Source organism: Vulpes vulpes, chromosome 12 (assembly GCF_048418805.1).
Source record: "Vulpes vulpes isolate BD-2025 chromosome 12, VulVul3, whole genome shotgun sequence".
Classification (NCBI taxonomy): Eukaryota; Metazoa; Chordata; class Mammalia; order Carnivora; family Canidae; genus Vulpes; species Vulpes vulpes.
The window spans coordinates 81,301,974-82,403,853 of NC_132791.1; the positions used below are offsets into that span (position 1 = coordinate 81,301,974).

Here is a 1,101,880-nt window from a genome sequence, read left to right on the forward strand (position 1 = left end):
ATCCCTTTCTTGAGCTCCTGATTCGGCACAACTCTCCAGTTTATTTGGGGGGCTGATCTCTTCCACTTTGCTCTAATTTCTCTAGTTTGCACCACATGCCCTCTCTACCCCTCGAGGAACACTGCCCAGCTCACAGCCACTTCAACCATGTTGAGAGGTTGTGTCAATTATTCTTTGGGTGGAAGAAACAGATGCTGCTTCTACTCCTGTGGTGCTGAGACATCCATCATATTAAGAGACACTTGTGCTTCCTCTTGCTCTGAGGAGTGTGGCAACCAGCTCCTCCTCTGCCAGCAGCTGGCCCCTGGTAAATCGGAGTTTCTCACACCTTCTGACTTCATGGTTCAAAACATGCTTCTTTCACGCGCTTAATTAAAGCATGTCTCTTATCACTCCCTGCTGCTCAGTAATTTAAACCAGCCATTATGTCAAAGAAAAGAAAATAAATTAAAAACATGATCAGTTATTTAAGTTTTATCACAATTTCTTTTTTCTTAGAAGGAACTTATCACACTTGATCCCAGGAGGACCAGGAAGATGGTAGCGATCTCTTCTGAACGCAGGCTTGTCTTCTGTATTCTCTCCAAACATTCCTGTCATCTTCTGGCTGTGTGAAGACTGACTTGTTTTGTATTTAAACTCATTTTGTGAAATGAATGAGTAACAGAAAAGAGACTTCCTCCTGCCAACAAAACTATTCCAGGATAAATGAATATATCTTGCTACCAATGGCCAGAAATGGATTATTTAAAAAAAAAAAATCTAAAAAAAAAAATCTCAGTGTCCTAGGGCACCGGGGTGGCTCATTTGGTTGAGCGTCTGACTCATGGTTTTGTCTCAGGCCATGATCTCAGGGTCTTGGACTGAGCTCCCATTGGGGTCCTCACTTGGTGGGGTGGGGAGTATGCTTGGGAATCCCTGTCACTCTCTCTGTCCCTCTCCCCTCTGCTCTCTCTCTCTACAATAAATAAATAAAATCTTAAAAATAAAAAACAACCCTTGAGTGTCTTTATATAGTGGGAAGACCACAGTATTGCAGTTGTTAAGTGTGGATTTGGGAGTCAGAATAACTCAGATATGAATCCTGCCTCTCTTATAAAGACCTGTGTGACCTCAGGCAATGACCCAAATTTGGTTTTCTCATCTTTACAACAGGGATAATAATACTTCCACCTTTGACTGCAGTGAAGACTAACTGAATTCGTATGTATAAAGCACTTGGAATGGTGCCTGGCATAGAACAAATGCTCAATTACTGCTATCTGTTATTCATGTGATATAAGTAATCCATGAATGATCCCATTAATAGAAGGCCATTCACCCACTGTAACTCCAGGATGATTCTGGGAACTCCAAGTAGGATCACAAACAGGGAAAATGTTTGGTAGGTTATTTCTTCTCCAAGACATTTTCCTCTTTACTAATCAAAAATTCTTTTGACTCAGCACAGTCTTGAAAAGATACTTATCAAGACAATAGTTCAAGGAAGTGTATTCTTTAAATATGACAACTGGAGTCAGCCAGATAAGCATTTGACTCATAATGTTTGGAACCCTTCACAACTTTGGTTTAAGCCCTATGTCACTGAAAGCCAGCGAAGTGTGGCTCTGTGAACTTCTCCACAGAAACAGAAAATAATCAGAGGCCAGAGGATGTTAAGACATTTGTCCTTTTCCTGTAAGAATTTCTCATCTTATATGCTTCAAGTTTTAGGGAAATTAAGATATGACTTCTGGAAGGAATTAGGAAGTAATTGAGCCACACCAGGGGCACCTGGGTGGCTCAGTCGGTTAAGCATCTGCCTTCATCTCAGGGTCCTGGGATGGACCTACATTGGGCTCCCTGTTCAGTTAGGGGTCTGCTTCTTTCTCTCCCTCTGCCCCTCACATTGCTCATGCTCTCTCTCTCTCTCTTAAATAAATAAAAACTTTTAAAGAGAAGTATTTATCCAAGGAATTTGCAATATTCTATGTGCAGGGTGGGGAGGGTGGGGGAAAGTCACTATTTCTCTTTCTTCCACCCCATCAAGATTATCCTGCAATCTGACATTTCTTAATCTGAGTTTATTTTCCAGGTCATTACTTTAAATTCTCAATGTTTTGCAGCCTTTAAAACTCTCAGTTAAGAAAGCATATTGACAATCATCATTCCCCCTCCTTCCTTATTTTTTTCTTTTCTCCCACTTTTTGGTTGACTTGTTTCTTTAGTCCTTTTTCCATCACTTCTTTTGAGTAGTCTTTGACATTTCTTTGCATCAAGCCAAGCTAACCCAACTTAATAAATCAATTCTGAGTCTCCCAAAGGAGACAAATGGAAAAGCAGGCAGGCCTATATTCTGGAGGGTGGAAACCAGAGGAACAGCAACATGGAAGCAGATATTAATCTTTGCAGTATTTTTCTTGAAAAACCGCAAACTAGGCTACCAACCAAACAGATAATATTACAAATGCAAAGCAGATCTTCTAAGTGCATCATGCCACCAACTTCACTTTTATCTGCCATTGGAGTTTTAGAGCTGAACCATGTGGGGATATTTCTCTCACCACTGAACATGCTCTTTCTGGTTATAAATAAGAAGAGCTTCTCTTGACCTCTATTTAAGGCAAATCAGAGCTGTCAAAGTACTGAAACCTTTAGGTAAACTGGGATTTAAATTCAGAAGAAAGAAAAATAATGAGAAAAGACGAATTCCAGGAACTTGGCTGCCCCATTATCTGAAACATAAGTTAAATTAGTTCAAGTGAATGTACTTAAGTCTTAGTATTGCAACTTAATAGTCCTATTGTCCAGAATCACAAGTTGAGGGCATATGTGCACATTTGTTTAATTACTATGTCTGGGTACATGTAAAACTTTGGCCACTTAGCCAAGAACCGGCTTACTGGGATTTTCCTTAAAGGCGCTCTCAACTCTCTGAAATTGCTTGCAACTTTCCATTATTCATATTGTCTGGTGTCAGGGAAGCTTTGACTATTTAACACCTACCTGGAGGTTCAGTGACCGTTCCTAAAAGACCATGCCAAAGCATTTCCATGACTTTCCAAAACAGAATAGATGCTTTCTTCTTGCTTTTCTTCTATCTTGAGGTTTGATCATCATTTTTCAGCCTTTTGGAAGCTCCCTTTCCACATAAAACTCTTCATAAGTATTGCTGTCATGTGTTCAGGCATTTTGTGCTTGAGCTAATGAGATGTATATAAAGGATCTGGGTAGAAATATCTTTGTAAGGTTTTTCTCTGTTTTTGTTTTAAATCCAGAATGCATTTGCTTTTTCTGCATAACAGAATTCTTTAGGATTAGGTTTCTAGGTCAGCCCTCTGAAAATTTATTTAAACTTTAAGGCAGGTGAATTGGAGTGTTAAAAATCATTTCCAATTGTTTCTTTGGGAAACACAATGAACTAGTCCTAATGAATTTTGAAAGTAGGGTGAGAACTGTGCCCTAAATACAGTTCCAGTCTCCAGAGTTGAATTTCCCTTATATGTCTCTCTTCCTTTTCCACTCAGGGACAGATGAGTCCTCTCTTCACTTTTTCCTTTTTAACTCTTACCCAGGAAATTAGAGTGGGTTTCTTCTTCTTGTTCATGTCTCCTCGAATAACAACAGGACCCTCAGGTTCTGCCCAGCAGCCAGAACAGTGAATCTGATATGAACAGTGACAACAGGGTCAAGAGAGAATCTTCCCACAGAAAATTCCTAAAGAGGAAATATCTGATGTCAGCTGTGTAGTCCTTAGGAACCACTGGTAGTAAAAGATAGTCATGGTCAAACTATGGAGACAGTAAAAAGACCAGTAGTTGTTAGGGACTTGGGGAAGAAGGGATGAAAAGCCAGAGCAGAAAGCAGCAAAAATACTCTGTATGATATCATAATGGTGGATACAGGCCATTAAACATTTGTCCAAACTCACAGAATATAGCACGCCAAGAATGAGCCCTAACATAAACTATGGACTTTGGGTAGTCACAATGTGTCAAAGAAGGTTCATCAGTTGTAATAAATGAACCAGTCTGGTTGGGGATGATGATAATGGGGAAGGCTGTGCATGTGTGGGGACCAGGGCATAGGAGAAATCTCTGTACCTTTTCTTCAACTTTGCAGTGAAACTTAAAATGCTTTATCAAAAATTAGAACCTGAATTTTTTTAAAAAGGAAAAGTGGGGAGGGGGAATGAAATATAGTGGATCAATTCTGGAAAAAAACTGCCACTAACATTGTACAATAACCAGAACCTTCCAGGGTAGATATAATTTCGTCTCCCTTTCACAAAGAAGGTAATTGAAGCAATGACTTCAATGAGGTCACTTGGTTCATAAGTGGCAGGGCTTTGGATTCTCAATACTGTTCACTTCATAGTATCAGCTCAGTCTCTGCTATGCAACTGTGCTTCAATAAAACTGAAACAAATATGCAATTGCCTTAAAAGCACTAGTACAGAAATGCAGTACAAACTTTTCACTGTTAATAATCAACTTGCCTTTGTACATTTAAGTAAAGCAAAGTGAATGAAACTTAATGTGTTTTTCTTTAAAAAAAAAATCATATATATACTAATTTAAATAGGCGCCATGCCCAGCATGGAGCTGAGTATGGAGCTTGAACTCATGACACTGAGATCAAGATCTGAGCTGAGAGCAAGTCAGATACTTAACTAACTGAGCCACCCAGTCACCTCTCAAAGCATTTTAAATTTTAAAGCACAGTATTCTACTTCAACAAGTGGAACACTTGCTTTTTTTTTTTTTAAGATTTTTATTTATTTATTCATGAGAAACAGAGAGGCAGAGACACAGGCAGAGGGAGAAGCAGGATCCATGCAGGGAGCCCGATGTGGGACTCAATCCCCAATCCCAGGATCACACTCTGAGCCGAAGGCAGATGCCCAACCACTGAGCCACCCAGGCATCCCAACAAGTTGAATGTTAAGGGCCTGAACATTTGAAAAGCATACTTAAATAATATAGAAAATAAGAATTTATTACAGAAATCAAATAATGACTGAACATTAGGACTTTTATCAACATAACTTATTCCATTAATATAGCAAGGGGAAAATATAGGATTATACTGTTGTGTGATAGAAGAGTAATTGATACAATTCATTAGGCATTCATAGTAACATCTCTAAGTAAAATAAAAATGGAAGGGGGTTCCTAAGCAAGATAGAGTGTTTATTGGAAAGTAACAGATAATGAAATATTAAAGAAATTTTCATTAAAATCAGAAATAAGAAAGAGCTGCCCAATATTACAATATTCTTCAAAAAGTGTTTTGGAGACAGCTGGAATTGATAGGGGTATAGCCAGAGAAAGGAACTACACAGAGCTGCAGCCCAAGAAGTCTGCATGGAGATTTCCCTGAGAGGTGCACACATTGTCTTGATTCTGTGAATTCTGCTGGTGGGAGGCTGAGGGCCAAAGAAAAATATCAGAGATCACACAGACCTTGAAGATCCTGGGATTGTGGCTCAGTCAGAGTGGAGAATCCTCAACGAAAACAGAAGGCATTAGATTAAGACCCTACAAAGCTATGTCTTATGAGTAAAATCTATATCCTAGAATAAGGGCCACACCCTAGGACATGGAACAAAAATAGCAATAAACCACCCTAAGAAAGCTTAAACAAAGTCTAACTAGATTAAGATCAACCAATCATGTAACTGCTACCAAAACAAAACTTAACACCCTTTAGAAGAAGACAACATAATCAATTTTCCCTATGATGTATCATCTACAATGTCAAGCATGCAATAAAAGATTACTAGACTTGCAAGGAAGTAGATGGTATGATCTATAATCAAGGGGAAAAAATGGAAACAGATCCTAAAATGACTCAGATGTTAGGATTATCAGAAGATTTTTTTTAGAAGAGGATTTAGAAACACCTATTATAATATGCTTAAGGATGTGAAATAAAACATGAATAAATGTGAAGTAAGAGATCTTAGTCAAGATATAAAAACTATAAAAAAGAGCCAATGGAAATACTGAGCTGAAAAATACAAAATCTGAAATAAGAGATCCCTGGCATAAGCTTAATAGCATATTGGACACTACAGAATAAAGTGTCAATGACCTTGAAGAAAGCTCAATAGAAATTTTCCAAATTGATGAACGTAGAGAAAGAAGATTGGAATAAAAATAAGCACAGCCTCAGTGACCCGTGGGGCAATATAAAGTAATCTAGCATAGGGTAAATGAAGGTATAGAGGAGAGGGGAGAAAATAGGAAAAAAAAAAAAAAAAAAGCAATAGTAGCTGAGAATTTTTGAAAACTGATAAAAGACATTGATCATCAAGAAAATCATATCTAGGTATATCATGGTCAAAGAACTGAAAATCAAAGATAAAACTGCAAAGTATTCAGAGGGGAACGAAAGACACATTGTCTATCAGGGGACAGAGATAAGAATTATGTATGACTACTACTCCTGGAAAACAATGAGAGTCAGAAAATAATGGAATGAGATCCATAAAGCAGAGGGAAATTGGCACCCTAGGATTCTACAGCCAGTGAAAATAGCCTTTCATAAATTAGGTTTAAATTGCTAGAAAAAGAAAGCTGAGGGAATTCATAACCAGCAGATCTTCACTCCAAGAAATGCTAAAGGAAGTTCTTCAGACTAAAGGGAAATTATAACAGATGGAAACTTAGTTATACAGTGAGAAATCAGTACTACGAGGCAGAGTAAATATGTGAATAAGTCAAAAAAAAAAAAAAAACCAACCCCTGCCTTCTGAAATTTTAAAAATTTCTTTAAAAGAAAGTGGACTCTAACTATAATAACACTGGGTTGTGAATTTTATAATATATATAGAAGTAAAATATATAGCAGTTCATAAAGGATGAAATGGGGGTATACAGAATTACGCTATTTTAAGAATCTCATAGTTTACATGAAGTGGTATAATATTAATTTAAGTGGACTGTGATAAATTAAGAATGCATAATATGAACCCTAAGGCAACAAGATTTTTTTAAAAATATAAAGAGGAATACTTAAATGTTAACAGATGCCCAATAAATGTTGCTTTTGCAATTGGATAGCGATATGCAAAAAAAAAAAAAAGAAAAGAAAGAAGAAAGAACTTCAATCAATACCTCACACATATACAGAAATTAACTCAAAATATAAAGCCAAGAGCTCTAAAACGTATAGAAGAAAACAAGAGGAAAATCTCTGTGACCTTGAGTAAGGCAAAGGTTTCTTAAGACACTAAAAGCAAGACCCATAAAAGAACAAACTGATAAATTAAATTTAATCAGAATTAGAAACTTCTGCCATTTACAAGAAGTAAATGAAGAGGTTGAAAAGACTGGCTATAATCTGGGAGAAAGCACTTGCAAATCATATATCTGATAAAAGATGGATGTCCAGAAAATACAAATTCAGTAAGAATTCAAATTCAAATATTCAAAATTCAGTATGGATTTCAATAAGAAAATAACAACCCGATCTTCTTAAATGGTCAAAATTTGAACATTCGTGTCATGAAAGAAGGTACACAGATGAAAAATAAGCAGATTTTTTAAAATGGTCTTAGTCATGAGGACAATGCAAATTAAAACCACAATAGGGGCTCAGTGGTTGAACATCTGCCTTTGGCTCAGGTCATGATTCTGGGATCTTGGGATCAAGTCCCGCATCGGGCTCCCCGCAGGGAGCCTGCTTCTCCCTTTGCCTGTGTCTCACCTCTCTCTGTGTGTGTCTTTCATGAATGGATAAATAAGATATTTAAAAATATATATAAAACAAAAACAAACAAAAAAATCCCACAATGAGGTGCTACCAGGTATTTGTTGGTGTCTTATAAAGTTATAAGTATACCTCCCTATGACTCAGCAATTCCATACCAGGTATTTAACCAAAACTAACAACAAACAAACAAACCCAAAAAATGAAAACCAAAAAAACCCACAAACACATATATCCACAGCTTTGTTCCAAGATGACAAGGTAGGAAGGCTCTGAACTCACCTTCTCCACAGAACACATCAAATAATACCTATTAATAGAACAATTCTAGAAGAAGAACTGAGGGCTGACTGAACAGCTTCTGAACACCAAAAGATAGAACATCAAGAGAGTCGGAGACAAAGGGGACCTTCAGCTCCCACACTGTGAACTCAGTAGAGAGAAATAGTGTTGAGGTACTGGGAATGGATTCCTCTGTCCTTGGGCACAGAAAGAGAAAAAAAGCCACAGTTTAAAAGAGCAATTAGTATATAAAACACTAGCAACGTCCATAATAGTCAATCTGTGGAAGGAGCCTCGATGTCCTTCGACAAATGAATGGATAAAGAAGATGTGGGCTATAGATACAATGGAATATTACTCCGCCATCAGAAAGGACGAATACCCACCATTTGCTTTGACGTGGTTGGAACTGGAGGGTATTATGCTGAGTGAAATAAGTCAATCGGAGAAGGACAATCATCATATGGTTTCACTCATATGTGGAATATAAGAAATAGAGAGGTAGACAAACCACGAGAGACTCCTACTCTGGGAAACAAACAAAGGGTTGTGAAAGGGGAGGTGGTTGGGGGGGGGTAACTGGGTGATGGGCACTGAGGAGGGCACCTGATGGGATGGGATGAGCACTGGGTGCTATACTATAGGTTGGCAAATTGAATTTAAATTAAAAACAATTTTTTTAAAAGAAAGCGACAACACTAGAACTCTGCCAACCAGCAGCAGAGATATAGGAAAAGTCTCTCGTCAGAGGGGCTGGGGAATTACCCAGTTAATGCTCCCACCCCACCCTAAAAGCCTAGACCAGTGTAGAAGGTGGACCCCACAATAGGTGGTTCTGGTCTTCACAGTGAGCTTGTGACTTCAGCAAGCCCAGGGTTTGCAAGCCCACACCAGGCCTAGTGGTACTACGACACAGAAAATAAACTGCCCCCCTTTTTTTCAGTTAAAAAGATGTAAAATGTTTTAAATTTAATTTTTAAAATTTTCTTATTTTGTCTTGTTTTATTTTGTTTTTTGTTTTGTTTTGTTTTTTTCCCCCTTTTCTCTTTACTTTTCTATCTTTTTCTCTTTTTAACTTCTCTCTTCTTTTATTCCAGTTTTCTGTTATTAGTATTATAGTTTTTCCTCTGTGAACAGCAACAACTGTGATTTAGAAGAGTAACTAGCACATACATCCACAACTCCAGCCAGCCAGCAAGACTCACCAAACACCCATCATCTACACAGGGGACCCCATGCATAAGATCATTCCTTCAGAAAGAGCCATTCTGTCTAATCCATAGAAACAAATACAGAAAGTCAAGAAAATGGAGAGACAGGGAAATATGCACCAAAAGAAAGAATCGGGGAAAAAAAAACTCAGAAAAGGAACTAAATGAAACAGAGATGAATAATATGCCTGATAAAGAATTTATCACGATAGACTTTAAAACAAAGACTATGGGACTCCTGGGTGGCTCAGCGATTGAGCGTCTGCCTTCGGCTCAGGGTGTGATCCTGGGATCCAGAATTGAGTCCCATATCAGGCTCCCTGCAGGAAGCCTGCTTCTCCCTCTGCCTGTGTCTCTGCCTCTCTCTCTCTGTGTCTCTCATTAATAAATAAATGAATCTTTTAAAAATAAAAAAAATAAATAAAGACAAAGGGCAAGAGACAAAGGGCATTACATAATGATAAATGGGTCAATCCAACAAAAGGATATAACAATTGAACATACATATGTAGCCAGCTCTGGAGCACTTAAATACATAAAGCAAATGTTAATAGACACAAAGAGAGAAATTAATGGTAATACAATAATAGTAGGAGACTTTAGCACCTCACATACATCAGTGGATAGATCATCCAGAGAGAAAATCAATAAGGAAACACGGTCTTTGAATGACACATTGGATCCAGATGTATACAGAACATTCCATTCAAAGCAACAAAAATACAAAATCTTTTCAAGTGCACATGGAACATTCTCCAGAATATACCCTTTTTAGGCCATAAAACAAGCCTCAATAAATGGAAAAAGATGGAAATCATACCATGCATCTTTTCTTATGACAACAGTTTGAAACGAGAAATAAATCACAAGAAAAAAAAAACTGGAAAAAAAAACAAATACATGGAGATTCAACAACATGATACTTAACAACCAATGGGCCAACAAAGCAATCAGAGAAGAAATAAAATAAATACATGGAGACAAATGAAAATGAAAACACAATGGCCCAAAATCTTTGGGACACAGTAAAAGCAGTTCTAAGAGGAAAGTGTATAGCAGTACAGGCTTGTCAAGAGACAAGGAAGAGCTCAAATAAACATCTAATTTTACACCTACAAATAAAGCTCAAGGTGAGTAGAAGAAAGGAAATAATAAAGATCAGAGCAGAAATAAATGACACAGAGACTAAAAAAGAAGGAGGAGAAAGAGGACTGAAGAAAAGGAAAAGAGAAAAAAAATCAGTGAAATCAGAGTCAGTTCTTTGAAAAGATAAACAAAATTGAAAAACCCTTAGCTAGACTCAACAAAAAAAGAAAGAACCCAAATAAATAAAATCAGAGGGCACCTGGGTGGCTCAGCAGTTTACAGCTGCCTTCAGTCCAGGGCCTGATCCTGGAGACCTGGGATCAAGTCCCATGTCAGGCTCCCTGCATGGAGCCTGCTTCTCCCTCTGCCTGTATCTCTGCCTCTCCCCCCGCCCCTCTCTCTCTCTGTCTCTTATGAATAAATAAAATCTTTTTAAAAATTAAAATAAAATCAGAAAAGAGAGAATTAACAGCTTACATCACAGAAATACAAAGGATTATAAGAGAATACTACAAAAAAATTATAGGTCAACAAACTGGATAACCTAGAAGAAATAGATAAATTCCTATAAACATACAATCTTCAAAAACTGAACCAGAAAGAAATAGAAAACCTAAACAGACCAATACAAGTAACAAAATTGAATCAGTGATCAAAAAATAATCAAAAAATAAAAGCCCAGGACAAGGTGGATTCACAGGTTAATTCTACCAGACATTTAAAGGAGAGTTAATACCTATTCTCCTCAAACTATTCGAAAAACTAGAAGAGTAAAGAAAGCTTCTAAATATATTCAACAAGGCCAGCATGACGGCCTTGATATCGAAACCAGACAAAAACCCTGCAAAAAAAGAAAACTATAGGCCAGTATCCCTGATGAATATAGATGCAAAAATCATCAACAAAATATTAGCAAACTTCATACAACAATACATTAAAAAGATTATTCACCTCAATCAGATGGGATTTATTCTGAGGATGTGAGGATAGTTCAATATTTGCAAACCAATCAAGTTCATGAACTACATCAGGAACACAGGATAAAAATCATATAATCATCTCAACAGGTGCAGAAAAAGCATTTGACAAGATTCAACACCTATTCATGATAAAAACAGGGAACATATCTCACCATAAGGAAGGTCATACATGACAAACCCATAGCTAACATCATACTCAATGGTAAAAAAACTGGAGGTTTCCCTCTGATGTCAGGAACAAGACAAGGGCATCCACTCTCACCACTTTTATTCAACATAGTACTAGAAGTCCTAGTCACAGCAATCAGACAAGAAAAAGAAATAAGAGGCATCCATATTGGTAAAGAAGAAGTTAAACTGTCACTATTTGTAGATGACATGGTACTATACATAGAAAACCCAAAAGACTCCACCAAAAAACTGCTAGAAGTAAAAAACAAATTCAGCAAAGTGGCAGCATACAAAATTAATACCCCAAAATTTGTAGTGTTTCTATTCACTAATTAGGAAGTAGTGGGAAGAATTTTAAGAAAATAACACCATTTATAATTGTACCAAAAAGAATGAAATACCTAGGAATAAACTTAACCAAAGAGGTGAAAGATCTATATTCCAAAAAATATATTCCACAAAGCACTGATGAAAGAAATTGAAGGTGACAAACTAATGGAAAGATACTCCATGTTCATGAATTGGAAGAATTAATCTTGTTAAAATGTCTACATTACCCAAAACAATCTATGGATTCAACACAGCCTCCATCAAAATACCAATAGCATTTTCTGCAAAGCTGGAACAAAAAATATTAAAATGTGTATGGAACCACAGAAGTCCCCAAATAGCCAAAGTAATGCTGAGAAAGAAGAACAAAGGTGGAGGCAGGTTTTAAGATATACCACAGAGCAATAGTAATCAAAACAGAATGATAGTGCCACAAAAATAGACACTGATCAATAGAGCAGAATAGAGACCCTAGAAATAAACCCACACTTTTATGGCCAATTAATCTATGACAAAGGAGATAAGAATATACAATGGGAAAAACGCAGTCTTTTTAATCAGCAGTTCTGGGAAAAATGGATAGCTACATGTAAAAGAATGAAACTGGATCAGTTTCTTTTTTTTTTTAATAATACATTTATTTTGTATTGGTGTTCAATTTGCCAACATACAGAATAACACCCAGTGCTCATCCCATAAAGTGCCCCCCTCAGTGCCCGTCACACATTCACCCCCACCCCCCGCCCTCCTCCCCTTCCACCACCCCTAGTTCATTTCCCAGAGTTAGGAGTCTTCATGTTCTGCTAAACCAGTTTCTAACACCATACACAAAAATAAGTTCAAAATGGATTAAGGAACCAATGTGAAACTGAAATCATAAAACACTTGGAAGAAAACATAAGCAGTAATTTTTTTTAAGATTTATTTATTTATTGGAGAAGGAAAGAGCATGAGCAAGAGGGACAGAGAGGCAGAGAAGCAGACTCCTTGCTGAGTGTCAAGCCTGATACAGGGCTCGATCCCAGGATCCTGAGATCATGACCTGAGCCTAAACCAGGTGTCAGAGGCTTAACTGACTAAGCCACCCAGGTACCCCAGTAATTTCTTTGACATTGACCTTAGCAACATTTTTCTAGATATGACTTCTCAAGAAAGCAAATCTTTTAAAAAATGTTTTTAAAGATTTAAATTATTTATTCATGAGAGACACAGATTGAAAGGCAGAGACACAGGCAGAGGGAGAAGTAGGCTCCCTGTGGGGAGCCTGATGCAGGACTCAGTCCCAGAACACTGGAATCATGACTTGAGCCAAAGGCAGACCCTCAACCACTGAGCCACCCAGGCGTCCCTCAGGAAAGAAATCTAAAACAAAAATAAAGTATTGGGACTACACCAAAAAGCTTTTGCACAGTAAGGGGACCATCAACAAAACAAAAAGGTAACCTACCAAAAGGGAGAAGGTATTTGCAAATGATATATCTGATAAGGAGTCAATAATAGCCAGTACATATAAAGAGTATATAATGCAACACCAAAAAACCAAACAATCTGATTTAAAAATGGGCAGAGGACCTGAATAGACATTTCCCCAAAAAAGACATACAGATGGCCAATAGACACATGAAAAGATGCTCAACATCACTCGTTATCAGGGAAATGCAAATCAAAACCACAAGATATCACCTTACACCAGTTAGAATGGCCAAAATCAAAATGACAAGAAGTAACAAATGTGGGTGAGGATGTGGAGAAAAAGGACCCCTTTTGCACTGTCGATGGGAACGTAAATTGGCACAGCTACTGTGGAAATCAGTATGGAAGTTCCTCAAAAACTTTAAGATATACCACAGATGAAAAATAAGTCAACTAAGAAAGACAAATATCATATGATTCCACTCATAAGTGGACTCTAACACGAAAATCAATCAATCAACAAACGAAAAACAGTATCAGACCTATTGATACAGAGAACAAACTGATGGTTGCCAGAGGGGAGGGGCTTGGGGGGATGGGGAAAATAGGTGAGGGAGAGAGGGAGATGCAGGCTTCCAGTTATAGAATGAATAAGTCATAGGGATAAAGGGCACAGCATAAGGAATACAGTCAATGATATTGTTATAGTGATGTAACAGTTTAACACTTGCAGTGAACATAGCATCATGTATACACTTGCCAAATCACTAAGGTGTACACCTGAAACTAATGTAACATTGTGTGCCAACTCTACTAAAAAAACTAAAAATATATATCCATATCCATAGAAAGACTTGCACAGGGATCCCTGGGTGGCCCAGCGGTTTGGCGCCTGCCTTTGGCCCAGGGCGCAATCCTGGAGACCCGGGATCGAATCCCATGTCGGGCTCCCGGTGCATGGAGCCTGCTTCTCCCTCTGCCTGTGTCTCTGCCTCTCTCTCTCTCTGTGACTATCAAAAATAAATTTAAAAAAATACGTACATATCTATTAAAAAAAAAAAAGAAAGACTTGCACAAGAATGTTCATCACAACTTTATTCATAATAATCCCAAGGTGGAAACAATTCTAAAGTACACCAGCAGGACAATGTGTAAAGTAGTTGTGTCATATTCATACAATTGAATACTACTAAGCAACATAAAGAACACTACTACCACACAAAAACGTGGATAAATCTTAAACCCATTATATTGTCAGACACAAATCATTGCACACCATATGAATACATTTAAATGACATTTAAGAACACGCAAAAATAATCTATTGTGATAGAATAGAATTTGCTTTTCAAAGGGCGATTGTAACATGATACAAACGAACTTTGAAGGTGAGGAAACTGTACATTTTTATCGAGATGTTGCTTGCACAGGTGTATGTGTCCGCCAGAAGGACTTACACTTATTAATTGTACATTTCACTCTCAATAAATTTTGCCTACGTTCAAAATGAAACTCAAAAGATCATGATGATTTAAGTGAATTCAGAGCTTGAGCAGAAATTTTATTCTGAGTATCACACAAAATGATGAGATGTAAAATATTAAATAAATATTGCAAATGTGGCAAAATGTTATCATGTCAGGATGCTGGATATATGGAGTATCTAAAACTCATCTTCTGTGAATTTTCTGCATGTATAAAATATTTCAAATTAAATTAAAATATGATGAAGTTTAAAATGTCTCTCCAACCTTACTTGTAGGTTTATAGTGAGGCTTGAGTCAGAGTTCAGCAAATTATGTGATTGCTTTAAAAGACGTCAGGAAAGAGAAATTCAAGCTTCATGATCCATGATTTCTGCAAGTAAAGAGTCACTGTTCTATTGCCACTTCACAGTATGGAATATAACCTTTGTCTCAGCCCACGATGGCAGTTTCCTAATTTGTTAGGTTTATCATAGCTTTATAAATCTTATGAGCCAAGGTTTCATCAGATGGGTTGGTAAAATGATTTCTGTCCCATCTTTTGTTTTTTGCTGTCAATTTGCTCTTGAAATTTGGGCATCTGACTGTCTCACTCAACTAGAAAACCAAAACCAAGCCCTCTAGGTGATTTACTCTCCCATTTTATTTTATTTATTTTTTATTTATTTATTTTTACTCTCGCATTTTAAATGCAAAGAGCTTTCCAAGTGAATTGGTACTATTGTTTACAATGCCATTCAGTTGTTATCATTAAATTTCACTCAGTCAGACCTACCAGAGGGACCACATCCTTAAGATTCCATTTTTGTACATTTCTCATACCGAGGTGACATTTTAAAAAATCAACTGCGTTAATTAGTGTTCTTACTTTATTAACTATACCAATTAGTGTTTGTTGAGTTCTCAGAGGGTGGGTGGTAAATCAGTCTAGCGGTATTTGATTTCTTCAACAAGTCTCAGTGCTTTTAGTTAGACTCAGACTCTTTTCCAAGTGGGAGGTGAATACAAAGATATGTATGATATAGCCATTATTCTCTGGGACTTTCCAATTAGAAAAAGACGTGTGGTTCACACAAATAACTGTGATGCCGGAATATGAGAAATGCCTGAAGAAATGTATAAGTAAAGGGCTTTTGGAATTCAAAGGATGGAAAACTTTCTGGCACCTTGGAAGGAAAATGTGGGTTATCAAGAAAGACGTCTCAGTAAGGTATTTTAGAGCTAGGATTTCAGTAGCTGGGCAGAGGAAGAGAATTATGGATTGGGGGTGGGGGGGACACATATATAGAGAAGCATCTGGCTGGGGATCCTGAGGTTGTAAAGATCCAGGTTGGAGTTAGGCTGGGAGAGAAAATGAGAGCAGAACAAGACTGTGCACAATGCTTTTAGCTGCAAGTAGTTGAAATACTGACTCTGATTTAAAATGAAAAGCTATATCATATCATATCTCATATCATATATTATCACTGATTTAAAATGAAAAGCTGTATCATATCACATCTCATGTATCATATCATATCATATCATCACATTAAATCATATCACAAGATCTCCAGAGGCAGAGCAAACTCGAGAGTTGCTCGCTTCCGCAGTATGACTGGGCACGCGTTAAGGACCCAGGTTCTTTCCACCACTGTGTTCTTCCATCCTTGGGGTTGGCTTACTTCCAGGAATCAACACCAAACATGCAACACCCAAAGCCAGACTTCGCCTCTCTCCCTGAGACTCTCTGATAAGCAAGGACATCTCTTCAGAGGCCTCCAGCACACTTCCGCTCATTTCTCATTGACCAGAACTGAGTTACGAAGCGCATCGCGAAAGCGATCACTGGAGAGGGGACTGGGATTATTCTTAGACCCATCAGGGCCTCCCTCTTCTCCTGAGATTTGTCTCTAAGTGTGGGGTAAGTGGGAGATCTGAGTGAAGTGAGGGTTCACTCAGGAGAAAGGAAGGAAGACAAGATGGAATTTGGATAGAAACCAAATCCATTATCGGGACCACGGTGGCCACAGGCCTTCTATGTACAGGCACGGGGCTTGCTATACATTTTAGTTTAACCCATGTGCACACCTAGATAGTGAAGAGCTTTTGCAAGGGCCAGGCTGAGCTATCTGGGCATCATTCCACAGACATGAAATGATGTACAGGATTTTGAGCAGGGAAATGGTATAACCAGAGTATGATATTTAGAGACTGAGAAGAAAGAATTTGTGAAAATGGAGAAAATGCACATGTACCCAAATGTTGTACAGCTACCTGCCAAAACTATGATGTCTAACTTTCACGAGTTTTCTTTGCTCTCCATTTCAAGGAGCACCCCTTCCCGAACGTTCGATCTGGCAGCTGGTCAGCTCAGCCATACACAGTCGGCTTTATGAGCATAGGGAGCAAATCCCAGGGGCATTCAGGATGGAAGGGAACAGTAACTGAGAAAGTCCCACGCTACTCCCGTGAAAGTTTCATGCCATTTCCAGACAAATCCAGTACCTTTCTCTGCCCCTAGCATAGATGCTGGTTCTGAGGTTCTGCTTTTATCAACATCTGAGTTCTCTCGAGTTCAGCTTCCACGTCCCTCTATAGTATCTGAGTTCAGTTCTTCCAACTACTTTGTTCCTTTCACTTCTCATCATACCCCTTTTCTACTCTTGCTGTAAAGACATTCCCAGGGATGGCCTGTGGTCCCACCATGGAAGCTCTCTCCCCTTCTTTTCATTTGTGGTTTCCTGTATGCCATCTTGTCACTGCATCTGGACACACAGCATCTTTGTCCCTGGGCACCAGAGGGAGTGAAGTTATTTAAATGTATTTTTACTTTTTTTTTCTTTTAAGATTATTTACTTATTTGAGAGAGAGAGAGAGAAAGAGAGAGAGAGAGCACAGGCTGGCGGGAGGGGCAGAGGGAGAGGGAGAAGCAGACTCCCCACTGAGCAGGGCTCCATCTCAGGATCCTGAGGTCACAACCTGCATTGAAATCAAGGGTCAGACGCTTACCTGACTGAGCTACCCAGGGGACCCAATTTTTTTTATCTTTTACCATCAGACTTTATTTTATTTATTTTTAAAGATTGTATTTATTTATTATTGAGAGACCCAGAGAAAGGCAGAGACATAAGCAGAGGGAGAAACAGGCTCCTCACAGGGAGCCTGATGGGACTCAATCCCAGGCCTCAAGATCATGCCCTGAGCTGAAGGCAGACACTCAACCACCAGGTATCCCACCATCAGGCTTTAAAAGGGTCCAAAATAAATAAAATTTAGAGCTCAGATCCGAATAGATGCTCAAATATTCACAGGCAGAAAAGGCCTCCAGAAACAATGTTGATAACTCATCTTTGACATGGTAACTGTTCAAATAATATTTTGAAAGCATCTGACTTCTTATTTGCAGTCCACGCTTTGTCAGTTATATCTCCCTTACAACCTAGAGACACGTAAGAGAAGTCTCTTCTCTCATGCATTCTCTTGCTCTAGGGGCTCCTGTGCTGGGCCAGGCTCCAGTGGGAACTCCCCAGTCGTGTCTTCCCTAAGGGAGAAAGGGAGCACGGAGTGAAGGCCAATGCCAGGTCTAACAGGAGCCCTCTTTCCTTCTTTTCCATGTCCCCTATGCAATTCCACAAGCACTTGTGTGCTTGTAGGTAGCACTTAGTAGTAGCATGAGGGGATGGTTCATGTTTTCAAGGGGCTGTATTCTGGGAGACTGGGAGGGAGTGATGGGCATGGAAGAGAAGCAGGACAGCTAAACCTGGGCTCAGTGAAACAGAAGCTTACCTAGGGAACTGAGAGCTTTTTCCCTATTAAGATCTGACGTCAGGATTTGCAAATGTAGGACAAATCTCAACCCTGCCCCCTCCCAAACTCGTCATCAGCCTTTGGCCAGCCAACCAGTGACAGTTGGGGCAGGAGACGAGGACTCTGTTTCAAAGCAGGACGGTCCTATCAGGGCCACTGCCCTCTGGGGCAGTGCATTCCTACCGCCTCATATTAGGGTTTTGAACAGATGCCCCCCCCCCCCAAGTGGGAATCTGGGAAAAGTAGGTTTATTGGATTCCTGAGACAGGCCTGTGCTGATGGTACACAGAGTCTAAAATGGAAACCCAGAGAGTCAAACCCATTGTCCCAAACCACACAACACATAAGTTCCAGGAGTAGAACCCGGTTTCCCAACTGCCAGACCAGCATTCCCTTGTAATTATTCCATTAGGGATGAAGTGGGCTTCCCAGGCAAATCTGAGGCCGTGAACGCTACTGCTTACATCATTTTTATGAAAGGAAAAAGTAGGTGGAATTTCAAACGATCGACTCTGCTAACAGTATAAATAAGGGACATCCTGTACTGAGCTTTAAGTGTTCTTTGCCAATCTTTTCCTCTAAATGCCTCTAGCATGTCTTCCTAGTATCGAACAAACATCACTTCTGCCTGGGTCATGGATTTTGTCAATACACACTGAAAATGTGCCGGCTTTTTTTATCATCCCTAACAGCTTTCTTAATTAACCTACTGATAGAGTCAACAGCACAGTTCACTGTTTGCTCTCCAGCCACTACAGAGTCAAGACGCTCTTTGAGAAGTACAGAACACTTGCCTGGGGTTGTTTTGTTTTCCAGAAAGAAAGAAAGCAAGGGGGAAAAATCCTTACAACCACAGTGAATTCGACTTAATTGCTCAAACTTCCTTCTGATTGTTTTGCCCCGGGGAATAGCCCTTCCTTAACTAATAGCTTTAATTATAGCAACCACTAGTTATAAAATGTACCTTTTCTCTTGACTTGGTCTGTTCCTGCAGACTTCTAATTATGAAACCAGGGATCAGCAAGTCACTTTCCTGGGTTTTCGTTAGATGGGATGCAGCATCCCTGGAACTATACACACTGTGTGTTGCATGCTCTGTACATCATCAGCCTGTTGTGGCTGAAGTCAATCCGCTAGGTTTGGTCTCTGAGATTTGCCTGACCCACGGGTTGAGTATGAAGCAAAAACAGGATCCTGATTCTCAAAGAACGCATCTTTAGAGGATAGCAAAGTTGAGGACATTGCATATTATCTTTAAAATAAACGTAGATTTCCCAGTAAAACCCAAATCCCTCATTTCATCTCAAAAAGCTTTACTAGGATGGTACAGGTATTATTAAAAAAAAAAAAAAAGTACAGCTGGTCAACTTAAAGGCACCAAAACACATCCAATACAAGCCTGTTCTCTGGCTCTGTACCCACAACATTTTCATCTGATTATGAAGAAAATAAACTTTGCCTGCACTTCAGGCTATTATGTCAGGATTCTTGTTATGGGATGGTTATCGGGCAAAGGCCACGATGGGTTCAGTAACAACGAGAAACTACTTAAATGACCTATTTCATCTGTGTTATTGCCAGGTAAGGATGGTCTCGTGTTTGATGACACATATTCAGTGGTCGATTGTGCAAGAAATGGTGATGTTTTCCCAGTGTGTTTTTGCCTCCTGATGCACCAATCCAGCTTGTATGTCCCCATGCTGCCCCACAAAGCTGACCTTTCTCTTGAAAATCACTGGGCAGTCTCAGAGGCCCTCCCACTTGCTGGTGCAGCCCCACCCACTCTCCATGATGCTGTGTGTGTATGTGTGTGTGTGTATGGGAAACCTTCTCACTCCCAGTCCACCCTCCGCCCCCCCCTCACTTTCATATCCAAATTGGGAGAAGCAGGAAGGGCGGTTCTCAGCATGTGGCCACCATATGTGGAGGGCGGTCGGCTGGGTGGGTGGTGGTGCACTACCCATCCTTTCTGTCGCGATGATGGACACCCCCCTACCCACATGCCACAAGAATTTCCCACAGCCTCAGTTGAAAAGCTGGATCCTGGCAGATGATTTCCAACCAGTGACTGTATCTACTTAATGGGATGCTGACTGATAAAAGTTTCACTTCTCAGAGTTCTTTCCTGGTCCCTCCTTTCATGACTCCCTTTCTCTTACTGTGGTTCATCATTTACAGAGAGCTCTCATGGTAAATGAGTGCCTGGTTAATCGGAATTTTTCATGTTAGTTAATTTTTCAATGAAAGTACATAGTTATTTAAAATTTGCCAGCCACTTCTTTCTGGCAAGTCCTCTTGGGGGGTCTCTTTGCTCTAAGAACAAGTTTAATGTAAGTGGGTAAGTCTGCACGTGGGTCTCTGGTGGATTGAAGTAGACTGACCAAGAAGCACTGGCAGAAAAAAACACCAAGGGCCACCAAGGAGGACTTACCATGGCAGCAAAAGAAAGGTCTAGAAATGTAACCTCAACTCCACAACCAGGGAGGATGAAGAGGTGGTTCTGGTATGGGGGGCAAGGTGGGTGTGCTGAGGTGCAGGAGTACAGAAAAGCAAGGAAATGTAAATCGAGAGCCATGGACCCTGACACTGTGGTCGTCATCTTGCCTTAAAGACCCACTCGGCACAAAGATCTGGACCAGCATTGGCTTTGTCACAGGAGAGGCTGGGGGCATTGAGGCGTGACTCTGTGGGTCTACAGGGAGGCAGTGATGGAGCAAAAGCAACCACAAGTGGGCTACCTAGTGAACTGGTCACACATGCAGTTCTCTCACCAAAAGGGGTTTATTTCCAGAACTGAGTAATCTGGATAATGTAGACAGAGGGACTGGAGAGCCTGCCAAACTCTGGAGACCCAAGCTAGATTTAATTTGAAAGACAGAAGAACGTGGCTTCCTTGGTACGCAGGGTGGTACTACAGTCATTCAGGCTAATTTAGAACCAAAAGGGACCACAGAGATCGTTTAGTTCTCATTTTGCAGAAAAGAACTAATCAAGTGCAGATCCACACACTCCATCACAAACCAATGAGGGACAGAATCCGTAGAGAAGACACAGAGCTGATCGCCACCCCCGGGTCATTTCCATGGTCCAAACTTGTAACTCTCCCTGAATGCAGTATGGTTCGCTTCAAACTGAGATTTAACAGGGTGTAAACTTTAGCTCCTACTCTGGAATTCAGAGACAACCGACTTTTCCAGTTTCACACATTGGTACATATGTTATTAGGTTTCCTCTGGTCACGGGGAGAGCCTAGAGGTTTGTTGGCGAGGTAACTATAGACATGAACCTCTTATTTTTTACCCTCATCCTGGAGCTCCAGTCCTTTATATGTAACCACCTAGATAATCAGCATGGTTAAAGCCTAGTGTGTATCTTCAGCACCACCCAACCAGCTCCTTCTCCCCCAAATAAAATCCTGTTCCTCCTCCTGAGTCCTCTGTTTGGAGAAGAGCACCTGCCAGCCTTCTCCTCAGCCATACAAAGTCCCACACATTTCAGCTCCTCAAAAGTGATTCTATTTCCTCTTCTCCATTCCCACTGCTGCTGTGGTAACTTTGTAGGATCTTACCGTCTCCCACCTGCACTGCGGTAATTCCTAACTGGCCCCCTGGGTTTTGTTTTTTTTTTTTTTTTTTTTTTTTTAATTTTTTTTTTAAAAATTTTTATTTATTTATGATAGTCACAGAGAGAGAGAGAGAGGCAGAGATACAGGCAGAGGGAGAAGCAGGCTCCATGCACCGGGAGCCTGACGTGGGATTCGATCCCGGGTCTCCAGGATCGCGCCCTGGGCCAAAGGCAGGCGCCAAACCGCTGCGCCACCCAGGGATCCCTGGCCCCCTGGGTTTTGATCCCATTCCAGATCTGTTCCCTTACTGCCACCAATACAATTTTTCACAAACATAAGTCTGATCATGTTATTCTTTCAATGGCTCTGTAACCCATTACAATAAGCTCGAAACTCCTCTGCATGTGCTGAGGGCCCCCACGATGCAGCTTCTACTTTATTTCATCTAAGCCTTCTTCCACGCAGTCCACCAGCCTCGCCTTTTACCAGCCACCCAAGATGCTACATCCTGGCCACGCCAGGCTCTCAGAGTCCCTCTGGGCACCCACCTCTTTTTCATGGACCTGTTTTCTGACTGTGGGTTCCCCTCAACCTGGGAATCTCCCTCTACCTTTTAGCCTGGTTACTGCCTACATCTTTGAAGACTCAGTTCAAGTGCCACCATCTCTAAGGAGCTTCTTTAACCTCTCAACCCCACAGGGTAAAGATGAATGCTCTACCTTGTGTGTCCCGATGGAGCCTTGTTTAGATGTCTATCCTAGCTCCTCTAACACTGCAGGCAATTCTTTGTTTCATGTCTGTCTCTCCCCCAGGATGTTGGGCACAACTTGATGGTAAAGAGCATAACTTACTTATCTTTGATTTTCTTTTTTTTTTTAATTTTATTTATTTATGATAGTCACAGAGAGAGAGAGAGAGAGAGAGAGAGAGGCAGAGACACAGGCAGAGGGAGAAGCAGGCTCCATGCACCGGGAGCCCGACGTGGGATTCGATCCCGGGTCCCCAGGATCGTGCCCTGGGCCAAAGGCAGGCGCTAAACCGCTGCGCCACCCAGGGATCCCTTATCTTTGATTTTCTAGGATGAAGCACAGTTCCTGGTATTTAGTAGGCATTTGACAGTGTTTTCAGAATGGAGAAAGGAAGGAAGGAGGGAAGGGAGGGAGGGAGAAAAACATATGTCATAATATAATATCGTTCTATTCTTTTATTTCCAGAAAAAAAGGCATGGGACAAAACTTTGACCATGATTTCTATAAGGTCCTGAAGCTAATTACCCAAGGCATTTCAGGAATTCAATTAGTAGTGTTAAAAAATATATTACTCATTTTCATATGGTACAATGTGGCCATTGGTGAGATACCTTAATTTTTTTTGAGAGAGCGACAGAGAGACAGAGAGAGAGAGAGAGGAGAGAGAATGAGCACATCAAGGGGAGGGGCAGAGTGAGAGAGAGAGAATTTTAAGCAGGTTCCATGCTCAACATGGGGCCTGATGTGAGGATCGATCTCATTACCCTGAGATCATGATCTGAGCCAAAATTGAGAGTCAGATGCTTAAATGATTGAGCCACCCAGGTGCTCTGAGATACCTTAATCTTAAGATTTAAAATTAATCTTAGTGACTATAGTGGACATTGGTCATATTTTTGGCTACTCAGATGCCCTTCTATGTTTGGAGAATTGCCCTGTGTATAAGTCTTTTGGGGAGGCAGAGGTCTTGACTGTCTATAGGAGCTGCAGAAGTGGACTATCCACATTCCCAGCATCCCATTCAGCCAGACACAGACTTACGAGTGCATAGGGCCCACTCAGTGCATGTACCCTAAGGAAGGGGAGCCACTGACAGTAAGGTATGGAAACAAGAAAATGATTCTTCTCTGGTGGCAATAATGGTACCAGCAGCATCAGAGTTCAGCACCAGCAAGCCACATGGACCACAGTGACCTGGAGGCAGAGGGAGGGGGCCAGGAATAGTGTCTCCACTGGCACTTTCTGCCAACAGACTGAGCCAAGGGTCTGAGCTATTACCTCCTTCTGTTTCTGTCCAATTCCCAAATTTGGTCCTCCAACTGTCCTAATGGTTCTCTGAGCCAACTAATCTTTTCAATAAATTCCTTTTCTGCTTAGAGTCTTTTCTGTTGCAACTAACAAACCCAAAAATCTATAACTCTTTGGTGATTCATAAATGCTTCTCGCTTCAAGGATTTAGGTCTACCAGTGGGCATGATTTATGTGAGTCTGGCTGATAGAATATCTCATCCACTGGTGAGTCAATGGTTAATTCATTCCACGTTATTAGAGAGATTTTTCCAGGCAGACTATTTTCCAGAAAAGCTTCCATGGGGCAGTTTTTCTTGCCCTAAATCACACTCCTTTGTATTGGCACAGTGCCTGACATATATTAAGCACCTGATAAATACTTGCTAAAGGAACTAGTGAATGAATATTTCAAATCCAGGAGACTCATTTTACTCTATTAAATTTGGTACTGTTGAGGCGCCTGGATGGCTCAGTTGGTTAAGTGTCTATGTTCAGCTCAGGTCGTGATCCCAGGGTCCTGGGAGAGAGCCCTATATTGTGCTCCCTGCATAGTGGTGAACCTGCTTCTCCCTCTTTCTCTGCCTGCTGCTCTGCCTACCTGTGCTCTCTCTCTATGTCAAATAAGTAAAAAAAAAATCTTAAAAACAAAATAAAACCAATTTGATACTGTTAAGGTAAAAGCCCTACAGAAAGAAGCAACAAAGAAGGTCTTTAAAGAACCTCTGTCCTGAGGCACCTGGATGGCTCAGTCAAATGTCCAACTGTTGATTTTGGCTCAGGTTGTGATCTTGGGGTCATGGGATTGAGCCCCACATCCGGATCTGGGCTTAGCGCAGTCTGCTTCTCTCCCTCTCCCTCTGTCCCTCCTTGAGTGCTCTCTCTCTCTCTCTCTCTGTCTGTCTCTCAAATTAATAAATAGATCTTAAAAAAAAAAAGACCTCTTCCCACATGTGATTTGATGATGAACCCACTCAAGAGTAATACCTGCAGATACGCTAGCAACTGGTTCAATGCCACAAATGTTTATTGATCCTTACAGATCCTTTCCTGGAACTGTTCTAGGTGTTCCTGCTCACACTATCTCTTGAGCTTAATCTCAAGCGATTAATCCCAAACTTAATTTTTGTGGCCCTCAGTTTCCTCCTCAACAAAATGGAAATGATAATCGTTCCTCAGAGTGTTGTTACTAAACTCAGGATGTTATTGGTGCTCATTTCTTTCTGCCTTATACTCTTCCTGTTTATATGCTCAGCATCCTTTTCTAAATTTAGTTCAAAAACCCTCCTGAACACTGTCTCTGTTCCACCACTGAGTAAGTCACCGTGGTTACAAAGTTGAGTAAGGGGTGCTGCTACTCTCAAGGAATTGATGGTGTTGTCAAGGATATGGATGGACAAAAACCCCCAGTAAACATGGTGATGATGGCAAACACAGGTACTGGTAGGAAGTATGAGGAAGGGTAGCTGATAGATGGAGAGACAGCAAATGTGGAAGGATTCCTGGAGATGTCCTTGAGGGGAGTCTCTAAGAGGGAAAACTGGGAAAAGAGCAAGGAATGGACCTCCAAGAAAAACAAACTGTAGGGTCAAAGGCAAACGTGGGAGCCAAGTCTGCAGGGGGAGGTGGGTGAGATCATGGTGATCCTGTACATTAGAAAAGGGGCATGGGACTAGATATAGGGAGCCTCAAGAGGATTGTAAACAAGTAGGTATTTTTATTTGTTTGTTTGTTTGTTTAGAGCAGGTGTGAGCAGGGATGGGGGTGGTGGGGAGGGAAGGGAGAGGAAGAGAGAGAGAATCTTAGCAGGCTCCACACCCAACACGGAGCCTGACATGGGGCTCGATCCCATGATCCTGAGATCAAGACCTGAGCTCAAATCAAGACTCGGATGCTTAACTGACTGAGCCACCCAATAAGCAGGTATTTTTCAAATCTCAGTCTGGCAATGGTAGGAGGATGAATATTGGAAGCCACGAGACTGACAGAGGGGAGGTCCAGTAGAACACCATCATCCCTGGTCCAGATGAATGACCCTGTGGGTCCCAACTGGCGAAATGGTGGAAGGGAAAGAGATGAGGAAGAGAGTCAAGCAGCATTTAGAAGACATTAAACATGCTTTGGGAAGTCCTATTAGTCCCCTCAGGGTTCCACCTTGGTTCTGTTTCCTAAATTTTGCCATGGTGCAACGGGGTTGAGCTGATGATGATAAATGGTCACTTGACACACACATTCCTCAGCCTCTCCATTTTCAAATAGGCTGGAATTACCACTGATCAGGCGCTGTGCCCCGCACCAGGTTGTGGCAGCATGATTCCAACCACCTTTGATCTATATTCAAAGAGCACACAAGTAGCGGAAGGGCTTCTAACATCTCCTGTGGCAGGAAACATTTTTGACTTGGTGTGAATTGTTCACCTTTCTGGCATTCCTTGTGAGATATTCTACATTTTTCAGACAACCCTATTCAGAAGTTCAAAGGAATCTTTAACTAGGATTTCCTTTCTCATTTTCCCCGAATAGCCTACCTACATTTAAATCAAGCAGGGAAAGGGGAGCTAAGAGGATATTAGGGTAAACACATGATAACACTGGCCAAAAATGTTGGGAATGGCCGCCCCATTCTGTCAAACAGAAATGAAGCCAGACAGCTATGTCACTGGGATTTAGATTCTCCACCCCAAACAAATCTAATCTCATCCTGGTGTTCACAGGCTAGGCCAGCAGGAAGACGGTCTAAATGTGGAGTGCAGAGATGCAGATATGCTGGCTCCGTTCCCAGGAGGCCAGGTCAGGAGGAGAATCAATATTTCAATAGCTTGGGATTAGGAAACACACATATCAAATCTTGCCCATTAAGGAAACAAACGTTAAACCCACAGACATCCTGTATCTCGCAGGGGCCGATAGGGATGAAGCGTTTGACCCATGTGTAGAAATGCACCCCATTATTCTTGCACTTTCTTGATGAGTACAAGTTGTGTAAAAAATTCTCAGAATGAGAGCGAGGTTGCTTAGAAGACTGCCATAAATAATATCTTAAAGCCCCTGATAAGCAGCTTTCCGGGGTAAAGGGGAGACAGAGCGGGGCTCTCGGCGCAGTGGTACAGTCTATGTTATTTGGAAAATAAAGGTCACAGAAATCAAAAAGAGGTAGGATTCAGCTTGGGTCTGCAGCGGCCTTTGCTCAGATTTGACAGACCTCCCCTGGGGACCCCCTGCCCCAAACATTTGGAAAATCCAGGCAACCAAAAGATAGCCCCAGCCAGTTGGTACCTTTCCTGTTTGTATCAAAGGAAAAGCCCTGAAACCACAGGATGATTAATATCAGCTCACACACTGGGACATGCATCTGCAGGTATAACTGGGGTGGGGGGATTTCACATTTACCTTTTTTCCCAAAAAAAAAAAAAAATGAATGAAAGCACCAGTGTTTAGAAAAGGGGTTTTCCTCCAGGAGAGTGTACGTCTCTCGTGTCCTAGGGCACACTCAGATTTCCCGTGGCCACACGGGGCTGTTTCTAGGGGATGCCTTGGTCTAGCACTTCCAGGTGTTCAAGACAGAGAAGCAAAGTGAAGCAAAGGGCGGGTGTGGGGTGGGGGTGTGGACAAGTGCAGAGTCTCAAAGATCTAATTGCAACTCTGACAAGCATCAGATCAAAGGAGTCTCTCTTTGGTTCTTTGATCTCTTGATAACCACATTTAGCACCCTCCCCTGGCTGTGCCTGGGGCAGGCAGCCCTCCCTTCTAACTCCCTCCTCATCTTTTTCTAGTTTAAATAATTCAACTGCTAAACAGTTTCAAAGGGGTGGAAATAAGCAAGCGCTTGAAGATCCAACTCGTTTGCTAGATTTAGTAAAGCCTCGTTATCATACCAACACCAGATTGGAGAATAAAAATAAGCACCACAGAGTCCTAGAAAAGGATGGTTATCGCTTTTAATACCTTATCTGAGGGCACCTGGGTGGCTCAGTCAGTTGAGCAACTGCCTTGGGGTCAGGTCATAATTCCAGGGCCCTGGGATTGAGCCCTGCATCGGGTGCCCTTGCTCAGTGGGGAGTCTGCTTCTCCCTCTGCCCACTCCCTGCTTGTGATCTCTGTCTTTCAAATAAATAGATAAAATCTGAAAAAAATAACAATACATTGTCTGACTCACATTTGTGCAGCAACAGCACAGAAATAGGGCCATGGCCACAACCTCACCTCCAGAGGTGCCTAATATGGTACCTGGTCCTTCTACTAGATTCTGTAAGAAGCTGAGTTGCATCTACCATCATGTCAGTCCTCGCCTCTCCTTTCTTCTCTCCCCCAAATCTCCAAGACAAGCAGACGGGCCTCCTCCTTTGGGACCACATCATCCAGTGTCTTCCGGTGTTGGATGCTCTCATCAGGTGCGCCCAGCATGTTCAGCTCAGCAATGGCCTTTATTCTCAGGGTCATGAGTTTGAGCCCCACATCAGCCTCTGCACTCAGCGAGGAGTCTGCTTAAGACTCTCTCTCCGTTTCCCTCTGCCCTTCCCCATTGTGCACTCTCTTTCTCAAATAAATAAATAAATAAGTCTTTTTTAAAAAATGGCATTTACTATAAAACATTAGGGAGGGAGGAAAAAAAGCTATGCCAGTGAACTTGCTTCTATCATAAGATAATCCTGGGTTGCTGGGTTTAGCAAATAAAAACCTAAGACATCCAGTTAAATTTGAATTTCAGATAAATGATGAATTTTTTTTAGCATGAATATGTCCTAAATATTGCATGGTACACATTAATAGTAACTTAAAAAACTGTTCATCGAAATTCAAGTTTAATTGAATGCTCTGTATTTTATCTGGCAACCCTCCTAGGGTCCCTCTGTCACCAAACCTTGCTAGAATATCTCAGGGTAGCCTGGCCTCCGAGTGCAACAAAGAGGTTCTCTACTGGGTGATGGGAGAAAGGAAAGGGGCTAGCATTTGCTGAGCACCTGTAGACACTAAATGCAACATGATCCCCTCAAGAACCCCAGAGGATGGGGACTATTATTCCCCTTTCACTGTGATGGAGCTAAAGCCCATGAAAGTCAAAGGGTTTGTCAGCTTTAAATTACGGCAGGTAGGATTCTAACCCAGGCGTTCCTAACTTCCCATCTGTGATCTGTCCATTACCTGCCACAGTCTCCTTCTCCCTCCCCAATTAAGGCATGACACACCTTGAGGCTAATGGACTTGTTTCAACATAAACAGGCCTTTTTCATTCCAGATATATCTTTTCATGTTCATCAAAAGTTCTAGATCTTATCCTCTAGAACTCTCTGTCCTGGCATTAGAAAACTGAAGGGTGTGGGAAATCCAATGTAAGAGCAATAAATAGATTTGAACGAGGGTCTTAGGTGTTTAAATAAATTGAAGAGAGTCACCAGCAACTTTCCTCACACCGGAGAGCCTGTGTAAACTCATTAATCTGTATTGAATTCAAACTAGGACACCAGCATATTGTGAAATCCTGACTTCCTTATTCTCCAGGGCAGGTGTTCTCAAATCTAAGTGTGCTTCAGAATCACCTGGAAGGCTTATAAAATACTAATTGCTGGGTCCCGGTCCCAGAGTTTCTGCCTCAGTAGGTCTTGAGGGAGCCCCAGGAATGTTCATTTCGGACTTTTTTTTTTTTAAGATTTTATTTATTTATTCATGAGAGACAGAGAGAGGCAGAGACATAGGCAGAGGGAGAAGCAGGCTCCCTGTGGGGAGCCTGATGGGGGACTTGATCCCAGCACCCCAGAATCACAACCTGAGCCAAAGGCAGATGCTCAACCACTGAGCCATGCAGGTGCCCTTGGAAACCTTTTCAGGTAACTCTGATGCTGCCAGTCTGGGGAATCCTACCCTGAAAACCACTGTTCTAGGACCAAAATAACACAGGCATCCTCCACTTTTCACAAGTGGGTATTACATCGCTTCACTCTTACGAAAGACCTACATTATGACCTGTTTTCATTAATTGATCGAAATCATGAGGATTTTCGCTCTTACACAAAAAGGCAAAATGTGAAAATAGCGTTCAGCATGTGTTTTGCAGGAAGCCCTCACAGAGGAAGTGCACCCCAAGAAGGGAGACGGATCCCGAGGAGCTCCTTCCCCTGAGAACTACACTCAGCATTGGGTCCCCAGAGCCCCGGACCATGTCTGGGAGCACTTGCATTTTACCTCGGTTTATTCTGTGCATCTGTGAGCAAAGTATGTCCTAAGGCTTCAGGAAGCCTAGCAGGCTGAGGTCCGAGAACGCTCAGAAAAGCATTCCTTTTTAATCAATGGTGATTCCTTTTTTGTTTTACACCACTTTCAGCTTACAGAAAGTTCCATGGGACCAGTCTACTTTCGGAGAGTGGGAGACACCCACCTGTAGACGGAATTTGCTCTTCAATCCATGTACACGTTGGAATTCAAGGTCACTCCACACCTGTGGTCCCCACCGCTTGTCCCATCCCTTCTATGGCATCTACATCCTTTCCTTCACTCATTCTCCCCACAGATAGGACTTCGCACCCACCACGTACCAGATACTCTGTGGAACCTCAGGGCACGCACAGGAACCGAACCTAGCTTCTGCCAGTGGCCAGGAGGCCATCACATAATCTGTGTAATGCCAGTGGAACGAGAGGTGCTATCATAGGAGCGGACACAGGCAGTCACCAAGGAGGAGAGAGAGAAGAGGAAGGGCGGATTTTGATGCACTTACCCCTTGGGCTGACCCTGAAATGCTGAAGGTAGGTAGGGAGACGGGGGGTGGGGGTTGAGGGTTGGGGGACGTCCATGCAGAGGGAACAGCATGCGCCAAAGTGCAGAGGTGGGAAGCAGCACAGCAAGGTCGAGAGCTGCAAGAGACTTATCATGACTGATGTATACGGTTGACCTGGTGGCAGGTGGAGAGGGATGGGGGATGGGGGAGCCCAACAGGCAGATTAGGATGAGGTGCTTGGTTTCTTTTAAGATGACGATGAGGCATTAGGTGGTTTTAGGGAAGGGATGCCATGTGGACATATGATTGGAAAGCTTATCTGAGTGGAGGGTCAGGATGGCCCCTGATTGTGCATCTCTGTTCCAGCAATTACCACCCTTCATACAACTGCTATAACTCAGTCCTGATTGTTCGGTTTCACTCTCCTCCCGATGGCTGGACATTTATTTATTCACCCCCAATCATTTACTTGCTGACCGGCTGGTAGAGGACATAAGCAAGGAAATGTGCAGTTGGAATTCAGTGTGGCACACAAAACGGTGGAAGTATCTACAAAGACACATGAGACCAAAGAGACAAGAAGGTCGAACCTAAAAACAGTCAATTGTACAATTAATTTTCAAGTCACGTTGCAATTAATTTGTGCACTTGAATAGAAAATATCAATTCATTCCCTAGATTGAAAATGACTTCCCAGAAGATGACGTATTTTTGTTTTCTTTATACAAGGCCTAACGGAGCCTCTCTAGCACTGGCACTTGATAAATATATTTTGGTAATTAAGAAGATTAATTGAACTCTTTTAGCCTATTAATTTCACTAGACTATCAAAATTCCAAAATGAAATAGAATGGTCTTCTATTATCCGACTTTCCCCAAATTACAAATATTTGATTTGATTTTTTAAAATGTTGTTTTGCTTATGGTAATCAAGGACGAGCATGTACTATCAAGTTACTGGATACAGAAATCTGGCCTTGGAGGGGAGAGTTTGACTTATTTTATTTTATTTTTTTTGACTCATGAGAGACACAGAGAGAGAAGCAGAGACATAGGCAGAGGGAGAAGCAAGCTCCACGCAGGGAGCCCGATGCGGGACTCGATCCCAGGACCCCGGGATCATGCCCTGAGCTGAAGGCAGACCCTCAACAGCTGAGCCACCCAGGTGACTCGAGAGCTTGACTTTAAAGCAGTAATCAGAGCCCATTGCTGAGTACACGGGAGCATGAGGACACCAAGGTTCAGAAGTCGCAGCTTTAGGGAATGAACACTTTTTCAGGGATCACCTTCACTCCTGTATTGGGAAAGTCCAGGAGAATGATAAATCAATAGAATCTCTTTAAATAAGGCAAGTTTGAAAACTCATCTTCCAGCAATTTGTTGCCAAAGGCATAAGGTGGAGATGAGAAATTTCACAGCCCGCCAGCTGTGAGGTCAACTGGAAGTCCCGAGGATGGCAGCTTTCCTCCTTAGATGACCCTCTGGCGAGTCACCCACTGCGGTGCCCACAAAGCTGCAGTGTCTGCATTTGAGAGCTGCCTGCAGCTCTATCCATCGGGAGACCAAGGTGGTCAGCATCCGCCCCAAGCCCTGTGCCTGGGCCTCATTGCTGGAGGAGGGGGTGGGTCGGTGGAGGGAACCCACGCCTCCACAGCCCAGGGAACTTTGAGATAAAACCGACAAAATATTAACTGGAAAAAAATGAGAGAAAAGAAATCCAGTGGAATGCTTGAGGATCTCCTCTCCTTTGGGATCCTTCCACTGAATTAACTCCTGCTTGGTCTTGTTCCTGATAAAGGAATTCAAGATTGGCCCTACTAGTCTTTGGGGGACTGAAGGCAGCCTCCAGGGTGCATGGTGGCTCCACCCCAGGCCCTACAGCAACGTGAGGACCAGGTGGCCTCCCAGAGAGAAGGGCAGAAGCCCCGAGGGCCGGTCAGTTCCTTGGGTCCCTGCACCTGCAGCCCCTGCCTTAGGTCACCTGGAAGGGGCCCTGGGGGTGTGTTTCTTAGAGCAGGCATCTGGGAAGTCCAGTTTGCACAGCAAAGAGAGGCACTGAAGAAGATTTTTAGCAACCAGTGCACCAGAAAAAATGTCAGTTCTGGGAAAATTGCAAAATAAATCGGACGCATCATTGCTGCCATCCCTTCCTGCATTCATCACCTCCGCTGGATCCTGGGACCTTAGGGGCACCTGCCACCCCCCATCCAGCTGTTCTGTCTACACAGCAATCTGCATTTGAACGTCTCAGAAACCCATTTCCTTAGAGCACGCCGTCCATGGAAACGATCCCTCCTTTTATCCTCACCTTGGGTATCCTTGCAGTCTGCGTACCTCTCCACATTCCTGTCTCACAGCGCAACTGACCTCAGATAAGAAGCAAACCCATCCGTTATTCATACTAAGGTGTGAACAGCAACAGCAGCCAGCAGACACGGTGACTCGCTCACCCAGCTCTTCTCTCTGGCAGCTACCTTTCCAGCTCTCTGACTCCCCCACCCCCCTCCTTCTCAGCCCAGGGCTACCCTGGGTTCCCAAGACACAAGGCCACCACCGCTGGGAGTGTCCTTGAGAACATTCTCCTGATAGAAAGGGACAGATGCAGCTGACACCTTTTGCAATCCTTCCACCTGGAAGCGGCATATGAGCTGGAGGTGAGGAGGAGGGGAGGAGGAGAGGGCAAGGGAATCGGGGAGGACAAGCCCTGGCCTGGCTCCCTCCTCTCTCGGTCTGGACCCCAGATCGTCCAGCGCACACGCTCCTGTTGGCATCTCCATTCGCTGTGTCCCCCCCCCCACCCTTCACCCCACAATCTACCACTCAGGCTCCATCCCTTTAACAGATTTTCAGGTAGACACAGCGCTGGTAACTGGAGACAGGTGGCACAGCAGAGCTCTGTGACGCGCTCACCTGATAGAACTGGATCTTCAGGTCTCTTGAACAGCAGCTCTACCTCCTCCCTCCCCCCAGGCCCGGCAACCAGCATCCCCCTGTTTCTAGGGGTTTGACTATTTTAGATTCCTCCCGTAAGTGGAGCCACGCAGTGGTTGTTCCTCTGCGAGGGGCTTGTTTCATTTAACATAACATCCTTGAGGTTCTTCTATATTGTCACACAGGGCAGGATTTCCTTCTTTTCTTAAAGGCTGAATGATATTCCATTGTATGCACATATTTGATCTTTTAACCAGTTTTAACCTTTCCCCAGGCCTCATCTGAGGCCAGGAACACCCCCAACCAAACCCCCTAACACCCCCCACCCACACCCAGTGGAAGAAGGAAGATGGAAAATACTGGAACTCTTGAACGATGCTGCTTTCAAGAAGACGCTATGATCTCTTCCTTTGTGTTCTCCTGGTTCTTCCCCCCCCCCCCCTCGGCTATTACATAGTTAGGGCTCAAGTTTCATTCAGAAAGACCTGGGTTCCTATCCTCACTTTGCCAGGACTGCTGGGTAACTTGTGATTTCTTTCAGCCTCACATTCTTCACGTGTAAAATGAAATCGCGGCACATTTCATCACGGGTTGTTACAAAACACAAATGAGTTAACGTCTAAGTGCAAAAATCACGTTTATCTAATTTTATATTTTCAAAAGATTTTTATTTACTTATTTGAGAGAGAGCGAGCGAGCGAGCGGGAGTGTGAGCATGAGGAGGGGGAGGGGCAGAGAGAGAAGCAGGCTCCTCGCTGAGCTGGGAGCCTGATGCGGGACTCGATCCCAGGACCCTGGAATCATGACCTGAGCCAAAGGCAGATGCTTCACTGACTGAGCCACCCAGGCACCTACATAATACATGTTTAATGGCTATGAGCCATTGGCGGTGCGGGGCGGGGGGGGGGGGGGGGACCTGTGCCACCTAGGGCCACCCTTACCTGACACCTCCAATTCCTCATCCCCAAACCCCCTCTATTCTAGAGAGGGAAAAGTACATTGTTACACAGATTAAATTTGTTTCTAAAGGCTCATTATTTTGGTAGAAGGAGCTGGGACGGAATGATAACAGGAGAGCTTTAGCAGGGACAGGAGGCCCGGAGCATGGGGAGGAGGTAGAGGACGCCGAAAAAATGCAGAAGGAACCAGGGCTGACGTGCATTTGCCCCAGAGACTGCCCTAATTAGACTCTTTTCTTCTCGGTTGCTGTTTTTGCTTCCTTGGGTTTAAAAATAAAGTGTCCCGCTTTTAGCTCTAATTACGCCTTTTAATTTTCATATTTATAAGATTAAGATTGCATAACTTGCCCAGGACAAACTGTGATATAAAGCATTTGATGTGCATTAAAAAAAGGAAAGGGGGAAAAAAAAAAAAAAAACCTCAAGCTCAACCCGACGAGGCAAAATGCTTATGTACTATGAGAACATTATTGACTTAAGTTTCAGGATTGTTCTCCCAGGCAAGGAAAACCATCTTAAAAAACAAACAAGCTTGTATTCTGGGGCATTTCCCAGAAAAGACGCAGGTACGGTTTACTAAGATGGGATTTGGTTTTGTTTTTGGAGCTTGGGCTGGGTGGTAAAAGGTCAGCGCTGTGTTGTAATCCACTCTGGTGCCTCGCTCCCGTAATCCTAACCACAGCCCTCTAAAAGCTGGGCAGCATGGCAATTAGTAAAATGAAATTTCATTTTCTAAACATCTCCTCCTTGATACCTTAAAAACTCTCTGCTGAGGGTTGAAATGTTCTGGAAAGACTCTGGTGGTCGAAATTCCAGAATTCAGTTTCCCCAGGAGAAAGCTGTTAAAATCCCTTCTCCTAAAACTCAGTTAATAAGATGGGAAGAGGGGGCAAGGCGGTATGTCTAACATGAGATCTTAAGAGTGAGTTAGAAAGAAAACAAGGCAGAGAAGTGTGGGAGGGAAGAGGTGTTTTTTTGTTTTGTTTTCCAAAAAATAAGGGCTGTGTCACATTTTGACCTGCAAACGGGTCTGCTCGTGGGTGTGAAAGCCCACCAGCTCTGTCCCCATCTGCTCAAGGCACGACAGCATGTCTCAAGCACAGGCAGCACGTCAGCACCATCCTGGGTCCCGGGCCTCCAGACGGGGATGCTCCCGGGATGCTCCACAGCCAGCCTCGGGTCAACCTGGACTAGAAGTGCCACCTGTGCTACCTGACGGTGTCAAGTAAACACATCCCACACCAGTGAGCATCATTAGAACTAGACACACTAACACTGTGCCTCCTGACGTCAAACTGGATGACAATGCTTACTTCATCATTGTCATTTATAATTAGTTCTGGCACTTCTGGACACGGCCACCACCCTATTATTCGTCATTTTGATGGGAAGCCACCTACACCACGAGGAATTAAAAGCCTCACTGTGACCACCAACTTGTTACTGGAGTTAGTGCAACAAAGTGAGATATGTTGGCTTGGACTTTTATTTTTTTTTCTCTTCTTTTTTTTTAATAAAGATTTTATTTATTTGAGAGAGAGTTGGAGAGAGAGAACACGAGTTAGGGGGAAGGGCAGAGGGAGAAGCAGACTCCCCAGTGAGCGGGGAGCCCGATGTGGGGCTCAATCCCAGGACCCTGAGATCAGGACCTGAGCCAAAGGCAGACACTTGACCGACTGAGCCACCCAGGCACCTTTTCTTTAGTAACCTTTATTATAAGAAGCTGGGAAGACAAAAAAAAAAAAAAAAAATGAAGAGCCTATATTATCTATAAATTAGTTACTAACCTTCTAAGTTAAGAGACCAACTCTTTTGTTATGTCTTGAATTATGTGCCCCCCACTCCAATTCATATGTTGAAGTTCTAACCCCCAGCACCTCAGAATGTGGACTTACTTGGAAATAGGATCACTGTAAAGGTAATTACTTAAGATACTTTTCAGGAACAGGGTGGGCCCTAATCCAGGACTGTTGTCCTTAATAGCGGGAGAAATTTGGACACAGAGACACACACAGGCAAAGGCCAAGGTAAGGTGGTGCTTCTCAAACCCAAGGAATACCAAAGATCACCAGCAACCACCAGAAGCTAGAGGACAGGTCTGGAACAAGTTCTCCCTCCCGGCCTCAGGAGGAACCAATCCTACCAACACCTTCCTCTTGACTTCCAGCTTCCAGATCTGGGACAATGAATGTCTGCTGCTTAAGCCCTCCAGTCTGTGGGGTCCTTTGTACCCCAGCCCTAGAGAACTCAATATGTCTTTGTATTTGAAAACATCGTGATTGACAAACAGGGCCTTCTGATCATGAAGAGTGTAGGTACCATGTACATTCTAGACAGGTTCCCAACCTGCTTTGTGTCTGTGAGGTGATGTGTGAGGTTCTCATAGTTTGAACAGGAATCTTCATTATGATGAAAAGTGAAATGTGTTGTTTTCACTCATTCACCCCTAGGTAAGTCTTATCTACATCAGGTTTTTTTTTTTAAGATTTTACTTATTTATTCATGAGAGACACAGAGAAAGAGGCAGAGACATAGGCAGAGGGAGAAGCAGGCTCCCAGTAGGGAGCCCAATGGGGGGACTTGATCCCAGGACCCCAGGATCATGACCTGAGCCAAAGGCAGATGCTCAACCACTGAGCCACCCAAGTGCCCCCACATCAGGTTATTAGCAGGTTAATTTAGTTTCTTTCTTTTTTTTTTTTTTTAATTTAGATTCTAGGTTAATTTAGTTCCACAGCAGTGATCTGATGAAGATGAGAGGGACCTTACCACCATTTCTTGAACTTCCTATAAAACCATCACACCATATTCTTTATGTCACTTTCATCTCTCCCCCATGTGCTACCACCACTCTAAAAGCATCACAGATGTAAAAGGAACTAAGGAAAAATAATATCTGAGGCCTTGACATCAACATTCCCTCTGCCATGCAATAGTCATCCTGCATCCAACTCTTCAGTATATTAAAATCTATTACTCATAAGATCAGTTACCAAGGGCTCAGCAAGAGTCTGGAGAGGAGGCAGGGGATCTTTCAATGCACCAATTGACTTCTTTGGGTTTCATGATTGTGATTGCCAGGACTGAACACCATTCCAGCAGGTCCCCAATGGAACCACCTCTGCCTTACCCAGAGCAGGCCCATTTGGGAAGGTTTCCTGCCTGGGGTCGCACCCTCCTTGTGGCTCAGGGACACTGGCTTCTGCTGGGAAACAGTAACATCAACAGGAAAGCCATGCAGGTTGGGTGAGTATTATCAAGCAGATTTTCTGAACTGACTCTTGCCAAAATAATCCATCCGGTTGACGACTTACATGTGAGCCGATCGTGAAAATACGTTTCTTCTTGGAAATATGCCGTGAGGTGGACTGGCACTTCATCATCCTCACTCCAGCCTGTTTCCTTATATTTACTTTCCCTTACGTTACCTCGCTTTGATCTGGCTTTTTTCCCTTCCAAGCTCCCATGCTGGAATTTCAACAAAACTCCACCCCGAAAGCTGCTCCCCATACTACCGGTCCTAATAATTTTTATAAACAGCAAAACTGAAGTCTAGAATACTAGCATTAAGCAGGGCAGAAAATTATGGCTTTCACTCTGTGCCCCTGAAGGCAACACCTTATGTCCAAACTGCAAAGTGCCAAAGATACCATTTGGTGCTTAAAAGGAGAGAAAGGATGGCCGCAAATGGAACCCAATATGTGGCGCTTCCATGAGGGCTTTCCAATCCACCCATCATCAAAAAAGGATAGATTGCTGGGCAAGGTCATTTTAAGTAGCCGTTTGCAAAAAAAGAAAAGATTCTAGGCTCAAATGGAAGTAACTTGACAATGAAATGCTGGGGTGGGGGGGGAGCGGGGAGGACCAACTATTTGTCTCTCACGGGCACACAGAAGATCTGCCTGTTGTAAACCTTCTGAGGGTTTTGCCTGCGTTTCGATCCTCCACGACTGCTTTGGAATGATCACCGGTGAACGTGAAGCCGCACACACTCGGTAGAGTAGGGGCGTGAGGAGAGCCCGGCGTCTGCAAGTAGAGAGAGGCCTCGGGCTAATGGGGGCTGTGCCACTTGCTCACTGTCCGAACTTCAGGAGGTTACTTACTCTAGAGGGTTGTTGTGAGGATCAAAGGAGCTAATGTGCAAAATGCAAGCTCTGATTTGGAAACATGGCAGCATAAAAAAAAAATTGGTATCTCCTCGACTGGAAGACTATCATTCTCTCCCTCTGTCATTGTGGAAAAGCATGCCAACAGACAATGTGACCTTTCTGCCGTATTTAAGTGTACAGTTCAGCGGCATTAAGTACACGCACGGTTTTGTGCAGCCACCACCCACTGTGCCCACCAGACAACATCCTTTCTCTGTTACCTTCCCTCCTCTGTGCCACCAGCAGCAGCTTCCACGCTGTCTTGATGGACAGTGGGCCTTTCCCTGCCAAGGCCTGTCCTTCCAACGTTCATGTGAACGAATGAATGAATGACTATATATATATATATATATATATATATATATGTATTTTTTTAAAGATTAATTTATTTGAGAGAGGGAACATGAGTGGGGGCCGGGGCAGAGGAAGAGAGAGAGTTTCAAGCAGATTCTATACTGAGCACAGAGCCCACTGTGGGGCTTGAACCCCTGGCCCTGAGATCATGACCTGAGCCAAAATCAAGAGTTGAAGCTCAACTGACCAAACCACCCAGGTGCCACCATTATTTATTGACTTATTCATTCATTTATTTAAAACCCTTCCTTCCATAATAAGCTCCCTCGACGTGAGACTAATTCCGCCTTCACTTCAAGGCCTAGGCGCCACCGCCAGTGCCCTCAGCCCTGGCCCTGCTGCAGCAGGTGACACTGTTCACTGCCTCCTTCTGCCCTGAAGTTCCTTGACGTGGCCTCTGTCATGCTGCCCCTCGGCGGCCCCCCACACCGCCAGTGCCTCCCGTTTGTGTGCGCCCCCTCCCCCTGTCCCTAAACACAGAATGCTTCCTTCTGCTCCTGACTCAGTGCTTCTACCATCAGGCCCAGCGTTCCAGCCGCCTGCAGAGCACTTCCCCAGGGACAACCTGCCAGCGTCTCAGATGCAATAGGTCCAAGATGAAAGCCAGAATATTCCCTGAGCAGGCCCAGCTGTGCTTCTGGTTCGTGGGTCCCGAAGGCCATCATGGCCACTGCCCTCGTCCAGGCCTGGGCGAAAGCTTCCCTTTGCCATGGCAAGGATCTCTATGTGTGACCCCGCTCTTGCCCAGCAGGAATCCGCCCTCTCTGCTGCTTCCAGATTAAACCTGGGCTCGGCCGTGGTGCTCACCTGTTCAAGCACATGGGTGACACACACAGACACACCTCTGACCTGACATACAACTATTCCCAGCCTGCCTCTGAGTCTTACCTTGGACAATGCACTGGACCAACTGCAAGACTTCAAGCTTCTGTGGCCCCTGGGCCCCAGGGCCTTCCCCTGCTACCCCATCTGACTCCAGAGGCCTTTCTTTCTTCAAGCTCCTTCCAGCTGATGTTATTCCTTCCATAACCTTTCTCGGATGCTCTCTCCCTATTGCACTCTGTGGCAACTTTCCTGTTGAGTCTCCTCCTGCTCTTAGCGGCTCAGCATTTCTCTCCAATCTCTTCTCCAAACCATCTTGCTCAGTCAGTAAAGTGATGGCTGGAAGCCTTGGTGCCTTCTCCTGTGTCTTCCCACCAGCATCTCTGAGCCTGTGGCTTCGGCGTGGGGAAGGCCTGGCCCAGTACAAAGGACTGTGGAGCCGAGTCTTGGACCTGAGTTCCGCAAGCTGTTCCACACGAACAGGCCATCCGGCCACAGCGGAACTTCATCTATGAAACTAATGATTTAGATTATGAAGATCTTTAAATTCCTGTTCCTCCCAACACCTAAGACAATGCCTGCTGTTTAAAGAACAGAAAGTTAACTGCTTTCACCAATAATGTTATTTCCTGAACCCTCTCCCGCCTCCCAAAAAATTTATTTCCTGGATGTGATCGCCTTTTTCAAAAGGAAGAGTTTATTTTCTCCCACTTTCTTTTATGACTCTGATTTCCAACATATAATCAAATGTGTGCTCTAAAATAAGTTATAGGGATTACCTGGGTGGCTCAGTCAGTTGAACATCTGACTCTTGATTTCAGCTCAGGTCATGATCTCAGGGTCGTGGGATCGAGCCCCGTGTTGGGCTCCGTGCTCAGTGGAGAGTCTGCTTGAGGATTCTCTCTCTCTCTCTCTGTCTCCCTTTGCCCTTCCCTCTGCTCATGCTCTATCTCTAAAAATCAATCAACCAATCAAATAAATAAAAAGTAAGTTATGTGCACAAATAGAAATGCTTACACGCAGACTGAACTACAACTATAACCTATATACCATGCAAGTTATTGGCATTCAGGGTTGGCAGCAAATTTTTCTCCACTTGAGCATCTCACCAGGCAGCTAGGAACATTTATGAGCATCAGCCCATGTCCCATTCAGATCAGAGAGGTCTCCTATGCCAGGACTCATCAACTTTCTGGCTGAGATGCCCCTTCTGCTTTCAGGGAAGGCCTCACATCTCCCAGGAGGCTCCTCACTGGAGATAAGGTCAGCTTTCAGGTCTTCCTGGGCTCCTCAACTTGGCCAGGGACATCCCAGGCCTTTCCATTTCCACGGACTCAGTCTTTATGAGGCCCTCACTGTTCCTGGAAAGTCTGCTTGAGAATAAACCTGGTTCCCAGTCTCCTCGGCAGACTTCCCAAAGTCTAGGCCACATATTTGGCCGCACTCTTCCTCATGGTGGAGGGTCTAGGCCCTCAGACCTCCCAGGGTGCATGTTCCTGATGAAGAATGGATGAGAGGGTGTACGCCCTCAGTTCTCCTGCAGGGTATTCAGGGGAACATTCTCCAGATCAAACGCTGCTACTATTTGCTCACCGAACTGCAAATGTTAAAGATTTCAGACCCTCTTGCCCAGTAAAAATCTTCCCAGAATACGACCATACCTACATTGTCCTTAAGAATGTGGGGAGCTTTTTGTATTCCTTGTCATCTGTTTCTATATTTCATTTTATTTTTTAAAAAAGATTTTATTTATTCATGAGACACACACACACACAGAGAGAGAGAGGCAGAGACACAGGCAGAGGGAGAAGCAGGCTCCATGCAGGGAACCTGATGGGAGACTCGATCCCAGGACCCCAGGATCACATCCTGGAATGAAGGCAAGCACTAAACCCCTGAGCCACCCAGGGATCCCTGTTTCTATTTTTTAAATGCCTGGCTAGTACTGATGACTCTCCAGGGCTCACACTGAAAGAGTGAAGGAGGTGGTGGTGTGGCCCGTGCCTACATGTCCCCTGCCCTTCTCACAGTGTACCTGCCCAGCACCCCTCTTCTTCTGGAGAAAGGACCCGACTTCAGGCACACACACCTGAATGTAGAACGGCTCAAAGTGGAATCCAGGTGAATTCCCATCAGGAAGCCCTTGGGTGCTTGTTAACTGTAAACCCCTGGCCTCACGCAGACCCACAGAATAAGAATATTAGGGAGGACTGTTTGAGCTCTGCTGCTTGGGCTTAACATGCATTTCAGTCCACTTGCTAGCCAATCTTAGGGATTTTTTAGTGGAAGGCACTGTTCTTAACTATGGGAACTTGGGGATTTATGACCAATTAGTATGTGGGGTATGGGAGGCCGGAGATGGGGGGGGGTACATTTTGAAAACCAGGGGTCTTATTTAGAATGTTAAAGTCACACCACCTTTGGGTCACACCACCTGAGTCTATTCATATATTCTTCTCTAACTAGCTGTCACCTCAAATCTGTGCCAGTTTTGAAATTCTGAAAATAGTTCTGTTGCTGAGCTTTTGAAATGAGCTGTTGGTGTCATGAATGTGACACCCCTCTTTCAGGGCTTTTAACTTCTTCCCACATTCAGCTATAACAATTGTACTTTGGGCACGGCTGGAGGAGCAAATGGCCAAATTAAAACTATTCAGAGCTCTGCTCCCTCTCCTCTCCCTTATATGCACACAGCTAATATATATCCCTCTATCCGCACACAACTTCTTTATATAACAACATGGGGACGTTCTGCAGCAAGAAGCCTTCACAACAGATTTGAGGGATTTTTAGAATCCAGCTAAAAGAGTTAGTGGAACAGCTCCATGCTGCATTTTTTCCAAAAATAATTCTCATACGATACAAAAATACTTCTCTTTACTAAGGAGCATTAATATTTTCCAGCCTAAAGTGAAAGTTGTGTCTGTGTGTACCTTAATTTTATAAACACATAAATGTATACATATATTTATATTTAAAATGTAAAAACAAGGCACATACAAATATTACATATGCTATGTATAATCTATATTAATCCTCGAAGCTATCTTTCAGGGCATGGAGTTTGAGAAAATCTTCTTAGCTGGGGCCCATCTCTCCTGCCTAACATTTTTTTTTTTAAAGACTTATTTATTTATTTATTTATTTGAAAGAGAGAGAGAGGGAGAGAGCACACAAGGGTATATGGGGGAGGGGCAGAGGAGGAGGGAAAGGGAGGGAACCTAAGCAGGTTCTACACCCAGGGTGGAGCCCAACATGGGGCTGGATCCCATGACCCTGAGATCACAACCTGAACTGAAACCAAGAGCCGGAAGCTCAACCAACTGAGTCACCCAGGCGCCCCCTCCTACCTAACATTTTCTCAACAGATGAAGCCTGGTGTAAATGAGGACAGCTTTCATCGGTAGCATCCAAAAACCGTGGGGGCTTGTGAGCATGCAGATTCCTGGGCTCTGTATTCTACTAACTAAATCAGAATTTCAGCAGGTGAAGGGCAAGTAGTCTACATTGTGGACATGCTCCCCCGGAGACTATCACAGTCGTGATCTCCTATTCCAGAACATAAGTATCAGTTGGAAGGTAGATGTGTTCTTGCCAGGCTAAGAAAGTGCACAGGTTGTCTGGCGAGGCTGGGTGGCAAGGTAAGAGCCCAGTCTTTCCCTTCTGGAATATCTCACAGCATATCATGGGTGCTCCATATGGAAATGTGCTTCACTGTCTGCCCTGCTTTTGATGAAGAGAGGATGGGTCATGACATGCCAGTTAGAGAGTGGGCAGGTGAAGGGCCTCATGCTAATAGCATTTTACCTGTGAACTCCTATCAGCCAGCTCATAGTGATTTCTACTCCATTTTCCAGAGCCCCTCAGACTTCTGATGGAAGGATGGCCCCTTTTGCTCTTCCATGGGCTAGTTCCACTGTCCCTGCAGCTGCAGCAGACAACTTCACCCTGAACCTCTACTTTGATTGGAGCTTAAGTACCACAGACTTCTATGTCACCTTTCATATTGGCTAAAGACACGCTGGCCTCAGACCAACAGTAAATTCTTTCTAGAAATCAAACACTTTGTCAAGGGGGCACCTGGGTGGTTCAATGGTTCAGTGTCTGCCTTCGGCTCAGGGCATGATCCTGGGGTCCTTGAATCGAGTCCTGTATCAGGCTCCCTGCAGGAAGCCTGCTTCTCCTTCTGCCTATGTCTCTGCCTCTCTCTGTATCTGTCATGAATAAATACATAAAATAAAACAACAACAACAACAAATAATGTTGTCAAGTAAGTGTAATAGTATAGCTTGGTACCGTCACCCCCTGCCCCGCCAGAGAAAGGGAATACTTTTTCAGCAGTCTTTGGAATCACCCTCATTTTAATGAGCCCTCCATAGCCAATGGAATTAAAAGTATGGAAAAACAATATAACAATGTCTTTGGTAACTGAAAATACCCTTCAGAATGGGGAGAGGATATGGGAAGACTGGAAAAAGGACTAAATAATTCAAGAAGTAGTTTTTCATAGTAGTGATGTAAGAACTATAGTCACTGCTATAAAGTTTTAGGGTTTGAATTAGGGGATCTGCACACTATCAAAAACATTAAGTTTATTATTATTTTAACTTTTTTTTTTTTTTTACGATCTAACTCCCAGGCACCCTCTAAAGCTATATATTTCAAAATAATAATGCTGGGGCCAATTTTTTAACAAAAGAAATTCTTTAAAATGACCATTTTGAGTCACAACCATTTGACTGTGCCTTATTGCACATAAAAAATCTCATTTCAGCTTCCCTTCACTGCAAGATTCTAGGCCTGGCTGGAGCTAAAATTTTCCTTTCCTGAGTGTGGTTGGAATTTCCATGAAGGTCAGGGTTGATCTCTGCAACAGAGGTTAGACAGGTCAGTGATTTGGCAGTAGAATAAAGGGCTTGGGAGGGAGCAAAGAGCGAGATCACAGAGAATATTCAAGTACAGTTTACTGCCCAAAATGTAAAACAGTTTAGCATACCATGCACATACATGAGGCTAATTAACAGAACTACTAGAGACCAAGGAAAGGAGGAAAATTGTTTTCTTTCACTGCTTTTTTTTTTTGCCCCGAAGATCTTTGAGTTTGCACAGACACACCCGATACATCTGGCTCCTTCCCAAAGCTCCAGACTCTCGGGCTGCTGTAAAAATAGCTAGGGAGAACGAAGAAGGGTAGCAAAGGTCCATGTTCCTGAAAAAGACCTTGCTGGGCTTCAGCCTCAAAGATTTTGACACGTCCCAAGTCATGTGTCCACGTGGATGAACATGGTCACAGCGACAATCACATTAACAGGGCAAATAGTCCCCATGAAGTAAAAGGCTCCGAGGGTGTTCGCGTTTTGAGGGGAAAAGAGTGAGAGTCATTCCAGATGTTGCTAGATAGTCCTGAGCTGTTTCCATAAAAAGCTGTAGGAATGGCATTAGCTCACATGGAAATAATGTTTTAACTAGCTGGGAGTGGTTCCTGGAGCTTGCCCCAGCTCTGCCCAGATCTAACGCACCCTGGGTCACTGCAGAAACTATCCTCAGGTACTGAACTGATAGAACTTGTTCAGCAGAACCCTGAGTAGATATGACCTCTGGTAGAGGGAGCCATGGCATTTATCACTGCCAGTCTGGGCAGCAGTAGAGATGCCTCCGAGGACCAAGAAGAGAACTCCTGGGGCTCTAGGTCACAAGAAATGCTCAGATGTCACCACAGAGATGAAAGCAAGGAGCCCAGTTTCAGAGGACTCAATGGAATCAAGTACATCTTGTAGCAAAAAAAAAAGTACATCAAGTAGCAAAAAAAAAAAAAAAAGGCATCTTCTTTCCATAACCACTGGGTGAAATCTGCCACTCTTGGATTATATATATAAATGTGTGTGTGTATATGTATTTCATTCTCTGTAGTAAACAATCCTGATGACATGAATTGATTTTACATGATTTCAGTGCTAATGAAATGTCGAGATTGTCAGCTCGAATTAAAATCTTTTTATTTCAGGGTGAATAAATATGAAAGTGTTCTTTGAAATTAGGCTTTGAGCTTGACTCTAGAGATCCTAAGGAAATAATGTGACACCCCTCCCTCCCAAATCCTAGTACTGTATTATGACATAAAACAGTATAAAAATACTCTCAGATGTGCCTCTGCCTTAACCACATGATTGCTAAGAGCTGGCTCCTCACTCCCTGTGGGGCCTGTCCAAACATCCATCACTGAAAACCCTGCAGAACTCAGCCTTAACGAGACAGTGCTCTGTCAGAGAGACTTCTCTCCTTGTCTTGGCCACCATGGGCATGGAAGTCTTGACTTGAATACATTAGGGAGGACTTCTCAGATCTGTCTTGCCAACTGGGGCAAGAAGGGTAAGAAGAGAACCTTCTGGATTACAATCCTTCAACTGCTTCTTGGAAGGGGGCAAGGCTGGCTCTCAGCTGTGGGGTGTGAAGCAGAGAGAATCTGCAGATGACAGGAGGGGGTCGCCTGGCAAAGAAAAGACCCTCTGAAGAGCCAAATGGTGGGAGAGTGGGTGGAAAGATGAGTAAAAACTAGAAGAAAAGATTAAGAATAGAAAACCACATGAAGGGCCTAGTGGCTTTGGAAGGCGAGAATCTGGAATGTTTCTTGAAGCCTTTGGTATTCAAGGGAATGGAGATGTTACAGAGAAATGGGAGAAACATGTGGTGAAGCCATCGAGGACAAGTCAGCTCAGAGGACAACAGCAATACCTGGAGGGGCCTTTAACTGGAGTCCTTATGAGGAAAACAGCAGGTTTTGTCGAGAATGTTGGATATGATGGCCCTCTAATGGGAATTCGATCCAGTTTATGGTTGTCCTGTAAATACAGGCTAGATATTGCACAGGACAGGGATACTTGAAAGCAATTGTTCATTGTGGATCTGAAACTCAACATTAGCTATGCAGCTTGTATTTTTATTTGCTAAATCTGAGGACCCGGATTCAATTTATAATGCGTACTGTGACTCCTTGTATGAAACAAATCACAAAGTTTACTCGGTGGGCTTTGCACATGCCTCCAATTCTTTTTCCTCTAAGGGTCAAGGCAGCAGGGAGGGGGATAACCTTTAACATAACGTGGCTTCTGAAACAGTCTCTCTTGATCTCAGGTCTCCATGCCAGTGTCTATACCACATGTGGTTTGGGGATCACAGATCACACAACTGCGCCATGGTGGCCCCTTACTGTCTCCAGGCCCTAATTGCTAAGTCTTTGTCTCCCTTATGCATTCATTCTTAGTACGGTTGCTCAGTACCGAGTCTATAAATCATTATAAATTAACTTTTACAGAAGGCTTTGTTTGCCTCCAAAATATGCTTCAAAAGGCTTAATGACCTGCATTCCTCATTAACTTAGGAAAAGCTGCACAAAATTGCATAGCATCCTTTTTCTGGGCCATAATCATTCTCTACATGGTGTAGCTTCCCAATTGTTATACTTTCTCTCTCTCCTCTCTCTCCTCTCTCTCTCTCTCTTTCTCTCTCTCTCATACACAGGAGACCAAGCCCTTGGAGCTTGTCCACACCTTCCCAGAGCATTCCAGATGCTGTGGAATTTTGTTTCCATTTTCCATCTCCTCTGCTGACAATCTTACCCTCTGCCATGATGTCAACTAACAGCTCCACAGGGGGTGATCAAAAGGCCTGTCTCCAGCTGTGATCTCTTTCCCAAGTTCCAGATTTACACAGCCTGCCCCACCTGGGCACAAGGGTGCTTCATCAAAAGAGCCAGAAAAACATCTTGCACCAGATTGCAGGCCATTCTTAAAAAGGCATGTTGGAGATGAGGCACCCTATCATCACAGGAAGTGGTTTTACACTGGAAAGAAGCATGCTGTGCAGGTGGCCTTCCCTAGGGGCCTCTGAAGGAGAATAAGCCATGGACTCATGGAAAGGAGTTCTACTCTGAAGGGGAGATGCAGGGCATCCATCCCATTTTCTGAAACAGAGGAGCCATGGAAGAGTCTCTGTGCCTCCATGAAAGTGAGTGGAGCTCCCCAAGGCTGGAGGGAAGACTGGAGGGAGATGCTGTTTGGCTGCACTTAACTCAGGCTGAGTCTGGCCAAGAAGGAGCTTCTCCTCCCTTCTTTTCTATGAGTGAGGACAGGTGGGTCTTTGTTTTGTTCTTTCCACAAAGTCTTATGGGGGCTAACATTTCAAGGGTGGTAACTGTGAGTCTGAAAGAACCCTCCTTAGGGACAGGAGTGGTACCTTTTAGCCAATAGTATGAGAGGCAGGGACACCTGAGGAGAACAGTCACCACTGTGCAGTGAAGCATCTGAAAAGGCAGATTTGGTCAGTGCTGTGGATTGTTCCCACAGCCTGAAACTTCAAATTAGATTACTGGCGAGGTGAATTTTCTGTGGGATATGGGATTTGGTTTGCATTTTAGAATCAGAGCTCATTAAATTTGCAGTGCAGTTGATGATCTTCCATTTATGAAGCACGTCTTAGAAGTTTCATTACTGAGAAATGTACGTGTGTTGACACCTCCTTAGTTCCAACGCTAAGAATGCAAATATAGGAGCTTCCTATTGATTTTGTCGAATTTCACTGGGCAGCCTACATCCATATTTTTGTTTTAAGATTTTATTTATTTATTCATGAAAGGCACACAGAAAGAGGCAGAGACCTAGGCAGACAGAGAAGCAGGATCCCCATGGGGAGCCTGATATGGGACTTGATCCCAGGGCCCCAGGATCACCACTTGAGCCAAAGGCAGATGCTCAACCATTGAGCCACCCAGGCGCCCCCATATTTTATTTTAAATCCTCATCCCAGTTTCTTGAAAAATTAGCACCAGTACCTATGCATAATTACAAAGGGGGCAAGCCTTAGAAAACTATTTTTAAATTGTATGGGTTCTTCACAGAATGAACAAAGAATAATTTATTTTTTTGAGCAAAGAATAATTTAATGAATAAAGCTGCTTTAAAGCAATCTTTCTGCCTAACTTAGCAAGTATATGATTCAATACCTTTTGAAGACAACTTATTAGTCTTCTCAGGAGTTGGTTTTTTTTTTTTTTAATAGTACCATACTTATCCAGGTATTTAAAGCTATATTGCAGATTGATAGCCTAGGGGGTGGTGCATCAGATCATGGAATCTGAGCTAAGGAAAACCATCATTTGAAACCACCACATCGAAAAAATACTTAAGAAAGAAGAAATAATCCCATGAAACAGCAAGTCAGCTTTGCAGAACTGAAAATCTCTTCCAGTCAGCTCTGGCTTTGGGTGATATTCCCGACTCTCCTCTTTAAGGCAGAAGAGTAGGTTCAAAGGCAAATAAGAATTTCAAAGAAGAGCTCACAACTTCCCAACTTTTTTTTTTTAACATCTCACTTTCAAGAGACCAGGACTCCTGAAGATTTTAACTAAAGCTGCTGACATGTGGAAAGTTCTCACTCTCTTTTTTAACAGCCTCATTGGATGGCCCATGCCTCAGGGTAATCAACTCAATGAGGAAGATATCTGTAAGGCCTAATAAAACTTTATAAGCATTCTACCTTATTTCCAAATTCTGGAAGCCATACATTGTCCTTTCTGTTTTCTCAATAATAAAACGAGGATTTTAAACAACACACAGGAGCCCTACAGTAGAGGTTGGGTATTTTTTGCCTCATGGAAAATTTACTTCATGTGGCTGTACATTTAAGGCAAAGTGTGAACTTTGATCAGACTGTCTATCTCCCTGTTCCAAGGGGCATAAAGTTCTTCAACTGGAGTGATGTCTCTGAGTTGGAGACACCATACAACCACCTTCCAGCTCCCTCTTGTGTCTAGAGCTCAAGAAGCCATGAAGATGGCAAGAACCCTGAAGACTTGTTTTTATAGCCTTGAGGTTGTGATCCCAGATGCTCCCATGACCACATATCCTCTTTGTTTAATGTCTCACAGCCAGACACTTAAGAAGGAACCAGAAAATCATGTGTTGGTCACTGGAATCACAAAAATGCTTTTGTCATGGTTGGTTTTTTCTCTAGGAAAAACCATATTCAAGAAGTCCTGCATAGTAAAATGCCAGTTTCAGAGGCCAGGTAGGCAGTGGGTTGAGAGACAAAACAAAAAGTCACCAGAGGTTAGAACCCAGGCTGACTGGAGAGTAAATGCAAGACCAATTCAATATAAGTCAACGCAACAAAAGCAAAGATAAACCCTACACAGAATCTAGATGGAGACTCAGGTGAGCAATGGTTCTCAGCTCTGGCTCAACATTAGAATCAACTGGACTATGTGTTAATCCAAATTCAATACCCAACCCTTCTCCATACTACCTGAATCTACATTTGGAACATGGGCATTTTTATGTTTAAAACAGGTAGAATTGAGAAGCACTACACTAAAGATTTCCTTAAAAGTCAAGCTAGAGCGGACTTTTGTCCGCTTGTCCATGTTGTGGACAAGAAGAGCTTAATCCTGAGTGAAGACAGGAATAGATTGAAGCCGGCTGGAAATAGAGTGGGAGGAGGTCGATGAAAGTAGAATTTGATACAGATGCTCAAGCAGCTGTAACCAACCTGGTTAGAAAACACTTCTGGGCCCAGGAAAATAAAAGAGGGCCTGATCCTCAGTTAGTGGTAGTCATATTGCTATCATTCCCCAGGTCTACATGCATAGTCCCTTCAAAGTCAAGTGGACCTGTTTTTGGCTCCCCTACCTCAGCTCCAGGTTTATCAATCAGGATCATGACACGGTCGTCTCCAATTAAACTGCTACACTCCTGAGGTCCTGCTACCTCAGAGGTCCTGCACATGTGTGGGCTCAATTATCCACTTCCTGAAGTACCTGCATTCCCCAGCATCCTTCCCAGTCTCCACGGATCCAACACAAAGATGTTTCAGATCTGTTCCATCCCTTGCAGGAAAGAAAGTTACCACAGATATGTTTCATCCAAAAGTATCTTTGAGCATTGCATTAAAATCTTGTCACGTTCTTTCTTGTCTGATTGTGGATATACCGAAAAGCCGTGAGTATTATCAAAACCATCTTGGAGAACAATCACTGAGGGGAGATACGAGTTTCTGGCCAAGTTCAAAGATGTAATGACTTCCTCCAAGGGTGACTCAATGTACCTTATTTTATTTTATTTTTTTTAAGATGTATTTATTTACTTGAGAGAGAGAGACACACACAAAGAGAATGAACAGGGGGAGGGAGAGGGGAAGAGGGAGACAAGCAGACTCCTGATGAGCAGGGAGCCCAACACGGGTCATGATCCCAGGACCCCAAGATCATGACCTGAGCCAAAATCAAGAGTTAGACACTCAACGGACTGAGCTATCCAGGGGCCCTTCACATCTACCTTCTTATAATAAACACAGTCAATCCCCAGGTGCGTTCTCTGTTTTATAATAACCTTCCAAGATTAACAGCTTTGAGTACTTTCCCACCTAACTGGAACTATCCTGTCTTTTATCATCATACCTTCTGAGCATCATTTTAGAGTAAATCGCTTTAGTAGTTGAAGTTCTTTTGTGTGATAACTATGGGTTCTATTATTAAACCAATTTAGAAACCATCTGTTTTTAGCGTTGATGTCAGCAATTTCTAGGTTAGGGGGTATAATATATCCACCAGAGGGATCCTTCTAGCTGTAACAATATTCCCCAAATTGACCACTGCAGTTAAGAAGACCAGCACTACTAGAATTATTTTTCTTTTGACAATCATATTTTCTTTCATGCTTCCTCTTGCTTTTATTCTCTTAAACCCTTAAGAATTATCCCTGTTACACCCTAAGATGCCCAGAATACAAAACCTAGCCTGCTCAAGAAAGCCACTCAAAGCAGCCACGCATAATTTTTTTCTGGATTTTGCTGGAAATTTGTGGATTTCCAGGAAGGAGTCACCCTGCAGGCCCCTCAGCCTCTGACTACCTCCCTTGCTCGGCCTTTATTCCTCTTTTCTACTGCACCACACTGAAAAGAATACCTGAAATCTTCCAAAAACAACGCTCTCAGAGGAACCATAATGAAAAAACAGCTTCTCCCTCTCATCACTTTTAACTGAAAACTTTATAGATCAATGTTTGATGTGTTTATTGGAAACAAAGGCTTTCAAATGAATTTTTCTTTCTTTCCTGCCTTAAAAAAAAAAAAACAAAACACCTCATTTCTAGTCATTCAAGGTCCAGAGCCTCTCCAAATATACACTCAGAGCCTGGCTTTCCTGGTACCTATTAGAAATATCACCACTCTGGCAGGTGCATTTTTCCACCCTGAGAATGGCTTCCTTAGAACAGGGATTTTTTTTAATAGACTTCGTTTTTTAGAACAGTTCACAGCAAAATTAATCGAAAAGCACAGAGATTTCCTATATATCCTCTGCCCCACATTTGCACAGCCTCCCCCACAATCACGAACATCTCACACCACAGGCGCACACCTGTAACCAGTGATGCACCTACACTGCCACACCATTACTACTGAGTCCATAGTGAACGTTAGCCTTACTCTTGGTAGATGGAAGCATTTTTAGAATCGGGTTTTATGACACCTGCTCTGTGATTTGAGCTCTGCTAGGTCTTCTGAACTAATGCTTACCTTGTATCCTGCATCAGAGGGCAGACAATTCAATTCTGAGTTCTGTTTGATCCCAACAGCCTTCAGTTTTCTGCAAAGTTATTCCTATGGGCTTGTCTTCAAGCTCGGGAACAGAAAAATGAACTTATCTTCAAGTTTTAGAATAGTCTCAAGAGTGATTTTAGACAAGCCTTTGGGGGCTATTTTCATGACACTGTGTGTGAGCTTCCAGGAAAGGGCCAATTGCAGTGCCCTTCAAGATTGTAAGGTTAGCCAGCAGAATGCACTGGTACCCCGGCTGTGCCAGGTCCAGGGTGTTTAACTGAAGTCCCCAGTGTGACAGCATCAAAATGTAGGGTAACAAGTTATAAGTGTTATTTAAAAAGAAGAGAGCGTCTTGTCCCTGCTTCTCTCATTACATTTGGATCCTCATCTTATTTCTAAAACAGTCTTAGATCCAAAGCAAATACATCTCAGCAAATGTGCCCTGATGTGTGCCTCCTAACCCAACCAGGCCCTGACAGCTGCCCTGTGTGGATATTCGAACACACCATGATTATTGCTGACCTTCCTGTTGTTTGATTGGAAGAGGCCTTCGTTTTTAAATGATTCTAAAGACTAAACTCACTTTGGAGGACCATTTCTCAGGGAGCTCATATGTAACAAATGAAGAATTGTCAGGACAGTTTAGCTTATTATTTGTCACCTCTAAAATTCCTGTTAACACACTAAGTCAGAAAATAATCCTAATTTTCTTGGACATTGGAATCCTGGACAAAAGGAGGGCAACTGGCACTTATTTTCAGTTTGTGGAAAAGCATCTTTTCTTTTTGGAATTGTGGCTAATTTAAGTGCTCATGAAGGAATGAAAATTAACCTTTCCAGTTGGCCTTTTCAACAGTGAAGAAGGGTCATTTAAAAAAAAATTTTTTTTTAATTTTATTTAAGGGGCACCTGGGTGGCTCAGTGGTTGAGCATCTGCCTTAGGCTCAGGTCATGATCCCAGGGTCTGGGATAGAGTCCTGCATTGGGTTCCCCGCAGGGAGCCTGCTTTTCCCTCTGCCTATGTCTCTGCTTCTCTGTGTCTCTAATGAATAAATAAAATCTTTTTAAAATTTTTATTTAAATTCAAATTATGAACATATAGTGTAATACCCAGTGCTTATCGTCATGTGTCCTCCTTAGTGCCTGTCACCCAGCTACCCATCCCCCACCTCCCTTTCTGTAACCTTTTCTTTGTTTCCCAGAGTTAGGAGTCTCTCGTGGTTTGGCTCCCTCTCTAATTATTCCCTACTCAGTTCCCCTCCTTTCCCTTATGGTCCCTTTCACTATTTCTTATATTCCACATATGACTGAAACCATATGATAATTGTCTTTCTTTGACTGCCTTATTTCACTCAGCATAATACCCTCCAGTTCCATCCATGTTGAAGTAAATGGTGGGTATTCATTCTTTCTGATGGCGGAGTAATATTCCATTATATATCACATCTTCTTTATCCACTCATCTATTGAAGGACATCGAGGCTCCTTCCACAGTTTGGCTATTATGGACATTGCTGCTATAAACATTGGGGTGCAGGTGTTCTGGCGTTTCACTACATCTCTATCTTTGGGGTAAATACCCAGTAGTGCACTTGCTAAGTCATAGGGCAGCTCTATTTTTAACTCTTGAGGAACCTCCACACTGTTTTCCAGAGTGGCTGCACCAGCTTGCATTCCCACCAACAGTGCAAGAGGGTTCCCAAGAAGGGTCATTTTAACATAATCAAAAGGAGTGCTTCCCTTTTGTGGCCTTGTAATTTACTTCCCTCCCTCCTCTCTCCCTCCTTCCTTCCTTCCATCTTTCCTTCCTTCCTAGACTTATTTATTTTAAAGGGGTGGTGGGGGAGCAGGGAGAGGGATAGAGAGTCCGTCCCAGCTGACTCTGTGCTAAGTGTGGAGCCTGATGCAGGGCTCCATCTCATGACCCTGAGATCACAAACAGAGCTGAAACCAAGAGCTGATTGCCCAAATGACTGAGCCACCAGGCACCCCTGTGACTTGCTTTCTTAAAAATAAAGCTTGGTTGGGGGATCCCTGGGTGGCTCAGTGGTTTAGCGTCTGCCTGTGGCCCAGGGCGTGATCCTGGAGTCCCAGGTTCGAGTCCCGCATCAGGCTTCCCACATGGAGCCTGCTTCTCCTCTGCCTGTATCTTGCCCTTTCTCTCTCTCTCTCTGTCTCTCATGAATAAATAAATAAAATCTTTAAAAAATAAAGCTTGGTCAAGCAACTTAACTTTGCTTTTAAAATTCTATTTTAAAAATTAGCCTCTTTGGAGGATAAGACCAAGGGCGATAATTTGCAGTGTTTTTATTTCTCTGTAGTGTCTCACTAACCCATAAGAAATATGTGTTGCTTTTATCATTTTAAAACCTTGTTTATAAATACATATACATTGAAAAACCCTAGGGTTCTTATAAGACAAATTAAAACCTTTCTTGAGCATCATTATGGAATAAAAATAGGGGTAGGTAGGTCAACTTAATTTAATGATATAGCAAACTTAGACCAATGTGGCCATTCCCTATATACCCCAGGGGCTGGGGGCAGTGGTGTGTGGATACAAGTGTAAGGAGCGGCTTCCCCACAGGAAGGGAAAAATTTGTGGCCTTGTGGCCTGATTTGTGGCCTTGTTTATTTTCATGGTGGATCTCAAGCTACTTTGTGATGTCTTGAAGGCAGAGTTGAGGAGCAAAGTTGCATGCTGACCTCTTTTGAGGCCACAGGGGCTAGTGCATATGCCCAGCACACCAGTGGGATAGCAGGTGTACACACAGGCACACATCCTCACCACCAGGGCTGTGTTACAGTGAAAGTACATCTCAGACTGGGTCTGTAAACATTTACCAGCAAACGGTCATACATACAGCACATGTTCTGGGAAGGTAAGTCAAGTCCCAGGTCTCTGCCCTTCTAGGCACTCCCATGAGAGCTGTCTGAGAAAGATTCCTTTGAGGCACATATTCCCAAACCTTAGCAGCAGGATTCAGTTTACTTTCCAGTGGATATCACGTAACAGAATCAGGACCAAACAAGATGGCATTCCGAGGCATGCAAACAGCCAGGCGGGCTACATCCTGAAACCCTGTGTATACAAGGACAAAGGTGCCAGGAGACTGTCCCCAGCCAGCCCAAGCATCTTGAACACCACTCGGCTTGATGAGCACAGTTGCTCTCTCACACCTACACTAGGTGGCAGAGCCAAGAAGTGAAGCCTTGAAAGAGCTACGTCGAGACGTGGGGACAGAGGATTACCAATGGCAGTGAACCACCCTGCCCAGAGTACACATGCCCCACTGCAGAGTAGAGATTAAAAACCCATGTCTATCTCATGGCTGGGCTTTTGGAACACACAGGCCCCTAGGTCTAAGTAAAATCGGTGCCAGCCTGGTCCCACACACTCCCCAGGGGCTGTCAGCTGAGGTGAACCCGTTCCATCCCACATGGCCTGCCTCCGTGTGGGAAAGGGCAGCTGGGTTGAAGGCCTTTGGGCAACTGGACCACTGATTGGTCCGATGGCCAGGTCGACCTAATGTCCTGGTCTCCAGATTTGCTGCAGGACAACTCTGGAGCCTATTCCCACGGGCTTGGGTCCATAGCTAGGCTTTGGCAGGTTACTCCGGGGAAGGAGGTGGTAAAGTCAGAAGACAGCTAAGCAGTCCAGAGAAACCTAGGGCTGAACATCAATATTAAGATCCACAATGCCTGGGCCAGCTCCTTTCATGGGATCTCGGCCTATGTCCACAGCTGCTGGTCACGTGACCTGAGGCAAGTCATATAGTCTTTGGAGCCTCTTGATTCCTTACCTATAAAACGGAGATGCTGTGACTAAATGAAAAACAGCCTCTGCAGTGCGGTCACAGGCATTGTAGGACACTCACATTTTTTTTTTTTTAATTTTCCTTTTAAGATTTATAGAGAGCAGGAGCAGGGGGAGGGGAGAAGGGAGAAGGAGAGAGAGAATCTCAAGCAGACTCTGCACCCAGCATGCAGCCCAACGCAGAGCTCGGGATCTCATGACCCCAAGACCACGACCTGAGCTGAAACCAAGACTTGGATGCTTAACAGACCAAGCCACTCTGGTGCCCCAGGTCACTCAAATTTTTATTATTTTTGTTAATCTTGACTAACTGATGTGAGGCTGAAAAGTCAGGGCTGATGTCATGTGACAAGAAACTCTTTAAAAACATGAAACAATGCTTTATATTCCTCAAGTTTTCTCCTTCCTCCCTCATTCCTATCATTTATTCTGAATCCAATTTCTTGAATTAATTTATCAATCTATCAATTAATGATCTCTTATTTTGTTTCTTCTTTCTTTCTTTCTTTCTTTCTTTCTTTCTTTCTCTTTTTCTTCTTCTTCTTCTCTTTCTTCTTCTTCTTCTTCTTCTTCTCTTTCTTCTTCTTCTTCTTCTTCTTCTTCTTCTTCTTCTTCTTTCTTCTTCTTCTTTCTTCTTCTTCTTCTCCTCCTCCTCCTCTTCTTCTTCTCCTTTCTTTTTTGCATTATATTGATCCCAGACTTGAGAAAGATGGGGATGCTCTGGGCAGGAACTGGGAGAAATGCAACATTGTCATCATTTTTACACACTAAAAAAATAAGAGCTAAATATAGTTCACTGATTATTCGGGAAAAGAGGGTCTAGATTTGCTGATCTCATATCATCACTTTTATTTCTGCTTGACTATCATGCCTCCTACTGTTTTAACCCAGTTTTTAAAATTTATTCTACGCACTCCAGCAGCATCCTGCCTGTCATGAGCAGTTTTTATTGCCATGATATGTCATGCCAAGAGATTTGTTGCTGCTGACAACATCTTTAGGGGATAACATGATTTAATGATCAAGCCTCTGTGAGTAAATACATAAGCACAAACATAGGCCAGAACATATCGCCCGTAGACACTATCAGGTTAACAAAGATTTCTTCACTTCTGAGAAACTGGCCCAAATCTCAGGACTTTTCTTTATTCTTTCCATTTGTCTGGTTCCCTCTAATGCCTTGGTTGCACATTCTGCAAAAGCATCAAGTGAGGTCTGGCTGGCAGGCCTGAGATCGCAGTGTCCTTCTACCCTGTCAGTGCCAGCCTGCTGAGGACCTGGGTGACGAGGAGTGAGCAAGTGCACAGCACAGAGGCGGGCTGACCAGGGAGGGGAAGCATGAGCTCATTCCTTCCCTGATCCCCCTGTCTGTCAGGAGACAGAGGCCACTGAAGGCCGTAGGTCCAGTCAGAAGATTCCCCAGAGGCCTGGCTCTGCAGGAACTGCCAGGGCTGTGCTTGCTACCGGTGCAACCGTGCCTGTGCAACCTTCCTTGGGAGCACCTCCTGGGCAGATGCCCCATGATAGGCTAGTCCAAGTCACCAGAGACAGCATTCCACCCCAGTTTTTCCCAAGGCACCATATTAGGGTCTAAAGACCCAGAGGCAGATAGTAGTCTAATTCCTATTTTATGTCAGAAAGGATGATGTCTACACCCAATAAAAATGGGTTAAGACTGCTCAGTGGGAATATTTAAAAGTCAGCTCGGCCAGTGGCAGGTGCCTATGGCTCTAATGCACACAGTTTTGGGCAGGGGTTCAGAGCTGTTACAGCTAGAGGGCATTTGTACTACCTGGAAGCATCTTAGAGTCTCTACCCTCTTCCTATTAGTGGGAGAGGGAGACAGAGAGTGAGAGGGCAGGAGGGATTCCCACTCCACCTAAAGCTACGACAGGACGCCCTCCCTGGCAGGGGCAGCACGGGGGACAGATTCGATAACTCCCTGACCTGAGCCATGCACCCTGAGCCATGCACCCTGCAAAGGTTCGTCTCCAAGCATAAACAGTGGTGCTTCATTTTTAGAGGCAAAGATACTCAACTCAAGAGTTGCACAATGAGGGGCGCCTGGGTGGCTCAGTGGGTTAAGTGTCTGACTCTTGATTTCGGCTCAGGTCATGATCTCCGGGTTGTGAAATTAAGCCTGTGAGGGCTCTATGCTGGGCATGGAGCCTGCTTGAGATTCTCTCTCTCTACCTCCCTCTGCCCCCCACCTCCTGTTTAAAAAAAAAAAAGTTGCACAATTAAAGACTGAGTCAGTAGAACTATATAAATCCATTGATGACACTCTCTAGTGGAGAAAATCCTCTTTTCCCCCCTTAAAGAAAATGACTTGGCCAGCTCCTGGAATGAGGAAGAAGGGGTGAAGGGGAAGCCCAGAAGGGGCAGGATACATGAAATATAAGAAGAAAGCACTGGGGGCATGGGGGTGGGAGGGGAGCTGTGAAGCAGGGAGGGAGGGAGGGAGTTCCTTATGGTCCCCAGGGAGGTCTGACTTCCCTTCTGTGCACTTAGGGACAATTCCCTTGGCCTCTTTCCCCTGTTCAAGCCTCCTCACTCCCTACCCCGAGTTCCTGCCCCAGGGGTAGCTAAGCCCACCTCTGCTCAGACCAAGCTGCCAGTCAGGTTCCCGGGCTCTAGGATCCAGCAGAGAAAATCTTACTCACCTCCCTATATTTCACTTACAGCCCCAAGACAGTATTATTATAAGCACATATATGAATGAATATATCTAAATATATATACCATACAAGCATATAAGCCAATGGTTTTATATAAAAAAAATCTTTTATGGGGCACCTGGGTGGCTAGTTGGTTGAGCATCTGACTCTTGGTTTCTGTTGGGGTAATGGTGTCAGGGTCGTGGGATCAAGCCCAACTGGCTCTGTATTCAATGTGGAGTCTGCTTGAGATTCTCTCCCTCTGCCCCTCCCTCTGCTGGCACATGTAATCTCTCTCTCTCTCTCTCAAATAAATGAATAATCCTAAAAAAAAAAAAAATCTAATTTACTGACTTCTCTTCTCAAGGGCTTGATTTAGCTCAGCCCCTAAAGAAAGGAATGATCTTGAAGACTCACACATAACTCTCTGCTAAAGATGCCTCTTTTTATGGGTTGAATTCTGTTCCTCAAAAGGATGGACTGAAGCCCTTCCTAATGCCCATACTTGTGACTGTGTCCTTATTTGGAAATACGGTCGTTGTGGATGTAATGGAGTTGAGATGAGGTCGTGAGGCTGGGCACTCAAGCCAACATGACTGGTGTCTTTATAAGAGAGAGAAGAATGTGTGAAGATACAGACACACAGGGGGGGATGGTGGCCATGTGAAGACAGGGTCAGACGTGAGAGTAATGCAGCCACAAACCGAGAATGCCTGGGGCTGCCAGAAGCTAGAAGAAGCAAGGGAGGATCCTCTCCAAGAGGACTTGGAGGGAGCAAAGACCTGCCAACATCTTGGTTTTGGACTTCTGGCTGTGAGAGAACCAGTTTCTCCGGTTTCACATCAGCTGGTTTGTGCTACTTTGCTATAGGCAGCTCCAGGAGACTAACAAACCTCCTTGGCCTTCACTGGCCTACAGGCCTTGACTGAATATCATGACCCTTTACTCTCTGTTCCCTGAGGGTGAGTCCCTTTCCAGAGGCTCCTTGGATCACCTGCCAATGGGTCTCGGTGGGACCACCCCACCCTTCCAGATACACCTGGCTCCTAGAATGAAAACAGCTAACCCTCTTCAGCTGGAGCTTCTGCTATTTTTCTCTGAAACATATCTTTTTCTAAATGTTGTAGACAGAGAGTCCTCTTCAAAACCTATCTTCAAAATTCTCATTTTCTTTTTTTTATAAGATTTTACTCATTTATTAGAAAAAGAGAGAGAGAATGAGCAAGGGGAGGAGCAAAGTGAGAGGGACGAGCAGACTCCATGCTAAGCGAGGAGCCCAATGTGGGGCTCGATCTCACCACCCTGAGATCATGACCTGGACCAAAATCAAGAGTTGGATGCTCAATCAACTGAGCCACCCAGGCACCCCTAGAATTCTCCACTTCAACAGCATTTACTGACTAGCTACTGTATACCAACTACTATTTTAGATCAGTGGGGAAGGTTCAAATGAAGTAGATGGTCTCTGCCTTCAAGAAGCTGATGTTCTTGCTAGAGAGAAGAGAGTATATTTGTTTTAAGTGGGCTCTAACTAATAGCATCTAATTCAATGCAAAACATGGTGCAGAGCTCAGGTTCTGAGCACAGGGCCCCAAGATGCCAGAAGCAGCTCCATGCAGACAGGCTTGAGGAGCAGGAAGGCAGCAGTAGGATGGGGAGGTGGAATATTGTGGAACATCCACCTGCCTGGAGCGGAAGACCAGAGAGTCATGACCAAAAAAATGTTCCCAAGATTGCAGAGGGCCTTGAAATCTCAGCAGGGAGATGTCCCTTTGCCTTCAATTGCTGAGGGAAGTGGATGGCTCCACAGGGTAAAATGGGCAGCATGCTAATTAGCTAGCCTGACCCTAAGTTATGATTTTTTACTCTTTGTTTCTATGAGTTTCAAAACTCCTTTGGGACTAGATGTAAATATCCTTTTTTGTTTTGTTTTGTTTTAAAGATTTTGTTTATTTATTCATGACAGACACACAGAGAGGCAGAGACACAGGCAGAGGGAGAAGCAGCCTCCATGCAGGGAGCCCAATACGGGACTCGATCCCAGGACTCCAGGATCACGCCCTGGGCCAAAGGCAGGCGCTCAACCGCTGAGTCACCCGGGCGTCCCTAGATGTAAGTATCCTACTTGCAAGAGCAATTCTCCAAAGATTAACAGAGCAGTGAAATGTCCTGGTGACTCTCCAAAATATCTCGTCCCCTCCCTCCTGCCATAAACAGACTCCCCGCCTCCACGGTTGCACGTGGTGGGGAGGCTGGGCATGTATGAGGTGTCTTCAGGGTGCTCTCAGCGACAGGTTCCACAAATAGCCCTGCAAGCATTCCTCAGCCACGAGCTGCGGATGCCAGATGCTGTTAGCAGCTCGGAACCGTGAAGACCAGAAACAGGGGCCCTGGCGATACCAGCATAATCTAGCTCCTGGTGGTCAGGCTCCTATCACAAGTACCCACTGACTAAGTGGGGAACAATCTTCTTTCCAGGAACAGCCCCCTGGCCTTTGTGCTTTGCTGTTGGCACGCTTGGTCTGTGAACACCAGGCAGCTGAGTTTAGGGTGCCGAGCTCCACAAAGTCGTTGAGATGGACTTTCGGAATGCTGGTGTCACTGAGTGATCCAGACCATCCACGAGGGGAGACCCGGTGGTCCTAAACACTCATTCACACTCCAGTGGGACCTAAGGATGGATGTTTGGAAGCATCACCCAGACGTCTCTTGTGTGCTGTTAAACTTTCAGGATTGCTCTTGTAAGTGAGTGCCTGTCTCCGATCCCTAAGGATTTTGGCAACACTATGCCCTCAGCTGCAGTGTGCAATGATGCATTTGTGACAAACGGGCCCTCTGCTTGCTCCACCGGCTCCGAGCTGCATGCTCTTTCGCTCCTCCTTCTACTCGGAGGGGTTGGGCAGTCTTCAGAGATTTGCTGCCAGTGTCCAGACAGGTTCATCACCCAAGCTATTGTCTGGAAGAAGTCTGTGTGCAGCTATTTTGCCACCTTCCTGCTAGATGTGGAGACCTTACCATTAGATCTACCTGGAGAGGCAGGGCAGAGCCATCCGGGCGCCCTGAGACAAGAATTCAGGCCCAGGACCTCACCCTATTGCCACTTCACACTTTCTCAAGTGAAGCAGAAACAGATCTGTCATCTCTCTTCCCACAGACATAACGTGTCCTTGAATATAAATGATTTTTATTATAGAAAAGGGATCAGCAAACTTTTTTCTTTTCTTTCTTTTTTAGCAAACTTTTTTTCTGTTAAGGGTCAAGTAGTAAACATTTCAGGCTCTGTGAACCTCGTGGTCTCTGTCTCAACTGCTGAGCTCCCCATTGGAGTGCAACAGCAGCCACAGATGATCATAAGCAAATGAGTATGGCTGTGTCCCAATAAAACTTTATTTACAAAGGGCATTGTGACAGATTTAGCCTACAGGCCATTCTCCTGTTACAGATGTACATATATAAGTCTTTTTGAGCAGCCTGTTACAATTTTGGAAGTGCTTTTGCAGACATCTTTGTTTCTCCTAACCGTAACTGGCAGGAGGCCAGTGCTGTGTACGCCCATTTTATATGTAAGGCAGTTGAAGCTCACTAATAACTTACCTGATGCCAATAGTTAGGAGATCACAGAGAGAAGGTTCAGACCCAGGTCTATTGTTCCAAAGTCCCAACATGTCTTCCACTATGCCAGTATTTTCCAGAATGTGTCTCTCCCCATTGAGAGGAGTTACGTGAAAGAGAAGTACTGGAGTCAAGTAAGTTTGGGAAACCCCGCATTAACTGAGGTTAAGGAGGCTTTTAATGTTTATTATGAATTTCCAAGTGGGGATTACAGCATGCTAAGTTTTCTAAACATATCAGACGCCAGACCTCTTCTATTTTCCTGTCAAAGCAGCTTTCAAGACTCCATGCTTCTTGGATCGGAGTCTAGGAAAGCCTTTGTAAAGCAGAAAAGCAAGCTACAGAGAAGACATTTCAGAGAAGAAATGTTGAACTGGGAAGTTGGACAGGTGAGGGCCCATGGCAGCCCGCTGAAGACAGACCATGGATTTTGATCAGATCTTGGTGCAGCAAAGCAATAACTCAATGGAACTGGGGACCACTATACCCTAGACACAAGCTCAGTACAACGCAGGTAACCCACAAAAGTGAGGAGGGAAACGCATTTTGCTCTGCTCACACTATATGTGTCTCTGTTTCTTCTCCTTGCAGGAGGAATTACTAATCTGATTAGTCACAATCCAAATTGATGATTGGGCCTCTTTCCCTTGCAATCTCGTGAGTGGAGGGCACAGGCACTAGCCAAGATGCAGCATGGGGTTTGGTTGCAGTCCACAGTGTCTAAAGAAATGCTCCTTTTTATGATGACAGTTGCCAGTTACAGTGAATACAGTATTTCATCGAGCCAACCATAGATGTAAATGTTCCCTGGGAAAGGTTTCGATGACTGTCTTAAAGGTATTTATGACTAGAAACCCAGGAATGTCTGAACCCCATCTGCAAACACCCCACCGCCCTCCAGGATTCTGGAAGGAATAGTAGTAAAGGAACAGTAACAGGATAAGATTCCAAATTCACATTCTTAATAATGGCATGAATGCTCCCAAATCCCCAGTGCTGGCTTTCTCTGGTAAAACCAGGACGGGAGCCCACAGCTGAGGTCTCCAGGTCTAAGTGAAGGCTCTGCTCACTCTTTATCATCAAATCCAAGAATCCAGCACACTTGGATTTGTCTGTGGGGAGCTAGAGTTTAAAATATGGCAGGGCCCTAACAGGGGTCCTGCCTCAGTCTACTAATGATGCTGTGTGTAGTGATAGAAGATGTGCAAGAGAGGAGTTCCTTGTGAGCTTCACAGAACAGAGATAAGAAGACATGGGGGAGCAGAGTATGGCTATTGTGTTACAAGCTAGGCCACAAGTCCCACTGGAGCTTGTTGGCTACATTGCCTGTTGCAAGCCAAAGAAGTTAATGCTTGTCACTCAATGTCCTCTGTCTCTTCCTCTCTGGTCACCTCACCAGGGGGTATTGTAGGATGTTGAGGACATTTCTTCCCCTTAAATGTTTAAGGAGCATGATTCAACAAGCAGTTAAGGAGTCTATAATTGCAGGAAGGCAGACAGTCACTGTAGGAGAAGCTTCCCAGGAGGCCAAGCAAACCTGGGATGACAAGGTTCTTGGTAGAATGTGGGCAGGACAGTAACAAAACTATCCTCCCCCACCTTTTGTGAATCAGTGCTCCTCATGCTCGGAGGCACCCAAGAAGGGCTTGCAAGTCCCAGAGACCACTGGGTAAAGCTGCCAGAAACATATAGATCTAGACTACAAATTATTGCTCTTCATAAAGAGTGTGTGACTTCATGCATCTATCTTAAAACTTTTCTGAAGCAAAGTAAAGTACACAAAAGAAATAAAGGCATTTATGCAATTTGGTCAACCAATCTCTAATGACGCACCTATTTCTAAACTTTTTCCTGTGAGCCATCAACAGTTTTGGATACTGTAGTGGGGTAGATGGTGCCCCCCCCCAAAAGATGTCCAAGTCCTAATCCCTAGAATCTATGATCTTATTTGAAAAAAAAAGAGTCTTTGCAGATAGAAGTAAGTAATAGATCTTGAGATGAGGAGATGGTTATGGATTATTCAAGGGGACCCTAAATCCAATAAGAAGTGTTGTCAGTAAAAACACACAGATGAAAAAGTGGTGTGAAGATGGGGGTAGAGATGATGAGGATGATGTGACTCCAACCAAGGCAGGCCAGCAGTCCCAGAACCTAGAGGAGGTGAAAGAAGCTTCTCCCCTACAGTCTTTGTGGGGGAGCACAGCCCTGCTGTCACCTTGCTTTTGGACTTCTAGTGTCCAGAACTGTGAAAGAATGAACTTCTGTGGCTTTAAGTCTCCAGCGTGTGGAAATTTGTTACAGGAAAGGAATAAAGGTGCTCCTTTTTTAAGGTACTTTTTTGTTAAATTTCAAATGCACACCTGTGCACTCACACAGACATAGACACACACACACACACACACACACACACACAAACACACACACACACACAGATATTCACTCATACTGAGCTTCTGCAAGTCTGTACCTCCAAGTACCAAGACCTCATAGGTGTCCCATCACACAGACCTGGTCTCAGTTCCTCTCTTGGTTCTGGAACAGGCAAGAAGCATCTCATGATTACGGGTGGCACACTGTGGGTGGGGAGGATGGGAACCTTCCCAAAGGCCCAACCAATGGAGTAAGAGGTGATCAGAGACATTTACGAGGGACTTGACTTTCGTTTCAGAGAAAAGAAAAAATTAAGGTAATGCCACCAAACTCATATCCACCCCCTCACTCTGCTCAGAACAGTGGGGACACCCCTTGGACAGCTCCTTTCTGAGCTACTAAAATGGGATTCCGTCTGGCTGACTTCCTGGGTCTGCAATCCATAGCGCAAATCTCCTTATCCCCTCTCCCATTTAATCTAGGACAGTGTTTTAATTTGGTCTTGGTTCACTGTCTTTGAAGAAGCTTCTGCTTTACCCAGAGTTGATTTTTGTCTCCTGCGAGAAACTACAAGGGCTAGGATAGAGCCTAGGAGAGCACCAGGGAGCATGGGTTAGCTGAGAAAATTATCGGAGTTCCTGACTTGCACAATTACATGGAAGGCCTTTTTGTTTTGTTTTATTTTTATTTTTGTTTTAATCAATCAATTAGGTCAAAAGGCATAGCAGATTTTGAAGGAATGAAATGACCAAAGGGCACTCCCCCTACGAGGATTTGAATAAGCCCATTTCAATGAAGTTTCTGAGAGGAAGGCACTTAATTTTTCTAATAAACAGGTATCCAGCCAGAAGGCAGCTGTAAGCAAATTCTAGGAAAAAAGCAATAGGCAGTGTTCTCAGCAGTCACTTTTCAAGTTTTTAGGGTCTGGTGCTGTATTTTTCCATTACCAAAAAAAAAAAAAAAAAAAGATTATGCATAGAAAAAAAAAAAAGGAAACTAGAAGTTACTGCCAAAACAGATCAGTTCCACCAAAAATGTACCAACGAGCACTCTTTTCCCTGCCCTGGAAATTATGTGGCTCTCTCCACCCTTCTAAATTACACTGTCCTGATAGACTTTATTTTCCCACTAAATATACAGAATGGCGATATTAGCTGATAACATGGCCTGTGCTACTTTTGGCAGAACATGTGTGTTGTTGTGTGTGTGGTTTTTTTTTCCAAGAGCACAACCAGGTTCTGGATCACAAGGCCTTTCGAGATTATGGCCAGTATTTCCCTGTTTCTTGCAAAACTGTGGCGCCTGTCTCTTATAGCAGAGCACAGATGGGGCCCAGAGGCTGCAGCAAGAGTCCACACGCAACCATTGGCAGAAATCATAGCTGAAGAAGAGGTGCATTAACACCATATTTGGATTTTGCCCCATATGTATGTGTCCCTTGATTTACGCCAGATGATACCCGCCGATCATAAATATTCCAGACCCTGAGACAGAGAAAAAGAGTGGCAGTGGGCTCAGTTTCTAAGTTAAAAGCAATGACAGCCTGGATGTAAAAACGGCAGCCAGGAGCCTCAGTGTTGGCCACAGTCTGGGTTCAGGTTGGCCTGGTTAAGAAATCCACCAGCCTGAGAACCCCGGCTGGTCCCCACCTCGATTACTTTCCACCGAGAGAAAAGCATATAATTTCTAAATGGTAGCTTCAAATAAAGGCAATAATTCGTTTCCAGCTGATACAATTGTTTAATAAAACGCCAGCTGGGTCTCCCAAAGTAATATTCTCCTCTCCTCAGCACCAATGAAAACCACCCCATCCTGGGGACCACCAACTCAATCCATACAAAATGTTCTCGACTTGAAGTACCGTGAGATTTTCAATGACAGTCATTTGCCATATGGAGGAATGAAAAAAAGTTTCAGAGATACATAGTAAACTGGAGAAGGGAAAAAAAAAAAAACTTAACAGAAGGCTGAAACCATTTCACTATTGTAATAATTATTCTTGTAATGTTTTAATCAAAGGAAACAGCCTGTCTCCCTCCCCTCATCTATATTCAAGCCACCACACTTGGTAGGTGTTAATCCCCACGCCTTCAGGCTGTTCGGGGGAGCCGATGTTGGCAGTCCCCAAACTGCAGAAGCCTGTATGATAACAGTACCTGGCACTGCCCTTAATTATCTCAATTATGTTAATGTGTGTTGTTTGTCAACAGCTAGGAAGAGAGGAGACTGGTAGGCACTGGGAGAGATGGGTTTGTGGATGTAGCAAGGAAGGTTTCTTTCCTGTGAGGAAGTTTTTCAACTTTTTTAAAAAAGGAGTTCATACTTTTGAGAGTAAAAGGAGAAACTGAAAACATCATTCATAAGCTCAGCAGGTAGGCATTTTCTTAGAGTCATTCATCTAGCATGGTTTCAGGAGTTTCTCCTCTTCCCCATAAGTGATCGAAAACAATATAAATCTATAAAAAAGCTAACCAAATGGATGAATGAATGAATACAAATGCTGTGTACGCAGAGCACAGGGGATGAGGGTGATTTATTTTTCAGGGGCTAAATAAATAAACAAACCAATTTTAGAAATTAGGATAAATACGATAAACCAGGAGCACATATTTTGGAATGCAACAGGAGAGCATTTGGCTACCCATCTAAAAGCAGACGATGCTATTTAGCATCCAAAACCCTAAAACTAGCTGATCTTTTTCAGAGCAGCATGGCAAAGTTGGTATAACGAGAGTCCTGGTCAGTTTGCTAGTCTGCTGCACAAACCGCCCCTGGAACCCAACCTAGTCTATCCAACCAGAGACCCACCACAGAAGTGAACTGGGTCAATGGCTGGGGAGGTATCGCTAGTCCCGGATCAAACAACACAGTGCTGGTTCCCATACCAGCAATGGGAGAAGAGGAAAGTATGAGCTGTTTTTCTTAAGCCACATGCTCTTTCTTACCTACCCGGAATTTGAGCTTTTCTGAGTGTTTTCTGAGCTGCTTGGGTGGAGCTCAGTCTAATCACTGGAGGGAGAGGAACAGAGTAAGGCCTCTCCTGAAGGTCTGCATCCTAACTTCGAATGTCGCGGTCTCCTCACCTGCTGAATTGATGCTCACCAAACCAGCTGGTTCTTACCAGTTAGCTCTTGCAGCCTCTGAGTTGTGGCTTGATGGAGGGGCTGGACGAGTAGGGAAGCAAGATGGGACATGAGTAGAGACAGGCACGTTACCAGAAGCATGGAAAGGTATGCTTCGAACTTTTCTGAAGTCCACAGGGACCCCCTGCATGTGTGACTCCTTTCGTGAAGAGGCCTCACAGCAGCGCAGTGGAGTGGAGAGAGAGCAAGGTGACCAGCACTCAAGGGCCCGGCTCTTGCACTGACTGGCCGGGTAATTTGGGTCAGTCACTATTTACTCGCTGGGTGACTTGGGTGAGAAACTTAACATTTCTAGGCCAAATTCCTCACCTGTAGAACGGAACTAATACACTAACTCTTTCCTCGGGTGATCTGTAAGAATTAAAGGATGTCAGAGAGAAAATGTGTAAGCTACCAAATGCTCTACAGACGTCATTCCCTCCTGCCCCCCCCCCCCCCATTTTAAGACAAATCCTACTTCTCTTTTCAAGTCCTCTTTATTTGCACTGAGGTGCTGGACATGTCACCCTCCCAGAGTGAATTTTCGTCCAATTTTCTGTTGAGGAGTGATCTCATGTGTTAGAATTTAATCCCACAGAGAAAGAAAAAAAATAATTGACTCCTCCTCATGAAAGGCAATTGTTTTTAGTTTTTTTTTTTTTTTTTTTTTTTGGTTTTTGTTCTTGTTTTTTTTAAAGACAACAATACAGATTGGAAATGAAGCCAAATGAAATATAAGTTTGAGATTTCTGCCTGAAAAGAACTGGAGAGAACTGTAGTTTGCAGTGTCCCCAATCAGAGACCAGCTGCCTGGGACAGTGAGGCCTCTTCCTGCTCTGCAACCAGGGTGAGCCAGGGAGATGGGGGCGGGAGGGAGCCCCATGCCCATGGGCACCTTCCACCCGGTCCCCCAAGCCACCAGCGAGCTAGTGGGACCTGGCCTAGTCACTCCCTTCCCCACAATATTTGAACTGTCATAGGGTTGCCAGATACCATCCGGAATACCCGGTTACATTTGAGTTTCAGATAAACAACAAATGGACTTTCAGAAGGAGTGTGTCCCAAATATTGCTAAATCTGGTCATCCTAAACTGTTGCCAGAGACACCAAGGCGATCGTCCGACTTTCTCTTCATCTTCTGTACATGAAAGAGGAGGCCCTGAGAAACAAAGCTGCCTGTCCCCATAAACAGCAACAGAACAGAGGCCTAGAATGTTCCCAGAGAGCTGACTTTCTACCAATAGTAATTTTATGACTAATTTTTCTTTTTTTTTTTTTCAAAAAAAGCCAATAAATACACAGGACCCTTCACTTTTTTCTGAAAGTCTGTTCCCATAAATCCAGGAAACTATGGAGCTGTGATTAGTGGTTGCTCTTTTTACACCGAAGCCTTTGTGTGCCTGTGGCCAACAGAAACAGCCAGCACTACTAGAAGGCTAATTAATGACCACCTAGACCTACCTCCACTGACCACAGGATGTAAGAACAGGAGGGGACTTTGTCTGAGGTCGGTGATTTCACAGGATTTCCACCATGACCTGACGCAAGATAATGAGGTCACCAAGCCAAGAAGGGGCAGATTAAAGACCAGCTAAGAGAGAGGCAGACCAGGAACAGACTTTACCTCAGAACTCAGAACCCCAGTATCTATGTTTGGTCACAGTCTCACCCTTTGCACTTTTGTCCTTTGACCCCACTCTACCCACAGCCCGGAGGATGCCCTTGCCTCATCCCCCTTCCACACCTGGGCCACAGGTGGGTGCACCCATCCATCAAAGCAGCTCCATTTCTCCTCTAAGAAGGACAAGGACTGGGAAATGTTTGCACACAGATTCCTACTTCAAGGTCAAAGCAGGCGACAAAAGAAAACTGTGGCAAAATTAAAGCTGGGTTTGAAAGGAGGCTGGAACACATGCTGTGTTTTAGGTGGCTACAGGGGATAGAGATAATACTCCAAGACTTCAATTTCATGAATATAAAGCAGTACCTTTTTTTTCCCCTTTTCTTTTCAAATGTTTTCACCTTGTGCTATGAGACACTGGGTACACACAGAGCATTATAAAAAGAACGCTAGGAGACAAGCTTTGTCTCATCACTTTTTTTTTTCTCTCCGCACTTCAGAGTTGGCCAGAACACTTTAGCTCTGTAATTGGCCAAGTCTCAATGCCTGCAAAGTGTTTCTGGAACTATTTATTGTATCCTCTTCTGTGACTTGCCTTTAACGGCACACACAGCCCACCAAGGGACTTTCCCTTCGTGTTCAGCACTTAGCACTGAATCTCCCTGGCAAGGCTCTCCATGACTGCACAATCTCACACCTGCCAGTGCTGGAAAGTTCTGGAAATAAGGACTCTGCCAGACATTCCTTCAGAGTACTTCACCTCAGCCAGTTCCTCATTCTCCCAGCCATTGCACAAGTAATCAACTTTTTGAACTTGGTTAAACTTTTCACGGCGACAGTGCAAGGAGCATATCCAAGATCTGAAATGGATGCCAAGGTCCTCGGGTTCTAACACTGGCTCTCGTGCTGTTTTTCTTATGGCTTTGCTTTTTATATCATGCCTCACACTTTCCAGAGCGCCCTCATATCCATTCCTCCTTTGTTCTTCATGACAGCTCCATAAGACGGGGTTGGGCAGGTTCAGATCAGATGACACATTTGTGCCAGGTTCTGTGCTAGGCATTTTCATGTATTCTGTCTCATGTGATCCTGTTGACAATCCTATAGGGCAGGCCAAGGGAAGGTACCCACCATGTAGACAAAACACTTGAGGATCAGAGAGGGAATGCCCAAGGGTTGAAAGCTCACCCTTTTCTGTAGTACATATAATCTGTCTTAAACTCTGTGCCTCAGTTGAAATTCTTTCACTAACTACAGTGAGCCTGAGAGGTGGCACCTGTGTAAGTGAATAATATCTGACTTGCACAGATGTGCATTTGTGTTTGACTTAAACACAATGACCACAACTTGCTACTTATGCCCATTCACAGCTTCCTGGACTGAAACTGGCTTCCATCAAGCCCATTGGATGGATAATGCTTCTTGATGTTACAGGAGCAGTGCTAGGTGCCTCTGCTCTGAGCTCCCGGAACACCCTCAATCTTCTCTGTACTATTTTATTAGTAATTAAACTGCTAATGTTAAAATTCTCTATATTTAGTATTTTATAGTAGTAATACAACATAAGGTGTAAAAGAAAAAAGCTAATCATCTACCCAATCCCATTTCCCCACAGTGGTCACTATTAATACTGTGCTAGGTCTCTGTGCACACATTTCTCCTTGATCATATAAATAGACAAGCTTATACTTATATTTGCTTTTGCTGGCTTATCTTTCACTGAAAGAGACTCATACCTTTTTCACTATTGTGAAACTCTTTTTTTCTTTCTTCTTCCTTTTCTTTTCTTTTTAGTTAATATCTCATGGATATTCTTAAATCCAATCCTTCCCTAATTTCTTTGTGTATGTATATGTATACATGTATATATGTATATGCATAGGTGTGCATACATGTCTATATGCATGTGTACATATGTGTGTACACATATGTGTATGTATGTGTAAATGCATATGTGTATATATGTCTGATTTTCCCTAATTTTTTTATGTGTGTGTATGTATGAATATATACATGCATATACACAGTGGAATATCATATAAGACATAATGAAAGTACAAAAATCCCCATGTAGTGGCTATACCATAATTCCCCTTTTGCTGTCTGTTCTTCATCACTATGAACAAAGCTGCAATAAACAAGGTTGAATGTGTAGGGGAGGAATAAAAGCCCAAACTTTACCCACTTAGGTTCAGTTACTGAGGCCTGCTAAGAAAGCTGGCAAAAGACAGATTAACAAGAGAAGTTTACTGCACATAGACACGGGAGTCTTATAGGAAAAAGTGAGAACCCAAGGAGTGGGGAGGCCTGAGGGTATATATACCACTTTAACAAAGGGTGATGAAGTGTGGAAAAATGACAAGATGAAGGAAATGGGGTTTGGGCTTCTAGGAGTAGTAAGTTGTAGGAAAGTACATATATGTGGAGACTAGTGGAAGGTTAGGCTTGTTGATGCAGAATCAAGTAAATGCAGTCTCCCAGGACAATTCATCTCCTCCTCTTGCTTTGAGTCAGGGAGTGGGAAGATCTTTACAAAGGGAACGTGTGCCATGTTTTAGGCAGAAAAGGGGAGGGCAGAGTCACTCTGATGACTCCTCTGACTAAAATTATCCTTCTGCCAAAGTGGCTTTTTTTGGGCGGTGGCATACTCTGATCCTCTTTAAATGTATGTATTTAAATACATACGTATTTACATATATACATGTATACACATACATACATATTTCTATGGATATATTTCCCAGAATGCTGAGTGAAAAGTATATGTGCATTTTATTTGTTCTAAATGTGGCCAGATCACTTTCCAAAAAGACTAATAATAATTCACCTTTCACACAGCAATGTGATTCCAGGGGCACCCATCTCTTTCACATCCTGGTTGGCTTTTGGTATTTGTTAGTTTTGTCAATCGAATGAATGTAAAGTGGCACCACTTTGTTATTCTAATTTGCCTTTTGTTCCCTACTAGGGCAGGCTGAGTATCTTTTTACGTGTTTATTGACCACGTGCATTTGCTTTCCCTGAGTTCCCTCTAATTATGTAATTGTTTTCCCTCTCTCCCTGGGGTGTAAGCTCTACTACAGCAGGTACCAAGTACATCTTCTTATTCTGATTATTCTTTCTAGCTCCTGGCATATGGTAAATACAAAATAAAGAGTTGCTTAATGAGTAAGTGAACATCCTACAACCTAGCATTTCTTCTCTGAGGACCTATATTCAAGAAATAATAATGTCTATATGTAAGACTATGCCCGTGAAAATATTCACTATAGGATGTTTTATAACTGGAAATAAAATAGGTAATGATATTTGATACAAAAGGAAAATAATTATGATAATAACTAACTTTTATTTAGTGGAAACTCTCAGGTAGTATGTTAAAAGTTATTTTTAAATAATTTATCCTGTTTAATCCTCACAATATATTACATTTTAAAAAGCTATTAAAACACTGCATGCACAATAAAATTCTAATTCTTTAAAGAAATGTTTCCATATGCATAAATAACTGAAAGATACATACCGCTGTTGACAGCAGTTTATTTGTGTGATTAAAAAAGTATGGATTATTTTAATTTAATTTAATTTTTTTGCCTATACCTACTTTTATCAAAGTCTTCACCTCTTGTAATAAGAAAAAACATGTAAGAAAACTTTTCTCTTAATAATATTATAGTATGTAGAGGTTTCTTCTTATTCTTTTTAAATAAAGTGCATGTATGTATAGATACATACATATAATATATTTTATTACATATAAGTATACATAAATAAGTAAAATAATACATATTATTTTAAAATATATATTAAAGTGTATATATAGTCTAAGTACATCTATATATGCATAGAGACCTCTCTTTACACACATATATAAATATATATGGATATGAAAACCAAATAAAGTCCTATAATAAAAACTAAAGCTGATAAACACCCAATGAAATAGCTTATTGGCCATCTCATTTTTCCGAGATAATATATGTCCTGGGGCTTGCTTCCCCATGAATGAGGTATATTTGTCTCCCAGTGTTTTAGGGTTGGCCCAAAGGGCCATTAATCATTCTGTCTGGAGCTCAGAGAGAGCCCTCTGGAAACAGGGACGGGGTAACAGGCCTGTCCAGGCTTGGCAGCAGTGATGAAGGTCCCCAGCCGCAGGGCCAAGAAGGTAATGATGAAGAGGGTCATTCCCTACCTCCCTGGCCTGCGTGGTAGGTGAGGCCCGCCCCCCCACCCACTGACACCTTCTGAGGCAGTTCCAGCCCTCAATGTCATACGAAACCCAGTGAGGTTTTCCTCCCCGAGGAGGTCAAGGCTGGGATCCCTGAAATGTGGTATAGTGAGCGGTAGAACATGACAATGATGAAACAATTGACAATAAAACACAAGGCATCTTTCCCCTTAACGGCAAAAACACCCAAAACCCAAAGAGATAAATGAGTCAGAAATTCAAAAAAAAAAAAAAAAAAAAAAAGGCCTACTCTGGTTTTCCCAGTTTGTTTCACCCGAAATTCCCAATCTGTGTATCAGATACCTTGATGGAAGCTGCCGTGAACAAGTCTTCCCGTTCTCTGCCCTCAGAGCACTCATGGGCTGGTTTCATTTCCATTGATTTAACCTATTTCTAAGGACCCTTTGGACACGAAGTAAAGCCCAGGCCCAGTTCAGAGGCTCAAGGAAGCCTGTATGGAGACACAGCACAAACCCCACAGGTCAGTCCCAAAGAATCAATAAAAGCCCTAACATAAATATGGAAACTGGCCAATCCATGTCTCCCCTCCATGGACTCTAGAGTGAGGCCCACCATCCCTCCTGCTGTGCATCCTTTCCATAGTCCAACACCATGGTACCACCCTCTGTGAACCCAGGCCAGGTGTCAATGAAAATCAGCCTGTAGGCAGGGGTATCCATACCATCTAATATGGTCTTCATATTAGAATAAATTTCCTTTTCTCAAGAGACCCGGATGTGCCGTAAACTAACTGCAGCTCCCTTGACATGGGTGGTTATCCCCACAGAGGCAGGTCTTTACCTGGAGAGCTCTGTAGTTGTCAGGTCCCCATGAGCTCTGAATAGCTGTCACCTCTTCCCCTCAGTGGCTGAGCTCTCCTCTCCTTACCCTCCTTCCAAAAATATTCTGTTCCTCACCCTGTGTGTGTGTGTGTGTGTGTGTGTGTGTTCATTTGCCTAAGCAAGCTGCTGGTTTTGCTTCTACACCTGACCTGAGAGGGGACCTCACCTGTTTCTGACACTTGGGGTGCAGCACTGTGGAGGCTGGGGGCCTCCTTTCCCATCACAAGATGGCAAGGTCCCAGAAGTCAGGACGGGGCCTAGCAGGGGGGAGGTAGGCACAGAAGCAACCAGCCCAGTCACCAGTCACAGGTGGGGGGGGTGGTTATCAAGGGGGCTGCCCCCCTAGTGCACAGAACCCCCTTCTGCTGCTACACAGGAAAATGCAGGAAACCCGTCTGGAGCCGGCTCATACAGACTCCTAAAAGCCCACGATTCAGCTCTAGGGCAAGTTTGGGAGCCAGCTGAGTTCCCGCTGGGCATCAGAAACCTGCCAGTCACAGAAGGCTGAAGCGTGGAGATGAGCGACACTTGCCACTAACAACGAGGGCTCTTTTGGGGGGGTTGCTTGAGATCTGGTTGCTAAGTCTTTCCCAGGTGTGGGATGAGAGGAAGCCTGGGTTCCCTTCCCCACTTCTCTGATTGTTGCCTGGAAAACAGAGGGGGCCTTCCCAGCCTCCCTGTGCCTCTTTTGCTTCCTGGGGTGGGGGACAAGGATGGAGCCCATGGAAGGACTGAAAGAGTTAATCGTTTATTTAAAATGGTAGGAATGATGCCTGGCCCAATGCATTTTCCATTAATACCTATTTTTAATCCTCAAGGACACAGAATGGAGTTAAGACTGATTAAAAAAAAAAAAAACAAATACACCTCTCCCCCATACCACCCCATAATAAACCTGAATGCTTAATGCACTAGTTTCAGGGCTTAAATGGGACTGGCTGCTTAAAGACATCCAGGTGCTAGAACGTTTCCAAGTGAGTTGGGAAAATGAGCAGAAACACTAAAACAAGGGTTCATCAGGCTTAAAAAAGAGAAAATGTAAAGATATAAAAATGCACGATGAGGATAGCAGCTTCCTTGGCTGATTCCCCCTCCAACACGCACAAATAAGGATGAAGAGACAGGAAAGACGGGAAACCGTGATTAGCTGATACACTTTCAAAGTCCATCTGAGAAGCCGAATTCCTTCATAGCAATTATTTGGACGGTGTTTTCTTTTTGCTGTGTTTAGAAGAAGCTCCCAGAGCATTTAATTTGCAGATGCAAGAGATCTCAGTGACTACTTGTGCATTTTTTTTTTTTCAAAGCTGCCGTTGGAGCCAAGCTGGAGCCAAGCATTACCGTGAGCTGCGTGGGTACCAGAACTCATCTGGGGGCTTATTTTGTCCCGAGCTTCGCTCATCTGGCAGTCAGAGGCAAAGATTCAAGTTTGGAATCCTGTTTCCCGCTTCATTTCCTAGAGGACTTGGCCCCCTGCCTTCTTTTGGACTCTGTGACTTAAGATATTTATCATTTCAGGGCCAGGCTTTGCCAAGGGTATTTTGGTCTCAGGCAGAAAACAAAAATAGACTCATTTCAAAAACAATCCAACTGTTGTTATGTTTCTGATTTTTGAATCCCACCCCCCAACCCGTTTAAAAGAAATTCCTGCCATTTGAAATAATCACCTGAATCTCCTAAGAAGCTTTAAATCATGTGAGACAATTAAACAGATCCCTGGCTTTGCTAAGGCCATCTGCATGTACGCAACAGTGTGGAGCCAGAGGGAATAATAGGAAGGCATGCGGCAGGTGTAAGCAGTACCATTTTTCCCCCAAGAAGAGACCACATTTCCAGGGAACTTTAATAACATTCCCACGATTTCTTGTCAGCATGATGCTTCCACCACAATTTGGTTAAAAACTGCCTTTTGTGCTGACAAGACCATGTGGGCGTTGAGCCCACCCTTTTTCTCAGATTTAATAAATTAGAAGACAGAGCTAGAGATATTACTTCAAAACCCTAAACTTTCTTTTCCAAGATTATGTATCTACAGCATAGCAGTGCCCAAGAACACAGACAGGGGGTGCTACGGTAATGTGACCATCCTGGAACCAACCCGAACAAAGGAGCCTAGGCCCTTAAGCATTGGCATCTGATGGACAGGGTTACTTTGAGGCACTGAATGGTTGACAAAGAAGCAGCACCATAATGTATGTAGCTATAAAGAATGCTCCAGTCTTAAATACATATTGTGATCAAAGAGAGCTTTTTTTCCAAGATCCATTATTTATTTTTATTTAAATTTTTTAAAAAATTTATTTAAATTCAACTAATTAACATGTAATGTATTATTGGTTTCAGAGGTAGAGTTCAGTGATTTATCAGTCTTATATAATACCCAATGCTCATTACATCACATGCCCTCCTTAATGCCCATTCCTCCCCCCCCTTCCCCTCCAGAGACTCTCAGTTTGTTTCCTATGATTGAGTCTCTTATAGTTTGTCTCTCTCTCTCTGATTTCATCTCATTTTATTTTTCCTCTCTTCCCCTAGGATCCTCTGTTTTGTTTCTGAAATTCCAGATGAGTGAGATCATATGATAAATGTCTTTCTCTGATTGACTTATTTTGTTAGCATAACACTCTCAACTTCCAACCACATAATTGCAAATGGCAGGTTTCTTTTTTTGATGGCTGAGAAGCATCCCATTGTGTATATATACCACATCTTCTGTATCCATTTATCTGTTGATGGGCACTCTTTCCACAGTTTGGCTATTGTGGACATTGCTGCTATGAACATTGGGGTGCACTTGCCCCTTCCGATCACTACATTTGTATCTTTGGGGTAAATACCCATTAGTGCAATTGCTGTGTCATAGGGTAGCTCTATTTTCAGATAAATGGCTAGTAACCAAAATCTATAAAGAACTTATCAAGCTCAACACCCAAAGAACAAATAATTTGATCAAGAAATGGGCAGAAGGGGCACCTGGATGGCTCAGTTTGTTAAACATCTGCCTTGAGTAGGGTCATGATCCTAGGATCCTGGAATCAAGCCCTGCATCAGGCAGGCTCCCTGTTCAGTGGGGCCCTGCATCTCCCTCTCCCTCTGCCTGTTGCTCCCCCTGCTTGTGCTCTCTCTCTCTCTTTCTCTCTTTCTCTCCGTCAAAGAAATAAATAAAATCTTAAAAAAAAAAAAAAAGAAATGGGAAGAAGACACGAACAGGCATCTCTCCAAAGAAGACATACAAATGGCGAATAGACACAAGAAAAAAATGTTCCACATCACACAGCATCAGGGAAATACAAATCAAAACCACAATAAAGATATCACCTCACACTAGTCAGAATGGCTAAAATGAACAAGTCAGAAAAGGACAGATGTTGGCAAGGATGTGGAGAAAAGGGACTCCTCACATAATACTGGTGGGAATGAAAGCTGGTATAGCCACTCTGGAAAACGGTATGGAGATTCCTCAAACAGTTGAGGAGAGCTTTTGACTTGGAATCATTCTACTTACCAACCTGACAATTCCTCTTAATGGACTAAAAAAGGCTGGTGAGGAAATTAGAGTAGACTGACACAAGGGTAGGCAACAGTAGAATGACATAGAATAGACATACACATAAAATGTCATAGAATGACATACACATACAATACATGTTGCAAGGCTCAGTGCATTGCATTAGCCAGGCCACAGAATTCTCTGGAGGCCTTCCACCAGCAGATGTGAAGATGAGTAGTCACAGGAAGCAAAAGCAGATCCACTGCTACTTTCTTGAGACCAGCCAAGAAGTAAGTTTCAGGAAAGGGCAGTGACTCAGGGGTGTTGGCAAGGAGTGTATAAGATTCAGACCAGACAGGTTGGAGGTGAATGGAAATGGGAAGAACCCAGGGCAGAAGTTAAGAGAACCTAAATGAAACTAGAGGCTCCTTCTAGATTTTATGAGTGGAAAGACAGCATGCAAGGTGTTTGACCCTGGCTGGGGGTGAGGGATGAAGACAGAACAAAAGACCCTAATTACAGACTCCAGGGCAACCAACAGTGAACTAACTCCGAGCAAGGTCAGGAGAGAATGCTCTGTCAATGTGGGGAAGTTCCTCTCTAGAAAGGGCCTTCTTCATATCCAAGCCAGTGGTCATAAGAGGCACACTCACTCTAAAATCTATTTCAAAGCTGAGTGCCCGGAACCCATATTCTAATGGATAACTCATACTTCCATATTCCTCATTCCATACTACACATTGCACTTTAAAGCATTCCAAGATTATATCCTAAAGAGGAAAATCCTTTGGATGTTGGCACTGGAATCTACTAGAAGAAAATAAAGAAAATGTCTGCTAAATTTCAGGCATAAACAGATACGAAAATCTGTCTCTTAGGATTGATGGCAGAGATGGTGTAGAAGAGAAGGTTTTCTCAGATTCTCAAAAGATGCTTTTAGAGCCATGGAAGAGAAACAGTCAAATGTGGATGTTCCTGATAGCATCTCACAGCTTTACTTGGAGAAATGTTAGCAATGTTTTCTGAAATTTGGAGAGTTTTCAATTAGAGTCTATGGCTTTTTTTTTTTTTTTAGAAAGCTATATTCTATAGAACCAGAATATTACTCTTACACTTTGGAAAAAATGCTACCATAACACTTTGGCTGTAGTAGGTGTCAGAGTGGAGTGGGTGCACCTGTGGGAGGTCCCAGGACAAGCCCCATTATTTATTAGCTATGCAACATTGGGAAAATCACACAAACTCTCCAACCTTCAGTTTTCCATCTGTCACCTGATGATACTGTCTTATGGAAATCATCAGGAGGGATATGGATCAAATGGGATATAAGAAAGTGTTAGAAGGATTGAAGAACGTAATATCAAACTTCAGCGGCATAGCAGATGAACCTGATGTCGCTCGGATTCCTCCAGTTACATAGAGACCTAAACCCTGGATAAAATAGAACATCTAAAAATGTAGAAGGAAAGAAGGGAAACCATCAGGTGCCAGAGATGAAAGAAAGCAGAGCCAGTGGAGTGAGTACGAGCTGAGGAGATGTAGGCCCAGGGTTTCCAGTGCCCACGATGTAAGAGGTGGAACCTCTGCCAATAGAAGGTGACGAGAGAATCATGTTCTGAGTGAAGAGCCACTCCTGACTTAGAAGGGCTGTTTGCCCAAGCTGCCATTATGTAATACCACAGGCTGGGTGGCTTCTGGGAAATTTATTTTCTCAAAGTTCTGGAGGCTGAAAGTCTGAGATCAAGGTACTGGCAGATTTGGTGTCACCCGAGGACACTCTCCTGTGTCCCCACGTGGCCTTTTCTGTGTGTGTGTGTGTGTGTGTGTGTGTGTGTGTGTGTGTGTGTGTGTGTATTCCTGGTGTCTCTTCTTATAATGACACCACTCATGTTGGATTCGGGTCACACCCTTATGACCACATTTAACCTTAACTGACTCTTTGAGGTCTTATCTCCAAACAGTCATTTGGGGGGGGTGGTCCTGGAGGTCAGGGTTTCAACATTGAAATTTTGAGTGATACAACAGAGTCCATAACAGGGGCTGACAAAAGCTCTATGTGTGGGATCAGAGATGCAGGAAGAAAGCTTAAGAAGGCTTGCTGTTTATCAGGGCCTTCGATGGGAAGAGGGGACAGATCACCAGTAAGAAATAAAAGTCCAAGCTTACAGAATGTACAGGTATGGGCTGTGAATCTGTCCTCCCACCACGGTATGGGAGCTGGAAACTAAGAAACTACCAAAAATCCTGGTCCAGGGGACCTGAAGTTTCTGGAATTCCATCAGAAACTAAAAAAACTCACCCACAAACAACTCATTTGAGCAAACATTTTACAAGTCAGGATAGGACATTTTACAAATCTTGCTGAAAATGAATGCACTAAAAAAATACATAAACTACACAAGGAAAGTAGAAATTATCATATTGCATCAAATGCATGAGACCAATGGCTCTCCAACTGTGTTCCCTGGATCCATAGTATTGCATCACTTTAGAACTTATTAGAAATGCAAATTCTCGGGCCCCATCCAGACCTGATGAATTAGTAACCTTAAAGTGGGGCCCAGAAATCTGTATTTTCTTCATAAGCCTTCCAGAGGATTCTGATGGCTGATGATGTGTAGGAAGCAATGACATAGAGTAATGGGCATACCAGCAGTTGCAGAACATGGCACCAGTGGATAACAGTTCCACCTTCTCTTTAGACGCTGCCAGCCCAGATGCTCAGGCCTCCACCCACACCATCCCCTGCCTTACCCTGTCAGCATATGTTTAAAGCCCAGGTCACTTGTCTTTGCTCCTAGTAGGATTTCCCCAAGCTCACTAACCTTCCCCATGCTCTCCTCAAGGCTGGGTGTGTAGTCAGTACTCAGTACATTTCTATTGAATGAAAGCATAAACGAGAGCTACAGGTGTCAGTGGGCTGTGTTCCTTATGAAACAAACACACCCTTGAAGCCCACATTTGATATTTAAAATAGGAATGGTGGGCTGCTGCTCTAACATGGCCAAACTAAGAGAACATGCCCAAAGTTGGGCAAAGAAAGCCAACTTTGCAGAAGGATCCGGTATACGTCTGCTAGGGCTGCTCTTACAAAGTCCCACAGGTGACATGGCTTAAATGACAGACATGTACTGCCACAGAGTTCTGGAGCCTGGAAGTCCAAGATCAAGGGGTCAGCAGATTTGTTTCCTTGTGAGGCTGTGTGGGAGGATGTCTTCCAAGCCTCTCTCCCAGGCCCTGGTACCGCAGGCGTCCGTTGTCTTCCTGAACGTATTTTCCCTCTGTCTTCACATCATTTTCCCTCCTTAGGTGTTTCTGTCTCTTCCAATGGCATTCTTTTTATAAGGACTCCAGTCACAGGGACTCACCCTACTCCAGTATGGCATCATTGTGACAACTAATTACACTTACAATGGCCCTTTTCTCAAAGAAGGTCACATTGTAAGGACCTGAGGGTTAGGGCTTTGACCTATGAATGTAGGGGGACAAAATTCAACCCATTACAGATATAGTCAGCATAATATGTAAAATTTGAAATTATATAAAAATTTTGAAATACAAAACAGTGCAGTTGTGGGCATATAAATAAATGCTTAGTGAAAGTATGAAAATATATATGAGAGAAAAATGAGCAACTTCAGCAGAGTGCTTCCCTCCGAGGAGGGAGAAAAAGAAGGAAATGGTACCTATAAGGGATCTGGAAAGGGCATTTGACTGTACCTGCACCATTCAGTTTTTTTATAATATGAAGCAAATATAGTTCAACATCAACATTTGCTAAATGTCACTGGAGGGGGTATTATTTTATTCTTTGTGTTTCTTTCCACATCTGAAATATTTCAAGATTTGATTTATTATTTATTTATTTATTTATTTATTTATTTATTTATTTATTTTCAGAGAGAGAGAGAGAGAGAAAGCAGGGGTTGGGGAGGGGCTGAGGGAGGGGGAGAGGGAGAGAGAATCCCAAGCAGACTCCCTGCTGAGCGCAGAGCCTGACTCCGGGCTTGATCCTGCCACTCCAAGATTATGACCTGAGCTGAAATCAAGAGTCAGGAAATTAATTGACTGAGCCACCCAGGCACCCCTGAAATATTTCAAAGTGTTTGTTCGAGAACGTAGTATTGGGGAAGAGGTATCCTTTGTTGTAAGAAACATGACATTGGGCAGCCCCAGTGGCCTAGCAGTTTAGCGCTGCCTTCAGCCTCGGGTGTGGTTCTGGAGACCCGGGATGGAGTCCCACGTCAGGCTCCCTGCATGGAGCCTGCTTCTCCCTCTGCCTGTGTCTCTGCTTCTGTGTGTGTGTGTGTGCCTGTCATAAATAAATAAAAAATCTTAAAAAAAAAAAGGAACATGACATTGGGACAAACTCATATATAAGGCAATATCAATTTTGTGCAGGTGAAGACAACTTGCAGGGACAAATACAGGGGCTTGAAACCAGGATCTAGGCCAGCCTGCAGGAGGGTGGATGTGTCCCATGTCAGGCTGTAAGTCACAGGATGTGGGGGGATCGGGCAGGTCCACACAGGCGAAATCCAGGCAACACTGCCAAGGTCAGCAGGGGAGGTGCAGCTGCCATGTAGTTGCAAGTGACATCCAGGTGAGCCAGGCCCAGCAATGCCATCCAAACAGAGAAGCATCCAAGATTCAGATGTGCTGCAGGCAGTAAGGTAAGACTGGTGCGGGATCAAGAATTCTCTTCTGTGGAGCAGTACTGGATTACAAATTTTGCAGTAGAATTCTAGAGGGAGAATTCTACAACTTCACAATTGAAGCTTAGGAAGAAAATGACTGCAGTTTAGCAGAGTCCCCCATCCCCACCGCATGTGGGCATCTGGGTGTTTAGCTCTCCTCGCACTTCAGAGAAGACAGATGTCGGGGGGCAGGGTGCGGTATTAGCCTTGATCCTTTGTCAGCCTCACTTGATAGAGTGAATGTCTTCCAGGCTTGGAGTAGGCCCGTGACAGGCATGATCTCCCTTCATCTTACAACAGCCCCAAGAAGGTAGTACTATTATTTTCATTGTAGAGATGAGGACACTGTGCCTGTGGCGTAGCCAGCCAGTGACACAAGGCCGGTAGATGGCACAACTGGGATCCAGTCCCTGGTCCAGGGCTTGCAATCTCATTCCCTGTCATCATCTCCTGTCATTCACATTAAAAATACTTGCCTGACTCTGTGTCCAGAGGGAAGTATGGCTCGGGGGAAGCCAGATAATGTCTCTGTGTTCACCGCATTCACGTCCTTGAAAGCAGCTGACCACCCCCACCTCAAGGAGCAAATGCAGGATGAGAGGCTTTTTTAGAACATGTCCCAATAACCTTAGCCTGACATTATTTTTTTAAGTGGTGGAGGAGGGCATTTGGAGGGAGGTGGTGTAATCAAGAGACTGTCCAGGCAGGAGGTCCTGTTACACGGAAAGGCTAGGGTTTCTAAAAGATACTTCTAATAGTTTTTGATGTGACAGGACTCTGATGATGACCTTTGAGCTAAGAGGAAAAGAAGGAGGCCCATCCCACTGGAAGGCCACTGACAGGGAGGCCCCTGCCTGGCCAAGGAGCACACTGATTACGAGTCCAGCCTGGGGAAGAAAAAAGCCAATTCAGAAATTGCTTGTTCATGTCATGGTAAATCCTTAATGCTTTTAATGAAAATTCTTCTCCTTCATGAAATATTTTCTATTTTAAAGAAGAACAGCAAATTAATACAGCATTTCCAATAGCCTTTAAGTCAGGTTTAATTGAAGCAACTCCCTCCAGTGAATCGAAAGATGACATTCGTCTTCATTGCCTGAGTGGAATGTTAAACCGGAAGCGGGGATGAAATGTCAAGGTAAAATAATGCCGATAATTATTCTGAATGTTACATTCCCCTTGACCTTGGAATTTAAAGGGCCAAGATGAAGGCTTTTTGTCAAAAGTCAAGAAGTCATCTAGAGACGCTGCTGACATTTATGATTAATGTAATCTGGGATTATTAGGGGAGAAATGCAGAATATGATTAGCTTCTAGTAACTCAGTAATTCATTTTTATATCATTATAGAAACCGCAGAGTATATGGACATAAAAAGAGCTGACATGCTGTGGATAATCCTAATCTCTAGGAATTTAAAAAGGAAACCTCCAAAGATAAGTCAGACTTTTTAATTAAAGCAGCAGTGACCAAATAATTAAATTTATAGGTCTGTAGTAAAAGAGGGAAGAAAATGACCCCCATCTAAGGAAAGATAATGATTTCTTATGCATAATACACATGTGCACACAAAAGAAATCAAGCCTCTATCTGCTGGGTCCTGTCGCTGCGGAGAATTTTCTGGTTCATTTGCAGTGACAAGAGAGTGCAGCTCCGGGGAAGCTCCCCCGGCACCGTGCCCTGAGCTGGCAAGTCAAGCGGCCCCTGAAAAATGAGACTCTGGGTGACAGCAACGCACCTAATGGGAAAGATGGCTTTCTATATTTGCTGAGAAAAATGTAGCTCCTGTTTCAAATAAAGTTTTTGGTCCAAAGCCCTGGCTTCTTCACCCCCTTCCCTGTCCACCACAGGACATGTCATCTCTTCCTGTCCCCTCTTCTCCCTCGGCCTGAAGCAGGAATGCAGAGTGGGGGTGGGGGAGGGAAGGGATTGATTCTTAGAAAGAAAAATACATAAATAAGAAAGACTCACATTAAATTAGAAACAAATTAAAGGGAGAAAAAAGGCTTTTGAGAGAAAACTATAAAATATGTCCAGGCTGAAATGAAAAGCTAGAAATATGAAGCTTTATGCCACACGGTCAAGGAATCCATATATATGTACAAATGACATATACGTATATGATGTGGAATAATATACTATAGGTAAGGCCCTGATATTCTCTGTCATTGTTCCCTTGAGAGGGACAGAGGAGAGGTGAGGAGGTGAGACAGTGCATGGAAGGTAGAGGGAGGGGAAGAGTGAGCCCAAACAGAAGCCCACCTATAGGGGCTTGTGTTGTTTCCTAGTATTGCAGGGTGCTGCTGACAGCTTTTTTTTTAATATTTTATTTATTCATAAAAGACACAGAGAGGCAGAGACATAGGCAGAGGGAGAAGCAGGCTCCCTCTGGGGAGCCCGATGCGGAACTCGATCCCAGGACCCCGGGATCATGACCTGAGCTGAAGGCAGATGCTCAACCACTGAGCCACCCAGGCGTCCCATGCTTCTGACAGCTTTTGATCAGCTCTCCGGTGACCAGGAGCAGACTGCTGTAAAGGCTCGCTCTCCCTGTCTCGCCCAGTCGGCCTGAGTGCTGGTGGATTTCTACAGTGGTGCACAGATCAATTGATATCCTCCACCTGCAAAAGCCGTGGAGGTGTGAGAAAGGCTCGCACTTCTGTTACGTCTGTATCACCCCACAGGCCCTTAGCATCCTAACAAATAATAGTTTAGGGGAAGTTAAGAGAGGCACTGTTTGAAAAGGGATCACACGAGCACTCCTTATGTGGTACTGAAGGTACCTGGGAAAACAAAGCATATAGGCTTACAAAATCCCAATAAGGCTGTGAAAAATGGTGATAGAAAATCCCACTGAATCAATACAGCCAACACGGGGGCCCGTGAAGCCTTTGAAGCATCTGAGGCATGGTGGTAACCACAGAGCTTTCGACTCATTCCAACCCCCTCCATGTTGCTGTCTTCAATAAGCACACTTTATTCACACGTCCCCTTTCCCCCCTTGTTCTGCCCAACTCCTGTTCCTGCTCTGAAATCTCAGCTCAGGAGTCACCTCCCCAGAGGACTCTTATCACCCCTTCTCCAGAACAGGGGGAAGAGGGGATGTATGTGTGAGTGTCGGGGCGAGTAGGCTGTGGGTGTGCACCAGTGGGGGCTCCCACCACAGTGAGATATGACACAAAGCCCACTTCCAACAAATGGCACCACTGCCTACCTGGTGGCTGAGCTAAAACCATGGAGTCACCTTGATCTCCTTCTTCCCCTCATTGCCCACATCTAATCATTGAATCCTATCAACTTTTATTCCAAAATAGGTCCCAAATCCATCTAGTTCTTGCTTCCTGCCACTTCCTAGCAGAAGCCCTGTCCTTCCTCCTCCAGACTCTACAATGGCCTCCTAACTTGTTCTGAATTGCATCCCCTGCCACCACGCCCCAATTCATATATTGGAATCCTAACCGCCTCACACATCAAAATGTACTACACTTAGAGAGAAAATCTTAATTAAGTGGTTAAGTTAAATGAGGCCATTTTAGGGGCCCCCTAGTCCCATCTTTACTAGTGTCTTTACCAGAAGAGATTAAGACACAAAGAGACACAAGGGATACACACACAGATGGGAAAGACCATGTGAAGACTCAGGGAGATGGCGTCTATCTGCAAGCCAGGGAGAGGCCTCAGAAGAAACCACCCCTGCTCACACCCTGATCTTGGACTTCTGGCCCCCAGAACTGTGGGACACACTCTTCTGCTATCTAAGCCTCTCAGTCTTTATATTTTGTTATCACTGACCAAGCAGGTGTCTCAGTCTTTATATTTTGTTATCACCAACCGAGCAGGTGTATACCTCTCTTCCTGCTTCCGCTCAGGCCCTCTAAAGTCCACTGTCCAGCAGCTAAGCCATATCACACCACCATCCTGTTTAAAAACTTCCAGCACCGCACCAGAAAGTGTGCTTTATTTTCTTCATAGAATCCATCAGTATCTGGTAGTTTCTTGCTTATGCAATGGTTTACTTCTGTGCCTTCCTACTGGAATGTAACCTTTATCTCGGAACCTTTATCAGTCACATTCTGTCTCTTGAGCTCAGAACACAGTAGATGCTTAAATATTGTTTTGAATGAATGAACGAGAGCAGAGTGCATGAGCTATTAGAGAAATGCAGGTAGTTCAGGTTGGCAGGTAGTTCAGGAGGATAGCAAAAGAGGGGCCTGGAGAGGTAGACAGGAGTCAGTTAAGCATCCGACTCTTGATTTCCAGGAGTCAGGACATAAAGCATCTTACATGAGCAAAACACAAAGAGCAGGGCATAAAGCATCTTACATGCCAATAATATCATGGCTGAGCAGAGTCGATACCCACCCACCTACACCTGGCATCTGCTGTGCATTCTCGTCAATGTCTCCTTAATTGCTACAGAATATTTAGAGACAATTGAATAGTTATGTAGCCACAAAGCCACTTCATAAGGGAGCTAAGGAGTCCCATGAGAAAGGACCCAAATCTTGTCGACAGTTGGGGATCAACACCCATTAACATGATTGATGGACCCTGGGGGTGAGATGGGTCGGGTCAAGGATGGAGATGACAGATGACACGGGAACAGAGAGTCACTGACAGGAAGTCACCAAGCCAAGAATAAACCTGGAAGAATGGGCTCAAGCACATGGTTGACCTTGAGTGACAGAAGGCTGGAGAAGGTCAGGATACAGCACAAGGTTCATATTTGCACCCATCCGCACGTCTCCCAGATACCTGGGTACCATGGAGAGGAAGAAGCCCTAAGGAAAGTGGCAAAATGTTCTCACTAAGGGGCCTGGTCCCTCTGCCATGGCCTTTCCCCCCAGAGATGGGCATTTTCAGTGGGAGAAAGAGCCTGAGGGATGGAGCTGGGAAACAAATATTGTTTGTGGGGGGGAAAAATCCCTCAGCAATGGGAAGTGAAGCTGAGCCCAGAGAGCCCTTTGCAGAGACCTGGAGATGTCAACAGAGACAGGGTTGATGATGAGAGAGTCACAGCTGGAAGGGAGGAAGGCAGGGCGGCGGTGCCCAGTCCATATGAAGCAAACCTACCGATGATGGGAAGAAATGGAAGACTGGAAAGCTTGTAAAAATGGTCTCACTAAAGAGTCAAGTTGACAAAGCCAACAGATATAAGCTTTTAGACTTGGGGGAACCAATGAAAATTTCAAAGTGGGAAAATGCTAACATATCATTTTAAAAGATCATTCTTGATGTCTAACAGAAGAGGGATTGTAGGGAAGAGAAGCCACATAGACGGAGAGCTCTGACCCTTTCCAACTCTCCAAAAATTCTGAAAAACTCTTTGGGGTGTCTAAATTTCACCTCAGTTTGACAATATGATTTTTATTATTTCAAAGAACTGCATGGTAATTAATTGCCAGACTAAAAGATTTCTCCCATTCAACATCACTAGAATACCCATCTCCATGAAAGAACACAGTGCTCCGATATCTACAGATACAGCCATTCATTAAAAGTGTGTAAATCACAGAAGTAAAAAATCTCAAGACTTAATTAGGATATTGTTTTTAATTAAAAATTATATTTTCCAACCTGATAAACTATCTTAATTGACAAATTTGGCCCTGAAAGCCTCCCAATTGCTTCTGAACATCATTTCATCCCTGTTAGGGCAAAGATTTGTCAATTTTACTATTGAAAAAAAAATCCTGAGACAGGTCCTGGCAGCATGTGTTTTAAAAAGTCAAAACTGGTTTGAGCAACAGAAATGTTTAGGCAACATTGTTTTAATAAGCTTATAGTCTCAGAAAGTAATGGGGTGGTAGAGGTCACTGGGATATAATTTCTAGCATGTGTATTTTTTAAAAATAAGACTTATGATTTTATATCATATATTTGTATACTTTGGAGTGACAGAAACAAGGCAGAGAACACATATATGTGTTTCATAGACTAGAGGCATTGTCAAGATTCTAATGGAATACTTCTAGAATCTCATTATTCTTGAAATGGGCCAAACAAAATGTAATTACAACACATGCAAACTAGCTATATTATAATCAACCATTATGTTCAGTTTCACTTTTACCAAACAAAAGAAGCAACAGAATTCCTTTGGTTCAGTTTCTAAACTTTGGCTGCTTAAAAAATGGCACTAATTTGGATACGCTAATACACATTTATGCAAGATCCCATTAAACAGTCACAGAGGAAGGCCAATTACTTTTGTTTCTGACAACACATCTTTTCCTGGCTAGCACACATTGGCTTCAACTAGTTCAGAGAAGGACAAGATAATAGTTACAATCTACAGAGCTAATTCCTCCTATTCTCCACTCAATATATTCTCCTGCAAAGTTGCAAAAGGTCATTTCTAAAAATCTGCAGTGAAATTCATAAAATACTGGGGGTAGGTGATAAATATCCTGTAAGAAAATTTACTGTTGGAACTAAATATATTTCATCAGCGTCAGTACCAATTACCCAATTACACAACGCATTTTAAAACCCTGTTGGCCAGCTACAATACCGCTTACTGCAGGATAAGGATTGATGCCAGAACAAACCTCAGATATGTTCAGCCTTTTAAAAACCAAGAGATCTCTTTTGTCCAGCTTTACTGAGATATAACTGACATACAACATCGTGTTAGTTTGAGGTGTACCATGTGTTGATATGATATGTATTACAAAATGATCACCACTAGAGCATTACTAACACTTCTATCACGTCACATAATTACCATTTTTTTTTTTTTGTGGTGAGGACATTTAAGATCTGCTCTCAGCAACTTTCAAGTATACAGCACAGAATTAACTATAATTACTGTGCTATACAGTGGATCCTTACAATTTATTCATCTTAAAACCTGAAGTTTTGTACCTCGTGACCAACATCTCCTCATCCTCACCTGCATCAAAACAAAAACAAAAACAAAACAAGTAATTCCTGGTAACCACCACTATGCTCTGTTTCTATGAGTTCAGCTTTTTTTAGAGTCCACATGTAAGTGAGATCACACTACACTTGCCTCTCTTGGCTGACTTACTTCACTTAGCATAATGCCTTCTTCCACATCCATCCAAGCTGATGCAAATGGCAAGATTTCCTTCTTCCTCATGATTGAATAATATTCTTGTGTGTGCACCACATTATCTTTGTCATTTATCTGTTGACAGATACTTGCATTTTCTCCCCATATCTTGGCTATTGTGAATAATGCTGCAGTGAACACGGAAGTGCAGATATCTCTTCAAGCTCCTGCTTTCATTTCCATTGGATATATACCCAGAAGTGGAATTGATGGATCATATGGAAGATCTATTTTTAATTTTTTGAGGAACCTCCAATTTGTTTGCCATAGTGGCTGAACTAGCTTATATCTCATCAACAGTACTGCACAAAGGTATATCTTCTTTGGTGAAATGACTACTTAAATCTGCAAATTTTTAATTGGGTTTATTATTTGGCTATAAGAGAGTTTCAAAATATATATTCCATATAAAAGCTCTCTGTCAGATTTGCAAATATATGATTTGCAGTAAAATTATATATAATATATACCCTGTATGTGTGTTTTATAGGTACAAGTGCTCCATTAGATTTGCAAATATTTTCTCATCTGTGGCTTGTTTTTTAATTTTCTCAATAATGTGATTTGAGGAGCAAAGATTTTTAATTTTAATTGAGTATAATTTACTAATTTTTTGTGGAAGGTAATTTTGGTGTTTATCTAGGAAATCATAGGCTAACCCAAGGTCAAAAATACCTTTTCCTATTTTTCTAGAACTTTTAGAGCTTAAATCTTAAATTTAAGTCTACCATCTATTTTAAGTTCATTTTTGTGTATGGTGTAAGGTTTAGGTGGAGGTTTCTCTTTTCCTACAGAAAAAAAATGCCAATTGTTCTAGCACCCTTTGTTGAAAAGACTGTTCTTTCTCCCATTGACCTGCCTTTGTACTCTTGTCAAAATCAGTAGATAATTAAATGTAAGAGATTATTTCAGAACACTAAATTTTGTTCCATTGGTGTGTATGTGCTTCCTATGCCAATTATATAATCTTAGTTGCTATATCTTTATAGTATTTTAAAATTGGGTAATGTGTATCAACAAACTTTGTTATTTTTCAAAATTATTTTGGCTATTCTAATAGGTCCTTTGCCTTTCATACACATTTAGGATCAGTTTGCCAGTTCCTACCAAAAACACAAAAACAAAACCTGCTGATATTTTCATATGGAGAATGCTGAATCTATAGATCAATTTGAGGAGAACTGTCATCTTAATTAACAACACTGATTGTTCAATCCATGCACATGGAATGTTTCTCCCTTTACTTAGATCTTCTTAGAGCTGACAGATCTTTCTGTCATCGATGCTTTTCAAATTCTCAGCATAAAAGAGTTGTTCTTTTATTAATTTTTCCCTAATATCTTATTCTTTTGGAAGCTACTATAATTGTTTCCCAATTTCATTTTGGGATTGTCACTAATACATAGAAAAATGAGCGGTTTTTTGTATAATGATCTTTTATCCTGGAAACTTGCTAAATACTCTTACTAATTTTGGTAGCTTTTAAAAAATTTCCTTAGTATTTTCTATACAGAAATATAGAATCATATTGTCTATAAACAAAGATTTACTTCTTCCTTTCCATTTAGGATACCTTTAATTTCTTCTTCTTGCTTTATTTCACTGGCTAGAATCCCCATATTATGTTATACAGGGGTGGTGAAAGCATTTGTTTACTGTTATGTATTTTGTTAACTGTAAATTTTTCATACCTACCACTTGACAAATTGAGGAAGTTCCTTTTTATTCCTTGATTAATATGAGTTTGTATAATAAGCAGGTGATCAATATTATCAAATGCTTTTTCTGCACTTAATGAGATTACCATTAGCTAATCACATGAGGGGTATTTTTGGCCCTTTATTGTATTAATATGGAATGCTACATTGCTTGGCTTTTGGATGTTAAACCAACCTTGCATTTTTGGGATGAATCTCATTTGGTCATGCTGTATCTTTTTTTTTTTTTTTTTTTTAGATGTTGCTAGATTCACTTTGCTAATATTTTTTTAAAAGATTTTTGCATCTTTGTTAATGTTGAATATTGGCCTGTGGTGTCTTTGTTTGGCTTTGATATCAGGGCAATTGTGTTTTCAAAGAATGTATTGGGAAGTATTCTTTTCTATTCTATATTATGAAAGAATATGTCTAGAATTGTTATTATTTCATCTTTAAATAGTTGATAAAGTTCCCCAGTGAAGCATTTGGGACTGAGATTTCCTTTGTGGGAAGATTTCTGTTACTATTTTAATCTCTTGTTACATTTCTATTCAGATTTTCTACTGTTTTCTTAAGTTAATTTTGATAATGCCTGTCTGAGAATTTATCGGTATTATCTGTCTAATTTATTGGCATGAAATTATGTAATATTCCATTTATAATTTTTATTTATGTAGGGTCAGTGATGTCCCTTCTTTCATTACTGATTTTGATGATTTGTGTCTTCCCTCTTTTTCTCCTGATCAGTCTAGCTAAAGGTTTATCAATTTTCTTCATCTCTTCAAAGAATCAACTTTTACTTTATTGATTTTCTTTTCTATGCTTTTGCTTTCTATTTCATTGATTTCTAATCTTTTTATTTCCTTCATTTTCCTTGCTTTGGATTTAATTTGGTCTTTTTTTGCTGGTTTAGACTGGAAGCTTAGCTGATTTGAAAACCTTTTCCCTAACATAGCTATTTAAACTTACAAATACTCCTCTAAGTACTATTCCAACTGCATCCATAATTTTTTGGTATGTTGTGCTCTCACTTTCACTCAATTCAAATATTTCCTAGTTTCCCTTTTGATATATTCTTAGATCCATAGTTTTATTTATAATTGTGTTAATTCCCAATAGTTTGGGGTATTCCTAAATTTCTTTCTTCTATAGATTTCTACATGAAGTCTGTTATGGTCAAATGGTTTCAATACTTTTAAATTGATTAAACTTGCCTTCTGACATAGCATATGATCTATCTGGGAAATATTACTTTTACACTTGAAAGGAATATATATTGTGCTGTTGCTGGGTGGAATGTTTTATAAATGCCATTTGAGACCATTTGATAGTATTGTTCACATTTTATGTATCTTTGCTGGGTCTCTGGTTAGCTAGTCTATCAATTATTGAAATGAGAGTATTGAAATCTCTAACTCTGATTGTTGAATTTGACATTTCTTCTTTCCTTCTGTCAATTTTTGGTTCATGGATTTGGGGACACTATTGTTAGATATGTATACATTTGTCAACTGTCATGTCATCTTCATGTATTGATTCTTTTATCATTTTATCATTATCTTTTATCATTTATAATTCTCTTATCATTCTCTTCTACATACTAATAGTTCTTAATTAAAGTCTATTTTGTCTAAGTTAATATAACTACTCAAGCTCTCTTAAGGTCACTAATTTCACAGAATATCTTCTTCTACATTTTTACATTCAATCTATTTGTGCCTTTGATTTGTTGCACACAGCATATTGTTAGACCTTGCTTATGTATCCATTCTGGCAATCTCTGCCCTTTGATTGGGTTGTTTAGTACACTCACATTTAATGAACTCTTTGATTGGGTTGGATTTAAATTTGCCATTTTGCTATTTGTTTCCATGTCTCACATCTTTTTGGGTTTCTTTGTTTCTCTTTAACTATTTTATTTTGTGTTAAATAGTTATTTTCTAGTTTTCTATTTAATTCCTTTTTAAAATTCTTAACTCTTTTTGGACTATTTTCTTAGTGGCTGTCCTAGGTATCACAGTATGCATCCCAAATTATAACGATCTACTCTAGTTTGATTCTGACTAAATTCTAGTAAAATAGAGAAATTTGACTTCAATATAGCTCTATTTCCCCTCTCTTCATTATTATTCTCACAATATTGATGTCTATATGTCATAAGCCTAGCAATACAGTGCTACAATGATCACTATACAATTTTAAATGTCTTTTAAGGAACTTAAGAGAAATATTAATTTATTCAGTCTCTTCAGACTTTTATTTTTATCCATATGTTTGCTATTTCTAACCCTTGTTTTTTTAGTTTTTGTGTTTTTTTTTTCAAAGAGAGACTGAGAGTGGAGGGACAGAACAAGAGGGAGAGCTCCATGCTTAGAGTGGAGCCTGACAACATAGCTTGAGCTTAAGACCCTGAGATCATGACCTGAGCTGAAATCAAGAGTCGGATGCTTAACTGACTGAGCCACACAGGTGCCCTTGTAACCCTTGGTTTTATTTTCTTCCCATATGTTCTCTACTAACTTTCTCTTCTACTTCCCACAAAGTGGCCTGGCCATAGGAAAACATGGTGATAATCACAGAAGACATCCTGAAACTAAAGAGTGTCCAGAAGTCAAATTTCTGAGATAAGCTCTGAAAGGAAGAAACTTCAAAAAATGAGTCAAATGCTATCTTCTTATGTAGCCTCTTAGAAGTAATCTTCCTGTGAAGAGCATTTCATTCTATTATCTAACATTCTTCTGCTTTGAGGGTAACTAACTACACTCATGAACTTCATCCTTGAACAGTTGCTGAATTATTCCTTCCCAGAGATATTCCTTGCAATCTCATTTGCTATACAGTTCTAACATCCAGATGTTTCCCTTTACTTCTTGATGAGCTGGTTCATTTCCTTGGTGTGATTACTTGGAATAGTCTTCCTCAGTATTTCTGAATAAGGGGGTGGCAGGAGGATATCTTTCTGACCTACAGAAACTGAACCCAGACTTAAATCTATAAAACACCACCTTGGAAAAAATGAACCCTTCTATATGCAAGCTGTTTCAACCCTAGGATAATTAGAATTCCTAGACATCTAAGTTTGTATTCCCCAAAGAACAGTAAAATAATTATTCTTGGACCTATTAAAACTTGACTAAATGTTTCATTAAGATAGAATTACAGTTTCAGGACATCACTAAGGAAATAATTCCAACATGTCATAGCTGTTTGATTGTATGTATAAACCTATGCATTTGCTTCATGAACATAAATACACATTTGTTTTCTATTTTATTGCTGTTGTTGTTCTTGCTGTTCTCACTGGTAGTTAACATACTGCTGATAGAGTTTCTCATCACTTCATAATAGAAATATAATGTTTGTAGATATAATGTCCCTGACACAATGGTCTGCTTCATTCAGTTGAAAGGGGGGGAAAAAAAGAAAGAAAAAGAAAATATAACCTATGAAATGCTGATGAGAATTGGGAAGAAGTCATCTGTGTCTGAGTCCTTTGCTTGGTCTAATTATTACCTGAAAGAGCAAAATCTTGGAGCTTTGAAGAGAAAGAATAATGGAGAATGAGGTTCAGAGGAAAGTCTGAAAAAATTGTGTATTAGTCACCAACATGCTTTAATTAAAAAAGGTAAAAAGGACGTTCTTTTCCCTCTAAAAAATAGGTCCATTGAAATGGAAACGAGTGATATCTTCAGGAAAATAGAAAGAGTTTGATGCGGAAAATAACTAACATCCTACACAGTAATATTTTGTTACTGGCAAACAGAAAGCAATAGTTCAAAATTTATCAAGCTTATCAGTTCCACCTAATTAAGGATAGAGCCAGAGGGTATCGTAAACAAAACCCTAATAACTCACTTCTGAGCTCCTGGCCCCAGCGAAATCTAATATCCTTCTTGAAATGTGCTTGGTGGTCTCTGTTCATCTCGACCTTCGTCAAAAAGGCGACCATACGGAAACACTGTGCTCTGTTGAGGCCAAGGATAAAATTATTTAGAGATTACATCCTTGTCGTTTATGACATACTCTTGTCTCCAGCCAGAATATTGCCAGAGGATGCATGAAATTTGTATGTGATTCTTTGAGAAAAAAAGAAGGTCTATAGAACCTGGAGGAGGATAATATAAGAATTTCTATTTCAATGACTGCCACCATCTCCACTCCATTTGTTTCAAAATGAAGCCCAATATTTCCCCAGAAAACCTCCCCTCTCAACTTAGAAGATATTGTTCACTGAAAATTGTGTGTTCATCAGGATACTTTGGATGAGGGTCATGAAAGGTTCTCTAAAGCTAAAATTAGAAACAGTTTAAATATTAGGTGAATGCAAATCCAAAGACACACAGGCTCCTTACCTCTCCTCATCTTTTCCCTGCCCCAAATTCTCTTTTTCTTTGGAAGTCACTTCTTATCCCTTCAGTCTATGGCCAGAGAGGAGAGTGTTATGGACTAAATGCTTGTGTTTCCTCAGATTTGTATGTTGAAGCCCTAAACCCTCAATTTGATGGTGTTTGGAGATGGAGCCTTTGGGAGGTAATTACATTTCGATGAGATTATGAGGGTGGTGCCCCCATATGGGACTAGTATTCTTATTTTTTAAAAAAAATGGAAGAGGCCAGAGCCCCTTCTCTCTCCACCACGTGAGCACATAGTGAGAAGGTTGCCATTTGCAAGCCAGGAAGAGAGTTCTCACCAGAACCCAGCCATGCTGGCACCCTGATCTCAGACTTCCCGACTCTAGAACTATGAAAAATAAATGTCTGTTGTTTAAGTCTGTCTATGGTATTTGGTTATGGCAGCCAAACAGACTGAGAAAGGGAGACGTCCTTAAGAAAGGATGGTTGCCCTTAAGCCACATCTCTGTGTCACACTGAAATATGGGTGGCCATAGGAGCCAGCAGCCAAGAGGAAGAGGGTAACATGAGTCAGGTAGGGAAGACATCTCTGCAAGAGTGCCTGTGACTGGAAGGGCCAGGTAGATAAATGAGTCAGAGGCAGGAATTCCACTTTTCAAAGGAATCAAATAAGGTAGGGAGTATGCAATGCTGGGTTTACCTGGTGATAAGTCACTGAATACTCTTTGGCTAAGAGCACAGAAAAGCGGAGAGAGAACCAAAAAAGGAATCTGCCTTCATACAAGGTAGTCAGGGTCCTATGCTCTATAGCTTTGGGTCCTCTATAATGCCCTCCCATCATAAGGAGCCTAATAAGTGATTCTTGGAAGTGGGACTGGCCCCACATGAGGTGGTGATATTCTGGGATCATAAAGTCTAGAAACTCAGAGATAAGAGAAACAAGAGAGATCAGTGAAATACTCTTAATTATGCAGATGAGGAAATTTAGAACCCAAAAGACTAAATGAAATTTTCTCCCCAAGGTTACACCATTAGGAGTTACAAAACTAGTTAAGTTACAAATCTTAATGCCCATGTCAGTGCTTTGCATGCTACCTCACAATATCTTCCCTTACACAGTGTCTGGACACAATTACACATCATTTTGGCTTAGATATCAGCATACTGTCCAGGCACAATCTTGTCTCAAAAGAAATAATTCCTTAATGGAGAAGTATACTGCAGCCAAACTACGGAAGATCTAGAATGCAAGCTTATGGAATTGGATTTTCCTACAGGTCAGGTTTCTTTATATGAAAATGCTATAGGCTCCTAAAGTTATTGCACCCACACATTTTTCTTAACAGAAACTTTTAAAAAAATTATCATGTAGGTAAAGAACCACTGTTGTAGATAAGAGGGAGTTAAGCTGGAGAATGTCATGATCCAGAATCTTTTCTCCTGGATTATAAAGAAGTGGGATTCTGTTTATAAAGTATTATTTTTAACAACCATCCTTACTTTAGAGAAAGTAAGACTTCTTTTTCTGTCCCTGATACCCTCTCAAAGAAATATATTTCTTTACTCTTAGAAATTCTTTGTGCACAAGTACTTCCAGGAATGTAACTCCCATTCTTCCCAATTGGAGCCATGTTGTCAAGATGAGAAACGCCATTCATAGGTCTGAGTATGCCAAGAAACTTGATCTGGGCAGACAGAGGAGAAAGGGGAGTATACCCAACCTAACCCAGCCTTCACCTAGTGTTCTGGGAAACCATACTTTAGGGTCCAGTTTGCTACTCTGTCATTCTGCCTTTTCTCCGTGTATGACAGGAGAGTTTCCTGTTCCCAGTCCATCTTCAGGGATTGCCCTCAGCAAAACTGAAAAGTAGGAAAAGTTTGCCTTCCTTAGTCTCTGCCACCTTTCTGGCTTTGGGCTTCTAAAAATTGAGTCTGACAGCTAAGCACTTTGTGGTTTTCAAATCATATTGCCTGTCTTGCCATAAAATCCTCCTTTTAACCAAGCTTTTTCCTTTTGTTTTATTGACATCTTCAGTTCCTCCTCTCTATTAGTGCCTTGCTAAGACATAGATTCACAACTGGGTCTGGTATATTTGTACCTTTGGAAATTTATATCAATGTGTTACTTCTCCCAAAGCTGCTAAAGTGTAGAATTTATCTTCAGATGTAGAATAAAAGGCTTTATCAGAGAGTAATATCAGTAAAAAAAAAACATCATTTGGGGAGGTAGGGACATTTTCTTAGTTCCTAAAATCATACCAAAGGGTCCTGCCTATGGGAAAAAGCTGTCTTGCCCATATGCACCTGTAAGCCAGGCTACTGGAAATTTTCCTTTAACACAAAAAACAATGTTTGGAAGGAAAGTGAAGAACTATAGCTCCAAAACAGATGCACAGAAATCACCACAGTATCTCTTCAAATATGTATTTAAAATCTGTCGACAATTCTTCTCTAAGTACTAGTGTGCGTATATGATGAATCAATCTATTTAGCACTTAAAAAAAGGCTGAAGAAGAAATTTTCAGCTCTACATGCAAATGTTTATTTTTTAAAAAATGCAGATGTTGCGTGGCTCATAGTTCCACCCAAGCATGTAGAAGATCACTTGATACCAGGAATCCCACCAGGAACTCTGAGGTGCCAGGAATTGTGGGATCATTTTTCATACAAGTCAGAGAATTGTTTTAAATCCCTTCCACACAATTTTTTTTTTTTGCAGAAGTTCTGCTAATGCAAACCATACTGTCTTGAGTTCAGTAAATAGCAAACACAAAATGACTAAGCCTTTTTAAAGATATTATGCCTTTGCTAACCTTAAGAGAGGAACCAGAACACCATTTTAAATGCTGGAGAAGCCCAAAGCCAACTTCTAGATCTTTCCCTTTGGTCACTGGGGAACACTAGCCTTCACCTCGATTGTTGTTGTTTATAAGATTTTATTTATTTATTCATGAGAGAGAGACAGAGAGAGAGGCAGAGACATAGGCAGAGGGAGAAGCAGTCTCCCTGCAGGGAGCCCTATGTGGGACTCAATCGTAGGACTCTGGGATCACACTCTGAGCCAAAGGCAGATGCTCAATCGCTGAGCCACCCAGGTGTCCCTTTCTCTGTTTTTCTAAAGGCTGAACAAGTATGGCTTACAAAAATTCAGTCTGACAGGGAGTTTGAGGACTTTGAATCACATAGTAAGTCTTGCTGTAGAATTCTAACATGGTAATCAAAACATTATGTTTCTGTGAAATCTAATTTTGACCAACTACAGGCAATGGGCATTATCAAACAGGAAATTCCATAATCCAAATAGACCATTTATCTATTTTCTGCATTTCAGAAAGATCTTTGATGGGATTTGAGTTTTTCCAGTTTTCTTCTACAGCCATTGATCTGATGTGTGACATGCAACATCTCTCTCCTGGCTTTAAATTCTGTTATCTTGACAAGGGACTTAAAATGCCCCTTACCAGAGAAGTAGAAAAAAAATTCTAAAGTCATCTTGGGTGCTTTGGGATTCAAGATGATAGAGTACACATGTTTGTGAAAATGTGTGAAAATAATAATCCCTAGAAGCACCTCAAAACAACAAAGATGCAGGAATACAAAGTATATGCTTAATGAAACCAGAAGATATCTATAACTGAAACAATAATACATAAAGACAGAAAGAAAACAGAGAAATGGTAAATGCTGCAAAGGAGGCAAAGATCAAACTTAAGTGTTGGTAGGAATGGAAATGCTGAAAAATAAACCATTCTCTATCTCAGAAGTCCAGAAAATGTACCAGAGATACCATTTTCATCACAAAGGAGGTACATATGTAATAGGAGATAAACACAGGGAAATTGTTTGGAATTCTGCACGGGAAACAAGTTGATCCTGGTCCCCTTCTCAAACTTTATTAAGGCAAACTTCCAAAATTGAGAGAACTATAAGTAAATACTTCTCCCCCCAAAAATAACTCAGAGGAAATTAAGACAATGTACAAAGCAGATGAAAACTTCAAGACATTACATTCATGAAACAAGAATAAGATACTATTTAATAATGATAATGATCAGCATTTGAGAGTTTCCAGAAGTTAAAAATATGACAGCCAAACTTGCATGTTCAATAAAGCAACTGGAAGATAAAGTAGACTTTAAAAAAAATAATAAAGATTGACAATAGGAGAAAAAAAGGCAAGAAAATTAAGAGTTCGATGAGAAAGTCCAACAACCGAATAATGCAAGTCCCAGAAAAAGAAGACATTAGGGGGAAACATTATAGTAATACAAGAAAAAAATCTATTACTGAAGTAAATGAAGCTGCATCTCCAAACTGAGAATATCTATTGAGTGAATATTTTTTTAATGACCCACACAAAGATACACTATCATATTTCTGAACTCTAGAAACAATGAACAGATCCTACATTCTTCTAGAAAGGGAACCTAAGTTACATACAAAAGAGCAGGAGTCAGAGCAGCATTGGGCATTGTGTTAGTCTACTCAGGTTGCCATAACAAAATAGCATCGACTGGGTGGCTTGAACAACAGAAATTTATTTTGTCACAGTTATAGAGGCTGGAAGTCCAAGATTGGGGTGGTAGCATGGTCAGGTTCTGGTGACAGTTCTCTTCCTAGTTTGCAGATGGCCACCTTCTTGCAGGGCCCTCATGTTCTTCTGTGTATATATAGAGAGAAGGAGATTCCTCTCTTCTTCTTCTTATTAAGACACCAATCCTATCAGATTAGGACCCCATCCTTATGACCTCCTTTAATCTTAATTATCCCCTAAAAGCCATATCTCCAAATATAATCACATTGGGGTTAGGGCTTCCACATATGAATTTTGGACAATTCAGTCCATAGCACCACAGCAACATCAGAAGCTAGAGGAGGTGTGCCTGAGTGTCTCAGTCAGTTAAGTGTCGGCCGTCAGCTCAGGTCATGATCCCAGGGTCCTGGGTTTGAGTCCCATGTGAGGCTCCCTGCTCAGCAGGGACTCTGCTTCTCTCTCTCCCTCTGCCCCTGCCCCTGCATGCATGCTCTCTTTTCTTTCTCTGTCTCTCTCAAATAAATAAATAAAATATTTTTAAAAAATAAGCTAGAAGATAATAGACACATACAAGGGGTATGGTACAGGAGGTGGAATCATTAGGTAATTCCTCAAAATAGCAGCAGTGTTCAAAGGAGACTACAAAATATGACAAATGTCCACCAACAATGTACATGATACAGTAAAGTTTCATATATGGATTTAATTTTTAAAAAGTGATATAACTAAATTGAGAGGGGAAGAGAAAGGAGAGGAAGAAGGGCATAAGAGCTAAAATACTATGGATCAAAAAAGAAACTTGGTGATATCTAAAATGGATTGATCTGATATTGCTTTATAGGTCATGGCAGAGATACTCTACAGTGACCCCAGTGTGGGATGATGCCCTTGGATACCTCCTCCCCTTAAGTGAAAGTGGAAGCTAACTTGTTTCCCTCCAACAGAATATGGCAAAGGGGAACAGATTTTGCAAGTGCAGTTAAGGTCCCAAATCAGTTGATTTAAAGGTAAATGAAATGGAGGTTATCCTTGGTGGACCGGAAATAATCAAGTGAAAGCCTTTAAAAAGAGATTTTTTTTTGCTGAAAGAAGTGAGAGGCCCCGGTGACAGAAAACATCAGGTGGCCTTGAGGAGCTGAGAACAGGCCACAGCTAACAGTGAGCAAGAAAATGAGGATCTCAGTCCTACAACCTCTGCCAGCAAGCATGTAAGCTTGGAAGAAGGTTCTGAGCTCAAGAACATAACACAGCTCAGCAGACATCCCGGTTGCAGTTCTGTGTTACCCTAAGCAGAGGACACTGAAGCTGTGCCTGGACTCCTGACCTATAGAAATAATGAACTGGGAAATATATATTAAGCCATTAAGTTTGTAGGAACTTTTTATGTAGAGTAATTAATACATAGGCATAGTATTTAGAAATATGAAGAAATGTGCCCAGAGGCATTAATACAGTTACTTTTGAAATGCTAGACCCAAGAAGGGTGGGGTGGGGTGGTTGGTTGGTAGAGAGGGATTATTTCAGTTGTTGTTATAAGGCTTTTATTATTACTATTTGACTTTGAAAACTATATCCACGTATTACTCTGGAAAAAACAAAAACACTGATTTTCACAGAAGCTAACCTGAGGGAAATTTGAAGATTATAGGATGCCTTTCAAATGAAATGGGATAATATATGTAAAAGTGCTTAAAAATTAAAAAGTACTGTACAAAGATAAGGACTTATAATTAAGTTTCAAAATCTCAGTCTGCTATTAACTTAATATTTGTGTTCCTCCAAAACATCCATATGTTGAAACCCTAACCTCTGGTGTGGCTGTATTTGTGACAGGGCCTCTGCAAAAGTAATTAAGTTTAAGGTGGTCATAAAGGAGGGGTCCTGATCCAATAAGAGTAGTGTCCCAAGAGAAGCCACACCAGAGAGCTTGCTAGTATGCCCTCTCTCTCTCCCTCCCCCATTCACACAATGAAGAAAGTCCATGTGAGGGCATGGGGAGAAGTTGAGTGTCTGTAAGCCAAAAAGAGAGTCCTCACAGAAAATGAACCAGCTGGAACCCTGATCTTGGACTTCCAGCCTCCAGACCTATGAGAAAATAAAATTCTGTTGTTTAAGCCACCCAATCTATGGTATTTTATTATAGCAACCCAAGCAGACTAATGCAGAATTTGGCACCAAGAAGCAGGTTGTTGTAAATATGTAGAATATGGTTGTGGAACTACTAAGTGTGTAGAAATGGTTTTGGAACTAGGTAGCGAGTAGTGGGTGGAAGGGCTTTAAGGCTCAATATTGCTAGAATTACAGCTCTTAGAAGTGACTCTGGTCAGGACACAGAAAGAAAAGAGGAGAAAACACAGAAAGCCTCCATCTTCCTGAAGAACATGTACGTCATCACAAACCAAAGGATAGGACAAATAGGGACACTGGAGGCCATTCTGATGAGATCTCAGACAGAAATGAGTAACAGGTCCCCAGTAATTGGAGGAAAGGCAGTTTTGTTACAAAGTGGCAAAGAACTTAGCTGAATTGTGCCCTGGTGCTTTGTAGATGGTAGAACCTGCAAGTGAACAACTGGATATTTACCTGAGGAGACAGCTAAGCAAAGTGTTGAAGAAGTGGTTTGGTTCCTTCTTACTGCATAACAGAAAAAAATGCAAGGGGGAGAGTTAAATGGAAGGAATTGTTAACAACAACAATAAAAAAGGAATCAGAACTTGAAGATCTAGAAAATTCTAAGCCTACTCACATTGCAAAACTTGAGGAAGCATATTCTGAAAACACTAAGGATATGGCTGAACAACCATCTCAAGAAGCTCTTAGGATGGGTATGATCTGCACATTTACTCAGCCATCTCAGAAGAAGCCAGGATTACAGCGGCAGAAACACTGCTGGCTGGGACAAAAAGAAACAGAAAAGAAAGGAACTGAAGGCAGACAGCAAATATGCATTATCATTCAGGAAAAAGGAAAAACAACCCCAGAGGTGATTCAGAGATACTCGGGCTGCTATTCTCATCACTGCCCCAGAAGGTAAGATGGCTTCCCCCTCCATTTCAGAGAATTAGGCCCCTCTTCAGTTTCAGGTGGCTGGAGAGAGTTGGGTAGGTGGGGTGCTGGCAGAGAGTGAAGGAGGGAAAGTGCAGGCCACCCTGAAGAGCCTAAGGGTGCTACCACCACCCCAGTGGGCCTGGAGGGCACAGGGTTGAACCAAAGAGGATCATTTTTGAACCTTAAGATCTCAAGGAATTTGCTTATCTAGGTTTTGGACTCTCTTGGGGCTCGTCATCCTCTTCTTCCTTCAGATTTCTCCCTCTGGGGATGGGAATGTCTATCCTATTCCTGTGCCACCACTGTAGTTTGGAGGCACATAACTTTGGTTTCCAAAACTGTAGAGGACTTTTGCCTCAGGACCAGTCTTACCTCTAGTCTCACCCATATCTGATTTAAATGATATTTAGATGAGACTTGGGTTTTAGACTTTAGAATTGCTCCTGGAATAAATTAAGACTTTGAGGGCTGTTGGGATGGAATAAATGTACTTTGCATGTGAGAAGAATATGAATTTGGGGGACCCAGAGGCAGAATGCTATGAGCAACCCCCACAATTCATATGTTGAAGCCCCAACCCTCAGTGTGATTCTATTTGGAGATGGAGACACTAAGGAAATATTTAAGGTTAACAAGGTTATAGAGTGGGGTCTTGATCCAACAGGATTAGAGCCCTTATAAGAAGATACACAAGAGAGCTCCCTCTCTCTGTGAGTGTGTGCACACCAAGAAAAGGCCATGTGAGGACACAGAGTCTGTCTGCAAGCCAGGAACAGAGCTCTCATGAGAATCTGAAATGACCAGAATCTTGCTCTTCAACTTCTAGTATCCAGAACTATGAGAAAATAAATACCTGTTCTTTAAGCTGCATAGTCTGGGTAGCTAAGCAGCAGCCTAAGCAGACTAATACACAGTCCCAGGTTCTGGCATGTTTTATAGATGAATATAAGAATTTTTTAAGCTCATTATAATTATTTAAATTTAAGAAGCACATTTAAAAAAAGATTTTATTTATTTATTTGAGAGAGAGAGAGACCATGAGCAAAGGGGAGGAGTAGAGGGAGAAACAGACTCCCCACTGAGCAGGGAGCCTGACGTGGGGCTCAATCTCTGGACCCTGAGATCATGACCTGAGCCAAAGGCAGATGCTTAACTGACTGAGCCACCAAGGCACCCCAAGAAATACATTTAAAATGGAAAATACTCTTGCTTCATGGGTGGGAGCAAATAAAACAAGAGCTTCCTCAATATAATACATGAGTACAACTTGAAATTGCTATTGCTAAGTGAATGCGTATGTATGGAGAAAGTAGCAAAAACAGAAAAGAACACAGCAAAGCAATTATCTGATAAGGATGTGCATTAACACTTTCACACAAGGATGCTTACTGTAGTACGACTTGCCAGAGTGAAAAACTAGAGACAAGCTAAATGACCAATAATTAGAACATTAGTTAGATAAATTGTGTCGCAGCCATCCAACGTAATATTATTTAGTCATTTAAAATCAGTTCTACAGGAATAATTAACACCTTAAGAAATCATTAACAATATTGTGTAGAGGAAAGTGTTACAAAGCAGTATGAACAATATGGTCCATATTAGGAGTATGTACATATTTGTTCATGATATATGTCAAAATGTCAATAGTTATCACTAGATGGTAGGAGTAGAAAGAGTTTTATTTTCTTTTTAGGGCTTTTGTCCATGGTCTAAATATTCTGCAATAAGTGTTGCTTGCTTTTCTACTATGTACTTTTTTTTTATTTGGAGACCACATTATGATAAATTTCCTTTTATTAGCTCTTAGAGAATTTGACAGGTTGGTTCATATATTTTAATGCAGCAGATAAGCGCTGAATTCACAGTTCTATCTAGCACACTTTCTTCTTCTAGTAGATGAGAAATGTCAGTGGAATGTCCCAAATCTTGCTAATCACAAAAGCAAAGGAATTTGCAGTGGATAGTGAAGGGATCCATTCTGAGGTTTTGCAGCTCCTCCTGTGCTAGACCACCCACCATGTCCACCCTACAGCATATCGCCTCCAAGACTGGAAAGAGTGTTTAGAACATAGCAAATTCTTCTGGTGCAAACTTTCTCTGTTCTTCTAGGGACTCTAGGGGTTTGGGCAAAGCTTTCTCTCCATGATTTAAATGGAGTTGCCAAAGGAGAAAAGTATACCTTCTCCTAGCCTTTCTGCCTCCCTCATATCTCCTCTTCTGTTCCTTCTCCTTATAGCAAAAAACTCACTTCACTGAAACACGGGGACACCTGACTCTCTAAGCAGTGGGTGAACCATCTCTCAGTGTAGGGCTGAGAACTGTGTGGGTAGAGCCCTCTTCAGGGAAGCAGATGTTCCCAGGAGTTGATAAAACTGTGGAACTACAGTAGTAATAATCAATTTCTTTTAATTTTCCCCCATCAGCATTAGCTGAAGCTATTCCAATAACCACAGATTTGACTCATTAATTCACAAAATTATTTTTTAAGATTTATTTATTTATTTATTCATGAGAGGGAGAGAGAGAGACAGAGAGGCAGAGACACAGGAGGAGGGAGAAGCAGGCTCCCTGCAGGGAGACTGATGTGGGACTGATCCCGGGACTCTAGGATTGTGCCCCGGGCCAAAGACAGGCGCTAAACTGCTGAGCCACCCAGGGATCCCACACACAAAATTATTTTTAAACATGAACCATTTCTATTAAGAAAGGAAAGTGAATGGTGTAGACAATGATTGATAAGCTTGAAGTCAACTGGAAGTGGTACTCTTTTTCTCACAAACAAGGGAGGTGGATATACCATAATCAGTGTCACTCTAAAGCTTCTGAACCACCAAACAAATGATATCTTGGCTCCAGAACTTCTCAGTCACCAGTATCCCACATCACCCCCATTTGGGACTCTGTGTTCCACCTGGAATCCTACCACGGAACTGCCCAGTAGGTAACTCAAGTGATCGGGGTGTAGGAATGATCCATGTCTCTCATCTCAAGGGCCTCCAGGAGTCCTCCAGACTATCCTGATGACTAAGGCAGTCTACTCCTCTCTTCACCCCATTTCCTGCCTAACTCCTTGTCTTCCTCTCCCATCGCCATTCATTTCTTACGAAGCAGCAACCCTATCTGAACTTGTAGAGGTGCACTAGGCCTCACACATGGGATGGAATGCTGTGTTGAGGAGCAGAAAAGAGGGTATGGGCAGTCCTTCAATGAGCTCTGTGCTCACTGCTCCCTGCATCACAGCAGCACACATTTACTTCAGTGAGTCTCAAAGTGGCAGGGGGTGGGAGGGGCGGGTACGGTAAGAGTACATCCCCTCTCAGAAGGTGAAAGAACAGAGACCAGATGTGTGCAAGGTGGCAAAGCACATTTCATTGATCTAATGTTCATTGACAAAACGTCCAAAGGCAAGTTCCAGAATGTTGGTTTAGCTGGTGGGGAAAGTATCACATGAGTTTGAAAGGGCTGAGAAACACAGCAGCCTTGCCAACTCAAAAGTGAACAAAAGATAATCTAATAAGAACTCATAGGGAACAAAATCAGAACACTCAGTGACCAATCATTTAATCAGCAATGGTGTATCTTTTTGCAAAACCTTCTGTAATACCACTGGGTATAGATAAGAACTCTAGGTGACACACTTATAGTCCTCTCGTGGTTAACAATTCTTGGGACATCTTTTTTTCTTGAGACTCAGCAGGGCTGAGTTCTCTTTTTGAACATAGAAAAATAGATTAGTGGTATTATGGGTTGAATTGTATCCTCCTAAAAGATATGAAGTCCCAGTCCTAGTACCTCAGAATATAAAATCTTTGAAAATAGAGTTGTTGTAGATATAACTAGTTAGGTCAGGATAAAGTCATACTGAGGTAGCATGGGCCCTTAATCCAATATGACTAATATCCTTGTAAGAAGAGGAGAAGAGATACAGACACAAAAAGCGAGAAAGCCATGTAATGTTAAAGGCAGAAATTGAAGTGCTACATCTCTAAGCCAAGGAGCGCTAGGGCCTACCGGAAGCCAGAGAAGAATCCTCCCCGAGAGCCTGCAGACAGAATATGGCCTTGCCAACACCTTGATTCAGATGTCTAACCTCTAGAACTGTAAGAAAACACATTTCTATTGTTTTAAGCTGCCCAGGTTGGTGATAACTTTGTTATGGCAGCCCAATACAAGTGGCAACTTTCCTCCAACAATTTGTAAGTAACGCAGTCGATCCAGAGTGCAAGTGGTCTGGCTGAGAATCACGAGGACTCATCGCATTTGGTGAGCTTCCTGTGCACAAGGTACAAATGAGGCCAGTGTTTCATGTTTAGAAATAAGAGGAGTAAGATCATGCTGGTTGAAGAGCTGGTGAAGATGCCCAAACACAGATAGGATGCCCACTCAACAGAGATGTTGAAGAAACATTTAGTTTTATATGTGAAGATCTGGACTCTAGAAACACCCTGAAGCATCTCACCAAATGCAATGCCTCCATCCAGAAGTTCCTTCGCAAGAGGTATACAGAATCCACATCGAATCACACTGAATCATTTTGATCATATCTCAGTCAAAACTAAAAATGTTTTGCAGGATGTGCCAAAAGGCCTAGAATATGCCTTAGTTGTTTCTATCTTTTCCACCTGGAAAATATTCTAGGCCTCCTGACATAGAGGTTTGCCAATGCTTTCAAATGAAGGATCATGTATTAAGCACTGACCATGTTGCAAATTTTCTGTTACTTTCCTTTTACACTTAGATTCATGCTTAATCCCGTGTGGTAGCTCCTAATGTGCTGCATTAGCACAACTAAGGTACTATGATAATACCCTTCTAGAAAGACAACACACTTCCCTCCAAACCCATCCTGCCTAGGTAGATAAGTCATGCTCATAGTTTGTGAATCACTTCAACTTTGACCCATACGATGTGCACTTGCAGACATGAACCAATCTGGGATCTTGTCTAATAACTGCAGGGGTGGGCCAGGGAGAAGTTCCGATACCAGCAATTGAAGTGCAAGTGGGAGACCACATCTGGGGTCTGCAGCAGTAGAGGATGCAGGACATTATTATTCAATATCGCTCATTTAGACTTTCCGGTAAGCCCCACACAGACAGATGCTGTGTGGTATACAGTGAACTAATTAAGGGTATGGGCTATTTTTTTTAAAAGGAAAAGCAATTATTATCCATTTTAATTTTAACCACTTAGTTTGTGTAGAACATTTTAAGAATCTGTTATAAATTCAGAAGACACATAGGAGTTTTTTTTTTTTAATCTATAAAAGGTATAAAGACTATCATACAACAGCGAATACCTATGTTCCCACATCCTCTGTTTAAGAAGCTGGCATTTTTTTTCTCCTATGATAGAACTACCAAAGTTTGCAAACTATCTTGAAAGAAGACTGACATAAGTCTCCAAATACACAAGGCTGAGTTGATTAAAACTGGTCAAGACCTGTGTAAACTATAGAACTAAACGTGCCCACCTTCCTCTTGTCTGTGACACCTACCAACCCTCAGCAGTTTCTAAACCAGCTCAGTTTCAAACACAAGGTTTCTGGTTACACCCCAGACTAGCTAGCCCTTGTCCCCATGTGAATATAGATGCCTCTATCCACACAGCCCCACTCTCTTCATGTCAGTCCCACTACCAGTCTCCGTGGCTGTGGGTCTCCCGTTCTATGTTCCATCCCAGCCTTTAAGTCAACAGTTCCAGGTGCAGCAGTAGCACACAGAAACCCCAACCCTGTGGAGTGTCTTTGATAGGGGATGATCATTTGCATACCTGAAGTAGAATCATTCATGAGCATCAACAAAACTCTAGCCAGAAAGGCAGAGAAAAAGTGCCTCCACACACATGTAACCCAGGAGACCGCTCCTGGACCTCCCTCCTAGAACCTCCCAGAAAGCTTTCCACAACCATGCTACTAAGACCAACTTTTCCTCATAATAACTCTAGCTGCAAATGCCAGAACCTGTTAAAAAAAAAAGTCCTCCGGCATTCAGTAGATCAGTTTTCTCAGGATAATGACATCTTTCAAATACTTTCTCTCTGTCAGCATTTTAAAGGATAAAGATAAATCATGAATCTTGGCTTTCAGAAAAAGGAGTCCATATCTGTGATCTGCTGGCTAAAGAGTAGTCCATGTCTGAAGTTCAGTTCTAAATGATTACTACTAATATAGACATCTATTAATTAGTCATAGATACTTAAAAGAATTTTAGTTCATGTTGCTGCTAATTCATGTTAAAAGCATTTAATATGTGTCCATCAACTGATGAATGGATAACCAAAATGTGGTATATCCGTGCAATGGATAATAGCCATAAAAGGGATTGAAACACTGATAGAAGCAGACATAAAAGCCACATATTCTATGATCCCATTTACATGAAATATACAAAACAGGCAAATCTGGAGAGACAGTAGACTAGTGGTTGCTGAGAATGAGGAGTAGAGAAGACAGGGAGTGCTTATTTAATAGGTAAGAGGTTTCCTTTTGGGGTAAAGAAGAGTTCTGAAACTAGATCTTGTTAACGGTTACACAACATTGTGAGTGTACTTAGGTGTGCTGAATTGCACACTTCAAGATGGTCACAAGAAGTCAATTTTATGTTATGCATATTTTATTTATTCATTTACTTATTTATTTATGAGAGACAGAGAGAGAACAACAGCGGGAAGGGTAGGGGGGAGAGAATCTCAAGCAGACTCCCCGCTGAGTGTGGAACCCAACACAGGGCTCCATCTCAAGAATCTGAGATCAAAACCTGAGCTGAAACCAGCTGACTACACCACCCAGGTGCCCCATGATGATTTTTTTAAAAAAGGATTTAACCTCTGGCTTTCTATCTCCTGAGCTACATTCATGGATGTATTTCTTTGGCACGTTACAGGAAATAGAGAAATGCACTATTTTGTGAAAATCTTTGCAGATGGAAACTTGTACGGAAGTGGAATTCGAGAACCAGCATGCTGACATGTGAGTGACATTCAAGAACCACTCAGTGGCCGACACTGTTCATGACATCAGGCCACTGGGACAAGATGGTAAAAGTGACGATTGTACTCCCCACACATTATAATCCCTATAACTTCTCTATTCTCTCTCCACCCCCACCCCTGGAGCAAAACAGCTCCCAAGATAAATTGCTAGTCACAATTTACAATCAGAACACTAGTTAGCATAAGCAGGCAGTCATGTTTGTTCCTAATGTATTCTAGGTACTTGATATGCCGAGAGCACAAGACAATTTTTTCACACGATTGAACTCCTTAGGGTCTGTCTTCTAGATCATTTTGTTGGTTTAAAATACACCATTGCTCAAGCATTGTGAAGTCTGCCCATGTGCCTGGTGGGCAAAAGAAGAGCAATTCGGTTCACTGTGCTGAGATTTTTCTTTTATGTAAATTGCTTAAGTTTCAAGCTACATCTTTGATTTCTTTCAACAACATCAAGTGTTAGCATGCCACTTGCCTCTCTGTTTCTAGGAATGGAGACTAGAAATCTCAATACAAAACATTAACTCAGTGGGCTGGTCCGGCAGAGTAATAGATCTTCAAAACTACAGTGGCAAAACCCTACCTGGGCTTCCTCAAGGGGCGATAAAGCACGGTAGTTTTTTCGTCAAACTAAGGGCATTTAAGTCACAAATCTACCTATGCAGAAAGCAATTGTGGCAGCTCCTCAAATAGATGACAGAAGGAACTATTCAGAACCAGTGCTGATGGGCCCTTGTGCTAACGGTGAAAATAGGTTAGATTAGAAAGAACTGCAGAGACCCCAAGCAAATCAATGACACCCTCAGAATTGCTTATTTGAGCTGGGATCGCTCTTATTTCACATGCAAAGCATGTTACATTAGCAACCAGATGGTATCTTCCTTTTCCTGGTGGGCCTTCTAGAACTCCCAAAGATTCTTGCCTCAATTAGTTCACTTTCTCTGGCTAGCCTAATAAGATTTCAGCTAGCTGACAAGCCTGAAATACAAGGAAGAATGAATCCTAACAGATAAGCACAACTATTTATTGGGCTTCATAAGCAGAGAGGAGAAAGAAAAAGGAAGAACAGCTTGGACATCAATACAGTTGGTACCTTTAGTCTCATTTTGTTAACCCCTGAAACTCATAAAATCCTAGGTCTGGGAGGGATACCAGAGGTCAACTGTTTAACATGCTGGATTTGTCATCTACTGCCACATAACATATTACTCCAAAATATAGTGTCTTGAAAGAATAACATTATCTCACTGTTTCTAACCTTCAAGAATCTGGGTGCAGCCTACCTGGGTCTTCTGCCTCAGATTCGCCGATTGGCTGTAATCCCGGTGTTGGCAGGGGCTAAAGTCATCTGAAGACTGGACAGGGGAAGAATCTACCTCTAAGCCCACTCAAGTGACTGTTGGCAGGAGCCAGCTCCTCATGAGCTGTCGGCCAGGGCTCTCACTCTGCTCTTCCCGAGTGAGTCTGTCCATAGAGCAGCTCACTATATGTCGGCTGACTTCGTCAAGCAAACAATGGAGGGCACAAGAAAACAGAAGTCACAATCTTTTGCAAACTAATATCAGAAGTGATATTCTATTATGTTTTCTATTTATTAGAAGCAAGTCACTAGGTTCCACCCACACTTAAGAGGGTGGATTACACGAGGGCCAGCAACTAGAAGGTGGGGTCACTAGGGGCCATCTCAGAGGCTGCTGGCCACCTATGCCCATTAAACATTTTTATCTTCTCCAGAGACTCCTCACTGGCTTCTGCTTTAACTACTTTTGCCGTGAAGAGCTAACTCACAATCATTTCAGAATCCTAACTACTTAAGCAGGTCTCATGGTTAACCCACCTACTGTCCATGAGATTCTATTAAATACCCAGAAACTCTTAAGAGACCCTTGAATTTAAGATATTTCTAAAGGAAATGGAAACTCTGGGAGCCATTTGCCTTTGGCTCAGGTCATGATCCCATGGTCCTGGAAAGAAGCCTCATGTAGGGCTCCCTGCTCAGTGGGAAGTCTGCTTCTCCCTCTCCCTCTGCCTGCCACTCTCCCTGCTTGTTCTCTCTCTGTGTGTCAAATAAATAAATAAAATCTTAAGAGAGAGAGAGAGAAATGGAAACTGCTCATGTGACAAGATCTGGGAAGCACATTAGTGTAGTTATCATAAGGGGAAGTTTTAACACACTGTTTAGGGCAATCTGAAGCATATAGGTTTTATAGACCAGCTGTGTAAGAGAAGCCAAAAACCATGATGACCCCTTGGCCAAATTCCACCTAATCAGCTCCATTCAGGGTTTTCCAAGTCATTTTGGAGATGCATACAGTTCTGTTTGTCCTTAGAGTTATTAAGGGATGTTTAAAACAACTCTGGACTGTGCTGAGCTTATGGAGATTCAAAGGCATGATGCCAAGGACAGTTGCCTGGGTTCTGAAGGATTCCAGAGCAATCTGTAAAAGGGGTGGAGGCAGTGAGACAGCCCTGGAGATAAGTGAGAAAGGCCTTCTAATTAATCAGGAAAGAAAAGAGCCTAAGAACCATCACCCTGAGGATACAGTCACATCAAAAACCTCAGAGGGGGGCAGCTCAGCGGTTTAGCGCTGCCTTCAGCCCAGGGTGTGGTCCTGGAGATCTGGGATCGAGTCCCACATTAGGCTCTCTGCATGGAATGGAGCCTTCTTCTCCCTCTGCCTGTGTCTGTGCCTCTCTCTCTCTCACTCTCTCTGTCTGTCTGTCTCTCATGAATAAATAAATTAAATCTTTAAAACAAAACAAAAAACCTCAGAGGTCTTGATATCCCAAGATACTGGGTTGTGTCTGGTCAGAAAGGGTTAGAGAGGCATAAATATGGACTGAAGATAGGTAAGTAGGAAGTGCAAGGGGGGGCGGGTTCAAGGCCTGTGCCCTGGTTGGTTCTGTTCACCCCATTTCAGTGGTCACATTCATCCTTTTTGCCATAATGCCCAAATGCCACGTTTAAAGTACAGAATGCACACAGAGCTGGATGGGGTGGGGGGAGAGGGAGAAGTGAAGGGAAATCTAGCATGAGTCTGTTCTCCTTGCTCCACCACCTTCACATCATCTGACGTTCCATGACGGCCTCCTGAGGCCTGAACTGGTGGACAGTAATGTTCTAACTTAGAGTGTAGCTGAAATCTAACTTACCAACTTCAACAGACCTATCATCTATTAATGAGAAAGCCGAGGGAGTCAGACGTGGTTGGCAGTGGAAAGCTGTCGCACTTGGACGCAAGAGCAACGCACTTGCTCTCAGGATCAGCTAAGACCCCCCTGAATCAATATGCTGGAAAGGTTATTTCCAAGGAGTATGACGGTGGGAGTGCTGGTTGTGGCTGTGCTGACCTGCTTGTCACTTTCTCTTCTTAGCTTCTCTCTTTGCCATTCTACTCAGAAATGAACCATGACCTCGCCACGTGGTTGTCCTTGGCTTCCCAGATGACCGTCAGCACCCGCCCACTGGGAGTTCAATTTTTGTCTTCGGCTCAACCGTAAGGACCAGAAGCAAAAAGTGTAAGCACCGTGCCAACTCTCTAACTAAAATGTTTCTCAAAATGCCCTGGAGCAAATTCAACATGCTCATTCAGCCTCAAATGCTGAGTCACCCCAAGATGACAAACACAAATCCCAACCGATGTAAGAAAGGGCCTTACAGAGCTGACGAGAGCGCATGGGTGCATTTCTCCACGGTGTTCTGCTGAGAACCGGGTCGGCATTGACCATTTAGAGATACTGTGTGCAGGGATGTGACAAACATGAACTCCCAACTTGTACGAAAAACTTAAGCAGACCTGTGAGTGAGCTTCAAAATGAAGGCTTCCGAATCCGAAGAGCCTCCCAGCCTGTCAATTAGTTATCTCCAGTCAACATGAGCATTCTACATCCATACTTTCCACTCTCTATTGCAGGCCTGCCACACAGGGGAAAAAAATCAAGAACAGGGAATTGTGTTTTAAGCTTTAATTTAAAGGAAAATGAAGGTGCCTTCCACCAGTCTGATCAACAACTGATCGATCTTCACCTGTTACAGTGTCAATGTTTCTTTTGTGAACCTTGCACTCTGTGGTTCACAGGTTACTAAGCTAAGGCTCATACAGCAATTTGTACTTTCAAAAGATAAAAGCTTTAAAGAAAAACCTGTTACCAAATGAAGGAGAAGGGGCCATGGAATGGTTTCTTCCCCAATCTTTTTCTACTAGAAGAAAATGCAAGGTGGGCTTCTCCAAACGTGGGCTGCATAAATCTTCCACACAGTCTGTCGGTTGGCCTCTTGTGAGATTGGAGATTACAAGGAGACCAATCCATGCTTCCGTTTCTGGCCTGACTTAATAACTTACTAATTATAATTGACTAAATACCAGGCTTCAACCCACACATGTCAAGACTCATTTCTGTCACCATTTTGGATCTATTGTGTACTACAGACAAGCATGCCGGGAAGAGTCCAATGGGTCACCAGAACATGGTCAATATCACGATCCAGAATATGAAGCCAGATGGTCCAAGAGCCTGGGGATAAGAGCGGGAATCTGAGGTCAAGCAGGCACTGCAGGAGGCAGGAATGAGGTCACTGAGCCCGGGTCACTGTGATTATATGCTCTTAGAGATAAGTGAGTAAGCACAATCCCTCCGAAGGGGCACTGAGTTGTTTTTTGTTTTTTTTTTAACAGGGCTGATCTCACACTTAGATAGGTCCTCAGCCCAAAGCATACTTTCATTTCTGGATGCCTCTAGTCTAATCCCCATAATTGGAGTTCTTTGCTTCAGGGGATGAGGGAAGGGGAGTAACGGCATGAGACAGTTTTCTAAACATATGAATTCATCTAGGTTTAGGCCTGATGAAGATATAAAGGGGCAACAGAGCCTACAGCAGCTTGCCTACCCCATTGTCATCCTTTGTCACCACCAAATAGAATTGTCCTGAGGAATCAGCACAGAGAAAGGTGAAGTGTCTTTGCCAAGGGTCTTCCGAATTTAAAAGATAGACTACAGATAGACCTCGGGACTTCTGATTCCTAACTTCTTGCCCTTTCCAAGTGTACTCAACTATCTTTACATGCAAATTATTAAGAGAAAATAGCTCTTTCCATGGCCTTCCAGCAACAGATGCAAGTCTGTGTCATTTAGAAGCATCTACAAAACTAGGCTCAAGAAACATTCATTCAGATTGTTCTTGACCTCAAGAAGCTTGCACTGAGCGGGTCACCTCTTTGTCCAGACACTGCTCAGAGACACATTCCCCACAGGATCCAGCTTTTTCTTGGCTTCTCTTGAACTGTCATGGGGTTAATCCCTCAACCACAAGAAACCTAGTTATTTACTAGCTTAGGTATCTCTTCCTCCCTTTTTCCCTCCTCCAGCTCACACGGAAGGGCACTGGACCCCGCCAACAACCTTTGCCTCAAATCTTGTCAAGATGGAAGAGCCAGCCTGTTAGCCGTCTGTCCCCAGCCCCATGCGTTTGCTAGGACAGATTTCTTCTCTCAACACTGTATTTATTACTGGGGCGTGAAACACAGATCTGCAGATGTCTTTTCCACTCGCCTGCTGCTAAGAGTCTACTCAATAATTTAGCTCTCTCTCCCTTAAGTACATTTGGTTTCTGTTGGCTGTTGCCTAAGATGGTGCGGGATGAATTTGGAGGTGTCCTGGATTCCTCCCACCCTCTCTTGTGCCTCCTCTGTGTTTGGCTTTTGCAAGTATTGGTTTGCAGCTGCAAGAGCAGCATCTCCTTAACTCTTGGGCAGCCACAACCATCCCTGCTTTTTCACAGCCATAGCACTCCTCTGTCTCCCCATCAGATTCTCACAGCAAATTGATGGTTACTTACACACACACACACACACACACACACACACACACACAAACCTGTCACAATAGGAGACCAAACACTGGCAACAGATAAAACAAAAGGAGGTACCAAGCTCTTTAATTAAGGTTCATGAAGGCATGTGAATCCTAGCTTTTAGTTACCCTGCTGCGCCGCTGCCTGATTAGCCACAATGCATCTGCTCGGTTTCCTGGTATCCATCTGTACTGCTAGAGAGAAATGTATTCGGGTCGCCCTGATTCTCAATAAGATGGCTCAAAGGCATCAGCTGTAGATAGACTAATGCTTATGCGTGTTGACAGAGTGTTTCCTGTGCTCCTTGCTGTGTTGACATGCAAGATCACACTACCTTACATGTACCTGGGATTAACCCATAGCCACACAGGCGCCCCAAATGAAATGCCTACCCCCAGGAAACTCGGATGCTTTTAGGATGACTCACTTCTTCACTGTAGCATTTCAAGCTGGAAATATACCTCAAACATACTGCTTTCTTAGAGTCCAGCTATCTGTTCTGCCAGTGGCTTATGCCATAACATTCCTCCTTTCATAGATTAAAAAGACCATGAGAATTGGGATCTTTTGACACGTTACAACTTTTCATTTCAACATGGCATGCGTGTTTGTCTGCGTACGCAGGATTCTTTCTCTAAGAAAGAACCTAAGAAAAGGGCAGCCAAACTCAAGTGACCAGTATTTGGAGCCACTGGGTAGAGCATGCTGTAGAATGAAGGTTATGTTGGCCCTGTGTGACTTTAGTTTCCCCAAAGAGTTTATTTGCCTTATTTATAAAAATGTGTTAGTACTATGTGGATCCTAAAATTCTTTACTAATGTGCCATTCTGTGATCCAGTAACATTAATCTCATAAACTCAGGTTCATAGAATTTGAAACAGCTTATCCCAGACACAAACTCAGACATATGGAGCTTAGAAATATTTTCCTAAAACTGGTGAAATCTGAATACAGTCTGGGGTTTAGTTGAAAGTAGTAATATAGCAGGGCACCTGGGTGGCTCAGTCAGTTAGGCGTCTGCCTTTGGCTCAGGTCATGATCCTGGAGTCCTGGAATCGAGCCTCACATTGGGCACCCTGCTCAGTGGGGAGCCTGCTTTCCCCCTCCCTCTGCCCCCACCCTGCTCATGCTCTCTCTCTCTCCTTCTTTCACTCAAATAAATAAATAAAATCTTAAAAAAAAAAAAAAAGGTAATGTACCATTGAGGGTTTCTTAGGTTTGACAAATGTATCATGATAATGTAAGGTATTAACATTAGGGAGAACTGGGTGAGGGAGGGATGTAGGGGAATTTTCAACTTTTCTGTAAATATAGAATTGTCTCAAAACATTTATTTAAAAACATATATATTTCCCTCCCTTAGGTATAAATAAAAGTAACATATACTTTAAATTGTGTATTACAAAGTAGCATCCTGCTACACCTCCGTCAGAAAAGACAAGGTAAGAGGGCAGCCCAGGTGGCTCAGAGGTTTAGCGCCACCATCGGCCCAAGGCCTGATTCTGGAGACCTGAGATCGAGTACCATGTCAGGCTCCCTGCATGGAGCCTGCTTCTCCCTCTGCCAGTGTCTCTGCCTCTCTCTCTCTCTCTCTCTGTCATGAATAAATAAATAAAATTTTAAAAAAAAGACAAAGTAAGAAAGAGACATGGATTCGCATTTTGCTGTAGTTATGAGCCTGATGTCAGTAGTCATTAGATGTTTCCGTCACTCCCTGAGCATTTCATTCCTACTGCTGTTGTAGGAAGAACCTCAGCGTAAGAAGAATTTCATATTCTTTGTAGAATTCCAGACTGCATGCCTTGAAGACAGAATTGGTATAAAATACTAGGAATAAGATAAACTGCAGGAGGAATTTTTCTTATCAAATGACCAAACCTAAGTACAAAGCTTTATAAATTCTGAGAGTTTGTTTATTGGCAAGAATGGACCAAGCATTGTTTTGTCACAGCATCCTAGATTTTCCACTCCTTGTTCACATTAGTGGATCAATTAGGGTGAAATTTGTTGTGGTTATCATTAGTCTAGGCCTTTCTTTTCTTATCCCCACTTAAGCACCTTATGGAACTTAAAGTGGTAGTTCTAAAAAGGTCTTAAAAATGGCCTGACCCATTCTTCTCTTAAGGCCCAGAGATAGTTTTCAAATTAGAGGACACAGAGGCATAAGTACTTTGACTAAGCTGCAGCATAATTATAAGATATCATTACTATTGATATCAGACCAGCCAATCAGCCAAGATCACCCAGCTGCTTTGACCATAGAAGATTCTAAATGCCAGGGAGCCTGGCATGAGTCTTTGTAATTTAATTATGGATAGTTCTGAATCCCACATGAGGAAGTATTTAATAAATAATCAACTGTTTGCAATGTGGGCTCTCATCCCACGCCAGTAGAGAGGTTACCTTTCCTTCTCAGAAAGAGTGAGGCTTGAAGACAGAGCATTTGTTTGCTGGTTTGAACAGGGAAAAGAAAGAAGTCTGTGTTTATTCCTGGGGGAGAATAATGTAGCTGCTATTAGCCTCTGTGTTACATCAATTTAAAAGTAATTTTTCTGAATTAAGAGAAGATTGAGTGGAGAAAATGCTTCCTTTTAGAAATTTAATTCCCAACTGAGTATTTATATGCTGATACTCTTTGAAAGTACACAAGCCATAAGCTGCTTCATGTGCCAGCAACATCAACCAGGACAGGAAAAAAGTCATTCTTCCATCATTCATTTTCTTCTCACTCTTCCCCTTCCCCCACTCTCCTTGATCTCACCAAAATCCAAGCCAACTCCTTTAAAGACAGGCAGAAAATAATCAAGTTCCATGCTGAATATCAACAAAATCCATGGCAATGAATGGGAATGAAGGAGAACATTTCATTTCATATTTAAAAATGTTAAATTGGATGCTTATAATTCCCCTGATTTAGCTTTTTTAATTAAAAAATTCAAGCTTTATTCAACATTTGCATATTCATGCCTCCATAATGTGCACTGATTGCATTAAAGGCAGAGAAAAAGCATGTAAGTGCAGCATAAATATAGTTACTCATCAAGTGCACCATCTATGTATGCATAGATAAATATTTCCAAACAAATTAACATACACCCGAGCACAGGTGCTCTGGCCTCACAACTCCCTCCAGCTACTTCAACCCTACTTTTCCTTCCATCAAGTTTCAAGAGCCAGAGCATCAGCTTGGAAATTTTGTAATTTGGTATTTTGTAGAATTAGTGAGTCCCTTTGCCAAAGTCTCTGATCAGTGACTGTCTAGTACCAGCAATAGTAAGGGGGAAAAAAATTCAACTGCACTCTTTATTAAAAGCCAAAAATACATCTTCCATAATTCAACAAATACTTCCAATAGTTCGTAGCTGCAAGTCATCAGAAAGGGCAGTGAATATTGTGGACCAGGCATGGTGAGCACCATTAAGGCCCCTCATGAGCCAGTCCCCTCTCACTTCTTGCTTATGAAATGAGGACTGTTTGAAGCGACAGTGTGCCCAGCTCTTAGAAGTGGGGTGTGTTTCATCTAAGCCAGAGGTTGGCAAACTATCTCTGAGCCAAAGCCAGCCCACCACCTAGTTTTGTGAATGAAACTATATTGGAACACAGACACATCCATTCATTTACTTATTGTCTATGGCTCTTTTCACACTTCAAGGATTTGAGGAGCTGCAACAGAAAGCATAGGGTGTACAAAGCCTCAAATATTAACTACTTGACCCTGGACAGGAAACATTTCCCAAGTTCTGGGCTAAGCCAACCCCAGCCAACGTCTCAGCTTTCCTTGCAGCCAGGAGGATGTTGGATTGTATGCATTAGGTGAGGAAGAAGTCACTGCCAGTGGCTACTTTAGGATAACAGAATAGAATAGATGATAGACACATTCACTGAAATAAGAATGATGGAAAAGCAAGAGATTTGGGGATTAGATTGTAGGGAGGAGGAGAGAAGTTCAATTCATATGAATGTAAGATTTGAGGTACTTTTGGGGAGTCAAGTAAACATGTCAATATACACGTAATAACTCTGAAAAGAAGCCTAGATCTTTAACTTTAATTCAAAGGATGCATCTTAGGTCTTATCTCCTGCAAACTGGTATCTCCAATTAAATCCTCTTAACTACTACTTCCTTCTTATAACTCCATCTTAACTCAGTTTCTGTAGCACTAGCCTTTCTTGGTTCTCTGCTCACTTTTCTGGTTGCTCTTTTATGTCCCTTGCCTGCCCACATCTTGTCCTTCACTCTCTAAATTGGGGGATTCTTTCAGGGTTTATCATCCCATATTTTTGCTTCTCTCCCTTGAACATTCACATTAGCCTCATAACCTTTAAACAAATGACTTTCAAGTTGACTCCTAGCCTAGACTTTTCTCTTCATTTTGACCCACTGTTACCTGTTGTGTATCCCCAAATAGGTGCCAAGTTGGTAACTCAAACTCTATGTACCTAAAATGTTTACTTATCTTCCCCTAAATACAGAAAAGACACTGGTTGTAGAGTCAGAACTACTTGTTATGAGTCCTGGTTTTGAGTTTTCCTAGCCATGTGAGCTCTAACAAATGCCTTTTTTTTTTTTCTAAAGATTTAATTTATTTATTTCAGAAAGAGAGTGCGCGCATGTGGGTGTGCAAGTGGGGAGAGGAGCAGAGGAAGAGGGATCAGCAGACTCTGCACTGAGCATGGAGACCTACACAGGGGCTCCACCCCAGGACCCTGAGATCATGACTTGAGACCAAAAAATCAGAGTCGGCCATTCAATAGACTCAACCACCCAGGTGCCCCAGAAGCTGCTAATTCAGAATAAATGGTGAGGAAGCCTGGAAAGACTTTTGGAAGATAATATTTAAGCTTCAAGAGTGGGTAAAACTTCAAAAATCTGTATGTTCACCTTTTAAAGGACCCACCTGATTTAAATCTGAGTATGCACATTAGGTGGAACATGCTCTGGCTTCTGGCCCCCTGCTGGGAAGCAGAAGTTTTTGCTTTTGAACCCTGTTCCATGCTTCATTTCATACTTGCTTGGTCCCAACCTGGTTCTGACCTCTGCTCTGCTGTCTAGGGCCTGTGTTGATTGCTTTGTCCAGCTCATCTTATTCTCTGGCTATTCCTGAAACCTGGGCTTTTGAGTCAGATCAAATTTGATCTCAGGTTTGCATCTCCTTGTCTTAGGCTTTAAACTCCTTGATTTAGAAAGTTATATGGATGATGAGAGCAACAAAAACTAACTGTAAATGAGCTTTACAAAGAGGCATGCATTTAAAGTGGGTTCATATCAAATAGATCAGGGAATACAGGCTAGACCCAAGGAACAACTTTCAGGGGTGTTCACTTAGGCAGCAGCGGCAAAGCTACGCCCTAGGCCCTTCCTTGCCATGGTGGCGTTGCTGCTGGTCACCTCAGAAGCCAACCTGAAAAAAAAAAAAAAGAAACCAACCTGAACGTGTAATGGAAGTGAGCTCCTCTTGCTCCTTTTTTATTTTCTACACTATATTTCTTTCTCTTCTTAAGATTTATTTATTTTATCGGAGAGAGAAAGAGCAACAGAGAGAACATGAGTGAAGAGGAGAGGGAGAAGCAGGATCCCCACTGAGCAGGGAGCCCTGAGATCGTGAAGTGAGCTGGAGGCAGACACTTAACAGACTGAGCCACCCAGGCTCCCCTCAACACTACAGTTCTAGTTAAGTGTTTGCTCAAGGATCAGCTCTGAACCTTCGTGTTTGACCTCAGCTGAATCCCTTTACCAAAGAATGCATTTCCTGATGTCATAAGCTCTCAAAGACCAAATTCAGAATACTTTATTCATCTCCCTTTTAAAGATCTTTTCAAGAAGGCTATCACTCCAGAGATCCACAATGTGGTCTATTTATTCCTACTCTTCAAGAACATGAAAAAGCAAACTGGATATTAGAAGGAAAAGAAAAACAACAACAATAAACCATTTCCAAGCTGGTGTGGTTCCAAGAAACAGAAAATGAAGAAGGAATTCCTTGTCGCTCTCTCCTGACTGTTGCTTCAGGACTGGGAGCTGCCCAGGAAGATCGAGTTAATACAGAAGCCAAACTTCCCTACGAGAGTCTAGGGGCAGAGTTCTTTCTTTGTAGTGATGACTAGATAGCTCTGCCAGTTAGTGTGGGGCCGTAGGCCTGGCATTTGATCAGGAAGTGGGGCCAATACTAAATGAAATCAAACTGTGAATAAAGGAGGATTAAAATAAAAATTGACAGCACAGTTCACAGAGCTAGTGTGTGGCTCAGCTGCCTGAAAGTCGCTGCCATCATACGCCTTGGAGACGAAACATGAAAAATTGCCTAGATAGCTATTGGCTGAGGAGGTTGTGAGAAGTGCGTCTGCCTGCACTTCGTCGTGCCTATGACGCTCTCAAGGTAAGAGGGGCTGGTGAGAATGTTGACAGGCTGATAAGTTTCTTTGGAAACAGCCTCAAAAGCCTGCCAGGAATGCAGGAAGCTTAATGTTCTAATTCAACAGCTCTACTCCCCATGCTTTATAACCACAGCAATAAGATTTGAAAATAACCATTTCAGAAAGGACATTGGATTAGGAATCGGGAACTCTGAACTCCAGCCCTGCCACTGCTAACTGGACGTATAACCTGGACAAAAGCTTCATTCTTCCAGGCTCTTGTGTTTAAAAGTGTATTTTCAGCTTGGAGGGGAGAGGATGGAGAAGGGAGACTGAGCACAGGGGCTCTGGGGAGGGATGAGACTTGGTTCCTGGGTTTCTGGGCCCACGCTTGGCAGACATAGGGCCCAGAGAACAGAGAAATGCAAAATAGGATGTGACCAACACTGCTTTAAAGAGGTTTTAGCTTTTCTCCACCATCACGACTGAAATATTTCCATCAGCAGTGGGTTGAAGGATGTCTGAGTCCTGAGCATCAGAGCCTGAGTGTGATCTGGTTTGGAAGAAAGATTTTTGCATCTGTAATTAAGGATCTCAAGATCAGATCATTCTGGTTTGAGGTGGGCCCTAAAACCAGCACCAAGTGTCCTTATAAGAGAAGCGCAGAGAGAGGATTGAGGGATCAGACACATAGGGCAGGCCACGTGAAGATAAGGCAGAGACGGGATTCTGCAGCCCCCAGTCAAAGACACCTGGAGCCACCTAAAGTTGGGAGAGGTATGGAAGGGTCCCCTGTAGAGACTTCAGAGGGGGTGTGGCTCTGCTAACACCTTGACCTCAGACTTCTGGCCACCAGAAGTGAGAGACTAAGTTTCCTTTTTTTTTTTTTTTTTTTTTAAGATTTACTTATTTATTAGAGATAGAGAGAGCACAAGCAGGGAGGAAGGGTAGAGGCAGAGGGAGAAGCAAGACTCCACACAGAGCGGGGAGCCCAGGGTCCCAGGACCCTGGGATCATGACCTGAGCCAAAGGCAGACACTTAACCTACTGAGCCACCCAGGCGCCTCTGAGTTTCCATTGTTTTAAGCCACACAATTTGCAGTAATTTTTTAGAGCAGCTCTAACACCCCTGTGAACAGAACAGTCTAGCATCTCTTTAAAAATACCTCCTTACTCATCATGGGGTCTCAGAGATGTTCCTTTAAACCAGCTCTCCGTCCTGATTTAAACACAGGCAAGAGGGTAGTAATACATGTCTCTAATTCTATGGAACGGCAACCTATTCCTAGAAAGAAGAGAATTCCCTGCTTTAATTCAACTCTAGATGAACGCCAAAGCGGTAGAGGTACTTCAAGCTGTTTGGTGATATGGCCAGGAGACACTTTTTGACAAGCACTTGCTGAGAAAAGACAAGGTAGGCTGATAGCACAAGAATGGCCAGCGAAGAGTTGTTGGCACTGGTCATTTCCAGTGTGAGTGCTTCAGAGTGAGACTATGGTGCTCAGCACATGCTTGCATACCCTCCCTGACACAGCAGGCCTCCTTACACACCAGTGATACTCCCCCATCCTTCACATGGCTGTGCCATGGACCCTTAGGTCTTGTTCATTCTCTAACTCATTAATGGGATAAGTGCATTCTGAACTTGACAGTGGGCTGGCCATCCCACATGCTCACCCAACTGCCCAGTGACCCATGACATGACTTACATAAAGAATGGTAGGTATGCAGAAGAAGTAGAAGGATGGGTGTGGCCCTAGAATACGTTGAAGCTAATTGGTTGACCAGCAACCCAAGAAGAGAGAGAGACAGACACACAGACAGACTGCAGTATAAATAGGTAACAAAGACTGTTCAATTGCTCAAGAGAGCTGAGATGATTCCTGATTTAAAGTACCCTCAAGACTTTCATACTGAATTCACCACCTCTCTGTGCCAGGACCAAAAGAACTTCCACACAGAACTTCATTCAGGTAAAATACTTTTTTTTTTTTTTTTTTTAGGTTCTTGGGGGAGAACATTGAGAGGAATCAGATACGCTTCACAGTTTAAATGAATGTAAGTGGTTTTACAAAGGGGAGCTACAGAGAGAGACTCTTTAGCAGACTCTGTGCTGAGCATGGAGCCCAACAGGGGGTTTGAGCCCACAGCCCTGAGATCACAACCTGAGCCAAAACCAAGAGTCGGACGCTTAACCAACTGTGCCACTCACTATTTTTAATTGTGGTAAAAACAACATAAAATTTATCACCTTAACCATTTTTAAGTGTGAAGTTTAGTGTGTTTAGTATATTCACAGTGCTGTGCAACCTGCCTCCAGAATGTTTTCATGTTGTAAACTGAAACTCTGCTCCCACTTCCCTACTCTCCCCTCCCTCCAGAGCCCGGGCAATCACCATTCTACTTTCTGTCACGATGATTTGCTCTAGGCACCTTGTATAAGTGGAATTATATAGTATTTGTCCTTTTGTGTCTGGCTTCCTTCCCTTAGCATAATGTCTTTGAGGTTCATCCATGTTATAGCAGGTGACAGGATGATCCTCCTTTTTAAGGCTGAATAATTTTCTATTGCATGTGGGACACCTGTGTGGCTCAGGGGTTGAGCATCTGCTTTCAGCTCAGGGCATGATCCTGGGATCCGGGATCGAGTCCCACATCAGGCTCCTAGCAGGAAGCCTGCTTATCCTGCTGCCTGCGTCTCTGCCTCTCTCTCCCTTTCTCTTTGTCTCTCATGAATAAATAAATAAAATCTTTAAAATATATATTCTATTGCATGGACAGACCATATTTTTTTATCCATTAATCCAATGACAGATATTTAGGTTGCTCCTGCCTGTAGATGCACAAAATTAATTAAAGCTGTTCAAATCTTATTTTATGGCTAAGATTCTAGTGCTTTTCTTTGCATATTTTCATCTCATTTAGAACTACAATACACAATGTAATTGGTAGTTGTGAATGACCCTGAAGAGATTCCTGGAGGTGTAAACCAATCTTTCTCAAAGTGTTCCTCTTTTATCCAAAAATTCACCCAAGGGAGCCCCATTGCACATTGAGGAAGCAATGTTTAGCAGTTGTATTCTTGCTTGGTCATGAAGAATACATGTAGTTTCTCTTCTTTGCCAAAGGGTTTTGTTATTTACATGCTTGAACTGAAATTGATTTCCATCTTCTACTGGTAGACACTTATCTGCAAATTGTCCCTGGAACTCCCAACTCCCCAAACTGTTTTAATGGATTATTAATAGTATGTATTTTATGGTACAATCTATAAGAGGAAGGCTATATTCCTTATCCTTAATTTCCAGATGAAGTCCTCTGTTACCTTAAGCATAGTTTGAAATAGAGATTTGGGGTTCACATTTCCCCCAAACGTATGTTACAGATCTTATGAGCATTATGATGCTTGCGTGTCATCTTAATTTTTAAAGACAGGGATGCCTGGGTGGCCCAGCGATTGAGCATCTGCCTTCAGCTCAGGGTCTGATCCCGGGTCCGGGGATCAAGTCCCACACTGGGCTCCCTGCGAGGAGTCTGCTTCTCCCTTTGCCTATGTCTCTGCCTCTCTCTGTGTGTCTCTCATGAATAAATAAATAAAATCTTTAATACAATTTTTTAAATTTAATTTTATTTTTTTATTCATAACAGACACAGAGAGAGAGAGAGAGAAAGAGAGAGAGAGAGAGAGAGAGAGAGAGGCAGAGACACAGGCAGAGGGAGAAGCAGGCTCCATGTGGGAGCCTGACGTGGGACTTGATCCCAAGACTCCAGGGCCATGCCTTAGGCCGAAGGCAGGCACTAAACCACTGAGCCATCCAGGGATCCCCAATAAAAAAAATTTTTAAAGACAGTCCTTAATTTCTGTTGAAAGGCTAACATGCATGTTTATGCCAGGCAGATGGTCCCAGGCCAGGTGGCATCTCAGACCAACCACTCCACTGCAAAGACCAAGGAGAACATAGAGACCAGCACAGGAATATAGAAACCAGTCCCTTCTCTGCCCTGACAGCCCTGCCTACATCTTCCTAGATGTCACATTTAAAAAGAGCAAGGGGAAGGGTGGAACTATCAAAGAACAATCACTTATCTGCATCATTAAAGAGGTTCCCAGTCCACCAATTACTTGATGCACAACCCTGGCTCCCCACATAACTGCTCTGTGTCTCAGTTTCCTCATTTTCAGTAAGGGATTAATAGTGGTACCTACATCACCATGTTATAATTATTAAATGAGTTGACATTTCTGAAATGCCTAGAAGACCATCTTATACATATTCAGTTCTTGGCACATGTTAGCCATCATATCATTATTACTAGATGACTAGTTTGCACTGGACTAGAGCCATTCTTGTCTGGCTCTCTCTCTCTCCCTCCCCCCTCCCCAAATACCCAATGAGAACACCCCACAGATTTCACTGGTTTTCACCCCATAGCTATTTGCTTTTGCTGACACAAGCACCCTGAATTCCTCCTTGCTCCCTATTATTCCCCCTGTCCCCACCAGAGCTAATAAGGACCAGCAGCCAGCCCAGGCCTCTGCAGCTGCAGAAGTACAAGATGCCAGCCCAGATCCCCATGACCTCTACCACCATGTGTGTGCTGGGGCTAACCCCTCTAACTCTGCACTTGTACTCCACCAACCTGATGCCTATCACTGGTCTCCATTGTCATGTGTGCACTCATGGCAAGATCGTATAGCCATGGAAGTATACACCAATAGTCAAGGCCCTTACAGCTGCTTATAGGCCCAGATTCAGCCCTGTCTCCAGGTACTGGCCTATACCATTGGGTTCAACTGCAACTAGATATCCTCCTCCCCCACCCCTAAGCCTCCACTTGCACACCCCAAACCCAACCTCTGGCACTGGCCTCCACTGTCATTTCCACACCTCCATGGTGAGACCATATAGCCACAGGAGGAAATACTGATAGCCAGGGCCCCTGAAGTGGCTTGTGGGCCCAGCTCCAGCTTCTTTTCTGTCACAGGCCTATGCAACTGGGTTTAATTGCAACTAGTCCCACCAGCTATGTACCCGCATGTTTCTGGCTTGACTCCCAACACTGGCCTCTACTGCTGTGCACCCGTGGCAAGAACCAGCAACCATAATAGTATATGCTAACAGTCAGGGCCACCCCGACAGCTACCACCGTGCCTGCAGACGGCCCTGGCCCTTGCTGCCTGCCATGGGGCCCACCTCCATGTTTGCATCTGTACACTGGCCCCTGCCACAAACAGGCACCCATGGCTGGGCCCCACAGCTAAGTGTGTGTACACTGTCAGCTCTGGCCACCACCGCTGCCTGCTTTGATCCTTATCTATTGGACCTAGAAGTGTTGCCTAGGCTCTAAATTATTCTTGCACCCTCTTTGGACCCTCTCAACACTCATCAAGGACAATGCAGTTGTCAGTGCTGTTGCCCTTTGTGGTCTGAACCAATGAGGTACCACACCCTCTAGACCCAGAGCTGTTATATATCCCTGCACTTAGTACCTTGACCCATGAGAACCTGTTTTATAGCACATTCCACCAAGCTGCCATCCACAGGTAAACATTTTTCTCTACTTACGTTAGTCCATAAAGTCTGTTAGAGGCGACTGTTTCTTCAAATGTACACACACCTACTCAAGGCTACAGAATCATGAAGAATCAGAAAAACATGACTTCATCAACAGAACACAGTGAACTTCCAGCAACTGACCCCCAAAAAATGATGATACAGGAATTGCCCAACAAAGAATTCAAAATAATTCCTCTAAAGATGCGCAGAGAAATATACAAGAACACAGATAAACAAGTAAATGAAATCAGGAAAATAACACAAGAACAAAATGAGAAGTTCAGTGGAGATCAAAAACATTTAAAAGAGCCAAAGAAAAACTTTGGAGCTGGAGAATTCAATGACTGAACTGAAGAACTCAACAGAGAGCTTCAACAACAGACTGTGCCAAGCAGAAGAAAGAACCAGTGAGCCCAAAGACAGATCATTTGAAATTAACTAATTAGAGGAGGAAAAAAAGAACAGGAATGAAGAAAATCTATGGATCTTACTGGATCTCTTACTATTAAGAGAAATCATCTATGCATCACTGGAGTCCCAAAATTTTTTTTTTAATTTTAAAAATAAAAATAAGAAATAATTGTCAAGAATTTCCCAAACTTGGAAGATGTGGGCACCCAAGTTTGTGCAGCTGAAAGGTCCCCCCAAAATTTCAATTGAGAATGATTTTCAACAAGACTCATTATAATAAAATTGTCTAAAGATAAAGGCAGAGAAAAATTGTAAAACAGCAAGAGAAAAATACTTCTCTGATATAAAGGAAACCCATAACACCATCAGCAGAATTCTCAGAAGAAATCTTTGCAAGCTAAGAGAGAATAAGATGATATGTTTAAAGTGCTAAGGGGAAAAAAAAAAAAACCCCTGCCAACCAAGAATACTTTTTACCCAGAAAAGATGTCCTTCAGATATGGAGAGGTAAGGACATTCCCTAATAACCAAAAGCTGAAAGAAAAGGGCACCAACTAGTAACTTGAAAACATATAAGAAACACAATGCCAATAGGCAATACACTGGTATATAGTGAGTATACAGTCAGATTCATAACACTCTAATACTATAATATGGAGATCTGCTAACTAACCACTTGACTCTAGCAAAAAGATTAAAGGAAAAAAATATTAAAAGCAGCTATAGCTATAATAATTTCACATTGGATACACAATTTAAAAATATATAAATCATGACATCAAAAACATAAATGTGGGGCAGCCCGAGTGGCTCAGCGGTTTAGTGCCGCCTTCAGCGCAGGGCATGATCCTGGAGACCTGGGATCGAGTCCTACATCAGGCTCCCTGCATGGAGTCTGTTTCTCCCTCTGCCTGTGTCTCTGCCTCTCTCTCTCTCTCTCTCTCTCTCTCTCTCTCTATATATATATATATATATATATATATATATATACACACACACACACACACATAATGAATAAATAAATAAATAAAATCTTAAAAAAACATAAATGTGGGACAGGGAAGTAAAAAGATAGAGTTTTAATATGTGATCACAGTTAAATTGTTATCAGTTTAAAATAGACTGTCTATATGATGTTTCAAGCAAGCCATGGGGTAACCACAACCTATACTAGATAACATAAAATAGAAAGGAGGGGATCAAAGTATACCACTATCAGCTCAAAAAGGAAGACAGCAAGAGAGGAAGAAAGAAACTATAAAACAGCCAGAAAACAACAAGAAGGCAATACTTGGAAGGGGGAAGGGGGAATGGGTGAAATAGGTAAAAGGGATGAAAAGTACACTTATCATGATGAGCACTGAGTTACTGTATTGTACACCTGAAACTAATATAACACCACATGTTAATTATATTGAGATTTAAAAACTAAATAATTCTTTTTAAAAAGAAGGCAAAAAACTGTTAGGTCCTTATCCATCAACAGTTATTTTAAATGTAAATGGATTAATTTCTCCAATCAAAAGGTACAACAGAGTGGCTGAATGGATAAAAAACAAAACATAACTATATGCTATCCATAAAAAGCCAAAGACTCACTTTGGCTTCCATGACACACACAGGCTAAAAGTGAAGGGATGGAGAAAGATATCCTGCAGAAATGGAAACCAAAGGAAGCAGGGGTAGCTATACATATATCTGATAATTAGACTTAAGTCAAAAACTGTAACAACAAACAATGAAGTCAGGGAGGCTGTGTGGCTCAGTCAGTTAAGCATCTGACTCTTGGTTTTGGCTTAACTCCTGATCTCTGGGTCTTGAAATTGAGCCCCACATCAGTCTCCCTCCCTTAAATCTTTTAGAAAACAGAAAGCCAATAAAGGTTATTATCTATCGACAAAAGGGTCAATAGAGAATATAAAGCTGTAAATATATATGCAACCAATATTGAAACACCTAAACATAGTAAGGAAAAACTAACAGATCTAAAGGGAGTAAAGGATGACAATACAATAATAATAATAGGAAATATCAATACACCACTTTCTTTTGTTTTAAGATTTATTTATTTATTTATTCGTGATAGACACACACACACACACACACACAGAGACAGAGACAGAGACAGAGACAGAGACACAGGAGGAGGGAGAAGCAGGCTCCATGCCAGGAGCCCAATGCGGGACTCCATCCCGGAACTCCAGGATCGCGCCCCAGGCCAAAGGCAGGCGCTAAACCACTAAGCCACCCAGGGATCCCCAATACACCACTGTCAACAGTGGATAGAACATCTAGACAGAAAATCAATGAGAAAATACTGGACCTGAACTGTACTTAGACCAAAAGGACCTTTTAGATGTATATGGTCTGTTCTATCCAACAGCAAGCAAAATGTAAGTCTTCTCTTGTGTATACATTCTCCAGGATAGATCATATGTAAGTAAGGTCGCAAAAACAAGTCTCAGCAAATTTCAAAAGACTGAAACCACACCAAGTATCTTTTCCAAGCACAATCATGTGAAACCAGAAATCACTGACAAGAGGAAAACTGGAAAATTCACAAGCATGAAAATTAAGCAACACATTCTTGAATAACAAATGGATCAAAGATAAAATAAAATCAAAAGATAAATAAAAAAGTATCTTGAAACAAATGAAAATGGAAACACAATATACCAAAACTTATACCATGCAGCAAAACCAGTGCTAAAAAAAGAAATTTACAGTGACAAACGTGTGCCTACATTAAGACATAACAAAGATCTCACGTAACAACCTAACTTTATGTCTTAAGGGACTAGGAAAACAAGACTAAAACTAAGGCTAAAGTTAACAGAAGAAGAGAAGTAACAAAGACAAGAACAGAAATTTTAAAAATAGAGAATGGAAAAATAGATCAACAAAAAAGATCAACAAAACTAAGTTGTTTTTTGAAAAGATCAACAAAATTGATAAACCTTTAGCTACACTTACCAAGAAAAAGGAGAGAAGACTCTAATAAATATAATTATAAACACATTACAACCAATAGCATAGAGATACAAAGAATCAGGGGAACCCATGTGGCTCAATTGGTTGAGCACCTGAGTCTTGGTTTGGGCTCAAGGCATGATCTTGGTGTCATGGTATAGAGCCCTGTGTCAGGCTCCATGTTCAGCAGGGAGTCTGCTTGGGATTTTTTCTCCCATTCTCCTTCTGCCCCTCCCCACTACTTGCATGCTCTCTTTCTCTAAAATAAAATAAATCATTAAATAAATAAATAAATAAATAAATAGATAGATAGATAGATAATAAATAGAAATACAAAGGATCATAAGAGATTGCTATGAAAATTTATACATAAGCAAACTGAGCAACCTAGAAGAAATGGATGAGGGGCACCTCTGTGGGTCAGCAGATGAGCATCTGCCTTTGAATCGGGGTGTGATCCCAGGTCAGGGGATTGAGTGCCACATCAGGCTCCCTGAAAGGAGCCTGCTTCTCCCTCTGCCTACCTCTGACTCTCTGTGTGTCTCTCATGAATAAATTAATAAAATCTTAAAAAAAAAAAAAAGAAATGGATGAATTCCTAGAAATATGCAAACTACTAAATCTGAATCCTGAAGAAATAGAAAATCTGAATAGATCAATAGCAAGTTAGGAGATTGAATCAGTAATTAAAAACCTCCCAACAACAACAAAACTCAAAACAGATGGCTTCATGAGTAAATCCCACCAGACATTTACAGAAGAAATAATACCAATTCTTCTCAAACTCTTTCAAGGAAATTGAAGAGGAAGGAACACTACCAAATTCAGCATTACAAAGTCAGCATTACTGATTGTAAAGTCAGAGAAGGAAACTGCACAGCCAATATCTCTGATAAATATAAATGCAAAAATCTTCAACAAAATACCAGCAAACTGAGTTCAACAATATATTTATTTTTTTCAACAATATATTTAAAGGATCATGTACTATAATCAAGTGTGATTTATCTCTGTGATGCAAGGATCATTTGACATATGCAAATCAATTTGCTACATCACAGAATGAATGATAAAAATCATATGATAATCTCAATAGATGCAGAAAAAGCATTTGATAAAATTCAACGTCCATTCTTGATCAAAACTGAACAAACAGGATGTAGAAGAAACATACTTTAACATCATAAAGGCCATATATGACAAGCACCATGATACTCAAAGGTGAAAGGTTGAAATATTTGTCTTTAAGATCAGGAACAAGAGAAGTTTGCTACTCTCATCACTTCTATTCAACATAGTACTGGGAGTCTTAGGCAGAGCAACCAGGCAATAAAGGTATCCAAATGGGAAAGAAAAAAGCAAAATTTCCTCCATTTGTTGATGACATGATCTTGAATATGAAAATCCTAAATGCTCCAAAAAAAAATACAACCCCCCAAAACAAAATGACTGTTGAACTAATAAACAAATTAAGTAAAGTTGCAGGATATAAAATCAATACACAAATATCAGTTGTGGGGCACCTAGGTGGCTCAGTCTGTTAAGCATCTGACTCTTGATTTCAGCTCAGGTCATGATCTCAGGGTTTTGAGCTTCACTGGGTGGGAAGCTTGCTTGGGATTCCCTCTCTCCTTCTCCCTCTGCCTCTTTCTCTCTCTCTAATAAAAAATAAATAGTAAATAAATAAACAAACAAATATCATTAGCATTTCTATGCACTAACAGCAAACTATCTGATAAAGAAATAAAGCAATTCCCTTTACAGTAGCATCAAAAACAATAAAGTATTTAGGGAGAAATTTAACCAAGAAAGTGAAAGATCTGTACACTAAAAATATAAGATATTGATAAAAGAAATTAAAGAAGATATAAATAAGTGGAAACATATCCCATGTTTATGGATCAGAAGTGTTAATATTGTTAAATGTCCATACTACCCAAACCATCTATCTGCAATCCCTATCACAATTCCAATGATGTTCTTCACAGAAACAGAAATCCTAAAATTTCTATGGAACCACAAAAGATCCTAAGTAGCTAAGGCAATCCTTAGAAAGAATGAAACTAGAGACATCACACCTTCTTATTTCTAACTATATTATAAAGCTATATTAATCAAACAGCGGGGTGCTGGCATAAAAACATATAGACCAACAGAACAGAATGAAAAACCCAGGAATAAACCCATGCCTATATGGTCAATTAATTTACAACAAAGGAGACAAGAATATGTAATAAGGAAAGGATAGTCTCTTCAATAAATGTTGGGAAAACTGAACAGCCATATGCAGAAGAATGAAATTATCTTACACCATACATAAAAATGAACTCAAAATGGATTAAAGACCTGCATGTAAGACCTGAAACAATAAAATTCCTAGAAGAAAACATAAATAATAAACCCTTTGTCTTTGGGTTGATTCTTTTAAATGTGACACCAAAGGCAAAGGCAACAAAAGAAAATAAACAAGTGGGACTACATCCAACTAAAAAGCTTCTGTACAGCAAAAGAAACCACCAACAAAATGAAAATGCCAGCTATCACATGGGAAATAATATTCAAAAATCATATATTTGATAAAGGGTTAATGTCCAAAATATACAAAGATCTCATGCAACTCAATAGCAAAAAACAACAACAAAAATCAATTAAAAAATAGGCAGAGGACTTGAATAGACATTTTCTCGAAGAAGACAAACAGATGGCAAACAAGTACATGAAAAGGTGCTCAATGTCATTAATCATCAGGGTGAGGCAAATTAGAACTACAGTGAGGTATCACCTCAGAGGTGTTAGAATGGCTATCACCAAAAGGACAAGAATTAACAAGTGTTGGTGAGGATGCAGAGAAAAGGAACACCCATGCACTGCAGGTGGGAATGCAAATCAGTGCAGCCACTGTGGAAAACGGTATGGAGGTTCCTCACAAAATTAAAAGCAGAACTACCATATGATCTAGCAATTCCACTCTGGGGATATATCTGGAAGAAATGAAATCACAGTCTTAAAGAGACATATTCATTGCAGCATTATTCACAACAGCCAAGTCATGGAAACAACCTAAACATCCACCAATGGACAAATGGATAAAGAAAAGGTGATATATATATACATAAAGGTGTGTATATATATATATATATATATATATATATAAAGGTGTATCTATATATATATCTACATAATAGGATATTATTCAGTCATAAAAAAGAGGGAAATCTTGTCACTTGTGACAAGGTGAATGAATCTGAGGGTGTTATACTGAGTGAAGGAAGTCAGAAAAAGACAAATACTGTGTGATATCACTTATATGTGGAATCTAAATGCATCAAACTCCTAGAAACAGTAGAATGGGGCTCATGGCATGAAGGAAATGGGGAGATGCTGGGCACAAGGTACAAACTTTTAGTCGTAAGTTGAATACTGTATTGTATGCATGACAGCTGCCATGAAAGTATAGTTTTAGTATTCTCACCATAACAAAAACAACAAAATTGTAATTATGTGAGATGACAGATGTGCTAACTAACTTATGGTAGTCAATACTTCATAACATACACATGTATTAAATAATCACATTCTATACCTTAAACTTACACAATGTTATATGTCTGTCAATCACATCTCAATAAAATAATTTATTTATTTATTTTAAAGATTTTATTTATTTATTCACGAGAAATACAGAGACAGAGAGGCAGACACACAGGCAGAGAGAGAAGCAGCTCCATGCAGGGAGCCTGATGTGGGACCCGATCCTAGGACCCCAGAATTATGCCCTGGGTGGAAGGCAGGCGCTAAACCACTGAGCCACCCAAGCATCCCTCAATAAAGCTATTTTAAAAACCCACTAATCTCATTCATGAGGGCGGATCCTACCTGCAATTACCATCACCTTGGGGGGTAAAGATTCAACGTATAAGTTTGGGGGGCCTTATTCAGACCATGGCAGGAAACAAGGCTAAACACATGGAGAACTTAATAAAGACCCTGAAACTCGATGTGCCATAGGAACCGGCTGGTTTTGCAGTTTTGTCTGAGTGTGGATGGTGCCAATTTGTGGGTACCACCTGGAGATGGGAAGGCTGTTTGCGAAACCGCACAGGCTTTAGAAAGAAAGAGGTGCCAGCCACAATAGCCTTTCCTCCCTGTGTCCTCCACCTTAAGCCCGGTCCTACATTAGCCCAATGAGTTAATTCCAGAAGAAATAAAGTGCTAATTCTTCTGTCCGTAAGCCCCTCGTCTCAAGAGTCTGTGCCCTTCCAATTGTTCCCTCCTGCTAGACCCTCCCACTAATTCTCAGTGGATACCCCGAGCTGGACCTTCTCTTATCTTTTATGGAAACATCCTTTCAAGGTAATGAAAGAAAGATGTTGATTCTTATGGCTCCTAGAGCTGCTGCAGATACTCAATCTTGCACAACCTCCTACCATTCACTGTATAGTCTGGCACCTCTTCCACGCCACAGTGATCCTAAATTTTCTGTAGCCAATGATGAACTCAAAAGAAGGCTATAATGTGAAGAGGGGTGCTTGTAAATCAAAAGTTCGTGTCCCATGTCTGAAACCTGACATCTTTAGAAAATGACAAGGAGAGCCTTTTTGAGCATCATCACCAAGCAAATGTGGAGATGTATGATGTTTTTGGGGAGCGTAATCAAATCGTAAGGCTGATGTGCAATCCTTCTTAGCCTGTTTTCTCATCTGCCAAATAAGAGGGTTGAAATAGTTGGTCTCTGAGTCTCTTACAGCTCTTAATACCATGATCCTGCTAATATTGGAGGGCCTGTGGCAATGCTACTTGGGATTCCCAAATCTTTCACAAATTTGTATCAGATGTCCCTGTCTACTCTGGACCCCAAGTCTTCCCACAGCTGGTGAGGATGGCAGGGACCCTGCCTTTCTTCCCAGCTGCATCATTCTCCCTCTGGTGTTGAGCCCTGGGTCTGGAGTCCAGAAGCAGCCTTGGGAGCCCGTGGTACTCCCCTCCATTCTCCAGCTAGCTGGGTGGTGCCACGGACACGACTCTGCAGGTGATTGTGACTTTCTGTGCCAGCTGAGCACCTTTGCAGCAGACCCGGCTCTCCAAGAGAGGGGGACTAGCCTCCATCTTTGAAGCTTAAGAGCAGGAAGTCCACCTGGGGTTAGGCTTTGGTTTTGGAAGTGGAGGGCACATGGCCCACAGTTTTCCAGGAAAGGCTTGCTTTGGGTAATGCAGCTGTTATCTCTGTTCCTCATTTGATCCATAGGGTTTGTTCTCAATTAGTTGAACGTTGCAGTCAATGAGTGATGCGTGTGGACACTCCAAGCACTCCAGCAATATCACGCATTTACTGAGGACCTGCCAAAGGCCAGGCACTCAGCTTAGCCACACTTTCAAACTCATGCTCTTTTTGCTGTGCAGATGGCTTTTTGTGCCCATTTCCCCAACAACTAAAGAAACTCTTTCTTCCTATCTGTCAAGCATAAGTTTCAAATTGACCTCTTCCAAGAAGCCTCCCGAAATAATTTCAAGTCAATAGATACCACATCTCTACTTAGAATTTCCTTCTATTTACAAATGCTATGTAATATATTCACCTTAAATATGTTTAAATACACTAGTTGTCTTCCTCAGATTCACCATTTCTCTCCAAATCTGTTAAAAGTTACATGTTTAGAGGGACTCCTGGGTGGCTCAGGGGTTGAACGTCTGCCTTCGGCTCAGGGTATGATACCAGAGTTCTGGGATCGAGTCCCACATCGGAGCCTGCTTCTTCCTCTGCCTATGTCTCTGCTTCTGTGTCTCTCTCATGAATAAATAGATAAAATCTTTTTTAAAAAGTTACATGTTTAGAAACAGTATTTTTTCCAACATCTCTCCTGCTCCTTATAAATACTCTCACTACCCAGATTATCTGACACAGTTTTAATCTTGTGTGATTTTATTAACTTATTCAGCAAAACCACTACCAAACTCCTACAATGGGCAGGCACAAAAGAGGCAAAGATAAATGAAACACAGTCCCAGCCTTTGCGGACTTCAAATTCCACTGGGAGAGAAGTTGCTCTAGGAAATACTTTCACCGAAGTGTGAATAACGTTGGGAAAACAGAAGATAGAACAACTCATTTTGCCTGAGAAAGAGTCAGGAAGGCCTTAAGGGGGAGAGGAAAGGGGGAAAATGTGTGAGTGGCGTTTTGAAGGAAGAACAGGAGTGCCTCATGTAGATTAGGGGAAAATTTATTCTGAACAGAAGACATTACATGTGCAAAGGCAGAGAATCATTAGTGGATCAATGATGGTCCAAAGTATGACCCAGAGATAATGGAAGTCTTAGATGAGCTGGAATGAGTTTACATGGAGATGACTGGCAAGGATGATTAGTTTTGCAAGGCAGATTGGCAGCATGTAGTAAGAACTTTGTGTGCTAAGCAAAGGGGTTTAGACACCATGCGTTCAGAAACTGGCAACCAGTAGCACTTCATAAAATCACCTTTAGCTGTAAGAATTTTTTTTTTTTTTTAGTAGATAGACACTTAGAATACATTTCTGGTGTGAAAATAATGGTCAGGATGTGCACAGTGCCCAGGGTAACGCTGGACACACAGAAGGTACTAACTACATTCCCATGAATATGAAGTCAAAGAGAAGCAGAGGGAGGAACCACGAAAAGAGAGGATGAGGCCACATTTTTCACTTTCCCAAATCTTAGCTGCCATTACTCATTTGACCAAAGATAGGAGGCTCCACAGTGACACAAGGAGAAGCTATTTTTCTTAAAAAGAACGACACTGTGCTTCCACAGATGCTGCCGATCTTAGTCATCACTGTGATGGCTCAGCACCTGCTCTTGGCAGGTGGGCTGGGGCTGCCCAGGGTTGGGCGTGGCTGCCCTGGTGCCCTGGCTCTCACCTCGTAGCTGAAGGCACCGTGCAGAAGCCACACTCGCACACTCCCATCCTTTCCACGAGGGCGGTTATGATGCCCCCGTCTCATGGTGGCTGATGAAGTGACTCACTGTATCTAGACATGAGGTGGAGAGATCAGATAAACATATTTTGAAACACAGGGCACCTGGGTGGCTCAGTGAGTCATGCGTCCTCTTGATTTGAACTCAGATCAGGATCTCAGGGTCCTGAATGGAGCCCCGCACCAGGCTCCATGCTCATCGGGGAGTCTGCTGGAGATCCTCTCCCTCTCTCTCTCTCTCTGCCCCTCCCACCACGCACTCTCTCTCTAAAATAAATAGATAATATCTTTGAAAAAATATTTTGAACCATTAGGCACAGAGGGTTGAGTGTTTCTGCAACACTTTCTTAGATTTCTTCTCCTCCTTCTGTTTCCCTCCTTCTTCTCTTTCTTCAGAGAAAGAGATGCAATTAAAGAGATCCCTAGGGTGAGACCCAGTACCAAGTACTGGCTCTGTCCCTTACCAGCTACATGACTCTAGTCAAGTCAATTTACTCCTCCAAGACTTCAATTACTTTTCTGTAAAATGAGCTGTTGTAGGGATGGCATGAGATAACGTGCATGAAAGGACAAGAACAGCACCTGCTACAAGCGCTTAATACAGGGTTTAAATTATTAGAACAAATTCGTTTTGATATTCCAATCTCTCAAGCCTCCGGATGAATTCCAAGAAGGATGAGAGGATACAGAATGCATCAGGGTGACAAGTGGGGGATTGTCCAGAGAACTGCCTCCTTATATTTTGATGGCCAAACCTATGTTCTCAATTTCAGTTCTCCTTTCATAGTAATTATCACTGAGTCTCCAGTCTTATCTGTTTCGTCTTTGCCATAAAACTGACTGTGTTTCCCAAAATGGCCTGAGCTTAGCCTATCCATAAGCAAGCTTCTGGGTCAATGGCTGGGCTCTGGAAATGCTTTAAAAGCATTTTAAAAATCACTAACAAGTTCTCCAAAATGATATAGTCTGCCCTAGGTGAAACCCTCCAGTTCAAACATAAATGAAGCAATAATATTAAATTATTAATTGCTATTAATTATAAATGAATGGAAAAATAATCTCATAGTTGCTCTGACCTCTTTTTAAATTCAAAGCAGGCGAATCATGAACACAACACACTCTCTTCACCCTTCCAGAATAAGCAGGATTAGTATGAACATAGGCAAGGATTCACTGAAAACAAAGTCCCTTGTAAGAGTGTGAACAACCCACATGCCGGCCCCAGGATGGAAACCAATTAAACCCGGAAGGGCTGCTCCACACCCCCTCATGCCCCACTCCCCACAATTAAAAGATGACATCTCACCCAGCTGTTGGGTGAGAAGGGATTGGACATGGACAGAAAATCCCTTATGAGTCGTTCACAGATCTTTATGTTAATCACTAGTGTTTTACAAGCCAGGAGAGATGGAATTCTTTCTCTTAATTACTATCTCTGAATAGCTTCTTGTCTGTGGTCTGTCTATAGGCCCAAGTGAAAGGGACTCCAAAGATCCAGTTGTTAAGAACAGGCGGGGAAGACCACAGCGATTCCATCCCAGCACCAACGAGCTTCCCACTAAAAGGAAAGCTGCCTTAATGCAATGGTTCTCAGTCCTGGCTGCACACTGGAATCACCTGGGGAGCTTGTGAAACTCCCATGGCCCAGGTTGCACGCGTGACCAATGGCATCATTTTCTCTGGGGGTGGCATCAGGTGTCAATAGTTCCTAAAACTTCTCAGGTGGTTCCGTATGCAGCCAAGACTGAGAACCAGTATGCAAGAGGTTCTGATGTGAGTGGTCCGGCGGGTCGCCTTGGCAGTTGCCACAGTCCCCTGGGGGATGCTCATGGACACAACCCTTCCTCCGTGGGAGCCCTGAGTAATGGGATCAAATAAGGATGAGGGAGATGGTGTGGAATAAGATGCACTCCTGTGAAGGAATACTGCGAAGTGGAGAGAATTCTCCTTGGCGACAAGGTAACTTATGCTCAACACGTTGTTGGCATTCACCACTAGCTGCCTCTACAATAGCCATGTTCACTCCTTCACTGACAGAGCATCAGTGTTGTTCTGGTAACAATGTGTCCAGCTTAAAACATTACATCCCCCAGCTTCTTGAAAAAAAAATATATATCATGTGAAATATGATTTATATATTAAGTGTACTTATATATTTATATATAATTATATAATTATATACATTTTTTCTAAAATATGTTTATATATAAATATATATTTAAAACAAAGTGAAACTATTGTTTTTCTAGTATTTTGAACATAGAATATTTCTTTACCCTGCTCCTACCCCCCCATGATATGTTTACATGGTTTTCTTTTCTTTTTTTTTTTTTTTAATTGTTTACATGGGTTTCTTTCTTGCTGAAGACTGTTAGCTCCTGTGGATGATACTGTGCCTCTTTTATCTCATATCCCCATTACTTAGCAGACTTTAGCACATAACAGATATTGTTAAATGGAGGGAAGGACAGAGAAATTATAGGTATGTCAGGAGGAGGACAAAAAAACCCTTCCTTGGGGGGACATTTTAATGAAGAACAGTGTTTAAACAATTTCTTGTGCTAGCCACTAGGTAATGATGTTGGCTTAAGACAGTCTGGTTATTCAAATTGTGCATAAAATGATTTATTATATATGGGGCATTTTAAACGTGGGCTCTTTGGAAATAGTATGATTTCATTATGGAGTTCGGTTCCTCTCCACGCCTATATTTCTTTTCCAGTCTTTATCCAGCATCCTGCTAACAGGCTGACCTGCACAACAACCAGAGAGGATGGGCCCCTGGCTGCTGTCCTGGGAGGTGAGAAGAGCCCCTGCAGTAGTGGGGGATGGGATGGGCTCAGCCTCCATCTCCAAGCAGTAGCCTTACCGTTCTCTGGCAAGGGCTACATGGGGAGCTTTACTGAGCACTTACTGTATGCCAACCCCTGTGCTAGTGCTTGGGATGCATCGTCTCCTTCTGTTCTCACAGGTGTCCAAATAACAAGGTTATAACCATCTCCACTTTATAGATAGGAAACAGTGTTTGAGAAGGAGAGGCCTGTACCCTAGCTCAGTCTGGCAGCAAACAGTGGGGCTGGATACAAGGTCAGGGGGGTCTCAGCCACAGAGCAGCATCCTTAAGTACCAAGTAACACTGTCTCCCCTGCACCTAACCTGACCTGGCCTCTCAAGGGTGCTTCTCCAACTACTGCTACTCCCACTCATGGATTTCCTTAAAGAAAATATGGCCATCTTTAATTTTCTTTATCTCAGTATTAGCAGGTCCTGTCTCAACTCTGTATGGCAAACTATTTCCAGATTTTGATAACTCTAAGACCATTAATTATGTTTGTGAGATGACTCCTGTAAAGTGCCTGTTATTGTGCCTGGAAAAATCAAAAAGCATATGTTGGTTTCTTTCCTCCTTCTTTTGATTGAGAACCATACATGTCCTCTGGAATAGTAGTGTAAGTGCTGATGCTAGTTAATGACAAGGATTGAGACATATTAAGATATTCTTCTATTTTTGCCATGTGTTGTTTCAAATTTTTGTTTAATTAATTTTTATTGGTGTTCAATTTACCAACATACAGAAAAACACCCAGTGCTCATCCCGTCAAGTGTCCACCTCAGTGCCCGTCACCCATTCCCCTCCAACACCCGCCCTCCTCCCCTTCCACCACCCCTAGTTCGTTTCCCCGAGTTAGGAGTCTTTATGTTCTGTCTCCCTTCCTAATATTTCCCAACATTTCTTTTCCCTTCCTTTATATTCCCTTTCACTTGTTTCAAATTTTTTGAAAAATTACCAAGAGCAACTGTTGAAATTAAATAATACACTGGACCCCCCTCCCTGCAGTTTTCTAACATTTTCCTTTCTCCCCTTTATATCTCCAGGCTTCTCCTTTTATCTAATCCTTTCTGACAAAAAGTGACCGGTTATACAGTAAGTAACACCAGAGGGAGAAGGGAGTGGCTGACAGTAGTGGGGATGGTGGTCCTGGTGCAATTTCCTCAATGACAGTGAGCCTGGGTCTCACTTTCCTGTGCTTTCCTCATGTGAATGGGCAGTGAACTTATGGCCTAGTTTTCTCTTAATTAATGATTTGTGGCTCATGACATCAGGAATGTGCTGACATTGAAACCTCTTAGGAAAAGGTTGATGATGAACAGAAGAGGTGAATCCATTATTTTGCAAATGCCTGGGAGGATATGAAGACTCAAGGACCTCAGATCCTTCTTGGAAGGAGGTAGAAGAATTACTCTTAAATAAGTTAAATCATCTCACAGATAATTCTCCTCTCAAAGATCCATAGTGAGACAGTAATAGCAAATGCCAACCTAGGTCTTTTTCTATATAAATATAAAATAAAATACTGATGTCTAAGGAACCTTACTTTAGAGAAACTGATTAATTTTAAGAGCTTATCAAAATAAAGTTTTTGCCCAGAGAAGTGAATCACAGTTCAAAGTGAATCTCCACTGGTAATTTGAAAGTTATTCCCAAAGCTATTTTAAGGCTTTTCATTAGTTCAAATACTGCATTCATTCATAGATGATGAAAAATAAGATTAGTGTTTGTTAAGTAAGATTATTTGACTGGGTATTTTGGGATGAGGCAGTGATTTAACAAATTGAGAAAGGAACAATAGTTGTTAGGCAATTAACACTACAGCTTTATAATAATGAATATGGTTTTGTTAAGATACTCCAAATAATGCTAGACAACTACAGTTGACCCTTAACACAGGTTTGAACTGCACGGGTCTACTTAATTACACATGGATTGTTTCAATATATATAGTAATCTCTAAATTATTTTCTCTTCCTTATGACTTTGTTTCTTTTTAAGATTTTTATTTATTTATTTGACAGAGAGAGAATGAGAGAGCACAAGCAGGGGAAGCATCAGAGAGAGAAGCAGGCTCCCTACTGAGCAGGTAACCTGATTCAGGGCTTGATCTCAGGATCTGAGGTCATGACCTGAGTTGAAGGCAGATGCCTAACTGACTGAGCCACCCAGGTGGCCCTTCCTTATGACTTTCTTAATACCATTTTCCTTTCTCTAACTTACTTTATTGTAAGAATACAATATGTAATATATATAACATACAAAATATGTTTTCATCTACTGCTTATTTTATCAGTAAGGCTATCAGTCAACAGTAGGCTATTAGTAGTTAAGTCTTTGGGAACTTAAAAGTTTTCCATTTTAGGGGTGCCCACGTGGTTCAGTCCGTTAAGCATCTGACTCTTGCTCTTGGCTCAGGTCATGATGTCAGTGGCGAGATTAAGCCCATCAGGTTCCGTGCTCAATGTGGCATGTACTTAAGATTTTCTCTCTCCTTCTCCCTTTGCACCTCCCCCACTATGCTTGCTCACTTGCATGCATGCACACGCTCCCTCTCAAATAAATAAATAAATAAATAAAATCTTAAAAAAAATTGTACCCAATTTTCAACTATGTGGGAGATCAGTCCCCCTGCCTCCCTCATTGTTCAAGGGTCAACTGTACACATTACAATGCTAACCTCTCTAGTAATAGGATGAACAAAAGGATGTAAAACTCCTCCAAACCACCAAACACTTGCCCTTGCTAGTTACGAACACTCAGATAAGAACACTGAATATATATCTCAATGTCCAAAGTAAGGTATCCGTTGTCCACACTGATTAATATAACCTATCTATTGACTACTATTTCTTTTAATGAGGAATGAGAGTGAAAACTAGTTAGCAACCTTGGTCAGTCATGGTGATTTAGCACCATGTGCTAAATGATTGTGCTTTCTGATTGATTTCACACCAACACATGCAAAGATGACAGAAACAAACAAAATGATAATATTGTACAGCAAGGGGGGTATACTGAGAAGCCAGGTAAGCCCATGCTCCTATCTCTTGCCTACCCTACACCCTGAAAGGTGAGGAAATCACTGCCTTGGCAGGCCCTGGTGGGAACCTGAGTTTAGCTATTTTAGTGGATAATGAAGTTGTGGGCAATGTACAGTGTTGCATCAGAGCAGGGAATGTAGGGTGCTTATTTCTGGTTTATGAAGGGTAGCATTACAGATATAGCATTCTTACTCACACTCTGTCAGTGGGTTGAGGAATAAAAAATAGTGACTTTGAAATATATAAATGTCCTTTCATTTGAATCTTTCCCTGTAGAACCACAGCATTTTCTCTGATGAAGAGCCTACTGACTGGAATCATTTTTTTTGTACAAACCACAACCATAAGCACCACCTTCAATTTCCAGTTTCTGTTTCTTTAAAGAGGAGTGAGAATTTGGCCACTTGTGAAGTCTGGGTGCAAGGTCCTCCTACCCTTGTACAGTTTTTCCCTCTATTCTAGGTATCTTACTCTCCGTTTCAATTAATCACCTATAGATCTTGTCACTTGCTTCTATCACGTCTTTACAAAGCTTTCAACATAGTTTCCAATGAAATCATGATTACGAGCCTCCATTTCAAACTCACATTTCATGTTCATAATAGGATTTAAATAAAGTACAGAACTGTGGTAGGTAAAACGGCATTTTGGGAACAACCTACCCACCTCTTGGGAGCAGAAGTCCTGGCAAAGTGCATAGAAGCTCCCAGAGCCATTTCATGGCTTTACAGGGGAGGGAGAACTGGTAGGGGTGACCCTAAGCCTTGGTTTGCTGCAAGAGCATCTACTGAACTCTCTAGTTTGGATATGTACATTTTCATGGATGGTGTTTATTGTTTGTGGATTGTGTTCTATATGTTTCTTTCTCTTTGGTTTTTATATTTTTCACACAGTGTGCAGATGATAGAATGATGTGTATTGTAACTGCTCAAAGTGTGCACACCCTGGAGAGAGTTGTGAGGGCCTGAGAAAATGCTTGCTGTGCGCAGACTGGTTCAACGTTTTCCTGTAGTTTTTCTTTGTGATTTGTTATTCATCACCAGAGACTTATAATGGGAATTGCTAGATAGGGTAAAGGGGCCACAGGGTGAGGGGGTGGGGGTTCTCCTGTGAGTTTGGTGTGGTCTGTGATATAGGACTATTTTCTTCCTTTGGTTGTTCTGATACTTGCTAATAAAATGTCTTCAGACATTTTTATAATAAATGCATGACATTGCCTAGACATATTTAATAATAAGCTTCAATAATAAGCTTTCCTTGAGAGATGAGAGCCCTTTTCCCTTGGTGCTGTTTGAGGGTGTGAGATCTGAGAGAAGGAGGGCTATGGAAGCCGGGGGGAGGGCGGTCACACTCATATTGATTTGGTTTCCAGAACTCATGGTGTGCTCTATGAACCAAGAAACAATTCTGTGTTGTTTCTTTAAAAAAAAAGAAAAAAAAATGTAAACAGGAATAAGATGCCACTATATAACTATTAGAATGGCTAAAATTAAAAAAAAAAAACCCTGATAATACCCACTGCTGGTGAGAATTTGCAGAAACAAGAACTTTCATTGCTAGTAGAAGTGCAAAATGGTATAGCCACTTTAGAAAATAGTTTGGCAATTTCTTATAAAATGAAACATATTCTTCTTATACATTCCAGCAATTGTGCTTCTTGGTATTCACCCAAATAACCTGAAAACTTAAGTCCATGTTAAAACCTACATGCAAATGTTCATAGGAACTTTATGTGTGATTGTCAAAAATCTGGAAGCACCTAAGATGTTCTTTAATAAGTAAATGGATAAAGACTGTGGTATATGCATATGATGGAATTTGAAAAGAACTGAGCTATTGAACCAAAAGAGACATGAATAGGTCATAAATGGATATTACAAAGGGAGAAAAGCCAGTCTGTAAAGGCTACAAAGTATATGATTCCAACTATTTAACATTCCAGAAGAGTCAAAACCATAGAGATGACAAACAAATCAGTGTTGCCAGGGAATCAGGAGATGGAGGATAGGGCTGAACAGGTTAAGCCCAGGGATTTCTTTTTAGGTCAGTAAAGTTTTACTTTTATCATATTGACTCCGTATGATACTGTAATGATGAATGTAAGACTAATGCATCATCTAAACCTGTAGAGAGAAACAGCGCAAAGAATAAAATCCAATGTATGAAAATTTTTAAAAAATCATTCTGAGATCAAAGGATCCTAAGAAGAAATGCAAAATGTGGCAAAAAAAAATCTGAATGTATCCTAAATGTATGAAACAATCTCATCGAAGGGAGCAGTGGAGTCATTCAGAGATATCTATCTAATTAACTTTGGAAATAAGTAGAGTCTATAAAATTAGGGAAACTCTACCAAAGAACTATACTTTGGTTGATAAAGTGGCTTCCAGCAGGGATTCACATTAACAATTCTGATATTGCTGTAGATATATACTGGAACGGATCAATTAAGTTAATGGACAGTGATAGTAGGAGCCAGGTTTCCCACTGTTGGACAACAACTTACAGATAAGCAAGGAGAGGAGGCTACAATGATACATGTGGTAATAATTAACAGGTGAAGACATCAGAATGAACTGTATTTTTTAACTTAATATAGATACAGCTGGTTATATATGGAAATATTCACAGAAATACCTATATATAGGGGTTAGTCATTCACACACACATTTCTGTGCTCTTGTCAATGAGAGGGCCTAAGAGCCATTACACCCCAGTAACAATCAGCACACCTAGCATCCAGATCTTGGTTTCTAATACCATTCCCTAATAAAAGGAAACAGGGCTGATTCTAGGATTAGGGCAGGGGCAAGATGATCGTGGAGCATCTTGTAATGCCACAAAGTAAGGAAGTGCTCATAACAAACCAAGAAAACAAACCAAAACCCCACCACATTGATGGGGATATATCAAAGGTGCACTCAGGAGCCAATGGAAGAGCTCCTAATGGCTACAGCTTTGAGCAACAAAATCAATAAATAAAATAGTATTGGATTATAACCCAAAGTATAAAATAAGTATCCATGAGCCTGTAAGTGATACAAATAAATGACTGAATAAATATGTGGGAAAAAAATAATTCCAGAAGAGTTACAAATTATTCATGTAGATACTGTGCCCTCAGGAAGTGGAACATGATCAACTCCCACTCATTCCTGAAGTGTGGGCTGCATGGTGACTCCTTTCCAGAGGGCCTTCCTCCCGGAGTTGGTAGGCTCCTAGCGGGTTAACACATCATCAGAATGACCCCTGGCAGGGATCCCTGGGTGGCTCAGCAGTTTGGCGCCTGCCTTTGGCCGAGGGCGCGATCCTGGAGTTCCGGGATCGAGTCCCGCGTCGGGCTCCCGGCATGGAGCTTGCTTGTCTCTGCCACCATCTCTTTCTCTATGTTTATCATAAATAAATAAAAATAAATGAATCTTAAAAAAAAAAAATGACCCCGGCTGAGTCGGCCAAAGTTAGCCAAATTGTAAATAGCGTAAATCCCTTTTCATCTTTCCACTGGACCCCAGGGCACTTTTTGGGATCTCCTTCAGCAGAATAAAGCTGTTTTTCTCATTGTGGAGCAAAACTGATTTGATAAAACTCCATCACTGCGAGGGTGGTGCTCCTACCTTGTAGTTAAGGACTGCCTGCATCCACATTGCCTGAGGCGCTTGCTGGAGACACACATTTCTGGGTTGCAGCCCAAACTTCTTCAACTCTTGGGCTATGGGGGGTAAGTGTGGGGGGGACAGGAAGTTGGGAAAGAGTGAGTGGCAAAAGGGCCAGGAATCTGTATCTTTAAAAAAGTACATGAGGTGGGGGGTGCCTGGGTGGCTCAGTCCATTAACCTTCTTCCTTCAGCTCAGGTCATGATCTCAGGGTCTTGGGACTAAGCCCCACATCAGGCTCCCTGCTCAGTATGGAGTCTGCTTCTCCCTCTTCTCTGTCCCTCCCCCTACTGCTTGTGCTCTCTCTCTCAAATAAATAAATAAAATCTTTTTATTTTATTTTGTTTAAAGATTATTTATTTGAGAGAGAAAGACAGAGGGAGAAGCTCCTTAGCAGGGAGCCTGACATGGGGCTTGATCCTAGGACCCCAGGATCATGACCTGAACTGAAGGCAGACACTTAACCAACTGAGCAACCCAGGCACACCAATAAAATCTTTTTAAAAAGTACATGAGGTGTTTCCTACATTTGGTTGAGAACAACATCTATAGGAATCAACCACACTAGTAATGCAGAAATAGGATGTTTACTTTGAAAGAGGATGTAAATAATACCACAAGGGAGACATTGCAGACATTCCATAAGGCACCTAGTCTGCTTTCTTTCACAAGTCAGTGACATAGATAAAAAGGAAAGTGATTAAAATCAACTTAGTGGACACTTCAGACATAAACTAATCAAATGCAGTAGATCTTGTTTGGATCTTGATTCAAACAAATTAAAAGTAAGATAGTATTTTAAGATTATGAGGGAAATGTAAATATAGGCTATGTATTGGTTGATATTACAGGATTAGTGTTAATTTTGTGGTGGTGGTGATGTAAGAAGATATGCTCGCTATTTTTAGTAGTATACTTAAGTTTTTTGGGGGGGTAATTTACATAATGTCTAGTATGTGTTTTAAAAATCCTCTGGCAGGGGCACCTGGGTCATGCAGTCAATTGAGTGCTGACTCTTGACTTTAGCTCAGGTAATGATCTTGGGGTTTCAGGATTGGGCCCTGTGTTGTGCTCCATGCTGGATGTGGAGCCTGCTTGAGATTCTCTCCCTCTCTGCCTCCCTCTCTAATAAAAAAATAAAATAAAATACTCTGACAAAATGTGAGGCAGTGGGTAGAGGAAATAGGAGAAACAGGTATGGATACATGGTTGATGGCTATTGAAGATGAGTAGTAGATACATGGGATTTGTTGTACTCCACAGTTCCATGTATGTTTGGAGATTTTTATAGTAAATTGTTAAAAAATCTAAGGAAACAGAAATGCATAATCCAACGGGATGAGTTGCCAAAGATGGACTTCTAGGAAAACAGTTTGGCGGCTCCTCAGAAAGTTAAACATAGAATTACCATACGACCCAGCGATTCCACGCTATGTACATACCCCAAAGAACTGAAAACAGAGACTCAACCAAATACATGTACATCTGCATTCTTAACAGCACTAGTAACAGTAGCCAAAAGAGAGAAACAGCCCAAATATCTATCAGATGACTGGAATAAATAGGTAAATAAAATGTGCTACACACACACACACACACACGATTGAATATTATTCAGCCATAAAAGTTATGAAGTTCTGGGACGCCTGGGTGGCTCAGCAGTTGGGCGTCTGCCTTTGGCTCAGGGCGTGATCTGGAATCTGGGATCGAGTCCCACATCGGGCTCCCTGCATGGACCCTGCTTCTCCCTCCTCCTGTGTCTCTGCCCCTCTCTATGTCTCTCCTGAATGAATAAATAAAATCTTTCAAAAAAGTTATGAAGTTGTGATACATGTTACTATCATTATTTTCAGGTGAACTAAGCCAGACACAAAGAAGAGAAACACTGCATGATTCCACATATATGATCAGCTATGTAGAACAGGCAAATTCATGGAGGTAGAGGGTAGAACAGAGGTCACCAGGGGCTGGAGGAAAGAGAGAATGAAGAGTTACTGCTTACTGGGTACAGTTTCTGTCTCTGTGATGAACACGTTTTGGAAACAGAAGTGGTGGTTGCATAGCTTGCGGATGTACAGAATGCCAGGGAAATGCTCCCTTTAAAATGGTTAATTTTATGTTATGGGACTTTCACCTCAATTTAAAAATATAAGGTGGAATTCTAACGATGGGAAGGAAGGGTTTTGCAAGGCGATGTCAGGTCCCTTGCTCGACCTCCTGCAAGCATCAGCGAACTGTAGCGCTACATTTAGCCATTTTGTCTGTGACCAAGGAAATGTTGTGTGATAAGAGAAAATGTAACAAATGACTCCTAACACCTATAGGACACTGTATTTTATAAGCTTACACATTTTACTGACATTAGCTTCTTTGATTCCTTGGAGGGGAATTTTTCATGTTATTATATTAACTCAGGTCTGGAGTCCTTACTGAGGAAAAACTCCTGTTGAGGTTTAATTGAATTAAATGCACAGAATCAGACTGAATTTTAATACATTATAGATTATCATTGACATCATTATTCTGGTTAACAATTAGATATGTCAGAAAGTGGGGTAAGTGTGGCAATGACTTCAGCGAAGTCCGGAAAACGTCCTGACACTAAGTTAGTTAAAAAAAAAAAAGGGGGGGGTGTCCTACCTCTGTACTCATTGAAACCACTGGCCCAAGACACCACCTGATGGTAAAGTGACCATTCTACATAAAAGATGAATCCAAGGACTACATTCCATTTACTACTGAATCTCAATAACTTCTTTGTATACTTTCTTGATGTGTCTTTGTATACTTTCTTGAAGGACAATCTTACTATCTTTTTTTCTCAGTCCTGAAACTAATTTTTATTAGTTTTATGCCATAAATGCTTTGACCCCTTTGCATGATGATCTTCTCCTGGGTTCACTTTGGAGTCAGACTGTGGATGGTACGATTGAGAATGAATAGATGGCACTTTCTGAGGGTCAGCCATGGTTGGCAACCCGGGGTGTGCGAGCTGCTGGGGCACCCCAAGAGGTGACAGGGGTGGGCAAGAGACAGAAAGTCTACAGCAGAAGTTAAAATTTCTCATCATCAGAATCCTCTTTCTTCCCAGAAATACTGATGTAGCAAGCCTTGGACTTTTGCCTGTTGATATGCATTCCATTAGAGTTATTTTAAAAATTTTATTTATTTCTTTGAGAGAGTGGGCAGCTCGGGTGACTCAGCGGTTTAGTGCCACCTTCAGCCCAGGGCCTGATCCTGGAGACCTGGGATCCAGTCCTACGTCAGGCTTCCTGCTTGGAGCCTGCTTCTCCCTCTGCCTGTATCTCTGCTTCTCTCTCTCTGTGTCTCTCATGAATAAATAAATGAAAATCTTAAAAAAAAAAAAAAAAAGATTAAAAGAGAGCGAGAGAGAGAGAGAGAGAGAGCAGGAGCAGGGGCAGAGGGAGAAGGAGAAGCAGACTCCCTCCTGAGCAGGGAGCCTGATGCGGGCTCGATCCCAGGACCCTGAGATCATGACCTGAGCTAAGGTAGACACTCAGCCAGCTGAGCCACCAGGCGCCCCTTATTAGAGTTTTAAAAATGTAGCTGGAATAAAGTCTTGCTATTCCCACAGTGGATGTGTGCCGAGTAGGGAAAATTTAGAAGAATTCTTTCAAAAGATGAAACTAGAAATTGAGAAACTCACACGATGTGATCTGATAGAGGTAGAGAAAGGTCCTGCTTCCAAATTTTCCTCCCCCAAATCGGTCGAAGCAAAAGTAACAAGGTGCAAATGGGCGAGAAGCCTCAGTTGCTCCCGTCTGTATGGCAGAGCTGGGCACTCGGGAAGGCACAGAGGACACCGGGGCCCTGATGAATCATCTGTCAGCTCGGCCCTGTCAAACTTCCCGCCTACCGAGAAATTCAGGGGTATTGCCGGATGACTACCGTCTTTCATAGGGGCCAACACTTCATCAGAAACAAAGAAAATGAGCTTCACCCATGTGTTTTCACTTGTAAACTCAGAGTCCAGGGAATAAAGTGAAAGAAAAACTCGGAGGGCTTGATGCACTTCTCTGTCAGATATTTCTTTTCCTATTTTCAGATGTGAGAGTGAGGCTACAGGAAACAGAACCGTATCCTTCCTGACACTGCCCAGGTCCCTCAGTAAGGGGGGCGGCTCACAGCAGGCTTACCTGGGACAGGGGTGGCCTTGACACCTCTCCAGTGGTTTCATCTCCTCCTTTGTGTTTTGTTTTTTTAAGTGACCACTGTAAGCCTCAGTCCAGAGCATTCATCAAACAATGCTAAGTAGAGTTGGACAGCCTTTTCTTTTCTTTTTTTTTTTAAAGATTTATTTATTTGAGAGAAAGCATAGGAGCACGTGTGAGAGAGCATGAGCAGGGGGAGGGGCAAGGGGTAAAGGAGAGAAAGAATCCCAAGCAGACTCCCTGCTGAGTGCAGAGCCCCACTCAGGGCTCCATTCCAGGACCTGAGCTGAAGACTAAGAGCTGGACACTCACCTTATGACCTGAGCCATGACCATGACCTGAGCTGAAAACTAAGAGCTGGACACTCACCTTACTGAGCCACTCAGCTGCCCCTACTTTTCATTGTTTTATATGGTAACCATTTTGTATGACCAATGACATTCTTTGTCATTGGAGGAGAAATTTTCGTTTGAAATAAAAGTTTACCTTTATTCATTTATTTAATTTTAAATTATTTAATTTTATTTTTTATCTTTTTAAAAAGATTTATTTATTTGAGAGAGAGAGAGAAAGTGCACAAGGGGAGAGAATCTCAAGCAGACTCCCCCCTCATCATGGAACCCGACTTGGGGCTTTATCTCATGACCCTGAGGTCATGACTTTGAGGAGCTAATGCTTAGCTGACTGAGCCACCCAGACACCCCTCCTTTATTTATTTTAAATATTTTATTTTTGCATAACCTCCACACCTAACATGGGGTTTGAACTCATGACACTGAGATCAAGCGTCGCATGCTCCACCAAATGAGCCAGACAGGTGCCCATAAAAGTTTTCCTTTAAAATAGATACATAAATAGGTAGATAAATAAAAGAGACAAACTTAAGTTTCCAGAGTAACTGACTGAAGGCAAACCACCGAGTAACCCATTCTGCCGATGGTTATTGGCTGTGACAAACCTATGAGGGTTCTAGGTCAGACAAAGCCTTTTGTCCACCGACAACAGCTAATAATTTATTCAGCAGCCACTGTGACAGGCCACTGTGAGGAGCACTTTTCACAACGCTGTGAGGTAGGTATTAGGAGCCCCAAAGGACAGAAGGAAGTTGAGTCTGTGAGGTGAAATTTCATTGTGTGAGATGACGTAGTAAGAGAAGCTAGAATCTGAACCCAAGTCTAATGATCAAAGCTCTACAAAAAAGTTGTAACTCTCAGGGGCGCCTGGGTGGCTCAGATGGTTAAGCATCTGCCTTCAGCTCAGGTCATGATCCCAGGGTTCTGGGATGGGGCCCCATGTTGGGCTTTCTGCTCAGTTGGGAGCCTGCTTCTCCCTCTGCTTGCACTCTGTCTCTGTCTCTCAAATGAATAAATAAAAAATATTAAAAAAAAAAAAGGAGTTATAACTCTTAGGGGCGCCTGGCTGGCTCAGTCTGTTGGGTAGGCGACTCTTGATCTCAGGGCCTTGAGTTCAAGCCCCACGCTGGGCTAAGAGCTCACTTAAAAAAACAGTTTCAAGTCACGCCTCCCAGGTCCTCCTTGCACCATGGGGGCTGTACCCTCTGATCTGGGGGCCCTCCCAGGGCGCCTCACAAGGGGCACCTGCCCCACACCCTCCCCCCAGCTTAGGCCTCAGGGGTTACCCTACCCTTCTCTCCTCCATCCAGCTCACGCACGAGCTGGGGCCCTTTTCCATTTTTTTCGTTCCCTGGCTGAATGCTTCCTCCTTCTCCCCAGAACCTTGAACCTCAGCTTCATCATCATGAAAACACCCACCTTCCCCGACCTGGTGCCCTGACGACTTCTTGTCAAATTCCCAGTGCCAGTTAAAACCCATCGGAGATTCCAAGTTTTAATTTTAAGTTTAAGGCCTCTGTTACCACGAGGAGGAACCCTATTTTCACTCAGGCCCCGGCAAGGGGTCAGCAGCTTGAAATCACTTTGACACTGTCTGTCAGAGTGCTGCGGGCTGTGGGGGGTTAATTCCAGCCGGTCACCTCAGCCGGCACGGAGTCGGGCAAGGCCGCGGCTGAGCTCAAGGTGGTCAGGGTCGCCACCGCGCCACAGCAGATGCCACTTGCTGAATCCCTGCAGCTTTCCAGCTGGCCGGGGGGCTGGGGAGCAGGGGCCACTGGACGGAGCCTGCCAGTGGTTGGAACAGCTGCCACACTAACAGGTGGCCTCCCATCACAAAACCGGACTTCCCTCTTCTTTTGTTGAAGACAGAGAGTTTCACAAACACATTTCATTACTCAAGGTGTGCAGCTAAATGGTGCCGCTGTTAAGCAAAAAAAAAAAAAAAAAAAAAAGGTCTGCGGCCTGGTAAGATTAAAGCTGCCAATTTCTAGTCATTCCTTCCTGGAAAGAGTGGGGGGGGGGTGGCCCCAAAGAGTAATGAAAATAATGAAGACAGCAAGTCCATGTCAGGTTGATGTTCACGATGGATTCAAATTACCTGCCGTCAAAGTTGAACGGAGGCATTGCTTCCTGGCTACGCTTGAAATGAAGAGGATTCAGAGCCCCCACGTCTGGTGACAAAACATTTAGAGACGGAGAAAATTATCTGCAAAGGCAAGGACTTGCTCCCTGTCACCTGGGAAGCCTGGGCGAGTTCTGAGGAGCAGGAGGCAGTTCTGAAAAGAATTTTTAAAGTTTTTCTCCCAAGGGTCAGAGAGGAGACAGAAGGGGCCGGATACAATCGCTTAGGGAGGCGGACACCGTCCGTGGCATTGCTTTTGTTTTGTTTCGGTCGTGGCACATGTAGGCTCCACTTTGTCTCATTTCATGATCTTTAGGGCAAATTCACGTATTCGACTTTACTTCTCCGATTAGAGAGAATTTGCCCTTAGAAGGTCCTTCTGCGTGGGATACCTTCTCCTAAAGATGACCCCACGCCACCCACATCCCCCTCTATCCCTCACTCCTGTCTCCCCAAAACTCCACTCCGCTTCTCTGCTGGCTAAGCCCATCCTCTGCAGCCACCTGCCCACATGCTCCGTGTGCCCCGCCGTCTCGTGGCACCTGGCCCTGCCCCTCCATGTACTTACCGTTTTTTCCCTCCATCTTCGTGGGCCCACCCTCCCTCAGACAGCCTCTGTGGGGTCCCCCGTCCGGGCTGATGGCCCTCCTGTGCTTCTGACAATTCCCTCTAGTTTCTACCTCGAGCAGCTGGATGGCACTGCCTTCGAGCATCACAGGGTAGGGACGGTGTCTGTCTTGTTCACGTCTTTTATCCCAGGGCCCAGTACAGTGCCTGGTGGATAGTAAGTACTCACCAAACATGTGCCGCATTGTCTTTCCCCTCCAGAAGTCTCCATCCCGCATCCAGAAGGGACTCATTTTCTCCCCGTGTCCTCGCATCACCTTAAGCACATCCTAATGCTGAGCCACCTGTGTTCATGGTCTCAGTGCATCTGCCCCCCCCCCCCCCCCCCCCCGTGTGGCACCAACTAAAGTATGCTGCAGGCCCCACAGACTCTAGCTTGAGAGCAGTACAATACGCTGGTCAACAACAGGACTCTAGGGGCACCTGGGTGGCTCAGTCGGTTAAGCATCTGTCTTTGGCTAAGGTCGTGATCCCAGGGTCCTGGGATTGAGTCCAGCGTCGGGCTCCCTGCTCAGCAGAGAATCTGTTTCTCCCTCTGGCCAGCAAATCCCACCTTCCATCCCCAGCTTGTTCTCTCTCAGTAGTACAGAAACTCCAATTACTATGGCTACGACTCACTGTGTCATGGCCTCAAACGATGTTCTAATTCCAGTCACAAAAGCCATGAATCGTAACCTCAAGTACTAAGGGTTGAGAAATTTCCCTACCAATTGAGGATAGTAGAATGTTTTCTCCTTCAGGGCGTACACAACGAAAGACAGTGTTTGTGGTAACAGAGTCATGGAGTGAGATAACCAGCCCCTGACACATTGGGTCATCCTGGGACCACTGGCTGTAAGTGACTCTAGTGGATGGTCAGTGACTGTGTGCACTGAATAGATACCAGCTGCTGCAGGGAACCTGGCCCAATCAAAGACACCTAACACTGGGGCAGTTTTAGGAGGAAAGGGTGAAAGTCTGCACTGCTCTGGGTGTGGAGAAGGCAGAGATTTCAGATCTGGTGCCGAAAATCAAGAATAATGATCAGTATATTATAAAAATATAACAGTTGTAACAAAGAGTCTACAAACTCAGAGTATAATGAATATGAATTCCTTTTTATAACTTCATTCAAGTTTCTTTTTATAACTCAACTTTTTAAAAAAAAGATTTTATTTATTTATTTGAGAGAGAGAGAGAGAGTGCACACACTCAAGCTGGGGTGAGTTTCTGTACTACTGTTGGAGCAGGAACAGGAAACTGGTACAGAAATCCAGGAACAGACATGGTGGGAGGACCTGAAATGGAACAGAAATAAGGAGATGGGTCCTGGGTCACCACTTTGGAGGAAGCTGAAGTCACTGTAGTTTGCCATTATTGATTTTAGAAATCATATTCAAGGGTTGGTTAGCACAGGAGTCCGGGAAAAGAGCACACACAAACTGGGGGTGGGGTGGGGCAGAGGGAGAGGGAGAAGCAGGCTCCCCCCTGAGCATGCAGCCCAACACAGGCGGATCCAAGGACCCCAAGATGATGGCCTGAGCCCAAATCAGACACCTAATGAACTGAGCTACCCAGGAGCCCCATATAACTCAACTTTGTATGACCCCATTCCAGTGGACAGAGAAAAGTCAACCTGGGCTAATTCACAGCTCCCTACCCCCACCCTCCACCCCCACCAGCCTCTTCCTGCTGCCTTTTCTCTGGGTTTGGGACTAAGAACTCAGGGGGAGGAAACAGCTGTAGTGACACCTCTGGCCCGTGCTGCTCAGATATTCTCTTAGCTGTGAGGGGAGCCTCAAGAGACGCACTCAGTTCTGATATGTGTCTGGGCATAGGTAGGTCTAGGGTTCCACCCCAAGCATCTCGACACCAAAGAGAACACTCTTTGCTCCAAACTAGAGGGATGGCATAGACAAGTCACTTAACTCACTTTCACCTCAGTTTCTCCATCTTTAAAATAAGGGGAAAAAACTCCATGGTTTCCAGGAGCCCCTCTGCTCTTATTCTAGGCTACCCTGCAGCGTTACCACCTCTGCCATCTCAAGCAAAACCAGGTCCTAGGTGAAGCAGAGAGAAACACACTGACCCCTTTCTGTCAAGTGTTGAGCAGGAGCAGTCTTTCCACATAACCAATTCAAATGTCAACTCAAATTTCAAATGTTTCTGTAAGAAAGTTGAACTCCCTGACACATTTGAGAGAAACGGAGGCTGTTTAGGATTGATTACCAGAAGGCAGCCCGTAGTGACTTTCAGGGAGTTTACATTTGTGACTTCAGTGTTATGCTGACATGGGCTTCGCTTTTAATATTAATTGAAGTTACTTCAGCTCCTCAGATAGACAGCTAGAATTTGCCACACAGCATGAGGAAAGGCCGGTGTTAAATTGCTTCCCCTACTCCACTTTCCTTTTGATTTGTATGTCTCAAGGCATTAAAAATATTCTTTGACCTGAAATACAATATTTTTAGCTACTGAATTTTCTTGTAGCTTATATAATTCTGATTGCCCAAAGCAATCGGGTTTCATGAGATTACATTTTTTAGACTGCTATCCAACCAACTTCTGCTTTTTGTAAGATTGCTTTGGAACATTTGACCCTTTTAACTTCAGAAATCTTGGAGGCTGTTGTGTTAAGAGGGACAGAGAGAAGAGGGGCTTTAACGAGAGATGTTAGAATCTTGTTTTGAGCAGATGGGGTTAGAGTGCTTCCACACGGAAGGAATGTGTGAATAGAAAAATTGTTGGGAGAATCAGAGACAAAAAAAAAAAGATATAAAAAGAAGAAAGATGGTCAAGGACGACAGACACAACTGCTTCCTTCAAAGGTTTGCGGATCGTTCTTTTAAAGGAGACAAAACCCAGCCTATCCTGAATAGGTTAATCCATGTTAAAATGTAAAAAGAAATTTCAAAAGATTCTTTACTTCCTCTGGGTGGGACCTGGACTCTTAAGCTCTGTCTCCTTGTTCATTTTCCATTTGATTTCTGACTTCACTCTTGGAACCAAAGGAGACATGATATTGACCACCCACCACTGTTTCCTGGGTGCAACAGTGGGCTACAGTCAGGTTTACTTACACCCAAAGCCTGGAGTGGAGACCAAATTATAGTCTAGTTTTTTTGGTCTTATAGATGTGACAAGTTTTAATGCGTTAATGGGCCAATCTTGAGGAATTTAGGTTGGAATTGAGGGTAGGGGGCCATGATTTGGTATCTATAGGCAGCAGAAGCCCTTCCCTTATATCTCGAGTTAGATGGTAGAAGTCACGATGGCTAAAAACAAAAAATGAGACAAAAATCCAGGAACACATCCTTGTTCTCTAAGGATCACAGCCTGAGATGGTTATCACAAGTGGCTTTTTGGTTAAAAAAAAAAAAAAAAGTCACATCCATTTCTTGAGAAGAGAGCATCTGAATCCTTAACTGAACAGGTGTATTTACAGAATTTGAGGTACAGAGGATCAAACCAGAGAGCTGGAGTCACTCACTTAAATCGCACAGTAGATACACAGGGAAGGTAGCAGGTGCTGGAGGGATAGAGGGTTGCTAGGTCCCCAGACGTCACTCGGTATGGAAGTGCCAAAGCAAAGATTAAAAATCAAGGACGCTGAACTACAAAGACAGGAGCTAGACTCTTAGTGAGGCATTTTCTTAATTAAAATACTGATGGGATCCACACATTGGGTTATCTGTTCGGTGTTACAGCAACAGTTGTAAAATAAACCAACTCCCAGGGTCAGCAGTACTGGTGTCAGTAATGACAATGACAAGAACCATCACCAACCAACTGGCTAAGCTGAGGTCTGCTCACAATTCTCCTGGGAAACAGACAGATTTAGAAGCTTAGCAGCAGATGAAAAACTCAAGATAAAGCACAGAGCTAAACTCTACACCTAAACCTTGCTTCATGGTCCCGAAAAAGTGGTTATTACGTTGTATGTTTCCAAAAGCCTCATACAGAGTAAGGTGAAGAGGAACCCATTGGCTTGGAACACCAACAGGAGACCAGCCATCCTGCTCACGGACAGTGCTTCTCTTCCCAAACAGGACTTTGGAGCCTTCGATATTTAGAAGTCTGTTTAGAAGTCTGGAGTGGCCCTTCCTTGACTATCAGATAAGGTTGAGATTCCTTCCTTCCTGGTGTCAAAACACTTCACAAATGTGATCTGAGCAGATTTCTTAATTTCCAGTCACTTCCCTTGTATATACTATGCTCTCGCTGCACTCTGTCTCAAAGTCACCATGAACTTTTACAGTATAATGCCTTTCTAATTTTGGTGAAATATGCATAAGAACATTTATCATGGTAACCATTTCTTAGTATATAATTCAGGGGCATTAAATAAATTTACAGTGGTGTATGCCTAACTATTAACAAGGTCTATTTATTTTTTAAAAAAGATTTTATTCATTTATTCATGACAGACAGAGTGAGAGAGAGAGAGAGAGAGAGGCAGAGACACAGGCAGAGGGAGAAGCAGGCTACATGCAGGGAGCCCGACGCAGGACTCGATCCCGGGATCCCAGGATCATGCCCCAGGCCAAAGGCAGGTGCCAAACAGCCAAGGACCCAGGGATCCCCGACATGGTCTATTTATAAAACTGTTTCATTATACCCAACATAAACTCTGTACCCATTAAACAATAACTGCCTCTTTCCTCCTCCCCTCAGCTCCTGGTAACTTTAATTCTACTTTCTGTATCTATGTATTAATCTAGCCTAGGTACTTCCTATAAGTAGGATTATACAATATCTGTCCTTCTGTGCCTGGCTTTTTTCACTGTATGCCTAGTGTTTTCAAGGTTCATCCATGTTGTAGCATGTTGTTACAATTTCACTTCTTTTTAAGGCTAATATACCATTGTCTACTACACTGTGTACTACATTTTGCTTATGCATTCATCTATCAATGGACATTTGGATTGTTTCCACCTTTTGCCTATTGTGAATAATGCTGTTAGGAACATATGGGCACCTGTTAGAGTCCCTATTTCAAATCTTTTGGACCATATACATATATATAGCTAGAAAAGAATTGCTGGGTCATAAGGGAATTCTAGATTTAAATTTGAAGAACTGCCAAGCTATATCCCATCGTGGCTGACCCATTTTATATTTTCACTCATAATAAATGAGGGTTCCAATTTCTCTATATTATCTTTTACTTTGATGGCAGCCATATTAATGGGTGTGAAATAGTAACTCACTGTGATTTTGATGTGTATTTTCGTTTTTTTAAAAAAGACTTATTTATTATTTGTACAGGGAAGGGGGGCAGAGAGAGAGGGAGAGAGAATTTCAAGTAGACTCCTCCACTGAGCATGGAGCCTAATGCAGGGCTCGAACGCAAGACCCTGAAATTATGACCCGAGCTGAAATCAAGAGTCAGGCCCTTAACTGACTGAGCCATGCAGGTGTCCTGATTTGCATTTTCCTAAGGACTACTGATATTGAGCATTTTTTCATGTGCTTTATCGGCCATATGTGTATCTTCTTTGGAGAAATATCTACTCAACTCTCTTACACATTTAAAAATATATATTTATTAGAGACAGAGAGAGAGAGATAGCATGTATGCAAGGGGGAGGAGGGGTAGAGGGAGAGAATCTTCAAACAGACTCCCTGTTGAGGACAAAGCCCAACTCAGGGCTCAATCCTAGGACCCAGGAGATCATCACCTAAGTCAAAACCAAGAGTCAGACGTTCAACGTACTGAGCCTCTCGGGCGCCCCTACACATTTTTTAAGTTCAGTTGTTTATTAGTGGTTTGTTGAATTTTAGGACTTCTCTATATATTCTGGATATTAATCTCTTATCAGAGATAGGATTTGCAAATATTTTCTCCCATTCTGTAGGTTATCATCTTGCTTGATAGTGTCCTTTGATGTATAAAAGTTCTTAATTTTGATGGAATACAAAATTTTTCTGCTGTTGCCTGTATTTTGGAATCACATCTATGAAATTTTTACCAAATCTAAAGTCGTGAAGATTTTCCCCATTGTTTTGTTTTCTTCTAGAAGTTCTATAAACTTACCTTTTAAGTTTATTTTGGTCTTTTATCCATTTTGAGATCATTTTTATATATAGAGTAAGGTAAAAGCCCAACTTTATTCTTCTGTATGTAGATATCCAGTTTTCCCAATACCATTCGTTGAAAAGACTGCCCTTTATTGAATGGTTTTGGCTCTCCCAAATGGGAGAGGCAGAGGCAGAGAGGGAGAGAGAGAATCCCAAGCAGACTCCCTGCTGAGCACAAAGCCCACATGGGGCTGGATCTCGTGACCATGAGATCATGACCTGACTTGAAATCAAGAATTGGATACTCACTGTACTGAGCCACTCAGATACCCAGAACTTTGTTATTCTTTTTCAAGACTATTTTGGCAGTTAGGGACCCCTTGCAATTCCATTTGAATTTGAGAGTTGGCTTTTCCATTTATGCAAAAAAAAAAAAAAAAAGGCTGTTTTGATAGGGATTGCATTGAATCTGTAGCTCTTATTAGATAGTGTTTTAACATTGTGAAGTCCTTTCTGTGAACAAGGGATATCTTTACATTTATTTAGATATTTAAAAATTTCTTTCAGCAATGGTGTATCGTTTTCAGCATATAAGTCTTTTACCACTCTTGTCAAATTTATTCTTTGGTATTTAATTCTTTAGGTGTTATTGTAAATGGAATTGCTTTCTTTTTTTAATTTTAATTTTTTTTTAATTTTAATTTTTTTTAAAGATTTTATTTATTTATTCATGAGAGACTCAGAGAGAGAGAGAGAGAGAGAGAGAGACAGAGACAGAGGCAGAGGGAGAAGCAGGCTCCATGCAGGGAGCCTGATGTGGGACTCGATCCCGGGTCTCCAGGATCATGCCCTGGGCTAAAGGCGGCACTAAACTGCTGAGCCACCTGGGCTGCTCTGCTTTTTTTTTTTTTTTTTAATGGTTCATTGCTGGTATATAGAAACACAACTGATTTGTGTGTATTGATCTTAAAGTCTACAACTGGGCCAAATTTGTTTATTAGCTCTAACAGCTTTCTTGTGAATTCTTTGGAATTCTTTTATGCCTTGCTTCATCATGTTATCAGCAAATACAGTTTTACTTCTTCCTTTCCAATTTGGATACCTTTTATTTAATCTTCTTGGCAAACAGCTCTCACTGGAACCTCTAGTACAGTGTTTTATAGCAGCAGTGAAAGTGGGCATCTCTGTCTTGTTCTGTATCTTAGGGGGAAACCTTTGTCTTTTGCCACCAAATATGGTGTGAGCTGTGGGTTTTCATAAATAGCCTTTATCGTGTTGAGGAATTTCCCCTCTGTTCCTAGTTTTCTAAGAAGTTTTTGTCATGAAAGGTATTGGATTTTGTCAAATGCTTTGCTGTGTCAGTTGAAATAATCAAATGTTTTTTTATTTCCCCTTCATTTTATTTTATTTTATTTTATTTTATTTTATTTATTTTTTTAAGATTTTATTTATTTATTCATGAGAGAGAGAGAGAGAGAGAGAGAGGCAGAGACACAGGCAGAGGGAGAAGCAGGCTCCATGCAGGGAGCCTGATATGGGACTTGATCCCAGGTCTCCAGGATTACACCCTGGGCCGAAGGCAGGTGTTAAACTGCTGAGCCACCCAGGGATCCTCCTCCCCTTCATTTTATTAGTGTGATATGTAATGTCAATTTTATGTTGAACTACCCTTACATTCTTGGAATAAATCCTGCCATGTCATGGTAAATAATCCTTTTAATATGTTGTTGAGATCAACTTGCTAATACTTTAAGTATTTTTGAATTTATATTCATAAGGGACATTGGTTCTTCATTTTCTTTCTTTCTTTTTTTTTTTTTGTGGTATCTTTATTTGGCTCTAGTATCAAGGTAATGCTGGCCTCATAGTATGAATTAGAAAATGTCCTTCCTTTTTCATTTTTTTGGAAAGTGTATGAGAAGGATGGGTGTTCATTATTCTTTATATATGTTTTGTAGAATTCACTAGTGAAGCCACTTCCTCTTGTTTGTCCATGCTGCTCAGGAGAAAGTCTAGTGTTTAAGGGAAGAAAGTTTTACTACAAGGCATTTTCTTAAGATGGCCAATGTCCACGGAAGAATTTTCTCAGGGACCCCTACCAGTATATCTCGTTCAATCTAATCTTCACTCACCAGGTATGTTTAAATTACTTCTGGCCATTTCAAAACAGATCACACCTGGAAGAGTAAAGATATCACAGAAATTCCTCCTGCAAGGGCAGAGACTCACAAGCTAGCACCAGGAGCTACATTCAGGATGGAGTGTCATCGGAGTCATTCCAAAGTGACTCTTCAAGGGAGATAACACTCAAAAGTAAGCCGTGGTTTGCAACTAGCCTCATTACTTATGCATACACTATATGGATGGTATGCTTTAGTTCACAAAGGTTGGGCCCAAGTAAAACAAGTCAACAACATGCTTTGTATCTATATGAAAATCTCTAGGTCTGTTTAAAAACCACATATGCATTATTCCTCTTTGTGGAAATTGGGGGTAAAAACAGAAGTTAAAAGCTTGGACCTTGGAATCAGACAGTCTAGAGTAACATCTGTATTCACTACAATTAAGTAGGCATATTAAGAGCAAATTAGATAAACCTAAGAGTTAAAATTTCTAGTTCTTTAGGCTTTTCTGAATTCCAGGTTTTCTCTTACCTTTATCCAAGGTTGGGCTTCTAAAAACTTGTGTGTGTGTGTGTGTGTGTGTGTGTGTGTATATATATATATATATATATATATATATATATATATAATATGTATATTTAATTATAATTACATAAATGTATTTTTTTCCCTGGGAACTTGCCTTATCAGTATGTGTAAGTATATTCAGATGTCCATTAACTAGGAAGACCATAAGAGACCAAATGAAACTCTTTGGTCCAACCTTTATACAGTTGGGATATTTTGGGTATGGAACCCTTAGAAACAGTACCGGTAGGAAATAATTGACAGAAAAGTAATGAAGAATAATAGTGCATTTCCTTTTACCCCCAAGGCAGGGTGGGGGAGGGCATGACTTCTAGGTCTCCTATTAGTCTGCTTGCTCTTTTCATCTTTGGCCATGGAAAATCTCCTTCTTGATCTTAGATTGGCCACCCAAATCTGTGCCCCACACCATTCATTAATTTGATCTCCTCAAATACAGCTGCAATCCATTTTCTTTGAATTTTTCTTCCTTTGCTGCGTTTGTTAGAATTAGACTCTAAGTCCCTTGAGGCAGGAATCTTTTTATTCCATATATAATTCTTTTGGGTGGTCGTGTGTTAATATCAGAATTTAAGACCACCTAGCCTTATTTATAAAATTGGTCTTCATGTTTAAATGGGCAAAGTAAATCATGAAAGGGGAAGAAATTAGGTGTGCCAAGGACATACTGCTTGATATGTGTGATCCCATTTCATCTTTCAATGATCCTGCAGTGGAATCGTGTCTCTATTTTACAGATGAAGGTTAGAAGGTGGCCTGGCTGCAAGTTAAACTGAACTTTTGCAGATGTCAAAAACCTCATGCTCTTTCCCTAAATTATTTGCCTCTAATTTATACTGAGATTTGAGGAAACTACTGAGGTCTGAATCCAGTTGATTCAGATCCTTGACTCATTCACATAAGTTCCTTAACTCAGTAAGTTTTTCTTTATAGTTTCTTTCCTTTTTTAAGATTTTTTTATTTATTAGAGAGAGAGGGAGGGAGGGGGAGAGGAAGAGGAAGACAGAGAGAATCCCAAGCAGACTCCCCACTGAGCATGGAGCCCAACATGGGGCTTGATCCCAGGGCTCCAAGATCGTGACCTGAGCTGAAACCAAGAGCCAATGCTCAACTGACTGAGCCACCTATGCACTGCAAATTTTATAGTTTCAACATCATAAATTCTAGCTCAGTGGGAAGGCAAATGTAAATTTATCCAACACATACTATTAATAAATTAAAAGACTAAAAAATATTTTGAGGAATAATTATGATCCCAGATTAAATATAAATTTGGCATGGATCCTTTACAGGTTATGCCACAGAGCTGAGGTTCTCAAGTTTTCTCGATTCATGGCACTCCTAGCAAATAGAAACAGCTAACCATTCTGTTTACTAAGCAGGTAGGTACTAACAATTTAATAAAAACCTGTGTATGAAATATCTTATAAAATCTGTGTGAAAAAGTAATATAAGTAAACTGAAGTAAATCTATTTTTATTTTATATTTTATTCCAAAATTACCATAATTACTGATTAATGGAACATGTGCATCTGTTGGGCATTGCACAACTTCTCAAACTGTGAAATAAGGTAAGTCTATAGTTCCTGTTCCACATTTTCACTTTATACTTGCTTTTTTTGTCACAGCAACTGCCTAAAATCCAGTCTTAGACATGGCATCATGGAAAAGTGTGCATTCCAATACTGAAATGGAACCATTTTGAGTGACTAGTTTGCATGGTATCTGACAGATGTCACTGTGTTTGCCTCAAAAATTTAAAATATCCTGGGGTGCCTCAGGGGCCAGGCAAATCTTAAGAATATCTTTTTCCCTTTTTTCTTCTTTTCTTCCTTTCTCTCCCTCTTGCCCTTCCTTTACTTCCTCTATCTTTGTGTTATGATAAAACCCCTTGAAGTTTCATTTGTAACTCCAATTCTCTCTCCATGACTGAAATTGTCAACCTGGACTGAAGTCAACAGAAAAGCATATGTTTTGACTGAAAGACATATGGAAATCTGATGTTTAGACACATTTTCCCAGCAACAAAGCAAAGTTTTCACGAAAGATTTTTTTTTTTTTTACATTATTCTACTGACTATCTCACACTTGATGAATGAAGACAGAATGAAAGAGAGGAACAGGGAGAGGGAGGAAGAGAAAAGAAACCTGATTAATATATCTTATTTAAAAATGTGATGATGGGGCACTTGGGTGGCTCAGTGGTTGAGTGTCTGCCTTTGGCTCAAGTCGTGATCCTGGGGTCCTGGGATCGAGTCCCATATCAGGCTCCCTGTAGGGAGCCTGCCTTTCTCTCTGCCTATGTCGCTGCCTCTCATTCTGTGTCTTTCATGAATAAATAAATAAAATCTTAAAAAAAAATGTGATGATAGGAGATGGAGCCTTTGAGAGGTGACCAGATCATGAGGGTGGAGTCCTGACCAATGGGATTACAAGACCTGGAGAGCTCCCTCACCCCTTCTACCATATGAGATGCATAAGCAGATGGCCATCTCTGAAGCAGGAAGTGAGTCTTCACAAGATATTAAATCTGCCAGTGCCTTGACCTTGAACTGTCTAGTATCCAGAACCATGAGAAATAGATTTCTGCTGGTTATAAGCCACCCAGTCTATGGAAGTGTTATGGCAGCCTGAATGCACCAAGATAGATCTCTTCATAGTTACTTTTCAGCAGGAATAGCCACTATTTAAAAAAAAAAAAGGGAAATTAAAAAAAAAAAAAAAAAGGACTTTGGTACTAAGGGAAAACATGACAAGAAAAATACCAGGCACATCACCAGCTACATTCACAAATGCAAAGTCAACCATCCTATCATGGCTGACTCTTTGAATGAATCAGGATAGCTTATTCTAGGTGGACAATGCCCAATCTCGGTGGCTTAACACAACTAAAGTTCCTTTCCTGTTTTACACATGTCTAGTGCATGCTGGTAGGGGGCTCTGCTCCTTGGACTCCCTCAGGGACTCAGCCAAGGAAAGCTTTATCTTGACATGTGTGCCCATAATCACCCTTGTGGCAGGAAAAGCATATGGCAAATGTACCCCAGCTCTGAACGTGACTGCCTCAAAGATAGGACCCTTCCACTCCTGTTGCATTGGCCAACAAAGGTCACAAGCCCAGGCCTACCTCCAGAGGGGTGGGCCATGTGCAGTAGTACTGTGGCCAGGAAAGACCTGGAAAGGTGATGGCCTTTCTGATGAATGCACTTGCTCCTAGGGCTCCCAGGCTCATCCTGTCCACAAGAGAACTATGTTGTCAGCAACCACCACACCCTGCCCTTCTCCCTCCCTCCAGCAGGAGGTCATGGAAAAAAGCAAACTGGATTTTCAGACCATAGCCACCCCTTCTGCCAACTGCTCACCAGTATAGCAAATGCTATCACGTATGGTCTGGTCCCTGCTTTTACACTTTTTGAACCAAAGAGCAAAATGAAGTTGCAGCCCAGCTGGGAGTAAGAAACACTAGAGGCAGAGAGGAAACAACCCCAAATGGCTGAAACAATCCTTGAGAAGCCCCACCACGGTGGTGAGGGGCAGTGGGGCTGTTGGATTATTTCACAGGAAGGACAACTGAGGAGAGGAGAGTGGAGGCAAGGAGACTAGGGTGCAAAGAGCAGGAGGGGAGGAAAGAAACAGGGGAGGAGTAAGAGGGAAATAGCGGGGAAAGGATGAGATGGGGCTTGTCTCGGGTCAGTTAGGGGCGCAAAGCTCTTCTTGTGTCCTACCCAGCGTGACTCTAGGCTTTAGCCAGGGCCATCCCAAAGGCATGTTCCCCTGGGGGACTTGGGAGGGGCACAGGCAGGTGGTCTGCATCCGAAACGTGTTTTCCTTTTAGAAGCACACGCCAGATACTGGGGAACTGTACTGACACTAGTTTTGTTTGCTTGGTTTGTTCTTTTAGCTGCACTAACTGATGACACAAATACATTTTAATTTGGATTCCTGAAAGACACATAAAAGAGCTGAACAGGAGCGTGGGTTAACGATGAAATGTCCTGTGGTAACCAGAAGGCACCCAAATTCCCTGTGCCTAGATGATCCAAATAACATTTAAATTCTGATGTTCCTAAGGTGGCTTAGTACATCGATTCCTTCTGTTGTGAAATAAGTCACTCTATTTAGTAAAGGCCAAGGGTGTCAGGTAGAAACAAACATTGGTGTCATCGATCAAAACTGTCAGAAAAGGGGCACAGATGGTTTTAGACAAACCCAGTTTTTGAAAGTTTGTGGGTGCCAAAGAAGTGGGTGATTCCTCATGCTTCTAGAAAATGTCACCGAGAGTCCTTTACCTGGTGACTCTCGTTGTGCATTCCAAGATAATTCTTGTTTTAAACACAGGTTTCTATATAAACCTTCCAGGAAAGCATCTGCTGTGAGAAATAAGATGTTGGTAGCACTGGGACTCCAAACAAAGCATAAGGAAAAAGGTACTTTTTTTTTTTAAATGTTTATTGAAGTCTCAAAATTCTTCCCACATCAGGAAAAGATGACTGGATCCGGGGTACAATGAAGTTCTGACTTGAAGACTGGAGAGTGAAAGAAAAATGCAACCACTTGCATTTCTTGCTGCAAATAAACCAAAAGGAGCTTAATTTAGAAGATATGCTATGGCAACAGTTAGTAGGTTTTAGGTCAAATAACCGATGGCCCAACTCAATGCGACAGAGGAAGCCCATTAAAAAGTAGAGCTGAAGGGGAGGCAGTGAGACCAGGATAGATTACTGCTCTTGGAGAACTGACATGGTTGTTTTTCCGTTCGTTGCAGGTTTTACTTAGAAATTTATTCTTCTTCACAAATGCTTCGTTTAGTTGTGTTTTAATTATAGACTTTGACCAAAAAAGCCAGAAGAAGAGCAAATAGAGCCAGACCCACAGACACCCTCAGTGCACAGTCTTGATGGAGTTTCTGCAAGTGGAGCACCAGTCTGGAGCTAGCAGAGTCCCGCCGCACCGCAGCAGAAGGGTGGTGAGCCGAGCTCAGGTGACTCCTCGGCCTGTTTCTGAAGCCCTATGAAGACGGGGAAAAAAAATGACTTTAAGATGCAAAAAAAGCCCTACTGTGACATCAGTCAACTAACGAGTCCCTAGAAGAAGCTTTTTTTTTTTCTTTATTGAGATACAACTGACACATAACATTGTTCTTAGTTCAACATAATGATTCGATGTTTTCTGCATTCCCAAATGACCCCCACGATGAGTCTAGTTAACACCCACTGCCATGCATGGTTCCAACTCTTTCTGTTGCCATGAGAGCTTGTAGGGTCTCCTCTCTTAGCAACTTTCAAATACACAACACAGTATTGCTAACCACAGTCCCCGCGCTGTACATTACATCCCCGGGGCATACTCATGCCGCAACTGGAAGTGTGCACCTTCTGACTACCTTCACCCATTTCGCTCACCCCCCACCCCCTCCTCTGGCAACCACCAATCTGTTCTCTGGATCCACGAGCTCAATTTTTTAATTCTTTTTTAGATTCCACATACAATTGAACCCAAATGATATTTATCCTTTTGAGGCTTATTTCACTTAGTACGGTGTCCCAGAGGTCCATCCATGTTGTTGCAAAAGGTAAGATTTCCCTCTTTTTTATGGCTGAGTAATATTCATATATACATAACACACACACATAGGAATATATATCCCACATCTTCTCTATCCACTTATCCACTGATGGACACTTAGGCTGTTTGGATATTTTGATAACTGTAAATAATGCTACAATGAACACAGGGGTTAGTGTTATTTCTTCAAATAAATAAGCAGGAGTTTCTGGATCATTCTGTTTTTAATTTTTTGAGGAAGCTCCATACTGTTTTCCACAGTGGTTACACAAATTTACACTCCCTCACAACAATGCCCTTTTCTCCATACCTTTGCCAACACTTGTTATTTCTTGTCTTTTTGATAAAGGCCCTTCTAACAGGTGTGCGGTGATAGCTCACTGTGGTTTTGATTTGCACTGCCCTGATGATGAGGGATGATTAGCATCTTTCATGTACCCGTTAAGCATCTGTATGTCTTCTGTGGAAAAATGTCTACTCAGATCCTCTGCCCATTTTTTAATCAGATTTTTTTTTTTTTTGCTAGTGGGTTGTAGGAGTTCTTTACATATTTTGAGTTTTACTCACTTATCAGATATCAGACATGTTGATTTGTAAATATTTTCTCTATTTGAGCAAATTGCTTTTTTGTTTTGTTGATGGTTTTCTTTGCTGTGCAGAAGCTTTTTAGTCTGATGTAAGAAGCAGCTATCACTTAGTTACTGCTTCACCACAGACACATCTGAACACCCTCCGTGGGCCGGTGGCCCCAAGTTAGGCATGAATAAGTCACATTTCCTTTCCTTGAAGTGTCAGACCAAGTTCATGATTTTCCAGATTATACACAAAATAGATGAGAGAGAGAGAGAGCGAGAGCGATACAGAGAGAGCATGTTTATGGAGAATCAAGGCAATATTCATGAAACATAATATTTATGTAGAGTAAAAAATGTAACTTTTACGGATGTAACCACATCCCTACTTGGCAAAAAAAAAAAAAAAGAATGACAGAGGAGAGACCATGGAGGCCACCTTTTTCCACAAACATATCCCTCAGGGTGGAGATCCTGGGGGTGGGGGTGCTGCTGGCTGGGGCTGCTCCAAACTCAAGAGGGAGCTGGGTCTGGGTGGCCAGAGGCATAGGCCCTCCACACGCAGCTCCCTCTGTTTCTCTGGTGTGCTATGTGGCCACCGTCACTTTTTCTGTGTGCCAGACAAAGAAAAGGTGGAAAGTCCTGCTTGGAAGGAGTATGAGGAACTAGGAGTCACTGCCACACTGCTTTTTGGGTGGTCTCTGTTCCCTGGTGCTTTTTGCTGGGTGTGCAGAGGAGCAAGGAGGGGGCACCTGGCTGCTGTCAAGATGGTTCTCGTGCTTGAAAGCGTGATTTTAATTCTATTATATAAGATCTCCATCTTAGGTTTAGAATTGGTGCCTCCCCTGTTGAGACCTGAGACAAGCCTTTGAAAGATGGAGGTGGAGGTGGGGGCAGGGGAGCACTGACGGGAGGAGCACAGTGAGGGGCGAGGGGCCAAGCCAGGGCAGGACAGCATATGGCATGTCTGTGGGAGAGCCAGGAATCCACAGCAGCACATGTGCGCAGCAGCCATCTTATTTTGCTTATTCTTCCCTTCTGAGCTCCCTAAGGATCTCTCACTGACACCTTCGCCCTCTGTGTGGGGCTCACCGTGCACTGGAGAATCATGGAGACCGGAATTCCCAGGAAGGTGCAGGGTCGGTTGGAGGGAAGGAAGAGAATGGGAATAGACAATCCAGTGGCAAGTTGAGGTGAGAGGTGATGAGCACTGAGGTCAGGATGATGGCTGAAGGTTTGGGAAGGAGGGGCAGTGGCCGTTTGATGGAGAACCAACAGGATGTTAGTTCAGATGAGTAACAAGAGGTATGAAGTATAGCAATGCGGAAATAAAAATATCTTTTAGAATCCAATGTCCACTGGCTAATGCGTGTGGTGGATGTACAAGAAATCTTGCTTTAACTATAGGAGACTCATTGCAAAGTTAAAACAAAACACCAATCTGTTAACTAAAAGGATAAATTTTCCAACCCAACGGCAGTCGTATCATGATTTAGTTCTCTGCTGCACAGGTATGTGGGCCCTCACCCTGCTGGCGTCCACACCTCAAAGAGGGGGCATGCAGCTGAGCAGAGAGGGGGCTTCCTTCCCTGCAGCAGTGGGGGCCGTGCCCAGAGCCCAGAAGTACACCCAAACCTGCCTCTGCCCCAGCAGACCATTCGCTTGTGAGACTGGCTTTCTGTGTGATATTTTGGGCGATGACTATGTTGGCAAACTTTTATTTTGACTAAAAGTAGTCTCTGTATCTCAAGGACAGCACTCCTCTGGACTCAGCAGCCTTGGGAAGGAATGCAAGCCTCCCTCAGCTCCAAGGACACAAGCGGTATGAGTTCTTCAAATGTGGGAGGCTGTCTACTTCACCTCTGGGTCCTTGGACCTGCACGGCTGCAAGGAGTGTGCAGGTACTAAGTGTTTGGATGTGAGTGAGTGAGTGAGTGGGGGTGTGGATTGCAGATGAGGTGCAAACAATCGAACAGGTGCCTATCCAGATCGCTGGTGACCTGTGTGTCCTGTGATGTATTCAGGGTACTAAGAAGATGTTGCCTCTACAGATGAAACCTTCACTTAACTTTGGGCTTACAAGACCCTAACTAAGAGGTTGCTTAATTTCTCCTTGGTCTGAGTTTGTCATATTTGAGTCATACATGGCTTTGAGAAGCCAGTGAAGACTACAGACTGTTCCCCAGAGACCTGCAGACGTGACCGTGCCCTATGCACACAATGCCACTCACACTTCCAGGTATTATGTTAGAAGGTTCATAGACACCCTCACCTAGGAGTAGACCCAGGTAGTGTGGGGGACTGAAGCTTTCTTTTTAAGAAAAAAATATGAATACAAAAGTAAGTACAGGGCCTTGGAAAGGGCCCATTGAAGAGTGAGCCTGTGAAATGAAATGTCTCCCAGCTTCAGGGACAGTCCCCTGGTCCAGTCCTCATTCTGAATGCTGGGCCCTGCTTCTCCACCTGCAATTCAAAGCTGTCACTTGGTGATCACTGGTGCCGGGCCGGCGGTCAGGCTGACCTGCACAAGGCTGGGCAAGTCTTAAGGCATTAAGCTTTCTGTTGAGTTTACAATACACTCTGCTTCACGAAGCTACAGTGCTGGTGAAGTGTTTGTGCTCTCAGCCTTAAAAAGAACCCTTGACTTTTGATGAGCATTTCACAAAATTTCGTCTCCTTCTTGTAACTCATTTGCCATAAAATTTTGCTCCAAACATGAAAGTTACGTATTGAATTGCCACAGTGGATCAGCTATAGTTGTATTTGATGCAGCTGTTCCTCCTTGGGTCCCTACACACCCTTGCCCCCCCACCCACTCCCGTCAAACACCTAAGTCTGAATGTAACTGGTGATGAGCTGCCCTCCTGTTCCTAGTGGCCAAGTGTGCGTCACAGAATCACACCGAGAGCAACAGCATGCAAGGGCAGCCACAAGAAACCCACCTGACCTGCCCCTCTCCCTGGGATCAAGGTGGGTGCTTGACAAACCAACATAGCAGGAGAGGGACAAGGTAGCACTGTGCTTCTTTCATATCCTCACCTCTTACCAACTCAAGATCTTGATTAAAAGAGTGTGAAGGTATATTTTTAAACATAAAATTGAAAGAAAGGTTTCTCAGATGACTGTAATCAGTGGCGGCTGGTTTCATACACTTCAGTTGTCACTAGCAATGGGATACTGAAAGGAAACTATAAAAATACAGGAAACAGCAGGACTTTCTCATAAAGTCCAAGACACTCCAACATCTAAACGTACAACTATGGCAGATCTCTACACAGGAGCAGTATTCGTGAACAGGAACTAATGCAGCATTTTTAGGATGCAATTAAACAAAAAGTGCTTTGAGGTGATGATACATAACCTATGTTAAGGTACAAGTTTACATATCCACACACAGACACACACACATACACACAGATATACACACACACAAAGATACCCACAGACATACACACACAGACTCTGACACACACACACAGACACACAAAAATACCCACACAGACACATACACACAGACTCCGACACACACACACACACACAGAGACATACAGACACACATAGACACAAAGAGACACACACAGACACATAGATACCACAGACAGACACACAGTTACACACAGACACACACACAGACACAGAACAATGTATAGAGCTGACTTAGAGAAATACTTTGTATGGTCAATAGTTCTGGAAAATAAACAGAAGGCGGGATGCCAGGGTGGCTCAGCGGTTGAGCATCTGCCTTTGGCTTGGGGCGTTATCCTGGAGTCCCACGTCAGGCTCCCTGCATGGAGCCTGCTTCTCCCTCTGCCTGTGTCTCTGCCTCTCTCTCTCTCTCTCTCTGTGTGTGTCTCTCATGAATAAATAAATAAAATCTTAAAAAAAAAATAAAAATAAACAGAAGGCTTAAACCTTCCCTAAACTTCTTAAACATCGTTACCAGAAGTTATTAATTCTTGAAATTCAAGATGCACTTCCATCTCTCAAACTGGAACACACCCAGTATGAGAAACGTTATTGCTTGCTAAGACTAGGTAAACACCAACTCTCAAACTTACTTTTTAAAAAATCAAACTCCATTCAGAATTGCCTTTCTCAAAAGAGAAATTTGAAAGGAGGCAGGATATGAACTCTGTTCAATCACAAAGATCCCCATTTTCACCCAGTTACAGTAGACTCAGGACAACACTGGGGAAGTGTTCACTTTGATTAACACGGGCTATTCCTCCCTTGTAAATCTCACTGTTCCCCTGATTAATTCCTAAACATACTTACTAATTCCTAACGTAGCCTACTAATTTTCAAAAATATAGCTTATCAAATCCTATTAAAGTAATAAATCTGTTAAAGTAGAACCAAGTACCTACATTGAAAACAAAACCAAACAAAAACCACTTTGATGTTCAGGAACGCTACAGATCAGATTTCAATCAGATGGAGACAAAGACTTCAGAAAAAAACCCTGGTCTGGCTAGATGGTAATGACAGTTCATCTCAAATTATTCCCTCCTTGGGCAGCTATCCGTGTGCTGCTGGGAAAGGAAAGAGAAGCCTTCCTTACTACACCTGAACACATTCAGTGCAACGAGGTATCGCATGGGACCAGTGCCAGGAGCAGGATGTGCACTGGTTCTGGGCTCTCATCCCACGTCCATCTTAGAATTTGGGGACAAATGATTCATCCTCTCTGTTTGCACATAAAATCACCTAAGAGATGGGGATACTGTGAGTGTTTTCACATTAGAGGGTTGTTATGGGATCAAGTGAGACACGCATATTAAGTTCTTTGAGCATGTAAAACTCCAGACTAACACATTCCATGGCATTTTGCCGTTCTAATGGAATTGGCAAACCATCTCAGATATTCTTTTTGTGGGGCACCTGGGTGGCTCAGTTGGTTAAGCAGCTGCCTTTGGCTCAGGTCATGATCCCAGGGTCCTGGGATGGAGCCCCACATCGGGTTCTCTGCTCAGTGGGGAGCCTGCTTCTCCCCCTCCCTCTGCCTACCATTCCCCCTGCCTGTGCTCTCTCTCCTTCTTTGTCAAATAAAATAAAAATTTAAAAAATAGATATATTCTTTTTGTAAAATTAAAAAGTCACTATTTTATTGGTCCTCAAATATGATTAATTGATTTATGTTATTTCCATCCCTTACGTATCATCAGGAGACACACAGTGTATAACCAAGGAGCATAGGGTTCAAATTCTGGCAGGGCAGAGACTGAATCCAGGTTCAGACATTTAGCAGCTGTGTGACCTTGGGCAAGTGGTTTAAGCCCCCTAAGGCTAGCTCCCCCCTCCATGAAGCAGATATCCACATCTACCATAAGCTGATGTCGACAGGGTCAGAGGTAACACGCCCAGTGCCCCAGTGGAGCGCCTGGGTCTCCTACAGAAGGTCTAAATGAAGGGCTATTGTACTACATCTCAGCAGTGTAATCTGGGACAGGGAAAGGCCAGAGCTTCCCAGGGCACTTGTCAGTGGTACCGAGGTAAAGACGTCCTGTCCTGGATGCTGCCCTCACAAGCGCTAAACCACAACCAAGAAGCTACACGTCTCCTACTCCCTGGGCTTGTCCTCTGTGGAATGAGGCTTCTGGAACGGCTCTTAACTAAAACTGTCTCATATGCCAAGGGAAACTCAAACTCCACAATTTATGAAGAGGAGCTCAACTGTCAGATGTGCCATTTTTTACATCTGCTTTTTTCTTTCAATATTTACTTTTGTTATAAAATTTTTTTCAAGGAAACTAAAAAAAGTCACTGCCAATCCCACAAAGGTACACAGAATCTTTTTGCCCCTGGTCTGTGCCCAGCCCGAACCAGCCAGCTCTCCTCCGCCCACCGTCTGCCTCCTGCTTCCTCTCGTGATTGTTTTCCCAGGGCTTGGTCAGACAGGACCTCCTGTCGGAAAAACTCTCTCAACCGGCCCACAGCCCCAGATGAGCGGGGTCCTTCCCCTCTGTGGGGCTGGGCATCCTGTTGGCTGGCCTTCATCATGGCCCTTGTCAGTGGTGGTCAATGGCCTGTCTACTCCTGCATGATCCTGTGCACATTCCTTGAGAGCAGACTCGCCAGTGCCCAGGGCCCAGCACAGAGGCAGGTGGGCAGTGCTAGCTGAAAGGATGTTTGTGTTTTCACCTGTGCCACAGTATGACAGGTTCACATTTTTCACAGGCACAGTCTTTCCATATAAATTGCCATTTATTTCTTATTCGATTATTAGGTAGATAGAACAGAGGGTCAAACATCATCAATAGTACAAGGTACAAAAATAAAATAATACCAATAGGGGAAAGCTGGCCAGCAGAAAAATAGCATGGCATATTAGTTTTCTATCGCTACTTTAATAAATTGCCATAAACCTCAGGTTTTAATACAAATTCATTTTCTTGCAGTTCTGGAGGTCCAAAAGGCTAAAATCGAGGTGTCAGCAGAGCTGCCAGCAAGCTGAATTCTTTCTGGCAGTTCTAGGACAGGACTGGTTTCCTTGCTTCTTATCGAGCTTCTAGAGGCTGCGCTGACTTGTGACTTTTTGCCTATATCTTGAAAGCCAGTAATACAGGCTTTAGCAATGAGGATCCTTGTGATTTATGCTGGCCCATGGGGATAACCCAGGATAAGTTCTCCATCTCAACCTTTAACTGAATCACGTACCTGAAGTTCCTTCCCTTTTGCCATGTAAGGCAACACATTCACAGGCTGCTGGGATCCCAACGTGGGTTGTCATGTGTGAGCACATTATTGTGCTGACCACTCCTGGCATGTGTGACTTCCCCATGTTCTCATTGTCCCACCAGAAGGTGTGCTTAGTTCAGGCAGAGCTGCACCAGCTGCACGAGAGAATGGGCCCCAAGAGAAGCCTGATGTTCTTCATGTTTATGGGAAAAAGGGCATAGGGCACCTCCCAGCAGCTGTATGGCTGGCTGCCATGAAGCACCTGGTGGAGGAAGATGGAGTCTCTGGGGCTCAGCCTCTGCTAACGCAGACCTGCTAAGCTACCATGTTGGTCCTCCTCACGGCTCTTTCAGCCAAAAGAGAAAGGACCAGAAGGAGGTGGTCAATTAATGTTCTCTGAAAGAACATTTGTACTTCTATGTGTTCCTTTGCATTCTCTCTCTCTCTCTCTCTCTCTCTATATATATATATATATAAATTTATTTATTTGAGAGAGAAAGAGAGCATGAGAGAGCACAAGCAGGGGAAGGAGCAGAGGGAGAGGAAGAAGCAGACTCTCCACTGAGCAGGGATCCTGATGTGGGGCTCCATCCCAGGACCCTGAGATCATGACCTGAGTCGAAGGCAGAGCTTAACCAACTGAGCCACCCAGATGTCCTATATTTATATTTTCATACAGGTGCAAACATCCTGTCCTTTTCTTGGGAGCTGGATAGGTGTGGCCTTCCAGTGGAAAAAGTCATGCTGTTCAGAGGCTTCTCCTGCCGTTCCTTCTTATCAAAAATATTTGCAAACTGCAATATGTAAATATGCACCAGAACCAGAAGCGTAAGGATCCAGGAGGACAGGTGGATGACAACCTCTATATATAAACACTAAGTAGATGAGAAACATTTAGGCGCTGGTTATCACAGGCCTGGAGGGACTCTACGTGCTCTATATGCATTCTTTCATTCCTCTCGAATTCCTAGGGAACTGTTAACATGACTTAATTCCAATTCGTCCAGTTTATGGAGAGCAGGTATACATGGCAGAGTAGACGAGAGGCTTGGCTTTCATCATACTAAGTTCAACCTTGGTAAAAACCTATCAGAAGCACTTTTATAATGCAATATAAAGGAATAAGAAAAGCCAAGGCACTGCATATCAAATGACTATCAGGACTAAGAGTCCTTCCAAGCAGACTTTATCCACTTTACTTGCCACTGCATCTCATGGACATAATGGTATGACTTTGTGTTTCTTTACAGAAGGCCATTCCAAGAAAGCCAGCCTCAGATCTTGCAGGGACGCTTCAACCTACCTATCTTGCAGTTCTGAACCATGCTGAGATTTTGTAAATGTGACCTGGAGTTGGCACATTGCTGAATTTTCTCTGAACACACACTCACATACACACACATTTGATCTGCTCACATTAGAACATGTTGCAAAATGTGTTTTAATGAGGAACAGTTGGTCTGGTTCTGCTCAAATAAGATATCCCTGTAAGAGAGTTGCCACCTGTCTTCCCATCTTGCAGAGCAGCGTCTAAATGAGTTTTTCTGTCCTCGACACCTGCAGGTATTGCCAGGGCCCTGTGACTGGTCCCTGCGCCAGCTCCGTTCCTCGGACTGACAGACAATCTTGTCCCAGTGCTTTGTGTCATCACCAGACACGAGAACATACAAGGGAGTAAGGGTGCCAAGCTACCTTTGTCCACTACTTTTCCAGACAATTCTTCAAACTGGGAGCCTTTTAATATCACACAGCTAGGAGTGCCCACTGAGCTGTGAACCAAAGATCTTAGTAGTTTTGAGTTCCTGAAATCTCTGTAAAGAATGTTATACCTGTCATCTATCAGCCCTGTAGGTTCACTGGCATGTAACAAGCTCCACAAATGAAACCTGGCATCCATGACACCTTTCCATGTATTTGGGGAGAATATTTACATCATAAGACCTCTGTCACTGAGTTATGTGACGAGAGCACAGTACTGTCAGCCTTTCTGTATCCCTTTGGGCACAGGCAATTCTAAATTAGAGATTATTCATATGTAATTTCCCCATATCCTCTCACCTCAAATGTATAATTGCTATCAGGTCATTAAAATCGCAAAAAAAAAAAAAAAAAAAAAAAAAAAAAAAAAAAAAAAAAAAAAAAAAATTAAACCGGAACATACCCACACACATGAAATCACTATAATCTTGTTTTAGATCTTGTTTTGATGACAGCAGAGTAAATACAAGGCTTTGCTAATAAGGCCAAAAATAAATTATTAAACTATCTACCATATGATCAAATGCATTTCAGATTATATTCTGAATAATTTTGCCTTGACGATCACCAAAGGAAGAGCTCTGATGTGCCTCTGCATGGTCTGGGTGATCCTTCTCTTTCAGGATGTCCAACCCTCTGACTTGAACTGAGCCAAATGAAAGAAAGAGATAATCATACCAAAAATCAAAGCTCGGCATCTACCCATCACATAATTACTATTTTCTGTGAGATCATAATTCATCCGACTCAAGAGATACAAAAACAACTCTTAAGCTCTGAACTTCTTTTAATGGATTCAAAATATTATGTGTAAATTTTTCTCATGGCTCAAAGGCATTGTTAGAGCTTGAAGTGGAAGCTACCAGGGATGAAGAAAAAAATGTTTGATAGCTCTTAACTCAAGATAAATTAGAGTTTAGAATCACCTTCTTTTTTTCTTTTTTCCAACTGAGCCTGCACATATGGCCTATGCAGAAAATCTATCAAAACCAAATATGTGATCAATGCAAGGAAATTATGTTAAAATATACATTATGCAGTGCAGTATGCTATCAGAAAAGACCCTGAAAATCTGATTCTGTAAAGTTTGCTTTAAATACAAAATCATCTTTATATCTGAAAGTTATTTCTATCATAAGATTGCATTTTAATTCCCAAAATATAATCTTAAGGAAGCATCTCTTATGTAAGTATCTCTAATGTAAAGTGTTGCCTCAGTCCCTGATCATCAAGAATGAACAATGGTGGTGGTCCCACCTTGGTAAGGCCTCCTCAACTCTCTGGTTGTGGGCTTCTACCTGAGTTCTGTCATCTTCTTTAAAGTTCCTAATCTTTCTTTAACTTAACACAAATGGTGGTTCAAATGCCTTACACTGGCCTAATTTCTGGCTCATTAGATTTACCAAAGTAAGTGTATGGAGGGCAGGATAGAATAGGAGCCAGAATTAATACAATATAAAAATCTTTGCTAACAGTGGTATCTTGTGATTTGCTTATATGTAACCTCCTTAGTTCTACACGAACCAAGAGGTAGCAAGCTTTGCCAAAGGTATATTATTAGAGATCTGGCATCTTAGATGGAGATGCATTTATTTTAATTTCTTATTCATTGTGATTTAAGTCATCTTCTTCAAAGAGAAGGCATATAGGGAAGATTTTGTTACTAGCTGCACTTAGAACCCAAGTTATTTATTTACCATGTCAAAATTTGGAAACTTGGGATCCCTGGGTGGTGCAGCGGTTTAGCGCCTGCCTTTGGCCCGGGGCGCGATCCTGGAGACCCGGGATCGAATCCCATGTCGGACTCCCGGTGCGTGGAGCCTGTTTCTCCCTCTGCCTGTGTCTCTGCCTCTCTCTCTCTCTCTCTGTGTGTGTGACTATCATAAATAAATAAAAATTAAAAAAAAAATTTGGAAACTACTTTAGAATGTATATGTAGGTCTCTCTTTTGTTAACTAAATATCAGCCACGGATGTATACACAAGCATACACACACAAGTACACAAGTACACACACACACACACACACACACACACACGGGACGGAAAATTAAGAAGGAACCAAAAGGCTCCCTTAGAACTATGCAGTCAGTAGGCACAATGTTCATGATGATGGCAGAAATGTGAACTCCTCTATTCCAAAACATTGGCTGCGAGTACGCATCTGTACAAACTAACACTGCCCCACAGGTGTGGCAAAGCTGAAGAAAGGAAAGGTGGATTGGGTCCAGATGCTTTCCTGATGATGAAGTCTTTTCAATAATCTCTTAAGCTCCAACTGAAACCACCCTCATTCCATGGAGTGTACACAGGAAGCTGCGAACTAGAATGTCGACAAACGGAACAATCAGGTGTATGAAAGTTAATCTTTAAGCAAGCAATTCAATTCAAAATAATTACTCTCAAGGATTTCTTCCCACTAGGTAACCATGAGAGTATGCTGGCAATGTTTGTGCTTTAAAGGAAAACGAAGCCATGTGTAATGCTAACCGCTATGACAATGCAACCCTCCCATCCTGTTCTAAGCATCATTTTCAGTGACACTGAGAATATGGTTCTAGGATCATTGAACTTCATGAACTGCCTAAGATGAATAAAAGAGATGGCAGGTGCTTTGTTCTATTTCAGAGAATCTCATAAATGATGAGCTAACATGTAAAATGTTTCCTATAGATCACCATGAAGATTATTCAGCTACGAAAAATTCAGACAAGCCAGTTAAGAAAAATTACATGGTATGCACTTACCATGATTACATTAAACTCAGTCGTCTGAACCAAGTTCACATTTGTATTTTCCTCACTTCCAAAGTTCCATTATGTGTTCTTCTAAAAATCCATCCCAAGGCATGCTCATTTCCCCTTTCTATTTTTTGTTCTGAATATGGATAGTTTTAAAAAAGTAAAAAATAAATGACCTTACCAAATGTCACTGAAGATAACAGAGAAGATTAACATGAGGAGATTTAATTATTTATATCATGATAAAAATGTGGTGGGCAACCCCCAAGATGGCTCCCAGTGATCTTTGCCTTCTAGTATTCACACCCTCATGTAATATCTTCCCTCTCCCTCCCAACTATGAGCTGAATGGGCCTGGCTTTTAATTAATAACACTAGACATAAATGATGGGATGTCACTTCTGAAATTAGGTCACAAATAACTGTGGTTTCCAAGTTTCTCACTCCCTCTGCTTGCTCACTTTGAGGAAAGCCAGCTGCCATGTTGTGAAGTATCCTACGCAAAAGCCCATATAAAAAGAGACTGAAGATCTCTGACCAAAGGCCATGAAGGACCAAGACCTCAACCTCACAACCCATCGGAAATGGAATCCCATCATCACCACACAAGTGAATACAGAGGCAACTCTTCCCCCAGCTGACGGTTCAGTAAGACTACACTCCTGGCTGCAGCCTCATGACAGGTACAAGGCCAGAGGCACCCCAGCTACGCTGTGCCGGGATTTCTGACCCACAGAAGCTCTGAGATAATAAATGTTTTTTGTTTCACGCTGCTAAATTTTGAAGTAATTTGTTCCACAGCAATAGACAACTAATATAAAAAGATGCCAGGCAGAGGGCTAGAAACTGACCCACATGAAAGATGGACTTTCAAAACATTTTCTTAAACAATTGATTATACACATAAAACAATGAAATTTGACCCCTACCTACCATCCCTAAAAATTAATTCCAGGTAGATTGATTATTTACCTGAGAAAGGTAACACTGAAAAAATTTTAGGTAATATGGGCAGAAAACCTTTCTAACCCACAAGGTAGAGGGACAGCTCTTAAATCACAAAAATACATGATGTTCTAAAGGTGCCAACAAGAGGTTAAAAGACAAGCCACGAACTGAGAGAAGACATGTGCTTCATATACAGCTGAATGTAGACTTTTATAATATAAATAACTCTTCAAAATTAAAAAGGTATCAACTCAACAGAAGAAAATGGGCAACAGACTCACATGGACTCTTTACTGACGAAGAAATCTAAATAAATATATGAAAGGAATCTAACAAATGTATATGCATATGCTAACCTCATTTGTAATTAGAGAAACACAATGGAGACACCAATTCACAGACACCAGGTTGCCAAAAGATAAGAAGCCATCCAATAGTTGAGATTAGCTGGACTGCTCTAAGGTTTGTGGTTGTGTCATGAGGCATTTATAGTGGCAATAGTTAACTGACATATAAGATGACCAAATATTTGGCCCTGCAATCCTTTTCAGTATCTTTCTCTCTCTTTCCAACACAAATACATTCATTCATTCACTCAACAGGTATTTCCTAAGCATCTGCTATGCCATGCCAGGCAATGTCCTAGACATTAAAGACGAAGAAGTGAATGAAGCAAAATATCCCAGCACTTACGAATGGAGTTTCCACTTTAGTAATGGGAGACAAACACATAAATATTTGGTGTGTTTGACAGTGAGATTTTCCATGAAGAAAAATGGAGTATGGATGGGGGGCGGCACTTGGTTGTGGTGGGGATGGTGATGTTATAGAGAGCTAATCAGGAAGGATTCGCTGACAAGGAGGAATTTCAGCAGATACTTGAATGAAGGAAATGACAAATGTGCCACATGAGCATCTAAGAGAAGCATGTTCCAAGCAAAGGGCCTGGCATGTGGACAGGCCAACCCTGAGGGAGTTTAGCTGGTGTGCTCACACTCAAGGAGCAGTATGGAGACCAATATGGGGCTAGACAGGTCAATGATGATGTCAGAGAGGCAATGGTGGCACAAAGATGGTAGGCCTTGAAGGCTTTCCTCTGTAAGCATGAGGAAACTCAACATTTAAAAAAAAATGTTTTTATTATGTTAAGGTATAGGTATATATAACATAATATTCACAGTTTTACTCATTCTCAAGTGCTTAATTCATCAGCATGAATTATATTTGTCATGTTGTACAACCATCACCACTGTTTCTAAAACTTTTTCATTACTCTACTCCAGAGACTCTGTAACCAATAAGAAGTAACTCCCCATCTCTACCTCTAGCCCCAGATAACCTCTAATCTACTTTCTGCTTCTATAAAATTTGCCTATTTTAAGTCTTTCATATAAGTGGAATCATATATTTCTCCTTTTGTGCCTGGCTTATTTCACTTAGCATAATGTTTTCAAGGATCACTCATATGGTAGTATATATCAAAAATTCATTTCCTCTTATGGATGAGTCAAATTCCACTTTATGTATGTATCACATTTTGTGTATCCATTCATTTGCTGATTGACATTTGGGTTCTTTCCCCTTTATCATTATTGCGAATAATGCTGCTATGACAAAGAAGAATGCTGCTATGAATATTGGTGTAGAAGTATTGGCTTGAGTGTCTGCTTTCAGTTTTTGGGTACATATGCTGGGTCATATGGAATCCTTGATGGTTTTAAACATAAGGGAGACACGATCTGATTTATATAGAGGGTAGAAACAGGGAGACCAATTAGGCAGATTGTGTTTATTTTCAGATAATATAGTACAACACAGAACAGGAAATTACCTTCTACAAGAATATCTAAAAGAAAAAGATCTGTAGCAAATAACACTGTCCTGTACCATAGATGTTCTGTGATTGTTCACAGGAACTGACCTCATCTGAAGGGATAATAGAAAAGAAATAGCCACTCAAAGTCAGTGAAAAAGGGGACTTAAATCATGAACATGAATGTTTATTTTAGGCAACTAGACTTTACAAATGCTCTTGCTGGTGATATATGTACCTGAAAAAAACAATGATTAAATCCTCTTCTCGTGGTATATATGTGATTTGTGCAAAACATAACCTATGCCCATGGACACAATATCATTAGCATCTTGATTAACTAGGCCCAGATAAATCTTCACGGACAATCATCATGCCCCCAATTTCATACCACATATTCATTGATCACTTCCTATGTGCCAGGTAATGCTCTAAGTGCTTCCCATGCATTACCTCATTTGTCAAAATCACCCTGTCAAATAGATTCTATTATCCCCAATTTATAAAAGAGGAAACATACCAAGAGAAGGTAAGTGATCAAAGATCATACAGTTAATAAGGAATAGAGCCAAGAGTCCAAATCCACATAGTATGACTCCAAAGCTCATATGCTAAAGAGATACTCTATCTTTCAAAATGGACATCTGTAAGAAAGAAGCCCTCGAGGCCAAGAGTTTCTGGAAGGAACATGCTAATCTTGATAAAGTACATCTACAATTCTTTGTGTGGTCCTTTGCTTTCTCTCTCAAGTGGTAGCAAATCTGAAGGGCATCCCATTTTTTTGGGTTGACTTCCTACCAGATAACTGTTGACTTGACACATGGCTTGAATATTTATGTTTCTCAGTAATTTTATAGAACTGCACTGGGGAGGCAGAGGGGCAGGAGAAAATTTATTTCTCCAAAACCCTTTCCATTTAAAACACTGCAAACTACATTGGAAAACAGAAATATCCATAGTCCTATTATTTGAGGCACATTTCAAAGTCAATATTCTTGAGTATGACAGGAGAAACAGGCTGTCAGTTTTATCATTAGAGGGGAAAAGGGAAGAAAACTCAAATTTATAGTTAGAAGCATCCCAGCTCTAAAGTACTCATCCTTACAGTTTCCATGAAAAGAATTTAAATTTGCAAGATTATTATCAATTTAAAAAAGGGGCTTTTGCAATCTGCTTATCAAGATGTCAAATGACTTCAAAGAACAGGTTGTGTAGCTTGACTATGATTTTTTTCTTTTTTAGCCGTTGAAGAATATACTAATATCCTAAGTTGAAGTAATAGATTTATTCTTAACTTCTCTGCCTCTGGCAGAGAAACTATCCATTCCATCCTGCACGTCACTGAAAACCAAGTTCATTCAACAAACTCAGGAGTACTGGGCCACCCTATCTGTCCTATTCACCAGCAGCCCCAAATCCTAGCACAGTATGTGACTCGTAATTGGTGCTCGATACATATTTGTTGCATATTCTGGTCAATGGATGTGGATCTGCCACTCTTGTGCTGAGGGAGGGTCATCAGCCTGGGTCCCTGAGGGACTGGGTGGTATGGACCATCCCTGATTCCACTTGGCCCACTACAGGATATGAGATGTGTTATAGTGTGTACAGGAAATAGAACTTTGGTAGTGAAGCCCGAGATTTCAGACTTCATGTGTTACTGCCGCTAAGTCTAATGTATATCTCACACATTAGGTAGAAGTTCTATTTGATTTCCAAGTCCAGAGCTCTCACTCTTCAGAGTGGATTCCATTTCTCATGCCTCCCACCTGCTTACATCTGCTTATAGACGCCCAAGTAAGGCCAGATTTATTCCCGTGCTTTCTGTCATTAGACTTGTGTTCCTTTCTCACTGAGAAAAATGTCTTTCTTTGCTTGCCTTACGAGGCCCTTTCCTTCCACCCTCCAAGGCCAGTTCTAACCCCAGCACACCCACGAAACCCTCTGCAGTGGAAACTGTTTGTGTAGTGTCTTCACACTGCTCGGTCTCCACACTGGAAATTCTGCCTTCCTTACAGTACAGATTCCAAAGAACATCTCCCATCCTCCTTTGTTGCTGGGTGCAGGCTTGAGGCAGACCCAGGTTCCACACTCAGAGGCCATGCAGTGAGACATGGATTGTGGATAAAGTCGTAAGGAAGCAGATGAGGCCGTCTCTGTGGTGTAGGGTGGGGCAGAGACAGCACGTTTTACCAGGAGCTTCTACTCACCAGCCCTGTGAACAGTTCTGTGAACTGTACCCCTTGGTTAACCCTTTGCTGTTTACACTAGATGAACACTTTTCTGTTGTCTACAAAGAACCCTGACCACACATCCCTTGATACCTCAAATCTTTAGAGGTTTCCTATCTTCCAATTTCTCATTGAGCACTTGCTCTATTACACATTTTGTTTCAAACACACATATCTTCTCTTCCCAACTAGAATTTCTTGTCCTGAGGGCAAGAACCACATCTCAGATTTCTGTGTCCCAAGCAGTGCTTAGCAAAGTGCTGTGTCCACTTTAGAAACTGATGGGATGACTGCATAATGCATCATCCAAACCAGGATATGGTGAAGAGTCAACAAAAAGGCACCATTATTAATTACATCAGGACAACGGATAAAAAACGAGACTGTCTCAGGCAAACTGAAGCCTATGGCCATGCCTGACATTGGTAACTGTTGATGGAGGAAAAGAGGAAAGACGTCTAAAGGAAGAGTCATGTTGTCAAAGTGAGAGCATGAAAGTGCAATTCAGGACAACAGAGTTCCCATCATCACAGGAGATAATCCTCTCCAGGAGTCTCCCTCCTCCCAGTTGGTAGGGATAGGAGATTGGGCTTGGATGACCTCTCATACTGGGGGTTGCTGAGACACCACTTTGGTTTCCATAAGCAAGCTTTTTCTATTTGGTGTTTTTATGATAAAGATTACCTTTTGTTTTCAATGGACTCATTTTAGACTTGGTAAAAATCACGCATAAAACTTTAACCCTGAGAGCAATCACATACCTATCTAAGACCCGCCCCCACCCTAATCCCTGCCTACAAGGGTCATCAAGAGAACAGCAGTATTACCAGAAGAACACCCAGACTAAAATCTCCTCAGAGGCCAGGATCACATATGTTAATTCTATCTCCGACATTTGGCCCAGTGCCTAGATAACACTATAGTGAGTAAGTGCTGAAACACACCATAAGAAGCTGGGCATCACCCACATGACGTATGTATGAATAATCGAGTCTTAGGGGACCCAGTCTTTTTCCTTCCTTGCTCTGGGAGTATGCCCATGCCTCTGACCTCAAGTCTGCTCTGCCTTCTACTCCTTCCCGCAGTGTGGACAACGGGTCTAGAGGGAAGGACAGCACCTATTCCAGTCCTCCCTGATGCTGCTCCGTGAGTGCCCACAGCATTGTCCATGCGTTCTAATTCCTGTGCTCTAGTTGCCCTGGTCTAGGCTAGAATACTGCACTGAGGAAATCCAGGTAAAAAGCCTCAACACCATGCCCATAGTAGAGGCTCAGTGGATGGGAGCTATTATTATTATGAAGGCACAATTAGTTCCTTGACGCATGTGATTCCCCTCAGCATGTCCCAGCGACAAGCCTCAGGAGGAGGAAAATTATTGTCAGTGGTTGCACAAGTAGCGATGCAAGTGGGATGAAAGCTAATTGTTGAGCATCAGGTGGCTCTCACGATACTTTGGATGGTACAGGAGCAGGTACACAAAAGGTACCACGAACACACTAAGCATATTTTGAACTGACATAATCACACTAGTTTACCTGTAATGCCCGATAAAATACATAGCTCAGTAGCATAGAATAAGATCTATGTATCTAGATGGTGAAACCCAATTACTTCCTGCCGGGTGGGCAAAAGAAACTAATTAGGTGCAGTATGAAAGAAAGAAATGGACTAAATGTTAAATGGATTATGGTTCTCATTGTGCGTGACACCAATTGAACACAGGGGCAATGAAGAAGTCAATTTTACATAAAGTTTAAAGAGAAAAAAAAGAAACTAAAAAAACTGCTTGGAGTTGGAGCTAATATCTCAGGAGTGGAAGGAAAATAGGAAGGAACACACCCTCATTTGCTTCTAACACGGTTAGCTGATCTGTTTGAAATTAGATCCACTTTCAACTGTTTTAACTTAATTATTAAGCCATTTCTTAACCTCATGAATGCAGTTTCCATGTGCTTTCAAATCTGGCCCTGAACTAATGGACCCTTTCACTTCAGTGGTTTTGGAAATGAATGTTAGATGGAGAGGAAAGCACTGTAACGGTGCTTTTGTAAGGGTCAAAGCTCTGAAAATATCGTATAGTTTGTACATAAAACTCAGCACACCTGAATATCCTGCTGGCCCTTTGTCCGGTAATGAAGGCAAACCATGGCACCCTTTAAAACCTCTGCTTCCTTTCCACGTGCAGCCAGCTGTGTGGGTGCCGAGCTATCTAACTGCTCAAGTGAATCCATTGTTGGGATCAAAGTCTCAACACATGAGAAACAGGTGTAGCCAGGCACCCTAAGGGTAGCCTGCCCCTTGCTTGTGAGAAACAGAATGGGAGGTCCAGCTCTCCATTCTAGAATATTCTCCTTTAAAAAGCAGCATAAAGAGAAAGAAACATCTGTTGGGAAGCATGGTCAAATGCTATTAAATTGCTACTAAGTCTCTTTCTGCTAATTTGTTATTCTCCTTATGTGGAAGAGCCTCAAGTTTATCTGTTTTCATCTGCCATTTTGTATGAAATCAACAGTTGATGATGACAACTTTTTTTTTAAAGATTTGTTTGAGAGATAGCGAGTGTGTGTGCTTGCATGGCATGCACAGTGGGGAGGGGTAGAAGGAGAAGGAATCTTAAGCACACTCCTCGCTGAGCAAAGAAGCTAGTGCCGGGCTCGATCTCATGACCCCAAGAACATGACCTGAGCCGAAACCAAGAGGTGGATGCTCAACTGACTGTGCCACCCAGGAATCCCGATGACAACGCTTGAAATGACAAAAGGTTGGGCAATTTTTAACCCTTTCTGCTTCACTGCTTGGCATGTATCACAAATTAGTAATAATACTAAGAGTGGCCAACCTTTATAGACCATTAAGCCATTTTCATGTAATCCTATGAAGTAGGTACTATTGTTATTCATATTTACAGAGGAGAGAGCGGAGGTGGAGAGAGGCAGAGTAGTTTACCCAAGGTCATACATTTCTTTTAAGTGTGAAACAAAGATTCAGACCCATGTCATCAGAATCCAGAAGCATTGTTAACTGCTCTACAATGTTACACAGTGAAAGCCAATGGAAGTCAAGTACCTTTTAAGAAAAAACTGAAGTTAAAAAAAAAATTAAGAGCCAGGAAATCACTGATTTTTAGAACTATACTTCCTGAATCCCTTTATCAAAGATTAATATACCTATGATGCACCAGGCACTTTGTCCACAATAAGTAATTTAATCCTCTCTAAAGGATTAAATCCTCTTTAGTTTAATCCTCCATTTTACAAATGAAAACTGTGATTCAAGGAAGTTGTCCAAGACCAGAGGAAAGTGTAATTCCAATTTGAACCCAAACATGAGAGACTCGAAATCTCAAGCTCTTTTCACAAAGCCACCCTACCTCTTCTTTCTTTAAAGCAACCCTTTTAGGGTACCTGGATGGCTCAGTGGTTAAGCATCTGCCTTTGGCTCAGATCATGATCCTGGGGTCCTGGGATCAAGTCCTGCATCAGGTTCCCCACAGGGAGCCTGCTTCTCCCTGTGCTTATGTCTCTGCCTCTCTGTGTCTCTCATGAATAAATAAATAAAATCCTAAAAAAAAAAAAAAAAAACCCAAAACCCAACAATAATAAGGTAACGCTTTCCTACTAGGAATAAACTCAAAAAGAGAAATATTTTGGAAAACTCACTGCTTAATAAGTTTAGAATCAGAAGAGAATTTTCTTCTGATTCAGGCACAAAATAGCTCTGACTTAAATATCTATTGTAGAAATAGTAGGATTCAAGTGATTTGTTAGAACATGGCCCACAAAAGGAGAAAAAATATCAGAAGTAAAACTAGTTAGCTTTGATCAAGCAGTGGTAGTGTTCATATTCTCCTGTCTTCCTAACACAGGCTGATAACTCCAACGCCACTTTTCACAAAACACAGAGAAGATAGTTAATACTGCCCATTTTCTCATCATTTTCTCTCTCTCTCTCTGGATCCAGCATAAGCCCACACTGGTATATAGAAGAAAACTAATATCCTGAAGTTATCAGCAAGACTCTTGCAACTCCAAAGGGAAAGGTCGTATATGCCTGGTCTAAAAAAAAAACACAGGCCTGACCTCACGCCTATTAGGATGGCCACTATAAAAAAACCAGAAAATACCAAGTGTTGGTGAAGATGTGGAGAAATGGGAAGGCTTGTGTACTGTTGCTGGGAATATGAAATGATATAGTTGCTGTGGAAAACATTTTTGGTGATTCCTAAAAATATTAAACTGCCATATGCTATAGTAATTCCACTTCTGGGTATATACTTAAGAGAAAGCAAGGTCTCAAAGAAGTATTTGTACAACCATATTCATACCAGCATTATTCACAATAGCCAAAAACGTGGAAGCAACCCCAGTATTCACTGACAGATAAATGGATAGATAAAGTGTGGTGGATACATAAAATGGAATATTGTTCAGCCTTCTAAAGGAAGGAAACTGTGATACATGGTATAATGTAGATGAACCTTGAGGATCCTAGGCTGGGTGAAATTAAAAAAAACACAGATACTGTATGATTGTTCCTCTATGAGGTATCCAGAGTAGTCAACTTCCCGGAGACAGAAAAGAGAACTGTGGTTGCTAAGGGCTGGGGGACAGGTGAATGAAGAGTTGCTTAACTGGAAAAGAGTTTCAGCTTTACAGGATGAAAGATGTTATGGAGATTTGTCACACATTAATGTGAATGTATAGTACTTTTTACATTTCTGAACTGTACACTTCAAAATGGTTAAGATGGTAAGATTTATGTATATGTTACCACAATTCACAAACAAGAACACAGGCTTGAAAGTTGATAAGAATTGCATATAAATCCTGGCTTGCCTCTCCCACCTTCTGATTTTGTGACTTCAGTTCTTTACTGAGTTACTGATGCTCAGTTCCCTTATCTGTGAAAGAAGAATACTAACAGTACCTTCCTCAGAGGGTTATCAGTGAATGCATGTAAGATATTTGGCATAGCACTTGGCCTATAATAAGCATTCCATGGAAGTTGGCTTTGAGTCATAGCAGTAGGCATGGGATATTAGCCAATGACAGAATGGGTACTAAGAGAAGAAAAATCCCGTGACACCTCTTGAGAGGTCACATGAGGCGGCATTTGTTACTTTGGGGAATTTAATGGGGCCCAGGGCTTGGCTCACAACCTTGAAAGCTCAGAAACTGTCCTTCACCTACAGAAAAGACCATACAGAGAGGACAAAGGAGACCAGCATACAAAACCAGAATGCCGATTTATTAACAGCACACTTATAGCGGGCTGAAAGAATCTATTTTCTTCCTGTAGGCAGATATGCATAGGAAGGCAAATTATAATCACAAGCCTGACTGGTAAGCATGGACTCAACAAAGGGAAGTAAGTGAATCCAATGTATGATGGTACTAGGCTAAGGTAACAAGGTGCATTCATTTCCAAATAGGGAAGGTCTTCAGAGTTCTTGAGCTCCAATGGCCAAAGCATCCTCTCTTCTGGATGCAGGTGTTCATAACCACTGTTGGCTTCTGCAGTTTGTTGTGCTTCTATGGCTGACCACTCCTAACCTCTGACTGGCCTACTGGTTCTCTGTCCACCTTAATGCTGTGAGGTAATTCCGTCTATCTTTTCTTTGACCAAAAAGATGTTGGGTTTCATACAGGGTGATATTATTCAACTTAGATGCATGTATTTTAATTTAAAAGCCTAACAAAAATCATTAAAAACATTCATTGAATTTTTATGTACTGTGAGGCAGTAACTGTCAAGATACACTGTCAAGTGAAAAATGGCAAAAGTGTCTACGATTTATCTAGGAAGGAGGTGACAAAAAATATGTACATGTATTTGTTTATATTGTTAAAGTAAACCATTGGGAGAATAAGCTGAACACAAAAACAAACAAAATTCTTTAAATAGGTAAGAAAAGAAACAGGGTAGAGAAGACAGAAGGTGAACTTCTCAGAACATACTTCTGTAGATTTGATTTTGTAAAATATTTTACATAATTCTGAAACAAAATTAAATTTTTAAAATTCCAAAAAATTGAAAACAAAGTGGAACAAATGCTAACAGAAGAGTCATGTGTTGGTATAGCTGTACAGAGAGGAATGATTTCAGCACATTCTGAAACCACTATTTACCTGTACATCCCTCGAAGGATATACCCAGGAACAAAAACAACTGCAAAACCACCACCACTACCATCACCACCACCACCACAACTAAACTCTGTATTCAGTAATCACACTGTTGGTGGTAGTGTTGATATGGTTATTGTTAGTTATGTGAGTACTACAGGACAAAGCTTGTGAGTACTGATGTTGGGTGACTGGGAACTGGGATTTTCAGTGTGAAAGAAAGAAGTTATGGGTGTTAAAGGTGGGTGATGGGTATATGTGAGGGTATTATACTCTTCTACTTTTTTGTATTATGCTTGAAATATGCTGTAATATAACATTCCCGTAACAGAGTTGAAACAAAATAACTCATCGATCCCAATCTTTGATGACAGCTCTCAGGTTAATTTCTCATATTATCAAATGGTCATGAATTTGGTACAGGTTTTCTTTGAGTGAAATGGATGGCATAGCAATTTTCTAAGGAAACTTCAACTGTATAATATGATCATCATATTGAACAGGGTATGTTCAAATTTGGGCTCCATGAGGGGGCAAGGCAAAAACATCACAGCTCTTCAAAATCCTAAAAGTGTGCTTCTTCTAACAGTTCCGATGCCTCTGGCCCCTCTTGCTAAATACCTCCTCCCCACACGTATGCAACTTCTGCACATTCCTGCAATCGTTTTTACAGCCCACTTATGAAGAATTATTAATACATAGATGAGATGGTCTCCACCATCCAAGGGGATGCTTGTCTCATGCTACTTTCTGAAGTTGGAGGTGTGAAAATTTGGCATTATAACACTATTAAAAACTGTTTTTATAAATAGCAAACATTCTCACTTGAGAATCATTTTCTTAGAAGAGTGGTTTTCAAACTTCAGCATGCATCAGTATTACCCAGAAAACTTATTAAGAAAACCGGTTACTGCATCTTGCTCTCAGTGTTTCTGAATCATGTCCAGTTTGAATCCCAATGATTTGCCTTTTTAACAAGTTCCTAGATTTGTTAACTTGGAGACTGGAGACTACATTTGAGAATTATTATCTGAGAACATATATGAAAATCTGTGTCCCTTGCTTCCTCCTAAGAACAAAGCCCCCTGATACTTTCCATATAAAAGCTCATAATCTCCCCCTTTCTTTGATTTATATTTATCCCTTTGAACTCGTGAGGTCTTCTACTGTTTATTACATAACCGTTTTCTGAAATTAATTATCCTTAAAATGACACTTACTCAGAAATGTTCCCTATTAGCTTACAGGTGGCATTTTGTACCCCTTTCCCCTAAAAACAGACTAATTTTGGCTCTTTCCTCTTGCTCCCTTCTTCCAATCCTCTATTCCTCCAACCAAACTGAAAAGAAGACAGGAATAACCATAAAAAGATGTTACTATGTGCTGTTTTCACTAGCATATAATTTCGTAGAAGATAGTAGCCTTCTGGCTTTATTATTGCTTTTCTTTTCCATCATGTTGTGGGCATTTACCTATTATTATCTGAAAATAACAAGGCCTGATGTCTATTAATATTTATAGAATTCAAAGTCCTGCTACAGGGTAGGCATTCAATCCATTTTTGTCAAAATATTTCAATCACAGGATCTCAGAGACAACTGATGTTTGGGGAACCTAAGTGATATACACAAGGTCACAAAGTCTGTTACTGCAAATGCCAGAATGCTATAATCTGGATCTCATGATGCCCACCCAGCCTGTTGTACCACTTACCAGTTTTATCAGAATATGTCAACAGGGCCTAAAGTGAGACAAGATAACTCTAAAGTAGCATAGGGCTAAATACCTACAGAATAATCACAAAATTCTCAATGAGGGTAATGAATGCATTTATCATGGACAATAATTTTTTAACACCATATTTTGCTTTACATGCTCTGAACTTTTCAGATTTCTTTACAAAGTGTAGAGGGGAGGTCAATATTCTAGAAAAAAAACTAAGGAAAAGCCGACAAAATGCAGAAACACATTCCGATGGAACTGGTCCTCTAGCCCTGAACAAATTATCATAATACAGAAATCCACACCCTAGGCTTACTCCCGTACAGCGCATACTGCATGATGATGGCTAAAACAATTAACACAGCCACAACTGTTGGTACCAGGTCATCTTCAGGGTCTGCTCCTTCTAGATACAACTAGATTTAAGGGAAAGGAGAAACAACCACTTGGTAGCTGTTCACTATGTTCTAGGAACTACCAAACAGGCTCCTTTCAATTATCCTAGGAGATAGACATTATTATTTCCATGATAATTAAGAGTAAGTTAAGCTCTGGAGTTGCATGGTTAGGCTAAACGGACAACTCCAGATGCAAACTCAGGTCTGTCTGCCCCCAGGTCACGCTTCTAGTATCTGAGACAGGATTACCTCTACCATCTACTTCTCCATTCTATAAAGATGGAAGCTGTTCTCTTCCTGTTTAATTTATTTTGGCTTCTATCATCAGCAAAAAGATTTTTAACCGCAGGATAAATTCATTGAAGAAGATTTTTCGACCCTGAATGCAGCATATCTTTAAAAGCTGACAAGTAATGAAGTGTAAAGCTAGGCTCATTAACAATAGGAAGTCACAAACGGTGATGGAAGACTTGTCTGATTTTTCCCTTGATGCAAATATCTGAATTGATGACCCTAACCCTTTGGCATCATGAGTGTAGTAAGACTCCTCCTAGAAACCCAGGAGGGCCAGAACACAAGTGACCCTTTCCTCATCTTACCTAGGATCTGGGACAGCCCAATGTGGAGGAAGGCTGGTGGCACAAGAGATGACAACACGTTTTCTAGGCTGAAGGAGGGAGGAATGGAGAGGGAAGAGGCTGCCCCCCGGAATTTAAATGGGGCTGCCCTTGTAGCAACAGTATTATTAAGGAATCAACAGAAGGGTATCGTTTCCCTTTGCTTATGGTAATGTTTCAAAATGTTATCCTTCTCCAATAGACCTACATGGAAGAAATTCAATCTGTGAAATAATAATTTGCACACTACTGCCATTTGCTCTGAAATCCTCTTCACTGCAGCAACTTAAAGCCAATCTTGTAATACATACTCTGTAGAAAAACAAACAGCAACAACAAAAAGCCAACTTCCTTTAAAAATCTCTAAAGTATCCGCTAACACATCAAAAGTCAAATCTCAAGCAACAGAATTTAAATTCTGAATTCTATTGTTCCTTCCTGGTCATTCATCCCAAACCTCAAGTTTTTTTTTTTTTTTAATGACAGCAAAACATTAATGATTATGCTTCTCAAGTATTAGGGTTCACTCCTGGTGGAGCAGGACGGCACACAGTTGGCAGGGTTTTGACAAAGGCTATCGGTCAGATGGCCATGCGCACAGATTCTTCACATGCACCTGTCGGGCTCGTGAGGGGTGTCACTCATGTTTGGACACCAGAGTCCATCACCACAGTAAGTGAGAACATAGATAACAGGACCCTCTTTGTCACTCTGCTCAAAGTTTAATTAACATGCCCCTGCAATTTATTTTGAGCAGAAAGATAATACATATATTTAAACAATTGTGGAACTGTGCGGCAAGATAAATATCGCTTCTCTTTTTTCCGTATGTGAAGTCATTGCTGCAGACTTCTTTTTTTTTTTTTTTGGAGTGCTTAACAATTGTGTTGGAGAAAGGCCATCAAATGATGCTTAGAAATGTGATACACATTTTCATTTCACACTCCATCAGCTTTTACAACTGTAGCTCAATGAAATGTAAGAGAGAGGTTGGCAAACAGCCATATTTACACCAAGGTATAAAAGAAGGGTCAGGTTACTTTTTTAGAGGGAGAAAAAAAAAATTGTTTAATTTTCACTCCACATGACTAAAGCAGAATATTCAATGAACGCCCTAGAGAAAGGCACCCAACCGCCCACACTGCCACGCTGTAGTAGTGCATGTTTAACTGTAGGTTTTACTATATTATAAGCAGCTTTGTAAAACAAGGGAATCTTCCTTTCCTTTCCGCCCCCCTTCCCTTGGGATCTACTGACACAGAAACATACGAGATCAGATGATGTTCAGTGTTCAATCTTACACCTGAAAATAATGCCTTTTGCCCTCTGCTTCTAGCAATGAAGCAGGGACACCTTATTCCCTCTACAGGCAGAGAAGCAAACCTAAGGCATCAGCAAAAATGCATCTTTCTAATTCAGATTGCAATCTGTCAGAAGGGATTAAAGCCTCATGCATACATAAAAAGGGAACTATAAATGATAACAGAAGCACGGTCTGGAATCACTGTGCTTCCACAGCTGCTGTTTTAGCAGAAGGGTAGAGAGAAAAGCATCTTTTACTCACCTCTGTTAAACCTGAGACTTCTCCCTTTGCTAATGGTTTGCTGATGGATGGCGTGTATACTTTGGCGTCTGATACTGGCTGCCCTTTCATAAAATGTTTGCCGGATTCGTAAATGTCCACTTCGATCATTTTCCCCATGAATGTGGGGTTCTTTGGCACTAAAACCTTTAAAAGACATTTTCAAAAGGCTTAATTTAAGAAAAATAATAAACTTTCAATTTTAGAACACAGTTTTAGATTTATAGAATTACTGCAAAGAAAGCAGAGGCTTCCTGGATACCTCGTGCCCAGTTTCCCTAGTTATGAATATCCTACACGAGTATGATATGTTTGTCACAACTCATGAACCAATATGGAGCTATTTCTATTCACTGAAGTCCATCCTTTATTCAGATTTCTCCAGTTGTCCCTTAGTATCTTTTCTTCTGTTCTGAGATCCAACCCTCAGCCGGCTCTACCTTCCAGCTGCTCAAGGATCTGGAGATCCTGTAGGCTGGGAAGGCATTTCTAGGAGGAGCTACGGGCCTGGAGACAATGCTCTTTGATGGCCGGACGCCTGCTGTCCAGAGGCATGTGGCAGGCAGACCCGGGGAAGCCCCCAGCCATCAGCCAGTCACTTCTGGACAGGCCTTTGATATTCTGCTCTCGGCTGTCCCAGGCAATGAAGAAAACTGAGACAACTCTGATGAAAGCCTTATACTTTTAATACCTGCCAAGTCAGCTGTCAGAAGAACGAGGCCTGCTGGTTCGTGTGTATGTGAGCACTTGTATGTGGGAGCGTGGGCATGTGACTCGGAGGGGGCAGAGGAAGAACATTTAAAAGCGACCCTTTAGTCTCCCAAATTTGTTGTTTTGTAGCTAAATGACTCCTTTGCTCTGTCATGAAATGCATATGTTTGGTTTGTTGCCTCTACCTACACTTAGGATCAGCTGCTCTGAAGGCTGCTTTGGTGAGTTCACAGGAAACTGTCAGCAGCCTCTCACCACTGGAGATTTCTAGTAAAAGTACCTGTTTACATCGAGCAAATGCCTCCCTCCTTCAGAGGTGGCTTGGCACTTAGTGTGTCTCCCCCACGCTTCTGTTTTCCTGCTGCAGCTACTTGCCAGTCTTCAAGTCAAGATCCAAAATAAATAGACTAATTCTAATCCAGTAATACTTTGATACGTAGATGAAATCTTCACTTCTGGAACTCATCTTATTTAGAAAAATCATGCCTCTGAAATCCTTGATATGCTTAGTTGTACAGACAAACACGTCAGGGGAGCTAGAGTTCCACAGCCAATTTCTCTGGGAGGCAGAAATGGATCTTGGTCTTTCTGGGTTTGATTTTTTTTTTTTTTTAATGACCACTGCGTACACTGCCTCATCAAAGCATAGGAAAAAGGTCACCTGAGTAGTGAATTACTCCCAGCAAAGAGCTTTAGTATCAGAATATGAAAGCCCCTTTAAATCGTTTTGTTTGTTTGTTTTTTGTTTTTTTAATAAAACAAGAAAATCTCTAGAAATCTCTAGAGTAAACTATCTCTGGGAGATGTGGTCCCATTCTGGGGAAATATAGCTCTGCTGCCTTGATCTGAATGAAGGGCTCAGTGTTTTTCCCCCCTCCAGTTTTAATAATTGGAAAAAGCCGGACTGCTTTAAATTGGAGGAAACAGCTAATGAGGCATGCCATCGCCTTTAAAATGCAGGGGAAAAAAGCTCCCTGCTGAGGCAAGAACCCAGATGGCAGAGAAACAGAGGGGGAAGAGGCCACGAAATACAATCAGGTTCCTCCCCAGGGCTGAGCAGGTTGGCCTGAAGAGGTTGGTTCTCTGGGGCCAAATAATGAAATGGAGAATGGGGAAGAGATGTGGCTCTGGCAGGGAGTGCTGGGGAAGCCTTCCTCAACAGTAGTACTCTGCGGGTATGGGATAGGGTGCATTTAGTTTGAGCCTTCAACACTGCCCCCCATGTTTCCCCAGGCTCCAGGGCCCAGGCTAGGACCATTCCCTGTGCAGTGGAGAGGGAGATCTCTGCAACTACTTCCCCAAGGGCAGTGGGCGTTGGCTTCCCCCCAAAGGGCAGTGGGCTTCTCTCACTTGCTCACCCAGCCCTGAAGAGGCTTTTCCGGCTCTAATTTCAGCCCTAGCTCACAGAAAAAAAAAATTCACTTCTCATCTGATGAGAAAGAAACAAAAAAGTAGGAAAACACATTTGATATTTAGGATAAGTTCATCAGGTCCAGTAATGATCAGGATATCCCTATGCCCCTAGGGGAGTCTCCCATTGAGGAAGGCAGATGCCATTGCTTACTGGGCCTTTTTGGGGCCACTGCCCTTGAAGGAGGCAATGAGTTTTCTTTCATCACTTCTGAACTGCTCCCTGACCTGGGGAAGTGGGATCCCAGGCGCTACAAGAAAGCCTGGCAGGCCAGGTTCCACGGGCAGGGCATGGCTGTGAATGAGAGGGGTCCCTAGGCGCGGCCCCCCAGTAAGGCTCTCAAAGGGAAGCTGTTTTGCCCCGTACTTGTCTCCAGGGTTGGTCATATGATTTGAGTTGAATCCACAGAACGGACTCTTTTCCCTTGGCCTCCAACATTCTTATCAGGGTGGAAGTTAAGAAAAAAAAAAAAAAAACACCTAAAACTAAACAAAACTAAAAAAAAATAATAATAATAATTTAAAAAAGCAAGCAACTGCCCGACCACCTGAGTGAGTGCAGGGAGGAGAGGAAATCCCTGCCCTTCCACACTGATGTCTCAGACATCCTTCCTGTGCCCTGCACAGGCCTCTCCCCTCCCCTCTGCCAGCCGGTGGGAATTCCTTCTGGCAGCGGTAACTACCTGTTCCCGATGCCCAAAGCCTAAGGCTGGTCCCAGCAAAGATTCATGAGGAGGAAGACACGTTTACTCCTCTGTGTGGGGTGTTTGGTAGACTAAGCCATGAAGCGGAGCCCCTGGTGGCCTAGCTGGCTTGATGCTCTGCAACAGCCTTGATGCAACAAGACTCTACAACCTCCCTAAAGTTTCTTTTGCTTAAAGTGATCTACCTCACCGCCTTTCCTCACTTTGGGGAAAGCTTAAGAAGGTCAAAGTGTATCTCACCTGCTCATAGAATCGATTGTGTGCCACATAAAACTTGGAATCGAAAGATTCTTCTGTCACTAACACTTGTTGCCTTTCGCCAATCTGTGAAGAAAAAAAGGAAAGATAAGGGCAAACACCGGAGAATCCAAACCAAAAATGCCAGCCCAAAGAGTCGTGGGTCAGTAAGCAGTGTCCTCTTGGATTCAAAGTAGACTCTCAATTGCAAGTTACTTAATAGCTAATGTAAGAACTATGAATTCATATTTCCCCAAGAGACATTATTATCTATGTGCTAATATAAAATGAGCATAGCCTGAAATCTTATTTTCTTACACAACTATGAAACAAAACTTATCTTCCTCCTTCAACATAAGATAATTAAAGCTTCGAAGACATATAAAAATCTTCTAAGTATCACTTGGTTTCTTGAAGCAACGTTGCAAAACAAGCCAGAACAAGCTGCTTCTAATCCAAATTCATGAAAATATTTTGGCAATAGGAAAGAGTAGTAATAAACATTAATTTGAGTTATGAGGGATGTAACGCTAAAGAAAGTGCCTCAAAAACTAGTCATTAAGTCCTTGCATCTAAACACTTCATGTATTGCATATAACTCTGAAATTATGGATTAATTCCTACAGCTATTTACTTATTATATACATTGCCTCTCTCATATACAACTGTCTCTTCTTTCTTGCAGCCATGACCCCGTCCTTCATTATTTTATTTTTTATTTTTTTAGAAAGACAGCAAAGATACAGAACTGTTAATTCTCTACAGGATCGATCTACATTTATGTTCTAAGAGTGCAACTTTAATAACCAAGAAGTTAAATCAACCAAAACATTGCTTAAAGAAATATGACTACTTGAAAAAATTCCATCATTTCCAAGTTTGGTCCACTGTGAAATGCAACATTTAAAGTATCAATTACTTCCTTTTTATTTTTTTAAACAAAGTTGTCGAAATGTGTGATGTAGTAGCAACTAGCTGTACTGAATGGTTGTGCCTAGAATTATTTTTGCCTTTGCTACTTGATAAATACAACTCTGTATTAAAGCATGCTGATAAGAAGATTTCAAAGAAGCAGTCCCTATTCTCATATATAGACTTGTCACCATGTTCAGGCAGTTAGCATTTAGGAAACGTAAACACAGCTGTGCCAAACAGACCACCTAACAATTAAAAATAAAACAAAACGCTAAACTCCCCTCTCCATCATACAATGCCAATACCTAAACACACCATCATTTACTATCTTTCTTACTATCTCCTTCAAAACGTGGTCCCCTTAGCCGAAGGCCATAAGGTCTCCAGGACGATAGTTACCAACAGCTTCCTTCACTCCCTCCAAACTAATGACCCTTCCTGCAACAGGAGTCCCTTTTAACAATCAAGCAGCAACTAAGGAAAGTCTCCCCAATTTCTACTTTGAATGGGAACGGCTTTGTTTATTTAAAAAGACTGATGAATACTGGTTTTCACTGAAGTATATTCTTCTGGAGGAAAACTGAGCATGTTTGTACACATTTCACAGTGTGAGTTGCTTATAACTTAGGATAAGTATCTGTCGATGGTTCTTAAGGAAATCTGCAATTATACTTCATCTCACATTAAGTTTTCGGGAAATTAACCTAGCAACAATATGAGATTGTAAAGCTGCTTCTTTGCTCTTGTGAGAACGAAAGCGGACGGCTGTAGACATCACTGTTGGGCTGTTCTAGTTTACCTGGAGGTAAGAGCCGTGATTGTAAGATATACACAGAGTCTGAAGGACCCGTGTTATGTTTGTACAGTAGCGGGCAGGGCTTTGATCAACCAGCAGAAGAATATTTGTAGGTGAGTATTTAACCATTTGCTGCCAGGATACAAGAAAATGGCTGTGTGCAGTGATTTATGGTGGTAAACATCTCTCCAGTTGTCCCTTCAGTCCCCTCAGCTAAGGATTCTGCATCACTGGTGAGGCTCTTAAAGTTCCTCTGAAGACACTAAGCAAGAATGCGCATAAGAAAGCTAGGACTTTGATCAAGAGCTGCCCCAATCTATCCCAACCCCCTTAAAAAAACAACAAAAATAATAACTGCTCCCCTCAATGTTTTATTTTTTGTTAAGAATGAAGTTGCCATGAAGTAGATATCAAACCTTTAAGAGAATCAACTATTTCCGGTAACTAAAAACACCAGTGATGATAAGGAAGGTTGGGGGCAGGGGCAGTTCAGGTGGAACTCTGAAGAGGCAACTTTGCCTTGGTGACAGCAAGGGACCTTGTGGGCCAAGGGTTTGTGCATAGGCCTCAAATCTTTTTCTAAATGAGCCACCTTGCCCCATATTTTGCAACTGTTCTCTCTTCAACCCCACAGGATAGATAACCCAGCAGTTAATGACCCACATACAAGAAAAAAGGTTTAGGGTAATCATCCTGATTTGCCTAAGAATGTCTCTGCTAACCAGCAAGGATGTGCCAGTCTGAGAGGAAAAGCAGGCTATCTGGAGAAAAAGGGTAAAGCTACAGATATCCATCCTTAGGCCAGTAGGACAACAACCACAGCCGAGCTATCTATTGTGCTAAAGGCAAGGAGAATCCACTAGTAGGGATGAGTTTGTCTTCCCAGTGGAGAATGATGGAGAGTATGCTACGTCTCATCTGATCTGCAGTATCTATATTCATCTGACATTCTGATATTCTTCTCTGGTTGCCTTACCATCACTGACAGGAGTGCAAGGTTATATCCCTGGCTTTAGACAGCCCTTTGCAGAAGAAGTTAACACAAAGATGACTTGGGTAGTTTTTGTTTGTTCTTTAAAGATTTTATTTATTTATTTATTTATTAATGAGAGACACACACAGAGAGAGGCAGAGACACAGGCAGAGGGAGAAGCAGGCTCCATGCAGGGAGCCTGATGTGGGACTTGATCCTGGGTCTCCAGGATCATGCCCTGGGCCAAAGGCAGGAGCTTAACTGCTGAGCCACCCAGGGATCCCCTGACTTGGGTAGTTTAAGAAACCAACAAACTCCTAAGAATATGTAAGAGGCTGAAAATGAAGTTTTTCATGAAGATTGTGACTAGTAGCACAAATTAAGATGCTAGTGGAACTGCAAACCTAGAGAATGGTCTGGAGGCAGCATCAGGATAGCTGGAACATTCAAGGAGAGGAGAGAAGGGGTCACTTGGAGGGAAGAGGGATGGTCAGAAACCGGGTGCCAGAGTTCTAGCAGAACCTAGGAAAAAGGAGTCTCAAACAAGGAGGATTATTTAAACATACCAGCTGCCCCATGTTTGAAGCAGATGCTAGGGGGGAGGACATGGGTCTGAGTAGATTATTTTTAAGATAAAAGAGATGTGACTACTTTTTGGTCCTTCACATTCCTTGCCACAGAAAGAAGAGGTCGGTGAAAGTGGCCAGACTTGGGAAAGGGAGAGGTGGGCGGAAGAGGAAGTGGGTTATAATATTTAAAGGACCTCATTATTCATTCATGAGAGACAGAGAGAGAAAGAGAGACAGAGACATAGGCAGAGGGAGAAACAGGCTCCTTGCAGGAGCCTGATTGGGACTCGATCCCAGGACCCCAGAATCACAACCTGAGCCGAAGGCAGACTCTCAACCACTGAGCCATGCAGGTGCCCCCAGGAGACTATATGCTTCAAGCCTTCTGCAAATTACAACAGTTACTGTCTTGCTGCATTTAGAGAAGTGTGATCTCTAATATCCACCACAGAAGTATTTACAAAGTCTCCCAAAAGCTGTCCTGTGACCTGAACCTAAAGAAGTCTGTCAAAAATCATCTCAACAAAGCCCTCGTTTCATAATCCTAAGAAAGACAACTTCTTTCTGATTTGTTTTACAGGGATATAATTTACAGTTGGTTAATGAAAATGCTTATTTAACTTTTTCAATGTTTTTGGGTTTAGGAACTTGGGATGGGAAGTTAAGAATTATTGTGGGAGGGGCACCTGGGTGGCTCAGTGGTTGAGCATCTGCCTTTGGATCAGGTCATGATCCTGTGGTCCTGGGATCGAATCCTATTCGGGTGCCTGCAGAGAGCCTGTTTCTCCTTCAGCCGGTGTCTCTGCCTATGTCTCTGTGCCTACCATGAATAAATAAATAAAACCTTAAAAATAAAAAAGAAAAAGAATTGCTGTGGGAAATTCAGTTTCCTTTTACGAAGTCTGACCCTTGGGACATTTATCAGGATTTCTGCAAGCGGCGGTCAGTCCTGGTACCTGCACTAATGAATTAGGCCTATTTTGTCATTTCTTCCTCAAATGTCCATGGAGAAAGCTGTTTTTCTTAGAGTATGCACAACTTCAGTTAGTCCATTTTAACCTAGCTTTAAAAATATGTTTTATGAAGGGCCTCTGGCTGGTTTGGTCAGAAGAGCAAGATGACTCTTTATCTCAGGGTAGTAAGTTCGAGCCCCACACTGGGTGTAGAGATGACTTAGATAAATAAAACTTAAAAAAAAAAAAGATGTCTTGGGCAGCCCCGGTGGCCCAGCGGTTTGGCGCCAACTTCAGCCCAGGGTGTGATCCTGGAGACCTGGGATCGAGTCCCACGTCGGGCTCCCTGCATGGAGCCTGCTTCTCCCTCTGCCTATGTCTCTGCCTCAATCTCTCTCTCTCTGTATCTCTCATGAATGAATAAATAAAATCTTTAAAAAAAAAAGATGTCTTAAGAAAAATGAATTATAAAGACAGTCTTGTGAAACCATTCTTCCATTTCACAGAATGCATCACCAAATTGAGGTGAGGTGTAGAAAAAAAGGACTCATGAGATCCTGCATTACTGGTGACCTCACTGTGGATAAGAAAGAATGCACAGGCCTTGTTGGAAAGGTAAGAGAAAGGGTCTTATGGTTAGTTATTTGTTTATCCATAAAGGCTGGAAATGAAGGCAGTAGTCCCGTAAAGAGACCAGGAAGTAAGAAGGAGAAGGGAGTTTGGCAATCTCAGATTTCGCAGAAAGGAAACTGAGGTCCAGCAAGATTGCTGGGTGGTAACTTGCTCAGTGGCAGGGGCAGAAGGAAGAGGAGAAGGTCTTGGAACCATTCTCACTACCTGGTGCCTCCTATTTAAGTGCTAGCTGGAGAAAACATAGAACATCATAGATCTCATTCTGCAGTGCATGACTTTTCCTTGAGTAGAGAAACATCTGTGACAAACAAGACGGAATGTTTTTAAATTCAAGTTTGGGGTAAAATTTTTCAGTGCATTACATAATCAGCTAGCTGTGTTATTTGTGTCACATCTATACTTAAAATTTCCCAAGTGCCCGAAGTTGTGAGAAACATCAGTTCTAACCAGATGGCCAGATAACACACATAAAACACACGCTTGCATTAAAAAAGCAGTGGTTTCCAACATTTCCAACAGAATTTGGTTGCTGAATGAATGCTCATTCGAGTATACTCTATTTCTCCATTTGTCCTCAAAAAGTTTCTACGTGGCTGTATAAGGATTAAACAAAGACATTAGAGTATGTGGGCTTTGACCTTAAACTCAGGAAGAAATGTTACTTGTATGAAGACTCCTTGCACTAGAAGAAGTAAAAGGCTTCTTTTAAACTCCTATATGTGACTTTAAATATCAACTTCACATAAAGTTTATATTTTCTTTATTAGGCCCTTCTCACACCCAGCCACTTCTCACTTCTGTTTCACTTATACAAAGAGCCTGAGATAAGGCTTTGGAAAAAAAATTCTAATTCAAGCTCTACTGGAAGGTCAGGTGAGAAAGATCCCCGTATTTCAATAGAATTGTTCTACGTCCAAAAAACATTCACAAAGGACAGATATATATACTTGGGTACCAGTATAAGAGAAATACTTATTTCCTGTAACAGTTATAGGAAGGTAAAGAAATTATTTTGCTTCCCCTGAAGAGTTTCTAGAAATTAATTTTTCTGCCCAATTGCCTTAGGGTAAAAAGGGAGATTAAAACACATATATCAAATGCTCTTGTAATTATTTACATCACATTCCTAATAAACTTGAGTATTATCTTAGTTTACTCTACAAAATATTCTGACATGCAGTTTCTGCAGCTAAGTTGTTGAGGTATTCTTTTTATTATTATTGTTTTTCATTGTTTTCTTGGTTTTTGTAGATAATAAAAAACAATTTTTCTACCTGACTGGTTTCTGAATGCATGACTCTGGGAAATGTCAAATGTCTTTCTTTAGCTCCAGTCAAATTAGTTTTTTTTTTTTTTTTTCCCTAAGCTGCCTGGAACATGTTAAACACAAGGCTGTGACCTTAAACTCTGAAATAATATTTCTAGTGTCTGTGCAAAAGCCTGCCCTCACATACACCTTTAGACTAATTACTGCAGTGTAATGTTGCCAGTGAACCACTGTAATTACACTTGGAGAAAAGTATGGTCTTGTTCTTTCCTAGCTAATGAAAATGATAACCTTTCCGTTTTGATTCATCATTCACAACAGGCAGAGCATGCGATGCTGGGTCTCCAGGGTATAGGGTAATTTTCCTGACTGTTTATGCACACTTCTGTTTTCTGGCCCTGCAGAAGCTGGAATGAAAGAACCAGGCATACTAATGCTAAAAACAGTCAACAGTAATAATAGCAATAACATTAAAATTTAATATCATCCTTACTCAACAATTCCATTCTGTAATGAAAGGGCCATGACACAGGAATGTGTGTCAAAAACGATGATGCCACAGAAAACAAGTAATGAGACTCAAAGTCCATCGTATTCGAAATGCTTGCCATCAGTTGTTGCTGGTCTACTTAAAAGATTCTTGGGGGATGTTGGATGGTTTATTCTCAAAGGGGCTGACTCATATCTGACTCTTAGACAATGAGTAAAAAGACATTTGATGACACTTTTTTAAAAGCAGTATCTTCTGGGTGAAAAGACATATATTCTTTAGGTCTACTTACTAACAGGAATAAATATATTCAAGAGGGAAAGAATGTTCCTTTGGGGTGAAATATCCATACCTTCACATATTGGACCTATGCCTATCTATGAATTGCCATGAGTGTCTTAGTGGCACTAATGTTCCTTCCTCACATCTCAGGAGAAAACACAAAGAAAACTGAAAAAAAAATTTTTTTTTTTTTGCCTTTTTGCCTTTTTGCAAAAGCAGTGATGTGATATACAAAGACCAGATCCAAGGTCTCTCTGGAACCAAATCAGACTATGACATTTCTTCTAACAACAGCCCTGTGTCCTGTCTTCTTCAGTTGCTGGCTGGTTTTCTTCCAGTCATGTGCCTACTCCAGCAAGAGAAAAGGGAGAGAAGAGGGAGTCTCTTCACCCTTAGAGGTAAAATTTCATTCTTGAGAATAGAGCTGTTTGCATCTGTTGGTGTAGAGCCAACAGTAATAGTATGGTAACTGTGCTTTATTGAACTGGTTAAAATAATTCTCAATGGCAAAGAGTTACATGAGAAATGCCAATCTGATCCCTGTTCAGCATTAGAAATGTATATACCTGGGTGCTTGCTGAACTGCCAATTAAAAAAAACAGCCAAGTTTTGACCACCTGCCTGTACCTTTTTAGTATTCTAGAACATTTTAAGGAATTACCTACAATGCTTCTGTGGATTTTTTTTTAAAAGTGTGTTAAGAACACATATTCTCTTAACAGATCAAAACAAGTTGCCCTTTCTTATCACGGAACCGGCACAAAGTATGTTTGATCTTTTTTCCCCACATCAGGTAAAAAGCTTGACTATGCCCAGGCACTGTTAGGAAAGGGCTCAACATTTAACACTATGTCAAATCCTGAGGCCAGATGTTGCCAGTAATATCTATCCATGAGATCTTATTAATGGGATGACTAAATGGTACGAACACCATATGTGGAACCCTTTTTTATTAAAAGTTTGATTCTAAATTGAACAATTATCTCCATGCACTTCCACTTTCCTGATCTTTTCACATTGGTCTCTACCAATCAATACTCAACAAGTCTGGGCCACTCTTCTTTGATGGGCTTCTCTTAAAGGCACAGGAAGTCACCACATTTACAGCTCAGGACTGTTGAATAGAAAAACCTTCTTGGAAAGTGTCTTTAGGATTTTTGTTTCACTGATGACACGATAAATTAGCTAGATTACAGAGAGAGAGAGAGAGGGAGAAAAGAAAGAAGGAAAGGAAAGGAAAGAAAGAAAGAAAGAAAGAAAGAAAGAAAGAAAGAAAGACAGACCATCAGGTTTTGGAGATTTAGTGTTTATATAATTCTAGTGCAGTAATTACTTGCCAATCCCCCTCACATCTTTGCTCAAAAACCCCATTCCAAAAGTACTGAGCAAAGAAAGACTGCTGAGTCTAAACTCTACCAAATGCTTTACTGAAACAGTATAAGCCTCAGAAGAATTCAAAGAAAAGTCCACACATTTGGAGGAAGAAAGGTATGGATATGGTATGCAGGACATCTTCCAATATCCTCTATGGTGAAAGAAGGCTTCTTTTCAAATATTAAATTATAGGAAAGGATAGATAAGTTCTAATATATCTAGACCCTAAATGTGAATTTCTGGAATAAAGAATTTCAGAGCTGGCATGGGTGGAAGAATTAATAGATCATTTAGTTCAAATACATCATTTTACAGATGAGAAAAGTAGGGCTCATTAGAGACTAAGTGTCATGGCCAAAGTCATACAGCTCATAATATTTATCCGTAACATGAAAAATGGATTTTATCCTGACAATTGTTTTTATACAAGTGAATTACTGAGTTATGCTAAACTTACACCATCCAGTACAATGGCCACTAGCTCAAGGCTGTTGAGCCCTTAAAATGTGGCAAACCTCAATTGAGAGGTGCTATAAAATACACACCAGTACAAGATACACACTGGATTTCAAAAATTTAACATGAATAGAAGAATTTAAACTATTTTGTGAATTTTATTGATTATAAGCCAAAATATTTTTGATATATTGAGTTAAATATATTATTAAAATTACCTTCATCTGTTTTTTTTTTTCTTTTTTTTCTTTTTTAGTGTTGCTGCCAGGAAATTTACAAGAGTATCTGTGGTTCATAGGACATTTTTATTGGACAGGGTTGCTCTAAACCAGTATTATCTAGTTTTTAAAGATTTCACAGAAATCCTCCATTTTACTATTTCAGGAAAGACCACACTGGTCATAAAAAAAAATTTTTTTTTTTTTAACTCAACACACTCATAATTTAGGTAATCATATAAATACAACACTTTAATTTCAGGAAAGAAGGCACATGTATCTATAAATTATAAAGGCAGGAATTTTAAACTGGTTAACTCCTCTTTTTGACCTTTGTATTATTCTTGCTCCTATTTTTCTGGTCCATCATAGCCACCCCAAAAGCTAAGGCATGATCACCTTGCTTGTTGTTTTTAGGGAAATCCAGACAACCAAGGGGAGGCTGTCTAAATTTTCCATTCTGTCCTTTTCCATTTTGCATGGCCGCAAAAGCAGTCATTTAAAACAAACAAACAAACAAACATACAATAGTGTTTGTACCAAAAAGGCAGAGATCGAGCATTCTCAAATTCATTAAAAACAAAACCAAAAATGAATGTCCCAAATACATACCGCCTTTGGTAAGAGAAATCTTTTCGTTACCAACCCTGTTACCAGAGAACTCAGCATAGATGTGAACAATAAATAACACATGCACTACACCCCACCATCTTCCAACCATTTGCCAGCCAGGATTGAGGCTGAGGGAAGCAGAAAGGATTAAGCAGAAATCAGACAGCCAAGCTTTAATGGTGTCTAATTAGCATAACAAAAGACACTGCCACAATCTTTCAGCATTGGGCAATACATCTCATTAAAGAAGACTGAATAACAATTATTCTCTCCTGCTCCCCCATCCTTCCCCTTCCCCCCACTTCTTCTTTCTTGGCTTAGCTCCGGGAGACCCTGAGAGCTCAGCTCTAGACCTTCTGCTTTATTGGCCAGGCATTCAGGCTGCAGGGGAAAAGAGCCTACTTGTATTACTGTGCACCTGCATCTCAGTGATTTATTCCGATTTTCTTCCCTGCCGTGAAAATGTAGCTTCTTCAAGCACATACAAGTCCTGCTATGCAGTTTATAGGTATATAATATAGAGGAATGGCAATGATACCCTAAAAAATGGATACTAGTTCCCCCTAAAATGTCTTTATTTAAAGAAAATTGATGTTTCTCTTCACCTATTCTGTTTTTCCCCTTGAATATTACTTCACTGTCTCAGAGTTAATGAAGCTAAACTGAAATTCTACCAAATTTTTATTGCAACCAGTCGTTAGCTGTGAGCATGCGTGCACACAGGCATACATGCGTTGGGGAATTTAAATGGGAGTAGTCTGGTTCAAACCTATCTTCTGTCTCTATATCCTCTTGAGGATAGAGAACTAAGAAAATATGCATAGAACCCAACCTTGAAAAAACCAAGGCTTTGGGTGAAGGTGGTAGCTTTTGTCTAGTGGGCGCATAGTTTTCATATAAAATTTATACTGGAAATAAAGGATTCTATGTAAACCAAGAACAAAAAAATATTCTTCCATGGTGATTACTAAGAAAAATGGAAGCTTCAAGTCATCCTATACAATCTTTTGTATCAAGCTACTGTAGGGTAAGGACTGGGTCGGGGGCAGAGAGAGAAAAGGAGACAGTTAGCTTAATCCAAACAAATTCTAATTCTGAGCTTTATTTTTTGATTAGGAACACCTTTCAAAAGGGAATCTAGTTCTGAGGGTTGCTTTGATGTCTTTTTTAATGGCCTCTCCTGCCAAACACAATATTATATAGTCTACTGAAACCCGAGCATTGCCAGGTCTGTGCGAGGCTCTAGGAAAAGCTGTTTATCACATATGCAGATGATCACTACCAAGACTACATAGCAGAAGCCAAGCCAGCTCGAGTAGCTGAGGAAACCCCACTGGTCTGTGTGGATCTTTCAAACTGCAAAGTTACTGTATTGCAGGAACCTAGAGATCCCGAGTCCTCAAGCCATTAAATAACAGTGCAGACTGCTGACCTGGGGTAAGACATTTTAATGCAACATGTAGGCTGCACATGGGAGCATACAGTTAAAATAAACCTGGGGATATCACTTAAATTCTAAAAGGCCTTTCTCTACATGGTGAACTACTCAGCATTCACCAGTCTGTTCTCATCGTCCGTCCTACAGGTAGAGGATTTTAAAAAATCTTCTCTCCTACTGAATTTCTCCTGTTTCACAGATCACACTGTATTTTGTTTTTTACTTCTTGTCTATTTCCACCTTAAAGCGTTGCCTAAAAGGACACGCAAATGCAATGCATTGTTGTGAATTCTCTACTGCTTTATCTTTTAAAGCACAATCATTTTATTTCCACCTTAAAGCGTTGCCTAAAAGGACACGCAAATGCAATGCATTGTTGTGAATTCTCTACTGCTTTATCTTTTAAAGCACAATCATTTGTATCTTTTTAAAAAGATTTTACTTATTTATTCACGAGAGACACAGAGAGGCAGAGACATAGGCAGAGGGAGAAGCAGGCTCCCTGTGGGAAGCCTGAGGTGGGACTGGATCCCAGGACCCCAGGATCACACCCTGAGCCAAAGGCAGATGCTCAACCACTGAGCCACCCAGGTGCCCCAATCATTTGTATTTTAATCCAATCAATGACTAGATTTCTCTTAACAACCACAGTCCCAGTCTATGGCCCTGCATCTCACCAAAGGCTTCTGAGTACCTTGGTATAATCTCCTTCCCTTTTTGAGACAGGCCCCAGCCAAGAGCAGAAAAGCTTGAGGAGTACTAATTAGTAAGTTATGATGGCTTCAGTTTTACCTGTGTCATTCACTAGCTGTTTGACCCTGAGCAAATCATTTCCCTTTAGAGCCTCAGTTTCTCCATCTAAAAACAAAGCAGGGAGGGATTTGCAATCAGTGATCTGTAAGGCCCTTTCTGGCTCACATATGCTGTGTTTCTAAATTTGGAGTTCCATGGAGAAGGCAGGAACCGGAGGAGTCCTGCAATGATGCGGAGGGCTCAGGGAGGACAGCAAGGTGCTGCTGGCAGTGGCTGTGGTGGTGGCAGTGGCAGCCACAGAAGTGGCACCCATAGCTGGGACTAGCAGTCAGCCCTTGTCTAACAGCGCGGACTAGTCTCAACACCACTGCTCTCTCCTTTCTCTTCCAGAGCTGACACACCGTCTAAAGCTTAATGTTTGCCAAAGGGCAAGGATGAGTGAAGAATGAAAAGGAGTTAACAATTAGGGGATTCGGTTTACCTACGTGAAAGAAATCATTAAGGCAATTTTATCTGGCCAGAGCCTTGAGTTTTCAGATTAATAACCTAGCTTCTGGGAGTCAGTGTATATGCTGGAGAAGTCTGACTACTATCAGTAATACAGCTGATTGCACTACTGCCAGGAGTACATTCTAAGATTTCCTACACCTTCCATTTATTCTAAGAAGATAGCCCTGTGAGCTGAGACACGTTCATAAGTTCACCATTACTACCAGAGATGTTGATTCAAGCAGCTGGGAGACAATTTTAATTTCAAGTAGAGAAGTGTCTTGCGGCTCTATCCAATTATTGCTTCAGAACAGGAATAAAAAAAAAAAAAAAGAACAGGAATAACTTTTAGAAAGCAACACTTGGGATATATGACTATTTAGAGTCTAGACTGTTGCTAAACCTGCTAACGAGGCAGTGGCTGCTGGAGAATCCGGATCCCAGCCTTGAGGAGTACAGGTCAGCAGTCCTGCTGGGCCCTACTGCATCCCTCTGGAGCAATCTTGCCTGAAAAGCAGAGATAGCTCTTGTGGCTTCCTTTTCAAAGCTATGACTCAAAAGGATTTCAGAGAAGGAAGACAAAGCGCATTTAATGGGGAAAGAGGAGGAAAACTGTCCAATATTGATAAAACTACAATTCATTTCTCAGGAGCTATTGGAAAGATGAATTATGCTGAAAAAGATCCGGAGTAGCTTCTTGTCATTTCTAAAACATGATCCTATGTCTGCCTGAAAGAGTTAAGGCTGTATAAATATTTATCATTCTTCTTTCAAAAGGATAAGAAAAATTCCTTTTGCATACATGAATTTCAGATTGTTAAGCAAACATTAGGATATGGTCAGAGGCCCATCATCTTAATGAGGATATGGTAATGATAATGTGTTGGGCTTCTTTTTTGTGTGTGTGGGTTGCTTATATGTGATCCAAAAAAACGTAGAGATTTTGATTTTATACTTAGGCATGCACAGACCCGAGAATAGTTAATGCTCTCTGAAGCATATGGACGGGATGACAGGAATACCATCAAGGGCTTACAGTGGGACCAGGGTGAAAGATTCATTAAAAGTGATAAATAGGATATGCTTTTCTTAATGTTTTGCAATTGCATATTCAATATAGCAGGCCAGTGACTACGCATTTTAACTGTCTTTATTTTTAAGAGAGCTGCCAGATTTTAATTACAGATTAAACAGTTATTTGCAAATGAGTACCTCTTCATTAACATATCAGAATCATAATAATAAACAATTCTCTGCTACAAAACAGCACACAGAACAGTGTGACGTTAAGAACAGTACATACATATGGCATTACAGCAGGGCAAAATATCCTACTTGCCTAGAGCACGCTGATCGGTTAAAAAAAATTTAAGGGAAATAAATGATCTTGGTGAAAGCTCACAGGATTCTAAATTTATGAGATTGGAGATTTTGTTTCTTTTATTTGCAGCCATGTCCCTAGTGCTGACCTCCCTGCCTGGTTTACAGCAGGTTCTCACCAAATATTTGTTGAATGAGTGAATGAAAGAGCCAGCTCTTTTTTTTTTTTTAAAGGAGTATATAGCTATATTTTTGCAGTTATACTGTCATGCACTAATACTTTTTTATAATACCACTAAACTGAAATCAAATCATCTGTGAGGTTATTCTAAAGGGATTTAATTTGGTAATTTATTTGAAGGGCCATTGAAGAAATGCATTTTTCTGTTACTGCCTTCATAACTTCATAACAAATCACAGCTGTAATAATCTTATTTTATATAGTCCCTCATTTATTTTTATCAAAGACTTAGTTAGTTCTTTTCAGAGCAGTTTTACAGCAAAATTGAAAGGAGGGTACAGAGATGCCCCATACATCTCCCTGCCCCCTACACACCACAGCCTCCCCAGCTGATGTGTCAGTGTCAGTTCATGGACTGTAGCAAGTGTACCACTCTGGTGAGCGACATCCACAACAGTCCCTTATTTTTCATTTTCTCGTATACTTTTCTTGTTTCCAACTCATAAATGAAGAAACAAAGAGAAGTTCAGTAAGCTGCTACTTTGTGAGATACAGTTCCTAGATACCATGCTTCCAGGCCCAGTCTTTTCTGAAGTATACAGTGTGCTACACCATCTCTTTGCTACTTATTTTGTGTCTGGAACAAAGCACACACACACACACAAAAACTCCTAAAAAAAAAAAAAGGTGCCATAATAAGCACACACAACATAGTGAAAGCAGAAAAAGACAAGAAATGGAAAAGTAATTTTTGCCATCATTCACTCCATAGAGAAAGATGGGACATAATTAAAGTATTTTCTCAAAACAGTCACTGAGAGTTCCCTGCTTTGTTTTAGGTTACAGCATATCAAATACAGAACTGCTAATGTCCAAACACATGCTAAGAAAGCCATCTTTGAGACTGCCTTCAGCAAGATGAAAATGCACTGGGGCACCTTGCTGGCTGTCTCTAGAATGTGTGACTCCGGGTCTCGGGGCTCTGAGTTCAAGCTCCACATTCGGCGTAGAGATTACTTAAAAATCAAATCTCAAAAAAACATAGAAAACCCAAGAGGAAGATGCACTGGACTTGGCACCAGTCAGAGATGGAGATGCAGAGAGAAGCAAAGTCAGATTGGGGAGTTTCTCATGTAGCAGGTCATAAGCAGAAGACAAAACCACAAAGGTTCTTCAGAAGATGTACTTCCCCCCTCTCCTTTTTTAAGGGGATCTACAAGATGAGTCATTAATAAGGCAATTCGGTAGCCCCATGGATCATTCACACCTAGGCAGAGAAGTCTTAAAATTCAAGATGTTAATCTAGTTCCTTAACAGTTATTTCAGATTGGCCACGGAGTCCTAAAAACCCTGGAGCTGTAAATAGTGGATTTTACCAAGCCCACTGGTGTGTTACTGTTGGTACGTTCTTTGGGATCACAAGGACTGACAAGTAATATAAAACTTATAAAAGGTCTCAGATTTACTGTTTCAAATAATGGTGGTGGGGGTTAGCGAGGTCGGAAGGATTCATGATAAAGGTGGAACAATCAGATGAGGGCAATCTCACTCTACTACTTCTACTCATCACCATGGTTATGAGCACAGATACCATCCCTACCACTAATTCTGTTCCAGTGCTGACACGCTTTCCTTTCTTTCTTCACAGAATACCCTCACTCTACAGACCAGAAAAGTAAGGCCCACTAATGTGTTCTTAGCTGAAGTCAGGGTTTATAATGGTGAAGTTGAAGGATTTCTTTTCTTTTTCTTTTTTTGAATGTTTAAATATTCAAAGTGATAGTAATCTATCACTTGGAATATACATAAACATAATTATACAGCAAATAAAAATGTTGTATGAAGGTGAAAGTTAATAGCTTAAAATATTCAGTCATAAAAATTTTATTCCTAATTGTAAAAAAAATATGAAGATATATTATAAATAAATGATGACTTTCAAATTCTGCAGCTTGCCAGAAAGCTAATAGGCAAAATAAAGGGGGGGTTTAATGCTAATTATTCACCCCTCTTTCCCCTACACCAGAATTTCCTAGAAAACACAGGAGGAATGCCCCTTGAGGAACCACTTGCTTGCCCCTAACCAGGCAACTTCATCTTCCGTACCTACTTTGTGAAGCATAACATATCTGAGGTTACATAAGGCCCAGGCTGAGCATCTGATTATTAAGAAGTAAACCCATGATAATGAATTGTTGATTCAGGGCCATTAGCTTTATAATAAGAGCCTATTTCAGGTAATGTTTCTATTCTGCTCTCATTGTCCCTCATTCCCCTCCCTCATCTCTGCCGCCCAACACCTCTCCCCACCAACCAGGCAGGCACCATGAACCCTCTTCTCTCTTGCAAAATCCCAGACCTTCTCTGCAAAGGGATTTGGGTCTTCCCTCACCCTAAAAAGAGGTGAGGGAAGACAAGCAGTGCCATGCTCACAGCAGAGGATTACTTTCCTCCTAATGAATCTATCACTGGCTGTTGTCCTAGGTTAAAAGGTAATAGGTGCCCTGGCAAATAAGAGTTTCTGGACCTGTAAAACTAACTGTGGCAGCAATCCTGTCACAATTTTAGAGTTGAAATGTTTGGTTAAAAAAAATAAAACCAAAACCCAGAAAAATGTGGCAGGCTGGAATCACGCCCTTAGGGGTGTGCTCTGCTAGTGAGTGTTCACAGTGCTGCACGAAAAAAGGCAGAAGGTGCACAAGCTGGAGACCGGGCTTTGGGCTCCCCTGTGTTTGGTGAATCCTCCTGGATCCTCACTCAGAGGTGAGTACAGCTGGTTCACGTCACACAGGAGAGCAGGTGCCACTCCTCTGAGAACACAGAGTGTCAGAGATACTGCAGAGGTCCGGGGACTGCACATGTGAATATGTTATTGTCTGGCAATTTTCCTCAGTACCATTTTCAATCAAATGAATTCTTTTCACAATGACTTTAACAGGACCATCTTTCATAATGTCTCCAACTAAAAAACCTTATGTACAAGTTAGAATTAACATTAAAGCAGGTTTTTTAAAAAAATAGCTAAAAAATATGCCCTCCTCTTCATTATCTGGGTTTGGAATTACACAGGGCACACATCATATGAACAACACGCCCATGTTCTGTCCGCAGATGTATCAGTGGGATTACCACATAAATGGTGGTAATTTACATTTACAGAGAAACAATAAGCATTGGCTTTGTGAAATAGTATTGTGTTGTAAAGATCCTTAAATAGATAGCCCCTGCCATATGGCTTAAAATGACGGTAAGAAATTTAATTTCACTGTCTAATTTCACTGTTTTCTCTTCTCTCCCACCTCACTCTCTCCCAGTGCACCGCCCTTGCTTTGGACACACTATATGAGCCCCTTGACACTCCATTCCTCACCATCACTGCCCAAGGCTTGCAACTCTGGCTGCTATTTTCTTTTTTAAGTCCTGTTTTCTTATTCAGGGACGCACCAAAGTATCAATGGGTGATAAAAGAGGGTGAGTTCAAGTGAGATTCTGACTCTTCATTTGGACAAGTGATTCATCTTTGACATCTATAAAATGGGGAAAGCTTACATCTAACTATGTTTGAATTAGAAAGACACATGAAAATATCAGTGAAAATACAATAGAGTACATTTAAAAATTTCGCTTCTCCTACTGATTCATCCAACATTTCTGGGTAGGTTGTTAGGCTTTGAGAATATTTTTATCAAAAATAAACTATTATTCTGTGTGTTTGCTTTTATTATCTTTTTGGTAGATCATCAAATAGGCTCAGTAACTGATGATTCTTCAACTTCCTTAAACAAACAAATGTTTGAGTAGATTCAATAGTCATTTTTGAGACAATGTATCTCCCTGCTACTAAAATAAGTAAGTAAGTAAGTAAGTAAGTCAGATGGAAACCTTAAATAATACCTAGCCAGGTTAAAGATCATATCACACTCTTTTAAATCAAGCCTTTGGGTTTGTAAATCAAGTGTTCTGGTTTTGTTCAAAACACCTACTTTCCTCATGTATCCTTTTTGGTAGTTAATGAAAAGAGGGTAGAAAACCCCCCCCACAAAGTTTCTAAACAGAATTAGTCAGTTAAATCAAATCTATGAAAAATTCATAATCATTACAAACTAGAACTAGCTCTTCTTTGTATCTAATAACAGATATGCCCTCTACAAAATGAAGTGGGTATGGGGGGTGGGGAGCTGATGTTCAATTTATCAAAACAGTAATTATCATGATATATAAAAACTAAGTATCATAAAAATGGAAATAAGCCAGTATATTAAAGCAGAGGGAGGAAAAAAAAACCTAAAGTAAAAGGGAATAGGCCTAACTTTAAAAACAATGCAGTATTTTATAGATTTGCATTCTGTTCAAGCTTGCTTAAATTAACTGAGAATACCCAAAAGTCTAAAATAGCATATTTCAGTATGATTTTAATTTAAAAAGGAGAAGCCTTGCTTATGTAAATAATTGAAATGAACAGCAGAATTGTGGGTTTTAAAAATCATAATTCTTCTCTAATAGGCAGGGGATGGTGAGGCTTGCTTTTCTAAAATGAACCTCATGCTGCAGAGACATTTTCAGACTACAACGGTAGGGAGACACGCTGCCTCAGCTGTCCTGTGCCTTCTACGACGTCATATTCTAGCACATATGTGTCATCCTTCATTCATGTATGGGCGGCTACCTGTACACATGAATTCAAAGCAATATTTTTGACTCCTTTATTTAGACTATAATTTACAGAAACCTCCCAGGCGGATCCAACATTTCACCACTGGGGAGATGTGCTGCGTGTTCAGCACATCCACCTGCCTTCCTTGCACATCTCCTAGAGGACAACCTTTCACATCTTTGCGTTTTTGCTCTTTGGCTCCGCAACAGCCACATGAAGTGAATCAGCATGGACACTTGTAAACAAGCCATGGTTTTCTTTCTTTCTTTCTTCTTTTTTTTTAAGCCATGGTTTTCAACTGGTTAAGGTATAGAAAGAGATAATAGAAGAATACTCACATAAAAAACCTAAACCAAAGCTTTAAGACTTTAATGCTGCTTTTATCACAGTCTTAAATAAATGTCTATTCCATCTCAAGATGTTTGCTAGGAAAGAATATTCATTACCATTTTTTTTTTTTTCTTAATGAATACCTATAGCGAGCACTTTACAAATGTTAGCTAGTTCAAATGCTCGAAACAACCTCATGCTGTAGGGACTTCCTCATGAGTCTGAGGTCTAGGGGCACCAAGTCCCTTGCTGGTAAGTGACAGGCACAGCCTGTGTTCAGACCTAGAGGTCTGGCTCCAGATTCTGAGCTCGTTAACTACCATGTTAGGCTACCTCTTCAATTTTCTTTTTTTAATTTAAAAAATTTTTAAAGAGCGTGAAAGAGTGGGCAGAAGGAGAAGAGCTCAATCCCATGAGCTTGAGATCATGACCTGATCATGACCTGAGTCTAAATCAAGTGTTGGACCCTTAATTGCCTGAGTCATGCAGGAGCTCTGCTACCCCTTCAATTTTAAAGTCAAGCTACAATTTTAAAATGATTTTACTAATGTTTAATTAATCCTGGGAAGCTGATAACTATTGTGTAATCTGCTCTGGAGTTAACATGGTCCCTTTCTTATTAAGAGGGCTTTGCTGAACCAATATAGTATATTCACAACCTTAGGAGATAAGTCAAATGATGGCTTTGAAGTTACCAAGGGATCAAAGTGACTGTGCAGCTAAAATGGTGACATGAATCCTCATTTATTCATTAGTAACTTAAACAGGTCTTTTTTTTTTTTTTAAATGGATACTCAGTGTACAGTAATAGACACACACAACCATACAGCTTTTGGAAATGAAAATTTGGAGGAGAAAGTGGAAGGTAGTTATATCCTAAACCCAAGCTTTACGGTCACTGCTGCTGGGCACTGAATTTGTCTCTGAGCTTCCTGACAATCAAAACCAAAAGACTAGCATGGTCACCTAGATGCACTCCACTGTTTCCAGAAGGGCAGTGGCCTCATTTGGAAAGCAAACTTAATAAAACCAATAGATTTACACTTTTAACCTATTAGTAAATAGATTCTATAGTCGGGAAACCTATCTTATGTATTTTTTTGTGTATTCTGCATATTTCAGGCCTAGGAAAATATTTTGTACAAAGGAGCTACTCCACAAATGCACATTAAGAGAGAAGACAAAAACGTACTACGATGTAAGAATGTTTTTGGCTATGTGACAACAGTTTCAGCTCTGTCATATCTTGGGGCCACCACTGATGTGTGACCAAATTAACAGCCTTGTACTGGGAACCTGGCCTCGATCTTATAGCTCTCTGATCCATTCCTTCTAATCCACCTAGAGAGATATTCTAAACACTGAAGTCTGGTCATGTTGTGTCTCCACTTAAAACCCGACAACGGCTCCCCACTGCTCTCAGGAGAAAGTTACCACATAAAACACTACTTAATTTTTTTTTTTTTAATTAGTGCACAGGAGGCCATTTAATGAAGATGTCATAATTTATTTAACTACTTTCCTATTAATAGATGTCTGGCTTGTTTCCAATTTTTGGCTATTACCAGCAATAACACATGTCTCTTTGGACACATGGGTGAGCATTTCTCTAGAAGTGGGATTACAAGGTTGACTGAAGAATATTTAAACTTATGATTGTCATATACACAACTAAATTGGCCTGCAAATGGCTTTATCAATTTCTACATTCCCACTTTGTATATGAGGGCTTTCCTTCCTGCCACCCAGCAAAACTGTCTATTATCAATGAAAAGAAAAAAACAGGGCAGCCCCAGTGGCCCAGTGGTTTAGCGCTGCCTTCAGCCTGGGGTGTGATCCTGGAGACCCAGGATTGAGTCCCATGTCAGGCTCCCTGCATGGAGCCTGCTTCTCCCTCTGCCTGTGTCTCTGCCTCTCTCTCTCTGTGTGTCTCTCATGAATAAATAAATAAAATCTTAAAAAAAAAAAAAGAAAAGAAAAAAACAACTTTGTTTGCAAGCATAAAAAGTGAGCATTTTTGCTGTGATTTTCATTTTCCTAGTCGCCAGTGAGATGAACACCTGTCATATGTACTGTTGAACTCCTTGCCCACTTTTCTGTTGAGTTATAATTACTGAATTATAATTATTGCAAAGATTTTTCTTCCTGGCTTGTTGCTTATCTTCTAACTTCAAAAAAATTTGTTTTTAATTGAAGTATGTTGACATATGATATTATATTAGTTTCAAGTGTATAACACAGTGATTTGACAGTTATGTACATTATGATATGCACACCATGATTAAGTACACTTACCATCTGTCTTGATCACTTATCTTTTACAGTGTCATTCATTATATAGAAGCATTTGCTGCTTTGTAGGTAAAATTTATCAAAAAATCCTGTTGGGCCTTTGATTAAAATTATATTGGTTTTATAGGATAATATGAGGAGAATTGACATTACCATTATTTTAAATTGCCCTATTCAGGAATGTGTTGTATTTCATAACTTAAATATATTTTGTATTTTTGAGACAATTTTTTGAAATTTGAATAAAATATATTTTATATTCTTTGAAACATTAGTTTTCATCATGAAGATCTTGTACATTTCTTGTTAGGTTTACCTGTAGGAAATTATGTATTTGCTTAGGTTTTTTTTTTTTTTGGTGAATGAGGTCTTTTTCTATTACATCTACCTATCTAGCTATCTACTTTTTTTTCTTTTTTTTAATAAATATTTTATTTATTCATTTATTTGAGAGAGAGAGAGCACACAAGCAGGGGGAGAAACAAAGGGAAAGGAGAAGCAGACATCCCACTAAGCAGGGAGCCCAATGCAGGGCTGGATCCCAGGACCCTGGGATCACGACCTGAGCCAAAGGCAGATGCTTAACTGACTGAGCCACCCAGGTGCCCCATCTATCTATTTTTCTTAAAACTTGTTTAGTTTAAGTATCTTTCAGGCAGCAAACAAACGTATGATGCATTAAAGAACCAGTGAATAATGGTGGAAAACAGTCAAGTCAGAAATGCTTTTGATCTTTTGATTACTAAAGCATTATTACTAATGAGGAAAGAAGGGAAACTGGACTTAAGAGAAACTAATTTATAATTTTGATTTTAAAAATTCCAGAAAATGACAGTGTCTATTTTTTGTAGAGAAAACAGTCCCCTGGAAAGTAACCTGATGGTGTTTCCAGGTCTAACTTCATATTTAAGTCACCTGTGGATTTTGTAGACTCTTAAAAAAAAGACAAGATGCCTTTCCTTAATTGCTAGGTTAGTATTGAACAGACTGTTCTATTATTAATTATTGTTCCTCATCTCTTATGCCTAGTTTAGAAATTAAACTTTATCCCAGGGATGTATATAAAGGGAAAAACTGCATATATAAGTCAATATTCTCTGTGGCATCAGGGATCCATGGAGGGTCCTGGAATGTAGCCCCCGCAGATATGAGGGGAGAAATTCTGTAGCTATCCCTCTTAAGAATGTGTAACGAACCCAATTTATTAACACTCAGCTTCACCAATTAACTCAGGACAAGTCTTGTTTCACGTATTATGCCACCTGTTACCACTACAGATTTCTTTTTACCTACTGATGCCCTTCACCCACTTCCCTTGAGACACCAATTTGTTTTGTATCTATGAGCCCATGTGTGTGTGTTTTTAAGATTCTACATGTAAAAGAGAACAATGGGATTTGTCTTTGTCTGACTTAATTTGCTTTACATAGTGTTTTCAAGGTTCATCCTATGTTGTTGCAAATGTCAAGATTTCATTCTTTTTTTATGGCTGCATAAAATTCCATTGTATATGAAGGCATTTATGTATCTATGTATAAATGTGTACACACACACACACAAAACACCCCACTTCTTTTTTTTAAAGATTTTATTTATTTATTCATGAGAAACACAGAGAGAGAGGCAGAGACATAGGCAGAGAGAGAAGCAGGCTCCCCATAGGGAACCCGATGCAGGACTCAATCCCAGAACCCTGGGATTAGGACCTGAGCTGAAGGCAGATGCTCAACCACTGAGCCACCCAGGTGCCCCAACACCTCACTTCTTTATGTTCATTCACTGATGGATATTTAGGTTGTTTCCATACCTTGGCTATTATAAACAATGCTGTCATGAATATGGGGATGCAGACTGCTTTATGCATTCGTGTTCTCATTTTCTTCAGATAAATACCTAGAGGTGCAGTTGCTGGTTCATAGGGTAGTTCTATTTTTAATTTTTGAGGAACCTCCATTCTGTTTTCTAGAGTGATTGAACTGGTTTACATTCCCCTCAAAACTGCACAAGGGCTCCTTTGTTCTCTACATCCTTGCCAACACTTGCTATTTTTTGGTCTTTTTGATAATAACCATTTTAACAAGTATGAGGTGAAATCTCAATATGGTCCTGATTTGCATTTCCTTGATAATTAATAATGTTAAACATATTTTTATGCATCTATTGGCCATTTGTATGTCTTCTTTGGAAAAACAGATTTTCCCATCTTTTTAAAAAGATTTTCTTTATTCATGACAGAGAGAGAGAGAGAGAGAGAGAGAGAGAGAGGCAGAGACACAGGCAGAGGGAGAAGCAGGTTCCATGCAAGGAGCCTGATGTGGGACCCGATCCCAGGACTCCAGGATCACGACCTGAGCTGAAGGCAGACCCTCAACCACTAAACACAGGCAGAGGGAGAAGCAGGCTCCATGCAGGGAGCCTGATGTGGGACTCGATCCCAGGACTCCAGGATCATGCCCTGGGCTGAAGGCAGGCGCTAAACCGCTGAGCCACCTGGGCTGCCCCCGATCTTCCCATTTTTAAATTCAATTGTCTTTTTAGCCTTGAGTTATAGAAGTTCATTATATATTTTGGATACTAGCCCAAATCACATATATGATTTGCAAATATTTTCTTCCATTCAATAGGTTGCTTTTCGTTTTGTTGATTCCTTTGCTGTGCAGCAGCTTTTTACATTTGATATGGTCATACTTGTTTATTTTTACTTTTGTTTTTGGTATCAGATTTTAAAAATCATCAACAAGATCTATGTCTAGGGGTTTTATGTTTCAGGTCTTATGTTCAAGTCTTTAACCCATTTTAAGTAAATTTTTGTGTATGTAAGACAGTGGTCCAGTTTGATTCTTTTGCACGTGGCTAGTTATTCAATTTTCCCAGTACTATTTTTAAAAAATATATTTGTTTTTAAAGATTTTTATTACTTTGAGAGATAGCAAGAGTGGGAGTGGGGGGTGGAGGTGGGGGTGGGGGGAGTGGTACAGAGGGATAGGGAGAAGCAGATTCCCTGCTCAGCAGGGAGTCTGACTGGGGCTGAATCCCAGGACCTGGGATCATGACCTGAGCCAAAGGCAGATGCTCAACCAACCCAGCCACCCAGGCGTCCCTTCCCAACACCATTTATTGCTTAGACTGTCCTTTCCTCATTGCGTATTCTTGGCTGCTTTGTTGTTAAATTAATTGACCATATATGTCTAGGTTTATTTCTGGGTTCTCTGGTCTGTCCCATGGACCTATATGTCCCTTTAAATTGTCCTTTTCTGTTAATTTTAGTTTTGATGGGATCTTGTAGCTGGCTTATACTCAACTGTCTTGTTTTTCAATTAATTCCATTGTATTTCCTATAATTGTATACTTGTGTTTTCTACTGGAATAAGATTTTCATGACAACAGAAACTATTTTTGCCTTTTTACACTACCATGTTCTTACTACTTACTTAGCACAGCTCTTGGCACACAGCAATCAATAAATATTTCTTGAGTTGAAGAGATTTTTAACATGTAAATTCAGGCTCATTTTCGCATACATGGGTGTCAACACATGTTTATTTCTCCCTACAATGGTCAAACTTCTTGAAGGAATTAACTTTGGATTCTAAATATCCAAAAACTTAATAATTAACCTATGAAAATTACACATATGAAAATTAAATACTGGGATCCCTGGGTGGCGCAGCGGTTTGGCGTTTGCCTTTGGCCCAGGGCGTGATCTTGGAGACCCGGGATCGAATCCCACGTCGGGCTACCGGTGCATGGAGCCTGCTTCTCCCTCCGCCTATGTCTCTGCCTCTCTCTCTCTCTCTCTCTCTCTGGGACTATCATAAATAAATCTTTAAAAAAAAAAAAAAAAAAAGTCTGATTCTCTCCTTCTTCCCCCTTCTTCAAAAAAAAAAAAAAAAAAAGAAAATTAAATACTTTTCTAAATAATCACTGAATAAAGGAAGAAAAAAAGCTCCAAATAAGTCAATGTGAAAATAAAAAAAGATCAAAACACTACATGCTGGATATGGAAGAACAAGATTTGGAAGAATAAAACAAGTAACAAATATTCCACTTTAGAAATTAGAAAAATAAGAACAATGATCATCCCAAGAACAGCCATACCACAAAAAGTGCAGAAGAAAGGAATTCATTTAAAAACAGAAATAGAAACTACAAAAATATGGACAAATAACCATGCAAATATATTTGTGTATGTATAAATGTATGTGCATGGGAGGTGGAAGGGTCTCACCAAAACAATACGACAACAAATCAACTGAAGCAGAAAAAACTTTAGCAAAACCAATCATGGGGAAAAACCATAAAATACAAAATGGGGAACCAAGAGGGCATGCTATGACATAGAACTGTGTGCTAAAAAAATGTGAAAAAGAAAAAAAGAAAGCCAATATGCATATAAGCAATTGAAAAGGTTATAAAACAATTTCCTATTCAAAGACTCTGGGCAAGAACGTTTCTGAGCCATGAACTCCTTTAAACTTTTAAGAAGCTGATAACCTAATGCTACAGGAAACAAATTTGGAGCATAGAAAATATAAGGCCAACTACCCCATTAGGTTTTAGGAAGCTAGCGTCACTATGACTGGAAACAACTGAACAAAGAAACATGAAGAAAGAATAATAAAGACAAAGGTTAAGACCTTGAGAGAGTAGAAAAAAATCATGGTTAAAAGGACAGGTCCTGGATTTTGAATCCCAACTTTACCATTTATTAGATTTGCCCCTTAGGGTGCGATACTTTTCCTCTGTGATGTCCCAGATTGTAAGGGTTAAATGGAATAATCCATCTAAAGCACTCAGTATTGTGTGGGAAACAATATTTTACAGGGGCTACCCCAGATTCTCTTAAAATAGTAAAAATCTGCATTCTGTCAGTATGTTCATTTTCTGAGAGGAAGGTTCACGGTTTTGATGAGATTTCTAAATGAATCATCTATCTCCCCCCACCTTCTTGTTCAATTTAAGACCCACTAACATGAATCTCTCTTCTGAGTATAGATACAGAACAAAAGCCTGGATATAATATAAACAAAATAAATACAAAGAACATTAAAAGAACCACTCATCAATACCAAAAAAATATTAATCTTTGAGATTGAAGGCTACCCTGAGGTGAGAGTGTACACAGGGCAGCTTTTCTAGAAAACAATTTGGTAGCATCTATCACAAATTCTTTAACCTGCTAATATCTGTACTCTTCAACCTAATAATCATGTTTCCAGGAACACATCTAAATAAAATGGCCACTGAAACAAAAAAAAAAAATGTGTCTATAGATGTGTATTTTGGGGTAATTTATAATAATGAAACATTAGACATGATCTGCCCAACATCAGAGGACTAGTTAATAAATAGATGCATCCATTCAATGATGTGGTCTGTAGCCACTTAAAAAGGATTTTGAGAACTTCAGTAACACAAAACAATGCTCAAAATACGATTTTAAAAAAATAAGTTAGGCAGCCAGCATCATAAAATAAATGAACATAGTCTAAATGAAGGAAATATGCCAAAAAGGTCATAATGGTTAACTCTGGGTGGTGGGATTATGGGTGATTAATATTTTTCTTTCTTTTAAAAACTATTTCCCAGATATTCTATAATAAGCATTTTATTTTATTTTATTTTTGAAGCTTTTTTATTTAGGTAATCTCTATACCCAACGTGGGGCTTGGACCAGCAACCCTGAGATCAAGAATCACAAGCTCCATTGACCAAGCTAGATGGGTGCCCCCATAATAAACATTTTAAAAATAATCATATAAAAACTGTTTTAGGGGGCGCCTGGCTGGCTCAGTTGGTGTAGCAAGCAACTCTTAATCTTAGGGTTATAGGTTTAAGCCCCACATTGGGTGTAGAAATTACTTAAAAAATAAAATCCTAAAAAAATTTTTATCTCAAAATATCCTACTAATAAAGGCATATAATCAAATGGATCATCAGAACTCCTGCTCCTCATGTGTTTTTTGCTTATATTATTTCAGCTTTTTATTTATTATTAAGAGAATTTAAGAATTCTGATAATTAATGAGAGAGCTGCAAACAGACGATTACTGTCTTCTAAATGACAGAAAAGTGTTGGCCAAAAGAAATGTAATTGATTTTGGTAAGTCAGGGTACTGGTATTGTCTTTCTCAGCTTCTGTAAATGGTGTGAGGTCTTCCCTACCTTGCACATGAAAGTATCAGTGAGGGGTGCCTGGGCGGGGATCAGGCAGTTAAGTTTCTGACTGTTGATTTCAGCTCAGGTCATGATCTCTGGGTCCTGAGATCGAGTCCCACAAAGGGCTCTTTGCTAAGCAGAGAGTTGGCTTGAGGATTCTCTCTCTCTCCCTCTGTCCCTCCCCCTGCTCACATGTGTTCTCTCTCTCAAATAAATAAATCTTTAAAAAAATATATGTCAGTGAAAAATGTTCATGGCATCAATAATGTTAGAAACAGTGTCATGATTTTTTGCCCCGTATTTTATAAAAAGAGGAAACCTGCAAACGAAGTCATTGGGTAGGTAATACATATGAAATAAGATGACAAAACTACTTTTGTAATCTTCCCTCCTAACTCCAGTATTACACATTCTTCCAGTCAACCAGTCCATCTTTTCTAACTTAAAACATGGTCCTGGTGATCACTTCGGTGGCATGCTGTTAGGTGTGCTATCAGACAAAGCTGCAGACAGCACACACTGAACCTCACTTGTATGCTCCACAGATCATTAGTTGTCTTCACTGTTCCGTTGCTTCCCTCACTGGTAGGTATGAGTTCATCTACATTTATCAAACATTTGATGGCTTTTCTATCATTTTTTTTTTCTTCATCCTGTCAGAAAACTGACAAATCCACCAAAGGTTATTGCTGGCTGGTAAATATCACTTTTTAAATTATACAGGCTTTTTAGTGGGGACACACAGGTGTGCAGCATTTGTAATATCTCCTCATCCCTGTTACTGTCATAGGGTGGCCTTTGTAAAATATTCTAATTATATATATATATTTAAAATATTTATATATAAATACTTAATGTCCAAGTTGTAGACCATCTTATTTTGCTTCTTCCAGAATTCCTTTCATCTGATAAAAATTATCCTGCATGTAGGTTCCTATTTTCTCTAAGTAAGATTTCTTCATTGCTTCTCATGAATTTCTCACAGGTTTTCACTGAGCTGGACCTCAGTCTCATAGCCCTAGAGGTCTATCTACATTAAATCAGCTGTCTTGGCACTTACATATTTATGTTTTAGCAAAGGAGGTTATTTATAAAGAGGAAGAAAGGAGAAAGCGAGAGGGATAAACAGTGAGATGAGTATAAGAAGCAAGATGGAGATCCAGAAAAATATTGAAGTCCTGTTGCTTTGGGGTAAATGTCTTAAATATATGAAAACTGCTCAAACCTTGTAATTTACATGGGCTATGCATAGATTAGAAATTGTTTTTATAGTTCTTCAAAACTACACTGATTTTTCAAATATTCCCTTTAGCCTGCAGAAACAGATGGTATGCTTTTTATTTTGAAATTACCCCATCAACTTTTCCCAGTTGTGGTGTATTACTTTCTGATTTGTGAGACAATAGCTCTGAGTCCAAGGAAATGTCCAATTACACAAAAAAATTTTCCTCATGTGTAGCTATGTCAGTTAAGTATTAAAGGTTCTTCCCAAGAGTGAATCAAAATTAATCTCTCTGAAGCTTCCATATGTTACTTGTAGAGCATCTGCTCAAATGAGTTGTCTTTCCAGGCTGGTTGACATTTTAGGACCCTGATAATAATCCCATCCTGCTTTAATCTCCAATGCCCTTCCTAAGAACACTGATGAACTAGCTCGAGCACCTGGATGTAACCTGTTTGGAATCTGCTTCTCACCAGAAGTAGAAGTAGAAGAAGTAGAAGTTCATTGATGTCACAAGTTGTCTATTACCTTCCCGGAGAATACACTGATTGACATGATTTCGTTTTCTGGTTTTGTATTCATGTCGCAAGTCATCATGCTCACTTGTGGTCAACTGCAATCTCAGGCTATGTACAGGACATCCAAATGCAGCCTGGGATCTTACCCACCACTTCTTGGGCTTCCTGTTCAAACAATCATGCTCTCCAATTCTGCAAAGCTGCTTATAATCTGGTTCCCTTCTTGGGTATGCAAGTCTAGAGTCTATTTATCAGCACACTATAGTTTCAAGGGCTTCTGCAGGCATCTGTAGAATGAGATGGAAGAAGGCCTCAGAAACTCTGACAGATATTCTGACATCAGCTTGCAAGTCCTTGTATCTCTGTAAAGCATCTGAAGCCCCAGGTTAAATGAATTTTATTAAATTAAATAGAATGGAATCTGTGACAATCTTGATTTACTTCACTGGCAAGAAGAATATGTTAGACAAGATGTCATCAACCGGCCATCCATTTATAACATACTTTGAATTTTGGTCACTGGATCAGTGGTCCCTTGAGAGTGGGCATGCTCACTGTGTTCCAAGGAAGGTCACACAACAGAATACAGGGGCTCTTGCACTTTCCATAAATTTGATGTGAATAGACTGTATGTTCTTGAGCACAATGAGGTCTAAAATTATTCAATAAATTTGGTGACATAAACCAAATGACAAAGTTGGGAGTTGAGAAGCCTTTGTGAGAAAAGATTCTCATGTCTATTTTAAATTAGTTGCTGTCTTTGTTTCTATGATAGTTAAATATTTTCAGTATTTACTAAATAGTCCTTCCACAGTTCATGGGGCTCAATGATGGTTACTTCCAGTAGCACTTTCACAAGAAGTAATTAAGTTAATCAACTGTCAGCTTTGACGGTACATTTGGCGAGAGAAATATTTTAAAAAGGCACCTTGAAGATTAAAGTTTAACAGCATTACAACTTCAACTCCTTCTTACCTGGTTCAAGAATGCCACTAAAACTGGAGTGCCTGGGGGACTCAGTCGGGTAAGTGCCTCCCTTCGATTCAGGTCATGATCCCAGGGTCCTGGGATTGAGCCCTGTGTCGGACTACCTACTCAGTGGGGAGTCTCCCTCTCCCTCTCCTCCTTGCTCATGCTCTCTTTCTTTCTCTCTCAAAGAAATAAAATCATTAAAAAAAATTCCACTAAAACTAAGCACAAAGTTATAAAAACTGGAGGATAAACAAAAGTCTAAAACAGTACATTTGGGACACACAGCTAGAAAAACCAGGGCACCTATTCTGTTTTTCTGATTTCATAGCACCCTCACCCTCACTATGGCATCTATTCCTCAGGATGATGATGAGGTATGTAGTATTATCTCCAGGACACAGAGAAAAAGATGGGGCTCCTGGGAAGTAAGGGACACACTCAGAGCCCCCCAGCAGGGGAGCTCACTGGCCCTCCACTCTCACGCCCTACCTCATAACACAACAACACTGATGTACATGTAAGGAAGATATTTAGGAGTCATGGGTGAGGCAGATAGAGTGGGGGTAATGATGGACTTGTTGGCTTCTCCTTCTTCTGAGTTATTTTATTATTCCTCTATTTTTTAAAAATTCATATTCCAAATACCTCATAGTAAGTTTGAAATTTTCCCTTTCAGCAAAAAAATTTCACTATGCTATCTATGATTAATCTAGTAAAAGCTAAGCCTTGGAGCACCTTAGTGGCTCAATGTTTGAGCATGTGCCTTTGGCTCAGGGTATGATCCTGGGGTCCTGGGATACAGTTGCTGCAGGGAGTCTACTTCTCCCTCTACCTGTGTGTCTCTGCCTCTCTGTTTGTCTCTCATGAATAAATAAATAAAACCTTAAAAAAAAAGAGGCTTAGCCTTAGTCCATCTAAAGTATTTTAGCTAGTTAAGATCTGAGATGAGGATGAGATGCAAGTACTGATGTTTGGTTTGGTTTGGTTGAAGGCTAGTGCACCAAAGGACCTGGTCCATCACGAAGGTCTTAAAACTAAGAGCTTTTCCCCACCACTCCTAGAGGTCTGTGCATGTCTTCCTGGCTCGTTACACCAGCCACTTTCTATTTTCCTCAGGTTCACCCTATCTGTTCCCTTTCCAGCCTTAAAATTGCAAAGAGGATATTTTTTACAAAGTCCAAATCTAAGCATCTAAAACCTGTGAGTAGGTCTCAAAACGTAGCCTCAAGTTCAAATCCTGCCCACCTGCATGCTTTTCACCTCACTACACTCTTTGGTGTAAAACCTTCTTTTCAGAACAATGCTGAAAAGCTACACAAAGATCTCTGGACATGACATGCCTTCCTGACATTTACTCCTCTCCTCTTAATTGAATTATCAGGTCACCTCATGATAGTAATAAAAGCTAGTTCTGGGCTGTTCTAATATATTAATGTGTCACTAAATGTGGGTGATGCTTACAAAGACCCTACAAAGTAAGTCCTGCTTTATCCCCCATTTAATGAGCACAGGCAAATTATGTTACTTTCTGAGGGTCACACAGGTAATAAATGGAAGAACCAGGATATAAATCAAGGTAATCTGCTTCCAGAATTCTCTCCTAAGCACTGAACTAGTCATTTTGTTTGTTTGTTTTCAGGTAGTCTACATGCCCAGTGTGGAGCACAAAGTGGAGCTTAAACTCATGATCCTGAGATTAAGACCTGAGCTGAGGGCAACCACAGTGGCTCAGCGATATGGCACCGCCTTTGCCCCAGGGCGTGATCCTGGAGACTCGGGATCGAGTCCTGCGTTGGGCTCCCTGCATAGAGTCTGCTTCTCCCTCTGCCTGTGTCTCTGCCTCTCTCTCCTTCTGTTACTCTCATAAATAAATAAATAAATAAATAAATAAATAAATAAATAAATAATAAACTGAAAAAAAAAAAAAAAAAAAAAAAAGACCTGAGCTGAGATAAAGAGTCGGATGCGTCACTGACGCATCCCCCCTGGTTGCCCTAGCACTGAACAAGTTTCTTGAAAAGTTAAGCTCAGGCTTCACTTCTTCGTGAAATTTGAGTCATCCCTGTCTGCAGAGAGGTAAGTCACCACTGTTCTCCACTGACAGTATGCCACACACTGTTGGCGTACTATCATAATGCTGACCCCTCACTAACCTCCCTGTCTAGAGCAATAGTCGTTTTTCTCTTCATCTTCTATCTCAGCATCTGCCACATGCTTGGGCATAGTCAATGCTAAAGAAATACCTTTTGATTCAGTAGAATGAAAAATCTTATTAAAATGAGAATAAGTCTGGCTCAGTCAGAAGAGCATGTGACTTTTGATCTTGGGGTTGTGAGTTTGGGTCCCACACAGGATTTAGAGATTACTTAAATGAATAAAAAACTTGAAAAGAGAAAATAAAACAAAATGAGAATAATATGTCAACACAATAATTTACTAATCTAGGTACTTCTGATGGTTCTCAAACCAGAGTGTTTAACTTCAATATTTCCTTCCCCATAAAGCAAGATAAAGAAAATGGGTTTATAAATAAGTCGTTTTTTAAAGCCCCCAAACGTAAATAAGCTATTAACTTGTTCATTATATTGTTTCAGAACTATTCTAAGTAAATAAAAATAATCTGATATTTCAATTTCAGCTGTTTTTTTGCTCCTTATATAGTCTGACCTTAAAGCCCAATAATAATAATTTTTAATAAGTTTAAATAAAAATAATCATTTTATTTTTTTACTGTAGCACAGGAAAATTTTGGCACCATATCTTAGGTGAGTTGGGGAATAAAGAAGCAGCTGATTTCAGGAGTGGAATGACTGCTCAGAAACACTTAGGAAAGGCTAGTAATTTTTTTTTAAAATTTTTATTCATTTATGATAGTCACACAGAGAGAGAGAGAGAGAGAAGCAGAGACACAGGCAGAGGGAGAAGCAGGCTCCATGCACCGGGAGCCCGAGGTGGGACTCTATCCCGGGTCTCTAGGATCGTGCCCTGGGCCAAAGGCTAGTAATTTAAACAAAGACAAAGTAGTCTCCCTCTCGGAAACCAGAAAATGTAAAGAAGGGAATACTGAAGGTTGTCTTTGCTGTGGCCAAAGCCGTGGTCAGATACTTTGCAACAAGTTTTTAGTTGGGGAGAAGATTCGTTCTTGGGGAAAAAGGAAAGAGTTTTTGACTCCATACTGTATAACAGCATCTTAGCTATCTGTTCTGTTCGTTTCTGTTCAAAGACTTCAGACGGTGTGCCGGCTAAGGTCACAAAGACCAAAAAGCCTGATCCCTTACCTCAAGGAACCTTCCAGTTTAGTGATAGCAACAGACATAAAAAAGAGATGCAATGTAATGTGTGTGTTCATGCTGGTGATAAAAGCAGCAGGCACAGGTACAGACCACAGCGGGCAGTCAAGGTGCAAAAAAGTGTAAAAGGTACTGAGGTGTGGAAGAGTGGGAAGGCTGGTTCAAGCAGAGAAAGGACATGAAGGAGGAGAGGGCCTCCTTATCTTTGATGGTGAGAACTTTCGGACTCTATTTATGAAGGTAAGCTGCTCAGTTTATACTAGATCATTAATGATGGATTGCTACCTGGCTAGTACTGTTAGGGATCAATGCCACCAAGCCAGTTTCGTTTCAGGACAGAAAGTGGTGGGAGTGGATGATGGAAAGTAGACAGAGGCCAGTCCAGGCCTTTGAGTACTGTGTTCAAGCATGTGGGCTTGATTTTGTATATAATGGTGGGTGCTGCAGGGTACTGGGCATGGCAGTGACATGGTTACATTTGTGTCCTGCCTAGATCTATGATTCCTACTCTTTCAGATTCTAAATGCTAGTAAAATTCTGTATGTTGGGGGGAGGTTAAAGGTGTTTTTATTTAAAGTCTGTTTATAAGGTTAAATGCTTTCTATTTTACAAGTAGGGACATAACATTTTTGAAAATTTAGTATCTACGACTACATGTAATATCACTATTTCATAATAAAAAGGGATCTGAAAGACGAGTCCTTTAAAATAGGGAATTTAAACTGACGGTGTTATATGGTCCATATTTTTCTTATGTCAGATTAATAAAAACATCATCCTGGGCCAGGATTTAATAGTCCCAACAGAGCAGAGCACTGGGTCAGATCCTTTTGGGTCTATAATTTAGACAAGGGTAGAGGGGCAAGGCTAGGAGCAGGGGGACTCAACTAATCATTAAAAAAGACAGCATCATTTTCAGAACACAGAGTTTATGGTAAGATTTGCTTTGGAACTCACCTGCATCTACCTTTTCTCTGATTTTCACCTAGCAAATGTCTGTGGCTTAGGAGCCTCCACAGAATGAGAATATTGGTAGACTGGTTAGAGCCATTGAGGGAAAGGCAGTGACCTTGAAGTCAAGACACTCCAGCTACTCTATCCCCAGGCTGCAGATGGTTCGCTCTCTGCCCCAGGCTGGTGTTTGTTTTGTGTTCTTGGGAACGCCAAGAGGCGAGGGTCCAGCTTAACACAGCTGGTGCTGTATGCGAAGCCCCTCACGCTGTAGAAGTGGAAAACAGGTGATGGAAAAAAACCCAGGAAGGGGGCCAACGAACCCGGAGCCCAAAGACTACAACCTCATCTTTAGTCAGCTCAAGTAAAGCAGCTAGTTTACAAGATGGGATTGAGTAGGGAGTAGGGAGGAAGCCAGGAGGACCATGTGCAGCTTCAGCCAGAAGGCATGGGTTCAAGGCCGAATCCTGTGTCGTGTTGTTTGTGTGCCTTGCTGGGTTATAACTGGTTCAGGGTGGCATCAGTACATGCAAGAATAAGTAAGACATCCCCAGGCTTATTCCAGGGCCTTGGGAGTAAACTAGAGGCAGGAAAGCTACAAATGTGATGCTGAGCCTGACTGAGTCCGGTAGTTTGGGTTTTATTTTCAATACTGGGGTAGTCTCTACTGAGTGGGATTTCATCTAACACTAGTCACAGGGCCAGGGCTGGTTCCAGGCAAAACTCTGGAATGAATCTTACACTTCTGGGCCCCATTTGTGTGTGTGTGTGTGTGTGTGTGTGTGTGTGTGTTGAGATTTTATTATTTATTTGAAAGACAGAGAGAGAGAGAGAGAGAGAGAGAGGGAGGGAGAGAGAGGACAAGCCAAGGGCGCGGTAGGCAGAGGGAGAGGGAGAAGCAGGCTCCCCGCTGAGCAGGAAGCCAGACAGACATGGGCCTTGATCCCAGGACCCCAAGATCATGACCTGAGCAGAAGGCAGACATTTCACTAACTGAGCCACCCAGGGCAACCCCCATTCTCTCTCTCTCTCTCTTTTTTAAGATTTTATTTATTTATTCATGAGAGAGAGAGAGAGAGAGAGGCAGAGACACAGGAAAAGGGAGAAGCAGACTCCATGCAGGGAGCCCAATGTGGGACTCGATCCCAGGACTCCGGCCAGGATCATGCCCTGAGCCAAAAGCAGATGCTCAACCACTGAGCCACCCAGGCATCCCCCTATTTGCTCTTTTTAAATCAAAAGCAGTTTTCAGTTCTAGGGTCTGTTTTATTTTAAAATGTTGCCTCTGTTGGAGAAATATTCATTCTTAGGACCCACACGAGATGAATCCTTAGGGGGAATTAGAAGTCAACTTGGAAAAAGATGGAAGGTGTGTTTCATCTGTTGCCCTGACTACTAGGCAATGCTTCTGGATGTTCTCTAGATTCTAGAACTGTAAATTAAGATTCCCTGATTATCCGGGATTATTTTTAAGACAAAAATTTAAGAAATTTTGTGGGGTCAGTCATGTTCAATACCTCATAGCATCCACAGATTGAATTTCAGTACTAGAGAAATTAATATTCAGAAAAAAATCCTCAAGAATCAAAGATACTGTACTTAATATGTTTTAGACAGAATTTCAAAAACAGATTAAAACTGAAAGGATGCTGTGTTTAACCAGAAGACAGCTATTCAGCATTACACACCATTCCAGAGTTCACCCTGCCAGCTCCTGGAACTGTCCCAGTGTGTTTTTTGAGTCAGTAGTCAAACTGAAAACCTTTCTTAGACTTAAATTGGCCTGGCAAATTAGTCACTCACATTTTTGGTGTTTGAAACCAATCTTTCCCTTCCTATCAAGGCATATCTCAATCTCAAACCTCTCCTTCCTGTAATTAACACTGTTTCAAGAAAATATCAGCACAAAATAACTCATGGAAGCTGTGTCTGTATTACTTATTAAAAGCCTCACACTAGGCACACAGACATTTGAATGCAAGGGTTGAATTAATGAAAACAGCACTTTGTACTTTCCACTGGAACACATCTTTCCCTAGCACCGTAGCTTAACTTGTTTCTAAATGTCGCTTTTAGTAGAAAGTGACAATTATGAGCCCTTTGAGATTTAAAATCTGAAACTCAAATTATCAAGCCTTAATAAAAGCCTAATAAATTCCTTTATGTGTTAAATTATGTCTGCTTAATTACTCCAAGCCCATAAAGCAAGCAGTGTAGAAGCAGAGTTTGTATGTTAGCTTTACTGAAGAGTGATTTTTGAGACTCCTTCTTCTAAATTTAATTTCTATGTATACATTTAAAAACATATATATTCAGAAACATTGTAAATCTAAAACACAGATTGCTCCTGTAAATATATTAAGTGGATAAGTTCTCTTGGAAGGCAAAAAGTGATTAAAACCACCAGAAAGTTCTTTATCTCAAAACAGTATATTCCCAGTTCGGTGGGCATCTCCTTATTATTGCCAAGTTTATCTATTGCTCTGATAGGAAAGAGAGATACAGTTTGCTTGCTGGAACTACTGTTTCAATACTTTTTCAACAGAACATAAATAATCTTTTAATGAAGCAGGAAGTCACCATTACTTAGAAAATGGGCTTTGCTTATCTGCTGCTGTTTAGGAAAATATTGCAAGCAAGATTATTTTTATTCTGATAATGTCAATCTTATACAGTGTATTGGGGGGGCGGGGGGGGGGGAATACAGCCTTGTCAAGCACCGGAGGAAGACAGGCCCATATAAGGTTTCTGCAATGTCTTTAGCTCACAGGGCAGGGTGATTACTCTCTGCTGATGCACAGTATTGGGCTGGTGTCTCCGGGTCCTCTTCCCTGTACACCTTGACCTACCTTTACTGCACCCCCCAGACAGCCAAGAGGGCTTCCTGTATTAAACCTGACTCTCATTTTCCCTTAATCTGCATCTTCTAAATCTCTAGTAGCTATTTTCTCAACTGAATTAGTCTTTGTTTAAGTAAAAATATATGAGTTCCAAAATTGTAGTGAATGAAAAATTGTTCTTCTCTTTCAAAAGCAAAAGACAGAATGAAGACAAAAAGTAGGAGGCTCACACACCATTTGAAAGCCAAAAGGTTCTTAGTGGTCTTTCACTGAAACTTCCAAACCTAGGATTATTTAGTTCCAAGTGGATCTGCCAAAATATGTGTAGGCCACGAATATGCTCCTTACTGCCCAAATCAGCAAAGTCTACCTCAGAAAACTCTCCCAAGTGGACAAAAGCAAACGGTAATCCCAAATCACAAAGAATAAATCCTATACATGTGGCGTCACAGTGGGATTTTTGTTTTGTTTTGTTTTGCTTTACATCTCTTGTTCTGGAAATACACTGATAGGAAAATAATCAGGCCTCACTACAAAGGTCTTTTTTAAGAGTAGCTGGGAAGTCACTAATCTCCCTCTCTTGTGTATATGTAAACATATCTTCAAAACCAATCCGTGCTCAGTGGAACCAGAGGGAAATTTTTGAATCTCCTGGCCTGGAGCAGGGGTCTACAATGCAGACACAAAACAAATACACAAAGGAGGCAGGATCTCAACAGAGTGGTAACTAAGTGGATTAGATGTCACTATTGAAGAGTGGATATCTGTGAGAAATGTGTAGACCAGGGCAAGTGAAGGCATGCTTTCATAAAAGAGAACATATAACGGATAAACTTATCTTCATTTAATTTTTCCACAAGTCTTCCCTGAGCACATTACCCTACGTCAGGCACTGGGCTGGGCTCTGGGGATAGAGAGGTGAACGAAACTAGATTGAGTCCTTGTCCTATGGAGCTTACTATCTAGTGAGAAAGGGTGATCAGATAATCACACAGATGTAAATGCTAACTGATGGGTGTTTTTTTTTTTAATTTTTTTTTTTTTTTTTTTTTTTATGATAGTCACACAGAGAGAGAGAGAGAGGCAGAGACACAGGCGGAGGAAGAAGCAGGCTCCATGCACCGGGAGCCTGATGTGGGATTCGATCCCAGGTCTCCAGGATTGCGCCCTCGGCCAAAGGCAGGCGCCAAACCGCTGCGCCACCCAGGGATCCCCTGATGGGTGTTAAGAGCAGTAAAACCTATTGCTATGAGAGTGTATGTGATGGCCATCTGGTCTACTCAGAAAGGTTCTCTGAGGAGGCTCTGGGGCTGAGATCTGGCAACTTGACCAAGAACTAACGGGGTGAAAGACAAGGAGAGCATTTTGGATGGAGAAATAGCATGGAAAGGCCTCATGGTGGGAAGGAGCAGCATTGCTGGGGGTAGCAGAAGGCAGCAAGGACTGCCCAGAGCAGAAACAGCCCAGGGAGGCAGGGGAGAGAGTCAGTCTCACACACACAAAAGGGTTTTGCCTATTTCCTAAAAGGAATGGAAAGCCACTGAGGAATTTTAAGCAGAGAATGCTGCTGAATATGATCAGATTCATTGGCATAGAAGATCATTCCAGTTTCCCTTTGGTGAATAGGCTTGAACTGACAGGGAGCAGTTAGTATAGCCCAGGCAAGAGAAGGGGGCTGCCCAGGCCTGGATGGTTGTAAGCAGAAAATGCAAATGTGTCCTGGTCTGTAATCAGTGTGGTGTTTTTCATCGGTGGATTTCCCTTTATCTGGCTAAGAGATATTGTGCTGTATCTTAGAAATGAAAGCATCTTTTGGCACAATGAAACTTTATCCTGGAAAGACAAATTATACACAGTTACATATGTGATTATAATTATATAAAGCTAAAAACACATAATTAGGTACACATAGGTTTCTAGCTGAAAAAAAATAAAGGTTAGAGGTTGAATATTTTAAAAATTAAATGTGCATGTTTTGTTATCCTGGACTAGGTTTTCAAGGATACAATATTTCTGTTTACCTAAATTGAACTGCTCAGATTATAGACCACATTATTTGTAGTTAGCAAGGAAATTCACACTATGTTTCCAGACTTAAACTGTCAATATTTCTATGAATACCATCATATATGATTTGCTTGTGATTACCCAAGTCTTGACAGAAGAAACATGGAAATAGATAAGGAACTAACACATATCCATAAAACAGACTGCATGTTTGTTCTCCAGAAGGGAAATGGTGGGACAGAAACTCACCCCAAGCTTTAGTAAAGAAGGTAACCAGTGCCTACAGCCTTCATCATGATCACGTGAGTCTCCTCCCTCGTGCCCCCACCCCAGGAAAGCAAGAATAGCATATCAGATCCTTGCAGATGCTGAAAGCTGAAGGCCACAGAAAGAAAAGCTTTGACATTCTGTCACTGGGATGACAGGACAAAATGGACTGCAATAAACAACAGTTTGAGCAGGATAATTTGATGCACTGGGTCCTTAAGCTTCTCCAGATGCTGAACTCAGCTTGGAGTGTGAGATAAGAGAAGAGCATTTACCGCCAAATAAAGTCAGGTTGGGGGAAACCTCCTTGTGTTTACAGAAACTGGCTCATTCACATGCGTATCCCCGGATATCGACATCAACCCACCTAGGGGATCGGTGCCATATTCGTATGTGTAACATATGTAAAGCATCAATCACATTCACACACGTGTATACAGTAGAACTTGTCCACTGGCCTAATGAACAACGGGAAAACCAGAAAGACAAATGCTCATGAGGGCTCTTAAGTAGAAATAGCACTAAACCGACACTGGGCTCACTTAATATCATATTGCTCCACAACTAGCACAAATAAAATGCTTCTGAATAACATTTCTTTTCCAAATAAACAAGCACATGCAGACACAGATTTTGACTGTGAAGATTTAATTCACAACAGAAGGATGTTGCTTATGGAGTGAGAAGTGAAATCACAGTCCCTCTGGGCACATCCAGGTGTCTGCCAGTTTTCCATAACAAGGCTGAGTGATGTGCTTGCATTTTCAAAGACTGTTTTGTTTCTGTAAGGCCAGGTTAGGTGACTGGTAGATGGCATAATGAAATAGAAGTACCGCCACACTGCTGATCTGGGTTAGGGTGACTCAGAACCAACAAAGCAGCTTGCTCTTACTGGTGAAGATTTTGACTTCCCTTTTCTTTATGTTACTTTAAGTAAAAAAAAAAAAAAAAGAAAAAAAAAGAAAAAGAAAAACAAAAACAAGCCATCAACACAAGCATGTGGTTTTGTAATTATAAGATACTCCATGCTTATGCAATCAAGAACCACGAGAGAAGACAATCTGAAGAACAACAGCTAACATTTATTGGCTATTGTCTTATTGTGAGAGGTATTGAATTAATGACTCCCTATACGTTTATCTTGTTTCACATCATGCAAGGGGGCTGTTATTAGTCTCATTTTAACACTTCTGTCTCAGAGCATCAAAGCAAGTTTGTCCAACGTCTTAGAGCTTTTAAGTTACAGAGCAAGGATCAAACCCCTATGTGCTGAATTCTGGTGACCTCCAAGCCCAACTTTTTCCATTCCCCCTACCATCTCTCAAAATATCACTGCAGACACAAAGAACAAGGTGCAGAAAAAGAAATCAGTAAAGATCATACCAAGAGCCAAATTAATGTATGGCTAAAATCTGTGCTTCAGTCCTAGGCTAAAAATCAACCTGGGCAGACAGCAGACCCTTTCCGTTGGCAAAGCTTAGCAGGTATTCAGGGCTCTGTTTCCTTCCTACTGCAAATGCCTTGATACATGGCAGGCATACCAGTCTTGCCCCTCAGGGTCAAGTGATCTCTCTGTACCTTTCCAGCTGTTTGAGTTCCGTCATGAAACCTCTATGTTTTACAAACACCTTCCATGTTTTAGAAATTAAAAAAAATACATAGAAGGGCTCACACACAGAAATAAAATCACCAGGGATTAATGCCACTTACAGGTAACTACTGTTAACGTTGTGGTGTATATTTTGCCAATCTTATTTTTTCTAAGTACACATATAATAATTATTATTTTAAAAAACTGCTATTGTGTATGTTATCTTGTAACACTTTTTCAATTTTTGGCATATCAAATAACATTTTCCCCATCATTCAATATTCTTTTTCACTGTGATTTTCAGTGACTGCATGGCATCCAATCACATCAACCCAGCACACTTAACTCAGCATCTAGTATTGGATATTTAGGTTGTTTGCAACATTCTATTATTATAAACAGTTCTACAATGAACATTCTCACAGATCTATATTTACTGAGATTTGTGATTGTTTCTTTATAATATATTCCTCTGCACATTTGGAAGGCTTTGATATTGTAGGTTGCCCTTCTCACAGATTTTACAAATTAAGTACTAATGCATGGGAAATGGGTATCTGGAACATAATAAGTAATCACCACTTGCAAAGTGACTTTTAAGTGAATCAACTAATCCATTCACCAAATGCGTATTCATCTTCTAAATGTTCTAAGTACTGGGAATACAGCAAGTAGGCACCATCCTTGGTCTTAGACAGCTTTCATTATGTCAAGAGAGAAAATGAAGGAATGAATAATAAACTATAAGAAGCACAAAAGTGGGAGGCCATGAAAATGAGGAATGGCTGGATTGGAAGGATGAACTGCAGTGGAAGTGGAAGTCTTGGGATGGACAGAGTGTCTTGGGAGGGGTCAGGCTTCTCAGCAGTTTCTCAAACCAACTTTCTAACCCTTCCTGCTGCCACAGCTATCCCCTTCATCTCTTCATGCTTGCTTTCTTTCTCTTAAAAAAATATATATATATTTTATTTATTTATTTGACAGGGAGAAAGCACACACAGGGGGAGTGGCAGGCTAAGGGAGAGGCAAAAGCAGATGCAATGCTGAGCAGGGAGCCTGATGTGGGGCTCGATCCCAGGACCCCTAGATCATGACCTGAGCTGAAGGCAGATGCTTAACCGACTGAACCATCTAGGCGCCCCCACAGTAATTATATCCTCAAAATAACTTCATGATCCCCGCATTTTAATATTTTACACAGTATAGCATTTAGCAACCAAGGAAGCTAACGACTTCTACAAAGTAAGCTACTTTTCCACTTCATGTAGATAAGAGCCAAACGTTTAAAACTTTCAAAATGATGTCTAATGAGTCCTAGTTACACGACTGCTTTAGAAACAGTGCACTACTTTCTCTCTCAAAGAACAAATGTATGAGGATTGAAAAATATATGAAGACTTTGATAACATTCTGGTCTTTTTAAATACATTATAACGTTGGTACAGATATAATGTTAGTACAGGTATAATGTTGGTAAAGATAATACATCACTCACCATTTGACTTGTTTGTTTGAGGCACAAGACACTTTGCATTTAAAGGAGAAATGTAGGGGTTAGAGAGAAGGGATATTGAATCATACTTGATTCCTTAGAATGGCTTTATACATGCTAACTTCTTTGTAATTAACTCTAAGCACAGGCATATAAAGCAACCCCAAGTCTTCCATATATATATATATATATATGGCATTTATCTTTTTTCTTTTTTTTTTTGAAAGCATTTTTCTGATTTCTTCACACGTATTAGTTTCATCATTAAGACAACCCCATGGGAAAATATACTTTTATTATTTCTCTTTTATGAATGAGGAAACTTAAGACACAGAAAACTAAGTATCTTTTTTCCAAGAGTATTTAGCTAATAAAAAGTGGAGCTGGGAATTAAAGCCAGATGTGAATATGCATGAAACTCAGAGGGCATCTGGGGTCCCACTGCCCCTTTAGATCTAGGCTCCACCCTCCTACATTTTGTCTTATGCAAAAAAAAAAGCTCAGTGCCTTTCCCCAAATGGCTTCAAACATCAAGGGAAAGGGGACTTGCATTCTCAAGCTCATATCTGGCTCCCAATTCCTGGTCTTCTGACTTAGTTTTGTGGGTCAGTGCACACAGGGAAAAAAAATGCCAGGGCACTTGGATGGCTCAATGGTTGAGCATCTGCCTTTGGCTCAGGTTGTGACCTCAGGGTCCTGGGATCGAGTCCTGCATCAGGCTCCCTGCAGGGAGCCTACTCCTCCCTCCACTTGTGTCTCTGCCTCTTTCTCTGTGTCTCTCATGAGTAAATAATAAAATCTTGTTCCTTCTAACTCACAGCCTTAGGTTCTCACTTTGTCCATTAAACTGTTTATCAAGATGGTTTCCTAAACAAGGCTTCTTCCTTGCCTGCGAGGAATCCTGTGCCAGCTGAGAGAATGGATGATACCCGTCCTCCCATATGTGCACACAAGGATGGAGGGGAGGCATCCTAGATAATGGTTAGCAGAAAATATACCTACTGATGATTATGCAGCTGCCATAATAGAACAAATCTAGCGTATGTTCACTGACTTATCAGAATAGAGACAGAGGCAATCCAAGTTCAAATGACATCAGGTTAATTTATTAAATTCTTAAATAAATCCATACGGGAGCAATTATTTTTCTTTGTATTTGAGAATCCATGGTTAGAAATGACAAATCTTAATGATAAAAAGAAATCACATACCTCCACCGTGCCAATGAGGTTGTCAATATGCTTAACAAACGTTAAAAAGTCATGTCAAAACACTATTAGAAAAAACGAGTTAGGAATATAATTGGGGGCATATACAAATTACTAGATCACATATATTTAATTCATAGGAAAATGAATTTTCAAAACATCACCTACTTCTAAACCTATGTGGCTTTGTATACTAGAGGGGATTCAAAAGAGTAGGAGCACAGATTTAAAAATAAATTTCAGAAAATGAAATGACCTTTCACAAATTGTTAGTATCGTAAGACTCAAACAAAAATATTTCTTGAGCACCAATGCAAGGCCACCTGGATTGAGATGTATTTGATAATCCCCAGAGCTGAGCAGCACACAGCCTGAGTGGCTGTAGGAGATGACCCTGTGTTTAGGGCACCGGGTTGGGTGATGATTATAAAAGATAAAAAGTAATTCAGTTTTTGAGAAACTGTCTTCAAAATGTTTTCATAATAAGTGGAGAAAAATTACATTAAACATTATGGATATATGTAGAAAACATACTTCATAGTTTTGAGTAGGAAATGAATACAAGTTCACAATGAGAGGTGTTGCCGGTATGGGCTCTAGAAGCAGTGTATACTGCATGATCCTCGAGTGGGAAGGACTGCCATTAGGAGTCATCGGATCTCCTGATTTACTCACTGAGAGTTTGCGGGATGAATGTCTGTGGAAGAGGTTCTTTGTTGAGCACAAAGTTATGAGCTCTGTAAGAGGACAGAGTCTATCTTACTCAGCAATATACCCTTATGACCCAGCTCAATATCTGGTCCCTTCTGCATGCTCCATTCATATTTAGCAATTTAATGGGAATTTGAGAAGGCAGCAGGTTAAATTGCAGGCTATCACTACTCACTGGGAAGCCAACAGGAAGGAGTCCCAAAGAAGGGAGACAAGAGCTTTGTCAAGGAAAAGAGGAACCTCCTCTGAGAAAGGAAGGAAAAAACGGATCATGAATGAACACTACATGTGTATGCAAGGGGGGAAGAAAGAACTTCAAAAAAAAAAAAAAAAGTCACAGTTGTCTTCATCTTCTCACTTAACAAAGATGATCATCCCTCTCTAAAAGTGCGTCAGTAATTGCCAGCAGACTGTTAGTATTACCCCATTGGAGGAATGGTGGAGTGAGCCTTGAGAAAAGCCAAGGATGAAAATAATCACTGGCATGCTAGGGAAAGCTAGAAAGTTAAAAAAAAGAAGAAAAGAAAAGAAAAGAAAAGAAAAGAAAAGAAAAAAGAAAAGAAAAGAAAAGAAAAGAAAAGATATGAACCCTATTTCTCAAACCAATGCTTTAATTGTTCAATAGTTTTATCAAGAACTGTGCTAGGCACCATGGGGAATTCAGAGAAATATAAGATATGGCTTCTGTCCCTGAGAAGTTAAATAACAACCCAGAGATATTTCATGGTAGAAGGTAAACGGATGCCAAAACGAGTGGAACAGATAAGGGGTGAATGTTCTGCAACAAGAACTATATTTATTGCATGTTTTCTAAGGTAAATTCAAATCATTCTCTCCTCTACGTCCTTCACTGTTTATTTCGTGCCTTCTTGATGGTGAAGTCATTTTCTGGCCTTCCTATTGGAATAGTTATTTTGGTAGGTATTGCGAGTTCTTCTGTTTGTGAAAAAAACAAAACAAAACAAAACAAAACAAAACTGACTTCTCTTCAAGGTTCACTGAATGTAACAGGTCACAGAGCTTTGGCTGAACACAGGGTCATTTGCTTAGGTGGACAGGGTGGATTATTTTAAGAACCACCCCGTGCAAATACGGGCAGGCTTCCTGGAGCTTACACGACACACAGCCATGGTTGTGACCCTCCATCTCCACTGAGGCTGGGTCTGAGGGGGTTAAACTACAAGTTATTGTGGCTTCTCTTGTGATTCAACACAGCTTTTCTGTAATTCTCCAGAGCTAGGCAGCTGACAGCATGGATTTTTATTGAAGAAATGCTATGACATTTGTTCTAAATGTCACATTTCTCCCCCACAAGCTAAAAATAGCATGTCACCATACCCCTACCCCTAATAAAATTGTTGGCTTGGAAATGACATTGATAAGCAAAATGAAGCATATAACCTTTTCTCCCCTTTTCTATAAATGTTTTATTTATTCCTGGGTAGCATTTGGTATCTTTTGTGGGCTGAGATCAAAGGGACAGATCAGTAAATTTTTACTGCCGAAGTAGTCTTGACAGTACGGGATTGTCATTTTGAAAGCATGTTCCAGGCAGGCACTGCTGTCATTTGAGTAGCGATCTGGTGACTGACACAAAATATCTGTAGAAATAATGTGTGCTCTCGTAGTGACGTGACATTTTATGAGCAGTTTGACTGTTTTCATTACTCTGATTTCAGTCTGGTTGAGAGAACGTTGGAAAGCCAGCAGTGGAAGATGGAAAGCCTGTCAGGATGAACCTGAAAGGACAGCCCTGAAATTGGGCTGCTGTATTTAATAAGACTTTGTGGCAATGGTCGGAAAGTATTTTAAATATGATGTTGACGTGAATGCTTAATCTGATCAATTCCAAGGTCACTGGTTTTATTGATAAGAGTGCCTAGCTAATTGACACAAGTAGACAGGTTTCAGGCCAACTTTGCAGAGGCTTTGGCTGTGCTGGCCTTCACTACCTGTAACTGTTAGGTCTAGTTCCCAAGGTGAAGACTTAGTTACGTAGCAGAACTTTCAGCATAGTGAACTTCGCATCTGAACCGTTCTCTCTGGTGGTGGAACTGTGCAAGGAAGAACGTACCACTAGAAAACTCAGTCCTGAACCGAAGGCCATGAGGGCAAGCTTGCCCCACATGCTCTCCAAGGCATCAGCAGGAATTCTGGTTTTCAGCACCGCAAGTAAGGAACAGTGGTGCACCTTGCTTATAAATACTAAACACCCGTCCCGGGTTTAGACTGAATACTAAACACCCATTTCTTTCTCTTTCTTTTCTTTCTTTCTTTCTTTCTTTCTTTCTTTCTTTCTTTCTTTCTTTCTTTCTTTCTTCTTTCTTTCTTTCTTTCTTTCTTTCTTTCTTTCTTTCCTTTCTTTTCTTTCTTTCTTTCTTTCTTTCTTTCTTTCTTTCTTTTCTCTTTCTTTCTTTTTCTTTCTTTCTTTCTTTCTTTCTTTCTTTCTTTCTTTCTTTCTTTCTTTTTTTTCTCTTGGATGTGTGTGTTGTTTGGTAAATGTGTAGTTAATGTGGAAATTCTTTAGGCCCTTGCTACTCATTTGAACTGGGGTGTTCAGGGGGTATGCTTGCTATTTTAATGATGTACAATCTGGAATTCCCCAATGGCTTCAGGATTGGAAGATGGGATGGACCCACTTATTTATTTATTTTTAAATATTTTATTTATTTGACACAGAGAGAGGTAAGAGAGAGCAGGGGGAGGGGCAAAGGGAGAGGGAGAAGCAGATTCCCTGCTGAACAGGGGGCCAGACAGGGGTGCTCCATACCAGGACCCCAAGATCATGACCTGAGCCAAAGGAAGATGCTTAACTGACTGAACCACACCCCAGGATGGACCCATTTAAAGAGTGAATTTAGCCAGTGTTTGCATCTTTACATGGCTTCTTTACTGTCAGTGTACACAGTCCCCTTCAGAGATACCTGAAGGTGCCATTCTAAATTTTTAATTACATTGATTAGCATAATTTAGGGCTACAACTAGAAGCTGTAAGGTTGTTTGGGAATTTGAGGATTTACAAAGGCTTGAGGGTGCAAAGCCAGCAAACGTCAAAAGACCACTAGATACAAATGACTGCAACCAGATTAAGTTGAGTTCTATTTCCACCATCTAGTAATTTTATTATGTAAGTTTCTCTTTGAGAAAATGCTTTATATTTCTACATTTTCTATTTTGCTGTAACTCCTAGTCCCACACATGCTGACTTATGCCTAAATTCTCTGATGGAAGCTTAATCTTTTATCTTCAGATTAATCTGTCTTAATCATTTGTATCCCTAAGCACCCAGAGCGGCACAGATGCACAATATATACGGCTATTCCCTTCACGATACTAAAGCCAATGGCTCTCATGATTCTGGACGTAAAAGTTTGTCCTGGTATTCTAGGACTTAACTAAAGATTCAGGCTTCACCTTATATAGCTTTTAATTTTTTTTTTTTTGTCAAGAATGATAATTTTTTTCTATCTGAAAAGTATGTGTACCCCTTTTTGGGTTAATAGTCTGCAGCTTGCATTGTGTCTTGCCTGCCTACCATCCACCCCCCCATTCCTCCCCTCCCTGGCCAAACCAATTTTATCATTGGTTTTATCATTTATTTATCATAAATTTATCATTGTCTGTTCCTATGGACATTATATCAGTATACCACGACTCTCTGAAATTACAATCTGATGCTTTAAAAACTGTGATCATTCTCTTGAATTTTGAACATATAATCAGCATACTTTTAAAAAGCTTATAGCAGTAGTTACTAGCAAAAAAAAAAGGTAAGCATATACAGAAAACCTGTAATTTTTTTTAAAAAAGGATAAAATAACAATTTATTTGGAACTAAAAGCTATTTCCATGATCCGTGCTCCATTCAAGACATACAAAATACTGAAAAATGAGTTTCACAAAATAATTACATATTCTTCTGTATATAGTCTATTGTATATGAATGAGGCTACTTAGATTTTTGACTAGATGATGGCTGTACTTTCTATTAGATCAGATTTTTTAAAGGATTAATTAATACTATTATTTCAATTAATTGTAGTTATAAGGTGGGGCAGGGAAGAGCAACACCAAACTCTCAGCATTTCCCTTCATGGCTCCTCGGTGAAGGCACAGTCTCTTCCTTTGCTTCATTCACAAACACTCCCCTCTTCTTGTCTGCTTTCCCATCCCCCTCCATAACAAAACATTTATTAACTGAAGCTTCCAACTGTGACAGAAATTACAGTCATGTTAATGGTACAGATGGTGTAAAAAATGCAATCTAAAAACATGATTAAAAAACTCAGGAGCTAGGTAACCCAAGTTCATCTCAGATATGGCTGACCAGACATCTATGAGGAAGGAAATACACGTTTTTGGTTAATTAATTTGCTTTTATCCATCCCTGTAATTAGAACATGCTTTTCCCCTACTTAATCCTAAAACAGTCATTAGATTTAATAAACCTTTCTCGATTGCCACAAATGAGAAAATGAATTAGTTTAAAAGTAAGTATTAAGCTGGTATTAGCAGGATGATTGTGACATTATGTGAATAAAAATGTTTTTGTTTAATTATTCAAGACTAAATAATACTTTATAGCTTGTTGCAAAAGGGTATACAGGGTTTTCTCCTTCTTCCTTATGTTGTTCATAAGGTAGTAAAAACATTAATGTTGCCTCCACAGATTACATTCCACCAAATGGGGTGATTATTAATCATTCTTTCCAAAAGTCAACCCATAATTAGCTTCTTCTCAAGTCAAAGTAGAGCCCACATGACCAAAGGAGGAGAGGTTGGTCTTGGGTGTGCTAACTTAAAAGCTTGGTTTATATAATTTTCAAGGCTCCTGTGAAAGGATGGTGGAAACAGAGCTACCAGTTAGGTTTTGTTATTTTTATTATTCTAACCTCTAAGCCTTTGTGTGGTGGCCTGCTCTCTCAGGGACTCCTGAATGGCCTCCTAACCTAACAAACAGGTCCCCAGAATGCTCTATCTGCCAATCTGGTAGGAGAGCTGGTTATGCACATGGTGGTGCTACTTTTCACACGATGAAAGGATAAAATGTTTTAAAGAGTGAAAAACAATATACCAGAAAGTTGAGGACCCAAGCTTTCCAGATTTTCATCTTGTTGAACATTCTCTATATTAAATGAAGTTAGCCTTTCTTAAATGTCAAGAAGCATCCTGATGTTTATAGCAGCATTGTCAACAATAGCCAAGTTATGGAAAGACCCCAAATATCCATTACAGATGAATGGATAAAGAAGTGGCTTACAAATATAATGAAATATTACTCGCCATTTTTATGCCATTTTTAGAATGGCATCTTGCCATTTGCAACAACGTGGATGGAGCTACAGTGTATTATGCTAAGTGAAATAAGTCAGTCAGACAAAGATAAATACCATAGACTTTCACTCATACGTGCAATTTAAGAAACAAAATAGATGAACATAAGGGGTAAAAAGAGAGGCAGACCCACAAAACACTCTTAACTATAGAGAACAAACTGAGGGGAGGTGGGCGGGGGATGGGTTAAATGAGTGATGGGTATTAAGGAGGGCACTTGTGATGACGACTTGGTTTTGTATTTAAATGATGAATCACTACTAGGCTATGCACCTGAAACTAATAATTTACTGTTTGTTAACTAATTGGGATGTAAAAGAAAAAAAACTTTTAAAAAAAGGAAAATTATAAGTCAAACTATTGTTAACTTGCAGACTCTAGATTTTTACTCCACATTTTGGTCAATAGTAGCATGCATATTTATAGTCAACTGTTGTGTGGTTAACTAAAGAGTATGAAAATAAATATTGAATAACCACCACAATGAAGGAGAAAAGAAGCATCTTGGTAAAGTAACTTCATGTATTAAAAATAACCCAAGTTGGTCCTCACCTGGATCGTGTGATACACTCATAGCAAAAAACTCTTTGTAGGATGGTAGGTCGTAGGGCATTGACATTTCCCCCAATTGACTCCCTGCCTGTGCCTGTTGAAGGGGCCTCTGGTCATGGCACCAGAGCTGTTACTGCTTGTAGGCCACACATACCTGTGAGCTCCCACAAATGTAGATCAGGACCAGAATGATCAGAGGGGAAAGTATGGGAGACAGGAGGTTTATGTTGATCACTGGACCACAGTAGAGACTTGAAAGAACCCTGGACAGGAAGGTAAGTTTGAGAATGTATCAGAGAGGGACCAGTCTCTCCCAGGAATAGCAGTGGAGGCTCTAGAAATGATTCCACATATTATCTTCCTCACTCCCAAACTCCTAAGGTTAAGAATGATGGCAATAGGTAGGTCTTGGTGCCTTTCTTTTGAGCTGAACCTTCTTTGGAATTTGTAGGCTGGATTAGAAAGATTAGGGTCAGAGAACAAAGATGTTTTGTTCCTCTGGGCTAAAGGATATAAACTGCAATATTTGGGGGTAATTTTAATGGAAGAATGGTACTCCATGGAGCTGTCAGTTGGTCATGTCAGCCTTCTTATTATTCTAATTTCGAGTAGGTAAAAACCCAAGATCCAGAAGGTGCATGTTGGAGCTCTGTAAATGCCTGATCCCTGACTCCCAAAGCAATATTTGATGATAAATTTTCTCTTACTAGGCAACCATATTACACCACACAGTCCAGACCCACAAAGTGGAAAGCTGTAGCTCTGGACACAAGCAGTTTAGAGATGCAGAATCTCCAAGTCACTTTTCTTATTCATTTACTTGGCTAAAAAAAAAAAAAAAAAAAAAAAAAAGTTATGTTCTAGTCCTCCATCACTTTTAGAAAATGTCACTGTGCTGCCTGGTGTCACTGGTACCAAACTACAGGATTGGCCACCAATCGGCTGCATGATTCTAGAGAGATAGTTTCTCTGAGCCGCGGTTGCCTCACAGCAAAATGAAGAGGTTAGATAAGACGAGCTCCATGATTCCTTCTAATACTAAAATGACTTGATTTCATTCTATTCCCTAATACCACAGATTGCAAAGTCTGATTTACTGTTCTTTGTTGAGATTAACTTTGAATGCTCCCTAAAAAGAAGCTAGGAATTAAGTGAAGAATAAACTGCTCCTTTATAAATGAGGTGGAATAAAAGAGATGTGTGTCAAGATGGATGCTTGACCTAGGGGTTAATAGAGAATTCCAGTTTTCTGGGATGTTGCTAACACAGTTTCACAGGGAGGAAAAAAATATGTCCTTTCTAATAATAATGTTACAAAGCTTTTGGGATCTTTTTTCTTTCAAGGAGGTGCTACAGAGGAGATATTTATTCTCAACGTGAAAAGATCAGCTCAGCAAATGAAGACATTTACATTATTACTTTAATTTAAAATTTTTATAGACTTTCTGCTCTTCATCATTAAGAACAAACATGAAAATCTGCACACTTTCAGCAGTCAGGACATTGTTCTGGGAAGGAAAATGTGCCTGCCTGGAAACGGAGGCTGTGAATTTTGTGCATGCCTCCTGGGCTCTGTAGACCTCACAGAAGCCTGTGGAGGACATTACATCCTTAAGGCTTCAGGCTACCTGAGAGGACATGACCCCCTAGTGCTCAGGCCTAGCAGAATAATGAATGTGGGACACCTGATGAAGTTGAAGCCACTTTTTGTAAATCTCTGGCTTAAATCAAATAAGAATACTTGAAGCAGGACATCCTTGAAAACACGTGAGGCCATGGCTTTCTCTTTGTCTCCCTTCTCACCCAGCCCCAGCTTGTGTGGCCTCATCTCCTCCATTTTTAAGAATAAGTGCATCGGGCCAAACGGCCCCTTTGCAGAATCTGTTCATCGTAGGTGATCTGGGGTTCCCCGCTCATAGCATGGTATGTGCTGCATAGTAGCTGTTTTAGAAAGAGTTAATGGAATACGTGTGACTTCACTCTGGTGAACACTTGCTTGAGTAAGCTCTGTGTCTTCTGACCTTCCCAACTGTGTGGCTGATTGGACAACTTGCCATTTTGTGTCCATTTTCACACATCAGAACAGAAGATCATGGAAATTGTTCAAGAGAATACATAGTGGTCATGAGAAGTTTCTTATGTAAAGTGCTTTGTGTAAAGTACAAGTGAAAGTAATAGGATTTTGGCACATTTCTGTGCATTAAGGCAGAATGTAAAACTTCATATATGAGAATATTTTATTTTTTTCTGAATATGATGCGTCTACTAAAATGGTGGTGTTTTTCACCTTCAAACCCCCTTTTCCGTTAGCTGTAAGTAAGGAGATGTTCCTCCTTTATCCCAGGAATAGCAGGGAGTTCAGCCATGGTGAGATGCACTGTTCTACGACCTGAGCTATTCCAGACAGGCTGTCAGTGGGCGTTCTGCTCTCTGTTGAGAGCTACACAATTACCCTCCTGACTGGGGTCCCTGGAGACACAGGTCTGGAAAATTATGGCATTAAGAAACAGTGTTTGGTATAATCAATAGTCTTTTGGGTGGACTTAATGTGGAAAGAAAACATGTATTCAACAATTAGGCTGCACATGAACATTCTATATATGAGTACGCAGTTGATCATTTTTATGGTTTAATAAAAATATATTTGCTTTTGTTTATGACAAATACATCAGGAAACTGAAACATTTCACACAGAATGGCAGCTGGCTGGCAAGACACCAGGTAAAAAATAAAAGCTCAATGAATTAAAAAAAAAAGAGAAATATTCATTTCTATTTTAAATAATATCAAGCCAACTTTTCTTAAGGGTAAACAAAAAAACTTGAGGCTGTCATCTTCATTTTTCCTCAGCAAAGAAGATAACAAAAGGAGTTTTATGATGGAAAACATTACAGGTTTATATGGTTGTACACCTTGCATTCATGAGACACACTTGCTTTGATGATACAATACTTAAGTAGAAAGAAAAAAAAAAAACCGAACTACCAAGTAGAAAGATGCTGAGGGAAAAACAAACTTATAAATGTATTACTGTGTGTGTTTTTAACTTTCCAAATCACAGTACACTGATCTATATGTACTAGTGGTTGCTTTTGTTTTTGATCTTCTAGCAAAATTGTGTCTCAAGCTTTACGAAATAAAATATGACCAAATAAAATATGAACTTAAAGACTGGTTTCACCATCTGAGAATGAGGATTGGGCCAAATCAGCAAATTAACTATGTTCTTTACATTTTGAGCCTAATGGGATGATTATTTGGCTACATGCGGCATAGACCATGCATTCTTCTCTGTAACAAGGCAAATTAGATATTTATTCTTCTATTTCAAACAAAGCAGACTTGCTGTCTGGCAGGAATTTTTTTCTACACTAGTTAGAACTTGAGTAAGTAAAGCTTATGAGTTTGATCATTTGGCACTTCAACCCTGCTGTACATAAACAATCTTTATGAGGGTCATTCTGCTTCTTATTTAGTAGTCAGTAAGTGCCCTACTGCCATTACCATGTCTAACTTCTTGTAATAATGTTGTAAAAAATGTTTCCTTGCTTGAATTTGCACACAAACTAGTTCATATTTTTTCTTTAAGGTGGCTTTACTACAATTTGTACTTTCCTTTTTCCCTAAAGCATTCTACTTGTGTTCTTGCCTAAGCTTCAAATTCTCAACCTAACTGCTCATCTCTCAATCTTCGGAATACCTGGTGCATCACTCCTCACGCCTCCCAGAACCTGCTGGGCTGCTGCTGCTGAAGGTCCACAGCCTGTGAAGCCAGCTGGCCTCCCTTCATCCTGGAGCTAATCACTGCCAGAGTGGGCAGTACCTTAGTGGCCAGCGGCTCAGCAGGAGGCAGGTGCCGGAATTAGCCGTGTTACCACAAACCCTGCTGCTAGCAGTGAGCACTAGGCACCCTAAATTCTGTGGAGCTCTCCTGAAACTCATGACAGGCAGGCTTGATCCACACAAGCAGACTTTTGTTTTGGTTCTCTCCTTGTTCTTGAAAAGTTTTTAGTCCAAGGAAAGACAGGAAGTAAAGAGACAACCCTAATTCACTGGTTTAAATGTCACGGCAGGGGGAAGCACATAGAAGCGCCTCTTATCCCAGTCTGGGTTTGTAACTGACAAAAGCTTCTTGGAGGAGATGGTGCTGGAGCTGAGTCTTGAGGGATTAGAATACATTCACTAGGAGAGAAAGTAGGACCAAAGTAAAAAATAAAACCTGCAGAGATAAAGAATTAGACAGAGCTTGGTATGATCAAGAAATAGCTTAGTAGAGCATAAACATAAGAGTACAAGAAGGAGGTGTGAGTTTGAGGTCTGAATGGTAGGAAGGGCAGATGTTATAATGAATCCAGTGTTTCTTAGTGAGGTGTATTAGTGCTATTGTGAACACAACAATTTTTTTTTTTTTTGCTGTGAAGGACTATGCTGTGCCACATTCAGGATAATATAGCATCCCTGGCCTCTGAGCACCAAATGCCAGGATACTGTCTGGTGACATCAACCCTCGTTGAGAACATTGGGTAGATGGATGATTTGGTCAAAAACTGGACAAGTCTCTTAGGAAGATGCAGTGGTTCCAATTTGCTGAAATTAAAGTGCTATTTTAAAGGTAAGTCCAAGAAAAACCGTATCAGCCACACCCAAGGGGTTTCCAAAGAAAATCACCTCGGACTCCTCTAGTGTTTACATCTGGCATCTACACGAGTAATTCGCAAGTGACTTTACCATAAATTCAACTCCACTCAGCAAGTATTTATTTAAATCCTATGAAATGTCAGCTACTAGCTAGTTTCCTTTCAGAGAATTTGAAAATATAAGATAGAGTCTCTACCCATGAGAAATTTACAGTCTACCTGCTAAGACATAGCTAAGTAAACACACAAGGCAGTATATAATCCAGTGTTTGACAGTGTATTATCCATATGTTTCATGGGAACATTTAGCAAGTGAGTGGACTCCTCCTTATTCCTGTTTCTTGATCTTTCATATCTGACCCACATCCTCTAACAGAAGAGTACAATACAGAAAGACACAAAGTTGGCAGAGAGCTGAGACTCCTGACAATTACCTGTGAGCCTTCCCAGTGTTCCCCTTATTAGAGATTTGGAGAAAAATACTATTCTAACTTACCTGGGAGAAACAAAAATATTCTCGTCTGTAATATAGAGCCTAGTAATTAAGGAGATTTTTGTTTGCTTTCCTATTATTTTCCATAAGTGAAGATTTTTAAGGAAAGGCACCAATAACACTGATCTTGCACTGAAGTTTGAAATTATTTTTCTTTACTTTCTCCAGCTCTATTATGCCTTTCTTAAGGGATGTTGATGGCCAGAAATATCTACATCTAGTAGCTGAGCTGTAGTTGCTGTCCTCTGCCCTTCCCAATGCCCTTCCTTGATGACAGTATGCATTTTACTGGACTACCCGGTCACAAATATAATGGGCTTCTGCCCAAAGGGAACAGTTTCCAGTGATTTGTTGATCTCTTTGCTGGGGTCACAAGTCATCAAAAATAACCTCTTAAAGGGGAAAAAGCCAATTCAAAGTTATAATTCTCAGGGACACTTATAATTGATAAGTCCCAGAAAGTCTGTTATAAAGTAGGAAAGTTCATTAATATGTGAGAATCAACAATTAGTAGTTAATACTTGGAATTAAATCCTTTTCTCTTATGTTAACATGAAAATAGCCAGGGAGATTCTCATATTGACCCTTTTCAATAATTTATATCTTGTAATGGAAGTGTTTATCACATTCTCTGCTGAAAGCAGTCTTGACCGTGGATGACTGGAGACAGCAAGAGGTTGTGGTGGTCACGAGCAATGAAAAGGTCATGCAAAGGGTAAACGAGACACTGAGTGCTGGAAGAGGCAAACTATTTCACAATTTTCTCCAGGGCTGGATTTGACTTTGAATTTATGTATAAAAATGGGCTTGCCTGAGCTAATCCATGATGTGTGTATGTTTTCATTATAATGTATTTTTCTCAACTGCCATGGAATGATGTGAGAAATAAAACATGAAAATATTTAATAATTCAGTATTTCCAAATGTCTAGACTACTGAGCATATTAAGTAATAATTGTTTAGAAGAAAGGGAAGGAAAATGGGTTAGGAGATTTTATGAGTACTTACAATGAATCAGTTGTTCTCAGAGGTTGTATTTCTCACAAAAAGTACATCTATTTTCCCTATTTTACAGATGACAAATGTGAGGGGCGGACAGATTAGGAAACATGCCCAAAGTTTTATAGCTGGTAAGTGAGAGAATGCACATTCCAAGCCAGGTTCACTTGAACTGCAAAGCCACTGGCTCTTTCTTGATAGATACCATCCTGCCCCGATGCTTTGGCAAGTCTGAATTATAGAAATGTTAGAAATAAAACTATGTTCATTGCAGAATGGATGTTAAAAAGCTTCGGGTTGTGCCTATCTGTGATTGAAAGGACAAAACGATGGTTTCCCATGAACTCGCATGCAAGCGCGTGTGCGCGCATACACACACACACACATACACCCCTCTTGATGACTTTGGTTATTATGGTTGAGCTACCTAATTTATATGGAGGAACTGTTTTCTTTTGCATGACAAGATCTAGATGGCTATAACTATACCCAGATCTTTTGCGGTTGAAGGATACAAGCATCATTTGAAACAAAAATACCACCTCGATAACACTCGTCAAGGTGAACTGCTATGTTAATGTCCAAAGGAGCAAAGGAGGGGAAAATGAATAAAACACCGAGAATAAAACCAAAATGAGACAGAAAGGAGGAGGAAACACTGAGTACAAGGTACGTGTATGTGTTACCTAGAGAACAGTTCTAGAGATGTTTACAAATAATACATGGGGCATGGAAAGTGAATCACTGTGATATTAAGACTTTCTGGAAAAAAAACAAAAGACTTTCTGCTCTTGGGAGAAATATGGACACTATGGCCTCTCAGTCCCTGTATTCTGACAAGCATCTTCCCATCTCGTCCAACATTTAGTTACATTAGTCATTTAAGAGACCCCTTTCATGATACCATGTCTCTGTCATCTGTGAAAACAATGCACTTAAACAGCAACTGTGCTATCATTTTACCCTATGAATAGGTTCTCTTAATGAAAAATTCTTTTCTTTTTAAAGATTTTATTTATTTATTCATGAGAGACAGACAGAGAGAGAGAGAGAGGCAGAGACACAGGCAGAGGGAGAAACAGGTTCCATGTAGGGAGCCCGACATGGGACTCGATCCCGGGTCTCCAGGATCAGGCCCTGGGCTGAAGGTGGCGCTAAACTGCTGAGCCACCCAGGCTGCCCCTTAATGAAAAATTATAATGAAATTATTGCATTAGAAGAGAAAACCAATTCATCACATTTCTATATATTAAAAAAAAACCCAATCATAAAAATACTTTTTCAAAAGAGAAGTATCTCATATACTTAGAAGAATAGCTTATATAGGGATCCCTGGGTGGCACAGCGGTTTAGCACCTGCCTTTGGCCCAGGGCGCGATCCTGGAGACCCGGGATCTAATCCCACGTCAGGCTCCCGGTGCATGGAGCCTGCTTCTCCCTCTGCCTATGTCTCTGCCTCTCTCTCTCTCTCTCTGTGACTATCATACATAAATAAATAAAAAAAAATTTAAAAAAAATTTAAAAAAAAAGAATAGCTTATATATTTATCATTTCAAGGCTTTCTCATGCTTTAACTACCTTTTGAAAATTGTAATGGGCTGTGGAAAAGAAAGTAAGTTAAGAAGGGCAGATCTGCCTTTGGAAGGGAAGGTCAAGGCACCCGGTGAATTACTGAAATAACTTGTAACTGGTAATACATAGGTTGATCAAATATTACTAAAAATAAATAGCTTTTTTTTTTTTTTTGGTAGCAAGAACACTATCTTCAACTTGAAACAAAATCACTGCAGTGTACCAGCTTAATAACATGAGATGAGGAATTCTAAAAAGCAAGTGTTCTCTCCCTATTCTATATGTGATGAGTCTCGGTGACCTTTTGTTCACATTAAGGCTGACAAAGGCTGCATAATGCATGACTGTCCCACCCTCCAGCCTCTTCCAGTACCTTCCTGCTTTTATTCCAGTCAGTGTATTCGATGGTGGTGGATACGGAACAGGACGCATTAGCACGGAGGGGAGGGGTGCGGAGGGGATAGCTACAGTAGACGTCAGTCTAGACTGTCAGTAACAATGGAGGCCTCCGGGAAAAGTGGAGGGCAAATGATTTATTACAGGAGAGGAGCGATGGCTAGGAAGTAGTTCCTCAGAATTATCTTTATGATTCGAAATCAAGTCTAAAGAAATAATATGAGAGTGTTGTGTTATTAAGGAAAAAGCACTGGATAGTTAATTGGACAGGTGTGCACTCAGTTTAGGGGCTATAAGTCAGACGTGAAACCCAAAACAGGTAAATTGGGACCATTATTGCATCCTTGGCGAATTGGTAGACACACCTCTGCGTATGGGTTTCAGGGGGAAAAGAACACGGGGATTTTTAGGTCTTGCAGGGAATGAGGAATAAATGTATCTGAATCAGATACTTGATTAGCCCCGGTCCCCATAACTGTTCTCAGGCGTGAAGACAGTACTGGGTTCCTTGTGCTTTCAAAGCTTCAAATGATCTTCATTTAAACTTTGAAAACATTTGCTTTAGAAGATATTTATACATCGCTATTAACGCTATTAGTAACACTACCGTAGTTAATACCAGTGGGATTAGTGACATTGTATGGGACTGTTAGAAGTAAAATCAGCTGGTCGCCTGTTGCCCCCCAACACATGGCGTGTTGATACCTGGGACCACAGGATACCTGATTTTTTGTGTTCCTAGAGCCCTGTGCACAGCAGCTGAACAAATAAATGAACATGAGTTTTGTCAAATTTCATATAATGACTATTGCGTCCCACTGACAACGCTGACATCAGGGCACGACTTACACTGTTTACAGACATAAAAATCTCTCTGTAATACGAGGTACAGTGTACAGGAGCCACCTGATTTCATCTAAAGTCAAAGGAGACACAAAAGACAGCCTAGAACAGAAGCCATTTTCCCCAGACTGTGGAGAACCACACATATGTCCTTCAGACAAGCTGGAAACACTAACAAAAGCCTGAAATTCAATAATAATGTAAATGTCCGTATATTCATGGTAATGCAAAAAACACAATAGCGTAAACTCCTTAAATGTTACACATTTAAAAAGGACTTGTGTTTTTGCATCTCTGTATTTGAAAGAGGGTTATTTGTCATTCTGGGGATTCACTGCATTTTGCATGGAAGTCTGATGATGACGTGTGGAAGAAGGGGAGAGCTGTCTACTTTGCTAACTTGTCCATCTGTTCATGCCCTCCTTCCTGCGTGGCCCCAGTTCTCCGACAAGGAAGTGAAGCATTGGCCTTTGAAAGCTGTCGTTTTGGCGGCTGCCTCCCTGAACTAAGAAGATGTTTTGGTTTAAAAGTCCACCCCCCTCAACCCCCCATTTCAGTCCTGTCCGAGCTTCAGAATGAATGTTGTTAATTTTAAGGAAGCACAGCCCAATGGTTTATATGTTGCCTGAAGAAGGAAATTAAATTATGCTGCATTTCTCTAGCATATGGTCCTTTACAGGGGAAAAAAGAGCGTTCAGCCTCTGCTGCAAACTCTAGAGTGAACTTCTACAAGAACAGGACTTTAAGCACCAGGAAACACCTGTATTCACCATTACGCTGCCTCTCAAATTTATTGTGGCAGGAGGAGAATGGATCCCAGGGCAAACTCTCATGAACAGAACAGATGAGATTCAGGGTAATTCAGCAAACAAAAATAACAATACCTGTATTTTTATAGCATTTCACAGTTTATAATGCACACGGCTAACTCATTCGACCCTTGTGAACACTAACGGTCGATAGAGCAGGGATGATCTCCATTTTTAAGATAAGAAATCAGGTCTGAGGTTCCTCAAAGATATTCCTTTTTTTTTTTTTTTTTAGATAAAAAGTTCAGTAAGACTATTATATCTTAGAAGGATAGAATCTGGAGACAGGCCAGCCAGCTTGAACCCATTTTCATCCAACTAGTCGAGTGGGAGAGCCAAGGCTCGAACCCCTGCCTTCTCCAGCAAAATCGGTGCTTTTTCCAAATTCCTAGGTCTACACCAGTGTTCTTACACTCATCGGCCTGTTTATTATGGATTTTCTGTTCACTAGTGTGTCAGTTCAGTGTTCTCAGCAGTGAATGTATTTTTAAAAGAACCAATTAATAGGATGAATTAAGCAATAATGGGGATCTCAAGTATTGTATGGCACAACTAAAAAATACCTTTAAAATGAGAAATGGATGAACTGAATATTTAATTTTACTGATTTTATTCCTAAAATGATTTTTCCAGCTTTCTATAGGTTATCTTAGTATTTTAAACTGTTATGATGTCAGTTTGTACCCATGTGCTACATTTCATAAAGCGTCCATGGATACTGCTCATCGTGCTCAAGTGACTAATTAAGCCTCACTGAAATTACGTGTCAAACAGAAGCTGTAGTTTACTTATTTCTCAGCAAAAACTATGATCATCTGCCTTGTTTCCCGTGCATTACTCCATGATTGATTACTGTTACAGTGTGGATTGTATTTTGCATTCTGCAACACACGAGCATTAATCTTCACTCATTCTTCAATAGTATAATTCATTAAAATACATACTTTGAATCTGGGGCACATACAAGAAGATGTAACCACAGAGGAATATGGTGCTGTTACAACAAAAAATAATTAATAAAACATAGAATGTGTTTTATGAAGTTATGGTTTTAATTTGCTACCTCAAGAAATATGCTCTCACAGTTTTGCACAAGGTAACTTCCCATGAGAATTTAAATCCCCTTACCCTGCCTCCTCTAGGTAGGGAAAGGATAATAATTAATGCATACTAAATCTCCCTTAACTGGAAAAGGTCCTAGCAAATTTCTAAAACCAAATTTAAGCTACTGATAAGTATCATGGTCCTAAATCTGGAGCAAACTTTGTTTGACTTGTGAATTCCTATCCTGCCTCTCCGTGTCCCTCTCTCTCTTTCTCTCTCTTTTCTGGATGTTATTACACAGCAGGGGACAGAATGTGTCAAAAGTGGGCCCAGCCGGAGGCAGCACAAAAGAGCAGGCCACATACACCCCCAGTGACCTCAGCAAACAGATGACCTACATTTGATGCAAGCAGTTCACATGAGAAAAAGTGAATCTGTTGTTGCAGCTTGCATTTAACCTGTATCTTAAGAGGCAATTAGAAATATAACATAAATATGGGGAAGGTAAGTATTACGGACATACATCACTCTAAATTCATAGAAGACATCAGCAAAATTATACATGTTCATATAAATGCACACATGGTCTTCTTTCTCTTAATTCCTCAATCTTCATAAACAAATGTACTAGTGGGAGGTTAATACAAGTAAAAACAGCATTAATGGGTCGCATATTAATATTTATGTTTTACTATATAAAGACCTCGCATACATTATGACTCTGTTTTGCAAGCTGAATGAATAACTAATGTTACATTATGTATGGGTACATATTAAACAGACATGTCTACACTTTCTTAGTTCAGGATATGATTAATGCAGCCTATCAGAAGCCAGATGGTGCAGAACCAGAACCATCAATCAAAATGAAAAGACCACTGCGTGCTATCCACAATGAGGTTCTCACAAATGGAGATTCTGTTCATAGACCCTAACTGGTAATAGGCAGAAAACGCCAAGAACATAGCTACACTGTCCCACTGGGATAAAAAGTCGTAGCTCAGGCTTGGCTAGATAAAAAATCTGGCACAGGAACATTCATTGCTGGAGCCCCGAGCAGCAGAGCTGGGAAAGCCCAAGCAAACCAAATAGCCTGTCCTAACAATTTAAAAAAAAAAAAAATTAGAAGCTTTTAAATTATTTTAATAATGTGTGAACTGATGACAGTATCTGTCATACAGTACCCATTTCCCGTATGATTTAGGATGGGACAGTGCCATGCAGTAACAAAGCAGCTGCTACTGTCTTGCCTGACACACGAGCTGGCATCTTGTTTCCCTTGCACAGGCTTTATTACAAATAACCCCAAATGCTTTAGTGTTACTTTGCAACCTTTCTCCCTGGAATCTATGGGATTAAATAAATAAATCTATGGGGAACAATTATGTTTAATACTAATCATTATTTTGGGGGAAGTTGTAGGGAGAAAGGCAGTCGAAAGACTAAAGACTTTTTCTGTTCCTTTAATAGCTTTACATAAAAATAACTCTAGAAACACAACATGCTTTTGTCTTTGTAAATGGATCATGTGTGCTTAGAAAATGTTAAATAATCCCCATGCACTGTGGAACCTAAAAAGAAAAAAAAAAATTTTAAACAAATACATAGGTTCCAATTCCTACCAGTCACTGAAATACCATTTGGGGTTCTGATTTTGTAGAGTTCTGGGAGGTAGACAGATATGCAGGCAAGGAGAAAATGCCAAGAAACACAAACTTCTTCCAGAAGAGTTATGTAGCAAAATGAGATAAATTATACATTAAACCCCACAAATATAAAAAGGCTAATAGAAGTGAAAATATTTGGAAAATCAAAAGATATTTCTGCTTCATCATAAAAATTATATTATGGCCTGCATAACTTGACATGTGAGATAATTTGTAAAGAGAACAGCCTACTTTTACTTTTGCAGAAAGACAAAACAGGAGTGACTATGAATATTAATATAAATAAGACTGTAAGTGGAATGATTGAGCTTGAGACTTCAAAGATCTTGTTTTTTTTTTTTTCCTGTGTTCAATGTTTTACAGTAGGACCAACATCCTAAACTCCTGTGAAATTTTGTTACCATCTTTTCCCTAAAAATATGAGCACTTCCCATACTGTTATAAATTCTGTATAATAATATTTATTGGTTGGGTTTTATTCTACTGCGTAGACACACTGTGATTAACTCATATAGTTAATTTCATTAATGGTGGATGTTTAAGTTTTTACTCTCTCTCTCCTATTATTTAATAATACTGTGGACATTATTGTGAAAGGTGGCATTTTGGTCTTTAAGATTATTTCCTTAGAACAGATTTCTCAGAAGCTGAACTGCTGAGCAAAGTGATAGGAACTTTAAGGCTCCTTCTTAAATTTATATCCTCATCCAGTACTTGGTAGTCTAAATTTAAAAATCTTTAGTAATTTCATAGGTGAAAATAATATTTTGTTGTAAATTAAATTTGTATTATTTTAAGTACCAGCTAGGTTAAGAATGTTTCTGTTGTTTCTGTTTAACAGCTTTTTTCCTTTTTAAAGTCTTACTGATATCTTAAGAAATGTATCATTTTTATCTACTCATAAAAAGAATCAGGGAGTACTCCTTCTTGGAACACTGAATTTGTTTAATTACTTGAAAGTAATGAACGGTACTCCTTTAAAATATTTTAAAATATTTTAAAATATTTTTCCTTAATTCAGACCTTGTACACGTTATGGCTCTGATTTGCAAGCTGGAGGAATAACTAACATTACGTTCATTTATGGGTACACATGAAGTAGACATGTCTGCACTTTCTCAGTTCAGGATGTGGTTAATGGAGTTTCAGTCCCCTTGACACTAGTTCAAATCAGTGAAAATTTAGCATAAATAACTAAATGCTCTGAATGGATCAATAGCATTTTAGAGTAACCATCGAGTTTTTATGTTTTTTTGGTTTGTTTGTTTCCAGTGTTGGGAATGCTAAAATGACAGCTAACTTTTGCAGCAGCTCCCTCCTATGAAATGTGTATCTGGTCTACGTCTACCAAAACCTGAACATTGGGTGGCCAGCCTCAAGCTCCTCTTGACTTGCTCATTTTGATTTTCTGAAATACACGTATAATATGGATCTCACCAACATAATGAAGATGCATGATATGAAAGAAAAGTAGCTGTGATCAAAATCTGTAAGAACATATCATTAAATGGCTCAACGAGAGTCAAAATTAAACTGATACAGAAACAATATATTTTTCTAAAACTAGATGTAATTGAGTAAATACCCCAAAGGCACTGCCTGTCATGAAGAACCGGTATATTCAAAATTCAGTGATTTAGTAACTGATCGATTTTTGAAAGATTTTATTTTAAAGTAATCTTTACACCCAATGTGGAGCTTGAATTCACAACCCTGAGATCTGGAGTCCCATGCTCTACCAACCAAGCCAGTCAGGTGCCTCAGCGATATTTATATTTACAACATATAATTTGTTTAAAATTGTCAGAGCCTACCAGAATTTGAAAAAATCCAGAGTCATCCAGATTTCTTTTGGCCTATCACAGACTTTTAAAATGAAAAACAATATTTACTCCTTTTATTCTTCATCAGAAGATCCTAATATAAAAAGCAGACAATTCAGAAGCACGTATCATCCTGAGAATCCTGTTGTGTAGCTGCTTACCAAACTCTGGTGTATCATAAGCACTACCGGTATTGTTAAGCAGTCTTTGGGCACATGCTGTCTTAAGTTCCACTGTGGCAGCTGATGCAGAGGGAAAACCACGGGTAAGAGACATACAGAACTATGACAAAAACGTCAAATACAGTTCTCACTGGCAGGGCTTTCTCTTCCTGGCATTGGTGACTTCTTCCACACATTTTCCTCACCACCCAGGTTTTCCAGCACTAGCCACTGTACTCCTTGGGTGCTGGCTATGGGAGGTGTGCCAGAGAGTAAAGGAGCTACCATGAGCCTGGCCCATCCTATGGCTTTCTGCCAACAGAAAAGTGAAATGGGAAGAGCTAGAGTTGCTTTCTTTTATACAAATCCACAATAGGTCTATATAAACCAAGAGCAGTTATCTTCTACTAAACCACTCTAACTTCTGTGATCTCTACGCCTGGCCTCTGATAAAAGCCAAGTAAGCTAAAAGTTCACATTTAGTTGAGCAAATCAAGTTTAAATCAACCCCGGAGGCTTCAAATGTTAAGTCCAGTTTGGCAACAGATGGAATGCAACTGGAGTTTTGAATTGCAGAATAACTGGAAATAAAAGGAGTTTTTATTCTGCAGAATGCAAATATTGAAACTCAACAATAGCCGCAGACAAAAACAAACAACAATGATCAAAAAACGAAAAAAAAATCTTGTGGTGATGTGTAAGGCCTAGGAGATGAGGAGGGAGCAAATCTGATTTTTAAGGTACAGTCTTATGATTGCCAGCTGCCTGCGCTACTTAACTCCTGTGGACCTTGGTTTTCAATATCTAAATGAGAAAGAAGGAAAAAAGAAGGCACTCTATTAAACTGACCTTACAATTCCTCTGGGTGCTAAAATTCAATGATTTTACACATATTCTCTATTACTTTGGCCACTTAGGGAGCAAATATAAAAATCCACCTATTACCGATAATATTGGCATACATACGGTAGTCTTATTTTGGGTTCTATCTAGTTATCAGTACATTTGTTCTACTTTTCCCCCTGCCCTTTCTTATTTGGGGGGGCAGAGAGGTATTGCGGGGAGGGAGGTAAACCAGAGCTACGGTTTAGAGACAGTACCCTGCAGGACACTGCTGTGGATGCAGGGAAATGCCAGGCATGTCACTTAGGCCACGGCACTCTGGGTGTGGCACACATACCCAACCAGATGTGTGGTACAGGTCTTGTCAGCAGAAGTGTGAATTATAAGGTCTACTTCTGGTCCACATGTTAGCTTTCTGACCCTTCCACCACAGGCTTCTCACTGTTACGATATCTTAAACGGCCTCAGTGCTGTTCTAAAATGACTTTAACCAGCTCACAGAACCAGGACAATATTTTCATTTTCCTCCTTTACTCTCCAGCTGGTTACTTTTCTCCAGTAGAGGACCTTGGTGATACTTTCTACTATTCAATCCCATGCCTGCTTTGATCACAAGAAAGTTACTTCACTGCTAATAGTCTTTTGTATCTAAGTATAACAAAAAATGCTTACTGTTTACTGTTGGACTCAGCCTCTGGAGGAGTGTGTGGAGAGCGTGACAGGGGTGCCTCAGGGTTGCTGAGGGGCTTGTTGATGGGGTTTGAAGAGATGATAGCAACTAACATTTATTAAGCACTTACTATATTCAGAGCCCTGTTCCCATCTCTTCCAGATACATTCTCTTTTTTCCTTCCTTCTAATAATCCCATATGGTAGGTACTACTTTTTTCAAAATATCCATTTTAGAGATTAGCTCAGAGAAGTGAAGCAAACTGTGTTGCACAGCTACGACATGGCATATTGCAATGCAGGCTGGTGTGTGTCTCTGTTGAAAACTGTCCAAACGAGTTCCAAAGCTTACTGAGGTTTGTAACTTTCATGGTACGACGGTTCATTATGCTGTTCAATGCCCCTTAACAGCAAGACTGATGGGACACATTCTATTTAGAAATTTGCCTTAAGAAAACATTGTCACTCCTCTTCAATGATATATTTTCCATGACTACACGATGAAAGCTGTGCACTTAGCTGTTTACCTATTTGCTTTTGCTCCCCAGAAGCCCCAGCCTTTATTCTCTGCTATAGCAAGGACTCAGATTTTGTGGGTGGACAACATGGTCCTTCCTATTTTGCCCTAAGATATAGCATTATATACTTTTTATATAAGCTACTCTGAGGCTTTAGACAAAAACAAAAATAAAAACAAAACAAGTTTTCAGTAGTAAAGGCAATATGCTTAGTAAAACAGAATTACATTTTAATTAATAGCTATACTTTATTTGGCCATGTAAAGTCAACCTGGTAAGGTAGAGAAATAATAAATAACAATTAACTGTGCCTTTTTTATTACATGCTTTAACATATATTATCTCATTTGATATAATGACTCTGTCAGATAAGACAGGTATAACTTATATCTGCATCTAGCAAATAACAAAACTAGTGATTAGAGAAAATAACTTATCCAAAGTCACGTGACAAAACATCAATCTGAAGTCAGTTCTTTAGTTTCTACTTATCATACTTTTAATATTTAATAGACTGTTTTATCCTTTTTTTAAAAAAAAAGAAAATTCACAAATTCAATGACAAAGAATGATTTCTTACATTGCTTATAAAAATATATTGCTTAAAAAGTAGAACATATTGTAACTATTCTTTTTGCATTCACTTCACTAGAGATTTGAAATGGTCCAACCTGACTCAGCAATTTCACTATACATGTATGTAGGACACTTCGTATTAAAAGTATATTGTTCAAAGGTGGATGAAACCCTTATAGATAATATGATAATTGGTATTATTGTGAAGATTTTTTGTTTCCTTTTCTGTATTTATTCTTTATTCCTTGGGGAATTGACTGCCCCTACCCGCCTTTCACCCACGGTGTAGCCAATGTGGCTTAAGAGGGTTAATTACACCTCTGGCTGCTGGGGTGAGAATCCTAGCTGGCTTAAGTCAATCAACAAGTTAACTCCAAATTCAGGGAAGTGCACACAAACCAAATCAATCAGGTTTGATGGAACTCTGGTTGGATCTTCCAGGACAGTGGCCTGCTCTCTCCTCTGGTTTTGGTAGCATGAGGCATGATGAGTGGAGCCGCGGCAGCCACTTTGCTAACTCCCAGGAGGTAAGCCAGAGAATAGCGGATACATAAGATTGCTAAGTGAAACAGCAAAGATTGCTGGTGATGACTCCCTTTGAGTTCTGAATCAAGTTTCATTTAATGCAAAATCTATCTTGATATTTTAATTAAGGAAGCCAATAAATTATAAGTATAAATTATCTCTGTGTTGAAGCCAGCATTAAGTGGGTTATTCACAGCACAGTCGTGAATACAATATCCAGGAAGTCAATTAGGATCCTTAGTGATCAGTCACATTATCAGTTTAAGTACAATATGGGTAAAAAAAGAAATTCAAAATGGTAGACCCAGGCCTGCTGTTTGACCTGTATAAACAGAAGATCAATTCACAGATAATATGTGTGCAAGCATGTGTGTGTGCATGCACGCAGTATAGGTGGGAGTGTGGTAGAAGAATGATAGATGTTTAGGGCAAGTGCCAGGAAAAATGGGAAAAAGAGCAGAGTGCAGATGCAAAAAAGGATTATGATCGAGGGCTCAGCTGAGATGGGAATGCATGACTTTATAATGATGCCAATTAGCATAATCTCATTTAGAGCATTTGGAAGCAACGTAACATGTGCACACACACACATATACAAGTTGTGCAGACATGTGGGACCCAAGCTTCAGTATATTTTAAAGCACCCCAGGCTATCCTAATGTGCCAGTAAGTTTGTGAACCTCTGGTGTAGAAGGGGCATCACTCCATTCTGAGGAGCTTATACATTCCTCATACAGCTATAGCAGAAAGCACATTCTGCTTTCAAATCATTCTCCTTAATTTTATATAAATGGAACATAACAGGGAATAGAAAATGTCTTTTAAATATGAAATATGGAAAACCAGTGGAACCACTGCTTGTTCACATAAGCTTTCTAATTTACCATGTGTGCACAGAATACTGAAGATACTTCAGAAATACATATTCAAGAGTACCTATGCAAGAGACAATCAGACCTTGGAAAACTATTGTCTTCGTTCTTTAAATTACCTTTTATTGAACATCTACTATGTGTTGGCCATTGCACTAGTCCTGCAGGGCCTCAGGCCCTACTGACACAGTGCCTGTCCTCAGAAAGTCCACAGTCATCCAGGGGAGACAGAAAGACAATGAGGCTGGGGTTGTCCACTGAACAGACACCTAACCCTGTTAGGAGAGCGTGGGGAGGAGAAGACAAGGATGGCTTTCTGGAGGAAATGGCTGTCTTTGAGTTCTGAAGGGGAGAGAAGAAACAGGTGAAAGAAGTGACAGTAAGTTCTAGAGAAAGCAAAAGCAGGCCATACAAAGACATGGGGAACAGAGACGCTGAGCGTGGACTATCTGGGGAAGGCATGTAACTCAGTAGGGCTAGACTACAAGGTAAAAGGAAGGAGCCACTGGCCATCAGGGGCCTGAGGCAGCATGCTGGGGCTTTTCTTTTGTAAGGGACCAGAGCCATAATGTATTTTACACCCGGGACACACACAACGTGTGCAGCATCTTATAAACATTCCCAGCAAAGCAGTGGAAGACTAGACCAGGGTGTGGGAGGACAGCGAGGGTGGCAATGGGGAAGTCGGTCTGGGGTAGACCAAGAAATCCAGCAGCCAGCTGCTGACCGCCTGCCCAGAGGCGACAGCAAGGATGACGAGGTCATACCCAGAGGGGTCACAGTGCAGATTTGGAAAAATGTGACCGACCAAAGGTAGTGGGTTATGCAGATGGAGAAATCCAGGATACCATTGTGGTTTACAGCTAAGCAGCTGGAAAGATGCGTTCGTGTGCATCAAGGCAGTAAACACAGCATGTAAGGAAAGGATGGGTTCTGTCCCACACATAGTCCACACCATGGAGGGCCCTCGAAAGGAAAGGCCCTGGAGTCTGCTTCGTGGATAACTGGGTGGCTGGGGGCAGCCAGACAGGGTGCCTAAGGACCGCAGCACCTAGTGCACAGGCTCAAGGAAGGCGCAAGGCGAAGCCGACTGGAGAGAGAAGCCAAGGAGGTGCCCTAAAGGCCCGGCAGAGATCAGTACTAACATGCATTATTAGCTCTCGAATTCATTATCTGAATATTATAAACTTAGATACCCAGGTAGGTTTTTCGCAGTTCCCGAGGGAAGTGTTAGATGCACATCAGTTACATATCCCAAATCAATTATTATGAATGCTTAATTTGAAAAAGGTTTTCCAGCTGTGAGTTAAAGCCATTTGTCTTGGGACACCTGGGTGGCTCAGCAGTTGGGTGTCTGCCTTTGGCTCAGGGAATGATCCTGGGGTCCTGGGTTCGAGTCCCATGTCAGGCTCTCTGCATGGACCCTGCTTCTCCTCCCTCTTCCTGTATCTCTGCCTCTCTCTCTGTGTCTCTCATGAATAAATAAATAAAATCTTTAAAAATAATAAAGCCATTTGTCTTTATTTAAAACTGAGTGGGGAAAAAATTAGGAGACAAACCATGAGAGATTCCTAACTCTGGGAAACAAACAGAGGGTTGCAAAGGGGAGGTGGGTGGGGAGATGGGGTGACAGGCATCCCATTTGATGGGATGAGCACTGGGTGTTACACTATATGTTGGCAAATTGAATTTAAATAAGAAAAAATAAATAAAACTGAGGATATCTGCGTGTTAGAACAAAAGTGGAAAACTGGTCAATGTTCAAGACTTTCAAGTTCCAAAAAGGGGCGTTGACTTCATCAGGCCTAGAGAGGGATCACTGATAGACCCAAGTTGCTGGCAGCTGCTGACCTGGAGGCACATAGTTAGCAACAGCTCGGCAGCAATTCCAATCCATTGTTCTAAGCCTCACTGTGGGCTGTGACAGGATTTTGGTAGGAGGCGTTAAGTTTGCCTCGATTTTTTTTTTGAGCAAATGTTCAGGTTTTGACTTCTCTCCTTCAAGAAGGTGAAAGGTGAGTGAAACACATGAGCAGACGAGTCTGTGATAAAAGGGGATGAGTTTGTGATAAAATTAAAACACGTGACCTTCCCCCACATAAAGATGCTGGTGCAGGAGCAAGAGGGCCTCATCTCCTTCCACAGTAAGGCCCAGAGCAGGAAAGATTTAGCACATAGGCTGAGTTTTCAAAGAGACTTCGACTCAAACACTTTTGACTGAATGTAAGGTAGAAACATGCACGTTTAATTTCTGGTACACCTGAAACCATTCAAAGGATTTTTAAGGCTGGTAAGGTGGGCAATATAACATCAGCCAAAAAAAATATTTGTTGAGAAATAGGTTATATCAGCTAATCTCAATATTAGCTGATTATATTTTGGTCACAATGCACATCTCTCTGCATGTTTTTATTTATCTTATATCTATGTATGTACATACAAATCTTTATTAAAACACATACTCAAAGTCTGTATTTCACATCTTTTTTAAAGTGACTAAATCAATATTGGGTTTTAAATTCTGAAAGTGTCCAAATCAGATCTATGCTTCATGGAAATATTCTAATGCCTGTAACCAAGTTAAATAAAGCAAAGTCTATCGAATCAATCAGTCTGAAGTGAGAAAATACTAAAATTCAAAAAGCAGAAGGTAAAGGATACATGCTTTATATAACACCGAAGAGTTTTCTAAAGCCCACATCTGTATAGCCAGGAAGAAGCAAAGGCTTTCAATAAGAGCTCAGGTTCAATTAAAAAAATACTTTCAAAAGAACTTTCAAAAGAAAAGGTCTTATTTCTTTACTCCTTCTGTAGTGGATGCATAACAAGAGCCCATGACTAGATCAGTTGTAAAAAGAGAACATTGTATTTTTAAAATGCAGACTCTAAAATGGAGGACTTAACACAAATCTAATCAGATGCTTAATAGGAACCTGCACAGATTATCAAAAATACACTTTGATTAGGGTTTAGGGAAAAAAAGTTATACCAATAATATTCTGAAGAGTCCCTTCTAGTCAAAGTTTTTGATTTTATAAATAAAAGTCTGGTTTTAAATGTTTACACTGAGCTCCATAGGGCTCAGGTGTTTTCTGGGGTTTTTTGTTTTTTTTGTTTTAAAGGAAATCATGTGGTTTGTGATGAGGTCCAGAAGTCTGGGTGAGTAAGGGGCAGGAAGGGGAAAGTCAAAGAAAACAGAACCCTGAGATCACCAGCCACTGCACTTGCTACTCAGGAAAAATTAGATTCCTACATATACTTCTTCTGAAGTTTTGGAGGAAGAAATAAATTAATTTCCTCAGTCACTAAATATTTATAAAGCACCTTCCATATGCCAAGCACTGTTTTAGGTGTTGAAGAAAAAGTATTCAATAAAACAGACAAAATTCCTGCTTGCATTCTAATAACTATAAATAACTATACATCGCATTAATAATAACACTGATAATGGGATCAGTTACTGACGATGTACTATGTGCTGGATACCAGTGGTTGAGCTAACATTTTAATAACTCTACCTCTACTTTAAGAACAGGAATAGTCACTGTTAAGTTGACCACTTACTATGCACTGGGTACTCTTCTGGAAGCCTTCCATTTCACCCTTATGACAGTCCTATAAGGCAGGTACTTGCCAACTTCAGAGTCTAAAATTCACATTTCTTTATGTTTAGTATCTCTCAGTTGAGAAGTGTCTTCTAATCAGCAGTCTTGACATTATAATGAGTAATGCCTCTTTCCTTCCCTGGTGTTATATAAGTCAGTGGCAAGACTTATAATTAATAGTGTTCTAGAGTCTATGAAGTATAGTATTATTCTCCTTTTACAGAAATAAAGAAAACACAAGGTCATACAGCTGGTAGGTATAGGACTTAGAACTTAAAGTTCTCAATGTAGAGGTAGCTATATAAACTCAAAGACCAAATTATTCTTTGTGAATATTTCTAACAACTGAGTGGCTATACTCAAAATAGAAATATAAAGGGAAATATAATAAACATAAAAATATTTATAAATGATACATATAAATTGATATATTTTAATAAAACTTTTTCCCTAGAAGAGGATTTTTTAAAAAGATTTATTTATTTATTTATTTATTTATTTATTTATTTATTTATTTATAGTAAGAGAGAGCAGAGTGAGAGGAGGGGTCACCCTCCACTGAGCAGGGAGCCTGACATGGTCCCAGGACCCTGTGACCATGAGCAGAGCCGAAGGCAGATGCTTAACCAACTGAGCCACTCAGGCACCCCAGAGGAAAGGATTTTAAAACTCAGTTGACACAGTATATAGGGAAGGGTGTGAGGAAACACTGTTTTTGACACAGTATATAGGGAAGGGTGTGAGGAAACACTGTTTTATTTTGTCAATACCCTGGAGCACCTTGTTTACTGGGTAACTTGAGATACTTAGGATTTAAAACGCACTCACTTATGTAATGCAGCCATTCTACTTCTAGATATCTATCATACAGTTAATATTTATACATATATGAAATGATACGTTTGTGAGATAATACACTGCAGCATTGCCTGTTAAGATGAAAGGATCAGAAGCTACCCAAGGATCCATCAGTAAGAATCCAGTTAAATATAGTCAATATCTGGTACGGAATATACACATTTACTTTTTTAAAAAGGAATGAGGTAGCTCTGGGATCCCTGGGTGGCACAGCGGTTTAGCGCCTGCCTTTGGCCCAGGGCGCGATCCTGGAGACCCGGGATCGAATCCCACGTCGGGTTCCCAGTGCATGGAGGCTGCTTCTCCCTCTGCCTGTGTCTCTGCCTCTCTCTCTCTCTCTCTCTCTCTGTCTCTGTGTGACTATCATTAAAAAAAAAAAAAAAAAAAAGGAATGAGGTAGCTCTTTATGTACCGACTGAAATTATCTCCAAAACATGCTATCAAGTGAAAAAAAAAGCATAAGAATTTATAGTTATGTTAACATCTGAATAAAAAAATAAGTGTCTATATAAAAACACACATGTAGCTATGTGTTGATAGATGCAAAATTAACTCTAGAAATATACACATAAAACCAGAAATAATGATTGCTTCTGGAGAAGGGAATAAGAGTCTGTAAGGGTTAGAAGGAAGACTTCCTTTGAATACAGTATTAAGCATTCTATTCCAGATTTTAAATATTTTAGTTCATTGATTCATGAGAGACACACGGAGAGGAGAGACATAGGCAGAGGGAGAAGCAGGCTCCTCGTGGGGAGCCCCATGCAGGACCCGATCCCAGGACCCCGGGATCACAACCTGAGCCAAAGGCAGATGCTCAACCACTGAGCACCCAGGTGCCCCCATTACAGATTTTATAATTAAAAGCCAAGAACAAACTTTGGACCTTCTCCCATAGCTGTGGCCATTACTCCTGGAACATCCCACCTATGTAGTGACATGGACAGAGCACCAAAATACAGGGTTTTAAGCCTGTATTTTCCATGGGGTGATGTGGAAGTGCTTTTGTAGAGTTAGGGATGCAGATCAAAAGAAAAGTAAAATACACTTCATACATACAGCATATTAAATTCTAGTCTCTAATTCAGGGTCTTTTCTTAGAGTGGGGAAAAAAACCTCCACCAAGATATGCTTTCTGTCCTAAAGACATTCACAGTGCAACAGGGTGGAATAGTTATGCTAATAATAAATATATAACATAGCAACCTAATTCAATGTACTATTTGTTGCCATCTCCCTCTGCGACCCCATTAGATTCCAAGCATCTTTTCCATGTTATTATTCATGTTATTGTGCCTGTCTTCTAGGGAAAAACTCACATTTACTGAATGGAACTGAAATCTAAGAGCATAACAAGTCAAGGAATAAAGGCAGATGCCCATCAAAGGAGTAGCATAAGAATGATTTCCTGTGGGGGGTCAGAAAAGATGCAAAGAAGGGGAAATTAAACTGGGCTTTGAAGAATGAATTCAATAGGACAAACGAATGCTTTCCTTACCTATACAGTAGAGGTGTGGTGAGGGGGCAGTAAGATTACAATGAGCTCTAAAGGTGTTCATTCCCAGCTCTATGGTTTGAGACGATATGTAGGGAGGGCAGACCCCAGCGCTGAGTTGTCAGTTACTATCTCCAGCGGAATGGAAGTACCAGGATCACCATGTTGAAGATCCCAAGAATTATACCCCCAGGCAGAAACATTTTGGAGGGCAAAAGGTGAAAATACCTAAGAAACTACGTGGAGAAATGCAAAGAGGAATGGTAAGAAATCATGACTGCAAAGAATGGATAGGTGAAGATAATCAGCCTGTACCTACAGACAACTGAAAAAAAAACAAAAAACAAAAAACAAACCCAAGAGAATATAAGAATGTCTTGGGGGGGGGGGGGGAAGGCCAATTGTACCCTTAAGGGCATCAACTTAAAATTTTAAATCAAATCAGAAAAAGAAAGTGTTGATAAGAAATAAAAAGGGAGGAGTAAAGACACACACAGCTTTAAAATCATCCCCCTTCAAAAGAAAAAGTCCTAAATTGAATTAGGAAGATTTTTTTTTTAATGCACAGTAGCTGATTATTATACTTTACGGTAATTAAAAATGGGATAGTCTCCCTTCTTACCCACGTGTGTTTCATATATTAACGGAGCTAAATTAAAAAGAACTTGAGTTTTTAAAACTCTTTTATTTTTATTTGACACGTGTGCGTTTAAAATATCTCTGGAATTTTGAAAGGCACCCAAAGGTAGTGTTGAATAATGGAAAATATTAACAGTCATTAGAAGAAGCTAGTTAACTTTTTTCTCCCCAGATGCTAGAATTCCAGTTTTCCAATTTCAAGAGAAGAGTGTTAATGTATACACTAAAGAAGCACCACAGACGCTAACTGTAATCCTGTCTTCTTAATCTTGCGCAAAAACCCTTGAGAAAATGAATTATTGGCCCGTGGAAATACTTGCATTTCACTATCCTTGGTCAACAGAATTCTGGAAATTGTGCAAGTCAGAATGTGTATGGCAGGTTGGTAATCACATGAGAGCGGTGCACAGACTGGGGCCTTTCAGCCTCTGTTAATAATGTGCTGAGGAAGACACAGGCCAGGCCTGGGGAGCCCATTCTGCAAACAGCATCAACCCACACTCCACCAATCACAGGACTCTCGACAGTCTTAAAACTTGAGCAGTAGAGCTAAAGAGAAAAAAAAGTAAAAGGCAGAACTAGCTTCCTCATTTCTCTAGTGCCTGCCCTCAGTGCCGGCTGTGAGCATCACTAGCATTAATGTTTCTCCGTGTATCTCAATAGAAACAACTTCGGCTATGAAGAAGTCATTAATTATATTTTATGATAAAACATATTGCTGAGAAACAAAGTGTACTTTTTCAGGGGGGAAATGAAAATCCTCATTCTTTGAAAATAAAGTATGGGTACGTTTTAATTTAACTTCTGTTTGTGTCTTCTAAGCAATTTTCCAGACAGACTTCCCAGGTTAAAACATTATTATAAGATTTTAGAGAACTAAGGTCAATTGAACAAGTTGTTTTATCTTCTTTTTTTTATTTAAGTGTTTATTTAAATCCCAGTTACTTAACATACAGTGTAATATTAGCTTCAAGTTTACAATATAGTGATTCAGCACTTGCATACATCATTGGTGCCATCGCAAGTGCCCTCCTTACCCCCCCATTACCTGTTTCCCCCACACACACCCCCCCCACTTCTCCTCTGGTAGGTTCTATCTTCTTCTTCTTTTTTTTTTCTAAGATCATTTATTTATTTACTAATTTGGGGAGAGAGAGAGACCATGTACGTGCAAGCAGGAGGAGGGGCAGAGAGAAAGGATGAAGCAGACTCCCTACCAAGCAGGGAGCGCAACACTGGGCTCGATCTCAGGACCCTGAGATCATGACCTGAGCTGAAGGCAGATGCTTAACCCTCTGACCCACCAGGTGCCCCTGTTCTATCTTCTTAATTAAAATATCTGACATAGGTGTCAGCCTTTGAGAGGAGGCCAGGCATGTTATACAAATAAGGATGGGATGAGGAACAGGAACACACATTCTCACGTCCTTCACATTAAATGCAGGCAAGGCTTTAAAATCATTTTTAAAAAATTTCATTCCATTTTGGACTTTCTTTTCACCTTTCTATCTCAACTTGCCAAAGTGAAATATGTCATACACATGCAGCCTGGGTTGCCAGATAAAACGAGAACACCTAGTTGCATATGAATTTTAGATGAATGAATACATTTTTAATATAACAATGTGCCACTTATTGCATGGGACATAATTTATATTAAAAAATGATCACTGTTTATCTGAAATTCAAATTTAACTGGGTGTCCTGCATTTATATTTGCTAATTCCGGCAAGCCTAACATATCCAGTGGATATTGTGCTAGTCAGACACATCATCCCAGTGGAAACAGGAAGGGTTGGTAAGTGGGTAGTGCACAGTGGCGAGGAGGCACAAAACAGGGTTAGGCAGGTGCAGAGGCTGCCGATGGAGGACGAGCGGGGTGGCTGCTGGAGCAGTGGGAGGCAGCCCAGGGGTGGCTGTAGTACCCATGCTCTAGCTCCTCTGCCCTTTGCTCATTTCTTCCTGATGCTAGTGAACTTTGCAGAGGCGGCATACAACCAATGGCAGTAAAAACGGAGATTCTTTGAGGTTTGAGAAATCATTTGAAAGTACGCTAACTGCCATATCTATGTAGACCTTCTTTTGATTATTTTTTATCAATACTTTTAAGCTGAATGTTGGCAAAGGATTTCATCGTGAACGTTGCTTTCTACTCGGTTACTAGTATTTCTGAGAGTGTGTGGGTGGAGAGGCGACACAGAGAGAGTAATCTACTAAATACAACATTCTTATCCCAGGATCTGGGAAACTTTCCATCTTCTGCATCACGACCCTACCTGCCTGTTAAAGGAAGTCATGAATGCCCGCTGGTGTCTGGATAAATGAACGGGACACCTTCTTACCTGTTTCTAGCTGCCCTGCTGCCAGTTTCCTATTGATGTGTCCTGGCTTTACAGGATTTTCTCCTTTTCTCCCCAACCTTTCTCAGTGATTTAGACTCTGACTGACCCTGTTTCTGTGGCCTGGACACCTTCTGCTGTGTTGGTCCTAAAGAATTCCTACCCTTTGGTGTGAAGCCTTGGGCTGTCAGCCACACCTGCCCCGCCCTCAGCTGCACAGTGAAGAGTCAAGGAAGAAAGCCAGTTGGACAGGGCTCTAGGAGGAATGGAGCGCGCAGGATGAGCTTGATCTGTTGGTCTCTGATGGTATTAGCCCCAACACCGGCTTTATTCAAGATGTCTTTGCCCCAGGCTGATGGTGAATCAATCAGGTGGGCGGGGGTGGGGGGTGGGGTGGGGTGGATGGAGAGTGGAGGTGACAGTGCTGGTTTTCATGATCAGCTTGGCTGCTCTACTGTCTGCTTTACCAGGAGGTCATTCAATGGAATCCTCAATGCTTGTCCCCTACTTCTGACTTCTGTTTCTCTTATTCCTTTTCACACCTCTTTCTAACTAGAGGTTACCTATTTAAATTTAGACTTGGAAGTTGGGGAAAGAGACAGGGTAAGACCCACTTTGACCTTGGGCTTAAGCTGTCAATCTACCTTTTATTAGAGTATCTTACACTCGGGCTTTTCAGCTCCTATGTCAGGGGTGACATAGGAGACTGCTCTGTAACCTACTCTGAGCAGTCACTGAATCTCTGTGTCTGTTTCCTCATCTGTAGAATAGGGGATACTGAGAGTTTTCATCACAGAGGCTGGGTATTAAGAGTAAATTAGGTATGCATATACATAAAGCTTTGAGAATAGCGCCAGTTACATGGTGTATGTCAAAGAGTTTAATAATAATAATAATAATAATAATAATAATAATAATAATAATAATAAAAGGTCCACTCAGATTCCATTCTCTTTGTCAGTCCTTCAGGCCCTGGAAATATCTCTGCCATTGACACATACTTCCATACCCTCCATCCTTGCAGTTACAGTCACAACATAAACTAATGTGTAAAAAAAATAAAAAAAGGTTTAGTTTTTAGATGTCATTTTAGAAGGAAAAGAGAAAAATACACAGAATCCATTGGCAAGGGTAGGCTCAAGGAAACATGACTTACTGCACTTGAATCACAAGCTGAGGAGGGTTAAAAATGAGGGAAGTGGCTTTGGGTCAGGATGACATGGATCAGGAAGCAAAAGGGGAGTTAGATACATCTACTGCTGAAATAACACACATACAAATAAAAAATAAAACACAGCCGAACAATGTCTGTCTCTTTGGTAACAAGTATATGATCACCTTGAGAGGAAAGACATTTTAACAAACGGGAGCACAGATTTTCCACCAAGGGAGCGCTTTAGTTATGCCTTTTATTTTGAGGCTGAGTTAGTCATTTGGCTCTAGAGTAGAGCTCCCAGGGCCCATGAGAATGGTTTGCTACTTACTGGAGTACTGGCTTCCCCATGCATCAACGCCATCTCCTGAGCGTGGTGTTAGTACGGCATGTGTTACAATAATACGGCCACTTAATCAGCTGGACATTTATCCACTTGTTCCTGATATTTAGCAACATCCCTGAAATGACTTTTTAAACATTTTTTAGTCTTTGCCAGCAATGGGGAAGAGAGTTAAGTGCACAAATGGCTTTGGACAATCTGCTGCGGAGAACTGTTTTAAGCATGGCATAAACATGCCAAATCAATAACTTGTTTCTTTATCCGCATGTGCCATGAAAATCTGGCTATCATAGAGTGCCGGATCCATTAAAAACTGAATATGCTATTTCCAGACAGCAGATAGCTCAGAGCTCAACGGGGCCAGCAGGCAGGGATCCAAATTCCCATCTCCCTCTCGAGAAGAACCACTCAAGGCACTCTGTTGCTACATTATGTTCCTCAAAGCACAGGGAATAATGAAGGCTTGACAATCCTGTGGCTGCCTCGGGACTGCGTCAAATGGCCATTATTCTTTGAACAGAGAGAGCTGGGTAAAGTGACTTTTGTTATCTTAAATCACTAGGCGAATCTGATTAATGGAGAAATGTAGATCAATACAGGATTTCTAAAGTGCAACTGCCCCTTTTGCTCCAGGTATGACATATGTGTTTATGAAACTTGATGTCACAGAGGTGAACAGTCTCTTGGGGAAGGAAAGATGGTGGTATGACCCAAGACTTTTTTCCCCCAAGACTTTTAAAATAAATTTTTGCTGTATGCTTCTGATCACATGAAACCACAAACAATATTTTTTTTACACTTTTTATTAAACCATATTTCACTGTACACTAGAAGACATGAATTCCCAGATGTGTTTGAATTAATAGCAGTGCTTCAGGTAGTCTTAGGAAGCATGAGTGATGCAAATTCACATAGACCTTTTTTCGTATATTTAGTATTACACTTAAAAATGCACTGTATTTGTATATTACTTACAATTCTTCTACTCAAGTTATGCCTAGCATAAATCTTTAGATAAAAATATCATATACTTTAATATTTTTACAGAATTATATAAATAAGTAATTTGGGGGGAATATGGATCCTATCCTCATTTTTTCTGCTCACACACGTTTGTGGTCCTTTACCCAACGACCAACACATGTTCAACCACTCTTACCATTTCTCTGTTATTAAACTGCATTCTATAGTAATACTTCATTCAACCTAACCTTTAAAAATCAGCTATTCCTAGACTTTCTAAGATAAATAATATCTATCCTTAAAATAGCAATGTTTCTAAAAATAGACAAGCTCTATTTTAAAACATCTGCTTCTTGATGTAATTTAGGTCCAATTATTTCACTCTGGGACTACTAAACTGTGTAGGGATCTCTGGGTATTTGGGTCCAAATTAACTGGTCCTGGGAAGCTGTACTTTTGGCGTTCCTTTGTTAATGACTTAGTATCTTTATGGCCTTGCCCTTGCCTTCACTTTAGTATGCCGCCACTTTTTAATGGAGCTCTGGCTTCTTGAAGCAATAACCACTCTCTCTGTGACTGCTGCTAGGGTTGATTGTTTTTAGGGAAACCAGACATCTATGTTTGTTAGAAATATTCTTTTTAAAAGTGGATGGCTTGTGGATGGGAGGACTTGAAGAAGTAATGAGGTGGGGAGAGAGAATTAAGCCAGGATTTGGACAGGCTGGGTCCTGGCTGGCGGGCTGGCAGACTTGCAGACTTTGAGCCGGGTTTCAGAGAGCAGAAACTCTTGCATCAAAGGCCTCTGGCTGTGCAAAGCACTAGGATTTGTTTTCTAATTGCTCCAGTGCTAACTCATCAAGCATATCCATACGTAGCTGTTTTGGGGAGCACATATGAACTGTTTATAGTTTAGCTGATGTATGTCTGTGTCTGCAGAAAAATCATTAAAATAACACTAGCCACCAAAAAATAAGGTTGACGGAAGAAAAGCTTTTTCTACCAACATAGTTTTATGATGACATTTCTTCTCACATGTGTCCATTCATTTGTGTCCATGAATGTAGAAAATTATTAAAATAATAATAGTCACTGAAAGAACATGAGATGCCCACTTCACAAAATACAGAACCTATAACAGTGGTGATGGGTTAAAGACTCACTTTTAATGGTGGAATATATATAAAATTATGCAGATTAACTGTATTTAGAAAATTCATTATGCAGATGTTAAAAACCACTATAGACTGAAACAGAATTGTATGCTTTTTCCTTCCAAGCATCTTCATGTTTTATAATAGCTTTTTACATTAGCAGATTATAAACATCTTTGTTTAGCTAATAAACTGAGATTTCTCCCCTGAACACATAGCTCTGATAAAATCTAACAAGAAAGAAAAAATGGGGGGAAGAAAAGGAAAGAGAGAGAGAGAGGGAGATCTTTAATATGCATGGCAATACTTCTTTCAGGCCAGAGACAGAAAGCACATGCTAATAAGCAGGGTTTTAATAAAAAGTGTTCTAATTATAGCCTACTACTCTACTTACCCATAACTTATCCAAAGAAAAAATTCAACTCTAGTGACATGGAAGGCCTCTGGACCTGTAACCTTTCCTGGTAGTCAGCATGATGCGTTTTCAGAAATTACAAGCTATGTTTATTATGTGTTTATTAAAATAACAGAGGACAGCATACAGTGCACAAAACAAAATCAGATTACCCGCTGCTTTGGATACTCTTTACCAATGTTCCCTTTTATTATGACAGAAAAATGGGAATTAGCTTTGTGTCAAGCCATTCTGTCCAAGTCTGTAGTATAAGAACTGAATATTGTTTTCTTAAAAAAATGGTCATGGAACCAGACATAATGCTCCAAAATGAAATTCTTCTCATCTCCAGCAAAATTTGTCTTAGAGTATAAAAAATAAATCAGATATTTTCCTTAAGACTCGTTCTGAGTGCACATTTTGCTCTAAGCTTTATTTGCTTTCTGCAACAGCATTTGAGAGAAAACCAACTGACCATTTACAACGTAAACAATGGCTTCAGAGTATGGTTAAGAAGTGCACCTGGCCTCACTCAAACAACACATTTGTTTAACCTGGTGACTTTCCTGTGCCTGGGGTCAGGCAGAAGCAATCTTGGTAGGGTTGGGGGCGTTGGGGAGGAAAGAAGAGCAAACATAACTGATTTACTGAGAACACTACGGTTGTATTAACTATCCTTTGTAATTACCACTGTCTTAACAGTTTCTAGCAAGCTAGGCTATCATTTAAGTGACCCACTATAATTTGGGATGAAGCCCCAGGAAATTATGCCAACTTTAGACCAGGAGCTGCATTTCTGAGTGTACTCAGCATAACCAACCCACTGAAATGCTGAGTGTTCCTTCTTTGGTATAAATTTACGTCAAGGGAAAAATTAACAATAAAAGGAATCTAGCTAGAGAAGGAAAAGAATGCCACAACATTCACTCCCAGGAAAATTTCCATCATGAAAAAAAAAAAAAAAAGCAAGCAAGCAAGCAGAATAGCATGATGAACCCCATAAACTCATCACTCAGTTTCAATAATCATCAACACACGGCCAATCTGATTTTATTGTACCCTACCCACTCCCTGCCCTGTATTCTTTTTTTAAAAGCAAATTGCAGAAAGCCTGTATTTTATATAAGCTTTGATTTATAATGTATGTATATATTTAACCTAAAGATCACTATAGAAATCTCACTGAGCTTGAGATGTTTAGCCAACTCTAACCACATCTTATGAAACATTTTATGCTACAACCTATCCGCTTCGAGAGCTAATTTGTTCGAATATAATTGGGTACTTAAAATGACAAAGCAACTTGAATTGCAACCCCCTTGTATTTTATTTATGGAGGGGAGAAAAAGGGATATTCTAATGAGAAAGAATGTATGTTACTCAATCCCTGTGATGCTAGTCTTTGTAGACACTCATCCACAGAAGAAAAGGTTGACAGTGAGCCGATGAGGCGTGCCTGGATGGAGGTAGAGAACGCGGCAGGAGCTGCCTGGAAATGTTCCCCGTTTCCATCCCTCCACATGCAAAATAAAGCAGAATGCCAACAGGCCAAACCTTTGGAACTTCAAAAATCACTCATCAAGCACTCTAGCTCCTTACGATAATTTATTACCATTTATTACCGATCTTAAAGGAAAGATCAAAAGGAACCCCATCTAGCATTTACATTCAATTCCTCATTGCCCAATGACTAATTTGTAGAGGAATGGAGTTTTCACAAGAGAAGCCAAAATAATCCTGAGGTGACTTTGATACAATGCCACAAAGGATATGAAGAGGAAGCTGGTAGAAGCTGCAAATGGCCAAGTTCCATTAAGAGTTCTAATAAAAGGATAATGGAATTTCCCTTAACTGTGAATTAAAAAATGTTAGAAGTGGGCAAGATTTAGACAAGTCAGGCAAAACCTTTGATTTGTCACAGCCTTTTGTTGTTCTTGAATTTAACTTTAGCCACTGCTGCATTTATGTTAATTAAATGGCTTCATCTAAAAAACAGCAACATTCCTATCAGGAACCTGGCCAATCTCCTTCCCTTTTGCTGGCGTATTACTTATCAGCCTGCACCTTCTCTCGCTACTTGTCAGGCATTACTGGCTCTCCTGATCTCTTTCAAACAAATTGCCATATTCTGCAAAGTGATTGGTTTAACTTGAAAAATGCAACTGGAAGTGCTATAATTTTTAGTACTGTATATTACCATGGTCACACGAAGCATAAACACCTCTTTCACAAATTGTTGGTGCTGAAAGTCAATTGGTCACTATAGAAACACCAGAAGCTACTGAAAATCTTTCAACTTCTATGAACAACTGGCACAGTTTTTCCTCCTGAATCCAGACATCTCCAGTAATTCTCAACTGAGGAAAATAGTTTTCACACTACTTATTTTGGCTAGTTAAAAAATCCCCACCACATGTCTCCTTGTAAATTCATAGATAAAGATTTAAGTTTATATTAGCATTTCAAGTGTGCAAATTTTTTGTTCGCTTCTGAAATCCCTCAAATTAACAGATTTACTAGAACCTTCCATGATATAGAAGTTGTGCACAAGTCTCGGGAATCTTGTAATATATTTCCCTATGATGATGTGGTGTTGAGCATTTTCTTTAAAAACAGAAGTGCTTTTTTTTTTTTTAAAGAGTTCTTATCTTTTACAAATATTTGGTGAAATGCTTCTAAGTAAAAAGATGTCTAGAAATACAGGGAGTGAAAAGCATGGGGTACGAATGAACCAACACTGGCCATGGGTTTATAAAGCTGGGGGATGAATTCATACGAGTCATGGTGATATTTGGTCTTCTGTGCAGCAAAACTTTTGGCAGTCGATCTTTCAGATATTATGTACTGCTCTATTATGGATTTTATTTCGAAAAAATAACTATCAAGAGCTATGGAAAATCAGAGTTGGCAATTACTATTTCAACTATCTTTACCAATTCAAAGTCAAGTCCATCACTTCAGTGCTTGGAAAAAACAAACAACCAAATAAATTACACCCACAAGTCTGCCTTTACATCATCTTTGAGATTCCAGAACATGTGTGAGTAGATTTTAATATGAATGAAGTATGATTATTTTAGGTCAGAAATAAAGATTTTCTGACTTCCTTAGATAAAGAGTTGACAAAATGAGAACATAAGTGTAATTGGAAAACATACTTCAAAATCACTATCTACTGGTGAGAATTGTGCTTTATGTTCAGAAAGACTTCTACCCAACACACAAATAACAAACTTTTCTTACCTTGTGATCATATGGATTGTAAGAATGGAATACCCGAGAAAGATCTTTTGTTCTTTGCTTTTTCTGTGGAAGAAAATGCAAACATCTAAGTTACAGGTGGCAAAAATATTCACATACATAAGTATCTATGTATCTATGTATCTATGTACCTATTTATCTATCCATCTATCTACACCTCTGTTTACCTATCCACCTGCATTAAGATATTGTTTAGAGATTCTTCCTCAGGCAAAGTGAGGGGCTACAGGGCCAATCTGGGATACATAGTTGCAATAAGAAACCAAAGCCACTTGATGGTTTTGTGGGTCGTGGCCACATGCCAGCCAGGTGACCTTTTCCTATGATTTCATAGTTGAAACACTAATCATCCTGAAAAACTCTATTTTTAAACACATCATTTGGAGGCTAAAATGAAGAAAGAAAACTGAAGAGAAAGAAAACTTAAACCCATTTAGGACACTTGCGATTTCATTTTAATACAAATGGCTATTACTCTGACCTGGGCACCAATATGCATCCAATTAAACATACCTTCCACCTGGCTTCCTTGTCACACCTGGGTTCTGTCTGTTTGAGGCTGCTCTGTTCTGTCCCTGTTGTATAGCTCAAGTGCCTTGCATGGTGTCTCACACACACTACCCAATGTGTATTTGTTTATAACGATGACATAAAGCCTCATATAACATCTTTTCACTGCTAATGACATGTTCTTCTCAAGCTGAACCCACTACTTGAAGACTGTCTCTACCTCCTGCTCCTCCAGTGTCTGTGACAGTGAAGAGAGGGTGGGGTTCACTTATGGTCGGCTGTAAGAAGCAGCTTGTTTTCTCAAACACTTCAAACTGTCCACGCACCATAACCACCACAGGAAATTTTGCACATGGTTCTAGATCTTCTGTGCATATATTTTCACATACAATTATTACTTTCCTTTATTTTTTTTTTTTGAAGATTTTACTTATTTATTTGAGAAAAGCAGAGTGTGTGCATGAGAGAGCACGGGCAGGAGGAGGGGCAGAGGGAAAGTGAGAAGCAGACTCCCAGCTGAGTAGGCAGCCCAATGCAGGACTCAATCCTAGGATCCTGGGATCAAAACCGGAGCTGATGGCAGATGCTGAACTATTACTTTCAAAGAAAAGGGATCATTCTTTATATGCTGTCCTAAAATTTACTTTTTCCACATCACAATTTATCCTTGCCAAACTTAAACACTTGTATAACCAGATCTGTAATCCCTTATATGGAGTACTGAAGTCACAACACTTCTGAAATCTCAACTTTTTTTCTGCATCTCATTTTTTTAATGAAATGATCATCTTTGCCAGCTTGACGGTATGCATTTTTTTCAAAAAAGATATATTGTACAAGTGCAGATGCAGAGTCAAAGAGCATGCCGTGCCAATCACCTTGATGGATAATGACAAACTGCCTCCACCCTCCCAACACTACCCCAATCTGCCTTCTTACCAAGAGTGAACAAGAGAAGGGACTGCAGCTTAAGTTGGAAATTCTTAATTTCTCTTTTCCATTTAAAGGTTAGAACATTTCTTGACTCACAGAGCAGATCAAATATCTTTAAAATGGATGTTGGACATCTTCCCAGAGGCTAGTTATAGAATTTCTGAAGTGTCATAGAGTTAGCCCACTACCATATCTTGCAATTCTGGCAGTAGTCTGTTTGTCCTTAATACTCCCCCTGTCTTGCTTCTGGCTCTACTCTGCTGTTGTTAGCTGAGCTGCTTCTGTCTTCACTTGTGAATGAATCCTTGCCTGGTACACAGGTTTTCTGGGGAAGTATTTCCATATTTCTTTCCTTTAAATTCCAGCATCTGCATGAGCATACCTGACACACCTCCCCAGGGCCAGGGATCCAAGCAGACCCTCGGCCTGGGCTTTACATGACCTTCAGCAGCCACTTGGCTAAGCAGCTGAATCTAGTATTAATTAGGATTTTATATTAGAGTCATTTGTACACACTCACTGTTGTCCCATAGACCAATTTTCCTATTTTAGAATTACCTTTGGAGTTACAATTCCAGCTGGCAGTGCATCAAATCACTTGACTTTGTTTCTGCATCACCCACCAGAAATCACCCATCCCTGCTGCCAGCCCAAATCCTCACCTCCCCCGTGCACCTTGTAAGTGGGCTTCTGACCATCCTAACTCTAAAGTAACATAACACTCCTTCCCACAGAGCAGGGATGAGCCTCTAACTGATTGGATATAGTCTCCACTCTCCAAGAGCCCTGAAATTTGTTCTGAATAGGTCACTTGCTCACCAAAGTTTTCGTTAGCTTACAATTTTCTCTTTCCTTCCATGTACTCGATTCATTGTATAACAGTTCTTGGCTTATACTTCAATCAGAAGAAAAATGACGGATATTAACATTTCCTTTGGTAGAAGACTCACTATAAAACATGGGGTAAAAATTTTTTCAGAAAGGAAATTATGCTAGAAAAGATAAAACATGGAACATCAGTATTCAATTTAGGAGGTGTCCGAAAGACTGTTTAGTCTCGAAAAGGTTGAGCTACCAGCTTGAGCTGGAGGGTGGAAATGGAATATTCAGAGGTTGTTTTGTGTGACATTTTCATGTGGTTTTAGATTTACATCTCTATTTTGACAGCTGAAACCTATACATGCCTTTTACTATAAGCTACCTCAAATTATTTTGGGAAGGAAGTGGGGTGTAAATGACAAATAAGTAATACATTTTGGGTTAGCCCCCAAAGAAGCCAGCAAGGAAAAAATGCTCTTCTTTCTGACAACGAATTTATCACATACAAATACGGTGAAGTCTTGGCTAGGAATACTGAAGGTTATGTGTATTAGTTCAGATAAGTGGAAACTACTGCTATTTTTTCCTGGAGGTCAGAATCAAACAGCTCAGTGGTCTATGTTCAGGGATCTAGAATAGGGGATGGCCCATGGGCCTATCTCATCCACCACCTGTTTCTGTAAGTAAAGTTCTACTGAGACACAGCCACATGCACTTGTTTATGTACTTCTATGGCCGCTTCCATGCTACAGCAGCAGCACTGAAGGGTTATAACAGAGATCACACAGACCATTAATGCTAAAGTATTTACTCACTGGCCCTTTACAGAAATAGTTAGCCATCCCAGATCTTGAATCTTTATCTTGGACCATGTCTACTTCTGGCCACAGTCCCTTGTCCCCAAACCAAAAAAACAATTACTGAGCAAAATTCCTTGCTCCTTCTACTCAATGAAGACAGTTCAAGGACCAATCATAACCTGTACCCTAACACAGCAGGATGAACAAACCAGGCAAAAGAACCATTAGTTCTTTTGCTTCTAGGATTTTATTTTTTGGGATTCTATGTTCAGACAGAGAATATTACAAGTCAGCTTGTAGGGCACGCTGAAATACACATGGCACTTTTGGAGCTTTCTGTAACCACACTGCTGATGACAGAGATGCTGAGATCCTTTACTAAACTCTAGTGCTAAAGCCAAGGAGAAGATTTCGTGTACTGGGGACTAACGCATGGCCATTATTGCTAGTGAGCCAGTAACTCACATGCAGATAGTGCTAAGAATGCTAAGCTACAAAACTTGTTGAGCCTTGCTATCAGCAGTTTTACCTGAAACTAAAAGCTGAGCCAAAAATGGAATAATTAGACACTTTCCTATTACATCATAGTGTGTGTCTAAACTACCTCCCACTGTTTAGCCTGTGAAAACAAACATCTCTGTCATGTAACCACCTGATAATTCTCTGAGTATTTAAAAAGTAAACATGTTGAACAAGGTGTATGATGAACTTGGAATGAGGGCGGCCCGAGTACAGTGAGTATGGTGGACATCTTTCATAGAACCGTATGGGGGACCTTCGAGTCCCCTTCATCACGCTTCCGGAGGAACAGGCCACAGAGAGGTAAAGGGATTACAGAGTAACTGCCCACCGAGCCCTGCAGTTGGTGTGGGTTGCAGCTGGGTTTAGAAGATGAGGCAGTCTGAAAATTTGGTAAAACCTTCAGAGTTGGGAGAATCTCTATCCTAGAAGTATTTTCCTAAACTGCTTTTATATTTCACTCGTCAAGAACAGAAAACACTGACGACCCCTTTAATATCCACGCTTAAACTCCTTTTCAGACAAAACCAAATGAAACTCAAGCCCCCAGTGGAGCATTTTTAACAGTTCAGGTTTCCAGACAATGGAATCATTTCAATTTTTATCAAAGGGACTCAAGGAGTTAGATCTGAAAGAGGCTCCACATGCAATGAAAATCTGTATTTTGAAGGTGAGGTTATACAATCAATTAAATTGTAACAACATCCACAGTTTAACTTCTGGGCTCCCCAAATGAATCCAATGTTTTCTGTACTTATCCTCTACTTGTAAATCATAAGATGTAAATCTTTCAGGATACTCAGTGGTAAGAAGCCAAAAGAGCAGGTGTGAGTTTCAGTGCCCTAACTTCCTATTGTCAGCTCCTCATATAAAGAACTTGGAAGTCACCACTCCGGGCTCAACAAGGAACAAGCTGAACAGACTGAAAAGTCAAGAACTCTGTCTTGGATGCACAAGGGAGGGAAAGAAGGAAACACTCCCCGGAACGGTGAGAGACCTGTAAGCCGACGTGGGGAATGCGGCTTCCCAGAGCATGAAGCTGCCCCAGGAACCAGTGCTGAGTAGGAAAACCTGAGCCTTAATTGACCGGCTGCTGGAGGCTAAGCGCAGACAACTCTGTTAGGAACTCCAGTCATGGGGTGTGCCAGTCATGGGGCAGGAGTGGGTGGTCTACAACACTGGGGGATCTACCTCCAGGAGCTCAACCAGGCTCTGGTAACACATATGGAAGGAAAAGTGCCTGTGGCTTCTGGCAGGGGGAGGAGAAAAAGAAGCATTTTGAAATACAACAGAGCCTAGCCTGCTGGGGTGTTAGCAGAGTCTAGCTAAACTGAGAAGGGAAAATACTCAATTTCAGCCCACTAAGCCATCCTGGAACACCCAAGGAGGGAGGAAAGACACCGAGGAAGGAGAAACACCTGCTTACAGTCCAGAGGCACAGGGTTGCAAAAAGACTGAGATCTAATCATAGGACTCTAGAATGCTTCCCCTGTCCTCACACCTCACCATCATGTACTAAAGGTCTATTTGCAGCAGTTCCTTTTACCCAGCACATCATGTGCAGCTATCCAGAAAATTTAAAAGACATACCAAGAAGCAAAAAACAATTTGAAGAGCTAGGCCAAGCTTCAGAAGCAGACATGCAGAGTGCTGGAATTATCAGACTGGGAATTTAAAATATGTTGTTGGTTCTCATGGATAAAGTAGACAGTAGGCAAGAACAGATGAAAAATGTAAGCAGAGAAATGGAAATCTAAGAATGAACCTCTCCCAAATTTCTCTCCCTAAAATGCTAGAGATGAACACTATAATGGAAATGAAGAATGTCTTTGACAGGCTTATTAGTAGACTGGACATGGCTGAGGAAGTCTCTGAGTTGGAGATATAACACCCTCAAAAACCAAAAAGAAGAGAGGACAAGGATTGGGGAAAAAAAACAAAAACAAAAAATAAACAAACAAAAAAACCCAGAATATCTAAGGACTGTAGGCAGCTAAAAAAGGTGTAAAATATGCATAACGGGGACATCAGAAGAAGAGAGAGAGAAAGGAACACAAGAAATATTTGAAACAATAATGACTGAGAGTTTCTCCAAATTAACGTCAAACACCCAACTACAGACCTAGGAAGCTCAGACAACATGCACAACAAATGCCAAGGAATCCTATTCTCTGGCATATTATTTTCAAATTATAGTAAATCAAGGATATAGAAAACTTTCTGATAGAAGCCAAAGGGGGTTGGAATTCCTCATCTACAGAGGAACAAAGATAAGAACCATATCTGATTTCTCAGAAACTTTGCTGGCAAGAAGAGAGAGAAATATTCAGTGTTGAGAGAAAAAAAACCCCACCAACTTAGAATCCTGTACCCTGCAAAATTATCCTTCAAAAATGAATGGATAAAAACCTCCTCAGAGAAACAACAATTGAGAGAATCTATTTATAGTAGACTTTGTCTGCAAGAAACATTAAAAGAAGTTCTTTGGAGAGAAGGAAATTACATAGGTCAGAAATCTGGATCTGAAGGAAGAGCACTGAATAAGTGGAGAAGAGCAAGTGCAGGTAAAAGAAGTTTTTTTTTTTTTCTTATTCTTAATTGATCTAGCAGGTAACAGTGTATGTGGAACAATAATAACAAAAATGTATTCAATTATATATGCTTATGTTTATGTGGAATGAATGACAATGACAGTAAGGGTTGGAGAAAGAAATTAAGATAATTGTGTTATTGGGGGGCTTGGGTGACTCAGGTCATGATATCAGGATCCTGGGACTGAGCCCTGGTCAGGCTCCCTGCTCAGTGGAGAGTCTGCTCCTCCTCCCTCTGCCTCTCTCCTTCCCCTGACTCCACTTATGCATGCGTGCTCTCTCTCTAATAAATAAATAAAACCTTTAAAAAAAAGATGATCGTGTTATTATTATAAGGTACTCATACTACCCCTGCAGTTGAGTTGTGTTACATCAAAGTGGATGTTTTTTGCTGGGATTGGTTGGTACTGTGTATTGCAAACTCTAGGGCAACCATTAACACAGATTAAATACAAAAGTATAACTGATATGCTAAGAAGGGAGAGTTTCAAGCCGCTTATTTTTCCTTGTCCCTTTGTTGCAGCGAACCTGAGAAATGGTTAACCAACTGACTGGCCAGTAGCAGCAGAAAGTAAACGTGAAAAGATAAGAAGCCAAGACAACTCATTAACTGGGCTAGCAGGTTCTTGAATAGTGATCTTTGTGCCATGCAGGGGCACTTAAGACAGTAAGGCAATCGATGATGGGGGGGTGGGGGGTGCTAGGAGACTTGGGTTCTAAGCAAATTTTAAAAGGAGACCGAGGTCAAAATTCTAGGAAATAAATGCCAAGGAACAAGAACTGGTCAGTTAATACCTGCCAGGAATAGGCATTTAGTAGAGAAGTCAGAGAAATACATCCTGAGGCAGAAGGGACAAAATAGCAAAGAGGTACAAGATAGAAACAAATGCCTGAGGGGCTCAGGGGTCCTTGGTGAAACTGGCCAGGAACTAGGAGACTGCAGTGAGGATAGGGCTTAGCAAGAAGCAATGAGACACTAAAGTCAGGGATAGGAAATGAAGTAGCCAGGAAACCTTAAGAGGTGAGTGAAGGCACTAACCACCAAAGCCGTGGTCTGATGATCAAGTAGGTCTGAGGTTTGCCTTGGGATCTTCAATTATACTTCCTGCAGGGGCAGGTTCCCGCTGTCAGAGGGTGGGCAAGGCTGAACTTCTTACACTCAGCCTGTAATGTGACAGCATTTGGTTGAAAGGGGAAAATATGACAGCTTACTGGAGAGTTCAGCTTTTGATAAAAGCAGAAATAAAAGAACTGGGTCTATAGATAGATTATGCCATTTATAAACTGTAGGAAAGTAGGCCTGGATGTAGGCTCATGGAGAACAGGGAGGAAGGAAGTAGTCCTCTGAGAGCAGAGAGATGCCTAAGTGATTAGAGCGCACGATGTAAGAAATGGGACGAAGGATCACAGCTGTGTTTCAGAGAGCATTTCCTACTGTTGTTAGAGATGGAGCAAGAGTGCAAGGCTAGAGGTTGGAGATGGTGTGAGAGGATGTGGTGATGCTCCAAAGGAAAAGGACAACATCCCATCCCAGATTTAGCTAGGGTGAGGACGGGTGGGCTGGATGGAGGAGGAGCAGAGGCAGGACGGACAGCTCTTGGTGATCCATTAGGTAAAGAGTACGAGAGGGAAGAACAGTGAAGACTCTAAGATTTGGGGCTCAGGTAACCAAGGGGAGAGAAGTGCCTGCACCTATATAAGGAATCCAGGCAAAAAGTAAGTTTTAGGGGGAGGGGAATTCAGGTTTGAACAGAATGCATTTGAGTGGCCGGCCATGAGACATTTGGGGAGATAACAAGAGGAAGTTAGATATAAGGGTTATGGTGCTGGAGGAGGGATGGGGGCCACAGATTTGGGAGTTATGAGCCTGCTGGTATAATTTAAAGCAGAAGAGGGGATGTGATCACACAGGGAGCATACAGAATAAAGGAGGTAAGAAGATAAGAGAAGATTGAGGTTAATATCCCAGCAAATCACAGCTCTCTGACCTTGGGCGAGGAATCAGCTCTGGACTTCATATGGATCAGGCCACTGGTTCTCAAGCCTGGTTGCAGGTTGGAACCAATGAGGAACTTTTAAAATATGCCAGTGCTCTGGTCTTAATCCCCAGTGGCACCAAACCAATTGGCATGGTGGGATGGTAGGCAAGGGTATTACTTAAAAGCTCTTGGGTTTTCCAATGTGCAGTCAAAGTTGAGAACCACTAGCCAATAAGGTCCCTGAGGTCTTTTCTGGCTGTCTTCCAGGTGGATTCCTCACTGTCTTTCAGCTTTTGCTATTCTGGGTTCTGAATTCTATCAAGTATTTTCATTTTTAATCTCCATAATACATCTGCAGCTTTGCCTTATTTCCCAACCTCTTCCTTTACTTAAAAATGAATTCTATGTAGGAATTCCTCTGGGGCACATTGAGGCTTTGGCTGCAGAGAATAGGCTGCTATTTTATATTTAGTTTCCTACTTGGTGAGCACTTCTGAAAAATTAATGGAAAGCTAACTTAATAAACCCCTGAACCTTTATTTTGTTATCAATGTATAAAACATCAGAAACTTAATTAAAAGCACTTGATGTTATCAGCACTCAATCACAATCTCACTTCTATATTGGACATATTTGGATGGTGTCCCTACGAGGATAATAATCATTCAAGATCTCTGAGAAGAAGGAACAGGTCCCTGGAATCTAAAACAATGAACCTCAAAATTCAGAAATGAGTAAAAAAAAAAATCAGTGATGTGAAGTATGTTTAGTGGTAAAATACCCAAAATACTCAGCAAAACAGACAAACTTTAAAACCTCACCTGTTTTTTCCTTCATAAGACACACATGTAATATTTTTGTGTTCTGGGAGGAGAGAAGGGAAAATAAAGAAAAATAGGTTGCTCTACATCTATACACATTTTCCACCTCTTCCTTCCTAGTAAGATCTGGAAGGTAATGGACAAGACCATAAAATGGTGCTAACTTTGTACTCTTGAATTTCCTTCTCTGCGTTCAGTTACAGCAAATTCAACAAGTGCTGCAGGTTCTTTAGTTTTTGGCATTTTCACAATGGGGGGCTTAAGGGGGGATACAGTGTAAGCATGTCTCAGAGGCCATGAAAAAAGCAGAGCTCTAAGAGTGGAAGTTAGCAAAGAGATGAGTGAATTTGCTCACTCATTGTAACAGATTCAAAAAAAAAAACCAACCAAACAAACAAAAAAACCCAACCAGGTAAATATGGAAATGGACCACTGATTCTCATGCACAGCAGCTACCAGTAGGAGCACTTGGATGGTATTTTGTTTTTGTTTTTCTGATTTTTTTTTTTTTAAGCTTTATGGTTTCTAAAATAACCTTAGTGGAATTGTAGATGCAGTAATCAGTCCTTCATTTTCACAGTGGGGGTGGTAGGGGAGCAGCGGCTCCATTTACCCATTTACCCTGGCAGGTCCTTGACTGGGGTGACAAATACTGGAGGGAAGTATACACAGGGAAATCTGTATTAATTCAGCTGATAAAGTGTAAGTAGCCATATCTTCTTATATCAAGTTCACCTTATTTTCTAAGGAGAACGTTTGTTTGCAAGGAAAGGTCACTTGAGAAAGGAAGGTGATTGAACTATTCTGCAGTGCGAGGTGTTGCCAAAATGAGTAGCCATTATAAGCAGTTAGAAAAGAAACAGCCTTTCAACATAAAACAAATCCCTCTAAAGGTAAAGACACAAAGGCGAAGGGTACTAAGTACTACCTACCACACAATGGCTCACTCAAAGTTCCTTTGTATGCTCACTCTGGAGCTCGAAAGTAGCACAGGAGAACAGGAGTTGCTATAAATATCAACTCAATATCTCATATCCTCACTCTGACCTTCTAACCGACCACAAAAGAGAGCTAACTTGACTTCTTATCTGGATTACTGTAGTACTGTTTTCTCTCCTGGACTTTCTGGGTCCAATTTTGCCCTCCAAATCAAGAGTTGGCAGAAAATTCAGCTGAGCACCGATTTTTGCACAGTCTGTGATTTGTTTTTACGATTTTAAGCAGCTGAGGGGAAAAAAAAAAAAAACCTCCAGAGAACAAGAACGTTGGTGACGTGAAAAATATACGAAATTCAGGTCGCCATCGACTTCTACTGGAGCCCAGCCACGCTCCTCTGTCCACGTACTGTCTGTGGCTGACGGTGTGCTACACTGGCAGGGTAGGAGGGCACGAGGGAAACCATGCGACCTGTAGGCCAAACACCTTCACTCTCTGGCCCTTGACAGAAAGAGTCTGCCAACCCCTGCTCTAAGTCACTGGGATGTGACCTTGGCTGCACATGGGACTGCACATGGGACTATATTTATTATTAATAAATAATATTTATTTATTTATTTATCAGGATTTAAATAATACTGATGTCCGGGTCCCACTACCATGGATTCTGATTTAGCTGACCTGCATTGCAGCCTAGAATCTGGAAATTTCTAATGTGTGGTCATCTGATGTCACTCTCTTCTTTAAAAACCTTCATGATGCCGGACTGCTCAGAGAATCAAGTTTCAAGTATTTTGCATTTTCAGGCTCTGCCCCACGGTCCCCGCTAACTCTAGAGACCATGTCTTGTTCCTGACAGACCCTCCATTTTCTTGAGTCCACATCTCTCTGATGCTATTCTCTGTTTGGAGCACCTACCCTACCATGTCCATGTAACAAATAAATTTATCCTGAAAAGCCCAGTTCAAAGATCACCTCTTTTATGCTGTATCCACCACCCCCCTCACCAAACAGTAAGAATCTTTTTAACTCTGTGTTCCCACAGACCCTGTCCCCACTTTTGCTGTGGTGTTGTCTCCTGGAGAGCAGAAACCATGTCTGGGTCTTCTGGGAGGCCTCTCCCCTGTCCATAAAACTCTATTAAAGTGCCTAGCACATGGGAGGTGGCTCTGCAAATGGCACCCTCTGCCCAGTCCTACAATATTTGGGATTTATCTTCATTGAGCCTTCTAGTCCCTCACACTAACCACTCAGGTCACCTTTTTCCCTCCAGGATGTCAATTCATGACAGTTCACCTGTAGTCACCTCTGTTCCTCCATCCTTTGCCCTGTATTCTCCCTGCAGAGTCTTGCTCCCCTCCTTACGGTGATGCACTCACTTCTGCCCTGAACAATTCAGAGACCATGTGTGGACTGACACCTCGTACTGCTCCTTGGTCTTTCCTCTTTGAGGAGACAGTCTGCTGCTCTTCCCAATCCTCACAAGAGTCTCCCAATCAGTTTTTCTGTCTCTGTCCTCACCCTCTATATCTAAAATACATTCTCTCAGCTCTAAAACTTAGTTACTAATTGAATGACACATTCATTCATTGAACACATTTACTGCATGCCCATCATGCTGCAGGGACCATACTAAGCCTTGGGTGAGACATAAAGCAAGCCAGATGAGGCCCCGAGACACAACAAACTAGAGGGGAGAAGCTACTCACTATACTTAACTAGTAACCAAGCACACATTAAGTACATAAATGTTCGCTAAATGAATTTAAAAAATTCTGGGTATTAGTATTTGGTATGAACACTGCTCACACCCAGTGGCTGTGCCAGCGAATGATCTGTTTATGTTTCTCACATAGATTATTAGATCAGAGGCCAATTTATTTAATGATGGAATTATTTTTATGACTATAAATGGCAGTTTAAGACAATAATCATAAAGACTCCAGAATTTTGAAATTTGTTTCCCATGGGACTCTGTCTTTCAGTTCATTTATATTTTATGCACACACATTTAAAAAAATGTTTGGTCTTATAAAGCTTAATCCTTTAACTGAGAAGTTATATACAGGATCAGGGAATGGCAGCTTTCAGTATCTTTTGCTGGGTAGAAAAGTATTAGGAAAGGACAAAATCAACTGCTCTATGTCATGGATTACCCTTCCCTTAAAAAGAAATGAGTTAATGTAACAAGGAATAACATTTCAGAATGTAGTCAGATAATTAATTTGTTGTCTGAAAATTAGACACTAGGTTTACAACATGCCCAAAAACCTGATTATAGTAACAAGAATTACAAGAATAAATATTACCTCCCCACCAAACTCCTCTTCCTTCTGGTTACTTTGAATCTAACTAGTTTGACAAAGCAAAGCAAATAGGTTTTAATCTAATTTCTGTTAAATGTTCTTTCACACAATTTTAGTATTTATAGACCAATCCATAGGTATAAAGAATATCCACGCATGAAGAGGTTTCCCTGTTATTTTTAAAATTTAAAACATTCCTTTAATATATGACAAGATAACTTTCCTCTCAGTGATATTTTAGAATTAGCAGTCACAGTGTTAAAACTCTGGAAGCCCCCTGCCATCATCACAATCTAGCAAGTAGTGTGGGCAGCAAATTTGCTTCTACATGCTACACTGTTATTTTTGTCTTCAAAATTTTACTAGGTTATAAATTATTTGAAATCAGGGAGAGGTTGAGGAAAAATGGTTTTATTTAACTTCTATCTACCTGCATAATAATAACATCTGGTACCTGTAAATTATTTTAGTAGAGACAAACCATACAATTAAACAAAAGGCCAAAATAGGAAGCCTTATTAGAGATGTACATAGGAGAGAGTAATATTTTGCAGGTGTCTCTAATACACGCAAGGTGAATTTTCCTAATGAGTACCTCGGAGCGCTCTGTACTTCTGTATTATCATCACACATCTCTCTTCCTTTTATTTGCAGAGAGATGGTAACGTGCCTTTATGGGCTCTAACATTCCATGAGGATGCGCCTGGGAGCCCAATATCATGAAATACAGAGTTGGGCAGTCTGGATCTGCACGAACTCTATTAACGCTCAGAGCCTCATACCAGCTTCCAGAGGCTAATCCACATAGCACCCAGGGGGGGAAATGATGAAAAAAGAATGGAGGAAACTAAATTTCTCTGACCTACAGATAAGCTGCTATCCAGTTCTAAAAACTGATCAAAACCAATGCATCTCCGTCCTGACCCAGCATAACCCCTGGTGTCACCCCATTTGAAGAGAAGCTTGAAAATTGTTCTGTGCCAGTTATTGCTGCATCTCCAGATAAGCCCACAACTCGTTTTTATTATGATTCCACGACTGGGACCTGGAAGGTCAGACATGACAATGTAGGGCTGATGACTCTTCTACTTTCTACATCTAATTTAGCACCTACTGTAAAAAAATCATTTCTATCAGCAATGCACCATCACTGATATCTCTCTCTGCCCCATCACATCAATAAGAAGAGTCTAAAATTCATTTCAGGGGTGGCTGGGCTTTTTGACCTATCTTCTCCTCGAGCACTATGTCAAAAATAGACTGATTTTTGTTCCATATATTAAACATACACATTTTCTTTTTTATCTTTGGCCTTTATGATCAAAGAGCCTTTATTTGATAACCAGAAGACAATTTAATATACAGTTCAATCTTCTCCCTTCTCTCATCCCCGTGCCATTTTAGAATCAGGGGGTTCTTTTTGATACTCTGGAGCAAGGTTACTGCACAGAGAGTCAGTGGGTGAGGATTTCTGAGGTTGGCCCCAGGCTCATAGGACAGAAAGGTATGGGGATGGATGTGAGGGGGCAGAGGCGGGGGGAGGGATGTTCGCTGAGGGCACGTGAAATTAGAACAAGGACAAGGCAAGAGGAATGTGAAGTGTGAGGTTTCCCTTGAGCCCATTCCAACACCTCAAACGACCCCCATTATCTATAATCCATGTTGTAGAACAGCGTTCATGAAATGAACACATATTCTCACAAATGGGGAAAAACTGCCCCACACAGTATAGATACCAAATGACTGGCTGGACCGTTTTAAGTCATGAGAAGACAGGCAGAATGAGATGCTTGGACTTGGTCCACCACTATAGACTCTGGGGGTGGCGGGGAGGGAGGAGCCAGGCTCTCCACCCACCGGGGGCCTGTGTCCACCACCTGAGCACATCCTCACAGTAAGCGCAAGCCTGTCCACTGGGCCTCAGGGTACTGCCCTCACATCAATGTCCCTCTTCCCTTCCCTCTTCAAAGAGGGAGAGCTAAGAAGTGAAAGGACCCTGCCATCTACTTATTGCAGAAATATTGTACACTTTCTGCTTTTCCTTTTTTTTTTTAAAAGATTTTATTTATTTATTAATGAGAGACACACAGAGGCAGAGACATAGGCAGAGGGAGAAGCAGGCTCCTACGGGGAGCCCAGTATAGGACTTGGTCCCAGGACCCCAGGATCACGCCCTGAGATGAGGGCAGATGCTCAACTGCTAAGCCACTCAGGTGTCCTGCTTTATGCTTTTCCATGGGAGAGGATGATTTATTGTTATTATTGTTTTTAAAAAGTCCTATAGGTTTAACGTGCGTTTATGTTTGGGACACAAAAGAACAAGAGTACCTTGGAAGTTCAATCAACTACCTGACTGTGAGGATTTTATTATTTTTTTATTATTTTTAAAGATTTTATTTATTTATTCATGAGAGACACGGGGTGGGAGGGGCACAGGCAGAGGGAGAAGCAGGCTCCATGCAGGGAGCCCGATGTGAGATTCGATCCCAGGTCTCCAGGATCACGTCCTGGACTGAAGGTGGCACTAAACCGCTGAGCCACGCAGGCTGCCCCCACCAATATTTTAATAAGCACCCATGTACTCAAAGATCTACTAAATGTCTGCTCCGCGCATTTTTATCAGTGATTAACCTCCTTCCTTCACCCGGTGACTGGATCTAGTGGCTTTCTCTGTTACCAGAGCCAAGAACCATAAATTTCTTCCTTATTTTTTAAATTTCAGAGCACTGTTGGAAGTTATCAACCTATTAATTGTAGAGAAATGCTCTAGTTCTTCTTGCTTCTTTTTCTTTTTCATTGCCAGCATCTTCCTTGCTCTTTATACTCACAGGTGCCTAAAACACATTTCCAGATGGAAGAGATGCCTCGGTGTTTGTCCTGGGGTCCTTTGTGTGTGTGTGTGTGTTGTTCGGTTCCAGTAACTCTGTTAATCCTAACCCCCCCCTCCCCAAATAGGCATCTGTTTCTTTTTTCCAGTTGTTTTCCAAAATCAGTTATGCAGGCATACCATTGAAAGGGTCAATGCACTCAACAGTTCCCAGCTTCTTTCCCCTTTCTGATTCTTTAGAAGTAGCTCCCCTTCAACTCTTTTAGTTTATTATTCTTTTGGTATTTGTCACCATATTGGTAAATAATGTGTCTTCATGGTGAGTCTGAATTTATTTTTATTATTTTTTTAAAGATTTATTTATTCATTTATTTATGAGAGGGGGGTGGCAGAGACACAGGAGGAGAGAGAAGCAGGCTCCACGCCAGGAGCCCGACATGGGACTCGATCCCGGGCTCCAGGATTGCGCCCTGGGCCAAAGGCAGGCACTAAAACACTGAGCCACCCAGGGATCCCTTTTTATTATATTTTAAAAAAAGATTTTATTCACTTATTTATGAGACACACACATACAGAGACAGAGACATAGGCAGAAGGAGAAGCAGGATCCCTGCAGGGAGCCCACTGCAGGAATCGATCCCAAGACTCCAGGATCCTGCCCTGAGCTGAAGGCAGAGGCTCAACTACTGAGTCTCCCAAGCGCCCCTAAATTTTTTAATACTAGATACTACCCACTGGTTTTCCACTATGGCAGATATTCTCTCTCCTTCCCACTACATTTACCTGTATTTCCCATAGCCACTTGCCAATACAATTACATCATGCACATGTCATTCAGAATTCAGCTGTGTAATAACTATGATTATACATCCTCTCCTGTATATTTTACTTTCCTGGGAGTTAAAAAAAAATCTTCATTTTTTATCTGCTTGTCTTTGTGTTTATCACTAATTCAACCTCAGATTCTCCTCCACTTACCTAAATCACTCTTCAGGAATGCAATTCCCATGAAATATTTATCCTTTCCATTTTCCTTGAAGAAGTTTCTCCCAGGGCTTTCAAGCCTGGCCTGATTTAGTCTGGTTGCTCTAAAGCTCTCATGAGCAGCTTGGCTCTTTCACCTTCATCCCGGAGATTCTCTTCTCTGCTTTGTGTTGTTTTGTTTCCTTTCTCTTACATCTTCCTTCTGAATGTACTCTGTTTTGATGATGCCCAGACATTCAAAGTTTCCAGAGCAGGGGATATGCTGATTGATGCTTTGGTGGGATATTAAACTTGAAGATGGAAAGCGCTTTTTTCTTTTTTTCACCCTAGAATCAAGAAGGCATCATTCATTTGTCACGTGGGTGCTAATAAGACATTCGATGATATTCTGATTTCTGGTCCTTCAAACATGACTCGTGTTGCCCTCTTGTCTTGATGCTTGTCTCTTTCTCATTCACAATGTTGGGTCCAGGGTGACTGTGGTCTGTCTGGCCTGCCGTGTTCTTCTGTGACAGGAAGTGCCCTTGAATTACTTCACCGAGAGCTTCTTCCTCCCCTGCCTCACTCCTACTGGAATTCCTACCATTTGAGTGTTGGGCTATCCTGGATTGGTCCTTGACTTCCCTTTCTTTCTCTGCTTTCTACCTCATTTCCTTTTGTTCTGTTTCCGGCAGATGTCCTCTATTTTATCTCACAACTCCACTGATCTTTAATTTTGTTGCAATGTTTTTAATCTGAGTATTGTTTTTGTTCCCTCTTTTAATGATATCCTGATCTTGTGTCATGAATGTGATACCTTTTCTCATTTCTCTGAGAATGTCAAACGTGTATTTTTAAAAAGTTTTCTTCTCCCTGAATAGTCCTCTCTTTCTTCCCCCCTTCTCATCCTACTCCTTTGTTTTGGTTCTGTCCTTCTTGTTAATTGGTGGCTTTCCTCAGATGTCTGGAAAATCCCTGATTGGGTGGCTTAGTCGGTTAAGAACCTGACTTTTGGTTTCAGCTGAGGTCGTGATCTCAGGGTTGGGAGATCAAGCCCAGTGTCGGGTTCCATGCTCAGTGCAGAGTCTACTTGAAATTCTCTCTCTCCCTCTGCCCTTGCTCCTACTTGTGCTCTCTAAATAAATAGTCTTTTAAAAAAAAAATGGAGTAAGGAGTTGTTATGGACTAAACTGTGTCTCCCCCAAAATTCATATAATGAAGTCCTAATTCCCAATGGGACATACAGGGCCTTTGAGAAAGTAATTAAGGCAGGGAGGGGGTGGCACCTGGCTGGTTCAGTCAGTAGAACATGTGACTCTTGATCTTAGGGTGGTGAGTTTAAGCCCCATGTTGAATGTGAAGCCTACTTTAAAAAAAAATTAAATGGAGGAGTTAATTAAGGGTAATGAGGTCATAAAGGTGGGGCCTTAAAACAAGTAACAAGACTGGCAGAGGAAAAGGGACTAGAGACCCTGCTCTCCCGCTGTGCATTCAAGAGAAGAAAGGCCATGATGTGACACATGGAAAAGGAGACCATCTATAAGCCAGGAAGAAAAGTCTCCACCAGAAACCAATTCTGTGGGCTTTTTTTTTTTTTTTAAGATTTTATTTATTTATTCAAGAGTGACACAGAGAGGCAGAGACATAGGCAGAGGGAGAAGCAGGCTTCCTGCAGGGAGCTCCATGGGGGACTCAATCCTGGGCCCCAGGATAACAACCTGAGTCAAAGGCAGATGCTCAACCACTGAGCCACCCAGGTGCCCCTATCCTGCTGGCATCTTGATCTTGGATTTTCAAACTCCAGAATGATGAGAAATAAATTCTGTTGTTTAAGCCACCGAGCCTGTGTTATTTTGTCATGGCCACCCCAGGAGACTAACGTAGGGGCTAAAAACTGATTGAAGATTCTGAGCCTATGGCTGGGTTTGTCAGTATAAGCCTTGCTACAGAGTGACATGGCTGGATGGTTTAATTCTGGAATCTCTGATGCCAACACCTTTTCAGTGTTGGACTGGTTAGGTTTCCCAAAGAAACTCTTCCAAACTCTTGCTGGGAAGGTAAAGGCATTTGTGACTGCCAGCATCCTAGCTACATGAAGGAACAAAGAGGGTGTGCAATATCCCATATACATGGGCAGAATCCCTCTTGGTCTCTACTGTGCCCAGTGGCTTCCAGTCCAGGGACCTTCCATATTCCCGTAATAGTTAAATTTATGTAGCAATTTGTTCCTGCCATGGGGTACCCAGACATTTGGCCAAATGTTACTGTGGGTATATATGCGAGCACATTTCCAGACGAGATTAAGACTTAAGTTGGTAGACTGAGTAAGGCAGACTGCATTCCTAATGTGAGTCAGCTTCATCCCATCAGCTCAAGGCTCAGAGAGAACAAAAAGGTTGAGTGACGAGCAAGTCCTCCTGACAGACAGATACAGCTGGGGCACAGGTCTTTTCTGACTTCTGGACTGGACTGTACCATTGGCTCTTTTTGGGTCTAGCGCTGGCAGCGTTAGGACTGTGACACCATTGGCCCCCCTGGTTGTCAGGTCCTTGGATGTGGAAGGGAACTACATGTGGGCTCTCCTGGGTCTCCAGCTTGCTGATGATAGGTCTTGGGACTTCTCAGCACCTCTCTCTTTCTTTCTCTTCATGTATGCGTGTGTGTGAGAGTGTGTGCGTGTCTACACACATATACATCCTACTGGTCCTCTTTCTCTGAAGAACAAGCCTCTAGTCCTCTATCAGGGAAGGTGAAGGGCTACTGTCTGGTAGCCTGAGTTGGGAATGTAATGGACAAATGTAACTGTTTTCTTACATAGTTTTTGAACAATTTTCCTTATTTTAGTCCTCTCCCTTGTCTCATTCTCCTTCCAGAGGTTCCAGCCAATCTTGGGACAAGCAAGGATCCCATGGCATATACATTATGCAGCTTTTTGGTTTGGGTTTTGGCTTTTCTGTGCTGCCAGACGGGTATGTAGGATTCCCTAGGGCAGTGGGGCTAGTTGTCAACTGTCCATCTATTTTCTTGCCACCACAATTTTGTGGTTGTTTCATCTCCTGTTTTCTTTAGCCTTGTGGATTAATAATGCCTGTAATAAAAGCCTCTGCACTATAGTTTTAGAAGGATTTGTAAGAGAATGAAATTTCATCTATCTAGAACTTTCTTTTCAAAACTGAAGCCAAACTTATTCTTGGACAAACTGTTTATACTCTTAAAAAAATTCTCTTAATTCACATATTACACATATGGAATTTATGTTTAATTTTAAAAGAATCAATTTAAAGAACAAAGTAAATAATAATCTAATGTTAGAACTCCTGATATAAGAGTGAAGAAGTTTGGGATAACACTAGAAGTTACATTTATGTATTCTGTTTATGCATCTTTGACACCTCCCCCCCTCCCCCCCACACTCACGTTGCATCCCATGATTCTGGAGGCTATGCGTAAGAGTAAATAATCTCACAACCTACAAGATCAGTCTCTGTCAGCAAAAGGCACCTGTGAAAGTGGCATTTACAACTCTTTTTTGTTTGTTTTCCCCAAATACAACAGATTCTCTGTTTTCTTAAGACTATATTCAAAGACGAAGGGATTGAGCATTCTGGCTATGAAATGGTGTTAAAGTTGGGCTTACCCTTTTGGCTCAGTTGGCAATTAGAGTCAGGCTTCATCTATAGCCTTAAATATATGCCGCCCTTTGTAGGATCGCCACAAGATTAGATCCAATGTCAACAAAATGCTTCCCAGTATTGGCATACAGTAATCACTCAAATAATGTAAGCTCCTATTATCAACATGCAAGCTTCTGAATTAGTCTTCCAATTAATGTAACTGTAATAGTTCAATAATATCACTTGTATTCACTATCTTATTGCAAGCTAACATTTAACAGATGTCTATTCAGCTACAGCTACAAAGATCTGACCCTCATAAATTTTCTTCCTAAATGACCAAATGTGTGTCTCAATAAAAGTCAAGGAATGATGATGGCTTTCATGCTGGCATGCTGTAGAGGAACACCTGAAAACATCATTAAGTTGTTTTCTAACCATTGCTTCAGTTCATCTGGATATTTCCATTTCAATGTGTTGTATCTATAAATCTTCAAAATTTCAAAAGCAAAAAATAACTCCAGTGTCCTCCGATGTTACCATACAGAATTAGTATTGCAGGTAGGGCTTATTCTGTGCCCATACCTTTCTCTGGCTTACAAAGTCTGACCTGCTCTGACTCTTGTTCTCCTTGCCTTACTGCGATTCCTAGAAGTGTCTCTCCCTCACCCACGAGACTGTAGCCACAATGCCTTCCTTTGTGTTCCTCCAAGCTCATCTATTCTGAAGGTCTCTGTGTGGAAGCCAAGGTTGTCTCCTTTCTCTGATCAGAGTTCAGGCATCATCTCTACAGAGAGCTCATTGCTGATCAACACAAAGGATCCACCCACTCATTATCTATTATGTTAATCTATTAATTCACAACATACCCTTTGGTATTTTGCTGATTTTCGTTTGTTTGCTGTTTTCCTCCCTGGGTAGAATATAAGCTTCCTGTGGAAAGAGTCCTTAGCAATGCTGCCCAACACTAGTGTCAGGCACAGGGTAGCACTCAATATTTGCTGAATGAAGGGGGATGGGGAAGATCATAAACGCAGTTCTCATGATTATATAGGTTTGGCAAAAAAAAAAAACAAAAAACAAAAAAACCCTTAAGCCCATATTCAAAAAATATGGGAAACAATTAAATTTCCAAGTCCTATGTACAGTTTCCTGGGTCACTTATATCAGGCTTAGAGAATCTTTGACATGGGGGCTACCAAAGAATACTGGGTCCGAAAACACAGTTTATAAGGTAATGAAATTTTATTTTATTTTTTCTTGTAACCAGAAAGTAAAAGTTTAAGTTTTATTTTTGGTTAATTTTTTAACCTGCTGATTTTCCAGGTCAAGATTAGAAGACTACTAAGCACTGATGATTTTAACAAACAGGTGTTAAAAACAAGACAACAGGCCCCAAATAGAGTCATTTACACTAAGCCCTATATCACCAAACCAAGATTTATTATTTTTTTAATATTTTTTTTATTGGAGTTTGATTTGCCAACATATAGTATAACACCCAGTGCTCATCGTGTCAAGTGCCCCCAAGTGCCCATCACCCAGTCACCCCATCCCCCCGGCTACCTCCCCTTCCACTACCCCTTGTTCATTTCCCAGAGTTAGGAGTCTTTCATGTTTTATCCCCCTCTCTGATATTTCCTACTCATTGTCTCTCCTTTACCCTTAAATCCCTTTCACTGTATTTTTATATTCCTCAAATGAATAAAATCATATAATGTTTGCCATTCTCCAATTGACTTACTTCACTCAGCACAATACCCTCCAGTTCTATCCACGTTGAAGCAAATGGTGGGTATTCGTTCTTTCTGATGGCTGAGTGATATTCCATTGTATATACAGACCACATCTTCTTTATCCATTCATCTGTCGATGGACACCGAAGCTCCTTCCACAGTTTGGCTATTGTGGACATTGCTGCTAAAACATTGGGGTGCAGATGTCTTGACCAAACCAAGATTTAATTAAAGTTCTGGCTCTTCCAGAAATGTACTCTTAAGCCAGTCAATCAGGAATCACCTGATTGGCACCAGTAGGTCATCTACCTGATAAGACTTCTGGCATTCCCTAAAGGAAAGCAACCTTGCAATAACCAACCTGCAGTTTTGCCTGGTGTAACTTCCTTGTTCCCGCTCCCTTCTGCCTATAAATCTCTCATTTTGTACAGCTCCTCAGAGTTCCTTTCTATCTGCTGGATTAGGCGCTACCCCATTCATGAACTGTTGACTAAAGCCATTAAGATCTTTAAAATTTACCCAGGTAAATTTTGTTTTTTAGCATAGGTTTTGTATAGACACACACACACACACACACCCTATTTTTGTGCCCTCCCCCATTAGTTGTTGCTGGTGAATAGGTCTGTCTGTCTGTCTCTCTCTCTTTTAAAAGCAATCTCTACACCCAGTGTGGGGCTCAAACTCATGACCTCGAGATCAAGAATAGCGTGCTCTTCCAACTGACCCGGCCATGTGTCTCTTTGTTTTCTTAAACTGAAGACATTAATGCCACATAATTGGTTCTTAACCTTTTGTGGGATAAGGATCCCTTTAAGATGTGAAGAAAATGGGCAGCCCTGGTGGCGCAGTGGTTTAGCACCGCCTACAGCCCAGGGCGTGATCCTGGAGACCCGGGATCGAGTCCCACATGGCGCTCCCTGCATGGAGCCCGCCTCTCTCTCTGAATGAATAAATAAATAAACCTTAAAAAAAAAAAAAAAGATTTGAAGAAAACCAGTGAGTCCCCTAGGGGGAGAAAATATGTAGACTCTTACAATCTTCTACACAACTTTGATTGGTTTCCAGACCCTCTGAAGACTATGGATATAGTAACCCAGGTCAAGAAACTCCTGTGTGGTTTTTAATTTTAGAATTTTAGAATATTCATCTTACCACCCCTAACCTCATCAAGAATGCCAGCTTATCTTTTTTGTTTTATATTTTAAAAATCAAGAAAAGTAAATGCTACATTTTTAATTCCCGGAAACACAAAATGCTATAAAGCTGCATGGTGATGATTTCATATCCACAGACGACAATGTAGCAGTATCACTGGGCACTCTCTATATCATATTGATTTTCAAGACTCTTAGCAACACAGTTTCAATTTGAAGATAAAAAAACAGTGCTGTGGAGACACATGTATTAATAAAAGCAATTAGTAAAAAATGAATGCAGTTCTTAACTTTTAAATAAGTGTAACTTTGTTTTTAGCTTGATCATTTGGAATTGGACCCTATTTTTTCCATTATAAATGATGATTATATTCTCGGAGAACTTCCACGCTCTTCAAAGCCCAAAACAATTAGCAGCAAGGATGACAAAAAATCCAGACAATTATTTAACCTGCAGAGCATTTGCCTTATTTCAACTTAAGAGTACTAAAACTACTGACTTTGTTTTTGATCTGTGAGGTTTACACGAAGTATATTTATGACCAGATGGTCCAGCATGTTGTTCTCATGAATGAACCCATTTCTTTAGGTTAATGTCTTTTTCCAGCCTTCTCAGCAATTATGTGGTCAGCCTACACTTCATTTTCCATTCAACAAGCATTCACTGTTGGTGTCTGCCATTATGAGAAATGTCCTATGGTAGCTCTTCTGTGGTGGACAGAGAATAAACTGAGACAGGAAAAAGCCAGTCATATGACACAAATCACGATGCATAGTGCTCTGAAAGCCCATGGATAGTTTTATCTGCATATTCCAAAAATACATTAACATTTTTGGAAAAATCTGCATTTTCTGGGAAGAGTGCATATGAATGTGTGTGTGCAGAGCAAATATTACATATAATCAGAGTTTCAAAAAATGTTAAAAACCATTAGCCTAGAATGAGGGAGAGGTGAAGGTCTTTTACAAACTACTCATTGGGGGGACCACAGAAACCAATGTTCTTTAAATATTTGATGTTTTGAAAGGACCAGCTGAGCACTACACAGGAAGGAGTGGAAGAGAGTGACCCAGGGACTGGTGTCCTAGCTTGTTCACTACATTTGACAAATCAGAAGGCAAGACGTGCACTAGACTCTTCCTCTTTAGAAGGCAGCTATACAAGCATATCCCCTGGGAGTGGGAGGCTCCATTTCAGGGGGCTTCTCAGAATTGTGGTTACAACCCACAAATAGTCCATCTCCCTTATTAGAATAATTTCAATAAAAACTGTTTCCTGGCCTCATTCTACTTCCAATGATGTCTGGTATCACATGGCAATTAGTGGGGAGGCAAAGGGAGCAGGTTAGAGATGAGACACAAGCCAGAGCCTGACCCTCAACACTTATGATACCCCTTATATGCCAGAACAATCCTAGTGTCTGCTATAGCCCCTGTGGATTCACCCATTTTGCCCTCACCATGGAAGAAGCACTGGGGCAAATCACTTTCCCTCACCAAGCCTCAGGGAGTGCAGATTCCGGCATCTTTAAGGTTGCCATGATGGTTTAAAGCATGTTGCTCTCGGGCAGCCTGGGTGGCTCAGTGGTTTAGCACTGCCTTTGGCCCAGGGCGTGATCCTGGGGACCCGGGATCAAGTCCCACATCGGGCTCCCTGCATGGAGCCTGCTTCTCCCTCTGCCTGTGTCTCTGCCTCTCATTCTCTCTCTGTATCTCTCATGAATAAATAAATAAAGTCTTAAAAAAAAAAAAAGCATGTTGCCTTTAAATGAGTAGGATTTTGGCTCTAAAATTCTGTATTTAAAATAGAAAAATCAAGGATTCTGTATTTTAATTAAATCTCTCAGAGCTTTATTTGTGGCCCTGTTCTTCTTTTTCCTTGGCCTCTATAATCTTTTATAGACAAAGTGGTTAGGAAGCAGAGTGCGACTTTGAACAAGTTACATACACTCTCCATGCCTCAGTTTCCTCAAATGTAAAATGGGGACAGAAGCAGTCACTGCCTAGGGTTATTGTGAAGATTAAACGCATCAATGTATATAAAGCACCAGGACAGCTTGGTACAAGGTGAGCAGTACCCACAGTACAAGCCCCCAGCACCATCCAGTGTACAGGTCATAGGGATTCTTCCTCCCAAGTCTCTTGTTCATTGTTTCTACCTATTCTTATATCCACCAGCAACCTCGTGGCAACACTATTTCTTCCCCTCGCCCTCCATTCTTACCTGCAGCCTCTCTCCATTTTGATGCATCCTATACATGGTCTCTAATTTCATTTCCTCTAGCTACTCCTCTACTTAAGCAGACTGGAGGCTGCCTGTAGAGTACACGTGGTGTACTTCTGATAGATCATCTTGAGATCATTATCTAGGAACATTCTCAAGACCTAACAAGATTGTGTGTCAGAGCCAAAAATCCCCTTGACTGGCTCCCAAACTAATTCCCTAAAGGATCCTTCTCATTATTCCCTGAAAATTCTCTATTCTAGAAGGGCTAAACTTATCATTTTCTAGAAACACTTGGTACCTCACTCCTAATGTTACATACAATGAAAAGCTCAGCTTAAAAGTTCCTTTTTCCTGACAGTGATTTTGATCATTCCACTCATCAGAATCTGAATTATAACCACCCTTTGTATCATTATAGCAGTTGAGACATGTTGCCTTGTATTATCGTCCTTTACATCATCCTTCTCCTCTTTCTGGAGTATATGCTGCTTGAGACTAAGGAAAAACTCAGAAGTCACCTGATATGTGCTGTAGCACCCAGCCCAGTCCCTTGATGTAGAAGTTTATTTGATACTAGGTAAATTAATTAGTTACCCTAATTGCAGTTTTCAAAATAGTTTTTAATAAAATATCAGTAGTTCTGATTGCCAAAGTGATCAAGAAATTTAAACCATTCCCCAAAGCCATGTTTTTGGTCATGATGGTCAATATGACAGCTGTAGTTATTCGGTGGGAGGAGTCCCAGCAGAGAGCCCTCTTCCCACCTCCCATCTGCCCTTGCACAACTCTGGCTGCTAAGAGAAGATAAAATCAAATTAAATTTTTTCACAGTGGTCTTTATGTTCTTTACTGGGATGGGATTTCAGGTACCTGACAAATTATTCATTTGGATAACCTTTTTAAAACTTTGGAGAGGGATCCCTGGGTGGCGCAGCGGTTTAGCGCCTGTCTTTGGCCCTTTGGCCCAGGGCGCCATCCTGGAGACCCAGGATCGAATCCCACGTCGGGCTCCCGGTGCATGGAGCCTGCTTCTCCCTCTGCCTGTGTCTCTGCCTCTCTCTCTCTCTGTGTGACTATCATAAATAAATAAAAATTAAAAAACATTAAAAAAAATAAAACTTTGGAGAACACAATGATTTTCCTTTTAATAGCATTTGACTGATTCTGGGTTAACTCAGTGAGAAGAATGAAAAGGGCTATTCTCTGGGGGCCCAAGAAGCCCTGGAGCCCTCTCCTAAGAATTAATATCGAGTTAGTTGGGAAGAGAACCATCAATTACTGCTTTGCATTAACTCTGGATGGCCCTAGTATATCATTCATACATTTTTGTGCTTGATTACAGAACCAACGGGAATTTACCTGTAGAATTCCTTTACCTTTTTATATTTGATTGTCCTAACAAAACAAGTTCAAAGCACCCAGAAAGTGGGTGGAGAGGATACTTTGTGATCCCACAGATACCAAAGGTTGAGAGGAAAGGCAGTAAAGGAATATAGCATACATGGAAAGTATTTCTGATTCCAACAGAATGCCTTTGACACTCAGTGATATTCAGGTAGAGCTGCTGAGTTAGTATCATAGCATTTGGGGAATAATATTTCACTCGTGGTCTATGAATTCCCCTTAAAAATTAAAGAGTCTCCATCTGTGAATTTTTCTAGTTCTTCTTGACTCACACAAGTTTTTGATCTGCACAATTTTTGAGGATGAAAACTCTATCTTGTACTGCTTGCTGTGTAAACAAATATACAGATACTGCAAAGAAATACATTTCTGCCTTTCCAAGTTTCCTTTCCCCTCTGTGTCACTGCACATACTCAATGTGAAGCACCTTGTTTAGAAGTAAAATGGTCTAAGCATTAAACACGGTGAGAAATAATTTCAGGATTTAGAATGAATGAAAAGTAAGGAATAAGTCTTTTAGAGTACACCCATTATGAAATGAAAAGTATGAACTACACTAGAATCTCTGAGTTCTTAGGGCCTACTTTTTCTTTCTTCTATGTTATTAAAGAGTTAGGGCTAAAAATTCTTATGCTAAAAATGGATTAACTACACAGTAGAGAAACCAGACAACACCATAACCCCCAGTGATCAAGGTTAGCAGCATCAATAAGGATGAAAGGACACCAAGCACCTCCAGATGTGACATTCTGAGGACAGAACATCATTTATTTGGTTAAATGAGACTCTCATCAGGGAAACAAAACCTAAATGGAGGGACACTATATCAAGTATCAGGTCAGTATTCTTTAAAAAATGTCAATATATCATGAAAGATAAAGAAAAGCTGAGGAAGTATCTAGGTTAAAGGAGACCTAGAGACGTGACAGCTAAGTTTAGACCTGATCCGGAACGGAGACCTAGATCAGAAAATGACAGCTCCAGAGTATGTTGCTCGGACTCTTGATAGACTGGAATATAAACAGTAGGCCAAAGTCTTGTATCCATATTAAATTTCCTGATTTAGATAACAATATCATGATTACAGAAGATCTTCATCCTTAGAAGACAGTCACCAAATATTAAGCAGTAAAGGGGCAAGATATCTGTAATCTACTCTGAAATTGTTCAGGAGAAAACTATCAGCCAGTCTGTCTGTGTGTCTATCTAGCCAACTCTTGAGAGAAAGCAAATTTAGCAAAATGTTGAAGCTTGGCGAAGGGTATGCTGGAGATGAGCTATTCTTACAACTTCTCTGCAAGTTTAAAGTCATTTTAAGAAGTTTACAATTTTTCTAGGACCTATAAATAAAAACTCACTGCCATAATAGAAAAATAAAACTCGAAACCAGTACTTTTTTGGTCAAATGTTTTAAAATTATTTTGAGTTTATGGGGTAAATATTTATTTTATGGTTTATAAGGGCATGGAGCAAAGAGTCAGAAAGAAGAGCCTACCTCTCAGGCATTTTCACTTAATTGTTATAAAACCTTAGGCAAATTTACTTTTCTTTGAGCCTCAGCCAGCTCGTCAGAAAAGTAAAAAAATAATACCAGATACATAAAAGTATAGTTGGAAGAATAATATGAGACAAGTACACAAAAAGCACAGGCTATGCTTATTTCTGGCACACATTAACATTCAAACAATGGAAACTTCTTTTCCCTGCCCGTAGAACTTCTAATCTTATAGACCACCTCTATAGAGGTGCTTTATTATAGCAGCAAAAAGCAAAAACCAGGACATTCATCTTAGATTATAAGATGTCAGAACAAAATTAGCACAGTATATTTTATCTATTTGAATACTTATCTGCTCATATTTGATATTATGTGTTCGTAATTATGAAGTAAACATGGCTCTAAGAGACAGGAGTTAGAAAAGCATGTTAAGTTGCCAAATATATTTTGTTGACCTACATACACATTTAATATTACCTTTATTACTAGGAACTACACTTATAGGTCCCTTGGAAGGTTATAAATATGAAGTTATTAATGAACTATAGTTATCACAGAAAAATAATAAGATCGAAAAATAAGATAGTTATAAGGTTCTTTATCTTTTGAAGTTACTCCAAAGAGTCTACTCACTTCTAAAGTTGTTAATAAAAAGTGAATTCAAATTGAATATTATGATTTTAATAAATCAAGTTCATATAAAAGGTATAAAAGAATTAGGTAGATCCTTGTAATTTTTCTGAAACTTATATAAAACAAGGTATATAATCACTATTGAAAAAAAGTTAGACTAAAATATAATAAAGATGACTTTCCAAAGGATAGAATTTATATTCTCTTAATATGAATTCACTCGGTCCATCTCAATCCTAATACCTACCACCATTCAGCATCTGAGAGAAAAATTCACAACCACATGCCTCCCTACTGTTTTGCGGTAATTATAAATTCATAAAAGAAACAAGATAAAAATAAATGCCAACAGGAAAACAAAAAAATTAAACAATCATAAGAAACAAGTTGAATGTATTTTTTCTACAGGAGTGTTCTTTTTATATGATTGTCTATAAGCTGATTACAAATATGAGAAGATTGCTATCACTGAACTTAAGGCTCTCAAGTCATAATCAACTCTTGGTTGTCCTAAAGTTGATTGTACAAACCATCGTTCCAAAATATGGTCATCACTGATTTATTTCTTACAATGGCTTGTAATTAACAGAAGAGTCATATGAAAGGACTTTAGGTATCAACAAAAACCCGTGTCTTTCTTTTCTTATCTTTACCATCCTAAACAAAAAATAATTCCACAGAAACATGCTCCATCCTGGAGCCACAGTCTATGCATGTCTAGTACAGTCCTAGTCCTGTGGGTCTGATTACATGAAGCTGATATGCATGATAATGAAATTCAGTTCATCACTGTCAGTCAGAACCAAATAAAAAGTCAGGCAGTGTTCTGTGGCAGGCAGGCAAGAGGTCAAATTCAGAAGGCAGAAAATTAGGGTGCATGGAGAGAAGGTTGGCATTTTCTGAAAGAATGATTCAGGCTGAGAGGAATTAGGAGCATGATTTTTTTTTTTCTGAAAAAAATCATTTGTGGCAGTAAACAGTAATGAAGATCTCACCAGTGATCTCTCCCCTGAGGTACTTCGCTGGGTCCCCTGGACAGGTTCCTGGGTGGTGAATTACTGCATCAGTCCCTATCCATGTATATTTTTTTATACCTCCAAAATAGCACTTATTTTCTTTTCATGAGATCTTGACAAAACATTCCACTTTTATTTACTCCAAATTAATCACATTTGTTGAATTCTCTAACACTTCCGTTCATGGTAGACAACCAAAGGGCTTAATAGTCCTGGCAAGGCCAAGGTATTATCCACATTGGCAGACTTCCCTCTACACAACTGGGGCTGAACAATTCTTGTTATTTTCACATTCTTCAAAGCTCCAAACATTATCATCCTGTTTTTCCTTCACTTTTTTTAGTGTGAGAGTTGGATTAAGGGAAAGTACTCAGTTTCAAAAGGATTTAAAAAAGAATGATCCTATCAGAGCATCAGCTTCTTCAAACAGTCCCAAATTCAGAGTTTTCAATGGGTTCAACACACACACACACACACACACACACACACACACACACACATACATTGATAAGCTTATCTTATAGCACTTAGAACAAAAACACAAAAAAAGATAAAGAGGTTACAAGGAAAAAGCCAATCCTTTAACTGCCATGTAGAAACAGTTTGGGAAGAGATAAAATCATGTTGGGGAGGGACAGGGAACAGATGAGGGCAGGGGTCTGGAGGGTCTGGCACTTCTCCTGCTGAGCAGAAAAGGCCTAGGCCTTGCCTGGGGAACAATCTTGTGACTAGTAAGAAACATAAAACCAATAGCGCCAGCAAGAACAAAGGCAGAAATAAGATGCAATGCCCTAAAGTTTTGGCATTTTCAAGGGTACCAATATTTGTCTATGAGCCTGGAATCAATCAAAAACCAACTAAGTGACCTCCTGTATAGCAAATTAATATTCTCCACTGTAACAGAGAATAACTTTGCAGACATGTAGCTAAGTCTAAGACTTGTAATTACTAAGTCCCAAAGAACGATTTATTGAAGGTCCCAGAGACTCCTGAAAACTCACCTATTAAGTCTTCAAACCTGTCTTGTGCAAATTCCTAATTGGGCTCCCTGACTCTTATGTCCACTGCACCTAGAATGACCTTTCAGAAACAAACACATGATCACTGCTATTCAGTAGCTCCCCACTATACACAGGAGAGTCTAAGGCCACTTCACATGGCTGATAAAGCCATCTTAGTCTAAGCCTACCTCCAGCCCTGCTCATTCACTGATAATACCACCTTATAGTTGCAGGATGCTCTCCATGACACCCAAACCAAAAAATTGCAACACACTTACTGTCCTACATATCATGTATTTTATGCGCATTAAATGATCCATGTTTTCTATATTCCCAGGTCTCTTCACATGTTGCTGGAAAAAGAAAGCACCTAAACTTTTAAAATATGGTTTGAAAGGTGGCCTTACAAATGATAGAGAATCAAAGATTATTAAGAATTTCAAGGGGCCTTAGAGACTATAAATTCAATTTTCTACTTGTTAAATGAAATGCCTTCTGTATAAAAACTCACACCAGGTAGGAGGTTCTCCACAACCTCTCTGGATTAGAATGTGGATCATTCTTTCCTGCTATTAATGCAGAATCTTCATGGGAGACTATCAAGTGATCTGCTGAAGTCTATATACAACAAAACTATGGTCAGGCTAAAAACTCTATCCAAAATGGAAGTGAAAAGAGAAACGATATGTCCAGAAGAGAAGAATTTAAAAGATTAACTGTATTTGGAGGGATCAAATACAATTAATTGCAGAAGAATCCCAAGATATTCTTTCTTTAAAAAACAAAAAACAAAAAACAAAAAAAGAAGTTAAAATAAAAAGGATCTTGAGTAAGGAAGTGTCTACATATAGGTATGTTTGGGAATCAGATTAGAATAAAGAATACCAGACAATCTACAGTATAAAGACTCCTGAAATATTTTTACCTCTCCTCCAAAGAAAAAAGCTTAGTTTGAAAATAGGAGACTGTGTAAACAATGTGGCTATCTTATCAAATAAGGCAAAAATGCCAAGATGTAAAAGTACCTTTCCATTAAGGCAATTTGATGTACTCAAAGAATTTTAGGAATGTCTAGAAAAAGTGACAAAGCCCTTTCTATATGCTGTATTTCTGTTTTGCTTTTTAAAATGAAGTATGTCCTGGACTCATAAGCAGCTAGATTCGGGAGAGTCACTGTATGTCACTGAATAAGCTCTGTATATGATTTAAGAACAATTGCTCATTCAACATCTGTACCAAGTGGTCACCTTGCCTTAGTGTGATTACTTCCAGCAAAAACTCAGTCCCTCACAGGGAAACCTACTGTGGACAGTTCTGGTGAAGCTGCCCGGTCTACCCCAAAGGGCAGACCTCTAGATCTCTCAGGAACACATACCCGCACTCCTCAGGGCTGAATCAAGAGGAGTATCATGGCTTCATTATCCTTAGGGTAAATATTCTAGAAACTGCAGCTAAATGAGTTATGATTCTTTTTATGCTCACATATATCTGAAGACATGGTCTTACTTCTCTAGTTCTAAGATGTGAGACAAGCAAGCAGGTGGATTTAATATCACAATTTAACATTTTATCTTATTTATTTTATTTTATTTTTATTTTTTTAAGATTTTATTTATTTATTCCTGAGAGACACAGAGAGAAAGGCGAGACACAGGCAGAGGGAGAAGCAGGCTCCATGCAGGGAGCTTGATGCGGGACTCGATCCCGGTACTCTGGGATCACAACCTGAGCAGAAGGCAGATGCTCAACCTGTTGAGCCACCCAGGCGTCCCGACAATTTAACATTTTAAACCAATATGAACATTCCAACAGTCATGCTTGTCATCTAAAGATTTTTCTTTTCCAAGTCCCAGGCCTCTTAGAGATTTCATCCCAACTTCATTATTTTTCATCAGAATTTCCTTAAAAAGAAACTCTGGAATTGATAGCTAAAGATCCAAAGACTTCTTAAACTTAAGTGATCTTTTTCAAACCTTGGCAACAATTTGAAAATACTCTTAGAGTTACTTAAGATTAATGAAGACTAATGAAGAAAGATTCAATAGAAAAGAAAATATAAACAGGCAAATCTGACCTTTCATCTAAAAGTCTAAGGTCACCCTCGTTTAGCTTAGGTGATCTTACTATCAGATCTCTTCTACGTTAATAATAATCTTGCAGAAGCTAAGAAAAAAGATCAATTTTAGTTTATCTTGCCTAATGTATTTTCATTATATATTTAATAGAGTTATACTTTTTTTTCAGCAGGCAAAAAGAGATTGGAGGAACCCCTTCTACCCCCACCTATGCAAATACAAAACCCAACGGGGCTTTATCCATTTGGTGATTTAAATGATTAAGAAATGCATATAATTTAGTTCGTTTATCAGAGCTCTACTATAAGACATTAACAACTGGAATTTATTTATATTAATGCTAGTAGTATTCATGTAAAAGTAGCTATGAAAAAAAGGGAATTTATTTTACATCATTTATGGTGAGGAGATGAGGAGAACACTTTCAGGGCTTAATTTTAGTGAAAATAAAGTATGCCTAAGAAAACAAGAGATTTTCACTAAGGGGCATTCTAAAGCCAGAATAAAAAGCTGTTATTTGAAAACAACCACATTGTGCTTTCTTTCAATAATGGGTTAGATTCTACCTTTATTTTTGATGTTTTGGCCAGGAAAATGGGAGATAAGTTAGGTTAAGAAAGAATTGCTAGCCATTTGCAGCTGTGTTTTACTTCAGGGAAGTCTGGTTGCTAAGAAGTTACATCAAGTACCTGAGGGAAGTAGACAATTATTAATTTTTTTTTTTTTTGCTTTTGGAGCAATTATTAATTTTTGATAAATCTCAGAGAACCATGGAGAGTCAATGCACATTCATGGTTCTGAATGCTATAAAAGTGAACCTCTTCTGGGCGACAGTTTTTACCTGGAGCACAATTACAGAAAGGTAGAGATGTGTCATGGATTACCTTGTATCTGCTCCTGAGAAGACGTGGAAAGTACTTAACCCTGACACCTCCAATGCAACTGAAAAGAGGCCCATTCTAGAGGTACCTAATTAAGATGAGGAGTACAGTAGAGTCCCTAATCAAACACAACTGGGGTCCTTATACAGAGATTGTCATGGGAAGACAGCTACATGGGGACACCATGTGACAACGGAGAAGAGACTGGAATTATGTACGCCACAAGTGGAGGAAAGACTACCAGCAACCTGCCCAGAGCAGAGAAGGAAAAACTCTGCCACATGTCCAGAGGGAGCAGGGGGGGCATGCTTTAGACTTCTAATTTCTAGAACTGTGAGGCAATATATTTCTGTTGTTTTAAAATGAAAGCATAGAAAGACATGGAGCAAACTCAAATGTATGTTACTAAGTGAAATAAGCCAATCTGAAAAGGCTACATATGGTATGATTCCAACTCTCTGACATCCCAGAAAAGACAAAGCTGTAGAGCCAGTAAACATCAGTGGTTGCCCGGTGCTAGGGGAAGGGAGGGATGAACAGGTGGAACACAGAGCAGTGGAACTAGGCTGCATGTTGCTGTAACAGTGGATACATGTAATTACACATTTTTCCAAACCCTTAGAATGTGTATCACCAAGAACAGAATGTAATGTCAGCTATGGAGTTTGGGTGATAATGATGTGTCAATGTAGGTTCATTAGTGTGACAAATGTACCACTCTGGGGCGGAATGGTGATACTGGGCAGGAAGTCTATGGGAAGTCTACGTACTTCCCATGCAAGTTTGCTGTAAACCTAAAACTGCTCTAAAATATAAAGTCTAAAACAGTAAAACAGGCTCTGCTATACCAGGACTGGGTTATTAAAATCTTAAAATGCAAGGAAGATGTTAAGGGGCCATGTTAAAAGATAAAAGACAAGAGGAAAAGAGAAAGCATCTGAAAGCTGATTTTATGCAGTGAGTCTTGCTTCTGGCTGAGGCAAACTAGCTTGTATCAGGCCAATGATCTTGCCAAGAACAATTAGAAAAGGTGAATAAAATGTATAATATGTTCTATTTCAACATCAAAAACTACCAAGGCAGTGAGGACCCGAGGGACCAAGATCCCCTGAGAGAAGGGAAGTCCATAAGCTTAACATTTGGAGCCACTTTTCCCTTCTACATATTCATTGGTTTGGAAGCAGTGGCTGGGAGGCTGCGGAGCCATGCAAAAGCTAAGAGGCTTAGAGACTGTACAGAGCCTTCTGCATTCTCATGAGCCTGGGGAGACAAAAATTAGAGTTGAAAAAATGGCCCTGGTAAGCACCAAGAATGTCAGATGAGACCCTGAAGAGGTACACTGGATAGTATGCTGTCTCTGGCTTTTTATCAGCTTACAAGAGCTGATGTTGTGCATCTCTTCCCAATTCCATGTTCACCGATGCCACATTGGTAGCCTGAAACTGGCAAGAGTAGTATTTTTATTATGGAAACTGGCAAATGCTACAAGAAAGAAGCCTTCCCACTGAGAGTCAGTCATTAAATATCAGCACATCACTGGCTGCATTCAATAAGTAAGGGCAAACCGGAAATAAATGAATCCCTAGAAAGGCTAAAAATAGATTCAAAAATCAATCTCAGATCAATTAAAATAATCAACCCTTACCTTAGAGCCTGGCAGAAGCAAAATCAAATCGTCCTGGAGGAAGATACATTACTATCTAGAACCTACTGCTTCATTTTGGTTTTTTAAGCAAACAATGGTCACCACTTAACAAAGATAATCAGGTACATGGAAAGAAAAGACAAATGACCAAAATCAAGGAAAAAAAAAAAAAAAGGACAACAGAAATAACCAATATTAGAACTAGATATTAGAGAATTCAGAATGAGCTTTAAGATAACTAATATGTTCAAAAAATACAAAGGAAAATATAAGGAATTTCACTAGAACACTAGAATCCACGAAGAAAAAAAAAATCAAATTCTACTTCTAGAAGAAGAAATAAATTAACTAAAAATTAGAAATTTCAAAGATGGGTTGGACAGCTAAATAAACACCGATGAAGAGAGGCTTAGTGAATTAGAAGAGCACTTCACAGATAGTATTGCACACCCAAATCACTTGGAGATGCAGACTATGACCGAGAAGGTCTGGGGTGGCACCTGGGACTCTGCCTGTGTGGCAGCCCTATGAGTGACAGTAGTGCTCCTTCTCCAGGGAACACAGCGTGCTACTGCTGTGGTGAATATCAGGGAACTAAAAAACAGGTAAAGAGAAAAAAATCCAGAAACATAAAGAGAACAAAGAATGAAAAATGTAAGAAAGGACAGCTTAGACACTGGGGAACATAATGAAAATATTTAACATATATAATGGAAATCCCAGAAGAAGGGATGGAGGATGGAACCTCCTTTGGGAATATCTGAAAAGAGAACGGCTGACATTTTACAAAGTTGATGAAAGAGACTGGGGTGGAGTAAAGAAGCCCCACAAGTTCCAAGCAGGATAAATACAAAGAAAAATATCAGCAGGGGGCTACAGTAGGGAAGGGCTCATATCATAAAGATCTGTTGATGTGGCTTTGGCCTAATGGAATCAATTCTAGGGAAATCTAGGAAAGACTCACAAAGGTTTGAGAAAATTGTGCTACCTTCCATGAGAAAAGGGAAAGATGACTCAGCAGAACCAAGAAACCAAAGGGCAGAGCATATATCAAATTAACAGTCCCAGGACTTATTTAGTTGAGGGGCTGAGGGAGTTTGTGGGGCCATTTTGCAATTCTGCTTACCACATAAGGCAATTCTGTCAAACATTTAAGGAAGAAATAATACAAATTCCTTACAAACTCTTCCAAAAAATGTAGAGAAAGAAATACTTTCCAATTGTCATACCCAAATTAAGAAGACATCACAAGAAAACTACAGATGAAAATCCTATATGAACAAAGATGCAAAGATTCTTCAAAAAATTTTAGCAAATTAACTAAAATAGTATATCAAATTATGATATACTATGATCAAATGAAGTTTGTCCCAGGAACGCAAGGTTGATTTAAACATTTGAAAACATTCAGCATAGTTCACAATATTAACAGATTTAATGCAGAACAAACTATATGATAATTCTGGCAGATGAAGAGAAAGTGATTAAGTTCAATTCTATTCATGAGTAAAACACACACACAGACATGCACAGGCACACATGACCATGCACACGTACACATACACACATGCAGGCATGCTCAAACACACAAGCCCACATACAAACTCTGAGTGAATTAGGAATAGAAAGGAACTTCCCTAATCTCAAAAGTATAGTCAACTTTTATACTGAAAGGAGAAATTCTGAAGACTATTCCTTTGAGTTTGGGAAGAAGAGATAAATGGTCAACTCTATTCAACAGCATACTGTAAATCCCAGCCAGTGCAATAGGACAAGAAATAAAAGTTATGAGGACAAGAAAGGGAGAAACAAAACTGCAACTATCAGCAGATGATATAACTGTATACATAGAAAACTCTATAAAGAAAAGTCAAAGGATGCCTGGGTGGCTCAGCAGTTAAGTGTGTCTGCCTTCAGCCCAGGGTGTGATCCTGGAGTACTGGGATCAAGTCCCACATCGGGCTCCCTGCATGGAGCCTGCTTCTCCCTCTGCCTGTGTCTTTGCCCCTCTCTTTCCGTGTCTCTCATGAATAAATAAATAAAATATTTTAAAAAGAATGAAGAAAAATCTATAGAACAATAATCAGAATTACTAAGTGAATTTAGCAAAGTTGACAGGAAAAAGATAGATATATTAAAATCAACCAAAATTTTAAATAGCAATAACAATAAAAAATGAAAATCAGTCATTTCAACAGTACCCAGGGACACACATGCAGGCACAGAACTAATGAATGATATGCAAGGTTTGTATACAGAAAACTTTAAAGCATTACTGAGAGAAATTAGAGAGATTAAAATAAAGAAGAGATATATTTTATTCAAAGATGGAGAACTAGGTATTATTACATCGTCAATTTCCCTCCAAATGAGCTAGAGAATCAATACAATCTCAATCAGAATGCCAGCAAAATGTTTTGCCGTATGTTGACAAATTTAGAAAGGCAAAGGGCCAAGAATACTTAGGACAATGTTCAAGAAAAAAACAGGGTTGAAAGGCATATACTGCAGTGTCAATACTTATTACAAAGCCATGGTAATTAATGTTGTGATTTGGTAGAAAGATGGACAAATAGATAAAAAAAAATAAAGTTCCAGAATATATGCACATGGGGAGATAGACACCGATTTATGAAAAAGATGATCAGGTAGAGAATGGGGCAAGGATGAGATTCAATAAACGGCAATAACTCAAGTGGATATCCTTGTAGAAAATAAAACTCTTGACCTCTACACCTCAACAAAAATACATTCCATTTGGATTAAAGATCTAAAGGTAAAAGGCAAAATAATAAAATGTCTAGATGAGTACACTGAGGGGTGTATTCATGATGGTGTGGGGAAGGAATCTGAAACAGGATCCAAAAGCATCAACATAAAATGAAAAGTACTGATAAATCCTACCATTAAAACTGACAATGTCTGGCCTTCGAAAGAGATCAGTAAGAAAGTAAAAAGACTGGTTACAGAATGGAAGAAGATATTTAAATTACCACGACTAACAAGGGACTTGAATTCTGAATATACAAATAATTCCTATAAATTAGAAGAAAGGGTGTGGGGATGCTGGGACACAGGAAAATAAGCAAACCAAAAGATAAGTGGGCAGAAGTTCTGAATAGAGACTTCGGAAAAATTATATCCAAATACCCAACATATAAAAAGTATTCAATGTCATTAGATACCAGAGAACAATACAACCACAATTAGATTACAATGCCTTCCCAGCAGAATGGCTAATAACAGAAATATAACAATGCCAAGTGTTGGCAAGAATATGGAGCTGCTAGTATTTTTATATATTGCTGGGGGAAATGTAAATTTACTCAACTATTTGGGAAAACTATTTGGCAATAGAAAGCAGATCCACTGTATTTCCTATGACCTAGAAATTACAGCTAAATGCCCAGCGGAAATGTGTATGTAGATGAGTTAAACAGAAGATATATACAAGAATGCTGATGGTGGTATCAGTTGCTAAGCTAATACTGTAATGTTGCAAATACCCAATTCTCTTTTCACATTAGGATGGATAAATGTCGATGAGATGAGTTATTATATTATATGCTGGCAAACTGAATTTAAATTAAAAAAAAAAAGGATGGATAAATATGCATGCAACAGAATACTACATAGCAATGAAAATGGATGAACTATAGCTACTTGCAAAAACAGACTAATCTCCCATAATATTGTTTAAAAAAAAAAAAAAGCTTTGGGGCTGGAGAAAGGTGCTCATGGCACAGCTGGTGCTCCAGGAAAGCCAGTGTCTGACTATTTTAGGACAGATTAGAGGGACTGTAACCATGCCTGAAATAAATACCCACAATCTCAATAAGCAACAGGTCCAACTCCTGGCAGAGAGATGTACAGATTTTTCAGATGTGAAATCTTAGGACAGCTGTATTATCTTTAAAAGCAGTATAATAATAAACAATGAAGAAAAAGATGAAAAATTATTTCTTGACAAAGTTACATGTTTTATAAACTCAGTAGAAAAATCCACTGCTTGTTAACTCTGAAGAGTTAAGACTTAAAGCAGGACTGTATGTAAAGTATTAATTTTATCAAAAAAAAAAAAACAATAAAAAGAATTACCACAGTTTTTAAAAAGTGCCAAACATTCAGACTCTGATGAATTCTTCCATTTATATCAAGTTTATGAATAGGTCAAAGTTATGTATGGTGTTAAAATAAGAGATAGTGATTTCTGTTGGGGAATGGGAGAGAATTGGATGGGGAGGGCAGGATGGGAAGCTCTGGGGTCTGGTAATGTTCTGTTTCTTGATCTGACTCAGGGTACATGCAAGTATTCACTTTAGAGAAATGTATAGCTGTACATGTTTTCTGTAGGGATGTTGTAGTTCAAAAAATGTTTTTATTTAAGTAAAGTTTAAGAAGAAATGGATGAAACTATAAGAACAAGAGATCAGTAGTTTTCAGGATCTGCAGATGGAGGGAGTAAAGAAATACAAAAAAGTAAAAAGAAAATTTTGGGAAGCTGCTGGAACTGCTCTGTACCTTGACTGTAGTAGCAGTTACACTAGTGTATGCATTCATCAAAATTTGAAGAACTGTAGACCAAGGAAGGTAAATTTTGCTATATGCAATAAAAGCTATTATAATTTAGGTATAAAAATAATGAATTAACTTATTTTTATGTTTGTGAAAAGTCAACTGTCCATGGTGTTATAGTCTTCTTCTCATTGATTAAATTAGATATAAAATTAAATAGTCTACCTGTAAAATATTTTCTTACCTTTGTATATACAGAAACTTGTGAAATAAAAATGTAGAAAATTTTGAAAAAACAAAGAATGATATTCACTTCAGTTTTAATGGGGAAAACAGACTTTAAAGTGTATCTCTGTATATACAAATAAAAAATATATTTGTTTTCTTCAACCAAATGTTGAAATAAAAAATCTGTATGTTTTATGTTTGATATTCACATATGGCATAATAGAAAAAAAAATAACAAGCTTGAGTTATTCCTTTTAGTATTTATTCATGGAAGCTTTGAGGAAAATTAATATAGGGCATAATGTTTTAGTTATTTGAAACAAAACAAAATTTTCAGTTAAAAACATATGACTTCCTCTTAAAGCTTATTAACATTTTTCCATCTTTAGCCAATGAATCTAGCAACTAAATTACTCTGAGAACATTAATTGCTGAGGCATTCTGGAAAATAAGTTACCTTTACTGGATATCAAACTTTTTTACATTCATTTTAAATTATCTTATTCTAGGGTACCTGAGTGGCTCAGTCGGTCTAAGTGTCTGCCCTTGGGTGGGTCATGATCTCAGGGTTCTGGGATGGAGCCTCACATGGGGCTCCCTGCTTAGCGGGAGTCTGCTTCTCCTTCTCTCTCTGCCCCTTCCCCTGCTTGTGTTCTTTCTCTCTAATAAATTAATAAAACTCTTAAAAAAAAACTATCTTATTTTAATACATTTCTGAACCTGTAAGGATGAAATTAAGTTGAGGTTCATTTGTGTGAAAGTAACACAAATCTGAAATAGACAGATGGCAAGCATCAAATCTATTCCATGGAAAAGGAAGGAAAACATAGGGCCCCCAGTGAGCAACAAATTATGAAAATCAGGGTAAACATGAAGCTTCTTTTGCTCACAGATATTTAAAGGTTGTCTTCTTTTCAAATATCCAAGGATTTCTCTTATAAACACAGGTAATACCAGATTATTATTCCCCCTGCCCCCCGTGTCATCTGAACCTCACTCTTCAAAAGAAAAAGAAAAAAAAAAAAAGGTGCTACTTTAGTTTCCTACAGTCATTTAAATCCTCCAAGGTTCCCCCACCCCTGACCCCATCTTGAAAAACTCCCCATATTTTTTAACTTGGAAGTTATACTACGAACTAGTTGTGTTAAGGCAGGCAACAAACAGCTGCATTTTTTATAGATACTGGCTGGTAAATTGAATACTTTGTGAGAGAAATATCTTACCACTTGTGCTGGAACTTGTACCATTTTCGCTGCAGGAGTTCCTGGTCTGGGATAAAACTGGTTAATAAAGAGGCTTGGAAATTTGTAGTCTTCCACAAGTTTCACTGTTTCTTGAAAATCTTGATCTGTTTCTCCAGGAAAACCACAGATAATATCTGTAGCAAGGGATATTCCGGGAACTCTAGAAAATAACATGACAAAAATGTAAAAAGCTGAATACAATCCATAATTATTCTATTCCTTTGACATTTTAAATGCCATTATTCCTCTTAAAACTAAATTTTATTTTTTAGGAAAGGGGCATTTGCAAAGAGTTTTAGAGTCTTAAATACTAAGTTTCTGAGCAACAGTGGCCCCCGTCATCCTCAAGGGACACTCATATTTAATTCTTTTTAATGTTCTTTTTTCCTATATTTTAAAACAGATACTTATTCTATTTCTGGATTTACTGATTTTTAGGCAGTATTTAGTAACTTCTCTACTACGGTAAGTGAGGATTCAATCCATTAAACTATCCTATACCTCCCCTCTCAATGTAATCACTGCAGAGTTTAAAATCAATCAATCACATTTCCATTAGTATAACTACAAAGATACTGTTCACTGTGGCGCCAACTGGTATATGCTATCATGTTTTCTTTTGCTACAATGTTTAATTTTTCCTAGAATTAATAACAGTCTCTTTTAAAAGATTCTTGCTTCATAGTCTAGGTACCTGTGTTCACGTTTTCCACAAGCTCCATCAGATTGATCAAAAATGAATACTATTTTCTAAACACTCAATGGACTATACATAATTCACTGATTCTATTTAATTCTGGAAATGCCACTCCTACTTTCTTTGTGTGTTGAACCAGTCATAATGTCACCCTTGAATGTTGCTCTTCAGTCGCCTTTTTCCCCACATTTCCCTTCTTCCTGAATCCTAAGTATTCTTACATCTCGATTACCCTATTCTCCTTAATTTTGTAGGAGCATTCTTTCAGAAGCTTCACCAAAAGGCATGCCAGGGAAATTTTGTTGTTATCGTTTTAGCATATCTGAACATGTCTTAATCCACACCACTGACTGATAGTGAAAAATATTATCATCAGAATTTTTTTTTCAAGCTGGCAAGGTTGTGGATGAGACGTCCTGATTCACTTTGATACAAGCTTCTTTATGTGTGCCCCCACTCTCTTTTTGAAAGCTTTTAGGATATTCATTTTATTCTCAATGTTTTAATTTTTTAAAAAAGATTTTATTTGACAGAGAGCACAAGCAGGGGGAGTGGCAGGCAGAGGGAGAGGGAGACGCAGGCTCCCCGCTGAGCAGAGAGCCTGATGCTGGACTCGATCCCAGGACCCTGGGATCTTTACCTGACCCAAAGGCAGATGCTTAACTGACTGAGCGACCCAGGTGCACCTTCTTCAGGTTTCTAAATTTCATGATAATAGGCCTTGTAAATCTTTGATGAGGCATGTAAATCTTTGTACAGGGGCACAATCTAGACACTCACAGTCTTTAGGTCTAGCAAATTTTCTTATGTTGCCATTTACTCATTTGTTTTAGAGACGCAATTCTTTCCTCATCTTTCTAAAGATACTAATTAAAGTTTTTCACAAATCTTCCTCTGCTCACTGTAAGTGTGACTACTTTCTCCAGGTCCCTCTCATCCATGGCTGAGACTTGCCATCAGTTAACATTGACTCTGCCCTTTAATATTAAAGAATAAATCACCGAAAGCTTCTCATCACATGTCGTTGGGTAACAGGCTGCCCTTGTTTTTGATAAAACCACATGTTACCCTCTTGGATGTACTTTCTCTGCGGCCCTTGGAGTTCTTCCATAAGGATATTTTACCCTGTAGTAACAATGCAATAATAACAAAATAACACAAACAGTATTCATAACTACAATAGTTTTCTCAATCCATAAACAACAGGAAAAATAGCCTCAAATATCACAATCTATAGATACCTAACCATATCAAAGTTTTCTATCCCTTAAATGTAGTTCTATATGGATGAACAGAACAAAACAATTTTTCTCATTGAAATATATTAGATTTTGGGAGCATAAGAGAGAACAAAGAATGTGACAATGGAAAGTCGAATTGTTGGCTGCCTAATACAAATGGCATCATCAAAACAACAGCTTTCTACACCTTGTTTGGATAACACTTTAATGCCTGGGTGAGAGGAGAATGACATTTATTTATTTTTTTCGACATTTATTTTTGAAAATATTTCTGTCCTGATTTCCACTTAGTCTCATCCAGCTATTAATTTGGCTGACCTTGAATTAGTGAGATAAGTTCCAAAGGCTGGAATTTTCTTTGTGATGGTAAATTAAAAAAAGCAGTAATATGCATAAAAGAAAAATGAAACTGCATTTGAAAAAAAAATTTAATTTTTATTGTGATGCAAAAACATTTTCTCCTTCAAGGGTGATTACCAAGATTACATTTTAAAGTCATAAGAGACATGTTTTCACAGTAAGATCTAGATAAAAAGACCATTTTCTAGACTCACTAAAAGCATGTGGAATAGAAAAAGTATGTCAATAATTTTAATTAGCAAATGTTTACACTTGACTTATAAATCCTTCTGAACAAAAGAAATCCACAACTAAACTCTAAGTAATAGATCATAGCAGAAATGACAGAGAAGAGTCCATCTCCCCTAGGAAATAATAAAAAAAAAATCTTAGAAACTGCCTGTGAAATATTATAGAAACCAAGACAATTGGTTATTGTCCTACACTATGAATTGCAATGAACTTGGCACTAGATCATGGGGTATTCCCAAAGGAAAGTACCTTACTGATTCTCCCTCCCCCCAATCCTCCTTGATCCATGATAGCTGAGCTCAGTATTATGCAACACCTGCTTACTTTGGCATTAAGATCGCCAGTGAGAAAAGACAAACCTTTACAAAAGTCACCTTAAATGTTTAAGAAGGGCATGTTCAATTTGTGAATATATTTGATAATCTACACAAAAAGCTTACAGATAACAAAGGAGAGAATTAGGTAAACTATGAATTTGTGAAAGACCTATGTTGGCTAGTATTTAAAAGTAAAAGCAATTTACTTTTGGTGTCCAAAATTTGGTGTCAAAGTATGTAAGAATATAAATTGATTGCCTATAAAATGTTTTCAAAGTAAAGACTACACTTTAATGTTAGAAGAGGCTCATCTATACATTAATTTTATATATGCAAATGATGCTTCTTAAAAACAATTTGGCTCCTTAGATGAACCAACTAAAAAGACTCCTATTTACACTGTTAATTTCCCTAAGTAAATAATTCTCTTCAGTTCATAAGAAAATCAAGAAAGTCTGAAGTGGACCTAATTCTAAATTAATTGCATATGATTTAAGTGGCTAGGAGGAAATTATAAGGAGTGTAAAATAGAACATTAATCCTAATATTTAATATGTTAATTGTAAATGCTGTTTTTGAGAAGCAATGCATTTTCAAAATACTAATTTTTTTAAATGATCATTTCTGCACATGTACTGAAGCTGTGAGTCTAATGAATATAATTATCAGGTATTCTATATTTTTAAAATTTAAAAGATCTATATTTATGTTTTCATAGCAGTATTGGAAAATAATTCTGAAAGAAGATGAAAATGAAAATGTTCAATTAGCTTAAATAACACATACATTCTGACTCAATATTTTTTCTGACATATACAAGCTTTTTACTAGCAAAATGGGTTCATTAAGTAACTTGGGAATAGAATTAATGAGAAAGATTCCAATTATGCATCTGCCTTGGCAGAAGCAGTGCTATGATCAGTTATGCAAATCTATCAGTAGGATATCAGATCTCTTTGCTGGCCCTAGGCTAGAATTTAAGAGAGCCTCAAACATTTAAAGACTTTATTATTTACCATGAATAAAAAAATAAACACATACACACATCATATTTGAAATACTACTTAAAATGTACTTTAATCATCTCAAGATTTTTACTTGCAATTTGGTGTTCTACTGGCAAAAAATGAGAAAACGATTCTATTCTTGCTTTAGAACAATAAATGAGTTTCAAATCCACATGTGAAAAAAATTAATACTAATATACATTCTATTTATCTCAAAAGAAAGAAATAAAAACAATCAGAAAAAGAATCAGATACATTAAAATTATTAACCATAAATGCATGATTAAAAGAAACTTTTTATAAAGTTCTGAATGAAAGTAAAAACACCTAAGTCTACGGGACATAGCTTAAATAAGTGCTTAGAAAGAAATTAATGGATTTAAATGTCTGTGCTAAAAAGAGGTAAACTCAATAATTTCAAGCTTTCACCTCAAGAAGCTAAAGAAGCAAATCCAAAAAATAAAAAAATAAAAATAAATAAAAAAGAAGCAAATCCAAAGTAGAACAAAAAATAAATTACTAAATAAAGGTTTAAAAATAAATCAATGAAAAAGAAAATAAAGAAAAAAATCAATAAAAGATGTCTTTTTGACATATAAACAATAAAATTACTAAACTATTAACTAGACTGAGAAGAAAAAATAAGTCACAAATGACCAACTTTAGGCATGAGGGAGGAGGCTGTACTACGGATGTTATCAATATGAAAAAAAATACTAAGGGTATACTTATTACAATTTTATGACGATAAATTAAAATTTTAAGCTAAAATGAGCAGATTCTTTAAAAGACATAAATTATAAAAACTGACTCAAGAAGAAGCAGAAAATCAAATAGTCTTTTATCTATTACAAAAATTGAACTTGTAATTAAAAATCGTGCCACTTAAAAAAAAACAATAGAAAACAACTCAGGCTCAGATGGCTTCACTAGTGAATTATATCAAACATTTAAGAAAGAATAAAACCAATTCTATAGAAATTGTTCAAAGATAGATGAAAAAAGAGCTCAATGTGTAAGCCCAGCAGTAGACAAAATACAAACCAGAGAAAAAGATCAGAAATAAACTCCAGACTGAGATTTTTTAAAAGATTTTATTTATTTGTTAGAGAGAAAGATCAAGACAGTGAGCATTCATGCACTCAAGCAGGGTGAGGAGCAGAGGGGAAGGGAGATTATCTCCAGCAGACTCTGCACTGAGCGCAGAGCCCAACTCGGGGCTTGATCCCACCACCCCAAGATCATGAAACCAAGTGTCAGATGCTCAACTGACTGAGCCACAGGCACCTCTAGACCAATATCTTTTATGAACACAGGGGCACTTAATAAAATATTAGAAAACAAGCCGAGAAACATATAAAAAGGATTATTTTCATGATCAAGTTTTAATTCCAGGAATTCAAGGTTGGTTTGACAAATTAACTAATGCAATAAGCCATATTAAAAGGATAGAAGATGACCCTATGGTCATCTCAATAGATGCAGAAAACTCAGCTGACAAATCCAACACTCATTCATGATAAAAACTCTCAGTAAAAAAGGAATAGAGAAAAACTATCTCAACCCAAGAGTTTACAGCTATTATTATGTTTATTGGTGAAAGACTGAATGCTTTTTCACTTAGATTAGTAACAAGACAAGGGTGTCTGTTCTTACTTCTACAACTCAATATATTACAGAGGATCTAGTCAGTGCAAGAAAGACACGAAGAAGAAATTACAGGCATATAGGTTGGAAAAGTACAAGTAAACTCATTTTTGCAGGTCACATGATTTTGTCTATGGAAACTCTAAGGAATCTAATGAACCTACCATTATAAGTGAGTCTAGCAGAGCTAAAGATTAATATATAAAAATCAACTGTACTTTTTATATTAGTAATGAACAATTAGAAAATGAAAAGAAGGAAACAATTTCATTCACAATAGCATAAAAAATACTTAGAATGAATTTGGAAAATGAAAGACCTATACTCTAGAAACAAAGAACTTAAATCTAGGGGTGCCTGGGTGGCTCAGTTGGTTAAGTATCTGCCTTCAGCTCAGGTCATAATCTCAGGGTCCTGGGATCAAGCCCAACACTGGCTTCTCTGCTTGGTGGAGAGTCTGCTTCTTTCTCTCGCACTGCCCTTTGCCAAACCCAATCCCTGCTAATGCTTGCACTCTTGCGTGTGCTCTCTGTTCCTCTCTCATAAATAAATAAAATCTTTTAAATAAGTAAATAAATACCTAAATAGATGAAACAATATACATATTTTCACAGATTGGAGGATTTTTTGCTGTTAAGATTGCATGTGTCCTCAGATTGATACATAGATTCATTGCAACTGCTATCAACATATCAGCATATTTTTCTGTAGACATTGATAAGCTGATTCTAAAATTTATATGGAAACACAAAGAACTTAGAGTGGTCAAAGCAATTTTCTTTTTAATTGCCCCACAAGGGGAATTTTCCTGATGGCACTAGTTTATTTCCCTCTTAAAATGACCAACTGCAATTAAATAAAGTGAACATAACCTCAAGATTTTATTGTCTTCATAACAAAATATGAAGCTTAGAACTGGATCACTTAGCCCATTCCCTTCTTATCTCCTCCCGGTTCAAAATGCTTGGATCTCTAACAGCCAGCATTCTCTTAGATATGCAGTTGGGCTCAACACATTCAAGCCTCAGCACAATCTCCTTTGTAGTTTTAGCTTTTTTTCTGGAAAATTGGCTTAGTCTGCCCACCACAGCCACTGTGCTTCCTGTCATAATGCTGCTTTCCCTGGGCATAAAGAGAATCTTTGCCTTTCTTGTACTGTGTTACTTTGTGGCATTGATGCTTGCCACATTTCTTGCAGAAATTCTGGCAGGTTTTAGGAACGTTCACCATGTTTGCAAGAGCACAGTCGGCACAGAAAGCACAATTTTGATAAAGAACAAAGTTGGTGGAATGGATGAATCTGACTTAAAGACAGTAATCACAACAGTGTGGTATTAGTATAAGGACAGATCAGTGGAATGGAACAATACAGAGAGTCAAAAAACATACCCATATTTTTATGGTTACTTAATTTTCTTTTCTTTTTTAAGTTTTTATTTATTTATCTGAGAGAGAGGTAGTGAGAGAGCACTAGTGGGAAGAGTGGAGAGGGAGAAGACCCCTTGCTGAGCAGGGAGCCTGATGCGGAGCTCAATCCCAGGATCATGACCTGAGCGAAAGGCAGATGCAAACCAAATATCGATAAAAATATTTGTATCCAGAATATATCAAGAACTCTTATGGCTCACAAATAAGAAGACAAACATGGACAATGGGCAAAGGATTTTAACCAACACTTCACTCCAGAAGATATATGAATAGCTAATAGGTGCATCAAAAGTTGGCTTAACATCACGAATAATCAGGGTAATGCAAGTTAAAACCATGTGCCATGAAACACATCCAAGAGTATGGCTACACTGAAAAAAGAATGAAAAATAAGACATTGATGGGCATCTAGAGAAACTAAAATCCTTATGCATTGTAGGTGGGAATTCAAAACACTGCAGTCACTTTGGAAAATAGTGTGGCAGTTTCTTAAAACCTTAAACATAGGGGTGCCTGGTTGGCTCAGATGGTTAAGCATCTGCCTTCAGCTCAGGTCATGATCTCAGGTCCTGGGATCCAGCCCTACCTCTGGCTCCCTGGTCCCAAGGGAGTCTGCCTCTCCCTCCTACTAATGTTCTCTCTCTCAAATGAATAGAAGATAAAATCTAAAAGAAAAAAAAAAGTTAAACATACTCTCACTATAACTAAGAAAGTTTACTTCTTAGTTATCTACCCAAGAAAAATTAAAACATATCTCCACACAAAGATTTCTATGTGGATTTTTATTTCGGCATTTCTCATAATAGTTCTAAACTGGAAATAGTCCAAATGTCTGTCAACTGGTGAATGGATCAACAAAATGTGGCATATGCATACAATGAAAATTTACCTACAAAGGGAAGAGAACCAGCTATATGTGCACCACACAGATGAAGCTTGAAAAACATTCTTTTTTTTTTTAAGATTTTATTTATTCATGAGAGACACAGAAAGGCAGAGACACAGGCAGAAGGAGAAGCAGGCTCCCTGCAAGGAGCCCTATGTGGGACTCGATCCCAGATCCCTAGATCATACCCTGAGCCAAAACAGAAGCTCAACTGCTGAGCCACCCAGGCATCCCCTAAAAATATTCTTAATAAAAGCAGGAAGTCACAAAGGACCATTTATTGTCTGATTCTATTTATATGAAATTTCTATTAGAAGCAAAACTACAGGAACAGAAAACAGATCAGTGGTTGCTTGGGTCTCCGGGTGGAAACAGATGGACTCCAAATAGGCAGTTAGAAATTTTTTCTCATAACTGATTGCATCGTGATGATGGCTGCACTAATTATTAATTTAAAAGAATCTTCAAAGTATATACTTACGTTGAGTGCATACGCATGGTATCTAAAGTATATCCATAATAAACCTGTTAAAAGTGGGGGAAAAATATACTATTTTGTGTCACAGCTACCAACACTTAACATCATGGAATCATTCCGCTCATCTTGAGGGAGGAAATTTAAGGAGAAACATGACGTCTTCAAGTAAATTTGAGAAAATCGAGAACAATCTCAGCAGCTTTAAAATTATCATCATGCTTTTACGAAAACCAATTCTTTTTTTTTTAAGATCTATTTTTTTAGAGAGAGAGAGTGAGTGGGTGTGTGTGTGTGTGTGTGTGTGTGTGTGAGTGCTTGAATGGGGGGCGCAGAGGGAGAAGGAGAGAGAATCTTAAGCTAACTCTGCACTCAGTGTGGAGCCCAGTGCAGGGCTCAATCCCACAACCCTGAGATCGCAACCTGAGGTGAAATCAAGAGTCAGATGCTTAACCACTGAGTCACCCAGGTACCCCATGAAAAACAATTCTAAGTGACCTGAGTGAAAAGAGAAAAAATACCTGATCATTAGGATGAGGGGTGAAAAGCCATAATGAGTCGCTAAGACAAAGACTAGTGAGGTGATGGCTCATCCCTCATCTTTAACATGGATATCTGGGAGAAAAATCTCCCCTTGCATATATATATAAGAGGCTCTGTTACCACCGAGTTGCATACTCCAGGGCAAATTACTTTACCTTAGTATGCTTTGGTTTCCTATTCTCTAAAACTGAGCTAGTAAAAGTCAGTACATTGTACTGACTGCTCTGGACAACAACTGCCACACAGGGCCTGGTATGTTTTAGTAATTACTAGCATAACCCTGTCAAAGAAATAATAACTGCCATCTCTTATACTAAGTGCCAGGTAATGTGTTAGCAACTTGCATGTTCCTTAGTACAACTTCCCAATATGGTAGACTCTATTTTAATCTGAGACCCAGAGCAAGTACCATCAGGGAAATAAGGTTGAGAAGAAAATTGCCCATATTTGCAGAATCACTAAATGATAAGGCAGTCTTATTTCTATCCATATTACTGAAGTCATGGATCTGAGATACTAAGCACTGGTGGATCATAAGTTTTCCTTAAAAATATTCAGAAATAATAATATTTGCAAAGCAATTTACTACAGTAAGTAAAACTTGCCTGTATCTTCAGAATTACATTTTAAAGAGAGGGTAATTGTGGTCTCAAAAGGTTAAATGTTTTGTCAAAGGTCACCAAGCTGTTGCTGGAGGGATCATAATTCAAACCCAAACCTTTCCACCTGGCTGGCACTCTTTCCATCACTCTTCCCTGGTGAATAGAGAGGCATTTAAAACCTAAAGGGTTATATGCTAAATTTATTCTTCAGAAGACATCTTGTTTTTTATCATTATCATCACTCATCAAGAAACAGGTAGATGAAATTATTCCTATTTCCAGATGGCTTAGAGGGAAGCAGCAGCAATAGTATTAGCAGAAAAGAAACTAGATTTTAAATCCAGACAGATTTGAGCTCCCAGTTCCTAGCTAAATTATCACAAGTTATGTTACTATTCAGAGCCTCAGGTCACTGTTTTCGACACAATGGGGATAACAACACATCCCTTCCTGGATTGTTGTGAGACAGAGTGAAGTAATGAATACAGAGCACTTACAACAGTAGCTGACACATAGTAGATGCTTAATAGATGTCAACTTGCTTTTGTGTTCCTTTTTTTTTTTTTTTAAAGATTTCATTTATTTATGCATGAGAGACAGAGAGAAAGAGAGAGAGAGAGAGAGGCAGAGACACAGGCAGAAGGAGAAGCAGGCTCCATGCAGGGAGCCTGATGTGAGATTCGATCCCGGGACTCCAGAATCATGCCCTGGGCAGAAGGCAGGAACTTAACTGCTGAGCCATCCAGGGATCCCCTGTGTTCCTTTTTTTTTTATTTTTTATTTACTTAATTATTTGACCCAGAGAGAGAGACACACACACAGAGAAAAAATAAATGGGGAAGGGGCAGAGGGAGAAGCAGACTCCCTGCGGAGCTGGGAGCCCAGCATGGGGCTCGATCCCAGGACCCTGGGATCATGACCTGAGCTGAAGGCAGATGATTGACCAACTGAGCCACCCAGGCGCCCCTGCTTTTGTGTTCCTTAAGGAACCAGTAGAAGTGAGGAACACCACCACATCATATACCTTAAACCTATACTCCTTCACCTTCTACTACCCCTATGGCCCATATTCCCGCTCATATTTCTTTTGTGTTTTGTGCCATGGATATATACTAGTAGAAAATTATATAAGGAGTATATGATCAGCATATAAGAGACAAATAGAGTTTACATGACACAATCAGTTTGATATTCTTTATCACAGAAAAGGATAGGAAGACACCAACATTTGGTGAGCTAATTTATGTGTAAAGTTTAAAAACTCCCCAAATGCTCTAGATATGAATAATATCCTGGCTGTAGTGCTACCTGAAAAAATTCCTAAAATATCTAATGAGGGAATTATACTAGTATTAGTTTGCTTCTGGAATTTTAATCATGTTAAAACTGCACAAATGAAAACTGGTTAATACTAGTTGAAACCTTAAAATTAAATATAAATAAATAAAGTAAAAATAGCTCAGGTAAGTTTTTACTTAATAATTGGCTTAATTAGCAGTTCTGTATATAATTTTCTGTTTGGTGAAATCTGCTCAAATGAATACTTATCTATCTGTGCATCCATTTGTCTAACTGTCCATCCATCTCTCCATCCATCCAGCTACCCATCTATCCATTTATTGCTCTCTCTATGGTATTCACCATTTAAGTACCTAGAATCACTCTCCTACTATAAACTCATAAGAGGGTGGTGTGTATGCATTTCAGGTAGGCATGCTTATAAGGAATGAGAACTAAAGAACAAAATAAAGAAGTGCCAATGCCAGTACAGTCCTTTCTTTATGTCATTCTAGGATTTCTTTTCTTGGGAGTCTGTGGACTCCTTAAAATTGCATGCATATATTTCAGGGGGAAGGGACTACAGATTTCTTCTGATTTTTTTTTTAAGATTTTATTTATTTATTCAAGAGAGACACATTGAGAGAGGCAGAGACATAGGCAGAGAGAGAAGACGGCTCCCTGTTGGGAGCCTGATGCGGTACTTGATCTCAGGACTCCGGGATCATGACCTGAGCTGAAGGCAGATGCTCAACTGCTGGGACACCTGGGCATCCCTGATACTTTTTTTTTTTTTTTTTGACAGAGAGAGAGAGAGGTGGAGGGAGAAAGAGAGCGCACACAAGCAAAGGGAGCAAGAAGGGAGAAGCAGGCTCCCTGGTGAGCAGGGAGCCCAAAGCAGGACTTGATCCCAGGACCCCAAGATCAAGACCTGAGCTGAAGACATATACTTAACTGACTAAGCCACCCATGCAACCCAAGATTTCTTCTGATTCTTGTTTTTTTTTTAGATTTTATTTATTTATTCATGATAGACACAGAGGGGTGGGGTGGGGACAGAGACACAGGCAGAGGGAGGAGCAGGCTCCATGCCAGGAGCCTGATGTGGGACTCGATCCCGGGACTCCAGGATCACACCCTGGGCCAAAGACAGGCGCTAAACTGCTGAGCCACCCAGGGATCTCTCTTCTGATTCTTAAAGCCTTCTGTGACCCAAATAAGATTAGGAGATATATTCTGTGAATGTTTCTTGATCAACCAAAAAATATTAGGAAAAAAAGATAACAGGTAACTTGACCTAATGACAGAGGGTATTAGGCTTTTTTTTTTCATCCAGACAGAAAAGGTTCCTTTGACAAATCTGAGTGAAATCATCATCTCTGCAGTGGTAGATTTAGTATAATCAGAAGCTGAGTTACATATTGCTGTTCTATTCATTTATTTTGTTTGCAAATAAAAAATGGTCAGAAGGCTGTAAATTTCATAAAGTTTAACCTAAGAGAAAGTCAGTGACATCAAATGGGTCCTAGTCTGTCAGTTATTATACTACTTTGGTCATGATGAAAATTGGTGTTACCCCACCATCTCTTAGCCTCAGACTCATATATTCTTAATGGTATTGCTGGTGCTAAAAGTCCAAAAAGTACATTTGGCTCTTTTGGCAGTTGGCCTCCTGTCAGGTCTTAAGAAAGGAGGTGTGACAGGAGATGAGAAGCTGGGAGCAAGGAGAAGCTTGGGTGTCTCTGATGGTGGTCACCTGCTGCTGGGTCGCTGGTCCTGGGTTCCAGCAACACAAACTCTTCCCTTTTGTCTCCCTAGCCTGCCTGGCAGGAGTGCTTCTTTCAGTAGTTACTACGCTCTGATAACCTACCTTATCCCTTCCCATCTTTACTTCCACAATCTTCTAGCTTCTGTGCCATCCACTTCCTGTATTAAATATCCTCTGGTAGGTACACGTGGCCTAGTTTTTCTTCCTGACTGGAACTAGATCAAACACATCAAACTCACCAGTGTCCATATGCTGTGACCTTGATGAAGTCACACCAACACAGACCACATTGTCTTGGGGTAAAGCAACAGATTTGAAATAAACGGTAAAAAGACAGGGTTAATAAAACATCAATGCTATTTGTTTGGAAACTGAGGACAAATAATATAAATGCATTCCTGTAAATGAGTATCTGTGATCTTCAAACGAGAGCTCGCAAAATTTGTGACCTTTAGAGAGGAGTTTACATCTATTTGAAGAAACTATTTTCAAATATTAGTCAAAATCTACAGCTAATTCACATATTATTTATAAGTGATATTTATAGCCAAAAATAACTTTAAGGCCTCTCCTAGACAGAAAAATGTAGCAGCAATAGATTTTTAAAAAATCATTACCTCTTTTCAAAAGTAATAAAACTACTTTTAATATGCTAAACACACACACACACACACACAGTCCAGATGGCTTATTTTTTTTAAATGTGGTATACTTTTAGTTTTTGGAATAAAAACAAGGTAGTATGTCTAAGACAGGAAAAGGAAAAAGTGTATGAATAGAAGGAAAAAGAACTTGCTAAGGCTCTGTAAATCTCTGGATATTCTGAGAAATCAGAATTTAAAGTGGTAGAAAATAATATATTAAATGTCGATGGTAGAAACTGATTGAGTATGTGGGAAAGTACTTCTGAAACTTAGAAAGAGAAATGACATTTACAAAGGGCAAAAACAGGGAGAGGGGCCACGTAGATGCAGGTAACACCAAAAAAGTTAGTGTCATCTATCTATTACATTACTAAACCCAGTATAAATTATGAATACACAGTTTGGCTTCAAGTGAAAAACAAATGAATCATCACTGTTAACTAAAAATTAAATAAACACTGTAAAGTTAAGGGTTTTTTTTTTTAATCCCGTAACACTACTGCTTGCATTCCATAGCAAATATTTTGGAATAAGCACAAAGCCTTACATAAGACCAAAGATATTGTTTTAAAAAGTGTAAGTAGGCATACCGGATAATATTGTTATAATATTTAAAAGGGACCATATTAAATCTCAGAATTTTTACACATCTGTTATTAAAATCATTTTATGATATTGCTGGTGGAAGTGAAGGTATTTACTATCTATGGTACTGTTAACACAATTCTTATATGAGTTTTTCTGTTTCTATGGTAACATGAATTATAAGGTTCAATGAAGCCAGATTCAGTAATGTGTATTTTTCTGTTATTCAAGGTGAAAAGGAAATGAAACATTTCCAACATTCATAAACTGCAGCAAATGTCTGAATTCCATTTAGAGATAAGATGATAATTACTAAAGTAATTAGAATTCTTCCTGGATGGAATTATTTTGCACACAGTGGAAATTTAGATTTGGGAATGAAAGCAGGGACCAGAGTATATTCAGCATCAGTAATTAATTACAACCCAAACCAATATGGTATTCTGATACCTCGGAACAGACTATACCTTCTTCTGTCTGCTTCTGATGACAATGCGAAAGAAAACTGGTCTCCCCAGCCCCATCCCTTAAGTCAGAAAGATAACGTGGGTAAAATCATTTTATTCAAGAGAAAATCCAATTACAGAAATAATCAACTTTTCCTTCCTGCTTTACTTTTTTTTTTTTTCATATTTGAAAGGGCATTCACATTAGCAGAGCCAATTAAACGAATATCAAGACAGGGCAAAAACTATAAAGTTAGGCAAGTTTCTTATATCTTTTAAAATTAAACTTTGAAAAAAACACCCACTTATTGAAATTTTAGAGACTCACACCCAGATCATAGTATTCTTTAGTAGGGAGGCATGATTAGAAGGTGGCTAAATGTCAGGTCTCAGAAAGAATAATTTCTAAAATTATATGGTAATAATGCCATTGACTCTAATATCCAGCCCATTATAAATAAGAAATCAGGCAAATTCTTGTTTTTAATGGAATTGTTGTCATCATCAAGAAATGGTACTCAGAGATATTATATTTCAAGTCTTATGCCATCGTAAAATGCAATTTGCATAGCAGCATCACAAAGAATACTGGAAAAAAAACACGAAAGAAAGCGAGCATGGGACAGAAGCTATCAAATCAAAACGCGGTATAGCATCATTCACAATTACATTCTTTATTCCTTATTAGTTGAACCCTCATTTTGTTTGGTTTAAATTCAGCCTACCCTAAAGATCATTATCAAGAGTTGACAAACTATGGCTGAATGATCAAATTCAGCCACTGCCTGTTTTTGTAAATAAAGTTTTATTTGAATACAGCCATGCCCACTCTTTTACACACTAAGGCAGCTTTGGCTACAAGAGCAGATCTGAGTAATTGTGACAGTTGCCAACTGAGATCATGCAATTCACAAGGTCAAAAATATTTATTGTCTGCAGGGAGCCTAGCTAGCCATGCCCACGACTCTAATTTTTGTTAAGTACCCCCAGAGATGCCCTAGGGTGAATCTAAGAGACAGAAGGCATCAACTTTTTCTGCTGTCGCCACATACACATTGATAAAATTCAAAGGAGGACTTCCTCCCTGAGTGATCCTGGTCCATTACCTATGAGTATCCATCCATACGAGTCAGAGCTATAGCCTAGTTCTCAGATGAAATCTTCCCTGATTTTCTCTCCGCATCTCAACTCAGTGGCACGCCTTCCTATACACCTCTGAGGGCACCGTTATGATCTGGCCTGGTACCTTCCACATTTGTAACCTTGTCTTATGTCTCCACGTAAAGCATAAGCATTTGCTGGTCAAGGATGGGGTGGTGCTCGTATTCTTATACTCTGCAGTAATGAGGCAGTACACAGAGTTCATGGTGCCCGATGACTTAAAGGTGAAGGGGATGGGAGAACAAGACAAAAAGAGCCTCATGAATAAACAAACTCAGTAAGGTAACAGGCTTTACTCACACCTATTACTGATTAATCTCCATTTTATCTAATATCAATCTCAGTATTTTACTTGAAAGTCCTAAAGGTGAACTTCTAGCCTTTATCTATCTGGTAGGGGAAAAGAAGAGGCAATTCAGAGGGCTTTGTCAGTGGCAGCCTTCTCCCTGGGGTAAAGGCTACTGCTGCCTCAGTACTGGCCTATTAGGATTGGCCTGTCCTGCTTACAATGAAGGCATTTTTCTCAAATGAGTATTGAAAAAAAAGTGTGTAAGTTAACTAATAGCTGTTTCACCTTAAATTTCTATTTCTAGAAATAATAAAATACCGACAAGGGACCGATGCTTATTTTAAATGACCTGAGTTTACTTGCAACTTTTGGTTTAAAATTGCACAGAATGAGGTGCACACTGGAATCCCAGAAGTTGAAGAATAAGACTGGGAAGAGGAGTCTTCATTCTAATTCTGCATCACAGTTGCTCTGTTTTTGATAATAAATCCCATCATTCAAACATCATCTATCGACTAAATGATATGTTCTTGGCAAAATTCTGGATAGTCAAGATCCATGAGGACTGCTGTGGCAGAGAGACAGCAGGCAGTCATGAGTCCTTTCTGTACATAGCACACACAACACGTGTCCGGTCATTAGGCACTGCAGTTTTTATGTTAACAGCCTGTCACTTTCTATGACACTGCCTGTTGGATTCCCATGTGGCCCAAATCTCCAGCTCTAAAAGGGCAATTCCGCTCAGTCTCATGCCCCGCTTGGCTAGTCTATCAGCTGCAGTTGCTCCTAGCCTGGCATAGTCACACAGCACTGCCTGAGACATGTTTCACCAATCCTGAACACACCTCGAGGCTCTTCTTGCCACAAGAGTTCTCTGGGAACCATCTCACACCCCCCAGGTCAGCAGCACTGGGATACTGGGCATTGTTGCGATGCTGGTGGTAGCTGACCCTAAACCAAAAAACATTTCAAAACCCAAGAAGAAAGCTACTACACTAGGGAACATCAGGACACTACAACAATGCCCAAAGTTATTGTTTAGAGAAAATCACATTCATGAACTACTCACACATGAACAAGCTCGATATCGGGTTGATACTGTGGCATTTTTGACAGCAGCCTCTCTGACCTTTACTGAGCACAGCACGTTGCCAGGCACTCAGTTAAGTGTTTTTCATAATACAGATTTATTTAATCCTCAGAGCAGTTCATGAGATATGTAATGTAATATATTCCCCATTTTATAGATGTGGCAATGGAAGCACAGAGAGATTAAGTAACTGTCTGTTTTCAGAGTCTATGATCTTAAATGATAATGTGCCTCCCACTGATGTTGGGCAGTGCACACAAACAGTGCCAGATACATTTATTCCAAAAGGCCTCCTTTCTCAGAAACAGTAACTATCAGGTATCCTCATAGAGTAACTTGTTTGAGACTCTCATCTAGGAGCATGAATGCGAGCAGATGACCTCACAACTACTAAACCACAAAACTACCCATTTAGGATTATCTTCCCCATCATTCCTCAGGTATTCAATTATTACTCCCATGTTAAAAAAAAGGCCTCATGTACTTATCCTTTTAGCCAGTGAGAAGAAACGTAGAGAAAAATATCCTTACCAGATCTCCTATCGGCGCCACCAGTAGCCCACGAAAAGATTCGTGACAGCTCAGATTTTATCACATACATTTACAGTGGTGCCAAAATGAGAGAAGGAGATAGGGCCCCATGAGACTAGAAACATTAATAGACAGAACTAGCCTTTGGCTCAGAGAGGCAGTGAGAAAACAAGAAATCCTGTTAATTTTTAACACTTCGCATCATGTCCCAAGCCATGCAGCATCTAGAAAGTCGTCCCAATTACATCATCTTTGGCAAAAGAATGTGAGGAATATTTTAGACAACTATAGTGATGCTTGATACCAAGTCCTGAATGGTTCAGAGCCTGGCACAGAAGCCAAAGAATCTCTGTCTTTTACATAATTCAAATCCAACCAATGGCTGTAAAGACCCATGAAGGGTCACATGCTGAAACTCCCTTTCCACGTTATGTCACAAACATCAAAACAACCCTCTGCAAAGGAAGCAGTGTTATGTTTACTTGGCAGAGGTTCAGGTAGGTGAAGTATTTGCACAGAGGAATCAGGCTTTGAACACAAACTATTGCCTCTCCAACCTGCTAAACTGAATAATTCTTAGGAATGATAGCCTGTGCAAAGGATTTTGTTGCTATGATGTCAGAGAGACCAGTAAAGGAGAAGTTGTGTCTGTGACCACCAATGTTAATGTTAAGTGTGACACTGCCTAGTAGGCACCAGTGTGCTAAGGTCTAGTAGAGAGAAGTCTGATTTAAAGATGACTTGATACAATCCAACTAACACTAATTGAATACCTACAAGTAAAGGGCCAAGAAAACAGACGCAGAGTCCAGTAGAGGGCTGTGCACCATTCCCAGCCACCGACAGAAGTAAACAGTGATGTGTGATGGTGTCAAGCTCTACACAACACAAGGGAGAGAGTGGGATAAGGATGGGAAGTGGAATAAATGGGATTATGAGCCGTAAAGAAAATGAAATTAGGGACAGTACTGGGGTGGGGGTGGGGGGTGGGTAGGGCAGGAGGTGGAGCAACAAAGAAAAATGCAGAGGTCTGTGGGCATTTTGCAGAATCTGCTGCATTACAAGCAGATGAAACAAAGTGTGACAGCATTCGAATTTATATTCCATTTCCACTATTTATGTAGCTCCAATTACAGAAAGCAGTTCCTTTAGCAAACAGCTTTAACAAAATAAATTTCTGATCAAAACAGTAAGTGAAGAGACCCCAGGTGGTAAAAGACAGCCAATGACTCTTATCACAGCTGAGTGTCCAACACATGGAGCTGTGTCGTCAGGAACAGGCTTCCTGCACAGAGCCCTCTCCTCAACACACAGTCACATTCTCCAAGTAGCCCTGAATAAGAATCGTCTTTAGTTACATGGTGATATTTTCACAAAATGTTAACATAAACAAGCTGACTACAAGAGAAAAATCACAAGAAGATGACATGGAGAGCAAAATGCATATACTGGCATTAAAATAGGGATAGTGAACAGAATGATTTCCAGAGATAGGAGAGCACAGGGATACCACATATTCTTAAGTGAGTCCACGATGGTTTATGGAAGGAAGGAAGGGTGGTCTTAGAGGTATTTCTACCTAGGAAATATCTCTGAGGACAGTAAAATGGGAGGAATAAGGAATCATTATCACACATATTTGGGCAGCTGAAAGAACTGTAAATGTCCCTGGAGTTTATCTCTCTGGTGAAATTTTTTTTTATATGCTGGCAGATGAGTCACTTGGGGTTTTGATGCCCTCTCAAAGGAAATTCAACTCAATCAACAGTATCAATTAAATTGACAATAAATTTAATCCATAGTTTATTTAACCAATATCATAGAAGGAGGCCCTTCTATGCCCTTGCCCTCTGCTATATAAAGACGGTAAGGTGCTACCCCTGCCCTTGAAGATCATTCAGAGAGATGTCAGGTGTACACCAGCAGAAGCAATAGTGGTAGCAGTAGCAATAATATTATTAGTTACAGAAAACATGCACATTGTATTTTGTGCCAGGCACTGCTCTAAGTGCTCTCCATATATTAAGTCATTTAATTCCCCTTGTAATCCTATACTACTAGTAATCCTATACTAGTAGGTACTAGTATCATCGTTGTCTTCCAGGAAGGAAACTGAAGCTCAGTAAGGATGGATGACTTCCCCCTAGGACATTAAGTTAGTAGATGACAAAACTGTGATGTGAATCACAGGCATCTTGGTTCCAAATTCTGAGCTCTTCACTCCACACCACACTATTTCCCCATAAATAACCATAATTTGAGGCACAGTGATTAAGTGCTACGTGCGCACTGTAAATAAATGCTACAGTAATACGATGCAGAGGGAGAGAAATGCAAGAAGCCTTTGTGAAAGTGGCTCAGAGGACACAGGTAAATGGTAGAGGGTGTCAAAGCACAACAGAAATATAATGCAAGTGACATGTAATTTTAAGTTTTCTGATAATCATATTAAAAAAGGAAACAGGCGAAATTAAAAATATGCAAACCCAAATGCGTAAAATACTGTCATTTCAACATGCAATCAATATAAAAATTAATGAGTTATATTTAGATTCCTTTTTCATGCTAAGTCTTTGAAAGCTGGTATGTATTTTACACTCACAGCACTTCTCCATTTGGACTTGCTACATTCCCATGCTCAGAAGACAGACATAAATGGCTCCTATTTTGAATAGCACATATAGAAAAGGTGAACATATACTCTAAACAGAAGGAAAAAGCAAGAGCAAAGTCATTCAGGCAAAAAAGAAATAAGCAGCAACCACCCCATAGGATGTGGTATGCATGGAGACGAGTACTGGAATTGTTAGCTAAAATGTTAAGCAGGTTAGGACCAATGTGTTGAAGTTGGGCAAAGAGGCACGACGCAAAGGCTTCTGGGAGGAGCGACACTTTAAAACTCTGCATCAGTAAGGAGATTCTAGGAGTACCTTAAGAATGACCCAGAAGGCAGAGAGATTGATAGAGTAGCAGATAGTGATGGCCTTAACTAGGACAGCAAGAGTGGGGATGGTGAGCGGGAAGGGGTGTGGGAAACTACAGAATCATCAAAACCGTGACTGATGAGGTGGCTGACTCAGGTGGAGGCATGTGTGGGTGGACGGGAGCAGAGGCAGTAAGGAAGGAGTGGGATTCAGGGTGCTAGGCCAGGGTGAATGAGGAACAGAAAGTCATTAATTCAGATACCTACCAGGGTACCCTGCGACACCAGGAAAGTGTTCATTCTGTAACTGATGGACTGTAAGTGTGGTGAGGGCAGGAGCCAGGCGGTGGCTACAACCCTAGGGGTTTTCTATCCCCGGGGCTTGATGCATGATGAGAACTCAAAATATGTTCTTTAGCAGAGGAGAGGGGATAGGAGGTAGGTGGTGGTAGCAAGGGTAGAGAGGGGCAGGTAGGAAATAAGCTTAAAGTTAAAAGATAAGCAAGATGACCAAGTTACAGGAGACTCCAAATGGATTAAGACTTGAGTGCTTTGGCTAAATTTTCCCCAGTAGTTAAAAATATTGAAGGGATTTAAAAAATAGTGTAAAAGAAAGAAACAAACAAACAAAAAAAAAGAGGAGGGAAAGATTTTCACTAAAAAGCAAATTGCATTCTAGGTGGGTGTTCCTTTATTTAAAGTTAAAACTGTTATCCATGCAATTGATTGCACTAAAATCGATTTCACTGATGAACATGAAATAAAGAAATGTGTCTTTTTACACTGACTATAATAATGTGATGTTTGCAAATCTGTATGCTACTAACCATAAAAATTACAATCTGGAGATATATTAAACATTAAGACCCTATTAACCAAAAGTTTAAATGCTACAAAACTCTTTATCCAATTATGCAGCAGGCAAGTCAACTAGAGGAAAGTATTATAAGTTGTATTTTATAGTATTTTGAAGCAAAAAAAAAAAAAAACTGAAATGCCAAGAAAAACACGATTTTCAGAGTTACACTGAAAGATCTAAGACAGAAAGCTAATTTGATGCAAACACTGTATTTTATTAAATTGGAAATTCAGTTTAAAAGAGTTACATGATTTTAAGCCTGAGTTTTTATTCAAGCCTTCTGTTTCGATTACTTTTTACAAATTTAAATCTGCTGATGGTGTGCATATTTCCAATAAATACAACAGCATGAGAGTCTATACTAGCAGGACACCTGCTAACATCTTTTATCCATGTACGTGTTCCTGGTGCAAAGCAATTATATTATTTCAAATATTTTAAAATGTTTTCTATTACTGCCTAACATAACTGCAGGTCCCTTCACAAATCATTGCTTTCCTTTTGCACTCCCTCTGTCTAAATCTCTGAGAAAAAGACTTATTTGCAGTGTTGTCTGCAGAAGTCAATAATAGCTCAGAAGTAATCTCAGTCTGGTTTCCTTGCATCTGATTGTGGATGTGAGAATATAGCTTCTATCAAATGCAAGAAAAAAGGCATGCATATATAGATTTTGTTTCTTATCCTTGATCCAGCTCTTTGGAAATGGTTCCCAGCGTTATAAATCCAGAAGAAAGAAATAAGTGTTAAAAAAGCTACTTATTATATCTCCGGAAACTCTGCAAGAGTTACTCATCTCCCAACAAGGGCTCACCATTACAAGGGCAACTGGTGGTCTTGTCTGCTTCCTAAGTGTAGGTGTGAGCATAGAAGTACATGGGGGTGGGGAGCAAGAGGAGTGCATGGTTTTGTCATATTTTTCTATATTTGTTGAAATGACAATAATTTAAGTATAACTCATAATTGAAAACAGTAAATCTAAAAGGCGGTAAGTACTAATTTTAGGTTACTTTATTATGGATATAATATGCCATTCATTTGGGGGAAAAAGTTCGCTTTGAAGGTAAGTAAAGAAATCTTATTTTAGGCATTGAAATAATGACTCCAGTATATAGAAGTAATTTTTAATAACTCTGAAACCATTCATTGACATATTCCTAAAGTGAATGAAGATTTTCAGTGAAGCTAGTCTATCTTTTAAAATCCATTATCTACATGACTTAAGTATTAATTGTAGCTAGGATTGAATTGTCAATGCCTAATGTTTACACCCTATCTCTTTCTTATTGAATTTTCTCAACATGATGGTGACTACTCAACAAAAAGATAATTTTAATCTCAATTTGACTGAGAGACTCTCATCTGAAAGAAAACAGTCTCACACAACGCTTTATAACATAGGGGCACAAGACTTCAGACCATTATTGTTTTATGACTAAAAAATGAGTGACTTAAGACAAAAAGCTCAGCATCCTTAAACTTCATTTCTATTCATTCTCTAATAAATACCATCTGTTGTGTACTTTAGGGATATAATACCCGTCAAAAACTCCATCGTATTATGAGAACCGGCACCAAGTTGATCTGAAATGCATATTTGAACAGATGTGTTTAAATTACATCTCCGTCTATCCACATGCATAAATTCAGAGCAAGCGTGTGTTGATTTAAAATGCATAAAAAAAGGGATTTGGAGATGCATCAAAAGTGAACAGCATCTCAATGGATCAAGGCTCACATTACAAAAGGTCATTACTAAAAATAAAGTTTGCATTTATTAAGGGTTGCACCAGGGGGCCGTTCATGGGAACTGACTTAATGTTGGCTGCACAAAATCAGCCACTGAAACTAATTTTTTACAACTCCTCCATGTAAAACATTAAAACTGTCATGCATGGACAGGAAAAAATGCAGAAGTAGACCTCAAAATAGAGAAAATTAAATGGCACATCTATTGACTGACATTGGTTCATATGGCTCTGTCCCCCATGTTTCAACCATACTTTGCATTTCTCTAAGAAAAAAAACGTCTGAGTGATTTCTGGGCATAATACTGTTCTGATCCCATTTTTTACAGATATGCTTTCAAAAATTACAATTAATTAAATCCTTTTAGAATTATGAAGGCCATCAATGTTTAGCAAGAAATGAAACACAGAGGGACACAAGTATGAAGGCACAGATCTTAAATGTTTTCTGTATTCCACTCCACCAGGTGCTAATTTCTATGCTGGCTTTTCAAAAACTATCAACATAAAGCCTGGTGAGCTACTGTTCTTCATAAGGTGATCAGTATAAAGAGAAGAAAACAAATGGCTGAGTGACATCCCTAGTTATCAATATCACCAATAAACATCGAATTGATTGATACTACTTTACGTAGCAGCTTCTGTAGACTCAGCTTTCTGTGAAGAAGCTGAAAGTGAGAATAAGTATGTAACACCCATTTGTGAATATCCATTCTTAGGAAGTACCACAACCCACACCAGTGCTAGAGCATTATTAGTTTTCTTGGTTTGTCGATAAGGAAAGTAAAGATTACAAATAAAACCGATGGAAGACAAAAGCTTTACAAACTGGTCGTTTTTCAAATAAACCCTCCAGGTACTATCATATGGGAGGTCAGTTTTAAGGAAAAAAAAAAAAGGAATGATTATTTCACTTTTTTTTTTAAGATTTTATTTATTTATTCATGAGAGACAGAGAGAGAGATGCAGAGACACAAGAAGAGAGAGAAGTAGGCTCCATGCAGGGAGCCGATGTGGGACTCGATCCCAGGACTCCAGGATCATGTCGGGAGCCAAAGGTAGGCACTCAACTGCTGAGCCATCCAGGAGTCCCATGAATGACCATTTCAAAAGGAATTTCAGATCTGTACAAAGAGATCTCTGAAATGCAAAAGGAAATCTGCTTTTTCAGAGTACATCTAGTCTCTTAAAGGTGTAGGCTAACAGTTCTCATTGATAGACTTGGAAAATTACTCTAATGTCTGAACTAATTCACCAAGGGACAGTAAGGAAGTAAACATGGCTAGGATGAAGTACAGTGATATCAGTGTGAATTTTTTTTTCTTTTTACTAAGCTCCTAAATATCTTCCAGGTGTATAATTTGTGCTATTCTTCTGTTGTTCCCCACAGCCTCCCTGCCCTGGTGCCCTCTCTGGCCCGGAGAGTTCATACAGGCCCCATGTCTCAGTAGAGTCTAGCCCCACCGAACTTCCATTCCCTTCAGTGAAGTGCCATTGTTCCTCCAAGCCTGTTTGGCAGAGCTAACTCCCCTCACAATTTAGGCCTCTGCTTAAAAAGAGTATTTCCTCTAGGGAAGATTCCCTGAACTTATGCTATATATAGTGACTTCTTCAAGCTCCCAAATACTATATTTCCTAAATATCCTATTGGAATTGCTGGTTCTTTCTAAGCTTTCTCCACTGGGACTGTAGATTTCTTGAGGACAGTGAGCATGTCTGTCTGGTGTGCTACATTCCCAGGGTTTTCAACTCAGCACTTGGCATAAAGCAGGTACTTAATGAATATTAACGAGTCAATGTAAGACTCATGCGTTCCTTTTTAATACTTTTTAAAAGATTTTATTTATTCATGAGAGACATAGAGAGAGAGAGAGAGAGGCAGAGACACAGGCAGTGGGAGAAGCAGGCTCCATGCAGGGAGCCTGACGTAGGACTCGATCCCAGGTCTCCAGGATCACACCCTGGGCTGAAGGCGGCTCTAAACCACTGAGCCACCCAGGGATCCCCATGAGTTCCTTTTTTAAGAAAGAAAAGTCAAATGTCATATGAAATTTTTACTGAGACCCCAGTGTCAACTTCTACATTGAAACAGGTGGAAATTAAATGTGATACATTCAACAAAACATTCTAAGATAAATATAAACTACAGAGTAAATCTTGCAAAGCAAGTGGCAAAGTAAGACAGAATCATTTGAGAACAAATACACTCCAGAATCACTTGGAGACTGTTATCTAGACGTGAAACTTTCCAATACAGTAAATGCTATCTACTTGTGGCTATTAAAATGAAAATGAATTAAAAGCAAATAAAATTTAAAACCCAGTTCCTCATTTAGGTTAGCCACCTTTCAGATATTCAGTAACCACATATGCCCACTTTCTACCATATTCAACAGCACAGAGACAGAACATTTCCATTACTAGAAAGTTCTACTGTACTGTTCCAGAAAATTGAGATCTTATAAATAACAGTACTAAAAAAAAAAACCCTCTATATTTGAATCTTTTCTTGGTTTAATAAAATGGCAATAATACTGATCACATTGCTGTGAGGATTAAATGAGATATTTGAAAGGACTTAGTTCAGTGTCTGATACCTAAGAGGTGATGATATGGGCTCCTACCTCTGCTCAAAGTACATCATACTACAAGTTCCCCATTTATGCTAAAAATAATGGTTTTCAGACTATTCTGCAAAAAAGGCTAAGGGGACAGGGCCTGAGTGGCACTTCAGGCCTGTGGAATGCTAGGTCTTCCACCTCTTGACTTTTCAACTGAATAAACTTCAGATTTTACTGTTACAGATTGGGTTTCCATTTCAGTTTTTTTTTTTCCAATGAAGGGCTATCAGGTTAAGCACATAAACTTAATAAAAGTAAAAGAAAAATAATAACAAACAACAAACAAACAAGTTTGGAAGATACATCTCCAGCGTTAATGAATGGCAAGTAAGTGAAGCCCATCAAAACCTCTGGTCTCATCTCCTCCTATGACAATGTTCTAACCACACTGGGTTGAGGATATTGGGACCAATACTAACAGTTAACTAGAAAACAAAGCAAATGATTCTGAGCAGTAATCTTTGGCTCGGATTAATCAAGAGATGTTACTAATACCATTAAGTTATTTTTATTTGTGGAGTTAATGCCAAAACTGAAGTGACTGAAAATTAGCCTCTAAGAATAGTCTGTGTGGAGGAACTATAGGCAGGAACATTTTCAAAAAAATTGAGATAACAGTCTTTCATTACAACCTGAAGTGGAATCTGCTATGATGTGTTACAATTGATGGCAGCTTAAAATATGTGTGAAACACACAAAGGCTTAGACAAACTGACAAGGTTCTGAGGATGAAAGTCTATGATATTAATTACACAGGTCCTTTGTGGAATATCTGAATCTTAAATGATACTGAGCCAGTAGTGTCAACAATGAATTTCATTCACTCTTGTTGACTTGATTTTTATCAATTCCACAACTTTTTGCCAGAAACATCAATAGAATATTTTGATGTGCCCTACCACATGCAATTCAAAGGCTTAGTTAGCAGTGGTAAAGTTACACTGTGAATCTTTTGAGATCAGTGTTGATAATTAAAATTTTTCTTTATGAGAAGAATCACCAACTATTATTATCAAACATTGAATGGTCTTGGAAATTAACTTTTGTTATAGATTTGATAAGGTTTCATAATGAATTCAACCTAATATTACCTAGCAAATAATGTTTTCATGCAAAACTTACACTTCAGTAAGGTCATTTTTAACAATTAAGTTGTTTGAATCACAAGCAATACTAAGATGTTTTATATATGTATATATATAATATATATAATATATACACACATTATATATATAGATATTATATATATAATATACACACACACCAGGCTGTCAAAACTTAAAGCATTAAGTGTATTCTCCATTCCCGCACTAATTTGCAGCATATTTATTTTTCTGAGCTCAATCTACAGTACCAGCAACACTTTTCAGGTCTCACTACAAGTGCAAAGGAAATACTATATTTAAAAGCCCATTTAACTCTGTGATTGAGGAGCTTTGACTTAACCTTCAGTTGGAAGTGAGTGATCTGATAAAAGGTAAGTATAAAGAAAAGAATCTAATACAATTCTATAAATCCTTTTCAAGTGACAAATATGTTCAATTAAAGCCATGTTAAACTGATATCATGAGCTGATATCAATGTTTGGCATTGTCAATCTGCATGAAAAGACATATTCAAAAAATCCCATTATACATCAATGTAGACAAGCGAACTCTAGCAATTGGTTTTGACAACAGAGAATATTAAACCATGAACCTCAATAAGTGAAATGTTATCCAAATAAAGGAATTCCATTCTTCTCACCAGTAGGTCTATATTTTAAATATTATACTACATTATTACATTTTTATCAATAAAAAATTTGTGGAACTTTGTTTTTCTTACAGATAGATGGTAGACGGATAGACAGTTTATCCTTTATTTTGTGTCTTAGTCGACAAAATCTAAAATACTATCTGGCCCTTTACCAATAGAGCTTACTGACACCTGGACTAGATGCTTCTTTAATGACTCTGAATAGTTTAAAATACATAGAAAAGTTTTCCTCTTAAACATGAATTATGCTCAAAACAAAATCTATGGCTGCTGTATTTTTTTAATAGTAAAAAACCGCATCAGAGTACAGGTGATTCCAGGTATGAGGCAAGGTGTGCCTTGTCTTAGGGACTGTCTGTGCTTTACTCTGAATAATTCTCAAAAAGAATTCCAGTGGATTTTAAACAAGCCTAACCTCCAACCGTAGGTCTCAGAATTTTGCTTATTGAGAACACTTAAGGCAGTATTTAATGTTAACTAAATACAATATGTTCCTGTGATTATATGTTCCTGTGATTGCCTAAAATCGATGTTGATAGAGAGAAAGATGCTGAAATAAAATCCATATTGAATCTCAAGCACAAACATCAAATGCACAAACAGTAACAGAAAATTTCAATATGAAAAATTCTTATGCTATTTCAATTTTGTTCTATTTCATTAAAATTAGCACCAGTTGGGGATCCCTGGGTGGCTCAGCGGTTTAGCACCTGCCTTCGGCCCAGGGCATAATCCTGGAGTCCCGAGATCAAGTCCCACATCAGGCTCTCTGCATGGAGCCTGTTTCTCCCTCTGCCTGTGTCTCTGCCTCTCTCTGTCTCTCATGAATAAATAAATAAAAATCTAAAAAATAAATAAATAAAAAATAAAAAATAAAAAAAATAAAATTAGCACCAGTAAAAGACATTATGTATTTACATGTGATGTACAGACAAGCCACAAAAATGAAAAATTTATAGATTAAAAGATTTAGAAAGTAATTGAGTATACAATTCACAAATAAAATTCCTAAAATGAAATTTTGTGCCCTTGTGCCTTTATATAGATAGGGAAAATGTCATTCATGAACTGCTCATATTTGATTTATGTTTATCCTGTTGAACTGAAATTGGTTCTTTTAAAAATAACAACAAAAATAATTTCCTAAGATTAGATTATCCACTTTTTGCTTGGATGAACGAACCGTTGTACTAAACTAATCCTATGTTCACATGAACAAGTCTTTCATGCACTGAACTTGTAGGCAGTTTGTCTTGGCCTGATAACAAAACAGATGTTTTCCTTAGTGATTTCACTAGCTTTATTATGTACAGACCCACCTTGAGATCAAGCTACATGTGTTTTTTAACAAATCGTATTCATCTCTGTTAAACAAAGCCTATCAGAGTAGCTCATCCACGAGCTGCTTTAATTGACCACTTACTTTAAATCAAACAGGTGTTATTCCAAACAGTTTTTATTTTTTAAGTATATTTTATTAAAAATAAAGGATGTAAAAACCTCTAGAGGTAAGACAATGATGGCTCACAGGTAAGGCTGAGGAACTCATACTTTTTTTTTTTTGAACTCATAATTCTGAGTAAGAGTTGCAGAGCCAACAAGTAGTTACAGAAGATGACATAGAGGATGGAGACCATCTGGTGGCACCAACATTTTGTCTTCATCCACGTATCTCACTGTTGTTTGGTTTAATTTTCGGTATCCTCTTTCCAGATTCTGAGGAACACATTGCTGTTTTCTTTATAACAAGCTCTAGATTTCATTCTTCTAGAACCCATGCTGGGCTTGCTTATCCTTCAATCTTTTCCTTTCTCCAGCATTACCATATTCTTCCCAATACCAGGGCTCATCTCTATTAAGGAATAATTCAACCAACTTGTCTTGCCTAACTCTTCCCTCCCCTTTCCCTAACTCGTTCCGAATGTTTTCCCCTCTTCCTTTCCCTTCCAGGCCTCTGGAAAAATGGTCTCTCATTGCTGCTTCTGCACTATTCACTTCCTGATAAGTCCTCTATAACCTGGCTCCTGCCCCAACACAATGATGAAATGATCTCATCACTAGCAAATCTATGAATGTTACTTTCTGTCCTAATTCCATCTGACCTACTTACTGTATTTGACACTATTAATCATCCTTTCTTTCATTGTTCATTTGACAAATGATGTGATGGGGTAAGCTTAAGGTCCATGGCTTGTCAGTGTATAAACGGCATTAGGATGATAGAAAGAAGCAGCTGAGAAAGATGGGACTTGCAGGAGCCTAAATGGTATAGATAGCATGTCTACATTTATTCTCCAAAGACAGACACTGTTGAGTGAAAGTGAGGTGCTGTTAATAAATATGCTGGGACAGCAAGCAGAAACCAGGATGGTCCTGGGCAGAGACAAAGGTGACCCCAGGTACTGGAGGAAAAAAGGGCTACCTAACCCCACACCATCAGGAAACCTTGGGACATTAAACTAGTCTCCAAATAGTATTCAAAAGTCATGCAAATAATACACTGATGAAGATTAGGCCTTGGTACAAAAGCAGAGGAGATCAAGATTGTTCGATCTCATAGAGTACACTCAGTCATAGAAACAATCCCTTTCATTGGATTTCACCCACCTCCAATCTTGACTTTTACCCTCTAGGATGTTGTTTTCCACCTTATTTCCTAGCCAAGACGACCTGTCATAACCCAAGATAAAGCATAAACTAGAGCATGGTAGGCAGAATTCTAACATGGTCCCCAAACTCCCCAGCCCCTAATGTGTGGGTAGCTTCTCCTAGTTATTCAACCAAACTAAACTAGCTGTTCTAGGGAAAGATCTTGTAGACATAATTAAGGTCTCAATCAGTTGACCTTAAAATAAGATTATCCTGGGATCCCTGGGTGGCGCAGCGGTTGAGCGCCTGCCTTTGGCCCAGGGCGCGATCCTGGAGACCCGGGATCGAATCCCATGTCGGGCTCCCGGTGCATGGAGCCTGCTTCTCCCTCTGCCTGTGTCTCCGCCTCTCTCTCTCTCTCTGTGTGACTATCATAAATAAATAAAAATAAAAAAAAAAATAAGATTATCCTGATGCACCTGACCTAACAAGGTTATCTTGTAATAAAAACCACGAGTTTTTTTTTTTTTTTTTTTTTTTTTTTTTTGCCATTGCTGACAAAAGGGGAAGTGAGAAAGAATTCTGGCCAGCCAGGAAGAAAGCAAATATCCATAGAAGAAAGCTATCCATGGAGACCGCACAGCAGGGAACTGTGAGTGGCCGCTAAAAGAATAGCACCCAGACAACAGCTAGCAGGGATACAGGGAGCTCAGCTCAAGGAATGGGGTATATCCATAGCCAGTAAAGTTTGAAGAGAACCCTGAGGCCCAGACAAGAAAACAGTCAACCTTGGGATTTCTACCTTGGGAGAATCTGAGCAGAGGACCCAGCCATATTGTACCAGACCTGAGATCTACAGGAACTCTGAGATGACAAATATGTGCTATTTTAGGTCATTATATCCGTGGTAGTTTTTCACATGGTAACAGAAAATGAATACACAGAGAATGGAATGAGGACTAGACATCTAGCTCTGTCAGCTTCAAAACAAAGAGAATGTGCCAAAAGAGTAATGAAATCAAGACTCCCCTGAAATTAACACCCCAGGGAAGGAGAAGCTGAGTGGTCAGACTTGTTAAGCCAACTACTTTTCAATGCTATCCCCTTTGTACTTAATTTTTTCCCCCATTTTCCCGATGATGAAGTAAATAAAAATCACCATGGCATATCAGCAGATGATTTAAGGAAAGAATCAAAGGAAGCAATTCAACAGAAAGCTGACGCTTATCCCCACACAGACCATGGAGTTACAGCACTTAACCAGCATATGGTACCCCACGTACCCTACAGGAAGCACTAAACAAAGAAATCTCCCAGGAAACAGGGCTTCCCCATGACACCTCTGACTCCCAACACTCTCTCCCTACTTTTACTTTCATCAACATATCTCCTTTTCTAACTTGTTCATTCAGAGAATGATCAACATTAGAAAACAAAAAACAAAAAACAAAAAAAGGAGAATTTGTGACAAGGAGTTAGATGCAGGATACAGGGAGCAGGAAGGAGAACAGCATCATGCTCAGTATCAACACACCTTGAGTCACAGTAGCTCTGAAAGCAGTACAATGAAGAGAAATACCAGAGCCTGAAAGCAGTGAGGCTGGCTTGGGGAAGGGAATGTGATTTCTGCTGTAAACTGAACTTCAAGTGTCAATCGAACATCCAGGTTCAAAAGTCTGGCAGGTACTTAGCCCCTAGCTGTGTTACCTGAAGCCTCTGGGAGCATCTTTGTTTTAATCTACATATTTTTTTAATATTCTATTTATTTATTCATGAGAGACAGAGAGAGAAGCAGAGACACAGGCAGAGGGAGAAGCAGGCTCTATGTAGGGAGCCCGATGCGGGACTCCAGGATCACTCTCTGAGCTGAAGGCAGACACCGAACCGCTGAGCCACCCAGGCATCCCTGTTTTAGTCTACATATTGAGAAGAACAGCTGACTGGCTGTATGTGGGGAAGGTGCAGAGAGACTACTGTACACACAGTACTAAGATATTGCGCACCACCAAGCCAACCCTTACATGGTAACTATTAGAATTGTTGGAAATGGGGGCAGTGAGTCAGAGTCAGGAAAGATACCTATGAAGACGTTCTTTCAATAGTCCAGACCCAATACTTTGACACACCCTGTGGGTTTTTACCTTCTTCACAATGACATGACTCTGCCCTGTCACCTTGCTTCCTTTGTACTCCTTCCTCTCTGGGCCCACCTGCTTCTTTCTTGGACTCCCCAATTCATCCTGAGTTCCTATGTGTAGCCCACCTGTATTTCTATCTCTCTGGCCTAACTTTGCACCCTAGGCTTAGGATATTTACTGCAGAATTGTGAGCCTTCGGATGACTCTGCTCAAAACACAGTTGGCATGGAACCTGGCACTCGTCTCACCTCTCTGTTAGGGTTCCCTTCAGGCTAGCTGGAGAGAGGAGAGACACATCCTTAAGCAGGAAGGATGTGGAAGTGGCCAGTATATAACCATATTCTAAGCATGGTGAGTAGGGGAGTGGAGGTGATACTTGTCAGGAGGCCCCATCTTGCTGCTGAACAAGTTAGGTAAAGTTGGGGCACTATCTTTGAAATGGATGAAAACAGTTGGTCTGTGGCTACTGTGAATATGGAAAAATGGCCTGAAAAAGAAAATAGACATGTGGACATCCTACAGTGCTCAACAGGGATCAAATAAAAGGACATTTCAGTCAGGTTTAGGCCAGGCTTCTTTTTTTTTTTTTAATAAAGATTTTATTTATTTATTCATGTGTGAGAGAGAGATAGACAGACAGGCAGACAGACAGAGAGGCAGAGGGAGAAGCAGGCTCTATGCAGGGAGCCTGACATGGGACTCGATCCCGGGTCTCCAGGATCACACCCTGGGCTGAAGGTGGCACTAAACCGCTAAGCCATCGGGCCGCCCCTAGGCCAGGCTTCTAAAGGCATACATAGCAACAGAGGTGGAGAAGAGGGGGCTAGTGGCAGGGCCAACGCTGAGGGTTAAGGAATGCCAAAGCAATTATCAGAAGACATCAATAAAACTCAGGCCAGGTGGAAGCCAGATGATTTGAGAACTGGAAGAAATAAGTGATGGGTGATCTTGATGAGGACAGAGAACAGGAAAGGGCTGAAGTTCACTGCAGAGTGATGGTGAATCCTCTGGCAGCCAGGAGTCATTGTAAGTGGACAAAACAATGCAGGAAATCAAGTCCAACAACAGATAAAGAAGTGTCTAGAAATGAAACCATTTTCTCTGATAACATCTGATAACATCTTAATTATGACTGCATATATGTCTGATTTCACACATGGGCAGTCTCCACTTTCTTCCAAAATGAATTCCTGCAGAATGCAACATAAAAGTCTTCCTTTTTTCATAAGAGCAATAAAAACATTGGTTGTTGCTCTCCTGGTTGTGACTCAGCATTAGTTACAGATAAGACCAAGAATAAATCATAAAAGCAAAGACATAACAATAAACATGTATAATCATTTAAAACAGTAAAATTGTTCTAAGTTATTACAATGAAGAATTTTAGATCAAGAATGAATAGTAGAGTTTGTGTAGTCTACTCTCATTCAAAAGATGAGACTCAAAACTACAACAACAAACTTATTTCTTGATGCTCAATCACATAAATGTTTGCACAGCCTATTTCAAGAGTCCCGTGAGGAGATACATTGTACAGGATATTCCGAACATATAAGTATATATAGTTTACTCAGAGTGATTCTACAGAACAGAAAAATACAAGACTGTACTGGATCATAATTTTGTATTACCTAACATTAAAATATTAGCTACAAATAGCTATAATGAATCCTAACTATATTCTATGGTCTCCATTCCAAAATAAGGAAAAAGAATTCTTAGCCAACTCTTTACATGATAGAAATTGAAAACAATCTAAATGTTTAACAATGAGCAAAGAAGGGAATATAAACCTAATGAAATGTTATATAAGCTCTAAAAATGATAAATTCATGGACAGCAGAGAATCACAGAAATGTGTATTCAGAATAATGATGAAAGGAAAATGCATATAAATAGGTCTTCTGCAGCAAATTCAGACAACAATAGAAACAGTTGAAAATTAACCTTCATTGTATACATATTTTTTCTATAAAGTTACTCTCTGTCCATAATATAAACCAACAAGAGGCAAGCAGATGAATGAGCAAACTGTTAGGGAAGTCTACCGTGAAGCTTTCTTTCTCTTGATAAATTTCTTTGCAGCTAGAAATAGGAGCAGGGCTTTATAAAATCATTTTACTATTTATTTATTTTAAAGAGAATGATTAGAGCACTTAGGTATTCAAAGAATTCCCTAAAAACTTTAGTTTCCAAGACTTTGAGAATATAATTGTTTGAATTCTTTTTGTTCATCGTAATTTCATTGCCCATTTTCCTCCTATCCCCCCAGTAAACAAACAAATGAAACTCTCTATGTCTCCAAGTGAGAAAAGAAGTCAGAGGAGGTGGTCTGAAAGTTTTAGAGGAAGAAGAATAAGAATATTCATCCACCTTTGCATTTCTTTAAAATTTACTTAAATTTATAATAAAACAAGTAAAACCAAAAAAAAAAAAAAAACACTAAAGCAGACAAGTATGACTTCAAGAGACACTGAACTGGAATTACATAGAAAAGTATATAGATAAGAGTATGCTTAATCAGAAAAAGTGTGTCTATTAATTACAATGATAAAAAGGTACTATCTTAGCCCCCAACTTTATAGTCCAAATAGCAAAAGGAATTTTGGGGAGGGGAAAGAATGGGGTGACTAATTGTACAATTGACAATTAACCAGGACTATTTTTTTTTTTTTAAAGATTTTATTTATTTATTCAGGAGAGACACAGAGAGAGGCAGAGACACAAGCAGAGGGAGAAGCAAGCTTCCAGCGGGGAGCCCGATATAGGACTTGATCCTAGGATCCCCAGGATCACGACCTGAGCCAAAGGCAGACGCTCAACCACTGAGCCACCCAGGTGTCCCTCACCAGAACCAATTTTAAAGTGATTTAAAATATTCTTTCACATCAACTTTATAAGGATTAAAGTCTTACTAGAGAAGCAGACTTTTAAAGCCTGTTGATCCATCTTTAAGAGGCAACAAAATACACCCTATTCTATGTATTTTTCAGATAACACAATATTAAATTTTCTGCAATCCATTATTTATTGATAACATAGCTGTGAGCAATAGCAGAGGATGCGTTGAAGGACGGGAGTCATCCATCCCTCTGCATGGTCTAAATTTATTCTTGTATTAAACCAGACAGTGAGAAGACTTTGAACTTGGGCTTTTTCTGAACTGTGACTAGCATCCTCTGATCTACAATGAAAAGAAAAGAGGAAAAGAGCTTCCACGGGCCACTGATGAGGACATGGCATGTTATGACAAGGGTCACAGCAGAATTTTTGTTGTAGTTTCAATATTAGGAACAGCTATGTTCCTGAGCACAGACTCTTTAATCCTACACTGTTTGTGTATATTGTTTAACTGATAGATAGTATTTCTGTCTTTGCACTGGCTTCTACAAAGCCTTGTCAAATATTCAGTGCCAGTCAAACAAACTAATATGACTAGAGGACATGTCATTTTGATAACAACTTTACCATTGGTATCATCTTATTTTTTCTAGTTTTAATTTTCTTTCTCTTGATTTTTTCAAATGCATTTTTAAAAATCTTGGATTTTACATGTTTGTCTCCAAACTACTCAATTCCTGGGCAGCCCAGGTGGCTCAGCAGTTTAGCGCCGCCTTCAGCCCAGGGCCTGATCCTGGAGACCCGGGATCGAGTCCCACGTCAGGCTCCCTGTGTGGAGCCTGTTTCTCCCTCTGCCTGTGTCTTTGCCTCTCTCTCTCTCTCTGTGTCTCTCATAAATAAATAAAATCTTAAAAAAAGATAAACTACTCAATTCCTAAGTGCAGGTATAAATAAATGAATTGTGTTCATACGTTAAAATCAGACAGACTCATGTCATGTATTAAACTGTTCCATATGTTGTCCCAGAGAAAGAAAACTGCTTCCAATTTTTAAGGGCTCATCTCTCAAGTTTATCCTCATCTCATAAAGTAAAGTAAAATCCAACAAATATAACTACAAGAAAATATGTATATCTTAATATTTTCTTGGTTAAAATATAACTGTCAAGTTCTTGTTCATTAACATATTAATATAAAAGGAAATGCCACAGACTAAATTCATGAAACATCCTTTCTTCAACTGAGGACAGTTTCCCTCATTTGAAGATACCACGTAAACCAAGAAAAACAATTGTAATCTTCCTTTCCTGCATTACACCATGTAACTAATGTGCCCCATTAACTAACGTGAATGACATAGGGCAGAACGATGAAAGAGCCATGATGGATCTGTTCCCATTTTGCTACGGAAAAGCGAAATGGATATGATCCCGGGTAAATAAAAATATAGTGTGCCATTATTTCTGTTTATTGTTTCTATTCTGGTGAAATTTTGCACTCTGCTCTAAGATAGATGAAAACTAAACAGGAAACTAAAATAAGAACCAAGGGAAATGTTTAGCAGACATTCTCTTGACGACAACATTCTAGTCATCAGAAAAATGGAACCATCTATCACGGGGAAGCAAATCACTGAAATGATATGAGGACTTACAAAGTTATAACAGGGAAGAGACAAGGGTATGAAGTTTCATAAAGGAAGGCAGGAAGAAAATCAACTTGAATTATATATTTAAAATAAGGCTTGAGCTTTCTAATTTTCCATACCAGAAACTAATTTACAGAAAGAACACAAAGGTCATCCATGTCAGAACTCAGATATCCAAGGTTTCCTGAGACTCAGAGCCAGGTAGTAACAGGAGGGTGTGAGGTTACAACTGCCCTGGATCACCCTTAGAGATTCAGCTCCTCATAGCACCTCACCATTACATTAGGGTATTGTTTGATCAGACCTACTGAAACAAACATACCTGTACAGGGACTTTCAATCACCTCAGAGTAAACACATTTAAACTGGTATCCAACGGGTAACAAATTTTCATTTGTGTGTATGTCTAGATTTTAAATTGCTACTACTTATTTCAAAGGCTAAAGGTAGAAAACAAATTTAATTACTTACTGAGAAACATTTACCTTCAAACTTCTTTTAAAAACTTACATTAAACAAACTGCTAATACTTGGCCCGCATTTATCCTCATGCTTCCAACCTTAAATCACTCTTTCGACCAGTATTTAACCTGAATGATCTAATCAAAGGGTAATGAGAATGATTAATGCTGATGCAATGTAATTCCTGCTCTGCTCTAGCCTACATTGTATTGGACAGCTGTGAGTTCCCATGAAAATCATGAAATGCTACAGAGCTAAATGCCACCAACACAAGTTAGAAAAGAGTAGAAAGTGCACAGTTGACCGGCATTCCTTCAGGCACATGGCTGGGTAGCCGGTGTGGCTCCTGAGTGCTACAAAGAAGCTAAAGCCTCTGCACAAAGTCAGAAAGAGCCTGAGAACCAGGCTGTGGAGGCTGCAGTGAGCAGGAAGGGGAACCTGACCCGGAGGGATCTTCCTCTCCCTCCCCGCCCATGAAAGAAGCCTCATTTACTGGTAATGGTTTACAGCTAAGCCAGCTGACCCATCTGGTGTCAGGTCCAACTATGAGTCAAACTCTCTTGACAACTTAAGTCAACAGTTTGGGTGCAGCCAACCCGCCACTTAGCCGAGTTCCCGCCACCATCTATTGTTCCGAATGGACCGAAATGGATTCCATCTCCCAGGACTCTGAGCAGCAGCCAGTCCATGAGTCTTCAAGCTAATTTATACCCTGTAAATAATGCTCAAAATTAACTCTGGCAACGGGCATAAACCCTGTGGAGCAACTCCAGACAGTATTTTTATGTATTTATTCTTAAACAAACTGTGTAACAAGATAATGTTTTACACCATCCAGAGATGACAAAATGAATTCTGACTTTCCATGCAACAAAATTTCATACATGGGGACCTAGAACAGGGGAGGCTGTGCTGGTAGTCAGAACCACTCCAGACACTGGTAGCTTTTCTGAAATGTGTTCACGGGTCCTATGAAAACATGACTTTGGCTCAGAGGCAACAGGTGCTGAAATTTCTTTCTGAACAAAATATCTTGCACACTGGCCCTTCAGAGTCCCTAACCTGCTCTCTGTTATTTCTTTTTCTTAAGATCTCAAAGACGCCAGCTGAGCCTGCTGATTTTATTTAGGAAAGCAGTTTACAGGCATTATCACCTGATGATACTCCAACAGAAATGATTTCATGGAAGACTATGGACTGTGACAAGGACTGTGAGGAATTCCAGGAAAGCAAAGGTTGGCAAGGAAGAGGAAAGACTAAAATAAAATGTTTGGAAGACTGGCACTGTTGGGGGCTGAATTAGGGTGTGGAGTGAATAAAGGAAGAAAGGTCTAGAAAATGGCGATGAGAACTCTGCTCCTGAAAAAAATTGTCTAATTACAACCCTGATGCCCCCAATTGATAGCAGCATTTTGGGAGACATTAGTGAAATCTGACTAATATGTAACTGTTGCACGGGCACCTGGGGGGCTCAGTCAAACTTCCAACTTCTGGTTTAGGCTCAGTCATGATCTTAGGGTCTTGGGGTTGAGCCCTACATTGGGCTCCCTGGTCAGCGGGGAATCTGCTTGAGAGTCTCTCCCTCTACCTTTCCCCTGCTTGTGTCCAAGGGCTCTCACTCTCAAATCAATCAATCAATCTAATGTGTAACTATTGCATACTCATTCTGTTTTCCCAATCTTTTGGATGAGTTCTGCCAACTGAACTATACTTTTAACCTAAGGAGACATTTTACTAAAATCTGTGAGAAAGAAAATAAAACAGAAAAATGTTTTCAGCATATTTTCTTCTTCACACTAATCTTTTATATATTTTAGATTAAAAACAAGACATATGTATTGGCTTCTACCTAACACATATCAAATTTCTTTAAAGTATCACTTAATGACTGTTCTGTGTTGTAGGCGTGTTTTGGTGTTATTACTGGGAGAAAAAAATAGCAGTAACCATTTAATGTAATGAGTACCAAGCACTGTCCTGTCTACCCTAACACATATTATCTAATTTAAATCTCCCACTAGTCTTAATGAGAAGGGTATTATTATCCTCATTCTACAGATAAGAAAACCAAGGTCAGAGAGGTTAAACAACCTGATCAGTATCACAAACCTACAGAGGATTTCAACCTCTTTTATCTGACCCTACCCCGGTGCTCTCAATTACTGGGCTAAATTAAAGTCTCTAACATTAGTGCTCTGACTTTGATTACTCCCACATAAAAGTTCTTGCTTGGAGGAAAATTATGACAGCACCTCACTTAATATTTCTACCAAAGTGGCTGAGTTCATAAAATACTTAAGCTTGAGCATTCTTTTCTTTTTCCTTTTTATTTATTTATTTTTTAAATATCATAGTACCTTTGAATTTGCTAGAGTTCCTTTCTGTCAAAAATTGCAGAAATTAGTTGAAAATGTGGGGTTATATCCAATACAACCAACTTAACCAATAATTAATAATAATTAATAAAAAAAATAATTAATAAATAATAATTAACTTAACCAATAATTCTGACATTTTGAGAGAAGCAACTTATATATTTATGTCTGACATTTTGAGAGAATGAGCCTTTCATGGCAGCTGGGTGGTGCCAAGGAAAATCAGAGACTGATGCAGCCATTAAATATATATGGGGAAAATTTAACTTTTCTGGGCTTTAGGTGAAAATGAGGGAAGGCAGGGCTATGAGTTTTAAGCTGTCTTCTAATTCCATGTGTTCATGATCATACTAATTAAATTCTCATCTTTTAATTTTTCTCATATCTCCCCTCTCTCCCTCCCTTCTCCTTCCTTCCTTCCTTCCTTCCTTCCTTCCTTCCTTCCTTCCTTCCTTCCTTCCTCCCTCCCTCCCTCCCTTCCTTCCTTCCTTCCTTCCTTCCTTCCTTCCTTCCTTCCTTCCTTCCCTCTTCCTCTGCCTGCCTGCCTGCTTGCTTGCTTTCTGGAGGAAAGAAGAAAAGAAGAAAAGAGAAGGAAACATTTGTTTCTGATAAGGTTAGCACCACAGCTTCTAAAACTTTGAGACAATATCATTCAGGATATTGGTGTTAGGCTATTTTTACTGTGGAGATAAAATATTTATTGGGTAAAGAAGGGAAAATGAGATAATGGCCACTATAAACACAATGCTTTGAAAGAAGTTAAAATTAAGCTAGAAGCAACTTTTAAGATTCTTGGTGCAGGTTGAAACAAGTAAATTAAATGGGCCATATTGTTATTTAGCATCTCCTAGTGGCCTGCTGGCATATGAACCATTTTGAACATAGGCATTAACAGCTTATGTTCCACTTCCTGTTGTATGGATAATGACTCCTATATCTAATTATTTAAGAAAAAAATTTTTAAAGCTCTCCATAATGCACACTGCACAAGGCAACAGTTCATCATTGACAACAGCAGAGCCATAGGCCGTGCTACAACCGAGAGGCTTCGAAGGCTCCTGGCTGAGGTGTTATTTAAATTTCCTATGTGTAATCATAGCCCAAATCACTAATATTTATGCTATGTAGTCTTCAGTCTGTTTTTTTTTTTTTTTTTAATGTAGAACAACACTCCTTTAGGAACTCTAATTGTATATACAATGTAATTGTATATACCTGACATGGCAGCAGAAAGAATACCACATAGGAGCTAAATTTGGAGAAAAATGGAATGCATTTGCAGTGCTGTAACAAAGAGGCACCTGGAGAACTAGTTTCTCTTGAAAGTAGGAGATAGAAGAGAAAATAAAATAACTCGATGGTGACAACAGACACTAATTAGTTAAAAAAAAAAGCAACAACAAACAAACAAGACATATGACAAATAACAAGGCAGGCTGGGTATAACCTTCTTTTTGCCACTAAGTTTACACACCTAGTTTATAAGAGGACAGGACTTCGTTTAAATAACCTACGAGGGATATTGAACAAAGAGTTTACTTCCTACCTTCACAAAGAAAAAATTCACCATAATAAGTAATAAAAGGTAATGCCTGAAAATAAAATAAAAATGGAAAAAACTTATTATGTAATTTTAGGTTCTTAAAGGCTTGCATAACCTAAGAGTTAATCTTTACCAAAAGCATCCAAAGTCACAATATTTGCAAAAAGGTAGCCATTCCTTCTATTTTCTATGCAAATATAACTTCCATTATTTAGAAGCTTATTCTAATACTTAATAACATTCAGAATTTCACTTTTATAAGAACACATTCTTTTAAGGGGACATAAAATAAATAGGCATGAGCAAAATTGCAACATATACATATTTACACTGTAAGGATCAACTTTGGTTTTAGCACTTTGTTTTAGGTAATTAGCAGCAAATTAGTTCATTTGGAATCATCTTCTATTTTTCTCTGGAGCTCTTACAGCAAAAAAAACAGAAATCTGAAACTCTATCTTAAAACATGCAGTGTGGACCAAACAGAGGCTGTCTGCATATGCTTGACTAGATTATTAGATTTATTTCTCTTGGCTGATATTATTTCCAGAAAAAATAATCTTAGGCTCTATGTTTAGCTGTCTAAATAAGAAGTTCTATTAATCCACATATCTCTTAAGCAGTGAATATTCTGGCAATTTATTTGAAAAAGGTGTAAATTCACTCTGCCCTTTCTGCTGGTGCACCAAATACTGCAATGGTTTACCCAAGGGAGATTGTACAGAGAGAGCAGAGACTCCTGTTTGACCCCTGCTGGCAATCAATTTATGGCCTCAAGCATAGAGCCTGATAGCCCTTGCAATTCTATATTAGCTTTTGTAACTCTTGGTATTATTCTTATTCATATAAATGTCAAATTCCTATCGGTAACCTGACCCAATAGTGTTCATAACCTCAGTTTACACCCTTTAAAACATCTCAGAAGTAGAGGGATTAAATTAAATTTTATATACTTTAAACACCCAAGAAAGAGAATTAAAAAGAATAGTTTTTGCTGCTAAACACAAGATACCACACTATGTCAAGGTTGATATGAAATGTGGATGGCTTAGAAGAACAAGCTGTCTAACAATAATAACAAAATAATCAGTCTTTCAGTGAAGGGTCAGCAATGAAGAATTAAGACAAGCCAGAGCTAGGAAGGCAATTGACTCTCCAAGATTATTTTCTTAAAATACAATTATTTTGCCTTAAAATATGGCACATGTGAGTGTGAGGCTGCTAGAATGAGGCTGTCTGCACTAGAACCAAACACGGAGGCAGTCATTTCTGCCTGTTCCTGAGTCCTGGTCTATTTGGTTGATGATGTCATCATAAGGACTTGAGAGAGGTGCCTTGGGTAACAGGACCCTAGGCTCCCTTGACCTGACCTAGGACTAAATTCTGCCCAAGTCAGCAAAACCTCTTTTGTCCTTCCTGTAGGCTTTTCTACTATAAGATGCCACAAGATACACCATATCCCACAAGCTAGTCCTATGATGAGAAGAGAAATCATTTATCAAAGATGTAATGGGTTTGTACTGTAGGCACTATATTCAGTGCTGAAGATACACATACGTGAAAAGCCTCATAAGGTTATTTGGGGGAGGGGGAGTCTCTAGTGGGAAGACCCTGCACCAGCACAGAAGAGTACAGTCATTATCATACTGGAGATTATGCAAGGAGATGATGTATGCAGAATACTTTGCAAAATTGCTGGCAGCACAAATCAGCCAGTGGTAGGTGGCATAATTGCTGCTGTTACTGTTTCTTATACTGGAGGCCACGGGGGGAGCTAGGGAAGAAGTTTTGTAAAAGAAATACAAGGTTTGTATTTTAGAAAGAAACTTACTGGCAGTGAAGCGAAGAAGGGTAGATCATAGGGAGTGAGTCTGGGGGAATCTGTGAGGCAATGCAATTCAAAAGAACTTTTTCACTGAGGCACGGACAGTGGGGATGGGGAGGCAGACACGGGTCATTCAGCAGACCAAAGTCACAGGACCTGATGGCACTAGATTGGGTGGAAGAAGGCAAGAAGCAAGTCCGAGAAACAGAAAGGCACTTCTGATTTGGTTGGATGGATAATGAGGCCTTTTACTTAGATAAAGAGCATGGCAGAAAGAGTAAGTATGAACGGTGGAGACCCCAGTGGAAAGTTCTCATTCAGAAGCCAGTCAAGATAGACAGATGGATGGCTGTGAAGGAGGAAAGAGGGGACTGGAGGGCCAGAAGCATGGAGAGAGGGAGGGGTTGGGAAGGAATTCAAGGAGTAGAGGGTTGGCCAAAGTAAGAGAAGAAAAAGAAAGATGGAAGGCTGCCTGCTGGAGTCCACAGTTAGGAATTTAACCAGAGCAGTCATAAAGAAGGAGCATGAGGAGAAACCAGGCCAGAGGGTCAAGGAGTGCAAGGATGGTGGGGAAGGTGGAGGCAGGCAGCAGGGATCATTCTGCACAGAAAGTGGGCTGTGAGGAAGAATACAGGGCACAGAGGCAAAAGAGGTAAAGGCAGGTGCAATGAGGGGTTTCTGTGCAACAGTAGTCACTGCCAAGTTGAAAAGAATAAAACTCATCAAGAGAACGCTAAGAAAAGTAAAGACGTCTCCGAATTTTTCAGTTAGACAGGAATATAAAATCATTTGGCTCCTCTTTTATTTTACAGACGGGGAAACTCCAGGAATCCTACCTCACATTCTGCCATTACAATGAGAAGTAGCGGCAAAAGAAGATCTGAATTGTCCATTTTAAGAAGTATTTACTCACTAGGGCTGCCAAAAGACATTTTAAAAATTGCCTCTAGTAAGTCACTTATAAGATGTTGGTAAATATCTTAACAAAGGATTAATAAAGACCGTGTTGTATTTTTCTCTTTAGGGTTAAGGAGTCTTTAAAATTCTTAAAGATACTTATTCAATCCAAGTTCTTTTATAAAGATAACCAGCAAAAAAGAAAAAAAAATGTTTTGAAAGGTTTTAACCGATTTACATAGGTTAATTAAATGCTCCAGTATGGGGGTGCCTGGCTGGCTCAGTCTGGAGCGTGTGACTCTTGATGTTAGCGTTGGGAGTCTGAGCCCTATATTGGGTGTAAAAATAATTTAAAAATTTCTTTTAAAAATCTTCTTCTTAAATATGTTCTAATATGAATGTCACTAGGGACAGGAGAATATAGTTTCTATATTTATAGAATAAAGATTAGGCTTTCAATTCCAGGTATACCACATACATACCTTCTCTGATTTTTAGTTTCTCAACCTGAAGACATAAAAATAGCACCATGTACTTTGCAAGGTTATTGAATGAGCTAAATGAAATTATGAATTTAAAAGAACCTAACACACCATAAAAGGCACTCTACTTAAAGCAGTGCTTCTTGAATTGTGGGTAATAACCAGTCTTCCTTCTAATTCATTATGGACTTGATACATTCTAAAAGCACAACTACTTAAGTGAATTACTAGAAAACATGTCATAAATTTGATGTCTTGCAAATGTTAAATTACTGGAAAAATTTCTAAGTGAATACTTTTGATTTCATTAATAATCTTGTACATTGATGACAAAAAGTTTGCACATGGGCACTAGTCTCTGAGCCATTTCTTGAGCAGCCCTTACTCAGAGCACAGCATGTATGATAGGATAGCATAACAGTTAAAAGGTGCTAGCTCTAGTACCAGGGGACCTGGACTCACAGTCTTCTCCACCATCTACCACCTATGTATCTTCATGCTTGCTGTTTCCTCACTGTGTAATGTGGATGTAAGTAACACCTCTCTCAGCATTGTTGTAAGAATTAAATGAGCTCCTACATACCAACCATTCTGAAGTGACTGGAACATCTTATTATTTATTTATTTGGAATATTGTAAATGCTCAGTAAGAATTAGAAATATAATTATTTGAAAGGAGTGAGCATACACACACACACACACACACGCAAACACATATACAAAGTCATAGCCCTAAGAATATTTTTATGCTAGTGCTATTAATTTGCATATTTTTGTTTTTTTTTTAATTGGGAAAAGTGGAGATTTTAGCCAATGAAAATGGATAATATCTTGTCTTTTATGTACAAAAACAGTTTTAAGTCATTAAAATTGAATAGCTGTTTTTTTTCATTGTGTGTATGTGTGTGTGTGTGTGTGTGTGTGTGTGTGTGTCTAAGCTCTCCATATACCAGGTTTCTTAAAGTTCTCAAGGGTTTTCCACTAAATTTAGCTTCTCTTATCACTTTAAGTACAATTCAGGGAATCATACCACAAAAGTTTTTAAGATGCAATCTGACTTTTTTCTTTTTTAAGATTTTTATTTATTTATTCATGAGAGACATAGAGAGAGAGGTGGTGACCCAGGCAGAGGGAGAAGCAGGCTCCCTGTTGGGAGCCCAATGTGGGACTTGATCCCAGGACCCCGGGATCATGATCTGAGCCAAAGGCAGATGCTCAACCACTGAGCCACCCAGGCACCCCATCTGACTTTTTTCTAAGTAGAAAAATGCTCTTCAAAATTTAATTATATCATGATTCTTGAAAGTACAACATTTAAAAGAAGGTGTGCCCGGGTGGCTTAGTTCAGTAGCAGACTTGATTTGGGCTCAGGTCATGATCCCAGAGTCCTGGGATGGAGGCCTTCATCGTGCTCTGTGCTGTGGGGAGCCTGCTTGAGGATCTTCCCTCTCCCTTTGCCCTTTCCCCCACTTGTGTACCTGCTCTCTATAAAATAAATAAATACATCTCAAAAAGAAATAAATAGAAGGGAGAAAAAAGAATAAAGCCCAATCAGAACAGCTGACAACAGAAAAACTGGGCAATGACTTTTTTTTTTTCAGAAAAAAACTCAAGAATGATGTATTTTTCTAATCACATGGTTAAAACACTAAATCACAATAAATTAGGAAAAAGCATATGAAAAAAGTCATTATTGCACAGTTCAACTAAAATGGTATTTTTTTTAAAAAGTTTAATGCTTGGTCTTATTTACATGCTTTGACTAAAACCAACTTGCCCTAAATAATAAGGGAAGAGAAATCTGTTCATCTTAAAGACTATTAATAAGAAATGGCTGATTTCATTAATCAAAATAGATGTAATTCCTTTTAGGGGCAGTTCTCAAACTGTACCATGGGAACATTTTGAAAAGCAACTGTAGTGACAGAGATTGTTGGTGGCCCCTCCATTCCTTTCCCTTCATCTCCTACAGAAATAGATTTTCAGCCAGATTCACCGAAACACTATTATTTTCAAGTTTCCCTTGCACCTAGAGACGGCCATCTTCTATTCAAAGTTATGTTAAGTGGAAGTGCTGTGTACAACACCAAGACAGGAATTTTAAAGGGAGTGAGGGAGAGATACATCTTTCTCTTTCTTTTTGCTAGCCAGGATGCAGACTTGATGGGTGGACTTTAAGCAGTCACCATGACCGTGGCATAGGAACTGATGGATAGCTAAGCACCAAGACAGAATCCTAGGTCTGCGCTTTGTGGACCATCCCCTCATTGCAAGACGACTGCCTACTAAATATTTTGGTATTATTTTTTCCCTTTGTGATGGGAAAGATCTATTCTGTTTGAGATACTATTTTTGTTTTGTTCATTTACAGTCCATACCAAATCTATTGGAAGTCAGATACCACCAGTGACAGAACCTAAAAGTATGCCATTAGTTTAGTTATGTAGCAGGTAGGAAGTACTCTTATTGCAAACTGGAAAGCTAATTAATGTTATAAGCTGGCAAAATATTTGGTCAAATTGTCAACTGCTGAACCTCAGTAGACAGATCAAGTGTTAACTAGGTCTACAGCAGCGGAAGTGCTAGAAAAAATTCAGGATGTTAAATATTAGCTGGCTCCTTCTTATTGCTCTTAGCAACAAAGAACTGTGATGAAGAGTAGCCAGTTGCAAGCTGAGATTTAAGAAAAACCTGTGTTTGTGAATTATAATCTAATTTGACTGAGAAACCTGCGATTTTGAGATTTGCAAGTGTGCAGAAGCCAAGCAAAGCAATTTTAAGCATTGACTACAATGCCACTGCTATCTAAGATAGATTAGGTGCCTCACCGTATACTGGCCCAGTTTCCTGGCAGCATTGGGATTAAAAGTGTTTCAGATGGCCTCAGGGAGTCATCACTAGATTCAGAGTTGGGGGCATAGGATAGAGGCCAATAAATAAAATACAGAGTCTTTAGGTTCAAAACTACATCCATACATGATTTTTGACCACACTTGTTCATGGAACTGACAAGAAATAAATAGATGGGAAGTATACTAAAATTTTAAGGGAAGTTGGTTGCCAAAGATGCACCAGGATGGTTTGCATAATATGCATCTGCACAACTCTTAAAGCAACATCTCGGTCTGAAATCAGCACCAGAAGAAAGCAGACATAGAGGTATTAGAACCCAGCCAGAAGAGTATACTCTCCAATGCCCAACTCAAATATGGCCTTGGAGACCAGAGCAATGGAGGACAATCAGCTAGGAGTTTTTCCCATAGAAGGATATCAGGGATCATGGGATAGACTAACAAAGAATGCCTTTGAGTGGTAGGGCAGGAAGTCCTCATGATTCTGCAAAGCATGATTTGGTAAATCCCACTCAATAACTGCTGATGTGTGTTTCCTATTACACTTTTAAAATCAGTTTCAAAGGTAGAATTAGTGGTTCATCAGTTGCATCTTCAAAAATCTTAAAAAAAAAAAAAATCATGGTTATATTACCCAGTCTTTTTCCTACTGTTTGCTGCTCACTTAATTATGGTGCCTTTCAGATATTACTGCAAAGTCTAGTACAACAATCCAAATTACATGAACTATATATGCTCCCTTGAGTTCTTGTTTTTGTTTTTGTTTTTTTTAAGATTTTATTTTTTTATTCATGAGAGACACAGAGAGAGGCAAAGACACATGCAGAGGGAGAAGCCTGATGTGGGACTCAATCCCTGGACTCCAGGATCATGCCCTGGGCCAAAGGGAGGTGCTCAACCACTGAGCCACCCAGGCATCCCTTCTTGGTTTTTGAGAGAACATAAAGTCTTAGATAATAATGAGGACTCAGGAAATGTCCATCAGAGTATGATGATAGGGATGAATGTGGGAGGTAAGAGTGGCCAATAACAGACTTTCCTTGTGCCAACATCAAGTGATGAAATGGATCAGTGTGAAGAAGTACGGCTGTTTTATGGGTGGGAGTTTGAGCTGGATATTTCACATATTTGGTTTCAGGAAGGATGGATAAACAGGATATAGAAATGAGGACTCATAAAGTATGTGCAACACAGATTATGTAGGACAACAGCTTTGCAACGCATAACCATTAGAACAGCATTTTATTTTACCTGTACACACACTTCATGAAGACACTCTGCAGTTTATAGTTAAAGATGTTGTTACAGATAAACCAGTCATTATATACTATTGTTTTTCTACCTGTGTTCACAATCAAATACAGCTTATCATACCCTTATACAGTGACTCTCCACCTGGATGGGGAAAGAAAGCAAAAAGGAGAGGACACTGACTCTAGAAGATGTAGTAAATTTTCGGAAGAAGGTATGTATAATTTAACACTCTCTAATTATGTACAATCCTTAATTTAAAAATTATGATTATCCCTAATGTTTCTAAAAATTATCCCACCTGGAAAAGCTAGATGCCATAGTAGCAATGAAAGGAAGTTTATGGAGGTTCATAGGCTGGAGCAGGAATCTGAATTCTACCAGTTATTAGCACAGTAAGTTTGGGCAAGCCACTGTATGCCTTAATTTCCTCACCTGCTAATGGGAGTACTGATATTTCCTATCTGGTATGAGTCATTGTGAGAATTAAATGAGCTAATAAACAACATAAAGTACTTATCACATTGCTTCCAACATATTATACACTCAGTAAATATTGCCTTATAATTATTGTTAGCTATTAGCCAGCAGGAGTTCATAGGACACAAAATCTCTATGAATGCAGAGTATGATGTTCTTCTAAAGGGAATATTATCAGTCTCTGCAAAAAGCAGGGGATTTTCTTGTTTATGAAAAGAGAACTTTAATTAAAATATACTGAGAAATATTACTCTAAATCTTAATCTCATTGGTTCCAGAGTGAGTACCATTTATTCAACGAATGTATAGTATCCCTACCTCCTGCTTTCCTGGCCCTGGATGCTGTGTGGCCATATGGGGGGTTCAGGGGGACAAAGTGAGCACCATGCTAGAAATGGGAAATGCAGTCAACAAAGGACCATGAAGACTGTTTGGGCATGAGACATTACTACATCTCAACAGCTTTTGAACACCTATGGTTATTGGGGAAAGAATCTAAAGATTTTTTTTTCTCCCTCCAGAGCACCTGTGCCAGCATCTGTTTATAAGAGGCAACTCTACTTGACAGTTGACCCTTATCATTTTCATTTTCCTGAAACTACTATGTCCCTTGGCTTCCGTGGTGTCCTACTCTCTTGTTTCTCCTCTTACCTTGGTCTGACCCTGTCTTTTCAACTTCTGTCACAGGGTCCTTTCACCTTTACTATCACTCAGATACTGGTGTCCCCTAGTCTCTGTTCCTACCCTTCCATTTTCTACCTCTGGGATGATCTCATCATCCACAACATCATCTACCACTCAAAAGCTAATTATTCCCAAACATTTATGTCTATATCTCTGGGCTTTAGCTCATATTTTGTGTACCCTACAGGGGCTCTCCCCCTGGATTTCCTATTTCAAATTCATTTCTATTTCCAATTGCATTTCCACTTCAGTATGCCCCAAAGCACACTCACCTCTTCTACTCAAAGTTCTCCTTCTCACTTCCCTTCTTGGTTAACTATACCATCTTCTACTATGTCTTGGGATAAAATACCAAGAAGTCATCCTTGACACTCATGCATACTTTCCTCATCCTTCCTTTTAACCACATGTTATAAATTGTACTTCATCAATATTTGATGACTCCACTTCATTGTCTCCAATGCTAGGACAACATGCCTCAGACTGGAACAAGGTACAGCATGATGATTGAGTTCTGGCTCAGGCATCACACAGCCTGAGTTTTCACCAATGTTCCATCACTTACTGCTTGTGAAAATTACTTAACATCCTTGGGACCTAAGGCTTAAATAAGCTAATATATGCCATTGCCCTCATAGCTGTGCTTGGCACAGAGGTAAAACTTAAAAAATATTAGCTACTGGTTTTGTTACTATTACCATATGAAGTATCCCTATTGGTATTGGTATTGTTGCATTTATTACAGTGCTGAGCACAAAACTGATAAATTAAAAAAAGAGAGTGATTAAATCAATATTGTTAGAATTGGCAGAAAGAGTGCTCATAGTAGAAACCAAAGATCTAGTTCTATTATGCATTAAACACTGCAGACTCTCACCAAGTCTTTTAAACCAGTGTGAACCCTGACGTTCAGTTAAAAAGTACAGATTAAAAATGCCTATCCTACATACTTGGCTGGGTTTCTGTGACAACATCATGACATAATACATGAGCCCCGTAGAATATGAAAAACACTCTATCAATGAAAGGAAAAATGCTTACTATCAGTATATGATTTGGCCCTTACGCTTACAAGAAGATGTAGAGAAAATGTACAAAGCATTAAGGCAAGGTAGCTTCTCTGTTTCTAAAGGGAATAACACAATTGTATTATGAAGTCAAGATATAAGGTAGAAAAAGATTAGGAATGATGAGGTTTCTCTCTTGACCAGGCTAGACAAAAAACATAAAGCTAAGTCCATAGAAAATGTAATTACCTTCAAACCAATGAATCACATTTAGGGTAATCCCAAAATAATATGGTATTTAGCACATGATGTCAGTATCTTCCAAATATAAATATAATACCATAAGAAAAAAGAAAAAGTAAATGTTTTCCTTGCTGTATAACTGTTCAAATGATACATATTCATTTTTTTTGAAATAATGTAAATGTAGGAAAGGAGACAGAGAAAGAGAAAGGAACATCACTATTTCAGAAAGATATTTGATGAGATAAAATAGTGAACAAGGCCTTCAGGACAACCAAAATAAAATCCTAGTTAAAGATATTAGAAATGATGAGATAAAGCCAGAAAACAACTTTGAGGGAAATATTCTGCCTAAATTATTTCAGAGGTGGTTATTCAGTGAACAGAAACACATCTGGGAATGCATCTGGAAGAAAACTTAATTACCTAATCCTTGCCGAATTGAGTTTGGTTTGTTTTATGTTTTTGTTTTTTTTTGCAATTTCTTTGCTTCTGCTCTGACAAATATTGCTGCTTGTGTTTCCAAGCCACTAGGAATAAAACTAGATATATAAAAAAAATGGAACAAAATACAAAGTTAGCACAATTTGTCTTTCATCAGATTGTGTGCCAGTACGGACACGTGGATAACTGGAAGTCAATGAAAGGAAGAAAAAGAACTCAGGATGTTAGTAAGTTAGCCTTTTTTTTTTTTTTTTTTTTTAAGACACACACTGGAAAAATCAGTCATAGTATAGGCTGGGTAGTATGAGATAACTCTGTGACTCACTCACAGAAATCACCCTGCCAAAGTGATGCCGACTTTGTGGCCATGTGCCCTTCACTGCCTGAGTATACAGTGGAAAGATCAGAGGACAGAACTTTCTCTGCAAGGCTTCCACCTGCCCTCTAGTGAGTTCTTCCCACTTAAAGGTTCCCTTTTACCCATGAGTGCTCAAGAGTTACTGGTTGTGGCATTTCACAGGGCAATCTCTTGAGTACAGGAAGCTTGGGGTGTGAGTGTATATCATGCTAAAGGGCTAATAGTCTATAAGCAACATGACAAATTAATCTAGAATTACACAGCACATTGACAAATGATAATGGCAAATTCTGAGGTGAATAACATTATGGCATTAAAAGTCAACACAAAGATGCTACAGTAAGGCACAATTTAAAGTCTATGCGACTTGCAGGTAAAAACATAAGTGATCATTAATTCTTTCAAAACGTATTTACTGAGTGAGGGGAATGGATCTTGTCTCCCAAGTTTAAGGTCTGGTTAACATAAACCAAAAGGCCACCGGATTTCCCACAAAATAATCTATAAAAACAAATAGATCCTTTAATATATAAACTGTTTCATGTCTTAAAATGTATCTATCAACAGGACATTCTTATGTATTTCTTTCACACTTTAATGTGTGAATGTGAGGACGCAGAGTTTCTTTTACTTAGCATGAGAACATATGCTTGAGAGAACCACTCTGCATGTTGTCATATTTTGAATACATGTGAGGATACAGTTTTATGGTGGGGAGTGACTGTGTAAATTTAATGCTGCTCAAATGAGGGGGGCCCAATTAAAGTCTATGTCCAAGCTCACAAGGTCCTAGGATCCCTAATTATATCATCCTCAGAACAGCAAAGTAAAGAATCTTCTCATTAGGAAATAACTCAAAATTACATGAAAAAATAAAAATAAATGATTCAAATTTTATATTTAAAAAATCCCACTAATAGCATAAAAAGATGACAGAAAAATCAGTTCAGTGACAATTAATAAAAGTAGTCAAACTTATGAGGTATTTATTAAAAATCATAAAACTTACATCTTCTTGAAATCAGAACTGCACCTTTTCAATGTTAGGTTTCTTCCATATCCTGACATATCCCATTATATGTGTCAAGAAACCATCTTATCCATTCATATAAAAACATTAACTTAGTTAATTTTCCAACTGGATTAATAAATCTGAATAAAACAATTTAAGTCATATGATTGTCTGCTCATGACCAGCTGTTTTAAATTAGTATATTCAGTAATTCAAACACTTTTCTTTGCAAAGGTTGTGTGATTTAATAAATTCCCATATGCCTCAACATGTGCCAGTACTACTAGGTTATCTTCAATCCAGCTGCTGTTATAGTAATAGCTGCCAACTTTTAAACAACTGAAGAGAATAATGAATCAACTTCAAGTTGGCTCATAAGTAAACTTCTATTGCTCCCAGCTAAAACATGGGCCAGTTTCAACTGTAAAGAAAATTAATTAAAAAGATTTCACCTCTAGTGTCTCAGAGACATGGCATCATGAACATCACTGAATTAGTAGTTTAAAAGCCTGCAGCTCCATATTAACTCCCACAGTTTGGATTTCAGTGTTAAATGCAATAGACTGTTTTTCAAAATTGAATTTTTTTGATGAAACAGATTAGGAGATGCCCCATCCCTAATTCATACATGAGTATATAAGTCTCTTGTTGATGGAGAAAAAAAAAAGATCAAGATTCTTAGCTGTTAAAGACTCATTAGAAAAAGAAAAAAAGAAAAAGAAAAAGGCTTCAAAAGCTTCAGAGAAAACAAGACATTAGTACAGGAGCTTAAAAGGGGAAAGCACCAAACCATTTTAAGTTAGGGTCATTTTATGAACACATGAAAGCAAAAATGACAGTGTGAAGCTCTCTTTAAAACACACACACACACACACACACACACACACAAATGAACAATATTTTACTGAATTTTGATAAAACACTGGCCAAAACAATTTTGTGCTGGATCAGTTACCCTGACTAGTCGTCTGCTATTGAAGTCCCTGAAACTTTGGTGTTTCCCTTAAGTACTAATCTATTTGGCATAAAGCTGTGCTGGTTTTTATAGGGGAAAGTAAGCAAACTATGAGAGCAGCAGCCTGCTTAAAATGCCTCATTTATTTCTAAATGTTTGTTGCAGTTGAAAATGACTCCCTGGATGGGTGGACTTCCCTGAAGGGACAGGAACACTTTATCTGAAGAGCACTACACTGAAGAGCAAAGTTGGATAATATTGTCCGCACAGCAATGAGTGAGTGCTGAACTATTCCTCACAAGCAACAGGACAGACTGGAGAGAAGATACAATTTTATGGCTCTGATGAACTGCCTAAAACCATGCAAGGATCACCTTATTAGTAGTGATAATTCGATTTCTTCTTGTTTTCAAAGAAAACAAAAAGGCATTATCAGGTATATCATATAATATCATCTCCCTTCTACATTTTTCCAATACAACTTGTAAGTTATAATCTAAGTATGGAATTGTATACTGAGGTTGCTTCCACCCTCATTGTGCATATCCTATACAGAGTTTTAATAAAAAACAACCTCTTAGAGATGCTATCTAGACTCATACTCTACCATTCCAGTGATTCATACCACTTGACATTGACATTGTGGATGGCTAGGTTGTGGGATGGAGTATCTTCTCCAGGGGTCTCCAATATCCTCTCCAGGGATCCCTGATATTTCCAGTGCTGGAAATATTAGAGATCCTCAGGGAGAGTACTTGGTTCTGGGATCTTCCAGATAGTAGAATAGTTCTAGAAAAGCTACACAGATACCTCAGGGTAATTCAGAATCTAAAGAAAGGACAATATGTTTAACCCTTGAATAAAGGCAAGAGAGTACTCTTTAATACTTTGATTTGATCATCTTTAACCCCTCAAGGAGTCTGTTGAAACTGTTCAAGATGCAGCAGATTTAAAAACTCCATCTTTGGAACAACATAAAAGGCTAAAAACTGATTGTGAAATTGTTGCCCAGTTAGTAATTCCCCAAACAACTGAATCAGCACTCACCCAAGTGGAGGAGAAAGAGAGGTGTTGATTCCTTAACCTCACTGAATCACATTAATGCAACAGACCATTTGGAAAGTGTTCTAGTCTATTCTGGACAACAGGATGCATGTCTACACTTGGCAAAATCTTGTGCAACAGGTATGAATTGTGCACATTATTTGCTACTGCCCTAGTAATAAGCAAGAGGCAAGACATTTCACAGGTGCAACAATATATTTGCAATTTTGAAAACATTCCATTAACCAAAGCCAATGTGCCCAAAAGGACGCTCTCACATGAGACAAGTTTACCTACAATAAGCTAAAAGAAATGCAAAGGAAGGACACCAGACCATTTAACAGATATCTAGCACAAGAATTCTTATTCTTTAGCTTTGACCTCAGTTCTCTTTAGGAGCAGAAAGTATTATTTAAAAAAAAAGAAAGAAAGTATTATAGATGGTAGAGATCTGTCATTATTCTGTTTTCTGCTTTGAAGGCTGTATATACTTAATGATTATAATTATGAAATCCTAGAATAAATATGCCTTCTATTCACTGATTTGAATATTCGAACAATTAGCTGTGTTTGTTTGAATGCACACAAGTGTCTTTATTTCTAGTGGTTAGGATAATCAAGAAATGCCTAGAGGTGAAAAAAAATTAGAAAGACATAAAGGAAAGATGAGGAAGGAAGGAGAAAGTAAATAGAAGAAAAAAAAGATTTTAAAAGATTTCCATGTAGTCAGGATAAGTCACTAATTGAAGGTGGAAAAAATAATTGCTTACAATTTGTATAAAGCAATCATATCCATGTAGCACTTCGACATGGTACAAAAGTACATAATTATAAACAAGAAGATGAAAATAAAAATTTGTATCTTAATTAAGAAAAACAACAGAGGAAAAATTATGGGAAAAAAATTATGGAAAGTAGGAAGACCCATGCCGCAAATATGCCAAGATAAATGACATTACCCCAGAGGGGAGAACAGTGCCCTAGACTTAAGAAGGTTTTATATGACCTTGGCCAGCCCTACTATTTCCTGCCTTGTATAATCACAGAAGGCAGTCAGTGTTTGGTGATGATGAGAAGTAGGATTTTAAAGAATATAATTATGGGCTGCAAGTGTTTTCTGTGGAAACAAAATGATCATTCATGTCTAAGATTGTGTAAATATGCCTTAATTTTGGTCAACAGCAATTTCAACTTTAAAAAACAGAATCCTAAGACCTCCTTATAAATCACAATTCTTCAAGTAATCTTCAGGGATAAGCGTGTAAAAGCAAAGACATTCCAGATAGTCTTCAAAAAATGCTACTTGGTAGAAAATTATCTATTTTGTAATGACATGACTTGGCCTACCTCGACATCAGAACCAGCTCACAACCTCAAAAAGCCACATGAAAGGGGATTTAAGCAAAGCCAAAGCAGTTTTCATCTACTAGGACAGGTATAAAAATGATCACAATGCACATTACCTTAGAGAGACTGGCAATCTTACACAAATTAATGGTGTGTCGTGCACAGATGGGAGGTGGATATAAGAAAAACCACATCAAGGCTCCCTAAGGAAACTTAAAGGCTAGGAAAGCTTCAAAACTCTCGCCTTCTCTCTGGTACCTTTAATTGTGGCTACAATAAGTGCGTTTTTGCCACATGCTTTTGAAAGGAATAAAAGAATGGTTATTTCCTTAAGTACTAACAGACTTACTTCTCTTTCAGAAAATCCACTACTCTTTTGAAGTCAGCCACGCAGTATTCTCTTTTCATTTCCATGAGTACGGTGTCAGAGGCAGATTGGACTGGTATGTGCAGAAAAGCATAGACTCTGGGATGATTAAGGATTTTTGCCATTTCCTTTAAAAAAAAATGGAGAGAGAAAACATTAATCATTTTAAAGAATTAGGTAATGGTTTTTCCTTCAGATCAACACTCACAAGGGCAAGCAAATAAACATGGCTGAAAACCGACTGTCAACCAGGCTCTTCAAGCGAACGTCAATGGGTAATACTCTATGATGCCGTTTGGAAATTTAATATGACTTTCAGGGGATTCCAAGCAAGACTTACTTCCTCACGTTAGGTGACAAAACGAAGGTAAACTCACAGACAGAATCGCTGAGGAATAAAATTTTTGAGTACCTCAAAATAAATACCATTCTTCCCTTGCCTCAAAGAAGTTTTATATTCTGTTTTGCTGCATGAGGAGAAACAGCAATAGTTAAACTGTTAAGGCTCTATCATCCTGTGTACTTGAATAAAATCTCTCAATTTAAGGCTAGTCAACCCTTTTTTTTTTTTAAATACCAAAGGAGAAGAAGGAATGCATAACCTGTTGCTTCTTCAGCTAGTTGACTAACACGTATGTTTTGAGTATCTAACTATGCAAAAGAGACAGCGTCACACAATCAAGCCAGCAGATGGCCAGGGCTCACCTGCTGACATCTAGAAGTAGAGTAGGGAAGGAGGGAAGAACCTGTAGAAGAGCCTCTCTGGCAAAGTTAGAGCAAACTGGAGTGAAACAAATTAGGAAACCCAGAGAGTGTTTTATAAAATTCCTCAGAGGACACAAAGGAGGGCAGGAAAAAGAGTAAGGAAAGAAAGTGTGCAAGAGAAACTGCACTCCCCTTTCTGGCCCAGGGTCATGATTGCTGGGAAGCCCTTTCTGATCTATTGTATAAAATCAGTGCAAGTTTAACTCTCCTTCACTCACTAGCTACTAAGGGAATTAGCTCATTGAAGAGCTATTCTTTTTAGGTTCCCATTCATCTGTATGAAAATGTGTGAACTTCATGAACTTCAGGTACTCTCAAGGAAGAAAAATAGTATTGGATAACTTGTCTATTGAGTGCTTACATATAAGCACACACTGAATTATTTTGTTTTATTTTCCCTCTAGCTCAGTAGCTCTGGGAGGTGGGTACTGCTACTGTCTCTGTTTCACAGATAAGAAAACCAAAGCACAGAGGAGAGTGAAATTTCATTTTCCAGATTGTGTTTTTAGTTAAGGTATCATCTTTTATCATGTTGAAAGTTAGCTGATACAGAGTCCTGCCCCTTTAGAAAACAAAGATTTTTCTTACATTGTGTGGTGAATCTTAATGTTGAGTCATGAAAGACCTGAAAGGTACAGAAGCCATAGCACAAAGCCAGCATATTTACTATGGGCTACATAATGCTAAGTGTTGTCTCACACAGCTTCATACACAGTAGGCGTTGAGTAAGGGTAGGAAGAGCTTACTGGCTAAATACCCAGCCAAGAAATGTAACAATTCTGTGAACAGATAATATATTAACCAGTTATTTCTCTGTTAAATAAGAAACTCTTAAATTCTAGTTCTAATGTATATATCGATGTCTATAGGTATCTATCTATCTATCTATCTATCTATCTATCTATCCATCCTAAGCTATATATACCTAGTAATTTCTAGCAAAGAAAGTATGGATAAAACATATCCATTAGTAATATTACTGGGCTATTCAATTTCTGAGTCCAAAGAGATTTTTTAAAACAACTAAGCTGCTATTAAGAAGGTGACAGATCTGAGTTGCACTTTTCTCTCACATTGGTAAAAGCCCTAATGTTTGTAGTCAGTAGAAAGAAAAGTGGACATGCACAGGGCATGGTTGATACATATGCATGGGTGACCCCTGAATAACTGGGAGGTGACTATGGAATTAGCTGGCTCTCTGACTCCGTAGATCCTCAAAATACCTCAGGGTGGCCTACTGCTACTACTACAAGCAGGATACTGCTCTGGATGAAGTACTGGTCTGTTACAGTACGACAATTTGCAAATTAAAATGGTAATAGTAACAAGTTGGATAAATATGGTGGATTTTTCCCTTTGGCTCTCAAAATAAGACTTCCCACTAATAATTATCTTCAGCATCGTACTATAGACTTTGCAATTTTAGAATAGCAGGCACCAGAAGACAAAATAAAAATAAACTTGCCCCTTAATTAAAGTCTATATTTCTCCTACTGAAAGAATTATGACTTAACATAGATTAATGTATCCCAAAGAGACAAAGTACAGACAAATATTTTTGTTCTGTTTTTAGTTCTATTTCTCTTCTTGAGAACTCAACATGTTAGTTAAAAACCATTTGGTTTCTTCACCCTTTGAAATCCTTTTATTTCTAAGGTTTGGCTGATAGATAGCTACAGGTTCTCTGGTGCCAGAGATTACTTCTTCCTCTCTGATTCCTCAACAACTGTTCCTAGTGTTATCAGAGTGTTTTCTTGGTTCTAACTTGAAACGTGAGAATCAGACTCTCAGATGGAAGCTCTACAAGAGCAGGGAGTATGTTTTACTCCTCTTGCTGGATCCCCACAATGGCTAGTACTGCGCTAAGTATACCACCAAACCATATATATGTATCTGGGTTAAAGATGCATAAACATACATGCAAAGAGATTTAAAATATAAATGCTATTCGATAGGAAGATAAATTTTCAATGAGTAATAGTTCAGGTTTGATTAAAGCAGGTAACACATATTCAAGAAGGTAAACAAACATATAATTGGCTTGCCTTAATTTTTGGGAGTGAAAAATTACATGTTCATGTATAAGTAAACACAAAGTAAAAATCAGACATTTTGTAGGTAGCCACCTCCTCCATGGGTTTTATTTCTGAAAGTCTGTTGCATCTTTATATTGGAATCATAATGTATTTTTCTTATCCAAGTAATTTATAAATGACCTGGGGTCCAGGTTAACCAAAGGATAAAGAAACATTTAGTTCAAAATGTGGCTAACAAAAGAATGGCAGCCATGAGCAACCCCGAGCTCTGAGCTGGTGGAAAAAGTCTTGAGTAGACAGGCAAGTATGCTAGTTGGCATGTATGCATACAAGGTGTGTGTGTGTGTGTGTGTGTGTGTGTGTGTAGTTCTGGTAGCAAGTAGCATAGAAACAGTAGCTCTTTTAACATAAGGTCATTTATAGTTTAAGGGCTAATGTATCAAGGCTGCTTAGCATCTAGACGGTGACTACTTTATAAGCAGGGACTGCAGAATTGCTAACCCAATCCATGAAAGAGTATTTCCATTCAGTGCTTTTATTTGGAGTTGTCCTTTCATGAACTGGGTGTCATCTCAGTGTTATTTTTTCATAAACTTAAAAAGCAAAGAAAAAATAATGAGTGGAAGAAAAGGGGCTTAATTTTAAAAAGGCAATTCTATGTATGGGTACATTTTTATTTATTTTATTTTTGAAAGAGAGAGAGAACAAATGTGCCCACATGAAGTGGGGGTGTGTGTGTGTGGGGGGAGGGACACAGGAGAGCCTGATGCAGGGCTTGATCCCATGACTCCAAGACCATCATGACTCGAGCCAACTCAAGGTGGCTCAACCAACTGAGCCACCCAGGTCACACAATGAAGGGTACATTTTTAAAAGAAATGTTCCATTTCATTTTTGTTGTTCTGTAATCATCACATTCATTATCATATTCTACCCAGGTTTGAATACGCACTCTGCTAGCTTAATAAGGTTACTTAGTGGGATCCCTGGGTGGCGCAGCGGTTTGGCGCCTGCCTTTGGCCCAGGGCGCGATCCTGGAGACCCGGGGTCGAATCCCACGTCGGGCTCCCGGTGCATGGAGCCTGCTTCTCCCTCTGCCTGTGTCTCTGCCTCTCTCTCTCTCTGTGTGACTATCGTAAATAAATAAATAAAATTTAAAAAAAAAAAAAAAAAAAGGTTACTTAGTGTGTGTGTGTGTGTGTGTGTGTATGTGTGTGTGTGTGTGTGTAAAATATATTAATACTTGCATTCAGATGCCTGTGCATTCATTTTATAGTTATCTGTCCAAAAGCCCTCTCAGATTATAGCTTTGTTAGAAAGTATATGCATATTGAGAATGCGAACCTTCACAATGCTACATTTTCCACTAAACTAAGACAGATGATGAAGCAAAAAGATACTTCAAAAAAGACAAATTACACCACTATCTTTAAGCATTATAAAAAATAGCTTATTCGAGATATAATTCAAATGCCACACAACTGACCTATTAAAAAAGTATTCAATTAAATGCTTTTTAGTATATTCATAGGATGGTGCACCATTACCAAAATCTAATTTTAGGGTATTTTCATTTTCCCTAAAACAAATCCTGTACCTACTAGCAGTCTCTTCCCATTTTCTCCATTCCCCAACACCTTTCCTCCAGCCTACAACAGCCAGCAATCTACTTTCTAGCTCTATGATATATCCTATTCCACACATCTCATATAAATAGAATCATTAGTCTTTTGTTACTAGCTTCTCACTTAAAATGTTCTCAAGGGTCATCCGTGTTGAAGTATGTAGGTATTTTTTTCAATTAAGTAAAATATAGGAATTTAGAATTCATTAAATATGCCACTTTATACAAAAGTATCTCAAACGTTCTGAATATTATTAGCTTGATTAAGGTAGTAAAGCAAGTTTGAGTCATACTTATGAACTTTAACAACCCAATCTGGTGGCATAAATCTAATAGAGATTAACTTTTATATACAAAATCTTATTAGGAAAAACTATAAGATATACTATAAAACATAGGGGAGAAATGTTACAAAAATTCTTCTAAAAAACTTTTCCTAGAAGGAGAACTGGGGGTGGGGGCTATAATCTTTTTTTTTTTTGGCTCCCATTATTTGTTGTTGTTTTTTTTTAATTTTTTTTTAATTTGTTGTTTTATTGTGGTAAAGTACGTATGATGTAAAATTTCCCATTTTGACCATTTTTGAGTGTACGATTTCATGACACTAAGTGCCTTTACAGTGTTGTGCCACCATGATCACCATCCATCTCTAGAACGTTTTCATCATCCCCAAGTGAAACTCTATACCTGTTAAACACTAACTTCCATGACTCCATATCCCCCACCTTTTATTATCACTAGTTTCTTTCTCTAGGAGTGTGACTAATCTAGGCACTTCACATAAGGGAAATCATACAATATTTGTCCTTTTGTGCCTGACTTATTTCATTTAGCATAATGTTTTCAAAGTTCACCCCTGCTGCAGCAATATTATGTTATTCTAAATATCTCTTTTCCAGGCAGTTGGGTGTTCTACTCTCAGTGCCAGGGCACACCATATAGGCTCCTATTAGCACCAGTTTCCCTGTCCTGTAATTTTACCATACATGTTCACACCCCAAGGATATATCTTATTTATCTGCATCTCCCAATTTCTTTGCTAATGCCCGGCCCTTAAATGCTTAAGTTATAGTTAAATGAATGAATGACTGAATGACCCAAGTAATTAGTCAATATGGTTATATTACAGTAAGTCCTACAAAGACTTCTAGCTAAAGGTCAAAACAGTAATGCTTGTGTTCTAGGAGATTCTATTTCTGGAGTCACCTTCAACACTCTGAAAGTCATGTAAGTCAAGATAAAATAGGACCAGAGTCCTATTTCATCCATTACTTCTCATTAATGACACTGTAACAGCCACTAAGTGAATTACCAGCACCTACATTTACTCAGCAATCTAAAAATACATTATCATTTAATAGCATCAGAAAGTGAATGAGGGAGCCTAAGAAGAGAATATTTCCAATCCTTATGTCCCAAGTGAAGAGGATTAGATATTGTGAATAGATTCTAATTTGCATTTGATCTATAACTTAATTATAACAGGAAATTCACTTTAAACTGCAAAGAGTTAACATTTTCAGTATTTGCTTTAAAAGAAGTTGAGACAAATGTCCATTCTAATTAGGCTTCTCAGAAATGTTAAAAGGACTTCAATGTTCCTTTACCATTACCATTTCATCTAAGTGTCACAGTCAATAATCAGACTTTACATTACAAAGATAAAAATATACATTAATACTAATGTCAGAACGCTGAGAGTTTTACACACATTTTTAAACTGATATTATCATTATTCTATTTTATAATTATGATTCTGCTCTGCCATCATCAAGAAATCAAAAGAAAGTTTTGTATCCTGACTGCGGTGATGGCCACACAAATCTCTACATACATGAGAATTCATGAAACTTGAACACATGATTAAGTCAATTTTACTGTATGAGTTTTCAGACAAAATAACAAAGAAGAAAATTCACAGTAAAATCTGTTGTGTTTTAAACTATATAATATGAACAGGTATATCCTAAAAAAACAAATGTATAATATATGTACAGTTGCCTTTTTCCTATTAAAAAAAATATTGAGTCTACTAACCACTAAAAGAACAAATCAATACATGATCAATTTAATGGGGAAAGTGCATCCCAGTTAGACTGAGCACTCAGTAAAGACAATTCTATTGGCTTCTCTCAGACCTGATATAAATAATTAAGGAATGTGATGGAAAGGCAGATGTTATTTTTTAAAAATATTTTATTTATTTATTTATTTGAGAGAGAGAGAGAGAGCGCGCGCGCGCGCGCGCGTGCGCGGGCACGCATGCACAAGCAGGGGGGAGGGGCAGAAGGAGAGGGAGAAGCAGACTCCCTGCTGAGCAGTTTTGGGGGCGGGGTGGGGGGTGGGGGTGGGGGGTGGGAATGAGGGTAAGCCTTGATCCCAGGACTCTAGGATCCTGACCTGAGCCAAGGCGATGCTTAACTGACAGAGCCACCCAAGCATCTGGTAAACTCAGATGTTAAAGATTTGTTTTTAAATATTCAACACATTTATTTATGGTCAGATTATTCAATCTAAAGTTAATTTAGATAACTTTTGTTTCAGGCGTTAGGTGGTAACAGTGAAAGGAATGTTCTAGTGATTGAACTGCTTCAGTCAGAATTGCTTGGTATGTAAAAGGAAGCAGCTAAGCAAGTATTTAGTAAACATCAAACTATATTTCTGGGACCGGGGATGCAGAGAAGACAGTAAGCTCCTCTGCCTTTTATAAACATGGAAACACAGAGCCGCCTGCTTCCATGAAGGAGCAGGGTGCCTGTGTCAGACACTCTGCTGAGCAGCTTGTGTGTATCTCATCTGTCCCCTCATCTCACAATGTAGGTTTTTGTTTGTTTGTTTTTCTGTTTTTTTGTTTTTGTTTTTGTATGGTAGACTGTGTCGCTATTTGCCAAATATTCTAGTTTCCCCTCCCTGTGGAACTCAGGAGCAGTTGTGTGACTTGAAAGGCCAATGAAATGTGGACAGAAATGACAGGTGTTACTTCTGGGCAGAAGGTTTAAAGCCAGGGGTTCTCTATGTCTTTCATTTTTCCCTTCTTCTACAGTCTAAGTTCTGAAGCAGAGACAACCTGAACAGAGCTTCAGTCGATCCATGACAGATACTTAGCATGAGCAAGGAAAAACATTTTTGTCGTTATAAGACACTGACATTTTTTGAGATCATTTGTCATACAGCATAACCTAATGCATCCTACTGCCACGTTGTCATTTTATGGATGAAGGAAACAAACATTCGGAGACATTTAAAATAATATGTTCACAATGAATAGTAGTAAGTGGAATAATGGCATTCAGGACCTATGCCTGTCAGACTGCAAAGTCCTTTTTTCTTAACCATTTTTCAAAACACTGGAATGGAAGTATATATCAATTATAAAGGGAGAACAAAGGAGGAAGAAATTAACTGTTAACATGAGCAACAGACAATTTCATCCCAAATGGAGTTCAATTTTCAATGACAAACAAAAATTTTCCAGGCAAACCACAACAGGCAACACATAACTTAACCCAGTGCCTTGAGGTACAAGGCTGTGTATTTTGTACAATAATCTGGCAACCTGTCACATCAATTCTGCTTTTTTTTTTTCACTTAATAATATCAATTATATCTTTTAAACTACATTTGGGAAAAATAAGAAATACACTTGGGGACCACTTAATGCTTCTCTACCTATTTACTCTTTTACCAAATATACCAATGGTAACATTCTTTCTTGAACTCATTTTAAAGAGGGAATTGTTTGAGGGGTTGGGCTTATAGATCTTAAGCTGAATCTGTTACACACCTTTGGAAAAAAGATACATAAGGTAAGTAGAATAACAACAAAAAACACTTCTTTTCAAAAATGAATGTAAAAAAATTAAGGCTTTTCTGCATTATAAAACTAATATATATTCATTTTTGAGACTTTGGAAAACAGAATGGGAAAAATTAGCCCTACTTATAACAATCACTGTTAAAAGAAAACCACTGCTCTTGTTATCATCTTGAAAGAATTAAATAATAAAATTATATCGATATTACCCAGTGGGTTTAGAAAAACAGAAATGATTTTCAAAGACCAAAATATTAGGCTTAATAATATTTCTTAACAATACATCATTCCTGTGAGTTCAATTTCTTCAATAATGAAAGAAGAAAACCTTTCTTTTAAACCGGGTCCAGATCACCCAGGCACTTACACTCCAGGGGCTCATAATGCTGCCACATTAGCATAACAGGAGGGAGAAATCTGAATATGAAAACAACAAACAAAGGAGAATCAGAGACAAGAATCAGCAAAACAACTTAGAATCATTCTTGAAGAAGTTATTACCATTAGAGCAATGTTGTCCCTGGAGCTAGGATGAAAGAATGAAAAAGATGAATAAACTTGAAAGAAATTTCTTTGTTCAAGAAAAACATAAAAATGGGAATGAAAGTAAAAGGAGAGAAGAGGGACAGGCAATTCTTTCCCCACTCCCAAATACACTGTCACGTAAGGGAGTTCTTAGAAGACATTCAAGACTTTCGTCTTAAAAACATGGACCATAAGCAGTCATTTAATTGGAATGATTATAAGAGGAACCAAAAATGTTCCCAGCCCTCTCCAAATCACGATGCTATGAGTGGTGTAGCAGCAGTGATGATGATGATGACAAAAATATAGCAGTTAGCATCCTCAGGTGTTAGACTCTGCTGAGTCACACTCATCACATTGAAACTTCTGAACAAACTTAGAAAGTAGTTTTACTCAATCTAATACTAACAGAAGTTAACTACCTTCCCCAAGGGACAATGGCAGAGCTGGAACAGGCCCACCAGCACTCTAACTCTTGAAGGGTATCAGAACGCCACCCCAACATATGCCTCTTTGGTGTATGAATTATTTTGAGCTAAAGGCAATTAAGAACAGCAGACCCAGGAAAGGCTCTAAAACACGGGGCCTTTCTTTCCCTTTTGTAAAGGAAATTTCTATTTATAAAGGAAATTTCCATTTTTTAAAGATGGAAATTTGGAAAAAAGAAAAAGATGTAAATACAGACATTCCAAACTATGATGAGAACTTTTGATAACTCTTACCAAAGATGAAAAGCAAACCTTAGATCTGCATTGCAAACTTTATATCTGCATTGCAAACCTTACTAAAGTATCCTCCTTCATCATCTTTTCCTGGTCACCTTTTCTTAATTTGTCTCCCTCACCCTGACGCCCCCAATCCTTTGCTTTTGTTTTAGCATAGGATGGCATATAAACCCAAGTTCTAAACACCCATTTGGGCTGCTGATGGCTGGGGGCTTCCATTTGTACAGGAGTGATGCACCTGTTAATGAACTTCTGTTTTTCTCTTATTAATGTGCCTTTGGCCAGTCTAACTTACAGAATCTCACGTAAAGAACCTAAGATGCGTAGAGGAAAAGATTTTTTTCCACACCTAGACACTCCTCCATCAAATGTAACTCACAAAGGCATCGTTCCTGCAGACTAATGTGTGATCCTCCCTAAACCTAAAACTATTCTTGAGAAATAGCACAAACCAATTCACATAAAGATGTTAGCAATCATTTCTGGGAGGACTGGAAAGAAGCAGTGAAGAGTGGTCTCTCTAAATAAGACATAAAATATAGTCAGATCAATAGATCAATATCTGTAGATACATTAAAGGCAATTTAAATTTTGTTAAGTTGCAAGTTTCCTTATATCCAATTTATTAGAAATTTATGGATTTTTAAAAAATGTGTCAATGCATAAATTAAAATGCTCTTATTATATTACTTGAAATTAGATGATAATAAACAAAATCTTTGTAATCTTTTGCTACTGGACACTATGAAATTTGAATTCAAACTGATAAATGGGTATGGGTATATCATTTTTACAAGGCAACAAGGCAGGGCATATTTCCTTCTTGTTCTACTTTAATTGTTTTCACTTGGTAAAACTGGCTTCACACATCAGTTCTTTAATTGGAGCTGAAATGAAAGCATTTCCAGTTACTGCAGGGTAGGCTAGCTTGTCTAAGAACACCTTGTCAGAATATTTTGATATTTTAACCTGCTGCTTTTTAAAGTACTGTAGCTCCAAAGTTACAGGATCAGATAGATTGTCTAGCACATAAAGAAAGATCAGGAAAAACTTCCATTTGATGAACCAAATTTACCTTTGAGAACTTGAGCTAATTTTTAAACGTTTTGTTGTTTTTTAATCAAATGGAAGTTAAAATTCTATGCCATTGAAATAGATTTCTTCAGAAGAGTAAGGAAAATGAAGATTTTTATCACCCTCTTTTCTGTCAAAGCCTGTGGCCTCTACAAATATAAAAATCTGCTTTACCTTTATAGGAAGTTTCTGGCTAATGCTAATAGAAACAATCATTTGATACAAAAGGATTTTCAGATCTTGAATTTTGCCATTTTTATAGGCAAAAATAAATTTTTTAAATTACTTTTAAAAAAGACAGAAGAGGGGATCCCTGGGTGGCTCAGCGGTTTAGCACCTGCCTTAGGCCCAGGATGTGATCATGGAGACCTGGGATCGAGTCCCACGTCGGGCTCCCTGCATGGAGCCTGCTTCTCTGCCTCTCTCTCTCTCTCTCTCTCTGTGTGTGTGTGTGTCTCTCATGAATAAATAAAATCTTTAAAACAAAAAAAAAAAAAAAAGAAGAAGAAGAATAGGCTTTGCACTTCATCTTTCCAATGATCAGATGAGTCATAATATGTATTATTAATACATTATGTTTACCTGCCTTCAGAACAGGATAAACATGGGTCTAAGTAACAATGATTAAGGAGCTACAATGTACCAGGTTATAGGCTAAGGATTTCCTTCTGTCTTAGGTGAGAAAAATAATTTCCAAATCAAGAATTGTACGCTTTTTATAAATATTTCAAAATTAGCTGGAGATTGAGAATATAGAAAGCAGAAAAGAAAACTATGTCAAAGATAAGTGTAACAGAATATGGTGAAGTGACCTAGGACACAGGGTAATGGTCATCAACAAATTTCCTATATCATGTTAGATCATTTCTCTGGTTCCATCCTCACAGGACTCTGACTATAATCTCTCCATACAACTACCCAATGACCACAGTTCAGAGGATATCTAGGAACAACTGGAAATTATTCAGAAAGGCGTAAAGAACTAGGAGAACACATTCCAGATGAAATTTATCCCAAGTATCCCCTGAGTAAAATTAGCACTCTGGAATGTCTTCTGAGAGAAATGAACAAAGGAAAATCCAACCCCATTGAGGTTTAAAGATTACACATTAAACCTACTCATTCGAAGCTAAAACCAAATGGGTGTTTAACTTTTATTTTTTCCTTAATAAACTATTGAATGACTTTCTACAATCTCCGGTTATATAAGTTTAAAAAAGAAGTTAGTATAGAAGAATGGATCAAGGAAATGTGGTATATATTGTGTTGTGTGTACACACAGGAATATATTCAGCCATTAAGAAAAAAAAAAATCCTGCCACTTCTAACAGTTTGACTGGACCTCAATGGCAATATGCTAAGTGAAATCAGCTAGATTTTAAAAGTTCTCATCATAAGAAAAAATCATTGCAACTATGTGTGGTGAGGGTTGTTAACTAGATTTACTGGGGTTATTGTTTCACAAAATATACAACTATTGAATCATTATGTTGAATGCATGAAACTAGTATAAGTCAATTATATCTCAACTTTAAAAGTGATTTTGCTAACTGGATTGTGGCAATGGTTGTACAAGTATATATATTTACTAAAAATTATCATCAAACTTAATACTTAAAAAAGAGTATAATTTTCAAGCTTAAAATGAAAAAATCTAGGTGTAAACCACCTAATATTGAGGTTTACTTAGAGGCGCATGCATACCAGGTCATTGAAAAAGCCAAAATAAGAATTGTGAATATCAAATCTTAGTTTGTCTCACTTAAATACACTGCTTCTTGGTAAACTCAGGTGCTATCAACTCAATTTGGCAAATTAATTTAAAAGTATAATGTGGTGATTGTCTAGTAGAGGCATAAAGTGTTTGGAGTAAGAACTGAAAATAAATTAATTCCTTTTGTACAATGGGAAAGACAGGGGAATTGATAATGGAAGTATGGATGGATTTTTAGTAGGCAGGAGTAGCTTGGAGGTGGGGAGTGATATTCTAGACCAAGGGTGACATTCAAACAAGTGTGAAGTCTAGAGCATGTTCTAGGCAGAGCCGCAGATCTGTTTTAAGTAGAAATATGTTACCTGAAAATTGATATATGTTAGAGGGAGGGAGGAAAGTCATCATTGGAAAATAAGATCGGAAAGGCAGGGTAGACAGTTAGACTAAGGTGCAGGATTTTGTTTTACAGACAAGTGAGTGGTACTGAAACTTTTACTTGGTTATACCCCAAAATATTTTTTTAATTTAATTTAATTTTTTTTTATTTATGATAGTCACACTCAGAGAGAGAGAGAGAGAGAGAGGCAGAGACACAGGCAGAGGGAGAAGCAGGCTCCATGCACTGGGAGCCCGACGTGGGACTCGATCCCGGGTCTCCAGGATTGTGCCCTGGGCCAAAGGCAGGCGCCAAACCGCTGCGCCACCCAGGGATCCCCCAAAATAATTTTTTAAAAAAACCATGTGCCACCTCATACATTTTTTTATTGACACTGAAATATTTTTCGTAAGTTTAAATAGTTGCAAGGTTCAAATATGGAATTGTAAAATAAAACTGTTATAACACCTTCTTAAATCTATTCAATGAAATGTAAAACATAGGAAAAGTGACATTCTCTTTTTTCTTTCAATTTGAATTTCCTTTCTACTTCCTCCACAGAATTTTATTTAGTATATATATTTTAAGATTTTTATCTATTTGACAGAGAGAGACACACAGAGAGAGGGAGTAGTAGAGGGAGAGGGAGATGCAGACTCCCCTCTGAGCAGGGACTTGATCTCAGGACTCTGAGATCATGATAGGAGCTGAAGGCAGATGCTTAACTGACTGAGCCACCGAGGCATCCCTTATATATTTGTATGCTTGAAAGTCTACTACTGATCATTCGAACCATCCTTCTCTGCATCAAAATACGTGTGTATGTTAAAATAAAAATATTATTGTGACTGCAAGGCTCTAAGTATTTTTAAAGAATGCTTTTTAAAAAACTGAATTGTCATTAAATTACTGGTACACAACTCATCAAAACAACATAATGAGTTATTAAGCATAAACGTAAAAACTTATTATAAATGTAGTCTTCAATAAAATGGACGGTGAGGGCAGCAGGCCCGAAACTCTTTATGTGTTGCTTTAAAAAAAGGCAGCTTGGGAAGCCTGGGTGGCTCAGCAGTTTAGCACTGCCTTCAGCCCAGGGCATGATCCTGGAGACCCGGGATCAGGTCCCGCTTTGGGCTCCCTTCATGGAGCCTGCTTCTCTCTCTGCCTGTGTCTATTCCTATCTCTCTCTGTGTCTCTCATGAATAAATAAATAAAATCTTTTTAAAAAAAGAAAAAAGGCAGCTTAACAAGTGCTTTGTTTGGTGACTGGAAGGTGTTCAATAAAGATGAGTGGGAGGTGTGGCAGGAGACACAGCAAGAAGCCTTCACTACAGACAAATCAGTTTTAGGAAAGAGTACAAATGGAAAATGAAGACCTGGAAATGGATTCATTTTTAAATGACCTTTGCCTGCTAGTCTGTTTTCCTCTAGAAATACACTACAGCCATTTGAAGATGCACACTTACACAATGGTTTGTTAGGAAGAAGTGTGTGACCCGGACAGTGCAAAGTTATGTGCAGGAGGTGGATATGGCAAAATGTCAGAGAATTCTAAGGGTTGAGTAATAAAAGAAACACATAGCAACTACTGGGGGATAGTGGATGAGGGCGAGAAATTCACTGATTTTGAAACTCATGGCCAAGCAGGAAAAGGTTGTAATTCTTTGGCAAGGAAATAATGAGCTCATTTTTTAAAATTGAGATATAATTGACATATAACATTATATTAGTTTCAGGTGTACAACATAATGATTTGATACTTATGTATATTGTGAAATAATCACAAGAAATCTAGTTAACATGCCTCATCAGACATAATTACATTTTTTCTTATGATGAAGAACTTTTAAGATCCACTCTCTAACTTTCTTACCTATAATACAGTATTGCTAACTGTCACCATGCTATACAGTATACCTTCACACCTTGTTTTATTAGTGAAAGTTTATACCTTTACACCACCTTCACCCATTTCACCTACTCCTTCACCCCTATCCCCACCCCACTCTGGCAACCACTGATCTGTTGTTCTCTGTATCCATGAGCTCATTTTCATTTCTTTTTTAATTTCCTCATCTAAGTGAGATCATACAGTATTTGTCTTTCTCTGCTGGGCTTATTTCACTTTAGAATGATGGCCTCAAAGTCCACCCAGATTATTGCTAGTGACAGGATTTTCTTCCTTTTTTTTATGCCTGAATAATATTTCACTGTATCTATAAATACCACATTTTCCTTACCCATTCATTCATCTATAAATATCTTACTTACTATAGAGGAGAATTTTTAATAAACAGCCCAAAATAATTTGTCATCATTTCAAATACAAAAAAACTAATTATGATGATCACTATATTTCAGATGCCTAAAACTCTTATTAAGAATAGTAAGATACAAGGAGTTCACACGACAATCAGTTGAAGAGCAGAGGATACTGCTAAGCTAGTGTACAATCTTATTTTAATTTTGCTGTCCAAAATAAAAGGTATTTTAAATAAATGAAAACTCCATACTCCAGAAAAAAAGTCTGCACATTTTGCACATTTTACTACTATTCCTGTCTCTAAATTAAAAACCATAAAAAAATGATGATTAAACTCATTTTTAATTTTTTACTGAACTTTAAATTTAAAATGTGCAACATGATAAATTCCGAGTCCACTTTAAAAAGCAAAAAAAACAAAAAAGTACCATACTACATCACTCGGTAACAAAACTGTTAACTTGTAGCCCAAAGAGAATATGAAAACCTGGTAGTTTCAAATACAGCTCAACTTTATAGCTATCTGTATGTCTAACTTAACATTTATATCCTACTTCTATTTTTTACAAAGTATTTTGTGTTACTAGATAATATTATATATTCTGCAGAATGAAAAAGTAAAATATCAGGCCTCCTTTAGTGCCATCTGGATATAATAATCAAATTTTGAAATGGCAGGACTGTGAAAGGAAAATTCTACCTTTAATCAAAACAGAAGCAGCTGATTGCCCTTTTCCCTATACTGTGGCACCTACTAATAACTGTTAAGAAAAACACTAGCCACATGTGAAACTCTGAATCCGCGTAGGATCTGAAGAGCCACAGCCTGGTTGAATCAGTTTCAAGCTGACTTTACAAAACCTAGTCCAAAGTTGAACCTTTGCAACATTATATGTGGAATGTCCTTTAGGATTTTGATTACGTAGTAGCTGAGCGGCCACATCTGTGATACATTATAAAACCAAAGTAGTTGCCAGTAAAGTTGTTAGTATTTCATCTTTTAAGAACAAACACTTTTGGTTTAGTAAAACCTACACTGTCTTTATAGTCTAAAATTTTAGACTCATTTCCTTGTCTTCGAATCTGAACTGTTTTCTCTCCCTTGAGTTAGTACAGATTGATTTATTAGACTATTAATCTATTAATTAGATATGTAAGAAAAAAACATATTAAATAACTTTAGGTGACTTATTAAAAAGCCATAGAATGAGAAAACTGGGAAGAACCTAAGAGATATATAGATCAAACTACATTCCCACTACTACAACTTGAAGGCAAAGATGAACATTTAAAAAGGTTAAATGACTTGTTTAAGGTCATACAGTTAAACAGGGTTAGAATAAGGGTTAGATCCAAGGTTTTCAGATTTTCAAAACAGTGAGTGCCTTCTTAAATGCAAGCAAGTTAAAATTTATGATAGGTTTCATAACAAAATATTTTTATTACAGATTTAACCAAATTACACAAAAATGTATTTTACCAGTGTATGTGACTTTTTGAGTCTTCCATCATATAGATATATTTAATATAAATAAAACCTCTAATTCCAAATTTTTTCATTCTCTTGAATAGGCATTACTACTACATCAACCACTCACTAAGAAAAACCAACTCAAAACAAATCCGAAACACTTGACCATTTGGGGGTATTAAATACTGAGTCATCTGTTGAACGGTCTTTATGATGTCTGAATCAAAATTTACTTAAAAGAATAGTGGCAAGTCTCATACATGGCTGGCAATTTTATTAAGATCAAACATATGCTTACTCTGTGACCCAGCAATTCCACTCCCTCCTTTAGGTATATACCCAAGAGAAATGAGTACATATGTTTACCAAAGGACACATATGATGTTCATGTAAGCTTTATTCATAATAACTGAAGTCCAGAAATCATCCCAATGTTCAACAGAATGACAAAAAAATGTGAAGGCACACAATAATGGAAGAGAGACAATTCCCCATACACACACACGGATGCCTCCCACAGACATTCTGTTGGGCAAATAACAAGGTGGCAGCTCTAAAGCAGAGGCCCAGGTGAATACTGGCATACCTGTCTCTGCTTACAGTGACTAGTTATCTTCGAGACACTCCTCCCCCCTCAGCTCTCAGATAACCTCACACTTCTTTCATGAGTCCTGCTTCATTCGCTTCCTTGACAGCTTTCTCCTTCCCTGGAAGGACACTAAAATTCATTCTGCTCTGTGTCAATCATAAGATTTCTAATGAAAAAATACTTAGGAGTTAGAGCCAAAAGATCTTATTTTCGTTCAGGAATTTAAGAAACAATTTCTGTACTTTCAGATCTGAAGCATTGTTTTAAGATAAAATGCCAAAATTCCTTTAAGATAACAGTAATAATATCAGCTAAGAACTATTGAGCACTTTCTATGTGTCAAGTACTATCCCAAGCATTCTACATATATTAATTCACTGTTACTCTATTCTAAGCTAAAACAAAATACTAAATTTATAGAGTATTCCACAAAGCACTGCTGATACATTATTTAATATTCTTCGTACAGGGTAAATGCTATTATGCTCCAACTGATATCTGAAAACATTAAAACCTGGAGAAAGGTGACAATCTTTCCAGTGCCCCATTCAAATCAGCAGCACATCCAGGACTGTATCAGGGAATGGCCCTGACACCTGCCAAACAGCAACACTCAGTTCTGTTTTTACAGATGCCCTGTAAGTTCAAGTCAAGAATGCTTGCTTAAGACAAGAGAAGAGGGATCCCTGGGTGGCGCAGCGGTTTGGCGCCTGCCTTTGGCCCAGGGCGCGATCCTGGAGACCCGGGATCGAATCCCACGTCGGGCTCCTGGTGCATGGAGCCTGCTTCTCCCTCTGCCTGTGTCTCTGCCTCTCTCTCTCTCTCTCTCTGTGACTATCGTAAAATAAAAAATAAAAATTAAAAAAAAAATAAGTTACCTAATCTGAACAACAAAGAGAAAATAGTTTAAAAAAAAAAAAAAAAAAAAAAAAAAAAAAAAAAGACAAGAGAAGAGAGGCTCAAAAGATAGCCCACACTCAGGTCCCCGAATTAACTGACAACACATGTTCCAAGCAGGAAATGCACCTGAGACTGAGGAAATGAACAGCGGTGAAGGTGGGCTAGGCTGGTGATGAGAGCAAGAGGAAGAGAAGTAGTTTAATGTTTATTTGGCTTTCTTCTGACAACTTCTTTCCAAAATTAGTAAGGACTTTAACTGACAACACATGTTCCAAGCAGGAAATGCATCTGAAACTGAGGAAATGAACAGCAGTGAAGGTGGGCTAGGCTGGTGATGAGAGCAAGAGGAAGAGAAGTAGTTTAACGTTTATTTGGCTTTCTTCTGACAACTTCTTTCCAGAAATAGTAAGGACTTTGAGGAGAGATATATAAAGAAATTTACAAGCTTCCACTGGTAAAACTGGGAGTAAACGAAGAGGAGCTGGTGCCTGGAGAGACTTAGGAAGGCTCACAAAGAATGTGGAGAGTGCCCCAAGCCCAGGGTGCCTGGGAGTGAAGGCTAGAGGGGGTGTGTCTGAAGACTCAGGGAACCAGCAACCAAAACGATCCCCAATTCCTCTCCAGGGCCATAGTTAAGGAATGAATAGAATCCATCTGCTGAGCAATCATCTCTTGAACAACAGAGAGATCTCTGTGATCATGCTGTCTGTAAATTTCACTTTTATACCACATTACTTGCAATATAAAAAGTACCTGAATTTGTGGAGGGGGCCATGCTATCCAAAAGAATGTTTCTTTCTCAGGTTTTGGATGGAGGATGCTAGTCAAGTAATTGACTCCTCACATTCATTACAGGCCTCACCTGACAACGGTTTCTATAAATAGGATACAATGTTGAAAGCAAGGGTTGAGATGATTAGTTCATATTAAATTACCAGGTAATGAAATGGCACAACAATTTTTTTAAATGCTACTTTCTTTCTTTTGAGTTTTAGCTCACATCAAGTAAAATGAGTTTGAAAAGATTTTAGAAGGCTCAGAATTAGAAATCAAATGGAAATTTTTAAGTATCTCATTGAGTGAAATCCCTTCAAAATGTTTGCTTTTCAGAAAGACTCAGATAAGAATGAAGTGATCAAGATTCAACTAAACAGCCAGATTAATGACAAAACAGATTTAGATTCAGGTTTTCTATTTGTGTGAACACTTCACTACAATCATGACCCATTTAAGTTAGAAAACTAAATAAAAACATCATAAAGATATTTTAACAAAAATGTTGGTAATAAAACTGAGGTACTTTAAAATCTTTGTTTACTTCCATGACAGTAAAACAATGTACTACGCATTTTAAAATAACTCATTAATCCTGGAATTAAATATATCTGAATTACCAGTGTTTTCCAGTGGTGTATTGCAAATCCTAGAGTTAGAGCTATTTAGTTGCCAATTTGATCTTTTTAGTTTAGTAAATTGACGTAAACCACAAATATCTTTTTAATTAACAAAATCCTAATCAATTGATGTGCAAAGCTTTCTGAAAGACAATACAAATGATGGAACATAGTGAAGAAAACAAAATATTTTTATGAATCAAGACAAATAGCAATCTCAACATAAAAGATAGTGATGGTAGAAGTGGCATTATCTATTAGAACAGAAATAGCAAAATATTGTTTGATACGGTTTTTAATAAGAGAACCAATTAAAAAAAGAGAGCCATAAGCAATCAACTGTCATAGTCAAGATTCAGTCTATGTATGCCACATTACCTCCTATGTGGTGCCCAGAGCTATGAGTATCTAATGAGGTATACATTTTATCTCTGCTTTCTGTGAGGGTGATGTTTGTTACAGGCCACTGAGAGACTCAATTAATAGTGATCTTTTGCTGTCAATAACCTACTAATGACATGAACTCCTCCTCAAAAGCGTTAGGAGGGCAGATGGCACCATAAGTGATTGATGGAACCTTTGACATGGAACACAAAAACTAAGCAAGAAAATTGACTAACCTAATACACTAATGGTCTGACAGATATATAGGCAGCCCATTTCAAGGCATAAATAATATTTACTGACATCAGAAGAATGGCAGAATAAAGACATCTGAAAATCCTCTCCTCCATAAAAGCAATGAAGATAGTGACAAAATGGTCAAAATCAACTTTTTCAGAATTCTGGAAATTAACTAAGGCTTATAGCAATCTGAGTAGCTTTATGCAAGGAAAACAGAGGAATCCTAGTAAGAACAGTGACATATGAGGCATTTTAAACCTGCCCTTTCCTCACCTCTCACTCCCCAGTTCTGTGGTAGCCTTGAAAACCATCGGCCTTTAATCATAGTGAAAACCAGCAACTAGGCAGCCACTGGAGGGGATAAAAGAGGGTTAAAGCTCCTTCAAAGCCCTATTCCAAGGAAACTGTCATTATCTGATCTGTCTAGTGGTTCTATGGAAGACTCTACTCACTCAGCTTGCTTATTTAACCTGACCTGGCATTCACACAGTGAAAACAGCCTTCTTACCAGGGGCATTTGTCAAAAATAATCAGCTGCAATTGTTTAACATCACGGCTGCCTGGGGCTGTGAATAAGTTCAGGCAAATGATAAACAAACCCAAAAGCTTAACAGGGAAAGCTAGGGAATGTGATGTCCAAAGGGGGCTTTGAAAAACCCTGACATATCATGGGGAATCTGGAAGGCCATATGTATGCATAGGACTGTGTGTATGTCAAGGTTATACATGTACTCACTAAAGACCTAAGAAGGCCCTCTGCCTTCACCTCTGGCTAAATCTGAAGTTTTGCACAACCAGAAAATAAAGCTAAAGACATAGCTGTAAGCAGCCTGACTGAGCATTTAATGTATGTTCCAATATGCTCCTCCGTGAAGAGTGAGAGACTTACGGTTCTAGGCACTCAAGAAAACCTATCAGATGACCACTGAGCTAATCAGGTAGAAACTTCAATATCTACACATAACAAAAATACAGACTTTATTGAATTAAATTAACAAAAGTCACTATACAAACAACAACAATAACAACAACATACTGGGAGGTCAGAGGACTATTTGATTTCCAGAGCTTCCACACTATATTTAAATGTTTGTTTAAATATCTAGTTTTCAGGGAGAAAAAAAAAAAAAAAAACATGCAAAACACACCGGGAAAAGAAAAGCCCATAGAGATTGTCCTGTCAAAAGCCTATATGGTACAACTTGAAATCACCATTTTAAATATGTTCATGTGTGTGTGTGTGTGTGTGTGTGTATCTATATATACCTATATCTATATATAGATATAGATATATATTTTTTAGGGAGTAAAAGAAAGCATGAGAATAATGTCTCACCAAATAAATAATATTGATACTGAGTGAGAAATTTAAAAAAAAAAAAAAAAGAGCCAGATAGAAATTCTGGTAAGAAAAGTACAAGAGTGGAAACACAAAATTCACTAGAGGGGTTTAGTGGGAGACCTGAGCAGACAGAAGAAAAATCAGCAAACCTGAAGACAGGTAAGTTGAGACTACTTGGTCTCAAGAACAGAGAGAAAAAAGAACAATTAAAAATGAACAATGCCTCAGAAATCTGTGGGGTACCATCAAGCATACCAACACACACATCATGTGAATTCCAGAAGGAGGCAAGGAAAAAAGGCAGAAAGAATATCTGAAGAAATAATGGCAAAAAACCTCTACAACTTTGAAGAGAAACGTTACACATTCTAGAAGCTCTAAGTAGGATAAACTCAGAGATCTATCCAAGGTATTTTCACAATTAACCTGTTGAAAGACAGAGAGAAAATCCTGACAGCAGTAAGAGAGGAGCAACTTGCCATGTTCCATGGATGCCCAATAGGATTAACAGCTGATTTCTAATCAGGATTCACAGAGGCTAGGGGAGCTTGGGTGGCTTAGTGGCAGAGCATCTGCCTTTGTATCAGATCATGAAACCAGGGTCCTGGGATAGAGTTCTGCAACAGGCTCCCCGCAGGGAGCCTTCTCCCTATGCCTATGTCTTTGCCTCTCTCTGTGTGTCTCTCATGAATAAATAAATAAAATCTTAAAAAAAAAATCAGAGGCCAGAAGGCACTGGCATGACATAAAAGTGGCTGAAAGAAAAAGACTGTTAATCAAGAATTCTAGATCCAGAGAAGTCATCCTCCAAAAAAAGAAGAAAAAAATTAAGACATTCCCAGATAAATAAAAACTGAGAAAATCTAGCAGATCTATGTTAAAAATACTAAATGAAGTTCTTCAGGCTGAAATCAAAGGATACGAGGCAGTAACTACAATACATATGAAAAAACACAGAGCACAGGGGTGCCTGGGTGGCTCAGTTGGTTAAGTGTCTGCCATCAGCTCAGGTCATGATCCCAGAGTCCTGGGATTGAGCCCTGCATTGGGCTCTCTGCTCAGTGGGGAGTCTGCTTTTCCCTCTCTCTCTCTCTGCCCCACCCTTTGCTTGTGTTCTCTCTCTCTCAAATAAATAAAATATTTTTTAAGAATGTTAAAAAAAAAGAAAATAGAGTGCTGATAATGAAAGCTATACAGATAAATATAAAAGAGTATAAATGTGGTTTCTGTTTGTAACACTTATTTTTATCTTACCTAATTTAAATTTTTTTTTTTTTTTATGATAGTCACACACAGAGAGAGAGAGAGAGAGAGAGAGAGAGAGAGAGGCAGAGACATAGGCAGAGGGAGAAGCAGGCTCCTTGCATCGGGAGCCCGACGTGGGATTCTGGGATTCGATCCAGGGTCTCCAGGATCGCGCCCTGGGCCAAAGGCAGGCACCAAATGCTGCACCGCCCAGGGATCCCTATCTTACCTAATTTAAAAGACAATGGCATAAAGTACTAATTGCAAATGTGATGATGAGGAGTACCTGAGTGGCTCAGTTTGGTAAGCATCTAACTCCTGATTTCGGCTCAGGTAGTGATCTCAGGGTCATAAGATTGAGCCCCATGTCAGGCTCTGTGCTGAGTGTGGAACCTGCTTAAGATGCTCTTTCTCCCTCTCCTTCTGTTCCTAGCCCCCCACTCACACTCTCTCAAGCTAGAGAGAGAGAGAGAGAGAGAGAGAGAGAAAGAGAAAGAAAAGAAAGAAAGAAAGAAAGAAAGAAAGAAAGAAAGAAAGAAAGAGAAAGAAAGAAAGAAAAAGAAAGAAAGATAGATGTTGACTAGCATATGCTGTACAAAGATATCTATGACAATGACAGCAAAGAAGGCGAGAGGGTACTGAGGTATATACATACAAGCAAAGTTTTTGTATACTAGTATAAAGTTGGTATTAATTCAAAGTAGACTGCTAAAAATTAAGTTATTAACTGTAGTCTCTAAGGTATCCACTAAGAAAATAACTAAACACACACACACAGACATTTACATAGATAAAACAAGAGAATTAAAATGTCGCACTGTAGAATGTCTGTTTACTACAAAAAAAGGCTGTTATGGATTGTACTGTGTCTCAAAAAAGATACACTGGAGTCATCACCTTCAGTACCTGTGAATATGATCCATGGGAAACATGGTCTTCATGGATATAATCAAGTTTAAATGAAGTAAAACTTAATTCAGATGCACCCTAATTCAATGACTGGTGTACCTATAAGAAGAAGAAATTTAGACACAATGAAGAGAACACCATGTGAAGACTGACATAGAAATTGCAGTGACATGTCTATCAGCCAAGGAATGCCAAAATCTGCCAGCAGCCACCAGAAGCCAGGAGAGAGAAATAGAACAGATTCTCAATTCAGAACCTCCAGAAAGGAACTAAACCTGCCAAACTCTGACTATTGGACCTCTGGCCTCCAAAACTGGGCGAGAATAAATAGGTGTTATTTTAAGGAGCCTAGAGTGTGGTACTTTGTTACATCAACCTTAGGAAAGTGTGACATAGGCAGTAATAGAAGAATAGAGGAACAAAATCAAGAATTTGTTGAGGTAGGAAAAAAACAAAGGCTGGAAACAGTAATAGTAAATTAATCAGAAGATTAATCCCTGGGGCAGCCTGGGTGTCTCAGCAGTTTAGTGCCACCTTCAGCCCAGGGCCTGAGTCTCTCTCTCTCTCTCTCTCTGTGTCTCTCATGAATAAATAAAAAAAAATTTTTTTTAAAAAGAAGATTAATCCCTGAAGTTTCAACTGATCAGAATGTAGGCTGATATTCCATGACACTAAATAGTAAGAATTTATATAAAGCTTGCTTTCTAGATATATTTTAACATGTAGTTATGAATGAATTATATTAGAGACAGACTTAGCCATAGTATTTTTCTGTAATCAAATGTTTATGTGTAGCAAACTTTTCAGTGATTTTTAAAAAACACACAAAAATACATGCTATAAAAAAACAATATATTTTCCCCCTAAATTAATGAATAATTAATTCAAAATTTCTTTCAACATCACAGTTTGAATTTCTCTGGCCCACATGAGGCATCTCAGATACTGAAAAGATTTCTTACACATGGGCTATTCATGCCCATTTAATCTATTTGACAGTTTTGCTACACGACATGCAAATAAAGGAGTGATTAACAATAATCATAAAAACCCTTATGCTTCTAATCTAGGGCACAATCATTATTTACTGTTAAATGGCATTACAGAATTTGGGACTTAAATTTTGAAAGCTTAACATGCCGATTATTATTGTAGCATGCAAAGGAAGACGTGGGGAAAAAAAAACCAATACATTCTGGACCTAGAAGTGACAAACAATTTAGTAGATTAGACACAAATGAAAGCAAACTAAGATACTGCACTTTACTTTCTGAAAAATATGCAGAATGTCACTCTACTATTCTATGAACCATTAACTTCATTACCAACCTTTCTGTTCTACACCATGAATCATCTGAAAATTCCATTACCCACCTGATATAAAATATGAGGATTTCATTTTACTAAGTGCTGAATTAGCAAGTGCCTAAGGTAGCCTTTCATAGGCTATCAGAGCAAAGAAATCAATAGAGAAATGATCCTAGAATCAAAAGGAAAGTATAAAGGAATGACCGTTGATTGCCTCATGTGTTAGCTGCTCTCTGTGCTTTATGAAGGTAAGTCAAAGGCAGCTTTTCTCAATGGTTTGAGCATAAGTGACTTCCTAAATTAATGAGGAAGATAAAGCACATAGCTGGTGTATTGTGGAGTTTGAGCTATACTAATTTTGACAGGTGACATGGAAGCCTTCTTAGCTACTCCTGTGAAATTAAGGATTCAGAGGAATGGCAATGTGAAATGCCTTTTAAGATGCAAATTAAACCACATACATATCTAATGTCCTCCTTTATAAACAGAAATATACATGGGAATACTAAAAGATGGAACAGGAACATTTGTATGCCACAATTGAAATATGTAAATTTCCAGGCTTCCTAAGTATTCTAGAAAGTATTTCATATGTATAATCTCCATGATATATAATTCTTGATATAGCTAATATACTATATTACATGTTATATATATTAGGAATTTATCTAATTATATAATTTCTAATACATATGTTCACATATAGATTATATTTTTTAAAGTATTTTGTTTTGTTAAAAGAGATCTATACAGAGAGACATGGTTCCATATATTTGACCATGGTGTCAGTTTCTTTACAGAGCATATGTTGAGGCCTTTTCACTTATCATCTTGATACATGTTTTATCCCTACACACTTTTCCTCTCAGGAAATATCCTCTTTATTCTCAAAAGAATAGCTATCCATATGTCATCAGATTTCATGAGCAATATTCAGAATTTTAGGTCAATGACAAGGGGGAAAATGATATTAGAGACCGAGAGAAATACAGACAGCTTTTACTACAAAGTACATTGAAGCATCTTATGGTAACCAAAAATGATTTGATGATTTATATTCCCACACTGGGTCTAGACTCCCACCTATGCTATCTGGTAATTCAGAAATGGGAACTGAGAATAGCAGTGAAGCCCACAGTATAGGTCTCTATAAATTATTGATGACCATATAAATAGAATTTTTAAACAATGCATTTTCCATTGTGCATCCCAGGAAGACAGAGGTAACCAGTCTTTTCAACATGTGGAACATTCATCCACAAAATAGCTCATTTTCCCCTGAAAATTTGGGACAATAAGCATAAATAAAATTCCTGACAGATTAAAAAAAAATTCCTGACAGAACCTTTTGAGTCTCTTGGCTGTGAGAGCAGCAAAAGAGAGTCATTTCTTGAGATCACATCTATCTGTTTCTGAGTTCATTTATTTTCTGGGTTCTTGGGTCTGCATGGAATCACGAGGCTTCGTCACCCAGACGGGATATGACAAACAGACTGCAGTAAGAAGCAATAAGCTATGGAGATTTTTCGAGAAAAGTTTAGGCTTCTTGCACGGGGCTCAGAGGCTGGAACCTGACAGAGAGGAACAAATGAGGAGCACAGGAATGAAGGGGCAGAGATGGAAGGGTCTGAGCGGGCTCTATTGAAGCTTTGCTGATGCGCACATGCCCATCCAAGGCACAGAACTGTAACGTGGGTTGGAGCCTTTGATCATGCTTATGTGGAGGAACATTTTCATTTCATCTTTCATCACAAGTAGTCAAGTCATTTCACAGAGCTGAGGCCTCCCCTCCATCCTTCCTTTCCTTTCCCTTCCAAAAGGGCTGCTCCCAGCACTCAGTGTTAGGCTCCCAGGAAAGTCTGAGAAACTTGTTTTATGGAGGCTTCAGCCTTTTAGTATTTGATGCCTGTTCTCTTCCCCTAGATTTTCAAGTAGGCACAAACTTTGGCTTCCAGTTTCAGAGGTGTTGGGGATCTCTTGAAATTCACAAATGCCAGGTTAAGAATGAAGTGCTGATGGTTATAATTGGCCAGAAAAATGGGTTCCACAGTCAGATCAAATCATACACTGATGTCCCAAAGCTAAATATGGATGGCAGAAATAGAAAATTTATCCTTTTCACTTCTTGCTCAAAATAAATAATCTAGCATGTCCTTCCATTTATTAAAAAGGGGAAACATTTTGGATACAACAGCACAAAGTCCATTTACATATTTTTTTATTATTCTGAAAAGTATAAGCCTTACAGAAAAACAATTTTAAAGGCCCCCATGGGAATTATCGACTTTAGTTTGGAAATTCTATATTGCTTTGATGAAACAGAAGTATAGCAAGCATTGAATTTGCTATTATTTTGAAACTATAAGGCAGTTTTTAAGTCTGCCAAGCCAAACATATTATTAATGCTCATAAATTACTATGTGACATATTTATTGTCTTTTACCAGATAAATTAATTTTGATAAGTATGTAATTACGTTAGAATATAAGATCATTTAAGTGGAAGTAAATATACAATAATCAAGGGTAGCGGAGAACTGATTTGTTAGTCATTATAAGATTTCTCAACTAAAAGCTGATGCAACATTTTAAGTATCACTATTTATGATCAATCTCAGATCATATAACAAAATACACTAAATGTAAATCTTGTAAAAAACTATACATTTTAACTGAACTGAAATAAAATGTAGTATAATATCAATGTGAATAGTATTTTTAGTGATATTTTACAGAGTAATATAAATTAATTGAAAAACAAGTAGTTTGATCTGTTTATAACTTTGAATATAGGTAAGTCCTTAATACCAAGCATTTGCTCTCCAGATTAATCAACTTGCCCTCTCTGGACCAGCCTGTAAGTAATGTACTAAAATTCTGATACAATTTTAAGACCTGCAGGAATCTTAAGGGAGATAACAGTTATTTTAAATTATTCATAACACAGGGAGAACCAGAATAGCTTAGATAAATAAAATCCATAGATACATCCTATATCCCCTACTGGTCAACAGCTTTAATATCTTTTCCTTACCAGCCAACCCATAAAATGAAAAACAAGACAAATTGCCCGATTTTAATTTCTCCTCCTTGACCATCTACTGCTGACTTCTCAGATGGGAGATTATTAAAAAAATAAAGCAAAACAACAACAACAACAAAACACTGAAAGCTAAGGAGCAAGAAGGAGAAGAAAGAAGCTAAGGGCCTAGATCTAATCTATAAGTTAAGTAATCATGCAGGGAGCTCATTTACTCCAGGTAGTTCTAAAGATACTATCTATTATTATATTTCAGCAGGGGAAATAAATAAAATGCATCCCTTGGATGGATTTTCCCTCAACATCTAGTACCCTCTCACAGAAATGTGACTCATAAGTAAGAAATACACATGACAGTCATCCACAAAGTTTTCCAAAACTAGATGCTCAGGACAGATAGGAAGATTCTTCAACATATGTAAGACATGCAGTAAAGGAACAGCTAAACTTTGGAGCTATCAAATCATCCTGTAATATTCATTAAGTGCATGTTATCACAGGCACTGAAATATAAAGGTGTGACCAAGACAGTCTCTCCCTAAAGACGGTAACAGTTTTGTTGGATTTACATGTAAATAAGTAAAGACAAAGCACCAGGACGAGTGCCCACAGAGATATGTTGCACAGAATCTGACAAAGCATGGAGGGAATCTGGGAAGCATTAGGGAAGGCACTGTGAAACATTCAGTACAGGATAAAGCTTTGTAGAGTCAGACAAGATAAGAAACCAGTCCAGCTGCTAGCAGGTTCTACAATGTGGCTTCTGAACCAATAAAAGGAGTTAGCTTTTTTTTATATGTTTGTTTTATTTTTTATTTCTTTTTACATTTTTAAAATTTAAATTCAATTTGCCAACATATAGCATAGCACCCAGTGCTCATCCCATCAAGTGCAGGTAGCTTATTTTAAGAAGGAAAAGAGATAATGTATGGAAAGCAATCAGTGTGGTTTCTTGAAAATAATGAGCACTCAATACATTGTACTGATATTATTATTTATACAGTCTTGAGAAAAGGTATCAGCAATTTCTGGTGCCTGAGGAGTGGGAGCCACTGTATCACTGCCACTGGCTTCGAGATGCCCTGTGGGGTTCACATGTATTATGTTGTCTGAGTTCATACCTTAGTTGTGAGTTGCCTACACCAAGCTGGAGAGCAACACCAAGCAGTGTGGTTCAGGAGTGATCCAGGTCACAAGCCACACTGCAGTCTGTAAGGTTGGAGTTCACTCGAGAGGAACATACCAGGGTTTCTGCCTTAGTAATATCAACAGGAGACCAAGCACAGAGCAAAAATCTCTCTTATCTGCCATAATAGGGCAATATATCCTTCAACACATGTGGTAGCAGATAATAGTACATCTGATTAACTCGTTATTACCAATGGTTATTGCGTAGTAAGAATGGAAGGAGAAAAAGAGTAAAAACTGAAGGAGTATGAAACACGCAGCATACCCAGGAGGCACCACAGGGTACTCAGGGACGAGAACATAGCGGTGCACTGGACGAAGGCCTCTTCAGGCCGCTGTACGCCAAGCTAAAGAATGTGAATTCTTCCTGTGGGTAATGGACAGATGCTGAGGTCTTCAAGGTGAGCTGGGCTGTATCTATTGTTTTGACCTTATGTCCATATTTAATAAGTATTACATAAGGTTATACTTATGTTTCTGCAATTCTAGGGTGCTTTTCCAAGATACATGTATGTAAGTATGAATATTTGAGATTTCTTTGTCAGCGGTATCATCATTTAAAATGAATCTTAAATTATTTTTTTAAGGCAGCAATATGTTAAAATTAGGGTTTGTAGATGTTCCAAACAACATTTGACTACTTGCCTGACTGTTAAAGATTAAGAATTCTCCCCACCCCTTTTATTCACTACACATTTAATCAAGGTCTACTATATAAAGTGCCACACATAATGTTAGACTCTTTTTTTAAAGTAGGCTCTATGCCCAGTGTGGGGCTTGAACTCATGACCCCGAGATCAGGAATCACATACTCCATTGACTGAGCCAGCCAGGTGCCCCTAGACTCTTGATAAAACCTTAAAAGTGCATCCTATGTTAATTGAAATATGCATCTTCTGTTCCTATGGAGATTTAATAAAATGTAATATCAATGGATCTATTTTTCCACATGGTATTTTTAAATATGACAGATACTCTGAAATTTCCCTTTAAATGGTTTCCCCTTTGTTGGACACCTGGGTGGCTCAGTTGGTTAAGTGTCTGACTCTTGATTTTAGCTCAGGTCATGATCTCAGGGTTGCAAGATGGAGCATCATCGTGTCAGACTCCCTGCTGGACATGGGCCTGTTTGAGATTCTTTGTCTCCATCTGTGCTCCCCACTGCTCTGCTCTCTCTCTCTCTCTCTCAAAAAAAAAGAAAAATTCCCCTTTAAACTGTTCAATCAAATACATATAGACATACATGAACAAGGAAGCAAGCAAGCAAGCTGGTAAAAGGATTTTTAAGAAAGATCATGAGCGGTAGGTGAATGTGAAGTAAACAGAACAAAGGGGAAGAGAAAGAGTGCAGTAAAGTGCTCTATAATTAAAGTCTGATGCATGCGGCATCTTCCAGAAACCTAAGAAGGCATGGTCCTATCAATATAATTCTCGAGGAACCCCTCTGTGAGGGTATTAAAGTATCAGAGTAGTTATTTCAAGAGTGGGTGCCTTCTATCCCTACAGTTTTAGAAGACATCACCATCTGTCATTCACTGGTGTTCTTTTTGTTGTTTTGATTTTTTTTCTCCAGTTTTCTTTTTTTCTCGTTGGGGAACTCTCTCCAGCACTCTTTAGATAAATCAGGTAATTTCAGTCAAGTGCCTGAAGCTTAGTGAGAGGAATATGGGGATGTGCAATGTATTGAGGGGTACAGGCTGAGGCTCACTAGGTTTGGGCTCCCTTCCCTAATGTCCTGCTTCCACTGGGGAGCCAGGGGAGCCTCTGCAGCTCAGTTCCCTTTCCTGTGACAAGATGAATGTGTTTGGGGAACACTGTAAGCTCTGGGCTCTTCCACTCAGAGTTGGAAAAGAACTGCCAAGGCCAAGGTGTAAAGGTCTTGCCAAAGCGTCAAAGGAAGACTTTGCAAACTCCTACTGTCTGATGGCACGAGTCTTTTACTTTTGCACACAGCTGTCTGCCTGTTTCATTTGCTCTGTCTTCCTGTGGATTGCCTTCTCCCCTGATGTGGTACAGCAGGACTGGATTGCTCCCCACATATCAAGTGCAGGGGACTGAGTGGCTTTCTTTGGGGCAAACTCTCACCCCTGCAGTTCATTTACTCTGTCATCTTCTGTGGCCTCTTCTGACCAGACTCTTAAGACTTAAAAGTTCACGGTTATTAAGTGGGCTGTATAATTTATTTTTTGAAGAAGGCCCTTCCTTTTTTCATTCTTTATTCTCTCAGTTATGGAACTACCATTGGGTAGGGTCCATCCAGATATGGATAGGATAAGGTCGGCCTTGTAAAAGACCACAGTGGAGGAGGGAAGGCCACCATTACAGATTATCTGATGGCAAGAATTGTTAAAGGATAACATCATGACAGTAAGAACTTGTTATCACTCCAACCACAATCTGAGAACCAAACACCTGGTGTTTTTCCAGGTAAACTGTATAGCTATGTTTAGCAACTTCTGTTGATTTTTAGAAGCTTTCCTGGAGTATCTATTTGGAGGTCAACTACTTTAGATACTGAGCAGTAGGATCTGCGATAAATGTAGCATGCATTTCTGCAACCTTGCAATTAATTGAAGTGCTGAATGTATTCCAAGAGGTACTTTATTCAGTCATCTCAGAGCCTATGATGATTTTCCCCCTTATGTTCACCCCCTACCTTGAGCTGTGCTGATTCTAGCTACTATGGCTTCCTTGATCCTCGCTGAGGTTTTTTCAAACCACGTATCTAGCATATCGCCTGGTGCATACCTTGTGCATTTACTTCAAACGCAGCAAAACTACTAGAGCTCTTAGAATATTTTATTTTTACACTTGCTATTTTCAAGTGTTGGGTCAAAGGATTATGTATAAACAGACATACCTGAAACTTATTTTTAATGGCAAATCTTAACTGTCCCACACTGTCCAAAGTACCAAAGTTAACTCATCAATCATAGATCTTTACTAAAAAGATCTGGCAAGGAATCTGTGAAAACTGAAATTGCTCAATCTCTTCACTGTATATTTATAATTACCAATCAGATTGCTACCAAATCTGTTTTCATAATTTCTAAAATACATCACTGATGGTAGGGAGGCTTTTCTGCCCAACTCCAAGTACAGGCTTCTGATCAAATTAGCAGAAACAATCTTTGCATTGTTGATGATTCATGGGATTTGCACGCTAAATTTTAGCAGCTATACTCACTTTTAGATTTTGGAATTTTTTTTTCCTGCACAAACTGACTACAAAGAACATAACTGATGTTTATACCACTATATAAACTGATGTTTATATCACTTATTTCTATACTTTGCACATGGTTTTCCAACAGCAGTTATCAGATTTCTTATCCATGGCTACAGGTCCAATGTAATTATTTTATTCCTTAAATAGGAGTCATGGATCGCAGCATGCATTTTTTCATTTAAATGGTTGCTCGCCTGTCTGGATTTCTTGCTTATATTCACTGTGGCATGTGTCATCACATCACACTGGTACGTGTGTCTGTTTTTCTTGTTTCATGGTAAGCCCCTTGAGGGGAGGAAGCTGACCTGGGGAAGGGATACAAATAAGACTAGGCATCTCCCATCGCCACAACCCCTTTGTTTTCACAGTGACCACAAGAGAATCAAGGAAAAGAATACCAAGTTCTGTCTCTCCAGGATCTCATTTCGCCCCTAACTATCTCAAAAGGGAGGAGGTGTGAAACATCCTCAAATTTGCAGCCCAATATCCTCACCGATAGGGCTAACAGCAGTTCAGTTAACATGCTCACGTATGGTTGCAAAATTAATGCAATGTCTTGGCACACGTGAACTAGACTAGACCAGGGTCCTAAGTGGAGGAATCAAGGCAAATTTATGCAATGGAAGTCTGAGGTGCTGCAAAGAAGAAACAAAGAACTGTGACAAGATGGCAAGTGCTGAAAAATCCAAGCAACATTAATTAATGGAGTGCAAGCAAAAACAAGATGTGCAGACTGACAAAGAAGATGATTTGAAATTCTCCACTAATTCTTGGTAATGTGGGACCACCAAAAATAAATAAATAAATAAATAAATAAATAAATAAATAAATAAAGTTTTAAATATGACCATGTGATGATGCTGAGGCTGCCACATTGTCTGGATTGGTTCACATCTGTGTCAGCAGGGAAATGGGGTGCTTTTTTCCTTACCTCCAGATGCTCTAAAATATAGGGTGGATTTGTCATGCCAAGCCTTAGCATTGCTCCCTCAGGAATCACTTCAACCAGTTTCCACAGCAGTGCAGGGAGATTGGTGCCAATGTCTCTGCCATAAGCCCCTGTGTCTTCACTGGTCAACCATATCTCACAAACACCCTCTGTGAATCAAAGGAGATAATTAACAAATCTGTTGCAGAGCTGTTTCCTTCATCATACAGCTGCTCACTCTTTTTAATGCAGTATTACTCAACACCATTATGCAGGCAGTCTGGGTATTCAATTGCAGAGAAAAAGCAGCTTATCCCATGGTGGCACTGGGTTATTAAGTTCATTTCATGAACACCAGAGAGTTACAACAATGCTGTAAATTATCAGTGCGTCCTATGGAGTGATTAACATTCACAGCCAATCAGTTCAACCATGCTTCCTCCACAGCACTTTGATCAGGACTAAAGCTACAATCCCATCACAATGAATACTGATTTTATGAAGCACCACAAGCCTTGGAACAGTCACTCTGCAGAATAGGGACTATCAGGAGTTAACTCACTAATCAGTCTGTCACCAACCCAAAGAAAAATGTCAAGTGTAGTTAAGGTTAAACTTGCAAATTATTAATTATGAGGCACCCATTTCTCCTGCAGTAACTATTCTAATTTGTTTTCTTTATTCAATTAAGAATAGAGTGTTCTGTACTGCTGCGTTCACAGAAGTCGGTTGCTGTATAAACTAAGTGTTTGTGTCAAAGAACCTGTTTACTGACAGCTTGCATCCTATTTTCCATCAATCAGACTTCAGGAGAATGTATGTATGTTTTGTTGTTATTGCTATAATAAAGAATCCTGACTTCAAATATTATGGCCTGCAATAACATCCTTCCAAAAATCAAAAAGAAATACTTCTGGATAACCTAGTACCATTTAAACTGAATAAAACAGAGTTAGCAAGAGCCACACAGGTTTTCAGAACCTTTCTGAAAGCATATTCGATTAAAGGATTAGCTTATTTTAAAAGGCCAAATGATTCACACAAAGCTAAGACCAACAATCAAACAGCCCTGTGAAATTTGTTCATGCTAAAGTGATTTGTTGCTTCAGCAGAACGTCAGCACACCCGCAAGGCCCACAAAGATGACAGCCTGACCCAAAAGTATACATTTCTAGAAAGAGTCTTCAAATTTTAAATTGTCTTTAGTTGATGGAAGAGAAGAATTTTAAAAATACATTTAAATATTCCTAGCCAAGAGAGACAACAAATAAAACACATGGCTTTTATGTGAATATAAACTTAAAAACTTATAGAAAAGAGAAGCAGGAAAAGTAAGGATCCTCACTCTGATGCATTCCACAGAGGGGGGGAAAATGTACATGAAGTTGAGATTTCCAATAACTATTATTTCCTCTAGAATAAGAGATATATTTACTTTACCAAATACCAGCCAAACCATGTAACAACATGCTTCACTTTACCCTATTTGTCTATCTATCTGAGACCTGCACCTCCTCACACACACCCACACAACACAGAAAATACAAGGATAGAAATAAAATTTTAGTTTTCTGAAATTAAAAAATCAATAACTTAGCAGAGAGAACAGGAGGTATTAAAAAAACCTAGCTCTATTTAAAAAGTTGGAGATGTTTTCAGCATTTGCAAATCAGTAGTGCTATGAATGTATGGGTTTTCCTTACTTAAATTAAAAATGTAGTTCCAGAAACCAATAAACATTTGCTTAGTTTTAATCATTTAATAAAAACTTTTCTTGTCAAAAGAAACAGTCTGCCATGTTCATAGGTTACCTTTGTAGTCTGACAGATGTATAAATATTCTCTGTACATGGAATAAATATTTTTCTATTTTAAAAAGAAGGGTGGCAATTAGTGGTATCATCTTTATTTTAATATTACATATGCCATCAGACACTGGACTCCTACAACTTTTTTTTTTTTTTGGTTTGTTTTTAATCTTATCACAAAATCCATTCCAGGAAAGGAGATGGCTAAGTAACAACATATACAGATTTTAAAACACTCTGAAAGAGGTTATAAAAACAGGACATTATCCATGATTTTCCAGTTACTGGCACTTGAGCAACACAATATGAATATTTTAAAATGAACAGAATAATTTTAATTTATAATTTTTCCATCCAAATGGTTCCATGTTACGCCTTATGTAGAGAGAACGAGTTCCTGGAACAGTGCCTTGCTGTTGCTAGATGAATATAGAAAGGGGAAAAAAATCACTATGAATAGGAATGGAAATAACATCCATGCAGAAAACAGCAGCCAGCTCTTAAAGCTGCATAGGTGGGGACCAATAGCCCCCTGGTGGGCTGAAACTTCAAATTAAATCACATAAAGAGGAAGCAGCTGTAACACTAAATCAGCAACAACAGGAATAATGGTCTTGATGTCTCCAAGATCAAGGCCGCTAAAATGCTCTGTATAATAGCAACCTGGCTTAAAACACAATGAAATGAGAGAATATGCGCAAAATGTGAAAATCCCTGGACTTTCGGAGAATTGTGCCTTGCCAGTTCAATCCAGAATTTGTCAAAGCTGATGATGCTCTTCATCAACGTGAGAAAGTCAGATTTTTGCAGCGTTCTATTTCCAGAATTCTACTGAGTTCTGAGCCTTCCAATCGTCAGGATAGAGAAGGCCATTTCCTAATAAAGGTGAAGCTAAACGCAGAAACCCTGTCCTGACATCCTTTTCTCCGGGAAGTCTTGTGATTATTGGCTGTGCAAGCAGTTCCTTTCAGGTCAGCTTGCATATGAATTCACGAGGGAAAGTGAATGCTCCAGTCTGTGATCACTAATGGAGACCCGAGCACGCTTCTAGCTGCACACTTAATTGGCGATACTTATGGACAGAAGGGTTTGCCTAAACAGCTTCATTCCTTAAGGACTTCAGTTATGAGCTATATTCCTTCGCACATTCATTTCTTTATTGGTCTATCAAATATTTATTAAGCCCCTACCTACTATGTGCCCTGCATCAATTCCAGCTCATGACAGACATGGATTCATCATTAAGCTTCTGGGAGCTAACTCTGGCTGTCATCCAGGCACTGGCATGGGGGACATTAGCAGACAGCCTGGGAACTGCACAGACGTCCCTAACAGGAGTGGCAGAGGCAGAGGGGGTGGGTACTGGGGAACACAACCTTGGAAACCAGAATGAGAGTCAGGAGAGTGGGGTTGGCTCCAAGTAAGGATGATGTCAGCCAACATGAGATAGGCCCAGTCTGCACTCTAACGTGGACGTTGATGAAAATGTGTAAAGGAAAACAAATGCACGTAAGAGACGCCAGCAGGAAGAGTGGAGATAAGAGGAGTGAATGCCCAGTAAAAACTCCCAGGGCTGCAAAAAAAATGGGAGGCAGAAATTAGTTTTTTATAAGCATTTGAGGAGAGATTTTTACTTTTTCCTATGACTGTTCATCCAACTGAGTTTTTGTTCGTGTTCCTGAAATTGTTCCGGTTGCCTTTCCTAATGAGCATTAGGTTCATCAGATCATCTCTCATCCTTTTGCTGTTATTCGTTCCGGTGAAAAGAAGAACAAACACTAGAAAGAAATGAAATGCACCTTGCCAGGGAAAAATCCTTTGAAAAGTTTGGTTATTAGACCCCATTACCATTTTATCCAAGTAATTATGGATCAGCCTAAAGCTGAAACACACAGTGTTTTTCTCCCTGAAACAGAACCACATCCACAGCTGGATTCAGATCTCTGCTCCATAGTAATCTGAGATGACAGAGGACAGAAAAAGGAGAAGACATAAAAGGTTAACAATAAAAGAAAGATAATATCCTCAAATAAAAGAGTCCCACAACAAAGAAAATCCTTTTTGAAAAATCAAACTTTGCCAAAACTCAATTTCAAAAGATCATGACTCACTGTAACTTGTCCTATGTGGGGGCTTCACTGTAATAAACGGAGCATGTGGGTGAAAACTGACTTCAGCTAATCAGAGAAGGGATTTTTTCTTTTTCCCCTCCAGCAGACTTGCTTTTTACCATTTGGAAAATTTCTACCATACTAAGGTGTTTCACTGATTCCACTGGGAGTAGAGTCTCTAGAAGTGAGGATTACAAAAACAGGGAAACTGTAAACAATGATTATATGGGATCGGAAGTTAAGGAGCACCAGACAGCCAGAAAATCTTTATCTGTGACATAGAATTAAAAAAAAAAAAGGCACCTCAAAATCTGCTAGGTCTTTCTTCCTCAGAACATGCTTATTCTCCTTCTCCTGCTGTCTTGTTTCCCCATAATTAGCCTTGTCTTTCCTTCCTTCTCTGGGGCCCATCCCCTCTTCCTTCCCCAATTCTGGCATTCAATCTCCATTTCCCTCAAAGGCCAATAAGGAATATGAATTAAACATGCATTATATTGTATTTATTTAATATGCATTCAATTCTCTGCTTTTCATTCCTGATGCTCTCTTTTAAGGGTGACAAGGGAATATTAATTAGATTTTTATGGGTTCTTTTTTCTTAAAAAAAAACTTAGAAAATTCATAAATAAATATGACCCTCTGATTAGGCATTTGAAGAGTCATAGAAACTTCTTCAATGGTGATGTTTTTAAGTAATAATATACATAGCTCTCCATCTAATTAGTCTATCCACTTAATAGTGAATTAGACAATGTAACTTCTTTGGGCCCTTCTAATCCTATCATTGGATGCTCAAGAGTTTTATAAAAAAATTTTTCCATTTAAAAAAAACCTGAAATGACAGTATTATTAAGGATACCATCATAACAGGACCAACCACGGCTATTCTTCATAGAATAATGATATGCACCACTAATAAAGACCCAATTAATAGGCCACCATCAAAGATAAGTATTAATTACCTAATTCTTCAACTATATCATTGTTTATACTACTTTTGGGAGCTAACAACAGTTAACAGAGACATGAAGGTGTTTTTTTTTCTTTTTACTTTGAACAATGTTTCATTTACAAAAAAGTTTCCAGTGTTGTACACCTAATGCCCATACTTTCTTCACTCAGACTCCCCAACAAAATTTTGCCACATTTGTGAGCTCTCTCTCTTTCCCCACCCTTTTGCGTGCTCTCTCTCCAAATGGACAAACACATATGATTGTTTTTTTTTTATTTGTTTGGTTTTTCCTTGAAAATTAGTTGCAGACAATGTGGCACTTCAGATCTGAATACGTCAGCATGTACCTTTTAAGACCAAGAACATTCTCCCTCATAATCACAACACTACTCTTGGCAAAAAGCCAACATTGGACAACACTCTCACTGTATTCCAGTTCCAGTTCAAGGATCCCCCAGTGACAACGGGACCCAATGCAGCACCCCCATCCCTGGGTTGGACATGCCTGTGTCCACACAACACATCAGTGTGACATCTCCACTGACTATGGCTATAGCCCTGCATGAAGGACTTGGGAGCTAGATGCCGTGGGATCACCATGGCCCTTGCTGCTGTTTTGTACTCTACACTTGGGTTTTCAATTAAGCTTAATGGCTTTTTCAAAACATGATTTGAGGGCAGCCCGGGTGGCTCAGTGGTTTAGCGCCTGCCTTCAGCCCAGGGCGTGTTCTTGGAGACCCAGGGTCGAGTCCCGAGTCCCACGTTGGGCTCCCAGCACGGAGCCTGCTTCTCCCTCTGCCTGCGTCTCTGCCTGTCTCTCTCTCTCTCTGCGTTTCTCATGAATAAATAAATAAAATCTTAAAAAAAAAAAAAAAAGAATGGCTTGAAGATCTAGTTTTCTAGACCTTTTACAGTGTACAGTATTTTACATAACTGAGCTATATTAAAAGCTTGTTCATTAAAAAAAAACTGAATTACTTGTATTTCTTTGTACAAGTCCTGCATCTCAGGCCTCTGTGCTTTAGCATATGCTGTTCCCTCTTTCTAAAATGTCTTCCACTCATCTTTGCATAATGAATATAATCTTATGGGAAATTTTCTTGACCACCCAAACTAATTCAGATGTTCTCCTGTGCTCCCAAGCATCTTGTGAAAAATTTTGTATCACAGTGCATTATACTTAGTGGTTTGTTTCTTTCCTCTGATAGGATGTAAGCATTGACCGGCAGAGGTGCCTGACAAAACCTTGCTAATATATATATGCCTACGACCTACTACATTGCATATAGCACATAGGAAACACTCAATAAATTCTGGTTCCATCTACATACATAGTACATGTGCACAGGAGTACACTAGGTTCTGTATTAGGCAGTGAGGAAATACCAAATTAAATTTCCTTTAGACAATATGGAAATGCAGCTTGAATGTGGCCAAGTGTGTTGCATGGCCTCTTAAACTCTACAGAAGATTAGTTGTCTTGCCTATTATCTATAGTGATAGCTGGACAGCACAGCAAGTGAATACAAACTGTTTTCGTTTTTTTTGTTTTTTGTTTTTTTTTTTACTTAAAAGTACGATTTTCCACTTACAGGTAAGTTCAGATAGATCAATTATCCATGAAACAATTAAACTTTAAAATTACCTTTTTTTTTGCTTTAATAGGAAGAGTTAACAGAGTATTCGCAGTGCTACACAGAAAAGAAGTTGTTGACATAAATTGTGTTGTCACTAAGCAAAAGCAACCTGTTTATTTCTTTTGAAAGGTCATAATCAGAAAGAATACTGTTTATTTTCATACTCCTACAAGAATCTGGAAATAATGGAAAGTTAAAAACAAACTAAACACCACAAAAGGATGACACACTTACGGAAAACCACGCATCTGACTCCCCAGCCTCCAAAATCAGCAATAAGCCTCAATGAGGCAGATTAAGTTTATCCTCTTAATCCTATAAAATCCATAAAACAGTGTGTTTTATCCCATATATGGGCTTTTCTAATACTCCTAGAGAGGATACAGACATCAGTGTCGATGAATGGTATTTTAGAGGGATACAAGGAGAGAGGTTATATATGGTCTTTAAAACACCAAGATGTCCCAACAACACAGATATAAAAGGAAGTAGGAAGAGGAAAAGGAGAACATGATGCCTACAACACAGTATCTTGTGCTCAGAAAGGAATTAGTATCAAATGATAGTGGTGAAAAAAAAAATGATAGTGGTGATGGGTAAAAATTCCTCTAGATTCCAAGACCTAGTTAAAGAATGGGTTAGAGTGTGAAGCAAACCATTTTGCATTATTTGGGTGAATGAATCCACAGAACAAAGGACAAACAGAACTTAAATTTTACTTATTTATTTATTTCTTAAAAGATTTATTTATTTATTCATGAGAAACACACACATAGAGTGAGGCAGAAACCAGCAGAGGGAAAAGCAGGCTCCCTACAGGGAGTCCAATGCGGGACTTGATGCCAGATCCCAGGATTGAGCCCTGAGCCGAAGGGAGACGCTCAACTGCTGAGCCACCCAGGCGTCCCCACAACTTAAATTTTAAAAGGACAGAATATTTTTATGACTGATATTTTATGGTCCTAAAGGTCTTTCTCAAATGTGAACTCCACCACAGACCTGAAATTCTGTAGTTCACGTATACGGTCAAACAGGACCTGAAATTCTGGAGTTATCTTTGGGGAAATTGGACTTTGTATATCAAACTTATAAATAAGTAATTTCAGGTACTTAAACAGCAGATATAGCTTTCTATTTTCTATCACATTCTTATATTCATTTTGGAGGTATACTAGGTTGATAGTTTAGATGTCCTAATACAAATAAAGCACTGCCCATTCATTTATTCATTGCTCAATCTTCATCTAGCAAGTATTTGTTAAGTAGTATAATGTGCTGGACATTGTATAAGATCTTGTTTTTTTAAAAAATATTTTATTTATTTATTCATGACAGATGTACAGAAAGCAGCAGAGACAAACGCAGAGGGAGGCAGGCTCCCTGTGGGGAGTCCTTGATCCCAAGACCCCAGGATCATGACCTGGGCCGAAGGTAGATGCTCAACCACTGAGCCACCCAGGTGCCCAACTGTGTAAGATCTTAATGAAATTTGTTCACATGAGAGATACAATAAAATAAAAGATGAATAATATATTATCAGGTATAAGTAAGTGCTCTAAAATGTTTAAAAGTAGGATAAAGAATGAGTGATAAAGTGGTTGGGTCGGGACGCTGTTGTTTTTGACAAGAAGTAGTCGAGGAAGACTTAGGATGACATGAAACCTGAATGAACCAAGGCAGTAAGTACACCATGTGCATTCAGCTGAAGGAAGAATGCTTGCAGCAGAGGGAATATAAGATCCAGCATCAGCATGTTTATTCTTCCCAAGCAACCACAAGGAGGTCAGTGTGGGTGGGGTGAAGTGGTGGAAGAGAGGTATTTGTGGTGAAAAAGAATTATAAGATGGGAGCCAGTGGTGGTGTAAGTTGTTAAGAGGTTTAAGCTCATAGAGCAGAGCTAAAGGAACAAACATTACATGTTGATAACCTATTCACTGTCATAGGCAATGAATATGCAAGTTGTATATTATACTTGCTAGTGAAAGCTCTCAATAACTCCATGTTTTAAGATATTTTCGTGTTTAAGCTCATGAATATTCGGTGCCATTTCAGAATTCTCAAATTCACTATATTTGGTATATAAGAAGAAACAGGAAAAGGAGTAACAGATAATGTCAATGTCCAGTCTGGCTAAAAGAAATTCTCACTCTTTTTTTGGAGGGAGAATTTATTATAGTGGACCAAAATGCCTGAAATCAGACTCACAAAATTAAATAGAAACAAGTAAAAGGAGTCTGAGACCAGTAACATATTTATGCCATTTGGTTGGTAGCACCCAGAGGGAAAGGAGGTGGTGCCAGTCTTTTATTTCTTCTCTTGTTTTTCTCCCTTCTACAGGGCCTATATATTACTAAGGAGTCCCCAGCTTCTCATTTCACAACATTTAAGTTAACATCCACCAAACAACATTTGCCACAAACTTAGACAGTCTTCAGAGTTTGAACCACTACTACAATTTCAGAAGGAAGGACAAATAATACATAAAATACAATCCTTTCTTACGAGGCAGGAAAAGTAAAGGAAAAATGAATTTTTCCTTCATTAAAAAAAAATAGGCTCACCCTCAAGAATCGATTACCCACACACCAAGTAATTATACTGATAAATAGCATAATTCAGGTCAGTTTGGCTCTTTTTAGCTACTACACTTTGGCAACTGACCAAAAAGTGGGTTAAAATATTCTTGTGTTTAAATGTGTCCTTTCTAGGTTTGATGTAATTGAAATCTGATTTTTTTTTTTCCTGTTGAATAAAAAGTAAAAAAAGGGGTAGGGGTGGGGTGGTGATCACTGTTCCTATATAATAAAAGAATAAGGTCCAACTCTAAAAAAAATTTTAAACATTTGGAAGTTCTACAGACATGCTGGTAGTTTTGTGCCTTAAGGAAAAAAGAACCATCAGAATAGGAAGGTCTGATAGATACCCCACATATCAAAGATTTAAAATGATCAGCTACCTCTTCAATTTAGAATTTCTATTAAGAAAGCACTACAAACATTTAATAAATGGTGATTTTATCATCTATTATAGTAAAATAACATATATATCAATAACCATCTCTATAACTTGACCAAGCTTTGTTAGTCAAAATTATTTCTACCAATGGGTATTTCAGTGGAGGAATGTATAATACCTGGTATAAATTGTGGACTCTGGTCATCCTGATGACAACACAAAATTTTTTATTAAAAGGAAATACAGTGAGGACTATTTCTATATGTGAAGGATTAACTGTTACAGGAACTGCCACAATACTATAAACAGCTAGGAAATTTGATAATGTGTATGAAATAAGAATCATCAGACAAGTAATAACAGGCAGTGCAGGACTGTGATATTTGAAAGAAGCTAACAAGGTGAGTCCTATGATTACCCATCCTATTTCCTGAAGGCATTTTTCTAGGCCCCGGTGCAGAAAAGGGAAAAGCAAATAGAGCCCAATGATCTTGCTAGCTGAAAAGAGACTGAAACTCAGAAAGCTACAGTTGGACACAGGTTTAAATATTACAGATGAAAGAGTTGCACAGAGATGGAGCTCCAAAGATCAGCAGAGGGCTTCCCTGAAGTTAGTGTGTCTGAGTATTATCTGGACATGCACAAGAGGAAACTAAATCCCAAGGCTGGGGAAAGAATCACAGCAAAGCAGTAGGCCACACAAGTACTAGAAGTCATGCAGGACCAAGGATGATTTGTGTTCCTATAAGCCAACAGAAAGATCTTAGAGTACACATCTGACTGGATGGAGTCCTTAAAAGGCTATTTGCCTTAATGTTTGAGAAAAATTTGTGTTAAACTAAAACCTGCTCTAGACCTATACTAACAGACCTTAAAAGAAAGCCTCAAAAGATCAACATAATTTCATGTAACTTAACTCCATGAAAGAACAAAGTCCAAACCCTTTAAAGGAAAACAACAAAATCCAGTGTTTAACAACATGAAATTTAAAATGCCTACCAGGGCAGCCCAGGTGGCTCAGTGGTTTGGTGCTGCCTTCGGCCCGGGCCATGATCCTGGAGACCCAGGATCGGGTCCCACATTGGGCTCCCTGCATGGAGTCTGCTTCTCCCTCTGCCTGCATCTCTGCCCCTCTCTGTGTCTCTCATGAATAAATAAATAATTTTTAAAAAATACAAATAAAATGCCTAGCATCCAAACAAAAATTATCAGGCATGCAGACAGGAAAGGAAACACTGACTATAATCAGGAGAAACACCAATCAATAGGAAAAGAGTCATGAATGACAGAAATGATGAAATTAGCAGATAAGGACACTAAAAAAGCTGTTGTAAATGTGGTCCATGTACTCAGAAAATATGAATATGATGAGAAAAGAAATAGAAGGTATTAGAAAAAGACCCTATTGAAACTTCTAGAGATGAAGTTGAAGACCTAGCGACATAAACTATCCAAAATGAAGCGAGAGAAAGAACAGAGAATAAGAATGAACAGAGCAGAACACCACCAAACCAAATAACACACGCATAATTAGATTCCCTGAAATAATGGCTGAATGATTTCTAAATTTGTGTAAAAGTATAGACCATAAATTCAAGAAGCTCAATCAACTTCAGAAAAATAAAGAGAAGCACACTAGTGTATTATAAACAAATTGCTTTTTTTTAAAAAAGAGTAATGAAGAGAAAAATATAAAAGCTATTGGGAGTGAAGGGGGTGAGGAAGACATGCACAGGCACAGGCACAAATACATGACAATAAAACTTCTTGTCAGCAACTGTGCAAACCAGAATGTGATGGAGAGATAGCCTCAAAACACTGAAAAACTGCCCTAGTATTCTGTGTTTAATGAAAATTTAAAAATACCTATTAGTATGAGGGCAAAATAAAGACTGCAGCCAAATAAAGTTGAGAGAATTCATTGCCACCAGACCATTAGTCTAAAGAGTAAGAAAAAAAATCTTTTTTTTTTTTTAATTTTGTTTATTTATTCATGAGAGACGGGGGGGGGGGGGGGGGGAGAGGGAGAGAGAGAGAGGCAGATACACAGTCGGAGGAAGAGGCAGGTTTCTCACTAAGAGCCTGAAGCAGGACTTGATCCCCAGACCCCAGGATCACAACCTGAGCCAAAGGCAGACGCTCAACCACTGAGCTACCCAGGCACCCAGGAAAAAAAAAAAAAAAGATCTTTAGGCAGAAAAGAAACAATTCCAGATGGAAAGAGAAGCACCGGAACATACACAAAGGAAAGAACAGTACCAGAAACTGGTAAATCTGAGAGTATCCCTAAAAGCTATTTTTCTCACTTTTTATCAGTTCAAGATATATTTGACTGTTTAAAGCAAAAATATATTGTTGAGTCTATATGCAAAAAAAAAAAGAGACAATAATACAAAAAAATGGAAGGAAGAAACAGAAGTATACAATTATTATAAGGCTCTTATGCTCTAAATGAGAGTGTCGTATTATTTAAAGGTTGACTGTGATAAGTTAAATATGTATATTTGAACCCTTGAGCAACCCACAATCAGTCAAAGGTGTATCTTACAGGCATTAGTGGAGATAAAATGGGATCACAATACTCAATCCAGAAGAAGATAGGAAAAGAAGAAAGAAAAATTGATGGGAATTATAATGAACTATTGATGGAATCATGGAAAGATACACACAGGAGGCTTCAATATTATCTTTATTTTTTTAAAAGTCTGAATTGAATATGATAAAATGTTAAAATTTGCTACAGCTAGTAATTTTTTAACTGTCTCAACTTCTAACTAATTATGTTATTTTTCTCTATTTTGGAAATGTTTAATACTTTAAAATGTGAATGACAAGTAATAGGCCCTGTGATTCAATAAATATTAGTAAAGTCCACCTTTCTCTATTTCATAAAACATTTGAAAGAAGCCAAATCAACCAATGAAGTCAAGGCCTTTTAATTTAAGTAGTTCTATAAACATAATTAAGTGCAATGACCTTTATTAAATTCTGCTATGTGAGGCTAATCTAGACAGCTAATATTCAGTATTTAAAAATAGAATGTTAACTCTCCTATAGCCAAAGGGAAAAATGTGAATGCCATTTAAAAATAACTACCACACAGGGGTAAAACAATGTTAATTTCTTACCATCAGTAATTCCACTTTTCAAAGAAAAATAAAATACAGTTGTTTGGTGACACTGAGAACAACAAACCAATAGCTCCAATGACCTCATCGTTTTCCCTTGCCCCAGTTATTCCAATCAGGGCTCTCCAATTTGTATCCAGGTATGATATTAAGACTTTAATAATTCTATACTTGAGAGTGAATTAAGGTCACTTTTTCTCTTCATTATCTATCAACTGGCCACTCACCATAATTCACTAAAAACAAATCCCATTAGATCTTTTCTGTTTTGGATACTATGCCCAGCACAATACATAGTAGGATAATTAATCAATGTATTTGAATAACAAACAAAGATAATTGTAAAAATCATAGTTGTTTAGTTAGAAAATGCAAGACTTTATCAATTTCACTTTATAAACAAAGACTCTGAAGATCAGAAAGATGAAGAGGACTTGCCCAAAGTTATATAATAACTAGTAGCAGAACACGGATAAGAATTAATCTCTTAACTTCCAAGGAAGCAACTCGAATGTAATATTTTTTATGCCAATTAAGTGACTGAAAGACAACCTCTATACAACTTTGACTATAATTATGGCAACGTGACAAGTACCAACTAAAAATCTCAAAAGAAAGAAAGCTTTGTAGCATTAGAAATAAGAAATGACTGAAGAAAACCGAAACAATGCATAAATAACATAATGAGATGCATTAAGAGTATAAGCCTGCACTATCTACTATGGTAGCCATCAGCCAACTATGGCTATCGAGAGCTCAAAATATAATTAGTCCAGACTGACCCTTGCTGTATGTATACAAATGCTGAAGATTCTGTGAAAAAGGAATGTAAATATAAAGAATTTTTATATTCATTATAAGTTGAAATAATTGCATATGCATACACTGGATTAATTAAAGTAACTTCTAAATTTACCTGTATCTTTCTACTTTTCTAACATGGCTACTAGAAAGCTTTAAATTATATACATGGCTCACATTACATTTTGATTGGACAGCACTGTTATATAGACAATAGAATTGTCTACAATGCAGAAATGAAAGAATATGAACTTTATTAATAAATTATACTTTCTTCTAAATAATCAAGAAAAACTAAAAATTCTTCAGTTGAATACCTGATAGATATAAGATCTTATACGTTACATATTTTATATTTCATTTACTTATGCTTTTTTCTATCTCCTTGATTGTGTTGCTGTATTTTATGAAAACTCCAAATATTAGAATTAATAAATAAAATATGCCATTAAGCTCTCAATTCTACCATTTTGTGTTATTATGTTAAAGTCATATTTGACTTGTACATTTTATATAGTTCACAATATTAAGACCAATACCAAGATCATTAGTCTATTTAAAACTATACTTAGGGGTGCCTGGGCAAGTCTGTTAGTTAATTGTCTGACTCCTGATCTCAGCTCACATCTTGATCTCAGGATCCTGAGTTCAAGCCCCTCACTGGGCTCCACACTCAGTGTAGAGCCTACTTCAAAAACTAACACACAAAAAACTTGAATCTTTAATTCTCACCACCAAAATATATATTCAATAATGTAGTTTTTACTGCATATAGCATTCCCAATCATGATACATTCAAAGATCTACAAATTGCCTTCAATTGTAAACCATTATTTATCTTATAACTTTAGAGAAAAACAAATGAAGAAAATGGGTAAGATATGTGACTCATCTATTGTTAACCAGGACATGAATTGAATAGGAAACTTTTGAAAAGCTTGTAATTTCCAAGTCTGATTTACACAACTCTTTCCTCTGAGAAAAACTGTTAATATCATCACCAAATCACTCATACCAACTTAATAAAAGCTAATATTTACTACACTCCAGTAGCCTTCCATGAAACCGTTACAAGGAAACTCTCCACGTTTCCCTCTATTCCCACAACATCTTACTGTGGTATTGTCTAACGAGGGAGAAATGATTTAAAAACAGAGTACTTGCGGTAATTGCACTGGCTCAAATTCAGCCCATTACAGCAAAATTATTGGTATGTTTTAAAAGATATTGGTTAAGTTTTTTAAATGCTTTAATTTACCTCTACCAAGTTTGACAACCTCTTCCAGGAAACACCATTTTTATACTTCAAACCTGAGTTCATTTAAATATTCTACAAAACCCTTGTGCAAAAGAAATTATTCTCAGTTGGAAATTCCCTCATTCTTTTGTGTTACTTGATGTGACTTCAGCTGGTTATGGATGAAGGTGAGGTTCCTGAGAGGGTCTCTTTCATTCACTAGTTATTTTAAAGATGTCCAACAGTATCCATGCAGAGAAAATTTCTCAGTGAATATAGCAGGAAGGCAGAACAGGCAAAAGGAAAAAAGGAGAGAAGTATCTCATTCTAACATACTATATAATTTATTTCTAATTATGTTTATTGTATATTGTCTCTCCCCCTCACTGCCAACTAGAATGAAAGCTACAATAAGACAGATTTTCATCTGTTTTGTTCACTGATGTATCTCCTGCAACAGAGCACTCTGTCTGAGACACTGCCAAATGGCCAATCTGGGACAATTTGAGCAATAATATAAATAATGATAGTAATGGAATTTGAAGCACAGAATAAATATCTATGAGTCCACACTTACATAAATAAATAAAGGAAAAAGCATAGATCTTCCTGATAATATAATTCCAATTACTAAATATAAGAGGAAAGATAGGAAAGTCACCATTTGGCAAACAACACAGCAATAATCATTGGAGGCAAGAATCATCAATGCATGTTAAAGTTGGTTGGCATTAGTTGAAGAGAAACTAAGGTAACTGCATACATAGTCTTGAAGTTTATCTCTGTAAGGTACTTACTGAGAAAAATAATGAACTTCATAGGGGAGAAATGTGACAGACATCATCTTAACTGAGTGATAAAAATGAACCCCACCTGTAATGAGGCATCTCAACATGATGTACTTGGATGACCTGAAGAGTGCCCAACATCATCATTTCAGTGGTACTCTTGCCAAAAATACATAATCTGAATTTAATCATGCAAAAGTATCACACAAACTCAAATTGAGAAAGGTTCTGTAGAATAAATGGCTAGTACACACCGTTCAAAAATATCAGTGCTATGAAAGACCAAGAAGGATAAGGTAGACCCAGATGGCAGGCTGCGAGACTAGGGGACATAGTATAACTACACATCAGATGGTCTTCAACTGGATGCTGGACAAGAAAAAGGAATTTAGTGGGACAATGGGGTAACATTTGAATAGCATGTGCAGATTACATAGCAGTACTTTATCAGTGTTAGTCTCCTGGTATTGATCACTGTACGAGGGTCATGGAAGATAATTCACATGTGAGCACAGTGGATGAGGGTAAATGCTAACTCTCTGTACTGATCTGCAACACTCATAAGTCTGTATTTCAAAGTAAAAGTTAAAAAGGAAGAACATTTAGGCAAAGAATTGGTTACCAAGACAAAAGCCTATATATGAAAAGCCTTAGCAATGGCAAAGAATATTCTATACTCTTGAGGTATGAAACTCAGACGAAACGAAGATAAGACATATTACACCTGTATTTATTGTGAGACATATACATGCACTAATGCAAAAAGAAACTGTGATGAGGTACAGTGGTATAAAGTAATCAACATGGCATTTGTAGCTGAAAAAGAATCAAATCACTGGCAGGTTGCCAACAAGCTCTTCCAGGTTAGAGGGTAAGGAAGAAGGTCTGGTGCACAGCTTAAAGATTCCATACAGGAGTATGCACACCATATAGGACAGCTTTAACAGCTGGAGGAAAGATAGAAGGATGAACTAGGGGGTAAAGGGTCTGGCTCTCTAACAAATATAATGTAAAAACAAACAAACCAACAAATATAAGGTAGCCTTAGGAAACCATACTTCTCATAATAGTTATCACTTAGAGAAGACTAAAGGTAAAGAATATTCATTACAAATCACAAGGCTATTAAAAGTCATTAGCAAGAAAAAAAAAAGATGTTATACAGTTAATCTAATAAAAAGTACATATAAAAAGTGAATTAAATACAGGTTTTTTTTTTTTTTTAATGCAATGACTTTACACCTTAAAGATCTATTCAAGTAGAGAAGGTAGAAAATGGTTATGGATTTCCTCTTGGCCAATATGGTACTCATAATAATTCTACAAATGTTACCCGAGTGAGATCCATTTGCCAGGCACCATACCTAGAATACAAGGATGATTAAGACACAGGTCCTGTGTCCCATAAGCACACTGTCTAGTGTCATGCAGCAGCAAAGGCAACTTGTATTAAAACAACAACAAGGTTTGAGTAGGTGTCTATATCCAAAATTCTCCCACAAGAGATGAAATCCCCTTCAGGCCTGATTTCAGGAATGGCCTCATGATACCTGTGCTATGATGTGCCAAGTAGTTTACAGTCCTATCAGCCCATGCTGCTTTCCCATACAGAGACTCTCCCACCCCCAAAGCTACTTATTTCTTTTACCAGAGTCATTTGAAATATTCTATTTTAAGTCCCTTTATTGATCCTTGGTCTTTTCAAAATACTGTGATTAGTACCACAGTACATATAATGTCCTGAACATTACTGGCATTCAGTAAATAACAAACTGGCCTTACTATTAAAAAATATATATTAAAAATTGAACAATGAATCTAGATTGTAGAAATTGTTACTGACCACAGAATTGCTGTGACACTAAAAGCTATTTTACTATAAAAGGCCCTCAAATTATAAAATATGCAAATTACCTTTATGCAAGAAATGTACCAAATATTCTAAGACTCAGAGTGCTTAAAAATATTCACCCAACTGGGATGATTTCAGATTAAAGAAAATAAGGTCTGTGTAATTATATACACTTACCTTGACAAATAGAAAGCAATCTGTGATTAGAACATAGCAATTAGTTACAAAATGCTTCACATGGATTTAATTACCCATCAGTCTACATGTAGCTTAATTACTTTTATCTCATTGCATCAGTAAAAGATTTCTGCCTGAGGCAACTGCCAGTCATATATTTATAAGGCTTCTAGACTTTACAGTGAATACATTATAACATTCAGGCAAATGTGCTAAAGTTACAGTTACAGAGGCATTCTTAATTTTGAGTCTCCAGTTTTAGTTCATAAATATCTCATCACTTTCTTAGAGTCAACTAGCATCAAGGTTCCTTCACACTGACAGTGTCACCTTTTGGCTAAATAATATTGTTGACATAAACATCACCTTTGTTTATTCTAATCCTCTAAGAGCCAGAAGGAAAGACCAAACAATTATCTTATTGCCCCAAGGCAAATGGTACTATATTCTCCTGGGTAAGGTCAATATGTAAGTGCAGAAAGGAGAAGACCCTCTTTCAGTATAGATGAAGAAAGTCCTTTCAATCAGTGTTACTCTGCTAATTATAAGTTTGGAAAGATGGTAGCTTCACGGATGGATTTTTTTTTGTGATTTAGTGTGGGAAGCATGGTCTTCCATTTATACAGTTTTGAATTCAGCCAACAAAGGTTTGATTCCTCCCTCCTCTGACTCAATGTCTTTGGGCAAGTTGACCTGAGGATAAATAATAACCCTTTCACATAACTGTTAATTCCAATAATAATTTGAATCCAGTAACACAAAAAATATCTAGTAGAGGGTCTGGCTCATAGCAAGTGTATATATAATAAAAGTTAACACTGTTGGCTGGGTTCCCCTAAGAGGAGCTTCTAAAAAGAACACAAGTTTTCATCAGAAGAAGTGGTCTCTTTGGAATTAAGTAAAAATACTCTCCCATCATTTTTAAGGGAACATTTTTAGTATCGGTAGGGAAATTAGGTTCTCAAAGAAGTGAGAGTCCTCAAAAAAAAAAAAAAAAAAAAAAAAGTGAGTGTTCAAGATTGGAATTTGGAGTTAGGGGAATCCAGCCTCATTCTACTTAGAGCCACTGAAAAACTCTCGTTTGTTAAGGATGGCGTTTCATCAACTCAATTTACAATCTATGGAGGCTTCCTTTAGGCCTCACAAGGCACCAGGAATCCCTCTGCAATTTCATTTTCACCCAAACCAGAGCTTCTTCAGCTTCTGCTTAAATACAAACAAAATTGACAAGAAAATAGGTCTCTAATTTTACTGTGTTTAAGAATCCCCAAAGGCATGTTAAAAATTCAAGGGAGAAGGGTGGGCAAGATTCTAATGAAGTAGGTCTGAGATGTCTGAGATGTCCAAGACTATGTACCCTGGCGATCCTGATACCACACTTAGAGAAATTCGAGGTTAGGGCTCATAAGAGTATATAGCAACAATGTAAATATATTTAGTTACACAATCTTAAAAAAGAAAAAAAAAGATTTCACACCTTTACAAGACTTTTAAAACTCCCTCCTTGAATTTAGTTAACACTCACACTATGATTTCATACTTCCCAATTATTAATCCCCAAAAGGAATACAAGCTACAGATTTTTTAAAAAGCTTTTATTTACTTATTTGAGAGACAGAACATGCAAGTGGGGGGGAATCTGCACTGAGCTCAGAAGCTAATGCGGGGCTCAATCTCAGGACCCAGAGGATTATGACCTGAGCGGAAATCAGGAGCTGGACGCTCAATGGATTAGGCCCCCTGGTGACCCAGGCTCTAGATTCTTAAAAAGAACCTGCAAATGGTCTGTGTGTTCCCATGCATTCAGTAACAGTTGAAAGAAGCACAGAACTGGAAGAGCTACATACATGACACAGTGAGAGAAGATTCTATGGTTAATGTGAGTACTGAAGCATGGAGAAAGAACTCAATGTTTGAGATGACTATTAAATACATGGAGACAATCTATACTGTAAAATCAATCCCCAGAAGACTCTGTGAATTTTTACTCCTTTATTTGTGAACTTCAAAAGAAGCTGCACGCAGTAGTTAAAGCTAAAGTGGCTTCGAAATGAGCTTTAATGGGGCAGGGGAGAGGGGTTGGGGGGGAGACACCTGGGTGGCTCAGATCTTGAGCATCTGGCTCTTGGTCATGATATCGTGGAGCTCCATGCTCAGGAGTGGGTCTGCTTAAGATTCTTTCCCCCTCCGCCTCTTCCTGCTTTCTCTCTCTCTGATAAATCTTTTTTAAAAAATGAGTTATAACTAGAGAAGCATTACATATATCTCAATAAATATATATCCCTTTGTATCGGTATAGCACAGTGACTCATGTTACAGTAAGCTTTAGAGTCAGCCTGGGTTAGAATTCCTGCTCTACTGCTAGGTAGCCTTGGGTAAGTTAATTAACTACATGTCTCGGAGCTTAGATTTCCTCAGCTGTGAGATGAAGAAAATTATACGCACACCTCACAGGGTTGATATAAAGATTAAATGAGATAATCCATACAGAATAATTCCCATTCACCAGGCACAGAGTGAACAACAAATTCTAGCAACTGTTATTATTATGTGAGGTACCCCAGTAATGAGGGGATATGGACCCATTTCAGGTCTCAACACAGGTTTTGGTTGCTGGACCAGGGGCCATTGCCTTTGGAAATTGGAAATGACAATATGTTTACTAAGACATTTGAGTTACTCTGGAATTTCCATTTGGAGAAGAAAACTACTTCTTTGACAGTAAAGTTACAATAAAAAGGATAATTGTGGCATAGCCTGTTCAGACCTATATGCAGAAATTGCCCTATTTGCAAATGGGAACTACCCAAGCACAGAAATAGAGCTTGATACAGGGCTTTAAAAACAATAAAGTTAATTAAAAGAAAAAAATACTTTTTATAGAGTTCAAAAACAAGTTAATTTTTCTCAGATTCACATTTATAGTGTTAACAGTCAAGGAGTTAAAAAAGCAATGAAATAAATGCTTAAAACCACTTCAACTGACTTCTCCTAAATAGCTTTCATTAGTTTGGTTTGACTCTGCTTTTTAACTCATTAAGTGTTTTTAAAATTAGATTTGTTGTTTTAATGCAGCTTTTCTAGGCACTTTTTGTCAAGAAAGAAGTCCAGAAGTCACTTGCACTTTTGATTTAGAAAATCCAAATTAACTCAATATAGAAATTTTCTTCTAAATCAACTTTATGATGATGAGTCAAAATTAAAAGGAAAAAAGAAAATACAGTTTCATGGTATTTAAACAAGTACTAAAATCATAAACCAGGAACTGGCACCCTGAAAAAAAAAAAAACATGTCAAATCTAAGCCCTTTTTCCTTATATTCTTGAAGTCTGAAGAGTAAACAATGACATGAATTGGTTCTTGGATGATATGCAGGGGCCTTCCATGGTCTGTCTACCAATGGGGGAGAACACCTGCCACTGACCTCTGAGGTGGAAATAGGGGCAGAACTTCAGGGTTGGTGTCTGCCAGCAAAAATTAAAAATAAAAATAGTGAATCAGCCCATGCTATGCCTGCTACAAAAATAAGAAAAAAACAAACAAACCAGTCGGTTAGAAAAGAACATCTCAACTCTCAATAGTCAAATGATACAATGAAGATTAATAATTGATCTTCCAGGAATTTAATAAAATTTTGCAGGGGATCCCTGGGTGGCTCAGCGGTTTAGCACCTGCCTTCGGCTCAGGGTGTGATGCTGGAGTCTTGGGATTGAGTCCCACATCCGGCTCCCTGCATGGAGTCTGTTTTTCCCTCTGCCTGTGTCTCTGCCTCTCTCGCTCTCTGTGTCTCTCATGAATAAATAAATAAAATCTTTAATAAAATAAAACAAAATAAAAATAAAATAAAAATTCGCATTTATTTTTATATTCAGGAACAGAGAGTACTATTTATTTAAGAGAGTAGCTTTTATGATGACTACCAAAGAAGATAATGTAACTAAAGATGTATATATAGTTCTTCTAAGTTTAACTAGAAGATACCATTCTGAGGGGAAAAAATTGCTAATTGTTTCTAGATTCAGGCTTATTAGTTATCAAGTCAAACAGCAATCAGGAAAGCAAACAAAAACATCTCTCCTTCAGGACACCTAGGATATGATTTCCAATGTAGCTTCCAAGTTTTAGGACTCCAGAGTCTAGGATATATCTTCCTATCAAACACAGGTCGAAAATTTGATTTTCCTCTTTACTTCTGCTACTGGTTAAAAATCGATGAAAAGGTAATATTAATGCAAAAATGGTGTACTCCTACTGAATTATTAATAGGCAATACAACTGTAAATGTTTTTGTTCACCATTCTTCAGTGCCCTTGCAAACAGTTTTAAAATGGGAGGTGCTGAAGCATGAAGATTGTTTGCAGCCACTGCTTTTTTGAAAATTACAGTGCTGGGAATTGGTGGAATTCTTGCCTCCTTGGGTTATTATCAGACATTGTGAACTTTCTTTGAAAGCTGACTATAAATTCACAAGGGGGTCCCTTTCTTTCAATCAAGGAAATGTTTAAAATGACCCCCATCTGCCATTTTAATGTATTCTTCTCAAAGACTGCCATAAATATTTAATATAAGAAAGGCACTGTTTAAACACAATGAATAGCTTATGAAATTAAAGTTGGCTGACGGATTACACTGTGTACATAATACACTGTAAATAATGACAAAGAAAATATGAGAGCATTGCTAACCTTCTCTTGCTTCTCCTGACATTTCTTGAGGAATATTCAAAAGATACTTGATATGAAGGTCAGCTTAATTGACATCAAAGGATGACTAAGTTTATAGAGTCTTTCTATTCTTGTTCTCCATATAACATCTTGGTACATTACCCCCCATGAAAGAATATCATTTAGGTTTGCCATTTCTTGAGAAGTTTCACTTAGCCTGCCAACTACTTCCATGAAAGTCCCAGAAGTAGGAGGGACACCTTATATCTATTCCCTGGTATAGTCTCTTGTATTCAAATGGGAATCAGCACATCACATTAGCCTTGGCTATGGAAGACATGCAATACATCTTTACCAAATGAGTTCACACAAAAGTTTCGCTTTCTGTACTTTCTGTGATTTAAGTGGTCCCTTGTCAACTGTCGTCTGGAGGCAGATGGTTCTCCTTGTACATATCGTCAGAGAGTCACGAGTAGCTGAAACTATGTCACAGTACCTGTAGCATTCACCTCCCTCCGTCCCATCACCCATGCACTTTATTCTCTTATATTATCACAAGCACGAGTGAATAACAGGACGATAAGACATTTTGAGAGACAAATCACATTCACATAACTTTTATTACAGTATGTTGTTATAACTGTTCTATTTTTTTCGTGTTGTTAATCTCATGCTATGCTTAATACATAAATTAAACTTTATCATAGGAGAAACATAGTACATATAGGGTTTGGTACTATCTGCAGTTTCAGGCAGGCATTGGAGATTCTTGGAGTGTTTACTCTGTGGAGACTATTATACCATTATCATCAGATACAATTATAAACTTCATTCAAAATTTCCAAGAAAAGATGCTCCTTTCCTTTCTGTACTATCATAACAACCAGCCTGTATATTTCCCGCTCTCATTGATATTCACTTGTTCTTACTCTCTGTTAACAGGAATGGGAGAAGAGCTAAACAATTTCAATTTCTTTAATTTTTCTGAGAAGTGCTGCCCAAATTATTTTCCCCCTAAGGGGTACTAATGCCAAGGCTTAATTCTTTACATAAATAACTCTATAGTTCAACATACTATATATCTATTGATGTGTTTGATAAAACCATCCACAGTTTATAATCTTTTATTTCTATAAAAGATTTCTATAAAATCTTATTTATAATCTAAAATTATTTATAATCTAAAATTTAGAATCTTGTATTCTCTTAATGCCACCAATTTATCCCATATTGATGTCATTCATCAGTATCCCTTGGTTTTCATCCCATTTACTAAATAAAATGCAACATTGTTCCAGGCTAATGATATTACCTACAAAAAAATCATCCTTGGGCTATTAATGGAACTCTGCAAGAATATCTTTCAATGTGTATGAACTCAATTTCCTAAAATTCTTATGGTAAAAATATACTGGAAACTGTCAAGATTTTCATTTATGCCTAGATAGTCAATGTGAATTTCTTTTTCCATTTTCAGGTAGGCCATCACTCCATCATAAAAGAGAGAAATAAAATTGATTTGAATGGCAGTATTCTTCAAAATGTTATAGTACTTACTAACCAGCAGCATTGGCTTGGTGTTTTGGCAAGTGGTTATGGTTCTAGTATCTTCCCAATTCTTATCATTACATGATTTATAGATAATGTCTACTTAAAAGATGATTGTTGTGTGTAATGAAACCTAAGACATCAACAATACAAACATATACCTTTTTTTGTTATATATAGGTCAACTATATAATAAATCTGGAAAAAATAAAATATACTTTATAAAATGTACTTCTAAAGGGGAAAAAACACAAAAACACTTCCAAATAATTACAAAATTCCCTCAGTTGTAAGATGCATCGTCATTTGTATATATAAGTATCCTCATTTAAGTGTAAAAATCAGTGCACCCTACAATTTATTAAACAAGATATTATGGGTTTTTTTACTCTTATAATTGTGTATCTGAAGGTATGTTTCTGAGCATCACACATGTAGTACTGATAATGTAACCTAGGGAGTTAACTATTTAACATAACAAGTAAGTATGTTAACCAATTTTCTCTATTAGAATTTTGAAAATCTTAAATACCTAAGAGTTTATATGTACATGCCTCCCCACCAATAACTTTTTTTTTAAAGATTTTATTTATTTATTCATAGAGACATACACAGAGAGACAGAGAGAGAGAGAGGCAGAGACACAGGCAGAGGGAGAAGCAGGCTCCATGCAGGGAGCCCAACGAGGGACTTGATCCTGGGTCTCCAGGATCCCACCCCTGGCTGCAGGTAGCACCAAACTGCTGCATCACCAGGGCTGCCCACCAATAGCTTTTAAAATCATGTTGTCTTCTTTTATAACTTCTAATCTGCCTTAATAAAATATTTTAAGTCAAATATCACTCCGCCTAATAAATACTCTTAATGCCTAGTGCTCAACCTAAGACATAGAGTTTAAATATAAGTTATGCTATTCATTCATTTCACTAGATTAACTCAAATGATATACAGATGCAGTTTAAACTCCAGACCATTGAGTAAATGCTGGAAATTTCTGTGCATTATTTAGATTCACTAAAACAACCTATTTTTATAATACACAAAGGCTGCCTACACGAGAGTCACTGCCTGAATAAAGCCCTTCTTCTCTCTTCTCACACCAGTCTCAAGTCGGAGCTTATGAACTGCAGACTACTATTCTGGGTGATAAACGATGGAGCTGTTTGATTCAAACAATCACGGCCTAATAGGGATGCAGCACATGGGGAAATGAAGCAGTCCTCAGTTTACACTTGCCATTCCTTCAAGGTAGCAGCTGGCCTCTGCCCTTTCCCATAAAACAGTGTCCACATATATGCACACACTATTACATGCATGAAGACTCGAGATCTTCATTCAGACACTACCCCTTCACCTGTATTTCTCAGGTGAGATCACTGTTTTAAGCTCCTATCTCACCCCCAAAACCAATTTCTCAGCAAGACATGATGCTGTAAGAGGGTAAAGAAAAATTTCAAAATCAGGAATTCTCTGAAGCCTAAAACATGAAAAAGTTTTCATAGTGCTTCGTGTCTGCATTTTGAATATGTGATTAATTATGGCAAGTATAGCAAACCCTTTGAATGTTGGTGGGGCTGCCTCTCTCTCTCTCTCTCTCTGTGTGTGTGACTATCATAAATAAATTAAAAAAAAAAAATTTTTAAAAAGGGATCCCTGGGTGGCGCAGCGGTTTAGCGCCTGCCTTTGGCCCAGGGCGCGATCCTGGAGACCTGGGATCGAGTCCCACGTCGGGCTCCCGGTGCATGGAGCCTGCTTCTCCCTCTGCCTGTGTCTCTGCCTCTCTCTCTCTCTCTCTCTCTCTGTGACTATCATAAATAAATTTAAAAAAAAAAATTTGAATGTTGGTGGGGCAATGATTTTTTTTTTTGCAATGATTTTTTCAAAAACAAAGTCTGTTCCTCAAATAGCACAGAGGATCAAATAAGTTTGATATCACTCTTCTCTCTGGCATTGCCTCAGAATATGTGCCTTTATCACAAAACCAGTTTGAATTTTGTTCAAATATCCTGTTATGCTTTATTCTAAATATTCTGTGCTTTTATGTACACAGCTCCGGAAAATCTGAGACACGTCGTCCACAGTTACAGCACACGAACATATTAGGGCTTCTCAAGTAGCTGCAAATCAGGCCTAGCATCTGACAAGATCAGAGGAAAAGTTGAAAAGTGTGACTTATTCCTCCTTCGTAAAACAAGAAAATAGTAGAGATGTCTGCAATTATTGAGAAACTAATCAAAGAAGGTTTAAATTCTCTACAGAGCATTCTCTTAGTCATTTGCCATTTTGGCCAAGTGTGAAGAATGGAAACCAGAGAAAGTAAAACTCAAATCTATGAAAAATTACTTCCCCAGTAGGGAGTGAAATGAACCGATTCTTAGTAGTCATTGCCAGCTGCTAAAAGTTCAATAGCCTGTGAAATCAAGCCACACAGTTGGTCCAGGGGTTAAAAACAATTCTCTGAAGATTTAAGTGAGGATGGGCCACAGGGACATTCTACTTAGACTCTATCAGGTTTAGGATAAGTAACAATTAATGATTCCTAAGAAAAGAACCTCAGGCTCCTTTGGTTTCATTTACAATTATTCTGAAACATCAACTTAATATAGACCTGGATGGCCATGAGCTAGGCATACAACCTCTCTGCACCCTATTTTCTTTATAAGCTACAGATAACAACTGGTCTTGCTGGGTGTTGTATGGCTCAAAAATCACTTATGCAAAACATCTAACACAATGACTGGACTCAGCACTAAATAAATGAAAGCTATTATTACGATTATCTTTCTATTTTTTAATAAGAAATTTTAAGAAAGAAACTTTCAGTCATATATGAGAGAGGTTTTAACTAGAGAACCATCTGAATCTTAAGAAAAATAGGCATTTAGCAGTTTGGACCTGATTATTAGAATAACATTGCTTCCTGATTGCCACACTCCTAAATCACTGGGTCAGTAATTCTCTCTATATAAAGGGTGAGACTCTCAATATGAGAATAAATCTGCTAAACTAAGAGTATTTGAATAATAATTTCATAGGTACATAGTTTCTAGAAGCATCTTTTCATTGTAAGTGCTTTTTTGGGAATGCTGCTCATGAACTATCAGAAAATTAGCCTCATTGTTTTAATACTAACTAAATGGAATTGTAGATGGGAGTACATAATCTTAAGAACAATAAGAATAATTTTGATTTAGTTACCTCTGTATATGTAGACAAAGAGCCTGATTCTCTAAAACTTCTTAAGACTTACAATCTTAGAAATAGGACAAAGGGCAGTTAGATTGAAAAAATGGTACTGAAACCTAAAATTTTCTAAAACCAAGACAACAATTACCTATACTTTAACTTGTCAATCCAGCGTCAGTCTAACGTACTCCAGTCACTTTTCTGACTTTGATCCATATCTTCAGCCCACTTTGGAGTCCGCTTCCTCCGTAACGAGCTTAAACTTTTATCTTGAGCTCAGGCTCCGCTCCTCGGTTACAGGCCTACAATCTAGGGCTAGTCCTAAAAATTATATCATTCATTTAAGTTTTGAGCCTGGGTCTTGCCCTCTGCCCCTACTTGTCACTGAAACACAGCCAAACCAAATTTAGTCTGGGCGCCCTAATGAGATGCTCCATGGTGCCGATTTAGGATTGATAGCCTTTGACTACTTAGTTGTAAGCAACAGCAGCTGATTCTGAGTCATCACACAGAACACGAGTTTATTAAAAGGACACAGAGAATGAGGCTCCATATTAAACTCCCAGGAACAATGTATAGCACAAAGCAAAAGAGATCTAATGAGAAAACAATCCGTGTTTCTGCTTCATCAAAAATGAAAGCCTGTCAACACTGCCACTGCCAAGAACAGACTGCCACACTGCTACTCCTGCTGGCAAAACACGGATCTTAGCTGGACCCACCAGCCTCAAGTTCCTCACTTCCAAATTTAGAGTGTTGGTGGAATCTTAAGTCACAGCTTTATGCTCCCCAGCAAAGAAGGGAAGTTTTCTGAGCTCTGTCTTGGGGAGGTGGTTTTTGTATAGTTGGAAACATGCTAGATTATTCCAAGAGTATTCAAAAGGTGCTAGGCAGCCAGAATATGCAACTAATGCCAACTGTACAGGGTTATAAATTGCCAAAACCAAGTAAACACCCACATAAAGAAAATGAACAGTCTTTACCCCTTCATCTTGGAAAAGAGACATGTTTTAAAGCAAATAATTAAACCATAAATATTGCAAACAAACATGGTTTGGATGCAGCAATGTCTCCAATCATGATTTAAGTCTACCATGAATAATGGAGATGAAAAATCTACAGTATTCTTAACTGCCTGGTGCCAACATTTCCAATACCTGTTAGTTAACCTCAACCTTTCCAAGTCACACAACCAAAGCAGACACTTCAGAACCCTATAATGACTTCTGTCACTTCTTGGCTAATTCTGTTCCCCTTATTCCTCCCTGTCCTTTTACCTTCAGCAACCTCGGTGATTACTGACATTTTTGGTTTCACTGAGTACTCACAGAACATCACTGCCATCACAAAGCATTTCAATTTAAAGAAAAGTGCTTCTGGAATATGAACACTTTGTTCTGACTCAGGAAGTGAGGACTCCAGGACCTGATACATATATATTACAGTATTGCTACTGGCCAGTACTAGAGTATAGGAATGTTTAGGACAAGTAAGCACCGGCATTCTTGCAGAACTCAGCATCACATATGGATAAACATACTGAAGATGAGCTGATCACTGTTTCTTCATGTCCCATAATACAGCAGGACTTTACATGGCTTTCCTTATGCAAACTACATGTAGGGAGGAAGTAAAGAGACCCAGAAGAGGAAATAAGAGAATTGTCACTTGCAAGGAAAGTCCAAAACAAACAATATGCATTCCTGTGCCTTAAAAGTGATTAGGCTACTGGCCTATACTAGAGTGTATTAAGCTACTGGCCGATACTAGAGTGTAGGAATGTTCAGGACAAGTATGCATCGGCATTCCTGTGCCTTAAAAGTGATTAGGATATACAAAAAATTTCACAGTGTCTTATATCTAGGTAAAATATAGAATAAGCACATCTGATTGTCCTTCGCACTTTTTTTTTTTTTTGATCGGCAAGAATGAGCATGTTATGTAAGAAGGCTTGGCAGACTTGTTTATTGGAGTACAGTTCCCCAAATGTAACCCATAATCATCTTACCCCCAAAATTAATTTAATCAAGGTTATGCCTCTCATGGATAAAGGGGGTGTGGTATATATACACAATGGGCTATTACTCAGCCAACAAAAAGAAAGACATCTTGCCATTCTCAATGATGTGGATGGAGTTACAGGGTATTATGCTAAGTGAAATAAGTCAATCAGAGAAAGACAAATACCATATGATTTCACTCATAAGTGGAATTTAAGGAGCAAAATGGATGAACATATGGGAGGAGGGATAAAGAAAAAAGAGAAAGGGAAACAAACCATAAGCGTCTCCTAGAGAACAAACTGAGGGTGATGGAGGGTGGTGGGTGGGGGGATGGGCTAGGTGGTGATGGGGATTAGGGAAGGTACTTGATATGATAAGCACTGGGTATTGTATGTAAGTGATGAATCACTGGATTCTGCTTCTGAAACCAACATTGCATTGTATGTTCACTAACTAGGATTTAAATAAAAATTTGAAAAGAAGAAAACGAATACAACTCTCATTTTCCTTTTAAAAACAACATTTTTGCAAGGACATTTCCTGGAGAAAGTTTTAAATCAGGCAAAAGCTTGTGATATTTTAATGGCACAATTAATCTCTTTTAAAATATGTGTGGTCAGGACTAAGGCAAACTCTCTCACCATTCTTTTTCAGTATCATATTAAAATTACTAGTTAATAAGGTAATAAAAAGGATAAAGATTAGGAAAGAAAACATAAAACGGCCTTTGTTCACAGATGACATGATCATCTATGCAGAAAATCCAAAAGTATCAACAACAACAACAAAAATTCTCTTGAAACTAATAAATGACCATAGCCTATGCTTCAGGTAACAAGGTTAAAATAAGAGTTAATTTCTTTCCTATATAACAGCAAAGAACAAGTAAAATTTGAAATTAAAAACATAATGCCATTTATATTGCTAACCAAAAAAAGAATATGTTTAGGTATAAATATGACAAAATATGTACAAGATCTATATTAGGAAAACTGTAAAAGCCTGATAATGAAATCAAACAACTAAAGAAACTAAAGAAATAGATGTTCTACATTCATGGGAAGGCTCAATATTATCCATATGTTAGTGCTTCCCAACTTGATCCATGAATTCATTACAATCTCAATTAAAATACCAGCAAGTTATCCACAAGCTGTTTCTAAAGTTTACATGGAGAGGCAAAAGGTAAATAGTCAACACAGTACTAAAGAAGAACAAAGATGAAGGATTTCAAGATATACCATAAAGCTACAGTAGTCAAGATAGTTCAGTACTGGTAAAAGAATAGATTTTTTTAAAAAAAATCAATAAAAAAAGAATACAGAGCCCTAGACTCACATTAATTAGTGAACTAATTTTTGACAAAGGAACAAAGGTAGTATAATGGAGAAAAGATGGTCTTTTCAACAAGTGGTGCTGAACCAATTGGACATCCATCGCAAAAAAAATGAATCTAGATACAGGCATTACATTCTATCCAAAAATTAACTCAAACTGGATCACACACCTAATACAAAATGTAAAACTATAAAACTGAGGAAATAAAAAGGAGAAAACCTAGGTGACCTTGCATACGTCAATGACTTTTTAGATACAACATGAAAGAAACCACTGATAAGATGGACTTGATTAAAATTCAAAATTTCTGCTCTGTGAAAGCATTGTCAAGAGAATGAGAAGGCACAGACTGGGCAAAAATGTCCCCAAAAGGCCTATCTGAGCAAGGACTATGATCTAGAATATATGAAAAATTCAACATTCCAAAATTAAGAATAAACAACCTAATTAAAAAATGGACCAAACACCTTATCAAATACTTCACCAAAAAAGATGCACAGATGGAAAATAAGCACATGCAAAGATGTTCCACATCCCATGTCATCAGGGAAATGCCAATTAAAACAACAAATGAGATACCACTACATATCTGTTAGTATGGCCAAAATCTGGAACACTAGTAACACCCAATGCTGGTGAGGATGTGGAGCGACAGAAGCTCTTACACATTGCTGGTGGGAATACAAAATAGTACAGCCACTACAGAAGTCAGTTTGGCAGTTTCTTACAAGCTAAATATTCATTTATTAACAATTTGAGCTAGGTTGTATGTACCCAAAAGAGTTGAAATTTGTGTCCACGCAGAAACCTGAACACAGTCATTTATAGAAGCTTTATAATAAATGTTAAAACCAGAAAGCAACCAAGATAAATGGATAAATAAACTGTGGTACATCAGACAATGAAATGTTATTTAGCACAAAAAGAAATGAGCTATCAAGCTATAAAAAGACATGGCGGAAACTTAAACGCACATTACTAAGTGGAAGAAGTCAATCTTAAAAAGGATGATTCCAGCCAACAGCCATATGACCTTCTGGAAAAGGCCAAACTATGGAGACAGCAGAAAGATAAGTGGTTGTGTGGGGTGAGGAGGAAGAAGGGTAAAGGATGAACAGGCAGAGCAAAGAGGATTTTTAGAACAGTGAAAATACTCTTATGATACCACAATGATGGGTACATCTTATCATACACTTATCCAAGTCCATGGAATGTATAATGCCAACAGTGAACAATAGGTAAATTATGGACTCTGGGTCATATTGATGTCAATGGAGGGCCACTGATTGTAGGAAATGTACCACTCTGGTGGGGATGTTGATACTGGGGGAGACTATATGTGTGACTACTTGGGAAATCTCTGTAACATCCTCTAAATTTTCTTATAAACCTAAAACTTCTCCAAAAGAAAAAAAAAAAAAAAAGAAACCTTTTTAAAAAAGTAAAAAGGGGATCCCTGGGTGGCGCAGCAGTTTGGCGCCTGCCTTTGGCCCAGGGCGCGATCCTGGAGACCCGGGATCGAATCCCACGTTGGGCTCCCGGTGCATGGAGCCTGCTTCTCCCTCTGCCTCTCTCTCTCTCTCTCTCTCTCTCTGTGACTATCATAAATAATAAATAAAAATTAAAAAAAAATTAAAAAAAGTAAAAATATGGAAAAAATGTATAAACACCAATCAAATGAAAGCTAGAGTGGGCATAAAAGTACAGAAAAAGTAGACTTCAGAAAAAGCATATTATCAGAGATCATGATACAGGAAATGCATTTGGGAGAAAAATGCATTCCTCAACCATGATCAAAACTCTCAGCAAATTAGGAATGGAAATAAACTTTCTTACAAAAAAATTACAGGGGATCCCTGAGTGGTGCAGCGGTTTGGCGCCTGCCTTTGGCCCAGGGCGCGATCCTGGAGACCCAGGATCGAGTCCCACGTCGGGCTCCTGGTGCATGGAGTCTGCTTCTCCCTCTGCCTATGTCTCTGCCTCTCTCTCTCTGTGTGACTATCATAAGAAAAAATAAATAACTAAATAAAAATAAAAATAAATAAAATTACAACGTATTATCATATTTAATGGGAACAGTTGAATACTTTTTTTACCTTAGACACTGTGAACAAGGATATTTGTTCAATCCAATTCTATTTAACATTTCTGGTAGTCCTACCTGGTACAGTAAGGAGGAATAAGAAACAAAGGCATACATACTGGAAAGAACAATGCATTTATTTGCAGACAACATGCTGGTTGTTACGGCTGAATTGTGTTTGCCTCCCCTACCGCCCTTCTTCATATGTGTCATAAGTCCTGACACCCAGCACCTCAGAATGCAACTACTTGGAGAGAGGGCATTTGGAAAGGTGACTGAGTCACCATAAAGTCTTTAGGGTGGGACCTAATCCAACCTCAATGCTGTCCTTATGACAGGAAACCTAGACAAACAGAGAGACACCAATGGTATGCAAACACACAGAAGAAAGAAAGTGCCATCTGCAAGCCAAGTAGAAAGATCTCAGAAGAAACCAAGGCTAAAACACTTTGAGCTCTAGCCTAACTCTAGCTTCCCGAACTGCCGGAAAAAATTTTCTGTTGCTTAAGTCACAAAAATATTAAAACTTTAAAAATGTGCAGTAAAAATGAGCAACCATATAGGAAATATATATGCTATTGCAAATTTTACTGCTTAGTTCAATAAATGTATCCCAAAGCCTGCCACTTCAAAGGCATCTGATTGTATTGCTTGTACCACTGTATAAATTATTACCGGAAGTCCTCCCTTCAAAAAAATATGTTACTATGTGCAAACCTATCTTAGGACAAAAGTATGCAGAAAGTATATTTTTAAAAAGACACAGATGGAATAAACTCTTAGAATAACTGAGTGATACACTCTTACAAATAAGCACAGTATCACAGCTTCTTGACATTTTCCATTCTTCAGATCTAAACATAAATATCCTTTAAAATTCTACTTAATTTTGACTTCACGAAAATTCTCATGAAAGCTCCCTATCTCCTACTTTGGAGATACAGTATCAAATGCTGCAAGCAAAGGGCTTCTACAATGATCCATACCCTCTGCATCTGAGGGTCTCTGACTACTACTACCCCACAAATAGTCCTCTTTCATTAGCCTGTCTCATCCACCAATGTTCCCTACAACTTCAGGGCTTTACTTGTTATTTCTTCTGTCTCCCTGTCCACCGATTTGCCACTTTCAGTGACTTCTTCAATATCTAAAGATCTTTTGCTTCTTTCTGCCTTTTAGACAACCTGTAATTTTAAAATAGTTTTTGAGTCACAGAGAAGTTACAAAAAGAATACAATTCCCTTGTACTTTTCACTCAGATTCCCTGAAGATCATCTTCTACAACCATAGTATCAATGATCAAAACCAGGAAACTGACATCACAATTCTGCTCAATCATAGGGCATTATTTGAATTCCAAGTTTTTCGATGAACTTATTGGCAAGGAGGGGGGTGGGGGTAGTAAGGCAGAGAAGTTTTATAAATTTTATTGCATGTACAAATTCATGTAACTACCACCATAGTGAGCATATAAAATTGTTTCACCAACCCCCAAAAAACTCCCTTATGCTATCCATTTATAATCATTACTCTGCTCATTCTTAACTCCTGGCAATCCTGTTCTCCATTTTTATAACTTAGTCATTCATTCCATAAATATTCTATACAGGGGATCCCTGTGTGGCTCAGCGGTTTAGTGCCTGCCTTCGGCCCAGGGCATGATGCTGGAGACCCGGGACTGAGTCCCATGTCGGGCTCCTGCATGGAGCCTGCTTCTCCCTCTGCCTGTGTCTCTACCCCTCTTTCTCTCTGTGTCTGTCATGATAAATAAAATCTTTAAAGAAAAAATTCTATACAGACTCTCACAGTATGGGATAATTTGAGATTTTTTTTTACCTGAACATAATGCCCTTGAGATCATTTCACATGTCAATACTTTGTTCCTTTTTATTGCTGAGCAGTATTCCACTGTATGGATATACCACATTTTGTCTATTCACTTGCTGAAAGACATTTTGGTTGTTACCAGTTTGGAGCTATTACAGATAAAGTTGCTATGAACATCACAGATTTTTGTGTAAACTTAAATTTTCATTTCTCTAAGGTAAATACCCAGGAGGGGGACTGCTGGGTCATATATTACTTGTGGTAGTCAATTTTTATCTACCAACTTAGCTAGGCTATGCTACCCACTTGTCTGGTGGAACACCAGTCTAGATGTTGCTGTGAAGGTATTTTTTAGATGTGATTAACATTTAAATCAGTATACTTTGAGTAAAGCAGATTACCCTAAAAAATGTGGGTGGGTCTCTTCTAGTCAGCTGAAGTCTTAAGACAAAAGACCAAGGTTCCCAGAAGAGGAAGAAATTCTGCCTCCAGACTGCCCTCAGACTCGAGACTGTAACAGCTACTCCTCCTGGAATTTCCAGATTGCCCTGAAGATTTCTGACTTCCCAGTCTGAACACTCATGTGAAGCAATTCCTTGGAATCAATTTATCAATCAATTGATCAATCGATCCATCTGCATAAGTGTGTGCACGCATGTGTGTATATACGTGTACATGTGTGTAACTGGCTCTACTTCTTTGGAGAACTCTAATACAGGACCCTAAAGTGGGAAGTAGGCAAGGATGCCTATACTCATCACTTCCTTTTAATTTTTTCTCTTTATTAATAAACTGTGATTTCCAAAATATAAATCAATTTATAATAAATAGATTTCTCAGACATCTGCATATTAGCTAGCTTAGGATTAAGATTTAATAGATATTCAGTAAATATGATGTGAGAACATCTTATTTTAAAGTCCATTAGAATTTTGCAAGTAGATTCTGTAAGAAGGAGTAAAACAGACTACTCTATCTCCAGTATTATTCACCATGGTAAACTAAGTAAAAAATCCATCTGTATTTTTGAGTTTGGAGGTGAGCAAATCCTTCACTATGTAAGTGGCAGGTAAACATTGTCAAAGTACTACAAGAGCTATGAGAAAATCTACGCATTAAAAAGGTGAGAAAACCGACTACTGCAGACATTTTTTAGGGGACTACATGAACCTACAAAAAGCTTATTATGTTCTAGACAGGAGTAGCAGATTATTTTTAGAACCTGCTTAAATAATAGTGCTTAGGAAATAATGCAGGACTAGACAGCTAGTGTTAATATCTCTGCCAAGAAGACAGTAATTCAATAGAACAAATGTCTATTGAATATCTGTTAAGTTGAAGACATTAAGAACATAGCAATAAAGAAAATATCCAGTCCAAACTCTCATGGACTATATAGTAAGCTGGGCTAGGGCAAAAGGAAAAAATGAATGGATACTAACTGAGACGTTGAGAAATTCTTTTTTTTTTTTTTTTTTTAAAGATCTTATTCATCCATTCAGAGAGACAGAGAGAGGTAGAGGGAGAAGCAGGCTCCCCATGGGGAGCCTGATATGGGACTCCATCCAAGGAGCCCCAGGATCACGCTGTGAGCCAAAGGCAGACTCAACCACTGAGCCACCCAGGTGCCCCCGACTGTGATAAATTCTTATGAAGAAAAGAAACACAAGCTAAGAAATGAAAAGATGGAAGCATGGGTGGTAGTGGGTGCTACTTTAGAGAGGATGGAAAGGGAAGATGTCCCCGAGAAGGTGACATTTAGGTGAAACTCAGACCCTTTAAAGTCAGGAGTCATCTCCCACAAAGGAAGATAGAAAGAGAGATCCTCAGAATCCTTCAGTGAGGTTGACCTTCTGTTCCCATATTTGTCCACTTGAGCCTCCATTTATTTCCTGCTTACTGGCGCTCTGGCTTTCATAAGGTGCCCCTGACTTACTTTGTGAACATCTGCCTCATTCAACTATTCCTGAATGAGGACATTATCCCAACTCCTCACTGGCTGGACTCCTGCATGCCTGTCTCCTTGCTTAGGAATGGAAGGCCTGACCAACAGATTACTTCCCTCATAAAAGTACTCATCTGCTCACCCCAAGAGAAGCTTGACCCTCAACCTAAGGACTCAGTCCAGAAAAGCCTGCTGCTTCTCCACCCAGGCCAGGATAGTCAAATAGGTTTGAATGAACTCCACTTTAGATGAAGGCAAAAAAAAAAAAAAAAAAAAAAAAAAAAAAAAAAAAAAAAAACAACTAATGAAATGGAGGTTGGGGGAAGAAGAACACTGGAATTTTTATGCAGTTGAATAAAATAATAATGATGATGATAATAATAATAATAATTTCCCAACAGTTTCCTGGTAAAAGTCAACAGCAGAAACAGGAGCTTCTTCATTCACTTCCACTCAAAACAAAATGGCAGTGGATCATGGGCACATCAATCACCATGTGGTAGGAAATAGGAAAACACAAAAACTATCTAACTATTGGGTGGTCCTTCTCAAAGGAAAGTTGTCAGATCTATCTCACTTTGATCTCTCAGAAATAGCCTGGAGAAACTTCTCCACCCCATAAAAATAATAAATCTCAGAAGCCACACACTCTGCAAGCCAGAAATCACCTCTGGTGAGAAATCCTCTTTTCCAATGCACCAAGCAAACATTAACTGTTAGAATGCAGGATAGGAACTATCCTGAAAACCCAAAGGGATAAAAGTCCACACCACAAACTTCAGGGGTTGGAAAAGAGACAGCAAGTGGAAGAAGAGGGAGGTAGAATCTAGTATCCCATGCATCAGAAAGACTGAATTGCCAGCATCCTTCAGAGAAACTGGCAAACAGTAATAAGAATATAAAACCCAGAAATTAAATTTGACTATGTCTGTTCTGGTTTAAGGGTCAAATAGTATAAATAAAAATGTGTATAATAATGTGAAAACCTGGGAGGGGGAAGATGGCGGAAGAGTAGGGTCCCCAAGTCACCTGTCCCCAAAAAATTACCTAGAAAACCTTCCAATCATCCTGAAAATCTACGAACTCGGCCTGAGATTTAAAGAGAGACCAGCTGGAACGCTACAGTGAGAAGAGTTCGCGCTTCTATCAAGGTAGGAAGACGGGGAAAAAGAAATAAAGACACAAAAGGCCTCCAAGGGGGAGGGGCCCCCGAGGAGCCGGGCTGAGGCCGGGGCAAGCGTCCCCAGGACAGGAGAGCCCCGTCCCGGAGGAGCAGGAGCTGCACCGACCTTCCCCGCGGAAAGGGGCTCCCCGGGAATTGGAGCAGGATCCCCAGAAAGGCGGGGATGCCCTCGGGCTCCCTGGGACAGTAACAGGCACCTGCCCCCCGGGAGATGCGCCGAGCTCCCTAAGGGCTGCAGCGCTCGGCGGGACCCGGAGCAGCTCGGAGGGGCTCGGGCAGCGGCTCCGCGGAGGAGGCTGCACCGCCGGGAGCGCGGATCCAACAGCGCAGGCACCGGAGCACAGGGCGCAGGACACAGCCCAGGATCCGGCCTCCCCCGGGACAGGCAGAGGCCGGGAGGGCCCAGGACAGCGAGGACGCTCCTGCCTGGAACTGAGCAGATCAGCGGCCCCGCCCCGGAGCCCCCAGGCCCTGCAGACGGAGAGCCCCGGAGCTACTGCGGGAGCTGACTCCAGGGTCCCAGAGCTGCCCCCGCCACTGTGGCTTCCTCCCGGGGCCTCACGGGGTGAACAACCCCCACTGAGCCCTGCACCAGGCAGGGGCAGAGCAGCTCCCCCAAGTGCTAACACCTGAGAATCAGCACAGCAGGCCCCTCCCCCAGAAGACCAGCGACACGGACCAGTTCCAGGGGAAGTCAAGGGACTTAAAGTACACAGAATCGGAAGATACTCCCCCGTGTTTTTTTTGTTTTTTTTTTGTTTTGTTTTTGTTTTGTTTTGTGCTTTTTTTTCTTTCTTTCTTCTTGATTTCTGATTGCTTCCCCCACCCCACCCCCCTTTTGTTTTCTTTTTTCTCCTTTCTTTTTCTTTCTCTTTTTCTTCTCTTTCTCCCCCCTTTTTTTTCTTCTTTCTCTTCTCTCTTTTTCTCTTTTCTTTCCTTCTCTCTCTTTTTCTCCTTTTCCCAATACAACTTGTTTTTGGCCACTCTGCACTGAGCAAAATGACTAGAAGGAAAACCTCACCTCAAAAAAAAGAATCAGAAACAGCCCTCTCTCCCACAGAGTTACAAAATATGGATTACAATTCAATGTCAGAAAGCCAATTCAGAGGCACTATTATACAGCTACTGGTGGCTCTAGAAAAAACCATAAAGGACTCAAGAGACTTCATGACTGCAGAATTTAGATCCAATCAGGCAGAAATTAAAAATCAGTTAAATGAGATGCAATCCAAACTAGAAGTCCTAACAACGAGGCTTAACGAGGTGGAAGAACGAGTGAGTGACATAGAAGACAAGTTGATGGCAAAGAGGGAAACTGAGGAAAAAAGAGACAGGCAATTAAAAGACCATGAGGATAGATTAAGGGAAATAAATGACAGCCTGAGGAAGAAAAACCTAAGTTTAATTGGGGTTCCCGAGGGCGCCGAAAGGGACAGAGGGCCAGAACATGTATTTGAACAAATCCTAGCTGAAAACTTTCCGAATCTGGGAAGGGAAACAGGCATTCAGATCCAGGAAATAGAGAGATCCCCCCCTAAAATCAACAAAAACCGTTCAACACCTCGACATTTAATAGTGAAGCTTGCAAATTCCAAAGATAAGGAGAAGATCCTTAAAGCAGCAAGAGAAAAAAAGTCCCTGACTTTTATGGGGACGAATATTAGGGTAACAGCAGACCTCTCCACAGAGACCTGGCAGGCCAGAAAGGGCTGGCAGGAAATATTCAGGGTCCTAAATGAAAAGAACATGCAACCAAGAATACTTTATCCAGCAAGGCTCTCATTCAAAATGGAAGGAGAGAGAAAGAGCTTCCAAGACAGGCAAGAACTGAAAGAATATGTGACCTCCAAACCAGCTCTGCAAGAAATTTTAAGGGGGACTCTTAAAATTCCCCTTTAAGAAGAAGTTCAGTGGAACAATCCACAAAAACAAGGACTGAATAGATATGATGACACTAAACTCATATCTCTCAATAGTAACTCTGAACGTGAACGGGCTTAATGACCCCATCAAAAGGCGCAGGGTTTCAGACTGGATAAAAAAGCAGGACCCATCTATTTGCTGTCTACAAGAGACTCATTTTAGACAGAAGGTCACCTACAACCTGAAAATAAAAGGTTGGAGAACCATTTACCATTCAAATGGTCCTCAAAAGAAAGCAGGGGTAGCCATCCTTATATCAGATAAATTAAAATTTACCCCGAAGACTATAGTGAGAGATGAAGAGGGACACTATCTCATACTCAAAGGATCTATCCAACAAGAGGACTTAACAATCCTCAATATATATGCCCCAAATGGGGGAGCTGCCAAATATTTAAACCAATTAATAACCAAACTGAAGAAATACTTTGATAATAATACACTTATACTTGGTGACTTCAATCTAGCTCTCTCTATACTAGATAGGTCTTCTAAGCACAACATATCCAAAGAAACGAGAGCTTTAAATGATACACTGGACCAGATGGATTTCACAGATATCTACAGAACTTTACATCCAAACTCAACTGAATACACATTCTTCTCAAGTGCACATGGAACTTTCTCCAGAATAGACCACATACTGGGTCACAAATCGGGTCTGAACTGATACCAAAAGATCGGGATAGTCCCCTGTATATTCTCAGACCATAATGCCTTGAAATTAGAACTCAATCACAACAAGAAGTTTGGAAGGACCACAAACACGTGGAGGTTAAGGACCATCCTGCTAAAAGATGAAAAGGTCAACCATGAAATTAAGGAAGAATTAAAAAGATTCATGGAAACTAATGAGAATGAAGATACAACTGTTCAAAATCTTTGGGATGCAGCAAAAGCAGTCCTGAGGGGGAAATACATCGCAATACAAGCATCCATTCAAAAACTGGAAAGAACTCAAATTCAAAAGCTCACCTTACACATGAAGGAACTAGAGAAAAAGCAACAAATGGACCTCACCCCCAGAAGAAGACAGTTAATTAAAATTCGAGCAGAACTAAATGAAATCGAGACCAAAAGAACTGTGGAACAGATCAACAGAACCAGGAGTTGGTTCTTTGAAAGAATTAATAAAATAGATAAGCCATTAGCCAACCTTATTAAAAAGAAGAGAGAGAAGACTCAAAATAATAAAATCATGAATGAGAAAGGAGAGATCACTACCAACACCAAGGAAATACAAACGATTTTAAAAACATATTATGAACAGCTGTACGCCAATAAATTAGGAAATCTAGAAGAAATGGACGCATTCCTGGAAAGCCACAAACTACCAAAACTGGAGCAGGAAGAAATAGAAAACCTGAACAGGCCAATAACCAGGGAGGAAATTGAAGCAGCCATCAAAAACCTCCCAAGACACAAGAGTCCAGGGCCAGATGGCTTCCCAGGAGAATTCTATCAAACGTTTAAAGAAGAAATCATACCTATTCTACTAAAGCTGTTTGGAAAGATAGAAAGAGATGGAGTACTTCCAAATTCGTTCTATGAGGCCAGCATCACCTTAATTCCGAAACCAGACAAAGATCCCACCAGAAAGGAGAATTACAGACCAATATCCCTGATGAACATGGATGCAAAAATTCTCAACAAGATACTAGCCAACAGGATCCAACAACACATTAAGAAAATTATTCACCATGACCAAGTAGGATTTATCCCCGGGACACAAGGCTGGTTCAACACTCGTAAAACCATCAATGTGATTCATCATATCAGCAAGAGAAAAACCAAGAACCATATGATACTCTCATTAGATGCAGAGAAAGCATTTGACAAAATACAGCATCCATTCCTGATCAAAACCCTTCAGAGTGTTGGGATAGAGGGAACTTTCCTCGACATCTTAAAAGCCATTTACGAAAAGCCCACAGCAAATATCATTCTCAATGGGGAAGCACTGGGAGCCTTTCCCCTTAGATCAGGAACAAGACAGGGATGTCCACTCTCACCACTGCTGTTCAACATAGTTCTGGAAGTCCTCGCCTCAGCAATCAGACAACAAAAAGACATTAAAGGCATTCAAATTGGCAAAGAAGAAGTCAAACTCTCCCTCTTCACCGATGACATGATACTCTACATAGAAAACCCAAAAGTCTCCACCCCAAGATTGCTAGAACTCATACAGCAATTTGGTAGCGTGGCAGGATACAAAATCAATGCCCAGAAATCAATGGCATTTCTATACACTAACAATGAGACTGAAGAAAGAGAAATTAAGGAGTCAATCCCATTTACAATTGCACCCAAAAGCATAAGATACCTGGGAATAAACCTAACCAAAGAGGTAAAAGATCTATACACTAAAAACTATAGAACACTTCTGAAAGAAATTGAGGAAGACACAAAGAGATGGAAAAATATTCCATGCTCACGGATTGGCAGAATTAATATTGTAAAAATGTCAATGTTACCCAGGGCAATTTACACGTTTAATGCAATCCCTATCAAAATACCATGGACTTTCTTCAGAGAGTTAGAACAAATTATTTTAAGATTTGTGTGGAATCAGAAAAGACCCCGAATAGCCAGGGGAATCTTAAAAAAGAAAACCATAGCTGGGGGCATCACAATGCCAGATTTCAGGTTGTACTACAAAGCTGTGGTCATCAAGACAGTGTGGTACTGGCACAAAAACAGACACATAGATCAATGGAACAGAAGAGAGAACCCAGAAGTGGACCCTGAACTTTATGGTCAACTAATACTCGATAAAGGAGGAAAGACTATCCATTGGAAGAAAGACAGTCTCTTCAATAAATGGTGCTGGGAAAATTGGACATCCACATGCAGAAGAATGAAACTGGACCACTCTCTTTCACCATACACAAAGATAAACTCAAAATGGATGAGAGATCTAAATGTGAGACAAGAGTCCATCAAAATCATAGAAGAGAACACAGGCAACACCCTTTTTGAACTTGGCCACAGTAACTTCTTGCAAGATACATCCACAAAGGCAAAAGAAATAAAAGCAAAAATGAACTATTGGGACTTCATCAAGATAAGAAGCTTTTGCACAGCAAAGGATACAGTCAACAAAACTAAAAGACAACCTACAGAATGGGAGAAGATATTTGCAAATGACCTATCAGATAAAGGGCTAGTTTCCAAAATCTATAAAGAACTTATTAAACTCAACACCAAAGAAACAAACAATCCAATCATGAAATGGGCAAAAGACATGAAGAGAAATCTCACAGAGGAAGACATGGACATGGCCAACATGCACATGAGAAAATGCTCCGCATCACTTGCCATCAGGGAAATACAAATCAAAACCACAATGAGATACCACCTCACACCAGTGAGAATGGGGAAAATTAACAAGGCAGGAAACCACAAATGTTGGAGAGGATGCGGAGAAAAGGGAACCCTCTTACACTGTTGGTGGGAATGTGAACTGGGGCAGCCACTCTGGAAAACTGTGGGGAGGTTCCTCAAAGAGTTAAAAATAGACCTGCCCTACGACCCAGCAATTGCACTGTTGGGGATTTACCCCAAAGATTCAGATGCAATGAAACGTCGGGACACCTGCACCCCGATGTTTCTATCAGCAATGGCCACAATAGCCAAACTGTGGAAGGAGCCTCGGTGTCCATCGAAAGATGAATGGATAAAGAAGATGTGGTTTATGTATCCAATGGAATATTACTTAGCAATTAGAAACGACAAATACCCACCATTTGCTTCAACGTGGATGAAACTGGAGGGTATTATGCTGAGTGAAATAAGTCAATCGGAAAAGGACAAACAGTGTATGTTCTCATTCATTTGGGGAATATAAATAATAGTGAAAGGGAATATAAAGGAAGGGAGAAGAAATGTTGGGAAATATCAGGAAGGGAGACAGAACATAAAGACTCCTAACTCTGGGAAACGAACTAGGGGTGGTGGAAGGGGAGGAGGGCGGGGGGTGGAGGGGAATGGGTGACAGGCACTGAGCCGGACACTTGACGGGATGAGCACTGGGTATTTTTCTGTATGTTGGTAAATTGAACACCAATAAAAATTAAGTAAAAAAAAATAATGTGAAAACCTTACTTACATTAAATTCTTTCAATTCTTGGTAAAACTCGTGAACAAAGACATTTGGGGTGACCATGTACACATAAACGATTACTGATTCATGTGCATATATGCAAAATTGGTACGTAAACCGAAATCTTTAATTCTAGAGCAAAAATAAAGCCCAATAAAATAAATAGCCCCCTTTCTCTCATTTAGTTCTTTGTGGAGTTACACAACTGGTTAGAATCTCTCTTGTCTAGTACTTGACCTGGACTTCATTTTTGGTTCTACCGCTTGGTAGCTACTATCTAACTCTGCCAACACATTTTCTCTTACTGTGCTTCGGTTTTCATCCATAGAGTTGAGCGACAGGACCCAACTCACTGGTTATCTTGAAGATTAAATTAGATAATGAGCATACAGTTACCTGGCACATGACAATCACTCTCTAAGAAGAGTATTAGAAATATGCAGACATATATATATATATTCCATATTTATGTTCCATATATCCTCTATTTATATGTTAATACATGTTGGTAAATGTTCACTTCTTAATCAGCGACTTGCTGTGTCAGCTTGAGTAAATCATTTAAATCACTCTGAGCTTCAGCTTCTACACTTGTAAAATAGAGATTGTGCTACTTGCCCAGCCTATATTCTACAGATTTCACACACAAGTTAGAGTGTTCATCAACCCAGTTTCTGTATGGCTATGTTCATTAGTTTGGTAGGGTTACCTTAACAAACTACCACAAAGTACCACCCGGTTTAAACAATAGAAAATCCTGTTCTGGGGGCTAGAGCTCTAAGACCAAGATGTTGGCAGGGTTGGTTCCTTCCAAGATCTGTGAGGAAGAGTATGTCACTTCTCTTAGCTTCTGGTGGGTTGCTGGCAATCTTTAGGGTTCCATGGTTTATAGAAGCATCACCCAACAGCTGCCTCCATCTTTACATGGCAATTTTACCATGTGTCTGTCAACGAAAATTCCCTTTAAAAGGTCAGCAGTCATACTGGATTAATGCCCATTATAATGACTTTGTTTTAACTTGATTATTTCTATAAAGATACTATCACCAAAACTGTCACACTTTGAGGTACTGGGACTTAGGACTTCAACATGATATAATTTAACCCATAACACCATGCTTTATTAAAAGAGCTAGGAATTCAGAGAGCACAGGGAGAGTTTGAGTCGCACCTACATTTTGGTACAAGAGAATTCTAAGTAATTCCTAGGCCCCTGTGCAAATTCAAATAGTTATTTCTGCAACACAAATCTATTTTCTCCACAGGCAGGATTGCCAGATAGAACATCCAATTAAATTTGAATTTCAGATAAACAATGAATAGCTTCTCAGCGTAAGTATGTCCTATGATCCTCTTGTATTTTCACTTGCTAAAGCAGGCACCCTCCCCACTGGTGGCCTGCTGGTGGATTGCCACATTGAGCTAGCCTCTCAAGGTCAGGCAGCATTCCTAAACTTTCCTGGTAAGAATTACCTGTGGTGCTTGTCAGGCTCCATCTCAGACCCAGAGAATCAAGACCTTCCATGGAAGGAGTTTGGAAAGTTATAGGCTTAACCTATAGGCAAGGTGATTCTGACCAAAGACATTGGGGAAACACTGGCTCCGATGAGGACAAAGAAAAGCTGAAGAGCTGTTAGTAGAACAGCTACAAGGGAGAATGATAAAATGAAAACAAAATCTAGAGATCAACAGCTGAGAATAATAAACATTCTTCTAATTTAGAACATGAGAATGTAGGAAATAGGAGTAGGCAACCACAAATAATTAAAGCTTACCGCCTGGGGAGTTGGGAGTTGGTATGATAACTGTATGAGTCAGACTGTTTTCTCCTGGGCATTTTCTGGCCAGGTATAAACCTGCTAAATTCAGAATTCCCAACAACCAAGGCTGCCTCTTGGTGGAAGTGAGAAGCTGCTGTTCTGCCCCTCCTGGCACTGTACCTTTGGCTCTACCTGAGGCCTGCCCAGGAGTGTGTTCCCACTGCCTCCAGATTCTTAACCTCCCTCAAACAGGGAAATACTCTTTCTCCCTACAAGTGGAGACTCTGAGGGCAGAATGGTACCCAGTTAGTGGGTGGTCTGGGCGCAGCTCAAAGCACTAAAACATGTTTCAAACACAGAGGAAAAAATAACAAGCAAAAACCAGGGCAAATGCCACATTAAAATAAAATCTGTGTTTTAAGTTGATTTAATGAGGCACCTAAAGCATTTAAATATATCTCAATGACGGTATATGCAATAATAGTTTAGATATGACTACAAGCCTTTTTAAGAAAAGTATCATTGGTCTACAAAACCTAATTATAGTGAGTAAGATCTGTTGAATTCTAAAAGGTGCTGAACTATGATATACTCTTTGGTCCCTTCATCAATTCTGATGACCTAATCCCAATTTTCTTCTTGTATTAATATTTGGGAATGATTTCTGAGCTCTGTGTAATTTGAACTCTGTCCCAGAGAGGCTTAAATTCAACAAAAGTATTATATATGTATCACTTCATACACACAAATCACACACAAGATACAGACATACACATTTTCATCATACTACAGCTAATTTTAGCGTTCAGATTTCAATTTACAGTGTCTGACTTTTTTTTTGTTTATTAGAAAAGGATGCAGCAACAACACTGGAGAAACAACCAGAAAGTTTGAAAATTTAGTAAAACAGATCCAATATCTAACAGTCTTTCAGATATATTGTAGCAAGACATCCAAGGATATAACTTCTATGACAAATATGAATAATACTCTTATAATTGCAACTAGACCAGCACTATCACCAAAAATATAAATGAAAGTTCCTCTTAGAAAAATACCCAAGAACTAAGAGTATTTAAATTTTAATAAAAATATTCTGTCACAATACAATTGCATTGAGACAGACTTCAGTAGAATCAGACTTAGTATGTGATGGAGGGAATCTATTCATTATAAGATTGTTACTCAGGATAAAAATGTTTATTATATAAGTTAACTTCTTGCTAATTAGAGGAAACCTTCTTCCCTAAGGACATAGTAATATCTGAAAGACTGTATAATGCTTCTCAGTTTTTCACATACATTATTTCTTTTAATCTTCATAAATAAAGAATGTAAGGATGGGGAAATTAAATATTTATATAAAGCCACATAGCTGATTTATGACACAGCCAGTACGAAAATCTAGATCAAATGATGTCTAGTCTGGCATGTCTTTTCATTTGCCTACCAATGAAGATTCAAGAAGGAATCCATTTTAATCATTCGATTAAATATGTATTTATAATTCCTATGTATCTTAAAGAAAATATGACATTTTTGATCGATACTAAATATTTTCAAGTAATTATACTTAGACCCATCCAAATCTAATAAATATAGAGTACTATTAAATTGATCTTACATAATCAGTTCTGTCATTCAACTACTAGTGAAAGATACATTCTTTTGTTAATGTAGCTTTCAATAATTCTAGTATATGAAGTGGTAGAGAAAAAAATGGCAACCTCTAGGAGCGCCTATTATTCAGATTCCATATGTGGTGGTTTGTTCTGTCTCAAACAGCTCAGTTGGAACCCTCAGAAGGCTTTTCCCAATACGGTTCTGGGTTAAAGCTGACCCAGGGAGGAATGTCCAAGTGATCTGGAAGCTCAAGTGGAGCAGCACCACTACTCTCTGAATGGAGGTTGTCTTGATTAGAAGGGGGGATGGAAGACACAGAGATGCTGGCAGGTACCGGGTTATCCTCACTCTCCTCCACACTACTTTTAGAAACACTGTACAAGCTGACCAACAGTAACCCAGGATCCACTACCAAATGTGTGGCAGCAAAACCACAAAGGCAGCTTCTACACAGAGGCCCAGCTCCCCAAAGCCTCCAAGACCTCCTTCACCATCCACAGTGCTTGACTGCCGACTTACGAAGACACTGACTCCCTCCCCACCCCGCAACCCTGACCCCTAGCACCAGCTCCCACCACACCACACTGTGGAAGCCCTAATTCTTGTAATGAATCTCTAATCCCATAACTCACAGTGCTTCCAGTTCCCTTGCCTGACCCTTGACTGATACTCATGCTTGGCTAGACCACAATTTTGAGAGGATTAGCCTAGGATTTTTCCCCCAGTGACTATTTTTGTCTTCACAGTCACTTCTAAGACTACTTTTCCCAAATCTAAAAGGGTTTATGTTTTCATGAAAAAATAAAGCAAGCCCAACCTGCCCTGCGATGTGAAGCCACAGGGACTTTAGAGCTTCATGTGTTCCCTAGCAGTGGTTATAAGCACTTTCAAATAAACCATTTTTAATTTAGAAGCAGCACCTTTGTTATCAGAATTTTCTCTTCTTCTCAGTTACTATGTGCAAGTATATGGAAAATACAATCATGATTAAGCAATCAAACTAAAGCATATAGGAGTAGAAAATCATCTCATCTTTTTCAATAAATATATGAGGGCACTATAAAAGCAGCAAAGCTAAAAGAGGGAACATCAAGACCCATCTCTGAAGACTTCTAAAATGATGCATATTACTAATGCTCAATTATAAAATCTCAAAGGAACTCAGGCTGAGTAAAGTAATGAGCATGCATTTACCAATTCCAGCAGCACTTTATTCAAGAACACATCTCCAAATAATGATGCTTGGGAAGATTAAAGGAGATAGTGTTTCAAAGACTAACATCCTCAGAAGAGCTTTGACATAAAAATGAAGATATTCAGCATTAAAAGGGTATGTGCACGTGTGTGTATGTGTATCTTGACTGTCTGTTCTTCTCCATCTCCACTGCCATGGCAGGAGGTCTAACAACCACATGATTTTATCAACTAGCCTCTTATCTGGTCCCTCTACTTAAACTCTGGACCCCACCAGTGTTCTCCACACTGCAGCTACTGATCTTTTAGAATGCAAATTGATGATGTCATCTCACTGCCTGGCGCCTTTCGATAAAACTTCCCATTGTTCTTAGGATAAAGGTCAAAATCCTTAATCTCTAATCATTTATAAAGGTAAAACTAATGCATAGTGGTAGAAGTCAGGCAGTGGGTACTTTCAGTGGATGACGAAGTATAAGAACCTAGTTTCTGAGCTGCTGGGAATGCCCTGTTTCTAAATCTGAATGCTAGTTCTGTGTTTTATGTTTCTTGGTTTCAGTCTGTAAAAATCATGAAACTGCACCCTCAGGATTTGTGCATTTTTTGGTATATATGTTTCATGAATAAAAATATAAAACAGATATCCCAGAGGCAGAAAAAAAAAACCAGACTTTGCAAATAAAGATAACAGTCACAAATAAAAACCCCACCTTCATATTTGTACATTAAAAGTGCTATTTAATATGAATATCTTTTAGACCACATTCTGTTCATACAGCAGTCTTCCTTCTTTCCCTTCTTCCTTCCCTCCTCCCCACCCATGCCAAGTAAGCACTAGAGAGGCTGTGAGGACTGCATTTCAAAGGCAACCTAAATGTTCATATTTTAATACGTGACTCCAAACGGACCTTACCTCATCATGAATATGGAGGACAAATTCCACTGATTTCAGCACATGCTTGCAAACTGAAACTACTGTAAATTACAAAAGCCCTTCAGGATACTGCTTTTTTCATTTAATTTTAATACAACTTCCAGGAAAAAAACTACTATACAAATGATAAAATTCTATCATATGCTCATGAAAGACTTCCTCAAAGAATGGTGTGCCTTTTCTTACATTTTACAGCACACTGCTTAAGCAGAGATACAACAGAAGATTTTGAAATAGAGAGTTTCTGTGTTTTCCTCTTTTACCAAGAACTCCATTAGCAAAAACAAGGTGATTCCATAAAGACAAAGCTGGAAACGATTCTACCCTACAGGTGTTATTTAAAAGTGACAGTTCTGACAAGGGAGCAGATGTTTAGAGGGGAAACTCTTTGAATAAGCATACAGTTAATGACACTCAGCCTCATCATTAAACTTAACAGCAGCCTTTTTCACTCAAGTAGCCTATATATGATGTGCCACTAGCAGTATCTACTTATGGGGTTGGTACTTTAATTTGCATATTGCATCAGAGCATGCAATATTTAAAATGAAAACATGGGAGGCCATGTGACAGTGCTGATTAGGATATAAGCCTTGTGCTTCTCACAATTCACTAAAGAAGCGAGATCAGCACAGAAGTGTATTACTACAGCAGCTTAGAGATTATCTTTTACATAGATAATAGTAAGTAAAAGATAATAGTATCTTTTACATAGTAAGAGATATAAAAAAGTTGTTGTCATAACACCATTTTACCTACTTGTCTTGGAAAACTGAGATAGTGTGATTCTAGGTATGTGTTTCCTTACCACTTTTCATGAGAATTGGGTCAAACACTCTCGATCTGAATTAGCATGCTAAATTCTATATGGGTATAAACTGAAGGGGGAAGGGCTGTTTAGTCTTAAGCTTCTATGAATAAAAGTTATTGCAGGTAAAATTTAAGGACTAGCATACTGGGAAGGTCAAACATAGTTTAAATTCTTCCCTAAGGTAGTAAGAGCATAGGGTCCAGGCAGCATCTCTAGTCACTAAGCATTTTACCAGTGCTTAAGGCTAACGCGGCATGGTCATAAAAAGCAACCATGGTACATTGGTCATATCTCCCAGGACCCTTTTGCTTCAATTTCTTCATCCACAAATGTTGATGTTAGTAACAACTTCAAAGGATCATTGTGAGAATAAAACTGAAGTTAATGCAAAAGACTTAGGGTACAATATCTGGTAAATATTATATCCCCAATAAAGGGTTTTTAAACACAGCATCATCTTGTTAGGAAGATTCACTCCAACAGTAACTAGATACACTCTGCCCTGAAAAGAACACCTTGTTAATAGGATGTAGTATGATGTGGCAGCTAAAGAACTGAAAGAGGAAGATTTCCAGCAGACTGTGTCTCATTTGAGTCACATTCACTAGACCTAGTTATAGAATATAGACAAGTCACTGACCCCCTCTTGCTCTCAATTCCCATACAGATAAAATGTGGAATTTGTAAGATGATGTCCAAAATACTCTTTGGCACTAGTGTTTTGTATGGGGGAATTCTGGGAGCCATATTTAATTGTGCAAACATCTATCAGGAGGAAATTGTTTTACAAAAAGTTTCATCATAGGGTTATTCTAAATACAGAATCTATCGCTTATGAGAATAAAATATTTATGTATGATTGATTTTACAAAATATTATTTTATTCAATAATTTTCATGATTATATAATTTAAATACTGTTTGGTTTATCAGTACTCTAAGTGTTCTAATCCTAATGAATCCAATGTACTTAGAAAGAGACATTGGGTTTCCATCTCTTAGATCTCAGATGCCAAGAAAAACAGTCATTAGTCAAGAGTAAGCCACTTTAGAACAATTATAGTATTTGTACAAAAATAAGTTCACTCCTGGAATGCCTGAGTGGCTCAGTGGTTGACTGTCTGCCTTCAGCTTAGGGCATGATCCCAGGGTCCTGGGATCAAGTCCTGTGTCAAGCTCCCCTCCAAGGGAGCCTGCTTATCCCTCTACCTATGTCTCTGCCTCTAATCTCTGTCTTTCATGAATGAATGAATGAATAAATAAATCTTTTTTTTTTTTTTTTTTTAAAGCTCACTCTCAGGAAGAACCCAGAGAAGCCTAAGTAGGAGACCACTCTCAGAATGAGTTGTATTTAGGTCAATCTGCTCTAGTCACTATTGTCTAGTCTGCCTAAAAATCTCGTTCAGAATATCCCAACAAGAGAGGAACAGCAGGGGAGGCAGGAAAAAGAGAGAGAGAGAGAGAAATATGAGCAGAGAGCATGCACCATGAAAGACCAATATACAGAGGTACAGAGAAAGACAACCAGGACAGGAAGACAAACAAATAAACAAGAGACAAAGGCAGAGATATGTGGAAGCAAAAAAAAACAAAACCCAGACTAAGTATAAACAATAAAAAGAGCCTGTATATGCCTCCTTTGCAGAATCCAGGTATTGAAAGCTAAAATATACCTAAGAGGAGCTAGGCTATTTTTTCCCACCTGGAAGAAAATGAGGAAAAAATCTGTTGATTAACAAGACTGTATCCTACAGAGCAGCTACATTTTCATGGAATTCTCTGTAGATTCAGAAATTTAATTTCATCAATTCATCAGACCTTGACTGAGTCATATAATCCAATCTTCAACAGATTGATGTATTAGTTATGAAGCCATTTAACTGAAAAATGAATAAACCACAAAAAAAAAAAAAACCCAGCCATCATATCCTTTTACTGTGTAGCATTAAAACCAAGTGCTTTAAATTAGGTATTTTTAAAAATTATTTTATAATAGGAGGGAAGAGTACATTCATGTTCATTAAAAGAAAAAAAATTATAGACACTCACCATAAAAAATTCCATACAATATAAAATTATATTAACTAAATCCCACTACTGAGATATAACCATTCAGATATTTTATTTCAATTCAGCCTTTTTTTTTTTTTCAATATACATGCAGAGACACCATTTTTCCCTAAATAACCGGCATAGCACTGTTAGTCCCTTACTATAAAATTTGACTTCTCATCTGATTATAAAACTGAAGATTTGGTAGGAAAGAGATCTCACTCTCAGTCTGGACTGGAGCAAGGCTGACAGCCTCCCCTTCTTCATCTGAGCCTGTATCTTCTCATCCCATCCCATTTGTGGGCTCTTCGCTTCAACCAGACATTAGGAAACACAGCTGCTCTTCTTTATGATGCTCCATCTGACTTACCTCACTTCTGAATAAATCTCCACAGTTGAGTCACTTTAATGAAAGGGTATATAGACAGGGGTCTTCCTGGAAACCAAGGCTCAAGTCAACAATATAAAGTAACCTATGTCGTGTTTCCCCCTCTTTTCTCAAGACTTATGGCACCAGGAGATTGAAAGTTCATCCTCATCCACCCTTTATACCTCAGTGAGTTCTGGACTATAGATGTCTTTTCCATAAATGGAATCATGTCGCCTGTCGAAGCTAGTTGTTTAACACTTTAAATTAATTGCCTGGGATCATTTCAAATCAATATAATTAGTGTAGCAATCCTGAAAACAGTAGAACTTAAAAATTATAGTTTTCAAATTATTAGATACATTTAGCCAGGACAGCCATACTTATCAATACTCCATTGAGCAGGTCATATCACATACTCATCCATCTTTTAAATGTCAGATTTGGGGGCACGTGGGTGGCTTAGTTGGTTAAGTCTTCACTCTTGATTTCAGCTCAGGTCATGATCTCAGGGTCCTGGGATCAAGCCCCGCACTGGGCTCCACATTCAGTGGGGAGTCTATTTCTCTCCCTCTGCCCCTCCCCCTGTTTACATGCACACTCACTCTCTAAAATAAATCATTTTTTTACGTCAGTTTTAACAATTTTTTTTTTAATTCACTTCTACCGATAGAAGTTCCAAGTCTAAAGCCCTTTTGATTTTCCTTTGGAGGTAGCAGGTCTGAGTAAAAAATAATTTCTGAGACCAGCCTCTGAACTCAGGAACATTTTAGCCTGACTGAGTTGAACATAATAGATACTCCCAAGGCCACAGTTCTCTGAGAAGAGGAGTTTATTTTGAGAAAGGTAAGGAATCATCACCCTGGTGATTCCTCTCTCCCCACACTCCATACCCAACTTAACAACATCTAGGAGTCTCAGGCCCCAACAATGAGGCAGAGAAGCCTAAACTAAATTGAAATGTTAACTGAAAAATAAAAGAACCATGTTAATTTGATGAGTTCACAAATCAAATTCAACTATACATATTTATTTGTCAACCACAAAACCCAATCCACAGCTTTCGTTACTGACTTAACAGTATTCTTCACTCTTTAACAGTGGAAGACACTCACCTAAGCAATTGTGAAAATATGCGTTTTATATCAAATGGACAGAATGTAAATATTTTACTTGCTAATTGTTTTTGCCAAGTCCTGGTTATCTATTCTCCCACACCCTACTGTTAAATTTTATAAAATTATTTGAAAAGAAAAAAGTTACTTCCGAATCCCAACCTCATAATGGTTATCTGTCAGTATCCCTTTCAGCTGCTGCCCAGAATGCTGATTCTCCTTTGACATCACTCTGGTGTTACTGGAGACCTGGTTGTGAGTGGCAGCCTATCAGAAGCTGTAGTGAAAACAGGGAAATAACACTTGCAACTTCCTCCAAAGGGCTGCTGGGTAAAGAAAGTAGAACACAGTTTTAAGGCATGACTATCAAAATATACATATTTCTACAGGCCGTCATGTATCTGAGTGTGTATAGGGGCACTGTGGTGCTTACATTAGGGTAGGTTATTATGGAAAGCCATTCCTTTACTTTTCAGGAATGACTGATTATAAATAGTGGCAGTTAAAGCTAAAGAGAAAGAGACTCTCAACAGACTTCCCACAACCGCCAATGTTAGACATTACTAGAAAACTCTGAAATAATCCTAAAGGAAATCATCAACACAATGATGCTAAATCCCCACTGAGCAAATGCATCACTGCCTGTCTGTCCATTTAGTTATCTATGTATCTATAAGCTTACACAAATACACAGAATACATAAGTTTTTCAAGTTCATCCTTCTGATAGACATTTTATAATTCTGAGTTCTAAAAATGAATAGCTGAGTAAGGATGTGGGGAGATAGAAATACTTATATGTTGCTGGAAGGAGTATATAAGAGGATTTGGGTCTATTGAGCAAAGCTGAAAATAAGCACGTTCATTAACCCAAAATTTCACTTAGAGAAAACACACCCTGATGTAACTCCCACATGCTTATATGCAAGGAAATAAGTACAATTGCAATATTCATGCAATTTCCAGTTTGTAACTGGAAATAATCCAAATGTCCATCACCAGATGAATGAATGAATAGTAAATTTATTTAATAGATTACTATAGAGCTATTAAAATGAGTGAAAAATATAGGTGAACTAACATGAAGAGCTCTAAAATACAAAATTTTGAGAAGAAAAAATTTGAAAAATATTTGAAAGTATGAAACCATTTTTTAACATTTTAAACTTATAAAACATACATAGACCTACATACACAATAGATAAACACTGAATTCTTAACAGCAATTACTTTTGGTAGAAGAGAAGGAGAATAAAACCTGTTATGAGATAACGGGGAATTTCATGTTTATCTGTAACATTTTATTTCATAAAAAAAATCTAAAGAGTGTGTGATTAAATACTAACATTTAATCATTTTCTGTGGAAAATACACCAGTATTATTCTATTATATTATGTATTTTATGTGTTATTTTTGTCAAAACTACAGTTAGAAATTACATAGAGTATAAATAAAAATAGTAGTCATCTGTATAAATCAATGGTTTATCTCTATAAATATGGGGTCAATTATTACATGTGTAACACTCAAATATGAAATAAAAAACATTCCAATTTGTGTAAGTGGAAAGTGGAAAATCTCTGATTCGAAAGAGAAGCCTTTACAAAGAAGGTCATCATGCAGAATCCTTTTTTTTTTTTTTAAGATTTTATTTATTTATTTGACAGAGAGAGAGAGAGTACAAGCAGGTGGAGAGAGAGAGAGAGAGAAGCAGACTCCCCGCGCTGAGCAGGGAGCCCAATGTGGGGCTCAATCCCAAAACCCTGGGATAATCACCTGAGCCAAAGGCAGATGCTTAACTGACTGAGCCACCCAGGAACCCTGGTCATCATGTAAAACTCTTAAAATACAACAATCTCAAAAAAATCCCTTAAATTTAAGACTTTTTAAAAATTTAAGGCATTAATGTGTTCTTCCTCCTGTTACTACTTGAAGAATCATGTACTATGTTTGAAAGCACACCAAAAAAAAAGAAAAAAAGAAAAAAAGAAAAAGAAAAAAAGTATAAAATGTAAAATGAGAGGTTAATTCTCTCAATTTCTAATGCCAGTAAATTTATCACTGTTAATTTAAGAAGACTATCTGAATGGTACGATAGGAATAAATAATTTTTGTTAAATACATACAATGATTTACAAAACAATACCTAAGAAGTTGTTAAGCTGATTTTTTTTAAAGAATCAAATAGTTGAGGTCAATACTACTCTGAACTAGAAATTACTCATAAGATTGACTCCAAAATAACATTTCAGATACTTAGTACACAGTCAATAAGCAAACAAACTACCAATATCCTTGACAACAATTCCATTCTCCTCTTGATTAAAATGTACTTAGTACACAATTATATGTCAAACAGTTTGAATCATGTTTCCTTTCTGTGTGTTCACATTTCATTTATAATCACACCACTTGAATGCTTGACAAGGACTGTAATGTTAGCATAAAATAATGTTCATTTCTGCTCTAGTAAGAAATGTTCAAAGTTATATACCCAATCTTTTTGCTCACATACTACTATACCATCCTTCTCCCACTCCCCCTTCCTCCTTCCTCCTCCATCTCTCCTCCTCTTCTTTCTCTCCAACTCTTTCTCCTTTTCCTCCTCACCATCATCATCATCAGTTTTGGAGCACTTTGCCTGCTGCTAAGCCCTTCCCATACATCTTTTCATTCAATTCCCACCATGGTTCCAAGAAGGTCGTTTGGTCTTATCCTCATTTTGCAGAGCGGCAACTGAGAAGAGAGACGTTCAGCAACGCATTCAAAGTCACACAGATTCAGCAAATAGGAGACCAGTGATTCATCTGACTGCAAAAATACCTGGAACTATTATACATTTTACATACGACCAAAGAGAAAAGCCTGGAAACAATATTGATAAATGCAGCTACACACACACAACAAAAAACTATGCAAGATGGCAAAAACACTTTAAAAGTGACATTATTTTCCCCTGGCGTCAGGCCCTCCCCACTCAAATTATCCAGCCTCAACATTCCATATATCCTTTACTCTTTATCGTAATTATTGAAAAACAGTTGCTACAGGCATGAGATCTAAATTGAATATGCCAAGAACCATTTAGTTCTACAATGTGGAGGCAGGTGCACTGAACCCTATTGTTCTTTTGCTCTTAGGCAGGCAAAAGGCCAGCCAATACCTCACTGGCAGGGAGCTATAAACTGCATTCAGGACAGCAAGTTGAATGAATTGTGATTATCTTACTGACTCCAGTCAAAATCCCAAAGAATTGAGGACCTGATTAAGATGTCCTAACGTGCTGCTTTTGTGATGCCAAGTCAAAACTATCAGCTATTAAAAATGAGGCTGCACAGGGAGCTGCATAGTTGGGATCGTTCCAGACCCACCTACAGGGTAATGCTATTCTGCTTTCGACAGCTGTTTCTCCTTTACCTGGGGTAAGGCAGGTGCAGGACAAAAGCAGCAAGTGACTCTGCACCTGCTCCCTCAATTTCAACTCAGGTAAATCAGTAAGACTGGCCTTCGTCACCCTGTAACCAAGAGCAGATGTTTCATGCAAGACCTGGAGGTGCTCACCCACGTGATGGTGCCTCAGTTGAATTTCACTCAAATTACCCAATTCGATCAGACTTTGTTAATACAGATGCTTAAGGCAATTACTCCCTGAAAGTTCAGTGTGCCTGGAAAGACCCCACCAGAAAATATGGAGACAAAACTCTTCCCAGGCCAAGGTAGACATGAAGAGTTAGGATGAGGGAAATGAAAACTCCTTACAGCAATTCTAAAGTAAGAACTGCTTTGTTAGCTCTGGAGGTTTGTGCAGAGGAAGAAGGGTTATAAGCATATTTTATCATAGAAATATATAACCAAATATACTTCAAATATGTACCCAAGTAGATCAGAGAGCATAATGAGTCCTCATGTACTCATGAACCAGCTTCAACAACCATAACCCAGGGCCACCTCTCCATAGGTCCACCCCATCCACCTCGGCCACCAATTTTTGAGGCAAACCAAGATTATGTTGTTTCATCTATAAATATTTCATTATTGCCACACCTAAAATGTTTTTAAACAATTTTTTAAATCATCAGCATTCAGTTTTTTAGTTGTCCATTTTTCACACAGTTTAGGGATCCATATGTGATCCACAAACTGCAGTTTTCTTGTATACCATGTAATCTATGAGGCTGTCTTTCCATTTCTCCCTCTCCCTGCCACCTCCCTCCCCCATCCCCCACCTCTTCTTTACAAAGAAACTACATCTCTGTTCCTAAGGAGTTTCTCACATCTGGCTTTACTGAAGGCATCCTTGAGGCAGAGTTTACCTCGTCCCCATGGCTTCTGCATTACCTTAATCAAATCTGAGCTCAACTTTTTGGTAAGGTTTCCCCATAGGTGTGAGGTGGAGGCAACTCTTTTTAACAGAGATACACAAGAACCAGAAGTCTCAAAGTGCTACAGAAAAGGAAAGACACAAAACAACGGACAAAGGTTACAGTGAGTGAAAGTGGAACCGGGGAAAAAACTCTCTTGAGGTAAGAATCAGTTGTAAAAAGGAAAACAGACACTCATCAAGGAGGAGGCAAGCCCCAAGGGCACATGGAAATACGCAGACTGGGCAGCAAAGGGTGGGATGAAAAGGAGCGGAGGAGGCCTGACACACCACTTGGCCTCACCCCCTGGGCTCCGCACACCACTGAAGTGTCGCTGCAAGGACAGGCTTCAGCATGCCCTCGGCCCTGCTGCTAACGAGTGATCACGGCAGAAACAAAGCCTGCCAACCCATCTGTAGTTCAAGATCGCTAGTGCTAGACAGGTGGTAAGCAGGTACCTGGAGGAAGCGCTGAGGCAACTGAACTAACCATCACACCTCATTACCGTAGAAGACCCCTTCCCACTCTTCAGAAGAAGCCACTCTTCTAGAACCCATGCTGCAGCCAAACAAATTACTGGCAAAGGCACGGGCTCTGTAGCCAGCATCTCTGGATTGAAAGCCTGACCCTGTCACTGTCTATCTTTGTGACTGAGGGCAAACTATTTGTCCTCTCTGAAACGGTTTCCTTATCCGTAATATGAGATAATCATAGCACCTCCAGGTTTTGTGACAATTTAAACCAGTAACACAACCAAAGCATTCAGAAGTGTTTGGAATACAGTAACTGATATTCAATAACATCATGCATATGCACTGTTTTTATTATTGTCGTATTGGATTTAAGCAATTACTGAAAAAAAAATAAAAATAAATAAATAATAAAAAAATAAAATTAAAATTAAAAAAAAAAAAAAAAAGCAATTACTGGTCACCACTAGGGACTACAGGAGTATTTTCTGTCCAGTGCCTTTACTGACAATCTGAAAGCAACATTTCCCAATTTGACGTGATTTATTTGATGCACTTATTGAAAGGACAAATTTCATGATCCCCACTCCTCCCCCACAGAGGCAGACTCTCTAGGAGGAGAGTGTAGGAAATACCTATTTTGAACCAACGCTACAGGTGATCCTTACTTGAAGCAATGTTAAAGAAATACAGGAGAGCTCAGGAAAGAAAAATTTGGATGTCACCAGAAGGATCTGAATACAACTAAATTTTCCATCAGATTGTTTGAAGTTACAATGGACATCAAGAGAAAAACATGATTTTTATGAATACTCTTTCATTCCTGAAAATATATCAGATTATCTATTGTGCACTACTTCCATGTCTTGTTGAACTTTAATTTTTTTTTTTTTTAAACAACCACTTAAAAAGCTCAAATCTGGGCACCAACAATTTTGTCAGTAGACAGGTTCTAGAGAAGGGAAAGTTTCCTTACACACCATTTTTGCATATTGCTAACAGTCTACAAATTGATAATCAAGCAGTAAGAAACACCAAGCAAGATGTAGCTTAAAGCACTAAGTTATTCCCTTACATGGTGAGTGCATTGTACATCAGGCTGTAACTGCCCAAGGCCAGTGGTGACAGCCCCATAACATGTGGTTGTTTTATGTCACCACGTGACTGTCATCAAAGCCCAGAATTATTTTTTTCTTCATGTCATGAACTGGAGCGTATTTTTTATTTGATGCAAAATTTACATAAAATGAAATGCACAGATATTGAGTTTGGGCAGAGAGAACCCAAATTTCTCACAAGATTCAGAACATTAGCACTCCTCTGAAACCTGAACCTACATACCTATCAATCTCCACTACTCTCTCTCTCCTACCATATCACAGAGGCAACACATTTACTGAAAACTTCTCCATCATGGATTAGTTTTGCCTATTCTAGAGAATCATATAAATGGAATCATGCCCTGTGCTCTTTTTTGTATAATGCTCCTTCACCCCCTATGTTTTTTGAGATAAATCCCTATTATTTCTTATTCATTTCTTTAATTGCTGAATAATATTCCACTGTGGGATGCCCAGCTCAGTTCATTGCTACATCTTGTGGTAATTCTGTATTTAACTTTTTGAGGAGGAGCTACTTTTTATATTGCTACCAGCAATGTATGAGTGTTACAAGTTCTGAATGTTACAAGTTCTCCATGTCCTCAGGAACACTTATTTTCCAATTTGTAAACTACAGACGTCTTGGCAGGTGTGAAATGCTATCTCTGAATGTGTGGGGTTTTTTTTTAAGATTTTATTTATTTGGGGGATCCCTGGGTGGCGCAGCGGTTTAGCGCCTGCCTTTGGCCCAGAGCGTGATCCTGGAGACCCTGGATCGAATCCCACATCGGGCTCCCGGTGCATGGAGCCTGCTTCTCCCTCTGCCTATGTCTCTGCCTCTCTCTCTCTCTCTCTCTCTCTCTGTGACTATCATAAATAAATAAATAAACAAACAAATAAAAATTTTTTAAAAAACCTGAAAAAAAAGGATTTTATTTATTTATTCATGAGAGACACAGGCAGAGGGAGAAGCAGGCTCCACACAGGGAGCCCGACGACGTCGGACTCGATCCTGGGATTTCAAGGATCATGCCCTGGGGCAAAGGCAAACACTCAATGGCTGAGCCACCCAGGCGTCCCTCTGAATGTGGTTTTAATTTGTAATTTCCTTTTTATATATGGCATGAGGCAAGGGTCTAACTTCATTCTTTGCATGTGCAAATCCAGTTGTCCCAGTAACATCTGGTTAGGACACTATTCTTTTTCCACTGAATGGACTTGGTAACCTTGTTAAAAATTAGATGGCCATAAAGGGACGGGTTTATTTCTGGAATGCCAATTCTATTCCATTGATCTATATGTCTATACCTATGGAGATACCACACTTTTTGATCACTGTAACTCTATGACAACTTTGAAAATTGGGAAGTATGAGTCTTCCAAATAAATTCTTTTTTTAAAAGATTTTATTTATTTATTTATTTATTCATTCATTCATTCATTCATGAGAGACACAGAGAGACAGGCAGAGACATAGACAGAGGGAGAAGCAGGCTCCTCGCAAGGAGCCTGATGCGGGACGCGATCCCTGGACTGGGATCATGCCCTGAGCCAAAGGCAGACGCTCAACAGCTGAGCCACTCAGGGGTCCCTCAATTCTTTTTTTAAGATTATTTCATCTATTTGGGGTTTGTGAGGTGTATTTTGGCTTTTGGTTTTATTTTTGTAATTCCACATGAATTTGAGAATAAACTTTTCCAATTCTGCAAAAACAGCTATCAGAATACTGATTGTGTTGAATCTGTAGATTGCTTTGAACCATACTGACATCTTAATATTAGGTCTTACTATACATAAACATGAATATCTTCTCATTACTTAAGTCTTTAGTTTCTTTCAGTAATGTTTTAAGTTTTCGGCGTGCAATTCTTTCACTTCCCTGGTTAAATTTATTCCCAAATGTTTTGTTCTTTTAGATGCTATTGCAAATGAAACTGATTTCTTAATTTCATTTTTGGATTGTTCACTGCTAGTGCACAGAAAAACAACTGGTTTTGTGTGTTGACCTTGTAACTACAACTTTTTTTTTAGCTTGAGTTACTTTCTTAAAGATTCTTTGAGCTATTCTGTAGATACCACAACATCATCTGTGAACATAGAAAGTTTTTATTCCTTCCTTTATGATTTTGATGCACTTTATTTATTTATTTATTTATTTTACCTAATTGCTCTGGCTAGAACTTCCAGTAAAATATTAAGCAGCAGTGGTGGAAGTTTGGATCTTTGCCTTGTTCCTAATCTCAGGGGGAAAGCTTTCAGTCTTTCACCACTGACTACGATATTAGTTGTGGGTTTTCATAAACGCCCCTTATCATCATGAAGAAGTTCCTATTTTCAGGGTATTTTGTTTACTGTTTTTTTTTTTTTTAGTGTTTTTGATCATAAAGAGGTGTTGAATTTTGTCAAATGCCTTATCTGCATCGAGATAATCTTTTTTTTTTCCTCTTCACTATTTGTTGGGATATTTTTTAACTGAAATATATTTAACATACAAAATTATATTAGTTTCAGATATAATGATTCAACAATTCTATACATTACTTAATGCTCATCACAGTAAGTGTACTCTTCATCTCCATTATCTGTTTCATCTACTCCCCCTACCCACCTTCCCTTTGGCAACCACCAGTTTGTTCTCTATATTTAAGAGTCTGTTTTTGTGTTTGTCTCTTTTTCTTTGTTTTGTTTCTTAAACTACACATGTGAAATCATGTGGTATTTGTCTTTCTCTGTCTGACTTATTTCATCCATGTTGTTGCTTTTTATGGCTTAGTAACGTAACACTGTGTGTGTGTGTGTGTGTGTGTGTGTGTGTGTGTGTGTGTGTGTCACTTTTTATTCATTCATCCATCCAGGGACACCTGAGTTGCTTCCATATATTAGCTATTATAAACAATGCTGCAATAAACATAGGAACACATGTATCTTTTTGAATTAGTATTTTTGTTTTCTCTGGGTAAATACCTAGTACTAGAATTACTGGATTGTATGGGAATTCTATTTTTAATTTTTTGAGGAACCTCCATATTTGTTCTCCACAGTGGCTTGCACCAGTTTGCATTCCTACCAATAGTGCACAAGGGTTCCATTTTCTTGACATCCCCACCAATACTTGTTATGTCATGTCTGACATACAAGTATTTTATTTTAGCCATTCTGACAGATGTGAGATGATCTCATTGTGGTTTTGATTTGTATTTCCCTGATGATTAGTGATGACTGAGCATCTTTTCATGTGTCTATTGACCCTCTGTTATGTCTTCTTTCAAAAAATGTCTATTCAGATCTCTGACAACTTTTAGTCAGTTATTTGGGGCTTCTGGTGTTGAGTTGTATGAGATCTTTATAGATTTTGGATTTAACCCCTTATCAAATATGTCATTTGCAAATATCCTCTTCCATTCAGTACGCTGCCTTGTCATTTTGTTGATGGTTTCCTTTGCCGTGCAAAATCTTTTTATTTTGGTGTAGTTCCAATGGTTTAATTTTGCTTTTGTTTCTCTTGCTTGAGGAGACATATTTAAAAAGATAGTTCTATGGCCAATGTCTAAGAGATTACTGCCTATATTTTCTCCTGAGAATTCTATGAATTCAGGTCTCACATTTAGGTCTTTAACCCATTTTGAGCTTATTCTGGGGTATGGTGTAAGAAAGTGTTCCAGTTTCATTGTTTTGCATCTTGCCATCCAGTTTTCCTAGCACCATTCATTGAAGTGGCAATCTTTGTCCCACTATATACTCTTGCCTCCTTTGTTATAAATTAATTGACTATATATGTGTGGGTTTATTTCTGAGCTTTCTATTCTCTTCCATTGATCTCTGAGTCTATTTTTGTGCCAATGCCATACTGCTTTCACTACTATAGCTTTATAGTATATCTTGAAATCTAGGATTGTGATAGCTCTAGCTTTGTTCTTCTTTCTCAAAATTGCTTTGGCTTTTCAGGGTCTTTTGTGGTTCCATACAAACAGTATCATTTGTTTTAATTCTACGAAAAATGTTGATTGTATTTTCATAGGGATTGCATTACATTTGTAGATTGCTTCAGGTAGTATAGACATTTTAACAATGTTGGTCCTTCCAGTCCATGAGCATGGAATATCTTTCCTTTCGTGTCATGCTCAATTTCTTTAATTGATGTTTTAGAGTTTTCAGAGTACAAGTCTTTCAGCTTCTTGGTTAAGTTTATTCTTAGATATTTTATAATATGTACATGTATTATACTGATCTGATCAAATTTCTATGTTCAGCCATCCTTACATTCCCAGACTAAGTCCCACTTAGTGGAGGTGTACAATCCTTTGAATATTCTATGGAATATGATCTCCTAGTATTTTTGCTAAAGATTTTGCCTCTATACTCCTATGTGTGTAGTTTCTTATAATGTCTTTGTCTGACTTTGTTGTCAGAGAAATCATGGCCTCAGAGAATGAGTTAAGAAAAGTTCTCTGCTCTTCTACTTTTTGAAAGAGGTTGAGAAGGACTGGTGTTAATTTTTCTTTAAATGTTTGGTAGAATTCACCAGTCAAGCCATCTGGTCTTGGACTTTTCTCCACAGGGTATGATTAATTTTTCAGTAAAATCCTTTGAAAGATTTCTCCCATCATGTTATTACACAAATTTTCAAATATACAGAAAAAGTTGAAATAATTTTATAATGAACCCCACAGAGCCACCACCTAGATTCTGTGATCAACATTTTATTATACTTACTTATGAATTTCAAAGTACAATGCAGACATCAGTATACTTTACTCCAATTTCAGCAAGCTTATTACTAACTTGAGCTGCAACTAGCTACATATGGCTATTTAGTTTTAAGTTACTTAAAAACAAATAAATAAAACATTTAATTGTTCAGTTGCATTAGCCATGCTTCAATGTTCAACAGCCACATGTGGCCAGTGGTTACAAAAACACTGGAGGAATACATCATTATATTCAGATTCCCCTCCACATTCAAGGGGAGGGAATTACATGAGTTATGTAGAGCAGAAGGGTGAGAATCTTGGGGACCACATTTTCATTCTGCCTGCCACATGTGAGAAAGGGACAGATGCCTCAAATCAGTCATACTTGTCTTGACTAAAATCCAACAACTGGTAAAAAAAAAAAAAAAATTCAGAGAAATATGAGAAGAGGCACATGCCTATAGCTCCAATCCAATTCCTCACTGCTCCATTTCCCATCTAGCCACCTACTGAGTGTTGGGTTTTGTTGTTTCCTTCGGTATAGATTTGGGAAGGTTCTTTTGGAAGAATCATAGGTGGGGCCCTATACCAATCTGTGTTAGAACTCATGTAATATTTGAATTATCTTATTGTGTTTATACCTCACAAATAACTATAGACTTTTCTACTAAAAAGAATGAGCAAAGAAAACACACAGCCTAAAAAATTCAGCAGCAAAAGGAAAAAATCAAAATGCGAAAGAGACTATTCTCACAATACAAAATGTAAATCAAAAAACTTTTTTTTCAGTTCTGAAATTTGTTCTTAATAACAACACAGAAAATGATACTAACTCTAGAAATCAGAGGAAGCCATTATGAAAAGAAAATACAACACAATAAATGCAGACTACGTGAGAATGAAAACCTGGTGAAAAAAATCAGAAACTACCTTGGAAATGTCTCATAAAAATCTGTATGTGAAATGCTTACAGTGACTTTATTCATAATCCCTCAAATATGGAAACAATCCAAAGGTCCTTCATCTATCTGGTGATCAGAAAGCAAGTTGTGGTACATTCATATTGTGGAATACCTCTCAGTGATGAAAAGGAACAAAGAGGCCACAATATGGATGAATCTCAAACACATTATGCCAAGTGATAGAAGCCAGACTCACAGAGCTAAATACTATATGATTCCATTTATAGGACATTCTGAAAAAGGCAAAACTGTAGGAATAGAAAACAAATTTGTGGTTACCAGGGCTTGCAGTGAGAAGAGGGTTTGACTACAAAGGGACAAGGAAGACATTTTGCAAAGGGTACAGCTGTTTGGTATCTTGATTGTAGTGGCAGTTAAAATTTCCAAAAAGAATAAATTCAGTGTGTAAATTTAAAAAAAAAAATTTAACTGCTTCGGAGGCAGAAACAGCAGATTTGAGATTACAGAAAAATGAATTGAGGACAGACTTAAGAAATAAAACCGTAACAACAACAAAGTAATGGCAACATGCTAGCAGACAGGAAAAACATTTCACGGAGAGCCATTTTAGGAATAAGTGGAGCTCAAAGAGTAAAATAGAAGTAAGATGGTTGTTTACCTAAAAAGCCCAAAAGAATCAACTAAAAAGCTACAGGATTAATAATTAATGAGAAAGTTCAATCAAATGTCTAGATAAATATAGCAGAATCAATAGCCTGCCCATCTACATGTGATAAAGTTAGAAAATATAACAGATAAAGAGAGTCCATTCACAAGAAAAAGAGTATGCTAACAATAAATTCTTAGTAGAAATGTGCAGCGGAAAGTGCCAAAAATGAAGGTTTATAGATTATCATATATATAGAGAATATATGCTGATAAATATATGAGTAAAGAAGGAATCACATGCCAACGGAGAAAAGAAGGTCTTTTTTCAGTGTTTCTTGAAGTATTATCCCAGACCAGCAGCATCACTATCATCTCGGAACTTGAAAGAAATACAAATACTCAAGCTTTACTCCAGACTCACTGAATCATAAACCCTGGGGATGGGGTCCAGCAACCTGTGTTTTTAACAAGTCCTGGTGCTGATTGCCATGTCCTTTAAAGTTGGAGAACCAAGATGCTGATGTTGTTGGATTGGGATCACACTTGGATGGAGAACCACTAGTCCATTTAATGGATAATCAACTTTCAAATCATTTTCAGACCCATATTATATATAAATCCAGGGGCTTAATGTATACTGCATAAGTTATAGGTCACAGAGAAATGTATAAATAACAGAGAAACCAGTATTATGACACAGCATCTCAGTTTTATATTAAAATATTGTAAAATCTAAAAGAATTTAGTTTCTTTGATAGGGTTAACAAAACATGTGTAGAACTACTTACTATTACTTCACATTCCCAATATAAGTATTCTGGAGCCCTTGGCAAGCTTCTTCATGTTGATGCATAAGGGAATTGCTTACAGAAATGCCAATATAATAAAATATGCCTGAGTATTTCTTTGCGTGATGTGTAAGACACAGAATTTGTATGACATGTAAGACATAGAATTTACATACATATATAAATATAAAACACACACACACATATAAAACTCAACTGTTAAAGTCACAGCCTCTAAAAAAATTAAAACTACTATCTTGGTGCACAAAACAATGTCTTCAGACAGGAAGACAATGGCAAGAACATGGCCAACAGCACTGCTCCTAACACCCAGAAGAGGCCAGAAGCCGAGGAAGACAAGGGGCAGGTGGACTTAAAATACAGGAAACAAAATATTAAGAAAGGTTAGAAATACAAAAAAAGATAATCAGGATCAAACTTTCATACTGAATTCCAATACCAACACTCAGGGTAAACCTTTTAGTTGTGCGTAAGGACAAGGCTCTATAAAAACTTGATCACCCTCTTGGTTTGGGTAGGTGGGATTCTCTTACTGAACATGACTCCGGGACACAGAACAGGGATCACTGAACAGAATGGGAACCACCTGTCCAGGGAATCAGGGACAATTTTAGAACCAGAGAGGCAAGAGAAGAAGGAGGAGATCAGGAATGAGAAGTGTAGGAAATCCAGGAATGATAGGAAGGAATTTACTAGTTTCAAGTGCTGAAGGAGAGTGAAATTTTAACTTCAAAACACCCAGCAGAGACAAGAGTAAACCTGCCCCGAGATACCTTTGTGCTTCCCACGTGAATCTCTGAAGTTCACGTTCCTAATCTATAAAAGGAGGAATAAGGTTTACCCAAATGGTTTTGAAAGTCAAATGTCCTAAAAACTGGTGAAGCGCCTTATACACAACAGATAGGAAATACTATTTGAGAGGTTTTAAGCAGATATGCGCACCCAATAGGTGCTCCCCCTAACCATGGAGTACCAGTACTTTAAAACCAATTGGAAGTTCTTACTATACCCTCCTCCTCCTACCAAAGTGTTCTTTGCTGCTTTTAGGGAGCATTGCTTTGTCAGAAGTACAGAAATTCGAAGAGGGCCCAGCTGAACATGAATCTTAAGACTGTGCACATAGTTGTCTATCCCCTTACTAGTGAAACTGTCACTGACAGAAGAGATTTATTTAAAAATAAATCAAGAGATAAGATTGATATGGTTGGCTTTAAAGATTCATTGATAACACTGAAGGAGTCCAAGACAATAATGTAAAAGCTGCTGTAACATAGGAATAGGAGCAGGACAGGTTCAGGTCAGCATAGATAGAGCTGCTGTGGAACAAGGTCTGCGGGGGCCGGGAGAAGCTTTCTGGGACAAACAGATAAAAAGGGCATTCATCCTTGCTGTGTTCTCTGTTACGCTCTTAAGTCTAAGAGCCCACTGCATCCCACTACCAAACTTTACTTAGAACCTAAATGAATAAGACACTATATGGGATACTGACAATGACATCTAACAGTCTAGTAGGGACGACAAGATGTAACATTAGTAACTAGAAGGCAGAGTGGAATAGTGTCAAATGGGGAGAACTTATTTCTAGTGGGAGAAATCGCTGCAAGATCCAAAACTAGTGTGGCCATTTTGAGCTTGGGAAAGGTTTCCTTCCTTTTCCTGAACCTTTTTCTTCAGGCAAAGGAAGGAAACCAGAGCAACAAAGATCCATCAACTTGGGAGAGAAGTCTGATACACATCCGGAAAAGTATACGTAGGTGAGTTTGACAGGAACAGCAGGAAGTGACGTGGTTCCAGCCACCGCTGCAAAGAAGGACCACAAATGGCCTAAATCTCCAGGCTAAGAAGCTAGGATCATCACCACATAACACCAAACACAGACACTTCAGATAGTCCAGGGCTGAGTCAAAACAACGTAATAAGAGTTTCTGCTTCTAAAAGAAGAAAGGCTCAATGACAGTGATCCCAATGCACACACTGAAAATGAGAGGCAAGCCGTGAGTCCTGGGTGGATGAGTAACACTCAGAAAGCATTCAGGGTCATAAACACGTTCTCTGGGTTCACACTGATCTACAGCTGAGGAAGCAGAGTTAGGGCCAGCTGGACTAAGACATGGTGAGTCAGCAGCAAAACAGTGACACAGGTCTTAGCCCGAAGGGAGTGAGCTCCGGCTGGCCGGTATGTAGCTGGATGAGTATATCTTGGTCCCAGTCAGCCCGTGAGGACACCTGCGAATTCTGCACTGGTGAGACCAGGACAGCGATTTCAGACAAAGAGCGATCTGAAAACTCCCAGAGTACTTTCAGCACATTCGACTAAAAATTCCTTAAATTTGGTCAGGTCTTAGATTGCAGAGATTTGTAAGTGACATGCACAAGTCTGTCAGAGTCAAAATTGCTCCACTCATCTAACACCTGAGGCATTTTCATATTCTCGAGTCATAATCGCTGTTACAAACATATTTTTAGTAAAGTGTTCCATATTTTGTACCACTGCCTGCGGGAGAGCTTCCCTAACCACACAAGTTTTCCCTATCACAGCACGGACCACAGCACAATGTTAGGCTTGTTTGTTCTGAATTCACAGCAGGCCACACCAACCCCTGCCAACCCCATCAGATATCAGCTCTATGGAGCCAGATATGCTGGCACCACTGGGTCGTCCAATACCTTGCACATACTATATACTAAATAAATGTGTTGATTGAGTACATATATTGACTTCTAGTTGGCTCTGGCTAGTATGTAAAATTTTAATATCCGGAAGTCTAATTTATAAGAAGACAGACAATAAAGAGGTAAGAGGGATAAACACACACACAAACACACAGATATTCCAGATCTCTTTGTTATTACTTATAGAATAAGAATACATTGAGTTTGCATGACACTGACATTAGGAACCAAAATGTTTCAGCTCTGAAGCAAACAAAAAACTTTCACTAAAAATTTTCCCTTTGACTGGGATCCCTGGGTGGCTCAGCGGTTTGGCACCTGCCTTCTGCCCAGGGCATAATCCTGGAGTCCCGGGATGGAGTCCCACTTCGGGCTCCCATCATGGAGCCTGCTTCTCCCTCTGCCTGTGTCTCTGCCTCTCTCTCTATCTGTGTATCTCATGAATAAATAAATAAAATCTTAAAAAAAATAAAAATAAAACTTTTCCCTTTAATAAGTCTACACCAAAGGAAAAAATAATACTAAAAGTATACTAACCAGAATAGTAATTTCCTACCTATGAAATGAATACACTACCATTTGGACACAATATTATAGAGTGGTAAACTTTCACATCTGCTTCTCAGTTACTATTCAAAGTATCATAGATTTTTTTTTTTTTAAGATTTTATTTATTCGTGAGAGACACAGAGAGAAGCAGAGACACAGGCAGAGGGAGAAGCAGGCTCCCTATTGGGAGCCCAATGTAGGACTTGATCCCAGGACCCTGGGATCACAACCTGAGCGGAAGGCAGAGACACTCAACTACTGAGCCACCAGGTGTCCCAAAGTATTACAGATCTTAATGTCGTATGGGCAATCAACAGATTACCTGCATTAAGCCTTATTCCCTCAGCCAATGCACAGTGACCCCAAATGGACCATCGTTGTATTCTTCCCTTCATGTACACATTTCCCAGGCTAAACAAACACCATCAGACTGAGGTGGCTTTCCATGGAGTATGAATTGTCTTAACAATTCCACCAGGTAGATATTATCACACTATTACAGATGAGGACATCTCGGAAAGTTTAGGCAATCTGTTTGACAAGATCACACACCTAACACATGACAGAGTCTGAATTCATATCTAGGTATGTCTGATTTCAAAGTTCAATTTCTTTCCAAGAAATTATCTCCTCTATGCTCAAAAATAAAAGCCTTGGAAATGAAACACAAGGAGAAAAAATATCAAGGAACTTAATCTGGGATATAAAATTTCCCAGCAATGTACAAATATTGTTATTGTGCCTAAAAATAGGTCTGCTAGATAAAATTGCTGTTTTTCCTTCCAGGGATGACCCCCTCGCTAAAGAGCAGTGGCATTCTGAATGTTCTGAATGTTCTGACACCTTAGCAGCAATTCCTCCTCATATATACTGGCAACATCTGTACACAAAATATATCCCTATTTCCTGCCCTAAGTGGAAAAATCTCAGCTACATAAAACTGCAACAACTTTTCTAACCACCAGTGCAGCCCTGTCAGTTGAAACTACAGGTTCCTTATATTTATCCGCAGCGACCCACCACTGTTTGGATCCTGAGTCAGCGTCAAAAACCCCAGCAGCAGCTGGTAAAATGGAATGCTAATTCATTACAGATGGCAAAACACTGCCTACATTTTAATTTATTTACATTTTCAGAAATTTTGAATCTGCAGTTAGATTGCCAAATTATTTTAACATGTAAGTTTAGCCTTTTCAATTCAGTCTGTGCTCAATAAAAATTAATGTTTATATGTTAAAAATTCTTTCAACAAGCCCAATTAGTCCTATAGTCCCACAGTTTATATTTTAAAAGCTATTTAAGCTGGTAAGCCTTTTTTGAATTTCTTATACAAGCCACACACAGAGATAGGACAAAATTAGGCCAAATCAGACCAAAATTTTTCAAATTACTCTTATATATAAGGATAATTTTCAGGACCTTTGTATTTTCCACAATTGCTATGTTTAGTAATGGGAAACTAATAAATTAAGAAATCGTACGATTATTAAATAGCTTCATAAATCTTGTTTTTTTTTTCATTAGTTAAGGCAACGGAGACAGAAAACACATTATTACTTGATTTTTAAAAGCCAAGTGAACAGAGAAAGAAAACACCCAAATAAAATGCTTATAGCACTGCTGCCCCCTCCTGGAAAGTCTTCCAACCACCCCCCCTCCCCGAAACAATAGTGAAGATGAAGTATTTTAAACCTAAATATTGAAACATATTTTAAGAGCTTCTATAGTATCTTTCTCTTATAACTTCAGAGGTCTACAAAGACATAGAATTATCAGGTGATCTACAACAGTTCTCCACAAATCCCCAGTGCTTCCTGGGCAGTGACCTTGCTACCTTCTAATTACAAGGGCTGGAGAATATTTGTTTTCAAAGTCTTGAATCTTCCTCCATCACTTGAGAATTTCTCTGCTTTTCTGACAGAAACTCTCCTTTCTCCTCTCCGTGTGAGAGGCAGTTGTCCTGCCCTTTTGCTTGTCACTTGACAGTCCTTCCCTACCTGACTGGAAACCGTCCCATTACACGAGATGCAACTCTCCAGTAAGATTAAACTCATCTTATTCCCTTTTCCCCTGTCATCTAGAAACATGCCGAAAGAATCCCCTATGTAAAAATACGGCTCCTGCCATATGATTCCATCATTTACCACACTATATCTGTTCTTCTTTCCATGGCTGGGGGTACCAAAGAGTGGCTTTCACAGGGGTTTGGCAATCTCCCCCTGATGCCACTCCAAATTCAAATTATTTTCTTCTGCATCTTGGGTCCAATGCCCTTCAAGACAGTACAAATAAACATAACTGAGTGAAATCAGCGTGTTTGTTTTAAAACCACAGCCTCCCACCTGGGACTGCCACCCATGAGGCCCCTTCTACACAGAATTCTGGACCGGCCACTATGCCTTAACCTCCAAACCCTAACTTTGATTTTCTCACCTCCCCTTAACTACTCATGTCCCTCCAATCACTCACCAATGGCTTCTTGGAAATTAAGAGAATCCTGGTCACTTACAGTATTAAAAATTAAGCAAGGTCAAAACAGTGTTACAAGAATTGTAATATGAAACAAAGTAATGCCTTTTAAAACATCTACAGAAATAAATACATTGACGAAGGGCCTTTGTATATGTGAGGCTGGGTCCATGGTCCTCCTGGGCCTGCCTCTGATGGGCCCTATTCGAAGGTACTGATTCTCAGCACCCAATGGGAATAACACAGGGGTGGAGATCATGGGCCACACAGGGACAATTTCCTGGCGATAGGAATTGGGCAAGTTATGTTACATCTTTCTGACTCAGTTTTCTCATTTGTAAAATAGAAAAATTATAGTATATACTTTTCAGGGATCTTATGAGACCGTGGTTATAAACATAATGGACTAAAAGCTGTGCCCGATATATAATAAGTTCTCTTCTAATACCCCCCCCATTCCTCCCATCCTCTGATATATATCTCAATTATTATCATCATTACCACCACCATCATCTCAGTGATCAATAGAAGCAGACGTCTAGGTGTGGCCTGATCTTAGACACCTGTAATAAGGGTTCTCACATCTGCTGATAGGCTTCCCAGGTCATTGTCATGCACACTAGCATCTGGAAAGGACTACTCTAATGCAACAGTTTTTTTAGGATAATCAATGAGTTCCTAATTGTCACATCAGCCATACTTTCTTAATCCTACTCAACCTCTGCAAAACAGCTAGGACCTCTTCAGCTTTACTGTTCCAATGTCTGACTCCCAAATTTTTATTTAAACTTGAAAATAAATATACAAATATATAAATAAATATATAAATATAAATATATAATATATAAATATATTATATATAAATAAAAGTATGTTTCAATATTTAGGTTTAAAATACTTCATCTTCACTATTGTTTCAGGGGGTGTTGGAAGCAGTGCTATAATGTATTATAATGTATATAATACATATATATATGTATATATATAAAATTTTAAAGTAATTTCTCCACCCAATATAGTGCTTGAATTTACAACCCGGAGACCACAGGCGTTGCTTGCTCTATCGACTGAGCCAGCCAGGCGCCCCTAAATTTGAACTTTTTTAAGAGAGACTCAGATGAGAATTTGGAATGGGCAGCTGTATTTTTCTGCAAAGACTTCCAACACTGCACTGAGCCCAGGCCTAAAATTATCCTTTCCTCTAAAGCAAGCTGCTCCTGTTTTGATCTCAATTTCTACTACCAACACAACCTTTTCCAGGCATTCAGGTTACAAATCTCAGTCATTTGGGACTATGCATGTGTGTGTTTTTTCTCATTCTCCAATCTTTCAAAATCCATATTCTAAAATATCCTTGATTTCTTTCCAGTAATTACAAAATAATGGTGAAGCTTCTTAGCTGTAGACAGAAGGCTTCCACAATTCGGCCTTTCTAAAATCCGTCACACACTGCCACAGGCCCATGAATCCAGACAGTGTGGTGTTCCTGACTTTAACATTCAAGTCCATCTCTTATAGAATTTGCTCACATTATTTCTCCAGCCTAGATTGGGAATGCCCTTTGCCACCTTACCATCTACTAAATCCTACATGTCCTTGGAAACCCAGTGTCAAGGAACCTTCTCAGTAACCCAGTACCATCTTGAAAGCCTAAAATTAATCTTTCCTACACTCTGATGATTCTTGCTCACTGTTATTTTTACTTAGTTCTGAGTACAATTTTGATAAACTAAACTATAGTAATGAATTAGCCTTTTGAAAAGATAATCAGGAAAGTACATATTAGGAAAAGTCAGCTTTTCAGAGTACTAAAAAAATATATTGCTGCTCTAAAACACATTTTAAACTATTTTCAATAATACAAGATGCTGAATATGTTTTGAAAACATGCATTTTTGTAACTATTCTCTTCTATAATTAAAGTTATATAAAACAATGCAACCATAATCTATAAGGAATATGCTTCGATCTTTCCATGTTTGGGCAAAATAATTTCCAGATTTTGGTTTGGACATCTACTATAACTTGGGTCACTTCATTCAAGGACTCCAAACCTATTATGTTCTTAAGCACTCTGCTCACAGATAAAGGGACAGATTCACTGTTTGTAAACTGAATATTATGGACCCATGAGACAACAGATAGACTTAAGTGGAAATGATATTAATTTATGGAAAGGTTGATACTCCAAATAAAACAGCAAGTGTACTTGCAGTCATAATCAAATGACAAGGAACCACTTTGTTTAAAACTTTAAGATACAGATCATCTTATAGGAAGGGATCAACACGGGTAGGACTGAAGGCCCCACCAACCAGGAGTCTTGGTCAAGAGCCAACACAACACAAACCTACCAATCTAGGTCATTTGGGGATTATTTCATTGGTGTTGATGAGTGTGTTTATTAGCATCTGTCGTTGTTGGTGTTTTTATTTTTTCCTTCATTGAGAGAGCCTACGTGAAACTTACCTATACTCCACCAAGGATTCTTATGTAGCATAAGAAACTCTGAATATATTCATGGACAGACTTGAGAGGTGGGGAGAAGAATGTCAGAATTGGATGAGAAAAAAAAAAAACCTGCAACTCTATTTTCATTAGTCTTCTGCCAAAATTTGGCATTTCTACAATTATGAATGTAGGCAACAAGGTATAGGTATCTGCAGCACCTATGATTTTGTCCAAAAGAAATTATAGTTTTATATCACATTAGTTATTCTAGATATTTTGAAATAGTTTGAAATATTTCTATGAAATTATGATAATCATCAGACACACTGCTGCATCTTATTTAATGTACTGATAAACATATACTATTATATCACAAAATTGTCCTATGTACTGGTAATGCAATTTCAGTGTAGCTTGTTTTCTTATAATCCTATGTGTTTTTATGCATTTAAAACCATCATCATGAGAAGCAATCCACAGGTGTTTCTTCTAATTCATTAACGCCTTTCATTTGACATTTCTTGTCTATTAACCGTCCTGAAACTGTAGGTACACATTCATCCTTGCCTTTGAGAAATATGCAGTGCTGGTAAATACAGGATAATGACTTACTCTTGTGTTTTCCTGTGTAATGGTTTCTGGGAACAAAATAGTAAAGCATAGAATTTTAACCATATTTGCTGGTAAAAATTACTACTACAGCAGGAGTCATCCACTGAGAGCCTCTCTATAGGCCCTCTGCTAGAAGTACATTATCACGATTTCTCACAATTCATTCAAGTCAATGAATTAGCATTTTCAGGTTACAGATAAGAAGACTGAGGCTTGGAAAGGTTCAATTACTTGCTCAAAGTCACACACCCGGCTCGCAGCCAAGCCAGGATTCAGACAGTATGACCTCACTGCTCAGCGCTGTATGAAGCTCACAGCCTGGAAAATAGGTAATCTCGCTAATGTCTGTTGAATGTATAAGGGGGAAAAAATCCTGATATTTAAATACTCTGAACACACATGAATAAACTTCAGGAGTTTACTGGCTGGTATATTTTCTGTTCACCACCGTGCTATATATTAAATAATAACCAACTAATCTCCCAGGAAATAATTTTGGAGTTTTCAGCCTCTTCTCATTTGCTGCCCTAAATGAACTTATATAAACAGAAAGGAGGGGGAAATGAGATACATCTTATTAATCTTTTAATAAGGAATCTTATCTAAGGCAAATGTGAGAAAAAATTATTTGGGCATCTTAAAGCACTAAATTAAATCACTTCTTATTCTTTCCCATCATGGAGCTAGAGGTATGTGGACACCAGGTTGTCAGATGGCAGCACGGTCGTCAGCAGAAAAGCTCTCCAAGCCTCTGTCACTCCACTGACAAATACGGGCTTCAGAGACATCCCAGCGAGCATTCATGTAGTTTTTGGAAGGAGCTAGTATGGTTTTTTTTTTTTCCTCTCTCAATTTCCATTTTAGGAAAATTCATGGAAATAAAATGGCAATGCATGGGGATTCTCTTGGTGGAAAATTCTAATAGGGGTATTTTTACTGTTTATACAAAGCTCTTAAAGAACCACTCAGACTGTACAAATATTATTTTGTATTTATTAAAGAGATTGTGAAATCACTAATCTAATGTCAACTAAATGCAACCCACAGGCTCCAGAGGATTGCCCAAATTATTCTGATACACTATACTCTGTTATAAAATACACAGCATAAAAAAGTTGACCATTGAATGTCACTTTATTATTACTATTTGGGTTATGTAAATAGATGCTATAGATTCCATTAAAAATGTTCATGATATTAATATTCATATTAATAAAGAAAGCAGCCATATGTGAACCATATCTATCATGCTAGGTACCTCAAATATATTATTCTTAATATTATGTGAAAATATTCATAAAAATTAACTTAGCAGGTTTAAAGCATTTTACTCTCCTGTAAAATATACAGCCTTGAATATCATTTCCTTATTCTAGAAACCCCTATAACCACTTTTTTTCCCCCTATAACCACTCTTAAGGGTATAGCTCAGTAGCATTAAGTATATTCATACTGTTGTGTAACCCTCACCATAATTTCATATTCTTCAGCTTGACTGAAAAATAAGTTTTTGTTATATTTGAGCCAAAAGCTAAGTCAGCTTATAGAAACAAAACATGCAATTTTAAAAAAATTACCGAAGAAAACACATTTTCTCTTTTGGATATACATCATACTGTTATTTATAAATTATTTGGGGAGGACAAGGTGCATCTGGCCAAACTGAACAGCTATCAGACTATTTTACTTAAGAATAACAACATAAGTGGTGACTCATTAAGAATCAGATGGTCATGTGGACATTACTCAGGCCGTCAGCTTTACTCCAAAAAAAAAAAAAAAATTGACTTGATGGTTTGTTTTAATATATTTCACACAGCTGAGATTGTGAGTTACATCATATCAGTACCACTGCTGAAAGCGACTCCCAACTAAAATGAGATGAGATACTGAACAGATGAAGTGCTGTTCAAAGTCAGTGTAGCCCAGACTTAGGGGACAGAAGAATTAATGAGAAAATGAGAATCTACCAGATGGTGCTGGAGGTTCCCCGCCGCACATCCGCCACCTCAAGCAGCTTCTATACGTGCAAAGCCCCAGGGCCCCACCTGGTAGTAGCATAATTACCCTAAATGTGCACTTATGTTTCATTACACCTTGGCCATTACTATGTGCACTGATTACAAGTATCAATCCCTTTTCATTTTCATACACCTCTGCAGTTTCATCGCATTTGACTGTGAAAACTCAGCACTCCACTAGCTTCTAACATGCGGCCCATGCTGATAAAACCACAGAGGGTAAATTATTTGTCACTCTACAGGGTGCCAATTCAGTTTGATAAGGATGACATCATCCCCATTTTACCAATAACAATGGCACTAACAAGACCGTGTAATCAACAAACCTCAGTCCTCTGCTAGCCCTGGCAGGTGCAACTCTTTTTATGCTAAAAATAAGCCAACATTAGCTTCCAGCTCAAAACTATTTCTTTTATCACAATGCTAAGCAGAAGTTGGCTTCCATAAGGCACTGCAGCTGCTGCTGCCGCCGCCGCTTCTGCAGATGCCTGCATTAATTGTATCAAGGACATACTGAACTAAGTGCTTATTCAGCACAATGGCTATTGGGGAGCAGCTGGAGGCACAAGACAAACTGTCTTGAAGAGAATGTACCAACCCAGTGTGTAAATTACAATGATGAAGTACAAAGACAGTCTAAGTTTAAGAGTCTAAGAGAACTGCAGAACAGCATGAAAATTTAGCATTATCAATGGAGTCCCAACCAAAGCATTTTCTAAATAAGAAACAGACCCTTTCAGGTTTCAGTAGAACCACTTTTAGAATGGGGGGTGATATTGAGTGCTCTTTCAACACAGCAAAAATAGAAAGTCATCCTTAAAAATATCAACAGTGTTGATAATACCCTTCCTATAAGGATAAATCATATTGTAATTCCCTTTGTGTGTGTGTGTGTGTATGTGTGTGTGTATTTCAAAGAATTAAAGAGAAATACAGCATACCATTGTTTATTATACGGAAGCAACATGTGGCTTAAAAGAAAAGACTCATGTGGCTAGCTTTCTTCCCTCTCCTTTTATTACTACTTACTTATTCATGCCTCCTCCATATATCAGTTTTATGTTTTTGGTCATTTCCCTTCCCCTTTCTAACCTTTCCATTAGTGGGCAGAAATGAATTAATGGTGATTAAAGGCTGGTCCAGGTGAGAGGTAATTATGGAGTGCTCAATCATGCCCCTTTGGGTGGGCAGAGGGGAAATGGATGTAAGAAGAGACTGCTGAGGCAACATGTGTCCCTAGAGAGGCATGGGATGAGGGTGAGAGCAATAGGCTCAGGCCTGACCCCAAGTTCCAGGACACTGTCAGCCTTCACCACCATCTCCCTGATAGTATGCACCCTGCCTAGAAGGGGCCCCAGATAGCCACACACCTGCACTGGTCCTGAAATGGCCTGAGTATACAGTGGGCCTACTGATGTGTCAGTCTGCCTAAGGTGCCCGGCCTGTAGTTGACAGCATGACCAAAGGGCTTTCTAGCTGCACCATAGATGCCAATACCACACAGAACACCGTTCAACCAATTAACAGGGCTTTCTGAACTTTCACAGAATGATCCACACTCCTAGTAAAGAGTCACACTTTTACTAATTAGAATTGACCTCAAATCAAAATAACTAAGTATTAGTTACATTTTTCAAATATTCAATTATTAATGCAGTGGAACCTTTCCATCCACAAATCTCCAAATTCACAAAGGCTTTATATACATTAATAACTGGCTCTCCTTTAGGTGACATCTTGGACAAAAAACCCAAAGATTTAGTGCTAAGAAACCGCAACTAAGAAACTGCAACTAAGAAACAACTAAGAAACCGCAAGAGACTCACTCTACATTACACTGAGATGTGAATTCTAAGTGCTGGCTACACTCACTTAGCAGACAAATGACTTGATCTTTCACTCTGGTCTCAGAATACAGCTATTCAAGTACAAATTCAAGCCTCAGAAAATTCACAGTGCTTCTTTCCACAGATTTTCAAGTTATCAAGAAACAGTTAAAAACACGAATGGTAAATCTTGAATGCCAAAGGTCTACTATGCAAGTCCGCAGTAAATGGCAAATGCATTTTGCTTTAATTTTAGCTAAAGTGAGGAAAAAAAAGAGTGTTTCCCCTGAAGAAGCTGAGACAGTGGTAACACCGTAGGCAAGAGTAACTGGACTTGTAATCAGCACTGGGAAACAACACTTCACTGCCTCTGTAATCATTTCCATTTTTATGTAGCATTTCCTAGCACAATTGCCATGATGCTAAAATGTTATTACCATCATATTCAAACCATTATATCATCTGCAATCCCATAAAATAACAATTAACAGTATGTCTTCATTCAAGTGATATATATGTGAATTTTAAAGTTTCTAACCAATTCAATCACAACAGACACAACTCAAATGATTCCACTCACCCATGACCTTATAATCCATAAAATATGATCTGCATAAGTAGTCCAGGGTTGGACAAGATAAATTCAAAAAAGAATAAGGACAAAATTTGGGTGTCAACCACAGAGCAAGACAGCTATGCCCAAAAGTTTTTGTTTATTTTTTTTTCCCGAAACAGGTTTTTTTTTTTCCCTTAGAGTGTATTTGATATTTGACAGATATATTAGCTCTCAAGCATCATTTATCATGTTTATTTTTAATAGGTTTCCTTTAGAACAGCTGCCTAAGATGCTAATCTTTTCTTTTTTCTTGAGCCTTTTGTAAATATTTGAAATAGCTATTCATTAACAGTTGCACATTTATTCAGTCCTGTTGTACGGCTTGTGAACTGGAATTAGCTTTTATTTTATTTTTTCTATCTGTTGGCCAGACTAGAGAAACCCTGCTGTTTGGGTTCAATCTGTCAAGGTTCAAATTATCCTCCAACTGAGAGCTAATCAAGGGCGTCTGACCTGGTTTGCAAATAAACGAGGAACAAAAGTGGGTTTATTTTTTCCTTTCTTTGGAGCACTGGTTCTCAGAAAGTAAAGCAAAACAAGAGCTGGTCGCAAATGCAATTTGCTTAAAATTAAAAACAGGCAGAACTGGCCACTGAAGAAGAAACTAGATTGACTCAGCATTTCTTAAGTACCAGGTTTGGCTCTGAATCCATTTTCTTCTTTTAAAAAAAAAAATGGGAATCAGTTTGCAAATATATTTCAAACTCACATGCACAGTATACCTAAGGACAGTCTGTGGCATGAGGAGAACATAGATTTTAGGCAGTCAAGCTCCACTGACGGGTATACTAGAAACTAAGTATCTTCATGACTTCCAGGCCTCAGGTTACTATTATTAGAACAGATCTTTCTGTACAATTAACATCATTACTATATCCATTTTATGTACATTTCTAAAATATGAATACATAATTTTCCCTTCTTTTATTTTTTTAATTAAGTAAACTCTACCCCCAATGTGGGGTTCCAACTCATGACCCCAGGATCAAAGTCATGTGCTCCACTGCCTGAACTAGCCAGGTACCCCAGAATTTTATTTTAAACATTTTAAATTTCCACATTTGAAAAGAGGTTTTTTTTTTCTGTTTTTTGTTTTTGTTTTTGTTTTTTTTTTAGAGTTTATTTATTTATTCATGAGAGAGAGAGAGAGAGAGAGGCAGAGACACAGGCAGAGGGAGAAGCAGGCTCCATGCAGGGAGCCCCCATGTAGGATTCGATCTGGGTCTCCAGTATCACACCCCGCTGAAGGGAGACACCCAACCACTGAGCCACCCAGGTGTCCCAGAGTATTTTGTTTTGTTTTACAAATTAAGCAGTTACTTTTAAATATACCTTAATGAACTACTTAATGAATATACTTAAATAGTCTTATTTCCTAGCAAATATTAAAACCTTTTCTCTTAGTAGTCTAAGATTTCTAGAGCCTAAAATTAGTCCTTCGATCTGATTTTTAGCATTCTGTTGTTTTTAACAGTTATCTAACCTATTGAAACCATAATGGCCAATGAAACTGAAGACCTGTGAAGTGTGTAGTGCCACCATTCAAGAACATTATGACTGCAACACCACTAAGGGCTTCTCTCAAAATGATCACATCTGATGAAATGACCCCAGTGATCATATAAACTAAATTGCTCTATAGCAAGCAATGCATTTGCAATATCAAGTATCTGAATACACTTTCCCTGAGGGGCAGCATGCTAGAGTACAAAGTGCACTGGCCCATCAATCAGAAAGTCTCTGTTTCAGGACTCTTGCTCAGACTTGCAATGTAACCTCACTGTGCTTCCATAAAACAGGGACATGAGCACCAGCAGCTGTAATTCACAAGGTGAACATCATGGTGAAGTCAGATGTAAAAACGCAAAGAAAATTATTTGATCCCCACTTCTTAGACAATTTATTAATATAAAGGCCCACAAAACAGCCTATCATCTGAATTATATTTATAATCATACTTGTATTCATTGGGGGAAAAAAAATCACTGTCACAAATAAGAATGAAAATAAAAGCAATAAAACCACTGATGTGTGAAGAGTTCATTTTATGTTTCTGGTGGTAGAATTCAATAAATATTTTGCAGCATATAAAATAAATTTTTATTTGCTTGGTCATAGCCATTCTGCGTCCTGGAGTCCATGTTTAAGAATGATGAGCAAGATGGTGGCTGAATAAATCATCAGATGTCAACCATGAGCTGATACCCAACTAGAGAAATACCTTGTCTTACCTGAAATACATTGGTCCATATTTGATTAAATTAACATGAACAAGCCCCTCATCTTTAAGCAGTACCTTCTAATTCAGCAAGTTGTGTTTTAGTGAAGAAAAACTCATATTTGTTTTGTAACTTGTTACCAAGTCATAGTTAATTACAAATTGCTTCTTTGAATGTTCTAATATCCCTTACAGAAAATGTGAAATGTACACAGCATTTCACTGTTACAAATCCTTCACTTAATAGGTACCTGACAAATGTTTTGTTAAATAAATAATAGTAACAACAATTACAATTAAATTGCACACTAACCTTGGCCAATGAGCTAGGGGAAAAAAAACAATCTCTACTCAAAGTGTAAGCTATTTTAAATGTTATTGTTTTAAGTCATCTATACAATAAAGTGCAAAACGTTAGTGAATCTCAGCAAAAACATTTCAGATTTCCAAAATTCAGAAGTGGTATAATTTTCATGTAATTGCAATATTTATGAATTTATAAAGAGCACTTGCCACTTGAAAACTTAGCTGCAGAAATCATATTGCTAGAAATATTCAAATGCTACACTAAGACACTGAAAGAAATCATCTTAAAAATCTATTCAATTTCTTCTCTACTTAACATAGTGCCAAGTTTCTCCTACACACACCCCCATCTGCTTTTTACTAAAACTAATTACATAGTAAATTCTATCTTCAAGTCAGTACAACTGTAAATGCAGGTCAGACTGTTACATACAAATTATCTTAAGTCTGAAAAACAGAGCCTAGATGTAACCAGAGTAAACTAGATGCAAAAACAGAAATGAATTCACTTGTATACAATATGCAGCAACCCACTTTTTCAAAGAAAACAGGTATTATCTTTTTGGTTCCACTTTTCTTCAACGTTTCTTATGTAAAGCATTCATTTTATTTTATTTTAAATATTATCTAGTTTGCCATTATTTGCTAATATAGTATAGTATGGGTATACATGAATATTCACCAAAAAAGAATAATTTTAACTGTGCCCAATTCACATTATCCTCTCTAAAGTATCTCACATCTATGAACAATCCATCTTTCTCTCATTACCAATCAAGGGCACTGGCTGATGAGTCCTTCAAACCCCAGGACCCATGGCCAAATGTTCAAATAGGCTCATTCTGAGAGCATTCACTACTTCAGCTTGGTAAAAGGTGGAACACAAAGCTTCCAGTCTATAGTAATAACAATCATAAGTGCGTGTGTGCATGCAAAACACAGTTACTGCACATGAACTGTCATGTAAAAATAAGTAAGACTCAGGCAGTCCTTCTCACATAGGAGGGAAAGTAGAAGACAAAACACTGAAACAAATCACTGTAACTGGGGATCCCTGGGTGGCTCAGTGGTTTAGCGCCTCCCTTTGGTTCAGGAGGCAATCCTGGAGTCCTGGGATTGGGTCCCATATCGGGCTCCCTGCGTGGAGCCTGCTTCTCCCTCTGCCTGTGTCTCTGCCTCTCTCTCTCTCTCTCTCACTCTCTCTCTCTCTCCGTCTATCATGAATAAATAAATAAATACAATCTAAAAAACAAAACAAAACAAAAAAACAAATCACTGTAACTGAGCCTGTCAAGCTCTGCCATGGACCTATGAAGAAAATATATACATGACTAAAGAACAAATAATGTGTTACAGAATGCAGAGAGTTGGTGGCTGAAGAGGAGATTTAAGACCAAAATGCAAAACGTCATGAATAATCTGTCATTCCAAAGGTCCTTTATACTCAGTGCAATCTAAACACCTGTAACACCAGCATCACCTGGGAGCTTAAAATACTGTCTCAGGCCCCACCCAAGACCTACAGGGACAAAACCTTTGGCCTAACAGAATCCCTAAGTGATGTATGTACAGTTCGAGATGTGAGGAGTCCAGTGTTCTTCTGAAATGCGGCCCAGGCACAGACATGTGACAGAGGGTGGGGTAAAAAAGTAAACTATAGTGGCAGAGCATTTTCTTAGGCACTGACTTATTTTCTCCTGTTCTTCTTCCTCCTTCTTGCTCTTTTATTCTATGGTCAAGAACAATATGATATTGGCAATCATTTACTAAGTATTCTCAAAGTATCATAGACTTAGCATTACATTAACTTGTGCTGATGAGCTAATAAGTATGCTTTTCTCCTATTAATCAGATAGGAAAAATTGAGGCTGAGAAAAAGTAAAGCAAACAGTTTTCTTAAGGCCTCAGAGCTAATGAGCTACAGCAGTTAACCTCTTCTGTTCTTAACCAAAATGTCACGTAGTACCTTAGGATTACCTGAGTCACTGGTCTTATCATCCAGGGATAGAATGGCTCACATATTAGACTGTGGACTATAAGCTATCAAAGCTCTGTGATTTTTAATTCTGTGTTTCACAGTTCCTAGTAATATGCCAGTAATAGTTTAAACCGTGATCCTATTATTACCACCATATTTAATTTAATGAGAAGCAATATTGGATATATTTGGCTAATCTTAAAAGGTGTTTTAAATATAATAAAGATATTATGAAATTTTATATTAAAATATATTCTTACAAATATCTAACACAATATACTTATGCCTGTACAACACACTGCACTAAAAGTTAGTGGTTTAAACCATTAATTTTAATATTACAATTCTGCAATCTGGGCTAGGTTCAGCTAGGCAGTTCTCTTAATCAATGTAGTAGCTGAAACATTCCACATGCTTTCTTATTCACAGGTCTGGGGTCTCAGTGGGGAAGCCAGAGGATGTGTGGGCTGGCCACACATCTCTCTGCTCATGAGATACTACCAGTAGGGTAGCTGGACCTCCTATGGTGATGCCATCAACTTTGGTTGTCTTTCTCAACATTCCTCTGGCTGCCAGGGATCTTTTCTGGTTCCATGCAAATTTTAGGATTATTTGTTCCCACTCTGATAAATATCAATGGTATTTTGATAGGGATTACATTAAATGTGTATATTATTCTGGGCAGCACAGATATTTTAACAATACTTATTTTTCTAATCCATGTTTCCTCCTCAATTCCTTTCATAAGTGTTCTATAGTTTTTAGAGTACAGATCCTTTACCTCTTTGGTTAGGTTTATTCCTAGCTATCTTATGGTTTTTGGTTGCAACTGTAAATGGGATCAATTCCTTAGTTAAAAGCAGAAAAAATTTTAATATGCTCTTTGTCCCTGCAACATATTGGCTTAATTTCTCCTTTTTCTGTACTTACTTGCTTACTTATCAAAAATAGTTATGATTGTACAGTATAGGTGGTTTACAGCATGTTTTTTAACCCAATTATGAAACAACACTTTCCAGGTTATTATAAACTTTGGAAACACTAATACTCAAAACTGTGTAATTCTCCATCATACAAATATATCAAAATTAAGTGCTTTCCAAACTAGAGAAATGTGGATTTCAGCTACCATATAGATTTAGCATTTCTTAAATCATTCTTCTCAAATAAAGAAAAATAAACAATGGCCTACCTCATCTCAAGGAAATAAAGATATTTTACACACTACACAAATGTACGTGTTCTTTCTATATCTATAAAAATAAATTAGCTAGTTAATTACTTCAATTATGTTGATTCACAGTAGGGAATTATTTCCACAATATACATGTATTTGTTTCATAAAATATGTTTGAGAATTAAATGCCCCTTTGTGCTTCTAATTATAATAGTATGATATTCTGCTTTGAAAGGCTTAATTCAAACTGAGCACCAAAAGTGATTAAAGAAAGAAAAAAATAAAAAAGAAGAAAGAAAGAAAAATCAATACAAATTTATCCATCAAAAAAATCAGACTACAAAAAAAAAAAAAAAAAATCTAGGCTGGTGATTCCCAAACCTGTGCAGCATTGTAGCTAGCTTTAGGCTAGCTCACGGAATCAGAATCTTTTGAGGTAAAGCCTAGAACCTGTATTTTAACTCCACACAGCAATCTGATAAAAGGCCAGGTGTGGCAGGAAAGGAACAGTGTACACACTTCATCTATAATGTAGGAAAAAGAGATGCAGATTTTTAGTTTATTGCCTCACATCAATGGTATGTTTCTTCTTCATTTCCACTGAATATTTTGATCAGTGTATTTATTTAATAAATAAAGTTTTCTAGACAAAAGTTTCTAGAAGTAGTCCTCATGCATCTGAGTCATGTGTAGTGATTGGTTTGAAAATACAATCCCTGGTCCAACGGCAGACCTACAGAATTGGGAATGTGGCCACATGTCTGCCATTTTTCTTTAAAGATTTATTTATTTATTTTAGAGACAGAGGGAGTGTAAGTGAGGGGTGGGGCAGAGATAGAGACAGAATCTCAAGTGGACTCCTCCCTGAACAGAGCTCAATGCTGGGCTTGATCTCAGAACTCTAAGATCATGACTTGAGCTGAAATCAAGAGTTGATGCTTAACCAACTAAGCTACCTGGGTACCCAGCCCCCCACCCCTTTTTTTAAAGCTTTATTTTAGAGAGAGTGCAAGAAAAGAGGGGAGGAGCAGAGAGAAAGGGAGAGAAAGTACAACCTTAAATATAAACCCCAAAGGTCCAGGGATTATTCACAGAGACAGTAAAGCTTAAGATTCACTTCTATAGATGATTATTACTACAGCATCATTCACTTTCCTTAACTAAAATTGAACAAATCAGAAAGATCTATGTGGAGTGGATGGTCATCGAAGCATTCGTTCTATCCCTTATTCATTCAATTCATTCTTTTCATCAGATCTTGTTCATTCTTTGCCAATTACATTTTCACAGGTTAAACCCTCTTCCCCCATGTTCTCATCTTTCGTTTCTTGACATCAGAAATGATGAACTAAAGGGGCTTATTTTTTAAAGCCAGCAACCTAAATCAAACTTTTTCTTTCTTACATTACAAATAACAAGAAATGTGTTGGAACTTACCAAGAGAAATAAAAATATATATATAACAGAGAGCAACAAATAAAAAGAAGCACAGAAATTTATAACCTCTGAAGAACAGCCAAGGTCCTACTAACAAATATTTTTTTTCATGCAGAAAATTTTGCTTGCCATACCTGACATTGTGCAAGTATGTTTACTGCAATTTAATATCCACACAAGCAGGAGGAGAGATTTAATAATTTTTCAGCTGAGATGAATTGACAGCCAGTGGTAGAAAACTGCAGACTCCGTGGAATCAATAAAAGCTGCTGGCATCACAAAGTCGTACTTTTGCCCAGAAAACATCTCACAAAGGTCAGGTTTACAAACCACCAGGTAGCAGTATCACTTTCACATCTTTCCAGGGCTATTAAAATTCCATTAAACAGCCTTCCAAAACTAACTTGCAGCCGTTAAAGTTCACCAAAAGATCCTAGAGACAGATCAGCCTCAGACACTAAAAGCAAACCTTTGGTTAACTTCTCTCCCCCATCCCCAAAAACTCTTCTGCAGAATTCTGTTTAGAAGAAGAAGAAAAAATCAAAGTAAATATGTGTTTATTTGTAACTATATATGTGGACCTAAGTGGGATATACCCACTTAGTGAAATGATAGACACCCATTAACTATCAGGAAATAGTTTCCAAAAGTAAATTATTTCTGTTGCAAATCTTGGAAAGCCACCACCACTGAATATCTGGTGTCATAAAATCAAGCCTGTGTTATAAGACACAGTACCTAGTTGTGCCTGAAGAACAGATGAAACTAAGCAATATCTCTTGCCCACTTTAAAATTTAGCTTTTCCAGGCCATATTTTCACTATAGGTTCCAAGTCGCATGTGGAACTTCATCAGGCCCCATTATTTCAAGATTAGCAACTCATTCAACATTCATTGAGCACCTATTAAACCAATATGCACACTGCCACATATGCCCAGCCCCATACCCTCCTGGCTGAGTCTTCCAGCCTAAACCACAGATGGAAGGAAAGGGGAAATGTGCCATTGAGGACAAAGAGTCCACCTCTGGGCAGAGATGCATGGCAAGAGTCTTCATTAAGTACTTTAGTGTTCTCCAAAAGACATAAACTTCATTATTTGTTTATTGGATCTCAAAAGCAAAAGGATTTGCACTCAAGCAACACAGAATACAGGCATCTTCAGACCATAACAGAGAGCAAAGAACTCTGGTGCCCTACTCAAACCAAATGCCTGGCTGTAAGAGGTGCATTTGTAGTTGGAAATGGGCCATGTGTTCCTCTAAATCAGTGGTCTCTGCATTTTGAAAAATCACTTTCTTGAATCAGTCAAAAAACTTAAGAATGCATCCCCATCAATGCATGTCATTAATTATACTCATGCATTTTTGTACTAATGTATTATGTACAATATAAAATATATGCAAAAGAAAAATTTAAAGGATGAGAAAATACAAATAAACACAAATTTAAATATTTTCTTCCCGCACTCCAAGGAATCCTCTCATAGGATAACCCAGAGTGTGCAAACCCCTACACTATTAGTTTCTACTGTGGGATTCCTTTGCAGTGCTCAAAAGGTTCAGAAGTGGGACCAGGTCCCTGCAGAGTCACAACTAGTTGGGATGTATTGTTCTAGCCTTCCCCGAAAGGCTTTCAGAGTGTTACACTTTTCAGGACTTGGCTACAAGTTTCAACAAAGAATGCCAAAAGACACAAATTTAAGAAAGCAGCATGTGAATTTCAGTGTTACAGAAATGCTGTTGAGAAGTGCTATATCACTCAGTTTCTCTATATGAACTCACTCTGAAAATCTTTCAAATCTAAATGTGGGACCCAAGGAATTTAACAAAAATCCCCTAACCCCTGGACAAGCAGAGCAGAACTAACTCCATTTTGTACTACACCTGCCATCTCCTCTATAACCCCCACATGACCTGCTTATTGCTTAAGGCACGCCCCGACCCTAGTCAAGCCGCTGAGCACACCCTTACCGAAAACCGGCTCATAAGAATGTAAACCCTGCCTTTTGCCCGCCAAACCTGTGCACCAATTCTGACCAGAGTCATAGGCTAGTTCAAATGGTCACTATAGGGTAAATTGTAATTCAATTAGCCACCTGCGTGTGGACCAACATGACTATGCAACTTTCTGTGTGTTACAATCTCATTGGACACTGGCCCCTAACTGCTAAGCCTCTTAACCTCGGGGTCCAAGTCCCTGCTCCACTGTGTCGGGTACACATGGACCCAAGCTCGAGCTTGCAAATAAATCCTCGTGCACTTGCATTGATGTCGGCTCCTTGATGGTTTCTCGGATTCGCAATCTTGGGCACAACACTAATGCCAAGCTGAGTGAGTTTGTTTGTTTGTTTGTTTTCCCTTATGTACAATAAGTTTTCAAGAAGTTCAGGAGTTTACACTGCATATGTGACTACAGCCTACTTTCAGTGTTGCAATTCCCCGTCAACACTCGACTTTTCTATTCTCATCTGTTTTTCCAGAATCTCATTATTTTATGTATATTTCTATACTTACATACTTACAAGCTGTTTTGTAGAACACAATGAGAAAAAATACAGCTCCTCAATAACAGTAAGGGATTGATGACACTCTAGATTTCCTATATATGGATACAAAAAGGTATTTCCAGATGCTCCAAGTTTTCTGGGCTCTGGATTATGTGTACTGTGAACTAGGAAAATCCAGAGAATTATGAACAAATGCCGTTCTGCTTGAACAGCCTCAGGACTGCATCTCTGTTTCCTACAACAAAGATAAGCTGTTTGTTCCACTGTCAGTAAACTTTATCCAGTGGCCTCCCTATCTTACTGGCATAAGTAATCAAAGGCTGATTGTAATAATGTATTGTTATTCTCACTTTTCTAAAGCATGTGCCTATTATCAAAAACATGAACTATTTCTGACAAATGTTCAATCAATATTTATTGAATGAGTAGAAAAATAATAGCTATATAGTTCCAATAGTTACTTCAGTGAAGGAATCACTGCTTGGTTTCTCTCTTTCATAGACTGCCAGCATCACAGAAACCCCAGAATTCAGAACAGGAGGTAGATTCTACTTAGAATACTAAGCATATTCCAATGGCAGTGGTGACAACTCTGTGGAAAAGGATCCTGAGAAATCCTGTTTGGTTAGTAAAGGGGACCCAGAATTAGGGAAGGTGGAGACGTAACCCAGGTAGTATTGATTTGTGGACACCACCCCACAAATCTAGGATTTGTGGATTTTTTTTGGAAATCCAGGTGCTTGTACATGTTAAAGGCTCAGTGACTTTTGTTATCTGCTTCCTGGTTCTGGGTACGTTAGTTTTCATTAGCCCAACTTGCTATCCTGTCCTTCTAAAGTAGGAGGAGCTCCTTAATGACAAGAACCATGTGTTGTTTTTTTCATCTTTTCAGTTCCCGGACAGAACAGTAAATACTTAGTAAATGTCAGCTGACCCTTTTGTGATACCTTGGGCATAACAAAAATCATTGCCCCTTTTGACTTACATAAGCACCTTTGCATTCTGAAACCATCAGTTGACTCTCAGGGTGATGTCTGCAAATTGACAACACTTGTGTTGTCCCGCCCACTTCCCTAAGTCAGCTCATTCCTTACTAAAGGACCAGAGTTTCCTCTTCAAGATCCCTCTCACCTGATGTGGAGAGGCTTGGTTCATTTTACAGCTTCAACCAAAAATTCTCTTAACTAGCAGTTCTCAACTCTAGTTCTCAGCTCCGGCTATACATCAGACTCCCGTGTATATTACAAAGTGCAGGGCTCCCTGTCCACCAAAAATGTGGTGCAACTGTCAGGAACGGGACACAGACATAAGTCTGGTTTGGGTTTTATAACCACCAAGTGACTACAATGAACAGCCAGACTGAGAAACACCGATGTATTCTAGATAAACATTAGGCCCTAAAGACCATGTCCTTCTCTGGCAGATTGATGACCTATATTAGCATGCTGCAAATAACAGGAAATTCTGCCATAGAGAGTCTTCTCTAATTTTGTTAGCTTTCCCCAAAGTTGACCAACGAACTCTTTCATCCTGTTACAAATACAGCTTTAATGAAACACAGCCACATCCATTCATTTATGCATTGTCTACGTTTGCTTTCACGCTACCAGGGCATAAACTGCTGCAACAGAGGCCTTAAGGTCCACCAAGCCTAAAAAACCTTACTTGCCCAGCCCTTTCAAGAAGGGCCATTTTCAAGAAAATGTCTGCTATGTTACTAAGGTGCATTAAGGAGTACAGGTATCTGCATTAAGGTGTATTAAGGAACACAGGTATCTCCCACTGGACTGGGATATTAAGGAATATAGGTGTCTCCCGTTGTTCTTAAGTTCCTGTTAGGCCTCTGCTTTTATGAAAGACCTACACTGTTACCTATTATTACCTATCTTCTGCTAACTGAAAGAAATCCAAAGAGGATTTTCATTTTTAGAAAAAAAAAAGGGGGGGGGGGCGAGAAGTGAAAGCAGCATTTAGCATTTGTTTTGCAGTAAGCCCTGACAGGAGGCAGCTCACACCCTGAGCAGCTCCAGTGGCCCATCCAAGCTCCTTCCCAGGAAACTACACTCATCCTCCCAGCCTTGAGCCACCACAGCTCAGAACCCTGTCTGTGAGCATCTGTGCTTTAGCTCTGTTTATTTTGTGTATCTGCTGGCAAGATGTGCCTGTTCTAAGGTATCAGTAAAGCCTAAGAGGGGTTGTTTTTTGGGTCTGAAAAATACTCAAAATTGTTTCCATATAAATTAACGGTAATTGCTTCTTTGCCTTACGCCACTCTGGCTTATAGAATATTTCATGGGGATGCTCTATTTGCAGATAGCAGAAAAACCTGTGCAAGAAAGAAATACTAATTAGAAAGAAATACTAATCTAAGCTGGCCAATTCAGGCTGGATTCTAAAGGTCCTGAGGCCAGGACCTCAACTCTACTTCAACTATGGTGGCTCCACTTTTAGTTTTTAAACTTCATTTGAGAAAGGATTCCCTTTATTGCTAAAAAGAAAAGAAAAAAGGAAAGAAAAAGAAAACAAAAGAAAAAGATCCCCTGTCTTAGAAACTCAGAGATCTGAACAAAGGCCAGATAAATTTTACTCTGCTTTACCAAAGACAGACATAAGAAGCTTTCTCTGAAATCAAAATGATTAATCTCAGCTTACTTAAATCAAATATCTGACACATGACTATTTAGGCATCATGTCCTCCTATCAAGTTATATGTATTAGACACATCACATTTATTTAGCTCTCCTATTAAAATTCTTTTTGAAAAAATACTTTTTTTTTTTTAAAGAATCAGCAGAAGAGGCTGTGTAGAGACTCTATCTGGAATTTCTATGTATGACCAGCTAAAAGCATTTTTATTCTATTATTCAATGTCTCTTAGGAAAATAATTCTTGTTTGTGCCTACAGTCTCAAAACATATACATACTTCATTATAAACTATATACTTCCTTTTATGCACTCATATCAAAGTGTAAGTATCACTGTTATTTCTTTATTCTTCTATAGAGCCAGGATTCACAAGTTTGTAAAATTATCTTCCCTCTTTGCAAACACAATAAACATTTTTTATAGCTTTTATTTTCAGGGTCTGTTAACATGCATAACCCTTTACTGTAAGCTGTCTAAAATCCTCCTTGGAAGTTGACAATGTATAACAAACATGTAACATTATTAATCCTATAGGAGAAAGAAATTTATGTGAACACTGCACAAATGAAAAGATAAGAGTCAAAGAGACATTTGAATAACTGCCATATAAATTAACAGGATGTAATTATTGGTCTCTTTTCTGATCACAGATCAAAATCAATATATAGCAATCACTGCTAAAACTGATGAGTCAAATGTAGCTTGATATAAACTATCAACTTCAACAATCTAGGTTCATACATCCAAAAATCAAATACTGCTCATATCCTTTCCTACCTAAAAGTTTAGGGGTAATGTTTTCCAGTTGCATTTCATAGTTAATCTTACACACAGAAGATAGTATCTTTGCAAATCTCAAATAAAACAGAATTCATTTTTTTTAAAAAAATTTAACATTAATACTCAAAACCAAGAAACTTTCTCCCTGCTTTGAATATATCTTAATTTATTTACCTTTCCATAACTGGTTTATGCCACTTATCCTGTGAGGGTTTTTTACATTTATGAGGGAGAGAAAAAGTAGCAACACACAAATGAGATCTAAAAAAGCACACAATCGCTATAAAACAGCTCATCCATCATCTCTACATTTTGATTCCAGAGACAGCACTGAAAGGTGTTGTTTCCACACCACTCACCCAGCACACTTAAAAAGGTTTGCTCCATCACTTATACAACTGAAACTGATTGATTAGCTGCTAGAGAAAAATCAATACAAATATCCTAGAAAACACTAGCTTGTAAATTCATTCTGGCCCCAACAAAGTCCTGGTCACAGCTTGACATGTTTTTCTAGATATCTAAAATGAAACCATGTCAAACCCCAGTCCTCAAACACCGCGATGCCCAGGAATTTTTAAAACCTAAACCTCAGCAGAGGTGAGGAGGTTAAGGGGGAATGCTTCCCCACGGTCTGTTACAACAATGAAAGGAGAAGCTCAAGTTATGATAAATCTTATATTCAGAACTGGCCAAAAAAATGATAAACATGGAGGGCAGCCTGGGGGACTCAGCGGTTTAGTGCCACCTTTGGCTCGGGGCGTGATCCAGGAGATCCCGGATCGAGTTCCACATCAGGCTCCTTGCATGGAGCCTGCTTCTCCCTCTACCTGTGTCTCTCCTTCTCTCTCTGTGTGTGTTTCTCATGAATAAATAAATAAAATCTTAAAAAAAAAATGATAAACATGTTGAAAAGGTGAAAATGTCAAGGGGACCAGGTTGAGGGGAAAAAAAAGAAAAAAGTTAGGAAACCAACTAAATACAAATATATTTTTTTGTAAAAGGTAACCTAAAGTTTCTATATAAAAATATAAATAATTTTGACTTTAATGTTATCCATTCAAAATTTAATGAGCTCTCTTTCTCACTTTTTGGCAGCTGAATGTATAGTCAGTATATTTTTAGTGCTTTGGGAATCCACTGTACATTCAGAATGATTTCGTGATTATTTCAGAATTTCTTCTGAATGCTCCCTTGACTTTGGGTCAGCCCTTAGTCTCCTCATTCATTATACTACTAAGAAATAAATTTTTATGAATATAAAATGTTTCATAAATACGCTATTCAGAAAGAAATTGTGCTCTTATCGTATCATATGACAGGCAATCTGGGTTCGAACCCCATTCTACAAGTGGTTCAGTGTTTTTAAAAATCATTTAGTATTTCTGATGCATAGTCATCAAAAATTTGAAGAGAAAGAAAGGAAATGTACTTTGCAGGATGGCAAATTTCATGTCTACCGGCTGAGTGGCTTTCATAATACTAAAATTTACTGGCAGCATATTTAGAGTTTTCACCTTAGTCTCTCAAAGAACCATAATGTTTATTATTAATTACAGGACCATTTAATAATGGTGTTGTGCAGAACTGACCAGGTTCTAGCTCAAAGAATATTCCTAACACCTGAATTATTGAAGAAATAATTATGCAAAAGTCATAGAGATCACAGAGAATTTCTTCTGTTATATTTACCTTCATAATTATTCTTCACAATTTTAAAGCTCACATACAGAAAATCTATAAGATCAGAAATAACCAAATGTCTTTGACAGAAAAAAAAGATAATGAGCTAACTTGATGCCTTTAAAATTTGATTATCAACGGGTATTTCCTATAGTGGAAAAAGATTTTAAGGCCATCTTCAGCGTGCATTTGCTTTTCTCAAATTAAGAGAATGAAAGGTAGCAATCACACCAAATAGTTCCTATCTATAGAGACATTTTTCCTAAAACATAATTAGCAGCAAAAGAAAATCTGTCACTTGACTCTAGTCATTAATGTCTGTTACAGATGTTCTAATGTTCTCACTAAAAATTAGACTTTTTGAATTCACTTTAAATTCCTTCAGTTAAGTAACATAACATGTCTTCTTTATAAAAGAACACAGCAAATTACTTCCTGTAAGTTATCTCAAATTCTAACACCAAACAGTGCCAAATGTCACAGTAACGAGACCATGGCTTGGAGGGGCCAAGTACTTCTTCAGACCATCGTGGCTGATAAGCAGCAGAGCACTGTTTCAAATTCAAACCCTCCTATGACAAAGGGCATCAAATACCTAATGACCTGAAAGTTTTCCTAACCACCCTGGCTTGCCTAGGAAGTTCTGACCTCAGTATTTTAGTAATAGTAGCATGTATCAATCAGATGAGCTCATCAGTCCAAAAAAGCATTCAGTTTCAGCTCTCACATATAGATAACAAGAAAATAGAAATGTTACATGGACTATATTCCATGGTTGGGAATAAAAAGGCAATGTACCTATACACACACCCCCAAACACACACTCATGATGATGAAAGCAATACTAAATCAAGCTGTTCTAATGCTTTCTCTATGAATAAACACTGCATCACTGCTAACATCTGATATTCTTTGTAATATTAACATTAACTGGCCCAACCCACTGGTCATGATGATGTCAAGTAACACAAAGTCTGATAGAAGTCACACCCTGTACTTATATTGCTCACAGGGCATTTCTAAAGATAAACCAGAGAACTAAGTTGGATATCTTTAGAAAAATTCTATGATTCATTTATAAAAACTGTGATTATTCCTTCCTGGTTTTTACCTCAGGTCACATGTAATACAAAAAATGTGCATACTATGTCATGAAGCAATCACATCAAAATGTCAGGATAAGTTATGGGTGAGGATAAATATAAGGGAGCCAAGAGACTACGTTCACTTCCTAGCCAGTGATGTATCAGTTTTATATCTTTAAAATAAGTTTTCAGGGTAAAGTGAGAAGATTTTTAAAAGTTATAGTTAGCGGGATCCCTGGGTGGCGCAGCAGTTTGGCGCCTGCCTTTGGCCCAGGGCGCGATCCTGGAGACCCGGGATCGAATCCCACATCGGGCTCCCGGTGCATGGAGCCTGCTTCTCCCTCTGCCTGTGTCTCTGCCTCTCTCTCTCTCTCTCTGTAACTATCATAAAGAAATAAAAAAAGTTTTTTAAAAAAGTTATAGTTAGCTGTGGTTAGAAATGCATAATGTTGGGAGAATTACTTCAAAAGAACTAATTCATACTCCTACCAATTTGCAGTGTTTGGTGGATAGATCCTAGAGTTTTCATATCCCCATTTTCTGACAGATATATAGAAAAATAAATTTAGAATTTATTTGGAATGCCAGCAAAGGCATCATTTTTTCAAATAGATGAGGTTTCTGTGTAAATGTATGCCCTTTCTGAACATGCCTTAATGTAGTCATGTTGTACAGAAGGCAACTGCTCAGACTGTTCTTCGGATTCAATCATTACTAGACTCTGAAACCCAACACTGGCAAGAGTCAATGAGTTGCCTTTTATTTCCTGTTCAATACTAGTTAAATGTGAATGAAGGGACTAAACTAAGAAACAGAAAGAAATTGTCAGGGGGTGTTAATCAATCAATCAAGGGTACTTTTTTCTCTATTATAAAGAGCATTCCAAAATCACGTTGATGAAAGCTTTACGTAGATTAAAGAGGCACATTCAGAACTCCTACTTGCACTCTCAGGGTGTCAAGTACTGAAATAGCACTTCAAGCTCCTTGCTAAGAGAGGTACATTGCCAATAACTATTAACTCACAAGATTATGAGACAATAGATTATATCATGTTGGGTATAAAGACACACTAATGTTATACACACATTATAAACAAAGACAAAAGAGGAAGTTTATGGTTTAAGCCGTTATGTGTCAACACAACTGTGACTCATGTTAAAGATAAGTCTTACCATATACTGAGAAATACCTATACAAATCATGTTTTCCAGCAAGCGATGATTCAAAAGTAGCTGGCTACCCACACAAAGAATCATCCTCATTAGTACTCTCTACCAGCACCACTGTTTGCTGGTCCAAAGTTCTACAGATAAAGAGGGTTTGATCTTTTCTGACTGAGAGTAAAATCTGCCTTTTTTAAGACTCCTGGAAACACTTATTCATTCTACATTCCAAGTCCAAAAATTACCAAAGAAAGAGATAGAAGTCTTAAAAAGTATTCCCCTCAGTCCACAAAAGTCTTACCACACATCAGACAGCCATGGATTTCATTTTTATATTTTATCTTTTATATGAAAAGAAATGGGTGATAAGTTCAAAATACATCATAAGTAAATGGAAGAATGGTAAAAGAAGAGTAATGTGAATACTACAACATGGCTGACTGAATCTGATAACATTTCTACTGTATGAGCTGAAATATTTGTAAACTCTTCAGAAAGTTAAAGGAGCATGTATCTAAAGTGAAATGTGTTTAGAAGACTATTATGATTTATTAGGAAGACTAAAATCACACATGATTCTAGAACTCTTACCTTGAAAAGACTGTTTGGCTCTTTCTACTAGTTCATCAATTGGGTAACTGGCCAAATTTCCTCTGGCATGTTTAGTTTTGCAGTAGGTACATGCATTGAGACACCTGTTCAAATGATAATAATAAACAAAGCTCAAATTTTTAAAAGAGATAGTACACACTTAACATGGAAAAAGGCCTAAAACATACAATAAGATGTTATTTTAGTAAAATGTGGCACTTTATAGGAGAAATATTTAAAAAACAGTATCTACCATACTTGATAATTTTATTTCCACCCAGCACAGAAATTTACATTCGCAATTCTTTTAAGTTTCAACCACTCAAAAATGATTACACAAATCATACAGTATTATCTTCAAATGATCATATCAGTAAGGAATAAAGTTTATAAGCTTACAATGATTAATCAAAAGAAATTCGAGATCTACGTTTTTTTAAACCATTTGACATTGCTTGGCCATTGTAAAAATAGAAATTTAATGTTGCTTAGGTATACTGTATTATTTAGAAATGATAATAAATAGGTAACACAGCATTCTTATTAAAAAAAACACACCCTTAGAAATTTTCAGATTAACATTTTTCACTCCTAAAATCAAAAAAATATATATATATTAAAATAAGTCTAATGAATACTCCCTAGGATTATATTAGAAAAAGTAAACAAGGAGAATGACATTAGTTTTGAAAAATAAAAAATAGATTTTATACATTCAAATGCTATAATAAGCAGCAAGGTTTTAAAACACCATCATTACACAAATGCTTTAAAATTTCAAAATGAGAAATAAATTAACTTTTAATAATTGAACCTGACCAATGTATAATTTTGTTAATATCTGACTATGAGATACATATGAATCACTGTACTCTGCGGCCAAGTATACAATGCTTAATTTCTGATTATTTTTGCATGGCACTCTTAAGTAATACATATATTCTGAATTGATTTTTTTTTTACTGTTTTTCCAACCACATAATTTAAATAACTAACATTCTTTTCTTCCTAAGCAATTTCCTTTTTTTTTAAGATAAAACATAGATTGTGGCCTCTCTCTTATAAGCACAAATTCTAGTCTCTCAGTTGTTATAGGTCTTCTTTTTTTCAGTTTCCATTCATCCCATAAGAATGAAAAAGAGAAAACTGTTGCTGACCTCTCCATGGGACAGTAACTCACTTTTGTTTAGCCTTGATTGAGTATCAGACCCTTTTCTGGATGTTTTATATTCTCATTCATCCTTCTAGAGTTCATTGTTACCATCCCCATTTTACAGATGAAGAATTACTTCAAAAACATCTGATAATCAATTGATACCACAGAAATATGAGAGATAAGATACTAGTATGAAAAACTATATACCATATAGTTCAATCTAGAAGAAATCTAGAAGAAATGGACAATCTAAAAGAAATGCACCAATTCACGGAAACTTACAACCTACATAGGTTAAGTCTTAAGAAATAGAAAATCTGAATAGATCAATAATGAGTTAAGAGACTGGATCATATCCCACCATAGAAAAGCACAGGACTAGATGGTTTCATCAGTGGTGAATTTTATAAAACATTTAAAAAAAGAACGAATACCAATCCTGTTCAAACTCTTCCAAAAAGCAGTAGAGGAAGGAACACTCTAAAATTCACTTTAGGGATCCCTGGGTGGCGCAGCGGTGTGGCGCCTGCCTTTGGCCCAGGGCGCGATCCTGGAGACTCGGGATCGAATCCCACGTCAGGCTCCCGGTGCATGGAGCCTGCTTCTCCCTCTGCCTATGTCTCTGCCTCTCTCTCTCTCACTGTGTGCCTATCATAAATAAATAAAATTAAAAAAATTTAAAAAATAAAATAAAAAATAAAATTCACTTTATAAGGTCAATATTATCCTGATATCAAAGCCAGATAAGAACATTTTAAGAAAAGAATACTACACGTGAATATCCATCATGAATACAGATGCAAAAAAATCTCAACAGAATAATAGCAAACCAAATTCAACAGCATACTAAAAGAATCACACACCATGATCAACTGGAATTCATCCCTCAGTAACAAGGATGGTTCAACACACAAAAATGAAGAACTCTGATACAACACATTCACAGAATTAAGGATTAAATCATATGTTTATCTCAACGGATGCAGAAAAACTATATGACAAAATTCAACATCCAGTCACAATAAGAACTCTCAACAAACTGGGTATAGAATACTATACTACAAGACAAAAGACCATACATGACAAACCCACAGCTAACATACTCAATGGTAAATGGGTCAAAGCTTTTCCTCCAAGGTCAAAAACAAGACAAAGGTATCCACTCTTCCCATTCCTATTCAACACAGTTATGTAATTCTTAGCAGAGTAATTAGGCAAGAAAAAGAAATAAAAGGCGTCTCAATTAAAGAGGAAAGGGTAAAATCATATTTGTAGGTGATATGATCTTATACATAAAAAAAAATCCTAAAAACTCCACCAAAAACCTGTTCCATCTAATCAATAAATTCAGTAAAGTTAAATGATACCCAATTAACATACAAAAAAAGTAACATTTCTATCACTAACACTTTATCTGAAAAAGAAATAAAGAAAAAAATCTTATTTATAATAACACCAAAAACAATTATATAGGAACAAATTTAACCAAGGAAGTAATAAAAAAAAAATGCTGAAAATAATAAGACAATGATAAAAGAAACTGAAGAAGATACAAATAATTGGAGAAATATTCCACGCTCATGGATTGGAAGATTTAATACTGTTAAAATGTCCATACTACTCAAAGATGTCTAAAGACTCAATGCAATCCCTATCAAGATTCCAATGGCATTTTTTACAGAAACCGAGAAAACAATCTTATAATTTGTCTAGAACTACAAAAGACTCTTAATAATAGCCAAAACAGTCCTGAGAAAGAAGAACACAGCTAGGAAGCATCACATTTCCTGATTTCACTCAATATTACAAAGTTACAGTGATCAAAACAGTACTGTAGCAGCATAAAAACAGACAAATAGACAAATGGAAGAGAATTAAGAGCCCAGAAATAAACTTATGCACATACACTCAACTAATACTTGACAAAGGAGGCAAGAAAATTCAATGGAGAGAAAGCCAAGAACCTGCAGTGGAAAAAAAGAAATTCAACTCAGTAAATGTTGCCAGAAAACTAGATGTTCTCTTGCAAAAGAATGAAACTGGACTATTGTCTTATACCACTTGCAAGAATTAATGTGAAATAGATTAAAGATTCATATGTAAGACCAAAGCCTGTAAAAGCTATAGAAGAAAATCAAGGAAGAAACATCCTTGGCATGGGTCTTAGCAATGATTTTTCAGATGTGACACCTAAAGCACAGCAACAAAATCAAAAATAAACAAGTAGGACTACATCAAACTAAAAAGCTTCTGCATGGCAAAAGGAGTGATCAACAAAATGAAAAGGCAGCCTACGGACTGGAAGAAAATATTTTCAAATCACACATCTAATTAGTAATATATTAAGTGATTCAAATATTTGATTATTACATAAGAAATTTCTAATATCCAATTAAGGGCTTTATATCCAAAATATATAAGGAACTCAACAGTGAAAACAAACAAATCTAATTTAAAATGGCCAAAATGGCCAACAGGTCCATGAAAAGGGGCTCAACATAACCAGTCATCAAGGAAATGTAAATCAGAACTACAATGAGATAGCACTTCACACCTGTTAGAAAGGCTATCATCAAAAAGACAAAAGATAAGTGTTGGCAGGGATATAAAGAAAAGAAAGGAAACATTTGGACACTGTGGGTGGGGATGTAAACTGGTGCAGCCACAATAAAAAACAGTATGGAGGTTCCTCAAAAAGTTAAAAATACAAGCATCTGATTCAACAATTCCACTTGAGTATATATCCAAAGGAAAGGGAATCACTATCTCACATATTTGCATCTTTGTTGTCATTGCTTTATTTACAATAACCAAGACATGGAAACAACTGAAGTTTCTCCAACAGATAAATAAGTGACTAAAACAAGTGGTGTGTGTATTCATACACAATGTAATGTCATTCAGCTGTAAAAAGGAAGGAAATCCTGCCATTTCCAACAACATAGATGAACACTGAGGGTTTTACATGCTACATGAAATAAGTCAAACAGAGAAGCACAAATAGTGTGTGACCTCATTTATAGGTGGAATCTACAAATAAACTCAGAAACAGAGATGAGACTGGTGGCTGCCAGAAATGGGAAGTGGGGGTAGGAAATGAGTGAAGGTAATCTAAAGGTATAAAGTTATAGTTATAAGATAATTAAGTTCCGGGGATGCAATGTACAGCATGGTGATGATAACTGTCAATATTGTATCTTACATTTGAAACTTTCTGAGACCTAGATCTTAAAATTTCTCACAAGAAAAAAATGTTACCCATGTGTAGTAAAGTTAACTAAACTTAATGTGGCAAGCATTCCAAAATACAGACACACATCAAATAATCATGTTGTATACTTTGAACTTATACATAGTTACATGTCAATTATATCTCAGTAAACAGGGGGAGGAGGGGGGGTAAGTCTAGTAAGTAGCTAACTCAAGACATCCAATAGCTGAGATTCAAATTTAGGCCTACCAAATTTCAAACTCCATGCTGTTTCCATACCAATCTGACTCCCTAGAACAAATATGTGTCAAACATCCTAGCTACATACAGGTGCAAATAGTAAAATAGTCAATTATCTGACATGAGATACAAGTAACATATGTATTCAAAGTTACGGCCAGTACTTATCACCCTGTATAAGAACTTAGTTGTCTAAAACATGTGCTTCTCTCTTTAATTTCTTGGAAATCTAAGACTAAAGCTTCTTTTCTATTCCCTAGCCCAAATCAGTTATCTGTGTACAAATTTCATTTTTCATCTTCCTGCTGGCTCTGGGGCAAAATGTGTAATCTCATTTGATAAGTCACGTCATGAATTCTACTGCTCAGGTTCTCTCAGTGCTTCTCAAGCGGCACCATGGTAACATTCAATGAAGCGAGCCCTACCATTCCGTCGCCTGTGATATCCCCTTATAATGGGCATTCACTCTGGGCAAATCAGCGCTCTTGCAAAGAATCTGCTCTCATCATCTCCTGAAACTACTTCAAGTCTCCTGACTGACCTCTCTCTTTTATTCCTGTAACTAATGTAGAGCTCCATAAATTATGTGGACAATCATAATAAAAACTACTACTATTTCTGACTTGGGCTATTTCTTAAAAGTAACGTGTTAAGGGACACCAGCCTGAAGGTGAAGGAAAACAGGAGAAGAAAAGGGAAACGTATTTTAAACATTTATAACATGAATGAATTAACACATGTAAAGTACTTAGAAGAGCGTCTATACCTAGTAAGTGATTATAAGTGTTGGCCACTGGTTGTTTAATGTGACTGTTCTAAACAAATCTGTAAGGAAATAATTATGCATTATCATGTTCCAGGTGTACCTAACTTTATGGAGCAGATGTGTTGCCGCTAGGTTGGCTTAAATCAACTGTGGAAACTAAATCATATTTTCCTACTGGCTCACTTAATAAAGATGGAAATGTATCCCCCATGGAAAAGTCACTCATGAAAATTCACTAAAACATCTTAATAAAGCAAGGTGATATTCGGAAACATTTATAATAATCAAAATAAGCCAGTAAGTATAAATATTACATTAAGAATTCAAAATATTCTTCACTAAACTGCTCCCCTGGGGTTAATTAGGGTTGCTGATGTGATATGTTTTTTAAGTCCTAAACTATTTTTTGTATAAGACAGACTCATCCTGATCTGCAGTTATCAAAACAATATTTTATTTTGAGAAAGTGAAAATTTCTATAAAGCTTATTTCTTCAAGCATGTTATAAAAGTACTATATCAGGTATTAAATTTGCTATGCCTTATATTTAAAAAAAGAGAGGTATATTTTAATACACAGGAAAAATATGAATAAAAAGAATGAGTTTTTTTATGATATTTGGGTTAAAAACAATTTTCTCAATCACTAGGAATTATAATGACCAATCATTTCGACATGACCAGCTTCCAATAAAATAAAGGAGTTCATCATAGAAACCTTTACCGGTTACTTGCAGTTATATGTAAACAATTAAATAATTGTCTAAGAATAAGAACACCAAGCCAATTTCTTCAACCGACACAAAACAAAAGATCTTTGAAGGTTGACTGCAGCAAGCCAGAAACAAAAAGAGATGCCTGTGGAACTCCAAGGAAGATGGGAAATCCTGAAGAAACCTCCACTGTCCTGATAGAATAATAAAGCCAGCACACCACACCTACTGATCTGTGTATGGCAAGTCTTATGGCCATGGGCCAAGAAGGAAGGAAACACCTCAAAGGCAAGACAGGTTAGGCGCTCAATTTAGCAGTATAACTCTTAGGTTTTAAAGAGTATTGCATCAGAATATTTTTAAGTTACAGAAACCAAAGAGATGAAATAACAATTTTCACAAATTAAAATATTTCAAAGGGCTCAAATACATAACAAAATGTCAAATTTAATACCTAAATTACATAAAGCAAATGAAAACTAAAAGTTTTAATATACTGTTTTTTTTTCTTTTAAAGAGCATCTTTAAATATCACAGGTTCTGAAATAATTTAAAAATCAGAGTTATACTTTTAAAAATTCACCAACACTGATCATTTGTTTTTATGGGGGAGGAAAAAAGCCTATGTGACTCAGAATTCTGTTTCTCTCTGCTTCTTAGGGTTACAAATAAATTTAAATATGCAAAAACTATTTGGACTCAGACATTAAAGCATTAGCATATTCTGTTTCATTCACATAATTTAATTCTTATTTACTTTTAATCAATTGGCAAAGTACAATACTCCTCAAGGCTTCAACTTTACAAAACAATAATCCTTTTACAGAGCTTAAACCTTAGAAAAATCATGCTATGGGCCAGACATATTTTTCCATATTGAAGTAGAATGAAGCAAACAAACAAATCAAAAAGCTCAGGAAACAAAAGGTTCACACACAGTAGGTTGTGCCAGACTTGGCTGTGAAATACAGCTTATTGTGAGCCCTCATCTCGGTTTTAAAAGTATTTCCAGGGAAATTACAAACCTTTTGATCTTTTAAACAAATGTAAGAGATACTTTAATCAGCAGGATCTGATTAGATCTTCAAATGATAATCTAATACCTGTTTATCAAGATCAAAATCTTGAACAAGCAAAGGAAAATGACATCCTTAAAAACTAACAAAATATAGTTACAAAACCTGAAATTATTTAAGCTTCCTTCCAATCTAAAATGAATCTCTACACCAGCATTCCTGACTCCCACCTTCTGTCCTCAACTCTAAAATCATATTCTAATAATTACTGTCTTTCTTCAACTGTTAGGAAAGGGGGAAACTTAGTAGCAGCTAAACTTTCTCCTACTTATACTGCAGCTACATTTTCTTTTATCCTACCTCCATTAGATACCCAGATGCAGCGCTTGATCCCAGGACCCTCAGATCATGACTTGAGCAGAAGACAGACACTTAACTGGCTGAACCACCCAGGCACCCCCTATCTTTTTTTTTAAAGTAAACTCTACACCCAATGTGGGGCTTGAACACATGACCCTGAGATCAGGAGTCGCAGACTTTTCCAGTTGAGCTCTGAGGAGTCTGCAGAGATGAATCTATCTTATCTGATAGATAAGTTACAAATAGGAGTCTGCAGAGATGAATCTATCTTATCTGATAGATAAGTTACAAATAGCATGTGGATGTTAGTGTGGGCAAAAACGACCTTGACCTCAAAATATCAGGAATTATGCTCTGATTGCTGCTTCTTATCACAGAGACTCAAGATAAGGAGGTGACAGTCATTGTTGCACCTCCCCCACATTGTTAAAAGTCTCTACCTCTCTAGCTAAAGTTACTGTCAGAAGATTTAAAGGGCACGCATCTCTCTTTATCCTTTCATTTTTCACTTTTTTCCCTTTGGGGAGCCAGACATTAAAGATTTTAGGACACTCAAAAACAACTGCACATATAAGCAAAATTAAAAAGTGACCACACATGTCCAGAGAAAGGATCGGAAAAGACCTGAGAAGATCTTAAGTCCATAGCTCAGGCTGATCCTCGCTGCAAACAAAGCATACAATAATTTAAAAATAAACAATAACAAAAACCAGCAAAACCTATGAAGGGGGAGAATCTGATTCCCAAAGTTATCACATTATTAGATTCAAATGTCAGATGTTGGAAAAAAAAAATCACAAGGCATACAAAGAAACAGAAAGTATGGCCCATTCAAAGGAAAAAAAAAGAAGTCAACAGAGATGGTCCCCAAAAATGACCTATGGTGGATATACTAGACAAAGACTTTAAAACAACTCTTACAAATATTCGAAGAACAAAAAATTTGCAAAAATCAAGAGAACAATGGATGGAAAAAAATGGAAATAAAAGAACAGAAATTATTAAGAAAAAGAAATTCTGGAGCTAAAAAGTACAATAAGTAAAATGAAAAATTCACTAGAGGAATTCAGCCTCGACAACCAAAAAACATGCGGATGGAGCTGTAAAGGAGTACAATTTTTGACATTAAGCTGGTATATGTTCAGATTAGTGATAAAACATTAAAATGTGGGATGCCTGGGTGGCTCAGTGTTGAGCATTTGCCTTTGGCTTAGGGCGTGATCCTGGAGTCTCGGATTGAGCCCCACATTGGGCTCTCTGCATAGAGCCTGCTTCTCCCTCTGCCTGTGTCTCTGCCTCTCTCTCTCTCTCTCTGTGTGTGTGTCTCTCATGAATAAATAAATAAAATCTTTTAAAAATATAAATTAATAAATTATTTTTTAAAAAAACCTTAGAATGTTAGTTGTAATCCCCATGTAATCCCCATCATAATGAAAATAGCTACAAAATATAAGCAAAAGGAAGTAAGAAAGTTACTTAAAACTTTCACAATAAAAAAATCACTCAAACTAAAGGAAAACAATAATGCAGTAAATTAGGGGCAAAAGCTTTATAAGACATACAGGAAACAAACAGAGCAAAGACCTCCTTATCAGTCCCTCCTCATCAGTCATTGCAAATGAGTTAAACTCTCCAATTAAAAGACAGAGATTGGTAGAATGGATAAAAACCACATGATGCACATATGGTGTCCACAAGAGACCCACTTTATTTATTTTTTAAAAAAATTTTATTTATTTATAAACAAATATTTTATTTATTTCTTTAACAAAGAAAAGCTGGGAACCTGATGGCTTCCCTGGTGAATTCTATCTAACACTTAAAGAAGCAATACCAACTCTTCTCAAACTTTTCCAAGACACTGAAGACAAAGGAACATTTCCTAACTTATTCTATAAGGGCAGCATTACCTTAATATTAAAGCCAGACAATGACCCCACAAGAAAATCTACAGACCAATATCCCTTGTGAACATGGATACAAAAATCCTCAACAAAATACTAGCAAACAGAACTCATTAGCATATTAAGAGGATTATACATTATCATCAAGTGGGATTTATTCTTGGAATGTAAGGATAGTTCAACCAACAAACATCAATCCATGTAGGGGCACCTGAGTGGCTCAGTCAGTTAATTGTCTGCCTTCCACTCAGGTCATGATCTCAGGGTCCTAGGATGGAACCCCTAAGTCAGGCTCCCTGCTCAGCAGGGATCCTGCTTCTTCCTCCCAGCTCACCCTTCCTCCACTGGTGCTCTCTGGCATGCATGGTCTCTCTCTCAAATAAAATCTTAAAAAAAAAGTCAATCTACATAATATGCCATAGCGACAGAATTAAGGAGAAAAAATAACACACGATCATCTCAGTCGACGCAGAAAAAAGCATTTGACAAAATATTTCCTTGATGAAAACAATCAATAAACCAGGATTAGAAGAAAACTTCCTGAGCACAATAAAAGCTGCATGTGAAAACCTCACAATGAACAACACACTCAAGATAAACAACTGAAAACATTCCCTTTACAGTCAGGAACAAGACAAGGATGCTCAATTTTGCCACTTCTATTCAACATAGCTCTGGAAGTTCTAGCCTGAGCAATTAGGCAAGTGAAAGAAGCAAAAGACATCCAAATTGGGAAGGAAGATGTAAAGTTATCTGTTTACAGATGACATGATCTTCTACATAGAAAATCTTAAAACCTCCCCCCCCCCCACACACACACTGTTAGAATAAATGAATCCAGCAAAGTATCAGGATACAGAGTCAATATACAAAAATCAGTTGGATTTCTATACATGAATGCTGAAAAATCTTTTTTTTTTATTTTATTTATATATTCATGACAGAGAGAGAGAGGCAGAGACACAGGCAGAGGGAGAAGCAGGGCAGGGAGCCCGATGCAGTACTCGATCCCGAGTCTCCAGGATCATGCCCAGGGCTGAAGGCGGCGCTAAACTGCTGAGCCACCCGGGCTGCCCAAAAGATGAAAAATCTTTAAAGGAAATACAAAAACAACTTCATTTACAACCACATCAGAAAGAATAAAATATTTAGGAATTATCTTAATCAAAATGAAAGATTTGTACTATAAAAACTGCAAAACATTGCTGAAAGAAACTGAAAGAGTGGTATACAGATTCAATGCAATCCCTATAAAATCCCAATGATATTTTTTGCAGGGGGGAAAAAAATCCTAAAATTCAAATGTAATCTCAAGGGACATCAAATAGCCAAAATAATATTGAAAAGAATAAAACTAAAGGGTTCACACTACTGATTTCAAAACTTACTACAAAACTCTTTAGTTTGGTAATTGACATAACACAAACATGCAGGCCAGTGGAATAAAATGAAGAAACCAGAAATAAACCTAAACATATATGGTCAAATGATTTTCTCAAGGGTTCCAAAGCCATTCGATAAGGACAATCTTTTCAACAAATGGTCTGGAGAAAACTGGATATGCACATGCAAAATAACGAAGTTGGACCCTTTCCTAAGACCATATGAAAAAATTAACTTACATAAGCATCAAAAAGCTAAATGTGAGACCTAAAACAATGAAACTTTTAAAAGAAAACAAAAAATAAAAGCTTCAAGACCTTGGATTTGGCAATAATTTCTTGGATAGGACACCAAATACACAGGCAACAAGAGAAAAGACAGAAAATTCTTCTGATTTAAGAAAAAATAAAGTTTTTTTTCTGCAAAGACACAATCAACAGAGTAAAAAGGCAACGCATAGAATCAAAAACAAAAAACAAAAAAACTACAACCCATATATCTGATAAGAGATTAATAGAATTACAGAGAACTCCTAAAACTCAACAACAAAACCAACAACCCATTTCAAAAATGGGCGAAGGACTTGAACAGACATTTCTCCAAAGATACACAAATGTCCTTACTGGACACATGAAGAGATACTCCACATGACTAATCATTAGGGAAATACAAATCAAAACTACAATAAAGTATCATCTTACACCCATTAGGATGGCTATCAAAAAAAAAAAAAAAAAAAAAAAAACCAGGAAATAGTAAGTGTTGGCAAATATACAGAGAAATTGGAACCCTTGTGAACTGTTGGTGGTAATGTATAATGGTGCAGCCACTGTGGAAAACAGTATGGCAGTTTCTTAAGAAACTAAAAAACAGAATTTACCATTAATTCTACTTCTAAGTATATACCCCAAAGAACTGAAAGCAGGTCTCAAAGAGATATTTATACACGTGTATTCATAGCAGCAGCATTACTTACAATAGATAAAACATGGAATCAACCCTAGTGTCCATTGACAGATAAATGGATAAGGAAAATATACTTGACTATTATTCACCCTTTGAAAGAAAGAAAAGTCTACAATATGCTACAATATGTATGAGTTTTGTATGTATGAGTAGACAACATACTAAATGAAATTAGCCAGTTACAAAAAGACAAATGCTCTTTGGAGTCCACTTGAATGAGGTACTCAGAGCAGTCAAATTCAGAGTCAGAAAGCAAAAGGGCAGCTGCCAGTGGCTGTGGAGAGGGGAGAATGTGGAGCTACTACTTAACAGGTCCAGAGTTTCAGTTTTACAGTATGCAAAGAATTATGAGGATGGCTATTGCAATGATTGCACAAAATGTGAATTTTTAATACCACTATACTATACCCTTAAAAAGTGAAGATGGTAAAACTTATGTTGTGTGTATTTTACCACAATAAAAAAAAAGTGAAAAGAAAGAATACATGTGTGTTTAATGCTCTTAGTGGTTGACAATTTACTTAAGGAACAGGCATATATTCCACTCATATCACTGAGTGTTGTAACATCGTACATACTGCCTTGTACACTACTAGAATATCAACACACAAAGCTTTGATGATTTCATATTAAACCAACCTAGCTGTCAAGTCAGTACCTAGTTTCAGAACCAGGAGCAGGGCCAAGCAAAAAGGTTGGTGGCATTTATGACTGATCTTCTTGGAAACAAATCTAGTAAGATACAGTGAGGCAGGAAGCCAAAACCAGGAATGGAGAAGACACAAGGAGACAATATGGATCTTGCCAGGCAAAAAGATGAGCCCACTCTTGCCTTCAAGGTCAGGCAGCTGGGAATGGAACACACACCTCCAGAGACTAGAACTATTAAGGCCAGAGACTATAACACAGAATATAGACACAACACAATATGTACACCATGCAAAATACATTGCTCAGTAAGAAAAATCAAAGGGGCAAAGTATTCATCAAAGACTCCATTTTCAATGTACTTGTCTGCACATTTTCCATCAGTAGTTCCCAGACCCTGAGATGTTGCAGACATCAACTTTAAAACTTACACCTGTCCTACCAAACTGGGTGCCAACTTTTCATTTTGCCAAGTAGACACACACAGACACACAAAAAAAGGTTTAATTACTCTGTACTGTCATTATTTTATTTAAAAATAAACCATTTTAACACCAAAACAGGAGGAATGTCATGATGAAGGATCACACATTTCGCTTCAGGAAAAATTCATCTACCTAATGTCATCTACCTAAGTAAGTTTCCTTACATTTGTGAAATAATCTTTAGAATTGAAAATATACAGATTAAAAATAGGGGAAAAAAAGGCTTCACTGAATATTAGGTCAGATAACATACCAATTGATACGCAGAAGAAATATATTAAGTAACAATAATCCAGTTGGATTTTCAGTGTGTTCTATTTGTAGCTAGTGGTTTACTCCCTGGGAGACAAAGTCCCACGACCATAATAGCAACAACTGTTTTCTGAATGTGTTTACCAGAATAGCATGGTGGAACATGATGAAATTCTGTCAACCATAAAGCACATACTTGTCCAAAACTTTTCTTCTATTCCACCTACAATGTTATTTTTAGTCTTAAAAAACAATGACAGCGGTACAAAAGATTAATGCTAAGCTATTATCTGTACCAAAGAAACCACTGAAGATACTTACAGTCACCCAACTGTATTTGTTAGTGAAGCAAAAATGGCTGGATGACCAATACAAAGGGACTCTGCTACAGACTTGTATTATCTTATGAATATCCAAGCTGAGAAAAACCAGGGCCCCTGAAGGCCATTATTCATCTTCTACCATAGACTTTATTTACACACTGTGTATATGAATCATGTATAGCTATATGTGGTTACATCAAGGTATATGTATTTGTAAGAAATAAATATAGATGATTTGTCCTTTTAAAATACACTTCTGCCATGTAGGATGTATTCCCAAAATTCCCTCAAGTCAAAAAGCAGTAGCACATACTTTTTAAAAAAATATAACCAGGCAGATGTATATTTGTATATAAAGCACAAACCTACAAGCATGCATGCACGTGCACATACACACATGCATGGTTTCCCTCCTTCCACAGCAGAGGGTTTTTTATTGTTGTTTTTGTTTGGACTTTTTCCTTTTAGGTACAAATACCTGCCCCCTTTACCAAACTTACTGAATCAGAACCTGCAAGCATGGAACCAAGGAATCTGTGTTTGTAAAAAGTGGTACTATTCTTACTATCCACCTGAGCTGAGGCCAAATTGACATGATGATATCAGAAATAACACTTACCTACTTCCTGTGGCTTAACACTTCACTGCTATAACTAAGGGACACTAAAACTGCACTTCCAAATATTCTAAAGAACAACATATGGGAAGTGACCTGCAGCAGACTTACCTACGTGGGTTAACCTCCTCCACCCAGGCTTCACCACCCAAACATTAAATGTATCAACAACAACAACAACAACAAACCCTGAATAACAGACCTCAAAATATATTAAGTAGTAAAGGCATATCAGTAAGGAGAGCTTATTGTTTTTGCTTCCTTAGTGGCTCTGGGACTGACGTCTGCCGGGGTGAAATCTCACAGGAAACACTAGCTAAAGCTAATTCCATAACATATAACAGGTACCACATTTTGGCGCCTGGAATAAAAGGTATTGTTCTAACATGAGTCAAAACATCCTGGGAAAAGAAAAAAAAATATCTTATATTTCAACTATGTTGAAACTAGAAAGCTAAATTCAGATAACTGTCTAACCTGTGTGGGAAAATAACAAAATGTTTGGGTCAAATTATGGTGTAATTATGTAATGAGGAGAGAAGAGGTATTTTAAATTGAAATGGAAAAGTAATGCCTAAGCATTTATGCATTTACTCACCATTTTAATTTCAACAGATTCTCCAAATTTGAATATTTCAGTTCTAATTAGCATTAAAATAATGTAAGTAAAATTCAAATGCCTCTCTCTAGCTTCTGGAGCTTACTAACTAAAGCAGGGCCAAGACAAATACTGATCATCAGAGAGAAAATGAGGGAACCAGCAGGTCTCTGATGGACAGTGACTGGCTGTCAAGCCGCCTGCCCTACCCAAACCTCCCTGGGAGGAAAGATTTTCCCACTTGGGCCTTGATAGCTCAGCGGTTTAGTGCACGTTCTCCTTCATGCATATTACACCTTATTTCCTTGAAAGACTGTATGATTCCCTCTTGAATCAGTACAGCTCCTCTTTTTTCTTTATTGGGACAAGAAGAGAGACCGATTAAAGATACCTCCCTTTAAATATAGAATTCGATGCTTTTTTAAAGAACTATTATGCTGTTTTCAGAAGCATGAGGACAGAAAAGGGATTTTGTATCTCAGATGAAGGGAACAGTGTAAATATAAGAACTAGAATAGGAACGCTAAAGAATAACGTTTTTCAGATGAGCAATATGCCAGCTGAGAATTTTCTTCCCGAGAGGTGGCAGTACGCATGGGGTATAACCCTAGGAAGCTACCCTCTAAAGGAGGCAAAAGTAAATCATAAGATGCCTCTGGCTCCCTGGTAGGCTGAGTCACACAGGCAAACACCAAGGTATGGAATGTTTCCTTTGTTTAAACCAATCAACCAAGGCAATGCAGTAAGACTGTTTATCCAAATATTATAGATTGGGTTCAGTACCTACGTGCCCAAAACTACCAAATAGTGAATAAATAATATGAAATACTGCTTATTAGCATTTCCCAGAGTAGATTCCTTGACTCCTCTTAAATGTTTATTTTCCTGTTTTTCAATAGATTTCCATAGGAAAATTCTTTCTTATATTCTCAAATATCTCCTATCCTATTTGACGTTTTTATTTTCTAGATTAAATAGGGAAACTAAGATTTTCTGAGAGAGAAACATTCTAGTTTGTCTTAGTAATTTCATTTCTAGGGTAGCTCACTGATTGCCGAGAGGAGTGAAAATTGGTTTAATTCTTCTCTTTAGAACCTGTCAGCAAGTGCTAAGGAGTCTTATTATATTTTCCCCAATTTCCAATCTAATAAACATTCATATTTAAATGTTTAATTTGTTTAACTATATAAAAAAAATCTTTCCAAGTATGCAGTCCTAAAAATAAAATACTCTTTGGCTGGCATAGTAATAAATACTCAGCTAAAAGTTACACAATGCTTGCTGCTTGAAATAATAAATAGTCAGCTAATAGTTACACAATGCCTTACTGTGTGAAAGGCACTGTTTGAAGCACTTTACATATATTAAAGCACTTTTAATCCTTACATCAACCTCATGAAGTCTGCGTTTGTATTGCCCTTCTTTTACAAATGAAGAAACTGAGGCAGAATGAGACTAAGTAATTTATTAAAGGCTACTGATGAGAGGTGAGGCTAGGATCTGGAACTCAGAAGCCCAAGGTCATGCAACTTCAACACATAAACTCAAAATGTGCTACACTAACATACACTACTTCCCCTGGTATGTCCTGATATCCATGACCAGATGTCAATCCTAAGGCATTGAAATTTCATCATTACAGGGGCACCTGGGTGGCTCAGTTGAGAATGAACTCCTGGTTTCGGCTCAGGTTGTGACCTCAGGGTCATGGGATCCAGCTCTAAGTTGGGCTCCACATTTGGCAGGGAGTCGGCCTGAGGAGTCTCTCCCTCACCCTCTACCCCACCCCCTCACAAATAAATAAGTCTTTAAAAAAGTAAATATCGGGTGGCCCGGGTGGCTCAGTGGTTTAATGCCGCCTTCAGCCCAGGGCGTGACCTGGAGACCCGGGATCGAGTTCCATGTCAGGCTCCCTGCATGGAGCCTGCTTCTCCCTCTGCCTGTGTCTCTGCCTCTCTCTCTCTCTCTCTCTCTCTCTCTCTCTCTCTCTGTCATGAATAAATAAAATCTTTAAAAAAAAAAAAGTAAATATCATCATTACAAAAGAAAAATATCATTAAAAGCAATCATAACATATATAACACTTGGTAAATTCTCAAATTATGCTGACATTTCAGGATCCTTTAACTGCTAAGAAAATCAACAACTTTGTTCCTTATTTGTAAAAAAAAGTCATTTGTTGGCTACAAAAATGTTAACTTCAAACAGCGCCAGAACCTGCAGAATCACTATTCATCAGATGCATGCTACACTGGAATATTTACCCCAGGAATGAGATTATCTGTTTCTCTCCAGCTATAACCCCGTTTAAGAGCTGCTGTTTAAAGCTGAGTTTCTAGAAATGACTACCTTATTGGTGCTGCCTTTTTTCCTAAAAGAAAATATTTTTATAAGATGTAAATTGATTACATTTGTAGTAATAGAATGACTGAAACTCGGTGAATCAAACAGCCTCTGTAAGATGGCTATCAGTCTGATTTACCTCAAGACTTTTCTTGTCACGTTGCTATTTCTTTTTTTAAGATTTTATTTATTTATTCATGAGAGACACAGAGAGAGAGAGGCAGAAACATGGGGGAGAAGCAGGTTTCCTGCAAGGAGCCCGATGTGGAACTCGATCTCAGGACCCCAGGATCATGCCCTGAGCCAAAGGCAGATGCTCAACCGCTGAGCCACCCAGGCTGCCTATCACATTGCTATTTCTTGAAGGCTGCTTCAAATTAATGGCACAGTAAGTGAACCAACTCAACACCAGAAGATGTGGGTATGCCCTATCTATAGAAGATACATTCTCACTTTCTCTTCCCATCTATAGAAAAGCAAAAGGAGTCCAGAGCCAAAACCCATGCAGGATCTTTTCAATGGTGCAGGGGGGAAGAGTGTTAATTCACACAACACAAAGTGCTCTCTCCCTCCCGCACAGCCTCCTTATGAGGTATCCTTGGCTGCAGGTGGTAGAAGCTCTGCTTTTCACTTAAGAAAACTAAAGCTGAAGGAGTTTATTGGATACAGACTTATTAAGAGCCAGGAATAGCATGTGCACTCACATCTTTTTACTTATAATAAGATTCAAGGGGTTGTTTAATTTTGTTTTCTTGGTAAGGAAGCCTGTTTGATTGCTTCATATGTATTATTTTAATTAATAAATGAACTAATAGCTTTACTAAGATAAAACTAACATAAGTTTGTTGCACGTATTTAAAATCTACACTTTAGGGGTGTCTGGGAGCTCAGTCAGTTAAGCATCTGAATCTTGGTTTCAGCTCAGGTGGTGATCTCAGGGTCGTGAGATGGAGTGCTGCATCAAGCTCCAAGCTTAGCTCAGAGTCAGCTTGAGATGCTCCCTCTCCCTCTACCTCCTCCCCTACTTGCTCGTGCTCTTAACACATAAATAAATCTTTTTTTTTAAAGATTTTATTTATTTAATCATGAGAGACACAGAGAGAGAGAGGCAGAGACACAGGCAGATGGAGAAGCAGGCTCCATGCGGGGAACCTGACGTGGGACTCAATCCTGGAATTCCAGGATCACGACCCAGGCTGGAGGCAGGCGCTAAACCGCTGAGCCACCCGGGCTGCCCACATAAATAAAGCTTAAAAAAATAAATAAATGTGCACTTTGATAACAGTTGACACAGGAATATGTATGTGAAATCATAAACCCCAAAGGTTTGTGTCCCTTCGTCACCTTTCCACCCCAGTTCCCAGCACCTGTTCTTTCTCTGTTAGTATTCACGATATATTAGTTCTGTAGAATCTTATATAAATGGAATCATAGGGTATAGTCTTTTTTGTCTGACTTCTTTCTGATTGTAGAATGTATCAACAATGCATCGCTTTGCATTCCTGAGTATTATTCCATGGATTCCATATTTTGCCAACTTCTCCTCATGAGGCCATGAGGGCCAGGTGTCAAAAGAGGGAGACACAAAGCCTGGACAAGAGAGAGAAGACTTGCTTCCTGTCTGTTAGAGGCACCAGTTTCTAACCCCAAAAAGAGAGAGTTCAACATTAGCACTCGTAACTAAAGAGCTAATACCTTAAATTTCATAATTATTCCAAGCATTTATTATGGCTGCTTCAAGAAAAAGAGAGGTAAGTGGTACAAAAATTAAGAATGAAAAATAAGTTGCCTGCTTCCTGCAGCCAAAAGATAAACTTAGGCTGAAAGCAGAGAGGGAGAAAACAGAGAGGCCCTCTCTGCCTCTATAACCCAAAAAAGTTAAAAATTTCAGTACTGTAGATGTAGACTCCAGTATGGTTGAAACAGAAACCAACTGACCAACCAAAAAGCCAAATTGTGGAAGCCAAGCAAGGCTTGCAAAAGCAGAGGCTGTGAAGTTAGAGATTCCCCTGGAGATGAGAATGAAGCCAGGATGACACCTAATCCTCACCCTACAAGGGACCTTTCCCCAGCACCTCCTGCTAACAGGCATACCCTTGGCTAACAAAGAAAACAATACACTTTGTTGTCAAAAGACAGTTAAGATGCAGCCTATAGGCAAAGAACAAGCAGAGGCCAAGATAGGGCAATAGCCTTTATAATTAAGAACCCAAGGGATGGGTGGAGACTTCATGCTCCTATAGGCTTAGAGAGGATGACCAGGCAAGGTCTCGGACTATGGTTATTGCAAACGGAACTGATCCTAAGCCAACGAGCAGTCCACTTAGTTTTTAAGGGAGTTGATTTGCCAAAGAAACCACAAAAGTCTGCTGCATGTCTAAGTCAACGGTTCTTAAACTGGAAGGTACATCTGATGCTCCGGGAGGTGTTGTTCAAGGACAAATGGCTGGAGCCCCTATTCTGATGCAATAGATTTGGGATGACATCCCAGACCTTTCTATGCTGCTGTTCCTGAGACCAAATGGAGAACTACTGCTCTGACACAACCTGAGGTCCCTCCCTCCCAATCACGCAGGCAAGGAGAAAGTTACTAGAAGCTGCAATTCCCACATGGCTGGTACTTCTCAAAGGTCACCACAGATGTGCAATGAAGACAAGAGAAGAGGAGACATTCTCAGAGATTAAAAAAAAAAAATCACTTGTTGTCAAATATGCTAAGAAATTAATCTCCTGACAGTACAGGGGTCATCACTTCTAGACTAGGAAAGAGTGATCGCTGGTCATTCTGTGTCCTTCTCCACTCCACCTTTTTAAAGGTGTCCTCCTTTAAAAATGGAAACTTTTATTACAACCATCCTGCTCTTGCTTGAGCACTAGGAACAGATATGTTATTCTTTCACCATATGGCTACAGGACCATGAAAAGTGCTCCATCAGATCGGAGAAAGAAGTCTATGCGTGACCTAAAGATCCTGGTATTAGAACTAGATGAGACATGGTTAAAATTTTCTTCTCTGGGGAGGTAGAGTGTTTCATCTCAGGGCAGTTTCATTAAGGACATGCTGAGAGGAAGAATGTATTGGACATTTGGGAATGAAAAGAGAGAGCTATAGGGCATGCGGTTAGATCCCTACCCTGGACTTAGTCTCATTCCCATCCTGAAAGATTGCTGGTTTTGTCATCTATAAAGCTCAAGAGAAACTAGCTACAGCACCAATTCTAGAGTATTCTAGGGCATGATTAATCAAAAGGAAGTCCCTTTTCCTCTTCTAGTAAATGGTTAGTCCAAGAACTCTGACCTAAGCCAATCAGCACATGGCCTTCTCATGGAACCTGGAATTAATTCATGTATAGACAAGAATAAAATTCAATGAAATGCACTGAGACTTTAGAGGAAACATTCTTTTGCTCTTAAAATACTGTCCCTTTCTTTTAGGAAATATGACATAAAGACCATTTGACCCTGAGGCTTAATGCCACAGGAAGGTATAGCCAAGGAAATCACAGAGAAACATGGACAAAGCCACTGGACGAAGGTGTATCTCTTAACTTTGAGTTATGCAAATCATTATATTTTATCATTAGGATATCTGTGATCTGCAGGTGAAACGTATGGATCCAAATAACAAAGATAGCTACTGAAACCCATTAAGAGCTTCAAAGAACCAATTCAACAGTGTTTGTGCAACAGTTCTGTACCTTTCATAATCTCAACCAACTTCTGTGCATTCTTTCTGGGTGTCAATTCTAAGAAATGCCTTGTATTGGGAGATTTTGAAGTTTACAAGACGGACAGTTCTTACCTTCAAATTAGAAAATATTAGAGAGTTGGGATATTATAGACACTCTATAAAGGCTGTATGGGTAATTCGCTAGGTTTCTTAATTTGGGGTATTGCTAAGACTCCAGAATCATACACCTCCACCCAACATCCCCTCCAAAAAATTCCCTTTCCAAAAAGTACATCTTTCTAGTTCAATTCTAACATTTTATAAATAATAAAAGGTCAAGTGATTCAGCTAAAATCAGGTTTTTTTAAATGTAACAATACTTCAGTGCTGGTTGTTCTCCACCTTTGCTCCTACCCAGAGACACTGTTGAGCTATACCACAGACCCAACAACAGTGATCCTGAACCTAGGGAGGAGAGGATGGGAGAGGTGGGGTACCTGAGCATCACTCAATCAGGAAGGGACAATGTGTTTTATTGTAGCCTTACTAAAGAGTTATATGCAATTTTCTTTAATTTGTTTTGGATTTTAAATTTGGTCCGAATATATAGGACTCTAAAATTCATTTATTAAAAAAATCCTTTATGGCACAAATTCTCTGCCTCAAGAAGTAAAATATAAAGAGTAGAATATAAAGAGTAGTATTTCAAATTATCATGCTCCACTCCATGTAATTTTAAAGTGTTACGGGGATATAAGCCAAAAGGTAATGTTGCACTTTCTTTGCCACTGGGTTTATTTAACTTATTTGAAGGAAGGAAAAAAGGAGTCATATTTCTACTATCAATTAATTTATTAATTTTTGCTAGTTATCATTCTTTTTAAAAATTTTTTTTTGCTAGTTATCATTCTAAAATTAGATGAAAAAATTCCAGCTATGATAATGTCATTGGTTGATAATAATCCATTTTAAAGTAAAGAACAAACCTATTTTTAAAAATCGATTTACATAAAGAAATCCATTGTCATATTCACATTGAAAATAGTTTGTTCAAGTACCTAAACGTACACAGTAGAGTCTATGGGGTAGTTTCAGGTTGGGAGGATGAAAAAGTTCTAGAGATGGACAATGGTGATGGATGCACAAAAATATAAATGTACTTAATGCCACCAAACCAGACACCTACAAATCATTAAAATGGTAATTTATGTCTATGTACATAAATGTACATAAATGTCTATGTACATTTTTATTGTACAATTTAAAAAAAGCAAAAGAGTAAAAGATTGGTTAATAACACTGCATTGTAAAAGCTTCAAAAAAAAAGTAAAATTCTATAAATAATTTCAAGAGTCCATAGATCACTTAAAGATTAAAAAAAAAAAAAAAAACAAATCCCAAGTTATAAACTCCTGCTAAATAAAGTTCAACACAAATATAATGAAACAGGCACCATAGTACTTTTTATAGACATTAGCTTTCTGTGATCCCGGCAATGACTGCCAACAAAATCCCATGCCTAAAATATAATGAAAGTTGATTAAAACAGCAGAAGTTATTCTCCTGCTCTGAAGTTGTCTTTCCCACACTAAAATAGAGCAACAGCAATCCACATTTGTTGTTTGTGTTTCATCACTGTTTTCAGACAGAACAAGAGATCTGCTGCCTACACACCATTTCTCAGCATCAACACCCGTTTCCTTATGCAATTTTAAGTTCTGTTGGCAGGTTAGAGACATTTTTTCCAACCACAAACAAAAACTTCTTTTGATACTCTGTGTGAATGTTCAAGGAAATGTTCCCAATAAAAAAAAAAAAAAAAGACTATTTAAAACAATAATATGGAAGTGTATCCACAGTCAATAAAACTTAAGTGGTAATCCAATGAAAACTAAAGTTCTAGAGATAAGACATAGAAGATCTGGTAGCTACTTGGTTGAAAATCACTTGTCTTTATTTTTTCAATCAGGAACTCAGGAAATGTTCAAAGAACACAATGCTAAAAAAGGCAGAAATCCATTACTAAGTCCTCCATATAATTCCATGAACAACTTTTTTGTTTTTAGTTTGTTTTTCATGTTTTAAAACATTACTTTGCCAATAGCCCTTGATAATGAAGTGTTTTGTTTCAACTGTTCATTTCTTAAGAGTTATACATGAAAAGTGGTTTTTTGGTCTTTTTGTTTTGTTTTGTTTTTTTAGGTTTTATTTATTTGTTCATGAGAGACACACAGAGAGAGGCAGAGACACAGGCAGAGGGAGAAGCAGGATCCCCACAGGGAGCTCAATGCAGGACTCAATCTCAGGACCCTGGAATGACAACCGGAGCCCAAGGCAGACACTCAACCATTGAGCCACCCTGGCATCCCAAAAAGTGGTTTCCAACTGGAAATTTTTAGTTTTGAAAACTTAAATCTTAGTACACATGTTTAATATATAATAAATTTGTTATTAACAAACCTTTGTAAAACTAAATAATCATAAAGGTGACCAATGACTTACATGCACCTAACTAGCCAGTGCTAGACCCTGTTCATATATACATTAATTAAGTTAAACCTGAAAACAACTTTGTGGAGTAGTACTACTACTACTTCCCATTTTATAAAGACAAAACTGAGGCATGGAAAGATAAAGTTATTTGACAAATATCACAAACGTCATGGAACCAAATAAATGGCAGAGCTAATATATAAGCTCAGACAGTCTGGCTTTTATAGGCATTCTTAACCATCACACATAATACCTGCCATAACATATTGAAAAAATATAGATGATTTTGATACATAACATAATACAAAATATTTCAGTTATCTTTTTGGTCATAGTATTTTTTGCTTTTTTTTAAAAAAAACTACCACACTAGAGAGTATAATTCACAGGGACTAAAATACATGGGTGAAATACAGATTTTTGGTACTGTCCATGACCAAGAAGGAAGTCACAGAGATTGAGGCCCACTTCTTTATTTTAATCTTTTTCTAACTTTGCAATCAATATACAAGTACAAAAACAATGTTAGTGCCAACAGGATTGGTAGTTTCCTCAACCAAGAAATAATTACAACAATCTATAAAGGGAAAGTGTAGATGACTAATCAAACTTTCATAAACAGACATGCAGTTGAAATTTTTAATATATTAGCTTCCAGATGTTGAAGTATAGGTAAGTTGTCCAAAATAATTAGAGGTCTGGAGGAAGGACTTAGTTCATGATAACCATGACTCACATGTGCCTCACAGCAAAACAAAAACCACCAGACGTTTATCTCTTAAAAACAAAAGACACTGAGTCTGGCACCAGCCTGCCAAGCAAGAAATACCATGTGCAAGTCAGACACTCGTGTGCCGTTTAAAAATAAAAGAGATAGGCATGTGATGAGTGATGACTTCTAAACCTGACCCTCTCTGAAATACACAATTCCATTTATAACTTCCCCAAAAAATCAAAACACCTGAAAATAGCAAGCTTCACAAAAGCAGCAAGAAAGACAAACAAAAAGGAAGTTTTATAAGCCAGAGGATAAAATAACTTATAGTAAAAACTACTATATTTAAGGAGAATAAAGGAAGAGCTTTTTTGTCACACTTACTGTATTCATTCAGCACATTCCCTTCCTCTCTATATTTGTTTATAAGAACTCAAGGAGGCCAACGTCTCTCTCCTCAAACTAAGTTGAGTCCACAGGTATGGGGGACTGGCTCCCATTTAGAGAACGTCTAACTCAAAACTCTGGTTTCTACCTCAAAGGAGAAAGGCTGCAAACAGATTGAAGGATGCTATATCTATTTAAATGTGGATTCTGTTTGAACATTATTTAATTACATGTAGCAAGAACACCTCTTCCGAGACCAAATTCAGATCTGTGAGTACAAAGAAAGTAGTTAATCTCTCCAAAATGTAATGCAATGTACTTATCTTCCAAAAATGATCTAAAAAAAAAAAAAAAAAGAATGGAGAGGAGACACACATTCAAAAAATATAAAAGCAGGCTGCAGGGAAGTAGAAGGCCTATCTGTAAAGTCTGCCAGGCCATATTTGGAACTTGGTAGTACTTCCACTAAGTCACAACTAATAATCAACTTGAGTATCAGTAAACTGGGACCATCTAAAAATTCATTAATTAGCCTTGAATAGTAACAGTTTTTAAAGTATTTACAGTAAATACAGCCTGTCACTAGAGATATGCTTTCATGTCACAAGTACTGCCAAGAAGAATTAAGCCGTACTTTAAAAGTTCATGAGAGCTGTCATCAAAGCATAGAGTGTGACACAATGTAGTATTACTTACAACTAAAGTACCAAAACTAGAAAAAAAAAAAAAAAAACCTGTCAAAAGTGTCTCAGCATGGCTTCCCTATTTCTGTATATATCTGGCCTGAGACTGGTAACAAATCCTTCCAATGTAGCACAGTGTTACAGCTCTAGCTCCGTCTACTTGCCTTCCCACCTACAGCCCTAAGGACCCTGCAGAAACTTCCGAACCCAGCTTCGAAACCTCTGCCTTACTAGTACGAACTTAGCATCCTGCCTTTTAAGTGACATAGTCAACACACACTAACTGAGCCTATAGAAGGTACATGGAGAAGACAAAGCAATTAAGCTATAATAGCAAAAAAGAAAATGATGCAGGAGAGGAGAGAAAATGATGCAACGAAGAAGGAAGGAGGAAAGCCAGAAGAGGGCCTACTTGGTAGCTAAGGATAAGAGGATGAGAGGTGGAAGAAGGAGTAACAATTTCAGATGCAATCAAGAGGTCATGACCTGATCCATGCTCTCTCTCTCCAATCTACTCATGAGAACAACTGCTGGGAGACAGAAATATAAAAATAAATTCAGCTAGTATTACTAATTAGCTACAACATTTCTTCCAGAAGAGCTAATTAATTATCAAATATTCATAGCATTTTAACAGTTAATTTTTTTTTTTAATTTTTATAACTTTTTTTTTGGAGATTTCATTAAGTAAGCTCTCCCCCAAGAGGAGGCTCAAACTTACAACCCTAAGATCAAGAGTTGCATGCTTGGGGGTCACTTAGGTGGCTCAGTGGTTGAGCATCTGCCTTCAGCTCAGGGCGTGATCCTGGTCTAGGGATCGAGTCCTGCATCGGGCTCCCTGTAAGGAGCCTGCATCTCTTTATCCTGTGTCTCTGGCTCTCTCTCTGTGTCTCTCATGAATAAATAAATATAATCTTAAAAAAAAAAAAAAAAAAAGAGTTGCATGCTCTACCAACTGAGCCAGCCAGATACCCAAAAGTCAAGAGTTTTTTAAGTAGAGATAAGCAAACCATATCATACCTTCCTAATGTGCAACTCCAGTATAAATGTGTTACATCTGTATAGGCCTCTTTCTTGCTAACAGATTGTAACACGGCCCCCAAATCCCTCCCTCCTGGTCTTCCTGCTTGTGTAATCTCTTCCCCTTAACAAAGAGCAGGACCTCTAACTCGCTTCTAAACAATAAAATAAGGCAAAGATATTAAGAGGTCACTTGAATGATTATGTTAAATAACACCTGTCTAATAAGGAAACTCTCCTTTGATGGCTCTGAAGAGGGAAGCTGTCATGTTGTAAGATGGTCTTTGGAGAGCGCCACATGGCAAGGAACTGAAGGTGGCCTCCAACTGACAACCAAAAAGAAATTGAGCCCTCAATCCAACAGCCTAATCAGAACCAAATGCTCTCAATAACTCTATGAGTTTACAAGAGGGCCCTTCTCCAGTCAAACCTTCCAATGATAATTCAGCCCTCACAGCTACCTTGATGCCAGCCTTTTGGAGGACTCTAAACTAAGCCCAGACTCCTGCCCTTTCTGACGCACTGAGATAATAAATAGTGTTTTAAGTGACTATGTTTGTAGGGATATGTTATACACCAAGAGCTAATGCTGGGCCTTTAGATTATCAAGCCATCTATTTATATGATCACTTGAGAGAAGAACAGCATCCTTCTGAGAGAAGATCAAGAGACTTCACGTACCTTCACTTACACTACAAATTATACAACCCAAAGTATTACCAAGAGTAGTAGAAGTCACAGGAGCAATAGACATCACTAACTCATTTGTTAAAGTTATTTCACACTTGAATCTACTTGAGACTAGACTCAGAGGCAATCTTTTTTTTTTTAAGATTTTATTCATTTATTTATGAGAGACACAGAGAGGCAGAGAGATATTGTCAGAGGAAGAAGCAGGATCCTCGCAGGGAGCCCGATGTGGGACTCGATCCCCAAACCCAGGATCACACCCTGAGCCAAAGCAAGACACTCAACTGCTGAGCCACCCAGGTGTCCCTCAAAGGCAATCTTAAAACTTAACATAATAACCATCCATCTCAGCCAGCCACAAAAATACCTTAAAGCAGAGTTTTCTAAACTGTGGGTTGTAATCAGCATTTATTTTTTAATTATTAAAATAGAACAGAAAATATTAGATGGCATCACGTGTAATATTTGTTAGATTAAATCAAATCAAATCAATTCTATAATTACTGAGGACCTATTTTGTGTAAAACACTGTCATCAGAAGAATCTAACGAGAGAAATGAGACAAATGCACAAGTCACTCTACATAAAGAACAATACAACAGCAAGTTATCCTTGTGGTTGGGGGCACCAGTCCGGTGTTTTACTAATGCTGTGACCTCAAGCAAATAAATTACTTAACTGTTTTTTTGTTTTGTTTTGTTTTGTTTTTTTGCCTTATCCTTAAATTCAGAATGAGTTCCTACCTCACAATGTTGGTAGGAAGAATAAACAAGTTAATATCTGTACCTTCCTTAGAAAGAGTCTGGAACAGTGTAGGTACATTCATTATTTATTTTATTTTGAAATAAATAATATTCTCCCATTTCTCACAGCATCCCCCACTCCCCTCCCTCTGGCAACAACCAATCTGTTCTCTGCGTTTATGAGCTTTTTTTTTTTTTAAAGATTCTACATGTAAGAGAGATCATGTGGTATTTGTCTGATTTATTTCACTTAGCATAATGCCCTCAAGGTCCATCCATGTCTTTGCAAATGGCAAGATTTCATCCTTTTTAATGGCTGAATAACATTCCATTGCAGATCTCTACCACAATTTCTTCATCCATTCATCCATGAACACTTAGGTTGTTTCCATAACTTGGTTATTGTAAATAAGACTGCAATGAACATGCAATGTATGCCCAAAAGTGAAATTGCTGGATCATAGTTCCATTTTTAATTTACTGAGGAAGCTCCATTCTGCTTTCCATAGCAGGTGCACCAAGTTACATTCCCACCAACAGTGCACAAGGGTCCCTCCTCTGCCACCAGCCATACCTATACATGGCATCACAGAAAGGGGCAGGTGAGGCCTGGACTAAATGGAAAAGATAACTAATATTTTTCAGCATGGTATTTACTGCTATCTTCCTTTTTCTATAATAACCCATTTGTAAAGCAGAATATAAAAAAATATTCATACACATTCTAAAAATCTTCACAGTTGCATTTTCAAACACAGGAGAGTCTCATTTGTTTAGTGATCAAAACTGTCAATACAGCAAAAGATGAATGTGGGTCACAATTTTCACAGTACTTCATACCTGAATACCTGGTGACCTCAGGATAATATTCAGTTAGTTGGTGATTTCTGTCACTAAAGGTATGAAGCAAAGTTTAGGTATCAGTTTCACCCTTAAGAATATAGAAGATATGATCGAATGTCTGGGTGGCTCAGTGGTTGAATGTCTGCCTTCGGCTCAGGTTGTGATCCCAGAGTCCTAGGATCGAGTCCCACATTGGGGTCCCCATAGGGAGTCTGCTTCTCCCTGTGCCTATGTTTCTGCCTCTCTGTGTCTCTCATGAATAAATAAACCTTTAAAAAAAAGAAGAATATAGGAGACAGAGTCATAAATGAATAAATCAAAAATATATTTGCCAATATCAATTAATATACTGCCGCCACTTTAAAATATCAAAAATCATTATATTCAGAGAGACTTGGAGCCAGAAGAAACCTACAAGGTATACCTATCCAACACTCAAAAAATATACTCTAACTCTTTCATGTATCAAATTCAGAGAGTTGTTTGCTTATAACCTACCTCAAACTTTTTAATATAGCTGTCATTTTGGCCAAACTGTCCATTAATATAAGTAAAAAATATATATATTTATTCTAAACATTGAAGCATATAAAACATGTGAAAAGACAACAGCAAACACATATAAATCAAGGTTTTGCTACAATGTATGCTAGCTACACAGAGGGGAAAAACAGAAGACACCATTTGAAAACAGTACTATCAGATTAAATGAGTAACAAATCAAACACTCAATCAACCAAACGATTGTTTTAATATGAAGCATAAATCAACCAAGCATGTGCATTATTCACAAACTGAAGAAACATATACTTCTGTGTCCATTAATAAAAGAGAATGAAGAGATTTTAAAAATATTCTATAAAACCAAAATTCTAAACATATGCAATAAGCGAAATATGTCACAAGGAGGTAAACTAAATATCTCTCTCACTACTCCCTAGGGTAGGGGATCATTTTACTGTGACTTCACAGCAACAGCAGCACTTCCAAATATATGTCCCACAGTGGAAGAGCATAACATATTTATAAGAATTTTACTATGAATTCTTCAATGTTGATATAAGTTTAACACACTCACCTGTTCTTATAAAGTCTACTCTTCCATTCTGAATGAAGCCTTATGAAGTTGATGCCCTGAATGGAGAATTCCTAACAGTGCTCACTTTCAGCAAGCATAATATAGATCCACAATTGTATTTTAAGTAATTGATTTCAATTACAGGGGATAGAAAAGTAGCATTAGCTCAATTTTAATAAGAAAACCTTATTACTTTTCTTACACACAAAACATTCAGGCAAAAAAAAAGGTAACTGGTTGATACAGGATCACTATTTATAATGCTGACAATCTACTAATGTTAAAATCATGAGTTTATTGCTCCATTGAATGTCAGTAATGACTGAGGTACAAATGTGAAACACATGACAGAACACTTTATTATTATCAGAACACTTTACAGGATTCAGTTTAGAAACATTCCTCAGGTAAAGAAATTAACTCCAGTTTGATACATGTTATCAGAAACCATGATCTAACCCTTGATTGTGACAGTATGACATTTGGTCCCACACGACCACACAACAAGAGATTATGAAAAATTCTGAAATAAGCTATCATCACAGAAATGACTCACTAGTTTGAGGAGAGCAGGTTTGGGAAAAGCTGACACCACATATAAACAATAGCATAAATGACTTCTTGGTAAAGAGGATTTATGGGGATGGAGAGTAGGGTTGCAAGGCTTGGAAAAGAATAAGACCTTTTCTTCAGGAACAGGAAGCTTCTTTGAGAGCTAGGCACTTTACATTATAATCATGTTCATTTGGTCTCCCATCATTTTCATAAAGCATTCTATAAACAAAGCAATACTTTGGCAAAAAAAAAAAAAAAACATGGTTAAGTTACTTGTTGATCTAAAGCATAAACACTCTAAATATAATAATATTAATAATGAATAATAAATCTGTGCTTTCTTGGGTCACATCAAGGTGATTAGAAAAACAGTATGTCTGTGTCCTCGCTGGAGATGCAGGGCAACTTCACTATTATCCTTTAAACAACAATTACTAGTCAATTCTTTTTAGCTAGACCTCATATTATTTAATCCAATTACACAGAGCAAATAAGGAACATTAAATAAAACCAGTCTGGAAATGGGCATGACTTATACCTTCTCTGATCCTCTGACAGAGAACTTTTTGAAATCTATAATTACTATGAATAAATCATGTATGACTTGAGAATTTAAATAATTAAAAGGACAAAATTAATTAAGAAAAATTCCACTTCGACTCTTAAAAATGGATTGCCTTACATAAGACTTAACAGAGGATGTTTATACATATCTTTACCCTGGAGTCTGCAAGTACATATATTAATAAAAAGAACTAGAGCTGTAAGCAAAATCATGGAAATTAAGGTCTAAATTCTAGTTCCAAGTATACCAATTTTTCTGATATTTAAAATAATACTTACCTTTTAGACAGTTTGAGGGATTACACAAAAATAACACATACAGTGTCACACAGCACATCACACATTATGTCCTCAAAGACTGCTGGGTGTGCTGGGTCCTTGCCCACACCCTGCCCTCCACCAGTCCCTGTCTAGACCATTAAAATGCAGTGTCAAACAGCCATGGCCATAAATATGTACTAATTCATCATAATAAAGAAAAGCCATTGATGGGGCATCTTGTGGTTCAGTTGAGTGAAGCATCCGATGCTTGATTTTGGGTCAGGTCATCATGGTGGGGTTGTGATTATCAAGCCCCACGTCAGGCTCCATGCTCAGCAGAGAGTCTCCTTGAGTTTCTCTCCCTCCACCCCTTGCCCTGCTCATGTTCTCTCTCTCTCAAATAAATTAATTAATTAATAAGAGAAAAGAATAGCTATTGGCTCTTGATACACAAGGACAGCAGCAGGATAGCAGAACAACCTTTGTTAAAGAAAAAGAGTATGACTAGAGCATATCACGAGAGATGTGCAAACCAGCATAGATGCTGAGACAAGGTCCTCCACGGCTCGTTGATCAGACTAAGCACCAACAACAAAACATTCAAGCCACTGCTGTTTTCTTGTTAGTGTTCTCATGATACCATTTGATTAACTCTACCTGCTCTTTTATGATTCTTAATTTGAGTTTGAAAAACATCGCTTTCATTCTCTTCACTTATTTATGATGCAATTAAATAATTTTGAAGAACGGTGTAAGAAAGAGCATTCTCATCTTCTAAAATTAACCGAGAAATAAGCCTTGAAGAAATTTAATGAGTTCTGCTTCTCTTCTCTAAGATGATGCTTTGTTAGGTAATGGATGAAAATTTGTGCTGATGGGTAAACCATACATGTAGCTGGCTGGTAGCACCTCAGAATGCTGATACAGGCTAGTGATGATTTTACCCAGCAGCACACTCTAAAATTCCCATATAGAAATGACACCATAGAGAAGACCTTGAAGTAAAGAGAAGGGAATCGGTTGAATATGTACACCCAAAATCCACGTCTACCCAAAGCCTGTGAAGATTCTTATTTCAAAATGGGATCTTTGCAGATATAAGCAAGTTAAGACAAGGTCCAATGGACTGGGATGAACTTAATCCAGTGACTAGTATCCTTATTAAGAACAGGGAAGTTTGGACATAGACGCAGAGGAAAGAAGGCCATGTGAAGATGAATGCAGAGGTTAGTTATGTTCAGAAGGAGCATGACCCTGAGTACACCTTGATTGTGGATTTCTGGCCTCTGGACCTGTGAGAGAACACATCTCTGTTATTTTTAGCCACCCAGTTTATGGTCCCGTTGTCGTGATATGCCTAAGAAACTAATACAAATATGTGCACAGAACACAGATCTTGATTGTGCTAAATTAACAGGTGATTGATTATATGTACACCAACACAACCAATGTGACCAAACTGTTAATAATGCCTATCTCTGCATGGTGAACTCAGTGATTTTCATCCTATTATTTGTGCTTCATACAAATTTTCTAAGTCTTTTTTCAATAAACATGTTTACTTTTAAAATCAGAATAAAAGCCAACAAAGATTACTATAAAAAAAAAAACTATGCTAAACTTAACTAATCACACAGCAAGGCATAAACAAAAAACAAAATTAGAAAGGGCAAGGAAGAAATAACCATCAAAACAGAGAACGGTTTTAAAAATAAGAAACTACTTTGCACAAATTTATGTACATGATTTTGAAAATCTAGATAAATTGGACAATTTTCTAGAAAAATACAAGGTAGCAGAACTGACCCCAGAAAAGACAGGAAGACAACAAATCTACTAGAGCAGAAATAGAGAATCGAATATACTCCTTCCTCCACTGAGCCTTTAAGAAATCAGATGGTACAAGTGCTTTATAAACCATTCTTAAAAAAAGAGAAACAAAATTATTATCCAATACTTTTCTTATTAAGCAAACATAACAATAACTCCAAAACTTCACAAAGAATCAAAAAAAGGAAGCTGTAACCATCCTCAAAAATATTAATGCAAAAAAATGCTAAATAAAACACTGGCAAAAAGACTTTTGCTTCTGGACAAGATGGAGTGACAGGAAACCATATGCACTATGTGGTTTACAAAAAAAAAAAATATATATATATATATATATATATATATAGGATGACAACTGAATCAAGAAGAGGGATGTAACTGCATACTGCTTATAAGGTTCTTAAATCTAATGTGACATAACTTGGAATTAAAACAGTAAATGTAACTATAAATACTACAAACTAAAGGGTAACTACCAAGAAAATGGGACCAAAACAAAGAGAATAATAAAAATTCACAATTCATGGAAAAGAAGGCAGGAGACCAGGAAAAAAGAAACCAAAAACACATGAGATGAACAGAAAACACAAAATGGGGCAATTAAATCCAACACACCAATAACCATACTAAATATAAATGATGTAAACACACCAATATAAAGATGAGGTCAGCATTTCCCTCATATAAAAGCTAAATTTCAAGAAAACTACAGACTAAAATTTCTCTTGAACACAGACTTAAAACTTCTTTGCAAAATCTTAGCACAGTGAATCGAAAAAAGCATTAGAATAGACAAAATCAAGTGGGATTTATACCAGTAAGGCAATGGTGGTTTAACATTTACAAATCTATTGATGTGGAAAACCTGGTGGCTCAGTCAGTTAAGCATCTCACTCTTGATCTCAGTTCAGGTCTTTATTTCAGGGTCACAGCATTCAAGCCCCACATTGTGCTCCACACAGGGCATATAGCCTACTTTTAAAAAATCTATTGATATATTTGCCATATAAAGTGCAGAATACTAAAAAAAGAAGAAATATGCATATGATCATCTCAATTAAATGCAGAAAAAGCATTTGAAAAAACTAAACACCCATCTGTGATTAAAATTCTTAGCAAATCAGAAATGGAATCAAACTTCCTCAACCACATAAAACCAATAATTAACACTAATCTAAATGGTGAAAGACTGGTACTTTCCACCTGAGGTCAGGAATAATGCTAGCATTCTTATCCTTCTAATCCACATAGGCTAAAAGTTCTAGCCAGTGCAGTAAGCCAAGAAAAAAATCTAAAGGCATAGAGGTCATAAAGAAGTAAAACTATCTTGTTTGCTGACAACATGATTATCTACGTAAAAAATTCAAAGAAATCTACAAAACACTACCAGACCTAATTAGTAAGCTTAATAAGATGGTAGGATGGGTATAAAAATCAATTAAACTTCTATATAGAGTAATGAGCATTCAGAAATTGAAATTTTTAAAAATACCACTTATAATAATAACACCTCCAAAAAAATCCTTAAAGGTAAATTTAACAAAAGATGTACAACACCTGTTAACAAAAGCTACAAAGTACTATTAGCATTAAGGATCTAAATAGAAAAATATACTATACCCATAGATTAGAACACTCAATATTTAAAGATGTCAATGCTCCCCCCAAATTATCAAAACTTAATATAATTTGATAGAAAATAATGAGACACCATTTTTGCTAAAAACTGAAGATGATTCTAAAATTTATAGAAATGCAAATGGTCGATAATGGCATAACTGGATTTTCAAAAGAAGATGAAGCTAGGGGTGCGTGGGTGGCTCAGTTGGTTAACCATCTGCCTAGGCTCAAGTCATGATACCAGAGTCCCAAGATGGGAGCTCCGCATCAGGCTCCCTCTCCCGCTGCCTCTCTCCCTGCTCCTTCGCTCTTGCTCACTCTTTCTCAAATAAATAAATAAAATCTTAAAAAAAAAAAAAAAAGAATGAAGCTGGAAGACAAACTGAGATTTTAAGCTACACTAATCAACACAATGTGGAAGTGATGCTGAGGTAAACATACATATCTGTGACACGAAATAGATAATCCAAAAACAGACACACACATAATACTATCAATTGATTACTGACAAAGGTTCCAAGACAAAGGGAAAGGATTCTTCTCAATAAATGGTACTGGAACAATTGTACCCACAAGAGAACAAACCTCGATCCTTGTCTCACACAACATATAAAAATTAACCAAAAATGCATATATAGTAGAGCTAAATGTAAGAATTCATTAACTAATTAAATAATTGTGGTTTCTATGGGAAAAGAGAAAATGTTAGCAGTCTCAAATTGGATACAGATTTCTAAGTAGAACATTAAAAAGTATAAATCATATTAAAATATGATAAGGAAGACTTCATCAAAGTTTAAAACTGTTGCTTTTCAAAGAACAAGGTTAAGAAAATCAAGACAAGTGATATAATGGAAGAAAACTATTTGAGGGATGCCGGGGTGGCTCAGTGGTTTAGCGCCTGCTTTTGGCCCAGGGCGTGATCCCAGAGTGCAGAGATCGAGTCCCACATCAGGCTACCTGCATGGAGCCTGCTTCTCCCTCTGCCTATGTCTCTACCTCTCTCTCTCTCTCTCTCTCTCTCTCTCTCTCTCTCTCTGTCTCCCATGAATAAATAAATAAAATCTTTTAAAAAAAATAGAAAATTAAACTATTTGCAAAATATGTATCCAATAAAGAACTTGTCTCCAGCTTTTTTCTTTTAGAGAGAGAAAGCAAGCACGTGGTTGGGGAGGGGCAAAAGAAGAGAGAGAATCTTGACTCTTAAGCAGAATTTGATCTCACAACCCCTTGAGATCATGACCTAAGGTGAAATCAAGAGTTGGATGCTTAACCACCTGAGCCACCCAGTTGCCCCTCCAGCTTCTTATATACATAGATAACTAAACAGTAAGCCAAACAAGCTAATAAGAAAGGACAAAAGTTTGAACAGGTACTTGACCTAGAAAGATATATACATATTCAATATCACCAATCATTAGAGAAATAAAAATTAAAACCACACTGAGATATATACTTGCTATGATGGCTAACAGTAACTATATAAAGTATTGGCAAAAATTCAGAGCAATTGGACCTATCATTACAAATGGTAGTGAAAATATAAAATGGTACAATCTGTTCAGGCCATTCTACTCCTATTAATTTACCTAAGAGGAAAGAAAACAACTGGAGCCCAATGATTAAGATCAGTCTCATAGGGATGCCTGTGTGGCTCAGCAACTGAGCATCTTCCTTTGGCTCAGGGTGTGATCTGGGTCTGGGGATCGAGGCCCACATGAGGCTCCCTGCGAGGAGCCTGCTTTTCCTTCTGCCTTCTCTCTGTTGTCTCTCATGAAGGAACAAATAAAATCTTTAAAAAAAAAAAAAGTTCAGTCTCATAATTTTGAGGCTCCAAAGAGAGCCCTTGCCCCTTCCACCATGTGAGGACATAGAGAGAAGCCAATGGCTATAAACCTATGAACCAGGAGGAAGGCCCTCACCAGTAGGTGACTATACTGGCTGATGCTTTGACCTTGGACTTCCCAGCCTCATGACCTGTTAGCAATAAATTTCTGTTGTGTATAAACTAGCCAGCCCATGCTATTTTGTCACAGCAGTCAAAATGAACTAAAATAACAAGGTTAACAGAAGTAAGATAACTAGACATAGGCATTCTGATATGATGCAACAAGTTGTACACACCACCTGCTATGAAGTTTTCTTGCCAAAATTCTGAACTCTAGATCTAATTTCCACTTTACAGCAGAAACTCAGGATAAAGAAACATATTAAATAACACTGTGTGGGTGCAATAAGCAAAATGTGGAATATGAGAAGTTCTAGGACAGGTGAAATGGTCTCCTAAAATCAACAGAAAAAAGAAAGAAAAGAGAAAAGAAAGAAAAGAAAAAAAAAGAAAAGAAAAGAAAAGAAACGAAAAGAAAAGAAAAGAAAAGAAGATAGATAAAAAGCAAAACAAATAATAGGTTAAAAAAAAAATACTTAAGAGGCCATGTGAATAGTTAACATTGGCCTGGATTGATGCAGACTTCCCTGAGAGTGATCTCAGTGTCCCTCTTCACACACTTGTTTCCTTTGAAACATCAGAGTTCAGATAAATGCAGAACATGTGTGTTTCACCTGCTATAGAGAACTGTCACTGGATTGAGTAGTGGTGAAATAGTATGCAGGCCTGTGTCCTACTTAATAGAATGGTCTAAAATTTAGTGAAATATCAAGGCTGGGTCTTCACCATGTCAAGTTGGCAACCACACATCTTAGCTCTGGACCATTGCAGTTAGAATGCCCATTATAAGTAAGGGCTAAAAGAAGCTGTATATCAGGGTATGGAGGTTAGGCTCCCTGAGGACATGAAGATGCTGGAACTGCTAGGTCTCTTGTCCTTGTTCCTTCTATGCCTCAAAATAAAAGCAGTATTAAAGTCATTTGCGTCTTAGGAGTATGATGGCCAACTGGGACATTTAGTCGTGCTGTGGTAGTGAAGACATGTCAACCAAAAAGTAATGTGTGACTCCCCTTTGGGTCCTGATTCAAAGGAATCAATTGTAAAGATGATGAGGAGGAGTGAGAGAGGGAGAATAAAAAAGAATATCAACTCTGTAAGTTTTGAAACTGACAGGGTCTTGTTGATAGTAAGAAAATCAATTTTATTTTAGGTATGACAATGGTATTTGGGTTAGTTTCTCTTTTTCCCTCTCTTTTTCTTTTAGTCCATAAAGAGAAAGAAAGGGACACCTATGGGGCTTGGTTAAACATGTGACTTTTGATTTTGACTCAGGTCATGATCTCAGGGTTGTGAGATCGAGCCCCACATCAGGATCCATGCTCAGCATGGAATCTGCATGAGTCTCTCTCTCCCTTTTCTTCTGTCCCTACCCCCAGGCCCACATGCTCTCCTCTCTCTCTTTTCTTAAATAAATACGTAAATCTTTTTTAAAAAGACAGAAGAAAAAAGTGTAAGAATTTTCTTAAAAGATAGATGACCAATTACATAATGCAATTATCTGGAATTCGCTTCAAAATAATCCAGTTGTGCTGAGACAAGGAAGGAGGGGATGGTGTAAGACAGATAAAATAATAGGGATGACCCATTAGTTGATAATTACTGCAGCATGGTGAATACTTGAGGATTCCTTATACTACCTTCTCTTTTCTGTTTGAAGTATTCCATAATTAAAAAATAAAGGAAATGTGAAAGAGTAAAAGGTAGAAAAATAAAATACAAAACAAAGGATATTGTCCACCTATAACTTTATGTACATCTTCAAACTGATTTGCTTTCTTTGTCATATTAACTTTTCTCATATTACAAAACTAGGATATGGAATACAGTGTATATTCCTGAGTAATTTCCCTTCATAAAAGTTCAAAATTAAAAATTTCTTTAGGGAGTTATGTATCTTTCTTTGGGGGGGGCGGGGGGTTACATATCTTAGGAGAGAAAAAATCAGCTAAGAATACAATAAAAAGGATGAGCCCAATCAATTCCCAACTTTATGTCACTCGATACACTCTTCAAGAACTAGAGCAACTCAGCTTGAAGAGGCTCTTCCTTTCTACATGCATTTATTCTTCAACTGTTAACCCTCCAATTAGCTCATTTAATTGAATTCAAATGAACAAATATTTACTGAACATTCATTAGAGTGAATGCTCTCTGATAAGAACAAGCAAGAGCAGAAAGAAGTATGTCACCTCCTCAGACCCATGCTTCATCCCCACAAACTCCAGATACGAAGTTATTACTAACATGCTAAAATCCCAATACAGTAAATCCCCTGCTCACAGTTGGCTAACAAAGAGATATACCTATTCATCATGCTGAATTTCTAAATTTGGTTTCAGAAAAAAGCCAAAAAAAAAGTTAAAAATCATTAGTGATATGAAATAAAGTTATCTTTCTCTCTCATATTAGTTTAATCTAAAAATAAACAAACAAACAAACAAACAAACAAAAAAACCACGGTTCCCTGACACTGACTAGTAACTGGAAAGGCACAGTGTATTAAGGAAGGAATATGTGTGTGTGTGTGTGTGTGTGTGTGTATAAGGAACAGCGCTTTGAGTGATGGCTAGGAGTGGGAGCTCCAGCTCCAGCTGAAAAGTCTTAATTAGGAAATACTGACCTTAGATGTCTGTTACAGTAAGTTGTTTTGGAAAGAGTCCTCAGGCAAAAAGATCACAGATTTTGTTATGCTTTCCACTGTAAACAAGTTTTTGCTTTCCCCCTGATAAAAACACTGTGGTTTCTGCAAGCAACATTGATGAAGCCAAAATGCATGTATGCTTTTTGCCTTCAAAAAAAGATCTTCTTACTTCTACTTCAAGTACTGTAGCTGAGAATTAAAGTTATACACAGTGAAAGAGAATTTTACCATGTAGTCAAGAAGAGAAGGTGAAATATTCCCCTTAGTATAAAATCAAAAAACATTAGTTACTTAGTGACCAGTATGTATTTCAGCGACTCCATGAAAAATGAGCCTTGCTTCTAATAGAAAACACAGTAGAAAAATGCCCTGATTTTCTGAAGGAATACAGACTACATTAAAAACCACACCCATGGTTTCAATTACCATCTCATACAACTGACAGCAAATCTAGCCCCAGTTTCTTTTTTTTTTAATCCTTTTTTTTTTTTAAGATTTTTTGAATTTCTTTATTCATGAGAGACAGAGAGAGAGAGAGAGAGAGAGAGGCCGAGACACAGGCAGGGGGAGAAGCAGGCTCCATGCAGGGAGCCCGATGTGGGACTTGATCCCGGGTCTCCAGGATCACACCCTAGGCTGAAGGCGACGCTAAACCGCTGAGCCACCGGGTTGCCCTAGCCCGTTTCTCTCCGGGAAACCCAACCCTAAATTTTCAATTGGCTGCTAAAAATCTACCCCCCTCCAACACACAGGCCCAAAATTCAACAACTCATCTTTGTCTCACCACCAAACCCATTCTCATTTGATCTCCCTGTATGCAAGACTAGTGCCACAAAGTCCCCACCAGAGACTGTGGCAACATCTATCTCTGTTCTCATCACCACTTCCTTTCCATATTCAATCAACTATCAAAGGTATAGCAATTTTTTTTCTGTAAAGACACAGTAAATATTGTTCCAGGCCAGGCTTTCCAAGGCTAAAGGCAGTATCAAGGTCATTATGTATGTACTTTTATAATGAGAGACAATAAGTTTTTCTGAGCTTTTAATTAACAGAATTCAAAATGTACTAATAACAGAGTACAATTTTTTTCTATTACAGTTCTGAGGAGTACAATGGAATTCTTTCCTTGGGCAGGGGTAAATATGTTAATTAATGTGGGTTCAAAGTTAATGTCCCCCATCATCAAAGCCAGTTACAAATATTCATATGCTAATACTGATATGTGGAAAGATGTTATTTATTTCATCTTTGAAAATATCTTTTCACACAGATGGGTAATGGCAAATACTGATAGCAACACACAGGAATGCGATTTTAATTGAGCAAATTCATCACATGAAAGGCATCTACCCAATTCTACTCTTGATACTTGCCTTTGAGCCAGTCATTAAAGTACAGATTAATCACTTCCAATGAAGGTCAGGTGGGAGTTCATTCAGCACACTTAAATAGATTTTTAAGTATGGAAATTTCCTTGGTTCTGGCATTAAGGTCCAAAACATGCTGCTAATACTGCAGTTTGAGCTCAGAAAATTTATCTGCTATAAATCTGGATGGGAATGGAGTGCATGCTTCTCAGTCTGAGTCTGGAGAACATATTAAGTGTGGAGAGAAGCCCGACATTACTTGTAATGCTAAGATCAGTTGCTATGAAAATGACAAGGAGTTTCACCTTTAAGCTCCATTTCAACTTTTCTTTTTTTTTTTTTTAAACTAGGTTCCACACCCAGTGTGGGGCTTGAACTCACCACTCTGAGATCAAGAGTCACTTATTCTACCAACTGAACTAGCCAGGGGCCCCCAACTTTTCATTTCAGATTAATTTCATTAAGAAATATTATTCAATCTTTAGCAAAACCGAATCCAAAGCCACTTAGTGTTTAGTAACAGCAGTTGAGACTGGTTCTTCTCATTCAGAAAAGTTTCAGTTCCAGCCCCAACAAACTAAAAAAAAAACAAAAACAAAAACAAAAACAAAAACAAAAACAAAAACAAAAAAAAAAAACCACAGTAAAAGCTTTGCCACTGCTAAGTCACCAACTGCTATGTCATAGGGCAAGTCAAGACTTTAGCTTTAGTCTCTGACAAAAATTCGTGGAACCAACAAAGGCTAAAGCTGTAAGAAAAAAAAAAAAGAAATTCACCACTTAACTTGTGGCACAATACACAAAAGATTCAGGTATTTTCCTCAAAGTGTTTGTTGGTTAATAATAAATGACTATACATTTTAAATACCCTCATTCTCCCAATTTGTGAATCTAAGACTTGCACTGCATGCATATTTTTACCATTATCTGCTGCAACACATCTTAGCAGATTCCACTTCAGCTTGTACTGAATCAGTGTTTTCTTCTTCCTTGTCAACATCCTCTCCTGTAATTGGTCCACCCTCAGTCTGTTCAGAAACTCTAATCCCTTCTGTCACTTCACATTTATCACTGATTCCTCTAATAAACAACTGGGCAGTATTGGAACATTTGCTGACTAATCAAGTGCCAAAGAAACGTACCTGAAATCATTGGTCTCATTTTTGAATTTACAACCGAGATAGCCCCTCATGTCCTCTGCTCTTTGAGCAACTGCTCTCACCTTGTGCGTAATTAACAAGTTTTTATTTCCACTGGACACACTCCTCCAGCTGCTATAGTCAAACAAGACTGCATTAAATCACTACAGACAAGGGGCTTTCCCTGCTTGGCTCACAAAAGCACCAATCAGACACAATTTGGGTTGCAGCCTCATTCTCATTTGTTACAATTCTGCTATAAACAGATATCCCATTTTAAATTGTCTAATTTTTCTAACTGCTGCTTTTCTGTGAACTGGGAATACTGTGATGAGTGCTTAGTCTGATAATGGCAAGGCAGACTGTATTCTTCTAGCAGAGAGCCACTGCATAAAACAAACACAATGCTTTGCCTTCTAATTTTATAACAAAATAATCCACACTCTGCTGTGCCCTAAAAATGAGACGATTTCTTTGGCTTTTGTTTTGAAATGACGCTAACATAAAATAAAGTAAAAATTTTAAAAACAGCATTATAGATCTACTCAAAACACTGTGGTGTTAGTTGTAACTGCAGTATGTCATGTGCAGAGCAGCAGTGGCAATTACTGAGTGCTTCTGTTTCATTGGGACCTGAGACCACCCACCTACTGGGCAATTTACGAGAAGGACTCCCAGTTCTCAGGAGACTGTTGCACTGAGGGCTGTAGTTTCTCACTGCAATCAGCAAGAGATGGGGACATAACAGGTGACAACTGAAGGAATCATGCACAGACTTCTTACGCTTTTCCTCTCTGGAGGGGCCACACAGAATGCACTTCTCTCTCCAGCAGTGAGACCTAGTAATGTAGTAACATATGTACATACATGTACAATATTTCAGCCTAGGACAGCCCACTGGAGACACAGACTGCAGAATTGCTACTTTGGGCTAGTCACAGAGGCACAATGACAAGCCACATCTAACAAAACTAGACTTCCAGTTTAATTAACTTGGGTAAAATTCCAAAACCAGGTTTATAGATGCCAGAAAAGGGTTAACTCCACCCTCCAGCCCCCTTTGCCCAGCTAGACCCTTCTAAAGATGGCAACCTGAGACCTCTTATATTCACTCATTTTTGCACAGCACACATATAATCTCTGGCATAACTGTTCAACTCAGTCACCATAGCACAAAATGTAGTCATGGTCAACAACAACAGCAACAAAAATTGAGTAATTATGGCTGTTTCCCAATAAAACTTTATTTAGTGCTTTATTCGGCAGTACATATACCAATAAAACTCTATGTGTGCCAAAATTTGAATTTCATGTAACTTTCATGTCATGAAATATTATTCTTATGATTTTTTTCCCTCAAGCTCTTGAAGACTGTGAAAACCATTCTCATTCTTAGATTGCAGGCTGTACCAACAAAGCTAGTGGCTGGATTTGGTCTGCAGGCTGTAGTTGTCCATTCCCTGAACTAAGCAATTACCCGCATCCTCAGTCACAATTACACCTGCCACTTGCTCTCCTACTGCCTCTCTCCAGGTTCATACTACTTTATTTCTTTCCTGAATTGTTAAAATGCACTCACAACTTCTTTACTCACCGCTGCATTTTTCTACCTAGCACTGTGGCTGACACATAATGTGCATTCAGGATAATCTTATTCAATGACTATACTGTAATTCCTAAACCTTTAAAAGTATTCTCCAAGGATGTGGTCATTATAAAATGATATAGTATAGTCCTATTCAGAGATTTCAACAGAATACAATAAACGTAAACAGAATAAAAAGTATGATCTTGGACAACGGCTGCACAGATGATCTAACTATTGTGTCATGTTTTCCCCCCCTAACAGAACTGAAACATTGAAATTCATCCATTTTCTTCTAGTACCCTCCTGCCTTTAAGGTAGAGGCCATACATTATCCCTCTCAATACTTCCACCTATGTTCTCGATTTCTTATTGTACCAGGTACTACTCTACTAAAGAGTCGGTCTTCTCATTATTTCTCCAAGTTATTTCTCCTGAATATAAAACTTCTCCTGTCTTCCTCATGACAGTTTTTCTAGAAGTTAATTTTTTTCCATTTCCTATCTACTTTTTTGGTTGCCTGTTTATTGCATTGGATCTCTAGGATGTTATGTATAAAACATGAATATGTTCCCAATATTTTAAAATAAGATGAAGAAAATTATTTGCTAAAGAAAAATAACGACTCATACTTTTTAAGGGCTGTCAGCAAGGGTGGCAGTGGCAAGAAAATATCTTTAAAGAAAATATCTTACTATGTATTTTGTGTAATAGCACACTTAATAATCTGTAACACAGCTAGGAAAGACACTGCAAAACTAGCTAAAGTAATCTATCATTTCCATCATTCCATGGAGAGAAATTTATACTTTTTTTCTTAACACAGCAAATATAGAATATTTACCAATATTTATTCCCTATAAATCAAGGGTGTGACTATACTTGTATTGTGAATATTATGTGAATAATATCTACACAGGTTCATGTTAAAACTCAGGAAATGTGCTCTTAAGATTTTCATATCCCACTGTTTCACATAAAAACTGTAAACAAATACTGACCTCTAAGTAATGATATGTCTGATGAAGCAGTTAGAGAGAATTGTTCAAATGTCTGCAATTTAATTTGAAATGTGTTTTAAAAAGTAAGCTGGAATGATAGATGGTTAGAAATGGAGAGGTGAGTAAACATGTATCAAGGGTAATAAAATTCTTCCAACATTGCTATTTGACATTTTTCATAATAAAATTTTGGAAAAATGTAAACAAGTCTGCTATGGTGCTGTCTGCAGATCCTTGTTACAAAGCCTAAAGGCTTATCTTGTAGGATGTGGCCTCTACTCCACACATTGCCTAAAACAAAGATCTGGACATCCAAAGATATCAATGGAACAGGCGTTCTCACAAAAACAACATTATGACGACCCACTTTAGCTGTTTTTTTTTTTTTTTTTTTAACTCCCGTGAGTCTGAATTAACTCTTGGAAGAGTTAATATCTATGGCAGATCATTCCACTAGGGGTCACAGTAGTATGCCCACTAAATTGAAAACTAAGTCTAGTCTCTGATGCTATTGGGGAATGAGTAGAGAAGGGGGATGGTGTGGCAGAGGGAGAGTGAGCCTTCACATCACAGAGACAGGGCTGCTATGGGGAGTGAAGGCCTTGGGAACTCTCTATTGCACCTTTTGTATTACTAGGTCTGATGGTGAAAAACAACAGGAAATCCTAAGGACCTTTCACACAAGCCCACCCAGGGAACCAATCCCTCACAAGTGAAAGTATGGGCAATCTGTGGGCTTGAAACTCTGGCCAGTCAAAGGAAACAGGGAATAGGTAAAAGAGCAAGGACATCATAAATATTACCTCCTGAGCCAGTTTTTAATAAAAACTGAATCTCTAAGGATATATATATATATATACACACACACAGAATTCAAAGATTTTGTGAACTCCCTCAAACTATACAGCAACACTTAAAGAGGTATATGCATGTGCCCTCTGTTTTTCCCTGATGAAAAGGTCCCCAGCAATCAACAGGAGCCAGTTAAAACTCGCAAAAAATCACCGACTGAACTGTATTCACAGATGTAAGTTTATTACATAATAAGCTATTTATAAGGATGACACTAGTAACTCCCTGTTGATAAAAGAGATTGTTTATCACAGTAATTTTCCACATTGTACCTTCCATTCTCTTACCTATATACCTATATCATATGACAAACATGAAAGAGCACTGACTGGCTTATGAATGATGTCTGTGAAGAGTCAGTTACCGGGTGAAGTTAGATGGTTCACAACACTCATAGATATATTAGCCCTAAGTGCCTATCATGTGCCAGTAACTGCCCGGAGGCTTGGATACACAAACCTCAAGAGCAAAGGTATGCACATGCACGCACAGGCACAGGCACACACACACACACACACACACACACACACACACACACACACACACACACGGCTGAAAAAGGGAAAACAAATAAAGGTGCTCTCTGGTGGCCTGCTACTAGTAACATGGGATCTAGCTTACATTCTCCCCTGCTTCCTTCCCTTTTTTTCTCCCTGCTGATTTTTCTTCCTTTGTATTTTCAAGAAGATACTAGAGTGGTAAGTGAACAGAAATTTTTTTGGGGGGGAAAAGGGAAGAAAAAAGTGGCATCATTAAAATATATTTAAATTTCTATCAAGTATTAAAAGAATTAAAAGAAGCTGGTCATGATTGAGAAGTGTTTCACATATTTAAGAAAACATCACTGCAAAAAGATAACGTTTCTGTATGTACCTGTGTGTACCCTCCTTTTGCTCCTCCAGGAACACTGCTCTGGTAAACCACCTCTTCTTTAAAGATTTGTCTGCATTTTCTCTAACTTTATGTAGATGGTATAATGCAATGTGCAATGGTTTTGTCTGAGTTCTTTTGCTTAGTTAATTCTGAGTTTCATCTATGCTTTTGCACATATCAAAAGCTAATTCCTTTATTTTGTTAGGTAGTATTCTATTGTATGCCTGTATCATAATTTGTCCTTTTGTCTAGAGATGGACAGTGAGTTGATTCTAGTTTTTGGTTATTACAAATAAAGCTTCTATGATCATGTGATTTTTAAAAAATGAAGCAGCAACAGTTTGGTATGCTCCTAGATACTGTTGAATCTGAATATTAAATTATCCATGCTGTTGGTTTTTTCCTATTACATATTTTTGCAGCCCCCGCAAAAAGAAGACTGCCTTTCTTACAAATATATGGTTAAGATGATTACATGTGAATATGAGAATCGGATTTTGCAGTATCTATTCAGACAAAAAAAATTTCAAATTAAAACAAGCCATTATGACAAAGTAGCTATATACTGTTAAACTTTCTTGTAATTTTTAAGAAGTATTTATTTATGTAATCTCTACCCTCAACATGGAGCTCAATTTATAACCCTGTAATCAAGAGCTGCATGCTCTTCCCACTGAGCCAGCCAGTGCCCCAACTTTTGCAATTTTTATAAGCCCAAGTTCCAAAGCAATAATAATTTCTTTCTTTATGCAAAGAGTAGCAAGAAAAACTGCAAGGTTGGTATATATGTGTGCATAAAGGTAACAAGAGCATACAGGCTCTGGCTTACCTGTAACAAACGCTTTCCTCTGTGACTGTGACATTTTGTCCTAACCAAATTCCACCCTTACCCATTCCCACCTCCAGCAACAGCAGAATAATTCTGAAAGTTGTCTTCTGATCAACAAATGGCAATTGGCAGGAATGCCAAAAGAAAATCTTCTTTAATGGGAAATGACAGCAGATAATTAAAAAGTTTTATTTAATAAATCAAATCATGATATAATCCTGCCATTTAACTGTCTTATTATTCATCTCCTATTACCTAGAGGTGACAATATCCCATTCACCACTGAGGACAAATTCAGTAAGCCTTCATTTACCCTCAGAAGCTGTCCTGATACTAAGTTCTTCTCAAATATACAAACCCAAACCCACCTCTCTCCCTTTGTCTAGATGACTTTGCTTCCTACTGAGATGGGCTGTAACACTTTTTTCAAAATTTTCAATCTCCTACATTTCTTAGTATATTTTTTTTCTTTGCAGGACCCATTAATTAAAAAAAAAAAAAAAAAACCTGTCACATAGTAATTTCTTAACTAATTTCTTGGAGAGAGTACAGTTCAGTTCTATAAATTTCAGCACATGCATAGATATAAGGAATAACCATGGCAATAGGAAGACAGAAGAGTTCTGTCGCCCCAACACTCTCCTTCCTGCTCTCCCTTTCTATCCCCTCTCTCACTCTGCCTCCACCTCTAAGCACTGGAAATCATGATCTCTTCTCCATCATTATCATTTTCTTTTTTCTTGAATGTCACACAAATAAATCATACAGTATATAACCTTTCTAAACTGGCTTTGCTCACTCGGCACAATGCTTTTGAGATTCATCCAAGATGCTAAGGGTATCAATCATTCATTCATGTTTTCATTGCTCACCATCTACTGAATGAATGTAACATAGTTTATTTATCCATTCACCCCCTGAAGGAGGTGACATGAAGGACATATGAAATGTTTTAGTTTGGACGATTTGGAGGGGCACTGCTATAAATACTTGTGTACAGGTATTTTCTCATATGAAGTTTTCATTTCTCATATCCACAAAGGAGGATTAATGGTTGCATGGTAAATTGATGTTACACTTTTTAAGGAAACTGCAAAATTGCTTTATAAAACGGCTACATCATTTTATATCCCTACCAACAATGTGTCAGAAACCCCCCCGGTACTATCAGTATTTCTTAATTTTACCTTGTCTCATATGTAAGGTGCATTATAGCAATGATGCTGAAAAACATTATATGTGCTTATTTACCCCTGGAATATCCTCTTTGGCTTAGTGTCTGTTCATGCCACTCGCCCATTTTTAAATTGGGTTTTTGGTTTTCAAACTAAGTTTAGAGAGTTATTTTGGATATTACTCCTATGCTTGGGGATGTCATGTAAAGATTTTCTGCCGGTGTAGCTTCCTATTTCCTCTCTTTATAGTATCATTCACAGAGCAAAATATGTGCATTTTGATCAAGTCCATCCTTTTTTCTTTTATAGATCATGCTTTGGGTAACATGTCAAAGAACTCTTTGCCTTACCACAGATCACAGAAATGTTCTCCTATGTTTTCTTCTAGAATTCTATAATTTAAAATTTTACATTTGGATGGTTGATACCAGGGTTAACTGTCATTATCTGTAAGGTTTAAGTCAAAGTTGTTTTTTTTTCTTTTTCTATATGGATAACCTTCATTCCAGCAAAATTTGACATTTTTACTGCTTTCTTATTGGACAGACTTGGTACCTTTGTCAAAAATCAACTAGCCATTCTGTGGGGGTCTATTTCTGGACTTGCTGTTCTGTTCCCAATGACTTCTGTGTCTATCCCTTCACCATTACCACATTGTCTTTTTTTTTTTTTTAAAGATTTTATTTATTTGTGATAGTCATAGAGAGAGAGAGAGAGTGAGAGGCAGAGAGACACAGGCAGAGGGAGAAGCAGGCTCCATGCAGGGAGCCCGACGTGGGATTCGATCCCGAGTCTCCAGGATCGCGCCCCGGGCCAAAGGCAGGCACTAAACCGCTGCGCCACCCAGGGATCCCTACCACATTGTCTTGATTGCTGCTGCTTTAGGTTTTAAACTAAGGATGGTGTGATTCCTCTAATTTTATTCTTCTTGAAAACTATTTTAGATGGCTCTAGTTTCTTTGTCTTTCTATATAAAATTTAGGATCAGCTTGTCCATAACTACAAAAAAAAAATCTAACCATAATTTGTACTGAAATTACTTTAAATATATAGATGAATAAGGGAAGAATTGATAATCTTTACTACATTGAGTCTTACAATTCACAACATCATATGTCTGTATTCTTTTTAGGTCTTCTTTGATTTCTTCCATTGTGTAGTTTTCAACGTACAGATCCTAATATGATCTGTTATATTTATACCTAAGTACTTACACCTAAGTAATTTTTCTTGGAGCTCCCATACAAAATAATTTTTTCAATTTCAGTTTCCAATTGTACATTGGTAGTATGTAGAAATATGATTTTTTTGTGGGTTCATGTTGCATTCTTGTTAAACTCATGAGTTCTACGTGGTTTACTGTAGATTCCATGGGCTTTTCTGTAACTGTGCTCTAACACATCTAATATTGACTCTTTGGAAATAAGACCTCAGAGAGTTCCCAGTCTCAGATACCAGGCCTAAAAACAAGGCTGACTCTCAAGGGTCAGTTGTGGTGGCCAAGCCAGTGTTAACCATCATCTGATCTACTAGTTTCAGTCCCTTTTCTTTATCCTTGGAACTGTGTGGTCATGGTGCTAGTATGTCTCACATACAAAGCAACCCAAGCAATGACCAGTTTGACATTCAAATAATATATGCTTTATATGAGAAAAGTATTGTAATGTCAGCATTCTGTTATATACTTATTCCTTGTGTTTCTCTTTAAAGAATGAGCCAAATTAACTAATTTACACAGCAAAATGCAAACTTAGCAACAGCTCATAGTAAAAAATAAGTCTATGCAATGTAAGGAAATGTGGAGCTTAAAAAAAAAAAAAAAGGACAAAAAAAAGATCCCAACATCAAAATGACATCAATCAGTGATGACACTTCCTACAAAAGTAAGCTTTAAGAAAGGAAGTCTGACGAAGTGAATAAATCAGAGTTTCAACCAGTGTTTCAAGATACAGTACTACAGAAAATAATCTAAAGTATTTCTATAGAAAATAATCTAAGTGATTATTTTTTATTATTTTTATTTTATTATTTATTATTATTATTATTTAAATGTTTGTCCTTTTCCTTTTTTTTATAATAAATTTATTTTTGGGGGTGTTCAATTTGCCAACATACAGAATAACACCCAGTGCTCATCCCGTCAAGTGCCCCCCTCAGTGCCCGTCACTCATTCACCCCACCCCCCGCCCTCATCCCCTTCCACCACCCCTAGTTCGTTTCCCAGAGTTAGGAGTCTTTATGTTCTGTCTCCCTTTCTGATATTTCCCACACATTTCTTCTCCCTTCCCTTATATTCCCTTTCACTATTATTTATATTCCCCAAATGAATGAGAACATACACTGTTTGTCCTTCTCCGGTTGACTTATTTCACTCAGCATAATACCCTCCAGTTCCATCCACGTTGAAGCAAATAATCTAAGTGATTATTTTCTAAATTCTCCTAAGGACAGTACACAGGTATTTATCAATCTAGAAGTCTAGGAAAGAAATTAATTCATTTTACATAGCGAATGCTGTAGAACATTCAGGTGTTAGGTTCAAGCTTCATTCTCTCGGAGAACACACTCTGAGAAAGACTAAAATACATACTGAAGAAACAAATAGCAAGAGAGACTTTTAAATAAAAATGTACCACTGGCTTTTAGAAACTGAATCATAAAAAACTTTGAGAGCTTCCATATGCTAGTCATTATTAGGTGCTAGGGATACAAACAAACCTATAGGAATAAAAGGAAGGGAAAGAGTAGAATCAGAAATAAAGATGGAGGACAGCCTGGTGGCTCAGCGGTTTAGCACCGCCTTCAGCCCAGGGTGTGATCCTGGAGACCTGGGATCGAGTCCCATGTTGGGCTCCCTGCATGGAACCTGCTTCTCCCTCTGCCTGTGTCTCTGCCCCTCTCTCTCTCTCTCTCTCTCTCTCTCTCTCTCTCAAATAAAATCTTTAAAAATAAAAAAAGAAAGAAAGAAAGAAAGAAAGATGGGAAAGGCAAATAATGCATGAATAGAAGACAAACACAAGGAGATATAAGGTGTGAAGTTCTTGTGGAGGTTTTCAGAATCAAAAGAGAAGCCTTGAATCTCAATAGCCTCTTTACCTCATTTAATTCAATTCACTTAATAGAAAGATAATTTCACTGTGTTCCACTGTTCATTCACCAAACATTAATGGCCAAAGTAATATGATTTTCTGGTGTTTCAACCTATATATACTTCAATACAAGTTTACATAAAATATAACTTTTATGATGTCTTACAGATCACAAAAGCTTCTAATCCTCTCACTGAGCTCTAAAATCCTAACGGTAAAGGTGTACGGCCCATCAGAGTAGCCTCCTTCTGTCACAAACCAAGTTCTCCTATGTGTGGGTGCAACATGCAGGGCCCCAGTGGGTTTCAGTTTCATCATTTATGAAAAAGAAAATTTTAAATCTCTAAAATCCTTTCCAGCTTTCACAGTCTCTGAATATATGAATCTGCCAAAAGGGTTTTTAATTATCCAAGAATGGATTTGTATTAAGGTGTGTGGGCAGTTGGTATCTGGCCACAGGGCTATAAATAATAAAGGAACTTACTGAATAGTTTGCAAAGTCCACCCCTAATTAAAACGGGTTTCCTCCCCATCTTTTAGAAGAAAGGCCTCAGACCATTCTCATTAGTTGGCAAGAGATCTCAGGCAGTATAACCCATTAATAAAGAGTGTAGAATCAATCTGTTGCTCACTATGCAAACTGTCATGCTATTCTACTATCCATGTAAACATTCAGCAGAAACATATTACAAAGGACAAACCCAGATATTTGCATATATTTAAATTCATCTAGTTCTTTCTCACCTACTGCATCAAAGCAAGGAAGCTGTTGTTTTTAAAGATCTTTTAATTTATTTTAGAAAGAGAGCATGTGTGCATGCATGCACACAAGCAAGAGAGGCAAAGAAGGAAGAGGGAGGGAATCTCAAGCAGACCTCCTGACACATGGAGCCCAGCGGGGGCTTGATCCCAGGACCCTGAGATCACCAGCTGAGCCAAAATCAAGACTAGGTCACCCAACTGAATGAGCCATCCAGGTGTCCCAAAACAAGGAGGCTTCTAATAAGACATCCTAATTATATAAAAGTCAAAGATGTGGGTTCCAGGTATTATTCTATCCATTCATTCACTCAGTCATACAAATGTTTGGATGGTTTAGTAACTTGATTACCCAAAATGCCTATATTGTTTTAGAAGGAAATAAACATACATGGGGTTTAAAAAAGAAAAAAAAAGTAAAGAGAATACAGTCTAATTAATGATGATGATAATAGTGATCACTTACACAGTAATTATTATTTGCCAGAGGACATTCTAAGCTATGTACACATACACTTAATCCCCAAGACAAGCCTATGAAACAGATATTAGTATATTATTAACATTTCCCACTTTAGAGATGAAAACACCAACGCACACACAAACTTGCTCAGAGTTACAAAGTAAGCACTGGAGCCAGGATTTAGACCCAAGCAGTTTGGATCCAGAATTATGCTCCTTAACTACATTAAATGGCCCCTCACATTCAGTACATGAGGCTGCAATTTTTAGCTACATTTATGCTAAGATGGTAGCTCTGGGCAAATTACTTAATCTCTTCAACTTCAGTTTCTCTAAAATGGGGATAATAATGAAGACTTTATAGTGGAATAAAGTATGTATCCTCTTAACTGTTAGCACTGTAAATGGCAATGTTTCAGAAAGCAATTTGAGGGGCACTTGGCTGGCTCATTCAGCAGAACCTGTGACTCTTGATCTCAGGGTCATGAGTTCAAACCCCTCTAAAAACACTGCTTTTAGAAAGCACTTTGAATTTATATCCAAGACCTATAAAAGGGTTCTCAAGTTTGACATAATTCCACTTCTGTTAACTCATCCTAATGAAATATATTTGAAAATCCATGCTTTTTAATATGTAGTAGATTTGACCCTTGAACAACACAGAGGGTTGGTATCAACCCCCTACACAGCTGAAAATCCACACAAACTTTTGACTCCCCAAAATCTTAACAACTGTTGATTGGGATCCTTACCTTAACTACTATTGAGCAGAGATGCCTTACCAATAACATAAACAGTTGATAAAGACATATTGTTTGTTATGTGTACTGTATGCTGCATTCTTACAATAAAATAAGCTAGAGAAAGTGTTTTTTTTTTATTTTAAAATTTTTTATTTATTTATGATAGTCACAGAGAGAGAGAGAGAGAGAGAGAGGCAGAGACATAGGCAGAGGGAGAAGGAGGCTCCATGCACCGGGAGCCCGACATGGGATTCGATCCCGGGTCTCCAGGATCGCGCCCTAGGCCAAAGGCAGGCGCCAAACCGCTGCGCCACCCAGGGATCCCCGAGAAAAGAAAATGTTATTAAGAAAATCGTAAGTAAGAAAAAAATACATTTTTATAAGGCTGTATGTATACTTATTTTAAAAATCCATATGTAAGTGGACCCCTATGGTTCAAATCTGTCTTATAAGGGTTAACCATAACACATGTTAAACATGTTAAAATTAATTGCACTTAAAAGTATCAGAAAAGAAAGGGGGGAAAGACAAAGGTAAATTTATGAAGTACTGTATTCTAAAAAAAAAAAATATATAGAGATACTTTAGGCTAGCTTTATTAAAGTTACATTTTGGCTGCTATCAATATATCTAAATTCAGGGAAAAAAGCTCTTTCAAATATCCACTCTCTTTTTTTTTTAAGATATTAATTAATTAATTAATTTATTCATTCATTCATTCATTCATTCATTCATTCATGAGAGACAGAGGCAGAGACATAGGCAGAGGGAGAAGCAGGCTCCATGCAGGGAGCCCGATGTGGGACTCAATTCCAGGCCTCCAGGATCACGCCCTGAGCCAGGAAGGCAGATGTTAAACTGCTGAGCCACCCAGGTATCCCGCAAATATCCATTCTTTAAAAAACAAAACAAAACAAAAAACCCACAACTAATCATCTAGTATTAGATGTAAAGAAGAAAACAGCATGTTGGTGATACTGAAGACCAAAATATCCAGGCAATCAAAGTATCTTAATGATAATGGCCCCTTGTGGATGGACAGGATACACAAAGATGGAAGAATGGTAAGGGAACTAAGCAATAATTTAAAGAAGAGAAAGAGACTGCAGATAAGAGTAATCAAAGAAAAAAAGGTAAGGCAGGATTAGTCAACCAAAGTGGTCCAGGAACCATTAAGATGCAAGCAAAGCAGTACTGAGTTAAAGAAAGGGAACTAAGAAATTAGGCAAGCCACAGTGATGCTGCCTCCAATAAGCACTGTGGAGCATCACCAGGAAAATATTCTATCTAGGAGTCATACAACAGGCATATTGTGAGTGCTGAATTCTCAATTAGGGCATGCAAGAATAAGGTAACTTATAAATCAAACATGAAGTAAACCCAGAATCGTCTATACTATTCTCCCCTGCTTCATTCACCTACGATAATCCACCATAGAATTTAAAGGTAAGAGAATTACACTATACCTCCAAGGAGCCACTACTAGGTGTCCCTGATCCTTGCAGCAGCAGCACACAGAGCCTCATTCTCTCCTCATGGACATCTGACACAGACAGACATCTCTTTTTCGAAAATCAGTTCAACATGTCAACACAGCTCTGCTATTGCTACTATTGACACAATGTCTTTGTCTTTATAGCTCTGCTTCTTACTTTGCATTTAATTGAAAATTAAGGTGGGAAAATAAATAATAGTGGAAATAAGAATGAGAAAGAAGTTGGGAGTTTGCAGAAAGGGGTATGTTTCACTCTTTGGAAATAAGATCAGAGGCACTGAGTTTAACAGGGAAAACAGATAATCCACATTCAAGGGATGGTGGGGTGGCCCAAACTCCAAAGTGAGAACAGTGTGTGACGGCGGTGAATGAATTATCAAGGGTGATCAACTACCAAAAAGGGTCTCTCACACACACACGTTCCATGTGTCCAACAAGCCCATCTTGGGTCATCATATATTATACAGCTCCTTTCTTATTTTTCTCTATACTTGTGGTCACTTCTAGGTAAATAACCCTAAGTCACACACATATAAAAATAACTGATCATTATTATACTGCACAAAGACCAAAACAGAATTATTTACCAGTGAACTATGCTAGGCTGGGAGTCTCAGAGGCAGGGGTGAACTAGGCAAGCCTTGTTTCTCTCTGCATGTAGAGTACCTGATAGAAACAGAGAGTCTGCAAATATCAGTTGAGTGAGTGAAAGAGCACAGAACAAACAAATACATTGACAAATCCATGAATCAAGAAGACCACCCATCTTGAGATCTTCCAGGCACAAGGTGCTACCAGTCCTAAATAAATAAAACCATTCTTACATACCATTCTCATGATTTTGTAGAGGCACATGGGGAGAAAGAACAACAGAGATGGGGAAAAGGGGCAGGGGAAAAAGAGAAAAGCCTTAAAGTCTCATTTCAGACAGTTTATGTTTTCCTCAAGAACTGTAATGGAACAGTTACATAAAAGGTCCTTTACAAGGTAGAAAGATCTTCCTAAGCCCCTATTACCTCTCACAATTAATAGCTATTTTAAGGAGAACCTGAAAAGAACCATAAAATATTCATTACAAATCACAAAGCTACACATATTGTTTGAAAACACAGGCAGGATTTTTAAAAATGACCTTGCCTTAAACTCAGGTTCCTTAGTGGATTTACAGAAATACAGACATTCCTCAGAGACTGCTTCATCAGATAAAGTAAATGAGGTCGTAACTACATGCACTATTGCCTTTTTAAAAAGCCAAACAAAACATTCTGCTTCGTCAGGGTTACAAAAAATAAAACAACTGGTGCTACCATGCTAAGATGTAGCAAAAAAAAAAAAAAAAAAAAAAAAAAAAGTTTCTAAAATAAATATGAGACATGTACTATTTTTTGAGTCAAAAAAACCGACAAGCCTTTATCCACCATCATATGTGTAGCCAATTATCCTTAATTAAAGTTGTGCTAGACAAGTTTTGGAGGTTCCCCCCCTCTTCCTGATAAGGGTTAGAAAATAAGTTTTCTTGAAGCAACAGGAAAATTGACAGATGGCAGCTCTTTGGATACATCCAATCATCCACTCCCAATGTGCCCTTCCCAGTGTAACTCATTTGCATGCACCCTAACTCAAGCACTGGTTAAAAAAAAAAGAGCAAAATTAAAAAATAAAAATAATTTTTTTAAAAAAAAGGAAAGGGCAGGAAGATCCAGGAGTCCTCTATCTCTAAATCTGCATGATTTAGCAGTCCCAAATGTTAAACATCAAAATAGGGAACTTAGATCTCATTTCACTGGATGAACTTAATGCAGCTTAAGAGGCACCTGACAAGTATCCTAGCCCACCTCCCTTTGACAGCCCATTCTCTTTTTTAAAAATTTGGGGCCCAGAGCATCATCCACAGGTTTAGTATGACATCCTCCACATTAGTCTCAAACTTTAGCTCACACTGGCATTCCTTTCAATTAACTAAACAACTACAGGTCGAATGAAAAGGTAAAAAAAAAAAAAAATGAGCTAGAGATAAAGAACTGGTTAGATGAGGTGGTTCAAGTCACAACTCTGCCACTTACTGCCCTGTGCTCTTCAGCAAACTGCAATCTAAGTAAGTCTGAGGTTTATCTTCTGTATAGTTGTGAAAGTAGTAAACTTAATAATTACACTGAACAGATGCTATATGCCAGGCATTGTGTTAATTTCTTTAAACAGATGACCTCTCAATTCTCACAAAACTATGATTAACCCCATTGTACAAATAAGAGAACTGAGGCTGATGGAGAGGTTGAATAATTTATACAATGTCACAGAGCAAAAGATGAAATCAGGAGGCCAAGGTTTGAACCTAAGCAATCTCAAGCTACCTCTATCTTTCTTCTACCATTCTCTTATTTAAATACCACCATGCTTACCAACTCGTCATTCCCTGTGTAGAACACAGCTATATACATTCCCTATAAGCAATGATTCAACATCACTATCCGGGCATGTTTTCCCACCTGCTTAGATTGCCTTTGAACCCACCCATGAGATAAACGTTGAGACACCGCCTGAATATCCACTTTCTGTGGAAGCCCTCCCTAACTCATCCCAACAATCCATCATGGTCCTAATATAACTCTGTCTACGCCCATACTGTTGTATTTACAATATTATAATTGTTTTGTGCTTGTTTCACTCTCCTGTAGGATTCTCAAGGGCAGAGACCAATACCAAATGGACACATCTATCTATCCTCAGCACCTAACATATGTTCCATCACATTTGTTGAGTAAACAAATGTCCAGACAGGGGGCACTCTGGTTTTCTTAATAAACAAGCATAAAAGACTTCTACACATGAAAAAACTTTCTAAACCATAAACACATCTGGAACTATTTATAATTAATGTACCTCCTCACCATACAATTCTGTCAACTAACCTGAAGAAAGTGTTAAACCAATCTACAATTAACTGTAATCTAAAGTTTCCTTAACACTGTGCCTAAATTTGAGTATCTTTAAATTTTCAGTTTTTTTTATTATCCCTTCCTCAAACTACATAGTTTTGTTTAATTAGAAACGTGGTAAGCGTGATGATATACTTTCTAGTTAAAGCAATGGTATATTCTATAACATGTTAGAATTTGGAATTTTTTTTTAAAACCAACCATTTTTTTTTTTAAGATTTTATTTTATTTACTCATGAGAGATACAGAGGGAGAGAGAGAGAGAGGCAGAGGGAGAAGCAGGCTCCATGCAAGGAGCCCAACGTGGGACTCGATCCCAGGTCTCCAGGACCATGCCCCAGGCTGCAGGCAGCGCTAAACCGCTGTGCCACCGGGGCTGCCCAAAACCAACCATTTCTTTATATATAGCTGCTAAAACAGTTATATATTCATTTCAAAGTTTATATAAAACAATGACTACATAAAGAATTTACAAAATTTATAATTAAATCCCCATCCTAATACTGCCTAAAATTTCTAACTGAGCCACTTATTTAAAGGCGTTTATTACACCAGCATTTAAAAGTTCTATTTAAAGATAACTACTTCGGGGTCCCTGGGTGGCTCAGCGGTTTAGCGCCTGCCTTTGGCCCAGGGCACGATCCTGGAGTCCCGGGATCAAGTCCTGCATCATGCTCCCGGCATGGAGCCTGCTTCTCCCTCCTCCTGTGTCTCTGCCTCTCTCTCTCTCTCTCTCTCTCTCTCTCTCTATCATGAATAAATACATGAATCTTTAAAAAATAAAAATTAAAAAAAATAAAGATAACTACTTCACAGGTATGAACCAATAGTGCCATCCACTGTTCTTAGGAATGACGTTTCCCAAATGCAGTTTTTTAATCCACTAAAAAATAAGGTTACTTTAAAATTTCATTTCAACAGTATTTAAGTGAAAATAAGGTATTTGGGGATTTCACTGAAGATATCAAAAAAGCACCAAATTTCAGGACAACTAGTTTTTGGATTAAAAAAATGTAACAAGTTCAAAATTGCCATAAATACTCCAATTTCACACATTTAATTGTTTGAGATAAGTTTCACTTCATTCACAGTCCAAATTATCATATTCTCTTTTTTTACAAAACAATTGTCTATAGCAAGAGAGAAGTAATTAGAATTACACTCCAGTTCAGCCAGAAAAAATTTTCTGCGTTTGAGTAACACTGCTGTCACTAAAATACTAAAATATTTATGAAGTGAATACTGTCAGCAGGACACTGTACTAAAAGCTATGGGAGAATTAAGATTAATTTTTTTTTAAGTTGTCACTCACATAACACTAAACAAATGAAGTGGGCAACTGACAAGCTGATGGTGAACTGAATGAACCCTAACTTTAAATCCTAGTACCAGAAATTTTCTTGCTCAGATAGTAAAAAGGATGAAGAGAAAAGATGGGGAGGAGGCGCCCTGGAGAATATTGGCAAAGAGGATACAGCAACATAAAAATTCTAAAAAAAAACACTTATTAAAGTACCCATATTATGTTGGGGGACACATACAATAGGTAACATGTGCCCATGGTAGAAAAGAAATCACCTCTAAGAGATATCTAATTTATCTCAGTCATGAAGCCAGAAAACAACAGTGTCTATAACTCCAGTGCCTTCTCCAGAATAAGCTGGTGTCACATTCAAGGCTCATGATCAAGAGAGAAGGTTCTTGGCCTTCATTAGTTTATAGAAGAATGAGAATAATAACAGCTCTCTGCTCATTTTAGAAATGTGCTAAGAGAACAGTTACAACTTCTAGATTCCGATTTCACAAAAACCATGTTAGGACTTTTATACTGTACTTTTGAAAGAATTTAATGTATATAATATAAAATGTGCAAGTCAGTTTTAGGCTATAACTCTAAGAACAGTCTCTCTTTTCTAGTAATTAATCAGAAAGACTACCTTCCTAAGATTACTGGTATGTTTTAGTTTTTTATTTTTGTTAACAGCAGAGGCTTTGCAAATTAGCATACTAAATGACCGAAATAAGTTTTCACTTGTAGAAGTAGTGGTTAGGTACTAAGTACAAGAGGCTAACTACTAGCATAAAAGATAGTAGAAACAAGATCTCATTAGTGAAATCAGTGACACTCAAGATAAGTGGATTGGCTAAAATATTCTCCACTACAGGGTAAAGGATCTTGCAACACACTCACTGAGACCAGTGTTTCTCAAACATAGTGACAGACCAGGGTTTTGATTTCCAAACTCTTAAAAAAACATTATTATTTTTTAAATTACAAGACATATCAGCGATGTTAAACTACCTTAAAAGTTTTTAAAATGTTTGTTCTCAAATCTCTACACTTGTCACAGACCAGCCATCAGTAGTTATTGACTCAGTATTGTCCATGAACCACACTTTGGGTAGTCCTGGCTTGGAACATTAGAGATATTATTCTGGTTTGGTCCCTATAGGACCATCACTCCAGAGACATTGGTAGAGGATTCTGGTCAATTGTGATGGATCATATTGTCTCACTGGGCTCACGTGAACCTTTCATGCAAGGTGTGATTTAATCACCCAAAAGGAAAGAGAATTAGGATTTTACCAGGCTTGTAAGAACAGCTGGACTGTGCCAGCTTGCTTAATAAGTTCTTATTACAGATTTTGGACTGGGACTTGCTTTCATTACAACCTGACAGCTGGGTTATAAGGAAGCAACTAATCCCCATTGGTAGTGACTACTGCCTATCAGGAAAAAACCCTAAGAGTTAGTCGTACATAAGGAAATTGGCTTAGGTTAATTTGCAGTCATCAGTGCCCTGATGAAAGAAAACAAAACAAAACAAAACAAAAAAACAACCAAAAGCCAATACTGCTCCGTAAGTTTTAAATAAGAGAATGATTATATAGTCTGCCAAATCCTTTCTGGGAAATGTTTTATATTGAGATTCTGGCGCTTAAGGAGTGGTGTTATGACCTCCTAACAGCTGTCTCTAAGGATGGCACTGGAGCGGAGGGAGCTATTCTCCAGACAGCACATGTAGAAGGCGGCCACGGTTGACATCATCAGGGCATCTGAACAACAACCTAGCATGAACTACAAAAATAACATCTTATTTCTTCACGTGATGCAAAGATATAAAGCCTCAATAAATCATTACTGAATATACTAATATACGGAGTCATTTCAAAGACATTATAAGATCCCCCAAATTTTATCCACTCACAATATTAAAAAGATCCTTCCCTAGTATGAGTGAGGGTGATTCCACATATATTCAAACTTCTAATAGGGTCCCTAGGAACCTTCATTTTTTAAAAGCTTTTTAGAGCCCTTCTAATTAAATGCCTTTAAAAATGTTTTATTTTATACATTGTAATTTTCTAAAAGCTCTAACTTAAGAGTAACATAAGATTTGAGGCTTCTATTTTCCACATGTACGAAAGATGGCGGTAGTCCGTTTAATGTCGAAGGCCAAGGGAACTGTTTCACTGTGTTGCTGCCACTGCATCTCATAGAGGGGCAGTAAGGAAATGTCTGAGTATCTCACAACTCTCAAATTTGAGGTCTGTGAGTCCCTGCTGTGCACCCTTAGCCCCTAGAAAAGATAGTCATGCTGTGATCTAAAAGCATTCCCCAGAATACAGAATAGAAAGAGATCCAAATCCTCCCAATACAGGAGCTGCAATTAATTCTGGGTTTAGAACGGAGTGCTTTTGGATTAGTTCATTTCATATTAGTTACCTGCTGACTTGGGAAATGTTTACCTTTGTATATATCATAATACCTAATACAATACCTGGTAATGTGTAAGCACAGAATAATTGTATTTTCAAATGTATCTAGTTAATAACTATTTCAAGATGCAGTCATTAGAACTAGAAAGATAACAAAATATTATTAGTTGTGATTATATTTCTCTAAAAACAACTCCACTTGTATAAAAATAAATTATCATTCTTTCATTCACTCATTCATATTTAGAGAGCTTCTATGCATCCAGCACTCGGATACAGATGATAAATTCTGGACATCACAGAAAGAAAGTGAAAACATCCAAATTAGCTTTTTTTCACAAAGATATGATGTTACTGGTGGGAAAAAGTAACAGATACTTTTAAAAAATGATAATAAATTCAAATATGCAATCTGAAAGAAAATTAGATTCCTTCTTAAAGGTTCCCATATACCATCATTTTATGTCTGACAGATGGCAAGTAACAAGAAAAATGAGATAAATCTTAAAAGAGAAAGTATTAGTAAAATATTACAGGGTCAGACAGAATTTTTCTTAGATGTGTTCAGCCCAGGGGAGGATTATCCCTTCAAACTAGGGATAATCTGATAGTAGTACCTAAAAAGCGTTACAATTTCTATCAGAACTGCTAAGCAGTATCCAGCTCTTGGCTTTGGAAGAACAAAAATTGCCAAGAGATTGTCAAAACTGATGACTTTAATAGTGACAGAGAAGGCAAAAATGAGGCACAGATTTTCTTTATGGCCCAATTTCCAACTTTTTACTTATGTCTCTATACTACCTAGGACCTTCTGTCTCTACTAGGAAAAATAAGGCAATTACACACATGGAGCCCCTAACAAAAACTTAGCATTCTAACCTCACTTTACTTCTTCTGTTTATACACATAAACTACTTACTATATGGACTACAGTGCTTGATTGATCCTTTTTTTATTTCTCAGCCATTAGAAAGGATGAATACCTACCATTTACATTGACGTGGATGGAACTAGAGGGTATTATACTGAGTAAAATAAGACAGTCAATCAGAGAAAGACAATTATCATATGGTTTTGCTCATATGTGGAATATAAGAAACAGTGCAAAAGATGATAGGGGAAGGTAAGGAAAACTGAATGGGAAGTCATCAGAGGGGGAGACAAACCATGAGAGACTCTTAGTTCTAGGAAACAAACTGAGGGTTGCTGGAAGGGAGGTGAGTGGAAGGAATGGGGTAATTGAGTAATGGGCATTAAGGAGGACATGTGATGTGAAGAGCACTGGGTATTTTATGCAACTGATAAATCACTGAACACTACATCTGAAACTAATGATATACTATATGTTGGCTAATTGAATTTAAAGAAAAAAAGATCTTTTAAAATTTACATATATATCCACATATATCTACTTCAGAACTATGACCTCACTCTACCAATTTAATGAGAAAAATGAAACACCTCAACATGAATCTTCAAATTTTTATCTTTACCTCAGAAACTAGCTTATTTCTGGCTGGATATTTAATTCAAATCTAACATGTTATGTCACTTCCAGTTTACAGAAAATATATAGCGTAGAATAACAACTGAACTTCAACACCAATGGGAGGAAGAGAGGGAAGAAGAGCAGTGACAAGTTTTGAGGAGAGACGTTGGTGTTCCAGTCAAGAACCTACCCTTTCTCGAGTCAGTGCCTTCAAAAGATCATGGTATATTCACTAAAACATAAGGGGATGAAACATGGAAATACTTCCTACCCTCTATTTCACCTGCTAGCATGAAAGAACTGAAATACCTTCTGTACACTTGTACACTCCTCGGTTAAGATCTTTAAGAAAAAGAACTAAGTCCTACACTTGGGCTTACTCGTGTCCTTTACTCCTATACCTGAGGAGGCACAGAAGTGATCTCCTTCCTTGCCAAGGCTTACCTTTCCATCTGTATACAAAGTCCTGCTGAAACACTCTTCTTAAAGTATTTCCACTCCATATGCCCCTGCCTGTAAACAGGCCCAGACAGAAGCATCTTTCTTTCTTTTTAAGATTTTATTTATTTATTTGAGAGAGAGAGAGAGAGAGAGAGAGAGAGAGAGAGCATGAGAAGGAGTGAGCCCCTTCTCATGGGGCAGAGGCAGAGAGAGAGAAACAGGCTCCCCATGGAGCAGAGAATCAGATGATGCAGAGCTCAATTCCAGGGCCCGGAGATCATGATGTGAGCCGAAGGCAGCTGCTTCACTGACTGAGCCACCCAGGGGCCCGCAGAAACATCTCTCCATTCTCTAGAGATCACTTCTCTTCCTTTACAGTTAAACTCCTCAAAAGAGTAATCTTCTTGGAGGAAAACTTCGTAATTTTGAATCTGGTTTTTCATTTTTCCCAGTCTCCAGAAACGGTTCACCTATCCCAGCATTACTTCTCCTGAAGGCATCTAATACAATTGATGGGATGATACACTCTATTCATACACCTTCATCTCTAACTATTCTTCATTCATAGATGACTCTTTCCATTTCCTATGCACAGGCACTGAGCACTCACCTTCAGTGACCTCAAGCACTCAAGTCTCTCCAACTAAAGCTACTTTCAGGCCTTGTATTTCCACCCCCAGCCATTCTTTGGAACTTCCAAATTAATGCTTACAAATAATTCCACTGGAGAATGCCAAAGCCCATTTTCTTAATGATGACACAGTTGTGGCATCCTTACTTTTCATTCCCCAAGCTGCCACTTGGGCCCTCATTCCTTCCTGGTGGGGTTGCTATAATGACCTCATCAGTGACCTCCTTATACCTACCTTCCAACACTCACCCATATTACAAGCTGGTACTAGAATAATCTTCTTAATGCCCAACCATGATTATTTCTCACCTATGCACCAAACTTTAGTGGCTCTCCTTTTCCTTTACTAACTGAATTAACTGTAATTTCTCACTGTGGGGCAGTTACATTCTTCACACAAAAGATGATTTATCCCAATTCTCCTACTGGAAATACCATACTACAACCCTGAGAAAATTATCTTCTTCACCAACAACTCATATGGTCCACTCATATGCCTTTGTCCATTGTTTTCTCTACATACAGTTTTTTCTCATCATACCTATCCTAATCCCTGGAACTAAAACATGCCAAATGGGAAAGCTGCAGATGATACGAAGGTTGCTAAACAGCTACATTAAGATAGAACATCCTGGATTCTCCAGGTGGCTCTAATGTAATCACTGAAAAGTGGGAGAGAGAGATTCAGAGTAGGAGGATAAATACAATAGTGCAGGCTTTGAAGATGGAAGAAGGGGACCATAAGCAAGGAATTTGGGTGGCCTTTACGGGCTAAAGAAAGGAAGTAAACAGATTCTCCCCAACAGCCCAAAGAACACAGCCCTGCCTATATCATGATTTTAACACAGCAAGACCTGTATCAGACTTCTGACTTTTAGAACTATAAAATAATAAATTTGGATACTGTTGAGCCTCCCAGTTTGGTCATTTGAAACCAAACACACCTCCATACATAATTACCACAATTCTACCTATCTTTCAGGGCTTGTTTCAACAACCTCTATAATGCAAAGACTATTCAGCCCCCCTTGAGTTCCCTCTCTGACAACCATGCTGGATAGGCTTCCTTGCTCCTGTGAACCCACAAAAGTATCTGATGGAAGTAATAGGTCAGTCTCGGTCTTAGCCACTCACCAGCTACAGGACAGTGTAAAGTCCCTTAACCTCACTGCACTTTACTTTCTTCATCTATCAAAAAACAGTCTGATGAGGCTGTTGTGAGGATTAAACACAGGAAAGAATATACATTTCAAAGTACTGTGTCTGGCACATGGTAAGCACTCAAGTGTTAACCATCATCATGAACTTTATTCTTACCTGTCTTTCAGAGCTACAGCCACATCACTGTCTTATCACCATACCAGACAGACACATGCCTACCCACGCTTCTTCTGCAGGGAATCTCTACCGCACAACAGAGAGTTTAACAGAAGAGTGGCAACCTCAAAAAGTTCACCTCAGAAAACAAGAAGAGCACTGGTAACTGGAACAATGAATCAAGTGTGCCAAAATTTATATACTCACTAGAGCAAATATAAATAAAGAGGAATATCTGAATGCCAGAGAGAGGGTTTAGGAGAAAAGATAAATGTTATTTAAGAAATAAAAGGCGGGGATCCCTGGGTGGCGCAGCGGTTTGGTGCCTGCCTTTGGCCCAGGGCGCGATCCTGGAGACCCGGGATCGAATCCCACATCAGGCTCCCGGTGCATGGAGCCTGCTTCTCCCTCTGCCTGTGTCTCTGCCTCTCTCTCTCTCTGTGACTATCATAAATAAAAAAAAAAAATTAAAAAAAAAAATTAAAAAAATATTATAAAAAAAAATAAAAAATAAAAAAAATAAAAGGCACCCTCATTATAGACACTGTAATCAAATAGATAATTCTCTCAGCTCTTCCAGAATCTACCATGACCTGAAAATTCTAACTTCTTCATTGGTAAAGCAATCAATATACTTCTTGTACTCCTTTAGAAAGGGAACAAAGCAAAACAACTTTGTAGACTCTAATAGTAATTTCAACAATTTACTAAAACATTCAATAAAACTTGCTGCAAATGAGTCTTTTCCCAAATGGAAATGGAAAATTTGTATGGCATTTAAGATGTCCATTTTTAGTTTGAAAGCAATAAAACTTTGTCAAGATTTTGATGAAAAGGATCATTTTTCTCTTGATAGAAATAATTATGGATATACTTCTTTTAAAACATTTGAATGTAGGTTAAAAAGAAAAAAGGAATGAGCTTCACCAGAGGTAAAAAGTAAAATCCAAGTTAAGATGTTAAGAGTGACACCGTGACAAATGCTATGGGGATGCCCTCACCTGAGAGCAAATGATAAGGCTATAACTGATTCAGGAAAGTGATTAGGACTCAGAGAAGGTTAGAAACTCCAAACTCAATTAGAGAGAGTATGGACTGAATTCTCTTTACATCAAAAGCATATTTGCTAATTTACTTACTAAGGGTTGGTGCTATATGGTAATATGAGAGATGGTAAATATCCAGTGAGCTTTAAAAAGTTTATAGTGTAGGGACGCCTGGGTGGCTCAGTCAGTTAAGTGTCCAACTCTTTGATTTCAGCTCAGGTCATGATCTAAGGGTCACAAGGTCGAGCCCCATGTCGAGTTCCACATGCAGTGGGGAGTAGGCTTGAGGACAGTCTGTCTCCCTCTCCTCTACCCCTCCCCCCCCATGCTCATGCTCACATGCGTGCACTCTCTCTAAATAAATTTAATTTTTTTAAATAAAAAGTTTATAGTATAGCTTTACTGTAAGAAACACTAAATCTTGGGATCCCTGGGTGGCGCAGCGGTTTGGCGCCTGCCTTTGGACCAGGGCGCAATCCTGGGGACCCGGGATCGAATCCCACGTCAGGCTCCCAGTGCATGGAGCCTGCTTCTCCCTCTGCCTGTGTCTCTGCCTGTGTCTCTGGCTCTGTCTCTCCTTCTATCTCTCAAGAATAAAAAAAAAAAAAAAAAAAAAAAAAGAAACACTAAATCCAAAAGAAGGGAGACTCAAAAAATATACATGAAAAATTTTAACTTAATCACTTTTAAAATGGGTACCTAAAGCAAATTTCGTAACGTTTCTTAGGGCAACAAACAATAGTTATGACTTCAAAACAAAACGTGTATTCAACAAATATTTACTACATACTCAATTTCATACTAGATACTGAACTTAGAGATAATAATACAATAATAATTTAAACACTTTCAGAGCCCAAGAAGTTTACAATTTAAAATATAAATTAGGGGCACCTGGGTGGCTCAGTCGGTTAAGCACCTGCCTTTGGCTCAGGTCATGATCCCAGGGTCCTGGGATCGAGCCCTGCATCAGGCTCCCTGCTCAGTGGGGAATCTGCTTCTCACTTTGCCCTTCCCCCCTGCTCGTGCTTTTTCTCTCAGATAAATAAATAAAATCTTTTTAAAAATAAAATAATAAAATAAAATATAAATTATACAGTCTGAAAGTGCCATAACCTAGATACATAGGGAATGTGGTAGATGCACAATACAAAGAGAGATGTATTCAGCCCAATCAAGAGAGCACATAACTGCACAGGGAAGGCTTACCAACATGGTGAATAGGGAAAGGGTGAGATGTGCCAGGGACACCTGACAGCATGCACCGGGCCTGAGGTCAGGAGACAAGACAACCTTGAGTTTGGGAAGCTCCAGTTGTTCAGTGTGATTGAGCAGGGAGTAACCATATTAGAGGCACAGAGAAACTAGACAAAGTACCTTTGAAGACAAACTGTCAAAAGCAATAGTCAAGAAGTCAGCAAGGGCTGCCAAGTCACCCTGAAGAGACCCAATGGACCTAAATACAAGTGTTTGACAGACCATAAAATCTTAACACACTTAAAGAAATGTATCTCAGCAAAAAAAGGATGAGGGATGATCAATCCTATACTGAAAAAAAAAGATGGAGGGGGGAGAGAGAGAGAGAGAGAGAGAGAGAGAGAGAGAGAGAGAGAAAGAGATTCTCAGAAACACTTGACTTTGTTCTCCTGGAGGCATTGTTCAGGAGAAAGCACACTTAGCCAAACTCCAAGTATCACTGTCCAACTGGTAAGGCAATCTGTACTGTGAAGAGAGTTTAGCATAAATCCATTAAACTTTCAAATTATAAAAATCAATGATTCATTCATTCAGTAAGTAAATATTTATTAAATCCCTGCTGTGTACGTTCTTCCATATTCTGAGGATACAGTAGGAGGCAAGGGAGACAAAACTCCCTGCCACCTTGGAGCTTATTACACGCCAATGACAGGAAAAATGAAAATATAAATGAACTCATATAGATTTCAATAATGAGGGGTGTCACAGAAGAAAATAGGCAAACATGGAGGACAGGGAAAGTAGGGATATGGCAATTTTCAGTAGGAAATCGGGAGTAAAAAGAAAAACTGCAGTGTGTGAAGGAAGGAGGATAGAGATGGAGGGAGAGGCAAACAGCCTTATGCTTGTAATTTGGCTCAGGCTCAAAATATTAGATGCTCCAGTCAATGTGATAACTACACTTTTTGCTGCTATATTCTGATTTAATCACTAGCCTCTGAGCTTGATGAGTATAGGTTTCTGCATCTTCATCACTGAAGGCCAGATAGTGGTCTAATACCCATTCAGCAAAGCAAATAAAAATCACCCTACAGGGCTTTGAGAGAAAAAAACAAACGACTTCTTCAACCTTCCCTGGTCTTTGGTAGCGATAGGAAGGCTTAACCAGAAGGTGATAAAACCAGAGAAAGGGTGACCTGTGACTGTTGTCACAGAGCTGCAACTCTGCAGGAGGAAGGGGAGGCTATGCTTAGAGATGGCAAGATGCTGGAGGGAAAAGACAAGCTCATCTGCTCTCCAAAGGGAACAGCATGAAGGAAGCAAAGGACAGAGGAAAACAATTCTAGAAAAGAGGGAAGGATGATGAAATCAAAAAGCAGGAAAGAGGCACCAGGGTGGCTCCATCATTGAGCATCTGACTCTTGATTTTGGCTCAGGTCATCTCAGGATGGTGAGATTGGGCCCACATTGGGCTCCAAGCTCAGCGTGGAGTCTGCTGGAGATTCTCTCCTTTTCCCTCTGTATGCTGCCCCCCATTCATGCTCTCTTTTAAATTAAAAAAAAAAAAAAAAGGCAGCAGGTTAGCTTACGTTTTATTAGTGGAGGGACTACCATGATTTAAAGAACAGAAGGGGGGATCCCTGGGTGGTTCAGTGGTTCAGTGCCTGCCTTTGGCCCAGGGCGTGATCCTGGAGTCCTGGGATCGAGTCCCAAGTCAGGCTCCCGGCATGGAGCCTGCTTCTCCCTCTGCCTGTGTCTTTGCCTCTCTCTCTCTATGTCTATCATGAATGAATAAATAAATTCTTAAAAACAACAACAACAACAACAGAAGGCCTTGGCCTCATCAGACTTTCAAGTTACACTAATATTGACGACAAATTCCATATATGCAAATAAAACTCAGGATGAATGAGCACACAAAGCATCATAGTAAGAGACAGGAACTTCAGACCTAGATGTGAAATTTTTGAGCGTTTACTACTTAGCTATAATGCTTATTTTTAGTTCAAAGCTCATAAGGGCAATATTTTAAGACATGTGTTTCAGATAGTCGGTAATCAAAATATGGTTAATATCTTGGGCATTATTTACAATAACCCTATTGAAAAAAACAGATGATGGGTATGCTAACCATTCCAACAACAAAACACCCTTTTTAAAAATATATTAACCCAAGGGCATGGCTGGAAAATTAAATCTATGTTTACTACCAAAAAGACGTCAGAATAATATTAATCAAAGACCTAAAGCCCTGCTGCAAATATACATGTAATTTGCACACAGGGAACATTTAATAGGGGACTGTCTTCATGTGGTTTCAAGCTTTTTGATTTTTCTCTCCCATGGAAATGTTCAGCTGCTTTACTGTGTCACATGTCCAGGGGGAAAGCCTGAATTCATGGATACATTGAATAGTGGATGCATGAGTCTGAGAGACACTTACCCAGTATTGACGGAAATGATTTCTATCAGTGGATTTTTCCTAATCTTTGGCAGATCCAACCGTGCTCCACCCAGCCGCTTCCCATTAGCCTTTTTCTGACCCAGCAGCCTCACGGAATGACCTTCAAATAAAGCACATAAATATACTTTAGCATTGGCCACAGAACATCACTTTCATTCACTTCTCTCAACAAACGTGTTCATATTTTCACTTACCTCCTTCTTTGAGGAAACAAACAACTATATATATATATATATATATATAAAAGAGAGGATGTGATCGTTCACCTAAGAAAACTGTCAAAGGGCAAAACAGCTGCATGTGCATCCTGCAGTCAAAAGTGCTGTGCTTATATTATTTGCACATTTCTACTGCACAGATGACAGCAACAGAAACATCCTCAGAATGTCATTCCGTAAGGTATACGTGCTCTCAAGCATTGACCAGGTATGTACGTGAAGCAGAAAGGCTTTACATGGGCACTGGCCCTGCCAGGCAACTCACTGCTGGGGGATTAAAAAAAAGAAAAAAAAGCAGAAGCAGATTACCTGCTCAAAGCAAACAGCAAATCAAAGAAATAAAGAATTAAAAAGCTGAGATAAAATAACACTTTAGGGTCAGATTTTTTTAAAACAAAAGTTTTTGAACTTATTTTTTAAAGATATTACAAAAGAAAATCAGACTATTTCTAAGAGTCACAAAAATATTTATAATTTTGAAATTTTGGATTAATTGCAGTTGTAGAAAATATGGAACAACAGTACTAAGACTTCTTATTCCCTTGAGATTCTCCAATTATTATTTTTTCCATGTTTACATGGTCTTTTTCTCATTACATACATAGTGTTCTTTTTAATAATTTTACCAAGGTATATCCTATAAGATTCACTCATTGTGAACATACAACTTAATGATTTTAAATAAAGACAGTTATACAGTCATTACAAAAACCTGGTTTTAGAACATATGCATTACCCCCAAAATTCCCTTAAGTTTATGTATAGTGCACCCTTGCTCCCATTCCAAAATATATCACATTCTGATTGGTTGACCAGCTGGTGGATGTTTGGATTGTTTCCAATTAATATCTATTAGAATAATGCTTCTATGAATATCCACATACAAGTCTTCATGTGGACATAAAATTTTATTTCTCTTGGATAAACTCCTAGGAATAATTGCTGGGTCGTGTGGTCAATTTGTATATAACTTTATCAGAAACAACTATTTTCTAAAGTGGTGGTACCATTTTATATCTTGCCAGCAATGTGTGAAGGCTTAAGTTTCCCCACATTGTCAATGAAGACCTCATGCTGTAACTTTGATAGCAGCACTTCTGGTGAGAAGTAATATATGATTGTGGTTTGAATGAATATGCATTTTTCCATAGTGATTATGATGTGGACACGTTTCCATGTGTTTATTAGCCAACTACAGGTCTTATTTGGCAAAATATGGTGATGGCTCATTTTTATGTGTCACCTTGACTAAGCTACAGGGTCCCCAGACACTAACCAAACGTTCTCTCGTTCTCTCGAGTGTTTCTGTAATGATGTTTCTGGTCTTAACTGATATCTGAGTCAGTAGACTGAGTAAAGCAGATTAACACTAATGGGCCTTATCCAATCAAAGACCCAAATAGAACAAAAAAAGGCTAAGAGGGAACCACTGCTGCCTGGCTGGAGCTAGGTCATTGCTCTTTTCCAGCCTTCAGATTCTGAGAGAAAGAGAGGCTCTTCTTGAATCTTGTTGCTGCCCAATCACAGACTAAAAATTATACCATCAGCTCTACTGATTCTCAGGCTTTTGGACTTGGACTGGACCTACACATCAGCTCTGTTGGGTCTTTATTTTCTTTTAAGATTGTATTTGTTACTTAGGAGAGGGAGAGAGGGAAGGGGGAGACAGAGAGGTAGAGAGAGAGTGAGAGAATGAATGAGTCAGAGGAGGGGCAAGGGACCTCCCACTAAGCAGGGACCCCAACACGGGACTCAATCCCAGGACCCTGAGATCATGACCGGAGCCGAAGGAAGACACTCGACTGAAGAGCCACCCAGGGGCCCCTCTCTTAGATCTTTAGCTTGTGGACTACAGTCTCAGGAATTCTTAATCTCTACAACGTTTCCATAATGGTATGAGCCAATTCCTTATCATACATTTCTTTTCAACACACATACCCTACTGGTTGTTTCTCTAGACAATCCTCAGTAATATAAATGTCTACTCCAGAAGTTTGCCAATATTTTAATTGGAGTAACTGTCATAGAGTTATAAGAATTCTGTATTCTGCCTTCAAAACCTTTTTCAGGGATCCCTGGGTGGCTCAGCGGTTTAGCGCCTGCCTTCCACCCAGGGCGTGATCCTGGAGTCCCGGGATCGAGTCCCACATCGGGCTCCCTGCATGGAGCCTGCTTCTCCCTCTGCCTGTGTCTCTGCCTCCCTCTCTCTCTCTCTCTCCTTTCTCTCTCTCTCTCTCTCTCTGTGCCTCTCATGAATAAATAAATAAAACCTTTCAAAAAAAATCCTTATTAAAAAAAAAAAAAGAATTGTCTCAAAACCTTTTTCAGGTATGTGATTTGTAAATATTTCCTCTCAGGCTGCAGCTTAGTTTCACTTTCATGACAATATGTTTTAAAGAGTAAACTTTTTCAATTTAATAAAGTGCACATTCTCAAATTTTTCTTTTATAACTCACGCTTTTGCTATTCTAGCTAAGGACTTCTTTGCCTAGCCCAAGAGCACAGAGATTTCTTCCATATTTTCTTCTCGAAGTCTTACTGTTTCAGGTCTTATCTTTAGGTCTAGGACGCACTTTGTTACTTTTTGTGTATAAGGGTCTAAGTTCATTTTTTGCATAGGGATATTCAATTGTCCATGTGCCATTTCTTTTCCCTCCTTCTTTTGTACTATTGTTGTCAAACATGTTAACATACGGCTGTATAAACCCCCAAAACAGAGTGCCATAATTATTGTTTTTGCATAGTTGTGGTTTTGGGGTTTTTTTGGGTGGAGCACTGGGAGGTTCTAGAAGAAGGGGCAGAAGGAGAGAATCTTAAGCAGGCTCCACACAGAGCCTGACAGCAGGCTCGATCCCACAACCCCAAGATCATGATCTGAGCTGACATCAAGAGTCAGATGTTTGACTGAGCCACCCAGGCACCCTACACCTATATAGTTTTTAAAAAGAGGAAAAACATACATTTACAGAGGACTTTATATTTACCCACATATTTAACCATTTCTAACACTCATTCCCTCCTGAGAATTCAACTTAGCACTTGATACTACCTCTTTTCTGCCTGAAGGACTTTCTTTACCCTTTCTTGCAAAGGAAATCTGCTAGCAACAGATTCTTGTTTACTTGGGAGAATATTTTGCTTAATTTGTGAAAGATACCTTTGCTGGATACAGAATTATTAGCTGGCAGGTTTTTTTCTTTGAGCACTGAATACAGTTGATCCTTGAATACTGCAGAGGTGAGCAGTACCACACCCCATCCAGGTGAAAATCCACGTACAACTTTTGACTCCCCAAAAACTGAACTCCTAATAGCTTATGCTGTTTACTGATAACACAGTTGATGTACAAATAGTTTATATGTCTTATGTATTATATATTTCGTACAATAAAATAAGCTAAAGAAAATGTTAAGAAAAGTACGAGGAAAACTGTATTGTAAACAAATGCATGTAGAAGCGGGCCACACAGTTCAAACACCATGTCGTTCAGAGGTCAGTTCTGTCACATTCCACTACCTTTGACATCTGCTGCTTCTGATGAGAAGTCAGTTATCAATTTTAATGTTGCTCCCCTTGTATATAATGTGTCATTTCTTTCTGATGCTTTCCAGATTTTCTCTCAGTGTAGACCTCTGTGATTTTCATACATGCAATTCATGTGGCTTTTTGGCTCCATAAAGTTTTGTTTTAATCAAGTTTGGGAAGTTTTCACACAGGATTGTTTTTTTAAAAAACTGGAGGGAGGGTATCACTTTTTCTATCGTTTTCTGTGGCTCCCTGACACACTTGGTGTGCTGAATGCTGTCCCACAGGTTTCTGAGTCCCTGATGACTTTTCTTATTATTCAGGTTGGATCATTTCTATTGATCTATCCTCAAAATTACTGATTTTTTTTCTCTTGCCATCTTAAACCTGAAATTGAGCCCTTTGAATATTTCATTTCAGTTACTGTACTTTTCAACTATAGATTTCCCATTGGCTCTTTATAATTTCTATCTTTTTGTGATTCTGTATTCAAGTCACTATCATCACCCTTTCCTTAAAGGCTTTTAACATGGTATTTAGTACTTGGGAGTTTTTGCTAACTCCAACATTTTTGGCCAAAGACAATCTCTATTGACTGGTTTGACGTTTTTTTTTTCCCCTTGTATGTGGGTATATTTGGTTTTCTTTGCATGTATCATATAATACGTTGTTCAGTTCAGAACACTATAGGTAATATATTGTAGCAACTCTCAATTCAGATTTCCCCCCACCAGGGATTATTGTTGTTTGTTTAAGAGCTTACCTGGACTAAATCTATAAAGTCTGTATCTCTACAATGAAAGGTTGTGGACGTCCCTTCTTAGCTTTCTATCTGCTCCCAACAACACCAAGCATTACTTCCAATGGGTCAAATCTGTATCTGCATAGCTTTTTATTAAGAAAAGACTGTCACACATTTGTTCAAACACCACAAACCAGTAAGATTTCAATCTTCTGATGGAACTGTGTATGAACCAGTGAGGTTACTCAAAGTTAGGGCTACTTTCAAGTCTTCCCCTCCTTCTCAGGATGTGCACACAGGCTCCAGCAGGCAGGTGAGTGTGGGTGGCCTAGGCCCACTCCAGTCTCTGTTGTGCACAAGCGCCAATCAACTATTCTTGCTCTACGGAGACTCAACAAGCATCCTATCACTGCATTACATCCTGGAAGTCTCTGTTAAATCTCCAGCTGGTCCACCTGTCCACTCTTCATGCCAGACAGTCCCACAGTTTCAAACAGGTAGAAACACATACCCTCTCTATCACTCACCATCAAAATCTCCACCTTGATGGACAGTTCTTCAAATCAAAGGTGCTGTCTTGGGAGCAGCCACAAAGCCCCCAGTTTTCACAGCCTGCTCGGGTCTGACTGAACAACCTTGCCCACAGAGCTGTCTAAAGAAAATGGGAGTAGTAGCCCCAGGTGCAAATGCCATAGATTCACACTGTTCTTACCCAAAGTTCTGTTATTTTCAAGAATAAACACTTCTCAGTTTGCTGAATACTTTTAGTCTTCAGGGTGCTGGGATTGTTTGTTTTTGACTGTCCACCTTTACTGTTGCTCATGAGGAGGTCTGCTGACCTACTCACACAATCATCTCAAAAGCAAATCAAAGCCATCTTTTTTAAAGCAATTATTTAAAGTAACTTAACATACATAATTAGTACAGGCGTAAGATTCTAAGGCAATTATATACATGTTTCATCACCCCTCATTTCAGAAAAATATGTCGCTTCCATGTCTCTGGTATAGTCAGCTTCTTATGACCAGAAGTAATAAAACCATCAGTCATAGCATTTTTTGCACTAATCAACTTTAATAAGAAACATTAAGTCCTTCATTCATTCTGAAAATTCTTGCTCTGCTATAAAAACATAGACAGTCAAGCAAGCATTTGGCAAACCAGATTTCACAGATTTTCAAGATAAGTTCAACTCTTCAATCAAAAGTCCAGTTAATGAAGAGGTGAGCAAGACTGGCTCACTAGCATAATAGTTCTCTGAGAGATACCAAAAGTTCAATAATGACTATGCAAAGGCATGGTATCTTCACACTAGCATGAGACAAATTTCATTATATCCTGCTGAGATTTCAGTAATATGCAGCCTGCACTAATAACATTTGATAAATTATTCATCTTCACTATCTACATGCAAATAAAGGAACATATCTCTGCCTGATGATATAATGAGTTATTTTCCAATCCAATGATTCATTAAAGAGCAAGAGAACTAACAATAGTGGTTTTTTTTAATTGAAAAATATAGTACACTGAAGACAAAGTAAGAAATAACATAAAAGTCCCTCATTATATCTGGCCAAAGATGAAAAGAAGAAAATTCAACCACAGAGTAATTTTTTTTAATGGACTAGAGGAATGAAACTTTTATTTATTATAAACCAGCTCTTTTTTAAGAATCCTTTTGTAAACAGAGCTGCTGTTTCAAATTAATTCCTTAAATGTACAGACCGCAGAATAAAAACATATACTGCAAATCATTACCTAAGTCTATATGCATTTAACAACACTGGAACCATCTAAAACAAACTGAAATTTGACAGGCTAAAGAATGAAACTGAAGGTGTTGTCTTTGGGAAGAAAAGGAGAGGAAACAAGGACTCTGGAATAGGGAAACATGCTCAGGGAATAAAGATGTGAAAAGTAAAACAAAACAAAAACAAAAACAAAAAAAACAAAAAAGGAAATTTTTGGAGCAATTTGTGCTGCAAATGAAATCGCCATACTTACAAAGGGACCATGGAGCAAGGAACACAATTACACACTCGCACATTTGATCCCTTCTGGCCACTGATGCCTCACACTGTGATGGGGAAAACATGCAGCTCAATGAATACTGATTTATTTTGTGACTACTGTGAATTTCATCACCCTTCGTGGCCAGATTGAAGAGAAAGGGAGGAAAAAGAAATCAGGACAACAGAGTCTGAAAGAAAAATGGAGTGAAAATACCAGTTTTGACATCATTTCAATCGCATGGAGCAAGAAATTAAAGGAGGAAGTATTAATAGGAACAGATGGGAATAATGATGCTCAGTGTGACCAGATCAACTGATAATAACAGGAGACCACTGAGGAGACAGTGATAAAGATGTGAAGTGATTACACAGAGATAAGCAATTTTCATAAAAAGATTTCAAAAAAGCAGATTGTTTTTATATGCAGAATGGAACGCACTCAAATGTAGTATTTCTGAGATCTTTTATCTTTTCCATTTTAAATGTAAATTTACATTTCATCTCCTATAAATAATGGTCAAATGTGTCTCAGTGGGTTTATTAACGATTTTTAATAAACATCTCCCTAAGTTGCTACTTACCAATGTCACATAAAATTCAGCCCTGTTAAAACTAAATTTAATTTTAAGCCTGAGGCTTTCAGCAGTTATTTTTCAATCAGCTACAAAACCTTGATTCTGTGCTGGTTTTTACATTTGATCCAATCCACTAAAGAATGTTACTAAACCATTTTATGAGCTGAAATTATTATTTATTAACAAAATTTTGAACCAGAGGCTAATTTTTAAAGTATAATCCACTATTACATGCACATTTATAAATTCATAATACTGAAAAAAACGATTGGAAAACAAAACAGGCATGTTTTGTACAATAACTGCACTATTGGTTGAATCAATATTCAGTGCTGTTTATAGATCTTCGAGAACAAAATATCTTTTCCAAATCCAACAGTGCTAAGTGTTGAGAACATTATCAAAATCAAGGGGAAACATTCCACCCATGTCTACTAGAAAGACAGTCTGTCAACATGTCAGGAAGGCAATTACAATGGTCATTCACAAACAGAAAAGAATCAACCTCTGGAATATAAGCAGATATGTTAATTGAGTGATAGATACAGGATTACCTACAAAATATGTATCTATTAATTAAATTATGTTTCGATTCACAAAACCAAGCTTCCCTCCTTTGGTTCTCAGAGCTAAAGTAGGTTGTACAAATTAGCTTTAGAATATCATACATCACAGAAGCACCAGTGATCTGGTAACTTGGATTCCTGTTGTTTATTTTCCCCTCTTTAATTTTTTCTGTGCTTCTGAAGGTTCTTTAAACAGTCTTTCCTTCAATACTTTATTCATCTCATCTAATTTCAAAGGCCACTGTTTCCTTAATATGTGACAACCAACCCTCCATTAACACCAGAGAGGTCTCATGCCAAGTTTTCCTGATATCTTACTAACTGCTTTCACTGCACACAAATTCAGTCTTATTAGCTACACATTCAACAGAATGTATGTGTTGTTCACCTGTGTTGTGTGTTCACCTGTGTGAACCCCAAGCTCTGGGTCAGACTACTGGAAAACTTCCTAGTAAAACAACCCAACAAGATACAAGGGGCACAGGGTAGCAGAAGATTGGCAGAAATTTCAAGAAAGAACGAAAGAACATAAAGTTACTCCCAATGCCAAATTCTCATGTAAATAAATGTAGTCACATTGATCTGAATATTACCCGCGACTATTAGAAAGGAATGCTCAGTTTAACCTGCTCTTCTACAAAATGTTTGGTGTTACTACGTGACATATACTTCACAGGCACTTTTAACTGTTTGGGAAGGAAAACAAAAATTTGGCCAAAAGGGTGTCTCTGACTCGCTTAATCCAATATCATTCCTCATATGCAGGCACCTCTCAAGCAAGAAAGAATTCTCTGATAGTCACACTCAGCTGTGACCTTCCCTTGAAATGATTTCATTTTAGAAGAAGAAAGCTTTGTAAAACTAGGAATTTGGATTAAGTGGAAAGAGCAGTTTTGCCCCAAGTCTAAACTGGAAAACTTTATATGAAGGACCAGAACAGACTCAAACACACAAAATCATTATCGTTCAAGCACACATTTCAGCTTTTAAGATTTCAAACGAGTATGAAAGCTTTAAATGTTAACTAGAACAATGACACCTAGGAAAAGATATGAAAATAAGGAAAAAAACATTAAGACTCAACTGCTGAAAGGGACAGAATCAGAAGTGTGCATCCCAGTGTAAGTGGAGAGAGCCCTACTAAATAAGGTGCTTACATTACCGACACGTATTTCCAGAGGTGAACAGAGTGTAAGGGAAGCCAACACCTTACCTGATGAGCAACGGGGCTGAAGAGGAAGCTAAGATAAGGTCATGATATAAAGTTTAAACCCCTAGCAGGTTGAGGATTATTTAATATCAAAACTCTTTTTGCACACAGAAAGAGTACCTGTGCTGTAATTATAATGATGTGAAATTTAGTATGATCCCAAACTACAGAAGATAGAAAGATGAAAGCATTCACTGCAGTGGAACATTTTTTAAGACAGCATTTTCTTCCATGTGCGCAGCACTGCTGGCGCAACTGATAATGACAGTTAGTTTAAGGTCATCACATTAAACAAAAGACACAACAAAATAATCCACATAAGCAAAATGTCTTCTTACCCTAATGGAGACACCGTCCGGGGGCAAATGACCAGAAGCACTTAATTTTATGTTTAATTACATATTTTACAAGCAGATGCACCTTTTACGACAGCGGGAGATCTGTGTGGCGCCAATTTATTTTTTCAAATGTAAATCAATGTACATCAAAACACTGAAGAGTTAGAGACAGTCTCACATCAATAACTACACATTAGGAAGACCCTTAAAATAACTCCTTAGGTCATTTGCTGTCTTGCCAAAATAGGCTCCTCTGAATTATAAATTTCCTATATAGCTCCAAAAATTTAGTTATTACAGCAATAAAGCTATATCTGCTTCAGTTTTGGTATGCAAAGCATCCATGGCAGCAACACAGAATGCAATCACTCATGCTCAAACCTACATTCAGAAAATTACTTCACTGGGTGACGAAAGCAGAAATAACAGACCTCACAGTACTGTCATTCAGGTAGCTAGGAGACAAGAACAGCAAAATGTAGACATAAGGAACTTGTAAGCCACAAGCTCCTTATGAACTTTCACAAACTGAACTTTCAAAAACCGAAGTTCAAATTCCCACTTTCAATCACAAATGAAACTTTCAAGTTTGTTCCTGTTAATTATTCAACTCAAGCCCAATGAAGTGTCACAGAAGAGACACATGAAGCAGAGAAAGTTGGAGACGTGTCCCATCTATGGACCTTGAAACATACCTTGTCTGTACTTCATCTCTCATCGTGAGCTGAACATGCCTGTACTGTGGCAGCTGATATGGGAGGAAGGTAGGAAACGGGGCACCTGGGGCTAACTTGCTCTTTAAATTCACACTCTTAGTCCTCAACCCCTCATGATAGGTCTTATCATTGTCTCTCTATAAAATGACAATGGGCTAAATATAGAAATGTAAGAAAAACAAAATGTTCATTTTATATCATAACATAATATAATAATGTCTGTGCATAACAGAAACAGACATTCTACAGTATTATAGCTTTAAAAATGGTGTATGAAATATTTTTTATCATTACTGAAACACAACATAAAGAATTCCAAAATATACCCTTCCCACATGCAAAAACAAAGAAAAACCTCAAAAAACCAACCCTATATTACCATTGAGTCACCAATACCATTGATTTCTGTCCTAAAGCAATGTAAGGTCTCAAGGAAAACAGATTTGTAAATAAATAACTGGAATGAAGCTTCAGAGTTGGTCTGATCCATGTTTCTAGGAATGGTGGGACCCCATGACAGAGTGGTCAACTTCCCCAGGAAAGATTAGGAATGGCTTCAAAGAGAGGTGACACTGCTGGACAAGCAGGATGCAATTTAAATACAGGATTATATATATTTCACAGTACCTTTGGACATAATACTACTAACACAGCAAGTAGAATTCTTCTCTAGAATTCCTGCTTGTTGCTCATTTTCCACTTCTTAAAACCAATCTAGTTAAGAGCCTATCGCTAAAACCAGATTTCACTGAAAAGATTTATTAAGACGTGGCATGAAGGAGCCCCACTGTGAAAAACCACACCTTCATAAATGAAAATATTTTTAAATATGCTTTATGTAGTATAAATTATGTGGGCTTGAGATGCATTCTTAATTCTAATACAAAGAGTGACCAATCATTATTTTTAAAACTTAATTTTGAGAAATTACAGTTAATGCTCATTATGAAATGCTACAGACCGAAAGTTATCTACATCAAAATCTTTCTCCTTACAGCTTCATTATTTATCTAGCCTAAATACAAAATTGAGATAAAAAAAAAAGTCTGTGCCCTTAAGAAATATGGAAGGATTCTCCTGACCTACCCATCTGAGAGTAAATACTATATAAAGTGCATTTCAAATAAAAACCTTTGAAAATTACTCCTAATACACACACCCAAGAGAATTTTCTCTGTAAAATTTTTCCATTAGCTTTTTATTGGTTAGATCAGCTTTTTATTGGTTGCTTACAGTTAAGGTATACTTTTAGTATACTTTTATTCTCTCATTTCCTAAATTAAGCACCTTATCAGTGGCGTAAGACTCAAATATTCTATTCAGAATTTTTTTTAAATGAAAGAAATCGTCATTAGCTCCTTACAAAAAAAAATGATGTTGGCACAAAATGGGGGTGGCTAGTAAAGCTGAGCTAGAAGGGGGAAAAGCAGATCACAGAGGAAACAAGAAATGTGAAGGAACGAAATATGTCAGCCAGGACATGAAAGAGAACTAGAAATGGGGGAGGACTGACATTCAACAACAGGCATGAGGAAGGGGAATAATTAACAGGCCTCACTTTCTCACTCTCCTCCAGTCAAGGTAAGCAGCTTAACAGAAAGTAAAGAACACGAGATTAGAAGGGTAGGTTTCAAATTATAACACACTGAGGCCTCGCTGTGTAATCAGTAATGCCAGGGTTCCTGTGGAGTACAAATGAATTAATGTATACGGAAAGGGTGAGCTACAAAGGGCTAGGCAGAAGTTAATTACAGTTGCTACTATAATTAATGCAATTGTAATCCTATCAAGATCTATAGCGCTAATGACGTTTTTCAAAAGCAAGGAGGAAAGGAGATTTTTAAAACTTCCCAACGCTGTAAGTTAAAGTCAGATCCCATTTATTTTTTAAGCTCTGGAGGGCTAAGAAATAGGTCACAAATAATTGCACTGATGATGGTAATCATATTTGCGAATATTTTAAATATATAAATTAAAGTAGATTCAAGGTCATTCTTATTAAATCACTCACTTGCATCCTGATACAATTTCTTGAATACAAGGGAAGAGGAAGAAAGCATAACAGCGTGCCAGGAACTGCACAGGGAACTGCACAGGATCCTGGATAAGTCTAAGCATCTACGCCTAGGGATCAGTAGCTGTTTCCCCGACCCAGAACACCTGAGTGACAGGATCCTTACCAAGCTGCAACAGTGGCCCCCAGGCCAACGAATCTAGGTGAAGGGCCACATGGGGGAACCTCCAAGCCTCGCTTCTCCAAGTTCTGATAAACCACTCTTCCCAAAAAAACAAAAAACAAAAAACAAAAAAACAAAAAAAAAAAAAACACTCTTCCAACTCCCTCTCTGGCAAGGAGCCCCTCTCAGCTACCATTCCTCCCTCCACAAACACGCCTGAGAATCCCTGCTTCAGGCAATGTTCTCACCTTACATTAAATCCTCGCAAGTTGCTTTTTTCTCCAGCAATCCTAGTCACCAAGACTAAAATGGCCTGTCTTAAAGTCTCAAAAATAAACATGCCCCAGGGTAGAAATGAAAGTTGCTTCAAAGAAGCATAAAACTCTTAAGCAACATTGGGAAATATACAGCCCAGCACCACCCAGGATGGCACTGCAACTGAATGAATAAAGGTGAATGAGTCATAGAACTGCACTTTATGATTTTAAGACCCCCTTCACTGCAGAATACAGAAAAATGCATGGTATGTCCTTTACAAACATTTTCAACTTCATTTTATAAGCAGGAAGGCAGAGGAAAAGAAAAAGTACAATCTGGCAGGAGATCAGGATGTGAGAAAAACCTTCTCCCCTTTGAATAACTTTGGCTAGAGATCACTGTCCAAAATGTCAACATCTCATTCTAATGACAAGACTCTGAAAGTCAGTGTTACGTTGCAGACTCAAACTCTTCTGGAATTTCAGAGCTGAAGGGACCTTCGATGTCAAGCAACGAAACCAATGAGGTTGTATGGGTTGCTGAACAGGACATTGTTAAAAGAACCAGATATTTTGACATGGCTCTTTATACTCTGAATCCAAGATTCCTACTACAGCGGACTTCAGCACAGCTTAAAGAAATGGTGCATTTGAATGTTGCACCATTCTTTACAATAAAGTTAAACAAAGTTACAACAAAGATTACATGTGTTAGAAAACACTTGTTATAAGACATTTTAGGTACTACATCTTTATTATTAAGTAAAATGTATGTTTTGTTATAAAACAATGGTACTGATAAACTTCGACTCAAAAATCTATCCATAGTTGATAGTCTAACTGGAGATCCTGCACATGAGTTTTCTTCCCTCGAAATAGTAATTACAGAAAATTAATAATTTATTTTCTCAGTCTCAGAATTGCTACATATATGCTACATGCTTTGTAAAGTGTTACAGAATGAACTTTTAAAAGAAAAATGTGTATCCCCAAACATTATACACAAAATGGTAAAACCAAGAAGCATTCTTTTTCTATGCCAATTATTATCAATATTAGGTTTTTTAGGGAAATGTTGATAGCATTGCCCAATAAAAAATATTCTACTACTGTTTAAGTTTTCCTGTGAAACAAAATTTTCAAGAAAAAGAGAAAATCAGATTTATTTTTTTTTTCTGTTAATCTGTCTCATGTCACTTTAATTCCTAGACCAGTTGGAAGAATATCGAAAATAGAAGTAAATTTTCCTCTGCTACATTGGAACTGTGAATTTGTGTCTGAAATCACTTGGGCTGCCCAGGTGGCTCAGCGGTTTAGCGCCACCTTCAGCCCAGGGCGTGATCCTGGAGACCCAGGATCAAGTCCCATGTTGGGCTCCCTGCATGGGGCCTGCTTCCCCGTCTGCCTGTGCCTCTGCCTCTCTCTCTCTGTGTCTCACATGAATAAATAAATAAAATCTTTTTTTCAAAAAAAGTATTGAACATGATGATGAGAGGATTCAGTTAAACGGGTAGAGAAAATCAGATTTAAATTCTTTGTGTATTCATATCTTACTTGTCAACTTACTCTATGTTGCCAGCTTTTTCATGTGGCTATGATATAATACATGACTTTACTGGCAAAAAAAAAAAAAAAAGTTTTTTTAATACATTTCTAAAGGATGATCATGATTTTTATGCATATTTTATTTTGATATTGGGGACGCCTGGGTGGCTCAGCAGTTGAGCGTCTGCATTTGGCTCAGGGCATGATCCCAGGATCTGGGATCAAGTCCCACATCAGGCTCCCTGCAAGGAGCCTCTTCTCCCTCTGCCTATGTCTCTGCCTCCCTCTCTCTCTGTGTCTCTCATGAATAAATAGATCAATCTTTTAAAAAATTAGATAATATAAAATAAAATAAAATAAAATAAAATAAAATAAAATAAAATAAAATTTTGATATTGAAGTTCTAGTACACCTTTAACATGACCTGGCTTCCACTTTATATTTCTACCAGTTTTCACTTTCTAACTATTTTTATGGAAACCAGCTACAAAGTATTAATGGAGAATTACCAATACAATTTACTACTGTATTAAGAAAACAGAAAAAATAGCACAATTAACTTACAACTTCATTCTCTATTTGAAAGTGTAATGAAGCTGCTAGTATTATTTAAGTTTATAGACTCAATGATTCTCACTACATTTTACCAAAAATTGCATTCTTTAAATGAAGATTACAAGTTTTCCTAATGAATATAATAAAGCATGTGTGAGATGTGTGCAGAGTTAAAAGCAGTGTAGCACATACTAATTCTCTTCGAATTTAGTCATAATAAAGGAAGAACACTGAAGAAAAATGTTTACATATATTACAGTTTTTTGAAGTCATACTCATTTTCATGTTTCTGAGAGCATCAAAAGAAGATTAAATCATCCACTTGGCATATTTTGCTAAATAATCCTATCACAGTAAATAGAAATCAGGACCTTGGGATTCAGAAACTGGTATACCTGAGAATACCAACTACTTGAAATGAAAATGATTAATATTCAAACTTAAAAATCAGGATGCTCAAACTTAAAAATTGTTTTACATGAACAGTTTCACAAAATCAAGACTACAATACTATATACACTTTCAGAGAACTCAACGATATTTGTAGTCTCACCTTCATGCAATCTGCTAAGACACTCTAAAGATCTGCATGAGCAGGAAAAAGATGTCACCAACAGGGCGACACATGTAGGTCTTGACTTCACTTCCACCCACAAGAACAACTAACAGCTATTCAAGGACAAGAAATCACTGGGAGAATCCTAGAACTGGGGTGACGCTGAGGCACCCCAGTGCACACCAAAGACCAAGACAGGCTGCATTAGAAGGGTATGAGGAGTAGCTGCACATTGAAGGCATTGCCCCTCCCCCCGTCAGCAGAGCACCAAGAGGAGAGAGGTTTCCCATGCCACTGGTCTCTCCAGTAGGAAAAGAGAATCCCGGAGCGGTCAATCAATCTCTCCCATATTGTGGGTGATTTGTGAGAGCCCAACTCTGATCTCACGCCACAGGGGTTGCCAAATAATCTGCGTGGCCCAGTCACTGGGGATCTGACTATGACAGAGAAGCGGGGGGGGGGGGGGGGGGGGAGGGCTTGCAACAACCAGAACACAGATCTTGGCAGACTGAATTCATACTTGCAGTGCCCAAGAAGTAATTCCAAAAAGCACCTATGCTCACCTGCAGAATATGCAAGGGAACTAGGCTGAGTGTAGATCTGCCAGATTCTCATTCTCAAATGGGTACTGCTGGCCCCAGAGATAGGTTTGCCCACGCCCAGGCAAAGCACTGACTCAAAGCCCTACTCAGTATGAAGCACCTTCCAGTCCCATCTGAACAGAAGGGCTGGCGATGATACGTGGAAGCTACATGGCTGGTAGCACTGGAGCCAAGAGAAGGCTAGGAAGGTTGATAGACTGCGGGGCAAAGCCAGTGCCCTGCTCAGCCAGGAACTTGCGAGTCAGTTTGAGTTAAGACAAAAAACAAAGAGCTTCACCAGTTTTAGAGCTGCTTCTCCTGCTGTGCCTGGGCAGGAAATCTAATTCATAGCCCTGCTTATTGCTGAGTACAGCTTCAGCTCATCCAACCATGGAAACTTATCAGGCCACACGGGAAGCTGGGTAGCCCATTCAGCAGTCCTACATAAAATGACACTCAGACACGAATGCAAGACTTGGCTTTCCCCGCTTGCAGAGTTAAACTGGTGGGTTCACCTGACCAGCAAATTCAGTGCACACTCAGGCATGATTCAGGCCCCCAAACAATGAGCTTTTTGGTTCCTAGGCCCCTCTCTGCCCTCTGCCAGAGCAGAGAAGCTAATTCATAGCCCCACCTATTAGTAAATATAATTCCAAGTCCACACCAGAGACTTGAGGCAACAGCAGAGCCCATCCTATAGGTGCTTTACTTGGGTAGGTAACCAGATCATCAGGCCTACCCAGTCGTTTTCAACAGGGGCACACACCGCTAGCCCTGTCCTCAGAGTTGCCTCATCCACAAAAGATCATAACAGCAGGCCCTACAATCACCTGAAGACATTATCAACGAATACACCCAGAAACCCAAACTGAGCTGACTGGTGCAGAATTATCTCTGCCAAAGGAAACCTGTAAGTATGGAAGATAAGTCATTATCAGTTAAAATGAAGTGTTAAAAGTTTAAAATATTTTATATAAGCTTCATGGTAACCACAAGGGAAAAATGAATTACATGCAAAAAGACATGATATATAAGCCAAAGCATACTAATACAAAAAGATCTCAAAATACATAAAAAGGACAGTAGAATAAGAAACAAAAGGTCTACAAAGCAACCAGAAAACAATCAACAGGATGGCAGTAGTACATACTTACCTATCAACTATTATTTTAGGTTAGCTGAGAAGATGGCACAGGAGGACCCCTAAGCTCACCTCATCCCACTGACAAAACTAGATGATACCCAAATCAACGTCAGTAAATCAGGCAAGGACCCAAAGACTGGCGGAACAAACTCCATGACTAGTGGCAGGAAAGTGGCCACATCAAAGAGGGTACGAAGGACAAAGACATGGTCTGGCAGTGAAAGGGAATGTGTCCATCCATGATGGAGAGGGGACTGGTGGCTTGAAGAAGCCCAGAAATGGGGAGGACAAGTCTCTGCAACATTTTTCCTTGAAAGTGAGAGGAGGGGTTGAATATCATGAGTTCTTAATATCAGCAGGACTTAAAGCCTAGAATTTTAAAAATCAGTGGGCCTTGCTCAGGTAGAGTAGAGGCTAGAAGATTTGAGGAAGCAGGATCTCCACCTTTAAAGAGACAGGACAACAAACAGCTCAAGCAGATAGAGCATACAGCCAGCAATTTGAAAAACATGGGAGGAAGAATGATTTGCTCATCTGAGTGCAGCAGGGAGACCCCTCCAGGAACAAAAAAGGAGCTGACAGGGGCCATTTCCCAATACAGCCTCAGTCAAGCATATAAACAGGGACCACTTGAGGGAAGCAGTGCAGAACCAATACTTCTTACCTAACTTACTTGCAAAGAGCATCCCCCACCTCCACCCCACTTCAATGGTCCATTCTTCCCAGTCACCCTCTAGTTAGTTCCAGCACTGCAGGTCCCTCCTGCAGAAGACTGGTACAAACCCTGCCAGGCCTACATCTTCTGACCTGTGCATTTTGCAGGACCTCTGTTCTAGCAGCAGTGGGAGTAGTTCTCATTTCACAAGCAGATCACCACACAATGGGCAAAGAGAGAATCTGCAGACAGTTGGACTAAAGGAAAATGAGGCCTAAGACTCCACAGCAAGGCACATGCATCACACATAGGAGACATTCCCTGTAGAGCCAGGCCCTGGGAAACAGGGGACACTGGACTAGGGGACCTCTTCTCCTCTCTATAAGCCTCTTTTTAAGAGCAAGAGAAGTAGCTGACTTTCCTGACACACAGAAACAGACACACAAAGTCAGACAATGTGAGGAGACAGAAACATCTTCCAAATGAAAGAACAGGACCAAGCCACAGCAAGAGACCAAAGTGAAAGCGAGAGAAGTAATATATGTAACAAAGAACTTAAAATCATCATCATTAAGATACTCACTGGACTAAAGGAAAGAGTGGAGGACATTAGTGAGACCCTTAACACAGAGATAAAAGAACCAATCAGAGATCAAGAACACAATAAATAAAATTAAAAGTACACTTCATGAAATAAATAGCAGGTTAGATGAAGCACAGGAATGAATTAATGACCTAGAAGACAGAATAATGAAATCAAACTGAGCACAGGAGAGGACAGAAAATTATGCAATTGAGAATAGTCTTGGGAACTCAGTGGCTCCATCAAGTGTAATAACATCAACATTATATGGACCTCAAAAGAAGAGAGAAAGGTAAGGGGACAGAAAAGTTATTTGAAGAAATAACAGCTCAAAACATTCTTAATGTGGGGAAGGAAACAGATAACCAGATCCAGGAGGCACAGAGAGCTCTCCCCTAATTTCACACAAGGAGGTCCACACAAAGGCATATCATAATTAAAATGGCAAAAAGTAGTAATAAACAAAATTTTTTTAAAGCAACAAGAAGACAGTTACATAAAAGAGAAACCACATAAGTCTATCAGCAGTTTTTCAGGAGAAATTTTGCCGGCCATTAGGGAGCAGCATGATAAATTCAAAACACTAACAGGGGAAAATCTACAGCCAAAAATGCTCTACCCGACAAGGCTATCATTCAGAGTAGAAGGAGAGAGATAGAGTTTCTCAAACCAGCCTTACAAGAAATATTAAAGGGGACTCTGAGTGGAAAGGAAGGCCATGAGAGTATGAAAAGTTTAAAACACACGCACACAACAACAACAACCCCGCAAGAAGAGTAAAAATAAATATTTCTCTTAAAATCAGTCAAGGGATTCAGAAAATAAAAGTATATAAAATATGACACCATATACCTAAAATGTGCATGGGGGGAGGGGAGAGAAGTAAAGAAGGGATGCAAACTTAAGGGACCATCAGCTTCATATAGACTGCTACAGGCACAAGATGCTATATACAAACCAATGGTTAACTACAAATCAAAGCCAGTAATAGATACACAAAGAATATAAAGATAGGCATCCAAGTATATCACTAAAGAAAGCCAACAAACCATGAAACAGAGCAAGGATCAGAGAAAATCTATAGAAATAACGGCAAGTACCAAAATGGCAATAAACATCTATCAATAATTACTTTGACTGTAAATGGATTAAATGTTCTAATCAAAAGGCACAGGTGACAGAGTAGATTAAAAAAATGGGACCTACCTATATGCTGCCTACAAGAGACTCATCTCAGACAGAAAAACTCCTGCAGATTGAAAGTGAGGGGATAGAGAACATTTATCATGCAAATGGATACCAAAAGAAAGCCAGGGCAGCAATAGTTACATCTGACAAAATAGAATTTAAAACAAAGACTATAAAAAGAGACAAAGAAGGACACTATATAATCATAAAGGGGACGCTCCAACAAGAGGATATAACAATTGTAAATATTTATACACTCAACATGAGAGCACCAAAATACATTAAACAGTTAAAAACAAGCATAAGGGAACTAATCAAGGGTGCCTGGGTGGCTCAGTTGGTTAACCATCTGCCTGCGGCTCAGGTCATAATCCCAGGGTTCTGGGACTGAGTCCCACATCGGGCTCCCTGCTCAGTCGGGAGTCTGCTTTACCCCCTCCCTCTGGCTTGTGCTTTCTCTTGCACACATGCTCTTTCTCTATCAAATAAAATAAAAAAATTTTTTAAAGAAACTGATGTATAATAATACAATAACAGCAGAGGACTTTTAATACCCCACTTATTCAATGGACATAGCATCCAGATAGAAAATCAACAAGGACAGAGGCTTTGAAACACACATTGAACCAAATGTATATAAAGATATATTCAAAACACTCCATCCTAAAACAGCAGAATGTACATTCTTTGCAAGTGCACATGGAAGGAACATTTTCCAGAAGAGATCACATATTAGGCCAAAAGACAAGTCTCACCAAATTCAAAAAGACTAAAGTCATACCATGCATCTTTTTTGACTCCAACACTATAAAACTAGAAATCAACTCTACGAAAAAATCTAGAAGGAGCACAAATACACGGAGGTTAGGTAACATGCTATTAAACAATGAATAAGTTAATCAAGAAATCAAAAATTACATGAAGATGAAATTGTCCGAAATCTTTGGGATGCAGCAGAAGTCATTCTAAGACTTTATAGCAACAAAGGACTACTTAAAGAAGCAAAGAAAAATTTCAAATGACCTAACCTTACCCTCAAGGAGCTAGAAAAAGAACAAACAAAATTCAAACCCATCAAAGGGAAGGAAACAATATTGATTAGAGCAGAAATAAATAATACAGAAACTAAAAAAATAGAATATATCAATGAAATAAGGAGCTGGTTCTCTAAAAGATCAACAAAGTTGATAAACCACTAGCAAGATTCATTAAAAACAGAGAGGTAAGGACCCAAATAAACAAAATTACTAAAGAGGAGAAATACAAACTGTAATAGAATGTTATGAAAACCTACATGCCAACAAATTGGACAACCTAGAAGAAATGGATAAATTCCTAGAAACCTATAACTACCAAAACTAACACAGGAAAAAATAGAAAATTTGAACAGACCAAACACCACCAATGAAATTGAATCAGTAATCAAAAAACTCTCAAAAAGCAAAAATCCAGGACCAGTTTCACAGGCAAATTCTACCAAATATTTTAAGAAGAAATAGCTATTTTAATATCTGTTCTTCTCAAACCGTTCCAAAAACAAAACAAAACAGAGCAAGCTTCCAGATTCATTCTATAAGGCCAGTATCACTCTAATACCAAAATCAGATAAAGACACCATAAAAAAAAAAAAGAAAAAAGAACTATATACAGGCCAATATCATGAATAAGGATGCAAAAATCATCAGCAAATTGGCAAACCAAGGGATGCCTGGGTGGCTCAGTGGTTGAGCATCTGCCTTTGGCTCGGGGTGTGATCCTGGAGACCCAGGATCGAGTCCCACATCGGGCTCCCTGCATGAAGCCTGCTTCTCCCTCTGCCTGTGTCTCTGCCTCTCTGTCTCTGTGTCTCTCATGAATAAATAAATTTAAAAAAAAATTAGCAAACCAAATCCAACAATATATTTAAAAAATCATATACCATTATTTATTTAGTGAGATTTATTCCCAGATGCAAGGTTGGTTTAATATTTGCAAAACCATCAACATGATACATCACATCAGTAAGAGAAAGGATAAAACCATATGATCATTTCAATAGATGCAGAAAAAGCATTCGACAAAGGACAGCATCCATTCATGACAGAAACCCTCTTTGCAAAGTAGGTCTAGAGGGAACATGTCTCAACCTAATAAAGGCCACATATAACAAAGCCACAGCCAACATCATACACAGGGTAAAAAACTGACAGCTTTACCCTTAAGGTCAGGAACAAGACAAGAATGTCCACTCTTTCATTCAACACAGAACTATAAGTCCTAGCCACAGCAATTAGAGCCAAAAGAAAAGGCATCCAAAAACTGGCTAAGGAAGAAGTAAACCTCTCACTATTTGCAGATAACATGATACTAGATATAGAAAACCATAAAACCTCCATCAGAAAACTAGTAGAACTGATAAACAAATTTAGTAAAGTCACATGATATAAAAATCAATGTAGAGAAATTTGTTGTATTCCTGTACACTAATAATGAAGCAGTGGAAAGTGAAATTAAGAAAACAATCCCACTCTTACTTCACTTCTTACTCTGGAATCAGTGGTATTGAAGATGGCTGGGTGCTGTTGCTATGGGTTTGAGTTACATTTGGCTATAAAACAATCTTAGAAAAAGTAAGTGGTGAGGGTAAGGAACAGGAGAAGACAGGAAGTCCTCTTCTCCCTCTCCCCACACTTTGAGATACATCTCAAATGGTCTCTAACCTTGTTTGTAGGTATTCTTTTGGTGAATGACTAGAAAGGGAGTCAGGATGGCCTTCAGATTGTACCAGCTTAGCTAACATTGCTGACCAACTGTTGCAGGCTCTGAAAAGAGAAACAATCCTGAATCCATTTTAAGAAAAGGAAAAAAGAAAGAAAGAAAAGGATCTCATTTATAATTGCACCAAAAACAATAAAATATCTTGGAATAAACTTAGCCAAAGAGGTGAAGATGAGTACTCTGAAAACTATAAAACACTAATTAAAGAAATTCAAGATGACACAAAGAAATGGAAAGACATTCCATGCTCATGGTATGAAAGAACAAATATTGTTAAAATGTCCATACTACCCAAATAAATCTACACATTTAATGCAATCCCTATCAAAATACCAATAGCATTTTTTATAGAACTAGAACAATCCTAACATCTATATGAAATCACAAAAGATCCTGAATAGCCAAAGCAATCTTGAAAAACAAACCAAAAAAAAAAGAAGAAGAAAAGAAGAAGTAGTAGTAGTAGTAGTAGTAGTAGTAGTATCACACACAATTCCAAATTTGAAGTTATGAGACAAAGTGGTAGTAATTAAAACAGTATACTACTGGCATTGAAAGACTATTAGATCAATGGGATGGAACAGAAAACCCCAAAATAAAGTCACAATTACATGTTCAATTAATCTTTGAAAAAGAAGGAATCAATATACAATGGGAAAGAATTTCTTCAACAAGAGAACTCCTGGAAAATTCACAAACACATGGAAATTAAGCAAATACTCTTCTGAACAACCAATAAATCAGGAAAAAAAATTGAAAGAGGAATAAAAAAGTTTCTTAAGATAAACAAAAGTGGAAACCAACATACTGGAACTTGTAGGATGTGGCAAAAGCAATTCTAAAATTAAATTTTAATTTATAGCAATAAACAGCTACATGAATAAACAAGAAATATCCCAAATAAACAACCTAACTCTAACCGTAAAGATCTGGGAAAAGCCCAGTTAGCAGAAGAGGAATAATGAAAGCTAGAGCAGAAACAACTGAAATAGAGAACAGAAAAACAAAACGAAAAAAAGATTAACCATACTAAGAGTTGGTTTTCTGAAAAGATAAACTAATTTCACAAACCTTTAGCTAGGCTAACCAACGGAACAAGAAAAGGACCAAATGAACAAAATTATAATTGAAAAAGGAGACATTACAATTAATATCACAGAAATTTAAAGGATCCTAAGAGGCTACTATGAACAATTAAATGCCAACAACCTAACTTGACAACCTAAAAGAAATGGAAAAATTCTTGGTAACATACAACTAAGACTGAATCAGGAAGAAATAGAAAATATAAATAGACTAATTACTAGTAAGGAGATTGAATCACTAATCAAAAATCTTCCAACAAAGAAAAGTCCAAAAGCAGATGGCTTTGCTGGTGAATTTTACCAAACATTTAAAGAATATTAACATCAATACTTCTTGAACCCTTCCAAAAAATTGAAGAGGAAGAAATGCTCCTAAACTCATTTTACAAAATCAGTATTATCCTGATAACAAAACTGGCAAAAGATACTAGAAAAAAAAAAAATCTATAGGCCAATATCCATGATGAATGCATGTAAAAATTTTCAATAAAATACTAAGTAAACTAAGTTCAGGAGCACATTATTCACTATGATCAAATGGGATTTATCCCTCGGATGTAAGGATGGCTCAACATCCACAAACCAACCACTTTGATAAATCACATTAATAGAATAAAAGATGATATAATCATCTGAATAGATGCAGAAAAAGCATTAGATAAAATTCAACATCCTTTCCTGTTAAAAATTCTCAACTAATGAGGCACAGAAGGAATGTGCCACAATATAATTAAGGCCACATATGACAAGCCCACAGTCAACATCATATTTAATGGTGAAAGGATGAAAGCTTTCCCTCTAAGAACAGGAACAAGACAAGGATATATACTCTTACCACTACTATTTAACATACTATTGAAGTCCTACATAGGGCGATCAAGGTAGAAAAAAAGAAATTTTAAAATAGATGAAATGGAAAGGAAGAAGTAAAATTGTCTCTCTTTGCATATCACATGCTTTTATATATAGGCAATCCTAAACACTCAACCAAAGAACTGTCATATCTAATTGATGAATTCAGTAAAATTGTTAGATACAAAATTAACATATAAAAATTCATTTCTATAAACAATAAAATTTCTTAAAAGAAATTAAGAAACTGACCCCATATGCAATAGCATCTCAAGCAATAAGACACTTAGAAATAATTTTAACTAAGAAAATAAAAGATCTCTACAATGAAAATTATAAGATTGACAAAATAAATTGAAGATGACGTACATAAATGGAAAGGTATCCCATGTTCATGGGTTAGAAGAACTGATGTTGTTAAAACATTGATGGTAACAAAAGCCATTTATAGATTCAATGCAGCCCTCATAAGATTAGAAAGGCTTGTCTTTTTTTTTTATAGAAGAAAAAAAAAAAAAAAACACTCCTAAAATCTATGTGAAAGTAGAAAAGATCCCAAATAGCCAAAGAAAAAGAGGAACAAAGCAGGAAGTATCACACTTCCTAATTTCATTCTATACTATAAAACTATAGTCATCAAAACAGTATGGTACTGAGAGCCCAAAAATAAACCCATGCCTATACAGTTAACTAATATTTGACAAGGGGGCCAGAAATATTCAATGGAGAAAAGACAATCTATTTAAAAATGGCGCTGGGATAACTGAATATTCATGTGAAAAAGGATTAAACTGGATCTGTATCTTATTTTACTCACAAAAAGTAACTCAAAATGGATTAAAGACTTAAATGTAAGACATGAAACCATAAAACTCCTAAAAGGAAACATAGGAACAAATCTCCTTGACATGAGTCTTAGTAGTGATTTTCTGGATATGATACCTAAAGTATAAGCAGCAAATTAGAAAATCAACAAGTGGGACTACATCAAACTAAAAAGTTCTTCACAGAAAAAGAAACCATGAAGGAAAAAGGAAGGAAGGAAAGAGGGAAGGAAAGAAGGCAGGCAGGCAGGCAGGCAGGCAGGCAGGCCGGCAGACCAGCCTGCCTACAAAATGGGAAAAAAATGTTTGCAACCATACATCTGTTAAGGGGTTAATATCCAAAACATATAAAGAACTCATATGATTCAACAGCAAAAAAGAAAAAAAAAGACCCAAATAACCCAATTAAAAAATGGGCAGAGGACACAAATAGACTTTCTCCAAAGGAGATATACAAAAGGCCAACAGGTACATGAAAAGATGCTCAACACCACTAGTCATCAGAGAAATGCAAATTAAAGCCATAATGAGATACCACCCCATGCCTATAAGAATGACTGTCATCAAAATACAAAAGAGTTAAATGATGGTATGTATGCATGTGGAGAAAAGGGAACCCTTGTGCACTGCTGGTAGGATTGTAAATTGATACAGCCACTATGGAAAACATTATGGAGGTTCCTCAAAAAATTAAAACTAGAACTACCATATGATCTAGCAATTCCACTTCTAAAAATATATCCAAAGGTGATGAAAAATACTAACTCACAAAGATATCTGCACCCCCATATTTAAAGTAGTATTATTTACAACAGCTAAGATACAGAAATTACCTAAGTGTCTTATCAATGAATGAATAGATAAAGAAGTTGTGGTATACATTCACAGTGGAATATTATTCAGCCACAAAAAAAAAGAAAAAAATCCAACCATTTGCAATAACATGGGTAGACCTTGAAGGCATTCTGTTAAGTGAACTAAAAAAGACAAATACTGAATGATCTCATTTATATAAGGGGATTAAGAAGAGGAGGAGGAGGAGGAGGAGGAGAAGGAAAAACCAAATTCTTAGCAAAAGAGTTCATATTTCTAGTTATCATAGGCAGGGAGTCAGTGTGGGAAAAAAAGAGGGCATTGGAGGAAGGTGGTCAAAAGGTACAAACTTTAGTACGATAAATAGGTAGTAGGGATGGAATGTACAACATGATAACAGCTAACACTGCTGTAGGGCATATAGGAAAGCTGTTAGGAGAGTTAGTCCTAAGAATTCCCAGCACAAAGAAAATTTTTCTTCCTTCTTTCCTTTTTGATTGTTCCTACATGAGAAGGTACAGGTTAGATGAACCTACCTTGGTAATCATTTCACAATATATAGAAATCTAACCATCATGCTGTATGTCTTAAATTTATACAGTGATGTCTGTCAATTATTTCTCCATCAAACAGGAGAGGAGAGGAATATTAAAGGGATTAATGCATCCAAAACAGAATGAGAAGGGGCCAGAGTAGAAGGGAAAAGAATGAAATTGCAGGGGAAGCAGCTCATACTGACCCCTAAAGGCCACTGTACAAGTTTGCCTTTTACTCTGACTGAGGTTGGGTTGGTGGGGGCATCACAGAAGTCAGACTGAAGGAGGGACATGGTCCCACCTGTGTTAAAAAAAAAAAAAAAACCGCAAGAGTTAACATGTACATCCAATTTTCACAGTAGGCAACTCCTTGTTAATATTTAAACAAGGAAGGATGGGGCTGCATTTCCAGACAGATCAGTGAGACCACTAATAGGAGGGTTGGGTCATGGGAAGCCTGAGAGGTTCAAGCTGAAAGTAATTTCCTTTCCTTGTTTTCAACAATCAAATCCACTGAACCATTATAACACTGTGTTCTGTGAAAACTCCACTAAGATCGTCAAACTAACAAACTATTCAATACCAGGTACCCTCCCTTGTAGCCCCACCCCAGAATGAAGAAACAAAAGCTAATGAAAGACCCAAGACTTCATAAAAATTAATTCCATTCATAATAAAAGGTGGCTTCGAACCATAAGAAAACACATCTTTGAACAGAAAAGGAAACGTAAGTGGTGAACATACTAAAGCAGTGTAATTAAAGACAAGCGAATAACATATAAAACAATTCTGAATCATTAAGTAGCAGAATCCACCTGGGGGCGGGCACACTTGTTTTAAAAGCTTTAAGGTAAGAAAAGTATTAGACAAAATGAAAGGTACAATGGATTAAAAAAAATTCATTTTAGAAATAATGTATACTGAAGTAGAGAAGACAAATACATTAAAATCCTACTACTAATCTGGGGGAACCTTCCGGAGGGGAGAGAGAGGAAAAAGAGGAAAAGACAAACTGACATATTTATTAGGAAGGTGGCAAAACACAATGGTTGCAACACTATAATCACATATTAACATGGTACATAAACTTAAAAACAACAGGCTCATTAGGAAAAAAAACTAAATAAATCACAGCAATAAATTCCTGGCTTCTTTAGTTATTACAAGATAGAAGTCATCACTTAGTTAATTACACCAGTGAAACTGGGAAGTATTCCCAATATGTAAAATCAATGTGCAACACCTTCCACTATATTCAGACTATATAGTAACTTTGTCAGAGATTACACATATTGAGAGGATGCAGAGAAGTGTCCCTTCAAATCATACTTTAAAAATCAATAAAATTATTTTATGGAAAAACAAACCTGAAAAAGTAGATGGGCTTTCCTGGTCCAGTACCATCCCAGATGGACCATGTTACATATCCAAGTTCAATTCACTTACTCATTAAGTTTGGAAACCATCCTCAAGTAAATCTCCATAGGACTTTAGGGAGGTTGTTGAATTATTGACACTTAAAAAAACCATGCTTGGTTGTTTTGCCTTCCAGTCTCAATTCACAAAAACTTTACACTCTGAATTTGTATCAAATGCAAAGCACAAAATCTGACAGAGTAAAGATGAATAGCAATGTGTTAAATAAGAAAGAGCTATTTGGTGAAGCATCCTGGGAATTTAGTCAGTCTAATCCAAGATTGCATCAATTACTGAGAAGTTAAGGGAAACGGAAAATCAATTAAACTTGCAGATTGTGCCATATTGGGAAAGTCTTGAATTACCGACACTGGAGGCATTTGGAATTAGACTGAATGAAATACCAGCAAACATATTAATAACAATGGAGACTTCTTTTATTAGAGGTTGACTGAGGAAGAAATATGACTTAATAGTAAAAACATCTTTCTAATTTCAATAGGCAATATTTACCTGCAATAATTTGTCTTGTTATCCAGAAGACTATTTTTACAAAGACAAGAATTTTTTAAAGGATTTTTGTGTGTGTTCAGAGGACATAATATACATGTATCAGAAGAAATACAAATTTATATTGCCTTCATACAAAAAAAAAAAGTTTTAATGACTAAGTAAACCAAGCCTAAGGTACATGAATGTTTTAAAAGAAAAAAAGAAATATAAATCCTTTAAACCCTATACTTCTTTCCTCAGAATCAGTTATATGTGTTGCTGAATTACCAAGATGATACACAAGAAAATCCTAAATTCATTATAATCTATTCTCTCCTAAAGCAAATGCTATAAATGAAGGGAATTTTCAGGCCACTATTAAAATAGGGAGGATTCATTCAGAATAACTTGGAACTTTCCATTTTGTTCCCACCAAGACAGACACAAATGGAATATGCTTTATATGGTTTTATGGTCATTAGAATAGTTAAATGCTTTAGGCATCAATGTAGCATATTAATACATTCTTAAAACATTACTTGGTATATCATAATCAAAAGGTAAACAGGCTGTGGCAGAAGCTGTATGTCCAAACCCCCTTCAAGGAAGACATATGAAGAGGGCCCAACAGGAATCAAATGTGGAAACAAGACAGTTGTGGCAAAATCCTCTTGTCAGGCTGTATTCCATCTGGCCCTTCTGGGCAAAGACTTGCTTCTCCACGGAGCATTTATCAAATCAGGGTCCCAGCAAAGCAGATGGCACACTGCATAATTGAAGAGGTTTTAATAAAGGGACTATTTACTAATGTTTGGCAAGGGTAGGAAAACCAACAAGAGACAATGCAATACTCTCAGGCTAGCAACAATGGGGTGCTGTTTCCACCCCTGGGCCTGAAAAAGCAAAGGAAGGGAACAGTTAGAAGAACCTGGAGAAACAGATGAATAGAGTGGGCCATCTGACAGGATCTGTCGTTGTCGCTGACAGAAGCACAAAACGAGCAGAAACAGGGAAGGAAAAAGTGAGAAAGGGTAACAAATATTCCTATCTCACACTCAAGTCACACCTCTAAACTCCAGCTGGAAAAATCTAACCAGGCACCAAAAAGCAAGAATCCTACGCAATACACACAGGTCAGCCTCCATGGACACACATCAAGGTAGAGAATGGGTCCGTAAGGGTAAACAGAAGGCGGATGTCCATTAATGTGCAGGATGCTCAGATGAACATAAAGCAAGCTGCAAATACCACACAAGAAACATCAAATAGTACATCTGCCTGGGGCAAAAGATGTACATATGGAATCAATGGAAGAAAAAGTGAAAATGACAGGATGGAGGAAAGGATCATTAAAATCAACACTAAAGTCACAATTTAGTTTGGTAAGTAATTGGCAACCACTGAAGATACACATGCAAGAGTGTAAAATAATCCCAGGATAATGGTAGCAGCATACATAGTCAGATGGGAAGGAGAGTCACTTCCAGCAGTCAGATTATTCCAGCAGTGTAGGTATTAAGGAGATAGTAAGAAATGAACAGTAACAAAAATTGATCCTGTAGTTATGTCCTAGGTAGCTCGAAAGTCATATGCATTTAATCCTCTCGACTTAGCACTAAGAAAACTGAGCCTCAGAAAAGCAACCTGCTGAAAGTCAACCAAGAACTAATTAGCTGCTACAAATGCCACATTATTTCACTAACTTGTGCTTTCTAAATGAAATATTGGCAATAGAAAGTGAAGAACAGAAGTTCATGGACAGCCCAGACCTTCATTAGCCGGGAGCTTTCAGATGAGTCATTTGACCGCTTCCCTAGCTCAGCTTCCTTGTTTGCAACTAAAAGCATCTACCAAAATTATTTCTTCCATTTCTAAAGTTCTCCTGTTGCATTACTAATACTTAATTCATCAGCCTTGCCACCCTCAAGCCAATCTGCCAATGAACATCCCCATCAACTACATCTTCAACTCATCTTTCACTGTGGAATCTCAAATTAAATCCAATTTCAATCTCCCCCAATAAATCCATTGAAGCGAAAACTCTTCAGTGAGAAGCCATCCCCAGTCGACTCAAGCTGGAGGTGATAGGCCTTTGATGATACTGTGATATAACAGGAAATATATATCTGATCTTCATCCTCAGTTCCTAATATAGGGCCCCTAATACTCGTTTAATTCCCTGAATGATAAGGGTGTGAGGAGCATTCTCACCATAAGCTCCTTTCAACCATATCAGAATTTATGCTAATGAAGTAACTCTTAGAGGATGAAGGCTGGTTGCCAAAGGAACCAATTATGTAATTAGAGGGTTGGATCTTTCAGACCAGATCCCAACCTTTGGGAGTTCAACCATCAATGGCCAATGATTTCATCAACCATGCCTATGTAATGTAGACTCCATTAAAAATCCTAAATGATGGAGCTTCCAGGTTGGTGAACATACTGAGGTGCTGAGAGGGTGGTATACCCAGAGAGGCAGGATGTGGAAGCTCCACTTCCATTACCACATAGCTTGCCCTGAGCATTTCTTCCATTTGGATGTTCCTGAGTTATGATCTTTATAATAAACCAGTTTTCCTGAGTTCTACAAGTACTCTAGCAAATTATCAAACCTAAGTAGGGGGTCATGAGAACCCAAATGATAGCTAGTGACAGTCTGGACTTGCAGTTGGCATCCAAAGTGGTGGGAATTGTAATGGAATTGAGTCTTTAACCTATGAAGTCTGTGCAAACTCCAGTGAGTTAGTGTCAAATCTGCTTGCTTGCTCTCTGAGCAGCGCTATGGTGGCTGGAAAGAACAAACACCTTATGAAAGGCAGCAAAAAGGGAGGCAAGAAGAAAGTGGTTGATCCACTTTCTGAGAAAAACTGGTATAATGTGAAAGCACCAGTGATATTCAATATAAGAAATATTGGGAAAAAACACTAGTCACGAGATCTCAAGGAACCAAACTGGTATGTGATGGCCTCAAGGGCTGTGTTTTTGAAGTGAGCCTTGCTGATCTGCATGATGAAGCAGTTGCATTTAGAAAATCCACACTAACTATTGAGGATATTCAGGGCAAAACTGGCTGCCTAGTAATTTCCATGGGATGGATCTTATCAGTGACAAAATGTGCTCCACGGTCAAAAATGACAGACCAGGATTGAAGCTCATGCTGATATCAAGACTATCAATGCTTATTTGCTTCGTCTATTTTGTGTTGATTTTACTTAAAAATACAGCAGTCACATTCAGAAGACCTCTTACACTCAGCACCATCAGGTCTGCCAAAATCAGAAAAAGATTATGGATATCATGACCCAAGATGTATAAATGACTTGAAAGGAGGAGTCAATAAACGGATTCCAGACAGCACTGGAAAAGACACAGTAAAGGCCTGCCAATCAATTTATCCACTCCATGATGTCTTGGTTAGAAAAGTAAAAAAGTTGAAGAAGCCCAGTTTGAACTGGGAAAGCTCATTAAGCTTCATGGTGAAGGCAGTATCTGAAAAAGCTAGACCCGTGCTAAAGTTGAACAAACTGATGAATATGAGCCATTAGTTCAAACATCTGTTTAAAATTCAGATATTTAATGGTAACCAACAAAAAATCTTATTTGTGACGTTTAAATTTTAAAAATTGCTTTGTATAGAAAACCTATACATTTGGTGTCAGAAGTATTTTCAGTATAGAAAAACATAGTTTGCCTTTACCTTCTATGATTTCCTATAGAAATTATATTTCTAGAAGCCATTTGGTAGCCTTCAGAGCACAATATTACTATTTGTTGTTATTTAATAGACTTTATTTTTTAGATCAGGTTTAGGTTCATAGCAATATTGAGCAGAAAAGTACAAGTTCCCATATGCCACCCTCACCCTTGTTGTCCCTATTATCATCCTCCACCAGTCATACATTTGTTACATCAAAAAACCTACGCCGAAACATCACCAGCACCCCGAGACCATATTACAATTCACTCATGGTGCCGAACATTCTATGGGCTTGGGAAAATCTGTAATGACGTGTATCCACCATTATAGTATCTATAGAAGAATATCACCAACCTAAAACATTCCCTTATAATCTGTCCAATAATCTTTCTCCCCCTGCCCCAACACTGGCAACACTGATCATTTTACTGTCTCCATGGTTTTGCCTTTGTAGAAGTCACAGAGTTGGAATCACAGTATGTAGCCATTTCTGATTGACTTCTTTCACTTGGTAATGTGCATTTAAGTTTCTTTTAGGTCTTTTCATGACTTGATATCTCATTTCTTTTCAGCACTGAACAATATTCCATTGCCTATACAAACATATAGTTTATCCATTTACCTACCGAAGGACATCTTGGCAATTATGCTTTTGGCAATTATGAATAAAGGTGCTACAAACATCTGTATGTAGATTTTTGTGTGAACAAAAATATTCAGCTCCTTTGGGTATACGCCAAGGAGAGTGGACACTAGATCATATGGTAAAAGTATATTATAAGAAACTGCCAAACTGTTCTCCAAAATGGTTGTACCATTTCACACTACTACCAGCAATAAATGAAATTTCCTGTTTCCCCACATCCTCACCAACATTTCGGGTTGTCAGTGATCCAGATTTTAGCCATAAATATAAGTGTGTAGTAGTATCTCATTTTAATGGCATTTCCTCACCGACATGAGGTAGAACATCTTTTCATATGCTTATTTTCCATCTATATATCTTCTTTGGTGAGATGTCTGATGAGGTATTTGGTCCATTTTTTAATTAGGTTGTTTACTTTCTTATTGTTGAGTTTTAAGAGTTCTTTATACATTTAGGATAATAGTCCTTCACCAAACACATCTTTTACAAACATTTTCTCGCACTCTGTGTCTTGTCTTTTCACTCTCTTGAGAGTCCTTTTTGCAGAGAAGTTTTTAATTTTAATGACGTACAGCTTGTCAATTATTTCTTTCATAGATCAAGGCTTTGGTGTTACATCTAAGAAGTCATCACCATAGCCCAGGTCACCTATATTTTCTCTTGTGCTATCTTTATCACCATTAATTTAAAAAATATGTACATACTGAGTGACTAGTATGTGGCTGGTACTTAAGATGAATAAAGCAACAAAACTTCAAGCATCCTGAAGCACTACTTTCAGAAACTCAGTCAACCACTAACAATGTTTCTCAAGTGGGAGAGATCAGAGAAGTCACAGCAGAGTTGTGTAAATGCAGTATCAAACTTAAGAGCACAGGCATTGAAGCAGGCCTGCCTGGATATGAATCCCAACCCTGCCACTCACTAGCTGTGCACACCTGTGTCCCAGCTTCCTCACCTGAAAAATGAGGAAAATATTTATACCCACACTTCACTTCACAATACTGTTGTGAAGATTAAATGATATGATCCAGGGGAAAGGCTTTGGCATAGTGCCTATTATACCCAAACTGCACAATTAATGCCAGCACTTCTACATTCTCCAAGATGGGGACTCAGGCATATAGTTTAACAAACTATTCAAAATTATCACTGTTTTTAATCATGGTATTTCATTTTATTTTGAGTTTCAAAGAAGACTGAGGTATAGTCTAATTCTCATAATCCATGGCCAGCTAATAAATCAAGGAGTCAAAATAAATGAATAAACAGCATGTGGAAGATCAGTGGACACAGTCAGCAGGAAAAGTATGTGGTTAAAAATCCCAACTTGGTGAAAGTAGTCTGTTTTCCTTTTTTTAGACACACAATGCCCACATATAAGAAAATGATTAAAATTTTAAGTGAGAAGCTTAATACATGTAATATTTCATTATTACATTACTGGTTTTTATTTGTACTAATCTAACAGAGGAAAACAGACTATGAGTATTTAAAAATTAAACCACAGAACTGAGGATAATTTATTTCTCAGTGACTTCAATAAGAATATGGTTCAAAACACCACAGCTAATGAAACAAAGCATAGTTCTATTCTCTAGTGTAACTACAGAAATTATACACAGGAGAATATCAAAATTGAATACTACTTTTAAAAGTACTTTTAGGGGCACCTGGCTGGCTCAGCTGAAAAAGCGTGCAACTCTTGATTTCGTTGTGAACTTGAGCCCCGTGCTGGGTATATAGATTACTTTAAAAAAAAAAATTAAGTATTTTTAAAAAGGGTAACTGCAACTAATTAGGTGACATGAAAACATGCAAATAATGTCAACTATATCTCAATAAAACTGCTAAAAATACACATAAGTAAAATCATTACCTTTTTTTTTTTTTAAGTTGGCTCCACACCCAGCATGGAACCCAACATTAGGCTCAAATTCAAAACTGTGAAATCAAGACCTGAGCTGATATGAAGAGTTGGATACTTAACCAAATGAGTTACCCAGGTGTCCCTCATTTCTTTCTTTTCTTTTCTTTCTTTCTTTCTTTCTTTCTTTCTTTCTTTCTTTCTTTCTTTCTCTCTCTCTCTCTCTCTTTCTTTCTTTCTTTCTTAAATTTTATTTATTCATGAGAGACACAGAGAGAGAGAGGCAGAGACACAGGCAGGGGAAGAAGCAGGCTCCATGCAGGGAGCCCGACATGGGACTCGATCCCAGGTCTCCAGGATCACACCCTGGGCTGAAGGCGACGCTAAACCGCTGAGCCAACCGGGCTGCCCTCATTTCCTTATTTTAAAACTGATTATGTCTTTCTGATCTGAAATGCAAATGAAATCTATTTCATACAAAAATAAAAATGAGATTTAAAAAAAGGACTATGATCTGACTCATTTATAAGCCAATCAAATATATACCCCCTATATTAGACTGGACAATGCATGAATCAGTCAAGGACAAAATGTTACACTTTTATATGTAAGTAAATATTAACTGATACTTTAATAATACAGTTCAAACAATACAGTAGTTCCTCTGTCTTATCAGCCAAGGGATACAGTCCAAGACCCCCCAGGGGATACCTGAAAGTATGCAGGGATAGTACCAAACCCTTTATGTACTGTGTTTTTCCCTAAACATACATAGCTACAATGAAGTTTAATTTATAAATTACGCCCAGAAAGAGGTTAACAACAATAACTAATAATAAAATAGAAAAATTACAACCATAGATTGCAATAAAAGTTATGTGAATGTTGTCTCTCTTTCTCTCAAAGTGTCTTATTGTCCTGTATTCATCCTTCTTCTTCTTGTGATGATATGACAGGAAGCGAGGTGAAGAGATAGACACTGTGATGTAGGGTCAGGCTACTATTGACCTTCTGACATAAGTTAGAAGGACAATCATCTGCTTCTGGACATCGGCTGACTGTGGCTAACTGTATCCAGAAAGCAAAACTGCGGATAATGAAGGGCAGAGTACCATATACATCTGCTTATCCTACTTTCAGCAATTACCTTTAATTGTTTCCTCCACAACTTCTACCACTCGATCTATCTGTTGAACCTAAAAAGAAAACAAATTACATTAGACAAGCAATTTACATGGATAAGAAACATTAACTTGTGTTTACCTTTCTCCTTGAGTCAGTGTATCACATTTTCTAAGCACATGAATATAGGTTGTCTTTAATTAATGCATTTGCATTTGGAGATATTATAAAAAATATTCTGTACTAATGTTTTGTGTTACAGTGAAGTATGAAATTACCTCCCTCCTGTCCTCCAATGATAACTGAAGAAATCATAATACATTTAAATAAACTGCCTGGAGTTCTGTTAGCATAGCCTATCAACATAAACTTAACACATCCTGAGATATAAAGTGATGTTTAATTAAAACATGTCTCTTCACACACACATTCTCTTCATTCTTCAAGAAAAATGGCAGAAGATGACAACCTACACAAAGGATATGCTGGTATTAAGGAGATCTATCCCAAATACTATGCTGTCTTATTCTAACTGAAACCCCCTTTTATGGATGTCTACCATGTACTGGGCACTGTGCTCAGGTCAATAGAATACAAAGTCAAATAATAATAGCTCCTACCCTAGACACAAGTGACTAAGGGAGACTGCCCATGGTACCATAGGAACACAGAGAAAAGGTAACAAATAAATTGTGACTGAATGATCCAGGAATGCTATCAAGGGAAGAAAGGTGACTCTTGAGAGATAAGCCGGATTAAGATAGCAGAAACCCATTAATAAGACTGAGTTAGTGTGGCTAGGGTGTAGATGGAAATGTAAAAAGATTATAGTGCAAGAAGCTAAGTGAAGAGAGAAAGTAAAAAAAAAAAAAAAAAAAAAGAGAGAGTCATAAGTCGATATTACTTATACCTTAAAATCTTCAAATGATTGCTTTATTATAGAATACATGCTCTTTGAAAAAATTTAAATAAATTAGAAATATAAAAAGGAAATAAAGTAACCTGTATTATCCTACATCCTCCACTTCCATTCCTAAGATACCATTCATAACAGCCTAATAGATACCAAGACATTTTCCTTTTTTTAAAAATTTTTTTAATTTTTTTTAAAAATTTACTTATGAAAGGCACACAGTGAGAGAGAGAGAGGCAGAGACACAGGCAGAGGGAGAAGCAGGCTCCATGCACCGGGACCCCAACATGGGATTCGATCCCGGGTCTCCAGGATCACGCCCTGGGCCAAAGGCAGGCGCTAAACCGCTGCGCCACCCAGGGATCCCCCCAAGACATTTTCCAAAGCAGAACATTTATATATAGATCTGTTCTTTTTCTTATAAATTATGAGATAAATATTAGGAAACAGAAGAGAGAAAATGACAGACCTGCTTCTTTATTTTTTTTCTATATACCATCAGTACATATAGGTCTACTTCATTTATTTTCCTGACTGCCTAGTATTCATGTATAGATGTACCATAATGCATTCACCCATTCCCCAACTAATGGACCCTTATGTTATTTTTAATCTTTCATTTTTATACAACAATGATGCAATGAACTCAACTGAGCAAGAACCTTTTTAAAAGACTTTAATAAAACCGCAATGGCAAATCCCTTTTAAATATTTCTTTGGCGGGGCCCCTGGGTAGCTTGGTGGTTGAGCATCTGCCTTTGGCTCAGGTCCTGATCCCAAGTCCCACATCAGGTTCCCCACAGAGAGCCTGCTTCTCCTACTGCCTATGACTCTACCTCTCTCTGTGGGTCTCTCATGAATAAATAAAATCTTGAAAATATAAATATACATATTTATATTCCTTTGGCCTCAGTACCTTATGGGAAATAAGGATAGACTTCTTAGAACACACTTCGATTAGGTTCTGCCTCTGACCACTCAGCCCAGCATAATGGTAGTAGTTGCAATAATTACTGAGAAATTGTCAAAGGCAAAGTAGCCTCTGTTAGATCTTACGTCCCAAACAAACCTACCTCACTGGAACCACTAGGTTCTGGCTTTATGAAGAGAATGAATTTGGCTTCCTTATAGAATGTGATCAAAGCCAAAACAATAGAGTTCAAAGAGGAGGAAAGTACCCAACAGACTTAAATGCTACAGAGCTTATAAGTTACCATAAAGACTGGAATGTCTATGCCTGATTTAGCAATGTGGGAATCAATGAACTCAGAGGAAGCAATGAGTTCAGTAGTAATGAATCATAACTAAGAAAACACTGACACCAAATAGAGACTACTCTTACAGACAGATGAGCTGAAGGAAGGAGACATGGGTAGGACAAGAAAGGAAGAGTTGATCAAATTTCCCAGTGAATGGGATGACCAAGATATCAGCTGAGGATACAAGACAGAGAATAAAAGTAGTATAATACAAGAAAATCAAATGGTGAAACAAAAACATGAAAGCTTTTCTATGCAGCTGGGGGTCTAATAGCTCAAAAGGATCATTGCACCCAGTCTTATAGCTCGTAAGAAGCAGTATCCCTAGAGAAGAGTCAAAATCTAACTTGTTGGAATAGTTAAAAAATTTAAAAATTTAGGGTAAGGTAAAACTACAATATTCGTAGAAGAAAACATAGCCATGAATGGAGGTGAACCTTAGGTTAGACAGTGATGTTTTAGATATTACACCAAAAACATGAATAACAAAAGAAAAAAGATAAACTGAACACCATCAAAATTAAGCCCTCTTGATACATCAAAGGACACCATCAAGAAAGTAGCAAGACAACACAGAAACTGGGGGAACATTTTTGCAAATCATAAATACATGATTCAGATTAATATCTAAAATGTATAAGGGGCTCCTTCAACTCAATTACAAAAAAGACAAATAAACCATTGAAAAATGGGCAAAAATGAATGGCTCAGTCAGTTAAGTGTCTGACTCTTGATTTCAGCTCAGGTCATGATCTCCAGGTAATGAGTTCAAGCCCTGCACTCGGCTCCATGCTGGGCATGGTGCATACCTTAAAAAAACAATAAAATAAAAATGAGCAGGGGCACCTGGGCAACTCAGTCAGTAAAGTGTCTGACTCTTGATATCAGCTCAAGTCATGATTTCAGGGTCATGAGATCAAGCCCCGCATTGGGTTCCAGGCTTAGCATGGACTCTTCATGAGATTCTCTTTCTCCTTGTCCTTTTGCCTCTGTCCCTTCTTTGCTCACACTCCCTCTCTCTGATAAATAAAATCTTTTTAAAAAAATAAAAATAGGCAAAAGATTTTAATAGACACTTCTCCAAGGAAGACATACAAGTGGCCCATGAGCATATGAAAAAATGTTCAAAATCCTTAGCCAATCAGGGGATGCAAATCAAAATCACAATGGAGGAATGGGGAGCTATTGTTTAATGGGTCTAGATTTTCAGTTTGGAAAAATAAAAACACCCTGGAGGCGAATGGTGGTGATGGTTGCACAATAGGGTGAATGCACTTAAAGCCACTAAAATATACACCTAAAATGAATCAAAACAGTAACTTTTATGTTATATGTATTTTACCATAATGAGATACTACTTCATACCTACTAGGATAGCTATAATCAAAAAGACAGATAATAACAAGTGTTGGCAAAGACAGAAGCTGGAACCCTCCCACATTGCTAGTGGGGATGTAGTAAAATGGTGCAGTTGCTTTGGAAATAGTCTGTCAGAGCCTCAAATAGTTCAACAGAGTTATAATATGATCTAATAATTCCAATCCTAAGTATACACCCAAGAGAAATAAAAACATATGTCTACACAAAAACTCATACACAAATCTTCATAGCAGCATTATTCAACATAAGTAAAAGGTAGAACCAACTGAAGTCTCATTAACTGATGAATTAAAAAAAAAGTGGCATATCCATATAATGAAATATCATTACACCATAAAGGGGAACATGATATACAGTAGTCCCCCCTTATCCATGGTTTCATTTACCTGCAAGCCAGAAACAGATGGTGCTCTCTATGACATATCATCTGAAGGTCAATAGGAACCTAATGCTAGATCACAGTGCCTATATCATTTAACTCACTTCATCTCATCAAGTAGGCATTTTACCATGTCACATCATCACAATTAGAAGGATGAGTACAGTAGGATGACCACAGGACATTATATTCTGAGGGAGACCACACTCATACACTATATTACTTAATACATTACCTTGCATTATACTTTTATTATAGCACATGATTATAATTGTTCTTTTTTATTAGTAGTAATTGTGGTTAATCTCTTGTTATACCAATATATAAATTAAACTTTAGCACAGGTATGTACATGTAAGAAAAAACACAGTATACATAGGGTTCAGTACAATCCAGTTTCTAGTGTACACTGGGGATCTTAGAACACATCCCCCATAGATAAAGGGAGGACTCCTAAATGCTAAAACATCAAGCTAACTGAAAGAAGCTAGACCAAAAAAGGGCAAAAATTGTATGAGTCCATGTATATGAAATGGCCAGAATGGTTCAATCTTCAATGACAAAGTAGATTAGTGACTGTCTATGGATGGCAGTAAGAGAAATGAGAGAAACTGCCAGAGTGCTGATTTCTTCCTGGAGGAATGAAAAAATTCTAAAATTGATTGTGGTGATTGTGGCAAAATTCTGAATATATTAAAAACCATTAAATTATACATGTTCTATGAAAGCACTGCACAGTGTGTCAATTATGCCTCAAAAAAGTTGTTATTACAAAAATAATAATAATATGGGCCACCTGACTCTTGGTTTTAGCTCAGGTCATGATCTCAGGGTCGTGAGATAGAGACTCAGGTCAGACTCCATGCTCAGATTTGAATCTGCTTCAGACTCCCTCCCTCTGGGCCTTCATCCCCAACTCTCTTTCAAATAAATAAATAAATCTTTTTTAAAAAAATTAATAATAATATAGGTTGAAGGTGGCCAAATGTTCTAATGCCAAGGTCATGAAACTCAAGGAAAATCTGAGGAAATATTTCAAATTACTGAAGCCTAAAGAAACCTGACAACTGCACCCAACTTTGCATCTGGGTTTTTAATATCCCTCTAAAGGACATTATTAGGACAACTAGCAAGAGCTGAATAAGGTCTGTGTACTAACTTATGTCAGTGTATCTATGTTAATTTTCTGATTTTTATTATTATACTATAGTAGTATAGGAAAACATCCTTGTTTTTGAAATATATGCATATTCAGAAGTAAAAGGGCATCATGTTTGCATCTTACTCTCCAAAGGATCAGAATGAATGGTATATGTATATATGTGTGTATGTGTGTGTGTGTGTATTTTATATATATATATATATATATATATATATATATATATATATAATTCTTTATATATATATGGAATAAGCAAGTTTGGTAAAATACTAACATTTGAGGACTCTGGGTAAAGGGTATATGGTAATTCCTTTTGTTTGCAACTTTCCTGTGAGCAGGAAATTATGTCAAAATAAAAGTTTAAAAATGTGTGTGTGCATGCATATATGTGTTAAAGAAATAAAGAGATTTTTCTTTATGCTGATGGACACGCTTGAAAGTATGCAGCTAAAAATAAATTCTAATTTTTTAAGTACTTGATGACATTTGCTTTACAGCAGAAAAATCAATGCTCCCTACACATAATTTAATCACCAGATGGTGGTGTGGAGGACCTCTAAGGACTTTAAAAAGAAGGGTGTACCAAATATTATGACAAAGAAAAAAAAAAACAGCATTTGATTACAAACACTCAAGGGGAAAGTTCAGTGAATGACTTAAAGAAAATATTGTGCTGTTTCCATTTCTAGTGAGAAGGATATCTGAGGAAGTGGTGGGAGGAAAAAGAAAGAAATGCAAGCAGAGAAGGAAGGGAGAAAAGAGCCAGGGGAGAGGGGGTTATTGGAAGAGGGGAGTTAGAAGGCAAAAGGAGAACATGTGGGAGGCAGGGGGAGAAGAAAAAACAATCACAAGAGAACAAACTCAAGATTCATACACAGTAATGAAGAATATATTGAATTCATTCTGGAGAGAAAAGGAAAGCTGTTCTTAATTAATACTATAAATTGTAGCCCTGAACACACAAGAGCTTAGTTTCTGGCATATAATTCAAATAAAACAAATAAAATAGTATCTTGTGTCCTTCAGGCACTTAGTTATAAATATACAGAAAAAAAAATTAAAAAGACATGCAGTATGTTCTATTACTGACTCCATATGTCCTCAACAATGCAGAAAGGAGTTAGTGAACAAACAATTCATAAATAACATTAATGAGTCACTCTGCCGCAGAACTTTTAAAAGAAATCCATAAAAATATTTTATTCAGCTATTATGAGCCACTCCAAATTTATAACTGAACACACACTGAAGAAACAAACCTGTACCAAGTCACCTAAAGCAAATAAAAGTGCTCTTCTGGAATTTCCTAATGGTTTAGAGCTATCTCACCCAACAGAACATTCTGCCATGATGGAAATGTCATATGCTGGGCCTTCCAGCATGGCAGCCCCAGGCCCCATGCAGTTACCATGTACTTGAAATGTGACTACTGTGAATGAGAAACTAACTTTAATTAATTTAAAGTCACATGCGGCTACTGGCAGCCATACCAGAAAGCACAGGTTTACAATATGGCTAAGAGAGCCACGCAGTTTGTGGCAATTTGTTATGGCAGCTCTAGGAAACGTATACACACCTCAGACACAAATTGGACAATGAGGCTAAAAAAAAAAGTCCAGTTAGGGAGTAAGCTGATATTGTTCTGCAGTCCAGAAGTTCTGCTTTGGGATCCATTTGGAAGTATCTTTTTTTTTTTTCTTGGACAACAAGCTAGATAAGTTAATGACTACTAATAACACAGTAATGGCTGACATTTTTTGAGCAATTACTATGTCCCAGGCTCTGTGCTAACACATCACATGCATTATTACATTTAATCCTCATGACATTCCTAGGCAGTGGATACTATTGTTATTTCCGAGGCTAAGAGAACCAAGGCAATAAGGATATCCAGCTAAAGTCTTGCCAAAGATTTTTTAGTAGATCCTATGGAGGAATGGCATGTGGATGGCACATTTCATGAGTTTTCCTTTTCCTATACACATGGAGGTTATTACCTAATGATCACAGAATGTTATCTGACTAAACCTGGACTCTCAAGAGACCCCAGTAACAACTGTTCCCCCAAGCTTTGCCCCACAAATCACCACTAGTATGCATGCATTCACCTGACAAAAATCTCTTATGCACCAACAAAGCACTATTCTGGGGATTTAATGGCAGAAAATACAAATTCCCCGCTTCATGGGCCTTACATTCTAATGAGGGAAGGGGGCAAATCACATAAACAACTGAAAATGTTCATTTCTCGTCATGACAGAGGCTATGAAAAAAATAAAATCTGGGAGTGGCCAGAGGTAGAGAGGGCAATTTTGCTACAGGGATCCAGATGCACCTCCAGGTAAACCCTACGACAGATGCATCAATGTGAACCTCTGGGCTGAGATGGAAATGGTGGTGAGTGAAGGGCAGAGCAAAGGGAAAGAAGAAGGTCAGTTAAAGGAGGAAGATGAGGGGAGACATCATACTACTCCTATTAGATTCAATTCCACTTGTACAAGAAAGTCACTGTGGGGTGAACAGAACTATTTCAACAGCATCACTCAGGCTAATTCAGCGTAATTCTACTGAAAATGTACAAAGATTATTTTTTTCCTACATTCCTCTGTTATTTGGTGAGTCTTTTTATACTTGCACGGATCTGGCTGTGGTTTTACTATTTATAGATTTTATCCCAAGACACCTCAAATCCTATTAAAAGAGAGGTTAATACATTATAGGTACATATTAACACAGATCCAAAAGAATTCTCTCATAGGCTCTCTTAATTTGGATTGTATGTAAAAACAAAACAAAACAAAACAAAAAAATAAAACAGGACAATCGGTTATTACCATTCTAATTAAGAAATTTCAGACCAAAACTTCAAAACCACCTAAAGATTCTATCAACCTTTAAAAAAAACTTTCTATCTCTGTTAAGAACTATATTATAAAAAGCCTTTCCATCAAATATAAGTCCAAACTTTTCACTTTTATGTTAATGGGAGTTTAATTCAATAATCGGCATTTGGTAGGTTAAAGTTCAATATTGACTTCTCTGTAAAAAAACAAACAAAACAAAAACACATTTTTCTCTCTAAAAATTTTTCTCTTGGCTGTTAAGGAAAGTCCCTACGTCTACATATGGTATTGTAAAAGAGCTCAATGTCCAAATCTCTAAAATTTGGGGAAGTCCACAGTAGTCACTAAGCTAACCCTACTAGAAAAAACACTGAATTCACAAGCCTATGAACAAGTTTGCTCATGAGGTACACAGAAGAATAGCGGTTGCTACATGTGGTTTAACTTCTTGAACAAAACTTTCTCATTTCTCAGTACAGTTTTATTTTCTTTCATCTCTCCATTGAGAAAAATTCTTCCCCTGTAGTAGAAATAGCCCTTTCATCAAAAATTATATGGCAGCACATTCTACACATCACTAAAAGCATATTTTCTATCTGAATGGTACCAGCCAGTGACTAACACTCGGTTAAGAGGTAAGATTTACTAATTGACAGATAAGCCAGACTAGATGGATGCCAAGCAAACAGTATCGGTACCAGAAACTTCTTCCTCTTAAATCCAATTAAGATACCTATAAAACTTTCTGTAGTGGAAAAAAACAACTTTCAGCAATTATAACAAAACTCAATATACTAAGCACAATTGTATAGAGACACATTAGAATACTATAATCATATTCAATAATAGAGTATTATTACAGAGTTAAAAAAATGACTTTAAAGTGATCTGATACTAAAGTTAAAAAGAGTAATAACAGAACCAAATCACAAATACACATTACAGATATAAAACATCAACTAATAAATAACGCTGTCACAGGCAGGATGTTCAAGTCCTAAGCCCTAGGACCAATATGGTTCCCTGGCAAACAGACCTCACAGATGTGATGAGATTAGCCTGGATTCTCTAGATGGGCCCATCTATTCACATGAGTCCTTAAAAGGTGAGGGTCTTCCCCACCTGGGATAGAAAGAGAGACATTGATAAAGAGGTCAGAGAGAGAGGGCACTGCTGGCTTAAAACAAGAATGGGACCCAAGTCAATGGAATGTGTGTGGCCTCAAAAAGTTGCAAAAGGCAACAAAAAAGACTCTCAGAGCCTCCAGGAAAGAATGCAGCCCTGTCAACACCTTGATTTTAGTCTAATAAAACTCATATCCAACTTCTGGTCTCCAGAATTGAAAAAGAATAAATACACACCGAGTATTTATTGTGTATTGTATATAAGCAACTATATTTGTGGCAATCGTTATGTGGCATACAAAACTGATGTGTTAATTAAGAAACCAACATATGACAGCATCAGCACCATGAAACAGGAAAAGTTTAAAACCAAGTGCTATGGGAAAAAGAGAATATGGAAAAAATTAAGTTAAATGCATACCTTATATTTAACATTCATTCAAAAAATATTTATTGAGCCAGACACCGTACTTAGCACTGAAAGTAGTGCAAAATATCTAAAAATGTAAAATAATAATAAACCAAGTCCCTGGCTCTAAAGGAGTGTCCATCAGAATAAGTGCAAATAAACTGAAAAGTTGAATTAATCCTTTTCATACCTTAAAAAAAAAAAAAAAAAAAAAAGCTTTAAAGGTTTAAATGCGTACTTTATCAGACCTGTTCTGAGATCCTGGGAATATAAATTTAAAGTTTTGAAACCACAGAAGAATCTCATTACCAACTCATCCCCTGCCCCAAATTTCCAAGTTTCTAATATATCAAAAATTTTAAAGGCAATGAAAAATGATAAAAAGACAGACAAATCTTTCCCCTATGTTAAAATAGGTTGATTTTCTACTGTTCAGATATAGGAGTCCTTCACATATTCTGGATATAAACTGTTTAGGAGATAATAATGTTTTGCAACTCTTTTCCCCCAGTCTATGGCTTGCCTTTTCATTTCCTTAATAATATTTTCTGAGGAGCGAAAATATTGAATTTTGATGAAGTCCAATTTATCAACTTTCTTATGTCCTAAGAAGTGTGTGTGTGTGTGCGCGCGCGTGCGCACACAGTCTCCTAAGAAACAGTTTCTTAACATCACCAAAATAGAGGGGAAGGTGCTAAAAGATTTGAACACTTTGCCAAAGATATATCAATGGCAAATAATCATATGAAAATACACTGAATATCATGAGTCAACAGAGAAAAGCAAATTAAAAGCCCCAAAGAGATACCGCTACACACCTAGTACAATTGCTAAGATTAGAATACCAGCAGTACCAACTTTAGGTGAGGATGCAAAGTAACTGCAAAACAAAATGGTATAGCAGTCCTGAAAAATATTTTGGCAATTTTTTACAAGGTTGAGCAGATGTTTACCATATGACTAGAGGCAGTATCACTCCTGGGCATTGACCCAATAGAGTGCAGACATGTACCCACACAAAGATTTACACATGAATGCTTATAGGAGCTTGATTCTTAAGGGCCCCCAAACTGTAAACAACACAAATTTCTATCAACTTGTGAACAGATAAACTGTGCTCTATCCCTAAAGTGAAATAATTCTAGACAATAAATAGTAACGAACTATCAATAATCACAACAACATGGATGAATACTGAATGCATCAACGCTAAGTGAAAAAGAAATAAAGTAACATATAATTCCATTTCCAGGACATTCTGAAAATGGCAAAACTATAAGGGCAGAAATCAGAAGAACAGTTGCCAAGGACGGTGGGTATGTGTATTTGGTGGGGGAGGGGGGGCTGGTGTTGGGAGGGGGGTTGACCAGTAAAAAGACACAAGGGAACTTTCTGGTGTAATGGAAATGTTCTGTATCTTAATTATATCTTAGTTGTGCTTATCCAACAGTATACATCTGTCAAAATCCATCAAAGATAAATTTCTTTATTATAGCTCAATAAATCTCACTTAAAGTAAGAAAAAAGATCGGTATAAATAACGTACAAGAAAATAATGAATACAGAGCATATAGAAGCAACCACTAGATCATATGGCTTCTAATTGCCACTTTTTCAGGTTATACAACTCTCCACTGTCTTTTTCCATGTCCTATGGGGTCTGATCTAAGCATTACATGGAATGCAAACTTTTCTCCCCTCACACTACCCTGTTTATCATTCATGAGCATTGCTGCAAACCACACCTCTTAAACCTAACCCCTACGCATTACACTCCGGTCAGGGGTCAGGACACACTACTTGGCATTCCTCTCCCTTTCTGGTGCCCTTAAGCATGCATGCTTTTCTTCAGATACACTGTTGCTTCCGCTGAAAGCCTTCTTTCTCCATCAAACCACAACTCAGGCTTTGAAGCCCAAGTCAAGGATGGTTTCATCCAATGTGTGCCCACCAGACTTTATCCCTCAGCACATTTGATCATGATTATTTGCACCTCTCTTCAGATTTCATGGTTTTTAGGGGAAAGACATTTTACTCAGCTCTGTAACTCTAGCAAATAGTTCTTATTCCAGGCACAGTGCTATGCTCAATGCTGATTCTACTAGCAAGTGAATTATATAAGAATGAAAATAACAATCATAAAGCTAATACAGAGGGAGCACTTATTATATGCCAGGCACCATGCTAACTAACCACATTACAGGTAACTGAATTAATAACCCTTACAAAACTCAGAGTTAGGTCCTATTATTATCACCTATCCAAAGATAAAAAGAAACTGAGGCAAAGAGAGGTTAAGTGACTCGTACACAGTTGCACAGCTAATAAGTGGTGCATCTGGGATATGAGCCTATGCAATCCAGCTCCTGAGTGCATGCTCTTACATACTACAATACACTACTCTTTACTTCTTTTCACATTTGAATAACTGAAGACTGTGTACGCATACAGGTAAAATTAGGAAAGGCCATAAAAGAAATAAAAATAGATCTAAGAAGGTATAAACATCAACGGGCTTTTAAATTTACCTGTCATTCTGTTATGATACTGCCTTTTTGATAATTACAGGCATAAAAACAAAAGTTAATATAACAAGATGACATATGGAAAGCCATGAAGTAGAGACAGCGAGAAGATATCATTTTTCAATCTTTGCCCTTGATATCAATGCCACTATTACTGGTACACTATCCCACTTCATGAATTCATTTACCTTTTGCAATATATGACAGAAATATTCTCAAATATAGCTCTTTCAAATGCTACTTTATTTATACATGTAATTTTCAAATTAAAGTGTCTGCATTTGAAATACTCACCATGCTGTTTGACTTTTCAGTATTAGGGCAGCCTGCCTGAAAAGATGTTTAAAGCACTACAAACCAATCTGGTTAATAGTCCCTGAGATAAGTGGACACCTGTGTGAAGCAACTTTTTTGTTCAGCTATCCAAAGAAAACTGCACCTGTCTGCAGGGCTCACAGCTGGGAAATCAGCAAGTTTTGTCATTTATAAATTTTTTTACATCAAATGATATATTCTGCTGTGAATTGCATGTTTTCAAATGTTAATAACCTATGTATTAATTCACAGTTTACTTAGGATTTCTAGAGTATACAATCACAAAGATAAGCCTAATGATCAAGTTCAAATGCAGTCCCTGTTTATGAATTAGCACAGGAAATTGACACAAAATGTACAATTTTGTAAATATGCTTTCCTAAAGGGAGTACGAGTCAGCCTTCCTAATAAATGTCACGCCTATTAATGACGACTACTGCAAAAAATGGAGAAATAATACTACCTTAAGAAGAACTTAAGCAAATAAATTGTTTAACCCACCTATCCCCTAACACAACTTCTAACTAATGAGTCAAAGTATATGTGTCAAAGTACATCTCAGCCTTAAGAGGAGATTCTCAACTCACCAATCTCCCTAAAGTCTTCAGGACCCATCCCACCACATTTTCTTGGAGAAGGGATGTTCTAGGCTTAAACCAGGTATCATTAAGAACTGAAACATAAGCTCTGTAAGGACAGAGATCTTGGATGATTTTCGATGCTGTCGTGTTCCTAGCACCTGCAACAGCAACTGCCACATAACTGACCCTCAGTAAGTACTTATTAAAGGAAAATTGATGTGGCAGCCCTGGGATTTGAAGCCAGGCTTCTTGAGCTCTGCAATCTATTCTTCTTTTTTTCTATTAGACTTTAACAGAGAACTTGGAGCTTTCCAGCTGACTAATCTAAAAGAAACTTTCTTGCCAACAAATGAGCTGAACAGAAGGAAAGGAACATCCAAAAGGTATAGTCACAAGATCCTGGAACTACCTGCAGCTGGACACAGAGTAACCAAAGTAAACAAATAACAGCAGTGATTGAAAAAATGACATTGCATGAAAACTCATTCCAAGGTGGATGGTTAACCATAACTATTTGCCCCAAGACATGTGAAATTTTTCACTCTGAGATAAAATGTTTCAAGATCCTGAAAATTTTTTTGTAAAGATCCTGATTCTGTACTAGTTACCTATAAATACACATATTCTAGATATTAAGTAAAATTTCATTCAACCATTCAAGGAAAGAAGTTTTGGTTATAAAAAGACCTTTTTATCCAAGACATGGATGTTTCCAAATCTTTTCTCTCTCCTTTCCAAACATAAAAAAATTAGACATTTTTGTGCTCCAGCATGGGAAAAGTACAGATGTTACAGCCACCAAAGCCAGTTCTTCTGAACCCAGAGGTTGGTAGGCTTTGATATTCTGATTTTTTTTCATTAGCCACCACACAAATAATATTAATTACAACTAGATAGTTTCAGGAGACAGTAGGAAAGATGATAATAACATGCCCAGGGTCTGACAACTGATTGCTATGTCCCCTCACTGCATTGTTATCTCTGATTATGAAAACAAATTAAATGTCCCATTTCTAGAGGCTGATATTGATGGAAATTCACATGTTACAAGGGTAGTAACATCCTTCTTAATTATTAAGTATCTTCTTTTTTACAGGCTTACACCATAAGTACTTGCAAACATAGGGATAATATGTCTTTTTTAACTCAGGTGTGTAGAAAGTAGCTTGTTCCCCCACTGATCCCCACCTCAAGGCAGCTTTTGATTTCAATCACTTGGTCAAAAGAACCGACACACCCTCTCTGTATTGTGGGGTGACACAGACAAATCCTAGCAGAGAGCAGAAGCCCAGAATGTAGTTACATGGGTTCTTTCTTCCACTTCTGTTAAAGCCATGAGTCTCAGGTACTCTCTGAGGGAAATTTTGTGAAGGAGTAAGTTTTTACTTCGTCTGTTTAAAAAAACAAAAACAAAAAACCTGCAATATAATCCCTAAAACCAGTTTCCTACATCTATGAATTTAAACATTCTTTTAACACTTCAGAATTAAAAAAAAAAAAAACCACTTCAGAATTTTTTCGTCTAAATCAATATAATCCATTTCTTTATTTCAATTAAACTCACTATATTTCAGAAGGTTTCTGTTTTTGTAGCAATTCTAAAAATTATCTTCAGAAACGGGTCTTTTCAGATACCAATTATAGATGATTTTGGTTTCCTTCCCCAGATTTTTTAAAATTTTAGGTTCTGTGGACATGACTTTCACATATAAACAGTTATGATAAATGTTATATTGCTGCAAAAAAATTGCTCTATAAAATGATGTTTACAAAGAATGATCTTATAATTTAAGTTACACTAAATGCTGAAGATGTAATTAGATTACAACTCAAACTATGTTACAAATAGTGCAATTTCACTTTTGGAAACTTTTCACAACATACTGATTTGAAATTAAAATAAAAAGTCTTTTGTGGGGGGCACCTGGCTGGCTCACTTGGAAGAGCATGTGACTCTTGGTCTTAAGATTGTGAGTTCAAGCCCCACGCTGGATATAGAGATTACATTTAAAACAAAAGGGGATCCCTGGGTGGCTCAGCGGTCTGGCGCCTGCCTTTGGCCCAGGGCGCGATCCTGGGGTCCCGGGATCGAGTCCCGCGTCAGGCTCCCGGCATGGAGCCTGCTTCTCCCTCCTCCTGTGTCTCTGCCTCTCTCTCTCTCTCTCTCTCTATGTCTATCATGAACAGATTAATAAATCTTAAAAAAAGAATAGTCATATCACTTTTAAAAAAATAAATAAATAAAACATAAAAAAATAAAACAAAAACCACAGGGGAAAAATAGTCTAGAGGAGATAAGCAAAGTCATAATTATTGTATTTCAGTGATGGAATTATGAATATTCCTTCTATTCCCATTTTTAAATATGTGATCTATAGTTAGTTCTCCAGTTGTAAAGAAGCAAAATACATAAATCTAAAGAATGAGATTGGAGGGCAGAACAAAAAGATGCTAGATTAAATGGGGAGGTGAGAGAGGTTACTTGCCAAAGCCATGAGTTTGTATCATCCCTGAAGATCAGCTTCCCCATTAGCAGCACTGGGGATGCTCCCTCAGAACCTCCCCTACTTCCTTAACTGCACACAGTAGAGTTCAGAAAAGTGTTACCATAATGTACACAGAGAGCTCTTAACTGCACACAGTAGAGTTCAGAAAAGTGTTACCATAATGTACACAGAGAACAGGATTTGTTATACTAAAGAAATTATCCTATTCCAATAACTTAACTCCTAGAGATGAAATCTGAGATGAATCCTATGCTTTCGCACATTCCATCCTAAAACAGAATTCGAACGAGTTTCCTATTTCCCTAACACAGCAGAACTATGTTTATGGAGAAAGTTAGTCTCACATGAATAGATAACTCAGGAGTCCATATTCATGTCATTCCTTAAACCAAGAGTAATCAAAAAGTAAACAAATGGTGAAAACAAACTAAACTTCTCAAACATTCAGGTTCTGTTTAACACAAGAATGTTTGTTCAAAGATTATTGAATTTTCTAGTGGGCAAGGACTTGACAGCAGAAAACAAGTTCATTACACTGAGAATACAGTATTAAAAAAAGTTGTCAATAGCAGGGCACCTGGCTGGTTTAGTCAGTAGTGCTTACAGCTCTTGATTTCAGGGTAGTAAATTCAATCCCCAAGTTGGACAGAGATTACTTTAAAAAAAAAAAAAAAAAAAAAAAGCTGTCAGTAGTAAATCAAATACAGAAAAATCCAATGAATCTCATTCCAGATGCCAATTATTCACATAATTTTTCTCTGAGGGTACTATATTTTCATACATTTTTATGAATTAATATAGCCCCCCCCTTTTTTTTTAAAGAAGATTACTGAGCATATTGAGTACAGTCCTAGTAGAATGGTAGGAAGGATGAAGCACCACCATGTGGTCAACGGATACTGATGGAATTCTAACCACTTGTGGGCACTCTGTGACTAACAATGGCCACAAAAAGTAAGACGGATGACATGCGGTAGTCCCCTGACCCAAGGATGCTAAGAGCAGGAAGACTCATTTAGTCAGTCACAAAACACTCACTGAGTGCCTACTGTATGTTGGGCATCACGGGGAAGGTTGGAGAAACACGATCAGTGTTTAAAAGCAGACTGAAACGCAGTCACTGTGAATTTAGTAATTTAAGTGGCAAGGTGGCCTTTATCAGAGAATTATAAATAAGTAAATGTAAAATCATAACCCTGTGAGATGCTGAGAGAGCAAATGACAAGGGGTCAGAGGGGGCGTCCCAGGATGGGCAACGGTGGGGCTGCAACTGGGGGGGTGCAATATAAGGGAGGTGGCAGATTCCCAAAAAAGGCATCTATGTACTAGGGAGATGACAAGGAGTTCAGTGGGATGGAGAAACAACAATGATATGGGAAGAAAAATGGTAGTGGACAGGCAGAGAAAATTAACAAGGGACTTAAATTCTGTACAGCGTGTTGTGTTAGGTTATTTATTTATTTATTTATTTGACAAAGAGCCAGAAAGAAAGAAAGAGAGTACAAGCAGGAGGAGTAGCAGAGGGAGAGGGAGAAGCAGACTTCCCGCTAAGCAGGGAGTCCAATGCAAGGCTCCATTCCAGGGCTCTGAGATCATGACCTGAGCCAAAGGCAGATGCTTCATGAACTGAACCACCCAGGCACCCTGGTATTTTTTTTTTTTTTTTTTAGGTGAGAGAATCTAGAACATGTTAGTGTGCTACAGTGAAAAAGTGACAGAGACATGACAAAATTTCAGCAGCAATGGAGGAAGTATGATGAGGAGACATAGTCCCAAGTGCAACATAGTTTGTAAATAAAACAGGAAGAGCAAATCTGGGACCCCTGGGTGGCTCAGCAGTTGAGCTGCCTTTGGCTCAGAGCGTGATCCTGGTGTCCTGGGATGGAGTCCTGCATCGGGCTCCCTGAAAGGAGCCTGCTTCTCCCTCTGCCTATGTCTCTGCCTCTCTCTCTCTCTCTCTCTCTCTCTGTGTCTCTCATGAATAAATAAAATCTTTTTTAAAAAGAGAAAGAAAGAAAGAAAGAAAGAAAGAAAGAAAGAAAGAAAGAAAGAAAGAAAGAAAGAAAGAAAGAAGAAAGAAAAAATCAAAATGTGGATCCATTACATGTTTCAACAACACAAGATTTTCTTTTTTCCCCCATCATGTAGAGCTTACCCCTATGATACTCAGTCCCTTAAAGTAGTCCTGCCGAGGCTGGGCTTGAGGAACACATCCAGCTAGCACTATTTTCTTGTTCTCCTCTTGAGCTTTTCTAAAAGATTGAAGAAAAACAGTTTGATTGTTTTGCTCACAAGTGTACTCTTAGAAACTCATGTTAGTGCATATAAACTGTCCAAATCCTAACAAGCCTTTCTACCATGAAACTGGATTTTCTAACAACTGCTGAAAGAGAAAATACTATAATGAGACTCCGGTACTACATATCTACTGATCATACCATTAGAGAATACAACAGCCATCCAACCTGACCATGTCTTTATCATCCCATTACAAAAGCAAAAACTTTATACAGAATTCTCAAGGATATAAATCATGCTTAAAAGCCACTTTCTAGTTAGCCATTCAATTAAGTTATTTTAAATATTAATGAAAATGTACCTAAAACCCATTCTATGACTTTCCAGGAGTTTGACCACTATTAAAGTTAAACGTACTTTTAAAAATTCTAACAGAAGTCTAAAAAACAGAAGGTATAATATCCCTTCTCTCCTGGGAATTCACACATCTCCCCACTTCTGCTCCCCAGGTACTTATGCTTAAGCATTACAGGGTGCTTATGCTAACTGCCAGCCCAGCCCTCACATATGCAAATATAATGTGTAACTAGACCCATGTTCAGTACTTACACATAAGGATGAAACTACATTTTGCTTTACAAATACCTTTTTCCTTTCACATCTTTACATAACCATCAATCTTATCCTTTTTACCCATCACAATGTGGATATACTATAGCTTAACTATTATTCTTATCAGCAGTTAGGTTGTTTCAAATCTTTCAGTATTAAAAATGATTTTACAATGAGCATGTGTATACATACATATGTACATATGTGGATGGATAGATATCTTTGATTATTTGAGAAAGTGTTTCTGGATTGTGGAAATCCAGATGTAAAATCTATGCTAAGATGTCTACTTATTTCCCTAGCATAAATGCTAAAAAGTAGAAATGCTGATTCCAAGGTCAACATGGCTGGTTATTAAGCACATCTTTACTTAGGAAGGGGTTGGGATATATTTTATACATTACTCCCTCATCTGTCATTCACATATACAGCAAACACTGACTGTGTGCCAGAAAACAGTGGTCAATTCAGTGGTGCTGGAAATCTTTTTCTAGAAACTATTCACATCCTTTGCCCATTTTAAAATGAAATTTTCAAGTCTTCAACTCTTTTTCAAGTACATGGGTTTTGGGGTACAGTGATGCTTTGTTTCCTTTTTTTGTTTTTCTGGATGCTGGGGTACACTAGGCTTTATGCACCAAATTGTGTTCCTGGCCCCACTGGCAATCTTTACCTCTCTAAACTGAGGAAGTTAAGAGTATGAGCAGCCCAATTTCAAGACATGTAACTTTTAGAACACACCACTGTGAAATGAAGTCTCTACACCTGGCACATTCATGTTTTCTCCAACCTTTTCAAGAATACAAACTCAGAACTGGCGGCCAAAACAAAAAAACAAAAACAAAACCCTGGGATTAACAGAACCAGCTATTTGTGATCAACAGCCACATCAAGACCTTCTGGGAGGTATGCAGAGAATGATTAAATGAATAAGTAGAGAATAAAATACTATTTTAACATCATCTCTAAATGTTTCATTTCAAGAACTTATCACAGAGCTTTGGTATAATTTTTCCACTTGGAATCCTGTAATAAAAGAAACTTGTTAATGGAATTTTAAAAATCTGAATTTGGCAGATTTGGCATATCCAAGAGAATTACTGCCTGGCTCTACCACCTGGTTTTACTTTTTTATTAGTGCCATGCACATCATTGTACACAGTTTTCTGGCGGTAAATGCAAAATACCTTATCAAACAAAAAATAATTTTCCATTTACATTAAGAATCTACACGAGGAAGTAACATCTGGCTTCCTCAAGAATTTTAGCTATAATACCTAGAAACATGGCAAACATCCAAGAGAGTCTGTGAGGTCACCAACAATTACATTCAAATTAAAAGGCCTGCCTCCTATAATGTGACTCATTTTCTTAATTATTAAGCACATCTAAGACATGATGTTGTGAGTTTAAGAGAACACAGTAAAGAAGACATGCTCTTTGCACCCAACGAGCTTATGGTTTATAATGGACGAGATGTAAAAGAACATCAACAACACAGCATCAAATAAAATGCCTCTAGTGACAGAAAGACACACAGGCAACATATATATCATGGGGAACAAAAGAGTATATAGACAGAAAAAGATAGTACAAGGCTTCCAAACAAACTTGGGGGGATTTTTAAAGCAGACAGTAGGAGGAGAAAGAAGAATTAGAGGCAGAGAAACCATCAGGCAACTGTTACAGCATGGCAAAAGACAAGAAGGAGGAAGTACTGAACTACAGAATTCATATATATTATAGAGACTGGAAAGCTTCTATTATGGAAGGAGATTTAAGAAAGAGGCTGAAGAGTTTCTATTTAAGTTAGTGGGCAATGGGGAAGTGTTTGGCAGCAGTGTGGACATAGAGTGGAACCAAACTTGAAGAACATGACAATGGTGGCAACACATAAAATGAAACACAAGGGAACAGAAGCTAAGCGGTAAGGAAAAGGGATGTGATGACTGAATGCATGTGGAAGATAAAAAAATTAAAAAAATAAAAATAAAAATAAAAGATTAAAGGAAAGGAGATTAGTTTTCTTGCTAGAATATACTTGAGGAAAACCCAAGGAAGTTCAAAAGTCTACAAGGGATCAGAGAACATCCTACAGAAAAGGCAACATAGTCAATACTTTAGGCTCTGCTACTCACAGGTCCTCTGTTGGAAGAGTTTTAATTCTGTCACTTTAATGCAAAATCAATCGTACATAATATGCAAGTGTGTGTGTGTGTGTGTGTGTGTGTGTGTGTGTGTGTGTAGCATCTGCCAATAAAGCTTCATTTACATAAATAGGCAGTAGGTCAAATTTGGCTCAAGGAAGCAGCTGGCTGAGTAATCAGATGGAAGGCAACAAATTCACATAGAAAACACTAAATCTGAGGTTCCACTAATGCCCATCAAGTTTCTGGAAATTCGAGTCACCGGCTGGGAAAGAAGCTGGGGGGAGATTTTGGAAACATTCTCTAATAATGTGACAGTTGATAACAGTGCATAGAACTTAGTGGTGTGGAAAGAATCCAACTGAATACAAAATTTTAAGGCTCTTTAGAGATGAAGAAACATTTCCACAGAATAAAAATGTTGGTATGAAAAATAAAAAGGAGGTAACATTACTACCAACCACTATATTCTAATGACAATAATAATCACAGCTAGCATTTACACAGCATTTCACCAAGTTAACCATTATATAATTAGCTACGTAACATATCTGAAAACAGCACAGCCAATATGTTATAAAAATCCAGGACAAATGTTATTGTTTTTGTTTTCTGAAAGATTTTATTTATTTATTCATGAAAGACAGAGAGAAAGAGAGAGGCAGAGACACAGGCAGAGACACAGGCAGAGACACAGGCAGAGACACAGGCAGAGGGAGAAGCACACTCCATGCAGGCAGCCTGATGTGGGACTCGATCCTGGGACTCTGGGATCACACCCCAAGCCTAAAGCAGACGCCCAACCGCTGACCCACCCAGGCATCCCCAGGGCAAATGTTCTGATGATATAATAAACACTAAATCAGGTCATAAAGCAGTCCAAGGCTGATTTTAAGGGAGTAAGCAGAACACCAGAGAATTAAGAGGAAAAGTTCAAAATAGAGATGCTTGAGTAATTTACTTAGAATATTATTTCATGCTTTTACTGAATATGGATTTAAAATGCTAGGGTAGACCAAAACTATAATCAAAGCAAAAATCATAGCCCTGTTATGGAATATTAATACCACATTTTATATGTGACCAAATAAAGTAGGAAAACTTTTAACCCAATTTCTCTGAATCCTCTTTTTCTAAACATTCCCTTCTTACATCCTGTTCTTTTTGTTTAGTGAGCTTTGTTCAGGTTAATAGAAGCCTGTAAAACAATTTCTTTAGAAACATACCCAACACAGACACATTTTTAAAAGCTTTTGTCCTTCAAAATATGAATGCTGGTAACAATAACACCTTAAGAAACTTTAAAGTAACATGAATCTCTAAAGTCCTCATTTTAGATAGCCTTGAAATATTAATTAAAACAAAAATTACACATAAAGCTAACTCAATATAATCCTTATTTTCTTGAAACATATTTCTAAATTAGAGACATACCCTTGACTAGAACACTAACTTGAGTAATGCAGAAAACATGTAGAAATCCTTCCCTCTTTTCTGCCAACTACTAAATACAAAAATAATTTGTACAGAATCTTAAAATTCACAGAAGCATAGAAAATAAAGATGACATGTCATTTACTTTATTTCACCAAAGAGATGAGGAGCCACTGGCTGGCTCAGCTGGTTAAGCATCTGCCTTTTGCTTAGGTCATGATCTTGGGATCCTGGGACTGAGCCCCACCACGTAGGGCTCCCTGCTCAGCGAGGAATCTGCTTCTCCTTCTGTTCCTCCCCATCCCACTCATCCTCTCTCTCTTAAATAAATAAAATCTTTTTTAAAAAGAGAGAAAAAATTGAGATTCAAGAAGATGTAATAACTGGGGCCCAAAGTCCACACTTTGAGTTAGTGCTGGAGCTGGAATGGATGCCTAAGATTCACTGTTCCTTGAAGATCAGATCTCAGGACATAAATCAAACTTGGGTTTTGATTGTGTAATAAAAATCAGAGCAAATGTTTTTTTAATGAAAACAATACAGAAATTTATAGGGATTATAACACATCGAATGTCTTCAAAGTAGAAACACAGTATCTGACAGTTCTTGTTTCTCTGAATTCTGCACACAATCTAATTGCAGAGTAATACACTCCTGGATACATCAAGAAAAACACAGTTCTCAACAAATAGCAGATAGGCAAGAAATGTTGCTTCTCTCTTCATGTTCTTTTCTCCTCTTCCTTACATCTTTCCTGCAACTCGATGCTCAATCAATATAAAAATATTCGTAATAATAACTAGGTCTTCCAATTTTAGTGTACGTGCTACTGAAGCAAGCACAACAATGACTAGGTCTTCACCCAAAGTTTTCTTTCATGAAAAATTATTTTGTAAATATATATCTGACTTTTACAGTTCTTTTTTTTTTTTTTTTTTTTGAGGGGGGATAGGGAGGAGCAGAAGGAAAGGGAGACAGGGAGGATCTTAAGCAGGCTCCAACACCCAGTGCAGAGCTGGAGCTCATAACCCTGAGATCATGACCTGAGCCGAAATAAAGAGTCAGAGTGCCTGGGTGGCTAAGTGTCTGCCTTCAGCTCAGGTCATGATCCCGGAATCCTGGGATCAAGCCCCACATCAGGCTCTCTCTGTTCAGCAGAGAGTCTACTTGTATCTCTTGTTCTGCTTGTGCTCTCTTTCTCGCTCACTCGCTCACTCTCTCAAATAAATAAATAAAATCTTAAAAAAAAAAAAAAGTCGGACACTTAACTGACTGAGCCACCTGAGCACGCTTAATTTTTATGTCTAAATGCATACTGATATACTCATAAAAACTCTTCCTCACAATAGCACTAAAAAGAGAGTCATATTAATCTGTTTCTGTACAAAGCAAGCACAGTCTTCACTACTCCGTGAGTATCCTCTGTACTTAAATATTCAAGTAAGAGAACATTTATTGTATATATTCATAGTTAAGTAGTCATGTGAAACACACAAAAATATTTCAGCAAATAAGGATTTATGTGCATGATAAACTTCAAAAACCACGATGCCTTTTCTAATTTGAAAACAGCAGTCAAGAAAGAAGTAGCCTGTAGCAATGCCACTGTCTACCCTCATAACTACTGTCAGGACTTTGAGAGACTTTGAGAGTTGGGCCAGGGGCTGCCAAAAGTTGAAAATAAAGTTACTCTAAGACTTGATGGGATTTAACATTCTGAAAAAAAAAAAAAATCATCCTAACATGTATTCAAAAATATAATTCAGGATAGTTGCAGACGTTTAAATCCAAAGTAACCAGGGGTATAGTCTCGGGATCTCAAGAATTGATTGTATTTTAACTAAACAAAAACTAGAACATAAGAACACATTTTATGCTCCATAAGAAGGAATGTTATAGAAAGGGTTGTAGTCTTCACTGCAACCCAGAAGAGTCCAAAGGGCAAAAATTTCTCAAAATCTGTAACAGTGGCAAGCAGAGCAGACACCCGAGGCAGATGATCACAGACAAAACAATCATGTCTTCAAAATGTATCTAGGCACAACAAACCACACTGATGAACTGGCCATACAAAACCAGTCAAGAAATTCCCACGTGAGTTCAGCTTCAATGGGTTTCCTTTATGATGCTTACTACCTGGACAAGTTCCTGAGTTCACCTAAAACTTCTATCAATAAAGTCAGTAATTCAGCATTTCATTTATTCATTCTGTCACTCCTTCACTCACCCACACCAAGACACATACAAAAAAAGAAAGATAAAAAGTCCCTGATGTCCAGCAGTTCACAGTCTAGTGAGAAGAGAAAATGGGCTTTAGAGCCCAGGTTCTTTTGCACAGAGGGGAAGAACGGAAATCTGGAGGTGACAAGGAGAACTGTGAGTAGCCCTGTGGGAGAATCACCATGCATCCCTGAAGAGAGACTCCAGGGTACTTTTTTCAACAAAGCAGGGCTATGTAACCCTGACTCCCAAAGAGGTTCGTGAGGGGTGCAGTCAGAGATGCAGAGGAGGCTAAGCAAAGGGTACCATAGTCTTCCTCCTCATCCTCCACTACAACCTGTTATTGTGTGTTTATGTGCTTCATGTATCAAAGACCTGTGAAAGATTTTGTCTGAAGAAATGATTTTGTGTTTTTAAATTTAAACAAAAAAAAAAAAAAGGTGAGCATAGGAAACAGATTTATTCTCCTGCCAAGGACACAGACTTTTGTTAAGAGGTTAAGGATAGGGCAGCCCCAGTGGCACAGCGGTTTAGCGCCGCCTGCAGCCCGGGGTATGATCCTGGAGTTCCGGGATCGAGTCCTGCGTCGAGCTCCCTGCGTGGAGCCTGCTTCTCTCTCTGCCTGTGTCTCTGCCTCTCTCTCTCTCTCTCTCTCTCTCTGAATAAATAAATAAAAATCTTTAAAAAAAAAAAAGAGGTTAAGGATATAAGCAAAGTTGGATTATAGAAAAGGGAATTTCAGTGAGAAGTGTACACAAGTTTTTAAAAGAAGCTACAAGACAAAAGTGATAGGGGGAATGGGGTGAGACCAAAGACAGGAGAGTCTGGGAAGAAGCAGGAGGAAATCAGAAAATGGGTGATATTCTTGCACACTGGACAAAAGACTAGACACAGGAAGCAGCACAGTAAGAAAGCACCAGGTAGGCCTAACTAGCTCTGAATCCTGTGGCCAGCTGCTGAAAGTCACTCTCCTCTGTAAGTCAGAAAATTATTATTTCCTCCAGAAATGGGGGGTGTGGGGTGGTTCTTCTAATTCTGGGATGCTGGCAGCTATTGACCATGGTCAGATATGCCTACATAAGGAACTGAATTAGTGAGACTGGCTATTATGAAATCAGTCCCTGGGCCCATTTAACTCTAGGCCAATCTACAGAAAAAGTTTCTGAATCTGCAAAACCAAGTATCATACACTGAAAAATAATGACACCTAGTTATGCCACATGGAAAGCCTGCTTGACATGACATACATTTCCACTGCTCTAAAACTGAAACCCTAATCCCATAAGACAATCAAGCATCCATTCTGTTTCTAAAGCAAGTGGCTTAAAGGTTGAATCAGAAGTACTGAAAGCCACAGGTTTGTTCTTTGATTCAGAAATTCAGCATCAAGACACTTGGGCAAGTTAATGGTAAATCCACGAATAGCAAATCCATCTTTCCAGTTGTCCTTTCAAAAATCACAGAATTATTCTTAATCCACCTTGTTCTCTGATACTCGATCCATCAGCAAACCCCGCTAACGGCACCTCGGAAGGATGTCCAGGTGCCCACCATTTTTCAACCACTTCCCTGCTGCCACCCTGCTCTAACCAGTAACACTTCTCCCCTGTTTCCTTCTATCTTTGTCCTCTTATAGTTTACTCTCAACACAGCAGACAGAGTGATCTTTGTAAAATGTAAGCCAGAACAAAGCACTTTTCTCCTCAAAATGTTATGGATCAGTATCTCATAAAGATTAAAAGCCAAAGTTCTTCAAAACGACCTACAAGGCTCTGCCCCCTCTGGAACCCCTCCTCCTTTCCCTGCTCCCTCTCATCTCCTGTGATACCTTCTACTCTTTCCCCACCCACTCCGTTCCAGCTAGCAGGCCTTCCAAGTCTTCCCGGAAAGTGCCACACATGCACCCACATTAGGCCTTTCCCTCTGCTGATCCACTTTTGTATAGAAGTCCACAGGGTGCTCCTCCCTTCCTCGCCAGGTCCTTGCTCATGGATCATCTTCAGGAAACCTGTGGCATACCATGGCACTGCCATCAACTCCCTTCGCTGCTTGTTTGCTTCTTCACACCACCTCTCACCTTCTCCTCTCCCACACAATTTTCAAAATTTTTAAAAATAGCATGTCCCCTATCTGCACTCCCTCCCAGAGTGTGACTTTATCATAAAGACAAGGATTGGGGTGTATGCTCTCTTACAGAAGTATTTCTAGACTTAAAATAGAACCTGGTATGCTGTAGTAGCAAAAAGGGGGAGGGTAGCACTAAAAGTCCAACCAGAGAGGAGTCAATGAACTATGATAGAAGCATAGAAAGGAACACCACAGTCACTTGAGAAACACTGTAGCGAAGTGACTGACAGACTCTGAAGCCAGACTGCCTAGATTCTAAGGCTGCCTCCATTTACTGTGCAACTGTAGGTGAAATACTTAATCTCTCTGCGCTATGTTTTTTTTTTTTCATTTGTAATAGAAGTTCTTACTTCATGAGGTTGTGAGACATAAATATGGTAATATATAAAAAGCACTTTAAAAAATGCTGGCATATAGTAAAAACTTTATCAACACTCACTATTATTTGAGAGTTTTCTGGAGATCTACAAGGGCTGACATGGATAGATGACTACATTACATGGTTAGGAAAAAATACGAAGTTACAGAACAAAATGGAAACTATGTCCTATGCATACACAGAAGGTATTAAGAAGGCAAATGCAAGGAATAAATCCTGAAAAGAAATGTTCCAACTGGTAAACAACAGCTACCTCTGTTGGATAAAGAATTAAGAAAACAAAGACTGTATTAAAAGCTTGCCACTACAACAGGGAAGGAGAGAGGACCTCCCCCAGAATCCAGACCAGCTCCTGGAAAGGTGTCATCCCAGGATTAAAACCTGTCAAGGAGGCCATACATGGCATGTTCCTTCTTACATACTTTCCTAACTTACCTTGGGTCGCCTCAAAGAGCTCCCCAACACTTGTAGAGCTCCTCCTAGATGGGATGGTTACAAGGTTGAACAGATTTTACCCAAATAATATTTTCTACAATGTCATTTACAAGTGGTCATGTGGCTTCTGCTTTACTTCCCCAGAGGCAGGGAGCCCAGTACTTCACAATTTCCTGTTTAATCACTTGCTTTTGTCTATTAGTTCTTATTTTTAAAATCCACCTCCAGATAATTTCCACTTATTTGCCCAAATTCACCTTCTTTCACCCTCAAAGTCTTATCCCCTAACAGTAGCCCACATCCCAAACCATGTTTGGTCCAAACAATATGTAACCATTCTAAAGTTAATATCTCTAAAATATGTGTATGGCAGGCTCACAATTTCCTATTGCACAAAATATGGTGAATCTAATTGAACCTGTAGCTGATTGTCTTCATCGCTGTAGATATAGAATTTCACATCCATAAGAGACACCCAAAACTTTCTAACCCTGTGATTTCGTTTTGTAAAAGAGAAAATGGAGGATCAGAAAGATGAAATAGCTTGCCCAAGGTCAAAGTAAAGACAGGACAGGCAGTCATCCATCGCTGCCCTTTGCTTCAATATAATGATGTCCATACCTGGGGTTACTGAGATCTGTAAGACTGTGGCTCCATAATAAATAACCTCGGGAAGCTATACAGATGGATTCTTATCTTCCTTTTGTGTTGGCTCTTACTTCTCAACATGTCATTTCTAACTTGTCTACTCAACTCTCTCATCCTAACTCCTAACTGCTATGCAATGAATCTATGAAACTTCTGGAGTAAATGATGACCAATCAACAACCCCATTTTACACAAAATTTTCACAAAGTCATTAGTGAAATATTTTGTGACTATCATGTGTATAGTATATGCCTAGAAGCTTGTCATATATCAAGAGGAATTTGTGTTTTAAGAAATATACATGAAGTTGAAAAGAACTGAAAAACCTGAAATATACAAATTGAACAGAAATACGAATGGACACTTTAAATACAAGCTTGGTATACTAATAAGGACAACTACATTTACAAACTTTTTACAGACTTAAAGTAGCCACCAAAACTTTTAATTAGAGAACTCACCAGTTAAAAGGGGGGGGGGGGCAGAAGGGGAATAATCCAGATGCATAAATATATACTACTTTATATAAGTCATACACATGTAGCACTATACTAATATGTTGTATATATTATAAAACCTTAATATTAGTATATTTGTAACGGATTATTGCAAAAGAAAATTGGTGTTCCAAATTCAAATGGAGAAGTTATTGCGGCTTAAATAAAGGATTAGCAAGCCTCCTAAAATCTAGTGTAATGCTAACAGTCACCTAGAACCTTTAGTCATTGGAGAGGATCAGAATATGCCAACACAAAATACAGCACTTTAGCATGAAGATTATTTTGAGCTCAAGGGAATTAAGAAACAGCAAGTTCGGGAAAAAGAGACCCCCTTTCCAGTTGGGCTAGAAGAAGGATGTAAATTTCCACTTGTAAAGGTATCCCCCGTCCAGTCCAGTACCAGGAAGAGAACTACTCCCGAAACAACTCAGACTGCCTGACTCTTCATGCATAACCAGCCCTATTAAACAACCCTGATTTTCCATGCATTTCCTAACCACCTTACCATAAATCTCCTTTCCTTAAGAAACAGCAAGTCCTTTCTCTTTTATCTAAACTCTTCTCTATTCCTTATCACCTTTGTTAAGGCGGTAATCTGCAAATTCTAACATCTCCCTTGAGTCACATTTCTTTATGAACTACCCCAGCATACCTAAATCTATTTTTCCCTATTAACCCATCTTTTAAAAAAAATATTCTCTTTATTTATTTATGAGAGACACAAAAAGAGGCAGAGACATAGGCAGAGGGAGAAGCAGGCTCCTCACAGGGAGGCTGATGGAGGACTCAATCGCCAAACTGGGATCATGCCCTGAGCCAAAGGCAGACACTCAACTACTGAGCCACCCAGGCATCCCTATTAACCCATCTTTTATGAGCTTGATTCCCAGGCCCCATTTTGTTCTGTTTCGGTTTTTTTGCCCTCCCCTGCGTTATGAAGTTTAAGGTTCAATGGTATTTCTGTGTAACTTCTGATCCAAGGGAAAGTAAGAGGAGTGAGGTCCATGAAAATGTGTCCACTGGAGAGGACACTTCACCACCTTTAAAACTGCATTTAAGACTTTCCCAACACTTACCATTTGAATCAATCATTTCCTTGGTAAGCTAATTAAAGCAAGTAAAACATTCCTTCCTTAAAAGGATTAACACCAAAAATAACCTAAGGTTCTGACAGATAAAATCCTATTATGGAGAATTCATTTCATAAAACAAAAAGCCAATCTGTAATTAGTTCACCTCCCATAAGATCAGTATCCTGACACTGTCTTCCTAGCAAACACTTTAGGTGGTGATACCTTTGGACAGAGGAAAGAAACGAGAGAGGAAGGGGAGGAAAGTAAGAAAGGAATCTCAAGAGACTATGAGTGTATCAGAAGGCCTGAATAAAGTGACACTGAGAAGAGATGCCCCAATGGGCTCTTACATTCAACTCACTGTCCAATTTGCACATCTCACTGTACTTTAATTATCACATTTACCAAGAGGAACGAAAATTAAATTACAACAGGAATCTACATTATATTTTGAGAAAGGAATAACGGAAATAGATACTTCCGGTTCCGGCTACAAACTGAATTAAAGGGATCAAAGTTCGGAAGGAAAATGTGCTCATGGGCTTCTTTCTCATCCATCCTGAAGACCACTCGGATTGGAATACCACTAGATCCCAACCAGGTTTCTGGGGGAAGACCCACATGCATTTAGAATTGGCTGATACAGTCTGACTAAAAAGTTATTAGAAACGTATTAGTTATTAGACACTTACAATAAAAAGTTGCTAGACGAAATTTTTCAAAATTTTATGCCTTTTTCAAAGCCATTCTTACAAAGAAGCATTGGTTAAGGTAAAGACTGATGCCCTGGAGAGGGGGGGACAAAAGCACTTTGTTATTTAAAACAATACAATAAAAAAAGTAGGCCAAGTAAGACTATGAGTTGTCTCCCTGACTAACTCATACAGTCATGGAATCCCTGCCTACAGAATGAGGCAACAGAAGAGAAACTTCCTTCTAACTGCCTTAACTGGGCTTCAGCAAGCTTAACTCAAATGATGGAGAGGTTTCACTGGAGGGCCAGGAGGCAAAGAATATTAGTATCTCAGGACACCATCAACAACTGATTTTTAACATATTCTAGGTGAACTAGCTAATTCAGAAAAATCATTGTCCTAAATTATCTGTCCTATTCTTGTGACAAACAATTTATAACGTTCAGCACTGATTTATAGTACTATAGTTCTTGCAACAGACATCTCTACCCCTACAGGACTACGAGCCCCTTGAGGACAATGCCAGGATGTGATTCACTTTACACACCTCAGAATAGATTTTCAAAAGACTTCTTTCAATTTAATAAGTGAAAGAAAAGCTAAGACCAGGAAATAATGCTAGAATCAATCAATAACTAAAGTTGTGGTTAACAAGCCATGCTCATGTCTCTTAAAATTTAATAAAGCCACCATTTAACAGGAATCTTTTTCATCATCAGAAACAGATGATCCAGTCAGATGAGCCACACATAATTAGTGTCAATACCGTTTATCTAAACTTGAATTTTATGGTAACTAACAGGATTTTCACTCTCACAGATTAAATAAACAGTTTGTAAGAATTATTATCATATCCTTAAGAATTATTTTCTTAGTGTTTATAAACAGCACGATTTTCCTCTTAACTCTCTTTGTCCCTTCCAACACTCCTTCTTAAAAAAAAAATCTATTGACTTTACATCTTCAGAAAAGTATTACAGCTATTGCTTATGATGAATCTGACCCCAGATAAGAAAGCTATTGATAACAAATGCAACTATTTTTTAACTTCACCAGGCAAAAAAATTTTCTTTTTACAGGAGCACCTAACATAGTTGGTCATAGACAAATCTTGGAGCTACTGGCTCACTTCTAGTTCCAGAAGGAAAAGCAATTTCAGTGAAACACACATTTGCCCTCTATTCTATGTGAAAAATGCCCTAATACCAACATAAATGGACAAAATGTAATGGGGAGAGGGGGTGCTATCAGGCTTCCACTGTTTGCAATGCCAACCAAAAGACAAATGTCACAGCACTTACACTAGCATCACACAATACCACTCACACTCACATCAATTCAAATTATCAACGGAAATAACCAAGCAAATGGCACTCACCATTTAGCAACATGACCTTAACAAATGAAAATATACTGTAAAATACAACAAAAAACTAGGTTTTCTTCATTAATACCACTGTGTAGTATGAAGAAACAAAAGCTCAGCACTCATATAAAAAAAGACTATGTGCTCCCTCTGAGGCACATAAGAGAACATGTTCAGAGCACCTCTTCTATGTTCAAGGCCCCTAGGAGGAACAGCAATAACAATGAAAATGCTGTGTGTATACAAGAAAACAATACATAGGACTGGCCACAATTAACAAGCTTTATATAATCAACTAACAGTTATTGAACAATCACAACGTAGCAAGTATATCGGATGCAAAGTTATACATGCTGAGGGTGAGGAGAAAGATTAGGTTTGCTTTAACTGCATAATCCTCTACCTGTACAAACAAAGCATGTTGTTCTTAGGATGGTTTTTAATTAAGACTAGAAGCAACAATTGTGGTTAATTTTGAAGTTCCATATCCCTCTGGAGATTTTTCTCTGGATTCTACTGAATGTAGTCAATTTCTCTTTTAAGTAACTGCATATTTTACTGATGCATAGACATGAATATATACATACATACATACATAAATCAAAGAACCAACACTCCACAAGGCTGAGGTTACCTCCTTTCAATCTCAGAACCAATAAACAAGGTACTACAAATTATCTATATTTTTACACATACAGAAAACAATGGTTATGCTGACATGAATAATATTTAAAATTTGTTAATTTGAAATTAGAAACAAAAGAAATCGGACCTGAAAAATATAAGAAAATTATATTCAGAATAACTGTAGAAAAGCAAGTTCTAACGGGAACAATTGCTATCAAGAGGATTGTGAATTACCATCTTCCGAGTCTTTCTAAAAGATAAAGCCAAGTTACGTAGTTTGATCCCAGAGATGAGATAACCAATGAACAGAATAACCAAAATTCTACTGAGAAGAGAAAACACACACACACACACACACACACACACACACACACACACGTAAATCCATAGCATTGATGGAGAACTAGGAAAAAAGACTGTGAGTAACCCAAATCGTGGAGCAAACTGGATAAAATTTAAAAAAAAAAAAAAAAAAAAAACAAGGCAACTTTTCCAAAGAAAATCCGGAAGTCAGAGGTGAAAGGAGCTGAGAAAAGCTAACCAGTCTAATAAAAGATGCACAAACAATGATTTAAGTCCCCTGCCCTCACAGCAATTGGCTTCCAGAGTGAACTATAAATTAAGGCTACAAGCACAGCTCTCAATATAAAGGAGCTCTTATATATGGGCCCATATTAGCACTGCAACCAAGCAGAAATGTGCGATCAAATGACCTCAAGCTACCACAAGGACTCCAAATCACCACACCTATAAAAGACCAGCACCTACCCTATTCCCAAAAGGAAGGCACTCATGATTCTATCATCCCTTCTATCATCCCCTAAACAATTAGAGTCAAAGCTCCTAAAACAGAACCACATTTACCATATTAACATACTGACAAAGAAAAATCAACTTATCATCTCACTAGCAGAAAAAGCAGTTGACAAAATTCCATATCAATTCATGAAAAAAAAAAACTCTGCAAACTAAAATCAGTAGAGAATTTCCTCAGCTTGACAGAGAATATCTATAATAAGCCAACAGCTAACAGATTTTCTCCATAAATGAGAAACAAGGCAAGGATGCCCACTCTTACCACTTGTATTCAATATTGTCCTGGGGGTGCCAGCTAGTGCAGGAAGGAAAGAAAAGGGGTACAATCCAGGAAGGGTGCCGGGGTGCGGAGGCATTAAAAGAGCTTTGTCATAAGTGAAATGATTGAGTATATATAAAATTCTAGAGGAATTTACCAAAAAGCTACTAAACCTAATAAGTTAGTTTGGCAAGACCACAGAATTAGGAATAAAGTAGCAATTATTGAAGATAGGCAAAGACAAGCCATCATATGAATAAGAAAAGCTCTTGAAGGGGAAAACAAACAAACAAAAAAACCTAAGGCAAAAGAAAGAATACTATAAATATTAATTTAAGAAAACTTACATAGGAAAATTTTAAGAGATTTCACTATACATTCACATAGACCATACTATGTACCTGAGAATATTGCCCCAGAACAACCAGCACCAAGACAAATTCTAATAAAATCACTGGACCCTGAGGAAAAAGAAAAAACTCCTTTGAGCAAGTAGGCAAAAAAGAGCACATGACTTCTAAGGGGAAAAATATTACATTGCCCCTGGACTTTGAAGGGACTGCACTAGGCCAGAACGAAAATGTGGCCTAAGGATTTTATATCCAGAAAAACTGACTTCCAAGTATAAAGAGCATTATCATCAACATGCCACAACCAAGGGACTGTTGTTCCCAGATGCCCTTCCTAAAGAACCTATTAGAAATGCACTTCAAACAACCAAAAAAATTAACTAAAAGGATAGTTACATAAGGATATCTACATATTATCCAGCGGCAAGCACTAACATATGATTATTTATGGAATAAATACCAGATAAGGGTTAAGAGAGAGAGTATGTAATGGCTGTATGTTTTGACAATGTAGATACAGAACTCCCACTGTAAATATTCAGGGAAAGAATGAAGATTTGACAAAAAATCTTTTTAGCTTTTTCAGTCATCATAATAATGGTATATGTGCATGTATTATTATTCTGAAACTGCATGTATGTGTAAAATGGGATAAAACTCATGAGGACTACAGGATAATCCCAATTCTGTCATCCCCAATGTCCTTATGAACTAGGACTCTCAGTGAACTCAGTGAAGAAGGAAGGAGATTAAAAAAAAACAAAACAATCTGTAGTCCTAAATGTAAATTGGAAATATCAACATGAACCCATGAGGTATTGTCTTAAAATTTGTGTGTGACAGTGTGTGTGCTGAAAAGACTGAAAAGGCCTAGAAACAAAGATTAACACAAGAAGCAAAGGACCCAGGCATGGTTATGAAATGCCATTTTCCATTAAAGAAACCAGAGCTGATCCCAGGTCTGGGATGGGTGATGAACAGGATGAGCCTAGAACATCTTTTCATACTGCCTGAGAACAAGTAGGTTGTCAAACAGGACCAGGGTCATGTCACAAGGACTCAAAAGCCAACTTGAAAGGGGCACAGTAGCCAAAGATGGAACAGCTTGAACCTGGGTAAGAATGGCGATTCAATGAAGTCCAATTCATGAGTTTCTAATCATATTTAAAAAAGAAAAAAGGCAGTTATCTGTCACCTTCTGAGAATCACAAGAAACTAATTCATTATCTTGGAAACCAGGTAAATAATCTAAAATGTACTGTGCCTTTCCCTGTGAACTCTACTAATGAATAAAACAGTAGATGAGGGGAATTGTCTTATAAATTACAGCCAATTTTTGACAAAAAGGGAATTAAACAAAAGATCACCATTTTCCAAACTGCAAAGGATGAGTTTAGACATGAAGCATCCATGGATGGTAGCATCAAGAAACAAACATACCTAGTGAGCTTTCTGACAAGACGGAACAATGCAATACAACCCGCAGCCCTGCCAAGGCTCCGCTACCCGCTGCCCATGTGCAGGAAGAATAGAGGACAGAGGAGCACCGTGAGTTGCACTCTGGGTGCAATCAGCAAAATCCAGACTGTGTGCAGCCCACACATCAAATGGCCCAGGCTCTTTAGCAGGTAAACTGAGGAGGAGAGATTAGAAAACATGTATCAGGCTTTTTAAAATAGGCAAGATTGAACTTCAGTGTCTAAAAAGAAAATGTGGGTGACCAAGCCGTAAGAGGCAATTACCAGCAAGGTCAAGATGGGGCCTGGTCACTTGTGGAGGCAGGGAGGGAAACATGGCCACAGCTGACAGTGTGGCTAAGCAATGTACTATTTCTTAAACTGGGTGCTAGCTACAAGGATGTCTGGCTTAAAAAAATAATTCATTAACCTCTATACTGTCCTGTGACTTTTAACTTTCTTACTGCATTTTATAATAAAGAAGTTAAGGATAAATACCTAATAAAAAAAAATCCTCTAGAACTAAATAACCAGAAATTCCCCAGTCAACAAAAAGGGGAAGAAAAATAAAACTGTGGTGGCTGTCTCTAAAGTCTTTTGAACCTTCCTATATATCTCAGAAGCCACCTGAAAGTGGTTTTAACCCCTGGCACATAAACAGGATGTCACAGTTGGCGGGAAGAACCCCAATGCAGGCTTAAAGAAACAAAATTGTCTTCTGTCCTCGGACCACTCTTGTCAGAGGTCACTGGGATGACAGTGAAAAGAGCAAATATTTCAGAATTCTTGGGGAGGAGATTTCAAAGAGAGTAGCCAAGAGAACCTGTGTATTTTCTGTATGTTGTGGTGACCGATTCTCATCTCTACCATGGAAAGTACGGGAAAATTAAAAGTGTTGAAGAGTGCACAGAACACACACCTGTCTGCTGTGCCACACTGTGTGCACAGATTCACTGGTCCTTTCTTCTATGCACAACAGTGAGCTTCGGAGGGCAGGGGGGCTCAAGGAGGAGCGCCCACACTGACGGCCCAGAGACCCGACTTGGGTCCTGGCTGTGCCATGAAATGACAGTCAGACACATCTCCCGCTCCGAGCTCACTTCCTCATACATGTGTGGAAATGGTAAAACAAGATGAACTCTTAGGCTGATCCTAGCACTAAAATTCTCCAGTTATGATAGGAAATATCTGTCCCCAAAAGTAGTACTTCCCGCTGAAATTCAACAAGGTTCATGCAAAATAACACCACGTAGCGAATTATATCATTAGCAATTCTTTTTCCAAACATCTACATTTTTTATGAGAAAAAAGTAAAATTTCTTTGAAAACTCTCCCCAAAGAGCTGCAATCTATGTGCAGTTTTATTTTTTTACATCCAGCTGATACAGGAAGAAACTTCCTTTAGTAGGTTTGAAAATCAGCAAATAAAAATGTAAGGAAAAAAGTTTCACTATAACATTTTAAGTTCCGGTTCATTCGTATATTCAACATGTTAAACTGTGATACGAGGGAAAGCTTGTGGTTTTTACAAGTCAGAATAATAAACTATTAAAAAACAGGCAATACATTCAGTTTCCTTTCCTTCACCTCCAGTTTGCAGTGTTCAAACTCCAACCCCTCACACTAAGGTATCAAGGTCTGAATACACAGGTCACTATAACTAAGACTCTGACAGGAAAAAAAAAATCAAACCAACCAACGAGAGAGAGAGAGAGAGAGAGAGAGAGAGAGAGAAAAGAGAGAAAGAGCAGAAGAAAGAAAAGATAGAAAAGAAAAGAAAGGAAAAGAAAAGAAAGAAAAAAAAAGAAAAGAAAAGAAAAAAGAAAGAAAAGAAAAGAAAAGAAAAGAAAAGAAAAGAAAAGAAAAGAAAAGAAAAGAAAAGAAAAGAAAAGAAAAAAGAAAGAAAAGAAAGGAAAGGAAAGGAAAAGAAAAGATGATAGATAGGTTAAAGAGACGTACATGTCTCTGTAAGATGAATGACAGGAGTCTAAGGGATGGTCCTTTGCAACTATCCATCATATTTCTAGAGAACATTCTGCTTTAGATTTTTCCAGAACAACTTTCATTTTTTTTTTTTTTTAAGTAGGCTCCATACCCAACATGGGGCTAGAACTCATGACCCTGAGATCAAGAGTCACATACTTTACTGACTGAGCCAGCCAGGACCCCATCAGAACAACTTTCACACACACAGCATGTGCTGCCTCATGCCATCAAGCCTCATGAAGAATCTGAGTATTGAAAGAGACATGCTTACTTTGCAAACTAGAAAATGGGGTTTGGAGAAGTGAGCCGGAGGATGGAATACAAGAGTAAGAGACAAATTAACATTAGTCTCTACTAGTTAAAGCAAAAAGAAGCACTTGGGAGTGCTCACAGAATATACAATGTACATAGGAGACCCTTTACCTTCTGAGGGAGAAAAATGATCTCTTCCCTTTAAAACCTGAACCGAAAAAGTATCTATACTCAGGTCTTTGTTAGAGAAGTGGGCCAGGAGATTTTCATCAGTGGGACATTCCACTCTAGGGTGAAGGAGTATTCAACTCCTCTCAAGTCCCAGAAGCAACTAGATCGTCTGGAACAGGTGAATGAACACACTGAGCCAAATGAAACCATCCTTTCCTACTATGTCCGTGGAAAAATTAGAGAAATTTGGATTTCAGTTCCTAATTCAGGGCTTTTCTTCACAATATCCTAATGCTTCCATGCTGCTTATTAAACATTTACTAAAATTTCTTCACCAAACAAAAATAATCCATTACTGTATGTTCAAGTAAATCAGAAACCTTTTAGTAAATTGAGGTGACAGATGCACATTACCTTATATATTGACTTATTTTTTAAAGTAAGCCTCACTATGTCCTGGTTATCTTTTTCCACTTTTCTAGTCAACAAGATTTCATTTTATTTAAATAATTTAAACATATCAATTGTTATCAGTGCAAACACAGTTACGGGAGAGTCATAGTTCCAACCAATCTCTACGTATCTACTTTCTACTCTACAGAAACAATGCAGCTCGTATTTTTAACAAACCTGGGAAGACAGAAAAAAAATTTTCACTTTTTTCATTTAAATGCTGTAATTTCCCTAATGAAGTAATTATGATGATAATGTTGACTTCACCTAGCATCCTCTTGGTTATGAACCTAATTACTCTGGGAAGTCTTATCTCGGAGTTCAGGAAATTAACAGTCTTTAAAAATGTTATTTAAAAAGGTTAATTCACATAGGATTTTAATGGATACTGCAGTTGATACCAACATTTATTTCACTTGAGATGTTTAGTAGTCGAAGCCAAATGCTACAATTCTACCTCCTTTGCCAATGTTCAGAGGAGAGCAATCTCAAGTCAACGTGGGCCAATGAGACATGAGGAGGTCACACCCAGGTCTTCAAGGAAAGAAAAGCCAGTCTTTTCCACACTAGATATGAACAAGAAATGTACAGACTCGACTGTTGCTCCTGCACTCACAATCACAGAAAGAACAAGCTGTACGGATGAAGCCAAGAGAGCAAAAGGGGCAGGAGAAAGAGCAAAACGAACCTGGCCCTTACGACAACACCTGAGTTCAGTCAACCCACTCCAAAGTCTTCTTGGACTCGTTGTGATAATAACCCACTTCTTTATTGCTTAAGTGAGTTTTAGCTGAGATTTCTATTACTTGCAACAAAAAGGATCCTAACTGATAAAAGCAGTAAAACCAAGTCGAGGGATTATAAGTGCTAGAAAGGAAAGACTATAAACCTGCATTATTACAAGAAGAATCACTTGAAAGTACTTTCTCCCTCATTAAATGGTTCAAATACCAGCTAAGGATCAAAAGGTGTTCTACAGAGCAAAGTAGCTCTATGACTCTCCCTAATAATATCTGATTTGGTAAACTATCAGAAAGCTATACTTTTTTAAAAAATTTTAAGTACAATCTACCCCTTAGTGTGGGGTTGGAACTCATGACCCCAAGATCACAAGTTGCATGACAGACTTGAGCCAGCCAGGTGTTCCCCCTACCTTTTTTTTTTTTTTTAATTCACTTTAATCTATCATTTATTAAAAAATAGTTACTGGGTGCCCAGCATACTTCCAGGCTTTGGGGATATAGCTGTTAACAAAGCAGAATGCCTGCCTTGGAGCTTCCCTGCAATAGAGAATGAAAGATAATTAACATGTAAATAAATATCTTCCTCATGATTTTAATTCTACTATATTAAAGTCAAGCACACAAGCAAGCTCCCTCATGACCAATATCTGAATATCATAAACAACTGGGGTCAAGACAAATGAGAAGACTTCATGAACAATTTCACTCAGGTGAAAGAGGCAAGGCCAAAACACGAAGAAAAAAAAAAAAAAACTAAAAAATCAAGAGAAAGAAATCAGATCAGAATGGTGGAAAAGCAAAAGGGAAAGATGCAAACAGAACAAGACTATGAAATCATCCAAGACACATATGTACACACAAAGGATAAAGCAATGGAGGTAAAACAGCATCTGTTTCAACTCTTTCATGTTAGAAACAGAGACCAGGATAAATGGGATGTAAATCGATCAATTCACATGGTCTAGAACCAGCAATCTTCCGGCACCTCTCTTTTAAAAACACCTACCTCAGACCAGAAGAAAACACCAAAGTTCCCAAACCACATCATAGAGTCCTTCTAAACCACAACTGACTTTCCAAAACCCCCCAATACTGTAACCCACATTCCAGTGTTGAGCTAAATAAATCCAACTTGCTTCATGAGATGGCCAGATGGGCAACAAACACCATTATTACCTCAGACAGAAAAGGAGAAAAATTCCTGCATCCTTTTCTTATCAGAAATAAATAAGGGCTTATAAAGAAAGAAAATTATTGAAAGTTTCCAAACTGATAAACACAAGATTAAAATTTAGCATAAAAATTTATCCAAAATCTCAATCTTTCCATCCTATGAAAGTCTCAAAGTACGATAAGACAACTAAATTGATTGACTTAGCTTCCTGATTTTCTCAAAAGAAATTTAAGAAATTGCTAGTTAGCCAATAAATTGCTTAACAACTTCGAGTAATAAGGAAAAGTAAGTTACCAGGATAAGTCATAATAAGCACTTGACTAAATGGCCCCCTCTACTAGTACACAGTTTAACTTATTTTACACAGAATGATAGGCAACTGCAATTTTTAAGTGTTTCCCTATCCTTATAATATACTACATCCTAAAATGATTTCAGAGTTCAAATCATGAGTCAATAGTTAGCATCAGGGACAGCCTGGGTGTCTCAGCAGTTTAGCGCCACCTTCGGTCCAGGAGGTGATCCTGGAGACCCAGGATCGAGTTCCGAGTTGGGCTCCCTGCATGAAGCCTGCTTCTCTCTCTGCCCGTGTCTCTGCCTCTCATTCTCTCTCTGTATCTCTCATGAATAAATAAATAAAATCTTAAAAAAAAAAAAAATAGCATCACGATGGGGAAGCCTGACACTGAAGTTGAGTACCAGGAAAAATAGGAGTTTTAATCCAAAGTTGTTTTAAAATGCACATTTTTAAAGATACTTGGCAGGAAGTTTTCATTTTTTAAATGTGAACATTTATTCAATTTGCAAATATTGATTGAGCACCTACTTTATATCAAGGACTGTATCAGTCACAATTAATGAAATTTAAATATAGGAATTATCCTTAAATACATATGAAATATTTGGTTATTCTTGATCACAGCGGATGGTAAAAAAGACCATGCCTTATAAATAGAGCAACCATTCGTCTTTGCCTATGCCTCTTATACCAGCATTATTATTAGTGGCTGTCATTCTCAAAAGTGTTCCCAGTTAGTGACTGAATTACAGAATTACCCCCACCACAGTAGGTAAGCAGACAGGTGCTATATGGTAGCTACTTACCAGAATGCCAAATACTACTAGGTTGTTTTTTTTTTTTTTTTTATGTTGCAGATAAGACTAAGCTACCCCTAGATAAAATGTAAAGACTCAGATGTTATATCAACACATTAAAAGCATTCTGTGATTGCTGAATAATAACTTTAAAAGGGATTTGTTGTCTTAATTCAAAACCCAGCAGTCAAATATACCACCGTTCTGGGCTACCAGATTAATGGCTTGCCGCGAACCCAGGCAGATCTCAACAGCCACGTGACCAAGGAAAAAACCAAAACACTGGGGCCACTTGCCAGACTGCCACAAGAACAAAGGCCTAGCAGGTGGCCATCCCCTGCTCCAAATTAAATCATGCTGCACAGAACATTATCTCCATCATTGTATAATGTTGTTTTTGTTGTAATGTTACTCCTCACATCCAATTTTCAAAATTAAGACAAAATTGTTTTTAATGACAGGCAAAACACAATAGGAAATAACAAAGATCCAAATAACATTGTTCAAGATTCAGTGAAAAAGGCCCCTCCCAAGTCACAGAAGTAATCACCAAACCCTACCCACTCCTCACCCCAATATTTGTTCAATGAAGCAGTGCTGTAACTGGAACACATCCCAAGGCCTAGTTAAACACCAGGTGGTATACTAGGGTAATTTTTTCTTTTTCTTTCTTTCTTTTTTTTTTTTTTTTTGAAGTAACAGATGGCTCAAACTTTTCATCTTTATGACATGCAGCTCAGGACTTAGGCAAGTGAAACTGTCTTCCAAGTACTTTATACAAGTAATACAATTACTCATGTGACTCATCGCTTCACATCATAAAGAGAACAGCAGCAGGTGGGACAGATGCTGTACTCCTGGATTATTTATTACTTTGTATAATATATATCAATAATATACATAAACAGTTATACACATATATATTTAAATATAGTTATTTGTTTGAGGGTATTCTGTTTCCTATAAAATTAGGGAGCTAAATTTAATGAATATGCAGGTCTGAGTAAATAAAAGTAAAATGTTAACAACTGTGAAATAAAGTCAGGTCTAATAAGGAGAAAAGTGTGTCTAGTTTTATGAAAATTTGAATTATAGGATATTTTTCATAGAAATTTAAGAGTGAAAAGTAGGCAGAAGCTGGCTGGACCAACCTATCAGCATTTGAAAATTACTTCAAATTCACCAGAAAAGGGCTAAAAAAAACCCAAAAAAAACAAAAACAAAAAACAAAAAAAAAACCAAAAACCATAATGTAATAAAGCTAAACAAGTTAGATTGCATGATTTTTTTTTCCTTCCTTGCCTTCTCCTCTACCACACAACATTCTAGCCAAGACCCATGACAAACAGCTTTGCCTCCCCACACTAGGTATTCCTCAATAAAGTAGCAGAATTAAGGCAAAGGAATCTTCACAAGACATGCATAGGGCTGTAGGTAAAGAGAGCCCACCGGTCCCATCCCACTGTGCCTGGTCTTCACCACCTCCTAATGTCCTATAAAATGGGGAACAAATGGGTGGCCAGGGACACGGCCTTCCCCATCACCTTGTCTTCTTGTGGCTGATAATCAAGGGCATGGGGATTCATGGTAAGTCCTGCTGCCCTGGGAAGAGCTAGTGACAGAATTCAGTGTTTGAGGATGTCAATAATGGCCTCACTTAGACTCGACTCATACAGCAACTCCTCAAGGAACAAAGACTACCTCACCCACCACAAACACAGAGCAACACAGAAAGCAAAATGAAATAGTAGTCCTGAACAGACTCAAGAAGGTGTGTCCTACTAACACATGTACACCAAGGAAAAGAAAAGCTATAGCTTTTTACTGGAAATTAGATCTGCTGAAAACTATACCAGAGTCCTCCAAAACTCCATGAAATATATATAGATTTCTAATACATTTTGGGTTTGCCTGAAAATCAAATTACCATATACATTATTACTCCAAAGGAAAAAATGCATCCTCAACTCCAGTAAGTCTTTGCAAAAGAACTTTTTTAACCCAACCTGTTTCCATGCAGGTGCCTGCCTTCCCAGTGAAAGACTGCTCAAATGCTACACATTTGTCTTGTCTCTGTATGGAGTTTCACTAATCATTACTAACTGCTGACTTTCAAAACCCTGTACTATTTCTAAGTGTAGTAACCTTATGATTGTTCTGAGAGATGTTCTTTATAAAATATATATTTGGTGAATAAGCTTAATAATCCTATTATGCCAGAAAAAAAATTCACTTATTGATAACTACCTGTGTTAAAGTTGAAAGAATCACTATAAAAATGTCCTTCGGTGACATTAAAATAAATTAAAACACCATAAATACTGTCATTTGTGAAATGAAAAAAAAAAAAAACAAGTCAATTATTTTTAAATATCCACTTTTGCTAAAGCATATCACACGAGCCCTAAGTTAATTAGTTCACACTTGAGGTCAGCTACCTAGCAGACCTCTCAGTTATAAATACCATGATCAGTGTTTCTACGATTTCAGGAATTTGACCATTTTGTAAAACACTTCCAGGAAAAATTAACACTTGGAATAAAGCTGACTTTTAAATTTACAACTATTAATTATTATCCTACTTCTACTCTTCCCTTAACCCTAATACAATAAAAAATTATTGCAGGCTATGCACATTTTAATTGAATGTGAATTGTTATTCTCATTTTAGTCAAACTTTCTTCCCATTTATTCCAAACCTCATACTCTTTGTTACAAATTCACCGGATGGCCACCCCGTAATGGGTATTGGCACACCATAAATTCAACAATTTATACAGGCCTCAGGGCACTGGACTATACCATGCAGAATTCCATTTTGAAAGAGCAAATCACAAAGAGATTCACAGAAGTGAGATTTAATTTGAGGAACAATGAGCAAATTAACTCTATTATCTCCTGACTTCTGATCAAGGGACATCTTCAACAGACCCTTACTACTCCTATTCTGCTGTCACTTCATATAGAATTTAGCTTGGTCCCATGTACCTCTCCTCGGATACATACTCAGAGCCATGCATTAAGTAGAAAGCAAACACATCTCCTACCATTTCCCTCTGGCTCCTTCAACATTGGCTTCTCTTCTTTTCCCTTAAACAACCAAACATACACCTATCCCAGTGCTTTCATACTGCTATTACCCCTGCATGGAATGTTCTTCCCTCAAATATCCCATCACTCATTACCTCCTCCTTTCATTCAGGTTTCTGCTCATACATCACCTTATCAGAGAAACCTATCTTGACCACCTATCCAAAATAACATCCCCACCTCTCCCAAGACCTTTCTTTCATCCTCTTCATAGCATGTTACTCAACTTACATGGCACATCTCTTTTCCAACTGCAACATAAGCTACTTTTAAAAGACAAAAATTTGCTTTACTAACTGCTATATGATCAGGACTTCAAAGAGCATTTGGTATAGCTCAATAAATAACTGAGTTGCTGAGTGCTCATTTGCTTCCTGCTCCAGCCGATGTAAGCTCAAAAGTATATTGAGTTTTTTCTCCTGCAAAAACACCAATGGGAAGCACTTATTGAGTATTTTATTTTATTCAGTGCTGTAATCAGAGTGCCTAGAACAGTGCTGATTCTTGAAACACTCAATAATTATATTAAATGAATCCCACAATACAGGCCTGCTATTTTTAAATGTTCTCCAAGTTGAAAACAACAATAAAAACATAAGTTTATTAAGGTTTAATGTGATCATTAGATGAAAGTTCACTATTTCCCTAATAACTAAAACTTTTGGCAGCTTCAAAGTTTAAATTAACAGTGTAATGGACCATATGTGCACATCTGTGCATTAAATATATTCCTCAAACTATTATGTTTAAAGCTAATTAAGGAACATCATGTTTTTATACTTACTATCATTATACTCTTCCTTCCAAAAAAGCTACAGCCCAAGCATAACCAATGTTTTATTTTACTAATTTTTGCTAATATTATATCATGTTTTACTAACTATATTACTTCGTGTTTTCCCATTAGCTATTATAATCTTCCCCAGAAACAGCTGTTGTAAATGACATAATAAAATCATAGCCCCGCTGAAGTCTTAGGCATTATAAAATTTTCATTTCATTCAAATGGAACAATAACTCTATCTAAAAGATTTGCAAAATCTTCAAAAAACCATATAAATCATGAAAATCAATCACATATCTAATTCCCTCAACAAAAATAACTTAGACCACATCAAAGAGCTGTTTTTTACTTTTTTAGACAGAACGTTCTACACCAAAATCATCATTTTTTTCCTGCAAAGTGCCAGATAATAAATACTTTAGATTTTACAAACCAGACAGTCTGTCACACCTTCTCAACTGTGCCCTTATAATGTGAAAGCAGCCACAGACAATATATAAACTAATGGGTGCAACTGTGTTCCAATAAAACTTTATTTACAAAAACAGGCAGCAAGCTAAGATTTGTCTGCAGGCCACAGCTGTCCAATTCCTAGGCTACACCACTCCTGTACTAACTTTACTCAACAAAGCTCTGAACAACCCAGTTTATGAGTCCACTATGTGCCAAGTCAACCTACAGTAGAGGTGGGTTTTTACCCATATATATTTTTTTAAGATTTTATTTATGTATTTGACAGAGAGAGAGAGCACACAGACAGAGGTAGAGGGAGAAGCAGGCTCTCATTGAACAGGGTGCTGGGTGTGGGACTCGATCCAGGACCTGGGATCGTGACCAGATCTGAAAGCAGCCGCTTAACCAACTAAGTCACCCAGGTGCCCCCACCCAATATATTTTAGTAGTGAGACTCTTAGACAAATGAAACTCAACTGTTCCCTACTTCTCCTCTCTCCTCCTAATTAGAAACAAGGGAAAAAGCAGAGTTGAAATACCAAACAGTACAAGGGTATGAAGAAGGAAGAAAAGGCCCCTTCTGTCCTTTCTAGGAACATTTTCACATGTGTGATTTTTCTTCTTGTCCACTCTGGGACAAGAAGGGTCGCAGGGCTGGCAGTCTCACCAAGAAGACCCACCATGGCATTATGCCATAATCTGTCCTCTCTGTCTTCCCAGAGCTTTAAAAATGTCTATATTCCTTTTCTAATTATTTTAACTCTCATCCTTCAATAAAGCTGATCCCTACTGAAACCAAGGAGACAAACTAGCTGATTAAACTAAATCATATTAACCTGTGAGTTAAAGGACCGGTAATCACTCAGAAAACTCCTCCTCTAGATAACTGGGACATGTCCTTTATTAAGGGCTGCTGCGGGAACAGAACAACTCAGGGCTCTTGTAGTCTACAGTGAAGAGGAAAACAATGCAAATATTACATGGAATAAAAGCAAAAGAGCACTGGGGCACAGAGCACAAGGCAAACCACTCCCAAAAGGATCAACAGTCCACACGTCTCTCCTGATGTTCCTTCTTGTGTCTGCTTGTAAACCCACACATCTCCTCATCCCAGGGGCATCAACTCAAATGTCTTCAGGAGATAAGAGAAGTGAATAAGCAGCAGGAAGAGACGGGCTGCAGCAAACCAAAAAACAGAAAGGGGGGACCTGCTACCCAGCACCGCCAATTGCAGGAATGCAGGCCCGGTACTGCCATATTGCCAGTGTTTCCGAGAAAACCAGAAATACGTATTTTTAATTTTTTTTTTTTTTTTTTTTATGATAGAGAGAGAAAGAGAGGCAGAGACACAGGCAGAGGGAGAAGCAGGCTCCATGCACCGGGAGCCTGATGTGGGATTCAATCCCGGGTCTACAGGATCGCGCCCTGGGCCAAAGGCAGGCGCCAAACCTCTGCGCCACCCAGGGATCCCAGAAATACGTATTTTTAAATGTGAATCTGTCAAAATTTTCTAACACTGTGGAAGCCAAGGAAAACTCGTCTATAGGTTAGACTGGGCCCACAAGTCATCAGCTTTTTACATCTGCTCTGGCAGAAATCCTGTCCTTTCCAGACTACAGCCTTCTGGGGTTAAAACATGGGGTGTGAAGAGAAAGCCACTGGCAATGAAGAGGATTCTTTGTGGATCAGCAACAAATCTGGTGTCCTTAATGTGGGCAACTTCCTAATGGACCTGATGGCAATAAAATTTCATTAAAAATTTGTTTTCCGTCTCTGAAGACCTAAAAAAAAAAAAAAAAAAAAAAAAATACAACTCAGGTGTTCCCAAGACAAACATCTTAGATAAGTCAGATATGCTCATAAGAGTAAAAAGTTTAAAGTTTTAGAAATAGGTAACATAAAAATTAAAAATTAAAAAAAAAAAAAGCCCAGACCACCCAACTCAGATGTAACTGCTGAATACCAGTTGTTGTTGAGTGATTTATTTCAGTCAGAGTGTAAATCAATTTTAGGATTCATCTCTACAAGTTCCATCTGGTCCTGAAGTTGTACAAAAGGTGGCTTGATGGGCATTTTTCTTTCTTAATATTCTGTATAGAGTCCTCCCTTTGCAGCTGGTATCTAGCCTGAATCACTAGAAACGTTTTGTAGCAGAAGGTGAATTTCATACTATAAAACAAATCTCAGCTTGCCATGAAATTTAGGCTACTTAACTCAGGTCAGACCTGTCACAGGTCAGGCCTGCCAGCTGCTATGCAACTTCTGTTCTAGTTTCTGCCCAGGCCTGTAATTATTTACAGTTTTGCACCTGTCAAAATCTTGAAACAATGACTTTCCTTGTTCCTCAGGGTTTACAGACAGTTAAATGTACTGTTTCAAAACTGAACACTTAAGGAATACGTGTTAAAGGGGTCATTATCATTGAGAGGTTTTTTTTAACTTTTTTTTTTTAGAAGTAAAATAGAAATGAGGTGGAAAACATAAATTAGGTTTTGATGGCTAATAAATAAAGCTAATAAATTCTCAATCTTCAGGAGTACAGGAATTACCCATGAATTGTTAATAAATAAATAAATAACCAACACAATCCAAAAGCCAGACCTCCAAAATCAAAATTTAGAAATAGGGAGGATGGCTACATCTTTAACAATGTGATCAGGAAAACAAGTTTCTAAAAACATTGAGTACAAATAATACAACAATGTAACAAACCATAACCATCTCATAATAAAAGACCTGTCACTATTACTGCTGTTGAATATACAATAGGGGAGGCTATTTCTTAAATAATTCCATAGACAGGTAAAATTAAAGTACTAGTAGGTCAAAAAATGCAAAGGTAAATAATAGTGTGAAAGCGTTTCTTTGGCCTTCCTGACCAACCACTCTAAGAGACATAAATGGCTCTTCTGACTATAGCTGATTCTGCAACTGAGAGAGGCAGAGCTCTGGCTGGTACAGCTTCTCTGCTCCTGAGTTATGCAACTCTATCCAGAAGGTGTGTATTTCTTTAAGAAATCAGCAGCCCTGGGTAAACAGGGTGCATCTGGTGAACACATGTCCATGTACAGGTAAACACATGATTTCAGTAATTACTTCCAACACCATCTGTCAAGCAGGTAGTTCAAAACCTACTCAACAAGAAAGGCAGTTTGAAGTAATTTTTAAGCAAGTATACTTTTCATCTGCCTAATAAAAGTAAAGATCAAAATGCAAACCTAGAAACCTGCTTCCTCTCTCCTGAATTTACCCAGGGCAGAGGCAGGCAGGTTCGTTCTTGTAACTAAAAAAGATGATAATCCTACACTGGTTAAGAAATGCATGAATCTGATTAATTATCCTCAAAAGAAATTTTCTTATGATTAAAAATGGCAGTAATTTATTCATCAGTAATCAATAACTAACAAGACTAGTCTCTGTAATACATTAAAGTGTGTCACCTGTCGGCAAAACCACCTCACCATTAATTAAGGGATAAACTACTCCAGTGACAAATGCTTTGAAATGTTTCTCAATAACATTAACTCAGCTTGAAAAACATAAACCCAAATGCAAAAGAACACAGGGAAAGAAAAAAAACATGGCAGCAGAGGAAAAGAAAAAAAAATCCAATTAAGGATTTTTCTCACTTCAAAAAACTGGTTATTTGAGAGACTCGTAAAAATTATTGCAATTCTGTCTTAATGTGTATCTGTAAACCACTGGCCTTTTTCATTTGTCTGATTTGTATCAGTCAAGCATTTAAATAAGGTAAATATTACCAACCCACAAACATCCAAAGTGAGGCATGACAGGAATACCAAGAGCTGAATTCCCCCAGATAAATTTAAATTTTTCTTTTAGATTCAGTTCCCTTACTTGTCTTTACCACAACTTCTACTATGGCGAAACTGACTGATTTAAATTGCACCTTCCTGCCCTCCTCACCTCTCCTTTTTGAGACTGAAACATTAGAAATAAAACTGTTTAGTATTTCCTATGATATAATAAAGTGTCACTTCACCTCTGTGGTCCTCCTCCCAAAAACCTATGACCCCACTCTAAAGAGGAGAAAACCATCAGACAAACCCAAGTTGAAGGGCATTCTACAAAACGGCTGACCTCCTAACAAAACAGTGCTCCTCAAAACTGTCAAAAGTACGGGTAGTCTGAGAAAGTGCCACAGACCAGAGGACAGTAGGATAACAAGATAATTAAATGCAATGGAGCATCCTAGGTGAAATCCTGGAGCAGAAAAAGGACATTAGGGAAAACTAGTGAAATCTGAATAAAGTATGGTGTTTAGTTAATAATAATGTATCAAGGTACATTTCTCACAACAAATGCACTGCAGTGATGGAACAGGAACCAGTGGGGGAAATGGTGAAGCAGGTACATGAATTCTATCTCTGCAACCTCTCTACTAAAGCTAAAATTATTCTAAAATAAAAAGACTGCCTAAAAATGCGTCCACTTGGGACTCTGAATATTCATTCACTCAACCAAACTTCATTGATTAGTCACTATAGTGGGGGTTCCACCAGGAGACAGGGTCAGTGGGAACACACTGGGACACCACAGAACTGGCACTCAACACCACTACTGGTGGGAAAATGACTAAAGGCAGTTGTGTATGGAAAAAGGAGCCTCACTGACATCAAGAATACAAATTATGGGGTAGCCCAGATGGCTCAGCAGTTTAGCACTGCCTTCGGCCCAGGACATGATCCTGGAGATCCGGGATCAAGTCCCACATCGGGGTCCCTGCAAGGAGCCTGCTTCTCCCTCTGCCTGTGTCTCTGCCTCTCTCTCTGTGTGTGTGTCTCTCATGAATAAATAAATAAAATCTTTAAAAAAATACAAATTATGATCTACTGCCACAATGTCAGCTCCTTAAAAATACTTAAGCATAAAGGAGGAGATGCTGATGTCGCTCAAACTTTAAGTCTAAGGGCACACAGTTGCCCTACTCAAGAATGCAAAGCCCAGGACAATCTAAGCAGACTCCCCATTCCAGAAACAGCTACTTATAAATACTTCCTTATCAATATCTCAAATAACAGCTTAAGTGTGCTAGTCAGTACACTAAATGTCAGAAATGAGTTATTGGTAAAAACTGTAGCTTGTTGGCTGGCGGGATTCTGCTAAAAACAGATTATCTCTTATTGAAAGTAAATGGTATTCAAGAAATGTAGACTGATGGAAATATTCAGAGATACTACACACTTCTGAGTGAACAGGGCTTTTGAATTAGCGAGGCCTGTGGACTTTACCCATAGAGATGACTCCAAAGCTTACACTCTAAAAGTTCCTGAGGTCCAGTCGTGCATTTCGTAGGATTCTCCATTGCCTAATGTTGAATACAGAGGTAACAGAATCCTACTTCTAAAATGTCACAGTGTCTGCCTGAACAAACCTTTCATACAAAGTGGTAGACAAGGTACCTAAAAGTACAGAAATCTGAACCCTCATTAAGCTTATGTAACAAACTGTAGTAATTGTTTTGGGCCTGCTTCACTGATGAATGATTAATAAATTTCTCGTGTTGACAAAAGTGATGTGAGCCTTGTGGAGAAGTACCTCCCCCACCCTGAACTTGTTTGGCAAAAACTAAGTGTTCTGAATGACAAAGCTCACGTATGTCAATTCATCTTATGGAAAGAGTTTCAAACTTAACATCCATGTGTGGTCTCTGAAAACTATACAGAAATCATATGAAAACTTCACATGTTTGTGGATATGCTTCTTTTTGGTAGAGGGGAGAATGTCCTTAGATTATTAAAATAGTCTGTGACTCAAAAATTATTAAGAACCATAGCCCTGAGTAATCAACAGTCAACCATTATTTTTTTCTATTGAAAATCAGTTTTCCTTTAAATTACACAATTTGTATTCCCCCCACCAAAAAAAGTGACCTTCTTGTTTCATCTAAATACTACATCCAATTTTATCTGTTTTTGAAAGGTACTACCAGGAAATACAATTCACTTGACATTTCAAACATCTTACCCAAAGCAGAAACCAAAACTTTAAGGAGCTGTTATTTGCACACAATGATGCACTGTGCAATTTTTATTTCAAACCATTTCACCTAAAGATGTGAATCATCTGTAAACCTCAGTAGAGTTAGGTTTTGCTTTAGTTTTTTGTTTTTTGTTCTTTAAAGATTTTATTTATTCATTTGAGAGAGAGCACAAGTGAGGGTAGGGGGACAGAAGCATGAGGGAGAAAAAGACACCCCACTGAGCAGGGAGCCCAATGCAGAGCTTGATCCCAGGACCCCAGGATCATGACCTGAGCTGAAGGCAGATGCTTAACCAACTGAGCCACCCAGGTGCCCCTTGCTTTGTTTTTTAATCAGTCAGTTACTTCAGCCCTTTTTTACAGCATCTTCACAGCTGGTGTAGTTCATCAAACTCTGGGAAAGATGGGATCCCTGGGTGGCACAGTGGTTTGGCGCCTGCCTTTGGCTCAGGGCGCAATCCTGGAGACCGGGGATCGAATCCCGCGTCGGGCTCCCGGTGCGTGGAGCCTGCTTCTCCCTCTGCCTGTGTCTCTGCCTCTCTCTCTCTCTCTCTCTCTCTGTGTGTGTGTGTGTGACTATCATAAATAAATAAATAAAACTTAAAAAAAATTAAAAAAAAACTCTGGGAAAGAATAACCGATTTTCTTCATTTTTGTGCCTCTTTGGTGAGTATTTTTTCATCTTGATGAACTGGAATGAGGAAACAACATTCTATATAGTCGCCAGAAATGCCACTAAAGGTTGTACCATCTCAGTAGTCAAACTTCTGATAAAGCCATACAGAGTAATTGTTTTTAACCCTCATGAGCAAACATTGAAAATGGATTTTATTACAAATGAGCATTATGAAGAATGGCTGCTGAGTCCTGACATCATACAGAACACTCTTCAGCATATACTGGTTGAGTCAGGTCCTAACTGGGGAATGCTAGAAAGAATATGAGCAGCAGACACGCCTGGGTGTCTCAGTGGTTGAGCGGCCACCTTCAGCTCAGGGTGTGATCCCGGAAACCCGGGATCGAGTCCCACATCGGGCTTGATGTGGATGGAGCCTACTTCTCCTTCTTCCTATGTCTCTGCCCCTCTCTCCGTGTGTGTCTCTCATGAATAAATATAAATAAAATCTTTAAAAAATATGAGCAGCAGACAGGTTTGTGGATTAGTTGTCAAAAGTTAGTAAGAGGCTCACACAGCACTGACTCAAATACTATACAAGTTCTTACTCCATAACAGTATCTTTCAACTTAATAGATCTCCCATTAGAAATAATTTGAGTTATCTGATCAAGATTTAAATAGTTTTGTTAAAACATTTCAAATAGTTTTAAAAATAAAATGTCTACTTTTTTCTTTACTTCAAGCATGAAACACGATGGATAAAGATAAAAAATGACTGTCCACTAGCTTTAGAGAGAGTCAGAAGAAAACGGCTTTGCTATTCGGTTAACTTCTAATTTTTGTTTTTTTAAGGATGGATTTTATTTTCTTCATTAATTTCAGATGCCTTTAGCTGTCTGATTCCTTAAAGAATTCCCAGTGTAGCCTTAAGAACTCTTGGAATCTTGCCTTGGAGCCTGGGTAAAAGCGGAGTATTTTGTAAGAACAACGTTGGTACCACAAGGGCCATACAACTATGGGGAAGAAGGGCAGCTTCATTTTTAGATGATCCCTCAGGATCAGTCTTTACTAAAAGGAGGAAGGCCCATCCTTTGTGGGGTCTCCCCAGGTGCTTTTGTCTGGCTCATAGCCGGTCAGTCAGGGAGGAATGTCTGTGAGGCCAGAACTACAAAAAGAAATGTGAACTGAACTGGTGATTTAAGCCACACGTTCAAGAAATGTGGCAGTGGCTTTTTCAGATCTATTTTTGAAGTGTCAGTGGATCCACTTCTATGAGGTATGTGGAACTGCCAAAGTCACAAAACAGAAAGTTGAACAGGGTTACCAGGGACTGAAGGGAGGGAGTGCAGGGGAATGGGAAGTTATTATTTAATGGGCCAGAGTTTCAGTCTGGTAAGATGAAAAAGCTCTAGGTATGGGTAGTCGTGATGCATGCACAGCAATGTGAATGTACTGAAGGTACTTTTTAGAAATGGCCAAAATGGTAAATTTTATGTGATGTGTATTTTATCACAATAAAGTTATCAGTGAAAACCAGGATGGCTTGCACATAGCACCTTGCAGAATGGGTGGCAATCCAGAGTACATTTGCATGGCCAGAGAACAGGTGAAAAAAAGAATGACATAAGTAGCAGGATTGACGATCATGAAACTAGGGGTGCAACTGAGTTTGCAGATAAGAAGAAACCAAAGCTCTGTATGGTGTAAAAATATCACTTTCTCTGATTAAAAGCTAACAACTGAGCTCAGCCCAAAAAAGAGAAAACAGTGCATATTTATTAGTATCTGGATGGATCTATAACCTGAGCATCTTAAAGGATGATTCTAATAGCAAGCCCTTCACCCAGGTGGAACTAACAGGAATCTTAGAGAGACGAGATCCAATAGGTGATAAAGGGCCACTGGATGGTAGGCCAAATGTCCCAGATCTTCTAAGAAATAATTCTGGATATTCCTAATAGTATCTAATTTGTCTAAAAGCATGAGAACATTCAGTTCTGAAGGCACTGTACAACTTGATTTTTTCCCCAGACACAGTCCTTAAAAACAAATACTATGTTTCTCTATCTTTCAAAATTACTGGCTGGGAAAGAAGTAACTCTGTATTATACAGGGACTTAAAAAGATTTTCCACTTTTTCGCTAGAGACGAAAAGCACTGAAAAATGCCTTCATTCTGGTTTTCATGTATTTTACCACAAGGGGTCAGGACATATTTCATTCCCTTCATGGATAGTTTGGAGAAAAGACAAAGGGACTTCTCTAGTTCTGGCATCAAATTAACCCTGGTTCCTATGACCTCTGCCTAGTTGCTTCATAACAAAATATAAACATCCAGAATATGCAGAAGATGTGGGAGTAGAACCTTCTGTGCACAATTCCAAGGATGACATCCTGATGTACAAGTAGAGGTGTCCACTCTCCTCTTCCTGTGGAACTCAAGGGATTCCTCCTGCATGGAAGTAAAAACTGTGACTCCTAGGGAAACAGTCACAGGCTCTTAAGTAAAACTCATGCCAAGCATGACTATTTACAAGTTAATGAAACAAGCAACTTTTCTGAGGTCAGCATCTCCATGTTCAAGCATAACTAGGTCTTATGAAAAGCTTTTAGTTTAGTCTTCAAGCATCCACATTAAATGGATGAGACATGACAAGAAAAGGCAGTAGTAGGTCTGTGGTCTTGACCTTTGAGGAAGTCACAGGCAAGAGAATAAGGCTGCTACTGCCTGTAGTGCTGGGTGTACATCAGTATAAGGCATATTAACTATGAAGAATTAAATAGAGAGCATCTGTCCCTGGAAGAAACACATCTATCTGGAAAGATAATTTGGTCATTTGTCCTGTTCTTCACTCTGTGTTTCTGAGAAAGAGGAAAGTGGTGGTTGTTCTTTGTCTCGAATAAAACAGTTTAAATAACTGAGAGTTCTGTTGTTGTTGTTGTTACTGTTGATTTAAGAAAAAACCCAAAATCAATACAGGTTTCATTGCATCTTTCAAATATCACAAATAAGTCTGAAAAATCATCCGGCATCTTGCTGTTTCTGTAGCTGAACAGCTTAGATCTCTCATTTATCAGCCTGCTGAACAACTTTTTCGAAACACAGACACCATCCAACATTTTTCTGACATCCCTGTTCTTAACTTTTGTGGCGTGCTGAATCAAAGCAGCTGAGTTTGATACACGTTCAATATCATTTCCTCCAAGCATTAACTCATCCTTCTGGGCTCGGCACACTGAATAAGCAAATACCTGGCCTCATCTGAACCATGCAGATATATTGTTCACCCAAGAAATTCCAGATTTCAACAGGAGAACAGTTCTCCTGAAAAACAACGTTGATGTGAAAGTGAGCATATACATAGGCCTCAATCTTGTAAAGGAAGCCCAGCGCAATGCCCTTGACCATGTTCTGTCCATGACTGCAGACAGTGAGAATGGCAGCCAGTGCTATCCCAGTTCCCCCCATTTGTCAACCTGGAGCCTCTTCTTTTTCTTTCCAAGGACACTGAGTTCTACATCGAGGTGACTGGCGCCCTTCACAGATTTCCTCTGGGGCACTGCAGAAAACAGTGCGTCCCTTCAGAGTGATGTGCATGTATCCTGGAGTGTCGACAGTTTCACTGCTGAGAATGGTCTTCATTCTCATAGTAGATGCAGCAGAGAGCTAGGTGAGAGGTCTACACATTTAGTCTCAGAGATTTCAGTGACCTGATCTGAACAAGAATCACCTTATTTCAGGCGGATAAATGATTGGAAATGGTTTTTGACGAACCAGAAAAAGGCATAAATATTTACACACTTAAAAATATTTGTCATGGAAATGAGAACACAGGATGACTAAGGAGAGCTGTTTTAGAACTTGAAAGGCCACCCCTGCCACCTGATGGCAGCTGAGGTTTCGTTAAAGAAAGACGTTCTGACCTGCTAAAAACACCACCAACTGCCTAAAAACGAAGCCTCAAAAAATAACTTGTCCTAAGGGAAAAAATGCAAAATGTTAACTACTATAAAATCTCAGAGCTATATTCCCTAGCAATGAGCTTTCTACAGTGGCTTTCACTTTAGGCTTCATGATTTTCAAACCATTAGAATATGGAAATTTCAGAGTTCCAAAAAATAACTAACTCCTCTATGACCCAGAGAGAAATTCTGTGGAATACCAAATCAAAAGCCCAGAGTAGTTTTGAACATTATAGATCAGCATTTAAAAGAAGTAAAAATGAAGAAAACCAGAGACAAGTTACATTTATTTATTAGTTGTAGACAGAATTCACAAGAATCCCCTGATGTTTGGGACTCCAAACAGAAAACTACCTAAAACAGTTATAAAACTCCAGATGAACTCTGAGGTTAAATAATAAACTCAAAATACTTCCATGCTAGTCCTTTCTAGAGTCTTTAGTTATTTTGACATTTTTAAATTCAGAGTAAAGTCCTGGCAAAGAAAGACTGTGAACTGTCCTCAACTTCATGCCATTGTACGTGCTCTGTTAAGTCTGACTTAGAAGAAAAAATTTTAAAAAAGGAAAAACTCAGGGCACCTGTATGGCTCAGTCGAGCATCCAACTCTTGATTTCAGAACAGGTCATGATCTCAGGGTTGTGGGATCAAGCCCTGTGACAGGCTCTACACGCAGCGGAAAGTCTGCTGGAAGAGTCTGTCTCCATTTGTCCCTCCTCCTGCTCATGTGCATGCTCTTGCACACTTACTCTCTCTCAAATAAATATTTTTTAAAATAGATAAAATAAAATTTAAAAAGGAAAAACTCCTAATAGGTAGACAGTAATCTTATGGAAACATCCCAGTGTCCTAGTATTAACAACAAGCGAAAACAGTATACTGGTTTCTCTACTCTAGGGGTATGAACTCCGCACTTTGCAAACAACCATGAGGAAAGGGTGGAAAAATAGATTGAGGCACATAACAAGCTTCCCTTACATTGCCTTGGAGTCCACACTACAGTGTGTAAGCACGGACAACAAAATACCCAATCCAACTCAGGATGGCTGCTTTCACCCCTTTCCATATCTATGATTCTCACCTCCCTCTGAAGATACAGGGCAAGAGAGGAGGCAAGGAAACAAAAAAGCAAGCACTGAGGTCACTGGTTAAAAGCATTAATAAGGAAGTTTAATAAAACTACAGAGTAAATTAAGTGTGTATGTTTGTTCCGCCAGCCCTGACTTTCACTTCGCCTGGAACTCCTGCTCCCCTTGCCTCAGACCATTATGCGGAGTAAGCTGTGTTATCAATCACCTTCTCCAGAACCACCAAGCAGAAGGCAGGCTGGCCCCACCACACCATCTGCACATGCACCTGCGCTCAGCAGCAGTGGCTGCTCGCGATCTGCTGGCCCAGAGATGCCCTGGCCCAGAGGGCACCACTGTGAACTCATATTTTCTGCAGAAATTAGTCCAAGGATTCAGGAAAGAGAAGCTGGAGACACTCAAAGGCTAGAGATAGGACAACAAATGGTAGTTTACAACCACAAAACCTTTTGTGAACCACAAAACCTCTTGGGCAGGAGTCATAAAGCATCTAACTTACCCATAGTTCCTTAAGAATTTGAAAGTCAATATTGTCTATTCCCTTAAATATTTCATTTTATTTTTAAAATATATTTGTCATTATTTATGAGCAAAACAATTATAGCATACCATAATCTCGATATCCTTTTTTTTTATTTTCATTTTTTTTTTTTACTACTCATGAAAGTACTCAAGCAGACAATGGTGGTACATAGGAATATTATTAAATTAATTCATATTATATCTGCAAAACCTTGTCTCAAGCTTTGAAAGTAAAATTTGTTCTTATTACTGTTTGCATGAGTAAAGAAGTCCTAACTTGCATGATAAAGAAGTCCTAAGTCTGAAAGTTCTCTTACAGCTGATTCTCAATATACAAGAAGCTCATATGAGTATACTTGAAAAACATGAAGTCTATAATAAAGACAAAACAAATGGTAACTAACTCAAATAAGTATAAAAATATTAATTTCATTGATAATCAAAGAAATATATAGTAAAATAATGAGCTATCATCCCAATCCCCATTAAATGAGCAAAGACAAAACTGGTAATTCCAAAAGCACAGGAGGGAAAAATATCTCCTCCTCACTCTCCTATACTACTGGTAAGAAGGCTGATGGATACATTTTGTCTAGAAAACAAGGAGACAAAATGTATCCAGAATTGTTAAAATGCTCATTCTTAGACCCCCCAAGTTCCACCTTTGAGAATCTAATCTGCTTAAAAAATATACAATAACCAGAAATGAACACAAAGACTTATACCCAAACATGTTGATTTATTTGATGGCTCTAATATATTTATTGTAGCAAGTGACACACTGGATAAAATCTAAGTACTTGGCCAAAGAATGTACACAAAATGAAACATTATGCAGCCATTTAAAATTAATATATCATGTAATAAACTCAATTGTTTTTGTCAAGTAGGATACAAAAATACCACAAAACAATTTCATCTATGTAAAAGAGAAACCAATACAGAAAAAAGATTTGAAAGTTAAATGCCAACATGTTAACCATGGTAACCATTACATAAGGCAGTACAGGTAACTTTTAAATTATATTTTCCAAATGTTCTACAATCTGCAAGCTACTATTTTATAATTGGCAAGAAAAATAGTTTCAAAAGTCTAAGGATCAATAATGAATGGTATTTTTTGCAATCAGCTATTTTATGCGAAGACCAGCTTTATAAAACATAAGCCTTTTACAATAAAAACAGCATTTCTTATCATTCAATTCTGAATGGTTCCTAGATAAAGCATCTATGACTTTGAAAATCGATGTCACAACATAAACCTTTAACAAATAACCATCAATGACAAAGAAAACACCATTTATCCCCAGGTGGAATTATATAAATCATAAAATGGACATTATGGTTTTTCCCTCTATGATTTTCTTTTCTGAGAAATAACAGTGAGAGATGAAAGAACCACTTTATTAATTCTAACTTTGAAGAGGACAAGACACTGTTCATAAGCAACTTTCTACTAACAGATAAATCTCTGAGTATATATACAACTAGGAATTTTTAACCAAATGCTGGCTTGTATGGCACTCTACTAGTTCTATGCTAACTTATATAATGAAAATAAACATTAGAAACATACCAAATCTTTAAAAAGTAGGAGAGAAAAACATATAAAAACTTGTTCAAGTTTTAACATCTTCTGAACATTTACAGGTCTTTGAAGTGGGACTGACCCAGGTTTTAAAAAAAAAAAAAAATCACTCCTTAGCCATATAAACCTGGGGGTAAAATGCTTAACTCCTCAAAACATACTTGTTTTCTGAAGTTTAAAATGAGGCTAAATAAGACAAAGTATGCAGAAGCACTTTACACATTACTCAATAAAGATAGCTATTATTTTCCTTCAAAAACATTGTTTACTAGTAGAAGCAAGGAGTAAAGAGCATCCCAGAAGATTTAAATCAATTCAGTAAGCATTTGAGAAGCTATGCTAGACACTGGGCATGTTGAAATAAACAAGAGCTGGCAGTTTTCAGGAAGGGAAAAACACAAGCCAACTAAAAGTTACAATACACTCTCAGAGGATAATATAGCTATGGTTAAATACAGGCTGCTTTAAAGAAGTACATAGGAAACATAAGGGGCTGAAGTTCAAGGAAGACTTTGAGAAGTCTGTTAGATCTGGATGATAGAAAAACAAATGTTATCCACTGAGAGAAGGAACAGAACACCAGGCAAGCACAGATGCAATGGTACAGCTGGAACCAGTCACGTAAGGGATGTGGCCTGCACGACAAGGAGGCAGGGTCAAGGCTGTCGTCCCCAGAACCACACCATACCTTCCCTATACCCAATAAGGTTCCTGTAGAGAAGGAGAAACAGGAGGGCTGGAGCCCAGAGAAGTGCTTTCCGACCAATCCCACCTTTTGGTTTCTCTCCACCGCCCCCTATTGACAGAGCTCATATTGCAGTGACTAACAAAGGAAAATTATCTCAGGGTAAGGTTTTGGTCCCATAAAGAAGTCTGTATTTGGGGCTGAGAAATGTTAAATTGGTAAGTGGTATACTGTCTTTCCTATCAAGTCAAAGAAGGGCTCTGCCTTCTTCATTTTTTAAAAAATCTTTGGTCTCTATCACAATGCCTGCCATAGAGTAGGATTTCAATAAAATTGCAAAGCAGAGTAAAATGGAAAGAACACAGAATTTAGATGCAGGCAGAGAGATACTAGGTCAAGCCTGCCCGGTCAAGGAGTTAGGGGTGCACGGGAGTTGGGGGAGGAAAACACGCAAATAAGCAGCAGGAAGAAACTGATTTCCTAAAGGTCAGCACGTACAAGACTATTTCTACCTAGAAACAGTTCAGACTCCAGATCACACGTGGGAGTTATTTTAACACTGTCTATAATGTCCTTATAGGAATTCATCTACACAGAGATGCCATCTCGTCCTGCAACTGTAAATGCATTCATTACAATACTAAAACAATGGAGCTAAAGCGGGCCAACTGGAAAGAGGTCTGAGCTAAATACTCCCCACTAATCTGATGCAACAAACAAAATTGAAACCATGGACCCTTCCTAACCTGCTTCTTCATTTCTGATTGTTCATTTCAGGCACTAAGCAGTATCCCTAATATCAAAAAATGTTATTTTCAAAAAATCACATCATGATGTTGGAAAACTCTGATAAAACAAACACCTCTTTGCAGGTTAGCAAACAAGAAACACAGGGTTAAATGTTGTCCTCTTATAAACAGCCTCACCTTGCTGAACAGAAACATCATTGTTAAATTACATTTTTCAATGTTTTTTAAGGCACAAGAATTGATCCAAAAGTGCTCTGTGGTGCCAGGTTTCTATATAAAACTATTTGCAGGAAGTAAAGATTTTCTTTCAATCCGAATAAAGAGAATCACAGATGTAGACAGTGACAGACAACAGTCTTCATAAAGTCTTGCTTATTGAAAGAACAATTCCAGACAAGTGACAACCTGTCCTAGTTTTAAACCATCTTTAAAAAAAGACTAGTCCTAGAATAGTCATTGTTTAAGCAATGAATGTAAAGAATCAAACACTGCTAACAGTGCTTTCTGGCAGGAAATTCATCCTTACTTTTTCTTGATGTGGCACATATTTATAAGAAAACCAACTTCAAATATAATGTCATTTGTTAAAATAATCTCTATGCCCAAAGTGGGGCCTGAACTCACAACCCCGAAATGAAGGATCACAAGCCAGCCAGGTGCCCCGATGTCATATTTTTTAAAAAACCACCAACACCTGGGAGACTAGAATTATTACAATAAAAAGTTCTTAAAATTCAACATAATTGTATTCTAAAAGATGTTCTTCCACTAAATGTCAAGAGCAATATTCAGTCATCTTTCAGGAACTATACAATTTAATTATACCTGAAGTCTCTCTATAAGCCATTCAACACAGAATAGAACTTCTCAAAAGATCTTCTGTAAAGAGGCTTATTTTCAGCTGAGGATAGGGTCCATGTCCCCAGTGCCTCTTATGGTGTTCAACATGTAAGAGATGAGTGACAGCATTTGCTCAAGAAATGGCTAAAAGGATCTCCCCACACAGCAGGCTATTCTATCAGGTGGCCGATGCCATTGAAACAATGCCACTCACTCTCAGTCTACTTCATATCCACAAGTTACTAATGGAAAATAATTCATTTATTCTATCCACCACTACTGATCATAATGGACCTTTTGTTAACTAGTTCCAAACAGAACAAAACACTACCCACATATAATTTCCATTACTAGGGGGATCCCTGGGTGGCGCAGCGGTTTGGCGCCTGCCTTTGGCCCAGGGCGCGATCCTGGAGACCCGGGATCGAGTCCCACATCAGGCTCCCGGTGCATGGAGCCTGCTTCTCCCTCCGCCTGTGTCTCTGCCTCTCTCTCTCTCTCTGTGACTATCATAAATAAATAAAAAATTAAAAAAAAAAATTTAAAAAAAAAAAAATTTCCATTACTAGTAATAAGCCAAGCCTTGCCTGAAGAGGGTGGAACCAGAATGGTAGCAGTAAGAATTGAAAGAAAAGAAAAAGAAAAAGTGGTTTTTGTTTTGGGGTTTTTTTTTTAGTGTTTTTCTGCTCTGTTTGGGATATTCTCTTACCGACTACGAATAAATATTGTAGAATTAATCTGAGGTCTACGTTTATCCTTATGTATTCAAAGGGCCCTCCCGACTGGCCCACCCACAAATGATCCCATCTAGATATAAAGATCCATTCTAAAATCCTAATAAAAATTTAATAGAGAGTATAGAAGAAATGTAGTAAAACCATCAAGACAATGAAAATGAGATAAATAAGTCTAAAAAAAGAGAGAAGTGGTAGAATTATAAAACAGGAAAGAAGGAATAACATTCATAAAACTGGAGTCTCAACAGAAGAGCAAAAAAACAAAAATACTGAGGGGAGGTAAAACCAATATTTAAAAGTATAATCTAAAAAAATGTTGCAGAAATAAAAGATCTGAATCCACATATTGAAAGTGCCAACCCACACTTGGAAGAATTTACCTGAAACAATCAACTCCCAGACATATCTTAGGAAACTCCTAGACTTCAATGATTAAAACAAACAAAAAAAAACCTCAAGCCCTCTTAGCAAAAAGAAGGATAAAACAATGAACAAAGGAAAACAAATCTGACTGGCATCAGAGTTGTCTAGCACAATGCAAGGCAACAATGAAACATCACTGTTTAGAAAGTCAATGAAACAAAGTATCAATAATGGGTTTTATATCCTACCAAGCTGTTCTTCAGGTATCAATGTCTTATAAAAACAGTTTTAGGGCAGCCAGGTAGCTCAGCAGTTCAGCTAAGACTTCAACCCAGGGCCTAATCCTGGAGACCCAGGATCAAGTTGCAGGTTGGGCTCCCAGCATGGAGCCTGTTTCTCACTCTGCCTGTGTCTCTGCCTCTGTCTCTCTCTGTGTCTCTCATGAATTAATAAATAAAATCTTAAAAAAAAAAAGTTTTAAACATAAAACAATCACCATCCCTTCTTAAAGAATCTAGCTTAATGCACCTAACAAATGACAGGAAAAAAAGTGTAAGGCCATTCATATGTCTAACTGTAAATCAACAAATAAAATAAAGGTGGGGTCATTAAGCTTTTAAAGTTGAAGATTAATATGCAAATCGAATATGTTATAACAAACAGAAGTAACACAAAAAAATGCAAAGAAGGGAAAGGAGGTGAGAAAGTAAAATAAGTTCTTTGCTTGGCAAGTCAGAAGTTAAAGGGTATCATTAAACTCTAACACAACAGATGGTAAACAATTAAATGGGTAACAGAGGATCACAGGTATTTATTTATTTATTATTTATTTATTTATTTATTTATTTATTTATTTATTTTTAGAGAAGGTGGTTTGCTTTAATGTTGTATGTGACCAACTTCCTGTTGCCTTTTTTTTAAATAAATTTATTTTTTATTGGTGTTCAATTTACCAACATACAGAATAACACCCAGTGCTCATCCCGTCAAGTGCCCCCCCCAGTGCCCGTCACCCATTCACCCCCACCCCCCGCCCTCCTCCCCTTCCACCACCCCTAGTTCCTTTCCCAGAGTTAGAAGTCTCTATGTTCTGTCTCCCTTTCTGTTATTTCCCACACATTTCTTCTCCCTTCCCTTATATTCCCTTTCACGGTTATTTATATTCCCCAAATGAATGAGAACATATAATGTTTGTCCTACTCCGATTGACTTACTTCACTCAGAATAATACCCTCCAGTTCCATCCACCTTGAAACAAATGGTGGGTATTTGTCGTTTCTAATGGCTGAGTAATATTCCATTGTATACATAAACCACATCTTCTTTATCCATTCATCTTTCGATGGACACCGAGGCTCCTTCCACAGTTTGACTATTGTGGACATTGCTGCTAGAAACATCGGGGTGCAGGTGTCCCGGCGTTTCATTGCATCTGAATCTTTGGGGTAAATCCCCAACAGTGCAATTGCTGGATCGTCGGGCAGGTCTATTTTTAACTCTTGGAGGAACCTCCACACAGTTTTCCAGAGTGGCTGCACCAGTTCACATTCCCACCAACAGTGCAAGAGGGATCCCCTTCTCCGCATCCTCTCCAACATCTGTGGCTTCCTGCCTTGTTAATTTTCCCCATTCTCACTGGTGTGAGGTGGTATCTCATTGTGGTTTTGATTTGTATTTCCCTGATGGCAAGTGATGCAGAGCATTTTCTCATGTGCATGTTGGCCATGTCTATGTCTTCCTCTGTGAGATTTCTGTTCATGTCTTTTGCCCATTATATCATTGGATTGTTTGTTTCTTTGCTGTTGAGTTTAATAAATTCTTTATAGATCTTGGAAACTAGCCCATTATCTGATACGTCATTTGCAAATATCTTCTCCCATTCTGTAGGTTGTCTTTTAGTTTTGTTGACTGTATCCTTTGCTGTGCAAAAGCTTCTTATCTTGATGAAGTCCCAATAGTTCATTTTTGCTTTTGTTTCTTTTGCCTTTATGGATGTATCTTGCAAGAAGTTACTGTGGCTGAGTTCAAACAGGGTGTTGCCTGTGTTCTCCTCTAGGATTTGGATGGAATCTTGTCTCACATGTAGATCTTTCATCCATTTTGAGTTTATCTTTGTGTATGGTGAAAGAGAGTGGTCCAGTTTCATTCTTCTGCATGTGGATGTCCAATTTTCCCAGCACCATTTATTGAAGAGACTGTCTTTTTTCCAATGGATAGTCTTTCCTCCTTTATCGAATATTAGTTGACCATAAAGTTCAGGGTCCACTTCTGGGTTCTCTCTTCTGTTCCATTGATCTATGTGTCTGTTTTTGTGCCAGTACCACACTGTCTTGATGACCACAGCTTTGTAGTACAACCTGAAATCTGGCATTGTGATGCCCCCAGATATGGTTTTCTTTTTTTAAATTCCCCTGGGAATTCTTTTCTTATTTCACACAAATCTTAAAATAATTTGTTCTAACTCTCTGAAGAAAGTCCATGGTATTTTGATAGGGATTGCATTAAACATGTAAATTGCCCTGGGTAACACTGACATTTTCACAATATTAATTGTGCCAATCCATGAGCATAGAATATTTTTCCATCTCTTTGTGTCTTCCTCAATTTCTTTCAGAAGTGTTCTGTAGTTTCTACGGTATAGATCCTTTACCTCTTTGGTTAGGTTTATTCCTAGGTATCTTATGCTTTTGGGTGCAATTGTAAATGGGATTGACTCCTTAATTTCTCTTTCTTCAGCCTCATTGTTAGTTTATAGAAATGCCACTGATTTCTGGGCACTGATTTTGTATCCTGCCACGCTACCAAATTGCTGTATGAGTTCTAGCAATCTTGGGGTGGAGGCCTCTGGGTTTTCTATGTAGAGTATCAAGTCATCGGCGAAGAGGGAGAGTTTGACTTCTTCTTTGCCAATTTGAATGCCTTTAATGTCTTTCTGCTGTCTGATTGCTGAGGCTAGGACTTCCAGTACTATGTTGAAGAGCAGTGGTGAGAGTGGACATCCCTGTCTTGTTCCTGATCTTAGGGGAAAGGCTCCCAGTGCTTCCCCATTGAAAATGATATTTGCTGTGGGCTTTTCGTAGATGGCTTTTAAGATGTTGAGGAATGTTCCCTCTATCCCAACACTCTGAAGGGTTTTGATCAGGAATGGATGCTGTATTTTGGCAAATGCTTTCTCTGCATCTAATGAGAGGATCATATGGTTCTTGGTTTTTCTCTTGCTGATATGATGAATCACATTGATTGTTTTACGAGTGTTGAACCAGCCTTGTGTCCCGGGGATAAATCCTACTTGGTCATGGTGAATAATTTTCTTAATGTGTTGTTGGATCCTACTGGCTAGTATCTTGTTGAGACATTTTGCATCCATGTTCATCAGGGATATTGGTCTGTAATTCTCCTTTTTGGTGGGGTCTTTGTCTGGTTTTGGAATTAAGGTGATGCTGGCCTCATAGAACAAATTTGGAAGTACTCCATCTCTTTCTATCTTTCCAAACAGCTTTAGTAGAATAGGTATGGTTTCTTCCTTAAATGTTTGATAGAATTCCCTGGGAAGCCATCTGACCCTGGACTCTTGAGTCTTGGGAGGTTTTTGATGACTGTTTTAATTTCCTCCCTGGTTATTGGCCTATTCAGGTTTTCTATTTCTTCCTGTTCCAGTTTTGGTAGTTTGTGGCTTTCCAGGAATGCGTCCATTTCTTCTAGATTGCCTAATTTATTGGCATATAGCTGTTTATAATGTTTTTTTAATTTTTATTTATTTACGATAGTCACACAGAGAGAGAGAGAGAGAGAGAGAGAGAGAGGCAGAGACATAGGCAGAGGGAGAAGCAGGCTCCATGCACCGGGAGCCCGAAGTAGGATTCGATCCCAGGTCTCCAGGATCGCGCTCTGGGCCAAAGGCAGGCGCCAAACCATGTGCCACCCAGGGATCCCTATAATATGTTTTTAAAATCGTTTGCATTTCCTTGGTGTTAGTAGTGATCTCTCCTTTCTCATTCATGATTTTATTGAGTCTTCTCTCTCTTCTTTTTAATAAGGCTGGATAATGGTTTATCTATCTTATTAATTCTTTCAAAGAACCAACTCCTGGTTCTGTTGATCTGTTCCACAGTTCTTCTGGTCTCAATTTCGTTGAGTTCTGCTCGAAGCTTTATTAACTCTCTTCTTCTGCCGGGTGTAGGATCTATTTGCTGTTTTTTCTCTAGCTCCTTTATATTGAAGGTTAGCTTTTGTATTTGAGTTCTATCCAGTTTTTGAATGGATGCTTGTATTGCGATGTATTTCCCCCTTAGGACTGCTTTTGCTGCATCCCAAGTATTTTGAACAGTTGTATCTTCATTCTCATTAGTTTCCATGAATCTTTTTAATTCTTCCTTAATTTCCTGGTTGACCCTTTCATCTTTTAGCAGGATGGTCCTTAACCTCCACGTGTTTGAGGTCCTTCCAAACTTCTTGTTGTGATTTAGTTCTAATTTCAAGGCATTATGGTCTGAGAATATGCAGGAGACGATCCCAATCTTTTGGTATCGGTTCAGACCTGATTTGTGACCCAGGATGTGGTCTATTCTGGAGAAAGTTCCATGTGCACTTGAGAAGAATGTGTATTCAGTTGAGTTTGGATGTAAAGTTCTGTAGATATCTGTGAAATCCATCTGGTCCAGTGTATCATTTATAGCTCTCGTTTCTTTGGAAATGTTGTGCTTAGAGGACCTATCGAGTATAGAAAGAGCTAGACTGAAGTCACCAAGTATAAGTGTATTAGTTTCTTCAGTTTGGTTATTTCTTCAGTTTGGTTATGAATTGGTTTAAATATTTGGCAGCTCCCACATTCGGGGCATATATATTGAGGATTGTTAAGTCCTCTTGTTGGATAGATCCTTTAAGTATGATATAGTGTCCCTCTTCATCTCTCATTACAGTCTTCGGGGTAAATTTTAGTTTATCTGATATAAGGATGGCTACCCCTGCTTTCTTTTGAGGACCATTTGAATGGTAAATGGTTCTCCAACCTTTTATTTTCAGGCTGTAGGTGTCCTTCTGTCTAAAATGAGTCTCTTGTAGACAGCAAATAGATGGGTCCTGCTTTTTTATCCAATCTGAAACCCTGCGCCTTTTGATGGGGTCATTAAGCCCGTTCACGTTCAGAGTTACTATTGAGAGATGAGTTTAATGTCACCATGATATCTATTCAGTCCCTGTTTTTGTGGATTGTTCCACTGAACTTCTTCTTAAAGGGGAATTTGAAGAGTCCCCCTTAAAATTTCTTGTAGAGCTGGTTTGGAGGTCACATATTCTTTCAGTTCCTGCCTGTCTTGGAAGCTCTTTATCTCTCCTTCCATTTTGAATGAGAGCCTTGCTGGATAAAGTATTCTTGGTTACATGTTCTTCTCATTTAGGACCCTGAATATATCCTGCCAGCCCTTTCTGGCCTGCCAGGTCTCTGTGGAGAGGTCTGCTGTTACCCTAATACTCCTCCCCATAAAAGTCAGGGATTTCTTGTCTCGTGCTGCTTTAAGGATCTCTTTATCTTTGGAATTTGCAAGCTTAACTATTAACTATCGGGAACCCCAATTAAACATATGTTTTTCTTCCTCAGGCTGTCGTTTATTTCCCTTAATCTATCTTCATGGTCTTTTAATTATTTGTCTCTTTTTTCCTCAGTTTCCCTCTTTGTCATCAACTTGTCTTCTATGTCACTCACTCGTTCTTCCACCTCGTTAACCCTCGTCCTTAGGACTTCTACTTTGGATTGCATCTCATTCAATTGATTTTTAATTTCTGCCTGATTCGGTCTAAATTCTGCAGTCATGAAGTCTCTTGAGTCCTTTATGCTTTTTTTCTAGAGCCACCAGTAGCTGTATAATAGTGCTTCTGAATTGGCTTTCTGACATTGAATTGTAATCCAGATTTTGTAACTCTGTGGGAGAGAGATTCTTTCTTTTGAGGTGAGGTTTTCCTTCTAGTCATTTTGCTCAGTGCAGAGTGGCCAAAAGCAAGTTGTATTGGGAAAAGGAGAAAAAGAGAGGAGAGAAAGAAGGAAAGAAAAGAGAAAAAGAAAAAAGAAAAAAGGAAGAAAAAAAGAGAAGAAAAAGAGAAAGAAAAAGAAAGAAAGGAAAAAAAAGAGTGGGGGAAAGAACCAAATCAAAAAGCAAAAAAAAAAAAAAAAACAAACAAAAACAACAACAACAAAAAAAAAACCACGGGGGAGTATCTTCTGCTTCTGTATACTTTAAGTCCCTTGACTTCCCCTGGAACTGGTCCGTCTAGCTGGTCTTCTGGGGGAGGGGCCTGCTGTGCTGAGTTTCAGGTGTTAGCACTGGGGGGAGCTGCTCTGCCCCCTGCCTGGTGCAGGGCTCAGTGGGGGCTGTTTACCCCGTGAGGCCCCAGGAGGAACAGCCACAGTGGCGGCGCCAGCTCTGCAGCCCTGGAGTCAGCTCCCGCAGTAACTCCGGGGCTCTCCGTCTGCAGGGCCTGGAGGCTCCAGGGCGGGGCCGCTGATCTGCTCAGCTCGGGGCAGGAGCGTCCTCGCTGTCCTGGGCCCTCCCGGCCTCTGCCTGTCCCGGGGGAGGCCGGATCCTGGGCTGTGTCCCGGCGCCCAGTGCTCCGGGGCCTGCGCTGTTGGATTCGCGCTCCCACCCCGCAGCCCGAGCCCCTCCGAGCTGCTCCGGGTCCGCCGTGCGCGCTGCAGCCTTTAGGGAGCTCGGGGCGCTCTCCTGGGGCGCAGGTGCCTGTTAGTGTCCCCAGGAGCCCGAGGACATCCCCGCCCTCCTGGGTCCTGCTCCACCTCCCTGCGGGCCCCTTTCCGCGGGGAAGGTTGGTGCAGCTCCTGCTTCTCCAGGCGGGGCTCTCCTGTCCTGGGGACACTCGCCCCGGCCTCAGCCCGGCTCCTCGCGGGCCCCTCCCCCTTGGAGGCCTTTTGTTTCTTTATTTCTTTTTTCCCGTCTTCCTACCTTGATAGAAGCGCGAACTCTTCTCACTGTAGCATTCCAGCTGTTCTCTCTTTAAATCTCAGGCCGAATTCATAGATTTTCAGGATAATTTGAAGGTTATCTAGGTAATTTGATGGGGTCAGGTGATTTGGAGACCCTACTCTTCTGCCATCTTGCCCCTCCTCCCTCTCACAGGTATTTAAAAGGTTCAGAGGGAAAGGTAACCACAGAATAATACAAATGTTCCTAAATAATGTCATTAATCTTAATATATATATATATATATATATATATATATATCATAGAGAAATAGTGCAAATACAAAATAACATATAATTACAAAATTATCACCACAGACTTGAGACCAAATTTATTAATCATATCAACAAAACAACAAAATTTCAAATCTGGCTCATAAAAGTAAGACCCAATGCTATTCTACACGGGAGAGACACATGTTAAGCATAGTTTAGAATGGCCACAATTAAAAGAATATACAAAGGTGTAACTGACAAAAGAGAGCAAGGTAGAATTCAGGCAAAAAGAATTAAACATTGAAAAGAGCACTTTAATTTTAAAGCCATAAGTGACAACAAAATTGTAACACTTATAAATATCCATGCACCAAATAATGTTCTAACCACCCTTATAAAACTAAACAGAAGTTGCAAGTGTGAAAGGATTTCAGTCTAAAATAGAGCCAGATGGTATGAAATGGAAAATGTCCCAAAAGACCCCTCAGAAAAAGGGAGCTAAGAGATATTTCCAGTAAATTCTGATTTACAGAAGACAGAAACTTCTCTCCTGTCCAGTGAATATCCTCCAAGAAGCTCTCCCTATCCTCAAGCCAGTGAGGTTACTGTCAATGTAATTAGGCAAGAGAAATAAATTAAAGGCTAAAAATTGGTTAAAGAACCAAACTCTATTTGCAGAAGAAATGACCGTGCATCTGGAAAATCTAATTAAAAATGATAAATATTAACAATAAAAATTAAGTTAAATTATAAAATAAACATAAAGTAACAATAGCCTTTATAGACACAAACAATAACCAATTTGAAGACAAATTATAGAATCTTCATCAGAGGTAGAAAAAGCATTTAAGATAGCAACAAAAACCATAAAATTTTTAGGGATAAACTTAACAAGATACATTCCAAACCTATATTGGGAAAAAGGTTTAAAACACTCCTGAAAGTAACAGAAGGACCACCTCCTATTCTTGGATAGGATGAATCAACATCATAAAAATAGTCTTTCCAAGTTAATTTAAGATTAATTTTTATTTACTAGGAAAAGTACCAACTACTTTTGTCATGGAGTTAGAAAGATGATAGTAAAGTTCATTTGAAGAAACTGGCGTTCAAGAATAGTGAGAAAAAAACATGAAAAATGAAAAAACATAAGGAGAGATTAACTCTACCAGATATCAGCTCCTAAGTAAGACTTCCACAAACATAGAGTAGAAGGAACGTAAACAAATAGACCCATGGGATAAAGCAGGAAGCTCAAATTAGACGTAGATAAATTGGAAATGTAATACATTGTATCATACATCATCTTTATCAGTGGCATCTCGAAACACTGGAATAAAAATAAGATGTTTAATAAAGAGTGCTGTGACAATTAAGTAGCTATTTGAACAGGATGAAAGCAGATCCATACCTCAACATGGTACATAAGCATACATATAAGCAAATGGATCAGGGTGCATGCATTCTTCAAATGCAAAAGAGTGAAACCAAATCAACAGAAGAAACCATAAGTGAACTTCTCTTCACTTTCAGTGTACAGAAAGGTGGGCTTAACTAGGACTCAAAGGTCAGGAAAAATTGGGGAAAAAAAACACTTTACAAACTTAATGAAGTGTTATATATGAGTCACTGAAACCATAAGCATAGTCAGAAAGGTAACTGAAAACCTAGGAAAACATGTCTGTGACATATATTACAGGCAAATATCTGTAATACATAAAAAAAACTTATAAAAACTGAGACAGCTGATAAAAAATAAGAAAAAGACACAAACAATGAACAAAGATCTAAAAATGGTCCAACAAGAGGAAGAGGGAAATGAAAGTGATAACTCTGACACACCATGCACCCTGACTGAATGGTGGAATTATAAAACATCTAGGAACAACACTCTGTTTGAGGGGCCATGGGAATGTCCAATTCTCACAACTGTCAATTAAGAATGCAAATTAGCACAGCCCTTTTGGAGAGTATTTTGGTAAGATCTCTTTATGCACTTGCCTTTTAAACCTAGCAGTCTCCACTCTAGAAACGTATCCTGAAGACACACTTCCAACAATATAAAAATCTATGTGCCAAAGTTTACTTACTGCAGCACTTTGGAATCATAAAATAACAGAAACAACCTAAATGTACACACATAAGAAAGCAGTAGAATAAACCCTGATATGGCTCCAGTGGAGTGCTGTGCAGCCATATGAAAGAATGAGGATGGTCTCTTATCACCTGATAAAAAGCTCCCAGGCTATATTACAGAATAAAAGAGTATCTAGAATATGCTATCAGTTAAGTAAAAAACAAAGGGAAATTTTTAAAAATTACAGAATTTGGGCCATAAACCCATGGAATAAATAACCCTGAATCCATACTGGTATAAATAATTGAATAAACAAGTAGGGAGAAAAAACCAGTTCTTCATAGTAAAATTCTAATTAATAAATATAAAAGGCATGATAGAAACAGGAAAATCACAACATGACTTGTGCTTATATGTAGAAAAAAAAGGAAGAATAAGCCAGAAGCTTCTGGGGATGGAGGTGAGGAGGATGGTAAGAACAGAGTAATAGGGAGGGTGGGAAGGATGACAAGACACTGATCCTTCTCTCAATAAAATATTTAACATAGTTCTGACTTTGAAAACCATGCTAATGTTTTTCATCCTCATAAAAAAATAAAATAAAATAAAACCAGGCAGGAAGTGGGCAGAATCCATAATGGAATAGAAGTGGCTTCAAATTAACTTAATTGAATCACAAATTAATAACATAACCACATTCAATCTAACTTTGGAAAGCAACATTTGGGTTGTATAAGATTAAAGACAAAAAAAACTTAAACATTATGTTCTAGTTAGTAAAATGTCTTTTTCACAGGAGGCTGGGTTACTAATTCCTAAACTACTCTATATGCTTAATAGATTGAACAAATAACATGTGGTGGGAAATGAGAGGTGTGTTTTTCGCTGCTATAGAATGGAGTTACATATGAGAAAGGAGGGAAAGTTAGAAATAAATCCCATGCAATTGAAATAGAATCAGAGAGAGTAATATGACCTCATGCATTTTAATACCTACAGATATAAATGTGTGTGTATGTGTGTGTGTGTGTGTGTGTGTGTGTGTATATATATATATATATATATATATATATATATATATTTCCTAACTCTGTCCACTAACATTATCTAACTTTGTCCACTAATATTGCCTAGAAGCAATGACATCCCAGTAGCAAAGAACAGACAAGTGCTCAGACTGGGTGTCTTTATCCCATTCACCAATGAAAGGAACCAGGCTCCTTGAAGAAATCGCTCAATCCAGGACTGAAGCAAGGAGAGAACAAGATGAGCCTGGACTATCTTAAGCACCAAAAAGGAGTCAACCTAAAGGAGTCTCCACTGGTCAACTCAAGAACACTCTGAGCAATAAAACAATAATAGTAAGGGATTATTATGCTCCACAGAATAAATAAATAATTTGACTCTATAATGAAATAAATAAATAAGAGTCCACTCTCTTCCTTACAGCAAGATTCCAATTAATTAATGTAGGGAGCATGATGGAAATAGAAAAATCACCACTGGATACTTACTACAGTATTAATTGTAGAAGGCAAGAATAATCAATGGCAAAATTTTATGGTAAAAGCATGATGAGAAACATTATTTGCATAATCCCAAAGTATCACCAAATACTTTTTAATTCCAAAGGGGAAGATAGTAACTTTACAGTGGAGAAAGCCAAAAGCCACTACCTCATGAACTAAATTTAACACTTGTTACTGTATGTTAAAGTTAGCTATAAAGGGATGTTACAACACCCAGAATCTCCTTGGTACGAGTGACCTACTGAGGACACGTATCTATCACTACTGCAGTCTTGATAAAATGCACAAATGAAGCTAATCATTAGGAAATGCCAGAAAAGCTCTAATTAGGTAACACTTTACAACATAACTGACCACTAGTCTCCAAAAAGTGTCAGTCATAAAAGACAGACAGAGAAACTGTTCCAGATTGAACGAGACTGGCATGACAATTAAATACAATGTGAGACCCAAAATGGGAACCAGAACTAGAAAAAAAGACAACAGGTAAGATCTGTATAAGCACCTGGGTGGCTCAGGTCATGATCCCGGGGTCCTGGGATAGAGCCCCACATCAGGCTCCCTGCTCAGTAGGGAGTCTGCTTCTCCCTCTCCCCTTGCTTATGCTCTCCCTCACTATTTCTCTCCCTCTTTTTCTCAAATAAATAAAATCCTTAAAAAAAATCCATATAATAGTTAATTGTATCAAATCAATATTAATTTCTTGCTTTGTTAACTGCATTATGGTAATGTAAGATACCTGAATATTACAGAAGTGGAGTGAGAGGTGTATCGGAAGTCTTTGCACTACTTCTGCCATCTTTTCTGTAGTATGATATTATTTCAAGATGCAAGTTAAAAAAAATTTTAAGGCTGTATAAAGTCCCAGTCAAAACATGTTCATAGACAATATTTATAATAGCTTATTACTAGAAAAAAACTAAATGTCCATCAGAAGCTAAGTGGTTAAATAAAATATCATGTACATAAAACAGAACCCTATTTCTATGAATCCATGAATCCAAGAATAAGTAAAGAAGCTTTAAATCCATAAATGAAAGGATAAGGAAGCTTTATCTATACCTCCATGGAATTATTCCAGGATATACAGTTGAAGGCAGGGAGGAAGAACAGAGAGAGAGGACAGAACATGGAAGGGGTGTGGAGAGTGGAGGAGTAAGAGCGTTGTAGCACTCTGTGTTGCTATAAACAATAATGCAATCAGTGATTATATCCCTATCCTTACAGGCAAGTCTTTTCCTATCTGTAGGGGAGACAGTCATAAAACACAGAATTCCTCAATTAAGGGGCATATTTTCTTATCAAACAATTACTTTCCCAAAAGATGGCAGTAATTCAAATATATTTGAATGTGCTGGCAGTGTATCAGAGTAACATTTACCCACAATCTTAGAGGCACAGGATCTCCTGGGGGGAAAAAAAAAATCTAAAATACTCAGCAAAATACAGTATCCCATTTTAATTTGTATTTCTCTGACCATCAGTAAGGATGGAACTCTTACTGGACATCTTAGTGGACATCTGTCCACTAAGTGGCACTTGCAGTCTCCAAATGCACTGGTCTGTCCTATACAAAGACTTCTTCACAACCTGAATAAGTTTTGAATGTCCCAGTGAACACTCATGTAGGTAAAAAATACATTTGCAATATCTAGAATCTAACTATATTTCATATATAAACACAAGGCATTTTCTTAAACAGTTTAGGGAACCCAAATTATATGAAAATGGGCGGTGGGGGAATCACACTTCGCTGCACTGCGAACTTTACCAAAAGCTGTCATCTAAAAAAAAAAAAGAAAGAAAGAAAAAAAAGCCTGCCTGACAGGTTCAGATATACTGCCATTCAGTTTTAGGAGAGGAAATATTTCCCTCATTCCTGGTCTTTGACCTTACTCTCTTCCACTAGGAATACAGAAAGGGCTCCTCTTCTAATGCCCCTACACAGTGAAGTTTCTTCCCAAGACCCACTGTCTCACCCACGTCAGGGTTCTCCTCAGACATCCAGTTCTAACGCTCAACCACTTACCTGAAATCAGGTAGGCAGTAGGAAGGATAATGAGGGGAGCAGAAATATACACTCAAAATGCCATGTGCCCAAGATTTGCTCAAAGAATACCCATCAGTTCTATTTTAATTATTTTTTTAAGATTTTATTTATTTATTCATGAGAAACACAGAGAGGAGAGAGAGGCAGAGACACAGGCAGAGGGAGAAGCAGGCTCCACACAGGGAGCCGGACCTGGGACTCAATCCCAGGTCGCCAGGATCACGCCCTGGGCTGAAGGCGGAGCTAAACCGCTGAGTCACCCGGGCTGCCCTATTTTAATTTTTTTAATTACCATTTTAAAATTTACTTTATCAAGTATACCAAAATCTTTGTTAATTATTAAAATGGTAAGAACATCAAAACGATAAATTAATCTATGCTTCAACCACAAATGACCAAAAAAACTATAAAATATGCCAACATTTTCTCATTCAAAGAAAAATGTCTTTCTCTTCCATAACTATCATAAAATATTGACATGTGTTTAAGGAAAACATCAAATTAAACTTTTTAGTTTTGACATAAACTTTTCTTATCCGACCCCTTAGAAAAGAAATTTATGAGCTAGAAAACATGTCACTGCCTGGCACAAAGAATGAGCTGTGGATTCTAGAACATGCTGTGAAAGAGATCCTTGACATACACATTAATTTGTACTTTCCCAGAACAGTTTCTATCATGTGATTCTCCCAGTTTTCTTTCTCGATGCATCTACACTGAGAAAGCAGACAAGCGTTTACACACACATTCAACAAAAGAAGAAAAACACTGAAGAATGGGTCATTAGAACATAAATTTGTCTGGGTGGTTCGTAACAATGGTTTAACAGTGTATCTCTGCAGGGACACAAAAAGACACTGTTGCTGAATGTTCCGGGTGCTTTCAGGGTGTGAATTTGATCTTAACCTTAACCTTAACTTTCCTCTAATAATATCCACTGGCACCAACTGACAAAAAAATCTACAGCAGGTTTTATAGGACTCTTCCCATTGGTTAGATTTTTAATGGTTACCTCTAATTCTCCATTTTTTTTCACATTAGATGTACAATACTAAATTTCTATTTTAGTGAAAAGCAGCATTGTTCTCAGCTGAAACAAACTTTTCAGAATTATATAAAATACTGCTTTCTAACATTTAATTACAGAATGAATTTAAGTCTCAACCTGTCTTCCAACTGGACATTGAATTCTACGCTATTCAATTTTAAACTTTATTTTTGTTTTCTATCTAAATTCTTTAAAAATTTCTAGTTTCTAAGCCAGGTTCATAAATTATTGTATCACAAAACTGAATCATAGCAAAGACGAAACACCTTCCTTATAGGTTTCATTTCAAATAATGCTAACTGCAGGTCTAAAGAGCAGAAAGTATTTGAAAATCCCAACTCCTTAACATTACCATCATTGTTAGTAATAGTAGTATTATTGTGTGCAATATCTAAGCCATAAGCTCTTCCTGTATATTTTGTTATTACTTCATCAGAGTCGGATCAAGGTAACCAAAGAGAAAAAGTTCTCAAGTGGCACCTATGTTATTTCTTAAATGTTCTTAAAAAAGAAAACAGGAGAAAGAAGCATCATTTGTCTAAAAGTATATTGAGAACCTAATCCAATACATGGATCATGACAAATAAGAAACGAAATATGTATTTTGTCCCCAAAGTTTACAATCTATAGCAAAGACATCAGGTTAGCCCCAGATAAAGTTCTCCCTTTCTTCCTTACCAAAAGAACCTCAATTCTGTTAGAAGCAACAATGTGACTAGTCTGAAACAAAAATACATTCCCTAACTTCCCTTATAGAATAGTCATATGATATGGTTCCACAGACACTGGGATATAGGCATACAGTTTTGAGTGGGACTTCCTATAGAGCCCCTTTAAAGGAGAGACAAAGTCAAGGGGCACTGTCCCATCTGGTACTTCCTCCTTTTTAGAAAATACACACAATGGCTAGAGGGTAACATTCACTTTACACCATAACAGAAAGATCAATAACATGGCAGAGACTTAGCATGCACATCCCTGAACTGGTAAACCAAAGTCAGCAACTTCCTAACTATAAATTTGGGTCATATAAGAAAAATAAATCCCCCACCTTATTTAAGCCTCTACTTTTTGAGCTTTCTAGGACATGCAGCCTAACCTAATTTCTAAATGATGCAATCTAATAGAAAGCAGGGAAACAGAAAAATTTCTATGAAAAACTACAGAGGAAGACACTTGTTCTGACAGAGGCAGGTGATGGTAGAGGAAGACACTTGTTCTGACAGAGGCAGGTGATGGTAGGGGCAGAAGAATAAACATACAGAGAAAGCAAACATATGACTTGGCTCATTCACTAGTTCAATCATCATGGTCAACCGCTGTTACTTAGGTGCCAGGATACAGATAAAAGACATAGTGACTGCCACTCAGGAACTCTGAAATGGCATAAAGAGACGGCTAAATACAGGGTTATTTATGTGGGACAGCCACACATAGCCATGCCGGATTGTGTCTACAAGGACTGCCATCTTTTTCTGACACCCACAAAGGTGCTATCTAGTCATCAAAGCCTGTATTCAAAGGTGCCTTAAGGACTGGCCTCAGCCCTTGAGCTATAAAAACAGTCATAGAAATAAGCACAGGGTACTTTGAATAGGATTTGCCTCCCCAGATAAGGCTATTAGCCAACAGTACAGTTGCATTTTACCTGTGGATTCTGTTTATCCTTCACAGCCACACTATCCAATTTTCCATGATCACAGACAACCATGCCTTAACGTGGTCCAAAATCCAAGAAACCCTTTAAATTGGCCCAGAGAACACCTAAACCTAAGTGCATCAACAGCAAGGAACAGAAACAGTAAACATAATAATATCTTAGTTATCACTGTCTGTAGGTTTAAAGGTCAGTTGGTTTTTTTAATTCATTTATTATCAGTTATTAAACAATGCCCCTGAGTGACTAAAAATTAAAAAGATTATGTTTCTTGCACTTAAAGCATACAATAAGGGGAGAAAAAAACACAAGAGTCTTTTTCTCTGTTGTATAAACATACACATCAAGAATAAGTAGAATGTCTTTGAAACCAAAACAATAGGAAATCACTTTTGGCTGAAAGCACAGGCTCAGATCATGTTCATTTCTTCTTTAATCCTGCTAAAGCAAGTTTCTGCATGCTTTCTGGGGCCTCCACCTACAGAGTCGTTAGGACAACAGCCAACACATATATTTAATTACGTAAGTATTCAACACTATCAGCCAGCTGTTGCCAGTACATAATACACTGACCTCTTTCACTTACTCTCTTGCTTAAAATTGCAAAACAAAGCAACTGTTGATGTAACAGTAATCATGAAATATGCAAAATACTGCTCACCAAAAAGATTTTAGATAACTGCAAAACTCAGTTTTGCATTTTAAGATGACTTTACTACATCTGAACTGCTTTTTCTGTTCCTGATTTGAAAAATAAGTTACTAATCCTTCAACTGTTAACTATTCCCTCACTTTGTTTATTTTTTTTATTTTTTTTTTAATTTTTATTTATTTATGATAGTCACAGAGAGAGAGAGAGAGAGAGAGAGAGAGAGAGGCAGAGACACAGGCAGAGGGAGAAGCAGGCTCCATGCACCGGAAGCCCGACGTGGGATTCGATCCTGGATCTCCAGGATCGCGCCCTGGGCCAAAGGCAGGCGCCAAACCGCTGCGCCACCCAGGGATCCCCCTCACTTTGTTTAAATCCATCAGAAGTTCAACCCCAAAATACATTTTCTCCTTTATTTCCCATCAAGTTTCTCAATGGGATGCACCACATAATCATCTCCCGATACTACCACTCATCTCCATGTTCTCCCTCAGTTAGGAGGCAAGCTACCTAAAGCCTGTAACAAGGAACTGGTCAAAATCTGCTCTGAACTTTATAACTCTCATCCTTCACTTTAGGAATCAACAGAGAGTTCTTCATTCATGTTTCCAGAAAGCGTGTTCCTCCAAAACCTCAGACTAGCTGATGGGGGAAAAAAATTACAAAGTCCTTGCAACAACAGAAAACAGACTAAAAACAACCATGCCTTAAGACTTGAATAATATGAACTCACACATGGTATGATGATAAGACCTAACTTGTAAACAACTCCAGAGAAATATGGTCTTCAACAGTATCACTGTCTGCATAGATCTATTTGGCTTCTTCACAATATCCTTTCTCAAGGTAACCTTACCAGTGCTTCTGCTTCCTACCCTGCAACAGCCATGTTGATTTTTTTAAATTTGATGGTTTACCTGATGTTTTTTGCTCATTCAATGAAACTAAACAATATAACACCCAAATGTAAAATAAATGCTATGATATTAATATAGCTACAGTATATAATTTATACACTTAACATAGAATAATACATTAATGACGACATGCTTATGTACAGATAGAACAATGCTAAACTCTCTTCCCCAAAAAAGGAGGATCAGTTCAACCTAACTGTACAAACATGTGCTGAGTAATTATAATTGTGTATCAAACTCAAAGCCAAACACTACCAGGTTTTTATCTACACCTTTCTTTTCTATCCTCTGATGCAAGATGAGATGCTTCAATTGTGTCAAGGGTCAAGGTCCTAAAGCTGGCCCAGCTTGCTTAGTTTGGCAGGGAGAACAAGGTCTTGCCATTCACAGCTGGACTTCTGCCAGCCTGACCAAGTGACCAGGAAGGGACAAGGATTCCTACCCTACAATCCTACAATTGCACAACTAAGTATTTACAAAAAGGATAGAAAACTACTGATTCGAAGGGATACATGCACCCTGATGTTTACAGCAGCATTATCAACAGCCAAATTATGGAAAGAGCCCAAATGTCCATCAACTGATGAATAAAGAAGATGTGATATATATATATATATATATGTACACATACACACGTGCACACACACACACACCATACATACAATGGAATATTAGTCATCAAGAAAGGATGAAATCTGGCCATTTGCAATGATGTGGATAGAGCTAGAGTGCATTACACTAAGCAAAATAAGTCAGTTGGAGAAAGACAAATATCATCTGATTCCACTCATATATGGAATTTAAGAAACAAGACAAATGAACTTGGCGGGAGGGGGGCACAGAGAGAAAGGCAAACCATAAAACAGTCTCTTAACTACAGAGAACAAACTGAGGATTGCTGGGGGGAGGTGGGAGGAATGGGTTAAATGCATGATGGGGATTAAGGATGGTGATGAGCACTGGGTGCTGCATGTAAGTAACGAATCAGTGAATTCTACTCCTGACACTAATATTACACTATATGTTAACTAATTGGACTTTAAATAAAAACTCAAAAAACAAAACAAAAAAAAATTTCTTACCCCCTTTACATCTTCCCTCTAGAAAGAAAATGCAGAGTACCAATGACAAATACAAGCTTCTTACCTCATTTAGGACAAGAGCCAGGTTTCTTCCTAGTTTACAGGTAAAACATAAAAAGGAAACAGCATGACTTCTTAAAAAGAGGGTCCCTTAACATGACATCTGAAAATCAGAATATTGTCTCTCCTCTCTGCAAATATACAGACAGAGATAGCTCTGTCGGGGGATTCACAGGGGCCTTCAGGGACCATTCTCGGAAGAGTTGACAAGCAGTCTATTAATGGTTTCTGTTTCCCAAGAAAAAGAAGATCATTACACAGTAGAGTCAGAGGGTCACAAACTGCACAGAGAAGAATTTTCCTGAGGTCAGTAACCTGACCTCAAGGCTCACAATCTAGTAGAATGCCAAATATGTAAACAAACAATAAAATGTAATATTCAACAATAGATGTTTGTATGGGATTAGGAAGTAGCAGAGAATAGAGAGTGATTAACTCTGCAGACCTTGGAGGTAAGGGGTGGGAATTACAAGGGAGACAACCTTACAGACTTGTCCCTGTGTGGGTATAAGTGCCACACGTGCACACATGCACAAATTTAGGAGAAAGGGGAGCATATTCCAGGGAAAGGAAGGGTATATAAAACACAAAATCATATAATGCAAAGAGAAGAAGAATTCCATGAAAGAGTGGCAAGAAAAGTTAGAGAGGGAGGCAAGAAAGAAATTTGTAAAGAAGACCTTGTTATGCTGAGAAATCTTATCTTCATTCTGCGCCTGGGAAGGAACCATGGCAGGGTGTTAAGGAGAGCAAAGCGTGGAGGGGCACAGAAAAGAAGCTGAGAGCAAGCTCAAGTTCTACTGCAAAATTAAGAAGAGACAATGGGTATCATACCTGCAGCATTAAGGACCAGAATGGAGGGAAAGGATTATACTCAAAAGACATGTGTCTAGGGCAGCCTGGGTAGCTCAGCGGTTTAGCGCCGCCTTCAGCCCAGGGTGTGATCCTGAAGTTCCAGGATCAACTCCCACATTGGGCTCCCTGAATGGAGCCTGCTTCTCCCTCTGCCTGTGTCTCTGCCTCTCTCCCTCTCTGTGTCTCTCATGAATAAATAAATAAAATCTTAAAAAAAAAAAAAAAAGAGAGAGAGAGAGATGTGTTTAGTTCATGGCAGCCCAAGGAAAAATGAGAACACAGCGCTTCACTGCAAGTTCCAAGAGGAATATTTATTACCACCTAAGACGTAAAGAGCTAATAACATCGAGCAAAAGAAAAGAGGGTGAAGAGAGGTCGAAGAGAGGAAGGAAAAGATATTTTCAAAGTAATCAAAGAAAACTCAGAGACTATCTGGAAGACGGCAGTGCAAGCAAATAGCCAAGGCAACAGGCGAGAGGATGTGATGGCTGGGTAAAGGGTGAGGTGCCTAACACAGGGGTTCCCAATGACTGGGGGTGCCCCTGAGTCATCTAAATACAGAAGTCCAGGAAGCAGTAGGATGCAGGGGTCTGGATCCTGGATGGGAAGATAGGGGTCAGAAATAGAGATGTGTGACTCACTGGCACCCAGTATCTAAACAAGTGAAGGAGATGAAAAAAATAACAGTAGGAGGAAACAAAGTCGTTCAGCACCAGCACTGTTCTGAGACCCACACCTGGTGTAAGACACATACGCAGCCCAACTGCATATTCTGAATGCAATATTCTAAATTAACATTCCCTATGGAGGGAAGCTTTCTGGTGAGCAGAGAAAACTGAAGCAAGGAGGCTGTGAGGGGACTCAGATGGCTGCCCCAGACAGTTTACACAAGGACCTAAAACTGACAATGAACCAAAGCCATCTCATACAACTAGAATACCCAAAATCAAAACATCTAAGCTTAAAAAAAAAAAAAAATCAACAACGTACAGTATTAAAAGCTAAGTTTAACAGAACAGCTTGTGTTATCTGTGCAGTGTTCTGCAAAAGGCCGAAACTAAAGCTTACTCTTATTTTTCTCTCCCAGTGCCAATTATTTTTATTTGAAAAGGAAAATGATCACCTGATTACTAGTGAATCCAGGTTAATAACAGAATCAGCAGAGGTTTTTGTTTCCTTATAAGCTGGATAATTACTAACCGAAAGGCCAAGCACTTCTCTGGTCTTAATGTTAGCTTTTTTGAAAACATTTCACATATTCAAGTTGAAACAATACTGTGCTACCTCCCCAATCTTTATTCACAATGAAGACCCCAAGTTAAATCTACATAAAGCAAAAACATAATTTCACAGTAAGAATGACCAATAACTTCTATGTTCTATCAACAGAATGTATATAAGGAGCTCTCCTACAGACAAAAGATGTTATATAAAGCAAACAGTCTCCATCTCAACACAAACCTTTCTTCTCTGTTCACTCCTCCTTATATTCTAATTGTTCTTTCAAGTAATTCCACTCAGATGTCTAAACCATCCCTTCAACATGACCATTTGTTTCTAGAGGAAAGGTGGTTCAAAGAACTAGTGACTCTTGTCCATCCACTATCGGTATGGCTAAACCGCACTGCCCGTTTGGGTTAATAATGCACAAGGTCAAACAGAGGTTGACAGTCCATGATCAAAGCAAGCTGGCTATTCTTTCTGTCATTTATATAGAACACACAAGATGTGTTTATTTTCACCAGCCTCTGAATGACCTCCTTTAGGTGGCACAGAAAAGATCCCACATTTCTATAAAGCATTAACCAAAGGAGTTCTCTTATTTGATACTCTCATTAAGAGCAAATTTTATTTTTTGAAACTTTTGATCTTTTTCATTTATTCAAGAGCGCCTCAAGTTAAAGGCCATATTGTCTAAATCAAATTGGTGTAATGAATAAAACAAGGACAGGGCAACTAGCAAATGCTCAAGAAGAAAGAGTACACATTCAATAGGCTGCCATCACAAAATATGGGGCTCATTAGCGATTTTTTTCAAAATTAGCAAAGGCAACAGCATTTGAGATTTCAAAGTTCAAAAGGCAGCCCCTCCCCCCCAATCACTCAACTCCATTTTTGCTACTTAAAACTCCTACTCTTTTATCAATCTGAATACTAGTAATACAAACACTGTAATACCCCCTCATAATTAAATCAACTAGAAGAGAGCCAATATAAAGTATGTAGCAGTATAGCCTACAGATTAATACAGATGGCCATTTTCATATCAGGTACATTACGTTGCCCAGATTAGGGAATTATTTAAAGGTTAAACATTTTCTCATCAGCACTAGTTTATAAAATGAAGACTTTCAAATAATTTTAAACCAATATTCTCTCTGACCAACATTAAATAACACTTCCTACAATACTGTATATGGTGTAAAGTTTCACCACCATCACCATGGGGTGGGGAGGGGGGGAGGGAGTTATCAGTCCATGTCTGTCTTGTCAGGATTTCACAATTCATGGATCTCAATCAATGAGATCAATGATTCATGAACCTTAATATCAGTGGTATTAATCACATAAAAGACAGTAAATCCCTTAGAGTTATCTTTCTTCACTCCTGTTAAAATGAGATGACTAAGTGCATGGTGGCTCGAGAGATAAAAATGAGGTGATAAGTAATTAAAGACAAACAATTATTAAATACCAGAAATACACTGGAAAGGGCACAAAAGGAGGAGATTAGAAATGATGACACTCAGAAATAAGTGGCAAGTTAAGCCATCATTATTTGTACGAGATCTAAGTTTAAAAAAAAATAGACCTCAGCTCATCTTTGTGTATCTCTGAATTTGAACATGAGGGATTAAGTGAAGCAGAAAAAAGAGAAGGGGAACAGTCCATCAGACTCTCCTTCAATGTAAATGCTGTCCCACAATCATTTAAAAAAAAAAAAAGTGAGAGGAAACTGAAGGGAAAGGATGTTGCATGACTTAAGGTAAACTAGAGTTTATGAACTCTCCATCTTCATTTTTCTTCATGAAGGGATGGTGATGACAAGGGAGAAGGCATCCAAATGTATACAGGTCGCTTGAATTTGACATCTTCTCAGTGTTAATTGTTACTGTGTCTTTTACCAGATTATATTTATTCTGGAAATAAGTCAAATGCTAGCATAGGTGTTCTGTTAAACAAGAACTAATTCTGACTATCAAAAGCCTTCAAAATCATTTTTTAAAAAAATTTAATCACCTGTAATACTGTTTTTACATTTCCTTTCAATCAAGCATAAGAGTGCATTAAAGGAAACTATGCTCGCTACCACCAACTTTACAGTATTCAAATGACAATTTTCTTATGGGATTACTGCATTTAATCATTCAAACACCACATCATTACTGAGAACCACATTCACTCATGGTTTATGTAGATAACAAAACCCAATGACATAAGTTATATCTGAGTTTTTAAATAAACTTTCAGGAACAGTCTAGCAGCACAGCCATTAGTTATACTACAAAATTGAGAATCACAGAAACTAAATTCTCTGGACTCTGTACTAAGAGGGTATCAGCAGCATGAAAATATCTTTACATCGTATTTACCTTTCCTAGAGGGAAAGAGTAGATACCCTGGGGACATGAGAGACTTCTCATAAAATGGAAGGCATTCTTTGAAAATGAGCAGCATCAGGTAATAATTTTTGGCTCCCTGTAACAACAACAACTCCTCCTCCTCACCACAACTCAACTCCCCTGTGCCACCCCACATCACTGCCACCCTCTTCTGCTTCCCACCATGGTACAAGTAAGAACTCTTCTCTGCTCCTTCTGTGGTTTCTGAGTTGAGGATGCCATCACATGCAACCATCACTTCTATGCAAAAAACATAAAATACATAAAATCTCTATCTTTTAGTATTGGTCTCTGATAACTACTTACCTGACAGCTTTACTTAGGAAGCACAATAATAAAATCATTAAACACAGTGACTCTGGTCAGACTGCCTAGGTTAAAATCCCAACTCTACCACTTTTTAATTGAACAGCCTTAGAGAACTTACTCTGAAAAACAGATGCCGCTTCATCTGTAAAGCAGAATAAAACTATAACCTACAACTCAGTGAGACTGCAAGAGTTAAGCGAGGGGAGATCCAACTGAAGTAAAGCATTTTGAACAGTGCCTAGCACATGGAAGGCACTAGATGAGGATCAAACACGATCATCATTAGAGTATTTAGCCGTGACTTCAAATAATGGCCAGCACAAAATCAAAACACTTCTTCCCTCTAACTGAACTCCCTGTCGGTCATTCCCTACTACATTCTACCCATGGGTCTCAAAGTCATACTCAACGATGTTGAAAGTATAAAGAACTCTTCCTTCTTAAGTCGATTCCTTCCTTCCAAATCTGAGTGCCTCCATGTGAGATGAGGCCACCAGCTTCTGAACTACTATAACTCTCTCCTGGTATGGGCCCCTGAGCTATACTCTTTCTTGTGCCCAGCCACCCTTCATACTGTTGCAGGAATTAATCCCGAGAGACCAAGGGAGCAAATGTGGCTAGAAAATGGGTATTTCTTTTAAATTACCTTGTACAGAAGTATAACAATGAAAAAAAAATTCTACACGGGTAAAAGGAGGACAGATTTTTTTAAAATAATAATATATAGTACTGGAACAATGTGGCTGTCCCTACATTGTTAAGGGAAAAGAGCTGAAATGTACAGATGCTATATGAAGAAATTATACATTCCTAGAGAGTCAAAGAAGACCTAAATATCTTAATTTATGGACTGGAAAACTCAAAATGAAGAGAGATGCCAATTCTCTCCTCAAACTCATCAAGAGATTCAATGACATCACAATCAGAATCACAACAGTATTTTCCTTGTTGAACTCGGAAACTGATGTTAAATTTGTATGGAAAAACAAAGGGCCAAGAAAAGCCAAGACACTCTTGATATCTAACAAATATCTCAACTTAATGTGAATCTATATTAATCACTCACTGTGTAGAATTGTGCCAGAATAAGGAAAGAGGTCAATGGAACCATACAGGGAGCCCAGGGACAGAACCAAACATGTATAGACATTCAACATGACAGACTGGGTAATACACAGACAAAAGAAGAATGGATTTTTTAAAAACAATAAATGATAGTGTCTACATGGAAAAAAATGAAATAAAATTGGACCTCCTTCCTGGTACCAAACAACAAAAATTAACTGTACCTGTATTATAAACTTAATGTAAGAAGTAAAAACCATGAGACACTTAGAAGACAATATTGGAGAATATCTTAACTTCAAGGAAGAAAGACTTCTTAAATATAAAAGCACAGGCCCAAAAGAAAAAAATTTTAAGCGAAAATTTCTCTTCATCATAAGATACCATTAAAGAAAGTGAAAAGATAAGCCATAATTGACGCTTGCACCATGTATAACATGGAAAGATTAGTATAGAGCATACATACAATATGAAAGACCCATATAATAAAATATACAAATAAAGACAAATAAAAGATATAAATGGTAAAAAGACAGCAGGAAAAATATTCAAAACACCATTTCACAAAAAAGAGAAGTCCAAATGCCCACTAAACATATAAAAAGATGTTCAGCATCATTAGGAATCATGGAAATGCAAATGAAAACCACCATGGAATATCAACTCTACCACAAGACTGGCAAAAATTTAGAAGTCTGACTACATGAAGAACTGGGAAGAATGCAGAACAGCTACACACTTCCATTACTTCTGGGAGTAAACACTAGTACATCTATTCAGGAAAAAGAGTTTGACACTTCTAAAGTCTGAACACACACATACCTGTTATCCAGTAATTCAACTCTGAGGTACATATCCTAAAATAACTCTTGCACATGCACACGCACACCAGAGAAGGCATTCAAAATATTCACAGCAGCAGTGTTCACAAAAGCAAAACTCTGGGAAAACTCTATCAGTAATAAGATGACAAAATGATTCAGTGAAATGTAAGAACAGCCAGTTATACCATGTCCATCAAATGGATAAAACTAAAATTCTAATGCTGAGGAAAAAAGGTAAATCTCAGAACACGCACAGCATGAAGTCCAATAAATAAAGTCCAAATCAGGACAAAACTAAAGCATGCATTTTTTAGAGATACTCTTCATAAATGATAAACTTATTAATAAAAGTTAGACAATGACTCACAAAAATCAAGGTAAAGATGACTTCGTGGAGGTGTTTCAAACAGAGACACATGGTGGTTTTCTAAAGTCTTGGCAATGTTACATTTCTTACGCTGGGTGGATATACTGGTGTTAAGTTTATTACTATATAGACTGTACAGGTTTCATAAAATTATGATATACTTCATTTGATGTATTTCACAATAAAACCCACAGGCTGAGCTTGAATGTGAAGCAAGGAGGAGTCTGGCTGGAAAGGCAAGAAGGACAACAGCTAAAAGAGGGTCCTGGAGCAGGTTTCACTAAGAAGGAAAAGGCATTAGTGGGGTTAGCTGAGGTTGAAAACACAGAAAAATGAGGACATAACTTATAAAGCGAGGTTTCTGAGAAGGTGATTTAGAGTACACGTGAAAAAGGATCCTTCTTCTCCTTGAACCTGGGGGAACAGTAAGAAGCAAGGACTTACATGACATTCTCCCGCAGTGAACTGTGATTCCCCTGAGAGTGGGTATTATTAGCATCTAGCATAGTGCTAATGGGCAGGAAGAGAAAAGAGGGAAGGACTGTTTCAAGTCAGCCCAAAGTGTGGACTGGATTCCCTGACAAAATGACATCGTGGATACTCAACAAATACTCAAATCACCTTTAATTAGCTAACGTCACCAATATTCAAGTCACCTATCAGAAAAGTCCACAGTAAAGTTTCATTCTTTATCAAATTATGTCAAAACAGTAGAATCTTACCAAGTCCAATTCATACTCTTTTTGATACATACTAAATATTTATATTAGGAAATTTTTTTATTTTATTTTTTTATTATTATTATTATTTTTTTTTTATGATAGTCATACAGAGAGAGAGAGAGAGGCAGAGACACAGGCAGAGGGAGAAGCAGGCTCCATACACCGGGAGCCTGACGTGGGATTCGATCCCGGGTCTCCAGGATCGCGCCCTGGGCCAAAGGCAGGCGCCAAACCGCTGTGCCACCCAGGGATCCCTAGGAAATTTTTTTAAAGTGGATTTCCTGAACTTAACTTCACTTATTAAAAAAAAAAATTTAAAAAAAAAAACTTCCACTTACTTAATTGAGTTTCTAAAGTGGTCTTCAGCAGGATTTTTTACAGTACAACTATTCAGGAGCCATAAATCTGCCTCTGATGCATTTTCTATAAAGAAACAAATTATAAGAAAGAAATTTCAGTATCACATTTAATCATTCAAAAGTCTCCAAGATCTTCCTCCAACAGCACTGAGATACACAGAAGCAGGTGGACAGTCAAGTAAGCACGCAACTGCATTACACTAGCTAAATGCTGTACAACATATGCGAATAGTTGTGAGAAACAAATATAAAAATTTGTAACCTGTACTGTAGCTTTTCACTTAAAATATTTTTTAACAAATAAGCATTTTCTTCCTTTCTTTTCCATACTTGAGAGTATTTTAAAACTTCCAAAAACTAAAGTGGAACTGGCCTAATCTTACTTCTGAATATGCAAATTAACTGCCCCTTTTAGGACTATATCAATATGTTTTAGGCACAGATGTTATCATATACTGAATATTCTGCAGCTTAAGAAGTTTTTAAAAATATAATTTGTCTTTTAAAAAGTTAATGATTTACCTCAAAGTGAGCCTTTCATTCCTCTCACCGGTTTGATCAAATATTATTATGTATGTGGTCCCCCCCATCTTATCTGCAGGGACACATTCCAAGACCCCCAGGGGATGCCTGACACCACAGATAATACTGAACCCTATAGGGATGCCTGGGTGGCTTAGTGGTTGAGCATACACCTTTGGCTCAGGGCATGATCCCAGGGTCTGGGATAGAGTCCCACATTGGGCTCCCCACAGGAAGCCTGCTTCTCTATCTGCCTATGTCTCTGCCTCTCTCTGTCTCTCATGAATAAATAAATAAAATGTTTTAAAAAAAAAAACTGAACCCTATATATGCTATAGTTTTTTCTACACCTATATATCTGTGATAAAGTATCATTTATACATTAGGCACAGTAAGAGAATAACAAAAACTGGGATCCCTGGGTGACTCAGTGATTTAGTGCCTGCTTTCAGCCTGGGGCGTGATCCTGGGGTTTGGGGATAGAGTCCCACATTGGGCTCCCTGCATGGAGTCTGTTTCTCCCTCTGCCTGTGTCTCTGCCTCTCTCTCTCTGTGTCTTTCATGAATAAATAATTAAAAAAAAAAAAAAAAGAGAAAAACTAATAATAAAATAAAACAATTATAACCATATATTGTAATAAAAGTTATGTGAGCGGGTCTCTCTCTGTAAAACTATCTTATTATATTATGCTCACTCCTCTCCTTATGATGACATGAGATGATAAATGCCTACATAATGAGATGATAGCATGTCTATGTGAGATGAAGTGAGGTGGACACACAGGTACTGGGATGCAGCATTAGCCTACTACTTGACCTTCTAACAATATGTCACAGGGAGGATCATCTGCTTCTGGACTGTGATTGACCACGGGTAACTGAAACCGCAGGTAAGGGACGGGATGCTACCACCATACTGTGACAAACTCATTGACAATGCAATCAATAACTCAAACCCATCAAACCTATGAAAGGACTCTGTAAATGCCTTAAGTGTTTACTGGTTATTCCAATACCTTGTTGCCTAACGGGATGCACACAATGAAACAGGACTACCACAATGAAAAAAAAAAAAACCCAACACTGAAGACCGTAGCACCCTCAATGTTTACTAAGGTAGTAACAGAAGCTAAGGTACAATGACATGAAGAACCAGGAAAACAGAGGTCTGCGTGCACCTTCTCTACCTGGGAAGGGAATTTCAAGGGAAAGCATGACGTCAAAGGGATGGCGAGCACAGCAAGGCTCTTAGTAAATTGATAAAAACATTTTTACCAAACATTTTATCATAAAAATGATGAAATATTTTTAGAGACAAGAATAAAAAATTCTCAGATCAATTAAAGGCAAGGGAAGGTGCTTATTACTATTTATCCCTCCTAACCCGTCTCATTCCTTCCATGTGTATCCTCCTCCCACTCCCCATAGTCTAATTTCCCTGCCAACAGTCAGAGGGACCTTTTACTTAAAAAATCCAGCTATGTCACTTCCCTGCTCAAACTCAGAAACAATGGGTACTTACATATTGCCCCTCATTCCCTCCCAATTATTCCCCACAATGACACCCGAAGACATCCCTCTAGTATCAATCTTCTGATGACTTCCAGGGTATTCAGGGCCCTTCCAGATCCAGCCAGCTCCCCAGCTTCAATATTAACTTCTCCCTACATTCATCTGTCCCTCCAGCCATACCAAATCCCCTGAAATTCCTAAAGCCTGCACTACTCTGTCCGGCTAGAATATCGTTGTTTCCTATCTACCTAACTCCTACTCATCCTTCAGCTGCAGCCTGAGGTCGTAGCTGCCTCTTCTCTGCACTCCCATGGTAGACTGCGAACAGACTATTCTAGTACTTCACATCCTGTATTAAAATAATTCATTTTTCCAGCCTGTCTGTATTACTATTTAAGAAATACAGAAGATAATATATTTTTTAAGATTTTATTTATTTGAGAGAGAGAGAGAGAGAGCATGAATGGAGAGGCAGAGGTAGAAGCAGACTCCCCACTGAGCAGGGAGCCTGACATGGGGCTCAATCCCAGGACCCCGAGATCATGGCCCAAGCCAAAGGCAGACAACCAACTGAATCACCCAGGTGCGCCTGAAGACAACGTTTTTATCTGCTGCCCCCTGAATGCCCAGAGCCTAACACAGCGATTGATGGACACAGAATAAACATTTATATGCATGGAATGCTCAACAAGGTGCAAGTAGGTTCAGGAAGAGAGAAGGATGATAGCTTATGTGGGACCACATGCATATGGCACTTCTCCCATCCTGGTAAAGCTCTCAAGGCAACATTAATCTTTAGGAATTATCTTCAAGAGAGTAACCAATTTATTTAACAAATATTTAGGGCTGAGACCTTGCTCACAGTTACATGCTCAGCACTTACACCTGGTACATGGTAGATGCCCATCAAATACTGAGTGCTGATTTTTTAAAAGACAAGCTAAACTCTGAGCAATGCATTGCACAGATAAGAAAGAGTCATAGATGTTAACTAATGATTAAAAAATAAAGGCTAGGCATTTGTTTAAAATAAACAAATAGGGGCGCCTGGGTGGCTCAGTCAGTTAAGCGTCCAACTCTTGGTTTCAGCTCAGGTCATGACCTAAGGGTGGTGAGACTGAGCCCCACAATGGGCTTCATGCTGAGTGTGGAGTGTGCTTGAGCTTCTCTCCCTCTCCCTCTGTCCCACTGCCTGCACAAATGTGTGCATGCTCTCTCTAAAATAAATAATCTTTTTTAAAAATTAAACTTAAAAAAATTAACAAACAAAAACATAAAGACAGAACTGTGTCAGATGCCAGCTTTGTATCCTGGCACATTCTTCTATTCAATCACCTTAAAGCCACCTCTCACTGTAAAGACAACTCTCACTATACATATTATAACAAGAGCCCTCTCAAGGAGAACTCCAGCAATAAATAAGGCAAATTATTCTACTTTGTCTGAAATGTTGCCAATGTTGGAATGTACAGACTTTCAAAATAAAGGGAATACTATGCTTGGTGATCTAACTGCAATCAACAGGAATCCAATGCATATACCAAAATGCCTAGAAAATTACACAACTTTTTAACCACCCCTCAAAAGAGAATGTCCTTTCCAAAAAATGCAAGAGTTTCTTATCCAGTTATTTCCGAACTCAGTTAATATTGTCAGAACATGCTATTTATAAGCATAAATGTAGTCAGTAAACCACCATAACACAATGAAGATTTACTACGTGCCAGGCTCTATTCTAGGAACAAGGGATATGGCTGTAAGAAGAGTTTCTACCTTTAAGGAGTTTAAGTCTTGAGGAAGAAGCCTGATGAAAACAAGGTAATTTCAGGTACTGGTCAATGCTACTAAGGTGATGAGAGACAGTAAGGGGCAAAGAATAATTGGTCTCAGGAGTTAATCTGAGTTAAGACTCAAGTAATAAAAGATCATGCAAAGACCAGAAGAAAGAGCATTTCAAGAAGAAAATCCCGCAAGTAAAAGGCCATGAAACAGAGAGCTTGTCGTGTTCTGGTATCAGAGAGACCAGTGTGACAAGACACAGGGAAAGTCGGTATAGGAAGGAAGGTCCAAGAGGCAGGCAGCAACCAGAGTGCTGTATTGTAAATATAACAGGAAATCACCACTGGGTTTCAAACGGCTAATTTCTACTTTGGAAAGCCCATTCTGGAAGTGCCATGAAGACTGTAAATGGGGCAAAAGTAAAGGCAATGGGGGAATAAGGAAAGAAAACCAATTGGAAACTGGTGCATTGGTCTAAGGAGTTAAGTGAAGAGCATGGTAACCTGTGCTGGGATTACAGCGATGGCAAAAGTGAGAAGCAAATGCGGGCCTATTCTGGAGGCAGAATCAAGAGCATTCACAGATAGATTAAATGGGAACAGTACAAGAAGGAATCAGCAGGGTTCACAAGCACATGGAAAGAATTTGGGCCTGAGCCTTTCAGGTGCTTGTGGTGCCATTTACATTTACTAACAGGAGGACGGTGTGCGGACAAGAGAATCAACAGGGCTTTTCATCAACATCTTCTCTTATTGCTTCTGGATTTTGAGTCATAATTAACAAGTTTCCTCTATTCCATCACTAGGGAGATTGACAATGTTTTCTCCTAATACACACATGGTTTTACATGTAGATCGTTGATCTGCTAGGAATGTATCCTGATACACATAGATCTCACTCAATTTTTTAAATGCAAAATGAAATAAAATCTTATATTCTCATATCAAATTGGAAAATATTAAAAGGTATGACACTATGTAGTGCTAGCAAAGGAATGGAGAAACTGGCAACTTTGCTGATGGCAATCTCTACTCACGAAAAGCTTTGGAATGCAATGTGAAAATAGCTCTCAAAAATTTAAATGTGCATCAGAACTTCTCTAACACGTGCTTATAGACTACTTGCACCACACACGTATATATTTATATACACCTCTATATATGCACATACATACATACACATATATACAGAAAGTAATCAATTTTTTAAATCTCTGTGAACATTACTGACAAAGCAAAAAAATCTAGAAAGCCTATATATCCATTATATGGAAACTGTTTAAATAAATTATGAGACTACTGCTAAAATATCACTGATTTGTCCAGAAAACAAGATACATCTGTAAATGATTTATAATAATCTTTATTAAATCATCAGGTAAAAGAAAGCAAGGTACACATAGAAGTTCTTGTATATGCTTTTTACAAAGGGAAATTCCATTCTAAGCAAAGAAAATTTCTGGAAGTATATACATAACACTGACTTGGGAGTCAGATGAAGGGCAAGCTGTTCATGTGCCCCTTTTATATTCTTTGTTTCCCATTTTCAAACTTGCATGGGCATTACTTTTATAACTGAATAACGTTTAATCCTGAGAAGGAATATGTTAATATTTCATTTCCATCTGTAGTGCTTGAATTTCTTAAAGTATGTATCACTTTTTTTCATTTAAGAAAACGAAATCAAACTTTAAATTTTTTTAAGTTTCCTTTTCCAGAGAGCTTATAATCAATAGTGTTCTCTCATTTTAAGGTGAGAATATAAAAAGCTATTTTCCTGCTGATATCCATCATGAAAACAGAGACCGGATATACATTTTCTGAGGGACTTCTCTCCCCACTGCTAAGAGCTTTTGTCCTCATTGAACCAAGAAAATGATGCATTGGCACACCACCTACTCTGAGGGTGAGGAAGGAGAAACAAACTATTTGTTTTAATCAAAATGCATTACTTTCCAAACTATTTCTTTATGTACACAAGAAAAATTATTTTTAAATCTAAAATAATTGAGTACATATTATGCATCCAGCAATGAACACGCATATCATATTCATTTTTTCCCCCACTCACTCTTCCCAATTTGAGATAGGTTCATTTTTACTCTAATTTTAGACAGGGAATCTAAGCCTTAGAAAGAAAAAGTAACTTGCCTAAAATCACACAGCAAGGCGGGGGTGTGGGGGGCGGGGGGGGGCCACAGGATTAGAAATCCAGACAAACTGACTCCAGAGACTATAAACTTAAGGAAATTAGAATGCCTCATTAGTGGTTCTTTGCCTCTTGATCAAAAATAATACAGACAATATCTAAAAACAAAGTAAAGAAGTATTACATGGCCTTGAGGTTGCCTCATGGTATTTTCTAAGAAGACTAATACAGGCTTCAAAAGGAACTTGTTTGGCTATTTCCAAAATTTCCAAGATCTTGAACATGTCAGCTCTTGGCCTTCTGTAATCCGTGGGAGACATGCAAATCAAGAGAGAATTAATAATGAGCAGAGGATCATTGCTCCAAAGCACAGGCTGACTCTCACAGCAACCAATCTTCCCTTCACCCTGCAGGCTTGCACATAACGGCCACATGACAAAAGAGGTGGCCATGGTTCATATGCACACACTCAGAACACATTTATCTTACACAACTGTTCCTTTGGAAAGTCACCTAGAAGAGATGCACATAACACAGAGAGAAGCCTATTCGTGGATTTAAGTAAGGCAGCTAAGAGAGCTAATACAAAAACAACAATGAAAAATTTCACTAAGAACAAAATGAAGATGGGGAAAAAACACTGATTATTTTAAGCCCACAAGCATTTTGAGGGAGTCTCTTTACCATGGAACTCTGGAAGACAAGTCCAAACAGTTTAAATGTCCATTATGCTTAATCATACCCAGGGAATGAGTTTATGGTACAATCATTGGATGCCTTACTGCGAAGTCAGAGAATATAGTATGCTTTTGTAAGAGAATTTAAAAGTGCTGTTAAGGTGCATGTTTAAAAATAACTTCTTAAAACCAATAAAAAGTAAAATTAAAGTTCTGGTCAATGGATTAATTTTTTCTTCTGCATCCCATTCTCTGTTCTCCATAGTGACTATGTAATGCACAGAATGGAATAGCCATGTTTTCACAATCTGTTTTACAATAGTAATTAAAATGATCCATGAGGGGGCACCTGGATGGCTCAGTCAATGAAGTATCTGCCTTTGGCTCAGGTTATGATCCCAGGGTCCTGGACCCAGCCCCACATCTGGCTCCCTCTCCCTCTGCTCCTCCACCCTACCCCTATAGTTCATGTTCTCTCTCTCTTTCTCTTTTTCTCTTCCAATCAAATTAATAAATAAAGTCTAAAAAAAAAAAAAAAAAAGGATCCATGCCAAAGTAGGAGCGAAAAGAAGGAGCAAAGCCTCAGGAATGAAACTGGACACAATCCGGAGCAAAAAAACAAGAGGAAAATACACTCTCTTCTCCTCATTCCTACCCTCCAGGCTTCCATCGGTGCCTCCCATTGGCCTTTCTGACCCACAAAAGCCAAAAGATAGAGAAGACTGTGAGAGGCAGTTCCATGCAACACAGAGAAAGTCAAGGGACTGTATCTGAGAGCCAACTGGCAAATGATTGAACGTAACCTCTTCCAATCCTCCCATCTTTCTGAACAGCACATCCACCCAAATGTTGAAACCAGAGACCTGGGAGCCACCTTTAATCACACCTTTCCCATTACCATCCCTACAGCACATCCAATTATTCCCAAGATATCTTACCTCCAAAATAATAGGAATGCCTCTACTTCCTTCTACTGTCACTACCTTAGTATGAGCCAAGATGTCTCTCCCAGGCTAGGCAACAGCCTCCTGCCTCCCTATAGCTGCAGTCAGGTGACTTAGAACCAATCAAAGAACCGGGCGCCTGGGTGGCTCATTCGGTGGAGTATCTGCCTTTGGCTCAGGTCATGATCTCAGGGTCCTGGGATCGAGACCCCATCAGGCTCCCTGCTCAGGCTCCCTGCTTCTCCCTCTCCCTCTGCCTGCTGCCCCCTCCCCCACTCATGCTGTCTCTTGATTTCTCTCAAATAAATAAAGTCTTAAAAAAAAAAAAAAAACCTATCAAGGACCCAAAGGAAAAGCTGGAGCTTTTTGTTTTAACAGGCCTAGGTAATCTATAATATGGATAATGAAAACTGGGTTCATTAGATACGTCCTACTGGCAGCAAGCTGAAAACCTATTTTGGTAAGGGAAAGAATAAGTCACTATTGATAATTCACTACATACAAAAAAACAGAGCTGCTAAAAAATGCAACTATGTCTTTTTTTTTCAAGAACTCAGCAAAACACAATTCCAGTATATTGTTGAACAACAATGTTTCACACTTAAACAGACCAAAAAAATAAACAGCAACTGCATAAACAGAAAAGGGGGAAAAAAAAAAAACCTTTTTATCTCTGGCCTTTTTTAACCATGTTGTAAAGCCAACTACTTACAGGACGGAAAGCTAGGGATGCTGGGGGTTAGACCTGTGGCTATATTCCCTCCTTAAGAGACTATATGAACATGGTTACAGCACAAACAAAGTCAGAAATAGGCCAGAGAAGGCTCCTCAGCTGGTTTGATCGTCTGAGGTCATTTTTTAATGGCTGAACCCTCACAAGATGGACTAAAATATAAAATGTAAATTAAAAACACAAATTTTCCTTTTTAAAGTAGGTTGAAGAAAAACAACAGGGCCATGGCAGTTTGGGTTCTGTCTTCCTCCCTGTTGCAAATCCACTTTGCAGTTGTGGTTGGATGCTGCAGTGCCGAGCACCCATGGGTGGCACTGTCTACAGCAGGCTCTCCACTCACAGGAAGTGGAGCATAAGTGGGTAAAGGTGGCCTTTATTTTTAAGTTTAATTTTTCCTTTTGCTGTTTAGTTATCCTCATCGGTCTTTGCTTCTTGGTATCAACATCATCCTCCTCAACATCTCCTGCTGCCCATTTGCTCCAGTCTACCTCAGCTTCCTCATCATCATCTCCACCCTCTTGATCCTCCTCCCCGGCCCCTAGGCCCCACTGGTGGCCTCCGGCTCCCCACTTTCCTCATCAGCATCCCCACTAGCAAATATAGATTTTCTACCCTCTGCCCTGCCACTATTTCCTTCTCGTCTAGTAAGTCCTTGATGGTGACACAGAGCTGGTGTCCACAACCACATCTGATATGGTGGGACACACCAGTGATCCAATGCAGCCAACTAGAAAGAAATTCAGAGCCTAGAAACTATGGTGATAGGGTTACCTGAGTCTGCACTGGCAAAGGGAGTGCTGGAGGTGATAGATGCAGCAAGCATGGAGCCAGATAGGGGAAAACTGCCAGGATGACTTTACAGAGCAACCAGTCTAATCATAACCTTAAATTCATGTATTCTATGGAAAATTTCCTTCCTGATTCAAATAGTCTAAAAGTAATATGCTGGAAAAGAGTTCTGTGTAGCCAAGGAGCAAATTATAACCAAGAAAAACGACTCACTAGTAAATATGCAAAACATCTGGTTTTCATTCAGAATGATATACAAACCCTCAATTGTGCAGCACAAATCAATAACTTGAGTCATCTGCTGGGAATGACCAATTCACCCTGATGACCAATTTCTAAGACAAATTCTAGAGTACAGAAATATCTCCTTGAAGTAAAGCTTACATTATATGCTGAATATCATCTCAAATACAGGAGCTACCTCTGGATTTTTAATCTTGGAAACTTACTAGATCAAAACTTACCACTTTGGTGGTAATTAAAAGAAAAAAGCCCATAGGAAACTGCCAAGACAGGAAAGATCCAGATAAAAGATAAAGTTACAGATTAGGTCTAGGTTCGCTAGACTCCAAAGGGCAAAGAACACCAAAGATCTCTGACTAAAACAGTGAAGCTGAATGTATGGAGTCAAGGACTCCAAGGCCAGTCTATTCTGATGTGTCAAGAGTCCACCCCACACCAATGTTAGATATTCTGATACAATCCCTAGAGAGAAAAAAAATGAGCTGGCTATACACTTAGTAGGCATCTAGTAATTGTCCAACTGATTAACAGTTATCCATAAATAATATTCCCCAAATACCAATTTCAGACTTTCTAAAATTACAAATATGAGTTATCAATTTGAGACCAAAAATAAGTAGCAACAAAAAGAAGAAACAATACTAGGGGGCACCTGGGTGGCTCAATTTTAAGCATCAGCTCAGGTCATGATCTCAGTGTCCTGGGACAGAGGCCTGTGTGGGGCTCCCTGCTCAGCCGGGAGTCCACTTCTCCTTCCCCTTCTGCCCACCCCCCCCCCCCACCACCCCTGCTTGTGCGCACGCTCTCTGTCAAATAAATAAAGTCTTAAAAGAAAAAAGAGACAGATCTATAGTGACAAAAAGGGAGGCTGGTCGCTGCCTAGGGCTGCGAAGGCCCGGTGGACTGAGGGTGAAAGATGTGGAGTTTCTATTTGGAGTAATGAATAGGTTTTAAATTGAACGTAGTGATAGATGCACAACTCTGTGAGTATACAAAAAGCTACTGAATTGTATACTTCCTTTTTTAAAAAAAAAGATTTTATTTATCTATTCATGAGAGACACACAAAGGGGGAGGGGGGGCAGAGACACAGACAGAGGGAGAAGCAGACTCCATGCAGGAGCCTAAAAATCCAACTGCTAAAAAATGCAGTGGGACTCGATCCTGGGTCTCCAGGATCATGCCCTGGGCTGAAGGCAGCGCTAAACCGCTGAGCCACCGGGCTGCCCAAATTGTACACTTCCAATGGTATATAATAGGGCAGTTCTTAATACATTTTTTAAAAATGTTTAAATACAAAGAAAAAAAACACACACTAAAGACAAGCTCGAGCCATACCCTCTTTGTTCTCCATTTCTGGGCCCTCTGCCTAAATGCCTCTTCCACCACTCTGCCCCTGGCAGGCTCCTACTCAACCTTTCACAGCTTGGCTGCATGTCACCTGCCCTAAGAGACTGCCCCACCCTCTTCAGAAAGAAGAAAAGCACTGCTTCCCCCACGCCCACAAATGAGTTCATGGCACTCCGTGGCAAATATTCCTAGATATGTCTCCCCCAATCTATGATCCTCAATGCTACACTCCCAGAGCCAACCTCAGGACTTAGAGGAGAGTATGCTCTCACCGTCAACAGATGGATGGATGGGTGGATGGATGGATGGATGGATGGAAGGAAGGAAGGATAGAGGGAAGGAAGGAACAAAGGAATGAAGGAAAAAAAAGAAAACGGAAGGAAGAATGAACAAACAAGCAAAGATCAAGGACACAGAAAGCCATGTTACTGAATAAGCATCAAGACCAAACAAGAGGCAAACGGACTAGTTCTTGTCAGCAATCAAAAAGTTACCACTAGAAAAATACTTTCAGTAGAGGTGGTTGTGAAGGTCTGACAGAGAATCCAGTATTTCTCCCAGGAGAGCTGCTTGTTCTAAAAGGAACACACACACCAGGAAACCTCTCAATCTACAGGACACTGTATACCAGTAAAAAAACTACACTTACAAAAATATCATGGAAGATGTTTTTTTCATCCTACATGAATAATAATTATAGAAAAAAAAAGAAAAAGAAAAAACCCTATGCATTAAAAATAAATTAGAAGGCCCGACGAGGTATATCTTCCACAGGCCTGATCTCTACCATCTGGAGGTTCTTACAGGGCTCTAGAGACATGTTCTGCATCACCTGACTAGCTCATCTGGAAGAGCTGGCTGCTCAGAAAACCGGCTCTAACCCCAAAAGTCTTCTTCATCTAATTATTCAACAGCAGCCCAAGCTTAGACCTGGAAAGCTACGGTTCTCATGTTGGCCTTGAAGGAGGCTGTTTCAATAATGGTTCAGGGATTAGGTAATAGGACCAAAGGTAGACTGTTCATTATGGGAAAACAAAGGCTCAATTAGGAAAGAAGCTTTTATAAAAATACAAGAACTTGTAGCTGCCTGGATATGGGAAATGACAGAGGAAGGAGCTAAAGGTTTCTGAACTGGAGAGTTGACAGAGAGAGAGAGACACTGAGACACCATAACAAAGGAAGAAGCTCTACAGAGAAGCAGATCAGAGGAGGAGAATGTAGCTTCAGTGGGAAACATGATGTTCACTTTAAGATGACTATCCAGTGATCCACGCCAAGCGACCGCACCACAAGCAACTGTAAACACATGAAAGAACTCATCTAAGATCAGGGATGCCCACGTCACCAGGGATGACAGACAGCAGGCAATGGGGTGAGGAGGGCTATTTTACAGCAGGGGTAAAAATCATCAAGAAGATGGAAATATGTCACACAGGCATAGTAAGCAGTCAGGACTTCAAAAGAGGAGTGTTCGCCTGATTGAGTAATGGTGACAGAACAATGGACCTAAAGTGGCAGCGCAGAACACTCTGCTGACCTCTTCTCCACCTTATGAATCAGAGGGCATTTGCCTAGAAGTCACAAGTGCAATTGAAATGCTTGATTTGATTTCCTACAGATTTCAATGTGACTATGCAATAAATTAGAGCTCAATAACCACATTTGCATAGTATTTTACCACTTGCAAAGCATTTTTAAATACATTATCTCATCTGAGCTCCACAACATCCCCATGAGGTAAGTATTTATAATCTCCACCTTCTGGATGCGGAAACAGGGAAGAAAAATGCTGTGACTTGCAAAAAGGCATCATAAGCAGGAAGTTGGGAGGTAAGGCCAGGATGGATCACTTACTCTCAAGGCTAAACTGACTCTGCACTACCAATTTCCCTCTGAGGAAGGGACTGTGATGTGAGCTGTCCTCACTCACTCCCATGTACAGGCATTTTCTCTTTCATAATGCCCCAAACTAAGCTATTTATTCATACATACACTCACCTATTTTCCTCTAAGGAAAATAAATTTTACATTTAGGATATTACAAATTACCTCTACTCCTTGTGAAAAGAGTTATGAAGTAGAAAGAAGAGGGGAGAAAGCAAGTAACAGGGGCTGATTAAGAATATAAGCTGATTAAGAATATAACCACCAAGAGAAAACTGGAACTCCCCTTACCCTCTCTACCCTTCTCTAACAATTTACTACAAAGTCACTGAGTGGGGCTGAAAGAAGCAAGCAACAGTACTAGGGGAAGGTGAGAGGCAGTACAAGGAGTATCAGAGCCCATCCACAGTAAAAAGGGTGTCAGAATACAAGCAGAATGAGGAAGGTATCTGTATAGGAGGATGGTGGCATGGGGTATCAGTGCCCGAGAAACAAAGAGCGTGAGTATGGTCAAAAAGGAGAGTGGTCTGACATGAGATAGCACAGTTTGAGCAAAGTGAGAGCACCCACCAAGGCAGACAGCTCAGCTCAGAGTTGCAGAGACTGAGAAGAGCAAGTCAGGCATCCCTGCAGGGGATGGCCCAGCCTGGGTTGTCAGGACTACAGCACAAGGAGATGGACAGGTGCATGAAAGGGCAGCCTGGCATGGAGTATCAAAACCAAAGGGAGGTAAGGTGGCTCAGCCTGTTGCCAAAGCACACACAAGGTGAGAGAGAGAGGTGTGTGTGCAGGAGGATGGCCCCATGCAGTTTTAGAAGAACATGTGCAGAATGCACTGGAATCCAGTAAGGACAAGCAGGCATCCGTGTAAAAACACAGCAATATGCAAGAGCACAGGAGTTCCAGAAACATCAAGGTTTGATAAGGAATAGAAAATTGACACTCCCCCAAAAAAACTCTCACAAAATACATCCTAAGGGAAAAAAATTAACTTTACAGTGTGGAAACTCAGCAGACACCACCTTAACAAATTGATCAAAGTTAACATCACCAATAATGGGACAAATGAAAGTCAGGTGCCACATGACAGGACACATGGAGAGGAAACCAGCATCACTTTCAAAGATATTCCTGCCAAAGATGCAAAACTTGAACCTACTCGTGAGAAACATCAGACAAACACAAGTTAGAGAACAAACATTCAAATTACTGGACTACACCCCCTCAAAAATGTCAAAGATAAAAAGCCAAGAAAAAAGACAAAAACTAGTCCAGATTAAGGGAGTCTTCAAGACATCTGAAAAGTCTGTGCAAGATGGGATTACAAAATTGGTCCCGCTACTGTAAATACAGGGCACCACAGGAGTAACGTGAAAGCGGTGGCCCATAGACCAGGTGGCAGTGCTGTGCAGCTGTTAATGCCCCATGTTTAATGTCTATATTGGGGTTGTGTAAGAGAATAACTTCGCAGACACTGAAGAAATTTGGGAATGATGAGGCATTGAGTAAATGGCTTCCCAGTAAATGGCTGAAAGAACAGATTTTTGGTATTGCTCTTGTAACTTTACTATAAACACCATTTTTTAAGTGTTATTTTTGAAACGAGATTAGAGAAGTAGGCTGCTCAGCAATATAAGGAGATATAGCTAATACCAAAAAAAAACAAAAAGAACAAAACAAAAATAAACTTCTAAGAGAATGTAAAGCACTATAAAATAAGAAACATGACTCTATCTGCAAGGACATATTTTTTTTCCCTGACAGGAAAACAAGGATCAGTTTTATGGAAACAGCGTCAGTGGCAGGACCAATAAAGCTACTGACAAAGTGGGTTTTTTTTTTTTAATGTTTAAAGGAATATTTATTTTAAAAAGTCAAAAGAGAAAAAAAAGAATATTCACATGTATGATTTTCATAAGTCTTTCCCTATATACAGAGAAATAAGTGAAGTTGATTCAGGGCCAAGTAATTAATATCTCCAGTTCCTTTAGTATTGTATTAGATAACATTCAGACTTTAACATTTTACTATTCACATACTACCTCATTTCCAACTAAAAAAGAGTAATCTAGCTTCCTTCATAGTATTTTTATATATCCATAATACATTCAAGATATATTTAGGATAAAAACAGTCATAAACTAGGGGAAAATAGTATTTTCCTCAAACACGAAAAGAGCATCTACCAAAAATCCTACAGCTGACATCATACCTAACAGTGAAAGACTGAATTCTTTCTCCCTAAGATCAAGGATCCAGAAAAGATGTCTAATCTTACCTCTTGTATTCAACATAATACAGGAAGGTTTAGAAGACATGGTGAAGCAAAAGAAGAAATAAAACAAATATCAATCAGAAAGAGGGAAATAAAACTCTGCAGATAATATGATTATCTATGTAGAAAATTCCAGTTATTTGCAAAAAACAAACTCCTAGCAATAAGTGAATTCTGCAAGGTTGCAGAATATAAGATCAACAAACAAAAGTCAGTCAATTGCATTTGTATATACCAACAACCAATAAGTGAAATCAAAATCAAAAAAGAATACCGGGCAGCCTGGGTAGCTCAGCGGTTTAGCGCCGCCTTCAGCCCAGGTCGTGACCCTTGGAGACCCGGGATTGAGTCCCACGTCGGCTCCCTGCATGGAGCCTGCTTCTCCCTCTGCCTGTGTCTCTGCCTCTCTCTCTCAATCCTCTCTGTGTGTTCTCATGAATAAATAAATAAAATCTTTTTTTAAAAAAAAAAAAGCAATACCACTTACAATTGCCCCAAGAACATGAAAAACTTAGGTATAAACCTAACAAAATATGTACTGGATCTGTAGGCTAAAATTATAAAATTTTGTTGAAAGAAATGAAAGGACAACATCACTGGAGAGACTTATCATGTTACTGGATTGGAAAAAGTCATAAAGATGTTAATTCTTCCCCAAACTAATCTATAAGTTTTAACACAATTCCTATCAAAATTCCAGAAAGGTTTCTGGCACACACAGGTAAACTTATTCCAAAATTTATATGGCAAGGGAAACTCCCTAAAATAGCCAAAAGAAAAAATCAAGTGGAAGGAATCCACCTACGTGATTTCAAGATGACTTCTATCACTATGGTAGTCAACACTTTGTGACCTGGGGAGATGCTTCCTGGGAACAGAAACAGGAATAGTGAACTAGCAAACTAGGAATTTAATCCACTGCCAGAATAGAAGTCTTCACACACAGTATGGTGTGTTCATGGACCAGTTTCTAGCGATGAGTTTCTAATTCACCTGTTTTCTAAGTGGGAGGATTTATCACAATTACCTTGTTCCTTTATCCACAGTACTTTGCTGGATGTACCAGAAGCACAGATTTTCTCTTTTGGCTTTAGGGTCACCAAAGAGCAAGAAGATACTATCAGACCTGATGGAGAAAGCTGTACATCAAACAAACAAGTTGGACTCAGAGGGAAATGCAGTCATGAAGAAGAACAAGTATCTTCTCCCTTGGAAAAGTGGTGACTGTATCCTTATAAAATGTATTCATATAAGAAAGGATGTATTTGGATTTTGGCCAGCCAGAGTGGTAGATTTTGTAAATACTGTTGGTTAGCAAACCCAGCACCCTATTTCCAAACTGTTTCTCCCTTCCCCCAACTCCACCAGAGGCTGGAAAAGCTAACCCCCATTTTCACGGCTAACCCCCTTCCTTCCATCCAGTTAGGCGTGGCCATGTGAAACAGGTGGTCCCTAACACCTACGGGGAAGTCTGCTGTGCTGCAAGGCTTCCAGGAAGACTTTCAGCTTCCCAGAAAAATGAAGAGATGTTCTAGGAAAGCTTTTGGTTTCCTGGTAAAATGAAGAGATGCTGCCGTCAATCCATGCTCCTTTACAGTGCCTCAAACAGAAAGGTAATGCCTCCAGCAGGAGCAACCACCTTGTGACCATGAAGGTGGCCCAGAGAATTTAAAGACCAGCAGCCTTAACACTGCAGAGCTGCTAATCCAATGTCAGCATATACTGACCTCCAAACTTTTTTCTTGAGAAAAATAAGCCCTCCTTAGTTTAATCCACTGTTGATTACATGTTCTGTTCCATACAATGAAAAGCAACCCTATGTCTACTGCAGCACTATTTACAATAGCCAAACTACAGAAGCAGCCCAAGTGTCCAACCACAGACAAATGGATAAGATGTGTATGTGTGTGTGTCTACCTAGAAGGTATTATGCCAAGTGAAATAGGTCAGAGAAAGACAAATACTGTATGATTTCATTTATATGTGGAATCTAAAAAACAAAACTAACAAAAAGCAGAAACAGACCCATAAGTAGAGAACAAACTGATGGTTATCACAGTGGGGGTTGGTGGGAGATGGGCAAAATGGGTGCAGGGAAGTGGGAGATGCAAGCTTCCAGATATGGAGTTAGTCACAGGAATAAAAGGTACAAAATAGATGATACCATGGGTCAAATATCGTTGTATGGTGACAGATGGGGGCTCCACATCCTCAACCCCCACCTCCATACAAAGTAACTGCAGCAAAGAAAACATTGATCCTAAATCTGACTTGAATGGTTGGGGGTAGCATCACATAATGTATGGAGAAGTCAAATCACTATGTTGTACACTTGAAACTAATATAACAACCTGTGCCAACTACAATAAAGAAAGAAAAGCGGGACGCCTGGGTGGCTCCGCAGTTGGGCATCTGTCTTTGACTCAGTGTGATCCCAGAGTCACAGGATTGAGTCCCAAATCGAGCTTCCTGCATGGAGCCTGCTTCTCCCTCTGCCTATGTCTCTGCCTCTCTCTGTCTCTCATGAATAAATAAATAAAATCTTTAAAAAAGAAAAAAGAAAAGCATTCCTAATATATTATGAGGGTATTGTTACCTCATAATAGATTAAAATATGAATAATGATTTACTATCACATGAACACTAATATGTCTAATACTACTGTACCTAATATTTCTAGAGCCTTTTAGAGTACTTTCATATTAATTTGATAATATGTGTTATAATATATAATCTCATGTATTATTTCACATAGCCTCTCAGGACCTCAGTTCTTTTCTCTCATTCAACATGTATTTTTAAGTGGCTACTACATGTTAAGCACTCTTCTAGAATCCAAGAAAACAGAAAGTGATCAAGATTTAGTCAAGACCTCCACTTCCTTCCAGCTGACTTTCCAGCAGGAAACATATTTGCAACATGAAAAAGGCATGAAATGCTCTGTTCTCACACAAATATGTAATAGGCAATGAAATGCTCTGTTCTCACACAAATATGTAATAGGCAATGAACCTCGGTTTGGTGTGTAACATAGGCGGGGCGGGGGTGGGGGTGGGATAATACCGGAAGGGGGCTTCTGAATGAGACCACTCTAACTCAGTCTAGGAAGGGGGGAAGAGTAATACCTGTGAATTTAAAAGTTAAATAATTACAAAGTAAAAGAAGTATGGGAAAGAAGCATACTCAATCCACATCCTCAACCCCCACCTCCATACAAAGTAACTGCAGCAAAGAAAACATTGATCCTAAATCTGACTTGAATGGTTGGGGGTAGCAGAACATAATTAAGGCAGGTCTCAGAGACATGGCTACTGTTTTAAGCTCAAAGCAGAAAGAAGTCTGATAATATGCTTAAATAGGTCAAAGGGGTAGAGAGTCCTCCAATTACAATTTTATAGAAGCTGATTTATTTTTTTAAGGTAACAGTCCACATTTTCTTCTATTTCAAAATCTTCATTACAGCAAAATCTGTTTGTGCTGAGCTATACCCAGAAGTAATTCGTTGACTCTACATGCCTTACTTCTACTTAATGCCATAGGGAAAATAGATCTAAATATTACAAATCACTTAAGAGGGTTAAAATACACAGAACGCATTTGAACCAAATATGTCTAAAGGCTTATTAAACTGTACCTTATAGCAATATATTGACTTTTTACACACTACCTATATAACTAGACTCAGAAAATCCTAATTTTCAGGAATTTATCATAAGCCACAAAGACATTCAAAACTTTTCAATTAATTTAGTGAATTTCACCTATTTCCCTGGTGAGAACTGTGGGAAGGAAACATACCAGCCCAATACACACACGTCTGGAAATCTTGTTCACTAAGGAATGCAGAAATGGTTAAACAGGGGTGCCTTGGTGGCTCAGCTGGTTAACTGTCTGCCTTTGGCTCAGATCATGATCTCAGAGTCCTGGGATCCAGCCCCATGTCAGACTCCCTGCTCAGCGGGAAGCCTGCTTCCCCTTTTCCCACTACCTCTCCCCTTGCTCGTGTGCATGCTTTCCCAAATAAATGAAATCTTAAAAAAAAAAAAAAAAAAAGTTAGACACATATGAACTGAACATTTTAACTTAATTCACCAATAAATTTTTCTCTAATAGACTTTATTTATGTTTGATAGATAAGAGAACCCAGGTAAATATTTAAAAGTAGCTAGCTAAAATAGAACAGAATATTTAACTATTTCTAGATTACAGTTAGAAAAAATTACTAGTCTCATCTTGGTTTAGTCTTGCAAAAGGCTATACTTTCCCCAATAGAAATAGCATCATTTTTCCTAGGAATTAACTATCTGTAAGATCTTTATCCAGAATGCTTCAGTTGTATCTTTTTGCAACCAGAGCAAAAACAAATATTGTCTTTTTGTATTAAGTATGTTAAGTATTCTGGGAAATCATGTTACTACTCAGAAACAGAGGGAGAGAGGAAGTGAGAATATTTTATAAACCATAATCATAGGATCTATGCCAAAAAACATAGAAACATGAGACAAAATTTCATTCCAACAGAACCATTATTATAAAAAAAACTTTCTAGTCCATAGTTTAATACCACTTGTTGATGTGAGTATAATAAACTCAATTAAACAAACAAAAAAATTGGCTTCCATACACTCTGTAGCAAAGTATGGCATACTGTAGTATGAAATACAAAAGCCTATGTAAAAAATGTTAGTACTAAGTAATCTTATAATTTGGAATACTTCTCAAATTGTTGTCTCATTTTTTCACACAGTACTTCCTTCACTTGCAGAAATTGATGCCTATAAGTTAATTCTAGCCCTCAGATCTAATCTGTGAGATCATAGCCCAGTTTTATGAGTTTGTGGGACTCAGAGTGGCAGTGAGGTGTTAGGAGCACAGAAGTAAAGAGAAGCAGGGATCCAACTACATCCAAGGCAGGATTTCTGTATTGTATATACAAGACTGAGTAGTAACTGGACACCCTAGTATCTATCTGCCTAGCTTGCTCCTGAGTCAGAGCTAACAAAAAGCATCTTTGGGAAGGAGGAAAGTCTTAGCAAAAACAGATAAATGAAAACTTATGAGTTCTTCTAATGAGTTGCTGCTGATGAGGATGAACAGTCTGTGCAGGACAGTAGGAGCTGCCTCTGTGGATGTCAGCTCTAAACACTCCTACAAAATAAGTCTCTGCCAAGAGCTGACCGCCAGCTCCTCATCTCAGTAGTCACTCCTTAGTAGTACCAAATACCTATTTCATAAACTGAAAACAAACCCCTTAAATCAGGTAGTGAACTCTCCAAACTACAAAGATCTCATCTCAAGAAAAGAATTCCACAACAGGCAGCATGTAAAAGGTTCTCCGGTCTCTCAAAGAAAGCACATTAAGTAGCCAATATTCCTTAAATATACATAATCCTGACTACCATTTATTAAGCATGTTCCTTTGTGCCAGCCTGTAAGAACTTTATTTGCATAAATTAATTCAATCCTACAACAATTCCATGCAGCAGGTTATCTCAATTTTACGGATAAGGATGCTGAGCTTAATAACTTGACCAAAGTTACACATTACCAAATGGCAAAACAGGAATTTGACTTTGACAGTCTGGCTATAGACTCTTCAACCATAACCATATTTTTTTCCAAGTATTTATTTAAATTCCAGTTAGTTAACACACAGTATAACATTAGTTTCAGGTGTATAATTCAGTGATTCAACATTTACATACAACATCCAGTGCTCACCACCCATTTAACCCCTCCCGCTCAAGTACCTCCCCTCTGGTGATCATCAGTGTTTTCCCTAGAGTTAAGAGTCTGCTTCCAGGTTTCTTTCTCTTTTTATTCCCCCTATGTTCATCTGTTTTGTTCCTTAAATTCCACACAGGAGTGAAATCATATGGTATTTTTCTTTCTCTGATTGACTTATTTGGCTTAGCATACTACTCTCTAGCTCCAGCCACATCACTGCAAATGGCAAGATTTCATTGTTCTTGGTGGTTAATATACCACTTCTTCTCTATCCATTGATCAGTCCATGGACATTCAGGCTCTTTTCATAGTTTGGCTATTGTAAATAATGCTGCTATAAGCAATAGGGTGCATATATCCCTCTGAATCAGTATTTTTGTCTTCTTTGGGTAAATACCTAGTAGTACAACTGCTGGAGCATAGGGTACCTCTATTTTTAACTTTTTGAGGAGTCCTTATACTGTTTTCCACAGTGGCTACACCAGCTTCCATGCCTACCAACAGCGTACAAGGGTTCCCCTTTCTCCACCTCCTCGCCAACACTTGTTTGTGTTGTTAACTTTAGCCACTGTGACTGGTGTGAGGGTATATTTCATTGTGGTTTTGCTTTGTATTTCCTTGATGATGAGTGATGTTGAGCATCTTTTCAGGTGTCTGCTAGCCATCTGCATGTCTTCTTTAGAAAAATGTCTATTCATATCTTCTGCCCGTTCTTTTAATTGGACTATTTGTTTTTTTCATGTTCAGTTTTATAACTTCTTTATGTATTCTGGATACTAACCCTTTATCAGACATGAAGAACACAGACAGTAACCTCTTTGACATGGGCTGTAGCAGCTTCTTACTAGGTATATCTCCTGAGGTAGGGGAAACAAAAGCACAAATAAAATATTGGGACTACATCAAAATAAAAAGCTTCTGCACAGCAAAGGGAACAATCAACAAAACTAAAAGGCAACAGGTGGAATCAGAAAAGATATTTGCAAATAGACTCTGCAACCTTAACCACCACTGCTGCCAAACGTATTTAAAAGCACATCAAAATATATCAGTAATAAAATAGGGGTCTACTAAATCATACTATTTTTCTTTATGTCAGGTACCATGGTTAAGAAACCAACAAAATATATCCTATTAAATAACCAATCTCCACCCTGATTTACTTTGTAAAACATAGATAGCAAACATCTTGCACTGAGTGAAAAGTTTTTGAATTGGTATATTACTTCTTCTATATACTATAGAAACAGACTTTAACAAACTTTGAACACAACATAGCAATTTCCCTTTCCCTATGAGTTTGGAAAAGTTATAATGTAAAAGATACCATTTTAAAACCATTAATACACTGAGTAATGTAAATGCATAAAATAAGTCTAAGCTGGCAAGCTATGTTATGCCATATCCCATTACCCATATTCTAAATGGATCACTGCATAAACTTACTAGTCTGCTTACTAGTCTTTGCTTACAAAGTCAGCTTATAAACTGATTATCTTAAGACTTTTCAAAAATTATTCTTTTTCTAAAATAAGGGTATAGATTTCACTGCAACTGAAAACCCTCTTTTTGTTATTAAAAATGAATTGGTTTTCTGCAATGAAACCTGACTAAAACAGTTCACATGAAGAGAAGTTGTATGCCTGTCTTATCCTGGAAATGTACAGTTATAGTTTATTGCCTCGCTAACAAAAACAACAATAACAACCACCCTGCCTTTTAATATACCTCTCTTCCCCAAAAAAGTCCAAACAAGACCAATACAATTGGTCCCTACAAATATGCTTAGACACAAAAACATTTTACTGAAAAAAGCCTAGCAAATCCAAGTGGTTTCCTTTTGTTTCAGAACAGTAAAGACAAATACACACACACATACACATACACACACACACACACACACACACACACTTCTATGTATCAGTTTCTAATGCAAATGATAACTAACTTCTTTATAGGATGAAAGTTGTACTAAGTAATAGTTAAGATAATTCCGTATTATAATTATACTTAAATGTAAATTGTAAACTTGAGGAAGCAGTAAGGTAGAATGGCAATGACTTTGGGAGAAAAATGTGTTAACAGCAGTGAAAGAATAATACAGAAGGACTAAACACCCCCCCCCCCTTTCTTTCTTTCCCTTTCTCTTTTTTAAAAGATTTTAAGTAATCTCTACACCCAACATGGGGTTCAAACCTACAACCCTGAGATCAAGAGTTGCATGCTCTTCTGACTGAGCCATCCAGGCACCCCTGAACCAATCTTTTTCAAATCTCAATGAACAAAAGAAATGAAACTAAAAAAGAGAAACACCACAAGTATTCTAACCTGGTAAAAAGCCAAACTTAATCTATAAATTTTTAAAAAATGTCACCTGGAAGCACAGTAAACAAATGAAACTGAAAACAAAATATTTTGATAATCTACCCTTCTTTGCTCCCTTTCATAGTCTTGCTTTTGGATTTTGGATGGATAATGTGAACAAAGGGTTCACATTATCCATCCAAAATCCAAAAGCAAGACTATGAAGATGAAAAGGAAAATAAGAAAATTCACAAACATCTCACTGATAGAACCCAATTTTTGTTTTAAAAATTACAGAATTTCAAACATATGAGTAAGAACTTAGGAAATATAGTACCCATGAACTTGTGATGGCAGGGTTAAGACTCAAATCTTCATTCTACCAACATATTAGCTATGTGACATTAGTCAGATCCTTAACCTCTGGAGCTCTGCTGTCTTCATCTATGATGTAGGGATAATATTTGTGGATTTGTTGACAAGATTAAAGATGATCTGTGCAAAGTTGCCTCTAGGACAGAGCCAGCACTGTAGAAGCTTAACAACTGGTACATTATTTAAATTCTGTAAAAATTCTTTAAAAGGGGTGCCTGGCTGGCTTGGGTGGAAGAACATGCAACTCTCAATCCCCAGGCTGGAGGTTTGAGCCCCACATTGGTATAGAGAGTACTTTAAAATAAAACCTTTTAAAAAATTAAATAAATACACAAATAAAAGTTCTTTGAGAATCTGGACAAATAATTATTTTCAACAGTTTTAAATTTAGTAGTTCTAAAAGGATATTAAGTATGTAAATCAGAACATCTTCAAGCTATCTTGTTAAATACACACTGTCTGATTAATAATGTCTCAGATATTACCATTTCCCTCCAACAGACTGAGGTATTTTTGTGGGTTTTTTTTTTCCTCAAATAGAAGCTATGGTGTTTAGCCTGTGAGAAATCAGATTTTTAGCCCAAACTTTGTTTTACCTATTTAGCCAGCAAATATGAATTAAAAATAAGGCTGAAAACCTACCAGAAGGATACTGAGAAATTCTTAACATGGAAAAACCGAGTACAAGTGCCATGGATAATTTGCTTATATTGAACACAAGGAGAAAAGAAGATTCCTTAACAATTTATTCAAGTCAGAGAGAGATATGACTAGCTTTCTACTAAATTACTTATTGAGATTATGCTGCAACCTTTTCAAGTCAGTTGAATGAACACACACAGAAGTTAGATATTTATTTTTTAAACCAGTTTATGGTATTTGGGTTTTTTTTTTCAAGGTTTTATTTAAATTCCAGTCAGTTAACACGCAGCGTAACGTTAGTTTCAGGTGTACAATATGGTAATTCAGCATGTCCATACATCACCCAGTGCTCATCACAAGTGTACTCCTTAATCGCCATCACCTATTTCCCCCATCCTCTCACCTCCTCTCTGGTGACCATCAGTTTGTTCTTCATTGTTAAGAATCTGTTTTCTTGGTTTGCCTCTTTTTCCCCTTTGCTTCTTTGTTTTGCTTTTTAAATTCCACATGTGTGAGATCATATGGTAGTTGTCTTTCTTTCACTGACTTATTTCACTTAGCATAATACTCTCTAGCTCTACCCATGCCATCACAAATGACAAGATTTCATTCTTTTTATGGCTAACACATCACTGTATATATATGCATGTGTGTGTGTGTGTGTGTGTGTATAGATGTATACATATCTTCTTTATCCATTCATCAATCAATGGGCAGTTGGGCTGTTTCCATAATTTGGCTATTTTAGATATGCTACTACAAAAATGGGGGTGCACATATCCCTTTGAATTATTTTTTGTATTTTGGGGCCAATACCAGTAGTACAATTAGTAGATCATAGGGAGCTCCATTTTTAACTTTTTGAGGAACTTCCATACTATTCTCCAGAGTGGCTGCACTAGTTTATATTCCCACCAAAGGTGCATGAGGGCTCCCCCTTCTCCACATCCTTGCCAACACCTGTTGTTTCTTGTGGTGTTAATTTTAGCCATTCTGACAACTGTAAGGTGATATTTCATTGTGGTTTATTTCCCAGATGTGAGCATCTTTTCATGTGTCTGTTGGCCATCTGTATATCTTCTTTGGAAAAATGTCTATTCATGTCTTCTGCCCATTTTTAATTAGATTATTCATTTTTCACTATTGAGTTTTATAAGTTCTTTAATACATTTTGGCTACTAACCCTTTATTGGATGTGTCATTTGCAAAAAGCTTCTCCCATTCCATCAAATGCCTTTTAGTTTTGTTGACGGTTTCTTTTTTTTATTTTTAAGATTTATTTATTTATGAGAGACACAGAGAGGCAGAGACATAGGCAGAGGGAGAAGCAGGCTCCCTGCAGGAACCTCGATGTGGGACTTGATCCCAGATCCAGGGATCATGCCCTGAGCCAAAGGCAGAGACGCTCAACCACTGAGCAACCCAGCCGTCCCTGTTAATTGTTTCCTTCACTGGGCAGAAGCTTTTTATTTTGATGTAGTCCCAATAGTTTATTTTTGCTTTTGCTTCCCTGCCTCAGGAGACACATCTAGAAAGAAGTTGCTATGGCAAGTTAGGGGGATACTTAAAAGCAGAAGGAGGATATGGAAACATTAATGCAATTCAATCAAATAACCAGATAGTAGAAACCAATGAGCTAAAACAAAACAGTGCCTCATCAGATCATTTCTTGGAACTGCAGGGCTCCAGAAGACCTAACCAGTCAAGTATCTATGGGACTCACTAGACAGCAGCAGAATGTAAACAGACATATAAACACACTGAAACAGAAGAAAATTAGGGAACTGTGGAATTGTTCAAAAAATGAAGAATTCCCACAGGGATGGCTCAGTCCGTTAAGCGTATGCCTTCAGCTCAGGTCATGACCTCAGGGTCCTGGGATCACACCCTGTGTTGGGCTCCCTACTCAGCAAGGAGCCTGCTTCTCCCTCCCCCTCTGCCTCCTGCTCCCCCTGCTCATGCTCTGTCAAATAAATAAATAGAATCTTTTTTAAAAAATGAAGATTTTTCAAATTTGTTTTACAGAATTGTACAAATGGTAACTAAAATCTGTATTTGTTTTACATCACTGCAAGTGAATACTAGGTGAATCCTCGTGAATACCACAGCTATTTAATAAAAGAATACTTTCTCATTATCAAAAGAATCTAATACATGTACAAAAATGTGTACCATATTTTAAGTTTCCAAAACTGTCTTTGGAGAACAAATTTGAGGTTATAATCAAATTATCCAGAACAAGCCCTATGAGGTTAACTCAGCTTCTTAAGAAGATTAAATTGAAAGGAAACATTCTACACGTGCAATCTAATTGACAAATCTAACCTAAAAAGAAACATATAGTTATACAAAATGTTTGTGCCCATTTGGCATGACAGAAGTATATTTTCTCACATGAAACTGACAATGTGAAACTGAGCATTAAATGTAATGGTACAATTCTACAATCAAATAGGACGTATGCCCTGACACTCTTATCCTCAAGACTGCAGTCATTAATTTAATCAAAACATTATTAATTTCTGGCATGAAGCCTTCTGTTACACAGGCAAAAACAGATTAAGCTATATCTGAACTGCCTATGTATCACTCCTCTGCTCCCATCTACACATTTGGCTATATTTTAAGACTGCTTACAATGTTATTAGTTATGCAGCCTACACGCAGACTGCTCATTAGGTGACCCACTAGTGAAGTCACCTGGACAGCTCTAAACTAGTAAAACATTTCAATACCCATGTCACACAGAGGCAGGCCCCTGCTAAAAACAAGTGCAGGAAGAAAGCTTTAAAATGACACTAAACATCTAAAAGGCAATATGATATCACCTTCTGAAGCAACTGATTACTAATAAGAACAGAGAGACACCAAATGTTAGCCCCAAAAGTGTTTTCCCTTAAATTTGGAATAAAAAGTCATTATATATAACTTATCTTTTAAAATATCCATATTTTTAGAGCTGCATACAGAACTGATACAAGGGTCAAATGACATGGTATCTGGAATTGCTTTAAAACTCCTCAGTAAAAACAGAATTAAGAAAAAAAAAGAAAATAAATCTTATTCAATCTTTTGATAGGTCCGTGTTCACTCACCTATTCCTTCTACTTGTATGTTTGAGCTTTTTCACGATAAACATAACTCTTAAATATGAAAAGAGAATACAAATGCATATAAAAATTTAGCATATGGTAAAGGTGGCATTTCAAATCAGAGGAAAAAGGTAAATGATTCAATAAATGGTATCAGAACTGGTTAGTCCTCAGTGGGGAGGGGAATATCAGGAGAACTGGTTAATCACGGGGGAGGGGAGAGCGCTGTGTCCATAAATCACAGATAATGCAAAATAAATTGACTATAGCTCAACAATTTTAAGTATAAGAAAATGAAACCATTAAAGTAATAGCAGAAATATTCAAAGAATTATAATCACCACCTTGAAGTAAAAACCAAACATTCACGTCAACTGTATAACAAATAATTACTTTCCTCGTGGCCAAAACAACCATAAGCAAACAAATATAACAAAGAGAGGACAATCTGGAAATTGTGTCACAGAGGTTTAACTTTCCCCAAATAGAGAGTGTCTACAAATTAGTAAGGATCATCCAACAGAAAAATGATCAACGGATATGGATAGGTCACAGAAAAGGAAATAAAAATAGCTCTAATAAGAAATGCAAATTAAAAGACACTGAGATAGCACTTTTCATTCATCAGTCTAATGAAGATTATTAAAAAAGGCTAATAATACACTATATGGGCAAGGCTCTGGAGAAACTAGCAAGCCCATATGTTGATAATGGAAGCCTAAATGAGTACAATCTCTATAGATAACAATTTGGCAATATCCATCAAAATTACAAATTTATATACCTTTTAAGCCAAGTATTTATTCTATAGATGTATCTACACATGTGCAAAATGATACACACAGAGATGTAGGTATCCCTGTAGCACAGATGCAGGTAGTAGTAAAAAACAAGAAGAGAAACACACATATCTGGAATAAAGACCTGGTTAAATGAATTATCCTATATCTGGACAATAGAATACAATACTACTTTAAAAAAACAGAATAATGAAATTTGTAATGAAATGGTATTAAATGATCACCAAATTATATTGTTAAATGAAAATGGTGCAAAACCACACGTATTGTATGCTACCTTTTACATAAACAGAGAAAGTAAAAAACATATGTGCAGTTTTGTGTATATACATTCATTCTTATAAACCCAAATCCTTCATAGAAAGAGAAATCATAATACTGGGTTTGTTCAGAAAAAGTTGCTGCCCGGGTCAGATGGATGGAGTCATATCAGTGTATATGCTTTGGCTCCTTTAGAATTCTGTACCATGTGAATAAATTATTTATTCAAAAAATTTTAATATTCTTACCCTGAGCCAAAAAAATGACATTGATAGTAAACACCAGAATCTTGATTATGTACACCATCAATTTTAAACTGAAATACTAACAAACATGTTGGGTCCTGAGTCACAGAGAAAGCCTTCCCTATCCAAAATATACTAAGGAAAGAATTAGCCTCCCAAAAGTGTTATCACTTCAAAATAATCTTTCATCTCTAATTTGCTCTCATTGAGACTATCAGAATCCTTCCTACATCCAGAAAGGTAGAAGGCACAATCAACTGTCCATTATATTTGCTAGTCTAGATTACCAAGAGACAATAGTTTGCCAGCAATTTTTCTCTACACTAAAGTAAGTTGATGAAATGATCACAATTGGAATAAAATTAGTTTAGGGTGGACTGATGTGAACTAATGCACGTTCTCAGCTGAAAGGAGACAACAAAAATAAAAGGTAGTTAAGTGGTTAAAAGAAAGCAATCTACAGCAGAGAAATGTGGGTAAATTCCAGAGGCATATGAAAGACAAGCCCAGAAAATTACTGATGATAAAATTAAAATGTGGTCATCCTAATATGCAAGGAATATTATGTATCTGTGTGTGTGTGTGTGTGTGTGTGTATGTGTAGGGGTGTGTGTGTGTATATATATATATGTATAAAATTCACGAATATATTAAAAATAAATAAATTTCCTAGAGGTCAGACATGAGTCTTCTGATAATCCACAGACTACTACACATGATAACTGAAAAATCATCCACACCTGGAAATACCCTTCTGAGATTTCAGACTGAGGCTAAAGTAAGGTCCCAGACATTTTCTAAAAAGGAAAAATACAAAAAGACACTACAGAGAGAGAACAGATTGCTATTAGACTTCATTTCTATTAGATTGAATTCTAAAAGAAAAGATTTGAGGAAGAATTATTTCAACCTACAAAATTAGCCCATTCCACCAGATAGGAAACATTTTCGGTCACGCGTGAGCAGAGAATTTACTACCACAGACCTTTTCTGACAAAATTATTCAAAACAGATTTTATAGTTGGATTTTGTTGACATATTTCCTCACCTTTTATATTTTGCTAATTTTTGTTTCCATCATGTGGATACGATTTACTCACAGGAGGGAGAAAGGGAGAACAGGGGGTGGGGAACAAGAGACTGAAAACTCTGAGTATCAGTTATTGGTCCTATAGTGCATTTTGGGCAGGAAGAGTGAGCAATGAGACCACATGTAATTTCCAAGTCAACATTATTTCTAAAAAGTAAGTGTTTCAGGAGCCCAGACAGAGAGAGAATGAGAGTGACAGCATGTGTGCACACAGGTACACACATGTAAACACAAACATACATACACAGCAGCTGTGAGGAACTGCCCCCCCCCCCCCCCGCCACACACACACACACCCCCGGCAAGGCCAGTCATTCTGCTAGAGTCCCACACATGCAAAGCAAAACGTTACTTTACGACACGTAAAGTCACAGGCATGAAAAAGAATCAATTATTAATGTCTAATAATTTTAAGATTAGTACAAAACTGGCCCAAATCTAAAAAATCCATGAAAAATCATTCTTGTAAAGGTGCTTGCCTCATTGCAAAAACATCTTTTCCAATTCTCATTACACTAGCTGCAATTACAAACCACAAACACCAGTAGCTCTACAGCATTAAAAACAAAGCATATCATGCAAATCTTTTTGAGTAACTTAAATTATGTTATTTATTTTTTTTATAAAACATTATCCTTGCTAAGAGTAGATATAGGCGCTAAACAAGCATTATCATGTTCTTTCCAGATCTGGCTTCCCAAGGTAGTACTAGCTCCAACTGTTTGACTAAACCAGTTGTAGAGTACTTGACTGCAGGCAACTTCAGGCACATTCTCATTTAGTCCTTGCTCACAAGCTAAAAAAATAACTGGCTTCCTCTCTCGACTGGTAACAAAGTTTTAACAGATGGTGCTGTTAGATGAGTAAAGTATAGTACTGAACACAACTAATGACTAACCATATGTCAGCAACAAAACAGTGTTCTTACTAAGGATATAACACACTGGATTTTGTTTACTTGTTTATTTTTGGATAGACTAAAACACAGTACAATGCTGATACTAATTTAGAACCAGGAACAAACCTAAAAAAGTGCTAAAAGGTAGGAGCAGACCTTCCAAATTCTTAGATTCTTCAATCTCCTAAAGAATACAGAGTATACCAAACAAAAGTACACAAAGTACCAATTTCACCATCAATGCAGATTATTTTTCTTAATTCAAGAACTTTCTCAACTTTGGCCACAGGCCTTTGACAGTGGAGAAGTACTATCACTTGTATGATCTACTTTAAACTTCTCCTTTCCTCAGGAAACTTCTATCAGTCCAAATGGTGATATCTTAGAATCTACTATACATAAGTTAATTTATTTCAGGAACAACAGGCTCCACCTAGATTTAAAGTACCATGAGCTATCTATGAAGAGCTATCTCAGTATATGAGTATTTAACATTCTTAATAATGTAACAGGCTGAAACAAACACAAAAAACACAAACATCGCACATCCTGGCACTACTCTATTCTTACAAACACCTCCACCCCAAGAAAAAAAAGGGCCAGATACCTGTAGCCATCACCTCCTCTATTAATAGCTCTACTATTATAGTGTTAAATTGTGCTTTGAAGTCAGGCGATTCTAATGGTGAATGGAGATGCTGGAAATCTTTCTCCTCCAACACTAATGTTATGACTCCAAGTGCCATCTGTGACAGCCTATGGATCATTTAACAAGAAGGCATAATTAACTGATTAAAATATGCATTTAAAAATATGTAACATTTTTATTTAGAAACACATGTGGCCATTTCAAGTAAACAAGTATGGGCATTTCAACAAATACAATGTTGGAATAATAGGGAAAATGCAAAACCCAGGTGAGACAGGCTGCTTGCTCCATACTTCCCTTTTTCTGTTAGTTTGGTAACAAGAAGAAATTGATCATCTAAGAACTATTTTCAGTTCAGTTTCTGCTCTTTCCTGATGAAAGAAATATTTGTCTATTACCTTCAGAAAAAGCAACTACAAACACACAACCTATGCATGGGTGAGGTATCAAGAGTATCTGCTTGGGAGTCCATATCCCAAGCATTATCCCCACTTACTTCCTATCACTGACTCTAAGCAAGCTACCTAAACCCTACAAGTCTCAAAACCTTCATCTTTGGGGCACCTGGTGGCTCAGTCGGTTAAGTGTCTGCCTTCAAGTCAGGTCATGATCTTAGGGTCCTGGGATCAAGCCCAAAGGCAAAGGCAAACCCCCTGTCAGGGGGTGGGGTGGGGTCCCTGCTCAGTGGGGAGTCCACTTCTCCCTCTGTTCCTCCCCCCTACCCCTGATCCTGCTCTCTCTGAAATAAATAAATAAAATCTTAAAAAAAAAAAAAAAAAAAAAAAAAAAAACCTTCATCTCTAAGATAGATTGATTAACACCATATACCTCACAGGATTCACCAGGAGGACAAGAGAAAATAGTATATGTAAAGCACCGGCATAGAGTAAGGCAAAAAGAAGCCAAATAAATAAAACCTAACTTCATAAAATTCACACAAACAGCCAGAACAGATTTTAAACCTCGGTGGGAGACACACAGCTCTTTTTTGCCCAGAACTGAAACAGTCTATGAAAAGTTTCATGAAAGTTAACTTTCTTTCCCATTTCATATCTAACTTTTTTGTAGCATTTTAGGATCAGCTCCTTCAAACTGATAAAATTTTCCAACATACCCTAAGCAGACCTCAAATCAATAGGTAATAAACACAGAAATATATCCTTATGACAAGACCTTAGGAACATTGTGCTTTAAAGTTTTCCTTTTGATTCTTTGCTTTTCTCATTCTACATTTATTTACAAATGATCCTTTGGTGCTCAGATAAACTACACCCAGACTTCTCTATTACCTTCTTGAAATTCTACACATCCAGCTTCCCTGTGTATACAAACCTACAGAGGCAATCAGGTCAACCTTCTGCTTTCTCTCTTCTCTGTGTTCTACAGCTTATAAGGAAAAAGTCTGGAAAGATACAACCTTCAACAAAAATTATCTTGTCATGATAAAGTGGTTATAAATTACTAAAAAAACCAGCTCCCATTATGTAGAAAGCTTTCCTTTTAACTTTCTAAATAATCAACATAGGGATTTTTTTATTTAATCTTAGCCTATTAAATGTTACATGAATATGTTATCTAAAACAGAATACTAAAAGCACCCACCTGAAGGGACGCCTGGGTGGCTCAGCAGGTGAGCATCTGCCTTCAGCTCAGGGTGTGATCTCAAGTCTGGGGATCAAGCCCACATCAGGCTCCTTGTGAGGAGCCCACTTCTCCCTCTATGTCTCTGCCTCTCTGTGTCTCTCATGAATAAATAAATAAAATCTTTAAAAAAAAAAAGCCCCCACCTGAAACAGCCCCCACAGTTTTTAAGACACTGAACGTCACACAATGAAGGACATTGACCCCCGAGAGGGAGCATGCAAATGAGGTGGGCTCCAGCTTTACTGCCTTGAAAGAGTTTCCAGTCTGAGTTACATGAACAAGACAGTCCAAAGGACTCCACAATGAGAAGACCAGAGTCAAGAGTTCAGGTAACCAAGATTTGCTATAGTCTGCAGGATGGAGTACTGGAGAGAAGCAAGCTACACAGCAAAAGAATTCCAGAGATCTGCAGAGGTTGCTCTTGAAATTTTGTCTGAGTCCTGATCAAGGCATAGTGAGAAAGCTTCCCAAAGGTAGGGAAAGAATGATGTCAGAAGAATGAAGGTAACAGTGTGCAAAGCTCACTCAGGGCTGGAAGTAATGTTTGTTCTCTCCAGTCACGTGGGAAAATAGGATCCATGGGAATACTGGGTAAGGTACACAGAAGGGTCTTGCCTTGGTAGCAGCCTTGACTGAGCATGGTTTTACTCAGATTCAAAAAATCAAGCTACATCTCAGAACAAATATAAAGAATATTTACAGGGATACAAAATTATCCAGCAAGGTAGTACTTATAATGTCAAACATCCAATCAGAAGTTATCGGGCATATAAAAACTAAGGAAAATAAAAATCCCCATAATGCAGAGAAAAATCAGTAAATCAAAATGGACCCAGAACTAATACAGACATTGGAATTAGAAGACAAACAGATTTAAAAAATATAACTAAATTACATATGTTCAAAAAATTAAGCATAGACCTGAATGAAAGATTAAAAAAAAAGAAGCAGCAGCACTAGAGATTAAACTCAGCTGCTCTGGGTTCTTTACCTGGCAACCTGACCCTAACCTTTACTCTTCAAAGATCTGAGTCATTAATCATTCTGCCCTTCTGAGTTGCTGTAGGTTCCCACTAACTTTTAGTATTGGGAATGGAAGTACTAAAAGGTAGCCCAGAAAACCTCCTGAATTCCAGATTTTGTCTCCTTGACTCCACTGTGTAACAGTAAGTCAATTTCCCCCCTTAGTAATCAGCAAGTAAATTAGCCTATTGCCTATTAGTTCAGCGATACAAAGACCCCAAAATGGCCAAGCTGCAGTCTCATCTTCCAATTCAATGTAGCCATTGTTGTGTCCCCTAGTGGAAACATCCACCCCTTGGCAACTAAGATCTCCAAACCAGCAGAACCCAGTATTCCCAGGACAGGTAGCAAAAGTTCTACAAATGATTATTAAGTATAATAGTGAGAAAACCACTCTCACTTCCAACCCTTGATTCCCACAACCATAAATTCTCACTATGGGAGAGACAGCACCTTATAATTCAAAGTATATCCTACATCTTGCAAAACAGAACCGCATCCTTTCATGATATTGTCTCTCAACTGGTGCTGTAACTGAAGTAATGAGTTATCAATTCCACCTTTCAATTAAGCTGGCCACTTTCAGGGAACAGGATACACGGCACATGACAAGACCAGTTAATTCCAAGGACATAAGCCCATTCTACACCTTTCTTGTTGTGGAATCATTCCCTGAGCAAAACAATACAGAATGCCAGGACAGTGGTTAAAGTATTCTGCGAATACACAGATGGTGGTGCTAGCAAAAGCATTATAGGTAGAGAAAGCAAATTTATATGAAGAATATGTGGCTATTCCAGTGAGGATAAATCTTTGCCAGCTCTATAATGGAAGAGGTCCACTGTAGTCAACTACCAACAAATAACTGACTGGTTCCCTTGAAGAATGGTACTGCATCAGGGACTCAATTTTGAACTCTCGGTTGTCAGATTAGACACTTAGCAACAGCATTAACCAGGTGAACCTTGTTAAGAGAAAAGCCATACTGCTGAACCATGGACTCCCCATCCTGCCAACACAGCCACTTTCTCATGAGCCCATTGAGCAACCCCTAAAGTGGCTACAGAAAGAGACTGACATTCACAAAGCACATCATTTTGTCCACCTCATTAGCAAGTTTCCTTTGCAATAGATGCCCTTTAATGAGCATTCACAAGGGACACAATCTTCACAGTCTGTGAATATTTAGAGTGGTCCATTCACACACCTTTTCTCTACTCTTCCTTATCACCCACCTTCAGATCCTTTTCCACCCACGTCCCTGACCATCCAGACAAAACATTACCAACAACTCATTAATCAATGTAGATCTTTATCTCTGGTGCATCTACTAAAAATATAGTAGAAAAAAAAAAGCCCACATTGTTCAAAGTTCTGCCCACTAGATGGACTTTCCTTCATCATTGTCATTCATGGTTAGTCTCAAGTGGTGCTTTGGCGCTGCAATGTTTGCTTTTGAGTGGTACCAGCATGTCATACAGACTCATTTGTAAATCAGGCTCAAGTTTTTTTCTTCTTTGCTCAACTGGTCATAAGGAACTCCCAGGAGGCCATAAGCATGGTCTGAAGGAAACAATGAAACAAAAGCTGGTCTCAAAGGTTTCTGAGCCACCTGCTCGTATAACCTAGCTATACCTTCCAGACCTACCCAAGTTTAGCCTGTTATAACCATCTCCATTTGATAATAGAGTCTGCTGTTCAATCCCACTCAATGGCAAAATGGGTCAGACAACACCTAATTCATGAGAGGAAGCTCAAGCCACATGGTCACCTGACTTCTCACCATTGAGTACTCAGTCTCTAACGAGGCCCCACACAAGCCAGGAGCTGTTTCTCAAAAGAAAAATCATTACCTGCAGAAGAGGACATAGATTTGCATCAAATTCCTTGAGGTCTGCACTGTGACTCTCTTATTGGTACTTGCCAGAGGCAAATAATAGAGAGAAGGAAGAAAAAGTAGGAGGTGAAAAAGTCATAGAATACCACCTTTGCTCACAATATCCTCCTTGCTTCTAAAGGCAATGGAAACAGATGGATGCCACTCCCTAAATCTACACACCTCTGAGATTTAATCAGTATGTCAGGGCTATAGTCCCAAATAATAAAGGAGACCCAGAGAAAAGATTATCAGTGAGTTTTTCTTCCTTGCCCTGAGAAACTGGATGTGACAATTTCCTTCAGATTAGAAAATAATATAATGAATTCGGTTAAAAGGAAGTGGAAACCAAAATGAGTAAGAAGAACTAAATGTCTCACTGTTCAAAACCAGCCCAGGTAACTGAGATCCCAGAGTAATGACAGAACAAGCAGGTGAAGCTGCAGAATCAGTAATTTCTAAAGAATCCCGGAGGAAGAATATGAAAACACAAGAGGTAGGCATATATTCCAATTTTCCAAATTAAGGTAAATTGTATAACTTGCCCATGTGCTATCAATCCTCAAAGGACTATAATTACACCATTTAAAAGATGGTTTAAGACCACTACAGAAAGAAATCACTAACCAATGGGGCAAAGTCTGAAATCCTAAGGACCAAATAACAGCAAGGCTAACTTCAATTCTTCCTAAGAGTTCGAAGACCTTCCTGAATGAACTTTACCACATGAAGGAGCCTACCCCCCTCAGAAGCTAGAGTGAAATCCAATAAGCTAACCTTCCATATTATAATCGAAAAGAAAAATTTTTTATAAAGAGTTAAAATCCAGTGGTCCCAGGGTGTTAAGAGTTGAAAAGGGCTTTGTGATTTGTTCAAATACCTTCCTTTATATGCTGAATGACATACCATGGGGAAGCTGAATGGGATATGATACTTCAAATCTGTGCTCCCATACTCAATAGGTATGTATTTTTAACACACTACTTCACCTCTCTAAGACTTAGCTTTTGCAACCACAAAATAGTATAATAATGCTATATCGACTTCATTGCTCTTGACAATTACATGTAAAGTATACGCGCCTCTTATAAAGCAAGCCCTCACAGTTATGTTAGCTACTATTAACTGTCAGTGGCCTTGTCTGTAGCAGAACACTGTGAAACACATTTGCATTAGGTTTTCCCACCTCCTTTCTCAATCATACCTAACCATCCAGTAACCCAGTAAAAATTCTGTATAAACAATAAACACAGGAGGATAGTGTAGAAAAAGGTGCTGGGCTGAATAACTGGGTTCAATAACTTGGCACAAGGCGAAGGTACCCCATTCTATGTGGGCCTCAGTTTTGTTAGCTATAAGACATGATTATGTTAAATGTTATCAAGAGTTTTTCCTTCCATCATAATTCCAGAATGCAATGCATGTTAAATTTTGAAGGTCTGCTTTATTAGTATGCTAGTACTTGATCCTCTCATATTTTTGTTCACATCATCTTCTTCATCCCCGTCTACTCACTACCAGATCGCTACCAGAGGAGAAGCTCTGAGAGAGCCCTGATCTCTTATTCTCTAAGGACAAATTTAAATCAACTCACAATTTACTTCTTTTCCTTCCATTCCTTCAACTTAAAAATTTATTCACCACTTACTCTTCTCCTTCCAAAATGATCTTTTATTAAAACTTAATAAAAACTTCCTATCCTCAAACATTAATTTACCTAAAAGAAAAAATAAGCATCATTATGATCTTTATCATGGACTCCCAAGCAGTGCTACCCCAAGTGACCAATGACACTGGGCTAATCTACGTTAACTCAAAATTAAACAAGATGCCACCATTTGCATTTAATTGTGTGTTTCGCTCTTTCTCAGTGGTACTGAGAATTTTAGAATCATATACAAAGCATCAGTAACACTGATTTTCTCAGTAATCTGACCAACGTGTGGGCCACAGGGAGAACAATGCAGAAAGAAAACTGAAAATTTAGCAATGCCATCCAAGGGAAATTGCCAGTTCCCTCAGGGGATCCAGGATCAATGGGACTAAGGAGATGACTGTTTTATCTTTCAGCACACCAAAGAATTTGGGAATAAAGAAATATGCCAGGTTTCAGAGAGGAATACCTTATACTTTATATAACACACATCCTAATCTAATATTGTACATAAAGTGAATTTTACAAATCTCATAGTTTAAAATACACTAAGAGTGCTTGCTAGCCAAACATAATTTATAAATACTGTTTAAAAATATATACTCCTTATCCAGGGTTTTGGTTTTTGTTGTGTTTTGTTTTTGTACATCACTAGATTTACTCAAGGCAACCAAAACTTTATAAATAAAATCAAACATCTTGAGTATCATCTAATTACCATCTTATTAAAATCTTATTCTAAAAGGAATAGACTATTCTTCTGATAAAAGGAGAAAATTTTTAATAGAAATTGTATTATTTAAGAACTGATGTTTGTTCAGTTACCACCCTGAAAGGGGTATCATCCTGACGTCCTAACAAAGAATAATGACTTCATTGAAACAGATAGAATCAAACTATTCAAATACAGAGGCCTAGTAAATGGCCTAATCCCCTTACCAATATACTGACAGAGGTTTAACCACAGATGGAGAAAATAAGAGATGTGATATTCCTCCACTTTTGCAAATCTAAGGCAATCAACGCTCTAAGTAATCACCCTTTGTAAATACCCAAGAACTTCATCTGAAAAGCAGATGTGTACCTGCACACTGCCCCCAGTAAAGTATTACACATAAATACCCACGCTGTACTTAATGAAAAGAATCACCTTCTCCAAACAACAAATTAAAAAAAAAAAAAAGACCAAATAATTGGCAAGTTACCAATTAAGGCCAGAAAAGAAAGCCTACAATAAAACAAGAACCAACATGAAATGAATAAAAATCATTGTAATTTCTTTCAAAATCATCAAATAAATCACAAGCCACAAGCTCCTCCTGAATGATGTGCCTACCAAGAATGAGATTCATATAGAGAGAATTTGATACAGCACAGCTGCTAGGATTTTAAATACGCTATCCACCATTTCCAGTATGAAAAGGCAAATTGTCAGACATGTTTCTGACATTCTGACATGATACCGCAGTTAATTTCTAGGAAAGATTATCAGTATACCAAATGCGCTTAGATTAATTTTCACCATGACAGTGAGACTTGCACATACTACATAAGGAGTTAACATTTGCTCACTATACCTTAAGCTATCAAGACCAATTTTATGCAAATTATCATCAACTGTAAATGGAGTTAGGTTAATAATCATAGGTGTCGATTCAATATGCAAATTAGATTTAAATACCTAAAACAGAGTTATCCTGAGAACATTGCCTGTCACAGACCTTTTTATTTAGTACACACTATAATCTTTCATATCCACAGCATTTGAACTCTTAACAATATACAAAACTAAATGAGCCAAGTCATTATGCAAATTTTACCAGAAACTCCTTTGAGAAACACAAATAAAAAATACAGGTGGTAGTATTTGTATAAAGCACCCAGTGTTTGCAGGAGTGAGTACGTTTGCATAGGATGGGTCAAACAGAAACAATTCCAGAAAGGGTAGGTCTTCTCCAGGAACTTTCTCTTCTGAAAATGAAGCAAAATGTACACTCAACCGGAAATAACGGGAAGGGAGGGGTACACGTAACTGAATTAACTGATTTCCAAGTGCAAAAACACTGTGAGTTTGTTCTTTCCAAGTTCTTAACTAATATCTAAGATTTACTATCTATTACCTTATTATCTCTGGACTTCTACTTCTTAAAATGTAATAAAGGAAAAATTTTAAAAATAAAATGTAATAAAGGAGAGAAAATAAAGATATATAGTTGTATTTGTTTGCATTTTTACAAACTATGGAATGATACACAAGAAACCAGTAAACGTTTGTACCTAATGGGGGTAGAGGAACCAAGCAAGTAAGGTATTCAGATAGAAACAAAACTGCCTATAATCTTTTTATATTCTGGAACTTTAAGCCATGTGAAGATATAACCCATTCTAAAGATCAAATTAATAAAAACGTAAATAAAATAATGTGAAAATAAACTACAATAGCAGAAAATACTTTTTTAATTAACTGCAGATGGAATTTTTAAAGATTTTTTATTTATTCATGAGAGACAGGGAGAGAGACAGAGAGAGAGGCAGAGACGCAGGCAGAGGGAGAAGCAGGATCCATGCAGGGAGCCCGAAGTGGGACTCGTTCCCGGGTCTCCAAGATCAGGCCCTGGGCCCAAGGCAGCACTAAACCGCTGAGCCACCAGGGCTGCCCCAGATGGAATTTTAATATTCCAACAGACTACAATCAAATTGAAGCAGACTAAAAAGCACTGAGTATATTTTATCATTATAGTTTTATAACAATAAAAAAACTCACTAAATTCTTATGTTATATACAGACCGTGAGAGTGTGAAAGTAGAAACGCCAATATTTAAGTATATGAAAAATAAACGTCTCCTTTCATCTTCCTGAGGCTGAAATCGTATAGCCTTAGTAAATCTAATTACCTTGACTCTTAGTGCTAAAAACTAATTAATTATTAAGAGTTGATAAAATTAGCTATCTGAAATGTTTAGTGGGACTCCAGCCTCATATGTATATTTTAATGAACACAATAGACACTTTGCAGTAGACTGTCATTTATGAATTTAAAACATGTGTCTATGCTCATGACAGGAGGTCATGTCATTAATGACTTGCTTTAGCAAGATGTGTCAGACATGTAACACATGCTGTACTTAATGTAAAAGTTCAAATATATTCTCTCTTCAAAAATGGCTCTATCCTATTTTTCTGTCATCACTACACAGCCTTCAAAATCAGTATCAGGCTCAGTTAGCTGAGGTTTCAGTTTAGAAACAATTTTGCCTTTTGGGACAAAGGAAATCAGTATGTGACATTAGCAAAAGCAAATTTATTACAAAACCAGCCCACAGCATAGCCTTCCCTAGATTCCAAATTATGTGAATGCTTTTGGTTACTATGCCCATTATAAATATAAGAATTTAAAGAAATGCAACTTCATCTTTCCAATGATGCCTCTGAAGTTCTTCGAATCCATTAATGCCTGCACAGCATTCTGTGGCCCCCATACCATCAGTCTAAAATAGAAGACCTGCAATTTCTATTACAGGCACTACCACGTCTGCACCATGACTCCAGGTACCATAACAACCTCACAACAGATATTAATGGACAGAGAGAAGGGAATAACAGACAGGAGATAAAGAAGAAAGAAAATGTTGGCTCAGCACTTACATCCTTTTTTAACACTCAGTGGTGGGACTCATGATCCCCACCACGTCTCTCTCAGCCTGCAATTAAGAGACATTTGTTTCAATCATGTCTAAAGCCCCAGAATCCCAAAAGAGTTCCTCCTTTTAGAAACTCTCTAGATATCCACTCAGCAGGATACAGTTAAATACTATAATGTTAAAGGAAAAAGGAAAACAGGTATCAGGCAGGGTTTTCAAGAGAAAAAAACATTAAAACTACCACTATGATTAGTAAAGTTATGGCACCCCACCTACACTGCCTGATAGCAGGCCATTTACATATCCTATCTCTAATCCTCAAGATGACTTTATTAGGCACCACATTACATAGCCTTCATTATGAAGATGAAAAATCAGACTTCAAGTCAAGTAAGCTGGGAAAGTCACTCAACTATGAAACAATAAAGCAGGCATTCAAACACAGACCTATCTGTTGATACTAACAAAGCAACATTAATTCAACAGCTGTAGCAGCTGGCTCCTAGTATTATACTGAGTTTTTTTCTCAGTACACTCCTCTAAGTATCTTAAATATTTTCATTTAAATTCATCTCTTAAAAAAAAAATAAAAATAAAAAAATAAAAAATAAATTCATCTCTTATTCATAATAACTGTATAGAATAGCTACTCTTATCCTACTTTACAGATGAGAAAACTGGGTATAGAGGAGGTAAACAATATCCTCAAGGTCACACAGAAAGTAATGAAGTAGCTTTTGCACTTAAAGCAGCCTGAAATCATCACATACCCCCTTACCTGCTCTCCTGTAACACTTTGCTAATGCTTAAAATAAAGCAACACAATTCTACAGTAAATAACTCTGTGGAACCTGAAAACATAAATTAGGACTTATTCTTACTATTTTGTTGAGAGAAAAACCACCTAACACAATAATTAAGAGAGTATTTTTTGTGGTATATTCTTTTCCTGAAATTCAATCCTGCTGATGTCAATTAGGAGGCCCCTGCTTTCTGAGAGGCAAGGAATGAATAACTGTCTAATCAAACAAGAAATATTGCAGGATCCTAGAATGTTCCATGAGAATACCCACCAAAGGAAACCTGAGAAACAGTAATTATTAATCACAGAATTAAAGGAACAAAAACTCTACTTATAAAGTTAGGCCTTTCACTGGCTTTCAGTAAGAGTTTCGATTACATCTAAAATCAAATAGAAGGCAACCCGAAACTACTTCTCCCTAGTGTCAATATATGTGTGTGTGTACAATATTAAGTATAAAGGAGAAAACACTAAAGCCATCAATGAAGTAAAAGCCCATCACAAATATGCAAAAGACTGTGATACATGTAATTTATTGGCTCTGATGCTATCTAGCCTGAACATTCATAGTATGTGAATCTGATAACAAAAGGTGAAGTAAATTTCTTAACATAGCAGAGCAGGTATGCAGGGAGACAAAATGACCACCAATAATTTCACACAGGACAACCTGAATGAAGAAAGGTAACAAGATACTTTCTTTCTGTGGTGATATTTTTAATATTATTGCCTGATCCAAGACTTTGATTCACTAAAGCTGCAAAAGTCCAAAACTTCAAGATTTCAAACTTTTCATTTTAAAACTTAAATATCCTTTAAAACAAAAACAGATAGTTGCTAACCTATACTCAAGACATCTTGATTAATTTAAGCTTCATAGTCTAGTCAAGGAAAATAACAGGTCATTCTTAGGACTATTATATCCACAAGAAGCAGCAATAAAATGTAAAATAAATGAAAATATTTTAAAAAGAGATCTCCTTCCACCCCCAACAACTATCTTAGTAAAAAGCAGAGCTTGAAAACAATAAACAAAACTCGAAGTACAATTTTACTAATTTTGCCTCTGAACTTTTGAATGACTGCCAAAAAGACCTAAGTAAAAGGGGGGAAAATTTAATAAAAAAACCCGCCTCTGAGCCACTGAAAGTAGAAGTGCTAGAGGGAAAAACTGAAATAGAAAGAAAACTTCAAAGAGATTCTGTAATCGAAGATGCCTTATTCTTGACTGCCTCATCTAGGAGATTAAAGAAGATTTTTAAAGCTGTTCCATGGACATAGAGATCAAACATTTATAAATGTTTATAATTTTACAAGTCCTAAATTCAAAGGTGGGCTCAAAGAAATAAGAGTAACACAGGCAGCTAGGAGGAAAGATGAATTTTCTTGGATGAGGGAGGGATGTAGAAGGTGGCTTTGAAGAATACAGTCTGTGGGATGTAGAAAATAAAGAGTATTTTTGAAAAGCTCATTCCTCACCCACAATACCTAAATGAACAACAACACGTAATGAAAAGGGAACTAAGGTCCAGTGTCAAATCTGTTTCTAATGGATTTTAACAGCATTAAACTCATCAGGTATTCACAGCGTACCTATTCTGTAGCAGTCCAAAAGTATCATATAATCCTAGTGCTTCTCTTTCAAAATGAAAATCTCAACAATTCAGATTCGTAATTCTTGCAAGTTTAAGGACAATTAATGAATTTTATTGTCTCAGCTTTCTGCAGAACTCCCATCCCATAATGAGAAACAGAGGAGGGAAGTAGAAAAGAAAATTTGGGGCACCTGGGTGGCTCAGTTTGCCTTTGGATCCCTGCTCAGCAGGGAGTCTGCTCCTCCTTCTGCCGCTCCCACTCCCTACACCACTCATTCTCTCATTCTATCTCAAAATAAATAAATAAGATCTTTTTAAAAAGGAAAGAAAATTCAATCCCTATCAACAAAAACCTGGTGCTGATGGAAACAGACACATTTCTACTGATACATTTTTCGCCTATCAATCTCTTCATTATTAAAATAATTAAATATGCCACTTAAAATGCTAGAAGAAATAAAGCTGTCCTTGAAACTTTTACCACTTTACTCTAGTTCCGGTCGGCAGATACTACTATATTATCATATACAGTACCCGAGTTCCCTGAAGGAAGTGAGAGCATCCCGTTCATCTTACTTGTATCACCAGTGCCCAGCATAGGGCCCACACAACAGAACTCATGTACTAAATGTCAGCACCATTTAAAATAAAGTAAAAATAAAAATAAAGTCACATAATTTTAATCCTTTGACTAAAATTAGACACATTTCTATTGCTTAAGGCCTAATTTCAACTTCATTGCTCCATGAAATTGTTCCCAAGTCCTGAGGCTGAAGGCATTACTAATTCCTCTGTAACTCCAGGAAGCCTTCATTCATACACCAACAAAGTATATATACCACCTTGATATCTTGACTCTAATTACTATTCATTAACTAAATATTGACTGAGTGCCCACTACAGGCTGGGCAAGTGTCCTAAGCTCCAGGGCTATAAGAGTATCACTGTATAAGGCCCCTGCTCCCCTGGAACACCCATTCTCATGGGGAAGAAGCAGATCATGACCAAATAAATACATCAGGTGGTGATCAGAAAGTAAAGGACATTGGAGACAGAAAGTGAGGGGACGTGCTATTTTATATAGGGTGCTCAGAGAAGGACTCTCTGATAAGGTCACATTTGAGCAAAGATCTGCAATAAGGGAACACAACAAGTGGATAGATACCCTGCAGGAAGAACATTCCAGGCATAGGAATGGGATGTGTGAGCACATGCTTGGGTATGTTCAAAGAACACAAGAAAATAAGGGTAACAGTGGTAGCAGAAGATGAAGTCAGAGACGCAAGAGGGGTTGCACTTATCTAACACCTCTTGTGGCACAACAAAAACTTTGGCTTTCACTCATGTAGCTATTTATATTTAAATTAATTAAAATTAAATAAAATTTAAAATTCAGTCACCTCCTTGGCACTAACTGGATTTTAAGTGCTGAACAGCCATATGTGGTCACAGCTACCGTAGCAGTACTAAACAGAACATTTCCACCACTGCAGAGAATTCTATTGGATAGCACTGTGAAATCTGAGCAGTAGTGTGAAATAATCTGGTTTAGGTATTCAAGGAATCTGACTGCCTTGTAGAAAACAGATTTGGGGCGAGGGTGGGGGGATAGGGGTGGGGGTGGTGTGCAGGGAGCAGAAAGATAAATCAGGCATCTATTATAATCTAGGCAAAATGATGCTGAATTAGACCAAGGTGGTGGCCTAAATGGAAGTGATAAAAATAACAAGACTCCAAATAGGTCTCAAAGGTGGAGCCAGCAGGATTTGCTGATTCAACATGGGACATGATAACAAGAGTAGTTATCCTTGATTCCAAAATTTTTGCGCCATGCAACTCATAGGACATAGATTCCTTCTACTGAAATAGGAAAACTACAGTGGCAGATCTGTGGGGGAGATTAGGACTTTTAGACAAGTTAAATAGATATGCCTATTAAGATTCAAATTCAGATGATATATAGGCAGAGAGTCCAGGGTTCAAAGGAGAGATCTGATTTAGAAATATATATTTGGGTAGTGTCTGCATACAGAGAGCGCTTCAAAGTTATGTAACTCCATAAAATTCCAAATTGGTAAATGTAGAGAAATAACACAAAGAAATGCCCTGAGGGCTCTAACATTTAGATATCATAATAATTAGCAGAAACCAGCAAAAATGATGGAAGGAGCAGCCAGTGAAATCAGAAAAGAACTAATAATCAAGAGGAACTTGTGTCCAGGAAGCCCAGTAAAGGTATTTCAAGAAGGAAAGAGTTATCTCCTACGTCAAACGTTAGGAGATGGAAGACTATATGGCCTCAGAAGTGACAGCTGCACTTGGCCACACAGAGGTCACTGGTGAACTTGGCAAGAGCAATTTTAGTAAAGGTACCTGATTGGACTAAACTGAGAACAGAAGGGGAAGCAGCAGACATAAACAACTGTCTACAAGGAGCTGTAATACAAAAAGGAAGAAAGAAATGTCAAAGTTGGAGAAGAATATGGTGTCAAGGAAAGGAAGGAAACTGTTTTAAGATCAGGTGTATCATAGTATATTTGGTAACAGGAATGACCCAGTAGAGACAGAAGATCATCTAACAGAGAAAGGAGAACTCCTGCAGGAACAATGTCCTGGAACACAGGTGACAGAGCTGGTCTCAGGGGCGTGGACCACTCAAGTACAGTGAAGAGACTACAAGTGCTTCATGAAACTAATTCATACAGGCAGGTGGATGTGATATTGGGAATGTATGGGTATTCTCTTCCAAAGGTCCTTTTTTTTTTTTTTTTTTTTTTTTAGATTTTATTTATTTATTCATGAGAGAGAGGGGGCGGGGCAGAGACACAGGCAGAGGGAGAAGCAGGCTCCATGCCAGGAGCCTGACATGGAACTTGATCCTGGGACTCCAGGATCATGCCCTGGGCCAAAGACAGGCGCTGAACTGCTGAGCCACCCAGGGATCCCCTCTTCCAGTGGTTCTAAAGAGCTTCACTGGACTGACAGCTTTTCAAAAGAATGGGCTGTGTTTGGGGCATCTTTGTGTATCTAGCACTAGCAAGCTGGCACACATTAAATCATTTAAGAGTCCCACTGAACAAATAAATATATTCTCAGAACTACCGAACTACCCAGGGACCTCAGTGTAAGCCTTGACATGAGCAGGACTTACTAGTCAGTTCTGTGCTGTAGAAGCTCAACATTACACAGAAGAAAAGGCATCACAGCTGTCACCAATCACAGCCCATTCATCCCCACTCCCCACCCAATGCCACTCTTCTTGGATGGGGTGGAAAGATGTGTCCATTTCCAGCCTGCGAGTACAGAAAATGCTTCCTGCTCATTGGATTAAAGTCCCCAAATGGCAACTATCCACTTTGATTTTGACCGACCCCCTCAGACACTAGTCTACTTACTTGGAATAGACCAACTGGTTCTACTCTTTCTTGGAAAATAACTGAGTTCCTTTTTAAGTATACTACAGAGTACCTTCCTCCCTGTGTTCAAACCCAACTCTTATGTGGTATTTCATTCCTAGCCTCCCAGATTTACAGACACTACAGACTCCTATTTACAAAAGCCTTTAGAAATTGTAAAGATTTTTAAAATAAGAATGAGACTAGAAACTAAATATACAAAATGTAATTCAATTTCCTGAGTCCCTTTCTAAGAGTAAAGATACTGAAAACAAATCAAATGTGAAATATGAGTACTAACATTAAAAAAAAAAAAAACACAGCGGACACTGCCAACATTACTGATATTCATTAAAGGGACAAAGTCATATCCTCTAATCCGGAATACATCTGGGCTGTTTCCTATACTTACTTTCCTAGCTTAAAGTAGTATTTTTAATAAAATACATTTAGGCTTATTAAATCTGTTAAAATTTGACAAAGATGAAAAAAAAATCCTTAGTCTCTCAAATATTTTGTGAGTAGCCAAAATTGTTCAAAAGAACCATTCTCTGCAACAAGCATGCTGAAACTAATGGAGAGGAGAGCTTTTTCTAACAAAAGTGTCTGATTAGATAAGATAATGCAATACATCTATTATATCTATTGTAACAATACCATTCACATCACTATAGCTAAGACTCTTAGCATTTCCATTATAAAAACCTGTTTTTCAACTCTGCCACCTGCCAGCCATTAAAAAAAAAAAATTTTGCTCTCCCATAGCATTCAAGTGTTGATCCTGGAAACATTTCTACCACCACTCCTGCTAAATGTTTTTGTTCTTTAGATTATCATGCAAATAATTTTAAAAGTGTATTTTGTCTTTCCACAATTACATAGGTTTGATATCAAATATTAAAGTTTGATCTGCAAGAAAGAATCACGGAAACATTCATTCCAGAAATACATCAATCTGTCCTGGAGGTCAATCTGGTAGACTCAGCCACTGGGACATTAGTCTCACATCCTGAATTAGTTACAGATATTTATGATTCTGAAGACATAAATAGTGATAAACATTCTTCATCTGACTAAAAGGGGGGAAAATCTAACAAGATAATATGAAACAGAGAAATGTGAAAATGAAGAAATAGGTTAAAAAAAAAAAGCTAAATTAATGGCAAGGAAAAGCAGTATGCAAAGGTGACTATATACAAAGAGAAAAAATGGGCTAAAGTACCACTTATCTATTCTCCCTGAGACGTATGGGTTATGAGCTACTAAACAAATGCTCAAATCTAAGGCACAGGTTATTTTCTCCAAAAAAATTATCCCTCAGGAAAGATGGAACTGTTTTATGTTTCTTCTTTTTTTTTTTTTAAGGTTTTATTTAATAATTCATGAGAGACACAGAGAGAGAGAGAGAGGGGCAGAGACACAGGCTGAGGGAAAGGGAGAAGCAGGCTCCATGCAGGGAGCCCAACGCGGGACCGACCCGATCCCGGGACTCCAGGATCACGCCCTGGGCCGAAGGCAGGCACCAAACAGCTGGAGCCACCCAGGGATCCCCTGTTTTATATTTCTAATAAAATTCATGCAAAGATCTTTCTTATTACCAAGAGCTCTTTCTTTTACTCTCTCCATTCCTTTATATTGCATAACAGACTATCACTTGGAGAAGACATTACCCTGAGCAACAGGATCTCTGGAAGCCTAGAGAAGTAACTAGGATCAGTAAAAACAGCTGCAGCGAGACTTAACCCTGATTTAACTCCTAGGGCTATAACCTCACACTGGCAAGTATTGAATTTCATTGTAACAAGCTTTTCAAAGATTAATTTTTTTAAAGCATTATAATAAATGGTTACTCTGTAGACATCAGCATATATGCTTTCACAGGAGTAAAAACAAAACCAACTGTTCTTTAATTATAAGAATAGGAGCCTGGGAGAAATTTCTAGAGACCACATGATAGATAGATTCTAAATATGTTGAATTCCAAAAAGCCAAATGGAAATCGAGTCTAGAAAACTGTGTCAGACTGGTCAAAACCTGATTCTAGAGAGGAAAAGCCAGAAAAGAAAGTAACAACTTTAAAATTATTCCATATAATGCAATTTTAACTATGCAAATATAACTTGACTAAATATAAGGATATTTGACAATTTCATTTGACAATTTCACCTTCATCCCTAATGTTTATATATTCCAGTTAATCAAAACAGTTCATTTAATCTTCTCATTAGAAAAATATGCCATCATCTTATATTGGCATCATCCATGTTTTGCCACCTACAATAACTGAAAAAAGAACAAGGACCAAATCTTTCCATTTTTAAAATTATTTCTTTCAGCCCATAGCACTGTACCTCAGATAAGTTGAACAGTTAGGCAACATGTTAATATTTACTTCACATACCTGAATAGGTCTCTGTAAAATGTCTTGTGAAAAGAAAAAGATAACTTTGTGGGTCAGATACATAAAGAAAATACTTCCTCTCCAAAAAGTAATTGTGAATTTGCTATGTTCATTTTTGAAAATATACTTATCTGCATATCTGTATGCACATGTTTTTAAAGGAGGTGTGGAGGTGGGAACTGGACTTTCCAAACCCAGGGTCTGAAAGACAGCTCTGCTGTATTTTTCCAAAAGGATTTAGTATTCATTTTTGAAAACCATGCTTAATCCTTAGCATGAAGTTAATATATGTGAACATTTAGAATAATGCCTACCACACAGTAAAAGTTAAGTACGTTTTAGATACTACCATGAATTGCTAAGCCAAAACCTAGGGTGTTAAGGTTGTAACATTATTTACTGACTTGTACTTTATTGCAAAAAGCAAAACCTGCAATTGCATGATATTTATTATAAATCACAGATATGTAAAAATACCAAATATGGAGATCATACTTTAACGATTACCACAGGCACTTTGTATTGGGCGTAAATCTCCCGCTGCTCAATTCTGAAGGCTGCTAAAGCATCCATCATTAATGACTGTCACAGTACTTGGATCTCTTTAATATCTACATTTCATAGGAACAGCATTAAAAAATAAAGGTTAATGAAGTTGCAATAAATTAAGAATTTCATATAGCATGTAAATTTTTTCAAATATTTACCTAAACTCTTAACAACAGGAATTATATTTGGTTTGCCCAAAACATTAGCTTAACCCCCTTCAGAGTCTCAAAAGTATGAATGCTTTATAAAAATGAAGACTAGAGAGGCTCCTGGGTGGCTCAGTGGGTTAAGCGTCTCCCTTCGGCTCTGGTCATCTCAAGGTCCTAGGATGTTGGGCTCCCTGCTCAGTGGGGAGTCTGCTTCTCCCTCTCCCTTTGCCTACCACTCCCCTTGAAGCTCTGTCAATAAATAAAATATTTTTTAAAAAGAATTAAGAAGAGAGCTTCAGCTCTGTGTCCTACAGAACATCAAACTCCGTATCCTCCACCTGGTAAGTATATACTAAACAGGTTCTAAAAAAGGGTTCCTTATGAAATTCAAAGAATCATAAGGCTTCATACTAAATCAAATACAGACAGCCTTTCTTATGAATTAGCATGGAAAAACACTCCTTTATCAGAGAAATATATATTTAAAGCAACCTTCACCAATGAGAGGATAAATGGCACCTCTGCTAAGTTAAATATGCAATAACCCATTTTTTTCAAATTACAGTAAAGCATGGTAAAATGGAAGTCTGACTTAAAAAACAAGGGTGTATGACAATAACCACATTCAAGGGTTTTTTTTTTCCCAATAACATCCACCATCCCAAGTTCGTGGGAAGCAAAATGACCTAATGTATCAAGGATTGACCTAGGCTATGGAGGCTGAGCTACAAAAATACCTCGGGTTCTCCTGGAAATTTTAATAATGTATTTTAAGATGAAAAAAGTAAACGGCAGAAAAAGTGTCAGCAAAACCAACTTAATCATGAGTTAAGAAGAGAGACACAGAGTGATAGAGCACAGCAATAAAAGGAAGAATACTGCCCAAGATTACTGTCCAGAATGTTTAACCCATAGCTAGGAAAAGTGACCACCATTAATAGCTTACATTATAGCCTGGAGAGGGGAGTAAATAATATAAAGGAACTTTATCTTTAAAGACCAAATAGAAGTAAACAGTAACCTTTCCATAAAAGACAAGAGAGCAAAGTAACCCTGAAGGCCCAACTCCAGGGAAGAAATTCCACAGGCCTGCATGGACCAGGAGTGTTGACAACAGTGCCCCCGTAACATGGTAATGGATGCATCTCGAGGCCTCTCCAAATTCATTAGTATTGAAAAGTAGAAGAGACATGAGTGAACCTCTGCTAGGTTCACTCACTAACCAAATGACTAGAATTTATACTCCAGCCTTCTGACAGCCAATGCCTACATACGTTATCTTTATTAATTATCATAACCCCACTACTATATGAAACTGATACTCTCATGACAAACTACTAAATGTCACGGACTTTCTGGGTACTCAAAAATAACTGAAACTCCAAATGCTAAATTCACAAATGTCAAGGACTTAGTACATGTGTGTTTAATCTTTGAGTACAAGGACCCCACATGGTGATAGAATACTTTCAGTTGCCAATGACTAAGACAACACATACTACATTCCTTGTAATAAACCTCGTGGGTCTCCCACCCTTGGGGCCTACTGAGAAGCATCGATCCACTGTACATACAGGCTTGAATAAGCACAGTGTTGGTTGCATGATTAGCTTTGTGGAGGCTTAAAGTACTCACTCTATTATGGTACAGATGCCAAATGTAAATAGTCCCTTCCTAAATATCTTCCCCAGCACCAAATAATTAATAATAATAATAATAATAATAATAAAGAACTATGCAATGTCAAGACCGACTTCATGAACATGTCAATTATAAAACTAAGCTCCGTTATTACATATGTTTTGGTATCATCAGTCCCTATTAGCCCTACCAAAACTCATCCAGCATCATCACAAGGATCAAGAAAAAGTCAGGAATGTGATTAGGGATGGGAGTGTGGCACACAGGATAGTGGGGAAAGCTCTGAAACCAGACTGCCTGGGTAGGAATCCCAGTTCCACTCTTCTACCTATGCAGCTTTGGTCCAGTCCTATAATCTCTGAGTACCTCAGAGCCTCATGTGCAAAACACAGACGCAAAAGAAAAAAATTGTGCTTTGCAGAGTTAGGAGAATTAACAGATGTGAAGCAATTAGGAGTGTCTGCCACATAGTAGGCATTACATAGGCACCAGCAAAACAAATCTACACATAAAAATTCAAAGCTGGACTGATATAATCTGAACAAAGAACAAAGAAGGGCACCACATTATTATAAGGATCTCTGAAAAAGTTAACGTGATTTCCTACAAACAAAGACTTTCTTTGCAGCCAGTGTGAGGGGAATTTGAACGGCCTGAACAGCTTTTCCTACCCGGTGCATCTTTTCCATTGCCATTCCACTTTTAGGTCCTCAATACTTGCCATAAACAGTGCTTAGGCCCGAGGAAAACAATTAGAATTTCACAACACAAGACAGTTTCTTTGGGCAAAGATCAAGTCCTTCATCAGACGTCAAGACTTTCACCAAGTATGTCTTCCACAGGGAACTGAGGAAACAGATACTGGAGGAAAGAAACGAAGATAATGCGCAGGCCCAGCCCTCAGCACAGGGGCTGCCGCTCCATAAAGATGAGTTCTTGTCATGAATTCTATTAACAAAACTCCTGAAAAGGCACTCCTCAATTTCCCAGCTTTAAAGTAAAAATAAACTTGTCTTTGGTTGCTAACGTATACACCTTTGTTGGAAGCAAATGAAACTTATACATGCAACAACATCAATGGATCTCAAATACGAAAGTGAAAGTATCCAGAGACAAAAGGGGACACAGCATGTGACACTAGTTACATGACATCCACAAATAAGAGGCAGCAGACTCAGAAAGTGGCCACTGGCAGAGGGGAAAGGGAAGGGGGCACTGATGGGAAAGAGGTACAAGAAGATGGAAATATTCTCCGTCTCCTCTAGGGGGTGGTACACAGGTGAGTACAATGGGGGAAAAATTCACTGAACTGAATGCTTAGGACCTGTACATTTCACTGCATATAAATCACGCCTGAATCTTTTAGAACTTTAAACAGCAAATATATATGTATATGCTCTCAATAATTTCAAGTAAGGATGTTACACATGGTGATTAAGGAGAAGAAAGATTAGAATAACTGCCTGAGAAATATGGAGCCAAAGACTTCCAAATTATGGCCTAGGGAGGATAAGCATATGTATTTATTCTTTCTATTAAAACTACACCTAAAAACAAACCCTGTTTCCCATCCACCCTTTTTACTGCATCTCAGCATCTCCTTTTCTTGCGCTCATCCCAGGAATCTGTAGTCTCCACTTACATCACGATACCAACAGAGTTAACAAAAAGGAGGACTATGAATGCTCAATCAAAACAGCAATGTTTTTATTAAAGAGACCAGCAGCTGTGTGAGCAGGGACTTGTAAATGCATCTGTTCTACAGGATTTTATGTTTAATTCAATTTGTTCAAACGAGAGCAGAAAGCCCCTGTAACTATGGGCTAGACAAGGAAATAGTCTTGCTCAACAGAATCCTACACTGAAATGGGGATCATCAGAAAAGAACTGTCCCTATTCATTCATTCACTTATTCATGCCACAAGCACTTACTGAGCACCTATTTCCATCCTAGCCATTGTGCGCTGTGTTGGGAACACAAAGTTGACGCACAGCCTGGTAGAGGTGGCAGACATCTGAACAGATGGTTACGACACACTGGCAGGTTCAATAATACACATGGGCCCGCGGTGCTACTATGAAACCAGAGGGGAGGAAGATTTCCTTTGAAGGCTGAAGCTTTTCTGGAGTAAACAGGCAGAAAGGGAGAATGAAAAGTGTCTCCCACCTATTCCCCACTCCGTACAAAGGGAGCTTCAGCTATATGCATAATGTTTAGTGTCTGAATTCAGGTAGGGGCTGTGTAGCTTTTCCTTATCTTATTCCTTTGGTCCCTTTCTCTAGCAAATAATTCAGAAAAAAAAATTTTTTTAATGCAGTGCAGCCTTTGGAAACCTCTACCACCACCAGGTCCTTCTCCCACAACAGAGAGCTTAAAATTGCCAGGTTAGCTCATCAAAAATGAAGATAAATGGGAAGAGACAGGCTTACAAGTTCTCTTTGTGATCGCTAAGGATAAGGCCTGGGCAGGCACGAGGAGGTGGACCCAAGATACCAAATATACCGTGAGATAAAAAATGATACAAAATGGTTATGTAAAACATATTCCAACTTCATTTTAAACACACAGGAAAAAAATCAGAATACAGCTTTGCCACAGACACAAATAGTTTATCACAAACAACTAACTCCATTCATTCTGATCCCTATTCTTTCAACAAACATTTACTGAGCACTTGTTCCATGCCACATATAGACAGAGACACGAAAGTGGCTGCCTCCAAACTTCCTACAGCCACATGGGAGGAGTCAGATGAGCCAACCTCTGGGGTACAGCTGACAGCCCCGATGACAAGGACTGGCACAGATGCACCACACGCCCAGCAAACAGGCCACGCAGGGAACCTGCAAGCACTAAGCTTTGCAACGTGTACCATCCTCACAGCTCACGCCAATGAAACTTGGAAATTTTGCAAAATACGTGCAGGGAAAGAAGTAAAACATATTTTGAAAAAAAAATTATTAAAAATTTTATTGTACTCCCTAATACCTGATCTCAACAAGTATGAAATTTTCAGTACTTATGATATACATCAATTGTTCTGTTCTATAAACAAATACAATTGACCCTTGAACAATGTAGAAATTAAGGGTGCAGAACCCCCAACCCTTGCATATTTGAAAATCCGCATTTACCTTCTGACTCCCCAAAACATAGCTACTAATAGCCTACTTTAGAAGACTTATCAATAACACAGTCAACTAACACATATTTTGTGATCTACTGTATTCTTACTATAGAGTAAATGAGAGAAAAGGTTATTAAGAAAATATACTTACAGTGCTGTACGGTACTTATCAAAAAAATTCTGAGCACAAGCAGACCTGCACAGTTCAAACCCATGTTGATCAACGACTAACTACAATCACATCATCTCAATAGCACCTTCTAATAGGGGAAAAAGCCAACAAAATTCTGGAGCTCATTTAAAGTTCAAAGTGCTAGTATCATACCAAAATAATACAATAACACTGCCTTAAGCCAAGATGACTGAAGGGAAAGTGCTAGAACCTCAAAACAAAGGTGGACTTCTCATGACTGAAGCAACAGTGTGATACATTCACATGCACCATGTCACCCAGCTTCTTCTTATTATTATACTGGTGCTAAACAATCACTCTTCAGAAATCAGTTTTTTGAAATCTTTATTTTTCCACCTTAAAAAACTGTTTAATATAAAATATATTCTAATATAAAATGAATTTTATATGCATATATACACACATCATATATGTAGCTAAGTGAATTTAAGTAACTTTTCGGATCAATTTTTTTTAATTGACTTTCTTCTCCTTTCTGCAATCCTGCTATAATCCAATATTCTGTAAGAACAGCAGTGCTGCTTACACACTTCTCGCACTTGAGAGTTTAAAGGTAAGGGACAAGACAGATTTGTGATGTTTTGATAGAGTGCGTTGCCATGGAAATGACTAGCTTGTTCCTTATGAAGCACCATGACCTCATTGCAAATGAAAAAGGAAAAGGATGATTTCCGAGGATTCAACTGAGAGAAAAATTAATAGCTGGAAAAAAATTTTTTAACTAAAGAGACAATCTGGAATATACTGCAATGTCAAGTGCTATACTGACATATTTTCAAAGAACTTTTAAAGTTCAACCTTCAAAACAGGAACCCTATAATAAAAAAAAAAGTATAATATTAACATGAAGATAAACCATTTAAATAACATGGACCTGTGGTTTCTAAATACATACATGACAGCATCAATCCTGACAGACTGTGAGCAAAATCCTATCACTTTCTGTGGCTACATTACAAAATTAAATCCACATCAGACTTTTTCCTTCCTAAAAGCAGCCTTCTTTTCCTCTTTCAATCTCTCTCTCTCTCTCTCTCTCTCTTTTTTTTTTCTGGTGCCCCTGTTTATACAGCTTATCCCTTATCACACTGACAAGACTGGGAACCACAGCAGATGGTCCCCCCAGACATAATTCTAACAGGTTTTTTGTGCAAACAAAAGATAAAGAAGGCTACAGCAATGATTTACTGATATCTAAAGTTGAAACTGACAAAACACAAACTGCTTTTTTCTTACTGTTTGAACTGTTTATCCTTTAAACTACCAAGACAGATATGGCCAAAATTAAATATGATTTCAAAACTACAAAACCAAATACCCAGTTTTAACAGCCATTAAGTTTTGTCTTTGAGTTACCAAAATGTCTTAAATCACATGTTTTTTAAACACTACCCACCATTCCCTTTGTACCACCAAAAGAGGAAAATATTTGTAAATTTCTGTCTTATAAATCCTACTTAGTTGCTATGTTGTGAAATAAACTACTCATCTGGATTTTTCTTAAGCAAGGAAAATGCATTTGAATTAAAAACTTGAAAATATTTTCCCCAAGAAAAACTAACTGAAGAATGAATTAACTGAACCAAATCTGGAATCTCGGTTGTAGGGCTAAAATGTATCCTATTTCAAAATAACCCACCAATTGAATATAACTCAAAACCAAATGGAAAATGTCCCCCAAATTACTTATCCTTCAAGATTAAAGAATGTTTACACACCATAAAACAGAAGCTCCCTCAAGACAATCTAATTGCAAAGAGCACTATGTTTATGGTATACCTGAAAATCCAACAAGAGCCCCAAACGATAATATATAATGAAACTGACAAGCATCTGAAATAAACTACCCAGACATCAAGCAAAAATATACCAGACAGACCCACAGGGCTCTTTTAATGTAGGTCATGATTGTCAGACCATAGCAAAAACATGGTGACCCTTGATAAAAATTAACCTTGATTATATGTAATCATGCACATATTTTGCTCTCAGTAACCAGCCCTCTGAACTAAGTCCATAAAACTGCAAGAAATGGAGGTCACAGTCTGCTGTGCATTGCTTTTCACCAAAGAAAATTTCTGCTCCGTCATATTTCTATCAATGGAGGTACAGGGACAGCTTCCATCAAAATAGCCCAAGACCTCTGAGGACTCCACAGTAACTCTAACTTTCCAAGAGGCACTTATTTTATAGTGTGTTTGTACAGATGTACAGATGACTTTATAAAAACCTACATGTGTACACATTCCACCTAAACTCCTTGATCTTTCTAGAGGTATAATATGGCTGGTTTTTGTGGAAGAATTATAAAAGCAAGCAAATTAGAATCAGATCACAAATCGCTGGCCTAACCATATAATTTCTTACATATTTCTCTTTTTATAGAAATAATTCACAAAGTTTCTGCCTGGGGGAGAGGTGGTGTTAAAATGCTGATTTTCTAATTAATCCAAGCTAATATAAGCTTTTATGAAACCTTGCAGGGGGACAGAAATTTCCCATGCAGAACAAAAATGAGTATGTTCATATGATATAGACACAGCTAATTAATTCAGGTAGTGACAACATAACACTAATCAAGCCTGCTTTATAAATTTGAAAGTATGAGCCAGCTAGTTACACTGCCTTCCATAGCCACAAAACAGATATTTAATTTTGCCAACCAGTCATCACAGGAGAACTGAAAATAGGATCGAGTGAGAGGCTATGCTCAAATCAGTGTAAATCCATTACTACTGGAAGAGCGGTAGGTCACAAAGTTCACCTCTATAGGGCATACATCATTCAGTGGAAACAATAGGTGTTCTCTGCACAATGTTTCCAAATCAAATCTAAATCTACTGTACCATGGGGAAAGCACAGATTTTTCTGGTGTTACGGATATCCAAGATTTAGGAAACTATAAATGTATTAAGTATAATCCAACAGTTGTTATCTGATGGCCTATATCCTAAACCAAATATTATATTTATTTCTGAACAGAAAATAAATTTTATCAGACATAGAAGGAATCTAATTTTGATTTTTTTATCGTAAAAGTATGGCATTTACAATAATGCTGAGACAAAATACAAAGCATCATATTAACTTAAGAGATATACTTTAAACATGTATTTTCAACACTTACTAGGTTCAACCACATCTGCCATCTTTTCAGAAAACAGAAAACTCCTTAGCTGAAATATGTTAATAAATATACATTGAGATCTTTCTCTGGAATTAAACTGTAAAACTGTTATGAAAACTGGCTTGTAATACACAGCAACAATAGCATACTATTCTCAATACGGTCACTATACATAATAGTCTCAATATATCAATAACCAACATTGACAAGCAAGGTAAAATAATAACAACACTGAAATCCACAATGGAAATTTTCAATCTGAAAAAGCAGATCTAACATACTTTTTTAAAAAGGCAAACAGGAAATGTATAACAATGAGTTGTGCAACATGGTCCTTAAAATCCTGAACTCACTAAATGTCATCATATTAGTAGGAGACTCTGGCTAAAAGCTAATTTAATACTTAAATGTTAATATAATTTCCCCATTACTACATCTGCCATGAATGTTTTTTCAACCAATAAAGGCAAGTTTTGAAAATGGTATGTAAGAAAAGAAAAATCCTCCAGCAATATCCTTGTTACACAGATAGACACAAATACACACTATTTCCAGGCCTAGTGTATTAAAAATTAGTACCACGCTTTGAAAAACTTGGTTTTATTTGAAATAATAAAATAAAGAAAGGAATTAACTTAATAAAAATATCTAAAAATAATATAATCGAAATTAGACTACTATCTTGCCAGGCATGAATATATATAAAAAGAGTGTAATTTTATTTAGAACATGCAAAGACTAAATCCTAAAATAATTAATTTCTTCAGCCACCACAAGACAAGTCACAAAAACAGTGCTGGATAGATAAATCTTGTTACAAATACTACAATGTGGACCCACACATATGATAAAGTATAAGAAAGCACTCAGCATTTCTATGTAAACTGCTTCTGAAGGATTATTATGGAATGCACACACTGGCTGAACTTAAAGTGTTCGGGTTTTAAACATTAATTTACTTTGACTATGTGCATGTCAAAATGAAAGATTGCTGTCTGGATGCAGACGTGCCGTATTAATATTGAACACGGGCCTTCACTTCAGGTCAGCAGTCACTCTGAGTCTACTTCAGCAAGTGGTCAGAGTAATGTACTCATTAAAATGTATGTGTTACAAGGTTATCTCCCCAAAACAGCTCTCAAATAGAGGTAGCCTTGAAACTTAAGAATTAGATATGCTAGAACCAACCTCTAATTGTCACAAGTCTGGAGAAAATTGAACTTACTCTCACTACCTAATAACGAATAAATTTAGTTGCTTTCATCAGTATCTTGGGAGAAGTCTGAGTTTTAAATTATATGAAGCTAACCTGGCTCTCTGACAGAGTTAAATGCTCTTGAACCAACCTACACAGACCAGAGGATCATTTTAAATCTTGAAGCCAAATGCGGACTTTTCTTCATTTTGGATGCCTCGCCATATTTCTTCATGAAGTAAAATGTTATTCCTTTCATCTTTATTAACTCTATTCAAATTATTTTCCACTTTGGTGAGACAATAAATTTCAATTCTCCAGACTAAAGGCTGACATATCAAACAGGTTTTTCCCTCATATTAAAAAAAATTACATCTGACCGTCAGCATATACAATGGCATGAGTAACTACCCCTAAAAAGCTCAAATACTTTTTAATTACTTTTCTGCATCAAGGATAAATCTTTCCCATTTATACCTGGTACACTGAAACAATATTGTTCTCTAGTTCAGATGTTCATTCCTCTCTCTCCCAAGTCACCCAATTATTTCCACTAACAGATCATTCTTCAATTTAATAACATTTTTAACATATATAAACTATTGTCTTTGCAAGTGTGTTTTTCCTCTACAAGATGCTGATTCACTTTGTACATAAACGCAGGCAGGGTCCCCAAATTTGTAATTAATTGTTTCACATTGCTTCATTTCCTCATTATCCACCCCATTAATAGATAAGGGAAGAACAGAAAGGATAGGTCAACAAAGACAGGAGAAGCAGGGTCTTCTTACAAGGATGAGACCATATCTGTCTTTTCACTGAGGAATACACAGTACCTAGCAGCAGCTAACAAATAACTAATGAAAAAATGAATTTATAAAGAACAAAAGAAGATTGGAGTTGAACTCGCTCATTTTATGCAGAAGTACACTGAGGCTCAGAAAGATTAAATGGCTTGGCTACAATCACAAGGCAGGCTGGTCAACCTCACACAGTGTCTCACTCAATGGATACTAGTCTTTAACACCAACATTTTTCTTACTCCATCTATAGTACTTACTCTTTAAGACCAACACAATCTTCTTTCTAAAGATTTACATAGGTTTCCCTCTTATAGAAACAGAGGTGGAAAGTAATCTCTTCCCAATCAGGGGGCTAATTTTCTAAAAATTTCCATAGCAGAAGAATCTATTTTGGGAGAATTTTAAAATCTAAGGAAAGGGCAGAATAGGAAGACCAAAAGTAGAAAAAGAGCCCGAGGAGGGGTGCCTGGGTGGCTCAGTTAGCTGAGCGTCTGACTCTTGGTCTCAGTTCAGGTCTTGATATTGGGTCAAGGGTTCAGGCCTCACATACTAGAAAGACAGAAACACAGAAAAGAAAGAAAAGAACCCATTAAAGCCCCTATCAAAAATTTTTAATTTGCTACAATAAAGATATTGCATTAAAAGAAAGGACTAAGTGACATTTTACTCTTTCAGTTCATAATAACAAATACTGCATATTTAAGGCTGTCTAACCATTCTTTGCTTTTGAGAAAATTCAGGATCTCCCTTCTACAGTCTCACTCAAACATGAGAAAATTTTTTGACATGCAACAGATAAAATACATTCTAAGATGCTTTCACTGTATCTAAAACATTTATGAGTCCAATTGATTCCTTTCGTACTATAATAGATTCCTATATTTCTGGAGTCCCACAAGATCCCAGGGACACTTAAACACAGATCTCAACTTCTCATGGCTCTCAAATACAAGATGGTAAATACTAGGGCCCAAGGGTATCTCTGTCTTCCAGGCTGAAAGGTTAAAACCTCTACCTATAGGACCTACCAGCCATTTTTCTTCCTTCTGAATTCCCAATCCTCAACCTCCTCTTTTCTATATTATGTCCAAAAGGGGTGATTTAAATATACCTAAGGAAAAAAAATCTAATGGCCCTGAAAGATTATATAAACATCTACTTACTACAATCCACTGAAACTTTACACAAAGGGAAATTGTACTGGGAGTGGAGGAAGAACCTCCAAATTTGGTAGCTAGTTCCATATTCAGATAAAAGGATTTCTCCATCCTCTATAATACACTTAGGTTTAAAACAGCATAGCACCAGAATTAAAGCATTCGAGTAGCTGGCAGTGAATGCTAATTAGTATGACATGCTTAGACTTATCAGATGGCCCATGACCTATACCCATAATGAAATCTAACTCCAAGTGTTCTTGACCAAAGTAAAAAAGCATTTCTTTGGCAGGTGGCGGAAGGAATGATGAGTCAGGAAGAAATACTCAACACTGGCCAGATGCCTTAAGGTATCACCAGTAAGAACAGGAAAATTAAAAGAACCAATTGAAGAAACTAACAAAGAACAATGTGCCCATTTTATTTAGTCACTTTAAGCATGAAATCTATACTCACAGTGCCCATGAATCACAACATTCGTAAAGCACAAATAAGGCCATTTACTGTGGTCAGGCTCATAAAAGAGTCCCAAAAACTTATAAAAGAACTATTTGAACTAGAAAAACGCTAAACTTAATTTTTCAGGTGGCAAGAAATCATCAGTGATTTACACCTAATGGTAAAAAGAAGAGCAATGCAAATGAGAGATCCATTCTGTACATAATTGTTCAGTACACTTCACATGTTCCTCATGAATGACACGAATATGGGTATTAATTCATTCAGCAAACACTGAGAGCTTATTACAGACCAAACATGGTAGCTGGTCGTATGACTAGAAAAGCTGTACTCAAGTTCAGTCTAATAGGACAGAGAGAGGGCTGTGAATACAAAATCCCAACAGAGTCCAGTAAGTGCTAAAAGCAGAGATAATCTTCATGACAGCAGTGTGTTAAGGACGAGGTTGATTGGGGGGGGGGGGGGGGGAGTTAGAAATGTTCGAAAAAGATTTGCACCTCACATTTCTTAATATAGAGCTTTACCTCTATCAAAATATGAGAATGTATGTGAAAAAACACGACCCACCCCTCATACTTATGGAACAGTCAAAATGAGTTCCTCCATAGATGAAAAGTAGAAAAATAAAATAGAAATAAGTTCACTGAAAATAGATAAATAAGTTCACTAAAAATGCCATCTTTGAAGCAAAACCTCATATCTTTAAACTCATAATCCCCTTTCCTCCTATGAAATCACTCCATTCTGCCTCACTGGCTCCCCAAAGAAGCCATCTATTATATGTTAACTCAATATCCTATTTAGCCTCATTTCCTAATTAACACTCACCATCAGAAAGAGATGTGCAAGAGAGAAACACAAAACTATTTAAGTTGATTAAAATGAATTAAACACATGTATAAAGTTTGTTTCAGAGATTCACATTTAAACCACCTGATTTACCAGTGAATTTTTTTATTAATAGTTAATAAAAACTAACACTTATCAACCATTAATTTTCTCAATCACCCTGTAACCCATTTTAGAGATGAGGAATCACAGGATCAGAGAGGTCTGAGAAATACTTATTGAGTTATGCCAAGCATGATAATTTAAAAATTACCCCAGGTTTTCAGACATTTGAATTGATCAGTGTCTTTTAGAGCAAAGTGAGACCCAAAAATGGGAAATGACAATTTCAAGGCAAAGCTAAAGGAGCATTACACTTGCAGAGCAAGGGCTAAATACAAGAAGTTTAAAAGAAAAAAAAAAAAAAAAAAAAAACTCCCTCCTAGAATCCTAGAATAAATACTTTCTATTGAAAGGATAAAAATAATTTATAAGGAATTTCTGGGAAGAAGAAAAAATTAATTAATTATATTTAAGTTCTACAAATTTTTATTTCACTTCTATGAGATTTTTAACAAATTTTTAATAAAATATTTTAGTTCTCTCATATGTTTTAGACCTCGGTCATTCTTACCTCTTTTTCTACCCTGAGGCCTTGAAATTCTCAACCACATGTAGTGGTTTCCTACCATGGGGACTTTTAGACACATAACCCTCAAAGTGTACAGAACAGAAAAAGGGCTATAATAAAAGGGTTTACTTCTTTTAAAGTGCCTATAGCATCTATTTCTCATTCTTGTAATATTTCCTCACTGACATTTAAAAAAAATTTTTTTAAATCAAAAGGTATTAACAAGGCCTGCTTAATAATACCAATGACCCAACTCTCTATCCAGATTAAATGCTGACAGTACCTGGAGTACTCACCGCTCTCAGTGAATATTCAGATGTAACAGTCTTATTAAAATTATGTCCATTTTGTAATTCCCTCTATAACTAATGCATGCTTAAAGAAAAGGATTCTGAGCTACATTTTTCTTGTTCTTTGCCAGTCCTTGACACAGACTGGTGAGGGGTACCATGGACTACCAAGCACATTCAACCAATACAGATTACTGAAATTAAAAAGCTGTAACATATTAACATATCTAGGCCACACAGAAGTGTCATAAGGTAAGATCATCAGCATAAATTAGCACATTATTATAAGGCATCTACAGGAGCCAGATAAAATCTCCATGATAGGCCTCTTTTCATAACAAATATATAATGCTATTTGATTGGATTTCTTTTAATCACAAGTAGTATTTGCAGGAAAATTTTTGCTGTACAATATCACATTTTACTACATCAGCTTCCCTGAGAAGCAAATTTGAAATTAAGGAGAGCCTGGGTGTGTGTGGAGTCAGGGAGGGGGCAGGGTAGAGAAAGAGAATTCTGTCTAAATCACCTTGGGGACACTTGGCTGTCATTCTCCACTTTGCATTTTTGCAGAAATAGAGGGTTTTTAAAAAATCATTCCGAATGCAATTTTCTAATTTCCTTACAAAAATCTGAAAGCACAAAGTCATTTAGGCAAATAAACCTTTATTAACCAAACCCACAGAATTTTATATTTATATACACATGCAAAAAGGGGAAAGAGCACATCAGCTTCTTGCTATTTTAAATAATTAAGTTTTTTTTAAGTTCTGCAATAATAGTATCCTAAGAGTATGGGGTCTGAAGTATTAAAGTATCATAATACCTTCCTTCTATTTTTTATACTATTCATAGCTCACAGAACAGTTGTCAAATACCAGAAGAAACTATCTAAATAATAGTCTCTAGCTACTGGAACAGTTGCTGAATAATCAAATCCTCCTTTAATTATGCATTTTTAAACAATTCAGACAAATCACATATGTATCACATTGCTAACATCAACAAAGGCAGCAACAAGAGTGAACATTTAAATATAAGTACACACACTCTCATGGACATAAAACAAACCTCTAACTGCTATGTGTGTCCTTACTTCCCCTAAACTACACACACAGTAATGAAACAGTCATGTCAGAGTTAGAAGGATGACTTTTTAACAGAAAAAGAGGAAAATTCTTTATTTCTAAGGCCTGCACCTTAGAAAGTGCTATTTAAGGAAAATTAACAAAAACTCAGAAGTACAAGTTACATTAACGTGAAACATTTTCTAGTTTTAAATAAAGGAAAGTGTTAAAGCATACACGCAATTACCTTAGGTTTTTTAACCTTGCCCCTCGGACAAGGGTTAAGCATTTTATATTAGTCACAGAGGTGTTCTGTGTTTTCTAATTCCAGTGACAATCATTGACAAATTCTGTTCATACTGAAAACCAACTACAGATAGCTTTGACTGGATGTAAAAACACCCTACTCGTATTCTCCTGCTCAGGTCATGAACGATGTTGGCTGGATTGCGCTCCATGAATGAACAATCAGGAGGTTTTCGCCTAACTGCGTGTAGTGTATGCACCGCATGCTGCATAAATAATCCTCACTTCTAGTCACATTCCTGTTATCTAATTTTTGCATTTCTCACCTGAGAAGCTAAGCTATTCATAGAACCTAGATTCTCCTTTCATCACATTACTGCCAGCAGGAAATTCAAGCAATGACAGATTTTGCTAAATTTTCAAAGGTACTTTTATCATAAAGTAACATTCCAGAAGGAATAAACCTACATGGTGTGACCTAAAAGCCCACACAAATCATTTATTTATGGCTGTTATGTTTTAATCACTGGATTGTTTTTAGAGGCTTAAAAAAAATTAATGGTTTTTGCTATACAAAAGCAACTATGTTTTCCATGAAACATTAGCTGTCACATTAATACAAGGTTTTATCATTAATTATACTGGATTATACAGGAGTTTACGTCTACAAAATGTTAAATATCTGAATTTCCAAACCATTTCAAAATAAAAATGAAACCTGGTCCTAGTAAACCTTAACATGAATTAAAGATCCATTTACAAAACAGAAAATTAAATGTAAAAAATATAACCTCAATTTAATACATTTGCAGATAAAACATCCAACACATGTTCTCATCAAAAAGCAAATTAAAAATATTTAAACATAGGTCAACAGTGCCACCTTTTGGTATATTTAGGAATTGAGCTTCTATAAAAAACATTTTCAATGTAACACAAATGAAAAAGCAAGGAATTAAAAAGCCATAATTTTACACTTTAATAACATTAAAGCTTAATAAATGAGTTATTTTTTAAATTACCAATATTTTCAAAAACTAAAACATTACCTCATGTTTACAGGTTTTCATTTCAATTTCATGAGGCTGGTCAAACATCACTTCATTAAATTAAAAAAAAAACTGACAAAGCTCAGAAAAAAAATTTTTTTAAAGATTTTATTTATCCATTCATGAGAGAGAGAGAGAGAGGCAGAGACACAGGCAAGAGGGAGAAGCAGGCTCCATGCAGGGAGCCCAACGCAGGACCTGATCCCGGGTGTCCAGGATCACACCCTGGGCCGAAGGTGGCACCAATCCGCTGAGCCACCCATGCTGCCCCAAGCTCAGAAAATTTTAATGACTGATCCAAACATCCTTAAAGTGAGAATGGTTGAGCCATCACTCGTTCAAAATTGTTAGTTTTTAAATTCCCACATTAATTCCTAAAACATTATACAGTTAAGTCAAATCCCAGAATTATCCTACGCTGCGCTTAATGTACACATTTCCACCCTGTGTAAAATTTTGCAAAATAGTTCTTGTTTTTTAGAATGTTTTTTGCTGACATGTACAAATGGAAACATATTTATGTTTACATTCCTCCAGGAAGGATACACATAGACTACACTCATAAAGCAGGTTACACATCACAAACACAACACCACCACCAACTCTCCATCCAATGCACTCTTCTTATCTCTATGCTGACAGAAAAACCTTCACTGGAAACTAACTGCAAAGCCTTCTCTCCCCCCACCCCACCCCACCTCCCGCCCCACCCCAGGTGATTGGTGGCTTGCATGCAATTTGCAACTCACCTAAATCACAAGATTAAAAGCTGCTAGTAAAGAGATGGAAATGATAAGCTTCATATACTCTCCCCTAAAGCTTCTCTGCCTTAATTTGGTCTCATATTTAGAAGTCTATGTATCATTTTTCAATGTCTTCTGTTTTCACAACTTTCAGCAATTTCCTGACTAGTTTTGTTAGACCTATATGTATTCTAGAACACCCTCACAGGTCCTTTATTCTTCCCAGCTAACTAACAACTCAGCTAGCTCTCAGACAAAGAGCTGAAAATATTCCCAATGATCTTGGTCTTGGATTCGCTTGTTAGCATGAATTTTATTCAAACTGCACTCAAGTACTTCCTTACAGAGACTTCCAAATCACAGTTAATTTGTAACGATTCCATCTTAAATTTCACAGCAACTCAATTAAAAAGACAAAGAATGCAAAGGCTAATACAATGGTGGCTAAAATGACTGTGGACAACACTGCAAGAGTCAACCAAAGAGGCAGCCAGAGGGAGGGGCCTCAGGCACTGCTGCTTTGCTGAAACAAAACTCCATGATCCAATACAACAGTCAGACCCCTAACCCAGAAATGTATCTGATGCGTGAATTAGCCTCACCTCTTATTCATAACATATTCAAGGAAAAGGTACAGTAAGACATGAAAGTTGGTAAACTGAGCTATTTGTAAAAATGATTTCGTGGGAAGGACTGAGCAAAAACAAGGCTAAGAATAAGGTTTTTTAGAAGGATTTCATTTCACCCCACAGCAAATTTCTCATGACAAGGGCTGGATGCTCACCCTCAAGAGTAAACATTCTGCATCTTTTCTAGAGACTCTTAATGGCTTTCCCCTATTTCTGAATGGATGAAAATCCCATTTTGAAGATCCTTAGTTTTATTTCTCTCTGCTTTACTTCTGGGTAGAAAGGAAAGAAAGAATTAGAAAGTGCCTTTCCTGCTGCCAACCTTATACTATGTACCCTTACCAACTGTCACAAATAACTCAGCATTTGAATACAAGTAGTACTCCAAGTTCACCTGTCTTCCTCTACAAGGGCACAGGCATACACACAAATATGTGGAAATATATACATAACCAAATTTTACTAAGTTTGAGGAAACATCAAAATTTCTAGTACTGAATTTGATCCCATTAAATTGAAAGCAATTACTGCTTGCAATTTAATAAAGATGGATTAAATTAGATTTCTGATTCAATATAATTTGTAGTGTCCATGTCAGGAAAAGTGATAGTATGAGGATCTTATCCAAGCCCTGTCAAGACTACACAGACTGGACGCGACACAGACCTAAATAGGATTCTATTGAACAATCTCAAGGGATTCACATACACATGCTCACACATTTATTTAACCTTTAGAATATACTTTGATGTTTTATTCTGCTATAAAGATATGAAGAATAAAGTTACTTTGATATAGTCAAAATAGCATTTTTACTTGTTTACTAATGCAATTACATTGAATTCCTGTTCTTTTTTTTTTTTTTTAAAGATTTTTTTATTTATTTATGACAGACAGAGAGAGAGACACACACACAAGCAGAGGGAGAAGCAGGCTCCATGCAGGGAGCCTGACATGGGACTGACTCAATCCTGGGTCTCCAGTATCAGGCCCTGGGCCGAAGGTGGCACTAAACTGCTGAGCCACCCGAGCTGCCCTGAATTCCTATTCTGTACCAGGTCTTGTGTTTAATGATAATAATGATAATCTAAACACACACTAAATACAATATACATATGTATATATGTATTTAATCTTTAGAAAAAAAGACTATTGTCCTTATTAAGTAAATAAGGATACTGAGGCACAGAGATATTGCCATTTGTCCAAAGTCATACAGCTACTATTGACAGCTACTATGTGGCAGTAGCTGGTTTTACCGTCTAACTTAATAGCAATAGCTAGCTACAGTCTGCTCCTAAAAATTAAGCGACAGTTGTCTCTGGATGTCAAAGGTAAAAAAAGATGACTAAGATAGAAGGAACTGACATACCGTGGGAGAGAACACGTAAAACAGACAGAATTAACAGGACCACTTCCTTTCTGCCACTAAGCCAGGGGAATAAACTGACTGCAGGAGCGCAAGCAGAGTTCTGGTAGACACAAGGAGTCAGACCTAAAATGGTATTAGCTGACCTTATATAGTCACAATCATCTCTCTCTCTCTCTCTCTCTCTCTCTCTCTCTCTCACACACACACACACACACAGACACGCGAGCCAATAAGCCACCATATATATGACATACATGAATCTATGTATATAGCACTACAAAAATTCTTAAAGACTCTTAAACTTGAGAATCACGGAGCTACAATAAAGGAAGGACTAAAAGGAAAGTCTCTGCAAAGGCCTGGACGTTAAAATCACCTCCCCTTAAATTAACCATCAAATACATGTTGGTCAAGTGGGAATGGTGGGAAATTTTAAAGGGCTGTAGTTTACTGCACTCTCTTTTAATATTAAACCTCTTTAAACCTAGTATATGTTAACGGATTTGAGGATTAAGCTTTTGAAAATGCGTCCTATGCAAAGGTTAGTTTTTTAGATAGTGTCCAAGCAATGTAATAATGATAAAGGTAATAAATGTCCTCAGATTTAAAAACTCCCACCTTAGGGATCCCTGGGTGGCGCAGCGGTTTGGCGCCTGCCTTTGGCCCGGGGCACAATCCTGGAGACCCGGGATCAAATCCCATGTCCAGCTCCCGGTGCATGGAGCCTGCTTCTCCCTCTGCCTGTGTCTCTGCCTCTCTCTCTCTCTCTCTCTCTCTCTCTCTCTCTCTCTGACTATCATAAATAAATAAAATAAATATTTAAAAAAATAAAAAATAAATAAAAACTCCCACCTTAGCTCCTGTAAGAGGACAACCATCACATTCTAGGACAAACACAGTCATGGCAAGACTACAAAGATGTTAAGTGGTGAGTCAATCAATGAGTTATTTCACATCTCGTCTCCAGCATACATGTTGCAAATAGATTATACACGATCCATGCTGCCTCTGAGAAGGTCAACTCATACAACTCTTACATAAATACTACTACAAAGTATAAAAAGTAAATTAGAAAAAAATAAAGTGCTAACAAATTTAATGACTTCTCATAATTTTCGTATTACAAATACGAAGACTATTTGTAACATGAAATTCACTTTTCATATATGATAGTATAGCTAGAGATCATGCAATAGAATACTGCCATCTATTGCCCAAGAGGTAAAAATACAGCATATCTTTAATCCAAACCCACTAAATTGGCTAACAAGAGCCAACATTAGTTTACATATTCAAGGCTCAACATCTCAAAAACAGGTTTTTCACAAAATCAAAGACAGTAACACAAAAAAAAAAACAGATTTTTAAGTGAAGCTTCCATGAAAATTTATATGCCCTTATCCTTAAAAAGAAAGAAAGAAGAGGGAGGAAGAGAGGGAGAGAAGGAGGGAGGGAGGGAAGGATGGAGACAGGGAAGGAAGGAAGGAAGGAAGGAAGGAAGGAAGGAAGGAAGGAAGAAGAGTATTACAATTTAAACATAGACTAGCTCTAAAAAATATTATCCAAAATAAAAGTTTACAAAATCTCAAAAGGTAATCTGGATCATTAAGGAATTAAGCAAATATCAAGCTTGTGAACATCTTTGGGCCTATGTTGATTTTTCTCTCTAAAAATTAGTCTAAAATATGAAAGTAGAAAATAAGCTGTTCAATATCAGAAGGCCAGCAATTTTAAAGAGTGGTCACCTCAATACAATTTAGCACTCCACAGCAATTTATTCACAAAAACACAACTACACATGACTTCAGTTCATGTGCATTAATAATACCTACACGATACAAGACAAAAAACCAGGAAAGGTCAGGCCAAACGTAGGACAAGATGAAACATGATATTCAAGTTCCCAAAGACAAAAAGACAAACCTTTCCCATATCTACTAATAAGAAAACTAAGAGGGCAGCCCTGGTGGCTCAGAGGTCTAGCGCCACCTTCGGCCCAGGGTGTGATCCTGAAGACCCAGGATCGAGTCCCACGTCGGGGTCCTGGCAATGGAGCCTGTTTCTCCCATGCCTGTGTCTCTGCCTCTCTCTCTCTCTCTCCCTGATGAATAAATAAATAAATATATCTTAAAAAAAAAAAAAAAGAAAACTAAGAGAAAGAGTTCAAAACTTTTTCAAAATAAATTACCATATAACCATAATACCACGCTAAGAAAAATTATGAACTAGAACCAACACATTGCAGAATTCACAAGAGTGAACTAGACTTTCTCTTTGTGTTTAAAAGGTGAACATTCTGGGATGCCCGGGTGGTTCGGTGGTTGAGCATCTGCCTTTGACTCAGGACGTGATCCCAGACTCCTGGGATCAATTCCCACATCAGGCTCCCTGCAAGGAGCCTGCTTTGAACCCTCTGCCTGTGTCTCTGCCTTTCTCTTGTGTCTCTCATGAACAAATAAATAAAATCTTTTAAGAAATAAATGAACAGGGCAGCAGGGTGGCTCAGCAGTTTGGCGCTGCCTTTGGCCCGGGATATGACCCTGGACACCTTGGATCGAGTCCTGCATCGGGCTCCCTACGTGGAGCCTGCTTCTCCCTCTGCCTGCGTCTCTGACTCTCTCTCTCTCTCTGTGTATAAAATCTTAAAAAAAAAAAAAAGAAAAAAAAATTTTTAAAAGGTGAAGATTCTCATCGACTGTGCAAATCCAATCTCAATCAGAAGGGAAATAATGCCTGGGATTTAAAAATTTTAAAAAAGAAAGAAAAAGGTTGACACTACTTAATTTGTATAGATAATCCACAATTTAGTACAAAATCAAAACTAGTGATTATGCCCCTTAATAAACTGTTGATTCAAATACATGTAGTTTTGTGCTTCACATGACAAAGAAGACTCTTGGGGTGCACTTGGGTGGCTCAGTCGGTTAAGTGTCTGCCCTCACTCATAATCTCAGGGTCCTGGGCCCTGTCATCACATGGGCTCCCTGCTCAGCGGGGAGTCCGCTTCTCTCTCTCTGCCCCTCCCCCTGCTTGTGCTTTCTCTTTAAGCTCATTCTCTCAAAAAAACAAAATCTTTTTTTTTTTTAAAAAAAGGAGACTCATTAAAAAAGAAAAATATAACACCCCCCCCCCAAAAAAAGGAGACTCGGGCTAACAAGACAAAAAGTTAACAGAAACTAAATCTTTCTGTGCTCCACTTAAAGAAGGAAAAAGAAAACTAAAATATAGAGATCAGAAAAATGTGCATGCATCCTATATTTTATATCACAGTAATGAGAAGTCCCAACAGTCTGTGAAAATGTATTAAAACATCTCTTTAAAATGTTACATTCAACTGAAGCACCACAAAATTTAAACAAAACTGTTAGCATATCAAACTTAAATTTTAGGGGCTTAAGTAGAGAATCCCATTCGGTTTTTACAATATAAAGCGTAATTATCATTCCTGATGTGATGAAAAGCAATTTTCCTCCATTTCTCAGTCACCTTGGACGCAATTTAAAATAAAGACAACCTCCTTACGAGACCTTCCAGGTAAAATGGGTAAGTTGTATGGGTAAATAAAATGGAAATTATGCTTCATTATAGTTGTTTAAAATTAAAAAAAAAAAATAGGATAAACACTGATCACAATATGCCAGGAAACTACACAGTATCTTTACCACAATGCTTTCCTTAAGAGGTGTACCTATTAGGCTCCATCTTTAATTGACATAACTTTCTACAAGGTATGCATAATATATGTACTGCCTTCCAAGTGGAAGCATTTTTAAGACTAAATTATACAAAAATGGTTTTCCAGTTCTACATGTCCATATCTTTCCAAATGATGGAGTCTTCCATTAGTACCCACCCACAAAATACACATGCTAATTCTCTTCAAGTCTGTTCTCAACTCTTCCCACTTTCAGAATCCTAATTTAACCCCCTCAGACTATTCTCTGTCTTCCTCAACTTCAACCAGGGCATCTTTTACTTTGCTAGCATTCCCCATCCATTTTCTAATAAAAGCAGACCTTCTTTACTCAATTCCCTTCTGTGATCACAAAAGAATTGTTCCCATCTCAAGCTAGCCATTCCAGAACTTCAAGCAGAGGATTCCAATATTTCATCCTCTATGACACGACATAAGTCAAAGCCTGAAAAAAATGTCTTCTTCTACTACCCATGTGCCGTCAGATCCTCAAACTAAGTCGGTTTTTAGTAACACTCTCAACTTTTGATGTGAAATAATATTTTTCTAGTTATTTTTGCCACTATTAAGACTTAAGAAGAATATTCCTAGTGGTTCATGCAAATAATCGAATATATAAATATGTACATAGTAACCAGGGAGGGAAGGTAAAAATGAATTACTGGCAGGGGTACCTGGGTGAGTGGAGTGTCTGACTCTTGGCTTTGGCTCAGGGCATGATCCCAGAGTGCCAAGATGGGAGTCCCACAACAGGCTTCCTGCATGGAGCCTGCTTCTCCCTCTGCCTCTGTCTCTGCCTCTCTCTGTGTGTCTCTCATGAATAAATAAATAAAATCATTCAAAAAAAATTAAAAAGTGAATTACTGGCAAGGTAAGGAAGTACTTTTTTTTTTTTTTTAAGATTTGAGAGAAAGAGGGAACAAGCAGAGGGAGGGGCAGAGGGAGACAGAGTAGGGAAGTAGATTTCCTGCTGACTTCAGAAGGCATCAACTTTAGCTGCAGAATAAAGAATTTCTCCAGGTAAACACTGTGTTACACTTACTAAAATGTCTATTCAGCACATAACTTAATACCTCAAAGTAAATACTCATAACAATACATGTAATTTAAGTCAGAAATGTCAGGATGTTTTTAAGTAATTCTTTAAAAGCTTAGCAAAACATGGGGATCCCTGGGTGGCTCAGCAGTTTAGCGCCTGCCTTCGGCCCAGGGCATGATCCTGGAGTCCCGGGATCGAGTCCCATGTCAGGCTCCCTGCCTGTGGGAGGGAGCCTGCTTCTCCCTCTGCCTGTGTCTCTGCCTCTCTCTCGCTCTGTGTCTCATCAATCAATAAATAAAATCTTTAAATAAATAAATAAATAAATAAATAAATAAATAAATAAATAATAGAAAGAAGCTTAGGAAAACAAAGTCTTTGTTCTCTATCTTCAGGGATGATCCATATAAAATAAGCAATAGAGATTAACTTGTTTTATGAACTATAATGCACTATGTACATGTAAATAACACCAGTGATAGTTAAGAATAAGTAGGCTAGATTAAAGAAGTATATGTAGAAGGCACAAGCCCTACACTAAGACAGCTGACGATTCTTTTAATGAAATCCACTAGAGATTCTAAAACACAAAAATCAAGATGTTTCATTGCAGGTTAAGGGATGAGCAAATGGGTGAAGGAGAACAGGAAATACAGACTTCCAGTCAGAGAATGAGTAAGTCTCAGAAGTAAAAGTTACAGCATAGGAACACAGTTAATGGTCCTGTAAGAGTGTTGCATGGTGACAAATGGGAGCTACACTTGTAGTGAGAAGAGCATACAGAGCTACCAAATCACAATGTTGTACATCTGAACCTAATGTAACAGGTGTGTCAACTAAAATTTAAAAAATGTTTGATGGAAACAGTGCCATTCTTAACATATTACTGTGAAGATTAAATGAAGGAATATGGAGAAGGCCCTTGGCATGAGGCCCAGCACATGGGAAACCCCAAATGGAAAGAGGTAACTATTGCTGATCAAAGCTAAAAAGAAAGGAGATGTCATAATTATGTTCCACCAGAAGAAGGCATCTGGCCTTCAACTCAGGATGCAATCCCAAGGTTTAGGAATCGAGTCCCACATTGGGCTCCCCTTGCCGAGCCTGCTTCTCCCTCTACCTGTGTCTCTGCCTCTCTTTGTCTCTCATGAATAAATAAAATCTTTACAAAAAATAAAATAATAAAAATTAAAAAAATAAAACCTACCCAATACAAGATTTCCATACTGACCTGCCTTTAAAGCAAGTTTGAGAGACTACACGGTATAATGCAAAGAGCAGAGGTTGTGCTGACAGATGGCTGTGTGTCAACGTCCACTTCAGCAAACAGTAGCTGGGTGAAGAAGGCTGTCTCCCTTCTCCCAGTCTCAATCTTCTTAAAATATGCAGTAACCTCCTGTCAAAGTTACTTCATTTGATCTTTGCAATAACTTATGTGAAATGCCTAACACATACATTTTCGCTTAATTTTCAACTAATTCAATTCACTTGCTTGGAGATGTGTACAAAAACTCTGATTTCACTTAGGATTTGCTACCACAAAGTACTATGTCATCTAAAAAAGGCAAAATATACATTTTTTAATTTAGTTCCATTTTTAAGAAGGTGGAGGTCCACTGCTTTCTCGGCTTCCCATAGAATTGGTGTATGCATCTTAATATATTTTATTATATAGGTAAGCTCAACATATTAATGTGAAAGATAATGACAACCAGTTCTTAAAGAAAACAGATAAAAAAGCAGGCAACATGATTTTTTCCTCTCAAGAAACTTTATGTACATTCATACTTTAATTATGTACAAGTGTGATTTCCAAAAACTCCAAGTTCAAACACAAAAAGGTGGCTTTAATGTCCTTAATATTCTACTGACCTATGAGTGTGGTCCTCAAATGTATTCCTTACAGAAACATCTGTGTGTATCAAACTAATATATCCCATTAATCTGTCTTAAAATTTAAAGGTATTTCAAGTTACATGACCAGAAAAAAAAAAAAAAAAGGTTACATGACCAGGTCCAGGAAATATGCTTCCACTTTGGACATTCAATTATAGTATTATCTCCTAGACTATATAAACTAGAAGTTGTTTCTACAGGGAGATTAATTTTTTTAAGATTTTACTTATTTATTCATGAGAGACACAGTGAGAGAGGTAGAGACAAAGGCAGAGAGAGAAGTAGGCTCCCTGCAAAGAGCCCGATGTGGGACTCGATCCCAGGACACAACCTGAGCCAAAGGCAGACACTCAAATGAGCTACACCCAGGTGCCCCAAGATTAATTTTCTTAATTCAAACATAAAATTTTATATTCTGATAGATGCAAAAATCCTCAATAATATATTAGCAAACCAAATCCAACAATACATCTAAAAAAATTATAGACTACAACCCAGTGGGATTTGTTACCAGAATGCAAGGGTAGTTCAATATTCACAAAACAATCAACAATCAGTGACATAAGTCACATCCAAAAAAGATAAAAACTGCATGATCATTTCAATAGATGCAGAAAAAGCATTCGTTGATCCTGGAGTCCCGGGATTGGGTCCCACATCGGGCCTTCTGCATGGAGCCTGCTTTTCCCTCTGCCTGTGTCTCTGCCTCTCTCTCTCTCTGTGTTTCTCATGAATAAATAAAATATTTAAAAAAAAAAAAAGAAAAAGCATTCGTCAAAGTACGACATCCATTCATGATTTAAAAAAACCCTCTGCAAAGCAGGTCTAGAGGGAACATACCTCCACATAATAAAGTCCATATATGACAAACCCACAGCCATCATACTCAATGGTGAAAAACTGAGAGCCTTTTCCCTAAGGTTAGGAACAAGACAAGAACATGCATGCTCACCACTTTTATTCAACACAGTACTGGAAGTCCTAGCCAGAGCAATGAGACAACAAAAAGAAATAAAAATCATCCAAATTGGTAAGGAAGATATAAAACTCTCACTCTCTACAGATGACATGATACTAAATATAGAAAACCCAAAGACTCCAACAAAAAACTACTAGAATAAATGAATTCTGTACAAGACTAATGTACAGAAATCTGTTGTATTCCTTTACAGCTAATAAAGAAATAGCAAAAAGTGAAATTAAGAAAAAATCCACTTACAATCACAAGAAAGACAATAATAAATCTAGGAACAAACTTAATCAAAGAAGTGAAAGACCTATACTCTAAAAACTATAAAGCAGTAATGAAAGAAATTGAAGACAATGCAAAGAAATGGAAAGATATTTCATGTTCATGAGTTGGAAGAACAAATATTGTTAAAATGTCTCTACTACCCAAAGCAATCTACAAATTTAATGCAATCTCTAACAAAATATCAATAACATTTCTCACAGAACTAGAACAACCAACCCTATAATTTGTATGAAACCACAAAAGACCCTGAATAGCCAATGCAATCTTGAAAAAGAAATATAAAACTGGAAGTATGACAATTCCAGATTTCAAGTTATATTACAAAGCAGTAGTAATTAAAACAGTATGGTACTGGGGCCGCTGGGTGGCTAAGTCAGTTAAGCATCTGACTCTTGGTTTCAGCTCAGGTCATGATCTCAGGGTAATGGGATCAAGCCCTGCAATGGGCTCCACACTCAGCATGGGGTCTGCTTGACCCTCACCCTCTGCTCCTCTCCAGCTCATGCACTCGCTCTAATAAATAAATAAAATCTTAAAATAAAAAAAATTAAAAAAAAGAAAAAGAGTATGGTACTGGAATAAATATACAGACATAAATCAATGGAATAGAACAGGAAACCCAAAAAGAAACCCATAATTACACAGTCAATTAATTTCAAACAAAGGAAGAATAAATATCCATGGGAAAAGCAGTCTCTTCAACAAATGGCGTTGGGAAAATTGAACAGCAACGTGCAAAAGAATGAAACTGGGCAACTCTATTATACCATACACAAAAATAAACTCAAAATGAATTGAAGACCTAAATACGAAACCTGAAACCATAAAAATCCTTGAAGAGAACACAGGCAGTAATTTCTCTGACATTAGTCATAGCAATATTTTTCTAGATAGGTCTCCTGAGGCAAGGGGGAAAAAAGCAAAAATAATCTATTGGGACTATATCAAAATAAAGGCTTCTGCACAGCAAAGGAAACAATCAACAAAACTGAAAGGCAACCTACAGAATAGAAGAAGATATTTGCAAATGACAGATCCAATAAAGGGTTAGTACCCAATCGTATAAAGAACTGATACAGGGGGATCCCTGGGTGGCTCAGCGGTTTAGCGCCTGCCTTCGGTCCAGAGTGTAATCCTGGAGTCCCAGGATTGAGTCCACATTGGGCTCCCTGCATGGAGCCTACTTCTCTCTCTGCCTGTGTCTCTGCCTCTCCTTTTGTGTGTCTCTCATGAATAAATAAATATTCAAAAAAAAAAAAAAAAAGCAAGGGTTTAAAAAAAAATAAAAGAAGAAGATTATTCACCATAACCAAGTGGGATTTATCCCAGGGATGCAAGGGTGGTTCAACACTCGTAAAACAATCAACATGATAGAACACATCAACAAGAAAAAGAACAAGAACCATATGATCCTGGGGATCCCTGGGTGGCTCAGCGGTCTGGCGCCTGCCTTTGGCCCAGGGGGCAATCCTGGAGTCCCAGGATCAATTCCTGCATCGGGCTCCCGGCATGGAGCCTGCTTCTCCCTCCTTCTGTGTCTCTGCCTCTCTCTCTCTCTCTCTCTCATAAATAAATAAATAAATAAATAAATAAATAAATAAATCTTTCAAGAAAAAAAAAGAACCATATGATCCTCTCAGCAGATGCAGAGAGGGCTGCCTGAGTGGCCCAGCGGTTGAGCATCTGTCTTTTGCTCAGGTCGTGATCCTGGGGTTCCGAGAACAAGTACTACATTGGCCTCTCTGTAAGGAGCCTGCTTCTCCCTCTGCCTATGTCTCTGCCTCTCACTATGTCTCTCATGAATAAATAAATAAAATCTTTAAAGAAAAATAGATGCAGAGAAAGCATTTGACAAAATACAGCATCCATTCCTGATCAAAACTCTTCAGAGTGTAGGGATCGGGGGAACATTCCTCAATATCTTAAGCAATCTATGAAAGCCCACAGCAAATATCATTCTCAATGGGGAAAACCTGAGAGCCTTTCTCCTAAGATCAGGAACATAACAAGGATGTCCACTCTCACCGCTGTTATTCAACATTGTACTAGAAGTCCTAGCCTCAGCAATTAGACAGCGAAAAGAAATAAAATGCATTCAAATCTTCACAGATGACATGATACCGTATGCAGAAAACCCAAAAGACTCCATCCCAAGGTTGCTAGAACTCATACAGCAATTCAGCAATGTGGCAGGATACAAAATCAATGCCCAGAAATCAGTGGCATTTCTGTACACTAACAACAAGACTAAAGAAAGAGAAATTAAGGAGTCAATCCCATTTACAATTGCACCCAAAACCATAAGATACCTAAAGAATAAACCTAACCAAAGAGGTAAAGGATCTATACCCTAAAAACTATAGAACACTTCTGAAAGAAACTGAGGAAGACACAAAGAGATGGAAAAACATTCCATGTTCATAGACTGGAAGAATAAATATTGTGAAAATGTCTATGCTACCCAGGACAATTTATACATTCAACCCAATCCCTACCAAAATATCATGGATGTTCTTCACAGAGTTGGAACAAATCATCTTAAGATTTGTATGGAATCAGAAAAGACCCCAAATAGCCAGAGGAATATTGAAAAAGAAAATCAATGCCAGGGGCATCACAATGGCGGATTTCAAGCTGTATTACAAAGCTATGATCATCAAGACAGTATGGTACTGGCATAAAAACAGACACATAGATCAATGGAACAGAACAGAGAACCCAGAAATGGGCCCTCAACTCTATGGTCAACTAATATTTGACAAAGCAGGAAAGAATATCCACTGGATAAAGGATGGTCTCTTCAATACTGGAATTGGGGAAATTGGACAGCCACATGAAGAATGAAACGAGACCATTCTCTTACACCAGACACAACGATAAACTCAAAATAGATGAAAGACCTAAATGTGAGACAAGAATCCACCAAAATCCTAGAGGAGAACACAGGCAACACCCTTTTTGAACTTGGCCACAACAACTTCTTGCAAGATACATCTTGGAAGGCAAAGGAAACCAAAGCAAAAATGAACTATTGGGACTTAATCAGGATAAAAAGCCTCTGCACAGCAAAGAAACAGTCAACAAAACTAAAAGACAACCTACAGAATGGCAGAAGATACTTGTAAATAACATATCAGATAAAGGGCTAGTATCCAAGATCTATAAAGAACTTATTAAAATCAACACCCAAACAATCCAATCATGAGATGGGCAGAAGACATGCACAGAAATTTCACCAAAAATGACACACACATGGTTCCTCCAAGAGTTAAAAACAGAGCTACCCTACGACCCAGCAATTGCACTACTGGGGATTTACCCCAAAGATACAGATGTAGTGAAATGCTGGGACACCTACACCCCAATGTTTATAGCAGCAATGTCCACAGTAGCCAAACTGTGGAAAGAGCCACGATATCCTTTGACAGTTGAGGGATAAAGAAGATGTGGTCTATATATACAATGGAATATTACTCAGCCATTAGAAAGGATGAATACCCACCATTTGCTTCAATGTGGATGGAACTGGAGGGTATTATGCTAAGTAAAGGAAGTCAATCGGAGAAGGAAAATCATATGATTTCACTCATACAGGGAATATAAGAAATAGTGAAAGAAACTATAAGGGAAAGGAGGGAAAATGAGAAAAATTAGAGAGGGAGACAAACCATGAGAGACTCCTAACTCTGGGAAACAAACAAAGGGTGTGGAAGGGGAGGTAGGTAGGGGTTTGGGGTAACTGGGTGACGGGCACTGAGGAAGGCATTTGATGGGATGAGCACTGAGTGTTATACTTTATGTTGCCAAATCGAACTTCAATAAAAACAAAAAACAAAAAAAATATATACAAATAAATATGATAAAGTAAACAAAATATCCCTAACATATTTCTATCTAAGTGAGAGCTATCCCTAAAGCAGTCACCTTGGGAGACTTATTCCACTACTGGAATAAGCAATAGTTACGAATTCTTTGATGAAATTATAGGAGTTGTGAGATTCTGAAAAGACCCAAAAACAATAAGAATCACAGCTATAAATATTTTTTGAAACTCTTCTACAGCAGTTTTCAGAATCTATTAAGATTAAAAAACAGCTTACTCTTATCTAAAACTGCCTTGTTCAACATTAAATCACATACTTAATTTATTGGCTTCAAAAGACCTATGATTAAAAAAAAAACAACAACAACAAAAACAAAAGACCTATGATTAGTCTAACATTACATGTACTCTGAAAATATGAAGATCTGCCACCAGTAGAGGACACTGAAAATACTTCCCCAGCATCTCCAAAGAAATAATCCAAGAACAATACCCAAAGGCAGCATAATCGGGGAGAGAAAAAGTTCAGTCTATAAAAATTGCTTATTTGAAGAAACAACACCCTTATAATGTATGCATTCAAATCATGTTTCTTTAAAAAGTCATGGTACCAGGGCACCTGGGTGGCTCAGTGGATGAGCGTCTGCCTTCAGCTCAGATTGTGATCCTGGGGTCCTGGGATCAAGTACCATATCAGGTTCCCCACAGGGAGCCTGCTTCTCCCTCTGCCTATGTCTCTGCCTCTCTGTCTCTCATGAATGAATGAATGAAGGAAGGAAGGAATAAATAAATAAATAAGCAAGCCACGGTACCTATAGGGGCACTTTCACTGTTTTCCATGCATCTATGTATCCATGATACAATTAATTGTTCTGAGTTTTAGGGAATTCCATCATTTTGCCTTGCTGGTCTCATTCTTTGAAATGAGAAACTAGCGAGCACTATTTTATAACTTATGAAGCATCTTTTCCCTCAAAATAGGAAGGGTTTGAAAGTAGCACTGGACAAGAATTAACTGCTCAGAGTTAAGCCTCTACGAGATTTCACTATGTGATAATTATGTTCCCAGATTCCCAAAGTTAAAGATTTTTATTTATTTATTCATGATGGAGAAAGAGAGAGACAGAGACAGAGACACAGGCAGAGGGAGAAGCAGGCTCCATGCCGGGAGCCTGATGCGGGACTCGATCCCGGGACTCCAGGATCACGCCCTATGCCAAAAGCAGATGCCGAACCGCTGAGCCACCCAGGGATTCCCCCCAAATTCCCAAAGTTAAAAGCAATTTCAAGTATATACCCATATAATCTCTCTTCTGTCCCCAAATAGTAAAACTATCTATTATTGGGAAGTGAAAGCTAATTTTTAATTTCTTGTGTACTTTTTTCAATAATTTGTGCATATTTTACATAATCTATATTTATACCTATTTGACATCAAGTAATCAAGTATAAAGTTAAAACAAATTTTTAATATTAACTTGATTAATAAAACATTTTAAATTATTTGACAATAATTTTTATAAAATCCTACCACTCCACAATAATGAAAGACTATTAGTACAGATAACCCAGAAATTACTCATCTCATATATTTAATCTAAGTATAAAATCGAAATATAAAATATATTTAAGTGTCTTACAAAAGCTACTATTGTTCATACTTTCTGGGCCTACAGAACCTGACTGGTGAGGAAAGTGACTCCACAACAGTCTGCTGTATGCCAGTCAGCCTAGAATTAGACACAGACCATAAATTTCTAAAATGGGGGCATTCCACAGCACATAACATTAATAGAAATATATATAGGTAATGCAACTATATAAAAGTGATATACCACATTAATAGGAAAAATAAATTTCATACTCAAGTGATTGCTTCCTTAATTCTCTCTCTTTACTATTCCCAAATAAGAAGCCAGAACTGGGTATACATAACAAAACTCTGTATTCTTGTATAAATACATCAGGACTATTGTTCTACTTTTATTATTTAGAAAAGTATTGCCATAAGACCAAATACAAACTGCTAATGGGCTAAAATTTAAATTAAAATGTATTAGGTATTTAATACCACCTAGGGGGGAAAAAATCAAGCTCATCTTTTTTAATATTTTAGTAAATTATCTTATAGGCTATTGTCTCAACACTCAAACTGCACCATCAGAAGGTATTAAGGCAAACTCACACTAATTTACACTAAAAATTACTAATGAATACAAAAAAAATTCCTTTTTGAGGTAAATAATTCTAAAAGCACATTTTGATACTTTTATCTAAGAAAATTTTTAAGGGTGACTTTACTGTCTAAAGAATAAGTTATCAAAAACACAAGTTAAGACATTAGGACCATTTAGCTGCTGAAGGAAGAAGTGAGTTTCCAATCCTTCCAAATTCTCACAGGCCATCTGGAGGCTAGGACTCTGCCGATCACACAGGCAGAGGCAACTGTGAGGTACAGAACAGTAGTCAACAGCAGTGTTTTGATGATGGAGACTTCACACTGTCTGGGTGATTTAAGGCAGGACAGCACACAATCCTTCCATTCTCATTCATGAAGTAGGGATGCCACTATTTCCTCATCTTCCTCCAAAAATCAAGCATGCTAACATACATGAAGCACTGGGTTAGTGCTTGTCACAAATTCAGGCCCCATTTAACACACATGCTAATACATACAGTAACACAGATACATATACATGCCATGTACTATATATACCTATTTGCTAGTGTGGTCCACTGAGAGAACCAGAAGCAGGGACACTTCACAGTGGCAATAAGCACACCGAATGTCCACAGCTCTCATCTGGTTCTAAACACCAGTCTTCTTATGAAAGGGATCAGGACTCCCTGGAAAAGTGGTTGCCTCCAAAGCTGGGGATGGGAAGATATGAGACTAGGACATCTTGTGGTGTCAGAAAATCAGGAAGTGCTCAGAAAGAATGGGTGCATGTTGAGAAGACACAGGTGCCAGCCTGAACAAGGTCCTATTTTTTTTAACATAAGTTCCTAAGGCGAAAGCTGGAACAACGGGAGCAGCAAATTAACAATGATAGTGTTGGACTGTAGCCCAAAGAACTGAAAAATCAACATGGAAGTTCATGCTGATACATATAAAGGAAACAGGGGAGAAAGGATAGTCTTTCTTTACAGAATTCCAATTAATAACTGTGGAAGAAGAAAATGATAATCATTCAAACTGTAATGACTGTAGCAAACTAGTTGCATGGACAGATACTAAAATTCTCAGACACTAAAAATAGAGAAAAGGCTGAGGAGAAACAGGATATTTACTAATTGCAATGAGAAAAAACGGTAACTTTCCTGTGGAGAAGTCTGGCAGACACGGTCCACTGGTCCTGACTCATTACAAACTCCTCCGCCCCCCGCCCCCAATCTGATGTATTGGGAAGAACTCAAAGTACCCTCTTGCCAAGACTGCATACAGAACCTTATTCTAATCACATCCAACAAACCCAAGTTGAGGGACATTCTACAATATAACTAATAACTCTGGTTTTCCTCAGAAGTTCACAACACAAAGGAAAAGAAAAAATTGAGAAACTGTCACAGACTGAAGTAGACTAAGAAGACATTACAAATAAATATAAAGTGAGAGCCTAGATCAGATCCTGGAACAGAAGGACATAAATGGGAAAAGAGCAAAATTCAAATAAGATCTGCAGTTGAGGTAAAAGCAGTGCTCTAATGGTAACTGCCCAGTTTATAATTACAGTATAATTATGTTACATGTTAATATTAGGGGAAGGTGGGTAACAGACACGTAAACTGTAATTTTACCACTTTTCTGTAAGTCTAAATTCATTTCAAAATAGTTTTTTGAAGTATTTCTAAAATATCTATAATTATCTAGACAGTGTATAATAGCTATCATTTTGTTTTGCCTTAAAATCATTAAGTTCTGTTAAAATATGCTTTAACTGCTGAAGCTAAAATATCTAAAAAACTTAGCTCTGAAATATTTAATCAATAAAATACATTACAGTTCTCATTACCTGTAATTTCATATCCATAAGCAGCTAGTTGTCCAGCCATATATTCTCCATCTGAATTATTATGAGAACAACCCCATGTTCGCATCCAAATTTTCTGTATGCCTGGAATGGTGCTATTAAACAATCAATTAAAAAAAATAATAAGTCTCATCAGAGGATTTTCAGAACCAAAAAACACAATATGATTTCCGGGCATATTATTCAAAAGCACACAGCAATCCATTCACAATCTATTCATGAAATGCACCAACTTAATCCACAATCAAGTGTTATACCAAGCCTACAATCAAGATAAAATAACCACAGAATTCTAATTAAAGACTCTCTACATAACAAGATCTCCCTTTTTCTCCAAATTGTACCTTAAATTCAGTACTACTGAAGTTCTATCACAAAGTTAAACTCCTAGAGAGATAAATACAAACAATAGCAAAGAAAATGGTTCTAGCAACAGAAAGAAAAACTAAGTACATCCACCTGCTGACTCCTACATATTAGTTACAATCTTTTTTTTATAACTTATAAATAGCCGAATCAAAACAGAAAAACTATCACCCTATAGCATAATTAAAAGTTTTTATTCCATACACAAAAATAGAGTTATAAAAATATAATATTTTTAGGAAGAAAGGAAAGGGCTTTCAACTTTGTCATAATAATTTAAAATTAAATAGTAATTACCTTAAAGACATATTCAAAACAAATTTGATAAATTTCAGGCATTAAAATATAAGAAAAGTTTAAGTTTGCAGATTTTAAAAACTTACTGTTCCAAACAAAATAATGAAGTGTATTAAAACTTTCAACACTTTCCTATCTAAACAAATGTAGGCATATTTGTTTAGACAAACAACTGCATAATCTTTTCCGGCTAAGTTATATTAGAATTTCACTCAACTACAGACCTAATAGAATAAACAGCACATGAATTTATTTCTGCCCAATGCCTTTAGCTGATCCATAGGCATTTGTAAATTTGTTAAGAAAAATGAAATACCCAAACCAACAGTGTCTCATAAGAATTACATATTCAAGTAAAGCTTTCAATTTGGAAGTAACACAACACTATATACCAGCTACAGTAATACATCAAGAAGATCCTGAGGCAGCGGACGTGGGGTGGGGGATTCCCACATTTGTGCTCAATAGTGCTCTTGCCCCTGTCCTCAAGAAACACGCCATCTGACATCTTTTTATTTTTTTTAAGCAATTACTATGTTAAATTTAAAACAATTCAAATAAATCTACATATCTGCTCTCAAAAGTTCAAATGATTTTCAGAAAGAGACATTACCTATATGACATAAGGGAGCACCAGTTTCTTCCCTGGTAGGATACTAAACGTAATTTCAAGAGCTTACCTATCGCTTGGTGGACTGTTTTCCTCTTGCAAATACTTTTGGGTATTTCGTTTTCGTGCCTTTGGAACAACGTGCTTTCGTGCGGAATGCCTATCTTGTGGCTTTAAATCTCCCTGTGACACAATATCTTCTATGTCGTCCAATAGTGTGTCACAGGATGCAGAAGGCATCTTCTCTATAGGAAAGTTATAAATGATAGAAGCACATCAGAAATCTGTTTCATGTAGCATCACCTACAAAACATTCTTGGCTGATCTTCAGTCTAATAGAGCCTTTAGATTTAACCTCAGGTTTACAGAAAATGCAAAAGATAAAGGAATGCAAGGAAACAATCAGATAAATCCTACTGATAATGGGACATCCTAAGGTTCAACTGGATCTAGTCCCTCAACAGATCACTATCATGGAGAAAAAAACAGGAATGGGACTATTCATGCTTAAAGTAGACTTAAAAGCATAACAACTAAATGTAATTCAAGTTCTTGGTTATATCCTACTTTGTCCAACCAGCTGTGAGATATTTTGCAGGCAACTAGGGACATGAGAATATGAAGTGGGTGTGAGAGTATACTAGGATATTACTATAAATCATTAGATGTAAAGTAGTCTTATGTTTAAAAATCTTATTTCTGACATTGTGTACGTGATTTTACTTTTTATTTACTATTTTTAGAAATCTTTCTAGAGATATGTATTAAATATTTGGAGAATAAATATTAAACTCACTCAACTTTTGAAATGCCTATTAGCAAACAAGAGTACAAAGATTAGAGACTAGGGGCACCTGGATGGCTCAGTACATTAAGCATCTGCCTTTAGCTCAGGTCATGATCCCAGGATCCTGGGATCATTGGGCTCCCTGTGCAGCAGGGAATGTGTTTCTCCTTCTACCTCTGCCCCTGCCCACCCCTCGCTCGTGCATTCTCTCTTCACTTTCTCTTTCTCAAATAAATAAAATCTTTAAAAAATTAAAAAATAAAAATAAATAAAAGCTCCCCACAAAAGCCTGTTCTCTTTGCAAAGAACGAGAAAAGAGGTAGTCTAGTGAAACAGAAAACTTTTAGACAATAACAATTCTACCCCATAAAACAAAACAAAACCCACAAAACACAAAAGTATAGTCCCATCACCTGACTTCTGTTGAATCTGTAATGAGGCACCCCAACACACTGCACCAGGGTAGAATTAGAGAAGGCTAAGTACGAACCCTGGACTTCCAAATCAACCAACCAATCAATAATGAACCTCCAGCCCCATCCCAGTCAAGACCAAACTGATATACAAAATTAAATTCCTATCAAAATCCCAGCAAGATGTTTTGTAACCATAGATAAGATTGTTCTAAAATTTATAACGGAAAGGTAAAAAAATAAATCTGAAACAATTGCGAAAAAGGAATAGTAGGAAGAATTGGGCTGCTCAATTTTAAGACTTACTATACAGCAACAGTAATCAAGACTGTGTGGTATCGGTAAAAGAAAAGAAGTATGAATCACCAGAACAGAGAACCTGGAAATAGACCCACACAAATATGACCAAGTGATTTTTCACAGAAGTACAAAAGCAATTCAATGAAAGATAACCTATTACTGAAGCAATGGGACATTTATAGACCAAAAAATGAACCTCAATCTAAGTTTCATATCTTATACAAAAATTAACTCAAAATGTATCATGAACTTAAACGCAAAATAAAACACTTTAAACTTTTAGGAACAATCATAAGAGAAAATCTTAGACCTAGAGCTAGGCAAAGAACTCTTAAACCTGACATCAAAAGCACAGTCCACAAAAAACAAAAAATTAATAAATCCAGACAACACCAAAATCTGCAAAAGACCCTTTTAAGAGCATAAAAAGTCAAGCTACCAAGTGGAAGAAAATTTTTAAAGACCATCTATCTGACAAAGGACTGGTATCTAGAATTCAAAACACAATAGTAAAGCAGTACCTAGCTGGCTTAGTTGGTGGAGCATGCATCTCTTGATCTCAGGGTTGTGAGTTTGAGCCTCATGTGCAGAGACTACTTAAAAATAAAATCTTAAAAAAATAAAATCACAATAGCAAAAAAAAAAAAAAATCCAATTAGAAAATAGACAAAAGACACAAAGACATTTCACCTAAGAGGATATACAGAAGGCAAATAAGCAAATTTGAAGTCAACATTACTCCCATCAGAGAAATATAAACTTAAACCACAATAAGGTGTCACTACACACCTATCAGAATGACTAAAAGAAAAAAAAAAAATGACAACACTAAAAGCTGACAAGGATGTATAGAAACTGACCACTCACACAATCTTAATGGGAACATCAAATAGCATAACCACTCTGGAAAACAGTTTGGCACTTTCTTAAAAAACTCATCATGTAACTACCATGTAACCTGGCAATTATACTTCTGAGGGTTTATCCAAGAGAAATAAAGACATATATTTCCACAAAAGCCTAAACACAAATGTTTGTAACACCTTTCTTTATAATAGTCAAACCCAGATGCCCTTCAGTGGGTGGAATGGTTAAACAAACTGTAGTACATCCATACCACAGAATACTGCTCAGCAATAAAGTTTTCCATTGATAGGTACAACAACCTGGATGACTCTCCAGAGAATTATGCTACATAAACAGAGCCAAGCCCAAAAGGTTACATACATATAACATACTTGGTTATGGTTGTAATGTAACATACTGGTTACATTTATATAACATACTTGAGGCTGAAGTTAACAAAGTAACAGAAATGGGAAACACAACAGAGGTTACCAGGAACTAAGCAGAGGATGGGCAGGAGATAAGTGAATGTGACTATAAAAAGGCAACATAAGAGATCCCTGGAGTGATGGAAATGTTGTTCTACATCCTATCAATGTCAGTATCCTGGCTGTGATACTATTTTACAGTTTTGTAAGATGTTACCATCAGGGAAAACTGGATAAACCTTACAGCATCTCTACATAATTTTTATTACTGTAAGTGAATCTACAGTTATGTGAAAATAATTAAGAAAAAAATTATCTGGAAAGAAAAAGGAATGTATTTGAGTACACTTACTGAAAATACTACTACTATGTTCAGACATGAATGAAGCAAGTGCTTCACAAGGTCATTCATTAACCATTCGCAACTCCTTGAGGTTGGTGGTGTTACTATCCTCACTTTAAGGAGCCATCGGAGGGGTGCCTAAGTGGCTCAGTCAGTTAAGTGGCTGCCTCTGGCTCAGGTCATGATCCCAATGTCCCAGGATCAAGCCCCACATCGGGCTCTCCCTTTCCCTCTGCCTGCTGCTCCCCCTGTTTGTGCGCTCTTTCTCTGTCAACTAAATAAAATCTTTAAAAAAATAAAAAATAATAAAGAGCCATCTGAAACAGAGAAGCTGACTTACCCAAAGAAGTACAACCATGCCAAATGAACCTAAGCCCATTTGCTGTGCAGCACCTGACTGCCTACCTAATGTAGGTACAATGAATGAATGACCACTACTCCTCATCTGGGTTGCCCACAGCAGTATTAGGGATCTTAATACTCTCTGTTGGTCTCAGCCTAACAAATGTTCCCTCTCTTCATTTGCCAGATCCCAATCTCTTCATCAACAACTTCCAATTAACAGAGCAGCTTCTAGCCAGGATCATTTTGTGACCTTTACTGTAATGCACTCTTTACAAGTATGACAAACTATGCCTCGTAAATCAGACAAACCTGTGTTCAAAGCTCAGCTCCTTTTACATTGGGAGTAACAGTAAAAAATGAGAAATAGTGTAATCTAATAATGTAGTTAATACGTACACCACACAGTCGTGGTGGGGCTGCCAATCACAGGCCTCCTCCTTCCCTAGACAAAGGAGTGGGACACATGACCAAAGCCTTTAAAGTAACCTAACCTATCCTCCTGGCCACAACAATTGGTTCAGGGGTGGACATGACAAGCCCAGCCAATGAAAATCATCAAGAGGACTTCTATGGCAAAGCTAACAGAAAGATGAAAGATGGCTTCCCCTTTCACTGAAGTGGCTAAGTGAGGAGGATGTCAAACTGATGATGCTGGAGGCCGTGTTGCCTGCCATAGGACAGAAGCTACATAAGGAATTAAGCTTAATATAAGCTGGAGAAAGACCCATACTGACATTATTTGAGCACCTGGATCAAAGCCCTGCTCTGCCCAGTCATGAGAGCCAGTAAGTTCCCTTTCTGGCTTAAATTAGTTTAAATTGGGTTTTCTGCTCTTGCAAACAAGAGCCCTGGCCAACTCAGCAAATTAGAGAAGGGGAAATGAAGTAGGTTAGTCTTTCCAAAATTGGTTCTATTTATTTAAAATATTAAATGCTCAGTGAAAAAAATGGTTTTGTGGTCAAATATATTTAGGAAACTGCCTCCACAGAGATACCCAGTATTCATTAGTAGAGCAAAGACTGAAAAACTGCAGTAAAGAACCTAAAACTCATTTATCTTAGGAATCTTCTGAAAATTAATTTCTCACAGATCTTAATGAGGCTAAAGATGGTACCAAAAACAGAAGGCCTGAATGAAGTAGACCCTCAGATCCCTCCCACATTCTGCACAGATGGATAACTTCCTTCTTTTACAGGGAAATGGTTCTCTGCCCATGTACTCTCCCCACCAATCTGTTCCTGTGAATGAATAGTCCACCCCACCCCCCACCCAAGAACAATCCTACTCTGATTTACTCAAGCACAGAGTCCCAGCAATGATTCCTCTTCCTGTATCATCACTGTCTCTCTACCAAATCATTACTATCTAGATATAAACATGCTGTTACTTCTCCCACTGAAAAAACAAAATCCGCATCTTGACCCCACTTCCTCCCCTTACTATCCCGATGGTATTTCCCTTGAAGAAAAACTCCTTGCCCATTTGCAACAATGTGGATACAACTAGAGTGTATTATACTAAGTGGAATAAGTCAGCCTCAGAAAGACAAATACCATATGATCTCACTCATATGTGGGATTTAAGAAACAAAACAAACAAGCAAAGGGGGGAAAAAGAGATAAAGAGACAAACTAAGAAACAGACTCTTAACTCTAGAGAAAAATCTGATGGCTACCAGAGGGGTGTTGGGGGAATGGGTTAAAGAGGTGATGGGGGATGAAGGAGAGCACTTATGGTGATAAGCACCAGATGTTTTATGAAAGTTTTGAGTCACTAAATTGTACCCCTGAATCTTATATTACACTGTATGTTAATTAAATGGAATTTAAATAAAAACTTAAAAAAAAAAAAAAGAGAGAAACTCCTGCAAGTTCCAAATCAAGATGGTGATGTAGGAAGACTCTGAACTTACCTCCTCCACAGAACACACCAAATTACACCTATTAATAGAACAACTCCTCCTGAAGAACTGCAGGCTGACTGAGCAACTACTGAACAACTAAACACAGAATGGCAGGAGAACAGCAGGAAAGACAGAGTCATGGTAACAGGGAACCCCCACCCCCAACACTGTGAGTTGCACGGGGAAGGGACGGTACTAAAGGACCAGGAACAGATCCCTCTGTCCTTGGGTACAATTTAAAAAAAAACCCACAGTTTAAAGGAGCAACTAGCAAGGGCACCTGGGTCCCTCAGTTGATTAACTGTCTGCCTTCAGCTCAGATCATGATCCCAGGATCCTGGGATCGAGCCCACGTAGGGTTCCCTGTTCCCTGTGTTTCTCCCTTTCCCTCTGCCCCTCTCCTGCTCATGCTCTATCACTCTCACTTGTGCCCTCTCTCAAATAAATAAAATCTTAGGGAAAAAAAAAAAAAGCAACTAGCAGCATATAAAAGAGACAACACTAAAACTCTGCCAAGCAGCAGAGGAGCTGCAGGAAAGGTCTCCAGGTCAGAGGCACTGGGGACTACAAAGTTGATGCTCTCTCCTCACCTTTACAGCCCAGATCAGAACAGGGTCCAGACACCACAGTAGGCAAGTCCAATCTCCCCAATGACACTGTGATTTCAGGAAGCACAGGATCCACAGACTCACATCAGCCCCAGACACACTAGAACACAGGAAAAAAAAGCCATGACTGAAAAGGGCCAAGGAACTGCAGGAATAGTCTCTCCCTCTCCACTTCAAAAGGCAAGGCTGGCAGAAGAGATTGGTTGCCATAAGAAGTGGATTCCAACACCCTAACTGGAGGGTCCCAATGCCATAATTGGCAAGTCCAGTCGTCACAGGGAGCTTGTGACCTCAGGGAACCCAGTTCCACAAGCCTCCCAGCTGCCCTGTGGTGCCAGGGCAAAGAAAACAAGCTGCAGGTTCATGTTTTGTGTGTGTTTTAATTTTGACTATTTAACTTTATAAAATTTGGCTTATTTTCCTTCTATTTTTTTCTTTTTGGTTTTGTTTTCTTTCTTGTTCTTTTTTCCTTCTTTTTTTTCTTCTCCCTTTTTTTCTCCTTTTTTATTCTTTTTAAAATTTTTTGCCTTATCCTTTCTGTAAAAAGACATTGTTTGAAAGAGTAACTAGGCACATACACCACGGCTCCAGCCAGACAGCAAGTCAGAAAGCACACACAGTCTGCATAGAGGTCACCATACACAAGACTACTCTTTCAGCTTCTGGAGAACTAACCCTTTTGCCCAATCCACACAAACACAGAAGTCAAGCAAAATGGGGAGACAGAGGAATATGCTCCAAAAGAAAAAAACAAGAAAAAAATCAATAAAATAATTAACTGCAACAGACTTTAAAAATATGCCTGAAAAACAATTTAAAGGATCATAAAGGTACTCACTGGGCTGGAAAAAAAAAAGAGTGGAAGAACTCGCTGAGACCTTCAGTGAAGAGATAGAAAATATTTTAAAGAGCCAATCTGAGCTGAGCATACAACCAAATAAAAAACACACCGATGGAATCAACAATAGGTTAGAGGATCTGAAAAACATATCAGCAATCTTGGGTACACACGCTGAATAACAGAGAGAAAAAAAAATTCTTATAAAATGATGAAAGATTAAGAGATCTCTTGGATAACATCAAGTGAATAACCATTCATATTAGAGGAGTCTCTTTTTGCAGCAGAAATTTTGCAGGCCAGAAGAGCGGGGCATGATATACTTAAAGTGCTGAAAGGAAAAAAGCTCACAATCAATAATATTCTACACAGCAAGATTATCATTCAGATTCAAAGGAGATAGAGTTTCCCAGACAAACAAAAGATAAAGGAGTTTATCCCCACTAAGCCAGTCTCACAAAAAATGTTACAGGAACTTTTTTAAGTGGAAAAGAAATGGACGTACTTAGACATAAGAAAAAGATGTAAAATATCACAACATATACACAAAATGTGGAGCAGGAAGTAAAAAGAGAAAGGGAAAAAGGAAAAAGATTTTTTACTTAAATGACCATCAAATTAGTATGAACTGCTCTTACTTAGCATGTTATACATGAACTTCCGAGTAACCACACACCTAACCTACAACAGATACACAAAAAATAAAGAGAAAGAAGGCCAAACAAAATACTACAGATACACATCAATCTCTCAAAGAAAGAGAGCAAGAGAAGAAAGGAACAAAGAACTACAAAAACAACCAGAAAACAAATTCTTTGAATGGCAGTAAGTACACACTTATCAATAATTACTTTAAATATAAATGGTCTAAATGTTCCAATCAAAAGACAGAGAGAATGTATTCTTTTTTAACATTTTATTTAGGGATCCCTGGGTGGCGCAGCGGTTTGGCGCCTGCCTTTGGCCCAGGGCGCGATCCTGGAGACCCAGGATCGAATCCCACATCGGGCTCCCGGTGCATGGAGCCTGCTTCTCCCTCTGCCTGTGTCTCTGCCTCTCTCTCTCTCTCTCTCTCTGTGACTATCATAAATAAAAAATTAAAAAAAAAAAAAAAACATTTTATTTATTTGCAGACAGCAAGAGAGCACAAGCAGGGGGAGCAGCAGAGGGAGAGGGAGAAGCAGACTTCATACTGAGCAGGGAGCCTAAATGTGGGGCTTAGTCCCAGGACCCTAAGATCAAAGCTGAAACCAAGAGTCAAACACTTAATCAACTGAGCCACTGAGGTGCCCCAAGAATGTATTAAAAGAAAGAGAGAGCATCTGGGCACGTGGGTGGCTCAGTTTATTGAGCACCCAACTTTTGGTTTCAGCTTAAGTTACCATCTCAGGGTCCTGTGATCGGGCCCCAGGTCAGGGTCCATGCTCAGTGCAGATTCTGCTAGTCCCTCTCCCTCTGTTCCTCCCCCTGCTTGCTTGCATTTGCCCTCTAACAGATAAATAAAATCTTAAAAAAAAAAAAAAAAAAGACCCATCTATATGCTGCCTATAAGAGACTCACCGCAAATCTAAAGACACACACAGACTGAAAGTAAAGGGATGGAAAACATTTGCCATGCATACAGAAGCCAAAAGAAAAAAAAAAGCTAGGATAGCAATACTTATATCAGACAAAATAGACAAAACAACTATAATAAAAAACAAAGGACGTTACACAACAACAAAGGGATCAATCTAACAAGAGGATAAAATGATTGTTAAGTATCTGTGCACCCAACACCAAAGCACCTAAACAGATAAAGCAATTATTAGTAGATACAAAGAGAAAAATTAATGGTAATACAATAGTAGGAGACCTTAACACCTCACTTACATCAATTGATATATCATCTAGACAGAAAATCAACAAGGAAACAATGTATCTGAATGACACAATGGACCAGATGGACATAACAGATATATAATATTCCATCCAAAATCACAGAATGCACACTTTCTTTCCAAGTGCACATGGAACATTCTCCAGAATAGATAACATATTAGGCCCAAAAAGACAAGTCTCAATAAGTTTAAGAAGACTGAAATGATATCATGCATCTTTTCCAATTACAATGGTAAAAAACTAGAAATAAATCAAAAGAAAAAAACTGGAAAAAAAACACACACATGGAGACTAAAGAACATGTTGTTTAGGGGCACCTGGGTGGCTTAGTCAGTTAAGCATCTGCCTTTGGCTCAGGTCATGAGCTCAGGGTGTGGCGAGCCCCACACTGGGCTCCCTCCTTGATGGAGAGTATGTTTCTCCCTCTGCTCCTCCCCTCTTCTTGTGCATGTGTATTCTCTCTCTCTCTCTCTCTTTCAAATAAGGAAATCTTTTTTAAAAAAAAAAAGAAATTTAAAAAATACATGAAGACAAATGAAAATGAAAAAACAGTCCAAATTCTATGGGACAGAGCAAAAGCAGTTCTAAAAGGGAAGTATATAGCAATACAGGCCTACCTCCAGCAACAGAAAACTCAATCTAACTTTATCCCTATATGAACTAAAAAAAAAAAAAGAACAAAGCCCAAAATGAGAAAAAAAAAAAAAAAGAGATAGCAAAGATCAGAGCAGAAATAAAAGACACAGAGACTAAAATAACATAAAAAAAAAAAAAAATCAATGAAACCAAGAGGTAGTTCTTGGAAAAAATAAACAAAATTGAAAAAAGGCAAAAGGGCCCAAATAAATAAAATGAGAAACTAGAGAGATGTAACAACTGACGCCACAGAAATACAAAGGGTTATAAGAGAATACTATGAAAAACTACATGCTAACAAAATGAACAACCTGAAAGAAATAAATTCCTAGAAACATACAATCTTCCACATTGAACCAAGAAGAAATAGGTAACCTGAATAGACCAATTATGAGTAATGAAACTGAATTGGTAATCAAAACACTACCAAAAAATAAAAGTACAAGGCCAGCTGGGTTCATGAGCGAACTCTACAAGACACTTAAGAACAATTAATAACTACTCTCCTCCAACTATTCCAAAAAACAGAAAAGGAAAGCTTCCAAATACATTTCATGAGGCTACCCTGATACCAAAACCAAAGACACCACAAAAAAAGGACATTATCTTTGATGAACATAGATGCCAAATTCTCCACAAAATATTAGCAAACCTGGGACACCTGAGTGGCTCAGCAGTTGAGCGCTTGCCTTTGCCTCAGGGTATGAGCCCGGATTCCCAAGTTCGAGTCCCACATCGGGCTCCCTGCATGGAGCCCGCTTCTCCCTCTGTCTGTGTCTCTGCCTCTCTCTCTGTGTCTCTCATGAAAATATAAAACCTTAAAAAAAAAATTAGCAAACCTCATAAAACAATATATTAAAAAGATCATTCACTTCAATAGATGGGTTTATTCCTAGGATGCCAGGATGGTTCAATACTCACAAATCAATCCACGTCATGAACCACATCAACATAACAAAGAATAAAAATCATATGATCAACTCAATAGATACAGAAAAAGGTATTTGACAAGATTTAACATCCATTCATGATAAAAACTCTCAACAAAATGAAATTAGAGGGAACATACCTAAACATAATAAAGACCATATATGGGGCAGCCCCTGTGTCACAGTGGTTTAGTGCAGCCTGCAGCCTGGGGTGTGATCCTGGAGGCCTGGGATCGAGACCCACGTCGGGCTCCCTGCGTGGAGCCTGCTTCTCCCTCTGCCTGTGTCTCTGCCTCTCTCTCTCTCTCTCTCTCTCTCTCTGTATCTATGAATAAATAAATAAATAAAAATCTTTAAAAAAAAATAAAGTTTAAAAAAAAAAAGACCATATATGAAGAATTAAACCCACAGCCAACGGGAAGTGAAAATTTTCCCTCTAACGTTAGGAACAAGACATGGATGTCCATTCTTGCCACTTTTATTCAAAATAGTACTGGAAGTCCTAGCTACATGAGTCAGACTAGAGAAGAACGTAAGTGGCATCCATATTGGTAAAGAAGAAGTTAAGCCGACATTGTACACAGAAGACATGGTTCAGTTTTGGAAGATAGTATGTTTGTAGATGCATCTCCTAAGGCGAGAGAAACAAAAAAACTAACTACTGGAACTGTATCAAATAAAAAGCTTTTGCACAGCAAAGGAAATCATCACCAAAACAAAAAGGCAACCTAATGAATGGGGAAGATATTTGCAAAATGATATATCCAATAAGGGGTAACATACAAAACATATAAAAAACTCATACATCTCAACACCAAAAAAAAAAAAAATTTTTTCAATTAAAGCATGAGTAGAGGATAGACACTTTTCTGAAAACAAACAGATGGCCAACAGACACATGAAATGATGCTCAATATCATTCATCATCAGGGAAGTGCAAATTGAAACCGCAATGAACTACCACCTCACACCTGCTAGAATGCCTAAAATCAAGAAGACAAAAATGAACAAGTTACTGGAGAGGATGTGAAGAAAAAAGAACCCTTGTGTGGTGTTGGTAGGAATGTAAATTGGTGCAGCCACCATGGAAATGAGTATGGAGGTTCCTCAAAAAATAAAAAATAGAAACATCACACGATCTAATAAATCCACTATCTGGTACTTACACAGGGAAAACGAAAACACTAATTCAAAAAGATATATGCACCCTATGTTTATTGCAGCATAATTTACAATAACCAAGACATCAACTCCTGCATAGATCATTGCCATAGTCAGTCTCCCTGCTTCTACCCTTAATTCCCAAAGGACATTTCAGCACAGAAGCCAGGGATTCCTTTAAAACTTAACTTCAGGGATCCCTGGGTGGCGCAGCGGTTTGGCGCCTGCCTTTGGCCCAGGGCGCGATCCTGGAGATCCGGGATCGAATCCCACGTCGGGCTTCCGGTGCATGGAGCCTGCTTCTCCCTCTGCCTGTGTCTCTGCCTCTCTCTCTCTCTCTGTGACTATCATAAATAAATAAAAATTTAAAAAAAAAAAAACTTAACTTCATCCCAAGCTTCAAACCAAAACCTGAGAATCGTATTCCATCTCAGAGTAAAAAACCAAAATCGCTGCAAAGATCTGCAAGGACATATATAATCAGCCTCCTGTCACCTCTCTGACCCTCTTTCCTATCATTCCCCCTCTCCTTCCACTCGACCAACACATGGATGGGCTTCTTTGCTAGTTCATACTGACCAGTACACACTCGTCCCCAGGTCTCAGTCTTGCCTGGGATGCCTTCAGAACTTTGGTCAAACATCACATGAAATCTTTCTAAGCAACTCCCACCTCACCGTGTATACACACATGCTTGCCTGCCATCCCCCTTCCCTGCCTTGTTTCCTTACCACAGCAATTCCATTACCCGCTTTGACGTTTTCATTAGTTCTTGGTATCTCTTTCTACTAAAATATGTACTCCATGAAGATAAAGGATTTGAAGTTGTTGTTTTACTGGGAGAGAGATCTGATCTAAGTGTGTGTGTGTGAAGAGGGGGAGGCGCAGAGGAAGAGAGAATCCCAAACAGGCTCCATGCTCAGTACAGAGATGGACACAGGGCCCAATCTCATAACTCCAAGACCATGACCTGAGCGGACATCAAGAGTCTGATGTTTAACAAACTGAGTCACCCAGGCGCCCCAAAGGTAAAGTTTTTTGAGTGCTCTGTTCACTGCTTTATCCCAAGTGGTGACTAAAATACATCTAGCACATTGCAGGTTATCAAGAAATTTTTTTTTTTTTTTTTTTACGTAGATGACCCCATCTAATAAGATAGGGCCCCTGGCTACTCCCTCTGTCCCAACTGTACTAATCCTTTTAGATCTTCTCTGAGCATGCCAAACAAGTCTCTGACTCACAGGTCTTCACACTTGTTTGTTTTTTCTGTGTGGAATATCATCCCCTAAATATTTGTAAGACTTGCTGACCACTTTTCTAATCAAATGACACCTCTTCAGAGAGGCCTTTCCTAACCACATCTAAAATAACCACCCAGAGTCCAAGCATCCACACACATTCACGATGACCTCTAACCTGATACCATAACTGCAGAATAGAATTCCATCTTTCGCACTGCAGTGTAAGCTCCATAAGGAACGAAGGCATTATCTGTTTTACCATTCTACCTATGACACCTAGAACAATGTCTGGCATAGAGCTGGCACACAGTAGTTGTTGACCAAATGAATGAATTAATAAAATGCTCACGGCAAATTGAGCTAGTCTCTCTATAACAGAGGAAGAAATTCTTAAACTGGATGATAGGTTGAAACAAATAGCTAGTAACTCCTAGAGTTTCTTCTATCACTATAGTCTATGAAATAAATAAGGTGAGGGAGAAAGATTAAGACCAGGTAGTGTCTTCAAATGTTACCCAAGACCTACTGAAGGATTCTGAACTGAAGGACCCATTAAAAGCCCTATTTTTTCACTACATCATTTTTACATCTCATACAGCATTGTGCATGGATCCAAAGAAGGGAAAGAGAACAGAAAAAGAGGAGATGGGTCCCCTGAAGTAGACATTACAATATCACATAGTGAGGGAAGTAGGAAACATTGCTAAGCCTCTCATTTTACGGAACTGAAATCCAGAGAAAGAAAAAGATTTGTACACTGATAGAGCTAGAATTAGAACCCAGGCCTTCTCTCAACACCAAGCTCCCCCACCTATAGCTCTGCCCAATGGGAAAGCCCAAACCATGTTAAGAGTCCAATGCAACGCTAAGAAATAAACACAATCCAGAAAAAGAGGCAAAAGAAAAACAGGCACTCAAGAAATGCAAATAGCCAATAAGCACTGGAAATAATGCTCGAGTACGACTAATAGCAACTGTTTAAAGAATATATTATTTTTTGTCTACCCTACTGATAAAAAAAAAATTACAACAGCAACAACAGAAGTCCTATTGTTGGCTGAAAGTATAGTAAAACTGGCAGATCCTTTCTGGAAGGTGTTCTAGCAATACCTATCAAACTTTAAAACATATATATCCTTTGACCCAGCAATTCCATTTCTAGACATTCATTTTAGAGAAAGGAGATAAAAATAAAGCAGAGGATGGTAAATCTGGCTGCATATCATAAGCACGTTAGAACAATCCCACTCATCATTAATAAAATTTTTACTTACAACAAACTGGTAGAAGGAATTGTAAGTCCTCAGAAATTTATAAATGAGTAATAAGGAAATGAAAGTTTGGGACAAAAAAGAAAGCAAGACAATATTTAAGGGAACAAGTTCATGAAGTCTTTGTTCAAAAGATAGAGGAATTCAAGTTTGAGAAAGGGAATAAAAATCTGCAGTGGTTTAGAGCTGCCTGCAGCCTGGAGTGTGATCCTGGAGACCCGAGATCGAGTCCCACGTTGGGCTCCCTGCGTGGAGCCTGCTTCTCCCTCTGCCTGTGTCTCTGCCTCTCTCTCTGTGTCTCTATGAATAAATAAATAAATCTTTAAAAAAAAATCTTCAGTGAAAAGGGAGATACTGAAAATGATGAAAGGAAAAATGAAAAAATATCCTACAGTAGTGTTACTTCCATGTGTGATTTATTAGGAGAGCTAATAAAGAAGTATCAAAGTAGTCTCATTCTGAATTAGAATCTCCAAGAGTGGAATTTAAGGACAGTAATGCAAAACCTGCCCAGGTAATTCCATCCTTGATTGAAATCCACCATTCTCCCAGAGCCACGTTCTCAATCTTGAGTGCTCACTGTATTCACCTGAGTAGCTTTTGGAAATTGCCAACAATTGAGGGGTGCCTGGGTGGCTCAGTTGGTTGAGCATCTGAGCTTTGGATCAGGTCATGATCCTGAGGTCCTGGGATGGAGCCCGCATCAGGCCGCCTGCTCAGCAGGGGTCTGCTTTCTCCCTCTGCCTTTCAACCTCCAGCCCCAACCCCTGCTCTCTCTCTCTCAAGTAAACAAATAAAAAGATCTTTAAAATTTTTACCAAAAATTGACCCTCAGGGCAGTTGAATCAATCATGAGGAATAAGGGTGCCTAGCAGGCTCAGCAGGTAGAGGGCAGTACTCTTGATCTCAGGGTCATGAGCTGGAGCCCCACATTGGGGGCAGAGATTACTTTAAAAAGAAAATCTTGGGGAAAAGATCCTGGGAACTGATAAACTGTCCAGCAGTTCTCATGTGTGTAGCCATATTGTAAACTACAGTTCTACACCAGTAGTTTTCATCATGGTTCCCAGCTAGGATGATTAGCATCACTGGGAAGCTTGGAAGAAATGATAATTCTTGGGCTCCACTCCAGACCTACTGAATCAGATACTCTGAGTAAAACCCAGCAATCTTTACCAAGCCCTCCAGGTGATCGTGATGTGCACTAAAGTTTGAAAATTTTTATCCTAGTTATTCTTTCATAACATACCTCACATACCAAAATTAACTCAAAATGAACCACAGACCTAAATTTGAAAGCTAACCCTATAAAAGTCTTAGAAGAAAACATAGATGTAAATCTCCATGATGTTAGAGCAAGCATTCTTGGTTTCTTAGTTATGACACCAAAAGCACAAGCAACAAAAGAAAAAAACACTGGACTTCACCAAAATTAAAAATTTTTATGCTTCAAAGGACAACACCATCAAGAAAGTGAAAGGACAAGTTATACAATTAGAGAAGATATCTGCAAATCATGTCTTTTTTTAATAATTTTTGTTCTCCATTTTATGTTCTCATTCATTTGGGGAATATAAATAATAGTGAAAGGGAATATAAGGGAAGGGAGAAGAAGTGTGTGGGAAATATCAGAAAGGGAGACAGAACATAAAGACTCCTAACTCTGGGAAATGAACTAGGGGTGGTGAAGGGGAGGAGGGTGAGGGGTGGGGGTGAATGGGTGATGGGCACTGAGGGGGGGCACTTGATGGGATGAGCACTGGGTGTTATTCTATATGTTGGCAAAGTGAACACCAATAAAAAATAAATTTATTATATAAAAAAATAATTTTTGTTCTTTTTATTTTTTTAAAGATTTTATTTACTCATGAGAGACACAGAGAGGCAGAGACAAAGGCAGAGGGAGAAGCAGGCTCCATGCAGGGAGCCCGATGTGGGACTCGATCCCAGGATCCCCAGGGTCAAGATCTGAGCCAAAGGCAGATGCTCAACCGCTGAGCCACCCAGGCGACCCGCAAACCATATTATCTGATAAACATCTAGTGTCAGAATGCAAGCATTACACAAGTCAACAATAAAAAGACAACCCAGTGCAAAACATGACAAAAGATACGAATACATATTTCTCCAAAGAAGGTATACAAATGGCCAATAAGCATATGAAAAGAGGTCAGCATCATTAACTATAGGGGAAACGCAAATCAAAACCACAATGACAGGGATCCCTGGGTGGCTCAGTGGTTTATCGCCTCCTGCAGCCCAGGGCCTGATCCTGGAGTCTGAGGATTGAGTCCCACGTTGGGCTCCCTGCAGGGAGCCTGCTTCTCCCTCTGCCTGTGTCTCTGCCTCTGTGTGTGTGTCTCTACTGAATAAATAAACAAAAATCTTAAAAAAAAAAAAAAAAAAACCCACAATGACATACCACTCCAGACGCACTAGGATGGCTAAAATAGATATAAAAGCATCAACTACAATGTAGATTAGACCACCCAGAAAGAAAAAGGTTTAATAACCAAGCCCTGAGGATCTCCAAATTTAACCGCCAAATAGAAGAGAACCAGCGTATAACAGAGACCAAGAAGCAGCAACCAGAAAAGGAGAAAATCAGTAGGTGATAGAAGGCGACGGAAGAGAAGATGTCGATGAGGCCGGGAAGGTCAATGCTCTTGAATGAAGTGAAGAGTTAAAGCCAACGAAAAAGTCTCTTAGACTCAGCGCTATGGCATCACATGGAAAAGATGGTATTTCCGTACAAGGGTGGCAACGTTACTAGGAAACTGGGCTGCCTTTCTGAACGTTCCGATGTGCAACGCTCCACTCCAGCATGGAAGGTTCGAGATAAAGGAGTACCTCGGTCACCTAACTGATCACCTTGATCAATTAGTCTCAAGTCGTCTGGAAAGTCTGGAAAATAAAAACTGATTAGAAAAAGCGAGCTCCCAGCAAGTTCACAAAACCACAGTAAGAACTCCTTAAAACTAGCTCGAGGAGACGAGAGACTTCCTAAGAGACCGTTTTGCAGGCGGAGCTGGAGGACGTCCCGCCCTGCTTCCGCCTCGCCGGCGAGGGGCTCCGGGGCGTCTACCCGCCGCCGGGAGGGGCCGCCACGGCGACCCGGGGGCCGGCGGCGGCCGCAGACCCCGCCCGGCGCTAGGACCCGCCGGCGACATCCGAGTCCTCCCCACCACCAGACGGAAACTGGGCAGCCAGGCGGGGGTACGGGCCGCCTTCCACCACTGGGACACGTGGCGTCCCCGGGACTCGGAGGCTGTACGAGCAAAAGGGGACAAAAGTGGGAAAATACAAAAATAGAAGGCGCTGGCGCGTCTCGCCAGCTTCAGTTGGAGATGCAACTCCGCGTAACTGCGAAAGCCTCGTCCCATCCCACAAACGGCTCAGCAAGTGTGAGAACCCCCGGGGTCCGAACCAGGTCGCCCGCACACCCGGCGGCCGGCCCTGCGCTGCGGCCCCTCGAGCGACGCCTGCGTCCTCCCTCGGCAGCCCCGACCCCCGCGGCCAAGTCTCCTTTCAACTACGAAACAAGCCAGCAAACGGCCCGCGAGTGACCGACACTGGAGAAACAGAGCTCCGCCGTTAGAGGGACTCCAGCGCCACTCCGCCCCGCGCCGACGCACCCGCCACGCTCGCCGAGAGATGGGGAAACCACACACCAGCCCGAGGAGACGATCCACACGCCGTCCTCCGGACACGGGAAACCGCTCAGCTGGAGCTCGCCATGACACGTACGTCCCGCCACGCCTCTGTGCGCATGCTCGGCGACGGTGGCCCGGAGACGGCAAATTGCGGCGTCGCCGAGAGTGCGAGTTCGGGTTCGCGCTTATTTTGGTGAAAGGTTACCCTTGGAATTCCTTTGGTTGCGGGAGTGAAAACAGGCAGCAACACCTCAGGTTCTTAGAATCGACTAATAGCTGTCTTCTGCTGAACTCTTACTATGTGTCAGGCACCGCATTAACCACTTAACATATTCCCTCCCAACCTGCTGGGTTTTTTTAAAGATCTTATTTTTTGATTCGTGGCACACCGAGGCAGAGACACAGGCAGAGGGAGGGAGAAGCACACTCCCTGCAGGGAGCCCGAGGCGGGACCCCGTCCCAGGGCTCCGGGATCAACACCTGAGCCGCCCACGTGCCCCCAACTCATTATTATTATCATTATTTATTATTATTATTATTATTATTATTATTTATTATTATTATTATTTTACGAAAGAGGATACGGAGGGTAAGTACTTGCCTAAAGTTACTCTCCTAGTAGTGACAGTCCTCTGTGCTGAGTCCAACTTTGCCCAACTCTGAAAGAACCTGCTCATTTCATTACATTTTACTTTCTTCCTCAACGTGTGGTGAAAAGTGGTCACATTGGAAAGAGAGTAGAAAAGGACAAAATCCGATTGGATTAAACCGTGTAGACCGTTTAACACCAAGCAAGGTTTGGGGGTTTTTGTTTGTTTGTTTTAATTATCCTAGATCATGTTTGGATTCATTTCTGTTTTATTTCCGAGATTTGCAGATACTTAACAAGCACTTATTTTTAAGACCGTTAAACAGAATTCTTTTTTTCTTATATTTATTTATTTATTTATTTATTTTATGATAGTCACACAGAGAGAGAGAGAGAGAGGCAGAGACACAGGCAGAGGGAGAAGCAGGCTCCATGCACTGGGAGCCCGACGTGGGATTCGATCCCGGGTCTTCAGGATCGCGCCCTGGGCCAAAGGCAGGCGCCAAACCGCTGCGCCACCCAGGGATCCGTTTGTTTGTTTTTTAATGCTTCGAAGACATTTTAGCAGAAAGAACTTTCATGGACTTGACTGATTCTGACCAATTGCTTCCATGTGTTTTCTCACTTTATCATTGTTTACCCAAAACATTGTGCTTGACCTTGTTTCCTGAAAGAGCATCTCTGCTTTAAAAAAATGGCAGTTTTTTAAACAATGACAAGTTGGCCATGAAAAAGAAGACAGAAATAGTGAGCTTTATTCCAGGGCAGTTCCTTCTAATTACAATGCCATCCTTTGCTCACCATAGCCATGAAAAATCTAAACTGTGACCTGAAGTCCACTGCAGTCCTTACCCAGCAAATCAGAATTGTACATTTACGTTGCCCCATCTCTTTCTCTGTAATCCCGCTGCCTAGCACATAATCTTCCACTTAATGGCCTGCCCATAACCATACCTTGAACAAAGACTGACTCATTCCACCCCCTTTCTCCCAAGACCTAGTTGAGTTCACTTAAAGAAATTTTACAAAGTGCACACCACATGACCTCAAGCACTATGCTGGACGCTGGAGCTAAAAAGGGGGAGGGAGACCACTCTCTACCTCAAGGATACATCAAGGGTATAGTTTCGGTAGAGAAGAATGATCACTGTGGAAGATGAATACACAGAAACCTGTGGAGTAGAAAGGGGGAGATTCCTCCTCTTACATAAGGGGGTTGAGACTCCCCAGGGGAGATTAAGAGAAATAGAAAAGGTATTCCAAGCTGGTGAGATAGTAAAAGCAAATGCATGGAGACTTGAAATTATAAACTCTTGTATATTATAAAAGCAAAAAGAGTAAAGGTGGATGATGGTAAGAAGGCTGGAGAGGGAAAATGCAGGGACAACATGAAGGTTAGCCTTGTTGGCTAAAATAGGCATTAGATCTAATCTGGGATGTATCAGGCAGCATGAAAATCTCTGAGCCGATGATTCTTTCAGGAAGATGGGTTTGAGGACAACACTTCAGAAGTGAATAAATATTGAAAACCTAAATGGAGTTGTTGGCTGTGCAGAATAGGGAAATGAGAGGGGAGGACGCTTTTATTATGAATTATTTGAAAAGCCAGTGACCCTACCTCTAGGAATTTATCTTATAGAAATGTTCAGTTACACCAAATGATATACGTACCATATTATTTTTTGAAACATTGCTTGTAATAACAAAATACCAGAAACCCTTTCTGCTTCTCAATAGAGAATGGTTAAAAAAATTTATGGTATCTATACAGCTCTTAACAGCTCTTAGGAAAGAACAAGATTGCTTTTAATGTACTACCCAAGACATTGTTAAGTGGAAAAAGAAAGTCACAACATAGTGTTTACAGTGTATGAGTATAGTTATTGAAATATATATATAGGATATAGGATATATATATATATATATATATGTCACAGGAAGATTTACTTTTCCTTGTATTCCTTTTTGTAACTTTTATTTTTGTACCATGCATATGAATTACTTATTCAAAAACTAAAGATACATTTTTTAAAAATGGCACTTGATAATTTATAATTTACTAGTGTGTATTTTGTATTCTTGAACTCTGATTTTCTTTTATGTTAATAATTAAATTTTAAATCTTTTTTTTTATTTTGGTGAGATATCCATAATATAAAATACACCATTTCAGCCATTTTTAAATGTGCAATTCAGTAGCATTGAGTACATTCACATTTTTGTGCAACCTACCACCATCAATTACCAGAACTTTTTCATCCCCCCAAACTAATCTACACTCATTAAATAACTTCCCTTTACCCTTCCACCAGCTCTGGCAACCATAGTTCTACTTGAGTGCGTGAATTTGACAGCTCTAAATACTCCGCATAATTAGAATCATACAATATGTGCCCTGCTCTAATGAGTTTATTTCATGTTGCATGTCTTCAATCATGTTGATGTAGTAGCATGTCAGAACTTCCTTTTTAAGGCAGAATAATATTCTATTATATGTATATACCACATTTTGCTTATAAATTTTAAGTCTCTGTGCTTTGATTCTCAAATTAGATTGTAAATGCCATAAGAATAGACTATCTTGTTACTTTCTTTTTCAGCCCACAAATACATTAAACACTTTACAAATGTTTGGTGGCAGACAAACCAATTTATGTGCACAAAGACAAACTAAAAACGCAAGTCAATCTGTAAAGTAATAGTTTTTGAGAACTTATAAGCGTGTGCCAGTAACCACAGTTAGCCTACTATGTGAATTTATCAAATGGATTCAGCATACAACTCTGTAAGTAACCCTATAAATTAGTAGTACTATTATTATTCTATTATCCTCTTTTTTAAAAAAATTATTTATGTATTTTAGAGAGAGACACCATGGGGGTGAGAAGCAGAGCAAGAAAGAGAGAGAAACTCAGGTAGACTCTGAGCTGAGTGCAGAGCCCCTCATAGGGCTCAGTCTCACAACCCTGAGATCACAACCTGAGCTGAAACCAAAAGTCAATCACTTAACCAACTATACCACCCAGGAGAACCTCTCTTATCTTCTTTATACAGAGAAGAAAACTGAAGCTTAGACAGTCTACTCCGGTCTTATTTAGCAACTTTATAGGAATACTTCAGAAGAAAGAAACTGTATACTATCATTAAAAATGCAAAAACTGGGCAGCCCAGGTGGCTCAGCAGTTTGGCGTCCCCTTTGGCCCAAGGCCTGATCCTGGAGACCCGGAATCAGGTCCCACAGCAGGGTCTATGCAAGGGGCTGCTGTGGGACCCAGAGCTCCCTGCATGGACCCTGCTTCTCCCTTTGCCTGTGTCTCTCATGAATAACTAAATATGATCTTTTAAAAAATAATAAATAAGTAAATAAATAAATAAATAAATAAATAAGCAAAAACTCACATAGAGAAAAACACTGGAGAGAAAAAAACAGAAATAAGGGAAATGTACGATAAAATCTATAAGCCTTCAGAGTGATCAACTCCATTTTTTATGTTTGTCTTTGCAGTGAAAATTTAAGAGAAAATGTAGACAATAATGAAGTTAGAATTCTTACTATCTCAGCCACTAACCAAGAAAGAAATAATGTAACATGAAAATTATGAACATTTAGGCACATATATTTTAGTTTTAGCTTATAATCTGAGCTTTTAGTTAGTATACTTATAAATTTGTACCAATCGATGTCTTTTTATGAGAGATAAATCATGCACTTAATTCACCCTTGAAAAATGCTAAGGAGCATAATGAAGTTTTCTGTGCAGAATATTAGATAGATTTAGTAAAATGAAATTTAAAATATATTAATCTGTTTCTTATATGAGATCAGAAAAGTATGAGTGTTCTCAATTTGTAAAGTTCATCAGGTCAACATGTATTACTTGAATGTATTATTATTTATGTTAGCTTCCCAATGCATGTGACAGGGAGCTAACTGTAATTTCATAAGCAAAAAAAATGAAAGGGGGCATGAAAATTGATGTTTGACCCAGGGATCTGATTGTCAGAGTAAACTCCCAGCTGGAAACTATAAAAAATAAAGCAATTTTTAGGAAAGCTTTTCAGGTGTTGGTTTTCATAAAGGATTGAAGGTCAGGAGATAATTTAGGACATTATAACAGTATCTAAATACAAACCCAAGGAGAAAGATGGTAACTGTTGAGATAGAGGAGACAAAAAGTATGTCAAAAGAAACTTTGCCCACAATAGGTGAAGGCGTCAGTGGAAAGGATAAAAAGTAAGGACATTGATATTCTTAAGTAAACTGAAAAAAATTTATAAAAATATGATGTGAAATAAATTAACCTGCTGTTGGCTTCGAATGAATGCTGTATTTTCTTTGTGTCATCTAACCACTAGGGGTCAGAGTGCTATATTTGCAATAGCAGCTATTTCTATTCTATTGGCACAAATAGGTTTGGCTCAATTCTGTAATTAATTTTATATTTTGATTCTTCCCCTCTTAGCATAAGTGATTTGGGGACTATGCATGTGGGCCAGAGCAGAACTCTGAGAGCCCCATGTTCCCTTGCCACAGGGCAGATAACCCACGCTAGGCCAGAGTGAACTGGCTCTCTGTCAGCCCAGAGAACCTGCAGTGGAAGCTTCTGAAACTACAAGGCCCAGCTATTTCAGAGGAAAGTAAGTGTGAACAATGAAGGGAGAAATCAGTAAATCCTGAGGACAACTATAAGCCCCACTACATCCAACTTGCCTGAAGCTAGGTTTATTTCCGAGCTGTTTAGTTTTGTGATAAGTAAATTCCCCCTTTTTATTTCATAAGCTAACTTGAGTGGGTTTCTTTCACTTGCAATTGAAAGAGTACTAGCTAAACTTCTTGGTTTTACATATTCTCTTGATTCAAAAAAAAAAAAAAAGATAATTTATATCTGTTGTCTAACTCCCTGATTGCTTCTAACTATCTGTGGGAGAGAGACATAGGATGTTTTTTCTGTCTTTCAGTAATATATGACTCAATATATAATAAACTTACTGAGTCATAGAATAACAGATTTGTAGTGTATATACTGTACCAATGACTGTTCTGAATTTTCACAGTGAAAAAAAAAAAACAACAATCTCTGCCCTCTTAAGAGTTTTTACATGCTAGCAGGTAGAGATAGATGATACACAAAAAATGACAATTAACATATAATTAAAAATTATATATGTGTTCAAAGGTGATAAAAATGGCGAAAATTTCATAGCAAAGTAAGGATAACCAGGAGTGAAGTCCTGAATTTTTTAAAGACAGTGGTCAGAGTAGGCTATTGAGAAAAAGATGTTTAAACAAAGGCTTGAAAAAGATGAGGAGGTTAGCCAAGGAATGTATGCGGCAAGAACATTTAGGGAAAAGAACACCTGCCAGTAGAAAGGCTCTAAGGGAGAAGCACACCTGGCATGTTCAAGAGATAGCAGGAAGATCAGAGTGGTTTGAATGGAGTGAGCACGTGAATGCATGAGTAATAAGGAAGAAGATTGGAGAGTGAATGATACCAGATCATGTATAGCCTTATGGGCCATAGCCAGAACTTTGGCTTTTCCTCAAAATGAAATGGGAGCCATTAGAGGGTTATGAAGAGACGAGTGGTTCAGGGAGGTGAGATAACTATAATAATCCAGGGGAGAACAGATGGTGTTCTGGATTAGGCAGGTGGCAGCAGAGGTGATAAGAAGTGGTTAGATTCTGGACCTATTTGAGGACACAGCCCATAATATTTCCTGTAGATTAGATCTGGAGTATAAGGGAGGAGAAAAGAGAGCTAAAGGATGATTCCAAAGTTTTTGGCCTGGACTATGAAAATAATGAAATGACCACAATTTGGAACTGATTGCTAAAGAAAGCGGGAGATCAGGAATTCGGGGTTTGTTTGGTGGGGTTTTTTTTACCTTTTATTCTCATTTTTTATTTTGAAATCATTTCAACTTTATTTTACAGTTGCAAAAAATAGTACAATGAATTTATGCACAGCCTTCACTCCACTTCCCTAGATGTTAACATTTTATATAACCAGAGTACAACCATCAATACCAAGAAATTAACATTGACACAATACTATTAACTGTCCCAGTCTGGGACACTTCCTTGTTCTTTGTCTTTTTTGAACGCTTTTGAAGAATACTAATCAATTATTTTGTAAGATGTCCCTCAATTTAAGTTGGCCTGATGTTCCCTCATGACAAATTCAGGAATGAAGCGATGGTAGTACTACTATAAAAGTGATGCTGTGCCCCCTCTCAATCCATCACATCAAAGAGGCACATGATGTTGAAATGTCTCATTACCAGTGATTATATTGAATACTTGATCTCTCCAATGGAAAGCTACTATTGCCTTGTGTGAAGATACTTTGAGAGTATATAACTATCTTATTTCTCAGCATCTACTCATCCACTAATTTTAGTATCCCTTAATGATTCTTGTAAGCAACAATTATTACCCTGGTGTTTGCCAAATGATAGCTTTCATTTCCATCATTCCTTCTACTTTTATTAGATGATCTGTTCCTTCCCATCATTTATTTATCTGTTCTATTATTTATTTATATTAATATGAACTCATAGATATCTATTTTATTCTATGGCTTATAATCCATTACTGCCATTATTTTGATGCTCCAATTATCCCAGATTTGGCCATTGGCCTTTGGGATGGCTTCTGCGTTCTGTGGACAAGTTTGCTTTTTCTTTTTTTTTTAAGCACTTTCTTATTCTTTGGAACTACAGATTCTCCAGGCTCATCTTTCACTTTCCTGCCCCTTGAAATCAGCCAATTCTTCAAGAGGCATGGTTCCTTTTAGTGAGAAATGAGCAAGTGAGCTCACAAACTAAGATGTGAGCAGTAGGTGTGCTCATTGCTAATGGGTGTCATTGCTTCAGAAGCTCATTTTTTAAAAGATTTTATTTATTTATTCATGAGAGACACAGAGAGAGAGGCAGAGACATAGGCAGAGGGAGAAGCAGTCTCCCCAGGAGAAGCCTGATGCCGGACTCAGTCCCAGATCCTGGGATCATGTCCTGAGCCAAAGGCAGGTGCTCAACCGCTGAGCCACCCAAGCATCCCCAGGAGCTCAGTTTTAAACTTTTTTTTATTTATTCATGAGAGACATAGAAAGAGGCAGAGACACAGGCAGAGAGAGAAGCAAGCTCCATGCTGGGAGCCCGATGTGGGACTGGATCCCAGGACTCCAGGATCATGCCCTGGGCCAAAGGCAGACCCCTTAACTACTGACCCACCCATGTGTCCCTCAGTTTTTTTTTTTTTATCCTTTTCTTTATTTTAATTTTTTTTTAAGATTTTATTTACTTATTCATGAGAGACACAGAGAGAGAGAGAGGCAGAGACACAGGCAGAGGGAGAAGCAGGCTCCATGCAGGGAGCCTGATGTGGGACTCCATCCCAGGACTCCAGGATCACGCCCTGGGCCAAAGGCAGGCGCTAAACCACTGCGCCACCCAGGGATCCCGTGTCCCTCAGTTTTAAACTTCTTAAACTCAAGATACCTTTTAGACATCCAACTGGATTGTTAATTTGGCAATTAGATGGATGATTCTGAAATTTAGGTGAGAAGTTTGGGCTGCAGGAATTAATTTAGGAGTCATTGGCGTATAGCCGACATATAAAGCCAAAAGACTAGATGAGATTAGCTATGGAATGAACAAATGAAGACAACCAAAGACTGAGGCCTGGTGCACTCCAATATCAAGATGAGGGAGGGGATATCTGGCTGGCTTAGTACACAACTCTTGATCTTGGAATCACGAGTTCAAGCCCCACATTGGATATAGAGATTACTTTTAAAAATTTAAAAATTTATGAGGCGCCCGGGTAACTCAGCTGGTTAAGCTCTGGCTTCAGCTCAGGTCATGATCTCAGGGTCCTGGGATTGAACCCAGCATCTGGTTCCCTGCTCAGCAGGGTAGTCTGCTTCTCCCTCTGCCCTTCCCCCCATTCATGCATGCACTCTCGAATAAATAAAGAATTAAAATTTTAAAAACTTTTAAAATAAAGAAATTAAAGATGAAGGAGAAGAAGAAGAGCCAGTAAAGAAAACTGAGAAAGAGCAAGCAGTAAGGTAGGAAGAAAACTAACAAAATGCTATCTCAGAAGCCAAATAATAAAGGTGCATCACAAAGGAAGGAATGATCAACAGTGTCAGATTATGCTGATAGGTCAAGATGACTGAGAATTAATCATTGGGTTGAGCAATTTGAAAGGACAGTTTTGGGGGAATGGTGTGGGTAGAAGTCGAATGAAATGGATTCATGGGTGAAGGATAGATGAGAACTGGAGACAGCAATTATAGACAACTCTTTGCAGATTTACTGCAAAGAGGAGCAGAAATATTGGGCTGGAGTGGTAGAGAAAGTGGGTTCATAAAGGACTGTTTTATATAACACTACATTAAATATACCAGAATTAAAATAAAATTTTAAAAAATAAAGGACTATTTTTTTAAAGATAGGAGAAAACAAGGGATTGTTATATGCCAAATAAGTACAATGCCATGGAGATAGAGAACTTGTTGATATAGTAAGGAGAGGTGGAAACCATTGAAATGATATTCCTGGGGAAATACAGTGACTCTTTTCCAAGCATTATATCACAGTTCCTGAAATATAAATGTTTGGGGAATAAATGAAGGTTATTCACTTAGTTAAAAATATCTAATACAGGGGATCCCTGGGTGGCGCAGTGGTTTGGCGCCTGCCTTTGGCCCAGGGCGCGACCCTGGAGACCCGGGATCGAATCCCACGTCGGGCTCCCGGTGCATGGAGCCTGCTTCTCCCCCCGCCTGTGTCTCTGCCTCTCTCTCTGTGTGTGACTATCATAAATAAAAAAAAAAAAAAAAAAAAAAAAAAAATCTAATACATTTGACTGATGTCATTTTTTTAAATGTTCTTTCTTTCTTTCTTTCTTTCTTTCTTTCTCTTTTTTTCTTTCCTTTTTTTTTTTTATTCATCAGAGACACAGGCAGAGGGAGGAGAAGCAGTCTCCATGCAGGAAGCCTGATGTGGTACACGATGCCGAGATTCCAGGATCACGCCCTGAGCCAAAGGCAGCCGCTCAACCACTGAGCCACCCAGGCGTCCCAAGCTGATGTCATTTTAAAAGTTAAACTTAAAAAATATGACTTAAAAAGAACAAAAAAGCTAGTTCTTTCTTTCTTTCTTTTTTTTAAGCTAGAACTTTCTAATTAGACATTAGTAGTGACCATCAAGAGTCACCGAGGGGTGGGAAGTCTGGGTGGATCATTGGATGAGTGTCAGGTTCTTGATTTCGGCTGAGGTCATGATCTCAGGGTCCTGGGATGGAGCCCTGCATGGGCTCCGCCCTCAGGGGAGAGTCTGCTTCTCCCTCTGCCTCTTCTTCTCCCCACCCCCTCTCAAATAGATGAATCTTTTAAAAAAAATTAAAAAGAGTCAACTAGGGATGCTAGGCCAGCTCAGTTGGAAGAGCATGTGACTCTTAATCTTAGAGTCCTGAGTTTGAGTCCTACATTGGGTGTAGAGATTACTTAAAAATAAGTAAATAAAAAAACTAAAAAAAAAAAAGCCACCTAAAATAGGGGTGCTTGGCTGGCTCAGTCAGGAGAACATGATCTGAATCTCAGGGTTGTGAGTTTGAGCCCTACGCTGAGTGTAGAGATTACTTATTTAAATAAATAAATAAATAAATAAAACTTGTTTTAAAAGTTAGTTAAAATATTATGCTGAAAATATATTTCACTGGCAAGTATCAAAATGTGGTCACTTCCAGGAAGATGTGGAAAAAGAAAATTCTTTTTTTTTTTTTTTAAACCATAGGACATATGTGGCTTGTGTTTTTTTTTTTAAAATGCATTCACTAATGCTATTAGCCACATCTCTCACTGGCTTCTTTCCAAATAATTTCTTACAAGTGATAAATCTATGGAGGAAATTCAGAGATTTGCAATTCCACTGAGAACAAATCTCTCTGAGAATGAATAGTAGAAGTAACAAAGGCCATGGAGGGCTTTGCTACTCAGAAACTCCGCCAGAGAACAGAACAGAAACCTGCAGCAGCTGACTTTATGAGAATTTTACTCTCTGAAGCCGCAGACAGACCAAGTTTAAGTTGAAACAGCTAAGATGGGAGGAAGAAGAAGGAATATTCAATTATATTTTATTCGTTTTTGGTTTATTTGGTTATTCTAAATTTCTCAAAGACACCCATCGGGGTTGTTATTCATTCAAGGAGAGTAAGAGCCGGATAAAAAGAAAACTAAGCCAAGACAACATAAAGGAAACAAGATTTTATTGCCTTACTTTTTCTTGTGTTCTTATATTTGCCCTCTATGATTTCTCAATAAATGATTTGTAAGGAGGCAGAAAAAATGTTTAGTAAAAAGGCACTCAGTAAATAATTACAGCATTCATTTTCAAGCATATTTAATTATTTTATGCATAAATATGGGCAGAATTCATATCCTAAATGAATTTGCTCAAAGCAAAACTATACTCCCTAAAGTGGATTTGTTTTCATATAACTATGATGTTTATTAGACAACGGACACATAGAAGTTTATTTTTATCCTTTTAAGTTTTTAAGATTTTTTATGAGTTTATTCAGTTGATTGTTGATTATCTTGACTAATGGAAGGAAACAACCCAAAATAATCTAAAAGTCTTTTATATTTGACTTTGAAAAAAATTCACCATTTAGCAATGAGTGTGGAAAATTTTAACATTCTAAGGGTTTTTTTTAACTTCAAATAAGTCCGTGAAAATATACTGAGCAAAATTTTATTTAGCTTATAGCCTGGCCCTGCAAAAATTACACTTGCAATAAATAGATGGTAATTAATCACCAGGAAAAAATGTCAGCTTCCTTATCTATCATTTAGCAACTATGTCAGATAGTCATTGTTTTTACTTATCCAGAAGAACCTATGCTAATTCTGTGTGTTTCAGGTAACCTCAGACTACTTCAGCATCTATTAGTGGTTAAAGGAGTAAGACCAGTCTATCAGAACCTCATATTTCTCTAACCCTAGTACTGGATTTCATGAGTACACATAACTCTGGCCAGGTTCATCAGCATATCCTATCCTCCCTGGCCATAGGTTCATGGATGAGCACATGGAAACCACTATGCATCATCTGCCATTTTTGTAAAATATGAGTATGCATTTCTGGCCCTAGTTGATTTAGCATTGACTTCTGACCAAAACTGGCCAGAGTTCTTGCCCCATGATTTTGAAATGGAGACTAAGAATGTCCAGGATTAGTTTTGACACATCTTTAACAGAGGAGTTGTATATTAGGGAGCTTCTATGTGACTATGGGAAAACAGAAAGCCTTCTAGAATAAAGAAGCAGTCAGGAATCAGGAAGAAAGAAGCAGAAATGAAAAATGAAGAAAGAAGTTCTGATTCTGATCCTCTCAAGGCCAGGCTGCATTCATTCATTCATTCATTTGTAAGAGAGAGAGAGAGAGAACAAGCATACATCCATGTACAAGCAAGAAGAGAGGCAGAGGAAGAAGGCAGAGCCTGATGTGGGGGCTCAATCTCATGACCCTGAGATCATGACCTGTGCTGAAATCAAGAGTCAGATGCTTAACTGACTGAGCCACCCCAGCACCTCCAACAAGCAACATTCTTGACTCTTTGTCCTCTGAAGGTACAAATTAGAATCCTCATATTAGTTTCTTTCTTTGAAGCTAGCTCCGGTTGGTTTCTCCTTGTCAGTCAAAAATCTGTATTAATTCTGCAGCCCCTGAAGGTAAGCAGAGGAGAAAGCAGATGACCATATTAACCCAGGGTTGTGAATTTGTAGGACACAAAGAGTAGAAAGACAAAAGAGGGATAGGAAACTGAAAGTACCAGAGAGAACAAAATTGAAGTGACTTTGAAAATAAGGATTGAGTTGAGTTTGAGAAGAAAGAAAAACCAAAATGGGCTAAACCCAACTAGAAAAAGGGGAAAGACTGAGGAGCTGAAGAGCAGGGTTAGATGAGTTTGCTGCTTTGTGGGGCCCAGGAATTGAGAGGAAAGATGTAGTCTCCAAGTGAGATACTAAAGGTAGAAGAGTCCCAAATTGTACCAAGGTCCAGGATGTGGCTGGGAGAGTGGGCTGTTGAAGAGTTGGAGTGGAGGTTCAGGAACTCTGGCACTGAGAAACAGAAAGTACAATTTACCTAGGAAAGTGGCAGTGGTTAGGTAGAGAAGAATATGAATCAAGTGGCAAAGCCCTGGTGTATATGTGTTTGTTGGAAGCACAGGCAACTGACAGAATGAAAATTATATTGGAGATTTTAATTCTCCAGTGTCAATAATGAGAGACTGAGTGCATGAAGTATTGTGCAAAAGGTTGTAACATCTTCAAATATGGAATTAATTGATATTTGGAATCAATTAAATGAAGTTGAAGACCTCTATTTATAGTACAGACAAAATGTTCTCTCCACCATCACTTGTGATAAAGACAGAAATTAATAATACCAATATAAAACAAAACATTTAATTACATGAAAAGAATTTAAATGTTCCTAAATAATAGACTCATTAAGGAGAAAACTAAGAACACAATAGGTCTATTTTAAGATAATGTTAAAAGGACTTCAACACTTATTCACAATATTATTATGTAATTCATTGAAAATAATAATAAAGTACTTCTCAAAAGCTTTGAAATGCAGGAAAACTGTTCTTAGAAGAAAATACAGGCTTTTACATTATTTTATTACCAGTAGAAAACTAAATAAACACTCAGTTTAAGATCTTAGAAAATTTGTAAATCCTGAGTGAAATAAAACTAAGACATGTGTAAGTCAGAAATTGAAAATGCATGGGACCCCAAAGTGGTTCAGTTGGTTAAGTGGCCGGCTCTTGATCTAGGCTCAGGTCATGGGATCCAGCCCAATGCTCAGATCTGCTCTAGATGGGGAGCCCGCTTAAGATTCTCTCTCTCCCTCTGCCCTTTCCCTCCTTCTAAAAAAAAATTTAGAAAAAAGAGAAATAGAAGATGCATTTGACAAAACCAAAAGCTGATTTTTAAGAGATTAATGTAACAAACAAATGACACATATAACACAGCAAAGAGAAAAAAAAAAAACACAATAACTAGATATAAGAAAACAAATATGGCAAATAAATCAAAAGGAAGATAAAATTATAAGGGAAAATAGGGGTGTCTGGCTGGCTTGGTCAGTGCGACTCTTGATCTAGGGAGGGTGAGTTCAACCCCCACACTGAGTGCAGAGATTACTTAAAGATAAAATCTTTTGAAAACATTATAAGGGAAAATAATTAATATTATAACAATTTTTGTAGACATCAGGAAATGTTCATCAAACTCAGTTTTAAAAATACCAGAAAAATCTGAAAAACAATCTAATGTTCTTCAGCCACTAAATACTGAACTGTATGGTACATACATACAATAGAATATTACTCAGCAGGAAAAATGAATGAACCCCTAAAACATACAATATGGGTAATTCTCAAATACATTGTACTAAATGAAAAAACTCATATTTCAATGGTTACATACCGCAGGATTCCATATGTACCACACTCTGAAAAAAGTAAAACGATAGGGGCAGAAAACAGACCATTGATTGACAGGAACTGGGGGGTTGACTATAATAGGCATTGCTGGTTCAGTTCATGGAGTGTGCGACTCTTGATCTTGGGGTTATAAGTTCCAGCCCCATGTTGGGTTTAGAGGCTACTTAAAAATTAAATCTTTAAAAAAATAAATAAAGGTACAAGGAAACATTTTAAAGTGTTGAAAATGTTCTGTGTCTTGATAGTGTTGGCCGTTATGCATTTGTCAAAAACTCTTAGAACTGTATACAAAAGGGGTCCCTGGGTGGCCCAGTTGGTTAGTGTCTGACTCTCAGTTTGGGTTCAGGTCATGATCTCAGGGTCCTGGGATCAAGCCCCATGCTGGGACTCTGCTCAGCTCAGTCTGCTGGAGATTATCTCCCACTCCCTCTTTTCGTCCCCTGCTTGCATTTGCTCTAAAATAAATAAAATCTTTTTTTTTTTTTTAAAGAGCTGTATATTTAAAATGGTGAATCTTATTGTATGCAACCATACCTGAATAACGTGGCTTTTAAAAATTTTTAATGGAGAAAATATTAAAGAATAACAGGTAAAAAGCGTTTTTTTTTTTTAAGATTTTATTTATTTACTTATTCATGATACAGAGAGAGAGAGAGAGAGGAAGAGACACAGGCAGAGGAAGAAGCAGGCTCCATGCCGGGAGCCTGACGTGGAACTCGATCCTGGGACTCCAGGATCATGCCCTGGGCCAAAAGCAGGTGCTGAACTGCTGAGCCACCCAGGGAACTGGTAAAAAGTGCTTTTACAAGAAAATATCACATAGCAATAAAAATTTAAATGATGTGTCAATGGTATGAAAACAAAGCAAGATCAAAAGAAAAATTAAAGAAACCAGACATGGACATAAATATAGTTCATAGTTTATTATTCACTCTTCCCTTTCCTCTTTTCCTTCTCTTCTCTCCCTTCATCTTTCCTTCCTTGCTCTGCCCTTTCTGAACTACTTAGTGAAAAGTCATTACCCTGAGGGTAGAAAGTGGTAAAGCCACTCTGGAAAAGAGTTTGGCTCTTTTCTTTTCTTTTCTTTTCTTTTCTATTCTTTTCTTTCTTTCTAAAATTTTATTTATTCATGAGAGACAGAGAAAGGCAGAGACACAGAGGAAGAAGCAGGCTCCCTCCGGGGAGCCTGATGAGGGACTTGAGCCCAGGACCCCAGGATCACACCCTGAACCAAAGGCAGGTGCTCAACCTCGGAGCCATCCAGGCATCCCAAGTTTGGTCGTTTCTTTTTTTTTTTTTTCCAAAGATTTTATTTATTTATTCATGAGAGACAGAGAGAGAGAGAGAGAGAGAGAGAGGCAGAGACACAGGCAGAGGGAGAAGCAAGCTCCATGCAGGGATGAGGTGGGATTTGATCCCAGGTCTCCAGGATCAGGCCCTGGGCTGAAGGCGGTGCTAAACCGCTGAGCCACCCAGGCTACCCAGTTTGGCCGTTTCTTAAAAGATTAAACATGCCCTTACCACATGACCCATCAATCCCATTCCTGGTTTCATCCCAGAGAAATGAAACCTATGTTCATACAAAAACGTGTATACAACCTTTCACAATAACTTTGTGAGACACACCCCATACTGGAAATAATGCCCATGTCCTTCCATAGGTGAATGGTGAAACTATAGTACATCCGTACTGTAGATACTACTCAGCAGTGGCGCCCCAGCATAGCATATCTGAGTCAGAGTTGGGTGAAGAGGTTATCTATGTAGGACGGCACCAGTGTCAGCTGGGTTTTCAGAGCTCAGGGAGAGTAAGAATACTGTCTGCCAAGTGGGGAGGATGTCAGATTCCAAGTGGGGTGAGGAGGGCTCTATGACGGGGAAGAGGCAGTGGTGGTTACAATGAAAGATGAGCTGCATACAGGAGGATTAAGGAGTTAATATATGTATCATAGTTAATATATGCATCCTACCAGGAGACAAGTTTCTTACTGTAAAATAAAAGAATTAGAGAGAGGAAAATAAGGGGCACCTGACTGGCTCAGTTGGTAGAGCATGTGACCCTTAATCTCGGGGTCATGAGTTTGAGCTCTACATTGGGTATAGAGATTACTTTTTTTTTTTTTATGATAGTCACACAGAGAGAGAGAGAGAAGCAGAGACATAGGCAGAGGGAGAAGCAGGCTCCATGCACCGGGAGCCCGATGTGGGATTCGATCCCGGGTCTCCAGGATCGCGCCCTGGGCCAAAGGCAGGCGCCAAACTGCTGCACCACTCAGGGATCCCTAGAGATTACTTTTTTTAAAAAAAATAGGAAGGGACACCTGGGTGGCTCAGTGGCTGAGCGTCTGCCTTTGGCTCAGGTCATGATCCTGGGGTCTTGGGGTCGAGTCTCACATCGGGCTCCGTGCAGGGAGTCTGCTTCTCTCTCTGCCTATGTCTCTGCTTCTCTATGTCTCTCATGAATAAATAAATAAAATCTTAAATAAAAAAATAAAAATAGGAAAATAAGAATGAACCCTCTGGCATTGGATTTGAATTGGAGATTTCAGTAACAACTTGTTATTAATATATAACAGTAGATATAGTAAATATAAATGTATATATATGTATATATACCAAATTTTCTTAAGTAAAACATGTTCAAATCTTAGGGGGGATCATTCATCAGGTAAAACTGGATTTAGAGTCTCAAATAGTTTCAGCCAGCCCCCACCTCTCTCAGCCTCTTGACTCTATCATTCATCTTGACTTCATCTTCATTCTTAGACTACAAGATGTCAAGATGGCTGTCATTAGCATCAAGGCCAATTTCCAGATTCAAGTCCAGAAGAAAATACAAAATGTATTTTTCTCTCAATAATCCAAAAAAAAAAAGTATCACTGTGTATTATTGGCTCTGACTGGATCTTGTGCCTGTCCTTGTATTATCCTGGTGGCATACAGAATGCAGTGCACTGCTTGGCTAAGGCTGAGCCACACCCACTCCTGGAAGCAAGAGTGGAATAAGCTTCTCTCTAAAGCATCAGGACTAGTTGCGTAGGACAGAATGGTTCCACAGAGGAAAATTGGGATACTTTTGCTAGAAGAATGATGAAGAGTGCTGGGTAGCAAAATGGATTTTCACTATTTGTATCTTGACATTCCCATATACCCTCCTTCCCATACATATGCTTTAAAACATGCCCGTACTTCCACACTGGAACACCATATGCAACCAAACACAACCACTCCATCCTTAAAATTAGACAACTCAAAGCTCTGTCTACTTGCGCCATTGAAATACTTGTCTAAGTTCTCTAGGTGACTCATATAATCCAACAAAGCCCAACTTCAATGATAAAAGTAATACACACACCAACATCCCCAATGTATTATGGTAATAATAGTAATAAAACAAATAACAAAAATAAAATAAATAATATATTAATAAATAAAAAAGAAAATAAAAACTGTGCCAGCCATGGAAGTGCAACCATCAGGTCTGCTCTCAAGAAAGAACATGCTGCTCAGCTGTGAAGAGTGCAGCTAGCTAATAGCTTCCATCAGAAGCACCTTTAGGGCCCACCCATCTTCTCAGCTGAGGCCATGCTCTTCCTGGGCAACCCTCCCAGGCAATGATTGAGCATGACAGGCTTACTCATATCTAGCCATTTCTGTCCAATACAGACTACTGTAACTGCAATTTTGCTCTAGAGCTATCCATTGCACTGACTCAGATGTCGTATGATCGGCACTGCCAGCTGAAGGCTTTGCCCATCCACTCCAATTTGCTCCCCCTTTATCCTTTACAGATATTGCTCCTGATAAATCTTTTTTAGAGTATCAGTTTTCCTATAGATTCTCACCCAACTGACTAATCAACTTTTTGCATTTTTAACTTCCTCAGTATCTCTTTCGAATAGACTGGAATTGACACAACACTATGCCCAGTATCAAAGTATCTGGGGAACAGAATTAGGAATAAAAGTGTAGTGAAGGACACCTGACTGGCTCAGTCAGTAGAGTATGTGACTCCTTTTTAAAAAATTATTATTTATTATTTGTTTGAGAGAGAGTGCATATGAGTTGGGGGAGCTGGGTGGGCAGAAGGAGAGAAATGGAGAGAAGCAGACTCCCCACTGAGCCTGGAGCCTGACATTGGGCTCAATCTCATGCTCTGAGATCATGACCCTAAGATCATGACCTGAGCCAAAATCAAGAGTAGGATACTTAACTGATTTAGCTATCCAGGTACCCCAAGCATGTGACTCTTGATGTACCCAAGTTCCAGCCCTACATTGGGTACAGAGGTTGCTCAAAAAATAAAAAATCTTTATAAAAACGAAGTGCAATAGTGATCTGTCCATCATCTTGGTTTTTCTTTTTTTTGTTTTTATTTTTTTGTTACCCAGCCCCCATCAACACTTCCTTACGTAAAAAGAGTAGAAAAATATATATAGTTGTCTCCAATTCATACACTGCTAGATAGGAATAGCAAGGTCCCCAATGTTGGAAGTGAAGTAATTGGCCCAAATAGTCCTTTTTCCTCCAAGGCCCTATTTAAGGTGGATATTGGGGAGGATTTCCCTCTCTAAAGTTACACCTTGTCAGCTACAAATAGTATGACAAGAGACTTAGGGGTGAAATGATCACTAGTCTTTTTGCCAGACTTGGAGTTTTTAGTTAGCTCTTGCTTCCCTGCAATTCTCTGAGCTGAAAACCAAAGCCAGACAACTAATCAAGTCTAGAAATGGACCTATGAATTTCTGTTTCTTAGCAGCAGACTCCAGTGCTCTGTTGTTCTTCTATAACCCTTATGTTAATGGCTTCATCTCTACATGTCTTATGAAAATCAAAATAACATTCTTGGATAGGCAGGTGAGGCTAATCTGCTCCAGGTCTCTCTTCCCGCCACATTTTTGTAATTGGTAATTGCCCACTTTCTCAAACAGAAGCACATTAAGAGAGCTGGTTGGATGGGACCTGTGGGATCAGGAGTGTTTTAAAAATATTGATTCTAGCACTTAGATAGCAGATGAGCCCCTTTAAACCTAACTCCTCCTTTATGGAGCACCATAACATAGGCCACAAGAAACAGTCAACACTCTAAAATTCTCATATTGTTGTACTATATCTTTTAACATTCTATTCTTTGGCAATAAATAGTCCTAGTTCCAAGATAAAATACAGGATAGTCATCTGACCAGCTGTTTCCTACTTCAAATGAAGAGTTATAAGAGTTACCAATCTTCCAGTCTAGGAAAGAGGGGTGTTCATTTTTACAGAAACTATTAACTCAGTAATTCTACAGTTGAGTGACTTTTACACACCAGTTGTGTCATCATTTAAAACTTCTTTTTAGTTGCAAATAACAAAAATCACAACCCAAATTGGCTTAAAGAAAGAAAGATTAACTATTGGCATATGGTACTGAAAAGTCTTAATTAAGATCTTCAGGGGCACTTGGATGACTCAGAAGAACATGCAACACTTGATCTCAGGGAAAGGAGTTCGAGCCCCACATTGGGTGTACAGATGATCTAAACCTTAAAAAGAGAGAGAGAGAAAGAAAAGATCTCCGTTCAATCAAGGCTGGTTGGGAAGAAGGTTAAACAAAGATGTCATCAGGAAACACCATTTAAATGTTTGTCTTGAGAAGGTTGGGCTTGTTCTCTGACCCCATGAGAGAACTATCTGTAGAATCATTTTCCCAGTTCAAGTAAAAAAAGAATTTGTTAAGGTTTGCCTTTCAACAATCCCAGCAAAAGCCTCATTTCTTTTTATTAGCTTGATTGGGTTACATAATTGTCCCTGAACAAATTCACTCTGGCCAGCAGAATGTAATATTCTAATTAGCTTGACTGAGTCTCATGGATTCTATTTTTTTTAATAATAGCTTTATTGAAATATAATTCACATACCATAAAATTCACCCCACATGAACTCTTTGGAAGTAGGACACAATGAATACCACCTGGAGCACCTGGACTGAAAAGCGGGAAGGCAAGCTATCCCAGAACAAAATGTGCATTGTGATTAAAGAATGGCAAATGGATTCTGGCCACCAAAAACTGAGTTTTAAGTAATGTGAACTTATTTTCTAAGGATCCCACCTGACATATTAAAGCTTTGTATAATTAATAGTTATCTCCTAGGTTCTCCACATGAAGCACCCTATGAGACTTGGCCTAAAACAACTTATTCATTGCTTTTCTACGTGTTCAAAAAGTGTTAGGTCCTACGTTTACATCCACAACTACCTTGCTTTGTGTTTCCTGTTTTGTTAACACACACTAAAGAAAAGTCTTATGAATGTCCTTATTTAAAACTCACTTTGGGGGAGCCAAGGTAGCTCAGTTGATTGAGTGTTATTTCTGCTCAGGTCATGATTTCGGCATTGTGAGATCCAGCCCCAAGTTGGACTCTGAGCTCAGGAAAGAGTTTTCTTTCTCTCCTTCCCTCTTTGCCCCTCCCCTCACTCATGCTTGCGTACATGTGCACTCTCTCTCTCTCTTAAATAACTAACTAAATAAGTAAAGTCTTTAAAAAAAAACACACACACAAATCACTTTGGGGGCACCTGGCTAGTTCAGTTGGTAGAGCATACAACTCTTGATCTCCGGGTTGTGAGTTCCAGCTTTGTGTTGGCTGTAGATATTACATAAAAATAAAATCTTTAAAAAAAACCCACAACTCACTTTGTTTATTCCAGTCATAGTGTTAATTCTGTAATCCTCCAGCAACTTCCCGGGAAGGCCATGTAGTTGACAGGGAAAGAACTATATCAGTGCTTTCCAGTCAGGTCTCTATGACAGCAGAGATTCACAGGTGCACATAATGTAAGGTAAGGATAAAGAGCACAGGCATGGAATCAGACCGCCCTAGCCAATCCTAGTATACTGCTGCCTAATTCAATGAATTTGGACAAGTCAGTTAAAATCCCTCAACTTTGGTGCACCTGTGTGGCTCAGATGGTTAAACATTTGCCTTCAGCTCAGGTCATGATCTCCGGGTATTGGGATTGAGCCCCGTGTGGGGCTCCCTGCTCCGGGGGAATTTGCTGCACCGTCTCCCTCTGCCTCTCTCTTGTGCTGATTCTCTCTCTCTCTCTCTCTCTCTCTCTCTCTCAAATAAATAAATAAATAAATAAATAAATAAATAAATAAATCTTTTTTTTAGAAATCTTTCAACTTCAACTTTTCCAACCAGGGCCCTGCCGAATGGCTCCTCTGAAGAAGGGTGGCGAGAAGAGCTGTTCTGCCATCAACGAAATAATGATCAGGGAATACACCTTCGACATTCACAAGTGCATCCATGGAGTGGGTTTCAAGAAGCCTGCCCCTCAGGCACTGAGAGAGATCTGGAAATTTGCCATTAAGAAGATGGGAGCTCCAGATGTGTGCATTGACACCAGGCACAACAAAGCTATCTAAGCCTAAAGAGTAAGAATGTTCAGTATCTTGTCCCTCTGTCATTGTCCAGAAAATGTAGGGAGGATGAATATTCACCAAACAATTTCTGTACATTGATTACCTATACACTTGTCACCACTTTAAAAAATCTACAGTTACTGTGAATGAGAACTAATCACTGATTGTCAAATAAAGGTATAAAACTGGAAAAAAAACTCCCTCAATTTCAAGTTCCTAATTGGAAAATTGGGTAATAATATCCCAAATGAGGGACACCTGGGTGACTCAGTGGTTAAGCATCTGCCTTTGGCTCAGGGGATGATCCTGAAGTCCTGGAATTAAGTCCCACATCAGTCTCCTTGCATGGAACCTGCTTCTCCCTCTGCCTATGTCTCTGCCTCTCTGTCTCTGTCTCTCTCTCTCTTTCTCTCTATGTCTCTCATGAATAAATAAATAAATCTTAAAAAAATAATATCCCAAATGATAGTTACAAAGATTATAAATGAGATGAAGTATCTATAAGGAGAAACAGGAAACATTCTCTCGAATTACTCTTGTCTGTAGTACATGAGTTTAGAAGAAACACTTTGATGGGCTTCTTTGGCCTAAGACCCCAAGAGTCAAGCTCTGTTATCAAAATAGACTGCCTTCTAGGAAGAGTGAATCCATTAACTGAAGGCCTTTTGCTTTTATGAATGTTGAATAGGGTCTGGATAGACAAAGTGTGATGTTTAGGAGCTGAGAGATGGAGTAAATCTGAAGAAGAAAAAAGAATTAAAATGCTGGTGTTGACAAGGTGTTAGGATGTGCTGGAGCTGACTCCTATTGGCTTCCTAGGGCTGATTGTTGGCATCTCCTTCCAGCTCTGTGTTTGGTGATATCATGTTGACAGTGTAAAATTAACCATGGTGAGAATATTTATACCACGGCACTTGGCAACTCTACAAATGAGCCTTCCCACCTTCCGAAGACCTGGTTAGTAAGAATTTACAGCACAACACTAGATGAAATATCTCTATATCAGGGTGCCTGGGTGGCTCAGTCTGTGAAGTGTCTGACTGTTGATCTCAGCTCAGGTCTTGATCTCAGGATAGTGAGGTCAAGCTCCACACTGGGCATGGAGCCTACTTAAAAAAAAAAAGTAGAACCTCCCATCCAAACCAAATATTTCTATGTCAGAGCAAAAGGAATATCTATTGTTTACTTGTCATTCTCCTGTGACATCTTTAGTAAAGTCCTTCTGATTCACCATTGTTTTATGCAAGTAAAATCTTTTTTTAAAGATTTTATTTATTAAAAAAAAAGATTTTATTTATTTATCATGAGAGACAGAGAAAGAGGGGCAGAGACATTGGCAGAGAGAGAGAGAGGCAGGCTCTCCGCAGAGAGCTCTATGTGGGACTCAATCCGGGATTAGGATCACCCTCTGGGCCGATGGCAGATGCCACCCAGGTGGTCCCTATCCAAGTAAATTCTTGAAAGAGCTGAGGAAAGAGCACAACTGCTATCTAAGTACTGACAAATGGTGGCCATAATTGTCTTTATTATTCATGACAACCATAACAAATGTTGCATTTTTTTCCCCCAGGAGAGTGCTAATGTAGCTGCCTTCCTCAGGTAAAACAGACATCTTTTCACCTGCTTCCTGGCAGCACATAGCTCAGAACCCCCAATTATGAGAGGCCATTGCTCCTTTTGAGTCCCATTTGAGCAGGGACATTCTCCCTGAGGTAATGACAAGTAAGCTGAAGTCTAGAATAAGAAGCTGAGGGAGAGAGAGAGAGCAAGAGGAAGCAAGCCAACGCATTCCAGGCAGAAACAATTGCAATTTCAAAGGCTCCATGGTGGGGAAAAGGATGGATGAGACTGGAATGTATGAATGGACAGAAAGTGGCCAGGGATGTGGGTTCCACGTAGACAGAAATCGGTTATGCTAGGCCTTCTATACAGTTAACCACTGAGGGAGGCTTCTTGCCCTCAAGGAACTGGTCAGGGATTACAGTGTCAAAGTTCCTGATGCTCAACATTGACTAAAGCTTGGTTGACAGATTCAATATTAATAAAGGATTGCCTTCAGGGTATGGAGTGCATACTTGTCTCTAAAAATCTATCCATGAGTTAAATCAGATGAGCTGAGAGCCAGACTGCACTGTTGAAGGTATTGTGACATATTGCCACACCAGCAAATTAAGGGAAACATGGCACCAGAATCCAAGAAGAGCCCAGTGATGCTCACCTCTCTATATTCTCTTCCCACACTCAATCTGGCAGATCTCCTTAATCAGTAGGACACTGAGGAAATGACACTATGTGATTTCTGAGGTGAAGACAAAAGACAAGGTAGCTCCCATCTCTTTCTTTCTTGGATCATTCACTCTAGGGAAGTCAGAGGCCATGTCATGAGGACATCAAGCAGTCCTATGGAGAGGTCCACGGAAGGAACTGAAGCCTCCTGCCAATCATGGCACCAATGTGCCACCGTGAGAGTGCACCATCTTGAAGTGAACTCTCCAGTCCCAGTCATGCCATCAGATGACTATTGCCCTGGCTGACATCTTGATTACAACCACATGAGACATGCCAAGCCAGAACCACCTAACTAAGCTGCTCCTGAATTCCTGATCCATAGAAAACGTGTGATACGATGAATGTTTTATTGTTGGTTTAAACCAATATATTTTGGTACTTTGTTATGCAGCAGTAAATTAATGCAGACATGATAAGAAACAATCCTAATACCCTATTTGCTACTATAACAATAATGCTATTTATCAAGGGTATTGTCTATGAGTTTTGGCAAGTTAGTTGACTTTGGTACACCTCAGCTTTTTTCCTGCCAAAATGTGGATAGCATTAACTGGAATAATAGGTATAGCTAGTTTAAGAATGAAATGGAGTCATAGATAGCATATAGTAGAAGCTCAGTAAGTATCATCCATCATTATTATTTGCTGTTATTTGTTATGACTATTATTTTTCGAATTTTAATTTTAACCAAATCTACTTCTGCTCCCATTTTTCAAAATCAATTAGCAACACAATGATCCTGTCAGTCAAAACACCAGAAACCTGGGTATTATCCTTGACTGACTTAATTCTCATTCCTTACCTCTAATCAATCATTGTATTCTAATGATTATATCATACTGAGTACTTTCAGACTATTTTCCTTATCTCATGCATTAGTTCAGGACTCCATCAACTCTCATCTGGACTATTAAATAGATTCCTAAATTGTTTCCTGCTTCTAATCTTATTCCTTTTTTTTTTTTCAAAGATGTTATTTATTTATTCATGAGAGACACAGAGAGAGAGGCAGAGACACAGGCAGAGGGAGAAGCAAGCTCTCTGCAGGAGCCTGATGTGGGACTCAATCCTGGATCCCAGGATCACGCCTGGAGTCAAAGGCAGACACTCAACCGCTGAGCCACCTAGGGATCCCTAATCTTATTCCTTTTTTTTTTTTTTTTTTTTTTGTTTGTTTATTTATTTATGATAGTCACAGAGAGAGAGAGAGACAGAGACACAGGCAGAGGGGGAAGCAGGCTCCACGCACCGGGAGCCCGACTTGGGATTCGATCCCGGGTTTCCAGGATCCCGCCCCGGGCCAAAGGCAGGCGCCAAACCGCTGCGCCACCCAGGGATCCCTTAAAACTGTTTCTCGGGCAGCCGGGGTGGCTCAGCAGTTTAGTGCCGCCTTCAGCCCAGGGCGTGATCCTGGAGACCCATGATCAAGTCCCACATCAGGTTCCCTGCAGGGAGCCTGCTTCTCCCTCTGCCTGTGTCTCTGCCTTTCTCTCTGTGTCTCTCATGAATAAATAAATAAAGTCTTTAAAAACAAAACAAAAAAAAAACTTTCTCACACTGCAGCTGGTAGCCTATCTATAACACAAATATGATAAAGCCATTCCCTTGTGGAAACCCTCCACTGGCCCTCTGACAGCTCCATAAAGTCCAGGCTCCTTAGCATTACCAATAAAGCTTATCAAGATCTGGCCAATGCCTGCTTCTCCTCTTATTAACACCGTGTTTCCAAGTGTCAATTCTTTGTTTGTTGCATTTGGTGTCTCTCTTTCACAGCATCAAATTTTTTTTTTTAAGTGTTTGGTGGATCTAGCTTTTATTTTTTCTTTCTTGTTAATATTTGCTGGTGGACCTAGGTTGAATAGCTTATTTCCATGCCCAAATGAAGCTCTCTGGTCACCTATCACAGTGGGCTCATGTTTTGTTTTTGTTTTTAGAGAGGGAGAGAGCAAGAGAGATTGGGAGGAGCAGAGGGAGAGGGAGAGTCTCTTAGGCACGTTCTACACCCAGCATGGAGCCAGATGTTGGGGCTCAATCTCACGACCCAGAGACCATGAGCTGAGCCGAACTCAGGAGTTGGACACTTAAACAACTGAACCACTCTGACCCCCTGATGGGTTCAGGTTTTGATCACAGAACATTTATTTTGATGATTGTAGGTGAGAATTGAATCATGTGACAAGGTAACATATGGAGGCATTCACACACCAAGAGCTGGACATAAAAGGCTCTGCACAAAAATAAATGGTTAAAGAACACATAGGCACCTTTTCCACTCAGTTCTGGCACAGCAAGATCTGCATCCCTTAGCATATACTCTCATGCTAACATTATCCAAACCCCAGAGAAATACTTTTCCTTGTCTAAACCTCTGTGACTTTGAAACCAAAAGAGACAATCCTGTCCAAATGCCATGAAGGTTTGTGAGTTGTACCCTATTTCTGTACCCAGAAATAAGTGTTATTTCAGTATGGAGGATTCAAGAGGCAGAATCATTGAAGGAAGAGAAAATACAAATTACTTATCGTGACAAATCCTTCCTCTGAAGATGAATGCAATAGTTTCTTACATAATGAAGAATTATTCTCTAAGAAGGCTGAGCATCTGTTTTCTCATTTGCCTTTCTGGATCTGGAGGTTCTCTTGAATTAGCTCAATATTTGAAACAATTTTACATGACAGCTGAATAAAATTTTGCAATGTTGATTAATTAATATTACTTTTAAATATATATATATACATGTTTAGAACATAATAGGCATATAACATGATACTGAATCTTTCTATTGCCAATCAGATGGACAGTGAAAACTAAATTTTTAACTAGCTTTTAGTGTTAATTTTAATTTTTTTAAAGATTTCATTTATTTACTCATGAGAGACACAGAGAGGCAGAGACATAGGCAGAGGAAGAGGCAGGCTCCCCACAAGGAGCCTAATGTGGGACTCGATCCTGGGACTCTGGGATCATGTACTGAGCTGAAGGCTGACGCTCAACTACTGAGTCACCCAGGTATCTCAGAAAATAGCATTTTTGAAAACATGTCTGGAAAAGTAATGATCACATCAACTTAAATTTACACATTTTGATAAAAGCAATGTAAATTTTGTACATTTTAAAGATTACATTTTATTTTAATCCCTATTTAAATAATTACTTTCAATAGAAGACAAATTATGTAAAAATCTTGATTGTAACAATATAGTAAGTGATTTCACAAAAATGGTCAAGAAAAAGAAATGATTTACGAACTCTAGATTTTTTCTCTTATACATCTAAATATGATTGGTCCTTCTAGAGAATATATAGAGAGGTGCAATACTAATTAAAGTCAGACATTATTGATATTTTGCAAAACCATGGCTTTGCATACTTTAAAATATTTTAGAGTTCAGGGGAGCCACACTGGGTTGAGCCTCCGACTTTTAGTTTCTGCTCAGTTCATCATCTCCAAGTCATAGAATTGAGCCGCCTGTTGGGCTCCATGCTCTGCCTGAGTTTCCCTCTCCCTCTGCCCCTGCCCACTTCTCTGCCTCTCTCTCTTTCTCTCAAATAAATAAATCTTAAAAAAAATTTTAACAATATTTTGTTATTCAGGTGTACTTGTCAAAGTAGAAAGATAATATACATATATATGTTTGTGTATATGTAATACGTGTACAGAGAGAGAGAACAAGTGATTATGGACGAGGCAGCTTACTCTTACCTGGGGCCCTCTACCTATCTCCTGAAACACTATTCTCTCTTTAGGGAGTAGTGCCTGTGACTTCACTTTGAAATTTTATCCCCTCCATAGTATTGGCCATAGTCTAGAGTCACCAATGGCTCCTCCTTTGCTTTCTGACCAAATATACACAATAATCCTAATTCTGACCTTTCCCTGCCACTCTTAGGAAAAAAACATCCTCAGGCCTTTATTCCGGGAGCAAACTGTTGGATAGCCACATGGAGAGCGGAGGGGAGTCCAACAGATTCCTACTGCTCCAAGTCAGGTCTTTCAACAATTATCATCATGAAGTGTCTAGGCTCTTCTATTTTTTCCTATTGATTGACAATGAACTTGGGGTTTCCTTAGGAAAATCTATTCTTACCCTTGAAATATCATGAAGTGGCTCTCTCCCATGTGTGTTTTGGCCACTGTTTCTCCGTCTTATTTCTCTGCTAATCTGATGCTACCAATGTTCTATTTTCCAGGAATTCTTTAACTCTTTTTTATCTGCTGCCTACAGCCCTTCTAGATTTCTAGTGTCATGAATTACAGCTTTTAAACGATCTTTCCTGACATTCCAATTGGCATGTGCACAGGAAAGAAAATCATTGTTTGTATTTAGCATGTCATCTTAATTCCAATACACTTGCTGACATTTTTCATCTCCTTGCCTGGAGCTTGTGAGCTTTAGCGATACCAAGATGCTGGTGTTTTCTACACATACACTGCTGTGTCTTGCTTCTGTGCCTTCAGTCCAGTGGTTTTCTCTTTCTCACTCAAAAACTCTTACCACCTTTCTTCATCTGGTGAACTCTTACTTATCCTTCAAAACTCAACCCCAAGCACTCTTTTCTCCAGAAAAGAACTAACCAACTAACTAAATAAAGAAAAAAGATTTCTGAGACATCGTCACTTTAGATTAAGACCCTCCCCCTTTGTCTAACATCTCTGTATATAGCATATCTCTGAGGTTGCCAGATAAAATATTTGGGGAACACTTCTACTAAAAAATTGTCTATTGTTGATCTGAAATTCAAATTTAGCTAGGCATCCTGTTTTTGTTTTTGTTTTCCGAATCTGGCTACACTAAATATTTCCTTACTTGTTATACTGTATGGAATTTATCTGCTTGCATGTATACCTCTAATTTCTCTTAATTCCAGTTCCAATTCCAGGGCAAGAGACTCTTCCAATCAGCTGAGTCTCAGAAGTGAGGATCATGTACTAGAAGAGAGCCTACCTGTGCCCCTATGGTTTGATAGAGAGTTTTGATAGTTGGAGGGTAGGCAGACCCTGAAAAGTTTTCTACTACATTAATCAGAGTTCTGCAGAAAACAGAACCAGTAGGATGTGTCTGTATATATATGTCTACACAGATCAGTCTTTTGCTCTATTTGAACCTTGAATTGATAGGATGAAGCCCACCCACATTGCAAAGGGTTTACTGGAAGTCCACAGGTTCAGATGTTAATCTCATCCAAAACCATCTTTACAGAAACATCCAGAATATTATTTGACCATCTATCTGGGCATCCATGGCCCAGTCAAATTGAGACATAAAATTAATGACACATTGTAGATGCTCAATAAACATTTACTGAGTTGAATAATTTTTGTTGTTTATGATGTTTAAACAGTGTTATTTCTGTGAGTATTCTCAGAGGAATTGTGATTTCAGGATCTCAGAACCAAGGAATAGCTAGGACTTCTCATGAGCCCTGGTTTGTTTTATCCAATAAACCCTGAACCATGTAACTGATCATATTTCTCTGTGTTGGCTCTAAAATGTTGGAGCTGGATTAGTTTTTCTAACAAACATGCAGCACTCTACAAAGCATTATGCCTGCTAAGCTCTATCTACATATTATCTTTAAGACAACACTCATTTCTTCTTCTTTTTAAAAATAATCTCTCTGCCCAGTGTGGGGCTGAAACTCACAACCCCAAGACCAAGATCTGCAGGCTCTACCGACTAAGCCAGCCAGGTGCCTACTTTTTCACTTCTTAATTGCCTCTCTAATTTGTTTTTTGTTTGTTTATTTTTCAACTTAAGTATAGTCAACTTGCTGTACATTACATCCCCAGAACTTATTTACTTTATAACTGGAAATCTATACTACGTTCACCCATGTCACCCACCTCCCCACTTCCCACTTCTGGCAACCACCAATCTCTGTGTCTATGAGTTTGGTTTTTTTCAGATTCCACATATAAGTGACATCATACCATATTTGTCTTTCTCTAACTTATTTCACTTAGCATAATGCCCTCAAATTCCATCCACGGTGTTGCAGGTTGCAGAATTTCCTTCTTTGTTATGGCTGAATAACTTTCATGGCTAAATATACATTGCATTTTCTTTATTTATTCATCCATCAAAGGACTGACTCTTAGGTATTTCCATGTCTTGGCTATTGTGAATAATGTTACAGTGAGCATAGGGATGTGTACATATTCTTAAGATAGCTATTTCATTTCCTTCAGATAAACACCTAGAAGTAGAATTGCTGGATCATATGGTAGTTCTATTTTTAATTGTCTGAGGAACCTCCATACTGTTTTCTATAGCAGCTGCACCAATTTGCATTCCCACCAGCAGTGCACAAGGGTTCCCCTCACTAATTTGTTTTTCAGCTTATTTTATTTAACAGGACTGTATGGAAAGAATATGAATTAGTAAAGAAAAGAAGCAAACATTTGCAATACTCTTGATCTACTTTTCATAGAGCAAAGACCAATTTGCATGATCTAAAATGAGCAGTGTGTATATTAAGAATCATCATAGGATCTGATCCCCACATCCCTTCCATTATGGGATTCATGTTTATAGTTTTAGAAGAAATTCAGCACCTATCAATCTCTTATCTTTCAAAGCATAACGTGAGTCAAGTGCTCAATGCTGCAATATGTTGTTAAAATACCTCGAGGCACTTCCTTTTTTTCAACCAGCTTAAAATGCTCTTCTTCTACCATCTTAAAACTTAGGCTGTTTTTCCTGTGGTTTTTAAAAATGTTGACTTCTAGGGACGCCTGGGTGGCTCAGTGGTTGGGCGGCTGCCTTTGGCTCAGGTCGTGATTGCTGGATCTGGGATCGAGTACCACATCAAGCTCCTGCAAAGAGCCTGCTTCTCCCTCTGCCTATGTCTCTGCCTCTCTGTGTGTCTCATGAATAAATAGATAAATCTTTAAAAATAAATAAATAAAAACATTAACTTCTAGAAGAGGCTCTTTGTCTAGTGGTGGCAGGGCTGAATAGTGAGGCAAAGTAAGAAAGAGTTGTTGAAAGCCAAGACAGAGCCAGGAGAAAGGTCTTTGTAGGATAACTGAATTTGTGCAATAAACATGGCTGGCCTTAGAATTTTCCTGAACAGTCTGGAAAGTCTCCTTAATTATGCTGCTATATAATTAAGTTTGGGAGGTTACATTGAAACCACTCTATTTTTGATAATTGAAGCAACAGAAACTTTATTATTATACTTAATTCTGAGAGTTGGGGCTTTCCACCTCAGGTTCATTCAGTGTCCTGCAAGCAGTTTTGGGTGTAGCAGCTTTTAGGGGTAGGAAGAGGCCAAAGGATGGTGTCTATTTCCTTTTCTTTTCTGTCCCCTCCTTTCCCTGGTAAGGAAAATAGTCATCCTAAAACAAGAGAAGCCTTCATAAATAATGTAGAATTTCATCATAAAGTTAGCACTACCTATTTCAGTTATGCCAAATAATTGCCAAAAGAAACAGGAGAAAAAAATCTTGGTAATTTTACCATGGAGAGAGTATCTTTGTCATTTTTAATTTAAGAAGCTAACAATTAAAAGATGAAAAGTATATATGGGCTATATGCATTTTACCCCAAAGTATAATAAATAGCATAAAAAAAGAGCAGAGCCTTTAGGAAGGTTTTAAACTGGGTTGGGTGTGTATCTCCACAAATATATATTTTTAAATTTTATTTATTTATTCAGAGAGACACAGAGAGAGAGAGAGAGAGAGAGAGAAAGAGAGGCAGAGACACAGGCAGAGGGAGAAGCAGGCTCCATGCAGGGAGCCCGACGTGGGACTTGATCCTGGGTCCCCAGGATCACACCCTGGGCCGAAGGCAGCGCTAAACCGCTGAGCCACCAGGGCTGCCCTCTCCACAAATATTTAATAGAGTATTGCTTTATTGTCTCTGTTCTTCCATGAAATGCGTGCTGCGATAGAACAGGAATAGCCAGGAACAAGATGCCAACTGCTAACACTGGGCAGTAGGGAGGGATTTGGGCTTGGGAGATGGTCACTGGGAGTGGGTGCATCCAAGCCGAGGCCACACAGGTGGTGACAGCCTGAGAAACAGGGGACCTCAGAGAAGGAAGGAGTAAAAGAAAGTAGAGATGCTAGGAAGTAAGCCATGCAATTTGGAGGTGGAACAGGGCAAGAAGAAGTAAAGCAGCGAGAATGGCTCAGAAAGGTCTTTCTTACTCTAGTTTTCCCCCAGTCTTGGTATTTTCATGAAATTACTATGAAAGTGGGGCACCCAGGTGGCTCAGTCCTTTAAGTAGCCCATTCTTGATTTCCACTCAGGTCCTGATCTCAGGGTCCCCAGTCCAGCCCTCAGTGGGGCTCCTTGCTCAGGGGGGAGTCTGCTTGTCTCCCTCTCCCTCTGCCCCTTGCCCCTGCTCATGCGCACACACACTCTCTCTCTAAAATAAGTAAATAAATCTTAAAAAAAATAATTACTATGAAAGCTGCAGGGCCCTCAGCGCAGTAGCAGTGGAAATCCCTGCTCCTCAACTCTTTCTGTTCTTATCAGTGTCTTACCTGTTGGTAACCCATCCATGAGCAAGTTGTGCCCAAGGCCTTTGAGAAGGAGACTGAACATAGCTGGACAGTAGTCTGGAGAAACTCCAGTTTTTATCAAGAGCAATTCCTGGGGACGCCTGGGTAGCTCAGTGGTTGAGCATCTGCCTTTGGGTCACGCCTGACTCTGCACACATCAGAACTTCAGAGAAGGGCTGAGCACAGCACTTTGTAGTCCTAGTACAGTAAAACTAAATTTTTCTCTCTCCTTGCTGTCTTCTAAGTTGGTGGTTTTGGTTTTGGTTTTGGTTTTGGTTTCTGATTTATTTCTTGGCTTTAAAAAAATGAATTGTAAAGCTTTGCCTTTCGCATAGTTCTACCCAATTCTTGATGTTTCTCTATCAGAGGCCCTTATTGCAGTGCCCAGCAAGTAAAAAAAAAAAAAAAAAGATGACTTCAATCTGTTGTGTATTATTCCTCTAGGATTAATTCGCAATACAATGGGCAATGACATATCACATTTGGTGTTCTGAAGATCAGTTTGTCATCAAAGAATCTGTCAATCCCCTACCTTGGGCATCTTGGGGCCCAACCTTAAAAAAATTTGAAATTGTATAATAATTTTATGTATAAAAAGATAGGTAGTAGCATGCAAGTTTTGATACTTAGTAATAAAACAAGACCTATGAATTCACCACTTAAAGTAAGCATGAAGCACCAGTACTGTTGCATCAAACTATGTTCAATTTATCAAGATTGTCTTCGTGGATCACGCTTTTGCTGTTGCAAGTCAAAAGTCATCACCAAACTCCGGGTGACCTAGGTTTTCTTCTATATCATCTTCACATTTTATGGATTTGCATTTTATATTTAGGCCTATGATTCATTTTGAGTTAATTTTTGTGAAAGATCTGAAGGCCGTGTCTAGATTCATTTTTTTCTTTTTGCATTTGGGAGTCTGGCCATTCTTGCACCATCTACTGCAAAGATTGTCTTTTCTCCATCGAGTTGCTTTTGGTCTTTTGTCAAAGATCACTTGACCGTGTTTTCATGGATCTATTTCTGGGCCCTCTATTCTGTTCCACTGATCTATTTGTCTATTTTTCACCAATGCCATACTGACTTGATTACTATAGCATAACAGTATGTCGCCAAGATGGATAGTGTCAATTATCCCACTTTGTTCTTCGGTATTGTCTTGGTTATGCTGGGAATTTTCTCTTTCCATATGAACTTTAGATATTCACTTTAGTTGATATCCACAAAATAACTTGCTGGGATTTTAACTGGGATCGAGGTGAATCTATGGATTAAATTGGGAAGAACTGTTATCTTTTAAAAAAATTATTTATTTATTTTTGAGAGAGAGACAGAGAGACAGAGAGAGCACAAACAGGGGCAGAGGCAGAGAGAGAGGGAAAATCAAGCTCTTCACTAAGTGGGGAGCCCAATGCGGGGCTTGATACCAGGACACCAGGATCATGACCTGAGCTGAAGGTAGATGCCTTAACCAGCCGAGGCACCCAGGAACCCTGGGAAGAATTGACATCCTAACAGTATTGAGTCTTCATATCCATGAGCTTGGCCTAACTCTCCATTTATATACATTGATTTTTTTTTTCATCAGAAGTTTGAGACTTCTTCATATAGATCTGAAATATATTTTGTTTGGGTTTTACCTAAGTATTTCCTTTTTGAGAGGTACTAATGCAAATAGTGTTGTGTTTTTAATTTGAAATTCCAATTATTTTTTTCTGCTTTTTAGGAACTTGATTGATGTTTGTATACTAACTTTGGTTCCTGCACTATTGCTATAATAACTTATTAGTTCTAGGAGGTTTTATTCTTTGGGATTCTTTGGGTTGATTCTTTGGGATTCTCCACATAAACAATCATGTCTCTGTAAACAAAGATCATTATATTTCTTTCTTCCCAACCAGTATACCTTTTATTTACTTTTCTTGTCTTATTTCATTAGCAAGGACTTTTAATATGTTGTTGAATAGGAGTGATAAAAGGGAATATTCTCGTCACACTTCTGATTTTAGTGGAAAATCATCTGGTTTTTCACCATTAAGTAAGATGTTAGCTATAGGGTTTTTGTTGATGTTCTTTATCAAGCTTAGGAAGTTCTGCTCTATCTCTCACTTTCTGAGAGTGTTTTTTTTTTTTTTACCATAGGTGTTAGATTTTTAAAAGACATTCTTTCTAGATTTATTGATTATGATCATATCATTTTTTCTTCTTTTTTAAAAAAAGATTTTTATTTATTAGAGAGAGAGGGGGGCGGTGCAGAGGCACAGGCAGAGGGAGAAGCAGGCTCCATACAGGGAGCCTGATCCCGGGCCTCCAGGATCATGCCCTGGGCTGAAGGCGACGCTAAACCGCGGAGCTACGGGGGCTGCCCTTCTTTCTTCTTAACTTGTGGATGTGATGGTAACATCTCTTCTTCTAGTGTCTTTGTCTGATTTTGGTTTTAGGGTAATGCAGGCCTCAAAAATGAGTTGGAAAGTATTCCCTCTGCTTATATTGTCTGGAAAAGATTGTAGATTACAATTGGTGTAATTTATTTCTTAAACTTTTTTTTTTTTTAAGATTTATTTATTCATGAGAGACAGAGAGAGAGAGAGTCAGAGACACAGGCAGAGGGAGAAGCAAGCTCCATGCAGGGAGCCCGACGTGGGACTCGATCCTGGGTCCCCAGGATCAGGCCCTGGGTTGAAGTCGGCGCCAAACCGCTGAGCCACCCGGGCTGCCCTAATTTATTTCTTAAATGTTTGGTAGAACATTTGATGAACCCTCTGTGCCTGTCACTTTCTGTTTTAGAAAGTCACTAATTATTGATTCAATATCTTCAATAGATAGTTTTCCGAATTTGTATTATTATCCCCCTTTTTTTCTAAGTTAATTTGCCTGAAAGCATTTCAATTTTATTGATCTTTCCAAAGAAACTGCTTTTATTTTTATTGATTTATCTATTGAGTTTTTGTTTTAAGTTTCACTGTTTTCAGCTCTACTTTTTATGATTTCTTTTCGTATGCTTACTTTGTATTTAATTTGCTCTCCTTTTCTAGGTTCCTAAGGTTGGAAACTTAGATTATTGATTTTTGATCTTTCTTCTTTTCTAATATATCCATACAATGCTATAAATTACCCTTTAAGAACTGCTTTCCCTGAAACCAAAAATTTTGGTAAATTGCATTTGCACTTTCATTTATTTCCAAATATTTAAAAATTTCTTTTGAGATTTCTTTGATTTACATGTTATTTAGAAATGTGGTGTATAATCTCTATGTATTTGGAGGGGTTTTTTTTTACTTCTCTTTCTGTTATTGATTTCTACCTTAATTTTACTGTGGTCTGAGAACATACTTTGTCTGATTTCTATTCTTATACATTTTTTTTTAAGTAGCCCAGGAAGTAGTCTATCTTAGTGAATGTTCCATGTGGGCTTGCTGTTGTTAGATGAGATTTTCCATAGGTGTCCATTAGATCTAGTTTATTGATAGTTCTATTGAGTTCAGCTGTGTCCTACTGATGTTTTGCCTGCTGGATTTGTCAAATAGTGATACAGTGGTAGTGGAGTCTCCAACTACAATAGTGGGTTGTCTACTTCTCCTTGCAATTCTATCAGTTTTTGCCTCACATATTTGGACACTATGCTGTTAGGCACATACACAGTAAGGATTGTTATATTTCTTGGAGTATTGACCTCTTTATCATTATGCAATGGTCTTCTCTATCCCTAATAACCATCTTTATTTGAAAGCCTGCTCTGTCTGAAATTGATAGAGCTACTTTTGCTTTGTCTTGATCAGTGTTAACATGGTATATCTTTTTTTGTGTCCTTACTTTTAATCTATGTCTTTATATTTAAAGAGGATTTCTTATAGATAACACATGAGTCTTATTTTTTAATCCACTTTGACAGTCTCTGTCTTTTAATTGATGTATTTAAACCATTGACACTTCAAGTGTTTGTTGATAATAGTTGAATCATTATCTACCATATTCATTACTATTGTCTGTTGCCCTTATTACTTTTTTTTCTTTTGTCTTTCACTTTTTTCTCCTCTCTGGTTTTATTTATTTTTTATTTTTAAAAGATTTTATTTATTTATTCATGAGAGACACAGAGAGAGACAGAGGCAGAAACATAGGCAGAGGGAGAAGCAGGCTCCTCACAGGGAGCCTGATGTGGGACTCGATCCCTGGACTGGGATCATTCCCTGAGCTCAAGGCAGATGCTCAACCACTGAGCCACCCAGATGTCCCTCCTCTCTGGTTTTAATTGGGCATTTTGTGTAATTATATTTTTTACTCCTCTGTTAGTATATCAATTGTACTTCTCTATAAAAAAATTTAGTGGTTGCCATAGGGTTCTCATTTACTAAGTCCATTTTCAGATAACACTATTTTGCTTCACATGTAGTATAAGTATCTCATAACATAGTATTCCAATTCTTCCCTCCCATCCTTTATAACATTGCTGTCATTCATTTCACTTATCCATAAGCTATAAGCATCCAATATATTGTGGCTGTTATAATTTTGAACAAAGTGGGACTCCTGGGTGGTCAGCAGTTGAGCATCTGCCTTCAGCTCATGGCATGACCCCAGGATCCGGGATCGAGGCCTACATTGGGCTCCCTGCGGAAGCCTGCTTCTCCCTCTGCCTCTGTCTCTCTGTGTTTTTCATGAATAAATAAATAAATTTTTAAAAAAGATAATTTTTGAACAAATTATTACCCATTAGCTCAATTATGAATAAGAAAAATAAAATATTTTGCCTTCATTTATTCCTTCTCTGATACTCTTCCTTTCTTACTTTACATCTGAGTTTCTGACCTGTATACTTTGTCTTATTTCTGAAGAACTTTTACCAGTTTTTGTAAGATAGGTCAGCTGGCAACAATTCTAGAATATAGAATATTCCAGAATATAGAATATTCTGGATATAGAATTCTAGGTTGCTAGTCTTTTTTTCTTTCAACACTTTAAATATTTCATGTTATTCTCATCTTGCTAGCATGGTTTCTGAAAAGTCTTATGTAATACTTACCCTTCTTCTACAAATAAGGTGTCTCCTCTCCTCTCCAGCTTCTTTGAAGATTTCCACTTTGTTTTTGATTTTCTGCAGTTTGAATATGATATACTTAGGTGTAGCTCTTTTATCCTCCTTGGTGTCCTGTGAATTTCCTGGATCATGGTTTGGTGTTTGTCATTACTTTTGGAAAGCTCTCATCTTAATATAATTAAGGTACAGTGTTATATTCACTTCAGCCATTATTGGTTAGAATTTTTCTTCTCCTCCATTCTCTCTTTTTCCTCCTTCTAGTGTTCTTATCAAGTACATAATACAGCTTTTTACGTTCTCCTGCTGTTCTAGGATAGTCTGTTCCTTTTTCTTTCTTTTTTTGGTTTTGTTTTTCAGCTTGGGAAGTCTCTAGTGACATATCTTCAATCTCAGTGATTCTTTCCTCAACCATGTCCAATCTACTAATGAGTCCATCAAAGACATACTTCATTTCTGTTTTAATGTTTTTAATTTCTAGCATTTCCTTTTTAAAAATATATTTTATTTATTTATTTGAGAGACAGCATGAATGGGTGGGGGCAGCGGACAAGGCAGCGGCAGGCTTCCTACCCAGCAGGGGCTCCATCCCAGGATCCTCACCTGAGCTAATGGCAGACACTTAACCAACTGAGCTACCCAGGGGCCCTTCTAGCATTTCCTTTTGATTCTTTCTTTCTTATTTATTTATTTATTTATTTATTTATTTAATGAAAGTCACAGAGAGAGAGAGAGGCAGAGACATAGGCAGAGGGAGAAGCAGGCTCCATGCACCGGGAGCCCGACGTGGGATTCGATCCCGGGTCTCCAGGATCGCGCCCTGGGCCAAAGGCAGGCGCCAAACCACTGAGCCACCCAAGGATCCCCTTTTGATTCTTTCTTAGATTTTCCAACTCTCTGCTTACATTGTCCATCCATTTTTGTATAAAGCCCACTTTTCCCATTAAAGTCCTTAGCGTCTTGGGATGCCTGGGTGGCTCAGTGGTTGGGCGTCTGCCTTTGGCTCAGGTTGTGATTCTGGAGTCCCGGGATCGAGTCCCACATCGGACTCCCTGCATGGAGCCTGCTTCTCTCTCTGCCTGTGTCTCTGCCTCTCTCTCTCTTTGTGTCTCTCAGGAATAAATTAATAAAATCTTAAAAAAAATAAAGTCTTTAGCATCTTAATCACAGTTATTTTAAAATCCTAGTCTTGTAATTCTCAAATCTCTATCATACATGAGTTTGTTTCTGATGCATGCTTTGTCTCTTCAAAATTTGTTTTTTATCTTTTAGCATGCCTCATTTTTTTTTTTTTTTTTTTTTTTTTTTGCCAGAAGTCAGACATTATGTATAGGGTAAAAAGAAGTGAGGTAGATAGGACTTTAGTGTGAGGTTTTATGTTTATCTGCTTAGGAGTTAGGCTGTGTGTGTTATTTGGTGTAGCTGCGGTGTCAGTGGCTAAAATTTCCTCTTGTGTCCTTGCTTTTGTCTTTCCTGCTGTCTTCAGATTTTTACTAGAGACTTCTTCCCTTTTAGAGTCTGAGATTTACAGGTCTTACCGTTGTAGTTCCCTATTATTATACACAGTACTATTGATGTGGTGGTCAGGTGTGGTAGATGGAAAGCCCCCAATAATCCTATGATTGTATCTTATTGTTTATGTGCCTCTGACTGAGACCTCCACAAGAATCTCATATTGTTGTTTTTGTGTTGCGTGTTTGTTCTTTTTTTTCTGCCCCTTAGGTGTGACAGGAAGACTAGAAGTGGCTAGAATTGGGTATGTCCTCTCCCCCCATATCATTTAGGCTCTGACCAAATCCATGTTGGTTAAGATCTGGCAAAATTGTTTTCCTTGAGAGCAGGCATTTGTTAAGGAGACCAGAATGCCCTGGGAATACTTCAAAATAGCTAGTTTCCCTCTTCTCCTGCTAGAAGCATGAGGGAAATATTTTCAGATTTTCACCCTGAGAACTTGATGGGGCTCCTGAAGGAAAAACTGGGAGGGGTCCTCCAAAGACTGGGGCCTCAGGGGATTCTATCTCAATGCTCAGACCCCAACAATTAGTCAATTGACTTCTAAGTTTTCATACTGTTTGCTAGTTCCAGTGGTCATTTCTGCTCTGGGTATCCTGTGATTCTCTGTATTTACCTTTCTGTCCAGTTTTCAGGGTAAGGGGTTGTTCTGGATCTCAAGTCTGTGATGAATCTAAGGACAATTGTTGATTTTCACATTCTTGCTGTGAGGACAGGAGAGACAACTTCTGCACTCTTTACATGTTGGACCAGAAACCACCTACCACCTTCTTTTGTACAACTGTGAGCTGAAAACATTTTGCACTTTTTAAATGTTTGAAAAGAACCAAAAGAGACTATTATTTTATAACTAGAAAAAATTACATGAATATCAAGTTTTAGGACTCATCATTAAATTTTATTGGAATACAGCCATGCTCATTTATTTATACGCTGCTTATGGGTGCTTTCATGCTGCACAGGCAATTTGAATAGTTTTGACAGAGACCTTAGGACCCACAATGCCCCAAACATTTATTATCTGGCTCTATCCAGAGGAAAAAAAAAATCCAATCCCTGCTCCCTGTCTCTTAATATTTCTTTATATTTTTAAATCTCCCTTTCTCTCTGTGCTACATTCTCAGTAATTGTGTTAGATTTACTTTCCAGTTTACTATGACCTCCTTAGCCACATCGAATTTGCTGATTTAGTCATCATTTTCCCCCTTTTCTTCAACAATTTTATTTATAAATTCTAGCATGGTATTTTATTCTTTTTCTGATCTATGCGGCAGGTTTTGATCATCTCATTGCTTACTCATTTTTTGTGATACCATCTTTCATTGCATGAGGCATTTCATGTATTTTCATTTTATATTCTGTATCTGATAATTCTGTTGTATGAATCTTATGAGGTCTAAATCGGATATTGCTGCTTCTGCCACTGATGCTGGTTCATTTCCTTATGTATTTGATGATCTTTGATTGTGAGCTCAGATTTAGTAGATCAAGCCTGTGATCCTACATTAAGGGTCTGTCCAGAGAGGGTTTCACTCTGCTGTAAACCAGGAGATGACTGTCACCTGGAGCATGAGAGCCTTCTTTCAATTTCTCTGACTTAATCTGAGAGTCTGAGGTCCAATTCTTCAGTCTTTCTCTGTTGACCCAAGACTTTTCCCCCCTCAATTCCAGCATCAGTATTGGCAATTAAATGGGTAACTGTCTTCGGGCATACCTGGCTTCCCCATGTGCATGCTCCTCCCATTTTTGTTTTCTGCTCAGTTTTTTATTCTTTTGGTCATTCGGACTTTCCTGTAATCTCAGAAAAATGATAAAAATTTTTTTTTCCTGTGCAATCTCACAGTTTTATAAAAAGAGGGTTTCCTGGTTATCTAATCTGCCATATTGCTAGGGTGGGAGTCCTATCCAGTTCTTTATTTTACCCTCATGACTAATTATGGTCTCTACTTGCTGGCTTATCTCCTTCCCCAGACCAGGTAAGGGAATAGTTTTCTATACTTTCTACTTTCCCCTTTCCTTTGTGACAGCCCTGTGCCTCCCCTTCTCTTCATTTTATCTCCTTGACAGATACCCAAACTTGGAGTCGACAATGACCGTATCTTCTCTTTGACCAAGGAAACACTCATTCCTTGGTTTTTTGCCAAGGACAGAATTTAGTAGTGACTCTTTTCAAGCACCTTGGGTCTCCTGCCTCCCATTTCTAAACACATCCAGCCTCTATTCTCAGCCCTAACCCACTTAAACATGATCTCTTTGTTGGCATGGTTTAGTTTTTATTTACTGATGTCATTATTTCAGGTCCCTCCTGTGAAACTGCAATGTTCTTTCTTGCTCTTTGGGACCCCAGAGTATGGCTTAAAGCTAAATGCTTTTCTTCCTCAGTTTACATCATTGCCCACATATCACTCTGTCATTTTTAGATTGATTAGTTCCTTCTGCAGTTGTTGCCATTAGTTATGAATGGCTTTAGAAGAACAGATGGGGCATATGAAAATGCTCTGTAAACTATAAAGGCCTGCACAATGCTGAGGATGATTCTGGGATGAGTATAGTTAAGGCTTCAGCTGAGGCAAGTGCATCTGACTTTGATTATTTCGAAAAACTGTCTTAAATGCTTCTGAAGCTGAAGTGGTATCCACAGGAAGAGATGTCTGAGTCTTTCCAGGGGGTAAAAGAACATCCTATTTAGGAGCGTGCACTTAGGAAATGTGGTGTGGAAGAGTAGGAGGAATTATAGTGCTAGTGGGCAATCTGGATGGGAAACTTCCAGAAGCTATATTAATTCAAAATGATGAATTAACCATGACAGCCAGGCTATGGTTCCAGGGCTAAAACTAGTAAGAGGTAGGTTTCTGATGTGCATGCTGCATACAGGAACTAAACCCCAGGGCTAGAGCCAATAGAGCCTTGGCCTAGGATTCTAGAGAATTTTTTTTTCCTGATGAAAAAAATTGCTTGCTGTACTGTCATTTGATGAAACCAGTTCCTTGTTATAAGGTTGCCTTCCAGCTCAAATTCTGGGATTTTATCATCATTACCAGTTGACATAGCTTTGTCTGATTGAAACACTAGGAGTTGATTAATGGTTTGTTTTGTTTCTCTTAATTCCCTGGGTTCTAATTCCCATGTTTCTGTGTTCCTGACTTGCATGCAGTCAGTCCCTGAAAGTGATGTTGGAAAAAGAAGACACAGCCTCCTTTTCCTCCAGAATGTAATTCCACTTATTCCATTATACAGTATATACCCAAGTCCCGAAACCTCACAACAGAAGCACTGCTGGACTTTGCAGTGTTGTTCCTGAGGCTCATCACTGATAACATGGGGCTTTGTCCCTTATGTTTCCCATAGCACTTCTCAGGTACTTCATCAGAAGGAACTCCAGAACTTTTGGATAGTGTTCCTCACACACACAAAAAGCATAATTGTAATTCCTAGTATTAGAAACATTTCAGAATATTTTAATAAATTGCTCCATTTGTCTTTCAACCTTCAAGTCCTAGATTTAAGGGCACAATGCAAAGCCTTCTTTGTGCATTCTATGGATCACCCCAACTTGCCGTTACAAATGTTATTTCTTTTAACTTCTGATGGACTCCTGGCTGATTGATTCTCAAGAGCCAGTGTAGGAATTCTCACTAAATAGCCCGATGCATGGCCTACCATTTACACTCCTCATCTTCCTTCATGATATCAAGGTTGCTTTCCTGGTCTAGATAAAGGCTCCCTAGTTCCTGAGATCCTAGAAAATGAATCCGTTGTTGTAGTCACGTTTGAGAATGGGAAATCTACTCACATGGGAAATCTGCAACTACTCCTGCACCTGGATGCCTAGGTCCAGGACTGGGAATTGCCCCTACACCACCCGATTAGGATCTCCCATTTTGTAAAGCTCTTTGGTAGTAAGGCTACATCCTCCCTCCATTTCTGTTCCTGTCTCTATTCATCTGTCCTTCCAAATCCTCCAAATATGGCTTCAGAAAGAAAAATCGCTTATTGAAGATCTGGCTATTTACTTCCAGCTAAGGCTTGCTTCTCACCCAACTAGACTATAAGCTTCCTCTTACTGATAGGAACTGTGCCTTTTTCTGTTTGGAGTCCAGAAACCACAACAGTGCCTGGCATACAGTTATTGCGGTCTCCTTCAGTGACTAAATGAATTAATGATTTCTTCTAATGGACACTGAGTGAATGCGATGCACTTTTCTATTATTTTTTATCTCTTAATATTACTGAGACTGACTTCTAAATTCTCTCGAGTACAGCCCATCTCTAAAACTATATTTAGGGTCACCTGAGTGGCTCAGTTGATTAAGCACCTGACTCTTGATTTCAGCTCAGGTCTTGATCTCAGTGTTGTGAGTTCAAGCCTCATGCTGGGCTCCACACTGGGCATGGAAACTACTTAACAAAGAAAAAGGTAAAACAATATTTGGGCAGAGTTCTGAATTATTTTTAGATATCCCAGCCCTATATTCACTTTTTTTTAAAGGAATCAGCCCTACATGATTGATTCAATTGTGTTGTGTACATTTTTCAACTGCTTTTGTATATGGGCAATTCTTGTTTCATTTGCTAGATTCCCACCATCCCCCATCTCCAGTAGTTTACCTGAAAGAAAGAATACATCTCTGCATTATTTTGTTCAGCTCTTATCACTGGCTTGACTACAGAATACCTGCTGAGCAAATGTGGAGATCCCTAGGTAGGACAACAGCTATGTGGGTAACAAATCAGACAACCACACTGGGAAAATGAGATTCTAGGCAGAGCTCAAGAAGATTAAACGCAGAAAGATAAAAAAGAAAAAAAAAAGAAAAAAGAAAAATGTACTAGGTACAAAATGGGGAAGTTGAGGACAGCACAGATGAAGACTTTGAGCTCACTTCAACACTGTGTTGTCTTTGGGCTCTTTTTTTTTTTTTTTTTTTTTTTGGTTTTGTTTTTTTAACCATTTTTAAACCCCAGGCTCATTTGCAAAATAGGAGTAACTCATTCAAATATGTTTTAGGTGCTTATTATGTGCCAGTCACTATTTTAGGCAGTGGGACACAACCATGGGCAATATGAAGTGCCCCTCCTCATTGAGTTTACATTCTAGAAGTAGAGAAATAACAGATACTTATATTAGCCAGCAATGTAGGCTTTGAGAAAACATAGAGCACTCATTTAAATCAATTAAAATAGTACCTGGCATTCCAACAGCCAAAAGGTAGAAAAAGCCGAACTTTCATTAACTGATGAGTGAATAGACAAAATGTGGTCTATCCACACAATGCAACATTATCCACGCATAAAAAGGAATGAAGTGCTGACACATATTTGAACACGGATAAACCTTGGACATTATGCTAAGTTACAAAGGCAGATACAAAAGGTCACTTAGAGTATGATTCCATTTGTAGAAAATATCCATAACAGGCCAATCCAGAAAGCAGATTAGTGGTTGCCAGGGCCTAGAAGGGGAATGGGGTTTGGTAATGGGTATGGGGTTTCCTTTTGGGATGATGAAAGTATTCTGGAACTAGATAGTGATGATGATAATCCCACAAAATTATAAATGTACTGAATGTCACTAATGGTAAGTTTTATGTAATGGGTATTTTATCACATTAAAAAGAAATAGTAGGGCAGCCCAGATGGCTCAGTGGTTTAGCGCTGCCTGCAGCCCAGGGCCTGATCCTGGAGACCCGGGATGGAGTCCCACATCGGGCTTCCTGCATGGAGCCTGCTTCTCCCTCTCCCTGTGTCTCTGCCTCTGTCTAGTCTCATGAATAAATAAATAAATAAATCTTTAAAAAAATAAAATAAAATAAAAAGAAATAGTATCCGGTATGATATAAGCATTCAATAAAACTTATTTATTTATTTTTTATAGCAAAACATCACAAATCTCTCAAGGAGAAAATAACCTAGGAGCGCCTACGTGGTTCAGTTGGTTAAGCATCTGCCTTCAGCTCAGGCCATGATCTCGGGGTCCTGGGATGGAGCATTGCATTGGGCTCCCTGCTCTGCAGGGAGTCTGCTTCTCCCTTTGCCTGCCGCTCCCCCTTCTTGTGCTCTCTTTCTCAACCAAATAAATCTTTTTTTTTTTTCAACCAAATAAATCTTAAAGAAAAAAGAAAACAGAAAATTGCCTATGTAAAATAAATTATTAAATAAATTTTTAATCATTGGAATGCTATGCAGCCTTTGAAGAGAGTGAACATGGTCTGTTGAATACGAACATGGAGAGATGTCCAAATTATAGTGAGAAAAATAAAGACCTGCAGATGAGTGTACATGGTAGGATTATATATGTGCACATATACACACGTGTATATGTCTGGAAAACAACTGGACTGGAAGCATACACATGAGAAAAATGAGAATGGTGGTTTCCTTTGGGGTGAATAGGTTAGGGGGATGTCAGGGCTGGTTTTGTTTTTGCACTCTATACCCTGGTATTGATCATTTGATTGTGAAGTGTGTGTATGTACAATACATAATATGTTGGAATTTTAGATGATGAGCTCAGAGTTAAGAGTATGAGATGGCCATCCAAAAATCCTAACCTGCTCATACGTGGCATTACAAGAAACACAGAATCTAGGACAAGGGAGGTAATTACCCATCTTGAGAATTAAAATTTTTTGGCTTTCGTAATTCGTTATGAAAACTACAATTTGACTTGCCACGTGGCATAAAAATCCTTCAATATCTGAAAGTGGATTTTGCAGGCGGTCAGAGATATGGCAAGTTCTGTTTCTCAAAGTGCCAAGTACCCCACAGGTGATCATCTGATATCTGTCCAGTGTTGCTGAAGCCCCATGTAAAGGGCAAGGGAGGTGATGTTCTTAAGCTTTGGGGCAACCCTTGCCCATGGTAAAGCAGGTCTTTAAGAATGACGTTAATATAGGAATGGAAGATATTCTTTTAAGAAAAGCCATTTACAAGTCTGAACTCTTAAAAAAAATCATTTTATTGATCCTTTACCATACAAAATTTATTCAAATTACACCCATTTTAAGTGGTAAGATCACAGCTAGAGAACAGGTTACCCTGTAACAAATCTATTTACAAAATCCATCATAAAAGCTTTTTTTTTTTACATTATATTACATATTTTCTTTTTTAAACTAGCATACAACACAAAGCTAAACCGATTAGTAGTTTGCCTACTCCCAATTTTGGGAGAAATACTTCCTTTTGACAAAATCACGTACCCCATAGGAAAAGAAATTCCCACAATCTGACTATTGCCACCCGACTCACTCTTGCAATCCGTGTTCTTCAAATCCCTCCTCTCACACACAGGCTGTCATGCACACATCGAGTTCTTTCTTTTTCCTGAAAGCTAAAGCTTTAAATACTGCAGTTTTATTTACAGATCTACACTTAAACAACAAAAAACGGAAACAAGAACCACAACAACAACAACAACAAAACAGAAACAAAATAGAACACTCTTAAAAAATTACAAACCAGCTAGAAAATATTCTGGCAGTGTTTACAAATTAATTGCTATTTTTTTTTGTACAAAATTGCTAGATAATGAAAGTGTGAGTAGACTACATATCAACTTAAATAAAACAATCGCTATGCACAGATCTGTACATATGAACACACACCTAACACTGTTTGACAGCTCATGTGTTGCCCTTTATACACTTAATTTTGTAAGGCTCACGCAGTCATAATTCGCACACTTGTAACTTTTAGCCATTTCATGTGTGAGCATTAATAGCAGCAACTCAGTGGTACCAGAAAACCTGCATACTTCGTACTTAAAGTAACACAAATACTGTAGTACTAACCCACTTTGTGTGCCAGATACTATGTCAGAAAGAAAAATGGGTAAATGCAAACAGAATACAGCATGGACATCTCATTGATGTACACCAGTTCAGCCCACTAACTGGAAAAATCTTATGCATGAAGGAACTTTTAAAACTTATTAGTATTAGTATTCCTTTCATTTTTCAAACAATAAATACGGCATCATTACAGGACGAAAAGGCTTAACAAGAAAGCCAACAGCACACACAACAACCTAGCCAGGTGAGCTCAGTCTTTAGACTTTGGAAAAAAATCAGCTTTGTGCAAGCTGGCAAAGAGAATCATACAAAGCTGGAAGCAGAGGCAGCTAACCAGATGAGATAAATATGGGAAATGGGGAAAAGCTTGGCATAAACGGTTTCCCGTACAGGAAAAAACCCCACAGTGCATTTCCAGTAGGCACTTGACACAAAGCTCCCCCTCCCTCCCCCACCCCAATGCTTCATCACAGACCACACTGCTATTTGTACCAAATCCAGTGTGTGTGAGGGAGGAGGCTGGGACGGAGGAGGCCAAAGAAGAAAAAGGAGGATAATCTGCACCTTTGTTTTTCTTCCCAAACATACACCCACGCATACCCACACAAATAGTTTAAAGTGCTGGTGTCATTTGTTTTGACCCCACCACCACTTTGCATATTGTGGAAATCTACCTAGAGTAAACTGGCTGGGGCTTTCGTGGTTTTGTTTTGTGTTTTTCCTAAGGGATATTTTCGATTCAATTAAACACACGAATCGAGAATCGAGTGCTACTGTGTCAGGCACATAGCATTTCAATTTAACTGTTTCATTTTGAGGTTTGTGGTTTTTTTGTTTGTTTGTTTGTTTTTTCTTTAACATGACTCCCTCATTCCTGCAGTCTTCAGGATCCAAGGAATGGATCTGAGGTACCATGCCATGTGCCCAGCAAGAGAAGGGGCTTTCCCCAGGGCCAGTGGGCAAGCCATTCCTGGACACGACTGATAGGATGTGCAGCTGACATGAAGCCTCCAACTGGGGGACACCATTCCTGAAGAGCAACGAGGGAGATGCCCTGGCATTCTATCACTTCTTTTTCCATGTCCAGACTTCCCTTGGTCCAGCTTACTCCTTCACAGAGGAAGGGGAATGGGGGTTCTGGGCCAGGACGATTGTAGCCCCTGACGCAGTGGGAGTGCCCTGTTCTCACCAGCTTTTGAGTAAATGCCACTGACAGAATGCCACTCACACGGTGGGGATGTCTTTGTCCCCCGAGGCCTCTCTATCTGACCCCATCCTGAGAAGTGGTCTCCCTGAGTGCAGTGTAAGAGAGCCCTTGCCCCGGTCACGGGGCCAGGAAGCCCAAGGACGGAGGGATCCACACCTGCTGCTCCTTGGGACTGCTATATCATCTGACCTGGTTCTCCTCTCAGATGGGCCACCCATGTCCGCGAGCCCCAGGACCGACTGGCTCCAAGCTCCCCATCCTGGGAAAGGAAGCGAGACGGGGCAATGGTTCTTGCAGAGGCTGTTAAACCTTGGATCACACACGTTTAGATGCTCTGATCAGTAGAGGTCCTCTACCTCTGCTTAAATAATTTGAATTAGCAAAAACCGTTTCAAAGTAAACAATTAAATTGAAATGGTGCTGGGTGCCACAGGAATGCTTAAATGGCAGCTAAAAAAAAAAAAAAAAAAAAAGGCTAAAACAATCCACAGAAAACTCCTAAGTAAGCATTTGCTACAAATCAACTTTAAACTTACAAATACGTTGGGGGCAGGGGATTGGGAGTGGTTAATGGAGACAGGAAAATCCACAACAGCTTCGAGTAGCAGAACTCTACCGGTTCTTCTGCACCTGCAACAAATATCGGCAAACAGGTTCTTCATCCGAAAGGCTGTGCAGGTTCTCTTGACCTCCTGGCGGGACACGAGGTCCATAGCTTACACTGAATTATGACAGTAATTTAAATATTCCTAAGAAGAGCTGAAGAAATCCATTTCATTCTTTTGCATGACGTCAAGTTTACAGTTCCTGCCGTTCCATTCCATATTAGCAGACCCCAAAGACATGCATTCCGCGGAGAAGGCACGGCTTGAAATGCTATTAAGGAAGATTGCTGTTTTTTGAGTGGGCCAGGTGGCCAGACCCCATTCTACAGCCCATCCGTCAGGCACAGCAAGCCAATCCGGGAGGGAGGGAAGAAAAATACGGGCGAGAGACACCTGATTGCACATTTTCTCACTTGCTGACTCATCCAGGAGATTTTTGGAGCCTGGGGCAAAGCAGGGCTTTCCCAAGGGAGCCTGCGACTGTGCGTGTAGACAAAAAAAAAAAAAAAAAAAAATTTTTTTTTTTTAAATTCATTAAAATGTCAGCTTTGTTCTGAAGTTTGTAGTTTACTTCATGATACTATCTCGGAGGAAGAAGGTAGGAAGGGACAACACTGCATGACAGATGTTCTGGTTCCATAATAAAAAAATATTGGTTTATAAGGGGAGTTCACACAAAGCAGAATCAACTACACATAAAGTCTTCCACCAGTGGGAGCTTTTCCAAATCATAAGCATCAAAGAGATCACTGATGCCTTCTTCCTCCCCAAGGCTTAGGAGATAGTCTTCTTGGAGCAGGGGAGGCAGTAAGTTCACAAATGGTCCTTCTAAGTTGGAAGGAATTTGGTCCTCAGTCTGCTGTAAGAGGTTGGCTGGGGAGGCCAAAGGAGAAAGGTTTGCCATAGAAATTGAACAATCGCTATGTCCTGAGTTGGTTGAAGCCAAGTCTGGAAGGGAAAGAATAAAAATTGGAGGAAACCAAAAAATAAGTTAGGGGAAAATCAAAATCAATCTTTTGGAAGAATCTGCAAGCTGCTGCTATAAAAGCATGCACCCTCTGCTAAGGACCATCAGACGGCACTACGATCCAGACCGTCTCGGGCTAACTGTTCACAGTGACTGGCAGCCTTTCTAACTCACTCAACTTTGAAACGCTTACTGTTCACAAACAAGAATACAAATTGCTTCAAAGATTAGAGACTAGGTGTGCCTGGGTGACTCAGTACATTAAGTGTCTGCCTTCGGCTCAGATGGTGATCCCGGGGTCCTGGGATCCTGGCCCCTGTCAGGCTCTCTGCTCAGTAGGGATCCTGCTTCTCCTTTTCCCTCTACCTGCCTGCGCTCTCTCTCTCCCTCTCTGTCTGTCAAATAAGTAAATAAAAAATCTTAAAAAAAAAAAAAAAAGATTAGAGACTAGCAAGTTCAAACACTTGTCTCTGCTATCAGCCAGCCACTATTTAAAACAAAACAAAACAAAACAAAACAAAACAAAACAAAACAAAACAAAACAAAACAAAACATACATACTGAAAAGCTGGTTTCCTAGTAGGGACTCACTTATTTTTAATTCAGCCTTTTTTGAACAAGATCCTTCTAAAAAATGAATAATAAACCCTATCTGCTTTGAATTTCTACAGTGCAAAAAAGTTCGACCATCTCAGGGGCTGTGCTCATTATACATTTTTACTACTCTAGAACAGTCCCGAGTCACTTAAATTGTTGATTCTTGCTGCTGTACTGGGAGACCTGGGGGGGCAGGGGGGAGAGGTAGGGGAATTAAATACAGAGCCCCAGTCTGAACCTTGCAAAAAGGGGGAGAACTCAGATACTCCTGGGGTTTCCTCCCACATCTTGTCCCCCATGACACTGCGGGGCGGCGAGAGGAGTAGGAGTTAAGTCACAACTTCTTTGACAAAAGGCTCTTCTCTCCAAACCCTGCCCTTTCCCTCTCTAACATGATCTGTGCAGCATAATGTGGAGGTGAGTGGCCCAGTGTAGCTGAGGTTTCACCCAAACAGCCCACCGCTTCACCCCACATTGGAGCTGGTTTTTGAAAACACTGTCTGCCCGTAGCCAAAACCCAAGGGACGCCATCTGTGGGTGGAGGAGTCATTGGCTCAAGTTCATTATCTGATTCGGTAACTAGTCAGAATGCCTATAATAAATAAATAAACAAACAAACAAATAAATAAATAAATAAGCAAGCTACCTTCATAACGTTCAAAAACAGAAGTTTTTGTTTCTTGCTGACGCATGTGGTTCTGACACCAGGTCCTTGTGGTCACCTTCATTTTTAATACAGTTTCCAAATGACAAAAGTGGAATTTTTACCTTTGGAAGGGGGTTTCGGGATATTCCCATTGTGGTCTTGGTTGGTTGTTTTCATTGGACTGTGTGTTTCTGTCTCTTCTGGACACAAATAAACCTCAATGGGCCCTTGGGTACTTGCCAAATGTATTTGTAGGCTCTATCGACAGAAGAAGTGAGACAAGTTCAAACTGAGAAATGAAAGCTATAGTCATTTTCATCTAAAAATGGAAGGTAATTTTCATTGTTCATTTTGTTTCTTCATTGGTAGCCTCTCTACCCCTCCATCAATTGATGACTGGCATCCTCTAGAGCAGGGGCCAACAAACTGCAGGCAGAGGGCCACATCCGGTCCATCAACTGGCTTTGTAAATAAAGTTTATTGGCATAGAATCATGCACATTCCCACTGTTTATGGATTGCCTCTGATTTTTTTTTTTTTTCTCACGCTCAAATGGCAGAGTTGTGTGGTTGAGTAGTCCCAACAGAGATTTACAGTTCACAAAACCAAAAAGATTTACTATCTGGTCCTTTACAGAAAAAGTTTGCTGACCCTGGCCCTAGAGGAGGTGAATTGTGTTCTTTAAATATATTCCTTCTATGTAAACTATTAAAAGGTCCTTTAAGTGTTCCAAATACAGTATTTCCAAGCTGCTATTCCTTTATGGTGGGGCTTTTTTTATCTGAACTTTAATAACCACTGGATGAACAGTATTCTTAAGTGTTATAAGCAGAGTTTAATAAGAGAATGCAGCACACTAACATTTAAAATCCTTCATCTGGGTCATAGAGCTATTATTATCATTTAAGGTGAGAACTCTACCCTAGATGCGAGCTTGTGAATCTCATTCTCTTTTTATTTTCTATGTATTTCTTTTTTTCTTTTTTGCTACATTTCTTTATCTTACAGTTACAGCCCAGGCCTTATGTTAGCAAAGATTATCTGCAACCAATCACAAAAATATGCTCCCTACTTTCTCATAATATTTGAGCCTATCAATTCAGCCAAAGTTGTATGTGATTTCTTAGAAGTAAATAGAAGTAAATACGTTCTAAAAGATAAATTCTTAAAATGTGCTAAGATAAGTTAGGGAGATACTCTTTTTTTTTTTTTTTTTTTTTTTTAAGTTCGGGAGATGCTTTAAAACATTTACGTCTCTGTTCCCGGTGGGGATCATATCCAGGACAATCAACATAAAATTCCCCAACAGTTCAAATCAATCAGAACTGCCAGACACCAAATTATGAGAAAGAAAATTACCAGAGGGACAGGGCACCCTACTCTGAGCTCAATGCTCCGCTATGTTAAAATTAGATTTTTGGGACACTCAATACATACTGAACTGTTGAGATGCTTTTGAAATTTGGATTAAGTAAAATGGATGGGAAAGAACAATCAAGTGTTTAGGAGGATACACACTTTGACCACGCATCAATGATTCTTTAACTCCAGGCATTCCGAAAAGATCTCAAAATGAACAAAGACATTATCTCCTTACCTCTATTGGGTCAGGCACTTCAAGTCTTGTTTCTGGAGGGGCTTTGACAACTATAACAGTTTGGTCTTTAAGGCCACTAATTTTTCGAATATCTTGATATGTAACATAAGCTAACGTAGTGAGTGTTAAGGAAATATTCCAATGAATTACCTCACATATAACCATTTAGAAGATGCATGGAAAAATTTTCAAGTATTTTATGACTTCTAGGAATATATCCATCTCTTTGTCTTGATCTTTAGGTATATGAGACCTCTTGCAAATCTTCTTTCCTGGGGCTGATATTCTAAACAACAGGACAAATGCATAGCTTTCTCCTACCAATTTCTAAAAAGTCCGTGGCGATTTAAAATGTTAAACACGGAAACAGATAGTTGAACTATCAAAAGAACACCAAAACCCAGTTTGGTCAGGGATTTTCACATGGACATTATGTGAACTCTGGTGAAGTGCTTTGTCACTCAAATTGAATGACGGCAGATCCCAATTTACAGGAAAATAAAAAAAAGTAAGCTCGATTGCCCATATATTTTTTGGGACTACAATAACTTCTATCTCCTACTTGACCATTACGAAGTGAATATTTGTGAGTAGCAAACAGATATATTGGTGAAGGAACTCAGAAGACTGGTCGGACAGACAGCTTGTTTTCTTAAGGGCACCCCAGCTGGTTGTGATTTTATACTGCCTACCGATTTCTCTGTTAGAAAAATTATCCCTTGTATGATATTACTATCAATATTTCACTGTTCATAGGGAGGGAAAGCAACTTCCAAGTGCTTTGCAACCTGAATCAATTTGAGAAACATCATCACAGGAAAAGAGAGTGAAACAGTATTCAGTAACCTTGGTCATGACTTCTGAGCACTGAGTAATTCTTTTAAGTGTCCTGGCAGCCGAAGCTAAGAGGGTATCATAAAAGAATATGGTACTTGTTATATGATGAAAAGTATTCATGCAAGCTTGCCTGGAGAGACAAGTTTTTACTTGGCACTAAAAGAGCTTAGATAGCTCTCTTATAAGAGTCACGTACCTCTCTTCTCTAAGGGACATGGAGTAACATAATTAAAGTACAATGTCTTCAGCCTGTTGCATATTTTATGTTAACCCACAAAAAATGCCTCAGATAAAACAGCAAATTGCCACTCAATGAAGGCATTTCTGCAGGTAATATAATATAGCAAATAAAGTTTGTGATCTAACACGTTTAATAGAGAAATAGGGTTTAGAGAGTTAGGAGGAAATGACGTCCCTTAGAATAGTGGCTTTTAATTAGAAACTGAAGAAAGCTATGAACCTACTGGGAAGAAAAACAAGCATATTCATCCTAAATCTGTATATACTTTAGGTACATCTATCACAGACTATCTTCTTTAAGTCTTAATGGTTGAGATGATAGTTAATTCGGTGCTGAGCTTGGTAGGATAGCTCATGCAGGAGTCTGGGTCTTAGGTCACCATTTATCTCATCAAGGAAGCCAACTGTTGCCTTCATATGAGACTTGACAGTTCTGAGTTTTTACTGAGAACACTGGGGAAGCTGATAACCAGGTACTTACCCCATAACCCACTGTAAAAAACCGACGTGACAAGAACTTACTAAAATAAAAACTCATCTATGATTACTCAACATGCTGTAGGAAGGAAAATTTCAACACATTTGTGAACAAGCTGAACCATATTCAGAACTGAATGGTGAATTGAAATAATTTGTGCAAACATATTTTCTAATCTTACAAACTTAAAAGTACTTCCACTGTGGCTCCCTCTTGAATTTGCTTTTTGGGTTAGCAGCTCCCTGCAAGGAAGCTTTCAGTTTCTGCAACAAAGGCCCCAGAGAAAGCTAATGTCGGTGACTATGCTATGAGCTACACGTTCCAGAGAGCTGCCGATCATGTATAACCACCCCGTCTCGTCCTCCACGGGGGGGCCCCAGCTAAACAGTGAATGAAATAGCCCCACTAGAGCTATTTTTGTTTCTTCCCCTGTAAACCCACTCTATCTGCCACTGGGGGTTCAAATCACCACACCTCTTCTCCACCTCACTAATCATCAGCGGAACAAGATCAATCCTGTGGTCAACAGAAAATGAAGTCGTAATTTCAAAAAATTGCCTGAATTGGAAAATAAATGTCCCCATATCCTCCAAGGGAAAGCCTAGAAGACATAAAAGATAATGTGGAATAATCAGAAGTGGGTGACACAAATTAAATATGGGCTTTGTCTTCTACTTGGAACTGGGAATATTGCAAAATCTTCTTGTCAACATAATGAAGTAATCCTCCTCCCTTTTTGTTCGGAAGTGGGATGATGAACAGTGAGTTTTCCTGTGATGGCCAACATATTGTCAGCCAGTTGACAAGAACTGGCTTTTGAAATTTGTATTTCCAGGGACCAATGTCTGTGGATAAACTGAGATGTCTGTCTCAGGCTTTGGCGGGGGGTGGGGGGTGGAGGGGGTTTACTTCTGAAATCAGTTTTTGAATCGTCATTAAGTTGATTAAGTCATTAAGTCATGAAGTCATTCACGTCATTAAGTCGTGAATCAGCATTAAGGAGTTACAGAATGATTTTCCTATACTCTTCATTCTTTCAGCTATAGCTCAGACAGATGCAACAAATTCCAATTGCTCCAATATCTGATGAAAAGAAAATAGAATGTGAGAACCCCAACACTGACAGCTAACACCCACCAAAAATCTGGGGAGACAAAGAGGAATCTGCTAAATGTTGTCATTAATATTAACACTGACACCTTACATATCTTAGAATAGTGCCGCCTTACACTATGAGTGTATCCGTATGTCCCAACCACACATGAATAACATGCTTCAAACAACAACAAAAACAGTTCCCACCTGGCTATCAAAACAGGCATGAGAGGATACAGTCCAGTGACTATTTTTCCATAAATACTGAGTTCTAAGACAGATAGGTGGATTTACACACACATACACACATGCACGTGCACATGTACATATGTACTTGTGTGAAACCAGAGCAGAAGTCTACCTGTGAGTAAGAGTCAACCAGTCAACTCTGGATCTATTCTAAAAGGCACTAACCCCCCAAGGAACAGGTGGCACAAAGGATATCTTTGATTCTCTGAATCCTCGGTTAGCAGCTTGAGGTCCAGGGTGCAGCTTTGGATCAGTTCATCTAATTTCTTCTCTTCCTGGCTGAGCTCGGTCACTTCCTTTGAGAGGCCTTGACACTGGGCCAGCATGCCCCCATCCTCAGACAGACTGCAGCCCCTGGAAACCCAAACACAGACTCTTCGTGGATACTCGGCGGGGCGGAGGGGGGACACGACAACGGGGAGAGGGTGGAAGGGGAGGCATGAGTAAAGTGTCCCCTCTTGACATAGGAAGTCACACTGCCTGTTAGCCAAGTGTTAACATCAGAACATTTATATGTACATATTTTTGTCCAACACTCCTTCACCTTTCACACCAGAGAAATTAAGTGGGGGCAGAAGGGACACAAAAAAACTCCAACGCTGTTAAGTTTTCAGGTTTCCCCCTCTAGAGAAGGCCCCTTTCTTCAGAAGGCTCAAATTCAAAGAGCACACGGAAGCGCTACTCCCTGCCACATGCCTCTCAGGGAAAAAAAGAAAAACCAAGGGGAAGAAAGGATAGAGAGACACAGAAAGATAGAAAAATCTGAAAGAAAAGAGAAAAGATGAAGAATGGTTCAAAATTCAGCAAAATATCATCCGGGAAGCACAAAAAGACCTACGTAGTTTCTGAGGGTCTTACGCCAACCACCAAAAAGGAAAAGGAGGTTAAGGGAAGAGATTTGTGTGCTGTACGCAAGAACAAAGGCAAATATCTAACAGGTTTCTCCAAACCACAGGCCAAATGGGTCACTGAATCGTCACAAAATTCCAAGAGTACAAAAAGTTACCTGCTCATCTTATGTTTGAGGTAGTATTTCCCCCCACCCGCCCAAAGCTACCCTATAACAGATCTGTTCCTTCTCACTATGCTTTCAGAGTTCCTTCTAATACTGGCTGTTCTGGTGCTCCATCCATAACTCTCCATAACAAACTAAATTAACCATACACCAAACTGCATGTGTGGGTGTACGGGTGACAGGTGTTATCACCCCTGCTTCCAGGAGGAACCGAGGCAGCTAAGCCTTGCCTCAGTTTACCCAGAAAGTGAGCTGACCTGCTATTAGAGCCACGGATAAAGATACGCGGCAACGGGGCACATACACGGAGGTGTTAATGCACAGCTATAGTTCCTTTCCAAACCCTTGTTAGAGACAAGCCACAGACATGCACCTGGGCACCACAGCAGCAGACGAATGGCACGGCACCCTACTTTATATCTGCAGGGCCCCCTACTGAATCTCCCTGGATCCCCAAGCGATCCCCTTGCTTGAGGCTAATCAAATGTAATGACCTTTTGGTCTCCGACAGTGTCTAAATAGAAGGCCTGTGTGTAAGGAGACTCTGAACGTCTGGCTAAGGAGCTGAGGGCAGAGAGGAGGAAGCCTTGGAGATGGAGCACAGGTGGGAGCATGAAATCTGGGACCGGGAGTCATGGCCTGTACTTACATCCACTGCACGTTGTTTTTCGACTTCTTCTTAATGAGGTGGATGCCTTCCAGCACGTTGGTGATGTCGTAGATTCTTCTCTTTTGCACTTTCAGCACCTCCGCTGCCTTGTTCAAATCCAAGACCCCATCAGGGGACTGGCTCAGCAGCTGAATGAACTTCTTGGTGAGCAGACCAAGTGATGTGTCATACCGTGTTTTTTCTGAGGGAGATTTTGGAGCTTAAAGAAAAACAAAAGCCGAGCGGGTGGGGAGGGGAGGGATAGGGGGAAAGGTAAAGAAATGAAGGGTTTCTTTGCAGGTAGGCAAGCCGTCTTTCCCACTGCAGCCCAGGTATTAGTGTCCAAGCAAAGCCGCTGCTGTTGTCTGGGTAAGTTACAGAAAGCTCTGAAATGGCTCTATTAGAAAAGGAAGGGACAGCACAAATTCTTATTCGATTAAAGCGTTTTGCTGTGAGTTTCTCAGTGGCTTCTACTTTGGCTTCCCTTACTCCCTTGGTCTAGCGAACCATCTCTGCACATAGTAGGTGCTCAACATTATTTGTTGAGTGCATGAGAACGTGCTACATCCTCCAAGGACCCGCACGCGGGGAGCCTAACCGGGTGGGGCCAGGCTGCGAATCTCTCCTGTGTTTCATGATGGAGACTCAGACACACCCCAACTGGCTTTGCAGGCTCTATGGTCTGTGTGTGTGTGTGTCTATGGCCTATTCACCCGTTTTCCCAAGTACTGCTTCGTGGGGCTGAAGAATACCGAAGCAGTCTTTCTTTCAAATTGCCCCATCCCTCCTGAATGTTATGTCCTCGTGCAATATTGCATTTATTCTGTCTCAAGGATATGCCGGTCTCGGCTTTCACTGAGCATCACACAGGGTTTGTGGCTGGCCTAACCCACAAACTCCATGAAAGGGGGGGCAACTAAGTCTAATTTAGCGTCTACATTAAATGACAGACACGTGAAGGACTATTTGGCTGTTTCCAATCTACTTCTCGTCCTCTCTCTCCCCCAAGAGAAATAATTGATGGAAAGAAAGACTAGCTGCAGTGTATGGGTTTTGGTCAATTCTTACACCGCCTTCTGCTGAGCCCAAGATCGAGGCTGGCCCAGACATCACCGACTCCCGGTTAGCCTGGCCTCAAAAGTCCTGTCCATTAAGGGAAGTTAAAGTCAATAAACTTGATTATAGGATGGTGCCAGCGAGCTTGTATTCTGAGTTGAAAAATGACACCATGCACAGTTACACGGGCCTCCCCCGGAGTCAGTATTCAGGTACCGGAGGGGCTCTTAACGTTTTGTGTGTGGGGTGTCTGCACGGACACCGTATTTATTTTCTGGACAGGCACAGAAAGAAATGAAAAAGGACACAACATGCCAAAATTATTCACGCCTTGGTATCCCCTCAGCCACAAGCTTTGAAAGGTGGGAAGCCCACACCGAGGAGAGTACGAGATGAAAGGATCCTTACTTTTTGGACTATCTGGACTTCGCAGTGTGGCTCTTCCTTTGCCCTTGGGGGTTTTTAAGCCATCTGAGAGGTACTGATGACCGCTTTCTCCCAGCTCCAGCCTTCGCTTTGCCTGCAACGTGAAAGCACAAGCACTCGTCACCAGTCACGTGGGCGATCACAAGACGTGGGGCTGTTCGCGAGCGGCCCTGCCAAGGGCTGTGGGCTGGGGACAGCTCCCCGGCCTCCGCTCTGCGTCCCTCGGGACCCCGTCGCGCCCTGCCACCGACTCCCTGTCTGGGCTCAGATGGTCACAACCAAGGTCCGTTAGGACGAGGTTCAGGAGCCACGTCGTTCACTCATTCATTGACTTGACACATGTGCCAGCATGAGGCGGGACACACAGATGACAGCAGGCACCATGGAACCTAAATTCGCTTTTCCCCTGCAAAACTTTGCGGCCTACCTTCATCTCTGATCTGGGTTAGACCTCTTTCCTTGTGCTCCCCAAAACCCTGTTTATTTGTATTATAACACTTACTGCATAGAAGTTATTTTACTTCTCTGTTTCTCATTTCCTTTACGGCGGGGACTGGTTCCCATTTATCTCTGTATACCTAGGGCTTGGCATGGAGCCTGGGTTTTTGCAGGTATTCAATCACTCTCTCTCTCTCTCTCTCTCTCTCTCTCTCTATATATATATATATATATATATATATATATATATATTCATATTGAATGGAAGAGTGATTAAACAGTAACACAGCTAGTCATAGACTACAAATGGTCATTCATCAGAATAACAAATATTGCAAATGCTCAATCTTGGGCTTCAACTAGTGTTACTGTCTCCATTTTTGTCATCAAGCCCGGCAAGTGAGAAGTCTTCACCCAAGTTGCTATGTGTGTGTGTGTTTAGAGGTAAGGAAGGGCAAAGGGAGAGAGTCATAAGCAGGCTCCATGCCCAGCACAGAGCCTGACAGGGGGCTAAACCTTGCAATCCTGAAATCATGACCTGAGGCAAAATCAAGAGTCAGACGTTTAACCAACTGAGACACCTAGGCACCCCTTCATCGAAGCTTTTAATTTAACTTCACTTAAAAAATATCCACTTAGTGTCTACGGCCTGGTGACTGGGCTTAGAGAACAGAGGTAAGGCAAGACAGGTGAGAATGTCTGTCTCCCTAGTGTGTACAGTCTAAGAGTGACAGGTAAGTGAATGTTGCATACTACCTGTACAGTGTGATGGGTGTTCAGACAGGAGTGGCACCAACTAGACACTCCATGTGGCAATGTGTCTTTTGGTTATCTTAGGGCACATTCTTCTAATGAAGAGATGCACAATTTCAAAGTAATCCCTCATGACATAGAAACTTTACCTGTTTCCTCTTATATATATATTTTTTACTATGTGGCTTGCATTTGTGGCATACGTGATCTTTCTGTTGGGTAATGCCGAGCTGAAGTTCACTCTAAAGGCCTAGGAATGACATTTAGCAAATTTCTTAACTTCAACCAAAGTTGAGTGAACAAAGGCCAACCGGAGAATTCTTCTGGAATTATTGGCAAGAAAGGGTTGTACCTTCCCAGTAAGGGTGACTTTAGCTAGAAGCCACCTGAGAATGGAGGCTCGATAGGGCCAAGTGGAGAGAGAGGGTCTGACGCTCACATTCAAAACTCTGAATCAGGTCATACGCTGGGGGCAACGGTTGGTCTTCCCCCAGACTTCTCAGTTGCATTAGGCCATAACATCTGTTTTTTACTTAAAGCTCTCTGAGCTGGGGAAATGGAAGTGTGGTGTTGCAAGTGACAGGCTGTGAAACTGGCTGAGTCAAGAGATGAGCCTCGCTGCCATGGGGAGCTGGCAAGCCTCATTCAAGAGTGGCAGAGGGGTTGGGTCACTTCTTGCGGCCTTCAGGAAGTTACTGCTGATAGGCTTCATTTGAGGCTTGCCTAAACGTAGAGCGGGCAAGAGCTTTGCCGTGGAGGCCTTTTGTCTCCACAGAAAGCAATCCAAGGGATACAGAGCTGTACTGTCTCCATGTGAAGGTCCCCAGAAGGAAGTCACATGGAAAAAGAGCTTGGGACTTAGAACTCTTGGGCCCCTGAATCGGGAAGTCTGTATACTCGCTCTGAATGCTCACAATGAAGAACCACCCACTGGCCAGCAGCCGGGGTGGGGTGGGCGCATATTACTTTCATCTGCCCATCCAGGCTAGTGTTCCAAATTGCTCTGAGGCAAAGAAAGACCTATGGAAGCAGTAAGGTGTAGGCTAGGGAAATTCCCAGAGATCTGCTGCTAAGAAACAGAGATCTAACTCCAAGGACCACGACTAGGCAGGTTGTGTGACTTTGGATAGTTGATCCAACCTAATACTAGAAAGAAAATCTACTGGATCCTGAAGTCAATTCTACTGCCAGAGAATCCTGAAGTCCAGAAAGCAAAGGTCTGTGATAGCTTGGCCTCTAAGGAAATCAATCATCAAGCCAGTACGTCTACACCAAAGGAGAAATGAGCTGTGGAGGAAGGTCAGCCCCAGCAAATCCTCCTGAAGGGTAGAAACTGAAGCAGTCACATCCCTACCAAGTCTCCAAGTGCCTGGAATTCTTCTGCAGGAGACATGACATGCTTTGGGAGGTGATCACTGTGTCATTTCCCTTTCCTGAACAGACGTTTCTGGTAGGCTATCCTGTGAGTGACCGTTCCTCCGTTGTGTTGTGGGCAGGTGCTGAACTGGATTTGAGAGGAACACACAGCACTTAGTACTTGTAGGTCCCAGACCTGAGGACGGGCATACTAACTGGACTTTCTTTTGGGAAATGGCCAAATGTTTCAATCTCTGATGGAGCAGCCCTACTTCCATACTTACCTTAACAGCCCTACTTCCATACTTACTCACAAATGCTTGGTAAAAAAAACCCAAAAAAACTAGATGTGAGGTTTTAAACAGTACAGGTGGTCTCTGCTTACACCAGAGCAGAGAGAGATCCCTCTCAGTCAGTTCAGTTTTGGTTTGCTCTTAGTGTAACCATCTCCCTGAACTGTGAATTATTCTGTTTATAAACAGACCTTCAATATTACATGGCCCCTGTTGGTAAAGCAACTCTTCTAGTTAGTGCTCAGTCGAAGGGCCAGCCATTTGGTCTAGGTAAGAGTAAAGGCTGGACAGGAGAGATGCTCCGTAGATTATGCACACTGCCGTCTTCCTGAGGCATTACCAAGGGTAGCTTTTATTATAAAGCAAGTATGTGCTAATTTTAGAGCCTCAGCCCAAACAAAGACGTCGTGCCTCTGTAACGAAACAGTTGTACTGTTAAATTTCTGAAAACGTATATATAAAAATAATAGTAACTGTCAGGAAGCCAAGCAGTGGGCTGTGGGGGCAGCATCTATAGTTTCTGCCTGTCTGGCCCCTATTTTTCTCTTTCTTTGGGGAAGAAACTTCTCCATAGTTCTCAGGTCAGGTGGTGTCTTGGTCACTAAGCCTGATGAGCAAAAAGGCTGATATTGCTCAACATCTTAGGCTGGCCCTTCCCATCAAGGGTTCAAAGGAGAGGACTGTAATCTGGGTCAACCAATCAGTGTATTCCAGTCCCGTGGCTAATGGCCAGAGCAGGAGCATCAGTCAATGCTGGGACTTCTGTTAGAGACTGTGGGAAAGTACTGGGCTGTACACTGGGAGTTATTGGTAAGACATAAGCCTGGAGCTAACTGGAAAGTCAATCAACTTGGAAGGAAAGAGACAGAGAGAAACTGAGTCCCAGAGCCTTTAAGAGAGGTGCTAGATAGAGCCATGCCCAGAGGCAGGACTTCCATTTGTGTGAACCAACAAATTCCCTTTCTTGGTAAAAGAAAATGGAGTTAGATCACCACCATTTGCAACCCAGAGTCCGGACAGATCTGCTAGCAGCAGCTAGAACACAAGGAACATCTGAGTACGTACGTACAATATGTCATGCATCATGTCAATCGCTTTCCGTTTCATTACGTTATCTCATTTCCATGACATCCCCAGAAGGTAGTTATTATTACTTCCTATTCTACAGGAAAAGATGGAGGTTTAGAGCACTTAAGTAACCTTCCCAAGAGCCCAGTCAGTAAATATGCCTATTCCGAAGTCCATGCCTACAACTGCCTTACAAAATGATTGTGAAAAACTGTCATGGAAAAATATTTGAAGAGTTTCATGAAACTGATGCCATCTTACTCTATGATAAACTTAAGAGTTTGATTTCATTCATCATTCTTAGGGATTTTCCTTTATACAATAAAGGAGCATGGGAATTCAAACCACACACAATGTGCATTTGAGGAAAGCATATCTTTCTCCTACTCCTGATCCCGTTCCCTTCCTCAAAGGCAAAACTGTTAAGTTCTTTTGCTATCCATTTATTTATTTATTTATTTATTTAATTTATTTATTTGAAAGAGCGTGAATGTGCACGTGCACATGCATGAGTGTGGGGGAGGGACAGAGGAGAGGAGCAGACTCTTTCAGGACCTTGATATCATGACCTGAACTGACATAGAGTCAGATGCTCAACCAACTGAGCTACCCAGGCGCCCCCCCCTCCCCCCCAGCCCGTGATATCATTCCTTTTAGACAGTCTATGGAAATATAAGTATGTATATAGCTATACATACCACTGAACCCTATAAAAAATTGTACACAAATGATAGCAAACCCCACATTACTCTAGTAACACATCTTCAAGTTTGACCTATCAGTACACAGAATGGCCTTATTTTTCATAGCTACAGAAGAGTGGATTAATTAAAACACTATGATTTGGGCAGCCCGGGTGGCTCAGCGGTTTAGGGCCGCCTTTGGCCCAGGGTGTGATTCTGGAGACCCGGGATCGAGTCCCATGTCAGGCTCCCTGCATGGAACCTGCTTCTCCCTCTACCTGTTTCTGTGCCTCTCTCTCTCTCTCTGTCTCTCTCTCTGTCTCTCTCATGAATAAATAAAGAAAATCTTTAAAAAAAAACACTATGATTTGTTTACTTTTTAAAAGATTTTATTTATTTATTTATTTATTTATTTGAGAGAGTGAGACAGAGCACAAGCAGTGGGGAGAAGCAGGGGAGGAGGAGAGAAAGAAGCAGACTTCCCATTGAGCAGGGAGCCCAAAGTGGAGCTTGATCCTAGGACCCTGGGATCATGACTGAGCTGAAGGAAGGTGCTTATCCAACTGAGCCACCCAGGTGCCCCCATGATTTGTTTACTTAACCAAACACCTCCTGGTGGACAGTCAACACTCTTCTAGAAACTATAATCATTTTCCCAATTAAGCATTCATGATGGCATTTTGGGGTAGGTATAACTATACCCACATTGCACTGAGGCAGACAAGGTAAGGATTTACCTAAAGTCTGTTAATAAGTTGTAGACATGAGGATCTGAGACCATGACTTCCCTGGACTGCTGGAAATGTCCCTCCTATGTTGCCATAGCATCTTCCAGGGCGCCATGGCATCATTTTGCCAACAGAATTTACGTATATGCTCTGGGTTTCCTCACTGGACCATGAACTCAGGTCTTAAGCAGCCTTGCACATGGCATGCAATTTACTTATTTATTTTGAATGAACTAAGGAATAAATCCCAAAGTCTCTTGGTAGGTAAATCACAAAGCTCTGACATTACCCACCTGTAAGGCTGGCATGTATGTTGTAATGTATGTGTATATATACATACATACATGCGTGTGCATATATATACATATGCTGGAGATTACTCTCCACATGTTTGGAAAGGTTTTCAAGAATTACAAAGGGGGGATGCCTGGGTGGCTCGGTTGAGTGTCTGCCTCTGGCTCAGGGTGCGATCTCGGGTCCCGGGACTAAGTCCCGCACTGGGCTCCCCTTGAGGAGCCTGCTTCTCCCTCTGCTTATGTATCTGCCTCTCTCTGTGTCTCTCATGAATAAAAAATAAAATCTTAAAAAAAAAAGAAATACAAAAGGGAAAAATTAAAGTTGTAGAAGGATATGTATAATGAGATTTTACAGGGGTAAGAAAAACTTTAAAATATATACTTTACTATAAAGATTTCCAAGTATCCATAGAGGAAAAACATCTAGAAAGATCCACATCAAATGTTAATCTCTGAGAAGTAAAATTAAATACAGGGTAATGATTTCATGTTTATAGTTCTATAATATTTGATGGTATTTTACAAAGCAATGTGTCATATTAAAGTTATACCTTCTAAACTAGCAATTGCACTCTTTGGAGTATATTTGGAGAACACTCATGTGTTTCTAGGGTTTTCTATTAGAAACAGCACAGCTAGTTTCTTGAATATTTTTGTATTTTTTCCATATATGTCCAACATAAATGTCCAATTTCAGGAGAAAAATTCAGTAAGTTATTGTACATTTATATAATGGAATATTATGCAATTAATAATGATGTACATCTATATATGTACGTTTAAGAGAAAAGTAGGTTTGAATAGTAAAATTTCATTTTTGTGGGGAAATTATATGCATAGAAAGGAAGGAAATCTAAGGATATGTACCAAATAGTTTAAGAGTATTAATCTTTGGGGGGTAGGATTACAGTGATTTTATTTTCTTCTTTCTTTTTTTTTTTTTTTAATATTTTATTTATTCATTCATGAGAGGCAGAGAGAGAGAGAGAGAGAGAGAGAGAGAGAGGCAGAGACACAGGCAGAAGGAGAAGCAGGCTCCATGCAGGGAGCCCGACGTGGGACTCGACCCGGGGTCTCCAGGATCACACCCTGGGCTGAAGGCGGCGCTAAACCACTGAGCCACCCGAGCTGCCCTATTTTCTTCTTTCTAAATCGCTTAAGAGTGAGCGCATGTTACTTGCATAACAAGACAAAAATCACTTCCATTGGCCATTTGAGATTTGACAAAAGAAAGCTGCTGGCTTGTTTTTTAGACTGTTGAAAATCTTTCGTACTGTTCAGGTGTGGGCAGGAGTTCAAAGCAGAAATGGGATATGCTACCAGAAAGGCATCCCAGGCTCATGATGGGGAGGGAAGTGGTGTTCTTATCTACCATTCCACTGAATCACAGGAAAAAATTAAATCAAGAAAAAGGCATAGCCTGCTATAGTTCACACACTGGACCCTACCACAAACTCCCTTTACCTCAGTTAATAAAAGATCTGGGCAAGGGAAAAAACTGGGTCTATGATGTTTTGTTTCATGGCCAAAGATCAGACAGGGCTTTTGAACAGAGGAAGAAGAGAAATAGAAGATGGAAATTAAATTAAAAAAAAAAAATGAGGGCCAGTTTAGGTTCATAAGTGAAATAACCGGAAGGCGAGAATCTCCAGCTTGAGACCAGACCACAGCTGAAGCTCACTTGGATCCTGGCCATTAGGTCTGTAGGTTAGGGCAGGATTTTAAGAAAGCAACACCTAGTTTCCAGTTGTAATTCACTCTGGCTAACCATTTTTAAATCCATTCAAATATTTGAGTGCTTGCTGTATACCAAGCCCTACACGGATAGTTCACTGATTATAAAGGCAACATGGTGGTCCCTGCTATAAAAGAGGCTACAGGCAAACAAATAATGGGAAATGCATGATGAATACAGCAATGAGCCCATGGCTGGGGGCAGGAAGGCAGGACGAGGGGGCAGGATGGAGAAGATGGTGGAGGTCTGGAGGGGGTGGCGAGAGGTCGTGGTGCTTGAACCACGTCCTGGAAGGCAATGGGTTCTGTCCTGCAGAGAAGGGAGTGGGGGTCTTGAGATGGCTGTCTAAGCATGAGCAGAAGCAGAGAGACTTGGAAGGGCCATGGTTGAGAGGTGCTGGTGGGTAGTGCCCTGGGTGCAGACCACACCCTTGGTCCCTTCTGTACCATTTGATTACTGAGGCACACTGTGTCTCATTTTCCTTGACATGAGGTTACCTAGGATGAAGAGTTCAAAGGTCCTCCCCAGTTTTCCTCAGCCAGGAGCATGTTCAAAACCCAACAAGAGCAATGTCTCTATGAGCTATTAGGGGAGAAGCCTAATTGGAAACTGAATTATCTCCAAGAAAACTGGTAAACTGAACAGGCACACAAAAAGCCCCCACAGAGGCCTGTGGAAACAGAAGTAGTGAGTGTGCATTTTATCTTGGTGAAGATTTCCCCTTAAATCCTGCATCCCAACTGCCACCCATGGGAGAGTAGAAGTCTCTCTCTTCCCTCAGATGCGCTCTTCCCCACACCTCCTTGCCCCAGCTAAATCTCCCCACTGTCGGGCAACTTGAATGGTCCCCACGCTTGGCCACTTTTCTTCTTTTGACTTTTAAACTACAGATCTCAGGGTATCTTCACTTCACATAACTTATGTTTGTGGGCGGTTTGGGAGTCTAACCACATACATACAAATGTTTCTAAAGGAAAAGAAAGCGTAACTTCTGGAATGGAAGCCATTTACTTATAAGCTGGCGACTGCATCCCTTTCTATTGGCATTTTTTTTGTTTGTTTCTTTGTTTATTTTTATAAAGTTGTTTTTTTTTTTTTTAAAGATTTTATTTATTCACTCATGAGACACACAGAGGCAGAGACACAGGCAGAAGGAGAAGTAGGCTCCATGCAGGGAGCCCGACATGGGACTTGATCCAGGGTCTCCAGGATCACTCCCTGGGCCAAAGGCAGGGAGGGGCTCAACCACCGGGCTACGCAGGTGTCCCGCATTTGTTTTGTTTTGTTTTTTCATTTGTTTTGTTTTTAAGAATAATTTGAGATGGGGTGCCTGCTGGCTCAGTTGGTAGAGCATATGGCTTTTGAACTCAGCGTCCTGAGTTCAAGCCCCATGCTGGGGCATGGAGCCTACAAAAAAGGAATAAGAACAATTTAAGACAATTTAGAAGGAAATCAATGTATATGATTTTTAAAATCCACTAGTTCAGGCAGCTTAGAATGGCTACTGCCCTAGGGGAATCAATTTTACTCTTTCTCCTGGTGGTCACCTCTGCATCTCTAAGGAATAAGCTTGTGTAGCTATTTCTGGACACAACTGTCCAGCCCCCAATGATGACTATCAGCCAACCAAAAATTACCTCGCCTTGTTTACATCCATCATATCTTTTCCTCCATCATATGAGGTATTCTATAGATACATATCTATATATGTCCCTACTTTTTCTCCTACCTAAAACTCTTGGACCTCTTGCTGGCTAGACGACTGATTGTTCTGCAAGCCTGTTGCAAAGCTGTCCTGTGATTTTCCACTCACTGTACAGTGTTGAAGACTGAGTGGGACATCTGTCACTCTATTTGACTGCCCAGCCTTGAACCTTCCCTCTTCTGGTTAGGAAACTCCCCACTTTATCAGTTGTGGTGGGAGGAAGAGCTGCATTTCTACCATAGAGGCTGAAGACTCTGTGCGCTCTTTCCCAGCTGCCCCAGAACCAGGGCCAGGCCCGTTACCTACACGGGATAGGCAGACACACCCGCCCTGGAACCTGGAATCTGGGAGTTGCTCTGGCAAAGCCAGCAGGCCAGTTGGTGATGGATGCTGGAGCCCAGGAGAAATCACTAGGGTGGTTTGACATTTTGGCTGTGGTTCTGGCCACTGATCCTTCCTCACTCTTGCCTCTTCTCTGAGCCTGGTTCTCTAATCTTCAATATCCTCCGATAAATTCCTTTTTGGCTTAAGTCAACCAGGGTTGGTTTCTGTTGCCTGTGAGAGTCAGTTTCCTGAGCCCACTTCCTGGAACACATCCGAAGAATGAAGTGATACAGTGACAACTGTAGGACTCACACTTGCCTTCTGTGCAAGAGCAGAGCTAATCTATTTATTTTGAGAAGATTTCTCAAAACCCATTCGTCTGGGGAAAAGATTCCCAGATTCTACACAAAGTCCTTCATGGGAATTCCCCTTTTACCTTTGGTTTTGTCACCTCTGAGCTTCTCCAAAGCAGACTGACGCCCTTTCTGGCCACTGCTTCCTGTGTTCTGCTTTACTGACTGCCACTCCTCCATCCTTTCTCGGTGTTCCAGAAATCTGCTGTATTATCTTGTCCACTAAATACGCAACTCTCATTTTCAATGACTTTTACATTGGGCTCCCTGCTCAGTGGGGAGTCGGCTTCCCCTTCTCCCTCTGTCCCTCCCCTTCCTTGTGCTCTCTCTCATTCTCTTAAATAAATAGATGATATCTTTTAAAAACAAACAAACAAATAAAATGTTTACTATTATTTTCATAGGGTTTCAAGGCAAAGGAGATACCTGTTTGACAGTGCGCCTTTCTGAACCAGAAGTGTCTACATATTTAATTCTCACTTATCAGCAGGTGATACCAGCTACTCACCATATGTAAGGCACCATGCTAGGCACCTCCATGATAAAGGCAAAGGCTCCTTTCTATCTCAGTTTCTACCCCAATAATTGACTATTGATTATAAAAAAGCAAAAAACTTCTGAAAACCTTCTACAGATTAATTCTGTATCTATGCTAGATTTTTAAAAAAATATTTATTTATTTTTAAAGATTTTCTTTATTTATTCATGAGAGACACAGAGAGTCAGAGAGAGAGAGAGGCAGAGATAGGAGAAGCAGGCTCCATGCAGGGAACCCGATGTGGGACTTGATCCTGGGACTCTGGGATCACGCCCCAAGCCGAAGGCAGTCGCTCAACCACTGAGCCACCCAGGCGTCTCTTATCTATGCCAAATTAAGAGTAAATGAATAATAAGAAGATTATGAGAAGGGCCTAGTTAATAAATTAAATAGACTTAATGCTGTGCAAGGGAAAATAAGTAATATTTTTAATAACGAGAAATATCGTGATGACTTTTTAATCATAACCTTTGTGGTCTCTCAAACAGAGGGGGCAAAAAGGTTTTTAACCGTCACCCCCACCAACACAATGCTCAAGTTTTATTATTCCCTTTGAAGTCTATATTTTACATGCTTTTCCAGGAAAAGCATGGGGCACCTGGGTGGCTGAATGGTTTGACCAAAGGCTCAGGTCATGATCCTGGGGTCCTGGGATCGAGCTCCCCCATCGGGCTCCCTGTAGGGAGCCTGCTTCTCCTCTGAGTCTCTGCCTCTCTCTCTGTGTCTCTCATAAATAAATAAATAAAATCTTAAAAAAACACCCAAAACCAAAAAAAAAAAAAACTAACTGAAAAGAAAGTGTTAAATTTAGTCATATTACCAAATTCCTAATGTGTTTTCCTGTAAGTTACTGCTAACCTTAAATATGTAGTTACCACCCATAAAAGAGAATTTAAGAACTCCTCTCTTCTGACAGCTCAATTTCCAGCTTGGAGGTTGACAAAAAGGACTTAAACTAGATTTAGCGATGGGCAGTTACAAAGCATAGGCTCTGCCACTCAGATGTCTCCCTGCAACGGCATGCTTGAATCTCCCACTGGAATACTATTTAGTGTATCTCAATGTTCCTTTCCATTGCCTAGTTTTTGGTCTTAGGATTTTACCTCCCTTCAACACCAACAGAATAAATCAGGAGTTGATGTTTTTTGTAGAAGGCCAGCTGGTAAGTATTTCAGACCTTGTGGTACCGAGCCCTGTTGGAGTTCCCTTCACTGTTCTACTGCAGTGGAAAAGTAGACATATTACATAAATAAATGGACTTCGCTGTATTCCAATAAAACTTATTTACAAAATAAGCCGGGGGCCAGATTTGGCCCATGGGCAACAGTCTGTGGACTCATGAGATAAAGCATTATCCCCCTACAATCTGATTTATGTTTTTATTAAAGGATATTTATGTTATTCACACCATATACTGAAATTTTATGAAGAAAGCCAATCATCCTTTGGGGTAATGGAATTTTGTCTCTGTCATGCTTTGTATTATATGTGAGGACTACAAAGAAGTACTAAAAATACAAGCAAATTTAAGTGATCCTTTTGAATAGCTGAACCTCATCCCATCCATAGAAAATAACAATTAAACACATGAAGATACTCTTTTTCTATGTCCTCAATCTCTATATTTAAAGAGATAATATAGATGCAACGAAGAGCCATAAACAAATTCAAACTATGGGTTTGACAGATCAATTTTTAGAGAATATTAATTTAACTGCTTCATGACTTGTATAAAAAAAATCTTCTCTCAGCAAACTTTCTCCTATTGAGTTATTACAGAAACATAAGAGTAGCTGTTTTGAATTTCAATGACTTCAGAATATAGTTGCTAAAATGGCTTGCAGCACAGTGTGAGCACCTTAAGTCTCAGAAAAAGAGCATGTGTTTAATGATTACTAGGCACTTGGTCCTGGTGGACAGTTTCACAAACTGTCCCCTGACACAGAAGAATGATAAATGGACTCCAAGAAGTAAGAACACTTTTGGAAGATTTATGAACCTAAGAACTAATTGAAGAACTTTTTCTTTAAAGTAGTAAAGTGCTGCTTTAAGAAATACAAAGAACAGAAAGCAGACACTTGGTAGTCTCGCATCACGTCAGGAATATCTAATACTTGTACAACTGACTTGAAGACCAAAGAGTACTACTTTCCCACTCACTCAATTTTTCATTTAGTGGCAAACTTGATTCCTATTTCTGAGAGTTGGGGAGTTTCTGGGTTCTATCTCTCCCTGAGTTGAAAAGATGGAATGGAAAGTCGAGGGAGGTCAAAGTAGCTTGAATTTGGATGGAGCCCTAAAAGGAGAGCACTGGTCAGAGAGAGTCTTTGAAATCTGCAGAAGGTCCTTCTTGAGAATCCAGCAGAATTCAGTGTATATGTATGAGGAAACTACCGTAGGCCACCTGATAACAAAGAGAGTGCCTAGAGTTCCCATAGGACTCAGAATTACAAAATTGTAGGCACACTGTTCCTGTAATTGTTCCTAGCAGACAAGACTGGGGGAAAAAAGCACCAAAAAACCAAACCAAATAAAAAAGCAGCCTCATAACTCAGAGGCATGGGTAGAGTACTCAGAATGATGTTGGTACATTGGCAAGGCAAAATTAGCCCTAGAATAATACTGCTCTGGTCCCATCCTACAAAGCAAAAACTGAAAGATCAAATTGTTTCTAAGAAATCTAATGACATCTCAGAGCAAAACTGAAGAATATTTACAGAAATACAAAAATGTCCAGCATCCAATAATGACTATCATTCAACCAAAGATTACCTGGCTTCGAAGGAAGCATGAAAATATGACCCAGACTCAGGAGAAAAATCAATCAAAACTGACATAATACTAATAACATTAGTATTATGTAATACTGTACATACTACATACTAATTCTACGAACCTAATTCTATGAACAATTAGAATTAGTTGACAAAGACATAGAAAAAAGTTAAAAGTTAATGTGACTGTATTCCACATGTTCAAAAAGTTAAGAGGCATTATCAATGATTTAAACCTACAGATTCAATGAGCTCAATGAATCTCAAACACAAGAAAACATAAAAAACTGTAACAAGGCACATCACAGTCAAATTGCTCATAATCAGTGATGAAGAGAAAAAAATCTCAAAAGTTAGTGGGGGTGAGTGGAGGAATAGGTTACAGAAAAACAAAAACAAGAATTCTCATTGGTTATAATGTAGCCAGAAGACAGTGTAGCAGCATTTTTTTAAAAGTGAAAGAAACTGTCAAGCTAGAATTCCATACCTAACAAAAATATCTTTCAAAATCCAAAGGCAAATACTTTTCCAGTTATAGAAAAGCTTAAGGATTTTCTTAAATCCAGTGGATTCATAGTGAGAGAAATATTAAAGGAAGACCTTCAAGCAGAAGGAAATGATGCCAGCTGGAAATATGGATCTATATGAAGAAATTGTATCACAAATGGTAACTACATGGTACATATGTGACTTACTCTTCCCCTTATATTTAAATCTCTATATAAGACAATTAACTAAGCAAAACCAGTAAATTATATTATGGGATTTATACCATATGTGTAAGTAAAATACAAGACAATACTAGCATAAAGGCCAGAAGGGGCCTTTATTATATTATCATAAGGTAAGTGGTATAATCTTAAGCATACCTAAAGAATGAATAGGGTGAGTACAAAGAGCCAAGAATAACCAAGAAAATTTTGAAGAATTTAAGAACAAGGCAGAGACTTGCACTACTGGATATCCAGACTTGTACTGTAAAATTATAGTAATTAATAAGATGTGTATTGGCACAGGGATAGGCAAACAGACCAAGAGAACAGAATAGAAAATCCAGAAACAATTCCACACATACATGGAAATCTCATGTATTGCAAATGAGGCACTGCAGATTGCTGGAAAGGATGACTATTTTTTGTTTATGTGTATGTTTTTTTTTTTAATTGAAGTATAGTTGACACATACCACAACATTAGTTTCAGGTGTACAGAATAGTGATTCAACAACCCTTTACATTCTGCTATGGTCACCACAAGTGTAGCTACCAAAGGATGATTATTTAACAAATGGTGCCAGGACAACTGCTTATCTGAGAAGAAAAAAAAAAATCTGGATCCCTACTTCAAACCACATACAAAATTCAATCGCAAATCTAAATGAAGGGACTAAATCCTACAGCTATGAGAAGAAACAAAAGAAATAATTGGCTTCAGGTTTTTCCTAAGAAAGAAACGCACAAATCATACATGTGAAAAACCACATTAAAATTAACTCTAGGGCAGCCCCAGTGGCTCAGCAGTTTAGTGCTGGCTTAAGCCTAGGGTATGATCCTGGAGACCCGGGATCAAGTCCCATGTCAGGCTCCCTCACGGAGCCTGCTTCTCCCTCTGCCTGTGTCTCTGCCTCTTTCTCTCTCTCTCTCTCTGTGTCTCTAATGAATAAATAAATAAAAAATATTAAAAAAAATCAACTCTAGTCATCAAAAGACCACAATAAAGTCAAGCCACTGGTCAGGAGAAGATATGCACAATGCACATAATACCCTAAAAATTATTATCTGAGAAAGATAAAAGAATTAGTAGAAACTGGTAAGAAAGTGGAAGGGAATAAAACTCGAGAAAAAAGTGTAGGAACAGGTGATTCCCAGAAGTCGGTACTAAATAGTCAGATTATTAAAATATATCATTTGGGAAATGTAAATTAAAAAGAAAGGATCTTTTTACTCACCAGGGGGCAAAAATTGTGAAGTCTGAAAATACCAGCTGTTGCAAACATGCAAAATTGTTACACCTTCCTAGTGAGTGGGTGGGGGATAATGGGTGCAAACCCTTTGGATGAAAGTTTTATCCATACTTAATGAAAACCATCAGTATGAACCATAAACTCTTGCACATCTGGAGGCATGAACTAGAATTTGTACCAGGCTATAGCTATCAACTTGGATAAATCATACATATTCTGAGTAAAAAAAAAAAAAAAAAAAAAAAAAAAAGAAAAGAAAAGAAAAAACCTACCACAGAATGGACATGGTACCCTTACATAAAAATTTAAAACGTTAAAAACCTTATTAAATAGCATTAGGGTAATACATACGCGGTATGAGTATACACACATAAGACATAGGTAGAAAAGTATGAGAAACACAGAAAATAGAGAAGAAAAAGAGAAAAAGCAATTGGGGAGGGAAACAAGAATCTTCAACTGCGTTGTTGATGTATTATATGGTGCTATTCTTTCTACCTTTTGTATCTGAAATATAATAGAATTTTAAAAATTCAAAATGAGTAGGAGTCAGCTGGCAAGGGAGAAGTATGGGTATGTGACCAACCACCTGGAGCAAAATCTGGCAATATTATTAATATTTTAAACAGGCATGTCCTTTTGATCCCACAATGGTACTTCTGGAAATCAATTTATCCTAGAGAAACACTACAAAAATATACACAGGGAGGCATGTACAGGAAGTTTGTAACAACATTATATTTAACACAGGAAGTTAAAAAAAAAAACAACCCTAAATGTCTGTTGTCCATTAACAGGGGGATAGTTAAGTAAACCATTCTGTCATATACCCGCATTGGAGAACATTATGTAGCTCCTATATTCTATGGTAGGGTCCATCTTTAGCTTTATCTAGTAAGAAAAAAAGCAAGCCAGAACAGAATTTGCAGTAGGATTTCCTATGTAAAAACAAACCCAGAGAAGGCCTGGAAGGAAGCTGGTCAGTGAGGAGGGAAGTGAAGAGTAGAGGAAGTCAGAACCGTCTACTGATGGAAGGTATGCAAAAAAACAGTATCTCTGTTGTTCATGTTAAACTGATGAAACCAGAATATAAACAAAGGGAGGGGCATTGGGGGGCTCAGTCTGTTGTGGCCAATTCTTGATTTCCGCTCAGGTCATGATCTCAGGGTGGGGAGATAAAGCCCTGCATCAGGCTCTGTAATCAATGGAGAGTCTGCTTGAGATTCTCTCTGCCCCTCCTCCTACTTGTGTGCTCTCTCTCTCTTTCAAATAAATAAATAATTACAAAAAGCAAAGGAATATAAACAAAGGAAACACATGTTAAAAACACAGTAACAGCCCAAGCACCAAAGAAATTATGAGAAATCCGAGGAACCAGAAGTTAAAGGTAGGGACAGTGGGGGCCAGCCATGCCAGGAGAAGTCCTGAAATGGGGGGTTCTGTGGGCCAGGGCATGGAGGTTCTCCAGGAGAATGATAAAGGACAAAGTTCAGTGAATGAATGGCTGGATGACAAGAAGGAAGGAAGGAATGGGGGTGGGAGCCTTTGGATTTTAGAATTAGTGGCCATTTCTTATAATTATCACTTCTCTACACTTTCCTATAGTTCCCAAATTTTTAGAAAGGAAACTAAAATTTATCCAGTGCCTACTGTGTCCTTTCATAGATGGTTGACCCTTGAACACAGGGGTTGGGGCACTGACCCCTCAGGCAGTCAAAAATTGCATATAACATCCAGCTCCCCCAAACTTAACTACTAATAACCTACTACTGACTGGAAGCCTTACTGACAACATAAACAGTTAATACATATTTTGTATATCATGTGTATTATATATTAGACTCTGACAATAAAGTATGCTACCGAAAAGAAAAAAATCACAAGGAAAATACATTTAATAGTACCATACTGCATTTACTGAAAAAAATCTGCATATAAGTGGACCTACACAAGGTCAACTGCAGATTATTTTAATTACGGAAAAGTGGGTCCTATAACAAACCTTTAACTTGTTAAGATGAAAATTTCTCTGCATTTAAAAAGATCAATGTATAGGGGAAGGGGATTAAAAGGCACAAACTCCCAGTTACAAAATATGTAAGTCCTGGGGATGAAAAGTTGTGATGGAACAAAAATTAATATATACATAGTGACATCAATCCTCAGATACCCTGACTATTCAGAAGCAGTATTTCACATATGTCAGTAACAGGAGGAATGCAGAATAGTCTCTTCATCTAACGATATGAGGGATAGTTGGTTTTCACAGGTGGTGTTCCTGGGATGAATGAGTCCCCATCAATAATCCCTGTGCATTCATTCCTCTCACTGGGCCTCTTCCTAGCTAGATTACTGAAGAGCAAACAACCAGAAAATAGGACTTAGACCCCAATTCACACAATCTGCAATGTGGCAGGTAAAGGATTAAGCAACTCTGGAGGTAGGTACATCACCCTAAAACACCCAGAATGGGTTAGATGCTAGACCCCTCCATTATCCTATTTGTTTTTTTCCCAATAATTTCCAGAGAAGCATCCTGGAATCTTGTTTCTGGGAAAAGAATATTCATAAAGCATTATTCACACATATAAGCAAATTTTGCCCCTTTGCCATGGCAGGGTTTTACCAACAGGTTGATGACCTATTTTTGAGAAATCTCCTAGAGTTTAAAGGATCAAATGGAATCCTGGGGCAGGTGAGTAAAGTTACACTGAAAAGACATGGATTGGCCCTAAGATTAGAATTCAACTTTCATAAAAGCAACAATCACCAGGGAACAGAAATTTACCTCCAAACCACCCATGAACTTCCTGAGGCTGAGGAAACAGAGAAATAGTCTAGGAGGGGGTTCAGAGAGGAGCCAGACCAGGCTGGGAGGACAGGCAGGACTTCAGTCCTGTGCTAGCAGGTATTGCTTCTGCTTTATCCGGAAAACACAAGGATGGATCCTCTTGATTTACAGGGCAGACCAACATCACCATCGAAACAGAAAAAGTACAACTCTTTGGAAGGAGTCACATCCTCCACTTACATCCTGCAATTTTATGACTCCCCAGGTTCTGTTACATGAATCAGACATTAGCTCCCTGTTGGAATAACTGGGCCAACATTCTGATAGAGATCATGACTTGGGAGCCTGTGACTTACTCACTAAAGGTTCAGAACAAGGTCTTAGCTTTTATCAACTTCATAATGAGACACAACCTATGAAGCAAAGAAGAAAAATCAGACCAGAAAGGTCTAGGGCAGTGATTGCTACTGAACTGTGTTTGAAATTGTGTTCCTTTTCCACATGCATAGAAGATCTTGAAAACGTCCCAGGAATAAATGCTATGAAAAATGTAGGATGGAGTGTGGTGGTACAATAGCTTTGAAGATACACAAAGTTGGTAATACCAAATTAAATGAACATGTGGACAAAGAAAATGTTTTTTAAACTAGTTTTGAACAAAAAAAAAGCTAGGCTAGTGTTATATAGGAAAGGGATGATAATGCTAACCTTTATTAATAATAAAAAAAATAGTTAACAGGGGCACCAGAGTGGACCAGTCAGTTCAGTGTCTAACTCTTGGTTTCAGCTGGGATCACGATCTCAGGGTCGTGGGATCAAGCACCACATCGGGCTCCACAGGGAGTCTACTTGGGATTCTCTCTCTCTCTCTCTCTCTCCCTCTGTCCCCCCACCCCCCGCTCATGCTCTCTCTAAAATAAATAAATCTTTAAAAAAAAATCAATAAAATTTATCAAGGACCTGAGTCTATCTAGCAGCTCCATGATTACAGGAAAAGCAACGTTTATCTGAATGGGTCTGAAGCTCAAGTGGAGCCAATGAGGCTCTCTCAAGGGACATGAATGAGTAGCATGTCCAGTTAGGTGGCCACTCTGATGGCCTGCCTCCTTTTCTACAGGCAGATTTTTTTTCCTTGCTTATTGACCCCTTCCTACTCTAGCCTATATACTTGAGGATAATTCCAGGCATCAGATGTTACCTCAACTGATATATAGATTTTTTTTTTATTAAAGATTTTATTTATTCATGAGAGACAGAGAAAGAAAGGGAAAGAGAGAGAAGCAAAGACACAGGCAGAGGGAGAAGCAGGCGCCTTGCAGGGAGCCCAATGTGGGACTTGACTCCGGGACTCCAGGATCATGCCCTGTGCCAAAGGCAGGCACTAAACTGCTGAGCCACCCAGGCGTCCCTCAACTGATACTATTAACTGGGAAACTAAAGAGAGCTCTAAGGATCTCAAAAAGTACTCCACTGGAACCTGACACTTTGGAGGACAATTTCTCCCTAATCTATACTTATTTCCAGATGTAGGCAAGGGGTGGGGGTTGCACCAAGGAGAAACCCTCTCATCTCTGAAGCCCCACATACATCAGATCCTCCCACTGTCTCTCCTCCCACTGGTTCTCAACCTGAAAGCTCACCTGTGTGCAAAATTGAGTTCATAAACCTGAAATGCATTGCCTTCTTGATGAATGACCCTCAGTGAATCTCAGGCTTTACAGGAGGTCTCACCTGAGAATTCATCTAGAGTTTCCTATTGCCGGTGTTAACTTTTTTGCAGTTAGTTATTATGAATGCAAAATATCTGCTTACTAAGAAAATAAATGCTTATCTGTGTGATAAATAAAGCTTCAAGATCTCTATGGATCATTTGAAGTTTACATATCTGAGAACATTAACTTTATAAAACAAAATTAAGCAATCCAAAAAAAACCTTGATAGTTTTATTAATCACATGATTAATAAGTCTTATAATTTACCTTGACACTTTTCTTAACTAATGGACTGACAATCTTTTACAAAATCTATTTCTATTTGTACTCATACAATGATTGCTCACTAGGATGCACACACGTGTAGGCAGTGACTTCACAAAAATCAGAGAGGAAAAGAGGGCTGTTTGAATCACATTCCAATTTAGGAGAATGTTCTTCATGATGATATTCTCAGAGTGGTTTATAAAGGTGAATAAAATAAGACACTACAGGAACAGATACATTAAAATGAGTGTTATTTCCATCATATTATATAATTCTGTCAGTTTGCAAAATGTAACTTAAAAAAATTTTTTTTTAAACTGTAAGATTGTAGAGAAATGGCAAGAAACCTTGGCCAAGATACAGAGCCTTCCTGGGCCGTGGCTTCCTCATTGTACAAAGTGTACAGAAGACTAGAAATATCCCTAAGAGTCTCTGGAAGCCTCACCCACCTATAAAGCTCACCTCTTTTGTCCACCTGTGCTCACCATCTTTGAGCAAGATTCCTTGCCCCCGTGTGTATCGACAAGAACCTGGAAAGCGTTCAATTCACCAGAAATTTCTACTTGACTATAGTTATCAACATAAGGTTAGAGAAATCTACTTTGAAAACCATCATAGAATCTTAAGGGAAAATGTAATACTTGAGGTCTCTTAATTTGTGACTTAGTTTGTAGAGGAAACTTGTACAGCAGGGGTCAATTAATAAAATCACGGGCTTCCAGGAGGGATTATAACTGCTGCTGTATCTGATGCCAAAAAAGTGCGAAAAGGTCTAACAAGGACCAGAGCTTAGAGAACAGAAGCTTCTGGGGGGGCGGGGGGGTGGGAATCAAAAGTTTCCACAAAGGGTTTGAATCAATTTGTTAAATGCATCAAAGCAGAGTTGGTGGGATGGCCCAATATTGTCCTCCCTCCCCCCAAGTCCTCATCACTTGCCCTGCAGTTATAACAAAATCAGCAAGGCTATTATGATGAAATGCAGAGGATACAGAGAAAAGCTTGCCTCAACATGGCTTCTTTCGGAAGATGAGAAAGTCACCCAAAATGGAGGTGATCTGAGTTTCAAACAAGTTGCTATTTCAACTACAAATGTCTTGTTTGGATTGCATTTGCCATTTTCAGGACCACCTCCTCACATGCAGTGGTATCTGCTCCTGGTCACACTCCTTGTTGTGACAACCCAAATCACTTTAAAACAAGTGTACAAGTTCTGGTTCTGGAGCTGGGAGACACACAGGAATTCAGTAGGAAATTTTGAGGGGCAACTGGGTGGCTCAGCGGTTGAGTGTTGGCCTTGGGCTCAGGGTGTGACCCCAGGGTCCTGGGACTGAGTCCACATCCAGCTCCCCATAGGGAGCCTGCTTCTCCCTCTCCCTAGGTCTCTGCCTCTCTGTGTGTCTCTCATGAGTAAATAAATAAAATCTTTTTTTTTTAAATTTTTATTTATTTATGATAGTCACAGAGAGATAGAGAGAGAGGCAGAGAGAGAAGCAGGCTCCATGCACCGGGAGCCCGACGTGGGATTCGATCCCGGGTCTCCAGGATCGCGCCCTGGGCCAAAGGCAGGCGCCAAACCGCTGCGCCACCCAGGGATCACTAAAATCTTAAAAAAAAAAAAAAAAAAAAAAAGAAAAGAAAAGAAAAGTCTGATGCCTTGGGTCCCACCCTTGAGAGACTGGTTTTCGTATACCGGTGTGGTCTGGGTGGCAGGACTTTTCAAAGCTGCCCAGCTGATTCTCATGTACAGCAGAGTTTCAGAACCGCTGCTCTAAGCTGAGTCCTGGTTGGCAATTACAGCTGTTTATGGCAAGTCCGCCTTAACCTGCCAAATATAAGCATAATTATGGTGTGGCTAACAGTCATCAGAGGTAAATATGGATTCTGTTAGGATATCAAATTATTTTTAAAGGCAGAGGGGCAAAGGACGACAAGGAACAATGATGCTTTTGTAGAGGTAAGACAAGTCTTCAATGCTACAAAACTTCCTAGCATATTATAGGAACCAGTTTTGCTGGTTTTTTATTATAGGACAAAGGGAATCACTGACCCAATCGCAGGATTTTGGATGTAAGATGTTCTAGTCCAAAGCCTAAGGGGGATAGCTTTGTGACTTCTGGAAAAATCCAGGGAAGTTTTCTACTCTAAGAATACCACTGTCGGAGAACAAGATGTTGTTTAGTGCTGGTGTTTGCGTTTCCATATCAAGAAGGGCCCAACCCCATCCACCATCTACCAGGAAAGCAGCACGATAGGGCTGTAGGTTCCCACCAAGATTAAATATAACTTGGAAGGCCATGGGTCTCAAACTTGGGCAAGCTCAGAATCACCTGGTGGGCTTACTCCTCGCAGATTATCAGGCGCCACCACATAGGCTCTGTGATTGTATGTGGAGGATGGGAATGTGCTCTTCTGACAAGTTCCTAGGTGATGCTGAGGCTGCTGGTCTGAGGACACACTTTGAGAATCCATTTTAAGGGCTCACAAGTGGTGTGATTCTTGAGTGGTATCAAGAAATAGTTCTGTCCTGCTTCAGGCTTTGTGAGTAAGATACATGGTCTTAGGATAAATCTTGAGATGTCAGGAGGCAAAATTTTATCATCCCTCCAGAGAGGAACAGATGGGTTCAGTTAACTTCATTCATTCAACTCATGAGGAAACGTCACCTTTGGCGTAGAAAATGGAAGAGTTGCCTTAAGAGAAGGATCTAAACATTCTCTCTACAAAATGTTCACCTATGATTTGTTTCACAAGGGAGTCATGGCTATTTTTATTTTTCACTAATAAAATGTTTTATTTTATAATGTGGCACTTTAGGGGAGGCAAAGGTAGGCTTTTTTTAAACTCAGGGATTGGGGCAACTGAGATAACTGGGAAAAATAATGTTGAATCCATATGTTACAGAATAGAGGGTAAGCCTCAAATGGTGTAAATATTTAAATGTAAAAAAATACCCACAAATTCTGCAAAAAAACGGGGGGGGGGGTCAACTTCTGTATGTTGTATGTTGAAGCAGCATAGTGGAGTATGCCTTCTAACTTACTCCGAGTCTGGAAGACAAAAAAGAAAAAAATGGAAAAACTCTGCTACATGAATATCACTGCCTGTACGGGACACATAAAACTCCAAAGACTAAGAAAAGGACTAATTGAGAACACTGTCTGGGAATCGTAACATGGACTTAGAGCTAATTAAGCTCCCTATTATATAAAGAGCCTTATAGATCAATAAGGATAAGATCAACAAACCAATAGAAGAATAAGTACAGGAACATACAGTCCACACACACACACACACACACACACACACAAGGCATCTAAACCTAACAGATGTCCAACCTCACACTTACAAAAAGGCATGCACACTCAAACCGTATCAATATTCTACTTCGCATATCAGATTGGCTAAAAACCAAAAGGGTGATGACCCCTTTTGTTGGTGAAGCTCTCCTAAGTTGTTGGTAGGAGGGCAAAAATGCAACAGTCCTAAGAAAGGGCAATCACCACCACCACAAATTCATTCGCACATATCCTCTGGCCAGAATTCCAACCCATCTTGCAATAAGCTACCATACAGGTACACTTGCCCCTGTAGAAACTGAGAAACGTGCCACTTTGTTCGTAACAGCTGAAGGTTGGGGACGCCTGGGTGGCTCAGTGGTTGAGCGTCTGCCTTTGGCCCAGAGCGTGATCTCAGAGTTCAGGGATCGAGTTCCACATTGGGCTCCCTGCATGGAGCCTGCTTCTCCCTCTCCCTGTGTGTCTCTGCCTCTCTCTCTGTGTCTCGCATAAATAAATAAATAAATAAATAAATAAATAAATAAATAAATAAATAAATAAATAAAATCTTAAAAAATAAAAACAAAAAGAGAGCTGAAAGTTGAAAGAATCCAGGCGTCTATTCACAGGAGATTGATTCAATAACTATGGTACATCCATACACGGGAAGATAAAACATACCAGGCAGTTCTGTATGTTCTGGAAAGCTCATTAAAGAGTATCACTAAATGTAAGAAGGAGGTAGAGAATAACATATAGATATCTTTTCTAAGAAAGCGAAAAATATTTTATTTCTTGAATTTGCATCAACAGTGGAAGAATTCACAACAAACTAGGGAAATGAACCGTAAAAGGCACAGGAGGACAGTGTGGTGGTGGTGGTGGTGGTAGGGAGACCAGGTTTGAGAGCCCGATTTTCATGTGTACCTTCTTACACAGTTCCTTTATAAAGCTATTAAAAATCAAATTGTTATATAATCAACAAGAAAACTTTGGTGTATGTGAACATATTTTTTCTTTACATGCTTTCAGCACAATTCAAAGCCAAGTGTACATGTGTGTGCACACACGCACACACATCCCTAAGTACTTGGTAAATACCAGTCAAGTGATAGGGCTTGGCAAAGTTATTGACCTCCAGGAGGCCAGACATCGGATGGCAAAGTCCACTTTGTATGCAAGGGCTTTCAGAACAGCATTTACTAGGGCCTCAGAAGATGAAAGAAGCCAGGCTTTTAGTTTTTACTGGATCATTCAATTTCTATAAATACTCTCTTCCAATTAAGCCAATGAATTTACATTTCTTTGGAACCCATGCTTTTAAGTGAAGCTCAGATGTTAGCCCTAGAATGCTTCTCACTTTGTGGCATTTCCACCCACCCCCCTTTGTTTTAATAAATAAGCAATCAACATCAGTGCCTAATTATTGACTTTAATATTATATAAAATTCCCCAGACCAGACAAGCAATACAATCAACCCTTCCCCCACCTCTTAAGACTGTCTCTTATCTAACTCAAAATGAGGAAACACCTTTCGATACTGTACAGAGTATACCACGCAGAGTATACAAAGGAGTCATAGTAACCGAGGGTTTCTGGTACCTCCCTGTCTCCTGGAAGAGATGCCAGCTTTTACATATTCCCTAAAACATCACATTTTAACATTATGCCCTATATTTAGACTGTTACATAAAATTTATAAAAATTTAATATAAACCTTATATAAATGTTATGTAAAAAACTGAAATAAAGACAAACACATGTAACTTACCCTGGGCTCATGTCAAGGCTCTGGAGCTACAATTCTATGATCGTCTGTCATATTATCAATGAAAGAAGCCATGTCTGCTGACCCTCCCTGTACTGATGATTCTTGATGCCAGACTTTCCAGGAGCATATATACTAGAGTGGGCAGGGAACATGCCGGTCCCACTAGCACTCCTTGGAGAGCTGATTATCATTTATCTGGAGATGTTTCTAAGCTAATGCGTGGAGAGCACTCCTGACAACCAAACCAAAAAAGCCCCCTACACAAATTAGCTTTTCAGCATCCCTTGCTCGGCTTCTAAAGCTCCCATATGTGATCCACTTGGGAAAAGAGAATGGGGTTGGACAAGAGAAAAATTTTTCATATCAACCTCAGGAATGACACTTGAGGAGAGTCCTAGCTATTGTGTCACAAGGAATTAGAGTGGAAAGACCCAAGGACAGAGCATCCAGAATGGCCAGTTCTCTAGTCCTTGACCTAACTCCATGAGTGTGTGGCCCTGGGCAAGTCACTTCCCCTCTCTGGGCCTCCATTTGCTCATCCCCCAAATGCAGTGATGGTACCTGAGATCTCACAAGGATCTTTTTTCCAGCCACATGAACAGAGACTGGAAAGTTAGGTGGCTTAATTCTGCTAACTTACTCTGTCACTTAAAAAACCCAAGTTCCTGGCAGGAATAAATTATGTCAGTGACTGTGGGTTCTTGTTGATGACTGCTTACAATGAATGGGTGTGTTGTAACCCAAAGTATGCATAAAGTGACTTCAGAGCTTAATCCTTTAGATATCTGGCTCCTGATTATACAGCACAAGATGACATAACATACAAATAAATTCTCTATTTCATCCTGTCCCCTATCCTTGAAGACTGATTCGGTGCAAATCTCAGACATTCTGGGGGAAAAAAAAAATCCCAGAAGATTGCTGTGGTTCTCAATCTGATGCAGTGGTGAATTGCCTCCAGGACCTGTTCGAGTTTAGAAGCTCAAGCAGACAAAGCAGTAGCTTGGGGTTATGATTACATTTCTGGGTTGAGGGCTGGGGGTGGGTTGTCAGAGACAAAGCAAAATGACAAGACTTATTGGCTCTGCCTCTCTCCATACATACACAATAATGCAGTATTGCTTAGCTCATTTGTCCCTTGGGCAAGAAACCTCACAAGACAGGCAGTGCCCTGCCCCCATGTCTGTCAAAAGCTGCAGAACACCAGGCATTGCCTGGTTCTATTTCCCTTCAAAATGACATTAAACAGGTGATAGGGAGTGTCCTCTGTCCTCTATGCTCTGCGGACCTACCTATTTTGCTTGACAAGGAGACACAAGCTAATACATTAATCTAACTTATTACACTGCATCCTGATATTACCCAAGAAAGACAACTTAAAAAACGATCATCGTTTGGGCACATGGTGGTTGCATTTCTTTATAAAGATGCAGTAGAGGGGCACCTGCGTGGCTCAGTGGATGAGGGTCTGCCTTTGGCTCAGCTCATGATCCCAGAGTCCTGGGATCAAGTCCCACATCGGACTCCCTGCAGGGAAGCCAGCTTCTCCCTCTGCCTATGTGTCTGCCTCTCTGTGTCTCTCATGAATACATTTTAAAAAATCTTAAAAAAAAAAAAAAAAAAGAATGTAGTGGAACAGTAACATTACGTGACACTGCTTTTTTCTTGAGATTTATCTGTTTTAACTTTTAACTTTCTAGTTTCCCTCTAATGCAACGTGTTGTTCATCCGGTCAAAAATAATATAGAGGGTAAATTGCCAATCACTTTCCGTTTCCTAGTATAGAAACAGATATTTTCCATCAGGGGGTCAGCGATGCTCCCAACCTTTGGTGCTGCCCACGTGGACACGTGGTATCACACACCCGTACGCATCCAGTAGGCCATCCTTATGCATTCAAGTGTGAATCCCTGACCTTTGGGCAAAATGATTGTACAAAATGATTGTAGTGCCGAGCCTCTCTTGAAAGTCAGATTGCTGTGTTAGACAATATTATTTCATCTTCCCCAAACTTCTAAGTCCCAGATGGGGACACTGAACATCAGCCAGGGAGTGGCAAAGTGGAGACTTGCACCCATCTTTCTAATAGCTAATCCGCCTCTAAGAGCAAAGTGAAGACAATGTCCTTGGCTCTAAGAAGCAACTGGTTGCAAAATGTACTGTGGTTTTGTAAACAAATGTAGAGAGATACGGTAAGATGTATATGGACATAAAAGAGGAAGTGTAGGTCTCAGAAAATGGAGAAAATGCACATTCCTATCCGAAAGGAACATCTGCTATGATCTGCTCCCTTCTCTTCCACGCTGACATGAGATGAACTGCAGGCCTGGAAAACTGTGAAGTGTCCAGGGCTACGAGCAGCTCAGTTCAGAAGACAGGTATTGAGCCCTGGTGTGACCTGGACTGTGGGAGGCCTGGTGCTCAGTGTGACTCCTGCCCTCAGGGAACCTAGCCTCAGAACACAAGCCCAGTGGTCCAGGCGCAAAAGGTCCAAAGCCCAGGCCTGGACCACCCCTTCCACCCCCGGATGCAGGGGGACTTCCTGTGAATTTTGGTTTAACTGTGCAACACTTCCCAAGACTTTCAATTAAGTGTTGAATGGTTAAGAAAATGTGTTTTCTGTGCTTTGTGGGTTTTTTGTTTGTTTGACATAACCTTTCATTTCCAAGGATCTTGCTTCTGGGTGGGCATGTGGGTAATAAGCCGTGCATAACTGCAGGACCAGCACACACGCTGCTTTCCTGCATTGGGATCTGGATGCTGCCAGGGAAGGCAGAGGAACAAGTCTATACCTTGACTTCGGGTGGAGGTGGAGGACCCACAGGGACCGTGCTAGATGCTACTATTCTTTTGTGAAGGAACTAAGAAACAGGCAAGTCTTTCATCTGTCTGGGGAGTCAACTGTGTAGCTCTACTGAAAAAATGGACATCTTAAGAATTTGAGTAAGTTTATTTTACAAAGACTGAACTCATTATGAATCATGAGTACCTAGTATTAAAAATCTCCTTGCCAGGGCAGCCTGGGTGGCTCAGCAGTTTAATGCCGCCTTCAGCCCAGGGCCTGATCCTGGAGTCCCAGGATCAAGTCCCACGTCAGGCTCTCTGCATGGAGCCTGTTTCTCCCTCTGCCTGTGTCTCTGCCTCTCTCTCTCTCTGTGTCTCTCATGAATAAATAAATAAAATCTTAAAAAAAAAATCTTCTTGCCAGGGCACCTGGGTGGCTCAGTCAGTCAAGCATCTGTCTTTAGCTCAGGTCATGATCCCAGGGTCCTGGGACTGAGCCCCACATCGGGCTCCCTGAACAGTGGAGAGTCTGCTTCTCCCTCTGCCCCTTCCCCCTGCTTGTGCTCTCGCGCTCTCTCTGTCATATAAATAAATAAATAAAATCTTAAAAAAAGTTTAAATACAAATCTCAGTGCCTAAAAGCACCGTATCAAATCCTAAGTATGTGGCATGTATCTACAATATAGGAGATGCCACAGGATTGCAAATAGGTGACATATATCTCTAGAAAGCTTACAATCTAGCTGGGAAGAGTGTTCTATCATTTCAAAAGCTAAATGAGAATAAAGTAGCGATAGGAAATTGAAATAAAATAAATAAAATAATTTTTAACTGGATGGAAGACGTAATATCGGTGGGCACAACAAACTATTATTAACAAATAATTTCCATAGGCGATCAAGCTACTGGAATTCCCACAGGCTGAGACAGTATCTGAGGCACTACAGTTTTCAAGCAATATGATCAACAACCACGCTGGGGATTTCAGATGAACGACGTGTACATTCTGTGAAGAGCTTAAGGTCTGGGGCAGCTCTGAGTTATGGTGCAGGGCAACCACTTACAAACCCAACATAGTAACTCTATGAAGAGAAAAAGAATGAGGGCCAGGGGCTTGCACACCTACGGAGAGATACCCCAGAGATGAAAGCAGATTATCTCTGTCCCAACCTGTGCCCCCCTCCCATTTGGGGCAGCTCCAGTGCCATTCAGTCTACACTTGCTCCTCCCACACTGTCCCAATGGGAATTCTCGGGCAGGTCCCACTTTCCTTGTTGACAGACACACTGGTTTCCGAATCTGCCAAAAGAAGATAAAGGTGCTCATGAGCCACCTGCTTCACACAAACGTCTCAAAGGTTAAATAAAAAGTGGACTGAGGTTTCTATAAAATGATTAATCGAGAAACCTAAATGTTTACTAAAGGCTTTATCTACATCGATCAATGAAAGGAATTGCGTCCTGATATAAATATGCACATTCACAAACACATATATAATTGAATGTGTTATAGCTTTTCAAATAATTTGAGACTCTGCGTAATTTATTGTTACTACATAATGATAAAAAGGGATAAAGAGCTGAATGTTATTGGAACCCAAATAATTCTAAACTTCACTTTAAGAAATAAAGAAAGTGCAGAAGTTTCCAACATAATTGGTAAAATAATATCTGACATATGAGGAGCCTTTCCTTTGGTAAGCAGCGCAAGATAAATTTTTCATTTAGATGAACCAGCAGCTATTAAGAAGCTGGTTACCAGGATAATGAAAAGACTCACGGGCAGATTGTTTCTGGAGGAGGCGGGGTGAGCACACTTCACCACGCTGGCTCCCTTTACAAGTGAAGAATACAAAGCAGCACCGCACTGGACCCCACAGCCACAGGAAGCCTTCTGGTACCCTATACACAGGCTGGCATATTCACCAGTAAAGGACAGAACAAAAATGGCCCTTTCCTCAATCAAAGCCAACCCCCTAGAATGAGGCCTGGAGAGCACATCAGTTAGGTGACATTCAGAGGGGGTCAACACAAGGGTCTCCCACTTGTGTACTGGTGGGAACATAAAATGGTGCAGCCACTGTGGAGAAAAGTTGGGTGGTTCCTCAAAAAGTTAAACACAGACATACCATACAATTTAACAGTCCCAATTCTGGGTATATACTCAAAGGAATTGAAAGCCGGGACTCAAACACACAGTTCTATGCCAGGGTTCATAACAGCTTTCCTCACAGTAACCTGATGCTGGAAACAACCCATCGAGAGATGAATGGATAAACAAATGGGGATACATATACTTAATGGAATATTACTCGGCCACTAAAAAGGAATGGCATTCTGACATGTTACAACAGGGATGGACCCTGAAAATACTATGCTAAGTGAAATAAGACAGGCACAAAAGTACAAATATTCTGACTCCACTTATAGGAAGCACCTAGAGTAATCAAATTCAGAGACGGTAAGTAGAACAGTGCTTGCCTAGGAACTGGGAAGAGAGGGGCGTGGGGGTGATTGTTTATTAAGTGTGGAGTATCTGTTAAGGATGGTGGGGGGGAAAAATCTAGAAATGAACACTAGTGATAGTTGCACAACACTATAAATGTACTTAATGACACCAAATTATACATCTAAAAATGATAAGTTTCATATTATATGTATTCTACTAAAATAAAACAAGGATTCCCAAGGGATGCCCTTACCCCTTCTGGGTCTTCCCACCCCCTTCTCTGGTCACCGTTCTTGTCCTTGTCCACTGAAATTAGCCCTGGCACAAGTAGGCTCCAACAAATCTGGGCCCCAGGGTTAAAGGAGGAGGCTTACGATCCTCGGTCCTGTGCTGCACTGGTACCTCCAGTATGTGACCTCTCCTTCCAAAGGAAAATAAGTCATTCTTAATGAGTTTTCACACAGGTGGTAACTAGCAACACTTAAGATCATTTTGGAAAGAAAATTTCAGTTTCTCCAGTAGGTTCCAGAGAACAGAGTAAACCCTATGTAGGACAAGTGGGATTTTTCTGTTGGTATCATTGACTGCCTACCAAGAAGTCAGAGAGACAAAAGGGGCCAAGCCTCCCATGTGCCCGTGAGTGAATCATCCACTCTCCCCCACTCAGAGGCAATGTCCCCTCCCCTCTCCTTTGGGCTGATGTGTATGCTTCGCTAGCTAGAGCTGCCTGGACCAGAGGCAGGCAGGGGCCAAGGTGAAAATTCACATCGGCCATTTGTTTCCATTGAGTAATTCTGGAAAAATGTTCGATGAAAGACAATGCTGACACTATTAACCTATGTTATGATTCTTCTGCATAACCTATTCAAATAACTATGATTTCTTCGGTGGTAACGAAGTATACACTGGGTAAGTACTTGTGAAAAAAAGACAGTATTCCTTAAACAAAAGAGGAGTTCAGGATGTAATGAAGCCCAAAGTGTAACAACATGGATAAATTGCTGATATGTAGGAACAGGAGTCCAAGGAATTGCAGTGGAGGGGTCAGGAGATGAGGACACTGGGGGTAGCACACCCTGGCCAGGCTGAGAAAACATCGGTAGTGGTCAAAACTTTAAGCATTTCCATTATGTATGCTTAAGCAAGACACAGTTTGTGAGATTAATGAAATGTGAACTCTCTCTCTCTCTTTTTTCTTTTGTTGTTTTTTTCCTTTTTCTTTCTTTAAAAAGGAAAAATGAGGGGAAAAAAGACAGTTGCAGAGGCACACGTCATAGCATTTGTCATCAGTTATGAGTATATGGAAGTATATTAAAATCAGATCCAACAGAGAAATGGGCAAACAAATTAAGATGTAAAATAAAGACACACACACAAAGGAACATCCGAGGGAGCCTGTGCCTCCTCCCCAAAGGGCAGCTTGCTTCATCAACCCATGCCAAGGGTGGTCTCTACATTCTAGAACTCAGTGCAAAATCTGAGCCATTCTGCATTCTGTTCCACATTGACAAAGTCGTTCTTTGCTACTTATTTATAATTTAATTCCCCCGATGGTTCTAAAAACAAGGGAAGAAATATTTCCAAACAAAAATCATTATTTATACAGCTGGAGTCTCCATTTAGTGAGGAAAATTAGTAGAAAAATGTTTGGTCAGAATTTGAGATAAGTTTTGAATGTTTCACAAAACCTCATGCCACCAATTCCCCAATCTCTTTTAGTATATTTAAGTCTTTTCCCCAAGTCAACAAGGGAAGCCCTCAAATCAACTAAATTAATGGGTTCTGATCTGGGCAGCTCCTTTGGCAAGGGGTGGAGCATTTCTGAATCAGCAGCAAAAATAGCTCAATTAAAATACCAACCTAACATGTAGTTCGTTTTTGTTTGAAACAAGCAAGCAACTTGCTTGCACGAGTAAATAAAAGACAATTATTCAGGCTGAGGTTACAGAGCAGAGAGCAGAGGAGACAGCTGCCAATTATCTGGCTAACTTAACCAGATATCCATGCCTAAAAATTCACTCTGGTGCCCAAATTGCCCAGACTGGCTATATTCAGAGAAGAACTAAAGAGTATAATTACCCAATCTCTTTCCAATCTGTGCTGTCAAGGCTGTGCCTAGGTGGGCTGCTGCCGGGTGATGAGTGTATCACAAACTGTACTCCATCACTCCTCTCCCCACTGAAGAGCACACTTGGGTTTTCACAATGTTAAGCCTGACCATTTGCTGAAGTGTCCTGTGGCCTCGTAGGACACAGTTATCATACACAGAGTAGAGTATCAAAAATTTCCAAGAGGCCAACGGACTGAAAAATTACACCAGAAGTAATGCTTTAAGTGTATACACTGTGAGACAAAGTTCGCACGAGGAGAGATCTCTAAATGCCTCACAAGAAGGGATGCTAAAGGAAAAAAAAAAAAAAAACAGAGTAAAAATAGGGAAAGAATTTGCAAGATTATGCAAATGAGAGTTAGCCCAAATTTGAAAATGTGCCTTTTAGTTTATCACCAAAGTGTGAGACTAACACTCTCACACTTGTGTAACACTTTGCGCCTTTTTTTTTTTTTTAAACCAGGCCCTCCACCATTTATCCTCACAACTCTGTAAGGTAACCTGGGTGAGTGGTGTATTCCCATTTTATGGATGAAGAATATGGGGCCCGCAGGTTTGCTGAAACAGAGCTAACACAGGAGCTGAAAGTTGAACCCAGGCCCTCCAGGTCCAAGCTGAGTGCCCTTTCCATCTCATGCTAACGGCTCAAGTTAACACAAATAAAAAAGATCAGGTTACCCAGTCAAATCTGTGGTACTCGCCATCACAGTGTCTTAAGAGTCAACACATGCCATTAAAGAAATCTTATAACCGGGCACAGCTCGAGGATACATAGGCTGCATAGGAAGGCAAGTCACCAAGGCTGCTTCCCACTGGCTCTATCTGCTCCTGGACTCAGTTTCCTAATCAGTAAAGAAATGACTTGAGTGGAGAACCCTAGAGTCCCTTCACCATCAAGCTGATTAGAAAATTGTCCAGCCTCAGTTTGTGTGTGCACTCCTATCCACAATTTGGTGTCAACGCTCTTCCTCCTTCAGGATTAATAGATGCTTCTCCAAGTCCACAGCTCCCGACCTACCCTAACTCCATGAAAACAGGGTTCTAAAATGCATTTTGCCAACTTTTGCCCAACCTAAGAAGTAAACGAGACACAAATGCTACAGAACCAACATTGTTAGAATTAGTCAGGGTTTTCTGCAGGTTCCTACATGGCCTTGGATGAGTGAGGTCAGGATGGACCACTTTTCAGAGCATCTCATGGTAGCTTTTCTTAGTTCTTCCCAAGTTGGGAGCCACCCTTCCAAACTTGATTGGCATCAACTAATTTGTGTACTCTTCAGATAGATCAGGGGTAGTGGAGGCCGAAATAAGAATAGTCTTCCCTAGAGACAAACACTACTCCTTTTAAACAGATGTCGTTTCAAATGCTGATAAATTCTATTCAAAATCACCAACCGGTTGCCTGTAATACGGCAAAATGCTTTCCATATACGCCAGGTCCAAGCTGGAGACTTCCAATTTCTCAGGAGAACATCCCACCCGGCAATGTTGACTTCTGATGTCTTAGGAGGTACAAAAGACATTCGCACTGCCTAAATGGTCCTCACTCTTAAACATTCCACGTGAGTCCGTATCTGAGCTTTACCTGAAGTCAAGAGCTTCAATTATGGGCAGCATGTTCCCTGCACCTTCCTGCTTTCTCACCACTGCCTCATACCTGTTTAAGAGAGGAGGGGGACAGGGCTACTACCAGCATCAGAGAGCATCTAACACGCTGGTACAGAGGAAGAGCGAGAAATTCTATTTTACCATAATAGGAAAAACTCAGACATTCCTTTTTCATGAAGACAATTCTTCAATGTACAATCTTAGTTTGGTGAAGTGCTCTTTTCCCCAGAGGAGGCTGAGAGGAATAAGCGGAAGAAATGTCATAATAATTGCTATTATTATTATTACTCTATAATAACAGAAGGAGCTCCTTCTTACCTCCTGTATTTCTTTAATTATGGTATTGAGCAATTCAGTGAGGTTTGGTGATGTTTATGGTTCCCTCTGTTTTTTTTTTTTTTTTTTCTTTCCAAGTTAAAAAAATTGCCAGGGATCCCTGGGTGGCTCAGCGGTCTGGCGCCTGCCTTCAGCCCAGGGAGTGATCCTGGAGCCCTGGGATCGACCCGCATCGGGCTCCCTGCATGGAGCCTGCTTCTCCCTCTGCCTGTGTCTCTGCCTCTCTCTCTCTCTGTCTCTCAGGAATAAATAAATAAAATCTAAAAAAAAAAAAAAATTGCCTTGGTGAGCTACCTTCATTTATGCTACAGTGGTCTGGTCTCACCATCAAATCAAAGGCCAAGCAGTATTCAAGTTACCACGCACTTGGGGTTCACTGTGAATTTTATAACTTTGGGCACATTATAACCAACCTAGGTCTCCTGTTTTTCCTTTGGAAAATGGATACACCACTAAACTACTTCCAAGTGGGAAAAACAAATAACAACTACCGTAAAATGCTCTGAAAAGTGGTCCATCCTGACCTCACTCATCCAAGGCCACACTCATTTGCACACCGGTGCTGTGCAGCATCCCCAGGGCGGGTGCCAGCTGTTCTGGCTCCTGTATCCACCCCTCCAGTGCCTCTGCCTGGCACCGGTCACCCCCTAGGTCCCCCACCCCCTCGTCATCTGCCGGGCTCCAATTAAGTGCACGCACCTTCGCTATGCTCAGTGCTGCCCAGGGCTTGCTCATACCAAGGATGAGCACAAGCATGACAAAGCTCGAAGAAGTGAACAGGGTGTTTGGACAAGAAAGAGATATTCAGCTACCTGACCCCCTTCTGGTCCTAAATTAGACAAAGAAGTGAAGCTCCAAGGTACGAGAGCTAAGCTTAATAGAGGTCTTCTGGAAGTTTGAAACCTGTGTTTCTCTGCATATTTTCCAGAGAAATAGCAAGCACCATGCTTTGGGTAATGCTCAAGAATCCACTGATGCGTTTGGATGCTTTCAGCGGGTCTAAGATTGAAGCAGCACAGGAGAAGCGAAACAGATGCATTACTTGTAAATTTCCTTCCGACACCTTGATATCACAGTATAAATTGTACCTAATTATGCCACAAATCACAGTGTCTTCAAGTTCAGAGATTCTCAGATCTTAGTGACCAACCACCCTCTAATTATATGGATCACAAACTGAGGACGCCGTTGGGGTTTCCTGGCTGTTCTGAACCCAGCTCACCAGAATGCAAGCTCCCTGACTCCCACTACCGCGCTCCCTTATTTATACCACAACAGGCATTGGCTCACAGTTATTTTCCTTTAATAAATTCTTGCCACAAGTGAATTTAGGCTGCTTTTAATTAAGGTCTTAACCAAAAGATCGTTTGGAAGGCTCTGTCCCTCCCACAAAGCAGGACACGCTTGTTTTGACCAGCTGTCCTAAGATCTTTCTGCTCAATCATCAAGGCTTGTAATACCCTCTTCTGGTCCTGATGAGGCGAGTACCTCTCGCAACCAGACTATGAAAAAAAAGAATCTTTCACAGAAAGTCCATCCCAAAATGTACAAAAGATTGGGTGGGTGGGCGGGGGGAGGGGGGGTGTGGAGAAAAGAAAGAGGAGATTCTAAAGGAATCAATAAACCCAGAGCAGGGGTGGGCTCTGATAGGAATCTTCACTAATACAATATTAAGTCAAGGTGATAGGACCTCTATTTTTACGTATTTCCACCACGGCTCTTAAACTTTTTGTGTGTGTGCCACGGACTCCTTTGGCTCTCTGGTGAACCTAGAGGCCCCTTCTCAGACTAACGTTTTTATATACCTAAAACATAGCATGTAGGATTACCAAGGAAACACTTTGTACTAAAATACAGCTACTCAAAATATTAAAAAGAAATTTTATGATTGTCATCAACGTACTTTTTTATTAATGCGTTAAATACAAGAATTCAGTAGGTCAAAAAATTACTGTAATTTTTTTTTTAAAGTAGGCTCCACGCCCAGTGTGGGGCTTGAACTTACGACCCTGAGATCAAGAGTCATGCACTCCACGGACTGAGCCAGCCAGGCACCCCCAAATGACTGTAATTTTGAGGCGATGGCGAAGGTACACAATATTTTGAGATTATCTGCCAACAAGCGATATTGAAATGTGATATGAAAAGATCTGTGATTTCTATGGGTGACAAAGTCATAGGGTGCTGCCAAAACAACAGCAGTTTGCTGTTGTGAATGCCACCACATTCAGAGTAGAAAGAAATGCAAAATTCCAGTTAGAGGGTCATAATATAAAGGAGTGAGACTTAGAATCCAATTCAGGGACCCGGGTTAGGAGTCACACACTGGACAAAGATCACCTTAGGGTCTTACTCATCCAGGATTTCTGAGAGCTAATGAGCGAGAGGCACAGCACCAAATAGGCACTCAGTAAATGTTTGAACCGAGTCAACAGATAACTCTGACTTATCTACCAGGTGACCTTCCAAACTCCAAGTCTCAGCTAGCCCCCCGATGGCCAGCCTACTTCAGCATCTTCATTCGCTGAGCTGATATTCACAGAGCACCCAGGAGGCGTCAGGCAGCATTCTGGGCACTGCTGGACACGAGAGCCTAACTTCAGATGGTGATTAATGTTAAGAAAAGAAAACGTGCAGACAGGGTAAGGACTGACCGGTGGGGGAGGGGTGTTAAGCTGGATGGTGGCCGTTCTGGGGTGGCAGCTGAGCCTGTGATGACTGGGAGCCAAGGTCACAGGGGAAGAAGTGCGGCAAGGCCATTCCAGGAGGAAGGGATTTGCGCAGACTGTGAAGCAGGAAGAACAGCCTTGGCACAGGCTGTTTAACATTTCCTCCCACCCCCCTCCCTTACACAAACCCTCTGGCTTCTTCCAAGGCTCTGGACCCTTCCCTTCTTCCCTCCATCGCTCACACCACTTTCACAAACTCTGGGCCATGCTGACCTCTCACATCCGAGGGTTTCAGGGCAGAGGTTCCAGAAATCACCTAATTCAACCATACATCTGATAATCTGACCGCTCTTTCAGTGACAGGAAACCAAGCCCCCCTGAAATGGCACATGGGCCCTAAACTTCTAAATTTATGGTGTCTATCATCTAGCTTGCCTTAAACAAACTTACCCTGTTCTCTGCTGATGTACGAGTAATGGTCTTGTCTTCTTCAGGGCAGCCTTGCCTTCCTCTCCAGAATGCATGGAGTAGAAGCAGAGACAGGCTGCTCGGTGAATTTAAAGGAAGACAGCCAAGGGCATAATTATTCCCCTCCAAGTTCACAGACCCACCTCCCCAAAGCCCTAGAGTAGACAAGATGGAAAAGTTTTGTGAAAACAGCCACAAGCTTGAGACCAGCTATAATGGTAGCCCGTATTCTAGATTGTTTCTCTTCCTCACAGGTGTTATGGGCTGAAGTGGTTCCTGCCTCAAAATTCTTATGTTGGAGCCCTTAATCCCCCAATAACTCACGATGTGACTGCAATCAGAGACAGACTCTTTTGAAATGAGGCTGTGAACATAGGCTCTAGTCCAAAGAGACCAGTGTCCTCGCAAGAGATGTGGACACACAGGGGACACAGCAAGGACACCAGTGCAAGTGTACAGGGGACCAGTGGGAGAGGCAAGAGGGGACCATCTGCAAGCCAAGGAGAGCGGCCTCGGAGGAAACCAACCCTGTTGGCCTTGGTTAAAGTCAACCTCGATCTTGGGACTTCCTGGCCTCCGAAACAGTGAAAAAGAAATTGGCTGTTTAAGCCACGCAGTTGGTGCTATTCTTCTACGGCAGCCCTAGCAAACTATCATGACAGGTGTCTGAGTTTAGAGATTTCAGAAAACAGAGACCAAATCAAGCACTTGGGTGCAAGCAATTTATCTGGAAGCGATCCCAGGAAGCAGGAGTTAGGGAACAGGGCGGGAGGGGCAGGTGTATTATTAAGGTGTGTGAACCTGGTCATGGCTATGGATGATAGGGGGGGACTCAGCTGCGGCCCCCTGGAACCATTCTGGAAGGCAGGGACGATTTACCCTCTGGCTCCCTTCCACTCCCAGAGGGCACGGGGTTGCCTCCAGGTGGGTGGCAGTGTGCACACCAGTAGCCCTAGAGAAGCAGCTGGGGAGAAAGCAGAAAGTGAGGCTGCCTGCACCTACACCCAGATACCAGTGCGGGGGACAACCCAAGCTCCAAGGACATGGCTCACACAACCAGGTAGAGGCAGGCCCCCGCGATGGCATGTGGGACCGGAAGGAACGTCCAGGTACTTGGCCACGGCTGACACGGCTGGTTCTTCCCCCGGAGGCAGAAACAACATTCAGGCTGCTGGAGGCAGCAGGACCGTAATGGACCATTTCGAGGTCATGGACATGGACAGATGCTGGTGTCAGCTGCTAGACGTGGCCATGTCGGGGCACAGGGACATCACTAGCTACTGGGGAGGGCATGCTGAGGGATGCTTGCTTGCGCACACCCACCTTCAGCAGATGCCTGCAAACTCTGTTATTGTTAATGAGAATTTTGGTTGGGCCTTTTTGCTGTTTTCCAAAGCTAATCTAGTTCTTTTACAATCAGCCTGTTCCCTTTGCTGTGACCGGCCTTTGAGCTCGAAGGTAAATTCTGCCAATGATGAACAGAGCGCGCTTGGATACTGTACAATCTCACTTAAGTTTCAGGTAATGCCTGGGAGCCAAACCATAAAAAGGATTCTCTCTCCCATCCAGGTTTTGCCTCTGAATTGAGTTTTTAGGTCAAATACAGGGCACTTTCTGAACATGAGTTAAGAGATTTCCAACTCTGGTGTATTCGAGCCACCTTCAAAGACCAAGGAATGTGACTGGAGAACACAAACTTTTCTAAATTCCCTTCAGAAAATTTTTCTTTCTTTTTGGCAAATAATTGCCTGAGATTTATTATTGAACACTTTCATCAAGTCCAACATCCAAGATAAAGTTATGCAGGGAGATGCCAGACATGAGTGGTATTTCCTGGTATTTTCCAATCCTGAGTCCTATCTTTAGGGCTGCCAGATTTAGCAAATAAAAAAGCAGAACGCTCAGCTGAATTACAATTTCAGACAAACAACAAATAATTTCTAGCATAAGTATATCTCAAATATTGCATAGGCCATACTTATATTAAAAGGCATTTGTTGGTCGTCTGATTTCAAATTGAGCTTGGCATCATGTGTTTTATATGGCAATCCTACCTATCTTAATATTCCAGAATGGAAAATTAGCAGAGTCAGAATTTTAAAGTAGGAGTTCTATTTAAAATACGAAACTTCCTGTTTTAACTTTGATAAACTACAGCAGAATGTTCAAAGCATGACTAGCTTGAACAGGCTGCTATCCCAATAGCCAGGGTTCGTTTTAGAACTGATGGTTCATTCTAACAACTGGGTTGTTCCGTTTGAAAGAAATAAGTTCCAAAACAAAGATTAAAGTTCCCCTAGAAATCCGTGTGTGCGAGAATAAAAAGTCACGTATCATCTGTATTTTAAAAAAAGAGTAATTAACAATGTAATTAATCATATAGCTTGCCACTGTTTACTTACTTGCTCACAAAAACATTAAAATATCAATGACACCTGTGGGTGGGTCAATAGAAAGCCACTGAGAAAATTTCTGAGAGGATCTGAAAGCTTTCTACGGTCTCAAGCTATATGGCAGAAGGAAACCATTTCCTTTCAAACTTCCTCCTCCCCTTACAGGTTGGTTAAGAGATGGTTCTAGATTTTTGGTATTTTGAAGATTTTTCATATGGAAAAACCAATATACATTAGAGAATGAATAGGACTTTGCCAAAAAGGCCGCCAGCCTGGGTCACCCCAGGAAGACCATCACCAGAGAGCAGGGCTTCTCGACGTCAGCTCAAAGGACGCTGGGGCCCAATAATTCTTTGTTGGGTGGGGGGCTGCCCTGTGTGTTGTAGCACAATTAACAGCATCTACCCACTAGATGCCAGCAGCATCCCCGCTTTCCCTCTCCTCAGTTACGACAACCAAAAATGGGAGCAGACTTGACCCTGGTTGAGAACTACTGCACCCTCGTTGAGAACTACTGGACTAGGAGAACCTTTAGTGTCCTGCCTCTCCCCTGGCAATTGAGCAGTCCTGAGTTCCAGCGATTTTTAAAAATACCATTGCAGGGCAGCTTAGAATAACAAGAGTGAGAGAGAAAGAGAAAGAAAGAGAGAGAGAGAGAGAGAGAGAGAGCAACGATAAAATCTGCACCAAAGCCATGCTGATCGAAATGGTTCTAAATATACATACGGTGGAATTAAAATAAACAGGTCTATCTAAAGACACTTTCGAGCCTCTGTACACATGCGGAGTTGTGTGCTAACATGACACTTAGACGCTAGACCTGCTTTGAGCCTGTCTCTCCAACTTCTTCCCCAGACAGAGCAAGAGCTAACCTTTCCGATCACCTGCTACATCCCTGGCCTGCATTCTCATTCATCCCTCCATCTCTACCCTGAGAGGTAAGTCATTAATTCTCGTGTGTTATGGTGAAGGAAATAAGGACCTTGAAAAGGGAAATGGCTTGCCCAAGCTCCCAGAGTTCATGAGATTTTCAACTTAAGTAACTCCACAGTCTAATCTCATCTCAGCTAGAGGGAAAAATAAAGTCACTAAATGTCTCTGACTTTCATTCTGTTTCCTTACCCGTTACCTGGAAATAACATTTCTTAGTATTTTTTCAGAACTGCTCTAAGAAGCCAAATGCAGTTTACTGGGTTATTTGAGGGAAGGGACCAAAGTCCTGGCAGCCGTCGAGCAATGATATGCAGCGATTTCTGGGCGAGTGTAACACTCAGTCGGGCCTGCTGCATTGGAGCTGGAGCTGGGCCCATCTCAAAGGCCAGGAGAACCACACCCGAGTCTGAGATTTGCTTAGGCTTGAAAATGACCCAGTGCCACTCACTTTGAAAGAATACTATCAGGAATGTAAATAGTAAACATCATAATTAACCCTTAGTACTTTGAAAAGTGTAGGAAGCCAGAGACCTCAAGTCTAGTAGGGGAGGGGTGTGGTGAGTGGTGGGAGGGAGGCAACTCACTCTGGGGCTCCCTGCCTTGCACAAGGTCGGAGTCACCTGCAGTGGTATGCCAAATGCAGGGTGGCAAATGAGTGGCCACTGGAGCAGCAGAAGTTCCCCGAGGTCCTCAGGAAGCTAAGGGCTACGGTGCTAGGTGTCTGTGGCTTTAGTAGTCAAATCACAGAAGGTCTGAGTGGAAGGAGGCTTTAAAGATCACGCACATTTGGGGCACTCGGGTGGCTCAGTGGTAGAGCATCTGCCTTTGGCTCAGGTCGTGATCCCAGGGTCCTGGAATCAGGTCCAGTACTGAGCTTCTGGCAGGGAGCCTGCTTCTCCCTCTGCCTCTCTCTCTGTGTCTCTCATGAATAAATAAATTAAATAAAATAAAAAGAAGAAGAAGATGATGATGATGATCAGATACATTTGATAATAAGGAACTGGAGCCTAGAGATGAAAGGAATGATCTTGACCATCCAGGCTGTGAGCCCCACCAGATACCAGGTCCCCCTGAGTGTGACCACACAGCAAACCCACTGCTGCCCAGGCCCTGGCCAAACCCACCCTCCTAAGCAGCCCCCTGTGCCCTGTAAGAGATCACCGTGCAGCCTGGCCCACCTCCAGCACAGAGTCACATTTGTCATCTACCTATTTTGCAGCAGTTTCTGGACCAAATTATTGTTTTGCACTTCTAAGATGAAAAGGAGCAGATACAAAGTGTTTCAGTAACTCTGGCAGGAGAAGCTGAAATAAAACGTTTCATCTGTGGGTTACAAAGTCTCATCAGGGTAAGAAGCAGCCATAGGAGCAAACCTAGCGAGGTTCTGGATTCCTTTTAGATGGTAAGAAATGCAGTTAGTTTGAAGGTGGTTCACTCTGCATGGGGGAGGCAGGCAACAATGGTGGTGAACACCTCTCTACTTCATTACAGATGCAAAAACAGCTAAAGCCACCTCTTACACAAAAGTTTTCATCCTCAATCACTTTCAGACCCAGATCACCCCATCCCCCCCTCTGCAAACACACACACACACACACACACACACACACACTCACACACACATCACAGTGGAGAACATACAGTTGGGTGGTTTGGGTGCCAGGAGGCCATAGACTATTCGAAGAGAAAGATGTCCCACCCATCGTTTCATGAAGCCACATTTAGATTCTGGGTCTAATTTCAACAGATATCAGCATAGTAGAGCTACAGTTACAGTGGACAGATCATTTGTCAAGAATGGAAAAATCCGGGATGCCAGGGACGTTGTCCTGGGGGGTTGGGGGGGGGGGGCGGGAAGGAAGAAGTGAAAATACATTTTAAAGGCAATCTGAAGGAAACTGCTATGAGCAGAGTTAAAGCTGACGCCCTGGGAGTGACAGACAGACAGCTCAGGTCAGCGCGGGGGAAGCCACAGACCAGACGCCACAGTTAGCTCGGCGGTCACCAGCAGCGCAACCCTGACGCGCCCACCTGTGGCCATGCTCCTGGGGCGACACTAGGTGGTGACCGGGGAGACACCGGAACCTGGAAGCTCGGACGAGAGTGCAGATAGAACGAACAGGGCTGCCGTTGCTAAATAGATAATAAGATGATTATAGATTCATTTACCCCTCAATCGGGAAGGAAACCTCGCAGACTTTCACAAAATTAAGATTGCAGTTATGCAGTGAAAAGGAAGAGTCCTTTGATGAGGCGCCTTCTGTTTTACAACATACAGATCAGGGGACGTGGACTGATTAAACACATGAATCAACGACGGAGGCACAATTATCTATTTTGATAAAGACCTATAGGATTCAATAGCGATTCCTCTATCCTTACCACCAGCGATTGTTGAAGAAAAAAAGGAAATGAAATGATTTAGGATCTGAAAACAAACTTGACCCTACCAATTACCAATTTAATTACACGTACATGAGAAATTCACTAAGCGCCTAATCGTTTATATTCTGGAGTAGCAGTTCAGCACAGCTAGTCTGATATTTTAAATTATAATTTCAGGTGGACTCATTGTCATGGGCCTCTGGGCCCATTTTACACACAGAATCAATATACTCCCACTAATAAATAGGATTACTTTTCTAAGGCTCCCGGTGGGTGCTCAGCTGGACTTCTGTTTGGGAGGCAGTTTCAAAGTTCTCCTAAAGAACTACTTCCCTGATGTTAACCCTCGAGAACAGAAGGTGCCTGAAAGAAATTGAATCAAGGGGCAACCACTTGCAAAGGAGGTAAGCTTAGCCCAGCAGGGAGATTGATGCAGACACCGAGGAAAAAAAAAAAAAGATGCCCGTTTAAATTCTCCTTTGCAGCAATGTATTTCCAGATCCACCAAGACCTTTCTTTTTTATTCCTCCACCAGAGCCACACATGCTACCTTTTCTTTGAAAAAGCAGAAGCTCCCGGGGTTGGGACGATGGCCTTTCCCTTGGAATGCCCTGGAACATCAGGGGCTGCATTCCACACCCTAGTGCTTCTAGCTGGAGAAGCATTTAGCGAAACCATTTCCCTCCCCTCGAGTTTGTGTCTTGCACAGTGGTCCCACCTCAACCCAGTGCCTGAATGGGAACACATGCCCGTACATGCCCGTATTTATGAGGCTGGATTTTTCAAGCCTTGCTGCTCTAAGATTGGGAGTCCTTAGGGGGGCTCTCATTGGCTCTTCCACTTCACACAGTAAACGCTGACCACCCCCCATAGCACAAGAGACACCTCATAACCCATCCCAGAGGCCCTTAAACATCCTGGGAGTGACTCGATGTGTCTGGCTGGCATCAGGATTAAAGAAGAGATTGGAAATCACTTGGTCTGTGGAATCCTGCTTCTACCACTGTCTAGAAGCAGGGCCTGGGACACACCGCTTAACTACTGAACTTCCCTTTCCACATCTACAGATGAGGAAGGGTTGCTCTACCAGATGTAGTGACATACACAAGATGCTCATTGCCACGACTGGCATATGAAACTATTCAGTAAAGGCAGACAAGAATTATTTTCCTATTACCCTAAATTCGCAGTAGATAGAGGGGGATACTATTCACATAGTAGGGGGGAGATAGAGCCCAAGTCTGTAAAACTGCTAGAAAGTATAATGTTGAACACTGTCATTTTTATGATAGAAAAAAACAGTATAAGAGAGGTGGTGAGATTTTCCCTATTTATAGCAAAACATACCATTAAAGCTGCTGTATTTAAAGCAGTGTGCTATTTCCTTAGAAAGAGACAAAGAAAACAGTGGAACAGAGTAGAAGGTCCAGAATCAGACCAATACAGATCCATATGTGCATGCACACCCACATACTTTCATATGATAAAAGTGGTATTTGTTTTTTTTTTTAAAGTAATCTCTACTCCCAAGGTGGGACTTGAACTCACAACCTCGAGATCAAGAACCACATCCTCTACCAATGGAGCCAGCCAGGCGCCCCAAAGTGGCATTTCAAATTCATGGGGAAAGGATGAGCCATTCAGTAAAGGGCATCAGTATGACTGCCTATCCATTTGGGAAAATATAAAGTTAGATCTCTAACACACACATATACAAACATGCCCCCTTCCAAGGAGGCTAAAGATCAAAATAAAAAAAATTATGAAATCAGGAGAAGAAATTACAAAATATTGTTATAATTTAGGGATTAGGAAAGACTTTCCCAAAGCAAGCCACCAAACTCATAAACCGTTAAGATTATAGTTTTACATATTTTAAAAAATGAGCAAAACTTTGGTAGAGAGAAATATTTCATAGATAAAATTAATAGGAAAATGACAAAAAGGGAAAAATATTTACTACACACACACACACGCACACACACACCAGAAAAAGTCCAGTATCTGTAACTCCTTAAAAGTTCCAGTAATTCAAAAAGAAAGTTATAAATAGCCTTATAAACAAAGATCATAATGGATTCCAAGAGGCAATTCACAGAAATACAAATCAGAGATGCTTAAATTTACATCTGCAAAATGAGTACAATAATCCTACCAAATTCACAGGGATGTTGAAGTTTAAATTAATAAATGCCATGTAAAGTGCTTAAAACAACCGTGGCACATAACCACACTCCATAAATACTAGCCAGTAGCCGTGATAGTAGTAGCAGTGGTGGTGGTAACTAGTATTCATTAGGAAAATACAAAATAAAAATCAGACGGCCAAACCATCACTAGCAAAATTGCACCAAAGACCAACATTACCCCAATATTGGAAAGAGTACAGAAAAACAGGCATCCTTTACTCTGGGAGCAGGGACAGGACTTGCTCAGCCTCTCTGGAGGACAATTTGGCCTTACCTATCAGCATTTTACCATCTGCGCCCTGTGACAGAAATATTCAGTATATAGAAATGCCACCTACAGAGAAACACACGTGCAAAAACATATGTACAAGGACAGTTAAAACCAGAGATAACAGAAGCCACACTCACACGGGAAGAGCTAACTATATTCTAGTGTATCCATACAACAGGCAGCAGGGCAGCCATGGTGAAGCACGAACACCAACATGGAGATGTGTTTATGGCCCTGCCAGCCACAGACTGCAAGCCACAATTTGCACCTTCCTATAAAATATGTATTTGCAGATGCACAAAACAGGGAAAGGCCAAGCTGTTATTGTGGTTACATCCAAGGAGGGAAGCAGGACTAGGAAGGAGGACAGGGTATTGAAGATTTTACTCCGCTGATGATCTCTGATTTCTTTAAAGAACCAAGTGTGTACTAAAAACACGTTTTTTTGTTTGTTTGTTTTGTTTTAAAAGGCAACACAATCAGTGTTTCATAGCAGTCATCGGTGGACACCTGAGTAAATGACAGGGTCCGTTATGTCCCTACACCAGCCACATCTGCAGATGCGCACCGGAGAGGAGCTTGCACGGCTGGATATGGACAGGCCCATTCAACGTGAACCTGACTCTGCTAGTGACCTCCCGATCAGGAATGTGAGGCCACAGCTATGTCAGCAACTGGCAGTTCAGTGTCTCAGGGTGAAGGAGTTAAGTTCACATGAGAGTTTACCAGGCTTCAGAAGTCTGATTTACAAAAAGTAGGTTCCTCAGGGGCAAGAGATCCGAGTTCCCAATCATGTCAAGTTGGGGCCTACGTGTCTTCCTACAGAGATCCCTTCTCTACGGCGCAAAAATAACAGGAGACTTTCCTTACCTAAAAAGGGCAGCCAACAAGCTGGCCATTTCAACACCATTATTCTTGTATTACAGCAAAAGGTAAAAGCAAGACCCAACAGAACTCAATGTGTGGCAGCCTGTAACTGTCAAACGTGACAACGTAGGCCTGGACCCATTTAAAAAATATTTCTAAAATGCATCTACAGTAGATAGCATGGCTAACTTTCGCTCCACAAGGCAAGGCGGGAGGACCACACCCTGGACCTGGTTTTGAGAAGGATGGCAGTGGCTGAGTCATGCCAGACCTTCAGAAGTGGCCGGTGTTTTAGGGCCACGCCTTGGCCACCCTTAGGACACAGAGCAGCAGACGTCGCAAGTCAAGGACTTAGAAAAGCTGATCCTCACACTCTCGAGCAAAGCAGGAAGCAAGAAATGAGTAGTGCTTGCCGTACTTGCTCGACCTCTATAATATCCTCAACCGCAAATGGCAAACTTAAAACTGTCAAACTTAAAACTGTCACTGTCACCAGAAGTTGTTTGGCTGAGAGAGGGTGGATGGAAAGGAGGCGGAGTTGCCCACCACATGGCTAAAGGCACATTTTTAGAGAAACACCAAGACACACCTGGCCATAATAAAGCCACATGATCCTTCCCATGCATCTTCAAGACAGCCTTTTATCAAAAGAAACCATCATTCCATTCCAAACACTCCTTTTAACACAGAAGCAGTAGCCTTTATAAACTGAGGACAAGTTGCTTAGAAGCAGACCCTGGCTTAGGCTGGCGCAGATGTAAAGAATTTCTGCCACTCTGATTAGGGTCTTTTTTTTTCATCCTTCTTCATGAAGGAAAAAAAAAAATCAGGTTAACATCTTTGTTTGTTTCTAGTTTCTAAATTTAATTACCTATATAAAAGTTTTAACCAATCAAAATTTCTGATTCCATGATTATGATTATAATTTACACAATGGTTATTCATACCCATTCAAACCGTGGGTGGTCAAAAGCTTTTCACACAAAGTAGTGTGCGATCTGTTTAATGCCTTTATCGGGGACAGGGGCAGGAACTGCAGGGACTGGTAATCGAGTGCCAGGCCAGCTCCAAGCTGGATGCTTTCCCGTGGTCTCTCATTTCATCTGCTCCTCACAATATCTTTAAATACCCAAATTACCAGACACGTAAGGAGAGCAACCATTTCATTTCCAGATAAGTCCTGTACATCTGGCTGGCAATTTGATTCTAGAGATTTTTAGTGGTGCCAGATAAGGGGACCCTGAAAAGAGAGGAGGAATTAAAATGAGGAAAATATTTGTCAAGCAAACATGTCAACAGTCTCTGGAGAAAAGGGAAGCAGTTTCCCTGTTTGCTGGATGATGAAAAGCCCAAAGAAGGCTAAGAATTTGTGCTACTGAGTTCTGGGCTGTGGTGTGCAGGATCCTCCCGGAGTCCTCCAGTTTCAGGGAGGGATGCCAGGCCCAGGAAGAGGTCAAGGGGTACTTACTGCCAGTTTCCAACTGTCTTCATACACCCAAGACTATTATTTGGGAGCTCTGTTGTTACTAGCACCATGGAGGCCTTAGCATTCCCCAGGCCTTCCTTGTTGAGGCAGCTGTTCTCAAACCATGCCTTTCAAACCTGGTGCACCAGAATGGGCCGCGGGGGTGGGGGTGGGGGGGGAAGGGGAGGGCTGTTTAACCCTACACTGCTGGTCCCACCCCAGAGTTTCTGACTCAGTAGGTCTTGGGTGTGAACGGAAATTCTGCATTTCTAACATGCTCCCAAGCGCTGCTGCCTGTCAGAGACCACACAACCAAGAACCACTATTCTTTAAAAAGAAAAAAAAAAAAAAAAAAAAAACAACAACCAGAATCCATTAAAGAAAGGAACAGGGTTATTTATTATGTGGCAAAATCTTTATTGGTTATGACCCGAGCCACAGAAAGGTAGGGTATTTTGTCCTTTGCTGTATGCCCAGCGCCTACAACAGGGGCTAGCGTGTACCAGGTGCTCCATACGTATCTAACCAGGTAAGTCAAATCCATCAGGATGCTCCAAGCTGGAGCCTGGCCTACCTGGGCACGAGTGAGCCAGGGAAAGTGATTGTATCCATACGAGCTACAATGGTAATGGCTGCAAACAATTTTTGTTTTGTTTTTCATGGTCACAACAGAATACATTTTTAAATCACAACTGGCTTTCAAGGAAAAAAAAGAAAGGAAAAAAAAAGGCCCTAATTTGTAGCATGTACCATTTTCCTTGGTGTAAATATTTCTACCATGGTCCATTACAAGCTATCAACATGCCATCATTGAATGCAGAGTTAGGGAGGGATGAACACAGTTGGCTCTTGTGAGCAGTGGAAAACTTCCATACACCCCTGGACACAGTTAAACATTGTACAGAGTCCACACCAGGGCCACTCAGTTGACCTCTTTGTGGTATTTTCTTGTCTTTCTAGTCCTGTGGTCGAATACTACTTTAGAATGCAAAGTAAATGATATGCATATTCCTTCTAAAGCATCTCATTCTGAAAACTCTAAAACTCAGATTTTGCATGTTTTAGTGTGCAAGTTGGAATGAAGACTGAGCTATATAGTGTGAATATAGTACCTTTTTTTTATTAGTGCAAGTTAAAATTGTGTCACTTCATTCATTTCTGTTATCTGCTTCTGTGTGTACCATAGTTAATATCATCACTTGCAAAATGTAGTAAACATGATGTCAAAAAAAACAACAACCAGTTTTTCTCTTCGTTTACAAATTTAATCTAGTTCTCAACAATGTGTAAATTTCCTGGTTGGCTGGTGTATTTCAAAATGTTTGGCTTGTACAACTACTATATATAATGAAAAATGTATATTATGCATTTTTCTCTTATCAAGTATTTGATGCAAATTAATGTTTCTCAGCGGACATTGATTCACTTCTGCTAGCTTATTGAGAGCACACTGACAGGTGTTTCTTAAATCTCTACAGACAATTCCAATTCTTTTTAAAAGATTTTTACCTTTCTAATTTTTTTGATATGTACATTTAAGATTATTTTCTTCTGAGAATTTGTTAGGGATTGATTGATTGATTGATTGATTGATTGAGGATGGAGGAGGGGGGAGAGGGAGAGAATCCTAAAGACTGTGCTGAGCATGGAGCCCAACTCAGAGCTCAATCTCAGGACCCTGAGATCATGACCTGAGCCAAAATCAAGAGTTGGATGCTTACGACTGAGCCACCTAGGTGCCCCGTTATTTATTTTTAATTGAAGTATAGTTGACACATGTTAGATTTACAATGATTCAACAATTATACATGCTAGGAAATGCTCACCACGATAAGTGTAGTTACCATCTGTCACTATATGAAGTTATTGCAATATTATTGACTATGTTCCCTATGCTGTACTTTTCATCCTTGTGACTAACTTATTTTGTAACTGGAAGTACGTGCCTCTCACTCCACTTCACCTTACTTGGTAACAGTTGGTGGTGTGCTGGGATGGAAGCTCTACTTAACAACGATGGTACTACTACCGACAGTCATACAGACATTGATGGCAAACACTTCTGAGTTTAGCATGTGGCTGGCCCTGGAGCCAGCACTACATATGTTATGGCACTCAACTTTCACAACAGTCCTGTGAGGTAGGAGCCCCAATTCAGGTGGCGGAAACGGAGGTGAAAGGGGAGGTAGTGTGTCCAAATTGTCAAAGCATGGCATGGTCACACTGGCATCAATAACCATGGTGGCAAGTAGGTCCTGAGCAGGTCTGTCTCAATGACCCAGGTCAGTAAATGATAAATGCAAAACTTCCTGGGCCTTCCCTGAACTGCAGACTTCGATCCTTTCTTCTGGAGAAGTTACAGGGAGGCTTCGAGGGGCCGATTCACAGCATGCTTGACCATACACCAGGCAGGGCTTTGGCAGGCTATGCAGAGTGCGTTTTCTCTCTATCATCTACGAAGTGTGGGAGCACAGCTCTGGGGTTCCACGGGAGATTAGGCATGCCAAAATTAAAACCCAGCTATGAGAAATTACTTGCTTTAAAAGTCTCTACCAAACTTTAAAATGTAAATGTACACTTCAGATAGAAGATGCATCTCTGGGATCCCCTGTTTCTGTCCTAGAACCTCAAGGTCTAGGACAGTGGTTCTCAATGGGAATGGGGGTCGATTTTGCCCAACTCAGGAGGCCATGTGGCAATGTCCACAGACAATTTGATCGTCATAATCAGAGGGGCTACTGGCAGCCTCTGGCCAAAACCCCAGTGGTGCCAAAATCCTGCTCCGCTTTCAAACATCCTAAAGCTTTCTCCGTCCTCCCCCCCCAAGTCTGGGTGCATAAGAAACTCCACTGATACTATCTTACAGCCTTCGCTGTCTTTTATCCCGTCTTAGTGACTAAAGAAACACGTTCCATCTTGCCTTTTCTCCTGATGAGGGCAAGAGCCTCTTGGTCACCCTTGAAAGCCTCAGAGTCCTGGGAACTGCATTCCGCGCAAAGTGGGTATGCGATGGGCTATCTGTCCAACACTCTGCTTTCCCTGGAGGGGGTAAAAATACTGAGAATTCAGACTCACCAGCACTCAAAGAGTTTCTACTGTGGAGGTGGGGGAGAGGTACACACTGAATCGGGAACACACAACACATTTCCTATAAACGCTATCTCAATGAATCCTTCCAAACATTGAAGGAGATAGGGAACACTCACTATTAGGTGCTCCGAGATCTAATGGGTAAAAGGTCTCATGCCAGTTTCTGAAGCCAGATCTTCGAGCCCTGTGCTCTTTCCATGTCACTGGGCTCCCGGGCTGAGAGCCTTGCGTCCTACAAAATCCCAGATTCAGGGGGTCTGAGATGCTCACAGGGAAAAGAGCAAAGTCAAAGGTTGGACACTTTACATTACTGGTATGATTGCAACAAAATCAGTCAGTTCCAGGACTGCTACAAATGGGCTTAAGTACAAGTTACATATTTAAAAATTAATTATAATGATACTTAGAATTTACAGGAGTCTTTCCTCCAGAGGAGTACTCAAAGACTCATTTTTAAATGCTGATGTGCTAGAGCTTAGGGAAATTCAAGAATTTTTTTTTTAAATCAGCAAAATCAGAGAGCCTAGGAAATTATGGTCCGAAGAGCCATCTTAGTTCAAGATGTGATTATGTGACCTTTCCTTATGCACAGCACTCACTAGCTGGCTGCAGCCTTCCAGAGGTTACAAACCATGGGCTTTCTCCAAGCAGCCAGGAGTCAGGCCCAGACCTGATAAGGCACATAATAAATAACTAATCTGATGGCTTGTCTCTGTGAGCCCTCACAGTATTGATCCCCCAAATCAACCTGTTGGATCTGTCTCATTTTAATATTAATATCTCTTCTCCCTCTGTCAGGGAGAAGTGAAAACAACGTAAGGTTTTGGTGGCACCACATTTTTTTTTTTTTTTAAGTTAGGGAGGCCAGTTCTTGGCTCACCATCATTCAAGACTCCAACTATGATCTCTATGCCAAAGCCACGTTTCCAGTGCTGGATTGTCTATGGTGTCACTCACAACTAACTCCTACCAAATAACCATCCCCTCCCCCTAGCGCACACCTTGATGAAGGATGTGCTCAGCCTCATCCAGTCTGTCTAACAGTCCCAGGAGCCTGTCCCTCACATCCATCCTGCCTTTTCACAGTCACAGTTACTATCCTGCTTCCAGACTCATTAAATCTATGGTACCTATCTATGGCACTCATTATATTTATGGTATATTAAATCTATATACCCTACATGGTGTGACCTGGTTCTCTTCTCGGGGGAATTTCTTGGCTTTCTGTTCACTGGGTAACCTGTTCCAGGCAGGCCTAGACCAATAGAATAAAAAGCCTTCCTGCTACAGGGTAAAGTAGATCCCCTGAGGGTAGGACATCCAGCATATTCTATTACCCTGTTCCCAGCCCATGTTGCTGCCTGGCATGCAGCAACCACCCACTTGGACCTCCTGAGCCAAGATTCTCAATGCTTTGGGAACCCCTTCTTGTTTCACCCACTTTGGGTTTTGGGTAATCTTCCGATGGCTTGCCTTGGAAAATACCTGGAAATACAGGTGTTGGAAATACAGAGGTGGGCATGGGGTACCAGTGCACCTGGCCCAGGTTGCTGGGGCCTGGTCTCTTCCCTCTGATTGAGGAAGGAGGTGGAATGAGCCTGACACTAGTGCATTCATTCATTCTGCAGGCAGCTTCAGCCTTCATTCACCTAGGCCTTCCAGTCTCAAGAACCTTTGCTCAGCTATTCCCAGCAGTGTTTGCCAAATGTCCCAGGAGATCAGAAGATCTTGGTATTTCCCTCTAATTGAGGAGGGTAGAGGTAGAGCCTGGAACCAGTGTTATAGGCAATTCTTACTCTCAGGTAGGCTTGGAAAAACCCCGGGCTATTTCTTTTTTGACAGGTATCTTGAGTTTCTACTATATAATTAATACAACGCCAAAGACCGTAGAGGATAAAAGCCAGGAAGAAGCTGAGACTTTGTAGCCAGGCTCTTTGGGTTCCATTTCTGGTTGCCCCACTCATCAGTGGGGATCAGAGCCAGCCCCTTAACCCCTCACTGTCTGTTTCCTCCTGTGCAGCACAAGCACCATGATAATATCCACTTCATAGGTTGTTACATGGATAATGTGCTAATGTGTGTAAAGCACTTAGTTTAGTGCCCTCCACACACGTGGGCACTCAATAAACATTAGCTATTATTATCCCATAGACCAGAGACTGCTGAGTGGCAGCCCTTAAGCCAAATCTGTCCTAGAGACCTATTTTGTTTGGCCTGCACATTTTCCTATTTAATCGAGCCAACATTTTAAAACTGGTAGATTTCTGGCATTATAAGAAGGTTGAAGATGTGGCAACACACAGGGCTTTGCCTTCCCCTCTGGCAGACATTGCCTAGGGCAGGGCCCCATGGCCCCCTTTACATAGGGCATTTCTTCTTCAAGCATAGCCTCCACACCCCTAACCCTCCACCCCCATTAACTCCCTGCCTGACCCTCGCAGGAAGGCCAGTCCCTATTCTAGACCAATTTTACCAATATACCCAATGTTAGGTCTTAACCATTCCCCCATATTGACTTCAATCCAACTGGTCTCTCCTTATGTAACCTATCTGCTGCTCCCTAACCTCTGCCTTAGGGTGTTTCCCCAGCCATGAACAATCTCCTCAATCATCCCTCTCCACCTGGCTCAGTGGTTTCAATGAGAATGCACAGCAAAATGATCTGGGACAATTCGAAAAAACAAAAACAAAAACAAAAACAACCCACAATCCATATCTGGATCCCACCCTCACAGATTCTAATAATTAATCTGGGTGGGGCCTGAGTTTTGGTATTTTTTGAAAAGTGCCCAGATGATTCAAATGCGCACCCCGGTGTGCTCCAAGACAGATGACCATGGGAGCTCCCCACTCTCATGGCCCAGCTGGTGCTTCCTGTCGACACCACACAACTGAAGACTGGATGAGTCTTGTTTTCCTCCCAACTCCTGTTTAGTCTTGCTTGAGAATCACCTTGTGTTTAAAGCCTGTCTCCCCAAACAGACTGTAAACTTGAGAGTGGGCGGGTCACACCTCATACTTCTTTTGCATCCCCAACAGCACACCAGGGTGCCAAGCACACCAGAGATGAGATGTCTAATGAAAACGCCTCTCAAAACTTGCGGTCTCACGTGGAAGGGATCACACGAAAACACCACCGACAGATTTCTTGGAGCTTGGAGGAGTGAGTCAAGAACACCAATGATAAGGCTACAAGGAGACGTACCTCATGGGCCAGTGGGAATGAGGGCAGCAGAAGTGAGGTTGAGTGGGAGGAGAAGGAACCCACGGGCAAAGGGCGACCTGCAGCCATCTCAGCACCCAGCCAGGCCAGCATCCAAGCGGGGAGGAATGGGAGGCCGAACGGGAAAGGCGAGATTTCACCGTATCCCGAAGAACACCAGGGAAAAGGTTGTAATTAACTGGGTAAGTCACAGACGCAGCCGGAGAAGGCTGCAGTTCTGGCATCCTTCTGGAAGCCAGGCAGAAGGGTTCCCCGATTCCAGAGGGCACCACAGCCCTGCCCTCCCCTCCCTCCCTCCTCCTACCCTGACAGCACCTCCAGGCCAGCGGAGGCCCAGGGTGCTCAGACACCCTGATTTCTGCCACAGTAGACGGTGCAGAAGTGAAATCGTGTTAACCGCGCAATGCATATTGGTAGTGCGGCTTTATTAACACATTTAATCACGGAAACAAAGATTTTAGTCACGACGCTGTTACTACTGCTAGTACTCTCAGAAGCAGCAGCTCCTTCTCCCAAGTCAAAGCACAGCTTAGAGAGAGACACCCTAATGACCATGTCGGGCGCAGACTGCCCCGTGCCTCGCTCCTCCGCCCCTTCACCGCCACCTGAGGAGGGGTAACTGGGTTTAAACGAACACAGGGCTCGTGTGTCAAACAGGCCACAAAGGACAGCCCAAGAGGTGGCCGTGGAAGGGGAGGATGGTTCTGCCATCAATCTACTGACTCCGCTCTCTGGATCCCTCCCGCGCACCAGGCCTGGCCCTGCACACTTTACATTTAGGGACTCCTTCGATTTTGCCAACCCTGGGAGGCAGGTGCTGGGATTCTCCCATTTTGCAGGTGAGGAAGTTAAGACGCAGAGGTTGCTGGTGTTAAGCCCCAGTCACGCAGCTGACACGCGGAGCCAGAATGAGAACCCAGGCGCTGTGGCTCTGGCCTCCATCATCGGCCCCTCCTGCCCAGCTGCCCTTCACTCGCCTCCAAGGTGAGGGTATGGTTTCGTACACATGAGCCTCCCTCGCTCCTGAGGGCTGCCAGACCCAGCAGGGCTCAAAGGAGAAGGGGTTAGGGGCCACAGCTCTGGTTTCCTATCTCTAGGGCCTCGGATCATCAGAAATGGCACAGGGCAAAGGAGGGAGTGAGCTCCAATGGCGCGGAGTTCCCTTCCACAACCCCAGTGTCTTGAACCACAACATTTGGGGTCATGAAAACTAGAGCATGGACAAGCCCTTCTCAGCAGTTCAGGCAAGAGCATGCCGGAGGAGCCAAAAGGAGCCAAAAGGATCGCGGGGTAGCCAGGCACTAGCTGGCCAGGAGGACCAAGGGCGTTCAGCTTCTCGCCGCCTGAAAGGCAGACTCCATTTACCAAAATACCTTCTGGGAAAGTAAGTTCCACTGATAACCACAGCTGCTGTCATCATGCTCCTGACCGCTCACTGGCCAAGAGACCTTCTCTCCATACGTCACCCCTTTCTGGTCCGTAGATGGCAGACAGACAAGCCATATATCCGAGCCCCTAATGAGTGGGTGAGCTACAGCCACCTCAGATTATGTTTCACTTTTAGGCTTCAGGCTCGAAGTGCTTCTATTTTTAAGCTTTCTCAGTTCGACTTGTAAAAGAAGACATTTTAATGAAATTAGTTCTGGGTTTTAAGGGATGGTTGGCTTCCTCTGACAGAGTTAACTGACCAGCCACTCTGCTAAACCAGAGGGCTTCTTGCGGGAACAGCATCCGGACCAATGTGAAGGGGCAAGCACCTGGGACCTCTGAAAACCTGTCTAGTAACTCAGGACGTGCCTGGCCCTGGACAAATATGCCAACACTGGATCCATGTGGGGCCCCTGTCCTGGAGAAAGTTTCAAAAATCCTCTTAGGTTCTATTCTCTGTGAAGTACATGTTTCACCTTTTAAGGACCAGCAATGTGCTACACACAGAGAACCGATTTGTAAGTAACAAAGCTTTAAAAATGCTACTGTTTGTGTAGAGTCAGTCATTCCTTCCATTAAAAAAAAAAAAATCCCTTTCGTTTAACATCTAAAGCAGCTTTGCTTATTCTGAATATTTGAGAGTAAGTTATTATTCATATGTGTACATTAAAAAAAAAAAAAAGCAACCCCTCCTGAAGACCATCTAAAAGGTACTCAATCAATCCCAATTCTCCTATTTAGGGCCCATGAGACACGGTTAACTTTTTCTTGGTGAATGAGGCTTCCTCTAAGAATTCAAGTCTCCAATTTCAGTCCTGGCTTTGCCACTAGCTAGCTTGTGACCTTGGGCAAGTAACTGAACTCCACTGGGGCTGAATTTCTCCACCTGCAAAATGAAGGGGACTGGGTCAGATGATGATTCGAACAAAGACCAGTGGGAATCATCGATTGTGGCCTGTGTTAAACCTAAAGTACTGTTCTTAGGGACTGGTAAGTTATAAGAGTATTACCTGGACCCTACAGATAGCCCCAGACACTTGGGCCACAGCAATAGAAAGCAGACTAGTCACTTTTAGTTGACCCGTGAACAACACAGGTTTGAAGTAACACGGGTCCACTTATATGAGGTTGTCTTTTTCTTTTTTTGCAGTACTCTCAGTGTATTTTCTCTTCCTTGGGATTTTCTTAATAACATTTTCTTTTCTCAGGCTTACTTTATTATAACACTGTATATAATATGTAGGCAAAATTGTGTTAATGGTGTTATCAGTAAAGCTTCAAAGGGAGGCTATCGGTAGTTAAGTTTTTGGGGAGTCAAAAGCTATTCTCAGATTTTTGACTGTGTGTGTGTGTGCTATTCAAGGGTCAACTTTTTTTTTTTTAATCCCTTCCCTATTCCATCAGCTGTCAGTTCTCCTTATCAAACTCCAGCTGTCAGAAACCCCTGCCTTAGTTGACAAATCTAAGTAATGGCCTGTTTTCCTCAGGTTCTTCAGCAAAGTGAAGTGCATGGGCTTTGTGATACAATCTGGCAACCAGTGGGCTTTATCTCTTCTTGTTCAAAGAGATACAGCAGATGACTGCAGCCACCAGGGCCACAGGACTGACCCCCTCCTCCCCTACTTAAGGTCCACGGAAGATTAAGAACACATTTTTGTAACTTGTACATTCTTTGACTTCTACAAACACGCTGCTCTTTGGCGGTTGGGGGATGGGGAGAGTGTTTGAAGCAAAAGTGACAACAGAAAGTAAACCAATTTCCTTCTTATTGGAGCAAGAGCAATGTGTGTTATCCCTCTATATCAACCCATCCTGGGTTTCCTGGCCCCACCTCGGCTGTTTTCTAAGCCTTCGTTGTAAACTTCTCTCTGTGTGAGATACATTTTCCAAGTCACTCTGTGAAGCCAAAGAGCGGATCAGGGTAGGAGGAAGGAGATACCATTAGTGGTTTCCGATATTTACTGCTTTCCTACTTTATCTGTCCTTCTTCGTCCCATGAGAAATGATTAGCAGAAAAAAAATGCTTCTTAACAATTGTAAATACAGTCCCCAAAACACTATTTTTTAAGCAGCTAACAAGCATGAAAATATGCATTAAACCACATGCTTAGTACCTCAAAGAATTCAGGAAAGTTCCTCTTGAAAAACCAAATTGAAACAGAGAATCTGGTAAGAACTGAAATCTACTTTTGTGCCTTGCCCTCTGTGGGGTGGTTTCATGGCCCCAATGTGGGGCTCGATATCCTGAGCACAGGCAATTGTTGGTTTTCTCTCATTCTGGTTTAACAACGTTAGTGAGAAAGGAGGTGGTTCCAAAGGAATGGGAGCCAGTGAGCCTGGCAAACTGGATGTAAACTGGACAAATAGAAGACAACAAAATCCTGTGAAATCAGAAAACCAGCCAGAAAACAAACGAGGAGGTAGCTGAAGCTTTGCCAAATAGGTCCCAATCCAGTGGAAAGGGGGTTAAAGGTGTGTGGGTGGTATATCTTCTGGAAGGCAATAAAGACAGAAGAGGTTTTGTTTGTTTGTTTTTTTTAAAGTAGGCTCCACGCCCAGCATGGGGCCCAACGCAGGGCTTGAACTCAGGACCCCGAGATCAAGACCAGAGCTGAGATCAAGAGTAGGATGCTTAACCCACTGAGGCACCCAGGTGTCCCAAGACAGATGAATCAAAACTACTGCATGAGATCTCTGAGAAATGAGAATAAATGCAACTCCCCATCTGCCCTGCCCCTCCAGCCTTTAAATCTCCAGGTGCTGCTGTTTATTCAGGTCTAAGCTTTGAGTATCATTTTCTGTTTTCAAGTTAGCTTTACACAGCACAACATTAATCTCAGAATCTCCTCTTCCAAGTATTACACAAGGTGATGACCTATAGAAAAACAAAACAAAACAAAACAAAAAATCCTTTCCTGTTCGCAAGCTTGAGTTCCTTAGCTCACACTGCCACATTTAAGGGTGCTTTGTTTCAGAGGATGATTAGAGTGGCGCCCTTGGTACTGATTATAGTGGAGCTATTTGAACTGTCCAGAGTCTGGGCACTGCAGTATATTAAAACTTCCATTTTGGGGTATGTAGTGACTAAAAATTCTCTCCTAGTTTAAACTTGGCATCAATCATATAGCTCAGCAGAAGCAAGATTATTGAGTATAGAACCACAGGAACCCAGCATTTTTCTTTTATACTCACACAAGGAAAAAAAAAAAAAAAACCCAACAACAAAAAACCAGACCCAGCTATAGCATCTACGGTTCCTCCATTCTTACACCGAAATTTCAAGCACCATGGGTTCTCTCCCAGAGTATAATCAGTAGGCTGCTGTGACTGGATTAAATTAAATCAGATGTGAAAGGCTACTGTCTCATATTAATACATCCCAAATTTTCTAGGACTAGAAGGAAATAAAATTCACCTTCTTTTTAGAAGAGGCAGAAAATGAGGAAACCCTTTCTGCTCCAGAAAATAGTTCTTCTGGCTATGGTTCTCTATAATTCTTCCACTTCCAAGGGCTCACCATCTGAAAACGAATTTACCTGGAGCATGCCTCTGACTTGGTGACAATTTAGAGCACAGTTCCGCAAGAGCCACGAAGCACAGACTGCACCCAAAAGTTAGCAGTCCATGGAGTCATGGGAGAAGTAGAGCCCAGGTGAAAAAGTGAGGGTGAGTTGATCTAAATTTATCACATCTTAGGGCACAAGGTCATATACAGACAGTTTGACACCATCTCTGCATAGTCCCATCCTACTGACATGTCCCTATTTTACCCATTGCTAGAACCGCCATGTTTTGTGGATATAAAAACCCAAATTAATTGGGTATAATTAATTAGATATCACCTTAGAAAACTTTTAAGCATTTTATTCACATGTAAACAAAGGACTGTGCACCAAGTCTTAACACTATTTCTCTAAGTTACAGAAGAAACCACATTTCTGAATAACTAATTTTATTGGACATCTACCATTTGCCTGGCACTGTGCAAAGTCTTTTACACACATTATCATGGTTAACCCTTAAAAAGAACCTTTAGGTTAGTATTGCTATTGCTCCTATTTTACAGAAAAGGAAACTTTCTTAAGAAGTTATTTGCCTAAGATCATGAAATTTGTCAATGATAGAGACAATACAGCCAGTAAGGTAGTACTCATCTATTTTCTCCCATTAAAATGAGGTGAGGATCTGCTCCTATTAAGTTCTTAGATGTTCCTGAGAACTGGAACCAGGTGGGTCTGCAAATCCGGCCACCAGAAGAGAGTTCTCAACTTCTCCTTGGACACCAAGTGTTTAAATGGTCTCTCTGCTCAGGCAATCACTCAGCTACGCCCTAGCGGTCTTCTCACTTAGGCAAGGAGATGAACCAAATTTCAAGACTTAAAAAAAAAAAACAACAACAAAAAACTAACATATTTTCGATAAGAAAATCAAACTTTAGATTCAGTGCTCATGGCTTTGGAATAATAATCCCATGGAAAGAAAGATAAAAGTTTTTGAAATAACTTGGAAGACAGTGAGGATAATCTTTATACTTGAAATACAATGAAGCACATGTAAGTTTGTCCAGATAGCTTTGGAGGTTCGACAAGCAGGCTAAGACTCAAAAAGAAAAGAAAAGAAAGGAAAGAAAAGAAACACAAACCCAGCAATCTGGTGGTCTCATAGTTTCCCATTATCAAAACTACTCTCCCATAAATCTGAAGCCAATCCAAGAAATATGTCAATAGCTGGTTGTTTCGGATTAGGTCGAGGATATAGTAACACAACTGTGTAAGGGGCCAAGAGGCTTAAAATATATTCTAACCATGCTCGGGTCAGGTCAAGCGACAGTATTTAATGTGAACAGCATGGAATATTCTTGAGACTGAGACCCAGCATACTGGATACAGTATGTGTAAGTAGGTACTGTACTCTACCTCCCCCCTGCTGGCAGACCCTTGTCACTAAAAAAACGATGAGCTTCTTTTGAGACTCTATCACACATCCTCAGCAAGTATCTCCCGGGCTGGAAAGCAGTTAAGATCCAACCATGGGCGAAATTGGAAAAGAGTTAAGGGAATCAAAAACGTTCATTATTCCGAAACCCATCTCAGTTCCCAAAGTGCTGGCTACAGGGCTGACTTTCTCCAAAGAGCCCTGCAGAAATCTCGATCCTGCACAAAATAAATCCATCTGCAAGTGACACAAGGTGAGGTCAACGGCTGGTCTTCCTGACCACGTATCCGACTCTGGGTCCCTCTGCAGCCTCGTGGGGGCCAAGCCTCACCACGAGGGTGAAGACAGGAGCCATGCAGGAAAGGGAGAAAAGGAGAAAGGGGGGGAAGACCTCCGGGCCACACTTCTTTCTAGTATCAACAAAAAGAGAAGCCGCATCCTGACCTAAATCATCTCTCAAAGGCGCTTTATAAATTACAGGGACAAAGGGAGGGGGTGGCGGGTGGCCTGGGAATCCTACAGACACCCCACCCTCTGACCCGCCCCCTCCCCCTCCGCACCGGGGAAGGAAGACGGAAAACAGAGCCCGACTCGGCCCTCGGCGAGGAGCCCCCTCCGGCTCCCGGTCGCCCACCCCTCGGCCCCCGGGAACAAGAAAATCCACGTAAACAGCAGAGCCGCCCCCTGGGGCGGACACTCCCGGCCCGAGGCTCCTGGACCCAGAGGCCGGGGCATCTACTTAGTTGGATTTTTCTTGCTTACTCATTTCCCTCGAGCACCCAACCCCCCGTTCCCACTCCGAGCCCCGCTGCACCGCCTCCCCCCGCGCCGCACCCCCGCAGGCCCGCGCCCCCGCCCGCGCCCCCGCGCCGTCCCGGTCACTAACCTGCTGCTGTAAGGGCATTTCCGAAACCGGCCAGGCTCGGGGCGGCGGGGGGCCGGCGGGCGAGGGCGCCCGGAGGGCCGAGCGAGCGGCGGCGCCGGGCGGGGGCGGGCGCGGGCGCGGGGGCGGGCGCCCGGGGGTCGCGAGCGCCGAGGGAGGGTGGCCGCGCCGGGGGCGGTGCGAGGGCGCCGGGACCGTCCCAGGCCAGGGAGCCGGCGAGCAGGAGGAAGTGGGTGCCCCCCGCTCCCCCTCCAGCGCCCCCTCCCGCCGCCGCCTCCTCCCCAGTCACAGGCGCGTCCTCCGCGCACGTGTGCGAGACGTCACCGGCGGGTCCCGGGGAGAGGGACAGACCCGGGCGGCGGGACGGGAACGCGGCTGCCCCCGCCCTCCGCCGCCGGGGGGCGGGGAGGGGGCCGGGGGCAGGGCGGGGAAGGAAGGGGCCCGGGGAGAGGCGGGTCAAGGGCAGGCCCGGGGCCCGGCGAGCCAGGCCCGGGCGCACGGGCCACGCGGGCGCCGCCGCGGCCGCCGCCAGGATGCGCCCAGGCCGGGGCCCCTGGCCTCGAGGCCGCCCGCGCCCCCGCCCCCGCCCCGGCGCGCCCCCGCCCGCGCCCCTTTGTGGCCCGGAGCCGCAGCCCCCCGAGTGCGTCCGGCGCCCCGAGCACGGCCTGGGGACCCCCCGCCGGCCGGAGGGCCTCGGGGCCCGGCCGGCGCCGCCAGCCCAGCAGCCCCCCGCGCCCCGCGCCGCACCCCGGGGCCCCCCGCCCCGTCCCGCACCCCCACCCCCTCTCCCTCTCCATCCGGGGCGTGACCCTTTCCTACGCCCGAGAAGGAGGAAGCTTCGCGTGGCGGGGGGTGGCGGGAAGTGCGGGGGGCGCGAAAACTTTGCGAGTGTTTGACGTGGTGGGCGCCAGGCCCTCGCCGCCGCCCCGCGCGCCCGGCCGCGCCCCCGACCCGGCCGCAGGGGTGCGGGGGGCGCGCGCGCCCAACAATGGAGCCGCGGCGCCGGCGGCCGGCGAGGCCCGAGACGCCCCCCCCGCGGCGCGAGCCCCCCCCCCGGGCCGGGCGCCGAGGCATTACCGGAGGGCCGCCGCCGCCGCCGCCGCCGCGTCCCGGCGCTGGAGGCTGCTGCAGCCCGGCTCTGGCCGAGGGTCCGTGCGGCGTGGTGTAGAGGAGGCTGCCGGCCGTCGGCTCCGCGCCGGGCGCGCCGGGGAGGAGGGGGCCGGCGGCGGCGGCGGCGGCGGCGGCGCCGCTGTGGAGGGAGGAGGAGCAGGAGGTGGTGGAAGTGTTCGTGGTGAGGATCTGGAGGTACGCGCCCGGGGCGGCGGGGGCGGCGGCGGCGGCGGCGGGGAGGCCGGGGCTGCCCAGCAGTGCCCTTTTGTCCATGGAGGCTGCGGCGGCGGCGGCGGCGGCGACGACAGCCGCCCCCTCCCCACCCGCGGCGGTCACCAGGTACTGCTCCAGGGCGGGCTGGATCCCCTTTCTCATCTCTCGCTCCTGCTCTTTTTATTGCTACGGTATATTAACGTTTTGTTTTCAATTTCTTTTATTATTTGCAGCCGGAGTTTCCGAGTCTCTCCTCCTTCTCTCCTCCCCGCCCGGCGCTTCCGAGCCCCTTCTCTCTCTTTCCTTTTTATTTTTCCGCACCGCACGGGCCCCGGGGGCCAAAAATAATCGGGGCTCTGGAGAGAGGAGGGTCCCGGCCGCACGGATACCGGGCCCCGAGGGGGGATGGAGGCGTCGGGGGCGGCCGATGCAACGGATTGCGAGGCGGCGGCGGCAGCCCGGGTGCTGCGGCCGGCAGCTGAAAAATGGCTCCAGGAAGCTGCTGCTGACAATGAATGAAGGGATACGGTTTACGCGCCAAGGTCCTCCCGCGAAACTCAGATTTCCCGCCGGCTTTTCAAACCATATTTGCATATCCCCGCCCCTCAGCCCGCCGAGGACCGTTCCCGCAGCCCATTGGGCCTCTGGCTCCCGACTTAAGGCCCAATCGCGGCGCGGGGCCGCGGCCTGCTGGTCTCCATTGGCTACCGTGCATCACGGTTACCGGGGCGACAGGGGCTCCATTTGCATAGGCCTCCTCGATTGGCTGGGCGAGAGCAGGGTTTTTTTTTTGGGAGGGGGGAGGCGGGGCAAAGCCCTTCCTTCTCTCCCACGGAAAACCACGCCTCGTCCAGGCCCCGCCCGGTCCCCGCCCGCGCGCGGGGCGGGCGCTGCTGACCTGGGCAGGCGCTCCGCGCCCCGCAGACTCAGTGCGCATCCAGTCCCGAGCGCAAGTTTCGCTTTTAGAAATTGTCAAGGTGACCAAGGGGACACTTGCGGGAACTCTCTTTCCTTTGGCCAGTCAGTGTGATAGATGCACACCAGCTGGAGATTCTGCCAGATAATGTTGCAAAGGCAAGTTGGACCATGCGGACCACGCCTGGCAGGTGGGACTGAGCCCTTTAAATCGTGGGGTTTCTCTTTTCCTGAAATCCAACCAATGCGGCGGCGAGAGCTGATCCCGAGGCCCAGGCTGATAGACAGAAGCATGTGGGCAGGCGGGATCGTGGGGGCAGAAGGTTCGCCTGTCGTGATTGCGGGCACCACTTTAGTTAGCGTTCCAGATCATTCCTGGCAGCTTCATTATTAGCCAGGATTGCGTTTAGGTCAAAAATTAACTCTGGAACGTTTGGAGCGAAAGCTTACCGCGAGCATTGGTTTGAGTCCAGCCGACAAGCCACCCCACCCCACAACCCCACTCCCCCCACGCCCGTCCCGCCCCGCCCACCACTGGCCCAGAAGCACCCAGGGCAGTTAATTAGGGCTCATCTAGGACTGATCTGCGGGTTTCTAATCCGCCAGGCAGTAATCCCAAGAAGTACACGCTTCCCACGATGACGTCTTGCTCCCCGCAAGCGCCGTACGCCCAGGCATCAGCGCTTTGCAATTTCGGTTTCCTACCAAGTTGTCGGACTTGAAAGCAAACGCAAGGATCCAGATCCATTCCAAAACCCTTTAAACGACTTTTTTTTTTTTTAAAGTAAACTGGAAACTGTCACCAGAAGTCTGTTAAATGATTGTGAAATTGACTTTTGTATTTTTTTTTTTTAAAGATTGTATTTATTCATGAGAGACACAGAGAGAGAGGGAGAGAGGGAGAGGCAGAGACACAGGCAGAAGGAGAGGCAGGCTCCCTATGGGGAGCTCATGGGGGATTCTATCCCAGGACCCGGGGATCACGACCTGAGCCAAAGCAGATGCTCAACCACTGAGCCACCCAGGTGCCCCCTTGACTTCTGTACTGGTGCAGCTGTTCATGGGTCTTAAAAGTGAAGATTGCTTCTGTGAGCCTGAACAGAAAAAGGAAAAAGCAGGAACGTGGGGAAAGGTATACATGTCAGGTGTCATTCGCAATTCCAGTCACCGAGAATTGTACACACTAGCTGCCAAGCTGGTGTTCACGGGGTGATGAGGGTTGCGATTCTTCTTGCCCTTATGCAGAAGGTTATTACTGTTGTTATTGATAATAATAATTTCCCCAAACTCACATAGTCAGTATTATGAAAGGCCTGACCAGTATTATGAAAGGCCTGAGGCTCAGATTCGTTAATGCTTCAGCCCTGTTACCTAGTCTGAAACAGGATGAGATAAAAGTCCTGTTAAACCTTGCGCCAGGCTCGGGAAAGTTTTGGTCTTGCATGCAAGGTGGTTGAGGACACATGGCCTAGTACCCACACATTTATTGGCGCTCTACCATAAATCTGACACTATCTTTAGGGCAGATTAGGTGATACTCAAAGGGCATCAATTCTTGTTGGACTAGAGGCATAATGTATCAGCAGTTTCCTTGATCTTGTTCTATCGATGCTGTTTTCCACCCTGGGCGCTACTGAGAAACCTAGTACTTTAACTATTTGGTCATCACCACCTATAGAACTTCATTGACAGCATGCTTGTGATGGTGGTAGTGAGGATTGTGGGGCGGCGGGAGGGGGGGGGGGGAGAGGTGACAGACCTGCATTATTAAGATTAGAGACAAACCCAGGATTTGAAACTGTGTACAAAAATCCCCGCTAGAGCTCCCCACAAGTGATTACATTAAGATAAATATGACAGTCACAAAGGAGCAAGTGTTCACAATCCAGATCCCCACCTGTGAATCTGGTTTAGAAAGCTTTGAACTACTTATTCTCCTTTAGCCACGTTATATTTTTAACATAGGGTACCTGGTAGAAAACAAATGTTTTGACATGTGCAGTGACATAAAATAAGATGCTAAAATTTGAGGTAGGCTATTGATTGATTTGTGGAGAGGCAGCATGTTTCAGGAGAAGGATAATGGGCTTTGGAGCCACTCACTAGTTATATAACTTTAATCTTTAAAAGCCCGTTTTCTCCTATGTCCAGTGGGAACTCCTATTGCAGTGCCCATATTACAAGGTCATGATGAGAAGAGGCAATAATAAATGTAAAGTGCCAGGCAAATAGCATAGCAGGTGCTCAATAAGTGGTAGCTGTTTATGATTCTATTTATTTGCGTGATTGCACTTTGTAGCTCTGTGTAGTCCAATCTGACTCGCAGCCTCAAATCTTCCTATTACCCCTGGATGTCCACTTGCTGTGGCAGCTTAGCTTTGTCCCAGTGTAGGAGCACAGTCATGACCTGGTTAGTAGGGATTATAGAGTCCTGACTCAGAAATTCAGGGTAATAAAATAAAGTCAGCTCTGCTCCTCATCCCACTCCCACCTCATCTGTTTGTGGCTTCTGGCAGGTTCCTAAGTCTGAGCCTCCCTGACCTTTCCTTGAAGGTTAGACTGATCTAACACTAGACTGGCACTGCCCTTGCCAATCACCACCCCCGTTCAAATCTTGCTTTGACAGCGGCCCAGGCAACTAGTTGTTAAAATTGGCCTGTGTAATTGGTTGAATGGTGGCCCCTCAAAAACATGTCTTCATCCTTATCCCTAGAAACCTATATTGTGAACTTATTTGGAAAAAGGATCTTTCCAGATGTAATTAAGTTGAGAATCTCAAGATCATTCTAGAGTTACCTGGGCGAGCCTTAAATTCTAAGGACGATTATCCTTATAGAAGACACACAAAGGAAGGACACAGAGGAGGAGAGGCTTTGTGAGGATGGAGGCAGAGGTTGGAATGAGCAGCGGAAAGTCAAGAAATGCCAACAGCCACCAGAAGCCATAAGAGACAAGGAGTAGAATCTTCCATAGGCTTTACTCTGGAGGAAACAGAGCACTGCCAACACCTAGGTTTAGGACTTCTGGCCTCTACCCTGTGATAGAATAAATTTCTGTTGTTTTGAGCTACCCAGTTTGTGGCAATTTATTATGGCAGCCCTGGGGAATGAATTTGGTCTGCTAGCCTGCCTACCCGAATCTCACACCTCTTAACCGCTACTCACCATGTCTTGTACTGCTGCCAAGATACTATTCCTTGCCGGACACCAGTGACACTAATTGTCAGCCTGTGCCAGAGCCCCTGTGGAGGACTTTTCAAAGTATGACTTGTTGCAGACTTGCCTAAGAAGTTCGTAAAAATGCAGATTCCTGAGCTCTCCCCAAACCATTTAATGAGTCGGAATCCTTTGAGGCAGGGCCCAAGAATCTTATATAACAAGTCCCTCCAGGTAATTTCTTCCAGCACTAGATATTGAGAGCTGGAGTCAGCTGTGTGACTTTGGATTTCTTCCCATTACTTTCTATTCTAGCTACAGCTGGAGTTTGCCACTCCTGTGCCTAAATGCCTTGATTCTCTTGTTTCTCATCCTCTTGCCTCTTCTCATCCTGCCAGTTAACATAACAAGCTCTGAATTCCTATTCACTCACGTACACACACACTCACACACACATATGTAATACATATATATGAAGCTGGATGTTATAATCTTCTCTAAAAGTCTTCGTTTTCAATTTCAAAATACAATTTTGCCAACACCCATAAGATCGATATATAAGTGATTCCCAAGAAACGATACTGCTCAACAGTTTTGTGGCAATTCAATATTAAATCATCAGACCAAAAAAAAAAAAAAAAATCATAGGTTCGGGAAGCTGAAGAAACTGCTCGTAAGCCCAGAAAATCTTTGAAACAGCTAACGTTTAAATTGTGCCTCTAATTTCATTTCAGTCAAATCTGGTTGCCACATTGGACTTTGAGTACATAGCTTTAAAGTTTTAGGGCCTGGAGAAGACTCATCTAAGAGTTTAAGGCGCTTGTAGTGCAATTCAGTTAGTTGCCCATAGAGAAGTAACATTCTCTGTTTTATCTTTCTGGTTAGGAAGATCATGTCCTTAAGCCATTACCACATCACACACTACTAACAAAATTTCTAGATGCTCATTCTAGAAACTTGACCATTCTAGTTATTATAGATTATGGTTTAGATACCAGTATAGAGTTTCTTGCCTTCAGGTCTTTGTCCAGGAAGATACTGTTTGAATAGAGTTCTTGTGTATTTATTTATTTATTTATTTATTTATTTATTTATTTATTTATTTATTTTTTTATTTAAGATTTTATTTATTCATTTGAGAGACAGAGAGAGGGAGAGTGGGAAGGGGCAGAGGGAGAGGGAGAAAGAATCAGAAGCAGACTGCACTGAGTGTAGAGCCCGACTGCAGTCTCTGTCCCACAACCAGGAGGTCATAACCTGAGATCAGATGCTTAATGGACTGTGCCCCCCAGACGCCCCTAAAGCTCCTGCATTTTTAAATAAATCTGGGATGAACTTCTGGCATAGAGCATAGCTCTCAATCACATCTACCGAATCTGTATCTCTGATTAGAGTCCAGGAATGTGCCTTATTATAAACAGAGTAATTGTGATGCAGGCCGTCTGCAGAACACACTTTGAGAAACATCCACGGGCATCCATCCGTGATCTAGCAATCTCTGCCCTATCAATTGGCTTCTTAGGCAACTATGACATTGACTGGAAGTCCCTTTCTTGTATGCTCCATCCTGATCACAGCCCCCTGCCTCCCACCAAAAGTAACCATTAGCCTCATATTTTTAGTCTTCACTTCTCTGTATTTTTTAAAGTATCATGACCTAAATATGCATCTTTATAAACTATAGTTTCATCTTGCCCATTTAAAAAAATATTGATATGCCTTTCAAGTTTCTTTTAATCTATAGTTCCTGGTCTATCCTTTTATTTTCCTCACGATTTGTCTCGACGTGTATAGTAGGTTGAATGGTGGCTGCCCCTACAAGATATGCCCACTAAAGCTTTGATTTTGACTTTGACCCTATTTAGAAAAATGGTCTTTGCAGAATAATTAAGGTTAAGGACCTCAAGATGCAATGACCTTGGATTAGGATGAGTCCTAAATCTAATGTCAGTTATTTTTACAACAGAAGAGAAGAAAACGTAGAGGAGGTATGAGAGCAGAGGCGGAGAATGAAGTGTTGTGTCCACAAGCCAAGGCACACCAAGGATTGCCAGTTACCAGAAGCTGCGAGACAGACATGGAGCAGCTCCATGAAGGAAACAACCCTACTGCCATCTTGATTTCAGACTTCTGGCCTCCAGAACTGGGAGAGAATAAATTTCTGTTGTTTTAAGCTACCTTGTTTGTGGCCATTCGTTATAGCAGCTCCAGGAACTCATTCAAAGAATTTGGGGCATTGAACCTCATGGCCTAAATTTAGCAGAATGCACACTATGGTGCACTTGACCCTGTTGCTCTGTCTTCTGCATTTCCTGCAGATTTTGCAGCTGGACGCACAGTAGGGACCAGACTCAAGTTTGGTTCCTTTGGCAAATCTGAGGCATACAATGCCATTCTGTCCCTTGTCCTGTGATCTTGGCAATCATTCATGCTCCTTATTTTCTTTTTCCCCCAGTATTTGTTATGAATACTTTTCTGTATGTGAAATTTGTCTTCTTGGACTTGAAGAGTGAGGAGGGTTCAGATAATCTTGTCTGTCTTCAGGAGCTCCATCTTACATTGTTGTCATGAGGGTGCAGGCTTACTTTCTGAGGTTTCCTTGTTACATCCCCTCCACCCCTACTTTAGTGTAGACCTTCCATTTCCTTTTGCCTTGTCCTTCTCCTGGTCAGTTTTTGGTTTTTGGTTTTGGTTTAGAGAGAGAGCGGGCAAGCAGGGTGAGAGTGGGAGAGGGAGAGAGAGAGAGAGAGAGAGAGAGATTGTTAAGTAGTCTCCATGCCCTGTGTAGAGCCTGACTTGGGGCTTGATCTCACAACCCTGAGATCATGATCTGAGCCAAAATTAAGAGTTGAATGCTCAACTGACTGTCCTGGTCGGTTTTGATTCCCTCCCAGCACTTCCTGCTTGGTGTCTCCCCTTCTTAAAACGGAGCCCCGAGGGTTTTGAGAGGCAGAGGCTAGATTGTTTCCAACCCTGCAGACCATCCTACCACTGTCCTTGCTCTCACCTGCTTTTGGAGGGTAGAACGTCCCACGTTTTCAGCTGCCATTCCCACATCACCCTGCTCACAGCCCTGTGAAGCTCTGCTGGCTCTTTGGCAGTTCTCCTGTTCATAGGTCCAACAGGCGCCACTGGGTTCTTTCCTTCTTTCTCAGACACAGGTGCCGATATGTTATGGCAGCTGTTTTGGCAGTTGGGCCGTTCCCTCTCATTTGTATTTTGGGACTCGTGGAGTTACTCTGTCACCAAATTTTGTCAGAAAAATTGCCTCGTGGGTTTCTGGTTTTCCTATCTAGGTGTCCTTTCTATTTTCATGCAGAGGTAGGGAGAGATTGAAGAATAGTGCTGCTCCTCACCACCTTTGGATTTACTTTTCCTTTTTTGTTTTTAAATTTGTTTTAATATTCATGTTTTAATTTTAGTTAAATACAATGTTATATTAGTTTCAGGTGTACAATATAGTGATTCAACAATCCCCATCGGCTATTTCACCCATCCCCCTCCCCTCTGGTAACCACCAGTCTGTTCTCTATGATTAAGAGTGTTACTCGATTTGTCTCTCTCTTTATTTCCTCTTTGCTCATGTGTTTTGTTTCTTAAATTCCACATCAGGGTGAAATCAGAGGGTATTTGTCTTTCTCTGACCAACTTTGCTTAGCATTATATTCTCTAGATTCATCGAAGTTGTTACAAAAGGCAAAATTTCATTCTTTTTTATGGCCGAATAATATTCCACTTATATATGTACCACATCAAAGGATTTATTTATTTATTTTTGAGAGAGAGTGAGAGAGGGGATGAGCACGGGGAAAGACAGAGGGAGAGAAGTCGACTCCCTGCTGAGAGGTGGAGCCCGACACTGGCTCCATCTCTCAGCCCTGAGATCATGACCTAAGCCAAATCAAGAGCTGGACGCTAAACTGACAGAGCCACCCAGACGCCCCTATACCACATCCTTTTTATCCATTCATATATCAGTGGACTACTTGGGCTGCTTCCATAGTTTGGCTGTTGTATGCTATAAATGCTGCTATAAACAGGGGTGCATGTGTCACTTTGAACTAGATTTATTTGTTATTCTTTGGGTAAATATCCTTACCTTGCCTTTTAATCAAATTGATTTTGAATCCACCACATTGGACTGTCACAAAAATAATGCCTTACAGCCACACATTTCCATAAGCATGGAGGGGAAGGAAAATTATGAGCTGTTTACTTGCCAGGTTATCAGATAGAACTTGAAAAAGCAAACTGAGGAAGAGAACTAGAGTCGAGTTACTTACTTTTGCTTAGGCAGTGACTCCAATGGATCTAGAATAGGAGGAAGCAGAAGAACACAAGCTACCTTTCCACACTTGGTAGTCCGGTTGTACCTCTTTCTTGTGGGTTTTAAATAGGGAGCGTTGTTGGCAGCACATCACAAATGGGTCTGTGGGTAATGACTTTTTCTCCTCCACCTTGGTTTTTTTTGACAGCATTCCTCTAGTTTCCCATTGTACCCTCTGTACTTTCCAGAATTCCTTGATGGCTTCCTTTTCTACTTTATTCTCTCAAAAATTTCTGCAACCTTCTCTTCCTCCTGTTCAATATATTTTCCCTGGACAATAATTTTTTTATAATTATTATAGTAAAATACGCACAACATAATTATTGTTTTAACCACTTGTAAGTGTACAGTTCAGTGGCATCAAATACATACAATGTTTTGTAACCGTTGCCACTACCTATACCCAAAACTTTTTAAATTATCCCCAACAGAAATTCTGTACCCGTCAAATAATACCTGCCCACCCCCCACATCCCCTAGTCCCTGGTAATCACCAGTCTTTGTGAATTTGACTACTCTAGGTACCCCATATAAGTGGAATTATATAATATTTGTCCTTTGTGTGGCTTATTTCACTTAGCACAATGTTTTCAAAGCCCATCCGTGTTGTAAGAGATATCAAAATTTCATTCCTTTTCATAGGCCAAGTAATATTCCATTCGATGTATATACCACATTTTGTTTATCCAATCAGCTATCCAAGTGGATCTTTATCATCGATCCAAGTAGACTCTTGGGTGGCTTCCACCTTTTAGATATGTTAAATAATGTTGCCATGATGTTAGTCTACAAATATCTGTACAGGTCCCTGTTTTCAGTTCTTTGGGGTACATACCTAGTAGTGGAATTTCTGAGTCCTATGGTCATTCTATGTTTAACTCTTTGGGGGGACTTCCTGGACAGTCTTGACTTTAACTGTAATTTCAGCTTCAGACTAGATGGTGTTGTTCAATAGAACCTTCTGCAGGGACGCCTGGATGGCTCAGCAGTTGAGCCTCTGTCTTTGGGGGCGGGTCCCAGGTCTGAGGATCGAGTAGGGCATCAGGCTCCCTGTGAGGAGCCTGCTTCTCCCTCTGCCTCCCTCTCTGTGTCTCTCATGAATAAATGAATAAAATCTTAAAAAAAAAAAAAAGAACCTTCTGCAATGTTGGAAATTTCTGTAATTCTGTACTGCCAGGTATATAGCCATTAGCTACATGTGGCTAATGGTCACATGAAGTGTAGCTACTGTGATGAATTAATTGGCTTTTTAAGATTTATTTATTTGTTCTGCAACACAGTATTGTTAATTACAGTCAGTGTGCTGTACATTGCATCCCCATGACTTGTTTGTTTTATAGCTGGAAATTAACTTTTGAACTCTTTCACTCACTTCATTAACTTAAATTCAAATTTATTTTTATTTTTTATTTATTTTTACTTATTATTGTTATTTTTGAAGTAGAGCTTAAAGTGGAGCTTGAACTCACAACCCTGAGATCAAGACCTGAGCTGAGATCAAGAGTCAGGCGCTTAACCAGCTGAGCCACCCAGATTCCCCTAAATTCAAATTTAAATAGCCATGCATAGGCTAGTGAGTCAGATAGCATATACTTACAGGCTATGGCTTTTCCTAATCCTCTATTTCCAATCTGGCCATTTTTTCTGAATTTCAAGTATGAAACTTCCTCTGTGTTTCCACTAACCTATCCTTAATTCGTGTGGTCTTTACTTCTTTTGTGAACTCTTGCTGCAGACTACAAATTTATTTCCTAATGTGAAATTGGCATCAAATTCCAGTCAATTCTACTGCCAAGATGATCTTGTCTACTTTATCTCAGACACTTTAATTGGATCTGGACTATCTACATGGGCAATGAGATCTAAGTGAAGTTTCTAAAAGGTCAATCCAAAAAACCTTGTCTTTCCAAGGCTCCCCATTACCTGAGGAATTAAGTAAGACTGAATTTCTTTTTTTTTTTTAAGATTTTATTTATTTATTCATAAGAATACACAGAAAGGAGAGAGGGAGAGAGAGGCAGAGACACAGGCAGAGGGAGAAGCAGGCTCCATGCAGGGAGCCCGATGTGGGACTCGATCCCAGGACTCCAGGATCACACCCTGGGCTGAAGGCGGCACTAAACCACTGAGCCACAGGGGCTACCCAAGACTGAATTTCTTATCGTGGCATACAAGTTCTCACGTTCTCTCTCTAGTATCACTTCACATTATTTTCGCACCAAGCACTCCAGCCATACCAAACTACCTGGAGTTCCTCAAATGCTCTCTCCCACTTCCATAACAGCTACAGATGCTTGGAAATGCCTATCCCTTTCTGTCAAAATTATACACTGTTATTCATTTTGTAAGACTTAGCTCAGGGAACACCTCCTCTGCCTCGCTTCCTCAGACCCAGGATTTTTCCTTCAATAAATGTTTGTCCAGCATCTACTTTGTGCCAGACTCCAATTTAGAAACTGTGGCTGTAAGTGAGAAACAGATAGACTTAAAGGTGTTTTCTTCAAGGCTTGAAGATAGAGGCTAGCAAATAGGGAATAATAATAATGATATGGTTAAAATTATATATAATAATAATACATAATAAGTCTGTGATGTGAGGCAATGCATGGTGCTATCAAAACACTGCAGAGGGCACCTCACCTGGGCTTAGGGGAGGTGAATTTAAGGAAAGCTTTGTGGAGGAGGGAATAGAGGAATGAGGAGGAATTATTTAGGATATATAGAATGGGAGCAGAGAACATGAATGCATGGCTTCTTGATGGAAATAGAGGTAGTCCAGCAGGGGATTGTGGAAGACCTTATAAGCCAGTATCAAGACATTTGGAGTTCATCCTGAGGGCAATGAGAAGTCATTGAGACAATGTGTGACATGATAAGATCTGATCTAAGAAGGACTCTTCTGGCTACAGTATGGGGAATGTATTGGAGACAGCACTAGGGTGATAATCTAGGTCAGCGAACCATGGCTTCATCTCAAATCTGGCCATAGTCTGTTTTTATACACCCTGCAAGCAAAGAATGATTTTTAACTTTTTATATTTTTGAATGGTTGAAAAAAATTATAAGAAGAATATATCCCATGACACATGAAAAATGGAATTCAAAGCTTGGTTTTTGTTAATAAAGTTTTATTAGAGCATAGACAAGCCCATCTATTTACATATTGTCTATGGCTTCTTTCGGGTTCCAAGGGCAGAGCTGAGTAGTTGCAACATAATTTAATCCACAAAGTTGAAAATATTTATCTGGCCCTTCACGGAAGAAGTTGGCCAACCTCTAATCAAGTGAAACATTATAGTGAATGAGACCAGACAACCCAGGCAGGTTGAGTGTCACGTCTTTTCCTAGTATGTGACTTAAAATGATAATCTATTGATTTCTTATTTTCTTTCTTTTTTCTCTTCCAATTGTGAACCTTTTGAGAGTGGATATTTTTTCTTCCGTTAACTTTGTTTTTGGTAGTTAGTACACTGTACTTGCTTAGTAATGTTTACTGGAGAAATAGATGTATATGGATTTACATGATTGTGACACACTTGATATACAGAAAGCATCTGCTGCTTTTGCTTGCTGATCCCTATTCCCTACTGCCAGGGACCACGTGATTTAGTCGAAGCTGAGCCCTTTTACCCCTACTCTGGGGGCGGGAATGTGATCCAGGCCTGTCCCCTAAGTCTTTTTTACATCTTTGCTTTTAATAGGGCCACCTTTCCCTTAATCTAGTAATGCCTAAAGTTGACCTTACTTTCATCCTGTTCCAAACTGGAGGGATATCCATGAGGAAAAGTGAAAGTTTACCCCTCTGGGTACTCACTAGTTCTGTTCTTGTATGGTATATGTGCACACACACACACACACATACATAGAACCTAATGTCAGGGGTGAACAGGTGCATTAGAGCACCCTGTGTGCTCTTTGGAATGCCCCTGGGTAGAGAACAAGTGCTAAGGCAAACAAACAGGAAAAGTAAAAGAAGAGCAAATGCAAAAAGTGGAAGCCAAGAGGAAGAAAAGAAAAAGGTCGGATGTGAAACTGCTGCTGTGCTATGTACAATTGCCTCAAGTGCCATTTATTTGTATAAGTGAAATCTAAGGTGAATGGTAGGTGCTTTGGAAGGACTATTAATACTTTTAAGACAAGGGGTATGATTTATCAAATATAATAATATCTTAATTGGTGAGTGCTTTACAGATTCTAAAGCCTTATACTTTTACATTAAAATATTTTAAATTTACAAGTAATATATGGAGACATACTTGTTTAAAATTTAAAGCATACATATATATTCACAATCAACAGCAAGGAGAGGTGCTTCTACCCTCTGTAATACATAGAGGTTTTTAACCTTCTGAAGAACATAGGTATTTTTACCCTCTCTAACACAGAGGATGACGGATTTATAATGTCAAACACAAAGTGTCATATGTGCTAGATGACAAAGCTGAATTTCTGACTCAGATGTTCATAGTCTTGATTCAGTGATTCTTCTACAACCCATGACACTGTAAAGGGGATCCCTGTGGCCTATAGACACAGCTGTGAAAGTAGAACCCAGGTTTAACCTGAGTAACCAGCTTCGTCAGAGAGCAATACCTGGTTTCCAAGTCACTCTCAAATAAAATTGCAAATCCCAAATGTTATGGGTTGAAGTATGTCCCCCTATAAAAGATACATTGAAGTTCTAACCCCTAACATGTCTGAATATGACTCCATTTGTAAATAGGGTCATTGCAGATATAAGTAGTTAAATGAGGTCATATGGGAGTAGAGTGAGCCCATTTAATATGACTGGTGTCCTTTTAAGAGGATGGCCACATGAAGACACAGAGACACAAGGAAAATGTCATCTGATGATGAAAGCAGAGATTGGAGTGTGTAGCTACAAGCCAAGGAGTGCTGAAGATTGCCAGCAGACTGCCAGAAGGTAAAAGAGACAATGTAAGATTTCCCCATAATTTTAAGAAAGAGCATGGTCCCAACATCTTGATTTCAGTCTTCATCCTCCAGAACTATGAGACAATTTGAATTTCGATTGTTTTTAGGCTGCAGTTCCAGCAGCCCTAGATACCAGTACACCAGGTAAATTCTACGTAACAGAGGTGAAAGCCCTTGCTAACAACTTATTCATAAAAAGTGATCATATTCTTTTGGTCAGGATGACATTTTCTGTTTATATCTTAAGTTGCTCAAAACAAAATAAAAGCTCGTAAAATGCCAGAAATATGATTTTTATCTTTCAGTTACTCAATGAAGATATAAGAGGTCAAAGAAAAATAATGTGCTCTTGTCTCGAGAGCAAACAGTCAATATTTAATCCCTGAGGTTATTTTCCTCAATATCTTATTATAATTTTTTTTAACTCTGAGGCTATTTTGTTGGAAACATAAAGAAATACACCTTATTGTTGTATGAGAGCCTTTTCAACTTAAAATACAGCAAAAAATTTATAAAACATGAATGCTACTTGAAGTATATGTTAATTTTTTTTCTCTTCTTGCAAAAGAGGGCTTGCAAGAAGGTCACTGAATTTTTTCCATTGAGCTAATTTTGTGCTGGTGATGACCTGTATGTAATAATATGAGGTGAAGGTCCTTCTAGTTTTAATATATTTTCCATCCTTACTACCTGATTTAAAATTCTTTCCCTTAGAGTCATTTCGTTGGTCTAGAGAACAAAGGTGGGGGGATTGTCTTTAGAGATTGCAATAATTCAGACACCTGAGAGAAGCAAAAGATGAGTGTTTAGATTCTCCACGGCTCTTGTCCATTGGGTGGTTAGTATGGAATAATTTACATGATCTGCTAAAATTTACCAGCAATGTCAAAGAATCTGGATTGGAGAGACTCAATTTGGTGGTGGAGAAAGCACCAAGAGCATGGAGGGTTGTTGGAAAGACCAGTGGGCTCCTTATATGGATGATGCTCATATGTGGATCATGTCCTAAGATGGATGACAGTCTTACCTGGACAACATTCTTACTTGGACAGTGGTCCTTTGCTATCTGGGAAGGCCATCTTCTCCCTTGGGTGAGCCAGCTTTAGGAGTGATGTTCTGGAGCAAGTAAGAATGAAGATCCATGGGATCCCTGGGTGGCGCAGCGGTTTGGCGCCTGCCTTTGGCCCAGGGCGCGATCCTGAAGACCCGATCGAATCCCACGTCGGGCTCCCGGTGCATGGAGCCCGCTTCTCCCTCTGCCTATGTCTCTGCCTCTCTCTCTCTCTGTATGACTATCATAAATACATAATAAAAAAAAAATTAAAAAAAAAAAGAATGAAGATCCACCTGCCAAGGAGCAGTTGGAGTCACCCTATTGATGAATGGAAGTGGGGGTGGGTACAAATACTACCTTCATACCCTAGTGAGGAGGCAAGACACATGGTGTAGCCGGAGTAACAGTGTTCTAGGAGCAGAAAGATGAGAGTTGGTGCTAATGAGCAAGCCCAGCTGAGAAGGAGCGAGAAGAACAAAGGAGAACAGAACTCAGAGGACCACCTTCCCTTTAGTTGGTTTTATCTAGAGCTAACCTTTTTCATCCTGTCCAAAGCTGGTAAGTTATCCACCAGGATCAGTGAAAAGTTTATCCCTTTAGGTACCCACCCCACCAGTTCTGTTCTTGCAACAGACACACACGCGCACACACACACACACACACACACGTAATAACGTGAAGGTGTTCACGATGAGGTAGTCATCATTTTGGCTGTGGACTACAAGAGGAGATAACTTGTCTGTCACTTTTAAACTCCTTCCTTCTCCTTTCAGATGACTGCAGGGAGAGGGTAGGCCTCTGTTATCCTTACAGAGATACCCCTCACAGGAAGCTTGATATGTTTCTTGAGAATGAGGGCCTCGTTTTATACGTCCAAGGAATGTCTACAGAAATATTTGTCAATTGATTGATTATGTCTACACGGCCCATCAAATCAAATCTACCCAAGGTATGTACATATAAACATTCTGCTCCAAGATATTTTTCTGACATGTCATGTCGAATATAAAACAGAAGGAAATAAAGCCTGGGAAGAAGCACATGTTATCCAGACGTACTTGTTTTATGCCCTGCCTGGTTCAGAACCAATGGCAGAGCTATGTAGGGACTAATATACTTCAGATGAGCAAATGTTAAAATCTGTGTTTGCAAATAAATAGAAATGACTTTCTGGAGGGAAAAAAGGGTGGCGGAGAGGGGGTGGAGTAAGAAAGAATGTGTAGAATTATGGGAGAAACATCTGGTTCAGTTAAAGAATAAAACCTAGAAAAACAAAATCTGGATGTTCAGTTTATGTTGATGATAGCTTCATCAGAGCTGGGACTTTGTCCTTTTCACAGCTGAGACCTGTGATATTGTGATTTATGACAAGAAATGTGTATTTGGTCTATGTCCCATTTCTGGCACAGAGCTCCTATTCCGTCCTACCCCTTGACCTCAGGGTGGTGAGAGGGCCTGGAGGTTGAATCAGCCACCAGTGGTCAATGATTTAATCAATCGTGACTAAGTAATGAAGTATCCATAAAAACTCAAAAGGATGGGGTTCAGAGAGCTTCCAGGTTGGTGGGCACGTGGAGATTTGGGGAGAATAGGGGGCCTGGCAGGGCCTGGAAGCTTTGCACCCTTTCCCCACACCCTGCCATACACATCTCTCCCATTTGGCTCTTCCTGGGCTATAGCCTTTGATACTAAACCAGTATTCTAGTAAGTTTTGTGAGCCACTCTAGCAAATGAATGAAATTCAAGGGGGGAAGTTGTTGGAACTTCAAACGTATAAGTTGGTCGGTCAGAAGTTCAGGTGACAACCTGGGTTTATAAAGGGGCATCTGAGACACCTGGGTGGCTCGTCGGTTGAGCGTCTGCCTTCGGCTCAGGTCGTGATCCCGCGGTCCCGGGATCGAGTCCTGCATTGGGTTCCTTGCACAGAGCCTGCCTCTCCCTCTGCCTGTGTCTCTGCCTTTCTTTCTGTGTCTCTCATGAATAAATAAATAAAATCTTAAAAAAAAAATATATATATATATATAAAGGGGCATCTGAAGCGGGGGTGGGAAGGGGGCAGCCTTGTTGGAGTGAGCCCCTTCTCCCCCCACACTGGAAATGGGTGTAGACCCTTCCAAGACCCTAGCGCCATGACTGGCATACAATAAATATTTGTTGAAGGAACGGAAGAAACTCTGGAAACAATTTCCTGCTTATGAGGAAACCCGTTAGACCCATGGTTTTTTAAATCAAAGGGTTGTTTTGTTTTGTTGTTCTAGATGTTAAATTCTCTCTTCAAACAACATCTTGCTGAACATAAATAATGGCAGAGCCACACTTGAATGCAAGTTCAAATGGGAAGTCCAGTGATGTCATCCAAGTCTGCCTTCTTTATTCCAGATGCTCCAATTCTTTATACCTAGAGGGAGGCGGATCTGGGTGTTTGGGGAGATGCAGAGGCAGGTTGGAAAGTATAACTCAAGGGCACCGGACTGGATGCTCTATGAGAGCAGGGAGTCTGCACCCTATATCCCTTACAACTCGAGGGCCATTTTTATCTTAGGTGCCAGCACTATGTTCCCTGCTTCTACTACCACAGCTGCATGTTTGTGGTCTTCCAAGATTCCCTCAGAGCCAATTTTGGATTTCTAAGGGTTGTTAGGGTCATAACAGATGCTCAGTGAGTGTCTATTGGTGTAGTCCAGTATTCTCAGAAAATTTGGGGATAGGGCAGAAAGATTTGTTTTCTTCCCCTCATTCAAGATAGAGCTTACTCCCTTTGAAATGTCTCTTTCTTTTATTCTTCACAGCGTCCCAGTGAGTGAGGAAAGAAGCATTTTCCCCCTTTATTTTACAGATGGGGAAACTGAGAACTAGAAAAATGTATTCGTTTACTCCTTGCCAAAAAGACAATTCAAAGCAGAGTGGGAACTGGCTTCCATGGACATATTTACAGTGATTGGCTCTCCTTAAGCAATAAAAAGGAAGATCTTTTCTCACAACAGTGCATTAGAATCAGCCCTAATATAAATGTCTTCTATTCCACAGATAGCTGGTAATGTATGATTATGATACGATCTCATGATTTTGTTCAGCAGCAAACACAATCTTATATTTTATTTCAGAGATGATAAACTTTACAATCAGATAATGTTATTTTATACACTTTGGGTCCCACGGCCCCTTTCAAACTTCTACTTAGACTTTTCCTATCGGCAATATTTATATACTGCATTTCCCATTTATTTTCATCAAGTCTGTTCTCTCAAAGATCCTAATAAGCTTCCTTTGTAACTGAATTCCTCTATTTCCTCTCCAGTACATATTAAAGAACAGACCGCCTCTGAAAGACACAGCATTTAATGTATTAGCTTACACTCTGATTCTCAGACTTTTTGAGATAACCTTGAAAGGGCACCAGCTCTATGGCGTTCTCTAATGAATATCACGGGAACGTGCACGTTTTGACCCAACCACGAGAGGAGCTCCTTTGGAAGTTATCCCAGATCTGGGTCTGCAGGATCATAAGAATGAGTTTATTTATGGACAATGATTATGTGAAATCTTCTGTAAAAATACAGAAAATTCTAATCATTGCCTTACTCTCGAGCATCTCTCCTCAATCTGAGCATAATTTCTTTCAGTTTTGATCAGGATGTGTGATGCATATCTAATGGGCTTCCCACTGCCATCTGGCAGACTGTGGAAGTTCACAGCTCACACTACGGCAGAAGCAATACCACCAGCCAAATTTAAAGTAAAAGTGGGCTACAGGACAGTTCAGTCTATAAGAATGAATTCTCATTTAGCTCCAAAAATTCTTTTTGGTGGGACAACCATTTGTAAATAGTTTGTAAATTTCCATAGCCTTCAGATAGGGCCCTTTACGTGTACTGCCAAGATAAATCTGAGTTTTCAAATTGTTTCACCAAAGAAAAGTTTGCTTCTTTGTGGAGTTTCAAAGCTTTCTTCAGTTTGAGTCATTCATTCACTAGTTAGAAAACAATTTAATTATATTAGGAAGGTGGATTCTGGGGACTTTCTAACTTCTGGCTTGAGAATATGCTCATGTACATTAGCCAATATTCAAAATTTCTATTTGTGAATAATAATTATAGGAAAGCACCTCAGTTGACTTGCTTGAAACTACTATTACTGCCAGTCATTCACCTAATGATGGGTCACTACAGTGCTCCTAAGTAACCCTGGAGGAGCATATGAAGACACTGGCAATCGCAATTACTTTCAGGGTAATTTATGCTCTTTAAAATTCTTGAATAAAATGATTTTCCCCTTAAGAAATACTTACTGCAAGGGCTCCTGGGTCCATTAAGCATCCAATTCTTGATTTCAGATCAGGTCATGATCTCAGGATCCTGAGATCAAGCCCCATGTCAGGCTCTGAGCTGGACATGGAGCTTGCTTGAGATTCTGTCTTCCTCTCCCTCTGTCTATCTCTCCCTCTTAAAGAAGAAGAGGAAGAAGAAGAAGACGAAGAAGAAGAAAATAAATACTTACTGCCATGTCTTGGCCACATTATCCTGTTCCCAGGTCAGAACCTATCTTTCCATTTTCTTCACTGATATTATATTGATCGACGCTCAAGGAAGCCACCTTAAATTTGCTTAGACTCCAAGGAGTTGAATAACTATTTCATTGGTTCTAAGACTTGCATTACAATTTTTAAAAATATCCCTGCAATAAAATCAGTCTAACACACTTGATAGCACATTATGCTTTCACTGCAAGTGTATTTACATAACATACCTACTAACAAAGTGGTGCATCTTTTAAGTGATGGTATCTTAAACTTGATCAGATATGGGAAGTCACAAGAAGATTGTAATGCAGTTGAGTCTTAGGAATGACTTAAACCAAAAGCTCAAATCCTACAGGACTCACTCCGACTATCTTCCCTCCTTTGGGTTGGCTGCATTTCTGTCACTGCAGACTGGCTTCCACTACATGCAAGACACTAGGCTACCAACAGCTTTTCAGGTTCATATCTTCTGGGCTTCACAGACTGAGACACAAGTTCAAAACTACCAGTAAAGGAGCCCATTGTCTTAATTTGGGTCAGGTGCCCTTCCCTCGATCAGTCACATTGGGTTGGGGAAATGAAGTGGAAGAATCATAAGGAGAATAAATGAATAAGGAAGGTCCCATATAGTAGCCATGCATGCAGACGGGAGGAGTGGTGGGGGGTGCACTTCTCAGGAGCAGAGAAGTCAAGTCTGGGGGGATGATGCACTGATATTATATCTATACTAACAGGTGATCTATTTTTATATCTATATTAACTGTTATATCTATATTAACAGGTGGTCAATTTTTAAAAAGATTTTATTCATTTGAGATAGAGAGAGAGAGAGTGAGCGCATGAGCAGGGATAGAAGGAGAGGGAGAAGCAGGATCCCCACTGGGCAGAAAGCCCCATATGAACTTGATCCCAGGACCCCAGGATCATGACCTGAGCTGAATGCAGACACTTAACCAACTGAGCCACCCAGGTGCCTGAACAGGTAATCGATGATCTTGCCCTGAGAATGCTAAATCTTTACTGGTCCAATTCTGTTCTTGGTTCTCTTTACAGCTGGAGCCACTGGTTTTCAGACTGCCCTCGTATTTAGGACAAATTGCAAGAGGGAAAATTCAGGAAAAATAAAGATATTTTTAGATCACATTATACACACACACCCTTTTCACAGAGGACAAAACTTTATTGAATCATTAGGGAGACTAAGTGTATATGCTTGTAATGGAAGCTGCCATTTGTGTAGGACTTACTCCAAACCCTTCTGGATTATATCTCAGAGTCTAGCAAGCTAAAAATCCATCTCAGGCTCTTTTGCAAGTAGGTTCTACTGGAAACTTAGAAGGTGGTGTGGATAAGAGGAACTGGCAGCTCCTCAGGATCTAGTGTCCTGTGTGATTTTTCAAGAGCCACTGACACAACTGTCTGCTGCCCCATGCTCTCAATGGCAGCCATCAGGTTCCTTGGTGTCCATTGGGATCCTAGTGTGGTTGGGTATTTCTCCTGGTGGTATTGTTCCTGGCCATGTGGCTGCCAAACTTCATTCTGGCCCTCTTGGAAGTTCTATAAACCCAGATAACAAACAATAAATCCATCTCTGTTGAAACTAGCTTGTGTGGATTCTGCTGTCTACCACTCAGATCCCTAACTGATAACTCTCACCCTGTCAGCAAGGACATTAGAACTTTTTGTTTTGTCACAAAAATATTAAAAATTGGGTCTACTGGAGAAATAGCTGCATGGAATCAACTTTCTAATTTTTATCCGTTGTGTCCCCTTTTGAGCTCATACAGTATGTTCGCTTACATTATCTCTTAACAGATGGACAGAAATGCGTAATCTCCTATTATTACTTAAGGTGTAGGAAAACAGACACCCTTCCTGTAGGGCAGGACACACGCTCTGGAGCCAGTTTACTAATCCACGACTTTGGTCAAGTTGTTTGACTTGTCTCTGCTTCCGTTTCTAAAGAAAATGTAAAAAGAAGGCAAAAGTACCTGTCTTAAAGGGCTGCTTTAAGGAATAAACTAAGCAGCCTACGCAGAATATTTGGGAAGTTGCCTTAGGTACAATAAACTCTAAGTCAACATTTGCTATTATATCATTTACCTTTGCTGCCTGTAAATCAGTATATCCTTATTGGAGGACAGTTTGGCAGTATCTTTCAAAATGTGTATGTACTTTGGCTCTGCAGTTGTACTTTGTATCTAACCTACAGCAGTACACTTGCAGAAGTATTCTTAGGTGGGGAAATAGTTAAGTAGATTGTATCATATCATAGGGTGCTGTGCAGCCAGTTAAAAAGAGTAATGGAAGTCTGTACATTCTCCAAGGAAAGATCACCCTTATATTAGCTATTTACTCATCAAATAGTTACAGAGGACTTACTTTGCCCGAACTGTTCCCGGTGCTGAAAGTTAAAACTATTAAATCATGGAATAGTCTACATAGGATGACCAATGTGTGTTACAGAGTCATCTGCACCTGTGTACAAATGCCTACTGAGCGGTGGTTGCCCCTGCCAGGGAGTAAGGAGCTCTTGGGTTGGCTCTCCCCCGGCTGCCCAGTATGGATGTAGGTACTTGCTTTACCACATCTCCACCTCTTAGGTATCCTGGCTCCATCTTGGAGGTCTATAAATGGCCTGAACCTTTGGAAAGGGCAAAGTTCTAAGGCATGAATAGCCACCATATCTGCTGGACAGTTGATGGCTGTCCAGCTGGCTGCTGTTTATAGAAAGCCCTTGCCAGAGGACAGCCAGAAGTACAACTAAAGTGTTTGTTGGCTCTGTATACTCAAATGGTTGGTTGCTGGATCCTCTGCAGTCATTGCCTTGGCTCCCGGTAGCTCTCTGCTGCTCCCAAGGAGGAGGGTGGAGTCTCCTCCTGTATGGATGTGGTTGCTTCAGGTCCTGCCCTCATCCTGACTCACACAGACCCCTTGTCACATCCTGTTCCTTCTATCACTCCACTTCCTAGCTAGTCTGTGGTGGCAAAGAAGTTGGCCTCTGTGTGTGTTCTATTTCCAAACTACTGTTCTATGCTGCAGATATTTCAGGGCTTTGTTTTGAATACATCACATCAAGATTTGGGAACTGAGGATACTTTTATTTCAGGTTTTTGGAATTTACAGCTTTTACCATGTATCCTTTTGACCTGCAATGCTCTTGCCTCATTATCGTGCTTTAATGGTGTATGTGTTTGGGGAGTATGACCAAAGGAGGCAAAAAAACCCAAGAGTTAAAAAAAAAAAAAAAAAAAGAAAAAGGCCATCAGAAATAACAACAACAAATATTGAGGACAAAACCACAATGATTAAAATACCAAAATATTATTTCACCACCCATAGAAGAAAATCCAGGAAACCTGCCTGGCTACTAGTGGGATTTTCCTGTGAGGAATGGAGGGGGATGGGTAGTGAAGTGAAAGCAGATTGCTTTCTCTCTGAAAACTTCTTTTGGTTTCTTTAGACTGTTTATAGACATATGTTAATGATATCTTTGGGGGGCATTTGGGTGGTTGGTCAGTTAAGCATCCAGCTTTTGATTTTAGCCCAGGTCATGATCTCAGGGTTGAGGGATAGGGGTCTGTGTCAGGCTGTGCACTGGGCCTGGAGCCTGCTTAAGATTCTCTCTCTCTCCCTCTGCCCTTGCCCCTTCGTGTGCTCACTCTCTTGCTCTCTCTCTCTCTCTCTCAAAAAAAAAGAGGTATCTTTTGTAATTAAAACTAATGATAAAACACAACAGTTTCCCATTCAGGCCACAGTGTTTGGCTCTCAGGCCTGGTATCAGGTGTGTGGGTCCTGTGCTCTCACCTCTTTGGTCTTCTCCTCTGCTCACTGTACTTATACCCAAATCTAGGCCACCCTTCTTTGCCTGACTGATGCTTTCAGGATGCCTCTCAGAGCTCACTTTCTCAGGAAGTCTTTCTGGATTTTTTCACGTTATCTCCTCCAGGCTGGGTTTGATAACCTATCCTGAGTCTGTCTGCACTCTCCACAGACTATAGTCCTTACCAGGTGGCCTTAAAGTCTGTTTATGTGTTTGTCTCCCTCTCTCTCAAGAATAGAAACTGTGTCTCATTCATCCCTATGACTCCAGGTCCTACTACAATGCCTGACACTTGGGACTGCTCAGTACAATGTTTATTTGAATTCTGTTTCTGCATCCAAGCCAGAGAATCACTGTCCTGACATACTATAAATATGTGCAGTTGCATAAACAATTTAAAAAAATACTAGCATCAACTATTTCCCTCTTTTTTCTGTATTTTCCACATCTTGTCTTTCACATCAATTGCTCCAACCTTCTTCACATTCCAGAGGTGAGCTTCCCTTCTAAATTTACCAGGAGGATTCAGACCCTCACTTCTTTTCTCTAGTCCTAAACAATTATGAGTCACTCTGTTGAGACTTATCCCCCACCTGTGTTTTTGGAAGTACCTCCTGCTATTTCTCCTTGAGCCTATTTTCAATGGGTTCACTCATTACCACCACTATCTGTTGTCTCAGACATGGCTGGGCATAACTTGGCAAACAGCAGCAAGATGACCCATTCATTCGTTCAACCATTATTGAGCACCGACTGTATGCCAAGTGCTGTGTTGGATGTGAGGCTTCAGAGATAGATAAGAAGCTGTCCTTGTAGCAGTTAGAATCCCAGCAGAAGATAGATGGCACTTCATATTGGGTCATTTGAGAATGTAGACAGAAGTTAGGGAAACCACATGGGATAGTGTAGTCCCCTAAGGCTAGTAATATTGGGAATTACCATCCTTTGGCCTGAAGTGGAGGGAGGGTGGGAGGTATAGCTTCGGGAATGTAGGAAGTGAAGAAGTACCAGCCAGCTATGTAGAGAGGCTTCCTGACAGCGTGGTCTTCAATCGAGGACATAGTCAACTGATGGCCATCTGGCAAGGAGGGAGCTGAGGAATACATACCTTGACTTCACCTACCTTACTCTTTCCCAAGAAAGAAAAGTAGCTCAGTCGATTAAGCAGCCGACCCTAGATTTCAGCTCAGGTCATAATCTCAGGGTCATATGATTGAGCCCCATGCTGGGCACGCAGCTCAGTGGGGAGTCTGCTTAGGATTCTCAACCTCTTTCTCTCTAAATAAATAAATCTTTAAAAATTAAAAAAAAAAAAGGTGCCCTTTCCCAACCAACTGGAAGCCAGTGGAAGAGGAAGCCAGTTGATGCAGTCTATACATTGGCCTCCTGGAGCAGAGCAGGAAGAAGGAGGGTACAGTGGACCTGGATGGGCAAACAAGAGGTATCCTGTGAGTCTTCAAGGAGATGAGTATCTAACAGAAATAAAAACAGGTGCTTATAATACAATATGGAATGTGATGGAGTAGCTATATAGCGTTCAGTGATGTGATTACAATATACCAGGCACTATTCGGAGTATTTTGTCTGCATGACCTAAAAATAAAAAAACCCTACAATGTATAAGGTACTGAGGAGGGAAACTAGTCTGGAAGGATCAGATAAGTTTTTTGGAGAAAGCAAAGTGGAGATGGGTCCTAGAGTATGGGTGTGAGATAGTTGGGCAAGGCTGGGTTTAGGGAGGGGGCAGGAGCAGAAATACAGAGAAATAAAATGGTGTGATTGGAACCTAATGAAGTTCATTGTTGGGTTTTGGGAAGGAGCATTAAGACCATATTGAAGAGGGAGGCAGGGGCTGGATGACAGAAGGCCCATATAAATTTTATCCAATGGATGATGGGCAGCAAATGGACAATTTTTTTTAATTGAGATATAGCTGATGTATTAGTGTCAGGGGTACAACATAATTATTCGATATTTGTGTATATTGTGAAGTGATTGCCACTTAAGTCTAGTTAACATCCATCACCCTACATAGCTACAATTTTTTTCTTTTCTTTCTTTCTTTTTTTAAATTGATTCATTCATGAGAGAGACACAGAGAGAGAGGAAGAGACATAGGCAGAGGGAGAAGCAGGCTCCATGCAGGGAGCCTGAGGTAGGACTCGATCCCGGGACTCTAGGATCACGCCCTGAGCTGAAAGCAGACGCTCAACCACTGAGCCACGCCGGTGTCCTGAATTTTTTTTTTCTTGTGATAGAACTTTTATGATCTACTCTCTCAGCAACTTTTGAAAATGCAGTGCAGTAAGTATAGGCACCACATTGTCATCCCCATGACTTATTTATGTTATAATTAGAAGTTTCTACCTTTTGACCTGCTTCACCATTTGGCTGCCTCCTCCCCCTTTCTGGCAACCACTAATCTATTCTCCATATCAATGAGCTTGTTTTTTGTTTTTGTTTTTTGGATTCCATATATGAGTGAGATTATGGTATTTATCTTTCTCTGTCTGACATTTTACTTACCATAATACCCTCTAGATCTATCCATGTTGTTGCAAATGGCAAGATTTCCTTCTTTTTTTATTATGGAGTAATACTTTTGTACATAGATACCACATCTTCTTTATGCATTTATTCACCCATGGGCACTTACGTAGTTTAGATAGTGTCCCTGGCTGAGGGCAGCAGATGGTTTTCAAGAAGATGGTAAAATGGTAGTCTTGGCAATCAGGTGACTAGGAGGTTGTGGGAAGCATGGATTTGAGGGAGGCAGGACCAGAGATGAGGAGACCAATGACAGAAAACCACAGTGATGGTAGAGGAAAGATGATGTGGCAGGAACCCAGACTGGAAAAAGTTTGATGAATGTGACGAATGCTGAGGAGACAGAATGGCAAGTCTCAGGGATTGGAAATCAAGATTAGGGGGCAAGGAGTTATCAAAGATGACACACAGGTCATGTTAATTGTCAGATGACAGCAACTCCTGCTGCGCATGGATGAATAAAGGGAAGAAGGATGGGTTCAGTTGGGTCCATGGGACATCCAAGTGAAAGTATTTAGCAAGTAGTTGAAAAAAACCAAGAGTCTAAACTGCAGGAACAGATGTGGGAGTCCTGGTCACTAAGACAAGCGGGGACTGATGGCCAGAGAGAAGGAGAAGGTGTGGGGGACCTTCTTTCTAAAGGAATATAAGTTTCAAGAAGCTTGATGTTTAGACACTTTTAACTCTCCCCTTCCCTCATGGCTTTCATGAACTTGTTTTCCCTGGTCTTCCTTGTCTTGTCACTCTGCCTCTTTCTTCCCGTTGTCCCTCCATTCTCTGTCCTCTAAACATGAAGTACTTCCAGACTCCTCATGGTTCTAAATAGTCGTAGTTCTTACTGACTGTTCTAAATTCAAGCTAACCTCTCATGACTGCCTCAGGGATGGCCCCAGAGGCTCCCAGGATGTGAGATCATTTGCCACATCAAACCTCCATGCCTCGGGGAGGGAGTTCTATCTGTGCCAATATAGCTTTCAGCTACTATCCTCCATACAGGACACTTGGACTCTCCCGCTTCTTATCTTCACAATTAACACCTTTACATGTACCAGCAGGTGGGTATGCTGTAGATGAAGCAGTGATGATGATGATGATGATGATAATCAATAAACATTTATAAGTAATAGATCATTGGAGGTATTCTCACAAGTTTTCCACACATGCATATGTTACAAATTTAGAGAAGGATCAAGGAGCAAATCAGATAGAAGGGGCTAAATGATAGGGAGAGTGAGACGTTAGGGCCAAATGCTTTTGCTGCCCTGCATGCTGTAGATGTTTCATGTTTCCGTCCTGCTCCTGAGCTGAGCATCCTGCCTTCGCCTGTCTTTCCTATTCATGATTTGGGGAGTTTGGAACAATTCAGGCACTTTCTTGGAGCTTTCAAAATCCATCATCCTTCACATGTGGGAATTATTTTAGGGTAACAAGCTCTAGAACACAAGACACCGAGTCCAGATAGAAAGCTTTTAAATCACTGGTTTGTAAGCCAGATGGCTCTCTGGAAGCAATATTGGGGATTATTATTGAGCTGATTGTTAATTGGTGGAATATTACACTCCCTACAGTAAACTAGTGACTACAAGACAGATATGTCCCTCCAGGAATTCATTACAATAAATGGCCTATTCTGCCTCCTGTTAATTTAATCTCCAGTCCACTATGCGTCATGTTTGTATGCCCTAATAGAAAATGGATGACATCCATGCTTATGTAACTTCTGGTTGAGTGCTTTATGCTCCAGCCATGCTTATTCGTGAGTCATAATTATGTCTGTGTTAAGACACTGCTGCAAGCCCTGTGTGCTTGTGTGGGTGTTTTATATATGGGTGTAGTCTACAGCCTGGGAAGCTAAACCTGTTGGTAAAGGGATTTCCACTTACCTACGAGAAAGATCTGAACACTTAATAGAAATCAGATTAATTTCAACTGGTTATTTACATGTAAAGTAAGGTTTGTTAGCAAAAGAAAGTGCAACCAGATGGCAGGCCCCTTGCTCCTCCCCAGCTACTCTCTGGGGGAGGGGAGTGGAGAGCAAAATCAAAGAGTTCCTCTCCCAGGGTGGACAGTTTGTAATTAGTTTCCTATCTACCTGGTAAACAAAACGGGCTTCTCCAGCTCTAGAGCAGTAAAACGTGTTCTCTCTCTCTCTCTCTCTTTTTTTTGAGTACAAGATAGCAAGTTGTATAAAAGGAGCAAGATTCTGGATCCAGACCACCTTGCTGGCTGTGTGCCCTTGTGCAAAGTTTCCTTATCTGTAAAATGGGATGATAATTGTGACTATCTCATAGGGCTGCTGTAAGGATTAAATGACTTAATACATTTAAAAAACTTGGCCCCTAGCACAGTGGTACTCAAATAGCTGTCTTCTCTCAGAAAGGTTCAGCAAGGGTCCCGAGGCTGGAGCTGGCCCACTTGCTTGAATCGCACAAAGGAATCTGGTCTCAGACTTCCTGAGGTGGGCCTTAAGAGGATGGCTCACAGGGGTATCTTCTCACTGGCTGTCTTCTCTTGGATCCCTTCTTCCGAGGGCCCTGATCACTGGATGGCTCTGTCTTGTCCTGGAGCCTCTGCTAAGGGCAATTCTTTCTTTTCCTTGAGTTAAGTGTGCACGCAGGCTGCGGTGTGTTTGTCTTTTGTTAGACTGTTCTTTCCACCCCTACTCCACCCCCAGCCCCGCAGGCACCGGGGCCTCCTTGCCAGGGCTGATTCTTTTCATCTTGCTCAAGTTCGGGCAGCTCTGTCAAACCCCCTGTTTGCTCTGATGGAGTGTGGGTGACTTCGTGACTCCCTTCCCACCTTATCTGAGACCAGTTTGTTTTCCCCAAAGTGCTATAATTGGCGGGCTTGGTGTTTCCTGTTTTTTTGTGCCCTGTGGGCATGGTAGGGGGGCTCAGTGGGCAGCTGCGTGCACTCTTCAATAGAAACCCGGAGCGCTGTGCTCATTTCTATTTCAGAGAGTTCATATCACCTGGTGTATTCCACTTCCACAGGCTTCGGGTCCCCTTCTGTCATTAAGAGGGCAGCCCCTGGAGCTTTCACATCCCTGCCATTCCAGTGGAATGTTTCACCCAATCTCTCCCCAGCAGCGATTTTCATCCCCTGTGATCAGAAAAGATAAAGGGAACCGCGCAGGTCGGCTCTTTGCAGATTGGAGGGTTGATGACAACGCTTAAAATTTTGTGACCTCTGAGAGAAGGAGCTGGGGGCGAGGGGGTTGGAAGCCCTACCAACATGGCAGGGCCAGTTAGCTCCCAAGTCGAGTGTCCTTTCTGGATCACCTTTTTGATGCTATCATTGGAATGTGCTTCTTTCCTCATTTGACTACTGCTGATGAATTTCTGGAGGATTTGCTTTTACTTTTTACATTATTTCCTTTGGAATTAGCTATGAGGCAGTTTCATTGCTCCATAGTAGGCCAGAAGTTGTACTTTTCCCTTTTAATATGAATGAGACCTATTCCATATGCAGTAGAAACCCTGATCTTGTTAGGCTACACTATATTTGCCTCTTTTCTGGCCTGGCTTTTTCTTTACGGGGCTCCACACATAAGCCAGTCACACTTCTACATGAACCATCTGGTCAAATGGCACCATATATTATCTCCAGCTTTCAAATCTCTCCCCAGTAATCGGGGTAATAGTGGAGCAGAGAATCATTTCAGTGTGCTATACAAACTGATTTGCTATAACCAGCCACAGAAGTTAGTTTCCCAAAAGAGCAGGGATGTAGTAGAGTAATGACACCATGGGCTTTGGAGAAACACTGCTCAGGTTCAACTTTTGTCTCTCCCACTTTGTAGCTAGCTAGTTATGCAAACTTGACAAGTCACTTCATTCCCTCTGCCTTGATTTCCTCATCTGTAAAATGGGATGATGGTAATTCACTCTCCTTCCCTATTAGAGTTCTGTGAAGCTTAAATGAGTGATTATGGGTGATGTGTTTAAAATAGTGCCTAGCTCTGGCGCCTGACTGACTCAGTGGGTAGAGCATCTGACTCTTGATCTTGGGGTCATGAGTTCAAGCCCCACATTGAGCAAAGAATTTACTTTAAGAAAAAAAAAAGAAGTAAGCAAAGAAAGAAAATGAAGCACCTGGCTGGCTTAGTCAAAAGAACATGCAACTCTTCATCTCTGGGTCGTGAGTTTGAGCCCATGTTAGGTGTAGAGATTACTTAAATAAATAAATTTTTAAAAATAAAATGCTGCCTAGCTCATTATAACCATTTGGGATCGGAGTAGCTATGATCTCCTCTTCTATTCATTGTTGTTGATTGTCTGACTTCACTATTTCCAGCAAGTCCTGGTTTTCATTGACTAAGAGGAACAAATATACTTTTATTGAGGAAGAGTGATATCGAAATATAATAGCTCTGCTGATAGAGATAGGAGGAGGAAGGGGAAGAGATGAAATAAATGTGGGAATTATAAAGTGGGTGATGGGCACATGGATGTTTTGTTCATACACTATTTTCTTTTTTATTCATATACTATTTTCTCATTTTTGTGCATATTCATTTTCCATAGTAAAAATTCACAAACAAAATGAGAGGTGAACTCTGAAATGTACCAGCCTGGATAAAGTGCAGGGAGCTGGGAGCTGCCAGTGAATCTAGGTGGGAAGCCAGATTGCTACAAGCTGCCTGGAAAACAGTCTGACAGGATATATCAAGAACCCTAAACATGTTTTTTCTAGTTACTATTGCTGCATGAAAAATTACCGAGAAACTTGGTTTAAAACACTATTTTTTAAATTTAAAAAAAGAAAGAAAACAAGAACAAAACCGAAGCCCATACCATTTTATTAAGCTCACAGATTCTATACATCAGGAATTCAAACAGTAGGGATGGATAGTCTGTTCTATGGTGTGTGGGGCCTCAGCAGGTAAGACTTGAAGGCTGCATGGGGGTGACTCAGCGACCTGGGGTTGCAATCTTCTGATGATAGGTTAGGTTATTCACAAGTTTAATGCCTGAACTGGTGTGATGCAGAGTAGTGCCTTACTGGGCCCCCACATGGGTTGGCCTCCTCTTGGTATGGTGGCCTTGGATGTCTGGTTGGTGATGTGGTGGCTCGGGGCTTCAAGTGTGCGTGCTCCAGCCGTCAAAGTTCAAAGGTCACACAGCCTCATTTCTGCCCAGTCTGTGGGTTCAAGTTGTCAAGAGCCCACCCAGATCCAAGGAGAGAGGAGATAGACCCCAGCTCTCTATGGGAGGGGTGTCAGAGGATTTGAGGGGTCTTGTTTCAAAACTGCCTCAGTGTTTATATTTTCTGATTCATTTGGTGATTTCACTTAGAGGAATTTATCTTAATGAAATGATTTAAAATGTGAACAAAGGCTTGTGTGTAGATACATGTATGTATATATATATATAATATTTCAGTACAATTTACAATAATGAAATATTAGAAATAAACTTAATGACTCACAATAGAAAAAGAGTAAACAAATGTTGGCAAACCACAAAGGTTGTGTAAAGCCCTTAAATAGGGATAGCTTTTTAGCACACAGGGAAGTGTTATTTTAATTGAAAATGATAAATGTAGGATTCATTCTGTATATAACATTTAATCTAAAATGTTTTTTTAAAAATCTAAATTGCCAAAAATTGCACAAAGACCAGAGGGAAACATATTAAATATTAATAGTAACTATCTCCCAGCAGTGAGATTATGGGCACTTTAAATTTTTTCTTTATAATTTTCTGCTTTTCCAAAAATTTCTGCAATTTGCATGTACTGCTTTTGTAATTACAAAAAGAAATTCTAATTTATTGGATGCATTAAAAAATAATAGTGACTCTTAATCATTATGCTTGTTATATTAAACTGAAAAAATATGTGCTGACTTGATTTAACTTGCATTTATGTCACCAAGCATATACCTTCTCGACTCCAAAAGTGGGATGGACTAACTGAATTGTAGCAGGATTGGCTGTGTTTTTCTGAATTAAGTTTAGCCTGGTCTATACCTCTTCCAACACCCTGTGTCCTCCATTTTTAGGAATGAGAAAACTCTCTGCTCAGAGTAGTTAAGATCTGGCAAGAGAGTGTGTGTTCGACACAAGACATTTGCACCCTCCCTATCTGTTCAGCGAGCAGAAGTCAGGACCAGGAAGCTAAACTCCAGCTAGAAGTTTTCTCTGCAATGAACTTTGGATCTTCAGTAAGTCTTTCTGGCAACTGCTGGCCCAGCTCCCCTTTCCAGGGGCTTTCTACCTCTACCAGCCCTGAATTTGGTCACCTCTTTTCACTCGCTGCATGCCTGCTGCACCATTACCAGTGAGTTGATGAGATTGGTTGTAAGCAAGCATTTGTGTCTAGTCTCATTGGAGGGCTTCCCTGGAACCTGCCTGAAATCTGTAGCTTCCAGTTGTTGGCTACCTTTGCTCCCATCTCAGCCTCCAGCTCAGATGATTGTATGTGGTTCCAATGGTACCCAGCTTGTCCTTGGCTCAGGTGAACCTCTGATGACGCCCTATGCCATCTTTCCTTCCCCAAGGCTGCAGCCCCTTGGGAGCCATCAATAAATGTAACAAATGGAGAGACCTGAGTCCCACCATGCAGTGTAACTCCAGGTATAGTTTTGCCATAATCTATATAATACATGACTTTTTTTACAAAGATCTCAAATATTTAATCAGTTAATACATTCAGTAGGCAACACTTGAAATAAACTGGCTCCAAGGCTGTATATTATTACTGGTATTATTTTCATAATAGTCTCCTGGTCTGACTCACTGATAATAGTGCTCTCGTTTTTAATATTAAATTCCTCAGGATAGTTTTTAAAATGGTTTACGTTATCAAAACTACTCATATTTTGTTTTCGATCGCCTAGAACTAATAACCACTGGGCGTTTTAGCATATCACAAAATCATCTTCTGTGTGTTACCAGAACCAGCTGTTGGTGTTCTTACTTTCTGGTTTGTGTGATATATGAACAGAGGACTGGGGGAGAGACAAAAATATAGTTTAGGATAGGAAGGGAAATGGTTTATGATGCAAACTCTGACTAATATGGTTAAACCATTTGATCCTCTTTAAAGGATTTGCAAATCGGAAAAGATTTTATTCTCCATTCCAACCCAATTTCGAACTCCTAAATTGTTTATACACTCAAACAAAGTGTCATCTTTGCTACTTGCCACTCACAAATAATCTAGTTCTTCTGGAGATGTAAGGGTGCATGGCAGGATTGCTACTTTGGTGATAGTTTGGCTGTGAGACTTACATTGGCTGATGACTGGTGAGTGGAAGTAACAAGATGTAGCACTTCTGGGTGAAGCTTCAGGAACTGGAATGTACTTTGCCACATTCCGTGCCCCTACTGGGTTGAAATGAAGCTTTTATCACCTTGGTTCCCAAGTGCTTAGATGAGCAGTCTCCCCAACCTGCACTGGACATGAAGCAGGATGGAGAAATGGATTTATGAAATCACTGAGGTCTCAAGATTATTTGTTATTGGACTATATAACTTAATCCATCATGACTGGTAAAATAGGTAGCTAACTAGCTGATGGGTAGGTGTATATGTAGGTAGACAGACCTAAAAAAGATAAAAATTCAGATATCCTGGTAGTAATTGTTCATTGATAGGACGGTAGGTCTAGAAATCATAACTCCAAAATTCCTATTCTAACATTGACTAATTAGTCTGTTGGTCACTATCTTTGATTATAATTCATTTGAATCTCCTTACTCTGAATTAAAAATTATATTTTAATACTGCTGCTATTTGGGCAGCCCAGGTGGCTCAGCGGTTTAGCACTGCCTTCGGCCCAGGGCGTGATGTGATCCTGGAGAACCGGGATTGAGTCCCACGTCGGGCTTCTTGCATGGAGCCTCCTTCTCCCTCTGCCTGTGTCTCTGCCTCTCTCTGTCTGTGTCTCTCATGAATAAATAAACAAAATATTAAAAAAATACTGCTGCTATTTATGTGGACTTTTCACAAGGTATTTTAAGTGTGGGGGGGGAGACAAATTGCAATGCAGAATATACAGTATGGCTCAGTTTTTGCAAGAAAAAATATATGATTAGAGAAATGTCTGGAAGGCAAAATGTAAACTATAGTGGGAATACAGGTCATTTTCATTTTTTGTGTGCACTTATTTTCTACTTTAAAAATATAAACACATGTAACCATCCATTACTTTTGTTCTAATCAGTGTCTGTTCCTTTGAGTAACTGCCCTGCCTTTGATCCATTTGACTCTGGATGTTCTGGGAGCTAAGAATTCCTTCCTTCCCACCTCCCTGCCTCCCCGCCCCATCCAGCCTAACGGTGAATATATATCCTCTGGGCTTGGCCAGTCAGATGCCTTCCTGGAATCTGAATCTCAGTACATATACAAAGGAAGGGTTCTGGAGTTGTATTATCTGCTGGCAATGTCAAAAAAAGAAGAATCTGTGGAACTTCTTTGGTGTCTGTCTTTCTTGAGGCTTTAGGAATTAATTTTAGGCTTATGCAACTTCTGTTCATTTTTAAAATTTTTTACGTTAAGTAATTTCTATATCCAACATGGGGCTCAAACTCATGACTCCAAGATCAAGAGGCACATGCTGTACCTACTGAGCCAGCCAGGCATCCCTGTTCATTTGTCTTTGGTTTCATCTTTGTTCTGAATCGATGTGGGGGTTTCCAATGAAAATATTGTTACTAACACAATGTGTATTACTTGTTTAGTTTAAAAGATTCACAGGATAAAACATAAAGAATGAATTCATTTTTTCCTCTTGCCCATGAAGAGTTGAGTTATAGAAACTTTTTAGCTTTTTATTCTTGCTTCTTTTAAGCCGTTGTGATTATTAGCAGGCTTCTTTTAAGAATGAACAAGACAGGGGTGCCTAGGGGGCTCAGTCGGTTAAGATTCTACCTTCAGCTCCCTTCATGATCTCAGGGGCCTGGATCAAGCCCCACATTTGGCTCTCTGCTTGGCTGGGAGCTTGCTTTTCCTACTCCTTCTCCCTCTCCCATTCCCCCTGCTTTGTGCTCTGTGGCTCTCTGTATTTCTCTGTCAAATGGATAAATAATATCTAAAAAAAAATGAACAAAACATTTATAATCAACTAGTGCTGAGAGTATGTGTGTACATGTTTATGAAGACACATAGTGTTATGTGATAATTGGAACTTAAGCTGATACATGAGTGAACTCAGACCCTCTGGGAATGTGTGAGGTCAAACTCACACAAGCATGGGTGTGTGATGGTGTGAATGGTGGGTCATTTTGGCTAGCCACTCACCATTTCATCCACATCTCCTACTTATACTATATGAACATGCTTTTTCTGGCTCTTTTAATGTAGTGACTTGGACTGCCGCAAGCAATGGGCCACCCTTCCTAGCATTTTGGTCCTATGCTGTCTAGAACTTTTTATATAAGAGCTTTCCAGGGATGGTATTCCCTCTCTCATTCCCCATTCAATAAATATTTGTTGAACAATTGCCATGTACCAAGAGATGCACCAGTTGCTGGGGACCCAGACCCAAATCAAGTAAGGCAAGATTTTGTTTTAAGCCTACAGGTTCATAAGGACCATGGGAGACATACCTAGACCCCTTAAGAAACCAACCAGGATAACTCTGGAGACTCCCCAAATCTGAAGTCCACTCCACACCCTTTACTTCCACGGGAATGGGAGTCTGGTAGTCATTAAGGTTACTCCTCGATATTTCTGGTTCTCCTTTAGAGAACATGGCACCATTGCGTTTCCCTCCCTCTTGGAAATTAAGAGCAGCCATGTGACTTGCTTTGGCCAATGAGATGTGTGTGGAAGTAACATATGTCATTTCTGAGAAAAAACCTTTATGAACAAATGCATGATTTTCTATGTCAGTGACTGGCCATATTCTAGATGTTGAGGCTTTACTAGCCTGGGTTCCATGCAAAGGGTGATTTGGAATGGAGCCCCTGACACTGACCCAAAATAGACAATTATGTAAACATGAAAAAAACGTTGTTATTAATCAGCCACTGAAATTTGGGAGTGTTTCTTACCTCAGCATAACCCAGCCTTTCCTGATAGATACAGCGGATATCTCCCAGACCGGACAGGAGGCTCTGTGGCCCTGAACCAGTCTGAACCAGGCTGTCCAGTCTGAGTTAGGACTGGGGGTCCCAGGTGGCTTGCAGCACTAAATTAACAAAGATAATACTGAATTTGGTCTAGATGGAATTCTCAGAAGCAACAGTCCTTTCAAGTTGAGTAATTCCCCGTTAGCTTCAAAGGGACCGCCTCACCATGCCATCAAAGTCTTTGAAATAGCAAAACCCCAGGGCAGACCCACTTGGCAAGAGTAGGTCCATACCTGGTGAAAAAAAAAGGGACCACCCCTGAGAACCAGGATTAGAATTGTCTGTAACAGAACAGACCTCGAGATGGTGGGCATGAGGGCGTGGCCTACTGAGTCTATAATCTGGAAATCCGGGTTTCCCACTTCACTCGGCATTTAGAATCACTTGCTAAAGCGACTTCTGAGCTGTCTTCCAACAGACAAAAAAGTGGTTCAGACATCACCAGAAATTAAGAAAATGCAAGGGCAGCCCAGGTGGCTCAGCAATTTAGCGCTGCATTCGGCTCACGGTGTGATCCTGGAGACCTGGATGGGGTCCCACTTCGGGCTCCCTGCATGGAGCCTGCTTCTCCCTCTGCCTGCGTCTCTGCCCCTCTCTCTCCCTGTTTCTCATGAATGAATAAATAAAATCTTAAAAAAAAAAGAAAAGAAAATGCAAAATAAAACAGCACAACAATCATTTTCTTGTGTTATTAATTTGGCGAAATATTTTAAATGTCCTGTGTTGGGAAGGGTAATATAAATTGCTACAGTCTTTCTGCAGACCAATAAGGTGGCATATATCAAAGCCTTAAAAATTAAAAAAAATTAAAAAAATTTAAAGCCTTAAAAGTAATATATGCTCATTAATCCCTTCTTCCATGGTAATAGAATTTTTAGCTGGGCTATTCAGAATAAAGATTATATTCCCAACTTCACCTGCAGCTGAGAATGAGCTCATGAATAAGTTCTGGCCAATGGGATGAGAGCAGAAGTGATGTGGTGACCTCCAGGTTGAGCCGTAAGAGGACAAAGTGAGGTCTCTTGTTCCCTCACCCCTTTTTCTTTGTCCTGCCTTGTGGAATACAGATCCCAGGGACAAGAGCAACATCTAGGAATGGCAAAGCTGCAAGAGCCTGGGCCCTTGAAATCATGGAGCAAAACCACCACACGAGCTCTGACTTTATCCCAGATATAAATACACACATGTTAATTAAGTCCCAGCATGTCACACATGTGGCCCAAAATACCCTAATTAATGCATCAGACTTTTGGAGATTAATCCTAAGTCAATAATTGAGGGTATGTGTAAAGATTTACACAACAGTGAAATTCATCACAGATTTTATGTGAAAGTTGCAAAGCAACTACTAGTGGGTTGGTTAAAGAAACTGTAGTTTATTTATAATAATTTATTTGAATTTACAATGGAATACCATTCAAAATTATTACCTACAAGGATATTTATTGAGGTAGAAAAACATCTATTTCTTTTTCACTGCATATGTAAGACAAGAAAAATGATTGCCAGTATACACAACTAAGCTTGTCCTTCTCTCCACCTGCAAAGAATTCAAACTGGTTCCTGCAGGTTTTTTCTCTCTCTCCCTCATTCTCTGTGGAAGGACCTGCCTTGCCAGATGAGCTTTCCTGGGCTTCTGTCTTGAGAGCTGAGAGGAAAGTAAAAGGGGGAGAAAGATACGAGGCACATTGGTTAGAACGAGGAGGTTATTTCCTGAAAGGTTTTGAGAAAGGAGAGGTAAACTGTTGCATGTGAGACAATGGGTGGGATTTTGCAAAGTATGCCTGTGGACCATATGCCTCTTCCAGGTATTTGGGCTGATATTATTTCAGGCTGCTATGCTATGCTATGTGGGCATTGAACCTTTTTTTTTTTTTTATTGTGGACATAGAAATGGGTCCTGAAGATATATATCAAACACCCAGTTTTTTTGTTTGTTTGTTTGTTTGTTTTTACCAGCTTTCCTCTGGGTGTGTAAAATTCCATTTTCTGCTTTTTGGTTTCTGCTAGTACTTCTCCATTTGTGATGCAAAACAAATGCTCAGATTTACTTTTTAAAAAATGTTTGCTGAGCCCTGCTAATAAAAGTGGTAACGTAAATCCATCTTGTCCTTTGCTCTTAGCACAGGGACAGGTAAGGGGAAGGAGATAAATTCCCACCTTCACTGTCTCCATCTCTCAGCAACATGCATCCCTATCTGCTAGGAATGACCATGTGCCATCCCCTGCAGCCCCTGAGCCAGTTAGAGTCAGGTCATGTGGTGCATGTCCACACTTCCCCAACCATCCAGTGGTGGAGAGGATAAGGGACCTTATCCCTTATGGTGTGGTGGTCTACTGCTTTATTTCTGGAGTGGTCTACTGCTTTATTTCTGGGGTGGTGGGACCATGACACCCTCATGAGCATCCATTCCAGGCCCTCTCACTACCTTAGTGAGTCCTCACCATACCCAATAGACCTCCTGCTCCCATTCCTGGTTTTAACTTTTGGTAGAACTGAAACTCAGCTGGTTGGAAACCTGGTCACCATGACTCCATCTAGAAAAGGAATGAACTCCACCTATGGAATTCTTGATTTATAGCTATGGCACATCCCGGATGGCTTGAAAATGGCAGCTTCACAGGACATTCTGTTGTCCCTTTTGCTCTGCTTCAGGGGGTATCTATGAGAAGCAATGGGGGAACTCCCAGGTTCTGGTAATCTCAACATAGAAAGGAAAGAGAGAATAGTGTTTTGTTAACCCACATCAGTGAGAGTTGATCAAATCACTTGCCTGACTAATTTTAGGTATCTAAGTCACCAGAGAGACATCCTAAAGTCTTCTGGGAAGCTAGAGAGATAAAATACAAACAGTATGGTAGGAACACTTGCGCAGTGTTGGTAGGAATGCAAACTGGTACCACCACCATGAAAAACAGTGTGGAAGTTTCTCAAAAAATTAAAAATAGAAATATCATATGTACTACTGAGTATTTACCCAAAGAAAACAAAAACACTAATTCAAAAAGACAGATGCACCCCTATGTTTATTGCAACATTATTTGCATTCGCCAAGGTATGGAAATAAACCAAGTGTCCATTGATAGATGAATGGATAAAGTTGTGATATATACATATCACACATCTATAATGGAATATAAAAAGGCCATAAAAAAGAATGAGATCTTGCCATTTATAACAACATGGATGGACCTAGTGGGCATTATGCTAAATGAAATAAGTCAGGCAGAGAAAGACAAATGCCATGCACTTGCACTTATATGTGGAATCTAAAAAACAAAACTAACAAAAAGCAAAAACAGACCCATAAATACAGAGACCAAACTGATGGTTGCCAGAGGGGAGGTTGGTGGGAGATGGGTAAATGGGTGAAAGGAAGTGGGAGATTCAGGCTTCCAGTTATGGAGTAAGTCACAAGAAAGGCATAGCATAGGGAATTCAGTCAATAATACTGTAACAGCGTTGCATGGCGACAGATGGGAGCTACACCTGTGGCGAGCACAGCATCATGTAGAGAGTTGTTGAATCACTATATTATATGCCAGAAACTCATGTAAAGTTGTGCGTCAACTGTACTCAGATTAAAAATTAACGAAGAGGATGCAACCAACGTAATTCTGTCTATGGAGGATCTCCTTTGATTGGCTGCATTTTTTCTTAAGATTTAATTTATTTTTATGTATTTATTCATAAGAGACACAGAGAGGCAGAGACATAGGTAGAGAGAGAAACAGGCTCCCTGTGGGGAGCCCAATGTGGGACTCTCTCCCAGGACCCCGGGATTACAACCTAAGCCAAAGGCAGACGTTCAACCACGGAGACACCCAGGTGCCCCTAACTGGCTGCATTTTTTAGACATTTCATACCAAGCCTTTGTTCCATGAAGTACGTCCCAGGGATTGACCTGGAGCTTATTCTATAGGTATAATTGTAGTTCTGGGGTAGATGGGAGGATAAACAGGAGAATCCATAATTACTGTGGAAGGAATATTTTAGTAGGTCATATGGAAAGTATTTGTAAGCCGCTGGCCACTAATCTTCCCAGTAATCTGGGTGACATGTGCTATAGTTCTTGAGGAACTGATTCATAGCTCTGCTAATGGATGCAACCACCATGGTGCAGGTGCTGGGCAGGGGACCCATGGACCTGAACAGCACAACTTTATTAATAAGGATATTCAGGAGTCTCTCTGGGTTTGCAATCATTCCTCAGGGCTAAAATATTCTCCAAATGGAAAGTCACTGTCTTGATGGTCATCTGAGGATGTGTCCATATGACAACATGTGCCATGTTACTTAAAAACAGAACCAATGCCCTTAAAGATCCATGGGTGATACAAGCCCAAGTTGTTTCTTAGTACCACCCATGAGTTGGTGATGAGAGTGAAAACTTTTTAGGCAGGACTATCTAAGTTATTTTCAGGAATTAATGCAAAATGAAAATGAGGCCCCTGTTTATTAAGAATTTCAAGACATAGTAGAGCATTAAATCAAACATGGAGTCCCTCTAAGCATGAGGCCCTCATGTAACTATAGGTTGTACACCATGAAGCCAGCTCTATTTTAATAATTCCTGGTAGAGGGATGCCTGGGTGGCTCAGTTGTTGAGTGTCTGCCTTTGGCTCAGGTCATGATCCCAGGGTCCTGGGATCTAGTCCCACATCAGGCTCCCTGTAGGGAATCTGCTTCTCCCTCTGCCTATGTCTCTGCCTCACTCTGTGTGTCTCTTATGAATAAATAAATAAAATCTTTTAAAAAAATAATAAAAATAATAAAAATGCCCGGGAGAGTCTTTGAGATTGGCTGAAGATGGAGAGGGCCAAAGCAGGGTTTGACTGTAATAATAATAATTGCTGATGTTATTCACTTTCCTGCTTTAATCTCTTGGCTTTACTAGATATTTCCTCATGGACTATAAAATTTGCCCACATGATCTCCTTAGCTACCAATTCATTTCCCTCATTTTCTTCACAGCCAAACTTCTCAGAAGACCAGGCTATGATTGCTATCTCTATTTTTATCCTAATTAGACAGCCATCAGTATATTAAAATAAAGTTTTATCCCCCACGAATCCACCAAATCTTACCGGTGGGGATCACATGTATGAGTAAGGGGTGCTTCTAACTACAGGGAACAGATAACCTGGCATTCAGTGGCACAGAGCAACAGGAGTGTATTGTTTCTCACATTCCAGGAGGCCTGGAGATAGACAGTTGCTGGTGTTGGTTTAACAGACCAACAATTTCAAGATCAACATCACACTTTCACGACATGATTGTAATATCTCCCCTACTCCCACCCTGCTCAGCTCGTAGAGGCTGAAAGAAGAGACAAAGAGGCCAGCCATATCCTCAGTCCAGATGTAAAACAAACCACCCTAAAGCGAAGTGGCATAAAACAACCATTTTATTATGCTCACGGATCCTGTGGTGCAGGTTGTACAGAGCACAATGGGGAAAGATTGTCCTACTCCATGATGTCTAGGGTCTCAGCAAGGAAGACTTGAAATCTCAATTCAATCATGGGGCTGCAATCACTGACATTGCAATCACACGTCCTTACACCTAGGACTCATAGTTGGTGTTGACTCTTGGCTGAACCTCCACTGTGCTGCCATCCGGAACATCTACACCCAGTCTTGCCATGTGGTCTCTTGGCATAGGCTGGTTGGGCTTCCACACAGCATGGCTGCTGGCTTCCAGAAGCAAGTCCACTGAAAGAATAGGTGGAAATGCATGGCACTTTCACTGTGTTGAGGGAGACTTAAAAAAACAAACAAAGAAACAAACGAACAAACCCACCTCACTCCAGGATCAAGAAAAGAGGATATTGACTCTACCTGTTAATGGGAGGAGTTTTACAATCACATTGAAAGAAGAGCACACCCAGTGGGAGATATTGTGATGGCCACCTTTGAAAAATACAAACTACCACAAACCCTTACGTTAAGAAAGCAATGCTTTCCCAGAAACCACCCAGCAATGTTAGATTTTTATCTCATTGCACCCATGTAGGTCACGTGTGTGCTAAGTTGGTAGGGAGGGTGAGAAAGGGAGCATTTGACTTTCAAGTCTATTTAGTGGAAACTGGGGTGGGGGAAAGGGAAGGGATGATTGTTAGGTAGACAATCAGCAAAGTCTGTCGGGCTCCCGCCCACGCTAGGTTCAACCACTCCCTCCTCTCTGCTCTTTGTTCTCCATACAGGCTTCTAGATAGCACCTATAAAATTTTTACTGCATTTATTTATTTGTTTATTTCGGCTATATTCCAAGCTCTTTATATGCAGACTATGAATTATTTGTCTTAGCATCTCCCAGGTCTATTGCTTTGCCTGGCACAGGGGAACATTTAATATGATTCTTATTGAAGGAATGACAGGTAAGGTTCTAGAATTGCACGAGTAGAGCAGCTTCTGGACTTAGATGATTTGGGTTCAAGACTAGGAGTAGTATTAATAGAAAGACACAAAGAAGTCTATCTTCAATATCCACAATAGCTAAGGTACCTGGTGGCTTATAGGTAACAAAGGAAGGACCCAAAGGCCTAGAAGATACTTTTATTGATTTTTTTTTAAAGTTTTTTTTTTTTTTATGATAGTCATACAGAGAGAAAGAGAGAGAGGCAGAGACACAGGCAGAGGGAGAAGCAGGCTCCATGCACCGGGAGCCTGATGTGGGATTCGATCCCGGGTCTCCAGGATCGCGCCCTGGGCCAAAGGCAGGCGCCAAACCGCTGCGCCACCCAGGGATCCCTAGAAGATACTTTTGAATAATAATCCTAACTCCCTTGTTTTATATAAAGTGGTTTTACCAACATCATCCTATTTGTTCCTCATAACCACTTTGAAAATTCAGAAGGGCAGATATTCCCATTTGTAAAAGTATCTCAGATTTAGCATAAGTGACTTGTTCAGGCTAATATGTGGAGGAAAGCATGGTAATCTCTTTTTAAATTAACCACACGTACCGTTTAAGTCTGGAAACCTGTGTGATGCAATCAAACCACTTACTGCCTACTTGGAGTTGGCTCTAATTGTGGTGCAGTTTCTGAAAATAACCATGAAGTTTAAAATTACAAGTTTACATACACACATCGAATATATATGTATATATGTGTGTGTGTGTGTATATATATATATATATATACACACATATATGTATATATATAAATATACATATATACGTATATAGGCATTAGGATACACACACACACACACACATGCACATAGAAATATGTATAAAATCAAGTACCATTTACCTTGGAGTTTTTTGACAGAATTATGTAAAACGATATTCTAGTAAAATGGCTATGATTTTCCTTAAACGTAATTTTCTCTCAAAAATTAGGGTAGAGTGATGTCTGTTTGAAAATTTGGTTTCATCCAGTTCTTGGATGCTTGGCTTATAGGCTTGGGGTGGGGACACGTAAGAACAATAGACCCTGTCAGGAAGAAGGAATGGAACAAAATTGTGCAGGGTGTTAATTCAGCACATTGCCTTTGCCAAGGTGCTAGGGAGAGTCCTCCGGAGCAGAGTCCTCACACGCAGGAATGCTGAAACTTAGCAGCTGAACCTGTCTGGGTCGACAGGATACTAGAACCATTGGGACTGGAAATCAAGTAAGAAGGTGAAGCAGGAAATATGCAAGTAAAGTCACAAAAACTCAGGGCCATCCTAAAAATGTTTGTGCATCTCCCAAGGAGATGATCCACACCGTATGTTCACACAAAGAACCCAGAAGTGGAGGAACGAGAATGATGGTTACTGGAAGGACGTGTCAGGGTTAATCATGAAGGAAGTAACCAAGGTACCTAACACCAGGTGAGTCAGTGTTCTTTATGCTCTGTTTTAAGAACAAGTGTTAAAAATCTATAGAGCCATTACTATTTCAAACAAATAATTTGGATCTTTACCATTTCAACCCAATAATTAGCGATGACGGCTGATGGCTCTCTACATTTCTTTTACAGTATTTAGTTTAGATTTCCTGTGTGAGAGTATCAGTCTATAAACCCTAACGGTTCCAGCACTGGGGCCTGCCGGGCTAGTGGTTGACAGGGGCTATGTCTTATTTATCTTTGTGTCTAGCAGAGGCTCCGCACATGGCTTTGTGCTTAGGAGCTTAGTAAATGTTGTTTGAATTGAATAGTTCTGTGTTGAGGCTGCTAAGGCAGATAATAGAGAGCAGGTCCTTGACTTAATTAGGTTCAATCAATATATCATAAAATTCCTGGAGAAATTCAATTATAGGTCTAGGCTATGAAGGTAAGAGCAGTGTCAAAACCAGCCAGGATTATTATCTGTCTCTTTTGGCATTCGGAAGAACTTGACCCCCATATCCTGGTGCCTGCAGGAAGTGAAACGAGGATCTGGCTGGCAATTTAAGAGGCAGCCTTCTACAGAAGTGCTTGAAATGCCTTTTCAAGAATGTTCCATACCTTTGGCCACTTTTTAGGAGTAACAACATCCAACAAAAAAGTATATTCCCTATAGACCAGATTTTGGATATGGCATAAAATATAATTACCAGTATCCAGAAGGCAGGCACGTCACATGCAGAGTATCTTTATGCCTCTGACGGATGCTCATTATAATGTTACATGACAACCATGATAAGGGTGAGTGAACCTTGAGCCGGCTGGCAAATAAAAAAATTACTTTTCATATTCAGAAAGCCCTGGGTGGATGACAATATCCCAGACTCCTTATTTGATCATTATGATCCCTGACGCCTGAATGTTAGGTCAAAGTTTAAAAGCATGCTTCATTAGAACTACCTCCTCTACTTGTGGCATCCAATTGATAACAGATCAAATGGCCACCCCCCCCCATTGTGCTATTTATCATGGCTTCAACTCTTTCCTCTGAAAGTGGCTTGTCATCCCCAGCCTGAACCTTTTATCTGAGTTCCATTCCATTCAAGGAATTCATTCAAAATTTGTTTATTGAGCATCTACTAGGTGCCAGATAGTCTATCTGGTACTAGAGATATAAGACATGATCTCTTCCCTGAAGGGCTCACAGACTGTTAGCAAGCCAGAAAAGTAAGCCCATATTTATGATATAGGGTTATCAGGGCTACGATAAAAGCACAACCAGAGGAGCACCTGGGTGATTCAGTCGGTTAAGGGCCTGACACTTGGTTTTGGCTCAGGTCATGATCTCAGGCTGGTGAGGTCCAGCCCCACATCGGGCTCCATGCTGGGCATGGAGCCTGCTTGGGAGTCTCTCTTTTCCTCCCCTCTGCCCCTCCCCAGGCTTGCCTGCATAACCGGAGGATTCTGGAAGCATCAGAGTTGAAGATAGGACTTTCCGTGGAGGATGAGCTTCCTAGTGGTCATTTCCAGCTACCTGAGACTCAACATTTCAAATAAAGAATTCGTAATTTTCTCTCCAAAACTTTCATTGCAGGGCGTCTGGCACCTTGGTGGGTTGAGCTGCCGACTCTCAATTTTGACTCAGCTCATGATCTCAGGGCTGTGAGACTGAGGCCCCCATTGGGCTCCTGGCTCAGCTGGGGGTCTGCTTGAGATTCTCTCTCTCCCCTCTCACTCTGTCCTTCCTCCTGCTTGTACTCTCTTTCTTTAAAATAAATAAATAAATAAAAATATTTTTTAAAAACCTTTCATTGCTTCCTAATATTTTGCTTCTAATATGTACTTTGGTACATAGCACCACTATTTATTTCCTCCAGTGATTTATGTTTAAAACCTGGTGTTTCTATGTTCTTCATTCCCCTAGAGCCATCAGCCATTAGGTCTTATCATGTCTTCCTTAAATTTTAGGTTCCCAAAGCCTCTGGTACAGTGATGCCCAGAGCTTTTGTTTTTTTGCCTCTACAGATCACAATTCCAGGCACCTGATGTTGTCAACATTAAAAAAACAAAGCAAGCTAACTAGCTCCAGCCACCCACTCATCCACACCTCACCACCTCTCCTACAGGTTACTGAGCTAGCCTCCCAGCTAGCCCAGGCTCGCCGAGACGGTCACCCTGGATATGTGCCTGGCGACTGGCTGGCTTGATCATATGGCTTTAAGATGAAGGGGGGCAGGAGGAAGAAAACACCTCCACAAACCCATGAAATAGTACGCAACCCATATGAGTGGGTCTGACATAAAGAAGCATGAGAGGACAGGAAGTACCTAGCAATTCACAGGGAGAGCTGGCCGGGAAGCAAGGATGACCCGAGGGACAAGATGCCCAGGTAAAGAGCAAGGTAATTGTATTAATTTGCTGTGGCTGTTGTAGCAAATTGCCATAAACTTGGTAGCTTACAGCAACAGAAATTTATTCCTTCATAGTTCTGGAGACCCAGAAATCCGAAATCAGTGTCACTGGGCCAGGTGTCAACAGGACCACCTTCTCTCCGGAGGCTGTAGAGGAGAATCTGTTCTTGCCTCCCCCTCTTCTGATGGCTGCTGTCCTTTGACGAGGAGCTACATGGCTCCCATCTCTGGCTCCACAGTCCCACGGCCTCCCCCACTTCTGTGTGTTTTCACTCTCCGCTTCTCTCTCATAAAGATACATGTGGTTGCATTTAGGACCCCTCCAGATAATCCAGGATAGTCCCCCGTGTCAAGATCCTTAATTTAGTCACATCTGCAAAGACTTTTTTTCCTTTTTTGCCACATACAGTAATGGTCACAGGTTCCAGAGATTAGTGTGGAGATATATAGATATAGATTAGATATAGATATAGATATAGATATAGATATAGATACAGATATTTTTTGTGGGGTTGGGGAAGGCGTTATTCAGCCTGCTGCAATAATAAACAAAGTAAATTTGAAATCATGATCCTGGCTTATATATCTGACCTCATGGTTATTTTAGGACTAGAGCTGGGTTTTGGCAATGTGGATGAAGCACCAGGTATTTCTTTCCAGGGAAACAGCATGAGCCAAGGCCCAGGGGCAGCTGTGAGGATGTAGGGAAGAGACTAGGGCGTAGGCCAAGTGGACTGGAAATGTCATATATATTTTATCATAGTAGGCACTCATATAGGCTACATAATTAAAGAGGGACAAAATAACACAAGAGCCTGGAGTAGTTGGGGGCTGCTTCCGATAGAGGGAGAATGTTGTTGCTTCCTGCACCAGAAATGACATCTTGGAAGACTTCTTGTAGGAGGACCAGTCTGCTCTCTCCATGTAAATACCACTCCCTTCCTAACTAAGGAGCTTTATGCAGAAGCTTAAATTAATGGTCCAGATGCCTAAATGCCATCCCTGGATACCACCTCAGATTCCTCGCAACATGTTACTGACCTGGAGCCTTAGACAAAACTGTGAATAAAATCTAATCTCTACCACCTGTTCCTTTATGATTTAGCTTCTGGATGCCTCTTCAACATCAATTCCTATTTTTCTCATTGCCCACTGTCCCCTTTCTCATTGCCCACTGTCCCCCTTTCAGTTCTTTGAAGATGTCTAACTCATTCCTGCTGAAGGATCTTTGAATGTGCTGGGTTTGTTTGTTTTTTTTTCCTTCCAAATGGTGTTCCCACCACATGTGGGGCCAGCCCTGTCTCATCCTTCTAATCCTACCCCAAATGCCATTATTTCTAGAAGATGCCCTCCGACAACCCTATTTAAAGTAGGTTCTCCATCACTGGACCAGTTAACTTCCTCCCTGCACTCATCACCGTTTGTAATGGCGTGTATTTATTCTTGTGCATGTTTAGTGCCTGCTTCAGAGTTTTCACAAGGGAAAACCACTTCTTCACCATCATGTACTCAATAAGTGTTGATTGAGCACTTGCAATGTATCAGGGGCTGTCCCAGATGCTGGGAGACAGCAGTGAACAAAAAGGCGCCATCCCTGGTGTCAGAGGGCTCATGTTCCAGTGGGAGGCAGGCAATAAACATGCATGTGAATGTACAGTATACCAGGTGGTGACAAGCACCAGGAAGAAAAATCGAGCAGGATAAGGGAATACAAAGGTTCAATGCAGAGTGCTGCTTTAAAAAAATTTTTTTTTTAAAGATGTTGTTTATATATTAGAGAGAGCATGAGCAGGGGGAAGGGGAAAAGGAGAGGAAGAAGAAAGAGAAAGAGAATCTCAAGCAGGCTCTGCTGAGCCCAGAGACCCACGGGGGCCTTGATCTCATGACCCTGAGATCATGACCTGAGCAGAAACCAGAGTCGGATGCTTAACCGACTGAGCCACCCAGGCACCCCCAGGGTACTGATTTTTAAGAGGTGGCCAGGGGAGGTAACATTGGAACAGAGACCTGAAGGGAGTAAGGGAGCAGGCCATGCAGATATCTAGAAGGAGAGTTTTCTGCATAGAGACAAGAGCAAATTCAAAGCCTCTGAAATGGGAGCAGTTTGGCTCCTATGCTCAAGGATAGTGAGGAGGCCGTGTGACTACGCTAGCGACAGTGAGGAGAGAGTGTGGTTGGCCCAGTAGATGCAGCAAATACTTTGGATTTCTCTCAGAGAGACATGGAAGTTGTTGCAGGTTTCTGAGCAGTGGAATAAAATGCAACATCCTCCATTTCTCAAGGATCACTCTGGCTTCGGACTTGAGAATAGATTATATGGGAAGGGAAGGATAATAGCAGGAAGACCCGCTAGGAAACTATTGCAAAAATCCCCCACATGCAATGATAGTGGCTTGACCCAAGGGAATAGAGGCTGGGATGGAAAGAGTGGGCAGGATGTGGGTGTATTTCGAAGAAGAACTAATAGGACTTGCTGACAGATTAGAAGTGGGATGTGACAGGAAGAGGAGTCGAGGACGATTCAATTTTTTTTCTTTTAAACCCGAACAACCGGAAGGATGCATTCTCAGTATTCCAAGTTGGAGCAGATTTTGGCAGAGAAACTAGAATTTAGATTTGGATATGTGACATTTTGAGATGCCTATGAGACATCCAACTGGAAATGTTGAAAAGAGAGATGGATTTATGAGTCTGGGGTGCAAGCAAGAGGTTGGGACCAGCCCAGGTCATGAAGATGAGACGTTTTCAGTGTACTGGTTGTACTTGGAACAGAGCAATAACTTGAGGACTTTGTGACAATTAAAAAGATGAGGTGTGAAGACTGAGGGGATGCTCGTATTCAAAGACCAGGACTCGTAGGAGCTAGTTAAGAGGAAGAGGGAATGGACGAAAAAATGGGAAGAAGTAAGATAAAGCCATGTGTAGGCCACGTGAAGTAAGTTTTTCAAGAAGGAAAGAGCCATGGGCTCATGCAATGTGTAGACAGAGCCACGTTGTTAGCTCTGTTTTGTTAGCTCTTCTCTTCAATGTTGGGCATGCAGTAGATGCCACATGAATGTGCGTTGAACGAATACACAGATGAGGTGAAGCTTGTGTCCTTACTAATCTAATAAAGGACTAACTTTCGAGTTTTGGAAGAGGTGCCAGAATAGATTTTTTGATCTAGATGAAAGGGTCTTAACATGGCTTTCTGAGCTCACTACAATAGAGAAGCACAGGGTGCTTTAATGGAGCCAGCTGGTGGAAAAATAGGGAGTTAAGAATTTTTGCTTTTCAGGGCACCTGAGTGGCTCAGTTAGTTAAGCATCTGCCTTTGGCTCAGGTCATGATTTCAGGGTCCTGGGATCGAGCCCCACATCGGGCTCCCTGCTCAGCAGGGGAGTCTGCTTCTTCCTCTCCTTCCCCTTACCCTGCTCATGCTCATGGTCTCTCTCTTGCAAATAAATAAATAAAATCTAAAAAAAAAAAAGTTTCTATTTCTCATCACAGGGAGGAACCATAAGGTGGTGATGGGGGAAGAACTAGGAGAGCTTCCCAACTCCCTAAGTGAGGATAAGTGTCTGAGAAGAAGAGAGACAGCACTTCCCTGATGGATCCAACAGGGGAGAAAGGGAATGTTCAGTTATCTTTGCCTACAATCATCACCCTCCCTCTCACCACAGAAGCTGACCCCTCTGTGACCAGTCAAAGGTCAGGTCCCCACCCAACTGACAAATCACAGTGGGGGTGGCCAAACCCTTAGGAGCTGGCACCCCTAGAACAAAACTGACTTATCGATTTGCATATAACAGTGCTGTCCCATAGGAATATAATGTGAATCATGTATAGAGTCTAAAATGTCTAGCAGTTCCATTAAAAAAGTTAAAAAAGTAGAATTAATAATATATTTTAGTAGGCCAACATATCCCAAGAATTATCATTCCAACAGGTAATCAATGTACAAAATATCGAGGGACATTTTACATTCTTTTTCCTTTTCATCATGAGGCTTTCAAATCCGGTGTGTATTGTACACGTCATGACAGCACATCTCAATTCAGTCAGGCCACGTTTCAAGGACTCGGGAACCACACGTAGCGAGGGGTTGCCATGAATTGCACACCACTGGTCAAACATGTTGCAAGCCAGCCGCACACATACATTTCCAATATACTAGTGGTGCCTAACCTTGAAGCTGCCTTAGCAGCTTTCAAGCCATGGCTTACAGGTGTTAGCTTCTTTGGGAGAAGGCCAGAGACCAGAGGAAGAAAATCTCGGGGGGTTGCGGCCCCAGAGAGAGGAAATTGTCCATACAGTGTCCCACTCCCTACCTTTGTAAGACTATCTTCCCCATGACTAGATGCCTGAAGTCCTCATGCTACTTAGGATCTTCAGATCCACAAAAAGAATTGGGTATACAAACTAGCTCCCGGGAAAGCCTGATGTCAGCAGAAAGAGGAGAACAAACACTGTGTCAGCTTCTACCTTTTCCTGATTCTTTCCCAGGGCTTCATAGTCCTAAAAATGCTCCCTCTCCTTCCCTCGTGCTGGCTGCCCCATGTCTGGGGAGGGTCAACATCCACGTGAGTCCTCTGGGGGAGTTGCAGGTTCTCAGCAGGTGGAAACTTGGGTACCTGAATTATGAGTGACCCAATGTGTTCCATGTCCCATGGTGCTTACATTTAAACAGTTACGCCAGGGGAGAAGGATATTTAATGCAAAGAAGTGAATATATAATGGTGGAATTTCAGGTACCATTGATCCTATTTCTAAGGAGAGGAGGATATTTTTCGGATAACAGTATCCACTGGTTCTCAGTGTAATGAGCTGTTTGGTTGCCTAATCCCATGTTCCTTTCTTCTTTCTGCAAGGGGATATTAGGACCCTGCCTGTAGGCTCAGTGTTCCTTGAGCTGGAAATGAGGGCCAGTAAGTTAGCACCTCACAGTTGGTCCTTCTCTGAACCTGAAGTCCTGTTTTTTAGAAATTGAGCCCTTGCTTTTTCCATGGGACCAAGGCCAATCCTAGTCCCTGCCTGTGTCAGCACCATCCAGCTTTAAACCTGCAGGCTGAGCACCATCTGTTTCCCTTTGGTAATTTGGGCCAGCCTGGCAGCGTAGTAAAAGTCCTATTTGCCTCCCTCCCTATAGGTGTGGTTTGGATTTAGTCTTAATGGTAGTAATAGTTCTGTTTATGGAGCATCTATAATGGCGGTGGGCACCGAGGGAGCTTGGTGCTTCACACATTACATCACCTAATCTACACACAGCCATGCCAAGTACATGTTGTTATCCCCATCTTAAAGATGAGGCAACCACAACTCAGAAATATTAATTAACTAGCTGACGATCTCACAGCCAGCAAATGGTGGATCAAGATTAAAACTCCAATTAGGGGCACCTGGGTGTCTCAGTTGGGAAGTGTCTGCCTTAAGCTCAGGTCATGATCTCCTAGGGTCCTGGGATCGAGCCCGAGTTCAGTTCCCTGCTCCGCGGGGATTCTGTTTCTCCCACTCCCTCTGCCTGTCACTCCACCTGCTTATGTGCTCTTTCTCTCTCTGTCAAATAAATAAATAAAATCTTTTAAAAACCCAACAATAACAATTACTCTGAGTCCAGAGCACAGACCCAATTCCACCACTGCACGGTCTTGCTGCCCCAGCTGATATTTGGTAGGGCTGGGGCAAGTTCAACACACTCAAGTTTTCCTGGGCACCTTACATGTGTGTGCCCTATGTGGCTATGCTCCTGTCCTGGATCCTGACTTTCATTCCTGGGACTAAAGCCCACCCTGACTTCTGTTCTGGGACTTGCCTATGTCCTGTCCCCCAGGGCCGCACCTGTTCCCTCCGGCTGCTAGATGGAGTCTTGTGAACCATTAACCACCTCCTGATCTCCGCCTGGAGATGGTTATTGCCATGTGCTATCAGATCCTCTTTTATTTATGTATTTATTTATTATTTAAATTCAGTTTTCCAACATATACCACCAAGTGTTCATCATATCATGTGCCCTCCTTAATGCCCGTCACCCAGTTACCCCATCCCCTACTCACCTCCCCTTCCGTAACCCTTTGTTTCTCAGAGTTAGGAGTCTCTCATGGTTTGTCTTCTTCTCTAATTTTTCCCCACTCAGTTTCCCCTCCTTTCCTTATGGTCCCTTTTACTATTTCTTATATTCCACATATGAGACCATAAAATCATTGTCTTTCTCCAATTGACTTATTTCACTCAGTATAATACCCTCCAATCCCATCCACATCAAAACAAATAGTAGGTATTCATCTTTTCTGATGGCTGAGTAATATTCCATTGGATACATAAACCACATCTTCTTTATCCATTCATCTTTCGATGGACACCGAGGCTCCTTCCACAGTTTGGCTATCGTGGACATTGTTGCTATAAACATTGGGATGCAGGTGTCCCGGCGTTTCACTGCATCTGTATCTTTGGGGTAAATCCCAGTAGTGCAATTGCTGGGTCGTAGGGCAGCTTTATTTTTAACTTCTTGAGGAACCTCCACACAGTTTTCCAGAGCGGCTGCACCAATCGATTCCTCTTTAAATGGCTCAAGCACACGTTTGTCGGGGGGATTGCTATAGGTAACGCCACCATCGTGGCTCACGCTTTGTTATCAAATTCCTATGAGAAGTGTCCTGTGTTCCCTGACTCTTCACCCCTCTTCCTAATTTCATTATCTCCCATTGGGCCCTTTAACTCAAAACCTGTTTTCAGTCAAACTCCTGTTTTATGGCCCAATTTTGGATTTGTTAAAAATTTTACATGATTCCCAGACTCTGCTTTCAACCCACTTCCTGTAACCACGCTGGGGAAGATGCGCCATGCCCCAGGACCTACCATAACTTGTTGGATTTTGCCCTTGTGGTTTGCCTGCCTTCTACCTATCAGAGGAAGCAGGGATCAGGCTCTTGCTGGCAGATTTGAACACTGGCACCAACTCATGTCAGACCCTAGTTTGTGGTTTGGACAGCTGGCTCCTCTCCTTGGGGCCATGCCCAAAACCAAATTAATCCCTCTTGCATGGTTGCTGCCAATTTTCAGGTCATTCTTCCAGTGCTCACCCACCACTGAGATCTTGCATGCCTAGTAACCAAATCGGCCCAAATCATAGCATCCACTTTCCCCTGCCTTTCAGACAGTCCCTGCCTAAACTGCAGGGCCCTGTTCTCACCTCCGGACTCCCTTTCCCTAGATCTAGAGACTGCATGGGCTTCCAGGGCCCAGCACCTGGCTTTCCCCTACCACGCTGCCCTCACTGCTGTCGGTCCTCCACATACAGACCTCGCTGACACCAACTGCCTACCTGGACCGCTGCCCAACGACACCCCCCAGTGGAGCGTGGCCAACTGGCCAGACCCCATCCAGGCCCAGCCTCTGCCTCCCTGACACTCACCACCTTGTCACCCCTGTTGCTCCAATCATGTGTCCCATGCACTGGTCTGTCTGGTGTCTGGTTGTGGCCCTTCCTTTTCTGGCCTCTCTCCCTGGCTCTGATGTTTAAAATCGAATTGCTAGGAAGGGACTGCCTGCCTGCAGCATGGAGTGCATGGGACCTGCCAGTGGCTCTCCTCATTTATCTTACAGTTTACCCCTTCCACACACTGACTTGTATGATTTCTAGAGGCTTCATACATGTACAGCATCTCCTCAATTAGGTTTTGAGCTTCTTTAGGTAATAACCATGTCTTATCCTGAACTAATTTAATAGACATTGAGTCCTATTGTGTCTTTAGCCCTATGCTGGATCCCAGGGTGGGAGTGAGTGGGTGGGGGGAAGCAGAAGCCTAGCATCATGAATCAAAAAGAGGCCTTATAACCAGAATACGCCTTTGAAAAGAAATGTGCCCTTGAAGTTTGTATCTGATAGGAGCTCTGGATCATAGAACTTGCTGCCGATCTTGACCTTGTATCCAAGTTAACTGTCCCCTCGGTTCAACACCCTGCACATACCTTTGATTTATTTAAAAAAAAATTTTTTTTTCGTACCTTTGATTTAAACTCTTAGTATAGGCAACTCGGTCAATTCATGGCTGAAGTGTAGAACACGTGTATGGAAGAGAAATCCATTGGTTTGAGAATCTGCAAGGCCATGAGGTTCTTGATCCATGCAGGCTGTTCATGTGTCAGAGCTGCCTATTCCAGAATTTCTCCAGAGACTAGCAAGAACCTTGAACCACTTGTCACTTCTGTCCTGCCAATCTGATAGGATTGGGAAGGTCCAAGCCTTGGGACCCACTGTCCTTTCTTACTAGATGTTTTCCTGCCAGGACACTGTGAGTTGTTAATTGCCTTGAGCTGGAAAACAGTTTGCCTTTACAACTGTAAATTTATTCATCCTTTTCATTTGTGTAAGGTTTCTATAGACAATTCCCAATTCCTTCAGATATGACAACAAATTTTGGTTTTCTCCTGTCATGTGAGAACATGAGGCCCCAGTAACGCATCACTGTGTGGGGGACGTAAAGTGCTGCAGTGAATAAAAAAAGAGAGAAAGAAAGAAAAAAAGAATATAAAGTGCTGCAATGAACAAAAAAAAGGATGAAAAAAGAAAAGTGGCCTTATATATAAAGAGGTCATATGATTTGATTGATCATCCAAATTGGGAGACTTTTGAGAATGACCACATCCTGAAACTTGTCACCTGGTCTATGGCAAGTACAAACCAGGACTCTCATGAGAATCTGGGAACCATGTCACACGTCTCACATATGGTCTAGTGTGGCTTTGTGGGCTCAGCACACTGAATGGGCTGATGCACAGGGTCTGATGAGTGGCACTGCCAGGCCCAGAGCTGCCATGTCCTGCCTCCCAGCCTTTGTTGTTTCTCTTGCCTCTCATTTGAATCTTTCCCCTTTAGAAATCTGTAATCTAGTAATGAACATACAAGAATCAGAAGAAAAAAAAAAAAAAGACAATGTATGTCAATTCATTGCCAAGTAACTGACACAGGCAAGTACTTTTCAAACGGTGCCCTATAATAAATACCCCAGTGTTTCTGAGGCTGTCAACAGAGGGAAGACCAGGTGACCACATTCCCACTTCGACCAGAGTCCCTCTGCTTAGATCTGGTTTCCATGTTGGCTACTGCTGGATTTTTGTCCTCAACAAAGAGTTTTATGGCCTTAAAAAACGTGAAATCTCTTGGTGGACAATAAATAGAATGAAAATCAGAGGAGGGAGAGATCTTCTTGTGTTGTTAGGCTTTTAGAAGCCATGGTACTTAAGTCAGGGCTTAAATGATGGGCGTAATTTAGATACTTCTAATGTACTTCCAACCACATCCAACTCACTATCGTGATCAAAGTTGTTGTTTAATAGATACTAGTTGACTTTTTTGGCCTTGATTTATGCACAAATACATTTTGTGGTTTAAGAAAAGTACTAAGATCATAGCTCACCAGCATTACCTCATATTTTTTACTTTGATTCCTGCTTCCTGAATAGGCTACACATCCTCATGCTTCCTACCTTACTCCTAATATACATTGTGCATTGCTGTTTCCCAATGACGATAGCCTGAGAATCTTTCTCTAGGAGGAGTGTCCACTTCTCCCCAACATGAAGGAGTCCTGTTGACTTGCTTCCTAGTGGTGATGAAGGCTGTGTGAATGAGGGGGTGGGGTGGGCGTGGTGCTGCTTGTCCACAGGCAGGCCAGTTGGTGGGGGTCAGTGATTTAGGATTGGTCATGGGTCTGATTGCAGCTCACTTCCACCCATAGAACACCTCAGCCGTTGGCCCCATTCACACAGGAAGTGGAATTGCTAATAAGCTCCTTCCCTAGTGTGAGCGCCTGCAACACACAGATCTTCTATCTCTAGGATCTGTGGGGCTCTATACCCTTGTAGTAGAATAGACGAGAAGGGAAGCCTGGGAGGCTCAGAGTAAAGACAGGCTAGTGGCGGCTGCTAGTAATTCCAGCTGCCTTGCTGGATGTAAAGAAGTACAGATGGGCCACAGGGTTTCTGTGCGCATTTGTCGAATACACCAGACAGAGGAGGAGATGGAGGAGAAACTGAGTTTAGATAATGTCTAAGCCCTTATGGCTCAGCCTCTTACAGTCACGGTGGTGTCAGAGGACACCTAAGAAGCTTCAGTTCTACTTCAGTTTTTAGTGAGAGGTTTTGGTTTTTTTTTTGTTTTTTTTTTTTGTTTTTTTTTTTCTGTGTGCCTTAGCCTGGAGCTTCAGATTAGATCAGTTGCAAAAATAGTTAAGTTCAATTCCATTCCATCTACAAAGATTTTCTATTTAAGAAAAGGTAACCAGTGCAGTTCTCTAATCTTCAAAGATACACCACTCCCTTTCTGTGACCCTGGAGGAGGTAGAAGGAATCTGTCTCCCTCCTCTTTGTAAAGATAGGAAATCAATTCTCTCCTTTCTTACAGAAACATAAAGCTCTACCACATGCAGACCAGAGACCCAGACCGTCTGTACTCATTCAAATTATAAACGGACACCTGGTGACTTGCTGCTTGGTGCCTGATATGTAGCAATGTATGTAAAATAAACATTTTGCAGAGGTCAACTTATCACCAATCATTGGTGACAAATTGCCTTGAATACTCACACACATGCAGGGACAATTAATAGCCTTATTTATTTATATTTTAAGATTTTTTTTATTTTAAGATTTTTTAAAAAAGTAATTTCTACACCCAATGTGGGGCTCGAACTTACAACCCCCAGGTCAAAAATTGCATGCTCTACCAACTGAGCCAGCCAGGTGCCCAAGACACTCCCCCCCTTTTTAAGACTTTATTTAATTGAGAAAGAGAGACAGAGAGAGAGAGAGAGAGAGAAGGCATAGGGGGAGGAGCAGAGGAAGCAGAACCCCTACTGAGCAGGGAGCCAGACATGGAGCTCCATCCTAGGACCCTGGGATCATGACTTGAGCCGAAGGCAGACGCTCAACTGACTGAGCCACCCAGGCGCCCCAGCCTTATTTATTTTTAAACATACCTTCAAATATGGTTATTCATTGAGTATATAATAAGTACTTTACATACCTCATCATGTTTTGGCTTCACCTGGACGCTAGGAACAGGTATCACCAGCACTGTTTTACAGGTGAAGAGACAGGCACAGGAAACCAAATGATTTTCTCAAGGCAGCGGAGCTGAGTTCTGAATCCACATCGCTAAAAAGCTCAATCTCTTAACCAACACGTTCTACCCTCCTATCAAAGGCTTCATCAAATATTGACTCTTTATTCTCTGGACTTGATTTTCATGATACATTTTTTTTTAATTTTTTTTTTTTTATGATAGAGAGAGAGAGAGAGGCAGAGACACAGGCAGAGGGAGAAGCAGGCTCCATGCACTGGGAGCCTGACGTGGGATTCGATCCCGGGTCTCCAGGATCGCGCCCTGGGCCAAAGGCAGGCGCCAAACCACTGCGCCACCCAGGGATCCCTTCACGATACATTTTTGATAAGGGAAACAGCTTCTAGAAGTGGGTAGAAGCCCCTGCATCCTAGGAGGTAATTAATGCTAAATAAATGCGTCCCCTTTACAAGTTGTGATATGTTTAAAGAACAAATGATCAGGAAAGAGTTCAGTATTTAGTGCAAGCCATAGGAATCGTTGTGAACCTTTTACTTACTGCCTGTCAAAAGCATATCCAAGCCCTAAAGATTCAACTTTTCTCTTGCTTCGCCATGACAAGGCATTGCAAAGACATTTCATTATAACCCCTAAGGGAAGTTACACTCCTGGGAAACGAAGAGTTATTTAACACTGGCTAAAAAAGAATAATAATAAAACAGTTATCAAATTTAGACTTACATCAGGGAAGGACAGACACATGCCTCCTGGAAATCAGTGCTGAATAGCATCAGACCTGTACCTTGGGCACCCATAAACCTTTATATTTTCATTTTGCAACATTTTGTGCCCCATTTATCAACTTCACTGAATTTCAATGTGTGTCACAAGAATTTTGGCTCATGTCTTTTAGCTAGTGAAATAAATGCACTCATGAGCTTCAGGAACACACACGGGAAATTGATGTATATTGAGAGACAACCAAGGATTAGAAGAAAAAATTCTGGTGTCAGGAAGAGAATGGACATCCAGGAAGAAAAAGAGAACAGGAGTTCAGAGAAGACACAAAGAAGAGCCGCGTGTAGAATAAAAGTTAATAACCGAGTTGGGTGGGTCTCAGTTTCTAAAAATATGAGTAGGAAAAATTCTGAACTGACTGAGAATAGAAAGCTGACTTGATTCCCAGCGTCCTCTGATGTATGTGACTTTGAGAAACCCAATTATTCTGTGCCTCAATTTCTTTATCTGTAAAATGGAGTCATTGACCGCCTACTCCTCTCCCCTTGTGGTTATAAAGATTACCAAGATAAGGGTTACAACATGCTCTGATGAAAGGCACTGCACAGATATGGAATACTTCTGTTATTAGAAGCAATGCTATACTTCACTTTCAATTTCCTCTGACAAGTGTGTGAAAGTCATATTCTAAGACAAATCATCAGGCCCTCTTTCAATCTCCCTATCCTGGGTAATTACTTTCCCATTCTCTTTGTTAGGTTCTTATTTGGAATGCGTGACAAATCAGAAGTTTATTCGTTACGCTGAGGTTAGTGGATGATGCCTGCGTAAGAATACATGTCTACATTTAGTACCTCAAATTTCGGGTTTATTTATTTTTTAAAGTATGGGTGGTAAAAATAGAAAATTGGATCTTTGATTTTGTGGAGCACACACTTTATGATAAAGATTGATCGTTGTTATGTACATTGTAAAATTTTTAATGAGTGCATCGATTAGGAAGATAGGAAAATTAATTATTGTAGGAAAACAAAGAGGACTGCTGGCATCCTGTTATGCTAACGTGGCATATGAGTTTTATAATATAAGAAGATGCAGTCAGCTGCAAGTTCTTTTGAGGGTGGTGGAACATGGCCTCCAAAACCAGAACAGCCTGGAAACAAGTGTGTCTTCTCACAGATACTACACAGGGCTTAGCGACTGACTTCCTGTTTCCAGGGCACAATATTGCCTGGTCAGTTAGTACAATACTCTGAGATCAGACTTGATCAATGCAGCTGTAACTTGTGGAAACAGAAACTACTGCCACCTTGAAAAACCTCTGGTCCTACTCTCAGGCTATCAGCCAGGTACACTGTGGCAAAGAGGCCATGAACTGCTTGGGAAGACGATGGAATGGGGCATCTAGAAGATCAAGTTTCAGTTCTGGCATTCTTTTTCTTCCTGTCCTCCACCCTGATGTAGCAAGGCACCTGGTCCAATTTGTGTCTCACCCAGGACAGCTCAGGTCCAGTCGAGTTCTGTGGACCGGGCCAGGAGGTCATGGGTGTTACCTTCTAAAGAGCTCCACCTCAGCGGAAAGAGCCTAGGCTGGTCAGGATGGGAGAACAGAAGGCATGTTGTGAGATAGAGGAAATTATCCAGCCTCAAGTGCAGCTTACAGGGCTGGAATCAGAACTCTGATAAGAGGAGCCAAGAGAAAAGAAGTCCAAGATGGGCATCAGTTACCCAAACCACTGGGTGCCTGAGGCAGGGCCCTGCTTCAAGGACAGGTCTGCACCAGGCAGCACGTCCTCCTTCAACAATAAATTGAATAAAAACTTCCGAGCTCCTAGATGTGCCAAGCGCTGTGTTGGGCATTGAGTGTTAGTCTGGTCACTTCCTATCCAACCCATTTTTTCTTCTGGTGATAACTCCATGAATTTATTTTTTAGGGAACCACATCCATGTTCCTACCCCTGGCCCACATGGTTTAGAGAGTCTCCATGCCCCAGCTCCAGGGATGGAGCAGGTGCCTCAGGGCCAGTTGCCACAGAGTCCCCTTGCTGGTGATCGGTTTAGAGATGGCTGAGTTCCTCAGGTTCTTCCAATCAGAAGAAAGCCAGAATTCAAGAGGGAAGCGCTAGGAAGGCATCTTTCTCCTGGGATTACTAACAGCAAGAATGAAGTGAGCTGGAATTGCCAGGACCTACCGCATAGCCCCGAACCCACATCGTGGGAGGCAGAGCTAGGATGGAGGGAAAAATGGAATTCTGAAGATATTATTAGAGCCTCTGGAACTGGGCCAAATCAGTCTGGCACTAGCCTTGAACTTTCTAATTTTATGAGCCAATTTTTTTTTTGTTTTTTTGTTTTTTTAACTCTATCTTGGCCTAAGCCAGTTTGAATTAGTGTGTATGTCCTTTGCCACAAACACTGAAAGGATTTTGATATAGAGGCAGAGTGGAAAGATAATCATTCCTGATACTGAGGCTTCGGGCCTGTGGTAAGGGCAAATCTAGAGAGACATTCCCAGTGTGGGGGCAGAGCAGGGGAGGAAGCTGATTCTGCCCAGGGAGTAAGTTCCCGCGGCCTGGGGAGGGGGATGGTGATCAGCCCACACTCCTACTGGCCATGAGATGTACATTCTCCCTTCCTACATGCCTCAAGCTAATTAGTTCTAGGAGGACCCAGTGGTCTGGAAAGAATTTCTGGCAACTCCTTTTCGTCTCCAATTTCCTCTAGTCTGTGCATTTCCATTAACTGGTGGATATTGCCATAAACCTTCTGGTCAAGTCAAAGCCTGAGCTGGTGAAAATGACAAGAGAAAAATCTTTTCTTTCCATAGGGAGGCAGTGATTGGCATTAAGCCCCCTCCACAGCAAGAACAGGTCACGTAGATCACCACCACCAGCAAAAAACGTGCAACTTACGGTGTGGCCAAATATTTCTTATGGTGGGCTACACGGTGATCTTGGAGATACTCCTGAAAACCACCAAATTCCTGGGTTCATACAGCTGTTGTGCCCTCCTCCAGTGTGAATTGGCAAGATTTGCTTGATAAAGACTGGCAGTGTTCTCTAGGATGCGACCACTGTCTGCGGCGGCCGGCTGGCACCAAGGGGGCAGAGTAGTGAAGTGGAAAGAACGTGACCTTAGAGTCAGATGGACCTCTTTTGATTTCGTACCGTGCCCAATCAAGATAATTAAGTGCCGTGAACATTGATCTCACTCATAAAAGCAAGATCATCGTAGCTCACTCCCACGGTCTCCGTGAAGAGTGGACGGGACCCAGTGCCTCACACTCTGCTCCCCATGCTCCATGTTCATGATGGGATAAATGTGTATGATCAGTGTGTGTGTTCTATTTGAATCCTGTCTCTTAAAAAAAAAGATTTTGTAAATATCTAACCAGACTCTACTCTCCCTTCTCCAAGCGTGGGGTACCCTGGCTTACCCCCTTCCATTTCGGTGTTAAGTTCTTCCTCGTAACCTCCAGGATAATGGGGAAACGGATGAGCCATGTGGGATCACGGTGGGGAGGGCAGACCATAGCACGATTGCTGGTCTGAGAGAGACCCCTTTCCTTGCAAGAGGGGGTCTCCTCCAGGCTGCAGAGCCTTCACTGGCTGAGGTCAGGTGGCAGATTTCTTCTCTGCTTCCATCTGTGCCGTCACCTCTGCTCAGCCCATCCTGCACCACAGCTCAGCTTCTTGGAAGGGGTCCCGTAGAGTGCACACTGCTTGAGGACAGGGTCCCGATCTCTCATTCATTGCTTGCTCTCAATGCCCAGGCCATTCCATGGCGTCAGGGAGACACACCATGAATATTGAGGAAGCACTGTGTAAGCAAATGAATCCAGGAGCCTGAGTACCTTCCCTTTCTCAGTGTCTCCCTAGGGCTCTCTGTCCAGATTTGGAAAAACACGAAAGGAATCCCCTTGCTGGGTTATAGGGCTATCCACCCTCCTAGCTTGGCTGTCCAGATAAGCATCTGGAGATCTTGAACTGCTCCGAAGGTGGAGGAAGATACTTCGGTGGCTCAAAACAGATTAGCCTGGGCACGTGAAAAGGCTAAGTTGTCTTTCTAGCACCCCGTTCCTGAGAACTAAAAACACTCAAAATATCTATTTTCCAGCTGAATATTCTATTACGTTATATTTATATTATAAGGAACAGCTTTAAACTCTTAGGGACTGGGACCCTCAAATAATAGTAGCTTAGGCAAGACGATTTTGTTTGTCTCTCAAATAATGAGAAGGCTGGAGGCAGGTGGTCAAGGGTTGACAAGATGACACCACAGCGGCACCAATATCCAGCCTCCGTCTGGCTTTCTTCTCTGCCATCCTTCGCATGTGGCTTCCATCTTCACAAGAGGCTGTCAGTGCTAAAAACATCACATCCAAGTCGGAGCATGGACAGAGGATGAATGAGTCCTTGCCAGCTGAGCAGACCCCTTTAAAGAGCTTTCCCAGAAGCCCTGCACGACGTCTTCCATTTCCACTCCTTGGCCATTCATCCTGCAGGGGAACATGGAGATGGAGCATATGTTTTTTAAAGCATGCCATATTTATGCTTCCCAAATATAGAAGCTAGTGAAGAGCAGCATGAATACTGGCTAGGCAATTAGCAGTCTCTGACCAATTATTGTATCAAAATGAACAAATGAAGATAATGGAATTCATAGTGTAAATTTATGGAGAAAGTCTTGGGGGGAAGAAAAAGCGAGCTTGAGGAGGCTCTGCATAGGGGCCAGCTCCCAGAACCACACCGCAGGACCGGCCTGCTTAGTTAGCTGCTGCTTCCAGGCCCCCACACCGTGCTGCCTCTGCACCACTCAGGATGCTGCTGGTCTCAGAATAACCAAATGTCTCCACTACTGGGCTTGCCAGGAAAGAAAAAAAAAAAAAAAAAAAAAAGCCCTCTCCCTGTGCATGGCTTCCTCCTTATGTGGCTTCCTTCTTCCTTCCAAGTTTGGGAAAGCAAGTTTGTCAGGACTCGTGTCCCATGAGGAAGCCCAGCTTCCTATAAGATAGAAAGTAGGTTAGAACAAACGTTGAATAAATCAACTGGCAATATTTGCCCCAATAATTGAACCTGATGATGTCATACGCAAATTTGCCATTTTCAGTAACTGCATGTCCTTTCCTTCAGGCACTCATTCATTCACCTATTTACTTAATCAACATTATCAAGTGCATGCTCTGTGTCAGCAACATGCTAGGTGCTAGGCATAAAAGATGAAGTTAAGGTCTACACTGGGGGTGACATGAGGGTCGGTAGTGAAGTGATTTGTGGAGACCTCGGAGGTGCTGGCAGCCACTTCTCATTGCCACTCGTTTGTTTCCTGGAAGGACTGCAGTCTTCATGTTTTCACATCTCCCCACCTGTCAAGAAAAGCCAGAATTTGAACTTCCAGGCAAACTCTTCACATTCTCAGAATCAAAGAGGTTTTAAAATGCTAGTTGGACTTCAGAATAATCTAGAAATCTTATTTTAAAAAAAACACACTAGTCTAATCATGAGAAAAACATCAAACAAATCTGGAGCAAGCGACATTCTATAAATACCTGACCAGTATTTGTCAGAACTATCAAGATTACCAAGACCAAGGTAAGTCTGAGCGACTGTGATGACCAATGGCCATCTAAGGAGACGTGACAACTGAATGTAATGTGGCCACCTGGATGAGATCCGGGACAGAAAAAAATGAGGTAAGTCTGAATAAAGTAAAATATTGTGTCAAGGGACACCTGCGTGGCTCAGTGGTTGAGCATCTGCCTTCGGCCCTGGTCGTGATCTCAGGGTCCTGGGATCAAGTCCCACATCAGGTTCCCCACAGGGAGCCTGCTTCTCCCTCTGCCTGTGTCTCTGCCTCTCTGTGTCTCTCATGAATAACTAAATAAAATCTCATACAAAAATAATATTGCGTCAATACGGTTCACTAATTTTAACAGTCGTATCATAGTAATGTAAGGTGTTAAGAAGGAAAACCGGCTCTGCGGTACAGGAAAATACTCAGTACTATCTGCAATAATTCTGTAACTCTATCACTGTCCTAGAATTCAAAGTTTATTAAAAATAAATTCTGATGTCTAGGACCCTTCTCAGACAAATGAAAGCAGAATCGCTAAGGGGGTCGGACTCAGAAACTGACGTTTTTGGAAAGTTTTCCAGGCGATCGTAATGTGCAGTCAGGGTTGAGAATCAGCGCTTTGCATTTGGCAACCGACTCATATATTTTAAAAACACTGTGATGGTAAAACAAAACATCTGTGGGGCCATATGCAGCCTGTCACCACCAGTTTGGGAATTCTACTCTACACTTTCAAGAAAATTATAGTATAGTTAGGGAGAAACACATATAATCAAATACAGAAGTAATGGCTGAAATTTGTAGAGCAGATGAGTCTCGAAGAAGCAGTGAGGTTCAAGTGGGAGAGGGAAAAGTGGTGGTGGTCAGTGGCACTGGGCTCCTGACATCTCTTCCCACTGCTCTATGTTCTTTCCCGGGAGCCTTGTCTGCTATTATCTTCCCAGGGAAGCAGAGTGGGGGCAGCACAGACAAAATCCAGAGCTTGATCAGATTTGCTTCTCCAGAGTGGTTGGCCAGCCTGGCCACGTTCCCTGGGAGCTTCTTAGAAATGCTGAGTCTTGGGCCCTGCTCCAGGGCTATTGACTTGGAATCTGTATTTTCATAGCATCCTCAGGTGATTTATATTCACATCAACTTTTGAGAAGCACTGGTGTCAGTAATTCCTGTAAGTCAGGAAGCGTGATTAGAAACCTATTCCAGTGCTAAGAGAAAGCAATGAGAAGGATGAGAGCCCAGCCCTAAGTAGTGGACTCTCTCTTCAGGGTTGGCAGAGAGTATAGGACCAGCCAGGTAGGGTTGAGGCAACCACAAATATTGGGGCAGATTCCTTGTTTCTTCGGGTGTTATTTGGGGGCAATTCATCACATGGTCACATCTACTATGATGCAAGAACAATAGAATAAGGGCAGCCCAGGTGGCTCATCTGTTTGGCACCGCCTTCAGCCGGGGTGTGATCCTGAAGACCCAGGATCGAGTCCCACGTCAGGCTCCCTGCATGGAGCCTGCTTCTCCCTCTGTCTGTGTCTGTTCCTCTGTGTGTGTGTGTGTGTGTGTGTGTGTGTGTGATGAATAAATAAATAAAATTTTTAAAAAAAAACAATAGAAAGGGTCAAAATTTATGAGGGTGAGACAGTTAGCAGGGGTCCATAGCCTGCACACAGCACTGAGAGCTCCAGAGGCTCCACATGCCTCAGAGCAGAGCTGCTAATGGGACTGGAAAGGTCCCCTGGGCTTTGGAACGCAGGGGCAATGCCAGAGGTCATGGATTTCTGCAGTTGGTGTCATCACTGCATCCCCAAATCCCAAGTTGGACAAGCCGTATCTCAGCAGCTACCAGTTCAGTACCTACAGAAGCTTAGTAAGGCAAGTGACATCTCCGCACAGCCAGGGAGGAGCCTGACGTGTGTCACCTCACTGCAGGACAGAGCTGTATTCCCTCACATCCCAGTGCCATCTTGGGAAGTGTTGGGGGTTGCATCAGTTCCTCTGAAAGGAAAGAAATCGTCTGATGCACTGGAACCTTCCCTAGCTTCCTGAAGGCCACAGCTTTAAACCTAAAGAGACTGCACTACCTTTGATTGGCAAGTTGAGGTGCTCCTAGTCTACTGCTCCTGTCATTAGCAGGAATACAGAATACAGAGAAGGTAAAGCGTGGTCATGTATTTTTGCACATCTGAGCTGAAGTGCATGCATTTCCTGCTAGGAAAATAGCAGTGAAGCTTGAGTTCAGGTTAAACGATGAGGAGTGTTGGTTGGGAGGACGGGAGGGTGGGGCATTCTAGGCCAAGACATAGGGCTGTCCACAGCATGATGGACTTCAACTGAAAATCTTCCAAATGGTTAGAGCATTGGGTGTGTGTGAGGGAAGAAATACACGGGTAGGTAGGGTCAGATCTCAGTGGACTCTGGATGCCATGCTGTTTGGATTTTACATTTATGGGTAATTGCAGAGGGAGACGTAGATTCAGGTTTCAGAACTAGCATCCTAGCACCACTGAGGAAAAGGAGTTGGAGGAGGAAGGCACTGGAAGCAGAGACCAGTTAGGAGGCTCTGGATGGGGGGAGGCTGGAATAAGGTTAAGAAAGCAGTCTTAGGTTTCTCTGTTGTGTGGGCGGTGCTGCCATTCTCTCGGAGAGAAGAGCTCCGAGAGAAAGGAGGCGCTCCACTTGGCATGTACCAGCATCTGCTTAAACATCTCCCTATTGTCATGCATTCAGGCTGTTTGGAATGTCTTGCTATTAAAGTGCGGCCATAAACATTCTTTAAAAAAAAAAACCCAAACATTTATTTATTTGAGAGAGAGTGAGAGCACACAAGTGCGGAGAGGGACAGAGGGGGAGGCAGCATCTCAAGCAGCCTCCCTGATGGGTGCAGAGCCGGACTCAGGGCTGGATCCCACAAACCTGAGATTGTGACCTGAGCCAAAATCAAGAATCAGGTGCTTAATGGACTGAGCCACCCGGGTACCTTGAACTTTCTTATATAAATTCTTATTTTTTAAAGTTTGGAGGTTTTGTTTTCAAATAAATTAAATTAAATTAAATTTGAAGATTTGAGGAGACAGTATCTCCAAGTTATGACTATTTTGTCAACGTGCAGAACAATGTCATAATGCTTTTAAATATTGGCAGATTGCTTTCTGGAAAGATGTACCACGTTGTAGCTTACCAGCTCTTGTTAGTACACCTGTCTGCCTACAGTTCTGACGCGTTGTATTTTTTTCTAAAGATTTTATTTATTTGAGAGAGAGAGAGAGAGCAGGAGGAGGAGCAGAGGAAGAGGGAGAGGGAGAAGCAGGTTCCCCATGGAGCATGGGGAGCCTGACCCGGGGCTGAGATCATGACCTGAGCTGACGGCAGATGCTTAACCAACTGAGCCACGTAGGCGCCCCTGGATTTTTAGCTAATTTAAAAGGTGGCTCCTAGAGTTATTTAATTTAAATTCTGATTTTCATAATGAATGGTAAGCCTGTGGATTTTTGTATGTATTGTTTTGCTGTATTTTTTTCAGGCTACTTGTTCATCTCTTTTGATACCTTATCTTCGATTGAAAATAGGGACTACCAAACCTCCATGGTTAGAGAACTCTCACTTTAAGTTTTTAAAATAGGCTTTCTTTCACTAAAAACTGAGGTAATAATTCATATAATTCCTAATATTGCCAGTCATTGTTTTCTGGTTTCTAGAACAAACCTTTGCTATTTCTAGTTCATTGGTTGTTTTTAAGTTATGTCACTAATTCATGGCAATTTCATTAAAATGTGTGGATCTTCCTTATAAACTGCTTCTTCATGAAACTCACATTTTGTATAAAGTGATATATTACTTTTCCCTTTTTCTGTATTTGCATCTTTTTAAATTTTATTTGAAATAATGGCAGAGATGCCTGAGTGGCTCATTTGGTTAAGCGTCTGACTCTTGGTTTCTGCTCAGGTCAGGATCTCAGGGTCATGGGATCAAGTCCCACCTCAGGCACCAGGCTCAGCACAGGGTCCAGGCTCAGCAGGGAGTCTGCTAAAGATTCTCTCTCTCTTCCTCGCCCACTGCCCCTCCCTCACTGTGCTTGTGCTCTCTGTCACTGTCTCTCAAATAAATAAATAAATCTTTAAAAAAATAACAAAGAACAGCCTTTCTAGTATAGAATTAAGATTAATGACAGGGAAATTTGACATGTTCCTACTTTTGAGCTAAACTTTTCTGATGTTCTGCACTAGGTGTGATAGTTACTATCAGCTTTAAATCTGTACCTCTATCGAATTCAGAAAAATTCCTTTTAATCAAGAAAATATTTTGTGTTGAATCAAATGCTTTATTTCTATCTATTCATATCATTATGGAATCCTTCTTCTTTCCTGTGAATATACTGAAACACCTTGATGTTGTTTTATGTGTCACCTTAAACTTGCTCTCCTGAAAATCATCAGTGATAATTTATTTTTAGATGCTTGGAGTGATCTCATTTTTTCTTCTTCCTACTTTTGCTTCCTCACTTCCTACTTCCCTCTGGTTTCCTCCCTCCCTTTCTCCCTTTCTTCCTTTGCATTTGGGCTGATAATTACAATTTTTTCCTTTGATACTGGCCTTCGGCTAGAGAAACAAATGCACGTTTCACTTATAGAGTCAGTTCAGAAATGTATTGTCTTTAACCAGTTTTTTGAAACAACATGTGATAGAATTCTTTCTTATTTAAAGATCTGCAGAGCCAGGTGCCTTTTCTCCTTCTGCTCTTTTATTTCATTATGTTGCAATAGTTTTGCCTATTTTTTTTGTACTTAGTCTCTATTTCTTTAGTTTCTCTTGATGCTTTCTTCCTTTTTAAAAAGCAGATAATTTAGAAAATTCACAAAATAAGAAAAATTATGGCTCAGTCCCAGAAAGCAAAGACAACTATGATTATTTTTATGCATTTATTTGTGCATTATTTACATAATTATGTAAATAATTGAATATACAACTTTACATATTGTTCATCATGTATGTCTTTTATACAGTATGAATATATTGTTTAAAGTATATTGGAATTATGTAGTAGATTTCATCTCTGATGTAGGTTATTATTTAAGAGACCAGTTTAAAATTTTAATCAATTCTGCTATTGCTCTTTATTTCAAATTGGCTCTTTTCCCCTCAGCCATAATAAGTCTATTATAATAAATCATCTCCTCTTGCTGATCTTTCCACTCAAGGCGGAATAACAGGGATAATTGGTGTCTGTGGACCACTTCTTAGAGGTTCCCTGGAAGCCTCGTGAGATGTTCTTCAGGAGACTGTACCAGTGGGAATGAGGCCTGTATTTATGCCCGTTCTCTTTGCTTATATATCTCATGTTTTTGAAAACTCACCCATTTCATTTTGGTTATCAAGTGTTTTAACATGTAACTGAAAATAATATTTTTCCATTTCAACAAAACAGAAACACTTTGGTTCAAGTTGTAATCGCTTTCTTCTTGTACTGAATATGAATGGTTTGGGTTTTCCTCTTATTTCGATGACTAATACTTTTTAAAAACTGTCAACAGGGGCACCTGGGTGGCTCAGTTGACAGAGAGTTCAACTCTAGATCTCAGCTCAGATCTTGATCTCAGGGTTATGAGTTCAAACCCTGAGTCAGGCTGTTCACTGGGTGTGGAGCCTGCTTAATTAATTAATTAAAATAAGAAAAAATAAACATTGCCGACAGACCTGCTGTTATTGATTTTACAGCTTTCTTCTACTTTATTTACGCTTCATTTATTCTCTATTTCTTTAGTTTCTCTTGATGCTTTCTTCCTCTTTAAAAAGCAGATAATCAAAAAAATAAAATAAAATAAAAAGCAGATAATCTAGAAAATTTATAAAATAAGCAAAATTATGGCTCAGTCCTAGAAACCAAAGACATCTATGATTATTCTTATGCATTTACTTGCACATTATTTACATAATTATGGAAACATTTAAAAATGTTAATCAATTCTGCTATTGCTCTTTATTTCAAATTGTACTTCTTTTTAGTTTGGGAATTTAGTATGTAGAAATCTCTCTTTTTTTTCTTCATGTAAATAATTTTTTTGTGCCTTCTTTGATTGATATTTGAGATGACCCATTACACTGGAAAAAATGTATTAACTACTTCTTTGATTCTACATGTCTGTTAATTCCACCTAATTTATTGTACTAATCAACTCCATACTTTGTTCATTAAATCCGGTTCCTACCAATTTGTCATGTGGAACGTTGATATTTCAAATTACAATTCTAATTCCTGTCTATTTTTTCCTTGCGTGGTGTTCTGGTGTTCTCAAGCTTTTGTTGTTTATTGCACCTTTTATTATTATCTAATGACTTTCTTCATTTCACTTTGAAATCAGACAGTGAGAGAACTACTCTTATTCTTCTTAAAATCAAACAGGAAAACCATGTTGACCCCTTCCAGGATGTTTGCCCCAAGCACGTTCCTTGGTATACATATTGGTTTGCTCAGGGCTGCCATAACAAAACACCACAGGCTGTGTGGCTTAAACAACAGAAATCTATTACCTCACAGCTCTGGAGGCTAAGTCAAGTGGTGAAAGTGTTGGCGGGGTTGGTTTCTTCTGAGAGCTATGTGGAGAACCTGTTTCATGCCTCTCTCTCTGGCTTGTAGGTATCTGTCTTCCTTGTGTCTCTCCCTATTGCCTTCCTTCTATGTGTGTGTTTCTGTGTTCAAATTCCTCCTCTTTATAAGGACACCAATCAGCTTGGATTAGGGCTCATCTCAATCCCCATTTTAACTCCATTACTTCTGTAAAGACCCTTGTCTCCAATCAGGTCCCATTCTGAGGTCCTGGGCATTGGGACTACAACATATGAATTTAAGAAGTGAAATATTCGGTTTGTGATGTTTTGGGGACTACTCAGCTCAATTCTGTTCAATTCAACAAATCTTTATTAAGTATTCCAAATACAATGGTCCAAAAACCGAGTAGTCATACTCTTTTTTTTTTTTTTGCATCTCCTTGTACAATGTATTTTTATTTTTACTATTCTTTCTTCTTTCAGTCATAGGGTTTTAAAAAGTGTCCTTGGAACGTTATATCTTCTTGAGATGATGATGATAATGATGGTGATGATCTTATCTCATTTGGTTACTTTTATAACATTTTTTAATATTAATTTTTTAACACAATGTTTTTTATTTACTTCTATAAGTTTCTCATGCAAATTGGTGAACTTTCTCTCCTGGGGATGATAAGAAGTCAAAAAGTTTTCTGTGAAGGTGTCATCTCTCAGCTGTGTGTGTGTGTGTGTGTGTGTGTTTTCCTTTACATCTATCAGGCTTCTGGGTAAGATTTTGTTTGGAAAGACATGGATTGGTTCTCTGTCTAGATTCCCTTTACCAAGCCTGGTGCACCCATCCCCCAGCTGCTGTAAGCATAGGCTGCTTCTGACCCCCAGCTGCCCCTTGTCCAAAGAATTGCCCTCAGCATGGGCTTCTTGGAGATTACAACCCTACTCAGCAGCCTGAGGCCAATGGCCAACTGATGGGATACAAAAGGCTGGCCCCTTGCCTGGCAGGTCATGGACTCTGAAGTGTAGATTGGCTCCTGGGCTCCCTGGGGGAATGAGGCTGAAGCTAGAGCCCAGCTGAGACCACATCCTTATTCACTGTTTCCATCTTGTCCTGTCCTGCTTCCCCCATGTCTCTGCGCCAAGAGCATTTCTTCCACAGATCATTTGCACAAGAATCTCCATCTCAGGTTCTGTTTCTAGACCAAAGGATTCCTTAGACAAAAGAGTTCCACCGCTAAACACAATGTAAAAATCATGGACCTAATTCATGATATGACCTAATATGTTGTAACGTACCTACCAGGGTAAATGGGACCCCTGGTGGTTCTAAGGAAAGAAGTTAGAATCTATCTTTTAATGATTTTCTGGCCATCCTCTCAGACAGATCCCACTGGAGATGGACTTTGATCAGCCTTTATAAGAGGAATACCAACTATCACTCTGGAGAACCTCCAGCCCAGGGGACATAATCCATCGGAAGCAGATGCCTTAGACTCTGATGTTAAATTGTTCAGTGTCTTCTCTGGAGAATATATAGATATTATATATAATAGTAAAAGAAGGATATTAATCCTTCTTGTTTTTTATGTGTTTAAAAAAAAATTTTATGTGCTCCCTCTGAAGGAAGACCAAGCTCGGAGGTGTTGGGCTCAGGAGTAAAGGGAACAAGGGAGACAAGTGGGAGCATGGTGGGAGGTGAGCAGCTGAGGAGAAGGGGGAAGCTCTGTCTCCCCTGAGCACCATGGGTCTCTCAAACTCAACACGTGTGACATGGAAACATCTTGTCCCTCAATCATACTACTACTCTACCCACTTCTCTTGTCAGACTATCACTCTGCCCTTTCTCCCCAAAAGACAGCCTAACATTACTGTCTCAACTGTACTTTCTAAGTATTTCTCAGACACATTCACTTTTCTCCATCCCCTCGGCTGCTAATCCTATCCACACCACGGCACGTCGTACCTGGGTTGTACAATGGATTCCTGACTAATGGCCCCCATCCAGTCCCCACACAGTAGCCACAGTGTCTTCTGAAACACACATCTGTTTGTGCCTTCTCTGACTGAAAGCTCTTTGTGAGCTATCCACTTGCCTCAGGATGGAGCCTACAACCCTTATCAGGACCCAGTGACCCCACTTCCCTTGGCCTCTGCCTGTTAACATGTCTTTTTTTTCATGACTTAATCTCCCTCAACACCCTGTGCTCTTCACCCAGCTGACTCCCTCCCACTCAGTATTCAGATTTCAGCTTCTCCCGAAACCTCACCTGCTCACCCTTGTGCTCGGCACACTTTTTAAAAAATTATGCTTTAAAGTTTTTTATCAAAATTCAGATTAGTTAAGATACAGTGTGATATTAGTTTCAGGTGCACATATGGTGATTCAACACTTTCATACATTCCAAGTGCCCTCCTTCATCCCCATCACCTACTTTAGCCATCTCCTACCCCCTCATCTCCCCTCTGGCAACCATCAGTTTGTTTTCTAGAGTTAAGAGTCTGTTTCTTGATTTGTCTCTCTCTGTCTTTTTTTCCCTTTGTTCATTTGTTTTGTTTCTTCAATTCCACATATGAGTGAGATCATGTGATATCTGTCTTCTTGGACTGACTTATTTCACTTAGTATTATACTCTCTCATTTCATCCAAATTGGCAAGATTTCATTCTCTTTTATGGCTGGATAACTTTACATTGCATGTGTATACCACATCTTCTTTATCCATTCGTCTGTTGATGGACACTTGGGCTGCTTCCATAATTTGGCTTTTGTAAATAATGTTGTTATAAACATTGTGGTGCATGTATCCCTTTGAATTAGTATTTTTGTATCCTTTACACTACTGGCAAATTCCTAGTGGGGCAATTTCTGGATTGTAGGGTAGTTCTATGTTTAACTTTCTGAGGAACCTCCATACTATTTTCCAGAGTAGCTGCACTAGTTTGTATTCCCACCCATAGTGCAAGAGGATTCTTCATTCTCCACATCTTTGCCAATACCTGTTGTTTCTTGTGTTGTTGATTTTAGTCATTTTGACAGGTGTGAAGTGATATTTCATTGTGGCCTTGATTTGTATTTCCCTGATGATGAGTAATTTTGAGCTGTTGGTCATCTGGGTGTCTTCTTTGGAAAAGTATCTATTCAGATCTTCTGCCCATTTTTAAATTGGATTGTTTGTCTTTGGGTTGAATTTTACCAGTCCTTTATATGTTTTGGATATTAACCCTTTTTCAGATATGCAATTTGCAAATATCTTCTCCCATTCTGTTGGCTGCCTTTTGGTTTGGTTGATTGTTTCTTTCACTGTGCACAAGCTTTTTTGATGAAGTCCTAATAGTTATCTTTGCTTTTTATTTCCCTTCCGGGAGACTTCACTTGAAAAATGTTGCTATGGCTGATGTTGGAGACAATACTGTCTGTGCTCTCTTCTAGGATTTGTATGGTTTCAGGCCTAACATTTAAGTCTTTATTTTGAGTTTATTTTTGTGTATGGTGAAAGAAAGTAGTCCAGTTTCATTCTTCTGCATATTGCTGTCCAGTTTTCCCAACACCATTTGTTGAAGAGACTGTATTTTTTCCATTGGATATTCTTTCCTGCTTTGTTGAAAATTAGTTGACCATATAAACGTGGGTTCATTTCTGTTTTGTTGATCTATGAGTCTATTTTTGTATCAGTACTATGCTGTTTTGATTACTACACCTACGTAATATACCTTGAAGTCCACAATTGTGATGCTTTTAGCTTTGTTTTTCTTTCTCAAGATTGCTTTAGCCATTTGGGGTCTTTGGTTGTTCCATACAAGTTGTAAGATTGTGAAAAATGCTGTTGGTGTGTTGGTAGAGATTGCATTGAATGTGTAGATTGCTTTGGATAGTATAAATATATTTTTAAAAGATTTTATTTATTTATTTGTGACAGACACAGAGAGAGGGGAAGAGATATAGGCAGAGAGAGAAGCAGGCTTCCTGCAGGGAGCCCGATATGGGACTCTATCCCAGGACCCTGGGATCATGACCTGAGCCAAAGGCAGACCTTCAACTGCTGAGCCACTCAAGCATCCTGGGTAGTATAGATATTTTAACAATATTTGTTCTTCCATTCCATGAGCATGGAATGTCTTTCCATTTCCTTGCATCACTTGAGCTTCTTTCATAAGTATTTTATAGTTTTTAGAGTACAGAACTTTCACCTTTTTGGTTAGAGCTCATTCCTAGGTATCTTAACTGTTCTTGGTGCAATTATAAATGGGATTGATTCTTTAATCAATTGATTCTTTCTTCTGTTTCATTATTGGTGTATAAAAATGTAACAGATTTCTCTACATTGATTTTGTATCCTACAACTTTACTAATTCATTTATCAGTTCTAGCCATTTCTTGGTGGAATCTTTTTTTTAAAGATTTTATTTTTATTTATTCATGAGAGACACAGAAAGATACAGAGAGAGAGAGTCAGAGACAAATGCAGGGAGCCCAACACGCGACTCGATCCTAGTTCCCCAGTCTCAGGCCCCGGGCTGAAGGCAGGCGCTAAACCTCTGAGCCAGCCGGGCTGCCCATTCTTGGAATCTTTGAGGTTTTCTGTATAGAGTACCATGTTATCTGCAAATAGTAAAAGTTTTAGTTCTTCCTTGCCTATATGGATGCCTTTTCTTTCTTTTTGTTGTCTGTTTGCTAGACTGGACTCCTAGTACTATGTTAAATAACAGTGGTGAGAATAGATATCCATGTCTTGTTCCTGACTGTAGAGAAAAAGCTCAGTTTTTCCTTGTGGAGGATGATATTAGCTGTGAATTTTTCATGTAGGCTTTATTATGTTGAGGTATGTTCCCCCTAAACCTACTTTGTTGAGGGTTTTTATCAATGAATGGTTGCTATACTTTGTCAAATACTTTTTCTGCATCTATTGGCAGGATCGTATGAGTCTTATCCCTTCTTTCATTAATGCCACATATCATGTTGATTGATTTGTGAATATTGAACTACCCTTGCAACCCGGAAATAAATCCCACTTGGTCATGATGAATAATTTCTTTAATGTATTGCTGGATTTAGTTTGCTAGTATTTTGTTGAGAATTTTTTATTCCTTTTTTTTTAAAGTAGGTTTCATGCCCATGTGGGGCTTGAGCCCACAACCCTAAGATCAAGAGCAACATGCTCTACTGATTGAGCCGGACAGATGGCCCCCACCTTTTAAAAAAAGATTTTATTTATTTATTCATGAGAGACACACAGAGAAGAGAGAGAGAGAGAGAGAGAGAGAGAGAGAGAGAGAGAGAGGCAGAGACACAGGCAGAGGGAGAAGCAGGCTCCATGCAGGGAGCCCAATGTGGGACTCAATCCCGGGTCTCCAGGAGCATGCCCTGGGCTGAAGGCAGGTGCCAAACTGCTGAGCCACCCAGGGATCCCAAGAAGCCCCTTTTTAATTTCTTATTTTATTTCCTGATTGACTCATTCATTGTTTAGTAGGGTGTTATTTAATCTCCATGTGTTTGTGGTCTTTCCCGATTTTTTCTTGTAGTTAATTTATAGTTTCATAGTGGTGTGGTCAGAAAAGGTATATTGAATGACTTCAGTCTTCTTGTATTTGTTGAGGCCTGTTTTGTGACCCAGTATGTGATCTGTTCTGGAGAATGTTCCATGTGCACTTGAAAAGAATATGTATTTTTCTGTTTTAGGATGGAATGTTCTGACCATATCTGTTAAGTCCATCTGGTCCAGTGTGTCATTCAAAGCCACTGTTTCCTTGCTGATCTTCTATTTAAATCATCTGTCCTTTGATGTAAGTGGGGTGTCAAAGTCCCCTACTATTATTGTATTAAGAGACTATCAACTAGTCTCTTTATGTTTGTTATTGTTTTATATATTTGGGTGCTCCCAGGTTGGGTGCATAAATATTTACAATTCTTCTATCTTCTTTTTGGATTGTCACCTTTTTTATTATATAGTGCCCTTCTTTGTATCTTGCTACAGTTTTTGTGTTAAAGTCTAGTTTGTCTGATGTAAGTATTGCTACTCTGGCTTTCTTTTGACATCTATTTGCATGAGAAAAGTCTCTTCATCCCCTCACTTTGAATCTGCAGGTGTCTTTAGATCTAAAACGAGACTCTTGTAGGCAACATATAGACTGGTTTTGTGTGTTTTTTTTTTTTAATCCATTCTGACATCCTATGTCTTTTGGTTGGAGTGTTTACTCCATTTAAATTCACAGTAATTATTGGCAGATATGTATTTATTGCCATTTTATTACTTGTTTTTTGGTTGTTTCCGGAGATTTTCTCTGATCCTTTCTTGTCTTTGTCTCTTTCATGTTTTGTTGATTTTCTTTAGTGGTATATTTGGATTTCTTTCTCTTTATTCTTTGCATGTTTATTAGTATTTTTTGATTTATGGTTACCATTAGGTTTGGATATAACCGCTTCTGCATATAGTAGTCTGTATTAAGTTGATGATCACTTGTGTTTGAACCCATTTTAGACACTCTTGTTTTGTGCTCTCAGAGCCTGGATGTTCTCCTTCACCCTCGTTGTCACACATCATTGTTTGCTATCCTTCTACCTCACAAGACTTCAAGAACTAGGAAGTCAGGAACCACGTCTCTCTTTTTGTCCACTATATTCCTAGTGCAAAGGCTACAGCAAAGACACTGAACCTTTATGGCAATCAGGAAAAGGCTCTTCTCTAAGCAACAGATTTTTCTCTTTCATTTTGGTAGCAGTTACATGCCAGAATATTAGAGTTTGGCCTACATTGGGCCTTCCTTTGCCCTGCTTGGTCAGATATTTTTGTGCAAAGCACAGACCACACACAACCATACACAATGGCCTTCTAAAGCAACAACCAAGTGCTCTGTGGGACCTAAGAAAAGGATATACTCACAAGTATATTTTGGTTAATCACTGACATATGTGTAAAAGGATAGCTTATCATGCCTCTGTAATGGAATGCATAGCTAGAATGAGTGGAAAATCCTTCAGAACAGGTGAAAGAAATTTCAAAGCTAGAAAGAGAGGTGTCATGGCCGACCCACATATCTAATAGGGCTGTTATGGCATCGTGTTATAGTATAACTGGCAACATTTTTTTCTTAGTAAGTTGTGCACAAAATAATGGTGCATCTTACAATCTACAGCATCCTAGATTTGACAATATATGGTCATCAGTTAGGGATTATATTCAGTTGCATATAGAAGAAAATGTACTCTACTGGGAAACTCAAATATAGTTTATTTTTCTCATGTGTCAAGAAGTATGAAGGCAGGCAGTCCTGGGCTGGTCTATCAACTCTATGATGTCATCAATCACGGTTGTCAGCAAGTACCCAGGTTCTGTCCATTTTCCTTCTATCCTCAGCATGTGGTTTTCTCACAGTTCCCTCAAGACTCCCAAGAGTACATATTGAATTAGCAACCAGCAGTGTCTGGTACACAGTGGTTTCCATTATGGCCTTATCTAGTTTTTTAAATTATCCTTTAGTTGGATCTTCTTATTCTTTATTTTTGGTTTGCCATTTATTTTTCATTCTTATCAATTGTTGTGTTATTTAGCTGTGATTTTTGTTTTCTAAGTGGACCCTCAATGCTCCATTAATTCTATTCTTTACAAATTCCCGGAGTTGTTTTGTTGTTTCAGTGTTTACACATTTATTGAGATCTTTCTGTATTGCTGCATATTCTTTATTTTGTAGTCCCACTCTCTTCTTTATCTCTCATAGCCTGTTAGTACCAGATAATTTCTTCTCACCTTGCCATCTTTGGGGAGTATTTGGGGAGTATCCCAGCATTGTGTATAGTTTGTCTTCTGTGATTTTGCTTTCCCCTTCGGGTTTGTAATTCCTTTTATTTAATTTTCATTACTAGAATATTTAGACTTGGAACTCCTGGGTGGCTCAGTGGTTAAGTGCCTGATCTTTGGTTCAGAGTCCTCCATCTGGGTCCCTGAAGAGGGCCTGCTTCTCCCTCTGTCTATATCTCTGCGTCTCTTTGTGTGTTCTCTCATTAATAAATAAATACAATCTTAAAAAAATATTTAGACTTGCTTATTGTTTTGGAAGCTTGTCTTTTTTGTTTTTGTTGTTGCTATATTTTTCTTTTCTTCCCTAGAAATTATAACTACATATGTGTTTGTGTGTTTTAAAGATTTTGTCAGAAACAGGTGACCTGGACTATGGCTCATTGAATTTGTATGGATACCTAAGAGGAGTAATTGTGTATAAACACACAGATGTTGAGGACAAGATTGGAATCTTCAGTTCTTTTCCTTTATCTCTCATTTAATGCCAATTACCTTAATTAAAAAGATTGTGTTTCTGGGGCTCCTGACTTAATTAATTGGTAGAGCATGAGATTCTTGATCTTAGAGTTATGAGTTCAAGCCCCATGTTGGGTGTAGAGATTACTTTAAAATTTTTTTAAAAAGATTGTGTTTCTTACTAGAGTTTTATCATTTATCATCAGGAATTGACCCATAATGGCTTATGGACAAAATCTGGTTCATCACTTGTTTCTGTAACATTTTAGGGGAGCACAGATATACCCATTCATTTAAACATTTATGCCACATGGGGTGCCTGCATAGCTCAGTGGTTGAGCATCTGTCTTTGTCTCAGGTCGTGATCCTGGGGTCCTGGGATCCAGTTCCACATTCCGGCTCCCCGCAGGGAGCCTGCATCTCCCTCTGCTTGTGTCTCTGCCTCTCTCTGTGTCTCTCATGAAGAAATAAATAAAATCTTTTAAAAATAAAAATAAAAAAATAAATATTTGTGCCACAAAGGTAAAGCAGTTGTGATAAAGACCATATGGCCTCCAAAGGCTAAACTATTTACAATCTTAATTTAAAAAAAAAAAAAGATTATTGATTCCTGTACTAATTTAATTCTACAACAGCTCTATGAGATATGTATCATAGCATCTAAGCTCAGGGAGGTTATACAATCTGCTGAAAGTCACATAACTAGTAAACAGCAATGCTAGGATCTGATCCCAAGTCAGGGACTCCACTATTTTTTTTAAAGATTTTATTTATTCATGAGAGACACAGAGAGAGAGAGAGAGAGAGAGAGAGAGAGGCAGAGACACAGGCAGAGGGAGAAGCAGGCTCCATGCAGGGAGCCTGATATGGGACTCCATCCCGGGACCGCGGGATAACGACCTGAGCCGAAGGCAGACGCTCAACGGCAGAGCCCCCAGGTGAGGGACTCCACTATTTACGTCATGCCTCTTTTATATACGTACAGTCATTTTAATCTCAAAAAAATCCTCTCATTTCCCTTTTGCAGATGAGGAAACTGAGGCTTAGTAATTTGTCCAAGTTCATAGGGCTGGTGAACAGCAGAGGCAAGATTTGAACCCACATCAGTCTACACTCTAACTGCTCTGCTCTTTCTACCAGGCAACACTCCTCCAAATATTATATTGTTAGATGTATTGTATTACTTCTCAAACATTCTTTGAGCAGCAATGATTTGATCCTAGCTTTAAAAAAAAGTGTCATGAAATTAACACTGGGTCCAGTTCCCTTCAGAAGTAGAAGGAAAACTGCTGACAGGGGTTGACAGTTTTTGACAGGTCCATTTTTGTCCTTCCAGCTCCAGGTTTTCCTGATCCTTAAAGCATTTGGGGATATCATTTGCCTAACAAAGCAGTCATTGCAGGAGCCTGCTAAGCCTGAACTAATTTGCTGCATTCTAGCATTCTCCCTATTTTTTTTTTTCCAGATTAGCGGGCAATAAATGCAAAAATTACTCCTTAAACAAAGTCACTATGTAATCTCATCAGTTTGATTGCAAGCATAAAGTTTAAAAAGGAAACTGGATCAGATTCCCCCTCCCTATTTCTTTTGACCCTTGAACATGTAACACTAAAAGGTAATCATCTTTTTATGGTGTTCAAAGATTCTCATTTTATCAAAGTACAGATAGGATGCATAAGACAAGTAGGTACCCACATTCAAACTGTGCAGTGTTGGGTTGTAATTCCATCTGGCTTTGTGGGAAGGAATTGGCAGCCAGATGGAAGTCAGTAGAACCAGAGAGACAGTGTCAGCAGCAGAATAGGAAAAGAGGATGTGATAAAGACAGAGAAAGAAACAGAAATCCTCCCCCCCCCCCCCCATATTTCCAAGTGAGTCTTGCAGGCACAAGCGAGTGACGTGACACAGACATAGGGACACGGCTGTGGGGCCAGTCCTTGCTGGCACAACTGATGTGTGAGGTTATCACTGTGCTCGTTTCACACCTGGAAGAGCAGGGCCCTCCTCCCAAGTCTCACCAGGAGAGTACGGGGGAGAGAAGGGCACACAGCAGGACCACAGTCTTTGAGCACCTGCCATCCTGTGACAGAAGAGCCTCTAGATGAAATCTTTCATCCATGACTTCATGGGTCTGGTAATGCATTTTGTCTCCATGTCAGTTTGTTTCTATCCCATAAGAACGAACAGCATGGGCTTGCTTTGCATCACAGACAGGAGTGCATTTGCCCATTCTTTGTTAGGCTTCTTGTAAAAGGAAGCATTTTTCGGCCAGAAGTCCATTCTACAGAGAGCAAGGAAGAAATAGAAAAAAAAAATACTCGTGGGACAAGGGGTCCCCTTCTAATTCTATTTCTGCCAGTCTCCTGTTTACTGCCTAGGCTGCCCTGAGTCAAGCCCCAGGGCACTAACAAGCAACAGGTGAAATTCACACCAGGCAGTCCCTGGGGGTTGGAAATTGACACCAGTAATTCCCAACGGGCTATTTTTGCAAAGGTGTAAAGTGTATTTTCTTAAATTACTTGGAATACGCTTGCCCATGATTTTAGAGGCTCGTTTAAAGGACCCAAAACGTCTAGCAGGAGGTATGAGAGGACACTGTCGTTACAAGGACTTTTTGAAATTAGTTATGACATCAGTCTTAAGTACTCAAAACGTTGCTATTGTCATTGTCACACTTTTCTCTTCATAACGCAACAGGACAAATACGCAACAGATTGCTTATTCGGCCAGCTTCTACGTACCACTGAAAAAAATATTTGCAGAATCAGTGGGGGAGTCTAATGAGGCGTTCAATGAGAAAAGAACCAGGTGTTCTTTCATTTGTATTAGACCAGAGAGACAAATTCATTCATGAAACAAAAATACAGACTAGGCCCTGGTAGAGAAAATGCACGCCCTGGGACACCAGCTGGATGACCCTGAGTGACCACTGGAGAGAGCCAGTGCTCTGAAGGAAAGCGACCCACCGGGCTGCTTTTCTGGCTTGTTTTGACAAAAAGTTTGGCCTGTGTGTGGTTACAGTGGCGTGCTACAAGTCAACTGGTGTAGTGAGCGTCCAGGTTTCCTACCACAGAGAACATTGACATCATTTTCTGACTTGACATGATTAATAAGAAAGGTGACTTGATTTAAGAAATAGCAGATAGTGGAAAGAGGCCCAATAAAACATGGACAGAGCGTATTTTTATTTTGTTATTTTCGAGCACCAGAGTAATCAAAAGTGTCTCTCAAGAGCGAGGACGCAGAGGCTCCCTCCCTAAAAGAGGCAGGCTGGGTGTCAGCACGCTTGGGGTTGGGGTTGCCACCAACTGGCTCCCAGCAGCCGGGCACTGGTGCCTGAAATAGTACCACCAACGGCTCATTCCTCTGGGTTTGGGTTGGTTATTAAAGGACCGGTGCCCAGGCAGTAGAAAACCTGAAGTGTAGCCTAGCTTATTGGTGATGTGTCACTTTCCCTGGTGTGGCAGATGATTGGCTGGGGGGGGCGGGGCGGGTATAGATATTCCAGAGGGTGGTTCCAGGCCGGCAGAGTGTCACCACGTGGCAGCTGGGAGAAGATGAAGCTCTGAGGGTGCTAAGGGGTGTTCGAACAGAGCCAGGAAAAGCCAGCTCCATCCATTTCACAGTGTTTCCTGGGCTGGTGGTAAATTCAAGAAGGATGACAAAATATTGTTCAGACTTCTGCCCCCCTGTTGCCTGCAAAGTTGGGGAACCGAGGGAACGGCTCCGGATTTCAGAGGCCCTACTATCACTATGATTTGTAAGACCAGGAGGAAAACCACAGAGGATCTAAGAAACAACCCATGGTTGGCAAGATCTTGACTTCTGAGTTGACTAACATTGTCGCTCAGGGAGCTTGGCCTCAGTGTGGTAGCACAGACTGAACCATGATCTCTGCAGAATGACGGATGCAGGGAAAGCCAGCAGATGGTTTACAGTGATGTGGCCAAGGCGCTAATAGCAACAGAGCCCAGTGCCTGCAATTGCTTCGTCAGCTGAGGCCTTAACATACCGCACAGACGAGGGAGTGGGCTGTTCCAGGGTCGTGTGAGGACAGGAGCCGGGCCTGAGTCTGGCCGGACTAAGCAGATTTCCCCTAATCTGCTCAGCACTTAGTCACGGGGGGTGCAGCCCTATAGAGCTTTACAAGTCCTCCAAGAGTGTCTCTAACGCTTTGTATGATTTCATGCTCCTAGGATATTCTCTGGAATCTTTTGGTAACATTCGGAGCTCACCAAATTAGAAAAGTTTTCATGTGTTTGGAAGTTTTCTTTGTATATCAACGTTTTAGGATTCTTTTCCTTTTTTTTTTTTTTTTGACATCGATCTTCTTTATTTTTAATTCCAGTGTGCTTAACATAGTGTTATATTGGATACGAGTGTATAATAGAGTGATTAAAAAATTCTATACATTACTTAGTGCTCATCATACTAAGTGTACTCTTAATCCCCTTCACCTGGTTCACTCATCCCCCCACCCACCTCCCCTCTGGTGACTGACTACCAGTCTGTTCTCTAGAGTTAAGAATCTGTTCCTTGGTTTGTCTCTGTTCTTTTGTTTTGTTTCTTAAATTCCACATATGTGCGAGATCATATGGTATTTATCTTTCTCTGACTCACTTATTTCATTTAGCATTATACTCTCTAGATCCATTCATGTTGCCAATGGCAAGATTTCATTCTTTTTTATGGCTGAATAATATTCCATTCTTTGTTGTCCATTCATCTATCAATGGACACTGGAGCTATTTCCATAGTTTGACTACTGTAGATAATGCTGCCATACACATAGGGGTGCATTATCTCTTTGAATTAGTGTTTTCATACTTTTTGGGTAAATACCTAGTAGTGGGATTACTGGATCATAGGGTATTTCTATTTTTAACTTTTTGAGGAACCTCCATACTGCTCTCCACAGTGGCTGCCCCAGTTTGCATTCCCACCAACCGTGCATGAGGGTTCCTTTTTCTCCACATTCTTGCCAACACTTGTTTCCTGTGTTGTTGATTTTAGCCATTCTGACAGGTGTGAGGAGAGATCTCATTGTAGTTTTGATTTGCATTTTCCTGATGATGAGTGCCGTTAGGCATCTTTTCATGTGTCTGTTGGCCATCTGGATGTCTTATTTGGAGCAATATCTATTCATATCTAATGCTCATTTTTAAATTGGGTTACTTGGTTTTTGGGGCGATGAGTTTTATGATTTATTTATATATTGTCAATATTAACCCTTTATCAGATATGCTATTTGCAAATATCTTCTCCCATTCCATAGGTTGCCTTTCAGTTTTGTTGATGGCTTCCTTTACTGTGTACAAACTTTTTATTTTGATGTCGTTCCAATAGTTAATTTTTGCTTTCCTTTCCCTGCCTCAGGAGACATATCTAGAAAAATGTTGCTATGGCTAATGTCAAAGAAGTTACTGCCTGTGTTTTCTTTTAGGATTCTTATGGTTTCAGGTCTCATGTTTTGGTCGTCAATCCATTTTGAGTTTATTTTTGTGTATCATATAAGAAAGCGGTCCAATTTCATTCTCTTGCATATTGCTGCCTGGTTTTCCCAATACCATTTTTGAAGAAACTCTTACCCATTGTATATTCTTCCCTGCTTTGTCAAAGATCAATTGACCATATAAATGTGGGTTCATTTCTTGTTTTTTTTTCTCTTTTATTGATCAATGAGTCAATTTTTGTGTCAGTACCATACTGTTTTGATGACTACTGCTATATCTTGGTATCTGGGATTGTGATACCTCCAGCTTTGTCCTTCTTCTTCAAGATTACTTTGGCTATTTAGGGTCTTTTGTGATTCCATACAAATGTTGAGATTATTTGTTCTAACTCTGTGAAGAATCCTATTGATATTTTGATAAGGATTGCAGTAAATGTAGAGTTCAGTTATTCATAATTTGTGTATAACACCCAGTACTATCATCACATCATGTGCTCTCCTTAATGCCTGTCACCCAGTTACCTCATCCCCCAACCCACTTCTCCTCCAGCAGCTCTCAGTGTGTTTCCTATAATTAAGAGTCTGTCATAGCTTGTCTTCCTCTCTGATTTCTTCCCAGTTTTCCTTCTTTTCCCCCATGATCCTCTGCACTGCTTATATTCCATATATGAGTGAAACCATATGGTAATTGTTTTTCTATGATTGATTTATTGTGCTCTGCATAATACCCTCCAGTTGTTATTTCTCTTTCTTGTCTGATTGCTGTGGCTAGGACTTTCCAAAACTATATTGAATAAAAGTAGTGAGAGGGCACATCCTTGTCTTCCCTGACCAGGGGGAAAAGATTTTTCCCCATTGAGTATGATGTTAACTGTGGGTTTTTCATATATGGCCTTTATTATGTTGAAGTGTGTTCCCTCTAAACCTACTTTGTTGGAGGTTTTTATCATGAATGGATTAGAGGTTTTTTTTTTTTTTTCATAGCTGATTGTTGCTATATAACAACTGAACTAAGAAAATCTTATACAAGCAGTTCCTAATTGGGAGAGGAGGTGTTGAAGACTCTATCATCTATCTATCTATCTATCTATCTATCTATCTATCTATCTATCTATCAACTGGGCCCAGCCATAAATATTATACATATAAAATATATAAATGTGTAAGTTATATATATATAACTGGGTCCTACCCACAGATATTCTGATAGGTTCCATCCCCCAACTCTTTTTACTTGAATTATTTCATTGGTATTTTGGCTACAATTGCATTTAGATGTGGGAAACAGAAAATACATCTATAGTGGCTTAAACAAAAAGAGAATAAATTTCTCACACAATAAGAAATGTGGAGTTGGTGGGTTTAGTTCAGCAGTTAGACAATGACAGGGCCTACACTGTATGGTTCCCTTGGCCTTTTCCTTCATAAATGCAAGGTAATTGCTATGGCATGCCATCCTGCCCATCAGCAGGAAAGCAGACAGGGAAGAGGGACAGGCCAGCTTTCAAGCAGTTGCCTGGGAAGACTTCTGCTTGTGTTTCTTGGGTCTGAACCGGGCCAGTTGAACACCTCCAGCTGCAAGGAAGGATATACAGCAAGAGAGGACAAGAAGAAGACATTGGGAAGCGTTTGGAGTAGCCATTCCATGAATCTGCCACAATTAGTTTCTGGGATGGTAAGAAAAGTTACCAGCTCTGGCTGGTTGACTATCACTATTGAGGTGATACTTTATTCTGCCTCTAATGTAAAATTTTCATTGTAGGAGTGGGTTGTTAAATTTTGGTCCTTAGGGACACCATCTTAATAATGCTTACCATGAAATAAGAAACTCATTCAAGAGGAGTTTGTGAGTGATATCAAAGCCTGGGCCTTAAACCTCGAGGTACAGATGGCTATACTTTTTAGGAATGGGAACTCTGGAATGTCAAATCTTTATTCTCAAGCAGTTCTATTACATGTTTAGCAGCGAGGTAAACTGTGCTAAAATGTAAAAAAAAGAGCAAACTGTGTCTGACAATAGCTTCACTGAGCGGATAGGGCATGGCCTTGAGATATCCAGATAGCTTTGTTCTTGGTCAACTTCAGTGCAGTCATGATGAGCAACCTTCTTCACTGCATGTATGTATGTATATACTTAAGTATGTTATGTATGTACGTATATTTTATTCCAGTATAATTAACATACAATGTTATATTAATTTCAGGCGTACAAAGATAATGATTCAGCAATTCTAGACATTACTCAGGGCTCATCCTAACAAGTGTTCTCTTAATCCCCTCTACCTATTTCACTTATCCTCCCACCCAGCTCCTTGCTGGTGACCATCAGTGTGTTCTCTGTAGTTAAGAGTCTATTTTTTTGGTCTCCTTTTCTTTGTTCATTTGTTTTGTTTCTTAAATTCCACATATGCGTGAAATCATACAATATTCATCTTTCCATGATGAGCAATTTTGAAGGAGTCCTTCCAAGGATAGGCCAAAACAGAAATCAAAACAACTGTGCATAATTATAAACTACTTACATAGAAGTGGAGGATCCAGTCTAGTTCTGAATTTGCTACTGCCCAGCAGTGTGACTTTAGGCACATCAGTAATGTCTTGGGATTTTATGTCCACCTATGTGCGATGATAAAGCTGGATTCGGAGGTCTCTCACAAATGGAAAAGAAAATGATGTTCCCATAAAGGCTGAACATTAATTATTTAGTTAGATGGATTATAGAATATATGGCTTAAGGTTTGGATATCATCAATGAAAATTGACCCAGTTGCAGTGGCAAAAAAAGATGGAAAAAGAGTAGCATTATTTTACTTTTTTAAAATAGTTTCTCAGAACTTTTAAAAATATGACCAACTTGGCTGACAGTGAAGTACATGAGTCTGAAATTGGCAGCGTTGCACATGTACGTTGACGTAATTATTCAAAAAAGTATAGCCTCTAACTACTGTTCAACAGTCCTCAAAGTTTCCCCAAGATTTTATTTAGGAATTGCTGAAATGAGAGGCACCTGATGGCTCAGTGGTTGAGTGTCTGCCTTTGGCTCAGCTTGTGATCCCGGGGTCCTGGGATTGAGTCCCACATTGGGCTCCCCGTGGGGAGCCTGCTTCTCCCTCTGTCTGTCTCTCCCTCACTCTCTGTGTCTCTTATGAATAAATAAATAAAATCTAAAAAAAAAAAAAAGAATTGCTGAAATGACATTTCTAGCTCAGATCTCTCTGCTGAACATGCGTAACTTCCCCCCGAATATCTCTAAGGGGATAGCCCACTGCAAGTGTTTATTTTTTATTTATTTATTTATTTTAAATTTTTATTTATTTATGATAGTCACAGAGAGACAGAGAGAGAGAGAGAGAGAGAGGCAGAGACACAGGCAGAGGGAGAAGCAGGCTCCATGCACCGGGAGCCCGACGTGGGACTCGATCCCGGGTCTCCAGGATCGCGCCCTGGGCCAAAGGCAGGCGCCAAACCGCTGTGCCACCCAGGGATCCCCCACTGCAAATGTTTAAAACAGAGCTTGCTTCTTTTGCAAACCTGCTCCCCCAACGAACCCTCCATCCAACCTCTTGATTCTTTCTTCTAAATATCTGTGTCCCTGAACCTCTCTGTGCCCCCACTGCCACCATCCTGGCCATCTTGACCCCTCATGTGATTGCCCCAGGAGCCAAAACAATTACCAGCTGTTTTGTCCTGGCACTGCAAACCCATGCCCACAATATTCCAACACAAATATAATTCTTTAACTCAGCAAATATTTATTGAATGTCCCCTACATGACTGGCCCTGTTCCAGTCACTGGGGATTCAGTAGTGTACACAATAAAGTCCTTGCCTTTGTGGAGCTTACATTACAGAAGAGGCAGATAATTAAATTAACAAATGGATATATATTAAAATGATGGAGGGGGGAAGTGCTATAAAGAAAAGCAAGGTAGGAATGTTTTTAGATAGGGTGGTCAAGGATGATACTTGAAAGGTGGTAGAGAAAGCCCTAGGAGAGAGGCCTGCTTGGTGGGTCTGAAGAGCAGCAAGGAAGCCAGTGGAGTCACAGTGGAGGGAAACAGGGATAGAGTGGATGTGAGGCCCTGGAGGTGACAAGGGACCAATGACTAGAGGCCTGTCTGGCCAGTAAAAGCTTTTCCACAGGGGAGTGATGTGTCTGCACTTGCATTTCAAAATTCCCTCTGCTGTGTAGAAAATAAACTGTAAAGGATCGAGAATGGTCACAGAGAACTCAGGAGATCAGTTGTGTAGTTTTAGAGGACTTATTATTATTTTTTATTATGGGGGAATAAACATAACATAAAATTTACGTTTTAACCATTTTTAAGTATGCAATTGAGGGGCATTATATACATTCACACTCAGCAGTGTGACTACCACCCAGCTCCAGAACGCTTGCATCTTCTCAAACTGGAACTCGTGAAGTACTTATGAATACCTGTTAAACAGCATCTCCCACCTCTCTCCTCCCCCAGCATTCTACTTTCTATCTCTATGAATTTGACCATTCTAGGTACCTAATATAAATAGAATCATATATTTATCTTCTTGTCTCTGACTTATTCATTTAGTGATGTCTTCAAGGTTCATCCATGTAGTAGCATGTGTCAGGATTTCCTTCCTTACAAAGGCTGAATAATAGTCCACTGTAGGTCTATACATTTTATTTATCCATTCAATGGATATCCACCATTGTCATTGGATTGGGTGGTTTCCACCTTTTGACCTTCGTGAATACTGCCGCTGTGAACATGGGTGAGCAAGTATCTAGTCAAGCCCCTGTGCTACTTTCAGTTCTTTTGGGTAGATGCCCAGAAATGGACTTGCAGGATCATATGCTAATTCCTGTGGGTCTGTTTTGAACAGCAGATATGATAGGAACCTACACCCCTGCTTATTATTTTTCAGTGGTTTTCTTCGGTCATCAGGACAAAGTCCAAAGTCAGGTGAACACAGTTCTTACATCCCACACGGTCTCATCCTGGTGCATCTTCACAGTCCCTGCCACTGCATTCTTAGTTCTAGAGAATTTCTTCGAATCCCCAGAATAGGTCATACTGTTTCCTCTTCTGAGAATTGTTCCCTGCTCTCTCTCTCTCTTGCTCTCTTGCTCTGTCTCTCTCTCTCTGTCTCTCTTTCTGTGTCAAATAAATATATAAAATCTTTAAAGGGGAGGAGTGGCTCCCACGGTAAGCATCTGCCTTTTGGCTCAGGTCATGATTCTGGGGCCCCAGGATCAAGTCCTGCATCGGGCTCCCTGCTCAGTGGGAAGTCTGCTTCTTCCTCTCCCTCTGCCCCTCCTTCTCCCTCTACCTCTCTCCATTGCCTGTGCTCTCTTGTGCGTGCTTGAGCTCGTGTGCATTCTCTCTCTCTCAAAAAAAAAAAAAAAAATTAAATCTCTACAAAAAAGATTTAGCACTTCTCTGCCCACCAAATTCAAGTTAGGATTCCTAACATCAACCTGTGCTCCTCGAGGACCTTGCATTCCCCACTGTATGCATGGCCTATCCATCATGCAGTGCAGTCCTACCTCGCTCTGTGTTGCTCTTGAGGGGGTAAGTGCTGTCTCTGACACAGACCTAATACCTCCAAGTAGAAAGAGCATTTATTGAATAAGTGAATAAAGGTGGATATACAATCCAATCAGAATGGAGGTTTAATAAGGTAGAGAATGTGAGTGGAGGACCCATGGCTTTCCAAGAGCTCCTCTTCTAGCGTCCCGTGCAATAGGGTTACCACTGGCCACACATGACTCTTTAAATTAAAATTAATTAAAATTAAATAAAATTTAAAGCCAGTTCCTTCACCAAACTCACCCCATTTCAAGTACTCAGTTGGCAGCCACATGTGACTGTTGGCTACCCCACTGTGCAGGGAAGACATGGGACATTCTCATCATTCCAAGCAGTTCTATTCAATGCTGCTATTCCAAGGAGTGTATGTCCCACCAAAAGCATTCAAGTTTAAAAATGTCAAACACTGTGCTGCCTGAGGAGAATACTGGGCACCTTATTTTCAATCCCCTGCTCTCAAAAATGAATCTTCTGATAAAGCCAGACACTTAGAGATTGCAGTACAGGGACTCATCTTTGCAGAAATGACGGTCAGCCCTATGGATGAGAGAATGATGTTTGAGGACGTTGCTTATTATGCACTATACATGGTGGCCTTTTTCTAAAAAGCCTGGAGGAAATTTCTCTCTGATCTTAGTGTCAGGAATGGTCGTATGTCTCTACATCAAGGTCCAATTGTGTAATAGATCAGATTTCTCGTCTTTGCATTGGCGTCTAAAAGTGAAGAGCCAAATGTGACCCAGTTCTATCTAGCAGGTGAGCCAAACCTCATTATGTGCTTAAAACCCTTAGTTGAATCTTATTTTTTTCTTTTTTTTTTTCTTAAAGATTATTTATTCGTGAGAGACACACTGAGAGAAAGAGAGACACAGGCAGAGGGAGAAAAGCAGGCTCCATGCAGGGAGACTGACGTGGGACTCGATCCCGGGTCTCCAGGATCAGGCCCTGGGCTGAAGTCGGCGCTAAACTGCTGAGCCACATGGGCTGCCCAAATCTAATTTTTCTTATTCCTCCTCCCTTAAGAAAAGTCCTGTGGCCTGTGTTTTGTAAATGTTTTTCTCCTTGCGAATCTAACGTATTTATTTGGGGCTATGTAGTATCCCATTGTATATATGTGATATAGTTTAATTCTTAATCCCTTTATTGATAGGGATTTGCCATCAGTGCTAATGGATGTCCCTGTGTGCATGAGTGTGCTGAGAAATGGAAGTGCTGGGTTGTTGCCTACACTTATTCTTCCCTTTGAGATCTTGCCAAATTGCCCTCCAACACTGTTGAACCAATTTATGTCCCTGCCAGCTCTGTATGAGAGTCTCACTCATACCTCCTGCTATCATTGGGGACTGTTATGATTCTGTCAATAGAATGGGCTGAAACATCACATTGTTGTTTTGTTTTGCATTTTTCCCCAACTGTTCATGATACTTTGTCTGTTTACATAGTTATTTGACTGATTAAATTTCCTCCTACACTGAGTTTCCAGGACACATCATTTGCCCATTGTCTTCCCCTGCCCCCCAGGTTTTGAATGCATTTAATAAACAAAACAAAATAAGCAAAACTTTCTAATTAGCTTATAAACTGATAACAGAAAAAATAGAAATTTAGTGGATACATTTTGATAAAGACTTTTGCATAAGTGGTTGATGTCATTTGCCCATTTTCTACTGGGTTGTCATCTTGTTGATGGAAGGGAACTATGTAAATATGTTTTTAAAAAGAACAGCTTTTCTGGGATATTATGCACATAACCATAAAACTTAGCCTTTTAAAGTATACAATCCAGTGGTGTTTAGTATATTCCCAGAGTCGTGTAACCATCGCCATGATCTAATTTTAGAACATTTTCATTGCCCCAAGAAGGAACCCTGTATGCATTAGCAGCTATTCCTTATCTCTTTCCACCACCACCTCCTGGCCCCAGGCAGCCACCAATCTACATTCTGTCTCAATGGATTTGCTTCTTTTAGACTTTTCATATAATGGAATCATATAATAACATCCATTTTGAAATAAGATGGGGGTATAAATCAATACTTCAATGAATTATAGGACGATTTTGCATTTTTGAATTATATAAGTGGCCTGCCATGCTTAGGTGCTTTTTACTTGCATCTGAATCTATTTCTTCCTCTAACATAAGTTATGAATGATAAATATATACATTTTACAATCTGCCTTCCTGATCCTTGGCATCTTTCACCTTCAAGGATTTCCAGAGATCAAATCTTCCCTTTGAAAAGCATTGGCCTGAAGCAAATTGTAGTCTAAACACAGCTCTTCTAAGAGCAGAGCTAAAATTCTGTTTTATTTACATTTGGCTGAACTAAAAGGGGTCATTTCAAGAAAGAGTCAAGGACTAGAAAAGGAAATGGCCCAGAATGAGTCTAAAAGATTTAATTTTTAAAAATTGAGGAACTCTAAAGGAACTTCCAGTTATCATCAACTGCGTGATTGAAAAGGAATCATACAAAGTGTTAAGGTAATGGGCCAAACCAAAGTTCTTTAAGGGCAAACATCACAAAGTATATATTTATATGTATATATAACACAATGTATGGTGCAGAAGTGAGACTGCATACCATGAGGTTCCTCTAGGAAATAACATTCCTTGAGAGTTGAAGGTGGAGGAGTAGAAAAGAAAGAGTGGGCTGTATTGAATGAGAAACTTATACTCAAGAAATTTTCAGCCCACAAGACAAAAAGGATTGGGTCAAATAGAATTGAAAGTTAAGGGCAGCCCCGGTGGCTGAGCAGTTTAGCGCCTGCCTTCGGCCCAGGGCGTGATCCTGGAGGCCCGGGATCGAGTCCCACATCGGGCTCCCTGCATGGAGCCTGCTTCTCCCTCTGCCTGTGTCTCTGCCTCCTATTCTCTCTCTGTTTCTCATGAATAAATAAATAAAATCTTTAAAAAAGAAAAGAAAGTTAAATCTAATCAGCAAATCAACTATAATGTTCACGTGTTTTGTTTTTCTAATTTTTCCAAAGCAAACAATGGTGGTGGTTGTTGATTTTCTCTATACCATTCTGATAGGCATGACGGTGTTTTTAATTTTATGGACTGAAAGTTCCATATCGTGTTATTTTCAGTGGAAGCATTCTTCCTATTTTTCTGTTGGGTTTTAGAAATCCAAGTTATCCGAACATATCTTTCAACGTGGATCTGGTATTATTTTTTTCCTCAAAATTGTAAACACTTATAGAGGCTTTGTAAACACATCCAGCATTTCACACATGCCCACAAGGGCCTAACAAATGCTATTTGCTGCCAGACACAGAGTGACCGTGGATATTGTTATTCAGGCTGGCATCTTCTTCCATGAAGTATATGTATATCAAGATCTCTGGGGAAGTGTTAGATTTAAGCATAAATAGGCTTGTAAAATAAATGCAATATGTTTTTTTGACTTGAAACTTCCACTTATTTCTCGCTGGTTAGCCTCTTCTATTTATGCTGCTTTTAAAGAGAAAATTGTCGAATCCCCTAGTGATTTCCTGCAGAAAGAATAAGGAGATTCATGAAACATAGTCTAACACTTCAGTAACCTCTGCTAACTGTGGGAGCACAATCCAAACCTGAGAATATTTTTAGGAACTGCAGTTTATGACTTTCAGGCACATGTAAACTATGTGGGGTAGGTGTTTCCAAGCCAAGGACCTCCTGGTCTGTGTTTATGTCTCATTCAGGATGGACAGGGCAGACACTAACACTCAGAGAGCTAACACACTTGGAGCAGATTGTTTGGGCAAGTAGAAACGAAAATATCATCAACTTCTCTTCTTTATTAATATGCTTATCAAGAGTTTTTGAAGAGATGAGCCACAGTACAACTTCTTTTGTGGGCTAACACACTTCAAAGTATTTAAATTAGAAAGATTTAGTCAATAAAGAGAAGGTGCACACCCCAGGCACTTGCCAAAGAACTCAGCTCTTAATTGGCTGCCAAAAAGCACAGTGGAAGCAATTAATATCCACAGAAGCAGCTTGAAGGACATGTTAATTATTCATTTTCCTAAATCTCTCCATTTCTGTTTCTGCATTATTACATGGCCTAAGAGCAACCATACTTTTCTATATAAGTGTTTCTCAAACTTTCATGTGCCAGATGCCTGGGATCTGTCCCCGCATCCCCTCCCAATTTTGATTTAGTTGGTCTGAGACAGGGCTTAAAAATTTGCATGTGTGTCAAGTATCCCTAGGTGATCTTTACCTCTGGTGATATCACTGACCACATCTGAAAAAAGAGATGTGAATACATCAAAATTTTCCACATGTTATGTTCTGATGGATTATGCTGAAGATGGATAAAAGACAATTTCTTATGGGGGCTCTGGCCAGCTTGGTTGGAGGGGCATGCACCTCTTGATTTCAGGGTTGTGAGTTCGAGCCTCAGCCTGGGTGTAGAGATTTCTTAATTAATTAATTAATTTTAAAAAAAGAAGCAATTTCCTATGAAGAAAACTTTGCATCTCTTGCAAAACTGCTGTTTTCACAATGTTTTCAATTTCTTATGAGTCTTTTATATAAGAAATTATGTGACAATTTATTAAAAAGATTTATTTATTTGAAACAGAGAGAGAGATTGAGAGAGAGAGAAACCCAAGTAGACTCCTTGCTGAGTGCAGAGCCTGATACGGGGCTCAACCTCAGGGCCCTGAGATCATGGCCTGCGCTGAAGCAAAGAGTCACTTAACCAACTGCACCACCCAGGCATTCCTTATGGGACAGATATATCTGAGATTTTCCCGAGTGACAGGAAAAAGTTTTCCTCTCCTGAAAAGCGGATTCTCTTCCAACTAACAACCAAAACACTAGAAATTATCTCCCTGTTCCCTGCCCCTGGAATAGACAAGGGAAGCTCAGAGAACAAAAAAAGCATGTCATTTGAGGTGCTCAGCTGGATATTTTCCTGGCTCTCTTCCTCAATAGGCTTCTGAACTTTTCTCCCCATTTAGGTTTTAGCTGTTCTGGTGCAAATCGCTTTTTATTGGTTATAATGGTTTCTGAGAAGTAGAGAGGAGAAATTATAAAAATGTAAGTAAAATATTTAATATGATTGTAGCTTCATAATGTTACCAGTAATTCTCTTGCATTCAACGGCAAGCCAAAGTCCTGTGTTGCATGGGCTGCCTTTCTGGCTCGCCATGCTCCTCATGCTCATTTTGGGCTTCTCTCGTTCCCTGAGGATACATGACCCTGGGCTCGCCCCATGATGGTCTTTCTGTCCACTTTGCTAATAACTCTTCTTCATTGGCTTTCTCAAACTTAACAGTGTTTCTTAAATCTATTGTCTTCAACAATATCCGATATTTTGTGTTTATTTATCATAAGGATTATTTTCCAAAAAATCCTTATGGCCAAAAACTGGAAATAACTTAAATGTCCTTTAGTGGGCAAATGGGTAAATAAGCTGTGATACATCCATGTAACAGACCACTGTTCAGCATTATACTAAGTGAAAGAAGCCAATCTCAAAGGATTATATACTATAAGACTGCATTTTATTTGAGATGTGGAAAAAAGCAAAACTATAGGAACAGAGAACAGATTGCCAGAGGCTGCGGTGGTGAGAGGTTCTGACCAAAGGGAGAACATGAGCGAATTCTTTTAGCGAATTCTTCTGTGTCCTGTTTGTGGAGGTGGTTACAAGAGTCTGTGCATGTGTTAAAATTCATAGGATTGTTCACCAATGTGAATTCTATTGTATGCAAAGTTTTTTAAAAAGGCAAACTAAGAGAAAGTATTTGCAAAACATATATTTGTTAGAAGACTTGTATCCAGAATTATAATAAATTCTCCAAAGTCCATAATAAGAAAACAAACAAAGCAGTTAAAAACACGGAACGAGTTGAGTAGACATTTCACCAAGACAATATATAGATGGCAAGTAAGCATGGGGGAAGATGCTCAACATTGTCATTAGGGAAAGGTGAATTAAAACTGCCATGAAATATACCTGTTTGCCTTGGTAAAATAATAATAAAAAAGAAAAACCTGATGATACTAAGTGCTGGTGTGGACTAGAACACATGGAACGGTCCTAAATTGCTGGCGGGAATGGAAGATGGTTACAGCCCCTTTGGTAAACAGTGTGATGTTTCTTTTAAAAATTAGCAGGTGGGGGACCCCCGGGTGGCTCAGCAGTTTGGCACCTGACTTTGGCCCAGGGTGTGATCCTGGAGACCTGGGATCGAGTCCCACGTCAGGCTTCTTGCCTGGAGCCTGCTTCTCCCTCTGCCTGTGTCTCTGACTCTCTCTCTCTCTCTGTGTCTCTCATGAATAAATGAATAAAATCTTAAAAAAAATTAAGTAGGGGCACCTGGTGGCTCAGTTGGTTGAGCATCCGACTCTTGATTTCGGCTCAGGTCGTGACCTCAGGGTTGTGAGATGGAGCCCCATGTTGGGCTCTGCAATGGGCATGGAGCCTAACTAAGTAAGATTCTCTCTCTCTCTGTCCCTCCCTGCTGGCTTGCTCTCTCTCTCTCAAATAAATAAATTAACAAATAAATAATAAAGTAAAAATTAAGTATATCACAGGCTCCGACAATTCTACTTCTATGTATTTACCCAAAGAAAAATGAACGCAAATGTTCACACAAAAACCTGGATGTGAATGATTATAGCAGCTCTATTCATAATTACCCCAAATTGGAAACAGTCTAATGTTCTTCAGCTGGTAAGTGGATAAACAAACTGGTCCATCCATAAAGTGGGAAAAGGAACAAAGTATTGATACCTGCAACAAGAGGGGTGAATTTAAATTACATGATGCTAAGTGAAAGAAGTCAGGCTCAAAAGCTCATCTACTGGATGATTCCATTTACAGGACATGCAGAAAAGGAGAAAAGTATAGGAACATGGAGCAGATCAATAATTGCTGGAGGCAGAGGGAGGGGTTGCCTGTGAAGGTACACCAGGGAATGTTTTAGAGTGCCCAGCGGTTCTATATCTTGATTACAATAGTAGTGACATAACCATATGCGTTTGTCAAAACTCAGAATTATACACGAATAAATCTTACTGTATGTAAATTATACCTCAAGGAATCTGATTTTAAAATAAAAAACAAAACCCAACAATATAGCCCTCAGAGGGGCAGCACTTGGCATTAGGTAAATTTCATTTTCTTTTCTTTTCAAATCAATTCAGTAATGTCTCCCTCACCATGCTAAGTCTTTCTTGGACTACAGAAGAAGTTTCTGATCTCGAGTTGTTAATAATTAGGAGGATGGGCATTGCAATTTAGACTGTATCCAGTAAGTAATAAATAGTCACGACAGAGTCCTTACACAGAGAGATGACTAATGAATGTGGTATCTTAAAAAGGTCAATCAGAAAGTTTTGCATCATATTGATTATAGCTGGGAGGTCAGTGGGGAGACTCTTAAGAAACAATCCAACTATCTTAGAAGTAAGGTGGGTGATAAGCGTGCAGACAGAGGCGAGGCAGTTTTGAATACCTGAGAGGCAGATCAAGCACACAGGGAGGGACAAAGCAGGGGCACCTAAGAATGAGAAATGCTCAGCTTCATAAAATTTCACAGACCTTTGCAACTTATAAAGAAGGGCACCATACATTTTTTGGTCTTAGGGCCAAGTTGTATTCTGTCTTCGTGTTACGACAGCCGAGATGGAAAGAAAAGGATAAATCTAAAGACACCAAGAAAACCCTAATAATATAATAGTAATAATAATAATAATAATAGTAATAATAATAATATAATGTCAGGAATGAAGTCTAGAAGGAATAAAAATAAATGACCTCAAGGTTATTTCTTGGAAGAATGTACCATTTATAAGGAGGGAAAAAGTGACAGGCTTGAAAAGACAGGGATCCTGTGTTTGTTTTTGGGCCTCACAGTGGTTGATGTGAGAATGGGTCATTCGGTCTGGAGATGTTCTCTCGCTTCAGCTGCGCTGGGCTCCTGTTCTGTTCTGAAGCAAGCCAGGCACATTTTTGCTGCAGAGCCTTTGAACGGCTGTTCCATTGGCCTGTAATGCTCCCTGCCTGCCACGTGGTATCTCCTACACCTTCTCCAAATCTTTACTTAAGCCCCACCTTTAAATGAGGCCTACCTGACCTCCCTATTGAAGACTGTGACTAATTTTTCAAGTTCTATATTCTGCTTACTTACTTTCTTTTTCACAACACAAGCACAACATGCTTGCTGTCTAGCATGTTATCCACTTAGCACGCCTCTAGTGTAATGCCAGGGATCATTCCCAGTTTTATTCATCGATGCACCCCAAGCACCGAGGAGAGTACCTGGCATGCCATAGGTGTTCGAGAAGTATCTGTGAAGAAATGAATTATAATAATGAACATTTATGGGGTATGTAGTTGGACCAAGCACTTTACCAAATGCTTTACATTGTTTTTCTTATTGGATACTTAAAGTTGCTCGCTGGGGGAGGTCCTGTTATTATTCCCATTTTACAGATAAGGAAACAGAGGCTCAGGCAGGTTACACAATGAATCCAAGGTTACAGATAACCAGCAATCAGATCTGCAGGATGGATTTGTCAGTGGAAGCCATTTGAAGGAATGAGTTATCCAAGAGAAACCTTGTACCAGTGATCTGGAGAGACAAAGAGGCTGAGACAGCTGCTATGCATACTTTCGAGAGATAATAAAAATGGAATTTGAACCTAAGGTTTTCATTCTTCGGTGGTTTATAAGGGTTACAAGGTTTAAATGCACATTTCCCCCTGCCTTTCTAAAAGGGAAACGCAGGCTGGATCCCCTTTATTCGCCATTTTTTGGCGAAGTCCACCAAAACTAAGACTCCCTTAATGCCAGCACCTGTTGGCATTGTTTTATGTGAACAATTCGTTTGGTTTCTGTTTTACCATACAGACAGGCACACCTGGCATTCTGTGTGTACTGTCTCTGAGCACTCATTACAGAAATGGGAGTGACACCCACAAAAGTGGCATTGGAGAAAACTCTTAATTTGGATCCTTGTTTCACCCATTCTGTCAAGCAGCCCCTGGTTATAAAAATATGCTTAACCCCTTTGGACAGGGAGGTGGCTCTTCCGGTGCGAATTGAGGGCAGGATGACCTTTCACTCCCTTTGGATGAGCGCCCTCTCGCGGCGGATGGGGAGTTCGCACGTGTCCATCCCTCTGCAAGGTTCTTTGTGAGCCCTGCAGAGGTCTGGATCCTTCTCGGACACCCCTGGCAAAGGGGTTTTACTTCTTGAGCGGTCTCTGGTGTTCTTTAAACAGAAGGGCAAAGACGCCGTTTTTATTTCTAGACTTTATCACTCTATATTTCTATGCCAACTGCTGTTACCGTGACCCATTTTAGTTACACTTGGTTTCTCCATTTTATGGAGGGTGATTGGTGAAGGAGAGTAGAAAGGCTTCACATTTTTAAATTATAGACTCGTCCTTTGCCCAAACAACTCTGCATGTTTGTGTTAAAAAGCATAATAGGATGTCAGGCCGAGGAATATCAGAATGTCTGGGGATTTGGGAGTTCGTCTCAATGTCAAAGCTGTCTCAAGGTCAGGGAGAAAATGGCAAGATTTGGGGAGAGGCCAAGAGGGTGAAGATTGTGTAAAACTTTGGAACGAGCCTCTCATGCGTGGTTGCTTGAGAAGATGCCTCCGGGGAAATGATAGATAGATCCCTTGTCCCGATTTTAATTCTCCTGCATAATGGCTGCCATTTTAACTTCAATAAATCAAGGGACAGTGTCTTATGCTTATTTCATGATACTCTGCAAAGGTCCTGGGTCTTTGGAGTCAAACAGAACTAAATTCGAATCCAAATTCTGATACTTAGCGATATGACTTTGGGCAAATTACTTCATCTGTCTTATTGCAAGAAGGGGGATCAAAGGAGGTCATGAGTGTCAAGGGCCTCACCTAGCGCCTTTCAAGGTGACCTTGGAAGTCATTCTTGTGTGAAAACATCCCCTCGACACCCATTTATTATAATCTAGCTGGCACGATAGACACACACTAAAATACGGAACAAATAGGGTATAATAAATTGAAAATTATTTGATGGGTACAACACATTTTCCTCATATTATCAATTTCTCTTTATGTTTGGAGGCTATCTCAGTAAGTGTATATAAATTTAGAATTGTTGTATCTTCCTGGTACATTGAGGCTTTAAAAAATAGCTTTGTGTGGCAACCCCTAGTAATGTGGTTTGCCTTAGAATCTATTTTGTTTGACCCTGCCCCAGGTATGCCAGTTCTTTTGGCTAGTATTTGCTTGGTTTAAGTCTGTAATTACATACCTGCAGTTCTGAAAACCATAAAGCTCTGAAAACAAAGTTTTTCTCATAATTTATTTGACAGCAAAATCTGCTGTTATGCTGAGGCGAAGCCATTTATAGTTTTATTCTTCTTAGTGTGAATATTTATGTTTTTCCAGAAATATTACTGTGTTTGATTATGAGGTGATGACTCAAACCCCAATGGGAGTGTTACATGAAATATAACACATGACCTATATTAATTTCTTAAATTAAAATTAACCTGAATTTGGAAACACATTTGGTTCTAGGGTTTGGGTTAATGGATGCATTTTGGGTTTGGGTTAACCTGAATTTGGAAACACATTTGGTTCTAGGGTTTGGGTTAATGGATGCATTTTGGGTTTGGGTTATATATGTGCATTTTTTTTCTGTGTTCTTATGTTTTAGATGTATGTCTTTAAGTAGCATTGAGCTGGATTTGTGTTCAAGTTAATGTAATAATCTATCTTTTAAATGGAAGCTTTTGTCTATTTCCACCCATTTCTGATGTATTTGGATTTTTTCCTGTCCTCTCATTTATTTTGCTTTCTAATTGTCCCACATTATCTACACTTCCCTCCTTTTCAGCATTCTACTGGATTAATTGATCTGACCTTTCTCTTTTTTTCCGAGTTTTTGCTCAATTAGCTAGGAAGTTATACCCTCTTTATCTCGTAATTGTTCCTTTTGAAATAGTTTCATGCATATTTAATTTACAAAGTCCCAAATTAATGACTTTAGCCTATGCCTTAAAAATTCCAAAATATTTCATTGTTTTAACTGTGAATACTCTCTCAGTTTGATCTATGTTTTATCTTATTGGTTTTTTTATTGAAGCATAATTAGTACACTGTGCTATATTAGTTTCAAGTGTACAGTATAATGATTCAACAACTCTGTGCATTACTCAGCGCTCACCACAGTAAGTACACTCTTAATCCCCATCACTGATTTCACCCATCGCCCCACCCACCTGCCCTCTGGCGACTCACAGTTTGTTCCTATAATTAAGAGTCTGATTTTTTGTTTGTCTCTTTTCTTCTTTGTTCACCCATTTGTTTTGTTTCTTAAATTCCACATATGAGTGAAATCATATGGTATTTGTCTTTCTCTGACAGATGTATTTCACTTAGCATTATACCCTTCAGGTCCATTTGTGTTGTTACAAATGGGGAGATCCCATTCTCTTTTATGGCTGAGTAATTAATATTCCATTGCATATATGTATACCATGTCTTCTCTATCCATTCATCTGTTGATGGACACCTGGGCTATTTACATATTTTGGCTGTTGCAAACAATGAGGCAATAAATGTAGGAGTGCATATATCTTTTCGAATTAGTTTTTTTTGTATTCTTTGGGCAAATACCCTGTGGTTGCCATTGCTGGATCATAAGTAGTTCTATTTTTTAACTTTTTGAGGGACCTCCATACTGTTTGCCACAGTGGCTGCACCAGTTGGCATTCCCACTAGTGTATGAGAATTCCTTTTTCTCCACACTTGTTGTTTCTTGTGTTTTTGATCTTAGCCATTCTCACAGGTATGAGATGACATGTTATTGTGGTTTTGATTTGCATTTGCCTGATGATGAGTGATGTTGAGCATCTTTTCATGTGTCTGTTGGGCATCTGCATATCTTCTTTGGAGAAATGTCTATTCATGTCTTCTGCCCATTTTTAAAAAATATTTTTTAACGATTTATTTTTTTATTTATGATAGACAGAGAGAGACAGAGACAGAGACAGAGACAGAGACACAGGAGGAGGGAGGAGCAGGCTCCATGCCAGGAGCCCGACGTGGGACTCGATCTCGGGACTCCAGGATCGCACCCTGGCCAAAGGCAGTCGCTAAACCTCTGAGCCACCCAGGGATCCCCTTCTGCCCATTTTTTAATCAGATTATTTATCTTTGGGTGTTGAATTATATCAGTTCTTTTTGGATGCTCTTTATTGGATATGTCATTTGCAAATATAGTCTTCCATTCAGTAGGTTGCCTTTTTGCTCTGTTGATGGTTTCCTTCACTGTGCAAAAGCTTTCTCTTTTGGTGTGGTCCTACTAGTTTAATTTTGCTTTTGTTTCCTTTGCCTGAGGAGACATATCTAGAAATGTCTCTATAGCTGATGTAAAATAAATTACCGCCTATGTTTTCATCTAGGAGTTTTATGGTTTAAAGTCTCACATTTAGGTCTTTAATCAATTTTTTAAAAAAAGATTTTATTTATTTATTTATTTGAGAGAGAGAGAGAGAGAGAAAGGCAGAGACACAAGCAGAGGGAGAAGCAGGGTCCATGCAGGGAGCCAGATGTGGGACTCGATCCCAGGACTCCAGGATCACACTCCAGGCCAAAGGCAGGCGCCAAACCACTGAGCCACCCAGGGATCCCCTAAAAGATTTTTTAAAAAAGATTTTATTTATTCATGAGAGACAGAGAGAGAGGCAGAGACATAGGCAGAGGAAGAAGCAGGCTCCATGTAAGGGGCCCAATGTGGGACTCGATCCTGGGACCCCAGGATCATGCCCTGGTCTGAACCACCCAGGCATCCCTCTTTAATCAATTTTGAGTTCATTTTTGTGTACAGTGTAAGAAAGTGGTCCAGTTTCATTCTTTGCATTGCATATGCATGGGTTTATTTCTGGGCTCTCTAATCTGTTCTCTTAACCAACGTGTATGTTTTTGTGCCAGTACCATATTGTTTTGATTAGGACAGCTTTGTAGTGTATCTTGAAATCTGGGATTATGATACCTTCAGCTTTGTTCTTTCTCAAGATTGCTTTGTCTAGTTGGGGTCTTTTGTGGTTCCATACAAATTTTAATATTATTTGTTCTAGTTCTGCGAAAATTGTTGTTGGTATTTTGATAGGGACTGCATTAAACCTATGGATTGCTGTGGTAGTATGGACATCTTAACATTATTTGTTCTTCCAATCCATGTGCATGGAATATATTTTCTTTCATCATGGAATATAAATTTGTATCATCAATGTTTTATATTGATATATTTATATCAATGAAATATATATATTTCAGGTCTTTAACTTCTTTCATTAAGTTTCTTTCTAGGTATTTTATTCTTTGTGGTGCAATTGTAAATGGGATTATCTTCTTAATTTCCCTTTCTGCTACTTCATCATTAGTGTATAGAAATGCAATAAATTTCTGTATATTGATTTTGTATTCTGTGACTTTACTGAATTCATTTATCAGTTCTGGTAGTTTTTTGGTGGAGTCTATAAGGTTTCCTATATAGAGTATCATGTCATCTGCAGATACTAAAAGTTTTACTTCTTCCTTACCAATTCGGATGTCTTTTATTTCTTTCTGTTGTCTAATTGCTGTGGCTAAGACTTCTAGTACTATATTGACTAGAAGTGGTGGGAGTGGACAACCTCATCTTGCTCCTGCTCTTCAGGGAAAAGCTCTCAGTTTTTCACCATTGAGGATGTTAGCTGTGTTTTTTTCAGATGTGGCCTTACTTATGTTGAAGTTTGTACCCTTTAAACATAATTTGCTGAGACTTTTTATTATGAATGGATATTGCACTTTGTCGAATGCTTTTTCTGCATCTATTGATATGACCATATGATTTTTATCCTTTCTCTTATTAATGCGATGTATCATATTGATTAATTTGTGAGTATTGAATCACACCTGCATTTCTAGAATATATCCCACTTGTTCATGTGGATGATTTTTTTAATGTATTATTGATTTCAGTTTGCTAATATTTTGTTGAAGATTTTTGCATCTATATTTATCAGAGATTGTAGTTCTTTTTTTTTTTGTAGTCTTTATCTGGTTTTGGTATTATAGTAATGCTGGCTTCATAGAATGAATTTGAAAGCTTTCCTTCCTCTTCTATTTTTTGGACTACTTTGAGAAGTATAGGTATTAACTCTATGTTAAATGTTTGGTAGAATTAACCTGTGAAGCCGTCTGGTCCTGGACTTTGGTTTGGTGGTTGTTTTTTGCTTACAGATTAAATTTCATTGCTGGTAAGCAATCTGTTCAAAATTTCTATTTCTTCTTGATAAAGTTTTAGAAGATTATATGTTTCTAGGAATTTATCCATTTTTTCTAGGCTGTCCAGTTTGTTGGCTCATAATTTTCTATGATATCCTCTTATAATCTCTTGCATCTCTGTGGTGTTGGTGGTTGTTTCTCCTCTTTCGTTTCTGATTTATGTGAATCCTCTATCTTATTTTTCTTGGTGAATCTGACTAAAGGTTTATCAATTTTGTTGATCTCTTCAAACAACCAGCTCTTTGGTCTCTATTTCTGCTCTAATGTTTATTATTTCCTTCCTTCTACTATCTTTGGATTTTGTTTGTTCTTCTTTTTCTATCTCCTTTAGGTGTATGGTTAGGTTGTTTTTTGAGATTTTTTTCTACCTCTTTTTCTTTTTAAATATTTTATTTATTTATTCATCACACACACACACACACACATACACACACACACACAGAGGCAGAGATATAGGCAGAGGAAGAAGCAGGCTCCACGTAGGGGGCCCGATGTGGGACTGGATCCCGGGACTCCAGGATTATGGCCTGGGCCAAAGGCAGGCGCTAAACCCTGAGCCACCCAGGTATCCAGAGAGTTTCCTAGTTCTTGAGGTAGGCCTGTATTGCTAAAACTTCTGTCTTAGAAATGCTTTTGCTGCATCCCAAGACTTTGGACCAGTGTGTTTTCATTTTCATTTGTCTCCATGTATTTTTTGATTTCTTGGTTGGCCCATTCATTTGTTTGGTACCTTGTTATTTGGCCTCCATATATTTGTGCTCTTTCCAGAATTTTTCTTGTGATTCATTTCTAATTTTATACCGCTGTGTTCAGAAAAGATGCATGATATGATTTCAGTCTTTTTGAATCCATCGAGACTTGTTTTGTGGTCCAATATGTGATGTATTCTGGAGAATGTTCCATGTGTACTTGAAAAGAATGTGCATTCTGGAGTTTTGGATGCAGTGTTCTGTATTTATCAGTTAGGTCCATCGGGTCTAATAGGTCATTCAAAGCCTGTTTCCTTGTTGATTTGCTGTCTGGATGATCTATCCATTGATGTAAGTGGGATGCCAAAGTCCCCTGATACTGTTGTATTACTACCAATTTCTTCTTTTATGTATGTTAATAGTTGCTTTATGTATTTAGGTGTTCCCATGTTGGGTGAATAAATATTTGTATTTGTTATACTGTCTTGTTGGATTATTCCCTTTAACATTATGTACTGTTCTTTGTTTCTTTTTATAGTCTTTGCTTTAAAGTCTATTTTCTCCAATACAGGTATTGCTACACAAGCTTTATTTTTGCTTCTGTTTGCATGGTAAATGCTTTTCTACTGCTTCACTTTCAATCTTCATGTGTTTCTAAGGTCTCAATTGAGTCTCTTGTAGGAAGTATATAGATGAGTTTTGCTTTTTTTTTTTATCCATTCAGCGGCCCTGTCTTTTGATTGAAGCATTTAGTTCATTTGCATTTAAAATAACTATCGTTAGATATGTACTTATTGCCATTTTGTTACTTGTTTTACCATTGTTTTTGTAGTTCCTCTCTGTTTCATTCTTCTTCTCTGGCTCACTTCCCTGTGGTCTGATGGCTTTCCTCAGTGTTATGATTGGATTCCTTTCTCTCTCTCTTTTGTCTACTATAGGTTTTTGATTTGTGGTTACCATTAGGTTCATATACAACATCTTATGTGCATAGCATTCTTTTTTTTTTTTTTTAAAGATTTATTTATTCATTCATTCAGAGAGAGCGAGAGAGAGGCAGAGACACAGGCAGAGGGAGAAGCAGGCTCCATGCAAGAAGCCGATGCCAGACTCGATCCCAGGTCTCCAGGATCACACCCCAGGCTGCAGGCGGCGCTAAACCACTGCGCCACCAGGGCTGCCCTGCATAGCATTCTATATTGAGCTGATGGTTGTTTAAGTTTGAACCCATTGTAAAAGCACTAAACTTTTACTCCCTTCCCCATGTTTTATATATATGATGTTATAATTTACATCCTTTTATTTTGTGAATCTCTTGACTGAGAGAGATTCTTTTTGGAGATATCATTGATTTTCTTGCTGTTGTTTTGTAACTCCATATGGGTTTTATAAGTCATTAATCTACTACTTTTATATGTTTGCATTTACCTGTGAATTTTTTTCTTTCAAAATTTTCTATTCCTAATTATGGCCTTTTCTTTCCACTCTAAAAATTCTTGAAAGGCTGAGTTAGTGGTGATAAACTCTTTTATCTTCTTAAACTTTTGTTTCAGAAATTCTTTATCTCTAATTCTGAATGATAACCCTGTTAGGTAGAGTATTCTTGGTTGCAGGTTTCTTCCTTTCAGCACTTTGAATATATCATGCCACTTTCTTATGGTTTTTTTTCTTAGAAATATTCTTTATTTATTTTTTAATTTATTTTTTATTGGTTTTCAATTTGCCAACATATAGAATAACACCCAGTGCTCATCCCATCAAGTGCCCCCCTCAGTGCCCGTCACCCAGTCACCCCCACCCCCCTCCCACCTCCTTTTCTACCACCCCTTGTTCATTTCCCTGAGTTAGGAGTCTCTCATGTTCTGTCTCCCTTTCTGGTATTTCCCACTCATTTTTTCTCCTTTCCCCTTTGTTCCTTTTCACTATTTTTTATATTCCCCAAATGAATGAGACCATATAATGTTTGTCCTTCTCCAATTGACTTATTTCATTCAGCATAATACCCTCCAGTTCCATCCATGTCGAAGCAAATGGTGGGTATTTGTCGTTTCTAATGGCTGAGCAATATTCCATTGTATACATAGACCACATCTTCTTTATCCATTCATCTTTCAATGGACACTGAGGCTCCTTCCACAGTTTGGCTATTGTGGACATTACTGCTGTAAACATTGTGGTGCAGGTGTCCCAGCGTTTCACTGCATCTGTATCTTTGGGGGTAAATCCCCAGCAGTGCAATTGCTGGGTTGTAGGGCAGATCTATTTTTAACTCTTTGAGGAACCTCCACAGAGTTTTCCAGAGTGGCTGCATCAGTTCACATTCCCACTAACAGTGCAAGAGGGTTCCCCTTTCTCTACATCCTCTCCAACATTTGTGGCTTCCTGCCTTGTTAATTTTCCCCATTCTCACTGGTGTGAGGTGGTATCTCATTGTGGTTTTGATTTGTATTTCCCTGATGGCCAATGATGCGGAGCATTTTCTCATGTGCTTGTTGGCCATGTCTATGTCTTCCTCTGTGAGATTTCTGTTCATGTCTTTTGCCCATTTCATGATTGGATTGTTTGTTTCTTTGCTGTTGAGTTTAATAAGTTCTTTATAGATCTTGGATACTGGCCCTTTATCTGATACGTCATTTGCAAATATCTTCTCCCATTCTGTAGGTTGTCTTTTAGTTTTGTTGACTGTTTCTTTTGCTGTGCAAAAGCTTCTTATCTTGATGAAGTCCCAATAGTTCATTTTGCTTTTGTTTCTCTTGCCTTCATAAATGTATCTTGCAAGAAGTTAACCGTGGCCAAGTTCAAAATGGGTGTTGCCTGTGTTCTCCTCTAGGATTTTGACAGAATCTTGTCTCACATTAAGATCTTTCATCCATGTTGAGTTTATCTTTGTGTCTGGTGTAAGAGAATGGTCTAGTTTCATTCTTCTGCACGTGGATGTCCAATTTTCCCAGCACCATTTATTGAAGAGACTGTCTTTTTTTCCAGTGTATAGTCTTTCCTTCTTTGTCGAATATTAGTTGACCATAAAGTTCAGGGTCCACTTCTGGGTTCTCTCTTCTGTTCCATTGATCTATGTGTCTGTTTTTGTGCCAGTACCACACTGTCTTGATGACCACAGCTTTGTAGTACAACCTGAAATCTGGCATTGTGATGCCCCCAGATATGGTTTTCTTTTTTAAGATTCCCCTGGCTATTCGGGGTCTTTTCTGATTCTACACAAATCTTAAAATAATTTGTTCCAACTCTCTGAAGAAAGTCCATGGTATTTTGATAAGGATTGCATTAAACGTGTAAATTGCCCTGGGTAACATTGACATTTTCACAATATTAATTCTGCCAATCCAGGAGCATGGAATATTTTTCCATCTCTTTGTGTCTTCCTCAATTTCTTTCAGAAGTGTTCTGTAGTTTTTAGGGTATAGATCCTTTACCTCTTTGGTTAGATTTATTCCTAGGTATCTTATGCTTTTGGGTGCAATTGTAAATGGGATTGACTCCTTAATTTCTCTTTCTTCAGTCTCATTGTTAGTATATAGAAATGCCACTGATGGGGATCCCTGGGTGGCTCAGTGGTTTAGCGCCTGCCTTTGGCCCAGGGTGCGATCCTTGAGTCCGGGGTCGAGTCCCATGTCGGGCTCCCAGCATGGAGCCTGCTTCTCCCTCTGCCTGTGTCTCTGCCTCTCTCTCTGTGTCTATCATAAATAAATTAATAAAATCTTTAAAAAAATGCCACTGACTTCTGGGCATTGATTTTGTATCCTGACACACTGCCAAATTGCTGTATGAATTCTAGCAATCTTGGGGTGGAGTCTTTTGGGTTTTCTATGTAGAGTATCATGTCATCTGCGAAGAGGGAGAGTTTGACTTCTTCTTTGCCAATTTGTATGCCTTTTATTTCTTTTTGTTGTCTGATTGCTGAGGCTAGACTTCTAGTACTATGTTGAATAGCAGTGGTGAGAGTGGACATCCCTGTCTTTTTCTGATCTTAGGGGAAAGGCTCCCAGTGTTTCCCCATTGAGAATGATATTTGCTGTGGGCTTTTTGTAGATGGTTTTTAAGCCCCTTTCTTATGGTCTATGAGGTGTCTGCTGAAAAGTCAGCTCAGAGCCTAATGGGATTTCCTTTGTATGTAACTATTTTCTTTCCTCTTGCTACTTAAAAGCTCCCTCTTTGTCACTCCTTTTTGCCATTTTAATTATTATGTGTCTTGGTGTGGATCTCCTTGAGTTAGTTTTGTTGGAAGATCTATGTGCCTCCTGGATCTGGATGTCTGTTTCCTTTCCCAGATTAGGGAAGTATTTAGCTATTATTTCTTTAAATACATTTTCTGCTCTTTTTCTCTCTCTCCTCCTTTTGGAATCCATAGAATGCAAATATTATTGTATTTGATGGTGTCCCTAAGTTCTCTTAACCTATTCTTCATTTTTGTTATTCTTTTTTCTTTTTGCTGTTCAGCGTGCTTGCTTTCCATTATCCTGTCTTCCAGATTGCTAATCTACTCTTCTGCATCCTCTAATCTGTTATTGACTCCTTCTATTACATTTCTTATTTCAGTTTTTGAGTTCTTCATCTCTTACTGGTTCTTTTTTATATTTTCTCTTTGTTGAAGGTCTCACTGAGATCCTCTTCTCTTTTCAATTCTAGTGAGTATCTTTATGATCATTACTTTGAATTATTTATCAGGCATATTGCTTATCTCCATTTAATTTAGCTCTTCTGCTGTGATTTTTATCCTGTCCTTTCATCTGGGACATAGTCTTCTGTCTCCTCATTTTGTCTAACACTCTGTGTTTGTTTGTGTACTAGGAAAGTCAGCTATATTTCCTGTCTACTAGGAAAGTTGACCACATCTCCTGTGTATTAGGAAAATCAGCTATATCTCAAGAAGTGGCCTTATGAAGAAGAGGTCCTGTGGGGCCTTATAGCACAGTGGTCCCTGTTCACCAGAACTTGGTGCTTCAGGGGTGCCTCTATGTGTGCTGTGTGCACCCTACTCTTATGGCTGAGCTATATTTGCCTTTAGTCCAGTCAGCTGCAATGGCTCACTTGCCAGGCAGGGTTTGGTCCCTGAGCTGTTCAGGGAACTATCCGGGGCCATGTGCTTGCACTTAGGTGATGTTAGCAGTCAGACCTGACACCTGCCCTTAGTCTGTCTGGCAGGGCTACAGTCACAAACACCTGCCAGGTGCTCTCTCTACCTTGTCCACTGAAAGGCTTTCATTGGTAAGTGGGGCTCAAAGTCAGACCAGATGCCTGCCCACAGTCTATCTCCTGGGGCTATAGTCACACTGATTGTTAAGGCACTTTCTCTAGTACTGCCACCTATAAGGTTAGCTGCTGAGGCTGTGGGTGCACTGGTGTGTGCTTATCTTTCTCTCTCACCAGGGCAAGAGTCATTTTGGAGTGGCACTGGTCCCTGCTGAGATTGCTTAAAAGGTGTGTCAAGCAGGAGCCAGTTTGGAGGGACACCTGCAAGAGGGGTGGCCTGGATAGGGAAGATCCACAGCACAACATAGGGACAGGGCATGTAGTGTTAGCAAGATACGTGGAGTTTTTGTGCTAGTTCCCAGAGATGTCTGGCTCTCTAGGCTGGGTGTTGGGAGAAATGGTGTCTACTAGCTCTTTTATTTTTGGAGAAGTCTCCTAAAGACTCCTGTTCTTCTAGAACATGTTTTAAGATTAGTAAATGAATCCCCTTCTTGTATAACCTAGCTGCTTTTCAAACTGCTACTTCTATACTGTATATTTAAGGGCAGAGACTCAGTTTCCTATTGCCTTAAGCTCTCCTGGAACTAAGCCTACTGATTTTCAAAGTACCTGGAATTCCAGGAAAAACAGATATTGGCGGGAATATGGAGAAAGGGGAATGCTTTTGTACCATTGGAGGGAATTCAAAGTGGTGCAGCCACTTTAGAAAATAGTATGGGGTTTCCTCAAAAAGTTAAAAATAGAACTACCCTATGACCTGGCAATTGTACTACTAGATATTTATTCAAAGGATACAAAAATGCTGATTCAAAGGGGCACATGCGCCCAGATATTTATAGCAGCACTATCAACAATAGCCAAATTATGAAAAGAGCCGAATGTCTGTCAGCTGGTGAATGGATAAAGAAGACATTATATATATGCAATATATATACATTATACATATAACGTAATATTACTAGGCAATCAAAAAGAATGACATTTTGCCACTTGCAACAACGTGGATGGAACAAGAGTGTACTATGATAAGCAAAACAAGTCAGTCAGAGAAAGACAAACATATAATTTCACTCATATGTGGAATTTAAGAAACAAAACAGATGAACACAGGGGAGAGGAGGAAAAATAAAATAAAATAAAAACAGAGAGGGAAGCAAACCATAAGAGACTCTTAAATATAGAGAACAAATTGGGGGTTGCTGGAGAGGAGGGGAGATGGGCTAAATGGGTGATGGGCATTAAGGAGGGCACTTGTTGGGAAGAGCACTGGGGGGTTACATAGAAGTGATAAATTACTAAATTCTACTCCTGAAAAATAAAGATCCCTGGAGTTAAGCCCCACTGATTGTAAAAATTTGCAAAGTTAAGAAGTGAAGATCTGATGGTTTCCAAAGCCAAAGTGGTGTAGTGACTCATCTCAGTGCACATCCCCTGTTCCTGGGGTCCTGGTGTGGGGTCTGATATCTTGCTTCTCTGTGTTTGTGGTGTCCCTCTTATTTGTGGTTAGTCTTACCAGGGATTTGGTTCCTAGCCATATCTCTGCCCCTTTTTTTGATGTGGCCTCTCTGTGATTAACTGTGGAAAGTCTCTGCCAGTCTCTGGGTCACTTTCAGTGAGTTCCACTGATGTGGCTATTATCTCAGTGTGTCCATGAGATGAAGTGAGTTCAGGGTCCTCCTACTCTGCTATCTTCCCAGAACTAGTTATTTAGTTTTTTTAAACCAGAAAATTTAGCTATTATTATTTAAATTTTTTAAATTGTATTTTTATTTTTAAAAATATTTTATTTATTTACTCATGAGAGACACAGAGAGAGGGAGAGAGAGAGAGAGAGAGAGGCAGAGACACAGGCAGAGGGAAAAGCAGGCTCCACGCAGGGAGCGTGGATCCCAGGTTCCCAGGATCACAACCTGAGCCGAAGACAGGCGCTAAACCGCTGAGCTACCCAGGGATACCCAGCTATTATTATTTTATGAAAATGTTTATTTTTATTTACATCTCTAGTTACCAATTTGTTTTCATACCAACCACTTATCTAATACATATTTTTGAAGACTTACTGTAGGTCTAGGGACTCAAGAAGTGAAGAAAATAAAGTCCCTGATCTTCAGGGACTTAACTTTCAGCTCATGCTAACTGTTCCTTACTATACCTCAGATCTTCCTGATCTTCCTCCTGGGATCATTTTTCCTTCTTCCTGCACATCTTTTATTTTTATTTTTTAAAACATTGTATTTATTTATTTGACAGAGAGCAAGAAAGGGAGCACAAGCAGGGGGAGTGGCAGAGGTTGAGGGAGAAGTAGACTCCCCACTCAGCAGAGGATCTGGGATCATGACTGAGCTGAAGACAGACACTTAACAACTGAGCCACCCAGGCGTCCTCCTGCACATCTTTTAGAAGTTCCTTTACTGAAGGTTTTTGAATCAATTATTTTTGCTTTTTAGATAGCCCTTCTTTGAGATATAATTCATGGACTACATAGTTCTCCCACTTAAAGTATATAATTAAGTTGTTTTTAGTACACTTACATGTATATGCAACCATCACCACAGTCAATTTTAGAGCATTTTCAAAAAGAAACCTTGTACCTGCTAGTAGTCACTCCCTATAATGGGTTGAATGTGTCCCTTAAAATTTATGTCTACCTGGAACCTCCGAATGTGACCATATTTGGAAATAAAATCTTTACACATATAGTTCGTTCAGATGAGGTCATACTAAATTAGCCAGGCCCTAAATCCAATGACTAGTGCCCTTTTAAGAAGAGGAGAGGGCACACAGAGATAAACACAGAATAGAAGACCATATGGAGGTGATGGCAGATTATATGATGCAGCTACAAGCCAAGGGATGTGCAGGATTGCCTGGAACCTCCGGAAGCGAGGAAGAGGCAATGAAGGATCCTTCCCTAGAGCCTTCAGAGGAAGTACGGCTCTTTATATTTCTGACTTTCAGAACTGTGAAAGGATACATTTCTGTGGTTTTAATCTATCCAGTTTGTGGTAATTTGTTATGAAAGGAATACACTTTCCATTCTTCTTTTCTCTCAACCCTTGGCAACCACTAATCTATTTTCCCTCTCCATTGATTTGGCTATTCTGGACATTTAATCTGTTAAGTGGAATCACATAACATGTGCCTTCTTGTATCTGGCTTCTTTAACTTAATGTTTTCAAGGGTCATCCATGTTATAGCATATACAGTACTTCATTCCATTTTATGACCAAATATTATTCCATTCTAAAAAGATGTCATATTTTTGCATTCATCAGTTGATTAACATTTGGGTTCTTTTTAATTTTTGGCTATTATGAATAATGCTGCTATAGACATTTGTGTACAAATTTTTGTGTGGCCATATTTCCATTTCTCTTGGGTGTATACTTAGGGGTGGAATCACTGGTCACATGATAACTCTACATTTAATTATTTGAAAAACTGCCAGACTATTTTCCAAAGTAGCTATACCACTTTACATCCCCACCAGTGGTGATTGAGACTTCCAATTTCTATAAAGCCTTAACAACATGTGTTGCTGACTTCTTGATTCTAGCCATCCCAGTGGTTCTGAAGTGTATCTCACTGTGGTTTTGATTTACATTTCCTTGATGAGTAATGATGTTGAGCTTCTCTTCCTGAATATTTTGGCCATGTGTATATCCTCCTTGGAGAAATATCTATTCAGATTCTTCACTCAATTTTTAAATTGGCTTATTTGCTTTCTTAATGTTGACTTGTAAGTGTTCCTTTATATATTGTAGATAAATGACTCTTATCAGATAATATGAATTTCAAATATTTTTTCCCATCTGTGGGTTGTTTTTCTAGTTTCTTGATAGTGTCCTTTGAAGCACAAATGTTTTTAATTTTCATGAACTCAAATTTATCTTTTTTTTTTCTTTGTTGCTCATGGTTTTGGTGTCCTATCTAAGAATCCATTGCCATATCTAAGATTATGAAGACTTACTCCTATATTTTTTCTAAAAAATCTTACAGTCATAGCTTGTACATTTAGGTCTGTCATTCATTTTGAGTGTATTTTTATGTGTGTTGGGAGATAACGGTTCAACTTCATTCCTTTACATGTGGCTATCCAGTAGTCCCAGCATCATTTGTTGAAAAGGCTATTCTTTCCCATTTGAATAGTTTTGGCCATTGTTGAAAATCATTTGGCCATAGACACATGGTTCTATTTCTGAACTCTCGATTCTATTAATCTGTATGTCTATTCTTATGCTGCGATAATTGTATTGATTGTCATTGCTTTGTATTAAGTTATTAAGTCAGGAAGTATGAGTTTTCCAACATTGTTGTTTTCAAGATTGTTTTGGCTATTCTGGGTGATTTATAGTCCCATATAAATTTTAGGATTGACTTATGAATTCAAGTTAGATGGAATTTTTTTTAATTTTTATTTATTTATGATAGTCACAGAGAGAGAGAGAGAGAGAGAGGCAGAGACACAGGCCGAAGGAGAAGCAGGCTCCATGTGGGGAGCCTGACGCGGGACTCGATCCGGGGTCTCCAGGATCACGCCCTGGGCTGAAGGCGGCGCTAAACCGCTGAGCCACCAGGGCTGCCCTCAGATGGAATTCTGTTAGAAATTGCACTGAGTCTTTAGATCAATTTGAGGAGTATTGCCATCTTAACACTATTATGTCTTCTGATCCATGAACATCAGGTGTTCTTCCATTTATTTAGATCTTTAAATAAATTTTTCAACAGTGTTTTGTAGTTTTTAGAGTATAGTATTGCTCTTATTTGTTGAATTTATTATGACTGTTTTATTCTTTTTGATGCTACTATAACTGGAATTATTTTCTTAACTATAATTTCAGATTATTTCATTGCAAGAATATAGGAATACAATTTACTTTTTTGTTGATCATGTATTGTACACATTGCCAAACCCATTTATTAGTTCAAGAATTTTTTAGTGGAGTCATTAGGATTTTATATGTACAGGATCATGCCATTTCAAAAAGAGATAGCTTTATTTCTTCCTTTCAAATCTGTATACCTTTTCTTTTTCTTTCCTAATTGTCCTAGCTAGAAATTCCAGTACAATGTTGAATAAAGTGGTGAGGACAGACATCCTTGTCCTGTTCCTGATCTTCAGAGGAAATCCTAGTTTTTCATTTTTAAGTATAATTTTAGCTGTAAGCTTTTCATAGATGGCTGTTATCAGGTAGAGAAAATCCTCTTCCTAGTTTATTGAGGGTTTTTTTTTTCATTTTGATATGATATTTGAATTTTGTCATATGCTTTTCCTGCATCTATTAAGATGATCTTATAGTTCTATTTATTTAATTGATATGGTGCATTATATTAATTGATTTTTAGATGTTAAACCAACCTTACATTCCTAGGGTAAATCCTATGTGACCATGGTGTGTCATTCTTTTTATATATTGCTGATCTAGTTTGCTAGTATTTTGTTGAGGATTTTTACATTCATATTCATGACATTACAATGGTCTTTAGTTTTCTTTCCTTGTGATGTTTTGTCTGGTTTTGGTGTCAGCTTAATAACTCATAGGAAGAGTTGGAAAATGTTTCCTTCCTTCCTTTCCTTCCTTTCTTTCTTTCTTTCTTTCTTTCTTTCTTTCTTTCTTTCTTTCTTTCTTTTTCTTTAAGAATGTGAAGAATTGGTATTAATTATTCAAATGTTTGGTAGATTTTATTGGTGAAACCATTTGGGACTGGGTTTTTTGTGTATATTGGTAGTGTTTTAATTATAAATTCGATCTCTTTTATTTGTTATATGTCTTTCCAATTGTCTATTTTTTCTTGAGTCAGTTTTAGTAGTTCATGTCTTGCTAGGAATTTGTTCATTTCATCTAAGTTATCTAATTTATTGGCATACATTGGGCACAGCATTCCTTTATAATTCTTTTTTATTTCTGTAAGATTGGTGGTAGTTTCCCTTTTTCATTTCTGATTCTGCTATTTTGATTCTTCTTTTTTCCTTTGTCAGTGTTAGGTTAAGTGCTGCCAGTTTTGTTGATCTTTTCAAAGAACCAGCTTTTAGTACCATTGTTTTTTTCCCCTATTATTTCTCTGTTAACTATTTCATTAATTCTTTTCTAATCATTATTTTTTTCCCTGCTACTTATTTTAGGTTTAGTTTGCACTTCTTATTCTAGTGTCTTAAGGTGGAAAGTTAGATTATCGATTTAAGATCTTTGTTCTTTTTTAATATATACATTTACAACAATAAATTTCCCCCTAAGCATTGCTTTGGCCACATCCCCTAGGTTTTTGTATGCTGTGTCTTAATTTCCATTCATCTCCAAGTTTCTAATATTCCTATTGATTTCTTCTTTGACCCAACTTAACTTTTTCTTTCATAATCATCCTTTTGATATTATATCTAAAAAGTCATCACCAAATGTAAGGTCACCTAGATTTTCTCCTTTGTTATCTTCTACAAGTTTAATCGTTGCATTTCACTCTTTAGATTTGGAGATCCATTTTGAGTAAATTTCTTTAACAGGTGCAAGGTCTGTGTCTAGATTCTTTTGTTTGTGTGTTTGTTTGTGGATGGCTAGTTTTTTCAACACCATTTGTTGAAAAGATTATCCTTTCTCCATTTAATTATTAACTGTTTTTTAGTGATTCCTCTAGAACACCTTATCAGAATCTGCTTCAGATTTACATGACTTAATTCTAGTGAGATATAGAAGCATTAATCCTACTTAGTTCTATTCTCATTTCTTCCTTTTCTATGGTATTATTGTTATACATATTATACCTATAAATGTTATAAAACCAAGAATACATTGTTATAATTATTACATTATATAATATATAATATTTTATGTAATAAATACCTAATAATATAATATATTTTATATCTTTTTAAAAAGATTTTATGTATTTATTCATGAGAGACATAGAGAGAGAGGCAGAGACATAGGCAGAGGGAGAAGCAGGCTCCCATGTAGGGAGCCTGATGTGGGGCTTGATCCAAGCCCTGAGCCAAAAGCAGATGCTCAACCACTAAGCCACCCAGGTGTCCCTATTTTGTCTTTTAAGGAAACTGAGAGTAATAAGGAGAGCACGTATATATCTGTAGCTTTTGGTATGTTAAACTTATTTAGCATTTGTTGTACTCTCATAAGCATATTTTAATTTCTGGTTCTCTCCATTTGTTCTTGTAGAGTTACCATTATTTTTTGCAATCATTTTCTTAGTCCAGTACAGCTTTGATCCTACTCACTTTTTTAATGCTCTTATTGATAAATATATTATATTTACATATGTTATAGACCCAACAATACATTATATGCATATTATTTTAGATGGCTGCTTTATAAATCAGTTAAGACAAAAAGAAAAAAAATACATTTATTAGTGTCTTTTATAATTACATAATTAGCTTTCTCAGTGCTCCTTGCCTTTCACATAGATTCAGATAATCATCTGGAATTACTTCCTTCCAGCCTGAATAATTTCCATTAGTATTTCTTGTAAAGCAAGTCTGATGTCAACAAATATTCTCATTTTTTGTTTATATCATTTTTGTTTATTTAGACTTCACTTTGAAAGATAGCTTTGTCAAATATAAGATTATTTTATTTTAACTGAAGTATAATTGACATACAGTACCCTATTCCCTGTTAGTTTCAGGTATACATTATAGTGTCAATATTTTATGCATTATGAAATGATTCCTACAATAAGTCCTATTACCATCTGTCACCATACAAAGATATTACAATATTATTGACTATATTCCCTATGCTATGCTTTTCATCCCTATGACTTATTTATTTTAAAACTGTAAGTTTGAAAAAAAAATAAAACTGTAAGTTTGTACCTCTTAACCCCCTTCACCTATTTTGCTCACCCCTCAATACCCACCCCACCACTGTGCTAGCCAAGGGTTTGTTTCCTGGATCTATGAGTCTGTTCTGTTTTTTAGATTCCACATATAATATTTGTCTTTCTCTGCCTGACTTATTTCACTTAGCATAATACCCTCAGGTCCAGCCATGTTGTGGCAGATGGGAAGATTTCATTCTGTTTTATTGCTGAGTAATATTCTATTGTATGTATATACAAAATCTTCTTTATCCCTCTGTGGATGGACACTTTATCATCTTTATCACTTGATCATCTTTTTTTTTTTTTTCTTTTTTTTTTTGATCATCTTTATCCCTCTGTGGATGGACACTTAGGTTGCTTCCATATCTTGCCTATTATAAATAATGCTGCAATGAACATAGGGATGCATTTGTGTTTTTGTTTTGTTTGGATAAATACCTAGAAGTGGAATTGGTGGATTGTATGGTAGTTCTGGTTTTAATTTTTTGAGGCACCTCCATGCTGTTTGCCATAGTGGCTGCACCAATTTACATTTTCACCCGCAGTGCACAAATGTTTCCTTGTCTCCATATCCTCACCAATGCTCATTTTTTTGTCTTTTTCATAATAGCCATTCTAACAGGTGTGAGTTAATAATATCTCATTGTGGTTTTAATTTGCATTTCCCTGATGGTAAACATCTTTTTATGTGTCTGTTCTGTTGTCCATCTGTGTATCTTCTTTGGAAAAACTTCTTTTTAAGTCTTCTGTCCATTTTCCAATGTCCATTGTCCATTGGATTTTGTTTGTTTTTATATTAAATTATATGAGTTATTTATATATTTTGATATTAACCCCTTATTGGGTTTATGATTTGCAAATATCTTTTCTCATTCAACAGATTGCCTTTTTGTTTTGTTGACTATTTCCTTCTCTGTGTAAAGGTTTTTCAGTGTGATGGAGTCCTATTTGTTTATTTTAGCTTGTGTTGCCCTTGCCTAGGGGACTGGTCTAAAAAAATATTCCTAACACTGATGTCAGAATTCTTACTGCTAATGTTTGCTTCTGGAGTTTTATATTTCAGGTCTTACATTCAAGTCTTTAATCCATTTTGAGTTTGTTTTTATGTATGGTGTAAGTGGTTCAGTTTTATTCTTTTACATGTGGCTGTCTAGTTTCCCCACCAACATTTATTGAAAAGACTGTCTTTCCCTTTTGTATATTCTTGCCTCCTTTGCCATAGATTAATTGACAATATATGCATAGGTATGTTTCTGGGCTTTATGCTCTGTTCTATTGATCTATATGTCTATTTTGATCACTATAGCTTTGTAATATAGTTTAAAATTAGGGATCATAGTATGTCTAGCTTTGTTATTCTTTCTCAAGATGCTTTGGCTATACAATGTCTTTTGTGGTTCCATAAAAATTTGAGGATTCCTTCTTTTAATTCTGTGAAGAATGTCATTTGTATTATAATAAAGATTCCTTTGAATCTGTAAGTGCTTTGGGTAGTATGGACACTTAAAAAATATTAATTGTTCCAACTCATCGCATGGAGTATCTTTCCATTTATTTGTATCTTCTAGAATTTCTTTCATTAATATCTTAGAGTTTTCAGAGTACAGGTCTTTCACTTCCTTGGTTAAATTTATTTCTAGGTATCTTAATCTTTTTGATGCAATTACAAATGGGATCCTTAATTTCTCTTTCTGATAGCTCATTACTGATGTATAGAGACACAATCAATTTCTGTATATTAATTTTGTGTCCTGTGACTGCATTTAATTCATTTATTAGTTCTAATAGTTTTTTTATGTTAATTTGTTGGCATATAATTGTGCTGGTCTCTTATGATCCTTTTTATTTCTGTAGTGACAGTTGTAACTTCTCTTTCATTTCTCATTTTATGTATTGTTCTTCTCTTTTTTTCTTGATGAGTCTGGATAGAGGTTTATTGATTTTGTTACCTTTTCCAAGAATCCGCTCTTGGCATCATTGATCTTTTCTATTATTATTTTTTAGTCTATTTAATTTATTTCTGCTCTGATCTTTATTGTTTCCTTCCTTCTACTAACTTACTAACTTTGAGCTTTGTCCTTCTTTTCTCATTCCTTAAGGTATAAAGTTAGACTGTTTATTTGAGAATTTTCTTGTTTCTTGAGATAGAACTGTGTCACTCTGAACTTCCCTCTTAGAACTGCTTTTGCTGCATCCAAAAGATTTTGGGATGACAGTGGTTTGGGCCCTCTGTGACTGTCTCCCTCAGACAACTAGTCATTAAATTCTATTAATTGCTGGCTGATTGCTCTAATCTCACCTCCCACCTCCCTGCCCAATGACCTGGGACATAAATTGCTCCACAGACCAAACAAATTAAAGCTGTTCTTCTTTGAAAAGATAGTTCCTAAATCAGTGCTTGAGACTTTTTCTAAATCCAGGAAGGCTCCTCCCACCTGCCTCTTTCTCCAGTTCTCTCAGGTAAACCAGTCAGACTACAGTTTAACCTATATGTCAAATATATCTACCTCCCACCTCCCAATTGCATATCAACACAAGCTCCACTGTTTTTGAGAGTGCCTGTAGGCTTGAACTTCTTCACATTGTTGCAAATGAAGTCTGTACCTTTAGGAAGAGATTAGGAGTTATCTGTCTTATGGCCTGCTTCTCTTCAAATCTCTGAGCCTGGCTCTAGATAAAAAGGTTGTGGACAACAGCAAAGCTCTCTCTGCGTGACATTCCACTTTGAGAACTGAGTTCTTGGTTGTAGAGGGGGGGCAGTGTTCTTAGCTTGTCCTGACATGGAATTGCTGTTTTGAGAGCTTAATTAAGGGCAATCAAGGTCTCAGTATTCTCAGCTGTGCTACACCGAGGAAGGTAGAGTCTCCACCCTACGAATGGGATTTGGATAGAAGAGATCCACCTCACGTTTTAGCCATTCTTAGCTAGAACTTTACCTCAGTAATAAGTAGCAGGGGGGCAGCATGAAAAAATGCTGACATCCTGCTTTGCCTGGGAGGATAGACCTCTGGCTGGGAGCTGGGACAAGAATGAGCCCCATATTCTTGGCAGCACCAGTCTGGAGTGGAGTTTCCATCTTGCTGAGTTGGGATAGGGTAAGGAGGCTGTGTTCAAATACCACAGACAATCACTGTTCTTACTGAATTTTAGCAGATTTTCTTGAGTAAATGTTTCTTTATTTGCTGTACATCCTTGGGTCCATTTCTAGAGACTTTAAATGGTTAGTAGTTGTTTTTTTTAACTGTCTATCCAGTTTTGCTGGCTGGGTCTGCAGAATTCTGCAGAATTCTTCATGTGTCCCTCTCAGTGCCCACTAAAGGTTAATACCTCCTAGTTTTCTTTTAATCTGAAAGTTATTTTACCCTCAGTTGTGAAAGATATACATTTTTTGAGAGTGATACATAACTCTAGGTTGATTGTTATTTTCTCTCAGTATATATTCTTCCACTGTTTTCTGGACTTTCTTGTTAAGAAGTCTGCTGTCAGTATAATTTTAATTCCTTTACAATGATCTGTCTTTTATTTCGGATTTTTTTCCCCCACCTTCTATAAACATTTAAAAAATAAAGCTTGGGTTTAACATAATATAAATTAAATGCAATGTATATAAAGTTCTATGAATTTTGGCAAATATGTATAACTCATAAGTCATCACTACAGTGTAGATATAGACTATTTCCATCATCTGCAAGAGTTCCCTAGTCCCCCTTTGTAATCAAATTTTTTCCCCTCATTCACAGTCTGTACAAACACTGATCTATCCCTATCTTTTTGCTCTTTCCTGGATATCATATAAATGGAATCATGCTGTATATAGTCCTTCAGTCTGTTTTTTTTCATTTAGCATAATATTTGAAGATTTATCCATGTTGTATTTTTAATCTGTTCCTTTTTATTATGGGATAGTATTTGATTGTGTGGGCATACCGTGAGTTCAATATCTGTTCACTTGTGGAAAGACATGTTTAACTGTTTCTAGTTTGGGTGATTATAAAACTGCTATATATATAGATACATATCTTAATTTCTCTTGAATAAATAGCTAGGAATGGGATTGCTGGTCTTATGGTAAGTATATGTTTAACTATAAGAAAATGCCAAACTGTTTCCTAAAGTGGTTGTACCAGTTTGCATTCCCTCTGGCAATGAGTGCTTTTTTAGTGCTTTCCTAACTTTGATTTTCTAAATTCTTATTACACTGTGTCCAAGGGTTGTTTTTTTCTCCTCAAATTTGAGAATATGTACCTGCTATCATTTATAGAAAATTCTTAGCTGTTATGTCTTTGAGACAAGACTATCATTTCTATTCTGTAGAACTCTCATTACATGTACTGTTAGGCTGTCTTATTCTAAAATACATGCCTCTTAACCATTATTTCATATTTTTCAACTGCTTTTTATCCTGTACTAAATTATGGGCAATTTCTACAACTCTATCTACCAGTTAAGTGTCTTTTTGTTTATACATGTTTCCGTATATATTTAACTATTGGATATTTTGAGTATTTCAAATTCATTTTTTCTTAATACTATCATAAACATTTTGGGTCTTATTCCTTGTGGAAATATTTGTAAGAATTTCTCTAGGTTATATGACAAAGAGCAAGATTGTTGGACCACTGGGATGACATGTTCAGCTGTATGAGAGATTGCCAAATTTGACTCCAGAATGCCTGTGACATTTTATTAGTAACAAATAATGAGTTTCTACTGGTGGATATTGTTGCCAAAACTTGGTACCACCAAACTAATTTTTGTCTATCTGATGGGTAGGAAATGGCATCTGCTTATTGTATAAATTTGCATCTGTCTGATTACCGATAGTCGAGTATCTATTCCTATATTTTTTTGCCATTTAGAATTCCTTTATTGGATATTAACAGTGTATATCCTTTGCTCATTTTATATATAGTTGTTTTTTTCTCATTTATTTATTAGACATCTTTGTATATCCTTTTCAGTTATAGTCTAAATATCTTCCCATTCTGTGTCATGCCATTTTGTTTAATATACCCAAGATGAATCAGTTTTTTTCTTTATGTCTATGTTTTGGGTTTTGTTTATGGACTTCTTCCTAACCCTGAAGGCAAAAATATATTCTCCTATATTCTCATAGCACATTCTTGGATACTAACTGATGTAAATATCTTAATTTTTAGAGATCTGTGATTTAAGTCCTCTGCCCCTTCCCCAGGTTTTTGCTACACAAGGAGACAGTATTTCATTTTGGGGATGGGGAGAGGTGTCAGGATGGTTAATATATTTAGCTCATAGCCCATTTATTACCTAGAAAACTCCTTTACCCTTGTCTCAGCTCAAAACTGTTCTCCTCCATGAAGCTTTTACTAACTTCCTTAATTGAATTCAATTCAATATACATTTATATTGAACACCTTTTATATATGAGGCCATTTCCTAGAAGCTTCGGACACAGTGTTGAATAGAGTTTATATTTCAGTGGAGAACTTAACATGTTAGCCAGATCTAGGCATAAATTCTCTTATTGTTTTCTGTATGCTGTAAACCTCCACCACAGTATTATTATCTTAGTAGAATAATGTAGCCAGTTAAGCACCTGACTCTTGGTTTCAGTTCAAGTCAGATCTCAGGGTCTGGGATAGAGCTCTGTATGGGACTCTACACTCAGTGTGGAGTCTGCTTGGGATTCTCCTTTTCCTTCTCCGACCAACCCTCTTGGCTCTCCCTCTGCCCCTTCCCCCAACCTCTCTTTCTCCGGAATGCTTAAATAAAATCTTTTTTTAAGAAGAGATTTTATTTATTTTAAAGATTTTATTTATTTATTCATGACAGACACAGAGAAAGAGACAGAGACACAGACAGAGGGAGAAGCAGGCTCCATGCAGGGAGCTGGATGTGGGACTTGATCCCAGGACCGGGATCATGCCCTGAACGTGAAGGCAGATGCTCAACCGCTGAGCCACCCAGGCATCCCTTAAATAAAATCTTTAAAAAGTACAAAGAGTAATGCATGCATGATCTTCTTTTCCATCAACCCATATCATGGGCTCTACCTTCACAATATAACTAAAATCTGACAACTTTTCAAGATTTTCAAAATGACTTCCATCTTGTGCCTGGATTATGTAATGGCCTCCATTGGATCTCCCCATTCCTGTCTTTGTCAGCCCCAGCCCATCTCTTCTCAACATAACATCCCAAGTAATTCCACTAAAGTGGACATCAGCTCCTGTCATTCTTCTCAGAATCCTCCAGTGGCTACCATCTCACAAAGAAAGGCAAAACTCTCCCACCTTGCCCTCAGGATCTGGCCTGCTCCTCCTCTCCTTTCTCTCCCCCTCTACTGAGATCCCAACTACACTGGTTCCCTGCTGTTTCTACAACATTCCAAGCACTCTCCTGCCTTATGGGTTTTTGCTTTTGTGGTTTCTTTCCCTGCTGAGACTTCCTATCCCAGCATCCCATATCCACATGGTTTACTCTCTCACTTCTATTGAATCTCTGCCCAAATACCCCATTTTCAGTAGTACCTCTAGCCAAAAATGAAATAAAAAATATAAATAACAAGTAAAAAGTAAAATTAAAAATAGCACACACAACACACAACCTTTCTCTGTCTACCTTAACCAAGTTATTTTCTTTCACAGCACTAATTAATATCTGATCTGCTATGTATTTCTGTCTTTCTACCTATCACCACTAGGATATAAGCTCCCCAAAGGCCAGGATAAACGCTCCCTCAGGGCCAGGAAGTTTATCTAGTCATTGTCATTGCCTTGAACAGTGGATAATCATATGTTTATTGAATGAATAAATGTATGCATGGAGGAATGAATGAATGGCAGGTCTAGGAGTGGATGGGAGAGCCTAAAAACATTGGTTATATGAGGCTCCTGGGTGGCTCAGTTGGTTAAGTGTCTGCCTTTGGCTCAGGTCATGATGTCAGTGTTCTGGGATTGAACTCCACATCAAGCCCCACATCAGGCTCTGGGCTCAGTGGAGAGTCTACTTGTTTCTCTCCCTTGCCAGCCCCCCAACCCCCCGGTAGATTTCTCTCTCTGTCTCTCTCTTAAATAAATGAACAAAATCTTAAAACAAACAAACAAATCTAGTTATCTTAGAAAAAAATAGGTACAGAATGGAGAAGAGACCATAAGCAAAGGAATAGGGCAAATAGATTTTCCCATTTTGCAATTTTACTTAAAGCCTTTCATGCAGCCAACCCCCTTGGCACTGGCCTCCTCTGTTGTCTTTGACATTTGTTTCTCTCCTCAAGGGTCTGAAGATGGCTTTCAATAAAGACTTCTTGACTGACAGCCTAACTAAGTTAGTTTATGAGGTTTTCTCCTGGATCAGAAGATGGAATCACTTTCCAGACTGGCGAACAGTCTTGTCCTCAGAGCTACCAAGAGAGGGAAGGACTGGGAGCTTCCTCCATTCGTGTTGAGACCCCAGAAGTTGACCTAAAGACATGGTCTCCATTAGGAGAAGACTCCTGAATACAAAGCCATACAAGAAAAATTCAAAACAAATTATAACTTGGCTGGAATCCAAGATTTAGCTCTTAATTTGAAACTGTAGTAAGAAGTAATACCAGTAAGTTTGGTCTCAACTTTTCTTGGTTGTCACCTTTGTCTCACCAATTTTTACTTTCAAAAACTTTGATTTTTGTTTATATATTTAGAGACAGTGTTGTCTACTAGAACATAAACTGGGGAAGACAAGACCTGCTTATCTGCTAACCAACTGTGTCTTGTAGGCAAAATATTTATTCACACTGTGGCTCACATATGGTGGAGACAAAATAGTTCAAAAACAAAACTCCAAAGGAAGCAGCCAATTTTTAACCCCAGCTATGACAATCAGAGACTATCAATCAGAGAGGGACAGACTTCCAGGAAAAAGTTGTCCATGCTACCCTTCACATGTAAGGTACTCATTCTCTGCTTAAAGACATTTCATCATTGGAAAGAAAAAGCACCCAAATATTGGAGCATTTCCTGCCCTTGTTCATTTCCTTAGCTTTGTATAATAGCAGTTAAAATGGGAGATATCTAGAGAGATGGCAATATGAATACAACGCATAGGTGCTAGAAAGGCTAAACTTTGAGAATGGTGGGTATAAGTGACTGGAATCTTTTCTACAATGCACAAATTAGAATGCAGATAATGTGGTGTAGACTGATGTGAATCAGCACAGGATGTGGACTGGCATAGAAATGGATCCTTGTGGGCTTCCTTGAGTGAAGCACCTCAGTAGCTGACCAAGAACCAGAAGGGGTGGATGGAGCTATAACGAGAGAAGAGTGTTCAGACAGGACACTCTGAGCAACAAGTGATGGAAAATAAGCCCAAATTAGGTTAAACAGAGTGATCTATGTAAAGAACTCAGCACATTCTTCCTCTCTCTGCCTCTCTCTCTTCTCTTATCTGCTCCACTTAAGCCTCCTTCTCTGTTAATAATGCTAGAAGTTCTCTGTTTAGCAGGAAAAGTGGTCTTCAGCAAGCGTCAAAATCACATCCTGAAAGATTTGCAACCAGAGTTGTCTTTCGTCTCTGAATTTCAATTGGAAAGATCTGGGAAAGAGCTCAGATGGTCCAGATGGATTTCTGATGCCCACCTCCCGGACTGTCACTGTGGTTGGGAGGTGGCTTTCTGTTGACCCAGCTTGGATCATATCCCTTTTCTGGAGAGAGTGAGCAAGCTTCTGTGCCAGATGGTGGCTTAGCACGGACATGACCGCTGATGCATTTGTTTGTGTTGTATACCCCTTCTGTCGGGTCCCTGACAGTCATACCATTTTTCTTCCTAGGACCTCACTGAGAAGGAGAGATGGGCATTTACTATAAGAACCCCACCCTGGGGTATAACACAGGTAGTCAAACTGACTAGACTCATATGACTACTCTACCATTTACTAGCCAAGCAATCTTTCTATGTATCAGTTTCCTTGTTTATAAATTGAAAATAATGGTTATTAACTCCATGGGTTTGTTAATAGGATTACGTGTCTGATATGTAAAGCCCTTAGAATAAGCTTGGAATAGGAATGCTTAGTTATCACTATTACTAACATATAGGTCACTGGAATAAAACCATAAAGACAACCCTAGTAAATAAGGATACTTTTCATGCCCTTTATCGACCACGAGGTCTGTGAAGCTACCTTCCATTTATCATCTTTTGCTCACTAGAAGATGCGCAGTGGGACTCAGAGGCTGCTCTGTGTCTTTCCAGGCTTCCACCCCTAAGAGAGTGTCTTCCTCATTTTGTGATTCAAAACGGCTTATCTCAAATAAATAAACTTTTACTGTAGAGTCCTTATAAGGGCTCAGAGTTAAAGCCTCACTTGAAAGCCCACAGTAGGCAAAGCTGTGTGACTTTTGCTTAGTTTACTTGACCTGGTCAGGTCCATACTTCTGAGCAGCTTCTCTCCACTTTGCAACAATGGCTCCTCCTGCCTTTGGTGGCTTTATGTCAGTCAATTTGTCATCAGACACTCTTTCCCCCACCACAGACTTCTCATTCCTAATAGTGCATTTCTAAAGTCTAATAATGTGTTTACTTTCCCATAGCCTTTTCATTTTTTTAAATAAATGTTTTCTTTGCCTCATTACACAAATCTTTATGTTCATCCAATCTTGGTTCAACTCAACTCAGTAAATACTGTTTGTAGTTTTACTATATACCAATTACTGTGCTTGATATCACTTCTTTTACTTCCTTCTTCTTTTCTCTGCCTTTAATTCTCTCTTTCTAAGATTCCCTGATAGAATCACAACTTTTAATGAACATTTTAATATTGAAATAAAATGATCTTGGTTGTTGAAAATGTGTACATAAATAAATCTCCATGCATTAAAACTTTGTGTGAGAGCAAATTCCAGTCCAGAAGGGATTCTATGTACTTGACTCTATCTATTTATATGTCTGTAGTTAATGAATTCATAGTATGGATTCATTATTCTCAACTAATCTTTTTGTTGCATTTATAAAGTCCTGAGTTTTGAAGTAATTCTTCATATACTTTTAATGAGAGATACCTGAATCAGATAAACCTCTTGTAGCATTTAGGGTCTCTAATTAGTTGCTGAAGGCAGTTAAATCACTCAAGAACAGGTTAATGCATGACTATGTGCCTCCTTGCACTTTCCTGGATTCTTCTTCTTCTTTTTAAGATTTTATTTTTTTAAGTAAGCTCTATACCCAATGTGGGCCTCAACCTACAACCCCAAGATCAAGAGTCGCATGCTCTACCAACTGAACCAGCCAGGTGCCCCATTCTTTCCTGGCTTCTTAAGGTGAGAATAATACTACCTCATGTATGGAAGACAGGTTATATGTCAGTCAACTTCTTTGAATGTGTTACTATGTAACTAAAGAAAGACATGATTTAAATAATTTATCATATAATTATAATCATTGGGAGGGCCAAGATTCACAAATGGATACTATATTATGTTTGCAGAGATTTACCTAAATATATTGCCTCTCATTTTTTTTTCAGAGGGAGTACTGGAATTCTGAGTCAATTTCTATAAAATGGTACCTATTTATTAAATAGTTATTTTCTTGGATGACATGCTAGGTCTTCTGCAGGATCAGAAGAGAGATGATTGAGGAAAAAGGAAAGGTTCACACCCTACATCTTCTTTTTGAAAATCCCATTCACTAACCATTCATTAATTCATCAGTCATTTGCTGAGCATGTGCTATATGTCAAAAACCATGATATGAGCTGAAGACTCAAAGACGAGTAGCAGAAAGCTGTGTCCTTGCATAGTTAGCTGTACTACTAGGGGAGACAGACCTGTAAATGAATAATATAGAGATTAAGTACTAATAGACAATTGTCATGAGAAGGAGAAGCAAGGAATGACTCATTGTGCATAGTGGGGAGTCAGGAACATCCTCATTCATGAGTTTTAAGGAATTCAATGAGAAGTTGGGTCTAGAGGAGGGAAGTTCTGGAAGAGGAAATAGTGCAAAGACCATGGTGGTTTGAAAGAGTGTGGAGATGTTCAGAAGTTGGAGGGGAGCTCAATGAGCCATACAGGTAGTATCGTGTGGAAGGAGAACCTGGGAATGATGCTGGGAAGACACTGTGTCATGCTAGGGATTTCAGACTTTCTTTTGGATGAAATAATGTAATGATATTACATGGGGAAATGATTTGATCAGAATCTAATAGGAAATCTTAAGTATTGGGATCCTTGGGTGGCTCAGCAGTTGAGCGCCTCCCTTCAGCCCAGGGCATGATCCTGGAGTCCCAGAATCGAGTCCCCCATGGGGCTCCCTGCATGGAGCCTGCTTCTCTCTCTGCCTGTCTCTCTCTCTCTCTGTGTGTCTCTCATGAATAAATAAATAAATACAAATCTTAAAAAAAGAAATCTTAAGTATTCACTTAGTGAATAAGACACTAAATCTACAGAGGTAATTAAGAAATTGCCGTTCAGAGTAGCTTTTGGGGGTACTCATTTAAAAACTTATGTTCAAATAAGTTTGAGAAAAGCTGCATCCTCGGTTTCCTCCCAGAGAAATTTTATATACCAGAACTTACTAGTGGCTCCGTGAAGACCAGCATTAAGGATATTTATATCACTTTATTTAACTCAGAATATCCCAACCCTGCAAGCATATAAAATTATTGCCAGATGAGATATTGGACACCCAGTTTAAAGCTGAATTTCAGATAAGCAACAAATAAATTTTAAATAGAAATAAGGGATATTGCATGGATGGGATACAATATATGGAGTTAGAATTCTAAGGCACACCTGAACAGTGCTTTGCCCTGCAAAGACATTTTCCTTTTTTAATTTAAACCCAATTTGCCTTCATATACTGTAACACCCAGTTCTCTTCTCATCATGTGCTCTCCTTAACGCTCGCCACCCAATTACCCCATTCCTCCACCCACCTCCCCTTCTACACCCCTTTGCTTGTTTCCCAGAGTCCGGAGTCTCTCATGGTTTGTCTTCCTCTCTAATTATTCCCTACTCAAAAATTTCACCAGGTTTCTGTTAAGACTCCTATGATTTATCCTAAGTAAAATAGGTGTCTTGATCTCTAGGGATAGTGGAAAGTACAACCCAATTGGGAAACAAATTTTTAATTTTTAAAATTAAAAAAAAAATTTCAACTGTAAAGCTATCAGCCTTGTGACAAAGAAAGGCTTTAATCCATCCAGAAAACACATATACAATACAAGAACATATTAATAACTCATACTAAGTGGTAGTGTAATTAAGTTCAGTTGCAGGTGTTAAAATTTTGTAGAAGTCTCTACACCAATGTCTATTCATAATTTGAGTCATCTTAAGTGTACTATGGTCAGTGAAGGAATGCAAAAACTGATGAATGAGGTTTGTCAGGGACTAAGAAGAACCAAGTGACATCTTGGGCTTCTCATGTGTACTGAATTTATAATCATTATTTGTCTATATTAATTTTCCCCCCCAATGTCACAATGACATTAGGATAACAAAAGTCTAGCAAGGAGAAGCCAGTGTTTTTGTAGAAGTAGAATAGACTTTATCAACATGGACCACAATTTTGTAAATATAATCTGAAAAAGTCTTAATATTATTTCCTTGACAGTATTTTCTATATAATTTACATATTAAATGAGCCTAATTAGTTTGATAAATCTTTTGGAATACTTTAGGTTCAAAGACTTTTTTTTTTTTTTTTTTTTAGAATTTGATTTTGGCCAGTTTGCCAAAAATATCAGAAAAAGTTATAAGCACTTCTCTAAATAAGATCATTGATCATTATAAAACTTAGTATTTTAAAAGTTAAATAAATTTATAGAAATTAATATCAAAAGCAGACCAAAGTCCAAGAAAACTTTATCCTTTTAACAGACAGAAGACCAGATTTTAATTTTGTGTAACTGAACTCAGAAGTTTGCTGCTTGGGATGAATTAAATTGAACACAACCTAAGGAAGTATTGGAGGCAAAGAACTTATATTACTCGTTACGAATAAGGAGACAGGGAGATGGCTCTCAAAGCACTATTTTCCTGTAGAGTTAGCACAGGAAGCTAATAAGCAATGTATTAAGGGGTAGGGAGCTTACATATACACTAAGGAACTCACACATACTCTATTACTTAAGCGCTTTGGCTTGTTTGTATAAATCTAGCATGTCAACATGCTAGTACACACATCATATGTTCAAAAGATGACAGGAAACCCAACGCACTGGAGGAGATCTTTGTATTATAATGAGCTAAAGGTAACTTCAGGACAGCTCAGGGGGACTTCTGCACAGGTCCTCCGCTCCAAACAGGGTCACACTGGCTCATGTAAGGAACTACCAGGCAAGACACACGTAGCAAAGGACTATCAAGTGAGAAAACCTTGCATCTCGTAGGTGGGAACTGCTGGTTTTGTGAAACAAAACACATTATTTCCCTGCCTTTGTTCCTTCCTCCTCCTCTTTTCTGCTAATAATTTTCAGCCCTCTGATTTGAGTAACTTCCAGTTGCATCCTAACTAACATTTGTACCAGTTTAATTTGGATATTAAAACTTACTTTAATCTTAGCCAGCTTGACCACACATTAAAATTTAAAAATAAATTTATAATTTTTTTCTATATTCTGATTTTGTCTTCATTTTTCACTTTAAACTAGCTTCATTTTAAGGTAAAAGTATTATGATTTACATATCTTTTATCTTATTTTCCTGGCACATGAAGATGCTATCACGCTATTTTTAGTAGTTTTAATTGCATATTAATTAGAATTTTTAACCCTTAGTAATCTTGGTATCTAGTGAAAATTAAGCAATTGTGAACAGTTTGTCATATCAACTTTTTTTTTTTTAAGATTTTATTTATTTATTCATGAGAGACACAGAGAGAGAGAGAGAGGGGCAGAGACACAGGCAGAGGGAGAAGCAGGCTCCATGCAGGGAGCTCAATGTGGCACTCGATCCTGGGTCTCCAGGATCACATCCTGGGCTGAAGGCAGGTGCTAAACCGCTGAGCCACCTGGGCTGCCCTCACCATTTTTTTAAAGTGAAAATTTATGAATATATTTAAGAATTTTTAGAAGCATATGCCTTTGTAGTTTATTTTAATGTAACATTAGCATACAAACATTTTTAGTTTCTCTGTAAGAAGAAGCCAAAAGCAGATGAAACTATATTTAGTAATTAGTATTCTAGTATTTTGTCTTATTTGGAAATGATTTACATATTTAATGAATTTAATTCAACTCCTTATTTAATTTAGCAAAACTTTAAAAATTTTCAAGTTACCAGAAAGTTTGGAGAAAACTAGTGTTGGGGAGGGAGAAATTTTATTTTCCCTTTAAGGTCCTTCTAGCTGGACTAAGAATCAAATTGATAGGAGACAGATTTACAAGAGACAATCAAATTTAGTTTCTTACATGCATAGACATGAAATGTTAAAGTCAGGCAACATGAGGCTAATAGGACAACTGGAACTGAAGAGAAGAGTAGGAGTCAGGGTATACAAAACAGAAAGATCATTAGCAAGAGTGTAAAAGGAGGTGTTTGGAAACAAACGTTGCCCTGCTATGCAGGTAAGTTTCTTAGATAAAGAGGAATCTCTACTAAAAGCTCTTCTTGGTACAGGCAGGCAGTATATGGGGGAGGAGGGGAGATAAAGAGGTTTTCCTGAATCTGCTGGGTTTTGACTGCTTTTAATTCAAAATAATGTTCATGCCAAAATGGCCCATCTTAGGGTGGTCAGCCCTTGGCCCCTACAGTATTAAGAACATTTACCTAAAACTTTTCAATTTAACCTAGTTGTTTTTTTTTTTTAAGATTTATTTATTTATTTATTTTAGAGAGAGTGAGCATATGAGCAAGAGGAAGTGGAAGAGGGAGAAGGAAAATGTGTCATTTTTTTGCTGTTTGAGGCTGTTTGTTTATTTATTTATTTTTGTATATTTTTTTTATTGGAGTTTGATTTGCCAACATATACTATAACACCCAATGCTCATCTGGTCAAGTGCCCCCCCCAGTGCCCATCACCCAGTCACCCCATCCCCCCCACCTCCCCTTCCACTACCCCTTGTTCATTTCCCAGAGTTAGGAGTCTCCTCCTGAAAAATCAAGGAAAGAGTGTCTTAAGCAGACTCCATGCTCAGTGGGGAGCCTGATGCAGAGTTCCATCTAACCACCTTCGAAATCACAACCTGAACTGAAACCAAGAGTCAGATGCTTAACCAACTGTGCCACTCAGGCACCTCAACCTACTTGTTTTTTTTTTTTTTTTTGTTTTTTGTTTTTTAAACTCTTTTTTTTTTTATTTTTTTTATTTATGATAGTCACAGAGAGAGAGAGAGGCAGAGACATAGGCAGAGGGAGAGGCAGGCTCCATGCACCGGGAGCCCGACGTGGGATTCGATCCCGGGTCTCCAGGATCGCGCCCTGGGCCAAAGGCAGGCGCCAAACCGCTGCGCCACCCAGGGATCCCTCAACCTACTTGTTTTTAATAGTTATGTTTAGATTACTTACAAAAACTTAATTAAACATTAGACAAAGTCAGTCATTATTATAAGCTACTATTTTTTGTCAATAAATTTTGTAAGAGGGGATTCCTGAGTGGCTCAGTGGTTTAGCGCGGCCTTCAGCCCAGGGACTGATCCTGGAGACTCGGGATCGAGTCTCACGTCGGGCTCCCTGCATGGAGCCTGCTTCTCCCTCTGCCTGTGTCTCTGCCTCTCTCTCTTTCTGTGTCTCTCATGAATAAATAAAATAATTTTTTTTTGTAAGAGATAACATAAACTTATTTGGCTAGTAAACTCAGGTAGAATAAAAATTTTATATTTAATGTCAATAGCTCTGAAGACATATTTATTTTTGTAGGGGCCAGGGGAAGGCAGCTCCATGATGGACCACTCTGACATTGAGATTAATTTGATTAATCTGATTAAAAGTAGTCAAAATTGAGATTAATTTGATTAATTTCATTAAAAGTAGTCAAAACCCAGTAGTTCAGGAGAAGTCCCTTACCACCCCTTTGACTACCTGCTTTACCAGGAAGGGAGTAATTAACAGATTCCTCTTTACCTAAGAGACTTATCTGCATTATAGGGCACCTGTGTGCCCTATACCTCCTTTCACCTTCCTGCTAGTGATCTTTCTCCTCTTGGATTCTCACACCCCTGCCCCTCTCTTTAGCTCATATGAATCTTGTTATCTGAGTATTTTTGGAATTTTCATGTCTGTGTGGATTTCTTGTACATACACGCTTAAATTTTATTTTCTCCTTTAATCTGTCTCATGTCAGTTTGATTCTAAGTCCATCTAGAAGGGCAGCCCGGGTGGCTCAGCAGTTCAGCACCGCCTTCAACCCAGGGCTTGATCCTGGAGACCCAGAATCGAGTCCCACCTCAGGCTCCCTGCATGGAGCCTGCTTCTCCCTCTGCCTGTGTCTCTACCTCTCTCTCTCTATGTTTCTCATGAATATATATATATATATATATATATATATATATATATATATATATATATATAAAGTAAGTCCAGCTAGAAGAATCTTGAAGGGTAGATAAAATTCTTCCTCCCCAACGTTTTGATTATACCATCAATTGCAAACTAGCTTTCATATCAAATATTCTTTCCAGGTCACACAGACTTAAAGCATTTGGGTTAGTTTTTATTGTTTTGAGTTTCAGAATAGTCATTTCTTACAAGCACTTGCCTTCAAACCAACTAAGCAGAATTCTTCTGCAAATTTCAGCAATACCATCATGAGATAGAAACACATTTACAACAGATAGACATACATGAACATACAGATAGATGCAGACATTCTAGCTTCTATTAATTAATTAATTAATTAATTTATTTATAGACTTTATTTTTTAAGTAATCTCTACACCCAATGTGAGGCTTGAACTTACAACCCAGAGGTGAAGAGTTTCATGCTCATCAACTGAGCCAGCCAGGTGCCCCTGATAGCTTTTATTTTCAAATTACTGCCTTGAAATAGGTACAAAGTTACTAATTATGAAAGTTGAATCTGAGTTTGTTTTTCTGATAAATGGAATACTTTAAGATTATTGATCCAGATGTCTAATGCTTTTTTTTAATATATATTTGTGGAGAAAACACTTAAGGTTTGTGTTTGTCTTTGGCAAATCAAGTTTTAAATCACCTTTCCCTTGTTTTTACTTGATAAGATTTAGCTCCCTGGAATTTGAATTTTCTTTTATTTATTTATTTATTTATTTATTTATTTATTTATTTTTTAATAAATTAATTTTTATTGGTGTTCAATTTACCAACATACAGAAAAACACCCATTGCTCATCCCGTCAAGTGTCCCCCTCAGTGCCCGTCACCCATTGCCCCCCACCCCCCCGCCCTCCTCCCCTTCCACCACCCCTAGTTCATTTCCCAGAGTTAGGAGTCTTTATGTTCTGTCTCCCTTCCTGATATTTCCCACACATTTCTTCTCCCTTCCTTTGTATTCCCTTTCACTATTATTTATATTCCCCAAATGAATGAGAACATATAATGTTTGTCCTTCTCCGATTGACTTACTGCACTCAGCATAATACCCTCCAGTTATTTATTTTTTTTAAAGATTTATTTATTTATTCATGATAGACAGAGAGAGAGGGGGGGGGCAGAGACTCAGGAGGAGGGAGATGCAGGTTCCATGCCGGGAGCCTGACGGGGGACTCGATCCCGGGACTCCAGGATCGCACCCTGGGCCAAAGGCAGGCGCTAAACCGCTGAGCCACCCAGGGATCCCTGGAATTTGAATTTTAAAGAAATGGGCTAGATAAAGAATTCTTGCAGAAAAACAGGCAAAACATTGTATATTGTGAAGGCACGAGGAAAAAAAAAAAGCACTTTCTAGAAGAACTTCTATTCTCTTAAGGACAGAATTTTTATAACACTTATATGCTCTTTGAGATAAGTACTGGAGATTTTGAAATTAGTAAAAATGATTGGTCTTTGAATTATTTTTGGAACTATACCTCTGGTCCTATAAAGACTAGATTTGTAAAACATGGCTGTTTTTAGTTTCTCAAAGAATTGGGCTGTTGCCTAAAACATATCAAATATTTCACACATCCATCTTCCTATGGAAAGTCAAAAAAAGAAAGTCTTCTTGTTTTGAGGGTATGGCTTTATTTAGAGGGGAAGGCCTAAAATTTTTTTATCAGGCTCTGAATATCAGCTTTTAATTTGGCCAGATTTTTTATTACAGATTTGTAAAATCTTTAAAAAATATCTTGTTAGGGTTTAGCTGGGACAAAAGTAAAGATTTCTGGCAATATATAACAACCTCATGGACCCAAGAGGCATCCTCAAGGAGGGTGTAAAAGATACTATTTTTATAAGAACTAGAGCCACTCCCAGAGAGAGCCAAAGAAAGAATCAAGGCAGGCAGAAAGCCAAGCCATGTTCTCAGAATGTAAAACAAGATGAGCAAGAAGGAAAAACAAGATGAGCAAGAAGGAAACAGCTATTCTCAGGAGAAAAGGATCAATAACCAATGGGTTGGGATTTGGAAAGGAAGGAATACCATGAATTTTTATTTCCCTTTCTCAGCTGGCTTAGGTGGTAATCTATGTTTAAGACAACTTTTGAGCACTCTCCCTTGGTTCAAGAAATTAACTATGGTCCTTAGTTAGTCTTTGACTAAGAAGAGTGAATGATCTCTAAGGAGGATCACTTGTAACCTTAGGTAGTCTTATTTTAAAAGGTAACCATCTCTTCCAAGTGGAAAGGCAGTTCAGACAGAAAGACTGAGTCCTCAGATAAGGACAAAGAGGAGTAGGAGTCAAGCAGTGTTAGAGCCTTTTGTCCTCAATACCTTTTATGTTTTTAATTCTTTCATTAACCTTTTGTTACAAATCTTTCAATGCGACTATTTTGGAATCTTGAAGACTTTCGGAAGTTTCGGTATACCAAGTAAAATAGAATAGAATAGAGAGAGCATGCAAGAGTCAGGGGAGGGGCAGAGGGAGAGAGCAAGAATCTCAAGCAGACTCCACACCAAGCGCAGAGCCCTACATGGGCCTTGATCTCACAACCCTGAGATCAAAACCCGAGCTGAAATCAAGAGTGGATGCTTAACTGACTGCACCATGCAGGTGCCCCGAGTTTTGTTTTTTTTTTAAGAGCTTTTATTTTCAAGTACATTGTTCTTAAATGAACAATCTTGTCTCCTTAGAACAGTCACCATAATGGCCACTGTAATTCTAAGTTTTTAAAATAATTTCTTTTATATTGCTAGGTACATTTAACTTCTGGGACTATTGTGCTTAGACATAAAATAAGCAGGTGTGCTGGAAAGCAGTATGTGGACTCTTTGGAACTTAAAGATCCCATTAGCTAAGTCTTTGGGTTTCTTGGAGCTGAACTAATAACCTACAAGGGGTGTGCCTCAGGGCTGGGAATTGTGCATGTTTTATAGTGTACCTTTTTGCAAGGAAGTTTTCTTGAGGTTGGCAGGTGATCCAGTGTCGATCTAACTTGTTCCATGACCAAATTATCCTTTCATGGGAGTCTTCTTGAGAGGTATAACAGTCTTTAAATGCTTGATCCATGCCCACTGATTTTGTGCTTTTTGGCCTTTGAGATCCCACTAGCAATAGCCTGCTATTTACAGAAAACCAGACAAACCAACAAGTGCCTTACTATATCCGCAGTATTGCATCCTGGCCCTGTGTGCACCATCACCAATTCCCATGGAACCTTGCTGAGGATTTTCAGCCGAGGAGTTGTGGCCTGAAAGGCTAGAGGCTTGGCTCCAGGCAGACCGTTCTGCTAGCTTAGTTAGGCTCCAGGTAAATATGCCAGCTCAGTTGGCTCTGGGCATAACTGTCCTCAAGGTCAAGCTCACCTACTCTGTAAAGGAAAGCCAATTAGATCAGGGGCTCAAATGCAAAGTGACAATTGCAAAGTGACAATTCAGACTGAGAGGAGTTTAAGCAGAGACCCTGGAAACTGTGAGAAAGACAGTGAGCTCAGAGTTTGCAGGTACCATGCCTGTGTTTCTCATTGTCCCCAAATGCTGCTGGAAGTTTCCTTCCAATGCTTTCACTGCCACCACTTCTACTAAATATCAAAATTCAAACAAGTAAATATGACAGTCTAATTGGCTTTATTAAATGATTTATGAATTGGGCAGCATCCCATCTAGCAAGTAGAGAGGCATCCCAAGGAGTTGTACACAATGGAAGGTTCTTATAGACGGGAGATGGGGACAAGAAAATTATTAGTACAAGAAAAGGATTGTCCCAGAAGAGGCTGTTTGCTAGGGGAAAAGCAAGGTGCAGATGACTTCATCTGTCTTTGGGGATAGAGAGGACCCCGGTGACAGACTGATTGGCAGTGATGAAAAGAAACATTTCCCAACTGACTGGTTCAGGTCAAACTGTTGGCCTTGTAAAATGGATCCTGAAGTGTTCCCTCTTCTTCAGCTTTTGGGAAGAGTTTGCTATCCAACCTTCATTAAGTGTTTGGTAGAATTTGCCAATGAGAAAAAAACAATGAAGGCATTTGGTCCTGGACTTTTGTTTGTTGGGAGGTTGTTTTTTTATTTTTATTTTTATTTTTTATTACTTATTGAACGTCCTTACTAGTCATCATGTCTTCAGATTTTCCATTTCTTCATGATTCACTCTTGATAGGTTGGATGTTTATCAATTTCTTCTAGGTCATCTGATTTATTGGCATATAATTGTTTTATAGTAATCTCTAATGATTCTTTGTATTTTTGTGGTATCTGTTGTAATGTCCCCTCTTTCATTTCTAATTTTTTAAAAAGATTTTATTTATTTATTCATGAGAGACACACAGAAAGAGACAGAGACACAGGCAGAGGGAGAAGCAGGCTCCATGCAAGGACCTGGGATCACGCCCTGAGCCAAAGGCAGATGCTCAACTGCTGAGCCACCCAGGCATCCCTCTCATTTCTAATTTTATTTGAAATCTCTTTTTTCTTGTGTCTAGCTAAGGTTTGTCAATTTTGTTCATCTTTTTAAAAAAGCAAAACATTTGTCTATCTTTAGTATATCTTTTGTGATTTATGTTATTTTTCTTCATTCCTCAGTAACTATATGCTACTATAAATAAAAGTTGCCCTTGTCATTGGTAAAAATATACTTCCTTCCTGGAGATAGGGTTTAATTAATGAAGTAATTTAATTATTCAACACACGTGTTGATAGTCTACCATGTACCACGCTGAGGATACAGAAATGTACAAGGAAGATAACATTCTATGTCCTTTTTGGCATTTATACAAATGCCAAATGGATACAATGGTACAAATGGTACAATGGATAGCTTAATCCAGTCTGTGATCCTCTAAACTGAGCTTAATTTACTAGTCCTTCATGATCTGGGTCCAGACATCTCTTTAGCCCACCTCCTACCATCCCTCAACCTGCCCTCTTTCCTATCTGTATTTGCAATTCTGAAGACATAGGAAGCTTCTGTACCTCTGTTCCCTTGCATGTACAAGGGCCTCTCCCCAGAATGCCCCTGCTCTTTCCTTTCCCCCTCACCTTTTCCATATCAGACTTGGCCTTCAAGATTCAATGTAAGCATGACTCTTGAAGGTAGTTCCTGACACTGCCTCCCACAGTGTGATTGCATACCCTTTTTCTTTTTGTACTGCAAGTATTTCTCCCTACCCAAATATAGGTCTATCAGAACATTTGCCAAATAAACTTGCTGTCATTGCTGGGTTACTTCAGTCTTTCCCCCACATTAAGCTATTAGTCCCTGGAGACCAAGGTGTATGTCTTCTTCCATGCTGTGTGACTTTATGTTCTTATCACCTAGCATGAGTCCAGCCATATATTCTGTAACTATTTGTGGAATTATATACTGAGAGTCACTATCTTTCCATCTGATATTGATAGAACCTCATCCGTATTCTCTTGCTGTCATCACAATGCTGAATGATTCTGAAATGAATTGTCAGGAAGAAAATATCATTATTGGGATCCCTGGGTGGCTCAGTGATTGAGTGTCTGCCTTTGGCTCAGGGCATGATCCCAGTTTGGGGATCAAGTCCCACATAAGGCTTCCTGTGAGGAGCCTGCTTCTCCCTCTGCCTATGTTTCTGCCTCTCTCTGTGTCTCTCATGAATAAATACATAAAATCTATAAATAAATAAATAAAATAAATAAATAAATAAATAAATAAATAAATAAATAAATAAAGGCTTCTTTGAAAAAAAATCATTATTTTCCATCTTGAGAACTATAGGACATCAAGTTGAAATGAAAGAAAAACTTGAAGTACCCTCTGAAGAAAAATTTTGAGTAGTGCTGCTACTTGGTTTCTAAGAACCATAGCCAAGGCTGTGCCTGAGGTAAGTAGGAGAAGACAGCTTGACCCACAAAGGCTCTTTGTCAAAGAGGCTGATTTATAAACAGTCATGCTGATTTTGTAAATGGCAGCTATGGACAAGGAGCAGTTAATATCTTCTCAGAGTAGTAGGATGGTTTGGCTTGCCTTGCTGTGTATAGTTATACATTATGCTTGATAAGAATTTTTCTGAGTAGTTATCACCTACAAATGCAAATGCCAGAAAGAAAGTTAGAATTATTCTCTGTTAGAGGATGATAAAACTATTACTTAGTTAATGATGGCTTTATTGGAATAAGAGCTAAGAATGAGGATAGAAGCAAACCTCTTCTGTGTCTTGTTCTTTAATTCCATTTTGGTAGTATCCATCTCTCCTGGTTTCATTTTTACCACCCAACGAAGACAGGTGAGTAGATGCAGTGTGGCCATAGTTAAAGGCTGCAGCCCTTATAATGAAAGAGAGTAGTTTCCACAGCAGGGAGCTTATGCCGTGTCCCTTAGGAATCCAAACAGAAACATGCTTCCCCCTCCTCTCCTAGTCACACCCCTAATTTTGAGTAGTTGTCTTAATATCTCAGACACTTGTAAATAATATAAGGAGATACAAATAAGTCTTATGATAAGGGACTTAGAAGATGTAAAAAAGAAACATCTTAGAGAAGAGGATAATATGTAGCCTGCTGACCAGAGGAAATAAATAAAACTGTCCAGACCATCTCTGTAGAAGAGTTGGATAGCTGCTTTGACTCATTCTGCTTCAGGAAAAAAGAGTGAGGTCAAGGCTCTGCATTGGGCAATGGAGACTCTATAGTTCAGATGTCCCTGCTTTTCACAGCTTCTTCAACTAACTAACATGGTGAGAACAAACAGAGACAGTGGTGGTAGAATTAGTGCTGGCCGGCAGGGCCAGGATGAGGAATGTCACTGTCAGGGGAGTGTCCAAGTGTCTATCGAGCTAGCTATGACAGCTGTGACTGTGTTCCAGCAGTCAGGAAGTAAATACCAGCTTACCATCACATAAGCGAGGTGGTAAAAGAATAAAAGCAACATGGCACCCAAGGGTAAAGAAGAGCAGCCTGAGCAATATCTGGGGTTTGTGAAAGGATTTACCTGGGGTACATGCACTTGTTTGGAAGGGGAGAAGTAAGGGAGAAGTAAGAGAGGATTTTGGATTGTTTGTCACTGGAAAGGAATTGTCCTTATAAGGGTCTCATCTGGATAGTGATTGAACTTGTATTCTTTTCAGGATGTTCTTTTACCTCTATACTTTGCATGTCCAAACCAGTAAGATAATGGAATTTAATATCCATTTCAAAACATTAATTGAATGCATGAAACCCAATGATGGAGCCAGGAAGAGTCAACTATATTCTACTCCTTTTTTACAAAGACTTTGAAAACATCTGTATTCATGGTTGTTGGCGTTTTACGAGGATGCTGTTCCCAAGATTGCTGTTAGGACTGGAGCACGGGCAAGATCCTGCGATAACAAGGTTCCTTGGCAACTAAGTGCCTTAAACAGTGTTAGAAACAGACTATAAAACAGACTTCTGTACTGTGTCAGGATGCATTTAACAAGACTTCAGTGTCTATTTGGTATTTTTATGATTTGCAAAGCAGCAAGGCAAGTGAACATGACAGCCCAGCAGAGTTACTATATTAATAACCAGGGCAAGTTTTGAGATCTACTAAACATTTTTAAAAATTAAAGATGTTTAAATATTTTGATAGGGCTCTCTCTAACACAAATCAAAATACAGAAAATCACTAGTTTGCTAAATTCTCAGACTTCACAACATCCTTTTATAAAGACTCTTAGGAAAAAATGTTTAGAAATTTAAATAAAATGAGCAGCTATCACTGGAGTGACTTCTTGAAACCATCATCTAATCTGACACCTTCATTTTCGTGTGCACTAAAAACTATAGCCTCTCTTCTGATATTGTCAAGAATTATTGACATGAGGTTAAAAATTACCCCGGATATAGAGCATAACAATCTCTTTGACAGACTTAAAATTGATATGTATCAAAGAAACTACCCTTCACTACCCACCAAATTCAGACCACTTATGTCACCACAAAAGCAATAAATAATCAATATCGGGTTGAAATGCATGTTGTGCTCACCCCACTTCCAACATTTGCAGGGCCCAGTAAAGAATACAAAAAGATGCTCACATGCCTTAGGTCTAAAGTCATAAACCAAGCTAATAACTTTCTCAACAAAATATGTTCTATCCTTTTATATTAACTAATACACTTTCATGATTGGAAGGCAAGCTCAAATTTAGAATTCTTGGACCACTTAATATTGTATGCCTGCAATTCCCCTCTCCCGGCACCCTCTCCTTCTTACTACTGGCTCCATCCTGTACTGAAGGGCCTTGGAACATGGCACATGTGGGTAGCCATGCCTTGCACATATGGGCTTTATCAACCTTTCACTACTTCTCCAATAGCTGTCCATGGCCACCTGTAGGTCTAGGAGTGGATATTTCAGTTCTTCTGTCCACCCTTGGGCCAGATGCAGAGAATAGACCAGTGCAGGCTCTGGAAGAGGGCTCAGGGTATTTGGGGAAGGAAATTCCAGGGTCTTGGGTACACAGAATGTGATTTAGGAGAGAGGTTATGGGTGCCAGTTTGGTGTGTCCCTTTGGCCATGAAGGAATAGCATGGCCAGAGAAGAGCAAGAGTGAGCTCTCTAAAGTACGGGATCCGGGGCAGGAGCCTCTGTTGCCCATATTGCAGGGAAGGTACTAGGTAACTTCTTTGCACTTGACTAAGGCTGAAACCACCCCACTCCTATCTACCATAGGATATACTATGTTATAGTCCCCCAGAGAGCTTACTTCCCTAGAATAATAGTTTTTCTGGGTTTCTGGACAAACACTAAGCTGTGCTATCATTCATGAGAAAATAGCCAAAGTTGTTTCCGCATATTATGCGAAGTTTGGGCTGTAGAGAGGATATTGAAAGCAAGGAACTGAAACCATCCTCTTATATTTGGATACTTCTTCAACATGGCAAATTTTCTACAACAAGCAAATGCAGCAGCTCCTTATGTCAGACCTCCCTTCCCAATGGCACTTGTACATCTTGGTCTTCCTTGTGAAGGATGCCAATAGGATGCATTGTATCACCTTTACCTCTGTCCAATGGCTCTCTTAGCTATTGCCCTCCGTATCTCCCTGTCTGACATCAATAGTTTCTTTGTGGGTCAAGGCTTGACCCAGATCTTCTGAGTCCAGTTATGTGCTGCTTTGCTCACAGAATGTCAATTCATCCCCCTCTGCCTGCCTCCTGCCAAGTGATTCATCCAGAGATGCAGTGGGGAGGCCAGCCCTACCTGAAAAAATATGCCTTGTGGATCTTGGAGATTTAGTTGCTCTGTACTTTGCATTTGATTTTACAACTTCAACCAATATAATCAGAGAGATGAGAATAAAGCTACTTGTTGACATTTTCTTATTTCATCTTGGGAACTAGAAAATGAAAAGAACTATCTTTTTTTTTTTTTCTTTTTCTGGAGAAGGCATCTCTCTTCCACTTATACTATGCTCCTTAGATCATTTCCTGCTGGGGCAATTTCAGGTTCAACCTGTTTTTTAAAGTTATGAATCCTATGAGTGGCTCAAAACCAATTTGGGGAAAGGAAAAAAAAAAAAAAAAAGAAAAGCTAAAGCTAAGCTGGCTGTCTATAAAGAATCCAACCTAGTAGTGAATATGTATTATTATTCATGGAACTTTTGGCAAACACCCACTAAGGACTTATTCATCCATTCATTCAGCAAAAATATGTTGAAGCAAAAATATGCTCAGTGGATGGTGTCATATATAAAGGCAATTAAATACTCTTTTCTGAGAGATGCATAGTTTTTTTTAAGTCAGATCCTTATTTTTCTCATGTCAGAAACAAAACTTAGAAGTTGTAGTGACTATAAATTTGTCAACTGTGTTGCTATTTTTTTTTTAAAAGGAAATTATGGAGTTCTGTTAACCCAGATATACTATGATAATGAGTTGATGTGTTAGACGTTTATTTTCTAAGTCACATTGCTGAGAGAGACCACAAAGATTATAAATACAACTTTTCAATTTCACCAATGAGAAATGGGAGTTTCAGAAAGAATGAATGACTGACTGAGCCGATGACAGAGCCAGATCTGGAGTCTGGATCTTCCATCTTTCTTTCGTTTCTTTAAAAAAAAAAAGATTTATTTATTATTTGAGAGAGAGAGAGAGAGAGAGAGAGAGAGAGAGAGTGCATGCACAGAAGCAGGGGGAGGGGCAGAGAGAGAAAGGGGGAGAGAATCCCAAGCAGAGAATCTGTGCTGAGCACAGAGCTTGATGTGGGACTGGATCTCACTGAAACCATGACTTAAACCAAAACCAAGAGTTGGATGCATAACAACTGAGCCACCCAGGTGCCCCTATATATTTCATCTTTCTATGAGTAAGCAGCTTTTCCAGGTACAATCAAGTTCATTATTATTTATTTATTATGAGAACAAGGCACTTTCTCTTATGCTATACTACTGATATTCATACACCTTTGTAAGATAGATAGTATTATATTTAGACACAGAGAAAGCAAGGCTAAGAGAAAATGTCACTCAATGATGTCCTAGCCAGTGGCAAAGCCAGGATTGGAAAAGCAAGAATCTGACCCTCAGGGTTGTGTTCTTTCCACTTCCACCATACTTTCCACCACTTTTCCATACCTCACACTGCCAGGGAGCGTTTTCTTATGGTTGTCATCTTTTCTTGTATAACAAGACCAAATGGGGATGAATGATAATCTGTCTCCAAGTTAAAGTTAATGTGTTTGTCTGTTTGGTCATTTGTTCCTTCCTTCATTCTTCTCTGTGTGAACACATTGAGTTAAGTGCCATGAAAGATGAACGGGAACATACAGACCTATCACTTAAGAGATATATCCAGTGTCTAAAAGGGGATATAGGACTTGCTCATAAATAACTGTAGCATTAGATAAGGATGTAATAACAAATTATCAGAAGTACAAAATGTTACAGGCATTCCTGTGTTGGAGGAAAAAAAGGTAATTTGATACAGTTTAGAAGGCTTAAGAATTCTGGGAAAAAATGTCTTGCAAAGATTATGAGTTGTTTCACTCTTTGGCCTGTAGGTGGGGAAAGAGGGCACACGCTCCTAGAGATTTTCTTCTTTGAGAATTGGTGTAATACTTTATCAAAGAGTAATTTGAATTAAAGGGCTTAGGGGAAGATGAGGAAATTCGGATTTTCCAAATGGGTCCTTGGAAAATATCAAAAACTTCTAAATTTCTAGACAGTCCAGGCTTCTAAAATGTGAAAATTTTATAGACTAACTAAAATTTAGTTAATAACTAAAAATATATAGTATTTACATTCATTGGACTCTCACCTTGAGTTATGTAAATTTGAATGAAGTTAACATTCAAATTTTTATGGAAATCAGTAAAAAGTCAGTTGGATAGGCAGACTTTCAACTGGGCAAAAGCCAACTAGTTATTTTTGCAGGGATATTTGCAACCCTAAATGGCTATTCTCTGGGGAGAAAAACATGAAATCACAGTGCTTGGCTGGCTCAATCACTAGAGCATGTGACTCTTGATCTCAGGGTGTGGGTTCAAGCCCCACATTGGGTATAGAGGTTACTTAAAAATAAAGTCTTAAAATCATATATATATATATATATACACATACATATATTTTTTCACATATATATATGAAATCAAATATCTTAGTTTTTGATATTACACAAGATCATCAGGATGTCTTATGGCATCTTATTTTTTAATTTAAATTCAATTTGCCAACATATAGTACGTACATCATTAAGTTTCAGATGTGGTTTTCAGTAATTCATTAGCTGTAAAACACCCAGTCTCATCACATCATGTGTCTTAGGGCATTTTAAACTTGTTACTTAGACTGAAGTCAGGTAAAAATTTCAAAGTAAAATTAGATCTTTTTCTTTTTTGTTCACAACCTAATAGCCTGGTGAATTCTAATTCTGGTTTTGAGATTCTTGGAAAAATGAAAAAGAGATGCGCTGTACGTGAGAAAGACAACACACTCTAAGACTAACTAGGTTAAAACCCATGGCAACATAAGAAGAAAATTGTTACTCAGCCTTTGAATGCTGTCTTTAGATGTTCACTACTGTGCTAAAACCTGCTGTTTAGTTAAAAGTTAAAAGAATACTCATAATAACTGCACCTTCAAGAAAAGATATAAGGAGGGCTTCATATCTGGGATATTATATTTCCTTAGAAACATCTCAAGAAAACATGGGGGAAATGAGGATAATCAGAATGGTGGTGACTAAGATGTTATTTTGTTCCTTTCCTTTATTGTCTGTTTGAAATGCCTCGTGATAAAACACCTGCCCACAGGCTTTAAGGAAGACTTGATCATTTTTATAAGTCATCAAATCATTCTGCGCACCCACTCTGATATGTGGGTTTTGACTCCCCCCTGGGGAAATTACACCACAAAAGTGACAGTATAAAGTGACAACAACTTCCAAGCAATTAGTTGGAGGTAGGGAAAGTAATTGGTAGAAGGAGAGCCTGTGGTGCTGTGGGCAGGTGCATGGTAGGGGCAGGACAGGGGGGATGTGGGTCTTGTGGGTCCTCCTCACTCAGAGCAAGTTTTCTCCCTGCCAGGAGTTGCTGAGACTTTTCTGAGGGGATCTGCCTACCAGATAACTGAAGAATGCCTTTCCAAGGGTCTGGGAAAAGTGTCCCCACCACAAAACCCCTCAATTACCTTGTGAAATGTCACGCTGGTTGAGTTTAGATTATCGGAGATACAGGGAAGGAAGACCTGTATGATACCAAACTAGGATACCTGGCAATCTTTTACTTATAACTGCCCTGTTCTATCTCATAGCGTGGGTTTTGGTGTGAAGGCGGGAGATTTAGCAGCCTTACCTAAAAAGATGGTGATTGAGGGAAAGCAGTTTAGAAAGTGTTGAAATCTTCCAGGATGTTCTCAGTCCGACACTAGTAGTGTATGACCTGATAGTTCTGCAGAATAGAACTTACTATGTGCTAGGCTTGGGGGTCTCCATAGTGATCAGATACAGTTTCAGTCTGGGAAACGAACTAGGGGTGGTGGAAGGGGAGGTGGGCGGGGGATGGGGGTGACTGGGTGACGGGCACTGAGCGGGGCACTTGATGGGATGAGCACTGGGTGTTATTCTATATGTTGACAAATTGAACACCAATAAAAGTACATTCATAAAAAAATACAGTTTCAGGCAAATTTGTAAACTAGGTGAAGAGGGTTCTTAGTATCTGATGAGAGGCTGGATGCTGCGTCTTCTTTTTCTTTCTTTCTTTCTTTCTTTCTTTCTTTCTTTCTTTCTTTCTTTCTTTCTTTCCTTTTAGAGAGGGTGAGAGAGGGTTAGGGAAGGAACAGAGGGAGAGGGAGAGAGAGAATGTTAAGCAGTCTGCATGCCCAGCACAGAGCCTCAGGGGTCCATCTCACACCCCTGAGATCATGATCTGAGCCTAAATCAGGAGTCAGACGCTCAACCAATGGAGCCCCCCAGGTGCCCTGACACTGGGTGCTTCTGATGACACAGTCACTCTGCTAAGCACTTCCTTGTGTGCATTGTTTTATTTAACTCTCCCACCATTCTTTAAGATACAAAGTTTCTTCCCTATTTCCATTATAAGGAGATAGGCTCAGAAGTTCAAGTAACCTGGCCTCGGTCACTTGGTACACAGTAGAATCAGGATTTGAACCCAGACCTGTCTGCCATCTCAGGTTATGCTTGTGTAAGATATCCCAGACTGCTTCCTTTTTTCTTCACATTCATCTTTGAAGACTTTAATCTTACTTTATATGCTTTCTTTAGAGATACAGGGGGTGGGGTTTATGGAAATGTAGTAGAAGGGCTTGGTGGCAGCTCTGGGGCTGGAGTAAGATGTCTCTCCTCCTCTCCAAGCTGATCTCCTTGGGGACATTGTCCATCATCATGTAGAATGCACGCCTCATCTATATCACTGGACAAGCATCACCTCAGTGTGCAGTGTGTGCAGGGCCTCCCTTGTCCTGTGAGAAGCTCCCCGGGACCCTGTGTTTCCCTTTACCTACCACCCGATACAGAAGCTGCTAGCCCTGTGTGGCTGCTGTGTACTTAGCATAAGGCTAGTGTAACTGAGGAAGTGTATTTTTCATTTTATTGAATTTTTAACTAATTTTCATTTTAACTTAAGAAACTGAAGCAGAGTAAATTATTCACCCATTAAATACAAGCTCACCATTTTTGGCAGATCTATGTTTCACCTGCATCATGACATCACATAAGGAGCTGTTGTGTTGTAATGCATGTGTCATATGGGTCATCTAGTATTACACATAAATACATCACCTATCTAATTGGTCGGTGGGTGCATTTAATTTGAATTGCCTTTTACATGGACAATGTAACCCTGCAATGTGTTTAATTAAATATTTTATGCAGAGAGCCAGTGATACTTATATGAATCATAATTGGGAAATACCTTTAAATATTATTATTTTAATTGTAATATATTTAATTCATTTTCCTAGCAGTCTACATTATAGTTATTTGTGAATAAATCTTATGTCCTCTATTAAAAGTTGAAAGTCTTTAAAAAAAATCTTAAGGAGCAGATTTGTAAGCACGGGAAAATTTTAAATTTAAAATGAAGGGATAGGGAGCGCCTGGGTGGCTCAGTTGGCTAAGCATTGACTCTTGATTTCAAGATCTCAGGGTCATGGGATCTAGCCCCCACATTGGGCTCTGTGCTCAGCAAGACTCTGCCTGTCCCTCTCCCTCCCCCCTCCTCTGCTCTCTCTCTCTAAAATAAACAAAAGTGGAACGCCTGGGTGGCTCAGCGGTTGAGCATCTGCCTTTGGCTCAGGACATGATCCTGGGGTCCTGGGATTGAGTCCCCCATCAGGCTCCCTGCGAGGAACTTGCTTCTCCCTCTGCCTGTGTCTCTGGCTCTCTCTCTGTCTCATGAATAAATAAATAAATTAATAAATAAATAGATAAATAAATAAATAAATCTTTAAAATAAATAAAAAAGTCTTTAAAAATAAAATAAAATGAAGTTAGAGTACTGATGCAGCATGGAGTAGAGCTGTAGAAGCTAGTGCTACAACTGGAATGGTGATGAAAAGCAGACTGGAAAGAGGTAGATCACAAATTTCACAGTGAATGGTAATTGCAATTAGCTGAGGCATAGTGAAATGAAAAAGCTGTTATATGAAAAAATGCATGTGTGTTGTTTCCATCATATCATATTGAGTAGTACTTCCTGAAACGAGCTCCAGAGAATATTAGTCAGGAGACATGTTTGTAAAAGGCGAAAAAAAGGGGGTTGTGGCCAAATAAGCTCTGGAGGTGGTGAATATTTAATTTATCAGAGATTCACAGTGTAACATAGCATAGTGAAAGCATTGCAGTACCTGGCAAAAAAAAAAAAAGAAATTTTTAAAACTTGATTTAACCCAGTGTCCCTTGAACCTACTTTACCATTAAAACTTCTGTCCTAAAAAAAAAAAAAAAAAAAAAAAAAAAAAAAAACTTCTGTCCTATTTTATCTGTTCAGATCTCCTGCTGGAGAACGACACCATTATCGTGGCCAAGTTTGGTGACTCTTATTCTCACGCAGTAAAGCTCTGGGCAGGGTGTTCTTGGCTAGGGCCCTGGCAGAAACTGGGCTTGTCCTTGTCTAAATAATGCAGACGGAATTCCCTGGCCTTTGATGTGATGTGAACAGAAGAATAAATACAACTCAAACTAAATAAATAAGTTTCCAGGAAGTTGAGAGTATGGGGATTGCTTTTGGCAGAGTCCACTTAGAGGTGACAGTCTTTCTGGAGGATAACCAACAACTTAAAAAAAAAAAAAAAACTCCTCGAGGCCTTAAGCCTGGGGTTTTTACTTTTGGAGGTGTGCAAACTCATTCTGGAATTACCTTCTGGTTTGGATGGTGCTTGGTATGGACAATGGAGTTTCTGGTTCGGCTCTAAGAGGGAGAGAGGGGCCAACAGGCATTAGGTTTAAAAGTTAGCTTCTTAAATCGAGAAAGTGCTTAGATACAGCTTAAGAACCGTAGAAGGATCTGGAACATTTACAAGCAACATCAGTAAAGGTAATTGCACAATGTGTGCATCACATGTTTTAAAAGACATTCGTCTGCTTCTCACATTCCCTCACATTCCCAGGGGCGTCGGGCCCAGACTCTAGCTGGGATCTCTGGGGAGGATGACACAGATGATTTGGGACAAGAGGCAGAGAAGAAAGCAGCCTTCCAGGGAAAGGTCAGCCTCAGGTCAAAGGCAGTTTGGGGCAGGTAGGCTCAGGTGAAGTCTGCAGGGAGCAGCTGAGGGCTGGAATGAGCAAGCGCCACACCTCAGACAGACTCTGTGAAGTCTGGCCCGGCATTCTGCATTTAGACAGGCCTCTCTGTGGTGCATTTCAGTTCAGCTTCTGAATCAGTTGTGTTTTCCAGCATGAATCAGCCTCTCGGCAAGCTCAGCTCTAATCTCTGCCAATTTGGGTTTAATCTCTCTTATCCTTGAGTTTGCCTTCTGCTGAGAGGGCTGTTTTGCAGCAGGCTCAATCACTTGAGCATGGTCCATTGGCCTGACCTGCTCATCCACCTCTCAACAAGAGCACTTGGTCGCCCCAATTATGGTCACAACCAGCACCACCACCACCACCACTACCACCACCCGAGTCCCCTTCCCTATTTCTGACCTGCCCCTCTTGTCATGGGCTACATGTCTGTGGGCTAGATCTCTCAGAGCTCCGTTCTCTTCTTTACCCTCCAGCCCCACTTTGTAATAACCTTTAAGCCTCCCTGTCTCCTCCAAAGCTTCCTGAGTCTCATCTAGTTTTTGCAAGGTGTTGGCCAGGCACTCATGAGCTTCTGTGATAGGGTTTTTAAAAGATATGTGCAGTGTGTAATAAATATATCAGTATTTCAATTTTGCAGTGCTTTATTTTGAGAATCTACATTAATATTCCAGGATGCTGCCACTTGTTCGAGTTGTTTTGGATTCTCCTTTTGAGTCTCTGGCATATCCTTTGGAAACCTTTTGATGGTAGAAGTCCATTGTGGGCAGACATACTTTTTGGGGTGAAAATCACTTTGAGCCCAGAATGGTAAAGCAAGTTGGTCATCAAGTGAGTCACTCACACAATTGAAATATAAACAATAAAATGAGACTTATATGATACTATATGTGCCATACTGCCCTTAGTCCTGGGTCAAGGGAGCCCCAATATTGGGCCCCTGAAAATACCACACATACACTCAAAGAACATGTGAAACTTCTATCACTCAGGGTCTAGTGTTCCACACTTGTACAGTACAACTCCTATCCTTGAAACATCTGCCCTTGTGATCATACTGTTCAGGCCCTGGAGAGCTACTTCTTGATGGTTTCTTTTCTTTTCTTTTTTCTTTTCTTTTCTTTTTTCTTTTCTTTTCTTTTCTTTTCTTTTCTTTTCTTTTCTTTTCTTTCTTTTCTTTTATCTTTCTTTTTTAAGAATTTATTTATTTATTCATGAAAGACACAGAGAGAGGCAGAGACATAGGCACAGGAGAAGCAGGCTCCATGCAGGGAGCCTGATGCAGAACTTGATCCCAGGATCCTGGGATCAAGACTTGAGCCGAAGGCAGACACTCAACCACTGAGCCACCCAGGCACCCTTCACTGGTTTCTATACAATACTCTTGATGTCTTTGAACAAAAGGTATGTGTCAGTGCTGTGAGGTTGTACTGCTGCCACACTGCTTTGGAGAGCCAGTTGGTTTGGAGCAGTAGATGTGCTTAATAAGAGACAAGATTAACACACTTGTCAAATACATGTTCTTAGAGCACTGAATGCAATAGTTTCTTACTTTAGGAAGTGTCATTTCCCAGTTAGTATCTCTGTCTAATTCACTCTTCTTTTCATGTTGCTACTTATGATGGAAGAAGCAGTTCACACAAATTACACATGTTAACTGAGGATGATTTTGCAATATTAAGTTTCAAGCAATTCACGTTACTTTTAGATATCTATAGGGGTTTAGATGTAATGTGCATGGGATTTTAATTCTTTATAGTAGCTACAAATGGACATTGAAGACTAAAGTTGTGAGTAGCTATGCTTTTACAAATATTTCATAATGTTTAATGAAAATCTCAAAAAAACCCCAAAAAATCTCAATTTCAAATATTTGTTTTAAATTTTAGTATTCAGTAATTTTAATTTGTAATCTGCCGTTCACATCAGAAGATGATTTTAAAAGTGTGGAAGAAAAATGACTTCTTTGGAAAGCATATATACAAATAATTTATTTTTTAACTTTTTAACTGTTACTTTAATTCACATTCTTATGAAAATGCATTTAAATTACATCTATATCTATATCTATATGGATATATGTATATATGTCCCTAAAAGGTAATATGTAAATTGGACTTCTTGAGGCATTTACAGGGCTATTTGAAAGACTGCTTGTGATCAATTTTGTACTTTATTTTATTTTATTTTTTAAAAATATTTTATTTATTTATTCATGAGAGACACATAAAGAAGCAGGCTCCATGCAGGAGCCCGATGCAGGACTCGATCTTTTATTCTCCCAGAACTCTGGGATCACGCCATGAGCCCAACTGCTGAGCCACCCAGGCATCCCACAATTTTGTATTTTAGAGCAAAGACTCTTTACAAAGTAAGTTATCATCTTTTTAATTTACATATTTTAAAAAATCTATGCTTGCTTAAAACAGTGGTTCAACCCTAAGCATGCAGTAGAATCATCTGGAAAGGGTTTAAAAAAATATTGACGTCCTGTCCTACCCCAGAAGATTTTTATCTAATTGGTCTGGAATAGGGCCCAGGCATTTTTATCTAATTAGTCTGGAAAGGACCCAGTATTTTATTCATGTATTTTAATTTATTTTTTGCTTCAAAGTTTTACTTTGAAGTAATTATAAATTCGCAAAATAATTGCCAAAAAAAAAAAAAGTACATGGAGATCCCATGTACCCTTCACCCAGTTTTCCCCAATGATAGATAATCTTGCATAACCATAGAACAACATCAATTCCAAGAAAAGGACATTTTGCTGAGTTTATTCAGATTTCATCAGTTTCATATATGCTCGCACTTGTGTGTGTGTTTCTTGGCAATTTTAGCACATGTATAGATTCGTGTGACCACCACCACAATCAACATACAGCACTGTGCCTTTCTGTTCATGCCGCCTCCCTTCTAACACCTGGCAACCACTAATCTGTTCTTCATTTCTATAATTTGATATTTCAAGAATGTTATGTAAATGGGATCATACAATGTGCAGTATGAAACATTTTGAGATTGACTGTTTTCACTTAGCATAATTCCCTTGAGATTCATATAAATTGTTGCACGTATCAACCTGTGTTCCCTAGTAATCCGTGGTATGGATGTACCACAGTGTATTTAACCATCTACCCATTGAGGGTACATTTCCAGTTTGTGGCTGTTATGAATAAAGCTGCTGTAAAGATTCATGTAACAGGTTTTTGTGTGGACCTTAATTTTCATTTCTCTGGCACAAATGACCTAATGTGGAATTGCTGGGTCATATGACAAGTATGTGTTTAGCTTTATAAGAAGCTGCCAAACTATTTTCCAGAGTGGTTGTACATTCCCACCAGCAATGTACGAGGAGTCCAGTTTCTCCCCATCCTTGTCAGCATTTGGTGGTATCTCTGTTTTTTTTTTTATTAGCTATTCTGATTGATGTGTAGTGATATTTCATGGGGTTTTTTTGCAACTAATGCAAAAAATGATATTGAACTAATGATAATGATATCATTATCATGATATTGATACTAATGATATTGAACATATTTTCATGTGCTTATTCACCATCTATATATTATCCTCTTAGGTGAGATGTACCTTCATGACTTTTGCGCATTTTTAAAAAGATTTTATTTGTTTATTTGACAGAGAGAGCATGCACAAGTAGGCAGAATGGCAGGCAGAGGGAGAGGAGAAACATGCTTCCCCCTGAGCAGAGAGGCTGATGCGGGGCTCGATCCCAGGACCCTGGGATCATGACCTAAGCTGAAGGCAGATGCTTGGCCAACGGACCCACCCACCTCTTTTTTTGACTTTTGCCCATTTTTAAATTGGATTTTTAAATTTAAATTTACCATGAGTTTTTGAGAATTCTTTATATTTTCTAGGTTTTCTTTATATTTTCTAGATATTTTCTTTTATCGAATATATGATTTGCAAATATTTTCTCTCTCTCTGTAGCTTGTCTTTTTATTCTCCTGAGTGTCTTTCACAGAGTAAAAGTTTTTAATTGTAATGAGATGCAAGTTTTCAATTTTTCCATTATGGATCATGCTTTTGACATCAAGTCTAAGAATTCTTCACCAAGACCAAGGTCCTGGGGCAATAAGGTCTCAGTGGTTGAACGTCTGCCTTCAGCTCAGGTTGTGATCCCAGGGTCCTAGGACAGAGTCCCACATCCAGCTCCCCATGGGGAGGTTGCTTCTCCCTCTGCCTGTGTCTCTGCCTCTCGCTGTGTGTCTGTGTGTCTCTCATGAATTAATAAACAAAATCTTAAAAAAAAAAAAAAGACCAAGGTCCTGAAGATGTTCTCTTATTTTTTTTCTAAAATATTTAGAGTTTTATATTTTATACTTACATCTGTGATCCGCCTTGAGTTAGTTTTTTTTCTCTTCTTTTCTTTTAAATATTTTGTTTATTTATTTGACAGAGAGAGAAAGAGCACAAGCAGTGGGAGCAGCAGAGGGAGAAGGAGAAACAGGCTACCTCCTGAGCAGGGAGCCCGATGCAGGGCTCAATCCCAGGACCCTGAGATCATGACCTGAGCCAAAAGCAGATGCTTAACTGACTGAGCCATCCAGGAACCCCAATCTTGATCTAGTTTTTGTATATGATGTGAGATTTAGTCAGAGATTCATTTTTTTGCCTATGCATGTCCCATTGCTCCAGCACCATTTCTTGAATAGGCTATCCTTTGTCAACTGAATTACTCTTCCATCTTTGTCAAAAATCAGTAGGGCATATTTATGTGGGTCTATTTCCAGGTTTCTTTTCTTTCCCCTTGATCTCTGTATCTATCCCTCCATCAGTACCACACTGCCTTTTTTTTTTTTTTTTTAAGATTTTATTTATTCATGAGAGACACAGAGAGAGGCAGAGACATAGGCAGAGGGAGAAGCAGCCTCCCTGAAGGGAGCCCAATGTGGGACTTGATCCCAGGACCTCGGAATCACATCCTGAGCCAAAGGCAGACACCCAACCACTGAGCCACCCAGGCATCTCTATACCACACTATCTTGATTACTGTAGCTGTATAAACTTAATATCAGGTGGAAGTGATTCCTTCCATTTTTTCTTCTTTTTCAGAATTGCCTTAGTTATTCAAGGTTCTTTGCCTCTCTGTATAAATTTTACAGTAAGCTTGTCTACATCTTGCTAGAGATCATCTCAGGAAATTTTGATTTAATTGGACTTCAATAGATCCTTAACCTCAGTGATTTATAAAAGCCACCTCCCGCCTGTCAGATGATTCTAATGTATAGCCAAGGTTGTGAACTTTGGTTTAAAGTTAGACACAGCTAAACAAAAATTGTTTTTGGAGAGTGTAGAACTCAAATGTTAGCTTGGAAGTTTGAATAGGTGGGATCTTCTAAAAAAAATGGATCATGAAATGAAATTTAAATAAGTGAAAGGAAGAGAAACAGCCATCTCTTAGTGGCCAGGTAGTCTCTACTAAATGCTCATCCAAGGAAGTAGAAGCCTATGTTTGAAAAAGTAGCTCACCTAAATTTTTTTTTAAAGATTTACTTATTTATTTGTGAGAGAGAGGGCAAGGGGAAGGGGTAGAGGGAAAGTGAGAGAGAAACTTGAGCAGACTCCACGCTGAGCACAGAGACCAATGTGGGGGTCGATCTCACCACCCTGAGATCACAATCTGAGCCAAAACCAAGAATCTGATGCCTAACCAACTACACCGCCCAGGGGACCCTGCTCAAGTAATCTTGATGAAGCTCCAAAGAATGAAAGGAATTGCTGTCTAGCCACGGAGTTCTCACTTGGCTTGAACACATGAAAGACTTAGGTGCAGTCTTGGCCACGCCTATGAAGGCAAAATACTCTAGACAGGTGTGGTGCAATTTAGAAAGCATTTCCTTCTCCACAAACTGGTGGTGATAAAAAGAAGTGTTGAAAATTTAAAGGATTTTAAAAGTTGGGCCATCGGCTCAACAATATATTTTGAATCCTCAGCCACATTCAGAAGCTTATCTGAAGTAAAATCAGTAATGACAGATATGGTAATATATTTGTTGTTGTTTTCTTTTTTTAAGATTCATTTATTTATTTTAGAGAGAGAGAGAGAGGGAACGAGAGCACATGTATGTGAGTAGGGGGAGGGGCATCTGAGACGGAGAGAAGCAGACTCCGAGCTGAGCACAGAACACGATGGGGGTTCCATCTCATGCCCTTGAGTCCATGACCTGAGCCAAGATCAAGAGTCAGGTGCTTAACCGACTGAGCCACCTGGGTGCCTCATTTTTCTTTCTTTCTTTTTTCTTTTTTTAACTGAAAAACTTTTTATCTATATCCAGTGAGCATCAATGTCATTCATTTTCTTACAATTTCCCTATAATTTAGAACAGTCACTAGTGACGAAGTTAATATATGCTTGAGAGGGTATCTGCTCCCTTTCAATGCAGTTCATATTCTCTCCACCCCCTGCAATTAATACCTAGCTATAGAAAATTCAGATTTATTAAAATAATAGCATTTCAGAGCAAGTTACAGTCCTTTTCCTATCTTCAACAGCTTACCAGGTAGCTGGCACCACCAGAGTGTGGGTCTGAAAGCAGATAGATTGGAGAAGGTAGGTGTTTGTCTGCGACTCCATCTATATTTCTCAAGGCTGCTTTCCACAGTGGCTACAGTACTGGGAAAGAAGAGTCTTTTTCTTCCCGTTTTCTTCCTCTTGCCTGATTAGTTCATCACCTGTCCCTGCTGGTGATGTCTCTCACAGTGAAGGAAACTGTGCCACCTGCCAGCACAACCCCTCACTTTCCCGCCCTTGGAGAACCTTGCACAAGATGAAGATTCCTGGCCTCCAGCTCCAGCCATTCTGAAGGTCTGACGCCAAGTCTGCGTTTTGTTTTATTTTGTTTTAAAGAAATTTAATAATTAATTAGGTATCTGGTAGTGTAGGCCAAAATGTTTGCAAAGCAAAACTTCTTTGAAGTTTTATTTAAAAGCCGTTAGACAGTTTATAGCGTCCTAAGTCACGACATATTTATATTTGCCTCTGTTTATAGTGCATTTCTCCCAAATCTTTGATTACAGTGACCAACTCTGAAAACGTGTTGGACGCATCCTGTGGCTTTGAGTACCTCTGCCCTACATTGCAATATGGCTTCTTTTGTCATTGGTGTTCCAGTCCAAAAACAGTATTGAGAGGCTTCCCCAGCTGTCTACTCTCTCCAGCAGCTTCTCCCACAGAATGTTCTCTGTTCTGTCAGCAGCCACAGTGGTCCTCCTCTTTCATTTGTCCCAACTTCATTGAGAACATGACTTACTGCTTTGGTTGGATGTCTGCCTTTCCTAGACTTGCCACCCTCACAACGAATGAACCAGCAGCATTCTGAGGGCTGGCTTCTCATCTGAAATTTCATGAGGAAGCTTCTAGGCTCTGGCCCACCACTGAGGTGTTTTTACTTAGAAGTAGATCTTCCCCTGACGTGTCTGTTGCTGCCTCTCTGTTCCTGCCACAGCCCCCCACCCCATCCTCCTGCCCTCCCCCTCAGCCTTGGCTGCCTCTATAGCTTCACCCTGCCACTTCCTCAGCCATATCCCTCTTCCCCCCTCTTCCCTGGCCTTTGGGACATCACTGCCCAACCCCCAAATCAGCTCCATGCCCTCCCCATTTGCATTCAAGAAATTTAGCAAGTTGTTTTTATGAGCACAGCCATCATAGAACTAAAAATCAGTACTCGGGCTTCCACACCCAGAGATTGTGTAAAGTGAGTTATAGCTGTGGTACTATTATGGCCTTTGTCACCCACAGACCCAAATTGGCTCTTATACTATATATGAGTTCGTCTTGCTTCAACTCCACTGGACACTTCTGAAGAATGGGGACTGTGTCTTCTAGTTTTTCCTACATTTGCCATAAGCTTCATTGAGAATTGAGAAGGATGGTGGCCGGCTCAGTTGGTAGAGCATGAGACTCTTGATCTTGGGGTGGTGAATTCGATCCCCATGTTGGGGATAGAGTTTACTTAAGAAAAAAAATGAATTGAGGAGGATATTAGAGAGGCAGCAAGGAGAGGTATGATAAAGAAAAGAGAATGGGTTTTGGAATCTGTATAGTTAGAATAATGGCCTCCCCAAAGATGGCAACATTCTAATCCCCGGAACTTGTGAATTAAGGTTGCAGGTAGAATTAAGGTTGTTCATCAGCTGACCTGAAAGTATATCATCCAGGTGGGCTCAATTTAATCAGGAGGCTCCTTTGAAATACAGAGGCAGAAGAATCAGTGCCAGAGTGATGTGATGTGAAAAAGACCTGACCAGCCACGGTTGGCTTTGAAGATGGAAGAGATGCATGGATCATGGCCAATGTGGGCAGTCTCTAGAAGATGGCAGAGGCAAGAGGATAGATTTTCTAGAGTCTCCAGAAAAGAATGCCACCCTGTTGACACTTTCATTTAAGCTCAGTGAAATTCATTTTGGATTTCTGAGCTTCCAGAACTGTAAGATAAAATAGATCTGACATTTAAAGCCACAAAGCTTAGGGCAATTTGTTATAGCCACAATTGAAAATAGAGTTGGCCAGTTTCTTTACTGCCACCTACGAGCTTTATATGAATTTTGGCAGGCTACATGACCTCCTCATTTTCAAAACAGGCATAAGGACAAAACTTTGAAGGACTCTTACCAGGATTCAGGGTGATAATTTCTGTGTGCTTCTGGCACAATATACACACATAGCTGATGCTTTGTGAATGTGAATTCTCTTTCCTATACAAATGATCATTTCTAACTTGTACTCGATCGAGGAATTTCTTTTTTCTCTCTCTTTTTAAAATATTTATATATTTATTTGAGAGAGAGAGCAGCGTGAAGGGAGGAGGGGCAGAGGGAGAGGGAGAAGAAGAGAAGCAGACTCCCTGATGGGGCTCCAGCTCAGGACCCTGAGACCATTACCTGACCCAAAAATAAAGAGTTGGAGGCTTAATCTACTGAACCACCCATGCGCCGCTTAAGATTTCTGATAGATCCCTCATTCATGGTGAGTCAGCCTTTCTTGAATACCCTGAGCGACAGGGAGCTCATTCCGCTCATTTTGTTTTCCAAGTGATTGTTATTACACTCTTCTCCCCAGTTCCCATGTACTAGTTTTATTCTATCTTTTGGAGTTAATTGGAATAAAAAGCCACATGGACACTGCTAACCTATAAAGTGCTTTTGTGCAAGTCAGAAGAGAGACTACCTTTTTTCAAGGCATTTTACTTTCCTCTGATGGAAAATTATGATAATGTACCAATTTTGCAGCACCAACCACTTTGTTGCCACAGTCAGGAAATTGTTCCATTAGATGTATAGATCCATGATGTCTCTGAAGTGAATGGTGCCCTCTTAAATGCAGCCCTTTGTGCAGGGCACCATTTGCAAATCCAATCGTGGCACCCTTGAGTGACCACTGATTTATACAATGCTTTATAGTTTAGATAAGTTTTCACAAAAGTGATACAATTAGCTCTTCACAGTAGTCTGTAGTGTAGGTAAATAAGATCATCTTAATTTTATTGAGTGGGGAACCAGGTACAAATGTTTAACAAGTGCCAAAGATCACATAGCAAGGTAGTGGGAAACCTTTCTGACCTCTGGCTTTCGTCCAATTCCTATTTCTTTAGTTTCATATCCTTTGTGAAATCAAGTGCATGTTTCTGTGATTTCAGACAAGAGATTGATAAAAATGTTCATAAGATCAGGCCTATTGATGATGAAGGGGAATCTACTAAACGATTCTTGGTGCTAGCAGCTTTATTTGATATAATCCCATTCTTTTGAGAAAAATCATTATATCCATTTTATAGGTAAGGATATAGAGAGGTTAGCAAGTTGCTAATATTCCTGAAAGCAACAAATAGTAAGCATAGAGATGGTCTTTGCCTCCAATTCTGTCTGAATTCAAAGGCCTGTGTTTTTTTTCTTTACCCCATACCACATCTCACAGGCAGGCCTCAAATTATTCTGGATTTTAGACTTCCTGTTATTTCTTATAGGTCAATGTCATATTTTGTTTGTGCTTGGTTGCTTCCTTCCTTCCACCTTTCCTGAATATCTTTTTAAAAATCTGAGTTAAATAGAGCCTGCAATTTGAAAAGATTTCTTTAGGTCCCCACCTCCAACCTCCACCCTTTTTGGTGATCATTTGCAATAATGAAATCAGAATTCCTGTCTTGAATACATCCCAAGAGCCTTTTTCCATTTAGAGGAGTACTTGCTGATTAATTGATAGTAGGCACTCAATGAAGATTTTTAGAATTTAATTTAGGGATTCCCAGGGAGTCAGCATACTTGATAAACCTCATAGCCACAAGAATTTTAATTTTATCATTGCTTTCATTTGAGAATACATTTTATTTATTTATTTTTAAAGATTTTATTTATTTGACAGAGAGAGTGGGAGACAGTACACAAGCAGGGGGAGCAGCAGGCAGAGTGAGAAGCAAACTCCCTACCAAGCAGAGAGCCCGATGCTGTACTGGATCCCAGGACCACGTGATCATGACCTGAGCCAAAGGCAGATGCTCAACCAACTGAGACACCCAGGCACCTCTGGTTGAGAATACAGTTTAAGGTTTTGTCTTCCTCCAGTCATTTAACATATGTATCACAAAATGAGGGAATTAAGAGGGGCACATCGCTTTAGTGATTATTTTACCTCTTCTTTCCTCCATTTTACAATTAGAAAATTAACTCAGAGGGGTTGAGTAATGAGGACATAACACTGGAATGAGAAAAATGGGTTCAATTCAACAGGGATAAATATATTAGAAATTTATAGATGAAATGGGTATTTCTTTTTATTTAAAGTCTGATACCCAGGATGCTTGTAGCTCAGTGGTTGAGAGTCTGCCTTCAGCTCAGAGCATGATCCTGGGGTCCTGGGATCGAGTCTCCCATCAGGCTCCCTGCAGGGAGCCTGCTTCTCCTTCTATGCTCTGCCTCTCTTATGTGTCTCTCATGAATTAAAAAAAATCTTAAAAAACAAAAAGTCTGATTTCCATAGCCCCTTCATTTGGTAAAGAGAACCCTATTTTTTTTTTTTTTTTTGGAAAATTACTCTTCCCTCCAAACCCCCACTTTTTTCTTTTACACAGCATTCCACTTACAGCCTGGGGGTTGCAAGGAGTGAATTCAATCCCCGCTCCATGGATGGGCAGTGGTACAGGCCTGGCCAATCAGAGTGGTGCATACCTTGCTTGGTTGGCGGGGGCACCAAGTGACCCATCCTGAGGTGGGCCAGTGAGACTCAGTCCTGGGGTTTTGGGTAAGAGGCCAGAATCACTCTCGTTCCTGAGAGGGGAGGAATTTTAGCCTGAACTGCAGGCAGGCATCTTGCCATGTTAAGGGGAGTGTTGCAGAAGAATGGAGCCATCTTAGAGAAATACAAAGCCTAGGTATGGCCCTGGACCAGTCCTGAAGACATTGAGACCCTAGATCTAGATGTGTTTGAATTGTGAATGCTCAGACTTTTCATTTATCTGACTAATTATTTATGTGAGATAGTGAATCTCTATCCTGTTTTTTGTTTGTTTTAATTGGGTAAGAATACTTGAAGTGGGATTTCTGTCACTTGCAACAGAAAGAAACAGTGAAAACTTGATCAAAAAGCCAATTGATAAGTACAGGGTTGGGAGACATGGCCTAATAGCTATTCATTTGGAAAAAGGATCTTAGTAGAAATTCTTTACTCATATTTAGTTGATATCTGATTTCCTGAAATAGGTACTATTAGGTTTCAGTTCTTCTTTTTTTTTTTTTAAGGAGTTTATTTATTCATAAGAGACACAGATAGAGAGGCAGAGACATAGGCAGAAGGAGAAGCAGGCTCCCTGTGGGGAACCCGATGCGGGACTTGATCCCAAGACCCCAGAATCATGCCCTGAGCCAAAAGTAGATGCTTAACCACTGAACCACCCGGGTGCGCATAGGTGTCAGTTCTATACTGAGGAACCAAACGAAATAATGTAAATTTACTTCTATCTGGCAGGGATATTATCAACCTCTAGAAAAAGCTGATGATAGTTTCCACCTACACTGCACTGGCCATTTCTCATTTGGAAGATTATATTCAGTTTTGTGAAATGTTTTAAGAGAGATGGGAACAAGGAATAGGGTCTCAGGAGAAGAGGGGCTAGGGTGGCATGAGATCTTAAAATCACACTATTATTGAAGGAATAGAAGTTTAGATAAGAGTGGCACCTGGGCGGCTCAGTCAGTTAAGCATCCAACTTTTGATTTTGGCTCAAATTATGATCTCAGGGTTGTGAGATCGAGCCCCAGGTTAGGCTCTGTGCTGGGTGTGGAGCCTACTTAAGATTCTTCTTTCCCTCTGCCCCTCCTCACCCCCCTCTCCTAAAAAAAAAAAAAGAAAAGAATAAAAGAAAAAAAAAAGAAAGAATAAAAGTTTAGGGGCACCTGGATGTATCTGCTGGTTAAGCAACCAACTCTTGGTTTCAGCTCAGGTCATGATCTCAGGGTCGTGAGATGGAGCCCCCTCCATCAGGCTCCAGGCTTAGCTTGGGGTCAGCTTGGTATTATTCCTGCCCTCCCCCACTGCTTGCACATGTGCATGCACACATGTGCCCTCTCTGTCTCTCAAATAAATAAATATATCTTTAAAAAAAGAAGTTTAAACAAGAAAGAAAAAGGCTTGTGGGGGATAAAAGGGGATCTTTACATAATTTTAATTGCTATCAATTGGAAGAAAACTTATTTTTATCACTTTCTTTTCTTTGGCAGAACTAGGAATAGTGGTTAGGAGTTTCAGAAAGGCAGATTTTAACTCAATGTGAGCAAAATTTTTGGGTAATATGCTCTTTCTACCATGTTGGTCATGGGTTACATATGAGCCCCATATGTTGGTTATTTTCTTAGAGGAACCAGTTGACATGAAAGTGTTTTCACTGTTTAAACAGAGTTCCTCCCCCACCTCCAGTTAATAACTGAGAGCAGACTGTGTTTGTGCATCACTATATCTGTAGGGTCTGAGACAATTTTGGATAAGATTTTTATAATATATATTCAACGAATGTACGAATAAAATTGTTGTTGGTTGTTTTAAGGTTACTCACTTCAAAAACAATGTTCTACCTGTCTTAAGACTTTGTGAATTTATATATAATTGACTTAAATTAGCAAAAAAATACTTTATACTTTTATGCTACAATAGTAAGCACATACCAGGACTCGACCTCTGTCTACCAAGGAGAAATTAAATGTGGTCTCATTTAGTTATACTTTATATAAACTATCTGTATGTCCCATCATACTGTATCATATTGATACGCTAACTTCCCTTCCCCTAACTTCTTAGAGAAGGACTATGTCTTATCAAACTCCATATGAAAGTACTGGGAGGTTCTAGCCTACTCAATAGGATGAGAATAAGAAATGGAAATAGAACAATGAGAAAGGAGGGAATAAATTAACTTTTTAAAGAAGATGATATGAGCGGCGCCTGGGTGGCTCAGTTAGTTAAGCATCTGTCTTCAGCTCGGGTCATGATCTCCAAGGTCCTGGGGTCGAGTCCACATTGAGCCCCCTGCTCAGTGGGGAGCCTGCTTCTCCCTCTGCCTGTCCCTCCACCGGCTTGTGCTCTCTAGCTCTCTCTCTGTCAAATAAATAAATAAAATCTTTAAAAAAAACCTTAAAGATGATATGATTTTCTACATAGAAAACTCAAAAGAAGCTATGTACAAATAAATTAATAATAAAAGTATAAAAGGTTGCCATATATAAGATGATAAATCAATTTTAAGAATAAATTGCAGCAAACAGGACACGTAGTATAAAAAAGAAAAATTTACAAGTATAGCAGAAAGCATATAGTTGTTGAATCACCTGTTGTACCCCTGAAGACAATGTAATAGTGTGTCTCAACTATACTAAAAATAAAATAATAATAATAATAAATAATAACAATAATATAAACTATAAAATTAAAAAAATAAAATACAAATAATTGTTACCTTTGTGAGGTGGTGATGCATTGAGAAGGGGAACAGGGCTTTTTAAGGCACTGGCTTTCAAATATTTTGTTCGCATTTTCCCTAAAAGATTTTTGAAAAACCATGTGTTTGCTCCTGTACTTTAAACTTAACATAAAAATTTTTCCATTGCAAGTTGAAAAAGTTGCAAAGAATGTAATTTCCAGCATGTTGTAAATATTGACATTTTAAAAATAAAACTGTAATATTTTGCTTTTAAAAGTATTAAAAGTATTTGATAGTGTCACCAACCAACCATTTAAAACACACATGAAGAAACTCTTAATATTAAAATATATGTAAATCTTTCCCTTTTCTCTGTGAATCAAATTTCTACTCCACTTCCTCCACAAACCTTCGTCCTGATACTTATGTATGCTTGAAAGTCCTCTACTGATTACCCTTTCAAATTTTCCAAAGCAAAGTTCATGTAAATGTAATTCTTGACATGCATCTAATTTCTTGACAGCATAAGGCTATAAGATTAAAAAAAAATTCTCTGGGTGCCTGAGTGGCTCAGTTTGTTAAGCATCTGCCTTCTGCTCAGGTCATCATCTCAGGGTCCTGGGATGAAGCCTGCATCAGGTTCCTTGCAGGGACCCTGCTTCTCCCTCTCCCATTCCCTTTATCCACCCCCCCCCCACTTGTGCTCTCACTCTCTCAAATAAATAAATAAAATCTTTAAAATAAAATAAATTCTTCTTGTTGGAGTTATCTTTTATAATTATTATTATACAGATCAAATTCAAATATATTATAAATACTGATAATCATTTAATATAAAAAGTAAAATTTATTAGAAATACATCTCTTTGTAAGAATCATGATCTGATTTCTATGCTTTTAATGAAGAAAAAGGTTTCTACTGGTAAGAAATGGAAGGACTAACAGTTAATTTAAAAATTTTTATTAATAGAAGATAGAGGAATACCTGGCTGACTCAGTCAGTGGAGCATGGAACTCTTGATCTCTTGATCAAGTCCCATGATGGGTGTAGAGATTGCTTAAAAAAAATGAGATAGAAATTATAGGCATCTTATAGGATGAAATAAGATGAGGAATCTCCATAATTACAAAAAATTCAAAATATAATCATTAAAATAGTTTTTAATTACTCCATTGAGTGCTGTATATCAAAATGGAACAAAATTACATAAAAGTTTTATCTTTGATTTTTACCCAAAGTTAAACTGAAATGTTGGCAGTCCCAGAAAACATTCCAGTTACATTGAAAACAATCAGAATCATTCTGTTTCTTTAGTTGATCAAGATATTTTTATTTCCAGCAAATGACATACTCTAGGAGAGAGTATTGAGAATAGCTGAAAATAAATGTTTATTTTTAAAATATGGGGAAAAAAGCCCAAGTTTTGAGTGTTGAATATTTCTTGTCCATGTTCTCTTTGTTTTGGCTTCTCAAGACATTTTCTGCAATCTTTGAAAATGGGCCAGAGAAAGAAGAGGTGAAAATCATCATTGCTACCCTTCCATCCTTATTATCATCATTGATCTGATTTCAGAGCACCTCCACAGGAGCTGAAATATTCGATTCTCAGACTCATGCTTTACTCTTAACAGAAATGTATATAAAATGGGAAACAAAGCAAGCTCTGTGGGTTGGCAGTACCATGCTTAATCCTTCAGGAGACCTGGTCATCTGGAGATGAGAAGGTTTCCACTCCAGGATGGTGGTCCACTGTGAGATTTGCAAGGGGTCCTCTGGTTAAGTGGAAAGATTATTGTGAACTTGAGAATTCTTAGCCAAATTGGCTTTAGGAAGAGTATATATGTAATTTGGGTATCTAGAAACAGACTTCCTGAAATTGGTAGGTGCTTATGTACCCAGGGGTGGGAAGGTGAGTCTCCATTAGAAGAGCACTATTGATGGTATTCCTAATGTTCTGTTTCTTAAAATGGCTTGAAGGAACATTCATACCTGTTTTACTTGGCTATTTTAATTTAAATTACATATGATATATGCAATTTATGCATATGATATGCATATGATATATATTTTAATAAATATAGTTTAAGAAATCTGTGACATTTGCAGGCAGATTTATCTCTCTCTCTCTCTCTCTCACACACACACACACACACACACACACACACACACACGGGGAAACTGCAGCCCAGGAAGATTGGGTTCGTAGTGAGAGAGGGAAGCTGAAGGACTCGATATAAATCTGCTTTTTGCTCCTTTTCCTGCTTCTATTCTTCCTAGGACCTGCACCTTATCCCACTTCACACATGCTTCATAATGTAAATAGTGTATGTCCTCCTTGTAAGGGACAAAGAGTTAATGATTTCTTTAAAATAGATAACATCTAAGGAAGGAGCAGGTGAGAATAACTAGATAAAGCTCTCAGATGCATATTCTAGGCCACTTGTATGGGACGTTTTGACACCAAGGACCCTGGCTCCAAGAAACAAGACTTGGGCCTCTGTTTTTGTTCTAACTGGTACCTGGATGCCTGAGGAGACACACACCAAACTACTGTCCTCAGTAGAAACTTCCAGGCCCAGAACAAACATAAGATTCCCTTCTTTCCTTTCTGAGTCTCCGAGACACTCTGTACCTGCATTCTCTCTATACTTCCAATAAACTCTTTCACTTCTTGCTGTCCTGGCCTTAATTTCCATCCTGGGCAAAGCCAGGAATCTTCTCAGTTGGTCCTACAGGTCCCCCTCTGGTCCTTGGACCTGGCCCATCCGCATTAACAGGTGTGTGTTCTGTGAAAGCGAGCTATGTGCAAAATGACCTCCAAAGGCCAGAGGAGCTGGAAGACTGAAGGAAAGGTTCCTTACATCCAGCTTGATGAGAAATGGCTTATTAGGGGGACTTAGAGACAGAAGTATGTCTTGGAATGGTGCAACAGGAATAGGTCTTTGCAACCCCACCTCCTGCTAAGATCTGCTTGTATAGTCCTCGAGGCTGGGAATACATGCTGGGGATCACCCAGAAGGAGAATGTTTGAGAATAGGTGTGTGTCATAGTCATATCTCCAAGGCAGATCAAGGACATTATGCCTCCAGGAAGTATGTAAGGCTGTGGTTAAACAAAAAGAATGTGTGGTGGGGGGCTGGGCTCAAGATGGTTTCAGGTCACAGAAAGACCATCATAGCTGATTTTCCAAGATGGTTTTAGTCTGGTTCATGCAGTGTGACAATTGAGAAAAAATGTAAAATTTTCATAGCTGACAAGAGAATTAATTCATCTAGGGAGAGAACTGTCTTTATGTAGGAAAATAATAAGCCCTTTTATGGAATAGATTTTAAAGAACTTAGCAAAATGATAGTTCAATAGTTTTACATAAAAAATAAAGGAATTTAGATACATCCTTGGATATATGGTTAAATGATCTTCCACATGGGCGTCAAGACCATTCAATGGGGAAATTACAGTCTCTTCAATGAATGGTGTTAGGAAAACTGGATACTCACATGCAAAAGAATGAAGTCAGACCCTTATCTTACACCATATCCAAAAATTAATTCCATATGAATTGCTGACTCAAACATAAGGCCTAAAACTTAAAAACTCCTAGTAGGAAACAGGGGAAAACTTAATGACATTAAATTTGGGAACATTTTCTTGGATACAGTACCAAAAGCAGAAGCAACAAAGTATAAAGAGATAAGTGGAATTAAATTAAACTTAAACACTTTCATCAAAGGACACAATCAACAAAGTGAAAAAGCAACCTATGGATCAGGAGAAAATAATTGCAAATATCTGACAAGGAAGAGATTAATATCTAGAATACATAGAGAATGCCTACCACTTCACAACAAAAAGCCCAAACAACCTGCCTTAAAAATCAACAGAGGACCTCAATAGCCATTTCTCTAAAGAAGACATCCAGATGGCCAAAAACCACCTGAAAAGATGTTCAATATCACTCATCATCAGAGAAATGCAAATCAAAACCACAATGAGAGTGAGATGCCTGGGTGGCTCAGCAGTTTAGCGCCTGCCTTTGGCTCAGGGAGTGATCCTGGAGTCCCGGAATCAAGTTCCACATTGGGCTCGCTGCATGGAGCCTGCTTCTCCCTCTGCCCATGTCTCTGCCTCTCTCTCTCTCTCTCTTTTTCTCTCATGAATAAATAAATAAAATCTTAAAAAACAAACAAACAAACAAAACCACAATGAGGGATAGTACCTTATACCCATTTGGATGAATACTATTTTTAAAAATTATGGAAAATAATAGGTGTTGGCAAGGATGTGTAGAAATTGGAAGCCTTGTGTGCCATTGGTGGGAATGTAAAATGGCACAGCTACTATGGAACAGAGTATGATGGTTCCTCAAAAAGTAAAACATAGGATTATTAAATGATTCAGCAATTCTATTTCTGGATATATACACAAAAGAATTGAAAGCAGGGTCTCAAAGACTATTTTCACACCCACTTTCATAACAGCAGTATTCACAATAGCAAAAAAGGTGGAAACAAGTGTCTCTTGATGGATGAAAAGATAAAATGTGGTCTATACATAGAATATCTTCAACCTTAAAAAGGAAGGAAATCCTGTTGCAAGCTATTACGTGCATGAATCTTGAGGACATTATGCCATATGAAATAAGCCAGTAACCACAAGACAAACACTGAATGATTGCACTTATATGAAATATCTAATGTAGTCAACTTCACAGAAACAGAAGTAAAATGGTAGTTACCAGGGCTAGAGAGAGGGAAAAAGAGAATGATTATGATTAAGAATGATTTCTTAAAATGTTTATTTAGCATTTACAATCTATTAAAAGAGCTTCAGGAAATATATTTGATCATTTTATCTCCAGGTATATATCTACAACTTTTAAAAAATCTACAATATTGCAATGATAACATGCAATTGTTTTTAAGAGAACTTTGTTTTCCAGTATCAGCTGAATAGCTTTTCTTAACATCGATGAGTGTTTTCATAACAGAAACAGCCTTACGATGATGTGTATTTAATGGATTATTATTGTGCTAAAATATGTTTTTTTCTGATTAAGTTTTGGAATTAGAATTGAGATGTTTTATTCAAATGCAGTTTACTGTTCTTTTGTTACTCCTTACAAATGTCATTGATAATATTTGATTGAATGTAATAAAGAAGTTTTAAGGTAAAAAAATTAAATTAAAAAATAATAATCATAAGAGACAGAGAGAGAAGCAGAGACATAGGCAGAGGGAGAAGCAGGCTCTCTGAGGGGAGCCCATTTCAGAACTCAATCCCAGGATCCTGGGATTATGCCCTGAGCCAAAGGCAGATGCTCAACCACTGAGCCGCCGAGGCATCCCTAATTTCAATTTTTTTAAATTGTTATAACTTCCAAGATCCCTAGAGCCTGTTCCCCATACCTTGTTGGCCTATCTACTTTCTCTCTCCCCTTACTCACTCTGCTCCAGCCTTCTGGGCCAATCTGACATTTCTCCACCCTGCCAGGCCTATTCCTATCTTAGGGTCTTTGCTCTAGACTGTTCCTCTTTTTGGAATGTTCTGTGCCCAGAAATCCTCAGCTTCCTTCAAGTCTTTGTTCAAATATGACTTTCTCAATGCAGCCTACCCTGACTGCCCTACTGAACCCTGTAATGTACGTACACTGTTTACCCTGCTGTACTTTTCTTTTATTCTATGTACTTCTCATCTTCTGGCATTTTAATATTATATTTTTATATTTTTTATGTCTTCCCCTATTGGAGTGGAAGCTCCATTGAGGGAGTGATTTTTGTCTGTTTATCGTTGATGTGTATTCTAAGCACCTAGAATGATTCTTTATAAATAATAGCTCCAATAAATATTTGCTGAGTGTTGAAGCAATCTTCACAAGGGAAAGCACTGTTTCCGCAAGTGAATCTGGGGAATGCTAATTCTGAAGGATACATCAAATACACAAAAAACATCCTGTGGTCCACTAAGCTTGATGTGCCTTTCTTGAAGATTGACAATTGTCATGAGTAGTATTTTTGTGAAAAATCTAAGCTTGTTTTACAGGATACTCTGAGAATTGACCAAGAATGATCGAAAAATGGTTAGAAACGTATGAAAGCTGCAGAAATGGCACATTAGGGATACAGGAAAGAGCCAAGGGAATAGAGGCCAATACTTACTTCAGTCCTATAAATAACAGACTCCACTGTGCACTCAGCATTTAGGGCTGTCCAGCCTGATGTGCTGATCAAAGGCTGCACAGGCTCCAAACAAGATGGGTCATGAGGACTTGAATTATAGAGAAAGAGACTGTCATGAGTCCTGTTGGTTGTACTGATTGCTAGGGAATCATCTATCCATTCATCTATCCATCCATCCAAAAAAATTAAATTAAAAAAGTGATTGTGCCTGGCACTATCACTGGGTCAGGTGCAAAATGGAGAGTGAAGGAGGCACCTGGGTTAGGCATCTGCCTTTGGCTCAGGTCACGATCTCAGGGTCCTGGGATTGAGCCCCATGTTGGGCTCCCTGCTCAGCAGGGGGCCTGCTTCTCCTTCTCCCTCTGGCCCTTTCCCTACTCATGCCTTCACTCTTTCTCTCAAATGAATAAATAAATAAATAATCTTAAAAAAAAAAAAAGAAAGTGAAAAGGGTGAAAAATACAAGATCTGAGAAATGTTCCAAGGGGTCCCCAAGACAAATATAAGGACTGGGCTAAAGAGTTAATGCTGTGCAGTTCTCTGAAGCCTAAGATGATGGTGGCCTCGGCAGCCACACCCATAGTGAGGCTTGAGGGGGTGGGGAGATGGAAAGAGTGGGGGCCGAGCATGTCAGCACACCCAACGGCTCCAGACCATCAGACAAGATCCTACCCTGCTCTTTTTTTTTTTTTTTTCCACTGAAGCCAACCAGAGAATCCTGGCAGCATAAGCAGATAGGTTTCTGCCTATCTCTATACTTTCAAGTATTATCTTCAATCACACTTTATTATTCACAGAATGCTTCTTTGGCAAGAGTAAGTATTTGGAACACAGCCAAAGAAGCAGGAAGTAAGAGGGAGGAAAAAGTCTCTGAATATCTAAGATAGACAGTATGGAGTTTACTTAAAATCGAAATACTTCGCTTCTTCAAGAACTCTTTAGACACTAAAGCCAAAGTGTGGTGAAGGCAATCTATGGAGTTCCCCAGACCATAGGAGAACCAAAATGTGAGGCAAGGCAGTGACACCTGAAATAGGAGAGCAGAAGAGGAGATTGAAAAACTAGGAAACAGGGGCACCTGGGTGGCTCAGTGGTTGAGCATCTGTCTTTGGCTCAGGTTGTGATTCCAGGGCCCTGGGATCAAGTCTCGCATCAAGGTCCCCACAGGGAGCCTGCTTCTCCCTCTGCCTATGGCTCTGCCTCTCTCTGTGTCTGTCATGAATAAATAAATGAATAAATCTTCAGAAAAAAAAGAAAAGAAAAACTAGGAAACAGACACAAATTGAGAAAGCTTAGCTTTTTGGGCATCATTTCAGGGCAAGGACAAACTTTTGCCACATTAGTGGACTCCCGAGATGTTGAATTGCAGGATATTCCCCATAATGCCTGACTCACTGATAAAAATTCAGTCGTGAGCACTCACCCCAGTTAAGTATGCAGGGACACACTCTGGGAAGCTCTTATTCCCCAAAGACGAAAGTTAAAAATAAAATGTCAGCTTGTAAAGGGGAAGCTTTAGCTAAGCAGAGTTAATTAATTTGTTAATTAATCTGTTCTTAGGCTCTAGTCCTGAGATTCGGAAGTTGGTTTTTTTTTTTAGATTCGGAAGTTCTAAAAAATCACAGTTGTAAATATCGCTCTGAGTATTTTTAGTTCATGGAGTTGTGTTAGCTGACTTTATTCCTGCAATCCATTTTCAGTGATTAATTTCTGCTTTGTATTTCTCATAACTGGTTTCTTTCAGAGGTTGGGGTATTATTTTGGGTTCTTTCATCTTTAGACATAAGAAACATTTCCTTGATTATACATAGGTTAGCACAATGAGATGATGTGTGCTGATTTATCTTGAATGGACTAAATGGTACAGTATCCTTAGGGGAAAATGCTAATACTCAACAGTAATAGCTAAATTTGGTAAGTACTCGGGTCTATTAATTTCTTCATTTTCTGAATATGTACACATATAAAAACAATGTTTCACTGTGATCTCAAGCTCGGGAAAGATGCTAGGCAGGTAGGTGGTAAAATATCTTCTGAGCGTGAACAGATTGAGCTAAAATGTGAAGAAATGGGACTGCAAAATCTAAATTCCTTAAGGTTTCATGGATGATGTTTAAAGAATGTGCTCACAAAGCCAGAGTGATATCCATGGTGGGTCGTTTTAGACCATTCTTGGGATCAGTTCTCAAATGTTAAGTGTGGAGTTTAATGTCCTATGCAGGCAACAATTTCTGCTGTTTTCCTGAAGGTGGACTCCTTGTATAATAAAAAGAGTTCTGTATAATAAAAACAACAATGGAATACCCAGGTTTGAATCCTCCTTTTGCTGTTTATTAGCTATATAAAGTACCTGCCAATTACCAGAAATGAGTATTATGGATAAAAATGGAGAGGATGGTGGTGGCATAACAATAAAAATGATATTGCCTACCCTTCCAACTTCATAAATTTTTTGGGAGGATCAGAAAGGATGATATAAATGAATATACTTTGTGCATATGATATAGAATTATTAAGATGGTAATCTTAATATTTTTTCATGGGTTGAATCACTGTAGATGGTGTTAATGTGGCTTGGTTGGTGATTATCTTTGGTTGAATCTCTTCTAAATGGATTATTAGAATTTACCTTCTCGAGGGGTTGGGTTATACTTTTGTAAACTTTGAGGACTGTTTTAATTCAGTTTTGTTGTTTGCATATCTTTGGCTGTTTTGGGGAGTGCATGTGACTGGTCTTGAGTTGTATCAGTCCATAGGATCATGCTGCCTTCCTGAAACATGCCAGGATTTTTTTCCAGTTTTTTTTTTTTTTTTTGTCTGGCTTTTCATTTTAAACCAGTCATCAGGATGAGCACTGGATCTTCTGGATGAGTTCACAACCTGAGCATGGTTCTGTAAAGGAGATTAAGAGTCATTCTATTGCAGATAGAAAACAGGCAAGAGAGGGGCCCCTGACTGGCCCCGTTGGTTAAGTGTCTGATTCTTGATCTCAGTTCAGGTCTTGATCTCAGGGTGGTGAGTTCAAGTCCTGCACTGGGCTCCACTCTGGGTGTGGAGCTTACTTAAAAAGAAGAAGAATAAAAAAGAAAACAGGCAAGACAGAGCGCCTGTAGCATCACCGCTGCCACCTCATTTTTGAACAATAAATGTAATTGTTGTCCACAGGAATGATAGGCCCGTGTCACATGTGTGAGTGGGTCTTTAATAGAGAAATGCTTTGTTTTAGAGGAGGCAATGTGGCATAATGACTGAGAACCCAGGCTCTGGAATCAGATATGCTTTGTCTTCACCCCCCAAACCAACCATGATACTTAACTTTCTAAACTCCAGTTTTCTGATCTACAGAATAGAAATTATAGTAACTACCTCATGGGCTATTGGAACTCTTGTAAAGTTATAGCTACTATATAATAATAATTATTATGAATCTACAGTTGACAAGGGATGTGAACAGAGATAAATGTGAAGGAAAAGAGAGTGATGTGTCCATGGTGGAGTTCTTATGGACCTTAGAATCCTAGCCCATCCTTCAGAAGCCCATTTAATTAATCTGTAGTGAAACTGTTTCATTCGCTGGATATTGTACCATCTGATAGTTCTTTTCTTTTTTTAAATTTTTAAAAAAGATTTTACTTATTTATTCATGAGAGACACACAGAGAGAGGCAGAGGCATAGGCAGAGGGAGAAGCAGGCTCCCTGTGGGGAGCCTTATGCAGGATACATGACCTGAGCCAAAGGCAGACAATTAGCCACTGAGCCACCCAGGTGCCCCATCTGATAG

The 1,101,880-nt window shown here is 39.4% G+C and overlaps 2 protein-coding genes, 2 long non-coding RNA genes and 1 pseudogene across 15 annotated transcripts; 3 read left to right on the forward strand and 2 right to left on the reverse strand.

Moving 5' to 3' along the window:
• Nucleotides 1-124,781: 124,781 nt before the first annotated feature.
• LOC140594631 (uncharacterized) lies at nt 124,782-145,885 on the forward strand. Its single transcript, XR_011995671.1, has 5 exons — nt 124,782-124,894; nt 141,530-141,607; nt 142,684-142,732; nt 142,939-143,036; nt 143,662-145,885. It is a non-coding gene; the product is annotated as an uncharacterized lncRNA (long non-coding RNA).
• A 19,884-nt stretch (nt 145,886-165,769) lies between these two features.
• On the reverse strand, nt 165,770-807,756 carry CDKAL1 (CDKAL1 threonylcarbamoyladenosine tRNA methylthiotransferase). Of its 11 annotated transcripts, XM_072729038.1 has the most exons (18): nt 807,650-807,749; nt 800,446-800,630; nt 796,860-796,899; nt 796,004-796,121; nt 790,119-790,293; nt 788,758-788,870; nt 704,794-704,878; nt 633,855-633,951; nt 616,328-616,376; nt 581,029-581,149; nt 511,717-511,820; nt 414,824-414,990; nt 381,718-381,863; nt 325,740-325,920; nt 284,868-284,930; nt 200,132-200,215; nt 197,049-197,213; nt 165,770-169,325 (listed from the first exon to the last, which is right to left on the reverse strand). In XM_072729038.1, exons 5-18 carry the CDS (start codon nt 790,286-790,288, stop codon nt 169,134-169,136), a joined length of 1,737 nt encoding a protein of 578 aa, XP_072585139.1. In that variant the 5' UTR covers nt 790,289-790,293; nt 796,004-796,121; nt 796,860-796,899; nt 800,446-800,630; nt 807,650-807,749; the 3' UTR covers nt 165,770-169,133. The 11 variants fall into 11 exon arrangements, with proteins under 11 accessions (XP_072585139.1, XP_072585136.1, XP_072585137.1 ...); XM_072729035.1 differs by lacking the exon at nt 796,860-796,899 and having other exon boundaries at nt 807,614-807,756; XM_072729036.1 differs by lacking the exon at nt 796,860-796,899 and having other exon boundaries at nt 807,650-807,753.
• On the forward strand, nt 611,752-612,532 carry LOC112920506 (small ribosomal subunit protein eS1-like; annotated as a pseudogene).
• A 45,695-nt stretch (nt 807,757-853,451) lies between the features above and the next one.
• E2F3 (E2F transcription factor 3) lies at nt 853,452-929,024 on the reverse strand. 2 transcript variants are annotated; one of them, XM_072729044.1, is made up of 7 exons: nt 928,354-929,024; nt 865,951-866,062; nt 864,487-864,706; nt 863,018-863,176; nt 859,924-860,038; nt 858,449-858,584; nt 853,452-857,064 (listed from the first exon to the last, which is right to left on the reverse strand). In XM_072729044.1, exons 1-7 carry the CDS (start codon nt 928,759-928,761, stop codon nt 856,802-856,804), a joined length of 1,413 nt encoding a protein of 470 aa, XP_072585145.1. In that variant the 5' UTR covers nt 928,762-929,024; the 3' UTR covers nt 853,452-856,801. The 2 variants fall into 2 exon arrangements, with proteins under 2 accessions (XP_072585145.1, XP_072585146.1); XM_072729045.1 differs by lacking the exon at nt 928,354-929,024 and adding an exon at nt 927,280-927,535.
• Nucleotides 929,025-929,150: 126 nt separating this feature from the next.
• On the forward strand, nt 929,151-934,846 carry LOC140594632 (uncharacterized). Its single transcript, XR_011995672.1, has 2 exons — nt 929,151-929,705; nt 934,636-934,846. It is a non-coding gene; the product is annotated as an uncharacterized lncRNA (long non-coding RNA).
• Nucleotides 934,847-1,101,880: the final 167,034 nt, after the last annotated feature.

Excerpts from the sequence above, each read along its gene's own strand:
- CDKAL1 (XM_072729035.1), bottom strand. The coding sequence starts at position 790,288 with ATGCCTTCTGCATCCTGTGACACACTATTGGACGACATAGAAGATATT. Across the intron at positions 704,879-788,757 it reads TTATGGATATGAAATTACAG|AAAATGCATCAGAGGCAGAT; the intron begins GTAATGAGAACT and ends GTTTCTTTATAG. Across the intron at positions 169,326-197,048 it reads AAGTCTCAGGTTTAACAGAG|GGCTTCAGAAACAGGCCGAG; the intron begins GTGAGTAAAAGA and ends CCGTCTTCATAG.
- E2F3 (XM_072729044.1), bottom strand. The coding sequence starts at position 928,761 with ATGAGAAAGGGGATCCAGCCCGCCCTGGAGCAGTACCTGGTGACCGCC. Across the intron at positions 866,063-928,353 it reads GCGGCGGCGGCGGCCCTCCG|GCAAAGCGAAGGCTGGAGCT; the intron begins GTAATGCCTCGG and ends TTCACGTTGCAG. Across the intron at positions 860,039-863,017 it reads GAGGATTCAGAGAATCAAAG|GTTAGCTTATGTTACATATC; the intron begins ATATCCTTTGTG and ends AACACTCACTAC.